The following is a 990,499-nucleotide window of genomic DNA, read 5'->3' on the forward strand; positions in this document are numbered from 1 at the left end:
ATCAACCTAAATTTACCACTAACATGAAGCCCAATATGTCACGAAAAAACAATCTCAGAATCACTACAATCCATTGAAGTGTTCCTGTGTTATTACCTCATAAAGGGACACTGGTCAGAAATGCAAAAAATGGCCAGGTCATTAACCCCTTTCTACCAATGGACGTACTATTCCGTCCATGTGGGGTGGGCCCTACTTCCCAAGGACGGAATAGTACATCCAGAGCGATCAGCCACGCTCATGGGAGCGTGGCCGCGTGTCAGCTGACTATCGCAGCTGACATCCGGCACTATGTGCCAGGAGCGGTGATGGGCCGCCCCCGGCACATTACCCCCCGACACTCTGCGATCAAACATGATCGCAGTGTTTCGGCGGTATAGGGAAGCATCGCGCAGGGAGGGAGCTCCCTGCGTGCTTCCCTGAGACCCTCGGAGCAACGCGATGTGATCGCGTTGCTCCGAGGGTCTCTTACCTCTTCCTCCCTGCAGGCCCGGATCCAAAATGGCCACGGGGCTGCATCCGGGTCCTGCAGGGAGGTGGCTTAAAGCAGGCGTCGGGAAGCCTCTAGGAGTGCACGTCACATCGCTGATCTGACACAGTGCACAGCAAAGTGTCAGATCAGCGATCTTACACTATAACATGATGCTCCCCCCACGGCAATGTTATAGTGTAAAAAAAAACAAAAAAAAAACCATACAGATGTGTAAAAAAAAAAAAAAAGTTTAAAAAAAAACAAATAAAAAAAATATTGTTCCCATAAATACATTTCTTTATCTAAATAAAACAAAATAAAAATACACATATTTAGTATCGCAGTGTCCTTAACGACCCGACCTATAAAACTGTCCCACTAGTTAACCCCTTCAGTGAACACCGTAAAAAAAAAAAAAAAAAAACGAGGGGAAAAAAAGCTTTATTAATATACCGCTGAACAAAAAGTGGAATAACACGCAATCAAAAAGACGGATATAAATAATCATGGTACCGCTGAAAACGTCATCTTGTCCCGCAAAAAATGAGCCGCCATACATAATCAGCGAAAAAATAAAAACTTTATAGTCCTCAGAATAAAAGCGATCCAAAAATAAATTTTTTCTACAAAAAAGTTTTTATCGTATAAAAGCGCCAAAACATAAAAAAAAATTATATAAATGAGGTATCGCTGTAATCGTACTGACTCGAAGAATAAAACTGCTTTGTTCATTTTACCAAACGCGGAACGGTATAAATGCCCCCCCCAAAAGAAATTCATGAATAGCTGGTTTTTGGTTATTCTGCCTCACAAAAATCGGAATAAAAAGCGATCAAAAAAAGTGACGTGCCGAAAATGTTACCAATAAAAACGTCAACTCGCCCTGCAAAAAACAAGACCTCACATGACTGTGGACCAAAATATGGAAAAATAATAGCTCTCAAAATGTGGTAACGCAAAAAATATTTTTTGCAATAAAAAGCGTCTTTTAGTGTGTGATGGCTGCCAATCATAAAAATCCACTAAAAAACCCGCTATAAAAGTAAATCAAACCCCCCTTCATCACCCCCTTAGTTAGGGAAAAATTAAAAAAATGTAATTATTTCCATTTTCCCATTAGGGTTTGGGCTAGGGCTAGTTAGGGATGGGGCTAAAGTTAGTGTTTGGATTACATTTACGATTGGGAATAGGGTTGGGATTAGGGGTGTGTCAGGGTTAGGGGTGTGGTTAGGGTTACCGTTGGGATTAGGGTTTCAGTTATAATTGGGGGGTTTCCACTGTTTAGGCACATCAGGGGCTCTCCAAACGCGACATGGCGTCCGATCTCAATTCCAGCCAATTCTGCATTGAAAAAGTAAAACCGTGCTCCTTCCCTTTCAAGCTCTCCCGTGCGCCCAAACAGAAGTTACCGCAACATATGGGGTACCAGCATACTCAGGACACATAGGAGAAATTGGACCCCAAAAGATGTTGTCCAGTTACAGTTAGGAAAATACAAAACTGGGGGCTAAAAAATAATTTTTGTGGAAAAAAAAAAAGATTTTTTATTTTCACGGCTCTGCGTTATAAACTGTAGTGAAACACTTGGGGGTTCAAAGTTCTCACAACACATCTAGATAAGTTCCTTGGGGGTCTAGTTTCCAATATTGGGTCACTTGTGGGGGGTTTCTGTTTAGGTACTTCTGCAAATGCAACGTGACTTCTGCAGACCAATCCATCTAAGTCTGCATTCCAAATGGCGCTCCTTCCCCTCTGAGCTCTGCCATGCGCCCAAACGGTGGTTACCCCCACATATGGGGTATCAGCGTACTCAGGACAAATTGGACAACTTTTGGGGTACAATTTCTCCTGTTACCCTTGGGAAAATACAAAACTGGGGGCTAAAAAATAATTTTTGTGGAGAAAAGAAGAATTTTTATTTTCACAGCTCTGCGTTACACTTGGGGGTTCAAAGCTCTCACAACACATCTAGAGGAGTTCCTTAGGGGGTCTACTTTCCAAAATGGTGTCACTTGTGGGGGGTTTCAATGTTTAGGTGCATCAGTGGCTCTCCAAACGCAACATGGCGTCCCATCTCAATTCCTGTCAATTTTGCATTAAAAAGTCAAATGGCGCTCCTTCCCTTCCGAGCTCTGCCATGCGCCCAAACAGTGGTTTACCCCCACATGTGGGGTATCAGCGTACTCAGGACAAATTGTACAACAACTTTTGGGGTCCAAATTTTTCTCTTTTCCTTGGGAAAATAAAACAAATTGGAGCTGAAGTAAATGTTTTGTGAAAAAAAGTTAAATGGTCATTTTTAAACATTCCAAAAATTCCTGTAAAATACTTGAAGGATTAATAAACTTCTTGAATGTGAGCACCTTGAGGGGTGCAGTTTTTAGAATGGTGTCACATTTGGGTATTTTCTATCATATAGACCCCTCAAAATGCCTTCAAATGAGATGTGGTCCCTAAAAAAAAAAAAAAAAAAAAAAAAGGGTAAAAATGAGAAATTGCTGATCAGCTTTTAACCCTTGTAACACCCTAACAAAAAAAATTTTGATTCCAAAATTGTGCTGATGTAAAGTAGACACGTGGGAAATGTTACTTATTAAGTATTTTGTGTGACATCTCTGTGATTTAAGGCAGTGTTTTTCAACCAGTGTGCCGCGACACATGGTCGGGTGTGCCGCGGGGAACGGGAGTCAGCTGTTCTCTGTGCCGACTGTCAAGCTGACAGCCGGCACAGAGAAGCTGCAGCGCGCCGGCTCCCGGAGATCAATTGTACTCGCAGACATCTACCAGCTGCGAGTACAATTGAGGCTCTGACCGCTGGGTCAGAGCGACGCCAGCAGCGTGATCAAGTCATGTGATCACGCTGCTGACGTCACTATCCGGCGCACAGGAGAAAGAAGAGACTTGGTGGTAAGTGCTCCTGTGCTGTGGAGCTGAAGACACCGAAGATTCAGCGTGGGGCGGGTTTATGGGGAGTATGTGGGGGGATTTATTAAGAGTGGGGGGATTTTATTAAGTGTGGGGGGGGGGGATTTATTCAGAGTGTGGGGGGGGGATTTATTCAGTGTGTGGGGGGGGGGATTTATTCAGTGTGTGGGGGGGATTTATTCAGTGTGTGGGGGGGATTTATTCAGTGTGTGGGGGGGATTTATTCAGTGTGTGGGGGGGATTTATTCAGTGTGTGGGGGGATTTATTCAGTGTGTGGGGGGGATTTATTCAGTGTGTGGGGGGGATTTATTCAGTGTGTACGTGGGGGGGGGCTGGAATTTATTTAGCATGTGTGGGGCAGGGTGCATTTATTCTGTGGAAGGGGATGGATTTATTCTATCGGAAGGGCAGTGGATATATTCTGTGGGGGTGAGTGGGGAGATGGGGGTGGACACAGTAGCGAGGGAAAAAATGTGTGCTGACAGTACTGGGAGCAACGGTGATGGGATGTGTGAGGACAGTATGGGGAGTCGGGGGAATGTGTGAGGGGGGAATGTGTGAGGAGGAAATATGGAGAGAGCAAAGGGGTATGTTAGCAGGGGGGGGATGTACAGGAAGAGGCTATTAGAAATGTGTGCAGACAGTATGGGGGGATGAAAGTGTGAGTGGACACATAATAGATACTGAGTAGTGTGAGGGTAACAGCCAGGAGGAGACAGTATGCCAAGTAGGAGGAGTGTAATGAAGGGCCACAGTAGAGAGACTGGGCTCTCTATGAGGGACACCGTATGAGAAGGCAGTGTGAAGTATGGAAAAGAGAGAGAGGGTAGTGTGGATGGCATGTACCATAAGAGGGACAGTGAGGGTCATATTATGTGCTGGGAATAAAGTGAGGGGCAATTATTTACTCAGGGGCTCAGCCTAGGGCAGATATTGTTATTCCGGAGCATTATAATAACACTGCTATCTTTAAGGGTGTTGTGTCGGGATGTGCTGCAGAAGACAGGAGAAGATGGAAGTCTGCAGAAACGAGCTCTGCCGGTGGATGAGAAGAGTCATCATCATGGCATCTGGACAAGGTGAAGATGAAAAGAAAGAGGCGACTCCACAAACAACGTCATCTATCAGGTACCTGGATGTAAATGTGTTTTTTTTGTGATACTAATTCTCATTTTTATTTGTTAGGAACATTAAAGGGGATGTCCAAGGTTGTGATGAGTCTGCAGTCATACTATGTGACTGCAGACTTCTGAATTCTCACAGTGCGCACTGCTATCATAATTCTCTGATGTTGGTGATTTACATACATGCGGTCACGTGCTGACTAGACATGTGTGGCCTCATTCAATGAAAATGAATTGACTGAGGCCGGACACGTCTAGTTAGAATGTGGCCAGAAGTATCCAAATCACATACTTGTGCTGTCATGACCGTCCACTCTGGCCACCGGCAAGGGAGAATCCTGAAAGTGTGCAGTGCTTGCGCTGTGAGAATGCAGAAGCCTGCAGTCACATAGAATGACTGCAGACTTTCATCTCAAACCTGGACGCACCATTTTGTGCCATTTTGGTTGGTGGTGTGCCTCGGGATTTTTTAAGTATAAAAAGTGTGCCGCGGCTCAAAAAAGGTTGAAAATCACTGATTTAAGGTCATAAATATTCAAAGTTGGAAAATTGCAAAATTTTCGACAAGTTTCCGTTTTTTCACAAATAAACGCAGGTAATATCAAAGAAATGTTACCATTACATTAAGTACAATATGTCACGAGAAAACAATTTCAGAATCACTGGGATCGGTTGAAGCGTTCCAGAGTTATAACCTCATAAAGGGACAGTGGTCAAAATTGTAAAAATTGGCCTGGTCATTAACGTGCAAATCACCCTTGGGTGTAAAGGGGTTAAGGTCAAAATAGGCTGGGTCATGACACAGCTCTTTGGACTTACCATGGTGGAGATTTTGGAGTGTGATTGATTGTATAGACAGGTGTGTTTTATACAGGTAACGGGTTCAAACCACTGCAATTAATACAGGTAAAGAGAGCAGAGTAGGAGGGCTTCTTAAAAAGAAGCCAACAGGTCTGTGAGAACCAGAATTCTTAGGCTACTTTCACACTAGCGTTAACTGCAATACGTTAAAATGCGTCGTTTTGCAGAAAAAACGTATGCAGCAAAATATTTTGCTGCATACGTTTTTTCCCCATAGACTTGTATTGGCGACGTATTGCGACGGATTTGCATTCGTCGGTATACGTCTTTCGACGGATGCGTCGAAAAGAGGCGACACGTCGTCTGGAAAAAAGAAGAGTGTAACGTTTTTTGTCTCCGCCAATAAAACGTGTCTCGGCGCATTCGTCGGCATGCGTCTTTTGCTAGAATGAAAGTCTATGAGCGACGGATGCGTCGAGACACGTCGTACGACGCAATGCAGCGCTGCAATACGTTTTTTTCTACTGAGCATGCTCAGAAACAGGTGTTTTTATCTAAATGGCCAGACATCCCCAAATCTATATAAACCTGGTCTGGGCCTTCAACCCCCACATATGCCAGCAAGACTCAGAGAGAAGAAGAAGCCTCCAGCCAGCCGGACACCAAGAGCCCAGCCTGGACACCAAGAGCCCAGCCGGACCCCAAGAGCCCAGCCTGGACCCCAAGAGCCCTGCCGGACACCAAGAGCCCAGCCGGACCCCAAGAGCCCAGCCTGGACCCCAAGAGCCCTGCCGGACACCAAGAGCCCAGCCTGGACACCAAGAGCCCAGCCGGACCCCAAGAGCCCAGCCTGGACCCCAAGAGCCCTGCCGGACACCAAGAGCCCAGCCGGACCCCAAGAGCCCAGCCTGGACCCCAAGAGCCCTGCCGGACACCAAGAGCCCAGCCGGACCCCAAGAGCCCAGCCTGGACCCCAAGAGCCCTGCCGGACACCAAGAGCCCAGCCGGACACCAAGAGCCCAGCCTGGCAGCAAGGACCAGACACACTACAACAGTGTGAGTATATTGCCATTTGTGTGTGTGTGTGTGTGTGTGTGTGTGTGCGCATTTGTGTATGACGTACTGACTATAGCAAGAGCTTATAAAACCTGAATCCAACCTGAGGCCTGCCGTCATCCTGCAACAGCCATTGCCATGCTACAGTCCAGATCCACCGTGAGGCCTGCCACTGTGAAGATATCAAGCTCCAGCCGGAGGACTGATGGCCGTGTGTGTGTGTGTGTGTGGGTGTGTGTGTTTATTTTTGTACTGCTCTGTGCTTTTGTATGTATGTGTTCACGTGCCTGCACCTTATTATGCCTTCGTCAATATTGCGACTGTTCATGTGTTATGCTTGCGTTATGACTCGGCTTGCAGGTATGTTTGTGTGCGTCTTGTTGGTTGCATGTGCATTTGTCAATGCCATATTGGTTAATATTGATTTTTGATGTATTTACTAATTAAGGTACCGTCACACTGAGTGACGCTGCAGCAATACCGACAATAATCCGGATCACTGCAGCGTCGCTGTTTGGTCGCTGGAGAGCTGTTACACAGACAGCTCTCCAGCAACCAACGATGCCAGTAACCAGGGTAAACATGGGGTTACTAAGTGCATAGCCGCGCTTAGTAACCCGATGTTTACCATGGTTACCAGTGTAAAAGTAAAAAAAAAAAGGTAAAAAAAAAAATATCCGCTGTCTGTCCCCGTGCTGTGCTTCTCTGCATTGTGAGCGCCAGCCAGCCGTAAAGCAGAGCAGAGCGGTGACGTCACCACTCTGCTTTCCGGCCGCTGTGCTTATACAGGGCAGAGAAGCAGAACGCCGAGGGACAGACAGCGGAACATAAGTATGAAGTGTTTGTGTTTTTTCTTACTTTTACACTGTTAACCAGGGTAAATATCGGGTTAATAAGTGCAGAGCCGCGCTTAGTAACCTGATGTTTACCCTAGTTACCAGTGAACAAATCGCTTAATTGGCATCACACACGGCGATTCAGCGATGTCTACATAAAGTCCAGCAACGAAATAAAGTTCTGGACTTTCTGCAGCGACCAATGACATCACAGCAGGATTCTGATCGCCGCTGTGTGTCAAACTGAACGATATCGCTAACCAGGACGCTGCAACGTCACGGTTTGCTAGCGATATCGTTCAGTGTGACGGTACCTTTAAGGTACCGTCACACTTAGCGACGCTGCAGCGATACCGACAACGATCCGGATCGCTGCAGCGTCGCTGTTTGGTCGCTGGAGAGCTGTCACAAAGACCGCTCTCCAGCGACCAACGATCCAGAGGTCCCCGGTAAACCAGGGTAAACATCGGGTAACTAAGCGCAGGGCCGCGCTTAGTAACCCGATGTTTACCCTGGTTACCAGCAAAGACATCGCTGAATCGGTGTCACACACGCCGATTCAGCGATGTCTGCGGGGAGTCCAGCGACCAAATAAAGTTCTGGACTTTATTCCCCGACCAGCGACATCACAGCAGGGGCCTGATCGCTGCTGCGTGTCACACTGGACGATATCGCTAGTGAGGACGCTGCAACGTCACAGATCGCTAGCGATATCGTCTAGTGTGACAGTACCTTTAGTATAGTGTTTTGTGCAACTTTTATTTTTTTTTGTTTATTAAAATGGATGTATTATTGCAAAGTCTAATGGTCTGCAGCTTGAGGTTATATTTTTTTTTTTTAAATTTACTTAACCATTCCCATTCGATGTACTTGTATTTTAAAATAAAGAGCATTTCTGCTCCATTGTGATTTAAAAAAAAAAAAAAAGAAAAAAATTATATATTAATAAAATGTTTCTTAAAAAATTGTCCGTAGTATAATTTCTTAAAGGTAAATTTAAATCAGGTGTATGTACCAATGGTTACACATGCAATACAGAGTTGTTTGAGTGGTCATTTTTTAATAAAGGTTATCCTTTGAAATTTTATTTCGGGGAGGTAATTGTTTTTTTTTTAAAACATAAAAATATTTTTAAAGGTGTCTCACAGTTTACCTTTTTTTGTTTTTGGGACATGGAAAAGAATGGTATAACGTGCACCAGTTTTTGGGTTTGGGTGTTCACATATTTTTCTCATTTTAACATGGTGTTTAGTGGTAATCATTACCTATTTCTGCTTTGGTCTAACATTCAATCCATTATACTTATTATATTGCAGATAGAGTAGGGACCACACTGACCGGCATAAGCCACCTGGACCACAGCCACCTGGCCCACATCCAGAAAATCTGAAAAGTAAGTTTTGAAGACCCCAAATCTGCTACTTCAATGTGTAGAGCAGATTGCAAGTGTCTTTTAACTTACAGACCTACCAGGACCACAGCCACCTGGACCACAGCCACCTGGACCACAGCCACCTTGACCACAGCCACCTGGACCACAGCCACCTGGCCCACATCCAGAAAATCTGAAAAGTAAGTTTTGAAGACCCCAAATCTGCTACTTCAATGTGTAGAGCAGATTGCAAGTGTCTTTTAACTTACAGACCTACCAGGACCACAGCCACCTGGACCACAGCCACCTGGACCACAGCCACCTTGACCACAGCCACCTTGACCACAGCCACCTGGACCACAGCCACCTGGCCCACATCCAGAAAATCTGAAAAGTAAGTTTTGAAGACTCCAAATCTACTACTTCAATGTGTAGAGCAGATTGCAAGTGTCTTTTAACTTACAGACCTACCAGGACCACAGCCACCTGGACCACAGCCACCTGGACCACAGCCACCTTGACCACAGCCACCTGGACCACAGCCACCTGGCCCACATCCAGAAAATCTGAAAAGTAAGTTTTGAAGACCCCAAATCTGCTACTTCAATGTGTAGAGCAGATTGCAAGTGTCTTTTAACTTACAGACCTACCAGGACCACAGCCACCTGGACCACAGCCACCTGGACCACAGCCACCTGGACCACAGCCACCTTGACCACAGCCACCTGGACCACAGCCACCTGGCCCACATCCAGAAAATCTGAAAAGTAAGTTTTGAAGACTCCAAATCTGCTACTTCAATGTGTAGAGCAGATTGCAAGTGTCTTTTAACTTACAGACCTACCAGGACCACAGCCACCTGGACCACAGCCACACAATGTCCTCTTCCGGCAGCCCTCCTCCACAGCAACAGCAGGTATCGGTAAGTAAAAAAAATTTTTTTGGTTTTTTTTTTAAATTTACATCATTTTGAGTCACTACATGCATTTATTATGTTTAAACAGGAATCAGAATCCGATGAGGAGCTGTCGGAAGGGACCGAGACGGGTGGAGACATCGAAGTGGAGGAGGAACCAAGTGTAAGTAGTGGTGAAACACTTGCTTCACACATCACACTGCACCGTACACAAAACAGAATTTCATATATAACGTAACACAGAAAACATATACATACATTAAAGCTAATTTTTTTATCCTTTATTTCAGTCTCCTGCTGCTGCTGCTGCTGGTGCTGCTGAACGTCCAGCACAGCATGAAGGTTCTCCCAGGCGCTCCCAGAGTCGGCGGACTCGACGCCGCGGTCGGCCATCAGTGAGTCGGTTTTTTGTGGGGCTTCAATTGTTAATTTTTTGCTTTCAGTCTACTAATTTTTAATTTTTTTTTTTTTTGTTCTAACAGGCTTCACAGTGTGCTCCCGAATACGATTCAGATATCGATATTGAAGCCCTCATCGAGGAGGTTCGTGAACGGGAGCCACTGTGGAACATGGCTGACCGCAGGCATGCTGATACCAGTGTCACCCGTCGGCTCTGGTTGGAAGTATGCCGGAACATCTTTGCGAGGTGGGAGGACCTTCTTCCACAGCAGCAGAGCAAACTATGTAAGTATTCACTTTTCAGTGATGTTTTGAGCTGAATGTAATGTCTTGCATTTACGAATATTTTTTTTTTTTCTTCATTCCTGTCTTCACAGGTACCAAGGTTAGGAAGCGGTGGCGGTCATTGAGGGATCGCTTTAAGAGGGAGTTTAACGAGGAGATGCAGGCCCCGAGTGGCTCAGCAGCAAGGAAGAAGAGGAGGTACAGATATGGCCCGAACCTCTCCTTCCTGAGGGAAACCATGCTGAGTAGAGTGTAAGTATTCAACATCACAGTTAGAACCTGTCTAATCACAAAACTTTTGTTTCAGTCCGGCCTTTTTCATATCAATATATTAACTTTTTTTTTTTTCTTTCACAGCACCTACTCCAGCCACCGTGCGCCTGCATCTACCTCTGCACCCTCTGAAGCGATCCCTCCTGAGTCCGCCACCGGGGACCACGTCGGTAGGCCCCACACCTCTCACCCCTCTGTCCCCTCCACTTCATCCGCCTCTACCAGTGGAGTGCAGCCTTCCTTACTCGCATCTGATGGTCAACAGATAGCGTTCCCTTTACCCCACCCCTCTGACCCTGCCACCTCTACACCACCGGTAGGTTCATGGCGGCAGCGTCAGAGGGGTCAGGAAAGGAGCTATGCTCCTGAGTTCTTGCATCTAAATGCAGGCTTCCAAAATTCATTTAAAATTTTGGGAGAACAAGTGACTGCTGGTTTCAGCATGATGCAATCACGCATGAGTGAAAACCACCATGAAATCAGCAGTCGCTTGGATAGACTGCATTTAGATGTAAGTCAAGCTCCAGCCAATCTTTTTTTTCAGTCCATGCTCAGGAGCATGGAAAAGCTTTCTTTTGATCAGCAGATGCGGGTAATGAATAGCTGCCATAACGCTCTGCTGAAGGTAATTAATGAACCCCAATCTACCCCCACACCTCCCCACACATCCCAGTCCCAATTTCAACACCATGCCCCACAATATCACCGCCAGTCCCAATATCCACATCACTCTCAATATCAACATCACTACCAATACCCAACCCGGCCCACAACCCAAATGTATTCACCCGTGTTTTCTTCATCTTTGCCCAGCTTTCCTTCCCCAGTAAGTTTTCCACCTACCCCAACACAACACCCCTCTGGTCAGCCTCCTGTTTTCCCCCCCCCTTCCACTACAGACGCAACAGGTAGGGTTTCCCCAATCCCACCTACCGACGTGGTCCAACCTTCCAGCCCCTCCTCCCATAGTTACTCCACCCAACAATACCAGGACCTGTGAACCTGGAATGTACTTGTACATAGTTTTTTTTTTGCCAAAAAAAAAAAAGGTTCTTTAAATTACCAAAAAAAAAAAAGAGTGTGGGAAAATTACCCACAAAAAAATATATTTTTTGAAATAAACATAATTCTGGTTTACAATCTACTGTGTGTGTGTGTTCATTAATTAAGGTAAATATGAAAGGTTAAGTGAAAAGAAACACCAGACGTTTTCAAGGTTTAACAAAATGGTTTTATATTATATTAGCAAGCAAACCACACACACTCTTTTTTTTTTTTTTTTTTTGTGGCAGTTGCTACCAAAAAATTTTGGAAAAAAAAAAGAAAAAAAATTAAAAAAAAGTCACACAATTATGTCTTGCCATGGAATCCGCCCAACAGGTGACAAAAAATATTCAGCAAACTGTTCCCTCATCCTAGTAACAGAACCGGTGGAGCGAACAGAGGCACTTCGGTAATCCCACAAGGATGTCTCCAATTGTTAGTCATCCAAGGTAACGGGCTCCTTTGAAATAACAAAATTATGGAGCACCACACATGCCTTGACAACATCGTCTACAGTTTTTGTATCCAGTTTTATTGCCGTCAGCAGAACTCTCCACTTTGCTGTCAAAATACCGAAAGAGCACTCTACCACTCTTCTTGCTCTGGTAAGACGGTAATTAAATACCCGCTTGGTGCGGTGTAATTCACGGCTGCTGTATGGTTTCAGTAGGTGCGGCGACAGTTGAAAGGCTTCATCACCTACACACACATAGGGCAAGGCTGGTTCACTGGTTCCTGGGAGCGGTCTTGCTGGCGGGAAATTGTATGTATCTCCATACAGGCAGCGACCCATCGGAGAGTTTTTAAACACTTGGGAGTCGTTGGAACGGCCATACGCTCCTATATCCACAGCAAGGAATCGGCAGTTGGCGTCAGCAATAGCCATGAGTACAATTGAGAAGTATTTTTTATAGTTATAGTACTCTGATCCTGTTCCTGCCGGTTTTGCAATCCTAATGTGTTTGCCGTCCACAGCACCAACACAATTTGGAAAATTACACATTCGCTCAAATTGTTCGGAACTTCTCATCCAGATTTCCATTGTTGGTTGTGGGATATACTCCAGCTGTAAAGTGTCCCAAATCGCACGACATGTGTCCTTCACAATTCCGCCAATAGTGGAAATCCCCAGCCGGAATTGGAAATGGAGTGAAGTCAAAGACTCACCCGTAGCTAGGAAGCTGCAGGGAAAAATAAAAAAAAATGTAAAAAAAAATTGCACAGACCATCAACCAAGAAAAACAAGTGGAATGGCCTCAAATAAACCAACAAATTACATGCTACAGTAAATGCGGCGCAATGTGTCAGCGCAGTATTCTCTGCAGCATGTAATAACATTCAATATGACCAATGACACAAGAAAAAAAAACAAGTGGAATGGCCTCACATAAACCAACAAATGACATGCTACAGTAAATGCGGCGCAATGTGTCAGCGCAGTATTCTCTGCAGCATGTACTCACATTCAATATGAGCAATGACATAAAGAAAAGCATTAAGCTACTTACTGGTAGCGGCATTTTTCGGAGGCCCATGACAGCACTACGAGAGAGGGGATCCGCCCTTCAGGAACAGGAAACCTACAGATACAAAAGGGCGGTACCTCTCCCCATGCATCAGTTGTATATTAGAGCCTGAGAGGACTACCGCGGTTAGTAGCACACAAACATACATTATATACAGTTTATGTCCAAAAATAATCAATCATAATGAACTATATACCACACGTGAGATCTATCTATCTCATTATATACATTATGGGAAGTGCAACCCCCACGTGAATAGGGAGGGAACTAAGGGTGCTGTCATGGGCCTCCGAAAAATGCCGCTACCAGTAAGTAGCTTAATGCTTTATTCGGACTCCCATGACAGCACTACGAGAGAATTACAGAGATGTAAACTACCTTAGGGAGGGACTATAGCCTGTAGCACCCTTAACCCGAAGGTGAGATCAGAAGAGAACCCCAAGTCCAACCTATAGTGCTTGAAAAAGGTGGAAGGGGATGACCACGTAGCTGCCTTACATATCTGGTCGATGGAAACTCCAGATCTCTCAGCCCAGGATGCAGCCATGGCCCGAGTGGAATGTGCCCTCAGATTCTGCGGAGCTGGACCTCCACCTGCAGTATAAGCCAGAGAGATAGCCTCCCTAATCCACTTCGCTAGCGTGTACTTCGACACTCTAAGACCTTTCCTGGGACCTTGGAAAGATAGAAACAACGCCTCCTCTCTCTTCCAAGCATCAGTGACTGATATATATTCTAAGAGACATCTCCTAACATCTAACGTATGGAGTAACTCCTCTTTGGAATTAGAAGGATTAGGGAGAAATGATGGTAGAACTATCCTCCAGGAACAGGAAACCAACTGATGCATGGGGAGAGGTACCGCCCTTTTGTATCTGTAGGTTTCCTGTTCCTGAAGGGCGGATCCCCTCTCTCGTAGTGCTGTCATGGGAGTCCGAATAAAAATGCTTACCGCAATGTCACCATGAGCCGCTCCGCCGGTGTGATGGCAAGCCTCATCCTTGTGTCCTGCCTTTGGATGACATCCTCTATTTTTCCAACCAAATAATCGAAATGTTCCATCCTCATCCGTACATAACTAAAGAATTTTTGGGGGTTGCACCGCAACTCCAGATAGAGAGTGGACTGGACACCCCTGGTCATCCGCAGCTCATTGATTGGATGTATCCAGAATCGTCGCCTTCTCCGTTGCATCATCCGTCTTTCTGCTGCCGCCTCCTTCTCCCGCACTATGATATCCAGGCGATTCGTCTCAAATATAACTTCAGTAACCAAACTCGAAATCCTCCCAATTACACCATCCATCATTGCCACTAAACTAAAACCCTCAAAGATGTGCTGTAAATACAGTCAGTATATAGATTTCCCTAGTTTCCAGTAGCCAATCAAATTTTGGTGCCTCCCATTTTAAAAACGGATCCGTCGTAAAAACGTATGCAACGGATGGAAAAAACGTATGCAACGTATGCAACGCATCCAGCATTTCAACGGAACCGTTTATCGGATTTGCGACGGTTTTGCGACGGATCCGTCGAAATGCTGTATTCGTTGCATACGTTTTGCAGTTTTTTGACGCATCCGTTTTTTCGGGAAAAAGACGTTTTTGGGACGGATTGCAGTTAACGCTAGTGTGAAAGTAGCCTTACTGGTTGGTAGGTGATCAAATACTTGTTTCATGTAAAAAAAATGCAATTTAATGGTTTAAAAATCATAAGATGTGAGTTTGTTATTTATTTTTATATTCTGTCTTTCACAGTTGAAGTGTACCACATAATAATAATAAAAAAAAAAATACAGACCTCGCCATTCTTTGTAGGTGAGACAACTTGCAACATCAGCAGTGTATCATATACCCATTTTCGACACATCTATAGAATACATACATTTAAAAAAAATAAAACGAATCATAGACCAGTTGTCTCCTTTACATCCTTTATTGCTTTGTTCTTAATGTAAGGCACTGTGTGAATAGAGGAGTAGAATATAGCACACTCTCTAGTTAGAGAGCAGAAGTTTTAGAAAACAGGGGTTGTTCTTGACACGGTGGTGGTTCTTTTCAATTTGTTTGTTAAATAGAAATTGTTTGTGCATCTCCGATTGCAATTGCGGGTTTGATTTTTTTTTTTTTTTTTTTTGCCAGGCTCATAATTATGTAGAGGTAAGCGGAAACCAACCCCCCTAATGAGTCCAAATTTTGTTTGAAAATAAATTTGTACAGCGTAATATCTCGAGGGACCCAAGTTTTTTTTGTTAAAAACCTAATATGAAAAAAAAAGTAAATACTGCTTATGTGTAACCACCTCTTCAATGAGGTTCGATATCCTCTAGCTTCTGCAGAATTAGAAGCTTTATTGACATGATGAATGCAGTAGTCTTTTTCTAAAATGGATGAGCACCACATAGGGATGAACAGCAGCAGAGGAATTAGCGAGCCTACTCAGTCCTCAGTTTATAATGCAGTGCCCTACTCTTGTGCACGGGATTTGGGGCCTGTAGACAACACTCTCCGGGGATGGCTGGGGATCAATGCACTGAAATGAATGGAGATAAACAAAATGAATGGTAATATAAACAAAAATAAAGAAAAATAAGACACCACAGAAGGACAGCCGCACATGGAAAAAGAACAGCAAAAATAAGCCAGAATTATGCAAAAAGAGGATAACAGATTAAATATTTGTGCTCAATAACGTCTATAAATCAATATTTTACAAGAGATTTTATTTAGCAAAAATTGTAAAAGATTACGGACGATGCAGACATAAGCAATGACAGAAGCTCAATGCTCAAGTTCATTCATGATTAATGGTCACTTTATCAGACTGAATAACAGCATATAAATTATTTGTACTATTACATAAACGCCATCCTATTTCCATAAGATTATCACAGAAATATAACAAGGTCTTTACTGCGTGCTTTGGAGAAAGCTGCCAGGATGCTTGCAAACACAACGTCTGGAGATTGGGAAGCATCCACCGCTGTGTGGATTCCATGTTTCTGATAGTAGTCTACCAGTGGTGAGGTCATAGTGTGATAGGCCTCCAGCCGTGATTTCAGAGTGGCCTCATTGTCATCAGAGCGTCTTATAAGTGGTTCACCAGTCACCTGGGTAGGGAATGCACATTACAATGGGAATTTTAGAAAGGGACTAAATTAATACAAAACTAAATGAACACACAAAAATATGTTTTTGCTTAACATTTCTAGTATGTGATTGTCAAATTTCTACACTTATAACTTCATACCTAGCTGCATGTATGACTTTTTACCTCTTCTACTGCATTATGGCAGAATTATCTGAAACTGTAGCTCATCTAGAGTGCTTTCCTTAAGTCAGAGGTAGTCTACATTCACAGCCAAAATTTAAAAGGGAATCCGTCACCCCCAAAATCGAAGATGAGCTAAGGCCACCGGCATCAGGGGCTTATCTACAACATTCTGTAATGCTGTAGATAAGCCCCCGATGTATCCTGAAAGATGAGAAAAAGAGGTTAGATTATACTCACCCAGGGGCGGTCTGATCCGATGGGCGTCGCGGTCCGGTCCGGGGCCTCCCATCTTCTTACGATGACCTCCTTCTCTTGCCTTCACGCTGCGGCTCCGGCGCAGGCGTACTTTGTCTGTCCTGTTGAGGGCAGAGCAAAGTACTGCAGTGCGCAGGGAAAAGTCAGAGAGGCCCAGCACCTGCGCACTGCAGTACTTTGCTCTGCCCTCAACAGGGCAGACAAAGTACACCTGCGCCGGAGCCGCAGCGTGAAGACCAGAAGAGGACGTTATCTGATGAAAATGGGAGCCGCCGGACCGGACCGCGACGCCCATCGGATCAGACCGCAGCAGGACCGCCCCTGGGTGAGTATAATCTAACCTCTTTTTCTCATCTTTCAGGATACATCGGGGGCTTATCTACAGCATTACAGAATGCTGTAGATAAGCCCCAGATGCCGGTGGGCTTAGCTCAACATCAATTTTGGGGGTGACCAGTTCCCTTTAAGGCTAACAAGTTTTGGCTTTCACAAAGCTTGCTTCTTTAGTGCTTTTATATCATGTAGTCAAATATTTCTATCATTACTGAAATACAATTAAGGCTTGTTCACATGTAGCTTTTTTTGCCACCTTCCCACCAATTGCCCCCCACCCCCCGGCGGGAGAAAGGGAGTTGGGAAGCAGAGTTTTACAGTAGCAGAAAAAATAATTGACATTTCTAAAATATTCACAAGCTGGTTATTAGTGATGAGCGAATATACTCGTTACTCGAGATTTCCCGAGCATGCTCGGGTGTCCTCCGAGTATTTTTTTAGTGCTTGGAGATTTAGTTTTTCTTGCCGCAGCTGAATGATTTACACCTGTTAGCCAGCATAAGTACATGTGGGGGTTGCTTGGTTGCTAGTTATTAATTAGACGGTGCTAGCTGGGATCTCACCGCAGCTCAGCCGGCTGGGAATGCAGCCCAGTGACCGGAGGTTACCTCTATGACAGCACCGCCTGTCACTAACACTGCGCTCACAGCAGCTCACTCACCAGTGGTTCTCAGCCTGGACGGTCGCATTTTGTCACCATCCAGGTTGAAAACTAATTATCCCCCAGACATGGATTATGGCGTGGGACAACGACGGACAGGTATGGTATATTGTTGTTCTTTTATTTTATTTTTAGTACAGGAGATCGAGGGCTTCAGTGGAATTGGGCGAGGTCGTAAGTATTGGTTAATAGATTTTCCAACTTGTTAAATAACAAAAGATGCAGCACTCACCAGATTCTTGCTGAAGATAGTGTCCTTTATTCGCTTAAAGCGATGTGAGACATTATGCGGAGAGGCGGCAGGAAAGAGGATTGGGTGCGGGGGAGAGGAGAAGGACTACGGCCGTTTCACGCAAAATGCGCTTCCACGGGTCCAGGTGCACAAACAAGTGTGTCATTTCCTTTTTATAGGAGTCGACAGGTGAGTGAAGAAAGTGAGTAAGTGTAAAAACAACATATAATTACACATAACAATTAAAATCACTTTGTGCTGCGGAAATGCATAAACAATAACATTGGAATATACAATTATTACAATCACAAGATGCAATATTTGGAATGAATCATTATTGCAATCATAAAAATATTGACATGTCAAGTTTGTCATTTAGTCCTATTGGACCTTGAGCATTTGTCTTTATAATCCACCTTGCTTCATGTTGTAGGAGAATTTTATTTCGATCGCCACCTTGGGGTGGATTTTTAACCACCTCCAAGCCGGCGAAACGTAACACATTAGGATCTGCATTATGTTTTTCCTGTATGTGCTTAATAAAACGTAAAGATCCCTTGCCTGTGGATATTGATCTGTAATGCTCTCTAAATCTTACTGTCATTGGGCGAATGGTTTTGCCTATATAATAAAATAAACATGGACAAAAGATGACATAGACCACATATTTGCTTTTGCATAAGATGAAATCATGCACTGTGTGTGTTATCGGACCTATTCGTATAGAGCTGCCAAGTACTCGAAGGTGACAGAAGTTACAACTACCGCATCTATGATTGCCGCTCGGCAATGATTTCTCTAGCCAATTATTATTTTCTGGCAACATTCGATTGTGAACAAGTAAGTTACCCAAGTTTCTCGTGCGTTTGTAGGCAAAATGAGGCTGTTTAGGGATAATTTTAGATAAATCCCTGTCATTTTGTAAAACATGCCAATTCTTTCTTATTGCGGCATATACTTCATTGTCCATAGGGCTATGTGTGAAGGTGAACGTAAACCTATGTGGTTCTTGTTGTTTTAATTTGTACTGTTTGTCTTTTTTACGGTTTTTTAATATGTCTTTCTGCGAGAGTTTAAGAGCTCTTGACTCAGCATTCGCTAATAATTGGGAAGGATAATTTCTGTTCAAAAAGTGCAACGGATGGGCACTGTTAAAATGAAAATTTCATTTTAACAGTGCCCATCCGTTGCATACAAAACGAAGTATACCATATAGCCAGATGGTGCGCCTTAGAAAAATTAATAATAATGAAGACATTTTTAGGGAGCAAATAAAAGATCTTAAAACATGTTTTTTGAACAGAAATTATCCTTCCCAATTATTAGCGAATGCTGAGTCAAGAGCTCTTAAACTCTCGCAGAAAGACATATTAAAAAACCGTAAAAAAGACAAACAGAACAAATTAAAACAACAAGAACCACATAGGTTTACGTTCACCTTCACACATAGCCCTATGGACAATGAAGTATATGCCGCAATAAGAAAGAATTGGCATGTTTTACAAAATGACAGGGATTTATCTAAAATTGTCCCTAAACAGCCTCATTTTGCCTACAAACGCACGAGAAACTTGGGTAACTTACTTGTTCACAATCGAATGTTGCCAGAAAATAATAATTGGCTAGAGAAATCATTGCCGAGCGGCAATCATAGATGCGGTAGTTGTAACTTCTGTCACCTTCGAGTACTTGGCAGCTCTATACGAATAGGTCCGATAACACACACAGTGCATGATTTCATCTTATGCAAAAGCAAATATGTGGTCTATGTCATCTTTTGTCCATGTTTATTTTATTATATAGGCAAAACCATTCGCCCAATGACAGTAAGATTTAGAGAGCATTACAGATCAATATCCACAGGCAAGGGATCTTTACGTTTTATTAAGCACATACAGGAAAAACATAATGCAGATCCTAATGTGTTACGTTTCGCCGGCTTGGAGGTGGTTAAAAATCCACCCCAAGGTGGCGATCGAAATAAAATTCTCCTACAACATGAAGCAAGGTGGATTATAAAGACAAATGCTCAAGGTCCAATAGGACTAAATGACAAACTTGACATGTCAATATTTTTATGATTGCAATAATGATTCATTCCAAATATTGCATCTTGTGATTGTAATAATTGTATATTCCAATGTTATTGTTTATGCATTTCCGCAGCACAAAGTGATTTTAATTGTTATGTGTAATTATATGTTGTTTTTACACTTACTCACTTTCTTCACTCACCTGTCGACTCCTATAAAAAGGAAATGACACACTTGTTTGTGCACCTGGACCCGTGGAAGCGCATTTTGCGTGAAACGGCCGTAGTCCTTCTCCTCTCCCCCGCACCCAATCCTCTTTCCTGCCGCCTCTCCGCATAATGTCTCACATCGCTTTAAGCGAATAAAGGACACTATCTTCAGCAAGAATCTGGTGAGTGCTGCATCTTTTGTTATTTAACAAGTTGGAAAGTCTGTCTGCTTTATATGCTAAGCACCACCCGGCATCTGCAAACACATAGACTTGTGGCTTGAAGTTTATGCCGAGACTTCTCCTACACTGTTACTGCCTGTGAAGATTAACACATCGAGTGCCGCTCAGTTCCTTTTCTGCGGGTCAGTGATTGGTTAATAGATTAACCCCTTAATGACCGGAGCATTTTTCAGTTTTGAATTTTCGTTTTTCGCTCCCCTCCTTCCCAGAGCCATAACTTTATTTTTCCATCAATATGGCCATATGAGGGCTTTTTTGCGAGACGAGTTGTACTTTTGAACGACATCATTGGTTTTACCATGTCGTGTACTAGAAAATGGGGAAAAAAAATTCCAGTACGGTGAAATTGCAAAAAAGTGCAGTCCCACACTTTTTTGTTTGGCTTTTTTGCTAGGTTCATCACTAAATGCTAAAAATGACCTGCCATTATGATTATCCAGGTCATTACGAGTTCATTGACACCAAACATATGTAGGTTCTTTTTGATCTAAGTGGTGAAAAAAAATTCCAAACTTTGCTAAAAAAAAAAAATTAAATAAATATAAAATAGTGCAATTCTCCGTTACCCATGGCGTCTCCATTTTTTGTGATCTGGGGTCGGGTGAGGGCTTATTTTTTGCATGCCGAGCTGACTTTTTAATATCATTTTGGTGCAGATACGTTCTTTTGATCGCCCGTTATTGCATTTTAATGCAATGTCATGGCGACCAAAAAATGTAATTCTGACGTTTTGACTTTTTTCCTCGCTACACGTTTAGCGATCAGGTTAATCCTTTTTTTGTTGATAGATCGGGCGATTCTGAATGTTTTATTTTGAATGGGGCAAAGGGGGTGATTTGAACGTTTATATTGTTTTAATATTCTTCAAAACTTTTTTTTTTTTTTTTTTTTAATTTTGGCTTGCTTCAATAGCCTCCATGGGAGGCTAGAAGCTGCCACAACTTGATCACTGCTATCACAACTCGATCGCCTCTGCTACATAGAGGCGATGCTCAGATCACCCCTATGTAGTAGAATTGCAGCATTGCTATGAGCGCTGACCACAGGCTAGCGCTCATAGCAATCTGGAATCTCCATAGAGGTCTGCAGGAGACCTCTGGTTGTTTTGCCGATGCACCGATGACCCCCGATCATGTTACGGGGTCACTGGTGCGCGCATTTCCCACAAAATGGCCGGAAGCACTTCTTAAATGCCGCTGTCCGTTTGACAGCGGCATTTAACTAGTTAATAGGCGCAGGCGGATCGTGATTCCGCCCGTGCCTATTGCGGGCATATCTCAGCTGTTCAAAACAACTGACATGTCCTTGCTTTGATGCGGGCTCACCGCCGGAGACAGCATCAAAGTGGGGGTTCTGCCATCGGACGTACTATTCCGTCCGATGGCAGAAAGAGTTAAAGTAGTATGTGTCATTTTTTCAATTATGGGACTTGATTCTGGCTGTGTCTTTACTTACCATATAACTATAGGATTAGTAATGGAGAGGTGTCTAATAGATATATGCAGTTTTGGATGTAGTAAAATTAATAAGGCAACTTTATACTTTGGGTCAGTACGATTATGCCGATAACATGTATATTTTTTGGCGCTTTTACACAAACATATATTATATTATATATATATATATATATATATATATATATATATATATATATATATATATATATATATATATATATATATATATATATATATATATATATATATATATATATAAAAAGAATTAGTTTTGCAGTGCTATATTCTGAGAGCTATAACTTTTCCGCTGATAGGGCTGTTTGGAGGCTTGTTTTTTTTTTTTTTTTTGCAAAACATGATGACGTTTTCACCTATACCATTTTTACTTTCATTACAATTTTTATAGATTGGGTTGCTCCAGACACTGCGATACCAAATGTGTACTTTGTGTTTCGTTTTTTACATAAAAATGTGTAATTTATTGGTGTAATATTTAAAAATATATATATATTTTTACAATTTTTTTTTTAAACTTCTTTAACTTAGTCTCTCTATGGGACTTTCACTTTTTTCCACTTTGATTGCAGGTATAATGCATTGCAATGCATTATACCTAAACAAAAGCTTTTTAGACCACGCTCTGAGCATGGTCTTAAAAAAAACAAACTTTTCCTGGCTTGGTGATCTGGACGACCCAAGATCACCATGCCAACGATCGGGCTGTGATAACGTTCACAGGGGGCACCGATCTGAAGGGAGAGGAAGCTTCATGCCTCTCAATGCCTCCAAAATGTTGCAAATCGCACACCAGGAGCAGCAGCGGAGAGTCACTGGTGGACCCGGGGAAGGAGAGTAAACTCCTCCTTTTTTTTTTTAAAACAAACTGCAGTCGAATATTTTCTGAAATGGAACAATCTCTTTAACAGAAGTGACCAAGGGTTAACAGCAGCGATCGGAGCCACAGTTGCACGCAACAGCCGGCTGCAAGTACATATACAACAGATGTTGGGTAAGGGTCAATTTCAACGAGTTCCCAGAGGTCGATAGCAAGTGGTGGAACATCAGTAGTAAGATGCTTATACCCATTTTAAAAGGATTAAAGATCAACCTGAACTTATAGGAAAGATATATATCTTAGTACCATGTTAGCCAGTGGATAAAACAAATATTTAGAATTGAGAGTCCTCAGTGGTTGATAACCTTTTAATGGCTAACTGAAAAGATGGTTAAATTGCAAGCTTTCGAGACTACTCAGGTCTCTTCATCAGGCACAGACTAATCGAAATTTCAAAGAATCACATATTTATGCACAACACAACACAGAAAAAGGCCATAGACTAGACAGATAACATGAAGCAGAATTACGATTATGTGAGTGATAAACAGTTATGTCCATAAATATTGGAGGAATTCATAGATAAGGAATGTTTTATTGTCCTCTTATTGAGGTCTGGTTCTGTTATGATAACCCCACATGAACTGAGGAGCAAATTCCTTAGTTAATTTAAAAAGACATAAATCCATGCGACACATTCATTCCTGCACTGGGTGTCAAAGGTCATCATCAGCTTATATTCCCAGACTCTTCTCTCTCTCTTAGATTTGAAGTTACCTTTTAATACAAGTAATTTCATGTCCATAATGTTATGATTGAGAAGACAAAAATGTATTGCCACAGGTAGATCCATTCTTTTTTCTCTTATTGTATGGCGATGAGAGTTCATCCTTGTTCTCAGTTTCTGTCCTCTCCCCCACATACAGACCCCAGTTGGACATTTAGTACAAATAATTAAGTACACCACGTTAGATGTGATGCAGCTGAAAGTACCTGGTATCTTGTAGTCCTGATATGAGTTGGGGATCTTTATTTTGTCCGTGGTCATTATAAAGGGACAGGTTTTACATTTTTTTTCTGGTTGCAAGGAAAGGTACCTGCAGCTGTTGAAGAGGACGGCAAGCTTCTGACAATGATGCTTCTTAGAGTTGTGGGCTACCTAAAACACAGTAGTGGGGGGTCTGGAAAAATGGATTGTAGTCGGGCATCTTTTTGTAGTAAAGGTTGTAATTTCCGTGCAGCTCCCCTTAGCACCTCCAGATTTGGATTGTAGGTAACTACTAAAGGCACCCGGTTATTTTCTTCTTTAGCTTTGTAATGTAGGAGATGATTCCTTGATATTCTGGTGGCTCTTGTAATCTGGTTTTCAATTGTTCTTGGATGGTAGCCCTGATTCAAAAAGGTCTTTCTGAGGCGACCTCCAATATTTATAGACATAACGGTTTATCACTCATATAATGGCAATTCTGCTTCACATCACCTGTCTTATCTATGGCATTTTTCTGTGCTGTGTTGTGCATAAATATCTGATTCTTCAGAATTTCTTTTAGTCTATGCCTGATGAAGAGACCTGAGTAGTCTCCAAAGCTTGCAATTTGTTACCATCAAGAGGCATCAACCACTTAGGACTCTCAATTCTACAACCTGAACTTGAAATTTTCCTTATCTTCTTCTGTTGTGCAGCTGAATTTTTAGATATTGTCTTATTTTAACTGCTTTTTCCGGCTTGGGAAAGGATAATTGTTCTTCAATGGGATTACTGACAGGAAAGGTCTGCCTCCATCATCACTACCTTATCTACAGGAATGCGTACTATAACAACTCACATCATCTTTCATGTCCTCTTGAGGAGGATTGAATTCTTCATGGTACGAGCGTCCACTTGATGGGTGGATCAACCTGCATAATCAGAAATAAACATGTTCACCTGTGGGTAAGGCTTCTTCTAAGGTAGCAATGCATGATGATAGGAGAAAATGCCATTACCTCCCGCAGATTCTGCGCACGAGCAGAGAGTCATCCACACTAAACTCAATGACAGAATCCAGTTTTTCTTGTCGTTTTTCCAGAAGACCATCAAGCTGTGTTAATACAAAAATGGAAAACATTAAAGTATTTAGGACAAAATATAGCATAATCTTTGTGTATCCCATGTACAAGTCACATTCTGGTCATTTTAGACTACACTGTAGAGCAGGGCTGCATAACCATTTTTGGTCCAAGGGCCACATTGTCATACTGAAGAAATCTAGGGGCCGCCCCCAAAAATTAATGGGGTATTAACGAATGTGGTATATAAAAAGTATATAGCATAAATGTCTGATAGGTACAAATTCTACTTGACTCTTGCCATAAGAGTGCAGATTTTTACTTTTTTTTTTTTTTTTTTTAAATAAGGATTTAGATAGATTCTGCTCCTAAATCCACATAAAAAACCTCTTTGAATAAATTTCTAACTCATTCTATAGGGAAAAGCTACTTTAGAGCACAAAACGCTTTTTTTTTCACGCTATTTACATGTACTATTTACCTGTTGTAGGGTTTATGCTCATTTTTGTTTTTCTTTTCTGTGAAATGGACACAGTATTAATGTGCCCCTACACTTTGCACATGTAGCAGCTTATAGACCAGCTCAGTTTTTCTGGTTCTGCTGTAATCTCTTGTATTTTCTACAAGGCCCCCCTTTCTGTGCTAAGTATTTTATCTGCATAGCTTCCCATGAAGGGGGTCTTAGTCTAGCCCTGTCCTTATTCACATTGACGTTGTTTGAAGCATGGTAAGGTTTTACTACAGACAGGTTAGGACAGTCCTGATGGGTACAATGTGTGGTGGTGGAATGGCTTTTAAAATAGATTTAATTAAAAAGTATCCTATGTTATTTTACATATACTACTACGTTTTACTTACTTTAGTGTTATATGCTCATTTTTTTCCCTTGGGTTGTGTCAGTGAAATGGCCATGGTGTGAACGCAATCTTAGGCCATGTGCACACGATGTGGATTTTGCTGCGGATCCGCAGCGGTTTCCCATGTGTTTACAGTACAATGTAAACCTATGGGAAACGCAATCCGCAGTCCACATGCGGAAAAAAAACGTGTGGAAACGCAGCGGTTTATTTTTCGCAGCATGTCAATTCTTTGTGCGGATTCCGCAGCGGTTTTGCACCTGCTCCATAATAGAAAAACACAGGTGTAAAACCGCAGTAGAAGCCGCACAAAAAACGCGGAAAATCCGGAGTAAATGCGTGATAAATCCGCAGGAAAAACGCACTGTTTTTGCCCTACGGATTTATCAAATCCACTGCGGAAAAATCCGCAGTGGACCTTTCTACGTGTGCACATACCCTTACACTCTGCAAGTATACTAGCTTCTAGTCCAATTCATTTTTTTTTTTTTTTTGCTTTGTTGTTTCACTGTATAATGTAAATATTTCACAGTAAAACGAATAGTAAGCTTACTCCGTGTATTAGAAGCATTTTTATGTGGATTTACAGTAAAGTCTGCTTCGAATTCCTTGTTTAAAAAAAAAAAAAAAAAACCCTAACTGTCCTAAGTGATGTGACAAGGCTCGTTAAAGGGTCAACATTGACTTGTAGGATTGCTACCTTCCAATAGGTGGCACTAGAGTTCTAGCTCTCTTCCTCTCTATTATCTTTTAAACACTTAATTCTGTGTGACAGGAGCTGCTCCTCACTGCTCCCCCCTACAGTCTGGGACATTATGTCACTTACCAGTGTTCAGCTTTCCCCTGAGAGTAGCAGTCAGCCTGAGAAGAGGGGGGCATGGCCACGTCTCCTTTTCTCTATGAAGAAACTGCTATTATGATCAGGAGACTGGCTGATAGTAACAGCATGGAGCTGCACACTGCTATAATATCCCAGGCGGGAGGGGTGAGCAGTAAGGAGAAGCTGCTTTCACACCAGCCCCCTGATCAGATTTGGCTCCAGGTTTTCCTGAATCCCAAGCGAAAGGGTATCAGTGGGGTCTTTTAACACATACGATTCATGATGAACAGATACGGCTGACAAATATAGGTATAGTACAATGCCAAAGATTTCACTTACTTCTTACATTACGTGAGTGATATCTATTGTAAATTCTACAATAGCTCAGAAACAGGTGAATCTGCGCAGAGCACAGTACCTGCGCTAGGGGATTCAAAAGTCTTCAGTCACACAATATGACTGCAGACTGTTCATTTTAGACCGGACAGTATAGTCCTCCATACTATATTACGGGCCCCACATAGTGCTCCATACAGTATTACAGGCCCCACAGTGCTCCATACAGTATTACGGGCCCCACAGTGCTCCATACAGTATAATGCGCCATACATAAAAAATAAATACTCACATCTGCCCAGTCTCCTGTCTGCTCAGCGTCTTTTGACCCTCTAGACAGGGGGTGCGCTGTAGTGACGTCACCGTGAACTCTTAGACGTCACAGAGCTCAAAGGCAGAGGGGAATTGTTGGGAGAGGAAGCGTCAAAGAGCTTTTGCTCCCATCCTTGTATTCCCGCTGTATCGGTTTTCAAACAGTTGAAAGTACAATGCTGGGGTCGGTCAGGTGGGCCAGTGTCAGTATCGACTCACAGGCACCATAGCATGCCGCTGTTCTAGTCTCCCCTTCTCCCTCATTTATCCCAGGCCCACTGCAGGGCTACTGGCAGGGAGCAAGACATGCCTTCGCACCACGGACTGCAGACAGGGAAACATTTTCCTGGGGCTAGTGTTATAGCAGCTGCTCCCCATTGCTCACACCTCGGTCTGGAACATTACAGTACTGTGCAGCTAAATGCTGTTATTAGCCAGTCTTCTGATAATAGCGATTAGAACAGAGGCTGTGGCCATGCCCCCTTTTCTTAGGCGGCTGTCACTCGGGATGGAGCAGAACACTGGTGTGTGACGTAATCTCCCAGATGGGAGGGGGGATCAGTGAGGAGCAGCACCAGTAATACAGAATTACAAGTGTTCTAAAGATAATAGAAGTGCACTGGGCATCTCTTTTTTAGAGTTTATGAGGGCAGGGACAGTGCAAAAATGTTTTACCTTCCCAGAGTACCCCTTTAATTTACCGCAATGTATTAATATAAGTGAAGGATATTGACACAGACAATACTGCCTGCAGATTTAGTACAAAGTTGTCAAATGCAGCCATTCCCAGTATTCATTCCCTGTCCTACCAATTATTCTTTTTGACAGAAGAGCACTGTATGACACAGGTGTTTGTTGATTTCCCCCCCCGCGCTAAACTCCCTTATATACTCGTGTATGAGCTGAGTTTTTCAGCACATTTTTTGTGTGCTGAAAACGCCCCTCCTCTGGTAATACATTGGGTCATTGTCCCAAAAGCCGGTGGGGTAGGGGAGCAGCGGGTCACAGGAGGCAAGAGCCGGTGGCTGTAACTGTGCCTGCTGCTTAAGAGAAATGAGTATTCACTGCACTGGCAATGAAGATTCATTTCTCTTATAGCGCGAACAGTTACAGCCTCAGTGACTGGCTTCCAGCAGCTGTAAAAAACAAAAACAATAAAAAACCCTCCTACTTACCGTATATACTCAAGTATAAGCCGACCCCCTAATTTTGCCACAAAAAACTGGGAAAACTTAATGACTCGAGTATAAGCCTAGGGTGGAAAATGCAGCAGCTACCGGTAAATTTCAAAAATAAAAATAGATACCAATAAAAGTAAAATTAATTGAGACATCAGTAGTTTAAGTGTTTTTGAATATCCATAATGAATCAGGAGCCCCCTATTATGCTCCATACAGTTTATGATGGCCCCATAAGATGCTCCATATTAAAATATGCCCCCATATAATGCGGCACAAATGCGGATTATGACCCCATAAGATGCTCCAGACACATTTGCCACGTATAATGCTCCACAAATGTGGATTATGGCCCCATAAGATGCCCTATAGAGATATTTGCCCCATATAATACTGCACATGGCCCCATACAGATATTTGCCCCATATAATAATAATAATAATAATGCTGCACATGGCCCCATAAGATGCTCCATACAGATATTTGCCCCATATAACGCTGCACATGGCCCCATAAGATGCTCCATACAGACATTTGCCCCATATGCTGTTGCTGCGATTAAAAAAATAAAAAATTACACAGTCACCTCTCAGGCCCCCGGCACTTGCTATATTCACCTGCTCCCCATTCCACCGCCGCTGTGTCTTCCCCGTCCTCTGCACTGACGTTCAGGCAGAGGGCGACGCACACTAATCGCGTCACCGCGCCCTCTGACCTGAGCGTCACTGCAGAGGACGAGGAAGTGAATATAGCGCACTGCGTTATACTCACCTGCTCCTGGCGCGGTCCCTGCACGTCTGTTCCCCGACGCCGGCAGCTTCTTCCTGTAGTGAACGGTCACATGGTACCGCTCATTACAGTAATGACTATGAAGCTCCACGCCTATGGGAGTGGAGTCGGGTCCATATTCATTACTGTAATGAGCGGTACCATGTGACCGCTCACTACAGGAAGAATCTGTCGGCGCCGGGGAAATAGGGACGTGCGGGGACCGTGCCAGGAGCAGGTGAGTATTATTAGACAGCTGCTGCTCCCCCTCCCCTGCCGACCCCTGGGTATGACTCGAGTATAAGCCGAGAGGGTTACTTTCAGCCCAAAAAAGTGGACTGAAAATCTCGGCTTATACTCGAGTATATACGGTACCTACCTTGCAGCATCTTGTTCCAGCTTCCAGCAGCTCCTGCGGCCGAGCGATCATGTGTCCCCGGTGAGTGGAGAGAGGTAAATATTCATTACCTTAATGAGCGGGGACATGTGATCGCTCGGCCGCAGGAGCTGCTGGAAGTCGGAACAAGATGCTGCGAGGGCACGCAGGGAAGGCAAGTAGGTGGTTTTTTTTTAAATGCATTTCTCATGGGGGGCCATGCAGACAAGGACAGGGATGAGGAGCCATGCAGACAAGGATGAGGAGCCATGCAGACAAGGACAGGGATGAGGAGCCATGCAGACAAGAATGGGGATGAGGAACCATGCAGACAAGGACGGGGAGGAGGAGCCATGCAGACAAGAATGGCGATGAGGAACAATGCAGACAAGGACGGGGAGCCATGCATACGATAGAGATGAGGGAACAATGAATACCCGGCTTATACTCAAGTCAATACATTTTCCCAGTTTTTCATGGAAAAATTAGGTGCCTTGACTTATACACGAGTATATACGGTAATCTATTATTTTGCTAGTTTAGAATAGAATATCTCTAGTGCCAATCAACCCCTACTATCCTAGCTTTTATAACCAACAAGTGCCATACAAAAAAAGGAGGAAATACTGGGCTTAAATTCACATTTTAATTTGTAGGATAGGAGTGGAATAAGACATCACCTTTATTGCTAATAGTTAGAGATGAGCCAGTCGATTTGAAAGACCTCGTCATTACTTCCATGGTTGACAGACAAAAGAACTGCAAGCCTCCTCCAACCTGCAAAGATTCTTCTGCTTCGCAAATCCAGCGTGACATCACGTAAGAGTTGCGGCCCAACAATGACGACATCAAGTCAGGCCTACAAATCAATTGAGGTGCCAGGAATAATGGGAGGCAGAAGGAGGTTTGCAGGGCTTCCGTCTGGTGGCCCTGGAACTACTGACAAGGTTCACAGGACCAGGATCCTGAAAAGAAAAAGAAAAAAAACAAAAAACACACCATCACACACTTCACTCATCTCTACTATGAATATAAAAGGTGTAGTAAAAAGAAGTTCTCCACAGTCACAAAAGGAATATAAAAGAGCCAGCTCAACTAGATATGGTAACATGCCAAACTCTAAAATGCATGAGGAATTCGTGAAATTACCCGACAATTAAAAAGGAAATACAAATAACATTTAACTACAAAGAAATTACCATCTCTGCTTGCTTGACAGTGCGAGGAAATCCATCGAGTAGGAATCCCTTTTTACACGGTGGTGTATCAAGATTCTTTTCAATCAGCTCTACGACCATTTCATCACTGACCTAAAAACAGAGGCACAAAAAAAAAAAAGAATCATTCATGATTCCCCTGCATAGAATAATCACTCCATATATTACACTAGATGGTGGCCTGATTCTAACACATCGGGTATTCTACAACATGTATAGTAGTATATAACACAGCCCACGCAGTATATTGCACAGCCCACGCAGTATATTGCACAGCCCACGCAGTATATTGCACAGCCCACGCAGTATATTGCACAGCCCACGCAGTATATTGCACAGCCCACGCAGTATACAGCAATGTGGGCATCATATCCCTGTTAAAAAAAAAAAAGGGATTAAAATAAAAAATAGCTATATACTCACCTTCCAGCGGCCCCCGGATCCAGCCCAGGAGTTAGCGATGCTCGACGCGACGCTCCAGTGCCAGTAATGCATTGCGGCAATAACACGTGATGATGTAGCGGTCTCACAACGCTATGTCATCATTTCGCGAGACTGCTACGTCATCTCTGGTCATTGCCGCAATGGATTCTTGGGACCGGAGCGGTGAGAATATGATTTTTTTTTTACTTTTTTTTTTTTTTTAATTATTTTTAACATTAGATCTTTTTACTATTGATGCTGCATAGGCAGCATCAATAGTAAAAAGTTGGTCACACAGTTTAATAGCAGCGTTACAGGACTGCTAAACCGCTATGGGGGCACTGACTAGAGAGCAGTAGGGAGGGGGCACTGACTGGAGGGGAGTAGGGAGGGGCGAATTTGCGGCTGGACTGTGCCCGACGCTGATTGGTCGCGGCCGGCAGGCCGCAACCAATCAGCGACGTGGGATTTCCATGACAGACAAACAGACGGAAGTGACCCTTAGATGATTATATAGATAGAAGTGCATACGGATTGTTAATCTCGACATACTTACCAGTTTCCCAGCATCCATTGTGGCCTTCAGGCGTTTACCCAAGTCCGAACCTGAAGCCACCATGGCTCGCAACATATCACCTGTGGCAAGGTGACATACACAGTACTTTTCAGCCAGTTTGGGAGCCTGGGAAAATAAAAGAAACATTCTCATAAGAAACACATTACTATAAATGAGAGTAGTGAGGAGCAGGCTACCTACTGCAATAAGGAGCAACACAAATTTTGCAAGAATGCAATGAGATGTAACAGATGTCAAAAGGATACAAAGAGGGTGGATTATCAGCAAAACCTGAAATTAAAAGATGTCAGCAAAGTAGATTATATTTTACCAAATCCCATTTCCACACTAATAGAAATTGCCATGTAGGACAGGTTTTTAAATCCACAGCATGTTCTCTTCAACATATTCATTAATGATCTGGTAGAAGGTTTACACAGTAAAGTATCGATATTTGCAGATGATACAAAACTATGTAAAGCAGTTAATACAAGAGAAGATAGTATTCTGCTACAGATGGATCTGGATAAGTTGGAAACTTGGGCTGAAAGGTGGCAGATGAGGTTTAACAATGATAAATGTAAGGTTATACACATGGGAAGAAGGAATCAATATCACCATTACACACTGAATGGGAAACCACTGGGTAAATCTGACAGGGAGAAGGACTTGGGGATCCTAGTTAATGATAAACTTACCTGGAGCAGCCAGTGCCAGGCAGCAGCTGCCAAGGCAAACAGGATCATGGGGTGCATTAAAAGAGGTCTGGATACACATGATGAGAGCATTATACTGCCTCTGTACAAATCCCTAGTTAGACCGCACATGGAGTACTGTGTCCAGTTTTGGGCACCGGTGCTCAGGAAGGATATAATGGAACTAGAGAGAGTACAAAGGAGGGCAACAAAATTAATAAAGGGGATGGGAGAACTACAATACCCAGATAGATTAGCGAAATTAGGATTATTTAGTCTAGAAAAAAGACGACTGAGGGGCGATCTAATAACCATGTATAAGTATATAAGGGGACAATACAAATATCTCGCTAAGGATCTGTTTATACCAAGGAAGGTGACGGGCACAAGGGGGCATTCTTTGCGTCTGGAGGAGAGAAGGTTTTTCCATCAACATAGAAGAGGATTCTTTACTGTTAGGGCAGTGAGAATCTGGAATTGCTTGCCTGAGGAGGTGGTGATGGCGAACTCAGTCGAGGGGTTCAAGAGAGGCCTGGATGTCTTCCTGGAGCAGAACAATATTGTATCATACAATTATTAGGTTCTGTAGAAGGACGTAGATCTGGGGATTTATTATGATGGAATATAGGCTGAACTGGATGGACAAATGTCTTTTTTCGGCTTTACTAACTATGTTACTATATCAATTCTTTCTTGGGAATTGCATTAGCAAATGTCACCAAATTTAATGATGGGGATTTCTCGTTGAACTCTGGAATAATATTTAAAGATGTAAACAACCGTTCCGTTATTTTCACACAGCGGAGTTTCATGGTCTGGACTCAGACATAATGCAGACAGGCCGAGGGGCTTATTTCTGACTCAAACTCGACAGCCTCATAGGCATAGGCAGGTAGTTCAGAAGACCCACAGACAGTCCATACATGTATATGTGAAATTTGGTTACGATTGATTAAACAGTACTTTCCTGACATCCACACTGAAATTAGCATGTTTTATATCTGGATTTTATTGTTCAGGTTAATAAAAACAGTCTAGATTTCAGCACTGGAATGAATAAAATCTACAGCATTTATACAAGCCACATTCAATTTTTGTACTTTGCAAATGAATGGGATTTGTTAAAACTACTGTACTTTGATGTAAAATGTCAGTGTGGATTGCCATGCTGACACTGCATTATGCTGCAGATTTTATGTACTTAAAGGGCCACTGTCATCCCCCTCCAGCCGTTATAAACAAAGAGCCACCTTGTGCAGCAGTAAGGCTACGTTCACACTAGCGTTATGCTAGTTTGCGTCGGGCGACGCAGCGGCAACGCATGCGTCATGCGCCCCTATATTTAACATGGGGGACGCATGCGTTTTTGTTTGTTGCGTTGTGCAACGCATGCGTCTTTTTTGCCGCAAGCGTCGGACCAAGAAAACGCAACAAGTTGCATTTTTCTTGAACAAGTTGCATTTTTCTTGCGTCCGAATTTCGGCAAAAAACGACGCATGCGTCGCAAAACGCAGCGTTTTTGCGTGCGTTGTGTCGCCGACGCAGCAGCGCACAACGCTAATGTGAAAGTAGCCTAATGCAGCATTCTAACAAGGTGGCTCTTTTAGTTTTGTGTTCATGTATTACTAAAATAAAGCGCTATGAAACTTTTCAAAAATACCTATCTTTGTCCACGGAGGCGGGTCTGAAGCCTCCTCTGTGAAGCCCCAACTGCCGTCACTCATCTCTTCTGGGGCGATAGTCGCCGCCCCCTGCGCGCTGTTCTTCTTAAATCCAGCGCCTGCGCTGTACGTGCCTGCCTGGGGCAGGCGCAGTGTTCATTGGCCGTCATAGCTCAGATGCCGGGTTCCTGGCTGCGCCTGTGCGGGCAGTGCGGCCACCCTGTTACTGAATCCCCGCCCCGCGCTGTGTTATGCATTATGCACAGTGCGGGGCTGGGATTCCTGGGCAGATTCCTGCACAGACCGACGCTGGAAGGCGGGGAACCTGGGGGAGCGTCTGACAAGCGCAGTGCGCATGCCCAGGAATCCCAGCCCCGCACTGTGCATAATGCATAACACAGTGTGGGGCGGGGATTCAGTAATAGGGTGGCCGCACTGTCCGCACAGGTGCAGTCAGGAACCCGGCATCTGAGCTATAACTGCCAATTTTCACTGCTCCTGCCTCAGGCAGGCACGCACAGCGCAGGCGCCGGATTTAAGAAGAACAGCGCGCAGGGGGCGGCGACCATCGCCCCAGAAGAGATGAGTGGCGGCAGTTGGGTGCTTCACAGAGGAGGCTTCAGACCCGCCTCCAGGTACAAAGATAGGTATTTTCGAAAAGTTTCAAAGCGCTTTATTTTAGTAATACATGAACACAAAACTAAAAGAGCCACCTTGTTAGAATGCAGCATTACAAAGGTGGCTCTTTTAGTTTATAACGGCTGGAGGGGGGTGACAGTGGCCCTTTAAGATCAACAACAAATACACTGTCTGTTCATTACCGCACATCTACTTTAAACAGTCATGTTAAAGGGAACCTGTCACCTCCAAAATCGAAGGTGAGCTAAATCCACTAGCATCAGGGGCTTATCTACAGCATTCTGTAATGCTGTAGATAAGCCCCCGATGTATCCTGAAAGATGAGAAAAAGAGGTTAGATTATACTCACCCAGGGGCGGTCCCGCTGCGGTACAGTCCGACGGGCATTGCGGTCCGGTCTGGGGCCTCCCATCTTCATACGATCACATCCTCTTCCCGCGGCTCCGGCGCAGGTGTACTTTGTCTGTTCTGTTGAGGCTAGAGCAAAGTCCTGCAGTGCGCAGGCACCGGGCCTCTCTGACCTTTCCCGGCACCTGCGCACTGCAGTACTTTGCTCTTCCCTCAACAGGGCAGATAAAGTAGGCCTGCACCGGAGCTGCAGTGTGAAGACCAGAAGATGACATCGTAAGAAGATGGGAGGCACCGGACCGGACCGCAACACCCATCGGATCGAACTGCCCACCCTGGTAAGTATTATCTAACCTCTTTTTCTCATCTTTCAGGATACATCGGAGGGCTTATCTACAGCATTACAGAATGCTGTAGATAAGCCCCTGATGCTGGTGGGCTTAGCTCACCTTCGATTTTGGGGGTGACAGGTTCCCTTTAAGGACTCATTCCAATAAAAGTGAAAGTTAAGTGATGAACGAACGAGCTGAAATAGGCTTTATTCGAGCATGCTCAAGTCCCAGCGACTAGATGTCTTGTGACTGTTAGGCAATCCCTGCAAGTGTTCCAGGTGCCTAACCGCCAAGAGACATGCAGCCGTAGGGACTCGAATATATTTTTTGAGCATGCCAAAGACACACTGTTAGCACACGAGCATGCTCAGATAACACCTTATATATTTTAAATGAGTTTGTATGAAAGAAAAATCAAGTAGGTAGGAAGGTGTACATAAATGATTGTCCCAGCCATAATGTACAGGCAGTCGGCGCAGTCATTCTGGGCTGGCAGTCTCTTTAACTGGGCAACTACAATAACCTGCCATTCATATTTATAGGTAGTTGTCATTCATCATATGAACAGATATTATTGACATCCAATACAAATGTAACATAGCAAATGGGTATGTACCTGGGCAGTTAAAAGTACATCCTTGTTATATATTGTTTAACATAAATGCCTGTGCAGGAAACCTTCATGATGTGTACCACCAACACTTCGAAAATGAGCTGTTTGCAATCAATTATGAATTTAGAAAAAAATAACGTTTTACTTGCACAGCATGTTCTTGTGTTGCACATGGGGTCACATACAGCAGCTGTTTTGTCTTACTCAGGTAAGATTATTGCACGTGCCACCATGCTGAGGACTAGCACTCACATTGGAAATCACCCAAAAATGTCTGCATTGCCTTCTAGAAATGTGTCTAACATTAATGATAAAGTATACTGCGTACAATAGCAGGATCAGCAGTATGTGCAATAACCTGAGACGGCGAATGACGGTTCAGATTTAATGTCATGTCCTCTGAAAGGTCAAACATTTGACTAGAGACCAGAGACACACACGGCTTACTTGTATCTTTGCCCTGACAAACTTTACACATCATATCTCAAGAGAACCCAAGTAAAGCAAAGGTAACGAGGTAAGGTGACGGTAGAGGCCAAACAGATAGCAGCTCTCATTCTGAGGCATGCTGGAAAATGAAAGGTGAAGACTGATCGGCCATCTCTTTGCTCTACTGTCATAAGTCTCCTGACATGTCTTATCTTCTATTGATTTCTGGTAGGCACCTTCCACTTACTATACTGGAGGACATTTATAATACAGACCCCATTTATGATTATTCTCAGTTGGGTCAAGTCATTCTGTTCATAGGAAATCCAGGAAAGCTGTACTGCCTTCCGGTATCCCCCAGGTTCCTGGTCTCTTCAATGTAACCCCCATCGGTGTAGATGTCAGTCATGACAGCAAGGGCTAAAAGGTTCTGGAGGCATTGGAGGCTGAGGCGCTGCTAAAGCTTATGCTAGCCTTCTAACGTTAATTAGGGAAACAGATTGGACCACAGCCAAGCCTGGGGGTATGCTGCCACAGGAGCACTGGGAGAAGCAGCTGCCAACTTGGCGTGCCATTTGTCAGAAATAAAAAATGTCATAATCTGGTGTGAATGTTGCATTTCTACTGACTGACATTTATTTTTGCTCCTGCGCCTCACCATTCCTGAGATATGGCCCCTCGTCCTCTTCTCAGTGTGTAAACCTAACCATGTTAGCCAAGCCAGTATGGTCGTCAACTCTTCTCTACGGCAGTCGTCACTCATTTGGCTGAAAACACTAGATTTCTATGCAGGGCCCTATTGCAGGGACAGAAAGGTGCAGGAACAAAAAAATAAAGAGTGCCATATTCAGGAGAGTGCCGGCATTTACACAAGAAGTAGTCGAATCTCTGGCAGGAGCGGTCAGTATTCAATCTCCGCTATTTACGGCATGCCCATATGTCGACTTCTAGATGCTAGTGGACCCACACTGTTTTAAAGTAGAGGACGCAAGCAGTGATTTTCCAGAAGTATCTTTGACAATTATTTTGTTCAGAGACATGAATAGTAAGGTCACTCCTTTTACTTGCTTCATGGCTTTTGCGGTCTGAAACAACTAACAGACATTACAGAAGACTGAACGTGTGAACAGAAAGTTGTTGTGACATTGCAGTTCATATGTTCATTATTTTTGCGCCTTTCTAGGCAGGTTCCAGGCAGAATGCACCTGAAAAATACGCTTGCATATACCTTTAAAGGGAATTAGTCACCTTAAGATGTTTGAGTTAATAATATGGGCATACAGGTTGTATACAGGTGAAATTAGTTAAACTGTAGCCTGGATGTGGCCTTGTTAAGTAAAAATCATCTTTATAGCTTCAGTCTTCCAGGCTATGGGGCGTGGTCTGCCAAAAGATAAGACTACCTCCAGTCATCATTGTACTAGATTTCTCCTCCCCTTCTCTTCACACATCCCTTTGACGTCATGTGTGAAGCCAGAAATCCAGTGCCTGGGCGTTATGCCTGCTGTCAATCCTCTGTACTGTTTCCCCTTCCATGAGCACTGTCTTCAATTTTGATGTGTGAAGGTACCAGAGAGTCATGGTCAGTTCCGGTCCCAGTGATCTCCATTGCACAGTAACGTGAATTCCCCACAGAGAAGAGATGGGACGCAGAATACACAGGATTTCCAGCCATGCACATGATGTCAAAGGGACATCTGAAGGGAAGGGAAGGAGAAAACCTGTATAATGAAGACCGGAGGCAGTCTTATCTTCCAGGCAGCCCATGTCCCATAGCCTGGAAGATCAATGCTATAAAAGATGATTCGGCACAATCCGGCGAATTTTGAAAAAAAAAAAAAAAAAAACGGACATGGCAAAAGTTTCTGCCAGATCCTTTTTTTCTCATAGCCTTGTATTAGTGCCGGATTGCGCCTGATGGCCTCACGTTTCATCCGGATCTGTCCTAAATTAGTTTTCCGGAGGCAACATACAGAGGAACGTATTTTCTGTCCGTCGAAAAACTGCACAGCGTCTGATCCATCGCAAAACGTCTGAAACTTGAGGTGAAATGATGGAATCTGGTTATTTACACAAAAGCATGCATTTTCTATGCTGGAAAATCTCTCTCTCTTTCTTCCCTGCTACTGGAAATTCAAACTATCTCCAGGTTTAAAAAAAAAAAATTAAAAAAAATTTGCAACGGATCCGTTTTGTTTTTATAAAATTAGTCGGATTGTGCCTGACGGATTAAAACTGATGTGTGAATCAGGCCTAAGGCTAAGGGGGATGTATCAGAAGCTTCAACACTCCTGAGCAGTTATAAGATACTAGATGGTGGCCTGATTCTAACGCATCGGGTATTCTAGAATATGCATGTCCATGTAATATATTGCCCAGCCACGTAGTATATTGCCCAGCCACGTAGTATATTGCCCAATCACGTACTATATTGCCCAGCCACGTACTATATTGCCCAGCCACGTACTATATTGCCCAGTGACGTAGTATACAGCACAGAGCCACGTAGTATATTGCCCAGCTACGTAGTATATTGCCCAGGCACGTATGTCACAGGTTAAAAAATAAAAAATAAACATACTCACCTTCCGATCCGAGGGCCCCTTGTAGTTCTGTCGCCAGCTTCCGGTCCCAGGGTGTGATGACGTCGCGGTCACATGACCGTGACGTTATGGAAGGTCCTTCTCGCGCAGGACCTGTGATGACGTCGCGGTCACATGACCGTGACGTCATGGAAGGTCCTTTTCGCATACCATCCTTAGAACTGGAACGTCGCGAAGAGCGGGAAAGGCGCCGGAGGTTGAGTATATGATGATTTTTTATTTTTTAATTATTTTTAACATTAGATCTGCATAGGCAGCATCAATAGTAAAAACTTGGTCACATAGGGTTAACAGCGGCATAACGCGGTCCGTTACCGCTGGCATTAACCCTGTGTGAGCGGTGACTGCAGGGAGTATGGAGCAGGCGCCGGGCACCTGACTGCAGGGGAGTAGGGAGGGACTAATCGGACTGTGGCCGTCGCTGATTGATCGCGGCAGCCATGACAGGCAGCTGGCAAGACCAATCAGCGACTTGGATTCCATGACAGACAGAGGCCGCGACCAATGAATATCTGTGACAGACAGAAGGACAGAAAGACGGAAGTGACCCTTAGACAATTATATAGTAGATAGGATTACAGATATCAAGGTTTGAGAGAAATCCACATTTTTCTTATAGTAAATGAGCTGTTAAGATCTTTAGGCTGGACACAAGTGAATGAGAATCTGCTTCCTAATTTTAAATGAAAGTGAAAGTTAATCCCTTTACCCCCAAGGGTGGTTTGCACATTAATGACCGGGCCAATTTTTACAATTCTGACCACTGTCCCTTTATGAGGTTATAGCTCTGTCACGCTTGCATGGATCCCAGTGATTCTGACCTTGTTTTCTCGTGACATATTGTACTTCATGTTAGTGATAAAATTTCCTTGACATTACTTGGGTTTATTTGTGAAAAACAAGGATATTTGGCAAAAAATTTCACAATTTTCCAACTTTGAATTTTCATGCCCTTAAATCAGAGAGATGTCACACAAGATACCGTATATACTCGAGTATAAGCCGACCCAAGTATAAGCCGAGACCCCTAATTTTGCCACAAAAAAACTGGGAAAACTTAATGACTCGAGTATAAGCCTAGGGTGGAAAATGCAGCAGCTACCGGTAAAGGTCAAAAATAAAAATAGATACCAATAAAAGTAAAATTAATTGAGACATCAGTAGTTTAAGTGTTTATGACTATCCATATTGAATCATGAGCCCCATATAATGCTCCATACAGTTCATGATGGGCCCCATAAGATGCTCCATATTAAAATATGCCCCATATAATGCTGCACAAATGCTGATTGTGGCACATAAGATGCTCCATACAGACATTTGCCCCCATATAATGCTGCACAAATGCTGATTATGGCCCCATAAGATGCTCCATACAGACATTTGTCCCCATATAACGCTACACAAATGCTGATTATGGCCCCATAAGAAGCTCCATAGACAAATTTGCCCCATGTAATGCAGCACAAATGCTGATTACCGTATGTCCCCATAAGAAGCTCCATACAGACATTTGCCCCATATAATGCTGCACAAATGCTGATTATGGCCCCATAAGATGCTCCATAGACACATTTGTCCCATATAACGCTGCACATGGCCCCATAAGATGCTCCATAGAGATATATGCCCCATATAATGCTGCACATGGTCCCATAAGATGCTCCATAGAGATATTTGCCCCATATAATGCTGCACATGGCCCCATAAAATGCTCCATAGAGATATTTGCCCCATATGCTGTTGGTGCGATTTAAAAAAAATAAAAATAAAAAAAAATTACATACTCACCTCTCGTCGCTCAGGCTCTAGGCACTTGGTATATTCACCTGTCCTCCGTTCCAACGCCGAGCGTCGCTGTGTCTTCCGCGTCCTCTGCACTGACGCTCAGGCACAGTGCGCGCAATATACACGTCATCGCGCCCTCTAACTTGAGCGTCACTGCAGAGGATGCAGAAGACACAGCAGCGCCGATGGTGGAACGAGGGACAGGTGAATATAGCACACGCACTGCTCCTGCCATACGCACCTGCTCCCCGCGCGGTCCCTGGACGTCCCGGGTTCTCCGGGCACTGGCAGCTTCTTTCTGTGTTGAGCGGTCACATGGTACCGTTCATTACAGTAATGAATATGTGGCTCCACCCCTATGGGAGTGGAGTGGGGTCCATATTCATTACTGTAATGAGCGGTACCATGTGACCGCTAACTACAGGAAGAAGCTGTCAGCGACCGGAGAAACAGGGATGTCCAGGGACCGCAGCGTGAGCAGGTGAGTATGATTGGACAGCTGCCGCTCCCCTTTCCCTGCCGACCCCTGGAAATGACTCGAGTACAAGCCAAGAGGGGCAATTTCATCCTAAAAAAATGGGCTGAAATTCTCAGCTTATACTCGAGTATATACGGTACTTAAGTAACATTTCCCACACATCTACTTTACATCAGCACAATTTTGGAAACAAAGTTTTTTGTTAGGGAGGTATAAGGGTTAAAAGTTAACCAGCAATTTCTCATTTTTACAACACCATTTTTTAGGGACCACATCACATTTGAAGTAACTTTGAGGGGTCTATATGATAGAAAATACCCAAGTGTGACACCATTCTAAAAACTGCACCCCTCAAGGTGCTCAAAAGACAATCAAGAAGTTTATTAACCCTTCAGGTATTTCACAGGAATTTTTGGAATGTTTAAAAAAAAAATATGAACATATAACTTTTTTCCACAAAAAATTTACTTCAGATCCAATTTGTTTTATTTTCCCAAGGGTAACAGGACAAATTGCACAACAACGTTTGGGGTCCAAATTCTCCTGAGTACGTTGATACCCCATATGTGGGGGTAAACCACTGTTTGGGCGCATGGCAGAGCTCAGAAGGGAAGGAGAGCCATTTGACTTTTCAATGCAAAATTGGCTGGAATTGAGATAGGGCGCCATGTCTCGTTTGGAGAGCCCCTGATGTGCCTAAACACTAGAAACCCCCCGAAAGTGACCCCATTTTGGAAAGTAGACCCCCTAAGGAACTTATCTAGATGTGTGGTGAGCACTTTGAATAACCAATTGCTTCACAGAAGTTTATAATGTAGAGTCGTGAAAATTAAAAAATCATTTTTCCACAAAAATCTTTTAGCCCCCAATTTTGTATTTTCCCATGGGTAACAGGAGAAATTGGACCCCAAAAGTTGTTGTCCAATTTGTCCTGAGAAAGCGGATACCCCATATGTGGGAGAAAACTACTGTTTGGGAGCATGGGAGAGCTCGGAAGGGAAGAAGCGGCATTTTGGAATGCCGACTTTGATGGAATGGTCTGCGGGCTTCATGTTGCTTTTGCTGAGCCCCTGATGTACCTAAACAGTAGAAACCCCCCACAAGTGACCCCATATTGGAAACTAGACCCCCCAAGGAAGTTATCTAGATGTGTTGTGAGAACTTTGAAACCCCAAGTGTTTCACTAAAGTTTATAATGCAGAGCTGTGAAAATAAAATCTTTTTTTTCCCACAAAAATGATTTTTTAGCCCCTAGCTTTGTATTTCCCCAAGGGTAACAGGAGAAATTGGACCCCAAAAGTTGTTGTCCAATTTGTCCCGAGTACGCTGATACCCCATAAGTGGGGGTAAACCACTGTTTGGGCGCACAGCAGAGCTCGGAAGGGAAGGAGCACTGTTTTATTTTATCAACGCAGAATTGTATGGATTGAGATCGGACATCATGTTGAGTTTTCAAAGCCCCTGGTGTGCCTAAACAGTGGAAACCTCCCAATTCTAACTCCAACCCTAACCCCAACACATCCCTAACCCTAATCCCACCCCAACGCTGACCACAACACACCCCTATGTTGTGAATTCTGCTTTTGGGTTCCCTCCAGTGGTTGCAGGTGGTAATGCAGTTGTCCCTGAGTTGCAGTCCTGGTCAGGTGTATCTGCTGATTGCAGCTCTGACTGGGGTATTTAGGTGTGCAGGATTCATTAGTCCTTGCCAGTTGTCCATGGTTCTGGGAGGTTTTGGATCTTTGTCTGGTTCTTCCTGCCTTGCTGCCATTTCAGCAAAGATAAGTGTCTGGTTTTTGTTTCTGTGGCGCACATGCTGTGTGCTTAATAATTCTGTGCTATTCATTTGTTTTCTCTTGTCCAGCTTATTGTGTCAGTGTTTTCTCAGTCTTTCTGGATTCTCTGGAGTTGCAGATATACGCTCCACATCTTTAGTTAGATGGTGGAGTTTTTTGTATTTTCTGCTGTGGATATTTTTGGAAGGGTTTTAATACTGACCGCTTAGTATCCTGTCCTATCCTTTCCTATTTTAGCTAGAGTGGCCTCTTTTGCTAAATCCTGTTTCCTGCCTGCGTGTGTCTTTTCCTCTACTACTCACAGTCAATATTTGTGGGGGGCTGCCTATCCTTTGGGGTTCTGCTCTGAGTCAAGGTAGAATTCCTATTTCCATCTATAGGGGTATTTAGTCCTCCGGCTGTGTCGGTGTCTAGGATTTGTTAGGCACACCCCACGGCTACTTCTAGTTGCGAAATTAAGTTCAGGATTTGCGGTCAGTATAGTTTCCACCAACTCCAGAGAAAGTTCCATGCGGCTCCAAGGTCACCAGATCATAAAACCCCTAACCCTAATCCCAACCCTAACACATCCCTAACCCCAACACACTCCTAACCCTAATCCCAACCCTAACCCTGATACACCCCTAACCCAACCGTAAACGTAATCCTAGCCCCAACCCTAAGATTAGCCCTAACCCTAACTTTAGCCCCAACCCTAACGGGAAAATGGAAATAAATACTTTTTTATTTTATTATTTTTCCATAACTAAGGCGGTGATAAAGGGGAGTTTGATTTACTATTTATAGCGGGTTTTTATGTTTGGCAGCTGTCACACACTAAAAGACACTATTTATTGCAAAAAATATTTTTTGCATTACCACATTCTGAGAACTATAATTTTTCCATATTTTGGTCCACAGTGTCATGTGAGGTCTTGTTTTTTGCGGGACGAGTTGACGTTTTTATTGGTACCATTTTCGGGCACATGACATTTTTTGATCGCTTTTTATTCTGATTTTTGTTAGGCAGAATGAATAAAAAACAGCAATTTGTGAATTTCTTTTGGGGGGGCGTTTATACCATTCCGCGTTTGGTAAAACAGATAAAGCAGTTTTATTCTTCGGTCAGTAAGATCACACTGATACCTCATTTATATTATTTTTTTATGTTTTGGCGCTTTTATACAATAAAAACTATTTTATAGAAAAACTTATTTTTGCATTGCTTTATTTTGAGGGCTATAACTTTTTATTATTTTTTTTGCTGATAATGCTGTATGGCGGCTCCTTTTTTGCGGGACAAGATGACATTTTCGACGGTACCATGTTTATTGATATCCGTCTTTTTCATCGCATGTTATTCCACTTTTTGTTCGGCGGTATGATAAAGCATTGTTTTTTGCCTCTTTTTCTTACGGTGTTCACTGAAGGGGTAGGACATCATGTTACGGCGATCTAACAGGCAGTGCTGCAGGCTTGCCGGCGCCTGCTCTTAGCAGGCACTGACAAGCCACCTCCCTGCAGGACCCGGAAGGACCCCAACGGCCATCTTGGATCCGGGGCCTGCAGGGAGGACGGAGGAGACGCTCGGAACAACACGATCACGAGAGGTTGTCCTAGTAGTGAGAAACCCCTTTAACCTGCAAATATGAGGTTAATCTGCAGGTTAATAGTATTCTGAACATTAGGCCCCCACTGCTGAGAGCAAATGAACTAGTGGTCCAGTCACAGATCTAACTGCACTGACAGCAGCTCAGCATTAGGGCCAACTGACAATCAGTGTCGGGGCACGGTTACAGACGCCGCTCTATACACGAGCGTTGACGAAACCTGCACCGCTCCCGTGAAGAATAAAGATAGAACCCCGCTGTCGGGAGGAAAGTAAGTGCAGGCGCTGGCCAGGTTCAGAACGCTATTAATCTGTGGATTAACCCCATATCTGCAGGTTAACAGCAAGCTTTCACATGACCGGTAACCTTGAAGTAGCAGTGTGGTTACACCTAGAGGAGCTGTGGGGAAGTTTCTAGACGCCTGTACTAACATACACCATCATACTGCACAGTATATAGGCGGCCAATAACCCAGAGCTGCCGCTTCACACACTGCTCTGCGACAACCTGCAGTCCCCTCAAACGCAGTTACACAATCCCGGCCCCCAGCTTGTACAGGACACCTCGATATCAGCCACGTCAGGACATGGTATCTGAGTTGTGGAAGTGTTACTCAGGCCGGAGTCACACTAGCGTATAATACAGACGAGTGCCATGGCAGAAAGCATCGCATAACACTCGGACCAGTGTTAAATCTATGGTGCAGCTCACATCACTGTATTTTTTCTCGGGCGTATTCTACGTGCTAGTGAAATCGCAGCATGCTTCAATTATATGCGTATATTGGCCCAGTCTCACCAATGCAAGTCTATGGGTGCGAGAAAAAAATCGTATACCTCATGGATCATTATTTATTATTATTTATATAGCACCATTAATTCCATGGTGCTGTACATTAGACAGGGTTACATACAAATACAAATATCACTTGTCTTACAGTAAACAAAACTAACAATGACAGACTGGTACAGAGGGAAGAGGACCCTGCCCTTGCAGGAATACATATTCTACAGGATTCTGGGGAAGGAGACAGTAGGTCAGGGGTTGCAGTAGCTCCGATGGTGAGGAGGTGGCCGTGTGATGATTACAAGGTTGTAAGCTTCTTTGAAGAGATGGGTTTTCAGGTTTCTTTTGAAGGATCCAAATGTGGTGGATAACCGTACGTGTTGGGGCAGAGAATTCCAGAGGATGGGGGATATTCGGGAGAAGTCTTGGAGGCGACCGGGTGAGGAGTGAATAAGCGTGGAGGAGAGAAGGAGGTCTTGGAAGGACCAGAGATTACGTGAGGGAAGATATTGAGAGACTAGTTCGGAAACATATGGAGGAAAAAGGTTATGGATGGCTTTGTAGGTCAGTGTTAGTAGTTTCAACTGGATACGCTGGGAAATTGGGAGCCAGTGAAGGGATTTGCAAAGAGGTGAAGCAGGAGTGTAGCGAGGAGAGAGATTAGTCGGACAGCAGAATTAAGGATGGACTGGAGGGGTGCGAGAGTGTTAGAAGGTAGGCCACAGAGGAGATGTTGCAGTAATCGAGGCGGGAGATTAGGGCATGCACAAGCATTTTGGTAGAGAGGGTTGAGGAAAGGACAGATTCTGGAAATATTTTTGAGCTGGAGGCGACAGGAGGTGACGAGAGCTTGGATGTGCGGTTTGAAGGACAGGGCAGAGTCAAGGGTTACTCCGAGGCAGCGGATTTTGGGGACAGGGGAAAGTGTGATTTCATTTATTTTGATAGTTAGATCAGGTAGGGAAGATGTGCGAGATGGAGGAAAGATAATTCGTTCAGATTTGTCCACATTGAGCTTAAGGAAGCGAGAGGAGAAGAAGGAGGATATGGCTGATAGACACTATGGGATTCTGGAGAGCAGAGAGGTAACATCTGGGCCAGAGAGGTTGATCTGAGTGTCATCAGCATATAGATGGTACTGGAAGCCATAGGACCTTATGAGTTGTCCCAGACCGAGTGTATAGATTAAGAAGAGTAAGGGCCCAAGGACAGAGCCTTGAGGGACACCAATAGAGAAGGGACAAGATGAAGAGGTAGTATGGGAGTAGGAAACGCTAAATGTGCGGTTGGTAAGGTATGAGGAGATCCAAGATAGGGCGAGGTCTTTGACACCAAAGGAAGAGAGGATCTGTAGTAGGAGGCAGTGGTCAACTGTGTCGAAGGTAGAGGACAGGTCTAGAAGGAGGAGTATAGAGAATTGTCTGTTAGCTTTGGCTGCAAGTAAACCGTTAGTAATTTTGGTCAGGGCAGTCTCAGTGGAATGTTGGGGACAGAAGCCAGACTGAAGGTTGTCGAAGAGAGATGCAAAGTGAGAGGAAAGTTCAGCATGGACGTGCTGCTCAAGGAGTTTGTAAGCAAATGGGAGCAAAGATATGGGACGATAGCTGGACATAGTGCTTGGGTCAAGGGATGGCTTTTTGAGGATAGGTGTGATTGTGGCATGTTTGAAAGCAGTGGGGAAGGTACCAGAAGTTAGTGATAGGTTGAAGAGATGGGTTAGGGATGGGAATAGTGTGGTGGTGAGGTTGGGGAGGAGGCGGGATGGGATGGGGTCAAGCACACAAGTGGTGAGGTGTGATTTGGAGAGAACATGAGCAAGCTGTCCTTCAGTGATTATGGAGAGTGAAGTTATGGGGTTTGGGCATTGGTCTGGTATACAAAGGGGTTGTGGTGGTTTGACAACAAGGACTTGCCTTGTTTGGTCTATCTTATTTTTGAAGTGCGTGGCAAAGTCCTCGGCAACGATTAGGGAACTTGGAGGGGGCAGTGGTGGGCGGAGGAGGGAGTTAAAAGTGTTGAACAACTGTTTGGGGTTGTGGGATAAGGAAGATACAAGGGTTGTGAAGCAAGTCTGTTTAGCAGAGGTGAGAGCGGATTTGAATGCCAGCGCTGATTGTTTGAATGCAGTGAAATAGTTTTGTGAATGTGTTTTCTTCCAGCGCCGTTCTGCAATTCTGGATACTTGCCGAAGCTGTTTAGTGATGTTATTGTGCCAGAGTTGTCCATTGGTTCGTCGCACTCTGCTATGCATGACAGGGGCGACCGTGTCAATAGCTGATGCAAGAGTGGCATTGTAGAAAGCAGCGGCAGTGTCTGTGTCATGGAGTGAGGATATGGATGCTAGTGGTAAGATGGAGTCAGAGAGTGTGGGTGTCTAGGTGTGCGAGGTTCTTGCGTGGGTGCGCATGGTGCTGGACATGGGTGACAGGTGAGGAGGACAATAATGAGGGAGAGGGGAGGTTGATCATCAGTGTAGCTTGCGAGAAATACTCACACATTTTCCTCATTTCAGCGCATTTAGCCATAAAATTCAATGAGGAAAAGCAGTGAGAAATGTAAAGCCATACGGATACATAGATGCGAGAAAATCACATTGCAAATGGATTACACATAGAGAACATTTGTGTGATTCTCGGCCATCAAAATCAGCCTGATTTTTTTTAAACATTGAGTGTGACTCTGGCCTTAGGCAGTTCCCTCTCAGTATGGGCTCACACATGAAGAGCACGCTGCGCCACCTACCCAGCGACGAAACCGCTAGAAGACTCCCAATTACTGGGTGAGACTGTCAGTAAAGGGAATCTGTCACCTAATTTTGGGCCCATAAACTGTGGCCACCGGCATCAGGGCTTTATCTACAACATTCTGGAATGCTGTAGATAAGCCCCCGATGTATCCTGAAAGAGGAGAAAAAGACCCAGGGGCGGTCCAGGTCCGATAGGCGTCGCGGTCCGGGGCCTCCCATCTTCTTACGATGATGTCCTCTTCTTGTCACGGCTCCGGCGCAGGCGTACTTTGTCTGTTCTGTTCAGGGCAAAGTACTGCAGTGCGCAGGAGCCGGGAAAGGTCAGAGAGGCCCAGCACCTGCGCACTGCAGTACTTTGCTCTGCCCTCAACAGGACAAACAAAGTACGCCTGCGCAGGAGCCATGGGAAGAGGATGTGATCGTATGAAGATGGGAGGGACCGGACCCCGACACCCATCGGATCGGACCGCAGCGGGAACGCCCCTGGGTGAGTATAATCTAACCTCTTTTAGGTTACATCGGGGGCTTATCTACAGCATTCTGCAATGCTGTAGATAAGCCCCTGATGGCGGTGGGCGCAGCTTATAGGGCCAAATTTAGATGACAAATTTCATTCAGTAACTACAGACACCCACACTCCCCATAGCGTAAAGTGTCACTGCAGGGGGCGCTCTCCCAGAAGCAGCCCTTCATTGCCTACAGGAGTGACACACGTGGCTTCCTGCCATCCAATCACAAGTGCACACGTCACAACACGCAGGCTCTAGTGTCCAGCAGACTATGTGAGGTAGACTGCACGGTAAAATGTCCACGGTCCTCGGCTCCACTGGTTCCTTACCTGCGTGCCCTTACCCGCCCCCGGCGGCCCCAGTAGGATGGCTCTGATCCCGTCCATTACAGAGCTCCGTTCTGTGCCTTCCCTGGGAGCCATATTTCACGCAAGAGCCGACAATCCTCTAGGTTACAACTGACACACTAAAGCGCAACACGCCCACTCCCACCTGATTGGCTGCGCCGTGTAGGCTGTTCCTGTAATGACGTGTCTATAGGCTAATGTAGTTGTCCATCATGGACCATATTTAGCCAGTAAGGCGGCCATTGGAGGGTATTTAGGTGATGGGTTGCGCTGAGACGGCGGGAAGCGGAAGGTCATGAAGTGTCCTGGTAGGTGCGGAACACGTGGTCAGCAGGGGGCGTGGCCGGGTGACTGCACAGGTTCATTGGCTTTGCCCTTATTTGTCTGGTGATCGTGCGGATGTGTTCGTGTGTCTGCGGCGGGGGTTCCACACTGTGGGTCATCTGCTCACCTGACACATGTATGGTCGGACTGAAGTGGCTGTCCAGGACTGGAGAAATGGGATCATTAGCCACCTGCAGCTGCCGTACATGTCTATGTATCAGTATAAGGTGCTGATAAACGGAAAAAGTCATCGAAAGTGAAATAGTGGAAGCCTGATTTCACCAGTGTTGTCTTTTTGCTTTACACCATTCATCCTGCAGTGAAAATGCCCCATACAAGGTGACCTGCCAGCTGATATACTGCTCGTAATGGGCACCATGTCTCAGACATTGGTTATATGACTTCAGTTAGGTATGTGCGACTCTGAAACGCTGAAAAGTTTCAGAGGAAATATACTTTTAAAGCCATACGGGAGACTAGTCAGAGAGGCGGGTCCCTGGCAGGTTGTCACCGCCCACTGCCAATGACTGACAGGTCTCTCCATATACATGCACGCAAGGAGAGACCTGTCATTGTGAGTGGGCCAGATGAAGCCACAAGGATCGGCCTTTACAAACATTTTTGCATGCAAATTGGACTCCTGTGGCTCACAAAGGGAACTGGACCGGACACTCATACCCTCCAAACAACTAGCATGTGTGTGTATATATATATATATATATATATATATATATAATATACCCCCACATAATAGAAGTAATCTTCCTAACAAGCCCTTTCTATATAACTCATTAGCATGTGTGTCAAAAACTATTTCCATTTTCAGCATGCAAAGAAGCTAGAGACTAGACGATGGGGCATTGGTTCCCCGGATTAGTTGTGCCTCTCACAATGTTATCACACCTCTGTGGGCCATCTCTCTCTAAATCTCACACATGCGCACGACTTTCTTACACATCAGTGCACCTCTGAAGCCTGGTGTATACTTCCTGGCTTCAATGGCGCACTGCACATGTCCAGAAACAAGAAGCCTGATGTCTACAGTGGGGCTGAATTTCGGACATCTCTAAGGCCAGTTTCACACTTGCGGTTGTGTCTGCAGCGTTTCTTCCACAATTATCCGCATGCGTTGTGTGTTCCTATATTTAACGTTAGGGGCGCATGCGTCTGCGATCGGTTGCTTTTTGCCGCGTTTGACAATGCATGCGTCGTTTCGTCGTCTGCGGTTTGGCGCGGTAAATGCTACATGTAGTAATTTTAGAGGCGTCAATTTGCGGCCGCAAGCACATGCGTTAGCTTGCTTTTGTGAACGCATGGGTTGCACCACTGGAAAACATGTCTAGACACTGATTAGCCACCCCCCACATACTAGGTGATAAAGGAGGGAGTGGACATTTGCAGGTCACTACTCAGCAGACAGAGAAACAGACCAGAACGCCAAAAGCACCTTGGAGGAAACAAGACTGAACAATGTGAGTATATCCTAGCCAATGCCTTTATTTTCTATTTTCTGTCTCTATATGTCCTAATTTCTGCCATTTCTTTCTTTCTGTATGCATCAGAATGTCTTCTTCTGATGAGGAGCAACGTCATGGGCCTTCACAAGCCGAACATGTCAGTGAAGTGAGTACTCACCTCCTCAGATTAGTAAGTATTCACTGTCACATCTACACATGTGACAATTTTTTTTCCTTTTTTTAGCGCACTTGTTCCACTGCAGCAGAGGGTGAGCAGGAGCAGCGGGGTCACTGTCGGGTGGCAAGGCGGCAGCATGTAAGTATACCTGGCTGACTGTTTACTGTATCCTCACTTTAGTATTCTTGAATCTTCCTTTCTTTACTTTCCTCTTTCTTTACATTTTTCTTCTGGACTCCTTTTTATCTTGACTTTCGTTATTCATGCCATTTCTCGGCCTCTGTTTTCTTTTTCCTTATGTTAATGTATCCAACATTAATGTCTATTTATTTTTTAGGTTCCAGAACGGGATGAGGACCTCATTGAAAATGACCTCATCTCCCTGGTCCATGAGCAAGTCCCGTTGTGGGACACACGGGTTCCCCAGCACTCGGACAACGTGACGATCCGGCGGCTATGGAATGAGGTGGCCAAAGCAATGTGGGATGGTTGGGACAACGCCCTGCATTTTGTAAGTATTGCAATGCAGTGTGATGCAGCAGTGACCTTGGCCGTGCTCACCCAACTGTGTGTGATGAGAGAAACTCTCAGGAGTTTGTCATCACACACAGTTGTGTGAGCACGGCCAAAAGTCCATTGCCTAACCATTATTTTTTGTTTTTTCACCAGTGCTCAAAGTCAAAACACATTGGCGTTCGATGAAGGACCGCTTCAACAAGAACCTGCGTCAAGAGAGCTGTGTTCCCAGTGGTTCTGGAGCAAGGATCCGAAAATATAAATACCACCCCATTCTGGCATTTTTAAGACCGGTCCTTGCCCAGAGAACGTAAGTATTTTTTCGGTGTATTAGGTTGTGTTGTATTGACATAATCTGTATGCTTCTATTCCACAGGAGTTGACGTTTTGTAAATTTTTGGTATTAATTTTTTTTCCCTTCACCATGACAGCACTGTAGGTGAGAGATGGCATCCGCCCCCAGGAACAGGAAACCTGCAGCAGAGATAAAAGAAGGAGGCGGCACCTCTCTCCTCAGTTTTGGTTTCCTGTTCCTGCAGGTGGATGCCTGTGGCAGAGCGCTTACCTCCAGAGGGATCTCCCTCTGATGATTGCCAGTCTGAGGGGCTGCTGCGTGCTGCGCCTCATCCCCTCGCTGGACTCCCTGGCGTCTGCTCTGGGCATGAGGGTGGTCCGGGGGGGAAAGCAGAGCACAGCGGTGAGTCACCGCTGTGCTCTGCTTTCCGGCCGGCGCTGACAGTCAGTGCGGGAAGCTGACTGCGGGGGACGTGACAGACATCGGAATGTGAGTATGTAGTGTTTTTTTTTTTTTTTACTTTTACAATGGTAACCAGGGTAAATATCGGGTTACTAAGCGCGGCCCTGCACTTAGTAACCCGATGTTTACCCTGGTTACCCGGGGACTTCGGCATCGTTGAAGACAGTATCAACGATGCCGAAGTCTTTCCCCTGATCGTTGGTCGCTGGAGAGAGCTGTCTGTGTGACAGCTCCCCAGCGACCACACAACGACTTACCAACGATCACGGCCAGGTCGTATCGCTGGTCATGATCCCTGGTAAGTCGTTTAGTGTAACGGTACCTTAAGAGATCCCCTTGACAAGAAAGCAGATGCTTTTCTGAAATCAGCCTGGGAGGCAGCGACATGGTCGTTTAAACCCGGGGTGGCCGCCACTTGCACAGCACGTGCTATGGTTAAGTGGTTAGAGGAACTAAGTGATCAGATTAAAAACAAATGCCCAGAGACTACTTGAGGCATTACCCTCTCTACAGGGGGTGGCAAGATTCCTATCAGATGCTTCTGTTGACTCTGTCAGAGGTGCCGCCCGTGCATGTGCTTTATCCAACTCAGGACGTAGAGCATTGTGGCTGAAAAATTGGACTGCAGACTTCCAATTGAAAGTTAAACTTTGTGCGGTACCCTGTGAAGGACAATATCTTTTTGGTAAACCCTTAGGTGAGATCCTAGAGAAGGCATCGGATAAGAAAAAGCGTTTTCCGCCTCCTCCCTTTCCTAGGCGCCGGTGGGAGACTTCTCGTTCGTCCTTTCGTGGGTCCGGATATAGAGGAGGCCGAGGCCGTTCAGACGATGGGTCTATGCGGGGCAGACCCTGGAAAGAGAGAAAAGAGAGGGGATTCCTCTTCAATAAGCCTCCCTCCAAACCTGACCCCAAACACCAATGACGCCAAAATCCCAGTGGGGGAAGACTCCGATTGTTCATCCACCACTGGGCAGCCTTACCAGCTTCTCAATGGGAAGCCAGCTTATTATTGGAAGGTCTACGGTTCAGATTCTCCAACCCCCCCGCCAAATCGCATGATAGTGACCCAGGTGGCCGGAAAAAAAATCAGGCCACGCTAGAGAGGTCCATCTCCTCATACAAAAAGAGGTCCTAATAAGAGTACCTCACCAGGAGATAGGGAAAGGTTTCTACAACACCTTGTTCCTCACGCCAAAACCAGACTGCTCGCTGAGAGCAATATTCAACTTAAAGGCACTAAACCACTATATTTAAGTGGAGAGTTTCAAAATGGAGACTAAGAACGGCAATAATAGTACTCGACCCGGACTGTTACATGACAGTAATAGATCTAACAGATGCTTACTACCATGTGCCATTTGCTGGCCAACACCAACAATACCTAAGATTAGTGGTAAACATTGCAAAAATTCCCACCCATCTGCAATATCAATGCCTTCCCTTCGGGGTAGCTATAGCTCCCCGTATATTTACAAAAATTATTTCCGAAGTAGCGTCTTTTATCAGAAAGGAAGACATAATGCTGGTGCCCTATTTGGATGATTTTCTGGTAATAGCAAACAAAGAAAATTGTGTAAAGACAGTCACAAGAGTACTGGAGGTACTGACCAAGCTGGGCTGGATTGTAAACCTAAAGAAATCAAATCTAATCCCAGCTCAAACTCAAGAAGTCCTCGGGATCCTATTGGATTCAGTCAAACAGGAATGTGTCCTCCCGCAGAGGAAATTTCAAGCCATTCAACAGAAAATACAACTGTTCCAATTAGGACAGCCCATTTCGCTATGGAAGGCAATGTCGCTCTTAGGTGTTCCAACAGCAACAATCCCAGCGACCTGGTGGGCACAAAGCCACACAGGAGAATCCATACAACTTGAATCAGAAAATTCTTCTATCTCCAAGAGTTCAAGACTCAGGATGGTGGCTGAGAACAGAAAATTTAAGCAACGCAGTGCCTTGGTGAGTGCAGAATCCAGTAGTTCTAACTACCGATGCAAGCCCTTGGGTGTGGGGAGCACACCTGGAGGGTCAAGTCCTACAGGGTCAATGGGGGGCCTCAATGAGAGCAGCATCTTCCAATCTAAAAGAACTGTCGGCGGTGAGGAAAGCACTTCTTCATATAGGAGGAAAAACAAGGAAAGACATGTGGTGTTGTCCGACAACAACACAACGATAGCCTACATAAATCGGCAAGGGGGCACAAGAAGATCAGCAGCCCTTATGGCAGAGGCCAAAGAACTGTTCATATGGGCAGAGAACCACCTTCTTTCTTTAGTGGGAATATACTTAAAAGGGTCAGAGAATCAGATAGCCGATTTCTTAAGCCGTCACATATTACATCAAGGAGAGTATTCCCTAAAGCAGGGAATATTTGGAAAAATCTGTGCCAGCTGGGGCATTCAAGAAATAGACTTGTTTGCCACAAAAGAAGATCGGAAGGTGAGGAAGTTCTGTTCTCTGAACCCAAGAGAACACCCAGAGGGAGTGGATGCGCTTCTGTACCGATGGAACTTTCATCTAGCATATGCGTTTCCCCCGATACCATTAATCCCAACAGTCATCAAGAAAATTTGGGAAGACAAGGCCCAAGTAATCCTTATAGCTCCCTTTTGGCCAAAAAGGGCATGGTTCTCTCCGTGTTTGCGTGGGTTTCCTCCGGGCACTCCGGTTTCCTCCTTCATTCCAAAGACATACTGATAGGGATTCTAGATTGTGAGCCCCATCGGGAACAGTGATGATAATGTGTGCAAAACTGTAAAGCGCTGCGGAATATGTTAGCGCTATATAAAAATAAAGATTATTATTAAATAAAGATTATTATTCTTCCGGATACTCCGGACCTCCTACACCAGGGGACCAGTACAACACCCTCAAGTACACAGGCTACATCTCACCGCCTGGTACTTGAGAGGGGAGAGTAGGAAAAAGGTCACGTCAGAAAAATACCAGAAAATTTGGCAGAAATTCCTGGAATTCTTGGGACGACAATTGTCCGAAACGAGCCAAGAAATTCCGGTAAAAGAAATTCTAGAATTTCTTCAAAAAGGGTTAGAAAGGGGGCTATGTACTAGCACTTTAAAAGTGCAAGTCTCCGCCCTGAGTGCGCTGTTTGATCAAAAACTTGCTGACCACCCTTGGGTCTATAGGTTCATCCGAGCCTCCTATGCATCCAGACCCTCAAAATTACTACCTAAGGCCAGTCTCACACGTCCAGATAATTCCGGTACCGGAGTTATCCGTGTCCGTGTACTCACGTGGCACATCAGTGTGGCACACGTGCGGCAGCCGTGTGCCGCCTGAGGACCACACGGACCGTGCAGGAGAGACTGCGCTGTCTCTTGCGTGTGGTGCTGAAGTCGGCATTCATCCCTTCTGTCCTGCTCGGCTGAAAGCAGCGCTTGCAGGAGAGAAATGATGAAAAATCAAGTTTTTTTTTTTGTTAAAAATAAAGTTTGGGGTCACCTCTCACCCCCCGCCCCCCCCCCGTGCGCCCGCCGGCTTGCAGAGAAATACCCAGCTCCCGCGATGCCTTCTCTCAGCGCCGGCAGCTTGTCCTGTGTGAGCGGTCACGTGATACCCCTCATTACAGTGATGAATATGCGGCTCCACCCCTATGGGAGGTGGAGCCGCATATTCATCACTGTAATGAGCGGTACCACGTGACCGCTCACAGGATGAGCTGCCGGCTCTGAGAGAAGGCATCGCGGGAGCTGGGTGAGTATTTCTCTGCAGGTGGGCGCACGGGGGTGGGGAGAGGTGGGAGGTGACCCCAAACTTTAATTTAAACCAAAAAAAACTTGATCTTTTATCCCTTCTCTCCTGCGAGCGCTGCTTTCAGCCGAGCAGGACAGAAGGAATGAATGGCGGCTTCAGCACCACACACAGGGGACAGCACTTACTGTAGCGCTGTTCCGTGTGGTCCTCGGGCGTCATACAGATGGCACACGGACCCATTGACTTTAATGGGTCCGTGTGATCCGTGCGCTCCACGAACACTGACATGTCTCCGTGTTTTGCAAACGGACACACGGTCCATGAAAACACGCTGACATGTGCAGAGACACATTTATTTTAATGTGTCTACGTGAGTCAGTGTCTCCGGTATGTGAGGAAACTGTCACCACACGTACCGAGCCACTGACATGTGAAACCAGCCTAAGGTGGTTCCCTGGGATCTAAAATCTAGTTTTAAATGCCCTAACCTCCTCCCCCTTTCGAGCCTCTCTCTTCCATTTCAATTAAGGCCTTAACCCTAAAAACGGTCCTCCTGGTTGCCTTGACTTCAGCTCGACGTACCTGTGAGCTGCAAGCTATTTCGGTAAACCCCCCTTACACTACCTTTCAGGATGACAGTGATTATTAAAACCGACCCGGCCTTCCTTCCAAAAGGTCAACTCAAAATTCCATAGAGACCAGGAAATAATTTTGCCCTCATTTTGTCCTCAGCCACAATCCCAGGGAAAACAAACCTTCCATTGTCTTGATGTCAGACGCTGCCTGCTTCAATACATAGAAGCCACAAAATCTTGGCGTCAGTCATCAGCCCTTTTTGTCTCCTTCCAGGGGACAAACGGGAAAAAAGGCCTCAAAGTCAACTATTGCACGGTGGTTGCGTATGGCTATTTCACTTTCATATTCCTCCATTGGTCAAGTTCCCCCACTGGGTGTTACGGCTCACACCACGCATGCTATTGCCACATCCTGGGCAGAAAGGGCAAACGCTTCCGTGGAACAGATTTGTAGAGCGGCAGTAGGGTCTTCACCCTCCACCTTCTTCTGACATTATAGGCTAGACTTAGCACTTTTCTCCCAAAAGACAGGTTTGACAGACCTATCTGCTGTTGTCCCACCCTAGGAGTCTTTCTATTTCTTCCTCCCACGTACGGTGCTGTCATGGTGAAGGGGAAAAAAATTAAAATTGCTTACCGGTAATTTGATTTTCCAGAACATGACAGCACCGCATTAATTCCCGCCCTATCTTGGTGATGAAAAAAAAAAATGCAAAATAAAAAATAATATATATATATATATATATATATACACGCACGATGGTGGCCCGATTCTAACACATCGGGTATTCTAGAATATGTATTTATGTATGTATATAGCAGCCACATAGTATATAGCACAGTCCTCGTAGTATATAGGAGCCATGTAGTATATAGCAGACAAATACTACGTGGCCTGTGCTATATACTATATGGCTGCTATATACATACATATTGTAGAATACCTGATGCGTTAATACAGGCCACGCAATATATAAGTGGCCACGCAGTATATAACACAGCCATGAACTATATAACAGCCCACGCAGTATATAGCAGCCACGCAGTATATAACACAGGCGACGTAGTATCACACAGGCCACGCAGTATAAAACACTGTCCACGTAATATATAGCACAGCCCACACAGTATATAGCAGCCACATAGTATATAACACTGCCCACGCAGTATATAGCAGCCACGTAGTATATAACACTGCCCACGCAGTATATAACAGTGGCCACGTAATATATAGCACAGCCCATGCAGTACATACCACAGCCCACATAGTATATAACACTGCCTATGTAGTATATAGCAGCCACGTGGTATCTAACACAACCCACGTAGTATACAGCAGTGTGGGCACCATATCTCTGTTAAAAATATAATTAAAATAAAAAATAGTTATATACTCACCCGCGGGGATCCAGCGAACCTCTGGCGATGCGCTTGCCGCCACCTTCCGTTCCCAGGATGCATTGCGAAATTACCCAGATGACTTAGCGGTCTCGCGAGACCGCTAAGTCTTCTGGGTAATTTCGCAATGCATCGCTGGGAACGAAACATGGCGGCAGGCGCGAGCGCATCGTCGGACGACGGAGGGTGAGAATAGCAGGTTTTTTTTTTTTTTCTTTTTAATTTTGAACATTAGATCTTTTTACTATTGATGCCGCATAGGCAGCATCAATAGTAAAAAGTTGGGGACACACAGGGTTAATAGCAGCGGTTACGGAGTGCGTTACCTGCGGCATAACACGGTCCGTTACCGCCGGCATTAACCCTGTGTGAGCGGTGACTGGAGGGGAGTATGCGGGCGCCGGGCACTGACTGCGGGGAGTAAGGAGTGGCCATTTTCCCGCCGGACTGTGCCCATCGCTGATTGGTCGTGGCAAAACAGCCATGACCAATCAGCGACAGAAAGACAGACAGACGGAAGTGACCCTTAGACAATTATATAGTAGATTATATAATATATATATATATATATATATATATATATATATATATATATATATATATATATATATATATATATAATATACATATACAGTGGGGCAAAAAAGTATTTAGTCAGTCAGCAATAGTGCAAGTTCCACCACTTAAAAAGATGAGAGGCGTCTGTAATTTACATCATAGGTAGACCTCAACTATGGGAGACAAACTGAGGAAAAAAAATCCAGAAAATCATTGTCTGTTTTTTTAACATTTTATTTGCATATTATGGGGGAAAATAAGTATTTGGTCAAACAAAATTTCATCTCAATACTTTGTAATATATCCTTTGTTGGCAATGACAGAGGTCAAACGTTTTCTGTAAGTCTTCACAAGGTTGCCACACACTGTTGGTATGTTGGCCCATTCTTCCATGCAGATCTCCTCTAGAGCAGTGATGTTTTTGGCTTTTCGCTTGGCAACACGGACTTTCAACTCCCTCCAAAGGTTTTCTATAGGGTTGAGATCTGGAGACTGGCTAGGCCACTCCAGGACCTTGAAATGCTTCTTACGAAGCCACTCCTTCGTTGCCCTGGCGGTGTGCTTTGGATCATTGTCATGTTGAAAGACCCAGCCACGTTTCATCTTCAATGCCCTTGCTGATGGAAGGAGGTTTGCACTCAAAATCTCACGATACATGGCCCCATTCATTCTTTCATGTACCCGGATCAGTCGTCCTGGCCCCTTTGCAGAGAAACAGCCCCAAAGCATGATGTTTCCACCACCATGCTTTACAGTAGGTATGGTGTTTGATGGATGCAACTCAGTATTCTTTTTCCTCCAAACACGACAAGTTGTGTTTCTACCAAACAGTTCCAGTTTGGTTTCATCAGACCATAGGACATTCTCCCAAAACTCCTCTGGATCATCCAAATGCTCTCTAGCAAACTTCAGACGGGCCCGGACATGTACTGGCTTAAGCAGTGGGACACGTCTGGCACTGCAGGATCTGAGTCCATGGTGGTGTAGTGTTACTTATTTTAGGCCTTGTTACATTGGTCCCAGCTCTCTGCAGTTCATTCACTAGGTCCCCCCGCGTGGTTCTGGGATTTTTGCTCACCGTTCTTGTGACCATTCTGACCCCACGGGGTGGGATTTTGCGTGGAGCCCCAGATCGAAGGAGATTATCAGTGGTCTTGTATGTCTTCCATTTTCTACTTATTGCTCCCACTGTTGATTTCTTCACTCCAAGCTAGTTGGCTATTGCAGATTCAGTCTTCCCAGCCTGGTGCAGGGCTACAATTTTGTTTCTGGTGTCCTTTCACAGCTCTTTGGTCTTCACCATAGTGGAGTTTGGAGTCAGACTGTTTGAGGGTGTGCACAGGTGACTTTTTATACTGATAACAAGTTTAAACAGGTGCCATTACTACAGGTAATGAGTGGAGGAAAGAGGAGACTCATAAAGAAGAAGTTACAGGTCTGTGAGAGCCAGAAATCTTGATTGTTTGTTTCTGACCAAATACTTATTTTCCACCATAATATGCAAATAAAATGATTAAAAAAAACAGACAATGTGATTTTCTGGATTTTTTTTTCTCAGTTTGTCTCCCATAGTTGAGGTCTACCTATGATGTAAATTACAGACGCCTCTCATCTTTTTAAGTGGTGGAACTTGCACTATTGCTGACTGACTAAATACTTTTTTGCCCCACTGTATGTGTGTAATATATATATATATATATATATATTCTAATAAGTGACTATATAAACGAATGTGATATACGAGTGTGTGTACTAACAAGGCGGTCATCTTCCATACTCTGAAACAAACTGAGGAGAGAGGTGCCGCCCCCTTCTTTTATCTCTGCTGCAGGTTTCCAGTTCCTGGGGGCGGATGCCATCTCTCACGTACGGTGCTGTCATGGTTCTGGAAAATCAAATTACCAGTAAGTAATTATCATTTTCCTTTTTTCACAGCACTGTTGACCCAGGTTCTGAAGCGGTTCTTTATCAGACAGCCACGGACCCGTCCCAGCCATCCAGCAGCGCTGCAGCAAGTGGGCCTGCCACACTAACTGGAGACCAGGAAGCTGGTCCATCACGTGTTCCCCTTTCCCAGTCCTCTGCCCCTTTTTGTGGTGGCTACTCCCGGCAGCGGCAGAGGGCATCGGACAGGTCACTTATGCCCGAGTTTTTGCACTTGAGCTCGGTTTTTCACGATGGACTCAAGGCTTTGGGTGACCGACTGGATACTGCCATTAGCCATATGAATACACGTATCCAGGAGGTCACCAAAAGCCTTGACCAAGTAAAAGCCGACCTCCAGAGGCCAGCACATAATTTTTTATTTTTTTTTAATCAAATTGAACAGGGCATGTCGGAACACCTTACTCCTCATCTCCAGCTTAGTGTCATGCAGGCATGCAAAGCTGCTTACGTGCAGGCTATGCAGCAGAGTCGGTATTTTCAGCAGACAGTGGCGGCATATCCACCTGTGCCTACACTGTCATGATTGACCTCAATGCAGACCTCTGCTGCACAGCCACATCCATTCCAAGCACTGCCGGACACCACTACAGCACCACCACCATGCCGAGTGCTGTAGGACAGCCCACCACCACCACCATGACAACTGCTGCTCCTGCTTGGACCTCCTCCACTGACACCACCATGCAGCATGGCCTTCCACTCCGCCACCACGATGCAGCAGGACCCTGGCATTCCCATCCGCTCTGCCACCATGATGCAGCAGGACCCTGGCATGGCCTTCCGCTCCGCCACCACGATGCAGCAGGACCCTGGCATTCCCATCCGCTCTGCCACCATGATGCAGCAGGACCCTGGCATGGCCTTCCGCTCCGCCACCACGATGCAGCAGGACCCTGGCATTCCCATCCGCTCTGCCACCATGATACAGCAGGACCCTGGCATGGCCTTCCGCTCCGCCACCACCACGATGCAGCAGCAGGACCCTGGCATTCCCTTCCGCTCTGCCACCACGATGCAGCAGGACCCTGGCATGGCCTTCCACTCCGCCACCACCACGATGCAGCAGGACCCTGGCATGGCCTTACAAACTCCTACCGCAACCATGCAGCAGCGGGACAAAGACAGTGACAGTTTGGCCACTATGAAGAGGCCGCAAGAAATGAGCCCGCCGAGGCTCCCCAGGCTGCAGCACCGATCCCAAAAAGGGGGAAAAAAAGCATACTATTTTTATTCCTCCCCCCCTCACCTCCCAATGTGTGTTATGTCAGGTTTGTCTCACCCTTCCAGTGTGTCTCAGCCCTCTCATACGTCGAGCCCCATCCCCGATCTGCCAGACCCCAGTAATTTAATTGCCCCTTCTCCTGCCACCCCTGCGTCGTCCACAGTGAGTCAAGCTTCACAGCTACATACCCCCCATTTCCAGCACTCTACCCCAAGCAGGCACAATTAATTTTTTTATTTGTTTTGTTATAAAAATAAAAAATTTTTTTTGCTCCCAAAAAGGTTTGGTTAATTGTGTATTTCGCTGCCGGCAACACACACCGTGCGCCAAATAAAGAACTGCGCCACACACTTTATTTTTTGCCCACATCAGAGCTTCAGTAGTTAGCAACTACAACACTGCAGTTTGGTGTGTCTTTAGTATAGAGATATGAGGTGGGCCAAAAAATTTATACTTGTATTTTATCCATAATCTCTTCCTTCTGCTTAGTCTGTGACTAGTGTTTGCAGACTGAAGAGAAAATGGCGGCAATACAATGCAGAACTATACTCAACAGGTCAGGTGTCCAAAAACTCATTAGTTAGGACACCTGACCTGGTGAGTAAAGAACTGGCTTGTATAACCTCCATTTTCTCTTATGTGTACGTAATCTATTTCACACAAAGTGAAGGGACGATGGCGGTCATACAAGCCCTTTCTCATGTTCAGCACCATGGAATTAATGGTGCTATATAAATGAATAATAATAATACAAGGCATATCTATGCTCACCTGGACAGGTGTCAGAAATAATGAATTCATGATGCACATATAACAGCCTTATGAATTCACTCTTTCTGACACCTGACTTGATGAGTATAGATCTGTTTTGTATTAAACAGCTATCGTCTCTTGAGTCTGCGTCCAATAGATACTACAGAACAGAATCTGGACGCAATGACGTCAACAACCTTACCACTAACAACCTAAGTGGTTTGTAGAGGAAATACAAAGGAGACACGGTCAAGATACCAAAAATATAAAGTTTATTAACAACAAATATTAGTAACATTTAAAACATAACTGGTACAGACCCAAACCCAACAGGACATTTTACACAATATTGTCTTGCCATGCCACACGTCCAATATCAGAATCAAAAAAGGCAGCAAATTGGTCCCACATGTGGCCAACTTCAGCAGTTGACTGCAGCGGGTGATGCTGGTAATCTGGCAATGGGTTTGCAACTGGTTCATCCAGTTCAATGTTGGGTCGCTCCTTAGCCATTACGTAATTGTGGAGAACCACACAGGCTTTGTCAATCTAAAAATGGAGACAGTCGATGAGGTTAATGGCTGTTGCAAGAATGCGCCATTTTGAGACTAGAATCCCAAAGGTACACTCTACTGTTCTTCGGACCCTGGTGTTATGGCCGGCAATCAGGCAACACAGCGTGCAGTAATCAGCGCACATACAGAGATCTGGCAATAACCAAAAACAATAGGACAAGCTCTGAGACGTGGAATCTCTGTAGACTGCAGTACCTGATCTATCCTCACACAACTATAAGCAGCAGTGGATTGCGCCTATCACTACCTATGCAACTCGGCACTGCCTGAGGAGCTGACTAGCCTGAAGATAGAAATACAAGCCTGACTTACCTCAGAGAAATACCCCAAAGGAATAGGCAGCCCCCCACATATAATGACTGTTAGCAAGATGAAAAGACAAACGTAGGAATGAAATAGATTCAGCAAAGTGAGGCCCGATATTCTAGACAGAGCGAGGATAGCAAAGAGAACTATGCAGTCTACAAAAAACCCTAAAACGAAAACCACGCAAAGGGGCAAAAAGACCCACCGTGCCGAACTAACAGCACGGCGGTGCACCCCTTTGCTTCTCAGAGCTTCCAGCAAAAGACAATAGCAAGCTGGACAGAAAAAAACAGAAAACAAACTAGAAGCACTTATCTAGCAGAGCAGCAGGCCCAAGGAAAGATGCAGTAGCTCAGATCCAACACTGGAACATTGACAAGGAGCAAGGAAGACAGACTCAGGTGGAGCTAAATAGCAAGGCAGCCAACGAGCTCACCAAAACACCTGAGGGAGGAAGCCCAGAGACTGCAATACCACTTGTGACCACAGAAGTGAACTCAGCCACAGAATTCACAACACCCTGGTCAGTCTGTAGTTATAAATCCTTTTAGTGTGGTTAAAGTCCCGACTGGAATATGGCTTCAGTAGGTTTTCACACATCTGAAAGGCCTCATCCCCCAACCATAACAAATGGCATCGGTGGACCTTGAGTGTTGGGGAGAGGTCGTGGCCATGGAAAATTAAAATTTTTGCCATTCACACGGCGGCCCATATCAGAGTTCTTGAAAGTCTGGGAATCGTTGCCACGGCCAAAAGCTCCAATGTCCACGGCGATGAAGTGACAATCCGCATCTGCTATTGCCATGAGCACAACAGAAAAATATTCTTTATAGTTGAAGTACTCTGATCCTGTTCTGGCTGGTTTGGTAATGCGGATGTGCTTTCCATCCACCTCTTCCAAACAGTTGGGGAAATCACACACTCCAGAATTTTTCAGCAATTTCAATCCACATGTCCGCGGTGGGTAGGGGTATAAACATCCCGGAGAACATTCCACAAAGCCCGGCAGGTGTCCGCAACTATTCCGGACAGAGTGGAAATTCCAAGCCGGTATTGGAAGTGGAGGGATGATAAACTCTCTCCGGTTGCCAGAAATCTGGAATAAAATAAATGAAAAATGAATTTACAATCAATTCTATTCATGGTGTTGTTCTGCTAAAGACGTAAAGGAAAATACAAAGAATACATATCAGAACAAACAAAATTAGCACTGGCATTTGTTTAGAATTGTTACGTACCTTAATGTAACCAGTAGACGTTCCTCTGGTGGAATCGCTCTACGGAGCTGGGTGTCCTGTCTCCGGATGGCTCCTTGAATACGACCAAGCAAATCCCAGAAAGATTTCCCAGAAAATGTCTTGCGACATCCTTGTATATTCCGGGAATTTGCCAGGGTTGGCATTAAGCTCGCCATATAGTGTGTGAGGCTCCACGGCTCTCACGTAGTTCGATAATGGGTTGTCGCCAAAAACGCCTACGCCGTGTCCTTCTCCATCTTTCGCGATTTCTGTATTGCTACCAAGCAAACGCACAGGCAAGAAACAGCTTGATGCTTAAATCCAGGTTGAAATAAAAGCTCTCCATGCGACGATCCATCATGACACTGGATACAGTAGCACACTGTTAAGATTTCAGCAGTCCTAGGGTCTATATATAGATATCCCATAATACATGCCCTCTGTAGTCCCATTGGCGGTGTCTGGTTATCTAAATTTTCCTCCTGTTATTTTCCACCATGCGCATAAAAAACGCAAACGCATGACAAAACGCATGAAAAAGCGGCGTTTGTACGTGTTTATGCGTTTTTTCCTGCACTTGCGGATGCGGATTAAACGCAGATTCGAACGCAAATGTGAAACTAGCCTAAGTTCTCTTCTTCTGACGTCCGGCTTCTTCTTTGCTTCTGGACATGCGCAGTGCTTCTCTTACACAAGGAAGTATCCACTCGGCTTCACAGACGCATTGATGTGTAAGGCTAGTTTCACACTAGCGTTTTGCCGAGCTGCGGACTTCCTCTGTGAAGCCCACGCCCCGCCCACGGCTGCACCTCTGTCGCTCAGCTCCGCCCACTTCCGCATGCGGCTTGCGTATCTATCTTTAACATTAGGTACGTAGGTCGTGTGGATGTATGCAGATGCCTCCGCATGCGTCGTTTTGACGACGCGGTGACCTGCGTCAAACGCAGCTGGTTGGATTTTTTTTTTCTCCGCAGCGTCAAATAGAGTGTGAAACTAGCCTAAGGCCGGTTTCACATTAGCGTTTTGAGGAGCTGCGGACAGCTGCGGACTTCCTCCGTGAAGCCCCGCCCTCCGCCGCACCTCCGCTGCTAGCTCCGCCTTCTGCATGCTGCCTGCATACCTATCTTTAACATTAGGTACGCAGGTCGTGCGGCTGTATGCGGATGCTTCCGCATGTGTCGTTTTGAAGGTGCGGCGACCAGCGTAGGATGCAGCTAGTAGCAATTTTTTTCTCCGCATCGTCACAACGACACACGCGGAAGCATCTGCATACAGCCGCACGACCTGCGTACCTAATGCTAAAGATAGGTACGGAGGTCGCATGCAGAAGTAGGTGGAGCTAGTGGCGGAGGTGCAGCCGAGGCTTCACGGAGGAAGTCCGTAGCTCCTCAAAACGCTAATGTGAAACTCGCCTTACGGCGTGTTTCCCAACTCTGGTCCTCAAAAGCCACCAACAGGTCATGTTTTCAGGATTTCCTTAGTATTGCACAGGTGATTGAATGCTTGCCTGTCCAGGTGATGCAATTATCACCTTTGCAAAACTAAGGAAATCCTGAAAACATGACCTGTTAGTGGCTCTTGAGGACCGGAGTTGGGGAACACTGCCTTACGCAGTCAATGACAGTTATGCCGTCCAATCTAGGATAGGGGCGTGCTGAGTTGTCAGTATGGTGATTGACAACTCAGCCGGTCAATCAGGCTGGGGTGTGCTGAGTTGTCAGTGTCTTGAGTGACAGTTTTGCTATCCAATCAGGACCATGTGTGCTGCGTCTCCTGTTCACAGTAATTACCTGGCTATATCTCTGCCTTTGATTTATCTCAAATGTAGCTTTGCTCAAGAGATGTATGTTTGCTCTGTGCTCCTAGTATTGTAGTCTGATCTTTGCTGCTCAACCTTGGAATTGCCTTGACCATCTGTTTTACCTTTTTGTCGTGATCCTCTACCTTCTTGGAATTCTGACCTCAAACTGTTACCTGACATGCCGTTGTCTTTTCCCCTTTGTCTATGATGTACTATCCTGCCTTTTGGCCTTGGACCTTTTAACTACCCAATCTCACGGCTTGCCAGCGAGTAGTGACTAGCATCACAGTAGTGAGTTATACAGACAGGGCCTGTTAGGCAGGGTATTTTTTAGTGGTGTGCGAGTGTGCTCTGATCTAGCCTTATCCGAGCATGCTTGGGTATTATCCAAGTATCGCGGGTGTTCGAGTAATATTTCGATTCCCTGCGGCTGCATGATTTGTGGCTGTTAGACAGCTGCAACACATGCTTCATGGTTAGGAAGGGCTTCTCAACCTTTGACATGGGTACGTCATGGAGATTATGCAACCACCATGTCGGAAGGCATGGTGATCGCATGAAGGTGCCTGGTGTTTCTGACAGCAGGGCACTGGGACTCGTCATCACAGGGGGATTCGCCGCACCTCCCCCACAACTATGATCTCTAGGATTGGCTGTTCAACTCTGAACAGCCACTCACAGTATTTTCAAAGTGGTCTCCCAGACAAATTTGTTTGCCCAACAATTTCTTGCCCAAACCCCCACTTTATCATATTATAATTGGACCCCCATAGGCGCAGTAGAAATGTTGAAGTTTTGGGGCCTTGTCCTTCACTTGGTGATAGTGAAGAAGCCAGATTTGGCAATATTGAATGTTGATGGTATATATAACACTCCAGTTTTCCCCTTGGCTATGACCCTGAAATGCTTTGAGGCCATTTTCAAATGCTTACATTTCAGTGATAATGCACAGTGTCCTCCCCAAGATGACCCCAACTTTGACTGAATTTTCTAAATTTGTCCGATCATTCATCCCTTCAGCAACAAATTTGTGGAATTGTACATTGACATCTGTGTAGACGAGTTCAAGGGGAGGCTTAAATTCCACCAATACTTGCCCAGTAAGTGGGCAAGGTACGGAATAAAATTGTCCAAATTATGCAAGAGTACCTCAGGGTACACCTACAGATGTAGGATTTATGAAGGAAAGGATACCTGGATTCAATCCCCTGAATTCCTCCCTGTCCTGGGAGTGAATGGGAAAATTGTGTGGGAATTGGTGCATCCACTGCTGGATCAGAATTATCACCTATATGTAGATGACTTCTACACCAGCATCCCACTCTTAATCCCTCTCTGCCAGAGCTACCGCAATATGCGGTACTGTGTGCAAAAAATAGAGAGACCTCTCTAGGTCTCTAATTGGGCAGCTGCTTAGAAAGGGTGAGAGCAGAGCCCAATGTAGCGAAAACATGCCAGTGGACAAGATGAATGTCTTTTCCTTGACCACTACACAACAGGTCCTCAAACCAGACTGTGTCTTGGGGTACATAAAGAATATAGGGGAGTTGATGTCTCTAAGTCCTCCAGCCCTATGGTGCCATGTGGAAAGTTAATGTGTGGTGAAAAAAGCTGGCCGTGCACATGACAATGTAAAACGCTTACATCCTATCAATCTGCATGCCAGACAAACACATTCCTTCAGTTTCAGGAGTTAGCGATCGAGACCCTAATATTTGGAAGTCAAGAAGGAGAGGGCCCCAGTACCTATGGAACTGAAAATTCCCGTATAGTACCAGGGCAACATTTCTCAGATGAGTCCCTCAAACTGCAAAGGCCAGAAAAACTATTTCAAATTGTACCACTCATCCACTGGTTACTAAATTTATTTCTGATTTATTCTAATTTACTAGATGGTAGCCCGATTCTAACGCATCGGGTATTCTAGAATATGTATGTAGTTTATTTATGAAGATTTTAGAATAATACATTGAATACACAGGATTCGGCCGGCCGCGACCAATTAGCGAAGCGTGGTTCAAATCCCGCGCCAATTCGCCACCGGACTGCGCCTGTCACTGATTGTTCGCGGCCGGCCACGTAGTATATAGCACAGCCACGTAGTATATAACAGCCCACGTAGTAAATAGCACATTTACGTAGTATATTGCACAGCCACGTAGTATATTGCACAGCCACGTAGTATATAGCACAGCCCATGGAGTATATAGCACAGCCCGCGTAGTGTATAGCACAGCCCGCGTAGTACATTGCACAGCCTGCGCAGTACAACGCCTGCAGTATAGCACAGCCCGCGCAGAGTATAGCACAGCCCGCGCAGTATATTGCACAGCCCACGCAGTATATTGCACAGCCCACGTAGTATATAGCACAGCCCACGTAATATATTGCACAGCCCACGCAGTATATAGCAATGTGGGCACCATATCCCTGTTAACAAAAAATAATTAAAATAAAAAATAGTTATATACTCACCCTCCGTTGGCCCCTGGATCGAAGCGGTTACCGACGCTCCTCGCGCGCTCCGGTCTGAAGAGTGCATTGCGGTCTCGCGAGATGATGACGTAGCGGTCTCGCGAGACCGCTACGTCATCTCGATAGACCGCAATGCATGGAGCGGTCACCGGGGCATCGCAAGGAGCGGGAAAGGCCTGTTCCTGATCCAGGGGGCCGATGGACGGTGAGTATATAACTTTTTTTTTTATTATTATTATTTTTAACATTAGATCTTTTTACTATTGATACTGCATAGGCAGCATGAATAGTAAAAAGTTGGTCACACAGGGTTAATAGCAGTGTTAACCGAGTGCGTTACACCGTGGTCAACGCTGCCATTAACCCTGTGTGAGCGCTGACTGGAGGGGATTATGGAGCGGGCACTGACTGCGGGGAGGAAGGAGCGGCCATTTTGCCACCGGACTGTGCCCGTCGCTGATTGGTCGTGGCTGTTTTGCCACGACCAATCAGCGACTTGGATTTCCATGACAGACAGCGGCCGCGACCAATGAACATCCGTGACAGACACAGAAGATTATAACGTAGAGCCATGAAAATGAAAAACCAAATTTATCCCACAAAAATGTTTTTTTAGCCCCAATTTTTTTTATTTTCACAAGGTTAACAGGAGAAAATGAAACTCAAAATTTACTGTGCAATTTCTCCTGAGTACGCCGATACCTCATATGTGGGGCAAAACTACTGTCTGGGTGCGTGGCAGATCTCAGAAAGGAAGGAGTGATGTTTTGGAACTCAGTTTGATGGAATGGTCTCTGGGTGTAAGAAATAAATACCGTTTAAAAAGAAGGTGAAGTGCTTCTTCTCAGCACAGGAGTAGGAACAATCAGATGCTGCGGTCCCATGATACACACACACTGCCCCTCTGCAAAGTACACACACTGCCCCTCTACGGCTGCCGTCACACTAGCAGTATTTGGTCAGTATTTTACATCAGTATTTGTAAGCCAAAATCAGGACTGGAACAATTAGAGGAAAAGTATAACAGAAACATATGCACCACTTATGCATTTATCACCCACCCCTGGTTTTGGCTTACAAATACTGATGTAAAATACTGACCAAATGCTGCTAGTGTGATGGCAGCCTACAAAGTACACACACACACTGGCTCGCTGTAAAATGTACACACACTGTCCCTCTGCAATATACACACACACACAGGGGTGGAGATACATTGGCGCTGAGCGGTTGCATGTTAGCTCATCTCCCGCTATCCTGCATATTCTCCAACCTGGTGTATCTTGCAGCCTGAACCACGGCTCCAGGAAAGCCTCAACTGCTGCACTTCACAGGAGCTGCTGTGGAGTGGGCCCCGGACTGGTGCGTCTCGTGGAATCCTGTTGAGTAAAGTTTCAGAAAGAGCAGCGGCCATCTTCTGATCCTCGCCAGTGGCACTGTGGACATGCACCATCAGAGGTACCTGATAAGTGGTGGTCTTATTTCAGAGGTTGTGACTGCCTGCTTTGGGAGTGCGGTGGTGTAAGTACTTGATAGGACAGGGCCCACTGCCTTCCTGGGGGTTTTATAAATAATAACAGAGGAAGCACATTGGCCATGTTTTAACTCCTTCATGAGCCAGCCTATTTTGACATTAATGACCTGGCCATTTTTTTGCAATTCTGACCAGTGTTACTTTATGAAGTAACTCAGGAATGCTTCAACGGATCCTAGCGGTTCTGAGACTGTTTTTTTCGGGACATATTGGGCTTCATGTTAGTGGTAAATGTAGGTCGATAATTTTTGTGTTTATTTGTGAAAAAAATCTTGACAAGCCAGACAAGCCAGAGATGGTATGTCACTCTCCACAAGGAGAAACGATACCCCTTAGACCCCAGTCCAGAGCCTCTCACCTAGCCAAATCAGTTCTTATGCTTCGCACTGACGAAGGCCAACAGCCCGAAACACCGTGTCTGCGAATTGAGATACTGATTTGGCTTTAATCCTAAGTCATATTGCACGACTCGTTAAAGAGTTGATTGTGACTTGTAGGATCGCTACTTCCAACAGGTGGCGCTATAGAGTTTAAGTCCTCTTTTTCTCAAAAGAGGCAATTTGCATATGAAAAAAAAGGAAATTTGGCAAAAGTTTTGAAAATTTCGAATTTTTATTCTGTTCTCTTAAACCAGAGAGTTATGTGATACAAAATAGTTAATAAATAACATTACCCACATGTCTACTTTACAGCAGCAGAAGCAACATGGAAGCAAAAAAAAATGAACATTTAACTTTTTAGTCACAAAAATTGATCTTTTAGCAACAATTTTTTTATTTTCCCAAGGGTAAGAGGAGAAACTGGACCCTGAAAGTTATTGTACAATTTGTCCTGAGTGCGCCGATACCGCATATGTGGGGGGGGGGAGGGAACACCGTTTGGGCGCATGACAGGGCTCAGAAGGGAAGGAGCGCCATTTGACCTTTTGAATGAAAAATTGGCTCCAATCTTTAGCGGGCACCATGTCAAGTTTGGAGAGCCCCTGTATGCCTAAAGATTGGAGCTCCCCCACAAGTGACCCCATTTTGGAAACTAGACCCCCCAAGGAACTTATCTAGATGCATAGTGAGCACTTTGAACCCCCAGGTGCTTCACAAATTGATCCATAAAAATGAAAAAGTACTTTTTTTTTCACAAAGAATTTTAGCCTCATTGTTTTCATTTTCACATGGGTAACAGGATAATATGGACCCTAAAATTTGTTGGGCAATTTCTCCTGAGTACACCGATACCTCACATGTGGGTGTAAACCATTGTTTGGGCACACAGCAAGGCTTGGAAGGGAAGGAGCGCCATTTGACTTTTTGAATGAAAAATTGGCTCCAATCGTTAGTGGACACCATGTCGCGTTTGGAGAGCCCCTGTGTGCCTAAACATTGCAGCTCCCCCACAAGTGACCCCATTTTGGAAACGACCTCTCAAGGAACTAATCTAGATGTGCGGTGAGCACTTTGAACCCCCAAGTGCTTCACAGAAGTTTATAATGCAGAGCAGTGAAAATAAAAAAATCATTTTTCTTTCCTCAAATTATTTTTTGGCCCGCAATTTTTTATTTTCACAAGGGTAAAAGGAGAAATTGGACCCCAAAAGTTGTTGTCCAGTTTGTCCTGAGTATGCTGATACTCCATATGTGGGGGGGGGACCACTGTTTGGACACATGTCGGGGCTCGGAAGGGAAGTAGTGACGTTTTGGAATGCAGACTTTGATGGAATGGTCTGCGGGCATCCTGTTACGTTTGCAGAGCCCCTGATGTGCCTAAACAGTAGAAACCCCCCACAAGTGACCCCATTTTGGAAACTAGACCCCCAAGGCATTTATCTAGATTTGTAGTGAGCACTTTGAACCCCCAAGTGCTTCACAGAATATTATAACAGAGCCATGAAAATAAAAATAAAAAATTTTCCCACAAAAATAATTTTTTAGCCCTCATTTTTTTTATTTTCTCAAGGGTAACAGGAGAAAGACCCCCAAAGTTGTTGTGTACTCTTATGCCCCATATGTTTGGTTAAACCACTGTTTGGGTGCACGTCAGGGCTCGGAAGGGAGGGAGCACCATTTGACTTCTTGAACGCAAGATTGTCTGGAATCAATGGTGGCGCCATGTCGCGTTGGAGACCCCTGATGTGCCTAAACAGTGAAAACCCCTCAATTAACTCCAACACACCCCTAACCCTAATCCCAACTCTAGCCATAACCCTAATCACACGCCTAACCCCAACACACCCCTAACCTTAATCCCAGCCCTAACCCCAACACACCCCTAACCCTAATCCCAAGCCTAACCCTAACCCCAACACACCCCTAACCCTAATTTTAACCTTATTTCCAACCCTAACCCTAATTCCAACCCATTTCCAACCCTAAGGCTATGTGCCCACGTTGCGGATTCGTGTGGGGATTTTTCTGCACAGTTTGTGAAAAATCCGCAGGTAAAAAGCACTGCGTTTTACCTGCGGATTTACCTCGGATTTCCAGTGTTTTTTGTGGGGATTTCTATTGAGGAACAGGTGTAAAACGCTGCAGAATCCGCACAAAGAATTGACATGCTGTGGAAAAAACAACACAGCTTTTCCGTGCGGTATTGTCCGCACCATGGGCACAGCAGATTTGGTTTTCCATAGGCTTACATGGTACTGTAAACGTGAAAACCGCTATGAATCCGCAGCGGCCAATCCGCTGCGAATCCGCAGCCAAATCCACACATAACCTAATTCTAACCCTAAGGCCGGCGTCACATTAGCGTGTTTTACGGACGTAAGAGAGGTGCTGAAAATACAGATTGCACACGGTACAATGCTTCTCTATGCCCCAGCTCCTATCAGCCGTATTTTACTGATCCGTATTATACGGTCTTCTACGGCCGTAGAAAAACGCAGCATGCTGCGTTTGTCACCGTATTGCGCAAAAAATACGCCAATGAAAGTCTATGGGGGCCAGAAAAATACGGATTACACATCCCCTCCTTCCCAGAGCCATAACTTTTTTATTTTTCCGTCAATATGGCCATGTGAGGGCTTATTTTTTGCGGGACGAGATGTACTTTTGAACGATACCATTGGTTTTACTATGCCATGCAACAGAAAACGGGGAAAAAATTCCGAGTGTGATGAAATTGCAAAATAAGTGCAATCTCACACTTGTTTTTTGTTTGGCTTTTTTGCTAGGTTCACCAAATGCTAAAACTAACCTGCCATTATGATTCTCCAGGTCATTACGAGTTCATAGACACCTAGCATGTCTTGGTTATTTTTTATCTAAGTGGTGAAAAAAAATTCCAAAGTTTGCTAAAAAAAAAATTAAAAAAATAAAAAATTTCGCGATTTTCCGATACCCGTAGCGTCAGGTGAGGGCTTATTTTTTGTGTGCCGAGCTGGCATTTTTAATGATACCATTTTGGTGTAGATACGTTCTTTTGATCGCCCGTTATTGCATTTTAATGCAATGTCGCGGCGACCAAAGAAACGTAATTTTGGCGTTTTGATTTTTTTTCTCGCCACGCCATTTAGCGGTCAGGTTAATCCTTTGTTTTTATTGATAGATCAGTCGATTCTGAACGCGGCGATACCAAATATGTGTATGTTTGATTTTTTTTTTTTTAAATTGTTTTATTTTGATTGGGGCGAAAGGGGTGTGATTTTAACTTTTATATATTTTTATTTTTTTTTATATTTTTAAACACTTTTTTTTTTTAATTTTGGCATGCTTCAATAGCCTCCATAGGAGGCTCCCGTTGGTACCGGTGCCCGCACCTCTCCTCTCTCAGGGTACACATGCCCTCTTGATCTTGCCCTGGACCGGTACCCACGGGATCGGGTCTTTGCACTCTATATAGGGTTTACTTTCTCTAGGCGGTCGGTTTCATGTGTGGTGGGTATTGGACTGCACATTTATTGCATATTTGCTCTCACTACATTGCCTTTACCGCCGGCATGGCCATTTTTATGTGTTCTACATAATCGCTGGATTTGTGGCTATTACGGCATATTTACCATATGGTGCCTCTTAGGTCATGTTTTCTCCCCAGGGTATCATTATGTCCCTTTATGTTGTATGATTACATGGGACTGGCTGGGCTGTTCATGTTGTGCTATCACGCTGTTATTCAGGCTATGTTCAGCTAATGGGCATGTGTATTATACTCTGTTTGGGGTATGTGCGGGTTTTTGGCCTCATTCTGGGCTTTTGAAAGTATGGGGTTATGTTATATCCCCTTGTTTTAAATGTTTTAAATGTTTTTAATGTGTTTTTGTCTTTTGCATATATGTTTAATAAAGCTGTGATTTGATATGTTTTTTTCTGGTGGTGACTCCCATTTTATAAGGCCTACCTTTTTTTTTTCTCTCTTAGTATACATAATCGACGCCTCTCTATGATTAATCTGGCTTAATGTCACCTTACGATAGTAAGGTGACATTAACCCTTCATTACCCCATATCCCACCGCTACATGGGAATGGGAAGAGAGTGGCCAAGTGCCAGAATAGGCGCATCTTCCAGATGTGCCTTTTCTGGGGTGGCTGGGGGCAGATGTTTTTAGCCAGGGGGGGCCAATAACCATGGACCCTCTCCAGGCTATTAATATCTGTCCTCAGTCACTGGCTTTACCACTCTGGCGGAGAAAATTGCGCGGGAGCCCACGCCAATTTTTTCCGTGATTTAACCCTTTAAATAGCTAGAGCGCCCAAATTTTGCACATACACACTACTAACAATAGTAGTGTGGAATATGCAAAAACAAAAGGGATATGAGATGGTTTACTGTATGTAAACCATGTCTCATATCATGTCGGGTTTGAGAATGAGATAGCAAAAGACACACACACACACACACACACACACACACACACTCTATAACTATATATATCACACACACACACACACATATATATATATATATATATATATATATATATATATATATATATATATATATATATATATATATATCTGCGAGAAAATCTTGCAGTACGGATGCCATACGGAGGATGCCGTGCGCAGAATACGCTGCCACACCCTGCCTACGGATGAGAAACGGACCACTATTTTGGGGACTTTTCGGCGTATTACGGCCGTAAATTGCGGACCGTATTTTTATACGCTGAGTGTGAGGCCGGCCTAATTTTACCCCTAACCCTAATTGCAACCCTAACCCTAGTGGAAAAACAAAAGTAAAGATATTTTCTTTATTTTATTATTGTCCATACCTATGGGGGTGATAAAGGGGGGGGTTATTTACTTTTTTTTATTTTGATCACTGTGATAGAATCTATCACAGTGATCAAAATGTACCTGGAATGAATCTGCCAGCCTGCAGATTCGGCGGGCGCACTGCGTATGCGCCCACCATTTTGGAAGATGGTGGCGCCCATGGAGAAGACAGACATCGGGAGCGACACCGGAGGTGGGCAAGTATGGAGGGGTTGGATCAGAGCACGGTGGGGGGAGCAGAGCACAGTAGAGGACAGGACGGAGGGGAGGAGATCGTGGTCTCCAGCTCTGGCCAGTGATATTGCAGCATCGGCCATGGCTGGATTGTAATATTTTACCAAATTGTCATTGGTGAAATATTACGATTGCTCTGATTGAAAGTGAAACAGTCACTTTCAACAGCCAATCAGAGCGATCGTAGCCACGGGCTGAAGTACCACTCCCCCTGTTCCTGCAGGTCGGGTGAAATTACAGTTAACCCTTTCACCCGACCTGCAGGAATGCGATCATTCTGTGACGCAGCATATGTGTCACAGGTCGGATTGGCACCGACTTTCATGACTCATATGCTGTCACAGGTCGGGAAGGGGTTAAAGGTCAGGTTAATACCCTGAAGTGTTGTAGACATAGTTTTGCTACATATTTGCTGCCATACAACCTAAAAAGAAGAATGGAACATTTTATTTCATCTCCTGGAAATGATATAAAACAATTTGGAAATCATTTTAATTAGTGAAGTTGGCACGTCTACTATAAAATTGTCTAAGGGTCACTTCCGTCTTTCTGTCCTTCTGTCTTTCTGTCACGGATATTCATTGGTCGCTGCCTCTGTCTGTCAAGGAAATCCAAGTCGCTGATTGGTCGTGGCTGTTTTGCCGCGACCAATCAGCGACGGGCAAAGTCCGGAAGAAAATGGCCGCTCCTTACTCTCCGCAGTCACTGCCCGGCGCCCGCATACTCCCCTCCAGCCACCGCTAACACAGGGTTAATGCCGGCGGTAACAGACCGCGTTATGCCACGGGTAATGCACTCCGTTACCGCCGCTATTAACCCTGTGTGTCCCCAACTTTTTACTATTGATGCTGCCGATGCGGCATCAATAGTACAAAAATGTAATGTTAAATAATAAAAAAACAAAAAACCTGCTATACTCACCCTCCGTAGTCCGCCGAGCCGCTCGCGCCTGTCGCCATCTTCCGTTCCCAGCGATGCATTGCGAAATTACCCAGTATGTAACTTTTTTATTTTAATTCTTTTTTTTTTTTAACAGGGATATGTGCCCACACTGCTAAATACTGTGTGGGCTACATGGCTGCTATATACTACGTGGGCAATACTATATACTACATGGCTGCTATATACTACCTGGGCAGTACTACATACTACATGGCTGCTATATACTACATGGGCAGTACTATGTACTACATGGTTGCTATATACTACGTGGACAGTACTGTATACTACATGGCTGCTATAAACTACGTGGACAGTACTATATACTACATGGCTGCTATATATTACGTGGGCAGTGTTATGTACTACATGGCTGCTGTATACTACGTGGCCTGTGTTAGATACTGCGTGGGCTGCGTTATATACAACGCATCGGGTATTCTACAATATATATGTATGTATATAGCAGCCACATACTATTTGTATGCTATAGACTACATGGCTCCTATATACTACGTGGCCTGTGCTATATAGTATGTGGCTGCTACATACATACATATTCTAGAATAGGTTAGAATCGGGCCACCATCTAGTAATTATATAAAGGAAGATTTGACGTATTATTCAGTGCCGACACCAGGTGGCAGTGTTGTCTAACTACCGTAATAGAGAATTACTTGAGACTTTGATACCCTGCATACTACACTGCTCAAAAGAATAAAGGGAACACTAAAATCCCACATCCTAGATATGACTGAATTAAATATTTCAGTTGCAATTCTTTATTTATTACATTGTGGAATGTGTTGAGAACAATAAAACATAAAAATGATCAACGTAAATCAAAATTAATATCCCACGGAGGTCTGGATTTAGGCCGGGATCACACACAGCGAGATACGGCCGAGTCTCGCAGGTTAAAACCAAGCTCTGGCATCGGCACGCCGGAGCGGAGCATGAAGCTCCATGTATTGCTGTGCGGCTGCACGCTCCACTCTGGAGTGCCGGTGCCAGAGCTTGTTTTTAACCTGTGAGACTCGGCCGTATCTCGCTGTAGTGTGACTCCGGCCTTAGAGTGATACTCAAAATCAAATTCCAGGCTGGTCTAACTTCAGTGGAAATGCCTCAAGACAAAGGGGGGTGTGTGTTTTCTCCACATGCCTTTATGACCTCTCTACAACGCCTGGGCATGCTCCTGATGAGGTGGCGGATGGTCTCCTGAGGGATCTCCTCCCAGACCTGGACTAAAGCATCCGCCAACTCCTGGACAGTCTGTGGTGCAACGTGACGTTGGTGGATGGTGCGAGACATGATGTCACAGATGTGTTCAATCAGATTCAAGTCTGGGTAACGGGCAGGCCAGTCCATAGCTTCAATGCCTTCATCTTGCAGTAACTGCTATTACACTCAAGCCATATGAGGTCTGGCATTGTCCTGCATTAGGAGGAACCTAGGGCCAACCGCACCAGGATATGGTCTCACAAGGGGTCTGAGGATCTCATCTCAGTACCTAATGGCAGTCAAGCTACCTCTGGCGAGCACATGGAGGGCTGTGCGGCCCTTCAAAGAAATGCCACCCCACACCATTACTGACCCACTGCGAAAACCGGTCACGCTGAAGGATGTTGCAGGCAGCAGATTTCTCTCCACGGTGTCTCCAGACTCTCACGCCTGTCACATGTGCTCAGTGTGAACCTGCTTTCATCTGTGAAGAGCACAGGGCACCAGTGGCGAATTTGCCAATCCTGGTGTTCTGTGGCAAAAACCAAGCGTCCTGCACGGTGTTTGGCTGTGAGCACAACCCCCATCTGTGGACGTCGGGCACTCGGACGATCCTCATGGAGTTGGTTTCTAACAGTTTGTGCAGACATATGCACAGTTGTGGCCGGCTGGAGGTCATTTTGCAGGGCTCTGCCAGTGCTCCTCCTGTTCCTCCTTGCACAAAGGCTGAGGTACACAAGAGAGAGAGGAAAAGACCGAACTACAAGGATCAAAAGAATAATAATGTATACAGTAGAAATAAACACATGATAATGTATAAAGTAGTCAAAAGGAATAATTTTATTAGTAATAAATAGGGACAAAAAAAGAGAAGAATGGCAATGTGGCGCTAACCACACACAATGTGTATCAGCCCACACAAACACCACATAAATAGACCATGGATGTATTTATACTCAAATGTACATAATGCAAAAAGGCTGACATGTATCGATTATATATACCCCGTAAAAATGAATATAATAAAGGGGCATATACATGTACGTAGGATAAAAAAGGGTGTAGAGATACATCAGGAAACCAGGAGCTGTAAGAAAAAGAAGCAGAAAAACATATCTGCAGACTCACATCAGTGAATGGATGTTACAATGCAACAGTCAATGCATCTGGATCATGCATCTAAATAGTACGACTACCCAGTTTTGTTTTGTTTTTTTTTTTGTTTTTTTTTCCCCCTTTTTTTTTTTTTGCATAGGTTATCGCTCTTGGGATGTACTCCAATAAATAAATATTTAGTAGCGCTACAGTCTGCAGGTTTTTCACCCTTCTCATGTAACTATTTGTCCATTGCTCCTGAAGGGTATCTGAGTTATTGTATGTATACATCGGAGCCTGCGAACTCTTTAGTTAGAAGACTATCCTATTGTATTGCATTGTCTTATTCGTTATGTCACTCTTATGCTTACGTCATGTTTATGGGTATACACTTTTTATAGTCATTTAGTTTCTCTGTTCACCAACCATATCATATTTGTGTTTGCATATATGCTTCTCAGATTTGTGTTTGTATATTATTTTTACAGGTTTTGGACTAGTTAATTATTTCGAGAAATTTGTTAGTTTAAAAAAATATATATTATTTTTTTTTTTTTTTTTTTACCCTTTTCTCTTGTGATGGCATCTCCTAACACTGACTAAGGTGACATGCATGCTGATCATCCAATGAAGTCTTCCTCTTCGGATTCCGCTCAAGTTCTGCTTTTTTCCATCTCAAGAAAAATTTACCATCATGCAGTTTGCGTATTTATGCATTTTGGACATTTGTCGTTGTATAAGATCATTATTGTTACATTATTTAGTGACAAGATTTGTTGTGTTCCATATATTCTTGTATTATGTTCAGTTAAAGTACATATGTGTTTCTTTTTTTCTATTTCTGCCTATTCCGTGAACTTTTTGTTTCATGTGGCCAATTGCTGGTTCACATTTACCACCAGGTGTTTTCATTCTCAGTGGATTACTTTTCCACCTGACCATTGCACCGGTGTGTTCAATGGATTCTTACATAAAAAGCACGGAACAGGCTAGACACTAGATATCATGATTAAGGGTGCTTTGCCACCTGAAACGCGTAGATAGATAGTGTTCTTATCCTTATTGTGCTGATGTTTTTATCCTCTGCTTCTACATGAAGTGAATAAAGTACCAAGTTTTTACTTTTCACTGTCTCGTTGAGCTGGATATTCTTTTTTTGCTTTTTGGATTCCTCACGCCTTGACACAGTGTTTCCGTGCTCCGAGTTGAACTGTTACTATGGTGAGCTGGATTTTCTTTTTCGTTACTATCTAAATAGTACCCATTGTTCTATGTGAGACCGAACCATATCGTGACCTGCAGCTGCATAGATAACGGTCACAACGTGTAAATATAGGAGGAATGGTTACCTGAATAATGTGGTGAGTGCGAGCAGACGTGCCCCGACGCGTGTTTCGGATCAAAAATCCTTCGTCAGGGCAAAAACCAAGCGTCCTGCATGGTGTTGGGCTTCTGAGCACAACCCCCATCTGTGGACGTCAGGCACTCAGACCATCCTTATGGAGTCGGTTTCTAACAGTTTGTGCAGACATATGCACATTTGTGGCCTGCTGGAGGTCATTTTGCAGGGCTCTGGCAGTGCTCCTCCTGTTCCTCCTTGCACAAAGGCTGAGGTAGCAGTCATGCTGCTGGGTTGTTGCCCTCCTATGGCCCCCTCCACAACTACTGGTGTACTCGCCTGTCTCCTACTAGTGCCTCCAGACACTACGCTGACAGACACAGCAAACTTTCTTGCTACAGCTCGCAATAATGTGCCATCCTAGATGAGCTGCACTACCTGAGCCATTTGTGTGGGTTGTAGAGTCCATCTCATGCTACCACGAGTGTGAAGGCACAACCAACATTCAAAAGTGACCAAAACATCAGCCAGAAAGCAATGATGCTGAGATGTGGTCTGTGGTCCCCACCTGCAGAACCACTCCTTTGAGTGTGTCTTGATAATTGCCAATAATTTCCATCTGTTGTCTATTCCATTTGCACAACAGCATGTGAAATTGATTGTCAATCAGTGTTGCTTCCTAAGTGGACAGTTTGATTTCACAGAAATTTGATTTACTTGGAGTTACATTCTGTTGTTAAGTGTTCCCTTTATTCTTTTGAGCAGTATATATTGGTTGGTGTCACTGCACAATTTACTATCAGAATAAAAAGCATCCATCTTCCTAAAAATATAGACGGCCTATACTACCTGCTGGAATGAGTCAGGGAAAGAATTCCATTATAGCTGATAACGTGAAAGACTTTGCTAGAGGGGATCCTGCAGAAACCTCCCGGTCATGAAATGGAACAGTATTCTCAACTGCCAAAACAGCTGACCAACGTAAGGGCCATATGTCTCATGAGGAGGAAGGAAGGAGACAAAAAGAAATTACTGAAACAGGTTGCTTACCAACTTTTACAAGCTATATCCACTTATAAAGCCTCTGACTGGGAAAATGTAGGAAGCTCATTCTGATGTTGGCCTGCTCCACCAGGACATGCAAGCGATGAGGAACTGGTGTTTCTGCGGCTGTGTCAATGGTGTTAAACTTGGAAGATAAAATACCCTCTATGGCCGCAAAATTGACAAAAGTTGCTGGGTCTATAAACGCTTTGCGCCACAAAGCTGACGATCTGGAAAACTGGATGAGAAACAATATTCGGATTATAAGTCTAGCAGAGTCCACAGAGGGACAGCAACCCGAAATCTTACTGAAAAATTGTCTAAAATCAACTTTGGGAGATTAATTCTTCCTAGTATTTGCAGTAGAAAGGGCTCACAGAGTCCCAGCAAAGCCCCCTCCTCCAGGCGCCCCTCCCAGGACATTTCTTCCTAGACTGCTGAACTGCAATGACAGAGATGCCACCTTATGGTTGGCCAGTAGTGATGGGCGAGCACTAAAATGCTCGGGTGCTCGTTGCTTGGGTCGAGCAAATTGGAATACTCGGGTACTCGGCCAGAACAACGAGCCCAATTTAAGTCTATGGAAGACCCAAGTATTTTTACCATGATTCCCCCCCCCCCCTTGGGGGTCCTTTTAAGGTTTAAAAACTTCTGAAAATCATGGAAACACTGCTCAAATGACACAGGGACCTCATGGAGATCGCCCCTGGAAGCATTCCTGACTCCTAGTTCACAGCCTTAATCGTTTTTTTCCGAGATTCATGCCATTTTTCCCGGTGCCACAAAAAACACATGAAAACGAAACATCTCAACCTGACTCCTATGCTTGGGAAGTTCCAGCAGAAGATTGGGGCCTGGAAGAAGCGATCTGTCGGTTGCAGGAAGAGTAAATTTGATCAAAATGATACTTATGCCTCAGCTCCTATACATATTAATAATAATCTTTATTTTTTTTATATAGCGCTAACATATTCCGCAGCGCTTTACATTTTGCACACGTTATCATCACTGTCCCCGACGGGGCTCACAATCTAAATTCCCTATCAATATATGTCTTTGGAATGAAACCGGAGAACACCCACGCAAACACGGAGAGAACATACAAACTCTTTGCAGATGTTGTCCTTGGTGGGGTTTGAACCCAGGCCTCCAGCACTGCAAGGCTGCAGTGCTAACCATTGCGCCACCGTGCCGCCATATTGCATAATGCTCCAGTGTGGCTGCCTCAGAGAAAAATAATTGGATCAATACTGTATGTAGGGACTTAATTTGGAAGGGTGGCCTGGCGTGCATCAAATTGGAACATCTGCTAAGGGCGAAGGATAAGGGTGGTCTGGCAGTCCCCAATCCATGGATGTACTATATAGCATCTCAATGCCAGCATATGGTAGGTTGGGGAGAACTGGAACAGAGCGCTTAAGCGGGGATAATCATTGAACACGCGGTAGGGAAAGACCCATTGTTAGCCAGCCATGTACAGGGGCCTGATGGATAGCTTTTAATTGAAACATCACTAAGGCTAAATGAAAAAGGGGTGGCAGACGTGGGTCCTTTGTGGGAGTCTATACTTCAATACATCCCCAGGGCGTCCTTGAGTGTGGCCAAGAGGGTGTCGGATTTATACCTGGTGTATAGGGTGTACAGGACCACAGCATGGATAAGGAAGGCAGGCCTGAGAGGTGACTCAAAATGGCCAAGGTGCTTTGAGGATGATGCAGATTTGATAAATATGATGTGGTCCTGCGCTCGCCTCCAACCCTTTTAGGTGAAGGTGCTTAACTTCATTCAAGAGGTGACATGGGTAAATGTGTTGCGTAACTCGCTGACTTGCATGCTGGATTGTATGGATGATATTGCTACGGATGAATGTGTAAGGTTGATTATTGCAAGATTATTGTATGCTGCGAGAAAGCTTATTGCGATTTACTGGTTGGGTGAAAATGAAAAAACGCAAGGGAAAAAGGAATTTATTAATAACATTAATTTTATTTTCCTTATGGATAGGAATATCTACATCAAGAGGGGTCAGAATACAAGATTTGAAAATGTGTGGGGGGATGGATGGATTACCCAGGCATGGTGTTTGCTGAGTTATTGCAGAGTAGAATGGGGGTCATTTAGTTGCTTCTGGAGAGACTTTTACATGTACTGTTGGACAATTTTCAAGAGGTGATGTTGTCAGTTGGTTGTATTGGATAATGGGCAAGGGACTTGGATGAGGGAGAGTTGGTTATGGGGTAAGGGTCCTGTTTTCGTAAAATGAAAATGTATTAATCGGTTTTGTGTTACTGCGTGTCATATGCTTTAGTACAAAATTATTTGATTTAAAAAAAAAAGTGCACCGTCCGTAACTATGAACACACACGTGGCACAAGCTTCTTCATCTTCAGCCACATATATTACCAATAATATCCAAATGTCACAGTCGAAAATTATTTGTTCTAGTGTAACGAACACTGTTAAAGGAATGGCACTAAGCGTAGATAACCACGACCCTGGGAAACACGAGAGTTCCTCTTTACAAGATATGGACGATGATGGTATTGATGACGACGTTGAAATGAATTTACCACATACACACCAAGAAGATGAAGATCACAGCTGTCAAAAATGTGCAAAAAAAGGCCATGAATGTCTGGAAAATCATTTTCTCCTGGGCAAACTTTCCCTCTTACTATAGTGGTACCGAATGATGCATACACAGCTCTGATGTCTATTTAGCCTGATATGCTTGAAAGATGATGTATTCTGTTTTGTCATTGTCCACTTTTTGAAAGCAAGCATAAAAGAAGGATAAAATAGCGGCAAAAGTGAGACGTGTGATTTGGATCAGTAAGGAGATAATGTCAGGTACAGGTTGGTAGATCTGCATGTCATCGGCGTACTGATGATATTGCAAACTGTGCCATTACATAAGCTGTCCCAGGCCGAAGATGTAGATGGAGAAGAGTAGGGGTCCTAGAACTGAGCTTTGGGGAACACCGAAAGACCATGGTCGAGGTGAGGAGGTGGTGTGGGAGAGGGAGACACTGCATGTCTCCGTAACACCAGGTTGTTTTTTAAAGACTCTGCTGATAACCCCCAGAAGGCCATTTACACCAACAGCCAGGCCCGCATCAGCAGGTGTAGGAAAACTTCCATTCTAACCACCACAAGCATGATTAGACACGTGGCAGCAAAGCACCCGACTTTGTTGGTTAAACACAAGGCTCCATGAACAGTGTCTGCGGGTGATACCACTGCTTCTTCCAATGTGCGTGCAAGCAAATCCCCTGTCCATGGTGCATGCAAAGATTCCTCACGCCCTGCACCTGCAGTTGCACACAAACTCAACTAGCACCATCAACAAGCACATCCACGTCCTTGTCCCAGCGTAACGTTCAGTTGTCCATACCCCATTCTTTGGAACGCAAGCAGAAATAAGCAGCCAATGCCACTGTCACGAAAATGTATGAAATGTTATATGATTTTGTAGCTTTGCCTGTTAGCACCCATGCTGTGGACTAAAACCCCCCTTCTCTCTGTGTTTCTGAGATGTGTATGTGTAGATCCCAAACCCCTCATGCCCCTACCAGAAGAATTTTTATTGCGCTTGGAGCTGTAAACCGATCTCCCTACATTGCTCACTCTCCCTCCTCCCATCTAGAATCAACTAGAAATGGTATAGAATTTCTCTGAAGACAGGAAGTCCTTTGTTCCATTATAATAAGATATTGGGCCAATGATTTAGGCTAGGGAAATAATAAGTTCATTTTGTGACTCTCCATCGGCAGATCTGTCGGCCACAGTAAACACAAGCCTCTGAGCTCAACTGGTACAGAGTACGGATTTCTCCGGAACTGGGTGTTCCAGCGAGCCCGAATTTGGTACTAATAGAAAGCCAATTGTAAAATAAGAAGAATGAGGGGTGTGCTGTGATTCTGACATGTTCTGGAGCGGAGATACAAGCATTATAAGAATTTGTGTTAAATTTTGTAAGTCTGAGGAGAGGGGAGGGTCTGGGGAAACCAGCCCTGTTAGTGATGTCACAGGGCTGCAGTTTATAAGTTTTCTGCAAGGCACCCAGCAGTTAGTCTTATCTGAGGAGCTCTTACTGCCAGCCCTGATGAACTGGGATATTTGGAGCTCTGCCTACTACTCTACTTTTGCCTGAAATGATCTGAGAACATGTGAGTTTTACCTTTTCTCATTTAATCCCGTTATTTTATAATTGCTTTGTACATACTTTCAATTGTCTCATATTGTAACATCTTCATATACCTATAAAAACCTCAAGCTTGTTTTGCGCTAAGCAAATAATCTCCACTTACACCTACCGTCATGGCCAAAAGTATTGACACCCCTGCAATTCTGTCAGATAATACTCATTTTCTTCCTGAAAATGATTGCAAACACAAATTGTTTGGTATTATTATCTTCATTTAATTTGTCTTAAATGAAAAAAACACAAAAAGAATTGTCCTAAAGCCAAATTGGATATAATTCCACACCAAACATAAAAAAGGGGGTGGACAAAAGTATTGGCACTGTTCGAAAAATCATGTGATGCTTCTCTAATTTGTGTAATTAACAGCACCTGTAACTTACCTGTGGCACCTAACAGGTGTTGGCAATAACTAAATCACACTTGCAGCCAGTTGACATGGATTAAAGTTGACTCAACCTCTGTCCTGTGTCCTTGTGTGTACCACATTGAGCATGGAGAAAAGAAAGAAGACCAAAGAACTGTCTGAGGACTTGAGAAACCAAATTGTGAGGAAGCATGAGCAATCTCAAGGCTACAAGTCCATCTCCAAAGACCTGAATGTTCCTGTGTCTACCGTGCGCAGTGTCATCAAGAAGTTTAAAGCCCATGGCACTGTGGCTAACCTCCCTAGATGTGGACGGAAAAGAAAAATTGACAAGAGATTTCAACGCAGGATTGTGCGGATGTTGGATAAAGAACCTCGACTAACATCTAAACAAGTTCAAGCTGCCCTACAGTCTGAGGGTACAACAGTGTCAACCCATACTATCCGTTGGCATCTGAATGAAAAGTGACTGTATGGTAGGATACCCAGGAAGACCCCACTTCTTACCCCAAGACATAAAAAACCAGGCTGGAGTTTGCCAAAACTTACCTGAAAAAGCCTAAAACGTTTTGGAAGAATGTTCTCTGGTCAGATGAGACAAAAGTAGAGCTTTTTGGGCAAAGGCATCAACATGGAGTTTACAGGAGAAAAAAGAGGCATTCAAAGAAAAGAACACTGTCCCTACAGTAAAACATGGCGGAGGTTTCCTGATGTTTTGGGGTTGCTTTGCTGCCTCTGGCACTGGACTGCTTGACCGTGTGCATGGCATTATGAAGTCTGAAGACTACCAACAAATTTTGCAGCATAATGTAGAGCCCAGTGTAAGAAAGCTGGGTCTCCCTCAGAGGTCATGTGTCTTCCAGCAGGACAATGACCCAAAACACACTTCAAAAAGCACTAGAAAATGGTTTGAGAGAAAGCACTGGAGACTTCTAAGGTGGCCAGCAATGAGTCCAGACCTGAATCCTATAGAACACCTGTGGAAAGATCTAAAAATGGCAGTTTAGAGAAGGCACCCTTCAAATATCAGGGACCTGGAGCAGTTTGCCAAAGAAGAATGGTCTAAAATTCCAGCAGAGCATTGTAAGAAACTCATTGATGGTTACCGGAAGTGGTTGGTCGCAGTTATTGTGGCTAAAGGTTGTGCAACCAAGTATTAGGCTGAGGGCCAATACTTTTGTCTGGCCCATTTTTGGAGTTTTGTGTGAAATGATCAATGTTTTGCTTTTTGCTTCATTCTCTTTTGTGTTTTTTCATTTAAGACAAATTAAATGAAGATAATAATACCAAAGAATTTGTGTTTGCAATCATTTTCAGGAAGAAACTGAGTATTATCTGACAGAATTGCAGGGGTGTCAATACTTTTGGCCATGACTGTAGATAAACTCTTTATGTTCCATATTGTCGACAGCTTAATTAGCCAATCTGCCAACTAAAATAAGTAACCATGAGAAATCCAAGAGTCCTAATTTAGCTCAATATTACCTATAACATGTCCCGAGTTCCATATACAAGAGCGCTACTAAATACCTTTTTATGCAGTGAACTTAAGTCAGTCTCCACGGTAGCGATGTGGTCCCAGCTGTTGTCCGGGAGGAATACGAAGTGAAAAAGAAAGTATTTCTTCAGGAGTGTAGTCCCGGCCGGTGACTTACACCCCCCTTTTCTGCGTCCTTACTGGTGGTGCACAGATGGAGCCGGTGCACTCTTGGAACCTGTGGCGCTGCAGACGCCGAAGCAGGACCTTGCGTGATGCAAGTGATCACGTGACCGTCCGAGGTAAGGAACGCTGTGTGGACCAGTTCCTACGCGTTTCGAAGATCTCGGTCTTCTTCGTCAGGGATGGTACATGTTATGATCTGGTGGCCTTGGAGCAGCATGAGACGTACTCTGGAGAAGGTGGCCCCTGTACTGACCGCAAACCCTGAACTTAGCAGCGCAACTAGAAGTAGCCGTGGGGGGTACCTAACTCTCCCTAGACCCCTCGACACAGCCTAAGAAACTAACTACCCCTAAAGACAGAAACAGGAAACCTATCTTGCCTCAGAAAATCCCCAAAGGACAGACAGCCCCCCACAAATATTAACTGTGAGAGGAGAGGGAAAAAACACACGCAGACATGAAATCAGGATTTAGCATAGAAGGCCATACTAGCTAAATAGAAAGAATAGAACAGAGTACTATGCGGTCAGAATTAAAACACTAGAAAATATCCACCACAGAAATTACAAAACACCACATCTGACTAAAGACATGGAGGGTATATCTGCATCTCCAGAGACACAGCAAGGCTGCAAAAAATACTTCACAGACAAAGCTGGACAAGACAAAACATGAAAATGCACAGAACTATAAGGTCTACAGCAGGTGGACAGCAAAAACAAAGCCAGGACTTATCTTTGAAGAAAAGCACAGTGAACAGGAGAGACCAGAAGGGATGTGAATCCTCCAAAAACAATGGGCAACTGGCAGGGACTAAAGAGTCCTGCAAATCTATATACCCCAGTCAGTTTTGCAATTAGTAGATACACCTGTCCAATCCTGCAGTCCAGGCACAACTGCATTACCCTCTACAACCACCGGAGGGAGCCCAAAACCTGAATTCACAACAGGTACACCAACGTTGTAGGCTTCCTTATATAGAATTCCTGTATATACTCTAAAACAGAACTACTTCATTATGTGAACGCAAACAGTTCAACCTCACTGTTTAGGCCAATCGGTCTCAACGTATCTAAATTAAAAATCCATCTGCTTTCGGCCCTGGTCATTTTCTTGATATAATCACCGCTGCGCCAATCTGGTGGTATAATTTCTAGGCCAGTAATTAAGATATCTTTCACCCGTCCTTCATGGTGATCAGCAAAGTGCTTGGAGAGTGGATGTCCACAGAATTTCTTTTTAATATTTCTAAGATGTTCATTCACTCTTACATTAAGGGGGCGTTTGGTCCGCCCCACATATAATTTCCCACAGGGACATTTTAGGGAATAAATCACCCCCGTATTAGTGCAGGTGATAGAATCACGAATCTTGAATTCTAATTTTCCATTTGAAACGGTATTTTGTTTTATCATTTTAAGTGATTTGCACACTTTGCAATTAAAACATGGAGTAAAACCAAGTTTCTTTTTTCCTAATAAAGAGGAAAAACCTATTTTTTGGTTATAGATGGGTATTGAAGGGGCAATTACATTTCCCAAATTCTGACTCTTAGTAAAGATAAACCTGGGATTTGATGGTATCTGATCTCCGATTGTTTTGTCCCCTTTGAGCAGATCCCAGTGTTTACCCACAATTTTTTTTTAAATGTAGGCATTTGTATTATACTGGGTAATAGGGATGTCAATTAAGACATCTGTATTATCTTTGCTCCTCAAATTCCCCTGGATGAGTTCTTCTCGTGGTTTACATTTTACCAATTCTCTCGTATTTGAGAGATGGGACTCATCGTATTCCTTTTTTTAAAATTTTTTTGTCAGAGTATCCGCTTCTGATTCAAAATCCTGTGGGCGTGAACAATTCCTGTGTAGACGGGTGAATTGGCTTTTTGGTATATTTAAAAGCCAACTAGGGAGGTGACAGCTCTCTCTAGATATATAATTCTTTGAGTCCGTTGGTTTAAAATAAGTGTGAGTGTGGATGGTGCCATCTTCAATAAAAATATTTAAATCTAAAAAATTGATAGATTGCTGGCTGGTGGCTGCAGTAAATTTTAAAAAATACGAATTTTTATTAATTTCTGTTAAAAAATCATCCAAAGAATCAGGGCCACCAGACCAAATAAACACAATATCATCGATAAAACGATGCCAGAGGACCAGGTTCTTGCGCAGCCCGCCACCCCCATAGATGGCAGAGTCCTCCCACTCTCCAACATAGAGATTGGCATAGCTGGGTGCGAACCTGGTCCCCATGGCAGTACCCCACTGCTGGGAGTAGTAGTTCGCCTCGAAGTGAAAATAATTATGGGTTAAAATAAAATAAATACAATCTTTGATAAACGAAATTTGTTCCTGAGGAAAAAGACCAATTTTATTTAAAAAATATGTTACTGCCTCACAACCTTTTGTATGTTGAATCACCGTGTAGAGCGAGGTTATATCCAAGCTACCCAAAATATAATGCTCTTGCCATTGCACCCCTTTTAAAATTCTCAGAACCTGGGCGCTGTCTTTTAGATAGGAAGGTAATAGGGGTACCATGCCTTGTAGATGGGTGTCGACATATTTAGAAAGATTTGCCGTTAGGCTTTGAATGCCCGAAATTATAGGTCCACTGGGGGGATTTGTTTGGTTCTTATGAACCTTAGGTAGATAGTAAAAAATAGCAATCTTCATATACCTTTTTATAAACACTGCCTTAATCTTTCGGAGTAAAATATTTAAATTACTAGTGTCATTCTCCTGCTCTAAAACGTACCCTAAGTCTTCTGAAGGGTATTATGCTACTGTTTTGGGTTAGCTTCGGAGCTGGTGGCAGCATACCTTGTTCTATGCCTTTGGGAGTCGTTGTAGCGACAGCGGCATTGAGAATTATTGTTCCTTCCTGCGTGGGAGTAGTTATATCGCCTTGCTGAAGCGTGCCCAATAGTCAGTACATAGCAGGCAGCCTTTCTGGCGACTAATTACCCGAGGTGTAGTACCTAATCTGACCTGAGGATAAGGGGGGTGCCAGAGAGCTGCAAGTTTTCAAGCGGAACTGTAAAGTGGGATATACATAAATCCCTGCAGTTCGTGTTGTATTGCAGAGCAGTGGGATAACTAAAATAAGCCCCTGCTGTAAACTAAGAGGTAAAAAGCCTTGTGTGTGTTTTCATCACAGTGTAGCAGTGGACGGAAAACTAAGATAAGCCCCCCTGCACATGTGATAGCCGTCTGTTGGCCTAGGGTCACCCCGATCCGTGACGTAGGGGTGACAGTCACGGTGTGAATCGTGACATATTGGTGGCAGCACAGTGGGATCATAGAGCATTAGTGATCTGGTTTGAGCAATCATTCCTCTCACTAAAGACTTGCAAAGTTCTTGCGAGGACTCTGCGCAAATAAGTTTGGAGAACGAACTCAGTGTTTATTAGTCCTGAGACAATTGTGTGTACTGGTAATTATCCCCTCCCTTTCTCTTCGTTTTTCTATCCTATCTTTTATTTGGCAACCATGGCTGCGAAAGTAGAAGCCTGGTACACCCAGCAGAACAAGGACACTCTTGCTGGGATATGCACATACCATGGCCTGAACTCCCGTGGCAAATCCAAGACTGAAATGGTCGCTGAACTGGTGCAATTGGAAGCAGACCGCTCTCAGAGCCCAGTGGCCGCAGATCCCGGCACCAGCGAAAATGGTGCTGCCGCAGAGGTCCAACCACTGAATGGCGGCCCTACTTGCAAGCAGGCAAGCGCGGACCTCCGCCTGCAGCTGGCTCTGCAACAATGCTTTGCAGATGATGCAGAGAGACGATTGCAGCTGATCCTGCAATTCCAAGAGAAGAGCGCCGAGCTAGAGCCCAAGCCCAGCGAGCCGAGCGGGAGGCTGAGAGAGCAGAGCGCCAAGCCCAGCAAGAATATGAACTGGAGATGCTTCGACAGGGGGTGATGCCCTACACCGCCCGGAGCCGTGAGCCCAGCAGCGCTCAGATACCGAAGCCCTGTCCCTGAGCACTTTCCTGTGATGGAAAAGGATGGGGACTTGGACACTTTTCTGCAGGCCTTTGCGAAAGCCTGCAGACAATACCAGCTGCCTACAGAAGAATGGGCATGACACCTGACCCCAGGGCTGAGATGCAAAGCTCTGGAGGCATTTGCTGCCCTCCCTCAAGAACAAGAAGGTGACTTTGAGGCCATCAAGCAGGCCTTGATAGCCAAGTACCAGCTTACACCCGAGGTGTACCGTATAAAGTTCCGGAACCTCCAATGTGGCCTACATGACAGCTACTTTGATGTGGTGCATAGACTCAGGACCCAATTTAACCAGTGGATCCAAGGACTGTCAGTGACCACCTTTGAGCAGCTGGGAGACCTGATGATCAAAGACCAGTTCTTACATCTTTGCCCAGCTGAGGTGCGACAGTTTGTGATGGACAGAGAACTGTTGTGAATTCTGTGGTCAAGCTCCCTCCTGTGGTCATGAGTGGTACTTCAGCTGCTTCTGTCTATGAGCTTCCTCTGGTGGATATGAGTGGGGCTGCGGCTTCTGAGTTTCCTTCCTCAGGTGACGAGGTTAAGTCGTTAGGTGCTGCTCTATTTAACTCCACCTAGTTCTTTGTTCCTGGCCTCCAGTCAATGTTCCAGTGTTGGTCTTGCTCTCTCCTGGATCGTTCTTGTGGCCTGTCTACCCTGCATAAGCTAAGTTTTGCTGGTGTTACTTTTGTTTGCTATTTTTTCTGTCCAGCTTGCTATATTGGTTTATCTTGCTTGCTGGAAGCTCTGAGACGCAGAGGGAGCACCTCCGTACCGTTAGTCGGTGCAGAGGGTCTTTTTGCGCCCTCCGCGTGGTTGTTTGTAGGTTTTTGTGCTGACCGCAAAGCTATCTTTCCTATCCTCGGTCTATTCAGTAAGTCGGGCCTCACTTTGCTAAAATCTATTTCATCCCTGTGTTTGTATTTTCATCTTTACTCACAGTCATTATATGTGGGGGGCTGCCTTTTCCTTTGGGGAATTTCTCTGAGGCAAGGTAGGCTTATCTTTCTATCTTCAGGGCTAGCTAGTTTCTAAGGCTGTGCCCGAGGCGCCTAGGTCTGGTCAGGAGCGCTCCACGGCTACCTCTAGTGTGGTATGATAGGATTAGGGATTGCGGTCAGCAGAGTTCCCACGTCTCAGAGATCGTCCTATGTTATTAGTAACTATCAGGTCACCTTGTGTGCTCTTAACCACTAGGTCCATTGTGGTTCTGAATCACCAGTTCATAACAGTACTGGAGGCCTAAAGTACTAATGCTTCTCAATAGAGGGAAAAGAGAAGTTCTGAGACCATTTTTTTTTCTCTGCACTGTGTTTTGTCTTTCTTTTCCCCTAGACATTTGGGTGGTTCAGGACACAGGTGTAGTGATGGACATTAAAGGTCTGTCTTCTTGTGTGGATCATCTCACTGCAAGAGTACAAAATATTCAAGACTTTGTGCTTCAGAATTCTATGTTAGAACCAAGAATTCCTATTCCTGATTTGTTTTCTGGAGATAGAGCTAAGTTTCTGAGCTTTAAAAATAATTGTAAACTATTTCTGGCTTTGAAACCCCGCTCCTCTGGTGACCCAGTTCAACAAGTTAAGATCATTATTTCTTTATTACGTGGCGACCCTCAAGACTGGGCATTTTCCCTTGCGCCAGGAGATCCTGCATTATGTAATATTGATGTGTTTTTTTTCTGGCGCTCGGATTGCTTTATGATGAACCTAATTCAGTGGATCAGGCAGAGAAAAATTTGCTGGCTCTGTGTCAGGGTCAGGATGAGGTAGAGATATATTGTCAGAAGTTTAGGAAGTGGTCTGTGCTCACTCAATGGAATGAATGTGCGCTGGCAGCAATTTTCAGAAAGGGTCTCTCTGAAGCCCTTAAGGATGTCATGGTGGGATTTCCTATGCCTGCTGGTCTGAATGAGTCTATGTCTTTGGCCATTCAGATCGGTCGACGCTTGCGTGAGCGTAAAACTGTGCACCATTTGGCGGTATTATCTGAGCATAAACCTGAGCCTATGCAGTGCGATAGGACTTTGACCAGAGCTGAACGGCAAGAACACAGACGTCAGAATGGGCTGTGTTTCTACTGTGGTGATTCCACTCATGCTATCTCCGATTGTCCTAAGCGCACTAAGCGGTTCGCTAGGTCTGCCACCATTGGTACGGTACAGTAGAAATTTCTTTTGTCCGTTACTTTGATCTGCTCTTTGTCATCCTATTCTGTCATGGCATTTGTGGATTCAGGCGCTGCCCTGAATTTGATGGACTTGGAGTATGCTAGGCGCTGTGGGTTTTTCTTGGAGCCCTTGCAGTATCCTATTCCATTGAGAGGAATTGATGCTACGCCTTTGGCCAAGAATAAGCCTCAGTACTGGACCCAGCTGACCATGTGCATGGCTCCTGCGCATCAGGAGGATATTCGCTTTTTGGTGTTGCATAATCTGCATGATGTGGTCGTGTTGGGGTTGCCATGGCTACAAGTCCATAACCCAGTATTGGATTGGACATCAATGTCTGTGTCCAGCTGGGGTTGTCAGGGGGTACATGGTGATGTTCCATTTCTGTCTATTTCATCATCCACCCCTTCTGAGGTCCCAGAGTTCTTGTCGGATTACCGGGATGTATTTGATGAGCCCAAGTCCAGTGCCCTACCTCCGCATAGGGATTGCGATTGTGCTATCGATTTGATTCCTGGTAGTAAGTTTCCTAAAGGTCGACTGTTTAATTTGTCTGTGCCTGAGCACGCCGCTATGCGGAGTTACGTAAAAGAATCCTTGGAGAAGGGTCATATTCGGCCGTCGTCGTCGCCATTGGGAGCAGGGTTCTTTTTTGTGGCCAAGAAGGATGGCTCTTTAAGACCTTGTATTGATTACCGCCATCTTAATAAGATCACAGTCAAATTTCAGTATCCTTTGCCGCTGATGTCTGATCTGTTTGCTCGAATTAAGGGGGCTAGTTGGTTCACCAAGATAGATCTTCGAGGGGCATATAATCTGGTGCGAATTAAACGGGGCGATGAATGGAAAACAGCATTTAATACGCCTGAGGGCCATTTTGAGTACCTGGTTATGCCATTCGGGCTTTCCAATGCTCCATCAGTATTTCAGTCCTTTATGCATGACATCTTCCGAGAGTACCTGGATAAATTCCTGATTGTATACTTGGATGATATTTTGGTCTTCTCGGATGATTGGGAGTCTCACGTGAAGCAGGTCAGAATGGTGTTCCAGGTCCTGCGTGCTAATTCTTTGTTTGTGAAGGGGTCAAAGTGTCTCTTTGGTGTTCAGAAGGTTTCATTTTTGGGTTTCATTTTTTTCCCTTCTACTATCGAGATGGACCCTGTTAAAGTTCAGGCCATTTATGATTGGACTCAGCCGACATCTCTGAAGAGTCTGCAAAAGTTCCTGGGCTTTGCTAATTTTTATCGTCGCTTCATCAATAATTTTTCTAGTATTGCTAAACCATTGACTGATTTAACCAAGAAGGGTGCTGATGTGGTCAATTGGTCTTCTGCTGCTGTGGAGGCTTTTCAAGAGTTGAAACGTCGTTTTTCTTCTGCCCCTGTGTTGTGCCAGCCAGATGTTTCGCTCCCGTTCCAGGTCGAGGTTGATGCTTCTGAGATTGGAGCAGGGGCTGTTTTGTCGCAAAGAAGTTCTGATGGCTCGGTGATGAAACCATGTGCCTTCTTTTCCAGGAAGTTTTCGCCTGCTGAGCGTAATTAAGATGTTGTCAATCGAGAGTTGCTGGCCATGAAGTGGGCATTCGAGGAGTGGCGTCATTGGCTTGAAGGAGCTAAGCATCGCGTGGTGGTCTTGACTGATCACAAGAACTTGACTTATCTCGAGTTTGCCAAACGGTTGAATCCTAGACAGGCTCGTTGGTCGCTGTTATTCTCCCGTTTTGACTTTGTGGTTTCGTACCTTCGGGCTCTAAAAATGTGAAGGCGGATGCCCTGTCTAGGAGTTTTGTGCCCGACTCTCCAGGTTTGCCTGAGCCGGCGGGTATTCTCAAAGAGGGGGTAATTTTGTCTGCCATCTCCCCTGATTTGCGGCGGGTACTGTAAAAATTTCAGGCTAATAGACCTGACCGTTGCCCAGCGGAGAAACTCTTTGTCCCTGATAAATGGACGAGTAGAGTTATCTCTGAGGTTCATTGTTCTGTGTTGGCTGGTCATCCTGGAATCTTTGGTACCAGAGATTTGGTGGCTAGATCCTTTTGGTGGCCATCTCTGTTGCGGGATGTGCGTTCATTTGTGCAGGCCTGTGGGATTTGTGCTCGGGCTAAGCCCTGCTGTTCTCGTGCCAGTGGGTTGCTTTTGCCCTTGCCAGTCCCGAAGAGGCCCTGGACACATATCTCTATGGATTTTATTTCGGATCTCCCCGTCTCTAAAAAAATGTCGGTCATTTGGGTGGTTTGTGATCGCTTCTCTAAGATGGTCCATTTGGTACCCTTGTCTAAATTGCCTTCCTCCTCTGATTTGGTGCCATTGTTTTTCCAGCATGTGGTTCGTTTACATGGCATTCCGGAGAACATCGTTTCTGACAGAGGTTCCCAGTTTGTTTCGAGGTTTTGGCGAACCTTTTGTGCTAGGATGGGCATTAATTTGTCTTTTTCCTCGGCTTTCCATCCTCAGACAAATGGCCAGACTGAACGAACCAATCAGACCTTGGAAACATATCTGAGATGTTTTGTTTCTGCTGATCAGGATGATTGGGTTTCCTTTTTGCCTTTGGCTGAGTTCGCCCTTAATAATCGGGCAGCTCGGCTACTTTGGTTTCGCCGTTTTTCTGCAATTCTGGTTTCCATCCTCGTTTCTCTTCAGGGCAGGTTGAGTCTTCTGACTGTCCTGGTGTGGATACTGTGGTGGATAGGTTGCAGCAGATTTGGAGTCATGTAGTGGACAATTTGACATTGTCCCAGGAGAAGGCTCAACGTTTCGCTAACCGCAGGCGCTGTGTGGGTCCCCGACTTCGTGTTGGGGATTTGGTTTGGTTGTCATCTCGTTATATTCCTATGAAAGTTTCCTCTCCTAAGTTTAAGCCTCGTTTCATTGGTCCGTATAGGATTTCTGAGGTTCTTAATCCTGTGTCTTTTCGTTTGGCCCTTCCAGCTTCTTTTTCCATCCATAACGTGTTTCATAGGTCATTGTTGCGGAGATACGTGGCACCTGTGGTTCCATCCGTTGATCCTCCTGCTCCGGTTTTGGTTGAGGGGGAGTTGGAGTATATAGTAGAGAAGATTTTGGATTCTCGTGTTTCGAGACGGAAACTCCAGTACCTGGTTAAGTGGAAGGGTTATGGTCAGGAAGATAATTCCTGGGTCTTTGCCTCTGATGTTCATGCTGCCGATCTGGTTCGTGCCTTTCATTTGGCTCATCCTGGTCGGCCTGGGGGCTCTGGTGAGGGTTCGGTGACCCCTCCTCAAGGGGGGGGGTACTGTTGTGAATTCTCTGGTCAAGCTCCCTCCTGTGGTCATGAATGGTACTTCGGCTGGTTCTGTCTATGAGCTTCCTCTGGTGGATGTGAGTGGGGCTGCGGCTTCTGAGTTTCCTTCCTCAGGTGACGAGGTTAAGTCGTTAGCTGCTGCTCTATTTAACTCCACCTAGTTCTTTGTTCCTGGCCTCCAGTCAATGTTCCAGTGTTGGTCTTGCTCTCTCCTGGATCGTTCTTGTGGCCTGTCTACCCTGCATAAGCTAAGTTTTGCTGGTGTTACTTTTGTTTGCTATTTTTTCTGTCCAGCTTGCTATATTGGTTTATCTTGCTTGCTGGAAGCTCTGAGACGCAGAGGGAGCATCTCCGTACCGTTAGTCGGTGCGGAGGGTCTTTTTGCGCCCTCTGCGTGGTTGTTTGTAGGTTTTTGTGCTGACCGCAAAGCTATCTTTCCTATCCTCGGTCTATTCAGTAAGTCGGGCCTCACTTTGCTAAAATCTATTTCATCCCTGTGTTTGTATTTTCATCTTTACTCACAGTCATTATATGTGGGGGGCTGCCTTTTCCTTTGGGGAATTTCTCTGAGGCAAGGTAGGCTTATCTTTCTATCTTCAGGGCTAGCTAGTTTCTCAGGCTGTGCCCGAGGCGCCTAGGTCTGGTCAGGAGCGCTCCACGGCTACCTCTAGTGTGGTATGATAGGATTAGGGATTGCGGTCAGCAGAGTTCCCACGTCTCAGAGCTCGTCCTATGTTATTAGTAACTATCAGGTCACCTTCTGTGCTCTTAACCACTAGGCCCATTGTGGTTCTGAATCACCAGTTCATAACAGAGAACCCAAAAACGTGACGAAAGCAGCGCAGATTGCTGATGCCTATGAGGCCAACCGTAGATCGGAAGTGCGGAAGCCAGTCACTACCAGCTGGAGAGGGGGTAAGCCTGCAACCAACGCCAGTACCCCTGCCAGCCAACACACCAGAGGTCCTGTCCCCATGGCCAACAGCACCAGACCTACCACCGAACCTCACCAGTGTTTCTTCTGCAAGCGGACTGGCCATATCATACCTACTGTCCAGACAAGCAGAAGAACCCCCCAGCCAAGGCCCCAGGGCCTAACGCAGCAGTTCTTTTGGTGGGTGGGGTGGCTGGGAGGGTGTGGGACAACGTACAGCATGTCACCGTGGGAGGCCATGTCACTACAGGCCTCAAGGACACGGGGCTGAACGGACCCCCATCCGACCCAAACTGGCAGCCCCTGAAGAGATCATTCCGGGGAAAACCCTAACTGTCACCAGGATTGGGGGCATCAGCTGTCCCTTGCCAATGGCCCGGGTTTATATTGATTGGGGTGCCGGGAGCAGGGTGAAGGAAGTGGGCCTGTCTGATAATTTGCCCACTGATGTTTTGTTGGGGACTGATTTGGGGAGGATGGTTGCATACTATGTTCCTGACACCCCTCCCCAATCTGCTAATAAGGGTAACGTTAACCCTGATGATGATGATGATGGGAAATCGCATGTGTTACCTGACCATGCTTTATCCAGTACTGATGCATCTGATAACCATTTTTTCTCTAGGATTGGTGATGAAAATGATGTAAATGTGCCAACTGAACCTGATAATGATTTTTCTGTGAAAGTTGATGTGTCCATAGATACAGGAACGCTCAGCCCCGTCGCTGTGCGGAGTGAGACGGCTGAGGAACCCACAAGTGTCTGTGCTACAGGAAATGGGGAGATGCATGGGAACCGTGAGAAAGGTGATGCAATGATATTGACCAGTGCCACAAAGGAAGGTATCTGGCCCATAAGTATCACTGCTCCTGAGGTAATGGGGTGGATGGGGAGGTAGAGCCCATAGCAGCGGCTGCTGATGGGTCTGCGGAAATCCCTGGGGAGACAGCCTACGTAGCTGCTGTCACCCGCAGTCAGATTGCCCGGAAGGCAGATAACTGTCTGCCTTCTGGACCCTCCTCAGTCATCGTTGTGACTGAACCAGAGATAGACCCAGAGCAGGTCCCAGAGGGTTCCCGTGGGGAAGGGACCCTGACGTCACTTCTGGCTTCCCCCAGCCAGGAGTCTCAGGCCGCTCTGCCCACAGATGCGAGCCTGGAGAATTTGAGGTACCTCGCCGAGACGCCCACCTCCGTGACTGATAAGGAGAGGGTGTTCTGGGAACGAGGGAGGTTGTACCGGGAGACTGTACCCGGAAATCCGCAACAGGAGTGGTTGAGGGAAAGACAGCTGGTCGTTCCGCAGCAATTCCGGAGTGAGTTGTTGTAGATTGCCCATGGGATCCCGCTCGTTGGACACTTGGGGATCAGCAAAACTAAGGCCCGGCTGTCTCAACACTTCTATTGGCCTAAGATGGGGACAGATGTGTCAAACTACTGCCACTCCTGTGTCACCTATCAAAGAGTGGGGAAGGCGGGGACTGCTCTTAAGGCTCCCCTGATCAATTTGCCAGTGATAGAGGAGCCTTTCCAGAGAATCGTGGTGGACATTGTGGGCCCGCTGGCCGTCCCCAGCAGCTCTGGGAAGCAATATATCCTTACTGTGGTAGACTACGCTACCCGATACCCAGAGGCAGTAGCTCTGTCGTCAACTAGGGCAGATAAGGTGGCAGATGCCCTGTTGGCCATCTTTTGACGTGTAGGATTTCCCAGGGAGATGCTTACCGATCAAGGGACCCAGTTCATGTCTTGCCTAATGGAGGCTCTCTGTAACAGAATGCAGGTGAAGCACCTGGTATCGAGTGCGTATCACCCACAGATCAATGGCTTGTGTGAATGCTTCAATGGTACCCTCAAACAGATGCTACGCATGCTGGTTGAGACCCAAGGGCGCGACTGGGAGCGGTAGCTCCCCCACCTGCTATTCACTTACTGAGAGGTTCCGCAGGCCTCGACGGGGTTCTCCCCCTTCGAGCTCCTGTATGGCAGGCGAGTCCGGGGACCCCTTGGGTTGGTAAGGGAATCCTGGGAAGAGGAGCCGATCCCCTCTGAAGTGTCCATAGTGGATTATGTCATGCGCTTCCGTGACAAGATGCAAACCTTGACGCAGTTGGTGCATAACAACATGACGCAGGCTCAGGCTGACCAGAAGAACTGGTACGACCAGAATGCCCGGGAGCGGACCTACCACGTTGGTCAAAAGGTGTGGGTGCTGGTCCCCGTACCAAAGGATAAGCTTCAGGCAGCCTGGGAGGGCCCGTACGTTGTCCACCAACAGCTCAACCCAGTCACCTACGTGGTCACGCTTGACCACGCTCGGGGTAGGCGAAAGGCCTTTCACGTCAATATGATGAAGGCTCATCACGAACGTGAACCTTTTGTCCTACCGGCCTGCAGCCCGCCTGAAGACAGGGAGGAAGACACCCTCCTGGACATGCTGGTCCAAGCCAAAGCCGGTGGGTCCATTGAGGACGTGGAGGTAAGCGCCTCACTAACCGAACCCCAGCGGTCGCAGTTGCGGACCAAGCTGGAACCCTTCCGGGCCGTGTTCTCCAACCGACCTGGAAGGACTGAGTTAGCAGTCCACGAGGTGGACACCGGGAATCATGCCCCACTACGGCGAACACCCTATCGGATCTCTGACCAGGTGCAGCAGGTTATGCGCCAGGAGATCGAAGAGATGTTACAGCTGGGGGTGATTTGACGGTCAAAGAGTGCGTGGGCCTCACCTGTAGTTCTCACGCCAAAGAAGGATCGGACCTCCCAGTTCTGCGTGGACAACAGGGGGCTCAACGCCATCACAGCCTCTGACGCGCATCCAATGCCGCGCATCGAGGAGCTGCTTGAGAGGGTAGCTGGGGCAAACTACCTGACCATAATGGATCTGAGTCAAGGATACTGGCAGATTCCCCTGAGCCCTGAGGCGCAGGAGAAGTCCGCCTTTATCAAACCTTCGAGTCCAAGTCATGCCCCTGCCACTTTCCAGCGGATGGTCAACCTCCTGCTTCAGGGACTGGAGGAGTACGTGGTGGCGTACTTGGATGACATTGCCATCTTTAGTTCCTCCTGGGATGAACACCTGCAGCATCTCGAGGAGGTGCTCAGGCGAATTCACTGAGCTGGACTGACTATCAAGCCGGGAAAGTGCCAGATGGGCATGAGTGAGGTCCACTACCTAAGGCACTGGGTAGGTGGGGTGTTATGGTCTGGTGATTATGGAGCGACATGAGACTAGCTCTGAGCAGGTGGTATCTATACTGACCGCAGACCCTAAGCTCAACACACAACTAGAAGCAGCCGTGGATTGCTCCTAACGCTCCCTAGGCAACTCGTCACAGCCTAAGAGCTAGCTACCCCTAAAGATAGAAGCAGGAAAACTATCTTGCCTCAGAGAAAATCCCCAAAGGAAAGACAGCCCCCCACATATAATGAATGTGAGAGGAGAAGGAAATGGCATACGTAGTATGAAACAAGATTGAGCACAGGAGGCCACTTCTAGCTAAAAAGGAAAGTACAGAAAAGAGCTCTGTGCGGTCAGTAGAAAAAACTAGAAAAAGTCCACCGCAGAGAAATGCAAACATTTCCACACCTAACTAAAGGTACATAGGAAAGTACAAAGTTTATTAGAGAAAAAACATTAAAAACTACACATTAAAAGACACCAAATGAAAAAACCAGGGACACCCAGACACAAATAACATCAATTCATCTACTTATATATAATATAGCAATTGTGCCTAGTTGTAATAAATTGATATAGTCAATGGAAGATCCGTGGCCACCACAACCCGCCTCACAATAAGGCAATAACGTCCGATCCACCCATCTTAGTACTAGGTATCACTAAACATGCTCCATTTCTTCAGACCGGACTATTATACGCCATGTAGAGGCTGAGATGTAAACAATGTCACAGGAGAGACATATAAAAGTAATTAGCCGACCAGCGTGACCAAATATCCCTCCAGACATAAACCAAATCCGGATCTTACCATGCAGGAGGGGTCCCTGGATGAAGCGCAACCCCCGACGCACGTTTCGCCGCTCCTATACTAGGCTTTCTCAAGGGGAGTGCCTTGTTCCTACAACCAGGACCTTATATCCTAACTTCCTGGGTCACATCAACATCATGTGACCACAGGCTGTGTAGCGCTGTGTGTAGCGGCGCATGCGCCAAAGGCCCATCCCCCCGCCCCCTCCCCCCAAGCCCGGCACACGTCAGCGGGCAGGCCGCATGGAAACCATAGCAACCCAGTCGCCCGCCGCAGACGCACATCGGCCGGACCCAGAGGGCGCCGAGGGGCGGAGCAAGCCGGCGCACGCGCACCACAGCGGATATTACGCAGCTTGCAAGTATGACATAATTACAAAGAAAGATGGACCTCAGTCAGCGCATACATAAAGAACAACTATTATGAGAGAGACAATATCAGAACATCACAGCACACACAGAAAATGCCAGCCATTACAACATAGTATTATAATATTAGCTGTCCATGGCAATTCCATAGTGTGGCAATATTCCCACGTTCCTTGTGTCCCACTCATAGGTCCGCATCACGAAAGGGAAGGATAGTCGGTCCAGTTATGGTGTATACTGAGTAAAAAAACAAGATACAAGAAAATAAATATACAAAGAAACAAAACACCACAAACAGAGGGGAACAACATAATAAATGCGGGCCGTATGCACATATAACTGTCTAAAACATCTTATAGAAATGGGGCAAAATTCAAAGCCTCGTTGAGGCCATGGGGTTTAACTGTGTCTAGGGTCACAATCCATTTAAGCTCTCTTTGAGCCAGAAGCTGTTTCACATTTCCGCCTCGTATACCCATGTGGACCACTTCGATCCCCCGAACCATAAAGTTCCTAGGGTCACAACTGTGAACCACCCTAAAATGTTTAGGGATCGTGGTTAACTCCGATACGTCTGCCACTGTCCTGGCCGCGCCAATGCCCCGCACATGCTCCCTCACTCTCACTCTTAATTCTCTTGACGTCAAGCCCACATAAATCAGTGGGCACCCACAAGTGGCATAGTATACCACATTCCTGCTACTGCAGGAGATATATTCTTTAATTTGAAATTCTCTTGTGCCGTCAGCAGAGTGAAAGGAGGTGCTGCGCAGGACATTGGCGCAGGCAAGACAGTATACACCATAACTGGACCGACTATCCTTCCCTTTCATGATGCGGACCTATGAGTGGGACACAAGGAACGTGGGGATATTGCCACACTATGGAATTGCCATGGACAGCTAATATTATAATACTATGTTGTAATGGCTGGCATTTTCTGTGTGTGCTGTGATGTTCTGATATTGTCCCTCTCATAATAGTTGTTCTTTATGTATGCGCTGACTGAGGTCCATCTTTCTTTGTAATTATGTCATACTTGCAAGCTGCGTAATATCCGCTGTGGTGCGCGTGCGCCGGCTTGCTCCGCCCCTCGGCGCCCTCTGGGTCCGGCCGATGTGCGTCTGCGGCGGGCGACTGGGTTGCTATGGAATCCATGCGGCCACTCGCCTGTCCGCTGACGTGTGCCATGCTTGGGGGGGCGGGGGGATGGACCGCTGGCGCATGCGCCGCTACACACAGCGCTACACAGCCTGTGGTCACATGATGTTCATGTGACCCAGGAAGTGAGGATATAAGGTCCTGGTTGTAGGAACAAGGCACTCCCCTTGAGAAAGCCTAGTATAGGAGCGGCGAAACGTGCGTCGGGGGTTGCGCTTCATCCAGGGACCCCTCCTGCATGGTAAGATCCGGATTTGGTTTATGTCTGGAGGGATATTTGGTCACGCTGGTCGGCTAATTACTTTTATATGTCTCTCCTGTGACATTGTTTACATCTCAGCCTCTACATGGCGTATAATAGTCCGTTCTGAAGCAATGGAGCATGTTACCTAGTACTAAGATGGGTGGATCGGACGTTATTGCCTTATTGTGAGGCGGGTTGTGGTGGCCACGGATCTTCCATTGACTATATCAATTTATTACAACTAGGCACAATTGCTATATTATATATAAGTAGATGATTTGATGTTATTTGTGTCTGGGTGTCCCTGTTTTTTTCATTTGGTGTCTTTTAATGTGTAGTTTTTAATGTTTTTTCTGTAATAAACTTTGTACTTTCCTATATACTCCTGTGGTCCTCCTATGTTCTTAGTTTATCTGGAGTGGGTTATCATAGGGGCCTTGACATTGTTCTTGGCCACCTTGAAATTATGAGTCTGGGTTTTTGTGCAGAGCTAACTAAAGGTGTGGAGGGCAAACTCTGCTGCCCAGAGCTTCCAGTTTAGCTAAATAGATCCATACTGATAAACTGGACAAACGAGCAAAAAACAAGACAGTACAAAACAAGTCCACAATAAGTGAACTGCAAAGGACAAGGAAGGACTTAGCTTTGCAGAACTTGGTCAGGGTGTCAGGACAATCCAAAGAGCAATGACTCCAGGCAGAGACAATTGACAACTGGCATTGAATGAGGGCTAAGGCCAGACTAATATAGCCGAGCCCAAAAGACAATCAATGGAAACAGCTGAGAAGCTAAATCCAAGAAGCAGTCATACCACTAAAGACCACAGGAGGAGCCCAAGAGCAGAACTCACAAAAATACTACTTACAACCAAGAACGGAATTCACAACAGCGGGGCACCCTAAAGTCAGAGCCTGAGAAAGTGGGAGTGATCGTGAACTGGCCCACCCCAGGACCAAAAAACAGGTGATGTCCTTCCTGGGCACTGCAGGGTACTATAGGCACTTCGTACAGCACTTTAGTAGCCTGGCAAAACCCTAAACGGACCTCACCAGGAAGAAGCTACCCCACATCGTCAACTGGACCGACGGCTGTGAGGGGGCCTTCCAGGCATTGAAAACAGCATTGTGCAATGCCCCTGTGTTGAAAGCAGTCGACAGCAGTCGACCGTTCGTGGTGCAGACCGACGCCAACGAGTTTGGCCTCGGTGTTGGCTCAGCCAGGTTGACTCGGAGGACCAAGAGCACCCCGTGTTGTACCTGAGCCGGAAACTTCTGCCGAGGGAGGTGGCCTACTCCACCATCGAGAAGGAGTGCCTGTCCATAGTCTGGGCCCTGCAGCGCTTGCAGCCCTACTTGTAAGGTTGCACCTTCACTGTGGTGACCGACCACAACCCTCTGCACTGGCTAAACGCCATGTGTGGAACCAACGGAAGGTTGCTACGCTGGAGCATTGCCCTTCAGCAGTTTGACTTCACCATTGAACACAAAACGGGTAGGGAGCATGGCAATGCAGATGGACTGTCCCGCCAGGGTGAACCTACTGAGGTGCGCATGGAGGAGCACCAAGAGGTCCTGCCTCCGTAGCACAGACCAATAGGGGGAGGTGTCACAATATTGTATGAAATGTAATATGATTTTGTAGCTTTGCCTGTCAGACCCATGCTGTGGGCTAAAACCCCCCTTCTCTGTGTGTTTCTGCTGTGTGTAGAAGACGTTTTTATTGCTTCTAGCTGCAAATTCCTGAGTCTGAGCAACTTACTCATTCCCTCCCACAAAAGGAATTTATACGACCGCTGTAGTTGCAATAGAAAATTGTACCAGCTAAAACTGGTCTGATATCTTTCTCAAGACATGAAGTCCTTTGTCCCATTATAATAAGATATTGGGCCAACGATTTAGGCTAGGAAAATAATAAGTCCATTTTGTGAATCTCTATCGGCGGATCTGTCAGCCACTGTAAGCATGAGCCTCTAATTCCAACAGGGACAGAGTACGGATTTCTCCGGAACCGGGCATCCCAACGAGCCCGAATTTAGTACCAATACAAAGCCAATGGTAAAAGAAAATGAATGAGGGGTGTGCTATGATTCTGACATGTTCTGGAGAGGAGATACGAGCATTATAAAAATGTATGTTAAATTTGGTAAGTCGGATGAGAGTGGAGGGTCTGGGTAAACTAACCCTTTTAGTGATGTCACCAGGCTGAGCTATAAGTTTTGTGCCAGGCACCCAGCAGTCAGTCTTACCTGAGGAGCCCTTACTGCTAGCCCTGATGCATTGGGATATTTGGGAACTCCGCCCACTAGCCTGGTTGCCTGCAATATCCTGAACATAAGTAAGTGTTAATTTCTCATTTAACCCCTGATAATTACCTTGTACATATTTTCAATTGCCTCATATTGTAACATCTTTATATACCTTTTTATAAACACTGTCTTAATCTTTTACGGAGTAAAATATCCAAATACTAGTTTCGTTCTCCTGTTCTTAAACGTACCCTAAGTCTTCTGGAGGGAATTACGCTACTGTTTTGGGTTAGCTTCGGACCCATTTAATCGAAGCTGGTGGCAGCATACCGTGTTCGGTGCCTTTGGGAGTCGTTGTAGCGACGGCGGTGTTGATAATTATTGTTCCTGCCTGAGTGGGAGTAGTTCTATCGCCTCCCTGCAGCGTGCCCAATAGCCAGTACATAGCAGACAGCCTTTCTGGCGACTAATTACCCTAGGTGCAGTACCTAATCTGACCTGAGGGTAAGGGGGTGCCAGAGAGCTGCAAGTTTAAGCGGAACTGTAAAGCGGGATATACATAAATCTCTGCAGTCCATGGTCAATTGAAGAGCAGTGGGATAACTAAAATAAGCCCCTGCTGTAAACTAAGAGGTCAATAGCCTTGTGTGTGTTTTTTTTCATCACATTGTAGCAGTGGAGGAATAACTAAGATAAGCCCCCCTGCACATGTGATAGCTGTCTGTTGGCCTAAAGTCACCCCGATCCGTGACGTAGGGGTGACAGTCACGGTGTGAATCGTGACAATCAGTTTTGGGTATTTTGCAATATATAGGACCCCACAGAGTCACTTCAAACCTGGATAGGCCCCTAAAAAATTATTTTGTAAATTTCCTTGAAAAAATGAATTTTCCTGATAAAAAACGGACTCCTTTCGCTGCCAAAATTCTGCAAAATTAATGAATATGCTGCGTTTTTTCCACAATGGGTTTTTTCGCGGAAAAAAAAGCATGGGCACAACAATGCAGAGCTCCATTAAAAATAATGGATAGCGTTTTGTAAGTGTTTTTTTCACCGTGAAAAAACATGTGCACACAGCCTTAATGTTCTGCTATGGTATGACTATCTGAATTAAAGGGATAATCACTCAAAGTTTGAAAATTGCTATTTTTTTACATTTGTCAACTTTCTGATTTTTTTTTATAAACACAAAATATATCAACCTAAATTTATCATTATGATAAATATAATGTGCCAAGGAAAAACAAACAGTCTCAAAATCACTGGGATTTGTTAAAGCGTTTCAGAATTATTACTACATAAAGTGACACTGGTCAGATTTTTTAAATTTGTCTCTGTCACTAAGGGGTTAAGAAAGGATGCATAACAAGTCAAGCATTCCCCGCCGCCAGGTCTTGAATAGACAGTACTGCTGTTGGGAGGGCGGGCAGCCCTGTCTGTTGATAATTAACTGGCCCAGGGGGCAAATGCCTCTCAGCCACCCGGCCCAGTCCACCCCTGTCCGTGGCCATGGGCGCCCATGTAAAAGGGAAATTTAATAAAGTTTATGTTCGTGACGCCACCTGTGATATTTGGTCAGTGGGGACCGACACTGCTTAGAGGGGTCCACTGGGGTGATGTTATGGCAGCTAAATGGTATAAGTTCCCACAGGTGAAGTATGTCCCCAGGGCTCCCGGTGTGTAGAGGGAAGATGGTGAATGGCACAGTAAAGAATGAGGACACAGGTTTGCAGTCTCTTTACCTTGTTTACTGTAGTCCTGAGGCAGCCACAGTCCAGAGCACCTGATCACAGGGCAGGCAGGGTCCGGCCGACTTGGAGGCAAGTTAGGAGTCCCCTTATCCAGGTGGAAATCAAAGCCTTCCTCTAGCGCTGTGTTGGTGTAGTACCTTACTGCCAATGGCTTCAGATAAGGTCCTCACAGATGTTCTCTTTCTCTGTCCCCTGTTGTGAATTCTGTTGTCGAGCTCCCTCCTGTGGTCATGAATGGTACTTCGGTGAATTCGTTCCGTGGGCTCCCTCTGGTGGCTGTGAGTGGAGCTGCTGCTTCTGAAGTTCCTTACACAGGTGACGTGGTTTATCCTTTGGTTGGCTTCTCTATTTAACTCCACTCAGATCGTTTCTCCATGCCAGCTGTCAATGTTTTAGCATTGGTTCAGTTCGCTCCTGGATCTGTCTGGTGTCCTGTCTTCTCCTGCAGAAGCTAAGTTCCGGATTGTTATTATTGTTCTTGTTTCTTTGTCCAGCTGGTTATCTTGATTTTGTCTTGCTAGCTGGAAGCTCTGGGATGCAGGGTGGCACCCCCGCACCGTGAGTCGGTGCGGAGGACCCTTTTGCACACTCTGCGTGGTCTTTTGTAGGTTTTTGTGCTGACCGCAAAGATTCCTTTCCTATCCTCTGTCTATTTAGTTAGTCGTGCCTCCCTTTGCTGAAACCTATCTCATTTCTGCGTTTGTGACTTTCATCTTTACTCACAGTCATTACATGTGGGGGGCTGCCTATTCCTTTGGGGAATTTCTCTGAGGCAAGGTAGGCTTTATTTTCTTCTCTAGGGCTAGCTAGCGCTTAGGCTGTGACGAGCCGCCTAGGGAGCGTCAGGAGCGCTCCACGGCTATTTCTAGTGTGTGCGATAGGATTAGGGTTTGCGGTCAGCAGAGCTCCCACATCCCAGAGCTCGTCCTGTATGAGTTTAACTATCAGGTCGGGTGCTCCTAACCACCAGGTCATAACAGTACAGCTGGCCCAAGAGAAGTTCTGAGACCATTTTTTTTTCTTTGCACTGTGTTTTGTCTTTCTTTTCCCCTAGACCTTTGGGTGGTTCAGGACACAGGTGTAGAGATGGACATTCAAGGTCTGTCCTCTTGTGTGGATCATCTCACTGCAAGGGTACAAAACATTCAAGATTTTGTGGTTCAGAATCCGACGTTAGAGCCTAGAATTCCTACTCCTGATTTATTTTCTGGAAATAGATCTAAGTTTCTGAATTTCAAAAATAATTGTAAACTGTTTCTAGCTTTGAAACCATGCTCCTCTGGTGACCCCGCTCAACAAGTAAAAATCATTATTTCTTTATTACGTGGTGACCCTCAAGACTGGGCATTTTCCCTTGCGCCAGGAGATCCTGCATTGCGTGATGTTGATGCGTTTTTTCTGGCGCTAGGATTGCTTTATGATGAACCAAATGCCGTGGATCAGGCAGAGAAAATCTTGCTGGCTTTGTGTCAGGGTCAGGATGAGGCGGAGGTGTACTGTCAGAAGTTTAGAAAGTGGTCTGTGCTTACTCAGTGGAATGAATGTGCCCTGGCGGCAATTTTCAGAAAGGGTCTTTCTGAAGCCCTTAAGGATGTCATGGTGGGATTTCCCACGCCTGCTGGTCTGAATGAGTCTATGTCATTGGCCATTCAGATCGATCGGCGTTTGCGTGAGCGCAAAGCTGTGCACCATTTGGCGGTGTTCTCTGAGAATAGGCCTGAGCCTATGCAGTGTGATAGAACTCTGACCAGAGCTGAACGGCAAGAACACAGACGTCAGAATGGACTGTGTTTTTACTGTGGTGACTCCACTCATGCTATCTCCGATTGTCCTAAGCGCACTAAGCGGTTCGCTAGGTCTGCCATCATTGGTACGGTACAGTCAAAATTTCTTTTGTCCGTTACTCTGATTTGCTCTCTGTCATCATATTCTGTTATGGCATTTGTGGATTCAGGCGCTGCCCTGAATTTGATGGACTTGAAGTTTGCCAGGCGCTGTGGTTTTTCCTTGGAGCCCTTGCAGCATCCTATTCCATTGAGAGGAATTGATGCTACGCCTTTGGCCAAGAATAAACCTCAATACTGGACGCAATTGACAATGTGCATGGCTCCTGCACATCAGGAGGATATTCGCTTTTTGGTGTTGCATAATCTGCATGATGTGGTCGTTTTGGGGTTGCCATGGCTACAGGTCCATAATCCAGTATTGGATTGGAGATCTGTGTCTGTGTCCAGCTGGGGTTGTCAAGGGGTACATGGTGATGTTCCATTGTTGTCAATTTCGCCTTCCACTCCTTCTGAAGTCCCTGAGTTTTTATCAGATTACCGGGATGTATTTGAGGAGCCCAAATCCGGTGCCCTACCTCCTCATAGGGACTGCGATTGTGCTATTAATTTGATTCCCGGTAGTAAGTTTCCTAAGGGTCGACTGTTTAATCTATCTGTGCCAGAGCACGCTGCTATGCGGAGTTATGTAAAGGAATCCTTGGAGAAGGGTCATATTCGCCCGTCGTCGTCACCATTGGGAGCAGGGTTCTTTTTTGTGGCCAAGAAGGATGGCTCTTTAAGACCTTGTATTGATTACCGCCATCTTAATAAGATCACAGTCAAATTTCAGTATCCTTTGCCGCTGATGTCTGATCTGTTTGCTCGAATTAAGGGGGCTAGTTGGTTCACCAAGATAGATCTTCGAGGGGCATATAATCTGGTGCGAATTAAACAGGGCGATGAATGGAAAACAGCATTTAATACGCCCAAGAGCCATTTTGAGTACCTGGTTATGCCATTCGGGCTTTCTAATGCTCCATCTGTGTTTCAGTCCTTTATGCATGACCTCTTCCGAGAGTACCTGGATAGATTCATGATTGTATATTTGGATGACATTTTGGTCTTTTCGGATGATTGGGAGTCTCATGTGAAGCAAGTCAGAATGGTGTTCCAGGTTCTTTGTGCTAATTCCTTGTTTGTGAAGGGGTCTAAGTGTCTCTTTGGAGTTCAGAGGGTTTCATTTTTGGGTTTCATTTTTTCCCCTTCTACTATCGAGATGGACCCTGTTAAGGTCCAGGCCATTTATGATTGGACTCAGCCGACATCTCTGAAGAGCCTACAGAAGTTCCTGGGCTTTGCTAATTTTTACCGTCGCTTCATCGCTAATTTTTCTAGTGTTGCTAAACCGTTGACTGATTTGACCAAGAAAGGTGCTGATGTGGTCAATTGGTCCTCTGCGGCTGTAGAGGCTTTTGAGGAGTTGAAGCGTTGTTTTTCTTTTGCCCCTGTGCTGTGCCAGCCAGATGTTTCGCTTCCGTTTCAGGTCGAGGTTGATGCTTCTGAGATTGGAGCAGGGGCTGTTTTGTCGCAAAGAAGTTCTGATGGCTCGGTGATGAAACCATGTGCCTTCTTTTCTAGAAAATTCTCGCCTGCTGAGCGCAATTATGATGTTGGCAATCGAGAGTTGTTGGCCATGAAATGGGCATTCGAGGAGTGGCGACATTGGCTTGAAGGAGCTAAACATCGCGTGGTGGTCTTGACGGATCACAAGAATTTGACTTATCTCGAGTCTGCCAAATGGTTGAATCCTAGACAGGCTCGATGGTCGCTCTTTTTCTCCCGTTTTGATTTTGTGGTTTCATACCTTCCGGGATCTAAGAATGTGAAGGCTGATGCCCTGTCAAGGAGTTTTGTGCCTGACTCTCCGGGTGTTCCGGAGCCGGCGGGTATTCTTAAAGAGGGGGTAATTTTGTCTGCCATCTCCCCTGATTTGCGGCGCGTGCTGCAGAAGTTTCAGGCTGATAGACCTGACCGTTGTCCTACGGAGAAACTGTTTGTCCCTGATAGATGGACTAGTAGAGTTATCTCTGAGGTTCATTGTTCGGTGTTGGCTGGTCATCCTGGAATCTTTGGTACCAGAGGTTTGGTGGCTAGATCCTTTTGGTGGCCTTCCTTTTCACGGGATGTGCATTCTTTTGTGCAGTCCTGTGGGATTTGTGCTCAGGCTAAGCCCTGCTGTTCTCGTGCCAGTGGGTTGCTTTTGCCCTTGCTGGTCCCGAAGAGGCCCTGGACGCATATTTCCATGGATTTTATTTCTGATCTCCCTGTTTCTCAAAGGATGTCGGTCATTTGGGTGGTTTGTGATCGCTTCTCTAAGATGGTCCATTTGGTACCCTTGTCTAAATTGCCTTCCTCCTCTGATTTGGTGCCATTGTTTTTCCAGCATGTGGTTCGTTTGCATGGCATTCCGGAGAACATCGTCTCGGACAAGGGTTCCCAGTTTGTTTCAAGGTTTTGGCGGTCCTTTTGTGCTAAGATGGGCATTGATTTGTCTTTTTCTTCGGCTTTCCATCCTCAGACTAATGGCCAAACCGAACGAACTAATCAGACTTTGGAAACATATCTGAGATGCTTTGTTTCTGCTGATCAGGATGATTGGGTGTCCTTTTTGCCTTTGGCTGAGTTCGCCCTTAATAATCGGGCCAGCTCGGCTACTTTGGTTTCTCCTTTTTTCTGCAATTCTGGTTTCCATCCTCGTTTCTCTTCAGGGCAGGTTGAGCCTTCGGACTGTCCTGGTGTGGATACTGTGGTGGACAGGTTGCAGCAGATTTGGACTCATGTGGTGGACAATTTGACATTGTCCCAGGAGAAGGCTCAACGTTTCGCTAACCGCCGGCGCTGTGTTGGTCCCCGACTTCGGGTTGGGGATTTGGTTTGGTTGTCATCTCGTCATGTTCCTATGAAGGTTTCCTCTCCTAAGTTTAAGCCTCGTTTCATTGGGCCATATAAGATTTCTGAAATTCTTAATCCTGTGTCATTTCGTTTGGCCCTTCCAGCTTCTTTTGCCATCCATAATGTGTTCCATAGGTCGTTGTTGCGGAGATACGTGGCGCCTAAGGTTCCCTCCGTTGATCCTCCTGCCCCGGTGTTGGTCGAGGGGGAGTTGGAGTATGTGGTGGAAAAGATCTTGGATTCTCGTGTTTCGAGACGGAAACTCCAGTACCTGGTCAAGTGGAAGGGTTATGGTCAGGAGGATAATTCCTGGGTTTTTGCCTCTGATGTTCATGCTGCCGATCTAGTTCGTGCCTTTCATTTGGCTCATCCTGATCGGCCTGGGGGCTCTGGTGAGGGTTCGGTGACCCCTCCTCAAGGGGGGGTACTGTTGTGAATTCTGTTGTCGAGCTCCCTCCTGTGGTCATGAATGGTACTTCGGTGAGTTCGGTCCGTGGGCTCCCTCTGGTGGCTGTGAGTGGAGCTGCTGCTTCTGAAGTTCCTTTCACAGGTGACGTGGTTTATCCTTTGGTTGGCTTCTCTATTTAACTCCACTCAGATCGTTTCTCCATGCCAGCTGTCAATGTTTTAGCATTGGTTCAGTTCGCTCCTGGATCTGTCTGGTGTCCTGTCTTCTCCTGCAGAAGCTAAGTTCCTGATTGTTATTATTGTTCTTGTTTCTTTGTCCAGCTGGTTATCTTGATTTTGTCTTGCTAGCTGGAAGCTCTGGGATGCAGGGTGGCACCCCCGCACCGTGAGTCGGTGCGGAGGACCCTTTTGCACACTCTGCGTGGTCTTTTGTAGGTTTTTGTGCTGACCGCAAAGATTCCTTTCCTATCCTCTGTCTATTTAGTTAGTCGTGCCTCCCTTTGCTGAAACCTCATCTCATTTCTGCGTTTGTGACTTTCATCTTTACTCACAGTCATTACATGTGGGGGGCTGCCTATTCCTTTGGGGAATTTCTCTGAGGCAAGGTAGGCTTTATTTTCTTCTCTAGGGCTAGCTAGCGCTTAGGCTGTGACAAAGCGCCTAGGGAGCATCAGGAGCGCTCCACGGCTATTTCTAGTGTGTGCGATAGGATTAGGGCTTGCGGTCAGCAGAGCTCCCACATCCCAGAGCTCATCCTGTATGAGTTTAACTATCAGGTCGGGTGCTCCTAACCAGCAGGTCATAACAGTCCCCCATATAGGATAGGACATAACCTGTATGACTGGTGACTTGAGTCTGTTTATAGGAACTCTAGCACGTCCCGGGCTCTAAAGGTGTCACCGTGTCTCCTGGGTATTAAGGCGGACAGGTAACGTGAAGTTCAGATGTCCTGCCGGTCTCCGATGTAGGTCGTAGAGGGCCTTACACCCTCAGTGTTCCGGCTACCGGTCTCTGCGCCTCAGAAGGAGGCAGCCTGCTCGTGGCTTATCTCACGCTGGCATCCTCTCCTGTGCTTCGCTCTCCTACACGCTCACTGGAATATATTTGGCTTTTTGTATGTCTCTTTCCAGGAGCTGCAGCACTGCTCTACACAGCTCCGTAAACCCTCTTCTGCCTCAGACTGATGCAGTCTGTCTCCTGTCAAGAACTGTTCTGACTTTCCCTCCAAACTACCATATATATAGGGAGTCACCTAGTAAATAGGATCAAAAGCTCCTCCTGGTGGCCTGAAGTGTGAATGTGTTGCATGCTTGTGTTTACCTGGTGACAGTTATCATTCCTTTGTCTCCAAGCGCAACATTCCTCTCCTCATGAGGAAAGCAATGCTACTGTGATGACCAGAACCCTGGGGCGCCACACATACGCACACAGAAACATTCAGTTTATATACAGTATGTTCACATACATATACACAATATATTGCACACATGCAGTATACAAATATAATATACACATACATACATCATATATACTCTATGTACATGCATATATATATATATATATATATATACATGCACCACAGATATACACAATCATACTATATACTGTATATATGCACACATTTACTATATACACATATACAGACACACTGTATACTGCACATGTACACACACAGATACACATATGTATACTTACCAGGTTCTGCGGCCACAGACACACACAGGGCTGCAGTCATCTTCCTGCCCTGGCTCTGATCTCTGCTGTCCTCACTCTCAACTTAACCTGCAGACTGCAGAGGATGCACAGTGTTATTCACTGTAACGCATGCTGTACACTGTCTGTGCACTTCATAAAGGGCTGCTGATGCAGGGGGCCCCCTCTGTGAGTGGCAGGAGCTGAGGCTGGGGGTGGGCCCACCGGAAGATTCCCCGGTGTCTCGGTGCCCCTGTCCAACCCTGGTTCAATAGGATGTAGATCCGGGCTTATAGAAGGCCATTTCAGAATTGTCCAATGCTTTGCTCTTAATCATTATTGGGTCATAGCTGTATTTTGGGTCATTTTCTTATTGGAGGACCAATGATCTGCGATTCAGATCAAGCTCTCTGATTCTGGGCAGCGCATTTCGTTCCAGAATGGCTTCATAGTCTTGAGATTTCATTGTACCCTGCACTGATTAAAGACACCTTGTGCCAGATGCAGCAAAGCAGCCCCAAAATATAACTGAGCCTCCTCTGTGTTTCACAGTAGGTACAATGCTCTTTTCTTTGAATGCTTCATTATTGCATTTGTAAACATAAAGCTGATATTACTTGCATAAAAGCTCCACTTTTGTATCATCTGTCGAAAGGACACAAGAAACTTTGTGGCTTGTCACTATGCATTCCAGTCTCGTTTTTTTATGATTTGCTGTCAACAGGTGTTTCCTCCTTTTTTGTCTTCCATGAAATTCATTATGACCAATACAGAGACAAATGATGTGATCTCACACTGATGTACCTTGACCTCAGAATGCAATTTTAACCTTTTTGACCTTGGAGTTCATCTCTAATCTCTTTGGAAGTTATTCTGGGCTCTTTGGTTACCATTCTTATTATCCGTCTCTTCAATTTTTCCTCTATTTCTCTTGCATCCACATCCAGGGAGATTGGATACTATCCAATAGAGCTTAACCCTTTAGTGACCACCAATACGTCTTTTACTGACCTGCGATATAAGAGACTAGCATCACCCGATGGGTGACAATACTGTAGCTGTCGGCTGTACAATATAGCTGACAGCTTGCATCAGCCACGATTAGTGTTGGTACTTATATTGTTGTTTAACCCCTTAAATGCTGCTGTTAATTAAGACTACAGCATCTAGATGATTAACAGAGTCTGGGGGCTCGCTCTTTAACCCCATCAGCACACTGAGATCTTGATCGTGTGGTCCTGGTGTTTGCTATTGCAATTCATGGCCAAATAATGGCCTTAGAGTCTGCCGGATGCAGTGGCCTGTTCAGAAGTTATCATCCATTTGATGGTAAGAATAAATGTCTTCATTCCTGTTATGCCACTTTGCATTAATTCATGAAAAGCAGCTGAATGGTTAATAAACTACCTGAAAGCAATTTTGAACAGATAGAGGGGTCCTGTTTTTAAATTGGTATCACTTTTGGGGGTTTGCAATATAAAGGACCGTCAGAGTCACTTAAAAATTGAACAGGTCCCTAAAAAAATAAGTTTTGTAAATTACCTTGAAAAAATAAAAAATTACTGCTACATTTTTAAAAATTCTAAAATGCTAACAAAATAAAACAACATTTTACAAATGGTGCTGATGTAAAGCACAAATGAGGGAAATGTTATTTATTAATATTTTTGTGTGGTATGACTATCTGGATTAACCCCTTTACCCCCTAGGGTGGTTTGCATGTTAATGACCGGGCCAATTTTTACAATTCTGACCACTGTCCCTTTATGAGGTTATAACTCTGGAACGCTTCAACAGATCCCAGTGATTCTGATACATTGTTTTCTTGAGACATATTGGAAATTTGGCAACAATTTTGAAAATTTCGCATTTTTCCAACTTTGAATTTTTATGCCCTTAAATCAAAGAGATATGTCACACAAAATACTTAATAAGTAATATTTCCCACATGTCTAGTTTACATCAACACAATTTTGGAACCAACATTTTTTTTGTTAGGGAGTTATAAGGGTTAAAAGTTGACCAGTGATTTCTCATTTTCACAACACCATTTTTTTAGGGACCACATCACATTTTAAGTCACTTTGAGGGGTCTTTATGATATAAAATACCAAAAAGTTACACCATTCTAAAAGCTGCACACCTCAAGGTGTTCTAAACCACATTTAACCCCTTTCTGACATCGGACGTACTATCCCGTCCATGTGGGGTGGGCCCCTATGACCATGGACGGGATAGTACGTCCAGCGCGATCGGCGGCGCTCACGGGGGGAGTGCCGCCGATCGCGGCCGGGTGTCAGCTGCCTATCGCAGCTGACATCCGGCACTATGTGCCAGGAGCGGTCATGGACCGCCCCCGGCACATTAACCCCTGGCACACCGCGATCAAAGATGATCGCGATGTGCCAGCGGTGCAGGGAAGCATCGCGCAGGGAGGGGGCTCCCTGCGGGCTTCCCTGAGCCCCCCGCAGCAACGCGATGTGATCGCGTTGCTGCGAGGGTCTCACCTCCCTCCCTGCCTGTTCCAGACCCGGATCCAAGGTGGCTGCGAATCTGGGTCCTGCAGGGAGGGAGGTGGCTTCACAGAGCCTGCTCAGAGCAGGCACTGTGAAGCAGCCTGCACTGCTCTCAGATCGGTGATCTGACAGAGTGCTGTGCAAACTGTCAGATCACCGATCTGTGATGTCCCCCCCTGGGACAAAGTAAAAAAGTAAAAAAAAATTTTTTCAAATGTGTAAAAAAAAAATAAAAAAAAAATATTCCAAAATAATGAAAAAAAAAATATATATATTATTCCCATAAATACATTTCTTTATCTAAATAAAAAAAAAAAACAATAAAAGTACACATATTTAGTATCGCCGCGTCCGTAACGGCCCGACCTATAAAACTGGCCCACTAGTTAACCCCTTCAGTAAACACCGTAAGAAAAAAAAAACGAAGCAAAAAACAACGCTTTATTATCATACCGCCAAACAAAAAGTGGAATAACACCCGATCAAAAAGACAGATATAAATAACCATGGTATCGCTGAAAACGTCATCTTGTCCCGCAAAAAACGAGCCGCCATACAGTATCATCAGCATAAAAATAAAAAAGTTATAGTCCTGAGAATAAAGCGATGCAAAAATAATTATTTTTTCTATAAAATAGTTTTTATCGTATAAAAAGCGCCAAAACATAAAAAAAGATATAAATGAGGTGTCGCTGTAATCGTACTGACCCGAAGAATAAAACTGCTTTATCAATTTTACCAAACGCGGAACGGTATAAACGCCTCCCCCAAAAGAAATTCATGAATAGCTGGTTTTTGGTCATTCTGCCTCACAAAAATCGGAGTAAAAAGCGATCAAAAAATGTCACACACCCGAATGTGTTACCAATAAAAACGTCAACTCGTCCCGCAAAAAACAAGACCTCACATGACTCTGTGGACCAAAATATGGAAAAATTATAGCTCTCAAAATGTGGTAACGCAAAAAATATTTTTTGCAATAAAAAGCGTCTTTCAGTGTGTGACGGCTGCCAATCATAAAAATCCGCTAAAAAACCCACTATAAAAGTAAATCAAACCCCCCTTCATCACCCCCTTAGTTAGGGAAAAATTAAAAAAATGTATTTATTTCCATTTTCCCATTAGGGCTAGGGTTAGGGTTAGGGCTAGGGCTAGGGTTAGGTGTTATGGCTGGCAATCAGGCAACACAGCGTGCAGTAATCAGCGCACATACAGAGATCTGGCAATAACCAAAAACAATAGGACGAGCTCTGAGACGTGGAATCTCTGTAGACTGCAGTACCTGATCTATCCTCACACAACTATAAGCAGCAGTGGATTGCGCCTATCACTACCTATGCAACTCGGCACTGCCTGAGGAGCTGACTAGCCTGAAGATAGAAATACAAGCCTGACTTACCTCAGAGAAATACCCCAAAGGAATAGGCAGCCCCCCACATATAATGACTGTTAGCAAGATGAAAAGACAAACGTAGGAATGAAATAGATTCAGCAAAGTGAGGCCCGATATTCTAGACAGAGCGAGGATAGCAAAGAGAACTATGCAGTCTACAAAAAACCCTAAAACGAAAACCACGCAAAGGGGCAAAAAGACCCACCGTGCCGAACTAACAGCACGGCGGTGCACCCCTTTGCTTCTCAGAGCTTCCAGCAAAAGTTAATAGCAAGCTGGACAGAAAAAACAGAAAACAAACTAGAAGCACTTATCTAGCAGAGCAGCAGGCCCAAGGAAAGATGCAGTAGCTCAGATCCAACACTGGAACATTGACAAGGAGCAAGGAAGACAGACTCAGGTGGAGCTAAATAGCAAGGCAGCCAACGAGCTCACCAAAACACCTGAGGGAGGAAGCCCAGAGACTGCAATACCACTTGTGACCACAGAAGTGAATTCAGCCACAGAATTCACAACAGTACCCCCCCCTTGAGGAGGGGTCACCGAACCCTCACCAGAACCCCCAGGCCGACCAGGATGAGCCACATGAAAGGCACGAACAAGATCTGGGGCATGGACATCAGAGGCAAAAACCCAGGAATTATCTTCCTGAGCATAACCCTTCCATTTGACCAGATACTGGAGTTTCCGTCTAGAGACACGAGAATCCAAAATCTTCTCCACAATATACTCCAATTCCCCCTCCACCAAAACAGGGGCAGGAGGCTCCACAGATGGAACCATAGGTGCCACGTATCTCCTCAACAACGACCTATGGAATACATTATGTATGGAAAAGGAGTCTGGGAGGGTCAGACGAAAAGACACCGGATTGAGAATCTCAGAAATCCTATACGGACCAATAAAACGAGGTTTAAATTTAGGAGAGGAAACCTTCATAGGAATATGACGAGAAGATAACCAAACCAGATCCCCAACACGAAGTCGGGGTCCCACACGGCGTCTGCGATTAGCGAAAAGCTGAGCCTTCTCCTGGGACAAGGTCAAATTGTCCACTACCTGAGTCCAGATCTGCTGCAACCTGTCCACCACAGAATCCACACCAGGACAGTCCGAAGACTCAACCTGTCCTGAAGAGAAACGAGGATGGAACCCAGAATTGCAGAAAAATGGAGAGACCAAGGTAGCCGAGCTGGCCCGATTATTAAGGGCGAACTCAGCCAACGGCAAAAATGACACCCAATCATCCTGGTCAGCGGAAACAAAACATCTCAGATATGTTTCCAAGGTCTGATTGGTTCGTTCGGTCTGGCCATTAGTCTGAGGATGGAAGGCCGAGGAGAAAGATAGGTCAATGCCCATCCTACCACAAAAGGCTCGCCAGAACCTCGAGACAAACTGGGAACCTCTGTCAGAAACAATATTCTCAGGAATGCCATGTAAACGAACCACATGCTGGAAGAACAAAGGCACCAAATCAGAGGAGGAAGGCAATTTAACCAAGGGCACCAGATGGACCATTTTAGAAAAGCGATCACAGACCACCCAAATGACCGACATCTTTTGAGAAACGGGAAGGTCAGAAATGAAATCCATCGAAATATGTGTCCAAGGCCTCTTCGGGACCGGCAAGGGCAAAAGCAACCCACTGGCACGTGAACAGCAGGGCTTAGCCCTAGCACAAATTCCACAGGACTGCACAAAAGCACGCACATCCCGCGACAGAGATGGCCACCAGAAGGATCTAGCAACCAACTCCCTGGTACCGGCCAGCACCGAACAATGAAGTTCAGAGATAACTTTACTAGTCCACCTATCAGGGACGAACAGTTTCTCGGCCGGACAACGATCAGGTTTATTAGCCTGAAATTTCTGCAACACTCTCCGCAAATCAGGAGAGATGGCAGACACAATGACTCCTTCCTTGAGGATACTCGCCGGCTCAGATAACCCCGGAGAGTCGGGCACAAAACTCCTAGACAGAGCATCCGCCTTCACATTTTTAGAGCCCGGAAGGTATGAAATCACAAAATCAAAACGAGCAAAAAATAACGACCAACGGGCCTGTCTAGGATTCAAGCGCTTGGCAGACTCAAGATAAGTAAGGTTCTTATGATCAGTCAAAACCACCACGCGATGCTTAGCACCCTCAAGCCAATGACGCCACTCCTCGAATGCCCACTTCATGGCCAGCAACTCTCGGTTGCCCACATCATAATTACGCTCAGCAGCAGAAAATTTCCTGGAAAAGAAAGCACATGGTTTGAACACTGAGCAACCAGAACCTCTCTGTGACAAAACCGCCCCTGCACCAATCTCAGAAGCATCAACCTCGACCTGGAACGGAAGAGAAACATCAGGTTGACACAACACAGGGGCACAGCAAAAACGACGCTTCAACTCCTGAAAAGCTTCCACGGCAGCAGAAGACCAATTAACCAAATCAGCACCCTTCTTGGTCAAATCGGTCAATGGTCTGGCAATGCTAGAAAAATTACAGATGAAGCGACGATAAAAATTAGCAAAGCCCAGGAATTTCTGCAGACTTTTTAGAGATGTCGGCTGGGTCCAATCCTGGATGGCCTGAACCTTAACCGGATCCATCTCGATAGTAGAAGGGGAAAAGATGAACCCCAAAAATGAAACTTTCTGCACACCGAAGAGACACTTTGATCCCTTCACGAACAAGGAATTAGCACGCAGTACCTGGAAAACCATTCTGACTTGCTTCACATGAGACTCCCAATCATCTGAGAAGATCAAAATGTCATCCAAGTAAACAATCAAGAATTTATCCAGATACTCACGGAAAATGTCATGCATAAATGACTGAAAAACAGATGGAGCATTGGCAAGTCCGAACGGCATCACCAGATACTCAAAATGACCCTCGGGCGTATTAAATGCCGTTTTCCATTCATCTCCCTGCCTGATTCTCACCAGATTATACGCACCACGAAGATCAATCTTAGTAAACCAACTAGCCCCCTTAATCCGAGCAAACAAGTCAGAAATCAATGGCAAGGGATACTGAAACTTAACAGTGATCTTATTAAGAAGGCGGTAATCAATACACGGTCTTAGCGAACCATCCTTCTTGGCTACAAAAAAGAACCCTGCTCCCAATGGTGACGACGATGGGCGAATATGTCCCTTCTCCAGGGACTCCTTCACATAACTGCGCATAGCGGTGTGTTCAGGTACGGACAAATTAAATAAACGACCCTTAGGGAATTTACTACCAGGAATCAAATCGATAGCACAATCACAATTCCTATGCGGAGGTAGGGCATCAGACTTGGACTCTTCAAATACATCCTGAAAGTCCGACAAGAACTCTGGGGTGTCAGAAGGAATGGATGACGAAATAGACAAAAATGGAACATCACCATGTACTCCCTGACAACCCCAGCTGGTTACCGACATAGAGTTCCAATCCAATACTGGATTATGGGTTTGTAGCCATGGCAACCCCAACACGACCACATCATGCAAATTATGCAGTACCAGAAAGCGAATAACTTCCTGATGTGCAGGAGCCATGCACATGGTCAGCTGGGCCCAGTACTGAGGCTTATTCTTGGCCAAAGGTGTAGCATCAATTCCTCTCAACGGAATAGGACACCGCAAAGGCTCCAAGAAAAATCCACAACGTTTAGCATAATCCAAATCCATCAGATTCAGGGCAGCGCCTGAATCCACAAACGCCATGACAGAATACGATGACAAAGAGCACATTAAGGTAATGGACAAAAGGAATTTTGACTGTACAGTACCAATAACGGCAGAGCTATCGAACCGCCTAGTGCGTTTAGGACAATTAGAAATAGCATGAGTAGAATCACCACAATAGAAACACAGTCTGTTCAGACGTCTGTGTTCTTGCCGTTCTACTTTAGTCATAGTCCTGTCGCACTGCATAGGCTCAGGTTTACTCTGAGACAATACCGCCAGATGGTGCACAGATTTACGCTCGCGCAAGCGACGACCGATCTGAATGGCCAAGGACATAGACTCATTCAAACCAGCAGGCATAGGAAATCCCACCATTACATCCTTAAGAGCTTCAGAGAGACCCTTTCTGAACAAAGCCGCTAGTGCAGATTCATTCCACAGAGTAAGTACTGACCACTTCCTAAATTTCTGACAATATACTTCTACATCATCCTGACCCTGGCATAAAGCCAGCAGATTTTTCTCAGCCTGATCCACTGAATTAGGCTCATCGTAAAGCAATCCCAGCGCCTGGAAAAATGCATCAACATTACTCAATGCAGAATCTCCTGGTGCAAGAGAAAATGCCCAGTCCTGTGGGTCGCCGCGCAAAAAAGAAATAATAATCAAAACCTGTTGAATAGGATTACCAGAAGAATGAGGTTTCAAGGCCAAAAATAGCTTACAATTATTTCTGAAGCTCAGGAACTTAGTTCTGTCACCAAAAAACAAATCAGGAATCGGAATTCTTGGTTCTAGCATCGATTTCTGATCAATAGTATCTTGAATCTTTTGTACATTTACAACGAGATTATCCATTGAGGAGCACAGAGCCTGAATATCCATGCCCACAGCTGTGTCCTGAAGCACTCTAATGTCTAGGGGAAAAAAAAGACTGAAGACAGAGCTAAGAAAAAAAAATGATGTCAGGATTTCTTTTTTCCCTCTATTGGGAATCATTGGGTGGCTCCTTGTACTGTTATGGCTGGCAATCAGGCAACACAGCGTGCAGTAATCAGCGCACATACAGAGATCTGGCAATAACCAAAAACAATAGGACGAGCTCTGAGACGTGGAATCTCTGTAGACAGCAGTACCTGATCTATCCTCACACAACTATAAGCAGCAGTGGATTGCGCCTATCACTACCTATGCAACTCGGCACTGCCTGAGGAGCTGACTAGCCTGAAGATAGAAATACAAGCCTGACTTACCTCAGAGAAATACCCCAAAGGAATAGGCAGCCCCCCACATATAATGACTGTTAGCAAGATGAAAAGACAAACGTAGGAATGAAATAGATTCAGCAAAGTGAGGCCCGATATTCTAGACAGAGCGAGGATAGCAAAGAGAACTATGCAGTCTACAAAAAACCCTAAAACGAAAACCACGCAAAGGGGCAAAAAGACCCACCGTGCCGAACTAACAGCACGGCGGTGCACCCCTTTGCTTCTCAGAGCTTCCAGCAAAAGTTAATAGCAAGCTGGACAGAAAAAACAGAAAACAAACTAGAAGCACTTATCTAGCAGAGCAGCAGGCCCAAGGAAAGATGCAGTAGCTCAGATCCAACACTGGAACATTGACAAGGAGCAAGGAAGACAGACTCAGGTGGAGCTAAATAGCAAGGCAGCCAACGAGCTCACCAAAACACCTGAGGGAGGAAGCCCAGAGACTGCAATACCACTTGTGACCACAGAAGTGAATTCAGCCACAGAATTCACAACAGTTAGGGTTAGGGCTAGGGTTAGGGTTAGGGCTAGGGTTAGGGCTAGGGTTAGGGTTAGGGCTAGGGTTAGGGCTAGGGTTAGGGTTAGGGCTGGGGCTAGGGTTAGGGCTACAGTTTGGGTTGGGGCTAAAGTTACAGTTAGGGTTTAGATTACATTTACAGTTGGGAATAGGTTTGGGATTAGGGTTAGGGGTGTGTTAGGGTTAGAGGTGTGGTTAGGGTTACTGTTGGGATTAGGGTTAGGGATGTGTTTGGATTAGGGTTTCAGTTATAATTGTGGGGTTTCCACTGTTTAGGCACATCAGGGGCTCTCCAAATGCGACATGGCGTCCGATCTCAATTCCAGCCAATTCTGCGTTGAAAAAGTAAAACAGTGCTTCTTCCCTTCCGAGCTCTCCCGTGTGCCCAAACAGGGGTTTACCCCAACATATGGGGTATCAGCGTACTCAGGACAAATAGGACAACAACTTTTGGGGTCCAATTTCTCCTGTTACCCTTGGGAAAATACAAAACTGGGGGCTAAAAAATATTTTTTGTGGGGAAAAAAAAGATTTTTTATTTTCACGGCTCTGCGTTATAAACTGTAGTGAAACACTTGGGGGTTCAAAGTTCTCACAACACATCTAGATTAGTTCCCTGGGGGGTCTAGTTTCCAATATGGGGTCACTTGTGGGGGGTTTCTACTGTTTAGGTACATTAGGGGTTCTGCAAACGCAATGTGACGCCTGCAGACCATTCCATCTAAGTCTGCATTCCAAATGGCGCTCCTTCCCTTCCGAGCTCTGCCATGCGCTCAAACGGTGGTTCCCCCCAACATACGGGGTATCAGCGTACTCAGGACAAATTGGACAACAACTTTTGGGGTCGAATTTCTCCTCTTACCCTCGGCAAAATACAAAACTGGGGGCTAAAAAAATAATTTTTGTGGGAAAAAAATTTTGTTTTATTTTTACGGCTCTGCATTATAAACTTCTGTGAAGCACTTGGTGGGTCAAAGTGCTCACCACACCTCTAGATAAGTTCCTTAGGGGGTCTACTTTCCAAAATGGTGTCACTTGTGGGGGGTTTCAATGTTTAGGCACATCAGTGGCTCTTCAAACGCAACATGGCGTCCCATCTCAATTCCTGTCAATTTTGCATTGAAAAGTCAAACGGCGCTCCTTCCCTTCCGAGCTCTCCCATCCGCCCAAACAGTGGTTTACCCCCACATATGGGCTATCAGCGTACTCAGGACAAATTGTACAACAACTTTTGGGGTCCAATTTCTTCTCTTACCCTTGGGAAAATAAAAAATTGGGGGCGAAAGGATAATTTTTGTGAAAAAATATGATTTTTTATTTTTACGGTTCTACATTATAAACTTCTGTGAAGCACTTGGTGGGTCAAAGTGCTCACCACACCTCTAGATAAGTTCCTTAGGGGGTCTACTTTCCAAAATGGTGTCACTTGTGGGGGGTTTCAATATTTAGGCACATCAGTGGCTCTTCAAACGCAACATGGCGTCCCATCTCAATTCCTGTCAATTTTGCATTGAAAAGTCAAACGGCGCTCCTTCCCTTCCGAGCTCTCCCATCCGCCTAAACAGTGGTTTACCCCCACATATGGGCTATCAGCGTACTCAGGACAAATTGTACAACAACTTTTGGGGTCCAATTTCTTCTCTTACCCTTGGGAAAATAAAAAATTGGGGGCGAAAAGATAATTTTTGTGAAAAAATATGATTTTTTATTTTTACGGTTCTACATTATAAACTTCTGTGAAGCACTTGGTGGGTCAAAGTGCTCACCACACCTCTAGATAAGTTCCTTAGGGGGTCTACTTTCCAAAATGGTGTCACTTGTGGAGGGTTTCAATGTTTAGGCACATCAGGGGCTCTCCAAACGAAACATGGCGTCCCATCTCAATTCCAGTCAACTTTGCATTGAAAAGTCAAATGGCGCTCCTTCGCTTCCGAGCTCTGCCATGCGCCCAAACAGTGGTTTACCCCCACATGTCCTGAGTACACCAATACCACATATGTGGGGGTAAACCACTGTTTGGGCGCATGGCAGAGCTCGGAAGGGAAGGAGCGCCATTTGACTTTTCAATGCAAAATTGGCTGGAATTGAGATCGGACGCCATGTTACGTTTGGAGAGCCTCTGATATGCCTAAGCAGTGGAAACCCCCCCACAAGTGCCACCATTTTGGAAAGTAGACCCCATAAGGAAGGAGCTTGGAAATGAATACTTTTTTAAATTTTATTATTTTTCCCTAACTAAGGCGGTTATAAAGGGGGGTTTGATTTACTATTTATAGCGGGTTTTTATGTTTGGCAGCTGTCATACTCTAAAAGAAAAAAATATGAGGCACTGACAAGCCATCTCCCTGCAGGACCCGGCAGGACCATGTAGCCATCTTGGATCCAGGGGTCTGCAGGCAAAAAGAACCTCAGAACATTGCAATCTTGTTTGATCGCAGTGTTCCGGGGGTTAATGTTCCAGGAGCGATCCATGACCACTCCTGGCACTTAGTACTCGGTGTCAGCTGTGATAATTAGCTGACACCCAGCCGCGATCGGCCACACTCCCCCTGTGAGCGCGGCTGATCGCGTATGACGTACTATCCCATCTATGGGAATTAAGTCCCAGGTCACATGAACAGGATAGTACGTCTGATGGCAGAAAGGGGTTAAGGGCATAAGAATAAAAAATTTTGAAAATTGTAAAATTTTCTAAATTTTCACCAAATTTCCAATATTTTTACAAATAAGCACAATTCAGATCGAACAAATCTTACCACCATCATGAAGTATAATATGTCATGAAAAAAACAGTCTCCGAATCAGTGGGATCTGTTTACGTGTTCCAGAGTTATTACCTCATAAAGTGACGCTGGTCAAATTTAAAAAATGAGGCTCAGTCATTAAGGTACAAAGTGGCTCGCTCCTTAACCCCTTTCTGCCATTAGACGTACTATCCCGTCGAGGTGACCTGGGACTTAACTCCCAGGGACGGGATAGTACGTCATAGGCGATCGGTCACGCTCACGGGGGGAGAGTGGCTGATCACCGCCAGGTGTCAGCTGATTATTACAGCTGACATCCAGCACTATGTGCCAGGAGCGGTCACGGACCGCTTCTGGCACATTGACCCCAGAACACTGCGATCAAACACTGCACAAGATTGCAGCGTTCCGACAGCATAGGGAAGCATCACGCGGGGAGGGGGCTCCCTGCGTGCTTCCTTGAGACCCTCGGAACAACGCGATGTGATCGCGTTGTTCCAAGGGTCTCCTTCGGTCTCCTCCCTGCAGGCCCCGGATCCAAAAAGACGCGATCAAAAAGACGGATATAGGGTTGGGGCTAAAGTTAGGGTTAGGGTTGAGGCTAAAGTTAGGGTTAGTGTTGGGGCTAAAGATAGGGTTAGCGTTGGGGATAAAGTTAGGGTTAGGATTACATATACGGTTGGGATTATGGTTAGGTGTGTGTCAGGGTTAGGGGTATGGTTAGGGTTATGGTTGGAATTAGAGTTAGGAGTGTGTTTGGAGTTAGGGTTGGGATTAGGATAAGAGGTGTGTTGGGGTTAGGGGTGTGGTTGGGATTAGGGTTAGGGGCGTGTTCGGGTTAGGGGTGTGGTTAGGGTTATGGTTGGGATTGGGATTAGGGTTAGGGGTGTGTTCTGGTTAGGGTTGTGGTTAGAATTGGGGGGTTTCCACTGTTTAGGCACATCAGGAGCTCTCCAAATGTGACATGGTGTCCAATCTCATTTCCAGCCAATTCTGCTTTGAAAAAGTAAAACAGTGCTCCTTCCCTTCCGAGCGCCCAAACAGGGGTTTACCCAACATATGGGGTATCGGTGTACTCAGGGCAAACTGGACAACAATGTTTGGGGTCCAATTTCTCTTGGTACCCTTGGGAAAATAAATTGGGGGCTAAATAATCATTTTTGTGGGAAAAAAGATTTTTTTATTTTCATGGCTCTGCATTATAAACTGTAGTGAAACACTTGGGGGCTTAAAGTTCTCACAACACATCTAGATAAGTTCCTTGGGGGGTCTAGTTTCCAGTATGGGGTCCCTTGTGGGGGGGTTCTACTGTTTAGGTACATCAGGGGCTCTGCAAATGCAACATGATGCCTGCAGACCAATCCATCTAAGTCTGCATTCCAAACGGCGCTCCTTAACTTCCGAACTCTGTCATGCGCCCAAACGGTGGTTCTCCCCCACATATGGGATATAAACATACTCAGGACAAATTGGACAACAACTTTTGGGGTCCAATTTCTCCTGTTACCCTTGGGAATATACAAAAAAATAATTTTTATTTTCACGGCTCCTTATGGGGTCGACTTTCCAAAACTGTGTCACTTTTGGGGGTTTCAATGTTTAGGTACATCAGGGGCTCTGCAAACGTGACATGGCGTCCCATCTCAATTCCAGTCAATTTTGCCTTGAAATGTCAAACGGCGCTCCTTCCCTTCCGAGCTCTGCCATGTGCCCAAACAGTGGTTTACCCCCACATATGGGGTATCAGCATACTCAATACAAATTGCACAACAACTTTTGAGGTCCAATTTCTTCTGTTACCCTTGGGAAAATAAAAAATTAGGGGCAAAAATATAATTTTTGTGAAAAAATATGATTTGTTATTTTTACGGCTCTACATTTTAAACTTCTGTGAAGCACTTGGTGGGTCAAAGTGCTCACCACACATTTAGATAAGTTCCTTAGTGGGTCGTCTACTTTCCAAAATGGTGTCACTTGTGGGGGATTTCAATGTTTAGGCACATCAGGGGCTCTCCAAACACGATATGGCGTCCCATCTCAATTGCAGTTAAATTTGCATTGGAAAGTCATACGGCGCTCCTTCCCTTCCGAGCTCTGCCATGCGCCCAAACAGTGATTTACACCCACATATGGGGTGTCAGCGTACTCAGAACAAATTGCACAACAACTCTTGGTAAAATAAAACAAATTGGAGCTTAAGTAATTTTTTTGTGAAAAAAAGTTAAATGTTCATTTTTTTTTTAAACATTCCAAAAATTCCTGTGAAACACCTGAAGGGATTCATTTCAAAAACCTGCCCGACACATCCAAACATAGACTAAGTGTGAACAGGTGCTGAACCTAGAGTCGCCAACTCGTATATAGTTAAGTAAATAAGGCAGCACACTGCAGCGCTGAAACATGCAAACTTGAAACACAAAATTTGAACTGCATTACTGCACTAGAAATATGAAAAATGAGAGCGTTTAGCGCATAAAAATGGCCAATTTTATGTGTACCTGGTAGCCCCTTTACGGCATCTCTCTTATGCGCTAAACGCTCTCCTTTTTCATATTTCAAGTGCAGTAATGCAGTTCAAATTTCATGTTTCAAGTTTGCATGTTTCAGCGCTGGAGTGTGCTGCCTTATTTACTTAACTACCGTATATACGAGTTGGCGACTCTAGGTTCAGCACCTGTTCACACTTAGTCTATGTTTGGATGTGCCGGTCAGGTTTTTGAAATGTATTCTTTAGCCCAGAGGTCCCCAACTCCAGTCCTCAAGGCCCACCAACAGGTCATGTTTTCAGGATTTCCTTTGCATTGCACAGGTGATGCAATTATTACCTGGGCAAGACTAAGGAAATCCTGAAAACATGACCTGTTGGTGGGCCTTGAGGACTGGAGTTGGGGACCTCTGCTTTAGCCTTCTGATCGTGCACTCCTCCTCCTAGCCACAGGTGTTTTAATTACAGCAGGTCCAATACCCCTCCACAGAGAGAGAGAATTTTAGTCTAGGAAGAGGTTTCACATGTACCCATTCAGATGGAGACGTTTATTCTCAGCGAGGTAAGGCAAGTGTAGGACCTGGTATAAGAGAGATGCCGTAAAGGGGCTACCAGGTACACATAAAATTGGCCATTTTTATGCGCTAAACGCTCTCATTTTTCATATTTCTAGTGCAGTAATGCAGTTCAAATTTCGTGTTTCAAGTTTGCATGTTTCAGCGCTGCAGTGTGCTGCCTTAAACACCTGAAGGGTTAATAAACTTCTTGAATGTGATTTTGAGCACCTTGAAGGGTGCAGTTTTTAGAATGGTGTCACACTTGGGTATTTTCTATCATATAGACCCCTCAAAGTTACTTCAAATATTATGTAGTACCTAAAGATAAAATGGTGTTGTAAAAATGAGAAATTGCTGGTTAACCCTTATAACTCCCTAACAAAAAAAATTTTGGTTCCAATATTGTGCTGATGTAAAGTAGACATGTGGGAAATGTTACTTATTAAGTATTTTGTGTGACATATCTCTGTGATATAAGTAGTAAAAAACGAGGACACAGGTTTGCAGTCTCTTTACCTGGTTTAGTGAAGACTTTGAATATCTCTGTGAATTCAAATTTGGAAAATTGCGAAATTTTCTAAATTTTCGCCAAATTTCCTTTTTTTTCACAAATAAACCCAGGTAATATCAATGAAATTTTACCACTATCATAAAGTACAATATGTCGCGAGAAAATAATGTCAGAATCATCAGGATACGTTGAAGCGTTCCAGATTTATAACCTCATAAAGGGACAGTTGTCAGAATTGTAAAAATTGGCCCGGTCATTAACGTGCAAACCACCCTTGGGGGTAAAGGGGTTAAGGGTTAAATAATAACTTGATTTTGTAAGGGAGAACAGCAGTTTAATCTCCCAAATCAAGTGAATAGGTTCTAAATGCCATGCTTACACCTCTCCCTCAGCAGGCATCATGTTCTAACCTCAGGCACAATTTACACAAAAATGTAATATGTAAATGAAATACCAGTAACTCCAAAAGAAACTGAAGTTCATTTGTAAAAAAAAAATTAGACTTTCTAAAAAAGTCTCAACTAATGAATAGGCCACGAGCATCTGTAAAACAAAAGCCCCACCCACATTGGCGAACATAAAAAACAAACAAAGAAGTGATTCTCCAAATCCCCCAGCCTTTATAAGCCAGAGACTGCAACCAGTCGTGCATTATCAGTGCAGTTCCAAAGGTTAGAAATATAGAAGGACTTTGGTGACATCATAGTAATGTGACCAAAGGTCTTTAACCCTTGGAAATATAGAGGAACTGAAGAGGTGGAGCAAGACTAGTATGTACATTTACTGTGTGTGGTTAACTTGCAGTGTGTATATAACATGCTGTTTGTATGGGTAACATGCTTGTCACACACATGGATCGCGGACCCAATGCATCGTGGCCGAGTTCCTTTGGAGTGGCTTGGCTAATCGGCCACCTGGCTTTCTCTAAAGCTCCTGATTAGTGATGAGTGAGTATACTGGTTGCTTGGGTTTTCCCGAGCACACTCGGGTGGTCTCCGAGTATTTATGACTGCTCGGAGATTTAAGTGGCCCGCCAGGGCCATGGGGTACTCTGTACCGGGTCCACTACTTAAGGGGGACGTGTCACGGCAGCGAACCGGTCCGTGGCCCTGGGCGCCCATGTAAAAGGGGAAATTTAAATAGAGTTTATGTTCGTGATGCCACCTATGGTATTCGGTCAGTGGGGACCGACGCTACTTTAAGGGGTCCTCTGGGTGAAGTTATGGCAGCTAGATGGTGTAACTTCCCACAGGTGAAGTATTTCCCCAGGGCTCCCAGTGTGTAGATGGAAGATGGTGAATGGTGCAGTAAAGAACGAGGACACAGGTTTGCAGTCTCTTTACCTGGTTTACTGAAGACTTTAGGCAGCCACAGTCCAGGGTACCAGATCACAGAGCAGGCAGGGTCCGGCTGGCTTGGAGGCAAGTTAGGATAACCCTTATCCAGGTGGAGATCAAAGCCTTCCTCTAGCACTGAGGTGTTGTAGTTCCTTACTGCCTTTGGCTTAATATAAGGTCCTCACAGATGTTCTCTTTCTCTGCCTCCCGTATAGGATAGGATATAACCCGTATGACTGGTGAGTTGAGCCTTTTTAAAGGGACTCTAGCACGCCCCGGGCTCTAAAGGTGTCACCGTGCCTCCTGGATATTAGGGCGGACAGGTAACTTGCAGTTCAGCTGTCCTGCCGATCTCTGATGTAAGTCGTAGAGTCCCTTACAACATCGGTGTTCCGGCTACCGGTTTCTGCACCTCAGAAGGAGGCAGCCTGCTCGTGGCTGGTCTCCCACTGATATCCTCTCCTGTTCTTCTCTCTCCTACACACGCACTGCAATATATTCGGGTTTCGTATAATCTCTTCCCTGGAGCTGCAGCACTGCCGCTATACAGCTCCGTACACCTTCTTCTGCCACAGACTGCTCCAGTCTCTTTCCTGGCAAGAACTGTCTAACTTTCCCTATAAACTACTATATATATGGGGAGTCACCTAGTAAATAGGATCAAAAGCTCCCCCTAGTGACATGGAGTGTGAACATGTTGCATGCTTGTGTTTTCCTGGTGACAGTTATCTTTCCTTGCCTCCAAGCGTAACACCACTCTCCTCGTGAGGAAAGTAATGTTACTGTGACGACCAGGACCCTGAGGTGCCACAGATTAAGTTTTCATCACCTCAGCAGCATGATTTACAGCTATTAGCCATCTTGATTATATGTGGAGATTACCTAGCAACCAGGCAACCCCCACATGTACTCAGCCTGGCTAATAGCTGTAAATCATTCAGCTGTCATGATGAAAACTAAATCTCCGAACACTAACAAATGCTCGGAGGTCACCCGAGCAATGAGTACACTCGCTCATCACTACTCCTGATGGAGGAGTTAGGCTTGACCTGCAGGTGGATGCCAGGTACCATTCCATGGGCAGTTCCCAAACTGCAGCAGCTGACCCCAAGGTCAGAATCGTAGACTTGAACTCGGAGTCCAAGCCATGACTGGGTGACCAGAAAAATGCCCACAGGAAAAATGCCCATAGGAAAATTGCCCACAGGAAAAATGCTCACAAGAAAATTGCCCAGATGGAAAATTGCCCACACAGAAAATTGCCCACTCGGAATATTGCCCACACGGAATATTGCCCACACAGAATATTGCCAATTGCAGCATCACAAAGTTTCAGATCTATGATATTTGAGGTGTAAGGTGAGGATGTTCACATGATATTTGAAAAATTTACACAGACATGAATACCCACAGGAAAAAAGTAGAGTTATAGGTGACATGCTCTGCAGGACAGAGAATAGCATAGATCTGCAGGACAGGGGGATAGTATTCAGGTATATATGAGATGTTCTGCAGGGCAGGGGACTAATATATAATTATAGGTGACATGCTCTGCAGGGCAGAGAATAGTATAGAATTATAAGTGAGCTGCTCTGCAGGACAGAGAATAGTATAGAATTATTGGTGAGCTGCTCTGCAGGGCAGAGAATAGTATAGAATTATAGGTTAAATGCTCTGCAGGACAGGGGGATAGTATACAGGTATAGGTGAGATGCTCTGCAGGGCAGAGAATAGTATAGAATTATAGGTTAAATGCTCTGCAGGACAGGGGGATAGTATACAGGTATAGGTGAGATACTCTGCAGAGCAGGAGAATAATATAGAATGATAGGTGAGATGCTCTGCAGGACAGAGAATAGTATAGAATTATAGGTGAGATGCTCTGCAGGACTGAGAATAGTATATTATTATAGGTGAGATGCTCTGCAGCGCAGGAGAATAATATGCCAGTCAATGCAGTGAATATGCATGATGCTTAATGGGCGGGATACTGGTAAGCCTGATCTACCTTTTCTAGCATTTATCTATCTGTCTATTCTATTCAGTCTATCTTTCTATCTATCTATCTATCTATCTATCTATCTATCTATCTATCTATCTATCTATCTATCTATCTATCTATCTATCTAATCTATCTATCTATCTATTTATCTTTTCTGTCTTCTCTTTTTGAACTTGATACAGCATGGGAAAGACCATGTTAAAAACACCTTGCACACGAATACCACACAGATGTCACACGGATGTCACATTGATGCTAGCTGAGGAAAAAATGCAAAATCTCATCACACTCGCATCACCATACGGAAAGCAGTCGCGCGACTGTCATGCATCAAAATCGCTTTGATAACGCATACCCTAGTGTGCCTCTACACTGTAGGTGAGATGCTCTGCAGGGCAGGAGAATGGTATAGAGTTATAGGTGAGATGCTCTGCAGCACAGAAGAATGTCTGTGAAAATTGCCCATACAGAAAATTACCCACAAGTTTATTAAGAACAGTTTATTAAGGAGGTCTAATAACAACAATAACTTCAGTTTATTAAACAATCATTGCACACCTGCAAATAGTTAGCCACCTGGTGACAGTCCTGAACAGGAACAGTTTATTAAAGGGAACCTGTCACCCCGAAAATCGCGGGTGAGGTAAGCCCACCGGCATCAGGGGCTTATCTGCAGCATTCTATAATGCTGTAGATAAGCCCCCGATGTTACCTGAAAAAGGAGAAAAAGACGTTAGATTATACTCACCCAGGGGCGGTCCCGCTGCTGGTCTGGTCAGATGGGCGTCTCCGGTCCGCTCCGGCGCCTCCTATCTTCTTTCCATGACGTCCTCTTCTGATCTTCGGCCACGGCTCCGGCGCAGGCGTACTTTGCTCTGCCCTGTTGAGGGCAGACAAAGTACTGCAGTGCGCAGGCGCCGAGCCTCTGACCTTTCCGGCGCCTGCGCACTGCTGTACTATCCTCTGCCCTCAACAGGGCAGAGCAAAGTACGCCTGCGCCGGAGCCGTGGCTGAAGATCAGAAGAGGACGTCATGGAAAGAAGATGGGAGGCGACGCAGCGGACCGGAGACGCCCATCTGACCAGACCAGCAGCGGGACCGCCCCTGGGTGAGTATAATCTAACGTCTTTTTCTCCTTTTTCAGGTAACATCGGGGGCTTATCTACAGCATTATAGAATGCTGTAAATAAGCCCCTGATGCCGGTGGGATTACCTCACCCCCGATTTTCGGGGTGACAGGTTCCCTTTAAAGAGGTCTAAGGCTAAGTTCACATTAGCGTTTGGGGGCTTTGCGGAGGGCTGCGTATGTCCTCTGTTAAGCCCCGCCTACTTCTGCATACTTCTGCATGCGTCCTGCATACCTATCTTTAACACTGGGTACGAGTGACATGCGGATGTATGCGGATGCGTTGTTTTGACGCACCCACCGACCGTATGGGAACGCAACAAGTTGCGTTTTGTGCGGACGGTGGGCGTGTCAAAATGACGCATCCGCATACATCTGCATGTCCCGCGTACCCAGAATTAAAGATAGGTATGCAGGACGCATGCAGAAGTATGCAAAAGTAGGTGGGGCTTAATGGAGGACATACGTAGCCCTCCGCAAGCCCCCGGACGCTAATGTGAACCCGGCCTAATAGCAACAATAACTCCGGTTTAGTAAACCATCATTGCATACCTGCAAATTAGCCATTTCACTGCAAATTATCTATTCTCCTAAAGTATGACATGCATCGTGTTGCAGAGACCTGCCGGGTCCCTGCCCTGCGATACATGCTGCCGGCGCAGTGGCTGTGAGCTGATGTCGGAGGTGCAGCCACAGGGAGCGGCACATGATAATTGCGCACACTCCGATGTCAGCTGCCGGGCTGTGCGGTGGTTACGAAAGACACTGGGCAACGTGGGAGCAGAGGAAAGATGAGTACAATGTTTTGTTTTTAACTATGCATTAGGTGCAGAACGGGGACATATACAGTAGGATTGGGGACCATGTAAACCAGGATGGGGATATATATACTAGGAAGGGGGCATATGTACCAGGATGGAGACCATATTGACCATACATACCAGCATGGGGACTATATATACCAGCATTGGGACATATATACCAGGATGCGGACATAGTCACCAGGATAATGGGCATATTTACCAGGATGGGGGACATTACTACATAATGAAGGGGGCAATTAATAAGTCTTTATAGAATTTAGAATGCTACAGGGGCCCATACATCTGACCAACGTGTGTGTGTGTGAGAGCGGCAGGTCCAAATTTCGCACTGGGGCCCATCATACTCAAGGTACACCACTACAAAAACATATAATACATTCTCAGCAAGAACACAAGGTGGTGCAAGTGACAGAATCTCACTTTTCTGCCGTGCCTTCTGGGCTTACAAGACCAACTATCTGTGCCAGTAGCACCCTGCTTTTGGTGGGCTCCCACTCAGATGATAATGTATTAGATGTGACCTGCAGTCCCATGCAGGGCTGCCACTAGGAATTTCGGGGCAAAAATTTCGGGGCCCCTTGAGGCTCCACCCCAACCCCGTCTTCACCCCTCGAACCTTCCACAGTCCCACCACCCACTCATAGAAAAACCCCACATCTGCACCACGTCCTCACCAATCACACATTTACAGTTCCCATCACCAGATCACACATATAGCCAGCAGCTTTTGTTTTGGCCAAAAAATTCTTTAGGGTATGTGCACACGTCAGGATTTCTTGCAGAAATTTTCCTGACAAAAAACAGACATTTCTGCCAGAAATCCGCATGCATTTTTACCGCGATTTTACAGCGATTTGACGCGTTTTTGGTGCGTTTTTGGTGCGTTTTTTTCCCAAATGCATAGAATTGCGGGAAAAACGCAGAAAATCCGCAAAAATAATGAACATGCTCATTTTTTACCACGATGCATCCATGTGCACAAAACATGTTGAATGCATTCTAAATGATAGAATGCATAATGTATGCGTTTTTAATGAGCTTTTATAGCGTTTTTAGCGCAAAAAAACGCGAAAAAACCTGAATGTGTGCACATGGCCTTAAGCCGCCACCACAACAAGGTAGACTCTTTTGGCCGAGCTCTACTCTACTCTAACCTATTAAGCATTTGTTAAAATATGCAATACAATTTAGGTATATTTTTATTTATTTTTCAGTTTTTAAAATGACCAATAATATCACATACAAGGGACAAATGCTATCGCACCACATATTACCACCACATGGTGACCGGATAATATCACATACAAGGAACAAAAACCACCACACCATGACCAGACCACATATTACCACCACACAGTGACCAAATAACAGCACATACAAGGAATAAATACCACCACACCATGACCGGACAACATATTACCACCACATAGTGACTGAATATTACAATACTGATCATTAATAAAAAAAAAAAAACACAATACTAATATCACCTTAAGTGCCATTATACACAGAAGATCTGTACTTAGTATGCAGTGTCCTGGTACAGGTAATACGGTGATTACCGGTGACATTATACACAGGAGCTCTGTATATAGTGTATAGTGCACAGGTAATACAGTGATTACCGGTGACATTATACACAGGAGCTCTGTATACAGAATCAGTGTACAGATTATATAGTGATCAATGACATTATACGCAGAAGCTCTTTATATATTTGTCAGTGTAAAGGTAATACAGTGATCACTGGTGACATTGTACACAGGACCTCTGTATATAGTATACAGTGTATAGTGTCAGTGTACAGGTAACAAAAAAGCAAATGGCCGACAGCACATGGGATACGTGGATGCACGTCCTAATTCCACTGGACCACCATGGAGAGTGTACATACCAAATAAACAATGAAGGACAGCATCCAATCTAGGTGAAAGTGTTCAAAAACGGATTCCTTTATTTGCCAAAGTGTAACGTTTCAACCCACATGGGTCTTTGTCACGCATAAAATACATTGGTAATGGTTGGTTTTTATAGGGAGTAGATTACCATTCACCAATCCACACAAAGTAACCACCTGCATCAGGGGTCCCCAACTCCAGGCCTCGAGGGCCGCCAACAGTGCAGGTTTTCAGAATTTCTTTAGTATTGCATCGGTGGTAATGTGATCATCTGCACAGGTGATGATTCCAACCCCTGTGCAATACTGAGGAAATCCTGAAAACCTGCACTGTTGGCGGCCCTCGAGGCCTGGAGTTGGGGACCACTGACCTACATAGTAAATATCTTTTAAAACAACACAACAATACATCTTCATATAATATATCTTATATACAGTGGGGCAAAAAAGTATTTAGTCAGTCAGCAATAGTGCAAGTTCCACCACTTAAAAAGATGAGAGGCGTCTGCAATTTACATCATAGGTAGACCTCAACTATGGGAGACAAACTGAGAAAAAAAAAATCCAGAAAATCACATTGTCTGTTTTTTTAACAATTTATTTGCATATTATGGTGGAAAATAAGTATTTGGTCAGAAACAAACAATCAAGATTTCTGGCTCTCACAGACCTGTAACTTCTTCTTTAAGAGTCTCCTCTTTCCTCCACTCATTACCTGTAGTAATGGCACCTGTTTAAACTTGTTATCAGTATAAAAAGACACCTGTGCACACCCTCAAACAGTCTGACTCCAAACTCCACTATGGTGAAGACCAAAGAGCTGTCAAAGGACACCAGAAACAAAATTGTAGCCCTGCACCAGGCTGGGAAGACTGAATCTGCAATAGCCAACCAGCTTGGAGTGAAGAAATCAACAGTGGGAGCAATAATTAGAAAATGGAAGACATACAAGACCACTGATAATCTCCCTCGATCTGGGGCTCCACGCAAAATCCCACCCCGTGGGGTCAGAATGATCACAAGAACGGTGAGCAAAAATCCCAGAACCACACGGGGGGACCTAGTGAATGAACTGCAGAGAGCTGGGACCAATGTAACAAGGCCTACCATAAGTAACACACTACGCCACCATGGACTCAGATCCTGCAGTGCCAGACGTGTCCCACTGCTTAAGCCAGTACATGTCCGGGCCCGTCTGAAGTTTGCTAGAGAGCATTTGGATGATCCAGAGGAGTTTTGGGAGAATGTCCTATGGTCTGATGAAACCAAACTGGAACTGTTTGGTAGAAACACAACTTGTCGTGTTTGGAGGAAAAAGAATACTGAGTTGCATCCATCAAACACCATACCTACTGTAAAGCATGGTGGTGGAAACATCATGCTTTGGGGCTGTTTCTCTGCAAAGGGGCCAGGACGACTGATCCGGGTACATGAAAGAATGAATGGGGCCATGTATCGTGAGATTTTGAGTGCAAACCTCCTTCCATCAGCAAGGGCATTGAAGATGAAACATGGCTGGGTCTTTCAACATGACAATGATCCAAAGCACACCGCCAGGGCAACGAAGGAGTGGCTTCGTAAGAAGCATTTCAAGGTCCTGGAGTGGCCTAGCCAGTCTCCAGATCTCAACCCTATAGAAAACCTTTGGAGGGAGTTGAAAGTCCGTGTTGCCAAGCGAAAAGCCAAAAACATCACTGCTCTAGAGGAGATCTGCATGGAGGAATGGGCCAACATACCAACAACAGTGTGTGGCAACCTTGTGAAGACTTACAGAAAACGTTTGACCTCTGTCATTGCCAACAAAGGATATATTACAAAGTATTGAGATGAAATTTTGTTTCTGACCAAATACTTATTTTCCACCATAATATGCAAAGAAATTGTTAAAAAAACAGACAATGTGATTTTCTGGATTTTTTTTTCTCAGTTTGTCTCCCATAGTTGAGGTCTACCTATGATGTAAATTACAGACGCCTCTCATCTTTTTAAGTGGTGGAACTTGCACTATTGCTGACTGACTAAATACTTTTTTGCCCCACTGTACATAACAGCTATCAGGGCAGCATCGAAAAAATAATTTCACAAAAGGCACTATATTGTATAAAATCTCCCCAAACAGACTACCTACAGACCCGTCCATGTATCCATAACAACCAGGCACCAATAGCTAGGTATGTTACATCCAGCACATTACTATCCTGCCTATCAGATCTAGTTTAGTAACCCATTCAATCACATGTGTAAGATCCACCAATACGCATCTTGCCTGTGACCTGTGTGTCATCTTCCCTGTATATAGTATATACCTGTGTGTCATCTCCCCCGTATATAGTATATACCTGTGTGTCATCTCCCCTGTATATAGTATGTACCTGTATGTCATCTCCCCTGTATATAGTATATACCAGTGTGTCATCTCCTCCTGTATATAGTATATGTCATCTCCTCCTGTATATAGTATATACCTGTGTGTCATGTCCTCCTGTATATAGTATATACCTGTATGTCATCTCCTCCTGTATATAGTATATACCTGTGTGTCATCTCCCCTGTATATAGTATATATGTGTGTCATCTCCTCCTGTATATAGTATATACCTGTGTGTCATCTCTTCTGTATATAGTATATATCTGTGTCATCTGCCCTGTATATAATATATATGTATATCATCTCCTCCTGTATATAGTATATACCTGTATGTCATCTCCTCCTGTATATAGTATATACCTGTGTCATCTCCCCTGTATATAGTATATATGTGTGTGTCATCTCCTCCTGTATATAGTATATACCTGTATGTTATCTCCTCCTGTATATAGTATATACCTGTGTCATCTCCTCCTGTATATAGTATATACCTGTGTGTCATCTCCTCCTGTATATAGTATATACCTGTGTGTCATCTCCCCTGTATATAGTATATGTGTGTCATCTCCCCTGTATATAGTATATATGTGTGTGTCATCTCCCCTGTATATAGTATATACCTGTGTGTCATCTCCTCCTGTATATAGTATATATCTTTGTGTCATCTCCTCCTGTATTAGACCTCATTCACACGTTGTTTGCTCAGTATTTTTACCTCAGTATTTGTAAGCTAAATTGGCAGCCTGATAAATCCCAACAGGAAGCCCTCCCCCCTAGCAGTATATATTAGCTCACACATACACATAATACACAGGTCATGTGACTGACAGCTGTCGTATTTCCTATATGGTACATTTGTTGCTCTTGTAGTTTGTCTCCTTATCAATCAGATTTTTATTTTTGAAGGATAATACCAGACTTGTGTGTGTTTTAGGGCGAGTTTCATGTGTCAAATTGTGTGTGTTGAGTTGCGTGTGGCGACATGCCTGTAGCGACTTTTGTGAGATGAGTTTTGTGTGGCGACATGCGTGTAGCAACTTTTTGTGTGTCGAGTTGCATGTGACAGGTTATTGTAGCAAGTTGTGTGCAGCAAGTTTTGCGCATGGCGAGTTTTGCATGTGGCGAGTTTTATGTGTGGTGCGTTTTGAGTATGTGCAAGTTTGTGTGAGGCAACTTTTGCATGTGTTGCAACTTTTGTGCATGTGGCAATTTTTCCGCGTGTGCAAGTTTTGAGTGTGGCGAGTTTTCCATGAGGTGAGTTTTGCACGTGTGGCGAGTTTTGCGTGAACCTAGTTTTGCATGTGGCGAGTTTTGCGCGTGGCGAGTTTTGAGCGGCGACTTTTGTGTTTCGACTTTTATGTGGCGAGGTTGGTGTATGTGTGGTGAAATGTGTGCTGAGGGTGGTATATGTGTTCAAGCACGTGGTAGTGTGTGGCGCATTTTGTGTGTGTGTTCATATCCCCGTGTGTGGTGAGTATCCCATGTCGGGGCCCCACCTTAGCAACTGTATGGTATATACTCTTTGGCGCCATCGCTCTCACTTTTTAAGTCCCCCTTGTTCACATCTGGCAGCTGTCAATTTGCCTCCAACACTTTTCCTTTCACTTTTTCCCCATTTTGTAGATAGGGGCAAAATTGTTTGGTGAATTGGAACGCGCGGGGTTAAAATTTCGCCTCACAACATAGCCTATGACGCTCTCGGGGTCCAGACGTGTGACTGTGCAAAATTTTGTACGCACACATTCAACTTTATATATTAGATAATGACTTTTGTCAACAATGGCTAATATTTTTGTTTGTCCCTTAATCATTCTTTGCTACTGTAAATGCAGGTTGTACCTATGTACAATAATGTGTGTAAGCACATGGCTAGAATTGTAGTTTCATAATAGCTATTGGTTTTTTATAGGAGTATTCTAGCAAATAACTTGGAGAATTGTATTTCCTGACTTTTCAGCAAGTATTACACAACATCTGTAACTTCCACTGTTGTGACGGATCCCTAATATTGTTGTTGTAGCACAGTAAATGTCGTCATCACTGTTCCGGAAGCCTAGCAAGCTTAAACCGAAGCAAAGCGGAACATCGTAAAGTTGTAAAGGAGAAAGGTACAACCCCTCCACAGGAAGAGCCTGGAGCTGGGAACTTTACGCAATACTGTCATCATCCAGTGATGTCTACTTATTCTTATCTGTGTAATGAGGACACTATACAAACACAACAAAGGGAAGACACTGCTGTGACCTAGCAAATGGCAGCTCTCCACAACAATGTACATGACTAAAGGTACCGTCACACTATACGATTTACCTACGATCACGACCAGCGATATGACCTGGCCGTGATCGTAGGTAAATCGTAGTGTGGTCGCTGGAGAGCTGTCACACAGACAGCTCTCCAGCGACCAACGATGCCGAGGTCCCTGGGTAACCAGGGTAAACATCGGGTAACTAAGCGCAGGACCGCGCTTAGTTACCCGATGTTTACCCTGGTTACAAGCGTTAAACTAAAAAAAAACAAACAGCACATACTTACATTCTGGTGTCCGTCAGGTCCCTTGCAGTCTGCTTCCCGCACTGTGACTGCCGGCCGTAAAGTGAAAGTGAAAGCACAGCCGCTGTGCTCTGCTTTCACTTTACGGCCGGCAGTCACAGTGCGGGAAGCAGAGACGGCAAGGGACCTGACGGACACCAGAATGTAAGTATGTGCTGTTTTTTTTTTTTTAGTTTAACGCTTGTAACCAGGGTAAACATCGGGTAACTAAGCGCGGTCCTGCGCTTAGTTACCCGATGTTTACCCTGGTTACAAGCGAACGCATCGCTGGATCGCATCGCTAGATCGCTAGATCGGTGTCACACACACCGATCTAGCGATGACAGCGGGAGATCCAGCGATGAAAGAAAGTTCCATACGATCTGCTACGACGTACGATTCTCAGCAGGATCCCTGATCGCTGCTGCGTGTCAGACACAGCGATATCGTAACGATATCGCTGGAACGTCACGAATCGTACCGTCGTAGCGATCGAAATGTTATAGTGTGACGGTACCCTTAAGAAAACTAGAATTGTCATTAGGAAGGTAAATGTATCCTGTGTCATATGAGGCAGACCATTTTTATTTACTTCACCCGACTCATGATGAGATCTCGAGTCACAGTTGTTTTTTTCTGGTAATGGTGATTTGGGGCAGCACAGTGGCTCACTGTTGCTTTGCAGCGCTAGGGTCCTGGGTTCAAAACCCACCAAGCAGTAGTGTAGCTACCTGGGGGCAGAAGGTGCGGTCGCCCAGGGCCCTGCGCTCTGAGGGGGCCCACCCGGAATTACGCCACTGTAAGGGTACAGTCACACTAAGCGACGCTGCAGCGATACCGACAACGATGTCGATCACTGCAGCGTCGCTGGAGAGCTGTCAGACAGCTCTCCAGCGACCAATGATCCCGAGGTCCCCGGTAACCAGGGTAAACATCGGGTTACTAAGCGCAGGGCCGCGCTTAGTAACCCGATGCTTACCCTGGTTACCAGCGTAAACGTTAAAAAAACAAACACTACATACTTACCTTCAGCTGTCTGTCCTCCGGCGCTCTGCTTTCCTCTGCACTGTCAGCGCCGGTCAGCCGGAAAGCAGAGCGGTGACGTCACCGCTCTGCTTTCCGGCTGGCCGGCGCTGACACAGGATGCAGGAGGAGTGCAGAGAAGCAGAGCGCCGGGGACAGACAGCTGAAGGTAAGTATGTAGTGTTTGTTTTTTTAACATTTACGCTGGTAACCAGGGTAAACATCGGGTTACTAAGCGCGGCCCTGCGCTTAGTAACCCGATGTTTACCCTGGTTACCAGTGAAGACATCGCTGAATCGGCGTCACACACGCCGATTCAGCGATGTCAGTGGGAGATCCAGCGACAAAAGAAAGTTTCAAACGATCTGCTACGACGTACGATTCTCAGCGGGGTCCCTCATCGCGTCACGGATCGTGCTGTCCTAGCGATCAAAGTGCCACTGTGTGACGGTACCCTAACTGTATCGGCGCTCGCAGCACGCCGATACAGTTACCTTCTGCTGCAGAGCAGGGAGAATCGATCTCCCTGCTCTGCCGCTATGGGCCCCTGAGCAGGCGGGAGGCCCGGTGCCAGCAGTGGGTCCCCCGCCTGTCATCGCACGGTCAGCTGTACCGGCATTTAGCCGATACAGCTGACCGCGGTGATGAGGGATGGTGCGCTGCGCTCCTTCTCCCATCACCCCCCTGACAGCGGGCGCCATGACGTCACTGCATGGCGCCCGCTGTCAGGAGGAGACGAGCGGCAGCAAGGAGCACCGCTGGAACAAGGAGGAAGAGAGGTGAGTATTTATTGTGCTTTTTATGGGATGCTGCCTAATACTACAGGCTCTGCCTATGGGGGGGTGCTGCCCAATACTACAGGATCTGCCTATGGGGGGGTGCTGCCTTCTACTACAGGCTCTGCCTATGGGGGGGTGTTGCCTAATACTACAGGCTCTGCCTATGGGGGGTGCTGCCTAATACTACAGGATCTGCCTATGGGGTGCTGCCTAATACTACAGGCTCTGCCTATGGGGGGTGCTGCCTAATACTACAGGATCTGCCTATGGGGGGTGCTGCCAAATACTACAGGCTCTGCCTATGGGGGGGGGTGCTGCCTAATACTACAGGCTCTGCCTATGGGGGGTGCTGCCTAATACTACAGGCTATGCCTATGGGGGGTGCTGCCTAATACTACAGGATCTGCCTATGGGGGGTGCTGCCTTATACTACAGGATCTGCCTATGGGAGTACTGCTTTATACTACAGGGTCTGCCTATAGGGTACTGTCTTATACCACAGGGTCTGCCTATGGGGTGCTGTCTTATACTACAGGATCTGCCTATGGGGGAGTGCTGCCTTATAGTACAGGATCTGCCTATGGGGGGTGTTGCCTTATACCACAGAATCTGCCTATGGGGGGGTGCTGCCTTATACTACAGGATCTGCCTATAGGGTACTGTCTTATACCACAGGGTCTGCCTATGGGGTGCTGTCTTATACTACAGGGTCTGCCTATAGGGGTGCTGTCTTATACTACAGGGTTTGCCTATAGGGGTACTGTCTTATACTATAGGGTCTGCCTATGGGGTGCTGCCCTATAATACAAGGTCTACCTATAGGGTTGCTGTCTTATACTACAGGGTCTGCCTATGGGGGTGCATTCTTGTAAGAGTAGCTATATGACCTCAACAAGAAACGGAAACTACAGGAGATGTTCCAGCTTCAACAGATTGAATAGAATTTAATGCAGGAGCTACGAAATGTGGAGGAAGCCATGCGTGGACCCAATGGATACCAGTTGTTACCCTTCAATTACGTATGGAGTTTGTTTTTTTCGTAAGGAGCATATGAAATATGCTCTAAGGAAACTGGATGATCGGAAGCCTATCATGTCTGGTTAATTAAGATGGGGGAGGAATGTGAAGAAACCAGATTGCATCTTAATTACCCAGACAGCTACGTTTTTTTTTTTTGTTTTGTTTTTTTAAGGTCGTGTTACAGAACCCCCCAGCACCAAGAATGTTATGCAGTATATGTATGTATAATAGTTTCCATGTGAAATGCATCAGTCCACAGGCTGCGCCCCTCGACAAGATATTCCCTTTCTGACCTCCCCCCACCTTTGTAATTCCCACAGTAAATAGCGGCAGGCTCCGGCCCCCTGCGGCTATTGTAATGTATGTTTGGCCAGGTGTTTTCCTATTGGCCTGCCCTGTGTATCTGTGTTTTATATTCTGTGTGCTGTAAATAAAGGGTGTTCTTAGACTGGAAATACCTGGAGAAGCAGTCAGCTTTGATATGCTCTCATGTAATCAAGAAATTCCTGCCAGCATCCTTCATTCAGAATCTAGCAAAAGCAGATTGGACCTCCTGAAACACGGGGTGGTACTGAAAGAGGTACCCCAGCTTGGTAGACTCCGTTCCACTGGTGGCAGCAGTGGGATGTGATATCCCTTCTACAGGAGGAAAGGAATGAATGGAAGACAAGTACCAGAAGTTAAAGAGGACTACATTAAAAGATCTGGTGGAAGCCCGAGGGTTAATCGCCAGCAAGAAAACAAAAGCGGATTTGATAGCAGCCATCATGGAACACGACAGTGCAGCGCCCCCCAATGTGAACATGGAGGAGACTGAATTCCAGAGGGCGGTAAAGAACAGACTGGCGTTCTATGGCCCAAACCCTGCAGTAGAGATCATACAAGAGGTGATGGCTGATGTGCGTACTGATCTGAAGGAAGAGATGGCCGAGCGGACCAGGATAGAGCTAACCAAGATGGAGATGGCAGAGCGGACCAAAGTGGAGCTGGCCAAGATGGAGATGGTAGAGCGGAGAGAGGAGAGTCAGCAAGCAAGGGGAGCTCTGGCCTCCGCCCAGGTACCTTCAACCGTAAGCAACAAAAAGATCCAGTATAATGACTTCCGACAGTTGGGGGAGGCAGAGGAAGACATTGATGGCTTTCTGCAGGACTTTGAGCGGCAGTGTGCCCTTCATCAAGTGAAGCCGGAGGAACGGGTTCAGATTCTGGCCAGCAAGCTGACAGGCCGGGCAGCGGACGCCTATCACATGGTACCTGATGAGGACTGTATGGACTATGAGGGAATCAAAGAAGTGATCTTGGCCCGGTATGTGCTGACACCAGAGGCATACCATCAAAAGTTCCGCGGACTTATAAAACGAGTAACCGATACCCACGCTGAATGGGCCTGTAAATTACAGCGGTCACTGCTACAGTGGGTACAAGGGAGCCAAGCAACCACTAAGGAGGACGTCCTCCAGCTCTTCTTGTTAGAACGATTCTTTAATGGACTAAACCCCGAGACACAGGAATGGCTTCGGGACAGGCGGCCAATGATTCTTGAGGAAGCCGCTCGTCTGGCCGATGAACATCATGACGCCAGGAGGCCTCAGTTGTCAGGATCAAAGATGGTCACTAGGGGTCCGCCCATGGACCTGGAGGGCCCCAAACCACCGAAGATTGTAGGGGGACCAGCTAGAAACCCGGCCTACCACAGTTCCCCTGGGGCGCGATGCCACACCTGCCGTTAGCTGGGCGACCTGCAAAGACAATGTCCCAACCGGACTCAGCATACCCAGTGGCCAAAGGCGGGAACAGCTACCTTCCGCCGGGCTGCTGTACACTGCTACCAAGGCGAAGCTGACCCGGCATTGGGGGCTACAACTAACCAAGGGGTGGAAGACATGGAGGAAGTGCTGCATTAAGTAGACCCCGTGCAGGCAGCCCGGGCAGATAATCGACAACAGCATCGACAGGTCGTGTGGGTTAATGCGAAACGCATGCAGGGACTAAGGGATTCCGGAGCAACTTTGACCCTTGTGAAGCCTCATCTCGTCCGGGTCCAAGAGAAGACGGACCGGACAGTGGCAGTCCTTGTAGCAGGGGGAGCAATACATCGACTGCCCACTGCCAGGATTCACCTGAACTGGGGAGTTGGGGATGGCCTTGTTGAGGTCGGCTTGATGGAGGATTTGCCTGCAGACGTTTTGCTGGGAAATAACTTGGGGCCCATGTTGTCTGCCTTCACGGTTGCCCCTCTGGCTGAGACATATCCTGTGACCACCCGGAGACAAGCTCGAGCTGCGGAGGCGGAATCACACTCAGAGGAGGCCCAGGTAAGACATCCCAGCCCTACACGTATTCCCATAGCCAGACACATTTCTTGGGTGAACCCAGATGAATTTAAGAGGGAGTTACTTGAGGATCCTTCATTGGAGGGATATCGTGGGAAGACACAGGAGGGGAGAGGGGTATTGGAAGGGGAACAGTTTATATGGAAGCAGGGACTCCTCTAGCGGATCACAGAGCAGCACCACACAGGGACGAGCCCCACTATAAAACGACAGCTGGTAGTTCCCAAGAAGTATAGGCAGGAGTTACTGCGAATCTCTCATGACATACCCTTGGCCGGGCACTTCGGCGTCAGTCGCACCAGGCATCGTCTGACACAAAACTTCTTTTGGCCGGGGGTAACCTATGATGTTCGTCAATACTGCCAGACCTGTGACAGTTGCCAGCGCATTGGCAAGAGGGGAGATTGATGCAAGGCCAAATTATGCCCCCTCCCCATTGTGGAGGAACCATTTAGCCGAGTAGCGGTCGATCTGATACGGCCGTTAGCCAAACCCAGTCCGTCAGGGAAAAGGTATATATTGACAGTGGTAGATTATGCCACACGGTATCCAGAGGCGGTTGCGTTACCTAACATACTGGCAGAGACGGTGGCGGCTGCCTTGCTCCAGGTTTTCTCACGGGTTGGATTTCCCCGGGAGATTATCTCAGACCAGGGTACCCAGTTTACAGCAGAGGTGACCAACCAACTGTGGAAGCTGTGCGGCGTAAAGTCCATTAGAAGCGCCCTGTACCACCCGCAAACCAATGGGTTGTGTGAGCGCTTTAACGGGACGTTAAAACAACTCATTGGGACTTTTACCAGGACCTACAGGGATTGGAAGAAATTCTTGCCTCACCTCCTGTTTGCCTATCGAGAGGTGCCCCACGAATCCACGGGTTCTCCCCATTCGAACTGGTATACGGGAGACGGGTAAGGGGACCCCTAGACTTAGTGCTAGAACACTGGGAAGGGGAGGGCACCATAGAATGGGTACCTATTGTACCCTATGTGCTGGAATTCCGGGACCGCCTACAGGAGCTGACCCAGGCTGTACGTGGGAACATGCAGGTGGCCCAGCGGCGCCAGCGCGTATGGTACGATCGGAGGGCCAGAGAGCGCACCTTGGAAATAGGGCAGAAGGTCCTGGTGTTAGAGCCCACTAGGCAGAACAAGTTCCAAGCTGCATGGCAGGGGCCCTACCAGGTAGTGGGGAAAATAGCCGACACCACCTATAATGTCGCCGATTGTGACGACCCCAGGGTTATCCGCATGTTCCACGTGAATATGCTGAAGCCCTATCGGGAGCGCCCTGAAGATGTAGTGGCCATCTGTGCACCTGAAGCAGAGGATTTAGCCGGACTTCCCTTGCCTGATGTCTTAGGGGAGAGGACTCAGTCTAAAACATGGGACCAGGTACACTGGGGTGAAGACTTAGGTCCCCAGGAGAGACAGCAGGCGGAGGAGTTGTTGAGGCAGCGACAGAGGATGTTTTCGGGGAAACCCGGGTACACTCACCTGGCACAACACAAGGTTGAGACCCAGGATCAGACCCCCCTGCGACAACCCCCCTTCCGCGTCCCTGTGTCTGTACGAGAGGGGATGCGACAAGAGATACAAGAGATGTTGCATTTAGGGGTCACTGAAGAGTCAGATAGTCCCTGGGCATCCCCCGTAGTGTTAGTGCCCAAGAAGGATGGAACTACACGGTTTTGTGTAGACTATCGTAAGCTCAATGAGAAAACAGTGATGGATGCGTATCCCATGCCGCGTGTGGATGACTTGTTAGACCGGCTGGCAGGGGCAAAGTATTTGACCACCATCGATCTATGAAAAGGCTACTGGCAGATTCCCTTTAGTCCTGATGCTATTCCCAAGTCGGCATTTGTCACCCCGTTTGGCTTATTCCAGTTTCGAGTTATGCCATTCGGGATGAAGACTGCCCCGGCGACCTTCCAGAGGCTGGCTGACCGGCTTCTGGATGGTCTCCAGGACTATGCGTGTGCCTACCTGGATGACATCGCCATCTACAGCGCGACATGGGAAGAGCATCTAAATCACCTAGAGACAGTATTAGACAGGATCCACAAGGCCGGAATCACCCTGAACCCAAACAAGTGTCACGTGGGCAAAGCAGAGGTTCAGTATTTAGGGCATTGGGTGGGAAACATAGACCAGAACCAGCCAAGATTGAGGCCATAGCCAAATGGCCCACCATACGCACTAAAACCCAGGTCATGGTGTTTCTAGGGACAGCGGGGTATTACAAGAAATTCGTTCCCAATTACAGCAGTGTAGCCAAGCCCCTCACTGATCTGACCCATAAGAACCAACCCCGCCAGGTAACCTGGACCCCAGAGTGTGAGGAAGCCTTCCGCCAGCTAAAGGACGCCCTCACCAATACCCCTGTATTTGCCGCACCCTATCCAACTAAACGTTTCCTTGTCCACACAGACGCTTCTATGTTTGGATTGGGGGCAGTACTGAGCCAAGTCGGGCCGGACGGCCAAGAGCACCCGGTAGCTTACCTGAGTCGGAAACTACTGCCCCGTGAAGTAAGCTATGCGGCCATCGAGAAGGAGTGCCTGGCAATAGTATGGGCACTCAAAAAGTTACAACCATATTTGTATGGATGACAGTTTTCCCTCCTAACAGACCATAATCCCCTAGTCTGGCTTAATCGGGTCTCCGGAGACAACACCAGATTACTGCGGTGGAGTTTAGCCCTACAACCTCTGGACTTCACCATCCACTACAGACCCGGCAAACAAAACGGTAACGCCGATGGACTAAGTCGACAAACGGAACTTGTACCAACCCCCTAAACTTCGGTCATCCCCAAACCGATCCGTTCAGGATCAGACTGTGTATGCCGATCGCATCGCTGAAAAGGGGAGCCGTGTTGCAGAACCCCCCAGCACCAAGAATGTTATGCAGTATATGTATGTATAATAGTTTCCATGTGAAATGCATCAGTCCACAGGCTGCGCCCCTCGACAAGATATTCCCTTTCTGACCTCCCCCCACCTTTGTAATTCCCACAGTAAATAGCGGCAGGCTCCGGCCCCCTGCGGCTATTGTAATGTATGTCTGGCCAGGTGTTTTCCTATTGGCCTGCCCTGTGTATCTGTGTTTTATATTCTGTGTGCTGTAAATAAAGGGTGTTCTTAGACTGGAAATTCCTGGAGAAGCAGTCAGCTTTTATATGCTCTCATGTAATCAAGAAATTCCTGCCAGCATCCTTTATTCAGAATCTAGCAAAAGCAGATTGGACCTCCTGAAACACGGGGTGGTACTGAAAGAGGTACCCCAGCTTAGTAGACTCCGTTACAGGGGTACTGTCTTATACTACAGGGTCTGCCTATGGGGTGCTGCCCTATAATACAAGGTCTACCTATAGGGGTGCTGTCTTATACTACAGGGTCTGCCTATGGGGGTGCGTTCTTGTACTATATTGAGGACTATCTGGCACATTATACTATGTGGAGGTTATCCATGGGGCCATCATACAGTGTGGGGATTACAGTGAAGGGGCCATCATACAGTGTTGGAGCCATCAAACCGTTTGGAGGCTACTAAGGGGTCAGTATACTGTGTGGGTGGTACTATACAGTTAGGGGGCAGTATACTGTATACTGTATAGGGAAGCTGTACAGGGGGGGAAAACTCGGTACATTATTAAATGTAAAGTGGGCACTTATTGTTATAGGGGAACTCAGGTTACTGTGACTATCAAAGGGGCACACAGGGCAATATTACTTTCTAGGGGCAAAATGTGGGCACTGTTGACTAGGGCACTTGCACCCGGTATTACTATATTATAGAGGGGTGCTTTATAATTTAGAGGGCACAGAGAACCACACAGCAGGTGCAGTAATAGGGACACATACAGTAGCAGTGGCTCAGTATTGGGGTATCAGGTGCAGTAATAGGGACATATAGGGCAGCAGTGGCTCAGTATTGGGGTATCAGGTGCAGTAATAGGGACACATACGGCAGCAGCGGCTCAATATTGGGGTATCGGGGGCAGTAATAGGGACACATACCGCGATACTGAGCCGCTGCTGCTGTATATGACCCTATTACTGCCCCTGATACCCCAATACTGAGCCGCTGCTGCCGTATATGACCCTATTACTGCCCCTGATACCCCAATACTGAGCCGCTGCTGCCATATGTGTCCCTATTACTACACCTGATACCGCGATACTGAGCCGCTGCTGCTGTATCAGGTGTAGTAATAGGGACACATATGGCAGCAGCGGCTCAGTATTGGGGTATCAGGGGCAGTAATAGGGTCATATACAGCAGCAGCGGCTCAGTATTGGGGTATCAGGGGCAGTAATAGGGACACATGCGGCAGCAGCATCTCAGTATTGGGGTATCAGGGGCAGTAATAGGGACACATACGGCAGCAGAGGCTCAGTATTGGGCTATCAGGGGCAGTAATAGGGACACATACGGCAGCAGCGGCTTAGTATTGGGGTATCAGGGGCAGTAATAGGGACACATACTGCAGCAGCGGCTTAGTATCGGAGTATTAGGTGCAGTAATAGTGACACATACGGCAGCAGAGGCTCAGTATTGGGGTATCAGGTGCAGTATTCGGGACACATACAGCAGCAGTGGCTCAGTATTGTGGTATCAGGGGCAGTAATAGGGTCACATACGGCAGCAGCGGCTCAGTATTGGGGTATCGAGCAGTAATAGGGACACATACGGCAGCAGCGGCTCAGTATTGGGATATCAGGTGCAGTAATAGGGACACATACGGCAGCAGCGGCTCAGTATTGTGGTATCAGGGGCAGTAATAGGGTCACATACGGCAGCAGCGGCTTAGTATTAGGGTATTAGGTGCAGTAATAGTGACACATACGGCAGCAGAGGCTCAGTAATGGGGTATCAGGTGCAGTATTCGGGACACATACTTCAGCAGCTGCTCAGTATTGGGGTATCAGGTGCAGTAATAGGGACACATACGGCAGCAGCAGCAGCTCAGTATTGGGATATCAGCAGGATGAGGATTTTTTGCAGGTTGGGAATAGATGGTGATGGGGCTGGAATGTGAGAAGTGAAATGTGTCTTTGTTGTACTCTCTGCAGCCATATTCTGGCTGGAAGAAGTCGTCATGTCGGTCTGGGCCAGATGGAAAAGACGGGAAAAATGAACGATTCCATCCGAAAGAATGTCAGTAGTAAGACATTATCTGAAACTGTGCAGTGATCTGTTATATGTTCTGTACGGCTGGTATCTACCACTGACCATATGGCGGTAATATCAATATTGGTCTTTATATAGAGATTATTTTCAGTAACATCTCTGTCATCTGCTGAGGTTCTCCTCCACTATTAGGGTGCTTCACTGAGTTGTAATCAAGGTTACCTGGAAAGGGGCCCAATCAGAAGCTTCGCCCCCTCTGAAGGAGGTTGTATATTCTCCCATGTTTGGGTGGGTGTTCTCTAGTTCCCACCCACACTATAAAGACATACTGATAGGGAGTTAGATTGTGAGCCCCAGTGGAGACAGAGATGATAATGTCTGTAATGTCCTGCAAAATATGATGTTGCTATATAAATAAACATATTAATAATAAACTCCAATATATGTACAGTGGGGGAAATAAGTATTTGATCCCTTGCTGATTTTGTAAGTTTGCCCTCTGACAAAGACATGAACAGTCTATAATTTTAAGGGTAGGATAATTTTAGCATTGAGAGATAGAATATCAAAAATAAAATCCAGAAAAGCAAATTGTATAAATTTATATACCGTATATACTTGAGTATAAGCTGAGATTTTCAGCCCAAATTTTTGGGCTGAAAGTGCCCCTCTCGGCTTATACTCGAGTCACGGTAGCGGTGGGGTCGGCAGGTGAGGGGGAGAGGTCGCTGAGGTATACTTACCTAGTCCCAGCGATCCTCGCGCTGTCCCTGCCGTCCCACGGGCTTCTGTGCTGCAGCTTCTTCCCCTCTTCAGCGGTCACGTGGGACCGCTCATTACAGAAATGAATAAGCGGCTCCACCTCCCATAAGGGTGGAGCCGCCTATTCATTCCTCTAATCAGCGGTGCCAATGACCGCTGACAGGAAGAGGCTGCAGCACAGAAGACGGGGAGGAAGGCGGGGAGCGTCAGGATCGCTGGGACTAGGTAAGTATATCATACTTACCTGTCCCCGTTCCAGCCGCCGGGCGCCGCTCCATCTCCCCGGCACCTCTATCTTCCCGGCGTCTGCGCTCTGACTGTTCAGGCAGAGGGCGCGATGACGCGTATAGTGTGCACGGCGCCCTCTGCCTGATCAGTCAGAGCAGAGACGCCGGGAAGATGGAGGCGCCGGGACCGGACGCCGGGAGCTGCAATCAAGAGAGGTGAGTATGTGTTTTGTTTTTTTATTGCAGCAGCAGCAGCGGCCATGGCACAGATTTATGTGCAGCATCTATGGGGCAGTATGAACGGCACACAGCACTATATGGGGCATCTGTGCAGCATCTATGGGGCAATATGAACGGCACACAGCACTATATGGGGCATCTGTGCAGCATCTATGGGGCAATATGAACGGCACACAGCACTATATGGGGCATCTGTGCAGCATCTATGGGGCAATATGAACGGTGCAGAGCACTATATGGGGCATCTGTGCAGCATCTATGGGGCAATATGAACGGTGCAGAGCACTGTATGGGGCATCTGTGCAGCATCTATGGGGCACAATGAACGGCACACAGCACTATATGGGGCATCTGTGCAGCATCTATGGGGCAATATGAACGGTGCAGAGCACTGTATGGGGCATCTGTGCAGCATCTATAGGGCAATATGAATGGTGCAGAGCACTGTATGGGGCATCTGTGCAGCATCTATGGGGCAATATGAAGGGTGCAGAGCACTGTGGGGCATCTGTGCAGCATCTATGGGGCAATATGAACGGTGCAGAGCACTATATGGCACAGCTATGGGGAAATAATGATCTATTTTTATTTTTGAAATTCACCGGTAAATGCTGCATTTCCACCCTAGGCTTATACTCGAGTCAATAAGTTTTCCCAGTTTTTTGTGGCAAAATTAGGGGGGTCGGCTTATACTCGGGTCGGCTTATACTCGAGTATATACGGTAAATCTATTTGCATTTTGCAGTGAGAAATAAGTATTTGATCCCCTACCAACCATTAAGAGTTCTGGCTCCTACAGACCAGTTGGATGCTCCTAATCAACGTGTTACCTGCATTAAAGACAGCTGTCTTACATAGTCACCTTTATTAAAGGCTCCGGTCCACAGACCCAATTAATCAGTCAGACTCTAACCTCTAGAACATGGGCAAGACCAAAAAGCTTTATAAGGATGTCAGGGACAAGATTATAGACCTGCACAAAGCTGGAATGGGCTACAAAACCATAAGTAAGATGCTGGGTGAGAAGGAGACAACTGTTGGTGCAATAGTAAGAAAATGGAAGAAATACAAAATGACTGTCAATCGACATCGATCTGGGGCACCATGCAAATTATCACCTCATGGGGGTATCCTTGATCATGAGGAAGTTGAGAAATCAGCCTAAAACTATAAGGGGGAACTTGATAATGATCTAAAGGCTGCTGGGACCACAGTCACCAAGAAAACCATTCCTAACACATTATGCTGTAAAGGCTTAAAATCCTGCAGTGCCTGGAAGGTCCCCCTGCTCAAGAAGGCACATGTGCAGGCCCATCTGAAGTTTGCCAATGAACACCTGGATGATTCTGTGAGTGATTGGGAGAAGGTGAGACAAAAATTGAGGTCTTTGACATTAACTCAACTCTTCGTGTTTGGAGGAAGAGAAATGCTGCTTATGACCCACAGAACACCATCCCCACTGTCAAGCATGGAGGTGGAAATGTTAGTCTTTGGGGGTGTTTCTCTCATGACACAGGACTACTTCACCACATCAGAGAGAGAATGGATGGAGCCATGTACCGTAAAATCCTGAGTGACAACCTCCTTCCCTCTGCCAGGACATTAAAAATGAGTCGTGGCTGGGTCTTCCAGCAAGACAATGACCCAAAACATGCAGCCAAGGCAACAAAGGAGTGGCTGAAAAAGAAGCACATTAGGGTCATGGAGTGGCCTAGCCAGTCTCCAGCCCTTAATCCCATAGAAAACTTATGGAGGGAGTTGAAGCTCCGAGTTGCCAAGCGACAGCCTCAAAATCTTAATGATTTAGAGATGATCTGCAAAGATGAGTGGACCAAAATTCCTCCTGACATATGCGCAAACCTCATCATAAACTACAAAAAACATCTGACTGCTGTGCTTGCCAACAAGGGTTTTGCCACTAAGTATTAACTCTTGTTTGCCAGAGGGATCAAATACTTATTTCTCACTGCAAAATGCAAATAAATTTATATAATTTATACAATGTGATTTTCTGGATTTTATTTTTTGTATTCTATGTCTCAATCTACCCTTAACCCCTTAATGAAAGCCAATACATCTTTTAACTGACCTGAGATATAAGAGAATATTATCCCCATACAGGTGACAATCCCACAGCTGTCGGCTGTACACTATAGCTGACAACTTGCTGCATCAGCCATGATCAGTGTTTGCACCGTCCAAATCTGTTTAACCCCTTAGATGCTGCTTTCAATAGTGACTACATCATTATAAATGGTTAACAGACTGTGGGGGCTTCCTCCTAATCCCAATTGGTGCCCCCAGATCATGATTTTGTGGTCCTGATGCTTGCGATTGGCAATTCATGACCAAATTCTGGCCTAAGAGTCTGCCGGCTGTTGTAACCTGTTCAGAAGTTAGAGGCATTTAGGTTGTAAAAATACACATTTTCATTTCTGTCATGTCACTTTGCATTAATTCCTGACGGGTTAATAAACTACCTGACAGCAGTTTTCAATATGTCAGAGGATGCTGTTTTTAAAATGGTATCACTTTTGGGGGTTTCCAAATATATGGGACCCCAAAAGTCACTTCAAACATGGCTAAGTCCCTAAAAAAATAAATTTTGTAAATTTCCTTGAAAAAATGAAAAACTACTGCTACATTTTTAAACCTAAAATGCTAACAAAATAAAAGAACATTTTACGAATGGTGCTGATGTAAAGCAGACATGAGGGAAATGTTATTTATTAATGTTTTGCTGTGGTATGACTATCTGGATTAGGGCTCACTTGCGAGCAAAACGGACGAATGCAATCCGATAAAAAATCGGATTGCACTCGGACCAATGTTATTCAATAGATGACATCTCATTTGCGATTTTTTTCTCAGTCGGATTCGGACTGAGAAAAAAATCCCAGCATGCTGCGATTTGCTGCGAGTCTCTCCAATGCAAGTCAATGGGTGCGACAAAGAAAAAACGGACGGAATACAGACCATCCGTTTTCCGTCCGTTTTTTACAGATACCTTACCATTCTGTGGCATAGAACACTGTAAATGGTCCTGTAAATGATTGTATAAAAATTGTTGCAGTGAAAAAAAACGCATTACATACAGATGTCATACGGATGTAAAACGGATGGTGCGATTAAAAAATCGCATTGAATTCGCATGACAATCGCATACTTTGCATCCAATTTTGTCGGTCCAGATTACGGACCGTTTTTTTTCTAGGAAGTGAGTATGAGCCCTTAAAGGGATAATCATTCAAAGTTTGAAAATTGCTAATTTTTTACATTTTTCTCAAATTTCTGATATTTTTTTATAAATAACCACAAAACATATCGACCTAAATTTACCATTATCATAAAGTATAATGTGTCACGAAAAAACAATATCAAAATCAGTGATTTGTTGAAGCGTTCCAGAGTTATTACCACATAAAGTGACACTGGTCAGATTTCAAAAATTTGGCTCCATCACTAAGGCCGGTTTCTCACGTCAGTGGCTCCGGTACATGAGGTGACAGTTTCCTCACGTACCGGAGACACTGACTCACGTAGACACATTAACATCAATGTGTCTCTGCACATGTCAGTGTGTTTTCACGGACCGTGTGTCCGTTTTAAAAACACGGAGACATGTCAGTGTTTGTGGGAGCGCACGTATCACACAGACCCATTAAAGTCAATGGGTCCGTGTAAACACGTACCGCACACAGATGCTGTCCGTGTGCCGTCCGTGTGCCGACTGGGTACCACACGCACCGTGCAGGAGACATCGCTAGAGTTAAGCGCTGTCCTCTGCTTTAGGTGCTGAATCCAGAATTCATTCCTTCTTCCCAGCAGCGTTCGTTGGAGAGAAGGAATGAAAAATCAGGGTTTTTTTTGTGTGTGTTTAAAATAAAGTTCCCGGTCAGCTCCCGCCTCCCTCCACCTGTGCGCCCTCCCGCTGGCATTAAAATACTTACCCAGCTCCCTCGGCGCTTCCACTCAGCGTCGCAGCTTGTCCTGTATGAGCGGTCACGTGGTGCCGCACATTACAGTGATGAATATGCAGCTCCACCCCTATTTTAATGCCAGCGGGCAGGCGCACAGGGGGAGGGAGGCGGGAGCTGACCGGGAACTTTATTTTAAACACACACAAAAAAAAACCCTGATTTTTCATTCCTTCTCTCCAACGAACGCTGCTGGGAAGAAGGAATGAATTCTGGATTCAGCACCTAAAGCAGAGGACAGCGCTTAACTCTAGCGCTGTCTCCTGCACGGTGCGTGTGGTACCCTGTCAGCACACGGACGGCACATGGCTGCCGCACATGTGCCACACTGATGTGCCACATGAGCACACGGACACGGTTAACTCCGGTACCGATTTTTCCGGTACCGGAATTATCTGGACGTGTGGGACAGGCCTAAGGGGTTAAAATTATAGACTGTTCATGTCTTTGTCAGTGGGCAATCTTGCAAAATCATCAAATACGTATTTCCCCCATTGTGCCTGCCATTCATTTGAATAGAGCAAAACTGCAACGACAATGTGAACTGCAAAGCCCCATGGACTAAAAAGTTTTTTTTAAATTTCACAAAACCTCTTAATGGAATTTTCCTACCTCAAAACTGTTTTCTATGATCACTGTTAACGATGATGTCATACAGTAAAAATGGCCTTTGATAGTTTTAATTTTGCCTTTCCTGTTAGCATGTTAATTTACTTTGAGCACTTTCTGCTTTTCTCGATTCTGGTTGCCTATGGGTGTGTCCCCACGATCAGGATATACCAGCGTTTTGGATGCAGCATATTTTTGCAGCATCCAAAATGCTGCGATCTAATCACGTGGGTAAATCTGTGTTCAGTGAATCATGCGGTCATTACTGCATGTAATGACTGGCTATTGGTGAGACTATGCAGCAGATAATTGACACGCTGCGTCTTGTAAACCCGCACCGTGGGTGAGATTACACAGCGGTAAGTAGAAGCACAGGGGGCAGGAGATTTCTAGAAATTTCATCTACTGTGCTTGTAATGTAGAACACAGTGTTTTGGATGCAGCATAGGTAAGCTGTGACCAGAACGCTGCTATTCCTGATTGTGGGCACGTAGCCTTAGTCCTCCAAAACCTTAATAGCTAGTGCTAGCTTCATAGATCATAGTGTGTAGCTTTCTGTAAAACAACAATAATCCCTGTTCTGCGCACAAGGACCTTCCTACGAATGATGGTAATCTCACTTGCTGAGAAGACCAGTCGGCATATGACCGGAAAAAGAAAGAACAGAATGGAAGGTAGTCACAGGATGAGCCTTTGGATCTTGGGATTGGGAAAGACATATAATGAACTGCTATTCTTGTCACTTAACCACTACAGACGATCATTGCGCCCAGCAGTCCTGTGACAGAGGAACACTTCTATAGCTAGCGCACACCGCTGACAGCCCAGCGCTGGGTACACGGAAATTATCGTATTTTATTCTATTCACAGACTCCAAGTTCCCAGTCAAGATTGTACTTAGCCTGGACAACACATTTACAGAAGACCTGTCAGTTGCTCAAAATACTGAGCTAAATAACATGTGAAAATCCACGCGCACCCCTGATGCTGCCACTCTGGGTCACACGCGCTCTGCGTGACCTGGAAGCGGCTATTACATTGTAAGACTATGGAGCGTCAGAATGAGACCCCATACACTTGATTCATCACCTCAGCCGTCGCCTGGGTTCATTATGCTTTGGTTGCTTTTTTTTAATGCATTTTCCCTTTCTTACGCCCGTTTGTGTGAATTTAATGCAGCATTTTCATTGCATTTTTTTCTCAGGTTCCTGAGGAGTCTGTGGGGAAAAGAGGTTCCAAAGAGTGCACAGTCCTGAAGCATTTATAAGTAGGAACGTGGCAAAAAGACTGTGTGAGGAACCATTTTTAATGGAATAAGTGAAGGTACAGTTTAAGTCTTCGAGGACTTGACCATCTGCAGCTCGGCCCATACTCAGTGCACAGTATGGAATTTGTATTGCAAACCTCAGCATGAGCCACAAAGTTTGGGGTAATGGGGTGGTGGATCCGTGACCAAATTTTCCTCTAGAAGCCCTTTTTTCAGTAAATAATCTGACACTGTGTCAGTAAATCATGATAATGTGCATCACGCTGTCTGAGTCTGGATAATTAAGTATGGCAAACGTTTGTGATGCTGGAAAATGTCTTTTTTGTTATATGAATACCTCTTTTTTTAGGAAGTACCATAACTACACAAAGGCATGTCTGTAAATATGCCGTATTTAGTGTTTTCATGCACTTGGTAATAGACATATCTTTACAAGTTAACGACCAAGATGATTACACTTGTCAGAGAAACTGGATGTGACCAGTAATGGTAGGTACGGGCTTGAGAGGGGCACACACAATAGCCTTTCATGTCCAGATTTAGCCTGCTGACTGTGTGCTGGAAGTCGGAACAAGCTGCACCTAATCTGGATCCCACTGTTACCATAACAAAGCCGCGACATCTTCTCCAGTTACCACCAGTTACATGTATTGTGTGACATGGAGCACGTCACCTCTGTGACAGCACCTGTACTATAGAGGACCTTGTTTATTTACATTTGGTATTGAATAATTTGGGATTTTTTTTGCAGAATTTAGGATTTTTAAGCCACATTTTTGTCTCAGTTGCCATTCAGCCGTTGGTGTTACTGGCCAAACACTTCTATGGCACCGCACACTTCATTGAGATATATTGCTTAAAGCTTACTAAACAAATTAATAAGCTAAGGGAAAGGAATAATGTTTTACAGTAGAAAAAAAACCCATAAAAAATAGATACTTTATTAGATAACAATAATTGAAAAAATAAGGATAAAAAAAACAAAAAACCCTATCTAATACGTCAGTCCTTAAGGGGAGAGGAATATAATCCCCTACAATAAACCCTAGTACATACTGGTAGAATGCCCCACACGAAAAAATATAAATATCAAAACATACACATGATTGAACAATTGTGATATCAAATAGCAGCTATAAGGGTGTATGGATATGAGTGAAAATATCCCTCCAAGCTACAAAAAATCCTAAAAGCTGATACTACCTAGATGCGGAGGTTGGCACCCTAGGAGAAGTTCGAGAATGGCGCCCCTGCTCGTACGACGACTATCCCTGGTCTCCTACCTTCTCCCTATAAGATATAGGTGAAGAAACAGAAGGCCAGATGGCTGTAAATAACGTGTGGAAATATGTGATGCCAAATATACAGCAACTCCGGCCCTCCCCTCCAATGTGATGTAAGGCCCAAGGATAGAAGAACTACCTATGATATCACTAAATATACTAATGATAACAAATTGAAACTATAGGACATACAAAATAAACCAGCACTGTTGTTGGCTGACCAATAATCTCATAGTAGAAGATCCACAACCGATGCTGATAAGGACTGACTAACCATATACAAAATACATATACCATATAAATATATAACACAGCGCCACCACATACACCTGGATAAATGATAAGCAAATAATAAGCAAATAAATTCAGCAGTGTGAATAATGCAGTTAATACAACATATAATCAAGATAGTAATAATGTACTCATCTACTGCATTCAATCGTCCACAGCTGATGGTGAATCCAGATACAGTGGCTCAAAACATGATGAATGGGCGAACAACACCTCCAAAACACCTCTCGACGCGTTTCCCCCACATAGTTGGGTTCATCAGGAGAGACTAGATAGCGACATGGCAGTAAAAAATTGTAAAGATAGGGCTGCCTATGTTGTTGTATGATGTTTTGATATTTATATTTTTTCATGTGGGGCATTCTACCAGTATGTACTAGGGGTTATTGTAGGGGATTATATTCCTCTCCCCTTAAGGACTGAAGTATTAGATAGGGTTTTTTGTTTTTTTATCCTTATTTTTTCAATTATTGTTATCTAATAAAGTATCTATTTTTTATGGGGGGGGTTTCTACTGTAAAACATATATTGCTTAACCCCTTAGTGACAGAGCCAATTTGGTACTTAATGACCAAGCCAATTTTTGCAATTCTGACCACTGTCACTTTATGAGGATATAACTCTGGAACACTTCAACGGATCCCGCTGATTCTGAGATTGTTTTTTCGTGACATATTGTACTTCATGTTAGTGGTAACATTTCTTCGATATTACTTGCGATTATTTATGAAAAAAACGTAAATATGGTGAAAATTTTTAAAATTTTGCAATTTTCAAACTTTGTATTTTTATGCCCTTAAATCAGAGAGATATGTCACAAAAAATAGTTAATAAATAACATTTCCCACATGTCTACTTTACATCAGCACAATTTTGGAAACAAAATTTTTTTTTGTTAGTGAGTTATAAGGGTTAAAAGTTGACCAGCAATTTCTCATTTTTACAAAACCATTTTTTTTTAGGGACCACATCACATTTGAAGTCATTTTGAGGGGTCTATATGATAGAAAATACCCAAGTGTGACACCATTCTAAAAACTACAACCCTCAAGGTTCTCAAAACCACATTCAAGAAGTTTATTACGTGCTTCACAGGAACTGAAACAATGTGGAAGGCAAAAATGAACATTTAATTTTTTTTGCAAACATCTTAATTCAGAACCATTTTTTTTATTTTCACATGTGTAAAAACAGAAATGTAACCATAAATTTTGTTATGCAATTTCTCCTGAATACGCCAATACCCCATATGTGGGGGTAAACCACTTTTTGGACGCATCGCAGAACTTAGAAGTGAAGGAGCGCCGTTTGACTTTTTCAATGCAGAATTGGCTGGAATTGAGATGGGACGCCATGTCATGTTTAGAGAGCCCCTGATGTGCCTAAACAGTGGAAACTCCCCACAAGTGACACCATTTTGGAAACTAGACCCCTTAAAGAACTTATCTAGATGTGTGGTGAGCACTTTGAACCCCCAAGTGCTTCACAGAAGTTTATAACGTAGAGCCGTGAAAATAAAAAATCGCTTTTGTTTACACAAAAATGATCTTTTCGCCCACAAATTCTTATTTTCACAAGGGTAACAGGAGAAATTAGACCACAAAAGTTGTTGTGCGATTTCTCCTGAATATGTCGATACCCCATATGTGAGGGTAAACCACTGTTTGGGTGCACCGCAGAGCTTGGAAGTGAAGAAGCGCCATTTTACTTTTTCAATGTAGAATTGGCTGGAATTGAGATTGGACGCCATATCGTGTTTGGAGAGCCCCTGATGTGCCTAAACAGTGGAAACCCCCCACAAGTGACACCATTTTGGAAACTAGACCCCTTAAGGAGCTTATCTAGATTTGTGGTGAGCACTTTGAACCCCCATGTGCTTCACAGAAGTTTATAACGTAGAGCCCTGAAAAAAAAAATCGCATTTTTTCTACAAAAATGATCTTTTTGCCCACAAATTTTAATTTTCACAAGGGTAACAGGAGAAATTAGACCACAAAAGTTGTTGTGCAATTTCACCTGAGTACGTCGATACCCAATATGTGGGGGTAAACCACTGTTTGGGCGCACCGCAGAGCTTGGAAGAGAAGGAGTGCCGTTTTACTTTTTCAATGTAGAATTGGCTGGAATTAAGATCGGACGCCATGTCGCGTTTGGAGAGCCCCTGATGTGCCTAAACAGTAGAAATCCCCCACAAGTGACCCCATTTTGGAAACTAGACCCCCCATGGAACTTATCTAGATGTGTGGTGAGAACTTTGAATGCCCAAGTGCTTCACAGAAGTTTATAATGCAGAGTCGTGAAAATAAAAAATATTTTTTTTTCCACAAAAAAGATTTTTTAGCCCCCAAGTTTTTATTTTCACAAGGGTAACAAGAAAAATTGGACCCCAAAAGTTGTTGTCCAATTTGTCCTGAGTATGCTGGTACCCCATATGTGGGGGTAAACCACTGTTTAGGCGCACGGCAGAGCTCGGAAGGAAGGAGCGCCGTTTTGGAATGCAGACTTTGATAGAATGGTCTGCGAGCATTATGTTGCGTTTGCAGAGCCCCTGATGTACCTAACCAGTAGACACCCTCCACAAGTGACCCCATTTTGGAAACTAGACCCCCCAAGGAACTTATCTAGATGTGTGGTGAGAACTTTGAATGCCCAAGTGCTTCACAGAAGTTTAGAATGCAGAGTCGTGAAAATAAAAAATATTTTTTTTTTCACAAAAAAGATATTGTAGCCCCCAAGTTTTTATTTTCACAAAGGTAACAGGAGAAATTGGACTGCAATAGTTGTTGTCCAATTTATCCCGAGTACGCTGATGCGCCATATGTGGGGGTAAACCACTGTTTGGGCGCACGGCAGAGCTCGGAAGGGAAGGAGCGCCGTTTTGGAATGCAGACTTTGATAGAATGGTCTGTGGGCGTTATGTTGCGTTTGCAGAGCCCCTGATGTACCTAAACAGTAGTAACCCCCCACAAGTGACCCCGTTTTGGAAACTAGACCCCCCATGGAACTTATATAAATGTGTGGTGAGAACTTTGAATGCCCAAGTGCTTCACTGAAGTTTATAATGCAGTCATAAAAAAAATATATATATATTTTTCCACAAAAATTTTTTTGTAGCCCCCAAGTTTTTATTTTCACAAGGGTAACAAGAGAAATTGGACCCCAGAAGTTGTTGTCCAATTCATCCCGAGTACGCTGATGCCCCATATGTGGGGGTAACCCACTGTTTGGGCGCACGGCAGAGCTCAGAAGGGAGGGAGCACCATTTGACTTTTTGAGCGCAAAATTGGCTGTCGTGTTTGGAGACCCCCTGATGTACCTAAACAGTGGAAACCCCCCAATTCTAGATCCAACCCAACTCCAACACACCCCTAACCCTAATCCCAACCTGATCCATAATCCTAATCACTAACCCTAACGATAATCACAACCCTTACCCCAAAACAACCCTAATGTCAACCCTAACCATAACCCTAATCAAAACCCTAAATCCAACACACCCCTAATCCTAATCTCAACCCTAACCTCAAACCTAACCCTAATCCCAATACACCCCTAATCACAACCCTAACCTTAACCCTAATCCCAAACCTAACCCTAATCCCAAGCGTAACCCTAATGCCAACCCTAACCCTAATACGAACCCTAATCCAAACCCTAACCCTAATCCCAACTCTAACCCTAACTTTAGCCCCAACCCTAGCCCTAACTTTAGCCCCAACCCTAACCCTAGCCCTAAGGCTACTTTCACACTTGCGTCGTTTGGCATCCGTCGCATTTGGACAAGAAACGAATCCTGCAAATGTGCCCGCAGGATGCGTTTTTTGCCCAAAGACTTGTATTGCCGACGGATCGTGACGGATGGCCACACGTCGCGTCCGTCGTGCACTGGATCAGTTGTGTTTTGGCGGACCGTCGGCACAAAAATAGTCCAATGAAACGTTTTTTTTGTACGTCGCATCCGCCATTTCTGACCACGCATGCGTTGAGGTAACTCCGCCCCCTCCTCCCCAGGACATAGATTGGGCAGCGGCTGCGTTGAAAAACTACATCCGCTGCCCACGTTGTGCACAATTTTCACAACGTGCGTCGATATGTTGGGCCGACGCATTGCGACGGCCCCGTACCGACGTAAGTGTGAAAGAAGCCTAACCCTAAATTTAGCCCCAACCCTAACCCTAAATTTAGCCCTAGCCCTAACCCTAGCCCTAACCCTAGCCCTAACCCTACCCCTAGCCCTAACCCTAACCCTTACCCTACCCCTAGCCCTACCCCTACGCCTAACCCTACCCCTAGCCCTAACCCTACCCCTAACCCTACCCCTAACCCTAGCCCTAGCCCTAACCCTAGCCCTACCCCTAACCCTACCCCTAACCCTAGCCCTAACCCTACCCCTAACCCTATCCCTAACCCTAGCCCTACCCCTAACCCTACCCCTAACCCTAATTTTAGCCCCAACTGCTGTTCTCCTGCCGGCCAGCAGATGGAGACAGATGGCGGGCGCACTGCGCATGCGCCCGCCATTTTCTTTTCCCCGGCAGCCAGGAGGAGCAGCAGGAGGACCCAGGGACACAGGTGAGTATGCTAGGGTCCCCGAATCCCCCTATTTCTCTGTCCTCTGATGTGCGATCACATCACAGGACAGAGAATTACACTTTTTTTTTTTTTGCGGTCGCCGGTAAACAGTTAATTACCGGTGATCGCAAAACAGGGGTCGGTAAAACCGACCCCGATCATGTTCTTTGGGGTCTCGGCTACCCCCGGCAGCCGAGACCCCAAAGATTCTCCCGGTGCCGGCCGGCGGGCGCACTGCGCATGCGCCCGCCATTTTGAAGATGGCGGCGCCCACCGGGAGACACGAGGAGCATCGGGGGAGATAGGTGAGTATTGGGGGGCTACCTGGGACCCCTTTTCTCTGTCCTCCGATGTGCGATCACATCGGAGGGCAGAGAAATTAAAAAGAGATCGCGTTTTTTTGTTTTTTTTGCGATCGCCGGTAAACGGTTAATTACCGGCGATCGCAAATGCGGGTCGGTTAAAAAACCCCCGAATCATGTTCTCTGGGGTCTCGGCTACCCCCGGCAGCCGAGACCCCGGAGAAAATCCGACTCTGGGGGGCGCTATTCACTTTTCCACAGCGCCGTTAATTAACGGCGCTGTGGTTTAAGTACCCTTAGCGGCCGCCATTAAAAGGCGTATTGGTGGTCGCTAAGGGGTTAAACCAATTTATCGGGTACTGAGTGTAATTGTCTCAGTTTCCGCATTAGAGATCGTTCTCCATATTTGCCCATACATTTATTTCCTTGGGTTATTAAACACAGTCTGAAAACAAATTTAATTAGCACAAACGTCAAAACACTACTAAATACACACCAACACTTACATCAAGTGTAGGAAAGACGGTAAATGCAAAGATAAAACATAATAGATTTTTATTGAATATATTTTTTAAAAAGTAGTTTAACATACCAAATCAAGTTACAGGAGTCACAAAAAGAAGAACACATAGAAGGCAGGGCCTATATACAATGTCACAAATAGTATTACAAATGATGTTGCAGGTATGACTGGAGGTACATTAATGTCAAAAGAAGATCATACAAAAAAAAAATATATATACCTATGTATGAAATGAGATGCCCTATATGCAATCAATTGCTGGGTAAAGTAACACCCAATCCAATGTAGAAAAGAAAGTGCCTAGTGCGTAGTGCAGTTAAAGGGGAGGGGCATACATACATATAAGGTATCATGATTTAAATGTCATAATGTCAAAATAAATCTTTAAAAGACAGTAGTAACATGATAATATAGTGTGTCCTCTGCATAAGTGGGTCCTAAATAAAGCGCAGACTAGAATAATAATGAACTATTGCACACTATGCAAAGTGCTTTATGCTAAGTGCTTAGTGCAATGAGATTTCAGTAGCCACACTGATGTGTGCTGAAGCGATAATGCCGATGCCCGTAACAAGGTGTTAGGAGTGCATACTGGACTCACTAATGACAGCAGAAGGTACAGCTAAAGGAGGACTATAACACTGTAAGAGGGAAATGTATAGTCATACCTAAGTGTGAAAGACGAAGAGAGGTCCCGGTCGGCTATGTGATCCACCCCGACATTAATGTACCTCCAGTCATACCTACAACATCATTTGTAATACTATTTGTGACATTGTATATAGGCCCTGCCTTCTATGTGTTCTTCTTTTTGTGACTCCTGTAACTTGATTTGGTATGTTAAACTACTTTTTAAAAAATATATTCAATAAAAATCTATTATGTTTTATCTTTGCATTTACCGTCTTTCCTACACTTGATGTAAGTGTTGGTGTGTATTTAGCATTTATTTCCTTGGGTAGACATCCCCTTCCTGGAATGGATGGACCCTTGTTCAGAACCGTACTGCAGCTGTGGGTTTTGTAATGAAATAATACTAACTTTGCCTTATTTTCCCTCTTTCTATTTCAATTTAAATATGGTACGGTGCCTACATGAGGATTTACTCCTCAGATGCTCATACACATTAATGTTGTAGAAGTCTTCACCAACGGTTGACCATCTACTGTATATAGGGGTCACCGGACTACTCCCCAATGGGGGAAATCAGGATCAGGCTTCTTTTTACTTTAAAGAGAATCTGTCACCTGATTCATGCTCCTGGATCGCCCCCAGGGGCCGTGGGGTACTCGGTACCGTGTCCTTCGGTTCACAGGGGGATGTCACGGTGGCTGACCCAGTCCGTGGCCTTGGGATGTCCGTGTAAAAGGCGAAGGTCTTTAAAGGGATATAGTTTGTGTTTGTGACGCCACCTGTGGTATTCGGTCAGGGTGACTGATGCTGCTTTAAGGGGTCCACTGGGGTGATGTTATGGCAGCTAGATGGTTTACCTTCCCACAGGTGAAGTATATCCCCAGGGCTTCCCGGTGTGTAAATGGTGGTATGGTGAGAGGCGCAGTGAAGAACGAGGACACAAGGTTGCATTCTCTTTACCTTTACTGAAGACTTCAGCATCCACAGTCCAGGACACCAGATCACAGGGCAGGCATAGTCCAGCCGGTTTGGAGGCAAATCCAGAGTTCCCTTGTTCATGTGGAAACCAGTAGCCTTCCTTTGCACTGCAGTGGTGTAGTCCCTTACTGCCTATGGCTTCACATAAGGGTCTCATAGATTTAATGTCTCTCTCTCTGTCCCCCATATAGGATTGGATAAACCCGTATGACTGGTGGCTTAAGGCTGTTTATAGGGACACTAGCACACCCCGGCCTCCATGGGTTGCCCCCGTGCCTCCTGGGTGTAGGGCGGACAGGTAACTTGCAATTAGCTGTCCTGCCGGTCTCTCGAGCAAGGCATAAAGGTCTTTACTCCCTCAGTGTTCCGGCTACCGGGCTTCTGCGCCTTAGAAGGAGGCATCCTGTGTAGGGCTGGTCCCCTTCTGGTATCCTCTCCTTTGCTACGACTTCCTTCACGCTCGCTGCAATACAGTTCTGCCTTTTGGGTGTATCTTTCTGGGGGCTGCAGCTCTGAGGGCATGCACAGCTCCATGTCCTTTCTTCTTCGTTCTCTGACAGGATCCCACCCCTGTCAGGGACCAACTACCTGAGCTGAGCTCAGCCAGCAACTAACTAACTTTCCCTACAGGCGACCAGTTTTACCTATGTGGGGAGTGACCTAATAAATAGGGGCAAAAGCTCCCCCTGGTGGCCTGGAGTGTGAAATGTGTTGCATGTTTGTGATACCTGGATGCAGTTATCTTTCATTGCCTCTAAACGTAACATCACTCTCCCCGAGAGGAAAGCAATACCACTGCGATGACCAGGACCCTGAGGCGCCGCACTCCCAAACCATGGGCAGCACAAATCAGAGCCTGGCCACACAAGTATATGTTTCACTGAAACATGCCGGTGTCTCAGAGATGTGTCCGGTGTCACAGCAGATCCAGCCAGGGACCTCAGGTCGGCCTCACCTCAGGCTGGTTCTTTCCAGTGCTGATCACAGGTCTCTTGCTATGGGACAGTGATGTCAATCATTTCTACCAGTGCTGGGAGGAGCCGGCCAGGGGCGGTGCCAAATTAGTCTCATCTTTTGCCTATGGTCTGAAGCTGGATCTCTAAAGTATTTTTACTCCGAAATGCTGGAGTGTTTCTGAGAAATATATCCTGTCTGCAGTTGTGCCCATGTTCCCCTTGGTTTGGGTAGCATGAATCAGGTGCCAGGATCCATTGTCCCTGGAAGAGATAGACTGCTGTCGGAGGCAGCAGCACCTTGCCCAAAGCCCACAGAGAAGACACTTGTCTCCGTTAAAAAATTATTAAATCAATAATTATAAAAAAAACCATGATTTCAAATACATGTATGGTCTAATTCAATGAGATTGTAGGGCGCAGCCCCATTGCTGCCATGGGTAAGGTGATTTCACAGGACATTTATTTCTGGGGCAGGTCTTGGATCCTGGAGTTACTGTGTTCCATTGGATAACTGTATATTGTAGAAATAGGATATGTACAGTACAGACCAAAAGTTTGGACACACCTCATTTAAAGATTTTTCTGTATTTTCATGACTATGAAAATTGTACATTCACACTGAAGGCATCAAAACTATGAACTAACACATGTGGAATGATATACTTAACAAAAAAGGGTGAAACAACTGAAAATACAGTATGCCTTATATTTTAGGTTCTTCAAAGTAGCCACCTTTTGCTTTGATGACTGCTTTGCACACTCTTAGTAGACCTCTTGATGAGCTTCAAGAGGTAGTCACCGGGAATGGTCTTCCAACAATCTTGAAGAAGTTCCCAGAGATGCTTAACACTTGTTGGCCCTTTTGCCTTCACTCTCCGGTCCAGCTCACCCCTAACCATCTCAATTGGGTTGAGGTCTGGTGACTGTGGAGGCCAGGTCATCTGGCGTAGCATCCCATCACTCTCCTTCTTGGTAAAATAGCCCTTACACAGCCTGGTGGTGTGTTTGGGGTCATTGTCCTGTTGAAAAATAAATGATGGTCCAACTAAACGCAAACCGGATGGAATAGCATGCCGCTGCAAGATGCCGTGGTAACCATGCTTGTTCAGTATGCCTTCAATTTTGAATAAATCCCCAACAGTGTCACCAGCAAAGCACCCCCACACCATCACAACTCCTCCCACATGCTTCACCATGGGAACCAGGCATGTAGAGTCCACCCATTCACCTTTTCTGCGACGCATAAAGACACGGTGGTTGGAACCAAAGATCTCAAATTTGGACTCCTCAGACCAAAGCACAGATTTCCATTGGTTTAATGTCCATTCCTTGTGTTCTTTAGCCCAAACAAGTCTCTTCTGCTTGTTGCCTGTCCTTAGCAGTGGTTTCCTAGCAGCTATTTTACCATGAAGGCCTGCTGCACAAAGTCTCCTCTTAAGGGCTTGTTTCCATTTGCGAGAAACACGTCCGTGTCTCGCATGTGGAAACGAAGCTCTGGTGCCAGCACTCCGGAGCGGAGCGTGCGGCTGTATGTGTTGCTATGAGGCTGCACGCTCTGCTCTGGAGTGCCGGCACCAGAGCTTCGTTTCCACATGCAAGACACGGACGTGTTTCTCGCAAATGGAAACAAGCCCTAACAGTTGTTATAGAGATGTGTCTGCTGCTAGAACTCTGTGTGGCATTGACCTGGTCTCTAATCTGAGCTGCTGTTAACCTGCGATTTCTGAGGCTGGTGACTCGGATAAACTTATCCTCAGAAGCAGAGGTGACTCTTGGTCTTTCTTTCCTGGGGCGGTCCTCATGTGAGCCAGTTTCTTGTAGGGCTTGGTTTTTGCCACTGCACTTGAGGACATTTCAAAGTTTTCTCAATATTTCAGACTTACTGACCTTCATTTCTTAAAGTAATGATGGCCACTCATTTTTCTTTACTTAGCTGCTTGTGTCTTGCCATAACACAAATTCTAACAGTCTATTCAGTAGGACTATCAGCTGTGTATCTACCAGACTTCTGCACAACACAACTGATGGTCCCAACCCATTTATAAGGCAAGAAATCCCACTTATTAAACCTGACAGGGCACACCTGTGAATTGAAAACCATTCCCGGTGACTACCTTTTGAAGCTAATCAAGAGAATGCCAAGAGTGTGCAAAGCAGTCATCAAAGCAAAAGGTGGCTACTTTGAAGAGCCTAGAATATAAGACATATTTTTAGTTGTTTCACACTTTCTTGTTAAGTATATAATTCCACATGTGTTAATTCATAGTTTTGATGCCTTCAGTGTGAATGAACAATTTTCATAATAATGAAAATACAGAAAAATCTTTAAATGAGAAGGTGTGTCCAAACTTTTGGTCTGTACTGTATATATGAGATCTTTTGTTGCTGTTTATGGCACATCCACAGACTCTACCCCAAGAATAGGGTCCTAACAACCCTAACATGCTGCCCTTTCACATTGGGCCGTGGTCAGTGATGGGAGAAAGGGATGACAAAGTATTTAGAAGACTGATGTTAAAAGTTGGAGACCCCTTTTCTCTGCAGATTCAGTGCCGATCCGGAGCATGGTGCTAATAGGACATATAGGGCTTGTGGCACTTTTTTCAGCTTCCGATTTTTCCGGCAGGGACTACATTTTATGTTTCCTTTGCTCAGTCTAAATGCTGATGCAACAACAGTGGATGGAGGTGGTGATATTGGATCTGCCTACTTCTAGAGAGATCCACCAGTAAAAGAGGTTGTAGCCGAGTACCTGGAGTAAGAAAATTGTGGCCAGAGCACTACTTTCTGGGTAATACTGTAATAATATATTATTTTTTAACAAATTCGCACCCATTGGGTGGTGTGGAAGAATAGCATCCAATGTTCCCTTGACACATTTCTAATAAAACCGGCAGCAGAATGAGGGGCGTATTAGGGGTAAGCGGCAGCAGAATGAGGGGTGTATTAGGGGTAAGCGGCAGCAGAATGAGGGGCGTATTAGGGGTAAGCGGCAGCAGAATGAGGGGTGTATTAGGGATAAGCGGCAGCAGAATGAGGGGCGTATAGGGGTAAGCGGCAGCAGAATGAGGGGCGCATTAGGGGTAAGCGGCAGCAGAATGAGGGGTGTATTAGGGGTAAGCAGCAGCAGAATGAGGGGCGTATAGGGGTAAGCGGCAGCAGAATGAGGGGCGCATTAGGGGTAAGCGGCAGCAGAATGAGGGGTGTATTAGGGGTAAGCGGCAGCAGAATGAGGGGTGTAATAGGGGTAAGTGGCAGCAGAATGAGGGGCGTATTAGGGGTAAGCGGCAGCAGAATGAGGGGCGTATTAGGGGTAAGCGGCAGCAGAATGAGGGGCTTATGAGGGGTAAGCGGCAGCAGAATGAGGGGCGTTTTAGGGGTAAGCGGCAGCAGAATGAGGGGCATATGAGGGGTAAGCGGCAGCAGAATGAGGGGTGTATTAGGGGTAAGGGGCAGCAGAATGAGGGTCATATTAGGGGTAAGCGGCAGCAGAATGAGGGGTGTATTAGGGGTAAGGGGCAGCAGAATAAGGGGCGTATTAGGGGTAAGCGGCAGCAGAATGAGGGGCATATGAGGGGTAAGCGGCAGCAGAATGAGGGGCGTATTAGGGGTAAGCGGCAGCAGAATGAGGGGTGTATTAGGGGTAAGGGGCAGCAGAATAAGGGGCGCATTAGGGGTAAGCGGCAGCAGAATGAGGGGCGTATTAGGGGTAAGGGGCAGCAGAATGAGGGGCGTATGAGGGGTAAGCGGCAGCAGAATAAGGGGCGTATTAGGGGTAAGCGGCAGCAGAATGAGGGGCGTATTAGGGGTAAGCGGCAGCAGAATGAGGGGTGTATTAGGGGTAAGCGGCTGCAGAATGAGGGGCGTATTAGGGGTAAGGGGCAGCAGAATGAGGGGCGTATTAGGGGTAAGCGGCAGCAGAATGAGGGGCGTATTAGGGGTAAGCGGCAGCAGAATGAGGGGCGTATTAGGGGTAAGGGGCAGCAGAATGAGGGGCGTATTAGGGGTAAGCGGCAGCAGAATGAGGGGCGTATCAGGGGTAAGCGGCAGCAGAATGAGGGGCGTATCAGGGGTAAGCGGCAGCAGAATGAGGGGCGTATTAGGGGTAAGCGGCAGCAGAATGAGGGGCGTATTAGGGGTAAGCGGCAGCAGAATGAGGGGCGTATTAGGGGTAAGCGGCAGCAGAATGAGGGGCGTATTAGGGGTAAGCGGCAGCAGAATGAGGGGCGTATTAGGGGTAAGCGGCAGCAGAATGAGGGGCGTATTAGGGGTAAGCGGCAGCAGAATGAGGGGCGTATTAGGGGTAAGCGGCAGCAGAATGAGGGGCGTATTAGGGGTAAGCGGCTGCAGAATGAGGGGCGTATAGGGGTAAGCGGCAGCAGAATGAGGGGCGTAATAGGGGTAAGCGGCAGCAGAATGAGGGGCGTATAGGGGTAAGGGGCAGCAGAATGAGGGGCGTATTAGGGGTAAGGGGCAGCAGAATGAGGGGCGTATTAGGGGTAAGCGGCAGCAGAATGAGGGGCGTATTAGGGGTAAGGGGCAGCAGAATGAGGGGCGTATTAGGGGTAAGGGGCAGCAGAATGAGGGGCGTATTAGGGGTAAGCGGCAGCAGAATGAGGGGCGTATAGGGGTAAGGGGCAGCAGAATGAGGGGCGTATTAGGGGTAAGGGGCAGCAGAATGAGGGGCGTATTAGGGGTAAGGGGCAGCAGAATGAGGGGCGTATTAGGGGTAAGCGGCAGCAGAATGAGGGGCGTATTAGGGGTAAGCGGCAGCAGAATGAGGGGCGTATTAGGGGTAAGCGGCTGCAGAATGAGGGGCGTATAGGGGTAAGCGGCAGCAGAATGAGGGGCGTAATAGGGGTAAGCGGCAGCAGAATGAGGGGCGTATAGGGGTAAGGGGCAGCAGAATGAGGGGCGTATTAGGGGTAAGCGGCAGCAGAATGAGGGGCGTATTAGGGGTAAGGGGCAGCAGAATGAGGGGCGTATTAGGGGTAAGGGGCAGCAGAATGAGGGGCGTATTAGGGGTAAGCGGCAGCAGAATGAGGGGCGTATTAGGGGTAAGGGGCAGCAGAATGAGGGGCGTATTAGGGGTAAGGGGCAGCAGAATGAGGGGCGTATTAGGGGTAAGCGGCAGCAGAATGAGGGGCGTATAGGGGTAAGGGGCAGCAGAATGAGGGGCGTATTAGGGGTAAGGGGCAGCAGAATGAGGGGCGTATTAGGGGTAAGGGGCAGCAGAATGAGGGGCGTATTAGGGGTAAGCGGCAGCAGAATGAGGGGCGTATTAGGGGTAAGGGGCAGCAGAATGAGGGGCGTATTAGGGGTAAGGGGCAGCAGAATGAGGGGCGTATTAGGGGTAAGCGGCAGCAGAATGAGGGGCGTATTAGGGGTAAGGGGCAGCAGAATGAGGGGCGTATTAGGGGTAAGGGGCAGCAGAATGAGGGGCGTATTAGGGGTAAGCGGCAGCAGAATGAGGGGCGTATAGGGGTAAGGGGCAGCAGAATGAGGGGCGTATTAGGGGTAAGGGGCAGCAGAATGAGGGGCGTATTAGGGGTAAGGGGCAGCAGAATGAGGGGCGTATTAGGGGTAAGCGGCAGCAGAATGAGGGGCGTATTAGGGGTAAGGGGCAGCAGAATGAGGGGCGTATAGGGGTAAGCGGCAGGAGAATGAGGGGCGTATAGGGGTAAGCGGCAGCAGAATGAGGGGCGTATAGGGGTAAGCGGCAGGAGAATGAGGGGTGTATTAGGGGTAAGCGGCAGCAGAATGAGGGGCGTATAGGGGTAAGGGGCAGCAGAATGAGGGGCGTATAGGGGTAAGGGGCAGCAGTCATTCTTGCTCCCCAGTGATGAATAGCACATAAACGCTCCTCCACACTATAGTGAGACACCAGAAAGCTAGTTCTGTAGACAATGGTCTGCAGATGGGATTCTGTGTAACATGAACTCCCACCCATTGTCTTGTCCATAGCAGTTGTGTTGTTGAGTGCATTGGGTAACTATTAGTTAAGCAATTCCCTAGCATGTTACTGGAAAGGACCACCAAATGTCCTGAGAAACGAGATGACCTCACTAAATTGATCACGTGACACTGTACGGATTCCGCCGTTATTAGTCACCGTCACGTGCTACTACAGCCGGGAACTCCCCAGGCTCCTGCACTTCATACTATGGTGATATATGAGGTGGGCGTGGCTATGGGCGGAGCAAAGACAGAATTCGAAGAACACTGTTGCCTGGAAACCCATGACGTGACTGTAGGGTTTGTCACTATATAAAGGAGATGCGCCGCCATTAGTGAAGACAAGAGATCCAGAAGCGCGCTGCGGGGAGGACGGGATTCCGGTCATTCTTTTACTGCCACCACATGGGAAGCGGCCGTGTAAATGCGTTTTAAGGTGAGGAGCCACTACTGAGGCCGGGTGGCATTGCCTGCCAGTGCTACCATGTCCGCCAGCTGCCGCAATGCTCATTCTCATTACTGTATGCTCTTCCTGCAGAGATTACAAGACGCCAGCAGCGGCGACCGCACACGTCCTGAGCTGAGAGGAGCGCCTCCCTGGGCCTTCTGATAGCGGGTGAGGACTTCTGGCCGCGGGACACTACTGCAGCATCACTATGGCCACTGCCATGATGTGTATTGCCATCTGTACTGTGTGCCCCTCAGTCCCAAAATGTGGTCATTGCCCTCGCCTGTGGCTGCATCCCCCCCACCTTGGTCATTGCCCTCGCCTGTGGCTGCATACCCCCCCATCTTGGTCATTGCCCTCACCTGTGGCTGCATCCCCCCCCCCACCTTAGTCATTGCCCTCGCCTGTGGCTGCATACCTCCCACCTTGGTCATTGCCCTCGCCTGTGGCTGCATACCTCCCACCTTGGTCATTGCCCTCGCCTGTGGCTGCATCCCCCCCCACCACCTTGGTCATTGCCCTCGCCTGTGGCTGCATACCTCCCACCTTGGTCATTGCCCTCGCCTGTGGCTGCATCCCCCCCCCACCTTGGTCATTGCCCTCGCCTGTGGCTGCATTCCCCCCCCCCACCTTGGTCATTGCCCTCGCCTGTGGCTGCATACCCCCCCACCTTGGTCATTGCCCTTGCCTGTGGCTGTATCCCCCCCCCCCCCCCCCCTTGGTCCTTGCCTTTGCCTGTGGCTGCATTCCCCCCCGCCCTGCATTCTCCCCCCCCCCCCCCCCCCCTTGGTCCTTGCCTTTGCCTGTGGCTGCATTCCCCCCCGCCCTGCATTCTCCCCCCCTTTGGTCCTTGCCCTTGCCTGTGGCTGCATTCCCCCCTCTGTGGTCCTTGTCCTCGCCTGTGGCTGCATTCCCCCCTCTGTGGTCCTTGCCCTCGCCTGTGGCTGCATTCCCCCCCTGCCCTGCATTCTCCCCCCTTGGTCCTTGCCCTCACCTGTGGCTCAATCCCCCCCCCCCCCATGGTCCTTGCCCCCACCTGTGGCCATGCCCCCTTGGTCCTTGCCCTCCCCTGTGGCTGCATTCCCCTCCTGTGGTCCTTGCCAGTGGCCGCTTTCCCCCGTGGTCATTGTGGGCCCTCGCCTGTGGCTGCATCCCCCCCCTCCCCCCCCCCTGTGGTCCTTGCCCTCGCCTGTGGATGCATTCCCCCCTGCCCTGCATCCCCCCCCCCCCCCCCCTTGGTCCTTGCCCTCACCTGTGGTTGCCCTCGCCTGTAGCTGCATTCCCCCCACCCATGACCGGTGCCCTCGCCTGTGGCTGCACCACCCACTCTGTGGCCGGTGCCCTTTAGGCTGTGTTCACACGTTGCGTTTTTTTCGCGTTTTTTCCCGATAAAAACGCTATAAAACCGCAAAAAAAAAGCATACAATAAGCATCCCATCATTTAGAATGAATTCCGCATGTTTTGTGCACATGATGCGTTTTTTTCCGCGAAAAAAACGCATCGCGGCAAAAAACGAGGAAATGTTCATTAATTTTCCAGTTTTTTTGCGGCTATCCCACTCCAAAATGCATTGGGAAGTGTCCTGAAAAAACCGCGGCAAAAACGCATGCGGTTTTCTTGCGGATTTCTTGCAGAAAATGTCTGGAATTCTCAGGAATTTTCTGCTAGAAATCCTGATCGTGTGCACATAGCCTGAATGTTACTGTATTCATTAGGATTGTAAGTGTAATATCCCTGATGTGATTTATTGGTATTATTTTATGTCTATATTTCCTGTTTCTATTGTCATCTTCAGCTTGTTGCATACTTCTAAACAACAAAGTTTTGGCCAGTCCGCGAGACCCCATTAGGACACAAAAATGCCAAGGTACATCCAGGAGTCTGACTTCATCATGGTGGAGGAAGGCTTTGTGGCCAGAGACTTGATGGAGGAAATCATTAATGACGTCTCAGAGACTGTGAGTATTTTGTAGCACCACTGTTTAATCCCTGACCCAGAGAAATTCCTGTGACTTCATAGCGACATGTTAGCAATTTTAATCATGGGGTCTAGTGAGACCCACCTGCCACTTAGAGGGTTCAGGTTATCCTATAAAAAGTCTCTAATCCTACCTACCCCAAGGGGAGCAGCCCTCATCTGGTCGATTCTGCCACTCCATTTCAGAGGTCGTTGGAGGCTCAGAACAAGGACCGTCAACGATCAAACCTGACATTTCAAAAGTTGTTTGGTTTTTTTTTTTGGGAAGGGGTGGTGCACATAAGTAAAATTCTTCATGATAAAAGAAAATTGTTTAGAAAATGTGTGCCGATTTCCATTTTCTAACTCGTGTCCTGTGTTTCCAGGATGACAAGGATGCTTTCTTTGTTGCGGATTTGGGGGATGTTGTGAGGAAGCATCTGCGTTTTCTTAAAGCTCTGCCACGTGTGAAGCCTTTCTACGCTGTGAAGTGCAATAGCAGCAGAGGTGTAGTCCAGATCCTAGCAGAACTTGGAGCAGGCTTTGACTGTGCCAGCAAGGTAATGGCGGACCTTCACCTAATCTCCGCCTGCATGCTGCAATGTGGAATATTGTATGTGTAAAGGCCCCTTCACATTAAGCGACGCTGCATCGATACCGACAACGATCCGGATCGCTGCAGCGTCGCTGTTTGGTCGCTGGAGAGCTGTCACACAGACCGCTCTCCAGCGACCAACGATGCCGGTAACCAAGGTAAACATCGGGTAACTAAGCGCAGGGCCGCGCTTAGTAACCCGATGTTTACCCTGGTTACCATGCTAAAAGTAAAAAAAACAAACACTAGATACTTACCTACAGCCGTCTGTCCTCCAGCGCTGCGCTCTGCTTCTCTGCTCTCCTCCTGTACTGGCTGTGAGCCGGAAAGCAGAGCGGTGACGTCACCGCTCTGCTTTCCGGCTCACAGCCAGTACAGGAGGAGAGCAGAGGACAGACAGCTGTAGGTAAGTATCTAGTGTTTGTTTTTTTTTACTTTTAGCATGGTAACCAGGGTAAACATCGGGTTACTAAGCGCGGCCCTGCGCTTAGTTACCCGATGTTTACCCTGGTTACCAGTGAAGACATCGCTGGATCGGTGTCACACACGCCGATGTCAGCAGGAGTCCAGCGACGAAATAAAGTTCTGGACTTTATTCAGCGACCAACGATCTCCCAGCAGGGGCCTGATCGTTGGTCGCTGTCACACATAGCGATTTCATTAACGATATCGTTGCTACGTCACAAATGGCAACGATATCGTTAACAATATCGTTATGTGTGAAGGTACCTTAACACTCGATTCTTTGTTCTTCTACACAGGCAGAAATTGAATTAGTCCAAAGCACAGGTGTAAGCCCAGGAAATATCATTTATGCCAACCCATGTAAGCAGATATCCCAGATTAAATTTGCTGCCAAGAATGGAGTCCAGATGATGACGTTTGACAACGAAGTCGAGTTATCCAAAGTGTCACGAAGCCACCCGAATGCAAAGTATGTACCTGCTGCTGAAAAGCCATAGTTTACAGATAGGAGGCTACATCACTCTCATCTGAAAAGTGCCTAGAGCGTCCAACACCTAAACTGAGATATTCTGTTCATAGGATGGTACTTCGCATTGCTACTGATGACTCCAAGTCTTCTTCCCGACTCAGTGTGAAATTTGGGGCACCCTTAAAATCCTGCAGGCAGCTTCTCGAAATGGCTAAGAATCTAAATGTCGATGTTATTGGTGTTAGGTAAGTTTTATAGCTATGAATACCATTTTTGGGGTTTAGGACAGCTACTGCCACCTAGACTCTTCCAGCTAGACCTTCATTATATTTCAGATGATTTGGTCATTTGGAAGAATGACCTGTAAAGTCAGCGTATACTGTTCTGATGCTAATTTCCATAGCAGATCTGTTTACTTGTAGTGCAAACAATTTGTAGCAAATGTTTTCTTTTTCGTTTGTAGCTAAAATACAAAGCTTTCATTTCAGTTTCCATGTGGGGAGCGGCTGCAGCGATCCCCAGGCATACGTGCAATCCATCTCCGATGCCAGGCTGGTGTTTGAGATGGCATCAGAGTTTGGGTACAAGATGTGGTTGCTGGATATTGGAGGGGGCTTCCCTGGGACTGATGAGTCCAGAATTCGATTTGAAGAGGTAAGAAAACATACTGTTAGAATTTGAGCACATTCTGTGAATGTCGGCCCGTGCATGAAAAACTAACTTGGCGTGTATTTTGGAAACAGATTTCAGCAGTGATAAACCCAGCACTGGACCTGTACTTCCCCGAAGGCTCCGCTGTGAAAATCATTGCGGAACCCGGAAGATACTATGTAGCATCCGCCTTCTCTCTGGCCGTAAACATCATTGCTAAGAAGGAAGTGCACTTGGACAACTCGGGATCAGATGGTACGTCCTACACGTCAGTATTGCCGTGGCACAAAAGCTTTCAGTAGCGTTCAGTACTGATGCAATTGTTTCTAGGACATGAACTGGAAATGGCTAAGCATTTTATTTGTCTATTTAAGATCTAAGGAGAACATGCACTTCATACTAACTATTTTTTAGAAACGTGTCTTTATATGGTGAAATACTCTAAAATTTTGCACCAATGCTTAAACTATTGATTATATAAGGTATAGAAATTTCTCACTGACCGTTATGTCATGTAACCGCTATTTACCTGCAGCTATATGGGGTTAATCTGCAGGTTAACATTCTGACACCGTGCGGTACAGGCACGGACAGCCCCACTGCTGGGAGGAAATTAACTCCATAACCCCCCTTCCCCTGGAGCCTCATTCTGTCAGTCACCGGGGTGGCACCGGAACAGTTTGTCACTGCTCTGTGCATAGAGATCGGCAGCTGTAGCCACATCACCCTGGTACTACGCCTATGACTGAAAGACTGAGGATGTCAGGGGCAATGAAGTTCATTTCCTCCTGGCAGCGGGGCTCTCCGTACAGGCGCTGCACAATGAATAAAGGCTATTATCCTGCAGACTAACCCCATATCTGCAGGTTAATAGCATTACTTTACATGATAGATTCCCTTTAAAGGGAACCACTCCGGTCCCCCGTGCGCCCAGGACCAGCAGCACTTGTTTGCATATATGTATAGATTCCCTGCCAAACAGTCCCTTAATCAAATTACATACGTTTCATAATGATCTGTTTATGTATGTAATGCGATAAAGGGACTGTTGGGCAGGGAATTTATATATAAAACACATATTCAGCCAAGCCAATGGTACAAAGTGACTAGAAAAGTGTTTAGGAATAACATTATTTTTATTAAATACTAAATATTTGAAACTAAATTTTAAAGACACCCAGCAGGCTAACTTTAAGTCCTTTTTCCTAAATTTGCAGTGTTCATCTATTCATTCCATCTCACTGTACCATTCCCTGAAAATTTTTGGAGGCATCTTCTCCCCTGTCTTTTTAAAATTTAGTTTTAAATATTTTGTATTTAATAAAAATGTATTCCTAAACATTTTTTCTAGTCACTTTGTACCATTGGTGTGGTTGAATATGTGTTTTATTACATACTAAAGTGCTTACTGCCTACCTCAATAGGATTATGGGTTTGGGGAATTTATATATGCAGACAACGTCTGCTAGTTCTGGGGGCATCGGGGACCTGTCAGGTTCCCTTTTTACTCTTTTTTTTTTTTTTTTTTTTTTTTTTTTTTTGTGTTTTAGATGGTATACAGCAGAAGGTTCATGCTGCCTGAACCACGGACAGGATGAATTGGACACTGGCTGTATTATTGCCGGTCTCCAGTGGCTTCTTCATGCCCAAATCCTCTTGACTGACAGGTCTCTTCTGATGTACAGACATAGGGAGAGAACTGTCAGTCAAGGGGATCCGGCCAGGGAGAAGCCACCGTGGACTGTCTTTGGGCTTGTCATCTAAAAATCGCAGTACCTGACAACATGCTCAAAGTATGTTTTCTCTAATTTATTCTGCCCATGGTTTTGGGATAGTGATGAGCGAACGTGCTCAGATAATGTTTGAGTCTAGGCAGCTGCAAAACATGCAGCCACAGGGGCTCGAACATGCCAAGATACTCTTGACACCCGAGCATGCTCGGATAAGACCAGAGCACGTTCGCTCATTGCTATTCGAGTAGCACAAGTCCAAAGACAGGTTCCCTTTTGATAGGGTTTTCGGGTCTTCAATATTGATATGTCTTTAGGATAGGTCAAAGAGCTGGTACGCCAACTCTCTGCTGCTGTGCCCTATTAAAGTGAATGGGACTGAGCTGTAGTACGTGATTTTCAGCTGAAGATGTCAAACCTTCACCAATCTGATATTTATATCCTACGCCATACTTTAATAAAATCTCCCTCAAGTGCTATACTTCTAGTGTAACGTAATATTTGGTTTAATGCACAATTAAAGGGGAAAATCAGTTTGGCTAAGTCTTAAAGTGGAAAACCTTTTCTTCAGGCAAAGTTGAAAATGGGATACTTAGATCAGATTTTTTTTTTACGATGTTCTTATTGCTTGATTTCTCATTTACCATAACACTTGCTTTTTTTAATGTGATATTTAGTCTAGATATATGGTTCACTATGTAATTATTTATTTTTAGATGAAGAAACTTGTCCTAACAAGAACATCATGTATTATGTCAATGATGGTGTTTATGGGTCGTTCAACTGCATCTTCTTTGACCATGCTCACCCTAAACCTGTTCTTCACAAGGTATTGTCTGATACATTTCTATGGATATTTTGCATGGGTGATGCCTATATTTAAAGCTGGTGATCAGCCTTTAACTTGAGAAAATCCAACTTTCCCATGTGCACTGCTAATATTTAAATCAAGCAAGAATACTTTAATTACACTGATATTAAACATGTCTCATTAGATGTGCAACTCTGACCAATGCCATTTTTAAAGTTCATATCAATAACAGAAATGGTTATGAATGGAAAAAAATCTTTCTATGAGTTGGTGCCAGTTCTGCTAGCTTTTAATTAAAGGGTTTTTTTTAACATCACTGGTTATCTCCTATCCATGCAATAGGGAATAATTTGCACCTGATAAAAGGGCTCCATATTGATTGCACATGTTTGGCCTCTGCGCCATTCATTGTACAGGGTGGGCCATTTATATGGATACACCTAAATAAAATGGGAATGGTTGGTGATATCAACTTCCTGTTTGTGGCACATTAGTATATGGGAGGAGGAAAACTTTTCAAGATGGGGGGTGACCATGGCGGCCATTTTGTGTGCTTGGTTTTCAGATAACTTTATTCTTTCGTGAGTTATTTACAAGTTTATGACCACTAACAAAATGTGTTCAAAGTGCTGCCCATTGTGTTGGATTGTCAATGCAACCGTCTTCTCCCACTCTTGGCACACTGATGGCAATACCACAGAAGAAATGCTAGCACAGGCTTCCAGGATCCGTTGTTTCAGATGCTGCACATCTCGCAACTTCACAGCATAGACAATTGCCTTCAGATGACCCCAAAGATAAGTCTAAGGGGGACAGATCGGGAGACCTTGGTGGCCATTAAAGTGGCCCATGACTACCAATCCACTTTCCACAAAACTGTTCATGTAGAAATTCTTGGATCTGACACCCATAATTTGTTGGTGCACAATCTTGCTTGAAAAACGGGCAACATATCATGTAGCAATTTCACATATCCAGTGGCATTGACCAATAGCGGTGGTTTTGTTTGTTAACTTAATCATTCAGAAAAAAGTTTGCCTCATCACTGAACATAATGATCTCTGTAAATTGAGGGTCCTGTTCCAAATTTAGTTTTGCCCATTCTGCAAATTCAGCGCGCCGATCTGGGTCATCCTCGTTGAGATGCTGGATTTTGTAAGGGTGCCATTTGTGAGTAGCTAATATCCACCAAAGGGATGTTCGACTGATGCCACTCTGCAGTGACATGCGGCGAGTGCTACGCTGTGGGCTCCTGCTGAATGAAGCTAGGACAGCCACTGATGTTTCTTCATTAGTGACTGTTTTCTTGCGTCCACATTTTGGCAAATCAAACACTGAACCTGTTTCACCAAATTTGGCAAGCAGTTTGCTATCTGTAGCATGGGAGATGGGTGGTCTCGTAGGGTGTCTTGCATTGAAATCTGCTGCAATGACCCGGGTACTGCGTTCACCAGACATCAACACAATTTCTATCCGCTCCTCACGTGTTAACTTCTGCGACATGTCAATGGCTGTAAACAAAGAGAAACTTTTAAATTAACTCCTGAAAGAATAAAGTTACGTTAAAACCAAGCACACCATTGTTTTTCTTGTGAAATTTTCAATAAGTTTGTGTCACATGACCCTCTTCCCATTGGATCCAAAATGGCCAACTTCAAAATGGCCACCATGGTCACCACCCATCTTGAAAAGTTTTCTCCCTCCCATATACTAATGTGCCACAAACAGGAAGTTGATATCACCGACTATTCGCATTTTATTTAGGTGTATCCATATAAATGCGCACCCTGTATATGGAACTGGTGCAGAAAGCCAAGAACAGCACTCCATTTCTTGCAGTCTCAATGTCAATGAATGGATCAAAGACTGAGTTCTACAAAGCCCTGTTTTCAGGGTTGTCAGAAAGTTGTTCCCTATCTTATGAATAGAACATATAACTTGTAATTTTGGGGAAACTTTACATTTTTTGAAAGTTTGCATTCAAATGAATACTTTTACTCTTTTGACAAATAAGTCCTTTCTGTTTTCCCATCAGAAACCCTCTCCAGATCAGCCATTATTCAATAGCAGCTTGTGGGGACCAACATGTGATGGCTTAGATCAGATTGCAGAACATCTTCAGCTACCAGAGCTTCAACTTGGTGACTGGCTCCTGTTTGATAACATGGGGGCTTACACAGTGGCAGCCTCCTCTACATTCAACGGCTTTCAACAATCCCGCATTCACTATGCAATGCCACGGGCAGCCTGGTAAGATAGATCTCCAGACATAGGGCCTGATTCAGAATTGCATTTGTTCCCTTTCGCCTGTTTTTCATTTGCACCTTTCCTAAAGTCTAATGTCTTAGTAGTTATTTGATCAAAACTGTAGCTAGTCAGTGATACATCGCTGGAGTCTGGGTTTGTTTGTTTTTTTCACTAAATTATGTTGCTCTCACAGAGTAGAGAATAAAACCTAGCAACAGATTCACTTTAAGCAAGCAAAATGTTAGTAGTATAATTAAATGTACTCATGAAAAAGATAAATTATTAATCTATAACAAATCCTCATACAAACCTAAAATATGATTGTGATTGGTCTTTTCCAGGGAGGCTGTTCAGCTGCTGCAGAAGGGATTATTCCAAGTTGAAGAGAAGGAAACCATTTGTGCACCAATGTCCTGTGGCTGGGAGATCTCCGATACTCTTTGCTTACCTCCTGCATTTGCACCAACCAGAATCATCTGAGCTTCGGCATTCCCAATATGTCCTGTAGCAATACGTAAAATCTGTAAAAATTTTTGTTTTCTGCATAGCATGTGGGACCAATCTTGGCTTTGTTGTTTTAAGTATGCAACATAAACTCTCTTAACAAGTATCATAAATGTTTGCCTGAGTTTTGTTACTGAAGTAGAAATGTAAGTTGAAATTGTATTTAATTTTAAATAAATATTTATGTTTTCTATTATCTACATGGGTTTTTTCCATATTTTCTAAGGCTGGTTTCACACTTGCGTTGGGCCGAGCTGCGGAGGGCTGCGTAGTTCCTGTCAAGCCCCGCCCACTGCCACACCTCTTCCATTCAGCTCCACCTACATCAGCATGCGTCCCTATCTTTAACATTGGGTACACAGGCCATGCGAATGTATGTGGATGCCTCCGCATGCCTTTTTGACGCTGCACCAACCGCAACATGTTGCGTTTGGTGCAGTGTCAAAACGACGCATGCAGAAGCATCCGCATACATTCACATGGCCTGTGTACCCAATGTTAAAGATGGGGACGCATGCTGATGTAGGCGGAGCTGAATGGAAGAGGTGTGGCGGTGCTTAACGGAGGAACTACGCAGCACTCCACAGCTCGGCCCAGCGCTAGTGTGAAACCAGCACAATACAAGTGTATACTATTCAAGAAGCTCTTCAGCTGGGTGGATTCATGATACATTGATTCAAGGTCTTCAAACAGAGGCTGGACAGACATCTGTCTGAGAAGGTTTAGTGAATCCTGCATTGAGCAGGGGGTTGGACCAGATGACCCTGGAGGACCCTTCCAACTCTAACATTCTGTGTTTGTATAAAGGCCACTGTCAGATTTATGGGACCCAATGCAGGAATGTTTTGGTGTGATAGATTGTAGCTATATTGAGAGGTCTTTGGAAGTATAACCAGGTTTCTTTGTCAGAAGTAAAGATTCTGACGTGAGGTAACGGGCATAGGAAAATGATATAAAAATGGTGGTTATTGCAAACTTGGGAACATCTGTAACCCCATTTTATGCAGCTTTTTTTGCATCTAATGCAAATCTGTGGGAAAAATTAGTGAACCGCATATTGCCAAACTGAGTTTTAAAAGCACACCACTGATTAGCTGCATTAAAGGGACCTTCTCAGCAGAACCTACAGTGTCAGGTCAGCGCTGTTATACTGGTAAAATGATACCTGTGACGAAATCTGTCTTGTGGTTGTTAAAGGTACCTTCACATTAAGCGACGCTGCAGCGATACCGACAACAATGTCGATCGCTGCAGCGTCGCTGTTTGGTCGCACAGACAGCTCTCCAGCGACCAACGATCCCGAGGTTCCCGGTAACCAGGGTAAACATCGGGTTACTAAGCGCAGGGCCGCGCTTAGTAACCCGATGTTTACCATGGTTACCAGCGTAAACGTTAAAAAAACAAACACTACATACTTACCTTCAGCTGTCTGTCCTCCGGCGCTTTGCTTTCCTCTGCACTGTCAGCGCCGGTCAGCCGGAAAGCAGAGCGGTGACGTCACCGCTCTGCTTTCCGGCTGGCCGGCGCTGACACAGGATGCAGGAGGAGTGCAGAGAAGCAGAGCGCCGGGGACAGACAGCTGAAGGTAAGTATTTAGTGTTTGGTTTTTTTTTAACGTTTACGCTGGTAACCAGGGTAAACATCGGGTTACTAAGCGCGGCCCTGCGTTTAGTAACCCGATGTTTACCCTGGTTACCAGTGAAGACATCGCTGGATCAGCGTCACACACGCCGATCCAGAGATGTCAGCGGGAGATCCAGCGACGAAATAAAGTTCTGGACTTTCCTCAGCGACCAACGATTTCCCAGCAGGGGCCTGGTCGCTGTCACACATAACGATTTCCTTAACGATATTGTTGCTACGTCACAAAAAGCAACGATATCGTTATGTGTGAAGGTACCATTAATCTTTAGTTGCAGTTATCAGTTAACGATATGCCCGTGCCCTGGGGCGGCCTGTGGGGGGAGGGGGGTTTATGCGGTGCTCTGATTAGGTATTCCTACTGATGGCTTGAGAGGTTACTGATTTCCACCCCACCGACCTGCCCCGTATTTTACATACTGAATATAAGATGTAATGGGGGGGGGGAAGGTGTAAAATCACATTCAGCAGGCAGATGCCTGCGCTGTAGCATGAATGCATTTATAATATGCATTAAATTATTGTATTTAGTAATGCATGTATTCTGGAAAACAAAAATCTGTCTCTGTGGCGCCTGCACAGTAGCATCAGCTATCTGAGCAACCAGGAAAATGACTGCTGCAAGGAGGGAAATGGGAGTGCAGCAAAGGCCACACAGACATTGGTGGTAGGGGACTCTATAATTAGGCAGACAGGCAGGGTCATCTGCCGCCAAGGCCGTCAATGCCGAACAGTGTTTTTTTTTTTTGCCAGGTGCTCTGGTTCAGCATATTGCGAATCACACAGATTGAAAGGTGGGGCTGGTAAAAACCCAGCGGTTATGGCACATCGGTACCAATTGCACAGTTGGAGGGAAGAGGAAGGTCCTTTAAAAATGATTACAGGGAACTAGAAGAGAAGCTGAAGGCCAGGACCTCCAAGGTGGTGTTTTTAGAAATCCGGCCGGTGCCACGAGCGTCACTAGAAAGACAGCAGGAGCTAGAGAGATAAGTGGCTTAGAAATTGGTGCAGAAAGGGTTGGGTTCATGGATAACTGGGCGTACTACTGTTGGGTACAGGCAGGACAGACTGCACCTCAATGGGGAGGGTGCAGCTGTGCTTGAGGGGGAAAAAATGTTCAAAAGGATGGAGGAGCTTTTAAAGGGGAACATGTCAGCAGGATTGTGCACAGTAACCTACTGACAGTGTCAGTTTTGTGCCGTTATACTGATTAATGATACCTTGGTTGATGAAATCCGTCTTGTGGTTGTTTAATCTGTATTTTCAGATTTGAGTTAATGACATGCTCGTGATGCAGAGTGGCCTGTGGGGGTGAGGGGGAGTTCATGTGTATGGCTTCTGACAGTTTACTGATCCCTCAGCGACCTGCTACCTAGTTTACATTGATCGGCGATCCGATGGCTGTGCCATCTTCGTGGACACTTTTTTTTTCCTAGCAAGAGGTGTATACCATTAACCCATTCCCGACCTGTGACACCACGTAGGCATCATGAAAGTCTGTGCCAATCCGACCTGTGGCGTCATGGCAGGATCACGTTCCTGCAGATCGGGTGAAAGAGTTAACTCCAATTTCATCCGTTCTGCAGGGACAAGGGGCGTGGTAGTTGAGCCCAGGGCTTCGACCCCCCTCCCCCACCCCCCTGTGGCTACGATCACTCTGGCTGTTGAAAGTGAAACAGTCAATCAGAGCAATCGTAATATTTCACCAATGAAAATTGGTGAAATATTACAATCCAGCCATGGCCAATGCTGCAATATCATCGGCCATGGCTCGGGACCCCGATCTGACCCCGCCGCCAGTGTTTCCTACCCTCCGTTATGTCCTCCGCTGCCTTCCTCTCCCTTCCATCCTGTCCGGTGACCCGCGCTGTCCGATCCCAACCCCCGTACCTCCAGAGTCCCGGGGTCACTCCAGGTGTCCGGCTTCTAGGATGGGCGCCGCCATCTTCCAAAATGGCGGGCGCATACGCAGTACGCCCGCCAAATCGGCCGGCAGATTCGTTCATTCATTTTGATCACTGATAGCTCATATCACAGTGATCAAAATTTTAAAAAAAGTAAATAACCCCACACCCCTTATCACCACCATAGGTAGGGAACATAATAAAATAAAGAAAATATATTTTATTTTTTATTTTTCCACTAGGGTTAGGGTTAGGGTTGCAATTCGGTTTAGGGTTAGAATTAGGCTATGTGCACACGGTGCGGATTTGGCTGCGGATCCGCAGCGGATTGGCCGCTGCGGATTCGTAGCAGTTTTCCATCAAGTTTACAGTACCATGTAAACCTATAGAAAACCAAATCCGCTGTGCCCATGGTACAGAAGATAAAAATAAGGATGAATGATCTCGGGGAGATCAAAACATCCAACACCGTGGAGACACCATCATGTTTCTCAACGCAGTGATCCAGAACACTGCCCCCATCCCTTATGGGAAATATGCAAATGCACGTAGAAAAGCTGCGGAGACACCATCACGTGTTTCTCAACGCAAGCAGTAAATAGCCAGGTCTTTCACCAGGAAGGAACAACCACGGGAAGGGCAGCATCCCAAAAGGGAAAACCACCTATGCCAAAACATTGTATCCATCCACAGACAGCTGTTTCGGGGTATTTGCCCCTCATCAGTGTGGAGTAGAAAACTGGCTATTAGGAGCAGTGCCTAGTGAAAAGACTATAAACATAAGGATGAGTGACCTCGGGGAGATCAAAACATCCAACACCGTGGAGACACCATCACTTGTTTCTCAACGCAGTGATCTGGATGGGGGCAGTGTTCTGGATCACTGTGTTGAGAAACACGTGATGGTGTCTCTGTGGTGTTGGATGTTTTGATCTCCCCGAGGTCATTCATCCTTGTGTTTATAGTCTTTTCACTAGGCACTGCTCCTAATAGCCAGTTTTCTACTCCACACTGATGAGGGGCAAATACCCCGAAACAGCTGTCTGTGGATGGATACCATGTTTGGGCATAGGTGGTTTTCCCTTTTGGGATGCTGCCCTTCCCGTGGTTGTTCCTTCCCGGTGAAAGACCTGGCTATTTACTGCTTGCGTTGAGAAACACGTGATGGTGTCTCCGCAGCTTTTCTACATGCATGGTACAGAAGATACCGCTCGGCATTTTCCGCAGCATGTCAATTCTTTGTGCGGATTTTGCAGCGTTTTACACCTGTTCCTGTATAGGAATCCGCTGGTGAAATCCGCACAAAAAACACTGTAAATCTGCAGGCAAAACGCAGTGCGTTTGACTTGTGGATTTTTCAGAAACGGTGCGGAAAAATCCGCACATAAATCCGCAACGTGGGCATATAGCCTTAGGGTTAGGGGTGTGTTGGGGTTAGGCTTGTGGTTAGGGTTATGTGGGATTAGGGTTAGGGATGTGTTGGGGTTAGTGTTGGAGTTAGAATTGAAGTGTTTCCACTGTTTAGGCCACTATTGATTCCAGTCAATCTTGCGTTCAAAAAGTCAAATGGTGCACCCTCCCTTCCGAACCCCGACTTGTGCCCAAACAGTGGTTTACCCCCACATATGGGGTGCCATCATACTCAGGACAAACTGGACAACGACTTTTGGGGTCCAATTTCTCCTGTCACCCTTGTGAAAATAAAAAATTGCGGGCTAAAAAATAATTTTTTAGGAAAGAAAAATGATTTTTTCCTATCGCCATGACAGCACCCTTAAGAGAGAGGGGATCCGCCCACCATCTGGACAGGAACCTACAGGATTTAAAGGGGCGGTCCCCCTCACCACTCCAGTTTGGGTTCCTGTCCTAGATGGGAACACAGGAGCTAAAGCAGGAAGGCTCCTACCCGGGTCCTCAGCCTCTGCGTGGTGTCCGTGGGAACGGCAGAGACTGGGTCGCTGGAAGCAGCGTCGGGGGTGTCCTGCGTGCAGACCCCCCCCCCTCGTCTGGCCATATGGAGCGCGTCCCAGGGGTCGGGCAGTGCCGTCCTGGTCCGCAGATGAAAGCGTGCGGTCAGCGTTCTCACCGGCGCTGGTGAACCCGGAAGTAGTTGTTACACTTCCGGGGTAAGCCGGGGGAGGAAGTGCGGCTGCGACTATGAAAGAGCGGCGGCTATGGAATGTGCTGTGCGGCAAGATGTCCTCAATAGGGGACACAGAGCACCCTCAGGGAGAGGTGCTGGAGCAGCGCAGCAAGAGCGGTAGCGGCTGCTCAAGAAGTAGCAGCAGAGTGGTACGGGGGCAGCAGGATGCGAGCGCCCCAGCGTCACATGTGGATTCATCTCCTCCAAAACCGGTATTCATGGGATCAGCTTTGTGGTGAGTGTTAAAAATACACCTGGTGCTGATATGGTCCATTATTTTGTGCTTTGTTTTAGGTTAAAAAGACATCTAAATCTAAGCATAAGCAATGTGCTTTATGCACAACTCCAATGCCTGATAGCTATAATAAAAGGCTTTGCCAGGCTTGCATTTGTCGGACCTTAGAGGAAGAGGCTCCCCTTCGGTCATCAGACCTCAGAGCGGTCATCAGGGAAGAAATAAGTTATTTCCTCAGAGGCGGCCACCATGAAAGATCTGTCAGGGACGTATCTCCTGGATCTAGCCCGTCCCTGCAAGAAGGTGAATGTTCTCGCTCCTCATCGCCATCCTCCTCAGATGAAGAGGGAAGGCCATGTTTTTCAGTTGAAAATATGGATGTATTAGTCAAAGTTGTCCGAGCAACCATGGGCGTTGCAGAGAACAGAGAACCAAGATCTGGGCAAGATATAATGTTTGCAGGCTTGTGCCAGAAAAGTCGTAAGTCATTCCCGGTAGTAGATACAGTTAAAAGCCTTATTAAACGGGAATGGGATAAGCAGGACAAAGGATTTTTGCCGTCATCTGCAAAGAGAAGGTATCCCTTTGACAATAACGACTTAGCGGAATGGATGAAAGTCCCTAAAGTGGACGCGGCCGTGACTTCTACATCTAAGGCAGGTACCTTGCCTCTGGAGGATGTAGGTCTTCTGAAAGATCCGTCAGATAGAAAGGCGGATATGTTTTTGAAAAAGGTGTGGGAGTCATCGTCTGGAGCATTCAAACCTGCGATCTCTAGTACTTGCACAGCTAGATCCGTTATGGTTTGGATAACCCAGCTGGAGGAACAGCTGAAATCCAAAGTGCCTACAGACAAGATGCTGAACTCCCTATCTCAGATACGTGAGGGTGTGGCGTATTTGGCAGATGCATCAGTGGATTCTCTGAAACTTGCAGCCAGATCTGCAGGTCTCTCGAATGCTGCTCGCCAAGCACTATGGCTTAAGACCTGGAAAGGGGATGCTCAGGCAAGAGCTAAACTATGTACTATTCCGTGTAGGGGGTGAGTACTTGTTTGGCCCGGTATTGGATGACATCCTGGCTAAAGCTGAGGATAGGAAAAAGGGTTTTCCTAAAGTATTTAATCCTACCTTTAGGAATACCTTCAGGAGACGCTTCCCATACTGAAGACCTTACCAAAACCGAGACTGGGAGTCGACGGAGCCGAAGAAGAAATGTTCAGACTTTAATACCTCATCATCTTCTTCAAGACGTAGCAGTAGGGGGCAGGTTAAAGCACTTCTATACTCAGTGGGCCAGAATAAATTCCAGCAATTGGGTTCTGGGTATAGTTAGGTCAGGATTAAAATTAGAATTCCGGGAAAGACCTTCTGATTTTTATATTTTGACTGCCCCTGATTCCGTAGACCAACAAAAGGCCCTGGAAAAAGAGGTTCAGATGTTAAGACAAAAGGAGGTTATAGTAGAGATTCCAAAAGATCAGCAGGGGGAAGGGTTCTATTCCCCTTTATTTTTAATCTCCAAACCAGATGGATCCTTTCGAACCATCATAAATTTACGGAGACTGAACAAGTATCTACAATACCATGCCTTTAAAATGGAATCAATTAAAACGGCGACTAAACTTCTTTTTCCCAGATGTTATATGACAGTCCTGGATTTAAAAGATGCGTATTACCATCTGCCCATTCACAAGGATCATCAACAATTCTTCAGAATGGCGGTGCGCTTAAACGATCAGGTCAGACACTTTCAGTTTACTGCAATGCCATTTGGTCTATCTATGGCACCGAGGGTGTTTACTAAAATTGCGGAAGTGATGGCCTATGTCAGAGAACAAGATACATTAATTATACTCTACTTGGATGACTTCCTGGTAGTGGGAAATTCGTTTTTTCAGTGTAAAAGTCGCCTAAAACATATAATATCTTCCTTACAGGACTTGGGTTGGCTAGTCAATCTGGAAAAATCAAGATTAGAACCATCAACGACTCAGACTTTCCTGGGTATTCTGCTAAATTCGGAAAATCAACTATGTTTTCTTCCGGAAGAAAAGAAGCAGAGGATTGTGCACAAAGTCAGTACTGTGACAAAAAAAAACAGATCTGACCTTGAGAGACGCAATGTTCCTTTTGGGATCCTTAACATCTTGCATACCAGCCATCCAGTGGGCTCAATTCCACACTCGAGTATTGCAGGCCCAAGTCCTGGATGCGGAAAGGAGTCTTCAAGGTCAGCTAGGCGGAAGACTCAGGCTATCCACCACCACTCTGGACAGTCTGAGATGGTGGCTAAATATGGAACATTTGGCAAAAGGGGTACACTGGGATATAGTACCAGACAACACGGTTACAACCGATGCCAGTCCAATAGGATGGGGAGCTCATTATGGAGATGTTTGGACTCAAGGGCAATGGTCTCTCTTAGAGGCCCAGGAGTCCTCGAATTGGAAGGAGCTTACGGTAGTAAAAAAGGCCCTACTCAGGTGGCTACCATCTCTGCGGGATTCACATGTAAGGGTCCAGTCAGACAATACAACAGTAGTAGCATATCTCAACCATCAAGGAGGGACAAGGTCAAGGTCTCTAATGAACACCACCACAGACATACTCGACATAGCTGAAGCTCACTTTCGCTCTCTTTCAGCTGTTCACATTCGAGGAGAGCTCAACACAGAGGCAGATTACCTCAGCCGTCATTCTCTACGTCAGGGAGAATGGGTTCTAAGTCGACTGGTGTTCAAACAGATAGTAGACCTGTGGGGGTTACCCGATATAGACCTGTTTGCAACGAGAGAGAACAGACAGACCAGGAAGTTTGCTTCTCTTCGGGTAGCAGACAAACCCTGTATAATAGACTCCCTTCAGATTCATTGGGATTCCCCTCTGGCATACGCATTTCCCCCAATATGTCTGATCCCTATAGTTCTCACAAAGATCGGGGAGGAGAGGGCGAGAGTGATCCTGATTGCCCCCTTCTGGCCCAGGAGGGCATGGTTCTCTTTACTCAGGGCAATGTCGGTGACCGATCCCTGGGTGTTGCCTGTGAGTCCGGAACTTCTTTCTCAGGGTCCATTCCGTTACCCCAATGTGGAATCCCTGCATCTGACGGCGTGGAATTTGAGAGGGAGTTATTGAGGAGGAAGGGTTTTCAGACGCTTTGATATCTACCCTTTTAAATAGACGAAAAGAAGTTACCACTAAGATCTACTCTAAAACCTGGAAAAAGTTCCTTGCCTTCTACCAACATCCCTTTACGGGCAAGGTTCCAATTCCGGCTATTCTAGAGTTTTTACAGAAGGGCCGAGAATTGGGTTTAGCGGTAAATACCCTTAGAGTCCAGGTATCAGCCTTGGGGGCATTATATAACAGCGATGTGGCGGGAAATAGATGGGTATCTAGATTCATTAAGGCCACCGAACGTAGTAACCCGGTTTATGTTCCTAAATTACCACCATGGGATTTAAATTTAGTTTTGGATGCTTTAACAGAACCCCCCTTTGAGCCATTAGATTCTGTCTCCATAAAAAATTTAAGTAAATAAGGCAGCACACTGTAGCGCTAATACATGAAAACTTGAAAACATGAATTTTGAACTGCATTACTGCACTAGAAATATGAAAAATGAGAGCTTTTAGCGCATTAATGGCCAATTTTATGTGTACCTGGTAGCCTCTTTACGGCATCTCTCTTATACCAGGTCCTACGCTTGACCTACCTCGCTGAGAATAAACGTCTCCATCTGAATGGGTACATGTGAAACCTCTTCTTAGACTAAAATTCTCTCTCTCTGTGGAGGGGTATTGGACCTGCTGTAATTAGAACACCTGAAGCTAGGAGGCGGAGTGCACGATCAGAAGGCTAGAGAATACATTTCAAAAACCTGACCTGCACATCCAAACATAGACTAAGTGTGAACAGGTGCTGAACCTAGAGTCGCCAACTCGTATATAGTTAAGTAAATAAGGCAGCCCACTGTAGCGCTAAAACATGCAAACTTGAAAACATGAAATTTGAACTGCATTACTGCACTAGAAATATGAAAAATGAGAGCTTTTAGCGCATAAAAATGGCCAATTTTATGTGTACCTGGTAGCCTCTTTACGGCATCTCTCATACCAGGTCCTACGCTTGACCTACCTCGCTGAGAATAAACGTCTCCATCTAGGTTCAGCACCTGTTCACACTTAGTCTATGTTTGGATGTGCAGGTCAGGTTTTTGAAATGTACAGTTAGGTCCATATATATTTGGACAGAGATAACAATTTTCTAATTTTGGTTATAGACATTACCACAATAGTAACATAGTAACATAGTAACATAGTTAGTAAGGCCGAAAAAAGACATTTGTCCATCCAGTTCAGCCTATATTCCATCATAATAAATACCCAGATCTACGTCCTTCTACAGAACCTAATAATTGTATGATACAATATTGTTCTGCTCCAGGAAGACATCCAGGCCTCTCTTGAACCCCTCGACTGAGTTCGCCATCACCACCTCCTCAGGCAAGCAATTCCAGATTCTCACTGCCCTAACAGTAAAGAATCCTCTTCTATGTTGGTGGAAAAACCTTCTCTCCTCCAGACGCAAAGAATGCCCCCTTGTGCCCGTCACCTTCCTTGGTATAAACAGATCCTCAGCGAGATATTTGTATTGTCCCCTTATATACTTATACATGGTTATTAGATCGCCCCTCAGTCGTCTTTTTTCTAGACTAAATAATCCTAATTTCGCTAATCTATCTGGGTATTGTAGTTCTCCCATCCCCTTTATTAATTTTGTTGCCCTCCTTTGTACTCTCTCTAGTTCCATTATATCCTTCCTGAGCACCGGTGCCCAAAACTGGACACAGTACTCCATGTGCGGTCTAACTAGGGATTTGTACAGAGGCAGTATAATGCTCTCATCATGTGTATCCAGACCTCTTTTAATGCACCCCATGATCCTGTTTGCCTTGGCAGCTGCTGCCTGGCACTGGCTGCTCCAGGTAAGTTTATCATTAACTAGGATCCCCAAGTCCTTCTCCCTGTCAGATTTACCCAGTGGTTTCCCGTTCAGTGTGTAATGGTGATATTGATTCCCTCTTCCCATGTGTATAACCTTACATTTATCATTGTTAAACCTCATCTGCCACCTTTCAGCCCAAGTTTCCAACTTATCCAGATCCATCTGTAGCAGAATACTATCTTCTCTTGTATTAACTGCTTTACATAGTTTTGTATCATCTGCAAATATCGATATTTTACTGTGTAAACCTTCTACCAGATCATTAATGAATATGTTGAAGAGAACAGGTCCCAATACTGACCCCTGCGGTACCCCACTGGTCACAGCGACCCAGTTAGAGACTATACCATTTATAACCACCCTCTGCTTTCTATCACTAAGCCAGTTACTAACCCATTTACACACATTTTCCCCCAGACCAAGCATTCTCATTTTGTGTACCAACCTCTTGTGCGGCACGGTATCAAACGCTTTGGAAAAATCGAGATATACCACGTCCAATGACTCACCGTGGTCCAGTCTATAGCTTACCTCTTCATAAAAACTGATTAGATTGGTTTGACAGGAGCGATTTCTCATAAACCCATGCTGATATGGAGTTAAACAGTTATTCTCATTGAGATAATCCAGAATAACATCCCTCAGAAACCCTTCAAATATTTTACCAACAATAGAGGTTAGACTTACTGGCCTATAATTTCCAGGTTCACTTTTAGAGCCCTTTTTGAATATTGGCACCACATTTGCTATGCGCCAGTCCTGCGGAACAGACCCTGTCGCTATAGAGTCACTAAAAATAAGAAATAATGGTTTATCTATTACATTACTTAGTTCTCTTAGTACTCGTGGGTGTATGCCATCCGGACCCGGAGATTTATCTATTTTAATCTTATTTAGCCGGTTTCGCACCTCTTCTTGGGTTAGATTGGTGACCCTTAATATAGGGTTTTCATTGTTTCTTGGGATTTCACCTAGCATTTCATTTTCCACCGTGAATACCGTGGAGAAGAAGGTGTTTAATATGTTAGCTTTTTCCTCGTCATCTACAACCATTCTTTCCTCACTATTTTTTAAGGGGCCTACATTTTTTAAGGGGCCTACAATGAATTTTAAACAAAAAAAAATCAGATGCAGTTGAAGTTCAGACTTTCAGCTTTCATTTGAGGGTATCCACATTAAAATTGGATGAAGAATTTAGGAATTTCAGCTCCTTAACATGTGCCACCCTGTTTTTAAAGGGACCAAAAGTAATTGGACAATTGACTCCAAGGCTATTTCATGGACAGGTGTGGGCAATCTCTTCGTTATGTCATTCTCAATTAAGCAGATAAAATGCCTGGAGTTGATTTGAGGTATGGTGCTTGCATTTGGAAGGTTTTGCTGTGAAGTAAACATGCGGTCAAAAGAGCTCTCCATGCAGGTGAAACAAGCCATCCTTAAGCTGCGAAAACAGAAAAAACCCATCCAAGAAATTGCTACAATATTAGGAGTGACAAAATCTACAGTTTGGTACATCCTGAGAAAGAAAGAAAGCACTGGTGAACTCATCAATGCAAAAAACCTGGGCGCCCATGGAAGACATCAGTGGTGGATGATCGCAGAATAATCTCCATGGTGAAGAGAAACCCCTTCACAACAGCCAACCAAGAGAACAACACTCTCCAGGAGGTTGGCGTATCAATATCCAAATCTACCATAAAGAGAAGACTGCATGAAAGTAAATACAGAGGGTTCACTGCACGGTGCAAGCCACTCATAAGCATCAAGAATAAAAAGGCTAGACTGGCTTTGCTAAAAAACATCTAAAAAAGCCAGCACAGTTCTGGAAGAACATTCTTTGGACAGATGAAACCAAGATCAACCTCTACCAGAATGATGGAAAGAGGAAAGTATGGCGAAGGCGTGGTACAGCCCATGATCCAAAGCATACCACATCATCTGTAAAACACGACGGAGGCAGTGTGATGGCTTGGGCATGCATGGCTGCCAGTGGCACTGGGTCACTAGTGTTTATTGATGATGTGACACAGGACAGAAGCAGCCGAATTAATTCTGAGGTATTCAGAGCCATAATGTGTGCTCAGATCCAGCCAAATGCAGCCAAACTGATTGGTCGTCGTTTCATACTACTGATGGACAATGACCCAAAACATAAAGCCAAAGCAACCCAGGAGTTTTTTAAAGCAAAGAAGTGGAATATTCTTGAATGGCCAAGTCAGTCACCTGAGCTCAACCCAATTGAGCATGCATTTCACTTGTTAAAGACTAAACTTCAGACAGAAAGGCCCACAAACAAACAGCAACTGAAAACCACCACAGTGAAGGCCTGGCAGAGCATCAAAAAGGAGGAAACACAGCGTCTGGTGATGTCCATGAGTTCAAGACTTCAGTCATTGCCAACAAAGGGTTTTCTACCAAGTACTAAAAATGAACATTTTATTTAAAATTATTGAATCTGTCCAATTACTTTTGGTCCCTTTAAAAACAAGGTGGCACATGTTAAGGAGCTGAAACTCCTAAACCCTTCATCCAATTTTAATGTGGATCCCCTTAAATGAAAGCTGAAAGTCTGAACATTAACTGCAGCTGAATTGCTTTGTTTAAAATTCATTGTGGTAATGTCTATAAGCAAAATTAGAAAAATGTTGTCTCTGTCCAAATATATATGGACCTAACTGTATTCTCTAGCCTTCTGATCGTGCACTCCGCCTCCTAGCTTCAGGTGTTTTAATTACAGCAGGTCCAATACCCCTCCACAGAGAGAGAGAATTTTAGTCTAAGAAGAGGTTTCACATGTACCCATTCAGATGGAGACGTTTATTCTCAGCGAGGTAGGTCAAGCGTAGGACCTGGTATAAGAGAGATGCCGTAAAGAGGCTACCAGGTACACATAAAATTGGCCATTTTTATGCGCTAAAAGCTCTCATTTTTCATATTTCTAGTGCAGTAATGCAGTTCAAATTTCATGTTTTCAAGTTTTCATGTTTTAGCGCTACAGTGTGCTGCCTTATTTACTTAACTATATACGAGTTGGCGACTCTAGGTTCAGCACCTGTTCACACTTAGTCTATGTTTGGATGTGCAGGTCAGGTTTTTGAAATTCATTAAAAATTTAACTTTAAAAACAGCCTTTCTAGTGGCCCTGACTTCCGCTAGGAGAGTGAGTGATTTGCAAGCATTATCGATAGACCCCCCTTATTTAATGGTCTTTCAGGATAGGATAGTGTTAAAACCAGATCCAGCATATGTACCAAAGGTAGCTTCCAAATTTCACAGAAGTCAGGAAATATTTTTGCCATCATTCTGTGATAATCCAGTTTCAGCAGAAGAGCAGAAATGTCATATGCTAGATGTTAGAAGAACACTGTTAGAATACTTGCACAAAACAGAACCTTGGAGGCGGAGTAGGGCTCTGTTTGTTTCCTTTCAGAATCCAAGGAAAGGGGCGAGTGTAACAAAAGGGTCTATCGCCAGATGGATAAGAGATGCGATATATCTGGCTTATACGGCCAAAGGCCAGATACCACCAGACGGCATCAGGGCCCACTCCACTCGAGCCATGGCCTCATCCTGGGCGGAGAGAGCGGACGTCTCCATAGACGTAATATATAAGGCGGCAATGTGGTCATCTCCTTCCACCTTTTATAGACATTACTGTCTTGATCTATCATCAAAAGCCAATTTAGACTTTGGCCGTTCAGTACTTAGTGCTGTAGTCCCTCCCAGGTGATTAATCTTTGAAAGTCTCTCGTAAGGGTGCTGTCGTGGCGATAGGAAAACCGTTTTTTACGTACCGGTAATAGGATTTTACAGAGTCCATGACAGCACCCGCACATTCCCCCCCATAGTTAATCACTGGTTTTCTGCACCCCTTTGGAAGGTGTGCCTTTAATTATCACTCTTTAGAAGGTGATGGTATTTAGTAATGTTTAAGTGTATATGTTTATGTACTAACTCAATGGCGGTGTCCCTTATACTCTGAAACACAAACTGGAGTGGTGAGGGGGACCTCCCCTTTAAATCCTGTAGGTTCCTGTCCAGATGGTGGGCGGATCCCCTCTCTCGTAAGGGTGCTGTCGTGGACTCTGTAAAATCCTATTACCGGATTTATTTTCACGGCTCTGCGTTATAAACTTCTGTGAAGCACTTGGGGGTTCAAAGTGCTCACCACACATCTACATAAGTTCCTTTGGGGGTCTAGTTTCCAAAATGGGGTCACTTGTGGGGGGTTTCTACTGTTTAGGCATATCAGGGGCTCTGCAAACTCAACGTGACGCCCACAGACCATCCCATCAAAGTCTGCATTTCAAAACGTCACTACTTCCCTTCCGAGTCCCCGACGTGTGCCCAAATAGTGGTTTACCCCCACATATGGGGTATCAGCGTCCTCAGGACAAACTGGACAACAACTTTTGGGGTCCAATTTCTCCTCTTACCCTTGTAAAAATAAAAAATTGCGGGCTAAAAAATAATTTTTGGGGAAAGTAAAATGATTTTTTTATTTGCACGGCTATACGTTATAAACTTCTGTGAAGCACTTGGGGGTTCAAAGTGCTCACCACACATCTAGATAAGTTCTTGGGGGGTCTGGTTTCCAAAATGGGGTCACTTGTGGGGGAGGTCCAATGTTTAGGCACACAGGGGCTCTCCAAACACGACATGGTGTCCGCTAACGATTGGAGCTAATTTTCCATTCAAAAAGTCAAATGGCCCTCCTTCCCTTCTGAGCCCTACCATGCGCCCAAACAGTGGTTTACCCCCACATGTAAGGTGTCGGTGTACTCAGGAGAAATTGCCCAACAAATTTTAGGATCCATTTTATCCTTTTGCCCATGTGAAAATGAAAAAATTGAGGCTAAAAGAGCTTTTTTGTGAAAAGTAAGTACTTTTCCATGTTTACGGATCAATTTGTGAAGCACCTGGGGGTTTAAAGTGCTCACTATGCATCTAGATAAGTTCCTTGGGAGGTCTAGTTTCCAAAATAGGGTCACTTGCGGGGTAGCTCCAATCTTTAGGCACACAGGGGCTCTCCAAACGCGACATGGTGTCCGCTAAAGATTGGCGCCAACTTTTCATTCAAAAAGTCAAATGGCGCTCCTTCCCTTCCGAGCTTTGTCGTGCGCCCCAACAGTGGTTCCCCCCACATATAGGGTATCAACGTACTCAGGACAAATTGGACAACAACATTCGGGGTCCAGTTTCTCCTTTTACCCTTAGTAAAATAAAAAAAATTGTTGCTAAAAGATCATTTTTGTGACTAAAAAGTTAACTGTTCATTTTTTTCCTTCCATGTTGCTTCTGCTGCTGTGAAACACCTGAAGGGTTAATAAACTTCTTGAATGTGGTTGAGCACCTTGACGGGTAGTTTTTAGAATGGTGTCACTTTTGGGTATTTTCTGCCATATAGGCCACCCAAAATCACTTCACGTGTGATGTGGTCGCTAAAAAAATGGTTTTGTAAATTGTGTTGGAAAAATTAGAAATTGCGTTTCAACTTTGAACCCTTCTAACTTCCTTACAAAAAAATAAAAATAATATGTGTAAAAAGTGATGCAGATGTAAATTAGACAAGTGAGAAATGCTATTTATTAACTATTTTGTGTAACAGAACTTTCTTGAATGTGGTTTTGGGCACCTTGAGGGGTGCAGGTTTTAGAATGGTTTCACTTTTCGGTATTTTCAGCCATATAGACCAGGGGGTGTCAAACTGCATTCCTCGAGGGCCGCAAATAGGTCATGTTTTCAGGATTTCCTTGTATTGCACAGGTGATAATTTAATCACCTGCACAGAATTATTCCAGCACCTTGTGTAATGCAAAGGAAATCTTGAAAACACGCATGGTCTGAGACCCTCGAGGAATGCAGTTTGCTTTCAAAATATTTTTATTAAATTTTAACTTTAACAGGTAAGGGTAAGTGGGGGAGGGGAGGAGGGGAAAAGGGGGTGGAGTGAAGGTAGGAAAGAAACACCCCCTGGCAAAGGGGGGGGAAATAGGCAATCATACAGTGGAGTAAAGTAAACACAGCAAAATAACAAGCATTGCATACACATATGTTAAGCCATAGATGTTTGAGGTATCGTTAAGTAAGTATCTAATACTGTGGTGATTAACTAGTAGATAGTAGAATATGAAAGCCTATTGTAAATTTTGCTTATTGTATGGTGTGTAGTAGCTTATATCAGGGGACATCAAAGATGATCCTCTGGCTATGTGGGCGGAAAAAATATTTGGCTCAGGATTAAGGCTAATCATTGGGACTAATACACCTATTGGATATAACGGTGTGGTGTAAGTAGGAGAAGATGTATATAGTGTAAACCTACATTTTATTCAGGACCATTGTATGCTTTACGGGATTTAAGGACACGTTGGCTGGACATACTCGGAGGGTTGAGGCCGTAGTGCTGTAGAAAGGACAGGCCTTCCACAGGGTTTGTAACATGGACGCTACCCGACAAAAGTTTTATTGTAAGAGTGGAGGAGGGGGACCACGAATATGTAAAATGTGCCCTCCGTAGCTCTTGTGTAATGTGTGCAAAGTCTTTGCGTTTTTTCAGGGTGGCTCTAGATAAGTCTCTAAAAAAAGATAGTTGACCATATGAGGAGAGCTGGAAGTTCTTGTCAGAGGGGAGATCGAATAGTTTACTCCTGATCCAAGCTGGGAAGAAGGAGACGATGATGTCCCTTGGTACGCCCTGTGGGAGAAACGCTGGTCTTTTGATTCGAAAAGCTTTTTCAATAATGTTCGGTTCACTGGCCTCAGGGATGAATTTGTGGATCATTTTAAGAATGTAGTTCTTCAGATGTGGCGGTTTAATAGATTCAGGAACTCCTCTTATTTTTACGTTATTTCTCCTTCTGTGGTCCTCGAGATTCGCTATATTACTTTTTAGGGTGTCTAAGTCTTTTTGAAGAGTAGCCATTTTGGTTTCCAGTATAGAAGGGGTCCTCAAGCTGGCCAAGTGTGTAAGATCTAGGCTCCTGGATGGAAGATCCTCTTCGCTGGTGTCGGATGAACATTCGGAGGGTGGATATGTGTCGTATATGAGCGATGAGCAATCACTTTGGGAGGACCCAGAGGAAGGAGCCGATGAGGAGGAGCCAATGCTCTCTGCTATAGATGACAGTGCATCTCTTATGTAGGATTCAGACGCTGTCTCCATTCCATCTGATTCTGTGTTGGGTGATTTGAAAGAGAAAAGTTGTTTGATGTCAATACGGTGTTCCTCCAAACTATCCCTTATCACTTCACGGAGTTGTTCCAGTATATGATCAAAGTCCCTTCTAGAAGGAGGCCCTTTAGTTGCCGTTGTCTCCACTGAGCCAATTAATGGACATGGTGTGTTTAGTGTGGAGTCTTTCCTCTCTTGGTCTAAGTGGGGTCTGGTCTGCGGAGTGAATGAAGGGGCATCGTACCTTAGTGTACGAGTTGCTGCTTGATTTTTAGTGCTGTTAGAAGCTGGGCAGCTTCGGTCAGTGGGCGGAGTTGGGGGTGGGGTCTCATCCTGTCTCTCTCTTCCCTGTCCGAGTGATCTCCCCTGTGCCCCTCTGCACCCTTTCTCAGTCCCCGCCGGCAAATGCGTGGTTAAGGAATCTGTGCCGCCGAGTGCTGCGGACCGGGCTGATGTGCTTCTTACAGCCGAGACCCTGTCCTTGGTTCCCGGTGTGATTTCGCGGCAGGCCGTGGGCGGAGTGATGGGCGGAGCCTCTGCGATCCCTCTGAGTTTCGGTCCCACCTGTACAGATGGAGCCGCGGCTCTGTGTCCGTTCCCGGCGGCTGCTCCAAACTGAGTGGTTGCGGCCAGGGGTTTCGGGGACTTCAGGGCAGCGATCGCAGGTGGAGGGACCGTTGCCGTTTTGGAGCTCCGTGCCTCTGGAGTTGGGTCGCCGCGTGAGGTAGGCGGGGTTATGGGCGGGGCCGCGGCGTCACTCTTACCTCTCGTCCCCGCCGGTACATGCAGTGTCGCGGCTCCCGGTAAGGTCCCCGATGCTGTGCCTACCCGGGAAAGCTGGGTACTTGGTCCTGAGTGTCTCCGGGCGGGAGTCGCCCCTGTTGTATCCCCAGCGTTTTCGCTGCAGCGCTGCTATGTTTTCTGTCCTCGGCCGCTGTTTTGGTATGCATTGTAGGCGGAGTCGTGGGCGGGGTTAAGGCTTCTCCTCCGTACCTCGGCTCCGACGGCTTAGGAAAGGCCGCGGCTTCAGGCCTATGAACGGAGGTAGCTCCGGTCCGAGCAGCGGCAGCCACAGAAGCCGCAGATTTCAGTGCGGGTGCTACGGCGGGCTTCTCCGGTGGTCCTCCATTGTCTGAGTCCGGGCTGAAGCCTGAGGGCTTAGTTGGATGAGGTTTTCTGGGCCTCTGAGTATGCGGGCCTTCAGCAAGGCCGCGGCTGGAGCTTAGGTGTCCTTTTGCTGTTTACCATTATTAAAGTAGCTCTGCAAGCGTTCTGTCCTGTTCCTGGTAGCTTTAGACAGGTTTAGGTAGTGTTTCGTCTCCAAAAAGTAGGCTATTAGTAGCTAATTATACGGGATTTAGCAGGAGTTACCAAGACACAGGTCTGCTCCCTAGCCCGTGCAAGCCACGCCCCCGAGGAATGCAGTTTGACACCCCTGATATAGACCCCTCAAACTGACTTCAAATGTGAGGTGGTCCCTTAAAAAAAATTGTTTTGTAAATTTGCTGTAAAAATGAGAAATCATTGGTCAAATTTTAACCCATATAACTTCCTAGCAAAAAAAAAAAATTGTTAACAAAATTGTGCTGATGTAAAGTAGACATGTGGGAAATGTTATTTATGAACTATTTTGTGTCACATAACTCTCTGGTTTAACAGAATAAAAATTCAAAATTTAAAAATTGTGAAATTTTCGCCAAATTTCTGTTTTTTTTTCACAAATAAACGCAAAAATTATTGACCTAAATTTACCACTAACAAGAAGCCCAATATGTCACAAAAAAAAATCTCAGATTCGCTACGATGCGTTGAAGCGTTCCTGAGTTATTACCTCATAAAAGGACACTGGTCAGAATTGCAAAAAATGGCCAGGTCATTAAGGTCAAAATAGGCTGGATCACGAAGGGGTTAAGAATAAATAAATAAATACACACTTTAGATGCGATCATACTGCAAAAAAAATTTTATATATATATTGTAAAATATGGGGCAGGTCACTGATAGATCAGTGACCTACCAGATTCCTGTACAAAACTTATACCCTCTGGCAATAAAATGTCCAGGAATAAAAATAAACCATTATGGATAAATAAGACAGTGCAAGGTTTAATAAATCAAAAACAAAGGCCATTCAAAACCCTGAAGGCTGAAAAAACAGAAATAGAATTTCGAGAGTATAAAGATATAAATAAGAAAAGTGTTCTGGTTCCACCCCCTCAGTGTGTCTGAGATGCAGTTACTGACAGCTTGGCCATCCAATCTGGTACAGGGGCCTGCTGAGCTGTCAGTGTGTTGACTGACAGCTCGACTATCCAATCTGTGACTGGGAGGCGTCGGCTGTCTCAGGTGTTCACTATCCCAGGTGATTGCCATGCTACTTAACTGAGTTGCTTCTCCCATACCTCTGCCAGACGTACATTCATCTAGTAGGTTTGTGCTCCTTGTGCCTTGAGTTCTGTATGATTGATCATTTGCTGCCTAGCCTTGGACTTTAACTGATCACAACAGATGGGGTTAAACAGTCGAATTGCGCAGGCGTGTACTATGGAGGACAGAGAATGAACTTCAATCCAATATTGCAGCCAGCATGTAGCCAGCGGGTAAGGAAAGGGTGAATCAAACACCTAAAAACTCTGCCCATATGACCGAAAACCGGTCCTGCCAAATTCAGGTGACAGGTTCCCTTTAATATTTGCTACTAAAATAGAGCCCTTTAAACAAAGCAACATCAATGAAGACAATGACAATAAAGTGCACGTAAAATCGCACAAAACAACATCACTTAGCCATAGTGATGAACGAATGCATCCCAGGGTATAGTTACATATAATCGTTGTAACTCAAACCCTTAGAATAATCCAAAGAGCAAGATCCAGTTTAATATCTATTGCTCTGACCAGTTAGATCAATGCTCTGGTATAAGGAAAATACACTTTGTAAAAAAGGATCAATCTCACCGCATGTTGCTCCTCATTATACTAGATCATATTTTTGTTGACCTGATTTTTAAGGAGGCGGAGGCACACACTTCTGTCCATACATTTCTCCACCAGCGGACATCACATGGAATCCATCATATCGTACCCCCAAAGTTTCCGACGCGTTTCATTAGTCAGATTATCAGGGGAATATAGACTTTTGAAAACTAGTAGGGGTTTAGTCTATTGTGGGTATAGGTCCATAGAGAGATAAAAGACCATTATTATGTAATTTTGCTAACCCCACCTCCAGTGCAGTTTTATTACTCTTATCTTGTTGAGTCTTTTTTCATTTTCTTCTTTATGTAATTGTTGTTAATTGTATCACATAACAGTCTTAGGCTGCCGTCACACTAGCAGTATTTGGTCAGTATTTTTCATCAGTATTTGTAAACCAAAACCAGGAGTGGGTGATAAATGCAGAAGTGGTGCATATGTTTCTATTATACTTTTCCTCTATTTGTTCCACTCCTGGTTTTGGCTTACAAATACTGATGTAAAATACTGACCAAACACTGATAGTGTGATGGCAGCCTTATACTGAAGTTCTAGATCCAAGGGCTGTGGGAACTATATGCAGATGGGTAAGGAATTGGCTACATGACAGGAAACAAAGTCGTCATAAATGGTACGTTCTCTAAATGGGATATAGTCAGCAGTAGGGTGCCGCAGGGATCTGTGTGAGGACCGATTCTTTTTAACCTCTTTATTAATGACCTAGTGGATGGGATTGAGAGTAAAGTGTCAGTCTTTGCTGACAACACCAAACTATGTAGGATATTAAAATCTGACCTTGACATTACAATATTGCAAACCAATCTGGATAAGATGAGTGAATGGGCAAGCACTTGGCAAATGAGGTTTAACCCCTTCACCCCAAAGTCTGTTTTCACCTAAGTGACAGGGCCAATTTTTACAATTCTGACCACTGTCACTTTATGAGGTCATAACTCTGAAACGCTTCAACGGATCCTGGTGATTCTGACATTGTTTTCTCGTATTGTACTTCATGATAGTGGTAAAACTTCTTCGATATGACTTGCATTTATTTGTGAAAAAAACAAAAATTTGTCGGAAATTATGAAAATTTAGCAATTTTCAAACTTTTAGTTTTTATGCCCTTAAATAAGAGAGTTATATCACATAATATAGTTAATAAACAACATTTCCCACGTCTGCTTTACATCAGCACAATTTTGGAAATATAATTTTTTTTTGTTAGGGATCCAAGATGGCCGCGGGACTCCTTCCGGGTCACCATAGGGGTGGAGCCGCATATTCATTACTGTAAATGAATGGCCCCACGTGACCGCTCATACAGTAGAAGGTGCGGCCAGGACAGGAAGCAGCGCCAGCCAGAGAGGGAGCTGGGTGAGTATTTTAATAACAGCGGGGGGGGGGGGGAGGGGGGGGCGCACAGGGGGTGGGAGGGGGTTGGGCACATGGATCTTTATGTTAAACATGATTATTCATATCTTCTCTACAGCAAACGCTGCTGCCGAGAAGATATGAATCACGGCTTCAGCACCACGTGGGGGGGACAGCACTTATCTCTAGCGCTGTCTCCTGCACGGTGCGTGTGGTACCCAGTGGGCACACGGGCGGCACACGTGTGCCACACTGATGTGCCACAGAAACGCACGGGCACACGGACACGGATAATTCCGGTACCGATTTTTCCGGTACCGGAATTATCTGGACGTGTGAGACTGCCCTAAGGCTGCATGCACCACCTTACCATCAACCTAGAACCGACACGCTGTCACTGCCAGATAAGGTTATACCCAGAGACGAACCAGCCCCTAAGTTTAAAAACGTATACAAATACCAGCAAAACGCTGACACTTCGCTGTCAATTCTAATTGAGGTAATATCCAGAGACAGATCAATCACTAGGCTGCACTTAAATATCAAAGAAACCATACCTGCCCCTGGACATCACAGGGACAACATCCTTCCTACCATAGGAACTATTCACGTAGCCTGGACTAAGTGTGACCTCAGAGTAAGATCCGGGAAGGTCGAAACGTCAAAATCATACCGAGTCGCAATCACATTCTTGTAGTAACTCTGTTTTGATCTGATGTACCTGATTGACTGTTTTTTTGCGACTTTGATGTGGGCTGAGCGCTGGAGCCCACATCAAAGGGGGAGACATGACATGCACCCTACTAGTACGGGGCATGTCGTGAAGGGGTTAAAAAAGTGCTGGACGATTTCCTCAGTACACAGAACATTGTGGGTTATAGATAATATAGTGAAAAAAATGTACAATTGGTGGAGAAAGGTTGAACTTGATGGACCTAGGTCTTTTTCCAACCTACTGTATAAAACTATGTAACTATGATGTGCTGTTGCTTCCTCTACTCAGCGATTGTGTGATTGCTGTGTATAGAGAGGGAAAAAGAGCTGCTGGATCCTAAGTGATGCAGTCTCCAATTTAGACATGAAGCCATAGTAGTCCATGGAACCCTATAGGTAGCTGCTAAACGGATAGAGAAGCTATCTAACCATGTCGTGCCCCATGTAGTGGTTCCTGCCCTGACTAGGGCAGTACCCAAGTGTCATAACTCTGTTATTCCAAAAAAGAGATTGTCCCCTCTGACGCATTTCTACCTCAGAGGGTTAAGCACGAAGTGCCAAAATTAAATAAAATATATTAGAAATACATCCAAGGTACACAATGGCACCTTTGTCCTCCATGGACTTCCACATCTCCACATCTGAGTTGGGTGAGAGCTAAACTATTACCGTATTTATTTGGCACTTTATTACATAGCATCCATGTGATAGGTGATATACAGGTGCTTCTCACAAAATTAGAATATCATCAACAAGTTAATTTATTTCAGTTCTTCAATACAAAAAGTGAAACTCATATTATATAGAGTCATTACACACAGAGTGATCTATTTCAAGTGTTTATTTCTGTTAACCCCTTCATGACCTTGGTATTTTCCGTTTTTCCGTGTTCATTTTTCGCTCCCCTCCTTCCCAGAGCTATAACTTTTTTATTTTTCCATCAATATGGCTATGTGAGGGCTTATTTTTTGCTAAACAAGTTGTACTTTTGAACGACATCATTGGTTTTAGCATTTCGTGTACTAGAAAACGGGAAAAAAAATTCCAAGTGCGGTGAAATTGGAAAAAAAGTGCAATCCCACACTTGTTTTTTGTTTGGCTTTTTTGCTAGGTTCAATAAATGCTAAAACTGACCTGCCATTATGATTCTCCAGGTCAGTACGAGTTCACAGACACCTAACATGACTAGGTTATTTTTTATTTAAGTGGTGAAAAAAAATTCCAAACTTTGCTAAAAAAAAAAAAATTGCACCATTTTCCGATAAACGTAGCATAATTAGTTAATAGCGGCGGGTGAATCGCGATTTCACCCGCCGCTATTGCGGGCACATGTCAGCTGTTCAAAACAGCTAACATGTCCCGGCTTTGATGCGGGCTCACCGCCGGAGTGCTGCATCAAAGACGGGAATCTGACCTCGGACGTACTATCCCGTCCGAGGTCAGAAAGGGGTTAGGCCATGTGCACACGTTGCGGTTTTTGCTGCGGATCCGCAGTGTTTTTGACGCGGTTTCCATGCGGTGTACAGTACAATGTTAACCTATGGAAAACAAAAACCGCTGTGCACATGCTGCGGAAAAAAACGTGCGGTTTATTTTCCGCAGCATGCCAATTCTTTGTGCGGAATCCGCAGCGGTTTGGCACCTGCTCCATAATAAAAATCTGCAGGTGTCTAAAACCGCAGTGGAAACCACACAAAAAAACGCGATAAATCCGCAGTACTTTTTGCACTGCGGATTTAATCAAATCCGCTGCGGAAAAATCCGCAATGGAACCTGCAACGTGTGCACAAAGCCTTAATGTTCATGATTATGGCTTACAGCCAATGAAAACCCAAAAGTCATTGGGGTTGATGATATTCTAATTGTGTGAGAAGCACCTGTATATTCATACTGAGTTCTTCTTTAACTAGTCCATATTTGGTGTTCACCTGTGTGTTTTGGGGATTATCTCCGTGATTTTAACCCCTTAGGCCGGTTTCACACGTCAGTGGCTCTGGTACGTGAGGTGACAGTTTCCTCACGTACCGGAGACACTGACTCACGTAGACACATTAAAATCAATGTGTCTCTGCACATGTCAGCGTGTTTTCACGGACCGTGTGTCCGTTTGGAAAACACGGAGACATGTTAGTGTTCGTGGGAGCGCACGTATTACAGTCAATGGGTCCGTGTAAAACACGTACCGCACACGGATGTTATCCGTGTGCAGTCCGTGTGCCGTGCAGGAGACAGCGCTACTGTAAGCACTGTCCCCCCCGCGTGTGGTGCTGAAGCCCCATTCATTTCTTCTCTCCAGCAGCGTTCGCTGGAAAGAAGGAATGAAAATTCATTTTTTTTAATTTAGTTTTGTTTTTAAAATAAAGTTGCCGGTAATCTGCCCCCTCCGACCCACTGTGCGCCCGCCCGCTGGCATTAAAATACTTACCCTGCTCCCTCGGCGCTTACATCCTCTCAGCGTCGCTGCTTGTCCTGTATGAGCGTCACGTGGTGCCGCACATTACATTGATGAATATGCGGCTCCACCTCCCATAGGGAGCGCCCTCTGCTGGATGTCCTCATATGAACTCGAGCGTGGGAAAATATTCAGAAAAGTTCCCAGGCTCGAGTTCATATGATGACATCCAGCAGAGGGCGCATCACCGCAACTGAAGGTAACTACAGGTCATTGACCTACATTCCATTCATTCGCTGGGGTTTTACTGGCAAGAGCACAGCTGCATTAGCAGAGAGCCTGCTTGTAAAATTAGTTAACCCCTTCAGATGGATTTACAGCGTGGGACGAGACTGATCATCGGAAGGTATGGGATATTGTTGGTTTTTTTATTTTACCTTTATTACAGAGCGAGGGTCTTCAGGTGGATTACCAGTATAATAAACTATTCCAACAACCTGTGTATTTATTTAATTAAAAGACTTTGTAATGTGTGTGTGTTTTTTAACCATTTCATACAATTGGATTAATAATGGATAGGTGTCATAATTGACGCCTCTCCATTATTAATCTGGCTTAATGTCACCTTACAATAGCAAGGTGACATTGACCCTTCATTACTGCATATCCCACCGCTACACGGGAATGGGAAGAGAGTGGCCAAGTGCCAGAATAGGCGCATCTTCCAGATGTGCCTTTTCTGGGGGGGCTGGGGGCAGATGTTTTTAGCCGGGGGGGGGCAATAACCATGGACCCTCTCCAGGCTATTAATATCTGCCCTCAGTCACTGGCTTTACCATTCTGGTGGAGAAAATTGCGCGGGAGCCCACGCCAATTTTTTCCGCGATTTAACCCTTTAAATTAATAGCTAGAGAGCCCAAATTTTGCACATACACACTACTAACATTAGTAGTGTGGAATATGCAAAAAAAAAGGGATATGAGATGGTTTACTGTATGTAAACCATGTCTCATATCATGTCAGGTTTGGAAAGGAGCTAGCAAAAGCCGGCAATTGAATTACCGGCTTTTAAGCTATCTAGCGCTGTATGAAATATTAATATATATACATATATGTGTCTCACTGACATATATATATATATATATATATACACCCCTATACTATGTGTAGACATTTATTTTAGTTATTCTATTCTAACCTGTCAGTGTGATTTTACTGTACACCGCACTGAATTGCCGGCTTTATCTATAGAACACCGCTGCGTATTTCTCGCAAGTCACACTGCTGATCCGTGTGTAATCCGTTTTTTTCTGGCCCCCATAGACTTTCACTGGCGTATTTTTTGCACAATACGGTGACAAACGCAGCATGCTGCGATTTTCTACGGCCGTAGAACACCGTATAATACGGATCAGTAAAATACGGCTGATAGGATCTGGGGCATAGAGAAGCATTGTACCGTGTGCAATCCGTATTTTCAGCACCTCTCTTACATCCGTAAAACACGGTAGTGTGAGGCCGGCCTTAAGTATTTTGTGTGACATACAGTACAGACCAAATGTTTGGACACACCTCTTTTAAAGATTTTTCTGTATTTTCATGACTATGAAAATTGTACATTCACACTGAAGGCATCAAAACTATGAATTAACACATGTGGAATTATATACTTAACAAAAAAGTGTGAAACAACTGAAATTATGTCTTAAATTCTAGGTTCTTCAAAGTAGCCACCTTTTGCTTTGATGACTGCTTTGCACACTCTTGGCATTCTCTTGATGAACTTCAAGAGGTAGTCACCGGGAATGGTCTTCCAACAATCTTGAAGGAGTTCCCAGAGATGCTTAGCACTTGTTGGCCCTTTTGCCTTCACTCCAGCTCTCCTCAAACTATCTCGATTGGGTTCAGGTCTGGTGACTGTGGAGGCCAGGTTATCTGGCGTAGCACCCCATCACTCTCCTTCACTCAGCCTGGAGGTGTGTTTGGGGTCATTGTCCTTTTGAAAACTAAATGATGGTCCAACTAAACGCAAACCGGATGGAATAGCATGCCGCTGCAAGATGCTGTGGTAGCCATGCTGATTCAGTATGCCTTCAATTTTGAATAAATCCCCAACAGTGTCACCAGCAAAGCACCCCCACAACATCACACCTCCTCCTCCATGCTTCACGGTGGAAACCAGGCATGTAGAGTCCATCCGTTCACCTTTTCTGCGTCGCACAAAGTCACGCTGGTTGGAATGAAAGATCTCAAATTTGGACTCATCAGACCAAAGCACAGATTTCCACTGGTCTAATGTCCATTCCTTGTGTTCTTTAGTCCAAACAAGTCTCTTCTGCTTGTTGCCTGTCCTAAGCTGTGGTTTCCTAGTAGCTATTTTACCATGAGGGCCTGCTGCACAAAGTCTCCTCTTAACAGTTGTAGAGATGTGTCTGCTGCTAGAACTCTGTGTGGCATTGACCTGGTCTCTAATCTGAGCTGCTGTTAATCTGCGATTTCTGAGGCTGGTGACTCAGATAAACTTATCCTCAGCAGAGGTGACTCTTGGTCTTCCTTTCCTGGGGCGGTCCTCATGTGAGCCAGTTTCTTTGTAGCGCTTGATGGTTTTTGCAACTGCACTTGGAGAAACTTTCAAAGTTTTCCCAATTTTTTTGGACTGGCTGACCTTCATTTCTTAAAGTAATGGTGGCCACTCATTTTTCTTTACTTAGCTGCTTTTTTTTGCCATAATACAAATTCTAACAGTCTATTCAGTAGGACTATCAGCTGTGTATCCACCAGACTTCGGCACAACACAACTGATGGCCCCAACCCCATTTATAAGGCAAGAAATCCCACTTATTAAACCTGACAGGGCACACCTGTGAAGTGAAAACCATTTCCTATGACTACCTCTTGAAGCTCATCAAGAGAATGCCAAGAGTGTGCAAAGCGGTCATCAAAGCAAAAGGTGGCTACTCTGAAGAACCTAGAATATAAGACATATTTTCAGTTGTTTCACACTTTTTTGTTAAGTATATAATTCCACATGTGTTGTTAATTCATAGTTTTGATGCCTTCAGTGTGAATGTACAATTTTCATAGTCATGAAAATACAGAAAAATCTTTTGGTCTGTACTGTATCTCTGTGTTAAGGGCGTAAAAATTCAAAGTTGGAAAATTGCAAATTTTCGCCAAATTTCAGTTTTTTCACAAATAAATGCAAGTAATATCAAAGAAATTTGGCCACTTTCATGAAGTACAATATGTCACGAGAAAACAATGTCAGAATCATCGGGATCCGTTGAAGTGTTCCAGAGTTATAACTTCATAAAGGGACAGTGGTCATAATTGTAAAAATTGGCCCGTTCATTAACGTGCAAACCACCCTTGGGGGTTAAGGGGTTAAATTACTAAATTTTGAGAGAATCTATCTATCTATGCATGAAGTTAATATGTGAACAAGAACATTTTTTTTACAGGTTTTTATACTGCATGTACCTGGTTAGGGTTAGGTCCTTTTTCCTAAGGTCGGGCGCACACGATCAGGAACTAGCAGCATTTTGGACGCACCGTTATGTTCACTGTGTCCAAAGTGCTGCCTTCTATTGAACGCAGGTAAATCCGTATGTGTTCACTGAATCGTGCGGATTTAATGCATTCAATACATTCTATGGATATAATTTCTCTTGCGGAGACTAGGGCAAGATAGACATGCTGCGGTCTGGAAAGGTGCGCCATTCAGTCTCTGGACACATAGTGGACATAAGATTTCTAGAAATCCCATTCATTATGCTGTTACATCTGGCCACTGCGGGTTTAACGCTGCATAAATACACAGCGTCCAGCCTGCAGTAACTCTGGATTGTCGGCACATACCCTTAGGCTCTGTGCACACGAAGCTGTGGGTCCGCATGAAATTCCCATGAGTTTACAGTACAGTGTAAACCTATGGGAAACCGAAATCGCTGTGCACATGCTGCGGAAAAAAATGTGCGGAAACGCAGCGGTTTACATTCTGCAGCATGCCAATTGTTTCTGCGGAATCTGCAGCGGTTTTACACCTGCTCCATAATAGAAAACCGCAGGTGTAAAACCGCAGTGGAATCCGCACAAAAACCGTGGTAAATCCGCAGTAAAAACGCAGTGTTTTTGCCCTGAGGATTTATCAAATCCGCTGCGGAAAAATCCGCAGTGAACCATTCTACGTGTGCAAATACCCTTACAGTTCACTTGCTGCTAATCTATCCTATCTCCCTTGGAAGGCACCATGAGATAATGATCAATGTTATTCCTGTCACTGCTTTCAATGTTATGACTGGTTTACTGCATGTTGCAGTTATGACTTGAAGTCTTATGAGTAGGATCTGCATTACCGCGATCACTCCACTAGGGGGCAATAGGATTCTTCAGGCCTGCACAGTTTCCTTGGTCTGTCAGTAATGTGGCATACAGCACTGGTCTGTAGCCTCACAACACTGGTCTGTAGCCTCACAGCGCTGGTCTGTAGCCACACAGCGCTGGTCTGTAGCCTCACAGCGCTGGTCTGTAGCCTCACAGCGCTGGTCTGTAGCCACACAGCGCTGGTCTGTAGCCTCACAGCGCTGGTCTGTAGCCTCACAACGCTGGTCTGTAGCCACACAGCGCTGGTCTGTAGCCTCACAGCGCTGGTCTGTAGCCACACAGCGCTGGTCTGTAGCCACACAGCGCTGGTCTGTAGCCTCACAGCGCTGGTCTGTAGCCACACAGCGCTGGTCTGTAGCCACACAGCGCTGGTCTGTAGCCACACAGCGCTGGTCTGTAGCCTCACAGCGCTGGTCTGTAGCCACACAGCGCTGGTCTGTAGCCTCACAGCGCTGGTCTGTAGCCTCACAGCGCTGGTCTGTAGCCTCACAGCGCTGGTCTGTAGCCTCACAGCGCTGGTCAGTAGCCTCACAGCGCTGGTCTGTAGCCTCACAGCGCTGGTCTGTAGCCTCACAGCGCTGGTCTGTAGCCACACAGCGCTGGTCTGTAGCCACACAGCGCTGGTCTGTAGCCTCACAGCGCTGGTCTGTAGCCTCACAGCGCTGGTCTGTAGCCACACAGCGCTGGTCTGTAGCCACACAGCGCTGGTCTGTAGCCTCACAGCGCTGGTCTGTAGCCTCACAGCGCTGGTCTGTAGCCACACAGCGCTGGTCTGTAGCCACACAGCGCTGGTCTGTAGCCACACAGCGCTGGTCTGTAGCCACACAGCGCTGGTCTGTAGCCACACAGCTCTGGTCTGTAGCCACACAGCGCTGGTCTGTAGCCACACAGCGCTGGTCTGTAGCCTCACAGCGCTGGTCTGTAGCCACACAGCTCTGGTCTGTAGCCACACAGCTCTGGTCTGTAGCCACACAGCGCTGGTCTGTAGCCTCACAGCGCTGGTCTGTAGCCACACAGCTCTGGTCTGTAGCCACACAGCGCTGGTCTGTAGCCTGACAGCGCTGGTCTGTAGCCTCACAGCGCTGGTCTGTAGCCTCACAGCGCTGGTCTGTAGCCACACAGCGCTGGTCTGTAGCCACACAGCGCTGGTCTGTAGCCTCACAGCGCTGGTCTGTAGCCACACAGCGCTGGTCTGTAGCCACACAGCGCTGGTCTGTAGCCACACAGCGCTGGTCTGTAGCCACACAGCGCTGGTCTGTAGCCACACAGCGCTGGTCTGTAGCCCGCCGCTGACCGCGATGCTATAGTGCAGGCTGCCGTAATACCGCCTGCTCTCACTATACTGTAGCTTTATACGTCATGCCAGCACGTTGTTCCTCCAATAGGCAGGTGGCGCTGTAACAGCTAACGCGCATCTCGCCAGTAGCGCTATATTCCAGACTATCCGCAGCCACGTTCTGTACATATACTTACACACACACGACTTATAAATCAGCTCTATACAAATTTGTAGCGATTTCACCCTAGGTAAATCAATAATATATTGATATGTGTGTGCCCAAAACAAACATGTCGCCTGCTTTATTTATCACGTGACAGGCGCTTTACGGTTGCCAGTGTCGTGAAGCTGCAGGAGTAGAGGACGTCCGGATCCCCACAGGTGACAGTAGAAAACTGGCTTCTTTCTCCGGCGTAGTATTAGCGCTCACTTATATTTACATCTGTATCTCTGAGTCATTCTCTGGGCTGTAACGTGCGCCATTGTTACTGACAGCGGCCTGCGCGTGTGGTCCCGTGTGTGACCCTCTGCCAGTATGGCGGTGGGCAATAGTGTGTGGGAGCAGCACCCCCGGAGCCAGGGCACCGTGTAATGGTGGCAGCTGTGCAGTATACTGTCTGCATTTATCCATCCCTGCTACTTTTCACACTTATGTTAATTTCAGGTGGATTGTGCCTGAAAAACAAAACAATCTACTATATAATTGTCTAAGGGTCACTTCCGTCTGTCTGTCCTTTCTGTCACAGATATTGATTGGTCGCGGCCTCTGTCTGTCATGGCATCCAAGTCGCTGATTGGTCTCGCCAGCTGCCTGTCATGGCTGCCACGACCAATCAGCGACGGCCACAGTCCGATTATTCCCTCCCTACTCCCCTGCAGTCAGTGCCCGGCGCCCGCTCCATACTAATGCCAGTGGTAACGGACCGTGTTATGCCGCGGGTAACTCACTCCGTTACTGCCGCTAATAACCCTGTGTGACCAAGTTTTTACTATTGATGCTGCCTATGCAGCGTCAATAGTAAAAGGATCTAATGTTAAGAAAAATAAAAAAAATCATTATATACTCCCCTTCCGTCGCCTTTCCCGCTCCTCGCGACGCTTCGGTAACCGCTCCATGCAAGCAGCAGGTTTCGGTGGCAAGGATGGTATGCGACAATGACCTGCCATGACGTCACGGTCATTTGACTGCAACGTCATCACTGGTCCTGTGCTACCAACCCTGGGACCGGAAGCTGCCAAGTGCACCGCACACAGGCAACATGACTACAAGGGCTCCCTCGGAAGGTGAGTATATGTTTATTTTTTAACCTGTGACATACGTGGCTGGCCAATATGCTACGTGGCTGGGCAATATACTTCGTGGCTCTGTGCTGTATACTACGTGACTGGGCAATATACTACGTGGCTGGGCAATATATTACATGGTTGTGCAATATACTACGTGACTGGGCAATATACTACGTCACTGGGCAATATACTACGTGGCTGGGCAATATACTATGTGGCTGGGCAATATACTATGTGGCTGGGCAATATACTATGTGGCTGGGCAATATACTATGTGGCTGGGCAATATACTATGTGGCTGGGCAATATACTATGTGGCTGGGCAATATAGTACGTCACTGGGCAATATAGTACGTGGCTGGGCAATATACTACGTGGCTGGGCAATATACTATGTGGCTGGGCAATATAGTACGTGACTGGGCAATATAGTACGTGACTGGGCAATATACTACGTAGCTGGGCAATATAGTACGTGACTGGGCAATATACTACGTGGCTGAGTAATATACTACGTCGCTGGGCAATATACTATGTGGCTGGGCAATATACTACGTGGCTGGGCAATATACTATGTGGCTGGGCAATATAGTACGTGACTGGGCAATATAGTACGTGACTGGGCAATATAGTACGTGACTGGGCAATATACTACGTAGCTGGGCAATATAGTACGTGACTGGGCAATATACTACGTGGCTGAGTAATATACTACGTCGCTGGGCAATATACTATGTGGCTGAGCAATATACTACGTGGCTGGGCAATATACTACGTGGCTGAACAATATACTTTGTGGCTGAGCAATATACTACATCGCTGGGCAATATATTACGTGACTGGGCAATATACTACGTGGCTGAGCAATATACTACGTGGCTGGGCAATATACTACGTGGCTCTACTGTATACTACGTGGCTGAGCAATATACTACGTGACTGGGCAATATACTACGTGACTGGGCAATATACTACGTGACTGGGCAATATACTACGTGGCTGGGCAATATACTACGTGGCTGAGTAATATACTACGTCGCTGGGCAATATACTATGTGGCTGGGCAATATACTACGTGGCTGGGCAATATACTATGTGGCTGGGCAATATAGTACGTGACTGGGCAATATAGTACGTGACTGGGCAATATAGTACGTGACTGGGCAATATACTACGTAGCTGGGCAATATAGTACGTGACTGGGCAATATACTACGTGGCTGAGTAATATACTACGTCGCTGGGCAATATACTATGTGGCTGAGCAATATACTACGTGGCTGGGCAATATACTACGTGGCTGAACAATATACTTTGTGGCTGAGCAATATACTACATCGCTGGGCAATATATTACGTGACTGGGCAATATACTACGTGGCTGAGCAATATACTACGTGGCTGGGCAATATACTACGTGGCTCTACTGTATACTACGTGGCTGAGCAATATACTACGTGACTGGGCAATATACTACGTGACTGGGCAATATACTACGTGACTGGGCAATATACTACGTGGCTGGGCAATATACTACGTGGCTGGGCAATATACTACGTGGCTGGGCAATATACTACGTGACTGGGCAATATACTACGTGACTGGGCAATATACTACGTGGCTGAGCAATATACTACGTGGCTGAGCAATATACTACGTGGCTGAGCAATATACTACATCGCTGGGCAATATACTACGTGGCTGAGCAATATACTACATCGCTGGGCAATATACTACGTGACTGGGCAATATACTACGTGGCTGAGCAATATACTACGTGGCTGAGCAATATACTACATCGCTGGGCAATATACTACGTGGCTGAGCAATATACTACATCGCTGGGCAATATACTACGTGACTGGGCAATATATTACGTGACTGGGCAATATACTACGTGGCTGAACAATATACTACGTGGCTGGGCAATATACTACGTGGCTCTGCTGTATACTACGTGGCTGAGCAATATACTACGTGACTGGGCAATATACTACGTGACTGGGCAATATACTACGTGGCTGGGCAATATACTACGTGGCTGGGCAATATACTACGTGGCTGGGCAATATACTACGTGGCTGGGCAATATACTACGTGGCTGGGCAATATACTACGTGACTGGGCAATATACTACGTGACTGGGCAATATACTACGTGGCTGGGCAATATACTACGTGACTGGGCAATATACTACGTGACTGGGCAATATACTACGTGACTGGGCAATATACTACGTGGCTGAGCAATATACTACGTGGCTGAGCAATATACTACGTGGCTGAGCAATATACTACATCGCTGGGCAATATACTACGTGGCTGAGCAATATACTACATCGCTGGGCAATATACTACGTGACTGGGCACTACTTAATATATTCCGTTATAAAAAATATAACATTCATTAAAGGGAACGTGTCACCCCCAGGACGTATGTGACCTATTAATATGGGCATACAGGTGATGTACACTAGTGCTACCTGTATGCCTCATATTAACCCTGCTGTGGAACTATGAAAAAAATCACTGCTTTGATACCATGGGATCTATATGACCCCAGGCTCAAAATCATCATATGTCATTAAAATGAACATGCTGGCTGTTCAGAATAATCAAGTTTATTTTCTGTCATTATTTCAGAACACAGTTAAGAAATCAAACATAACTTTGAAGTGATTTATTTGTCCTCATCAAACACAAACTGAAATTTATACCAAAATGCTATACTAATAACTAAAGTATTCCAATTCAACAAAAAAAATGCCCAATAACTGCAACTGTGTGGATTTTAGTAAAAACATAATGCGAACGAATAATCTGGCAATAAATGTAGCCCTTGCATTCACTGCACGTCATAGTGCCATGTTCTTCACAAATGAACTTCTAGCAATCATTGCAAACAAATCTCATCTTTTTGGCCTTCGATCGAGGACAAACATAGCATTGTTTGCGCTGTCCTGTAACACTGCTGGGGTCACTTGGAACTAGCCATTGTTTATGTACAATTGTATTACAAAACCTGTGAATAAATAGAAAATATTCAACAACAAAAAAGTCAGACAATAAAGTTACTATGGGGTCAGGAGAATCCCAAACACAGAAAATTGAAGATAACTTTGAAACAAAATTGAAAAACAAATTTAAAATATCATCAACATAAGCAGAAATATGTTACATGAAAATACATAGAAGGTCAATGTCTGAGATTAACCAGTTTTAGAAATAATTCAATTTATTCAGCGCTGGGGTCTATATGACCCCATGGTTCCACAGCAGGGTTAATGGTCTTGTTGTAGAGAAATGATATATTCTGTCTTTGTTCAATGATTTCTTCCAGGCTTCGGGGTGTGCGGTGCTGTATGAAATCCCTGCCTCCTCGCCTCATGGTAATACTACCCCTCTCCCATACGCGTCAGTTATGTGCCGGAATCCTGCGCCACGCTCTTCCAATACCTACTTTTTCCTCCATTCTATGAGCTCTGCATTCAGGGATCTTCCGCTCCGGTGTGTGCTCTGATAATATGCTCTCCCCACTTTCACCCTGCATCGTCATTGCTATGTACACATAGTTCCTAGCAATGACTATGCAGGGAGGAAGTAGGAAGAGCATATTATGGGTGCGCACATTGAAGGTCACAGTGACTCGCCTGTGCAGAAGATCCCTGCAGTGCCCATAGAAGATGGAAATGGTACTTATTGTGGAAGGAGTGCAGAGATTCCAGTGCCAAAACTATTATTACAATGAGGAGCGGAGACAGGGACTTCTTCCAGGCACCGCACGCCCCAGAGCCTGGAATAAATCATTAGCATAAGGAAAGAATGTAAGATTTGTCAACAACAAGACCATTAATATGAGGCAGACAGGTAGGACTAGTGTAACCTTTCTGTTACCTGTACACCCATATTGATAGGTCATATACGTCCCAGGGGGTGACAGATTCCCCTTAACATGAAAGGAGACACATTCGGTCTGATTCATCAAAGTTTTATCACTAGTATTCTAGCGTTAGAAGCTTTGAAAAGTCACGAAGTTTTGACACAACTTGAGGCTGCACCAAAGTGTCACAACTTTTGGCGTTCCCCTCCATTTTTGCCCAACGCCAACAACGTGGGCAGATTCATGATGAGCGTGGCGTTCAGTATGCGAGCAGCAACTGGAGTAATACTTGAGATAAAGCACACACAGAGGTGTACGCCACTCATCTGGCGCTCCCGATTCATGAAAAGGTCTACACTTCTTCATGAATTGGGAGTGGCAGACTCATAAAGACTGTCATGATGAATTGGGGCTTATCTATTTCCATTGGTGACCCAGCAGATGTCTAGGTGGTACTACAAGTCAGTGCAGACATCTGCCAGCGTATCATCGATATGGACGCCACTATTTCAGCGATGCATTGTATCAGGTCTTACAGTCTTTGATGTAGCCCCACAGAAAAGTCGCAGGGTGTTATATCTGGCGATCGTGGAAGACGGCTCAATATTGGGACAACACATCACTGTAACAGTGGCATCCATACCAGAGGACATTCTGGCCCACGTATTTATAGTGCATAGATAAAACTTTGATACTGTTTTTTTTTTAATTGTAATAAATTTGAGTTATGATCTCTTGGTTACCAATATTCATGCTATAATTTTTCCCAATCCTTTTTTAATCACCCGAATATAAAGGATGGAATTCTATTTCTCCTTCCAGTTAGATCCACTTCCAGTCTTGACTCTGAGACTGCTTGAGTGATTCCAGGCGTTAAAAGGTTCTTCAGATGTTGGACACATCGTTTTTGACTCCATCATCTTGAGTTATGTATGTGCTTTGTATACTCTGCTATTAATGCTATTTCTTGGTGCTCTCACTTCACAGCAATGCCTTTTATCGATCTTCAGCGCAAGTTGGGAATTGATGTTGATAGATGGATGCTGCTGCAGAGCTCTGAGCAACCTTTCCGGCACAGTGGTCGTTGCCATTCTTTTGAGAAAGACTGGGTAGAATGTGCACATGGCATTGGTACCATCCGAGCACAGAAGGAATGTAAGCTGGAGTATGAAGACTTCCTCGAGTGTATGCACAGAAGCAAATTGGTGAGTGAGCCAAATGTTTAGAGGACATGAGAAATTGTGATCTGTAGGATCCAATATTATGCAATGCTACAGGTTGACTATTGGACTCCATTGGATGGAATGTCTTGGTCTACTACAGTATTTCGTATCTTATTTGACGTTGTATCCAGACCTGCCAGATGAAGGCCAAAAGCATATAAGTCAGTGAGGATCAATAACTTATAGGTATAGGTCAGTGAGTATCAGAGCAATGAAACCCCCACTGTTTAGCAAAAGGGTGGACTTGTATTCCCATTACAATGAATCGGCACTATGTATACTTGACCGCTGCTTGATTCATTCAATATGCAGCTGCTGGAAAAAGCCAAGCACTGCTCTTGGCAGTCCCATTGAGAATAGATAGAGCATGTAGTGGCCAGTGTTGAGTACCGTAGATGAGCTCCTATGAAAGAAAATAGGAACTGATGTGCAGTACCAGGCAGTGTTCACTACACATTTAATGGGGCGGTACAGTGAAGCTCAATTCATTGTTTACATCCGGCCACTGTCAGAGCTAATAACAACGGATTGTTTGGGGGGCTGTGTGCCAGATCCATATCAGTCTGATATTAATGACCTATTAAAGGATAGGTATTAGGCCACGTTCACATGTTCAGTATTTGGTCAGTATTTTACATGAGTATTTGTAAACCTAACCCAGGAGTGGGTGATAAATGCAGAAGTGGTCCATATGTTTCTATTATACCTTTCCTCAGTTTGTTCCACTCCTGGTTTTCGCTTACAAATACTGATGTAAAATACTGACCAAATACTGAACATGTGAACGTGGCCTTTAATGCATTAGAGAAGAATGCGAGCTGTGATAATATGGAAGTTATTAAGGATTTGAACTTCAATAAAGAGTTTTAGAAGTATGTACAGATAAGGCATTTCGTCAGGTGACTCAGTAGCACAAATAAAACTGATTTCTTAGGTTTATTTCCATACATTATTAATCCCGATAAAGAAATGAACAGCAATTCCATCTGCTATAAAGCTCTTATCTATTGCCATTACCATTACAATCCTTAGATGGAAGGATGGAACTAAGAGCTGGGAAATATTAAACATTAAGACATTACCTGGAAAGTGTTTTCTCAATTATATTTTATTCCACAGATAATGGCTTAGTTCAGGGACATTGACTAGTCATGTAGCGACCCTAGAGGGGATTTAGAGCCCATAAATTAAAATGTTGTTACTGCTGATAAATGTATCTGTGCTGAGGAGTAGCTTGGAACTACATAGTACATGCTGTTGGTAGGTATATAAGATATGTCAGCAGCTCAGTAGTGACCAGTTTTTGATCTTATTTTTTCCCACTCCTCCCCTCCCTGAGTATGGTTTGTTTTGTTAAAAATCTGCCATACGGTTCCAAGATTGTCATTTTTTTATGTAGTGCTAATTTTTATGCTCTTTTTCCATGTACTTAGATTGCTTTACATTAATACCCTGTGAGCCACACACCCTTGTTAGTATCATAAAAAATAGCACTAAATAAAAGGTCCATATCTCCTTGAAGGCAGATTAAGAAGAAAAAAAAACTTATTTAATAGACCATAAGAGGCACCTAAGTTTTAGAGGAGAAAGTAAGAAAAAAAAATTGAAGCAAAAAAATGTGGTCAATTCTGTAGTTATTATCCCCTATCCTGGTATGCATGGCCCCCTCATCCATATTATGGTATGTATGGCCTCCTCATTCCTATCCTGGTATGTATCATCTCCTCATCCCTATCCTTGTATGCATCTCCATCCTGGTATGCATGGCCCCCTCATCTCCATCCTGGTATGCATAGCCTCCTCATCCCCATCCTGGTCTGCATGGCCCCCTCATCGTGGCGTGCACGGCCCCCTCATCACTGTCCTGGTAGGCATGGCCTCCCTCATCCCTATCCTGGTATGCATAGTCCCCATCAGAAAAACATTAAAAAAATAAACATTATACTTACCTTCCTGCACTCCCTCGCAGCGTCTTGTTCTAATGCCAGCAGCTGCTTTATGCTTTAAGCAGTGCATGGCAGTGACATCCTGCGCTGCTTACAAGCCGAGGACAGCTGTCGGAATACTCACTGCTCTCCACGCCGGGACTATGTGTCTGGAGAGCAGTGAATATTCACTGCTCTTTAATAACGGGCACAGTGTTAGCTGCAGGCTTCCTGCTGACTGGCATTTACGTGTGTCCTCTGCTAAAGGGAATTAATATTAAATGCATTCCACACCTATGGGAGTGGAGAGCAGTAAATATTCATTGCCTTAAATAGCGGGAACATGTGAAAGCCTAGCAGCTGCAGGAAGCCAGCGGCTGCGGCTAACAGCGTGTCCGATTAAAGATAAATTAATATTCACTGCCTTCCATGCCCATGGCCGTGGAAAGCAGTGTATATTCATTTCTCTTTAGCAGCGGGCACAGAAGTTAACTGCATCACCCAGCTCCTGCCTCCTGTGACCCGCTGCTCCGCCGATGCCGCTTCCCTACCACAGTCAGACAGGGACATCCGCACTATAAGACGCACCCCCAGTTTTCCACCGCATTTTTGGAGGAAAAAGTGCGTCTTATAGTCCGAAAAATATGGTATGTAATACTCAGAAGCAGTGGGAATAAAAATAAGAGGAAACACTGGCCACTTTTGACCTTGTTACAGGTCCTCTTTAAAATCTAATATTTTCCTCTTGTGTGTGCTTGCTGCTGCCACAAAGGAGGAAGATACATGCAGCAGCCATTAATACTCTGCTGTATGTATCTGACAGGAGCAGTCTCCGATCTGCAGGGAGTGATAGATGGTGCTGATTACTGTATTCTGATTTGTTTAGTCATCATTGGGTGGAAGCATCAGTGGATTGTCAGGGCTAATTTTCATGTTGACTTGGTGACGACTTATTGTTTGTCCCTGTATATATTTTAGAAGGAATGGTTTGCACAAGTACAGGTTTGCAGAAAGGTTCTGGGTGTTGGTGATGTAGAGTCTTAGGACTCATACTCACTTGCGCAAAACTCAGATGAGTCTCGCATGGCAATACCCGGTACTGCACCTGACACAGAGGAGCGGAGTGTGCGGCTGCATGTATTGCTATGCGGCTGCACGCGCCGGCTGCAGCGCCGGGTATTGCCGTGCGAGACTCATCAGAGTTTCGCACAAGTGGGTATGAGCCCTTAGTGTAAGCCTACTGAACAAGACTACTAATGAAAGTCTCTTCCTTGCAGATGCAACGCTTGAGCATTATTAGAGCGCAAAAAGAAAAGTTGGAGAAAGAAGGAAAATATAAAGCACCCGATTTCAGCAAAGATGAAAATACCCCATAATCGTCAAAGGAACAGTTATTGTGTCTTTTTTTTATTAGTAAATTGTTAATCAGTGGCAACCAAGGGTCCTCTATGTAATAAAGTGTATACACAAGTTTCAGTTGTGTCTGTGTTGTATAATTTCACTTATAATAATTTGGGATAATACATTTAGTAAAATCAAGCCTGCATATATCTAACCAAGGTCTGCACCCTGTAGTCACCCCTCCTCCATTCTACTAGTGAAAATTGTGACCCACCCTCTCTATATATTTACACAGTCATCAGAAGCAGGCCCTTCCCTAATATTGTCTTGTGCTGTTGCTCTGTTCTTCTGGCTTCCTTACTAATAATAATAATAATTTTATTTATATTTCGGCAACGTATTCCGCAGCACTTTACATTATAGAGGGGACTTGTACAGACAAAAGGCATTAAAGCATAACAATAAACACAGATCAAAACAGATACCAAGAGGAATGAGGGCCCTGCTCGCAAGCCTACAAACTATGAGGAAAAGGGGAGACACGAGAGGTGGATGGTAACAATTGCTTTCTTTGTTTGGACCAGCCATAGTGTAAGAATTGGGTATTCATGTAATGCTGCATGAACTGGTTAGCAGCCTAAGTATTAACTGCATAAAGCATATGAGAACATGATGTGAGGAACCACGTTATGGTAAAAATTTTGACTGGGCTTACTCATCAGAGAACACCCTTCCCTTGTCCAGTGATCATTGGGTTGTGCTGTTCCTTTGTTATTCCTCCTGGAAATGGAAAAATAATTTGACAGCTGGGAGGCTACAATGGCCTATGCCAATGTATAAGTGCTTCTCACTAAATTAGAATATCATCAAAAAGTTAATTTATTTCAGTTCTTCAATACAAAAAGTGAAACTCATATTTCTCTTTCGCCTCATTGGGGGACACAGGACTGTGGGTGTATGCTACTGCCACCAGGAGGCTGACACTAAGTAAACATAAAAAAAGTTTAGCTCCTCCTCCGCAGTATACACCTTGACACCGGCCGCAGGCGAATCCAGTTCATGCTTAGTGTCTGAAGGAGGCACACGTCTGGTTCCCAGACCTTTTTGGACCCTTTTTTGGAAGTGAGACAGGGGCGACGGACCCTATTGAAGGGGTCCGATCTCCCCAAACCATCAACGGGCAAGCACGTGGAGTGTCGCCTCCACGTATTCTCTCCTGCGACGTGGGACTTTCCGGACTAAGCCCTGACCACCCTAAGGTAATGAAACCCTAGGCTGTACAGGTGCGTATGCATTGTACGTGCGGCCCCTCACTGCATCACCAATGCTAGACAGCGGTGATAAAGGGGGGCGGACGGTCCCTCTCCTCTTCCTATAGAAAGGAACACGGAGTTAAGGTGCCTGCACCTTCTATTTGGTTACACAGCCCCCCTCACGCGGGCGCCGGCATTCAAGAAGGGCTGCCTGTGGGGGGGGCTATGAGGGCTCCTGAGGCGCGCATCGTACCGGGGGTTTGGAGAGCAGGTCTGCATTTCTTTCCTGGCGTCCCTGCGGTCTGGCGGTGATGGCGGCTGGAGTCTTTTTCTGCCGGTAGGTGCCGTGGTCTCCTGTTTCCAGTGGCACCATGGCCTGTGTGTTATGGGTGGCGCTGCACTGCGGACCGCCAGTGTCTCTTCCTGGGCGGCTGATAATTTAGTCCGATAATTTAGTCCCCGGCTTCTAGCAGGAAGTAGGCCGCAGATGGAAGCCCCGCCCCTTCCGGCGGCATCATTTTCGGCCGCCCCCTCGCCGAAGCACTGGCAACTTCTAGTCCGCAGACGCTGCTATTTCCGGTTCCGCCCACTAGTGCGGGCGCTCTTTTTCAAAAAAGGCAGCTCAGATTCTTCGCTCTGGGACACGTTCCACAGAACAAACGGGGACACAGGTCTGGGGTAAGTGCTACTCCCCCCAGCCTGACAGCATTAAGAGCTGCATTACTGATTATAGCATTTGCAGGGCACCATGTCTAGAGGGCCAACTCTCACACGGTGCTATATACCGCATGTGTAGTCTGCCGGTCCGCTTTTCCGTATACCCAGAGTAATCCTCTCTGTGAGGCCTGCGACTCCGAACGCGCTCAGGAGCCCTCCCCTGCGACTCCCTAACTAAGGCAATCGAGTCCCTGCAGACCCCGGCTGGGGCCAGGGACAGTGGTTCACCTGCCGTTAAGAGGTCCTCCGACTCAGGAGCCTTCGGCCTGCAGGGGCCGCGTTCGCACTAGGCAGATGCGGGGAAAGCGAACCCACACAGCGTCTCCCGGTCCATTAGGGACATCTGCTTCCTGGAGTTCCCCTTCTCGTTCACCTCCAGTGGAGAGCAGTGAACTCGGTTCGGACTACGATTCCGAGGGATCCCGCAATCTAGAGGCCTCTGATTACCAGGAGTCAGTAGACAATCTAATCGAGGCTATCAACCAGACCCCGGGTATAGAGGACAAAGCTACCTTGACCTCCGGTCATAAGGTATCATTCAAGAGGGCCAAGCAGTCTCATAGGGTGTTCGCTTCTCACACCGAGTTTGACAACTTGGTCCAACGTCACAGGGAGCATCCAGACAGTCGTTTTGCGGGACAAAAGGCTCTGAATGCTAGATACCCTTTTGCTCCTGAACTGCGTAAAAAATGGGCAGAATCCCCTTCGGTAGATCCCCCGGTTTCTCGTTTGGCCTCTAATACACGGTTATCCCTTCCCAATGGCTCATCCATTAAGGATCCTACTGATCGACTTATTGATAGTTTGGCTCGTTCAGTCTTTGAGGCTTCAGGTTCAGCTCACTCGCCCACTTTGCGGCGACATGGGAAGCTAATGCCATGATGTCCTGGTCAGAATCTTTGACCAAGGCTCTTCAGGAGAGGGATCTTCCAGTGGAGTTGACTGAGATATCAAATCAAATAGATCTGGCTGGGAGCTATCTGATCAATGGGTCTTTAGACGCAGCAAACTGTGCGGCTTCAGCGGCAGCAAATGCTATTGCCATCAGAAGGGCTCTTTGGTTGAGAACATGGCGAGCAGATTCTACCTCTAAGAAATCTCTTACAACCCTTCCTTATCAGGGGGGTCGATTATTTGGAGAAAAATTGGATCAGCTCATCTCAGATACAACAGGAGGAAAAAGCAATTTTTTCTTACCTTTCGGGCTAGCCACCGCCCCCAGAGTGTTCACAAAGGTCATGGCGGCTGTTGTGTCCATCCTACATTCTCGGGGCATACTCATTTTACCTTACTTAGACGATCTCCTCATCAAGGGGCCGTCTTTTCGGGCCTGCGAGGAAAATGTCAGCATTACTCTAGACACTCTTTCTCGTTTGGGGTGGCTGCTAAACCGAGAAAAATCATCCCTCGTACCATCCAGGAGAATTTCTTTTCTAGGGATGGTTTTTCAACACCGTACAAGGCTTGACAATCCTACCTCGGGACAAGGTCCTGAAACTTCGGCAAGAGGTGAAGACCCTTCGCCGGCCAGTCTCACACAATTTGGTTTGGCATGAGGGTCTTAGGGAGAATGGTGGCGACAATAGAAGCAGTGCCTTTTGCGCAGCTCCTTCTTCGCCCTCTCCAGCATGCTCTGTTATCAGCATGGGACAGGAATCCATTCTCTCTCAACCTCAGGTGCCGTCTATCTTTCCAGGTCAGACAGGATCTCTCATGGTGGTCAACGAGTCCATTTCTTCAACAGGGGAAACCTTTTCCCCCAGTCCATTGGCTGGTGGTCATGACAGAAGCCAGCCTTCTAGGTTGGGGAGCGGTATTTTACCGCCACACAGCCCAGGGACGCTGGTCCTCGCAGAAGTCAACCCTCCCGATCAATATGTTGGAGATTTGGGCAATTCGGATGGCATTGCAGCATTTCCATCATCTCCTGGCAGGCCGCCCTGTCCGGATTCAATCGGACAATGCTACAGCGGTGGCATACATAAATCATCAAGGGGGTACCCGCAGCAGGGCGGCCATGCACGAGGTAAAACAGGTCCTCTGCTGGGCTGAGAGGAATCACTCGGTGATTTCGGCAGTCCACATCCCGGACGAGAAAAACGGCTGCGGATTTTCTCAGTCGACAGGGTCTTGCGTTCGGGGAATGGTCTCTACATCCTGAAGTATTTCTGCAGATATGTCAACTCTGGGGGACCCCGGACGTGGACCTGATGGCTTCCGGGAGGAATGCCAAAGTACCCAGGTTTGTCGCCCGATATCGAGATCCACAGGCGATTGCTGTGGACGCGTTAGTTTTGCCTTGGGACCAGTTTCATCTCCCATATCTGTTTCCCCCTCTAGCACTGCTCCCAAAGGTAATCAGAAAGGTCAAGGCAGAAGGAGTTCCAGCTATCCTGGTCGCTCCAGATTGGCCTCGTCGATCATGCTACGTAGACCTAGTGCAGCTGCTCGCCGGAGCTCCGTGGCGGCTTCCGGACCGCCCGGATCTACTTTCGCGGGGCCCAGTCTACCACCAGAACTTAGGGGCCCTGTGTTTAACGGCCTGGCCATTGAATCTTGGATCCTCAAAACAAGAACCAGCAAAGGTCATATAAAATGGGGATCACCAAGCAGCAAGGATTTATGCAAAACAACACAGATTTATTAAGGTGAAACACAGGACATAAACATTTAAAAACATCCTAAAAACAATTTTAAACTGTGCCTATGATAAGGCAAGTGCCTGTACATAGATAGAGGGGGGAAGAAATAAATGAGTATGACTCAAGCTCCTACATGGACAGCATATTCACAAAAGTGCATGCAATGTAAATGATAACAAGACAAAAAATGTACATAGCACCCCTGACGAAGCCACCGCTGTGTGGCGACACGTGTAGGGTATTCGCCTCTTTCTTGTGCCTGCTTTTGCTAGTATCGGGTTATTATACCCAATTGCTTGAGGCGATATGGCCATGTTACATGTGTGCACCTATGCATTTGACCTATGTGGAGTGCAATAGTATGACTCTGTGTCACCTACTTGCATATTTAAGTACTGGGGTTCCCAGGGTTATTATGCCCAGTGTATTTTCTCTGGTATGTACGTTATTATGAAGACCATTGTGGGTGCATAGTTCTATATTTTATCTTTTGTACACAGGCATTGCCACTACTCTGTGTATTTCATCACATGTTGGTTACCCCTTGGTCCAACTATAGATCATATGGTCTTATGTTCAGAGTCTATTACAGTCTATGTATAATCACTTTTGTACTTCAGTACTTACATCTAGGTGTGCAGCCATATAGGGATGATTTGTCTATGTACATTTTTTGTCTTGTTATCATTTACATTGCTTGCACTTTTGTGAATATGCTGTCCATATAGGAGCTTGAGTCATACTCATTTATTTCTTCCCCCCTCTATGTACAGGCACTTGCCTTATTATAGGCACAGTTTAAAATTGTTTTTAGGATGTTTTTAAATGTTTATGTCCTGTGTTTCACCTAAATAAAGCTGTGTTGTTTTGCATAAATCCTTGCTGCTTGGTGATCCCCATTTTATATGACCTTTGCTGTTTCTTGTTTTGCGGATCATATGTAATTCTTAGGTCAAGGTTGGATCCCAGTTCTGTATTTTCTGTGGTGCCCCTATAAATTATCTTTGAATCTTGGATCCTAACACAGGCCGGGTTTTCCCAAGAGCCGCTACCATGATGAGCGCCCGGAAATCCATCTCTGCACGTAGTTATCACACCTGGAAGGTTTTCCTTTCATGGTGTAGAGGGCGTGGGCTCCTGTCCATCCCAAACATTCTTGCGTTTCTCCAGACCGGCCTGGATTCAGGCCTTGCACCGAGTACACTTAGAAGACAGATATCACCCTTGTCGGTACTTTTTTAGCGCAGGATCGCTATTAATCTACAGGTAAAAACTTTCCTACAGGGAGTAGCTCATAAGGTTCCTCCTTACAGAACCCCCTGGATGCTTGGGAACTTAATCTGGTCTTATGTGCCTTGCAGGAAGTTCCTTTCGAACCCCTTCAGGACTTCGCTTTAACTTACATTTCCTGGTAGGTTGTATTCTTGGTGGCTGTTACTTCAATTAGATGGGTAACGGAGCTGGCTGCTTTATCCTGTCGGGCTCCTTTTCTACAGTTCCATCAGGATAAAGTGGTGCTCAGACCAGCACCTTCCTTTTTACCAAAGGTGGTTTCTTCGTTCCACATTAACGAGGACATTGTCTTGCCTTCTTTCTGTCCGGTGCCAACGCACCGTGTGGAAAAAGCTCTCCATACGTTAGACCTAATGAGAGCGCTGAGAAGGTACGTGTCTCGGACAGCACCTTTTCGGCAGACGGATGCGCTGTTTGTCCTCCCTGAGGGTCGCAGGAAGGGTCTTGCGGCCTTGAGATCAACCTTGGCCAGGTGGATACGATCGGCTATTCAGGAGGCCTACCGCGTCAAGGGAGTAGCCGTTCCGGCCGAAATCAAAACGCATTCCACTCGGGCAGTGGGGGCTTCCTGGGCGCTTCGGCACCAGGCTTCAGCAGAACAGGTTTGCAAGGCCGCAACCTGGTCTAGTTTGCATACCTTTTCCAAACTCTATAATGTCCATACTCAGACTTCTGCAGATACAAGTCTGGGTAGAAGGATTCTTCAGGCAGCGGTAGCGCACTTATAGTCGGCAGATGCCTGGATGTTATACCAGTGAGTTAATTCCCCACCCAGGGACTGCTTTAGGACATCCCACAGTCCTGTGTCCCCCTATGAGGCGAAGGAGAAATAGAGATTTTTGTGTTACTCACCGTAAAATCCTTTTCCCCGAGACGCTTATTGGGGGACACAGCTCCCACCCTGTTAGCCAGATGGCTCTTTTCTTTGTTTCATTTTTCTTCTGACTTGTTCAGTCAGTGGGGTTATTTCTAGACATGTTTGTTTTCTGTATTAATGCTGATATGTTTCCTTTTCTCCTACTGCTTTTGCACCAAACTGGATTCGCCTGCGGCCGGTGTCAAGGTGTTATACTGCGGAGGAGGAGCTAAGCTTTTTTTATGTTTACTTAGTGTCAGCCTCCTGGCGCAGTAGCATACACTCACAGTCCACAGTTCTGTGTCCCCCAATGAGCGTCTCGGAGAAAAGGATTTTACGGTGAGTAACACAAAAATCCCTATATTATATAGTCATTAAAAACAGTGATCTATTTCAAGTGTTAATTTCTGTTAATGTTGATGATTATGGCTTACAGCCAATGAAAACCCACATTATCTCAGTAAATTAGAATACTTTATAACACCAGCTTGAAAAATGATTTTAAAATCAGAAATGTTGGCCTACTGAAATGTACAGTATGTTCAGTAAATGCACTCAATACTTGGTCGGGGCTCCTTTTGCATCAATGTGATGTGGCATGGAGGCGATCAGCCTGTGACACGGCTGAGGTGTTATGGAAGCCCAGGTTGCTTTGATAGCAGCCTTCAGCTCGTCTGCATTGTTGGGTCTGGTGTCTCTCCTCTTTCTCTTGACTCAATCTTGCTCAGTCGGGCTCCATGCACGTTCTCGCCACGTGGGCTAAGATTGATTCTGTGAAAGGTCAGGAATCCGCTCAGAAGTACACTGGAGGACCTGGTCAATGACCTGAAGAGAGCTGGGACCACAGTCTCAAACATTACCATTAGTAACACTCAGTCATGGAGTCATGGATTAAAATCCTGCAGGGTACGCAAGATCCCCCTGCTCACGCAGAACATGCCCAGGCCCATTTGAGGTTTGCCAATGACCACAATTTGGATGATCTAGGAGAGGCATGGGAGAAGGTCATGTGGTCGGATGAGACTAAAATAGAACTTTTTGGTATCAATTCCACTCGCCGTGTTTGGAGGAAGAAGGATAAGTGCAACCTCAAGAACACTGTGAAGCATTGCGTGGGCACCTCATACTAAAAATTGGTATGTACATATGTATTCACCCCTTTTGTGATGAAGCCCTTAAAATGGTTTGGTGCTAGCAATTACCTTCATAAATCACATGCTTAGTGAAAGGAAGTCCACCTGTGTGCAATGTCACATGGGCTGTCAGTATATACCACCTTTTCTGAAAGGCCACAGAGGCTGCAACACCATTAACCCCTTAGTGACCAAGTCAAATTTGACCTTAATGACTGGGCCAAATTTTTGAAATCTGACCAGTGTCACTTTATGAAATAATAGCTATGGAACACTTCAACGGATCCCAATGATTTTGAGAATGTTTATTCGTGATATGTTGCACTTCATAATAGTATAATTTGTTCAATATGACTTGCGTTTATTTGTGAAAATATCGGAAATTTGGCAAAAAATTTAAAATTTTTTAAACTTTTAACTCTTAGAAGGTTCTGTTATGGTATGTTTCCACGTTCAGGAAACGCTGCGTGTTTGACGCTGCGTAGAGCCGCAGCGTCAAACACGCAGCGTCCAGATGTTACAGCATAGTGGAGGAGATTTCATAAAATCCCGTCTCCACTATGCATTAAAAGACGCATGCGGCAGACCAGCGAAAACGGACATGCGGCGCGTCTTTTCAGAATGCATGTCCTTACATTGCAGAAACAACGCAAGGACAGTGCAGGTGACCTCAGGTGCAGATTTGGTCAGGATTTTACCTGCATAAAATCCTGACCAAATCCTGATGCAATCCTGAACGTGGACACATACCCTTACACAAAATAGTTAATAAATAACATTTCCCACTTGTCTAATTTACATCTGCATCACTTTTTACACATATTATTTTTATTTTTTTGCAAGGAAGTTAGAAGGGTTCAAAGTTGAAAAGCAATTTCTAATTTTTCCAACACAATTTACAAAACCATTTTTTTAGCGGCCACATCACACGTGAAGTGATTTTGGGTGGTCTATATGGCAGAAAATACCCAAAAGTGACACCGTTCTATAAACTGTACCCATCAAGGTGCTCAACCACATTCAAGAAGTTTATTAACCCTTCAGGTGCTTCACAGGAACTAAAGCAATGTGGAAGGAAAAAAATATTTCACCTTTTTTCACAAAAATGTTACTTTAGCCCCAAACTTTTTTTCACAACTGTCATATGCCAACCTGATGCACTATACACAACAAACCCCCAGGTGCTTTACAGAAGTTTACATCGTAGAGCCATGAAAATAAAAAAATCACATTTTTCCAACAAAAAATGTTCTTTTAGCCCCAATTTTTTTATTTTCAGAAGGGTAAAAGGAGAAAATGGACCAATTTGTTGTGCAATTTTTACTGAGTACGCCGATACCCCATATGTGGGGGGAATACTACTATTTGGGCGCATGGCAGAGCTCGGAAGGGAAGGAGCACTAAATGACTTTTTGATTGCAAAAATGGCTGGAATGGAGATCAGACGCCATGTTGCATTTGAAGAGCCCCTCATGTCTAAACAGTGGAAACCCCCCCCCCTCCCCACACACACAAGAGACTGCATTTTGGAAATTAGACCCGTGAAGGAATGTATCTGTGGCAAGCACCTTGAACCCCCAGGTGCTTCACAGAAGTTTATAATGTAGAGTTGCAAAAATAAAAAAATCACATTTTACCCACAAAAATGTACTTTTAGCCCCACTTTTTATTTTTACAATGGTAACAGGAGAAAATGGACCCCAAAATTTGTTATGCAATTTTTACTGAGTGCACAGAGACCCCATATGTGGAGGAAAACTACTGTTTGGAATGCAAACTTTGATGGAATGGTCTGCGGGTGCCATGTTTGGAGATTCCCAATGTGCCTAAACAGTGAAAAAAAACATAAGTTATCCCATTTTGGAAACTACACCCTTCAAGGGTTTTATCCAGGGGTATAGTGAGTATTTTTAACCCACAGGTACTTCACAGAATTTGATAAAATTAGGTCGTCATATTGAAATTATTTTTTTTTTCATGAAAATGTTGCTTTAGCCCCAAATTGGTACCCAAATTTGTAATTTTCCCAATGTATAATAGGCAAAAATTTACTCCATAATTTGTTGCGCAATTTGTCCCGAACGCGATGATACCATATGTAATCAAAAATTTACTCTTGGGCACATGGCAGGGCTAGGAACGGAATGAGTGCCATTTGCCTTGGATAGATTGTAAATGCCATGTTGCATTTGAAGAGCCCCTGACATGCGTAAACAGCAGAAACCCCACACAAGTGACCCCATTTTGGACACTAGACCCCTCAAGGAATTCATCTATGGGTGTAGTGAGTATTTTGAACTCATAGGTGCCTCAGAATTTTATAAAATTGAGATGTGGAAATATGACATTTTAGTGATAAAATGTAAGTTTTGTATTTGCTGCAAATTTGTCAGGTATACAAGGGTTAATAGTTGAAACTAGACCCCACAATTTATTGCTCAATTTCTCCCGAACGCGGTGATGCCCCATATGTTGTCAGAAATTACTGTTAGGCCACATGTCAGGGCTGAGAAGGAAAGAGCGCTATTTGGCTTTTGAAGCACAGATTTCGCTACAATAGTTTGCGGATGACATTTGGGGAGCCCCGAAGGTGCCAAACAGCAGGAAAACCTCAAAAGTTAACCTATTGTAGAAATTATATCTCTCAATGAATTCATCTACAGCTAGAGTGACTATCTTGTAACATCCATGCCAGGCTTTTGGTCTGGAGAATTGCAAATCTGCCAGTCTAAATTTATACATTGTGTCCCTATATATTGTAGCGCCCCCATACATTGTGCCCAGCTTGTGCTTCTGGCAAGACACACCCTGTTAATTATTAAGTGCTCTCTCCCCACTACAATAAGGACAAAATGGCAGCTTACCGTGGTTTAGGCATGATGGGTCTCAGAAGGAGGGGGCATTTGTATTTGTGAGCACAGAATTCACTGGATTTTATCTGGGGGGTGTGAGCTTTTCCACAGTCTTTGTTCTACTAGTAACGTGGGAACCCCCTATAGTTACACTGACAGATAACAGACATGAGTAGGGGCTGTTTTTTTGCGGGATAAATTGGGATTTTTATTAGTAACATTTTGTGGTACTTAATATGTTTTGATCGCGTCTAGAATAAAGGTACCGTCACACTAGACGATATCGCTAGCGATCCGTGACGTTGCAGCGTCCTCGCTAGCGATATCGTCCAGTGTGACAGGCAGCAACGATCAGGATCCTGCTGTGCTGTCGCTGGTCGGGGAAGAAAGTCCAGAACTTTATTTGGTCGCTGGACTCCCCGCAGACATCGCTGAATCGGCGTGTGTGACACCGATTCAGCGATGTCTTCACTGGTAACCAGGGTAAACATCGGGTAACTAAGCGCAGGGCCGCGCTTAGTAACCCGATGTTTACCCTGGTTACCAGCGTAAAAAAACAAACACTACATACTTACATTCAGCTGTCTGTCCCTTGCCGTCTGGTTCCTGCACTGACTGCTGGCCGTAAAGTGAAAGCAGAGCACAGCCACAGCGGTGAGTCACCGCTGTGTGACTCACCGCTGTGCTGTGCTTTCACTTTCACTTTACGGCCAGCAGTCAGTGCAGGAACCAGACGGCAAGGGACAGACAGCTGAATGTAAGTATGTACTGTTTGTTTTTTTACGCTGGTAACCAGGGTAAACATCGGGTTACTAAGCGCGGCCCTGCGCTTAGTTACCCGATGTTTACCCTGGTTACCGGGGACCTCGGGATCGTTGGTCGCTGGAGAGCTGTCTGTGTGACAGCTCTCCAGCGACCAAACAGCGACGCTGCAGCGATCCGGATCGTTGTCGGTATCGCTGCAGCGTCACTAAGTGTGACGGTACCTTAAGGCTGGGATCACATTCTTGTATTGTACGCTGATCACTTCCTTCGGAGTTTCGGTGTAAATCCCACAAAAATGCAATTAAGATGAAACCCCTTAATACTCTGTTTTGCACCTGTTCCCGTGGTATCCATCTTTGTAAGTGTGCACAGATCTGTACTCATTCACACTTGAGCACAAAAAAGACGCCTAAAATGATGACACTGCTGGAACAGAGACCAGTCCAAAGTTACTCCATCTGCCTCATAAGTGAGTGGTTTCGTCTGGGGTTTTGTCTGAATCACGGTTTTGGGGAATTTACACATAAAAAACCTCGATGTAAGCGCTCAGCAGAGAGTGTAGGATAAATGCGAGCCGAGTCTTATTCCGACTTTTGGGAGGTAGAATGAACAAATAGCAGTACAAGAATAGTTCTTATTTTTATTTTTGCGCTATTCACCATGTGGTATAAGTGATAAGGCAGATTTATTCTTCTATTCAGTGCGATTACAGCGATACCAGATTTATATCATGTTTTTTTTTAGGTTTTGCTTTTCTCACACAGTAAAAATGCTTTTTTTATAAAAAGTAGTCATTCTCATTGCCACATTCTGAGAGCTGTAAGTTTTTTTATTTTTTGGTGAGGAGAGCTGTATGAGGGCTTATTTTTTGCAAGACGAGTTGCAGATTTTTTTTATACCATTTTGGGGTACATAATTTTTTTCATTGCTTTATATTCAGATTTTTAAGACAGAATAAAAACCAGCAATTCAGTTGTTGTTTTTATTTTTTGCACCATTCACTGTGCGGTAAAAGTGATGACCGATTTGTTTGTTCGTCGGTACGATTACAGATTACCAGATTCTTTTTTAAAGATTTTCTATTTTTACATACTTTCTATATATATATATATATATATATATATATATATATATATATATATATAATCGTCTAAGGGGCACTTCTGTCATGGAAATCCCACGTCGCTGATTGGTCGCGGCTGGAGGCACAGTCCGGCAACGAATTCGCCCCTTTCTACTCTGTCAGTGCCCCCTATAGTCAGCACTCACACAGGGTTAATGGCTGCATTACACCGCGTTATGCCGCGGTGTAACGCAGTCCGTTAACGCTGCTATTAAACCTGTGTGACCAACTTTTTACTATTGATGCTGCCTATGCAGTATTAAAAGTAAAAGATCTAATGTTAAAAATAATAAAATTAAAAATCATTATATACTCACCTTCCGTCGCCTTTCCCACTCCTCGCGACGCTCCGGGCCATGCATTGCGGTCTCGCGAGATGATGACCTAGCGGTCTCGCAAGACCGCTATGTCATCATCTCGTGAAACCGCTACGTCATTATCTCACGAGACCGCAATGCATTCTTGGGACCGGAGCGTCGCTATATACTACGTAGGCTGTGTTATATACTGCGTGAGCTGTGTTATATACTGCGTCTCTGTGCTATATACTGCGTGGGCTGTGCAATATATTACATGGCTGGGCAATATACTACGTGGCTGTGTTATATACTGTGTGAGCTGTGCTATATATTACGAAGCTGTGCAATATATTATGTGGCTGGGCAATGTACTACGTGGTTGTTATATACTGCGTGAGCTTTGCTATATACTACGTGAGCTGTGTTATATACTATGTGGCTGTGTTATATACTACGTGGGCTGTGCTATATACTACGTAGCTGTGCAATACACATGGCTGGGCAATATACTACGTGGCTGTGCTATATACTACGTGGGCTGTGCAATATATTACGTGGCTGGGCAATATACTATGTGGCTGTGCTACATACTGCGTGAGCTGTGCTATATACTATGTGAGCTCTGCTATAAACTACGTGAGCTCTGCTATATACTACGTAGCTGTGCAATATATTACGTGGCTGGGCAATATACTACGTGGCTGTGTTATATACTGCGTGAGCTGTGCTTTATACTACGTGAGCTGTGCTATATACTACGTGGCTGTGTTATATACTTAGTGGGCTGTGCAATATACATGGCTGGGCAATATACTACGTGACTGTGCTATATATTACAAGGCTGTGATATATACTACGTGGGCTGTGCTATATACTACGTAGCTGTGCAATATACATGGCTGGGCAATATACTACTTGGCTGTGCTATATGCTACGTGGCTGTGCTATATGCTACGTGGCTGTGTTATATGCTATGTGGACTGTGCTATATGCTGTGGGCTGTTATACACAGCGTGGGCTGTGCTATATACTTCATGGGCTGTTATACACTGCGTGGGCTGTTATATACTACGTGGGCTGTGCTATATACTACATGGGCTGTGTTATACACTGCGTGGGCTGTGCTGTATACTACTTGGGCTGTGTTATATACTGCGTGGACTGTGCTATATACTACGTGGCTGTGCTATATGCTACTTGGCTGTGCTATATGCTATGTGGGCTGTGCTATATGCTATGTGGGCTGTGTTATGTACTATGTGGCCTGTGCTATATACTACGTGGGATGTGCTATATACTGTGTGGACTGTGCTATATACTGCGTGGGCTGTGCTATATACTACGTGGCTGTGCTATATGCTACGTGGCTGTGCTATATGCTATGTGGGCTGTGCTATATGCTACGTGGGCTGCGTTATATGCTACGTTGGCTGTGGTATATGCTACTTCAAAAGGAAAAAAAAAAAATGGAGAGAAACCAGCTCACCTACTAGGCATTTGTTGTGGGGGAAGCCCGGATGCCGTGCAGTCTTCACGTGAAACAATAGAACAAAATAGAAGAGAAAATCCAGCTTCCAAAAATATCCAATTTATTAAAGTTAAAATCCAAGGTCCAAAAACATGGTTCACAGGAGAGGAGATAGCAGCATGCTACGCGTTTCGAACACTAGGTTCTTTTTCAAAGCTGCCTACTATGCACCAGAATGAGGTTTAAATAGCAACTGTGACCAATCACAGTGAATTAATCCACACCTGATACATCAGTAATTATATACAATAAAAAATGAAATGAAAGTGTGGTGGGATTTTACTACATTGGACAATTATGTGCAAAAAGACATGATCCCAAGAGGATTGCGCATTAAAAAAATTCCCACCACCATATATTCACAGCAGTTTGTGGATGAATGGAATATGATCCTAAGTAATTGCTCGACTAAATTAATGCAATTAATTATGAAATATGAGGACATTAAGCTGAAAAACATTCAGTCAGAAATTAATGACATTAAAACTAGTCTTGAAAAGAAAGATATCAATAAATATAATGAGGAATTAAAAAATATTAAAACGTCTCTATTGAAATCAGAGGATTTAATTATGAGCCGCAAGAAAAATAAATTTCAACGTGACTTAAGTGACTATCAAAATAATCAGGTATATGAATGGGGCAGGTGGCAGAAAGCATATAAAAGCCCTCGCCCTATCCTGAAACGTACTAATTCCTCTGATACATCTGAGCGCCGAGTCTCTTTCAGTTCCTCAGACATGGATTCTATGGATAATGGGTCTATTGAAACTGGTGGTGACGCAAACATCAATCAAAGTATGGACAACATCAACACTTACTACCGTAGACCAAGAAGAATTAATTCAAAAAACGCAAGAGGCGCGGGGGCCGTAAACACCGCAGGAAACTTCCGCATGGCTACCCGCAACAGAAAGTAACATCTTTTTCAGGTGATTTTTCTAATATTTTAAATATTTCCAGCTGTGATCTTTCAGTTGAACAATTGCAAGTGTTGTCTTTGGGACTTAAATATGCACCGGATCAACGATTTGATTTATTTCATACATTGATGGACATTAATAGATTTATTCGCAATTTGACAGTTAAAAGACATTTTTTTAAACAGGAATCAACTGTCACTGCGGACACTTCTGTTGTTATAAATGAATTCTGTGATCTCACATTTAATGAACAATGTCTTTTGATGAACTTGAATGAATTGAATGGTTCTAATGTATCTTTGAATCGCGATGTAAATCAAGCTGATCAATTCATAACAAAAAATCCATCATTCTACCCCATTCATTCGAGGGTAGACTGCATGGACAGATTCCAGGCTGTCATGGAACGAGATTTAAGGTCTTTGGATACATATGTCCAGCAAGAAACTCACAAAGGTAATTTAAATTGGAAGCAGCGCAGAGCTCTCCATGAAATTAAAAAAATGGACGAGATCACTATAAAAAAGGCAGACAAAGGTGGCCTAATTGTGGTGATGGACACATTGGTCTACAAAGAACAAATGAATGATCTCCTAAATGACAGCACCACGTATAGAAAATTACTCTCAGATCCTACATCTTCTTACAAAAAGGAATTGTTCAGTTTGATTGATGATGGTGCAGCTCTGGGTGTTCTTACTAGAACACATGCTGAATACCTAAAGGTTGATTGCCCCATTATACCTACAATATATGGCTTACCCAAGGTACATAAAGGTGTTACACCTCCACCAATGCGCCCTATATTATCAGAGATGGGCTCTCTAACAGAACATCTTAGTCAATGGGTAGATTCCCTCTTACAGCCATTGGTTACGAGAGTTCCAGGATTCTTGAGAGATTCGAGAGATGTTTTACATCAGCTCTCTAATATTCTGAAACAGGAGAAAAATATGAGTTCTACTAGGTATATATACAAAATATAACAAAGTTTATTGTAAATATAACAAATAGTTACACAAATTCATATAAAAAAGACATACATAACAACACATGTGCAAAAGATAACACACCAGGGACCACAGGGCCCGCTATTAGCCTAATCAATATATGCCCTGATAGAGTCCGCTCCTAAAGTGCATGTATATGTGCAGAAAGGTAACAAGGCACTGGTAAGTATATCTGCCAGATGATATATCTAACTAGCCCCCCCAGAACAAGAGATACATAATCCCCACACGGGGGTAGTAGTAGTAATAAAGGAGGGCCGGCAGATGCTTACCAATAGCTAGAACAGGCGGGTCCTGGGTAGGGTGTGCACAGAAAGTCCCCCGACGCGCGTTTCGCGTCCCTTCCTAACGCTTTTTCAAGGGAAGTGCTAAGAATGCCAAATAGCAGGACCTTTAAGGGTCAAAGGGTCTGTCACATGGGGAGACCGGGCCAATCGGTGTGGTTCTAAAGCGGCGCATGCGCACCGCACACCGCAGGTCCTGGAAGTCCAGAGGAGCGTCGCGCATTACTGCGCACGCGCGGGGAGTACCAAGAGTCCCCGCGCGTGCGAGCAAGGCAGGAAGACGCGCCGCTGCACCCCAGGTATCCCGGGCCGCGGCGCGCATGCGCACAACCACTGAATCACCAATGTCAGTATAAACCTTCATACATCACAGACACCAGTACAACTATGGACAAATAACAGAAGTTGCGATATGCGGAGCACATGTAAGGATACAGATAAGTATGCATCTGAAGATAACAATCATAAGTTAATGTATGAGTATATAAATATATCACATGGAGATTTTTAGTATATAATCCAAAAGATTCCATCTCCGTCAAGCATCTCGAGAGTCCTCAATCATATACTCCACAATCACAATCTCAATGGCACCACAGGTATGGAAAATCGTCCCAAACTAGACCCAACTCTTGCAGGTCCTACTGAAAAGTAAAGATATAATAATCAGTGACACAAAACATAAAAGTAAAATAAATAAAAACAAAAACATAAAAACACCCAATAGAGATGAACGCAGATAGCAGATATGAATATATGTCAGAATGCAAAGACAAATATGTCAGGGTCCCAAAAAGGGAGAAAAGGACAACGATTCATTAAGACCCCTAGGGGTCAAGGTGTCCAATGTTGTAATCCATTTAGTTTCTACCTGCGCAAGTATCTTCCTATAGTTCCCCCCTCTGATCCCCAAATGAATGACATCAATCCCCCTTACTTTGAAAGAAGATGGGTCACAATTGTGATGTTGTCGAAAATGACGGGGGACAGTTTTGAGGAGAGAAATGTCGAGCGCTGTCTTGGCCGCGCAAATGTCCCGCACATGCTCCCGAACCCTAACTCTGAGCTCCCTAGATGTGAGCCCTATATAAATTTTAGGACACCCACAGGTAGCATAATATATCACCGATTGGCCCGGTCTCCCCATGTGACAGACCCTTTGACCCTTAAAGGTCCTGCTATTTGGCATTCTTAGCACTTCCCTTGAAAAAGCGTTAGGAAGGGACGCGAAACGCGCGTCGGGGGGCTTTCTGTGCACACCCTACCCAGGACCCGCCTGTTCTAGCTATTGGTAAGCATCTGCCGGCCCTCCTTTATTACTACTACTACCCCCGTGTGGGGATTATGTATCTCTTGTTCTGGGGGGGCTAGTTAGATATATCATCTGGCAGATATACTTACCAGTGCCTTGTTACCTTTCTGCACATATACATGCACTTTAGGAGCGGACTCTATCAGGGCATATATTGATTAGGCTAATAGCGGGCCCTGTGGTCCCTGGTGTGTTATCTTTTGCACATGTGTTGTTATGTATGTCTTTTTTATATGAATTTGTGTAACTATTTGTTATATTTACAATAAACTTTGTTATATTTTGTATATATACCTAGTAGAACTCATATTTTTCTCCTGTTTCAGTATGTGATCTTGAGTGGGTATAATCCTTTGGTGTGTTTTTGGGTGATTTTTCACCCTCCCTACTGACGGGGATATGTCAGTGAGGTTTTTGTGGTTAATAATTCTCTCTGTGTTTTTCACAGCCGACCTCCTTGTCCAAATGGACTTTCGTGCCCGCGATCAGACGTGGCGGGCACTGATTAATGATACGGTGCAGGATAACACCGAAGGGTGTTCGACGGGAGCAGATGGGAATGTACAGGATGTAATTAATAAGTTTAAAGATCTATTAAGGAAAAGGACACGTATATGGTGGAACCATGCGTTCCTGGAAAAGTACCTACAAAAGGACCTGATACCTCGGGGTTTACGAGTGCAGGTCTTTCCTTCCTTCCCCATTGATGATGAGGTCTTTAAAAGCAACTGGGAGACCCTCACTAATACATGTTCGAGGGGGTTCCTTGAACTTCTGAGAAATATGAATCAGGACTCCCTGACCTCTCTCGAGAGTGAGATTGAGGAACTACAGGTGGTGCTACGGAGAGATATGACAACTGATGCCCTCAAAAAACTTAATGAGGAAATGGATTCCCTTTGTCAAAAGTGGGCCAATGAAATCCAAACCACCAAAAGTAAGAAATTCCAGCGTGATGTAGAAGATAAAAGATTGTCACGGGTTTATAAATGGCGTAACAGCAATGACCGATCACGGCCTTTATTTAGAAACTCATCATACTCTAGATCACGTTCGACATCTATCAGGTCCAATGTCTCGGGGGAGGATGAAGTGACATTCAAAAACATCAAACAGAATGGGGCCTCGGGTGGCACATCATACTCTAAACGAACAACTAGACAGACTAACAAGTCTAGAAATAATAACACCGGGGCGCTACCTGACCCCCAAGGAGGGCTACAGGTAGTTAATTTATCTTCTCATCAACTTACAGATGTTCAATTAAAATTACTTTCTAAAGGTCTTTCGTTTTCTCCCACTAATGCATTTCATTTATTTACAGCGATAAAGGATCTGCACTTGTTCTCCCGTAAGTTGCTATTAAAGAAACTTCATCATAAAAGGAATTTACTTGAACCCATGAGTGAGACCGAGAGGGAGACTCTCCAGAATCTGGAGGACCTTCTAGATGAACAGGTTGGTCCCAATATTGATAGATTTCCTCCTTCATCCCTACCCAGATCTACGAGGTTCCCCCCCTTGTCTCTGAGCCCAGCGATTGAGGTCTTCACCAAGTGTGTAAGTGAGGACTTCAAGAAACTTTCAACAAGGCGACGCTATGATAATTTGACACACAAGGAGCGTCTGGCACTATCTGAACTACAATCTCTACCTGATGTAATCTTTAAGCCAGCAGACAAGGGGGGGAATATCGTGATCTGGCCCCAGGAGAAGTATGAGCGAGAGGCCCTCAGACAGTTGAGGGACTCTAAGACCTACTCCAGACTGTCATACAACCCTCTGGTTTCTTTCTCTCTCGGTCTCCAGGGTATTCTGGTTCGGGCTTTAGACAATAATATTATTACTAAACAGGTGTTGGACGGTTTAACGGTGAAATATCCGAAAGTTCCAACTTTTTACCTCCTTCCTAAAATCCACAAAGATGCCCTCAATCCCCCAGGGCGTCCTATTGTGTCGGGGATCGGGGGTCTTTGTAACCCCGTATGTCAATTTATTGACTTCTATCTGAAACCCCTTGTAGAATCATTACCGTCCTACGTACGTGACACAACGGACGCCCTGGCGAGGGTCGATGGTATCTTTGTGGATCACGATACCCTGATGGTGACGGCCGACGTGGAGAGCCTCTACACCTGCATTGATCACCAACACGGCATCGACGCGGTCCGCCTCTTCCTGGGAGCCTCCGGCCGTGACGGCCCCCTCTGTGATCTTATCCTCGAGCTGCTGCACTATGTCCTCACCCACAACTTTTTCGTTTACAAAGATCAATTCTATCTACAGAGGCGCGGCACAGCCATGGGCGCGGCCTGTGCGCCCTCGTATGCAAATCTCTTTCTGGGTGCCTGGGAGAGATCCATTTTTTGCGACGAGGGCCCTCGGGCCGCCTCCCATGTGCTGTGCTGGCATAGATACATAGACGACGTCTTCTTTTTGTGGGACGGGACTGTGCAGCAGCTCGGGGATTTTATGGAGACGCTGAATCAGAATTCTTTAAATATTTTTCTTACCTATACCTATGACACCAAAAGAGTTAATTTTCTGGATGTCACTTTTGAGGTGGATAGGGACAGATCCATCCAAACAGATGTATACCGCAAACCTACATCCGTGAATTCTCTGATTCACGCGTCTTCAGCTCACATTGCATCTACAATTAGGTCCGTCCCGGTCGGACAGTTCCTTAGGATGAGGCGGATCTGTTCGTCGGATGCCAAGTTTGAGGCACAGGCCTCCGATCTGAAATCTAGATTTACTGCACGTGGATACTCTAACCGGTGCATTAAATACGGATATTGCAGGGCGAGGGCAACTCCGCGCGGTGATCTCCTCAGAGGTACCCGAGCCCGTACACCTTCTAATAGCGACGGACCTATTCGGTTCATATCGACATTCAATCACGAATGGGAGGACATGCGGCAGATCCTTTCTAAACACTGGTCAATACTGGATACTGAGCCCTCCTTGGGGGTAGCGGTGGGGAAATACCCCCTTATGACCGCACGGAGGTCCAAAAATTTGAAGGACCTCTTAGTTAGTAGTCATTATGTGCCAACCCCGAGTCATCCGTTTGGGTCTAAAGGTCCAACTCCAGGATTTATACCTTGCGGGCGCTGTCTTGCCTGCGTAAATGTCCTGCGCAGCTCCACCTTCTGTAGCTCCGATGGGACAAAAACCTTTCAAATCAGACACAGGATTTCTTGTAATAGTACAAACGTGATATATTATGCTACCTGTGGGTGTCCTAAAATTTATATAGGGCTCACATCTAGGGAGCTCAGAGTTAGGGTTCGGGAGCATGTGCGGGACATTTGCGCGGCCAAGACCGCGCTCGACATTTCTCTCCTCAAAACTGTCCCCCGTCATTTTCGACAACATCACAATTGTGACCCATCTTCTTTCAAAGTAAGGGGGATTGATGTCATTCATTTGGGGATCAGAGGGGGGAACTATAGGAAGATACTTGCGCAGGTAGAAACTAAATGGATTACAACATTGGACACCTTGACCCCTAGGGGTCTTAATGAATCGTTGTCCTTTTCTCCCTTTTTGGGACCCTGACATATTTGTCTTTGCATTCTGACATATATTCATATCTGCTATCTGCGTTCATCTCTATTGGGTGTTTTTATGTTTTTGTTTTTATTTATTTTACTTTTATGTTTTGTGTCACTGATTATTATATCTTTACTTTTCAGTAGGACCTGCAAGAGTTGGGTCTAGTTTGGGACGATTTTCCATACCTGTGGTGCCATTGAGATTGTGATTGTGGAGTATATGATTGAGGACTCTCGAGATGCTTGACGGAGATGGAATCTTTTGGATTATATACTAAAAATCTCCATGTGATATATTTATATACTCATACATTAACTTATGATTGTTATCTTCAGATGCATACTTATCTGTATCCTTACATGTGCTCCGCATATCGCAACTTCTGTTATTTGTCCATAGTTGTACTGGTGTCTGTGATGTATGAAGGTTTATACTGACATTGGTGATTCAGTGGTTGTGCGCATGCGCGCCGCGGCCCGGGATACCTGGGGTGCAGCGGCGCGTCTTCCTGCCTTGCTCGCACGCGCGGGGACTCTTGGTACTCCCCGCGCGTGCGCAGTAATGCGCGACGCTCCTCTGGACTTCCAGGACCTGCGGTGTGCGGTGCGCATGCGCCGCTTTAGAACCACACCGATTGGCCCGGTCTCCCCATGTGACAGACCCTTTGACCCTTAAAGGTCCTGCTATTTGGCATTCTTAGCACTTCCCTTGAAAAAGCGTTAGGAAGGGACGCGAAACGCGCGTCGGGGGGCTTTCTGTGCACACCCTACCCAGGACCCGCCTGTTCTAGCTATTGGTAAGCATCTGCCGGCCCTCCTTTATTACTACTACTACCCCCGTGTGGGGATTATGTATCTCTTGTTCTGGGGGGGCTAGTTAGATATATCATCTGGCAGATATACTTACCAGTGCCTTGTTACCTTTCTGCACATATACATGCACTTTAGGAGCGGACTCTATCAGGGCATATATTGATTAGGCTAATAGCGGGCCCTGTGGTCCCTGGTGTGTTATCTTTTGCACATGTGTTGTTATGTATGTCTTTTTTATATGAATTTGTGTAACTATTTGTTATATTTACAATAAACTTTGTTATATTTTGTATATATACCTAGTAGAACTCATATTTTTCTCCTGTTTCAGTATGTGATCTTGAGTGGGTATAATCCTTTGGTGTGTTTTTGGGTGATTTTTCACCCTCCCTACTGACGGGGATATGTCAGTGAGGTTTTTGTGGTTAATAATTCTCTCTGTGTTTTTCACAGCCGACCTCCTTGTCCAAATGGACTTTCGTGCCCGCGATCAGACGTGGCGGGCACTGATTAATGATACGGTGCAGGATAACACCGAAGGGTGTTCGACGGGAGCAGATGGGAATGTACAGGATGTAATTAATAAGTTTAAAGATCTATTAAGGAAAAGGACACGTATATGGTGGAACCATGCGTTCCTGGAAAAGTACCTACAAAAGGACCTGATACCTCGGGGTTTACGAGTGCAGGTCTTTCCTTCCTTCCCCATTGATGATGAGGTCTTTAAAAGCAACTGGGAGACCCTCACTAATACATGTTCGAGGGGGTTCCTTGAACTTCTGAGAAATATGAATCAGGACTCCCTGACCTCTCTCAAGAGTGAGATTGAGGAACTACAGGTGGTGCTACGGAGAGATATGACAACTGATGCCCTCAAAAAACTTAATGAGGAAATGGATTCCCTTTGTCAAAAGTGGGCCAATGAAATCCAAACCACCAAAAGTAAGAAATTCCAGCGTGATGTAGAAGATAAAAGATTGTCACGGGTTTATAAATGGCGTAACAGCAATGACCGATCACGGCCTTTATTTAGAAACTCATCATACTCTAGATCACGTTCGACATCTATCAGGTCCAATGTCTCGGGGGAGGATGAAGTGACATTCAAAAACATCAAACAGAATGGGGCCTCGGGTGGCACATCATACTCTAAACGAACAACTAGACAGACTAACAAGTCTAGAAATAATAACACCGGGGCGCTACCTGACCCCCAAGGAGGGCTACAGGTAGTTAATTTATCTTCTCATCAACTTACAGATGTTCAATTAAAATTACTTTCTAAAGGTCTTTCGTTTTCTCCCACTAATGCATTTCATTTATTTACAGCGATAAAGGATCTGCACTTGTTCTCCCGTAAGTTGCTATTAAAGAAACTTCATCATAAAAGGAATTTACTTGAACCCATGAGTGAGACCGAGAGGGAGACTCTCCAGAATCTGGAGGACCTTCTAGATGAACAGGTTGGTCCCAATATTGATAGATTTCCTCCTTCATCCCTACCCAGATCTACGAGGTTCCCCCCCTTGTCTCTGAGCCCAGCGATTGAGGTCTTCACCAAGTGTGTAAGTGAGGACTTCAAGAAACTTTCAACAAGGCGACGCTATGATAATTTGACACACAAGGAGCGTCTGGCACTATCTGAACTACAATCTCTACCTGATGTAATCTTTAAGCCAGCAGACAAGGGGGGGAATATCGTGATCTGGCCCCAGGAGAAGTATGAGCGAGAGGCCCTCAGACAGTTGAGGGACTCTAAGACCTACTCCAGACTGTCATACAACCCTCTGGTTTCTTTCTCTCTCGGTCTCCAGGGTATTCTGGTTCGGGCTTTAGACAATAATATTATTACTAAACAGGTGTTGGACGGTTTAACGGTGAAATATCCGAAAGTTCCAACTTTTTACCTCCTTCCTAAAATCCACAAAGATGCCCTCAATCCCCCAGGGCGTCCTATTGTGTCGGGGATCGGGGGTCTTTGTAACCCCGTATGTCAATTTATTGACTTCTATCTGAAACCCCTTGTAGAATCATTACCGTCCTACGTACGTGACACAACGGACGCCCTGGCGAGGGTCGATGGTATCTTTGTGGATCACGATACCCTGATGGTGACGGCCGACGTGGAGAGCCTCTACACCTGCATTGATCACCAACACGGCATCGACGCGGTCCGCCTCTTCCTGGGAGCCTCCGGCCGTGACGGCCCCCTCTGTGATCTTATCCTCGAGCTGCTGCACTATGTCCTCACCCACAACTTTTTCGTTTACAAAGATCAATTCTATCTACAGAGGCGCGGCACAGCCATGGGCGCGGCCTGTGCGCCCTCGTATGCAAATCTCTTTCTGGGTGCCTGGGAGAGATCCATTTTTTGCGACGAGGGCCCTCGGGCCGCCTACCATGTGCTGTGCTGGCATAGATACATAGACGACGTCTTCTTTTTGTGGGACGGGACTGTGCAGCAGCTCGGGGATTTTATGGAGACGCTGAATCAGAATTCTTTAAATATTTTTCTTACCTATACCTATGACACCAAAAGAGTTAATTTTCTGGATGTCACTTTTGAGGTGGATAGGGACAGATCGATCCAAACAGATGTATACCGCAAACCTACATCCGTGAATTCTCTGATTCACGCGTCTTCAGCTCACATTGCATCTACAATTAGGTCCGTCCCGGTCGGACAGTTCCTTAGGATGAGGCGGATCTGTTCGTCGGATGCCAAGTTTGAGGCACAGGCCTCCGATCTGAAATCTAGATTTACTGCACGTGGATACTCTAACCGGTGCATTAAATACGGATATTGCAGGGCGAGGGCAACTCCGCGCGGTGATCTCCTCAGAGGTACCCGAGCCCGTACACCTTCTAATAGCGACGGACCTATTCGGTTCATATCGACATTCAATCACGAATGGGAGGACATGTGGCAGATCCTTTCTAAACACTGGTCAATACTGGATACTGAGCCCTCCTTGGGGGTAGCGGTGGGGAAATACCCCCTTATGACCGCACGGAGGTCCAAAAATTTGAAGGACCTCTTAGTTAGTAGTCATTATGTGCCAACCCCGAGTCATCCGTTTGGGTCTAAAGGTCCAACTCCAGGATTTATACCTTGCGGGCGCTGTCTTGCCTGCGTAAATGTCCTGCGCAGCTCCACCTTCTGTAGCTCCGATGGGACAAAAACCTTTCAAATCAGACACAGGATTTCTTGTAATAGTACAAACGTGATATATTATGCTACCTGTGGGTGTCCTAAAATTTATATAGGGCTCACATCTAGGGAGCTCAGAGTTAGGGTTCGGGAGCATGTGCGGGACATTTGCGCGGCCAAGACAGCGCTCGACATTTCTCTCCTCAAAACTGTCCCCCGTCATTTTCGACAACATCACAATTGTGACCCATCTTCTTTCAAAGTAAGGGGGATTGATGTCATTCATTTGGGGATCAGAGGGGGGAACTATAGGAAGATACTTGCGCAGGTAGAAACTAAATGGATTACAACATTGGACACCTTGACCCCTAGGGGTCTTAATGAATCGTTGTCCTTTTCTCCCTTTTTGGGACCCTGACATATTTGTCTTTGCATTCTGACATATATTCATATCTGCTATCTGCGTTCATCTCTATTGGGTGTTTTTATGTTTTTGTTTTTATTTATTTTACTTTTATGTTTTGTGTCACTGATTATTATATCTTTACTTTTCAGTAGGACCTGCAAGAGTTGGGTCTAGTTTGGGACGATTTTCCATACCTGTGGTGCCATTGAGATTGTGATTGTGGAGTATATGATTGAGGACTCTCGAGATGCTTGACGGAGATGGAATCTTTTGGATTATATACTAAAAATCTCCATGTGATATATTTATATACTCATACATTAACTTATGATTGTTATCTTCAGATGCATACTTATCTGTATCCTTACATGTGCTCCGCATATCGCAACTTCTGTTATTTGTCCATAGTTGTACTGGTGTCTGTGATGTATGAAGGTTTATACTGACATTGGTGATTCAGTGGTTGTGCGCATGCGCGCCGCGGCCCGGGATACCTGGGGTGCAGCGGCGCATCTTCCTGCCTTGCTCGCACGCGCGGGGACTCTTGGTACTCCCCGCGCGTGCGCAGTAATGCGCGACGCTCCTCTGGACTTCCAGGACCTGCGGTGTGCGGTGCGCATGCGCCGCTTTAGAACCACACCGATTGGCCCGGTCTCCCCATGTGACAGACCCTTTGACCCTTAAAGGTCCTGCTATTTGGCATTCTTAGCACTTCCCTTGAAAAAGCGTTAGGAAGGGACGCGAAACGCGCGTCGGGGGGCTTTCTGTGCACACCCTACCCAGGACCCGCCTGTTCTAGCTATTGGTAAGCATCTGCCGGCCCTCCTTTATTACTACTACTACCCCCGTGTGGGGATTATGTATCTCTTGTTCTGGGGGGGCTAGTTAGATATATCATCTGGCAGATATACTTACCAGTGCCTTGTTACCTTTCTGCACATATACATGCACTTTAGGAGCGGACTCTATCAGGGCATATATTGATTAGGCTAATAGCGGGCCCTGTGGTCCCTGGTGTGTTATCTTTTGCACATGTGTTGTTATGTATGTCTTTTTTATATGAATTTGTGTAACTATTTGTTATATTTACAATAAACTTTGTTATATTTTGTATATATACCTAGTAGAACTCATATTTTTCTCCTGTTTCAGTATGTGATCTTGAGTGGGTATAATCCTTTGGTGTGTTTTTGGGTGATTTTTCACCCTCCCTACTGACGGGGATATGTCAGTGAGGTTTTTGTGGTTAATAAGCTCTCTAATATTGTATGGTGTGATGGATTTCAATGGATAAGTTGTGATGTCATCTCTCTGTACACCTGCATTCCACAAAATATTGTTATTCAAGCACTTGAATTTCATTTGCATAAGTACAGTATTTACACCATTGATTTGTGCAATTATATCTTGCAGGTTATTGTTTTTTTAATGACTCACAATTATTTTTTCTTTGATCAGCAGTTTTTTCTCCAATGTAAAGGAGCTTCTATGGGAGGCAAACATTCACCATCCGTTGCTAATTTGGTAATGTCATATTGGGAGGAATTATTTCTTTATTCGGATCGTAATCCATTTTTGATGGACATATTCTGGTATGGTAGATATATCGATGATTTGCTCCTCATATGGAGTGGCGATGAATCTACCATACCGGAGTTCCTCAGTTATCTCAATTCTAATGAATTTAATCTTTGTTTTACATGCAGCCATAATTCACACATGATTTCCTTTTTGGACTTGATGCTGCATAGTACTGTTGGCTCTGGTATTGCCACTTCCACATTTCATAAACCTTTATCTGGTAATAGTATTTTACATGCGTCCAGCAGTCATCCTGGACATACAATAAAGTCTATACCAGTGGGTGAGCTGACTAGAATAACCAGAAATTGTAGTGATGCTAGCATTTTAAAGCAAGAGACTGATTTGTGTTGTAAAAAATTAGAAAAAAGAGGCTACTCTAATTGGTCTCTGGATAGAGCCAAAAATATAGTACAACATAAAAAACGCAGTGACATGCTGTTATCTAAAAATAAGAGTAAATTGCATCAAAACCAAAAAAATTTCTGCTCCATTAAATACAGTCCTCAATACAATAACATCAAATCTCTTATTTTGAAAAACATTCCTATTCTTTATGAGGATGAGATTCTCTCCAAAATTCTGTCTTCAGGCTGTCAGGTGATTGCAAAAAAGGCTACCACTTTGTCTGATATTCTTTCACCCAGCCTATTTAAATCTAGTAAGGTCTCCCACACATGGTTACATCATAAAGGCTTTTATCATTGTGGTGCTTCTAAATGTCGCACATGTGCGCATTCCATTGTTATGCATTCCTTTACTGATAGTAGTAACAGACAAGAACACAAAATTCAGCAATTTATTAACTGCAATAGTAAGAATGTAGTTTATATGATAACATGCATTAAATGTAATTTAAGTTATATAGGTTGCACTACTCGCATGTTAAAGACGCGTATTTCTGAACATATCACTGACATTGTTGTTTCTACTAATAATAATCGCTCTATGTCTCACGCCTCTAAGCATTTTATTATCAGTCATCAAAGAGATACTGCATTCCTTCGGGTTGTCGGCATTGAAAAGCTTCTGATAACAGCCAGAGGAGGAGATCTGAAAAGACGCTTAATGACGCGTGAAGCCTACTGGATGTTTTGCCTTAACACTTGCTATCCCATGGGTTTAAATGCTCGCAAGGAAATCATGTTTCATTACTGAGAGATCAATGCTGTTTAGTTATATTATATGTTTTTTATATGTCTGTATTATATATTTTCTTTGTTTTTCTCTTTTGCAATATTATTGCGTTTTTATTGTATATAATTACTGATGTATCAGGTGTGGATTAATTCACTGTGATTGGTCACAGTTGCTATTTAAACCTCATTCTGGTGCATAGTAGGCAGCTTTGAAAAAGAACCTAGTGTTCGAAACGCGTAGCATGCTGCTATCTCCTCTCCTGTGAACCATGTTTTTGGACCTTGGATTTTAACTTTAATAAATTGGATATTTTTGGAAGCTGGATTTTCTCTTCTATTTTGTTGTATATGCTACTTGGCTGTGGTATATTTCTCTGCTGTATCTGTGCATCATGAATCGTGGTATGTGTTAAAGAGGGGGGCCCACTGAGACTGTATCGCCCGGGGCCCTCAAAAACCTGGAGTCGGCCCTGGCTACACTGATTGTTTGCGGCTGGCCGGGCGAGACCAATCAGCAACATGCGCAGTCCGGCTGCGAATTGGCGCGGAATTTGAACCACGATTTGCTAATTGGTCGCGCCTGGACGGCGGAATCCTGTGTATAAAGTGCATTATTCTGAAAACTTCATAAATAAACTATATACATATTCTAGAATACCTGATGCGTTAGAATCGGGCCACCATCTAGTAAACAATATTTTAGCAAAATGAATTTGTTTTGCATCATAATATTCTGAGTGCTGTAATTTTTTTATTTTTTGTTGAATGAGCCATATGAGGGCATGTTTTTTGTGGGAAGATTTGGCATTTTCATTATACCATTCTTTTTTTACATATGACTTTTTGATCACTTTTTATTCACTTTTTTTGTGAGTCCCAATGACGAAAAAGCAACATTTTTATTTTTTTTATGCTGCTTGCCATACTGAATAAATAATGTGCCAGTTTTATAGAGCGGGTATTCCAGATGCGGTGATACTAATTATGCATACATTTTTTTTTATTTTAGTTTTATCACAAACATTGCGTTTTGAGTGGCAAAACAGATTTTCGTGATTTGTGTTCACTTTTGTGTTTTTATTTTACTTTTTTTACGTATTTTATTTGACTTTTTTTTTTTCACTTTTTAACACTTTTTGACTCTTGGATATGTATATTTTTTATTTAATTGCTGGTCTCATACACTGCTGTAGCCATGATGAACCCTGAAATATTTTGGCAATGTCTTTAGTGTTGATAGCCTTGCGTACATTGGGTATTTTTTTAAATCATCCATTACTAACTTGGTGAAAATTTCCACCTGTAGATGGAAAAATAAAAGGGGTAATGTCTTGGACCTAGATGTTATCTTTGTGGGGAACATAACTGAGGCTTCCTGACACTGTTCACGTAACCGCTCTTCAGGAGTGGCCAATGCCTCTTGCTCTGCCAAAGTAGTCAAAACAGTGTCATTAGCCGATCTAGCATGAAGTTTTTTTTATAATCAGCTTGCGTGACTATAATTGAAGGTCCTTCATGGCTGTGAAGAAATTAAAAAGATTATTAGGTTCTTAGACTGAAATCAGGAAGCACACCTGAGTATTTGCTGAGGGTAATTAATGGCAAAATGAAGAGAAAGGTAAAGTGCATAAACATAATTCCCAAAGGACAGCCCCGGACGCACGTTTCACATTGCATGTTACCATGGGTAAGTGTTATCTCATTTGATGTTAATGCACGTGCACTTTACCTTTCTCTTCATTTTGCCATTATGGAATATTTAATTGCCCTCAGTAAATACTCAGGTGTGCTTCCTGATTTGAGTCTAAGCACCTTATCATCTCCTTCCATTTGGTAGGATTTCTATGTGTGAGGAATTTAATCTATTAAATTCTATAGCATGAAATCCCAAATTAATAGACTCATGCACTATGATTGATAACTCGTCCTACCCATTTTCCTTTTCCCAAGGTGATCATTTGAATTCTCTTTTGTTTACCTCTTGTGTTATTTATTGTTATATGTATTGAAGCTTTCAGAAAAAAAAACCCAATAAATTTATACTATATTGTTACTGATGAATTCAGCACTCCTATCTTTTTGTTCAACTATTTGGAGTTTCTTCCTTAAAAAACGTTTCTGATGATAATTTATCCTTATAGAAAATTTTGCTATTGGCACAGCTATTTATTTATTTATTTTAGCTAAAGGATCCTAAAAAATCGGAGCATGCTCAGCTTAAAAAAACGGAATCCATCGCCAGATTCCGTCATTTTGACGGATCCAGCTCCCATAGGCTTCCATTCTAACACACGACGGACGGCGACAGATCCGTCACTGTCCGTTTTTTTCGACGGAGACAAAAAATATTACTTTGTCCGTTGTCTCCGGCCGCCGGACAGACAATTTTCAATGGATCCGGCGAACGACGGATGAAACGTGAGGCCATCTGTCACAATCCGTCGCTAATACAAGTCTATGAGAAAAACAGATCTGGTAGCATCAGACGCTGGATCTGTTTTTTTCAAAATACGACGGATTGCGACTGATGGCAAAAACTGATGTGTGAAAGCAGCCTTAAGCGGCCCCGATCAGTCGCAAGACCACTCGGGGCCGATACCGCAGGGTGTCAGCTGTAATATACAGTGAACACCAGAGGGAATCGCTGCCGCTTAGCGGTGCTATACTCTTATTCCTCAGCGTCGTTAAAAAGGGGTGCTGAGGAATAAGGCCATTTAACCACTGACTTTAAAAGGCGTATAAGCAAGAGGCACCACTAACCAAACAACACAATGAAGAGCATGGAGATCTCCAGCCAAGTCAGGGACAAAGTTGTTGAGAAGTACAAGTCAGGGTTCGGCTATAAAAAAATATTCCAATCTCTGATGATCCCCTGGACCATCATCAAATCCATTATCATCAAATGGAAAGAAGATGGTACCACAACAAACCTGCCAAGAGAGGGCCACCCACCAGAACTCTTAGCCTGGGCAAAGAGGGGCATTAATCAGAGAGGCAACACTGAGACCAAAAGGTTACTCTGAAGAAGCTGCAGAGTTCCCAAGCAGAGACTGGAGTATCTGTTCATACAATGTACACTCTATAGAGGTGGCCTTTATAGAAGATTGGGTAGAAAAAAAAGCCTTTATTTACACAGTTGACATTGCCAAAGGACAGAGACTCCCCAAATGTATGGAGGAAGTTTCTGCTGTCAGAAGAGACCAAGATTGAACTTTCTAGCCACCAAGGTAAATGCTATGTCTGGTGCCAAAGTAGCTCAGCTCATAATCCCAAGAACACTATCGCCAAAGTGAAACATAGTGGTGGCAGCATCATGCTGTGGTGATGTCTTGCAGCAGCAGGGTCAGGGAAAATGGTCAGAGTAAAGGGGAAGATGGATGGTGTAAAATACACGTATATTTTTGAGCAAAACCTGATTGTCTGTTCGTGATTTGAGACAACTCTGCAGGGACCTGTACCACCCACAGTCAAAAGTGGATAAAAATACTTTAACCCTAGAATGCGTAACCCGGGCCCTTTAGCCTTACTTTTTTCCTATTTTCTGCAAAATTACTTTAGTGCATTTTTCATATCTTACTTTACAATTTTGAAAGAAACTTGTTATCCAAAAAGTATTGTTTCTCCTTGCAGAGATCGACATGCTAAGCGTGCCTAGATAAGGAGACTTAAAGCTGCAATGCTCCTCTGGGTAATATGCTAATTATGCAAATTGTCTCTTCAGAGAGGAAGAGCGCTAGAACTCTAGTGCCACCTATTGGAAGGTAGCAATCCTACAAGTCAATGTTGACCCTTTAACGAGCCTTGACACATAAATTAGGATAATAGCCAAACCAGTGTTAGGAGTCGAGTTCCCGCCGCAGTACAGGGGGAGTCTCGAACCACGTCCTCCGCGGTCTCCCATTCTCCTCCAGCCGCAGTGGAGTCTGCTCATTGGAGACGTCGGTCCCAGCGCCTGGCTCACGCTAATACTGTGCGTTTGGTTACTGCTGCCTTTCCAGGCTCTGCCTTTATAGCCAGTACTAATCAGCAGCGAGCAGGCGCTTCAAGGACGAAGTCCTGCTTTTCCCATACTGAGCACGCCCACAGGACGACCTCCCATTGGAGGTCGGGGGTCACACGCTCAGGTCCTGTAGCTGCTCCTATTGGACCATTAGGAAGGTCCTTGAGAACTACAGTTATAAAAGGTTCGCATGGCCGCACGGCCATGCGCTAGTATAAACTTGATTACGTGTGTGTGTAGATGAATGTCTGTTGATGGATGAAAGCTTCTTAATCATACCCATTCCTTGTGTTGATGACTGCTTGCGAATGGTGGAAGCTACCTAGCGTCCGACAGTGCTACCTGCACACTTAGCACACGTTTCAGCGTATATTCGCAGTGCCCGCCTGTACGGCACTGTGCGTAATCAGTGCGCTTTCCTGACAGCCAGTCAGTGTAGGGTGGGAACTCCCACTTGGACTCAGCATCTGACTCAGGGCATCCTCAGGTGTGGGCTCAAAAGCCACCAAGGGTCAGATCGAGTCCATTCACCAGTTTAGTGGGGGTGATTCATAGGGATCCCACTAGTGTCTTGCAGCTGCACCCTGTGACTGCTAACACTGCGCAGCGTGTTTATGGCGACTCTGTGAAGCAACAGAGTTCGCTTTCATTCACACTGGGTGAGATCTAACCCACGTGTGAGCAAGCATCCATCCGCCATTGCTCAGAAGCAGGTATCGTCTCTGCACGGAGGACCCCAGACTGCGAACGCACCTCATAGTCTCTAATATTATTTGGTGCTCTCCGCCAGTCCTAACATTATACTAGCACCAGGGTCTGGCAAGTAATGGCGGATGAACAGCGACTGCAGCGGTACATCCAGCAGCTGGAGGGCAGGTTGGCGGCTCTCGAGCGTATAACCCCAGCTGTGGATGTTACTGCAGTAGCTGTTCAGGCTGCTAGCGTGGCTGCAGCAAGTTTGTCCACTGCCACCCCTGTTCAGATCTTATCCCGCCTCCCGCTGCCAGATAAATACTCTGGTGATAGCAAGTCTTGTAGGTGATTCGTGAGGCAGTGCGCTATACACCTCGAGCTCCTGGCTGCACATTTTCCCACAGAGCGGGCAAAGGTGGGATTCATTATATCCCTTCTGTCGGACAGGGTGTTGGAGTGGGCTACGCCGCTGTGGGAGCGCAACGATCATGTGGTGCAGAGGGCTCCGCTATTTCTGAGCACTCTGAAACAGGTCTTTTTAGGACCTCGAGTCACCCATGATACGGCGCTCCAACTGCTGGCATTGACCCAGGGCTCGTCCATGGTCAGCTATTATGCCGTCCACTTACGGACTTTAGCATCTGAGCTGGAGTGGCCGGATAAAGCCCTCATCCCTATATTTTGGAGGGGGCTGGATAACCATGTGAAGGATGCTTTGGCCACCAGGGAGATTCCCGACACACTGGAGGAGCTAATAGCTGCATCAACTAGCATCGACCTTCATTTTAATTAGCGAAGGTTGGAGCGAGCCCAGTGTAGGCAGAGGTTTCGGCTGGCTCCCACATTCGCCAAACCTCTGGAATCTTCGGTCCAGGCGTCCGAGTCACATGATGCCATGGAGGTGTCACGAGCAGGATCTAAGTCTCGGATTGCTCGTGCACTCAAGGTCTGTCATGTTTGCCGGCAGTCAGGACATCTTGCCTCCAGATGTTCCTAGCGGTTGGGAAAACCTCATATAGAGTGGTCCTCAGGGAGAATTCTGGGAAGGAGTGAATCTTGTGAGGGTAGATGTCTAAGGGAGTGCGTTCAGGTTGCTACAACTGAAGTACCCGCAGATCTTTCCTCACTCCCCAAGCACTATTGGCCATATATGGACGTGTTCTCCAAGAGGGCTTTGGAGACCCTTCCGGCTCACCGCTCCTATGACTGTCCTATTGACCTCTTGCCTGGTGCTGAGCCTCCCCAGGGTCGAGTCTACCCGTTATCTCTCCCGGAGAAGGACGCAGGGTCTCAGTATATTCAGGAGAATCTGGCAAGAGGATTCATTAGGAAGTCAGTGTCACCTGCAGGGGCGGGGTTCTTCTTTGTGCAGAAGAAGAACGGAAAATTACGTCCATGCATAGATTACAGGGGTCTTAATGCCATCACCGTTAAGAATAAATACTCTCTGGCTCTGATATCTGAGCTTGCGATAGGTAGCGGGAAGTGAGGGTATTTACTAAGCTTGATCTGCGGGGTGCTTACAACCTGATTCGTATCCGTGAGGGGGACAAATGGAAGACGGCTTTTAACACCAGGGATGGGCACTATGAATACCTGGTGATGCCCTTCGGGCTTTGTAATGCCCCAGCCTTTTCCAAGACTTTGTAAACAATATCTTCTGGGATATGCTCTCCATCTCGGGTGTAGTCTATCTGGATGATATTCTCATCTACTCTACAGATAGACTCCCAACGGGAGATGTTTGCAAAGTCTTCGACCTTCTACAGGCAAACTCCCTCAATGCCAAGTTGGAGAAGTGTGTGTTTGAGCACGAGTCTTTGCCTTTCCTGGGTTATATCATCTCTGCCCAAGGATTGGCTATGGATCCTGCCAAGCTACAGGCTGTGATGGACTGGCAGGAACCCCATTCTCTCACAGCGGTGCAGCGCTTTATGGGGTTCATCAACTATTATAACCAGTTCATTCCCCACTTCTCAACTTTGGTAACTCCCCTGGTTGCCTCACCAAGAAGGGAGCTAATCCCAAATTGTGATCGGAGGAGGTCTCTAAGGCCTTCCTCTCTATCAAGTCACACTTCGCTGGCACTCCCATTTTACATCGCCCCGATGTTGATAAACCATTTATTATGGAGGTGGATGCTTCCGTCGGAGCTGGAGCAGTCCTCTTCCAGAAGGATGCTAAAGGTCAGAAGCATCATTGCTTCTTCTTCTCCAAGACCTTCACACCGGCGGAGAGGAATTATTCCATTGGGGAACAGGAGCTGTTAGCCATGAAGTTGGCCTTTTCGGAGTGGAGACATCTTCTGGAGGGGGCTCGCTACCCCTTCCAAGTATTCACCAACCACAAAAATTTGGTGTATTTACAAACCGCCCAGCGGCTAAACTCTCGCCAGGCCAGATGGTCCCTGTTCTTCTCTTCGGGGAGAAGAACACTCGGGCCGACGCTCTTGAGCTTCTGACATTTGAGCTTCTGGCGAGGACGTACTGGTGGCCGCATATGGCCCGTGACGTCGGGGACTATATTCGGGCATGTGTCTCCTGTGTCAAGAATCGGTCTCCTTGGCAACGGCCTGCTGGGTTACTTTACCCCCTGCCGGTGGCAGACAGGCCCTGGGAGATGGTCGGGATGGACTTCATGGTGGCCTTACCCAAGTCTCGTAGCTGCACCGTTATCTGGGTAGTCACCGACCATTTTTCTAAAATGGTGCACTTGGTGCCGCTTCCACAGTTACCACGGGCCTTGGCGGCGCTGTTCATTAAACATGTTTTCCACCTACATAGCATGCCAGACAAAATTGTCAGTGACCGGGGTGCCCGTTTGTGTCTCGCTTCTGGACAGAACTCTGTCGTTTACTCATCATTGAGCTGAATCTCTCTTCTGCGTACCACCCCTAGACAAATAGGTTGGTAGAGAGGGCCAATCAGACTCTGGTCACATACCTGCAACATTTTGTCTCCGCTAGGCAGGATGACTGGGCATCCTTGCCACCATGTGCGGAGTTTGCATTGAACAACGCCATAGCCGACTCCTCCTGGCAGACTCCATTCCTCCTTAACTACGGCCAGCATCCGCGTGTCCCTGTGCCCATGCCTGTGTCATCCATCGATTCTAGGGTGGCAGACTGGGCTGTGGAGGCACGTGACATTTGGGACCGCACATAGGACGCTATCTGGGCCTCCAAGGAGAGAATTAGGGTTTCTGCCGATGCACATCGGCGCCCTGCTCTGACCTTTGTGTTGTGAATTCTGTGGCAGAGTTCCCTCCTGTGGTCACAAGTGGTACTTCGGCTGATTCTCTCTGTGAGCTTCTGTTGGTGGAGGGAAGTGGTACTGCGGCTTCTGAGTTTCCTCCCTCAGGTGATCTGGTGAGGTCGTTAGGTGCTTCTCTACTTAACTCCACCTAATGCTTTGATCCTGGCTTCCTGTCAATGTTCCAGTGTGAGTGAAAGGTCAACGTGTGCACAACCTTAAAGTGGTGCATGGGTAGGTTCCCAAACCATAGGATAACTAGTAACAAAACCCAGCACTCAACTTGTTGTGAGAAGAAGATTGGATACTTTATTTTATCCCAACGCACAATTCAAACGTTTCGGTCACACATGTGACCTTCGTCAGTGACTGTAAAGTACATGTCAAAATAATACATCAAAATAAGGTACAAAAAATGGGATATAAAAAAATCATAAATAATAAATAAACAATAAATGAAGTATATACAACATAGACATGGACAACCGTACATGTTTATGGCAAAAGAGAGAGATTCTATATCTGTGGAGCGTATGCGATAAATGAGAGCTATAAGACTATAATGGCACAGTGAGTGAGGAGGAAGATGTAGAAAGATACATACCAAAGATTGGGATAGTAGATAAATACCGATGGCTATATGCGTTGCCTAAAATAGAGGTGAAAACATGGCAAAAACCGGTTAGCCCCGGTGAAGTGAGGAGAAAAAGTCGGTGGGAGGATGTAAAAAAATACATACCAAAGAATGGGATAGTAAATAAATACTGATGGCTATAGGCGCTGCCTAAAATAAAGGTGAAGATATGGCAAGAACCGGTTAGCCCCGGTAAAGTGAGGAGTAAAAGTCAGTGGGAAGCATATCAATAAGGCCTACCAATGTTGTCCAGAGTACAGCGTCAATCTTAAATGAGAGTCTCTTAATGCAGCCTAGAGAAAGGGGGAGGGGGGAAAATAGAAAGGTCAGGGTATAGGTGCCCTGGTCGGTGCTTAGTAGGTGTGATGTCCCCAATACAGTACCTTAAGGAGAGCTGATTCCGCGGTGTCCACCGCTGTAGGGGTAAAGAGAACTGAGAGGATAGGGCATTTAAACCCAGAGGGCGGGATAACCGCCGGAAATGTCGGGACTGGGAAGCGTCAGAGCCCAAAATAGGGCGGAAGTGACGCGCAGTAGTAGACAGTGCAAGCCGCACTGTGGAAAAATGCCGGGCGGGCGGGCAGGAGCCGGATATGACGAACCGGAAGTGGGGCACCGGACATCAAATGGAGAAGTTATGTCGCCATATTGGATGAGGCTATGCTATGTGTGATAGCAAGTACTAAGTGTGGACCTGATATGGCGAACCAGAAGTGGGGCACCGGCCGTCACGTGGAGGTGTACCGTCGCCATATTGAATAGGGTAAAGCTGCACTGTGTGTGATCGCTAGTACCATGAATAGGCAGGCTATGACGAACCGGAAGTGGGGCACCGGACGTCATATAAGGGAATACCGTCGCCATATTAGATGAGGCAGGGCTACCTAATGTGTGATAGTAACGGTATATGTGGGTAAACCCTATATGGGATGGAAGCGCTGAACATGGCAAAAAAGCAATAAAAGGAGGGAAGGGAAGAATGGAAGCAGGGACTACAAATACATGATAATAGGTTATGCTGGTAGCAAATAGATAGAAGTATACTGATGTTCCAAAGGTAGAGGAACGTGGCTATGGGTGACCAACTAGAGAGAGAGAACAAAAAAAGGGAAAAAGGGGAGAAAAAGAGGATGATGAGGGTAGGCGTGACCCATTCCCTTTGTACACTCATATCATCCCTTCTCCTCTATCCTTCATAAGGCCATAAGACGACACTGGCATCTCCTGTCCACAGCACATCCAGACATTCCCGAATTCAGGACACCGTTCTTACCATGTTTTAGACGGCCACCCAATTTGAGGGACAGTTTGGTCAGAGCCGACATTGGGACGGGGGACCAGAGGAGACAGACATTTCTATCACGCCCCAAAACTGGCACTTTTCCATGCCTTCACTGTGCACAGTGCCACAACGTACTTAAGGGAAATACGTTTCAACACCCTAGATCAGGTAAAACCTTTAAAATCAATCATTTCTTCACGTGTGAGTCATCTTACGTGGTATACCTCATCAAGTGCCCATGTGGGCTATTATATGTGGGGGAGACAACACAGTCAGTAAGAGATAGGATTTCAAAGCACAAATCCACAATTCGGTGCAAGAACCTACTCCTGCCGATCCCACACCATTTTCATACACTGGGCCATTCCATTTCTCAGCTACGATATCAGGTCATTGATACTGTCCCACCCCCTAGGAGGGGTGGTGATAGAGTCACTTCACTACACAAAAAAGAGGCATTCTGGATTCATACTTTGGAGACGTTAGCTCCCAAGGGTCTCAACCGTGACTATGAACTTATGGCGTTTGTTTAACAGTTGTTGTTGTATATGATCACTAATTTGCTCTTTTCTATCTTTTTAGAGTCGCCTATACTGATTAATTGGCACCACGGATCACGAGCACCATCCTATCCACTGGCTATCACTGTGCTCCGAATGGGTCACGCCTACCCTCATCATCCTCTTTTTCTCCCCTTTTTCCCTTTTTTTGTTCTCTCTCTCTAGTTGGTCACCCATAGCCACGTTCCTCTACCTTTGGAACATCAGTATACTTCTATCTATTTGCTACCAACATAACCTATTATCATGTATTTGTAGTCCCTGCTTCCATTCTTCCCTTCCCTCCTTCTATTGCTTTTTTGCCATGTTCAGCGCTTCCATCCCATATAGGGTTTACCCACATATACCGTTACTATCACACATTAGGTAGCCCTGCCTCATCTAATATGGCGACGGTATTCCCTCATATGACGTCCGGTGCCCACTTCCGGTTCGTCATAGCCTGCCTATTCATGGTACTAGCGATCACACACAGTGCAGCTTTACCCTATTCAATATGGCGACGGTACACCTCCACGTGACGGCCGGTGCCCCACTTCCGGTTCGCCATATCCGGTCCACACTTAGTACTTGCTATCACACGCGGAATCAGCTCTCCTTAAGGTACTGTATTGGGGACATCACACCTACTAAGCACCGACCAGGGCACCTATACCCTGACCTTTCTATTTCCCCCCCTCCCCCTTTCTCTAGGCTGCATTAAGAGACTCTCATTTAAGATTGACGCTGTACTCTGGACAACATTGGTAGGCCTTATTGATATGCTTCAACCTGACTTTTACTCCTCACTTTACCGGGGCTAACCGGTTCTTGCCATATCTTCACCTTTATTTTAGGCAGCGCCTATAGCCATCAGTATTTATTTACTATCCCATTCTTTGGTATGTATTTTTTTACATCCTCCCACCGACTTTTTCTCCTCACTTCACCGGTTCTTGCCATGTTTTCACCTCTATTTTAGGCAACGCATATAGCCATCGGTATTTATCTACTATCCCAATCTTTGGTATGTATCTTTCTACATCTTCCTCCTCACTCACTGTGCCATTATAGTCTTATAGCTCTCATTTATCGCATACGCTCCACAGATATAGAATCTCTCTCTTTTTCCATAAACATGTACGGTTGTCCATGTCTATGTTGTATATACTTCATTTATTGTTTATTTATTATTTATGATTTTTTTATATCCCATTTTTTGTACCTTATTTTGATGTATTATTTTGACATGTACTTTACAGTCACTGACGAAGGTCACATGTGTGACCGAAACGTTTGAATTGTGCGTTGGGATAAAATAAAGTATCCAATCTTCTTCTCACAACAAGTTGAGTGCTGGGTTTTGTTACTAATGTTCCAGTGTTGGACTTGCTTTTCCTTGGATCATTCCTGTGGCCTGCTGCTCTGCATAGCTAAGTTCTTCTTTGCTATTTGTTTGCTATTTTTTCTGTCCAGCTTGTCTAATTTGTTGCTGGAAGCTCTGGGACGCAAAGGGTGTACCTCCGTGCCGTTAGTTCGGTACGGAGGGTCTTTTTGCCCCCTTTGCGTGGTTTTCTTTAGGGTTTTGTGTAGACCGCAAAGTTACCTTTTCTATCCTCGATCTGTTAAGAAAGTCGGGCCTCACTTTGCTGAATCTATTTCATCTCTACGTTTGTCTTTTCATCTTAACTCACAGTCATTATATGTGGGGGGCTGCCTTTTCCTTTGGGGTATTTCTCTGAGGCAAGGTAGGCTTATTTTCTATCTTCAGGCTAGTTAGTTTCTCAGGCTGTGCCGAGTTGCATAGGCAGAGTTAGGCGCAATCCACGGCTGCCTCTAGTGTTGTTTGGAGAGGATTAGGGATTGCGGTCTGCAGAGTTCCCACGTCTCAGAGCTCGTTCTATGATTTTGGGTTATTGTCAGATCACTGTATGTGCTCTGACCGCTATGTCCATTGTAGTACTGAATTGCCTTTCATAACAGTACAGGAAGCCAAAAGTACTAATGATTCTCAATAGAGGGAAAAAAGAAGTTCTGAGACCATTTTTTTTTCTTTGCACTGTGTTTTGCCTTTTTTTTCCCCTAGACATTTGGGTGGTTCAGTACACAGGTGTAGCGATGGACATTAGAAGTCTGTCTTCATTTGTGGATCAGCTCTCGGCAAGAGTACAAAAGATTCAAGACACTATTGATCAGAAAGCTATGTTGGAACCAAGAATTCCTATTCCTGATTTGTTTTTTGGAGATAGAACTAAGTTTCTGAGTTTCAAAAATAATTGTAAATTATTTCTGGCCTTGAAACCTCGCTCCTCTGGTGATCCAGTTTAACAGGTTTTGATTGTTATTTCTTTTTTGCGCGGCGACCCTCAGGACTGGGCATTTTCTCTTGCGCCAGGAGATCCTGCATTGAGTAATATCGATGCGTTTTTCCTGGCGCTCGGATTGCTGTACGATGAACCTAATTCAGTGGATCAGGCAGAGAAAAATTTGCTGGCTCCTTGTCAGGGTCAGGATGAGATAGAGGTATATTGTCAGAAATTTAGAAAGTGGTCCGTGCTCACTCAATGGAATGAATCTGCGCTGGCAGCTATGTTCAGAAAGGGTCTCTCTGAAGCCCTTAAGGATGTCATGGTGGGATTTCCTATGCCTGCTGGTTTGAATGAGTCTATGTCTTTGGCCATTCAGATCGGTCGACGCTTGCGTGAGCGTAAATCTGTGCATCATTTGGCGGTATTACCTGAGCTTAGACCTGAGCCTATGCAGTGCGATAGGACTTTGACCAGAGTTAAACGGCAAGAACACAGACGTCTGAATGGGCTGTGTTTCTACTGTGGTGATTCCACTCATGCTATCTCTGATTGTCCTAAGCGCACTAAACGGTTCGCTAGGTCTGCCACCATTGGTACGGTACAAAATTTCTTCTGTCCGTTACCTTGATCTGCTCTTTGTCATCGTATTCTGTCATGGCATTTGTGGATTCAGGCGCTGCCCTGAATTTGATGGACTTGGAGTATGCTAAGCGTTGTGGGTTTCTCTTAGAGCCCTTGCAGTGTCCTATTCCATTGAGAGGAATTGATGCCACGCCTTTGGCCAAGAATAAGCCTCAATACTGGACCCAGCTGACCATGTGCATGGCTCCTGCACATCAGGAGGTTATTCGCTTTCTGGTGTTGCATAATCTGCATGATGTGGTCGTGTTGGGGTTGCCATGGCTACAAGCCCATAATCCAGTATTAGATTGGAAATCCATGTCGGTGTCCAGCTGGGGTTGTCAGGGGGTACATGGTGATGTTTCATTTCTGTCAATTTCGTCATCCACCCCTTCTGAGGTTCCAGAGTTCTTGTCTGATTACCGGGATGTATTTGATGAGCCCAAGTCCGATGCCCTACCTCCGCATAGGGATTGTGATTGTGCTATCAATTTGATTCCTGGTAGTAAATTCCCAAAAGGTCGACTGTTTAATTTATCCATGCCTGAGCACGCCGCTATGCGCAGTTATGTGAAGGAATCCCTGGAGAAGGGGCATATTCGCCCGTCATCGTCACCACTAGGAGCAGGGTTCTTTTTTGTAGCCAAGAAGGATGGTTCGCTGAGACCTTGTATAGATTACCGCCTTCTAGATAAGATCACGGTTAAATTTCAGTACCCCTTGCCATTGTTATCTGATTTGTTTGCTCGGATTAAGGGGGCTAGTTGGTTCACCAAGATAGATCTTCGTGGTGCGTATAATCTGGTGCGAATCAGGCGAGGAGATGAATGGAAAACTGCATTTAATACGCCCGAGGGTCATTTTGAGTATCTAGTGATGCCATTCGGACTTGCCAATGCTCCATCAGTGTTTCAGTCCTTTATGCATGACATCTTCCGAGAGTACCTGGATAAATTCCTGATTGTGTACTTGGATGACATTTTGATCGTCTCGGATGATTGGGAGTCTCATGTGAAGCAGGTCATAACAGTTTTTCAGGTCCTGCGTGCTAATTCTTTGTTTGTGAAGGGATCAAAGTGTCTCTTTGGTGTGCAGAAGGTTTCATTTTTGGGGTTCATCTTTTCCACTTCTACTATCGAGATGGATCCTGTTAAGGTCCAAGCCATCCATGATTGGACTCAGCCGACATCTCTGAAAAGTCTGCAAAAGTTCCTGGGCTTTGCTAATTTTTATCGTCGCTTCATCTGCAATTTTTCTAGTATTGCCAAACCATTGACCGATTTGACCAAGAAGGGTGCTGATTTGGTTAATTGGTCTTCTGCTGCTGTGGAAGCTTTTCAAGACTTGAAGCGTCGTTTTTCTTCTGCCCCTGTGTTGTGTCAACCAGATGTTTCTCTTCCGTTCCAGGTCGAGGTTGATGCTTCTGAGATTGGAGCAGGGGCTGTTTTGTCGCAGAGAGGTTCTGATTGCTCAGTGATGAAACCATGCGCTTTTTTTTCCAGGAAGTTTTCGCCTGCTGAGCGAAATTATGATGTGGGCAACCGAGAGTTGCTGGCCATGAAGTGGGCATTCGAGGAGTGGCGTCATTGGCTTGAAGGAGCTAAGCATCGCGTGGTGGTATTGACTGATCATAAGAACTTGACTTATCTTGAGTCTGCTAAGCGGTTGAATCCTAGACAGGCTCGTTGGTCGCTGTTTTTTGCCCGTTTTGACTTTGTGATTTCGTACCTTCCGGGCTCTAAAAATGTGAAGGCGGATGCTCTGTCTAGGAGTTTTGTGCCCGACTCTCCGGGTTTGTCTGAGCCGGCGGGTATCCTCAAGGAAGGAGTAATTGTGTCTGCCATCTCCCCTGATTTGCGGCGGGTGCTGCAAAAATTTCAGGCTAATAAACCTGATCGTTGTCCAGCGGAGAGACTGTTTGTCCCTGATAGGTGGACCAATAAAGTTATCTCTGAGGTTCATTGTTCGGTGTTGGCTGGTCATCCTGGAATCTTTGGTACCAGAGAGTTGGTGGCTAGATCCTTTTGGTGGCCGTCTCTGTCGCGGGATGTGCGTGTTTTTGTGCAGTCCTGTGGGATTTGTGCTCGGGCTAAGCCCTGCTGTTCTCGTGCCAGTGGGTTGCTTTTGCCCTTGCCGGTCCCGAAGAGGCCTTGGACACATATCTCTATGGATTTTATTTCTGATCTTCCCGTTTCTCAAAAGATGTCAGTCATTTGGGTGGTCTGTGATCGCTTTTCTAAGATGGTCCATCTGGTACCCTTGTCTAAATTGCCTTCCTCCTCTGATTTGGTGCCATTGTTCTTCCAGCATGTGGTTCGTTTACATGGCATTCCAGAGAATATCGTTTCTGACAGAGGTTCCCAGTTTGTTTCAAGGTTTTGGCGAGCCTTTTGTGGTAGGATGGGCATTGACTTGTCTTTTTCCTCGGCTTTCCATCCTCAAACTAATGGCCAGACCGAACGAACTAATCAGACCTTGGAAACATATCTGAGATGCTTTGTTTCTGCCGATCAGGATGACTGGGTGTCCTTTTTGCCTTTGGCTGAGTTCGCCCTTAATAATCGGGCCAGCTCGGCTACCTTGGTTTCGCCATTTTTCTGCAATTCTGGGTTCCATCCTCATTTCTCTTCAGGACAGGTTGAGTCTTCGGACTGTCCTGGTGTGGATACTGTGGTGGACAGGTTGCAGCAGATTTGGACTCATGTAGTGGACAATTTGACCTTGTCCCAGGAGAAGGCTCAACGTTTCGCTAATCGCAGACGCCGTGTGGGTCCCCGACTTCGTGTTGGGGATCTGGTTTGGTTATCTTCTCGTCATATTCCTATGAAGGTTTCCTCTCCTAAGTTTAAACCTCGTTTCATTGGTCCGTATAGGATTTCTGAGGTTCTTAATCCTGTGTCTTTTCGTCTGACCCTTCCAGATTCTTTTTCCATACATAACGTATTCCATAGGTCATTGTTGCGGAGATACGTGGCACCTATGGTTCCATCTGTTGATCCTCCTGCCCCGGTTTTGGTGGAGGGGGAATTGGAGTATATTGTGGAGAAGATTTTGGATTCTCGTGTTTCTAGACGGAAACTCCAGTATCTGGTTAAATGGAGGGGTTATGCTCAGGAAGATAATTCCTGGGTTTTTGCCTCTGATGTCCATGCTCCCGATCTTGTTCGTGCCTTTCATGTGGCTCATCCTGGTCGGCCTGGGGGGCTCTGGTGAGGGTTCGGTGACCCCTCCTCAAGGGGGGGGTACTGTTGTGAATTCTGTGGCAGAGCTCCCTCCTGTGGTCACAAGTGGTACTTCGGCTGATTCTCTCTGTGAGCTTCTGTTGGTGGAGGGAAGTGGTACTGCGGCTTCTGAGTTTCCTCCCTCAGGTGATCTGGTGAGGTCGTTAGGTGCTTCTCTACTTAACTCCACCTAATGCTTTGATCCTGGCTTCCTGTCAATGTTCCAGTGTTGGACTTGCTTTTCCCTGGATCATTCCTGTGGCCTGCTGCTCTGCATAGCTAAGTTCTTCTTTGCTATTTGTTTGCTATTTTTTCTGTCCAGCTTGTCTAATTTGTTGCTGGAAGCTCTGGGACGCAAAGGGTGTACCTCCGTGCCGTTAGTTCGGTACGGAGGGTCTTTTTGCCCCCTTTGCGTGGTTTTCTTTAGGGTTTTGTGTAGACCGCAAAGTTACCTTTTCTATCCTCGATCTGTTAAGAAAGTCGGGCCTCACTTTGCTGAATCTATTTCATCTCTACGTTTGTCTTTTCATCTTAACTCACAGTCATTATATGTGGGGGGCTGCCTTTTCCTTTGGGGTATTTCTCTGAGGCAAGGTAGGCTTATTTTCTATCTTCAGGCTAGTTAGTTTCTCAGGCTGTGCCGAGTTGCATAGGCAGAGTTAGGCACAATCCACGGCTGCCTCTAGTGTTGTTTGGAGAGGATTAGGGATTGCGGTCTGCAGAGTTCCCACGTCTCAGAGCTCGTTCTATGATTTTGGGTTATTGTCAGATCACTGTATGTGCTCAGTCCATTGTAGTACTGAATTGCCTTTCATAACACCTTTGCTCCTGGCGACTTAGTGTGGCTCTCCACCAGTAACATCAGGCTGCGAGTTGAGTCCACTAAGTTTGCGCCTCGCTATATAGGCCCCTTCAAGATCCTGGAACAAGTCAACCCTGTGGTCTATCGGTTGGCCCTTACTCCTCGCCTAGGTATCACCGACACCTTTCATGTATTCCTCCTAAAACCCGTTCACATGTCCCGGCTTTCCGAATCATCTGCCGGGACATCGGGCTCGTCCACGGACGATTACAGGGTGAATGCTATTATGGGGTGTAAGGTGGTAGGTGGCAAAAAATTCTATCTGGTGGATTAGAAGGGTCATGGCCCAGAGGACAGGACCTGGGAGCCTGTTGAGCACATTCGGGCTCCGCTGCTCATTGCGGCCTTTGCGCATAGCGAGGTCCAGGGAGGGGGGCCCTAGGAGGGGGGTAATGTTAGGAGTCAAGTTCCCACCGCTGCACAGGGGGAATCTCGAACCATGTCCATTGTGGTCTCCCATTCTCCTCCAACTGCAGTGGAGCCTGCTCAGCGGAAATGTCGGTCCCAGCGTCTGGCTCAAGCTAATACTGTGCGCTTGGTTACTGCTGCCTTTCCAGGCTCTGCCTTTATAGCCAGTACTGATCAGCAGCGATCAGGCGCTTTAGGGATGAAGTCCTGCTTTTCCCATACTGATATAAAACCAAAAACACATGGGCCACCTGCATAGCGAACAAGTCTGTAGGAACCTGTTCACACCACCAAAGAACTTGAAAACACAAAAGCACACAGAGAGGTCAAAAAATACTCTGTTGTAAAAAAGTCACAGTAAATAAGCAAGTGCTAGACAAAAAATGAAAAAATACAGGGTATTTAGTTAATTGTTATGATCTGGTGGCCTAGGAGCAGCATGAGACGTACTCTGGAGAAGGTGGTACCTTTACTGACCGCAAACCCTGAACTAGCAGCGCAACTAGAAGTAGCCGTGGGGGGTACCTAACACTCCCTAGACCCCTAAACACAGCCTAAGAACTAACTACCCCTAAAGACAGAAACGGGAAAACTATCTTGCCTCAGAGAAAATCCCCACAAATATTGACTGTGAAAGGAGAGGGAAATAACATACGCAGACATGAAATCAGGATTTAGCATAGGAGGCCATACTAGCTAAAAAGGAAGAATAGGACAGAGTACTATGCGGTCAGTATTAAAACACTAGAAAATATCCACCACAGAAAATACAAAACACCACATCTGACTAAAGACATGGGGGGTATATCTGCATCTGCAGAGACACAGCTAGCCTGCAAAAAAAACGTCACAGACAAAGCTGGACAAAACAAAACAAGAAAATGCAAAGACTATAAGGTCCACAGCAGGTGGACAGCAAAAACAAGGCCAGAACTTATCTTTGAAGAAATGAACAGCAGACCAGGAGAGACCAAGTATGGATGTGAATCCTCCAAAAACAATGGACAACTGGCACTGACAAAGGATAAAGCAGGACTTAAATAGCCCAGCCCAAATTGCAAAAAATGGATACACCTGATAAATGCTGCGATCCAACTACCGCAGCACTACCACTCATAACCACCGGAGGGAGACCAAGAGCAGAATTCACAACAGTTAATACATTTTTTTGCAAAAAAAGTATGTTAAGCTGCTCCACCAATCGCCAAGGTATACCCATAATAGAGCAGTCCTGTCTAATGTATATACGAGATCCCTATCTGATGTATTTAAAAACCTGATCATCTGTATAGTACCTGTATGAACAGGGCTCAGAGAGAAAATATCCACGTTGAACATGCGAGATAGAACAGCTACAATGCAAATGACCCACAGAGGAGTGGTGAACTCCCCAGTCTTGTTGAAACAAGAGAACAATTATAAAACCAAAAACACATGGGCCACCTGCATAGCGAACAAGTCTGTAGGAACCTGTTCACACCACCAAAGAACTTGAAAACACAAAAGGACACAGAGAGGTCAAAAAATACTCTGTTGTAAAAAAGTCACAGTAAATAAGCAAGTGCTAGTCAAAAAATGAAAAAATACAGGGTATTTAGTTAATACGTTTTTTTGCAAAAAAAGTATGTTAAGCTGCTCCACCAATCGCCAAGGTATACCCATAATAGAGCAGTCCTGTCTAATGTATATAATCTCTATCTGATGTATTTAAAAACCTGATCATCTGTATAGTACCTGTATGAACAGGGCTCAGAGAGAAAATATCCACGTTGAACATGCGAGATGGAACAGCTACAATGCAAATGACCCACAGAGGTCCCATACTGAGCACCCCCACAGGATGACCTCCCATTGGAGGTCGGGGTCACACGCTCAGGTCCTGTAGCTGCTCCTATTGGACCATTAGCAAGGTCCTTGAGAGCTACAGTTATAAAATGTTTGCATGGCCACACGGCCATGCGCTAGTATAAACTTGATCACGTGTGTGTGTAGATGAATGTCTGTGGATGAAAGCTCCTTAATCATTCCCATTCCTTGTGTTGATGACTGCTCGCGAATGGTGGAAGCTACCTGGTGCCCGACAGTGCTACCTGCACACTTAGCACACGTTTCAGCGTACATTCGCAGTGCCCGTCTGTACGGCACCGTGTGCAATCAGTGCACGTTCCTGACAGCCGGTCAGTGTAGGGTGGGAACTCCCGCTTGGACTCAGCATCTGACTCAGGGCGTCCTCAGGCGCAGGCTCAAAAACCACCGAGGGTCAAAGCGAGTCCAATCAGCAGTTTAGTGGGGTGATTCATAGGGATCCCACTAGTGTCTTGCAGCTGCACCCTGTGACTGCTAACAGGGTGCAGCGTGTTTATGGTGACTCTGTGAAGCAACAGAGTTCACTTTTATTCTCACTGGGTGTGGTTTAACCCACGTGTGAGCAAGCATCCATCCGCCATTACTCAGCAGCAGGTGTCATCTCTGCACGGAGGACCCCGTACTGCGAACGCACCTCATATTCTCTAATATTATTATTTGGTGTGTTCCGCCAGTCCTAACCAAAATCTAAATTTGCAGACATTGTGTTTCGGGGTACTGCCCCTCGTCAGTGCAAAGCGAAGATCTGGTTTGGCTGTGTGAGAGGCGTCAGACCGTTATCCAAGAAGTATTGTTTCTCCTTGCGGGGCATGCCGAGATGAGGAGACTTAAATGCTCCTCTGGGTAATATGCTAATTATGCAAATTGTCTCTTCAGAGAGGAAGAGAGCTAGAATGAAACTTGTTAAAGTCATTTGAGTTCCTCCATATGATTTGCACAAGGCCGGGTGATGTGAAAGTGTATATTTCAGACGTCACACATTACTTTTACTTAGACTTTGTAGAACTCTTTTTTTGTGTGTGAGGCTTTTCCTAGCTTGACAGGACAGTGTAGACTATAAATCTTGGTGTGTACCAACACATCAAAGCAAAAACTATTGGGCCATGGAATAAGGGAGGCCAAGTAGGAGAGCACAAGTGAAAAAGGCAGTATCGCATTTCACAAGTAAATTCCTGGGGCTGGAATCCTACTCCTACAACATGGCTACATGATAGCTGTTGTAGTAACTCAATCATAGAGTCTTTGTCTTCTTAAACACTTCCTGTGTGCATGGAATATAATCTACGCTACATATTGTATGTAATCCACCTTACTGGCTCACTAATCTGGACAGTGGAGCTGGCTTTATCCACTGCCACATTGTCATTGGGATATTTGCCTTGAAAAGTCTAAAACCCCTAGAAAGGTAAGTAAGGGCTAATTTTTAGGCCAAAATGTGCTTGGCTCAGTAAATCACACATGGTGCTGATAGCAACCAGAAAGGGAAGGTGGAAGATATATCAAAGCCAGTCTCAGAGCTTTTGCTCTCATACTTGATTCTCAGTGTAATAAGAGTAATATAGAATTTTATATTCTTCTCGATGGGAAGAATCTGAAATCTGCTGTCTATTCACTACATTTTTATTTTAATTAGAGATTTTCATTTAGTATCATCACAAAAGTATCTCTCCTGACATGTCAATGTAATAGTATGCAGGTACTGAGTGTGTCACCACGGAACAGACAGACCAACAGTTGAGGGGTTTACGAGGGGCGATCCAAAAGTAATGATAATCGGTTATTTCTATTGCACACAGAAATTAAAATAAAATGTTTTCTTCTCTCTTAGGTACCCACTAGTCCAGAAAAAAAAAATTACTTAAATAGACCACGATTCCCGGGAGCTACATTCATTTGAATATGAACTGCCGAGGAGTGAACATCAAAATGGAAAATAACGAGCTCAGAGCTGTCATCAAATACCTCTGCTTGAAAAAAATGACTACCAAAGACATACACAGCGACTTGGTGGAAACATTGGGGGACTCTTCTCCTCCATATTCCACAGTTGCACGCTGGGCCAAGGAATTTAAGCTGGGAAGAACATCGACGGAAAATGAACATCGTGAAGGACGCCCATCCACGTCCCTCAATGAAGAAAACGTGAAAAAAGTTGAAGAAGTTGTATTGGCAGATCGAAGAGTGACTATCAGGCATGTAGCTGAGGTCACAGGGATCTCATATGGCAGTATTCAAAGAATCCTTGCAAAAGAATTGCATATGAGAAAGGTCTCCGCGCGTTGGGTGCCAAAAATGTTAACCGACGAACAAAAGAAGAAACGAGTTGACATTTCAATAGCAAATCTCGAAAAGTTCCAAGCAGACAAGGAAAATTTTTTGTCACGTTTTTTGACCATGGACGAGACCTGGATCCACCACTTTGATCCCGAAACTAAACAACAATCGATGACATGGAAACGAGACGACGAACCGACGCCGAAGAAATTCAAAGTGTCAAGCTCAGCAGGGAAGGTTATGGCCTCCGTTTTTTGGGACGCTGAAGGAATTATTATGGTGGACTATTTGGAGAAGGGAGCCACTATTACGGGCTCCTACTACGCAGAACAAATAAGAAGATTGCGGGAGGCTATCAAGGAGAAAAGGCGCGGCAAACTGCGGGCTGGAGTGTTGTTTCACCAAGATAACGCGCTGGCTCACAAAGCTGCTGTTGCCATGGCTACCATTCAAGAAGCGGGCTTTGAACTGGTGGAACACCCCCCCTATTCACCAGATCTAGCCCCCAGTGACTTCTTTCTCTTTCCTCAGCTCAAGGAACACCTCCGTGGCAAGAAATTTGACGACAATAGCGACGTGATAACCGCTGTTGGGGATTTAGATGAGGGTCAAGATCAAGAATTTTTTTCGAAGGGAATTCTAAGTTTAGAAAAGAGATGGACTAAATGTATAGACTTGTTAGGAGACTATGTAGAAAAATAAATTTATTTTTTGACTATATTCATTGTGTTTAGTATTGATTATCATTACGTTTGGATCGCCCCTCGTAATAACAGGAATCAGGTTCTCCTTGCAGGGAGGAAGCACTGGAATATAACTAGCAATAAAACAGTGCAAAAATATGGGAGTCAAACAGTGTAACAGAAGTAAGCAGGATTTCTTGAGAAAAGAACACTTATCAGTCTGATGAGGACTTGCTTGAAGGGTCGTCTTCTCCAATGTAGGCGCCGAGAAATAGCGGCACTTGTCGTCCCTCTGTTGTCCGTGAGCTGAGTAGTCTCTAGGAACCCGCTGCCTGGGGTTTCGGGAGTTAATGTGATATGCACAGGCTCTGAGTCTTTAGCTTTTACAGCACAGCCTATCCCGGGAAAACGATGGTCAGTCTATTATTAAGTCTCTCACCAGGAATCAAGGGCTCTGCACTATTAAGTCTCTCACAAGGAGTCTGGGGCTCTGCACTGATACCGTGGGTACCAGGGGTCACAGTCTCTGTACTGATACCGTGGGTACCAGGGGGTCGCAGTCTCTACACGGGCCAATGTCTCTACACTCACAAGATGCAGTCTTTCTGGGCAATCTCCCTGTATTTGTCCTCTGACCGGGAGCTCTCCCTCCCAGAGCGCAGTTGCACCCTGCTCTGACTGCTGCTCACGCTGCTCTGTTCCTTGCACACGTGCCTTTCCCGCTCTCTGCCCGGCTTCCTTCCTGTCCCAGTCTCTAAGTCTGCCCTTTGGGGAACCTGTAGCACAGCTTAATTGTTCCAGGCATAGAGTTGAGAAGGTAACCGCCCCCAGACTCGTCTTGTGCTTCACCTCCTAACATCAGTTTAGGTAAATCCATGCATTTCCCATGAAATCATTATGAAGCCGTTTTTCTTATAAGTCTGGGTTGTTCTGTCCTTCTGTTATTACTCTTAGAAATGTATGAACAAACTGACAACTGGTGGCTGCACTTACCCTGGTCAATGGGCATGTGCAGTACGTACACATTGTGACACTGTCTCTCAAAAATTCTTAATCTGGCGATACACATTTGATGGCTGTCGGACGGATGATGCTTTGGCCAATCGTTTGGCAGACAGCCATCTAGGCCATGTCCTGTGTTCTGTATGAGAAAGCCATCAACTGACACATCGGCCAGCAGGAGCGTAAGGTGGCTGACCCTGACCTTCAGGGGTAAAATACATGGCAATACCATGCACTATGTATTCCTCTACTGAAGGAGTGAACTGGCGGGAAAAGGAGGTTTTCCCACCATGTGAGTTTTGGCCCGTAGCTGGGAAGAAATAAGGATTGGTGGGATCTGGCAGCCTTTCCGCTATGCGTTGCAGGGGAGTTTGTGTTTCTTCCCCCGAGCGACGTTCACTGATTGGGCAGTTTTATGTAAATGGTAACTGTGAGGTGATAAAACATGGCTGCCCTGGGGTGTTCTGTTACTACCCATTGCCACTATTGAGAGTAGCTGCCGCACCTGGCTGCCATGGAAACTGCATTGGAGGAGTTCCAGAGGAAGTTGGGGGAAAGGGAGGCCTTGCCTGACAACAGTGCTGCCTAAGCTGTCCAGAGGAGGATGTTGCAGCTTCAAGCATTAAAGTGCCAAAGGTCGTAATGATATCATTGGGCATGTGCAGTGGATCCAGAAGCAATAAAAGTAGAATCGCTTATTCTCCTTCGCCGGTGAGGGTATCCAGGGCTCCAGGAATACTGAGGGGACAAGGTGCAGAAGCCTGCAGGTCACAGCAGGAGACCAGGTTAGGCTCGGTCAACTACCGGCTGGAGGAAGTCGTCGCTGATCCAAAGGCCACCGGTCAGCAAGCTGAGGGGCTGGATGGATATCAATCCTTCAGGCCTGGATCAGTCCAAGATGACATTACAGGCGTGGATCAGTCCAAGACGACATTACAGGCGTGGATCAGTCCAAGATGACATTTCAGAAGGTGGTGAGTACAATCATCATCTTACACATTTAACATACACATAAGATCAGCTAACGGAGGTGTTATATTCCCTTAAAGAGATATTGCACCCCCACAACAGATTGCACAGGGTCTGCTAGTCAATCCTTTAGAAAACACGGGGGTGGTAGAGGTATGGTGGCATTTAGATGAAGGCTTAGAAGGAAGAAGGGGGAGCAGGAGTCTGTAATTTCCTCAGTAGCATCACAAATTAAAGGGGCTGGAGAAGAGTATTACAAGGCGGCATTAGTGTGCCCGGTCCCACCCCTGGGTTACCATGTAGCGCAGACCTGGGCAAGATGCGGCCCGCGGGCCGCATCCGGCCCGCCTGATGGTTGTAAACGGCCCGCCGCCCGCCGTCCCAGGCACCGCTCGGCTCCCCTTCCCTTCAGCCACGCCTGCGCCTGTGCGCCCTGCATTCAAACTCCTGTCCGCTGAGAGGCGCTGACCGCCGCTGGCACTTCTGCATCAGGGAAGCGCCAGCAGCAGGTGACGTCCCTCAGCGTGACACATGCTGCTGCTCTGCTCCGTTGCGCCGGACGCCGGTGTTCTGTGTGGCACTGCAGCGCTGTACTGAGGTCACTTGTGGAGTCGGACGGTGCCGGTGGTCGGTGGTAAGGGCTCTGGGTTATCTGCTCCTCAGTACTTGCGCACTGGGTCATCTGCTCCGCTGTACTTGGGCTCTGGGTTATCTGCTCCTCAGTACTTGTGCTCTGGGTTATCTGCTCCTCTGTACTTGTGCTCTGGGTTATCTGCTCCTCAGTACTTGTGCTCTGGGTTATTATCTGCTCCTCAGTACTTGTGCTCTGGGTTATTATCTGCTCCTCAGTACTTGTGCTCTGGGTTATCTGCTCCTCAGTACTTGTGCACTGAGTTATTATCTGCTCCTCAGTACTTGTGCACTGGGTTATTATCTGCTCCTCTGTACTTGTGCACTGGGTTATTATCTGCTCAGTACTTGTGCTCTGGGTTATTATCTGCTCCTCAGTACTTGTGCTCTGGGTTATTATCTGCTCCTCAGTACTTGTGCACTGGGTTATTATCTGCTCCTCAGTACTTGTGCACTGGGTTATTATCTGCTCAGTACTTGTGCTCTGGGTTATTATCTGCTCCTCAGTACTTGTGCACTGGGTTATTATCTGCTCCTCAGTACTTGTGCACTGGGTTATTATCTGCTCAGTACTTGTGCTCTGGGTTATTATCTGCTCCTCAGTACTTGTGCACTGGGTTATTATCTGCTCCTCAGTACTTGTGCACTGGGTTATTATCTGCACCTCTGTACTTGTGCACTGGGTTATTATCTGCTCAGTACTTGTGCACTGGGTTATTATCTGCACCTCTGTACTTGTGCACTGGGTTATTATCTGCTCAGTACTTGTGCACTGGGTTATTATCTGCTCCTCAGTACTTGTGCACTGAGTTATTATCTGCTCCTCAGTACTTGTGCACTGGGTTATTATCTGCTCCTCTGTACTTGTGCACTGGGTTATTATCTGCTCAGTACTTGTGCTCTGGGTTATTATCTGCTCCTCAGTACTTGTGCTCTGAGTTATTATCTGCTCCTCAGTACTTGTGCACTGGGTTATTATCTGCTCCTCAGTACTTGTGCACTGGGTTATTATCTGCTCAGTACTTGTGCTCTGGGTTATTATCTGCTCCTCAGTACTTGTGCACTGGGTTATTATCTGCTCCTCAGTACTTGTGCACTGGGTTATTATCTGCTCAGTACTTGTGCTCTGGGTTATTATCTGCTCCTCAGTACTTGTGCACTGGGTTATTATCTGCTCCTCAGTACTTGTGCACTGAGTTATTATCTGCACCTCTGTACTTGTGCACTGGGTTATTATCTGCACCTCTGTACTTGTGCACTGGGTTATTATCTGCTCCTCAGTACTTGTGCACTGGGTTATTATCTGCTCCTCAGTACTTGTGCACTGGGTTATTATCTGCACCTCTGTACTTGTGCACTGGGTTATTATCTGCTCAGTACTTGTGCACTGGGTTATTATCTGCACCTCTGTACTTGTGCACTGGGTTATTATCTGCTCAGTACTTGTGCACTGGGTTATTATCTGCTCCTCAGTACTTGTGCACTGAGTTATTATCTGCACCTCTGTACTTGTGCACTGGGTTATTATCTGCACCTCTGTACTTGTGCTCTGGGTTATTATCTGCTCAGTACTTGTGCTCTGGGTTATTATCTGCTCCTCAGTACTTGTGCACTGGGTTATTATCTGCTCCTCAGTACTTGTGCTCTGGGTTATTATCTGCTCCTCAGTACTTGTGCTCTGGGTTATCTGCTCCTCTGTACTTGTGCTCTGGGTTATTATCTGCTCCTCAGTACTTGTGCTCTGGGTTATTATCTGCTCCTCAGTACTTGTGCACTGGGTTATTATCTGCTCCTCTGTACTTGTGCACTGGGTTATTATCTGCTCCTCAGTACTTGTGCTCTGGGTTATTATCTGCTCCTCAGTACTTGTGCTCTGGGTTATCTGCTCCTCTGTACTTGTGCTCTGGGTTATTATCTGCTCCTCAGTACTTGTGCACTGGGTTATTATCTGCTCCTCTGTACTTGTGCACTGGGTTATTATCTGCTCCTCAGTACTTGTGCTCTGGGTTATCTGCTCCTCAGTACTTGTGCTCTGGGTTATTATCTGCTCAGTACTTGTGCTCTGGGTTATTATCTGCTCCTCTGTACTTGTGCACTGGGTTATTATCTGCTCAGTATTTGTGCTCTGGGTTATTATCTGCTCCTCAGTACTTGTGCACTGGGTTATTATCTGCTCAGTACTTGTGCACTGGGTTATTATCTGCTCCTCAGTACTTGTGCTCTGGGTTATCTGCTCCTCTGTACTTGTGCTCTGGGTTATTATCTGCTCCTCAGTACTTGTGCTCTGGGTTATTATCTGCTCCTCAGTACTTGTGCACTGGGTTATTATCTGCTCCTCTGTACTTGTGCACTGGGTTATTATCTGCTCCTCAGTACTTGTGCTCTGGGTTATCTGCTCCTCTGTACTTGTGCTCTGGGTTATTATCTGCTCCTCAGTACTTGTGCACTGGGTTATTATCTGCTCCTCTGTACTTGTGCACTGGGTTATTATCTGCTCCTCAGTACTTGTGCTCTGGGTTATCTGCTCCTCAGTACTTGTGCTCTGGGTTATTATCTGCTCAGTACTTGTGCTCTGGGTTATTATCTGCTCCTCTGTACTTGTGCACTGGGTTATTATCTGCTCAATATTTGTGCTCTGGGTTATTATCTGCTCCTCAGTACTTGTGCACTGGGTTATTATCTGCTCAGTACTTGTGCACTGGGTTATTATCTGCTCCTCAGTACTTGTGCACTGGGTTATTATCTGCACTAATGAAATCTGGACATTATGGGGGCACTAATGAAATCTGGACATTATGGGGGCACTAATGAATGAAATCTGGACATTATGGGGGCACAAATGAAATCTGGACATTATGGGGGCACTAATGAAATCTGGACATTATGGGAGCACTAATGAATGAAATCTGGACATTATGGGGGCACTAATGAAATCTGGACATTATGGGGCCACTAATTAATGAAATCTGGATATTATGGGGGCACAAATGAAATCTGGACATTATGGGGGCACTAATGAAATCTGGACATTATGGGGGCACTAATGAAATCTGGACATTATGGGGGCACTAATGAATGAAATCTGGACATTATGGGGGCACTAATGAATGAAATCTGGACATTATGGGGGCACAAATGAGATCTGGACATTATGGGGGCACCAAAATGAATGCCCATCATATGTATCATGTAACCCGCCCGCCATAAATTAATAGTACTCATGAAGAAAAGAAACCTTGCAATATTTATTGTATAAAACTTCATTTTCTCCTTCTGCAGAGAATCGTGACTCCCATCAGAAGAATTAGCCCTTACATATGTCTGCTAAAAAAAGAAAGATTGATGGAGAATGCAGAGTTTTTAACAAGGAATGGACTTCTAAATATTTATTTACTGAAACCAAAGGCAAAGCTGTGTGCTTAGTTTGTGGAGAGCAAATAGCTGTGTTTAAAGATTATAATTTAAATCGCCATTACGAAACAAAACATGCACAGAAATACAAGAACTTGACAGAGGCAGAGCGGGCACGGGCATCTGAAGATTTGCTATCAAAACTGCAAACGCAGAAAAGATTTTTTACAAAGCTCCACGCATCCAGGGATGCAGCCATCAGGACAAGCTTTGTAATATCCCACAAAATTGCTAGAAACAGTAAGCCATTCTCTGATGGGGAGTTTGTGAAAGAATGTTTGGTGGACTCTGTAGCAATAATTTGTCCTGAGAAAAAAGAAGCATTTTCACATGTGTCCCTCTCCAGGCGAACCGTAACAAGACGGGTAGAAGACATTGCGGGGAATTTGGAGTTGCAGCTTAAAAACAAAGTTGATCATTTTATTTTTTTTTCCCTGGCTCTGGACGAGAGCTGTGATGTCCGTGATACTGCCCAGTTACTTATCTTTGTACGCGGAATAACAAATAACTTTGAGATGACTGAAGAGCTGGTAGCTTTGCGATCATTGAAAGGTACCACGAAAGGGAGTGATTTGTTCACTGAAGTAAATGCATCCGTGGACAAACTGGGCTTAAAATGGAACACATTAGTAAGTGTTATAACCGATGGATGTCCAAATATGACAGGGAAAAATGTTGGACTTTTGAAGCGGATGCAAGATAAAGTGAATGAAATAAACCCAGAACAGAAATTGATATTTTTGCATTGCATTATACATCAAGAAGTGCTGTGCAAGTCGGTGCTACAAATCAGCCATGTTGTTGATGTTGGAGCTAAGACAGTTAATTTCATCAGGGCAAGAGCACTGAATCACAGACAATTTGTTTCACTGTTGGAGGAACAAGAAAGTGAACATAGTGACATAGGCTACCACACAGCTGTGAGGTGGCTCAGCCTTGGGAAGGTGCTTAAAAGAGTATGGGACCTGAGAGCTGAGATTCAGACATTTTGTCAAATGAAAGGCAAAGACATCCCTGAATTCTCAGATAAGCACTGGATAGCAGATCTGGCCTTTGCCATTGATGTGACTACACTAATGAATGAGCTGAATACCAAGCTGCAAGGCAAAGGCCTCTTTGCACATGAAATGTTCTCCTTGGTGACAGCTTTCATGAGAAAATTGAAGTTTCTTTCTAGCCAATTGAAGATCAATATTCTCACATGCCAACACTGAAAGAAGTCACACCATCAGCTGATCACCTCGACAAGTATTCATCCATGTTTGCGGCTTTACATGATGAATTTTCCAGAAGATTTGAAGACTTTAAAGCAGTGGAGAGTGAAATGCACATGGTTTCTTCTCCTTTTACATGCTGTGTGGATAATGCCCCCAGTGATATCCAGTTAGAACTCATTGATCTGCAGTCTGACAATCTACTGAAAGAGCTTTTTAAATCCGTATCACTGCTGGAGTTTTATTCTTCTCTCAAAGAGGAAAACTTTCCACATGGAAAGGAGGCATGCTCAGAGGATGTTAGTTCTCTTTGGATCTACCTACGTATGTGAACAAACATTCTCACTGATGAAGTTCAACAAATCCAGATACAGATCCTCTCTCAGTGATGATCACTTGTGTGCTGTTCTTCGCATATCCACCTCAGATATTGAACCTAACTTCAGTGAACTTGTTCGGGCCCAAAACAGGCTAGATTACTCTCATTGAAGATTCTCATGTTATTGAAATGGTTAATGTACTGTTATTTACCAAGTTAAAGGGATGCCGGTTAAAAAAACTAACATATCTTGATCTACAACACTGTTGTAACAACAGCAAGTTTTCTACAGTTTTCTACAGTTAACACAAGCTCGTTGCAGTGCAGTTCATCATCTCATCATTAAATAATGATGTAAGTATGTCTTCCGTATTTTCTTTGTATTGTAAATCTCTGCATTGTTTAACATACTGTTTGTTCATGAAAATATAGCATATGTATACTACAGTATTGGGTAAAAATTAGTTAATTATATTAGTCCGGCCCTCTAAAACCATCCAAATTTCTCATGCGGCCCCATGGCAAAATTAATTGCCCACCCCTGATGTAGCGAATGCAATAAAGGAAAAAAATATGACGTAACAAATACATTGATTTATTGTCATTGTTGCCAGCCTCCAAAGAATTTCTGGCAATATTGGAGAAGAAAGAGGACAAGGATAGGCACAGGCCTATATCTAGGTCTTTCAATAATTGGTTGCAAGCTTTTTGTATTTTTGCCAGCATTATGGGGAGAAACACCCAAGTAAATGCTCAGGGCTTTTTCAACACGTGGAGATAGTGTTGGAAGTGAATAAAAACTTTGAAGGGCTAAAATGGTACTTTTATGACAAAATTTCTGTAAGAAAATGTCAGTTTACCCATCCCTTAAATGGGGAGTAAATGATGTGGATCTTTGGTTGAATATAATGTTGCTGTAACAACTTTGCTGGCATCACGTCATGGCCTCACATCTCTCACACTCTTACCCACTGCTCCAGGTCATGATGTGGTTTCTGTTTCATGCCAGCTCCATGTTCTGTGTCTCTGCTCTCTGCATGCCTCATGGCTATGTGTATAGGGGGCCGGCGCCTGAACTCTCTGGTTCTTATAAGAATCAGGTGCATGTGTCTAATCAGTTCCTGACCAATTATCAAGAGGCCTTCTGTATATAGTGCAGCTCCACCCTGTGGTCTGGGCCTGTGCAATGTGTTAGCTCAGTTTGTTTCTTGCTTCTGAGTTTGCCAGGTCTTGTTCTGAGTTACTCCCTCTCTGGAGGCTTTTCTCTGTGCTATTGCCTTGATCTTGTAGTCCGCCCTCCAGGAGGCAGAATATCCTGGTCCCTGTGTCTTTGTCCCTGTGTCTTGTTCCATTGCCTTGTCTGTACTTTGTCTTTTCTCGGTCTCCTTGTCTGTGGCTTCCTTCCCTGCTTTGTCTTTCCTTGTGTTCTTAGTCTGCTTACACTCCGCACTCTTGCGGCTCTGCACTCAGACCTTGCTTCGCACTCTCTGGCTTTGCTCTGTGGCTCCGCTCTTTGCGGTTCTATCTGGCTCTGCCTCCTGTGTTTCTGCACTTGGCTCCGTCTCTGCTCTTGGCTTCGCCTCCAGCGTCTCCGCTCTTGGCGTTACCTCCAGCGTCTCCGCTTTTGGTTCCGCGTGTAGCGTCTCCGCTCTTGGCTCCGCCTCCAGCGTCTCCGCTCTTGGCTCTGCCTCCAGCGTCTCTGCTCTTGGCTCCGCCTCCAGCGTCTCCGCTCTTGGCTCCGCCTCCAGCATCTCTGCTCTTGGCTCCGCCTCCAGCGTCTCCGCTCTTGGCTCCGCCTCCAGCGTCTCCGCTCTTGGCTCCGCCTCTTGCGGCTCCGCCCTTGGCTCTGCCTTCTCCTTCTCTTCTCTTTGCTCCACCTTCTACTCGTACTCAGCCTCCTGCGTTTCTGTTCTTGGTTCTAGCTCTTGTGCTCTCGCTCTGCATCCGCTCTTGCGGTCTTTCTCTACTTGTTACTTAGTCCTCCTGTCTGAACAGGTTCCAACCTGTTTCACATACCTGCCTGCAGACCGGTCCCTACCGGTTCTTCCTATGTTCCAGCCGTACCCGCCTGCCTACCAGAGAGCCAGCCGTGTCCGCCTGCCCGCCAGTGTCTCTGTTGTACCCGTCTGCCTGCCTGTGTCCCAGCCGTGCCCACCTGTCAGCCAGAGTGCCAGCCGTGCCCGCTCCGTTCCTTAGTGGGATCAGCAGCCACAGCCAGACATCACCCTGGAGTGGCACCTGGTAGCTTCCTATTGCACAAGTCTGACCTCACCATCAGAGGCTCCAGCGAACACCTAGGAAGCTACTTAGTTAAGCCCCTTCCAGGGAAGTTTGGTCTGTGGTCCAGTGGGGCCGCACTCCCGTATGCCCGCGCCAACCAGTCTGGGCGCGAGCGTGACAGTTGCCTAGCAAACCTGTCAGTGTACGTCAATGGCTAGCTCAGACCACATTCAGGAAGGGTACGTGCTTTGCTTTTAATTAATCACAGTGTGAATGTTCCTTTTGTGGAGGAACGCACCCAATGGCCAGGTGTTTCAAAAAAGCGATCACGTTATCCCAGCCCTCCACAAGGGAATATTTTAGCAAGGACAAAATTGGAGAGAATGTGAACCTGGCTAGAGCGTAATCCAAACCGCAGGATGGCCAAACTAATAACTAATGTTTTTTTTTAAGGTTTCTCAATTCATCAGCTTTCCGGGGTCAGATGTACAAGGGTAGATAATTTAACATCTTTTGACAAGCACCCAGGGGTAGTAAAAAATAAAATCTGCAAAGAAATTGAGGTTCGTAGAGTGGCAGTTCGTTTGAAGTGCGCCCATTTGTTAACTTCTAGCTTTCTCCTCTTGGGATGGTCCCTAAAAAAGTGTTAAATGCATTTAGTTTAATTCACCATTTATCTTACCCTTATGCTTCATCCCCAAAATGATAGTATTGATAATAATCTGACATTGGTCAGTTATACATCATTTGATAAAGCAGCAGAAATAGTAAAGAGTTTTGGACCAGGGGCTTAATGGCGAAAGCCAACATTGAAGCATCTTTCAGGTTGTTTCTAATCCGCCCAGACTGCTTTAATTCCCTGGGTTTCCATTTTGGGTTTTTTCTTTGTAGATAAAAGTGCTTGTCACAAAATTAGAATATCATCAAAAAGTTAATTTATTTCAGTTCTTCAATACAAAAAGTGAAACTCATTATATACTGTAGAGTCATTACAAACAGAGTGATCTATTTCAAGTCTTTATTTCTCTTAATGTTGATGATTATGGCTTACAGCCACAATGAAAACCCAAAAGTCATTATCTCAGTAAAGTAGAATACTTCATAACACCAGCTTGAAAAATTATTTTAAATCCGAAATGTTGGCCTACTGAAATTTATAGTCAGTAAATGCATTCAATACTTGGTCTGGTCTCCTTTTGCATCAATTACTGCATTACTGCATCAATGTGGCGTGGCATCGAGACGATCAGCCTGTGCCACTGCTGAGGTGTTATGGAAGCCTAAGTTGCTTTGATAGCAGCCTTCAGATCATCTGCATTGTTGGGTCTGGTGTCTCTCATCCTCCTCTTGACAATATCCCATAGATTCTCTATGGGGTTAAGGTCAGGTGAGTTTTCTGGCCAATCAAACACAGTAATCCTGTTTGTTTTAAAACCAGGTATTGGTACTTTAACCAGTGTGTACAGGTGCCAAGTCCTGCTGGAGAATGAAATGTCCATCTCCAAAAAGCTTGTCGGCAGAGTGAAGCATGAAGTGCTATAAAATTTTCTAGTAGACGGTTGTGCTGACATTAGTCTTGATAAAACACAGAGGACCTACACCAGCAGGTGACATGGCTCTCCAAACCATCACTGATTGCGGAAACTTCACACTAGACCTCAAGCAGGTTAGATTGTGTACCTCTACACTCTTCCTCCAGACTATGGGTCCTTGATTTCCAAAGAAATGCAAAATTTACTTTCATCTGAAAACAACACCTTGGACCACTGAGCAACAGTTCAGGTGTTCTTATCCTTGGCCCAGATAAGATGCTTCTGGCGTTGTCTATTGGTCATGAGTGGTCTTGAGTGGCTTGACACAAGGAATGTGACACTTGTAGCCCATGTCCTGGATACGTCTGTGTGTGGTGGCTCTTGAAGCAATGACTCCAGCAACAGTCCACTCCTTGTGAATCCCCCCCAAATTTTTTAATGGCCTTTTCTTAACAATCCTTTCAAGGGTGCGGTTATCCCAGGTGCTTGTGCATCTTTTCTACCACACTTTTTCCTTCCACTCAACTTGCCATTAAAATGCTTGGATACAGCACTCTGTGAACAACCAGCTTCTTTAGCAATGACCTTTTGTGGCTTACCCTCCTTGTGGAGTGTGTCAATGACTGCCTTCTGGACATCTGTCAAATCAGCAGTCTTCCCCATGATTGTGGAGCCTACTGATACAGACTAAGGGACCTTTTTAAATGCTAAGGTAGCCTTTTTAGGTGTTTTTGTTAATTATTCTAATTTACTCAGATAATGACTTTTGGGTTTTCATTTGCTGTAAGCCATAATCATCAACATTAACAAAAATAAACACTTGATATCGATCACTCTGCTTGTAATGACTATATACTGTAATATATGAGATTCACTTTTTGTATTGAAGAACTGAAATAAATTAACTTTTTGATGATATCCTAATTTTGTGAGAAGCACTTGTAAATGTTTGCCAATGAGTTGTTCGTTATCTTGTTTTTATTTTGAAGCATTTTCTTCTTTTATTCAATGGGTAATAGTGGTTAAGTATATGAGGGGTGGGTTGGCACATTATGTAGATGATTTCTTGTTTGTTAGGTCCAGGGATTTGAAAATATGTAATGAACGATTGCAGACGTTTCAGTTAACATGTAGTGATTTTTGGTATTCTGATAGGGATAAAACTATTCTTCCATGTATCTGCATTGAATATTTAGGTATAATAATAGACACAGTTAAGGCTGCCGCCAAAAAAATAATGAAATGCAGGGCAGCCTTATTGTTTATTTTTGGAAGGAATAAAGCTACTGTCACAGAGATTGAGTAGCTGCTGGGTTTATTAGCCTTTGTATTAAGAATAATGCCAATGGGCAGAGTCTTTTGTAGGAGTGCAACTATGTATATTGCTGGTATAAAGAATCCTTGCTTTCATGTTAGGATAACTAAAGAAATAAAGGAGGATTTGGAAATTTGGCTTGAATTTCTAAAATATTTTAATGGTCGGTTGTAATGGCGTGATAGTTTTCTTCCAGCTGAGGAGTTAGGTTTAGCTATAACTGCATCTTTGAATGGTTCTGGAGTTTTTTGGAATGGGTATTGGTGTGCTGGAAAGTGTCGTAGTGCCTGGGTGGAGTGCGGAGTCACAAAGAACTCGGTTCTGTTAGAATTGTTCTCATTATTAGAGGTAGTTATCTGGGGTAAGAATCTGACTAATGCAAGCATTTTATTGAGGTCTAACAGTAAATTTGCAGTGTTGGCAGTTAACTGTCAGCGAAATGTGGTCTGATAGTGAAGCTGCAGAGGCAGCCACCAAGGACAACATCTGCCAGGAGTTTGTATGTTCTCCCCGTGTTTGCGTGGGTTTCCTCCGGGTTTTCCGGTTTCCTCCCACATTCCAAAGACATACTGATAGGGTATTTAGATTGTGAGCCTCATCGGGGACAGTTGTGATAATGTGTGCAAACTGTAAAGTGCTGTGGAATATGTTAGCGCTATATAAATAAAGAGATTAATGAGGCATCTAGTGTTACTATGCTTAAAATGCAATGCATGGTTGAAGGCAGTGGTTAGTTAGGATAAAGCCCCTTTCACACATCAGTTTTTTGCCGTCAGTCACAATCCGTTGGCTCGACGGACCCGTTGCAGATTGTGAAAAACTGATGCGACGGATCAGTTTTTTCGTCAGATTCGACTAGAGGATCTGGCTAATTGGGTCCTAAAAAAATCAGAGCATGCTCAGTTTAAAAAAATGGAATCTGTAGCCAGATTCCGTCATTTGACGGATCCAGCGCCCATAGGCTTCCATTCGAGCAAACGAAGGATGGAGATGGATCCGTCTCTGTCCGTTTTTTCGACGGACACAATAAACGTTACTTTGTCCGTTGTCTCCGGCTGCCGGACAAACAATTTTTAATGGATCCGGCAAACGACAGATAAAACGTGAGGTCATCTGTCACAATCCGTCGCTAATACAAGTCTATGACAAAAAAAACAGATCCACTGGCATCAGTCGCCGGGTCCGTTTTTTTCAAAATTCGACAGATTGTGACTGATGGCACAAAACTGATGTGTGAAAGGGGCCTAAGTGTTTTTCTATAGCTGATCCACTCTCATTTACAGTTCAAATTCTTCAGTCTCCTGAAAAATGCCCAGCAAAAGGAGAGGAGTGCCCGGATTATCTTTGGGTACTAATATGGTCCTAGTTAAGGAGCTATTGCAAAGATCAGTAGCGAATACAACATGGAAGGGTTATCTGGTGGCATGGGGGATGTGGACTAGGTTTTGAAACTCCAGGAACTGGAAGGTGAGCGAATTCGACGCTGTGGATCTGGAGCAGTTTTCCATGATTTTACAGTACCATGTAAACCTAGAGAAAACAAAATTCGCAGTGCACATGCTGCAGAAAAAAACGTGCGGAAACGCAGCAGTTTATATTCCGCAGCATGTCAATTATTTGTGTGGATTCTGCAGTGGTTTACACCTGCTCCTCAATAGGAATCCGCAGGTGTAAAACCGCCGGTGGAATCCACACGAAAAATGCGGTAAATCCACTGTAATTCTGCGGTAAATCTGCAGTGCGGTTTACCTTTGGACTTACCAAAATCAGTACAGAAAAATCCGCACACCATTCCGCAGCGTGTACACATACCCTAAGGGCTCATACTCACTTGCATGAAATACAGCCGAGTCTTGCATGGTAACACCCGGCTCTGCCGCCGGCACTTGGGAGCGGAGCGTGCAGCTCCATGTATTGCTATGCGGCCACACGCTCCGCTCTGGAGTGCTAGTGGCAGAGCCGGGTTTTAACATGCGAGACTCGGCCGTATTTCACGCAAGTGAGTATGAGCCCTAAAGCTCAGAGTAGGCTATTTTGTTTGTAATGTCATTCTTTGAAAAGGTCTTGCATATTCGACAGTGGTACAAAATATGGTGGGTGTCTCCTTTTTTCTTAAAATAAGGGGATAACGGCCTTTAAATAGCTATTTTTTGGTGAACTAATTGTTGAAGGGATATAAAAAGGAGCATTGTGTCAGGGATGGCAGATGCCCTATAACGCCAGCTATACTACAAAATGTATGCATAGTATAGCATAGTTGCTGTTTTGATCATTTTGAAGCACTGTTATTTTCCACAACCACAGCTTTGTTGTTATTTGGAGCTCTACGTATAGGGGAGCTGCTGCCCAGGAGTGACAGCAAAAGAAGGTCTGAATTTTGAACATGTTACGTTACGGTCTAATTGTATTATTTTATTCATACCTAGAGTTAAGACAGACCAAGTTGGCAAAGGTAATTGGTTAAAGTTGATGTGTTTATCTGATGATGCTATTTGTCCTGTATGGTTCCTTAACCCCTTAACCCCCAAAGCTTTTTTCGTTTTTGCTCCCCTTCTTCTCAGAGCCATAACTTTTTTATTTTTCCGTCAATATGGCCGTGTGAGGGCTTGTTTTTTGCAGGATGAGTTGTACTTTTGAACAACACCATTGGTTTTACCATGTCGCGTACTAGAAAATGGGAAACAAGTTCCAAGTGCGGTGAAATTGCCAAAAAAGTGCAATCCCACACTTGTTTTTTGTTTGGATTTTTTACTAGATTCACTAAATGCTAAAACTGACCTTCCATAATGATTCTCCAGGTCATTATAAGTTCATAGACACCAGACATGTCTAGGTTCTTTTTTATTTACTAGGTGGAAAAAAATTCCAAAAATAAAAAATTGCACCATTTTCCGATACTAATAGCGTCTCCATTTTTCATGACCTGGGGTTGGGTAAGGGCTTATTTTTTGCACACCGAGCTGATGTTTTCAATGATACCATTTTGGTGCAGATACCATCTTTTGATCGCCCGTTATTGCATTTTAATGCAATGTCGCGGCGACCAAAAAAACGTAATTCTGGCATTTTGACTTTTTTTTCTCGCTATGCCGTTTAGCGATCAGGTTAATCCTTTTTTATTGATAGATCGGGCGATTCTGAACCCGGCGATACCAAATATGTGTATGTTTGATTTTTTTTTTTTTTTTCATTTTGAATGGTGAGAAAGGGGGGTGATTTTAACTTTTATATATTTTTTATTTTTTAAATATTTTTAAAAACATTTTTTTAACTTTTGGTATGTTTCAATAGTCTCCATAGGAGAATAGAAGTTGCCACAACCCGATCGGCTCTGCTACATAGAGGCGATGATCAGATCGCCTCTATATAGCAGAATTACACACTTGCTCCAGGAGACCTCTGATTGTCATACCATCACACCGGTGACCCGCGATCACATGACGAGAGTCACCGGTGTGCGTATTTCTGGCGTGTTTGCCTGCAGCGCGATTTAAATGCTGCTGTCAGAGTTTGACAGCGGCATTTAACTGGTTAATACTGCTGGTGGATCGAGATTCCACCCGTGGATTTTGTCCCGGGAAAGATGTGAGCTCAATGCCAGATCCTACATCAAAGGGAGGGTGTCCGACATTGTCGTAAATGTACGCCCGATGTCGGAAAGGGGTTAAAAAGAAGTTACTCTAGTGCCCAGTAAGCCAGGTAAAACTGTTGTTACACCTTTCTGGTGTGCCCCGTCGCAGTTTCAATTCAGGTGTATGTTGTGGAAATGCCTTGACAAATTGGGGCTTGGGGGCAGACATTTCTCTACTGATTATATTAGAATTGGTGCCGCGACAGAGGCTGCCAGATTGGGTTTAGGTGAAGCAATGAGTAAAAAGTTGGAAAGATGGGAATCAAATTGTTACCATTTGTATATTAGGAAGTAGATGGACTAATGTATGTTTTGTAGTTTTTATAGGAGTCAATGTTTGGATTTTAGGACATTCCTCCCCGGCCACGACGTTATGGGTCAAATTTGTCATTGTCATTGATTGCATGATAATTATTGGTTCGGTGTTAGAGGAGAAAGCTGGGACGGTCTAATAGAGTAGGTGTTTTTAATGTGTGACATATTCCAGCTTCAAGATATTATGATTGTTCATCTTGGTGGAAACAACATCAGGAAACAGGGTACAACTGATCTTTTGTTTCAGAGGAAGTGCAATTTACAGGATTTAACTAAATGGTTCTCGGAGGTTAAGATAATCTTTTCTGAAATCATACCCAGGTTAATCTGAGTCAGGTCCATAGAGCTAAAATTTTGTGAGAAAATTAGAAAAAGATTGAACAGATCGATCTGTATAGTTATGCCAACAATCTGGGAATTCTCATTTAGGCACATTGATTTGGAAGGTGGCGTGCCAGGCCTGTTTAGAGATGATTGGGTGCATCTGTCAGACATTGGTAACGACATTTAATTTAAATTAGCAGGCGATGGTTTAGTTAGCCCTCAGTTGTGTGATAGGCAAGATGGCCGGTTGGGGTCAGTCGGTTAGGAAACTGAACGGACATAAGTTTTTTTTTCGGTTAACGGGCTTGAGCATTGGCTAAGCTGTGTGTTTGTTTTGAAATCATTAAAGGGGATCTGTCACCCCATTTTAGTCATCAGAGAAAGTCAGGCCCCATCTGAAAGCAACATAAAGTAAAGGTGGAGACTCTGACTCCATTGCTGTGTCAATTCCTGGGCTTCTTGCTGTACTTTGGATAAAACAATATTATCTGAGGTCAGTGCTGAGTTTTTGCTATGTAGTCCTTGATTTTCATGAGGTCTGACTACTATTTCCCCAACCATTGGATTAGTAGCAGCCCATGCGTTGTGTAGGCATAAAGCAGTCAATCAATGGTGCAGGGGAAGTTACAACTAATCACCGAGAAGACAGTCATATTATCAAAACTAATCTAGCCCAGTAAGTGACATAGCACTGCATTCAGGGTCTCTGTCTTTATTTTATGCTACCCTCAGATTTGAACACATAAACCTATTGATAGTTTGCAGGGGTGCATTCGTGCACTGTTATTCGTGTATTTTTTATTCAAAGTACTTTTTTTTCTAAGTACTCGGCAGTTATAACATGGCAGAATATAATCAAGCATCTCTTCTCTCTTCATACAGGTAAACAGATCATTCATTCTCTGAGCTGAAATATCCTGCATGTCTATTGCTCCAGTCCCTGACAGCAAGCAGCTTGAATGGTAAACAGATCATTCATTCTCTGAGCTGAAATATCCTGCATGTCTATTGCTCCAGTCCCTGACAGCAAGCAGCTTGAATGGTAAACAGATCATTCATTCTCTGAGCTGAAATATCCTGCATGTCTATTGCTCCAGTCCCTGACAGCAAGCAGCTTGAATGGTAAACAGATCATTCATTCTCTGAGCTGAAATATCCTGCATGTCTATTGCTCCAGTCCCTGACAGCAAGCAGCTTGAATGGTAAACAGATCATTCATTCTCTGAGCTGAAATATCCTGCATGTCTATTGCTCCAGTCCCTGACAGCAAGCAGCTTGAATGGTAAACAGATCATTCATTCTCTGAGCTGAAATATCCTGCATGTCTATTGCTCCAGTCCCTGACAGCAAGCAGCTTGAATGGTAAACAGATCATTCATTCTCTGAGCTGAAATATCCTGCATGTCTATTGCTCCAGTCCCTGACAGCAAGCAGCTTGAATGGTAAACAGATCATTCATTCTCTGAGCTGAAATATCCTGCATGTCTATTGCTCCAGTCCCTGACAGCAAGCAGCTTGAATGGTATCTGAGTCATTCCATCTTCGGCATTGAATCCTGCATATATCTATATATATTAGTCATCCTATTATGCATTTTTTGTGTTTATAGATATTTAATCTGACTTTGCATGTCCTTACTCAGCGAGATCACATAACTGTTTCAAAGTGGTCTATGATCCATGTAGACCTGGACATTTGTTTATCTGATCACTACATTTATTGTGTCCTGTTGTCTCAACTGAGTTAGATTGATTGCTAACGAGCTTTAACACAAAAAAAAAAAAAAAAATAGGAAGATCTAAGGGCTAGCCTTCTATAAATGTAGACTTAGCTTGGGGAAGCATTCATGCAGGGGTGCATTCGTGCACTGTTATTCGTGTATTTTTTATTCAAAGTACTTTTTTTTCTAAGTACTCGGCAGTTATAACATGGCAGAATATAATCAAGCATCTCTTCTCTCTTCATACAGGTAAACAGATCATTCATTCTCTGAGCTGAAATATCCTGCATGTCTATTGCTCCAGTCCCTGACAGCAAGCAGCTTGAATGGTAAACAGATCATTCATTCTCTGAGCTGAAATATCCTGCATGTCTATTGCTCCAGTCCCTGACAGCAAGCAGCTTGAATGGTATCTGAGTCATTCCATCTTCGGCATTGAATCCTGCATATATCTATATATATTAGTCATCCTATTATGCATTTTTTGTGTTTATAGATATTTAATCTGACTTTGCATGTCCTTACTCAGCGAGATCACATAACTGTTTCAAAGTGGTCTATGATCCATGTAGACCTGGACATTTGTTTATCTGATCACTACATTTATTGTGTCCTGTTGTCTCAACTGAGTTAGATTGATTGCTAACGAGCTTTAACACAAAAAAAAAAAAAAAAATAGGAAGATCTAAGGGCTAGCCTTCTATAAATGTAGACTTAGCTTGGGGAAGCATTCATGCAGGGGTGCATTCGTGCACTGTTATTCGTGTATTTTTTATTCAAAGTACTTTTTTTTCTAAGTACTCGGCAGTTATAACATGGCAGAATATAATCAAGCATCTCTTCTCTCTTCATACAGGTAAACAGATCATTCATTCTCTGAGCTGAAATATCCTGCATGTCTATTGCTCCAGTCCCTGACAGCAAGCAGCTTGAATGGTAAACAGATCATTCATTCTCTGAGCTGAAATATCCTGCATGTCTATTGCTCCAGTCCCTGACAGCAAGCAGCTTGAATGGTATCTGAGTCATTCCATCTTCGGCATTGAATCCTGCATATATCTATATATATTAGTCATCCTATTATGCATTTTTTGTGTTTATAGATATTTAATCTGACTTTGCATGTCCTTACTCAGCGAGATCACATAACTGTTTCAAAGTGGTCTATGATCCATGTAGACCTGGACATTTGTTTATCTGATCACTACATTTATTGTGTCCTGTTGTCTCAACTGAGTTAGATTGATTGCTAACGAGCTTTAACACAAAAAAAAAAATAGGAAGATCTAAGGGCTAGCCTTCTATAAATGTAGACTTAGCTTGGGGAAGCATTCATGCAGGGGTGCATTCGTGCACTGTTATTCGTGTATTTTTTATTCAAAGTACTTTTTTTTCTAAGTACTCGGCAGTTATAACATGGCAGAATATAATCAAGCATCTCTTCTCTCTTCATACAGGTAAACAGATCATTCATTCTCTGAGCTGAAATATCCTGCATGTCTATTGCTCCAGTCCCTGACAGCAAGCAGCTTGAATGGTAAACAGATCATTCATTCTCTGAGCTGAAATATCCTGCATGTCTATTGCTCCAGTCCCTGACAGCAAGCAGCTTGAATGGTAAACAGATCATTCATTCTCTGAGCTGAAATATCCTGCATGTCTATTGCTCCAGTCCCTGACAGCAAGCAGCTTGAATGGTAAACAGATCATTCATTCTCTGAGCTGAAATATCCTGCATGTCTATTGCTCCAGTCCCTGACAGCAAGCAGCTTGAATGGTAAACAGATCATTCATTCTCTGAGCTGAAATATCCTGCATGTCTATTGCTCCAGTCCCTGACAGCAAGCAGCTTGAATGGTATCTGAGTCATTCCATCTTCGGCATTGAATCCTGCATATATCTATATATATTAGTCATCCTATTATGCATTTTTTGTGTTTATAGATATTTAATCTGACTTTGCATGTCCTTACTCAGCGAGATCACATAACTGTTTCAAAGTGGTCTATGATCCATGTAGACCTGGACATTTGTTTATCTGATCACTACATTTATTGTGTCCTGTTGTCTCAACTGAGTTAGATTGATTGCTAACGAGCTTTAACACAAAAAAAAAAAAAAAAATAGGAAGATCTAAGGGCTAGCCTTCTATAAATGTAGACTTAGCTTGGGGAAGCATTCATGCAGGGGTGCATTCGTGCACTGCTATTCGTGTATTTTTTATTCAAAGTACTTTTTTTTCTAAGTACTCGGCAGTTATAACATGGCAGAATATAATCAAGCATCTCTTCTCTCTTCATACAGGTAAACAGATCATTCATTCTCTGAGCTGAAATATCCTGCATGTCTATTGCTCCAGTCCCTGACAGCAAGCAGCTTGAATGGTATCTGAGTCATTCCATCTTCGGCATTGAATCCTGCATATATCTATATATATTAGTCATCCTATTATGCATTTTTTGTGTTTATAGATATTTAATCTGACTTTGCATGTCCTTACTCAGCGAGATCACATAACTGTTTCAAAGTGGTCTATGATCCATGTAGACCTGGACATTTGTTTATCTGATCACTACATTTATTGTGTCCTGTTGTCTCAACTGAGTTAGATTGATTGCTAACGAGCTTTAACACAAAAAAAAAAAAAAAATAGGAAGATCTAAGGGCTAGCCTTCTATAAATGTAGACTTAGCTTGGGGAAGCATTCATGCAGGGGTGCATTCGTGCACTGTTATTCGTGTATTTTTTATTCAAAGTACTTTTTTTTCTAAGTACTCGGCAGTTATAACATGGCAGAATATAATCAAGCATCTCTTCTCTCTTCATACAGGTAAACAGATCATTCATTCTCTGAGCTGAAATATCCTGCATGTCTATTGCTCCAGTCCCTGACAGCAAGCAGCTTGAATGGTAAACAGATCATTCATTCTCTGAGCTGAAATATCCTGCATGTCTATTGCTCCAGTCCCTGACAGCAAGCAGCTTGAATGGTAAACAGATCATTCATTCTCTGAGCTGAAATATCCTGCATGTCTATTGCTCCAGTCCCTGACAGCAAGCAGCTTGAATGGTAAACAGATCATTCATTCTCGGAGCTGAAATATCCTGCATGTCTATTGCTCCAGTCCCTGACAGCAAGCAGCTTGAATGGTAAACAGATCATTCATTCTCTGAGCTGAAATATCCTGCATGTCTATTGCTCCAGTCCCTGACAGCAAGCAGCTTGAATGGTAAACAGATCATTCATTCTCTGAGCTGAAATATCCTGCATGTCTATTGCTCCAGTCCCTGACAGCAAGCAGCTTGAATGGTAAACAGATCATTCATTCTCTGAGCTGAAATATCCTGCATGTCTATTGCTCCAGTCCCTGACAGCAAGCAGCTTGAATGGTAAACAGATCATTCATTCTCTGAGCTGAAATATCCTGCATGTCTATTGCTCCAGTCCCTGACAGCAAGCAGCTTGAATGGTATCTGAGTCATTCCATCTTCGGCATTGAATCCTGCATATATCTATATATATTAGTCATCCTATTATGCATTTTTTGTGTTTATAGATATTTAATCTGACTTTGCATGTCCTTACTCAGCGAGATCACATAACTGTTTCAAAGTGGTCTATGATCCATGTAGACCTGGACATTTGTTTATCTGATCACTACATTTATTGTGTCCTGTTGTCTCAACTGAGTTAGATTGATTGCTAACGAGCTTTAACACACAAAAAAAAAAAAAATAGGAAGATCTAAGGGCTAGCCTTCTATAAATGTAGACTTAGCTTGGGGAAGCATTCATGCAGGGGTGCATTCGTGCACTGTTATTCGTGTATTTTTTATTCAAAGTACTTTTTTTTCTAAGTACTCGGCAGTTATAACATGGCAGAATATAATCAAGCATCTCTTCTCTCTTCATACAGGTAAACAGATCATTCATTCTCTGAGCTGAAATATCCTGCATGTCTATTGCTCCAGTCCCTGACAGCAAGCAGCTTGAATGGTAAACAGATCATTCATTCTCTGAGCTGAAATATCCTGCATGTCTATTGCTCCAGTCCCTGACAGCAAGCAGCTTGAATGGTAAACAGATCATTCATTCTCTGAGCTGAAATATCCTGCATGTCTATTGCTCCAGTCCCTGACAGCAAGCAGCTTGAATGGTAAACAGATCATTCATTCTCTGAGCTGAAATATCCTGCATGTCTATTGCTCCAGTCCCTGACAGCAAGCAGCTTGAATGGTATCTGAGTCATTCCATCTTCGGCATTGAATCCTGCATATATCTATATATATTAGTCATCCTATTATGCATTTTTTGTGTTTATAGATATTTAATCTGACTTTGCATGTCCTTACTCAGCGAGATCACATAACTGTTTCAAAGTGGTCTATGATCCATGTAGACCTGGACATTTGTTTATCTGATCACTACATTTATTGTGTCCTGTTGTCTCAACTGAGTTAGATTGATTGCTAACGAGCTTTAACACAAAAAAAAAAAAAAAAATAGGAAGATCTAAGGGCTAGCCTTCTATAAATGTAGACTTAGCTTGGGGAAGCATTCATGCAGGGGTGCATTCGTGCACTGTTATTCGTGTATTTTTTATTCAAAGTACTTTTTTTTCTAAGTACTCGGCAGTTATAACATGGCAGAATATAATCAAGCATCTCTTCTCTCTTCATACAGGTAAACAGATCATTCATTCTCTGAGCTGAAATATCCTGCATGTCTATTGCTCCAGTCCCTGACAGCAAGCAGCTTGAATGGTAAACAGATCATTCATTCTCTGAGCTGAAATATCCTGCATGTCTATTGCTCCAGTCCCTGACAGCAAGCAGCTTGAATGGTAAACAGATCATTCATTCTCTGAGCTGAAATATCCTGCATGTCTATTGCTCCAGTCCCTGACAGCAAGCAGCTTGAATGGTAAACAGATCATTCATTCTCTGAGCTGAAATATCCTGCATGTCTATTGCTCCAGTCCCTGACAGCAAGCAGCTTGAATGGTAAACAGATCATTCATTCTCTGAGCTGAAATATCCTGCATGTCTATTGCTCCAGTCCCTGACAGCAAGCAGCTTGAATGGTAAACAGATCATTCATTCTCTGAGCTGAAATATCCTGCATGTCTATTGCTCCAGTCCCTGACAGCAAGCAGCTTGAATGGTAAACAGATCATTCATTCTCTGAGCTGAAATATCCTGCATGTCTATTGCTCCAGTCCCTGACAGCAAGCAGCTTGAATGGTAAACAGATCATTCATTCTCTGAGCTGAAATATCCTGCATGTCTATTGCTCCAGTCCCTGACAGCAAGCAGCTTGAATGGTAAACAGATCATTCATTCTCTGAGCTGAAATATCCTGCATGTCTATTGCTCCAGTCCCTGACAGCAAGCAGCTTGAATGGTAAACAGATCATTCATTCTCTGAGCTGAAATATCCTGCATGTCTATTGCTCCAGTCCCTGACAGCAAGCAGCTTGAATGGTAAACAGATCATTCATTCTCTGAGCTGAAATATCCTGCATGTCTATTGCTCCAGTCCCTGACAGCAAGCAGCTTGAATGGTATCTGAGTCATTCCATCTTCGGCATTGAATCCTGCATATATCTATATATATTAGTCATCCTATTATGCATTTTTTGTGTTTATAGATATTTAATCTGACTTTGCATGTCCTTACTCAGCGAGATCACATAACTGTTTCAAAGTGGTCTATGATCCATGTAGACCTGGACATTTGTTTATCTGATCACTACATTTATTGTGTCCTGTTGTCTCAACTGAGTTAGATTGATTGCTAACGAGCTTTAACACAAAAAAAAAAAAAAAATAGGAAGATCTAAGGGCTAGCCTTCTATAAATGTAGACTTAGCTTGGGGAAGCATTCATGCAGGGGTGCATTCGTGCACTGTTATTCGTGTATTTTTTATTCAAAGTACTTTTTTTTCTAAGTACTCGGCAGTTATAACATGGCAGAATATAATCAAGCATCTCTTCTCTCTTCATACAGGTAAACAGATCATTCATTCTCTGAGCTGAAATATCCTGCATGTCTATTGCTCCAGTCCCTGACAGCAAGCAGCTTGAATGGTAAACAGATCATTCATTCTCTGAGCTGAAATATCCTGCATGTCTATTGCTCCAGTCCCTGACAGCAAGCAGCTTGAATGGTAAACAGATCATTCATTCTCTGAGCTGAAATATCCTGCATGTCTATTGCTCCAGTCCCTGACAGCAAGCAGCTTGAATGGTATCTGAGTCATTCCATCTTCGGCATTGAATCCTGCATATATCTATATATATTAGTCATCCTATTATGCATTTTTTGTGTTTATAGATATTTAATCTGACTTTGCATGTCCTTACTCAGCGAGATCACATAACTGTTTCAAAGTGGTCTATGATCCATGTAGACCTGGACATTTGTTTATCTGATCACTACATTTATTGTGTCCTGTTGTCTCAACTGAGTTAGATTGATTGCTAACGAGCTTTAACACAAAAAAAAAAAAAAAATAGGAAGATCTAAGGGCTAGCCTTCTATAAATGTAGACTTAGCTTGGGGAAGCATTCATGCAGGGGTGCATTCGTGCACTGTTATTCGTGTATTTTTTATTCAAAGTACTTTTTTTTCTAAGTACTCGGCAGTTATAACATGGCAGAATATAATCAAGCATCTCTTCTCTCTTCATACAGGTAAACAGATCATTCATTCTCTGAGCTGAAATATCCTGCATGTCTATTGCTCCAGTCCCTGACAGCAAGCAGCTTGAATGGTAAACAGATCATTCATTCTCTGAGCTGAAATATCCTGCATGTCTATTGCTCCAGTCCCTGACAGCAAGCAGCTTGAATGGTAAACAGATCATTCATTCTCTGAGCTGAAATATCCTGCATGTCTATTGCTCCAGTCCCTGACAGCAAGCAGCTTGAATGGTAAACAGATCATTCATTCTCTGAGCTGAAATATCCTGCATGTCTATTGCTCCAGTCCCTGACAGCAAGCAGCTTGAATGGTAAACAGATCATTCATTCTCTGAGCTGAAATATCCTGCATGTCTATTGCTCCAGTCCCTGACAGCAAGCAGCTTGAATGGTATCTGAGTCATTCCATCTTCGGCATTGAATCCTGCATATATCTATATATATTAGTCATCCTATTATGCATTTTTTGTGTTTATAGATATTTAATCTGACTTTGCATGTCCTTACTCAGCGAGATCACATAACTGTTTCAAAGTGGTCTATGATCCATGTAGACCTGGACATTTGTTTATCTGATCACTACATTTATTGTGTCCTGTTGTCTCAACTGAGTTAGATTGATTGCTAACGAGCTTTAACACAAAAAAAAAAAAAAAATAGGAAGATCTAAGGGCTAGCCTTCTATAAATGTAGACTTAGCTTGGGGAAGCATTCATGCAGGGGTGCATTCGTGCACTGTTATTCGTGTATTTTTTATTCAAAGTACTTTTTTTTCTAAGTACTCGGCAGTTATAACATGGCAGAATATAATCAAGCATCTCTTCTCTCTTCATACAGGTAAACAGATCATTCATTCTCTGAGCTGAAATATCCTGCATGTCTATTGCTCCAGTCCCTGACAGCAAGCAGCTTGAATGGTAAACAGATCATTCATTCTCTGAGCTGAAATATCCTGCATGTCTATTGCTCCAGTCCCTGACAGCAAGCAGCTTGAATGGTAAACAGATCATTCATTCTCTGAGCTGAAATATCCTGCATGTCTATTGCTCCAGTCCCTGACAGCAAGCAGCTTGAATGGTATCTGAGTCATTCCATCTTCGGCATTGAATCCTGCATATATCTATATATATTAGTCATCCTATTATGCATTTTTTGTGTTTATAGATATTTAATCTGACTTTGCATGTCCTTACTCAGCGAGATCACATAACTGTTTCAAAGTGGTCTATGATCCATGTAGACCTGGACATTTGTTTATCTGATCACTACATTTATTGTGTCCTGTTGTCTCAACTGAGTTAGATTGATTGCTAACGAGCTTTAACACAAAAAAAAAAAAAAATAGGAAGATCTAAGGGCTAGCCTTCTATAAATGTAGACTTAGCTTGGGGAAGCATTCATGCAGGGGTGCATTCGTGCACTGTTATTCGTGTATTTTTTATTCAAAGTACTTTTTTTTCTAAGTACTCGGCAGTTATAACATGGCAGAATATAATCAAGCATCTCTTCTCTCTTCATACAGGTAAACAGATCATTCATTCTCTGAGCTGAAATATCCTGCATGTCTATTGCTCCAGTCCCTGACAGCAAGCAGCTTGAATGGTAAACAGATCATTCATTCTCTGAGCTGAAATATCCTGCATGTCTATTGCTCCAGTCCCTGACAGCAAGCAGCTTGAATGGTATCTGAGTCATTCCATCTTCGGCATTGAATCCTGCATATATCTATATATATTAGTCATCCTATTATGCATTTTTTGTGTTTATAGATATTTAATCTGACTTTGCATGTCCTTACTGAGCGAGATCACATAACTGTTTCAAAGTGGTCTATGATCCATGTAGACCTGGACATTTGTTTATCTGATCACTACATTTATTGTGTCCTGTTGTCTCAACTGAGTTAGATTGATTGCTAACGAGCTTTAACACAAAAAAAAAAAAAAAATAGGAAGATCTAAGGGCTAGCCTTCTATAAATGTAGACTTAGCTTGGGGAAGCATTCATGCAGGGGTGCATTCGTGCACTGTTATTCGTGTATTTTTTATTCAAAGTACTTTTTTTTCTAAGTACTCGGCAGTTATAACATGGCAGAATATAATCAAGCATCTCTTCTCTCTTCATACAGGTAAACAGATCATTCATTCTCTGAGCTGAAATATCCTGCATGTCTATTGCTCCAGTCCCTGACAGCAAGCAGCTTGAATGGTAAACAGATCATTCATTCTCTGAGCTGAAATATCCTGCATGTCTATTGCTCCAGTCCCTGACAGCAAGCAGCTTGAATGGTAAACAGATCATTCATTCTCTGAGCTGAAATATCCTGCATGTCTATTGCTCCAGTCCCTGACAGCAAGCAGCTTGAATGGTATCTGAGTCATTCCATCTTCGGCATTGAATCCTGCATATATCTATATATATTAGTCATCCTATTATGCATTTTTTGTGTTTATAGATATTTAATCTGACTTTGCATGTCCTTACTCAGCGAGATCACATAACTGTTTCAAAGTGGTCTATGATCCATGTAGACCTGGACATTTGTTTATCTGATCACTACATTTATTGTGTCCTGTTGTCTCAACTGAGTTAGATTGATTGCTAACGAGCTTTAACACAAAAAAAAAAAAAAAATAGGAAGATCTAAGGGCTAGCCTTCTATAAATGTAGACTTAGCATGGGGAAGCATTCATGCAGGGGTGCATTCGTGCACTGTTATTCGTGTATTTTTTATTCAAAGTACTTTTTTTTCTAAGTACTCGGCAGTTATAACATGGCAGAATATAATCAAGCATCTCTTCTCTCTTCATACAGGTAAACAGATCATTCATTCTCTGAGCTGAAATATCCTGCATGTCTATTGCTCCAGTCCCTGACAGCAAGCAGCTTGAATGGTAAACAGATCATTCATTCTCTGAGCTGAAATATCCTGCATGTCTATTGCTCCAGTCCCTGACAGCAAGCAGCTTGAATGGTAAACAGATCATTCATTCTCTGAGCTGAAATATCCTGCATGTCTATTGCTCCAGTCCCTGACAGCAAGCAGCTTGAATGGTATCTGAGTCATTCCATCTTCGGCATTGAATCCTGCATATATCTATATATATTAGTCATCCTATTATGCATTTTTTGTGTTTATAGATATTTAATCTGACTTTGCATGTCCTTACTCAGCGAGATCACATAACTGTTTCAAAGTGGTCTATGATCCATGTAGACCTGGACATTTGTTTATCTGATCACTACATTTATTGTGTCCTGTTGTCTCAACTGAGTTAGATTGATTGCTAACGAGCTTTAACACAAAAAAAAAAAAAAAATAGGAAGATCTAAGGGCTAGCCTTCTATAAATGTAGACTTAGCTTGGGGAAGCATTCATGCAGGGGTGCATTCGTGCACTGTTATTCGTGTATTTTTTATTCAAAGTACTTTTTTTTCTAAGTACTCGGCAGTTATAACATGGCAGAATATAATCAAGCATCTCTTCTCTCTTCATACAGGTAAACAGATCATTCATTCTCTGAGCTGAAATATCCTGCATGTCTATTGCTCCAGTCCCTGACAGCAAGCAGCTTGAATGGTAAACAGATCATTCATTCTATGAGCTGAAATATCCTGCATGTCTATTGCTCCAGTCCCTGACAGCAAGCAGCTTGAATGGTAAACAGATCATTCATTCTCTGAGCTGAAATATCCTGCATGTCTATTGCTCCAGTCCCTGACAGCAAGCAGCTTGAATGGTAAACAGATCATTCATTCTCTGAGCTGAAATATCCTGCATGTCTATTGCTCCAGTCCCTGACAGCAAGCAGCTTGAATGGTAAACAGATCATTCATTCTCTGAGCTGAAATATCCTGCATGTCTATTGCTCCAGTCCCTGACAGCAAGCAGCTTGAATGGTAAACAGATCATTCATTCTCTGAGCTGAAATATCCTGCATGTCTATTGCTCCAGTCCCTGACAGCAAGCAGCTTGAATGGTAAACAGATCATTCATTCTCTGAGCTGAAATATCCTGCATGTCTATTGCTCCAGTCCCTGACAGCAAGCAGCTTGAATGGTATCTGAGTCATTCCATCTTCGGCATTGAATCCTGCATATATCTATATATATTAGTCATCCTATTATGCATTTTTTGTGTTTATAGATATTTAATCTGACTTTGCATGTCCTTACTCAGCGAGATCACATAACTGTTTCAAAGTGGTCTATGATCCATGTAGACCTGGACATTTGTTTATCTGATCACTACATTTATTGTGTCCTGTTGTCTCAACTGAGTTAGATTGATTGCTAACGAGCTTTAACACAAAAAAAAAAAAAAAATAGGAAGATCTAAGGGCTAGCCTTCTATAAATGTAGACTTAGCTTGGGGAAGCATTCATGCAGGGGTGCATTCGTGCACTGTTATTCGTGTATTTTTTATTCAAAGTACTTTTTTTTCTAAGTACTCGGCAGTTATAACATGGCAGAATATAATCAAGCATCTCTTCTCTCTTCATACAGGTAAACAGATCATTCATTCTCTGAGCTGAAATATCCTGCATGTCTATTGCTCCAGTCCCTGACAGCAAGCAGCTTGAATGGTAAACAGATCATTCATTCTCTGAGCTGAAATATCCTGCATGTCTATTGCTCCAGTCCCTGACAGCAAGCAGCTTGAATGGTAAACAGATCATTCATTCTCTGAGCTGAAATATCCTGCATGTCTATTGCTCCAGTCCCTGACAGCAAGCAGCTTGAATGGTAAACAGATCATTCATTCTCTGAGCTGAAATATCCTGCATGTCTATTGCTCCAGTCCCTGACAGCAAGCAGCTTGAATGGTAAACAGATCATTCATTCTCTGAGCTGAAATATCCTGCATGTCTATTGCTCCAGTCCCTGACAGCAAGCAGCTTGAATGGTAAACAGATCATTCATTCTCTGAGCTGAAATATCCTGCATGTCTATTGCTCCAGTCCCTGACAGCAAGCAGCTTGAATGGTATCTGAGTCATTCCATCTTCGGCATTGAATCCTGCATATATCTATATATATTAGTCATCCTATTATGCATTTTTTGTGTTTATAGATATTTAATCTGACTTTGCATGTCCTTACTCAGCGAGATCACATAACTGTTTCAAAGTGGTCTATGATCCATGTAGACCTGGACATTTGTTTATCTGATCACTACATTTATTGTGTCCTGTTGTCTCAACTGAGTTAGCTTGATTGCTAACGAGCTTTAACACAAAAAAAAAAAAAAAATAGGAAGATCTAAGGGCTAGCCTTCTATAAATGTAGACTTAGCTTGGGGAAGCATTCATGCAGGGGTGCATTCGTGCACTGTTATTCGTGTATTTTTTATTCAAAGTACTTTTTTTTCTAAGTACTCGGCAGTTATAACATGGCAGAATATAATCAAGCATCTCTTCTCTCTTCATACAGGTAAACAGATCATTCATTCTCTGAGCTGAAATATCCTGCATGTCTATTGCTCCAGTCCCTGACAGCAAGCAGCTTGAATGGTAAACAGATCATTCATTCTCTGAGCTGAAATATCCTGCATGTCTATTGCTCCAGTCCCTGACAGCAAGCAGCTTGAATGGTAAACAGATCATTCATTCTCTGAGCTGAAATATCCTGCATGTCTATTGCTCCAGTCCCTGACAGCAAGCAGCTTGAATGGTAAACAGATCATTCATTCTCTGAGCTGAAATATCCTGCATGTCTATTGCTCCAGTCCCTGACAGCAAGCAGCTTGAATGGTAAACAGATCATTCATTCTCTGAGCTGAAATATCCTGCATGTCTATTGCTCCAGTCCCTGACAGCAAGCAGCTTGAATGGTATCTGAGTCATTCCATCTTCGGCATTGAATCCTGCATATATCTATATATATTAGTCATCCTATTATGCATTTTTTGTGTTTATAGATATTTAATCTGACTTTGCATGTCCTTACTCAGCGAGATCACATAACTGTTTCAAAGTGGTCTATGATCCATGTAGACCTGGACATTTGTTTATCTGATCACTACATTTATTGTGTCCTGTTGTCTCAACTGAGTTAGATTGATTGCTAACGAGCTTTAACACAAAAAAAAAAAAAAAATAGGAAGATCTAAGGGCTAGCCTTCTATAAACGTAGACTTAGCTTGGGGAAGCATTCATGCAGGGGTGCATTCGTGCACTGTTATTCGTGTATTTTTTATTCAAAGTACTTTTTTTTCTAAGTACTCGGCAGTTATAACATGGCAGAATATAATCAAGCATCTCTTCTCTCTTCATACAGGTAAACAGATCATTCATTCTCTGAGCTGAAATATCCTGCATGTCTATTGCTCCAGTCCCTGACAGCAAGCAGCTTGAATGGTAAACAGATCATTCATTCTCTGAGCTGAAATATCCTGCATGTCTATTGCTCCAGTCCCTGACAGCAAGCAGCTTGAATGGTAAACAGATCATTCATTCTCTGAGCTGAAATATCCTGCATGTCTATTGCTCCAGTCCCTGACAGCAAGCAGCTTGAATGGTAAACAGATCATTCATTCTCTGAGCTGAAATATCCTGCATGTCTATTGCTCCAGTCCCTGACAGCAAGCAGCTTGAATGGTAAACAGATCATTCATTCTCTGAGCTGAAATATCCTGCATGTCTATTGCTCCAGTCCCTGACAGCAAGCAGCTTGAATGGTAAACAGATCATTCATTCTCTGAGCTGAAATATCCTGCATGTCTATTGCTCCAGTCCCTGACAGCAAGCAGCTTGAATGGTAAACAGATCATTCATTCTCTGAGCTGAAATATCCTGCATGTCTATTGCTCCAGTCCCTGACAGCAAGCAGCTTGAATGGTATCTGAGTCATTCCATCTTCGGCATTGAATCCTGCATATATCTATATATATTAGTCATCCTATTATGCATTTTTTGTGTTTATAGATATTTAATCTGACTTTGCATGTCCTTACTCAGCGAGATCACATAACTGTTTCAAAGTGGTCTATGATCCATGTAGACCTGGACATTTGTTTATCTGATCACTACATTTATTGTGTCCTGTTGTCTCAACTGAGTTAGATTGATTGCTAACGAGCTTTAACACAAAAAAAAAAAAAAAATAGGAAGATCTAAGGGCTAGCCTTCTATAAATGTAGACTTAGCTTGGGGAAGCATTCATGCAGGGGTGCATTCGTGCACTGTTAATCGTGTATTTTTTATTCAAAGTACTTTTTTTTCTAAGTACTCGGCAGTTATAACATGGCAGAATATAATCAAGCATCTCTTCTCTCTTCATACAGGTAAACAGATCATTCATTCTCTGAGCTGAAATATCCTGCATGTCTATTGCTCCAGTCCCTGACAGCAAGCAGCTTGAATGGTAAACAGATCATTCATTCTCTGAGCTGAAATATCCTGCATGTCTATTGCTCCAGTCCCTGACAGCAAGCAGCTTGAATGGTAAACAGATCATTCATTCTCTGAGCTGAAATATCCTGCATGTCTATTGCTCCAGTCCCTGACAGCAAGCAGCTTGAATGGTATCTGAGTCATTCCATCTTCGGCATTGAATCCTGCATATATCTATATATATTAGTCATCCTATTATGCATTTTTTGTGTTTATAGATATTTAATCTGACTTTGCATGTCCTTACTCAGCGAGATCACATAACTGTTTCAAAGTGGTCTATGATCCATGTAGACCTGGACATTTGTTTATCTGATCACTACATTTATTGTGTCCTGTTGTCTCAACTGAGTTAGATTGATTGCTAACGAGCTTTAACACAAAAAAAAAAAAAAATAGGAAGATCTAAGGGCTAGCCTTCTATAAATGTAGACTTAGCTTGGGGAAGCATTCATGCAGGGGTGCATTCGTGCACTGTTATTCGTGTATTTTTTATTCAAAGTACTTTTTTTTCTAAGTACTCGGCAGTTATAACATGGCAGAATATAATCAAGCATCTCTTCTCTCTTCATACAGGTAAACAGATCATTCATTCTCTGAGCTGAAATATCCTGCATGTCTATTGCTCCAGTCCCTGACAGCAAGCAGCTTGAATGGTAAACAGATCATTCATTCTCTGAGCTGAAATATCCTGCATGTCTATTGCTCCAGTCCCTGACAGCAAGCAGCTTGAATGGTAAACAGATCATTCATTCTCTGAGCTGAAATATCCTGCATGTCTATTGCTCCAGTCCCTGACAGCAAACAGCTTGAATGGTATCTGAGTCATTCCATCTTCGGCATTGAATCCTGCATATATCTATATATATTAGTCATCCTATTATGCATTTTTTGTGTTTATAGATATTTAATCTGACTTTGCATGTCCTTACTCAGCGAGATCACATAACTGTTTCAAAGTGGTCTATGATCCATGTAGACCTGGACATTTGTTTATCTGATCACTACATTTATTGTGTCCTGTTGTCTCAACTGAGTTAGATTGATTGCTAACGAGCTTTAACACAAAAAAAAAAAAAAAATAGGAAGATCTAAGGGCTAGCCTTCTATAAATGTAGACTTAGCTTGGGGAAGCATTCATGCAGGGGTGCATTCGTGCACTGTTATTCGTGTATTTTTTATTCAAAGTACTTTTTTTTCTAAGTACTCGGCAGTTATAACATGGCAGAATATAATCAAGCATCTCTTCTCTCTTCATACAGGTAAACAGATCATTCATTCTCTGAGCTGAAATATCCTGCATGTCTATTGCTCCAGTCCCTGACAGCAAGCAGCTTGAATGGTAAACAGATCATTCATTCTCTGAGCTGAAATATCCTGCATGTCTATTGCTCCAGTCCCTGACAGCAAGCAGCTTGAATGGTAAACAGATCATTCATTCTCTGAGCTGAAATATCCTGCATGTCTATTGCTCCAGTCCCTGACAGCAAGCAGCTTGAATGGTATCTGAGTCATTCCATCTTCGGCATTGAATCCTGCATATATCTATATATATTAGTCATCCTATTATGCATTTTTTGTGTTTATAGATATTTAATCTGACTTTGCATGCCCTTACTCAGCGAGATCACATAACTGTTTCAAAGTGGTCTATGATCCATGTAGACCTGGACATTTGTTTATCTGATCACTACATTTATTGTGTCCTGTTGTCTCAACTGAGTTAGATTGATTGCTAACGAGCTTTAACACAAAAAAAAAAAAAAAAATAGGAAGATCTAAGGGCTAGCCTTCTATAAATGTAGACTTAGCTTGGGGAAGCATTCATGCAGGGGTGCATTCGTGCACTGTTATTCGTGTATTTTTTATTCAAAGTACTTTTTTTTCTAAGTACTCGGCAGTTATAACATGGCAGAATATAATCAAGCATCTCTTCTCTCTTCATACAGGTAAACAGATCATTCATTCTCTGAGCTGAAATATCCTGCATGTCTATTGCTCCAGTCCCTGACAGCAAGCAGCTTGAATGGTAAACAGATCATTCATTCTCTGAGCTGAAATATCCTGCATGTCTATTGCTCCAGTCCCTGACAGCAAGCAGCTTGAATGGTATCTGAGTCATTCCATCTTCGGCATTGAATCCTGCATATATCTATATATATTAGTCATCCTATTATGCATTTTTTGTGTTTATAGATATTTAATCTGACTTTGCATGTCCTTACTCAGCGAGATCACATAACTGTTTCAAAGTGGTCTATGATCCATGTAGACCTGGACATTTGTTTATCTGATCACTACATTTATTGTGTCCTGTTGTCTCAACTGAGTTAGATTGATTGCTAACGAGCTTTAACACAAAAAAAAAAAAAAAATAGGAAGATCTAAGGGCTAGCCTTCTATAAATGTAGACTTAGCTTGGGGAAGCATTCATGCAGGGGTGCATTCGTGCACTGTTATTCGTGTATTTTTTATTCAAAGTACTTTTTTTTCTAAGTACTCGGCAGTTATAACATGGCAGAATATAATCAAGCATCTCTTCTCTCTTCATACAGGTAAACAGATCATTCATTCTCTGAGCTGAAATATCCTGCATGTCTATTGCTCCAGTCCCTGACAGCAAGCAGCTTGAATGGTAAACAGATCATTCATTCTCTGAGCTGAAATATCCTGCATGTCTATTGCTCCAGTCCCTGACAGCAAGCAGCTTGAATGGTAAACAGATCATTCATTCTCTGAGCTGAAATATCCTGCATGTCTATTGCTCCAGTCCCTGACAGCAAGCAGCTTGAATGGTAAACAGATCATTCATTCTCTGAGCTGAAATATCCTGCATGTCTATTGCTCCAGTCCCTGACAGCAAGCAGCTTGAATGGTAAACAGATCATTCATTCTCTGAGCTGAAATATCCTGCATGTCTATTGCTCCAGTCCCTGACAGCAAGCAGCTTGAATGGTATCTGAGTCATTCCATCTTCGGCATTGAATCCTGCATATATCTATATATATTAGTCATCCTATTATGCATTTTTTGTGTTTATAGATATTTAATCTGACTTTGCATGTCCTTACTCAGCGAGATCACATAACTGTTTCAAAGTGGTCTATGATCCATGTAGACCTGGACATTTGTTTATCTGATCACTACATTTATTGTGTCCTGTTGTCTCAACTGAGTTAGATTGATTGCTAACGAGCTTTAACACAAAAAAAAAAAAAAAATAGGAAGATCTAAGGGCTAGCCTTCTATAAATGTAGACTTAGCTTGGGGAAGCATTCATGCAGGGGTGCATTCGTGCACTGTTATTCGTGTATTTTTTATTCAAAGTACTTTTTTTTCTAAGTACTCGGCAGTTATAACATGGCAGAATATAATCAAGCATCTCTTCTCTCTTCATACAGGTAAACAGATCATTCATTCTCTGAGCTGAAATATCCTGCATGTCTATTGCTCCAGTCCCTGACAGCAAGCAGCTTGAATGGTAAACAGATCATTCATTCTCTGAGCTGAAATATCCTGCATGTCTATTGCTCCAGTCCCTGACAGCAAGCAGCTTGAATGGTAAACAGATCATTCATTCTCTGAGCTGAAATATCCTGCATGTCTATTGCTCCAGTCCCTGACAGCAAGCAGCTTGAATGGTATCTGAGTCATTCCATCTTCGGCATTGAATCCTGCATATATCTATATATATTAGTCATCCTATTATGCATTTTTTGTGTTTATAGATATTTAATCTGACTTTGCATGTCCTTACTCACCGAGATCACATAACTGTTTCAAAGTGGTCTATGATCCATGTAGACCTGGACATTTGTTTATCTGATCACTACATTTATTGTGTCCTGTTGTCTCAACTGAGTTAGATTGATTGCTAACGAGCTTTAACACAAAAAAAAAAAAAAAATAGGAAGATCTAAGGGCTAGCCTTCTATAAATGTAGACTTAGCTTGGGGAAGCATTCATGCAGGGGTGCATTCGTGCACTGTTATTCGTGTATTTTTTATTCAAAGTACTTTTTTTTCTAAGTACTCGGCAGTTATAACATGGCAGAATATAATCAAGCATCTCTTCTCTCTTCATACAGGTAAACAGATCATTCATTCTCTGAGCTGAAATATCCTGCATGTCTATTGCTCCAGTCCCTGACAGCAAGCAGCTTGAATGGTAAACAGATCATTCATTCTCTGAGCTGAAATATCCTGCATGTCTATTGCTCCAGTCCCTGACAGCAAGCAGCTTGAATGGTAAACAGATCATTCATTCTCTGAGCTGAAATATCCTGCATGTCTATTGCTCCAGTCCCTGACAGCAAGCAGCTTGAATGGTATCTGAGTCATTCCATCTTCGGCATTGAATCCTGCATATATCTATATATATTAGTCATCCTATTATGCATTTTTTGTGTTTATAGATATTTAATCTGACTTTGCATGTCCTTACTCAGCGAGATCACATAACTGTTTCAAAGTGGTCTATGATCCATGTAGACCTGGACATTTGTTTATCTGATCACTACATTTATTGTGTCCTGTTGTCTCAACTGAGTTAGATTGATTGCTAACGAGCTTTAACACAAAAAAAAAAAAAAATAGGAAGATCTAAGGGCTAGCCTTCTATAAATGTAGACTTAGCTTGGGGAAGCATTCATGCAGGGGTGCATTCGTGCACTGTTATTCGTGTATTTTTTATTCAAAGTACTTTTTTTTCTAAGTACTCGGCAGTTATAACATGGCAGAATATAATCAAGCATCTCTTCTCTCTTCATACAGGTAAACAGATCATTCATTCTCTGAGCTGAAATATCCTGCATGTCTATTGCTCCAGTCCCTGACAGCAAGCAGCTTGAATGGTAAACAGATCATTCATTCTCTGAGCTGAAATATCCTGCATGTCTATTGCTCCAGTCCCTGACAGCAAGCAGCTTGAATGGTAAACAGATCATTCATTCTCTGAGCTGAAATATCCTGCATGTCTATTGCTCCAGTCCCTGACAGCAAGCAGCTTGAATGGTAAACAGATCATTCATTCTCTGAGCTGAAATATCCTGCATGTCTATTGCTCCAGTCCCTGACAGCAAGCAGCTTGAATGGTATCTGAGTCATTCCATCTTCGGCATTGAATCCTGCATATATCTATATATATTAGTCATCCTATTATGCATTTTTTGTGTTTATAGATATTTAATCTGACTTTGCATGTCCTTACTCAGCGAGATCACATAACTGTTTCAAAGTGGTCTATGATCCATGTAGACCTGGACATTTGTTTATCTGATCACTACATTTATTGTGTCCTGTTGTCTCAACTGAGTTAGATTGATTGCTAACGAGCTTTAACACAAAAAAAAAAAAAAAATAGGAAGATCTAAGGGCTAGCCTTCTATAAATGTAGACTTAGCTTGGGGAAGCATTCATGCAGGGGTGCATTCGTGCACTGTTATTCGTGTATTTTTTATTCAAAGTACTTTTTTTTCTAAGTACTCGGCAGTTATAACATGGCAGAATATAATCAAGCATCTCTTCTCTCTTCATACAGGTAAACAGATCATTCATTCTCTGAGCTGAAATATCCTGCATGTCTATTGCTCCAGTCCCTGACAGCAAGCAGCTTGAATGGTAAACAGATCATTCATTCTCTGAGCTGAAATATCCTGCATGTCTATTGCTCCAGTCCCTGACAGCAAGCAGCTTGAATGGTAAACAGATCATTCATTCTCTGAGCTGAAATATCCTGCATGTCTATTGCTCCAGTCCCTGACAGCAAGCAGCTTGAATGGTATCTGAGTCATTCCATCTTCGGCATTGAATCCTGCATATATCTATATATATTAGTCATCCTATTATGCATTTTTTGTGTTTATAGATATTTAATCTGACTTTGCATGTCCTTACTCAGCGAGATCACATAACTGTTTCAAAGTGGTCTATGATCCATGTAGACCTGGACATTTGTTTATCTGATCACTACATTTATTGTGTCCTGTTGTCTCAACTGAGTTAGATTGATTGCTAACGAGCTTTAACACAAAAAAAAAAAAAAATAGGAAGATCTAAGGGCTAGCCTTCTATAAATGTAGACTTAGCTTGGGGAAGCATTCATGCAGGGGTGCATTCGTGCACTGTTATTCGTGTATTTTTTATTCAAAGTACTTTTTTTTCTAAGTACTCGGCAGTTATAACATGGCAGAATATAATCAAGCATCTCTTCTCTCTTCATACAGGTAAACAGATCATTCATTCTCTGAGCTGAAATATCCTGCATGTCTATTGCTCCAGTCCCTGACAGCAAGCAGCTTGAATGGTAAACAGATCATTCATTCTCTGAGCTGAAATATCCTGCATGTCTATTGCTCCAGTCCCTGACAGCAAGCAGCTTGAATGGTAAACAGATCATTCATTCTCTGAGCTGAAATATCCTGCATGTCTATTGCTCCAGTCCCTGACAGCAAGCAGCTTGAATGGTATCTGAGTCATTCCATCTTCGGCATTGAATCCTGCATATATCTATATATATTAGTCATCCTATTATGCATTTTTTGTGTTTATAGATATTTAATCTGACTTTGCATGTCCTTACTCAGCGAGATCACATAACTGTTTCAAAGTGGTCTATGATCCATGTAGACCTGGACATTTGTTTATCTGATCACTACATTTATTGTGTCCTGTTGTCTCAACTGAGTTAGATTGATTGCTAACGAGCTTTAACACAAAAAAAAAAAAAAATAGGAAGATCTAAGGGCTAGCCTTCTATAAATGTAGACTTAGCTTGGGGAAGCATTCATGCAGGGGTGCATTCGTGCACTGTTATTCGTGTATTTTTTATTCAAAGTACTTTTTTTTCTAAGTACTCGGCAGTTATAACATGGCAGAATATAATCAAGCATCTCTTCTCTCTTCATACAGGTAAACAGATCATTCATTCTCTGAGCTGAAATATCCTGCATGTCTATTGCTCCAGTCCCTGACAGCAAGCAGCTTGAATGGTAAACAGATCATTCATTCTCTGAGCTGAAATATCCTGCATGTCTATTGCTCCAGTCCCTGACAGCAAGCAGCTTGAATGGTAAACAGATCATTCATTCTCTGAGCTGAAATATCCTGCATGTCTATTGCTCCAGTCCCTGACAGCAAGCAGCTTGAATGGTATCTGAGTCATTCCATCTTCGGCATTGAATCCTGCATATATCTATATATATTAGTCATCCTATTATGCATTTTTTGTGTTTATAGATATTTAATCTGACTTTGCATGTCCTTACTCAGCGAGATAACATAACTGTTTCAAAGTGGTCTATGATCCATGTAGACCTGGACATTTGTTTATCTGATCACTACATTTATTGTGTCCTGTTGTCTCAACTGAGTTAGATTGATTGCTAACGAGCTTTAACACAAAAAAAAAAAAAAAAAAGGAAGATCTAAGGGCTAGCCTTCTATAAATGTAGACTTAGCTTGGGGAAGCATTCATGCAGGGGTGCATTCGTGCACTGTTATTCGTGTATTTTTTATTCAAAGTACTTTTTTTTCTAAGTACTCGGCAGTTATAACATGGCAGAATATAATCAAGCATCTCTTCTCTCTTCATACAGGTAAACAGATCATTCATTCTCTGAGCTGAAATATCCTGCATGTCTATTGCTCCAGTCCCTGACAGCAAGCAGCTTGAATGGTAAACAGATCATTCATTCTCTGAGCTGAAATATCCTGCATGTCTATTGCTCCAGTCCCTGACAGCAAGCAGCTTGAATGGTAAACAGATCATTCATTCTCTGAGCTGAAATATCCTGCATGTCTATTGCTCCAGTCCCTGACAGCAAGCAGCTTGAATGGTATCTGAGTCATTCCATCTTCGGCATTGAATCCTGCATATATCTATATATATTAGTCATCCTATTATGCATTTTTTGTGTTTATAGATATTTAATCTGACTTTGCATGTCCTTACTCAGCGAGATCACATAACTGTTTCAAAGTGGTCTATGATCCATGTAGACCTGGACATTTGTTTATCTGATCACTACATTTATTGTGTCCTGTTGTCTCAACTGAGTTAGATTGATTGCTAACGAGCTTTAACACAAAAAAAAAAAAAAATAGGAAGATCTAAGGGCTAGCCTTCTATAAATGTAGACTTAGCTTGGGGAAGCATTCATGCAGGGGTGCATTCGTGCACTGTTATTCGTGTATTTTTTATTCAAAGTACTTTTTTTTCTAAGTACTCGGCAGTTATAACATGGCAGAATATAATCAAGCATCTCTTCTCTCTTCATACAGGTAAACAGATCATTCATTCTCTGAGCTGAAATATCCTGCATGTCTATTGCTCCAGTCCCTGACAGCAAGCAGCTTGAATGGTATCTGAGTCATTCCATCTTCGGCATTGAATCCTGCATATATCTATATATATTAGTCATCCTATTATGCATTTTTTGTGTTTATAGATATTTAATCTGACTTTGCATGTCCTTACTCAGCGAGATCACATAACTGTTTCAAAGTGGTCTATGATCCATGTAGACCTGGACATTTGTTTATCTGATCACTACATTTATTGTGTCCTGTTGTCTCAACTGAGTTAGATTGATTGCTAACGAGCTTTAACACAAAAAAAAAAAAAAAATAGGAAGATCTAAGGGCTAGCCTTCTATAAATGTAGACTTAGCTTGGGGAAGCATTCATGCAGGGGTGCATTCGTGCACTGTTATTCGTGTATTTTTTATTCAAAGTACTTTTTTTTCTAAGTACTCGGCAGTTATAACATGGCAGAATATAATCAAGCATCTCTTCTCTCTTCATACAGGTAAACAGATCATTCATTCTCTGAGCTGAAATATCCTGCATGTCTATTGCTCCAGTCCCTGACAGCAAGCAGCTTGAATGGTAAACAGATCATTCATTCTCTGAGCTGAAATATCCTGCATGTCTATTGCTCCAGTCCCTGACAGCAAGCAGCTTGAATGGTAAACAGATCATTCATTCTCTGAGCTGAAATATCCTGCATGTCTATTGCTCCAGTCCCTGACAGCAAGCAGCTTGAATGGTATCTGAGTCATTCCATCTTCGGCATTGAATCCTGCATATATCTATATATATTAGTCATCCTATTATGCATTTTTTGTGTTTATAGATATTTAATCTGACTTTGCATGTCCTTACTCAGCGAGATCACATAACTGTTTCAAAGTGGTCTATGATCCATGTAGACCTGGACATTTGTTTATCTGATCACTACATTTATTGTGTCCTGTTGTCTCAACTGAGTTAGATTGATTGCTAACGAGCTTTAACACAAAAAAAAAAAAAAAATAGGAAGATCTAAGGGCTAGCCTTCTATAAATGTAGACTTAGCTTGGGGAAGTTTTCATGCAGGGGTGCATTCGTGCACTGTTATTCGTGTATTTTTTATTCAAAGTACTTTTTTTTCTAAGTACTCGGCAGTTATAACATGGCAGAATATAATCAAGCATCTCTTCTCTCTTCATACAGGTAAACAGATCATTCATTCTCTGAGCTGAAATATCCTGCATGTCTATTGCTCCAGTCCCTGACAGCAAGCAGCTTGAATGGTAAACAGATCATTCATTCTCTGAGCTGAAATATCCTGCATGTCTATTGCTCCAGTCCCTGACAGCAAGCAGCTTGAATGGTATCTGAGTCATTCCATCTTCGGCATTGAATCCTGCATATATCTATATATATTAGTCATCCTATTATGCATTTTTTGTGTTTATAGATATTTAATCTGACTTTGCATGTCCTTACTCAGCGAGATCACATAACTGTTTCAAAGTGGTCTATGATCCATGTAGACCTGGACATTTGTTTATCTGATCACTACATTTATTGTGTCCTGTTGTCTCAACTGAGTTAGATTGATTGCTAACGAGCTTTAACACAAAAAAAAAAAAAAAATAGGAAGATCTAAGGGCTAGCCTTCTATAAATGTAGACTTAGCTTGGGGAAGCATTCATGCAGGGGTGCATTCGTGCACTGTTATTCGTGTATTTTTTATTCAAAGTACTTTTTTTTCTAAGTACTCGGCAGTTATAACATGGCAGAATATAATCAAGCATCTCTTCTCTCTTCATACAGGTAAACAGATCATTCATTCTCTGAGCTGAAATATCCTGCATGTCTATTGCTCCAGTCCCTGACAGCAAGCAGCTTGAATGGTAAACAGATCATTCATTCTCTGAGCTGAAATATCCTGCATGTCTATTGCTCCAGTCCCTGACAGCAAGCAGCTTGAATGGTAAACAGATCATTCATTCTCTGAGCTGAAATATCCTGCATGTCTATTGCTCCAGTCCCTGACAGCAAGCAGCTTGAATGGTATCTGAGTCATTCCATCTTCGGCATTGAATCCTGCATATATCTATATATATTAGTCATCCTATTATGCATTTTTTGTGTTTATAGATATTTAATCTGACTTTGCATGTCCTTACTCAGCGAGATCACATAACTGTTTCAAAGTGGTCTATGATCCATGTAGACCTGGACATTTGTTTATCTGATCACTACATTTATTGTGTCCTGTTGTCTCAACTGAGTTAGATTGATTGCTAACGAGCTTTAACACAAAAAAAAAAAAAAAATAGGAAGATCTAAGGGCTAGCCTTCTATAAATGTAGACTTAGCTTGGGGAAGCATTCATGCAGGGGTGCATTCGTGCACTGTTATTCGTGTATTTTTTATTCAAAGTACTTTTTTTTCTAAGTACTCGGCAGTTATAACATTGCAGAATATAATCAAGCATCTCTTCTCTCTTCATACAGGTAAACAGATCATTCATTCTCTGAGCTGAAATATCCTGCATGTCTATTGCTCCAGTCCCTGACAGCAAGCAGCTTGAATGGTAAACAGATCATTCATTCTCTGAGCTGAAATATCCTGCATGTCTATTGCTCCAGTCCCTGACAGCAAGCAGCTTGAATGGTATCTGAGTCATTCCATCTTCGGCATTGAATCCTGCATATATCTATATATATTAGTCATCCTATTATGCATTTTTTGTGTTTATAGATATTTAATCTGACTTTGCATGTCCTTACTCAGCGAGATCACATAACTGTTTCAAAGTGGTCTATGATCCATGTAGACCTGGACATTTGTTTATCTGATCACTACATTTATTGTGTCCTGTTGTCTCAACTGAGTTAGATTGATTGCTAACGAGCTTTAACACAAAAAAAAAAAAAAAATAGGAAGATCTAAGGGCTAGCCTTCTATAAATGTAGACTTAGCTTGGGGAAGCATTCATGCAGGGGTGCATTCGTGCACTGTTATTCGTGTATTTTTTATTCAAAGTACTTTTTTTTCTAAGTACTCGGCAGTTATAACATGGCAGAATATAATCAAGCATCTCTTCTCTCTTCATACAGGTAAACAGATCATTCATTCTCTGAGCTGAAATATCCTGCATGTCTATTGCTCCAGTCCCTGACAGCAAGCAGCTTGAATGGTAAACAGATCATTCATTCTCTGAGCTGAAATATCCTGCATGTCTATTGCTCCAGTCCCTGACAGCAAGCAGCTTGAATGGTAAACAGATCATTCATTCTCTGAGCTGAAATATCCTGCATGTCTATTGCTCCAGTCCCTGACAGCAAGCAGCTTGAATGGTAAACAGATCATTCATTCTCTGAGCTGAAATATCCTGCATGTCTATTGCTCCAGTCCCTGACAGCAAGCAGCTTGAATGGTAAACAGATCATTCATTCTCTGAGCTGAAATATCCTGCATGTCTATTGCTCCAGTCCCTGACAGCAAGCAGCTTGAATGGTAAACAGATCATTCATTCTCTGAGCTGAAATATCCTGCATGTCTATTGCTCCAGTCCCTGACAGCAAGCAGCTTGAATGGTAAACAGATCATTCATTCTCTGAGCTGAAATATCCTGCATGTCTATTGCTCCAGTCCCTGACAGCAAGCAGCTTGAATGGTATCTGAGTCATTCCATCTTCGGCATTGAATCCTGCATATATCTATATATATTAGTCATCCTATTATGCATTTTTTGTGTTTATAGATATTTAATCTGACTTTGCATGTCCTTACTCAGCGAGATCACATAACTGTTTCAAAGTGGTCTATGATCCATGTAGACCTGGACATTTGTTTATCTGATCACTACATTTATTGTGTCCTGTTGTCTCAACTGAGTTAGATTGATTGCTAACGAGCTTTAACACAAAAAAAAAAAAAAAATAGGAAGATCTAAGGGCTAGCCTTCTATAAATGTAGACTTAGCTTGGGGAAGCATTCATGCAGGGGTGCATTCGTGCACTGTTATTCGTGTATTTTTTATTCAAAGTACTTTTTTTTCTAAGTACTCGGCAGTTATAACATGGCAGAATATAATCAAGCATCTCTTCTCTCTTCATACAGGTAAACAGATCATTCATTCTCTGAGCTGAAATATCCTGCATGTCTATTGCTCCAGTCCCTGACAGCAAGCAGCTTGAATGGTATCTGAGTCATTCCATCTTCGGCATTGAATCCTGCATATATCTATATATATTAGTCATCCTATTATGCATTTTTTGTGTTTATAGATATTTAATCTGACTTTGCATGTCCTTACTCAGCGAGATCACATAACTGTTTCAAAGTGGTCTATGATCCATGTAGACCTGGACATTTGTTTATCTGATCACTACATTTATTGTGTCCTGTTGTCTCAACTGAGTTAGATTGATTGCTAACGAGCTTTAACACAAAAAAAAAAAAAAAATAGGAAGATCTAAGGGCTAGCCTTCTATAAATGTAGACTTAGCTTGGGGAAGCATTCATGCAGGGGTGCATTCGTGCACTGTTATTCGTGTATTTTTTATTCAAAGTACTTTTTTTTCTAAGTACTCGGCAGTTATAACATGGCAGAATATAATCAAGCATCTCTTCTCTCTTCATACAGGTAAACAGATCATTCATTCTCTGAGCTGAAATATCCTGCATGTCTATTGCTCCAGTCCCTGACAGCAAGCAGCTTGAATGGTAAACAGATCATTCATTCTCTGAGCTGAAATATCCTGCATGTCTATTGCTCCAGTCCCTGACAGCAAGCAGCTTGAATGGTATCTGAGTCATTCCATCTTCGGCATTGAATCCTGCATATATCTATATATATTAGTCATCCTATTATGCATTTTTTGTGTTTATAGATATTTAATCTGACTTTGCATGTCCTTACTCAGCGAGATCACATAACTGTTTCAAAGTGGTCTATGATCCATGTAGACCTGGACATTTGTTTATCTGATCACTACATTTATTGTGTCCTGTTGTCTCAACTGAGTTAGATTGATTGCTAACGAGCTTTAACACAAAAAAAAAAAAAAATAGGAAGATCTAAGGGCTAGCCTTCTATAAATGTAGACTTAGCTTGGGGAAGCATTCATGCAGGGGTGCATTCGTGCACTGTTATTCGTGTATTTTTTATTCAAAGTACTTTTTTTTCTAAGTACTCGGCAGTTATAACATGGCAGAATATAATCAAGCATCTCTTCTCTCTTCATACAGGTAAACAGATCATTCATTCTCTGAGCTGAAATATCCTGCATGTCTATTGCTCCAGTCCCTGACAGCAAGCAGCTTGAATGGTAAACAGATCATTCATTCTCTGAGCTGAAATATCCTGCATGTCTATTGCTCCAGTCCCTGACAGCAAGCAGCTTGAATGGTAAACAGATCATTCATTCTCTGAGCTGAAATATCCTGCATGTCTATTGCTCCAGTCCCTGACAGCAAGCAGCTTGAATGGTATCTGAGTCATTCCATCTTCGGCATTGAATCCTGCATATATCTATATATATTAGTCATCCTATTATGCATTTTTTGTGTTTATAGATATTTAATCTGACTTTGCATGTCCTTACTCAGCGAGATCACATAACTGTTTCAAAGTGGTCTATGATCCATGTAGACCTGGACATTTGTTTATCTGATCACTACATTTATTGTGTCCTGTTGTCTCAACTGAGTTAGATTGATTGCTAACGAGCTTTAACACAAAAAAAAAAAAAAAATAGGAAGATCTAAGGGCTAGCCTTCTATAAATGTAGACTTAGCTTGGGGAAGCATTCATGCAGGGGTGCATTCGTGCACTGTTATTCGTGTATTTTTTATTCAAAGTACTTTTTTTTCTAAGTACTCGGCAGTTATAACATGGCAGAATATAATCAAGCATCTCTTCTCTCTTCATACAGGTAAACAGATCATTCATTCTCTGAGCTGAAATATCCTGCATGTCTATTGCTCCAGTCCCTGACAGCAAGCAGCTTGAATGGTAAACAGATCATTCATTCTCTGAGCTGAAATATCCTGCATGTCTATTGCTCCAGTCCCTGACAGCAAGCAGCTTGAATGGTATCTGAGTCATTCCATCTTCGGCATTGAATCCTGCATATATCTATATATATTAGTCATCCTATTATGCATTTTTTGTGTTTATAGATATTTAATCTGACTTTGCATGTCCTTACTCAGCGAGATCACATAACTGTTTCAAAGTGGTCTATGATCCATGTAGACCTGGACATTTGTTTATCTGATCACTACATTTATTGTGTCCTGTTGTCTCAACTGAGTTAGATTGATTGCTAACGAGCTTTAACACAAAAAAAAAAAAAAAATAGGAAGATCTAAGGGCTAGCCTTCTATAAATGTAGACTTAGCTTGGGGAAGCATTCATGCAGGGGTGCATTCGTGCACTGTTATTCGTGTATTTTTTATTCAAAGTACTTTTTTTTCTAAGTACTCGGCAGTTATAACATGGCAGAATATAATCAAGCATCTCTTCTCTCTTCATACAGGTAAACAGATCATTCATTCTCTGAGCTGAAATATCCTGCATGTCTATTGCTCCAGTCCCTGACAGCAAGCAGCTTGAATGGTAAACAGATCATTCATTCTCTGAGCTGAAATATCCTGCATGTCTATTGCTCCAGTCCCTGACAGCAAGCAGCTTGAATGGTATCTGAGTCATTCCATCTTCGGCATTGAATCCTGCATATATCTATATATATTAGTCATCCTATTATGCATTTTTTGTGTTTATAGATATTTAATCTGACTTTGCATGTCCTTACTCAGCGAGATCACATAACTGTTTCAAAGTGGTCTATGATCCATGTAGACCTGGACATTTGTTTATCTGATCACTACATTTATTGTGTCCTGTTGTCTCAACTGAGTTAGATTGATTGCTAACGAGCTTTAACACAAAAAAAAAAAAAAAATAGGAAGATCTAAGGGCTAGCCTTCTATAAATGTAGACTTAGCTTGGGGAAGCATTCATGCAGGGGTGCATTCGTGCACTGTTATTCGTGTATTTTTTATTCAAAGTACTTTTTTTTCTAAGTACTCGGCAGTTATAACATGGCAGTTAGACAGGGCAGGAGACAGGTAAGACAATCTAAATCTATTCCCTATTCACTTGAAACAACACAAATACTCACCATATTTATTTGCATATTCTATATCCTGGCTGCTGCATTCACTCACATTCACCGCCCTTGCATTAACTCTCTACACTCCATCCATATCGGCCCCTCTGTCCTTGCCTCTCCTATGTATAGCACTCATGCTCTGTTCACATTGCTTAGCAGCGCAGATCCATTCAGTCCCACCATCCAACACAAGAGACGCTCTCACAAATCACTTAACCATCTGCTCACTCTTTCGATCCTCCTCCTCCTAGTTGCTGGAGACATCTCTCCAAACCCCGGCCCCCCATGTTATAGCCAGTCAAACCTCCCAATTGCTACACCCAGAAACCCCTCTAACCTTATTAATATTCCCTGCATGCCTTCTGTCTCTTTGAATTGTGCCCTTTGGAATTCTCGCTCTGTGTGTAATAAACTCTCCTTCATCCATGACTTCTTCCTTTCTAATTCTCTTAATCTCCTGGCTCTTACTGAAACCTGGATCCAGCAGTCAGACACCACCGCTGCTGCTGCTCTTTCATATGGTGCACTACACTTTTCTCATACCCCAAGATCGGACAACAGAGCAGGTGGAGGCGTTGGTCTGCTCCTTTCACCAAAATGTACTTTCCAAGTTATCCCCCAAGTACCCTCACTTGTCTTCCCTTCCTTTGAGGTCTATGTGGTCAGACTCTACGTCCCCTTCTCCATGCGAGTGGTGGTGGTGTATCGTCCTCCCGGCCCCTCTCATCAGTTCCTGGATCACTTTGCCACCTGGCTTCCACACTTTCTTTCCTGTGACACCCCCACCCTTATCATGGGTGATTTCAACATCCCTATTGCCTCTCCCCTCTCCCCATCTGCTTCTCACCTTTTGGCTCTAACCTCCTCTTTCGGCCTCTCGCAGCATACTAACTCGCCAACACATGAAGATGGAAACTCCCTTGACTTGGTCTTCTCCCGGCTTTGCTCAGTGGATGATTTCACAAACTCCCCTCTCCCACTCTCTGACCACCACCTTCTTTCATTCTCTATCAAGAACTGCCATCCCGCTCAGGTCACCCCCACTTTCCACACTTATAGAAACATACAGGCCATTAACACCCAGGAACTTATGAAGAACTTGCAGTCCTCATTGGCCCCAATCTCCTCCATCTCATGTCCTGATTCTGCTCTGAAGCATTACAATGAAACCCTGCAAAGTGCCCTGGATGAAGCTGCTCCTCCTATACATAAAACAACTCGGCACAGACGGCAACAACCGTGGCACACGCTGCAAACACGTTTCCTGCAGCGGTGCTCCAGGTGCGCAGAACGTCTGTGGAGAAAATCTAATCTACCCAAAGATTTCATCCATTATAAGTTCATGCTAAAGACATACAATTCTGCCCTTCACCTCTCCAAACAAACCTACTTCAACACCCTCATCACCTCCCTGTCCAATAACCCTAAACGTCTCTTTGACACGTTCCAGTCCCTACTCAACCCAAGAGCGCAGGCCCCAACCACGGATCTCCGTGCTGACGATCTGGCCAATTACTTCAAAGAAAAAATTGACCATATTCGACAGGAAATCATCTCCCAATCTCTTCATACCATGCACTGTCCTCCCTCCCCCACTGCATCTAGTTCACTCTCTGACTTTGAACCAGTTACAGAAGAAGAAGTAAGCAGGCTCCTTGCATCTTCTCGCCCGACCACTTGCACCAGTGACCCCATTCCGTCACATTTCCTCCAGTCCCTTTCCCCGGCTGTCACCTCTCACCTAACAAAAATATTCAACCTTTCCCTCACTTCCGGTATTTTTCCCTCCTCATTTAAGCATGCCATCATACATCCATTACTTAAAAAACCATCCCTCGACCAAAACTGTGCCGCTAATTATAGACCTGTCTCTAATCTTCCCTTCATCTCTAAACTCCTCGAACGCCTGGTCCACTCCCGTCTTACCCGCTATCTCTCAGATAACTCTCTTCTCGACCCTCTTCAATCTGGTTTCCGCTCTTTACACTCTACTGAAACTGCCCTCACTAAAGTCTCTAATGACCTACTAACAGCTAAATCTAATGGTCACTACTCCATGCTAATTCTCTTGGATCTCTCTGCAGCATTTGATACTGTGGATCATCAGCTCCTCCTCACTATGCTCCGCTCCATCGGCCTCAAGGACACCGTTCTCTCCTGGTTCTCCTCCTATCTCTCTGACCGATCCTTCACTGTATGTTTCGCTGGTTCCTCCTCACCTCACCTTCCCCTTACTGTTGGGGTTCCTCAAGGATCAGTCCTAGGCCCCCTCCTCTTCTCTTTGTATACTGCCCCTATTGGACAAACAATCAGTAGATTTGGCTTCCAGTACCATCTCTATGCTGACGACACCCAACTATACACTTCTTCTCCTGATCTCACGCCTGCCTTATTAGAAAACACCAGTGATTGTCTTACCGCTGTCTCTAGCATCATGTCCTCCCTCTATCTGAAACTAAACCTGTCAAAAACTGAACTCCTCGTGTTTTCTCCCTCTACTAACCTACCTTTGCCTGACATTGCCATCTCCGTTTGCGGTTCCACCATTACTCCAAAGCAACATGCCCGCTGCCTTGGGGTCATCCTTGATTCTGACCTTTCATTCACCCCCTACATCCGATCACTGGCTCGCTCTTCTTACCTGCATCTCAAAAACATTTCTAGAATTCGCCCTTTTCTTACTTTCGACTCTGCAAAAACTCTTACTGTTTCACTTATTCATTCTCGTCTGGACTATTGTAACTCTCTACTAATCGGCCTCCCTCTTACCAAACTCTCCCCGCTCCAATCTGTCCTGAATGCTGCTGCCAGGATCATATTCCTCACCAACCGTTACACCGATGCCTCTACCTTGTGCCAGTCATTACACTGGTTACCCATCCACTCAAGAATCCAGTACAAAACTACTACCCTCATCCACAAAGCACTCCATGGCTCAGCACCACCCTACATCTCCTCTCTGGTCTCAGTCTACCACCCTACCCGTGCCCTCCGCTCCGCTGATGACCTCAGGTTAGCATCCTCAATAATCAGAACCTCCCACTCCCGTCTCCAAGACTTTACACGTGCTGCGCCGATTCTTTGGAATGCACTACCTAGGATAATACGATTAATCCCCAATCCCCACAGTTTTAAGCGTGCCCTAAAAACTCATTTGTTCAGACTGGCCTACCGCCTCAATGCATTAACCTAACGATCCCTGTGTGGCCTATATTAAAAAAAAAAAAAAATTAATTAACTGGTTCATGCAGCTTTACATGAACACCCAAGCCTTACACTATGGCTGGTCCGAATAACTATAGCAATTGTTACCATCCACCTCTCGTGTCTCCCCTTTTCCTCATAGTTTGTAAGCTTACGAGCAGGGCCCTCACTCCTCTTGGTATCTGTTTTGAACTGTATTTCTGTTATGCTGTAATGTCTATTGTATGTACAAGTCCCCTCTATAATTTGTAAAGCGCTGCGGAATATGTTGGCGCTATATAAATAAAAATTATTATTATTATATTATTATTATATTTAATGAGAAATGTTACATGTTTCCGACTTTTAGATGCAGTTTTAGAAACCAAAACCAGGAATGGATTCTAAACTTATATGTAGTAGTATCTGCCATTTAGGGCTGAGCCATACTGCTGTATAACTCATGCTATGATCGCATCACACTGCACGCACTGGCCTGGCACCTCTCCTGGCCTGAGCAAGACAGTATGATGTATTTATATGCAGCTGTCAAGCTCAGGTCAGGAGAGCCGACAGCCAGTACAAGGTTTACAATACGATTCTCGCACGAGAAATACGGCAGTGTGTCTCTGCTCTTAGGGCTCATTCCCACTCGCAATGAAATCGGACGAATGCAATCCGATCAAAAATCGGATTGAATTCGGACCTATGTCATTCTATGATTGTGTGTTCATCTTTATTTTTTATAGCTCGGATCGGATCACGATCGGACTGGAAAAAAGTCGCAGCAGGCTGCAATTGTAATCAGAAATCGGATCTCATCCCGCAATAGAAGTCAATGGGTGCGAGAAAAAAATCACACAGCACTCGGACCATGTGAGTGCTGTCCGAATTTTACACACCGATCATATATGAAAAGCCAGCAATTCATGTGCCGCGTAGTAAAATCACACTGACAGGTTAGAATAGAATAGATATATACAGATAGAATAGATATATAGATGTCAGTGACACACATATATACAGTACAGACCAAAAGTTTGGACACACCTTCTCATTTAAAGATTTTTCTGTATTTTCATGACTATGAAAATTGTACATTCACACTGAAGGCATCAAAACTATGAATTAACACATGTGGAATTATATACAGCTATATGAAAAAGTTTGGGCACCCCAATTAATCTTAAGCTTAATGTTTTATAAAAATTGTTTTTTTTTGCAATAGCTATTTCAGTTTCATATATCTAATAACTGTTGGACACAGTAATGTTTCTGCCTTGAAATGAGGTTTATTGTACTAACAGAAAATGTGCAATCTGCATTCAAACAAAATTTGACAGGTGCATAAGTATGGGCACCCCACCAGAAAAGTGACATTAATATTTAGTAGATCCTCCTTTTGCAAAAATAACAGCCTCTAGTCGCTTCCTGTAGCTTTTAAAGGGAACCTGTCACCCCGTTTTTTGAGATTGAGCTATAAATACTGTTAAATAGGGCCTGCGCTGTGCGTTACTATAGTGTATGTAGTGTACCCTGATTCCCCATGTATGCTGAGAAATACATTACCAAAGTCGCCGTTTTCGCCTGTCAATCAGGCTGGTCTGGTCAGGTGGGCGTGTTCACAGCGCTCTTTTCTTCCCCAGCTTTCCGTTGGTGGCGTAGTGGTGTGCGCATGTCCAGAGTTCCGACTTCCCTGCGCCCACGTGAAGACACAGCGCGCGATCTGCGCTGTAATCCCTTGCATCGGTGGGGGCGGCCATCTTCCTGGGGCCGCGCGTGCGCAGATGGAGTGCTCTGCTGCACGGGGCTTCAGGAAAATGGCCGCGGGATGCAGCGCGTGCGCATTAGAGATCGCGGCGGCCATTTTCCCAAAGCCGAGCAAACTCGGCTTTGGGAAAATGGCCGCCGCGATCTCTAATGCGCACGCGCGGCATCCCGCGGCCATTTTCCTGAAGCCCCGTGCAGCAGAGCACTCCATCTGCGCACGCGCGGCCCCAGGAAGATGGCCGCCCCCACCGATGCAAGGGATTACAGCGCAGATCGCGCGCTGTGTCTTCACGTGGGCGCAGGGAAGTCGGAACTCTGGACATGCGCACACCACTACGCCACTAACGGAAAGCTGGGGAAGAAAAGAGCGCTGTGAACACGCCCACCTGACCAGACCAGCCTGATTGACAGGCGAAAACGGCGACTTTGGTAATGTATTTCTCAGCATACATGGGGAATCAGGGTACACTACATACACTATAGTAACGCACAGCGCAGGCCCTATTTAACAGTATTTATAGCTCAATCTCAAAAAACGGGGTGACAGGTTCCCTTTAATGAGTTCCTGGTCCTGGATGAAGGTATTTTTGACCATTCCTCTTTACAAAACAATTCCAGTTCAGTTAAGTTTGATGGTTGCCGTGCATGGACAGCCCTCTTCAAATGATCCCACAGATGTTCAATGATATTCAGGTCTGGCCACTGGGATGGCTATTCCAGAACAGTGTAATTGTTCCTCTGCATGAATGCCTGAGTAGATTTGGAGCGGTGGTTTGGATCATTGTCTTGCTGAAAGATCCATCCCCTGCGTAACTTCAACTTTGTCACTGATTCATGAACATTATTGTCAAGAATCTGCTGATACTGAGAGGAATCCATGTGTCCCTTAACTTTAACAAGATTCCCGGTGCCGGAATTGGCCACACAGCCCCAAAGCATGATGGAACCTCCACCAAATTTTACTGTGGGTAGCAAGTGTTTTTCTTGGAATGCTGTGTTTTTTGGCCGCCATGCATAACGCCTTTTTGTATGACCAAACAACTCAATCTTGGTTTCATCAGTCCACAGGACCTTCTTCCAAAAAGAAATTGGGTTCTCCAAATGTGCTTTTGCATACCTCAGCCGACTCTGTTTGTGGCGTGCTTGCAGAAACGACTTCTTTCGCATCACTCTCCCATACAGCTTCTCCTTGTGCAAAGTGTGTTGTATAGTTGACCGATGCACAGTGACACCATCTGCAGCAAGTTGATGCTGCAGCTCTCTGGAGGTGGTCTGAGGATTGTCCTTAACTGATCTCACCATTCTCCTTCTCTGCCTTTCTGATGTTTTTCTTGGCCTGCCACGTCTGGCCTTAGGAAGAACTGTACCTGTGTTCTTCCATTTCCTTACTATGTTCCTCACAGTGGAAATTGACAGGTTAAATCTCTGAGACAGCTTTTTGTATCCTTCCTCTGAACAACTATGTTGAATAATCTTTGTTTTCAGATCATTAGACAGTTGTTTTGAGGAGCCCATGATGCCACTCTTCAGAGGAGATTTAAACAGGAGAACAACTTGCAAGTGGCCACTTCAAGTAGCTTTTCTCATGATTGCATACACCTGGCTATGAAGTTCAAAGCTCAATGAGGTTAGAAAACCAAAAAAAGTGCTTTAGTAAGTCAGTAAAAAGTAGGTAGGAGTATTTAAAACAAGACAATGATAAGGGTGCCCATACTTATGCACCTGTTAAATTTTGTTTAAATGCAGATTGCACATTTTCTGTTAGTACAATAAACCTCATTTCAAGGCAGAAACATTACTGTGTCAAACAGTTAAATAAATATAGAAAAACTGACCGAACAGCAATCTAATCTGAACTGGTGCATAACCAAAAAAGTCATATAGCAAATAGATTAATGGCTGCACTCAAAATGAATCTGTGCTAGAGCAAGGAAATGTGTGATACATGAAATGGGAATAGCATAATGGCTTGTGAAATATATGAAAAAACACATGAGATTCTTAGCACAAGATTTGGCCAAAAGTTGTGAGCCCATCCACAAATCGTCAAGGTAATCTGTGTCAAACAGTTATTAGATATATGAAACTGAAATAGCTGTTGCAAAAAAAAACAATTTTTATAAAACATTAAGCTTAAGATTAAAGGGAACCTGTCACCCCGTTTTTTCAATATGAGATAAAAAATATCGTTAAATAGGGCCTGAGCTGTGCTTTACAATAGGATATTTTTTGTCCCGATTCCCTACCTATGCTGCCAAAATACCTTACAAAAGTCACCGTTTTCGCCTGTCAATCAGGCTGGTCTGGTCGAAAGGGCGTGGTCACAGTGCTGTTTCTCCCCCACATCTTGCTTATCTTCCCGTTGGTGGCGTAGTGCTTCTCGCATGCGCAAGTGCCGAATGCAGTGCTCAGCTGTAGAAAAAGAGCGCAATCTGCGCTATTCAGCGGTTTATCGGTGGGCGCGGCCATTCGGCACTTGCGAATGCGAGACAATGAAAAAAATCCGGCACTCCAAATAAATTCTTATATTTTATTAATTATTAATCCAGTTTTAACATAACGTTTCGGTCAATCGTGACCTTCATCAGACGCTGTATGCAGTGACTGCAAAGACCAACATAAATGCGATCAAATGTGACTCCGTCAGGAGTTCGCATGTGTGTCCGGTGGTCCGGAAATTCTTAACCGCAGCGTGCAGACATTCCTTTCACCGCACGCTGCGGTTAAGAATTTCCGGACCACTGGACACACATGCGAACTCCTAACGGAGTCACATTTGATCGCATTTATGTTGGTCTTTACAGTCACTGCATACAGCGTCTGATGAAGGTCACGATTGACCGAAACGTTATGTTAAAACTAGATTAATAATTAATAAAATATAAGAATTTATTTGGAGTGCCGGATTTTTTACATTGTCTGGATATAGGGGTGGCTGTTGTGAATTCTGTGATCAAGCTCCCTCCTGTGGTCACGAGTGGTACTGCGGCTTCTGAGTTTCCTTCCTCAGGTGATGAGGCTAAGTCGTTAGGTGCTGCTCTATTTAACCCCACCTAGTGCTTTGATCCTGGCCTCCAGTCAATGTTCTAGTATTGGTCTTGCTTCCTCCTGGATCGTTCCTGTGGCCTGTCTGCTCAGCATAAGCTAAGTTCTGCTTGTGTTACTTTTGTTGCTATATTTTCTGTCCAGCTTGTTTTTTTGGTTTTGCTTGCTTGCTGGAAGCTCTGAGACGCAGAGGGAGCACCTCCGCACCGTTAGTCGGTGCGGAGGGTCTTTTTGCCCCTCTGCGTGGTTGTTTGTAGGGTTTTGTGTTGACCGCAAAGCTATCTTTCCTATCCTCGGTCTATTCAGTAAGTCGGGCCTCACTTTCCTAAATCTATTTCATCTCTGTGTTTGTATTTTCATCTTACTCACAGTCATTATATGTGGGGGGCTGCCTTTTCCTTTGGGGAATTTCTCTGAGGCAAGGTAGGCTTATTTTTCTATCTTCAGGACTAGCTAGTTTCTCAGGCTGTGCCGAGTTGCATAGGGAGCGTTAGGCGCAATCCACGGCTACCTCTAGTGTGGTTTGATAGGTTTAGGGATTGCGGTCAGCAGAGTTTCCACGTCTCAGAGCTCGTTCTATGTTTTGTGGTTTTTGTCAGGTCACTTGTGTGCTCTGAACTTCAAGGTCCATTGTGGTTCTGAATTACCTATTCATAACACAGAACCTAGTAATAACATGAATGTTCAGGAGTTAGTTTCTCGTGTGGATCAGCTTGCTGCTAGTGTACAGGGTATTTCAGATTATATACTCCTGCCTTAGAACCTAAGATTCCCACTCCTGATTTATTTTTTGGTGACAGATCCAAATTTTTGTGTTTCAAAAATAACTGTAAACTGTTTTTTGCATTGAGACCCCGGTCCTCTGGTGATCCCATTCAGCAGGTTAAAATCATCATATCCCTGCTGCATGGTGACCCACAGGATTGGGCATTTTCCCTGGAATCTGGCAATCCTGCTTTGCTTAATGTTGATTCTTTCTTTCAAGCATTGGGGTTATTGTATGATGAGCCTAATTCTGTGGATCAAGCTGAGAAGATCTTGTTGGCCCTGTGTCAGGGTCAAGAAGCGGCAGAATCGTATTGTCAGAAATTTAGAAAATGGTCTGTACTGACTAAATGGAATGAGGATGCCTTGGCGGCAATTTTCAGAAAGGGTCTGTCTGAATCCGTTAAAGATGTTATGGTGGGGTTCCCCACGCCTGCTGGTCTGAGTGATTCTATGTCTCTGGCCATTCAGATTGATCGGCGCTTGCGCAAGCGCAGAGTTGTGCACACTATGTCGTTGTCTTCCGAGCGGAGTCCTGAGCCTATGCAGTGTGATAGGATAGTGTCTAGAGCTGAACGACAAGGATTCAGACGTCAGAATGGGCTGTGTTTTTACTGCGGCAATTCCGCTCATGTTATTTCTGATTGCCCTAAGCGTACCAAGAGAATTGCTAGTTCCGTTACCATCAGTACTGTACAACCTAAATTTCTGTTATCTGTGACCCTGATCTGCTCATTATCGTCATTTTCTGTCATGGCATTTGTGGATTCAGGCGCCGCTTTAAACTTAATGGACTTAGAATTTGCCAGACGTTGTGGTTTCTGTCATGATCCCAATGGCAGGGGATCACAAAAGGACAAGCACACAAAAAACAGAACAAGCTCTAGGGTGATGGAAACTGAGCTGACCGCGATCCTGAACCTAATTCACAACACTAGCAGTAGCCGGGGAACGTGCCTACGATGATTCTAGACGTCTCGCACCAGCCGAAGGACTAGCTTCCCCTATTAGAAGAAACAAAGACCTCTCTTGCCTCCAGAGAAACACCCCACAGAAATAGCAGCCCCCCACATGTAATGACGGTGAAATGAGAGGAAAGCACATACGTAGTAATGAAAACAGATTCAGCAAAATGAGGCCCGCTAAAACTAGATAGCAGAGGATACAAAAGTGAACTGTGCGGTCAGCGAAAAACCCTACAAAAAACCATCCTGAAATTACCTGAACTCATGTGCCAACTCATGGAACATGAGGAGTAATATCAGCCCACTAGAGCAACCAGCAACAAGGAATCACAAAACTGCAAGCTGGACTAAAACAAAAATAAAGCAAAACGTGGAACAGGAAAATCAAAAACTTAGCTTGTCCTGATGATTACAGAAGCGGAAAGCAGAGGTAAGAAGACACACTGATTACATTGATCGCCGGCGAGGAAATGACAAGAAAGCCAGGTTAAATAGGAAACTCCCATATCCTGATAGAACAGGTGGACACCAGAGACCGCAGAGAACACAAGTCACCCAGTACCATCTGTAACCACCAGAGGGAGCCCAAAAACAGAATCCACAACAGGTTTCCCCTTGCAGCCTTTGCAGAGTCCTATTCCTTTGAGGGGCATTGATGCTACACCGTTGGCTAAAAATAAACCTCAGTTTTGGACACAGCTGACCATGTGCATGGCGCCAGCCCATCAGGAAGATTGTCATTTTCTGGTGTTGCATAATTTGCATGATGCTATTGTGCTGGGTTTCCCATGGTTATAGGTGCATAATCCGGTATTAGATTGGAAATCTATGTCTGTGATTAGTTGGGGTTGTCAGGGGGTTCATGGTGATGTTCCTTTGATGTCAATTGCCTCCTCCCCTTCTTCTGAAATTCCTGAGTTTTTGTCTGATTTTCAGGATGTATTTGATGAACCCAAGTCCAGTTCTCTTCCACCGCATAGGGACTGTGATTGTGCGATTGACTTGATTCCAGGCTGTAAGTTCCCTAAGGGCTGACTTTTCAACCTGCCTGTGCCAGAACATGCCGCCATGCGGAGCTATGTTAAGGAGTCTTTGGAGAAGGGGCATTTTCGGCCATCTTCTTCACCATTGGGAGCAGGGTTTTTTTTTGTTGCCAAGAAGGATAGCTCCTTGAGACCCTTTATTGATTATCGCCTCTTGAATAAGATCACGGTCAAATTCCAATACCCTTTGCCATTGCTTTCTGATTTGTTTGCTAGGATTAAGGGGGCTAGTTGGTTTACTAAGATTGACCTTCGAGGGGCATATAATCTTGTTCGTATAAAGCAGGGTGACGAATGGAAAACTGCGTTTAATACGTCCGAAGGCCATTTTGAATACCTTGTGATGCTATTCGGGCTCTCTAATGCTCCATCTGTGTTTCAGTCCTTCATGCATGATATTTTTCGGAATTATCTTGATAAATTCATGATTGTATATTTGGATGATATTTTGATTTTTTCAGATGATTGGGAGTCTCATGTGCAACAAGTCAGGATGGTATTTCAGATCCTTCGTGGTAATGCTTTGTTTGTCAAGGGGTCTAAGTGCCTCTTTGGAGTACAGAAGGTTTCTTTTTTGGGCTTCATTTTTTCTCCCTCATCTATAGAAATGGATCCGGTTAAGGTTCAGGCCATTCATGATTGGATCCAGCCCACATCCGTGAAAAGCCTTCAGAAATTTTTGGGCTTTGCTAATTTTTATCGCCGTTTCATTGCCAACTTCTCCAGTGTGGTTAAACCCCTGACCGATTTGACCAAGAAAGGCGCTGATGTGACGAATTGGTCCTCTGCGGCTGTTTCTGCCTTTCAGGAGCTTAAACGCCGATTTACTTCTGCCCCTGTGTTGCGTTAGCCGGATGTTTCTCTTCCATTTCAGGTTGAGGTTGACGCTTCTGAGATTAGGGCAAGGGCCGTTTTGTCTCAGAGGAATTCTGATGGTACCGTGATGAAACCGTGTGCCTTCTTTTCTCGAAAGTTTTCGCCTGCAGAACGCAATTATGATGTCGGCAATAGTGAGTTGTTGGCTATGAAGTGGGCATTTGAGGAGTGGTGACATTGGCTTGAGGGGGCCAAGCACCGTATTGTGGTCTTGACCGATCATAAGAATCTGATTTATCTTGAGTCTGCCAAATGGCTGAATCCTAGACAGGCCCGATGGTCCCTGTTTTTCTCCCGTTTTGATTTTGTGGTCTCGTATCTTCCGGGTTCTAAGAATGTTAAGGCGGATGCCCTCTCTAGGAGCTTTTTGCCTGATTCTCCTGGGGTCCTTGAGCCGGTCGGCATTCTGAAGGAAGGGGTGATTCTTTCTGCCATCTCCCCTGATTTACGATGGGTTCTTCAGGAATTTCAGGCTGATAAACCTGACCGCTGTCCAGTGGGGAAACTGTTTGTTCCTGACAGATGGACTAGTAAAGTGATTTCTGAGGTTCATTGCTCTGTGTTGGCTGGCCATCCTGGGATTTTCGGTACCAGAGATTTGGTTGGTAGCTCTTTTTGGTGGCCTTCTTTGTCACGGGATGTGCGTTCCTTTGTGCAGTCCTGTGGGACTTGTGCACGGGCCAAGCCTTGCTGTTCCCGCGCTAGTGGGTTGCTTTTGCCTTTGCCTGTCCCTGAGAGGCCTTGGACGCATATTTCTATGGATTTTATTTCAGATCTTCCGATTTTCCAGAGGATGTCGGTTATCTGGGTGGTTTGTGACCGGTTTTGTAAGATGGTTCATTTGGTACCTTTACCTAAATTGCCTTCCTCTTCTGATTTGGTTCCGTTGTTCTTTCAGCATGTGGTTCGTTTGCATGGCATTCCGGAGAATATTGTGTCCGATAGAGGTTCCCAGTTTGTTTCTAGGTTTTGGCGGGCCTTTTGTGCTAGGCTGGGCATCGATTTGTCTTTTTCTTCTGCATTTCATCCTCAGACAAATGGCCAAACCGAGCGAACTAATCAGACTTTGGAAACTTATTTGAGATGCTTTGTGTCTGCTGATCAGGATGATTGGGTGGCTTTCTTGCCGTTGGCCGAGTTTGCCCTTAATAATCGGGCTAGTTCTGCTACCTTGGTTTCACCCTTCTTTTGTAATTCTGGTTTTCATCCTCGTTTTTCTTCAGGGCAGGTTGAGCCTTCTGATTGTCCTGGGGTGGACTCTGTGGTTGACAGGTTGCAGCAAATTTGGGCTCATGTTGTGGACAATTTGGTGTTGTCTCAGGAGGACACTCAGCGTTTTGCTAACCGTCGCCGGTGTGTTGGTTCCCGGCTTCGGGTTGGGGATTTGGTCTGGTTGTCTTCCCATCATGTTCCTATGAAGGTTTCTTCCCCTAAGTTTAAGCCTCAGTTTATTGGTCCTTATAGGATTTCTGAGATTATCAATCCAGTGTCTTTTCGTTTGCCCTTCCAGCCTCTTTCTCCATCCATAATGTTTTTCATAGATCTTTGTTGCGGAAATATGTGGTGCCCGTTGTTCCCTCTGCTGATCCTCCTGCCCCGGTGTTGATTGATGGGGAGTTGGAGTATGTGGTTGAGAAGATTTTGGATTCTCGTTTTTCGAGGCGGAAGCTTCAGTATCTTGTCAAATGGAAGAGTTATGGTCAGGAGGATAATTCTTGGGTTGTTGTCTCTGATGTTCATGCTGACTATTTGGTTTGTGCCTTTCATTTGGCTCGTCCTGATCGGCCTGGGGGCTCTGGTGAGGGTTCGGTGACCCCTCCTCAAGGGGGGGGGGTACTGTTATGATCAGGCAGCCTTGGAACAACATGAAAAAACCTTCGCTGGAGTAGTGGTAACTATACAGACCGCTAACCCTGAACTTATCACAGACACTAGAAGTAGCCGTGGGTTGTGCCTATCCAGACCTAGACACCTCGACACAGCCGGAGGACTAATTATCCCTAAAGATGGAAAATAGGAAAACTGACTTGCCTTAGAGTAGACCCCCAAAGTATAGGCAGCCCCCCACAAATAATGACGGTGAGTAGGAGAGGAAAAGACACACGCAGGCGGAAAACAGATTTAGCAAAGGAGGCAACTTCTACCTAGATAGGGAAGTATAGTACAGGATACTGAGCGGTCAGCACAAAAAAAACTACAAAATATCCACAGCAGAAAAATACAAAAACTCCACCACCTAACTAAAGGTGTGGAGAGTATATCTGCAACTCCAGCGAATCCAACCAGACTGAGAAAACAACAGGACAGTCGAAGCTGGAACAAATTGAAACTATGAACCGCACGAAAAAATAGACACACAGCCTGTGAGCCTAAGAAAAAGAATCAGACACTTATCTTTAGCTGAAATGGCAGCAGGCAGGAGAGGCCAGGAGAGAACCATTACTGGCAATAGAACATTGACAACTGGCAGGGGCTAAAGAGTCCTGTAGAGCTAAATACCCCAGTCAGCTCTGCAATTAGCAGATACACCTGTCCAATCCTGAAGTCCAGGCACAACTGCATTACCATCTACAACCACCGGAGGGAGCCCAAAAGCAGAATTCACAACAGTACCCCCCCTTGAGGAGGGGTCTCCGAACCCTCACCAGAGCCCCCAGGCCGATCAGGATGAGCCCGATGAAAGGTACGAACCAAATCAGCGGCATGGACATCAGAGGCAGAAACCCAAGAATTATCCTCCTGGCCATAACCCTTCCATTTGACAAGGTACTGAAGCTTCCGCCTCGAAAAACGAGAATCCAAAATCTTCTCAACAACATATTCCAACTCCCTATCGACCAACACAGGGGCCGGAGGATCAACAGAGGGAACAACGGGCTCCACTGTTATGATCTGGTGGTTTAGGAGCAACATGGGACAAGCTCTGAAGGAAGTGGTACCTGTACTGACCGCAGTCCCTAAGCTCAACACAACACTAGAAGTAGCCGTGGGATGCTCCTGACACTCCCTAGGCACCTCGTCACAGCCTGAGAACTAACTACCCCTAAAGATAGAAACAGGAAAACTATCTTGCCTCAGAGAAAATCCCCCAAAGGATAGATAGCCCCCCACAAGTAATGACTGTGAGTGGAGAGGGAAAAGACATACACAGAATGAAACCAGGATGAGCACAGGAGGCCAGTCTAGCTAGATAGATAGGACAGGATGGAATACTGTGCGGTCAGTATAAAACACTACAAAAAATCCACACAGAGTTTACAAAAATCTCCACACCTGACTAAAGGTGTGGAGGGTAAATCTGCTTCCCAGAGCTTCCAGCTACACAGAATTAATTCATACTGACAAGCTGGACAAACATAGAAAGCACAGAACGGATAAGTCCACAACCTGTGGACAGAAAAGAGCGAGCAAGGACTTAGCTTAGCTGAACTGGTCAGGATAACAGGGAAATCCAAAGAGATGTGAATCCAACCAGGAACCATTGACAAGTGGCACTGGCTGAAGAGAGCCAGGCATAAATAGCCGAGCAGAAAGACAATCAGTGGAAGCAGCTGCAGACTGCTAAATCCAAAGAGCAGCCATACCACTTAAAACCACCGGAGGGAGCCCAAGAGCAGAACTCACAAAAGTGCCACTTACAACCACCAGAGGGAGCCCAAGAAAGGAATTCACAACACTCCACATATTTCCGCAACAAAGATCTATGGAAGACATTATGAATAGCAAAAGAGGCCGGAAGCGCCAGGCGAAAGGACACCGGATTAATAATCTCAGAAATCCTATAAGGACCAATAAACCGAGGCTTAAACTTAGGGGAAGAAACCTTCATAGGAACATGATGGGAAGATAACCAAACCAGATCCCCAACCCGAAGCCGGGAACCAACACACCGACGACGGTTAGCAAAACGTTGAGCCTCCTCCTGAGACAGCACCAAATTTTCCACCACATGAGCCCAAATCTGCTGCAACCTGTCGACCACAGAATCCACACCAGGAAGGTCAGAAGGCTCAACCTGCCCAGAAGAAAAACGAGGATGAAAACCAAAATTACAAAAAAAAGGCGAAACCAAAGTAGCCGAACTAGCCCGATTATTAAGGGCAAACTCGGCCAATGGCAAAAAAGCCACCCAATCATCCTGATCAGCAGACAAAGCATCTCAAATAGGTCTCCAAGGTCTGATTAGTTCACTCAGTCTGGCCATTTGTCTGAGGATGAAATGCAGAAGAAAAAGACAAATCAATGCCCAGCTTGGCACAAAAGGCCCGCCAAAACCTAGAAACAAACTGGGAACCTCTATCGGACACAATATTCTCCGGAATACCATGCAAACGGACCACATGCTGAAAAAACAACGGAACCAAATCAGAAGAAGAAGGCAATTTAGGCAAAGGCACCAAATGAACCATCTTAGAGAATCGGTCACAAACAACCCAGATAACCGACATCCTTTGGGAAACAGGAAGATCGGAAATAAAATCCATAGAAATATGCGTCCAGGGCCTCTCAGGGACCGGCAATGGCAAAAGCAACCCACTAGCACGGGAGCAACAAGGCTTGGCCCGCGCACAAGTCTCACAGGACTGCACAAAAGACCGCACATCACGCGACAAAGAAGGCCACCAAGAGGACCTACCAACCAAGTCTCTGGTACCAAAAATACCAGGATGACCAGCCAACACAGAACAATGAACCTCAGAAATCACTCTACTAGTCCATCTGTCAGGAACAAACAGTTTCCCCACAGGACAACAGTCAGGTTTGTCAGCCTGAAATTTCTGAAGAACCCGTCGTAAATCAGGAGAAATGGCAGAAAGGACCACCCCTTCCTTCAAAATACCGACTGGTTCCAAGACCTCAGAAGAATCAGGCAAAAAACTCCTAAAGAGGGCATCAGCCTTAACATTCTTAGTACCAGGAAGGTACGAGACCACAAAATCAAAACGAGAAAAAAACAAGGACCATCGAGCCTGTCTAGGATTCAACCGTTTGGCAGACTCGAGGTAAATTAAATTCTTATGGTCGGTCAAGACCACAACATGGTGCTTAGCTCCCTCAAGCCAATGTCGCCACTCCTCAAACGCCCACTTCATAGCCAACAACTCCCGATTGCCGACGTCATAATTGCGTTCTGCAGGCGAAAATTTACAGGAAAAGAAGGCACACGGTTTCATCAAGGAACCAACAGGATCCCTCTGAGACAAAACGGCCCCTGCCCCAATCTCAGAAGCGTCAACCTCAACCTGAAACGGAAGAGAAACATCCGGCTGGCGCAACACAGGAGCAGAAGAAAAACAACGTTTAAGTTCTTGAAAGGCAGAGACAGCCGCAGAGGACCAATTTGCCACATCAGTGCCCTTCTTAGTCAAATCAGTCAAGGGTTTAACCACGCTGGAAAAATTAACAATGAAACGGCGATAAAAATTAGCAAAACCCAAAAATTTCTGAAGGCTCTTCATGGATGTGGGCTGAATCCAATCATGAATGGCCTGAACCTTAACTGGATCCATCTCTATAGATGAGGGAGAAAAAATAAAGCCCAAAAAGGAAACCTTCTGCACCCCAAAAAGACACTTAGACCCTATCACAAACAAGGCATTGTCACGAAGAATCTGAAATACCATCCTGACCTGCTGCACATGAGACTCCCAATCATCGGAAAAAATCAAAATATCGTCCAAATATATGATTAAGAATTTATCAAGATAACTCCGGAAGATATCATGCATGAAGGACTGAAAAACAGATGGAGCATTAGAGAGTCCGAATGGCATCATAAGGTATTCAAAATGACCTTCGGGCGTGTTAAACACAGTTTTCCATTCATCACCCTGCTTTATACGAAAAAGATTATAAGCCCCCTGAATGTCAATCTTAGTAAACCAACTAGCTCCCTTAATTCTAGCAAACAAATCAGAAAGCAAAGGCAAGGGGTATTGAAACTTGACCGTGATCTTATTTAAGAGGCGATAATCAATACAGGGTCTCAAAGAACCATCTTTTTTAGCAACAAAAAAGAACCCCGCTCCCAACGGTGAAGAAGATGGACGGTGAAGAAGTCTTCTCCAAAGACTCCTTAATATAACTCCGCATGGCGATATGTTCAGGTACAGAAAGGTTGAAAAGTCGACCCTTAGAAAACTTACAGCCTGGAATCAAATCAATAGCACAATCGCAGTCCCTATGCGGTGGAAGGAAACTGGACTTAGGCTCATCGAATACATCCTGAAAATCAGACAAAAACTCCGGAATTTCAGAAGAGGGAGAAGGGGCGATTGACATTAGAGGAACATCATTATGAACCCCCTGACAACCCCAACTAGTTACAGACATGGACTTCCAATCCAAAACAGGATTATGGACCTGCAACCACGGGAAACCCAGCACGACAGCATCATGCAAATTATGCAACACCAGAAATCGACAATCTTCCTGGTGGGCTGGCGCCATGCGCATGGTCACCTGTATCCAAAACTGGGGCTTATTTTTAGCCAAGGGTGTAGCATCAATGCCCCTTAAAGGAATAGGATTCTGCAAAGGCTGCAAGGGAAAACCACAACGCCTAGCAAAGTCAAAGTCCATCAAATTCAAGGCGGCGCCTGAATCCACAAACGCCATGACAGAAAATGATGACAATGAGCAGATCAAGGACACAGATAGCAGAAATTTAGGTTGTACAGTACTGATGGTAAATGAACTGGTGATCCTTTTTGTCCGCTTAGGGCAGACAGAAATGACATGAGAAGCATCGCCACAATAAAAACACAACCTGTTGCGACGTCTGAAACCTTGTCGTTCCGTTTTAGACAGAATCCTATCACACTGCATAGGCTCAGGAATTTGCTCTGAGGATAACGCCATAGCACGCACAGTTCTGTGTTCCCGCAAGCGCCGGTCAATCTTAATGGCCAAAGACATAGAATCATTCAGATTGGAGGGTGTGGGAAACCCCACCATAACATCCTTAACGGATTCAGAAAGACCCTTTCATCATTCCATTTAGTCAGCACAGACCATTTTCTGAATTTTTGACAAAACAATTCAGCCGCCTCTTGCCCCTGAGATAGGGCCAACAAGGTCTTCTCAGCTTGATCCACAGAATTAGGCTCATCATACAATAACCTCAATGCTTGAAAGAAAGAATCAACATTAAGCAAAGCAGGATCCCCAGATTCCAGGGAAAATGACCAATCCTGTGGGTCACCACGCAGCAGGGATATGATGATTTTAACCTGCTGAATGGGATCACCAGAGGACCGGGGTCTCAATGCAAAAAACAGTTTACAGTTATTTTTGAAACTCAAAAATTTGGATCTGTCACCAAAAAATAAATCAGGAGTGGGAATCGTTGGTTCTAAAGCAGGAGTCTGAACAATATAATCTGAAATACCCTGTACCCTAGCAGCAAGCTGATCCACATGAGAAGCTAACTCCTGAACATTCATGTTAGTACTAGGTTCCTCAGCCACCCAGAGATTAAGAGGGAGGAGAAGACAAAACAGGCTGAGGAAAAAAAAAATGGCTCAAAACCTTTCCTCCCTTCTTCTGAGATGCAATTAACTTATTGTGTGCCAGTTGTACTGTTATGATCAGGCGGCCTTGGAACAACATGAAAAAACCTTCGCTGGAGTAGTGGTAACTATACAGACCGCTAACCCTGAACTTATCACAGACACTAGAAGTAGCCGTGGGTTGTGCCTATCCAGACCTAGACACCTCGACACAGCCGGAGGACTAATTATCCCTAAAGATGGAAAATAGGAAAACTGACTTGCCTCAGAGTAGACCCCCAAAGTATAGGCAGCCCCCCACAAATAATGACGGTGAGTAGGAGAGGAAAAGACACACGCAGGCGGAAAACAGATTTAGCAAAGGAGGCAACTTCTATCTAGATAGGGAAGTATAGTACAGGATACTGAGCGGTCAGCACAAAAAAACTACAAAATATCCACAGCAGAAAAATACAAAAACTCCACCAACTAATTAAAGGTGTGGAGAGTATATCTGCAACTCCAGCGAATCCAACCAGACTGAGAAAACAACAGGACAGTCGAAGCTGGAACAAAATTGAAACTATGAACCGCACGAAAAAATAGACACACAGCCTGTGAGCCTAAGAAAAAGAATCAGACACTTATCTTTAGCTGAAATGGCAGAAGGCAGGAGAGGCCAGGAGAGAACTATTACTGGCAATAGAACATTGACAACTGGCAGGGGCTAAAGAGTCCTGCAGAGCTAAATACCCCAGTCAGCTCTGCAATTAGCAGATACACCTGTCCAATCCTGCAGTCCAGGCACAACTGCATTACCATCTACAACCACCGGAGGGAGCCCAAAAGCAGAATTCACAACAGGGTACTGTTGTGAATTCTGCTCTTGGGCTCCCTCCGGTGGTTATAAGTGGTAGCGCTGCTGTCTTTGGATCGCAGCATTCATCAGGTGTGTCCACTTATTGCAATTCGGACTGGGCTATTTTGTCTTTCTTGACCCTTTAGTCAGTGCCAGTTGTCCATTGTTCCTGGAGGATTCACATTCCTTCCTGGTCTCTCCTGCTTTGCTGTTCTTTTCAACAAAGATAAGTTCTGGCTTTGATTTTTGCAGTCCACATGCTGTGGGCCTTATTGTTCAGTTCTTTTCCATGTTTTGTCTTGTCCAGCTTGGTCTGTATAAGGACTTGTTTAGCCAAGCTGGTATCTCTGGAGATGCAGATATACCCTCCATGCCTTTAGTTAGTTGTGGAGATTTTGTATTTTCTGTGGTGGATATTTTCTAGTGTTTTAATACTGACCGCTTAGCACTCTGTCCTATCCTTTCTATTTAGCTAGAATGGCCTCCTTTGCTAAATCCTGATTTCAGTCTGCGTATGTTATTTCCCTCTCCTCTCACAGTCAATATTTGTGGGGGGCTGTCTATTCTTTGGGGATTTTCTCTGAGGCAAGATAGTTTTCCCTTTTCTACCTCTAGGGTTATTTAGTCCTCCGGCTGTGTCGAGATGTCTAGGAAGTGTTAGGTACATTCCACGGCTACTTCTAGTTGCGGTGTTAAGTTCAGGGTCTGCGGTCAGTACAGGTACCACCTTCTCCAGGGTACGTCTCATGCTGCTCCTAGGCCACCAGATCATAACATATTCCTCTGATGAAGATGAGGAGGGAACATCATACATGCTGCCCAGTACTAGGAAAAGAAACCCACAGGCACCAAGAATGCAGGGGCAGATAGAGGCACCACCATTACACTATGTGCACTTCACCCCAAGTCAGGTGACAATCTTCCAGACCCAGGGATGCATCCCATGTAATTTTACCAAAGAATGTAGCAGAACCAGCGAACATATGCAGCCACCTGGAATGAACTCTGGGCCATAAATAGAAATAAAAGCAGGTGATGCACTCTGGCCAATCATGAAGGAACAACTCAAACTTCCAGCAGAATTAGATGTATACATTTGGGAGTCAGGGCCACACCTAATTGAGCAGCTCAGAGAGTGGGCCAAAGGCAGATTGGCAGGACAAGCCCTCAGCTTACATGACATGAGCCAAGACAAGACAGAGTCTGTAAAGAAGTTTCATGGCAGAGTAATGCAAGTATTCCAAGACTTGGGTTTCACCATTCATGACCAGATACACAGGCAAATGTTGGCACAGGCCTATGTGCATGGACTGAGACAGCCAATCAGGAAACCACTGACAGTGGCTAGGCCCGAGTACAGGTCAATAGCGGTGGACTGACCCAGCAAAACGGGTCATGTGCGCCTAAGAGACTGTTTATTGCCAATTGTCACCAAAACTGCTGCCAATTTAGCGCCACGAAGAGCGCAAGGGAAGAAGAGGCGTACCTTCTTGGGCGGAGCCAGCTGGAAAGAGCGCAAAGAAGGAAACAGGTGCCGCGCTGCTGAGAACGTCGGAAGGGGAGCCAGAAGTGAAGGCGCTGCAAAGTGCCAAGTGACACACCGGAAGAACCGCTGCAGACTCCAGAGAGGAGACACCGACCTCAACAAGGTTAGCAATGGGGAGAAGCTATGTCAAACCAGGGGGAAAATGTGGTGGCAGATGCAGCCGTAACCCCTGTAATGCCCCAAGACCTCGGGTTGGATGCAGCCGCCGGTCTCATTGCACCCCCGGGCCTCGCCACGAACGCATCTGCAGGCCCCATTTTACCAACAGGCCCTGCAGGGCCAGCAGCTTTAATCAGCAGGCCGGCCCCCGCTGCCGCTACAGTGCCCATCATGCCATTGTCCACAGTAGCCAAAGGGATTTAGTCCCAACCAGGAGTGCAGAAGATGGCCCCTCTCATGGTGACCACTCACCTGGAAGTGCAACCACCCTATAAAGACAGAAGTGTCAAGTGTTGCAACTGTGGCTAGTTTGGACATTTCTGGAAACGGTGCAGAGCACCCATGCAACCCAAGAGCTGGTCCAGAGAAACAGGTCAAGGAAGAAGTACAGAAGGCAGTGAAGTACCCCGTCCATAGGACAGGGGCAAGCAAGCCAGGTCCGCAAGACACTATGCTCCTGACATGTAAAACCCCATCTGCAGGACCAATACCTCAAATTACTCTGAAAGTGGATGGCGTTGTCAGATCTTTTCTTCTGCACACCGATGCAGCCAGAAGTGTGATGAGACCTGTGGAACTCCCCGATCCCACCTGCCTATCAGAATCCTCTGTGTCTCGCATGGGCATTGATGGTCAAGTCAGACATTCCCAGCCTACAAAGCCTCTGAGCGTGTGCACTCAGCCAGGACACTCTATCCTGTCCTAGTTTGTGGTGTCAGGGACCTGCCACTCAACCTGCTGGGAGCGGACCTACTGCAGAAGCTGAAGGCAACCACAGTGTTCCAGGAATATGGGACCATGACACTTTCTTCATCCCTGACCCAAGAAGAATCATGCTGGTGGCCCTACAAGAACCTCAAACAAGCGATGAGGCCTACCCAAGGAGGTACTGGACGTAGTACCAGAAAGTCTATGGTCTAAGGGACCCCAAGACGTGGGAAAACTTCAAGTTGCCCCAGTGCGGGTATCACTCAAGCCAGGCACTCCATATCCTCGTAAGGCCCAGTATCCCCTGTCCATCGCCCAGACTCAAGCTGTCTCAGACCAATTGAAGGTGTTCCTGGAAATAGGAATCATTGTTCCTTGCACATCGCCTTGCAATACCCGGCTTTTCCCGGTCAAAAAAAAAGACTGTAAAAGGAGAGCCAGCCAAGTTCAGAATGGTACATGACCTGAGAGCCGTGAATGACGCCATGGTGATTGAAACTCCAATTGTGCCGAATCCACACACTCTGCTCTCAATTGTGCCTTCCACAGCAAAAGTGTTCACAGTGACCGACCTGGATAATGTTTTCTTCAGTGTTCCCCTTCACCCAGATGACCAGTACCTGTTTGCCTTAACTCACCAGGGGGCACAGCACACAGGGACAGTGATGCCACAGCAGGCCCAGAACAGCCCTTCACAGTTCACCAAAGCAATGTCCACAGTCCTCACCAACTGGGTCACAGAACATGCAGAAGTAACCCTGCTGCAATACGTGGACGATCTACTCCTTTGTGCAGTTGACTTTGTGCACGTGTAAAGCCCATTCCTTATCTCTCCTACTCTACCTGGCGGAGCAGCACTGCAAGGTCTCAAAGAACTAAAGGTACCGTCACACTTAGCGACGCTGCAGCGATACCGACAACGATCCGGATCACTGCAGCGTCGCTGTTTGGTCGCTGGAGAGCTGTCACACAGACAGCTCTCCAGCGACCAACGATCAGGGGAAAGACTTCGGCATCGTTGAAACTGTCTTCAACGATGCCGAAGTCCCCGGGTAACCAGGGTAAACATCGGGTTACTAAGCGCAGGGCCGCGCTTAGTAACCCGATGTTTACCCTGGTTACCATCGTTAAAGTAAAAAAAAAAACGCTACATACTTACCTACCGCTGTCTGTCCCCGGCGCTGGGCTTCTCTGCTCTGGCTGTGAGCGGCGGGCAGCCGGAAAGCAGAGCGGTGACGTCACCGCTCTGCTTTCCGGCCGCTGTGCTCACAGCCAGAGCAGAGAAGCAGAGCGCCGGGGACAGACAGCGGTAGGTAAGTATGTAGCGTTTTTTTTTTACTTTAACGATGGTAACCAGGGTAAACATCGGGTTACTAAGCGCGACCACAGTGGAGAAGATGGTTCCTCCAATAACTCCAAAGGCGCTACAGGCCTTCCTTGGTCTAGTTTTTTATTGCAGAGCCTGGATCCCTGATGCCTCAGTCCTAATGCAGCCTCTGTATGATTACGTCAACGTAACCCCATTCCTCCTGACAGTTGCAGCCTTCAGCTTGTTCAAGAAGTTAAAAGCCTCTGTAGTCTCAGCGCCAGCACTAGGCCTACCTGACTACGAGAAGCCATTCTGTCTCTACCTGATGGAAAAAGAAGGCCTTGCTACTGGAGTCCTGACGCAGCTTCAGGGGGGAAAGCAGAGACCTTTAGGCTATTTTTCAGCTCGCCTGGATCCAGTTGCCAGGATATCCATTGGAAATCCTGGCTCCGCATGACATCTCAGCAATCCTCAACCGAACCCAGCCAAAACATCTCTCCACCGCCAGGCATCTTTGCCTCCAGTGCTCTCTACTCCTCCCCGACAATGTCACCATCTCCAGATGCACAGTCCTCAATCCGTCCACTCTACTCCCACTCCCAAGGGGGGATAGAGATATGGACCCTCAGATCAAATTTCTGATCAAAATCTGCATGATACCTTTTGCAGGGATCTGGATTTGCTCCGGACGGATGACCATGATTGCTTCAGCATCATGCAACAGGAAACAGCATGACTACCCAAGGTGACAGAAGAGCCACTGACCAACCCAGACTTGATCCTCTATGTATATGGCTCCAGATTTGCAGATGATGAAGGAAGATTTCACACGGGATGTGCACTGACCAGCAATCAAGAGATCCTGTGGTCCAGAAGTCTGCTGCCTAGTCTGTCAGCCCAGGAAGCAGAACCAATAGCGCTGACGAAGGCCTGCCAGATTGCAGAAGGCAAAACTGCGAACATATACACCGATTCAAGGTACTCACATGGCATAGCACACGTCTTTGGACCCATCTGGGCTGCAAGAGACTTCATCACAGCAAGCGGAACAACCGTGAAGCATCATGGAGCCATCAAGGACCTGCTGGACACACTCCAACTTTCAAAAATGGTAGCAGTACTAAAAGTCAAAGCACATGGAAAATTGAACACAGTAGAGGCACGGGGTAATAACATGGCGGATATGGCAGCCAAAGAAGCAGCCAAAGGAAGACAATATGGAGGAGTGGGAGAGGTCGTAGAGCCGGACGGCTACTACATGACGACTGAAGACAAGAAACCTGACCAGATGACGTCCTGGGATCTGCTCAAAAAGCTGCAAGAGCAAGCCCAAAGGACAAGAAGGAATGCTGGATGCGGAAGGGAGCAACACATGAAGAAGGAAGGGTATACGTAAAGGACTACAAACCCTATTTACCCCGAAGCATGTACCCTATGGTGGTCCAGTGGGCACATGGGCACACACACACTTTTTGGAAGTGCATTTGGACAGCAAGGTGGATTGCTGTTAACCCCTTCCCGACCTGTGACACAGCGTATGCGTCATGAAAGTCGGTGCCAATCCGACCTGTGACGCATATGCTGTGTCACAGAAAGATCGCGTCCCTGCAGGCCGGGTGAAAGGGTTAACTCCAATTTCACCCGGCCTGCAGGGACAGGGGGAGTGGTAGTTTAGCCCCCCCGTGGCTACGATCGCTCTGATTGGCTGTTGAAAGTGAAACTGCCAATCAGAGCGATTTGTAATATTTCACCTAAAAAAATGGTGAAACATTACAATCCAGCCATGGCCGATGCTGCAATAACATCGGCCATGGCTGGAAACACTTATGTGCACCCACCCCACCCCACCGATCGCCCCCCCAGCCCCCCGATCTGTGGTCCGCTCCCCTCCGTCCTGTGCTCCGCTCCCCCGTCCTCCTGTCCGCTCCCCCCGTGCTCCAATCACACCCCCCGTGCTCCGATCATACCCCCCCGCACTCCGATCACCCCCCCCCGCACAGCGATCCCCCCCCGTGCTCCGATTCCCCCCCCGTGCTCCGATCCACCCCCCTGCACAGCGATCACCCCCCCGTGTTCCTATCCACCCCCCCCGTGCTCCGATCCACCCCCCCCCCCCGTGCTCCGACGCTCCCCCCGTGCCCTGATCTCCCCCCCCCTTATACTTACCTCCCGGGATCCGTCCGTCTTCTTCCCTGGGCGCCGCCATCTTCAAAAATGGCGGGCGCATGTGCAGTGCGCCCGCCGAATCTGCCGGCCGGCAGATTCGTTCCAAAGTGAGTTTTGATCACTGAGATATAACCTATCTCAGTGATCAAAATAAAAAAAAAAAAATAGTAAATGACCCCCCCCCCCTTTGTCACCCCCATAGGTAGGGACAATAAAAAAATAAAGAATTTTTTTTTTTTACACTAAGGTTAGAATAGGGTTAGGGGTAGGGTTAGGGCTAGGGCTAGGGTTAGGGTTAGGGCTAGGGTTAGGGTTAGGGGTAGGGTTAGGGTTAGGGGTAGGGTTAGGGTTAGGGCTAGGGTTAGGGGTAGGGTTAGGGTTAGGGGTAGGGTTAGGGCTAGGGTTAGGGGTAGGGTTAGGGGTAGGGTTAGGGCTAGGGTTAGGGGTAGGGTTTCGGTATGTGCACACGTATTCTGTTCCTCTGCGGATTTTTCCGCTGCGGATTTGATAAATCCGCAGTGCTAAACCGCTGTGGATTTATCGCGGATTTACTGCGGTTTTTCTGCGCATTTCACTGCGGTTTTACAACTGCGATTTTCTATTGGAGCAGTTGTAAAACCGCTGCGGAATCCGCAGAAAGAAGTGACATGCTGCGGAATGTAAACCCCTGCGTTTCCGTGCAGTTTTTCCGCAGCATGTGTACAGCGATTTTTGTTTCCCATAGGTTTACATTGAACTGTAAACTCATGGGAAACTGCTGCGGATCTGCAGCGTTTTCCGCAGCGTGTGCACATACCTTTAGAATTAGGCTATGTGCACACGGTGCAGATTTTGCTGCGGATCTGCAGCGGATTGGCCGCTGCGGATTCGCAGCAGTGTTCCATCAGGTTTGCAGTTCCATGTAAACATATGGAAAACCAAATCCGCTGTGCCCATGGTGCGGAAAATACCACGCGGAAATGCTGCGTTGTATTTTCCGCAGCATGTCAATTCTTTGTGCGGATTCCGCAGTGTTTTACACCTGTTCCTCAATAGGAATCCACAGGTGAAATCCGCACAAAAAACACTGGAAATCCACGGTAAATCCGCAGGTAAAACGCAGTGCCCTTTACCCGCGGATTTTTCAAAAATGATGCTGAAAAATCTCACACGAATCCGCAACGTGGGCACATAGCCTTAGGGTTAGGGTTGGAATTAGGGTTGTGGTTAGGGGTGTGATTACTGTTATGGCTACAGTTGGGATTAGGGTTAGGGGTGTGTTGGGGTTAGTGTTGGAGGTAGAATTGAGGGGTTTCCACTGTTTAGGCACATCAGGGGTCTCCAAACGCAACATGGCGCCACCATTGATTCCAGCCAATCTTGTATTCATAAAGTCAAATGGTGCTCCCTCAATTCCGAGCCCCGACGTGCGCCCAAACAGTGGTTTACCCCCACATATGGGGTACCAGCATACTCAGGACAAACTGCGCAACAATTACTGGGGTCCAATTTCTCCTGTTACCCTTGTGAAAATAAAAAAATGCTTGCTAAAACATCATTTTTGAGGAAAGAAAAATTATTTTTTATTTTCACGGCTCTGCGTTGTAAACGTCTGTGAAACACTTGGGAGTTCAAAGTGCTCACCACATATCTAGATAAGTTCCTTGCGGGGTCTAGTTTCCAAAATGGGGTCACTTGTGGGGGGTTTCTACTGTTTAGGCACATCAGGGGCTCTGCAAATGCAATGTGACGTCCGCAGACCATTCCATCAAAGTCTGCATTTCAAAAGTCACTACTTCCCTTCTGAGCCCCGACGTGTGCCCAAACAGTGGTTTACCCCCACACATGGGGTATCAGCGTACTCAGGAGAAACTGGACAACAACTTTTGTGGTCCAATTTCTCCTGTAACCCTTGGGAAAATAAAAAATTCTGGGCTAAAAAATTATTTTTGAGGAAAGAAAACGTATTTATTATTTTCACGGCTCTGTGTTATAAACTTATGTAAAGCACTTGGGGGTTGAAAGTGCTCACCACATATCTAGATAAGTTCCTTTGGGGGTCTAGTTTCCAAAATGGGGTCACTTGTGGGGGGTTTCTACTGTTTAGGAACACCAGGGGCTCTGCAAACGCAACGTGACGCCCGCAGAGCATTCCATCAAAGTCTGCATTTCAAAACGTCACTACTTCACTTCCGAGCCCCAGCATGTGCCTAAACAGTGGTTTACCCCCACATATGGGGTATCAGCGTACTCAGGAGAAACTGGACAACAACTTTTGGGGTCAAATTTCTCCTGTTACCCTTGGGAAAATAAAAAAAAAAGCGGGCTAAAAAATCATTTTTGAGAAAATAATTTTTTTTTAAAATTTTCATGGCTCTGCGTTATAAACTTCTGTGAAGCACTTGAGGGTTCAAAGTGCTCACCACACATCTAGATTAGTTCCTTTGGGGGTCTAGTTTCCAAAATGGGGTCATTTGTGGGGGATCTCCAATGTTTAGGCACACAGGGGCTCTCCAAACGCGACATGGTGTCCGCTAATGATTGGAGCTAATTTTCCATTTAAAAAGCCAAATGGCGTGCCTTCCCTTCTGAGCCCTGCCGTGCGCCCAAACAGTGGTTTACCCCCACATATGGGGTATCTGCGTACTCAGGACAAACTGGACAACAACATTTGTGGTCCAATTTCTCCTATTACCAATGGCAAAATAGGAAATTCCAGGCTAAAAAATCATTTTTGAGAAAAGAAAAATTATTTTTTATTTTCATGGCTCTGCATTATGAACTTCTGTGAAGCACCTGGGGGTTTAAAGTGCTCAGTATGCATCTAGATAAGTTCCTTGGGGGGTCTAGTTTCCAAAATGGGGTCACTTGTGGGGGAGCTCCAATGCATAGGCACACAGGGGCTCTCCAAAACGCGACATGGTGTCCGCTAACAATTGGAGCTAATTTTCCATTCAAAAAGTCAAAAGGCGCGCCTTCCCTTCCAAACCCTGCCGTGTGCCCAAACAGTGGTTTACCCCCACATATGAGGTATCAGTGTACTCGGGAGAAATTGCTCAACAAATTTTAGGATCCATTTTATCCTATTGCCCATGTGAAAATGAAAAAATTGAGGCGAAAATAAATTTTTTGTGAAAAAAAAGTACTTTTTCATTTTTACGGATCAATTTGTGAAGCACCTGAGGGTTTAAAGTGCTCACTAGACATCTAGATAAGTTCCTTGGGGGGTCCAGTTTCCAAAATGGGGTCACTTGTGGGGGAGCTCCAATGTTTAGGCACACAGGGTCTCTCCAAATGCGACATGGTGTCCGCTAACGATGGAGATAATTTTTCATTCGAAAAGTCAAATGGCGCTCCTTCCCTTCCGAGCCTTACCATGTGCCCAAACAGTGGTTTACCTCCACATGTGAGGTATCAATGTACTCAGGAGAAATTGCCCAACAAATTTTAGGATCCATTTTATCCTGTTGTCCATGTGAAAATGAAAAAATTGAGGCTAAAAGAATTTTTTTGTGAAAAAAAAGTACTTTTTCATTTTTACGGATCAATTTGTGAAGCACATGGGGGTTTAAAGGGCTCACTATGCATGTAGATAAGTTCCTTGGGGCGTCTAGTTTCCAAAATGGGGTCAATTGTGGGGGAGCTCCAATTTTTAGGCACACGGGGGCTCTCCAAACGTGACATGGTGTCCGCTAAAGAGTGCAGCCAATTTTTCATTCAAAAAGTCAAATGGCACTCCTTCCCTTCCAAGCCCTGCCGTGCGCCCAAACAGTGGTTTACCCCCACATATGAGTTATCAGCGTACTCAGGACAAATTGGACAACAACTTTCGTGGTTCAGTTTCTCCTTTTACCATTGGGAAAATAAAAAAATTGTTGCTGAAAAATCATTTTTGTGACTAAAAAGTTAAATGTTAATTTTTTCCTTCCATGTTGCTTCTGCTGCTGTGAAGCACCTGAAGGGTTAATAAACTTCTTTTATGTGGTTTTGTGCACCTTGAGGGGAGCAGTTTTTAGAATGGTGTCACTTTTGGGTATTTTCAGCCATATAGACCCCTCAAACTGACTTCAAATGTGAGGTGGTCCCTAAAAAAAATGGTTTTGTAAATTTCGTTGTAAAAATGAGAAATCACTGGTCAAATTTTAACCCTTATAACTTCCTAGCAAAAAAAAATTTTGTTTCCAAAATTGTGCTGATGTAAAGTAGACATGTGGGAAATGTTAATTATTAACTATTTTGTGTCACATAACTCTCTGGTTTAACAGAATAAAAATTCAAAATGTGAAAATTGCGAAATTTTCAAAATTTTCGCCAAATTTCCGTTTTTATCACAAATAAACACAGAATTTATTGACCTAAATTTACCACTAACATGAAGCCCAATATGTCACGAAAAAACAATCTCAGAACCGTTAGGATCCATTGAAGCGTTCCTGAGTTATTACCTCATAAAGGGACACTGGTCAGAATTGCAAAAAACGGCAAGGTCTTTAAGGTCAAAATAGGCTGGGTCATGAAGGGGTTAAGGGAGAGAAAAAAAATAATCTTTAAATTTTCAGCATAGCGAGTGTGAGCGAGCTGAGTGTGGCCTGAGCGTAAGTGTGGACGCCGGTAAGTGTGACTTGTGATTCAGTGAAGAGGTATTTGGAAAGCCTTTAACAAATACCTGTGTGAATTGGTGTGAGTTGCTGAATTGGGGGTAGCTATATTCATAAGGGGTTAGCTTAGGGTGGGGGCTCATAATTAAGGGTTTATAAGGGGCAGCTGTTTGGGGCTCCAGTCCTTTTTGGAAGTGCATTTGGACAGCAAGGTGGATTGCTGTTAAGGGAGAGAAAAAAAAAAAAATCTTTAAATCTTCAGCATAGCGAGTGTGAGCGAGCTGAGTGTGGCCTGAGTGTAAGTGTGGACGGCGGTAAGTGTGACTTGTGATTCAGTGACTTTGGAGTCAGGGAGTTTCCAAGGGAGGAATTACTGAATTGCTGTCTGATTTTTATTAATACTTTGTATTTATTTTTTATTTTTTTTATTGAACTGTTCTGTCTGGTGCAATCCCCATTAGGAAATGTGCTCCACTCTTGTTAATGCCATCCAGTGCACATCTTGCCACATGTATGCAATCCTTGAGCAGCCGATCGAGGGTGCATACTGCTGTGCGAGATGTGAGCACGTTGTGCATTTGGAAACCCAGATTCTGACTCTAAATGTGCAGCTGGCAACACTGAGATCCATAGACAATATGGAGAGGAGTCTTCTGCTCACGGAGCAGATGCTCAATGGGACAGATGAGGGGGGGGGGATGGTGGGATGGAGCTGCAGGACAATGAAGTAGCAAGCTGGGTGACAGATAGGAAGCGGGGTAGAGGGAAGAGTGCCAGGGAGGCTAGTCCTGATCTGGCACACCCCAATAAGTTTGCTAAGTTGGCAGATGAGGGGGGTGCCAGTACAGGGGTAGCACTGCTGCAGCCAGGCATGTCCTCTGAAAGCCGGAGGAGTGACTGCTCCAGTAAGGAGGGAAATAGGAGAGCAGGGCAGGCCAGACAGGTGCTGGTAGTGGGCGACTCAATTATTAGGGGAACAGATAGGGCAATCTGTCACAAAGACAGGGATCGTCGAACGGTGTGCTGCCTACCTGGCGCTCGAGTCCGACACATCGCTGATCGGGTGGACAGATTATTGGGAGGGGCTGGTGAGGACCCAGCGGTCATGGTGCACATTGGCACTAATGACAAAGTTAGAGGTAGGTGGAAGGTCCTTAAAGATGATTTCAGGGAATTAGGCTGCAAGCTGAAAGCAAGGACCTCCAACGTGGTATTTTCCGAAATACTGCCGGTACCACGTGCCACGCCAGAGAGGCAACGGGAGATTAGGGAGGTTAATAAGTGGCTCAAGAATTGGTGTAGGAAAGAGGGGTTTGGGTTCCTGCAGAACTGGGCCGACTTCTCAGTTGGCTACAGGCTCTACGCTAGGGACGGGCTGCACCTCAATGGGGAGGGTGCAGTTGTGCTGGGGGAGAGAATGGCTAGAAGGTTGGAGGAGTGTTTAAACTAGGAATTGGGGGGGAGGGTATTCATTTTATAGGAGGGGAAGATAGTGCAGACAGAGACCTGGGCACAAATAAGGAAGTTGGGGGTGGCGGTGGCATGGGGGGTGGGGTCAGAACAGTTAATAATTTAAGAAATAGAAGTACAGAGAGGAACATAAAGTGCATGTATACTAATGCCAGAAGCCTCGCCAACAAAATGGACGAATTAGAACTAATGTTGTTGAAGCATAATTATGACATGGTGGGGATATCTGAAACGTGGCTGGATGAGAGCCATGACTGGGCTGTTAACTTGCAGGGCTATAGCCTGTTCAGAAATGACCGTACAGATAAGCGAGGGGGAGGGGTGTGTCTATATGTAAAATCGTCCTGAAAACCCATCCTGCGTGATAATATAGGTGAATTTAATGAAAATGTAGAATCCCTGTGGGTGGAGATAAGGGGAGGGGGAAAAAATAATAAATTACTGATAGGGGTTTGTTATAAATCTCCAAAAATAATGGAAGCAATGGAGAATATCCTCGTAAAGCAAATAGATGAAGCTGCGACTCAAGGAGAAGTCATTATTATGGGGGACTTCAACTACCCTGAAATAGATTGCGGAACAGAAACCTGCAGTTCCAGCAAAGGTAATCGGTTTTTGACAACTATGAGAGACAATTACCTTTCACAACTGGTTCAGGACCCAACAAGAAGGGGGGCACTGCTAGACCTAATATTAACCAACAGGCCAGACCGCATATCAAATATAAGGGTTGGGGGTCACTTGGGAAATAGCGATCACAAAATAATAAGTTTTCATGTATCCTTTAAAAAGATGTGTAGTAGAGGGGTTACAAGGACACTAAACTTCAGGAGGGCAAATTTCCAACGGATGAGAGAGGATCTTGGTGCAATTAACTGGGACGATATCCTGAGACACAAAAATACACAAAGAAAATGAGAGACGTTTATTAGCATCCTGGATAGGACCTGTGCACAGTATATACCGTATGGGAATAAACATACTAGAAATAGGAGGAAACCAATATGGCTAAATAGAGCTGTAAGGGGCGCAATAAGTGACAAAAATAAATCAAGGCAGCAAAGATTGAGACAGAGAGACTCATTGCCAGAGAGAGTAAAAATAATCCTAAAATATTCTTTAACTACATAAATAGTAAGAAACTAAAAAATGATAGTGTTGGCCCCCTTAAAAATAGTCTGGGTGAGATGGTGGATGAGGATGAGGAAAAAGCCAATATGCTAAATGACTTTTTTTCATCAGTATTTACACAAGAAAATCCCATGGCAGACAAAATGTCTAGTGATAAAAATTCCCAATTAAATGTCACCTGCTTAACCCAGCAGGAAGTGCGGCGGCGTCTAAAAATCACTAAAATTGACAAATCTCCGGGCCCGGATGGGATACACCCTCGAGTACTGCAGGAATTAAGTACAGTCATTGATAGACCATTATTTTTAATCTTTAAAGACTCCATAATAACAGGGTCTGTGCCACAGGACTGGCGTATAGCAAATGTGGTGCCAATATTCAAAAAGGGAACAAAAACTGAACTCGGAAATTATAGGCCAGTAAGCTTAACCTCTACTGTGGGTAAAATCCTGGAGGGCATTCTAAGGGACGCTATACTGGAGTATCTGAAGAGGAATAACCTCATGACCCAGTATCAGCACGGGTTTACTAGGGACCGTTCATGTCAGACTAATTTGATCAGTTTCTATGAAGAGGTAAGTTCCGGATTGGACCAAGGGAACCCAGTGGATGTAGTGTATATGGACTTTTCAAAAGCTTTTGATACGGTGCCACACAAAAGGTTGATACATAAAATGAGAATAATGGGGATAGGGGAAAAAAAAGCAAGTGGGTTGAGAGCTGGCTCAGGGATAGGAAACAAAGGGTGGTTATTAATGGAGCACACTTGGACTGGGTAGCGGTTAGCAGTGGGGTACCACAGGGGTCAGTATTGGGCCCTCTTCTTTTTAACATATTTATTAATGACCTTGTAGGGGGCATTCAGAGTAGAATTTCAATATTTGCAGATGACACTAAACTCTGCAGGGTAATCAATACAGAGGAGGACAATTTTATATTACAGGATGATTTATGTAAACTAGAAGCTTGGGCTGATAAATGGCAAATGAGCTTTAATGGGGATAAATGTAAGGTCATGCACTTGGGTAGAAGTAATAAGATGTATAATTATGTGCTTAATTCTAAAACTCTGGGCAAAACCGTCAATGAAAAAGACCTGGGTGTATGGGTGGATGACAAACTCATATTCAGGGGCCAGTGTCAGGCAGCTGCTACAAAGGCAAATAAAATAATGGGATGCATTAAAAGAGGCATAGATGCTCATGAGGAGAATATAATTTTACCTCTATACAAGTCACTAGTTCGACCACACTTAGAATACTGTGCACAGTTCTGGTCTCCGGTGTTTAAGAAAGACATAGCTGAACTGGAGTGGGTGCAGAGAAGAGCGACCAAGGTTATTAGAGGACTGGGGGGTCTGCATTACCAAGATAGGTTATTACACTTGGGGCTATTTAGTTTGGAAAAACGAAGACTAAGGGGTGATCTTATTTTAATGTATAAATATATGAGGGGACAGTACAAAGACCTTTCTGATGATCTTTTTAATCATAGACCTGAAACAGGGACAAGGGGGCATCCTCTGCGTTTGGAGGAAAAAAGGTTTAAGCATAATAAAAGACGCGGATTCTTTACTGTAAGAGCAGTGAGACTATGGAACTCTCTGCCGTATGATGTTGTAATGAGTGATTCATTACTTAAATTTAAGAGGGGACTGGATACAGGGGCGGATTATCAGAGGGTCAATATGGGCGGTAGCCCAGGGCCCAGTGGTCTGGGGGGGCCCTGGGCTACCGCACAGATTGACCCTCCACTAATTGTCTGAATGCCCGCCGGCATTTGTGTGCCCCCAGACCCGGTGGGCAGAGAGAGGGGGCCCGCATTGGTTGGGAGGTGCGTGTATCAGCCGGTCAGCTGAGAGCTCCGAGTCCCTGCACCAGGCCTGCACAGCAGCACACCACATAATGGCTGCTCTGTGCACAGGACCTGTGATGAGGTCACAGGATGGGAGGAGTCGGGGGGTCACATGATCGGGAGGAGGACCTTCGTGTACAGGACTTTGCTGGTTGCCATGGCGCCGGAGGAGGGTAAGGCAGCGTATGTGTGAGGTCAGGAGGTGTTTACAGGGTGGATGTAGCAGAGCCGTGTGTGTACGAGGTGTATGGATCAGAGCAGCGTGTGAAAGGTATATGGAGCGGAGTCGTGTGTGTACGAGGTGTACGGAGCGCAGCCGCGTGTGTATGAGGTGTACGGAGCAGAGCAGCGTGTGTATGAGGTGTACGGAGCGGAGTTGTGTGTACAAGGTGTACGGAGCACAGCCGCGTGTGTACGAGGTGTACGGAGCACAGCCGCGTGTGTACGAGGTGTACGGAGCGCAGCCGCGTGTGTACGAGGTGTACGGAGCACAGCCGCGTGTGTACGAGGTGTACGCAGCAGAGCAGCGTGTGTATGAGGTGTACGGAGCGGAGTCGTGTGTACAAGGTGTACGGAGCACAGCCGCGTGTGTACGAGGTGTACGGAGCACAGCCGCGTGTGTACGAGGTGTACGGAGCGCAGCCGCGTGTGTACGAGGTGTACGGAGCGCAGCCGCGTGTGTACGAGGTGTACGGAGCACAGCCGCGTGTGTACCAGGTGTACGCAGCAGAGCAGCGTGTGTATGAGGTGTACGGAGCGGAGTCGTGTGTACAAGGTGTACGGAGCACAGCCGCGTGTGTACAAGGTGTACGGAGCGGAGTCGTGTGTAAGAGGTGTACGGAGCCATGTGTACAAGGTGTACGGAGCACAGCCGCATGTGTACAAGGTGTACGGAGCACAGCCGCATGTGTACAAGGTGTACGGAGCGGAGTCGTGTGTAAGAGGTGTACGGAGCCATGTGTACGAGGTGTACGGAGCACAGCCGCATGTGTACGAGGTGTACGGAGCGGAGCCGTGTGTACGAGGTGTACGGGGCACTGCCGCGTGTGTATGAGGTGTACGGAGCACAGCCGCGTGTGTATGAGGTGTACGGAGCACAGCCACGTGTGTATGAGGTGTACGGAGTAGTGCCGTGTGTGTACGAGATGTATGGAGAGGAGCCGTATGTGTATGAGGTGTACGCAGCGGAGCTGTGTGTGTGCAAGGTATGCGGAGCAGTGTGTGCAATGTGTATGGAGCGGAGCGGTGTGTGTATGAGGTGTACGGAGTAGTGCCGTGTGTACGAGATGTATGGAGCGGAGCCGTGTATGAGGTGTATGGAGCGGAGCCGTGTATGAGGTGTATGGAGCAGAGCCGTGTGTGTATGAGGTGTATGGAGCAGAGCCGTGTATGAGGTGTATGGAGCGGAGCTGAATGTGTACGGAGCGGAGCCGTGTGTGTATGAGATGTATGGAGTGGAGCCGTGTGTACGGAGCGGAGCCGTGTATGCAAAGTTTACAGAGCGCAGCCGCGTGTGTAGGAGTAGCTATGTGTGGCCATTATCATGTGCGGCCAATATACTGTATAGAGCATCATGTGTGGCCATTATACAGTATGGAGTATCATGTGCGGTCATTATACAGTATGGAGCATCATATGCGGTCATTATACAGTATGGAGCATCATGTGTGGCCATTATGGAGCATCATGTGCGGTCATTATACAATATGGAGCATCATGTGTGGTCATTATACAGTATAGAGCATCATGTGCGGTCATTATACAGTATGGAGCATCATGTGTGGCCATTATACAGTATGGAGCATCATGTGTGGCCATTATACAGTATTGAGCATCATGTGCGGTCATTATACAGTATGGAGCATCATGTGTGGCCATTATACAGTATTGAGCATCATGTGTGGCCATTATACAGTATGGAGCATCATGTGTGGCCATTATACAGTATTGAGCATCATGTGGGGTCATTATACAGTATTGAGCATCATGTGGGGCCATTATACAGTATTGAGCATCATGTGGTGTCATTATACAGTATTGAGCATCATGTGTGGCCATTATACAGTATTGAGCATCACGTGGGGTCATTATACAGTATTGAGCATCATGTGGGGTCATTATACAGTATTGAGCATCATGTGGGGCCATTATACAGTATTGAGCATCACGTGGGGTCATTATACAGTATTGAGCATCATGTGGGGCCATTATACAGTATGGAGCATCATGTGTGGCCATTATACAGTATTGAGCATCATGTGTGGCCATTATACAGTATTGAGCATCATGTGGGGTCATTATACAGTATTGAACATCATGTGTGGCCATTATACAGTATTGAGCATCATGTGGTCATGTGGGGTCATTATACAGTATGGAGCACTGTGTGGCCATTATACAGTATCGAGCACTGTGTGGCCATATTTTTTTTTTATAATTATTCTTTATGAACAGTGTGATCAGCAGTGCTAAATGGGTGTGGTTGAGACATGGATATGGGTGTGACTATTGAATGGGTGTGGTCAGAGGTGTGGCCTAAAATTTGCTGCGGCGCGCAACTTCAAAAGTTGGGAGGTATGGTAATATGTGGTCTGGAAATGGTGCGGTGGTATTTGTCCCTTGTATGTGCTATTATTCGATCACTGTGGTTGTAATTTGTGGTCTGGTCATGGTGCGGTGGTATTTGTTCCTTGTATGTGATATTATTGGCCAAGATATACCTAAATTGTATTGCAGATTTTAACAAATATTTCCTAGGTTACAGTAGAGTAGGGCCCGGCCCTTTTTCTGGAATAATCTGGTTCGGGTATATCATGACCCCTGTCACGTGACCCCCCGTCACGTGACCCCCCGTCACATGACCCCCATCACATGACCCCCGTCACTTGACCGGGGGGGCCCACAGTGTGTGAACAGCCCGGGGCCCTGGCTACCCTTAATCCACCCCTGACTGGATACCTTTCTGGAAAAGTATAATGTTACAGGGTATATACACTAGATTCCTTGATAGGGCGTTGATCCAGGGAACTAGTCTGATTGCCGTATGTGGAGTCGGGAAGGAATTTTTTTCCCCAATGTGGAGCTTACTCTTTGCCACATGGGTTTTTTTTGCCTTCCTCTGGATCAACATGTTAGGGCATGTTAGGTTAGGCTATGGGTTGAACTAGATGGACATATAGTCTTCCTTCAACCTTAATAACTATGTAACTATGTAAAGACACAGATGAATGATCTGATAGGTGCCTACTGGTTCGCTCCAGGGATCTCCACCCTAACAGCCAAATTCAATAGCAGCTGTTTGACCTGCGGCAAATACAACCCTAGAAGAATGGAGAAAGTTCCCACACATCATCTTGCCAAACCACTGTACCCCTTCCAGAGGATCCGGATAGACCACATCCAGACATCGCCAAGTGGGGGATTCGAATATGCCCTTGTGGTCGTGGACGTGACCTCAGGATGGCCAGAAGTTTTTCCCAGTGAGGAACCAGTCAGCAAAGACTACTGCAAAGAAGCTACTCTTGGAGATGAGATATGCAGATATGGGGTCCCAGAAGTGATAAAGAGTGACCAGGGACCCGCATTCACAGCAAATCTCACACGATAGATCTGGTCAGCAGTAGGGTCAGACTTAGGCCTACACACTACTTACAATCCCCAGAGTAGCGAGAAAGTGGAAAGACTGAATGGGACACTTAAGAACAGGATGTTGAAAGTTGCCCAAGAGACAAACAAACCATGGCAGGAGACACTCCCAATAACACTACTTAGACACACTCCCAGAGGTCCAGAAAAGCTGTCACCATATGAAATTTTGTTTGGGTCTAGTCCCAGGTTAGGGATATTCTTTCCCTCAGCAGCTGACTATGCAATATGATACTTTGTCTGCTTATGTAATTGAACTCACCAAGAAACTTGCTAATATCCATTATTGAGATTTTTCTTCTTTGCCAGATCCAGATTCAGTGTCCAGTATGCACTCCTTGAAGCCAGGAGACTGGGCGTTGGTAAAAAAAAGTTTGTAAGGAGAACACCACTCGATCCCAGATTTGATGGTCCTTTCCAAGTGCTGCTGATGACACCAACCTCTGTGAAACTGGAGGGAAGACCCACTTGGATCCACTCATCACATTGCAAGAAAGCTTCCCTACCAGAGGATGACACCCAAGACAGAAGGATGTGGATGCCCTGCCTGACCGAATAGATGACCTACCTGATAAAGAATACACACCACTCAATACACATACTGTTGACTAAGAGACTGATTGCAACGAACCCCCGTTAGGGACAGATCTCCTGACCGCCCATTTGCGAAAAGTTTGTATGGAGGTGGGCGTATGCACTAGGCATGCGTCAGCTCACCGGTAGCATAAAAGAGTTGCAGCGCTTTGGGACAGGAGGCTAGGATTAGGGCAAGTGATATCTAAGGGGAGATTGTGATGGAAATCTATATATCATGTAGATCTCACTTGCATGTATACTCCTTTATAATCATATATACACTATAATAAATTGCTTAAAATGGCTGACATAAACGGATATAAACCAGACAGACTGTTCGGGCATTTCCAGCAGAAAGCGGAACAGCACCAGATGTATTAAGTGATGATCAGATGTCTCAACTTTGTCCTAGATGCAGAAAGATGCAGAGAGCTACATTTTAGTTGCTTAATCAGCATTCATATGTGCATTAATCACAATATTCCATATATATTTAGATAACCAATAACAGAGGAGCTAGACAATATGGTAATTAACTAACCACCCCTAACCACCTCCTTTCTATATGCAATTATAAATCCATGTATGTACAATAAATCATGACTATTGGTGGAATGTTATTGTGACAATGGTGTGCAGTCTCATTCCTTGAGCGCTCAAAATACTCAGTCTAATTGAGAATGGCCGCCGCACACACAGGGATAGATTTATCCAAATCAAATTTCCATAATAGCAGGACAGGCCAACACCTCATGGGGTAGAAGGACAGTTCATGCCACGTGTTCAGCTTGGATACCCAACAGTTGTATGGCACAGAGGAATCACGGAGGATGCTGGTACGGTTGGCTAGGCACCCCTTCACCATCTTCCAAAACATTGTCCCTCCTCGTCAGATTGCCCAGCGCATCAGAGCCTGGGTGCTGGGAGGGTCTAATGAAACTGTCCCACACTTTGACAGTGTTCCCGTCTCTGTTGGACCTAGTATGTGTCTCCCTTGTCTCTCCTTGGTTGCCCAAGGATCGATGACCTATGCCGCCAGTGTTGTCAGATGGCAATTTTTGTTCAACTAGAGCCTTCTGCTATTGCACCATATTACTAGCCTTCTCCACCACAGGAAGGCTATGGAAAGTTCTCCTTGTAGCGTGGGTCATGAAGGGTGAACAACTAGTAATCAGTTTTTGGCCAAAATGCATATAGGGTGTAACACCTGTACCCGGGCGGGGTCCCCACCGGGGTCCCCATTCCCCTACTGAGATGCCCGTACCTCCGCGGTGGCTCTCTCCCCTGCTCCTGCTTCCTGGCACACGGCCAGCACATCCCTGGATATGAACCTTAGGTCACGCGCGCGCTCTCTCTCGGTCTCTTAAAGAGACAGCGCTCATTTTTCAAAGATATTGTTAACCAATGATATCGTTGTGTGTGCTATTTCTGGCCCCTCTGCCATAGAGAGGGCCCGGAGCAACAAGTGTTTCCTGTTGCTAGTTTCTTGTTCTGTGATCTGATGTTCCTGTGTTCTGTTGTGCTTTGCCAGTATCCTGCCAGTACCCAGCTAATACTGCTTGTCTTCTCAGATTATCTGCGGCTTGCTACGCCATCCTCGCGACGACTCCAGTGCTACTTGTGCAAGTTCCCTCCAGCTCAGACGTCCATCTCTCCGTTACCCACGACGACGTCAGTATTGCCTGCCAGCTCCGTTCCGGCCAGCCGCATCCCACCTGTTGAGTTCTACGCTATCTGTTATCCCTGTTTGGGCACCTGTTTTCGCTGGGCCAGCTTCCACGTGTCCGGGGTCTAACTGGAGGTAGCAACTGTGTCCCCCTGACATTCCACTCTGATACTGTTTGAGGGGGTCTTACTACGGGTGTCAGGGGTTCGCATAGTCACACCCCCTTCAGAGCCCCCCGGACCGTGGTCCAGTGGTCCCACCAAAATAGCAATAAACGAATGCGCAATTCACCATCTGTGCCTCCGCTTCCATTTGTTACATAGGGCGTGGGTCACGGGAAAGGCAGAGTTACATAAAGTCAGCCATGTGTGCCAGACTCCCAACAGGCAAGAATTCCTTGTTCCCATCAGGAAGCCGACTCTCCATCTCCTCCTCCTCCCTCTTCTCCTCCCCTTCAGCCCATCCACACTGAACAGACAGCATTAAGTTGGTGTGGGTAGTGCCCTCTGTAGCGCAGATAACCATCTCCTGTTTCTCCTCTTCATTATCATCCAATCTGCGCTGGGAAGGTGAGATGAGGCTGGGCTGGGTAGTATCAGGACTTACAAAGTGACATGTTAACAAAAAAGGCTTATCAAGAAAAATAACTGTGAAAATATAACATTTATTGGATCATATCATTAATCCCTTTACCCCCTAAGACTGTTTTCACCTTCATGACCAGACCAAATTTTACAACTGTGACCAGTGTCACCTTATGTGATAATAACTCTGTAACGCTTCAACGGACCCCACTGATTCTAAGAATGTTTTTATTTGTGACATATTGTACTTCATGATAGCGGTAACATTTATTTGATATGACTTGTGTTTATTTGTCAAAAAAATTACATTTGTTGAAAATTTTGCAATTTTCAAACTCATTTTTCTGCCTGTAAATCAGAGAGTTATGTCACACAAAATAATTAATAAATAACATTTCCAACATATGTACTTTACATCAGCACAAGTTTTGAAACATATTTTTTTTGTTAGGAAGTTATGAGAGTTAAAAGTTGACCAGCAATTTCTCATTTTTCCAACAAAATTTGCAAAACCATTTTTTTAGTGACCACATCACATTTGAAGTGACTTTGACGGGCTTATGTGACAGAAAGTAACCAAACGTGACACCTTTCTAAAAACTAAACTCCTCAAGATGCTCAAAACCACATTCAATAAGTTTGTTAACCCTTCAGATCCTTCACGGGAATTAATGGAATATTTAAGGAAATAATGAACATGTAATTTTTTTCACCAAAAATGTTACTTTAGACCCAAATATCTTAATATTCACAAGCAAAACAGAAGAAAATGGACCCCAAAATTTGTTGTGCAATTTTCCCAAAGCTTGCCAATACCCCATATGTGGGGGAAAACCACTGTTTCGGCACACGGCAGTGGTCAAAAGGGAAAGAGCACCATTTAACTTTTTGAATTCAAAATTTTCTGGAATAATTAGTGGACGTCATGTTGGTTTGGAGATCCCTTGATGTGCCTAAACAATGGAAACCGTCCCACAAGTTATACCATTTTAGAAACTAGTCGCCTCAAGTAACTTATCTAAATATGTGGTGAGTACCTTGAACTGCCAGGTGCTTCACAGACGTTTATAAAGTAAAGCCATGAAAATAAAAAAATGTTATTTTTTTGTCCCAATTTTTTTTATTTTCACCAGGGTAATAGGAGAAAATGGAACCCAAAATTTGTTGTGCAGTTTCTCCTGAGTATTCAGATACCACATATGTGTGGGGAAAACTACTGTTTGAGCGCACTGCAGAGCTCAGAAAGGAAGGAGTGACATTTTGGAATGCAGACTTTGATGGAATGGTCTCCAGGTGTCATGTCGTGATTAGAGCGCCCCTGATGTGTCTGAACAGTGGAAATCCCCCACAAGTGACTGCATTTTGTAAATTAGACCCCTCAAGGAATGTATCTAGATGTGTGGTGAGCACTTTATAACGTAGTACTATAAGAACCGTGCTCCAAACAGAATAAGGACCCAGACTATCTTAACAGGAAATATTTAAAATATATATATATATTTATTTATTTAATTAGAAACAATAGAAGACCATTTAAAATGTATATTCATTATATCATAGAAATATATCATATAAATATGTACGGTATATACAATACAATTGTGCACGCATCAAACATATACTAAAATCAATTCATCATATGGCAGGTCACTTGATAATATATAGCATACCCCAAAGTAGATCTCAAAAACCATGAATTAGATATTATAAAGTGCTTGTGTCAACAAGAATATATATATATAATAAAAAGTGCATATAATGTTCATATCACCACACAAGCTCAAACATATTGGGGACACAATAAAAGTGCATAATGTGCATGAAAGTACAGTGCAATATTATAGTGCTATATATGGAGACAATCAAGAGTCACTTACTTATAAGGATGGGGGAATAAATTCTGGGACCGCCAAAGTTTGTTAGCGTGCATCCCGACGCGCATTTCGGAAGCACTGTTCCTTCATCATGACGTGGATTAGGCACACTGGGGCTCATAAGAAGAGAGGGGGCATTTTGATTAGGGAGCACAGAATTTGCTGAATTTCTTTTGGGCAGTGAGGAGCCATTTCATTTTTCCAGAGCTTTTGTACTACCAGTAAAATGGAAGACTCCAACATTTCCTATAATAGATGATGGACCTGAGTGGCGACTTGCTTTTTTTGTGCTTTTTTTAAACCAGTAGGCCCTCTCTACACCCTGTTAAGGGGCCTGCCAAGCCTGGACCGGGCCCTCTCTCTTCTGCTCACCAGTAACAGTTAACTGCCGCCAGCCAATCACAGGCCAGCAGTCAACAGCTGGTGTCAGCGCGTATGACATCACTGCTATACGCCGGCGCAACTGCACCTCTGATTAATTGGGGAGAGGACACCACTGGACCTCAGCCAGGTAAGGAGAATTTTTTTTTTTTTTAAAGCTGAGACATGGGGCGGTGTGGAGACATGGGGGCAGTATGGAGAGACATGGGGAAAGAATGGAGAGACATGGGGGCAGTATTGAGAGACATGGGGGCAGAATGGGAGAACACATAGGGGCCAGCAATAAGACACATGGGCTGTGATGTATTTTATTTTTGAGGATACTGTTTTCAGCGTGGGGGAGGAGACTTCCTGTTACTGTGCAGGGCGACACTGTCCCTTTTTTATTTCATCTGGCGTAGTGTAGAAGTTGGAGAAAAATTAGGGAATGTGCTCTAGATAACTGTTATTTTCTGCAGAGACAAGTCCTGGCTGCATGTCTAACAAACAGGTAAACCCTGCATGTGTTGCGGCTGTCGAACAGTTGTGAGACATGCAGGCGCAGGGACTCAAACATATTATTAGCACACGCCAAAGACACTCGGTTAGCACACGAGCATGCTCAGATAACACCTTATCCGAGCACGTTTGTTCATCACCATTTCCTTCACTCCACAATGCAGGAAAGGAAGCAGAAGTGCCTCTGCTTCTGTCTTCATACATTGGCATTTTGTCCTCACACATTGATGCATATCATAAAGACCACATCATCTGTAGGATTTAGGTCATAGCATAGGTGGTTTATCACTCACTGGAGATAAGATCAGTGAATGGCAAAAATAAACTGTTAGGCAGGAGGAAATGTCTGAAAGATTATTTTGGAAGATCTACAGGGAGTAGACCAGTGCTGATTTATGGTAGTGCAGAATTTAACATTTGTAAGGCTAGTTTCACATTTGCGGTAGAGTCTGCAGCGTCTTGTCCGCAACCGCAAATGCGTGCAAAAACGCATGCCAACACATGCTAATGCATTTTTTATCCGCATCAGCTTACGCATGACAGCATGCGTTCGATATTTCCAAGAGGACGTGTCTCATTGGGCGTGTCTAAATCAGTTCCTGGAAGTACTCAAGCGCAGCAAACGCATGCGTACGCACATACATTCGTACGCATGCGTTCCCATAGACAGTAATGCGTTTTTCATGCACTCATCTGCATGCGCATGCCTGCGCATATTTGATAGAAATTTGCTGCCTCAAAAATTGCAACGTGGTGCATTAGACCCGTCCCGCCGCACACTGCGAAAAGACGCATGCGTAAGCAAACGCAGGCGAATGCATGCAGACGCATGTACCTGCATCCACAATGTAAAAAGATATGAAATCAAGATGCATGCGGAGGAATGCGTCAGAAACGCTGCGGACACAACCGCAAATGTGACACCAGCCTAATACGCTCTATCTATGGTGGATTTTGTCTGGTAAACCTTGCGTTTTGGCCCCGTCTGCGCCTTTCACACCAGCCCTGATATCATCTCACTTCGAGCAATGTGGTTCTTAGGGATATGTGTTCCATCTAAAGGTTTATTAAATGTGTGGTTCTCAATGTAAAGGATTATCTGCACAGTAACCTGGTGGCAGCACATGTGTACTTGTACTGTATTAAAGGATATGGTAGATTTCGAAATGTGCACTCCTTAACGCTACTACATCACCTTTATAATACATTCACCCCATTCAGAAAATTCATCATTTACAAGACCTGGACTGGCACTTTGGGGGCATCGTTTGAGAAACTGAATCAACAGTGAGTAGTTGTAAAGACCAATACCCACAGGGCACACTGTCTAGGGTGGGCATCGGATATTCATTCCACATGTATAGATAAGGGATGGTAACAGATGCCTACTGGCCTGACCTGATGACCACTGGGCACTCATCACCAAACAATACATGGCATGACCTAGCTCTTGTTACAATGGCTGCAAATCCTGCTGGCTAGGATTCTGCCGAGCTGGTATTATCCCAGTCCGTGCTGGTATGTGAGGGTACAATGGCCTCACTGCTGTGTGCCCCCGGGTGAGGGCTGTGCACACGTGTGCCCGGCAGCTGCAGATCTGGGTGAGGCTCTTTGTACAGCAGCTCCTCCTCCTCATCGGGTGCACAGCCCGGCACAGTGGGGTGGTCGCTGTGTCTCCATCCCTGGATGTCCTTTTCTTCAGGGACTGTGTGTCTTCATTGTGGCTGTATGTGCCCCCTGGCCCTGGATGTGAGGATGCCCGCTGTGGGCTGATGCCTCTGTGCCAGTGATGCTGATGATGTCTTCAGTGTGGATGTGAGCTGCTCTTCCTCTCTGCCTGGATCTGTCTTTTTCTTATTTCTGGCTCCTTTTCTTTCTGCTTCTCCTCCCTGCAGCCTCTGGACACTGGCCCTGGCTGTCATCACTGTGGTCGGGCTATGGATGGGAATCTCTCTCCACCTGTCATTTGCTTTTAAGGATTTTCCTGGATGCCATATTTTCCTGTCTCCCTGGATGTGACACTGTTCCTGGCGGTCTCACTGGATGAGGCTCTGGATGTCCCTTTTCTTTGAGGATTGCGGCACAGATCCACAAATTCCCCATAGTTTCTGTTTCCTCCTTTTACAAGGGGGTAAGTGGGTAGTCCTCATAGAATTGTAAAATCACATTGCCATTTGGGGGCACAGGGTTCATTATACCATCACTTACTGAGTGTAACCTTAGGTAACTATGTCATATATACGGCGTCATACCAGCAACATGTCTCTGTCATGTGTAACGTAACCGCTAAAGCATGAGGAATCCATATTACAGCCTACAACCTTGTTCGCATATTTATATATATATTTATATTTATTTTACAGCCCTTACATACAGCATCATAATGCCTGCCTTATTATTATTACCATAATTGTATTATTACAACTGCAATATTTGCAATTTTCTACCGTCATACAGTATGTTTTTGGCATGTAATATGCCACGTCATGCCATCATGCAGTGCTTTTTATCAGCATACCATTCATTGATACGGTCAGTGTGTGCTAAATCTGTCCTGTTGCCTCTATGGTCACCTTAACTTATGGATTCTATCACCATTCGTGGTCACCAGCATAGATAATGGTTGGCTATGATTGGATTCAATGAAGAAGACGCAGATCATCGATGTATGTACTCCAGGTCACTGTCACTATACCCATACTATAGTCCACGGCTAATTCCTGGAGAGGGTTTCAGGCAGGAGCTAGTGCAGAGTGGCATTATGCATTGTATCTGCTAATGGTCACATCCACAGAGAGAAAATACATATCCCGTCTTCATTATAATACATTACACCATGATCATGTGCAATACTATTCAAAATATGTCATCAGGGAACCCACGCAATGTGTTCCCAGAGATAGGAGCCTCCTCTGAGATTGGCTGATTACCGAGCTGATCCAGTGATCAAGTCACTGGTTTATGGAAGGTCTCCTCACATCTCCATACCTTCTGCTTCCAAGTCATACAGTAAATGGCGTTTACTGCATTATCATCACAGGTGTATTCATATTTGTAACCCTCTGCTAAAGAGTCTTCCGCTAAAGCTCTATAATGGTGTGTAATTTCACTGCGCTGCCGCCAAACCTCCCAATAATAAACACCATGGAGGGGATCTCTGCTGAGTACAAAGAATAAGTGGGTGTCACAGCGCATTTATAGCACATCTGAATGGAAATCAGTAGGAACTTAAGTTTTAGTGAAATATGATCATTTCTGCTGTATAATTAAAGTACATAAGAGCCGAACAGTTCTTTTCTGTAAGCTACCTGTTATCTCAACCAAAAAGAACATTCCTTACCTAAAGCTTTTATGTTGATTCTCAGCCTAAAGCTAAAGTTTATTCAAATGATTACGATTATCGGTAAGGAAATTATTTTCCATTTCTTCAAACTGGCTTTGTTGAGAGAAAGTAGTTCGCTTCGGTTTGACGGAAGTCAAGCTGTCATACTTAGGGTTACAGGAAGCAGAGGTCTAGGGTTTTTATGGCTGGGTCCACACGTAGAAGACCTGAAATGGAGGGAACATGGTAGTTACCAGGTGAAATCTTTTGGTATCATGATCAAGGGTGCTTAGTCACTGGAAACGCGTTGACCTTGGTTTTATAATATTTTTTTGTATGCTGATGTTTTGTCCTTTCACTATATTTTAAGTGAAATAAACTATGGATTTTTCACTATTTCGTTGAGCTGGATCTCCTTCTCTTTCCTGTTCGTCTACGCCCTGACACAGCGGTTCCGTGCTCCGAGCTCTTGGGAATGTCGGTATGGTGAGCTGGATTTTGTTTTTTCCTGAAATCTTTTTGTGCCAAAAATGATTTTCTTGTCTTGTAGCGCCACTGTAGAAAATGTTTTCCACAATTGTTAAAGCAATAGCTAAAGATGTTCTCAATTGAGGTGGTTTCACACGAGATACGGTTCCTGGAAACTTGTAAGGCTTCAGTTCAATGTAACAAAAAATCCAGCCTTACTTACTTTAGATGTGGACCATCAGTGAAAACAGGGTCACTCATGTACAGCCACTCTCCTTTAAAATGAATTAGAGTTAGACCGGTATACTTTGCCATAACATGGTGGCATTTTTGTGTTCCAATAATGGACTAATACATTAAACTGATCAGAGATCTTACAGATCACTGACTCCAGAACTTGCCTTCTGTTCTATAAAGAGCCATGATTGGTTCTCAGCATTCCCCCAATTGTTTAATGTCAACTTCACGATGAATCTGACAAAACACAAATGGTGTCTTCTCCATCAGATGACGTATGCATGGCACTGGTCTTTCTTAGGGGCAATTATTTAGTGGAGAAGAACTCTATACAAAGAGCACCCAAAAAAGTAGCTTTAGCATGTGCATGAGGCCTTATAGGCTCACGGACTGTTCTGCTATCTGTACTGGAGTCCCAACTACCAGATCCTAATGATAAGAATTCCATTAAGGGAATGTTATGACTTATTGACATTGTATTAGCTTTTGCCTGAAGTTTAGCAACCTTCCTCTATCCCATTGAAATACCTTTATGCACAACATTGATCACACTTAGTACTTGGAAGCCTGCAATCTTTACTCTTTTCCAAGAAATGGTTGTCATAAGTTGCTTGGGAATTGGATGACTTATTACCATGGTCATGTTCAGATGATTCAGGTTTTTTTGTGTTTTTCCAAAAATGCTATAAAAATGTGGAAATTTTATAGTATTTTCAGAAAATCACGCCTCCCGAAGAAGCACAGTAAACGTGCGTCGGGGCGTGGGATGCCAGGGGTTTACATACGGCCATACAGGTAATATACTTCATTAGAAAATCTAGTGTAATTAAGTTGTCTATAATTATAGATACTAAGATATATGGCATTATCACAGGCTCAACACATAGGGAGACATTCTATGCTGTATAAGGATGGGATATTTTCCTTCAGTATAGGCACACATGTTTCTGTAGCATCTTAATTGGAAATCCTTGGGCATTTAATGGATCATGCCATTGTGTTTTAAATTCTTTGTTGTTTAGCCATTATGTACAACTAGATTTCCCCATGGCATTATGATCCCTGTTTGTAATTGAATCCAGCACCTTTTTCCTACTATTGATATGTTAAAATCTTTTAAATATTTATTTTATAACTACAACAATAAAATTATTTATTTTAGTATCCAAAAAGCTTTGGGGGATCATCATTAACTTGTGGTCGTCAATATAGTGAATTATTGTCTATCTAATGGTACTTTCACCCTATGATATATATGGGTTTAATATATAGGGCATCCTATACGTGATTAAACTGTTTTAGCTCTTGCCTGACGTTTAGCAACCTTCCTCTACCCCATTGCAATACCTTTATGCACAACATTGATCACACTTAGTACTTGGAAGCCTGCAATCTTTGCTCTTTTCCAAGAAATGGTTGTCATAAGTTGCTTGGGAATTGGATGACTTATTACCAAGGTCATGTTCAGATGATTCAGGTTTTTTTTGTGTTTTTCCAAAAATGCTATAAAAATGTGGAAATTCTACAGTATTTTCAAAAAATTGCATCGAAAAAAAATTGGGAGCGCATCATGAGAGAATGGCCTTATACAGATTCCTAGAAAACCTATCTAGAGAGTAAAATGAGATGAATGTGAGTATCAACATGAAGATGATAACTAACAATTTAAAGTGAACCTATCAGCAGGATTGTGCCCAGTAACCTACAGACAGTGTCAAGTCGGCGCCATTATACTGATTAGGCCGGGATCACACATACACGAGATGCGGCCGAGTCTTGCAGATGAAAACCCAGCTCTGGCATCGGCACTCCAGAGCGGAGCGTGCAGCGGAACAGCAATACATGGAGCCACACACTCCGCTCCTGAGTGCCGGCGCCTGAGCTGGGTTTTCACCTGTGATACTCGGCCGTATCTCGTGTATGTGTGATCCTGGCCTTACAATGATATCTGGGTTGATAAAATCCATCTTGTGGTTGTTGTTTAATCTTTATTTGTAGTTTTGAGTTAATGATATGCTCGTGCTTCGGGGCGGCCTGTGGGGGCTTCATGTGGTGCTCTGCAAGGGTATTTATACTGATGGCTTATGGCAGATTAGTGATCCTTCACTGACTTACCCCCTATTTTACATATTACATATACTATGGTGGGTTTGGAAAAAAATTACATTGAGCAAAGTGGCACCTGCACATTATCAGGTATAGCAGGGGTGGGCAATTAATTTTCCCAAGGAGCCACATGACAGACCACGACTGTTGTGTAGGCCGAACCAATAGGCTGAAATTAATTCTGCTCAATATTAATATTAACATATCAATTCTAATTATTTTATATTAATATTAATTGTATCACTTAATATTGAGCAGAATTAAGTATGCTGACATCCTCCTATATACCATAAGAGCCCTTTCACAGTCCTTCATATACAAGTGGAGCCTCCACACAGCCCCCTATATACAAGAGGAGCACCTTATATACAGGAGAAGGCCCCACAGAGCCCTCTATATATAGGAGGAGCCCCCACACAGCTTCCTATATACAGGAGGACCCACCACACACACCCTTATGTACAGGAGGACCACCACATAGCCCCCTATACACAGGAGAAGCCCCCACATAGCCTCTCCATGATCAGCATGAAACACACATATCCTTCCCATGATCAACTTGAGACCCACATAACCTCCTCATCATTAGCATGAGACGCACATAGCCTTCCCATGATCAGTATGAGAGCCCCATACCTCCCCATGTCCAGCATGAGAGTCCCGTAGCCTCCCCATGCCCAGCATGAGAGCCCCATAGACTCCCCATGTCAAAACTGAGACCCACATAGCCTCCCCATGTCCAGCATGAGACCCTCATTAAAAAAAAAACACCACATACTCACCTCCTTCCTATTCCCCGGGCGCTCTCCAATGTGCTGACTCTCTGCTGTGCACAGCTGATGCGATAAAATGCCGTAATTGTGTCAGCTATCTCAGACACTGAATGGTGGAAGGAGAGGCTGAGGATGCAGATAGCGGTGACGGGGTGGCGGCGGCGGACAGGCTGGGGAGGTCATGGTGAGCCCATAGGCCACTGTTTTCAGCCCCTCGGATGTGTCGGTCCACAGGCCGGGTGGGTACAGCAAGAAGGCCGGATATGGACCACAGACTGCACTTTGCCCATTTCTGATGTATCGTATTATAAAAAATTGAATGGCACCGACGGGGTTGCATGTGCAGTAGCATCTATTGTGTTCCATTATACCACAGTTACATTTTTTTTGTCCTTAGCAAAATGGAGCTTGCTGGGTCGCATGTGCAGTAGCAACTATCGTGTTCCATTTTACCACAGTTACATATTTTTGTCTCTAGCAAAATGGCTCTGGGGGAGCACATGTGAAGTAGCAACTATCACAATGCAATAGATGCTACTGCACAGGCGCTGGGGCCATTTTGCTAGTGAAAACATTTTTTTGGGCTGCAATAAAATAGCACCAGTGGCAACACCTGCGCAGTAGCATCTATCGCATTCCAATAGATGCTGCTGCGCATGCGCCTCTGCCAGCATGATTTTGCTAAGATTTTTGCTAGAGACAAAAAAATGTGCTGCTGTGTATGCACACTACCCCCCCCCCCCCCCCCCCGGCCCCATTTTGCTGGAGACCAAACATCTTTGGCTACAGTAAAATGGAGCTGGCGGCAGCGCCTGTGCAGTTGCACCAATCGGGACCCGATAGATGCTACTGCGCATGTTAACCCCGCCGGATCCACTTTGATGAGGGTAATTTTTTTTTACCCACAAATATTATAAGCATAATGCTATACACGATACTGCGCAGCCGCTGGCGTCATTTGCTCAATGTCCTTTTTTCTTCTAAAACCACCATAGTATATACAGTATGTAAAATAGGGGGTAGGTCACTGAAGGATCAGTGACCTATCATAAGACCAACAGGATGCATATGTTAGGGCTTTATAAAAATAAAGATTATTATATGTAAGCAAAGCACCACATAAAGCCCCACCCACTGGCCGCCCTGGAGCATGAGCATATAATTAACTGAAAATTGTAAATACGGATTAATCTACAACCACAAGACGGATTTTATCAACCCAGGTGTCATTTTAATCAGTATAACAGCGCCAACCTGACACTGTCTGTAGTTTACTGAGCAAAATTCTGCTTTAACCCCTTTCTGACATTAGACGTACTATCTCGTCGAGGTGGTATGACCACCGACGGGATAGTACGTCTAATGCGATCAGCCACGTTCACGGGGGAGTGCGGCCGATCGCGGCCAGGTGTAAGCTGACTATCACAGCTGACATCTGGCACTATGTGCCAGAAGCGGTCACGGACCGCTCCTGGCACATAAACCCCCAGAACACTGCGATCAAACATGATCGGCGGTATAGGGAAGGATTGCGCAGGGAGGGGGCTTCCTGTGTGCTTCCCTGCATCTCCTTCGTCCTCCTCCCTGCAGGCCCCGGATCCAAAATCGCTGCGGGGCTCCTTCCTGGTCCTGCAGGGAGGTGGCTTGTAAGTGCCTGCTCAGAGCAGGTGCCAGTAAGCCTCCTTCAGTGCCTGTCAGATTGCAGTACCTGTCAGATTGCAATGCACTGTGTCAGATTGGCAAAGTATCAGATCAGCGATCTGACACTATACTGTGATGTCCCACACTGGGACAAAGTAAAAAAGTAAAAAAAAATATTTACATGTGTAAAAAAACCAAACCTAAATAAAAAAAAATAAAAAATATATATATATATATATATATATATATATATATATATATATATATATATATATTGCTCCAATAAATACATTTCTTTATGTAAATAAAAAAAACAATAAAAGTACACAGGGGCGCGCTTAGTAACCCGATGTTTACCCTGGTTACAAGCGTAAAACTAAAAAAAAACAAACAGCACATACTTACATTCTGGTGTCCGTCAGGTCCCTTGCCGTCTGCTTCCCGCACTCAGTGACTGCCGGCCGTAAAGTGAAAGCAGAGCACAGCGGTGCTGTGCTTTCACTTTCACTTAACGGCCGGCAGTCACTGAGTGCGGGAAGCAGACAGCAAGGGACCTGACGGACACCAGAATGTAAGTATGTGCTGTTTGTTTTTTTTTACGCTGGTAACCAGGGTAAACATCGGGTTACTAAGCGCGGTCCTGCGCTTAGTAACCCGATGTTTACCCTGGTTACCCGGGTACCTCGGCATCGTTGGTCGCTGGAGAGCTGTCTGTGTGACAGCACCCCAGTGACCACACTACGATTTACCTACGATCACGGCCAGGTCATATCGCTGGTCGTGATCGTAGGTAAATCGTATAGTGTGACGGTACCCTTAGAATTGGGAGGTTTCTACTGTTTAGGCACACCAGGGGCTCTGCAAACACAACATGATGTCCGATCTCAATCCATACAATTCTGCGTTGAAAACGTAAAACGGTGCTCCTTCCCTTCTCTGCACCATAAACTTTAGTGAAACACTTGGGGGTTCAACGTGCTCACCACACATCTAGATAAGTTCCGTGGGGGCTTTAGTTTCCAAAACTTGTGGGGGGTTTCTACTTTTTAGGTACATCAGGGGCTCTGCAAAGGCAACGTGATGCTCGCAGACAATTCCATCAAAGTCTGCATTCCAAAATGCCACTTCTTCCCTTCCGAGCTCTGCCATGCGCCCAAACAGTGGTTTACCCCCACATATGGGGTATTGGCGTACTCAGGACAAATTGTACAACAACTTTTGGGGTCCGATTTCTCCTGATACCCTTGGTAAAATAAAACAAATTGGATCAGAAGTACCGTATTTTCTGGTGTATAAGACGACCCCCAACTTTTCCATATAAAATATGGAATTTGGGATATACTCGCCGTATAAGACGAGGGTCATCTTATACACCCAGTCATCTTATACGGCGTGTGGTTCCCAGGGTCTGGAGGAGAGGAGACTCTCCTTCAGGACCTGGGATCCACATTCATGATGTAAATAAAAAAAACAATAAAAGTACACATATTTATAAAACTGTCCCACTAGTTAACCCCTTCAGTGAACACCGTAAGAAAAACAAAAACTAGGCAAAAAACAATGCTTTATCATCATACCGCCAAACAAAAAATGGAATAACACGCGATCAAAAAGACGGATATAGATAAGCATTGTACCGCCGAAAACGTCATCTTGTCCGGCAAAAAACGAGCTGCCATACAGCGTAATCAGCGAAAAAATAAAAAAGTTAAAGCCCTCAGAATAAAGCGATGCAAAAATAATTATTTTTTCTATAAAATAGTTTTTATTGTATAAAAGCGTCAAAACATAAAAAAATATAAATGAGGTATTGCTGTAATGTACTGACCCGAAGAATAAAACTGCTTTATCAATTTTGCCAAACGTGGAACGGTATAAACGCCCCCCCAAAAGAAATTCACGAATTGCTGGTTTTTGTTCATTCTGCCTCACAAAGATCGGAATAAAAAGCGATCAAAAAATGTCATGCGCACAAAAATGATACCAATAAAAACGTCAACTCGTCCCGCAAAAAACAGGATCTCACATGACTCTGTGGATCAAAATATGGAAAAATTATAGCTCTCAGAATGTGGTAACGCAAAAAATATTTTTTGCAATAAAAAGCGTCTTTTAGTGTGTGACAGCTGCCAAACATAAAAACCCGCTATAAATAGTAAATCAAGCCCCACATTATCACCGCCTTAGTTAGGGAGAAATAATAAAGCAAAAAAATGTATTTTGTTCCATTTTCCCATTAGGGCTAGGATTAGGGTTGGGGCTAAAGTTAGGGTTGGGGCTAGAGTTGGAGTTAGGGTTTGGATTACGTTTACGGTAGGGTTAGAGGTGTGTCAAGGTTAGGGGTGGGGTTAGGGTTGGGACTAGGGTTAGGGTTGTGTTAAGGTTGGGATTAGGGTTAGGGGTGTGTTAGGGTTGAGATTAGGGTTAGGGGTGTGTTGGGGTTAGGGGTGTGTTGGGGTTAGGGGTGTGATTAGGGTTGGGATTAGGCTTAGGGGTGTGTTGGGGTTAGGGTTGGAGTTAGGCTGCCGTCAAACTAGCAGTATTTGGTCAGTATTTTACATCAGTATTTGTAAGCCAAAATCTGGAGAGGAGCAATTAGAGGAAAAGTATAATAGAAACATATGCACCACTTTTGCATTTATCACCCACTCCTGGTTTTGGCTTGCAAATACTGATGTAAAATACTGACCAAATACTGCTAGTGTGATGGCAGCCTAAGGGTACCGTCACACACTGCCATTTCGATCGCTACGACGGTACGATTCGTGACGTTCCAGCGATATCGTTACGATATCGCTGTGTCTGACACGCAGCAGCGATCAGGGATCCTGCTGAGAATCGTACGTTGTAGCAGATCGTTTAGAACTTTCTTTCGTCGCTGGATCTCCCGCTGGCATCGCTAGATCGGTGTGTGTGACACCGATCTAGCGATGCGATCTAGCGATGCGTTCGCTTGTAACCAGGGTAAACATCGGGTTACTAAGCGCAGGGCCGCGCTTAGTAACCCGATGTTTACCCTGGTTACAAGCGTAAAACTAAAAAAAAACAAACAGCACATACTTACATTCTGGTGTCCGTCAGGTCCCTTGCCGTCTGCTTCCCGCACTCAGTGACTGCCGGCCGTAAAGTGAAAGCAGAGCACAGCGGTGCTGTGCTTTCACTTTCACTTAACGGCCGGCAGTCACTGAGTGCGGGAAGCAGACAGCAAGGGACCTGACGGACACCAGAATGTAAGTATGTGCTGTTTGTTTTTTTTTACGCTGGTAACCAGGGTAAACATCGGGTTACTAAGCGCGGTCCTGCGCTTAGTAACCCGATGTTTACCCTGGTTACCCGGGTACCTCGGCATCGTTGGTCGCTGGAGAGCTGTCTGTGTGACAGCACCCCAGTGACCACACTACGATTTACCTACGATCACGGCCAGGTCATATCGCTGGTCGTGATCGTAGGTAAATCGTATAGTGTGACGGTACCCTTAGAATTGGGAGGTTTCTACTGTTTAGGCACACCAGGGGCTCTGCAAACGCAACATGATGTCCGATCTCAATCCATACAATTCTGCGTTGAAAACGTAAAACGGTGCTCCTTCCCTTCTCTGCACCATAAACTTTAGTGAAACACTTGGGGGTTCAAGGTGCTCACCACACATCTAGATAAGTTCCGTGGGGGCTTTAGTTTCCAAAACTTGTGGGGGGTTTCTACTTTTTAGGTACATCAGGGGCTCTGCAAAGGCAACGTGATGCTCGCAGACAATTCCATCAAAGTCTGCATTCCAAAATGCCACTTCTTCCCTTCCGAGCTCTGCCATGCGCCCAAACAGTGGTTTACCCCCACATATGGGGTATTGGCGTACTCAGGACAAATTGTACAACAACTTTTGGGGTCCGATTTCTCCTGATACCCTTGGTAAAATAAAACAAATTGGATCAGAAGTACCGTATTTTCTGGTGTATAAGACGACCCCCAACTTTTCCATATAAAATATGGAATTTGGGATATACTCGCCGTATAAGACGAGGGTCATCTTATACACCCAGTCATCTTATACGGCGTGTGGTTCCCAGGGTCTGGAGGAGAGGAGACTCTCCTTCAGGACCTGGGATCCACATTCATGTAAAAAATAATACAAATAAAAAATATGGATATACTCACCCCTCCGACGGACAAGCGTCTGCCATAATTCCTAAGAATGCATTGAGCGTAGGACCTGCGATGACGTCGCGATCACGTGGCCGCTCACGTGAGCGCGACGTCATCGAAGGTCCTTCACTCACTGCATTCTTAGGAACGGAGGCAGAGGCTTGCACAGCTGAGAGCCAGGGTCCGTCAGAGGGGTGAGTATATCCATATTTTTTTTTTTTATTCTTTATTTTTTACATGAATATGGATCCCAGGGCCTGAAGGAGAGTCTCCTCTCCTTCAGACCCTGGGAACCATCCAGGATCGCTCCATGCACCCGTACCCGGCGTATAAGACGACCCCTGACTTTTGGGACAATTTTTAGGGGTTAAAAAGCCATCTTATGCCCCGGAAAATACGGTAAATTTTTTGTGAAAAAAAAAGTTAAATGTTCATTTTTTTTAAACATTTCAAAAATTCCTGTGAAACACCTGAAGGGTTAATAAACTTCTTGAATGTGGTTTTGAGCACCTTGAGAGGTGCCGTTTTTAGAATGGTGTCACACTTGGGTATTTTCTATCATATAGACCCCTCAAAATGACTTCAAATGAGATGTGGTCCCTAAAACAAATGGTGTTGTAAAAATGAGAAATTGCTGATCAACTTTTAACCCCTACAACTCCCTAACAAAAAAAATTTTGGGTTCAAAAATTGTGCTGATATAAAGTAGACATGTGGGAAATGTTACTTATTAAGTATTTTGTGCGACATATCTCTTTGATTTAAGGGCATGAAAATTCAAAGTTGAAAAATTGCAAAATGTTCAAAATTTTCGCCAAATTTTCGTTTTTTACCCAAATAAACTCAAGTAATGTCAAAGGAAATTTTATCACCAACATGAAGTACAATATGTCACGAGAAAATAGTGTCAGAATCACTGGGATCCATTGAAACGTTTCAGAGTTATAACCTCATAAAGGGACAGTGGTCAGAATTGTAAAAATTGGTCCGGTCATTAACATGCAAATCACCCTTGAGGATAAAGGGGTTAAATAAGGTTAATTCACCTGAAATGAGAAGAAACAGCTGTTCAGCTTTTATATGGAGTTTCTCTTTAATTCTAGTTCAAACTTAGGCCTTAAAGGCGTTTTCCCACGAACAAAAATTAATTTTAATCAATAGATCTTGGAATAATAATAATTTCCACAACTGGATGTGTTTAAATAAAATGTTTCTGTTCTGATAATCTGATAAATGTGCCCCTGCTGTGTACTGTGTAATGATTGAGTCTGTGCAGGAACATGGCATGATAATACCACATCTCCAGACCAGGCTGGAGCGAGCCGCACCACCCCCTCCCCCGGGCGGCGTACGTGAAAGCCGACATGACAGGGAGTTTGGAGCAGGAAAAAAGGGGTCGTGGAGTCTAGCTCTTAGGGGAGGGTTAATGCTGGCCTGGAGAAGGTATGGGGTGAGTGGGGGGAGGAGCCGGTCACTTCCCGCTCTGAGGACCTGTGAGCAGGAAGCACCAAGCACCAGCAGCTTACCATGGCGGCCATTGAAGGGGTCCTGTCACAGCTGCGTGCGGCGGCGGCGTCACAGCCTCCAGGCTAGTTGGAGGCTCAGGTGTCCAGCATCCTCGGTGGTGGCAGCGGCAGCAGCGGTGTGGATCCCCCGGCAGTCGGGCCCGGTGAGCGGCGGTCCAGGCGAGTGCGGCCCCCGTAGTGCTTATCCCCCGATGTCACCCCGGTGTCTCAGCGGCCCCTCAGGGGACCCACCAGGCCGCGTGCCTGCTCAGAAGCACCCGAGCAGGCCGCGGTCTGGGAGGAATCCGCCAGCCACGCTGGGGCCTGCGGCGGTGGTTAGGCCTTCCCCCCCAGCATGCCGGGGGTGGGGCCTATGTGCGCCAGAGCTCCTAACGGCCGGAGAGACGTCACGGTGAGCTGCCGCGTTGATGACCTGGCCAGGCGGCCTGCTTCCTGCGGCAGCGTGAGACAGCGGGGGAGCATCCCAGCGGCAGCGGCGGGCAGCGCCCCAGACCCAGCGGGGCTGCTGGACACGACCGGGGGGCACCATTCCCTTCAAGCACCGGCGACCGGGCCTGCATCCTCTCGGGTGGCGGCGTCAGATGGCAGCGTTTCAGATGGCGGGTCCGGGTCTGGGCCTACAGGACATCAGGCAGTCACCTCGGCTGACGGATTCGGCACGATCCCCTCTGCAGGGGGCGGATCGGTTGGAGCGGTATTGCGGAGCGAAGTTCACGTCCGGGAGGCCCCAAGGACGGCTTCGGGATCGAGAGATGGCTGGACGGCAACAGCGTCTGCGGCTGGGGGGATCACAGCTCCCTTGCAGCCTGGTGAGAATCCATCTATGTATTGTTTGTCCCCGGCGTTTTTGATGCCGACTTTGACTTCTGTGAATCGGGTTGAGGGGTATGTGGAGCGAGGTGATGGAGTCGGTATGCGGGCTGATGCGAGTCGTGAGGGGGTGGGGGAGTTGTCGGGTGTACATGAGCTGTTGTCACGGTTGGGCAGTGGTAGGTCAGGGCCATCCCCTTTGTCAGCTTGGGTCGGAACGTCTGGTCCGGGGTTGGCGTAATCCGGCAGCGGGTCTGCCGAATCGGGTAGGTTGACCGAGCCGGTCTCGGTATCTGTGCAGACTGAGAAAGAGAAGGATGGGGGCATTCGGTTGGATGATAAGGTGCGGGGCGAGGTGTATGTTTGCTTTGAAGGGCCGTTGGGGGCGCACTTGAAAAAGGAGGTGCGTGAGAAGATTTGAAAGGACGAGTATGTCGAAATATTTTCGCTTTTGCCGTTGGAAAAATTTAACCTTGATAAGAGTAAAAAGGAAGATAGTAAGAAGGAGGATGAGGAAAAGCGGCGATGGCGCCTTATTCCTCAGACGTTTGTAAATTGGCTTCAGGCGTTCGCGATTTTGGCAAGCGTTATTGGCGAGAAGGCTCATGAGAACTGCTCCGCCTTGTTTTGTTATATGAATTCCATAGGTGAGGCGCATAGGGCCTATGGTGGGCAATAATAATAATAATCTTTATTTTTATATAGCGCTAACATATTCCGCAGCGCTTTACAGTTTTGCACACATTATCATCGCTGTCCCCGATGGGGCTCACAATCTAGAATCCCTATCAGTATGTCTTTGGGCAAGCATGGTTACGATGCGATGAGCAGTTCCGGTAGCGGAAGGCGGTCCGTCCGGCGATCCGGTGGGATCAGAAGGACATTGGTTTGTGGTTACGGGTGATGGCGCCAACAAAGTTTGGTCACTCCTTTCAAAGCGGGGCCGGAACTTCCGGCCAAAGCGCTTCGCAGGGTTCCTCTTCAGGAGCCGGGAGTCAGTCAGGACAATCCGGCGGCCAAAAGCACAGGGTTTGTTGGCAGTTCAATGAGGGCCAGTGCAAGTTCGGAGCGATTTGTAAGTTCAAGCATTTGTGCTCGAACTGCAACTGCGCTTCGCACGGAGCCGCCAAGTGTTTTAAGAAAAAAGGGAAGCCAGAGGGTAATTCCAAAGGGGGTGACTCCGGTGAGGTTGGACGCAATGGCCCCCTATCTATGTAGGTTTCCTGACAGGGAGAGGACGGAGTTGCTCTGGGCTGGATTTAGTGTTGGTTTTCGTATACCTGCCCCGGCCTTTGTGGTACCACCGAGTTTAAAGAACCTCAGATCGGCTTTGTTGCACGCATCAGTCGTGTCAGAAAAGTTGGGCAAAGAGGTGGCTTTGGGTAGGATGTCTGGACCGTTTCCCACTCCTCCCTTGGACGATTTGGTGGTGTCGCCGTTGGGTGTGGTCCCCAAGAAGGAGCCTAATAAATTTAGGCTCATTCAGCATTTGTCCTACCCGAAAGGGAGGTCCGTGAATGATGGGATTGATCCAGAGCTTTGTTCGGTGGTGTATACGTCATTGGATGAGGCAGCCAGGTGGGTGCGCAGTTGTGGTAAAGGGGCATTGTTGGCTAAGACCGATATTGAGTCAGCCTTTCGTTTATTGCCGTTTCACCCCGATAGCGTGAGGTTGTTAGGCTGTTATTGGGAAGGCGGGTTTTATGTTGACTGTTGTTTGCCGATGGGCTGTTCGCTGTCGTGCGCTTATTTTGAGGCCTTCAGTTCTTTTTTGGAGTGGGCGGTGCGGGATGTGTCCGGTTTTGATTCAGTGATTCATTATCTGGACGACTTCTTGTGCGTAGGGCCTGATCAGTTGCAATGTTGTGAGGTCCTGTTGAGGACGGTTGTTTGGGTTGCGGAGCGTTTTGGGGTCCCGCTGGCACCGGGCAAGACTGAGGGTCCGTGCACGAGTCTGTCTTTTTTGGGTATTGTTATCGATTCCGTGAAGTGGGAGTTTAGGTTGCTGGTTGACAAGGTGTTGGGTTTGAGAGACGAGGTGGCCCGTGCTAGACGTTTGAAGAAATTGCCGCTGCGAGAGGTGCAGTCGCTTATGGGAAAATTGAATTTTGAATGCCGAATTCTCCCAATGGGGAGGATTTTTTCACGTAGATTGGCTAGCGCTACGGCCGGGATTACCTCCCCACATCATTTTGTTCGTTTGTCGTCCGAACACAAGGCCGACTTGGAGGTTTGGGACCATTTTTTGTCCTGTTACAACGGGCGTTCATTGTTGATGGAGGAAGCAGTGGGTAACGCGAATTTAGATTTGTTTACCGACGCGTCAGGCGGTATTGGATTTGGGGCCTTTTTCGGGGGCCGTTGGTGTTCTGCTCGTTGGCAGGCAGCTTGGTTTGAAACAGGGTTGGTACGGAACATTACTTTGTTGGAGATTTTTCCGATCTTATAGGCGGTGCAGCTTTGGGGCGACGATTTTCGAAACAAAAGGGTGCACTATAACTGTGATAATATGGCGGCCGTGTGTCCCATTAACAGTTTGACGACAGCGTCGCCCCCAGTGATCAGAGTTCTTCGGCAGTTGGTTTTGTCTTGTTTATCTTACGTGCCCGGTGTTAATAAGTGCATTGCCGATTCTCTGTCTCGTTTCCAGTGGGAGCGTTTTCGGTCGCTGGCCAAGGAGACGGGGCTGGAATGCCCAGCGGAGCTTTGGAGCGTGGTGTCCGGGCTGCAGAACCTTTAATTTAAGCGTCCTTGGCGCCGAGTACGTGGTCGTGTTATCAGGTGGTATGGAGTTCGTGGGAGAGCTGGTTGGCGTCTTGCGGCGTAGCGGGTACTGGTCGGGAACAAGTGGGGGCGTTGTTGTGAATGAGGCATGGGGCGGACCAGGGATGGTCGGCAGCAAAGGTTGATAGGATATATGTGTTTCCGGTTTTGAGGTTGCGCTATTTCGTCTGGCTTTCTCGTTGGCCTTTTACGGGGCCTTGAGGGTGGGGGAGTTGGTGTCCCCACCTACAGTTCGTCAGGGGGGCCTTTGGGCGGGGGACTTTTTTGTTTCCGAGGGGTCGTTGCAATTTTGTATTCGGAAGTCTAAGACGGATCAGACGGGACGGGGTAAAAGGGTGGTTTTGGGCGCTGTTCCCGGGTTCGTTATGTGTCCTGTCCGTTGCTGGCAGGATTTTGATAGGCTTCACCCGCGGGGTGATGGGCCTTTGTTACGTCATGAGGACGGGTCTTTTTTGTCTAAATACCAGTTTGTAGCGGTTTTTCGGCAGTCTTTGGAGGCCATTGGCGTGGATTCTTCCAGGTTCGCCACGCATTCTTTTCGGATTGGGCCGCTACGGAGGCGGCGCGGAGCGGTTTGGCTCCTGCGGTGGTACAGAGGATAGGGCGGTGGGAGTCTGGTCGTTATCGGAGTGACATGAGGCCCTGAGAGGCTGGTGACTGTCGGTCTTTGTTCTTGTTGTTGGCGCGTGCCTAAATTGTTTATGTTTTTCAGGTTCATCCTCGCTGCTGGTGTGGATTGTCGGCCACTCTTACGTGTACTGGGGCGCAAAGCGAGCAGACGTCCGACGGGATGGAAGACAGCTCGGCTTTTCCAGCGACGTGGCCGTCATCAGGTAGTTGGGGTTTCGGGACTTAGGTTGGAACAGTGTCCTGGAGGAGGTACACAATGGCATGCGGTTGGACAGGCCTCCCGACATTTTGGTTTTACACGTTGGGGGAAATGACTTGGGAGTTCGTCCATGCCGTGAGTTGATCTGGGACATTAAACATGACTTGCTACAGTTTTGGGTCTCTTTTCGGTACATGTCTATTATGTAGTCGGAGATTGTTCCACGGAAATCCTGGAGGTACGCTAGGTCGGTGGACAAGATTAACAAAGGCCCGCATCAAGGTGATTCGGGCCGTGTCTGGTTTTGTCGTACGGAATGGGGGCTTTGCCGTGCGTCATTTTGAGTTAAAGGGTGGGGGTGACCAATATCTTTTGGGTAATGGCATTCATCTGAACGTGGTGGGCATTGACTTGTGGGCCCTTGGGCTGCAGTCTGGAATTGAGCGGGCCATAGCGGTTAAGGTTGGTGGGGTCTCGGATACTTGAGAGGGTCAAGTATCCTCATGGTGGCAGGGGAGGAGTCCTTGGAGTTGGTGCTAAATTGGCCTGGGGGTCCGTCGGGATACGGATTCTCCAGTTGGTATAAGTTTTGGTTGCGGGTCTGGTGATTTGGGGGAATCTTGGTAACGGTGGGCCAGATTCCTAAGTTGGAAGTGGACAAGGGTAACCCTTCGGGGTATTTTGGTGCTCCCAAGCCTGTGGGATAACGACTGAGAGTAATCTACGGTTGGTCTCTTGTCCACTTGTTTATACTATGGTTGACACCAGACTTTTAGCTTCAAGGACACCTTCCCAGATCATGTTATGGTTAAATGTTTTGTTTGTTTATAATAAAGGCCACTGTGGCCAATTATATCCAACTTGAGACTCATGTCATTATTCGGATGCTGGGAAGGAAAGGGGTTGGAGATCCTTGGGGCGACACTTATTCACAGTGGTCGACAATACCAATGTCAAGACCAGGCTGGAGCGAGCCGCCCCATCCCCTCCGCCGGGCGGCGCACGTGAAAGTCGACAAGACAGGGGTTTGGAGCAGGGAAAAAGGGGGCATGGAGTCTAGCTCTTAGGGGAGGGTTAATGCTGGCCTGGAGAAGGTATGGGGTGAGTGGGGGGGAGGAGCCGGTCACTTCCCGCTCTGAGGACTTGTGAGCAGTCCTGCCCACCCGCCCTTTATGTTGTGTATTCGATAATTTTAGTTGGCTTTTTGTTCTCGGGTCATAGTGGCTGTAGGTGGGGGGAGGGGTCCTTGGAGTTGGTGCTATATTGGCCTGGGGGGTCCATCAGGATACGGATTCTCCAGTTGGTATAAGTTTTGGTTGCGGGTCTGGTGATTTAGGGGAATCTTGGTAACGGTGGGCCAGATTCCTACGTTGGAAGTGGACAAGGGTAAGCCTTCGGGGTATTTTGGTGCTCTCGAGCCTGTGGGGTAAAGGTACCGTCACACTAAACGACGCTGCAGCGATACCGACAACGATGCGGATCGCTGCAGCGTCGCTGTTTGGTCGCTGGAGAGCTGTCACACAGACCGCTCTCCAGCGACCAACGATGCTGGTAACCAGGGTAAACATCGGGTAACTAAGTGCAGGGCCGCGCTTAGTAACCCGATGTTTACCCTGGTTACCATCCTAAAAGTAAAAAAAACAAACAGTACATACTTACCTACCGCTGTCTGTCCTCCAGCGCCGTGCTCTGCACTCCTCCTGTACTGTCTGTGTGAGCACAGCGGCCGGAAAGCAGAGCGGTGACGTCACCGCTCTGCTTTCCGGCTGACCGACGCTCACAGCCAGTGCAGGAGGAGTGCAGAGCACAGCGCTGGAGGACAGACGGCTGTAGGTAAGTATGTAGTGTTTGTTTTTTTACTTTTAGGATGGTAACCAGGGTAAACATCGGGTTACTAAGCGCGGCCCTGCGCTTAGTTACCCGATGTTTACCCTGGTTACCAGTGAAGACATCGCTGAATCGGTGTCACACACGCCGATTCAGCGATGTCTGCGGGGAGTCCAGCGACGAAATAAAGTTCTGGACTTTCTTCCCCGACCAGCGACAGCACAGCAGGGGCCTGATCACTGCTGCCTGTCACACTGGACGATATCGCTAGCGAGGACGCTGCAACGTCACGGATCGCTAGCGATATCGTCTAGTGTGACGGTACCTTAACGGCTGAGAGTAATCTACGGTTGGTTTCTTGTCCACTTGTTTATGCAATGCTTGACACCAGACTTTTAGCTTCAAGGACCCCTTCCCAGATCATGTTACAGTTAAATGTTTTGTTTGTTTATAATAAAGGCCGCTGTGGCCAATTATATCGAACTTGAGACTCATGTCATTATTCGGATGCTGGGAAGGAAAGGGGTTGACAATACCAATGTCATGGGCAGGTGAGGAAGCAAAAGCTTATACAATCCCCTGCTGTAATGTCATTTGCTCCTCCTCCTCCATTCGGGAGCTGTGGTGTTATCAGACCATGTCCCTGCATGGTCAGACACAGTCAGGGGCGTACACAGAAATCATAGGACCCCATGGCAATAGTCTGAATGCCCCTCCCCCCCCAAAACAAAAAAATAAATAAAATAAAATTCACGGCCAAGCCCAGCTCACCGTCTTGCGTCTCCACACAGCCTCTTCTCACACTCTGGCTCCAACAGGCGGCAGCCGCCCTCACATATGGCCGTGCCCAGTATACACTGCTCTCTCTGGCTAGAAAGCTACGTCGGCCAGGAGGCATTTAATTAAAGGCACACGGCACAGCCCAGAGGCGGACACTGACAGCTTGGGGTCCCGTGCAAGAAATGTGTCTGGGCCCCCTCCTTTTATGGTGACAAAGCTACGTATATATAAATATATATACTGCATATATATATATATATATATGTATGCACATATCCACACACATACATGTATATACTGTATATTATATAGTTTCCTTTATTATGTACAGTACTGACCAAAATTTTGGACACACCTTCTCATTTAAAGATTTTTCTGTATTTTCATGACTATAAAAATTGTACATTCACACTGAAGGCATCAAAACTATGAATTAACACATGTGGAATGATATACTTAACAAAAATGTGTGAACAACTGAAATTATGTCTTCTATTCTAGGTTCTTCAAAGTGGCCACCTTTTGCTTTGATGACTGCTTTGCACACTCTTGGCATTCTCCTGATGAGCTTCAAGACGTAGTCACCGGGAATGGTTTTCAATTCACAGGTGTGCCCTGTCAGGTTTAATAAGTGGGATTTCTTGCCTTATAAATGGGGTTGGGACCATCAGTTGTGTTGTGCAGAAGTCTGGTGGATACACAGCTGATAGTCCTACTGAATAGACGGTTAGAATTTGTATTATGGCAAGAAAAAACCAGCTAAGTAAAGAAAAACGAGTGGCCATAATTACTTTAAGAAATGAAGGTAAGTGAGTCAGAAAAATTGGGCAAACTTTGAAAGAGTCCCCAAGTGTTGTGGCAAAAACCATCAAGCGCTACAAAGAAACTGGCTCACATGAGGACCGCCCCAGGAAAAGACGACCAAGAGTCACCTCTGCTTCTGAGGATAAGTTGATCCGAGTCACCAGCCTCAGAAATCGCAGATTAACAGCAGCTCAGATTAGAGACCAGGTCAATGCCACACAGAGTTCTAGCAGCAGACACATCTCTACAACAACTGTTAAGAGGAGACTTGGAGCAGCAGGCCTTCATGGTAAAATAGCTGCTAGGTAACCACTGTTAAGGACAGGCAACAAGCAGAAGAGACTTGTTTGGGCTAAAGAACACAAGGAATAGACATTAGACCAGTGGAAATCTGTGCTTTGGTCTGATGAGTCCAAATTTGAGATCTTTGGTCCCAACCACCGTGTCTTTGTGCAAGGCAGAAAAGGTGAACGGATGGACTCTACATGACTGATTCCCACTGTGAAGCATGAGGAGGAGGTGTGATGGTGTGGGGGTGCTTTGCTGGTGACACTGTTTGGGATTTATTCAAAATTGAAGGCATATTGAACCAGCATGGCTACCACAGCATCTTGCAGCGGTATGCTATTCCATCCGGTTTGCGTTTAGTTGGACCATCATTTATTTTTCAACAGGACAATGACCCCAAACACACCTCCAGGCTGTGTAAGGGCTATTTGACCAAGAAAGAGAGTGATGGAGTGCTACGCCAGATGACCTGGCCTCCACAGTCACCAGACCTGAACCCAATCGAGATGGTTTGGGGTGAGCTGGACCGCAGAGTGAAGGCAACAAGTGCAAAGCATCTCTGGAAACTCCTTCAAGATTGTTGGAAGACCATTCCTGGTGACTACCTCTTGAAGCTCATCAAAAGAATGCCAAGAGTGTGTAAAGCAGTTATCAAAGCAAAAGGTGGCTACTTTGAAGAACCTAGAATATAAGACATAATTTCAGTTGTTTCACAATTTTTTGTTAAGTATATAATTCCACATGTGTTAATTCAAAGTTTTGATGTATTCAGAGTGAATGTACAATTTTCATAGTCATGACAATACCGAAAAATCTTTAAATGAGAATGTGTGTCCAACTTTTGGTCTGCACTGTATATTGCTGTCCCTTATACAGTGCCCTCTCTTGCTATGTACAGCACCATCCCTTACATATTGACTTATATAGAGTATATATATATGTTTTTATTACATACTGTCCTCTCTTGTTAGATATATAATACAATGATGGTTGATGGAGCTTGGGAAAGCTTATTTTCTAATGGAGGAGATGTTGGACTGGTAGTCTAGTCACCGGCTCCTCCATCAGCAGTCATTTTATATCTAACAAGAGAGTGACTATGTAATAAAAGAGGGCGCTGTGAATAACAAAAATAACAAGAATACACTATGTAAGAGACAGCACTGTACATAACAGCAGAGGAAGCTACAGTGGGGAAAAAAGTATTTAGTCAGCCACCAATTGACCCCACTTTTTAAGTGGGGGAACTTGCACAATTGGTGGCTGACTAAATACTTTTTCCCCCCACTGTATATAATAAGGGATGGTACCATATATGGCTAGAGAGGATGGTATGTAATAAGGGACAGTGTTATACATGATAAAAGAGGAAACTATGTAACTAAGGATCATTGCCTTTTCCCCCACCCGATCATTGCCCATTCCACCACTTTCATCATTTCCTCTTCCCCACCACCCCATTATTGCCCTTTCCACCACCCCCATTATTGCTTTCTCCCCCCATCACCCCATCATTGCCTTCTCCCCCATCATCCCCATCATTGCCCTCTCCTCCACCTACAAACACACACACACTGTACCATTCACCTCTCTGAACGTTCCCCCGCAGCGCTACGCACGCACACACACCACCACTCATCTCTACACACACACACACTGCAGACAGCATCTCTCACCTCTCCGCACACTCTCCCGCAGCCACAACATCACTGTCGCCGGAAGCTTCCTCTCACTGGCACAGCGGCAGTGGCGCTGAATGATGATATCTTCCAGCCGCTGACTGCTGTGTGAGACAGGAAGCAGGACGGATCGCTGCAGCTCCACTGCCATTTTCTCTTGTAGGCAGCATAGCTGCAGGGTTCTCTTCCTGTCTGCCACACATGAGGGCAATATGGCAAAGGGCCCCCCGGAGCCTTGGGGCCAGATTAACAGGCCAGATTAGCCCTCTTTATTAGCCGCCCTGCAGGGAGCCCACAGAGCCTCTTGCGCCGATGCAGCTGCATCGGCTGCACACGAGGTATGTCGTGTGGCCTGTCGCCATTGGCAGTATGCCACTAGACGCAGCCATTACACAATACAAGGCAGGGGTACATTTATAAGATTATCTCAGCACAGGAAATTTTGATTTAAACACATCCAATTGTGGAACTTATTATTATTCCAAGATCTATTGATAAAAATGAACTTTTGTTTGTTGGAAAGCTTCTTTAAGTTGTCCATACACTTTACATAGCTGTCAGCCAACTATTGTTCAGCTGACAGTATACTCCTCTTGATTTCCCATACATAGCGTCTTCTATGAAAGCTGATGTGATAATCATCTGGCAGCTATTTATCTTTACACTGAACAAAAGGATCGAGTGATTGAATTCCAACCTTCTCATCTTCCTGTTCTCCAACATCCTCTGTCAGGGTATAGTCGGGAGACCCCTAGACACATTAGATAGTAGTCCAATCTTGCTGAAATCCCAGCCAACTTTTATCTAATATGTATGGGGGCATTCAAGGTGCCCGTACACGTGAGGTAGCTGGCAGCAAAACACCAACAGCTATCTCTCTCCACTCCAGCGTTGTACAAGAAAAATTGCAGTTGCATTGTGAGAATAGGGAATAAGATTTCCCTGTTTTTTCACAACAAACTCCTAACTGCTGTTCCCCACAAAAAAATAGGCCATAAGAGCCTAAACAAGCTGTTGTATATGAGTAGAGCCGTAGGGCGTCATGTACGCACAAGTACACACAGGTACTGGGAGGACATATTCATTTCTATGGCTGGTATTCTACATGTGTGACAGATTTTAAACACCATTGCATGTATGAGGTCTAAGCTGGTGATGCTTTTGAAGGTTTGTGTGGCCCCTAACCAGCTGGACACAGATATGCTTAACTGTATCTGTTCACATGTATTTTTCATGGCCAAGAGATGATGAGTGGTGTGTAATGTTGAATCATGGCTGGTTAAAGAGGTCAGCGCCTTTCTCGTATTGGTGCAACTTTCCTCCCAAACTGACCAGCACTTCTGTCCATAAAATTGTTGCTGGTGGAGAGCATGTGACCAGACCTGTACCTCAGTCTCCTCCAATTGTAAAACACCTCATAGGGGAAAGCTGTTTCTCTATTGGAGGAGGATGATGGACAGGTATGGTCACATGCTCCTCCACCAGTAAATGTTTGTCGTTTTTTGGGAAAATCAGTACCAAGAGGGGAAGTGAGCAACACCTCTCACATCTCTAGGTTCCCAAAACTATTTTTTTCTAGTTTACGGGTGTCGTGGAAAACTTGACTGTTTGAGCAACTCACATTAACTATAAAGGAGAGAGCTGCATGCATCACAGAGCAGGCCGGAGTGAGCCGTCCCCCTCCCCCCAGACGGCGTACGTGCAGGCCGTCATGACAGGGGTTTGGGGTAGAAGGGTAAAGGGTGGGGTTACCTAAGGGGAGGGGGGTGATATGCATGAGGGGGGGTTTATAGGGCAAGCAGGGGGTGGGGTCATCTAGTTCCCGCTCTGGAAGCAATAGGGTGATACCTACAGAATGGCATCCGGCGAGCAGGTCCTTCAGCAGCTGCGGGCGGCGGCCGAGAATCAGCCTCCCGGCTGGCTGGAGTCCCAAGTGGCCGGAATCTTGGGTAGAGGCAGTGGGGATGTCCCGTCGGTGGGTGGCAGCGAGCGGCGCTCCCGTCGGGTTCGGCCTCGTTTGCCAAGCTGGGGCCTGTGGCGGTGGACAGGCCTCCTCCTTCGCTCCGGGGGACGGGGCCTCCACACGCCGGAACGTCAGGTGCCTCCTGTGATGTCACAGCGGGTCGCCGCAGTGATGCTCCCACCGGGCGCCCCACTTCCTCCGTATGACAGAGACAGCGGGGGAGAGCCTCCGCCGCTGCAGCGGCTGGCAGCGCCGCCTGACCCGCGGTGCTGCTGGGCATGAACACTGAGCCTGGAGCCTCGCCAGCATCATCAGCCGGATCTGGTAGGAGCTGTGGACAAGGATTTGTGGGGATCGCCTCTTGCGGTGGGCCTGTGCCAGGTGTGCCTTCACTTCAGGCCGCATCAGGATCGACGGCAGCGGGCCTGGACGGGGCCGGATTGTCTCGTTCCTCATCGCGCGGTGGGCCGCAGCTTCAAGGGGTTCCACAGAGCGGATCGGGAGCAGGTGACAGCTGGACGAGCGGGATGTCTGCGGCAGGGGGGACCCCAGCTCCCCTGCAGCCTGGTGAGCAAGACTCTATGTCTGTTTTGTTACCGACGCTATCGTTTTCCTTGGTAGTTGGGGTTAGTCCGGCAGGCGGGGCGGTGGTTACGGGGGGGGCAGGCAAGGGTTCAGTCCGATCTGGGGATTGAAGGGGTGGGCGAGTTGTTGTTTAGCGTCCGTGAGTTACTCACACGTTTGGGAGGCGTTAGGTCGGTGCCATCACCTTTGACTGCGTGGGTCGGTCCTTCGGATTTAGGTCTGGGTGTGTCGGGGGAGGGTCGTTGGCGCCGAGCAGGTCATCGGAGCCCGTGTCGATGTCCGTGCAGACTGAAAAGGAGGAGGGCGGGATTCGTTTGGACGATAAAGCGCGGGGCGAGGTTTACGTTTGTTTTGAGGGGCCGCTTGGGGCTCATTTAAAGAAAAAAGTGAGGGAGAAGATTTGGAAAGATGAGTACGTGGAGATCTTTTCGCTCCTTCCTTTGGAGAAATTTAATTTAGATAAGAGCAAGAAGGAGGACAGTAAGAAGGAGGACGAGGAAAAATGGAGATGGCATCTTATTCCTCAGACTTTCATGAATTGGCTAAAGGCGTTCGCGATTCTGGCAAGCGTAGTTGGCGAAAAGGCACCTGAAAACTGTTCTGCCTTATTTTGTTATATGGATTCGATAGGTGAGGCACACAGGGCATACGGGGGCCAGGCCTGGCTCTGGTACGACAAGCAGTTTAGGCAGCGGAAGGCGGTTTGCCTGGCGATTAGATGGGATCAGAAGGACATTGGTTTGTGGTTACAAGTTATGGCGCCGACGAAATTTGGTCATTTCTTTCAAGGCGGGGCTGGAACTGCCGGCCAAACCGCATCGCAAGGAAGTTCTTCAGGATCAGGGAGTCAGTCCGGACAATCGGGAGGCCAGAAGCACGGTTTATGCTGGCAGTTTAACTACGGCCAGTGCAAATTTGGAGCTACTTGTAAGTTTAAGCACGCGTGCTCACATTGCAGTGGATCCTCCCATTGGGCCACTAAGTGCTCAAAGAAAAAAGGGAAGCCAGAGGGCAATTCCAAAAGGGGTGATGCCAGCGAGGCTGGACGCGATGGTCCCCTATCTAAATAGGTTTCCGGATAGGGAGAAAGCTGAGTTGTTGTTACTGGGTTTTCGCAAGGGTTTTTGGATACCCGCTCCCCCTTTTGGTATCCCTCAAGTTTTGAAGAATTTAAAATCAGCCGTTTTGCACGCTGCAGTGGTTTCGGAAAAGTTGGATAAGGAGGTTTCGTTGGGGAGGATGTCCGGTCCTTTCCCCATCCTCTCCCCCCCCCTCCCCCCCCGGAGGATTTGATAGTCTCGCCATTGGGCATGGTTCCGAAAAAAGAGGCAAACAAGTTTAGGCTGATTTAGTATTTGTCATACCCTCGGGGGAGGTCCGTGAATGACGGGATAGATCCGGAGCTTTGTTCTGTGGTTTATACGTCTTTTGACGAGGCAGCACGCTGGGTGCGTAGTTGTGGTAGGGGTGCGTTGTTGGCTAAGACCGATATTGAGTCGGCTTTTCGGTTACTCCCTATTCACCTGGATAGTGTGAGGCTGTTGGGTTATTATTGGAACGGGTTGTTTTATGTTGATAGATGTTTGCCGATGGGTTGCTTGTTGTCTTGTGCATACTTTGAGGCTTTCAGTTCCTTTCTTAAGTGGGTCATTCGGGATGTGTCGGGTTTGGATTCAGCTAGTAGGTAACTATTGCAAAACAATGGGGAGACAAAGAGCGCAATAGGGTCTTATCCACGTTACACAGAGGAGAATATACACCAAATTTGCTCACCTGGTTAGGATGAGATTAGAGCATATAGATAGCGGCTGCTGCAGATCCACAGGTCTTCACCGACCAGAGAAAATAATGTCTTCAAAGGGAGATTTGTAGTTAAAGTTCTGCGCTGCCGCTAAGATTAATTTCAGGAGAGCATAGTTGATTCACAGTGGTTTTATTTATAGTTGATTCACAGTGGTTTGGATTCAGTGATACATTATTTGGACGACTTTTTGTGCATCGGGCTGGGTCAGTCCGGATGTTGTGACACGGCATTGAAGACAGTTATCTGGGTAGCAGAACGTTTTGGCGTCTCGTTGGCGCCGGGAAAAACCAAAGGGCCTAGCACGAGTATTTTGTTTTTTTTATCATTGCTATCGATTCAATTAACTGGGAGTTCCGGTTACCAGTGGAGAAAGTGGTTGGATTAAGAAGCGAGGTGGCTCGAGCGCGTCGCTTAAAGAAGCTGCCATTGCGTGAGGTTCAGTCCCTCCTCGGCAAATTGAATTTTGTTTGCAGAATCATCCGGATGGGGAGGTGTTTTCATGTAGGTTAGCCAGCGCCACGGCGGGGGTTAAGGCTCCGCATCATTTTATTCGCTTGGCTAGCGAGCACAAAGCTGATTTGGAGGTGTGGGACAGTTTTTTGGCATGGTACAATGGCCTTTCGTTGCTGATGGAGGAAGTGGTGGGCAATGCTGATTTGGACTTGTTCACCGATGCGTCAGGTGGTGTGGGTTTTGGCGCCTTTATTGGTGGCCGGTGGTGTGCCACTAGGTGGCCCGACGATTGGTTCTGTTCCGGGTTAGTGAAAAACGTCACTTTGTTGGAAATCTTTCCTATATTGGTAGCTGTCTATTTGTGGAACGAGGATTTGTGCAATAGAAGGGTTCGCCTTAATTGTGACAATATGGCAGTTGTTTGTGTCATCAACAGTTTGACGGCATCATCTCCCCCGGTTATTAGGGTTCTTCGTCAGTTGGTGTTGTTTTGCATGTCTATCAATGTGTATATTACGGCGTCTCATGTGCCTGGAGTGAAGAATTCCATTGCTGACTCTTTGTCTCGATTTTAGTGGGAGCGTTTTCGTTCTGTGGCCCCGGATGTGGAGGAGGCGGGGTTGGACTGCCCGCCGGAGCTTTGGAGCATGGTATCCTGCTGCAAGACCTTTGATTCACGCATCTTTGGCACCCAGCACGTGGGCAGCGTAGCGGTTGGTAAGGTGTGATTGGGAGTCCTGGTTGGTGTCATGCGGGGCTACTAACGCAGGTGATGATCAAGTGGGTGCCTTGTTGTTGTGGTTGAGACGTGGTGCTGATGAGGGGTGGTCGGTGACGAAGGTGGATAGAGTTAGGTTGGCTTTGGCTTTTGGTTTTCAGCTTCGAGGATTTCGAGATTTGACAAAATTGTTTCTAGTGAGGCAGGCAGTGAAAGGTTTTAGAAGAAGGGTGGGACGTGGGGTCGCAGGCGCCTCTTTTGGTATGTTGGAAAAGGTTGGCGCTTTTGGACAAGATTTGTATATCCAACTGTGAGGTTGCGCTTTTCCATCTAGCCTTTTCCCTGGCATTTTTTGGAGCTTTGAGGGTTGGGGAGATTGTATCTCCTACCATGTACAGACAAGGGGGGATTTGGGCTAGGGATGTGGTACAGTTTTGGTTACGTAGGTCAAAGACGGACCAAGAAGGAAAAGGTAAACGGGTAGTTTTGGGCACTGTTCTGGGTTCACTCATGTGTCCCGTTCGTTGTTGGCAGGTTTTTAATAGTTTTTGGCTGTCCAAGGCCGGACCATTGTTGTGTCATGAGGATGGGTCATTTCTCTCCAAATTTCAGTTTGTTTGTGGTTTTTAAGCGAGTATTGGCGGGGCTGGGTTTAGATGCTTCTAGTTTTGCGTCTCACTCGTTTCGTATCAGGGCCGCGACTGAGGCGGCTTTGGGAGGTTTGGTACCCGATGTGGTTCCGAGGATAGGCAGATGGGAGTCTGGGCGTTACAGGAGCTATGTTAGACCTTGAAGGCTTGGGGTTTTTCATGTCGTTTTGTGTTTACGTTTTTATTAGTGCGGACTCTAAGTTGTTTGTATTTTCTAGGTTAAAGTCCTCTGTTGGTTTGGATCGTCGGCCACTCATACGTTTATTGGGGCGCGAGGCGTGCAGATGTTCGGCGGGAAGGACGTCAGCTCGGTTTTTCCAAAGACGTGGCCGTGGTCAGGTGGTTGGGTTTTCGGGGTTTGTGTTGGAACGGGGTTATGCATGAGGTTCACAACAGTGTTCGGTTAGATAGACCTCCGGACATCTTGGTTTTACATGCTGGGGGGAATGATTTGGGGATTCGCCCATGTCGTGAGTTAATACGGGATATTAAGCACAACCTTCTCAGGTTATGGGTATCCTTTCGAGATTTGCTCGTGGTATGGTCTGATATCGTCCCGAGGAGATGCTGGCGGCACGCCAGATCCGTCGATAGGATTAACAAAGCTAGAATTAAGGTTAATCGAGCGGTCACTAGTTTCGTTGTTAAGAACGGAGGCTTGTTCATTCGTCATTTTGAATTGGAAAAGGGTGGGGAAGAATTTCTCCTGGGTGACGGTGTTCATTTGAATGCGGTAGGCATCGATTTGTGGGCCCCGGGGTTACAGAACGGTATTGAAAGGGTCATATTTGAGGTGGTCAATTACCCTCGTTGTGGAGGTAGGAGGTCTCCTTGGAGTTGGTGCTAAATTGGCCTGGGGGATCCTTCGGGATACGGATTCTTCAGTTGGTGTAAACTTTGGTTTCGGGTCTGGTGGTTCGAGGGGGGATCTTGGCAACGGTGGGCCAGATTCCCAAGTTTTAAGTGGACATGGGTAACCCTTTGGGGTATTTTGGTGCTCCCAAGCCAGGGTGGTAACGGCTGGGAGTAAATTATGGTCTGTTTGTCTGTCCACTCTCTATTATGGTTGACCACCAGTTTGGAGCTTCAAGGACCCCTCCCCACGTTACTTTACTGTTATGTTGTATGATTTAATAAAGGCCACTGTGGCCAATTATTATCCAAGTTTAGAATCCTGTCGCTATTTGGGACGGGGGTCTTATCTGGTGACAAATCGGGGGGTTAGGGACAAAGGTGGGAAATTCCTGCCGAACTATCGACCAATACCAATGTCAAGTCTCTTCCTTTCTGCAGTGCAAGTGGAACGCCCGCCAGGGCCGTGGGGTACCCGGTACCGGGTGCGTTATTCACAGGGGGATGTCACGGTGGCGGTGACCCGGTCCATGACCCTAGGCACCCATGTTAAAGGGATTGTCCTTAAAGGGGTTTTGAATAAAATTTGTGTTAGTGACGCCACCTATGGTATTTGGTCAGTGGGGACTGATGCTGCTTAAAGGGGTCCTCTGGGGTGATGGTATGGCAGCTGAGATGGTATAACTTCCCACAGGTAAAGTATGTCCCCAGGAGGGCTCCCGGTGTATAGATGAGGAGGTGAGTGGTGCAGTAAAGAACGGAGGACACAGGTTTGCAGTCTCTTTACCTGGTTTACTGAAGACTTCAGGCAACCGCAGTCCAGGGCACTAGATCACAGGTACAGGCAGGGTCCGGCCGGCTTAGAAGCGAATCCAGAGCTCCCCTTACCAGGTGGAGTTAAAAGCCTTCCTCATAGCGCGGTGGTATTGTAGTCCTTTACTGCCTATGGCTTCTGACAAGGTCCTCACAGTTCTCTCTGTCCTCCATAAAGGTGGGACACAAACCCGTATGACAGGTGACTCGAGCCTTTTTACAGGGTCTCTACCATGACCCGGGCTCTATGTGCCACTGTGCCTCCTGGGTATTAGGGTAGACAAGTAATGTATAATCGAGCTGTCCTGCCGGTTTCTGCTGTAAGTCTTAGAGTCCCTCACAACCGCGGTCTTCCGGCTACCGGTAATTTGCGCTTCACAGGGAGATAGCTCACTCGCAGCTGTCCTCCCCAAATATCACTCTCCTGTGTTTCATTCGCCTGAACGCTCACTAAACAATATTCTTCCTTCCGTATTTTCTCTCTTTCTCCAGGAGCTGTAGTAACTCTGGCTACACGGCTCCCTTCAGTCCTTCCGACACTCTGACTGCTCTCTTTTCTGTCCTCTGACAGACTGACTACCTTTCCCTCTAGACCAGAATATAGGGAAGTCCACCTTTCTCTGGGATCAGAGCTCCCCTTTCTGGCGTGGAGTGTGAATATGTTGTGTGCATTGTGATTACCTGATAAAAGGAATCCTTCATCGCTTCCAAGCGTGACATCACTCTCCCCGTGAGGAAAGCAATGCCACTGTGAGGACCCTAGGGCGTCACACAAGCACAGGAAAGGGTGACACCCATTCTCCCCAAAAGTCAACTTTCTGGTTGGTGAACCATTGTCGTCCATTTATCAGAAATTTATTAGATGGTAATACCCCTTTTAGTTGTTTTGTAGGTCTTAGAATTGGTTCAATCTGAAATTGTGACCCCCAGAAAAGAATAGTTTGTGTACCTCAGGTATAAAGAATAGTTACCATGTGTGAACAAAAAAGTAAAACAAGTTGGCCTTACAGTTTAGAAATACCTTCACACGGCCAGTCTGTTCTTCTGTTGCTGAGAAATCAGCATTTTCATTGATATGCAAATAAGGCTGTAGATCTGAAGCCTCTGTCACTCCAGCTTTATTCCCCACCCAATGCCACCTCCTCCTTCTTCAATGAGAGCCTCTGTGCTGTGTGACTTCAGGCAAAGGAGAATCAAGTGAGGCAGGGCGGTGATTAGAGCTGGAGTGACGGAGGCTTCAGAGCTACCATAGTGCTTCAGCTTCATTTACATATCAATTCAAACACTGATTTATCGGTTAAGGAGTAATGGACTGGCCGCGTAAAGGTATTACTGGACTTGGCTTTGAAAGCGCTACATGCACATTTAAATGGTTTAGGGTGTAAAATCCTGTTTACAGATTCCATTTAAAGGGTTTATTCCCATTGTTTTAAATGAGTAAAGACAAACAACTCTGCAATTTAGTCATTATTAAAATTTGCTCAAGATGTCTTTACTTTTATGTTTTACTGTGTAGTGCATGTTGTCAGTGGTATTGGCCACCTCTGATGTCTAGAATCAGTTGATGTAAATGTGCAATGTTTACAAGCTGTGAAGTATTGAGCTTGTAAGCCTTGCACAAGGGCTCACTGAGTTTGATTGAGCGTGCTGTTAACCCCTTATCCCACCTAGCTCCAGTCACACTGTGCTTCCAATGTGGGAGAAGCAAAGCATTATAGAGCAGCATCAGAGTACACACATTTTAGGCCTGCAGTGGAACAACGTTGCTGGCTTGAACTGTCAATTTCCCCCTCAATTCAAGAAGTTGTGAGGTTGGGGAGTCGGGTGCTCCTGTGGAATGAAGATGGAAAAAAAACACTTGAAAGAGTGCAGTTATGGCCGAAAGTGTTGTCACCTTTGAAATTGTTACAGAAAATGAAGTATTTCTCCCAGAAAATTATTGCAATTACACCTGTTCTGTCATACACGTTTATTTCCTTTGCATGTATTGGAACAACTCAAAAAATGCAGACAAAAAAAAGGCAAATTGGACATAATTTCACACAAAACCCCAAAATGGGCCTGATATAATTGTTGGCAACTTTCCAAAATTGTGGGTAAACAACTTTGTTCCAAGCATGTGATACTCGTTCAAACTCACCTGTGGCAAATAACAGGTGTGGGCAATGGCAGGAGACTCAGGAGGACCCCACTGCTGACACAGAGACATAAGAAAGCTAGACTGCAGTTTGCCAAAATGTACATGAGTAAGCCAAAATCCTTCTTGGAAAGTGTCTTGTGGACAGATGAGACCAAGATAGAACCTTTTGGTACAGCACATCATTCTACTATTTACCGAAAACAGAATGAGGCCTAGAAAAAAGAACACAGTACCTTCAGTCAAATATGGTGGTGGATCAAAGATCTTTTCAGGTTGTTTTGCTGCCTCTGGCACAGAGTGCCTTGGCTGTGTGTAAGGTATCATGATTAAATTAGAGACTGTGGATCAATCAAAAATCTCATTGTGAGGATATGATATTAGATAGAGGTACTCATCTGTCCCATGTGCCACCCGCCTCTGCCTTAACACGTTTCACGTCTGCGGCTCATCAGGAGGCCCAATTTCATATGGTGTGTCTTGATAGAAAAGTGATGTACAACAGTTGGCTGAATGTCCTAAGGACTTATCAAAGTTTGGGACGGAGTCACAATGGACTCATTTGCATAAGTGCTCCATCAGCATTGTGGATCTAAAGTGAGCACACTCTGTCCCAAGGACTTATCAACAATTTGGGACTGAGTTGTAATGGACTGATATGTATAAGTGCTTTATCAGGATTTATAATTTCTAATCATCAAACAACTCACAATCCGTGTAAGCCAAAAAACTGTCTGAAATTGTTTCAATGGTTTTTGAGCTATAGGGTCCCTTTAGGAATAGGGGTGAACTCTGTATAGTATTAGTGGTTCCCTATTTAGGGTGCGGGATTTATTGCAATTTTAGGGTGCATCTAGGGCTTATCAGGTGCAGCCGCCGGTGAGCGGGGGCACCATAACGCTATCCCCCTAGGGTGCCTGTTGTGAATTCTGTGACAGAGCTCCCTCCTGTGGTCACAAGTGGTACTTCGGCTGATTCTCTCTGTGAGCTTCTGTTGGTGGAGGGAAGTGGTACTGCGGCTTCTGAGTTTCCTCCCTCAGGTGATCTGGTGAGGTCGTTAGGTGCTTCTCTACTTGACTCCACCTAATGCTTTGATCCTGGCTTCCTGTCAATGTTTCAGTGTTGGACTTGCATTTCCCTGGATCATTCCTGTGGCCTGCTGCTCTGCATAGCTAAGTTCTTCTTTGCTATTTGTTTGCTATTTTTTCTGTCCAGCTTGTCTAATTTGTTGCTGGAAGCTCTGGGACGCAAAGGGTGTACCTCCGTGCCGTTAGTTCGGTACGGAGGGTCTTTTTGCCCCCTTTGCGTGGTGTTCTTTAGAGTTTTGTGTAGACCGCAAAGTTACCTTTTCTATCCTCGATCTGTTAAGAAAGTCGGGCCTCACTTTGCTGAATCTATTTCATCTCTACGTTTGTCTTTTCATCTTAACTCACAGTCATTATATGTGGGGGGCTGCCTTTTCCTTTGGGGTATTTCTCTGAGGCAAGGTAGGCTTATTTTCTATCTTCAGGCTAGTTAGTTTCTCAGGCTGTGCCGAGTTGCATAGGCAGAGTTAGGCGCAATCCACGGCTGCCTCTAGTGTTGTTTGGAGAGGATTAGGGATTGCGGTCTGCAGAGTTCCCACGTCTCAGAGCTCGTTCTATGATTTTGGGTTATTGTCAGATCACTGTATGTGCTCTGACCGCTATGTCCATTGTAGTACTGAATTGCTTTTCATAACAGTACAGGAAGCCAAAAGTACTAATGATTCTCAATAGAGGGAAAAAAGAAGTTCTGAGACCATTTTTTTTTCTTTGCACTGTGTTTTGCCTTTTTTTTCCCCTAGACATTTGGGTGGTTCAGTACACAGGTGTAGCAATGGACATTAGAAGTCTGTCTTCATTTGTGGATCAACTCTCGGCAAGAGTACAAAAGATTCAAGACACTATTGATCAGAAAGATATGTTGGAACCAAGAATTCCTATTCCTGATTTGTTTTTTGGAGATAGAACTAAGTTTCTGAGTTTCAAAAATAATTGTAAATTATTTCTGGCCTTGAAACCTCGCTCCTCTGGTGATCCAGTTCAACAGGTTTTGATTGTTATTTCTTTTTTGCGCGGCGACCCTCAGGACTGGGCATTTTCTCTTGCGCCAGGAGATCCTGCATTGAGTAATATCGATGCGTTTTTCCTGGCGCTCGGATTGCTGTACGATGAACCTAATTCAGTGGATCAGGCAGAGAAAAATTTGCTGGCTCTTTGTCAGGGTCAGGATGAGATAGAGGTATATTGTCAGAAATTTAGAAAGTGGTCCGTGCTCACTCAATGGAATGAATCTGCGCTGGCAGCTATGTTCAGAAAGGGTCTCTCTGAAGCCCTTAAGGATGTCATGGTGGGATTTCCTATGCCTGCTGGTTTGAATGAGTCTATGTCTTTGGCCATTCAGATCGGTCGACGCTTGCGTGAGCGTAAATCTGTGCACCATTTGGCGGTATTACCTGAGCTTAAACCTGAGCCTATGCAGTGCGATAGGACTTTGACCAGAGTTAAACGGCAAGAACACAGACGTCTGAATGGGCTGTGTTTCTACTGTGGTGATTCCACTCATGCTATCTCTGATTGTCCTAAGCGCACTAAGCGGTTCGCTAGGTCTGCCACCATTGGTACGGTACAGTCAAAATTTCTTCTGTCCGTTACCTTGATCTGCTCTTTGTCATCGTATTCTGTCATGGCATTTGTGGATTCAGGCGCTGCCCTGAATTTGATGGACTTGGAGTATGCTAACCATTGTGGGTTTCTCTTTCTCTATTCCATTGAGAGGAATTGATGCCACGCCTTTGGCCAAGAATAAGCCTCAATACTGGACCCAGCTGACCATGCGCATGGCTCCTGCACATCAGGAGGTTATTCGCTTTCTGGTGTTGCATAATCTGCATGATGTGGTCGTGTTGGGGTTGCCTTGGCTACAAGCCCATAATCCAGTATTAGATTGGAAATCCATGTCGGTGTCCAGCTGGGGTTGTCAGGGGGTACATGGTGATGTTCCATTTCTGTCAATTTCATCATCCACCCCTTCTGAGGTTCCAGAGTTCTTGTCTGATTACCGGGATGTATTTGATGAGCCCAAGTCCGATGCCCTACCTCCGCATAGGGATTGTGATTGTGCTATCAATTTGATTCCTGGTAGTAAATTCCCAAAAGGTCAACTGTTTAATTTATCCGTGCCTGAGCACGCCGCTATGCGCAGTTATGTGAAGGAATCCCTGGAGAAGGGGCATATTCGCCCGTCATCGTCACCATTAGGAGCAGGGTTCTTTTTTGTAGCCAAGAAGGATGGTTCGCTGAGACCTTGTATAGATTACCGCCTTCTAAATAAGATCACGGTTAAATTTCAGTACCCCTTGCCATTGTTATCTGATTTGTTTGCTCGGATTAAGGGGGCTAGTTGGTTCACCAAGATAGATCTTCATGGTGCGTATAATCTGGTGCGAATCAGGCGAGGAGATGAATGGAAAACTGCATTTAATACGCCCGAGGGTCATTTTGAGTATCTAGTGATGCCATTCGGACTTGCCAATGCTCCATCAGTGTTTCAGTCCTTTATGCATGACATCTTCCGAGAGTACCTGGATAAATTTCTGATTGTGTACTTGGATGACATTTTGATCTTCTCGGATGATTGGGAGTCTCATGTGAAGCAGGTCAGAACAGTTTTTCAGGTCCTGCGTGCTAATTCTTTGTGAAGGGATCAAAGTGTCTCTTTGGTGTGCAGAAGGTTTCATTTTTGGGGTTCATCTTTTCCCCTTCTACTATCGAGATGGATCCTGTTAAGGTCCAAGCCATCCATGATTGGACTCAGCCGACATCTCTGAAAAGTCTGCAAAAGTTCCTGGGCTTTGCTAATTTTTATCGTTGCTTCATCTGCAATTTTTCTAGTATTGCCAAACCATTGACCGATTTGACCAAGAAGGGTGCTGATTTGGTCAATTGGTCTTCTGCTGCTGTGGAAGCTTTTCAAGAGTTGAAGCATCGTTTTTCTTCTGCCCCTGTGTTGTGTCAACCAGATGTTTCTCTTCCGTTCCAGGTCGAGGTTGATGCTTCTGAGATTGGAGCAGGGGCTGTTTTGTCGCAGAGAGGTTCTGATTGCTCAGTGATGAAACCATGCGCTTTTTTTTCCAGGAAGTTTTCGCCTGCTGAGCGAAATTATGATGTGGGCAACCGAGAGTTGCTGGCCATGAAGTGGGCATTCGAGGAGTGGCGTCATTGGCTTGAAGGAGCTAAGCATCGCGTGGTGGTATTGACTGATCATAAGAACTTGACTTATCTTGAGTCTGCTAAGCGGTTGAATCCTAGACAGGCTCGTTGGTCGCTGTTTTTTGCCCGTTTTGACTTTGTGATTTCGTACCTTCCGGGCTCTAAAAATGTGAAGGCGGATGCTCTGTCTAGGAGTTTTGTGCCCGACTCTCCGGGTTTGTCTGAACTGGCGGGTATCCTCAAGGAAGGAGTAATTGTGTCTGCCATCTCCCCTGATTTGCGGCGGGTGCTGCAAAAATTTCAGGCTAATAAACCTGATCGTTGTCCAGCGGAGAGACTGTTTGTCCCTGATAGGTGGACCAATAAAGTTATCTCTGAGGTTCATTGTTCAGTGTTGGCTGGTCATCCTGGAATCTTTGGTACCAGAGAGTTGGTGGCTAGATCCTTTTGGTGGCCGTCTCTGTCGCGGGATGTGCGTGTTTTTGTGCAGTCCTGTGGGATTTGTGCTCGGGCTAAGCCCTGCTGTTCTCGTGCCAGTGGGTTGCTTTTGCCCTTGCCGGTCCCGAAGAGGCCTTGGACACATATCTCTATGGATTTTATTTCTGATCTTCCCGTTTCTCAAAAGATGTCAGTCATTTGGGTGGTCTGTGAACGCTTTTCTAAGATGGTCCATCTGGTACCCTTGTCTAAATTGCCTTCCTCCTCTGGTTTGGTGCCATTGTTCTTCCAGCATGTGGTTCGTTTACATGGCATTCCAGAGAATATCGTTTCTGACAGAGGTTCCCAGTTTGTTTCAAGATTTTGGCGAGCCTTTTGTGGTAGGATGGGCATTGACTTGTCTTTTTCCTCGGCTTTCCATCCTCAGACTAATGGCCAGACCAAACGAACCAATCAGACCTTGGAAACATATCTGAGATGCTTTGTTTCTGCCGATCAGGATGACTGGGTATCCTTTTTGCCTTTGGCTGAGTTCGCCCTTAATAATCGGGCCAGCTCGGCTACCTTGGTTTCGCCATTTTTCTGCAATTCTGGGTTCCATCCTCGTTTCTCTTCAGGACAGATTGAGTCTTCGGACTGTCCTGGTGTGGATACTGTGGTGGACAGGTTGCAGCAGATTTGGACTCATGTAGTGGACAATTTGACCTTGTCCCAGGAGAAGGCTCAACGTTTCGCTAATCGCAGACGCCGTGTGGGTCCCCGACTTCGTGTTGGGGATCTGGTTTGGTTATCTTCTCGTCATATTCCTATGAAGGTTTCCTCTCCTAAGTTTAAACCTCGTTTCATTGGTCCGTATAGGATTTCTGAGGTTCTTAATCCTGTGTCTTTTCGTCTGACCCTTCCAGATTCTTTTTCCATACATAACGTATTCCATAGGTCATTGTTGCGGAGATACGTGGCACCTATGGTTCCATCTGTTGATCCTCCTGCCCCGGTTTTGGTGGAGGGGGAATTGGAGTATATTGTGGAGAAGATTTTGGATTCTCGTGTTTCTAGACGGAAACTCTGGTTAAATGGAAGGGTTATGCTCAGGAAGATAATTCCTGGGTTTTTGCCTCTGATGTCCATGCTCCCGATCTTGTTCGTGCCTTTCATGTGGCTCATCCTGGTCGGCCTGGGGGCTCTGGTGAGGGTTCGGTGACCCCTCCTCAAGGGGGGGTACTGTTGTGAATTCTGTGGCAGAGCTCCCTCCTGTGGTCACAAGTGGTACTTCGGCTGATTCTCTCTGTGAGCTTCTGTTGGTGGAGGGAAGTGGTACTGCGGCTTCTGAGTTTCCTCCCTCAGGTGATCTGGTGAGGTCGTTAGGTGCTTCTCTACTTGACTCCACCTAATGCTTTGATCCTGGCTTCCTGTCAATGTTTCAGTGTTGGACTTGCTTTTCCCTGGATCATTCCTGTGGCCTGCTGCTCTGCATAGCTAAGTTCTTCTTTGCTATTTGTTTGGTATCTTTTCTGTCCAGCTTGTCTAATTTGTTGCTGGAAGCTCTGGGACGCAAAGGGTGTACCTCTGTGCCGTTAGTTCGGTACGGAGGGTCTTTTTGCCCCCTTTGCGTGGTGTTCTTTAGAGTTTTGTGTAGACCGCAAAGTTACCTTTTCTATCCTCGATCTGTTAAGAAAGTCGGGCCTCACTTTGCTGAATCTATTTAATCTCTACGTTTGTCTTTTCATCTTAACTCACAGTCATTATATGTGGGGGGCTGCCTTTTCCTTTGGGGTATTTCTCTGAGGCAAGGTAGGCTTATTTTCTATCTTCAGGCTAGTTAGTTTCTCAGGCTGTGCCGAGTTGCATAGGCAGAGTTAGGCGCAATCCACGGCTGCCTCTAGTGTTGTTTGGAGAGGATTAGGGATTGCGGTCTGCAGAGTTCCCACGTCTCAGAGCTCGTTCTATGATTTTGGGTTATTGTCAGATCACTGTATGTGCTCTGACCGCTATGTCCATTGTAGTACTGAATTGCTTTTCATAACAGGTGCCTACCTCAGCAGGTAGACAGGGCACCATCTAGGATCAATTAGGGACCTATAGTTGTTTTTTTAAGCTTAACTATGTGTTTTTTTTATGGTTGGTGTGCACTCATCACCTTACAGGTGGGTTTTTTTTATCAGAAACTAGCTGAAGAGCCCGGCGTTGCCTGGGCATAGTAAATATCTGTGGTTAGTTATAGCACCTCACTTCTCTTATTTTCCCATCACGCCTCTCATTTTCCCAATCACATCTTTCATTTTCCCCCTCACATCTCTCATTTTCTCCCTCACACCTCTCATTTTCTCCCTCACTCCTCTCATTCCCCCCTAACACTTGTCATTTCAACCTCACATCTGTCATTTTCTGATCACTCCACTATTTTTCCTCACTCCTCTCATATTGCACTCACACCTTTTCATTTTCACCTCACACCTCTCATTTTCACCTCATCACCTCAGTATATACATGTTTGTCATCTCCCTTATATATAGTATACATCTGTATGTCATCTCCTGTATATAGTATTTACCTGTATGTCATCTCCCCTGTATATAGTATATACCTGCTGTGTGTCATCTCCCCTATATATAGTATATACCTGAATGTCATCTCCTTCTATATATAGTATATACCTGTATGTCATCTCCTCCTGTATATAGTATATACCTGTGTGTCATCTCCCCTGTATATAGTATATATCTGTGTGTCATCTCCTCCTGTATATAGTATATACCTGCATGTCATCTTCTATATATAGCATATACCTGTATGTCATCTCCTCATGTATATAGTATATACCTGTAGGTCATCTGCTCCTGTATATATATGTACCTGTATGTCATCTCCTCCTCTATATAGTATATACCTGTGTGTCATCTCTCCTGTATATAGTATATATCTGTGTGTCATCTCCCCTGTATATAGTATATACCTGTGTGTCATCTCCTCCTGTATTATACCTCGTTCACACGTTATTTGCTCAGTATTTTTACTTCAGTATTTGTAAGCTAAATTGGCAGCCTGATAAATCCCCAGCCAACAGGAAGCCCTCCCCCTGGCAGTATATACAGTATTAGCTCACACATACACATAATAGACAGGTCATGTGACTGACAGCTGCCGTATTTCCTATATGGTACATTTGTTGTAGTTTGTCTGCTTATTAATCAGATTTTTATTTTTGAAGGATAATACCAGACTTGTGTGTGTTTTAGGGCGAGTTTCGTTTGTCAAGTTGTGTGTGTTGAGTTGCGTGTGGCGACATGCATGTAACGACTGTTGTGAGATGAGTTTTGTGTGGCAACATGCGTGTAGCAACTTTTTGGGTGTCGAGTTGCATGTGACAGGTTAGTGTAGCAAGTTGTGTGCAGCAAGTTTTGCGCATGGCGAGTTTTGCGCGTGGCGAGTTTTATGTGTGGTGCCTTTTGAGTATGTGAAAGTTTTGTGTGAGGCAACTTTTGCATGTGTTGCAACTTTTGTGCATGTGGCAATTTTTCCACGTGTGCAAGTTTTGCGTGTGGCGAGTTTTCCATGAGGTGAGTTTTGCACTTGTGGCGAGTTTTGCAAGAGCCTAGTTTTTGTATGTGGCGAGTTCTGCGCGTGGCGAGTTTTGAGTGGCGACTTTTGTGTTTCGACTTTTATGTGGCGAGGTTGGTGTATTTGTGGTGAAATGTGTGCTGAGGGTAATATGTGTTCAAGCATGTGGTAGTGTGTGGCGCATTTTGTGTGTGTGTTTATATCCCCGTGTGTGGTGAGTATCCCATGTCGGGGCCCCACCTTAGCAACTGTACGGTATATACTCTTTGGCGCCATCGCTCTCATTCTTTAAGTCCCCCTTGTTCACATCTGGCAGCTGTCAATTTGCCTCCAACACTTTTCCTTTCACTTTTCCCCATTATGTAGATAGGGGCAAAATTGTTTGGTGAATTGGAACACGCGGGGTTAAAATTTCACCTCACAACATAGCCTATGACGCTCTCGGGGTCCAGACGTGTGACTGTGCAAAATTTTGTGGCTGTAGCTGCGACGCCTCCAACACTTTTCCTTTCACTTTTTCCCCATTATGTAGATAGGGGCAAAATTGTTTGGTGAATTGGAAAGCACAGGGTTAAAATTTCACCTCACAACATAGCCTATGACGCTCTCAGGGTCCAGACGTGTGACTGTGCAAAATTTTGTAGCTGTAGCTGCGACACCTCCAACACTTTTCCTTTCACTTTTTTCCTCATTATGTAGATAGGGGCAAAATTGTTTGGTGAATTGGAATGCGCGGGGTTAAAATTTCGCCTCACAACATAGCATATGACGCTCTCGGGGTCCAGACGTGTGACTGTGCAAAATTTTGTGGCTGTAGCTGCGACGGTGCAGATGCCAATCCCGGACATACACACATACACACATAGACACATTCAGCTTTATATATTAGATAAAATAAAGGATATTTTTTAATGGGTTTTTCTTTATGATGTTTTCTAAATTGATATCCTGGGACATTACTAATTGAAGGACGGAATAACACTATAAATCACACTAGCAGTATTTGGTCAGTATTTTACATTAGTATTTGTAAGCCAAAACCAGGAGTGGAACAAATAGAGGAAAAGTATAATAGAAACATATGCACCACTTCTGCATTTATCACCCACTCCTGGTTTTGGCTGAGGAATACTGATGTAAAATACTGACCAAATACTGCTAGTGTGACGGCAGCCTGAGTCTGATTTATCATTTGTGGGTTTTTTTCACCTCACTTTTATTTTTTGATTTGTGTTTTATTCTGACGTTTTTGCGCCATATTAATTAAAATGGCCCACACAGTTAATGAATTTTGCGAATAGTCCAAAATTGTATTTTTTTGTGCCTCTAACTATTTTCATGACTTTCTACCACAAAAAAAATCACGTTTTGCAAAATGTCTCAAAAATGCAATTTTTTCATAGCGTATATAAGATCACACTAGGAGGACACTGGAGTAGAGTTGAGTCAAACTTTGTGACTTTTTTTTTTAAAGTGGTGTTTCATGACTTTTTAAAAATAATTTGCAAAAGTCACATTGATGTAAAAACCTGAAAACTAACTAAACCACAAAAAAACACTTTAAAAAGGCGCAAATTTTTAAAAAAATTTGTTGCAAGTCTCTAATTGAGATTTATTCACACCAAATAACTGTCAGAAATGCAATGATGAATCAGGTTCTATTACTTGTATCCAGCATATTGTTCCGATTTTCTCCAACAGTCTCTGTATCTAATTTTCAGTATTCTCTGAGCTAGTGTGAGAAGACGAGCAGCTATGATATATACAGTTCATACAGACATGGGGAATTCCTGTGTTTGTAACACGTTATACATCAGTACTCTGTAGTGCACTACTTTGAAAATCTTTTCTCAATCCCTATGTTTCCCCCTTAATAACACTTATACTCACCTCTGGTACCGGCATCGTTCCAGCAGTGTTGGCACTGGCTCTCCCGGGGATTGCTTGGCATTGTTATGTCACGCAATCTCTGCTGCCTATCAGCACTAACTTCACTCTCATCAAGATTGTACCAATCACATAAATTTGGAAGAAGTAAGAGTTTATGTAGGAGTTGTCCCAGTCGCTGATAGGCAGCTGCACTCACGCTTCCTTCTGATGTACACCTCTGATGTCCATAGGAAGTATGAGAATTGCAGATGTCTGTGGCGTTACAATGTTATGTGAGCCCTGGGAGAACCTGGTCTCGTAAAAGCGCATTTGCGCGAAACGGCTGTCGTCCTTCATCTTCCACATGAGACTCGTCTGTCCTGGAAGTTTTAAATTGCCTTAATAAAGTAGATTTTATGGGACGGTGAGTGCCACCCTTTTTCTTTTGCTTTTGTACAGAACCATATACGCACTAGTTGCCAGCAAGGAATGCACCTAAATCAACACTCCCGTCTTTCTATGATACAGCAGGATAGTGCCGAGGGGAGACCATAAGCTGAAGGAGAAGGCTAAATCTGAGAAAAGGCCTTGGCACAGGACACCGCTTGTCATACACTGCTGGGTAAAAGAAAAGAGGTGATAATGAGGAAACTGGACAAAGACACCAAAGGGAAAGATATTTACTTGAGCCAGTTGGGTTGGGTGCCTACTCACCCTCCTTCCTCATACTGAGCAGCAACTACGCCTCGAGTTTGAAGGCTTATTACTAATAGTAATTATTTGGCAGCTCATTTAAATAACATTAATATAATATCAGTTTGATATGCCATATACATCTGATCATGGGGGTCTGAACGCATTTGCAGTAATTTGATAGAATTCTAAAACAGGTATCTTAAAAGAGTTCTCTGAGAAATATGCTAAAATAAATAAATAATACATATTTAACCCCTTAACCCTCAGGGTGGTTTGCACGTTAATGACTGGGCCAATTTTTACAATTCTGACCACTGTCCCTTTATGAGGTTATAACTCTGGAACGCTTCAACGGATCCTGATGATTCTGACAGTGTTTTCTCGTGACATATTGTACTTCATGATAGTGGTAAAATTTATTTGATTTTACTTGAGTTTATTTGTGAAAAAAATTGGAAATTTGGTGAAAATTTTGAAAATTTCGCAATTTCCAAAATTGAATTTTTATGCCCTTAAATCACAGAGATATGTCGAGATATTTCCCACATGTCTACTTTACATCAGCACAATTTTGGAACCAACATTTTTTTTGTTAGGGAGTTATAAGGGTTAAAAGTTGACCAGCAATTTCTCATTTTTACAACACCATTTTTTAGGGACCACATCACATTTGAAGTCACTTTGAGGAGTCTATATGATAGAAAATACCCAAATGTGGCACCATTCTAAAAACTGCACCCCTCAAGGTGCTCAAAACCACATTCAAAAAGTATATTAACCCTTCAGGTGTTTCACAGGAATTTTTGGAATGTTTTTCACCAAAAATTTACTTCAGCTCCAATTTGTTTTATTTTACCAAGGGTAACCGGAGAAATTGGACCCCAAAAGTTGTTGTACAATTTGTGCTGAGTACGACGATACCCCATATGTGTGGGTAAACCACTGTTAGGGCACATGGCAGAGCTTGGAAGGGAAGGAGCGCCGTTTGACTTTTCAATGCAAAATTGACTGGAATTGAGATCGGATGCCATGTCGCGTTTAGAGAGCCCATGATGTGCATAGACATTGAAACCCCCCACAAGTGACACCATTTTGGAAAGTAGACCCCCTAAGGAACTTATCTAGATGTGTGATGAGCACTTTGACCCACCAAGTGCTTCACAGAAGTTTATAATGTAGAGCCGTAAAAAAAAAAATCATATTTTTTCACAAAAATGAACTTTTCGCCCCAAATTTTTTATTTTCTTAAGGATACCAGAAGAAATTGGACCACAAAAAATTGTTGTGCAATTTGTCCTAAGTACGCCGATACCCCATATATGGGGGTAAACCACTGTTTGGGTGCATGGCAGAGCTCGGAAGGGAAGAAGCGCCATTTGACTTTTCAATGCAAAATTGACTGGAATTGAGATGGGACGCCATGTTGCATTTGGAGAGCCCCTGATGTGCCTAAACATTGAAACCCCCCACAAATGACACCATTTTGGAAAGTAGACCCCCCTATGGAATTTATCTAGATGTGTGGTGAGCACTTTGACCCACCAAGTGCTTCACAGAAGTTTATAATGTAGAGCCATAAAAAATAACAAATCATATTTTTTCACAAAAATGAACTTTTCGCCCCCAATTTTTTATTTTCCCAAGGGTACCAGAAGAAATTGGACTCCAAAAGTTGTTGTGCAATTTGTCCTGAGTGCGCCGATACCCCATATGTGGGGGTAAACCACTGTTTGGGCGTATAGCAGAGCTCAGAAGGGAAGGAGCGCCATTTGACTTTTCAATGCAAAATTGACTGGAGTTGATATGGGACGTCATGTCGCGTTTGGAGAGCCCCTGATGTGCCTAAAAATTGAAACCCCCACAAGTGACACCATTTTGGAAATTAAATCCCCTAAGGAACTTATCTAGATGTGTTGTGAGAACTGTGAACCCCCAAGTGTTTCACTACAGTTTATAATGCAGAGCCGTGAAAATAAAAAATCTTTTTTTTTCCACAAAAATAATTTTTTAGACCCTGGTTTTGCATTTTTCCAAGGATAACAGGAGAAATTGGACCACAAAAGTTGTTGTCCAATTTGTCCTGATACGCTGATGTTGGGGTAAACCCCTGTTTGGGCGCAAGGGAGAGCTCGGAAGGGAAGAAGCACCGTTTTACTTTTTCAACACAGAATTGACTGGAATTGAGATCGGACGCCATGTCGCGTTTGGAGAGCCCCTGATGTGCATAAACAGTGGAAACCCCCAAATTTTAACTGAAACTCTAACCCAAACACACCCCTAACCCTAATCCCAACCCTAACTATAACCCTAACCACACTCCTAACCTGAACATGCCCCTAGCCCTAATCCCAACTACAACCCTAACCCCAACACACCCCTAACCCCCACAAATCCCTATCCCTAATCCCAACCCTAACTACACCACTAACTCCAACACACCCCTAACCCTAATCCCAACCATAACCCCAACCATAACTTTAGCCCCAAACCTAACCCTAACTTTAGCCCCAACCCTATCCCTAACTGTAGCCCTAACCATAACTATAGCCCTAACCCTATCTTTAGCCCCAACCCTAACTTTAGCCCCAACCCTAACTGAAGCCCCAACCCTAACTGTAGCCCCAACCCTAACTGTAGCCCTAACCCTAACTTTAGCCCCAACCCTAACTTTAGCCCCAACCCTAACTTTAGCCCCAACCCTAACCCTAACGTTAACCCAACCCTAACCCTAACTTTAGCCCCAACCCTAACCTTAGCTTTAGCCCCAATCCTAACCCTAATTTTAGCCCCAACCCTAACTGAAGCCCCAACCCTAACTGAAGCCCCAGCCCTAACTATAGCCCCAACCCTAACTGTAGCCCTAACCCTAACTTTAGCCCCAACCCTAACTTTAGCCCCAACCCTAACCCTAACTTGAACCCAACCCTAACTTTAGCCCCCACCCTAACTTTAGCCCCAACCCTAACTTTAGCCCCAAACCTAACCCTAACTTTAGCCCCAACCCTAACCCTGACCCTAGCCCTAATGGGAAAATGGAAATAAATACATTTTTTAAAATTTTATTATTTTTCCCTAGCTATGGGGGTGATGAAGGGGGGTTTGATTTACTTTTATAGCGGGTATTTAGCGGATTTTTATGATTGGCAGCTGTCACACACTAAAAGACGCTTTTTATTGTAAAAAATAGTTTTTGCGTCTCCACATTTTGAGAGCTATAATTTTACCATAATTTCACAGAGTCTTGTGAGGACTTGTTTTTTGCAGGACAAGATGATGTTTTCAGCGGTACCATGGTTATTTATATCTGTCTTTTTGATTGCGTGTTATTCCACTTTTTGTTCGGCGGTATGATATTAAAGCGTTGTTTTTTGACTCGTTTTTTTTTTTACGGTGTTCCCTGAAGGGGTTAACTAGTGGGACAGTTTTATAGGTCGGGAGAGTTTTATAGGTCGAGTCGCTACGGAAGCGGTGATACTAAATATGTGTACTTTTATTGTTTTTTTTAAATTTAGATAAAGAAATGTATTTATTTGAACAATATATATTTTTTCTTTATTTAGGAATTTATTTATTTCTACACATGCAATTTTTAAAAAAAATTTTTTACATTGTCCCAGGGTGGGACATCGCAGGTTAACAGCAGCTCAGATTAGAGACCAGGTCAATGCCACACAGAGTTCTAGCAGCAGACACATCTCTACAACAACTGTTAAGAGGAGACTTGGTGCAGCAGGCCCTCATGGTAAAATAGCTGCTAGGAAACCACTGCTAAGGACAGACAACAAGCAGAAGAGACTTGTTTGGCCTAAAGAACACACAAGAAAAGGACATTAGACCAGTGGAAATCTGTGCTTTGGTCTGATGAGTCCAAATTTGAGATCTTTGGTTCCAACCACCGTGACTTTGTGCGACGCAGAAAAGGTGAACGGATGGACTCTACATGCCTGGTTCCCACCGTGAAGCATGGAGGAGAAGGTGTGATGTTGTGGGGGTGCTTTGCTAGTGACACTGTTGGGGATTTATTCAAAATTGAAGGCATACTGAACCAGCATGGCTACCACAGCATCTTGCAGCGGCATGCTATTCCATCCGGTTTGCGTTTAGTTGGACCATGATTTATTTTTCAACAGGACAATGACCCCAAACACACCTCCAGTCTGTGTAAGGGCTAATTGACAAAGAAGGAGAGTGATGGGGTGCTACGCCAGATGACCTGGCCTCCACAGTCACCAGACCTGAACCCAATCGAGATGGTTTGGGGTGAGCTGGACCGCAGAGTGAAAGCAAAAGGGCCCACAAGAGCTAAGCATCTCTGGGAACTCCTTCAAGATTGTTGGAAGACTATTCCTGATGACTACCTCTTGAAGCTCATCAAGAGAATGTAAAGAGTGTGCAAAGCAGTCATCAAAGCAAAAGGTGGCTACTTTGAAGAACCTAGAATATAAGACATAATTTCAGTTGTTTCACACTTTTTTGTTAAGTATATAATTCCACATGTTAATTCATAGTTTTGATGCCTTCAGTATGAATGTACAATTTTCATAGTCATGAAAATACATAAAAATCTTTAAATGAGAAGGTGTGTGTGACAGCTCTCCAGCGACGCTGCAGCGATCGGCATCGTTGTCTAGATCGCTGCAGCGTCGCTTAATGTGACGGTACCTTTAAAGGTGAAAAAATCTCTCATCTTTTTAAGAGGGAGAACTTGCACAATTGGTGGCTGACTGAATACTTTTTTTCCCCACTGTATAATAATAATAATCTTTATATAGTGCTAACATATTCCGCAGCGCTCTACACACATTATCATTGCTGTCCCCATTGGGGCTCATAATCTAAATTCCCTGTCAGTATGTCTTTGGAATGTGGGAGGAAACCGGAGTGCCCAGAGGAAACCCACGCAAACACGGAGAGAACATACAAACTCTTTGCAGATGTTGTCCTTTGTGGGGCTTGAACCCAGAACTCCAGCGCTGCAAGGCTGCTGTGCTAACCACTGCGCCACCGTGCTGCCTGTATATATTTCCCTGATCCTGTTATGTAATCTGAGAAACACATCCAGAATTCTCACTAGCAGGCACCACCCTAAGGAAAGGAAACCGGTAGACAGTCTAATGAACAAGAATAATTTTTTTTACCTAAAATTTAAGAGTGTTTTGACCACCCTCTGATAACTAAAGCGATGCTCTCAGGTCAAATTCCTCAATAGACCCCAACAGAAAAGCCCGGTCAACAAAGACACAATATATAATAATAACAATAAACAAAAAGAAGGAATCGACACCAGAGAATACCAAAAAATACTAATAATATTATTATTATTTCATTAAAACTGAGAAAAATAAATGCAAATAATTAAAAAGGGATGATAATAAAAAGGGAAACTATACCATAGTGCCACGTCCAGAGTCACAATATACGGGATACGTAGGTATATAAATGGATGGATAGTTACAGTAAAAGAAAAACCGGGGGGGGGGGGGGGGAGCAATATATATATACACCACACAGAAGGAGGGCTGTCATAAGGGATGTTCAATATACAAAAATGGTATACGGAAACATATATATGCATGAAATCAGTGGTGTAATACAAAGTGCTTGTGCAAATAGTAAAAAATGGCAAATTCAATATATAAGATAAGATCAAAAAATGATAAATACTGCCACAGAGGATATGCATACAGAAAACCGCTAAATGCAAATAACAGGCAATCTATAAGGTCCACTAAAACCTGATAATGATTGATTAACACCAGCTGTAAAAGGAATTCAATAAATACATAGTAAAGTAATGACAGCTAATCAATCTAATGGAAAGTCCTGGTGTGGGTAACCCCTGGTTTGTAAGTCAATGAGACAAAATGTAAGTTATTGAAGACCCAGTGACCAACATGGAAGAGGCAGGCCCAATTCCTCTATAATGTAGCATCCAATCATTTTTTTTCTGTGACGCTCCATAATAAAAAACTGCATGCCTTCATATAAAATCATGGAGGTAAAGCATTATCAATGGCGTGCATAAGGCATGCGATACGAATCTCGTACATGGCTATACTGCTGTATACATTGGCCTCCCAGCACTGGAACAATACTACAGTGATACTATAGACGAGGTGCTATAGATGTCATCCACTCAGCACAGAAGCTGGTCTAGCTATAGTAGTAGGTCAGCTGTGATCAGATTTGGTGTCTCTCGGTGCCCTCTTTGTTTTTTTATTCCAGAAAACTGTGACAGTTGCCCACTTGTACAATATAGAAGCTGCAGTAATGTGACGGCTGCTGTACAAGGTGACTTTGTAAAATATTATTATTATTAGCGGAGGCGGCAGCACAAGTCTCAGCCTAGCGTTTCTGGCTTTTTTAGTATATGAACATTGCACAATGTTATAGCAGCTAAGGTAATTAGCACCCACAGCTATGGTGTACAGTATAGAGCCACAATGCTCCTTTATGTATGTAAGTGCTCCTACATGATTATTCATGCACGTTGTCTATTAACACCTCCACACGAATAATCTATATTCTTGGTCAAATCGTACATTGGAAACCTTAAAGGGGCTGTCTAAGAGATGAGAGATGCAGCAGCAAAGTTAAAGAAAATATAATAAGCTACACACCTTACTTCTGAGGTAAATTCCGCACGAATACTTTCCAGGGCCGATGGCTGACCTCAGCCGTCACCTTCCATACTTATCGCCTACTACTGCACATTATTTGATTTACCCTCACTCTATGGCAAAAAGAAAGCTGCCAATTTTTTCTTTTTAAAGTTTTACTCAATGGTTAACAGTTGACCAATATCTGGCGGAAAATTCATCACTTGGTGAATGGCATACTTGGACAATTAAAGGTTATAATTAGTGATGAGCGAGTATGCTTGGGTTTTCCAGAGCACGCTCGGGTGGTCTCCAAGTATTTGTGACTGCTCGGAGATTTAATTTTTCTTGCCGCAACTGCATGATTTACGGCTGATAGCCAGCTTGATTACATGTGGGGATTCCCTAGCCACCAGGTAACCCCCACATGTACTCAGGCTGGCTAGCAGCTGCAGCAAGGAAAACTAAATCTCCGAGCACTAACAAATATTCGGAGGTCACCCGAGCATGCTCTGGAAAACCCAAGCAACGAGTACACTCGCTCATCACTAGTTATTATTCGCCACAATCCATAAACACATTCTGTTCTTAACTTTTTTTTACAACTATACCCTTGATGTGCCAACATAGTCATTAGAAACTGCACGTGATTGTCTTCCTCACATATCTTCAATATAGTACCGACTTATCATGTGCTCTAATGAAAAAACGAATGTACAAGGGCAGGAGGAACGCTCCATTCCATATACAATAATACTGTCACAGACTAATGTCTAAGGTTTAAAATAGTGAAATGTTGCCCAGCATGTCAAATGTTGCACAGCATGCTTTCCTCTTCGTTTACAGCCTTATTGACACCGCAATTTGCCAATATTCTGTACTAGAATAAAATATTTTGTTTTTTTATTTAACAAATATGGTGAAACATATTTTGCTGTGGAAAGCCAAAGCGAGTCAGACATTTCTGTAGTATGTAGTATCACAAGGCAGCTGTTCGGATTAATTAGCTGGTTCAAAAAAGAGAGAACCACCTCTCTAATGTCCATATGCCCTTAAAGGGGTTGAATCTATGAGGCAACCTCTTTAACCCCTTCCCGACCCATGACGCCATGTAGGCGTCATGAAAGTCGGTGCCAATCCGACCCATGACGCCTATGTGGCGTCATGGAAAGATCGCGGCTCTGCAGAGCGGGTGAAAGGGCTTCACCCCCCCGTGGCTACGATCGCTCTGATTGGCTGTTGAAAGTGAAACTGCCAATCAGAGCGATTTGTAATATTTCACCTATTATAACGGGTGAAATATTACAATCCAGCCATGGCCGATGCTGAAATATCATCGGCCATGGCTGGAAATACTAATGTGCCCCCACCCCACCGATCGCCCCCCCAGCCCTCCGATCTGCCCGGTACACTGCCCCGCTCCCCTCCGGCCTGTGCTCCGCTCCCCCCCGTGCTCTTGTCCGCTCACCCCCGTGCTCCAATCACCCCCCCGTGCTCCAATCACCCCCCCTGCACTCCGATCCACCCCCCGTGCTCCGTTCCACACCCCCGTGCTCCGTCCAACCCCCCGTGCTCCGTTCCACCCCCCCGTGCTCCGTTCCACCCTCCCCGTGCTCCGTTCCACCCCTCCCGCGCTCCGATTCACCCCCCCATGCTCCGATCCCCTCCCCCGTGCTCCCCCCCACCCCATCATACTTACCGATCCTGTCGGGGTCTGTCCGTCTTCTCCCCGGGCGCCGCCATCTTCCAAAATGGCGGGCGCATGCGCAGTGCGCCCGCTGAATCTGCCGGACGGCAGATTCGTTCCAAAGTGCATTTTGATCACTGAGATATAATCTATCTCAGTGATCAAAATAAAAAAATAATAAATGACCCCCCCCTTTGGCACCCCCATAGGTAGGGACAATAAAAAAATAAAGAATTTTTTTTTCCCCACTAATGTTAGAATAGGGTTAGGGGTAGGGGTAGGGTTAGGGGTAGGGTTAGGGGTAGGGTTAGGGCTAGGGTTAGGGTTAGGGTTAGGGGTAGGGTTAGGGGTAGGATTAGGGGTAGGGTTAGGGCTAGGGTTAGGGCTAGGGTTAGGGGTAGGGTTAGGGGTAGGGGTAGGGCTAGGGTTAGGGTTTCGTTATGTGCACACGTATTCTTGTCCTCTGCGGATTTTTCCGCTGCGGATTTGATAAATCCGCAGTGCTAAACCGCTGCGGATTTATGGCGGATTTACCGCGTTTTCTCTGCGCATTTCACTACGGTTTTACAACTGCGATTTTCTATTGGAGCAGTTGTAAAACCGCTGCGGAATCCGCACAAAGAAGTGACATGCTGCGGAATGTAAACCGCTGCGTTTCCGTGCAGTTTTTCCGCAGCATGTGTACAGCGATTTTTGTTTCCCATGGGTTTACATTGAACTGTAAACTCATGGGAAACTGCTGCGGATCCGCAGTGTTTTCCGCAGCGTGTGCACATACCTTTAGAATTAGGCTATGTGCCCACACTGCGGATTGGCCGCTGCGGATTCGCAGCAGTGTTCCATCAGGTTTACAGTACCATGTAAACCTATGGAAAACCAAATCCGCTGTGCCCATGGTGCGGAAAATACCGCGCTGAAACGCTGCGTTGTTTTTTCCGCAGCATGTCAATTCTTTGTGCGGATTCCGCAGAGTTTTACACCTGTTCCTCAATAGGAATCCGCAGGTGAAATCCGCACAAAAAACACTGGAAATCCGCGGAAAATCCGCCGGTAAAATGCAGTGCCTTTTACCCGCGGATTTTTCAAAAATGATGCTGAAAAATCTCACACAAATCTGCAACGTGTGCACATAGCCTTAGGGTTAGGGTTGGAATTAGGGTTGTGATTAGGGTTATGGCTACAGTTGGGATTAGGGTTAGGGGTGTGGGGGGGTTAGTGTTGGAGGTAGAATTGAGGGGTTTCCACTGTTTAGGCACATCAGGGGTCTCCAAACGCAACATGGCGCCACCATTGATTCCAGCCAATCTCGTATTCAAAAAGTCAAATGGTGCTCCCTCACTTCCGAGCCCCGACGTGTGCCCAAACAGTGGTTTACCCCCACATATGGGGTACCAGCATACTCAGTATAAACTGCGCAACAATTACTGGGGTCCAATTTATCCTGTTACCCTTGTGAAAATAAAAAAATGCTTGCTAAAACATCATTTTTGAGGAAAGAAAAATGATTTTTTATTTTCACGGCTCTGCGTTGTAAACGTCTGTGAAGCACTTGGGGGTTCAAAGTGCTCACCACACATCTAGATAAGTTCCTTGGGGGGTCTAGTTGCTAAAATGGGGTCACTTGTGGGGGGTTTCTACTGTTTAGGAACACCAGGGGCTCTGCAAACGCAACGTGACGCCCGCAGAGCATTCCATCAAAGTCTGCATTTCAAAACGTCACTACTTCAATTCCGAGCCCCGGCATGTGCCCAAACAGTAGTTTACCCCCACATATGGGGTATCACCGTACTCAGGAGAAACTGGAAAACAAATATTGGGGTCAAATTTCTCCTGTTACCCTTGGGAAAATTTAAAAATTCTGGGCTAAATAATTATTTTTGAGGAAAGAAAACGTATTTATTATTTTCACGGCTCTGCATTATAAACTTCTGTGAAGCACTTGGGGGTTCAAATAGTTTACCCCCACATATGGGGTATCACCGTACTCAGGAGAAACTGGAAAACAAATATTGGGGTCAAATTTCTCCTGTTACCCTTGGGAAAATAAAAAATTGCAGGCTAAAAGATCATTTTTGAGAAAATAATTTTTTATTTTTATTTTCATGGCTCTGCGTTATAAACTTCTGTGGAGCACTTGGGGGTTCAAAGTCCTCACCACACATCTAGATTAGTTCCTTTTGGGGCCTAGTTTCCAAAATGGGGTCATTTGTGGGGGATCTCCAATGTTTAGGCACACAGGGGCTCTCCAAACGTGACATGGTGTCCGCTAATGATTGGAGCTAATTTTCCATTTAAAAAGCCAAATGGCGTGCCTTCCCTTCTGAGCTCTGCCGTGCGCCTAAACAGTGGTTTACCCCCACATATGAGGTATCGGCGTACTCGGGAGAAATTGCCCAACAAATTTTATGATCCATTTTATCCTATTGCCCATGTGAAAATGAAAAAATTGAGGCGAAAATAATTTTTTGTGTGAAAAAAAAGTACTTTTTAATTTTTACAGATCAATTTGTGAAGCACCTGAGGGTTTAAAGTGCTCACTAGGCATCTAGATAAATTCCTTGGGGGGTCTAGTTTCCAAAATGGGGTCAATTGTGGGGGAGCGCCAATGTTTAGGCACACAGGGTCTCTCCAAACGCGACATGGTGTCCGCTAACGATGGAGCCAATTTTTTATTCAAAAAGTCAAATGGCGCTCCTTCCCTTCCAAGCCCTGCCGTGCGCCCAAACAGTGGTTTACCCCCACATATGAGGTATCAGCGTACTCAGGACAAATTGGACAACAACTTTCGTGGTTCAGTTTCTCCTTTTACCGTTGGGAAAATAAAAAAATTGTTGCTAAAAGATAATTTTTGTGACTAAAAAGTTAAATGTTCATTTTTTCCTTCCATGTTGCTTCTGCTGCTGTGAAGCACCTGAAGGGTTAATAAACTTCTTGAATGTGGTTTTGAGTACCTTGAGGGGTGCAGTTTTTAGAATGGTGTCACTTTTGGGTATTTTCAGCCATATAGACCCCTCAAACTGACTTCAAATGTGAGGTGGTCCCTAAAAAAATGGTTTTGTAAATTTCGTTGTAAAAATGAGAAATCGCTGGTCAAATTTTAACCCTTATAACTTCCTAGCAAAAAAAAATTTTGTTTCCAAAATTGTGCTGATGTAAAGTATACATGTGGGAAATGTTATTTATTAACTATTTTGTGTCACATAACTCTCTAGTTTAACAGAATAATAATTCAAAATGTGAAAATTGCGAAATTTTCTAAATTTTCGCCAAATTTCCGTTTTTATCACAAATAAACGCAGATTTTATTGACCTAAATTTACCACTAACATGAAGCCCAATATGTCACGAAAAAACAGTCTCAGAACCGCTAGGATCCGTTGAAGCATTCCTGAGTTATTACCTCATAAAGGGACACTGGTCAGAATTGCAAAAAACGGCAAGGTCTTTAAGGTCAAAATAGGCTGGGTCATGAAGGGGTTATAAACATAGCATATGTGCGTCTGGTCAGACATTTATCGTCAGCCATGCAACATTTTAAAACGTCCCAGACCACACACATTTGGTGAGTGCCTCATTTTGGGCTGTGGTCAACTGCTGGTGTAGCAAGGAGTGCTCCACACAACCGAGCTGGTCCCCGGGGATTGAAAAGCAATGTGTCAGAGCTACAGTGTCTTCATATGTATGATCTCAAGTGCAGTACAAAACAGGTGTCTAGTTCCCCATTAAGCCATGTAGCATCCACCATCTAGTTTCCTGCTTCCCATCTTTTTTGGGGGCCAGATCAGTCACGAATTGCCTATCACTAGTGTTTTGAGCTATTTATGCAGGAAATGGGATAGTGGAGAACACCGCCATAATGGACAACTGGCCTCTCCGCAACTTTATATATCCATTGTAACAAGTTTCTGTCCTGTGAGTATAACAACTTTCTTGTGGTAATTTCAGCATAGGACGTATCACCTTATATCGTATTTTGCGATAGCTCAGACGGGAGGCACCTTAAACTTAGATGGCGGATGTGGTGTGGATTAATGGTGTGGATTAATGGATAAGTGGCCTCCTGTTTTGTACCTACGCTTGAGTGAAGGTGTGAGATCATAAGAGTCCATATACGGTACTTGAAATAGAGGACTCTGAGGATAAGTCCTAAATTGCAAACATTGCATTACTTTACAATTGACTTTTATGTTTAACTTAGAAGTAATTTCCAATCAACTTTTTATCAGACTTTATCATTGCTGCCAATACCATCTGCTCACCTTTTTTTGTAGTTGTAATGGCGCCGTGTCTTGACTCTCTACCTGAGGCTCTTTCTCCAGGCTGCTTGATCGTATAGACCTTTACAGAGGTATATCCTCCAATAAACAATAGGCATTATTTTACTTTAGAGACAATGGAGAAAGAATTATTTTTAATAGAAAGTTTTATTTATTTCACAGAGTGACATTCACACTTCTGAGGAGACATGTCATCTTCAGATGAAGAAACCCTCAGTGAGAGGTCATATCGTAGTGAGAGGTCATGTCGGAGCGAGAGATCTGGAAGTTTGTCCCCCTGTCCTCCAGGCGACACTCTCCCATGGAATCTGCCACGCCATGAACAGAAGAAGAGGCAAAGCAAGGACTCAGTTTTGGATCCAGCAGAGAGAGCTGTGGTTAGAGTAGCAGGTGAGTCCATAACCGTACATAGGGCTGGGCTACCATCTGCTTGTCTCAAAACTTGTTCTGTCTACATCTAACCAAACTGTATATCTGGCCCCTAGAGATGAAACAATCATAGTATGGTACTAATGTCATGCATGATACCATAGTCTGCAACGATTGGCTAATTTTTAGGGTTGATGCCATAATCCCTCATACACCTTATATGGGTGTTGGCTGAATATTCGGTCATTCTCAGCCGTCTCTCCATACATAGGAGATCTCGTTTGGCCAAGCTCTCCTGTGTTCTCTGTGAGAGAGCTGCTGCCTGACATCTCTGGCAGTCGATTATCTCAGGAAGAAAAAAGGATGCAGTCTGAAATTGGACATGTCAGATCCCTAATTCCATCAGCAATCATCTGTCCCCTGCCCCTATACACATTAGAATGCAGTCCAAACACGTCGTTATCGGAGGGTTGGCCAACATTAGTCTAATGTGAATGGGGGCTTTACAGTGATCCTGAACCTTACCTTGAAAGGCATAGAGCATGTTTGCCAATATTGCCATCAGCCATATAAGCCCAGTGGATGCTGAGCAGACCATATCATGCTTCAGGAATTCTGATAACTAGATAAATTTACATGGCATTTACATTGCATATGGGAAAACAGTTTAGTATCGGCAGGTACTGTAGATCCATAAAGCGGTATAGAAGGGGCCTTTCTAAAAACACACTGAACTCTTACTATTCTAATATGACCTATACGTCTTTTATTTTGTTAAAGGGAACCTGTCACCCCGTTTTTTGAGATTGAGATATAAATACTGTTAAATAGGGCCTGCGCTGTGTGTTACTATAGTGTATGTAGTGTACCCTGATTCCCCATGTATGCTGAGAAATAACTTACCAAAGTCGCCGTTTTCGCCTGTCAATCAGGCTGGTCAGGTCGGGGGGGCGTGTTCACAGCGCTGGTTCTTCCTCAGCTTTACGTTGGTGGCGTAGTGGTGTCCGCATGTTGAGGTGACTAATCCACTGTGGGCACGTGAACAAGCAGCGCGCGATCTGCGCTGTAATCCCTTTCGTCGGTGGGGGCGGCCATCTTCCTGGGGCCGTGCGTGCGCAGATCGAGTGCTCTGCTGCACGGGGCTTCAGGAAAATGGCCGCGGGATGCCGCGCGTGCGCATTAGAGATCGCGGCGGCCATTTTCCCAAAGCCGAGTTTGCATCTCTTTGGTAAGTTATTTCTCAGCATACATGGGGAATCAAGGTACACTCCATACACTATAGTAACACACAGCGCAGGCCCTATTTAACAGTATTTATATCTCAATCTCAAAAAACGGGGTGACAGGTTCCCTTTAACATAGGAACAATCACTACAAAAAAAACTCACTTTACTCCTTTGGGTGAAGCACACATCCTCCCATTTAATGGATAGGTGTTTACAATTGTCCTTGTCAGCGAACTTGGCAGTGAAAAAGGTTATTGCAATTTTTTTTTGTTTCCTTGCCAAAGGATCACATCACACTATAAAGAACAAAAGGATTACGCAAAGTTTTGGCTGGTGATGATGTGCAGAATGTCCTGTTTGTGGCTATGTCATTCACAACTTACCTGTGGTGGCATGCATGCATATACACAGACATATCCCTTAATACCTGACATGAGGCAGTGTCGTAGAATGGTAATAAACCATATTCCATGTATAAAATATATTCTTCACATTCCTGTTCCCTTGTGTAATTGAGCACCCACCCTGTTGTGAAAGTTACATTTATATGGACTAGGATCTAGGAACTGGGGAATCGAAATAGAATGTGTGCTAAGAAGTGACGGTGACTTACGGTATATAGATGAGGTGGGATATTTAAGTAGATGCAGGCTGATTTTTCATGATCTGTTTCCATAGCAACACAAAAGCCTGAGCAGCCATTCTTCTTGTTGCCATGGTAACTGAGCTTCCCTCTCCTGTTTCTGAGGAGTGGGAGGAGAGCCTCGGCCTTCCCTTCTAGCCTTTGTTCTTAGTTGGCCAATTCTCTCCTCAGCCGATTTACCCAGATCACTGCACAAAACGTGAAGTTGTCTTTCATTGAAACCCTAAAAGAGAGAGCATTACACAACATTACGCTGCTTTTCTAACTTTTCCCATCATACACTGCTCTGTGCAGGAAGATCATGACCTCTATATTAATACAACTTGTAGGGCTTCTCTCATACGAGAACCTTGGACAACAGCAAATAAAGGGAATCTGTCATTAATCTTTTGCTACCTAATCTGACAGCAACATAATGTGGAGAGAGAGACCCTGATTCCAGCGATGTATCACTTACTGGGCTGCTTGCTGTAGTATTTATAAAATCACTCTTTTATTACCAGGAGATCATCAATAGAGGACTAGTAAACCTTGATTGGCAGTTTTCTGCCTATGCAGTGTACACAGTAAGCGGCCAATCAGTGTTGTGGGCGGGGTTATACAAAGCTCAGCAGTCAGAGAACTGGTAGATGTGCAGAAGATAAATTAGTAATTTTATCAAAACTGCAGCAAGCAGCCCAGTAAGTGATACATCGCTTGGATCAGGGTTAAGGCTGCTACATCATGCTGCTCTCAGATGGGGTAGCAAAAACCGAGTGATAAATTCACATTGATGTGATTTTATTTTTCGTACTGTGATAGGAATAAGAATGTGGCACAACCTATCACAAAATGTTCAAATTAATCTAAAGTACATTTTGAAGATATATTAAATTTCCTGTGATGCCTTGTTGACATGGAGAGTCATTGATTTGGGAAACCTTTTCCCCATCGTATGAGAATAGTTGGCAGCCACCTCATAAGGGCTATTTTGACTTCAAAATTTGAAAAAGATGCGGCACTCACCGGTTTGCAGTGAAGTCGTAGTCTTTATTAAAACATTAAAGGTTTTACCAAATAAAGTCCATGGAAGCGGCAGGTGTGCAGAGGGATGCGGGGAAAGGAATATGGACGACGGCCGTTTCGCGCGATGTGCGCTTCAAGGGGTCCAGGTGCGTGATTACCACATGTCATTTCCTTTTTCAAGGCTTTTGGCGTGTGTACAAAAAACATTTATTAAAAATGTGCAAACATTAGAAAGTGTGCATAGAAAAAAAAACATGTAATCACATACTCATTGCAGACTAATATATTTTGACAAAAATGCTGATAGATCCAACCTATCATTTAATCCAATCGGACCCTAGGCATTAGCTTCTATAATCCATCTGGCTCCATGTTTCATTAATCATTTGTTGTGATTACCTCCCTGTGGGGGATATTTAACTGTTCCTAGACCGGCAAAATGTAATAAATCGGGGTTAGAGTTATCAGTTATGCTTCTCTTTCATGTGTTGAATCAATCTTAGACACCCTTTGCCTGAAGTTATGGAATTATAATGCTCTCTAAATCTGGTGACCATAGGTCTAATAGTTTTTCCAATGTAGAAAAATAAACATGTGCAGTATAGAACATGCACCACAAATTTACTTTTCCATGAAATGAAATCACAGACAGAATGTGAAATTTTACCAATCTGCAAAGGATTTTTAACAATACGCAGATGACAATAGCTGCAATTGCCACATTTATAATTCCCTTGTGGAGCATTCTTTTTTAACCAGTTGTTATCTACTGGTAGTAACCGGTTTTGAAGCAGCACATCTGATAAATTCTGTGTTCTTTTATACGCAAACTGTGGAGCATTAACACTTATTTTACCTAAGTCTCTATCTGACTTTAAATACAGTGGGGCAAAAAAGTATTTAGTCAGTCAGCAATAGTGCAAGTTCCACCACTTAAAAAGATGAGAGGCGTCTGTAATTTACATCATAGGTAGACCTCAACTATGGGAGACAAACTGAGAAAAAAAAATCCAGAAAATCACATTGTCTGTTTTTTTATCATTTTTTTTGCATATTATGGTGGAAAATAAGTACCGTATTTGGTCAGAAACAAACAATCAAGATTTCTGGCTCTCACAGACCTGTAACTTCTTCTTTAAGAGTCTCCTCTTTCCTCCACTCATTACCTGTAGTAATGGCACCTGTTTAAACTTGTTATCAGTATAAAAAGACACCTGTGCACACCCTCAAACAGTCTGACTCCAAACTCCACTATGGTGAAGACCAAAGAGCTGTCAAAGGACACCAGAAACAAAATTGTAGCCCTGCACCAGGCTGGGAAGACTGAATCTGCAATAGCCAACCAGCTTGGAGTGAAGAAATCAACAGTGGGAGCAATAATTAGAAAATGGAAGACATACAAGACCACTGATAATCTCCCTCGATCTGGGGCTCCACGCAAAATCCCACCCCGTGGGGTCAGAATGATCACAAGAACGGTGAGCAAAAATCCCAGAACCACGCGGGGGGACCTAGTGAATGAACTGCAGAGAGCTGGGACCAATGTAACAAGGCCTACCATAAGTAACACACTACGCCACCATGGACTCAGATCCTGCAGTGCCAGACGTGTCCAACTGCTTAAGCCAGTACATGTCCGGGCCCGTCTGAAGTTTGCTAGAGAGCATTTGGATGATCCAGAGGAGTTTTGGGAGAATGTCCTATGGTCTGATGAAACCAAACTGGAACTGTTTGGTAGAAACACAACTTGTCGTGTTTGGAGGAAAAAGAATACTGAGTTGCATCCATCAAACACCATACCTACTGTAAAGCATGGTGGTGGAAACATCATGCTTTGGGGCTGTTTCTCTGCAAAGGGGCCAGGACGACTGATCCGGGTACATGAAAGAATGAATGGGGCCATGTATCGTGAGATTTTGAGTGCAAACCTCCTTCCATCAGCAAGGGCATTGAAGATGAAACGTGGCTGGGTCTTTCAACATGACAATGATCCAAAGCACACCGCCAGGGCAACGAAGGAGTGGCTTCGTAAGAAGCATTTCAAGGTCCTGGAGTGGCCTAGCCAGTCTCCAGATCTCAACCCTATAGAAAACCTTTGGAGGGAGTTGAAAGTCCGTGTTGCCAAGCGAAAAGCCAAAAACATCACTGCTCTAGAGGAGATCTGCATGGAGGAATGGGCCAACATACCAACAACAGTGTGTGGCAACCTTGTGAAGACTTACAGAAAACGTTTGACCTCTGTCATTGCCAACAAAGGATATATTACAAAGTATTGAGATGAAATTTTGTTTCTGACCAAATACTTATTTTCCACCATAATATGCAAATAAAATGTTAAAAAAACAGACAATGTGATTTTCTGGATTTTTTTTTCTCAGTTTGTCTCCCATAGTTGAGGTCTACCTATGATGTAAATTACAGACGCCTCTCATCTTTTTAAGTGGTGGAACTTGCACTATTGCTGACTGACTAAATACTTTTTTGCCCCACTGTATATGCCAGTTCTTGCAAATTGCTATATGAATTACATTGTCCATAGGGCTATGTTTGAAACTAAAAATCAATCTTTCTCTGGATTTTTCATCCCCATCCCCACAATGCGATTTCTTTTTTTTTTTCTTAAGATATCCCTCTGTGACATCTTCCCAACCTGATTTTGTGCCTCATTTAACAATGGCATCGGATACCCTCTTTTAAAGAAGCGTACTTTAAGATCGTCAATCTGATCTTTCAAGGTTTCCTGATTACTATTGATTTTTTTTTCTAATGTTTGCACATTTTTAATGAATTTTTTTTGTAAGCCTTGAAAAAGGAAATGACATGTAGTAATCATGCACCTGGACCCGTTGAAGTGCACATCGCACGAAACGGCTGTCGTCCATTTTCCTTTCCCCGCATCCCTCTGCACACCTGCCACTTCCATGGACTTTATTTGTTAAAACATTTAATGGTTTATTAAAGACTATGACTTCACTGCAAACGGGTGAGTGCCGCATCTTTTTCAAATCTATAATATAACGCTGGGAACGTCACTCTGTCCGAAGCCTTTATAGACTGCGCAAGCGCAAGCGCCGGTGCAGTCTGGGCCTCACAGAGTGACGCTCCCAGGAGATCGCGGTATGCGTAAGCACTGAACGCACACCATGATCTCCAACAGAGAAGCAGGGACTGCCAGAAGGGTAAGTATGAGCTATATTCACCTGGCCCCGTTCCACCGCTGCGCGCCGCCATCTTCCCGGTCCTCGGCCTGTGACCTTCAGTTCAGAGGGCGCAATGACGCACTTAATGCGCGCCGGCGCCACCCTCTGACTGAACAGTCACAGCCAGAGGACCGGGAAGATGGCTGTCATGATTCCAATGGTAGGGAATCACAAAAGGACAAGCACCAACGAGCTCTAGGGTGATGGAACCTGAGCTGACCGCGACCCTAAACCTGAACACACAAATAACAATAGCCGGGGAACGTGCCTACGTTGATCCTAGACGTCTCGCACCAGCCGAAGATCTAACTTCCCCTATTAGAAGAAACACAGACCTCTCTTGCCTCCAGAGAAATCCCCCACAGAAATAGCAGCCCCCCACATATAATGACGGTGAAATGAGAGGAAGGCACATACACAGTATGAAATCAGATTCAGCAAAATGAGGCCCGCTAAAACTAGATAGCAGAGGATACAAAAGTAAACTGCGCGGTCAGCAAAAAACCCTTCAAAAAACCATCCTGTAATTACTTGAACTCATGTTCCAACTCATGGAACATGAGGAGCAATTACAGCCCGCTAGAGCAACCAGCAGCAAAGAAACAATTATATGCAAGCTGGACAAGACAAAAATAAATCAAAACGTGGAACAAGAAAATCAAAAACTTAGCTTGTCCTGAAGATTACTGAAGCCAGAAGCTGAGGTAACAAAACACTCTGATAACCTTGATAGCCGGCGGGGAAATGACAACAAAAGCCCGGTTAAATAGGAAACTCCCAAATCCTAATAGAACAGGTGGACACCAGAGACAGCAGAACACAAATCACCCAGTACCATCAGTAACCACCAGAGGGAGCCCAAAAACAGAACCCACAACAGTACCCCTACCTTGAGGAGGGGTCACCGAACCCTCACGAGAACCACCAGGGCGACCAGGATGAGCCCTATGAAAAGCGCGGATCAAATCATCAGCATGAACATCAGAGGCAACCACCCAAGAATTATCCTCCTGACCATAACCCTTCCACTTGACCAAATATTGGAGTTTCCGTCTGAAAACACGAGAATCCAAGATCTTCTCCACAACATACTCCAATTCTCCCTCCACCAGCACCGGAGCAGGAGGCTCAGGCGAAGGAACAACAGGTACCTCATACCTCCGCAACAACGACCGATGGAACACATTATGAATAGCAAACGATGCCGGGAGATCCAAACGAAACGACACAGGGTTAAGAATTTCCAAGATCCTATAAGGACCGATGAACCGAGGCTTGAACTTAGGAGAAGAGACCTTCATAGGAACAAAACGAGAAGACAACCACACCAAGTCCCCAAAACGAAGTCGAGGACCCACGCGGCGACTGCGATTAGCAAACTGCTGAGCCTTCTCCTGGGACAACTTCAAATTGTCCACCACATGACTCCAAATCTGATGCAACCTATCCACCACCATGTCCACTCCAGGACAATCAGAAGGCTCCACCTGACCAGAGGAAAAACGAGGATGAAACCCCGAATTACAAAAGAAAGGAGAAACCAAGGTAGCAGAACTAGCCCGATTATTAAGGGCAAACTCGGCCAGCGGCAAAAAGGTAACCCAGTCATCCTGATCAGCAGAAACAAAACACCTCAAATAAGTTTCCAAGGTCTGATTAGTTCGCTCCGTCTGGCCATTCGTCTGAGGGTGGAATGCAGACGAAAAGGACAAATCAATGCCCATCTTAGCACAGAACGTCCGCCAAAATCTAGACACAAACTGGGATCCCCTGTCAGAAACGATGTTCTCCGGAATCCCATGCAAACAAACCACGTTCTGGAAAAACAGAGGGACCAACTGAGAGGAGGAAGGCAACTTAGGCAAGGGTACAAGATGAACCATTTTAGAAAAGCGGTCACACACAACCCAGATGACGGACATTTTTTGAGAGACAGGGAGATCCGAAATAAAGTCCATGGAAATGTGCGTCCAAGGCCTCTTCGGGATAGGCAAAGGTGACAACAATCCACTGGCTCGAGAACAGCAAGGCTTAGCCTGAGCACAAACCTCACAAGACTGCACAAAAGAACGCACATCCCTAGACAAGGAAGGCCACCAAAAAGACCTGGCCACCAAGTCTCTAGTACCAAATATTCCAGGATGACCTGCCAACGCAGAAGAATGGACCTCAGAGATGACTCTACTGGTCCAGCTATCCGGAACAAACAGTCTCTCAGGCGGACAACGATCAGGTTTACCCGCCTGAAACTCCTGCAAAGCACGTCGCAAGTCTGGGAAGACGGCCGACAAAATCACCCCATCCCTAAGGATACCAGTGGGCTCAGAATTTCCAGGGGAGTCAGGCTCTTAGAAAGAGCATCCGCCTTCACATTCTTTGAACCTGGCAGGTATGAAACCACAAAATTGAAACGAGAGAAAAACAGTGACCAACGAGCCTGTCTAGGATTCAGACGCCTGGCAGACTCAAGGTAAATCAGATTTTTGTGATCAGTCAAGACCACCACACGATGTCTAGCACCCTCCAACCAATGACGCCACTCCTCAAATGCCCACTTCATGGCCAAAAGTTCCCGATTACCCACATCATAATTCCGCTCAGCGGGCGAAAATTTTCTAGAAAAGAACGCACATGGCTTCATCACCGAGCAATCGGAGCTTCTCTGTGACAAAACCGCCCCCGCTCCAATCTCGGAAGCATCAACCTCAACTTGGAAAGGAAGCGAAACATCAGGCTGACGCAACACAGGAGCAGAAGAAAACCGGCGTTTAAGTTCCTGAAAGGCCTCCACAGCCGCAGGAGACCAATCAGCAACATCAGCACCCTTCTTAGTCAAATCCGTCAAAGGCTTAACAACACTAGAAAAATTAGTTATAAAACGACGATAGAAATTAGCAAAGCCCAAGAACTTCTGCAAACTCTTAAGAGATGCAGGCTGCGTCCAGTCACAAATAGCCCGAACCTTGACGGGATCCATCTCAATAGTAGAAGGGGAAAAAATATACCCCAAGAAAGAAATCTTCTGGACTCCAAAGAGACACTTTGAGCCCTTTACAAACAAGGAATTAGCCCGCAGGACCTGAAACACCTTCCTGACCTGCTGAACATGAGACTCCCAGTCATCAGAAAAAAACAAAATATCATCCAAATACACAATCATAAATTTATCCAGATATTCACGGAAAATATCGTGCATAAAGGACTGGAAGACTGAAGGAGCATTAGAAAGTCCGAAAGGCATTACCAAATACTCAAAATGGCCCTCAGGCGTATTAAATGCGGTTTTCCACTCATCACCTTGCTTTATTCGTATAAGATTATACGCACCCCGGAGATCAATCTTAGTGAACCATTTAGCCCCCTTAATGCGAGCAAACAAATCAGTCAACAAAGGCAAAGGATACTGATATTTTACAGTAATCTTATTCAAAAGACGATAATCTATACAAGGTCTCAAGGACCCATCTTTCTTGGCCACGAAAAAAAACCTGCTCCCAAAGGGGACGAAGATGGACGGATATGTCCCTTTTCCAAGGACTCCTTAACATAATCCCGCATAGCAGTATGCTCTGGCACTGACAGATTGAACAAACGACCTTTAGGAAATTTACTACCAGGAATTAAATCTATAGCACAATCGCAATCCCTGTGAGGAGGAAGCGAACTGAGCTTAGGCTCCTCAAAAACATCCCGATAATCCGACAAAAATACAGGAACCTCAGAAGGAGTAGATGAAGCGATAGAAATCGGAGGTGCATCATCATGAACCCCCTGACATCCCCAGCTTAACACAGACATTGTTTTCCAGTCAAGGACTGGATTATGAGTTTGTAACCATGGCAGACCAAGTACTAGAACATCATGTAAATTATACAACACCAGGAAGCGAATCACCTCCTGATGAACGGGAGTCATACGCATGGTCACTTGTGTCCAGTACTGAGGTTTATTCATAGCTAAAGGTGTAGAGTCAATTCCCTTCAAAGGAATAGGGACTTCCAGAGGCTCAAGACTAAACCCACATCGCTTGGCAAATGACCAATCCATAAGACTCAGGGCAGCGCCTGAATCTACATAGGCATCGACGGAAATGGATGATAATGAGCAAATCAGAGTCACAGACAGAATGAACTTAGACTGTAACGTACTAATGGCAACAGACTTATCAACCCTTTTTGTGCGTTTAGAGCATGCTGATATAACATGAGCTGAATCACCACAATAAAAGCACAACCCATTTTTCCGCCTATAGTTTTGCCGTTCACTTCTAGACTGAACTCTATCACATTGCATTGTCTCAAGTGCCTGTTCAGAAGACACCGCCAAATGGTGCACAGGTTTGCGCTCCCGTAAACGCCGATCAATCTGAATAGCCATAGTCATAGATTCATTCAGACCCGTAGGCGCAGGGAACCCCACCATAACATCTTTAATGGCCTCAGAAAGGCCATCTCTGAACTTTGCAGCCAGGGCGCACTCATTCCACTGAGTAAGCACTGACCATTTCCGAAATTTTTGACAATATATTTCTGCTTCATCTTGCCCCTGAGAGAGAGCTAATAAAGCTTTTTCAGCCTGAATCTCTTGGTTAGGTTCCTCATAGAGCAAACCCAATGCCAGAAAAAACGCATCCACATTAAGCAACGCAGGATCCCCTGGTGCCAATGCAAATGCCCAATTTTGAGGGTCACCCCGCAGGAAAGATATAATAATCTTAACCTGCTGAGCAGGGTCTCCAGAAGAGCGAGATTTCAAAGAAAGGAACAGCTTGCAATTGTTCCTAAAATTCAGAAAACTAGATCTATCTCCAGCAAAGAACTCTGGAATAGGAATTCTAGGTTCAGACATAGGAGCATGTACAACAAAATCTTGTATATTTTGAACCTTAGCAGCAAGATTATTCAAGCTGGAAGCTAAACTCTGGACGTCCATGATAAACAGCTAAGGTCAGAGCCATTCAAGGATTAAGAGGAGGAAAAAAAAAAAAAAAAAAATCAGCCAGGCTGCAATTAGGGCTAGGCAGCAACCTCAGAGGAGAAAAAAAAAAACTTCCTCAGACTACTTTTCCTCCTACTTCAGCCCAAACATTTTGGGCCGGCTATACTGTCATGATTCCAATGTCAGGGAATCACAAAAGGACAAGCACCAACGAGCTCTAGGGTGATGGAACCTGAGCTGACCGCGACCCTAAACCTGAACACACAAATAACAATAGCCGGGGAACGTGCCTACGTTGATCCTAGACGTCTCGCACCAGCCGAAGATCTAACTTCCCCTATTAGAAGAAACACAGACCTCTCTTGCCTCCAGAGAAATCCCCCACAGAAATAGCAGCCCCCCACATATAATGACGGTGAAATGAGAGGAAGGCACATACACAGTATGAAATCAGATTCAGCAAAATGAGGCCCGCTAAAACTAGATAGCAGAGGATACAAAAGTAAACTGCGCGGTCAGCAAAAAACCCTTCAAAAAACCATCCTGTAATTACTTGAACTCATGTTCCAACTCATGGAACATGAGGAGCAATTACAGCCCGCTAGAGCAACCAGCAGCAAAGAAACAATTATATGCAAGCTGGACAAGACAAAAATAAATCAAAACGTGGAACAAGAAAATCAAAAACTTAGCTTGTCCTGAAGATTACTGAAGCCAGAAGCTGAGGTAACAAAACACTCTGATAACCTTGATAGCCGGCGGGGAAATTACAAGAAAGCCCGGTTAAATAGGAAACTCCCAAATCCTAATAGAACAGGTGGACACCAGAGACAGCAGAACACAAATCACCCAGTACCATCAGTAACCACCAGAGGGAGCCCAAAAACAGAACCCACAACAGATGGCGGCGCGCAGCGGTGGAACGGGGCCAGGTGAATATAGTAAGTGCTGGGGGGCCTGAGCTGGCGGCGATACCGGCACCTGACCCCCACAGCGCACCGGTGTCCCCACCTGCTCAGGCCCCCCAGCACTCGGCGCCCAGCGACCATAGGTGAGTATGGTATTTTTTTTTTTATATATATATATTGCAGCAGCATATGGGGCATATACAATGGAGCATCTTATGGGGCCATAAACCAGAATGGAGCATCTTATGGGGCCATAAACCATAATGGAGCAGTGTACGGGGGCATATAGTATGGAGCATCTTATGGGGGCCATAAACCTTTATGGAACAGCGTATGGGGCATACACTATGGAGCATCTTATGGGGGCCATAAACCTTTATGGAGCAGTGTACGGGGGCATATACTATGGAGCATCTTATGGGGGCCATAATCTTTTATGGAGCAGTGTACGGGGGCATATACTATGGAGCATCTTATGGGGGCCATCAACCTTTATGGAGCAGTGTACGGGGCATATACTTTGGAGCATTTTATGGGGGCCATAAACCTTTATGGAGCAGCGTATGGGGCTTATGGATGAGAGCAGCAAATTAAAGAACGGTGGTGCAGGATGGGAGCAGCACATGACAGAACGGGGGCGCAGGATGGGAGCAGCACATATCAGAATGGGGGCGCAGGATGGGAGCAGCACATGACAGGACGGGGACGCAGGATGGGAGCAGCACATGACAGGATGGGTGCAGCACATGTCAGAATGGAGGCGCAGGATGGGAGCAGCACATGTCAGAATGGGGCGCAGGATGGGAGCAGCACATGTCAGAATGGGGGCGCAGGATGGGAGCAGAACATAACAGGATGGGGACGCAGGATGGGAGCAGCATATGACAGGATGGGGGCGCAGGATGGAGCAGCACATACCAGGATGGAGACCATATACCAATATAAATGCTCGCCACCCGGGCGTAGAACGGGTTCAATAGCTAGTTTTATATATCGCTTAAGGCTGTTATATGCTGAGCACCAGATACCCATTGTTTTCCATCGGTTTTCATACGGATCTGTGCTCCAAGAGTACATGCTCCCCTGGTGCTGTTCATTTATTTTCCTTTCCTGGACGTTGATTACACTATTTTGACTTCACCCTGATCAACACTGTATAACATGTTGAAATTGAATTGTACGCAGTCTTACTATCTTATCTGGCATAGGTCTAACATATGCAGGATTCATTTATATTTATGTAGTGTAGTGTCATTTCCCATTTGATTGCGTGTTTGCAACCTATCCCTGTTGGTCTCCATTCATCAAGATTGTACATTCAAAGGATTACCATGTTCTGGAAACACAGTGTCTGCAAATAGAGATTCTGGTTTTGGCTTTTATCCTAAGTCATGTAATAAGCCTTGTTATAGGGTCAACACTGACTTTTAGGCTATGTGCACACGTAGGAAGGGGGCTGCGGGTTCTCCCACGGGTTTTCCCGCAGCGGATTTGATAAATCTGCAGGGCAAACCCGCTGCGGTTATCCCTGCAGATTTATCGCGGTTTGTGTTGCGGGTTTCACTGCGGGTTTAATCCTGCACTTGTTTTACTATTGATGCTGGATATGCAGCATCAATAGTAATGTTAAAAACAATAAAAATAATGATATACTCACCCTCTGACGTCCCGATCTCCTCGGGGCTGCACGCGGCGGTCCGGTTCCAAAGATGCTGTGCGAGAAGGACCTTCGTGACGTCACGGTCATGTGACCGCGACGTCACCGCAGGTCCTGCTCGCATAGCAAACCTGAGACCGGACGGCCGCGTCCACGCTGAGAGGTGAGTATATCATTATTTTTTATTTTAATTATTTTTTTTTTACACAAATATGGTTCCCGGGGCCTGGAGGAGAGTCTCCTCTCCTCCACCCCGGGTACCACTCGCACATTATCCGCTTACTTCCCGCATGGTGGGCACAGCCCCATGCGGGAAGTAAGCGGATCAATGCATTCACATTGGTGCAGAACCGCCGCGATTCTGCACAAAGAAGTGACATGCTGCGGGTTGTAAACCGCTGCGTTCCCGCGCGGTTTTTCCCACAGCATGTGCACAGCGGTTTGCGGTTTCCATAGGGTTTACATGTTACTGTAAACGCAATGGAAACTGCTGCGGACCCGCAGCGGCAAAATCGCCGCAGTGTGAACATGGCCTTAGGATTGCTACTTCCTATAGGTAGTACCAGAGTTCTCGTCCTCTTCCTCTATGAAGAGACAATTTGTCTAAATAGGTTAGAAAAAACTATATGGTAACCTAGCATTTATTTATTTTGGTACAGAATAAATAATATTTTTTATATTGAAGGTATGGCATGTTGACAAAGTGGCAGAATTTTTGGTGTGTACTGTAAGGCAGATGTCCGCAAACAGGGACCCTGATTTGTGGCTAGTTGTTGTCTACTCAGGCGAGTGTAATTCTCAACTGTCCAACAAGGGGCATTGTTACTTGTTGAGGGGACACTCAGGTGGTATTATTACTGATAATATTGTCTCTCAGGGCAATATTATATACATGATAAGGGGAAGTCAATGGAATATAACTTGCACTGGGTTCATTTAAGAGGCATTATTGCTTTTTGAGGGGGCATGGAAGAGCAGGGTCGGACTGGCCCACCGGAGAACCAGAGGATTCTCCAGTGGGCCCAGGCACTGACACCTTCTGGCATACTGGGTCAGCAGCTGCCTAGGGCTCTCACTGCTCCAGGGGCTTCCAGCTGCTATGGGGGCCCCCAGTGCCAGCGGAGCAGCAGCGGGTGACAGGAGGCAGAAGCTGGTTGCTGCGGCTAAAGCCTGTCCCACGTTGCTAAAGAGAAATGTATATTCATCCTTCCCCACACCCCCATGGGTGTATCAGCATCATAGGTGCCGATACAGTTGAAAGCAATAATGGAGGAGACAGCGTCAGATGACACTCCCTCTCCCATCATTCCCCTCTGCCTCTGACACTGCGGGTGCATAATGACGTAATTTCATCACGTACCCACTGTGTGCCGGGCAGACAGCAGTGAGTACAGCTGCTGATACCAGTGCAGAGTCGGAATCAGTGTGGGATCGGGGAGGGAGAGGTGAGTATTGTGTTTGTTTATATATATATATATATATATACAGCTCTGGCAAAAATTAAGAGACCACCACATCAAAACCCTGTCACGGGCAGCCCAATCTCCAGGCCTGAACCCCATTGAAAACCTCTGGAATGTAATCAAGAGGATGATGGATAGTCACAAGCCATCAAGCAAAGAAGACCTGCTTACATTTAAAGACTGGTGGAATGCATGCCAAGACGCATGAAAGCTGAGATTAAAAATCATGGTTATTCCACAAAATATTCGTTTCTGAACTCTTCCTGAGTTGAAACATTAGTATTGTTGTTTCTAAATGATTATTAACTTGTTTTCTTTGAATATTTGAGGTCTGAAAGCACTGGTTATTTTTTATTTTTTTATTTTGACCATTTCTCCTTTTCAGAAAAAAAATACAAACTGTATTGCTTGAAATTCGGAGACATGTTGTCAGAAGTTTATAGAATAAAAGAACAATTTACATTTTACTCAAAAATATACCTATGAAGAGAAAAATCAGACAAACTGAACATTTTACAGTGGTCTCTTAATTTTTTGCCAGAGCTTTATATATATATATGTGTGTGTGTATATATATATATATATATATATATATATATATATATATATATATATATATATATCACAATGATTCCTGGTTGCATTATACTATATGAGGGGGGCAGCATTATGCCCTATGAGGGGGGCAGCATTATACCCTAAGAGGGGTGCAGCATTATACCTTATGAGGGGGGCAGAATTATACCCTATGAGGGGTGTTATATTATACCCTATGAAGGGGCTGCATTATACCCTATGAGGGGTGCTGCATTATACCCTATGAGAGGGGCAACATTATACCCAATGGGGGGCTGCATTATACCCTATGAAGGGGGCTGCATTTTATCCTATGAGTGAGGCAGCATTATACCCTATGAGGGGGCTACATTATACCCTAAGGGGGGCTGCATTATACCCTATGAGGGGGCTACATTGTATTCTATGGGGGGCTGCATTCTACCTTATGAGCGGGTTGCATTATACTCTAAGGGGGCTACATTATATTCTGTGGGGGGTCTGCATTATACTACATGAAGGGGGCTACAGTATTTTTTATGGGGGGCTGCATTATACCCTATGGGGGGCTACATTATATTCTATGAGGGCTGAATTATTTTCTATGAGGGGGCTACTTTATATTCTATTTTGGGCTACATTATATTCTATGAGGGGGCTACATTATATTCTATGAGGGCTGCATTATAGTCTATGAGGGGGCTACTTTATATTTTATGAGGGGACTACCCCAACCCCTGCTATATCATTAAGACATGTACTACCTTATATTATACCATGATATTAGTGCGTTTTACCGCACAATAAGTGGTAGTGTATTTATTTCTATGTAGCTACATAGTGGACCCCAAGAATGATTTTCTCTGGTGGGCCCAAGGTGCTCCTGTCCGACGCTGTGGAAGAGGCATAATTACTTTAAAAGCGAGACTCAAGGCATTATTACTTTATAAGAGGGCACTTGGCCATTACTGCTTTATAAGGGGCTGCTTGGTACACAAGTACTTTATAAATGGGACAGGGGGCACAGCCTTCTCAGCTTCAGAGAAGAAATTCACACCACCACCAGCTAGCAGACTCCAAGCTCCTACAGGAAAACCCCTTGTGGATACCATGTGGTCTAACTGCTTTGTTGAGTCAGCTATGATTTCATAAGGAGAATATGGACTTATTGTACGTCCTAGCAACATACTTGTTACATTTTCCAGATCACTCGAACGGACCGACCACCTTCTAGGGTCTCAATCCATTTTAACACCCCAAGGTGGGGAGATACGTAGAATTGCTGGTTGGAGCCAGGTAGCAATGCTGCTTTTGGTCTCCAAGTGTAACAGGGGCCCAGCCGGACCCCATAGCGTCATAACCGCCACCCTATGACCTTCTCTTCGGAAGTTATGATCTTTTATAGGTTTTGGGAGATGTATCTACAAAGCTCCTGGGGAGGATAAGGACCCTTCTGGGGGCGAAAAAGGATGTGACCAACCAAGGGTGTAAAGGCAATATGCTCTTGCTCTGCTATGCTTGCTGTTCACTTCAAAAGTGTGGGCCGTGTCAACTAATGTGTCGAGAATTAGCTGGTAGCCCATGCCTGATGCAGCCCAGCACACACATGGCTGAACATCAAACTGGCAATTGACATGATCCATCTGCTTATATCTTTAGCATATCTTACTTTTATATATGAATAACCATTGTGTTTATAGTATATTGCCTAGTGTGCCCTTACGGAGATTAAATAATTTAACTTTCCTTGCTACCGGGGCTGGTTTATGGCCCAATATAATTCCGTTAACAGGCCAGGTGTATATCTAACGAGGAACTTGTGGCAGTCCAACCGGACTGACCAGGTGCTAGTGAAAGGGACCTCTCAACCTGTCAAGGTTTTGGGCGAGTGTGGTGCCACGTTAGTGACTGTGGGGGCACATTCTCTCACTACCCGTGCCTCCCTGGGTGTTGTGAATTCTGTGGCTGAGTTCACTTCTGTGGTCACAAGTGGTATTGCAGTCTCTGGGCTTCCTCCCTCAGGTGTTTTGGTGAGCTCGTTGGCTGCCTTGCTATTTAGCTCCACCTGAGTCTGTCTTCCTTGCTCCTTGTCAATGTTCCAGTGTTGGATCTGAGCTACTGCATCTTTCCTTGGGCCTGCTGCTCTGCTAGATAAGTGCTTCTAGTTTGTTTTCTGTTTTTTCTGTCCAGCTTGCTATTAACTTTTGCTGGAAGCTCTGAGAAGCAAAGGGGTGCACCGCCGTGCTGTTAGTTCGGCACGGTGGGTCTTTTTGCCCCTTTGCGTGGTTTTCGTTTTAGGGTTTTTTGTAGACTGCATAGTTCTCTTTGCTATCCTCGCTCTGTCTAGAATATCGGGCCTCACTTTGCTGAATCTATTTCATTCCTACGTTTGTCTTTTCATCTTGCTAACAGTCATTATATGTGGGGGGCTGCCTATTCCTTTGGGGTATTTCTCTGAGGTAAGTCAGGCTTGTATTTCTATCTTCAGGCTAGTCAGCTCCTCAGGCAGTGCCGAGTTGCATAGGTAGTGATAGGCGCAATCCACTGCTGCTTATAGTTGTGTGAGGATAGATCAGGTACTGCAGTCTACAGAGATTCCACGTCTCAGAGCTCGTCCTATTGTTTTTGGTTATTGCCAGATCTCTGTATGTGCGCTGATTACTGCACGCTGTGTTGCCTGATTGCCGGCCATAACACCTGGGCCCGTGTGGACAGGGCGTGTCTGTGTAAAACTGTACCAAGCTGACCTTACGTGTCTACAAGGGTGTGCGGAACATCATGTTGATGAAAGTGGGAAGACTGAACTATGTGATCCTTCTGACATAATAGTAATGTTCTCCTAACTCAGCTGTCTGGTGACTCTGGATCAGGGGCTCCTTCCCTATCCCTACTACTAGGGGGCGCCCTAGATCATCCTATTACTCGGGATACTTCAAAGGTGAAGGTGCTGGGGCTGCCACCCTTGCCTTATCTCCTGAGTTAACCCTCCGTCTGTTCTCTTCCCACACCTAACCTGACAAACAAGGCTACACAAACAAGGGGGTAACTGAAAATACCAGGCATACAAATATTCACTCACATATAAGAGAGGAATGCACCAGGGAGTAGTGATGGGGAAAAAAACAAACTAAGAGAAGAAAAGGAATAACCACACTTACAAACCACGCAACAGTCACATATAACGCCTCTAAAACTACATCTCATATGAACACCTGTCCTCCTAAGCCATGCAGTAAAAGCTAGCTCTGACATGGGTTTGAATCAGGATCCAGATTATAAAGGGGATGGGAGTGGCTAACTGAGCTCAGCTGTGAGCTCAGAGTTTCCAACATGGCCGATTAACCCCTGTTCTGCCAAAAGAAATAAACACCATTAAAAAGAAGGAGAAGTGCTTCTTCTCAGCGCAGGAATAGGAGCAATCAGATGTTGCGGTCTTCTGGCTCCTCTCTGTTGCGTTAACTCCATAAAAGTACTCCCCTTCTACGAAGGACCTCCGGATCCTCAGGACTGGGTTTATCATGCCATGTGGAAAGACCGGATCAGTCTGGCCACATGAACGACAGATGCTGGTACCCACATCCTCTCCTCAGGACCGTACCTCCTCCAATGTATCAGATACTGAAGCGACCAATGAACTAAATGTGAATCTATGATTTTCGCTATCTGAAACTCCAAGTTTCCATCAACAGTGACAGGAGATGGTGGTAGTGGTGATGATATCGAACATGAAACGTCTCCAATCAGCCACACTCTTATATTGTGATCCCATGTTCCTCAAATTATTAGTAACCCCCTGCCATACGGACATAACGGATGTAATAGATGAAGAAAACCTTTCCTCTTCAGGTAATCCAGAATGACAATTTTTATTAAAGGAGCTGAACTAAGGATGGAACCCATACGCCCTGAAAAAACGGTACTTACCAGTAGATTCATGACAACAATTATTTACAGCAAATTTGGCTAGCAAGAAGTAGGTAACCCAGTCCTCCTGATTCTCAGACACAAAACACCTTAGATATGTCTCCATATTCTGGTTAACCCGTTCAGTCTGCCCATTATACTGCAGGTGAAATGCAGAAGAAAATGACAGATGGATCCCCAGACGGATGCAAAATGCCCTCAAAAACTTTGAAACAAACTGTACCTGCCAGTTAGAAACAATATCAGTCGGGATCCCATATAATCGCACAATTTCCCTGATGAAAATATGTGCCAAGGACTTGGCGTTCCGTAAAGCTGGTAAAGTGATAAAATAAGACATCTTACTGAATCTATCTACCACCACCAGAATTACAGTATTCCTCGACAACACAGGTAGAACCGTGATAAAAATCAACTGACAAGTGAGTCCAAGGTCTGCTGGGAATCTCCAATAGTTTACCATGTGGAGAGGCAGCAGGGGTGTCCCCTTCAGTATCAACAACCTCTCTTTCCAGATCAGAGCATATAGACACTATAACCACCCTTTTTTGAAGAATAGGTACCAGTTCACAATTATTTCCTCCCAAAGGAAAACAACGAGATAAGGCATCTGCATTAATGTTTTTGTTCCCCGGCTTATATGTGACGAAAAAAAGTTAAACCTGGTAAACAACAATGCTCATCCTGCCTGTCGTGGCATTAGACATTTAGCTGATTCCCAATATACCAGGTTCTTTGATCCGTGATTACCATAACTGGATGAACTGCTCCCTTCAAAAAATGATGTCACACTTCAAAAGACCACTTGATTGCCAAGAGTTCCCTGTTAGTTACTGATGTCATAATTTTACTCTTCAGATGACAGTTTTTTCATAAAAGAAGCACATGGTTACCATTTACCCTGCGACAACACAGCACCCACTCCCACCTCAGACATATCGACTTTAACGATAAAAGGCTGGGAGACGTCAGGCTGTAAGAGGACCGGCGCAGATGAAAAACACCTCTTCAAATTATTGAATGCCACCCTGGTGGGACTTGACAACTTGGAGAAGTCTGTCCACTTCCTAGTCATATCTGTCAGAGGTTTGGCTACTACCGAAAAGTTTTTGATGAACTTACGGTAGTAGTTCGCGAAACCTAAAAACCTTTGTAACACCTTCAAATCCTCAGGACGATCCCAATCCAATACCGCCCGGACTTTCACCAGATCCGTCCAAAAACCAGTGGATGACAACACATATCCAAGGAAAGAGATCTCCTCAACCGAGAACATACACTTCTCTGGTTTGACATACACACGTGTTCAAAATTGTTGGTACCCCTCGTTTAATGTCAGAAAAACCCACAATCGTCACAGAAATAGCTTGAATCTGACAAAAGTAATAATAAATAAAAGATCTATGAAAGTGAACAAATGAAAGTCAGACATTGCTTTTCAACCTTGTTTCCACAGAATATTTAAAAAAATAAAACTCTTGAAATAGGCCTGGACAGAATGAAGGTACCCTTAACTTAATATTTTCTTGCACAACCTTTTGAGCCAATCACTGCAATCAAATGATTCCTGTAACTGTCAATGAGACTTCTGCACCTCTCGACAGGTATTTTGGCCCACTCCTCAAGAGCAAACTGCTCCAGTTGTCTCGTGTTTGAAGGTTGCCTTTTCCAGACGGCATGTTTCAGCTCTTTCCAAAGATGCTCAATAGGATTTAGGTCAGGGCTCCTAGAAGGCCACTTCAGAATAGTCCAATGTTTTTCTCTTAGCCATTCTTTGGTGTTTTTAGCTGTGTGTTTTGGGTCATTATCATGTTGCAAGACCCATGACCTGTGACTGAGACCAAGATTTCTGGTACTGAGCAGCACATTTCTCTCTAGAATCCCTTGATACTGATTTGGCTTTTATCCTAAGTCATATTACAAGACTTGTTAAAGGGTTGCTTGTGACCTTTAGGATCGCTACTTCCAACAGGTGGCGCTATAAAGTTCAGTCCTCTTTTTCTCTGAAGAGGCAGTTTGCATATTGATAGTCTTGAGATTTCATTGCAACCTGCACAGATTCTAGACACCCGGTACCAGATGCACCAAAGCAGCCCCAGAACATAGCAGAGCCTCCTCCATGTTTCACAGTAGGGACAGTGTTCTTTTCTTGATATGCTTCATTTTTCTATTTGTGAACATAGAGCTGATGTGCTTTGCCAAAAAGTTCAATTTTTGTCTCATCTGTCCATATGACATTCTCCCAGAAGCTTTGTTGCTTGTGAACATGTAGTCTGGCAAATTCCAGTCTGGCTTTTTAATGATTTTTTTTTCAACAATGGTGTCCTCCTTGGTCGTCTCCCATGAAGTCCACTTTGGATCATACAATGACGGATGCTGCGATCTGACACTGATTTTCCTTGAGCTGGAAGTTCATGTTTAATCTGTTTAGAAGTTTTTCTGGGTTATTGTTACCATTCGTATTATCCGTCTCTTTGATTTGTCATCAATTTTCCTCCTGCAGCCATGTCCAGGGAGGCTGGCTACAGTCCCATGGATCTTAAATTTCTGAATATGTGCAACTGTAGGTCACAGGAGCATCAAGCTGCTTGGAGATGGTCTTATAACTTTTACCTTTAACATGTTTGTCTGTAATTTTCTTTCTAATCCCCTGAGACAACTCTTTCCTTCGCTTCCTCTGGTCCATGTTGAGTGTGATACACACCATGTCACCAAATAGCACAGTGAGTATCTGTAGCCCTATACACAGGCTCACTCACTGATTCCAAGACTGTAGACACCTGTGATGCTAGTTAGTGGACACACCTTGATTTAACATGTCCCTTTTGTCACATTATTTTCAGGGGTACCATCATTTCTGTGCAGGCCTATTTCATGAGTTTTATTTTTTGAAAATTCTGTGGAAGCATAGTTGAAAAGCAATGTCTGACTCATTTGTTCATTTTCATAGATTTTTTTTTATTTATTATTACTTTTGTCAGATTCAAGTTATTTCTGTGACCATTGTGGGTTTTTCTGTCATTAAATGAGGGGTACCAACAATTTTGACCACGTGTGTATCTCATACAAAAGCACTAACCAACAATAGGGAGGAGGATAGGGACAAGGAGAAATAAACTAAATGGGAATAGGGACCAGGAGATAAAGAGACACGTACAACAGCGAGCCACAGATCACTACTACAGCAACTCTACTCTAACCACTTAGCTTTAGCGCACAGCCGAAGAAGACAAATGTTTCACTGGCAAGGACATTAAGGTCTGACCAGTTTTTATAGGAATAATAAAATAAATAATAATAATTTTTATTTATATAGCGCCAACATATTCCGCAGCACTTTACAATTAAGCGGGGACATGTACAGACAGTAAATTCAATACAAGTTAAGACAATTTAGACAGTGACATTAGGGGTGAGGTCTCTGCTCGCAAGCTTACAATCTACAAGGAAATGGGGGGACACAATAGGTGAAAAGTGCTTGTTATTTCAGGTCTGGCAATTATAGTAAATAGGGATTTTCATATAAAGCTGCATGATCCGGTCATCAGCCCGTGTATATAAGTGCAATAGTCAAGTATCAAGTGCAGTTATCATGTGCATGGAGGGTATGGAGACAGATGAATAGTAGGGTGCAGGTTCAGAATAATATTTGGAAGGAGGGAGCAGGTCAAAATTAGTTTACTGAGAGTAGTTGATGTGGTAGGCTTGTTTGAAGAGATGTGTTTTCAAAGCGCGTTTGAATAGGTCGGGGCTAGGTATCAGTCTGATCGTCTGGGGAAGTGTATTCCAGAGAGCTGGCGCAGCACGAGAGAAGTCTTGGAGATGGAGTCTTAGGTCATTTGTGCAGAACTGTGGAGAGCTTTGTGGGTGAGAGAGGTGAGATTATACTGGACCCTGTAGTGAATGCGTAGCCAGTGTAATGACTGGCACAAGATGGAGGCATCGGTGAAGCGGCTGGACAGAAATATGACCCTGGCTGCCGCATTCAAGATGGATTGGAGAGAAGAAAGTTTGGTAAGAGAGAGACCGATCAGAAGAGAGTTGCAGTAGTCCAGACGAAAATGAATAAGAACGACATTAAGAGTCTTAGCAGTTTCAAAGGTGAGAAAAGGTCGGATTCTGGAGATGTTTTTGAGATGCAGGTGACAGGAGCGAGTGAGTGATCGGATATAGGGAGTAAAGGAAAATTCAGTGTCGAATATGACCCCAAAGACAGCGGGCATGCTGCTTGGGAGTTATGGTTGAACCCTCCAGGGTAATTTCGATGTTAGGTAAAGTGAGGTTAGTAGAAGGGAGAAACACAACAAGTTCACTTTTGGAGAGATTTAGTTTCAGATAGAGGGAGGACATGATGTTAAAGACAGCAGACAATCCTTGGTATTTTGAATTAGGGTAGGAGTGATGTCAGGGGAAGAAGTGTTAGAAGGAAGAGGTAATACCCAGATCAGAAGCAGCTGAAATGGAGCTGCATGTTTCTGACCAGCATAGAAAGGGTTGTTAACCTCTTCAGCACCAGAGGAAACTAAATTGAAATTAGTATGGGACACAAATTACACCATCTCTAATGAGATGTGATTCATTACCCGCAAGAGGGCAGTGACACCCTTGTGACAGTTAATAGGGAAGATCTATACACAGATCCCCCAACGTCCAACAGATTAAAGGGGTACCCTTCAATGTTTATTCATGCATAGCCCAGAAAATGGGGCTGAACTGTAGTAGCAGAAACAACCATATGAGTGGATGAGAAGCTGTGCCTGCTACCACTGGAGCCCTTTTACACCGGTGGAGCAGGGATAGCGGTGCAAGTGCTGTCTCTAATGTACAAGAAAATTATGCTGTTGAAGATTTAATGATAATGCAGCAATTTAGTAAAATCTTTGAAGTGGCCCCATTATAAAGCTTGACGTTTAGCTATCATGTAGAACTGGTTTTATATCTTTACTTATTAGTACATAATTACACTTACTGTAAAGGGTGTGTTTACAAGCATCAGATTCGGTGATAATTCCATCTGAAAGGATCGAAAAGGGTAGATAGTTGACAGCTTCATGTAAATAACAAATATTGTAGCATAAATTACTTAGGTGATATGATATTGCTGCATTTGTGAAACTAAAATAATAATTTTATAGTACTCTATCTATACCCAATTGTCTAATGTGTCGATGTGCCCATTCCAATAAAAAAAATTCTCTTTCCATAGTGGATATATTATATAGTAGTATAATACTTGCTATACAGAAGTATGTGGCAGGAAACTGAGATAAAAAAATCATTTACTCTTATATGTAGAGAACAAACAGCGAGACTCAACATGTTATTACTTTTTGAGTTATGTCTCTCATCATGTTGTGAAGTTGTAAGGGGATAGGTGTAGATGCCTCCTTTATTATGTCTTTGATCCCTTGCAGTTAATATTAAGTCCCTCTATTATGTGTTTTCTTCTATAAGTCATTACACAGATCCTGGAAACACCTATATAATAGACAGTACACAGAGATTACAGACAGGCGTGGCTCTATATTTGCTACATTGTTTGTACTACTTTTTGATTCATTCTAGGCAGCTGCTTGTGGAGTAGAACTTCTATATTTTGGCTCCTTATATAGAGTGAATTAAGATGCAGTTGGCAACTAATAAAGAACAATTATATACAGTGTGTAGAGGAATAACGTAAGAATGGTTGGCGACTTGTGGAAATGTCATATTTTGCATTGTTTTGTTTTTTTATGCACAAAAGAGAAACAGATTTTTAAACCACTTCATGGTCGTGTCCACTTTTACTGACAGTGTGGTATCTATTTCTCAGCATGGGACAACCCTTGTGTATTCGCCACACTGTCTGTTGTTAGCCATTGGTGATGTGATTGCCTATCACATTAGTCCTTGTTCTTTAACACATTAGACACTTTCACTGATACAGAGGAGCACTCGTTTGGCCGAGTCATTCCTGTGCTCTCTATGAGAAAGCCACTGACCAATACCTCTCCCTGCAGTTTATCTTCAGAACAATGAGAGCAGCAGTCCAAAATGTGTGATCAACATCTTCCCCTAGTATCAGTCAGCCAGCAGCAATTAGACCATCAGCCGAATTCTTTGATATTGGCGGATTCAGACAATATTCGTCTAATGGGTATAAGTGCTCTAAGGAACTGAGAACCAGGCAGTGATGCCAGCATAATTTGCTATAGAAGCAAGAACATGCCTTTTTTATGGGCCACCTCAACTTTCAGGTGCAATAGTTGTGACTTTATAGAAGCTCTGATATCACACATCATATGATAATCCAAGAAGTCTCTTTGACATTGCCTGTTACAGCATCATCTCCCTCTTTGACGTCATCACTTTACACTGTGGATCTACTAGCCTGATAACATTATCAGCAATTATGCCACCAAGGCACTGACACCACCTCCTTGATGTCACACTTGCAGTACCATCACCCTCTATAGAGCATTAAAGGGACTCTGTCAGTATAGAATGTGTAACGCCTCTGCTGGCGTTCCAGCATGGCTTCCCCTCCCCCTCCATGCAGGGACACCAACAGACTCATCGCAGTGGCTGCGTTGTTACCTCCCTGTCACGCGCCGTGGTCCCTGGCATGCACCCTGTCTCCATGTGCTTTGCACACTGCACTTCCCCGCAGCGCCTAAAGCCCACGCGCGCGCTCCCCTACTCCTAACGGAGCAGCGCGTACATAGCAAAATACCCTCATCCAATGGCTGGGAGGCATTTAGTATAAAACGCACCCTCCCTATAGGGAGGGGCCGATGCATCAAGTGTCATTAGATACTGTGGTGGCAATCTACTAGTGAGTTGTTAGGTTTCATGTTCCTGGTGTGGCCAGTGTCCTGAACTCATAGTCCCTGGTCCTTGTGCGGCCAGTCCTGAACCCCTAGTCCCTGTGCAGCCAGTCCTGTACCTGTAGTTCCTGGTATTTGTGTTGCCAGTCCTGTACCCATAGTCCCTGGTCTTTGTGTGGCCAGTGTCCAAAACCTGAAGCCGCACCAGCGGCACCTGAAACCTGAAGCCGCTTCTGTGGTACCTGAATCAGTATCCAAACCTGAGCCTATCCAAGTAGTCTGTGTATCCAGACTGTCCAGTCAGTTTCCAAATCGGCCCTGTCTGATGCTCTGTGTCAGTAACCGTTGTACCCGTGGATCCTGAACCTAGTAGTCTGAATGGAGCAAGAGTCCATATCCGTGTATACGTACCTGACCTCTGGGGTCAGCAGCTGCAGTATTGGCGACTGCCTAGGTGTGGTATCTGGCAGCTACCTGCTGCTCAAGCCTAACTCCACCGTCAGGAACTCCAATGAACACCAGATTGCCGCTTAGCTATACTCCTCCTAGGCAAGCCCGGCCTCATGGCACAGTGGGTCCACAAACCACCGGTGCCACCTGCGTGCTCAACAGATTGACTGTTCAAACAGAATAGAGCGCTTGGTGCATCATGACGTTGACAAACATTTAAGTTCACTTTTACATCTATCGCTGCCCATTTCTGGTTCTATGAAGCCAGAGCTGTCAATCGATGAAGAGGAGGGTGGAGATAAATGGAAAACTGGCAGGTGGGAAGGTGTATATAAATGATTGAAAAAACGAAAAGATGATCCAGCTTCCAAATAAAATGTAAAAGTTTAATCCAACATATTAAAATAAGGAGACAACTCCTGGGACGGCATCATACACATAGTAAGGCGAGCGACGCGTTTCGACCAAGCGGTCTTTATCACAGCTGTGATAAAGACCGCTTGGTCGAAACGCGTCGCTCGCCTTACTATGTGTATGATGCCGTCCCAGGAGTTGTCTCCTTATTTTAATATGTTGGATTAAACTTTTATATTTTATTTGGAAGCTGGATCATCTTTTCGTTTTTTGGATATTCTTCACGTCACGTCAGGACGGAGATCCGTGCTTCCTGTATTTCCTCGGTGTGCTGGCTCCCTGCCTTTTGTCTATATAAATGATTGGCCCTGCCATGATGCACCACACGCCTGTACTTGATTTGAACAGTCATTCTGTGCTGACAGAGTCCCTTTAAAAGAGACACACCATGCCTCCAACAGGCTACTAAATGCAGCCTTTGTGACCATCCACTACCACCCATTTGATGCCAATAGCTACTACAACATCTGCTGTGATGTCAATACTCACTCTGGGACATGTAGGGCAAGCTCACTAACATTTGTCCTTTATGACCGGACCACCAGCCCTATGACCTACCTAATACTGTGACACTATTGCATATGATGATAAACTATGTGGATCCCACCTGCTCATATCTCTGATATCCCCCTGATAATGTTATCGTTGGTGACATCACTAAGCAGTGACATTGTTGGCATAGTGTTGTCATTACTGGAGACATCTCTCCCCTCATCATATGCAACACATCTAGAAATTCCTAACTTTTGTGTGTTCACATTAAATAATTGAAATATTTTCTATGCCTCCATAGCTTTGGGTGGTCGACCCCACAAATTGTCAACAGACAGGTCAAAAGAAAATTGGTTGTATTGTGTTTACATAATTAACATTTTTCCCATATGCTGTAGTTGATGGTGTTGTCAGATTATAAATTAAAGGTAGGTTATTGTATAGCAATGTGCTAGAGCGCCCATTTTAGTGAAAAAGCAAAGATATTTTGAGCAGAGTGACTTTTTTGCTGTGAAATTAAAGGGACCGTGTCAACAAGTTTTTGTTCTGTAAACCAAACACATCTATGTTAGATAACTGTAATGCAGATTAAATCTATACCTTTTTTTTGTAATTTTTGTTTCCATCCGAAGTACCGTAATCCCTTATCCAATTTTTATGCAAATGAGGCTCAAGTGCAGGAGTTTTGGCCTGTACTTATAGTTCCTCTTTCTGAGTGATCTCCTTCCCCTATCTGAAATTTTGTATAGTTACCATCATTCCCAGCAGCAGTGTTAAGAGGATGTCCTACAAAAAAGTGCATTTTTATCAATAGATCTTGGAATAGTAATAAGTTCCACAAATGGATGTGTTAAAAAAAATGTTCCTGAGCTGAGATAACTGTGTCCCTGATATGTACTGTGTAATGGCTGTGTTCGACCATGCAGAGCTGCTCCAGTTTATGGTTGACACATATCACAGATCTTGGCCATGGAAGGGGAGCATACTGTGAATCAACTATGATAAAATAGTATATAGACGAAATAGCAGGGGCTGCTACTATCTGAGGTATCACATTTCTCTGCCTGAAGTAACATATTTCCCTGCCTGAGATAACACATTTCCCTGCCTGCAGTAACACAGGAGTGAGTGGTTCTGCTGCATGTCCAGCTCTCTGTGCTCATCATAAATCAAGTTAGTAAAGTAGGAGCTCCACAGTACTTGAGATTATATGTCACTGACCCGATTTATGATGAACTCACAGGATATGATAGACACACTCACTCCTGTGATAAAACATGCAGGGATATGTGTTACCTCAGAAGATAGCAGCTGTGAGCCCCTACTGTTTTGTCTGTATACTCACACGTGGACATGCATATTCTAGAATACCCGATGCGTTAGAATCGGGCCACCATCTAGTATTATATTAGGGACACCCCTTTAAGCCTGATGACACAGCGAGATCAGTACTTTACAAATGTACACGAGCCGCACATCTGGGAAGTCGTCTGGAGTGCGAAGTATTGGCACCAGCTGAAGTTTTCAGATGGGAGACGTCAGTTGAAGGGGATATCTAGGACTTTAAAAAATGTGCCTAAGCACTAAGGCTACTTTCACACATCAGGTTTTCATCAGGCTCAATTCGTTTTTTAAAAAAAAACTGAACCAGCGAATGTTGCCGCCGGATCCGTTTTTTCCCCATAGACTTGTATTAGTGCCGGATTGCGCCGGATGACCTTGCGTTTCGTCCAGTTTTCGCCGGATCCAGCAAATCTGCCTTTTCCGGTTTCTGGAAAAAACGTCCATAGCAAGGTTTTTTTTGTCTCTGGCGAAAAAGCCTGAAATGCCGGATCTGGGGCTTCCGGCTGTTTGCTAGAATGGAAGCCTATGGGGGCTGGAAGGTGCCGGATCTGGAAAATGACGGATCCCGGAGCCGGATTCCATTATTTTAAACTGAGCATGCTCCAAATTTTTATCCAATTATCTGGATATGCTAGTCGGATTCGTAGAAAAACGGATCCGTCGCATCAGTTTTTCACAATCTGCGCCGGATCCTTTTTTCCAACATTCACCGGATTGTGCCTGATGCAAAAAACCTGATGTATGAAAGTAGCCTAACAGGCAGATAGTTGCCTGTTGTGCCCAGCACCGATTTTTGCCAGCACAGAGCGATCACAGACTTCCGTGAACATCACATCAACAGAGCGACAGTTTCTCTTCCTGTTGACAGAGTTGGACTACTGATGTCATGCAGATTGACAGCTGGCTCCTTATTGCCTAGTTGGGCGAGCTGGCTGTCAGTCAGCATGACACTAGAAGTCCTGCCCTATCAACAGGAAGAGAAACCACTGCTCTGTTGTCAGGGAGCAGCTGAATCTCTGGCAGGAGCGGTCAATGACCAGGGTCAGTACAACAGGCAGTTAGTTGCCTCTGTTAGCAACTACATGCCTGTTAGTGCTTAGGCACAATTTTTTTTTTTAAGTCCCAGATATCCCCTTTAAGAACATTCAGACAGCAGCAGTCGGGGAAAGATGGAAACAGGATGGAGATGCAATATTTGTACCGGGTTCCCCCCCAATCCTGAATAAAATAGGGATTTTTGTGTTACTCACCGTAAAATTCTTTTCTCCGAGATGCTCATTGGGGGACACAGGACTGTGGGTGTATGCTACTGCCACCAGGAGGCTGTATACACAGGCTCCGCAGTATACACCTTGACACTGGCCGCTGGCGAACCCAGTTTGGTGCAAAAGTAGTAGGAGAACAAAAAAGGAAAAAACATCAGCATTAATACAGAAACAACATGTCTAGAAATAACCCCACTGACTGAAAAAGTCAGAAAAAAATGAGACAAAAAGAGAGCCATCTGCCTAGCAGGGAGGGAGCTGTGTCCCCCAATGAGCATCTTGGAGAAAAGGATTTTACGGTGAGTAACACAAAAATCTCTATTTCTCCTTCGCCTCATTGGGGGACACAGGACTGTGGGATGTCCTAAAGCAGTCCCTGGGTGGGGAATTAACTCACCGGTATAACATCCAGGCATCTGCTGGCTATAGGTGCGCTACCGCTGCCTGAAGAATCCTTCTACCCAGACTTGCATCTGCCGAAGTCTGATTATGGACATTACAGTGTTTGGAAAAGGTATGCAAACTAGACCAGGTTGCGGCCTTGCAAACCTGTTCTGCTGAAGCCTGGTGCCAAAGCGCCCAGGAAGCCCCCACTGCCCGAGTGGAATGCGCTTTGATTCCGACCAGAACGCCTACTCCCTTGACGCGGTAGGCCTCCTGAATAGCCGATCGTATCCACCTGGCTAAGGTTGATCTCGAGGCCGCAAGTCCCTTCCTGCGACCCTTAGGGAGGACAAATAGCGCATCTGTCTGCCTGAAAGGTGCTGTCCGTGAAATGTACCGAGCGCTTTCACTAGGTCTAACGTATGGAGAAGCTCTTTCCACACGGTGCGTTGGCGCCGGACAAAAAGAAGGCAAGACAATGTCCTCGTTAATGTGGAACGAGGAAACCACCTTTGGAAAAAAAGAGGGTGCTGGTCTGAGCACCACCTTATCTTGATGAAACCGTAAAAAAGGAGCCCGGCAGGATAGGGCAGCCAGCTCCGATACCCGTCTAATTGAAGTAACGGCCACCAAGAACAGAGGCGTAGCTAGAGCTTTTGCCGCCCGGGGCTGTTCCCGAGTTTTGCGCCCCCCCCCCCCCCCCCGGCTCAATACACACAAAGGTTACCAAAAACGGTTTTCCTGTTTTGTAGAACTTAAACTGGGCCTAATGGTGTCACCCCCACATGCCACACCTGTGACTTAATACCACCACACCATGACCAGGCCACATAGTGACCGAATAATACTACATACAAGGGACAAATACCACAACACCATTTCCAGACCACATATTACCACCACATAGTGACTGAATACTACAATACTGATCAGTAATAAAAAAAAACCCACAATACTATCACCATAAGTGCCAGTATTCACAGGAGATCTGTACTTAGTATGCAGTGTCTGTGTAGAGGTAATACAGAGATCACTGGTGACATTATACACAGGACCTCTATATAGTATACAGTGTATAGTGTCAGTGTATAGGTAACACTGACTCACCAGTGACGTCTCTAGGTGAAGTCCTTCATCTTTCATCCAGCACAGACCGCCATCATTCCTTCCAGCCAGGACTCGTTTCTGCAGGAAATAACACAGTTATCTCGAGCTCCGCTTGCAGAACACATTACTTAATTTTTCACAACTTCTACATTACATCACATGAAGAAAAAAAGGTGATATAGTGTCACTCTGCACAGTAACAGGACCGCCCCCCCATTTAAAACAGTATACTCAAAAAATAAAATACATACATCACTGCAGTAATAATATCCCTTAATTAGCCCCTATGGTAATAATATTCCCCACCCTGGCCCCGTTTCTCATTCCTGGCTCCAGCCATATGTTCTCGCATCCTGCCCTCATGAGTATCCATTCTACCCCATATGATCTCCACATCCTGCCCCACCAGCCTCCATCGTATCCGTCCTGCCCCATGATCCAATCCTGCCCCGTGTCTCCAATCATGCCCCGTATCTACATTCTGCCCATGCCTCAAGTCCTGCCCCCAGTGTGTCCAGCATATTACCCCCATGTTGTCCAGCAATCTGCCCCAGTGTGTCCAGCATATTACCCCCATGTTGTCCAGCAATCTGCCCCAGTGTGTCCAGCATATTACCCCCAGTGTGTCCAGCAATCTGCCCCAGTATGTCCAGCACTGCCCCCAGTGTGTCCAGCAATCTGCCCCAGTGTCCAGCCTTTCCCCAGTGTGTCCAGCAGTCTGCCCCAGTGTGTCCAGCATATTACCCCCAGTGTCCAGCATTGCCCCAGTGTGTCCAGCATATTACCCCCAGTGTGTCCAGCAATCTGCCCCAGTGTCCAGCATTGCCCCAGTGTGTCCAGAAGTCTGCCCCAGGGTCTCCAGCATTGCCTCAATGTGTCCAGAAATCTGCCCCAGGGTCTCCAGTATTGCCCCAGTGTGTCCAGCAATCTGCCCCATGGTCTCCTGTATTGCCCCAGTGTGTCCAGCAATCTGCCCCATAGTCTCCTGTACTGCCCCAGTGTGTCCAGCATTCTGCCCCATGGTCTCCAGTATTTCCCCAGTGTGTCCAGCATTCTGCCCCATGGTCTCCAGTATTGCCCCAGTGTGTCCAGCAATCTTCCCCATGGTCTCCTGTATTGCCCCAGTGTGTCCAGCATTCTGCCACATGGTCTCCTGTATTGCCCCAGTGTGTCCAGCATTCTGCCCCATGGTCTCCAGTATTGCCCCAGTGTGTCCAGCAATCTGCCCCATGGTCTCCTGTATTGCCCCAGTGTGTCCAGCAATCTGCCCCATGGTCTCCTGTATTGCCCCAGTGTGTCCAGCAATCTGCCCCATGGTCTCCTGTATTGCCCCAGTGTGTCCAGCAATCTGCCCCATGGTCTCCTGTATTGCCCCAGTGTGTCCAGCAATCTGCCCCATGGTCTCCTGTATTGCCCCAGTGTGTCCAGCAATCTGCCCCATGGTCTCCTGTATTGCCCCAGTGTGTCCAGCATTCTGCCACATGGTCTCCTGTATTGCCCCAGTGTGTCCAGCATTCTGCCCCATGGTCTCCAGTATTGCCCCAGTGTGTCCAGCAATCTGCCCCATGGTCTCCTGTATTGCCCCAGTGTGTCCAGCATTCTGCCACATGGTCTCCTGTATTGCCCCAGTGTGTCCAGCAATCTGCCCCATAGTCTCCTGTATTGCCCCAGTGTGTCCAGCAATCTGCCCCATGGTCTCATGTATTGCCCCAGTGTGTCCAGCAATCTGCCCCATGGTCTCATGTATTGCCCCAGTGTGTCCAGCAATCTGCCCCATGGTCTCCTGTATTGCCCCAGTGTGTCCAGCAATCTGCCCCATAGTCTCCTGTACTGCCCCAGTGTGTCCAGCATTCTGCCCCATGGTCTCATGTATTGCCCCAGTGTGTCCAGCAATCTGCCCCATGGTCTCCAGTATTGCCCCAGTGTGTCCAGCATTGCCCCAGCCCCAGACAGTCAGACATAAAGAAAAAAAAAAAAAAGTAAAATCCTCACCTCTCCCGTTCCTAGCGCAGGTCCGGTGCAGCCAGTCAGCGTCTCTCCGGCTCTGCGACGCTCAGGACAGAGAGGCAGAGCGGCGCGCACAGTAGTGACGTCATCGCGCCCTCTGCTCTGAGACGTCGCAGAGTCAGAGGACGCTGCAGCTGCCGGCGCCGCAGGAACCAGGAGAGGTGAGTATAGAGCGGGGGGCGGGGTCCGGTGGTGGGGGGAGCTGGCCCTGGTCGTGGCGGCGGACGGCGCCGCCCGAAGATTTAAAGGGGCGTCTTTTTTTTTTTTTCTTCTCCTGCAGCGCCGGCCGCCCCCCGCATTGTGCCGCCCGGGGCGGACCGCCCCCCCCGCACCCCCCTTCCTACGCCACTGACCAAGAATACAACTTTCCAGGAAAGGGAAGTTAAAGAGATGTCCTGAAGGGGTTCGAAAGGAACTTCCTGTATCGCACTTAAGACCAGATTAAGGTCCCAAGCATCCAGGGGAGCTCTGTAAGGCAGAACCTTGTGAGCTACTCCCTGTAGGAAAGTCTTCACCTGTAGATTAATAGCGATCCTGTGCTGAAAAAGTACCGACAAGGCTGATATCTGTCTTCTAAGTGCACTCGGTGCAAGCCCTGAATCCAGGCCGGTTTGGAGAAATGCAAGAATGTTTGGGATGGAGTAACGTAGTGGGGGGAGCCCGCGCCTTCTGCACCATGAAAGGAAAATCTTCCAGGTGTGATGATAACTACGTGCAGAGACGGATTTCCGGGCGCTAATCATGGTAGCAGCTACCTCTTGGGAAAACCCAGCCTGTGTTAGGATCCAAGATTCAATGGCCAGGCTGTTAAACACAGGGCCCCTAAGTTCTAGTGGTAGATCGGGCCCTGCGAAAGTAGATCCGGGCGGTCCGGAAGCCGCCACGGAGCTTCGGCGAGCAGCTGCACTAGGTCTGCGTACCATGACCAATGAGGCCAATCTGGGGCGACCAGGATAGCTGGAACTCCTTCTGTCTTGACCTTTTTGATTACCCTTGGGAGTAGTGCTAGAGGGGGAAACAGATATGGGAGATGAAACTGGTTCCAAGGCAAAACAAACGTGTCCACGGCAGTCGCCTGTGGATCTCGATACCGGGCGACAAACCTGGGCACCTTAGCATTCCTCTCAGAAGCCATCAGGTCCATGTCCGGGGTTCCCCAGCATTGACATATCTGTTGAAATACTTTGGGATGGAGAGACCACTCCCCGGACGCAAAGCCTTGTCGACTGAGAAAATCCGCAGCCCGGTTTTCCTCGCCCGGGATGTGGACTGCCGAAATCACCGAGTGATTCCTCTCGGCCAAGCGCAATATACAACATAACTGGGCAATATACTACATGGCTCTGTGCTGTATACTAAGTCACTAGGCAATATACTACGTGGCTGCGCAATATACTACATGGCTGGGCAATATACTATGTGGCTGGGCAATATACTACGTCACTAGGCAATATACTACGTAACTGGGCAATATACTATGTGGCTGGGCAATATAGTACGTCACTGGGAAATATACTATGTGGCTGGGCAATATACTACGTCACTAGGCAATATACTACGTAACTGGGCAATATACTATGTGGCTGGGCAATATAGTACGTCACTGGGCAATATACTACGTTGCTGGGCAATATACTACATCACTGGGCAATATACTACGTGACTGGCCAATATACTACGTGGCTCTGTGCAGTATACTACGTCACTGGGCAATATACTACGTGGCTGCGCAATATACTACGTGGCTGGGCAATATACTACGTGGCTGGGCAATATACTACGTGGCTGGGCAATATACTACGTCACTAGGCAATATACTATGTAACTGGGCAATATACTACGTGACTGGGCAATATACTACGTCACTAGGCAATATACTACGTGGCTGGGCAATATACTACGTGGCTGGGCAATATACTACGTGACTGGGCAATATACTACGTGACTGTGCAATATACTACGTGGCTGGGCAATACACTACGTGGTTGGGCAATATACTACGTGACTGGGCAATATACTACGTGACTGTGCAATATACTACGTGGCTGGGCAATATACTACGTGGCTGGGCAATATACTACGTGGCTGGGCAATATACTACGTGGGCTGTGAAATATACTACGTGGACATGCATATTCTAGAATACCCGATGCGTTAGAATCGGGCCACCATCTAGTAACATATAATCCATAATGTTTAATGCACTGCCATAGTCATCCATAAAGTACAATGCACTTCATAGTCATCCACAAAGTATAACGCACCCCCATAATCATCTTATAAAGTATAATGCACCCCCATAGTCATCCATAACATATAATACACTCCCATAGTCATCCGTAAAGTACAGTGCACCTCACAGTCATCCATAAAGTATAGTGCACCCCCATAGACATCTTATAAAGTATAATGCACCCCATAGTCATTCCATGTACTCGTATGGCCACTGATTTCTAAAAATAAATACTTACCTTCCCTTTGCTCCCTTGCCGCACACATCCTCTTGTGAAGCAGGCAGCTGACTTCGGCGTGTGACAGGAGTGCGTGACGTTACTGCGATGTGCCTCATCGTCATGTGCACACTGATGTCTGCTACTGGCCCCTGATTGACCGGCAGTGTGTATTGTGGCGTGTGGACCCGATGTGTCTGTGCGACGCTATAAACTTTTAACTGGATGTGCATCTGAGGAAGAAGTTTCTGCTGGCGTCGTCAGGGGCCTGGTTGCAGCAGCGGCCCTGGTGTTTGGTTTAAGGTACAGAAATCTGCTGTCAGCTTCCCTTTTAAAAGTACTGTTTAATTAAAGACTAAATAATACATAAAGGGAAAGTGTAGGCTATATGGTCTACCCCGGTTTTTATCGATTTCGTTTTGTGTTCCCACTTCATCCCACAGATGCGTATGTGTCTGAGATAGGTATCTGATACTGTAAACTGCACAGTGGACTGATCTGAGTGATATTTCATGTACAGTAGGCGTTGAAATACAGTAATAAAGTATTCGAGATCCTGCGATATGGATTTCCAATACACCAAGTGCAGAAGGCCTCGGGGACATTTCCTTGTGCAGTGCCTGTGCTTGTAGGAACAGTAGCATTAGCTCAGCCTGATAGCGCCGAGCTGGGAGGAAGTGGAGCACAGCTGCATCATTCATTGACTCATTTTTTATCATCTCAGAAGGTGAGACATCAACATAACGCATGATTCAGATTTCTGAAAATATCTTTTTTGAAAAACATTTTAGACATTATGGACAGAAGACTAGAACAAATGCAATACAGTAAGTCTAGGTAATGATTCTTTATCTCCACACATGAGCAGACAAACAGAAGGGAATTCTGTGATAGATGGTATTATAATGTGACACGAGGTGATTAAGTAGGTCTGTCATTTAGTAGGTATCAACTTGCCCTATAATCACCTTGTGAAAGTTGCAGATTTTTTGTCTTGGAATTACAAAACCATTATACTAGCCAGGGGCGTACATACAAGTCATGGGGCCCCATAGTAGAAGTATAATGCACCCCCCATAGTCCTCCATATAGTATAATGCATCCCATACTCTGCCATAAAATATACTGAACAGCCCATAGTCATCCATGTAATATAATGCATTCCCCACAGTCCTCCATATAGTATAATACACAGCTCATATCTTTCACATGATATAATGCACAGCCCATAGTCCTCCATAAAGTATAATGCACCCCCATAGTACTCTATATATTATAATGGACCCCCATGGTACTCCATATAGTATAATGCACCCCATAGTCATCCATAAATTATAATGTTTTTATAATAACTGACATGCACGTAATTGTGAAAAACCTTTCCCTGCTGCGTTTCTTATGACATGAATTTTTGTTTATACTAATTTTTGCTATTCTTCCCAAACCTATTACTTTTAGTCTGGATCTAGTTGTCGGGATGTCCTGCCACAGCAACCCTCAGACAAGTCTCTTGACCAAAAAGCACATGCAATATGTATGCAACTTGCTGTCCCACAGCTATTGTAGAATTGCAATCTGTTGTTAAAAAACCAACAAAAAACAGCCAAATCGCAGACAAGTTGCATGCGCTTTGCATTGAAGTCAACTGTAGAGAAATGTGACTTGTGACCAGCAATGGAAAGTAGGACACATTTGGAAATCTTTGTGCTCAGTATGACACTCAGGGCAGGCTGCAGTGCAACACCATAAGAAATCAATGTGATACCGCACTGTCAATAGGAAGAGACGCATGTCGCCATGTAACCTAGACACCGTGCTTCTGCTTTTTTACAGTTGAGTCCTAGATTCTGTGATAAATGGACAGGATTTAGAAAACAATTTCCTTATTCTTGTAAAATTCCACAAATACAAAAAAAAATTAGATTGCTGTTTTAACACATTTTCAATAATTCATATGCGTATCATGAAAACTTGCTTTTCAAGCATAGACTGGATGTGTCATCTGGTAAGCAAAGTAGGCTGGTATTGATCAAGAAGTAAAAGGAACTCCAATGTTAGTCAATTCCTTAGGAAAAAATAAGTCCTTCGCTATTTTAAAGTTAGAGTGATCCGGCAACATGGGTCAGAGTTGCAAATGTTTCCAAATGTGTTGGATTTTCTGTTGCTGCTTGAGTGACTCACTGAAAGGGAATCTATCAGAACGATCTACCCCATGTTCATGTTGCTCTCTGACATAACGTCATCCACACCTTTACTGATGCAATATGTGACTCCCTGACTGAAAAATCTGTTTTATTCATATGTAAATGAGCCTTAAGTGCTGTGGGTGTGTGGAAGCACTTCACAAGCCTCTAACTCCCTGGCTACATTTCCAGTGTAACAAGGTGGCACGGGGTGGCAGCCATGGGCGAGTCCACTAAGGATCAGTCAGTGAGCATGTCGGCACTTTGTTCATGAAAAATTAAACACAGTTCCTTGTACAGCATGTGTAACATGCACCACAGCACACTCTCAAGCTTTGTCTAATTCCTTTCGGCTGCTATCACGTAGACTCTGCAAATCACTTCAGAGAAGAAGAGGTCTTTTTCCCAAACAGTTGAACTTTAATAAACAGCAATGCATCCATCAAATCAGCAGCACAGTTCACAGAGAGTGGCAGCTCCTCACTCTCCCTGTCCTTTAGACAGACCTGATTCTTCCTGACAAATTCTTCCATCTCCTGCACTTACTTTGTTCTACCCATGCTTCGGCCAACCAGTTCTACTCATGTCCAAGGTCTGGCTTCGTTAGGAAAAGGTGCTAGGATAGCTCCCTCAGCTTCACTGCCCCAGTCATAAACCCCAAATCCTCCATGAGTTGTCCTCTGATCACTGGTGGCCGTTCACACTGGTCCCTATCTTGGGACTCCCTCCAGCCATAGCGGCTCCATCCTCCCGGCTATATACATCCTGTATTCTACATGCATCTTGCCTTCAGGCATCCTCACTAACCAGGAAGTGTTTCTCCTATATCCCCCTCTGCTGCTCTGTGCCCCTCCCATAATAATAAATAATAATCTTTATTTTTATATAGCGCTAACATATTCCGCAGCGCTTTACAGTTTTGCACACATTATCATCGCTGTCCCCAATGGGGCTCACAATCTAGAATCCCTATTAGTATATTTTTTCCCATCTACTTAACCCCTGCGCTGCCTGTAACTAAGGGTACCGTCACACTATAACATTTCGATCGCTACGACGGTACGATTCGTGACGTTCCAGCGATATCGTTAAAAACATCAGGGACCGACTGATATTCTGCAAAAGGTACAGGGAGTGGACTGCTGAGGACTGGGGCAATGTCATTTTCTCTGATGAATCCCCTTTTCGATTGTTTGGGACATCTGGAAAACAGCTTATTCGGAGAAGAAGAGGTGAGCGCTACCACCAGTCTTGTCTCATGCCAACTATAAAGCATCCTGAAACCATTCATGTGTGGGGTTGCTTCTCAGCCAAGGGAATCGGCTCACTCACAGTCTTGCCTAAAAACACAGCCATGAATAAAGAATGGTACCAGAATGTCCTCCAAGAACAACTTCTCCCAACCGTCCAAGAGCAGTTTGGCGCCCAACAATGCCTTTTCCAGCATGATGGAGCACCTTGCCATAAAGCAAAGGTGATAACTAAATGGCTCACGGAACAAAACATAGAGATTTGGGGTCCATGGCCTGGAAACTCCCCAGATCTTAATCCCATTGAGAACTTCTGGTCAATCATCAAGAGACGGGTGGACAAACAAAAACCAACAAATTCTGGCAAAATGCAAGCATTGATTATGCAAGAATGGACGGCTATCAGTCAGGATTTGGTCCAGAAGTTGATTAAGAGCATGCCAGGGAGAATTGCAGAGGTCTTGAAGAAGAAGGGTCAACACTGCAAATATTGACTTGCTGCATTAACTCATTCTAACTGTCAATATAACCTATTGGTACTCATAATATGATTGCAATTATATTTCTGTATGTGATATAAACATCAGACAAACACTAATATGTAAAAACCAGAGGGCAGCAGATCATGTGAAAATATAATTTTGGTGTCATTCTCAAAACTTTTGGCCATGACTGTACACGCCCATATGTGGGTGAAAGCCACAGTTTGGGCACATGGCGGAACTCAGAAGGGAGGACCACCATTTCACTTTTTGAATGCAAAAATGGCTGGAATAAATGGTGGGCACCATGTCGCGTTTGGAAACTCCCTGATGTACCTAAACAGTGGAACCCCCAAATTCTAACTCCAATCCTAACATAGCCCTAACCCTAACCCCAACACACCCATATCCCTAATCCCAACCTTAACCACAATCATAAACCTAACCAGAACACTAACCCCAACACACCCCTACCCCTAATCCTAACCCTAAACGTAATCCCAACCTTAACCACAACCCTAACCCCAACACCACCCTAACCCCAACACTACAACCCTAACCCTAGCCCAAACCCTAACTCTAGCCCAAACCCTAACCCTAGCTCTAACCCTAGCCCCAACCCTAGCCCAATCCTAACCCTAGCTCTAACCCCAACCCTAACCCTAGGGCCAATCCTAACCCTAACAAAAAAAATATACATTTTTTATTTTATTATTTTTACCTAACTAAGGGGGTGATAAAGGGGGGGGGGGTTTGATTTACTTTTTTATCACTGTGTTAAGGTCTATCAAAGTGATCAAAATGAATCAATAGGAAAAATGTTGCCGAGTGCCGGCCAGCAGAACTCCAGGAAGATCCAGGAAGATGACGTGCAGGGCCGTGGGATGGAGCCGGAGGGTTCGGGGACACCGGAGGTGCCTGGGGGGCTCGAGGGACCCCATTCCTTTCTCCACTGGTATGCTAGATCATATCAGAGGAGAGAGAAATAAATAGGAAATTGGACTTTTTTTTGCGGTCGACGTTACTTGGTGAATAACGGCGATCGCAACACTTGGGACGGTAAAAACCGACCAGAACGTGACGTTCCAGCGATATCGTTACGATATCGCTGTGTCTGACACGCAGCAGCGATCAGGGATCCTGCTGAGAATCGTACGTCGTAGCAGATCGTATGGAACTTTCTTTCATCGCTGGATCTCCCGCTGTCATCGCTAGATCGGTGTGTGTGACACCGATCTAGCGATCTAGCGATGCGATCCAGCGATGCGTTCGCTTGTAACCAGGGTAAACATCGGGTAACTAAGCGCAGGACCGCGCTTAGTTACCCGATGTTTACCCTGGTTACAAGCGTTAAACTAACAAAAAACAAACAGCACATACTTACATTCTGGTGTCCGTCAGGTCCCTTGCCGTCTCTGCTTCCCGCACTGTGACTGCCGGCCGTAAAGTGAAAGCAGAGCACAGCGGCTGTGCTTTCACTTTCACTTTACGGCCAGCAGTCACTGAGTGCGGGAAGCAGACGGCAAGGGACGTGACGGACACCAGATGTAAGTATGTGCTGTTTGTTTTTTTTTAGTTTAACGCTTGTAACCAGGGTAAACATCGGGTAACTAAGCGCGGTCCTGCGCTTAGTTACCCGATGTTTACCCTGGTTACCCAGGGACCTCGGCATCCTTGGTCGCTGGAGAGCTGTCTGTGTGACAGCTCCCCAGCGACCACACTACGATTTACCTACGATCACGGCCAGGTCATATCGCTGGTCGTGATCGTAGGTAAATCGTATAGTGTGACGGTACCCTAACACTCTTACTGTATCTATCCTATGCTCTATTTCTACTGTGTCCCCCTCTATTCTGATTCCCTTATACTAATCTATCCCTAAACAAAAGCACAATACAACACATTACAGTACATGACAAATACATTACAGTGCACATTAATAAACAGCAGGAAACAAGACATTACATTAGCAATGTTAAAACATCTGACTACTGCACTAGACACAGGTATAAAAGTCCAAAGGTGGGGAGGTACGTGATGTACCAAGTCACCCCCTTACACCCATTCAGCCCTATCTTCCTCTATTTGACTAGGGAGGTACGTGACGTACCAAGTCACCCCCTTACACCCGCTCAGCCCTATCTTCCTCTATTTGACAGACAGCTCAATGGCTGTGTTATCAAGACAATGAGAAGTTACTCAATTGAGGAATGTGAGGCTCGGCAGGGAATGGAACCAGGGAGGCAGAGGCTTGGAAAGTGCTTTAACACTCCCAGAGCACTTAAGCCTCATTTGCATATGGCTTAAAACCAAAAATAAATTCAGTTGTGAATGGATATCATCTTTCAGAAAGCAGTATTAAACAATTTATCATTCTGACAGATTACCTTTGACATAAACTTCAGTTTATGAGACTGGCATGTTACTTATCTGTGATTTGTGTTTCAGTAATTTTTATTACATTTTTAAATATTAACAGAAATATAATAAGAAGGGAAAAGGGAGGGAGGAAAGATAGATGTAAATATTTATTTAATAGGGAGTAATTGGTAAAGTGGGAAAGGATAATTAAGGGAAGGGAGAATTTAAATGCGTAGCTCTTCTTTAGATGTAACTATAAAATGCGAAATACACTTTAACCCCTAAATGATCGCCGATACGCCTTTTAACGGCGGCAGTTAAGGGTACTTATTACTCAGCACCGCTTTTTAACGGCGCTGAGAAATAAGGGTATAGTGCCCCCCCCAGCATTGGAAAATCTCCAGGGTCTCGACTTACGGGTATAGCTGAGACCACAGAGAGCATGGTTCTGGTCGGTTTTTACCGTCCCAAGTGTTGCGATCGCCGTTATTCACCAAGTAACGTCGACCGCAAAAAAAAGTCCAATTTCCTATTTATTTCTCTCTCCTCTGATATGATCTAGCATACCAGTGGAGAAAGGAATGGGGTCCCTCGAGCCCCCCAGGCACCTCCGGTGTCCCCGAACCCTCCGGCTCCATCCCACGGCCCTGCACGTCATCTTCCTGGATCTTCCTGGAGTTCTGCTGGCCGGCACTCGGCAACATTTTTCCTATTGATTCATTTTGATCACTTTGATAGACCTTAACACAGTGATAAAAAAGTAAATCAAACCCCCCCCCCCTTTATCACCCCCTTAGTTAGGTAAAAATAATAAAATAAAAAATGTATATTTTTTTTGTTAGGGTTAGGATTGGCCCTAGGGTTAGGGTTGGGGTTAGAGCTAGGGTTAGGATTGGGCTAGGGTTGGGGCTAGGGTTAGAGCTAGGGTTAGGGTTTGGGCTAGAGTTAGGGTTTGGGCTAGGGTTAGGGTTGTAGTGTTGGGGTTAGGGTGGTGTTGGGGTTATGGTTGTGGTTAAGGTTGGGATTACGTTTAGGGTTAGGATTAGGGGTAGGGGTGTGTTGGGGTTAGTGTTCTGGTTAGGTTTATGATTGTGGTTAAGGTTGGGATTAGGGATATGGGTGTGTTGGGGTTAGGGTTAGGGCTATGTTAGGATTGGAGTTAGAATTTGGGGGTTCCACTGTTTAGGTACATCAGGGAGTTTCCAAACGCGACATGGTGCCCACCATTTATTCCAGCCATTTTTGCATTCAAAAAGTGAAATGGTGGTCCTCCCTTCTGAGTTCCGCCATGTGCCCAAACTGTGGCTTTCACCCACATATGGGCGTGTACAGTCATGGCCAAAAGTTTTGAGAATGACACCAAAATTATATTTTCACATGATCTGCTGCCCTCTGGTTTTTACATATTAGTGTTTGTCTGATGTTTATATCACATACAGAAATATAATTGCAATCATATTATGAGTACCAATAGGTTATATTGACAGTTAGAATGAGTTAATGCAGCAAGTCAATATTTGCAGTGTTGACCCTTCTTCTTCAAGACCTCTGCAATTCTCCCTGGCATGCTCTTAATCAACTTCTGGACCAAATCCTGACTGATAGCCGTCCATTCTTGCATAATCAATGCTTGCATTTTGCCAGAATTTGTTGGTTTTTGTTTGTCCACCCGTCTCTTGATGATTGACCAGAAGTTCTCAATGGGATTAAGATCTGGGGAGTTTCCAGGCCATGGACCCCAAATCTCTATGTTTTGTTCCGTGAGCCATTTAGTTATCACCTTTGCTTTATGGCAAGGTGCTCCATCATGCTGGAAAAGGCATTGTTGGGCGCCAAACTGCTCTTGGACGGTTGGGAGAAGTTGTTCTTGGAGGACATTCTGGTACCATTCTTTATTCATGGCTGTGTTTTTAGGCAAGACTGAGTGAGCCGATTCCCTTGGCTGAGAAGCAACCCCACACATGAATGGTTTCAGGATGCTTTATAGTTGGCATGAGACAAGACTGGTGGTAGCGCTCACCTCTTCTTCTCCGAATAAGCTGTTTTCCAGATGTCCCAAACAATCGAAAAGGGGATTCATCAGAGAAAATGACATTGCCCCAGTCCTCAGCAGTCCACTCCCTGTACCTTTTGCAGAATATCAGTCGGTCCCTGATGTTTTTTCTGGAGAGAAGTGGCTTCTTTGCTGCCCTCCTTGAAACCAGGCCTTGCTCAAAGAGTCTCCGCCTCACAGTGCGTGCAGAAGCACTCACACCAGCCTGCTGCCATTCCTGAGCAAGCTCGGCACTGCTGGTAGTCCGATCCCGCAGCTGAAACAGTTTTAAGATACGGTCCTGGCGCTTGCTGGTCTTTCTTGGGCGCCCTGGAGCCTTTTTGACAACAATGGAAGCTCTCTCCTTGAAGTTCTTGATGATGCGATAGATTGTTGAATGAGGTGCAATATTTGTAGCTGCGATACTCTTCCCTGTTAGGCCATTTTTGTGCAGTGCAATGATGGCTGCACGTGTTTCTTTAGAGATAACCATGGTTAACTGAAGAGAAACAATGATACCAAGCACCAGCCTCCTTTTAAAGTGTCCAGTGATGTCATTCTTACTTAATCATGACTGATTGATCGCCAGCCCTGTCCTCATCAACACCCACACCTGTGTTAATGGATCAATCACTAAAACGATGTTAGCTGCTCCTTTTAAGGCAGGACTGCAATGATGTTGAAATGTGTTTTGGGGGTTAAAGTTCATTTTCTGGGCAAGTATTGACTTTGCAAGTACAGTAATTGCTGTTAAAGGGACTCTGTCACCTGAATTTGGAGGGAACAATCTTCAGCCATAGGGGCGGGGTTTTCGGGTGTTTGATTCACCCTTTCCTTACCCGCTGGCTGCATGCTGGCTGCAATATTGGATTGAAGTTCATTCTCTGTCCTCCATAGTACACGCCTGCGCAAGGCAAGATTGCCTTGTGCAGGCATGTACTACGGAGGACAGAGAATGAACTTCAATCCAATATTGCAGCCAGCATGCAGCCAGCGGGTAAGGAAAGGGTGAATCAAACACCCGCAAACCCCGCCCCTATGGCTGAAGATTGTTCCCTCCAAATTCAGGTGACAGAGTCCCTTTAAGCTGATCACTCTGACATTCAGGAGTATATGCAAATTGCCATTAGAAAAAATGAAGCAGTAGACTTTGGAAAAATTAATATTTGTCTCATTCTCAAAATTTTTGTCCATGACTGTACTCATGAGAAATTGCACAACAAATTGTGTGGTCCATTTTCACCTGCTAGGCTTCATTTACACTTACTGTGTTTTTTTGCGGCCCGTTTTTGCGGGCCTTTTTTGCGGTCCATATCGCCGCAATTTTCACGGTCTGCCACAAAAAACTGGCGGATCACCGTTTTTCGGGTTTCCAATCCTATGGAAAAAGTATTGGTAAACAAACCCGGCGTTCCTCAAAACCGGAAGTCACGGTGCACCGCAAAAGCAAGCTTCCGTTGTTTTTGCGGCCCCACTGATTTTCAATAGGGGACATGTCCGTAAGCCGTGAAAAGATCGAGCGAATATTTTTTCACAACCATAAATACAGCCCTCACGGCCATACGGCATACTGTGCTGCGTGGAATTATTGCGGCCTGTTTTTGTGGCCCCAAAGAAATCTATTGGTGCCGCAAAAACGGAATGCAAAACCACGGTAAGTGTAAAAGGAGCCTTATCCTTGTGAAAATAAAAACGTTTGGGTCTAATGTAAATTTTTTGTGAAAAAAGTAAAATGTTCATTTTTCCCTTCCACATTGCTATAGTTCTCGTGAAGCACCTGAAGGGTTAATAAACTTCTTGAATGTGGTTTTGAGCACCTTGAGGGGTGCAGTTTTTAGAATGGTGTCACTTTTGGGTATTTTCTGTTATATTAACCCCCAAACTCACTTCAAATGTGAGGTGGTCCTAAAAAAAATGGTTTTGTAAATTTTGTTGGAAAAATTAGTAATCACTGGTCAACGTTTAACCCTTATAACGTTCTAACAAAAAAAGTTTCCAAATTCATGGTGATGTAAAGGTGACATGTGGGAAATTATATTTATTAACTATTTTGTGTGACACGACTTTCTGATTTAAGGGCAAAAAAATTAAAAGTTTGAAAATTGCAAAATTTTCAAAATTTTTGCCAAATTTCCATTTTTTTTCATAAATAAACTCAAGTCTCATCAAAGACATTTTACCACTAACATGAAGTACAATATGTTATGAAAAAATCAGTCTCAGAATCAGTGGAATTCGTTGAAGCGTTCCAGAGCTATAACCTCATGAAGTGACAATGGTCAGAATTGTAAAAATTGGCCCGGTCATTAAGTACAAAATTGGCTCAGTCACTAAGGGGTTAATTAACAAAAATAGGTTTGTGTATGTAGTAAAAATAACCAATAAAAACAAACAGAAATTGTTTACTTTCCTAAGATAATTTAATTGTAACTTAACCCCTTTCTGACATATGACGTACTATCCCGTCGAGTTGGGGTAGGCCCGTATGCCCACCGATGGGATAGTACATCATAGTGATCGGCCGTGCTCACGGGGGGAGCGTGGCCGATCGCGGCCGGGTGTCAGCTGACTATCGCAGCTGACATCCGGCACTATGTGCCAGGAGCAGTCATGGACTGCCCCCGGCACACTGCGATCAAACATGATCGCGGTGTTCCGGCGGTATAGGGAAGCATCGCACAGGGAGGGAGCTCCTTGCGGACTTCCCTGAGACCCTCGGAGCAACGTGATGTGATCGCGTTGCTCCGAGGGTCTCCTACCTTCTTATTTCTGGAGGCCCCGGATCCAAAATGGCCGCGGAGCAGCATCCGGGTCCTGCAGGGAGGTGGCTTACCAGCGCCTGCTCAGAGCAGGCGTCGGGAAGCTTCCAGGAGTGCACATCGGATCGCTGATCTGACACAGTGCACAGCAAAGTGTCAGATCAGCGATCTTACACTATAACATGATGACCCCCCCCAGGGCAATGTTATAGAGTAAAAAAAAAATATTCAGATGTGTAAGAAAAAAAAAAAAAATTCCTAAAAAAAATATTGTTCCCATAAATACATTTCTTTATCTAAATAAAAAAACAATAAAAGTACACATATTTAGTGTCGCCGCGTCCGTAACGACCCGACCTATAAACTGTCCCACTAGTTAACCCCTTCAGTGAACATCGTAAAAAAAACGAGGCAAAAAACAACGCTTTATTATCATACTGCCAAACAAAAAGTGGAATAACACGCAATCAAAAAGACGGATATAAATAACCAGGGCACCGCTGAAAACGTCATCTTGTCCCGCAAAAAACGAGCCGCCATACAGCATCATCAGCGAAAAAATAAAAAAGTTATAGTCCTCAGAATAAAGTGATGCAAAAATAATTATTTTTTCTATAAAATAGTTTTTATCGTATAAAAGCGCCAAAACATAAAAAAAGATATAAATGAGGTATCGCTGTAATCGCACTGAGACGAAGAATAAAACTGCTTTAACCATTTTACCAATCGCGGAATGGTATAAACGCCCCCCCAAAAGAAATTCATGAATAGCTGGTTTTTGGTCATTGTTGGTGGGATTTTGGTTTTCCAGTTGTTTTGGCATTATTCATCATATATGACTTTTCAAAAAGTCTCAGCATTTTTGCAGATGTACTCCATTTTCCCCCAAGAGCGATTTTATGTACACCAGCAACTTTTGAGAAGTTTCTGTGATATTTTTCAAAATCATGACTTTTTGGTCTAAATTGAAGTAAAAATGGTTAAAGATGGTAAAAACGACTATTTTAGACTTTATGAATTGTGGCCGACATTTTGATTAATTTTGTGTTAAAAATTTGACTTAAAAAGCCTTGCAAATAATGAATCAGACTCAGTGTCGGACTGGGGAACATTGGGCCCACCTTTCATATATACAAAACCACTGCATTATCATGACTGGGTATGTGCACACGTAGAATGGAGCTCTGCGGATTTTTCTGCAGAGGATTTTAGAAATCTGCAGGTAAAAGGCACTGCGTTTTACCTGCGCATTTACTGCAGATTTACCGCGGATTTTGTGCGGATTCCATCTGCGGTTTTACACCTGCGGATTCCTATAGGGGAGCAGGTGTAAACAGCAGCGGAATCCGCACAAAGAATTGACATGCTGCGGAATGTAACCCGCAGCGTTTCTGCGCATTTTTTCCCGCAGCATGGGCACTGCGGATTGCAGTTTCCATAGGTTTACATTGTACTGTAAACGCATGGAAAGCTGCTGCGGACCTGTAGCTGCAGATCAGCTGTGGATCCGCAGCAAAATTCGCAACGTGTGCACATAGCCTTAAGGGTTTTTCAGACCAGGGTCATTTTTGTCAGGCAATGTATTTTACACTATTGCCATAAGACACACAGAATTCAGCTCTGCTTGCCAGTTCAATCTGTCATCAAGTGATTGCTTATACGCCATTTGCTTACTAAGCCTATGTTCGCACGCTGCTTTTTTGCCGCTTTTTTTTCTGCACCCAAAAGCTGATCTGTTTCCAGTAAACAAAAAGCAGGTCTTGCTAGCTTTCTTGCTTCCTTTTTTCTTCATTTTTCAGGATCCAAAAGTTCAGCCTTGTTTCCACCACAGAAGAATGAACAATGCAAGGTGCTAGGTCACCAATGTATCACATGTGAAATCATGAAACATTTTTGGAAAAAAGGGCAAAATAAGCAAATTATTTACCGGCGGTAACCTTTATGGCGTCCCCGGTCACTGACGCTGCACTCGCAGCAGCTCACTCGGGTCCGGATGGCATACACCCACGAGTACTAAGAGAACTAAGTAATGTAATAGATAAACCATTATTTCTTATTTTTAGTGACTCTATAGCGACAGGGTCTGTTCCGCAGGACTGGCGCATAGCAAATGTGGTGCCAATATTCAAAAAGGGCTCTAAAAGTGAACCTGGAAATTATAGGCCAGTAAGTCTAACCTCTATCGTTGGTAAAATATTTGAAGGGTTTCTGAGGGATGTTATTCTGGATTATCTCAATGAGAATAACTGTTTAACTCCATATCAGCATGGGTTTATGAGAAATCGCTCCTGTCAAACCAATCTAATCAGTTTTTATGAAGAGGTAAGCTATAGGCTGGACCACGGTGAGTCATTGGACGTGGTATATCTCGATTTTTCCAAAGCGTTTGATACCGTGCCGCACAAGAGGTTGGTACACAAAATGAGAATGCTTGGTCTGGGGGAAAATGTGTGTAAATGGGTTAGTAACTGGCTTAGTGATAGAAAGCAGAGGGTGGTTATAAATGGTATAGTCTCTAACTGGGTCGCTGTGACCAGTGGGGTACCGCAGGGGTCAGTATTGGGACCTGTTCTCTTCAACATATTCATTAATGATCTGGTAGAAGGTTTACACAGTAAAATATCGATATTTGCAGATGATACAAAACTATGTAAAGCAGTTAATACAAGAGAAGATAGTATTCTGCTACAGATGGATCTGGATAAGTTGGAAACTTGGGCTGAAAGGTGGCAGATGAGGTTTAACAATGATAAATGTAAGGTTATACACATGGGAAGAGGGAATCAATATCACCATTACACACTGAACGGGAAACCACTGGGTAAATCTGACATGGAGAAGGACTTGGGGATCCTAGTTAATGATAAACTTACCTGGAGCAGCCAGTGCCAGGCAGCAGCTGCCAAGGCAAACAGGATCATGGGGTGCATTAAAAGAGGTCTGGATACACATGATGAGAGCATTATACTGCCTCTGTACAAATCCCTAGTTAGACCGCACATGGAGTACTGTGTCCAGTTTTGGGCACCGGTGCTCAGGAAGGATATAATGGAACTAGAGAGAGTACAAAGGAGGGCAACAAAATTAATAAAGGGGATGGGAGAACTACAATACCCAGATAGATTAGCGAAATTAGGATTATTTAGTCTAGAAAAAAGACGACTGAGGGGCGATCTAATAACCATGTATAAGTATATAAGGGGACAATACAAATATCTCGCTGAGGATCTGTTTATACCAAGGAAGGTGACGGGCACAAGGGGGCATTCTTTGCGTCTGGAGGAGAGAAGGTTTTTCCACCAACATAGAAGAGGATTCTTTACTGTTAGGGCAGTGAGAATCTGGAATTGCTTGCCTGAGGAGGTGGTGATGGCGAACTCAGTCGAGGGGTTCAAGAGAGGCCTGGATGTCTTCCTGGAGCAGAATAATATTGTATCATACAATTATTAGGTTCTGTAGAAGGACGTAGATCTGGGTATTTATTATAATGGAATATAGGCTGAACTGGATGGACAAATGTCTTTTTTCGGCCTTACTAACTATGTTACTATGTTACTATGTTACTCACCAGTGGTTCTCAGCCAGGTGAATCTTGGCACCGTCCAGGTTGAAAACTGTTTAGCCCCCAGACATGGATTACGGCGTGGGACAGAATGACGGACAGGTGAGGGATATGGTTTTTTTTAATTTTTGTTTTATTTCAGGAGACATGGGATTCAGTGAAATTTGCTCATCTCCACACTCCATTGCTAAGCTGTGGGCTTCATGTCACCAGACAATACAAAGGTCACATCAACCCCACAAATATGAACTCTCACTTGCCACCGCTACAGGGCAAGTGGGAAGAGCCGGGAAAAGCGCCAGAACTGGCCAAGACATTATGGTTTAAACGTGAGAAAATGACAAAAATAAATGGGTTTTAGATCCTGCTGTACATGCTTTTTTCACTGAAAATGCAGCCAAAACTGATGGCAACATTTTTTGCTGCTTTTGTGCACTTACTCATTGCTTTCTATGGGTGAACAAAATGCTGCAAGAATGCTGATAGAAGTGACATGCTGCAGTTTTAAAAAAATAGAATTATTCTTACCGTTAATTCGGTTTCTAGGAGCCTTCCACGACAGCCACCAGGAGGTTGTCTCCATTCCCTAATGGGGGACAGGAAGCACAAGAGGTTAAAAACCCCTCCCACCTCCCATTAACCAGTGACTTACAACAGAACCCATAGCACCGGTTACCTTTAGGTTCTCAGAAAAATATCCAAGAACATCGGGAGGGAATTAATGCTGTCGTGGAAGGCTCCTAGAAACCGAATTAACGGTAAGAATAATTCTATTTTCTCTAGTAGCCTTCCACGACAGCCACCAGGAGGAATGCCAACCAATTCTGTATTTAGGGAGGGACCACAGCTTGAAGAACCTTTCGGCCAAAAGCAAGATCCCGATTGGACCAGAAGTCCAATCTATAATGCTTAGTAAAAGTGTGTAGGGAAGACCATGTTGCTGCCCTGCAAATCTGCTCCGATGAAGCGCCAGCCCTTTCAGCCCAAGAGACAGAAGTAGATCTGGTGGAATGGGCTTTTAGGCCCGCAGGAACAGCAATATTCTGAGTTGAGTATGCTTCAGAAATGGCCTTTTTTATCCAGTTGGCAATGGTACTCTTCGCTACCTTCTTGCCTTTGTTTCTGCCAGAAAGATGAACGAAGAGATTTTTGTCAATTCTAAATTATTTAGTATGTTCTAAGTAATATAACACTATACGTCGTACATCCAAAGTATGGAATCTGTGTTCTTCCGGATTTGAAGGATTGTGACAGAACGATGGGAGGACTATATCCTATGATCGATGAAATTCTGACACTACTTTCGGTAGGAAACAAGGATCTGGACGGAACACAATGGAATCATCTCTTATGGTAAGATAAGGTTCTCTTATTGAAAGGGCTTGTATTTCCCCTACTCTTCTTGCGGTAGAAATTGCAACCAAGAAGGCCGTCTTGTAGGACAGAAGTTGCGAGGAACAAGATGATAATGGCTCAAATGGAGGAGCCGTAAGACCTTTTAGGACTATGTTTAAGTCCCACGATGGCACGAAAATTTGTCTTCTTGGACAATGTCTTGATGCCGCGACCATAAACCTCTTTATCCAACGATGACCCGCAAGGTCCCGATCAAAGACGGAACTTAAGGCTGACACTTGAACTTTCAAGGTACTTGGCTTCAGCCCCAACTCTAATCCTTTTGGTAAAAAATCTAAAATTTGTGAAATATTAGGATGAAAAGGGTCAGGTTTATGAGGATGACACCACGAGGAGAATCTATTCCAGATTTTGCCATATATGGCATTGGTAATAGGTTTTCTAGATTTCTGTAGAGTAGATATTACCGACTAGAAGGTCTATATCGGGAAGACCCCACCTGTCTGTCAACATTTTGAAAACGTCCGCCTTCAGGCTCCACTCTCCTGGATGCAAGACGTGACGACTTAAGCGATCTGCCTGAACGTTCACCGACCCCTTGAGGTGTATCGCTGAAAGTGAGAGGAGATGTTTCTCTGCCCAGCAAAATATTCTGTTTGAAATTGCTCTTAGTTGGTTGAACTTTGGACTCCCCTGGTGTTTTAGATGCGCAACAGTCGTCATATTGTCCGAGTACACTCTGACATGTTGACCTATAACGAGACTGCTGGCTGCCAGAAGGGCCCTCTCCACTGCCAACAGTTCTCTGGAGTTGGAGGAACCGGAGCTTTCCTTCTGATTCCAGAGACCCTGGAATGGACTGATTGTATACAGGCCGTCATCGAACCCAGAAGAGACATCGCAACCCGTAAGGTCGGAGAACGTTGTTTCCTGAAGTGTGAGACCTTGGAAATTAGATTCATCCGATGTTCCTCTGGTAGGAAGGATTTTTGACCTTCTGAATCCAAGAGGACTCCGAGGAATTTCCTCACCTTTGATGGTGATAGCTGAGACTTTTTTAGATTTGGAATCCAACCCAAAAGCTGTAAGATGTTCAGAGTTTTGGAAATTCTCTGATTGAGAACTTCGGCGGAAGGACCAATTATTAACAGGTCGTCCAAGTATGGTACTATAGCGATGTCTTGGCTCCTGATATGGGCAACTGCTTCCGCCATGACTCTTGAAAACACCCTTGGGGCTGAGGAGATCCCGAAGGGGAGAACATTGTACTGGAAATGTAAGATTTTTTGGTTGAATTGGACCGCAAATCTCAGGTATTTCCTGTGCCGAGGATGTATTGGAATATGGAAATAGGCATCCTTGAGGTCTATTGTTGCCATATATGAATGAGGAGCTATTAGAGGGATGGCTGTTTTTACTGATTCCATCTTGAACTTGCGGTAGGTTATAAATTTGTTGAGAGCTTTCATATTTATTATAATACGAGATTGCCCGGAAGGCTTTTTTATCATGAAGATACGGGAATAGTGTCCTTCCCCTTGCTCGTTCACCGGGACTATGGATATAGCTCTTGAGTCTAGCAAGTCCTGTATTCCAGCCATCATCAACTTTTGAGTCTCCCGAGATGACGGGGAGGTGACTCTTAAGATCCTGGGAGGAGGCGCATCGAACTCTATCAGTAGACCCTGTTGGATTACACTCACCACCCAGGGGCTGTTGGAGATATTCTGCCAACTGTGAACGAAGTTCGAAAGCCTCCCCCCCACCGGATCGGAGTCATTGCTTTTCTTGTTGTGTTTGTTGGGGAATAAGGATGTTCTTAGGCTTCCCTTTAGCATAACTCCACCTCCCGGTCTTTCCTTTCCCTTTACCCTGGGAGGGCTGGGGCTGGGGGGGGTCGAAAAAAACGCTTCCTGGGAGGTCTCTGTTCAGGAAGGGTTTTCTTTCTGTCTGTGGCTTTCTCTAAGATGTCATCTAAGGAGGGCCCAAACACGTAGTCACCCTTAAAGGGAATAGAACACAGTTTTATTTTTGACGTAACGTCTCCGCTCCACATCTTTAACCAGAGAGCTCTTCTGGCTGAATTTGTCTGGACCAAGGATCTGGCGGCCACCCGGATAGATTCCAGTGAGGCATCTGCAAGGAAACCTGTTGCCCTGTGTAAGATAGGCAAAGAGTCCAGTACCTCCTCTCTTGGGGTACCCTGAGAGATGTGGCTTTCTAACTCTTGTATCCAACGGAAGAGAGAGCGGGCCACGCAGGTGGATGCTATATTGTATCTGAGGGCTGAGGTAGACGTTTCCCAGGATTTTTTGAGAAGGCTCTCAATCTTCCTATCCAAGGGGTCTTTTAATTGGGAGGAATCCTCGAACGGCAGAGCCGTCTTTTTAGCCACTCTAGCCACCTGGACATCAATTTTTGGAATGTCCCATTTTATTAGGTCCTCCTCAAGAGGGAACCGATGCTTAAAGTCTGGAGGCGTTGTTAGCCGTTTCTCAGGCAATTCCCATTCATTATTAATCATATCAATTATGCTTTTATGGACGGGGAACCCGGGTTGTTTTTCAGTATGTATGCCGAACAGTTCGTCTTGTATAGACTGAGGAACTGATTCCTCTTTTAGCCCCATAGTGTTCCTCACTGCAGATACCAATTCCTCAATATATTCAGAGGAAAAAAGGTATTTCCTAATTTCCGCAGATTTACGGGGTAACGCATCTTCCCATTTGACAGAGGAAGACGTATAAGACCCCTCAGACTCTGACTCAGAGTACTCCTGGATTTTCCTCTTTTTAGGGAGTGATGGACCAGGTGAGGATGGTGGTGGCGGTGGAGGTGGGGCGAGTGTGGCCAAAGAGGTTTGAACCTCCTGCCTAACCAAGGAGCGAATTTCATCAATCAAAGAAGGGTGTTCCGCTCTGACGATTTTATCTGTACAAGGTTGGCATAACTTTTTCTCCCAATCTGGTGGCATTTTTACATTACAGGTGGCACATTTGCGCTTGGTAATGTTTTTAGGGCCAGGCTTGACTCCCTGCAATGAGAGAGGAAGCCGTGTAAGAAAAGGTATATTGAAAAATGTGCCTTTAAATGGGACCCCCTCTGCCGTACTTACTAGGGCTTGGGGAGCGCTGGGCTCTGCAGCTGCAGGGCAAGACGCATCCATGCTTACAGCAGCTTACCTGAGACGTCTTCGCAGCTTATGTAGAAAATAAGCCTGCACCAGCGCGTGGCAATTAGCCGCCCCTCCCCCTCCGGAGTCCCAGGCAGGCGTGCGAGGATGCAGCATGCCTCGCACGCCGTTCGGTAATCCATCTCTCTGGCCTGTATCGCTCCTGCACAGGAGCGCCGACCCGGAAGTGGAGCGTCACCTGACTTCCGGGTCGCCGAACAGCGCGCGCTGGAGGGGGAAACGCCGGAGAGCTCAGGGAGGCCTCCGGCGGGCACCCCGACCAGCTTTATCCCCGCAAGAGGATGCAGGAGGCCGGGGAATGCGGTCCCAGAATCCCGAGGAGACGGGAGGCACAGCGCAGGAGGAAGCCGCGGGGGGCCCGACCTTAAGTGCCCGGCAAGAAAATTAATACAGGTACTCTGCTTAGAGCCGCCGCAGCAGCGCACCAGGAACCTCTCCATGCCCCATGGGGGACAGGAAAGACACTGGTTAATGGGAGGTGGGAGGGGTTTTTAACCTCTTGTGCTTCCTGTCCCCCATTAGGGAATGGAGACAACCTCCTGGTGGCTGTCGTGGAAGGCTACTAGAGAAAGCAGCAGTTTTCCAATTCATTCCTGGAAAAAAACAATGTGTGTGAATGAGATTTCTGAAGTCTCATAGCTTTTGCTGGTACTGCAAAAAGCAGCTTTTAATTTGCATAAAAAATGCAGCAAAAACGCAACTTGTGAACATAGCCTAGTGGTCACAAGCCAACGAGCTAAACTTCCTGCTTCTCTGAATGTTAAAGGGAACCTTTCACCCCCTTGTACGTATGTAACCTATTAATATATTCAGCATGATATAGTGCCTGAAGAAGACTAGCCCAGGAAAACCCCTAGTCCGGAACACCCCCTTTAATGATAATACCAAATGATACATTGGAGAGCCACAGCTAGGGCTACTACAGCTGATCAGCAGGGTGCTGGGTGTCAGACCCCACCGATCAGTTCTTAAAGGGAACCTGTCGCTAGTTTTTTTTCTGATATAACCTACAGCCACCACCATTCAGCCCCATGTGGCTTTGTATGATGCTGCACATGTGACTCCAATTCGTCCTGCAAGGCAAAAAAAGACCTTTTATTATACTCGCCTACGGGGAGGTCCAGTCCGATGGGCGTAGTTGGTCTTAGTCTGGGGCCTCCTCTCTTCTTGAGATGCCATCCTCATTCTCTGCTTCGTGTGGGTGATGCAACCTACGTCATCCACACAGTGTCCCCCTTCACGCTTCTGCGCACTTCTCTCTGTCCTGATGAGGGCAGAACAAAGTACTGCAGTGTGCATGCACTGGTGCTTTTTTTTACCTTTATTGGTACACGTGCACTGCAGTACTTTGTTCTGCCCTCAGCAGGGCAGAGAGAAGTGCGCCTGCGCAGAAGTATGAAGGGGAAGGCTGTGTGGATGACGTAGGACGCGTCATCCACATGAAGCATAGAAGGAGGATGGCATCTCAAGACCAGTGATACCCAATGGACCAGACCACCCCTTAGGTGAATATAATAAAAGCTTTTTTTGCCTTCAAGGATGAATTGGAGTCATATGCGCAGAATTATAGAATGTTGTCACATGGGGCTGAAAGGTGTTGGCTGTAGGTTATATTGGAGAAAACTGGTGACAGGTTCCCTTTAATGACCTATCCGAGGGATAAGTTATAAATATCCTTTGCCCTGTCATGTTTTTACCTACTACAATACAGATTTCATGGCTCCCTTTGAGTATGATACCCTCACAGTGAATTTCCCTCCACAAGCTCAGTATGGTGTACCCAGCGTGATCTCAGTACACAAAATTATGGACCACAGCTCCCTCTATACAGTATGATGTTCACACAACCCCCTATAAACAGTATGATTTACTAACAGGCCTCCTATACACAGTATGTTGGCCCACAGCCCCCTATACACATTAGGGTGGCACCCCCACAATTCCCTAAATGTAGTTTGAATTACTAACCAGCTCACTATACACAGTATGATTTCCCCCACAATATGCAGTATTATGGCCCCACAGCTCTTTATATATAACTAGATGGTGGCCCGATTCTAACGCATCGGATATTCTAGAATATGCATGTCCACGTAGTATATTGCACAGCCCACGTAGTATATTGCCCAGTCAGGTAGTATATTGCCCAGCTACGTAGTATATTGCCCAGCCATGTAGTATATTGCCCAGCCTCGTAGTATATAGCCCAGTCACATAGTATATTGCCCAGCCACGTAGTATATTGCCCAGCCACGTAGTATATTGCCCAGCCACGTAGTATATAATGCCCAGCTACGTAGTATACTGCCCAGTCACGTAGTATATTGCCCAGCTACGCAGTATATTGCCCAGCCACATAGTATATTGCCCAGCCACATAGTATATTGCCCAGTCACATAGTATATTGCCCAGTCACGTAGTATATTGCCCAGCCACGTAGTATATTGCCCAGTCACGTAGTAATAATAATAATCTTTATTTTTTATATAGCGCTAACATATTCCGCAGCGCTTTACAGTTTTTGCACACATTATCATCACTGTCCCCGATTGGGCTCACAATCTAGAATTCCTATCAGTATGTCTTTGACATGTGGGAGGAAACCGGAGTGCCCGGAGGAAACCCACGCAAACACGGAGAGAACATACAAACTCTTTGCAGATGTTGTCCTGGGTGGGATTAGAACCCAGGACCCCAGCGCTGCAAGGCTGCAGTGCTAACCACTGCGCCACCGTGCTGCCCCATATTGCCCAGCTACGTAGTATATTGCCCAGCCACATAGTATATTGCCCAGTCACATAGTATATTGCCCAGCTACGTAGTATATTGCCCAGCTACGTAGTATATTGCCCAGCCACGTAGTATATTGCCCAGCCACGTAGTATATTGCCCAGCCACGTAGTATATTGCCCAGTCATGTAGTATATTGCCCAGCTACGTAGTATATTGCACAGCGACGTAGTATACAGCACAGTGCCACATAGTATACAGCTCAGACACGTAGTATATTGCCCAGCCACGTAGTGTATTGCCCAGCCACGTAGTATATTGCCCAGCCACGTAGTATATTGCCCAGTCACGTAGTATATTGCCCAGCCACGTAGTATATTGCCCAGCCACGTAGTATATTGCCCAGCCACGTAGTATATTGCCCAGCTACATAGTTTATTGCTCAGTCACGTAGTATATTGCCCACTCACGTAGTATATTGCCCAGTCACGTAGTATATTGCCCAGCGACGTAGTATACAGCACAGAGCCACGTAGTATACAGCACAGAGCCACGTAGTATATTGCCCAGTCACGTAGTATATTGTCCAGTCACGTATATAGCACAGCCCACACAGTATATAACAGTGGCCACGTAATATCTAGCACAGCCCACGGAGTATATCACACAGCCCACATAGTATATAACACTGCCTATGTAGTATACAGCACAGAGCCACATGTGTCATGATCTCAATGGCAGGGGATCACAAAAGGACAAGCACACAAAAAACAGAACAAGCTCTAGGGTGATGGAAACTGAGCTGACCGCGATCCTGAACCTAATTCACAACACTAGCAGTAGCCGGGGAACGTGCCTACGATGATTCTAGACGTCTCGCGCCAGCTGAAGGATTAGCTTCCCCTATTAGAAGAAACAAAGACCTCTCTTGCCTCCAGAGAAACACCCCACAGAAATAGCAGCCCCCCACATGTAATGACGGTGAAATGAGAGGAAAGCACAAACGTAGTAATGAAAACAGATTCAGCAAAATGAGGCCCGCTAAAACTAGATAGCAGAGGATACAAAAGTGAACTGCGCGGTCAGCGAAAAACCCTACAAAAAACCATCCTGAAATTACCTGAACTCATGTGCCAACTCATGGAACATGAGGAGTAATATCAGCTCACTAGAGCAACCAGCAACAAGGAATCACATAACTGCAAGCTGGACTAAAACAAAAACAAAGCAAAACGTGGAACAGGAAAATAAAAAACTTAGCTTGTCCTGAAGATTACTGAAGCGGAAAGCAGAGGTAACAAGACACACTGATTACATTGATCGCCGGCGAGGAAATGACAAGAAAGCCAGGTTAAATAGGAAACTCCCATATCCTGATAGAACAGGTGGACACCAGAGACCGCAGAGAACACAAGTCACCCAGTACCATCTGTAACCACCAGAGGGAGCCCAAAAACAGAATCCACAACACACATGGTATCTAACACAGCCCACGTAGTATATAGCATTGTGGGCACCATATCCCTGTTAAAAAAATAATTAAAATAAAAAATAGTTATATACTCACCCCTGGGATCCAGCGAAGCTCCGGCGATACACGCGCGGCTGCGGCCATCTTCCGTTCCCAGGATGCATTGCAAAATTACCCAGATGACTTAGCGGTCTCGTGATAGCGGCAGGCGCGAGCGGCTCAGCGGACTACGGAGGGTGAGTATAGCAGGTTTTTTGTTTTTTTATTATTTTTAACATTACATTTTTTTACTATTGATGCCGCATAGGCAGCATCAATAGTAAAAAGTTGGGGACACACAGGGATAATAGCGGCGGTAACGGAGTGCGTTACCCGCGGCATAACTCGGTCCGTTACCGCCGGCATTAACCCTGTGTGAGCGGTGACCGGAGGGGTGTATGCGGGCGTCGGGCACTGACTGCGGGGAGTAAGGAGCGGCCATTTTCTTCCGGACTGTGCCCGTTGCTGATTGGTCGTGGCTGCTTTGCCGCGACCAATCAGCGACTTGGATTTCCATGACAGACAGAGGCTGCGACCAATGAATATCCGTGACAGACAGACGGAAGTGACCCTTAGACAATTATATAGTAGATTTGATATTTCACACAGCTCCCTATATAGAGTATGGGGGCCAGTATAGCTCCTATATGCAGAATTATAGCACCCACAGCTGCATATTTACAGAGTGATGGCTCCAATACATAGTACAATATCCCTCACAGCCCTGTATACAAAGTATGATGGCCCTCACAGCTAAATATACACAATGTATTTCTACACAGCTCTCTATACAAATTATTACGGCACCAACCGCTCCCCATATGCAGTAGGACGTCCCCACAAGTCCCATTACACAGTATGTTTTCCTCGCAGTTCCCACATTATGATGGTCCCACAACCCATATACAAAGTATGATGCCCCAGCTCCTTTTACACAATATGATAGCACCCAAAGCTTCCCTACATACAGTATGATGTCCAGACATCTTCCTATATACAGTATGATGGCCTCCACAGCTCCATATATTCAATATGATGGCCCTCACATCCTCTTATATATAGTATGATGATCTCCATAGCCCCCAATATACAGTAAAATGGCGCCAACTCAATTATATACAGTAAATGCCCTCAGGACTCCCTATATACAGTAAGATAGCCTCCACGGCTCACTATATACAGTATAATGGCTCCCACTGCCTTCACAACTAAAGACTGACAAAATAAAAAACCCTTAGCTTCCCATGTGTCCTTTATACGCTGCTTCGGTCTCTGCAGCATGTGGCCTGTGGCACAGCAAGCACGATTTAGTGGCATTCAGTCTCAGACGCACAGCCTGAATGGCAGAGGAAGGCACCAACAGCTCTCTCCTCCTCTATTACATTCAACAGTATCTGCATGCTGAGGATGCAGACACCGGGCGTTCATTATAATGTCTGCAGTTATGGTGGCCATTGAAGGAGAGGCCTGGCCACTGGAAGGTTCTGCAGTCCACCCAGATTGGGCCCTTCATGTTTATTTGCACTAAAATGTGGTGTAGTATGATGCCCTTCTGTCTCTTTCTGAAGCTGTTTGATCCTCCAGTATGAGCTTCAGTAGATTAATCTTATTCACAGACTATAATGCGACTGAAGATTAATCACTGATCCCAGGAGAGATTAAATCATTTGGTGTACTTAATTCTCATTCATGGTAGCATATCTTGGGACAATATATTTTTGTAACTAACATAATAAAATCCTATTTGCACAAGATCTAGCGATCAGTGGATAACTCATACTGGAACTAATGCGTTTATTTGTCCTCACTAGGGAGAGGATGGGAGTGGATACCTCAGTATACAGCACATTATGCTGCTGTATAACCATAGGAAACACATACATAGCTCAGTGCTGCTGATGGAACATATTGCGAGGACACAGTTTTAATATTTTGTGGTGACTAAAATAACTGACCCTAATACTTGCACCCTTCTGCTGTTCAGATCCTAATCTGGGATTACAGTAGGGTTTAGTATGACTCCTATTATTTGAATAAAATAGGTATGCAGGTTCTGCATCTGTAATCCTGATGCTTGTGTTGTTTTGGTGATTTGCTCCTATTTTTTCAAGTCGGATCGATCACTATAGCTGATGATGTATGGCTATGTAATAGCCTCATTGTAAAGGTTTGCCACTGTCATATTTTACCATAAACGTTATATGTGTGTGGGACGCCGGCCAGGGCCGTGGGGCACTCGGTATCGGGTCCAGTACTTAAGGGGAAGTGGCACGGCGGCGACCCGGTCCATGGCCCTGTGTTCCCTTGTAAAAGGGATATTGATTAAAGTTTATGTTCGTGACGCCACCTGTGGTATTCGGTCAGTGGGGACCGACGCTGCTTAAAGGGGTCCTCTGGGGTGATGGTATGGCAGCTGGATGGTACAACTTCCCACAGGTAAAGTATATCCCCAGGGCTCCCGGTGTGTAGATAGAATATGGTGAGTGGTGCAGTAAGGAACGAGGACACAGGTTTGCAGTCTCTTTACCTGGTTTACTGAAGCTTCAGGCAACCGCAGTCCAGGGCACCGGATCACAGGGTCCGGCCCGCTTGGAAGCGAATCCAGAGTCCCCTTCACCAGATGGAGATAAAAGCCTTCCTCAAAGCGCAGTGGTATTGTAGTCCCTTACGGCCTATGGCTTCTGAAAAGCTCCTCACAGTTCTCTCTGTCCTCCATAAAGGTTAGGACACAACCCGTATGACAGATGAAGCAGGCGTTTTTATAGGGTCTCTATCACGACCCAGGCCCTATAAGTATCACTGTGTCTCCTGGGTGTAAAGGCGGTCAAGTAACTTGAAGTCCAGCTGTCCTGCCGGTTTCAGCTATGCCACTTAGAGTTCATCACGGCCACGGTCTTCCGGCTACCGGAATCTGCGCCAACTAAAGAGGTAGCTGATTCACTGCTCTGCTCCACCGGTATCACTCTCCTATGCCTTTTCTCTCCTGCACGCTTTCCACAAGCTTGTTTGTTCATTCTAAGTTCTCTTTTCTCCGGGAGCTGTAGTACCTCAGACTACATTGCCCTTTCTGACACTCTATGTCTGTCTTCCCTCTTCTCTGTCCTCTGACAGTCTGCTCACTTAAGGCCGGCATCACACTAGCAGTATTTGGTCAGTATTTTACGTCAGTATTTGTAAGCCAAAACCAGGAGTGGGTGATAAATGCAGAAGTGGTGCATATGTTTCTATTATACTTTTCCTCTAATTGTTCCACTCCTGGTTTTGGCTTACAAATACTGATGTAAAATACTGACCAAATACTGCTAGTGTGACGGCAGCCTAACTCTCCCTTTCCCTCCAGACCAGAATGTATTTATAGGGAAGTTCACCCTAAACCAGGTTTAGAGCTCCCCCTTCTGGCCTGGAGTGTGAGCGTGTTGTGTGTATGTGATTACCTGCTGAAAGATATCCTTCATCGCTTCCAAGCGTGACATCACTCTCCCCGAGAGGAAAACAATGCTACCATGACGACCAGGACCCTGGGGCGTCACATGTGATGTTAGTGAATGTGGAGATTTTTTGAGCTTTTTTGGCATTTTTGTTTTGTTTATGAACATATAAGTAAAACAGCAGTTTATTGTGCTTAATGAGTAACCATCGTTTTAATTTTTTATTTCATAAGTTAATAGTACACGTGAAAATAAGCAACTTTGTAATCTATTTTATTGGAAAAATCTACTTCTTTCTCTGCCAGAATGGATCAGTCTTTATCAAAATTCTCAATTCTGAGGTAAAATCTGTATTCAGTGAAGACAGAATGTTACATTACTGAGAATGACCGATACTATTGATACAATTCTATACAGATGGGAGGAACCAGAGACAGAGTCTACATAGAATCTTATCAGACTGCTGTCTCCTATCTCAGTAATGGGGAAGTCTCCACTGAATGCAGATTTTACCTCAGAACTGAGAATTTTAATAATGACTGATCAATTCTGTCAGAAAAAGGCCGGGGTCACACTTACGAGTTCAATGCGAGAAACTCGCGAGACTCTCTCGCATCAATACCCGGCACTACCGCCGGCACTCAGGACCGGAGTGGGCGGCTGCATGTATTTCTATGTGCGAGTTTCATCAGCGTGCCCTTTTGTGCATACCAAGACAGTTTTATCTGATGCTCAGCACCCCTGCCCTTGTTTTGTCATCTCACCAACTCACCTAGAGTAAGGTTTTATGTATTTTACATGTCTCTGCTAATTTTGTATTTAATAAAGCACTTTTTGATGTCTCTTTATCTCGTGTTGTCTAGTCTATTTAGCTAGTAATTTAAGCATGTATATCGACGTTATTGGGGCATTTAACTCAGTTGTTCTCTGTAGGTTTATAATATTTAGGAGTTGCCCCTCTTTACTTTTGTTACTTTTGTATTTTTACTTGGTGATCATTTTTGGTATGATATCCTTTGTTAAACTAATATTACCCTGGATGGAGAAAAACAAGATCAAAATTGCTAATGATACCTGTGGCCTGCTGGGGTAAGTGACGGAGTCAGCGACTTTGTGCGCCATCACAACTGTTAACAGTGTGAGTGTGTTGAGAACATCAATTCTGTTAACAACGTAGCAGACAAGGCAGCCCACGACCAGACAGGTCCTTCTGGCATTTGCCAGAATTGCCAGATGGCCAGTCTGGCCTTGGTGCACACGTTGCAGATTTGGCTGCGGATCCGCAGCAGTTTATTTTCCCTAGCATGCCAATTCTTTGTGCGGAATCCGCAGCGTTTTACACCTATTCCACTATAGGAATCCACAGGTGTTAAAGGGACTCTGTCATCTGAATTTGGCGGGCTATGTAAATGCCCTGTGTCCGGTCCGATGGGCGGTGTTTTTCTACTTCTTTCATTCGCCCCTTCCTTTCCCGCTGGCTGCAATATTTTCTTGAATTTCAGTAGGTTTCCTCCGTAGTTCACGCGTGCGCAATGCAATCTTGCCTTGCGCACGCGCAGTATGTTTTGCCCAGCTGTGGGCAAAGCCGAAAAGCATTAGTGCACATGCACCGCCGCACTTTGTCCTGGAAGTATTTCGCAGTGTTCGCAGGGCGTTTTACCTGCAGATTCTGCAGAATCCGGGTGGTAAAATCCGCAATGGAATCCGCAATGTGTGCACATATCTTAGTGCTGCTAAAGGTGGCTCTTTTACTTAAAAATGCCCTGGGGGGTGACAGGTTCCCTTTAAGATAAATTTGGCTCATTGGGTCAAACAACTCAGTATGAATAAATCCTACAGGTTTGTGCAACCAAAAAGCGGGTGTGACCTCCAGTCCCCCCAGGAGGACCGATTGTTTTTTTTTTTTTTCTAGAGGTCAAAAGCGGTTTCAGGAACAAAATCGGTGACCGTGACCTGTGCATAGTGCTGCGCTACCGCTGGCTGCCGCTAGATGTCGTCTTTCTCCCAGCACTGCAGTCGTAGTTCCGTGAATGGCCGCCGTGCGTCCGCCCAGGCTCCACACTCCCAGGTGTAGTACCCTATCGCTTGGCTGGGTGTCCCCTTCCCTCGATGCTGCCTGGGCGGAGACAGGAGCCGGAAGTCGGATCCACAGGCACCGGACTGACCGGCGGGCACCGGGAATACTGCGGGAGAGTAGTTCGCCATGTCCGGGTATATCCCGGGACAACTCCCGGTGGATCGTAACCAGGAGCATGAGTTTGTTCGGGCATATGAAGGAGTGCTGGAGAGATATAAAGGTACATGACCGGGGGCGGGACGGTGTGTGTCCTGGCTGGTACATGTGGCACAGCGCTGGGCACTTACATGGGGCTGCCGCAGGGCATGGGAAGACGCTGCTTGTGCGCACAGCTGATGGGAGTTGCAGTGACAGCTCTGCGTGACAGGCTGCTGATGTGACAGGCTGCATACTATGGCCGGGCAGTGTTACCATGGCTGTGGTGTACAGTGACACCCCACTATGGCTGGGCAGTGTTCTCAGGGCTGTGGTGTACAGTGACACCCCACTATGGCCGGGCAGTGTTCTCAGGCTGTGGTGTACAGTGACACCCCACTATGTCCGGGCAGTGTTCTCAGGGCTGTGGTGTACAGTGACACCCCACTATGTCCGGGCAGTGTTACCATGGCTGTGGTGTACAGTGACACCCCACTATGGCCGGGCAGTGTTATTAGGGCTGTGGTGTACAGTGACACCCCACTATGTCCGGGCAGTGTTCTCAGGGCTGTGGTGTACAGTGACGCCCCACTATGTCCGGGCAGTGTTCTCAGGGCTGTGGTGTACAGTGACACCCCACTATGGCCGGGCAGTGTTCTCAGGGCTGTGGTGTACAGTGACACCCCACTATGTCCGGGCAGTGTTCTCAGGGCTGTGGTGTACAGTGACACCCCACTATGTCCGGGCAGTGTTCTCAGGGCTGTGGTGTACAGTGACACCCCACTATGGCCGGGCAGTGTTCTCAGGGCTGTGGTGTACAGTGACACCCCACTATGTCCGGGCAGTGTTCTCAGGGCTGTGGTGTACAGTGACACCCCACTATGGCCGGGCAGTGTTCTCAGGGCTGTGGTGTACAGTGACGCCCCACTATGTCCGGGCAGTGTTCTCAGGGCTGTGGTGTACAGTGACACCCCACTATGGCCGGGCAGTGTTCTCAGGGCTGTGGTGTACAGTGACACCCCACTATGGCCGGGCAGTGTTCTCAGGCTGTGGTGTACAGTGACACCCCACTATGTCCGGGCAGTGTTCTCAGGGCTGTGGTGTACAGTGACACCCCACTATGTCCGGGCAGTGTTACCATGGCTGTGGTGTACAGTGACACCCCACTATGGCCGGGCAGTGTTATTAGGGCTGTGGTGTACAGTGACACCCCACTATGTCCGGGCAGTGTTCTCAGGGCTGTGGTGTACAGTGACGCCCCACTATGTCCGGGCAGTGTTCTCAGGGCTGTGGTGTACAGTGACACCCCACTATGTCCGGGCAGTGTTCTCAGGGCTGTGGTGTACAGTGACACCCCACTATGTCCGGGCAGTGTTCTCAGGGCTGTGGTGTACAGTGACACCCCACTATGGCCGGGCAGTGTTATCAGGGCTGTGGTGTACAGTGACACCCCACTATGGCCGGGCAGTGTTCTCAGGGCTGTGGTGTACAGTGACACCCCACTATGTCCGGGCAGTGTTCTCAGGGCTGTGGTGTACAGTGACACCCCACTATGTCCGGGCAGTGTTCTCAGGGCTGTGGTGTACAGTGACACCCCACTATGGCCGGGCAGTGTTCTCAGGGCTGTGGTGTACAGTGACACCCCACTATGTCCGGGCAGTGTTCTCAGGGCTGTGGTGTACAGTGACACCCCACTATGGCCGGGCAGTGTTCTCAGGGCTGTGGTGTACAGTGACGCCCCACTATGTCCGGGCAGTGTTCTCAGGGCTGTGGTGTACAGTGACACCCCACTATGGCCGGGCAGTGTTCTCAGGGCTGTGGTGTACAGTGACACCCCACTATGTCCGGGCAGTGTTCTCAGGGCTGTGGTGTACAGTGACACCCCACTATGTCCGGGCAGTGTTCTCAGGGCTGTGGTGTACAGTGACACCCCACTATGGCCGGGCAGTGTTCTCAGGGCTGTGGTGTACAGTGACACCCCACTATGTCCGGGCAGTGTTCTCAGGGCTGTGGTGTACAGTGACACCCCACTATGTCCGGGCAGTGTTCTCAGGGTTGTGGTGTACAGTGACACCCCACTATGGCCGGGCAGTGTTCTCAGGGCTGTGGTGTACAGTGACACCCCACTATGTCCGGGCAGTGTTCTCAGGGCTGTGGTGTACAGTGACACCCCACTATGTCCGGGCAGTGTTCTCAGGGTTGTGGTGTACAGTGACACCCCACTATGTCCGGGCAGTGTTCTCAGGGCTGTGGTGTACAGTGACACCCCACTATGTCCGGGCAGTGTTCTCAGGGTTGTGGTGTACAGTGACACCCCACTATGGCCGGGCAGTGTTATTAGGGCTGCGGTGTACAGTGACACCCCACTATGTCCGGGCAGTGTTACCATGGCTGTGGTGTACAGTGACACCCCACTATGTCCGGGCAGTGTTCTCAGGGCTGTGGTGTACAGTGACACCCCACTATGTCCGGGCAGTGTTCTCAGGGTTGTGGTGTACAGTGACACCCCACTATGGCCGGGCAGTGTTATTAGGGCTGTGGTGTACAGTGACACCCCACTATGGCCGGGCAGTGTTCTCAGGGCTGTGGTGTACAGTGACACCCCACTATGTCCGGGCAGTGTTCTCAGGGCTGTGGTGTACAGTGACACCCCACTATGGCCGGGCAGTGTTCTCAGGGCTGTGGTGTACAGTGACACCCCACTATGTCCGGGCAGTGTTCTCAGGGCTGTGGTGTACAGTGACACCCCACTATGTCCGGGCAGTGTTCTCAGGGTTGTGGTGTACAGTGACACCCCACTATGTCCGGGCAGTGTTCTCAGGGCTGTGGTGTACAGTGACACCCCACTATGTCCGGGCAGTGTTCTCAGGGTTGTGGTGTACAGTGACACCCCACTATGGCCGGGCAGTGTTATTAGGGCTGCGGTGTACAGTGACACCCCACTATGTCCGGGCAGTGTTACCATGGCTGTGGTGTACAGTGACACCCCACTATGTCCGGGCAGTGTTCTCAGGGCTGTGGTGTACAGTGACACCCCACTATGTCCGGGCAGTGTTCTCAGGGTTGTGGTGTACAGTGACACCCCACTATGGCCGGGCAGTGTTATTAGGGCTGCGGTGTACAGTGACACCCCACTATGTCCGGGCAGTGTTCTCAGGGCTGTGGTGTACAGTGACACCCCACTATATCCGGGCAGTGTTCTCAGGGCTGTGGTGTACAGTGACACCCCACTATGGCCGGGCAGTGTTCTCAGGGCTGTGGTGTACAGTGACACCCCACTATGGCCGGGCAGTGTTCTCAGGGCTGTGGTGTACAGTGACACCCCACTATGGCCGGGCAGTGTTCTCAGGGCTGTGGTGTACAGTGACACCCCACTATGTCCGGGCAGTGTTCTCAGGGTTGTGGTGTACAGTGACACCCCACTATGTCCGGGCAGTGTTCTCAGGGCTGTGGTGTACAGTGACACCCCACTATGTCCGGGCAGTGTTCTCAGGGTTGTGGTGTACAGTGACACCCCACTATGGCCGGGCAGTGTTATTAGGGCTGCGGTGTACAGTGACACCCCACTATGTCCGGGCAGTGTTACCATGGCTGTGGTGTACAGTGACACCCCACTATGTCCGGGCAGTGTTCTCAGGGCTGTGGTGTACAGTGACACCCCACTATGTCCGGGCAGTGTTCTCAGGGTTGTGGTGTACAGTGACACCCCACTATGGCCGGGCAGTGTTATTAGGGCTGCGGTGTACAGTGACACCCCACTATGTCCGGGCAGTGTTCTCAGGGCTGTGGTGTACAGTGACACCCCACTATATCCGGGCAGTGTTCTCAGGGCTGTGGTGTACAGTGACACCCCACTATGGCCGGGCAGTGTTCTCAGGGCTGTGGTGTACAGTGACACCCCACTATGGCCGGGCAGTGTTCTCAGGGCTGTGGTGTACAGTGACACCCCACTATGGCCGGGCAGTGTTCTCAGGGCTGTGGTGTACAGTGACACCCCACTATGTCCGGGCAGTGTTCTCAGGGCTGTGGTGTACAGTGACACCCCACTATGTCCGGGCAGTGTTCTCAGGGTTGTGGTGTACAGTGACACCCCACTATGTCCGGGCAGTGTTCTCAGGGCTGTGGTGTACAGTGACACCCCACTATGTCCGGGCAGTGTTCTCAGGGTTGTGGTGTACAGTGACACCCCACTATGGCCGGGCAGTGTTATTAGGGCTGCGGTGTACAGTGACACCCCACTATGTCCGGGCAGTGTTACCATGGCTGTGGTGTACAGTGACACCCCACTATGTCCGGGCAGTGTTCTCAGGGCTGTGGTGTACAGTGACACCCCACTATGTCCGGGCAGTGTTCTCAGGGTTGTGGTGTACAGTGACACCCCACTATGGCCGGGCAGTGTTATTAGGGCTGCGGTGTACAGTGACACCCCACTATGTCCGGGCAGTGTTCTCAGGGCTGTGGTGTACAGTGACACCCCACTATATCCGGGCAGTGTTCTCAGGGCTGTGGTGTACAGTGACACCCCACTATGGCCGGGCAGTGTTCTCAGGGCTGTGGTGTACAGTGACACCCCACTATGGCCGGGCAGTGTTCTCAGGGCTGTGGTGTACAGTGACACCCCACTATGGCCGGGCAGTGTTCTCAGGGCTGTGGTGTACAGTGACACCCCACTATGTCCGGGCAGTGTTCTCAGGGTTGTGGTGTACAGTGACACCCCACTATGTCCGGGCAGTGTTCTCAGGGCTGTGGTGTACAGTGACACCCCACTATGTCCGGGCAGTGTTCTCAGGGTTGTGGTGTACAGTGACACCCCACTATGGCCGGGCAGTGTTATTAGGGCTGCGGTGTACAGTGACACCCCACTATGTCCGGGCAGTGTTACCATGGCTGTGGTGTACAGTGACACCCCACTATGTCCGGGCAGTGTTCTCAGGGCTGTGGTGTACAGTGACACCCCACTATGTCCGGGCAGTGTTCTCAGGGTTGTGGTGTACAGTGACACCCCACTATGGCCGGGCAGTGTTATTAGGGCTGCGGTGTACAGTGACACCCCACTATGTCCGGGCAGTGTTCTCAGGGCTGTGGTGTACAGTGACACCCCACTATATCCGGGCAGTGTTCTCAGGGCTGTGGTGTACAGTGACACCCCACTATGGCCGGGCAGTGTTCTCAGGGCTGTGGTGTACAGTGACACCCCACTATGGCCGGGCAGTGTTCTCAGGGCTGTGGTGTACAGTGACACCCCACTATGGCCGGGCAGTGTTCTCAGGGCTGTGGTGTACAGTGACACCCCACTATGTCCGGGCAGTGTTCTCAGGGCTGTGGTGTTCAGTGACACCCCACTATGGCCGGGCAGTGTTCTCAGGGCTGTGGTGTACAGTGACACCCCACTATGTCCGGGCAGTGTTCTCAGGGCTGTGGTGTACAGTGACACCCCACTATGTCCGGGCAGTGTTACCATGGCTGTGGTGTACAGTGACACCCCACTATGTCCGGGCAGTGTTCTCAGGGTTGTGGTGTACAGTGACACCCCACTGTGGCCGGGCAGTGTTCTCAGGGTTGTGGTGTACAGTGACACCTCACTGTGGCCGGGCAGTGTTCTCAGGGCTGTGGTGTACAGTGACACCCCACTATGGCCGGGCAGTGTTATTAGGGCTGTGGTGTACAGTGACACCCCACTATGGCCGGGCAGTGTTATTAGGGCTGTGGTGTACAGTGACACCCCACTATGGCTGGGCAGTGTTATTAGGGCTGCGGTGTACAGTGACACCCCACTATGGCCGGGCAGTGTTCTCAGGGCTGTGGTGTACAGTGACACCCCACTATGTCCGGGCAGTGTTCTCAGGGCTGTGGTGTTCAGTGACACCCCACTATGGCCGGACAGTGTTATCAGGGCTGTGGTGTACAGTGACACCCCACTATGGCCGGGCAGTGTTCTCAGGGCTGCGGTGTACAGTGACACCCCACTATGGCTGGGCAGTGTTATTAGGGCTGCGGTGTACAGTGACACCCCACTATGGCCGGGCAGTGTTCTCAGGGCTGTGGTGTACAGTGACACCCCACTATGTCCGGGCAGTGTTCTCAGGGCTGTGGTGTACAGTGACACCCCACTATGGCCGGGCAGTGTTATTAGGGCTGTGGTGTACAGTGACACCCCACTATGGCCGGGCAGTGTTATTAGGGCTGCGGTGTACAGTGACACCCCACTATGGCCGGGCAGTGTTATTAGGGCTGTGGTGTACAGTGACACCCCACTATGGCCGGGCAGTGTTATCAGGCTGTGGTGTACAGTGACACCCCACTATGACCGGGCAGTGTTTTCAGGGTTGTGGTGTACAGTGACACCCCACTATGTCCGGGCAGTGTTCTCAGGGCTGTGGTGTTCAGTGACACCCCACTATGGCCGGGCAGTGTTCTCAGGGCTGTGGTGTTCAGTGACACCCCACTATGGCCGGGCAGTGTTCTCAGGGCTGTGGTGTACAGTGACACCCCACTATGTCCGGGCAGTGTTCTCAGGGCTGTGGTGTTCAGTGACACCCCACTATGGCCGGGCAGTGTTCTCAGGGCTGTGGTGTTCAGTGACACCCCACTATGGCCGGGCAGTGTTCTCAGGGCTGTGGTGTACAGTGACACTCCACTATGGCCGGGCAGTGTTCTCAGGGCTGTGGTGTACAGTGACACCCCACTATGTCCGGGCAGTGTTCTCAGGGCTGTGGTGTTCAGTGACACCCCACTATGTCCGGGCAGTGTTCTCAGGGCTGTGGTGTTCAGTGACACCCCACTATGGCCGGGCAGTGTTCTCAGGGCTGTGGTGTACAGTGACACTCCACTATGGCCAGGCAGTGTTCTCAGGGCTGTGGTGTACAGTGACACCCCACTATGTCCGGGCAGTGTTCTCAGGGCTGTGGTGTACAGTGACACCCCACTATGTCCGGGCAGTGTTCTCAGGGCTGTGGTGTACAGTGACACCCCACTATGGCCGGGCAGTGTTATTAGGGCTGTGGTGTACAGTGACACCCCACTATGGCTGGGCAGTGTTATTAGGGCTGTGGTGTACAGTGACACCCCACTATGTCCGGGCAGTGTTCTCAGGGCTGTGGTGTTCAGTGACACCCCACTATGGCCGGGCAGTGTTCTCAGGGCTGTGGTGTTCAGTGACACCCCACTATGGCCGGGCAGTGTTCTCAGGGCTGTGGTGTACAGTGACACCCCACTATGTCCGGGCAGTGTTCTCAGGGCTGTGGTGTACAGTGACACCCCACTATGGCCGGGCAGTGTTATTAGGGCTGTGGTGTACAGTGACACCCCACTATGGCCGGGCAGTGTTATTAGGGCTGCGGTGTACAGTGACACCCCACTATGGCCGGGCAGTGTTATTAGGGCTGTGGTGTACAGTGACACCCCACTATGGCCGGGCAGTGTTATCAGGCTGTGGTGTACAGTGACACCCCACTATGACCGGGCAGTGTTTTCAGGGTTGTGGTGTACAGTGACACCCCACTATGTCCGGGCAGTGTTCTCAGGGCTGTGGTGTTCAGTGACACCCCACTATGGCCGGGCAGTGTTCTCAGGGCTGTGGTGTTCAGTGACACCCCACTATGGCCGGGCAGTGTTCTCAGGGCTGTGGTGTACAGTGACACCCCACTATGTCCGGGCAGTGTTCTCAGGGCTGTGGTGTTCAGTGACACCCCACTATGGCCGGGCAGTGTTCTCAGGGCTGTGGTGTACAGTGACACCCCACTATGTCCGGGCAGTGTTCTCAGGGCTGTGGTGTACAGTGACACCCCACTATGTCCGGGCAGTGTTCTCAGGGCTGTGGTGTTCAGTGACACCCCACTATGGCCGGGCAGTGTTCTCAGGGCTGTGGTGTACAGTGACACTCCACTATGGCCGGGCAGTGTTCTCAGGGCTGTGGTGTACAGTGACACCCCACTATGGCCGGGCAGTGTTCTCAGGGCTGTGGTGTACAGTGACACCCCACTATGTCCGGGCAGTGTTCTCAGGGCTGTGGTGTTCAGTGACACCCCACTATGGCCGGGCAGTGTTCTCAGGGCTGTGGTGTACAGTGACACTCCACTATGGCCGGGCAGTGTTCTCAGGGCTGTGGTGTACAGTGACACCCCACTATGGCCGGGCAGTGTTCTCAGGGCTGTGGTGTACAGTGACACCCCACTATGGCCGGGCAGTGTTCTCAGGGCTGTGGTGTACAGTGACACCCCACTATGGCCGGGCAGTGTTTTCAGGGTTGTGGTGTACAGTGACACCCCACTATGTCCGGGCAGTGTTCTCAGGGCTGTGGTGTACAGTGACACCCCACTATGTCCGGGCAGTGTTCTCAGGGCTGTGGTGTACAGTGACACTCCACTATGGCCGGGCAGTGTTCTCAGGGCTGTGGTGTACAGTGACACTCCACTATGGCCGGGCAGTGTTCTCAGGGCTGTGGTGTACAGTGACACCCCACTATGGCCGGGCAGTGTTCTCAGGGCTGTGGTGTACAGTGACACCCCACTATGGCCGGGCAGTGTTCTCAGGGCTGTGGTGTACAGTGACACCCCACTATGGCCGGGCAGTGTTTTCAGGGTTGTGGTGTACAGTGACACCCCACTATGTCCGGGCAGTGTTCTCAGGGCTGTGGTGTACAGTGACACCCCACTATGTCCGGGCAGTGTTCTCAGGGCTGTGGTGTACAGTGACACTCCACTATGGCCGGGCAGTGTTCTCAGGGCTGTGGTGTACAGTGACACTCCACTATGTCCGAGCAGTGTTCTCAGGGCTGTGGTGTACAGTGACACCCCACTATGTCCGAGCAGTGTTCTCAGGGCTGTGGTGTACAGTGACACTCCACTATGGCCGGGCAGTGTTCTCAGGGCTGTGGTGTACAGTGACTCCCCTCTGCTTCAAGAGCAGTTGTGTAGTGCATGAGTGTGCTGTGTGTCCGCACCATGTCACTGTCACAACGCTGGTGACTAAAGAACTAGGAGCTCCGCACCTTTCATTGTATTGTCAGGCATCACCCTTCTACAGTGAGCCAGTCAGTCCCATGTACATATAGAAGTAGTGGGTGTAGGCGCCTGTCCCCCTACAAATATGGCAAGTTTCTTGCTGACATCCGATATGGCGGTCGTAAGAAATCGAGTGTAGGAGGCATATGTAAATCAGACCGGAAGTGCAGTGGGTGTGTCAGTGCACTGGGAAGAAGCACATTGACACGCCCCTAGTGCACTTTCATCCTGATTTGCATACACTTGAATTCTTATGACCAGCACAGTGGGTCCACACAAGAAAAACGTTACTTTTATTGGGGTGCCAGCCCATATGTAAAAACGCTATAGTTGACAAATGCCAGAGCGAGCCTTACGTGTGTGACGGCCGGCATAGTACACGCAGGGTGTAACAGTGAAGTGCTCACTCAGCCATGGGTGTAACAGTGATATGGGAAAGACAACATACGGTAGCATAGCATGGGTGTAACAGCGGAGAATAAGGGGTAGTCGTAGGGTGTGACGGCCATAGTCACTGGGAGCCGGGTGCTGTGATCTCTCCCTTCCAGTCGGTAAGGGTTAAATATTTGCTTGTGATGTACAGGCTCCTGCATGGTCTGAGGCGCTGATGTTTCCTAACAATAGGGTGGCTCATTGCCAGTTACCTCTTAATCATAAGCCGGGTGACGCACTATAGGAATATTGGCATAAAAGAGAACACCGCACAATCTGTAGGGTGAGCATATAGGAGGAAGGGGCTTCATTCTTAAAGGAGCAGCAGCCGCCTTATGTTTGGTCTCTGGTATTTCAAGGGTTAAGCTACTCAGGTTTCCGTCACCTTGGATTCCTTTGGCCTGAAGAAAAAAAACCCACTTTCCTTCCAGCATTCACTTCAATATATTAATTTCCTGGGTTATTCATTACCTGGCGCAGAACACCTACAAGAAACCTGCAGAATCTGGGAAACTGGTCCATATTTAGGATGCTTTGTGCCGATCAAGGATTGGGCACGTGAGCCCGTCATAGCTAGCTGGTGCTTGGCATCTGCTCATGGCATTTCGTTGTATAATTGGCATCAGATAAATGAAAGCTGGCTTCTGATTGCTTTCTATGATGAACCTTTTTTTGCCTGCGCTAATTTTTCTGCATAACGCTGTATTCATGCTTTGTGAATTTAGTTCTAATTTAAGGAGCATCTGTCACCAGACGTAGATCCTTATTTTAGGAAGCGAGTCTGAGGAGCCCCCATGTCCATAGTAATAGGGGCTGGCATGCCCATGCAGTAAGGGTAATCTTTTTGTTCCACCAATGTCTGATTTATTTATTTTTCATCCTGTAAATTAATCTAAAAAAGTGTCAGATGCTCATTAAAGTGAATCTGTCACCAGGATAGACCCCTTTATTATGTAGGTCCTGTGACGTGATGTCGGCTATGCCATTCTATGTGCCCCACCCACCCCCCAACCATCTGGACACAGTCACTTGCCTGAATGCTGCCACTTATAGTCAAGAATGGTGCTTGGAAGCAGGGATGGGACTGAAGGAATAATTGGGATAGCAGTGACCATCTATACATGCAGATGTCTCCATTGTGGTTCATGGGAGTTGTGTAACACCCATCATGTTAAGTGGAGACAGTCCCATGTATGTATGGTTACCTCCTCTCTGGCTGCATAGTGGCATACATCAAAGGCTTTGTCTAAATTTGCAGGTTATAATCTGAAGTGTAAATAACTTAAATCCGGTTTAGTTGGTTTACTGGAGCAGTGGCCCACAGGGAGAAAATGAAGTTCTATTCTCTCTGCAGCCGCTCGCTTGCAGTCATTGGAGCAATGCAGGCAGCTGTTAGTCACCTCTCACTACACATTAGGCATGCTATAATCACTCACATGCTGCAGAAAAGGCTGTCATTCAATTTGCAGAGGAGTGATTACAGTTATGATCACTGCACTATTGTGATGACTGGAAACTAGCAGCTGCAGGGAGAATAAAGCTTCGTTTTCTCCTTGTAGCCATGCTTCTAATAAGCCTGGCAGAAATGATTTACAAATTGTTTACCTGCAGATTACCCTTATATTTGCAGTTAAATAGTATTTCTAGAGATGTCCGTTTCCCTTTAACCCCTTACCGACATGTACGGTGCACGTCGGGCACAGTTATTTGGAGCAGGCTCAGGAAATGAGGCCGCACTACCCATGCAGGTGATGACTGTTATATTCAACCATCATCTGTCTCTAACAGTCTTGGATGGAGTCACACTTCGTCCCTGTTAAATGCCACTGCGAATTCTCTGACAGCGGCATTTATAGTGCGTACTTAGGATGTGTGCCATTCAGCCCCCTATGTAATGCGATTACAGAGTGCCAGTGGGTTGCCATGGATGCTGGAGGTGTCCTGAAGACCCCCATGCCTGTGGATAGTGTTCGTAGTAGACTGTGACTTTACTATATACTGCAATATAGTTGTATTGCAGGATTTAGTGTAAGCGAGCAGACGATCACAGGTTCAAGTCACCCAAAAGGGCAAAAAAAAGAATGCTATAAAAATTTCCATGAAAGTCTGATCTATCAAAATCTAAAATTAAACTGGTGAAAACTGTAAAAAGAAAAAAAAAATCAAAATGTCAGAATTGCTGTTTTTCTGTGGAAGCAAGAAAAATGCTATAAGAAGCAATCAAAACATTGTGTCTACCCCAATGTGTTATCAATAAAAACATCAGCTCACCATGCAAAAAACAAGCTCCATTTACCGAAAATGAAAACATAACAAATCTTGGAAAATGGCGACACAAGCAAAATAGTTGATGAGTTGTGGTTTTGCAATTTCAACCTACTTGGATGTTTTTCCTGTTTTCCAGTACATTGAAGGGTAACATGGATGGTGTTATTCAAAATTACAATTCATCCTACAAATAAAGCAAGCATGGCTATGTCGGCAGAAAAATAAAAAAAGCTATGGATCCGGGAAGACAGGGAAGAGAAAACTATAGCGCAAAAGCAAAAAAATTGACCAGTTCCTTAAATGTTTAAACCTTTGTTGGCCGCCTGGATACTGCCTCATTGAGGAGGATGGCCATTTAGCGCACAGTCCTTTGATAGCCAGGCTCCGTCCTTTACCTTTACCTTACTCTCCAGATTGTATCTAGCCGTTTACAGTTACAGCACGGACATCAGGTGGTCAGGGTGTGTTACATTGAGCGGACTCACAGCTATTTCCAGTTGTGACAACAGCTGTAAGTTTGGTCGGCATGTGACGGCATCGTGACTACCGTGTACGTTCCTGAGCGGGCATTGCAGGGTAGATGCGGCAGAATGTCTTTTATATGCGATATGTTAGTCTAGGGCGAGTTGGAATTCCACATTTGTATGGAATCTGTTTGCAGTTTATTATGTGTGTATATGTAGGTGGGAGCCAGTGAGCATGGCAGGTGTGCGGCTCCTCACACCGACACCGCACATAATGATATAGTGGTATACAAAAGGAATTTGTCAGACCTGATTCTTAAGGCTTAGAGGTGTCTGACATAGAAGGAGTGGCACAGGTGTGTGTGTGTGCCCCCAGGGTAGACGCGGAGAGGGTAAATCAGGTGTGTCCCAGACACTTGCTTCCTTCCTGCATCTATGTAAATCGGTCAGGGCACAGGAATATGGGTCGGGGTAGCGATGGTCTTAAGATGCCATCTGATGTGATGGACTCTTCCAGTAGGATCACAGACATTTCCGATCACTGATGGTCGTCACTTTTTGGGATGTATCATTACTAGAAGAGCAAGCCCCTGCTAATCGGATGCATCGCCACTAGCAATGGACTGCAGGATAATATGCACAGGTCATCAGAGCATTTGCCATAATGATGTAGCAGGGAATCTATATTCAGGGCTGGAGCAGAAACACTAAAGAACAGTTTAGCAAGAAGAGTGACTCTTAAACAGGAAAATGTGCTTATAGTATCTGTTGGCCAGACAAACATTGCAAAGAAAGTTTGCTTTACAATAAAAGTATGGAAAGTTTTATGGGAGCCGCAAGAAAAAAATTGGGAAGAGCATGAGGGACATGTGAATTTTTTTAAATTTTTTTAACCTGTTTATTTGGTAGCATTTTTTAACCCAAGCATGAAACAAGTGCGTTTGTGTTCCAGTACTACGGCCACAAATCCGGGCCTGTCTGGTGAACCGAAATGACTCTAGATAATGCAGTCGGCTGGGACCAATAGTCACAACACTGGCACCAAAAGGGCCTCTAATGGTGCAGTCTTTTTTAGGTGGGACCATTCTGAAACCTGGGGGAAAAGCGCTCAGTAAACACTCAAAAGAATGAAATGCATTGCAATGGAATAACTACGTCTCAACCTCATTAGTTTATGCAGTACAAGTAAAGAAAAAAAGAAAAAACTGCCAGGACGTTGCAAAAACGTCTGAAACATTTGCATTTGTTTTGTGTTGCAATTTTTCTTGGAATAATATTACAATAATATTACCTAAAATAAATGGTCACAAGGGAGGAAGGTTAAATGGAAAGCTAGCTCACCGCAAAAGTCACCTTAAAGAAATGGTGACTTGAAAGAGAAAAAACTCCCAGCATGCTCTGGCAAGAAATATCTTGTTAATCATTGTCAATATCTCTATTTTTAAAGTTCTGACATTCTGTCTATCCATCCATAGACAGTCATGGCCGAAAATGTTGGCTCTAGTGATGAGCGAACATGCTAGGATAAGCTGTTATCCAAGCATGGCCGGGTGCTTACCAAGTGTCTTCAGCGTCCTCGAATAATATGTCCGAGTCCCCGTGCCTGCATGTCTTGTGGCTGTTCATGAAGGGATTGCCTTATCCTAGCTCGTTCGCTCATCACTAGTCGGCACCCTTGTGCCAAGTATTTCTCCCAGAAAATTACTATTTTACATGTTTATTTTGTGTGTATTGGACAACACAAAAAGAGAAAACATGCAAATTAGACATAATTTCACACAAAGCCCCCAAAATGGGCCTGACAAAATTGTTGTCACCTTTCCAAAATTGTGCGTCAAGCAATGTGGGCAGTATGAAATTCGCACCTTAAAACAGATAAAAAGGGGGCAAGTTGGCTTAATCTTTGTATTGTGTGTCTGTATGCCATATTAAGCAAGGAGAACAGAAAGAGAAGAAGAGAACTGTCTGAGGACTTGAGAATAGAGATGGGCGAACCCGAATAGTAATCCGTACCGGACCCCTACTGTTCGGCCATGGACTCTGGACACGGATTCCACCAGGAAGGTCGTGTTAGGCTAGGTTCAGATTGTGTTAGGTGATCCGTTTAACAATCCGTTACTTAGCGACACTAACGCTACGTAACGGATCCATTAACGCGCCCATAGATTTACATTATCGTAATACATTCCAACGCATGTCAAAATTGGCATGCGTTAGCGACGATGCGTTAACTTAGTTATGCACCCTCGAACACGGTTTACAGCGTTTTCGAGTACGTTATGGCTAGCGCATGCCAACGCAATGGTACCACGCGTTAGCGAGATTGTAGCAAAAAATCAATTTTGTGCATCAGCGTTAGTGCATCCGTTTAACGGATCCGTTAAACGGATGGCACTACCGCGATGTGTACCTAGCCTTACTGTTTGTGTTCGGCCCCCCCAAAGATCAGGTGTTTCCTGTGCTGTCAAGTGCATGACAGCGTGGCAAAGACTGTCTCTGATCGGGGTAAAATAAGTTGTCGTGTTTGTATATCTATAGAAATTTCTGATGTCCGTTTTTTATACATGGTCTGGTTATTTGGCCGATCTGCCCCAAATTAACCCATTAGGTAAAGCCATCACTTCAGAAGTTTTAGACCAGGTTTCAGCAACCTTGGACCTACCGTTCTCAAGATATTTACAAAATAAGAACGGAACATAAACACAAATATTAATTTACGGTGAAACTGGACCGTTTTCGCTCAAATTTGTCATATAGGAAAGTCAATCAATTCGTTAAGTTTTATACCAGGTTTTAGCTTTTTGGAACCTACTGTTCTCGACATAGTCATCAAAAAATGCAATGGAAAAGCATTCTTGAGATATTCCCCAAAAAACAGAACTTCTACACTTCTGTGTGCAGGGGGCCGTCACATAATTCTACATGGAGGAATACTAAGAATCTTTTAGGTGGTTTGTAGGTTTTTGTGTAAAGTTGCGTACTTCTTGCAGATGTCAGTGGTGTTTGCCGTCTTGTTTTACGCCAATATGTCGGAACTTCTGCAGCTACTGCTGTCTATGTGCCGGATCAGGGAAGCGATTGTTTCCCGGAGGCAAATATTTTAAGACTTACTGTATGTTTGCATTTTCCACGTTTTAATTCCCACATTAAAAGAGAACTTTTTTTTTTTAACCTGTTATTTTCCTATAACCAACTATTCTAGTACAATTAGCCTTTTAATTGACATGAAGTGTAGGTTATAATAAATACATAAAACCTGATTATTTCCAGCTAGGAAATGGGGCGTTATAATAATAGCTGGGATAGGACGGCTTTAGAGTGTTTTTTTTTTTTTTTTTTTTCAGGTAGGTGACTGATGGCGGGGACTTTTACAGTTCCTTGATGTTGTTCGTGATCACATGGACAGCTGCCAGAGCAGTTGTCTGCGGGACTGCATAATCTCAGGCATGTTGCGGGACTTGTCATATCCTGTATATCAGAAAATAGACCCTGTGTAAGGAAACCATGGTACAGAGGAAGGAAAGCTGTTGCCTGTATACAACTATGGGATTATAAGGGTATGTGCACACTGCATCTTTTTCAGGCGGATGAACACAAATATTTCAAGAGGCAGATGCTTCAAGAAGTACTGCTATTTTCTTTTTTCCTCAAACCCCTTTTTGGTTGTTTTCTGAACTTTTTTAGACATTTTTGAACACCGTTGGGTTTTTATTTTTTTTATTTTAAGCTTTCATTAGAGTGTACAACACTTAGACGCTTTTTTTGACTGAAAACGACACTGTAATCACATATAAAATGCACTTTATAAGGTTATATCATGCCTGCTCATTTAGTCAAAGGGGTGTGCTTCATTTCGGGGACCTGTGCATGTGCCGTGACGAGCGGCTCCCCGCGCGTGCGCACTGAAGCTGTATGTAGTAGCCAGCTTCACTGATTGTATTCGCTCATCACGGCACATGCGCGGCTCCCTGATCGACACCGCGCAGGATTTCAAAGCGGATTCGAGTGACGTCGGCACAACCCGGGAACATCATTCAGATTGCACGGGCAGTGACAACTGTGACTGAATGTACTGAAGCTCACCCCTGTGACTAAATGAGCAGGTACGATATAACTATATCAAGTGTTTTTTGCACATGACTACGGTGCCGTTTTTAATGAAAAAAAAATGATGCTAAAAATGTATAAGACGTTCCATTTAAGCTCATTTTGATGCGGAAGCCACCTACCCTAAGAAGCCTCGCTCTTTGCCAGCGCCCAGTTACACAAACCAGTTTTACTCCATTCTTTATCCAATTCTCCAACAACTAGCCAGGAGTGTGAAAAATCTGACGGACATTTGTCAGTACAGTGACCGTACGTATGCGGTCATCTTTCAGTGCCTATGGATTGTAGCGGCCTTCGTACTGTACAGTTAGCTTCTATTTCTGGATTATTGTGTTACACTAGGCCGCTTGTTGTCACCACATTGTTTTATGTGATACTTCACTGTGCTGACTGATAACTAATGTATCAATCTGCCTGTAAATTTGGGCTTCATGTATCAAATGTGTCTTGTTGTCCAACTCAACCAGAGTTTAGTTTGCAAATTTAAAGTCAAATTATTATTTTTTATTTTTATTTTAGTCAAAAATGCGTTATTTCTAAAACCACGTACATGAGGGACCAACGTAGACAGATATGAGGCCATGTTGCCACATAGCAAGCATGCTGTCATGTAGTGTAGTGCCCAGTATAACCTTGTAATCCGCTCATACGTTTCTGCAAACTTTTTTTTTTTTTTTTCTCAAATAGCGATTTATGTCCACTTCTTTCTTCATCATCAGTCTCTCTGGAATTGATCCTGAACTGCTATAACCTCTGACGTGCTGAGACTCAGAGGCTGGATTTGTAGGGTTTCTGCAGGAATGAAAGTACTGTACTTGCTAATCCCCCCCCCCCCCATATCTATATGAAGAGTACACAATAGGACCACCTGGTCAGGAGTCTTGGTAAAATGAATGTACTGGTAGTACCCGCTGAGAGTCTTATTGGCACTTAACATATTCCTAATGAAGGGGCCAGTGCAGCTTGGATGGACTGGTCTTATTGGTATGGATTTTTGGGGGACTGGTTTTACTGGCTCAGCAGCTGGTTGTGGGACACCCAGCAACAGGTTTTCAGATTCCCAGCTGTTTGTTTGTCTCTCCCTCAACTGGAATTTCTGGTGTCTGCTCAATTTGTTTTAACCCTTTGTAATGTTCAAATACTTGAAACAACTGCATGCCATAAAATCCAAGACACCAATCGTGTATTCATTTTTGTGTAGTATTTCACTTGAATTTTGAACTGAAAAATATATACTGTGTGTATATATGTGTGTGTATATGTATGTATGTATGTATGTATATATATATATATATATATATATATATATATATATATATATATATTATATATATAATTTTTTTTTTTCTTAGCTACCATACATACCAGTCCTTATAAATATAGGAAAAAATGAAAGCAGCACACCATTTCTTTAGTGCAAAAAAAGATGTTTTAATGGCCCATTGTGCGACTTTTCGGCTCTGTGTGTGAAGAAGGCTCACACAAACAGCTGAAACGTCGCACAATGGACCATTAAAACCGTTTTTTCTGCACTAAAGAAATGGTGTGCTGCTTTCATTTTTCTATAGAGATATATTATATCTTTCTATATACACTACATTTTCGGAACCTCTCGATTTATTCAGTATTAAGTATGAATACCACTGTCCGAAATAAACGCTCCTTGACTTGATAAGCCATCAGTGAGGTTGTTAATGGATGTTTTAGTAATGTTCTGTCACACTGAATGCACTTATGCAAATCATCATGATCCGCTGCTGGCAGCTCCCTTCTGTAATCACTGACCAATGACATTCCACATGTGCTTGAGAGTGGACAAGTCTGGAGATGCTTCACAACATGATGCCACGTAGGACAAGCGACATGTGGCCTGGCTTCTGACACCTTGGAGACATGTCTAAACCACTGCTTCCTCAACCAATTCAATGAAATGCTGAGCTGTTTATGTACCTGCAGTTGTGACCAAAAGTATTGACACCCCTGCAATTCTGTCAGATAATACTCAGTCTCTTCCTGAAAATGATTGCAATCACAAATTCTTTGGTATTATCTTCATTTAATTTGTCTTAAATGAAAAAAACAAAAAAATAATTGTCCTAAGGCCAAATTGGATATAATTCCACACCAAACATAAAAAAGGGGGTGGACAAAAGTATTGGCACTGTTCAAAAAATCATGTGATGCTTCTCTAATTAGTGTAATTAACAGCACCTGTAACTTACCTGTGGCACCTAACAGGTGTTGGCAATAACTAAATCACACTTGCAGCCAGTTGACATGGATTAAAGTTGACTCAACCTCTGTCCTGTGTCCTTTGGTGTAGCACATTGAGCATGGAGAAAAGAAAGAAGACCAAAGAACTGTCTGAGGACATGAGAAACGAAATTGTGAGGAAGCATGAGCAATCTCAAGGCTACAAGTCCATCTCCAAAGACCTGAATGTTCCTGTGTCTACCGTGCGCAGTGTCATCAAGAAGTTTAAAGCCCATGGCACTGTGGCTAACCTCCCTAGATGTGGACGGAATAGAAAAATTGCCAAGAGATTTCAACGCAAGATTGTGCGGATGTTGGATAAAAAAACCTCGACTAACATCCAAACAAGTTCAAGCTGCCCTGCAGTCCAAGGGTACATCAGTGTCAACCCGTACTATCCGTCGGCGTCTGAATGAAAAGGGACTGTATGGTAGGAGACCCAGGAAGACCCCAGTTCTTACCCCGAGACATAAAAAAGCCAGGCTGGAGTTTGCCAAAACTTACCTGAAAAAGCCTAAAATGTTTTGGAAGAATGTTCTCTGGTCAGATGAGACAAAAGTAGAGCTTTTTCGGCAAAGGCATCAACATAGAGTTTACAGGAGAAAAAAAGAGGCATTCAAAGAAAAGAACACTGTCCCTACTGTCAAACATGGCGGAGGTTCCATGATGTTTTGGGGTTGCTTTGCTGCCTCTGGCACTGAACTGCTTGACCGTGTGCATGGCATTATAAAGTCTGAAGACTACCAACAAATTTTGCAGCATAATGTAGGGTTCAGTGTGAGAAAGCTGGGTCTCCCTCAGAGGTCATGGGTCTTCCAGCAGGACAATGACCCAAAACACACTTCAAAAAGCACTAGAAAATGGTTTGAGAGAAAGCACTGGAGACTTCTAAGGTGGCCGGCAAAGAGTTCAGACCTGAATCCCATAGAACACCTGTGGAGAGATCTAAAAATGGCAGTTTGGAGAAGGCACCCTTCAAATATCAGGGACCTGGAGCAGTTTGCCAAAGAAGAATGGTCTAAAATTCCAGCAGAGCATTGTAAGAAACTCATTGATGGTTACCGGAAGCGGTTGGTCGCAGTTATTTTGGCTAAAGATTGTGCAACCAAGTATTAGGCTGAGGGTGTCAATACTTTTGTCTGGCCCATTTTTGGAGTTTTGTGTGAAATGATCAATGTTTTGCTTCATTCTCTTTTGTGTTTTTTCATTTAAGACAAATTAAATGAAGATAATAATACCAAAGAATTTGTGATTGCAATCATTTTCAGGAAGAAACTGAGTATTATCTGACAGAATTGCAGGGGTGTCAATACTTTTGGCCACAACTGTACAATGAAGACTAGAGGGTCCGGCTAACATACATTGTGCCAACCGACATTATAATCTCGGGATTAGCATCGGTGTGACATTCCCTTATGAAGGCCACTTCATGGCGTTTCCAACCTGATGCTGGAATGGAGGTCTGTCCTCTTCAGCTTCTTTTGTCTTTGATGCAGTGATAGCCATAAATTGGTCTGGAGACCACATGAGTAACAATATGAAGACGCCTTCACTAGGAAACATCACACTGGTCAAACTCCCAGGATTATGGTGTAGGATGATATAATGTACGGTAGCCGGACCCCTCAAGTTTTTTTTTTTTTTTTTTTTCAGGTACAATAATAACTTCGAGTTACATTGATATGGTGTTGGAGCCCTTTGTACTAACATTTCTTGTTAATAACATTCCAAAGTTTGTAAGTGGACATGGTGCTCAAACTCAATGCTGAATAAATTAAAATGTTTTTTTCCATTTTTTTTCGTCATTTATAGATCATAAGCTTGCGAGCACGGCCCTCAGTCATCCTGTATCCGTTGATATACTACATGTAACTTTATAATGTCTTTGTCCATGATCTGTTGAATTGTAAAGTGCTGTGGAATTTGTTGGCGCTATATAAGATTATTATTATTATTATTATTAGTAGGATAATTTGCATATAATTAACATGTCTGTCCATTCTGTGATTCCCATAAATCTACCACTTTCCTGTCTTGGTGTTGCAATTTCAGTGATGAGGAGTATATTAGACAGATAGGTATGCCATTGATATTGGATAGATATATAATCAAATCTATATAATAATATTTCAGATCTAGAAGAAACCTCATCCCCCTTACTCCTGCGCTCTCCCGTCTGTGCACTATTAGAACTTCCTGTTGTGAAAATCTGGGAATTCACCGGAAATTGTTCACATTTGTGGAATCCTAGTTTATCATTAGACATGTCAGTTTATGTTTTACTTAATCAATGTCCACCCTCGTTCCCATTTACATGCAGCCTTTAAGGATCATTGATAAAAACCACACCATTAGCACAGTTTGTGCAGTTTTCTTTGTGAAAACAAACATTGGGGGCAAATAAAAAATATATAGATGACTTTTAAGTTTTAATTGTTAGCAAGTTTGATTATGCGGTTCTAGGAAAAGTAGATATTTTGCAGCTACTCTGAAGACTGGATTATAATGGATTACTGCGACGCTATACCCGCCTTTCCCTTTAAGCTAGAACTTTACGGCAACACTAAAATCGCAGCGACACATTGTAACATTATTGCGTTGCGACCTGCAGCATTGTGACAGTCCGATATGTTTCCAACTTTGTTGGATTCTCTTTTTACTGGTCAACACGTCGCTGTGTAGCCCCAGCTGAAGAAACGTAGAGCTATGACTTCTTCCTTAAATAAATAAAATGTAAGAAGTTTTTTTTTTTTGCCTTTTTCTTGTTTGTCGCGATGATTTTGCAGCAGCCCACTTATTTATATAGAATTTTTTTGACACTCGAGGGCCACATTTGTAAATGCCACCAAATCTGAAGTCACAACATTTAGACATCAATCAGACACTTACAGTTTTTTCATATTCAAAAACAATAACAAAGCGCAGCATTATACCTGCAAATGGGTTTTTCAGAACTAAATTTCTACATACCCAATTATCTGGGAAATTTGGTGGCTTATTTTTAGGATAAGTTATCAGTATTAGGCCTGGATCACACATACGCGAGATACAGCCGAGCCTCGCAGGTGAAAACCCAGCTCTAGCGCCGGCACTCCGGAGCGGAGCGTGCGGCTCCATGTATTGCTGTTCGTCTGCATGCTCCGCTCCGGAGTGCCGTCGCCAGAGGAGGGATTTCACCTGCGAGACTCGGCCGTATCTCGCGTATGTGTGATCCCGGCCTTAGACCGGTGGTGCCTTAGGATGAGTGGACACATGGATGTTCGGGTTCGACCGAACTTTAATCCAAAACTCGGTTTGGGTACTCAAACTGTACCTGAACTTGAGCCCCATAGAAGTTAATGGGGACGCACACTTTGGTCATGTAAAATGGTCATGGTAAGGGCAAAGGGGCTGACAAAAGAAGCACAGTACCCCCACAAAGTCTTTCCTTCTTTCACTTTTCCTGGGGAAGTTCGTGTTTGGAGTTAAGCACTGGGTCCTAGATATCCAGTATGAACCCCGGTTCGTTCATCTCTAATGGTGACATATCAGTCAGGGAAGGTCGGTTTCTGCACAGACAACTAGAGCACATAATCAGGCAGAGTGTTTCATAAGTGCTCTATTCGGATGATCGAAAGCTGAGATGCTGAACGGCTGTAGAGTTGTAGCTGCTGCACTCTCTCCTCTCCTACACTCCTCTCTATGATCGGTGAAGGGAAGAAGCAGGAATTTGAAAAGTCAGTGATTAACTCTCTGCCTCAGCCCAGAGAGGTCAGTAACTAGACAATGGTTGTAAATTATTACTCTTTACTGTAGTTTGACAGGGTTACTGTTGTTTGACAAGATTCCTAAATGTTCCTTTTTCTGTTGGCAGAACACCTCCCTGTCCTATAGACATCTCCTGATACCGACATTGACTGCTTTACTGCTCGAGGTATTCTGAAAATGACCTCCCTACTGCCCTAAACACCAGGCAGGGATTCTGACAATAATCTCTTTACTGCCCTAGACACCAGGCAGGGATTCGGACTATTACCTCTCTACTGCCCTAGACACCAGGTAGGGATTCTGACTCTTACCTCTCTACTGCCCTAGACACCAGGTAGGGATTCTGACTATTAACCCCCCCAACTGCCCTAGACACCAGGCAGTGATTCTGACAATAACCTCTACTGCCCTAGACACCAGGCATAGGATTCTGAAAATAACCTCCCTACTGCCCTAAACACCAGGCAGGGATTCTGACTATTACCTCTCTACTGCCCTAGACACCAGGCAGGGATTCTGACTATTACCTCTCTTCTGCCCTAGACTCTAGGCAGGGATTCTGACAATAACCTCCCTACTGCCCTTGACACTAGGCAGGGATTCTGACAATAACCTCCCTACTGCCCTAGACACCAGGCAGGGATTATGACAATAACCTCCCTACTGCCCTAGACACCAGGCAGGGATTCTGACAATAACCTCTCTACTGCCCTAGACACCAGGCAGGGATTCTGACAATAACCTCCCTACTGCCCTAGACACCAGGCAGGGATTCTGGATTCTGACAATAACCTCTCTACTGCCCTTGACACCAGGCATGGGATTCTGACTATTACCTTTCTACTGCCCTAGACACCAGGCAGGGATTCTGACAATAACCTCTTTACTGCCCTAGACACCAGGCAGGAATTCGGACTATTACCTCCCTACTGCCCTAGACACCAGGCAGGGATTCTGGATTCTGACAATAACCTCTCTACTGCCCTTGACACCAGGCATGGGATTCTGACTCTTACCTCTCTACTGCCCTAGACACCAGGTAGGGATTCTGATTCTTACCTCTCTACTGCCCTAGACACCAGGTAGGGATTCTGACTATTAACCCCCCCAACTGCCCTAGACACCAGGCAGGGATTTTGACAATAACCTCTCTACTGCCCTAGACACCAGGCATGGGATTCTGACTCTTACCTCTCTACTGCCCTAGACACCAGGTAGGGATTCTGATTCTTACCTCTCTACTGCCCTAGACACCAGGTAGGGATTCTGACTATTAACCCCCCCAACTGCCCTAGACACCAGGCAGGGATTTTGACAATAACCTCTCTACTGCCCTAGACACCAGGCATGGGATTCTGAAAATAACCTCCCTACTGCCCTAGACACCAGGCAGGGATTCTGAAAATAACCTCCCTACTGCCCTAGACACCAGGCAGGGATTCTGAAAATAACCTCCCTACTGCCCTAGACACCAGGCAGGCATTCTGACTATTACGTCTCTACTGCCCTAGACACTAGGCAGGGATTCTGACAATAACCTCCCTACTGCCCTAGACACCAGGCAGGGATTCTGAAAATAACCTCCCTACTGCCCTAGACACCAGGCAGGGATTCTGAAAATAACCTCCCTACTGCCCTAGACACCAGGCAGGCATTCTGACTATTACGTCTCTACTGCCCTAGACACTAGGCAGGGATTCTGAAAATAACCTCCCTACTGCCCTAGACACCAGGCAGGGATTCTGACAATAACCTCTCTACTGTCCTTGACACCAGGCATGGGATTCTGACTATTACCTCTCTACTGCCCTAGACACCAGGCAGGGATTCTGAAAATAACCTCCCTACTGCCCTAGACACCAGGCAGGCATTCTGACTATTACATCTCTACTGCCCTAGACACTAGGCAGGGATTCTGACAATAACCTCCCTACTGCTCTAGACACCAGGCAGGGATTCTGAAAATGACCTCCCTACTGCCCTAGACACCAGGCAGGGATTCTAAAAATAACCTCCCTACTGCCCTTGACACCAGGCAGGGGTTTTGACAATAACCTCTCTACTGCCCTAGACACCAGGCAGGGATTCTGACTATTAACCCCCCCCCCCCCCAACTGCCCTAGACACCAGGCAGGGATTCTGACAATAACCTCTCTACTGCCCTACACACCAGGCAGGGATTCTAAAAATAACCTCCCTACTGCCCTTGACACCAGGCAGGGGTTTTGACAATAACCTCTCTACTGCCCTTGACACCAGGCAGGGATTCTGGCATTAATCACTTTTGCTGGATTCTCTTGTGGAAAAGGGTTGTTCCTATGTAAGCTATTCATGGCTGCGACAGAAATATCTCTTTGCTGTCCACTGAAGGGGTAGGATTTCAGAAACAGTCGAGTAGCCTGCGCTATGCTGTAACTCCTATTCATTTACGTACAAGTTATGGAAACGCAGTGCAGCCCGCTCGGTTCCAGTAGGCACTGTGTTCTCGCTAGAAGATATGCTGTATCAATGTGGAGAAATCCTCTATGCATTAAGGCCACTATTTACCAGTCCGATAGAGGACCAAAGGCCTTTCTTTATCCCTTGTAGGGTGAATGTAGCCCCATGTATACGTTTTACACCAAACTTGTGGCTTAGACGGTGGTGGTATTTATCTGCCCTTTTTATTGATTGAGAAATGATTGTATGTATGAAAGCAATCTGTGTCTCAGGCTATGTTCACACTTGTGTATTGACCGTTCTGTCTGCTTGTTTCATTTTTTGGAACAAACGGAATTCATGTCAAAACTGATCCTTTGCATAAATGACGCAAACGGAAACTATAGGCCCCTATTAATTATGGGACCTGCTTATGTGGCCGACTTTAGAAAGAAAGAACAACTTCTTGTCTGATGCGATTTCCCCTTCCCCCGTTTTAGAGTGGACACATTCACGGAAATTGGACTTGTAACTAATTCTCGGCTATAAGTGTAACTATTTCAGAAATGTATCTGAAGCCTAATTTTATTATTTGTAGAATTTGGAAGGTCTGCCCTTTGAAGGATCATATGCATACGCGTCTGCAGTGTAATCCTCGGCTTTCACTGTTAGCATCTCTCCTGAATCTGCCAGCTGTCTGGGAGCAGGTGAGGAAACCCAATCTCCCAGCCACACTTGTGTTCAGCTATGACATGTGTGGACCGTTTCCTCCCAATATTTCACTTGGTCCTTCTGTCCTCAATGTTGGGATGCTCGCTGCATTGTGCGCTTTCTCGGACCTGCTTAGTACAGTAGGCTAGGGTTGGTATAGTTCTAGCTCTTCTCAGTGTAAAGTTCAGGCTGTAAAGAACGACTTCCGTATATACAGTATGTGGTGATCTACATGGTTGGTATCTCGATCTGTCGGAGATTTACGTGGAGCACGTTTTTGCCCCCATCATTGCTGGTCTTTGTATGACCTGTGGTGCACGGTGTCCGTGTGTTTGCATAGTGTGGGGGTTGGCGCACCGCTGACTGTACAGGGATCATTTACCTCTGGGTGACATAGGTGCAGGTTTCTCTCCGAATGTCCAGTGTCCACTTCTACCAGGGGTCGCCATGAGTATCTCTAACTACAGGAAGTTTCTACAGGACCTAAACAAGCTTAAAGGTAGGCACATTTACCCTACAAATATTCTCCTACAGGGCTGTATGTTCCGTAAGATTTCTGCATGCGCTGCTTGTTACAAGTTTCTGTATTTTATTCCGTGTTTTTTAGGTAAGTAACATATATAGACTGTATTACAGGGGTTTGGCGATCTGCGACACTCCAGCTGTTGTGCAACTACATCTCCCAGCATGCACTGACCGAGAGCTGGTGTGCTGCAGGTTGCTGACTCCTGCCTTACTATACACAACCCCTGTGCACTACTGTGCAGACTCCATAGTACAGAAACAGTGATTCTATGGGAGAACCGCGTCATACAGAAGTCATCCGATGGAGCATGCAGCACATAATACTGGTATACACTAGGGTCCTCATGTACGACACTGGGATATGGCTGTGTGCCTCAATCCTGGGTGTGATCAGGGTAGATTAGTAAAAAAAAAAGTCTGAAAAATTAGTTTTGCTTTGGTTTATTGATTAATAACTGAATTGGCAGTGGTATCTAGATATCCCAGGTAATAACATAAAAAAATGAATGTGTCAGTTAGCCTGACCTTATATGACTCCTACCTTACCGATATGTATACATCACGGTCCTGCCTACAGAACAATGCATCCAGCTCTAGCACTATGCGGCTTTCATGCCGTCTGTCAGTTCTCGGGTCTCGTATGTCATCTGCGGCTGTATCATCTAACTTTCCTGAGCTGACCGCTGCCTGTTATTTTCCCTTTTGTTCTCCTATCTGTGCTTGTCCTTAGTCATGTAAAAGGCAGCCTGAGAGCTGAGCTAATGGTTTCAGTGTTGGTGTATCAACCCCAAAGACCATGGGAAATATGTCCACTACTGCAAACTGTCTGACTTACTGAATATTATTTTCATGTGACCATAGACTCTATTCTTTTGCTCCGTAGGAGTGTACATATGCATGATCGTCTCTTGCCATGTACATACTTTTTTTTTTTTTTTAATGCCCTCATCTTTGGTTGTGGATTGGTTTTAAATAGTACATAATGATGTGCAATATTGTTGTGTATGAATTTTTTACTTTTCGGAACTGACTACCATTTTTTTAATGTTTCCTACCTTTTGTTAGTACTACTCTCTGGTGTCTATGTGTGCGCCCATCATCTGATCCTCTAATGCCTCTGGGTGCTCCCATCATCTGATCCTCTGGTGCCTCTGTGTGCTCCAGTCATCTGATCCGCTAATGCCTCTGTGTGCTCCCGTCATCTGATCCTCTAATGCATCTGTGTGCTCCCGTCATCTGATCCTCTGGTGCCTCTGGGTGCTCCCGTCATCTGATCCTCTGGTGCCTCTGGGTGCTCCCGTCATCTGATCCTCTGGTGCCTCTGTGTGCTCCCGTCATCTGATCCTCTGGTGCCTCTGTGTGCTCCCGTCATCTGATCCTCTAATGCCTCTGTGTCCTCCCGTCATCTCATCCTCTGGTCACTCAGGCTTCTGTCCACCAGGTGACTCTGTGTGCTCATATTTCTGTCACTTGGAAGGCACTATACGCTCCTTCTTTTTGAATCTCTGGTGGCTGTGTGCTTTAGCTATTACACACTATAGTGGCAGCCTGACCCTTTGGTGCCTCTATGTGGTCTCACTGTTTGACCCTGTTTTGGCAGCCCAAGCTTTTGTTGTCTGTGTTCTCCCATTATCAAACCCTGTGATGGCTATATGTCACTATGGTGGCTCTTTTAACTCCCACTAGCCCATTCGTATCTCTACTGTGTAACTCTTTTGCTATATGGGCTATCACTTTGTTGGCCCCCCTCCCCCACCAGTGGCTTCAGTGCTCCTACTATCTGAGCTCTGGTAGTTTCAATATAATCATACTGTCTGATATTATGCTGGCTTCAATGTACTCCTACTGTATTATCTTCTGGTGGTTATAATGTGCTCCTACTGTCTGACCTTCTGGCTGTAATGTGCACCTACTGTATGACCCTCTAGTGGCTTCATGCGCTCTTACTGTATGACCCTCTAGTGGATTCATGTGCTCTTACTGTATGACCCTCTAGTGGCTTCACGCGCTCTTACTGTATGACCCTCTAGTGGCTTCATGTGCTCTTACTGTATGACCCTCTAGTGGCTTCATGCGCTCTTACTGTATGACCCTCTAGTGGCTTCATGCGCTCTTACTGTATGACCCTCTAGTGGCTTCATGCGCTCTTACTGTATGACCCTCTAGTGGCTTCATGTGCTCTTACTGTATGACCCTCTAGTGGCTTCATGCGCCCTTACTGTATGACCCTCTAGTGGCTTCATGCGCTCTTACTGTATGACCCTCTAGTGGCTTCATGCGCTCTTACTGTATGACCCTCTAGTGGCTTCATGTGCTCTTACTGTATGACCCTCTAGTGGCTTCATGCGCTCTTACTGTATGACCCTCTAGTGGCTTCATGCGCTCTTACTGTATGACCCTCTAGTGGCTTCATGCGCTCTTACTGTATGACCCTCTAGTGGCTTCATGCGCTCTTACTGTATGACCCTCTAGTGGCTTCATGCGCTCTTACTGTATGACCCTCTAGTGGCTTCATGCTGTCGGGATCACACTCAGTCGGAGCAGCCTTTGGAAGTGGGGAATCACCAGAAATAATACACAAGACACGTCTTGTATAGTGTATCACTGGGAAGTCTCTGAAGCACGCCTGCCTTCAAGGTGCTATCCCTTCTTTATATAGTTGTTTCAGTAGGTTTAGTGGTTATACAAGTTTTGCATGTTTAAACAAAGAGACAAAACAGGAAAGAAAGAAAAGAAAACAGTTTCGTGGGCGGCAGTTTCACAACAAACAGTACAAAGGCAATTCCACAGACAAGAAAAACAGGATTTCATACTATAGCTAAAATGTCCTTGAATGGACAGGTCAATATTTATCACAAATTCTTTTTTTTTTTATTTTTGTTCATTGAGGTAATCCTTTTTGTTCTGCTCTTCACAATCCCCCCTTTGACATATTCCATTCAAAACCTTGTCGATCATTTTAGTCATTCTTTTTGTGATATTACAAAAAAAAACTTTATATTCTCGCATCCATTACACAAAATTTATTTGTGCATACCGAGATACCCTTGAGTACAACCTTGAATAATACATATATAATTACAATAACCATAACTGTATGTATTAGGCTTTGCATAATCCCGGTAACCCACCCACCGATCCCTCTGAACCAATTGGCCGGGTTAAGAAAAGAAAAGGTATCTGACCACCAGCTATCCTTATTTTGGTCATTGTCTTTGTCATACTGATCCCTGAGTCGTTGTACGTCTTTTAATTTAAATCTCATACTCATAGTACTATTCGGGTCTATATAATGACAGCAGGTGGGTCCGATGATTTGACACATACCCCCTTGTGAGGCAGTTAGGTAATCCAATACCAGGGTATGTTGGTTAGTGACTATTATAAGCTGATTCTGTACAGCTATACTAGTATTTAATATGTCCAATATATCCCAAATCTGATCATCTAGATAATCCGTGGCTCTAACTAATTTATCCCACATTTGTGTTAACATAGGATAAATAAAAATGGTACTAGCAATTTTGTTGGGAATTCCCATTTGTACTATATGCGGCCTCCCCGAGGGACGTGGTGAGTTATCTGCAGCTCTTTTATACAGTGTGTGCTTGGGCACGGCTTGCATATTCACTTGTTTATTTGAAATTATGAAAGTAGCCGGGGTTAGGCGTCCTAATGTACAAGTACCCTTTATACCTACGGGAAGCCATTTATATGCTCCTTCTCCGCATATCCAAAATGTACCCTCAGGCAGATCCCACAAAGCTGAGTGCTGCAATACCAATCTGTGAGCCAAATCCACAAAACTAGATACATTCTGAAGCATACACCAAGAGGGTTTTTGTCCCAAGGGGCTACAGTACCCGGCTGCGGGATTCCCACATACATGCATTCCGTTGACATACTCATTGGATTCATTACAAACCAGGTTCCCCGGCTTACTTGTACAACTGTTTGCATCACCTTGGGGGAACAACTCAGAATGTTCCCATTTTCTATTATGTATGTATCTTTCCAATACTGTAGGTTTGAAAGCATCAGAGGAAGGGGTGGTTGTACTGAAACTGAGCTGTAGATTTTCAGTGGGGACCTGTCCTAAATCAGTTAATCCAGTCTTATTCCTAGGTACCCATTTTCCTCCCTTGAATGCTAAATATTGTAAGTTGTCTATTTTTCCTGTAAGATTGCCCTGCCACCAGGGAAATTCTACCCATCCCACAATTGGTATGGCGATTGTAGTATTCCATAGTCTAGTATTGCCAGGTTGGTTGTTGGCCAGGTTGTCTGAACAATTAGGCCAAGCGAATATTTCTTCAGCTGACAAGGGAACTGCTAGAAAAGGTATACTTGTGGCTGATACTGGTGAATGGGTACAGATCCAACAATCTGCCAGGGGTTGCGTATTATTTAACAAGTCATGCACTAATTTTCTATGATGTTGTACGAATCTATTGTTCAAAGGGGCTAGAGAATTCAGTCTTTCCCATGCCTCCGTTGAGGTTAACATTATTAACATCAATATCATGAGTCTTATACTGCTTTTTTGCAATGGCTTGCATGTATCCATGATGCCTTTCCTTCAAGCTTGACTGCTGTTGGAGTTGTTAACAGGACTTGGAAAGGTCCGTCAAATCTCGGTTCCAGAGTCTTTCTGGTGTGTCTTTTCACGTAGACTTGATCACCAGGTTCCAACTTGTGGCCTCCTTCGAGATTTTCTGGATCTGGAAGGGAAGCAAAAACTTGCGAATGCACTTTAGTTAAACGTTTTTGTAATTCTTGTACATAAGCAGTTAAAGTCTCAGTATTCAACATCAGTTGTTGTGGAAAATAGCAACCCAAATTTGCTGCTCTACCAAAAAGAATCTCATGTGGTGACAGCTTAGCCTTCCCCCTTGGGGTGTTTCGGATGGAATACAGGGCAAGTGGTAGACACTCGGTCCAAGGCTTTCCTGTTTCTGCCATGGCCTTCTGGATTTTTAATTTTATTGTCCCATTTAATCTTTCCACTTTACCTGAACTCTGTGGATGATATGGAGTGTGAAACTGGTTTTCTACTCCCAACATTTTCATAACATTCTGGAATATTTCCCCAGTAAAATGGGTACCCCTATCTGACTCGATCACCTCAGGCATGCCGTAACGGGGTATCAGTTCATGTGCTATTTTAATGGCAGTAGTTTTTGCTGAGGCTTTACGAACTGGATAAGTCTCTGGCCACCCTGAGAACATGTCCACACACACAAGCACATATTCGTATCCATTGTACCTAGGAAGTTGGATGTAGTCGATCTGGAGTCTTTGAAAGGGATACAGTGGTCTTACATGATGCTTGGTTGGGGTTTTAATGGCCTGACCTGGATTGTGTGCCAGGCATATAGCGCATGCAGCACACATGTTCCGAGCAAAATTACCAAAGCCTGGAGCCAACCACCTTTCTTTTACCTTGAGCGTCATACCATTTGCCGACACATGCGTGGGTAGGTGGAGGTCACTTGCCACTGCGGGGTACCAGGCTCTGGGTAAACACAACAAAGTTCCTTTTTTCCATAATCCTTGCTGATCTTCTGCCCCTTTTTTCTGCCACTGCCCTCGTTCTTCGTCGTCTACCTGTTTCTGAGCTTCCTTCAATCTTTCCTCATCATCTTCAGAGCTATCTAGTGTGTGGGCATGATGTAAGGGTTTACGTGCTGCCTGTTTTGCTGCCTTATCGGCTTTATCGTTACCCCTGGCTTCCTCGGTGTCGAGTCTCACATGTGCAGCTACCTTTATCACCGCTATTTCTTTAGTTTCTTGTGCTGCCTCCAGAATCTGTCTAATGAGGGAGGCATGTTTAACAGGTTGGCCTGAAGCAGTCATATAACCTCTGGCTCTCCATATTACGCCAAAATCGAAAATAATGCCATGTGCATATCTAGAATCAGTGTATATGTTTGCTGTCTGATCTTTGGCTATTTTTAGAGCTTCAACTAATGCCGTAAGTTCTGCTTCTTGTGCAGACTGATTAGCAGGGAGAGGTTCTGCTTTCAGCACTTCATGCTGAGTTACTACCGCATAACCTGTATGAAATTGTCCATTCATATCTGCATATCTACTGCCATCTATGAAAAGTTCAAATGTAGCATTACAGAGTGGCTTGTCACGTACATTACATAAGCCCTGAGTCTCTTGTTCCATTAATTGTACACAATCATGCATTGACTTTGATGGGTCAAAGGAGTTGGAGAGTGCAGTTTCAAAGGAGTTGGAGAGTGCAGTTTCCTCAGGTATGGTACCCCCCTCAGACTCTAAAGGGAGCAAAGACGCGAGATTAAGAGTCTGAATCCTGGCAAAGGAAATGTTGGGCGGCAGTAGTAGGGAACATTGGAGACGGAGGTGTCTGGCCATTGAAATATGTTTAGGTTGGACCTGGTTAAGAATGCCATGTACATCATGAGTGGTCTGAACTAGAAGTGGGTGATCAAGAACAATCTCAGAAGCTTTATCTAATAACAGTGAAATTGCGGCTACTACTCTTACACAAGAAGGTGCGGCTCTAGCTACAGGGTCCAGATGAGCTGATATGTATGCCACAGGTCTCTGTTTGTTTCCATGTTTTTGTGTGAGCACCCCTGTAGCATGTGAGGATATCTCAGCTGCCATCAATTGAAAAGGTTTAGTGTAGTCTGGGAGTCCCAAAGCCGGAGCTGATACCAGTGCTGTTTTCAAAGAGGAAAATGACTGTTTAGCCTCTTCACTGAGTGAATATGGTGTGTTGGCAATACAGTCATATAAAGGCTGCATGAGTTGACTTGCATGTATGATCCACTGTCTACAGTGTGAAACAATACCTAGGAAAGCACGCAGCTGTTTGTGATTCCTGGGTTCAAGCATGTTATGTATGGCTTCCGTACGTTGAGGTGTGAGGTGTCTGATGCCCTGTGATATGCAGTGACCTAAAAACACGACTGTTTGTTGACAAGCCTGGAGTTTCTGTCTATTTACTTTACAGCCTTCTTGCGCTAGGAAAATTAAGAAATTAACAGTTGAGGTAACTGCCGTCTGCTCATCAGGGCAACAAATAAGTAAGTCCTCTACATACTGTAGAATGACTACTCCTGGTTCTGGGATGAAATTTTTTAGCACGGTCTGCATTGCTTCAGAGTACAAAGTTGGTGAGTGTACCATACCTTGTGGCAATCTTGTCCATGCTAATTGTTTACCCTTGAATGTAAAGGCAAACAAATGCCAACAGTTCTTATGTAGTGGCACAGAAAAAAATGCGTTTGAGAAGTCAATTACCGTAAAATATGCAGCATTGCTGGGAATTTGAGACAGTAAGGTATGAGGATTCGGTACCACAGGGGTGACCGGTGCCAAAACCTTATTGATTTCCCGTAAGTCGTGCACCATGCGATATTTCACCATAGTTTCTTTGGAGGACACTTTCTTTTTAACAGGATATAAGGATGTATTGGCGGGTGACCTGATTTCTACCAAAACACCTTGTAACACATAATCCTGAATTTGTTGAGAAATCGCCTGTTCTTGCTGGGCGCTGATGGGGTATTGCCTAAGCTGAGGTAATATGGTTCCCGGGGCAGTTTCTAACAGTATAGGAGCTACTGATAAAAATCCTACATCAGTGTCTCCTTTTGCCCATAGGCTGTCAGGAACCCGAGACAAGTCAATTTTTGCTTGTTGAGTGTAAATTTCGGGAAAATCCTCCATTGCCTGTATTCTAACATATGGTTCCAGAGTTTCTGCATCTTCAGGGATGGTCAGCATAACTGTGCCATCTTCTCTAAAATGGATGTTTGCATGCATTTTACTTAAGACATCAGTACCCAACAAGCAGGTAGGTGCACCTTTAGCAAATAAAAATTTGGATACAAAAGTTTTAGGGCCAAAGCTCACATTTAAAGGTTTTGTAAAGGGCAACGCCTGAATTTTACCATCATACCCTTCTGCATATGTAACCTTTGAGGATATATTGTCAGGATATGGTAAAAAGTCCTGATTTAAAATGGAGGATGTTGCTCCCGTATCTATCAGAAAAGGTACATTTTTACCCTCAACTTCAACTTGAATTATTGGTCTTCTAGAAGGAAGAGAGACCTGCATAACTTTCAGTCATTCTGAGCTGTCTGTTTGATCAGGCACTGGGTTATTTATCCTATTTTTGGGTACAAAGGTTCCTGAATCTATATCTGCTTTTCTCTTCCTACATTCCCTTTGGAAATGTCCTGGCTTCTTACAGTAATGACAAGTAAACTTTTGATTAGCAGAGCCAGTATTAGCCTGTGCAATTCTTACTGGCTTAGAATTTTCTCTTAAGTCCATTTCTATCCCTACAGCTTTCTGTCTAGCCAGGTGTGGGTCTTCCAAGGTTCTCCAATCAGGGGTTGCGGCCTTAAGCTTTTCCTTCACTTTTGGAGACAATCCATCTATAAAGGTTTTTGTAACTAACCTCATCATTCCTGGAGCGGTTAGATCCATGCCTTCATCTCTGAAATTATTTTCTACACTTAGATAATATTCGTCTACTGATTGTCCAGATTTCTGAGCCACCACTCCCGTTGTTCCTCTCTGCCTCTGTCTCTCCCTCATGAAAACCATTAAGTGATCTACAAATTGTGTACCTGATTCTATCGTTTGTAAGGCACCATCTCCTGCTTGGGGCCTATGTACCTGTAGATTTGCTAATAGCTCCTGGAAGAGTCCAGGAGTCATTTTCATTCTACATAATTCTTCTCCATCTGCCCAAACTCCAGCGTGAGTCTGCATAATTTGCTGTATATATTGTGCAAATCTAACTGGACACTGGGTGGGATCTGGTGCGTTATGCAAAAAAAGACATGCCTTCAGCGGGGGACCAAGGGAAATATTGTCGAGTTTGGTGATATCTAGTTCCCATTACTCCGTCAGCACCAGATTCCCTAAAGGGTCTTGGTACTACCCTAACAGGGGCAAGTACAGCGCCATGTCTAGGTGTACCACAGGCTAGGCAATCATTTCTCCAGTCTGGATTTTGTTGTCCACAGTGCGGACATACCCATCCTCCTGGTCCGGCTAAACTTTGAGGTGGTGTTTGGAGAAAAGATGGGGCATGTGGGTTAAGGTATGGGGGTGGGGTATTTTTAGATTCCACATTTTGTTTTTCTCCACAGCCTGTGGGTCTAATACACCACTTTTTACTCTGTTGATTATATGTCCATCCCTCATTTTCTGCTACCCTAGAGACATCAATCAATGCTTGGATCTGATCTATCCATTTCTTGTCTCTGATTATGCCTCTTTTCCTTTCCTGAATTCCTTCCCATAGTTTTCTACTAAAAGCTTCTGCCCTAGTAACTCCAAACTTACTAAAAATCTTTTTCAGCCCCTTAGTGGCATCTTCACCACTTCTCTCCTTTATGATAGTATAGATATCTAATTCTTCTGGTTCCGACTTTGTTTGCTTATTCCCCATTTTCTTATCCTGAGCTTTCTTGCCCTAGGTGGCGTTTGGGTATGAGAATACCTCGTTACCTTCTTCCTAAGGAGCTAGGATGTCTTTTTCTTGCCCTAGGTGGCGTTTGGGTATGAGAATACCTCGTTACCTTCTTCCTAAGGAGCTAGGATGTTTAAACTGTGTTGATGTAAGAAAATCCTGATTCCTACACCTATAGCAAACAACACAAATGCAACCAGACAGAAAAAGAAAAAGAACATACAACGTATCTTGTCCCAGGCTAATTTATCTGTCCTGGGCTTATACTATCACATACAACGTATTCTTGTCCCAGGCTAATTTATCTGTCCTGGGCTCATACTATCATACACTTATCCGTCACCAGGTTTTTGTCAAAGACAGGATCAGAGATTGAACATAGGCGCGGAGGTCTCCCCGAAAGGACGCAACCACGTTGCCCAGTGGGACAGTCACTTCTTCTGTTTCAACCCCCTGGGCGGCTTATAGGGCTATTCCCAACTTCCACACACCTTCTATTCACATTCACTCTCATTCAATGCCGTACTCCGTGAGGTGATCAATTCCTAAATAGTTCAAGAACCCGAGCTATAGGTATCCTCCTCTACTAGAACTACCCGCTAAAGAACACGACACAGAAAATCTTACGGACAGTGCAGGGCAGATATAAGAGATCTAACAGTGTCTCTTACCTGGCCAGGTTTTTGTTCATCTGCCGTCCATTATCCCAGATTCTCTTTTCGTTCGTATTCTGCCGGTGTTCTTGAAGGAATACACAGACCTCGAATCCCTGTTCGGGCGCCAGGAAATGTCGGGATCACACTCAGTCGGAGCAGCCTTTGGAAGTGGGGAATCACCAGAAATAATACACAAGACACGTCTTGTATAGTGTATCACTGGGAAGTCTCTGAAGCACGCCTGCCTTCAAGGTGCTATCCCTTCTTTATATAGTTGTTTCAGTAGGTTTAGTGGTTATACAAGTTTTGCATGTTTAAACAAAGAGACAAAACAGGAAAGAAAGAAAAGAAAACAGTTTCGTGGGCGGCAGTTTCACAACAAACAGTACAAAGGCAATTCCACAGACAAGAAAAACAGGATTTCATACTATAGCTAAAATGTCCTTGAATGGACAGGTCAATATTTATCACAAATTCTTTTTTTTTTTATTTTTGTTCATTGAGGTAATCATTTTTGTTCTGCTCTTCACAATGCGCTCTTACTGTATGACCCTCTGGTGGCTATAATGTGCTCCTACTGTCTGACCCTTTACCCTTTGGTGGCTATGATGTGCTCCTACTGTCTGACCCTTTGGTGTATAATGTGTTTTTACTGACTGACCCTCAGGAGGCTTCATGTGCTTTTGCTGCCCAACATGTTGGTCTTATTATTTGCTATGCCTTAGTTATTAGCAGACTTTAGTCAGCTGTCATACTTTCGCTTACATGTCTACTTTCCTTTTCTCTCTCGACCTCTTTGGTAGGTGTATATCTTGTGTCCAGGTGATCTTTTTATCTATGGCTCTTGTTGTCTACATGGTTGATAGAGGGGATGATGAGTGGACTGCTATAATTTGTGGTCTTTATTTTCTGGTGTTTGTAAATTTGTCACTTGTGCATTTGCTTGTGTGAGCAGTCTCCTGTATTTCTATGTGTGTGGCACGTTCACATCTCACATCTTGCTTTTTCTTTCTGTGTCACTGGTGCTATAATATATATATATATATATAATTGCCTAAGGGTTTTTCCGTCTGTCTGTCTGTCTGTCCTGGAAATCCCGACTCTCTGGTCGAGGCCTGGCGGCCTCGATTAATCAATCAGAGACCGGCACAGCATCGACGTAGAAATCCCGCGTTTCTGATTGGTCGAGGCCGCCAGTCTGATTGACACTTCTATATTGATCAGTCCTCCTGACACTTCTGTATTGATCAGTCCTCCTGACACATCTATATTGATCAGTCCTCCTGACACTTCTATATTGATCAGTCCTCCTGACACTTCTATATTGATCAGTCCTCCTGACACTTCTATATTGATCAGTCCTCCTGACATTCTATATTGATCAGTCCTCCTGACATTCTATATTGATCAGTCCTCCTGACACTTCTATATTGATCAGTCCTCCTGACACTTCTATATTGATCAGTCCTCCTGACACTTTTATATTGATCAGTCCTCCTGACACTTCTATATTGATCAGTCCTCCTGACACTTCTGTATTGATCAGTCCTCCTGACACTTCTATATTGATCAGTCCTCCTGACACTTCTATATTGATCAGTCCTCCTGACACTTCTATATTGATCAGTCCTCCTGATACCTCTATATTGATCAGTCCTCCTGACACTTCTATATTGATCAGTCCTCCTGACACTTCTATATTGATCAGTCCTCCTGACACTTCTATATTGATCAGTCCTCCTGACACTTCTATATTGATCAGTCCTCCTGATACCTCTATATTGATCAGTCCTCCTGACACTTCTATATTGATCAGTCCTCCTGACACTTCTATATTGATCAGTCCTCCTGACACTTCTATATTGATCAGTCCTCCTGACACTTCTATATTGATCAGTCCTCCTGACACTTCTATATTGATCAGTCCTCCTGACATTCTATATTGATCAGTCCTCCTGACACTTCTATATTGATCAGTCCTCCTGACACTTCTATATTGATCAGTCCTCCTGACACTTCTATATTGATCAGTCCTCCTGATACGTCTATATTGATCAGTCCGCCTGACACTTCTATATTGATCAGTCCTCCTGACACTTCTATATTGATCAGTCCTCCTGACACTTCAATATTGATCAGTCCTTCTGACACTTCAATATTGATCAGTCCTCCTGACATTCTATATTGATCAGTCCTCCTGACACTTCTATATTGATCAGTCCTCCTGACACTTCTATATTGATCAGTCCTCCTGACACTTCTATATTGATCAGTCCTCCTGACACTTCTATATTGATCAGTCCTCCTGACACTTCAGTATTGATCAGTCCTCCTGACACTTCTATATTGATCAGTCCTCCTGACACCTCTATATTGATCAGTCCTCCTGACTCTTCTATATTGATCAGTCCTCCTGATACCTCTATATTGATCAGTCCTCCTGACACTTCTATATTGATCAGTCCTCCTGACACTTCTATATTGATCAGTCCTCCTGACACTTATTGATAAATCCTCCTGACACTTCTGTATTGATCAGTCCTCCTGATACCTCTATATTGATAAATCCTCCTGACACTTCTATATTGATCAGTCCTCCTGACACTTCTATATTGATCAGTCCTCCTGACACTTCAATATTGATCAGTCCTCCTGACACTTCTATATTGATCAGTCCTCCTGACACTTCTATATTGATCAGTCCTCCTGACACTTCTATATTGATCAGTCCTCCTGACACTTCTATATTGATCAGTCCTCCTGACACTTCTATATTGATCAGTCCTCCTGACACTTGACGATGATGTCATAAAGGACGTAGATATCCCGCGTCTCTGATTCAGCGACGGGCACAGTATCGACGTAGATGTCATAATGGTTGCCATGGCGACGATTATGTCATAAAGGTTGCCTCGACCAATCAGCGACGGTGACATGCATATTCTAGAATACCCGATGCGTTAGAATCGGGCCACAATCTAGTTGTGTGTGTATGTGTATATATATATATATATATATATATATATATATATATATATATATATATATATATATATATAATATAATATAATATAATATAATATATATATATACACACACACACACACACACACACACACACACACACACACACACACACACACACACACACACAGCCAAAAGTATTCACACCCCTGCAATTCTGTCAGATAATACTCAGTTTCTTCCTGAAAATGATTGCAATCACAAATTCTTTGGTATTATTATCTTCATTTAATTTGTCTTAAATGAAAAAACACAAAAGAGAATGAAGCAAAAAGCAAAACATTGATCATTTCACACAAAACTCCAAAAATGGGCCAGACAAAAGTATTGGCACCCTCAGCCTAATACTTGGTTGCACAACCTTTAGCCAAAATAACTGCGACCAACCGCTTCCGGTAACCATCAATGAGTTTCTTACAATGCTCTGCTGGAATTTTAGACCATTTTTCTTGGGCAAACTGCTCCAGGTCCCTGATATTTGAAGGGTGCCTTGTCCAAACTGTCATTTTTAGATCTCTCCACAGGTGTTTTATGGGATTCAGGTCTGGACTCATTGCTGGCCACCTTAGAAGTCTCCAGTGCTTTCTCTCAAACCATTTTCTAGTGCTTTTTGAAGTGTGTTTTGGGTCATTGTCCTGCTGGAAGACCCATGACCTCTGAGGGAGACCCAGCTTTCTCACACTGAACCCTACATTATGCTGCAAAATTTGTTGGTAGTCTTCAGACTTCATAATGCCATGCACACGGTCAAGCAGTCCAGTGCCAGAGTCAGCAAAGCAACCCCAAAACATCATGGAACCTCCGCCATGTTTGACTGTAGGGACCGTGTTCTTTTCTTTAAATGCCTCTTTTTTTTTCTCCTATAAACTCTATGTTGATGCCTTTGCCGAAAAAGTTCTACTTTTGTCTCATCTGACCACAGAACATTCTTCCAAAACGTTTTAGGCTTTTTCAGGTAAGTTTGGGCAAACTCCAGCCTGGCTTTTTTTATGTCTCGGGGTAAGAAGTGGGGTCTTCCTGGGTCTCCTACCATACAGTCCCTTTTCATTCAGACGCCGACGGATAGTATGGGTTGACACTGTTGTACCCTCGGACTGCAGGGCAGCTTGAACTTGTTTGGATGTTAGTCTAGGTTCTTTATCCAACATCCGCACAATCTTGCGTTGAAATCTCTTGTCAATTCTTCTTTTCCATCCACATCTAGGGAGGTTAGCCACAGTGCCATGGGCTTTAAACTTCTTGATGACACTGCGCACGGTAGACACAGGAACATTCAGGTCTTTGGAGATGGACTTGTAGCCTTGAGATTGCTCATGCTTCCTCACAATTTGGTTTCTCAAGTCCTCAGACAGTTCTTTGGTCTTCTTTCTTTTCTCCATGCTCAATGTGGTACACACAAGGACACAGGACAGAGGTTGAGTCAACTTTAATCCATGCCAACTGGCTGCAACTGTGATTTAGTTATTGCCAACACCTGTTAGGTGCCACAGGTAAGTTACAGGTGCTGTTAATTACACAAATTAGAGAAGCATCACATGATTTTTCGAACGATGCCAATACTTTTGTCCACCCCCTTTTTTATGTTTGGTGTGGAATTATATCCAATTTGACTTTAGGACAATTATTTTTGTGTTTTTTCATTTAAGACAACTTAAATGAAGATAATAATACCAAAGAATTTGTGATTGCAATCATTTTCAGGAAGAAACTGCGTATTATCTGACAGAATTGCAGGGGTGTTAATACTTTTGGCCATGACTGTGTGTGTGTATATATGTATATATATATATATGTATATGTATGTATATATATAGATAGAGAGAGAGAGAGAGTTCTTTCTTTCTTTCTTCCCTGTGTAATTCTCCTCTTCCTGTTATGGCCTCTCTGGTGTCCTCTGTCACATGCTGTGACATACACGGCAACACAAGGTGTCCCTGTGCGATAAGGACGGAGGCGCTCCTCAGCAGTAACAGGCTTCCCTTCGGAACATGTACACTAACGCTAGTTATGTCTGTACTAGAAATTTCTCTTTTAATGGAAAATATGTAGGTTGTTTTCCCTTACGTTATAGTAATGTGCTGTATTAAGTAAACTCTTAAGCAGACTAATGGACATACCGAATATTTCTGTTGGGGGGCCTTTTGATGTCCAGCATTATGCAGGACAAAATAGCACAGTACTATTTGTTATTTTTGGCAGAATAGGTTAGCTGAGTACAAGATACAATGAAATAAATCTTTTCACTAATGTCAGACACAGATTGGCAATTAAAATGGCATTTTTTTCTAGTATAAGCAGAAGCTTTTATTCTGCTTGGACAGCCCCTTTAAATGAGTCTCCTGTGACTCTACCTCCCCCCTTGGCTTTATGACTAATCTTGAAGTTGAGACTTGCCTGTGATGACGCCATCATACCAGATAGCTTTGTCATTCTGAGGGTATGTGCACGCGTTCAGGTTTTTTCGCGATAAAAACGCTATAAAAACTCATAAAAAACACATGCATTATGCATCCTATCATTTAGAATGCATTCTGCAATTTTTGTGCACATGTGTTTTTTTAACGCGAAAAAACGCATCGCGGTAAAAAAAAGCAGCATGTTCATTTATTTTGCGTTTTATTCACGTTTTTTCCGCTATTCTATGCATTCGGAAAAAACGCAAAAAACCCCGCATCAAAAGCGTGAAAAAAAGTGGAAAAAAAAAAAACGCATGCGGATTTCTGGCAGAAATATCCGGTTTTTGTCAGGAAAATTTCTGCCAGAAATCCTGACGTGTGCACATACCCTAAGGATAAAAATGCCTGAGATGGCGTGTACATTGTGCAGTTTTCCTGATACATGCTGTGCAAACCTTCTGATCTCACAAGCAGAGGGGTTTGCCTGTTATAGATGACGGAGAGATGACTGGTAGTGAGAGAGCTCGGAGAGAACGTATAATTTTATTTCCAGTTCTCACCAGCAGAGGGCCCTGTTGTACCGAAGAACTATATAGCGATGTTCGGAGTATTCACAAAAACAGAACAGAAAAGCCATTTTCTTATTTCCTGTAATCTATCTTCTTAAAGTAGTTCTCTAGGACAAAAAACATGGCTTTTAATGGAAGGGTTATTACTATGTTTGATGGGTATCAATCTTGGATCTTTGCTGCCACTAAAATAAAAGGTCCATATGTGTGCAGCTCACCTGGGAGTCAGACCTTCACCCCTGTTCAGAATGAGTATACTTTTATTTGTATTTTTATGCTATGTATGTGTTTGCCTATAATCCTTTCAGCTAGATGTTGTTTATATTCCATTTTTTTCTGTTTTTTTTTTTTTTTTTTTTTTTTTTTTAAAGGTATTTTTCTATGAGTTTTTTCCATCCTGTAGACCAGTTATTCCTTACTGGACATCTCTGCTGTCATTGCTTAGTTCTGTGTGACCGAATGAGACCAGTCAACACATATTTTGTTATACGCATGTTTATTTCCTTTGTGTGTATTGGAACAACACAAAAAAAGCATAAAAAGGCACAATTTCACATACTACCTCAAAAATGGGCAGGACAAAATTGTTGGCACCTTTCCTAAATTGTGGTAAGCATCTTTGTTTCATGTGATGCTGGTTCAAACTCACCTGTGGCAAGTAACAAGTGTGGACTATCTGAAAATGACACCTGAGGCCAGATAAAAAGGGGAGAGGTTGACTCAGTCTTTGCTTTGTGTGTCTGTGTGTGCCACACTAAGCATAGAGAAAATAAAGAGAAGAGAACTGTCTGAAGACTTAAGAACCAAAATTGTTGAAAAATAACAACAAGAATCCATCTCCAGAGATCTTGATGTTCCTTTGACCACAGTGCGCAACATAATCAAGAAGTTTACAACCCATGGCACTGTAGCTAATCTCCTTGGATGTGGAAGGCAGAGAAAAAATTATAAAAGTTGTAGCGCAGAATAGTCCGGATGGTGGATAAGCAGGCCCAAGCAAGTTCCAAAGAAATTCATGATGTCCTGCAGGCTCAGGGTTCATCAGTGTCAGTGTGAAATATTCGTCGACATTTTGAATTAAATTAAGCGCTATTGCTGAAGAACTACATACACATAGACGTACAAGAGCTAGACTGCCATTTACGAAAATGTACGTAAGACAAAATCCTTCTGTGAAAGTGTCTTGAGGACAGTTGAGACTAAGATAGAGCTTTTTGGTAAAGCACATCATTCTACTGGTTACTGAAAACGTAATGAGTCCTACAAAGAAGAGAACATGATACCTACAGTCAAATATGGTGGCGGTTTAAAGTTATTTTGGGGTTGTTTTGCTGCCACTGGTATTGTGCCTTGACTGTGTGCAAGGCATCATGAAATCTGAAGATTATCAAAGAATTTTGGGTTGCAATGTAGTGCCCAGTGTCAGAAAGCTGGGTTTGTGACTCGTCATGGGTCTTCCAGCAGTACAATGGCCCCAAACATACTTCAAGAAGCACCCAGAAATGGATGGAAACAAAGTACTGGAGAGTTCTGAAGTGACCAGCCATGAGTTTGGGTCTAAATTCCATTGAACTCCTGTGGAAAGACCTTAAAATTTCTGTTGGGAGAAGGCACCCTTCAAAAATGTTTGCAAAAGAAGAATGGTCCAAAACTCCAGATGAGAGATGAAGAAGATTGTTGATGGTTATAGGAAGCGATTTGATTGCAGCTATTTATTTCAAAAGGTGTGCAACCAAATATTAAGTTGAGGGAGCTAAAAATTTCGTCCAGCCTATTTTGGGGGTTTTGTGTGAAATTATTTCCAATTTTGCCTTTTTTTTTTTATCCCTCTGTATTTTTTGTGTTCCAGTACACACACAAGAAATAAGCATGTGTATAACAAAACGTGTAATTTCAATAATTTTCTGGGAGAAATACTTCATTTTCTGGAACAATTTCAAGGGTGCCAATTACACTTTTGACCATGACTGTATAGACAGAATAGTGCAGCACATTATAAAGCTCTGAACTTTTGTGAGACAGATGTCTGCTTGAGCCTTTGTCTTGGCCTTAATCTTTTTCCGAAAATTTAAGTGGATGCATGCAGATTGAAAATAAAGTGCATTAAGTGACATTTATGTTTTATTGTATTGTGCAGTTTACCCAGAGGGGCATGTGGCAGTGTTATGATTGGATTTAAAGGTATTGTCTCATGTTCATTAATGGTTAAAATTGCAAAGTGCATGAAAAAACAAACAACTTTGCAATTAACTCCATATTTAAAGGGAACCTGTCGCCCCCAAAATCGAAGATGAGCTAAGCCCACCAGCATCAGGGGCTTATCTACAGCATTCTGTAATGCTGTAGATAAGCCCCGATGTATCCTGAAAGATGAGAAAAAGAGGTTAGATTATACTCACCCAGGGGCGGTCCCGGTACGATGGGCGTTGCGGTCCGGTCCGGGGCCTCCCATCTTCTTACGATGACATCCTCTTCTTGTCTTCACATTGGGGGCTTATCTACAGCATTCCAGAATCTACTATATAATTGTCTAAGGGTCACTTCCGTCTGTCTGTCTTTCTGTCTGTCACGGATATTCATTGGTCATGGCCTCTGTCTGTCATGGAATCCAAGTCGCTGATTGGTCTCGCCAGCTGCCTTTCATGGCTGCCGCGACCAATCAGCAATGGCCACAGTCCGATTAGTCCCTCCCTACTCCCCTGCAGTCAGTGCCCGGCGCCCGCTCCATACTCCCCGCAGTCACCGCTCACACAGGGTTAATGCCAGCGGTAACGGACCGTGTTATGCCGTGGGTAACTCACTCTGTAGCCGCCGCTATTAACCCTGTGTGACCAAGTTTTTACTATTGATGCTGCCTATTCAGCGTCAATAGTAAAAAGATTTAATGTTAAAAATAATTAAAAAAAAATAAAAAATCATCATATACTCACCCTCCGGCGCCTTTCCCGCTCCTCGCGACGCTCTGGTGACTGCTCCATGCAAGCAGCAGGTTCCGGTGCTAAAGATGGTATGCGACAAGGACCTTCCATGACGTCACGGTCATGTGACCGCGACATCACAGGTCCTGCGCGAGAAGGACCTGCCATGACGTCACGGTCATGTGACCGCGACGTCATCACAGGGCCTGCGCGAGAACGACCTGCCATCACACACTGGGACCGGAAGCTGCCGCGTGCACCGCGCACAGGCGATAGAACTACAAGGGGCCCTCAGATCGGAAGGTGAGTATGTTTATTTTTTATTTTGTAACCTGTGACATACGTAGCTGGGCAATATACTACGTGGCTCTGTGCTGTATACTACGTCGCTGGGCAATATACTACGTAGCTGGGCAATATACTACGTGGCTCTGTGCTGTATACTACGTGAGTGGGCAATATACTACGTAACTGGGCAATATACTACGTGGCTGGGCAATGTGCTCTGTGCTGTATACTATGTCGCTGGGCAATATACTATGTGGGCTGTGCAATATACTACGTGACTGGGCAATATACTACGTGGGCTGTGCAATATACTACGTGGCTCTGTGCTGTATTCTGATGTTCGTTCTTCGTTTTCGAAGAGGACCATGACTTCAGGGTTAGAAGAGAATTAATAGTTATGGGTCCGGGGGTGGCTGATGATTCCAATCCGGGCCCTGAAGGTTCGCCCACATACTTGACATACGAAAGCAGATGTGGTCAGTACACCAGATTCTACTTGTGCCTTGCGTACAGCACGCTTTCTTTTTGCGTCACAGATTTTCCTATCTTCAGCTGCACGTGCTCCTGAGGTGATCCTGCCCCACCAACCTGGACGATCCAGGGCAAGCTCTTCCCATTCATTGGTGTTGACTTCCAAGTTTTTTGAGAGACACCTTAAGGCAGTCTTTATAGCGCTTCTTCTGCCCCCCAACAGCAGTTGTTTCGGTAGTCGGCTGTCAGGCATTCGGACCACATGTCCAGCCCACCTGGCTTGGACTTTCAGCAGGAGAGTGTAAACGCTGCAGAGCCCAGTTTGTTCCAGAATTGCTGTGTCCGGGACCTTGTCTTGCCACCTGATGTGGAGGAGTCTGCGGAGGCAACTCATGTGGAAATGATTAAGCTGTTTAGCATGCCGGCTGGACACTGTCCAGGTCTCGCTAGCATAGAGAAGTGTGGTGAGGACCACCGCGCAGTAGACCTTCAGCTTGGTGGTAAGGCTGAGTCCCCTTCGTTCTCAGACGTTCTTACGCAGTCTCCCGAAGGCGGCACTGGCTTTGACGATTCTGTTATTAACCTCAGTGTCTATGGTTACTTCACGGGAAAGTGTGCTGCCTAAAGCTACGTTCACATTTGCGTTGTGCGCCGCTGCGTCGGCGACGCAACGCACAACGCAAATAAAAACGCACCAAAACGCACGCAAAAACGCTGCGTTTTGCGACGCATGCGTCGTTTTTTGCAGAAATTTGGACGCAAGAAAAATGCAACTTGTTGCGTTTTCTGCGCCCGACGCTTGCGGCAAAAATAACGCATGCGTCGCACAACGCAGCACAACGCATGTCCATGCGTCCCCCATGTTAAATATAGGGGTGCATGACGCATGAGTCGCCGCTGCGTCGCCCGACGCAAACACGCAAAACGCTAATGTGAACGTAGCCTAAGTAGGTGAAGTTATCGACTGCTTTGAGGTTTTGCTCCTTCACCGTGATACGTGGCTTCTTGTACAGTTTTCCTGGAACCGGTACTACGTCGCTGGGCAATATACTACGTGGACATGCATTTTCTAGAATACCCGAAGCGTTAGAATCGGGCCATCATCTAGTGCTGTAGATAAGCCCCTGATGCTGGTGGGCTTAGCTCACCTTCGATTCTGGGGGTGACAGGTTCCCTTTAAAAAAAAAAAAAAGTCTCTGTTCTCAAGAATGAGGGAATTATATTTCTATTTGGTCTCCAAGGCAAGGAGCACGTGTTTGCAAGCTGTTTGCTATAACTAGATTCAGCCAACTTCAGTGTCCCATCTAGTTCCACGCTAGCAGCGTTGGAGACAGTTGAAAGTCTGAACTTCCAGTCTTCAAGAGCGCTAGTTTTAGAATTTGCTGGATATGTTCTGTATCCAACAGAGTAGCCCACTGATATGTCTTATGGACATGTCTGAGATGATAATTCGTGAAGACCCTTCTATGTTTTATCAAGTACTTCACTATCGATATTGCGTATGTGACTTTTTTCCTTGTTCTGGATTGCATGATCTAATGTGGAAATCTAATATTTAATCATGGGACAACCTAAAACATAGCCAAAGATGCTATTGGTTTTACCGTAAGTTATGGCGCCCCTCGGAAGTTCTTTTGATTCTCTCAGAACATTGACCTAACGTATCCAGTGCTGGTGAAGGAAGTCTCTTGTAGTTTGCTGATTGATATTGACTGGCCATGATAATCACAGGTTTGATCTACAAGAGGGGGCAAGTTATTGGACCGACCATGTGTGACCATGAGGTCTGTACACGCTAGGTGAACCTTCTAAGAGCGAATCTAAAGAACAGCAGGGGGGACAACCTAAGAGGTATCTAACAGTGATAGCTAGACATGGGGCATTATTGTATTCAGTCTAATAAATTATATAGAGAAATTTAGTATTATTTTATGAGACAGCTCCTCATAGTTCTGGAAGCTTTTGGTAATTTTGTTCTACTGGCGCTCTGTAACCCCTGCACCTGTCACTCTAAACCGATAAGACTACCTGAAAATCACTGTGCAAATATTATCTATGATACTGTTCCTAAGGCGCTGTTAGGAAACAGTTTCACATATGCTGCTGGTGTCTATGGCAGGAAAAGTGCCCGACATACACACTAAGCAATAAACGTATGGCGCCATTCACTCAAGAGTCTGTGACTGCAACCTTTTTGTGGTACAGAATTGTGTATAGCACTTCACTATGCCATAGAAAGGTACATAGTAAAAAAATAACTTATACAGTGTGGTGTACGTTTTCCTTTTACAATGGGACTCGATGAACAAAGTATCTTTCTGTATTCTTATGCGATGGGATATGTTGCAGCCGTCCTGTATATGGTAAATGGAATCTGAAAATGTAGTGTGAACATTGCCTAATACTACAGTACCGTTTGTATGGTGCTGTATACAAAATACTATAGCTCTAGGCTGGCCTCTGTTTCTTATTATGCAGGTGATGTCCTGACTCAAGCATTTCATTAGTTTTATATCGTTTGATAGGATTGTCAAAAGGGGAAGCTATCATCAGAAAAGCAGTTTAAAAATTTGTAACCCTAAATAATATGTAGTGTGTCCCCATGGTGCACTAAATACAAAAAAATAAAAATGTGCCAGGAACAAAATATAATGAAATCAGTATTTTAAAAATCAAACGCTAAAACTTGATGGGTGAGCTACTGTGGGGAACCCCTAAGAACAAATACTGGTGTTTATGTGTGTGTATATACACTGTTCAAAAAATAAAGGGAACACTACAATCCCACATCCTAGATATCACTGAATGAAATATTCTAGTTACAAATATTCATTACTTAGTGGAATGTGTTGAGAACAATACAACATTAAAATGATCAACATAAATCACAACTAATATCCCACGGAGGTCTGGAGTTAAAATGATGCTCAAAATCAAAGTGGAAAATGAAGTTACAGGATGATGTAACTTCAGTGGAAATGCCTCAAGAGAAGGAAATAATGCTCAGTAATGTGTGTGGCCTCCACGTGCCTGTATGACCTCCCTACAACGCCTGGAAATGCTCCTGATGAGGTGGCCAATGTTCTCCTGAGGGATCTCCTCCCAGACCTGGACTAAAGCATCTGCCAACTCCTGGACAGTCTGTGGTGCAACGTGATGTTTGTGGATGGAGCGAGACATGATGTCCCAGATGTGCTCAATTGGATTCAGGTCTGGGGAACGGGCGGGCCAGTCCATAGCTTCAATGCCTTCATCTTGCAGGAACTGCTGACACACCCCAGCCACATGAAGCCTAGTATTTTCCTGCATTAGGAGGAACCCAGGACCCAGTACACACACATGGGCCCAGAGTCAGTACATATATAGACATGTAAAATTGATTATATCCATATATACCGTAAATTCTATATAATTTTTTTTTTTTTAAAGCGCTTTTCTTTCAGGATGAATTTACAGCAAGTGCCTTACCATCCGGGAAGGGTTATGACTGATAACTCTATACACAACCAACTAATAACACAGAATCCATCATTTACTAAATCACAACTGACCCTGCTTTCTTACCATTGTAGCAATGTGCATGTGTTATTTCCTGAAACAGAAAGTTACAGTCTAAAAAGAAAGCCCCAGTGGCCAGTTTGAAAAATTCATGATTTTTGTAAAAATGTACCGTAATTATCTATATAAAAAAAATTGCCTAAAACATTTTAAAGATAAATTTAACCCAAAAACCTTTAAACAGTATGTAATTTTCTAATCTTTAAGCTTAGATAACTGATGGATACCTGTCTCTCTTAACTCCCCATACACACGAGTGCTTGAGCATGATGTGTTCTCTATGGAGAGAGTGGAGTAAACTGCTGCTGCCATACATTTTTCAGTATATTGAAAAGATTGGGAGTTAAAAGGAAGCCACCATACACGATGGCTGACCGGTTCTACCGACTTAACGTATATCTAATATCTGTGGGACCCTTCGTGGAACATCCCAGAAGCTACTACCAAACATTGAAGTTCAACAGAGACTGTTACCTTCTGCATAACTCTGCGAATGTTAGATGAGTACATAAAGTGATATGGGACTTATAAAGCATGTGTGTGTGAATGTATGCCAGCAGTCGAGTACCATGCCTCAGCTTCTAGTGTTATGTTTCACATTGGTAAAATTAACATTGGCTGAGTGATCGGATTATTACTCGCCTCTGGCTAGGAGGGCACAGGGGGCATTATTGTATAGTGTTCCTGCTTGGTAGAAGACTTGCAGATTTTGTCTAACCTCCCCTATACAGCTCTATGATGACAGACGTATATTTGGCACTTGCCTTGTCCTCGTGTGGAATTCAGCTTCTGATAAGCTGGGCAGAGGAGGCCGATCTTGCCTTTGCCATCCCTCCCCCACACCATGGAGAAGTGTCAGTGCTCAATCTTGTCTCTTTACATGACTAGAGGCTGTTGCTGAGTTTGGACTGATGTAGAGGTAAGGGGCGGATAAGGTGGGCTTACATGCTATGTCCCAGCTGGGGAAGAGGCGGGTGCATACCTGAAGATGATGTGGAGTTCAGGTGGCCACATGCTGCAACAGCTTCCTGAAATGGAAAAGACACCTCACAGAAGGAGAACACCTAGCTGCTGCATGCCTCGGATTGGCCTTTCTGCGCCCTAATTTCAGATCTCACGTGGGGGCTCCGGGCAGGATGTAGGAGGAGCACCACATAGAAGAGTTGCTACTGCCGGATACTGCTGTCACGGCCCCCCTAAATGAAAGCAAGGTGCAGCATAAGTCTGCAATGTGGTCAGTTTGGGGCCCAAGACCCTCCAGTTCCCACCTGGTGTGCCTCATGTGCTGCATGGGTCAGTATAACTTCGGCATAGTTGGGTCGGGTGTATTCAATGTGCACTGAGCGCGGCTTCTTCCACTTCCCTTACACCACAGTATATTTAGCAATAATCCGTTTGCTGAGTTCACATCCTCAGGATAAGATTCTGCATGTGTGGTGAAGCAGGTCTGAGAACTGCCAAGATGGACCTACCCTGCGTCTGTATGGTATTCTGCCATTCCTGCTTTATGTGTCTCGCTAACGTCAAACGCTTTTTCCAAACCCCCCACCCAATGCACAATCTCTTATCTCTGCCCTAACTCCAAACTGTGTCTTTGGATTATTGACTCTCATTTAATCCTGGCGGAGAACGGGCTGCTCGAGGAGTTTGCCGGATTTGGATAATCTCTTGCCTGTGGAGGGTGGGAAAGTGACCCTGCGGGGTTACAGGTCATAAGCACCTGTCATTTTCACTTTTTACATTATTATTTTTTTTATATTGCAGATGAAAGAGACAGAGTGCAGAAGAAAACCTTCACCAAATGGATCAATAAGCATCTCATCAAGGTAGCCCAGCTTCTTTTCTATTGTTCGTTATTGTGTTTGTCATTTATTTGGGATGTTTTATACTCTCCTTATGTTGGACATACTTACATCTTGAAACCTCTAGTCCAAAGTTATACGGATTTTCAGCATGAAAGGTAATGCAAATCTACATTTCTGTAGGTAACGATAACCTTGAGGCTTCAGTATTGGGCACAGGGTTTCTCCACCAAATGAACAATCATGTATTCTGACAACACTAGTAGTGAAGGCAAGATGACATATTCACAAAGGTGCATGTCCTACTGTTCAGCAAGGCAGGAGGCCAGCAATCTCTGTTCATTTGGGTTTTTTCCTTTTCCAATTCTATGCTGATTTGCTTCTTGCAGGCATTCAATAGAACCGTCATTATTTTCATCCATTGGATTAAAGTCTGATAGGGTATCCGCACACAGTAGAAATTTCTGGACCAAAACGTTGCAGTTTACAGGATCAGCAAAATGAATGACCTTTCTGAAGTCTCATGCACATGTTGCTTATTTTTTCCTTTCAGATGTGAAGTACCGTAGTTTACAATCTGCAGCATGTCGCTTCTTTCATCGGTGTTTTTCACCAATTCAAATGAACATGGAAAAGACTAATCAATAACTAATGCAAAAATGCACTTAATATTTACTGTTAAGAGATGCATTTTGGTGCATACATTTCTGCTGCAAATCCTTAATGTGTGCTGATTCCCATAGTTGTGCAGTGATCCAATTGTGATCCTACCAAGACTAATCTCTGCCTCCATATGCATGTACTTTAAGCCATGTACCCATGTGGTCATCTCACTACCAGTGTAAATTTGTACATAGACAGTTCATTGTCTGTGGTGCTGATGAAAATAGTCGAGTTCAACGGTTGACTATTTCCATCAACCTTGTAGACGTGGAACTGTACTGTGCAAGCATTACCACCAAGAAGCACTTTTGGGCTTGTGACACCTGTTCTAGCAATTGAAGCAAGTGTTTTTAAGGAGTAACCTCTTTAAAAGCTTTTTATTATCTCCAGACACACCAGCCTCTCTCCACCTACCACTTCCTCCACTCTCTAGCAACCTGAAGGATCTTTTATCACTGCACTACGATGCCACCAAAGGTCCTTTTGTAATTTTTTAATTTGGAAATTGCACTTGCAATGCAATACTGATATTATCGGTGCAGTTTATGGTTTACAAAGGCATAGTGTCCTTTTTGGGGATGGAGGCCATGGGCAATTGACTAGTTGTTTTCCCTTAACACACACACTGAGGACTATGTTCCCACGGTCAGTAACGCTGTGGGTTGGACGCTGCGTAAATCCACAGCATCCAACACTCAGCGGCCAGATGTTACAACAGTGAATTTCATGAAATCCCATACCCACTATGCGTGCATCGGCACCTGTGGATCACCTGCGGAGACAGACAAGCGGCGCATTTTTCCATACTGCAGCATGTCAATTTATCTTGCAGAGACGCGAGCATCCACAAGATAAATTTCACCCGTCCAATGTATTGGGCGTGGTGATACCGCACAGTTCAATGCACACATGCGGATTCACCTGCATTCAAAAGCCGGCAGCGGACATGTGCGCTGACCGTGTGCGCATACCCTAACACATTAGTTCAGGACTGGGACATTTTTTTCCCTATCCGGTGCTATAGGCTTCCATTCTAGCAAACGACAGACTGCAACGGATCAGTCGCTGTCCATTTTTTCGATGGAGACAAAAAACGTTACTTTGTCCGTTGTCTCCGGCCGCTGGACAAACAATTTTCAACGGATGAAACGCGAGGCCATCCGTTGGTAATACAAGTCTATGAGAAAAAAACGGATCCGGCGGCATCAGTAGCCGGATCCGTTTTTTTTTTTTTTTTTAAATTTGATGGATTGCGACCGATGGCAAAAAACTGATGTGTGAAAGGGGCCTTACTCCTGACTTTCATAACAAAAGCTCATTATTTTATTTTGCTATCATTTATATTTTTTTGTTCTTATTGTTTTCCTTCCAAACAGGTTCGTAAGCACATCAATGATCTTTATGAGGATCTGCGGGATGGCCACAATCTTATCTCCCTTCTGGAAGTCCTGTCCGGTGTCAGACTTGTAAGTATCTATCATTTACTACCTCTGTATGTTCAACCATCAAATGCTCCCTTATCCTCACAATTTCATTGACATGTCCATCAGAACAAGGACCCTGAGGCTCCACGGAGCCTGCGACGCATCCCATCCCACCGCCTGTTGATGAGGGAGGAGTCTGAAGATGACCCTGATGATGCTGTATGTCACTAGGGCAGTCATTGTGTCAGATAATCCAGTGTGATGAAGAAATCCAGCACTGGGTGATCTGGTCACCAGCACAACACGGGATGATGGGAGGTGGATGTGTGCTGTGGTTTTCTTGTAGCATGAGCATGAGGGAAACCTAATTACTATGGCTAGAACGGCAGTTTAGTTCACAATGCTCCTTCAGTCAGTCACTACAAAGAATTAGTGTATCGGAGGGAGGAGCAAGGCGTGTGGTTTTTGGTTTTCTATAACGACGCACCATTTTTCAATCACAATCATCTAATGAACACCCATATTCTAGTTTTTTTCATTTCTAACCTGTCTGAGAAACCCTTGCAGTGTCCTCTAGTTTTCTTTCCATCCATTCAGTCTCAAGATTTCTTACCTTCATATCATTTCTATGTTCTTCGATGTGTTCTGTTCCAGTGTTACCATTTTCCTTGCATTTGCACCAACTAATGATTCCTTCTAACAAACTCTACAGCATTTTCTGCTTTTCATGAACACCGTTACTTCCACCTACTAGTTTAGCTTCCATTATAACTTTCTATTTGCCTTCACAGCCCAGGGAGAAGGGCCGAATGCGTTTCCACCGGCTGCAAAATGTGCAGATTGCTCTGGACTTCCTCAAACAACGTCAGGTAAAGAAGATGGGTGGCTCACAGAAATATATACCTGCTTTATAAAAATATACTTTATTAGATAATTCTTAAAAACATAGTTAGTGATATAGCTAACTTAAGAGGGATATAATGCTAATGAAGATAATTTTCCAAAAATGCCCAACTATATGGTATTCGAATGCCCTATTGCACCCTTTTTTCTATCCCAACCTTGCCACGGAGGTTGGCAGCCTAATAAGTGCAATTGGCGCCCCCGTTTCCCGTCAGGTGGCCATGGTGTGCCCTAGAACATCCTAATAACACTTGGGACCAATATACCCATTGAATAATGGCAAGATACAATGAGACACTTACAAAGATTACATATAATTACTACAGAAAGTATCCCAGAAGATAAAATGTGTTGAAATATGACAACTGTGCATGAAACGCTCAACTAATATAGTCTTACAGAAAGGAGATAAAATGACTTGTTCAGGATCACTACTTTCAACTCAATGCGTTTCCCCTTAACAAAGGTTCCTCAGGAGTGGGGTCTTAAAAAGTGCTATACTTAGCTTCTGTGTGGGGTGTGCGTTGTGTAATAACATTCTACGACGCTCACCAGAGAAGGAACCCTCCGTGGATAGTACAGAAGATAACCAGATGAAATGCTCACCTTTGTCAGCTTTCCGTCAGATGGATGGATAATATGTACTAAGCATTTCTAATTTATGTTAAGGTGAAATTGGTTAATATCCGGAATGATGACATCACGGATGGCAACCCAAAATTGACCCTTGGATTGATATGGACAATAATCCTGCATTTTCAGGTAAATAGAAGTCTTGGATATTTTGTATGATGTATCAATAAACCAGCATAAGAGAAAGAGACCGGAATCCCACTAATCCGGAGATTTAGTGTTTCCCATTGTGCTAATACCTTGTAAAATACATCTTGCCCCATACACGTGCACAATTGACCGTATTCTCAACTGGGAATGGAGAGTAAGAATATAGGCATTTTACAATTCAACATGCCTGACCCTTCTTCCTCCGGGTAAATGAGCTGGACACCACCCTACTGTACTGTATATATTATTAGATGGTAGGCTTGTCAGCTGGACACTGTATTAATATAAAAATGTGGAAATCAATATTTGTTTTTTTTGTACTTTATTCATCCTATGCTCTTTGTTACTGTTACTTTTTAGTACTGATATTGAAGATTTACAATTCACATTTCACGAATAAATTGAGCTACATTCACACTTCTGTTTGGAGATTTCTAAGTGTCTAACACGTGCTAGCGCTAGCTATGTGAATTTTGTAATAAACCTTTGATTTTACTTAGCGCTCCACTTCTGGTGACGGAGTTTGTTTTAAAGCCTGTTAGTTGGTTTTCTTTTATTTCCCCTACCGTTATAACATAAGAGCTGTGCCCTGTATAGGAGTTAGTGGTTTTTAAATACCTTTGGTTTTCTTTTATTTCCCCTACCGTTATAACATAAGAGCTGTGCCCTGTATAGGAGTTAGTGGTTTTTAAATACCTTAAAATCATTCCTTTTTTATGGCATACATTGGTATCAGACATAGTGATGTGCAAATGTAATGCTAGCCATTGCTGAGTCTGTACGATAATCCCAACAGTGCTCATACTGTTGCAGAAATAATGCCGCCCTTACAATAGAGCCAGTGATATTCGCTTCCCGCAGAATAGTGCCGCTTGTATTAGTGCTCATACTGATCACCATAGCACAATTTCTCCCGAGCCCTCTAATTTCGACATGACGGGCCAACCTTATAACGTGTATCACATTGGCAAATGTAAGTTGCAAAAATAAGAGTACCGTATTTTCTGGTGTGTAAGACTGGGCATATGACGACCCCCAACTATACCATATAAAATATGGAGTTTGGGATATACTCGCCGTATAAGATGGGGGTCATCTTATACGCCCAGTCATCTTATATGGCGTGTGCGGTGCGGATGGTTCCCAGGGTCTGGAGGAGAGGAGACTCTCCTTCAGGCCCTGGGATCCATATTCATGTTAAAAAAAGAATAAAAATAAAAAATATGGGATATACTTACCCGCCGGCGGCCGCCTGCTCTCAGCGGTGCAAGCGGCGGCCTCCGTTCCTAAGGATGCATTGAGCGAAGAACCTTCGATGACGTCATGCGACCAGTCACGCGATGTCATCGAAGGTCCTTTGCTCAATTCATCATTGGGAACGGAGGCCGCCGCTTGCACCGCTGAGAGCTGCGTGCCGTCGGAAGGTAAGTATATCCCATGTTTTTTTTTATTTTTTTTACATGAATATGGATCCCAGGGCCTGAAGGAGAGTCTCCTCTCCTCCAGATCCTAAGAGCTGTACAGGACCGCTCCCTGCACAAGCCGTACCCGCGTATAAGACGACCCCCAACTTTTGAGATGGTTTTCAGGGGTTAAAAAGTCTTATGTGTCAGAAAATACGGTATGTTGAGTTTCCATAAGGTCTTAAACTTAACCGAAATGGCTGTGTCCATAATTAAGACGAGTGGGGTAAAGGACACTTATACCCTATTTACATGCAGTGGGGGAAAAATGTGTGTGTGTGTAAATTCCACACAAAAAAGCAGCAGATTGCCCCTTTGACTCACACAAGTGCTAGTCTTTGTGTTTCCAGTGACACATCAGCAAAAAAAAATACAAAATCAAATTTCAAGTTTTTGGTTTGTACCTTGAATTTTTGTTTAAAAATGTTAAATTTGACTTGCGTGTAATCACGCTCTTAGGAGTGGCAACAAATTAATGACCAAATATTGGTACAAGATACATAAAATGTTTAGAACGTGATGAGTGCCTGCACCTCCCACAATACTGTGATGAAATATAGGCACACATTAATCACTCCTCTTTTATATTTTTTTTCTTTATTCCTGCCAGAATATGGGTCCATTTAGCTCAGTAGATCTCTTGCAATGTTTAGTCGGTACAAGTATTTATTTTCCTGATTTTTAGATTTCTCTTTCCAATTTGAGGCACATTTGAGGAAAGGTCTTTTTTAGAAATACTTACGGTATTGTCGGTTTCTCCGTCTTACATATCCTGTAGCAATAGGCAAAGTATTTGGAATCTACTGCCTTCTAGTACTCCTGGAGCCAGTGGTGATATGGAGCAGAAACTTAAATAGATATTCCCAATAGAAAAATGTATGGTGTACCGCCTAGGTCCCCACCAATACTGAGAATCATTGGGCTAAAGTGCTGGTATGGCACTGTAGCATCTTCACACTTCTCAGCAGTCAGACCCGCACTGATCACAAAGTGATGTCATAGTATTTTGTGATAGGCATTCTCATTGAATTTTTTTCTGTATGTTTTGATTAATGGCATATTGCTAATAGAGCAATAATTGAAGTTCTACCCTGAATAGCGCCTCTCTTGACCCTGTCATTTACGGGTACTACCATACAGCCCAAGTCACTAGTATTCCAGATAATGACTTGTTGTATTTTGCCATAAATCTTTATTATTGGAATATCTTCTTAAAGGGGATATTTGGGACTTAACAAAAAGAAAATGTGTCTAAGCACTACCAGACAGATAACTGCAACTTGCCTATCTGTTGTGCACAGGCCGCTCGTGCCAGGGATTCAGCTGCCTGTGCTTTCTGCTGTCGACGGGGTGGGATTTCTGAGGTCATTATGATTGACAGGCGACTCCCCCATTTAGGCAGTGGGGATCCGGCTGTCAATCAGAATGACCTCGGAAATTTCCCCCCTTCGACGGAGTGGAAAAAAAGCCTCCAGTCTGTAGATGTGACGTCAGCAGAGGCTTCTGAATCCCCGGCAGGAGCGGTCTGTGACCCATCTTTGTTGGAGAAGAACGGCGCCTTGCTCAACAGGCAGGTAAGTTGCAATTACCTGCCTGTTAGTGCTTAGGTACATTTTTGTTTTTTTCTTTGTAAAGTCCCAGATATCCCCTTTAAAGAAGACCCATTATCAGATCAAAAGTGGCCAGCTTTTGCTATCAATTTATTCCCACTGATCCTCAAAGGTTTTTTCTTTTGCGCTGTAGAATTGGAGGTATGGGTCTTTATTTAGTGCTAATTTTTATGGTCTTTACCAAAGCGGCATTGTTCACAGGGAACTAATGCTAACCAGCCTTTAGACATGTCCCCAGAAATTCCTGTAAACCACGCCTTCTTGGCCATAAAGACCATAAAAAGAGCAGTAAATAAAAAGGCTTTCATCTCTGGAACCATATTGTGGTAATAAAACAAAAAATAAAATAAGATCAAAAACTGGGCATTTTTCCCCGGTGACCGGTCCTTTTTGGAGATCATATTTTTGCCTCCTTGCACAATAAAATGTGATGTGTTGTCTTATACTTCATGTTAATCTTAATGTATGCGTACTAGACATATATCGTTTTCTGCATTGAGCGGTACCTATAGACTGTTCTGCAGTCTTCTACACACCACAATGGTTGGGTATATTATTTAGTGCAGAAGGTAGTGGTCCTGGTTCTTAATTATGGCCAGAAAAGAAATGTTAGTAGAGCGCAAGGAGAACCATATGTTTGTGTTTGATGAATAACTCTTGTAAGGATGTGGTTTAAAGGCAGAAACGCCCTGCAGATATACCTATATAAATTACTACTGGTCCTTCTGAAGTTAATTTATAGATGGGGCATTGTGGATCCTTTGTATAAGCATCACTTGGCTTCTCTGGCTTTTTATTGCATGGCTCTTCCTCCCCTCCCTCCCCAGCACTCTTCCCCCTCTCTCCTCGTACGGGGTGGGGATAAGCCACCTCACTAATACAGAGATGGCTCCATCCAATCAGCGCCGGGCTTGGTGTAAGGTGCCTGTGATCTGAACACTGCAGAGAGATGCAGGGAGATGTCTCAGTCTGTAAGATGTCTGTCTGAAGCAGGCATCAATTGCGGGATGAGAGGGACGGTGTGTGCTCCTTCCCTAGTGACATGTCTAAATTGCAAGCAGAAGGTGGTGCTCCGAGGAGTGGATCCTTTCCTTTTCTGAATGCACGTATTGTATGTGCCGTGTAAATGCACTGGAGACATGGGGAATTCTGTCAGCTGTGTGCGGAAGCCCAAGGAGAAGAGACCGGGGAAGGAGAAGGAGCCTCAGTCTGGAAAGAAAAAGAGACGGTTCAGGAGAAAGAAAAAAGATGAAGGAGCTAAGCAGGAAGCTGAACAAATGGATCAAAAGAACGAAGAAAGAGAGGAAGAAAAGGATGTATCAAATAATACATGTGCCTCTACTGAAGATCCTGCAAGCACCGGCAGCATTCTTCAAGACGAAGGGAGAGTGCTCCAGGTCAGGGAGACATTTCATGGCATGGTGCATAGAGCTCAGCTGGTGAATCCGTTATCTACTCCAGAATCCCCACCATTAGGGACCACAGTCATAGCTCGTATAGTGGACAACCCAGCAGAAAAGAAGCAGCGATCTTCCAGTACTATGGTGGCTTTTGACAGGGGTGGGAATAGCCGAGCTGTTCTTCTGCCTATCAAGGATGATGACCTGGACAAGTCTGTTAGCTATAGGACTAGCTCTGGTGAAGAAAGTAACCTTGGATTGTCCTCTCTAGCAAAGGATAAAACAGAAAGGGGTGTACCTGTCACCCTGTCCTGGGGTCCTGAGCGCTCTTCCTCGGGGTATGGCAGCGAGCCCTTATCTCAGCTGGAGCAGGTGGGATTTCAGAATCTGGTCTCATTTCTGTTGTGATGCTTATGTCTTGTATAGCATATTTTGCCTTTTCTTTATAGTAGGTGTCCATAGAGTAAGTAGGAAAAGGTTTGATACTACTTTATCCAGATCAATTACTGATTTGTAGATTACAAAGATAATTTTCAAGGCATTGCAAGGATTAGTAAACTGCTCGTTGTTGATGTACAGATATTCAGAGCATGCAGCTAGTGTGAAAAGTCACACTTCCCTTTGATTAATGCAGCGTGAGACAGAGAGGTTTATGATCTATTTCTTTCTACAGATCTCCGATATTTATGTCGGTGGAGAATCGGGAGATATGTCTGCCAAGGAGAAGCTGCTCCTATGGACGCAGAAGGTGACAGCAGGATATGTTGGGGTGAAGTGCACCAACTTTACGTCTTGTTGGAGTAATGGCAAGATGTTTAATGCCATCATTCACCGCTACAGGTCAGTGATTTATAAAGAACCATACTATAAAATGCTGTGTAAGAAGACAGAGATTGGACTGTACCCATTGCCTGTTTTATTTCCAGACCTGACCTGGTAGACATGCAGAAAGTGGAAATCCAGAGTAACCGGGAAAATCTAGAACAGGCATTCGAAATAGCGGAGAGTCTGGGGGTAACCAGATTATTAGATGCTGAAGGTTTGTACAACCAACTAATATGCTTTACGATAATACGTATATTAATTTACATGGTTTCTGTGTCATGTACTATATGTTTAACCTCAGATGTGGATGTGGATTCTCCTGATGAAAAGTCTGTGATCACATATGTGTCTTCTATATATGATGCCTTCCCCAAAGTCCCAGAAGGAGGAGAAGGGATCAGTGCCACCGTAAGTGTTGCCCATGTAGGTCCCTACAACGTTGTGGGTTTTATACCCTATGGCTCACATCTTGTCTGGGTTCTTTGTACAGGAAGTAGACTCCTGTTGGCTGGAGTACCAGGAAAGAGTAATGTCACTTACGCAGTGGATCCGTCAGCATGTACTTCTGATGTCTGATAAATCATTTCCTCAGAATCCTGTGGAGTTAAAGGTACAGTAATATTCTGCTGAAAATAGAACACTTTGTTATAATGCTTAATAGACACATTATTATGTGTTTTTACTTCTAGGCACTTTATAATCAGTATGTACATGTGAAAGAAACTGAAATTCCAGCAAAAGAACAGGAAAAGGCACAGATCCAAAAATTATATCAGATGTTGCAGGTACAATTTGGTTAATTTTTAGGCTTTTAGCACTGTGGAAAATTTTCATCTTTTCTTTAGAATTTCTCTTCTTGTTTAATTTCTGATGATCTTAGATCAATAAATTCCCCTTTGTTTTATTCAGCCTATTTTGAAGGGTACAAAAGACAATATCCATGCCACTTTCACTTAATCTAACCATAAATTGACATATGACTAGATCTGTGTGTACTTGTGACCTTCCATGTATTGCTCTGTGTTAGAAAAAGGAAGGATAAAGTCATCATATAAATTGGACAGACTGTAGAGACATGTTCTTCATAATATCTGGGTTGTATGAGATCATGGGAAGACCTTGATATCTTTCCCTTTCAGAACCTTGTATTGGATTTTCTAAAACATAAGAAAAATTCTTTAAAGGTGTTATCTCAGGTTCTTAAATGGGTCAAACGAAACTGGCAACTTATTAAAAATATACAGCTTGTCACCCATGTTGTATAGTGTACAGCTTGTCGCCCATGTTGTTGTTGTATTGTGTACATCTTGTCGCCCATGTTGTTGTTGTAGTATAGTGTACAGCTTGTCGCCCATGTTGTTGCTGTATAGTGTACAGCTTGTTGCCCATGTTGTAGTATATTGTACAGCTTGTTGCCCAGGTTGTTGTTGTATAGTGTACAGCTTGTCGCCCAGGTTGTTGTTGTATAGTGTACAGCTTGTCGCCCAGGTTGTTGTTGTATAGTGTACAGCTTGTTGCCTACGTTGTTGTATAGTGTACAGCTTGTTGCGCATGTTGTATAGTGTACAGCTTGTCGCCCATATTGTTGTTGTTGTATAGTGTACAGCTTGTCGCCCAGGTTGTTGTTGTATAGTATACAGCTTGTCGCCCATGTTGTTGTTGTATAGTGTACAGCTTGTCTCCCATGTTGTTGTTGTTGTTTTATAGTGTACAGCTCGTTGCCCATGTTGTAGCATAGTGTACAGCTTGTCGCCCATGTTGTTGTTGTTGTTGTTGTTGTATAGTGTACAGCTTGTTGCCCATGTTGTAGTATAGTCTACAGCTTTTCTCCCATGTTGTTGTAGCATAGTGTACAGCTTGTCGCCCAGGTTGTTGTATAGTGTACAGCTTGTCGCCCAGGTTGTTGTTGTGTAGTGTACAGCTTGTCGCCCAGGTTGTTGTATAGTATACAGCTTGTCGCCCATGTTGTTGTTGTTGTATAGTGTACAGCTTGTCGCCCAGGTTGTTGTTGTATAGTATACAGCTTGTCGCCCATGTTGTTGTTGTATAGTGTACAGCTTGTCTCCCATGTTGTTGTTGTTGTTTTATAGTGTACAGCTCGTTGCCCATGTTGTAGCATAGTGTACAGCTTGTCGCCCATGTTGTTGTTGTTGTTGTTGTTGTATAGTGTACAGCTTGTTGCCCATGTTGTAGTATAGTCTACAGCTTTTCTCCCATGTTGTTGTAGCATAGTGTACAGCTTGTCGCCCAGGTTGTTGTATAGTGTACAGCTTGTCGCCCAGGTTGTTGTTGTGTAGTGTACAGCTTGTCGCCCAGGTTGTTGTATAGTATACAGCTTGTCGCCCAGGTTGTTGTATAGTGTACAGCTTGTCGCCCATGTTGTATAGTGTACAGCTTGTCGCCCAGGTTGTATAGTGTACAGCTTGTCGCCCATGTTGTATAGTGTACAGCTTGGCGCCCATGTGGTTGTTGTATAGTGTACAGCTTATTGCCCATGTTGTTGTATAGTGTACAGCTTGGCGCCCAGGTTCTTGTTGTATAGTGTACAGCTTGTTGCCCATGTTGTTATAGTATAGTGTACAGCTTGTCGCCCATGTTGTTGTTGTATAGTGTATAGCTTCTCATCCATGTTGTTGTTGTATAGTGTACAGCTGTCGCCCATGTTGTTGTATAGTGTACAGCTGTCGCCCATGTTGTTGTATAGTGTACAGCTTGTCGCCCATGTTGTTGTAGTATAGTGTATAGCTTGTCGCCCATGTTGTTGTTGTAGTATAGTGTATAGCTTGTCGCCCATGTTGTTGTTGTAGTATAGTGTACAGCTTGTCGCCCATGTTGTTGTAGTATAGTGTACAGCTTGTCGCTCATGTTGTTGTAGTATAGTGTACAGCTTGTCGCCCATGTTGTTGTTGTAGTATAGTGTACAGCTTGTCGCTCATGTTGTTGTATAGTGTACAGCTTGTCGCCCATGTTGTTGTTGTAGTATAGTGTACAGCTTGTCGCTCATGTTGTTGTATAGTGTACAGCTTGTCGCCCATGTTGTTGTTGTTTTTGTAGTATAGTGTACAGCTTGTCGCTCATGTTGTTGTTGTAGTATAGTGTACAGCTTGTCGCCCAGGTTGTTGTTGTATAGTGTATAGCTTGTCGCCCATGTTGTTGTTGTAGTATAGTGTACAGCTTGTTGCCCATGTTGTTGTTGTTGTTGTAGTATAGTGTATAGCTTGTCGCCTATGTTGTTGTTGTAGTATAGTGTATAGCTTGTCGCTCATGTTGTTGTATAGTGTACAGCTTGTCGCCCATGTTGTTGTAGTATAGTGTACAGCTTGTCGCTCATGTTGTTGTAGTATAGTGTACAGCTTGTCGCCCATGTTGTTGTTGTAGTATAGTGTACAGCTTGTCGCCCATGTTGTTGTAGTATAGTGTACAGCTTGTCGCCCATGTTGTTGTTGTAGTATAGTGTACAGCTTGTCGCCCATGTTGTTGTTGTTGTTGTTGTTGTATAGTGTACAGCTTGTTGCCCATGTTGTAGTATAGTCTACAGCTTTTCTCCCATGTTGTTGTAGCATAGTGTACAGCTTGTCGCCCAGGTTGTTGTATAGTGTACAGCTTGTCGCCCAGGTTGTTGTTGTGTAGTGTACAGCTTGTCGCCCAGGTTGTTGTATAGTATACAGCTTGTCGCCCAGGTTGTTGTATAGTGTACAGCTTGTCGCCCATGTTGTATAGTGTACAGCTTGTCGCCCAGGTTGTATAGTGTACAGCTTGTCGCCCAGGTTGTTATAGTATAGTGTATAGCTTGTCCCCCATGTTGTTGGGGTAGTATAGTGTATAGCTTGTCGCCCATGTTGTTGGTGTAGTATAGTGTATAGCTTGTCGCCCATGTTGTTGTATAGTGTACAGCTTGTCGCCCATGTTGTATAGTGTACAGCTTGGCGCCCATGTTGTTGTAGCATAGTGTACAGCTTGTCGCCCAGGTTGTTGTATAGTGTACAGCTTGTCGCCCAGGTTGTTGTTGTGTAGTGTACAGCTTGTCGCCCAGGTTGTTGTATAGTATACAGCTTGTCGCCCAGGTTGTTGTATAGTGTACAGCTTGTCGCCCATGTTGTATAGTGTACAGCTTGTCGCCCAGGTTGTATAGTGTACAGCTTGTCGCCCAGGTTGTTATAGTATAGTGTATAGCTTGTCCCCCATGTTGTTGGGGTAGTATAGTGTATAGCTTGTCGCCCATGTTGTTGGTGTAGTATAGTGTATAGCTTGTCGCCCATGTTGTTGTATAGTGTACAGCTTGTCGCCCATGTTGTATAGTGTACAGCTTGGCGCCCATGTGGTTGTTGTATAGTGTACAGCTTATTGCCCATGTTGTTGTATAGTGTACAGCTTGGCGCCCAGGTTCTTGTTGTATAGTGTACAGCTTGTTGCCCATGTTGTTATAGTATAGTGTACAGCTTGTCGCCCATGTTGTTGTTGTATAGTGTATAGCTTCTCATCCATGTTGTTGTTGTATAGTGTACAGCTGTCGCCCATGTTGTTGTATAGTGTACAGCTGTCGCCCATGTTGTTGTATAGTGTACAGCTTGTCGCCCATGTTGTTGTTGTAGTATAGTGTATAGCTTGTCGCCCATGTTGTTGTTGTAGTATAGTGTATAGCTTGGCGCCCATGTTGTTGTTGTAGTATAGTGTACAGCTTGTCGCTCATGTTGTTGTATAGTGTACAGCTTGTCGCCCATGTTGTTGTAGTATAGTGTACAGCTTGTCGCTCATGTTGTTGTATAGTGTACAGCTTGTTGCCCATATTGTTGTTGTATAGTGTACAGCTTGTCGCTCATGTTGTTGTTGTAGTATAGTGTACAGCTTGTCGCCCAGGTTGTTGTTGTATAGTGTATAGCTTGTCGCCCATGTTGTTGTTGTAGTATAGTGTACAGCTTGTTGCCCATGTTGTTGTTGTTGTTGTTGTAGTATAGTGTATAGCTTGTCGCCTATGTTGTTGTTGTAGTATAGTGTATAGCTTGTCGCTCATGTTGTTGTATAGTGTACAGCTTGTCGCCCATGTTGTTGTAGTATAGTGTACAGCTTGTCGCTCATGTTGTTGTAGTATAGTGTACAGCTTGTCGCCCATGTTGTTGTTGTAGTATAGTGTACAGCTTGTCGCCCATGTTGTTGTAGTATAGTGTACAGCTTGTCGCCCATGTTGTTGTTGTAGTATAGTGTACAGCTTGTCGCTCATGTTGTTGTATAGTGTACAGCTTGTTGCCCATATTGTTGTTGTATAGTGTACATCTTGTCGCCCATGTTGTTGTTGTTGTTGTTGTATAGTGTACAGCTTGTCACCCATGTTGTTGGATAGTGTACAGCTTGTCGCCCATGTTGTTGGATAGTGTACAGCTTGTCGCCCATGTTGTTGGATAGTGTACAGCTTGTCGCCCATGTTGGCTCGCAGTGGCCAACGAGCTAGGTGAAGAGCTTGCAGCACTAGCAGGCTCTATGCTTTTGAGCCTGCCTGCGCCGTTGTGAAGCTAGCCGGATTATTGGATCTGTAAAGCTTCAGTTCGCCTGCATTTTTCCCATGCTGCATATGCAAAGCTGCTTTTGCTATTAGCATGGGAAAGGGCTTACTTTCGGACCAGAGGTGCGACCAGGCCACTGCCCTGAGTTGTCAATGTTCAGGAGCAACAGCTTTCGGCATCCAGGAGGCTTGGAGGTAGGGGACTGATGCTCTCCTAAAGATACAATATGAAAAAGCCTTTTAATGTTGAAATTATTCTGCATTATTTGATGGCATTTTTTAATTTTGCCTTTTCTATATAAGACCTGGATTGAGTTTGGCCGTATCAAACTTCCCACATCCTTTCATCCTAACGATGTGGAGGAACAGTGGGGGAAGCTAATACTATCCATGATAGAGAGAGAGAAGGTTCTCCGACCAGCTGTGGAGAGGTTTGTACATTTATGCTCTTTCTGGATTTTTTTTTCTTCTTCCGCCTATGGCGTTACATTACCTTCTTTTTCTTGCTTAATAGGCTTGAACTGCTGTTACAAATTGCAAACAGGATTCAGAATGGCTGTTTGAGTTGCGAAGAGAAGCTGACACTAGCGAGGAATACGCTACAGTCTGTAAGAGAGAGTCGAAGCTACACTACCTGTACACCGTGGCAGTGTATATATGTACCGTATACACACATACACTGATGGCATTTACTGAATGGTTTCTTGTAAAATGTTATTAATAGGGATTAGGATTAGCCATGATAAATTATGTTGTAATTGATCAGCTTTTGATGTCTGATTCAAGTGTTGTGCCCACTGATGCATTGTACATAGATGGATGGGTATAGTTATAAGAACAGCATAAATTCCATTTCCTTGCATAAGACATTGAAAACCTAGCTGTTTCTCAGCAACAATCATTGACATATTTTCATTAATTTTTCTGTGTCTATTAGGATGCCTCTAATGTCGAATGTGGACAAAGCACTCAACAAGAAATTGAAGTGTTGCAATTCCTTCAGGAAAGTGAAAGTGTTCTCCGTCAACTTCAGGCAGACGTTCAGATTCTGCGAGATGAAAAGTATTTCCAGGTGGATGAGCTTGCCTTCAGGTAAAGTACAGCTTTTAAATATATATGTGTGTGTATGTACAGTGGCTTGCGAAAGTATTTACCCCCCTTGGCATTTTTCATTTTTTGCTACCTTACAACCTGGAATTTTACTGTGTTGTTTTTTTTTTTTTTCTTGAGAGTTTTCTACAGTTCATGTAAAGAACATGCCTACAACTGTGAAGCAAACAACAAAAGAGAAAATAAATGAAAACTTCAGTGTGTATAGCTATTCACCCCCCTAAAGTCAGTACTGTCTAGAGTCTCATTTTACAGCAGTTACAGCTGCAAGTGGCTGTGAAGTAGTCTGAGCTTTTCACATCTGGCCACTGGGATTTTTTTGCCCATTCCTCAAGGAAGGAAGAACTGCTCCAGCTCCTTTAAGTTGGATGGTTTACTCTGGAGACAGCAATATCCAAGTCTGATCGCAGATTTTCAATTGGATTAAGGTCTGGGCTTTGACTAGGCCACTCCAAAACATTTACATGTTTCCCCTTAAAGGAGTATTCCCATCTCCAGTATCCTAACCCAATATGTAGTAGGTGTAATATTAATAATATTAGCAAATATCTCCAACTAGAAACTTAGTCTGGTTCTTCAGATTTGCTATGTCGCTTACCTCATGTAGGGCATTGCAGTAGCTAAGGTATCCATGGTTACGACTACTAAGCGCTATCTACCTAACTGACTGTCACTATATGAGTGGACGTACCCATGGTTACTGCAATGCTCTACATGAGGTAAGTGACATAGCGTATCCGAACTGTATTAAATTTGTAACTGGAGGTATTGACTAATATTACACCTACTACATATTGGGATAGGATCTTGGAGATGGGAATACCCCTTTAAACCACTTGCGTTTTGCTTTAGCAGAATGCTTGGAGTCATTGTCTTGTTGGAAGGTGAATCTCCGTTCCAGTCCCAAATCACTGACAGACTGAAATAGGTTTTGCTGGATATCCCTGTATTTCACATCATGCATTTTCCCTTCGACTCAAACCATTTTCCCTGTTCCTGCTGCTGAAAACACCATAGCATTAGGCTGCCACCACCATGTTCCACTGTGGGGATGGTGATCTTGGGGGGTGACGGTGTGTTTGGTGTCAGACATAGCATTTATCTTGGTGGCCAAAAGTTCAATTTTGGTCTCACTTGACCACAGCACATACATTTGGACAGTCTCCCACGTCTTTTGGCAAACTGCAAACAAGCCTTACAACTTTTGTGTGTAAGTAAAAGCTTTTTACTGCCCACTCTTCCATATAGGCCCCCCGCTTTTGAGTGTACAGCTTATAGTGGTCGTATGAACAGATACACCATTCTCTGGTTGGGCATTCAACAGCTCCTTCAGGGTTACCTTTGGTCTTTGTCCTGCCTCTCTGATTAATGTCCTCCTTGCCTGGGCTGAGAGTTTTGGTGGGCGTCCCTCTCTCGGCAGGTTTGTTGTGGTACCATATTCTTTCCATTTGATGATAATGGATTTGATGGTGATCCGGAACATCAGATATTGGGATATTTGGTTTATAACCCAACCCTGACTTGTACTTGTCAACAACATTGTATCTGACTTGTTTGGAGATCTCCTTGGTCTTCATGATGTTGTTTGGTTAGTGGTGCCTCTTGCTTAATGGTGTTGCAGCCTCTGAGGCCTTTCAGAAATGGTGTGTACATACTGACAGACCATGTGACACTTACATTGCACACAGGTGGTCTTCCTTTCATGAAGCATATGAAGGTGATTGATTGCAGCAGAAAAGATGTAGCATGCCATATAGGAATCTGACAGTTTATATGTATGCGGGTACTGTTATATTATATATGCTCTTTTTTTTTATTTAACTGTTTAGAGTTCTACGGATTCAGGATGAGCTTCTAACACTGAGACTGGAATATTCCAACTTGTACAGAAAAGGGAACTTCATCGGAGCAGGCCTACAAAACTCAGTGTCTCTTAACACAACTCCCCAACAAGGCTTTCACACATCTGCTACTTCTTCCACAACTTGGTTTCGGAAACCAATGAGCCGGTCAGAGCTGCTTGCTTTATCCTCCTCAGAAGATGAAGGTAGCCTCAGATTTGTTTATGAGCTCCTTGCCTGGGTGGAAGAAATGCAGGTACTCATCATACAAACATTCATTCAAGTGAATTACGCTATATCCTATGGTATATGATTGATGTTTATTTAACACTGCTTGAGTAAAGGGGTTATCCACTGCTTTTCGACCAGCAACCATGTGTCTTCATTGCTCCATACTAGCCTTTTTCTAATATACTTTCATGACCTGCTCTGCCTCTATGCATGCATTTCCAGATTAAGGCAGTTAAGACACATGGGTTCTAGTTTAAAAATAGTGGACAAGACATTTAATATTGCCAAGCTAGTGTGATCTTGGTTTTCTACTCCATTGCAAGAATACAACATCTTGGTTACTTTTATAGAAAGCTATCCTTTCCATCCAGGGCAATCTGAATGGACAACGCTATGAAGAATATAAGAAGATTTCTTAATACTGTATATAATTTGTCAAAATGTGGTGGTAAACTTTTGCATTACGAACTTTCCCTTTGACTGGCAATATATGTGAGTCCATATTTTACACCAAAAAATGATGCACGACTTTCCTTTGTTGTATTTTATATTTCCTCTTAGCCATACACATTATTTGAGATAAACAGTTGGGGCTGGTGTTAAAATTGTCTAAAACACATTATAAGGTTTGTGCACATGGAAGCAATTTGAGGTTGTTTCATTTGGTAGCAGACATATAGTGGGGGTAATAAGTTTCTCTATCGTTTCATTGGGGGGACACAGGAACCATGGGTGTATGCTGCTGCTACCTGGAGGCTGACGTTATGCACAAAAAAAGTTAGCTTCTCCTCCGCAGTGTACACCCCACCGACTGGCACTAGGATAATCAGTTTAGCTTGGTGTCAGTAGGAGGTGGACACTGGTCTGTCATTAGACCCATATCAGCCTCGGTGTGCGTTGTTTTCCTGTAACGTCTTTTCTTTTTCAGATGAATTTTCTTACCTCTGGAGGGATACAGTGTGAACAGTCACTCTGTACTCCCACGTAGAAACTATGAGTACGGCTTGTACTGCCACGCTGTATCATATATCTAGCCGGTAGGACCCCAACTCCTAACACATGAAGAGTATTTAGGTTATCCGATCACTGATCTTGGACCCCGTCTACTACCACTTGCCCACCAGAGCCTGTCGGTTTCAGGAGGCACGGACGTCCCACAAGAGTCCCACTTGCCCACCAGAGCCTGTCGGTTTCAGGAGGCACGGACGTCCCACAAGAGCCACGGGCGTCTAGCTAAGGTCTCTTCTTCAGCTTATTTCTAGCTACATTGGGGGCGTAGGGTTACCTTACAGGTAATTTCTGGGCCTCCACGCTTCCGTCTCTGCGGCCGCCTTTTGTAAATCTAGGCCCTGGCTTCAGCGAGCGTGGATTATTTTTGGTTGTGGGGCTTTTTCCCCTCTCATCACTCCCCCCTTCCTTCATCTCTTTTGTCTCTGGCGGCCATCTATGCCCCCTCTTCTGAAATTCTTTGACAGGCTTTTCTCCTGCCTGTCACTGGCTTCACCTGTCTCTGGCGATTATCTCCGCCTCCTTCTCCCGGTGGGTTTCTTCTCCTGCCTGATGCTGTCATGCCCCCTCCTCAATCTCATTGAGCGGGCCCTTTCGAGTCACGTCCCCTTCTTTTTCTTCAGTGGCGCGTATTCTGCGTGCACTTTTCCTCTCTGTGGGCCCTCCTTTTTTTCCCTGCGATCACCATTTGCCTGTATCTGGACCCGGAAGGCGGCTCCTCTCTGCAGGGAACTCGGCATCTCCTCTTGCATTCGCCCTGTGTGTTTCTTGGCTCTCTTCTGCAGCCTGGAAGCAGTCTTTAGGACCTGCAAATTACTGTTCTTCAGCCTGGAAGCAGACTTCAGGACCTGCATCTTACTGTGAGCAGCTCTGTTCTGCAGACTGACACTCTCCTCAGCATATATCTTTGTCCCCTAACCCTCTGGCATTAGTTAGTGGGTCTGCTGTCTATCATACCTAGTCCTAAAGAAGAGTGCTCTTGCCCTCCTTCTACTTTTTTTTTATTTTTATAAATTCGTTTATTAAACCACAAAAAAAACTAATACATACATGGTTCAAAAATATCCAGGTCAGTACAGATACGTTTATCATAGTAGTTTCCACTGATATAAATCTCAATGCATAGACCGGATCATATACACTCAAAGTACTGTAGTATGTCTTGAATACTAAAAAACCTTAACACTAAAACTGTTTTACTGCCAGAACAGTCTCCATAACATTAATTAAGTAATACTGAAGCACAGCGTGAACAATGCGCATTTTGCCTTAAGCTCTATCATATTGAATCTTTACCATTAACCACGTGGTGACATAGTAAGGTACGACGAGTTCCATAAATCCCAGATCTTATTAAATTTCTCTAAACAGCCTTTATTCTGATATAGGGTTCGTTCGTATGGTATGATTGAATCTACCAGCTCTAACCAGGCCCTAAGAGATGGCTGTGTAGTGCCCATCCAACGCAGGGCTGTTAATTTCCTTGCCAGGAAAAGGGTCTCTCTCAAGAAAATTTGAATGTGCTGCCCCACGTCTCTTCCTCTAATACCCCTAATTAGACACAGTGGAGTCAGAGGAACGGGGATATGTGCTAGCTAGCTAATGAAATTACCTCATTCCTGAAAGATAGAATAACTATCCCCCCCCGCGCCTGCTACCCAGGAGTCCCCTACTGCTCCTAGTGAGAGTGGTCCTTCTACCCCAGTGTGGGCCCCCTCTCTGTCACAATCTGTGACGGACCTCATCAAGGTGTCGCAGACCCTGGTGTCCGTTATTGACAGACTGCCTGTCCTTCCCTCCGCAGTCGCCAGCAGATCGCAGGAATTACCGTTTGTGCCTACCAACAGGGGCCTTAAGGCATTGAGGCAGAGGCGTCCTTTTAGATCTTCCTCTCTCCCGCTGGCCTCTCTCTGCAGACAACTCCTTCCCGATCCTCCTCCTCTGGAATCAGCCGAGGCGGTTTCGGATGTACTGTCCGAGGATTACTCGTACCTGGTTTCTGATTTGGCCTCTGATATGAGCAACATGGTTCAGAGACTCATTGTGACTGTCAACCAGACCTTTAACAGGACACAGCTACGAAAACCGCAGTGCAGGTGGTTTTGTTTAGACGGTCGAGATCAGCTCCTAAGGGAATTTGAGGAGGTACTTTGCAGGGAACAGGACAACCTGACCAGATGCTTCCATAGAGGGAAGCGCCTCGGCATCCTATATCCCTTTGCCCCTGTGCTCATTCGGAGCTGGAATGCTTCTCCGACTGTGGACCCTCCAGTTTCCAGACTGTCCACCAGCATGGTCCTTCCTCTTACGGATGGAGCATCCCTCAAGGACACCAATGACAGGCTCATAGAGTCCTTTGCAAGGTCAGCATTGAAGCGGCCACTTCTACATTGGGTCCTGTCTTTGCCATCACCTGAGTGGCAAGTTCTATAGCCGCATGGGCGAACAGCTCCGTCAGGGCATTCTTTCTATAGCCCGACGAAAGAATTGGCTGACCTCTCGGACCTAATTTGTCACGCAGGGAAGTAGATAGTATCCGCATCCCTGAACCCTGCTTCATGTGCTGCTCAGTCTTCCAGAAATATAGTGGCCATCCGAAGGACCATTTGGCTTAAGGTGTGGCAGGCGGACTTAGCTTCAAAAAAAAAAAAAAAAAAAAGTCCCTTACCAACTGGCTTTTCCAGGGTTCCTGTCTTTTTGGCTCCAAGCTGGACCAAATTATTAAGAAGGCCACCGGAGGGACGCGCTCTCTCCTTCCTCAAACCAAACCTTGCCGTCCTCCTTTGAAGCATGAGTTTCGGTCCTTTCGGCCCTCTCATCGTTTCTTGAATTTTTTCTCCCACCAAGAGAGGCCACAGACTCGGAAAAGGGTTTCATTTAAATCCTCCCAATCTGGGCGCTCCCCTAATGCGCAGGGTAGATCCTCCAGGACCAGTCCTGGCAGATATTCCTCCGCATGACCCATCTTGGATCTAAAATTACTGAACAAAAGAGTCCATCTGTGTTATTTCACAATGGAGTCTCTTTGTTTCGTAACTGCTTCCATGGAATCGCTGGAGTTACTGTTCTCCATGGACACCTATCTCTATGTCCAGCAGGACCACTTCTGTTTGTTGTCCTGTCTTCGAACTCACTGCCGCTCCCACGGTCTTCACAAGATCACGGCAGCGGTAATGGCCATTCTGTGGATCAGAGGTCCAGTGTCATCCTCGTCCCCCCTTTTTGTGGGCATCCCCTGGAGGCTCTCAGACAGATCGGATCTTCTGTCCTAAGGGCCACTCTGCAACCAGAATTCTTGGTAGCTAAAGGACCAGGTTTCAGTGCTTCCCATCCTTTTTTTTTTGCAGAAGGATTTTTCCTCCAGTTTTTCATGTCAGAACCTTTTTCCAGGGAGTGGCGCACACCGTGCCCCCCTACCGTGCACCCCTGAGACCTCAGTTTTGTCCTGGAGACCCTTTAGAAGTTCTCACTTGAACCACTTTGAGAAGTCTCTGTCTTGGACGGTGGTGTTTCAGTGTCTCAGAATTGGTGTTTTTTTTTTCCTGTCACCCCCCCCTTCCCCCTTTTCTGGTTCTCCACCAGGATAAGGTGGTTTAGCAACCTATACCTTCTCTCCTTTCCAACTTGGTGTCCCCCTTTCACCTAAATGAGGATATTATCCTCCCTATCTTTTTGTCTGACTCATCCTCTATAGTTTTTTTTTTCTGAACAGTTTAGTCCTTGTCAAGGCGATGCGCGTCTATTTGGCTACGACCGCTCCCCTTTCGGTGTAATTCCCGAGGGGAGTGCGCAGAGGCCTTTCGGCCTCTAAAACAGCAATTTGCTTGCTTGATCCAGACGATAATTTTTGAGGCATACCGTGTCAGAACAGAGCGGCTTCTCATGGGTTTAAGGCACACTCTACCCGGGCAGAGGGCGCCTCCTGGGCGGTATACCATAGGGCCTCCGCCCTGCATCTCTACAATTCGGTAACCTGATCCTCCATCCACATATTAGCCGAATTTTACAGGGTCCATACCTATGATTCGGCGGATGCCAGCCTAGGTAGAATGATTTTGTAGGCAGCAATGGTTAGTTCTCTGACCTGAACGGAGTTTCTGCTGTTCCCTCTCCATGGACTGCTTTGGGACATCCCATGGTTTCCTGTATCCCCCCAATGAAGTGATAGAGAAAATGGGATTTTTCGTTACTCACCGTAAAATCTGTTTCTCGTATCCTTCATTGGGGGACACAGCACCCTCCCATGCTTAGCAGCTATGGTTTCTGTTTTATGTTGTGAGGGTATGTGCACACGATGCGGATTTTGCTGCGGATCCGCAGCGTTTCCACAGCTGCGGATGCGCAGCAGTTTCCCATGAGTTTACAGTACAATGTAAACCTTTGAGAAACCAAAAACGCTGTGCCCATGCTGCGGAAAAAAACGCGCGGAATCGAAGCGTTTTATTTTCCGCAGCATGTCAATTATTTTTCCGGAATCCGCAGCGTTTTTTACATCTGCTCCAATAGAAAACTGCAGATGTAAATCCGCAGCGGAATCCGCAATAGAAAACACGATAAATCCGCAGTAAAAACCGCAGCAGTTTTGCACTGTGGATTTATCAAATCCGCTGCGGAAAAATCCGCAGTGGACCATTCTACGTGTGCACATATCCTTACAGTTGGAGTTGTCTGTTTTGTTTCTCTTTGTCATGTTGCTTCTCCTACTGCTTTCTCACTAAGTGATTATCCTAGTTCCGGTCAGTGAGGTGTACACTGCAGAGGAGCTAACTTTTTTTGTGCATAGTGTCAGCCTCCTAGTGGCAGCAGCATACACCCCATGGCTTCTTGTGGCCCCCATTGAAGCGATAAACAGATTTTGTGGCGAGTAACAAAAAAATCTTGTAACAACCGATTGACCAAACCGCTGCACGACCAGCTCTACCCTCGCCTACTGTATCCTCACCTATCCCTTGTAGATTGTGAGCCCTCACGGGCAGGGTCCTCTCTCCTCTTGTCCCAGTTGTGACTTGTATTGTTTAAGATTATTGCACTTGTTTTTATGTATACCCCTCCTCACATGTAAAACCCCATGGAATAAATGGAGCTATAATAATAATATTAATAATTTGATACACTGCCAATTTTCAAGTTTTCACCTAATAAGAATGGAGAGGTCTGTAATTTTTATGGTAGGTACGCTTCAACATGAGAGAATTAAAAAAAAAATCGTATTGTATGATTTTTAAAGGGAACCTGTCACCCCGAAAATCGCGGGTGAGGTAAGCCCACCGGCATCAGGGGCTTATCTACAGCATTCTGTAATGCTGTAGATAAGCCCCTGATGTTACCTGAAAGAGGAGAAAAAGACGTTATATTATACTCACCCAGGGGCGGTCCCGCTGCTGGTCAGGTCGGATGGGTGTCTCCGGTCCGCTGCGGCGCCTCCCATCTTCATTACAAGACGTCCTCTTCTGATCTTCAGCCACGGCTCCGGCGCAGGCGTACTTTGCTCTGCCCTGTTGAGGGCAGACAAAGTACTGCAGTGCGCAGGCGCCGGGCCTCTGACCTTTCAAGAGGGCAGAGCAAAGTACGCTTGCGCCAGAGCCGTGGCTGAAGATCAGAAGAGGACGTCTTGTAATGAAGATGGGAGGCGCGGCAGCGGACCGGAGACACCCATCCGACCTGACCAGCAGCGGGACCGCCCCTGGGTGAGTATAATATAACGTCTCTTTCTCCTCTTTCAGGTAACATCGGGGGCTTATCTACAGCATTACAGAATGCTGTAGATAAGCCCCTGATGCCGGTGGGCTTACCTCACCAGCGATTTCCGGGGTGACAGGTTCCCTTTAAATAAAGTGCGTTTTATTGCATGAAATAAGTACGGTATTTGATCGCCTACCAACCAGCAAGAATTCTGGCTCTCACCTTTTAGTTTTTCTTTAAGAAGCCCTCCTACTCTGTTCTCATTTCCTGTATTAATTGCATCCATTTCTACTTTTTTCCTGTGTGAAAGACACATGTTCACACACTTGATTAATCACACTCTAACCTCTCCATCTCGGTCAAGACCAAAGAGCTGTCTAAGGACACCAGGGACAAAATTGTAGACCTGCACAAGGCTGGGATGGGCTACAGGACAATAGGCAAGCAGCTTGGTGGGAAGGCAGCAACTGTTGGCGCCATTATTAGAAAATGGAAGAAACAAAAGATGTCAATCTTCCTCGGTCTGGGGCTCCATGCTAGATCTCGCCTCGTGGGGTAAGAATGATTCTGAGAGAGGTCAGGAATTGGCCCAGATCTATACAGGAGGACCTGGTCAATGACCTGAAGAGAGCTGGGACCACAGTCTCAAACATTACCGTTAGTAACACACTACGCCGTCATAGATTAAAATCCTGCAGGGCACATAAGGTCTCCCTGCTAAGGCCAGCACATGTCCAAACCCATTTAAAGTTCGCCAGTGACTATGTGGATGATCCAGAGGAGGCATGGGAGAAGGTCATGTGGCCAAATGAGACCAAAATAGAACTTTTTGTATCAACTCCACTCGCTGTGATTGGAGGAAGAAAATGGATGAGTACAACCCCAAGAACAGCGTCTAACCTTAAAGCATGGTGGGAGAAACGTCATAGTTTAGGGGTGCTTGTCTGCAAAGGGGATATAACAACTGCATGTATTGAAGGGAGGATTAATGGGGTAATGTATCACTAGATTTTGGCCAACAACCTCCTTCTGTCAGTAAGATCTTTGAAGATGGGTCGTGGAAACACAGAGCCAGGGCAACTAAGGCCAGGTTTACATTGTGTTAAAGCAGCCCGATCAACGCAAAACGTTGACGAGCTGCGTTAACGCTATAGCATACACGCCATCGCGTTATGCTGTACCGCTAGCGTAGATGATTCATCTGTGCTAGCGGTGACGGAGCCTCAGACGCTGCAGCCCGCATCCGAGGCTCCGTCACTGAATGACGGCACATCGCTAGCGCATGCCGATTATGGCATGCGTTGGCGATGTGCCCGATAATAGGGGGTTAATGGCAGTTTTAACAGACTGCGTTACACCGCGTTATGCCGCGGTTTAACGCAGTCCGTCTAACGGACTGCCATAACGCAATGTGAACCCAGCCTAAGGAGTGGCACCCTAAAAAGCATTTCAAATTCCTGGAGTGGCCTAGCCAATGTCCAGACTTGAATACAATATAAAATCTTTGGGAGATGAAACTCCGTGTTACCCAGCGACATCCCTGAAACCTGAAAGATTTGGAGAAGATCTGTATGGAGGAGTGGGCCAAAATCCCTGCTGCAGTGTGTGCAAACTTGGCCAAGTACTACAGGAAATAATATTTGGTGCAGAAACCTTTGTTTGCAATTACAGAGAACAGTTAAGTTTTATTTTTCTAATGTATCAAATACTTATTTCTTACAATAAAATGCAAATTAATTATGTAAAACCATACAATGTGATTTTCTAGATTTGTTTAAGATTCTGTCTCTCACAGTTGAACTGTACCTACGTTAAAAATTACAGACCTCTCCATTCTTTGTAGGTGGGAAAACTTGCAAAATCTGCAGTGTATGAAATACTTATTTTACCCACTGTATTTAGTGTCTGCAGATTTGATGATTTTGTGAGGATGCGTGTATGGTATCATTGGAATACATGAACTCTGGACATCCTGAAATCTGCTTTTTAGGCACTCTGAACGCTTTTTTTTATTTTTAAAGCATCTCTGACACTGCTTGTCTCAGATCTTAGTCCATTAGCAGGATTTTTGAATGCCTATTTTACAAAGTGTATCCCTTTAACATACAATTGCATACAACTGTGAAGTGCTCGGTGGCATTTTCACAACAATTATTATTTCTTATTTCAGTTTGATTTGTGGATCATCTTGTAAAAATCAAAAAAACTGATCTTGTTGTTAAGAATCCAACTTTCATTTCCTAAACTAATTATAGATCAGGCCCAATGTATATGGTATTAGTAAGTTGCAGCAGTGATCTGCTGTTCCCCAGTGAAGCATAATTCCACTTTCATCAGGGTTATGAAAAAAATTAAAGCGGCTTCTTTGCTGCTCTCCTTGACACCAAGCCAGCCTCCAGAATCATAGTCCCACTCCAGATTCACAACACCCTGCCTGCTGCCGTTCCAGAGCAAGCTCCACACTTGTATGGAACCAGTCCCGCAGCTGAATCCTCTTTAGGAGACTTTCTTGGGGTCCCTGAATCTTTCTTCACAACAATTGAAGTTCTTAATGATCCGATAAATGGTTGATTTTACATTTGCAATTCAGCCGAACAATGTTCAGAACAATCTAGAGCTAATGCAAATTGGCACAATAAAAACTTAAAGCATGAAACTTTTTGATAATCCAAATTTGTGTCAGTCTTAACTTTTGCCACAACTGCATCTAGTAGTCTAATTGAAAAATGAAACAAAGGATTTACCATGTTACTCGCTTATTACAATGAATATGTAAAAGCAGAAGTTTCTAACAATTGTGTAAGCCCCTTTATTTTATTTTTTTCCCTTTAGTTAAAATTGGAACGTGCAGAATGGGGCAGTGACCTTCCAAGTGTGGAGAGCCAGCTAGAAAACCAGCGCCAAGTACACAGCAGTGTGGAAGAGTTGTCCTCCAGTTTGCGAGAAGCAAGGAGTTATGAGGTGGGTGTGTAGCAACGTATTCCTAGCCGCACATCTGTGTAATAACTGGTAGTCAGGTCATTATTAATTTTTTTTTTTCATGTATAGGGTTATCTTTGCATTTACCAGAGTTTCCACCTTGTAAAACATAATAGATTTTTTGGCCATGTTATAGAAAGTAATGAAAATGTCAACTCTTTCATTTCAGGTTAAAATGTCTCCTAATTTCCGCAGCAGCTACAGAGAGACCTTAAACAAGCTTGAAGTACAGTACTGCAAACTAAGGGTAAGGAGATTTATGGCGTAAAATATGAGAAGTATATTTATACAGCTTCTAAAGGTCCAATTTTACTGCTGTTCTCGGTAGGAAACCTCAAGCTCCCGTTTCCGCCATTTAGAGAGCCTCCATAGTTTTGTGTCTCGAGCTACCGCACAGATCATCTGGTTGAATGAGAAGGAAGAGGATGAGCTTGCTTATGACTGGAGTGATGGAAATTCCAACATGGAGATGAAGAAGGATTACTTTTCTGTAAGCGTTGCATACTTAATGTAAAATGAATGCTTTTGGAATGGGTTATTTAATATGCAAATTGCCTTTTCAAAGAAAAAGAGGGCTTGAACTCTCTAGCGCCGCCTGTTGGAAGTAGCGATCCTATAAGTCACAATCAACCCTTTAACAAGTTTTGGGATGGGTTCTAATTCATTAATATGCATGCAATATCATCATCAGTGGTTTCCACCTCTCTTCTTCAGGAACTTACAGAGGAGCTGGAGCAGAAGCACGATGTCATTCAGTCTTTGCAAGAAACTGCTGAACTTCTGTCGTTGGAAAATCATCCAGCAAAACAAACTGTAGAGGTGTGTTAGACGTCTGATTGCCTTTACCTGTAGTATGGATAAATATACTGTACATAGCCCCTAAGAAAGCCATTCTGCCGAGGGTCTAACTGTCTTTTTCCTTGCATGCAATTATTTTTAATTTAGGCATACAGTGCTGCGGTTGTCTCCCAATGGCAATGGGTCCAGCAGTTATGTCTTTGTGTAGAGCAGCATTTAAAAGAAAATTCTGCTTATTTTCAGGTAAGTTAATTGTCATTTGTATGAACAGGACATTGTTTTCATGTTTGTTTAAGAATTTTTCCTATCTGCACCGGTGGATGTAAAAGCAAGCACTTTTGCAATTTACTGCTTAAATAAAAATGTCAGCTATTTCTTTTAACGCAGCTCATTGCCTGTGAAACTGACCACCACTACGGTTTAGCTTCCAAATCCTCTGAGAGCTGCATGATGTAGGGGCAGAGCTCCCGATTCCAGCGATGTATCACTTACTTTACTGGTTGCTGCAATTTTGATTAAGAACTGTTTTATCTGATGCAGATCCAGCAGCTCTATGAATTCTGATCTCTGTATAACTCCGCTCACACCACTAATTGGAAATTTGGTGTACACTATGCGTAAGCAAAAAGCTGGCAATCAGTGGTAAGTGATATATCACTGGACTCAGGGTGTCTTTCCCTTTATTATGCTACTCTCAGTTTTGGTAGCAAAAGCTCTGGTTACAAATTCTATTTAAGTTGGACGGCATTAGGAGGGACACAACGCTTTCCAATGATCCTGGTCAACGTCAAAACAGTACTTAGAAATTCAGTGGAAAAGAGCTTATATGCTCTTCTCATGTTCTCCTAAAAAGTGTTAATCTCTCAAGACCATCTGAAAATTTTAACAAGCAGTAAATTGTGAATACCCATGTATCAAGGCGGGAATAAACCCTTAATGCTGATCCTTCACTGTTATCCCACAGTTCTTCAGTGACGTGCGGGAATCAGAAATGTATCTGAAAAATCTCCAGGAATCAATAAAAAGGAAATATTCCTCTGACCGCAATACGAGTATGAACCGACTGGAAGATATGTTGCAGGACTCTATGGTAAGACAGGATTTCAATCATTTGTTTTCAGTTCACCGTTTAAAATATCCCCTTATAGATGTGTGTTAACATCTTGGCCTTTATGATCTTTTGTTAGGAAGAGAAAGAACAACTCGTCCAATCCAGGAGTACCATGGCCAGTTTGGTGGGGAGATCCAGGAACATTGTACAACTTAGGCCCAGAAACCCTGATCATAGTCTAAGTGGAACCCTGCCCATCAGAGCTGTGTGTGATTACCGACAAATTGAGGTAGGAAATGTGATTCCATGGAAAATATTTTCCTTTGGCAAAGCTTTAAAGGGGTATTCCCATCTCCAAGATCCTATCCCAATATGTAGTAGGTTTAATAATAATATTAGCAAATACCACAAATTAGAAATGTAGCATAGTTTTTCTGATTCACTGTGTCTCTTTCCTCATGTGCAGGCATTGCAGGATCTTGGGTATCCATGGTTACGACCACTGGCAACTAGCTGTCACTAAATCTGTGATCATAACCATGGATACCTAAGGGCCTGCAATGCCTGCGCATGGGGAAAGAGACAGCGAATCAGAAAAACTACACTACATTTCTAATTGGAGGTATTTGCTAATATTATTATTATTACACCTACTACGTATTGGGATATTATATTGGAGAAGGGAATACTTCTTTAAGGACCCTACAAACATTTAGACTAAAGTCATCTGAGCCCTTGATCTCTCTGGAGATAAGTCGGGTAGGTTTTAAGGCCTCTGTACATATTAGATTAACGTTGACTGAACCCAACGATGTTAATGGGTTCACCCAGCAGTCTAGTGAGTACCCTGACCTCTGACCATTGTGGCATGTCCAATTTCAGGCTTCCGGTCCTTTTTTTTTTCCCTCTGTGAGATAAGCCGCCACCAGAGATTTCCATCAGCGGCTCTCTTATTCAGAACAAGCGAGCACTCCTGTGTATGGGAGAGACGGCCGAGATAGCTGCTGGCCAAACCATTGCTGCTGTGTATTTTCACATGAATGCTTGCCGGAGTCTAACATTCATGTGAATGCTGGAGTTGTGTGAGGTAGCTGCCAGCTTTAATGGAGATTTACTATTCATGACATTGAGAACTTTTTCTGCTTAACAGATTACGATATGTAGGAATGAAGAATGTGTGCTTGAAGATAACTCTCAAAGAACAAAGTGGAAAGTGATTAGCACAACTGGAAATGAAGCCATGGTACCATCTGTGTGCTTTCTCATCCCGCCACCCAATAAGGAAGCAATAGATCTGGCTATCAGGTGAAGAGATGGCTACCTATGCTTATGTCACTATTGCTGAGTATTTGGATGCTATCATTTGACAATGCTTGAATGTTTGCAGGGTGGAACAGCTATACCAGAAAGTGATGGCGCTTTGGCATCAGTTACATGTAAATACAAAGAGTTTGATTTCTTGGCATTATCTGCGCAAAGATGTAGACTTAGTGCAAGGGTGGAACGTGGACAAGGTGAGCTGTCCATCTTAAATCTCAATGTAATAACATGGCATCTGCTGAAATGATGTCTAATCAGATCTTTGTCTTTAGCTCAGGGTTCTGCCTTTAGCAGAACGTCTTCAGACACTATCTAGTCTCCAGTCACATCTGGATGATTTCCTGGAAGATAGCAAAGACTCTCAAATATTCTCATCTAGTGATCGCCTCAACATGGAGCAAGACGTAGAGACTTGTAAGGAGCAGTGTAGGAAGATGGTGGACATAATAGAAGCTGGTGAGGAATGCAGGATAGAGCCGCTAAGGAGAAGCACTTGCTAACTGTTAATCTGACAAGAGTAACAAGTCTTTTGTTCTATTCCTCCTTTTCAGAAGATAAAGATGAGTCTGTAGCACAAACCTATTTGTCAGAACTCCACAATATTCGTCTGCACTTAGAAGACTGTGAGCAGCGGCTGGTGAGGAGGTTGCAGAATCCCTCAGGCTGCGATGGTGATGCTATTCACGAAAATGCTGTTAAGATAGCAGAGCAAGAGGTTTGCACATGTCCAACAAATAACATGGGTTTCTTGGTATGTCCTGATGTTTTTAATTAAGTTCTTTTTTCTTGTTATTTATTTTAGAGAATGCAAGAGGAACTAAAGAGGTTAAAATCTGAGCTTTCACTGGTGTCTGAGCGCTGTGACCATTTCTTGCACATGTCTCCATCTGGCTCCAGCACCCCGAATGTTCGTTCACAGCTGGACCTTCTAGTAGGGAGGATGGATCAAGTCTATGGCCTGTCTTCTGTATTTTTGGAAAAGTGAGTTTTTGTGGCTAAGTAATTTAAATATATTAGTGAATTACTTAATATTTTATGCCCCATTTCGCATGTGAATGACCTGGGTTTACAGCAGTGTTTCTCAACTCCAGTCCCCAAGGGCCACCAATAGGTCATGTTTTCAGGATTTCCCTAGTATTGCCCAGGTGATGGAATTGTCACCTCGGCAATACTAAGGAAATCCTGAAAATGTGATCTTGTTCCTGTCTCTTTAGGACTGGAGTTGAGGAACTCTGGTCTACAGCATGTGCTTAACGTGCTGACACTCTCATAATCTCCCTGGACTTAAAGTCCATATTACATAATAATTAATTTTCTTCCAATTCACAGGCCCACACTGTCTCTCTTCATTATTCATTCTATTTCACACTGAGCTCAATATACATTAAAAAAAAATATCTCGGAAGGATCAAACCTTTTTTATTTACAAAAAGAGTGAGCAACCTCAGATTGATGATTTTTCTAAATGTCGCCTTATAACAAAAGGGCCTTTTCACATCACAGTTGGGCTGTATATTTGGCGCGTGCCGTGATGGTGTCAGGTGTAATGCTGAACGCATTCATAGGCACCTATTACATTGTAAACCAAAAAGTGGTCCTTTTTTCATACACTGGACCGGCATGTGCATGTGGCGGCAGACTTTTTTTGATGTATGATATAGCTTAGTAGACCTACTATGATACTCAGTAAACCAAATACTGTCCTATATGCAGATATTAGCATGTTTGTAAAGTACGTGAAGACACTTTTTTTTATAGACTTTTGAGTTCAGTATTTTAGTGGCACAAGATAAAAGTGGTGTTTTAGGATTCGTAGGATCTGACACAAAGGTGCTGTTGATGCTGTGCTTGTTATAGTGTTTGGGTAGGCTTTTATTATGTTACTAGCCCTGGCTTGTACTCTGCCCCATATTACTGTATAGCCCTATGACTATTATTCTAACTTCTTAGACTGAAAACTGTAGACGTAGTTATACGGAGTCTGCAGGGTGCAGAAGCTCTTGTAAAAGGCTTTGAGACCCGGCTGAGTCAGGAAGACACCATTGCCGCAGATCCGGTTGCTATTCATGGTCAGCAAGACTTATTACAGGTATGTGCATTATACCTTTTATTTTGGTGAACACTTGAAAATATTTGATAAAGGGTCATATAGGATCCACCTGATGTTTTCCAGCAATGGCTGAATGAAGCAATAGCGAAAGGTAGTGTCATTTCCACACTGGAGGAGGATGTCGCCAAATCAAAAGAAGTAAGAGATCGCCTAAATCAGAGGACTGTAGAGCGCAGTCTAGATGTAGATCAAATTCAAGAAAAGACTGTGAAGCTTCGCGAGCGGTGGGGTGGCGTGCACACTCAGCTGGAAACACGGTATGTGCTTTCCTTTTTATTTTCATCAAAACGAGATTTGAACTCTGATTACTTACCCTGTCTCCTTTAATGAAATGAAGGCAACTGGAATTGGCCACAATCCGAGAAGTGCTGAAAAGTTACAGGGGGCGCCATGACAGTTTAATCCAGTGGATAGAGGCCACCAAATCACAGCAGGAAATGATGAAGCCTGGACAGTCAGAAGACAGGCGAGTCTTGTCTGAGCAGTTAAATGAACAAACGGTAAGTTTTAGAGTAAGATTTGCAGCTTAATGAATGACACTGCACGTCATGAATTTGAGTGCGGGTTGCACCTCCCCATCACGCTCCTGCTTCACCTACTTTGCTGGAGCTGGGCGAAAATGGTCTGAAAGTGCCAAAAGTTGCGTTTTTGCTCATCCTTGCATTATGCAATGATTTTCAATTTTTCAAAGCTTATTACTCTAGTTTTCTAACATAAAAGCTTAGATTAATCGTGGCCCAGGAATCTATACAGCATTGCTCCAGTAATGATCTTGTGAGGCCAATTCATGGACCCTTTTACACCAGAAAACTGGTGTAAAAGCTTTGAAAAGTAGCAAAATTTTGCGACTTGGTGCTTTTTTCGCCAGGCTGACAGCTCTGCTAAAATGAGTGGAACTGGGGTGCAAAATTCATTGAAAATGCCAGCACTTCTTACATCAGAAATGCTACTCCAGTCTTTGACTGGAGTAGCATTTCTGGTGCAGCGAACAGAAGAGTAGACGCCTTCTATTTCCGCAAGACTGGCGTAGCGAGATGAATCCGGCCCCTGCCTGTTTATCTGAGTTTTCAAATTGTTAATGTCTGATAGTAACGGTTCCATCTTTGGGGCCCTTGTCCACAGAGGGATTGGGGGGTATATTGTTCCTTGGTTTTCAACCAAGTCTAACATCGGCAAACACATAGAAGTGTAGATCTTAAGCTCTGTTTAAGTCTATAGACGTTATGGAAGCAGTAAGGTAAGCCAGTATCAGTAACTAACTCTGGTCGGCCTTGCAATAAAAACAATTAGGTCAGCTAGCTTTCTATCAAGCTGACTTATCACTATGGTTTTGCTGTCGGTGAGTAAAAGTGGATTACTTGGCATGAATTAACACTTATGCCCCATTTAGACGAGAAAAGTGAATGGTTGTTTGTAAGAATGTTTGTTCCACCATAGATTAGTCTGTGTAAATAGACTGACATCCAAGAAGTATCGTTTCTCCTTGCGTAGATCGACATACTAAGTATGCCGAGATGAGAAGACTTAAAGCCGCAGTGCTCCTCTGGGTAATATGCTAATTATGCAAATTGTCTCTTCAGAGAGGAAGAGAGCTAGAACTCTAGTGCCACCTATTGGTAGGTAGCAATCCAATAGATGGCACTAGAGTTCTAGCTCTCTTCCTCTCTGAAGAGACAGTCTGCATAATTAGCAATAGACTGACACACACCCCTGATAAATGAGCAAAAGGCTTGGTCTTCAGGTACAATGGTTTTTAAAACCTCAAAAAAATGATTGTCCTCGGCAGCAGGAGATGTGCTGCGGAAAGCATGATATACTGTGTGTGTGGTGTATATCATGCTTTCTTATGATATACACTATTTTATTAACAATTTTACTGTATGTGTAGAATGTTTATTAGCGAGTGTAAACCGGCTAGTATGTACGTGTTTAGTGACCTGGATGGGCCCGGCTAAAAGGACCAATCGTGCTATCATTTAGGCTGTATGATTTAGAATATAAATTGTGCTGGTACATATGGCAAAGCTCAGTCTTTTTTATAGTCGATTGATTTCATAAAGAATGTATGATCTCTTCCCTGTGCATACTGTAACCTCAGTCATTTTTAATTTTTTTTTATTTTTAGGCACTGGTGGCTGAAATAGAGCGGAATCAGTCTCGTCTAGATGAATGTCAAGGCCTCTCCCAGCAGTACTCTGTGTCTGTGAAGGTGAGCGCGCCGAAGAGTATTCAACATCCATCTCTGTTCTGTTTCTGGTATCAGTGATGGCTAGTTTATTAAAAATGTGCTGAACAAATTATATTTTCAAGGATTATGAACTGCAGTTGATGACCTACAAGGCCTTTGTAGAATCGCAGCAGAAGTCGCCATTAAAGCGGAGAAGAATGCTGTCTACCTCAGATGTTATCACTCAAGAGGTAGGCTGACGTGTTTTATATCAGCTTGTATGTTTGGCTTTTACTGCTCTACAAATCCTCAACTTTTTTTCTTTGTTCAGTTTATGGATCTCCGCACTCGCTATACAGCTCTGGTGACTCTAACTACACAGCATGTGAAGTACATCAGCGACTCCCTACGGAGACTTGAAGAAGAGGAGGTAGTGTTGTGTACAGAAGACTCTTATTATTTGATGGAAAATAGGTTTCTATTCTCATCCAATATGCTTATGACATAAGACTGGTTGATTGAGACATTCACATATGTGAATAGAAATATCCTGACACCACTACCAGCATTGATTAGGGTATAGGCACAGATAGAAAATTGTCAAAGGCACCAGATTTATTCCTCGGTCAGTTTATTGGTTAAGGCATTCAAATATTTATGCCATATAGGACCTTTATTCTAGGAATACATCTGGTGTGTTGGACACGTCTAGCTGGATTTACAGACAATATTCTTGGAGAGTTGCCCCAAGAAAGCACAGACTTGGAAAGAATGATGCATCGGAACGCTATAGAGCTAACAGTATAAGCACACTTCCTCTGCTTCTTCTAATGGCAAAAACGCAGTTAAATCCGAAACTGCAAAATGTCTACAAAACAGGATGGGTGCAATATGTGCTTCCTTGATACGTGATTGTGGTTCACACATTTGTAGGGTACAATCGATAACATCATGATTAGTAATCTTTTATCCTAATATGGACCCTATGTAATAGACGTAGATGTAGAGCGCTGAAGCATATGCGTATGGCAGGATGATGTATTCTTCTCCATCTCTGTAGAAAGTCCTTGAGGAGGAGAAAGAAGAGCGTATTGAGGATCTGAAACAACTGTGTGGCTGGGTTTCTAGTCTCTCCCATGTGGTGTCAACCAGAGGAGGGAACAGAGCTGACCTGAACAAGTCAATCTCAGAGAAAGAGGTACGCAGCTACGATTGGCTTGTAATTTCTAGTCTTTTTGAAGTTTTCCTGATAATGTGCAAAAATATTCTGCAATTTTTGGTGTAACTTTGTATTTTTTGCGCTATTCTGGGGGAGTAACTGGCACTTTCTACATATCCGTGAATGATGTATGAGAAAAGCAGTTTACATTTTCTACTCTCCCAGATTCACATCACACTTTTAATGTGCATTCAGCGTGTATTCTGGGAAAGCTCCTGATGCATATTAAAGGGTTGGCCACTACTTTACAAGTCCATTTCATTTGTACGAGTGGCCATAGATGAGCATAGCACTAAACACCTAGCTTTCTCAAATCCTTCTGTAACCTGGGCTTCTCCCCTGGTCTCATAACTTCTGGCTGAGAATCCCCTGACTTCTATCAAATCTCCCTGAGTTTGACTTTGAATCTGATTGCTGGGCGTTCACACTGCTCTTTTGCATGCTGTTGCAGGCACTGCCTTCCCTGCAGGCACCCCCCTCTTTACAGGCGCTGGCCTCCTTGCATCTTTATGTATACAGCAATGTGTATAGATATGTACACACTCTTCTTTATACCCTCTCTACTATATGTATACAGTCATATATATCCCACCATCCATTCAATCATCATTAATGGGGCAGTAGAGGATGATCATTATTGACAGGTCTGCTGTTCTGGTGCTTTGTGCTTTACGTCTATTTCTTGTACAGGAGATTGTGCTGATTCTGTATGTGATGCTGGAAGCAGAATTGGAGGGGTTTCGCCAGGGTTACTGGGGCTATGCTCCCTGTCTGCGTACCACCCAGCACAAGAGATGATGGGAAATGTAGTCAGAAGGGAGCAGAGCATTATAAAGAGGAAGTGATCACCTTGATAACAGAGCTTGTGATAGGACACAGGAATATGGGGATCTTTAGGGGCATTACCCTTAGGCATTTATGGCAAAAAAGTAAGTTATTGCAGAGAAAAACCTCATAAATTGTTTTCGTATGGTTATAGTAGCCAGACAGGGGACGAGAGAGTACGAACTGTGGTTAGTTATAATAAATAATGGCGGCAGTTAAAGGGGCTTTATTCCTCCTGCACCTCATGCTGCTTTTTACACAGCTTCCTCCTGCACCTCACGCTCCTTCTTTATACACAGCATTTCTCTGCAGCACAGCTTTTCTCCTTTATAGTCGCCTCCTATGGCAGCACCTCACACTCCTCTTCCATATACAATTGGAAACACTTGATCCTGAGAGTCTCCTCCATGCCAGCACTGACCCGTCCCCACCATGCCAGCACTGACCCGTCCCCCACTATGCCAGCTCTGGCCCGTCCCCTCCATGCCAGCACTGGCCCGTCCCCACCATGCCAGCCAGCACTGGCCCATCCCCTCCATGCCAGCACTAGCCCGTCCCCACCATGCCCGCACTGACCCGTCCCCCACTATGCCAGCTCTGGCCCGTCCCCTCCATGCCAGCACTGGCCTGTCCCCACCATGCCAGCACTGGCCCTCGGCCGCTCTTGGGTTGTTCCCATTAACCCCTGAGTGCCCGGGCCGTACACTTGACATGTAATCCCACGGCTGTAGGTGCAACACACCGCCAGTATTAGGGAACCCATAGGGCATTGGAGTGACTTGCGCCTTCTGCTCAGGTTTGCTCCTCTTCCTGCTTGCGTACATGATGTTGTTGTTCATGTGGCTGCTCTTGTGCAGCGCAGACAGTGGGGGCTCCGCCTGGGTGTGGTGGGTTTCTTCTTTCCTCCTTCTTGCCAGGCCAGCAGCTGGTGCACAGATCCAATCCCAGGTCTGGAGAGTTTCTGGGCTTTTTTCCTCTCTTCTCTGCCTGAACTCTTGATAAATGCGAGATTCTGTGCAGCTAAAGGACCTGTGATGTCATGACCATGTGACCAGTCACGTGCTTGGGAGGTGGAGTCAGACACAGGACTGTGCTGGAGTAGAAGTGTCAGCCCGTGTCACAGAGCATCAGGGTCGTATATCATTACTGGATGAAGTATTGTAACCCCGTACACATGGGATCAGAGGGTCCCTGCAGCAGAGCTGTGTGTGCAATGTATGGCAAGCTGTGTGTCACAACTGTTGTTGGGTGTCTCTGTGGCTATGTGGAGGGGGCGTGGCTACACACTTACACTCTGCTTTATATGTAGATATGTTAAACATACATTTTTTTTGTTTTAAAGGGAACCTGTCACCCCGTTTTTTCAGATTGAGATATAAATACTGTTAAATAGGGCCTACGCTGTGCGTTACTATAGTGTATGTAGTGTACCCTGATTCCCCACCTATGCTGAGAAATACATTACCAAAGTCGCCGTTTTCGCCTGTCAATCAGGCTGGTCAGGTCGGGTGGGCGTGTTCACAGCGCTGTTTCTTCCTCAGCTTTACGTTGGTGGCGTAGTGGTGTGCGCATGTTGAAGTGACTAATCCACTGTGGGCACGTGAACAAGCAGCGCGCGATCTGCGCTGTCATCCCTTTCATCGGTGGGGGCGGCCATCTTCCTGGGGCCGCGCGTGCGCAGATCGAGTGCTCTGCTGCACGGGGCTTCAGGAAAATGGCCGTGGGATGCCGCGCGTGCGCAGAAGAGATCGCGGCGGCCATTTTCCCAAAGCCGAGATGCAAACTCGGCTTTGGGAAAATGGCCGCCGCGGTCTCTTGTGCGCACGCGCGGCATCCCGCGGCCATTTTCCTGAAGCCCCGTGCAGCAGAGCACTCGATCTGCGCACGCGCGGCCCCAGGAAGATGGCCGCCCCCACCGATGAAAGGGATGACAGCGCAGATCGCGCGCTGCTTGTTCACGTGCCCACAGTGGATTAGTCACTTCAACATGCGCACACCACTACGCCACCAACGTAAAGCTGAGGAAGAAACAGCGCTGTGAACACGCCCACCCGACCTGACCAGCCTGATTGACAGGCGAAAACGGCGACTTTGGTAATGTATTTCTCAGCATAGGTGGGGAATCAGGGTACACTACATACACTATAGTAACGCACAGCGCAGGCCCTATTTAACAGTATTTATATCTCAATCTGAAAAAACAAGGTGACAGGTTCCCTTTAACAATAAAACCCTTTAAGTGGCAGTCACAGGCATCTAAGTAACATTTGTATTACGGAATAGATCTTAGTGGGGACAAATCACCTGGTCAAAAGTGGCCTGTTTCTGTTCTTAGTTTCTTTATTTCTGCTGCTCCCAAAAGTAATGTGTTTGTTTTTATCTTTATAAATCAGTCATATGGTCTTATAAATTGGCACTAAAAAAAAGCCCATATCTCTATGGTCGTGGCTCACACAATACTTTGGAGGTGTGTCTTTATGCTGCTCTGTTTGATGCAGCCTGAGCCACGCCTCCTTAGAAAAGACCATAAATTTAGCACTAAATTAAAAAAAAACTATAATTTTGGAACTATATGCCAAATTAAAAAAAAAAAAAAAAAGACCTCAAAGCAAAATGGAATAGTCAGAGTAGCAGGAAATAGTAAAATAAGGACAGAAACGGACTACTTTTGGACCTGGTGACAGGTTCTCTTTACACTGAGGTCGTAAATGTGACAGAGGGAACATTTCATGTTTTGAGAACCTTTGAGAATTCTCCTTGAATTATCTTAGCTAAACTATGATGTCTATTATTTGTTTTTGTTTTCTCATAGGCATTAAGTGAAGAGCTTCTGTCAAAAAAAGATGACGTTTCTGAAGCTATAAAATCTATGCAGATCTTTTTAGCCAAGAACAGCAATAAGTGAGTGCCATAAATTCTGTATTTAGATGTGTTCTTTGTAGAATTTAGGATTTATTCACCCAAGCATGAGAAGTGTTTTGGTAAAGGTCTTTCTGCAGTGTACCCCCAATATTCTATAGGGTATGCTAGGGATCAGAGGCAGCAGAACCCTATGTGCAGTGCCCGCCCATTGACATGACTATTCAGCCGCACATTTCTCTGATCCATAAGTGCAGGTGTCTAAAGTAAAATCATGTAATCAGCATTACAGTGCCTATACACAGATGTGTTAGTTTGAGGCTGAAAAATAGGTGCCCTTTAAACTCTTCCACTGTAGGCAGTTTCAGCCTGAAATTTGTAAATGTCCACTAGCTAGATGGTAAATGCTGGATTAGTGGAAGTCCGACTGCTGGGACCTCCATGGTCACCAGAACTGGGAGCTTTAGTCCCGTCACCTCCAGTTAATACTAGGCGTTGTTTGAATGAAGCAGTGGCTGGACCCCCCAAGATCTAGCATTTATCACCTGTCAGATGGGTAGTTGATCAATGCTTCAGTCTGGAATACCCCTTTCACACTATTATCGGTGCTTCTAAACAACTTGTAGACTAAAGGTACTGTCACACTAGACGATATCGCTAGCGATCCGTGACGTTGCAGCGTCCTCGCTAGCGATATCGTCCAGTGTGACAGGCAGCAGCGATCAGGCCCCTGCTGTGCTGTCGCTGGTCGGGGAAGAAAGTCCAGAACTTTATTTGGTCGCTGGACTCCCCGCAGACATCGCTGAATCGGCGTGTGTGACACCGATTCAGCGATGTCTTCACTGGTAACCAGGGTAAATATCGGGTAACTAAGCGCAGGGCCGCGCTTAGTAACCCGATGTTTACCCTGGTTACCATCCTAAAAGTAAAAAAAACAAACAGTACATACTTACCTACAGCCGCTGTGCTCACACAGACAGTACAGGAGGAGTGCAGAGCACAGCGCTGGAGGACAGACGGCTGTAGGTAAGTATGTACTGTTTGTTTTTTTTACTTTTAGGATGGTAATCAGGGTAAACATCGGGTTACTAAGCGCGGCCCTGCGCTTAGTTACCCGATGTTTACCCTGGTTACCGGCATCGTTGGTCGCTGGAGAGCGGTCTGTGTGACAGCTCTCCAGCGACCAAACAGCGACGCTGCAGCGATCCGGATTGTTGTCGGTATCGCTGCAGCGTCGCTAAGTGTGACGGTACCTTAAGAGATTACATGTGTGCCAAAGGAGGATTCTTGATTTTCCCCCCAGATCTTTGTCCTTCCACTTGCCATGCTGATAATGCAATGTATATTAGTGGGTATTTAATTAGTGTGAAATCTTAACATATTTGCTTGATTCCTTTAAAATCTATTTGTTTCAACAGGTTGTCACCTGAGGAGAAAGCAGAGATCTCCTCTCAGATCCAGGAGCTGAAGGGAGCCTATAACAGGCTTTGCGAAGAGTCTGACAACCAGATACAAGTGCTCCATACCGAGCTTGCTCGGGAGGCTGAACAGAAGGTATGGACTATTACCCCCATTTTACTTCTATAAATATGTGTGTAATGGTAATAGTATATAGAGGCATTAATGACCATGCTCACATGCATTTTATGAGTAGGTGCACTAGCTGATAGTGTTGTCATCTGTCTTGGGAGGAGAGAGCTACAGTATATTATGTGACTTCTTCCAAGGTTACTCCTTCGTTACAAAAAATAGTACTTTGTTACCTAAACTATTCCCTCTATATCTCACAATAGTATGAGGCTTCTTTGGAGCCTTTATCGCCTTTCCTGATGAAGTACCATATCCCTTTGTTGGCAGTCTTGTACTGAAATGCTGACTTGTGCCTCTCTCGTCTCAAATGCTGCCATTATTTTTGGTTGTGCACCTCTGAACTTTTTAAAGAAAAAAAAAATGGTGTGTAGAATATAAAATAATCACCTTACCACTCTATGGCCACTCCCTTTCCACTTCTTACTCTCAGCCTATTTCAATTGTCACCGCTGTGGCCAGTGATTGCCTGCAGCGGTCACTTGCTTATGAGACTAGATAGGAAGTATGGAGACTTGTGATGATGGGGAGAAAACCTGTTTTGTTGTTTGTTTGGTTTTTTTAAAAATTGGGGCTGCACAACCCCCTTAAAGTTTCTGTTGACCATATGTCATTTGTGTTGCGCTTCTTTGTCAGTCACATATCCTAACCCCATTTGTGTTCGTGCCGTTTCTGTCGTGTTTAATACACGCACGTGAATGTCTCAGTAGAGAGTGAAACTACCACGGTCACCTTGAAGTGTTTGTTCTACAGTAACCGTTTTCACTTTTTTGCTTTTAACAAACTTGATGGAAGGGTGGAGCACAATTAACGATGTGGAAGTGTATTTACCGAGCACGATGTGTCCTGTTTATGTCCTAAAAACAATTAACTAGCACCCCTGCTTATGAGTACAACTAACCATCCAGAGGCTATATACCAACCTCTATTTGTAAAAAATAAACTATGGAGTGGAAGATCCCTGTACCTGGGGTTCCGTGTTGCAACCAATGCTGGCATGCTGGAAGCTAACACCAAAGCTTTTCCTGTGTGTCATACATCGCCGCATAAGGTTCTCTTGTCTGTCAATTTCCCATGGCACTTGCGACCCTGGTAAGTAAAAGCTTTGTATGTCCTCTTTTTGTTACGTTATTGTCCTTTAACCTCGTTTTTCCTTATTTTGTTATGTGCATGTAGATAGGATTGTAAACAGCCAAGTAGGTATGTGGGCCTAGCCAAAGGTACATCTATCTGTCTTTCATTTGATTAGTCTGTACGTATATGCAAGGTGCATGGTCTGTGTTGGTGGATAAAAATGAATCATTTATTGTAATCATTATTGGTGGTGGGCATCTTAAAATGATAGAAAGTTGATTTTTTTTTTTTTCAGACAGGTGTTTTTTTATATACTGTACTAGTCCTTTTTTTTTTTTTTTAAATAGTTTTAGGGTATGTGCACACACAAGGTGTTATAGATGGCGTACCCGCTGAGTTGTTCAAGCAGAAGACGCTTCAGGAAAACAACATCAGTGGGTTTTTTCCTAAGGCATCGTCTTTTTCATCTTTTTTTTTATAACCCATGTTGTCAAGGAGGACAACCAGGGGGTCGCACAGATCCCGTTACTATGTCAGATTTACACAGATCACCCAAATTTCACCACTGTTACCCCTTTGTCACAGATGACACCAGAGAGATCAAGCAGATCCTGCACCTGCCACCAGTTTGTCCGGGGAACACAACTCCATTGCCTCCAATCGTCAGGACAATTTTGCAAGTGGCTGACGAGTGATGGTTGAGGTTGTGGCTGCTTCCATTTCTAGACCAGTTATTGGGGAACTAACAATGAACGTACAGGGGGGCAGTTTAGGCTACTTTCACACTAGCGTCGGAATCTCCCCGTCGCAATGCGTCGGGCAGAGATTCCGACGCTAGCGTTTGACGCACTGCACAACGGGGGCAGCGGATTCATTTCTCTGGCGCATCCGCTGCCCCATTGTGAGGTGCGGGGAGGTGGGGGCGGAAAAAGCGGTCCGTCAGGAGCAAAAAACATTACATGTAACGTTTTTTGCTCCTGGCGGTCCGCCACAACACGGCGCAACCGTCGCACCACGGTTGCGACGTGTGGCAAACCATCGCAATGCGTCGCTAATGTTAATCTATGGGGCAAAAACGCATCCTGCAAACAACTTTGCAGGATGCGTTTTTTGCCATAAACGACGCATTGCGACGTCTGGCAAAAAACGCCAGTGTGAAAGTAGCCTTACAGAACATGAGGAACAGAGCAATTAAATTATATATACTTAATCTGGAAAGGTAGACAGTGTATGTAAAAATATACAAAGATGATGCAAAATGGGATCAAAGCAATACGGCATATACAATTGCATAAAATAAAACAGATAATGAAAGAAAATTACTAACCCTGATGTCGTGGAAATGTTTGAGCTTAGCACAGGGAATCGCTCTGAGTGGGAAAATGGAACACTCTCACAGCGAACTTATGTCTTCCAGAATGAACAAAGACTAAGACCCAAACTTTCATTTTTATTACCTCAATGATATGCCCCCCCCCCCCTTTCCCCCTTGATAAGCTCACGTGGGGGCTGGTTGTGGCATGTGCTAGGTTTTTGGAGAATTCCTTGAGATCCACAACTTACAGGATATCTTCGTCCCTGGAAGACGGATAAAACTTTATCGCGATTTTACGGTGTATAATGGTGAAACATTTTTGGATAGCACCATCAGACCTGTTATTAAAGTGGAGGGATAGAATAGCCTTACAGTGATGTGACTGAATGTGTTATGTTAATCCCTTCATTATGACGCCAAAAAATTAAATGCCCCTAAATATCGGATTGATGCAAACCCCAATATTGATCACGGACCATTGGCTCTAAAACGTCTAAGAAGACTGTTTGATTAGCTCAAGCTCTTTGGTTTGGAAGCGTGCATCCTTGCCTCTGCTTAAACCAATCTCAAACTTGATGACTTTTTCAAAGTAACTCTCCCTGCTATACAGTGGATAGCGAAAGTATTCACCCCTTTGGCTTTTTACCTATTTTGTTACATTACAACTTTTGTTTAAATATTTTTGTAAAACGATTTTATTGAAATGCATCAGCACTAAATGGTCTAAGTTGGTGAACTAAAAAAAAATATAAGCATAAATTGTTTATGGGATCAATTACCATATATACTCGAGTATAAGCCGAAGCGAGTATAAGCCGAACCCCCCTAATTTTGCCACAAAAAACTGTGAAAACTTAATGTCTCGAGTATAAGCCTAGGGTGGAAAATGCAGCAGCTACCGGTAAATTTCAAAAACAAAAATAGGTACCAATAAAAGTAAAATTAATTGAGACATCAGTAGGTTAAGTGTTTTTGAATATCCATATTGAATCAGGAGCCCCATATAATGCTCCATACAGTTCATGACCGGCCCCATAAGATGCTCCATATTAAAATATGCCCCATATAATGCTTCACAAAAGTTAATAATGGCCCCATAAGATGCTCCATAGACACATTTGCCCCATACATTGCTGCATAAATTTTAATTAGGGCACCATAAGATGCTCCATAGACACATTTGACCTGTATAATGCTCCACAAATGCTGATTATGGCTCCATAGAGATATTTGCCCCATATAATGCTGCACATGGCCCCATAAAATGCTCCATACAGATATTTGCCCCCATATAACGCTGCACATGGCCCCATAAGATGCTACATACAGACATTTGCCCCAAATGCTGTTGCTGCGATAAAAAAAAAAAAAAAATCACATACTCACCTCTCAGGCCCCCGGCACTTGCTATATTCACCGGTCCGCGTTCCACCGACGGCCACCGCTGTGTCTTCCCCGTCCTCTGCACTGACATTCAGGCAGAGGGCGGCGCTGGCACACTAATCGTGTCACCGCGCCCTCTGACCTGAGCTTCAATGCAGAGGACGGGGAAAATGCATCGCCGGCCGTCGGTGGAACGGGGAGCAGGTGAATATCTTGCACTGTGTTATACTCGCCTGCTCCTGGCGTGGTGCAGTCCCTGGTTCTCCGGCGCCGGCAGTTTCTTCCTGTATTCAGCGGTCACATGGTACCACTCATTACAGTAATGAATGTGGCTCCACCCCTATGGGAGTCCATATTCATTACTGTAATGAGCTGCCAGCACCCGTAGAACCAGGGACCGCGCCAGGAGCAGGTGAGTATTATTAGACAGCTGCTGCTCCCCCTCCTCTGCTGACCCCTGGGTATAACTCGAGTATAAGCCAACAGTGGCAATTTCAGCCTAAAATAATGGGCTGAAATTCTCAGCTTATACTCGAGTATATACGGTAACTAAAAATTGTCATGTGCAAAGGTATTCACCCCTTTTGCTATGAAGCCCCTAAAAATTTCTGGTGCAGGCAGTTACCTTCATAGGGCATATGCTTAGTGAAAGGAAGACAACCTGTGTGCAATCTAAGTGTCACATGGTCTGTCAGTGTATACACAACTTTTCTGAAAGGCCACAGAGGCTGCAACACCATTTAGCAAAAGGCACCACTAGCCTATCAACACAATAAAGACCAAGGAGATCTCCAAACAAGTCAGGGACAAAGTAGTTGAGCAGTATAAGTCAGAGTTGGGTTATTTAAAAAAATAAATAAATAAAATTCCATGGACCACCATCAGATCCATTATCATCAAATGGAAAGAACATGGTACCACAACAAACCTACCAAGAGAGGGCCACCCACCAAAAACTCTCAGCCCAAGCAAGGAGGCCACTAATCAGAGAGGCAGCACAGGGACCAAAGGAAACCCTGAAGGAGCTGCAGAGTTTTTAGCTAAAAAGGTAAATGCTATGTCTAGCATCAAACCAACACCACTCTTCACCCGAAAAACACCACCCCCACAGTGAAATGTGGTGGTGGCAGAATCATGATGTGGTGCTGTATTTTACAGCAGCAGGGACAGGGAAAATGGTCCTAGTCGAGGGGAAGATGGATGGTGCGAAATACAGGGATATTGTTGAGCAAAACATGTTTGTCTGTCAGTGATTTGAGATGGAGATTCACCTTTAAAAAATGACCCAAAGCATCCTGCTAATGTAACACTTCAGTGCTTTATGGGGAAGCGTGCAACTGTTTTGGTGTGGCCTAGGCAAGAGCCCAGACCTTAATCCAATTTAGAATCTGTGGTCAGACTTGAAGATTGCTGTTCAAAAGAGGAAACCATCTACAGTAGCTTGAAGAAGCTGGAGCAGTTTTGCCTTGAGGAATGGGCAAGAATCCCAGTGGCAAGATGTGGAAAGCTCATGGAGACTTATCCAAAGCAATTTGCAGCTTTAATTGCCACAAGAGGAGGCAATTAAAAGTGCTCACTTTAGGGTGGTGAATAGTTATGCACACTGAAGTCTGCAGTTATTTTGTCCTATTTGTTTGCTTCACAATAAAAGGAAGACATAATGTTTACAGTTGTAGACATGTTTTTTTACTTGAACTTATGCAAAACTTCAAAATAAACTCTGAAATTCCAGGTTATGAGCTAGAAAACTCAATGCCAAGGGAGGTGAATGTCACTGCAATTACCGGGTCATTACAGGAGGCCTCTGCTTCATTGGAGATTAAAGTGTTAGCTCTCTTTCTCTTCCCTTTATTTTTTGCTTCCCAGCTATAATTAATCCCATATGTTCAATGTGGAGTTCTTCAATGAAAGGTGGAAGTGTTGGTTCATTCTCTCTTCCCATATGTCCAGTGTAAGGGGGTCAAGTCCCGTCCCTGGAGATATCTGTATGGATTTTCATGCACAGCAAGTCATTTTGACGTTGCAGTGCATATGTTAATTCTTTTTAGCATTTTTAAAGCGCTTTTCAGGTGCAATCCGCCAGTAAAAGATGTTGTGTACACATACCCTAACAGTTTTGTGCTGCATATTTGCTGCCGTCTGTCTATAGTGCTTGCTAATACTTCTGTTACCTAATGTTAGCAGCTTTAGAAATGCATGGTGATTTATTTTTCAAATTTCTGCAGCCTTTTTTTCCCACATGGTAAATACATGGTTCCTAATTTTAATATTGTCTTTCTCTCATTCTAGGAGAACCACACAATTGCTGGAGTTCTAGATCTGGGATCCATGGAGATATTTCCCATATTCTGGGCGATGCAGAAAGGGCTTATTGACCAAGATACTGGCTTCATGCTTTTGGAAGCCCAAATTGTCCTGAATGGCCTGATTTTTCCTGAAACAAATGAGAAAGTGACTTTAGAAGACGCTCTTGAGAGGAATATTATAGATCAAAGGATATTCCAGTGTCTTAAATATTTAAACATAGCTAAGGCATTGCTAGACAAGCACAAAAATGTAAAGCATAAAATCCAAGGCCTCATTACCGCAGTTAAAGAAAATGAAATCTCTGAAAGTGTTGGCCTGAAAATTTTGAATATCTATCAGTCTTCTGGCATGCTTCAATCGCCCGCTGATGCAGACAAGTCTGTCCATGACTTGTTGCTTAATAGCAACTTAATGGGAAAGATTGAGACATCTTGTAAACATTTTATTGATCCAAACACTGCAAAACTTGTGACTTTAGCAGAACTCCTCGATAGCTGCATCATTCACGAGTCCACTAGACTGAGGCTTATTCCAGTCAAACAGCTAGCCGGTGGAATGGTGTGTCTCAAATCAGGCAAAAAAGTTAGTGTCTTTAAGGCAGTGCAAGAAGGACTTATTGATCGTCAGACAGCTGTAAGGCTTTTAGAGGCCCAGTTGTTTGCAGGTGGAATAGTAGATCCAAAAACTGGTCATAGACTTAGTGTTGATGAAGCGGTGAAATACCAGTTATTGGATAAGGATATGGCTTGTGCTCTGCTAACACGACAGCTTATTGATGGTGGCATTTTTGATTTTGCAACTGAGCAAAGGATATCTTTGGAGGAAGCGGTTCAATGCCGTCTTATAGCACCAAAACTTGCTCTTGTTTTATTGGAGTCCCTGGGCTCATTGCAAGGTTTTCTGTGGCCAGAGTCTGGTGAAGTTCTTCCAGTGTCAGATGCCATTCAGGAAGGCAATGTGTCTACTGAGTTGGCAATGAAAACTCTTGGCAATAGACAAAAAATTCAAGGCCTATATGTGTTAGAGAACAAAGAAGTAATGTCTTGGAACAGAGCCATTAAGTGTGGTATCTTAGGGGAAAGCATTGCAATAACATTGAAGTCTACCGTAATTCCGGATATAGTCTCCAGTCTGTCAGCAGAAACCAACCAGCAGTCTGGAGTCCAGCCATTCTCTGTTTCTGGAACTAGCACTTCTCAGCCTGTTGACAATAGCTTCTGGAAAATGTTAAGAAATTCACAATCTGAAGATGAAGGAAAACTGGTGTCTTCTGTTAGACACTTGAGCTACATAAATATTCATAATGGCCAGAGACTGTTGCTTATTAAAAATAGTGAAAATGAAGAAAAAGATGCATGCTTAAGGGCGAGTCCTGATCTTAAACATTTTGCCAAAGAGAATTATCATGATTTAGAAGAAACCAGAGATCCTAAGCTTGACAGAGAGATGACCAAAAATGACATCAGTCATACCGTTCTCCATGGTAGCGGAATAAGTGATTCTGTGACAGGATCGTTGACCCCCATTAAAAGGGGTCCCACTTATAGCCAACCATGCTTTGTATCTCAGCCGGAAAGCTTGCTCAATGAAACAGAATTTCAAAGACATATAAAAAAATCTGTATTAGAAATATCTTCTCATAGGAAAAATGAAGATGTTAAAGGTGAAATTGCATGTCAAGGTGTAGCACACATTCAGTTAAATTCAAAGCAAAATATTGTAGATATCTCTAAAAATGACAACAAGAAATCAGCACAGATTGATGCATCAACAAGTATTGTTAGAGATCTAGTTTCTGTTGAAAGTGTTTTCTTTGACATGGAAGAAGAGGATACTCTAGGTATGCTTTCGGAACAGATAATACATGGTGGTATTATAGACACAAATTCCAATCAGAAGCTGCTGCTAAATGAGGCAGTTGCAATGGGTGCAATCTCAAGCCACACTGCTCTACGACTCATGGAGAGACTAGGATTGTTCTCTGGATTTTTTGATTCCCTAACATGTGAAGCTTTAACAATCCCAGATGTGATAGATGAGGGGCTACTTGATGAGAGCCTCCTGCAAAAAGTCTTCAACTCGGACAAGTCAGTCGCTGGGGTTGTAGACATGCAAAACAATCAGATCTATTCTGTTCAGGAAGCAATGAAAGCAGAACTCATTGCTGAAGAAGTAGCCAAAAGTATTTTAGATGTCCAGGTCATCACTGGGGGTGTACATGACGTGAAGCGAGGCAAGAGGATATCTGTCACATTGGCTTCTAGTTTGAACTTAGTAAATCCTTCTGATAAGGAAGAACTAATAAAGTTAGAAAAAGCTTCTAAGGGGAAATTCTCAGACAAAAGCATCAAACAGAAACTCTTAAGTTTACAGTTGGAGTCAAGTGGGATCACAGATCCAAAATCTAAGAAACCTTTACCTTTAGTTGAGGCTCTCCGTAAAGGTTATATTAACAGAAATGATGCTGTCCTACTTTTATCAAAGCAGATTCAAGATGGCGGAATAATCCATCATTTATCAGGAATACGTTTTTCTGTCATCGAGTCTCTTAAACATGGATTGATTGATCAAGATTTGTTTGAGGAACTTTCTGAGTTTGAGTGTCTTTATCAATTAGAGCTTTCCCGGTCTTCAAAAGGGGATCTAAGAAGGTTGTCTAGAAATACTGATAACATTATCTCAAGTCAGAAAGATTTTAAGCAAGAGAATGGTGGTATTCCATATACTGACGTGTTAAAGAAATGTAAAATTGATGTTCAGACTGGACACAGATATGTAGAACTTGATTTACTGGCAAAGCATGCATGTGAGTTGCCAAACGTGTCCATACATTCTAAGTTAGGCTTCCACCACTCAATATCTACTGCAAATCAGAAGGAAGAAGATAAGCACATGCATAAATACAATCATCAAGGTCTCCCAGAAGATCATAATAAGCAGCGAATTCATGCCCTTCCCTTATTTCCAAATGAAGAACAAGTTGAGAATTCTTCATCCATCTTTAGGGGTGAAGTTACAGTTATGAATCTTAGTGAAGTGCCATCCAAAAATAATCTCAGGAAGTTGGACATTACAGAAGATGATACAGTGGTAGATGTTAATGCCAGTGTAATAAAGATGCCGTTATTATTTGATAAAAATGCCTCAAGCATTGTGGACTCGCCTAAACAGAGAGTAGAGTTAAACGTATCATCAGTCCTATGCAAAGGTGCCACCACATCTATTAATGACAAACTAGATTGTGAATTTAACCAAACAGCTGGATCAGAGACGTCAAATGTTAAAAAGTCATCTATAATGGATACTATAAATGTTAATAAATTATCATATACAGGGCATCTGGAGGGGTCGGTAAGTCCAGAAACTGCAGCAAGAAAGGACAAGTCTTTATGTGCACCTTGTTTTACATCTGAAAACCAGATAATTGATCCCAAACCTCAAGAAAGTAACACATTAATACATTCCATGGTTGTTCAAAGTGTAAAAGAGCAAGCAACATGCAGTTATGATGCAAAGGTACAGACATCCTTACCAGATCTTGATGTTCCACAGCTAATCGAGAAACACCATACTGGTGGTGTTTATGCTCTAGATAAGCTACATGTAGATGAATCCTCAACTAAACTGGAAAGTCATACAGTGAATCAAGGTCTGTCAGGAGACCAAAAATGTGTGGAACATACAAACGACAGAAAAGATCCTCTGGATACAATTTTTATTTCACAAGATGAAAACATTTCCATTGGGAAAGGTGTCTTACAACCGTTGCACAGTGATTCTACTGAACATACTTCCAACCTAATAGACAGTAGTGTTTCTAAGAAACCAAAGAGCAAAGATGTAGCAATTGCTGGTCTGGATGGAGAAAAGACCTCAAAGGATGTATCCAACCTCCAAGAGTATGTTTTAGATTCGGTGAAGAAAACCAGACTGAATGGAGAAGAATCTGGTGTTAGCCAAGACATGAATCACTCCATTAAAGTTGAAGAGTGTGACTTATTGGTCAGTGAAAAAGACCATACATCCAGAATCCCAACCAAAGAACCACCCAAGGTAAACTGATTTTTATAGTGCATGTTTCACAAAAATAGAATAACAAATAAAATAACTTGGCAATTAGCGGGGACGTTTAACGCGACCCCATAAAACAACATTGCGTTAGCGCAATCTGCTAGCGCTAGGCGCTAAACGGATTGCACTAACGCAATATGAACCTAGCCTTAGAGTTGAGCACTGGGGTTAAGTGGCAAACCTCCTCCTATCTATTGGCTTCTCCTATGTTGACTAGGTCCGATGGGACATGCCAGTCCACAACTATGACATCACACCCTATCTACTAATTAGAAGCCCTGGGGGTCCCAGCAGAGAGGAAGAGGTTCACAAGTCCTTAGGTGGGGGCCACTGGAATTGGGGTCTTGTAAATCTTTATGCTCAACTCCATTATCAATAATATTTTTACCTCCATTTTAAAGAAAATTTCCACTAAAAATATATAAAGATGGCCATACTTTGTTAAACCAGTTGTGATAGCCAGCATACATGATAAAAAAAGAGCTGCAGAAGGTACTTAAATAAGGTTTTAAAGAGTTTTGAAGAGGGAGTTTCACCACATCAGAAGTGGTCAGATGTTTTTTTCCCATTGTTTTCTTTTAAATTTGCCACACTGTTCCAGAGATATGGGACTTTTTATTCAATGTTAATTTGTATGGTCTTTGGCAAGGGAGCATTGTTCAGTGTAATATTCCTGAGCAGCCTACAGAATGGCCCCAGAGAATCCTGTGAGACATGCCCCCTTGGTTAAGACAATAAAAATTAGGACTTCATAAAAAGGCCCATATGTCTAGAACCGTGTGACGGATTAAAATAAAATAAAAAAACTGGGCACTTTACCTGGTGACGGCTTTTCTTTGTACAGCAGTATAAAAATGATGGAACACGCTATTTCTCAATGTTCACAAGTACGGTACATTTTTTAATTGTGGATCTGCTACATTTTTTGTAATGAATGCTTTATTGAAAAACTTTGTGACAATGTGAAATTCAATCTGAAATTGTCTAAAAATGTTGTATTCTTGACAATTTTTTTTTTAAAATATTTATTCTTGATTAGAAGTCTCAGGATGCCCGTAATAAGCAGACCTGTCTCCAGCATGAAGAGAACCTTATGTGCTTCCTCTCAATGCTTCGAGATATAGAAGTCAGACTGGGATCCCTGCAGCCTGTTTTACCAGGCCTACAAGATGTCCAGGAGAAACTGAGACAAGCAGAGGTAAATGACTTTGTTTGGACGTCAGTATGATTTTTGGTAGTGACCCAGTTTAGAGAATTGAGGTATATTCTCAGAATTGCTCAGTTGAACGCTTCCTTCCCTGGCAGTGGAGAGTAGAAGTGCTGGTGGTGCATATGAATATGCTCGTTTACAGTGCTTCTATTCAGGGTGAGTGACACTAATTAATGCACCGTATTATGGACGTACTATGTCCTTTGTTAGCACACACGGATTTGTTTGTCTTTATTGTTACATTATTTCACTGTGAGGACTTTATGGGCAAATTATGAAAACAAATAGAACATTATACATTTCTCATTACTAAAATTGCAACACCAAGAAGGAAAACTATGGAAATCACAAGATCCATAGACATGTGTTTTGGTTTTTTTTTTCTAATCAAGAAAATTTTATTTATTAAAACATCAGTGGTAACAGACAATATAACGGTTAAGTCTGAAGGATGTTTCTAAATATCCAGACTAGGAACATCTTCAACCAATTCTGCAAATACATTATTCCAGTGAATATTTTACATTCCCCATAACCGCCAACTCCAAACCAACCCACTTCCTTTATTACTTTGGTATGACAACATAATTAGGTAATTCAATCAGGCTCTGAGTGTTCAACTAATTACAGAGTTTCAGAAAATATTTTAAAGACATTTTTCAACCTAGCATCAGTATCGTATACACTCGTAGTATAAGCCGAGACACCTAATTTTGCCACGAAAAACTGGGAAAACATATTGACTCGAGTATAATTGGGGTATGCATTATCCCCTCATCCCCATCCTTGTCTGCATGGCTCCTTATTCCCATCCATGTTCTGCATGGCTCCTTATTCCCATCCTTGTCTGCATGGCTCCTTTTCCCCATCCTTGTCTGCATGGCTCCGTATTCCCATCCTTGTCTGCATGGCTCCGTATTCCCATCCTTGTCTGCATAGCTCCTTATCCCCATCATTGTCTGCATGGCTCCTTATTCCCATCCTTGTCTGCATGGCTCCTTATTCCCATTCTTGTCTGCATGGCTCCATATCCTCGTCCTTGTCTGCATGGCTCCTTATTCCCATCCTTGTCTGCATGGCTCCTTATTCCCATCCTTTGTCTGCATGGCTTCTTATTCTCATCCTTTGTCTGTATGGCTCCTTATTCCCATCCTTGTCTGCATGGCTCCTTATACCCATCCTTGTATGCATGGCTCCGTATCCCCATCCTTGTCTGCATGGCTCCTTATCCCCATCCTTGTCTGCATGGCTCCTTATCCCCATCCTTGTCTGCATGGCTCCTTATTCCCATCCTTGTCTGCATGGCTCCGTATCCCCATCCTTGTCTGCATGGCTCCTTATCCCCATCCTTGTCTGCATGGCTTCTTATTCCCATCCTTGTCTGCATGGCTCCGTATCCCCATCCTTGTCTGCATGGCTCCTTATCCCCATCCTTGTCTGCATGGCTCCTTATCCCCATCCTTGTCTGCATGGCTCCTTATTCCCATCCTTGTCTGCATCGCTCCTTATCCCCATCCTTGTCTGCATGGCTCCTTATCCCCATCCTTGTCTGCATGGCTGCTTATCCCCATCCTTGTCTGCATGGCTCCTTATTCCCATCCTTGGCTGTATGGGAGCTTATCCCCCTTATATGCATGGTTCCTCATCCCTATCCTTATATGCGTGACCCCCATGAGAAAAGCATAAAAAAAATGTAAAAACATCCTACTTGCCTTCCCTGCGCTCCCTCGCAGCATCTTTTTCCGGTGCCAGCAGCTCCTGCGGCCAGGAAATCAGGTCTCCGCTCATTAAGGGAATGAATATTCACCTTTCTCCACGCCTACAGGAGTGGAGAGAGATGAATATTCATTATCTTAACCCCTATCTGACCTTGGACGGGATAGTACATCCAAGGTCAGATCCCCTGCTTTGATGCAGGGCTCCGCGGTGAGCCCGCATCAAAACCGGGACATGTCAGCTGTTTTGAACAGCTGACATGTGCCCGTAATAGGCGCGGGCAGAATCGCGATCTGCCCGCACCTATTAACTAGTTAAATTCCGCTGTCAAATGCAGACAGCGGCATTTAACTACCGCTTCCGGCCGGGCGGCCGGAAATAACGGCATCGCGACCCCCGTCACATGATCGGGGGTCGGCGATGCGTCTCCATTGTAACCATAGAGGTCCTAGAGACCTGTGGTCGGCGCTCACAGCACACCTGCATTTCTGCTACATAGCAGCGATCAGCAGATCGCTGCTATGTAGCAGAGGCGATCGCGTTGTGCCTGCTTCTAGCCTCCCAAAAAAAAAAAAAAAAGTTGAAAAAAATGTTAAAAAAATAAAAAAAATATAAAAGTTTAAATCACCCCCCTTTCGCCCCAATCAAAATAAATCAATAAAAAAAATCAAATCTACACATATTTGGTATCGCCGCACTCAGAATCGCCCGATCTATCAATTAAAAAAAAGCATTAACCTGATCGCTAAACAGCGTAGCGGGAAAAAAATTAGAAACACCAGAATTACGTTTTTTGGGTCGCCGCGACATTGCATTAAAATGCAATAACGGGCAATCAAAAGAACGTATCTGCACCGAAATGCTATCATTAAAAACGTCATCTCGGCACGCAAAAAATAAGCCCTCAACCGTCCCCAGATCACGAAAAATGGAGACGCTACGAGTATTAAAAAATGGCTCAAATTTTTTTTTTTTTTTTTAGCAAAGTTTGGAATTTTTTTTCACCACTTAGATAAAAAATAACCTAGTCATGTTAGGTGTCTATGAACTCGTACTGACCTGGAGAATCATAATGGCTGGTCAGTGTTAGCATTTAGTGAACCTAGCAAAAAAGCCAAACAAAAAACAAGTTTGGGATTGCACTTTATTTGCAATTTCACCGCACTTGGAATTTTTTTCCCGTTTTCTAGTACACGACATGCTAAAACCAATGATGTCGTTCAAAAGTACAACTCGTCCCGCAAAAAATAAGCCCTCACATGGCCAAATTGACGGAAAAATAAAAATGTTATGGCTCTGGGAAGGAGGGGAGTGAAAAACGAACACGGAAAAACGAAAAAATCCCATGGTCATGAAGGGGTTAATAAGCGGACACCTGTGAAGGCCCGGCAGCTGCTGTGGATGTAACTGCGCGCTATAGGAGAAATGAATATTCATTGCCAGTGCAGTGAGTACTCCTTTCTCTTTAGCAGCGGGCACAGGCTTTAGCTGCAGCAGCCGACTCCTTCCTCCTGTGACCCGCTGCTCCCCCTCCCTCGACATCTTCTGTCACAATGACTTGTATATAAGCAGAGCAGGGCGTTTTCAGCGCAAAGAAATGTGCTGAAAATCTTGGCTTATACATGAGTTTATACGGTGAGTTAAAAATTGCATCCAATGTCATTACCTCAAACACTACTGCCAAGCATTTAATCCAGTCTCCCCACTGTTTGCCAAACTTGTTAACAACTTTATTAATGTATACTTTTGTGGCATCCTGCTAAGTCTGACACACGCGCGCGCACTCACGCACACACAATATTAGTGTGTGGGCTATTGTGAAGTCTGGTGGATAGCAACCCTGCTCCCCTGGGGTTGAGTGATGCCAAAGATCAAGGAGGCCAGTCAGTGCTTTTGCTGTGCTCACTATCGGGACTACAGCGAAATCTGTATAGCCTCATAGGACCTCATATATACCGTATAGCCTCATAGTGTCCTGCACGGTTCAGAAAGTGCCCAACTGCCAGGCAACGTCAGTTAGGGGTCTGAGACAAGCGATGTCTTGGTACCGTACAATCCTTAGTTGCCGGCGGTGGGAAGAAAGCTGAGGTGCAGTGGATGCCGAGGTCCAGTTTGAGAGAGGTTTTAGTGCACATATAGAGCTATATGCAGTAGGAGTGAGGAGAGCTGCTGCACATTGCCCGAAAAGAGCTGGGTTTATCACACCATGAGGGGCTGTTGGCTCGGTGTACTGAATAACTGTGGAGAGCTTTCATCATCATCATCAACTGTTCCAGTAAAAGCAAGTTTTTGTTTTTTTCTGTTGCACCTGAGGTCTGGACATTGCTTATTGAGATGGGCTGCATCCCTTCCAACACTTTCTTCTTTTTATTATGCTGAGAACGGCTGGCGAGACCACCGTGACTGTTGGCCGCCTTTATGCCCCAGCTAGGTGGAAGCTGACCCAGACATTTTTTTTCTCCATTATGATAGTTCTGGGACTACACAATACAATCTCGTCAATCAAGGGAGGGCTACTTGCTAGCCAGTGTTTAGCAACGTATTCCTTGCATGGTATAGTATTTTAGCTATAGTTAACTGTGCTGGATAAGAATCTCCATTGTCCCCCACTAGACACAAGATTTAGGATTATGGAAATTGGAATATTAAAGACCTCACAAATTAGTCTACCAACATTATCCCATAATTCCCTTGATGGCTTACAAGACTAAAACATATGAGATCTGCTCCTTCTCCACGACAAGGACAACGATCATCAGCCCTGAGACCCATCTGATATAATGCTTTTAGGGTTCTATAAACTCTATGGATCAAAAATAATTGTGACTCCCTCTAGGCTGTTTAAATTGATATTTGCGGTGTTGATTCCAAAACGTCCTCCCATTCCTCCATGGATCATAAACATGTTAATGATATGCAAATTGTGATAAAATTGAAGCAAAGTTAAGAGAAAAAAAATCTTTATTTGCTCTCCCGTATGAGTACCACACATAGAAATTCACACACTTACAAGCCTTGGCATGCTATCATTGAGATTATTAATGGTTATCTGAGCAATATTCCTCCACGCTGGATGCACTTGGTTACACAAATCATCAAAATTTGTTGCTGGCAGCTCCCTTTGCGTTTGCCCATAAGTGACATCCCAGATGTGCTTGGTGGGAAACTAGTCCGCAGGTGCTGTAAGCCATGGTAGCTTGCTTGGGTGACGCAGGTTGCTCACAGTATAATAATAATCTTTATTTTTATATAGCGCTAACATATTCCGCAGCGCTTTACAGGTTGCACACATTATCATCACTGTCCCCGTTGGGGCTCACAATTTAAATTCCCTATCAGTATGTCTTTGGAGTGTGGGAGGAAACCGGAGAACCCGGAGGAAACCCACGCAAACACAGAGAGAACATACAAACTCTTTGCAGATGTTGTCCTTAGTGTGGTTTTAACCCAGGACTCCAGCTCTGCAAGGTTGCTCTGCTAACCACTGCGCCACCGTGCTGCCCACAGTATGCATTTTGTTGAAAATTGACACTTTGGAGAAATGGCTATACTACAGGTTCCGTGATTGCTCCATTCTGTATTTCATGTGAAATTGGTCGTCCAAACCTAAGAAGTCAAACACTGTCTACACAAACCAACAGAAGGCATTTAAACATAAATGGGCTACAAGCCTGATGTCCTGCTACCAGGATTCCACTGACCTCACGCCGCCGCTCTCAGAGGCTATCATGGTGCAAAACAAGAGGGCAATGGAAGACAATCTTCCTCGATGAGTCCAGCTTTTGTTTCGGAATGATGGCTAACGATTCGTCTGTCAACTTCATGCAGAGGCCTTCATCAGGGAATAACACTACAAATGTTATGGTCTAGGATGGCTTAATATATGGTAGCCAGATCCCTTTATTTGTCATTCTGAGTACACTAAAAACTTCGTGTTACATTGATTTGGTCCTGGAGTCGGCAGTACGGCAATTGTCGGAAATTTTCTGATTACGCGCTGCTTAGGTCATCTCCCCTCTACAGCCAATTACAGGCCTAACAAACAGGCAATCCAATCCCTACATGTGTTGCAGCTGTAGAACAGCCTCGAGGCATGCAGCTGTAGGGACTCAATCATTTTATGCGAGCATGCTGAAGACACTTTGTTAGCACACAAGCATGTGAAGATAACACCTTATCACAGCACGTTCACTCATCACTAATGATCGTACCAAACCCTCTTTTCACCACCGACATCCGGTACCGAAACACAAAACTCTTAATTCTGCTCCCTTGCTTTAAAGATGTGCTATATACCAAATATTGAAGGTAGAGTTTGTATTTTATTGATGCAAGTATTTAAAGTCATGATGAACTATTGGTAGTTAAAGGAGCGCATTGGAGATGAGCAGCGCCGATGACGTTACGAGCCCACATAATTGCCATCATGGCAGGTATGTGGGGTCTTAACATCGGCACCACTCCTCCATTGCCAAGTGAGCTGTGCCAGATAAACTTTCAATCTGCCGTACTGTCACAGTTGGTGAAGCCCTGTTTGTCTTGGTTATTAATATATTTGCTAATGGTTTCTTAAATGCAATGAATTATACTTGTGCACATATAAATATTATAATATCTCTTGTCAAGGTGCTCAATCAAGAACTGAAGAATTTGGCGTCTCCTGTGGCCAAGGAGCTTGACTTAGTGAAGTTGATTGTTTCTGACCAGCCGCCACATGTGCCAGCTCAGCTCCTGCGGGCTTTAGAGAAAGATGCAAAGAACTTGGAAAAGTCGCTTAATTCTATCAGGGATATTTCCGAGTCTCGTGTTACACAGCTCCACTCTGTGTTTGAGCGTGAAAAGGTCAGTGTTAAGTATGGACCAGGGCCTCTGATACCACTGCTAAGTTTTAGGCTTTGTTAAAGAACTAGCCAATCTTCAAGGCTTTATATATGTTTTCTAACTAGTGTATATCATGTTCTCTATAGGGGAAGGTGTGTGCTGAGCATCAGGAGCTGGAAGGTAAACTGCAGACTCTTTTGCAGAGGGTAAAGGAGATCTCACACACTCTTGACTGCCAAAAGATGAGAGATTTTGGATCAGAACCTACTGGAGGCGAAGAGATGATCATAGAGGTAATTCTTTATATTTGCAGCGTGTTTCTAACAAATGTGTTCTGAAGCGATTTTCTAGCTCTTCTCCCATTGATGGGTATTCCTGTCTGTTCCCCTGCTGTGCAGGAAGCTGCAGCTATCTGTAATAATGTGAATGCTGCTGTTCCTTGCACAGCAAATGTGAGAAGAAACTGTGACGTGCCCATTAATTAGAATATTGGGGATCCCAGAGCTCAGACTCCCACCATTAAAGGGTGTTTCTATTACTACTACTACTATCATCAGTGTAAGAAGGATCCCATGCCGGTCCTTTTTGTTCTGTTCGAGCCACCATGGGGCCGATTTTTACACTAAATAAGTGGTGGACAACCCCTTTCAAAGTGATGGCAGGACATGGCCTTATGTCGTCATTTTATGCCATTTTATCTTGCAGTTACAGCGTGTGTCACTATTGTACTATTGCTTTATCACTCCTTTCCCCCCCATTAATACTTTCAGGTCATACTTGCCATTTTTGTAAGATAATAAATGCTCCTGCTATTACCCACCTCTTTTCTTTTATAATAGAATTTGAAGCAACCGGTGGCAGACATTCGGGTTGATCTAGAGGACATTGCTTATGACGTCCAGCTATTTATTTCTGAGCAAGCCCAAGATTTGTCACCACAACAAAGTCGTACACTGCTTCATCTTCTGAATGAGCTGCAGAAATCTTTTCGGGAGGCTTCGGAAAGATTATTAGCTCAGAGTGAAGTTCTGCAGTTCTGTGAACGACAGGTGAAATCCAGCACGAGACCTAAGCTTAAACCGCATGCTTGCTTACCTGTCATATACCGCTTACCAGCTGAACAGAGGCCTGGATAGGATGACCCTAGGGAGGAAACCCATGCTTTAGTCTCTAATATTTCGTCTAGTCTCTTTTAGATGTTCTAGAGTATGGAGGGGCTGAAGAGCTGAGCTTTCCATGTGCATAGCCGTCATCGGTGTCCAAAAGCAGCAGCCAGAGATGAGCTCCAATTGCTGCTGTCAATCATTTAAACGCCACCATCAATCTCTAACAGTAGTGTTGATATGGAACACATGCCGTTGCTTGTGCGTACAGGCTCCTTTCACCTGAGTTTCATAGGAGACCAAGAATTTCACTATATACTGCAATACTATGGTCTTGCAGTATGTGGGATAAGGAATTGGATGATCGCAGGCTCAGTTCCCTTAAGTGGACTAAAAAATAAGTCTTTAACACCTTCCCGCCGCGGCCTTTTTTCGTTTTTATGTTTTCGTTTTTCACTCCCCTCCTTCCCAGAGCCATAGCTTTTTTTATTTTTCCGTCAATATGGCCATGTGAGGGCTTATTTTTTGCGGGACGAGTTGTACTTTTGAATGACACCATTGGTTTTACCATGTCTTGTACTAGAAAACGGGAAAAAAATTCCAAGTGTGGTGAAATTGCAAAAAAAAGTGCAAGCCCACACTTGTTTTTTGATTGGCTTTTTTGCTAGCTTCACTAAATGCTAAAACTGAGCTGCCATTATGATTCTCCAGGTCATTACGAGTTCATAGACACCTAACATGTCTAGGTTCTTTATTATCTAAGTGGAGAAAAAAAATTTGAAACTTTGCTAAAAAGAAAATGCCATTTTCCGATACCTGTAGCGTCTCCATTTTTCGAGATCTGGGGTCGGGTGAGGGCTTATTTTTTGCGTGCTGACCTGTCGCTTTTAATTATATCACTTTTGTGCAGATACGTTCTTTTGATCGGCCGTTATTGCGTTTTAATGCAATGTCGAGGCGTCCAAAAAAACTTAATTCTGGCGTTTCAAATTTTTTCTCGCTACACGGTATAGCGATCAGGTTAATCCTTTTTTTCATTGATTGGGCAATTCTTTTTTATTGTTTTATTTTGAATGGGGCGAAAGGGGGGTGATTTAAACTATTATATATTTTTTATTTTTTTTCTTCATATTTTTAAAAACATTTTTTTATATACTTGTGCCATTCTTCAATAGCCTCCATGGGAGGCTAGCAGCTGGCACCACTCGATCAGCTCTGCTACATAGCAGCGATCATCAGATCGCTGCTATGTAGCAGAATTGCAGGTGTGCTGTGAGCGCCGACCACAGGGGGGTGCTCACAGCAGGCCGGCATCAGTAACCATAGAGGTCTCAAGGACCTCTATGGTTACCATCCTGATACATCACCGACCCCCGATCATGTGACGGGGGTCGACGATGAGGTCATTTCCGGCCGGAAGCGCCGGTTAAATGCCGCTGTCAGCGTTTGACAGCGGCATTTAACAGGTTAATAGCGGCGGGTGGATCGCGATTTCACCCGCCGCTATTGCGCGCACATGTCAGCTGTACAAAACAGCTGACATGTCGCGACTTTGATGTGGGTTCAGCGCCGCAGCTCACATCAAAGCAGGGGACTCGACATGCACGGTACTAGTACTGCGCATTTCGGGAAGGGGTTAAACCAAAAAAAGGAAAAATATAAAAATTTTAATAATCCCCCTTTCCTTACCTTCATTAAAATAAAGAAATAAAAAATATGAAAAACTAACTTCTTTAGTATTACCGGATTCATGGGGATGGTGTTTATCAAAATCTAAAAATAGTTTGGATTTTTCGTTCACCACTTCTCCCTAAAAAATGGAGTATTAACCAATCAGAAGTTTATTTATATATATATATATATATATATATATATATATATTCTTCAAATTAGATTTAATATAATTATAATCATAAGCTCGCTATTCAAGAAAGGAAGCCCTTACACAGTATAATTGACAGAAAAAAAAATGTCACCGTTCTTAAAAAATGGTTTCACACACCCGAATTTTTTTTCTTTTTATTCAAACGTTTGAATTTTTTTCCCCTCGAATAATAAAAAAAATATCTGTTCAAGTTTTGCTATATGCATAATTTTACTGAACTGGAAATTGAGGATTCAGAATTATTTTTGCCAGAAAATAAATGTTGTTAAAAACAATACTCAAAAAAACAATGGTGGAATTGCATTTTATTTTCACAATTTCACTGCACGTGAAATTATTTTCCCATTTTTACCATTGCATTGAATGTTAAAAGGAATGGTGTCATTTAAAACTACAAGAAAATAAACCCTCATACCGCTATGTTGATGACAAAGTAAAACCGTTATGGATCTTGGACTGAAAGAAGGAAGAATCAAAAGTGCAAAACGTTACAAATTAATCCGGTCCTTAGGCGCTAGAATTCAGTCCATAAACGTGATTTTCTTCATCTATTCTCCGCTGGATTACATTTCTAGATTATAATTTTCCATAAGATTGTACTTTTTTCAGCATATCCTCCTCTTTGCTTTCTAGCCTATAGATCTACTTTTTTCATGCTATAGAAAAACAATCGTCAGTGTCCGGTTCCTGTTTTATATCAATGTTCACTTGCTGTATTAACCTGGTCCTTAAGCTGCCTGAGATGTGTTTGTGTTTAACCTCTTGTTTGCTTTGCTTTTCCAGGTTTCTCCCCTCTAACAGTGAAGGATTTCCTGCTCAGCTTGATACTGTTGTTAACACCGATATATCCTCTGTATGGTTACTTATTTGGCTAGGGCCCTTTTGGTGTTTATGAAAGGGACACATCGTGCTCATGTACTAGGCAGGGACGTGTGGGACAGGGAAGAAGGCTACGGACCATACAGATTCTAGGCTGCGGTCATTGACTGAAGTGCTGGTATCTGTGAGCTCTGTGCCTCAGGTATGTTGGTACACTCACAATCTTTATTTCTGTGCAGACTCTTCAGGAGCAGCAGGTGGCGTGTGCCCAGGATCTAGAAGCATTGAGCTCATGGGCTGAACAAATCGAAAAAGCTGTGAATGATCACAAGACTAATGCCAGCTCTCAGGACCTCTCCAGTCTTCAGGATCAGTACCAGAGCATGCAGGTGACACATTACTCTTACTACTGCTAACGTTTCACTTGATTTTTATAGCACATTAAAGGGAATCTGTCACCAGATTTTTGCCAATAATCTGGGAGTAGCCTAATGTAGAGACTGGTAAACCCTGATTCCAGTGATGTCACTTACTGAGCGCTTGGCTTAAGTTTCTAGAAAATCACAGCAGGAGATTATCACTAGAAGAACAGTAAACCTGCTGCCAGGTAGTTCTCCATATTCGTAAACTCGATGTAACCCCGCCACTGACCTGCAGCTTACTGTGCATAGGCAGAAAGCTGCCAATCCGTGTTGTGGGTGGGGTCATTCAAAGCTCCGTATTTAGCGAAGTAGATGATCTGTAGCAGATTAAAAAGTAATTTTATCAAAACTGCAGCAAGCATCACTGGAATCAGGCTCTCTGACCCTACATCATCAGTTGGGTAGCACAATCCTGCTGACAGCTTCCCGTTACAAATGCTTAACATTTTGTGTTCCTTTTTCCAAAAAGAATCTCCATAAGGATGTCCAAGCTGGAGCTTGCCAATTTTTAAGTGCTATCAAAGCAGCAGAGAGCTTCCTTGAACAGAACAGAAGCAAAATGAATCCTGAAGAACTAGAGGCCTTCCAAAGAAAGTTGCAGAAGGCGAAGGAACAGTATCAGTCTGTGGTTGAAAAAACAGGGGAGACGGAAAAACAGCTGGAGTCTGCCGTGAGCACGGCTGTCTTAGAGGAAACCAAAAAGGTATCACATGGAGTCATTTATTGGTGATGACTTTGTCTAGGCTCCTGAGACAAGTGTGTATAAGCTGGTGATATGTATGGCCAGGCTGTGGTTATATAGCTGGGGATATGTATGGCCAGGCTGTGGTTATATAGCTGGTGATATGTATGGCCAGGCTGTGCTTATATAGCTGGTGATATGTATGGCCAGGCTGTGCTTATATAGCTGGTGATATGTATGGCCAGGCTCCGCTTATATAGCTGGTGATATGTATGGCCAGGCTGTGGTTATATAGCTGGTGATATGTATGGCCAGGCTGTGGTTATATAGCTGGTGATATGTATGGCCAGGCTGTGCTTATATAGCTGGTGATATGTATGGCCAGGCTGTGCTTATATAGCTGGTGATATGTATGGCCAGGCTCTGCTTATATAGCTGGTGATATGTATGGCCAGGCTCTGCTTATATAGCTGGTGATATGTATGGCCAGGCTGTGGTTATATAGCTGGTGATATGTATGGCCAGGCTGTGCTTATATAGCTAGGGATATGTATGGCCAGGCTCTGCTTATATAGCTGGTGATATGTATGGCCAGGCTCTGCTTATATAGCTGGGGATATGTATGGCCAGGCTCTGCTTATATAGCTGGTGATATGTATGGCCAGGCTCTGCTTATATAGCTGGGGATATGTATGGCCAGGCTGTAGTTATATAGCTGGTGATATGTATGGCCAGGCTCTGCTTATATAGCTGGTGATATGTATGGCCAGGCTGTGGTTATATAGCTGGTGATATGTATGGCCAGGCTGTGGTTATATAGCTGGTGATATGTATGGCCAGGCTGTGCTTATATAGCTGGTGATATGTATGGCCAGGCTGTGCTTATATAGCTGGTGATATGTATGGCCAGGCTGTGGTTATATAGCTGGTGATATGTATGGCCAGGCTCTGCTTATATAGCTGGTGATATGTATGGCCAGGCTCCGCTTATATAGCTGGTGATATGTATGGCCAGGCTGTGGTTATATAGCTGGTGATATGTATGGCCAGGCTCTGCTTATATAGCTGGTGATATGTATGGCCAGGCTCTGCTTATATAGCTGGTGATATGTATGGCCAGGCTCCGCTTATATAGCTGGTGATATGTATGGCCAGGCTGTGCTTATATAGCTGGTGATATGTATGGCCAGGCTCTGCTTATATAGCTGGTGATATGTATGGCCAGGCTCTGCTTATATAGCTGGTGATATGTATGGCCAGGCTCCGCTTATATAGCTGGTGATATGTATGGCCAGGCTGTGGTTATATAGCTGGTGATATGTATGGCCAGGCTGTGGTTATATAGCTGGTGATATGTATGGCCAGGCTGTGCTTATATAGCTGGTGATATGTATGGCCAGGCTGTGCTTATATAGCTGGTGATATGTATGGCCAGGCTCTGCTTATATAGCTGGTGATATGTATGGCCAGGCTCTGCTTATATAGCTGGTGATATGTATGGCCAGGCTGTGGTTATATAGCTGGTGATATGTATGGCCAGGCTGTGCTTATATAGCTAGGGATATGTATGGCCAGGCTCTGCTTATATAGCTGGTGATATGTATGGCCAGGCTCTGCTTATATAGCTGGGGATATGTATGGCCAGGCTCTGCTTATATAGCTGGTGATATGTATGGCCAGGCTCTGCTTATATAGCTGGGGATATGTATGGCCAGGCTGTAGTTATATAGCTGGTGATATGTATGGCCAGGCTCTGCTTATATAGCTGGGGATATGTATGGCCAGGCTGTGCTTATATAGCTGGTGATATGTATGGCCAGGCTCTGCTTATATAGCTGGTGATATGTATGGCCAGGCTGTGCTTATATAGCTGGTGATATGTATGGCCAGGCTCTGCTTATATAGCTGGTGATATGTATGGCCAGGCTGTGCTTATATTGCTGGGGATATGTATGGCCAGGCTGTGCTTATATAGCTGGTGATATGTATGGCCAGGCTGTGCTTATATAGCTGGTGATATGTATGGCCAGGCTCTGCTTATATAGCTGGTGATATGTATGGCCAGGCTCTGCTTATATTGCTGGTGATATGTATGGCCAGGCTCTGCTTATATAGCTGGTGATATGTATGGCCAGGCTGTGCTTATATAGCTGGTGATATGTATGGCCAGGCTGTGCTTATATTGCTGGGGATATGTATGGCCAGGCTCTGCTTATATAGCTGGGGATATGTATGGCCAGGCTGTGCTTATATTGCTGGGGATATGTATGGCCAGGCTGTGCTTATATAGCTGGTGATATGTATGGCCAGGCTGTGCTTATATACAGTGGGGCAAAAAAGTATTTAGTCAGTCAGCAATAGTGCAAGTTCCACCACTTAAAAAGATGAGAGGCGTCTGTAATTTACATCATAGGTAGACCTCAACTATGGGAGACAAACTGAGAAAAAAAAATCCAGAAAATCACATTGTCTGTTTTTTTAACATTTTATTTGCATATTATGGTGGAAAATAAGTATTTGGTCAGAAACAAACAATCAAGATTTCTGGCTCTCACAGACCTGTAACTTCTTCTTTAAGAGTCTCCTCTTTCCTCCACTCATTACCTGTAGTAATGGCACCTGTTTAAACTTGTTATCAGTATAAAAAGACACCCGTGCACACCCTCAAACAGTCTGACTCCAAACTCCACTATGGTGAAGACCAAAGAGCTGTCAAAGGACACCAGAAACAAAATTGTAGCCCTGCACCAGGCTGGGAAGACTGAATCTGCAATAGCCAACCAGCTTGGAGTGAAGAAATCAACAGTGGGAGCAATAATTTGAAAATGGAAGACATACAAGACCACTGATAATCTCCCTCGATCTGGGGCTCCACGCAAAATCCCACCCCGTGGGGTCAGAATGATCACAAGAACGGTGAGCAAAAATCCCAGAACGACGCGGGGGGACCTAGTGAATGAACTGCAGAGAGCTGGGACCAATGTAACAAGGCCTACCATAAGTAACACACTACGCCACCATGGACTCAGATCCTGCAGTGCCAGACGTTTCCCACTGCTTAAGCCAGTACATGTCCGGGCCCGTCTGAAGTTTGCTAGAGAGCATTTGGATGATCCAGAGGAGTTTTGGGAGAATGTCCTATGGTCTGATGAAACCAAACTGGAACTGTTTGGTAGAAACACAACTTGTCGTGTTTGGAGGAAAAAGAATACTGAGTTGCATCCATCAAACACCATACCTACTGTAAAGCATGGTGGTGGAAACATCATGCTTTGGGGCTGTTTCTCTGCAAAGGGGCCAGGACGACTGATCCGGGTACATGAAAGAATAAATGGGGCCATGTATTGTGAGATTTTGAGTGCAAACCTCCTTCCATCAGCAAGGGCATTGAAGATGAAACGTGGCTGGGTCTTTCAACATGACAATGATCCAAAGCACACCGCCAGGGCAACGAAGGAGTGGCTTCGTAAGAAGCATTTCAAGGTCCTGGAGTGGCCTAGCCAGTCTCCAGATCTCAACCCTATAGAAAACCTTTGGAGGGAGTTGAAAGTCCGTGTTTCCAAGCGAAAAGCCAAAAACATCACTGCTCTAGAGGAGATCTGCATGGAGGAATGGGCCAACATACCAACAACAGTGTGTGGCAACCTTGTGAAGACTTACAGAAAACGTTTGACCTCTGTCATTGCCAACAAAGGATATATTACAAAGTATTGAGATGAAATTTTGTTTCTGACCAAATACTTATTTTCCACCATAATATGCAAATAAAATGTTAAAAAAACAGACAATGTGATTTTCTGGATTTTTTTTTCTCAGTTTGTCTCCCATAGTTGAGGTCTACCTATGATGTAAATTACAGACGCCTCTCATCTTTTTAAGTGGTGGAACTTGCACTATTGCTGACTGACTAAATACTTTTTTGCCCCACTGTAGCTGGTGATATGTATGGCCAGGCTCTGCTTATATAGCTGGTGATATGTATGGCCAGGCTGTGCTTATATTGCTGGGGATATGTATGGCCAGGCTGTGCTTATATAGCTGGTGATATGTATGGCCAGGCTCTGCTTATATAGCTGGTGATATGTATGGCCAGGCTCTGCTTATATAGCTGGTGATATGTATGGCCAGGCTGTGCTTATATTGCTGGGGATATGTATGGCCAGGCTCTGCTTATATAGCTGGTGATATGTATGGCCAGGCTGTGCTTATATAGCTGGTGATATGTATGGCCAGGCTCTGCTTATATAGCTGGTGATATGTATGGCCAGGCTCTGCTTATATAGCTGGGGATATGTATGGCCAGGCTCTGCTTATATAGCTGGGGATATGTATGGCCAGGCTGTGCTTATATAGCTGGTGATATGTATGGCCAGGCTGTGCTTATATAGCTGGGGATATGTATGGCCAGGCTCTGCTTATATAGCTGGTGATATGTATGGCCAGGCTCTGCTTATATAGCTGGTGATATGTATGGCCAGGCTCTGCTTATATAGCTGGTGATATGTATGGCCAGGCTCTGCTTATATAGCTGGTGATATGTATGGCCAGGCTCTGCTTATATAGCTGGGGATATGTATGGCCAGGCTGTGCTTATATAGCTGGTGATATGTATGGCCAGGCTGTGCTTATATAGCTGGTGATATGTATGGCCAGGCTCCGCTTATATAGCTGGTGATATGTATGGCCAGGCTCCGCTTATATAGCTGGTGATATGTATGGCCAGGCTCTGCTTATATAGCTGGTGATATGTATGGCCAGGCTCCGCTTATATAGCTGGTGATATGTATGGCCAGGCTGTGCTTATATAGCTGGTGATATGTATGGCCAGGCTCCGCTTATATAGCTGGTGATATGTATGGCCAGGCTGTGCTTATATAGCTGGTGATATGTATGGCCAGGCTCCGCTTATATAGCTGGGGATATGTATGGCCAGGCTGTGCTTATATAGCTGGGGATATGTATGGCCAGGCTCTGCTTATATTGCTGGTGATATGTATGGCCAGGCTGTGGTTATATAGCTGGTGATATGTATGGCCAGGCTGTGCTTATATAGCTGGTGATATGAATGGCCAGGCTCTGCTTATATAGCTGGGGATATGTATGGCCAGGCTGTGCTTATATAGCTGGGGATATGTATGGCCAGGCTGTGCTTATATAGCTGGGGATATGTATGGCCAGGCTGTGCTTATATAGCTGGTGATATGTATGGCCAGGCTCTGCTTATATAGCTGGTGATATGTATGGCCAGGCTCTGCTTATATAGCTGGTGATATGTATGGCCAGGCTGTGCTTATATAGCTAGGGATATGTATGGCCAGGCTGTGCTTATATAGCTGGTGATATGTATGGCCAGGCTGTGCTTATATAGCTGGTGATATGTATGGCCAGGCTGTGCTTATATTGCTGGGGATATGTATGGCCAGGCTCTGCTTATATAGCTGGGGATATGTATGGCCAGGCTGTGCTTATATAGCTGGTGATATGTATGGCCAGGCTCTGCTTATATAGCTGGTGATATGTATGGCCAGGCTGTGCTTATATTGCTGGTGATATGTATGGCCAGGCTCTGCTTATATAGCTGGTGATATGTATGGCCAGGCTCTGCTTATATAGCTGGTGATATGTATGGCCAGGCTGTGCTTATATAGCTGGTGATATGTATGGCCAGGCTGTGCTTATATAGCTGGTGATATGTATGGCCAGGCTGTGCTTATATTGCTGGGGATATGTATGGCCAGGCTCTGCTTATATAGCTGGGGATATGTATGGCCAGGCTCTGCTTATATAGCTGGTGATATGTATGGCCAGGCTCTGCTTATATAGCTGGTGATATGTATGGCCAGGCTGTGCTTATATAGCTGGTGATATGTATGGCCAGGCTCTGCTTATATTGCTGGGGATATGTATGGCCAGGCTCTGCTTATATAGCTGGTGATATGTATGGCCAGGCTCTGCTTATATAGCTGGTGATATGTATGGCCAGGCTCTGCTTATATAGCTGGTGATATGTATGGCCAGGCTGTGCTTATATAGCTGGGGATATGTATGGCCAGGCTGTGCTTATATTGCTGGTGATATGTATGGCCAGGCTCTGCTTATATAGCTGGTGATATGTATGGCCAGGCTCTGCTTATATAGCTGGTGATATGTATGGCCAGGCTGTGCTTATATAGCTGGTGATATGTATGGCCAGGCTGTGCTTATATAGCTGGTGATATGTATGGCCAGGCTGTGCTTATATTGCTGGGGATATGTATGGCCAGGCTCTGCTTATATAGCTGGGGATATGTATGGCCAGGCTCTGCTTATATAGCTGGTGATATGTATGGCCAGGCTCTGCTTATATAGCTGGTGATATGTATGGCCAGGCTGTGCTTATATTGCTGGGGATATGTATGGCCAGGCTCTGCTTATATAGCTGGGGATATGTATGGCCAGGCTCTGCTTATATAGCTGGTGATATGTATGGCCAGGCTGTGCTTATATAGCTGGTGATATGTATGGCCAGGCTGTGCTTATATAGCTGGTGATATGTATGGCCAGGCTGTGCTTATATAGCTGGTGATATGTATGGCCAGGCTGTGCTTATATAGCTGGTGATATGTATGGCCAGGCTGTGCTTATATAGCTGGTGATATGTATGGCCAGGCTCTGCTTATATAGCTGGGGATATGTATGGCCAGGCTGTGCTTATATAGCTGGTGATATGTATGGCCAGGCTGTGCTTATATAGCTGGTGATATGTATGGCCAGGCTCTGCTTATATAGCTGGTGATATGTATGGCCAGGCTGTGCTTATATAGCTGGTGATATGTATGGCCAGGCTGTGCTTATATAGCTGGTGATATGTATGGCCAGGCTGTGCTTATATAGCTGGTGATATGTATGGCCAGGCTCTGCTTATATAGCTGGGGATATGTATGGCCAGGCTGTGCTTATATAGCTGGTGATATGTATGGCCAGGCTCTGCTTATATTGCTGGGGATATGTATGGCCAGGCTCTGCTTATATAGCTGGTGATATGTATGGCCAGGCTGTGGTTATATAGCTGGTGATATGTATGGCCAGGCTGTGCTTATATAGCTGGTGATATGTATGGCCAGGCTGTGGTTATATAGCTGGTGATATGTATGGCCAGGCTCTGCTTATATAGCTGGTGATATGTATGGCCAGGCTGTGCTTATATAGCTGGTGATATGTATGGCCAGGCTGTGGTTATATAGCTGGTGATATGTATGGCCAGGCTGTGCTTATATAGCTGGTGATATGTATGGCCAGGCTCTGCTTATATAGCTGGTGATATGTATGGCCAGGCTGTGCTTATATAGCTGGTGATATGTATGGCCAGGCTCTGCTTATATAGCTGGTGATATGTATGGCCAGGCTGTGCTTATATAGCTGGTGATATGTATGGCCAGGCTGTGCTTATATTGCTGGGGATATGTATGGCCAGGCTCTGCTTATATAGCTGGGGATATGTATGGCCAGGCTCTGCTTATATAGCTGGTGATATGTATGGCCAGGCTCTGCTTATATAGCTGGTGATATGTATGGCCAGGCTGTGCTTATATAGCTGGTGATATGTATGGCCAGGCTCTGCTTATATTGCTGGGGATATGTATGGCCAGGCTCTGCTTATATAGCTGGTGATATGTATGGCCAGGCTCTGCTTATATAGCTGGTGATATGTATGGCCAGGCTCTGCTTATATAGCTGGTGATATGTATGGCCAGGCTGTGCTTATATAGCTGGGGATATGTATGGCCAGGCTGTGCTTATATTGCTGGTGATATGTATGGCCAGGCTCTGCTTATATAGCTGGTGATATGTATGGCCAGGCTCTGCTTATATAGCTGGTGATATGTATGGCCAGGCTGTGCTTATATAGCTGGTGATATGTATGGCCAGGCTGTGCTTATATAGCTGGTGATATGTATGGCCAGGCTGTGCTTATATTGCTGGGGATATGTATGGCCAGGCTCTGCTTATATAGCTGGGGATATGTATGGCCAGGCTCTGCTTATATAGCTGGTGATATGTATGGCCAGGCTCTGCTTATATAGCTGGTGATATGTATGGCCAGGCTGTGCTTATATTGCTGGGGATATGTATGGCCAGGCTCTGCTTATATAGCTGGGGATATGTATGGCCAGGCTCTGCTTATATAGCTGGGGATATGTATGGCCAGGCTCTGCTTATATAGCTGGTGATATGTATGGCCAGGCTGTGCTTATATAGCTGGTGATATGTATGGCCAGGCTGTGCTTATATAGCTGGTGATATGTATGGCCAGGCTGTGCTTATATAGCTGGTGATATGTATGGCCAGGCTGTGCTTATATAGCTGGTGATATGTATGGCCAGGCTGTGCTTATATAGCTGGTGATATGTATGGCCAGGCTCTGCTTATATAGCTGGGGATATGTATGGCCAGGCTGTGCTTATATAGCTGGTGATATGTATGGCCAGGCTGTGCTTATATAGCTGGTGATATGTATGGCCAGGCTGTGCTTATATAGCTGGTGATATGTATGGCCAGGCTGTGGTTATATAGCTGGTGATATGTATGGCCAGGCTCTGCTTATATAGCTGGTGATATGTATGGCCAGGCTGTGCTTATATAGCTGGTGATATGTATGGCCAGGCTGTGGTTATATAGCTGGTGATATGTATGGCCAGGCTCTGCTTATATTGCTGGGGATATGTATGGCCAGGCTGTGCTTATATAGCTGGTGATATGTATGGCCAGGCTCTGCTTATATTGCTGGGGATATGTATGGCCAGGCTCTGCTTATATAGCTGGTGATATGTATGGCCAGGCTGTGCTTATATAGCTGGGGATATGTATGGCCAGGCTCTGCTTATATTGCTGGGGATATGTATGGCCAGGCTGTGGTTATATAGCTGGTGATATGTATGGCCAGGCTGTGCTTATATAGCTGGTGATATGTATGGCCAGGCTCTGCTTATATAGCTGGTGATATGTATGGCCAGGCTGTGCTTATATAGCTGGGGATATGTATGGCCAGGCTGTGCTTATATAGCTGGTGATATGTATGGCCAGGCTCTGCTTATATAGCTGGTGATATGTATGGCCAGGCTGTGCTTATATAGCTGGGGATATGTATGGCCAGGCTCTGCTTATATTGCTGGGGATATGTATGGCCAGGCTGTGGTTATATAGCTGGTGATATGTATGGCCAGGCTCTGCTTATATAGCTGGTGATATGTATGGCCAGGCTGTGCTTATATAGCTGGTGATATGTATGGCCAGGCTGTGCTTATATAGCTGGTGATATGTATGGCCAGGCTCTGCTTATATAGCTGGTGATATGTATGGCCAGGCTGTGCTTATATAGCTGGTGATATGTATGGCCAGGCTCTGCTTATATAGCTGGTGATATGTATGGCCAGGCTGTGCTTATATAGCTGGGGATATGTATGGCCAGGCTCTGCTTATATTGCTGGGGATATGTATGGCCAGGCTGTGGTTATATAGCTGGTGATATGTATGGCCAGGCTGTGCTTATATAGCTGGTGATATGTATGGCCAGGCTCTGCTTATATAGCTGGTGATATGTATGGCCAGGCTGTGCTTATATAGCTGGGGATATGTATGGCCAGGCTGTGCTTATATTGCTGGTGATATGTATGGCCAGGCTCTGCTTATATAGCTGGTGATATGTATGGCCAGGCTCTGCTTATATAGCTGGTGATATGTATGGCCAGGCTCTGCTTATATAGCTGGTGATATGTATGGCCAGGCTGTGCTTATATAGCTGGTGATATGTATGGCCAGGCTCTGCTTATATAGCTGGTGATATGTATGGCCAGGCTGTGCTTATATAGCTGGGGATATGTATGGCCAGGCTCTGCTTATATTGCTGGGGATATGTATGGCCAGGCTGTGGTTATATAGCTGGTGATATGTATGGCCAGGCTGTGCTTATATAGCTGGTGATATGTATGGCCAGGCTCTGCTTATATAGCTGGTGATATGTATGGCCAGGCTGTGCTTATATAGCTGGGGATATGTATGGCCAGGCTGTGCTTATATTGCTGGTGATATGTATGGCCAGGCTCTGCTTATATAGCTGGTGATATGTATGGCCAGGCTCTGCTTATATAGCTGGTGATATGTATGGCCAGGCTGTGGTTATATAGCTGGTGATATGTATGGCCAGGCTGTGCTTATATAGCTGGTGATATGTATGGCCAGGCTCTGCTTATATAGCTGGTGATATGTATGGCCAGGCTGTGCTTATATAGCTGGGGATATGTATGGCCAGGCTGTGCTTATATTGCTGGTGATATGTATGGCCAGGCTCTGCTTATATAGCTGGTGATATGTATGGCCAGGCTCTGCTTATATAGCTGGTGATATGTATGGCCAGGCTCTGCTTAGATCAGTGTCCAAGACTCCACAAATACAAAAATGGCAGACACAATGGTGCAGCCTGCTGTGCTTTGTTGCCCTGTAAAATGACCGGAACCAGACCGACCCTATTATAGTCAATTGGGTCCTGCTGATGTATTCGGAGTATGTTATTTTTGTATTCCTGTTCCTTTATAGGAGTAAAGGATGCAAATGTGAGCAGAGCCATAGATGGATGTTGGCCATGGTTTACACATGCATTATGGCCACCATTTTATGTTGAAGTGTTATTTATTTATTTATTTTTTTTTAAATTCTTTATTTAGTTTTCAAAAACAATAGTACAAATCATTGCAAATCTTATAGTATGGGAAGTTACTAGCCTTCCATTGAGAGCATAACTGTTAAAGAAGGCTTAAAGTCTCGGCTGGCAAGAAATTGCAAAGTGCAAATCAAAACCAGTTATATAACATCAGCAAGTAGCGGGTTCAGGCAAAAATTTTGACATTATTCCAGTACTGTAGTTCCTCTAGGAACTGGCCGGGATTTTTTATTTTTTAAAGAAGTGACATTAGGACCATTTAAAATAGGATATCAGCTAACAAATGGTGACATAATAATAAATGCAAAGAAAACAATTAGGTAGAATTAATAGGGGCTACTGATCAGGGCAGCGGGCTCGACCACCGTGGCATGTGCAAAGGGATAGGGGTAGGTTGGTCCTTGTTAAAGTCCCAAGAGTGAGCTATGCTATGAGTCTTCGGAGGTCAGCGTGGGGAGACAAGCCGAAGTGTTATGTTTTTACTAGGTGTTTGATATATCTGTGATTTTTACTTTTGCATTCTCTGTATCTCTTACCTTTAGTCGAAAACTGCTGAAGAGCTGAAGGAAAATCTGGGAAAGATTGAGTCTCTCCTGTGTCAGGTGCTTCCTTCTATCCCAAATAAAAACAAGCAGCAGAGAGTAAGTGTTACTGATGGGAAAGATCCCGGGAAAAAAGTGCTGTCTGCCATATCGCCTCCCCGAGAAGACGCTGCTGATATCATTAATGACTTGTATGAAAGAAAAAAGGTGAGTGTCTGAACAGATACTATTATTATTATTTATTATTATTTATTTATATAGCACCATTGAATCCATGGTGCTGTACATGAGAAGGGGTTACATATAAATTACAGATATCACTTACAGTAAACAAACTAACAATGACAGACTGATACAGAGGGGCGAGGACCCTGCCCTTGCAGGCTTACATTCTACAGGATGGTGGGGAAGGAGGCAGTAGTTAAGAATTGCTTTAAAGAGCGACTAACAACTTATCCTCTCTAACATTTTGTTATATTTCATTGCGTTTATAATTATAAGCAGATTGGTGGGGTTCCAGGTCCCGAGACCCTCACCGATCACACGGAAAACCCCAGCACCACTCGTAATAGGTGATCCGCTCAAGAGACAGGAGCACATAGCTTCTAGATGAGCACATACAGAGACCACGGCACAGATTCAATAAAAAGCATAGGTTATGAAGTCTATGCTTTCTGCTGAATCCGTACTCCAGGTACTCTCCTGTCGCCAGGTAGGTTGAGTGATCAATGGAGGTCTCAGAGCCTGCACCCCACTAATCCACTTGTAATTATAATGGCTTTTAAATCTGAAAAAACTTTAGTTACTCTTTGATTGTTTTCCTATCATGTTGGTGTGATTACACTGATTACAATGATACCTGGGTTGATAAATTCCATCTTGTGGTTGTTGTTCAGTCTCTATTTGTAGTTTTCAGTTACTGAGATTCTCGTGCTCCGGGGCGGCCTGTGGGGGGATCTTTATTTAGTACTCTGGCCACATCTTAATACTTTTGGGCTTAAATGATAAGTCACTGAACCTTCAGTGACATGTCTCCTATTTTAAATACTGCGATTGCACAGTTTGTATTGTGGTCTTAAAAAAAAAACAACAAAAAAAAAAACAATGTAACTCGAGCAAGATGGTGCCTGCGCAGTAGCATGTGTTGCTTGCCGATAGATGGTACTGCGCATGCATCGCTGACACCAGTTTGTTGGAGACAATTTCAATTTTTTTTTTTTTTGCTTTAACAAAATGGCGCCAGTGGCGATGCACGCGCAGTATCATCCATCTGTAAGCGATGCTCTGAGTATAAACTTCGCAAGCACAGAATTTACAATAGGAGGCAGGTCACTGAAAGTTCAGAGCGTCGCTTGCCGATAGATGCTACTGCGCATGCGCTGGTGCCATTTTGCTAGAGCAAAAAAAAATTGGGGGGCTCCAGCAAAATGGCACATGCACAGTAGCATCTATCGGCAAGGGCTGAATGCTACTGTGCAGGCGCCGATGCCATTTTGCTGGAGTTATTTATTTATTTATTTTGTAAAGACTGCAATATAAACTGCACAAGCGCAGTATTTAAGATAGGAGGCAGGTCAGTGAAGGTTCAGTGACCTTTCATTCAAGCCCATAAGGCTGAATATGAGAACAGAGCACCACATAAAGACCCCCCCAAAACTGCCAATAAAGATTTAAACAACAACCACAAGATGGATTTCATCAACCCAGGTATCACTTTAATCCGTGTAATCGCGCCAACCTGACACTGTGTGTAGTTTACGTAGCAAAGTCCTGATGACCGCTTTAAGTACATCCTGCCCCTGCCAACACTGAGAACAGTTGATCGCCTGGGGTGCCCAGTGTCTCAAGGATAGTTTATCAATGCAACAATACCAGATAGCCCCTTTAATAAGGACAGGGGAGCATGCTGCTGTCAGACCACTTTGGAGGACAACTTATCTCACGTAAGAATGAAAGGATTGGATGCTGAAATTCAACATTGGATTTAGTCAATAAGTCGCATTAACGTTGGCAACTTTTCTCAGTGGCCGAACTCACTGATGTCGACAAGTTCAGCCGACAATCCAATGTGTTTGGGGGTCCCGGACAGATGATATGGATCCGGCATGCCCGATTTCGGACTGCTCATCCTTTTGTTCTCTAGATACCTCTGCCGATTGAGCACTTTTGTGTATCCGAGAATCTGGCAAGATAGCTGCTGGCTGCATGACAGCTATTGAAGCCTTATGGAGAGCTTAATATGAGCTAGCAGACATTTATTGCAGTATGTGCGCTCTGACCTGTGTCAGTGACAACTTCTGCCGCTGCTAGGCAGACCGAACCAGGTCACAGTGTCAGACTGGTCACAGATCCATTGTAGCGGATGCATGTGCACAGCTGCTGAATTGACGACGGGTGAAAAGAATGACAGACAATTTTTTTTCCCCCCTGTTGCTTGAAGTTTTCTTACTTATTTTACACCTAAGCTAGGTGGGGTTAGTGTTCTGATAGTAAGTGTATGATACATTGCTTTTCTATTTCTGTTTTTCCTATTGTAGACTCAACATCACGATATGCTGGCCAAACAGCAAAACTTCATCTTGACCATACAATCAGCACAAGATTTCTTAGATAAGCATGGCAGTACGTTATCCCCCGAGGAGAGAGAGCGGTTGCAGAACCAGCTGGCACGTTTGAAGGAGGAGTACGCTACCTCGTTGTCTCAGTCCCAGTTACAACTGAAACATTCCCAAAGCCTGCGTGATGACCTGCAAAACTTCATTCATGACTATGGGGAGTTTGAGAGCTGGCTTCATCAGAGTGAAAAAGAATTAGACAACATGCAGAATGGGGAAGCGGACTTTCCAGCATTGCATGCCTTACTGCAGAGGCAAGGCGATTTTTCTGAAGATGTGATTTCACACAAAGGAGATCTGCGATACATAACCATTGCAGGCCAGAAAGTCATTGATGCAGAAAAGGCAGCTGCAGAACAGTGCAATGAAGATTTGGAGGTGCAGGTGGCCGGAGCCTTGGTGAAAAATAAACTTGACGATGCTTCCAAAAGATACAGTGCCTTGCATTCTAAGGTAATCATTGATGATGCTGAACACTCACTCTGAATTCTGTAATGTAATCATTCTGCTCACATAGAAATAATAGCTATGTTCTTACATAAAATTTTTGGCTGATTGCAGTGCTCCAAGCTCGGAACTCATTTAAATTCTTTATTGAGTCGGTACCAGCAGTTCCAAGAAGGCTCAGACGCAGCAGTAAGCTGGCTGCAGAACGCTGAGCTAGCGGTGGAGAAGTTACTGTCCGAACCTGTAGCATCGGATCCGGTGGCACTGCAGTCGCAACTGGAAAAAGCAAAGGTAAATATAATATCTTCTGCCGTCACCGATGACCATAAGTAAGGTCTGATTCTGTTTGAGGGAGAATTAATCTCTAAACAATGTATTTTTTTAGAGCGTTCAGGGTGACATTGCAGAGCACCAAGTACAAGTGGAGAAAGTTCATAAGGCTGTACGTGGCCTTCAAGAAATCCAAGGAGATCCATCGCCAGACTGCAAGAAGATCCAGGCAAAAACTGGTGAGTGGAAATGTCCAAATGTAAGTAGAGTGAGTCACACAGATGCAAACTGGTGTAAGAAAGAAGCTTGTATCTCTGGAAATCCACAGATCATCTGCTCTTGTGCCCAGAACTTCATTTGTAGGTTGATTTGTGTGTGCGAGTACCAAAGCAAAGGAGATGATCTTGTATGCTCTGTCAGATCAGTTCGTATCTCGATGACTGATTCTTTTTTTTTTTTTCTCTCAGTAACTGTGATCAGTTTTTTGATATGTACTGGCATGCTGTGTATATGACTAAGTGTATCATCATAGATTCTATTGAAAGCCGATTCCAGAATCTTTCCATCAAGATGTCTACTCACTCCGATCTACTGCAGAAGTCGGTAGCTCAGTCTCAGAGCGTTCAGGAAGGCCTGGATCACCTCTTGCACTGGTTGGAGGGAATTGAGAAGACGCAAGAGAGACAAAAACAGTCATCAATGTCCTCCTTATCAATTCAGGATGCTCTTGCTCAGAACATGGTAAGGCCAGTTCTTGAACTGTGACCATTTGTAATCTGTTCTTTACACCAAAAAAATTATAAGTAAAGAAAAAAAACAAGTGGGTGACAATAACATAGCCATAAGGGCTTATATAAGTCATCGGTCATTCTCTTTCCTCTAACAGTAAAGCATAGAAAGCACAATAGTATGCTGTTATCCACTATATTGTCGTAAAATGTGACTGCAGGTCACTTCCATTCATAACCAGGTCACTATTACTAGTTTATTGTTATATCGGGAGCGGTAAAGAAAACCCAGCAGTCAGAGCAAAAATAAGCTCAGTTATAATTCATACTGAGGATTTCCTGTAACAGCTCCTGCAGCTCTCCCTGAATTTCGTTGAAGATACCCTGATGTCCCTAAGGCACATAGAGCAAATGAGTTTGAAAAGTTATGTCTTCCATATTTATTACAAGTAAAAGGCTCCTAATTAGAGTTGAGCAATTTTGCTCGGGTCCCTGCTTAATCAGCTAGCTATAGCGCTCTGGCTGATCACCTGTTCGGCTCCGCAGTTGCATGTGTCGCTGCTGTGTGACAGTCACGACACATGCATGGAGAACCTAACAAACAGGCTGTCCATGCATGTGTCATGACTGTCATACAGCTGCGACACATGCAGCTGCGGAGCCGAACAGCTGATTATCGGGAGCGCTCCAGGTATCTAGGTTCCCTCTGCAGCTTATTTGGTAAGCGCTATAGCTTGCCGAATAAGGAGGGACCCGAGCAAATTTGCTCAACTCTACTCCTAATATCTAAAATTTGTGTTGCAAAGAAAAGGGTATATTGATGTATGTATATTACAATTTCTTACTATTTGGAAGTATTGATGACCTTGGAAAATTCCTTTTGTCAGTATTGTAAAATTCAGAAAAATACCTTGATAGTCTGGCACTTGGCAGGTCTTTTGACAATGAGGAAAAAAACGCACTATTAAAGGGGATGTCCGCTACTTAGACATTCCCTTCTCAATCCCTGTGTATCCACCTAGTAAAACATTACCAGTTATACTCACCTCTGGTGCGGGCGTTGTTCCAGCAGTGTCAGCTCTGGCTGTCCTGGGGATCGTGTGACATTGTCACGCGATCCCTGTTGTCAATTGGCGCTGACTTCACTCTCCCCTTCTTTGGACAGATCGCATACTCCTGGAGGAAGTGAGAGCTGCTGCTCGCTCACTTTTTCTTTATTTATGTGATTCATCCTAAGGGTATGTGTCCACGTTCAGGATTGCATCAGGATTTGGTCAGGATTTTTCATCAGTTTTTGTAAGCCAAAACCAGGAGTGGGTGATAAATGCAGAAGTGGAGCATATGTTTCTATTATACTTTTCCTCTAATTGTTCCACTCCTGGTTTTGGCTTACAAATACTGATGAAAAATCCTGACCAAATCCTGATGCAATCCTGAACGTGGACACATACCCTAAGGCGTGCAGAGTGAAGCCGGCACTGTTTGACCACAGGGATCGCTTGACATAATATCACACATCCATGGAAGAGCCAGTGCTGACCCTGCTGGAACAGCGCCCGCTCCAGAGGTGAGTATAACTGCTATTTTATGAGGGGATTGAGAAGGGATTGCCCAAGTAGTGAACAACCCGTATATGTACAAATTATCTGTAACTAGCAGCGTTTCTCTATCGCCTCATTGGGGGACACCAGAACCATGGGTGTATGCTGCTGCCACTAGGAGGCTGACACTATACACAAAAAAAGTTAGCTCCTCCTCTGCAGTGTACACCCCACCGACTGGCATTATGAACTTCAGTATAGCTTAGTGTCAGTAGGAGGTGGACATGGGTCTTTCATTAGACCCTTATCTACCTCAATGTGCATCGTTTTTCTTTTAGGTTCTCCGGAGGGATACAGTGTGAGCAGTCACACCTGTAGTCCCACTATGCGAACTATGAGTACGGCATGTACTGCCACCCTGTATCCTCATAGATCCGACAGCAGGACCAAGATCCTAGCACACAAGCGTGCTTAGAAGTCCGGTCCTAACTCCGTCCCCCACCCACTCGCCCACCAAATCCTGTCGGTTGCGGAGACAAGGATGTCAATCACCAGCTCCCTGGATGTCTTATACCTTCCTTGGATTAAGGTAAGTAGCGGACGACGTGGGATGTGTGAGGTGAATATTTCCCCCACCCGTCCCAGATTAGGCAATAGGCGTTAATAAGGGGTACCCCTGGAATTTTTATTACTAAGGGTGTAGGCTACCTTTGGTCCAGTCGTCGCTGTTACCATAGGCGGAAGACATTTGCAGCGGACAGAGATCTCAGCTGCAGACAGCTTTTGCAGACACAGATTCCCTCATCGCGCGGCGGCCTTTGCAGGCAGCTGCGTCTGTTCTTTCCCCAGCTGCTGCGGCCGCATTGCCATTTGCCCTGGCGCGGTTGCCTCTGCAGGCAGCTGTGCTGCTCCCCCTTTTCCGGCGTCCGGCAGCCTTTGTAGGCAGCCGCGTCTCTTCCTTCCCGGCGGCTGCGGCCGCACTGACTTATGCCTTGGCGGGGCTGCCTTTGCAGGCAGCCGCGCTGCTCCTTTTTTCCGCTGGCTGCACTGTCTTCTATCCCGCACGGCTGCCTGCAAGGCAGCCGCGCCGCTTCTTCTCATGGCGTCTAATTTAGGCCCCGGCTTCTGCTCGAGCCTACTCTTCCGGTGCCGACTCCGCCCACTTCCTCTTCTCTTGGGAGGGCTTTTCTCCTGCCCGACTGTCATAGCTCGCCCACCTGCACCATCTTGGTGCTCCTCTACAGGCGGTTTAGCCCCACCCACCACTCCTGTGCCCCTTCAGGAAGCATTTATGCGCCACGATCGCCCCGCCCATTCCAAGAGCACGAATCCTGGCGTCCCCGGCTACCTTTCGGACACCATCTCCCTGCTGTTGCCCGCACCTAGCTCCAGATCCTGAAGCCGTCTCTGACTGACTCTCTTGAGCATCATCCAAGCTGTGCAGTGGGCACCAAATCGTCTGCCGTGAGTAGCTCTGCACTGCAGACTGACACTCTCCTCTGCCCTTCTGTCCCCTAACCTTCTGGCATTACTCAAAGTTTCGTTCACCATGTCTAATTCTAATGGAGGTCGCTCTCGCCCTCCTAATTCTTCCTCTACTTCCTCTGCCTTAGTCAAACACTTTGCGTGTTCGTCTTGTAACTGCAAACTTCCCTCAGGTCAGTCTTCTCCCTTCTGTCAGGCTTGCAGCAACCCCATTATGCCCACCGCCCAGGACTCCCCTGCGGTTCCGCCTGAGAGCGAAGCCTCTACCCCAGCCTGGGCTTCCTCTGTCACAATCCGTAGCGGACCTAACACAAGTGTCTCAAGCTCTTGTGTCCGTGCTTGATAGGTTGCCCCTGCAGACCACCGCATTAGCCAGCGGGTCGCAAGAGGCTCCGTCCGAGCCTTCCGTTGTAGGCCGTAAAAGGTCCAGACAGGAACGCCGGTCTGAGATCTCTTCCCGTTCCATCTCACCCCACGGTCCTTCTCTGCGGTCAGCTTCCCCCTGATCCTCCTCCCCTTAGTCAGGCGAGGCGTTCTCTGATGCGCCTTCGGAGGATATTTCGGAGCTGGATTCGAACCAAATCTCTAGCATGAGAGATATGGTTCAGAACCTCATTGAAGTGATAAATCAGACCTGTGGCATCAAGGATACCTCTACGGAACCCAAAGATCAGGCGGTTTAGTTTAGACGGGCTAAACCACCTTCCAAGTTTTTCGCTCCTCACCCTGAATTCGAGGACATCATGACCAGAGAAAGAGAGAATCCAACCAGACGTTTTCAGAGGGGAAAGCGCCTTGGCGTTTTATATCCTTTTTCGCCAGAGCTCACCGCCAATTGGACTGTTTCTCCCTTGGTGGATCATCCAGTTTCCAGGCTGTCCACCAACACAGTCCTTCCGCTGTCTGGCGGAGCATCTCTGAAGGATTCTAACGATAGTCATAGAATCCTTTGCGAAGTCAACCTTTGCAGCTACTATACAGTGGGGCAAAAAAGTATTTAGTCAGTCAGCAATAGTGCAAGTTCCACCACTTAAAAAGATGAGAGGCGTCTGTAATTTACATCATAGGTAGACCTCAACTATGGGAGACAAACTGAGAAAAAAAAATCCAGAAAATCACATTGTCTGTTTTTTTTAATCATTTTATTTGCATATTATGGTGGAAAATAAGTATTTGGTCAGAAACAAAATTTCATCTCAATACTTTGTAATATATCCTTTGTTGGCAATGACAGAGGTCAAACGTTTTCTGTAAGTCTTCACAAGGTTGCCACACACTTTTGTTGGTATGTTGGCCCATTCCTCCATGCAGATCTCCTCTAGAGCAGTGATGTTTTTGGCTTTTCGCCTGGCAACACGGACTTTCAACTCCCTCCAAAGGTTTTCTATTGGGTTGAGATCTGGAGACTGGCTAGGCCACTCCAGGACCTTGAAATGCTTCTTACGAAGCCACTCCTCCGTTGCCCTGGCGGTGTGCTTTGGATCATTGTCATGTTGAAAGACCCAGCCACGTTTCATCTTCAATGCCCTTGCTGATGGAAGGAGGTTTGCACTCAAAATCTCACGATACATGTCCCCATTCATTCTTTCATGTACCCGGATCAGTCGTCCTGGCCCCTTTGCAGAGAAACAGCCCCAAAGCATGATGTTTCCACCACCATGCTTTACAGTAGGTATGGTGTTTGATGGATGCAACTCAGTATTCTTTTTCCTCCAAACACGACAAGTTGTGTTTCTACCAAACAGTTCCAGTTTGGTTTCATCAGACCATAGGACATTCTCCCAAAACTCCTCTGGATCATCCAAATGCTCTCTAGCAATCTTCAGACGGGCCCGGACATGTACTGGCTTAAGCAGTGGGACACGTCTGGCACTGCAGGATCTGAGTCCATGGTGGCGTAGTGTGTTACTTATGGTAGGCCTTGTTACATTGGTCCCAGCTCTCTGCAGTTCATTCACTAGGTCCCCCCGCGTGGTTCTGGGATTTTTGCTCACCGTTCTTGTGATCATTCTGACCCCACGGGGTGGGATTTTGCGTGGAGCCCCAGATCGAGGGAGATTATCAGTGGTCTTGTATGTCTTCCATTTTCTAATTATTGCTCCCACTGTTGATTTCTTCACTCCAAGCTGGTTGGCTATTGCAGATTCAGTCTTCCCAGCCTGGTGCAGGGCTACAATTTTGTTTCTGGTGTCCTTTGACAGCTCTTTGGTCTTCACCATAGTGTAGTTTGGAGTCAGACTGTTTGAGGGTGTGCAGAGGTGTCTTTTTATACTGATAACAAGTTTAAACAGGTGCCATTACTACAGGTAATGAGTGGAGGAAAGAGGAGACTCTTAAAGAAGAAGTTACAGGTCTGTGAGAGCCAGAAATCTTGATTGTTTCTGACCAAATACTTATTTTCCACCATAATATGCAAAGAAAATGATAAAAAAAAACAGACAATGTGATTTTCTGGATTTTTTTTCCTCATTTTGTCTCCCATAGTTGAGGTCTACCTATGATGTAAATTACAGACGCCTCTCATCTTTTTAAGTGGTGGAACTTGCACTATTGCTGACTGACTAAATACTTTTTTGCCCCACTGTATGTCCGGCCTTTGCTCCACTTGGGTTTCAAAATCCATATCCAAATAGGCCAAACAACTCCGTCTGGGTATCCTGGACGGGGCTTCTCCCGGACAGCTGGCGTAGCTTGCCAACCAGATTTCTCATGTGGGCGAATACCTGGTCTCCGCTTCCCTGGATGCCTCTTCTTGTGCGGCTCAGGCGTCCAGCAATGCTGTTGCCATCTGTCCGACCGTTTGGCTCAAGGCCTGGCAGGCGGACTTGTTTTCAAAGAAGTCCCTTACCAGCCTGCCTTTTCAGGGTTCACGTCTCTTTGGTGCTAAGCTGGACCAAATCATTAAGGACGCCAGCAGGGGCACAAGTTCCCTTCTTCCCCAGTCTAAACCTCGTCGCCCTCCTCCTCGGCGGCAATCTCGGTCCTTTTGGCCCTTTCGCCATTTTGCGGCGTCAGATTCCTTTTCCCAACAGCAGAGGCCGCAGGCACGTCAAGAGAAGAAGGTATCATTTACACCCACTCCTTCCTGGCGCCCTCGCTGCTCCCAGGGTAGATCCTCCAGGTCTAGGACTGGAAGATCCACCTGGAGCTCCTTGGCCCCGGTATTCAAGATCCTCCTCTGGGCGGAGACAACGGTTCCAGTGATAACCACGGTGCATATCCCCAGCGTGGACAATTGGGCCGCCGACTTCCTCAAAGCCTCGTGGCAGGGGAATGGTCTTTGCATCAGGAGGTCTTCCACCAGATTTGTCTTCGATGGGGGACTCCGGATGTGGACCTCACAGCGTCCCGAATGAACAGGAAGGACCCTCAGTTCGTCTCCAGGTCTCGCGACCCTGTCGCAGTGGGTGTCGACGCTCTGGCCATTCCTTGGTCGCAGTTCGTGCTCCCCTATCTGTTTCCACCCCTTCCCTTGCTTCCCAAGCTGTAGAAAAAGGTCAAGGTGGAAGGGGTGCTGGTAATTCTGATCGCCCCTGATTGGCCCAGGAGATCTAGGTTTGCAGAGATAGTCAATCTTCTCGCGGATGCCCCCTTGCGCCTTCCAGACAGACCCGATTTGCTGTCTCAGGGTCCGATCTGCCACCCGAATTCTCGGTCGCTCACTTTAACCGCGTGGCTGTTGAGACCGCAGTTCTAAGAGCGTCCGGCCTTTTGGATTGGGTGATTCACACTATGATCCAGGCTAGGAAGCCTTCGTCTTCCAGGATCTACTATCATACCTGGAAGTCTTACTTCCATTGGTGCGAGTCTAACCACGTTTCTCCTATGTCCTTTTCCCTTCCTTCCATTTTGGCTTTCCTTCAGGCAGGACTGGATTCAGGCCTTGCTCTTAGTTCCCTAAAGGGCCAGGTTTCTGCGCTTTCCATCCTTTTTCAGAAGACGCTATCATCTCGGCCACAGGTCAAGACTTTCCTTCAGGGAGTAGCCCCTGCTGTCCCTCCATACAGGGCCCCTGTGGATCCATGGGATTTGAACCTTGTGATGGAGGTTCTGAGGGGTTCCCCCTTTGAGCCTCTCAGGGAGGTTTCCCTGTCAGTTCTATCTTGGAAGGTGGCCTTTCTGGTGGCCATCACTTCTATCCGCCGCGTTTCCGAGTTGGCGGCCCTTTCTTGCCGACCTCCTTTCTTAGTTATCCACCAGGACAAGGTGGTCCTCAGGCCTCTGCCTTCCTTCCTAAGGTGGTTTCCACCTTCCACCTCAACGAGGACATCGTTCTACCTTCCTTTTGTCCAGCTCTGACTCGTTGAACATGCTGCACCTTGTCAGGGCGGTGAAGATCTACCTGGCTAGAATGGCCGTTTTCCGGAAGATGGATTCCCTTTTTGTCATTCCTGATGGCACGCGTAGAGGCCTGCCGGCTTCCAAGGCGACTTGCTCGCTTGATCAGAATGGCAATTTTGGAGGCTTACTGGGTCAAGAACAGAGTTCCCCCTCTTGGGATAAAGGCTCACTCTACCCGGGCAGTCGGCGCTTCCTGGGCGGTGCACCACAGGGCTTCCGCCCTACAGCTTTGCAAAGCGGCAACCTGGTCTTCCATCCACACGTTCGCCAAATTTTACAAGGTCCATACCTACGCTTCGGCGGATGCCAGCCTAGGCAGAAGGATTTTGCAGGCGGCAGTGGTGAGTCCTCTGACCTGATGGAAGTCTGTTTTTTCCCACCCCAGGGACTGCTTTGGGACGTCCCATGGTTCGTGTGTCTCCCAATGAGAGGCGATAGAGAAAACAGGATTTTTGGTTGCTTACCGTAAAATCTGTTTCTCGGAGCCTTCATTGGGGGACACAGCACCCACCCATGTTGTGCAGTTTTCTGTGGTTCTATGTTCTATGACTGTTCTCATATTTACAGTTCTCATCTTTGTAGTTATGTTATTTCAACCTTATTGTTTTTTCTCCTACTGCTTTCTCACTAACTGAAGTGCATAATGCCAGTCGGTGGGGTGTACACTACAGAGGAGGAGCTAACTTTTTTTGTGCATAGTGTCAGCCTTCTAGTGGCAGCAGCATATACCCATGGTTCCTGTGTCTCCCAATGAAGGCTCTGAGAAACAGATTTTACGGTAAGCAACCAAAAATCCTGTTTTTTATGCCCAGCATTCCTAATATCATTTTAAAAATATGTTGGTACAAAGTTTTAAAAAAGCATTGTGTATATATATAAAAAAAAATAATTTTTTCAGAAATTAAGACAGGACATTGGAAGTAGAAGGGGAAGCCTAGATGCCACTGGAGACATGGTAGTTAAGTTCATGGAGACAGCAGACAAAGCAGCAGCTGCAACCCTTCAGAACAAGCTGTCTGAAGTCACTGCGCGGTTTGAGAAAGTTTGTCAGCAGCAGATCCTCCAAGAGACTGCCCTCAAAGAAGTCCTACCTAAAGTGGAAAGATATGAGCAGATCTCAGAGTCACTACAAGAATTTAAAGATACAAAGTCACAATTCCTTGCATCAGGAAACCAGCCTGATAGAGACATTGCTCAGTTTTCCGAGCAAATTCAGGTTTGTCCCCTTTTTTTTTTTTCTTTTGTGTGTTTTAAAACCCAGTGTAAGACCACCTTCACATAGCAGTATTTTTCACCAGTGTTTGTTAGATAAACCATTAGGTGTTTTCCTACAGTGAAAAGCTACAACTCAAATTATACCCCTGTTCTAGACCCACTCCTAGCTTTTATCTTACTGACAGATGCTGATTGTTTCCATTTTGTTGTTGTTTTTTGATTAAATATTCCTATAATTTTTTCTTTAAATTTTTTTTATGTTAGGATTTGAATATAGAAATAAAACAACAGGAAGAGCAACTGGATACTCTTGAACATCTGGTTAAGGATCTGAGCACCTGCCCTTTGCTTGTTGATACTTCTGAGCACTTACAGAAAGTTCACACCCTGAAGAAGGCTTTTCAGGACCTGCAGAAGGCAGCAAGAGAGAGGTACTTATTTTATACACATGGTCAAAAATGTATGGTTTTCCATATATTGACTGTATTTAAGCAACTTTCATTCTGCTGCAGACAACGGGATGCAACATCCTGCCAGGAAGAGCTAGAAGAGTTCAAGAGACTGGTTGGCAGTATGAGGAAGTGGCTGAAAGATAGTGAAGACAGTGTGCCGTCCTGTGAGGGTTCTCATGGATCACTTGAGTTACAGATTTTACTGCAGCAAGTCCAGGTAAACCAGCTGAAACAAAATAATTTCCAGTTTATCTTATATGCCCCTGGCAGGAACCTATTCCAATATATATCCTAAAATTACCTCCTGATCAGTCTGGGTGCGGAGACCCTAGAAAGACCGAATTGCTTGGATTGCATTCATCTTTGAGGTTATATGTTTTCTATTCGCTCTATTCTCTTAGGAGAGTCAGAAAAAGCTTACAATGTTTGCAGCACTTATCTCACCACTTGCTGATCATTCACATCTTCTGATGAGTCCTGTTCTAGTGAAGCTATGCTACAATATCTGGTACCGTGCCAAGGCATTGTGGCTCTGAGATATTCCTAGCATTAAGAACTACTACCAATCAAAAAGTGATGGCATATACTAGTGATTTATATGCCAGCACTTAATGAGACAAGAAGATACACCATCAGTAAAATGTCTAGAAGCAATGATATAAGGGCCCATGGTCAATTTATTTAGACATTGACTGTATCTGCTCTTGTGAACCTAAACATAATGACCAGTGTCCTGCACAATTTGTGTGTATGTATGGTATGGTTAGCATCAAATAGCCATCATATGGCTCAGTTCAAAATCTACAAATGGAGGAATTATAAATTAATAAATTTTCATATTCTAACTCTGTACACTTGTAAACTGTAAATTGAGATTGATATTGCCCAATTTTGGGTTTCTCTTCACAGGACCTTTTAAAAGAATGGAAAATAAAGGGCCCTCAAGTTGAAGGCATTACACAAAAAGGATCTGAATTGGAGAGCAGAATTATGGAGATAACTGCATCAGAAAGCCAACTGCAAAGAGGTGAGTGTACATACTGGCTTTTTGCTCCTGATACTTATTGTGAACTTGCATATTTCCTTCAATCCCCCATTTACAGTGTCTTTTTGCAATGGGATGGGCTTGTATATGATGGCTAAGAGTGATATACTGCATAATGGAGCTGTAGATAGTTGCAGAGATGAGTGATATTTTTCAGGATGGGGCTGTGTAAAGATGGACTCAGAGGAGTGTTACCCTGTAAGATGGAGACACTATACAGAGGGGACAAAGTAGAGATATAATGCAGCATTGGCTGTATATAGTGGGGACAGAAAGTAGATAAGGAGGTTGGGCTGCATTCAGGGTGCTGAGAAGGCTATACTGCAAGATGTAGCTGTATGCACAGGGGCTAAGAGTCATTGAGAGACCAATGATGTGAAACTGCAAATGCCGCTCTGTTGATGCATATGACAGAGGATTATCTTCTGTCATATACATCAACAAAGCAGAATTTTCAGTGATTGTACCGGACCGAGACTAGAGAATGAAATAGTTGAATAACATGTTTAATGTTACGAACGCTATTCAACGATTTAATTCTCTATTCTCATTTTTCTCCGTGAACAGAAAGGATACTCTAAGGTGTAGATGTGTTCACCATTTAAATCTCATAAGAGATACTATTTATTTTGTGGCCATGAATTCATAAAGCATTGTACAAACAAATCATTGTCTGTGAATAAAAACAATATAATTGAATTTGTGAAGCAAAGTATTTTTTTTCATAATTACGAATATGTATTTATTGCAGTGCTATAACTGCTGAAATATTAATTGCCTTGTAATATGATCCGCCCTATATAGCACTTGAATTTCCACTCCTCCTTTTATCCAAATCGGTGTGCAAGCAAAAATTCTCAGGTTACATTATGCAATTTTTGAAAGTTAAATGAGATTTTTTCCGCTCTCCTCAACTATTTCAGCACGATCAATAAGTTGTTGTGAATACATCGTTCAGCAGCTAAACTCATTCAAATCACACAATTATTGTGAACGAGGAGGAGTTAATGTTAGAATCTGACAGATTGGCCAGTATAAATGCGGCCTTAGTTTAGCTGGATGATAACTTGGAGAGGTGGGGCTAGTGAGGGTGGTGGGGCCCGTAGCACTGAGGAGAAGCAAGTGCTGCTGGGAAATGTAGTTTTAACAAATGTGAATAAGGCAGCCGATTCAGCTATGTGAAGCTGGATGCACAGAGAGGCAGATAAACATGAAAAAATTACACAAAGGTGCAACATGCAAATTGCCTCTTCAGAGAAAAGAGGACTTAAACTCTATAGCGCTACCTGTTGGAAGTAGCGATCCTACAAGTCACAATCAACCCTTTAACGAGTTGTGCAATATAACTTAGGATAAAAGCCAAATCAGTAACTCAATTCGCAGGCACGGTGTTTCGGGCTGTTGGCCCTCGTCAGTGCGAAGCATGAGAACTAATTTGGCTAGGTGAGAGGCTCTGGACTGGGGTCTAAGGGGTAACATTTCTCCTTATGGAGAGTAACATACCATCTCTGGCTTGTCAAGGTAAGGAGGCTTATTCGCCGTGCAATGCTCCTCTGGGAAATATAATATGCAAATTGCCTCTTCTGAGAAAAAGAGGACTTAAACTCTATAGCGCCACCTGTTGGAAGTAGCGATCCTACAAGTCACAATCAACCCTTTAACGAGTCGTTCAATATGACTTGGGACAAAAGCCAAATCAGTATCTCAATTTGCAGACACGGTGTTTCGGGCTGTTGGACCTCGTCAGTGCGAAGCATGAGAACTAATTTGGCTAGGTGAGAGGCTCTGAACTGGGGTCTAAGGGGTAAGGTTTCTCCTTGTGGAGAGTGATATACCAGCTGGCAAAGGTGCAAGAAAGAAACTAAACATCTTTGCTCAGACTTTATATTTAACAATAAGTTTTCATTGAATGTGATTTGAGAAAAATAGTGTGATTGTGGGAATACCTCTTTTTATGCCGTAAAGCCTTATTTATTGACAGTCATTATTCAATTTATTTTAGTGTTTTCATCAATCTTCGTTTCCAAATTTCAGACTTGCTTCTTATAGCATGTATTTACCTTTTAGAGTTCAATAACATTTCCCACAATTGACATTTGCTACTTATTCACTGGATGCGAGTGTCTGATCACTTGGAGTCCTACCTTTTGGGACTTCCACTGGTCACTAAAATGAGGGTTCTGAGCCACATGTTTCTCCTCAATGCATGACCGCAGTGAGGAGAAGCTTGAACAGAATGAAAATTGAGCACCACTACTGGACAACCCTGGCTTAATCAATTCAGGTCCTTAATTAAAATAAAACCCGTGTACACTCACCTCTTCCAGTATCAGTATTTCTGGCGGTTACATGACGTTGTTGTATCATGTGCGGCCCCAGCCAATGATTAGCTGCTCTTTGGCAGCGGCCTTTACTATTCCATCAGAACGGACGTCCATCCTTATGAAATATTGATGAACTACAGTGAGAGGTGCCACTTATTGGTTACAGCGGATGCGTAAGCCGACAATGTCATGGAACAAAGGTGCCATTGCAGGAGGTGTTTGCACTGTTTGTATTTTAATTGGGGTCCTGAATGGATTAAGTTGGGGTTTCAAAGAAGTGGACAACCCTTTAAGTATTGATGTAGCTGATGAATACAGCAAAGTGTTGTATTTTCCTATCGCCACGACAGCACCCCTACGAGAGAGGGGATCCGCCCACCTTCCGGACAGGAACCTACAGAATTTAAAGGGGCGGTCCCCCTCATCACTCCAGTTTGGGTTCCTGTCCGGATGGCGGGAGCCTGCAGCAGCAGTCTTACCCGGGCCTCCATGCCTCCGCGCGGTATCTTTTAGGAACGGCGGAATCGGGGGCTCGGAAGCAGCGTCGGGGGTGTCCTGCGTGCAGACCCCCCCCTCGTCTGGCCATGAGGAGCGCGTCCCAGGAGTCGGGCAGTGCCGTCCTGGTCCGCGGTGGAGCGCGGTGTGCAGCGTCCACACCGGCGCTGGTGAACCCGGAAGTAGTTGGTACGCTTCCGGGGTAAGCCGGGGGAGGAGCGCTGCAGCGCTGTAAAAGAGCGACGCCTATGGTAGGAGGCGCGCAACCATGTCCTCAGTAGGGGACGCCGAGCACCCTCATGGAGAGGGAACGGAACAGCGCTGTAAGAGCGGTAGTGGCCGCTCAAGGAGAAGCAGCAGCAGCAGCGTGGTACGGGGGCAGCAGCGTGCGAGCGCCCCAGCGTCACATTTGGATCCTACTCCTCCAGAACCGGTATTCACAGAATCAGCCTTATGGTGAGTGTTAAATCAGACACCTGGTGCTGATATGGTCTGTTATGTGTGCTTTGTTTTAGGGGAAAAAGACCACTAAATCTAAGCACAAGCAATGTGCTCTATGCATGACTCCAATGCCTGACAGTTATACCAAAAGGCTGTGTGAGGCTTGCATCTCTCAGACCTTAGAAGAGGAAGCTCCCCTTCGGTCATCAGACCTTAGAGCGGTCATCAGGGAGGAAATTAGCTATTCCCTTAGAGGCAGCCGCCAGGAAAGGTCGGGCAGGGACATATCGCCAGGATCTAGTCTGTCCCTGCAAGAAGGGGAATGTTCCCGATCTTCATCTTCATCCTCCTCAGATGAAGAGGGAAGGCCTTGTTTCTCGGTGGACAACATGGACATGTTAGTTAAAGGAGTCCGAGCTACCATGGGTGTTGCAGAGAGCAAGGAACCAAGGTCCGCACAGGACATAATGTTTGCGGGCTTGTGCCAGAGGAGTCGTAAGGCATTCCCGGTGGTGGATACGGTTAAGACTCTTATAAAGAGAGAATGGGATAAACAGGATAAAGGTTTCCTTCCGTCATCAGCCAAAAGAAGGCATCCCTTTGAAGACAATGAGCTGGCAGAGTGGATGAAAGTCCCGAAAGTGGATGCAGCGGTGGCTTCTACGTCTAAAGCCGGTACTTTGCCGCTGGAGGACGTGGGCCTTCTGAAAGATCCGTTCGATAGGAAGGCGGACATGTTTTTGAGAAAAGTATGGGAATCAACTGCCGGGGCGTTCAAACCTGCTATCTCTAGCACGTGTACGGCTAGATCCGTCATGGTGTGGATATCCCAACTGGAAGAACAGCTGAAGTCCAAGGTGCCCAGAGACAAGATGCTGAACTCCCTTTCGCGAATACGTGAAGGGGTGGCGTATTTAGCGGACGCATCAGTGGATTCTTTAAAATTGGCGGCAAGATCAGCAGGTCTCTCAAACGCTGCTCGCCGAGCCCTATGGCTTAAGACCTGGAAAGGGGATGCCCAGGCGAAAGCTAAACTGTGTACAATACCGTGTAGGGGTGAGTACCTGTTTGGCCCGGTATTGGATGATATCCTAGCTATGGCTGAGGATAGGAAGAAAGGATTTCCTAAAGCTTTCAATCCTACCTTTAGGAATACCTTCAGGAGACGCTTCCAATACAGAAGACCCTACCACAACCGAGACTGGGAACCATCAGACCCGAAAAAGAAAGGTTCGGACTTTAATGCTTCATCATCTTCCTCAAGAAGAAGGAATTATCGTTAATAATGATCTTCCAGTAGGGGGCAGATTAAAATATGCTCAGTGGGCCAAAATAACTTCGAGCAATTGGGTTCTGGGTATAATTAATTCAGTGTTAAAATTAGAGTTCCGGGAAAGACCTTCTGAATTTTATATCTTGACTGCCCCTGATTCCTTAGACCAACAAAAGGCCCTTGAAAAAGAGGTCCAAATGTTAAGACGGAAGAAAGTCATAGTGGAGGTTCCACAACATCAGCAGGGGAAAGGGTTCTATTCCCCTTTATTTTTAATCTCCAAGCCAGATGGATCCTTTCGAACCATCATAAACTTACGGAGATTGAACAAACATCTAGAGTATCATGCCTTTAAGATGGAATCTATTAAAACGGCAACTAAACTTCTTTTTCCCAGATGTTATATGACAGTCCTGGATTTAAAAGATGCGTATTACCATCTGCCCATTCACCAGGATCATCAACAATTCCTCAGAATGGCGGTGCGCTTAAACGACCAGGTCAGACACTTTCAGTTTGCTGCAATGCCCTTTGGTCTATCTATGGCACCGAGGGTGTTTACTAAAGTCATGGCAGAAGTAATGGCCTATGTCAGGGAACAGGATACGTTAATTATACCCTACTTGGATGACTTCCTGGTAGTGGGGAATTCCTTTTGCCAGTGTAGTACTCGCCTAAATCATGTAATATCTTCCTTACAGGACTTGGGTTGGATAGTCAATATGGAAAAGTCAAGACTCGAACCATCAACAACTCAGACTTTCCTAGGTATTCTGCTGGATTCGGAAGTGCAACAATGTTTCCTTCCGGAAGAGAAAAAGCAGAGGATTGTGCACAAAGTCAGTACGGTAACAGAGAAGCCAGATCTGACTTTAAGAGACGCTATGTCCCTTCTGGGATCCCTAACGTCCTGCATACCAGCCGTCCAGTGGGCTCAATTCCACACTCGAGTGTTGCAGGCCCAAGTCTTGGATACAGAGAGGAGTCTTCAAGGGCAATTAGGCGGAAGACTCAGGCTGTCCACCGCCACTCTACACAGTCTGAGATGGTGGTTAAACAGAAGACATTTAGGAAAAGGAGTACGCTGGAGTGTAGTATCAGACAACACGGTCACAACCGATGCCAGTCCAATAGGTTGGGGAGCTCACATAGGAGATGTCTGGACTCAAGGGCAATGGTCTCTCTTAGAGGCTCAAGAGTCCTCAAACTGGAAGGAGCTCACGGCAGTAAAGAAGGCCTTACTCAGGTTGCTTCCATCTCTGCAGGATTCACATGTAAGAGTCCAGACAGACAACACAACAGTAGTGGCGTATCTCAACCATCAAGGGGGTACAAGGTCAAGATCCCTAATGAACACCGCCACAGACATACTCGAAATAGCCGAAGCCCACTTTCGCTCTCTATCAGCTGTCCACATTCGGGGAGAGCTCAACACAGAGGCAGATTACCTCAGCCGTCATTCTCTACGTCAGGGAGAATGGGTTCTAGATCGACGGGTGTTCAGACAGATAGTAGACCTGTGGGGATTGCCAGTTATCGATCTATTCGCAACGAGAGAGAACAGGCAGACCAGGAAGTTCGCTTCTCTTCGGGTGGCGGACAAGCCCTGCATAATAGACTCCCTTCAGATACACTGGGATTTCCCTCTGGCTTACGAGTTCCCCCCAATGTGTCTGATCCCGATAGTCCTCAGGAAGATCAGGGAGGAGAGGGCGCGAGTGATCCTTTATTGCCCCCTTTTGGCCCAGGAGGGCATGGTTCTCGTTACTCAGGGCAATGTCTGTATCCGACCCCTGGGTACTGCCGTCCAGCCCGGAGCTTCTTTCTCAGGGTCCGTTCAGTCACCCCAATGTGGAATCCCTGCATCTGACGGCGTGGAATTTGAGAGGGAGTTATTGAGGAGAAGAGGGTTTTCAGAGGCTCTCATATCTACCCTTTTAAATAGCCGGAAAGAAGTTACCACTAAAATTTATGCTAAAACTTGGAAAAAATTCCTTGCCTTCTACCAAAATCCCTTTTCTGGCAAGGTTCCAATTCCGGCTATTCTGGAGTTTTTACAGAAAGGCCGAGAATTGGGCTTGGCGGTAAATACCCTTAGAGTCCAAGTATCAGCTTTGGGAGCGTTATATAACAGTGATGTGGCGGGAAATAGATGGGTTTCCCGATTTATCAGGGCCACTGAACGTAGTAAACCAGTGTATATTCCTAGATTACCACCATGGGATTTAAATTTGGTTTTAGACGCCTTAACAGAACCCCCCTTTGAGCCATTAGATTCTGTCTCCATAAAAAATTTAACTTTAAAAACAGCCTTCCTAGTAGCCCTGACCTCTGCTAGGAGAGTGAGTGACTTACAAGCTTTGTCGATAGATCCTCCTTATTTAATGGTCTTTCAGGACAGGGTAGTATTAAAACCTGATCCAGCATACCTACTAAAAGTAGCTTCCAAATTTCATAGAAGTCAGAAAATAATTTTACTATCTTTCTGTGACAATCCGAATTCAGCTGACGAGCAGAAATATCACATGTTAGATGTCAGAAGAACTCTATTAGAGTACCTACACAAAACAGAACCATGGAGGCAGAGTAGGGCTCTGTTTGTTTCCTTTCAGAATCCAAGGAAAGGGGCGAGTGTAACTAAAGCGTCTATCGCCAGATGGATAAGAGATGCCATATACCTTGCTTATACTGCTAAAGGCCAGACACCACCAGATGGCATCAGGGCCCACTCCACTCGAGCCATGGCCTCATCCTGGGCGGAAAGAGCGGACGTCTCCATAGACGTAATATGTAAGGCGGCAACGTGGTCATCTCCTTCCACCTTTTATAGACACTATCGTCTTGATTTATCTTCAGAGGCCAATTTAGTTTTTGGCCGTACAGTACTTAGTGCTGTAGTCCCTCCCAGGTGATTGATCTTTGAAAATCTCTTGTAGGGGTGCTGTCGTGGCGATAGGAAAACCGGTTTTTACGTACCGGTAATAGGATTTTACGGAGCCACGACAGCACCCGCACATTCCCCCCCCGTAGTTATTCACTGGTTTCTGCACCCTTTTGGGAAAGTGTGCTTTTAAAAAATCACTCTTTAGAAGGTGATGGTATTTAGTAATGTTTAAGTATATATGTTTATGTACTAACTCAATGGCGGTGTCCCTTATACTCTGAAACACAAACTGTAGTGATGAGGGGGACCGCCCCTTTAAATTCTGTAGGTTCCTGTCCGGAAGGTGGGCGGATCCCCTCTCTCGTAGGGGTGCTGTCGTGGCTCCGTAAAATCCTATTACCGGTACGTAAAAACCGGTTTCGCCATCTCCATCAGTCCAGATAACCTTGAATAGAATGGCTGCCCCTATTGGACAAACAATCAGTAGATTTGGTTTCCAGTACCATCTCTATGCTGACGACACCCAATTATACACCTCTTCTCCTGTTGTCACGCCGACCTTTTTAGAAAACACCAGTGATTGTCTTACCGCTGTCTCTAACATCATGTCCTCCCTCTATCTGAAACTAAACCTGTCAAAAACTGAACTCCTCGTGTTCTCTCCCTCTACTAACCTACCTTTGCCTGACATTACCATCTCCGTGTGCGGTTCCACCATTACTCCAAAGCAACATGCCCGCTGCCTTGGGGTCATCCTTGATTCCGAGCTTTCATTCACCCCCCACATTCGATCACTGGCTCGCTCTTCTTACCTGCATCTCAAAAACATTTCTAGAATTCGCCCTTTTCTTACTTTCGACTCTGCAAAAACTCTTACTGTTTCACTTGTTCATTCTCGTCTGGACTATTGTAACTCTCTACTAATCGGCCTCCCTCTTACCAAACTTTCCCCACTCCAATCTGTCCTGAATGCTGCTGCCAGGATCATATTCCTCACCAACCGTTACACCGATGCCTCTACCTTGTGCCAGTCATTACACTGGCTACCCATCCACTCCAGAATCCAGTACAAAACTACTACCCTCATCCACAAAGCACTCCATGGCTCAGCACCACCCTACATCTCCTCTCTGGTCTGTCTACCACCCTACCCGTGCCCTCCGCTCCGCTAATGACCTCAGGTTAGCATCCTCAATAATCAGAACCTCCCACTCCCGTCTCCAGGACTTTACACGTGCTGCGCCGATTCTTTGGAATGCACTACCTAGGTTAATACGATTAATCCCCAATCCCCACAGTTTTAAGCGTACCCTAAAAACTCATTTGTTCAGACTGGCCTACCGCCTCAATGCATTAACCTAGCGATCCCTGTGTGGTCTATTTATAAATTAAAATTTTTTTTAAAAAAACAGGTTCCTCGCATCATGTTCTCATTCACTTTATGCAGTTAATAGCCCTCTGTGTCTGTACTGCTACATACTTAGGCAGTTAACTGGTTCATGCAGCTTTACATGAACACCCGAGCCTTACACTATGGCCGGTCCGAATAACTAAAGCAATTGTTACCATCCACCTCTCGTGTCTCCCCTTTTCCTCATAGTCTATAAGCTTCCGAGCAGGGCCCTCATTCCTCCTGGTATCTGTTTTGAACTGTATTTCTGTTATGCTGTAATGTCTATTGTCTGTACAAGTCCCCTCTATAATTTGTAAAGCGCTGCGGAATATGTTGGCGCTATATAAATAAAAATTATTATAATGGCACGACTCCTTGGTAGTGCCCTTCCATGCAAACTCCTTAGTGCATGAGTGTAGTGGCTTTAAGACCTTGCTTTCCACCTATGTGTTTGGTGTGATTAATACATTTCTTGAAATGTAGAGCCTGAGCAGACATTGGACCCATGCAAAATGTGCTAAATCCTATTCAAAAGCGGACCTGTCTATTAAAGGGATCTTGGAATAGTAATGCAGTATGTTCCACAATTGGTTGTGTTAAAAAAAAGTTTCTGCGTTGACATAATCTTATACATTTGCCCGTGCTATGTACTATTGTTTTCGGTGCCCAGTTCATGGACATTTCCCTGAGTTAACATATTTTCCTGCCTGATGTAACACAGGAGTGACTTGATTTATAAGGCTCTCCTGTCACATGACTGGTGACACAATAGACACATTCACTCCTGTGATAAAACAGGCAGGGAAGTCTTACCTCAGAAAGTAGCAGCTGTGATTCCATGCTGTAATATTTGTGCCACCATCATAAAGCTGGAGTAAATTTTTTTTTTTTTATGCTCCAGCAAAATGGCAGCGGCACATGCGCAGTAGCATCTATCACAGCGTCATTTGGCTGCAGCCAATTTATTTTTGCATCTGACAAAATGGCGCCGCTGGCAGCACATGCGCAGTAACATCCATCTGCAAGCAATGCTCATAATCTGTGCAAGCCCCTCCCACTTGCGGGCGGTGCTTTTGCAGATTGAGAGTATCGCTTGCCAATGGATCCTACTACGCATGTGCCGCTGACGGTGCCATTTTGTTGGAGGAAAAAAATAAATAAATTTGGCTCCAGCAAGATGACGACGGCGCTTGCGTACTAGCATCTATCTGCAAGTGATAGGTGCTACTGCACAGGCGCCAATGATGCCATTTTGCTGGAAGTAATTTTTTTTCAAAGCCAACACTATTATATGCAGTATTTAAAATAGGGGCATGTCACTGAGGGATCAGTGATCAGTCATAAGCCAAGAAGGATGAATATGTAAGCAGATCACCACATAAAGCCACCCACCGGCCGCCTCGGAGCACGAGAATCTCATTAACTGAAAACTGCAAATAAAGATTAAACAACAACCACAAGACAGATTTCATCATCACCCAAGAATCATTGTAATCAGTGTGATTGCGCCAACCTGTCTGTAGGTTAAGGTGCACAATCATGCTGACAGGTTCTCTTTAAGACATCACATCTAAATAAAATGGTCAGTTTAGGACTGACTTTTTTATTGTTTAAAGCGTTAGATATTTTAGGCTCCCCCTATGCTTCTATTCCATTATATACTAATTTTGTCCTTTGAGCAAGCATGAAATGCGTGATTGAATGTGAATTTCTATTTCCATCTCGGACTCCTGGTGTTTCTTTAGTAGCGACTTCATTTAGTTAAGAATAGAAGTTCATTATGGTGATGGAGTAATTATTGGTTAGACAAGTACAGAATGCTGAGTCTAATAGGAGGACAATTTTAACATGTAGCCATATATCACTTGAATAACTGTTCTACAGGGAGGGATCCAAGTTGTCATTGGTTTTAAGTGTTAAAGCTGATCTGTCAATACAATAACCATGCCCATCCAATGTCACCATTGTGTCACGTTCATTAAACACTATGCGCAACGCTTGTAAATTTGTTTCCCTCCATCAATGAAAAAATAAAAAAAAGATTATTACTGTAACACATAACAGAGGCCTACAGAGAATGAATGGAGTGGGAGTCGGGCGTCCAACCTTCTGCTCCATCTTATAATAATATAGTAATATAGTAATAATGGTAAAAATGACCCTTGTTGCCGATAGATTAGAGTACCAGCACTCGGATCTTCACTGATCATTAAATTATTGCCAATCTAAATTAAGGTTCCATTCACTCAACAAGCAAAAACTTGAAAACTATGGAGAGTTGAAGCAGGGTGTTCTGTATTATAATTCTTTTACAATGCTTAAGCGTTATGTGACTGCAAACCCCTTGATATATGGGATAATTAGGGCACAATATAGTAGCAGTAATACATAGCAAATAAACTAATAATCTTATGGTCTGTGCACATGTTGCAGTTTTATTGTGTATTTTTTTGCACAGTTTTGTCAAAAAGCCTGAAAGATTTTCTAGTGCCAGCAAAGTGAATGAGATTCTTGAAGTCTTCTGCACACGTTGCTTATTTTTTCTTTCAGATTTGCAGCAAATTTAAATATGTTTAATATCAATTCTTTTTAGCGTTTTTTGCTGCAGATTCCACCCATACTAATGAGTGGGGAAAATCTGCAACAAAAACGTGCCTATTTTACTCAACATTTTCCCTGCCAAGAGATGCAGATATGGTGCAGAAATTTCTGCTGCAAATACTTAACGTGTGCACATACCCTTAGGGTATTTCTCCATACAGGAGGCGTCTTGAAGCGGTCATCCTTAACAAAGGCTATTGTATGAATTATTAAATACATTTCAGTAAGCAGGATCAATACAGGTTACCTTTTTCATTTCTCATAATTACACATAACTTAATTTATGGATATCTATGGTTTGATTTCTTTGCTTGTGTGGATTGAATGGGTTGTTACAGACATCTGGGGAGAATGTCATGACAATAGCACCTTTAGAAATATATCTATCATATTTTTCGGACTATAAGATGCACCTATGTTTTAGAGTAGGAAATTTGAAAAAAAATTTAAAGCAAAAAATGTGGTCAATTCTGTACTAATATCCCCTGTCCTGGTATATATGGTCCCCTCATCCCCATCCTAGTATGCATGGCCTTCTCATCCCTACCCTGGTATGCCTGGCCCCCTCATCCCTATCTTGGTATGCATGGCCCCCTCATCCCTATCCTCGTAATCATAGCCCCCTCATCCCTGTCCTGGTATGCATGGCCCCCTCATCCCTATCCTGGTATGCATGCCGTAATCATCCCTATCCTGGTATGCATGACCCCCTCATCCCTATCCTGGTATGCATGGCCTCCTCATCCCTGTTCTGGTATGCATGGCCTCCTCATCCCTATCCTGTTATGCATGCTGCCCTCATCCCTGTCCTGGTATGCATAGTCTCCTCAAACCTATCCTGGTATGCATGGCCCCCTCATCCCTATCCTGGTATGTATAGCTCCCTCAACCCTATCTTGGTATGCATAGCCCCCTTAACCCTATCCTTGTATGCATGGCCTCCCCATCCTTAACCTGGTAGGCATGTCCTCCTTATTCCTATCCTGGTAGGCATGTCCTCCTTATCCCTATCTTGGTAGGCATGTCCCCCTCATCCCTATCCTGTTAGGCATGTCCCCCTCATCCATATCCTGGTAGACATGGTCACCCCCATCCCCATCTTGGTATGCATGGCCCCCCCATCAGAAAAACATAAAAAAACCCATAAATTATTGCCTTCCTGCGCTCCCTTGTATCATCCTGCTCCGATGCCTATGTATGCTTGTAAGCAGCGCATGGCAGTGACGTCATGCGCTACTTACAAGCTGAGGACAGCTGCCAGAATACTCACTGCTTCCCATGCCGGGACTATGTGCATGAAGAGCAGTGAATATTCATTGCTCTTTAATAGCGGGCACAGTGGCAGCCCCCGTCTTTCTGCAGCTGCTGGGCGTTCACGTGTGCCCGCTACTAAAGGGTATGAATATCCACTGCATTCCACACCTATGGGAGTGGAGAGCAGTGAATATTCCTTAGCTTAAGTTGCGTGCACATGCGAACGCCTGACAGCTGCAGGAAGCCGGCTGCTGCAGCTAACAGCGTGTCCGCTATTAAAGAGAAATTAATATTCACTGCTCTCCACTCCCATGGGTGTGGAATGCAGTGAATGTTCATTTCTCTTTAGCAGGGGGCGCAGGAGTTAGCTGCAACCGCCTGCTCCTGAATCCTGTGACCCGCTTACCCTCCGCTGGTGCTCCCCCACTTTCCCATCCACAGCCAGATCAGGTACATCCCGACTATTACCCCCCCATCCATTTTCTTACACATTTTTGGAGGGAAAAAGTGCATCTTATAGTCTGAAAAATATGGTACTTTGAAAATTGGTGACGTGTTTAATACCTGTTTTACCCAGTGTATATACCAGGATGAGGGACATATATACCTGGGAGACATATGTACCTGGAAAGGGCCCAGGTGGGGACATGACTACAGAACGGGAGAGGGGAGCCACACATATGTTCTAATAGGATTTAGAATGCTACAAGGGCCCATAGATCTGACCAACATGCAAGGGGGGTGGGGATAGGAGTCAGGTCCAAATTTTGCATCAGGTCCCATTGGACTCTGGTGCCCTACTGCAATAAGCAGGGTGGATAAAAATCAATGTTTTTTAAAAAAAAAAAATCGGATTTTTTTTATTTAAATCGGATTTTTTTGATTTAAATCGTATTTTTTTCAATAAACTGCTTTTTGAGGAAAATATTTTACCATCCAAAGGTTCTTCCATCATGAGATAAAGCTGAGTTGTTTAACTCGGTAGAATAAAGGCTGTATATGTGTAACATTCACAATGCCAGGCTCTTCCAGAGGTTTCTGTAGGATTAGTGGGCAGTTTCTCTCCTATATTATCAGATGCTCGCTTTACTTACGCAGTTCTCAAAACTGAATTTGGTCCCAGCCTCTTCTTCACGGCAAAAATGTTACAACATGAACAGAGTTGAGAAAAATACCTTAATCCTATTGTTCTACAAACCTATGAATACAGAATCAACCCCTTCAGTGCCAAGTCCAAGAAGTTAGACAATATGTTTCTGATTGTTTGGAGTGGAATAGATCTGCACAACACAAGAAGAATGTGAATCTTAGTGTGAGGAGGAGGAAGGGCAAGCAGACAAGAAAATGAAAGTGAAACTTTGAGCACAATACTGCAGCATAGCCACAGACAGACAAGTCTGGATCTGTTTGTGTGTACGATCTGAGGTTTATTACATTCTTTCCTTATAATGGCAGCAGGCCGTAAAAGAGACCCAGTTTGGGAATATTTTAATGAAGCTCCTTCGCCTATCGGTAAGGCAGGCATGCGTGCAAAATGCAAACGATGCAACAAAGAGATGCAAGGCCTGGTGGCGCGAATGAGGCAACATCATGAGAAGTGCGGTGATGAAGATGAGTCATCACCGCACTTCTCATGATGTTGCCTCATTTGCGCCACCAGGCCTTGCATCTCTTTGTTGCATCGTTTGCATTTTGCACGCATGCCTGCCTTTCTGATAGGCGAAGGAGCTTCATTCATTAAAATATTCCCAAACCGGGTCTCTTTTACGGCCTGCTGCCATTATAAGGAAAGAATGTAATAAACCTCAGATCGTACACACAAACAGATCCAGACTTGTCTGTCTGTGGCTATGCTGCAGTATTGTGCTCAAAGTTTCACTTTCATTTTCTTGTCTGCTTGCCCTTCCTCCTCCTCACACTTAGATTCACATTCTTCTTGTGTTGTGCAGATCTATTCCACTCCAAACAATCAGAAACATATTGTCTAACTTCCTGGACTTGGCACTGAAGGGGTTGATTCTGTATTCATAGGTTTGTAGAACAATAGGATTAAGGTCTTTTTCTCAACTCTGTTCATGTTGTAACATTTTTGCCGTGAAGAAGAGGCTGGGACCTCTGTGGAGTCAAATTCAGTTAGGTAGAAACTTTGATTTAAATCACTGATTTAAATCAAACCTTACTGACTAGTGATTTAAATCGTGATTTAAATCAGTTAGATTTAAATCAAATCCACCCTGGCAATAAGTAGTAAAAATCTGTTCTGTTCATAGAAAGATGAATGTCTATTCTCCGTGGTAAAGCTATGTAGCAGAGGTGGGCAATTAATTTTCCCGAGGAGCCACGTGAGAGACCTTGACTGTTGTGGAGGGCCGAACCAAAATTAATTCTGCTCAATATTAATATTAGCATAATTATTTATACTAATATTTTTTGTATCACTTAATATTGAGCAGAAATATGCTGACATCCCCCTATATACCGTATGAGCCCCCACATAGCCTATTATATACAAATGAACCCCCTATAAAGTATGAGTCCCCACTTAGCCTATATAAGTGTGAGCTTCCACATAGCCTCCTGCATTTAACATGAGCCCCCATATAGCCTCCTACATTCTGCGTGAGTCCCCACATAGCCTCTAATATACAGCATGCGCCTCACATAGCCTCTGATACACAGCGTGTGCCCAACCTAGCCTTTGATATACAGTATAAGTGCCCCCACACAGCCTCCTATATACATACATGCTGAAAAAAACCATACTTGATTCCCTCGGTGCCCTGCTCCAGCTCTGCATCCTGAGTGGGCAGTGGGTGGGGGAGGGCATGGTGCAGCCCGTGGCCCACTGTTTCAGTCCCTTTGCAGTTTCGGTCCTTGGGTTAGATTGGAACAGCCAGAGGGCTGGAAGTTTGCCTGGGTCTTCTATATAGACGCATCTTTATCTGCAGCCCCAGTGGTTCAATGGACTTTGCCGATTACTATGAGATATTCCAAAAGTGCTGTCATGTTTTGTAATTCTGTACATTGGAATACATTGATAGGTTACTTATACCAAGCAGTCCGTCTATAAATCATAATGTTGTAAGACAAACATTATTCATGCCAAGTGATCTTTTAGTTATAAGATGCACTTGTATCTGATTTATTTTGTTAAATCAGATTTTTTTTTATTGAAAACATTTGTTTTTGCTTGTTACAATTACCCCCCTCATAAAAACCAATGAAGAAAAGTTGCAGAATAGACAGAATCACTGACTGATATTGTCATTTTGACATTTAAAATAATATTTAGCAACATTTTCCCACATTTAAGATAATCTTAAAAAGCCAATTACATTACTTACACCTCCTTCCTTATATCTCCCAATTCCCCAAAAGAGAGACCACCCATGACATTTAACCCACTTTTCTTCAGTTACAAAGTATATAAATATAACAGGGCAACTTTGTATATGGTCCATGGAATTATGTATTTATAGGCTTGTATGTTATGTTTAAACCCATCACTCCCTCAGACAGACCCTCATAGCTTAAAAAAAATCTGTAAGCAGGATTTTTCTAAGTAAACTACAGACACTGTCAGGTTAGTGCTGTTATACTGATTAAAATGATACCTGGGGTGAGGAAATCCATCCTGTGTAATCAGTGTTAGATGTTGTCAGTTGAGGATACGTTCGTGCTCCGTTCCAGGACTGTAGGCAGAGTCTTATCTTGGTGCTCTGGCCCAGAGAAACCAAGGAAAGACCTGCCCACTGGCCCCCCGAAGCACAAACCTGTTCCGCATCATAGAGACAGACTGTTTGTGCTTCGGGCGGCCTGTGGCAGATCATTCCTTGGTTTCTCTGGCTTAGAGCAGGAAGATAAGACTCTGCCTACAGTCCCACCCCGGAGCACGGGCATCTCATTAACTGAAAACGTCTAACACTGATTACACAAGAATCGCAAGACAAATTTCTTCACCCCAGGTATAATTTTAATCAGTATAACAGTGGCAACCCGACAATGCCTGTAGTTTATTTAGCAAAATCCTGCTGACAGGTTTGCTTTAAGATCTTCTTACTTAAAGGGGTTGTCTGGCTTTGGAGTACAAGTCTGCAGTCACTTAATGCATGTGCTGTGAGGATTTGCTGGCATCGGGCGCATGACCGCAAGAATGCAATTTGCATACATGTCGTCACTTGATGAATAGATATTCACGGCCTCGCTTAATACAAGTTTATTGAGCGACATTGCATATATCTAGTCAGAATGTGGTTGGAAGAATGCAAATCGCATACTTGTGGTCACATGACGGCCCGCTCCTGGCGCAGGACAGGGGAATGCTCACAGTGCGCATGGATTGAGGCGTACATCTCTAATCAGACACTCCAGATCACGCAGAGGTGTGTACATCTTTGTGAATCAAAAGCATCTGACGCCACTACACACCCTCATCTTCTAGACTGGCATGGAAAACGCCGGTCTTGATGAATTGGAGTCATTGTCTTGAAAGCTTTGTACCAAGATTATAAATTATCTTCTATCTATAGCTTGCAAGATAATTTACTGATTACTGGGGGGTTAGACTGCTGGAACCCCTACCGTTGTGGAGAACTGAGCTCTGCCTCTGTCGGTTGGGCATATGTACTTCTGCTCCATTCATTCTCTATTGGAATGCTGAGAGTTGTTTTCCTGACTCCCCCATAAAAATGCATGCTTGGTTAAGCAGAACATGCCTGTGTTTTTAATGGGAAGAGAAGCCTCTTCCAGCCACCTAGTAGTTATTTCCTCTGAAGGGAAAATGTAAAAATCTTATGTTGCTGCCCCCATTACATATTATATCACCTGCCCTAATTGGCCAGATCAGTCAGTCGTGGTGGATATGGTCAGCATTACTTTATCCATCATAACCCAAATCATTCTTCGCCATGCAGAGAGCAATTGTTCTCTACAGGACTGCGGTTTCTATTAAGTCTTGTTTTAGAATAATTTTCATATACAAACTCTTGTTAGGAGGTATACTTTTGGCCCACAGCAATATACACTTGTTTAAATGCTTGGTTATCATATAGACCCTCTGATAGTTGATTATCAGTTTATTGAATAGATGGACATCATTTATATGTAGGGAACTTATCGGTGAATTCATGCTGCCCAAACCACCGGATGCACATGGGAGAGACCTGTAAATCACCTAGAGTGGTGCGTGTAGAGCTGACCTTGGGCAGTGCCATACTAGTCATGTCTCTTCTGTTGGTCCCCACCTGGCTGCAATTGCGCAGCCATGCTCTTATTCTTGCTGCCTGTTGCTTAAGCATAATGAATAGACTATTCAGGGTTCCCTTTCATCATGCCTGGTTGTTTGATCTCATACGCGAAAAACCACCACAAGAAGTTTCTGGCAGGGTTTTCTCCCCACTGAGACCCGAGCATGCATATGTATGGAGTTGAGAAGATCACTGTTGGCTGACATCTATTGAGGTGTATGGCTGCCTTTAGTGAAAGTGCTTGATTCTCAATAGATTTAGATTTTTTGACACCTAAATATCATTTACCATTATCTATTGAACAGCTTCTACTTTGTGAAGTATTTGTACTGTCCAGTGTTAATGTGCCTTTGTCTGTGCTTGTACCACATTTGTGATGTCCTTGCTTTGCCTTCTTGTCCTGCTCAGGTTCTGTTCTGGCGGCCTCAATGAGCACAGTAGGGAATGTTAATGGATATCATACTTGCCAAGGTGAGCATGTCTGTTCTGTCTTGCGCATTCCGTCAGCCTTGGAAGTTTTTTTTTTTTTACTCTATACACCGTACTTTGTTTTAATAGATTTGACTGGGATTCAGTGTGATGTTTCTGAGATTACTCAGAAGTATGAAGATCTTGGAGTGGCACTAAATAACCGCGAGGGGCAGTTGTCCACCATGTTGGAAAAGATGAAGAAGGTTCAACAAGAAACTAATCAGATGCTGATGTGGTTAGAGTCTAAAGAAAAAGTGATTACAGCTGTCAATGTTTCTCCAACGAAGAGTGAGATTGTTAGAGCACAAGCAGAACAGAACAAGGTAAGTCTCCAGTACTGTCAGGCAGTGAAAAAACAAAGATTGTCTACCAAAGATACCTCCTCCAACTTTCATTTGAGCCATTTTGATATATCTCCTTTGCAAAGGGTAATAAGTAACACAAATTAACTCCTTTTCTTGGCGTAATAATGAAAGTATGGTATACTTTTTTTTTCTTTATTTAAAAAGAAATACAGGTCATAACGCAGACAAGCGGGTCCCATTGGTATGGGTTTATGTGTATTGAGAAAGAAAATATGTACCATCCGGGGGGCGATCCAAAAGTAATGATAATCAATACTAAACACAATGAATATAGTCAAATTTTTTTTTAATTTTTTTTACATAGTCTCCTAACAAGTCTATACATTTAGTCCATCTCTTTTCTAAACTTAGAATTCCCTTAGAAAAAATTCTTGATCTTGACCCTCAAAAAAAATCCCCAACAGCGGTTATCACGTCGCTATTGTCATCAAATTTCTTGCCCCGCAGGTGTTCCTTGAGTCGAGGAAAGAGAAAGAAGTCACTAGGGGCTAGATCTGGCCAATAGGGGGGGTGTTCCACCCGTTCAAAGCCCGCTTCTTGAATGGTAGCCATGGCAACTGCAGCTTTGTGAGCCGGCGCGTTATCTTGGTGAAACAGCACTCCAGCCCGCAGTTTGCCGCACCGTTTCTCCTTGATAGCCTCCCACAATCTTCTTATTTGTTCTGCGTATTAGGAGCCCGTAATAGTGGCTCCCTTCTCCAAATAGTCCACCATAATAATTCCTTCATCGTCCCAAAAAACGGACGCCATAACCTTCCCTGCTGAGCTTGACACTTTGAATTTCTTCGGTGTCGGTTCGTCGGCTCGTTTCCACGTCATCGATTGTTGTTTAGTTTCGGGATCAAAGTGGTGGATCCAGGTCTTGTCCATGGTCAAAAAACGTGACAAAAAATTTTCCTTGTCTGCTTGGAACTTTTCGAGATTTGCTATTGAAATGTCAACTCGTTTCTTCTTTTGCTTGTCGGTTAACATTTTTGGCACCCAACGCGCTGAGACCTTTCTCATATGCAATTCTTTTGCAAGGATTCATTGAATACTGCCATATGAGATCCCTGGGACCTCAGCTACATGCCTGATAGTCACTCTTCGATCTGCCAATACAACTTCTTCAACTTTTTTCACGTTTTCTTCATTGAGGGACGTGGATGGGCGTCCTTCACGATGTTAATCTTCCGTCGATGTTCTTCCCAGCTTAAATTCCTTTGCCCAGCATGCAACTGTGGAATATGGAGAAGAGTCCCCCAATGTTTCCACCAAGTCGCTGTGTATGTCTTTGGTAGTCATTTTTTTCAAGCAGAGGTATTTGATGACGGCTCTGAGCTCGTTTTTTTCCATTTTGATGTTCACTCCTCGGCAGTTCATATTCAAATGAATGTAGCTCCCGGGAATCGTGGTCTATTTAAGTAATTTTTTTTTCCTGGACTAGTGGGTACCTAAGAGAGAAGAAAACATTTTATTTTAATTTCTGTGTGCAATAGAAATAACCGATTATCATTACTTTTGGATCGCCCCTCGTATGTTCTGACACAGTCAGCAGTGGGCACCACAAGGATCAATATTGGGCCCAAATCTCTTTATTAATGATCCCGTGGATGAGATTGGAAGTAATTTGTCAGTCTCTGCTCATGGCATAGAACTTTGTAGAATAATAAAAACTGAGCTTGACAATATAATATTGCAAAACGATCTAGATAAGATGTCTGCATGGGTAGATGAGATTTATTGTTGATAAATGTAGAGTAATGTACCTATTCCTGAGTAGTCATATTGCTGCATTTACAATTGTGTGAAAAAGTGTTTGCCCCCTTCCTGATTTCCAAATTTTTGCATGTTAGTCACACTTAAATGTTTCAGTTCACCAAGCAAATGAAAATATTAAACAAAGATAACACAAAGAAACACAAAATGCAGTTTTTAAATGAAGGACTTTATTAAGGGAAAAAAGGGAAATCCAGACCTACAAGGACGTGTGAAAAAGTGATTTACCCCTAAACCTAATAACTGGTTGGGCCATCCTTAAGGTACCGTCACACTAGACGATATCGCTAGCGATCCGTGACGTTGCAGCGTCCTGGCTAGCGATATCGTCCAGTGTGACACGCAGCAGCGATCAGGCCCCTGCTGTGATATCGCTGGTCGGGGCAGAAAGTCCAGAACTTTGTTTCGTCGCTGGATCTCCTGCTGACATCGCTGAATCGGCGTGTGTGAAGCCGATTCAGCGTTGTCTTCGCTGGTAACCAGGGTAAACATCGGGTTACTAAGCGCAGGGCCGCGCTTAGTAACCCGATGTTTACCCTGGTTACCAGCGTTAAAGTAAAAAAACAACCACTACATACTTACCTACCGCTGTCTGTCCCCGGCGCTCTGCTTCTCTGCTCTGGCTGTGAGCGCCGGGCAGCCGGAAAGCACCACGGTGACGTCACCGCTGTGCTTTCCGGCCGCTGTGCTCACAGCCAGAGCAGAGAAGCAGAGCGCCGAGGACAGACAGCGGTAGGTAAGTATGTAGTGGTTGTTTTTTAACTTTAACGCTGGTAAACATCGGGTTACTAAGCGCGGCCCTGCGCTTAGTAACCCGATGTTTACCCTGGTTACCGGCATCGTTGGTCGCTGGAGAGCTGTCTGTGTGACAGCTCTCCAGCGACCAAACAGCGACGCTGCAGCGATCCGGATCGTTGTCGGAATCGCTGCAGCGTCGCTTAGTGTGACGGTACCCTTAGCAGCAACTGCAATCAAGCATTTTGATAACTGGCAATGAGTCTTTTACAACGCTCTGGAGGAATTTTGGCCCACTCATCAGAATTGTAGTAATTCAGCCACATTAGATCTCAATTAGTTTGTATCGCAATTGTTCCAGAATTTCTTGAAATCGCGGCATGATGTCTAGCTTTTGAGGATCATTTAGTCTACTTCACTTTGTCATGCAGGTCCTATTTAAGTGATTTCTTGATTGAGCACAGGTGTGGCTATGAAATTTCAACTCTGCTTCCCATAGATGTGATAAACCACAGTTAATTTATGGAGAAAAAAAAAAAGAAAAGACACTGCGCTACAGCTAAGTGAATATAGAATGAAAGCTCGTACACTCACACAATGCTAAAGTGACACTTAGGGTATGTGCACACGTTCAGGATTGCATCAGGATTTGGTCAGGATTTTTCATCAGTATTTGTAGCCAAAACCAGGAGTGGAACAAATAGAGGAAAAGTGTAATAGAAACATATGCTCCACTTCTGTATTTATCACCCACTCCTGGTTTTGGTTACAAATACTGATGAAAAATCCTGACCAAATCCTGATGCAATCCTGAACGTGTGCACATACCCTAACGGTTGGAGGTATAAGTCGAAAAGGGTTAATAAAAAAGTACAATGTTGGTGGTGAACATAGTACTTTTTTATTAACCTTTTTCGACTTATACCTCCATCCGTATGTGTCACGTTAGCATTATGAGAGTGCATGAGCTTTCATTCTATATTCACTTAGCTGTAGCCCCGTGTCTTTTTTTTCATTTTCCCCATTTGATTATTTATCTGACACTGTGCACAGAGGCTGTCTAGACACCAGCAGCTTACTCTTTTCCCACTCAGGGGCGCCAGTGTATTTTCATTAGAATTCACAGTTAATTTTATGTTTTAAGGGAGTGGGCGGGGCAATTCCTTTTTCACACAGGCCCTGTAGGTTTGGATTTCTTTTTTCCTTAATAAAGACCTTCTTTTAAAAACTGCATTTGTGTTTACTTGTGTTGGCTTTGTCTAATATTTAAATATGTTTGCTGATCTGAAACATTTAAGTGTGACAAACATACACAAGAATAGGAAAACACTTTCACACAACTGTATATTAAATGGAATTATACTTGGGACTACAGAACAGGAGACAGACTTGTGTTTTCTGGTTACACGTAAAATGTCAAGCAGCAGCTGCACAGGCAAATAAGATTTTAGTTGTATAAAAGGAGAACTAAAAACCTGTGATCTCAGTGTTTTATGACCCTTCTATAAATCGCTTGTAAGGTCACATCTGGAATATGGGATCCTTATTTTTTTTAAATAATATTGGGAAGTTAGTTCAAAGGCGGGCAACTATATTATTACATGGAATGGAAGGCTTCTCCTATAATGAAAGATTAGAAAAGTTGGGCTTTTTTTTAGCTTGGGGAAAAAAAGATCTCAGAGATGATCTGCTTACATATATACAGTATTTTTTGAATGATTAAACACACTTTTTCCTCCCAAGTTAGGAAGGGAAATTAGGGTGCTTCTTATAATCCAAATGTAGCTTACTGGGGGCAGGGTGGGGGGTTCACAGGAGGCAGGAAGCATGGCAGTGTGCTTTGGTGAAAATGGCCACCGAAGGTGGCGCATGCGTAGACTGAGATCTTGGCTCCCTCTATGACTCTGCTTTTCTGCCGCCGTCCCCCAGTAAGCTACCATAAATTCGAACTATAATGGCAAGTTCACACAGGGCGTTTTTGCTGCTTTTTTTTCTGCAGCAAAACCTGATCATCTTGGCAGGAAAGAAGCAGCGTCAAAAATGCAGGTTTAGGTGTGTTTTTGGTGCGTTTTTTTGTTGCGTATTTGGAGCTTTTGGTGCGTTTTTTCTCTTTGTCCTTGGATTTTCAGCAGCAAAAACGCAGCAAATAATGATACCTGCGTTTTTTTTTCAACACCCATTCAAGTCAGTGGGTGAAAAAACGCAGCAAAGACGCTGAAAGAAGTGACATGCTCTGTCCAAAAAACGCAGCAAAGCACAAAATACTGATCAAACAAAAAACCAATGTGTGTGCATGAGATGTCTGAAATCTCGTAGGCTTTGCTGGTATTGTAAAAAGCAGCTGAAAATTAGCATTAAAAAAAACACAGCAAAAAAAATGCAGCGCAAAAACGCCCTGTGTGAACTTACCCTAAGTCGGACCACGATTTTATTCTAAATTTTTTTTCTTCTATTTTCCTCCCCAAAATTTGGGGTGCATCTTACAGTCCTAAAAATACGTAAGTAGATGTGTGGTCAATACAAAGGCACATGACTTATTCCTTGTAAAGACCTTGCAAAAGACCAGGGGACATTCATTACACGTGTAGGAAAGGTGATTCCGGCAGCTAAATAGGAAAGGGTTCTTTCCAGTCATAGTAGTCAGACTGTGGAATACCCTACCGTAAGAGGCAGTAATACACTATATAAGCATTTTAATAAGGACTAGATGCTTTTCTCCCAACAAATGACACTGGGTCATTTTGTTCGGTCTATGTAACTATATACATATTTGTTCAGAACTGCAGCTCACGCTGGCTTTTACCTACACTTTGGCTGAAGACAAAAGCAATGGAAAATGTGATGAGCAAGAACGATTTTCAGACACATGAAAATTAGCATAGGTGTCGGAAAAAAATGGGGGTTTTTCAGTAATGGGTTCTCGGTGGTTACTTTATCGAGAATAGAAAATGTTAATGAATGTGCATCTATACATGTATGGGATGAGGTGCCTGTTTTAGTGACTGATTGGGGGGCTCAAAATGTGTTGTTAAACTCCACATTGAAAACAGTGGCAGCTACATCTGTTGGCCTGCTGTCAATTGGCGCATAAACTTGCTTGAGGTGCTTTTTTTTTTTCCTCTTCAGGAATTTATATCGGAACTCGAGCAGAGCTCTGAAAAAGTGGAAAAGTTGAAAGCTGAATTGAAAGATTTGCTGGAGAAGTATCCAAACTCCCCTGAGGCTGAAACCTGGAGGCAGATGCTGGAAAAGCTTAGTAAGAATGAATTAGAACACAAAAAAAAATTGATATATATTTTTATGTTTTCACCCAAGGGAACAATTTATCATAAATTGTCTTGTGGTAGTAGAAGAATAAGACCCTCAGATCAGTCCTATGACATTTGTGTTACTGAAGTTGCACCTTTAGATCACGACTATGAAGATGAAGTAACCTTTATTTTATGAATACTGTAACGAAACAGCGACTATGTGTTTCTTCATTGCCATTTAGATGAACGGTGGGATCGAACTAAACAAGTGACCTCTGAACGGCAGCAAAAACTGGAGGAGTCTGCCAACCAGCTGGCAACCTTCCAGGCTGCTGGCTCCCAGCTACTGCCATGGTTGACAGAGAAAGAGTTGATGATGAGTGTTCTGGGGCCTCTTTCCATTGATCCCAACATGTTGAGTGCCCAGAAACAGCAGGTTCAGGTAGGGCGAGTATTTTCAACTATATTTTTTAAAAGAATGCTTTTATTCTTCTGCCTTTTGTCATGAAGGAATTGTTCTCTGCCCATGCTTGGATAAATCAAGAGATGTTTAGATCCTTTATTTTATACTTTTTTTTTTTTAGCTTCCGTTTGCTAATGTTGGATATTAATGTACAGTTCTTTGATACAAACGTTACTAAGTTATTACTCTTGTGTGTTTTATGATATATTCAAATCTAGGTAAATAGAGGGTTAGGCTGGCACTGAACAATTTTTTTTGGCGAAGTGTCTTATAAGGCAGTCTTGTTAAAACATTAAAGTGTCTTATGAGTACTGGCTTGTAATTTATGTATTCTGCTCTGTTGTGCCTTGACTCTGTGTATTCTGATCTGTCACATTATGCAAACACTTCTGTGTTATTTTTGTTTCAGTTTATGTTAAAGGAATTTGAAGCTCGCAAAGCCCAGTATGAAGAACTAAAACATGCCGCCTATGGTATCCTAACAGGACCTGGAGATGAGTCTCCATCCACCAGCCAAGTTGAGGATGATTTCCATGAAATCAGCCAGAAGTGGACAGAATTAACCAACCGTCTGAATTCCAGAGCTGACCATATTGACCAAGCTGCTGTGAAAAGTACTCAGTATCAAGAGGTCTTACAAGGACTTACAGAGAAAATAAAGCAGATCGGCAAGAAGCTAGGTGCACAGCCAGCGGTTAGCACCCAACCTGATGCTGTGAAGCAACAGCTGCAAGAAACCAGCGGAATTCGCTCAGAACTAGAGTCCCTTTCTCAGGAAGTTGCTGAAGCACAGATCCTATGCAGCGAATTGTCTGAGCTTGTGGCGGAACCGTACCTTAAAGATGAGCTTCAAAAACGGCTTGACACTGTGGCTCTTCCACTTAAAGGAATGGAAGATTTGGCAGGTAATTCTGTTTTCTCATTCATACTGTCTGATTGTTCCACTTTATCTTTTACATATACCATAAATCCACACACATACATATATGTCTATAGATACATAGATATACGCAAACAGTGTACTGACTTAGTATTTTATTTTGCAGGAGATCGTGTAAATCGGTTGCAGACAGCTCTTGCCAGTTCTCAACAGTTCCAGCAGATGTTTGATGAGTTGAGAAACTGGTTGGAGGAAAAACAGATACAGCAGTCCAAGTGTCAACCAGTGTCATCCAAACTGGAGAAGCTGCAATCTCTTCTTCAGGAGCAGGAAGAATTCCAGAAAACATTGAACCAGAATAGTGGATCTTATGAAATGATTGTTGCTGAAGGTGAGTCTTTGCTTCTCTCCTCTCAACCTGGCGAAGAAAAAACTGCACTTCAAAATCAACTAGTGAGTCTGAAATCAAACTGGGAGGAGCTTGGGAAGAAGACATCGGAGAGACTCTGCAAATTGAAAGATTGTTTGCATAAAGCCCAGAAGTACAAAAGACACGTTGAAGATCTTGTGCCTTGCTTAGAAGATTGTGAGAACCAACTGAAAGAAATGCAGGTCACTCTTGACCCTATGCAGCTTGATGCCCAGCTTCTCAGGGCAAAGGTTCTTCAAAGTGAAATGGAAAAGAAACGTTCTCTGTTGGAGATGATGAACAGTACTGCAGACCTCCTAACAGAAGCTGCTGAAGTTGATGACCAAGAAATTTTAGAGGAGAAAGCCCAATTGAATCAGAGGATGGACAGTGTCACAGAACAGCTGCACGTGAAAACTGGATCTGTTGAGGAGATGTCTTTAAGGCTTAAAGAGCTTAATGATAGTTTTAAAAATATTGATAAGAAGCTGGAAGGAGCAAAACATCATTTGGAGATCTATGCAGCACTTGGCTCCCAAGCTTGTAGCAGTAAGAACTTAGAAAACATGAAGTCCCAGCAGGAAATGCTCAAGAACCTTGACACACAAGTTCAGTACATGAAAAACCTTATTCAAGGTTTAACTGAAGATGCCCCAAAAGGCTCCGATGTCTCTAGTCTCCTACGTCAGGCAGAAGATGTACAACATGACGTTGAGAGTGTAAAACAAGAGGTGAATGAGTGTTGTTTGAATATGGAACAAAAACTTCAAGGAATTGGTCAATTTCATGCTCACGTTAGAGAAATATTCTCCAATTTGACTGATCTAGATGATGAACTTGATAACATGGGCCCGGTGGGACGTGATGTGGACAGTCTAAAGTCACAAACTGAAGTCATCCAGAAGTTTTTGGAAACTCTGCAAGGCTTAAAAGCCGATGTGGAGTACTCCGAAAAGAAATGTAGAGTTATGTTAGAGAATGAGGGAGGACCGGATCTTATTGCATTAATGCGTGAACTTGGCACATTGAATAAGCAGTGTGTTAAACTTACTGAAAGGGGCAAAAATCGACAGGCGCAATTGGCAGCCACACTTGGAAGAATTGAGGACTTCAACATGAAACTAAAAGAGTTGAAGCACCAGATTTTGACCGCAGAGGGCAGCAGTGCATTGCAGGAGCTTGTGGGTACCGAAGTAGAAGCCATCAAGCAGCAATTAGGAGATTTTAAGGTAAAAATTTTTTACTTTTCAGATTTCTCATGAGAGAGTAATCCGTTGTGAGCCGGAGTGGTATTTTCTTTTTGTTTCTTTATGATGATGCCTTTCAAAACTCTTAATCACATAAGAATATTATTATATTGTGATTACCGTGTTGATTTTTAGACGGCAATGCCTGAAGGATATTGCTGAAATTTAAAGCATGAGATTTCAAAGAGTTGATAGTGGAGTGTTAGGTATAATTGTTTATAACAATTCTGATGTGATATAGGACTCGCCGATCATCTGATATGTACAGCATCACAACTTTCCTTGATGGCAGATGTTAGGAGACGGTGGAGGGTCAGTTATGATGGATTATGACTTGCCTGTTCCTTTCTTTTTGACAGAAAAGACGACCCTTTGCCATTTATTAAATTTAGACAGTATTTAAAATATATGCTTCAAAGTGTGAAAGCCCCCAAAATGTACAATCAGGATGGAAAAGGGAAAGCCCTGGGACTTGAGAAAGGTTTTCTAATAATCTGTTACTGGAGAATGTTATGGCCAGTGGAGCGCGTCATTTTTCTAGTTTTAATCCAGGCTCATGTTCATTTATATACTGGTCGGCTTGAATTACAATCGTGATTCTGACCTACGTGAAAAAGACTGATGTATTTCCAGTAAAGTGTAATCCAATACAACTTTGCAGTTAACAGTTTGGTGCACGAGGTTGGATATTAGAAGGAAAATGTCTGAGCTCATGGGAAGTGGAGACAATAGCAGGAAGAAAATGTGAACAGGCCACAAGTCAAGTTGTGCCAGAGAGGAGGCCTGGAGAGCAGTAGATGTTTAGCGGAATCTCCATGGCTATACATGTTTACATGGTGCCAGGAAGCTGTGACCACTCATTTGGAGGAAGTTATAGTGTCCTCTGACAGGCTCTTAAATATGTCATATGTCTCACTTATATTCCCAAACATCTTTCTGGACAGTAGCCATCGATCTGATGGAGCTAAGGTCTGTAAAGTGAAGAGTGAGCAGCTAGTGAATGTATTGAAGGTTGCCATACAGTCTGTGTCTGAAGGACATGTAATCTACTGGACGTTCATGGTAGTGCACCCCTGTTATGTAAATCTAGAAGGGGTGCATCAAGGCGGACACATTTAGGTTGTAGCTAGAAAAGGTAAAAAAAATACGCACCTGAACAGATGCAGTGTGCCAGCCTTCTGTTGTTGGTAGTGTATGAATACATTGACACCGTGGTTTTGCCAACCCACTTATCAATATGGTGTGCTGATACCAGCTGGACAGTTTGAGTGAGAGGGGACATACACCATTTTTAAGGGGGATGGTAAAACCGGACACACTTTTTTTCCCAATGGGGGGGCGGGGGGGAAGGGGCTAGTAAAGGTACCTTCACACTGAACGATATCGCTAGCGATCCGAGACGTTGCAGCATCCTGGCTAGCGACATCGTTGTGTTTGACACGCAGCAGCGATCAGGATCCTGCTGTGCCATCGTTGGTCGGCGCAGAAAGTCCAGAACTTTATTTCGTCGCTGGACTCCCGCAGACATCGCTGAATCGGCGTGTGTGACGCCGATTCAGCGATGTCTTCACTGGTAACCAGGGTAAACATCGGGTTACTAAGCGCAGGGCCGCACTTAGTAACCCGATGTTTTCCCTGGTTACCAGCGTAAATGTAAAAAAAAAAAAACACTACATACTTACATTCCGGTGTCTGTCCTCTCCGGCACTCTGCTTCTCTGCACTGTGTAAGCGCAGCGGCCGGAAAGCACAGCGGTGACGTCACCGCTGTGCTCTGCTTTCCGGCCGGCGCTTAGTGCAGAGAAGCAGAGCGCCGGAGAGGACAGACACTGGAATGTAAGTATGTAGTGTTTGTTTGTTTTTTTTACATTTACGCTGGTAACCAGGGTAAACATCGGGTTACTAAGCGCGGCCCTGCGCTTAGTAACCCGATGTTTACCCTGGTTACCAGGGGACTTAGCATAGTTAGTCGCTGGAGAGCTGTCTGTGTGACAGCTCTCCAGCGACCACACAGCGACGCTGCAGCGATCGGGATCGTTGTCTAGAGATCGCTGCAGCGTCGCTTCATGTGACGGTACCTTAACAGCGATTTTGGTTTCACCTTGATTTTTTTTTTTTTCAATTTACTTTTCTAAATTTTTTTATTTATTTCACACATTGTGCCCCTTAATAAGACAATAAAGATGTACAGTGCAGACCAAAAGTTTGGACACAACTCATTTAAAGATTTTTCTGTATTTTCATGACTATGAAATTGTAAATTGTACAATTCACACTGAAGGCATCAAAACTATGAATTAACACGTGTGGAATTGTATACTTAACAAAAAAGTGTGAAACAACTGAAAATATGTCTTATATTCTAGGTTCTTCAAAGTAGCCACCTTTTGCTTTGATGACTGCTTTGCACACTCTTGGCATCCTCTTGATGAGCTTCAAGAGGTAGTCACCGGCAATGGTCTTCCAACAATCTTGAAGGAGTTCCCAGAGATGCTTAGCACTTGTTGGCCCTTTTGCCTTCACTCTGCGGTCCAGCTCACCCCAAACCATCTCGATTGGGTTCAGGTCTGGTGACTGTGGAGGCCAGGTCATCTGGCGTAGGACTCTCCTTCTTAGGCTAGGTTCACATTGCGTTAGTGGGTGTCCGCTAACGGACTCCGTTACATGGCGCAATTGTTGCAATTAACGCTATGTAACGGATCCGTTAGCGCACCCATTGACTGCAATGTGGTAACGGATCGCTAACGCATCGCAAACGTATGCCATTTTTGGCGTGCGTCTGCGATGTGCCGTTAGTTTCGGACGGACCTCGAACGCTGCTTGCAGCGTTCAGGGTCTGTTCCTCGCTATCGCAGATCGGGCATCTGCGCTAGCAGGATTGCCAAACGCAATCCCTTTTTGGACATTGCATTAGCGCAATCCATTAGCGTATCCGCTAAACGGATTGCACTAACGCAATGTGAACCTAGCCTTGGTCAAATAGCCCTTACACAGCCTGAAGGTGTGTTTGGGGTCATTGTCCTGTGGAAAAATAAATAATGGTCCAACTAAATGCAAACCGGATGGAATAGCATGCCACTGCAAGATGCCGTGGTAGCCATGCTGGTTCAGTATGCCTTCAATTTTAAATAAATCCCCAACAGTGTCACCAGCAAAGCACCATCACACCTCCTCCTCCATGCTTCACAGTGGGAACCAGGCATGTAGAGTCCATCCGTTCATCTTTTCTGCATCGCACAAAGACACGGTGGTTAGAACCAAAGATCTCAAATTTGGACTCATCAGACCAAAGCACAGATTTCCACTGGTCTAATGTCCATTCATTGTGTTCTTTTGCCCAAATAAGTCTCTTCTGCTTGTTGCCTGTCCTTAGCAGTGGTTTCCTAGCCACTATTTTACCATGAAGGCCTGCTGCACAAAGTCTCCTCTTAACAGTGGTTGTAGAGATGTGTCTACTGCTAGAACTCTGTGTGGCATTGACCTGGTCTCTAATCTGAGCTGCTGTTAACCTGCGATTTTTGAGGCTGGTGACTCAGATAAACTTCTCCTCAGAAGCAGAGGTGACTCTTGGTCTTCCTTTCCTGGGGCGGTCCTCATGTGAGCCAGTTTCTTTGTAGCGCTTGATGGTTTCTGCCACTGCACTTGGGGACACTTTCAAAGTTTTCCCAATTTTTCTGACTGATGGACCTTCATTTCTTAAATTAATGATGGCCATTCGTTTTTCTTTACTTAGCTGCTTTTTCCTTGCCATAATACAAATTCTATTCAGTAGGACTATCAGCTGTGTATCCACCAGACTTCTGCACAACACAACAGATGGTCCCAACCTCATTTATAAGGCAATGAATCTCACTGACAGGGCACACCTATATGTGTGTGTGTATGTATATATATATATATATGTATGTATGTATATATATGTATATATATATATATATATATATATATATATATATATATATATATATATATATATTTATGTATATATATATATTTATGTATATATATATATATGTGTGTGTGTATATAATATAACGCTGGGAGCGTCACTCTGTCCGAAGCCTTTATAGACTGCGCAAGCGCCGGCGCAGTCTGGGCCTCACAGAGTGACGCTCCCAGGAGATTGCGCTATGCGTAAGCACTGAACGCACACCGCGATCTCCAACAGAGAAGCAGGGACCGCCAGGAGGGTAAGTATGAGCTATATTCACCTGGCCCCGTTCCACCGCTGCGCGCCGCCATCTTCCCGGTCCTCGGCCTGTGACCTTCAGTTCAGAGGGCGCGAAGACGCGCTTAATGCGCGCCGGCGCCGCCCTCTGACTGAACAGTCACAGCCAGAGGACCGGGAAGATGGCGGCGCGCAGCGGTGGAACGGGGCCAGGTGAATATAGTAAGTGCTGGGGGGCCTGAGCTGGCGGTGATACCGGCACATGACCCCCACAGCACGCCGATGTCCCCGCCTGCTCAGGCCCCCCAGCACTCGGCGCACAGCGACCATAGGTGAATATGTTTTTTGTTTTTTTTTATATATATATATATATTGCAGCAGCATACGGGGCATATACAATGGAGCATCTTATGGGGCCATAAACCATAATGGAGCATCTTATGGGGCCATAAACCATAATGGAGCAGTGTACGGGGGCATATAGTATGGAGCATCTTATGGGGGCCATAAACCTTTATGGAACAGCGTACGGGGCATACACTATGGAGCATCTTATGGGGGCCATAAACCTTTATGGAGCAGTGTACGGGGGCGTATACTATAGAGCATTTTATGGGGGCCATAAACCTTTATGGAGCAGCGTATGGGGCATATGGATGGGAGCAGCAAATTAAAGAACGGTGGCGCAGAATGGGAGCAGCACATGACAGAATAGGGCAGCACATGACAGAACGGGGGCGCAGGATGGGAGCAGCACATGTCAAAATGGGGGCGCAGGATGGGAGCAGCACATGTCAAAATGGGGGCGCAGGATGGGAGCAGCACATGACAGGATGGGGACGCAGGATGGGTGCAGCACATGTCAGAATGGAGGCACAGGATGGGAGCAGCACATGTCAGAATGGGGGCGCAGGATGGGAGCAGCACATGACAGGATGGGGACGCAGAATGGGAGCAGCACATACCAGGATGGAGACCATATACCAATATAAATGCTCGCCACCCGGGCGTAGAACGGGTTCAATAGCTTATATATATATATATATGTGTGTGTGTGTGTAAATATATATATGTGTGTGTGTGTAAATATATATATGTGTGTGTGTGTATATATATATATATATATATATATATATATATATATATATATGTATACTAGATGGTGGCCCGATTCTAACGCATCGGGTATTCTAGAATATGAATGTCCACGTAGTATATTGCCCAGTCACGTAGTATATTGCCCAGTCACGTAGTATATTGCCCAGCCACGTAGTATATTGCCCAGCCACGTAGTATATTGCCCAGCACAGAGCCACGTAGTATATTGCCCAGTCCAGAGCCACGTAGTATATTGCCCAGCCACGTAGTATATTGCCCAGCACAGAGCCACGTAGTATATTGCCCAGCCACATAGTATATTGCCCAGCACAGAGCCACGTAGTATAGAGACTTAAAAAATAAATAAACATATATTCACCTTCCGAAGGCCCGTTGGAAGTCCTGCTATACTCACCCTCCGCCGCCTTTTCCGCTCCTCTGGACGCTACCGGGACCGCTCCATTGCAAGTGCCAGCTTCCGCTCCTAGGGCTGGTGTGAGCAGGAGCTATGATTACGTCGCGGTCACATGACCGTGACATCACGGCAGGTCCTTGTCGCACAACAGCCCTGGGACGGGACATCACCGGAAGCTGCTGCTTGCAATGGCGCGGTCCCGGGAGCGTCCAGAGGAGCGGGAAAGGCGGCGGAGTGTGTATAGCAGGTTTTTTGTTTTTTATTATTTTTAACAAGACATTTTTACTATTGATGCTGCATAGGCAGCATCAATAGTAAATAGTTGGGAACACACAGGGTTAATAGCAGCGGTAACGGAGCGCGTTACACCGCGGGCCGTTACCGCTGCCATTAACCCTGTGTGAGCGGTGAGTGGAGGGGATTACGGAGCGGGTGCCGGGCAGTGAGAGTAGGGGAGAGACTAATCGGACTGTGGCCGTCGCTGATTGGTTGCGGCAGCCATGACAGGCAGCTGCCGAGACCAATCAGCGAACGAATAACCGTGACAGAAGGACAGACAGACAGACGGAAGTGACCCTTAGACAATTATGTATATAGATATACAGTGGGGCAAAAAAGTATTTAGTCAGTCAGCAATAGTGCAAGTTCCACCACTTAAAAAGATGAGAGGCGTCTGTAATTTACATCATAGGTAGACCTCAACTATGGGAGACAAACTGAGAAAAAAAAATCCAGAAAATCACATTGTCTGTTTTTTTAACAATTTTTTTTGCATATTATGGTGGAAAATAAGTATTTGGTCAGAAACAAACAATCAAGATTTCTGGCTCTCACAGACCTGTAACTTCTTCTTTAAGAGTCTTCTCTTTCCTCCACTCATTACCTGTAGTAATGGCACCTGTTTAAACTTGTTATCAGTATAAAAAGACACCTGTGCACACCCTCAAACAGTCTGACTCCAAACTCCACTATGGTGAAGACCAAAGAGCTGTCAAAGGACACCAGAAACAAAATTGTAGCCCTGCACCAGGCTGGGAAGACTGAATCTACAATAGCCAATCAGCTTGGAGTGAAGAAATCAACAGTGGGAGCAATAATTAGAAAATGGAAGACATACAAGACCACTGATAATCTCCCTCGATCTGGGGCTCCACACAAAATCCCACCCCGTGGGGTCAGAATGATCACAAGAACGGTGAGCAAAAATCCCAGAACCACGCGGGGGGACCTAGTGAATGAACTGCAGAGAGCTGGGACCAATGTAACAAGGCCTACCATAAGTAGCACACTACGCCACCATGGACTCAGATCCTGCAGTGCCAGACGTGTCCCACTGCTTAAGCCAGTATATGTCCGGGCCCGTCTGAAGTTTGCTAGAGAGCATTTGGATGATCCAGAGGAGTTTTGGGAGAATGTCCTATGGTCTGATGAAACCAAACTGGAACTGTTTGCTAGAAAGACAACTTGTCGTGTTTGGAGGAAAAAGAATACTGAGTTGCATCCATCAAACACCATACCTACTGTAAAGCATGGTGGTGGAAACATCATGCTTTGGGGCTGTTTCTCTGCAAAGGGGCCAGGACGACTGATCCGGGTACATGAAAGAATGAATGGGGCCATGTATCGTGAGATTTTGAGTGCAAACCTCCTTCCATCAGCAAGGGCATTGAAGATGAAACGTGGCTGGGCCTTTCAACATGACAATGATCCAAAGCACACCGCCAGGGCAACGAAGGAGTGGCTTCGTAAGAAGCATTTCAAGGTCCTGGAGTGGCCTAGCCAGTCTCCAGATCTCAACCCTATAGAAAACCTTTGGAGGGAGTTGAAAGTCCGTGTTGCCAAGCGAAAAGCCAAAAACATCACTGCTCTAGAGGAGATCTGCATGGAGGAATGGGCCAACATACCAACAACAGTGTGTGGCAACCTTGTGAAGACTTACAGAAAACGTTTGACCTCTGTCATTGCCAACAAAGGATATATTACAAAGTATTGAGATGAAATTTTGTTTCTGACCAAATACTTATTTTCCACCATAATATGCAAAAAAATTGTTAAAAAAACAGACAATGTGATTTTCTGGATTTTTTTTCTCAGTTTGTCTCCCATAGTTGAGGTCTACCTATGATGTAAATTACAGACGCCTCTCATCTTTTTAAGTGGTGGAACTTGCACTATTGCTGTCTGACTAAATACTTTTTTGCCCCACTGTATATATATATGTATATATGTGTGTGTGTGTGTGTATGTATATATATATATATAGAGAGAGAGCAGTGAAAGGGTCAGCAGCTGTCTCTTTGTGCTGAGTGTTTTGCTAATCAGAACAATCTTCTGCAGTGTTTGTTCCCAGAGTTACTGGGCTCAACTGGGGCTCCTGTCACATTGCTGCGCCCACAGCACTAAGGGTACCGTCTCATAGTGGCACTTTGGTCGCTACGACGGCACGATCCATGACGTTCCAGCGATATACTTACGATCTCGCTGTGTCTGACACACTACTGCGATCAGGGACCCCGCTGAGAATCGTACGTCGTAGCAGATCGTTTGAAACTTTCTTTCGTCGTCAAGTGTCCCGCTGTGGCGGCATGATCGCATCGTGTAACAAAGGTGTGCACGATATTGTATACGATGTAATGGGTGGAGGAGCTTGATACGTAGGAGCGCCAAATTCTCCACCTCCTGTGTGCTGATTGGGCGGTACAATACTGTGCGCTCATTCGACAGACGTGGTACTATTGTTCACGGCCGATAAAACCGCGGCTGTCGAGCGCTGTATTCTTTTGAAAGCTGAGGTGGCGTCAGGAACAATAGCGCTCAGGTGACAATTTTTCCAACCAATGCGCGCACAGTAACCAAGGGCCAATCAGCACATTACAGGTGTAGTTAGCTAGCAGCACAACACACCCCTCGTGAACAACGTCACGCATAGATTATGCAAAATGTGCTCTGAATTGTGAGAGCACCTCCTGTGTGACATGCCCGTACGACTTCAACATCACAAATACGTCGTGAAGTTATCGCTCCAGCGCCGTGCATTGCGAAGTGTGACTGCAGTCTACGACGCTGGAGCGATAATAGAGCGACGCTGGAGCGTCACGGATCGTGCCGTCGTAGCGACCAAAGTGCCACTGTGAGACGGTACCTTAAGAGAAAGAATGGCTATATTGTGTGTGAATAAACAGACCCTCACTGCCCCCTGTATAGTGTGCTGTAAGAGCAGCACTCCTTTACTTTCAGAAGCATCCTTTATTATGTAAGGGGAATATGTGAAGCCTGCTGTTCTGATGAGACAGCAGCTGACCCTTTCACTGCCATCATCTGTACTCCAGTGAGTATGTTCTGATATCAGTGCAGCTGAAGGCAGGCAAATAGACTGGGAAAAATCAGGGGGTTTGGAGCCACATATATGCAATTTTCTTTTACAGGAATGAAGAAAATTTTCCCGCTAAAGTGATTTGCAACCTATTATAATTTTCTACGTAGGTTCAAATGCAGCGGTTTTTGCAGCTTTTTTTCCTGACCAAATTTAAGAGCTATAGCGTTTTAGCGTTAATCCTTTGAGTGTTTTTGCAGCAGTTTTTTACCCATAGAAAGCAGACTGCAAAAAAATGCAGCAAACAGGTTTTGCACCATTTCTTTAAACTTTCTTAACTATGCACTATGGACAAATAACATGTAAATTGCACCAAAAAATGAAGCAATACATGCCCACAAAAGCAGCAAGATGTGCCAAAGGAGAGCAAATTTAGGCTGCAAAACAGCTGTATAATGAACATAACCCTCACCTGTGCATGGTAGTAACCCTCAACATCCGGTTCTTATTAATAACACCTGTGGCTAGACAGAAGCGGCATTGGGCCACAACTAATACCGCCACCTCCACCAGAGCACAGTCAGAACAATAAGGCTCTTTGTAGAATGACATATTGAGAAATCTAGCATACACAACCCCCGCTTTCAGAGTGTATATTCCTTTTAAAGTTGATGTTTTTAACCCTGGCCTAGACAAATAAATCCCAGAAAGCTGCTATTGGTAAGAAAGACATTCCTTCTGCTGCCTTATGCAGGTTGTCGATGTCATGCATGGCTGGTAGCTTGGCAGCAGGCATACCTGTGCGAGGAGGGAGTTGAGGCAGTGGTGTGACCTGCATCCCGATGTTCTAGTGTTGGCCATTTTGTTACATAGAAATAGTGTGATCCATAATTTCCTTTTTTGAGATCTTTTGTACAACCTCAGTGTATATTTCACTTGCGGCACAACTGGCTCTTCACTCAAGGTCACAAGTGGACATTTTCTGGCTGTGTGGGTGGACTCCAGGCTCTTTATTTAGGGCAAACACTGCCTGCTGATTCATCCCATGCCAATGGGTCTCCTAGATACAGGGGCTGCTTCGCTGAGGACCAGGTCTTGCTGCGGCTTCAGTTTCTCAGAGACACTGAGGAAGTTGTTCACGACGTGAATGGGACTGAATTATACCCAGGCTCTCCGTGGCTGCACGTTGTCATTAAATCTAGGTTGGATGATCTAACTCAATTGTGTGTTTCCCTGAGGATTCCCATAATGAGATGCTTTTAAAACATGGCGGCAGATTTTCTTTTGCAGTCAGTCCAGGACTTGTAATCACAAGTATCACAGGCTGTGTTCAGCATCTCATCTGTTTTTACAATCTTGAATTTGCAAATGTTACTATACTAAACACTTTCAGTAGATTGGTATGGATACTGTGTTGCAGAATTTCCCCATAATGTCATCTAGGGCTGCTGTCGTTTAGTTGGGATGTATTGGAAGCAGTCTGTTCCACTGATTGCCGATCATTTTACCGAATCTCCACTTTATCTCACTGCTAAAACAAGTATCTTTGAGGAAAGTAGTAAGGCAAGAATTCCATGGTACCTAACCGGTATTCTGTTCGATGCGACATTTGCTTCCTGCTTGTCAGCCCCTGACCACCCCTCAACCATGTCTCAGTAGGTATAAGCCTGGGGCTACGCAGTGACTTTGGCCAAAGTTCAGGCTACACAGACTTTCCCCAACCAAAAGTTCGCCAAGTGTCGCTACTACATAGCAGCACAAAGCAAGTGAATGGGGTTCGCCTTGTGACCGAGGGAAGTGGGACAGGCAAGTTGGTTGTGACATTGTTGGACTTCTTGCGACTTGCTAGTCATAGTCTCAATACCCTCAGTCACAATGTGGCCCAATTTACCTGTATTGTGGTGTGATGTAGCAGCGACACCTAGAGACCTTTGGTCACATCCGTTTTGCCCCAGCCTAAATTGCTATGCTAAATATAAGGAAAAACCTCTGTTCATGTTGCGTTTTGGAAGGCTGTATTCACCTCCACTTTAAAGGCTTCATTTGGAGCCTCTGTTCCTTTTGACCACCCCCAAAAAAACAGTGGCATGCAGCAATATTTTTTTGTGTAGAAGCAAAGGAAGGCTTGACAGAGCCCAATAGACCCCATTTCAAGTCTTTGGCAAAAGGAATAAAACGAATTCACCATTCAGATATAAACTTGGCATTTGGGCAGTTTCAGACCAGTGTTTCACAAGCTCATTAGCGCCCCTCTACTGTGTAACTTCCGGTCCAAGCTTGTGTCTATGTGTCTAATGATGTGAACAGGCACCTTCGGACCACTATGAACCCGTTGGCTTAGGTCTGGGGACTCGTATTGCCCTCCATTAAATGCTTGTCTGAAACTGGCCTTGGATGTTGCTATAAACCTGAAAATAATGTAAAATGAAAACTAAATTGTCAATAAGGCCCCAATAGCCAGGTCGTCAATGAACATGTACACTTAGGCTCTTATTCTGCTGATGCCTCCATTGTAAGAGCAGCCACAATGTGTAGATACGTCCATTCTGCATGTATTGTATGGTGCTGAGGGTATATATAGAGCTGGCTGTGGAAGTTGGTGTGTGTGTGTGTGGGTGTGCGTTCATGCTTCTGTATCCTGGTGGGATTCCTGACACACCCTGCTCCTCACAGCTGTCAGTCTGGGGTCCGGCTGTGGAGTAAGGCAGCTGAACGAAGCCGTTTATAACCTGCCATGTGCTGCACTGGTATGGTTGGCGCTGTACAAGTCTCAGGACGGTTGATTTGGGTTATCCGAGGAATGCCATGAGAGGGAAAGCATGCACTGACAAAACATGACTCAATGTGCACAGTGTTGAGGCTACCGCCCCACCTTCATATCTGTCCAACATGGCTGTCGGCTAGAGCCACCATCACAGAGCATCCCTAGGGGGTATCAGCAATAGATTACTGCATTACTGGCAGGACACGTGAATGGGGATTTCTATACAGATCTAACATTTGCCTTTCATTCAAATCAGAAGATTATGGTTCGCTGTGCTCTGTAGAGATTCTGGCCTTCGTTATTGGATTGCGCCAGCAGTTTTACAAAAGTGACATTATCCACAGCCATATTGGTTGTAAGCTGTGGATTATCCAGACATATCTTTCTGGTGGTTAAGACTTTCACAAGCCCTAAAGAGGTTGTGTCCACCTTGTACAAGCAGGTGCAAATGGGGTAAGATACAAACTAGACAGCACTCCCCTCTTCTTTCCCTTCCCCGATGATCAGTCGCTGACACTGCCGGTAATATTATGTGCCAGTAAGTGACCGCTGCATCACCTTATGAAACTGGCAATGTGGCACAGTGCACCGCACACACCACAAGGATTTTGCATAACACAAGCAACATCACGCTTTTTTGTTTTTTTCCTGCGTTTTTCATCCTAGGCAGTGCTCACTTCTGCTCTTGCGAATTCCATTTGTTTCATTATAATAGAAAAATGGAGGTCATGCCCAAGCTGGATCATATGGAGGCAGGGAGGCCCCATTGGTTATCATGGGGTCGGTCTGGGTTTTATGTGTCCATTTGTAGACCAGACCAAAAAGCTCTGTATGCTGTTTTTTTTTCTTCTCAAGCTAAAAACGGACACATCCAGGAAACAAGACAGACCCCATAAATAATAATGGAGTCCCTCAGCTTCTGTGTATACCAGATATGCAGATGATCTGTTTTAGACAAAGATTCCTGTTTGTTCTAGATGCAGATTAATGGAATCTCCAAATACAATGTTTGTGTTTTATTTTGCTTCTCTGTTTTCGAAATATTAGATAACACAGTATTTGGCACATAATTAGTTAACTCTCTGATGACACCCACTTGGACGTTACAAATGTTTACTCATTAGATGTCAAATATCTCTGCAATAGAACAGCAAAATAATAATAAAAAATTTTTATTCCACTCTGCAGCTACTATTACATTGTGTGTCCAGTTCATCATGAAAAATGTGGTGACAGGCCCTCTTAAAGGCCCTCACCATTTTGAGCATATTAAACTGACCACATGGTGGAATAGTGGCTGCAGAGCTGAATGAAACAGTTTGTCATTTTTTTTTTAATTTCTCCTTTACATTCCAAAATTATTAACTTGTAAAGTTTGTTATAATGTATATTAAGTTCAAGGGGGGCATTATCAGAAACTTGACTCTGGGGCGGGTGTGTACTTCTTCCCCTGTAAGGTATATTGAGCAATCATAAGCAGGCAGCAACATACACAGGGTAAAAAAGAACATGCCCCTCAATAGCGAACAACAGGTTTTCTCCTGTCTGAGACATGTAACCACTCTGCTGTGAGAGCAAGCAGTCTCTCATTACAGGTGCAGGGAGTAGAGCAGAGATTACCAACACCTTTCATCTCAGGGTAGTCAGTGTGGGGGGAGGGTCAGAGCTGACAACGCTGTGAGAGGAGAGCTGCAACGTGTTTGTAATGAGACAAAGCTCAGCTCTGCTGTAACGCCTCACCCCCCCACCCTGACAGCCTTGAGAGAAAAAGTGCCAAAGGGGACCTACCATGTCCCAAACACTGCTAATCTACACTGTAGATTCTACAGGTTACTAACATTTCAAAGCTTCCTGGACTATTACTGAAAGCATGATTACTGTAAGGAAATTAATTTTATTCCTCCCTGTAGCTGCTAGCACAAAGGTGTGGCCGGCACGGTACACACTTAGCTGCTGCTGTAATCACTTTCCAAAACTTTGATTAACAGTTCACTCTGAGGAGCATCTGCACACAGCAAGCTGTCAGTCAATGTGCCAGGGTGTGCTTATAGCTGCGGTTCACATTATAGTGAGTGGTGACTGTAGACGCTTTGAGCACCCTCTGTGACTGAAAGCCAGTGGCTCCCTGGAGGAATAAAGTTCATTATCTTCCGGTGGCTGCTGGACAGCATAACATTATATGTAGAAAAGCCTGTTCTAAGCTATTGTGGGGGTGTGTCCTTTCTGCACTCCAGTATATTGTTACTTGCTTATAATTGGTTAATATCATGCAGTGGCAGAAGTACATGCCCACTGATAAAAATCTGACCACGCCCCCTTGGACATAACATGCATTATAACTTAAACTCCACAACGGAGAGGGGAAATGAAAAAAATGTAAGTTTAATTCCACACTGTAGCCACTATTTCATAATGTGGGCAGTTTACCATGGTCAGACTGGTGAAAGGTGCTCTTAAACGAGCACGTGAAAAACTGTCCAATTTTCTTCCAGAAAAAGAGCGACTTTCATCTGTCTTATCTGTACATCTGGTTTTTATATACAGTCATGGCCAAAATTTTTGAGACTGACACCAAAATCATATTTTCACATGATCTGCTGCCCTCTGGTTTTTATTAGTGTTTGTCTGATGTTTATATCACATACAGAAATATAATTGCAATCATATTATGAGTACCAATAGGTTATATTGACAGTTAGAATGAGTTAATGCAACAAGTCAATATTTGCAGTGTTGACCCTTCTTCTTCAAGACCTCTGCAATTCTCCCTGGCATGCTCTCAATCAACTTCTGGACCAAATCCTGACTGATAGCAGTCCATTCTTGCATAATCAATGCTTGCATTTTGCCAGAATTTGTTGGTTTTTGTTTGTCCACCCGTCTCTTGATGATTGACCACAAGTTCTCAATGGGATTAAGATCTGGGGAGTTTCCAGGCCATGGACCCAAAATCCCTATGTTTTGTTCCGTGAGCCATTTAGTTATCACCTTTGCTTTATGGCAAGGTGCTCCATCATGCTGGAAAAGGCATTGTTGGGCGCCAAACTGCTCTTGGACGGTTGGAAGAAGTTGCTCTTGGAGGACATTCTGGTACCATTCTTTATTCATGGCTGTGTTTTTAGGCAAGACTGTGAGTGAGCCAATTCCCTTGGCTGAGAAGCAACCCCACACATGAATGGTTTCAGGATGCTTTATAGTTGGCATGAGACAAGACTGGTGGTAGCGCTCACCTCTTCTTCTCCGAATAAGCCGTTTTCCAGATGTCCCAAACAATCGAAAAGGGGATTCATCAGAGAAAATGACTTTGCCCCAGTCCTCAGCAGTCCACTCCCTGTACCTTTTGCAGATTATCAGTCGGTCCCTGATGTTTTTTCTGGAGAGAAGTGGCTTCTTTGCTGCCCTCCTTGAAACCAGGCCTTGCTCAAAGAGTCTCCGCCTCACAGTGCGTGCAGAAGCACTCACACCAGCCTGCTGCCATTCCTGAGCAAGCTCGGCACTGCTGGTAGTCCGATCCTGCAGCTGAAACAGTTTTAAGATACGGTCCTGGCGCTTGCTGGTCTTTCTTGGGCGCCCTGGAGCCTTTTTGACAACAATGGAAGCTCTCTCCTTGAAGTTCTTGATGATGCGATAGATTGTTGAATGAGGTGCAATCTTTGTAGCTGCGATACTCTTCCCTGTTAGGCCATTTCTGTGCAGTGCAATGATGGCTGCACGTGTTTCTTTAGAGATAACCATGGTTAACTGAAGAGAAACAATGATACCAAGCAGGGCCGGCGTCAGCACCCGGCACAGCGGGCAAATGCCGGGGCCTTGGGAAGAAAGGGGGGCCCACTAGCAGCTGGGAGAGCAGAGCAGGAGATAACATGCTCTCTCCGCCCACAAAGTCACTGCTGGCTGCGTTCTCTTAACCCCTATGTGCCAGCTCTGACACAAGCATCTTCTCACTCAGTCAGTGCAGCCAGGCAGGCACACATAGGGGTTAAGAGAAGGCAGCCAGCGTGACTGTTTGTGGGCGGAGAGAGCAGTTCTCTGCTCTGGCCCCTGACTGGCTGCAGTGCTGAACTTATCAGGAAGATTCCGGAGGAGCTAGTCCTACCAGAGTGCAAAGGTATCCAGCAATAATTGCAGTTGGTCCTGTGGCTCAGTCTGCTGCTGTCTGTCTCTGCTGCCTAAAAATGTGGGTGATGTCTGGAGGAGCAGCTGGTGGGGTGCAGCCTGCAGCCACCCAGCTCTCCCAGAACCCCAGAATACATGCATGCTGCACCAAACCTGCACCAGTGGGGTAGGAAGAAGCTTAACCCCTTCCCATCTGTATGAAGGTTATTGCTAAACCTTAAATATAACAATCTGACCCGCATTAATGGGGTTAACCAGATGCCAGGAGGAAGGGGAGCTGCTGCCATGTGGGCTGTAGGTTGGGGCCCAGTGGCCCCAGGCTGGTGACTGGAGGGACTCTGCCCAGTGCCGGCATGTGGGTGATTTCTGCTCCGGAGTCTCAGCTTCTCTCCTCCAGGTCACACTGTGCAGTCACAGCAACATTGGTTGTGTCTGTCCAGGTCCCAGCAGCTGCCACTGCTCCCACCAAGGACATGGCATCACTTAACCCTTCCCCTGCAGCCACCTGCAACAAATCCACATTATTCCTTGATTAAATCAGGTTCCAACCCAATAGAAGAGCAGACATTTCCTGCTGCCATTAGGGTCCGGGAGGGGGTGACATTGGCTGCCCTGCTACTCTGTAGTGGGGGGTGACAAGTGTAACATGGGGTAACGATGAAGGAGAAATGCACAGGATAATAGTGAGAGCGACAGAGGGCAGTGTATGGTATGGAGCAGTCATGGGTGGGCTGCTGGATCCCCCCATACTGTACATGATTGCTCGGGACAGGGAGGCGTTTAATGAGCTTCTAATGACGGGGCACTAATTGGGTCATTAGGGTTTGTGGAAAGGATTCAGCATCAGGTCCCTCATTAATGCCCGAGCGATGTTACTTTGCAGCACAGATCTGTTAGGGCCGCAAAACCAAACAACGTTGTTTATGTAGAAAAGTCTTTGTTTCATAGAAAAACTCAAAACAGAAAAGATTTTCTGATACAACAACGCCCTGCTCACGACACTGCACAGCACCTCTCCTGTATATATACACTGCACAGCACCTTTCCCCCTGTATATATACACTGCACAGCACCTTTCCTCCTGTATGTATACATTGCACAGCACCTCTCCTGTATATATACACTGCACAGCACCTTTTCTCCTGTATATATACACTGCACAGTACCACTCCTCCTGTCCTGTATATATACACTGCAGAATTTACAATAGCTGTCACTCATGTAAGAAGTGAAATCTGGCATTGTACTATACATTTCTCTGCCATATCTGTGCATCATAAATCGGGTATGTGTTAAAGGGGGGGGGGCCCACTGAGACTCTTTCGCCCGGGGCCCTCAAAAACCTGGAGCCGGCCCTGATACCAAGCACCAGCCTCCTTTTAAAGTGTCCAGTGATGTCATTCTTACTTAATCATGACTGATTGATCGCCAGCCCTGTCCTCATCAACACCCACACCTGTGTTATTGGATCAATCACTAAAATAATGTTAGCTGCTCCTTTTAATGCTGGACTGCAATGATGTTGAAATGTGTTTTGGGGGTTAAAGTTCATTTTCTGGGCAAATATTGACTTTGCAAGTACAGTAATTGCTGTTAAGCTGATCACTCTGACATTCAGGAGTATATGCAAATTGCCATTAGAAAAAATGAAGCAGTAGACTTTGGAAAAATTAATATTTCTCTCCTTCTCAAAATTTTTGCCCGTGACTGTACGCATGGCCTCTTTTTTGATGCATCAGCATTTAAATAAAAATGTGCAAGAACAAATTCTCTTTCCTAGTAAAGTTGTGTCCGTAAAAATCCGATGCAATATGAATGAAGCATGCGGGAACCTTTTTTTTTTTTTTTTTTTTTTGTACACCCATAGACTTGATTGGGCTAGTCTCCTCTGGAATACAGAAGACAATAGTGTATAGTATACTGCGATTTTGTCCACACAGACACTTAGGCCATGTAAATAAACGGTTATCTGAACAGCCCTATTGATTACATTGGATCTTGTGCTGCCCAGTTTTCCGGGCACCACTAATACATGGCACATGTGTTGGTGCTGTCTGATATGGATGGCACTTCTATGGGAAACCTGTGCAATGTGCTGGGGACCTCCAGCAGTGCCATGTGTTGGTGCTGCCGGCATGGATGGCACTTCTGGGGGCAGCATGTACTGTGACCTCCAGCAGTGCCATGTGTTGGTGCTGCTGGCATGGATGGCACTTCTGTGGGCAGTCTGTGCTGGGGACCTCCAGCAGTGCCATGTGTTGGTGCTGTCCGGCATGAATGGCACTTCTGTGGGCAGTCTGTGCTGGGGACCTCCAGCAGTGCCATGTGTTGGTGCTGCCCGGCATGAATGGCACTTCTGTGGGCAGTCTGTGCTGGGGACCTCCAGCAGTGCCATGTGTTGGTGCTGCCCGGCATGGATGGCACTTCGGTGTGCAGTTTGCTGGGGACCTCCAGCAGTGCCATGTGTTGGTGCTGCCCGGCATGGATGGCACTTCGGTGGGCAGTGTGCTGGGGACCTCCAGCAGTGCCATGTGTTGGTGCTGCCCGGCATGGATGGCACTTCTGTGGGCAGTGTGCCATGTGTTGGTGCTGCCCGGCATGGATGGCACTTCTGTGGGCAGTGTGCCATGTGTTGGTGCTTCCCGGCATGGATGGCACTTCTGTGGGCAGTGTGCCATGTGTTGGTGCTGCCCGGCATGGATGGCACTTCTGTGGGCAGTGTGTTGGGGACCTCCAGCAGTGCCATGTGTTGGTGCTGCCCGGCATGGATGGCACTTCTGTGGGCAGTGTGCCATGTGTTGGTGCTGCCCGGCATGGATGGCACTTCTGTGGGCAGTGTGCCATGTGTTGGTGCTGCCCGGCATGGATGGCACTTCTGTGGGCAGTGTGCCATGTGTTGGTGCTTCCCGGCATGGATGGCACTTCTGTGGGCAGTGTGCCATGTGTTGGTGCTGCCCGGCATGGATGGCACTTCTATGGGCAGTGTGCCATGTGTTGGTGCTGCCCGGCATGGATGGCACTTCTGTGGGCAGTGTGCCAGGGACCTCCAGCAGTGCCATGTGTTTGTGCTGCCCGGCATGGATGGCACTTCTGTGGGCAGTGTGCTGGGGACCTCCAGCAGTGCCATGTGTTGGTGCTGCCCGGCATGGATGACACTTCTGTGGGCAGCATGTGCTGGGGACCTCCAGCAATGCCATGTGTTGATGCTGCCCGGCATGGATGGCACTTCTGTGGGCAGTGTGCCATGTGTTGGTGCTGCCCGGCATGGATGGCACTTCTGTGGGCAGTGTGCCAGGGACCTCCAGCAGTGCCATGTGTTATTGCTGCCCGGCATGGATGGCACTTCTGTGGGCAGTGTGCTGGGGACCTCCAGCAGTGCCATGTGTTGGTGCTGCCCGGCATGGATGGCACTTCTGTGGGCAGCATGTGCTGGGGACCTCCAGCAGTGCCATGTGTTGGTGCTGCCCGGCATGGATGGCACTTCTGTGGGCAGTGTGCCATGTGTTGGTGCTGCCCGGCATGGATGGCACTTCTGTGGGCAGTGTGCCATGTGTTGGTGCTGCCCGGCATGTATGGCACTTCTGTGGGCAGTGTGCCAGGGACCTCCAGCAGTGCCATGTGTTGGTGCTGCCCGGCATGGATGGCACTTCTGTGGGCAGTGTGCTGGGGACCTCCAGCAGTGCCATGTGTTGGTGCTGCCCGGCATGGATGGCACTTCTGTGGGCAGTGTGCTGGGGACCTCCAGCAGTGCCATGTGTTGGTGCTGCCCGGCATGGATGGCACTTCTGTGGGCAGTGTGCCATGTGTTGGTGCTGCCCGGCATGGATGGCACTTCTGTGGGCAGTGTGCCATGTGTTGGTGCTTCCCGGCATGGATGGCACTTCTGTGGGCAGTGTGCCATGTGTTGGTGCTGCCCGGCATGGATGGCACTTCTGTGGGCAGTGTGCCATGTGTTGGTGCTGCCCGGCATGGATGGCACTTCTGTGGGCAGTGTGCCATGTGTTGGTGCTGCCCGGCATGGATGGCACTTCTGTGGGCAGTGTGCCATGTGTTGGTGCTGCCCGGCATGGATGGCACTTCTGTGGGCAGTGTGCCAGGTGTTGGTGCTGCCCGGCATGGATGGCACTTCTGTGGGCAGTGTGCCATGTGTTGGTGCTTCCCGGCATGGATGGCACTTCTGTGGGCAGTGTGCCATGTGTTGGTGCTGCCCGGCATGGATGGCACTTCTATGGGCAGTGTGCCATGTGTTGGTGCTGCCCGGCATGGATGGCACTTCTGTGGGCAGTGTGCCAGGGACCTCCAGCAGTGCCATGTGTTTGTGCTGCCCGGCATGGATGGCACTTCTGTGGGCAGTGTGCTGGGGACCTCCAGCAGTGCCATGTGTTGGTGCTGCCCGGCATGGATGACACTTCTGTGGGCAGCATGTGCTGGGGACCTCCAGCAGTGCCATGTGTTGATGCTGCCCGGCATGGATGGCACTTCTGTGGGCAGTGTGCCATGTGTTGGTGCTGCCCGGCATGGATGGCACTTCTGTGGGCAGTGTGCCAGGGACCTCCAGCAGTGCCATGTGTTATTGCTGCCCGGCATGGATGGCACTTCTGTGGGCAGTGTGCTGGGGACCTCCAGCAGTGCCATGTGTTGGTGCTGCCCGGCATGGATGGCACTTCTGTGGGCAGCATGTGCTGGGGACCTCCAGCAGTGCCATGTGTTGGTGCTGCCCGGCATGGATGGCACTTCTGTGGGCAGTGTGCCATGTGTTGGTGCTGCCTGGCATGGATGGCACTTCTGTGGGCAGTGTGCCATGTGTTGGTGCTGCCCGGCATGTATGGCACTTCTGTGGGCAGTGTGCCAGGGACCTCCAGCAGTGCCATGTGTTGGTGCTGCCCGGCATGGATGGCACTTCTGTGGGCAGTGTGCTGGGGACCTCCAGCAGTGCCATGTGTTGGTGCTGCCCGGCATGGATGGCACTTCTGTGGGCAGTGTGCCATGTGTTGGTGCTGCCCGGCATGGATGGCACTTCTGTGGGCAGTGTGCCATGTGTTGGTGCTGCCCGGCATGGATGGCACTTCTGTGGGCAGTGTGCCATGTGTTGGTGCTGCCCGGCATGGATGGCACTTCTGTGGGCAGTGTGCCATGTGTTGGTGCTTCCCGGCATGGATGGCACTTCTATGGGCAGTGTGCCATGTGTTGGTGCTGCCCGGCATGGATGGCACTTCTATGGGCAGTGTGCCATGTGTTGGTCCTGCCCGGCATGGATGGCACTTCTGTGGGCAGTGTGCCATGTGTTGGTGCTTCCCGGCATGGATGGCACTTCTGTGGGCAGTGTGCCATGTGTTGGTGCTTCCCGGCATGGATGGCACTTCTGTGGGCAGTGTGCCATGTGTTGGTGCTGCCCGGCATGGATGGCACTTCTGTGGGCAGTGTGCCATGTGTTGGTGCTGCCCGGCATGGATGGCACTTGTGTGGGCAGTGTGCCATGTGTTGGTGCTGCCCGGCATGGATGGCACTTCTGTGGGCAGTGTGCCATGTGTTGGTGCTGCCCGGCATGGATGGCACTTCTGTGGGCAGTGTGCCATGTGTTGGTGCTGCCCGGCATGGATGGCACTTCTGTGGGCAGTGTGCCATGTGTTGGTGCTGCCCGGCATGGATGGCACTTCTGTGGGCAGTGTGCCATGTGTTGGTGCTGCCCGGCATGGATGGCACTTCTGTGGGCAGTGTGCCATGTGTTGGTGCTTCCCGGCATGGATGGCACTTCTATGGGCAGTGTGCCATGTGTTGGTGCTGCCCGGCATGGATGGCACTTCTGTGGGCAGTGTGCCATGTGTTGGTCCTGCCCGGCATGGATGGCACTTCTGTGGGCAGTGTGCCATGTGTTGGTGCTTCCCGGCATGGATGGCACTTCTGTGGGCAGTGTGCCATGTGTTGGTGCTTCCCGGCATGGATGGCACGTCTGTGGGCAGTGTGCCATGTGTTGGTGCTGCCCGGCATGGATGGCACTTCTGTGGGCAGTGTGCCATGTGTTGGTGCTGCCCGGCATGGATGGCACTTGTGGGCAGTGTGCCATGTGTTGGTGCTTCCCGGCATGGATGGCACTTCTATGGGCAGTGTGCCATGTGTTGGTGCTGCCCGGCATGGATGGCACTTCTATGGGCAGTGTGCCATGTGTTGGTCCTGCCCGGCATGGATGGCACTTCTGTGGGCAGTGTGCCATGTGTTGGTGCTTCCCGGCATGGATGGCACTTCTGTGGGCAGTGTGCCATGTGTTGGTGCTTCCCGGCATGGATGGCACTTCTGTGGGCAGTGTGCCATGTGTTGGTGCTGCCCGGCATGGATGGCACTTCTATGGGCAGTGTGCCATGTGTTGGTGCTGCCCGGCATGGATGGCACTTCTGTGGGCAGTGTGCCAGGGACCTCCAGCAGTGCCATGTGTTTGTGCTGCCCGGCATGGATGGCACTTCTGTGGGCAGTGTGCTGGGGACCTCCAGCAGTGCCATGTGTTGGTGCTGCCCGGCATGGATGACACTTCTGTGGGCAGCATGTGCTGGGGACCTCCAGCAGTGCCATGTGTTGATGCTGCCCGGCATGGATGGCACTTCTGTGGGCAGTGTGCCATGTGTTGGTGCTGCCCGGCATGGATGGCACTTCTGTGGGCAGTGTGCCAGGGACCTCCAGCAGTGCCATGTGTTATTGCTGCCCGGCATGGATGGCACTTCTGTGGGCAGTGTGCTGGGGACCTCCAGCAGTGCCATGTGTTGGTGCTGCCCGGCATGGATGGCACTTCTGTGGGCAGCATGTGCTGGGGACCTCCAGCAGTGCCATGTGTTGGTGCTGCCCGGCATGGATGGCACTTCTGTGGGCAGTGTGCCATGTGTTGGTGCTGCCTGGCATGGATGGCACTTCTGTGGGCAGTGTGCCATGTGTTGGTGCTGCCCGGCATGTATGGCACTTCTGTGGGCAGTGTGCCAGGGACCTCCAGCAGTGCCATGTGTTGGTGCTGCCCGGCATGGATGGCACTTCTGTGGGCAGTGTGCCATGTGTTGGTGCTGCCCGGCATGGATGGCACTTGTGTGGGCAGTGTGCCATGTGTTGGTGCTGCCCGGCATGGATGGCACTTCTGTGGGCAGTGTGCCATGTGTTGGTGCTGCCCGGCATGGATGGCACTTCTGTGGGCAGTGTGCCATGTGTTGGTGCTGCCCGGCATGGATGGCACTTCTGTGGGCAGTGTGCCATGTGTTGGTGCTTCCCGGCATGGATGGCACTTCTGTGGGCAGTGTGCCATGTGTTGGTGCTGCCCGGCATGGATGGCACTTCTATGGGCAGTGTGCCATGTGTTGGTCCTGCCCGGCATGGATGGCACTTCTGTGGGCAGTGTGCCATGTGTTGGTGCTGCCCGGCATGGATGGCACTTCTGTGGGCAGTGTGCCATGTGTTGGTGCTGCCCGGCATGGATGGCACTTGTGTGGGCAGTGTGCCATGTGTTGGTGCTGCCCGGCATGGATGGCACTTCTGTGGGCAGTGTGCCATGTGTTGGTGCTGCCCGGCATGGATGGCACTTCTGTGGGCAGTGTGCCATGTGTTGGTGCTGCCCGGCATGGATGGCACTTCTGTGGGCAGTGTGCCATGTGTTGGTGCTGCCCGGCATGGATGGCACTTCTGTGGGCAGTGTGCCATGTGTTGGTGCTTCCCGGCATGGATGGCACTTCTATGGGCAGTGTGCCATGTGTTGGTGCTGCCCGGCATGGATGGCACTTCTATGGGCAGTGTGCCATGTGTTGGTCCTGCCCGGCATGGATGGCACTTCTGTGGGCAGTGTGCCATGTGTTGGTGCTTCCCGGCATGGATGGCACTTCTGTGGGCAGTGTGCCATGTGTTGGTGCTTCCCGGCATGGATGGCACGTCTGTGGGCAGTGTGCCATGTGTTGGTGCTGCCCGGCATGGATGGCACTTCTGTGGGCAGTGTGCCATGTGTTGGTGCTGCCCGGCATGGATGGCACTTCTGTGGGCAGTGTGCCATGTGTTGGTGCTGCCCGGCATGGATGGCACTTCTGTGGGCAGTGTGCCATGTGTTGGTGCTTCCCGGCATGGATGGCACTTCTATGGGCAGTGTGCCATGTGTTGGTGCTGCCCGGCATGGATGGCACTTCTATGGGCAGTGTGCCATGTGTTGGTCCTGCCCGGCATGGATGGCACTTCTGTGGGCAGTGTGCCATGTGTTGGTGCTTCCCGGCATGGATGGCACTTCTGTGGGCAGTGTGCCATGTGTTGGTGCTTCCCGGCATGGATGGCACTTCTGTGGGCAGTGTGCCATGTGTTGGTGCTGCCCGGCATGGATGGCACTTCTATGGGCAGTGTGCCATGTGTTGGTGCTGCCCGGCATGGATGGCACTTCTGTGGGCAGTGTGCCAGGGACCTCCAGCAGTGCCATGTGTTTGTGCTGCCCGGCATGGATGGCACTTCTGTGGGCAGTGTGCTGGGGACCTCCAGCAGTGCCATGTGTTGGTGCTGCCCGGCATGGATGACACTTCTGTGGGCAGCATGTGCTGGGGACCTCCAGCAGTGCCATGTGTTGATGCTGCCCGGCATGGATGGCACTTCTGTGGGCAGTGTGCCATGTGTTGGTGCTGCCCGGCATGGATGGCACTTCTGTGGGCAGTGTGCCAGGGACCTCCAGCAGTGCCATGTGTTATTGCTGCCCGGCATGGATGGCACTTCTGTGGGCAGTGTGCTGGGGACCTCCAGCAGTGCCATGTGTTGGTGCTGCCCGGCATGGATGGCACTTCTGTGGGCAGCATGTGCTGGGGACCTCCAGCAGTGCCATGTGTTGGTGCTGCCCGGCATGGATGGCACTTCTGTGGGCAGTGTGCCATGTGTTGGTGCTGCCTGGCATGGATGGCACTTCTGTGGGCAGTGTGCCATGTGTTGGTGCTGCCCGGCATGTATGGCACTTCTGTGGGCAGTGTGCCAGGGACCTCCAGCAGTGCCATGTGTTGGTGCTGCCCGGCATGGATGGCACTTCTGTGGGCAGTGTGCTGGGGACCTCCAGCAGTGCCATGTGTTGGTGCTGCCCGGCATGGATGGCACTTCTGTGGGCAGTGTGCCATGTGTTGGTGCTGCCCGGCATGGATGGCACTTCTGTGGGCAGTGTGCCATGTGTTGGTGCTGCCCGGCATGGATGGCACTTCTGTGGGCAGTGTGCCATGTGTTGGTGCTGCCCGGCATGGATGGCACTTCTGTGGGCAGTGTGCCATGTGTTGGTGCTTCCCGGCATGGATGGCACTTCTATGGGCAGTGTGCCATGTGTTGGTGCTGCCCGGCATGGATGGCACTTCTATGGGCAGTGTGCCATGTGTTGGTGCTGCCCGGCATGGATGGCACTTCTGTGGGCAGTGTGCCATGTGTTGGTGCTGCCCGGCATGGATGGCACTTCTGTGGGCAGTGTGCCATGTGTTGGTGCTTCCCGGCATGGATGGCACTTCTATGGGCAGTGTGCCATGTGTTGGTGCTGCCCGGCATGGATGGCACTTCTATGGGCAGTGTGCCATGTGTTGGTGCTGCCCGGCATGGATGGCACTTCTGTGGGCAGTGTGCCATGTGTTGGTGCTGCCCGGCATGGATGGCACTTCTGTGGGCAGTGTGCCATGTGTTGGTGCTTCCCGGCATGGATGGCACTTCTATGGGCAGTGTGCCATGTGTTGGTGCTGCCCGGCATGGATGGCGCTTGTGTGGGCAGTGTGCCATGTGTCGGTGTACGGGCTTCTGCACGGTCTGATCCATTGTGGGTAGTGTTTGCAGCGTGTAGACGGTGGCGAGCACAAAGGAGCTGTCAGTCGCCACCTGCTGCTCCCGGAGGCCGGAATGTGTCAGGCGGAGGCGCCCGTTATGTGAGGCGGTGCCAGTCCCGGAGGCGGTTCCCGGTGCTGGAGGCGGCGCCCTGCTCGGGAGGTGCTTGTTCTCCAGTCCGTTTCCCCCAGACTTTCTCCTCACGGCTCGGTGTATGGATCCGGGGAAGGAGCACGGCTGAGCCGGAGCAGCGGCGGCAGCACAGCCTGCAGCAGTACGAGTGCAGCTCTGAGGGCGCACACCATCAGCTCTTTGTTCGCCGAAGTTTTTTTTTTTTCTCTCTTGCACTCTGATTGTGAAGAGGCGGGAGCCGGCATCCTGATACACAGCACCGGGGAGGCAGCGCAGACAAAGCCCGCTCGCCATGTAGGGAGGCTGCCCCGTGCCTGGCAGCAGGGCACACAATGCCATGATGCGCCTCTCACAGGAAGCCGCACAGTTTGCCCCTATGAAAGAACTTCCTGTGTGTGAACTTCCAGGAATATCCGCTCACAGGCTCGTTTCAAACCATAACAGCCCAGCTGGGATGTGCTGGTCGGCAGGAGAGCAGGATGCAGCTCCTCCATGCTGGGCCTGCTCCTAGTCTTCACCCCTGGCCAGGAGCTGCAGTCTGGACTCAGGATGACCACTACTGGCAGGATTACAATGGCAGGCGACTTGTGAATGTGCCTCCTTCATGGATACAGTGATAGGACTGGTACCTTGACACAGACTGGCTGCATAAGATGGGGAAGCCACTTAGTCGTCCAGACTGTTTGCGCCAGAACCCGGCATGTTTGGGCAAGGGCGAGGAGGAGGACGGCTACATCGAGGACTGCTATGTTCCTCAGAGGTCCATCTATGACACCATGAGAATCAATGAGCAGATTGACCAGGGCTGCAAACTTACTCAGCCCTCCAAGAGTACCATAGACCGAGTGGAAATAGCTACATTATCCAGCAATGGTACCCTGGGGACATCTAATGCCAGTGATGCCAAAGCACAGGAAGCTAAAAGGCTGGATGAACGTGTGATATTTGATGCCCTCAAGCTAAGCAATGATACGCTTAAATCTGCTCCTGTGCCACCTCGTCGCAGGCCAAATCCCGAGCGCAAAGAAAATGTCAACCGGAGATCGTGGAAAGCATTTATTCCTCCAAATTTCCCTGACTTTGCGGAACGTATGGAGGCCTCCTTGAGTGAGGTATCAGAAGCAGGCACCTCCAGTCATTCCCTCCACGATAAGACAGAGTTCAGCCAGCTCCTACCTGATAGTGCCAGGCATTCCTCTTGTGAGCAGACGGAGTCCATATCGTCCACACCAAGTCAGATCCGAACTCCTGTGCCTCCTCCGCCTCCTCCTGCAGTTTCTGGGAATCCAAGTTTGGAGCATAGGGTGGACCCCCGATGCCAACATGTGCAGAGTTTTGATTACTATAATGACAGTGAGTATGAGCAGGATCCACTAATAGCACAAGAAAATACAACAGGACTGTCTACACGGTCTAAACCCGGGCACAACTTTCCCAGTGCCACGTGGCCCAGAGCACTAAAGAGCTTTATCAAGGGAAGTCTAAGTGATGGCCACCAAAAAGCTGCTGAACTGGCTTATGAGGAATGCATGATTGAGACTTTGCCCTTATCACCATGTCTAAGTGATGAGGTTTTAGATGAATCTTCAAATGTACTTATTGTGCCAAATCTGCGGCAAAAGACTGAATCTGAGCTGAAGTTCGAGGAAGATGAGCTGAAAATTCTAATGGAAGCAGACGAGGAGTGGGAAGACATTGACTCCGGAGGTGCTTGTCATTCTGTGACACTGCGTGACGAAAACATGTTGCCTTCTAAAATGGAGGAGGAGGTTGCGTCTAATGATGGGTTTCCAGATGAAACTGGCTCTATTAGTAATCTCCATTCTATTACTTCCTTTCTTGATGCTGTTGCCATGCCAGAGACTATCCACTGGCCAGACACCAGGGAGGACTACAACTGCTGCTCAGCTGTTAGTGCAGGAAGAGTCACAAGGAGATACCAGAAATTGGGCAGCTATAGTGATTCAGAGTCGGAATCCGATTCTGACCAGTTGTTCCTGGAATTGGAGCAGCAGTGCCTGGCAGGAGCAGCCGAGGAGCCTCATGAGTCAGTCCTAGAGACGGAAGTGAGTGATAGTCCTGGTAATATTAACAAAACCGCACAGGAGGTCCGTAAAGATCCACAGCCACAAACCATGAAAGATCACACTTACTCTAAACCATACAGCATAGGCTCGCCCACTATTAATCTGTCCATCCCTGACCAAACAGATGGAGCATGTCATGGTGATAAATTCTCCCCTGTGCCTGGTGAAATAACGCCTGTCAGAGACACACAACAGCTTCCCACACTTTGCAAGACAATTGGCACAAATATCTGCCTAGATGCAGAATCAGATACTTTCCATTCAGATAATTCAGATAACTGTATCAGCAGTGATGACCAGATTATCAGTGACATGAAGACCTCTGCTGGCTTACCACAACTTCCTTCACTACAAGAGGATGAATGGTGTACATTCCTAACGCCCAGTACTGAAGAAGTGCTGGGATTGGAAGTATCATCAGAGGAATCGGATATGAAACTGTCACCTAGCACTCCTGAACCTAATCTAGAAGAGGCGGAGGAGACCTCTACATCCATTCATGTCCCACATACAAAGTCCTACTCTCCTGTGTGTGACATGGAAAGAGATTCTTGTTTGGGTAGTTCAGATCAACCAGATGAGTCTTGGACTTGTGACGCTTCATTTCAGAGCACAGATCTTATTCCCGCAGACTCTTCTGATGAGGTTTCTGATGGGGGGGAGGTGACAGTCTCCACAACAACACATGGTTGTAGTAGCCTGCCAGATGACAGCATTCAGAGTTCCACATCTGCAAGTGAATTGCAGGAATTACCAGAGGACAGTGGTGGTAAAATTGAGGAAATGGCTATAAAGAACATCTTATTTGAATTGATGGTGGACAATGGTATTACAGATACATCAAGCACGTCCACCTCACCCCAGGTCATCAGTCAAACTGTGATTCTTCCGCAGACTGGTCCAGGGGTGGACCAACTCTGTGATGCCACAAATAAGTCTAGTGGTGGAGTTACCATCTTTACATGTTCAGAAGACATAAATGGCTGTATTGATGGAGAAACTGCCACAGTAAGCCCAGTGGATTCTGTTTTGAAGGACCTCCGTACAGAGCTTTTTTTTGCTTCAAACACACAGGACTGTTTACCATGTATATCTGCTAGGACAAATACACCTCAAACTGAGGCATGTACCTCTTCCCTGCCATCTGAATGTCTAGAAGATGGACAGGACCCCAGAATCTTCAGTGGCCTTACCAGTTTAAGCTCAGAAACCAGTCCCACACACAAATCATTAACCAACGACTTTACTGCCTCTCTTAGTGCTCAGGATTTGGCTTTCCTCACTCCAGGTGAGCTTGCTGAAGAATATTGCGGTCTGGCATCTAGTGAAGGAAATTCCATTGCAGTCCTGCAGGAGGTCACTTTGTCCTGCAGTGAGATTGACACTTCTCCTGACGCCAACGTTGAATCTAGCAAATCATCAGAAACCATCGCAGACTCTTCATCCGTGGAGCTTAATTTAAGGGCAAAAAGTACAGTACAATCATCTAAAAACTGCTGCAAGGACACAGTGTCTTTAAGGCAAGCAAGTGAAGAACAATGCGTGTCTCCTGAGCCTTTCTTTGCGGAGGGCGACTCTGAATTTGAGCTGGCATCTGAAGGGTTCGATGCACGTGTTCATTTGTCAGTCCTGAGTGACAGCTGCTCTCTGTCTGTAAACACAAGGGACAATAGTCTGGCACCAGGGGAAGAAGGCGGCGCTAGTGAGCTACAGTCTGCTGGGGACACATCAGGACTATTTGACCATGAACCCACTGTTTTGTCTTCTGCCACCGAGGTAACCTATACAGTATTGTAAGTCTTCAATTACACATTGTCTAGAGGTGTAACACAATTCTATTGAATATCCATGTATCAGGCATTTCTATACCGCTGTGCACCCATTTTAGTAACATTGTTTTCCATAATAAGTTTGGCCTTATTGAACAATATTGTAACATACAATTATTAGGTTCTGTAGGAGGACGTAGATCTGGGGATTAATTATGATGGAATATAGGCTGAACTGGATGGACAAATGTCTTTTTTCGGCCTTACTGACTATGTTACTATGTTTATATTTATTAATGATTTATAATGTACATCCGTAAACCTATCCATATAAAGAAAAGATGAGACCTGATGATTATATAACTTGAGTGATGACTACGCTGCTGATTTGCATACAGTTTGTGCATTCAATGGTTAATTATAGATCACTAGTGCACAGCGCTTTTCATAGCATGCTGTAGGCGGAGAACTCCAGCACATCAAGTACAGGAAAATCTGCTGCTGGAGGAATTTCTAGGAGCAGAAGGGTGCTGATAATTTTGTGTAGATGGAGATATTCATTAATAAATGCAAAATCCCGCCTGACCTCTTTATCTGTGGTACTCCTTGCTTCACCCCACACTCGCTGTTATGTGCACGTGGCTGGGACATGAGCCAATGGCTGTTCAAACTTTGGAATTTGCCAAAGCATCTTTTCCGTTAGGAAGGTAGGGCGTAAGTAACTGTAATGTATGGAGGCACTGTACGGGATCTGTCCAGTGCACACACTTTTGGCAGGGGGTAAATCATTGCGCTGCGAAGATACTGTACGCTACACATTGTTCCTAAGGTGCATTTTCACTGACATTATCGAGAATGAGCTGTCTTCAAAAAGTGATATTCCTAATTTTACATTATAAACAGGATGCTGATCACCTGATGAACAAGCATTTGGGTGAAATGATCTTTTGTGCCACAAAAAGATCATTGTTCTCGGCAGCACGTTGTCCCACTTATGCACACTGACCAATTTATTACTGATTTTTGTGCATTGTTAAGGCTGCTTTCACACACCTTTTTTTTTTTTGCCGTCAGGCACAATCTGTCGAATGTTGAAAAGAAAATGGATCCGTTGCAGATTGTGAAAAAACTGATGCGACGGATCCATTATTATGTCCGTTTGCTCTGGCCGCCATCAAAACAATTTTCAAAGGATCCGGCGAAAAACGGATGAAACGTGAGGCCATCCATCGCAATACGTTGCTAATACAAGTCTATGAGAAAAAAAACGGATCCGGCGGCAACTTTTGCCGGATCCTTTTTTTTTTTTTTTTTTTAATTTGCCGGATTGTGCTTGACGGCAAAAAACTGATGTGTGAAAGCAGCCTAAGCATGGTCTGTCTGTCTAGTGCGCACGTTGAGTATTTGCTGGCAAAATTTTCTGCATCTTGGCAGCAAAAACACTGCGGAAAAATCCACTGCGTTTTTTAATGCATTTTTGTAATCTTTTTTTTTTTTTTTTCTTGTGCATTCATTGGGGCAAAAACGCGCACAGAATTGACTTGCTGCATATTTAAACACACCGCTGTGATCATGTGCACAGCTCTTCAGGATTCTCATTGACTTTGCTGGCATAAGGATTCCCTAGCATTTTTGGGCCAATTCCGCAAGGTAAAAATGCACCGTGTGCGCATAGCCTACGTAAGCTATTAAACGCCCCCGATCAGTAAATGTGTGGATCAGAGGTTGTTTCGCATCGCCTGCCTGTTCATGTAAATGGACATTTACATAGCCTGTAACCAATGTCACTGAATAGAATAGTTTTGTTACCACTGTCCTGCTCTGCTACATTATACTAATTTTATCACTTGGAATGGTCACAATAGCGAAACAAATTCTGTACGTCATACAAGTGAAGATAAGAGTCAGATGTCCAGATTCTGTAGTTTTAAAACAGTCCATAAGGTTAGTCAGTCCTCTTTACGACTACTTTAGTGATGATAAAAAGTGTATAGAGAAAGGGCCATAAAACGTGTCAGATTTATTAATTGTGTTCCATTTTGACACAAATTGTTAATGTATTTGTACTCCAGCCTTGAAGCAATGTAAGGAAGCGTGTCTAACCCGGCTAGCAAGTTATGTCACAGGTATACAACACATGAAATTTTTATATTTTGGCTCATTACAGGGAACACTTCTGGATGATTTTACTAATAGATGTATTGATATGGCTGTATAGGGCCCAGTGTAATAATAAAATTGATACCTGTATTGCAGTAATTTTATCTGCCATCATAGAGAAATCGAGCTTTGAAAGTACATGCAAATTAGCTGAAAGTGCAATGGGGTGTGTTAGTGCACGTGGCTATGACTTGCCCACAATGCACTTTCAATGCATTCAATTGCATGTGGCTTCAAAGCTTGATTTCTCAGTGGTGACGCATGAGATTAAAGGGAACTTGTCAAGTCCCATAGGTGCTCAAAACTAGTACTATATTGTTACATGTGCCAAATCCTTTATTTTAGTGGTCTTGTAAGTGACACAGTGATACTGCTTTGGGTTAAAAATAGCTTTAATGTGCTGTACATCATATGCTAATGAGGCAGGACATGTACCTGACTGGTTTCATCTCCAACTTCCTGGCATCAGGCTTTCTATATGGTAATCCATTATTTCCTACGAGACTGGATGACCTCTCAGCGATCCGAGTATGGTCTTTGGCCTACCACATTCTCCACTGAGGGTATCTATCCATTCCCTGTTTAGCAGGAACGCTATGCTCTACCCAAGTTTGACATTCTTCGATATCTCAAGCTAAACCACTTTGTCTTATTTATCTCTATTTTTTTTTTTTTTGCCTAATCCTCACATTAGCATCATTTGACAATGATGTAGGTCCTCTTCTCATTCCCTAGGCCTTATGTCCTTGCTTTTTTCTAACTTGACTCGTGCCACCTATCGTATACATCTAACTTACCATATGTATCTAAATGGGATTCGGACTTGGTTCTTCTGAAGTGAAAATCAATTATCCCACATTTGGATCTCTAGTGCAAAAGGCATCTACACTACCTAAAGGATTCAAACCAATCTGAGGGCCGTAACTAGGCGATGCCACCCATATTGCTTAATCTGTCCCTGGATATTCCCTCATTGTTTCAGGGGTTGTTTTAAGGTACCTTCACACTGAACGATATCGCTAGCGATCCGTGACGTTGCAGCGTCCTGGCTAGCGATATCGTTCATCGTTCAGTTTGACAGGCAGCAGCGATCAGGCCCCTGCTGGGAGATCGTTGGTCGCTGCAGAAAGTCCAGAACTTTATTTCGTCGCTGGACTCCCTGCAGACATCGCTGAATCGGCGTGTGTGACGCCGATTCAGCGATGTCTTCACTGGTAACCAGGGTAAACATTGGGTTACTAAGCGCAGGGCCGCGCTTAGTAACCCGATGTTTAGCCTGGTTACCAGCGTAAAAGTTAAAAAAAAAAACCACTACATACTTACCTTCCGCTGTCTGTCCCCGGCGCTCTGCTTCTCTGCACTGGCTGTGAGCGCCGGCCAGCCGGAAAGCACAGCGGTGACGTCACCGCTCTGCTTTCCGGTCGCTGTGCTCAGTCAGTGCAGGAAAGCACAGCGCCGGGGACAGACAGCGGTAGGTAAGTATGTAGTGTTTGTTTTTTTTACTTTTACGATGGTAACCAGGGTAAACATCGGGTTACTAAGCGCGGCCCTGCGCTTAGTAACCCGATGTTTACCCTGGTTACCGGCATCGTTGGTCGCTGGAGAACTGTCTGTGTGACAGCTCTCCAGCGACCAAACAGCGACGCTGCAGCGATCGACATCGTTGTCGGTATCGCTGCAGCGTCGCTTAGTATGAAGGTACCTTTAGTGTAGGCAATATGCTTCACATTTGGTGGACCTGCATGAGGGTCTGAAGTCAGTGTATCAGAATTTACCAATGTATTTAAGAGCTCAGTCAGATGGCCATCTTTTTGGTCAGGGCGCTGTCCATATGTCCATCTAGACATACACTGATTCAATAATAATCCGTGTGCCTGTACATTTCTTCACATAAACCTGTGGTTTGTTTGGGAAAAATATAGGTTGTACTGCTCTGAACCAATTTCCAGGCTTGATTAGTGTATGAAACACACCTGAGCGACCGTAAAATATGGTCAACTCAATGAAGCTCACCAAACCAGAAATAAATTAAAATATAACATTTATTAAGAGATATTTAAAAGAGATCCAAAAAGGCCACATATAAGAACACAAACAATAACCCCAAATCAGAGGGGAACATCCATCTACAGGTCAATACATATGTAATCATACACAAGGGTAGTCTGTATATATGCTGGAAAGAAAGCATCCGTTTTAGGTAAATACAGGCTGAAGCACCTAAATATATAAGCATACCATGCCCATCGGCTCCTAATCAATAGTGAGTGCAGAAAACTGTATCTCCATACTGCTTGGACCGACGGGGATAATAATGTGTGCCTAAACTACGATGTGCTAAGAGCCCAGGATGACAAATAAAGACATATGCATCTTACCAGGAAAGTGCCCGTGTGTTGGATATTCTCCTCTGGCGCCCCGACGCGCGTTTCGCCCTCTGCTTCTTCCGGGGGTGTCAATTTCTTAATAAATGTTATATTTTAATTTATTTCTGGTTTGGTGAGCTTCATTGAGTTGACCATATTTTACGGTCGCTCAGGTGTGTTTTGTATTGAGAAGTACCAACAACTTTATGTAGTAGGACATTTGTGGTGATTTATTGATTAGTGTATGTCAGTATGAGGCACTCTGATCTAGTCACCTCTGCAGATTTACTATGGCCGCCTGACCTTGCTTTATGGAATATAACCTTTTTCCAGAAGCTCAGGAGGCCCTTGTTATTTTGCTTGCTGTCTAATGATTCTCCCTCACCTTTCCTTCTCTCTTCCTCTGCCCTTGCTCTTATTCATATTCATTTTACTCGTTCATATAGCTCCATCATATTCCACAGCACTTTACAGACCTCATCATCACTGCCCCCATTGGGGCTCACAATCTAAATTCCCTCCTATCAGTATGTTCTTGGTTCTGTTTCAATGGGCTCTCCATATTGCCAATCTTTTCCTAGTCCATAATATAAAAGTGGAAAACTTTAAATAAGACTATTTTCGTACTACTTTGAATTGACTGTTCACTAGATAATAGATAATTTGATCACAGTTGAATTGTAATTCTTTTGCTCTTTCTGTACTATAACTGTCCATACAAAGTACAATAAAAGACTATTGTTTAAAAAGACAGTCGATTTATCAAAGTGCCTTGGCTAGAGCATTAAGTGTCGCATTGCGACATCACATCTTTTGCTTTCCTGTTGTTGCAACAGAAAGCTGCCATTCAGTGGTGTAGGTGAGGTTACCCATTGACCAGGATGCACAAAACACCTAATTCTGTAATGATCTCCTGCTGATAAAACACTGATCTGTATTGAAACAGCAGCACATAGTAAGTGACCAGTGACTGGAATCAGGCTGTCAGCTCTTACATCCTGCTGCTGTCAGATTACATAGTAAAAACCTGCTTCCCTTTAAACAGAGCTGCTCTTTTTACCCATAGCAACCAATCAGAGTGTAACTTTCCATTCTTAAGTAATTCTGGGAAAATGAAATAAGTGCTGTGATTGGTTGCTAAATAGTTTTTATAAATGAAACATTAATTTCATTCCCTTCATGGATCTAGCAGTCACGGTGTGAAGTATTAATTCTTCTTAGTTCTAGATGTAGCCTTGCTGCTTCAGGCTACATAATTCTTATTGAAAATCTTACTTAATATGCAGCACTGTTCTTAATTGCTGTTAAGGCAAATGAGCCACAATTTTTCTTATAATGGGTTTTGCAGGCTGTATCTGTCCATAACGCATTTTATCTTCTGCGAAAACACAGCCCTGTAGAATACTAGTCTTTAATAACCGCCATGAAAGCATTCACTGAAGGGTTAAAAGACTAATACTTTCCAGCTCTGCTTTTTTTTTTTTTAAAAATTCTCCAGCTTTATTTCTAATATGCAGATGAGACGTACTACAAGTAAAATAGAAGTGCTGGCGCCTATGACGGTGCTTTCCACCTACATACTAGATATGAATCAGACATAAACCATCTCGCTATTATGCTGGACGTCGCGGCCAGCTCGGGTTCAGCCCGTCTGCTCTTTCTCAAGAATATAATCCCATTACTTCATAGACTTTTTGCTCTTTGCAGAAAGTCCGTTAAATCTCCTTCAGACAATATGCTGGCAAGGCAACCTAGATGGTAGACTCTCCTTTTCCCAAACAAGTATTAATTTCGTGAAATATTTCATAGTCTGATATATATTCATTTAGAAATAAAAATTAGTCTTGACATTGCTTTTTTATATTGTTAGACAATTGTAATATGTTCTAATAGATACCAATTAGACAAATCTCTCTCTCTTTTTTTTTTTTTTTACAAGTGGGCTCGATTCCTGATAAAGACTTGATTCTGAATTACACGAGCAGGCCATTGATTGTTAATGAAGGCGAATAACTGTATCGCCTATGTACAAGGTGGGAGAAAGATGTACGATGCCTGAGACACCCCATCAATCATGGAAACGGGGAGCCCCTTTCCATTATCGGCCATGTATGCTTACTACACTATGCACTGTCCGTGGGAATGATGGAGATAGCCAAAAACTGTACTCTGCCATTCCATCAGTCCCAAAGACATTGAATAGAGCTGTACTGCTTAATCCATAAGATGGCCATGGGCTCCTATTCTCGTGATCTTTCAGAGCCCGTATAGTGGAAAACCCAGTGATCATACAAATGTCGTGGTAAATGTTTTCTGCCAGCTAGCCCCTGTAATGGGCTCTTACACACCTGACTCCATGATCTCCAGAATACTACTGATTATTGAGGGTCTTGGCACTGAAAAGACTCTAGAGGACCTTTCTGCAAAAGGATATTGTCCAAAGCCCACAAATGCTTTAAGGTGTATGCTTTTGTGGTTCCAAAAAGTATAGTCACTTTTGTTTTTTCACACTAAAAAATTAAAAAGTATCCCTAAGGCCACGTTCACATGTTCAATATGTTACATCAGTGTTTGTAATTCAAAATAAGGAGAGGAAGAATCCGAGGAAAAGTATAATAGAAACACGTGACCACTTGTGTATTTATCAGCCACTCCTGGTTTTGGCTTATAAATACTGATGTAAAATACTGACCAAATACTGCTAGTGTGACCGTGGCCTTAGTGTATTTCTCAAACACCTGAGGATGGAACAGTATACATCTGTAAAAAAGAAAAGGTCTAAAAACAAAAACAATGGGTTTCAGCATGACCTCTTCGTGTCTTTTTAAAGTAACCCTGTAATATTGCTGAATTCCGGTTTCCTGGACTTTCCCGGTATGATGTCAGCTTGGCTGTGACCTGACTATATTTCTGTTACTCAGTCCACTAGAATGATACCATTGTTCCGTCTGATAAGGACTAGAGTTGATGGATACCTATGCTGTGAATTGAGTGCATTAAATGAAGCTATGTTTTTACGGTTTCTTGTTTGTTTTTTTTTTAATAAGAATTGTATTTATTCCTATGGACATGCCCATGCTTGTCACTGGTTTCAAGAAATAAAAAGACCCATTTCATTACATGCAGCCTCTGAAATAATGTCAGTAAGGTTTGTAAGCCCATTTCCTCCTTTCCCCGAGATGCCGCCCTTCCTTTGTAATTGCTAGGAGTATGGCCCTGTATTCTTGATGGTTCACAGACACACTTTATATTTGTGCTTTTTCTAATAAAAGTCCAATAACACTGTATGTATTTGGTCGTTATTGCAAACAAACACCATTCTTGTTCAACTAAATTTTGCAGTATTTTTTTTTGTAATTTTTTTTTTTAAGGTATTTCAAAAGGATCAAGTTGACGCTCTACAGTTGAAGCTGCAGCAAGTGAATGGCCTTGGTCAGGGTCTGATTCAAAGTGCGGACAAGAACTGTGATGTGCACGGACTAGAACATGACACGGAGGAACTGAACGCTAAATGGAACACACTAAACAAAAAGGTGAGACATTAGGCCGTATTCACACGTCGCAGATTCTCCAAACCCACAGCCATTTACGGTACCATACCAGCAAATGGAGAATTAAAAAAGCAAGAGGCGCTCCTTGTGTAACACCGTGGGCAAATCTGGGGGTTGGTCGCTCACCTGATCAGGTTGTATGTGGCACAACTATGTAAAGAGTGATGTAAAACCCAATCGTGGCTGCTGCTCCGGCCGCTGTACTCGCACCAAGAGGAGACAGGACATAACAAGTAAAGGAGAAAATCATAGCTTATCGAGACACCTCATAATGGCGTGCAAACATAATTACACTATGAGTTTAGTAGCCCAAATTCCCAACCACCTACCAAATAAATTCCAGAAATGATCGTAATCAGGAATCCTAATGGATATTTCAGTTATCTACTCTTGCACCAGAGGGATTACAGTAAATAAAACTGCTGAGAATACAAGGTAGCTAATTAATACATTACATTAATAAAAATCAATATTATAATTCCATTTATACACCATTGTTTTAAAATTGTAATTCCCTTGCTAATATTTATATTGTATCATGTTCAGGTATTTAAACACTTTTTATCCAATCATATATGTTCACATGTGTGGTTATTGCTCCGAAATGCATTGCAGTAAATTGGAAGTTGTTTTTTTTTTTTTTTTTATACTTACAACACGGATTAACCTTTGTCAGTGGCGGCGCCTGGTGTCCACCACACTCCTTTCTCCTATACAAGCAAATGAGGTATTTAAAAATCCCATTCACACATTGCAGGAAAAAATTCTGCAGAAAAAATGCGTATTTTAAATCTGAAGTATGCTTATTCTTGGGCGCCTTTTTTTTTTCCGGATTTCACTCTGTCATGTTTTCTGGTGGAATCCACAGCCAAATCTGCAGGTAAGGGCACATGCAGAGGGCGGTGATCTTCTGGTACAAGAAAATCGGTCTGAGGTTCTTCAGTGTTTAAGTGCTGTCCGTTTTTTTTTTTCCTTTCATGGACCCACTTTCATTGCTGACTAGGATCAATATTGGACACGTAGTCATGATTTTGCATTGATCATTCGGTCCGCAAAAAAATCATGGGCTTGTGAACAGCCCCATAGACTATCATAAGTACTTGCGCGATCCATAGAAAACAATGACAGCACTCATACTTGGAAAAACTGACGTGTGAATGAGTCCTAACGTGGATTATGTCTGTGGAATTGGGACCGAATCCGCAGCTTACATTTTCTGCAATGTGTAAACATGGTGTTAAAGGGATGCTAAGGTACAGGAGGTCGACGTAACATGGGAGCAGCTTACGGGTTTTTGGATTTCTGACAGCATGTCTTAGAAGCGACACCTTCTATTGCACAGAGATGTGGTGGGAGGATTTAGATTTAATTTCCAGTGAGAGAGACTGCGTGTGGGTGGTAGAGATGAGACCATCTGACTTGTGCAGCTTGGAACGGTTTCTCGGAGCCTGCTGTTCAATCACATTCTTGTTTGAGCGATGCCAGAGCCTTCCTCCCCCCAGCGCCTTGTCACCTAAGATTGCTATCTTGCCGTGAATGATGAGCGATTGTTTTCTGCGCAGGTTGCAGAGCGGGTGACGCAGCTACAAGAGGCTCTGCTGCACTGTGGGAAGTTCCAGGATGCCCTGGAACCGCTGCTCAGCTGGCTTACCGACACCGAGGACCTGATTGCAAACCAAAAGCCGCCCTCTGCCGAATACAAAGTGGTGAAGGCCCAGATCCAGGAGCAAAAGGTACAAGACCGAATAAGTCAACTCCTAGCTCAAGCATGTGAAATAAAGGAAATACAAATGGCTCACTAAGCAAACATTTCAGTGTCTGTATGATGAGCACAAGACCCAGATCATCCTCTGTTCAGGTGAAAAGGACGTTGATCATCCTCGGTTTCTATGGTGATTTATATAAAGAGTCTATCACATTCATTATTCTGCCCTGTCTGAGGTCTGACACATATGTGTTCGTGTTCTGTAGTATTTGAGAATTTATGGAGACCCTATTTATTTGCTTTTTTTTTTGTTCCTTTTTTTTTTTCTTGTTATATGTATTGTGGTTCTTTCTGCCAAATTCTTCAAAGTGGCACAGGTTCATGGATTTTGCGCTGAATCAAAAATGCTCCTTATTTCGATTTTTTTGTTGTTGTTGTTTAAGTGCAAAAAGTCACATTTTCTGCAGAAGCACATAAAATCACTAGACTACTAAATTTTTTCGCTAACATTTTTCAACTTTTTGAAGTCTTGTTTGAATCTGTCAAAAACATTTGGAAACCTACCAATAATGATGAACATAAAAAACATAAAACAAGCGAACACATATAAAATAGAGGTTGAAAAGTCGACCATATATCTTTAAGTGACATACCGCTGAAATTATTGTGCCAGTCACTACTTCAAGGGGTATTCCCATTTCCAAGATCCTATCCAAATATTTAGTAGTTATAATAATATAAGCATATACCTCCAATTAGAAATGTGGTATAGTTTTTGTGATTCACTATCTCTTTCCTCATATGCAGGCTTTGCAGGACTTTGGGTATCCATGGTTACGGCTAGAGATGAGCAAATTTGATTGGGTCCCTGCTTATTTGGCTTACCAAATAAGCTACAGCAGGAACCAGGATACCTGAATCACTCCTGCTGATCAGCTCCACAGCTGCATGGAGAGCCTGTGTGTTGTGACAGTGAAACGGCTGTGACACATGCAGCTGCGGAGCTGATCAGGAGCGCTCCATGTATCCAGGTTCCTCCTGCAGCTTATCCGGTAAGCACTATAGCTTGCTGAATAAGGAGGGATCCAATCAAATTCGCTCATCTCTAGTTACAACCACTAGTAACTAGCTGTCACTATATCAGTGGTCGTAACCATGGATACCTAAGGTCCTGCAATGCCTGCACATGAGGAAAGTGACATAGCAACTCAGAAAAACTACACTACATTTCTAATTAGAGGTATTTGGTAATCTAATTGTGGGGTATTTTTATTCTGATACAAAATGGAGCAGGTGGTAATATGCCCAACCGTCACTCCATGCGTATTCTATAGGGCTGCTTGAAAAAGCCAAACACAGTGCTCAGAAGCCCCAAAAGGAATGCATGGAGTGGCGATTATGTATATACTCTGCCTTTCCATGTGAACAGGGATAAAAGTAGCTCATTTTGCCAATCGGGGCAGGTCCAAGCAGTTGGATTCCCACCAATCAACAAGTTTTCACCTATACCGCAGGTAGATGATACCCTTTTTCCTTTGGACAACCCCTTGAATCCTGCCATCAGACAGGAAAGCATAATATGAGTAATGGGTTCCCTTGAATTATTAATCATCTCAACCTTTCATGACCGAGATCAGAACTGTGTCTAGGTCCCGGCTAATAAATATAAATATATATATATATATACACACACACACACACTATATGTACATGTATATATATTGCATGTACTTTATAAGACCAGGGTTATGACAGCCAAGCACATGTGAGTTACTCTAATGGCGGGCTGCAGCTCTGCTTGGCTGTTTTATAGCCCTGCCTCTGTAGGCCAGGACCAAAAAGCCATTATTTCCACCTTGCTTATGAAAGCCTGAAATGAGAATAACCCTTTAAATTGACTTCACTTAAACCTTATGGATACTGGTTTGGTTTCATAACAACTGTTTTAATGAGACCTCCATTAGGACAAGACATGTGTTGAATAGATTATTATTTTTTTTTTTAAACCTTGGTATTTACATTCTAAGATGGGAGTACATGGCTAATTTAGCTTTTTCTATTGGCACTCTGCTTGTATCAGATGTGAACTTTCCCCATTCATTGCCACTTGTAGCTCCTACAACGTCTCCTGGATGACCGTAGATCAACTGTGGACATGATTGAAGCTGAAGGAACCAGGATTGCTGAGGGTGCCGATCCTGCAGATAAAGAGAAAATAAACCGTCAATTGGAGACTCTCAAGGAGAGGTGGTCATCTCTGCTGCAGAAGGCACAGTCAAGGTGCGTTTTACTACTTTCACTCGCGGTTTATTGCTGGACACCTATAAAAAGTTCTTAAGATTGGAAATTCTTTCTTAGTGACAAATTGTAGTTGTGGAAAGCCCCTTTAAGGTTTTACATTGAGTATATATATCGTTATTTTCAACGAATCACTTGATGTAATGTTATGCAAACTGACAGACACAGACAGAAAAGGGCCACTATGCAAGAAAAATATATGAGCCTTTTGCAGCCCAAAAGCTCCTAAAAATGCAAAATTGCACTGGCTTTGGAGGTATAAATGGCCCCCCTTGCCTCTTGGGCCTCTGTGGTTGCACCGGTGATATGTCCGCCCATGGTTATGCAGCTTAGACTGCACAGTAGTACAATAAGTAGTACATCCATTGACCTACACTTAAGCTGGCTATGCACATAACATAACTGTCGGACAAACATTCATTCAGCAGTCCGTTCTCTTTGCATTCTGCTGAGTGCTCATGTTCTTTCAATTGGGTGAGAGGAGAAAGCCACTGCCATACAGCCTTGGCAGCATCTTTCCTGAAAAGAAAAGGATTGGGCATTGAAATTCCAACTTCAAGATCCTTCCTTCCTAACATCATTGGTTGGGGAGGCGTCAGGAGACCCTCGTCCCATACCATACACACGGCGGATCCCAGTGACTTTCATCTAATGTGTAAGCCTTATAGAGGCCCTGAGCTGATCCTCCCACTGTGGATGTTTGTTTAGACATTTACGGCAGTTTGACCAGAAAAGGTTTGGCGTGGATTTGAATCACATCTAAATTAATGTCTCACAATTAAAGGGATTGTCTGTGACTTTTATATTGATTTTCTATGTTTAGCAGGGGCAATCACCCAGTACCCTCCATCGGTGGCAGCCAGATGTGCTCAGTTGGAGAGCTGCACAGCTCTTTCAATTGTATAGTGGCCCCGGCCAGGTACTGCACATCCATTCCCTATGGATCTGAATAGTGGCCGGATGTGCAGTACCCAGCTATATATACACGTGACGCAGCTTTGCCACGCAGCTCCGCTAACGGATGACATCTGGCCGGCACAAGTAACAGCTGATCGGCGGGGCTGCTATGTACATAAGTCCTCTGTTTCTTAATATTACCATTACGTGCTATCGTTTATACAGGCAGAAACAACTTGATGACATCCTAGTTCTAGCCAGGCAGTTTCATGAAACAACTGAACCCATATTTGACTGGCTTTCCGCCACAGAAAAGAAGTTGGCAAATTCTGAGCCAATCGGCACCCAGACAGGAAAAATTCAGCAACAGATCCTGCGTCACAAGGTATCCCGGGGATGAAAAGGGCGAATCATGGGAAGCGGGCACTCCGTACTCTCCTCTATATATTTAATTCTAAAGAAACCCTCTCTTTATGTGTAACTGCATACACGTTATAAGTTTTGTTTTATTAATTTGATATAATTTATCATCCATTTTTTATCATGACTTTTTATTTTCTCTCATTTGTTTTATATTTTGTTCTACTATTTGTGCCCTTGCATTAATTTTGTCCATGTTTTTGTTATTTCTATGCATGTTTATTCCTTTCTTTTTTGTGTGTTCCTTCTGGACATTATCCAGACTCTAGAGGACGATGTTGCAGTCCATGAGACTGATGTATGTGAAGCCAGCAGGCTAGTCGACAGTCTTTCTGCCCTGTGCTGTGCCCCTGAGCGCCATAGGCTGGCACAGAAACTAGACTTCTTGCATGCTCGGTACAAAGAGGTTCAGGATCTCTGCAGCAGAAAAAATGCCTTGCTGGGGCAAGCTCTGAGCAATGCCCGGCTGTTTGGGGAGGACGAAGTGGAAGTCCTGAACTGGCTGGCAGAAGTAGAGGACAAATTAAGCTCTGTCTCTGTTAAGGACTACAAGCTGGAGGTCCTACAGAATCAACACAAAAACCAAATGGTACATTTATTTCATATTCATTGATTATTTTATTTTTTTATCATTCGTATTTAATTTATTTCTCATGCATGTATATGTTTTTGTGTTGGTTCATTTTTAAATAATTATATTAAGTGTAAAGACCGTGATTCACCTCCTCGTCTAGTCGGCTCTGGCTGGGCTGGAGCAGTCCCGTCTGACCTGAGGTCTCTAGCAGCATTGTGGTTACGTCATTGTTTTAAGCTACTTTGCTTTTGACAAATTGTTAAATCATCTATAAAAAAAAATCCTTTGGCGCCAGGGAAGACTTCTTCATTATGAGAATTAGTCATATTTCTATAGCCTGATGCCAGCATCATCTACCAAACAGTAATTAACAGGAGCCATTAACCAAGGTGAAAGGACTGGTTGTATTAGTGACCAGAAGCTGATTGGGGTTGCCTACAAATGTGTTAGGGTCTGTATATACGGGCCGACCTCCGGCACTAAATAATCGTTAATTATCTCCTGCTCATTTGCTGATCAGCGGTAATTTAATAGCCTGCTTAAGCAAGATGACCTGGCTTCAGAAGTGTTCTGAGCTAGCGGTAAAAGATCGTTTAGTCTGCCATAGGCTGCTATTGTTTTCAGCAGCACGATTTTTGTTTACTCAGGATGATGTGCTGCCGAGAACAATGATCATTTCACCCTATGAGTAGGTGTTTTCCCCCTTCGTTCCGGGTAATCTTGCAGTATAAATGAACCAAAAAATATACAGTATGGCACAGATGGTAAAACAAGGCTGCAAACCAAAATGATACTAAACCTTTAATCCAGGGATACTTGGCATGAGATTTCCAAGCCTCTTTTGTGTTGCTTGCTTTCTCTAAGAAAAAAAAAAGATACTGAGCAAAGTAGTGATAATAAAGAAAATAGTGTTTGTGAAATAAAGTTTAAAAACATATGTGTATATACAGTACAGACCAAAAGCTTGGACACACCTTCTCATTTAAAGATTTTTCTGTATTTTCATGACTATGAAAATTGTACATTCACACTGAAGGCATCAAAATTATGAATTAACACATGTTGAATTATATATTTAGCAAAAAAGTGTGAAACAACTGAAAATGTGTTATATTCTAGGTTCTTCAAAGTAGCCACCTTTTGCTTTGATGACTGCTTTGCACACTCTTGGCATTCTCTTGATGAGCTTCAAGAGGTAGTCACCGGGAATGGTTTTCACTTCACAGGTGTGCCCTGTCAGGTTTAATAAGTGGGATTTCTTGCCTTATAAATGGTGTTGGGACCATCAGTTGTGTCGAGCAGAAGTCTGGTGGATACACAGCTGATAGTCCTACTGAATAGACTGTTAGAAATTGTATTATGGCAAGAAAAAAACAGCTAAGTGAAGAAAAACGAGTGGACATCATTACTTTAAGAAATGAAGGTCAGTCAGTCCGAAAAATTGGGAAAACTTTGAGAGTGTCCCCAAGTGCAGTTGCAAAAACCATCAAGCACTACTAAGACACTGGCTCACATGAAGACCATCCCAGGAAAGGAAGACCAAGAGTCACCTCTGCTTCTGGGGATAAGTTTATCCGAATCACCAGCCTCAGAAATCGCAGGTTAACAGCAGCTCAGACTAGAGACCAGGTCAATGCCACACAGAGTTCTAGCAGCAGACATATCTCTACAACAACTGTTAAGAGGAGACTTTGTGCAGCAGGCCTTCATGGTAAAATAGCTGCTAGGAAACCACTGCTAAGGACAGGCAACAAGCAGAAGAGACTTGTTTGGGCTAAAGAACACAATGAATGGACATTAAACCACTGGAAATCTGTGCTTTGGTCTCATGAGTCCAAATTTGAGATCTTTGGTTCCAACCACCGTGTCTTTGTGCGACGCAGAAAAGGTGAACGGATGGACTCTACATGCCTGGTTTCTATCGTGAAGCATGGAGGAGGAAGTGTGATGTGTGGGGGGCTTTGCTGGTGACACTGTTGGGGATTTATTCAAAACTGAAGGCATACTGAACAAGTATGGCTACCACAGCATCTTGCAGCGGCATGCTATTCCATCCGGTTTGCGTTTAGTTGGACCATCATTTATTTTTTAACAGGACAATGACCCCAAACTCACCTCCAGGCTGTGTAAGGGTTATTTGACCAAGAAGGAGAGTGATGGGATGCTACGCCAGATGACCTGATGGTTTGGGGTGAGCTGGAAGGCAGAGTGAAGACAAGTGGGCCGACAAGTGCTAAGCATCTCTGGGAATCCCTTCAAGATTGTTGGAAGACCATTCCCGGTGTCTACCTCTTGAAGCTCATCAAGAGAATGCCAAGAGTGTGCAAAGCAGTCATCAAAGCAAAAGGTGGCTACTTTGAAGAACCTAGAATATAAGACATAATTTCAGTTGTTTCACACTTTTTTGTTAAGTATATAATTCCACATGGGTTAATTCATAGTTTTGATGCCTTCAGTGTGAATGTACAATTTTCATAGTCATGAAAATACAGAAAAATCTTTAAATGAGAAGGTGTGTCCAAACATTTGGTCTGTACAGTATATCCAAGACAGTAAATGCAAAAATGTATTGGTGGGTGACCCAACAGATTAACTTCCATAAAGAGATAAGTGGCACAAATGGCATAGTAGGCTTAAAATATTAGTACAGTAAAAATTGATAAGTTTATAAAAAATATTAAGTAAAAAATTAATGGTGAAATTTAAGTATACACAAACAGATCACATTGGAGTCCTAAAAAATGATTCCCTGTAACGAAATAAAATCAGGTACATGCAAAAAGAGCATAATATGGCGACTCACCCGACATGCGTTTCACCAATGCCTTGTCAGGGGTCTGGAGGCTGACCTGATTTCCGATGCAAAGTATCTGTAATAGATCACTCAGTGCACATAGCTTGCCATTGTTCTCGGCAGCATGACTTCTGTTTACACAGGATGATGCGCTGCTGCTAAGAACAATGATTTTTTTATGCAGCACAAAAAATCATTTCACCCAATGAACGGGTGTTTTGTTTGTTCCTTAGGTCAGAGGTCCCCAACTCCAGTCGTCAAGGCCCACCAACAGGTCATGTTTTCAGGATTTCCTTTGCATTGCACAGGTGATGCAATTATTACCTGGGCAAGACAAAGGAAATCCTGAAAACATGACATGTTGGTGGGCATTGAGGACTGGAGTTGGGGACCCCTGCCTTAGGTGATTGGCAGCCTTTTAACTCAGCAAGAGTATCGTGAAATAAAACGTCTTTCCCTCTTTCCCTGCTCACAATAATTTTGCAGGCAGTGTAAATGGACCATAAGTCGTTATAAAGCATGGAACAGGTGGTTAAACAAGGCTGAAAACCAAAACGGACACTCAACCTTTCATGCATCGAAACTTAGCATTAGTTTTCAAACCTTCTTTTGCTGTGTTGCTTTTCTAACTACTGATAACTTACAGGCCACTTTTCATATATCATTATTTTCCTGGCCCATGCTAAGCATTTATCTTCTGCACAGTACAAGAATAGGCCTAACTGTACAATCTTCATTTATGTAGCATCTTCTGGTATGGCATGTAAATGTGATTGGGGCTCCTCTGTGTTTAGACATGCCTTTATTCTCCGCAGAGAGCATAGACTATACACAATAATGCCGGGAGACCTTGGCATCACAGATGTTAGATTAGGTTCCTTAGAAGACCTACTTGTTATCATTGTAGACACTAAAATGCACTGATCACAATTCCATCTTCTCATGAAAAGGGAGATGGTTTCTCAGCTCTGCTTTCTTGGTCTTTCCGTCTTCGTGTGATGCCTTCTGTTAGGTTCTTTCTATACTGTAAGCTTCTTCCCTCGGCCACCATGCATTATCAGTATTCCCACCACTCGGGAGCAATTAACATAGTGTGAAGATACCAACCTCGCTAGCCCACCTCCTAATATAGCTACAACCGGTCCGTATACTGATAACTTGGGTATTTTTAGTTAGACATACACATGGCTTATTCCTTTCAGTTGGCTTCTCGCTAAGACTGACTAACATTTGTGTTATCACTTTTTTACCTATTTTATTTCCATCAATATATATATGATGCTGCTGTAGCTGCGAATTTCTTGTAAACGGTAGTTTTGCCAGTTTCATTGGTCCTGTGGAGTGTTGCGTATCCCAGATTTAGCATATCAAGAGACAATGGTCAGACACTACTCTTAGAAAACCCAACTTTCTTGTGAAAACTGCACTGATTTACCAGAAACCGCCTTCTGTTGCATTTTCTTTTTCTTGACAGTTGACATCACGTGTACCTTGTAGAAGGAAATGTTTTTTTTATTTTCCTGGTCTGATTGGGTTTCCTCTTTCACTAAGGCCCTCAGTGAAGAAATAATCAATCGAAAGAGAAATGTGGATCAAGCGGTTAAAAACGGACAGGCCCTGTTGAAGCAGACAACAGGTAATGACTTCAGAGGGTGGTTTGTTGACACTGATTTTATGCTGGCAGTATAATTTTTCTTGTCTATTGTGATTTTGCAGGAGAGGAGGTACTGCTTATTCAGGAGAAGTTGGATGGCATCAAGACAAGGTACTCTGAGATCACAGCATCCAGTGGGAAGGCTCTCCGAACATTGGAGCAGGCCTTACAACTAGCCAGCAAGTTCCAGACCACCCATGAAGAACTGACCAGCTGGCTTGGAAGGGTTGAAGAGGAACTTGCCCTCACAAGTGGCCAGTCACCTTCAGGAGATCAGATTCCACAGTTCCAACAAAGACAAAAGGTAGGAATCTATCAAATGTGCTACAGATGGCAATGATTGTTCATTTTTTCTTATATTACCATGTGCTGATATATTGGACCATGATCAGTATTGCTTGCCGGCACAAACACACATGCTTATACCCTATGCAGGAATTAAAGACGGAAGCCATGGAATACCGTATAGTCCTTGATACCATTAACGAGGTGGGCAGTGCCCTGCTGGAGCTTGTGCCTTGGAGAGCCCGTGAGGGTCTAGACAAACTTGTCTCAGATGCCAATGAGCAGTATAGATCAGTCAGCGCCACCATTGGACACAGGGTTGATCAGATAGATGCTGCCATTCAGAGATCGCAGCAGGTAAGGGTGTTAAATGGTAATTGTGAGGATGTGTTCTGGTTTGTTCCTCCGACAGTTAAGCTGTGTGCACACGTTGCGTTTTTTCACTATAAAAACGCATAACAAAACGCATACATATGCATCCCATCAATTAGAATGCATTCCGCAATTTTTGTGCACATGATGCATTTTTTTCCACGAAAAAAACGCATCTCGGTAAAAAACGCAGCATGTTCATTAATTTTGTGGATTTTTCGCGTTTTTCCTTAAATATGCATTGGGAAAAGAAACGCACAAAAAACACATGAAAAACGCATAAAAAATGCATGCGTATTTCTTGCAGAAAATGTCCGGTTTTCTAAAGGAATTTTCTGCAAGAAATCGTGTTTTTACACGTAAAAGACAGCCATTCTAAGCTCCTTGACCTACAGTTACATTGTGTAGTTTTCACAGATATGATACTGCTCCTAATGATTCATAATTGATTTCTGTGCTTGACCTTACTTTTATGGGACTTAATATTAGCTGGCTCCCTTTCAAGACAGTGGGGATCCTGTTTAGCATAGTTGCACCCTGTCCTTCATAGCTTAAGCTGTTCTTTGCTTCAGCTCCTCGCTTTGTTAAAAAAATGGTGGTCTGAGCAGAGACCCCGCTTCCTGAATCGTCTTAATGGTCAAATAGTTCATATGGGTAAAAGTTCTGCTGTTGGGAGAATTCAGCTTAAACTTTTTATCAACTTCAGTAGGCTTTTCAAGTATTATTCAACTTTCTTATGAGACATTACATGACTTCTCACAATGTTTAAGATCTCTGCTGTCAGTGAATTGAAGCACTCTTAAGGTACCGTCACACTAGACGATATCGCTAGCGATCCGTGACGTTGCAGCGTCCTCGCTAGCGATATCGTCCAGTGTGACGGGCAGCAGCGATCAGGCCCCTGCTGTGCTGTCGCTGGTCGGGGAAGAAAGTCCAGAACTTTATTTGGTCGCTGGACTCCCCGTAGACATCGCTGAATCGGCGTGTGTGACACCGATTCAGTGATGTCTTCGCTGGTAACCAGGGTAAACATCGGGTAACTAAGCGCGGGGCCGCGCTTAGTAACCCGATGTTTACCCTGGTTACCATCGTTAAAGTAAAAAAAACAACCGCTGCATACCTACCGCTGTCTGTCCTCGGCGCTCTGCTTCTCTGGTCTGGCTGTGAGCACAGCGGCCGGAAAGCAGAGCGGTGACGTCACCGCTCTGCTTTCCGGCTGCCCGGCGCTCACAGCCAGACCAGAGAAGCAGAGCGCCGAGGACAGACAGCGGTAGGTAAGTATGTAGTGTTTGTTTTTTTACTTTTTAGGATGGTAACTAGGGTAAACATCGGGTAACTAAGCGCGGCCCTGCGCTTAGTAACCCGATGTTTACACTGGTTACCGGGGACCTCGGGATCGTTGGTCGCTGGAGAGCTGTCTGTGTGACAGCTCTCCAGCGACCAAACAGCGACGCTGCAGCGATCCGGATCGTTGTCGGTATCGCTGTAGCGTCGCTAAGTGTGACAGTACCTTTAGTTACTTGTTTACCCTGAGATGTAAGCTAGAATGTTCCTATAGATGGACAGAAGAGATCCTGGAATCAATGATTTTAGACGTTTAGAATTATTTTTTTAGAAGGAGAATCAGTCATGACCATCTGACCCTACTCAAACTGCTTAATTAGTCATGTAGCTCATTCTCAGATAAGCCAACCTGCGTGCCTTTGTAAAAAATCTGCCTTTCCATAATCAAAAAGATCATGTTGTAATCCCTATGCAAATGAGTCCGAAGTGCTCTGGGTGTGATCAGAGCACTTCCTGAGCCTCTCCCCCTCCCCACCCCGGCTCTATTTTTCACTGGCACTTTCTTCTGCTTTTATGAAATAACATCAACTGCATAGTGGTCAATGAAACAGAAGGTGGCAGTAGTCTGGGAGTAGAGAAAGGGGTGCAGAGGCGTTGAAAGTGCTCTAACCATGCCAAGAGCACTCCAGCCTCATTTACATATGGATTTTTCAATTTTGGAGTTGTGCATTTAAAAAACCCCAAAAAACTACTGACTGGCTTATCTGCCAATAATCTGCATCGTAGGATAAGCGGTTTGGGGTAGGTTGATTGTCATTCCAGATTCCCTTTGAGGGAGACTGAGCAGCGTGCATGGTCACATCTTACAAGATGGAATCCGTTGTGCTGCAGTTCTGTTCTCTGCAGCCTGATCTTGAGATCTCGGCTGCATTAGCTGCAGAATGCTTATATCTAGTACATCCACAGAGGAGATATGGACACACAGATTTTTGTGTATACATTCTTCTACCATATATGTATGAATGTGTGGCTACATTACAAGCTATTCTGTAAATGGCATAGACGTAATGGAGAGAGCCTTCAGTCTGTGGGTGAATGTGGCCAACTCAATTGGTTGAAAGAGGGTCTTGGGACCCCATTTATGATAAGTGTAGGATCCTGCAGTATTTCTGCGATTTATTTCTGCAGGGATAAACCTTATTAGTTAATCTAATTTGCTTTGCGCAAGAGAACTCCCTTCAGTTGGACACGACACAAGAGCGTAATCTTCGTTCATATGTTGAAAAGCTTTTTCACATAAAGTGCTGCCCAATAATAGTGATTCTGTAATAACTGGTCCAGTTATAAAGCGCCGGGTGGTTCTGGTTCTTTACACTAACTGGACCTATAGAGGATGTCGCTAGTTTTGTACTTTTTGCTCCTCGTGTAAGTGCTTTTTGTGTTGCTGTTACTGCAGGCTTTTGTACTTTTCAGTGTCTGTAAATGTTTTGTGTCGGCGGGAAATGTACTATACATGGACTGGTTTCTCTTCCCTTGTTTGGTGGTCTTCGGCTACGTTCATATTTGCGTTGTGCGGTGCTGCGTCGGCAACGCAAAACGCATGCACAACGCAGCGTCATGTTTTTGCATGATTTTTGGCGCAGAAAAAACTGCATCATGCAGCGTCCTCTGCGCCCTGACAGTTGCACCAAAATGACGCATGCGTCACAAAACGCAAGACAACGCATGTCCATGCGCCCCCCCCCATGTTAAATATAGGGACGCATGCATCGCCGCGGCTGCGCCCGACGCTGCACCGCACAACGCTAATGTGAACCTAGCCTTTCTGATTTGCAATGAATGCATTTGACTAACTGAGCCGATCAGTTGGCAGCATCTAGCATATGTGAGCTACTTAGTAAAGGGGCTATTTATTGGCCTGTAATGTGTCGGCTTGTACGTCACAATAGATTAACACAACTCATGCTCTTATGACAGCTTGTGAAAGGACAGCCACGTGTATACAGCTATGGCTGTAAGTCAGCAAAGAAACTGGGAACAGTGGTGCCAAATGTATAAAAGTTCTTAATAAATTTGCTGCAAAATAAAATCTATATCTACAATGTGTGCCATTTCCCTGGCGTATTGACAGTACCCCTTTTTTCTGATCTCCTCCCTCTTTTTTGAAAGGCGAAGAAGCCGGCTCAAAAGGTCACCCAATTTTGGCACAAATGCCACTGGCGCCAAGTTTTTCAACTTTTTAGCACCAGGCGTAGAGTGTGTGATTAAATTTCATCCAATGCTTAGTAAGGCTATGTTCACATGCAGCTTTTTTATGCAAATTGATCGATGCTTTTTATGGTACCAGCAAAAGCTAAATTGACCGCATTTTTTAAATCTGCAGCATGTCAGTTCTTTCAGTTTTTGGTTTTTTTGTGAACACAGCCTTAAAGTTGCATAAGGGCCCATACAAGCCAATTGATTAAAGGCTATGGATACCTTCAGCATCATTTTTGTTTCTTAGATTATTTTTGAAATTTGATTTCAGTTAACATTTTTGCATTATTTGCCTCCCTTCGCATCTGTTTGGCACTGCCTATTGCTGGCTGCAGATGACATTACCTGAGACTCTGGCAGTAAGCTCCTTTTGTTAGGATAGTCTATAGTTCTCTTTTGTTCTGAGCTTCTCTCGGCTCATTTAGAACAAAGTGAAAGTTGACCTGAGACTTTGTGGTCAAAAATAAACTGAGAGGAGTTTAGGAGAATAAGGTAAGATTAATAAAATCTCCTGCCAGAAGAACTCGCTGGCAAGTTCTCAGTAAACTCATTCTGCAGCCACCAATAGACAGTGCAACACAGAGGCAATACATTGCCAACTGTCCACACGAAACCCAATTGCAAAAATGATGGCCTTTTTTTTTTTTTTTTTTTAGCAAAAAATCGTGCATTTAAGTAAAAATACATGCCTCCAAATGTTGTCATATCCTAGGAAGGTGTATAATAATTGTGGAGCTGTCCCTTTCAGTGTTCAGTGTGTCGGCAATGTGTGCGCTTCATTGTCCTCCTTCGTCTTTGCTCCTTTCCTGCCAGTACGAGCAAGCTGCTGACGCAGAGTTAGCCTGGGTGGCTGAGACCAGGAGGAAACTGTTGGCACTGGGTCCGGTCTGTTTGGAGCAGGATCAGACTACAGCTCAGCTCCAGGTGCAGAAGGTAGGACTTGTTCCCTTACTGCTGGCATGCAAATCTGTGCCGGAAAGTCGCTTTCTACTTGTTATAATCACGCAACCAGTATTTCTATTAAATAGACCGACATTGAAGAACTGTTACCAAAGTATTTTCTCAGAAATAAATGTAATAAATACATGGAAAATGGATTTGATAGAACAGTTGTTCTGGTAGCGGTGGGACTTGACTGAATTTCCTTACCCTCTGATTACCCGCAAGATTAATGAAGTTTTGTTACTGTGCAGGCGTTCTCTGTCGACATTATCCGCCACAAAGACTCTATTGACGAGCTGATTGGCACACAGGAAGAGATTCTGGGTACATGTGGAGATGAACAAAAGGCCGCTTTACAAGTAAATGCAAAATTACAATTTCACCTGCTGCTATAATGGCAAAGAATCCTCTTTTTTGGGCTTGGATCAGCTCTTATATCTGTGTTTTTACAGGAAAAAACTAAATTGTTGCTGCGGCAGTATGAAGATGTCAGCCACATCAACTCGGAGCGGTCTGCCCGTCTGGAACGTGCGCAGATTCTCGTGGGTCAGTTTTGGGAAACTTATGAGGAATTGAACCCTTGGATTGAAGAAATGAAGACCACAATTTCTCAGCTGCCACCTCCTGCGGTCGATCATGACATGCTTAAACAGCAGCAAGAGGAAATCAGGGTAGGGCATGGCACAGGGTATTCTTTCTTTTTCAGAAGGCTTCAGATTGTCACACAGGCTATTTATACCTCAGTCTGTTTGATTTCCCAAGGCGCGAGGCAGAAATTAGGCTAGCAATATGTCTCACATTTAGCCTACAAATGCAGACTACTGTCTCAGGTGACGTCCTCTGTTGACCCAGTATAACTTTCCACACCATCCGCTTCATCCTTTTCATTAAAATGTCCTGTGTCAGGATCAAAAGTTTTTAAGTTTCATGCTTTCTTGAAATTGCAGCAATTAAGAGAATCGGTTGCCGAACACAAACCTCACATTGACAAGTTGCTGAAGATTGGTCCGCACTTGTGTGAACTGAATCCCGAGGAAGGGGCAGCCGTGCAGGAAAAGTACAGTGCCGCAGAACAGCTCTACCTGGGAATCAAGGAAGATGTTCGCAAGATGGCTATGGCTTTGGATGATGCGCTGGCACAAGCCGCTCAGGTATGCCTTACTACAGCAGGACCTATTGCTATATAGTGTATGGTACAACTATACCACTAATGAAAGATATCGTAGAATGAGCCCTAACATGTGAGCACCATGTTAAATGCTGAATTCTGTAAGAAGTCTGTGTATGCCAGTGATGTGTGCCGCCTCCTCTGTAGTCTCCATACCATCTTGCCCCATAGTTCATACATAAGTGTGTTTTTATGATTTGCCCCTGCGTTATTGTGTTTGCATTGTTGAGTTGCTGTGGTTCATACTCCACTAACCCCCCATCTCTCCTCTCATCTCACGTCACCTCCCTTTCCTTGTGGAATGTGTTAACTTTCTGTTGTGCTGCCATGGTAACATGTCCCTGTCGGCCTGACTATTCTGCATTACAGATCGTGGAGGTAAGTGTCATCCTGCTTGATTAGTTTCTTACCTTAACCTTTGCTTCCGTATATGTTCTGCTTCCTTCATGTTTGTTTTTTGTCCGGTCATTCGTAAATGTAACTATATTCATCTATCTTTTGCGCTACCAGTTCCATGACAAGGTGGGACCGATGTTGGAGACCCTTGAGAGCATGGCATCTCGTCTGCATATGCCTCCTCCGATACCTGCAGAGGTGGAAAAGATCCGGGATTGTATCAGTGAGACCAAGCACACAATTGTGGAGCTTGAAAAATTACAACCTTCCTTCGAGTCTTTAAAACATCGCGGGGAGGAACTTCTCAGTCGTTCACAAGGAGCAGATATGGACCCCGCAGCAAAGGGTACGCAAGATAGTTTACAGGCAGTGGAAGTCCAAGCCTGACTGATTTTCATTTGAAATGCTCCAGCGTTTCAGAGAAAATATATTTTGAAGATGAACCAAGAAAAATAGCCAGAGACGAGACTAGTCTGGCATCACATCTTGCCAGCTATTACCACCACTGCTCCAGGTGATTGACTGGTTACTCCTAGAGTGTCAATTACGTAGAATGGTAAGGGAACAAGCGGCACTGAACTAGTCTGGTCTCCAGCTTTGGTCCCTGGCCCAATCTTCAAACTATAATACGCCTGGCGTTTCAGAGAAAAATATGCCTGGCTGCAATGTCTTGGAGTCATGGATTAATGCAGTGTCCACGTGTATCGGTGGCTTCTTCAGGAGCCTTTGCCACAGGCTACCATCCTGATTGATGACTAGAATAGTGCAGCTTATGACGGACTCGACTAAGTTATTGGATCTATAGGGGACTGTGAGTGTCGTGAGACGGATCCGGCATTGTGTCTTGGATTTTATTTAGAATGAAAACCTTGACACAGATTTGAAGGGACCCTAATCTTGTTTAGTTATGTCTTTTGTGTCTTTACCATTGATCAAATCCAAAAGCTGGGTATCCATGGCAACCGCAGGCTCTCAGTGCGCCATTTAGATTGCTATTTATTACTCTATAAGCCATTTGGTACAAGAATGCTATTTTACATGACATGTCTTGGTTCTTGTGTCTCTCTTCAGCCGTTCAGGATAAACTGGATCAGCTTACATTCTTCTGGGAAGACATCAAAACCAAGGCAGACGAGCGTGAAATGAAATTGTTGGATGTTCTTGAGCTGGCGGAGAAATTTTGGTTGGATATGAACGCACTACTAACAACTATCAAAGACACACACGAGATTGTCTACGATCTGGAGAGTCCTGGAATTGACCCGTCAATGATTAAACAGCAGATAGAAGCTGCCGATGTAAGAAACCCATGCAGTTAGTCTGTGGTCTCCAGTATCTGATCAGATTGTTTAGAGTGTTGAGAATATATTTCTTTCTTTTCTTTAGTCCATCAAGGAGGAGACTGATGGACTTCATGAAGAACTGGAGTTTATTAGGATTCTTGGAGCTGATCTCATATTTGCTTGTGGAGAGACTGAAAAGCCGGAAGTTAAGAAAAGCATTGACGAGGTACCTGAAATGGAAAATGAGCAGCCGCTTGCCGCTTTTCTCACGGAGATAAATCGGCTCAAGTGTGCAGCTTTATTCTGAGAAAGGCTAGTCCACGCTGGACTTGGTACGAAATCTGTTGTATGTAATACAGATATAAAGTCATACTTTAATCCTTCCTTTCAGATTTAGGTTTCTAAGAGCCAATATTCAGAATTTGTCATGTCTTTCTATTATTCCCATGGTTTTAACTTTTTTTTTCTATTAGATGAACTCAAGCTGGGAAAATCTAAAGAAAACGTGGACAGAACGTCTGGAGAAACTGAGGGATGCAATGTCTTATGCGGTGCAATATCAAGACACTTTGCAGGTAGATTTTGACAATCATCAGTACTGGATACATTGAGCTGAAATATACTGCTGCAATTACTGTGTTTTATGTACATGCTTTGACAATAGAAAATTCTGTACAAAAATCTGCTAATGCAACTATATTGTATTGGGTTGCCAGACATTAGTGAATGGTGAGCCCTGCTCAGACTTTCCCATGTGTCTCTTATTTTAGGCCATGTTTGACTGGCTGGATAATGCCGTCATTAAACTGTGTGACATGCCTCCCGTTGGGACAGACATCAGTACGGTAAAGGAGCAGCTCAATGAAATGAAGGTAAATGTACCTCCTTAACGAGCTTGTATTAATTGTGTAAAATACATGGTATATTGTATTAAAGTGTATCCACTATTATTGCTTATTATTACATATTCATTATTTTTCATTTGTTTTGACACCAGGAGTTCAAGGTGGAGGTATACCAGCAGCAAATCGAAATGGAGAAATTGAATCATCAAGGGGAACTGATGCTGAAGAAAGCCATTGATGACACAGATCGAGACATCATTCAGGGACCCCTCACTGAACTGAAACACTTGTGGGAGAATCTGGGAGAGAAAATAACACACAGACAGGTGAGGTGCCTGAACATGATCATTGTCTTACTAGATGATACCTGGAAATGGCGCATAGACAGATAACATACAGTAGGATCACATGGCAAAACCCATCAACTGCTCTGCCAAATGTTCTGTGCTTTTATTAATTTAAAGAGGTGTTCCCACTAAATGCAGTTTAGGTGATAAATGTATAATCGTTGGGGGAGAAAGGTTGTCGTAAAGTCACTTATGTGAATAGCGATATATCTGGGTACTTGTTGCCACGTGTGGGGGTACTTAAAGGGAACCTGTCACCCCCAAAATGTAAGTTGAGCTAAGCCCACCGGCATCAGGGGCTTATCTACAGCATTCTGTAATGCTGTAGATCAGGGGTGTCAAACTGCATTCCTCGAGGGCCGCAAACCATGCGTGTTTTCAAGATTTCCTTAGCATTGCACAAGGTGCTGTAATCATGATGTGTGTAGGTGATTAAATTATCACCTGTGCAGTACAAGGAAATCCTGAAAACATGACCTGTTTGCAGCCCTTGAGGAATGCAGTTTGACACCCCTGCTGTAGATAAGCCCCCGATGTAACCTGAAAGATGAGAAAAAGAGGTTAAATTATACTAACCCAGTGGCGGTCCCGCTGCGGTCCCGGTCCGATGGGCGTTGCTGTCCGGTCCGGGGCCTCCCATCTTCATACGATCACATCCTCTTCCCGCGGCTCCGGCGCGGGCATACTTTGTCTGCCCTGTTGAGGGCAGAGCAAAGTACTGCAGTGCGCAGGTGCTGGGCCTCTCTGACCTTTCCCAGCACCTGCGCACTGCAGTACTTTGCTCTGCCCTCAACAGGGCAGTCAAAGTACGCCTGCGCCGGAGCTGCGGCGTGAAGACCAGAAGAGGACGTGATCATAAGAAGATGGGAGGCCCCGGACTGGACCGCGACAAACATCGGACCCGGACCTCCCCTGGGAGAGTATAATCTAACCTCTTTTTCTCATCTTACAGAATGCTGAAGATAAGCCCCTGATGCCGGTGGGCTTAGCTCAACTTTCATTTTGGGGGTGACCAGTTCCCTTTAATTTTACCATTAGCTTCACCTTAAAGATGCCTACAGGTAGCCACTATTACAGTGTCATGACCAAGCAGTAGAAGCAGTTGAGTGTGGGCGCAGATGGACCTTATATTATTGCATGGCCTACCACTATGTGATCTTTGTGTCTCTTTTCTGCAGCACAAATTGGAAGCTGCCCTGTTGGCCCTTGGACAATTCCAACATGCATTAGCAGAAGTTATGTCATGGCTGACACACACCGAAGATTTGCTAGATGCGCAGAAACCCATCAGTGGAGATCCTAAGGTTATAGAGGTGGAGCTTGCAAAGCATCATGTAAGTTGTGATCAACATTGTCACTTTGTGACTGGTGCTATATGTTGTGCGTTAACTAATACTGGTGTGCGTTATGGATATGTGCTTGTATCACACTCTAATTATTAATTTCATGTACTTAGGTGACATGTAAGTGGTTTTTCCTCTCACTTGTTTGTAGGTACTTAAAAATGATGTGCTCGCTCACGAGAGCACAGTGAAAACTGTCATCAAGGCTGGGAATGAACTTTTGGAGTCCAGTGCCGGAGATGATGCCAACAGTCTAAGAAGTCGTCTACAAATGCTGAACCAGCTGTGGGAGTCTGTACTGCAAAAAACTGAGGAGAGGGAGCAGCAGCTGGACATGGCTCTTCAACAGGTTCGTAGGAGGAAGAAATTGATGACACATCTATAAGATGTGATTTCTGTGTTTGTCCTTTTCATAAAAAAGAGTCTAGAAGCGTCTGACCAGGCTCCCAGTGTTCTGCACTTCTGTGGCCTCTTTGTACAAGGCATTGGTGGAGTAATATACTAGACATAGTGTCAAAATTAGGTCACTCGCTCCTGACACTGGTTCAGTGGAGTAGAGTCCGTGTCTCTTCTCTTATAGGGTATCTGTCACAAGGTTTTTGCCACCTAATCTAACATAGTTATTAAGGTTGAAGGAAGACATTAAGTCCATCTAGTTCAACCCATAGCCTAACCTAACATGCCCTAACATGTTGATCCAGAGGAAGGCAAAAAAAAAACATGTGGCAAAGAGTAAGCTCCACGTTGGGGAAAAAAATTTCTTCCCGACTCCACATATGGCAATCAGACTAGTTACCTGGATCAACGCCCTATCAAGGAATCTAATATATATAACCTGTAACATTATACTTTTCAAGAAAGGCATCCAGTCCCCTCTTAAATTTAAGTAATGAATCACTCATTACAACATCGTACGGCAGAGAGTTCCATAGTCTCACTGCTCTTACAGTAAAGAACCTGCGTCTGTTATTATGCCTAAACCTTCTTTCCTCCAGATGTAGAGGATGCTCCCTTGTCCCTGTCTCAGGTCTATGATTAAAAAGATCATCAGAAAGGTCTTTGTACTGTTCCCTCATATATTCATACATTAAAATAAGATCACCCCTTAGCCTTCGTTTTTCCAAACTAAATAGCCCCAAGTGTAATAATCTATCTTGGTATTGCAGACCCCCCAGTCCTCTAATAACCTTGGTCACTCTTCTCTGCACCCGCTCCCGTTCAGCTATGTCTTTCTTATACACCGGAGACCAGAACTGTACCCAGTATTCTAAGTGTGGTCAAACTAGTGACTTGTATTGAAGTAAAACTATGTTCTCCTCATGAGCATCTATGCCTCTTTTAATGCATCCCATTATTTTATTTGCCTTTGTAGCAGCTTCCTGACACTGGCCACTGAACATGAGTTTGTCATCCACCCATACATCCAGGTCTTTTTCATTGACGGTTTTGCCCAGAGTTTTAGAATTAAGTACATAGTTATACATCTTATTACTTCTACCCAAGTGCATGACCTTACATTTATCCCCATTAAAGCTCATTTGCCATTTATCAGCCCAAGCTTCTAGTTTACATAAATCATCCTGTAATATAAAATTGTCCTCCTCTGTATTGATTACCTTGCAGAGTTTAGTGTCGTCTGCAGATATTGAAATTCTACTCTGTATGCCCCCTACAAGGTCATTAATAACTATGTTAAAAATAAGAGGGCCCAATACTGACCGCTGTGGTACCCCACTGCTAACTGCGACCCAGTCCGAGTGTGCTCCATTAATAACCACCCTTTGTTTCCTATCCCTGAGCCAGCTCTTAACCCACTTACACATATTTTCCCCTATCCCCATTATTCTCATTTTATGTATCAACCTTTTGTGTGGCACCATATCAAAAGCTTTTGAAAAGTCCATATACACTACGTCCACTGGGTTCCCTTGGTCCAGTCCGGAACTTACCTCTTCATAGTAGCTGATCAGATTAGTCTGACATGAACGGTCCCTAGTAAACCTGTGCTGATACTGGGTCATGAGGTTATTCCTCTTCAGATACTCCAGTATAGCGTCCCTTAGAATGCCCTCCAGGATTTTACCCACAGTAGAGGTTAAGCTTACTGGCCTATAATTACCGAGTTCAGTTTTAGCCCACCTTTTTGAACATTGGCACCACATTTGCTGTACGCCAGTCCTGTGGTACAGACCCTGTTATTATGGAGTCTTTAAAGATTAAAAATAATGGTCTATCAATGACTGTACTTAATTCCTGCAGAACTCGGGGGTGTATCCCATCCGGGCCCCGAGATTTGTCAATTTTAGTGATTTTTAGACGCCGCCGTACTTCCTGCTGGGTTAAGCAGGTGACACTTAATGGGGAATTTACTCTGTCGCCTCATTGGGGGACATCACGACTCGGCATATCCTCTGGCTGCGGAATGGAAAGCGGACGCAGCCTCAAAGAAGTCCCTCACGCACCTCCCATATCTCAGTGGGTGACCTTTTTCGGTGAAAGGTTGGACACAATGATATCCAATACCACCGGGGGTAAGAGTACTTCTCCCCCTATACACACTTACAAAAGTGTAACAAACCCGATTCCGATCCTTTCAGAGTTCCTCGGGCTGGTCCGTCTCGCATCCAGCACGCAACCGTTCCCCACACAGGTCAACTCACGGTCGACGCAAAGGTCGGACAAGACCTGACAGTTAAAAGCAGGCCAGTCAAAGCCCAAAGGAGGAAAACCTTACACTTTTTCCTCCTCATGACTCATGGACCCCGGAAGACATCCCACCCGTAGCGACTTTGCTCCTTTCAGCAAGTCTGGATGCCTACTACTGAAGACAGGTGGATCAGGGAACTAGTGTCTTCCGGATACAAGATGGCTTTCAACTTCCAACCCACGAACCGATTCCTCCTCTCGGGACCACCCACCCCCAAAACCGTCAGCTAAGGCTCGTGCCTTCCACCAAGCGGTTTCCTCGCTTCTTCAAGCAGGAGTCATAGTACCGGTCCCCACGGCTGAGCGCTTCCGAGGGTTCTACTCCAATCTATTCGTAGTCCCCAAGAAAGGAGGCAGTGTGCGCCCCATATTTCACCTAAAACAACTCAACAAATATGTACATGTCCGTCACTTCCGCATGGAGTCTCTTCGGTCCATCATTGCATCCATGGAGAAGGGAGAATATCTTGCCTCCATAGACATGCAAGACGCATACCTGCATATACCGATTGCACCGGCCCATCAGAGGTTTCTCAGGTTCGCAATCGACCAGGACCACTACCAGTTCGTGGCTTTCCCGTTCGGACTCGCCACGGATCCCAGAGTGTTTACCAAAGTCATGGCAGCCACCATGGACGTCCTGCACTCCAGAGGCATAGTAGTCGTTCCATACCCGGACGATCTACTCATCAAGGCTCCTACCTTCAATGACTGGGAGCTCAGCGTCTCAATTACAATCGACACTGAATCGCATTGGGCTGGTTAGTCAACCTACAAAGGTCATCACCAACCCTGAGTCAGTCTCTGACCTTCCTGGGAATGCTATTCAACACCTCCAGGGGTCTAGTGCCCAGTTTCACCTCAGGCCTCTCCAACTAGCCATTCTCAAGTCCTGGGACAGGAATCCTGTTTCCTCTCGACAGGTAATTCCAGCTAATGTCGTCAACCAGGAGGTCCCTGCACTGGTTGCTCAAGCCAACCTTGCTAGCAAAGGGGAAGTCCTTTCTCACAGGTCAATGGAAGGTTCTGACCACCGATGCAAGCCTGACGGGTTGGGGTGTAGTGCACCTACAACACAGGGCACAGGGCAAGTGGTCCCCAGTGGAAGCGACCATGCCCATCAACATCCTGGAAATTCGTGCCATTTTTCTGGCATTGAGGGCCTTCCATCACTTACTGGCAGCCTCTCACATCAGAATACAATCGGATAATGCCACGACTGTGGCATATGTGAATCACCAAGGGGGGACCCGCAGTACCCAGGCGATGCGAGAAGTGTCGCACATCCTCCACTAGGTGGAGGACACAGGCTCGTTTCTCTCGGCGGTCCACATTCTGGATGTGGACAACTGGGAAGCAGTCTTCCCCAGATGACAAGGAATAGATTCGGGACAGTGGTCTCTCCATCCTGAAATTTTTTGCCAGATCTGACATCGCTGGGGGACCCCAGAGGTGGACCTAATGGCATCCCACTTCAATGCCAAGGTCTCCAACTTCATGGCTAGAACACACGATCCGCGGTCGCTCGGAGCAGACGCTATGGTTCAGGACTGGACCCAGTTCCAGCTTCTGTACATTTTTCCACCTCTCCCCCTGATAACCAGGGTGGTGAGGAAGATCAAGCAAGATGGAGCTCCAACCATCTTAATCGTACCGGTCTGGCCCAGACGTACATGGTACGCTGACGTCGTACAACTTTCAGCAGACGCCACCTGGCGCCTCCCCGACCGCCCGGATCTTCTATCACAAGGCCCGTTCTACCACCAGAACTCAGGGGCTCTCAATTTGACGGCGTGGCCCTTGAAACCTAGGTTCTAACCCAGGCAGGGCTCTCGACGGACGTCATTGGAACCATGATCAGGGCACGGAAGCCAGCCTCTGCCAAGGTCTATTACCGTACCTGGAAAGCTTTCTTTACCTGGTGCGAATCTCGTGGCCAGACTCCACTCCCTTATTCCTTACCCAAAGTACTTGGTTTTCTCCAATCGGGTCTGGAGGCCAGGCTGTCCCTGGGTTCGCTTAAGAGCCCTCTCAGTGCTTTTTCAAAGGCGCATTGCTACCAAGCCGCAAGTAAGGACTATTCTTCGGGGGGCTTCCCTATTGGCTCCCCCCTACAGACAACCACTAGAATCGTGGGACCTCAACCTTGTCCTGACAGCATTGCAGGAACCACCCTTCAGACCCCTTAATGAGGTCCCGCTCTGCCTTCTATCCCAGAAGGTGGTTTTTCCTGGTGGCAATCGCTTCGCTACGCAGGGTGTCTGAACTGACAGCACTCTCCTGCAGACGGCCCTTCCTGGTTTTTCACCAGGACAAGGTAGTTTTCCGTACGGTCCCATCCTTCCTTCCGAAGGTTGTGTGTCCCACTTCCACCTCAATGAGGAAATTTCACTGCCATCCTTTTGTCCGGTCTCGGTTCATAGAGAGGAAAAGGCTCTGCATACGCTTGACCTTGTCAGGGCATTGCGTATATATGTGTCTAGGACTACGTTCTTCCGGAGGTCTGATTCTCTTTTCCTTCTTCCGGAAGGCAGCCGCAAGGGTCTGCCAGCTTCCAAAGCTACCCTTGCCAGGTGGATCAGATCCACCATACAAGACGCCTACTGCCTTAAGAATTCTCTTCCAGCCGGTATTATGGCACACTCTACATGGGCGGTAGGGGCCTCCTGGGCCATTCGGCACCAGGCTTTGGCACAACAAGTGTGTAAGGCGGCCGCTTGGACTAGCCTACACACTTTTACTAAACACTGCAGGGTTCATACCCAGTCCTCAGCGGACGCGAGCCTGGGTAGATGTGTTCTGCAGGCGGCGGTGCCCCAAGTGTAGCGGCCTGTCTGCACAATATTCGTCCATTGCTTCCCACCCAGGGACTGCTTTGGGACGTCCCATGGTCCTGTGTCCCCCAATGAGGCGACAGAGTAAAGGAGATTTCTCCTTCGCCTCATTGGGGGACACAGACCATGGGTGTATGCTGCTGCCACCAGGAGGCTGACACTAAGTAACACAAAGAAAGTTAGCTCCTCCCCTGCAGTATACACCCTCCTGCTGGCCCCCAGCTAACCAGTTCTTGCTTAGTGTCCGTAGGAGGCACACGGACGGGTCTGCTATTCAGACCCAAAGATTTTACCTTTTTCCTTTTTACCTTTTTACCTTTTACAACGGACGAAGGGGGCGACGGATTCTTTCATGGTCCGATCTCCCCCGAACCAACAACAGGCGAGCACGGGAGTTTCACCTCTCCGTATCCTCTCCTGCGACGTGGGAAGCCACTGCCTGAGCTGATTTTAGGGGCGACGGGCCTCTTCATGGGCACCGATCTCCCCCCTCCCTTATCATACGAGCACTGAGAGTTTCACCTTCAGTATCCTCCTCTGCAGCCAGGCCTATTGCCGGACATTCAGCCCTGTCCACCAGGTTTTACCCTCGGCTGTACAGAGGCACCTTCCAACGTGGCGTCCGAGCAGCCCCCACTGCATCACCACTGAAAAAGCGGATGATGGAAGGAGGCAGACGGTTCCTCTCCACCCCTCTTCTGCAGGTATGGTGGATGGAGGCTCCCCAACCCTACACCGTCCTATCTTCCCGGGCACAGCTCCTACCTGTACGGGGTAAGTGCACGTTAATAATTGACTTTTTTGGCGGTCATAGGTGGGCTCCATAGCGGCAGGGTCCCCACAGAGCTTCGCGGTCCCTTTCCCTTCAGTCCGCGGGTGCGCGCCGGCCAACTCTATAAATTTAGTCCCCGGCTTCGGCCCTGTTTAGGCCGCATTCCGGGAAGCCCCGCCCCCCGCCGGCTTTACTCTAGCGGCTCCGCCCCCCTATTCTGGCGCTTCTCGGGCAGGACGAGATCTCGGCGGCCATCTTCTCCCTGACCTCAGGAAGAGGCTGCGGAGTTTCCGGCCCCTAGTTCTTCTGGAAGGGGCTGCTGCCGGCGGTTTTCAGCGCTGAGGTCAGCGCTATTCCAGACGGGGGACTCAGAATCCCGGTAAGGTGAATCGCTCCCCTCCCCCGCAAATCCGCACGTCCGGCAGCATAAAGGCACTAACATCACGGTTTTAAATACTTGGGACCCGCATTCTCTGGGGCTCAGGTCCCCTGGTCTTTAAGTCTCATGCCCAGTAGCCGCTGGGCTTGTCTCATGCCCAGTAGTCGCTGGGCTTATAGGTGCATCCCCAGTCTTTTTCCATGGTTTTTCTCATAAACCCTTCTCCAGATTCCCTGGTCTTAAGAGTTCCCTAGTGTAAAAGGGGCACATTACCAGCAGAGCCGGTCACCTTTCTCATAGTGCTTAATCAATTGAGCTCAGGAGCCTTCGCTGCGCCTATCCCGGCTCCTCCCAGAGTACCTAGTTCCCCTCCTGGGATTCCATCTCTGGCATTATCCTTTTAAAAGATGCCCCGGTCTTGTCCAGCATTCCTGGTCTTAAAGGAGCATGACCAGCATTCCCGGTCTTAAAGGCACACGACCACACATGACAAGTATGCCCTGGCCTTAAGGGCACGTGACCAGCATGCCCTGGTCTTAAAGGTACGTGACTAGTATGCCCTGGCCTTCAAAACACGTTACCAGTATTTCCTGGTCTTAATGACTCATGACCAGTATGCCCTGGTCTTAAAGGCACGTGACCAGTACTCTTCGGTCTTAAACGCTAGGGACCAGTATGCCCTGGTCTTAATCTCCCATGACCAGTACGCTCATGACCAGTATGCTCTGGTCTTAAAGGCACATGACCAGTATGCCCTGGTCTTAAGGCGTTTGTCCAGCATGCCGTGGTTTTTAAAGGTGACCAGTACACGGGGACTTCTACTCTCCTGCTTTTAAAGGTACTCGACCAGTATGCCCTGGTCTTAGAGACACGTGACCATTATACCCTGGACTTAAAGGCACATGTCCAGTATGCTCTGGTCTTATAAACACATGACCAGTATGCCCTGGTCTTAAAGGCACATGACCAGTATGCCCTGGTCTTAAAGGCACATGTCCAGTATGCCCTGGTCTTATACGCAAATGACCAGTAGGCCCTGGTTTTAAGGGCTCATGACCAGTATGTCTTGGACTTAAAGGTGCATGTCAAGTACGTCCTGTTTCTTAAAGGCACATGACCAGCAGGCCTTGGTTCTTGATGGCACATGACGCACATGAACAGTATGTCCTCCTCTTAAAGGCTCAGGACCAGTATTCCCTGGTCTTAAAGGCGCATGACCAGTATTGACTGGCCCTAAGAGCACATCAGCAATCCTAAACTGGTCTCCCTAACTGAACTCTGGAGCACTCAACATGCTCCCTCTTCTACATTAGGAGTCGCCGGCTAGCAGGGGCCGCAAGTATCCTTGAGTAACGTACAGGTTCTACAAAACGGAAGTTTTCTTTTCCTGATCTCTCCCCCATGTTTGGTTGAGAACAATGCGAAATATGGATCGGATATTGCCTTGATTTGCCAGAGCCTCTGAGAAAGAGGGACTCTCTCTCTCTCTTTATATCATCAACAGTGGGACGGGCGATGCACTGGACAGAAGCCTCTAAGCTGGATGCCATACCGGGTCAGATTTTTTATGGTAACGGGTCCTTTAAGGGGCTCCGATTTCCGCCCACACTTTCAACAGACGAGCATATGGATTGTCGCCTCCGTGTATCCTCTTCTGCATTTAGGCTATTGCCAGACATCTGCCCTGTCCACTCGGGGACTTCTACTCTGAGGAGGTACGGAGGCACACATTTTTGGCGTCCATGCACCGCTCCCTTTGTATCATCGCTATTTAGCGCATGATGCAAGAAAGCGGACGATTCCTCTCCACGCCCCTGTTAAGAGGACGGTGGATTGAGGGTTCCTTTTTTTCTACTCTGCACGTCGATGGCTAGAGACCTGCTGGTCGCAGTCCCGTATTCTGTCTCTTGGCAGACTATCCGGGTTGTATTTCTTGTGGTATACCTACTGGTATTCCTGCCCGATGTATCATTTTTTTTTTTTAAATTACCACAGACGGTCGGATAGCAAACCTAGCTCGTTCCGTCTTGTGGTTTCGGGTTCAGCGCTTTTCCCTTCCTTAGCCACCACATGGGTGGCTTGACCATGGTCTCCTGGTCAGAGACCTTAGCTACTTTGTTTCAACAGTATAGCTGGCCAATCTAATTTTCTGAGCGGGAGACTAGCAGGGATCGTATCTCCTCTACAGACCCAACCAGCAGTGGAAGCATTGTCCAGGATAGTCTAGATCTAGGGATCTTGGTTCCAAAAATGGAGGGAATGTAAAGTGTCACCATTCCTGGACTTCAAACTTCTAACAACCTTTGTCAAGGTCCTCCCCTTTTTCCGATGGAGTTTCTCCGCTCAGCCATTACTTCATCAGAAAGAGGTGGACTTTTCTGGCATCCTTAGTCATTCGGGAGTCTTACCCTCACATGCCTATTTCTCCCCGCTACAACAATCTCTTCAAGGTCAGCTGATGGGGGAAACATGGGTTCTATCCCCAGTGAAAGTAAATTTCTTCCTTTCCATTTGCGAACAGCATTTTCTAGTCACGACCTTGTCCTCCGGCCTGGCTACCACACCAGTGTGGTCGCAAGGGTCATGTCGGTTGTCGTGTACTTCTTGCATCATAGAAGCATGGTCGTCCTGCTCTTTTTGGTCGACTTTGTAGCTGCTCTTCTAGGACTACGCTGAGTCGTCTATATCTCTTGCAATACCCTTTCTCTGGGCTAGCAGCTAAACTTAGACAAGTTTCTTTTCCTCTTTCCCAGTTCAGCAGATCCTTTTTTCAGGATGATCCTGCCCCGCAGGATGGTTTTTTCTCTCTCGAGTCAAGCTCGTGGTTCTTCAACAGAGAGATTGCGCACTTCATATCTCATTCCCTCGGTTCATTCAATTCGCTAGGAGGGTTCTGAGGAAAAGGACGACAATGGAAGCAGTTTCCTTCGCTGCGCCCCTTTTTTTCTGCAGATCTATCAGGCTTTCAAAGAGTATTCTCTGAGCTCCTTCCTCTCCCAGAGCCTTCTCCTGGTCCAATGGTCATTGGGGAATTCCAAGGCCAGTCTTCTTCCGATCTTTTCCCTGGAGTTCTGAACGGTACGTCTAATCCTGCAGCAGGCCCACTGACTTTAGGCGGGTCTTCGGTTTACCCACAGTCAAGCGCCATGGCCCAGGCACCTCTCTCTCTCTGACGAGCCGAGATCTTTCATTCAGGGATCTCACCAGTACATATCCCTGGAGTAGTGCTCTGGGCAGCACACATGTTCAGCCGTCAGGGTTCCTCCTCTAGTGAGTGGGAACTTCATTCGGAAGTCTTCCATCGGATCTGCCTTCACTAGACTTCTCCAGATGTAGGTCAGATGGCGTCCAAGCTGAACGCCTATGTGCTTCGGTTCATGGTTTGGCCTTGACTTTCAAGACCATCGCAGTGCATGCTCCACTCTTCCATGGGACCAATTTCTATAACTCCTCTTCTACTTCTTCTGAGATCTTTTCGGAAGCAGGAAGGGCTCCAGGGATCCCGGGAGAACCGCACTGACCATGTCAGGGTTTTTCTCGCTTACTGTTCTTCTAGTTTTCCGTCTTATTGCGACAAATCTGGGAAGATGGACTTTCTTGCAGGGAGCCTTAACCTGTAGTTCTTCCCTACCGCGTACCGTTAGATCCGTGGGACCCTAATGATCCTCGGCTTTTTACAGTGGACTCCTTTTTTGGACCCGGACAGCCTTCACTATCAGGGAAGGTCTCTTCCCTTCTTTCTTTGCGTTCTTGTACTCCTGATGAGTTTTCGGAACTCGACGTTCTGTTCTTTGTCTTTTTTCCTTATTACCTCAAGGCAGGGTTGCCCTCAGGACATCCCCTTCCCTCATTGCCAAGGTGGTATTGTATTCCCACTGGTGCAGGGGAATCGTTCTCTCATCTCTTTCGGCTCCGATCCACACACCTCGGAAGGGATCCTCTATAACCTGGAAGGAGTGAGTGCTTCGAGTGGGTACGTATCGAGAATGGCGTCCTGCCAAGGGTTGGACGCTTTACTTGGCTTTCTCGATGGTAAGTAGGCTTCCTGACAGTCGCAGGAAGGGTCTAGCCGTTTCTTCGGCCAGGTTAGCCTGGTGGATTGTTTTCTCCATCCAGGAGTCCTTCCGAGCTAGATGTCAGCCTATCTCCCTGTCTGAGGGCTCTAGGTTCCAGACTTCGGCAAGCACGACCGCAAGCTTGTGAACTCCTCCAGTCCGCATACATTCTTGAAGCACTTTTATTCACATACTTCCACAGATGTGAGTCGGGGCAGGCGGACCTTGCAGGCCGCGGTGGCACACTTGTAAGTAGCGGTTACACGGCCTGATCTGATGATGTCCCCACCCAGGGACTGCTTTGGGACGTCCCATGGTCTGTGTCCCCCAATGAGGCGAAGGAGAAATAGGGATTTTTGTGTACTCACCGTAAAATCCTTTTCTCCGAGCCATTCATTGGGGGACACAGCTCCCGCCCTTAGCTTATGCTTTGTTTTTATCTTTTGATATTTTTATACTCTTATATAATGTGACATGCTATACGTTTATATGTTGCTATTGATCTCCTACTGCTTTTGCACCGAACTGGTTAGCTGGGGGCCAGCAGGAGGGTGTATACTGCAGGGGAGGAGCTAACTTCCTTTGTGTTACTTAGTGTCAGCCTCCTGGTGGCAGCAGCATACACCCATGGTCTGTGTCCCCCAATGAATGGCTCGGAGAAAAGGATTTTACGGTGAGTACACAAAAATCCCTATTTTTGTGTACTCACCGTAAAATCTCTTTCTCTTAGCCTCTAATTGGGGGACACAGCTCCCACCCTGTTGCCCTTCCGGGCCGTTGTTACGGTCGAGCTCTCATATTGTTCTTTGAGCTCGTACATAGTGGCCTTCTTATAGGCATGCCTATGTTATTCATGTTACATTCCTCCTGCTTTTGCACAAAACTGGAGAAGGCGGACGCCGTCCAGGGGTGTATACTGCAGAGGAGGAGCCACAGTTAATCTTTTTCAGATTATGCATAGTGTCACCTCCTAGTGGACAGCAGCATAACACCCATGGTCCTGTGTCCCCCAATTAGAGGCTAAGAGAAAGAGATTTTACGGTGAGTACACAAAAATCTCCTTTTTGTTATCACTGATAATATTGTCTGCCATGGAATTTTCTTGTGTAAATACTGATGAAAAAAATTCATTTAGCATATTGGCTTTTTCCTCATCCACCATTTCACCCAGACTATTTTTAAGGGGGCTATCATTTTTTAGTTTCTTACTATTTACGTAGTTAAAGAATAATTTGGGATTATTTTTACTGTCTCTGGCAATGAGTCTCTGTCTCAATCTTCGCTGCCATGATTTGCTTTTTACAGAATTTATTTAATTTTCTGTATTTATTTAATACCTCATCACTACCTACCTCCTTTAATTCTCTAATTGCTTTCTTTTGTCACTTATTGCGCCCCTACAGATATCGTCCCAGTTAATTGCTAGTAACCTATCATTGTGATTGGTCCTGATGAAATGTGTAACTTCGAAACTGTGTTGACAAGCCACATTTCTATGGATCGTATCCCCTGTCATTGGGCAACAGGCAGCACAGATTTTAATCTATTTTTTTCCAGTTTTTACACGGCATAATGTAGAGACAGAGATCTTTATTCCATTGTCACATACTGGGCTGCATGCTGTGGTTTTGATAAAATCACTGTTTCATCAGCAGTATATTATCACTATAGGATTAGTAGACTGCTGCCATCTACTATTCCATATTCATTATCCTTGTGTAACCCCACTCCTACCACTGATTGGCAGCTTTCTATGTTCACTGTGCATAGGCAGAAGGCTGCCCATCAGCGGTGTGGGCAGGGTTATGGAGACCTCAGCATTCAGAGAACTGATAACTCTGCAGCAGATGAAACTGATTTTATCACAGTAGCAACAAGTAACCCAGTAAGTGACACATCGCTGTAATCAGGGTCTCAACTCCAACTTGAAGCAGCTCTCAGATCGGGGAAGCAAAAACCTGGTGACAGATTCTCTTTAAGATTGAGGGCTCATAGTCACGCTAAGGGTTTGTTCATACGATCATATTTTCGGTCCGAGTGCTGTCCATTGAAAAAATACAGACCACACTCAGACCAATATTATTTATCCCCTTTCTGCCATTGGACGTACTATCCTGTCCATGTGCCCTGGGCCCGTCTGACCATGGACGGGATAGTACGTCATGGGCGATCCACCGCGCTCACGGGGAGAGCACGGCTTATTGCAGCCGGGTGTCAGCTGATTCTCACAGCTGACACCCGGCATCAAGTACCAGGAGTGGTCATGGACCGCTCCCGGCACTTTAACCCCCGGAACACTGAGATCAAACATGATCACAGCGTTCCGGAGGCGGCAGGGGGGCTAGCTAACAGCCCCGCTGCCTTTGGATCGGAGACCCCACGGCATGACGCGGGGTCCTGATCGCTACCAAGGAGACCTGATGTCATCATGACGACATCCGGGTCTCCAGACCTGAGAGACTCCCTGTCATGCCCAGTGATGACCAGGAAGTCTCTCATGTCAGAGTAATAGAAACTGCAGCGCTGACCGCTTCTATAGGATGCAGATCTGAGTGTCCCATAGTGGGACAAAGTGTAAAAGTAAGAATTAAATACAATTTATTTTTTTTTAATAATTGTAAAAATATTTTAAAACAATAATAAAAAAATCAATAGTTATTTCATCAATAAATAAATATTTGAATTAAAAAAAATCTACACAATAAAAGTACACATTTAGTATCACCGCATCCCGAACGACTCGACGTATAAAACTGTCCCACTAATTAACCCCTTTAGTGAACACAATTAAAAAAAGGTAAAAAAAATCAATGCTTTATCATCATACCGCCGAGCTAAAAGTGGAATAACACGCGATCAAAAAGACGGATATAAATAAACGTGGTGCTGCTGAAAACGTCATCTTGTCCCGCAAAAAATAAGCCACAATACAGCTCCATCACTGGAAAAATAAAAAAGTTATAGCTCTCAAAATAAAGCGATGCAAAAAAAATCATTTTTTATATAAAATAGTTTTTATTATATAAAAGCGCCAAAACATAAAAAATGATATAAATGAGGTATCGCTGTCATCGTACTGACCCGAAGAATAAAACTGTTTCGTGAATTTTACCACACGTGGAACCCCCCCCCCCCAAAAAAAAAAAATAAAAAATCATTAATTGATGGTTTTTGTTCATTCTGTCTCCCAAAATTCGTAATAAAAAAATTATAGCTCTCAAAATGTGGTGATGCTAAAACTATTTTTTGCAGTAAAAAGCGTCTTTTAGTGTGTTGACAGCTGCCAAACAAAAAAAATCTGATATAAAAACCCGCTATAAATAGTAAATCAACCTCCCCTTTATCAACCCCTTAATTAAGGAAAAAATAATAAAATTTAAAAATGTAGTTATTTCCATTTTCCCGTTAGGGTTGGGGATAAAGTTAGGGTTGGGATTAGGCTTAGGAGTGTGTTGGGGTTAGGGTTTCAGTTAGAATTGGGGGGTTTCCACTGTTTAGGCACATCAGGGGCTCTCCAAACGCGACATGCATCTGATCTCAATTCCAGCCAATTCTGCGTTGAAAAAGTCAAATGGTGCTCTTTCCCTTCCGAGCTCTGCGATGCGCCCAAACAGTGGTTTACTCCCACATATGGAGTATCCGCATACACAGGACAAATTGTACAATAACTTTTGGGGTCCAATTTCTTCTTTTACCCTTGGGAAAATAAAAAATTGGGGGTGAAAAGATCATTTTTGTGAAAAATAAGATTTTTTATTTTTACGGCTCTACATTATAAACTTCTGTGAAGCACTTGGGGGTTCAAAGTGCTCACCACACCTCTAGATAAGTTCCTTAGGGGGTCTACTTTCCAAAATTGTGTCAATTATGGTGGAGTTCCACTGTTTAGGCACATCAGGTGCTCTCCAAATGCGACATAGTGTCCGATCTCAATTCCAGTCAATTTTGCATTGAAAAGTCAAAAGGCGCTCCTTCCCTTCCGAGCTCTGCCATGCGCCCAAACAGTGGTTCAATCAGCGTACTCAAGACAAATTGGACAACAACATTTGGGGTCCAATTTCTCCTGTTACCCTTGGTAAAGTAAAACAAATTGGATCTGAAATAAATTTTTTGTGAAAAAAGTTGTGTTGTAAAAATGAGAAATTGCTGGTCAACTTTTAACCCTTATAACTCCCTAACAAAAAAATACTTTGTTTCCAAAATTGTTCTGATGTAAAGTAGACATGTGGGAAATGTTATTTATTAAGTATTTTGTGTGACATCTCTGTGATTTATGGGCATGAAAATTCAAATTTGGAAATGGCGAAATTTTCAAAATGTTCGCCAAATTTCCAATTTTTTTTCACAAACACAAGATGTACAATATGTCGCTAGAAAACATTGTCAAAATCATCAGGATCCGTTGAAACGTTTCAGAGTTATAACCTCATAAAGGAACAGTGGTCAGAATTGTAAAAATTGGCCCGGCCATTAACGTGCAAACCACCCTTGGGGGTAAAGGGGTTAAAGGAACAGTGCAGATGAGTGAATGTTTTTTTTCACTGACCGAAACTGTTTGTGAAAAAAAAATTGTAGAATGCACTATTTTTTTCTGTAATTCAGATGAGACTCGCCTATAAAAGTCTGGGTGCACACACAAAAAAAATCAGATACTATATTAAGCCTCCGTATAGCATCCAATTTTTAAGGCTACATTGCAGTTCTGCAACATAGAAAAGTGTAGATGATTAATAGCTGCTGATGTAAAAATAACATTGTATATGGACTTCACATGCATGACAAGGAAGAGGAAAAAAAATCATCCCACTTTTCTGAATGCAACTCTAAACAATTTTTTATACGCTCATGTGAACCTGCCCTAAGCAACATCATTTTGTCACAATGTGTTTTAGAAAGAGTGAGCACATCATTCAAGGACCACACACTGACCTGAGATATTTGTGGGAGAATCCTACAGGGTGGTTTTTACACTAATAGGCTTCTCACAAAGAGATTTTCCATAAGTCCTTGTTTGTTCATATTGCACACTGTGTGTATTGCATTTTCTAAGCTTTACCTGTTCTGGTTTGCCTTATAGGCTCAGGGGTTCACTGGGGAGATTGAAGATTTCATCCAGTGGCAAAGCAGAATAGAAAGCCAACTTACAGCCGCCAAACCCACTGGTGGGCTTCCAGAGACAGCCCGGGAACAGCTGCAGGCTCATATGGTAAGACAGTTTTCTGTAGTCTCCAGTGTAACTGGTTTAGGTAGGCAAAGGTATGACTGGAGAGATGGATGCCCCAGCTGAATACTTAATTTAATACTTTTTAGTAGTAGAGCTCTCTGATGTACAGGGATTCTGAAATATATTATTCAGTATCGGACTGGGCCACCAGTAACCAACTCCACTTTTCAATTGGATGCAAATGTGACATTATCCTCAATCATAAATTAATATACAGTATTTTATCATTAACTGGGTAGATTGTTAAATGTGTAAGCTGCTGCCTTTGTCTGTGCTCAGTGATTCAAGTGTATTGTTCTAAGTACTGCTCATATCCGAGTGTGGTGACCCACTCCTGCACAGGGGCCCACCGGAGGATTCTCCAATTGACCAGTCCAAGCCAGAATGTTTATGTGCTTTCATAAAAAGTAAGCGTAGATCTCTACACCATCACTATCCCTTTATCTTTGAAGGAATTGTATGCTGAAGTGAAAGCAAATGAAGAACTATATAAACAGCTTCTGGACAAGGGGCAGCTAATGCTTCTGAGCCGGGATGATTCTGCAGGCTCCGTCACTGAGCAGAACGTTGGTCTTCTGAAGAGAAAATGGCAGAACATTAACAATAAAGTAGATGAGAGGAAGGTAAGTTTTCACGGGGCAAGTTGGACACTTCTTTGTTTGGACTGCACTTCATTCACATGCTATCTCTTTTTAAAGCTTTTATAGTTATTACACCTAATTGAGAATTGTTTGTCAACAGGCAAAATTGGAAGAAGCGCTCAACCTCGCCACAGACTTCCAGAATTCATTGCAAGACTTCATCAACTGGTTGACACAAGCTGAGCAGAGCCTGAACATTGCGCCCCCTCCTAGTCTCATCCTGGACACTGTTCTTTTCCAGATTGATGAACATAAGGTTATTTGCTTGGAAAAATACCATTCATTAATTGTTTTTCTTTATTCCATGACTAACATTGCTTTCAAATGATTACAATTTTTTTTTGTCTTAGGTTTTTGTTAATGAGGTTAATGTACATCGGGAACAAATAATTGATTTGGATAAAACCGGTAACCAATTAAAGTTTCTCAGCCAGAAGCAGGATGTTGTCCTGATCAAGAATCTCCTGCTAAGTGTCCAGTCTAGATGGGAAAAGGTGGTTCAGAGATCTGTGGAGAGAGGGCGATCCCTGGATGACGCACGGAAGAGAGCAAAGCAGGTGTGTATAAAGCGCTAGGACATTGGGTAACAATTGTGGTCCTCCAATACAATTTTCATTTCAACAAGTGTACTCATTAATTTTGCTTTTCGCTTAAACCTGTGTAAATGGTAGTGTAGTGTCAGTGTGTTAATGTACTCACTGATCGCTGTCTTCTCCAGGGTCTAGTGCTGTTTTGCTTCTCTTCTGAATCTCGTGATAAGGATCTCAACTCTCCGGACCACTCAGTGTGTGAGCCAAAAATCTTTTATTTTTTAAGTCCAGAAAACCTTGTTCTGAAGCTCCATAAGCTTACATTGTAAAAGCCCCTTCCAGGTCACTGAGCGCATTATGATCTTACTGGTCGGGATTGCCCTCACATGACTCAAAAGAGGAGCAGAACGGTGCTAGATATTCGAAAAGACGACACACTGTCACTGTACTACACTTGCAGTAGTGTTGAGAGAAAGCTAAGGGGACAAAAAACAAAAGCGCAATTGAGCATTATCCAGAGTAGAGCGTGCCCGCCTGGTATTGTGAGAAAGCACAACACTTTATAGGCTCAGGATATGAATCCAGCTTAACAGGTTGGGAGCTGTCCCCCAATGAATGGCTCGGAGAAAAGGATATTACGGTGAGTACACAAAAATCCCTATTTTATGCTCAATGCCTTTCAAAGTATCTACAATGCCTTTATCAGGAAAACCGCAGAAGTGATGAAGAAGTTATGGATACTTCGAAATGCGTTGAGAATAAAACCACTACCATTTCACTACACCGTGGACATCTTTTATTTTACACCAGCCAGCAGGGTAGCACACCTGCCTCTCCTACAGTTGAACTATACTGCATTAATGCATAAACCGCAGCACTTGTTTCAGATCATCTCTTTCCTTTGTAAATTGTGTTTACAGTAGCACGTGTTAAGGATTAGAAATACGAGACTTTTGTGTCTACCTTACTGAATACAGTGGATTTCTCTGTTTTGTGGTATAGTTCCATGAAGCCTGGAAGAAATTGGTTGACTGGTTGGAAGAAGCTGAGAATCATTTGGATTCTGAATTAGAAATCTCGAATGATCCAGACAAGATTAAACTGCAGCTTTCGAAGCACAAGGTTAGATTGTGTATGATCCGTTTAATTACTTCTCTGCATGAGAAGGTTACAGCTGTTATAGGGAATTGCATGTCTGCCTTTTGCTTCTGCTATATTGAAAGTCCTGGATCTTTCTTTGCATGAAAACCTGAAACATTTTTTCTTACAATAGGAATTCCAGAAAACTTTAGGAAGTAAACAGCCTGTTTATGACACGACGGTCAGGACAGGACGTGCATTAAAGGAAAAAGCTGCACTAAGTGATGATGTACAAAAGCTAGACCATCTTCTTGGAGAAGTGAGGGATAAATGGGACACAGTGTGTGGGAAGTCAGTTGAAAGGTAATTGTTCTAGATTTAAGACTTGTTGGTTAGCTGTAAATTTATTTCATGTGATGGCTGGAGCATCTGGTGTAAACACAATGAAAAATATAATGTTCACATGAACTGCTATATTTATTAAGCTCCTGGGGCACTTTTTCTCTCACATATGAAATGTGTCCGAAAAAGTAGCAAAGACTTGAGCAACTCAATTATCAGTTTTACTCTGTCGCCTCATTGGGGGACACAGGACCATGGGTGTTATGCTGCTCTCCACTAGGAGGCGACACTATGCATAATCAGAAAAAGATTAAACGTGGCTCCTCCCCTGCAGTATGCACCCCTTGATGGCGTCAGCCTTCTCCAGTTTTTGCTTAGTGTCGCATAGGAGGCACACCTAAGATTTGTTTACTCCGTTTTTTTCTGACGGATTACAGATGAAGAAAAGTGGGTCTCCTGTGAGACTCCCGGAATGGCTCCTTCCTCGGCCCCCTATTACGGGGTGCCCAGTTGAAGTAGAGATGGCTATTCCCTTTGTCGTTCCTTCCCCAGTCCCTCGGGTGCTGGTTCGAAGTCGAGAACCCCCCTCCTTCCCCAATTCCTTTTGGTTTCTGGGTTGAGGTCGAGGCGAGGATGAAACCCCCTGAAGGTCTTAGCAGCGCCCTCCCTAATCCCCCTCTGGGGGCATTAGGTTGAGACGCCTCAGGTAGGGCCTGTACAGGCAGCACTCTGCAGCTCCCAGCAATGGGCCAGCACACTGCGCTTGCATCCAGGGACCCCAGCCCAGCTAAGGGCTCCTGTCGGGGTCGGGGGGAGTGCAGGCAGGCATGGCACAATAGAGACACAGGGCTCTCTGCGCCCCTGTATCTGCGGCATCACCAACTCTATACTGCCTCAGGGGGACCCCTCTTAGGGCCCCCTCTTCCGCTTATAGCCCCACCGCTATCCTGCCTTTAAATCCGGGGTGGGGGGGTCAGGTTCAGATCCGACCCCCTCCCGGACTTCCGCGCCGGCCTGGAGCCTTTCTGGGCATCAGGCATCTTAATTTAGGCCACAGCTTTGACCTAGGTGAAGCTGCCACCTTCTCTCCGCCCCCCGGATGACAAATATGACACTCTACAGTGTCATAGAGGGGGCGGATCGAGCCAGAATGGGCGCGTTTTTACACAGCTTTGCCGCCTTTTTCCTAAGTTCTCCGCCGCCTTTTTCCTAAGTTCTCCGCCCCCTTCTCCCCTTGCCTCTTCTCGGCTGCCATTTCTACTGCAGTAAGGATTAACCCTGCATCTCCCGGTCAGCAAGACCAGGACCAGGCCGTCCAGTCTCCGGGGGCACAGGACTGTGGTTCTTCGGCGCTGGACCTAGGAGCAAACTGGTGGGGTAAGATCACAGCTGGATTGTTTTACTCGGCTGTGAATCCATATTCCCTTTAAGGCTCTCCTATAGGTTCCTCTGCATAGCTACTCCTGTAAGGTGCTCTGCATAGCCAGCCCTTTGGCACTCTGTGCACTATGCCGGGCGCAAGGTCCAAGAGAACCAGGCAGGACTGCTATTATGCATTCTGCACAGCCTGCGGGACCGCTCTCCCCAGTGGCAGCACGTACCCGCACTGCCAGGACTGCATCCAGACTACTGTGTCGGAGCCCCAAGAGGCCCCTGCCTATGCTTCAGTGTCTAATGCCACACCGGAATGGGTCACTCAGATGTCGCAATCTATGACGCAGTCTATAGATAACCTAACCTCCACATTGCTTCAGGCTCTGCAGAGTGATGCCTCGGCTATGACCGCTACCCAGCAAAGGGAGAGCTTGACTCAGGGACAGGACGACCCTGGCACATCCACGTCTAGGTCAGGACGCAAGCGGACCCACAGGTCACGTTCATCTGCGTCATCCCATAGCACACGGACCACAAAGAACAAAAAGACAGCGCCACAATGGATGGTGAAAAAATAAGAGCTTACATTTATTCTGCCTCCTGTAACGACGTTTCGGTCAACAGACCTTTATCAATCAAGTCTTGGTACTGTCCGGGATGGGCTCCCTGGTTTTGGACGTGCGCCCTTGTGTCCGCTGAGACCTTCAATCTATAAAGAAAAGGCTGCGGTTTTGACTTTCTTTTGTTTTGAATCCCATAGCTCACGGTCATCCCCTTCTAGGGAGAGACACAGTAGTTCTAGGTCATCTAGACCGTCCCCTTCCAGGAGCAGACAATGCAGATCTTCACAATCCCCGACCAGAGAAGGCCTCCGCCCCAGCTCGCCCAGCAGGGGACGCCTCAGTGATACACTGGATTCGGAATGCATCTGTGACTCCGACTCAGACAAGGAAACGGAGGGGTCCCTGATCCCAATCCCTCCTAGCAATACAGCGCTAGTTGAGGACTTAATCTCTTCCATCCATCGGGTGCTGGACATTTCTGATCTGCCACCAGAGGCCCCAGAACACAAGATTTCCTTTGAAGGACCTCTGAAGCCGCCAAAGGTTTTCTCTAACCACCCAGAGTTTAAGGCGATCCTTAAAAAGCAGCTCTCACAGCCTGAGAAAAAATTCGCTAATCGCAAATATCTGGAGGCGAGGTACCCCTTCCCACAGAAGGATACCAAGGAATGGACAGACCCACCCGAAGTGAACCCCCAGTGTCTAGACAAGCAGCACAGACCCTCCTCTCACTGCCAGATAGCTCAACCCTCAGGGATGCAGCAGACCGGCAAGTAGAACCCATGGCCCGTTCAATTTTCGAGGCTGCAGGGGCATCCCTGGCTCCTGCGTTCGCTTCAGTTTGGGCTGCCAAGGCCATTCTGGCCTGGGCCAAAAATTTACAAGCTGGCCTCCAAGCATCCGCTCCTGAGCTGTCGGACCAAGCAGTTCAAATAGCAGTTGTAGCAGATTACATGCTTCATGCAGCTCTGGATTCAGCAAGGGGTGTAGCGGGGATAGCATCAAACGCCATCGCAATTTGACGTATCCTCTGGCTGCGGGAATAGAAAGCGGACACAGCATCAAAGAAGTCCCTCACGCACCTCCCCTACCTCAGTGGGCGACTTTTTGGTGAACAGTTGGAGACGATGATATCCAACGCCACCGGGGGTAAGAGTACCTCTCTTCCCCAACTGAAACCTAAACGCACTTACAAGAAGCGTAACCAAACTCGATTCCGATCCTTTCGGAATTCTTCAGGCTGGTCCATCTCGTGTCCAGCACAAAATCGTCACCGTTCCCCACGCAGGGACAATTCACGATCGACGCAAAGGTCGGACAAGACCTGGCAGTCAAAAGCAGCCCAGTCTAAGCCCAGAGGAGGAAAATCTGACTTTCTCCTCATCATAACTCACGGACTCCGGAAGACACCACACCTGTAGGCGGCCGACTTTTGCTCTTTCATCAAGTCTGGCTGCCTATTACAGAAGACAGGTGGGTCAGCGAACTAGTGTCTTCCGGATACAAGATAAAGTTCACCTCCAACCCTCCGGACCGTTTCTTCCTTTCTGTCCCCCCAAAACCACAGGCCAAGGCTCGTGCTTTCCGACAAGCGGTCTCCTCGCTTTTTCAAGCAGGAGTCATCGTACCGGTCCCCACGGCCGAGCGCTTCCGAGGGTTCTACTCCAATCTATTCGTAGTCCCCAAGAAAGGATGCAGTGTGCGGCCCATATTGGACCTAAAACAACTCAACAAATATGTACGGGGTCCGTCACTTCCGCATGGAGTCTCTTCGGTCCATCATTGCGTCCATGGAGAAGGGAGAATATGTCGCCTCCATAGACATACAAGACGCATACCTGCATATATCGATTGCACCTGCCCATCAGAGGTTTCTCAGGTTCGCAATCGACCAGGACCATTACCAGTTCGTGGCTCTCCTGTTCAGACTCGCCACGGCTCCCAGAATGTTTACCAAAGTCATGGCAACCACCATGGACGTCCTGCACTCCAGAGGCATAGTAGTCGTTCCATACTTGGACGATCTACTCATCAAGGCTCCCACCTTCAAGGACTGCGAGCTCATCGTCTCAATTACAATCGACACTGAGTCGCATTGGGCTGGTTAGTCAACCTACAAAGGTCATCACCAACCCTGAGTCAGTCTCTGACCTTCCTGGGAATGCTATTCAACACCTCCAGGGGTCTAGTGCTCCTTCCCAAGGACAAGGCACTGGCTCTCCGCCTAGGAGTTCGCACCCTCCTCCGCAAACCCCCTCGATCGCTCCGGTTTGCCATGAGAGTCCTCGGAAGGATGGGGGCAGCAATAGAAGCCATCCCATTTGCCCACTTTCTCCTCAGGCCTCTCCAACTAGCCATCCTCAAGTCCTGGGACAAAAACCCTTTCTCTGTCGACAGGGAGTTCCGGCTAACGTAGTCAACCAAGAGGTCCCTGCACTAGTGGCTCAAGCCAATCTCGCTAGCAAAAGGGAAATCCTCTCTCACAGGTCAATAGAAGGTTCTGACCACCGATGCGAGCCTGTCGGGTTGGGGTGCAGTGCACCTACACCACAGGGCAAGAGGTCCCCAGTGGAAGCGACCATGCCCATCAACATCCTGGAAATTTGTGCCATCCTCCTGGCATTGATGGCCTTTCATCACTTACTGGCAGCCTCTCATATCAGAATACAGTTGGACAATGCCACGGCTGTGGCATATGTGAATTACCAAGGGGGGACCCGCAGTACCCAGGCGATGCGAGAAGTGTCACACATCCTCCACTAGGTGGAGGACACAGGGTCGGTTCTCTCGGCGGTCCACATTCCAGGTGTGGACAACTGGGAAGCAGACCTCCTCAGCCGACAAGGAATAGACTCGGGAGAGTGGTCTCTCCATCCCGAAATTTTTGCCAGATTTGCCATTGCTGGGGGACCCTGGATGTGGACCTAATGGCATCCCACTTCAATGCCAAGGTCTCCAACTTCATGGCCAGAACACACGATCCGCGGTCGCTCGGAGCAGACGCTCTGGTTCAGGACTGGACCCAGTTCCAGCTTCTGTACATTTTTCCACCTCTCCCCCTGATAACCAGGGTGGTGAGGAAGATCAAGCAAGAGGGAGTTCCAACCATCCTAATCGCACCGGACTTGCCCAGACGTACATGGTACGCTGACACTGTACAACTTACAGTAGATGCCCCCTGGTGTCTCCCCGACCGCCCCGATCTTCTATCACAAGGCCCGTTCTACCACCAGAACTCAGGGGCTCTCAATTTGACGGCGTGGCCCTTGAGACCTGGGTTCTAACCCAGGCAGGGCTCTCGCCGGACGTCATTGGAACCATCATCAGGGCACGGAAGCCAGCCTCTGCCAAGGTCTATTACCGTACCTGGAAAGCTTTCTTTACCTGGTGCGAATCTCGTGGCCAGACTCCACTCCCTTATTCCTTACCCAAAGTACTTGGTTTTCTCCAATCGGGTCTGGAGGCCAGGCTGTCCCTGGGCTCGCTTACTAGCCAGGTGTCGGCCCTCTCAGTGCTTTTTCAAAGGCGCATTGCTACCAAGCCGCAAGTAAGGACTTTTCTTCAGGGGGTTTCCCGATTGGTTCCCCCCTACAGACAACCACTAGAAACGTGGGACCTCAACCTGGTCCTGACAGCATTGCAAGAACCACCCTTCGAACCCCTTAAGGAGGTCCCGCTCCGCCTTCTATCCCAGAAGGTGGTTTTCCTGGTGGCAATCACCTCGCTACGCAGGGTGTCTGAACTGACAGCACTCTGCTGCAGACGGCCCTTCCTGGTTTTTCACCAGGACAAGGTAGTTCTCCGTACGGTCCCATCCTTCCTTCCGAAGGTCGTGTCCCACTTCCACCTCAATGAGGAAATTTCACTGCCATCCTTTTGTCCGGTCCCGGTTCATAGAGTGGAGAAGGCTCTGCATACGCTTGACCATGTCAGGGCATTGCGTATATATGTGTCTAGGACTGCGTCCTTCCAGAGGTCTGATTCTCTTTTCCTCCTTCTGGAAGGCGGCCACAAAGGTCTGCCAGTCCAAAGCTACCCTTGCCAGGTGGATCAAATCCACCATACAAGAGGCCTACCACCTTAACCCCTTCATGACCGTGGGATTTTTCATTTTTCCGTGTTCGTTTTTCACTCCCCTCCTTCCCAGAGCCATAACTTTTTTATTTTTCCGTCAATTTGGCCACGTGAGGGCTTATTTTTTGCGGGACGAGTTGTACTTTTGAACGACATCATTGGTTTTACCATGTTGTGTACTAGAAAACGGGAAAAAAAATTCCAAGTGCGGTGAAATTACAAAAAAAGTGCAATCCCACACTTGTTTTTTGCTTGGCTTTTTTGCTAGGTTCACTAAATGCTAAAACTGACCTGCCGTTATGATTCTCCAGGTCATTACGAGTTCATAGACACCTAACATGACTAGGTTATTTTTTATCTAAGTGGTGAAAAAAAATTCCAAACTTTGCTAAAAAAAAAAAAATTGCGCCACTTTCCGATACTCGTAGCGTCTCCATTTTTCGTGATCTGGGGTCGGTTGAGGGCTTATTTTTTGCGTGCCGAGATGACGTTTTTAATGATAGCATTTTGGTGCAGATACATTCTTTTGATCGCCCGTTATTACATTTTAATGCAATGTCGCGGCGACCTAAAAAACGTAATTCTGGCGTTTTGAATTTTTTTCTCGCTACGCCGTTTAGCGATCAGGTTAATGCTTTTTTTTAATTGATGGATCGGGCGATTCTGAGCGCGGCGATACCAAATATGTGTAGATTTGATTTTTTTTTTATTGATTTATTTTGATTGGGGCGAAAGGGGGGTGATTTAAACTTTTATATTTTTATTTTTTTTCACATTTTTTTTAACTTTTTTTTTTTACTTTTGCCATGCTTCAATAGCCTCCATGGGAGGCTAGAAGTAGGCACAACTCGATTGCCTCTGCTACATAGCAGCGATCTGCTGATCGCTGCTATGTAGCAGAAATGGAGGTGTGCTGTGAGCGCCGACCACAGGGTGGCGCTCACAGCCACTGGCGATCAGTAACCATAGAGGTCTCAAGGACCTCTATGGTTACAATGGAGACGCATCGCCGACCCCCGATCATGTGACGGGGGTCGGCGATGACGTCATTTCCGGCCGCCCGGCCGGATGCGGTAGTTAAATGCTGCTGTCTGCATTTGACAGCGGCATTTAACTAGTTAATAGCGGCGGGTGAATCGCGATTTCACCCGCCGCTATTGCGGGCACATGTCAGCTGTTCAAAACAGCTGACATGTCCCGGCTTTGATGCGGGCTCACCGCGGAGCCCTGCATCAAAGCAGGGGAGCCGACATCGGACGGTATAGTACGTCCGATGTTGGTAAGGGGTTAAGTATTCTCCTCTTCCAGCCGTTATTACGGCACACTCTACTCGGGCGGTAGGGGCCTCCTGGGCCATTCGGCACCAGGCTTCGGCACAACAAGTTTGTAAGGAGGCCGCTTGGACTAGCCTACACACGTTTACTAAACACTACAGGGTTCATACCCAGTCCTCAGCGGACGCGAGCCTGGGTAGATGTGTTCTGCAGGCGGCGGTGCCCTAAGTGTAGCGGCCTGTCTGCACAATATTCGTCCATTGCTTCCCACCCAGGGACTGCTTTGGGACGTTCCATGGTCCTGTGTCCCCCAATGAGGCGACAGAGTAAAGGAGATTTTTGTGTACTCACCAAAAAATCTCTTTCTCTTAGCCTCTAATTGGGGGACACAGCTCCCACCCTGTTGCCCTTCCGGGCCGTTGTTATTGTCGAGTTCTCATATTGTTTGCTTGAGCTCGTACATAGTTGCCTTCTTATAGGCATGGTTATGTTATGCATGTCACGTTCCTCCTACTGCTTTTGCACAAAACTGGAGAATGCTGACGCCGTCCAGGGGTGTATACTGCAGAGGAGGAGCCACAGTTAATCTTTTTCAGATTATGCATAGTGTCGCCTCCTAGTGGACAGCAGCATAACACCCATAGTCCTATGTCCCCCAATTAGAGGCTAAGAGAAAGATTTCACGGTGAGTACACAAAAATCTTTTTTTCCTTACTGTATTTAGAAAATTGGTGTAGCTGGAATCACTTTAAGCAGTATGAATTTCATTCTCACCCCTTGTATTTCCATGATGTACCAGGATTAATAACAAGGGTGTGCTTTTTTCAGAAACATCACTTTCTGTCCATGGGATGTGTCTGGTCACTTGAAATGACGTTCACTTGCAATACCAGACATAGTCCATGGACAGACACACACACACACGTTCTGCAAAATGTTGTTCATGGGTGGATGCAAGATAATTTCTCTTTCATAACATTTTTTTGAAAATATTATGTTTAATAAATTGATTGTGATGGATTTTTCTTTACAGACAACATAAACTGGAGGAAGCTTTGCTGTTCTCTGGCCAGTTCATGGATGCTTTACAGGCACTGGTTGACTGGTTATACAAGGTAGAACCTCAATTGGCAGAAGATCAACCCGTGCATGGAGATTTGGACCTCGTAATGAACTTGATGGATGCCCATAAAGTACGTTTAAGTGCATTTACTCTTAAAATATTACATAGATTTGCACCTTTTATCTTTTGTGTGCTTATTTATCATTATAATTGTTTTATTTTATTTTTTTAATTTAGGTTTTCCAAAAAGAGCTTGGGAAGAGAACTAGCAGTGTTCAAGCCCTAAAGCGTTCTGCCAGGGAACTTTTGGATAGTAGCAGAGAGGATACTACCTGGGTAAAGGTTCAAGTCCAGGAACTTAGCACACGTTGGGATACTGTCTGCAAGCTGTCTGTGTCTAAACAGACCCGTCTGGAGCAAGCTCTGAAACAGGTGAATAACACAAATAAGGGCATAATATTTTTACAGAAAATCTACTTTAACATAGAATACTTTGAATTTGCCTAGTGAAATGCACTAAATGGTATTTTCTGCCTTTTAGGCTGAAGATTTCCGTAGTACCGTCCATGTGCTCCTGGAGTGGCTGTCAGAGGCAGAGCAGACTTTGCGTTTTCGGGGGGCCCTTCCTGATGATGCAGATGCTTTGCTGTCACTCATTGATGTTCACAAGGTGGGATGATAGTGCTGATAATAATACTGGCATCATCTAGTATGTTTTCCTCTTTCATTGTACATTCTGCATTTGGTTGCTTATTTAGCGAATGCTCTCTTTTACTTCTCTAGGATTTCATGAATAAAGTAGAAGAGAAACAGGTGGATGTGAACACCGCAGTCAGTATGGGCGAAAGGATCCTAATTGTATGCCATCCAGACTGTATCACCACGGTCAAGCACTGGATCACTATTATCCGGGCACGATTCGAAGAGGTATAGCCATAGTCCTAGTCCACAATGTAAACATTACTAAAAGCGATGTACAGACAGAATATTCCAGTGTTTATCTAGATATGAACAGCTCTGAACTGAGCATGGTTGATTTTTTTTTTAAATTTGACTACTGTAATTTATTTGGTTTTTAAACGGCTATTAAACCCCTGAGACAATAAAATGTTTAATCTTTTAAGGTTTTGACTTGGGGAAATCAACACCAACAGAGGTTACAAGCAGCTCTCTCTGATCTCATTGCCAATTCTGACCTACTGGATGAGTTGTTTAACTGGATCCAATGGGCAGAAACCACACTCATCCAAAGGGATCAGGACCCAATGCCTCAAAACATTGATCAAGTCAAAGCTCTTATCTCTGAACATCAGGTAAGATATGCACTGGTTATATATCTAATTTGGGGTCACTTGTACTGTTTAAAGGAGGAGTTGCTTTGGAGTACAAGTCTGCAGTCACTCTCTGTGATTAGACTTGTGAATCCTCACTGTGCGTGCACTGAACGCTGTGAAGAATATCCAGTGCTGGGAGCAGTCAGTCATGTGTAATCAAGTACGGTATGTGACTCGTATAATTCCAGCCATATTCCCACTAGACTTCTCCCGTCTCACTCAATCCACTTGTATTCAGTGAAGCCAGACACATCTAGTCAGCACATCACCACATATATGCAAATCACATACTTACGGTCATGTGGCCACCACTCCCAGCACCAAGGCCTGACAACCCCTTTAAAGAAGTATGTATAGAAAAAGAATGGAGGGCACCATAGAGCAGAATTTAATAAGAAAACGGGATCAATCCCACAGCATGCTAAAAGCATTAATGAATTCCAACACAAAGTAAAAGAACATGCTGATAGGGAGATCACCAAGATTACAAATAATGAAAACTTTATTAAAGTGGGCACACAGATCAACAATACTATAAAAACATTTAAAAACACACAAGAATAAATCCCTGGTTGATGTAATCTTCCCCATACAAACAGGACAGAAAAATAACAAAATAATAATAATAAAAAATAATAGAGGCTCAACCCAGCAATAAGTCCCAAACTGATATAGAGGACTCAGATAGCCGTCTAATACAAAAACAGTGTTGAAAATAGCACCTGGTAGGGTAGGTTGTGACTCAGTCTTATCTGTCCTAGGTCAAATAGATACCTATATCACAGAGATGCATGAATAAGAAACACACAAAGGGCAATAGAATGGGTTTCAGAGGTTCAGCTGTAGAGAACCAAGCTTGCTTTAAGGGTGCCGTCTCACAGTGGCATTTTGATCGCTACGACGGCACGATTCGTGACCGACACGCTCCTACGATCAGGGACCCCGCTGAGAATCGTACATCGTAGCAGATCGTTTGAAACTTTCTTTCGTCGTCTAGTGTCCCGCTGTGGCGGCATGATCGCATGGTGTAACAAAGGTGTGCACGATATTGTATACGATGTGCGCATAGTAACCAACGGCTTTTACATCGCACATACGTCATGAAATTATCGCTCCAGCGTCGTACATTGCAAACTATGACAGCAGTCTACGACGCTGGAGCGATATTGTTACGATGCTGGAGCGTCACGAATCGTGCCGTCGTAGCGATCAAAATGGCACTGTGAGACGGCACCCTAACACTGATATTATTAAAAGTGCACAATGTACCTAAAAAGATACTAGGACCACAAAGGCTGGTCTATAAAATGCATGAAAAATACACGTTCACAGTCAGACAATTGTAAGTATTAAACATTGAGCACGGCCAACCGAGACCCAGATGCATAGGGAACAAGAAAATGTATGTATACATTACAAAAGACGGCAGATAAACTGCTGGAAGATGAGAGCAGTCATGTTTGGAGATCGCAGGAGCCAAAATATAGTCCAGGAGTATAGGAGGAGTTGCTTTGGAGTACAAGTCTGCAGTCACTCTCTGTGATTAGACTTGTGAATCCTCACTGTGCTTGCACTGAACGCTGTGAAGAATATCCAGTGCTGGGAGCGGTCAGTCATGTGTAATCAAGTATGTGACTTGTATAATTCCAGCCACATTCCCACTAGACGTCTTTCGTCTCACTCAATCCACTTGTATTCAGTGAAGCCAGACACATCTAGTCAGCACATCGCCACGTATATGCAAATCACATACTCACGGTCATGTGGCCACCGCTCCCAGCACCAAGGCCTGACAACCCCTTTAAAGAAGTATGTTATCATACAGATTAAGCTATTGGCTTGTTATCAAGATAGCAATCTGAATTATAGTAACTCACTCATGTTATTTTACTGTTATCAAGGGCTCTTAAAAGGGAATCTGTCAGCAGGTTTTTGCTATGTAATCTGAAGATAGTGAGAGATAGAGGCTGAAACAGAATTAAGGGATGTGTCACTTGTCAAAGTGTGTACTGTTGTTTACTGAATGTTAAGAATTTATCACTAAGAGAGATTAATTTTGATGGACTATACTAGTCCAGCAACGCCCGCTTCTGTAATTAGCACCTCATTGTCTATGGACTTTGTACACAGAGAACCTGGTGTGGGCGGGGTTAGCTTTCTCAGCTCTGCTTCATTGTAAAACTAAAAGCGCTGCTTCTGTCAGAACTGCTGCACTCAGTAATCTAAGGCTAGGTTCTCATTGCGTTAATGGGTTAGCGCTAACGGACAGCGTTGCACGGCGAAAATGTCGCAATCAACGCCGTGCAACGGGTCCGTTAGCGCACCCATTGACAGCAATGTTCTTTCTGCCTGTAGGGCATCGCTAGCACGTGCCATTTTCAGCCCGAGCTAGCGATGTGCCGTTCTTTTGTGACGCGCCTCGGACGCTGCTTGCAGCGTCCGAGGTCCGTCCCTCGCTACCGCAGATTGGGAATCTGCGCTAGCGGGGACAGCGAACGCGGCCACAAAATAAACATTGCGTTAGCGCTATGCGCTTAACGGATTGCCCTAACGTAATGGGAACCTAGCCTAAGTGATAGAGTTGAATTCAGCTTCTCTTTGCCCAAATCAGGCTGCTCTCAGATGAGGTAGCAAAAACTCAGACAGATTCCCCTTAAAAAAAAAAAAAAAATGTTCCCATTCTCCCAGTAAAAAAAAAATAAATTGGTGTGCCCTATTATAATGGGGTATATTACAAGTGCTTCTCACTAAATTAGAATATCATCAAAAAGTTAATTTATTTCAGTTCTTCAATGCACAAAGTGAAACACATATATTCTATAGAGTCATTACAAACAGAGTAATCTATTTCAAGTGTTTATTTCTGTTAATGTTGATGATTATGGCTTACAGCCAATGAAAACCCAAAAGTCATTATCTCAGTAAATTAGAATAATTAACAAAAAACACCTACAAAGGCTTCCTAAGCGGTTATAAAGGTAGATCCTCCATGTCCAGGACTAGAAGATCCACCTCATCTTGAATCGCGGCAAAACCCCAGCCCACTTCCCATGCTGGGCGGCCGTCTCCTCTTCTTCTGGAACGTGTGGATCTCCTCAGTAGAGGACGCATGGGTCAGGGAAGTTGTTTCCTCGGGGTACAAAATAGACTTCGTTTCATGACCCCGGGATCGTTTCTTCGAATCCCGGCCTCCAAGAGACCCTGCCCTAGTTCCAGTTTTCTTTGCAGCCATCACTTCTCTCCTCACTCCGGGGTAATCGTTCCTGTCCCTGAAAAAGAACGGTTCACAGGGCGAACCTTTTTGTCGCACCGAAAAAAGACGGCAAGGTTCGTCCCATTCTGGATTTCAAATTGCTGAACAAGAGGGTTCTTCTCAGACACTTCAGGATGGAATCCCTTCTTTCAGTAATTGCTTCCATGGAGCCCAGGAATTTCTCTGTTCCATAGATATTCAGGACGCCTACCTCCACGTCCCGATATTCCCGGGACATCATCGATTTCTGCGTTTTGCGAAGATCATGGCAGCACTGATAGCCAACCTGAGGGTCAGAGGACTGGTACTCTTTCCGTACCTCGACGACATCCTCATCAAGGCTCCGTCCTTTTCTCAGGCTCAGGAGAGCCTGTCCATCGTCCTCGACACTCTAGCCCGTTTCGGGTGGCTTGTCAACAGGAAGAAATCCTGTCTTGTTCCTTCCCAGCGCCTTGTCTTCCTGAGCATGCTCTTCGACACTTGTCACACCAAAGTCTTCCTTCCCGAGGACAGGAGATCCATGCTTCGTCGGGACGTACGCTTACTCCAGGGTCCTCGTTTTCCCTCCTTCTGATCGGCCATGAAGGTTCTGGGGAAGATGGTAGCAACATTGGAAGCGATTCCCTTTGCCCAATTTCACTCTCGACCTCTTCAACAGGCCATCCTGTCACAGTGGGACAGGTCTGTATTCTCCCTGGATCGTCCGATCCGACTCTCTCCCCGGGTCAAAAGGTCACTCAACTGGTGGCTGACGTCACCTCTCATCTCCCAGGGCAGGTCCTTCCTTCCAGTCCACTGGCAGGTGGTGACGATGGACGCCAGCCTACTCGGCTGGGGTGCGGTGTTTCGCCACCTGACTGTTCAGGGTCGTTGGACGGCGCAGGAGTCTGCTCTGCCGATCAACGTCCTCGAGATTCGGGCCATTTTTCTCTTCGTCACTGGGAAAGGATTCTCAGGGGTCTACCTATAGGAATCCAGATGGACAATGCCACGGCGGTGGCATATGTCAACCATCAGGGGGGGACTCGGAGCTCCTTGGCCCTTGCCGAGGTATCCAAGATCCTCCTCTGGGCAGAGTCAACGGTCCCGGTGATATCCGTGGTGCACATCCCCGGCGTTGTCAATTGGGGCACCGATTTCCTCAGCCGCGAGGGCCTCGGCAGGGGAATGGTCCTTGCATCAGGAGGTCTTCCATCAGATTTGTTTTCGATGGGGGTCTCCGGACGTGGACCTCACGGCGTCCCGAATGAACAGGAAGGTTCCTTGGTTCGTCTCCAGGTCTCGCGACCCTCTCGCAGTGGGCGTCGATGCTCTGGCCGTTCCTTGGTCACAGTTCATGCTCCCCTATCTGTTCCCACCCTTTCCCTTGCTTCCCAAGCTGTTGAAAAAGGTCAAGGAGGAAGGGGTGTCAGTCATTCTGATCGCCCCGGATTGGCCCAGGAGATCTTGGTTCGCGGAGATCGTCAATCTTCTCGCGGACGCCACCTGGCGCCTTCCAGACAGACCCGATATGCTGTCTCAGGGTCCGATCTGCCACCCGAATTCTCGGTCGCTCAGTTTAATGGCTGTTGAGACCGCAGTTCTAAGAGCGTCCGGCCTTTCGGACCAGGTGATTCACAACCACGTTTCTCCTATGTCCTTTTCCCTGCCTTCCATTTTGGCTTTCCTTCAGGTGGGACTGGATTCGGGCCTTGCTCTTAGTTCCCCAAAGGGCCAGGTTTCGGCGCTATCAATCCTTTTTCAGAAGACTTTATCTTCTCGGCCACAGGTTAAGACCTTCCTTCAAGGAGTGACCCATGCTGTCCCTCCGTACAGGGCCCCTGTGGATGCATGGGATCTAAATCTGGTACTGGACGTTCTGAGGGTTTCCCCCTTTGAGCCTCTCAGGGAGGTTCTCCTGTCAGTTCTATCTCGGAAGGTGACCTTTCTTGTGGCCATCACTTCTATCCGCTGCGTTTCCGAGTTGGCGGCCCTCTCTTGCCGACCTCCTTTCTTGGTCATCCACCAGGACAAGGTGGTCCTCAGGCCTCCACCTTCATTTCTTCCTAAGGTGGTTTCCACCTTCCACCTCAACGAGGACATCGTTCTACCTTCCCTTTGCCCAGCTCCAACTCATCCTCTGGAGTGATCGTTGAACAAGCTGGACCTCGTCAGGGCAGTGAGGATCTACCTGGTTAGAACGTCCGCTTTCCGGAAGACGGATTCCTTTTTCGTCATTCCTGATGGCACGCGCAGAGGCCTGCCGGCTTCCAAGGCGACTATTGCTCGCTGGATCAGAACGGCAATTTTGGAGGCTTACCAGGTCAAGAACAGAGTTCCCTCTCTTGGGACAAAGGTTCACTCTACCCGGGCAGTCGGCGCCTCCTGGGCGGTGCACCACAGGGCTTCCGCCCTACAGCACTGCAAAGCAGCAACTTGGTCTTCCATCCACACGTTCGCCAAATTTTACAGGGTCCAAACCTACGCTTCGGCGGACGCTAGCCTAGGCAGAAGGATCTTGCAGGTGGCAGTGGTGAGCCCTCTGACCTGATGGAAGTCTGTTTTTCCCACCCCAGGGACTGCTTTTGGGCATCCCATGGTTCCTGTGTCCCCCAATGAGAGGCGATAGAAACAGGATTTTGGTTGCTTACCGTAAAATCTGTTTCTCGGAGCCTCTATTGGGGGACACAGCACCCTCCCATGTTAGGCTAGGTTCCTATTGCGTTATGGCGGTACATTTAACGGACTACGTTACACCGCGGCATAACGCAGTGTAACGTAGTCCGTTAACGCCGCCATCGCCATGTTGTGCTTTATTCTATGACTGCTCTCACGTTTACAGTTCTCATGTTTGTGGTTATGTTTCAACCTTGTTATTTATCTCCTACTGCTTTCTCACTAACTGAAGAGTATAATGCCAATCGGTGGGGTATACACTGCAGAGGAGGAGCTAACTTTTTTTGTGCATAGTGTCAGCCTTCTAGTGGCAGCAGCATATACCCATGGTTCCTGTGTCCCCCAATGGAGGCTCCGAGAAACAGATTTTACAGTAAGCAACCAAAAATCCTGTTTTTGATGATATTCTAATTTAGTGAGAAGCACTTGAATATACATTTTTATCACTATTAAAAAGCTAGGATCTTACTGATTAGCCACAGAAAACAACTGGGCCAGATCTGGTTATTTTATTAGCACAAAGCAGTTATTACTGAAATCCAATTATAGGAATTGTTGTGTCTGGAGTAAATTAATGCATGGATAACATAACAAAATATGACCATGAACATGCGTGTTTCCACAGATACCATATAGAAATCTTACTATTCTTCATATTGTATAGAAGGACAATGTTCATATGGATGAGTGACATTTGACAAGCCTTTTGTATATTCTTTATGAAGGTGTTTATGGAGGAAATGACTCAGAAACAACCAGATGTGGATAGAGTTACAAAGACATACAAGAGGAAAACAGACCCTAACCACTCTTCATTCAATGACAAGACCCGAAACCGTGAGTGGGCATTACTGTTTTATCAAATCATGACCGGTGTTGTGTTTTATTTTTCGAATGAGTATTACATGTATTACATATTGGTTATCACATCATGTTTTTATCCACCACAGTATTACAGCTAATTATTATTTAACACTTCTAGGATTGAACATTAATGTCTATGTGAAAAGGTTATAATTCGGATTTTTACAATGCAACTAGATTACTTTATTTTCTTTTTAGGGAAGCCTGCAGTGCAGTCCACCCCACCTATTTTTCAGGTGCCCTCCCAGTCAGAAACCAAAAACCCAAGGATCAACCAGCTCTCTGCCCGTTGGCAGCAGGTGTGGCTGTTGGCTTTGGAGAGACAGCGGAAGCTTAATGATGCCCTAGACAGGTTGGAAGAGGTAGGGTGGCACATATTCTAGTGAGCAGTGTATTTCCCTGCACGGTTGTCAGATTCTCGAAGGCTTTGGGTTGTGAAACTTCCTTTCTTTCTTTCTTTTTTTTTAAGTTAAAAGAATTTGCCAATTTTGACTTTGACATCTGGAGGAAGAAATACATGCGGTGGATGAATCACAAGAAATCTCGGGTGATGGATTTCTTCCGCAGGATAGACAAAGACCAGGATGGCAAAATAACCAGACAAGAATTTATTGATGGAATATTGGCATCCAGTAAGTAGACCGGTTCTAGGATGTCCACATGATGGTGCGGGAATCTTTAGGGTTCATCCCCTTTAGTCAGTGACCAACATTTGATGTCTTCTGCAGAATTTCCAACCACAAAGCTTGAAATGACAGCTGTAGCCGATATCTTTGACCGGGATGGCGATGGATACATCGATTATTACGAGTTCGTAGCCGCTCTTCATCCCAATAAAGATGCTTACCGGCCAACTACCGATGCAGATAAGATTGAGGATGAAGTAAGTGATTATCTTTTATTAGCAAGGATGTTGTCTTTTTCTAGCAGCTTTTGTATGCCAGGGCTTATGTCTGACTTATTCCCTTAAAGGTCACCAGGCAGGTGGCACAATGCAAATGTGCAAAGAGATTCCAAGTGGAACAGATTGGGGAGAATAAATACCGGGTGAGCAGTGTTTGTTTCTTTGTGACAGTAATGAGATTTTGGTAGATTTAGTATGTATGATGGAGGTTAAGGTGAGGATCAATCTTATGCACACTGAATATATCATTATTCTATGCCTTGCAGGGTTAGGTGTAAGTAATTAAAATTTAGGAGAGCATCTCTATTTGCTAATGTGAACTACAAATGTAACCCCTTAACGACCAGAAGTATTTTTGGTTTTGAGTTTTCATTTTTTTGATCCCCTTCTTCCCAGAGCCATACATTTTTTCTTATTTTGTGGTCAAAATGGCCATGTGAGGGCTTGTTTTTGCGGGAGGAGTTGTACTTTTGAACGACACCATTGGTTTTAACATATCGTGTATTGGAAAACGGGAAAAAATTCCAAGTGCGGTGAAATTGCAAAAAAGTGCAATGCCACACTTGTTTTTTGTTTGGCTTTTTTTATAGTGTTCACTAAATGCTAAAACTGACCTGCCATTATGATTCTCCAGGTCGTTATGAGTTCACAGACACCAAACATGTCTAGGTTCTTTTTTTATCTAAGTGGTGAAAAAAATTCCAAACTTTGTTAAACAAAAAAAAAATTGAGCTATTTTCCGATGCCCATAGCGTCTCCATTTTTCGTGATCTGGGGTTGGGTGAGGGCTTCTGTTTTGCACACCAAGCTGACATTTTATTTATACCATTTTGGTGCAGATACGCATGTTAATTGCGGCTGTCAAGAGTTTGACAGCTGCATTTAACGGTTTAATAGACACGGGTGGGATCGCGATTCCACCTGCAGCTGTTCAAAACAGCTGACATGTGCCGGGAAAGATGTGGGCTCATAGCCGGAGCCCACCTCAAAGGGAGGGAGTCCAACATCAGCGTAAATATGTCAGAAAGAGGTTAAAGGCCTTGTCCAATGATTGAAAATTCCATTTCTCTGTTACATAAGACAGAATATTTTTTTTTTCAGTTGACATTTTAATGATCCTGTGTCTGTATATTACTATCATATACATGCTACAGCGCCCCCTGCTGGGTTTTTTTTTTTTTTTTCATATTTTCTTCCTAGTGCATCCAAATATTGTGTTGAGTTTTGGCAACAAGATGCCACTTCTGGGTGTCATTGAGTTTCGCCACCGTAATAGATATTGTGAAATCCATCACTGCCGGTAGGACTGCACTTCTGAGAGCACGTCTGTCTACCGGCAGGGGACATATTAGCTGGTCAGCTTACGGGGGAATTAAAGCAGCAACGGGGGGCGCCACAACAAGTCTGTGCAAAATCTATATACAAGAGCATTTTTCTTATTGCTTCCACTTAAGAATATGCATTGTAGCATTTCTTGTGTAAATGACTGGTTATATGTATGCTTTCTATAGTGAGGTGCAATACTAGTCACTAATAGACAGCGCTGTGTTTTTGCTGTTTTTATGTAACTAAAGAATTTTCTCTTTCTTCCTGTGCTTTTTCATGTAGTTCTTCCTAGGGAACCAGGTACAGTGCATTCTGACGCTGCCTCTTTTCTGCCCAAATAATCACATGCTTACTTACTAAATTGATTTTTTTCCTGTTGTGATAGCTTTAAAATTCTGACAATCACAGTAATGTGTTCTGAGTTGTTTAGAAAAGGGTGTTCAGACCTGCCTCTCACGCAAATAAACCCACAGTGCTTCAATGTGTGGAGGAGTCTGCATGTCCCAGTGAACAGCTGTATTAATTCTCGGGGTGTTTGCATCGTGATCTCCATCGCAGTTAAAGGTGACTGGGGCCTTCATGTGAGATGCACCCTGACGATCTCAATGTGGGAACTTATACCTGCAATCTGCTGATAGGATTGTAATAAAAGTTTCCCCCAAATTACTGAGACGTAGCTCTTACAGGAGCCCATTATCCGGACAGCTGCCAAAGCATGCCATCAGATCTCTCATCATTTAGTCATGTGAATAGGACCATGTCAGTGTGGGCCAACTAACTCCATTTCCATAACTAATCCAACAAATCAATGGTAGGGGGTGCTGTGGATGCCTTGTATTCACACCCTAGTAGATCTTGGGTGAAGATGACAATCAATAGCCAGATTTTCCTGGATATAATTGGTGGCTAAAATCCCAAATTGCTGAATGTGCAATGACTGAGGCATGTTCTCCAGATCTACAGCAATATTCATTCTCTGTTAATGTGTGTGCACACATTGATTCATTTTGTGCAATGAGTCCATGAACACACACACATTTCCGTATATGTTTCCCTATAGATGTCTTTGCTGGTATGTGGGCATTTTCGGGCACGAGCTTTGCTGTAAATAACCAGTTGTCTGGTTTTCACAGTTTGGAGACTCTCAGCAGTTGCGCTTGGTCCGTATACTGCGCAGCACTGTGATGGTCCGGGTTGGAGGAGGCTGGATGGCTCTAGATGAATTTTTGGTGAAAAACGATCCTTGCCGAGGTAAGAATTTTTGCTGCCCAAAATAGAACACTGTTCATACTTATAAAGCTCTTGTTTTTTTCCCTTGGATTCAGTAAAAAGTTAAAACTTTCAAAATGGAAAAAAAATAGATTAAAATTTAAAAAGAAAACTGCCCGCACTGAATTGTAAAGTCCTGCAGGACCTGTTGGTGCTATATAAACAATAATTCTTACTATTATTATTACAGCGCCATTTATTCCATGGCGATTTACATGTGACATGTTACAATCAATTATGATGATCATCGGTACGACTATAATATTGCTTTTCATGTCACGGTTACTGCATTAATGCAATTGTTTTTTTTTTTTTTCGATTGCACCATACAAAAAGATGTGGAAAAGTTTTTTTCAATACATTGTATGGTGGTCCATTAATGGTACCCTAAAATAAATGTAACTGGAGACCACTTCTGTCACCTTCAAGCACTTTGCCATTAGATGACCTTTACATATATGGATCAGGAGAAGCAAGGCGACTTTCAGTTTTCCCTAGTGCTAACTAAAAATGGCCCCTATAGGCAGCTCTGATGTTGGTGCAATAATGTCTAATACTTAAATCCAGCCACCAGAGGGCAGTATGACTGCATTTGGACAAAGCACGAGTAGTTCTGCTTGATACTTGCTTTGCTGATTTGCCTGCTGCATGGAGCATATCTGTCTGTGGTAGTGCATGTAGTCACTGATCTAGGACCTGATATGCACGTCCTCTTCTTTCCATCATAACCTGTTTCTGTTCATTTAAAGGGCATCTGTCATCAGTTTTTTAGCTATGTAATCTGAAGACAGCATGAGGTTAGATGTTGAGTTACAGATTTCAGGGATGTGTCACTTATTAGGCTGTGTGCTGTTGACTTAATACAATGAATGTTTTGTCACCAGGAGATAATCGCTGCCTGGACTACACCTCACTTGAACCCTGGTCTGACCACGCCCCCTCCTCTGATTAGCAGCTCACTGTCAATAGACCATGTATGCAGAAAGCTGTCGTGTGGGCTGGGTTAGCTTTCTTGAGCTCGGCTACATCTAAAAAGTCTGATAGATTACTGAGTGCACCAGTTATGATGACACAAAGTGATTCAAGGTTAGAATTGAGGTCTTTTTTCCTATTATGCTGCTCTGAGAAGAGGTAACAAAAACCTGGAGACAGATTCCTTTAAAAGATTGGTTACATAATGAGCCCTGTTTAAACCGTTATCGTGCTAAGCATTTGTCTTTGGCTGTACCCATTGCATGCCTTACATCATGTCCATTTCTCCCCTCTGCACCTCTTTATCCTTCTTAGTTCACCATCCAGGAATTAAATTAAAGAGAACTGATTCCGTCTCATCCATAGGTTTGGGTAACTGCTCTTGCTTTTTAGATGTGCTTTTTGGTATTCCAAGCTTTGTGTTCTATCGTACGCACAAAAAGAACTATATATTGTATTTACGTCTTATGGATAAATAGCAATGTCCACTTCACATTGCTCTGTTTGGAATTGGCATTAAGGTGATGGTTTCCACCACAATTAGTTTTTTTTATAATAAGCTGGTAGCATGGTAGGAAGAAATATAGAAAAAACAATGTTTGGTGACAATCTCTCATAAAGGTACAAGTTGCAGTAATTATGAGTTATGATTTTCAGAAATTAAGCATCTTCTACTAAGTGCAAAAACCTGTGTGTAGAGATGAAAGCTCCAGGCATTTTGGCACCATGTATACAAATCATTATCATGTTTTCTCCTGTACTTGAGAATGCAGTCACACTAAGAATTAATCCTACTATGCAGGCTTTTGTTCTTCGCACAAGCAAGTGCTCCTTAAAGGGGTTTTCCAGAAACAGGAAAAATAACTAAAGAAAATATGAATATACATAAATTCCTTTAACCACTTAACGTCCAATGACAGGACAGAGTCCGTCATTGGACGCCTCCGATGATGAGCCCACATTTTTTCCGGCACATGACATTGCAATCCACCCGCAGCTGTTAACATGTTAAATGCCGCTGTCAAACTGACAGCGACATTTCACATGCACGCGCAGGAAGCGCCTTATTACCTCCTCCCATCAGCGCCCGTGTCATATGACTTCAGGTCGCCGATGGGTTGGCATGACAACAAGAGACCTCTATGGTTGTAACTGCCGGATTGCTATGAGTATCACCTGGTGGCCGGCGCTCATAGCAAGTGTGTAATTCTGCTACATACAGGTGATCTGATCATGGCCTGTATGTAGCAGAGCTAATTGAGTTATGGCAGCTTCTAATCTCGCATGGAGATTGTTGAAGCATGCCAAAAGTGAAAAAAAAATATGTTTTTAAAAATATAAAAGTTCAAATCACCCACCCTTTGCCCCATTTAAAATAAAAAAGTTAAATAAAAAAAAATCAAACATACACATATTTGGTATCGCCACTTTCAGAATCACCCAATATATCAATAATAAAAAAAAAGGGTTAACCAGATCGCTAAACGGCGTAGCGAGAAAAAAGTCAAAACGCCAGAATTACGTTTTTTTTTTTGTAGCCGCGACATTGCATTAAAATGCAATGACGGGCGATCAAAAGAACGTATCTGCACAAAAGTGGTATCATTAAAAACGACAGCCCGGCACGCAAAAAAATAAGCCCTCATCCGACCCCAGATCACAAAAAATGGAGACGCTACAGGTATCAGAAAATGGGCCTTTTTTTTTTAAACAAAGTTTGGAATTTTTTTTTGCCACTTACATGTTTGGTGTCTATGAACTCGTAATGACCTGGAGAATCATAATGGTGGGTCAGTTTTAGCATTTAGTGAACCCAGCAAAAAAAAAAACCAAACAAACAAAAAACAAGTGTGGGATTGCACTTTTTTTGCAATTTCACCACACTTGGAATTTTTTCTCCCGTTGTCGAGTACAAGACATGGTAAAACCAATGATGTCGTTCAAAAGTACAACTCGTCCCGCAAAAAATAAACCCTCACATGGCCATATTGACGGAAAAATAAAAAAGTTCTGACCATAGGAATAAGGGGAGAAAAAATGGAAATGCAAAAACTGAAATACCCCTGATCCTTAAGGGGTTAATTGGCACATGGGATGTAATCACTATAGCACATCAAAATGGCTGTGGGCTTGTTACACTGTCAGAAGCTGTTTCCTAGATTGTTAAAGGGGTTGTCCAGGATTGGGGCTCAAGTCTTCAGGCAGTTTATCAGACTTGTGAATCCTCACAGTGCCTGCTGTCAGGATTGTCTGGTGCTGTCATGTGATTGCAAGTATGGGATTTGCATATTTCTGGTCACATTCCGTTCACTTGTATTGAGATAGGCCACGCATGTCTAGTTTATGACATACTTGCAATCACGATTCTGTATGCTCCTGGCCCGGAGGATCCTGACAAGGTGCACACTGAGGATTCCGAAGTCTGCTCTAATGCTGAGCCCTCAGTCAGTCAGTGAAGGAGGTGTGAATACAGCGGTCGCTCTCTAGACATATAGCGGTACCTGAAACCACATCCTTTCACCACTATGACCTATGACTGGAAGCCGAACGCTGACAGAGGAAATAAAGATCACTTCCTCCTGGCAGCGGTGCTCTCAGTGCGGACGCCACATGGTCTCAGAACACTATTACCCAGCAGAATATCCCCGTATCTGAAGGCTAATAGCATTATTTTACATGAACGGTTCCCTTTATCATTCTGAAACCACTTTCTGTCATTGTAATAAAACAGTGGCCATTTTAAATCAATTAAAACTTGTCCCCAGAAGTGCACAATCCCTTTTAAAGGGAATCTGTCACTCTCTGAGACGCTGTTAGGTTATTACTATGGGCATACAGGTGAGAGGATGATTTTAACCATTCTAGGTGTATTCTTTCATATCTGCAGTCTTGTTGCTGAGAAATAGACTTTTAATCTCTAATGTTGGTTAGTTCTTCCTGGATCCGGGGTGTGCAGTGCCTGGAAGAAATCCCTTCCTCCGGTGTTAATTTGCACCTCACAGTGCCACGTGACCTGCAGTTGTGGCACCGGAATCCCGCGCCTTCAAGCGTGCGATTGTGTACATTTTCCACTAGTTTTTTTTTTTTTTTTATTCTTGAAGATTCACTTGACTCAGTGAGGTACATGCTGCATAATTACTGCAGCTTTTTACTTCTGCCATCTTCTCTTTCTCTACCACGTCTTCTTGCTCCTCTCAGTATAGTGATCGTCCTGCCTTGTGGGACATACACAGGGGATGTATAGAGTCTATAGGCTTCTCCAGTAATGTGGTGTAAGTAGGGATTACATGTCATTTGCAGGTATTATATAACGTGTGTGGCTTATCAAATGGTTAACTCTTAACCTAACCCATGTTCGCCTGCTATATGTTAACGTGTTTTGCGGAACTAAAAGTGTCTTGCTTGCTTACAACTTTTGCTCATCTTGCAAGTGCAGTTACAGGAGATGTAACCTCACCTCTGCATATTTCTCTTATTTAGCAAGGGGAAGGACTAATCTCGAGCTGCGAGAGAAGTTTATACTACCCGAAGGAGTTTCCCAGGGAATGACTCCTTTCAGGTCACGAGGGCGAAGGTCAAAACCGTCTTCCAGGACTGCCTCTCCTACTAGGTCCAGCTCTAGTGCCAGCCAGAGTAACCATAGCTGTACATCCGTCCCATCCTCACCCGCTACTCCTGCAAGTGGTTCAAAGGTAAGTTTTGCTCATGACTAGTCTGACATTATCCTGTGTATCGTGGGGTGTCACCAGAGGTTTGAAGAGCAGTACCTTTGGCTTTACAGATTCTTAATGCCATGCGTCTCTTGTTATTTTTGAGGTTTAAAAAGATTGACAAAAGTAGACTGTTCGGGTTTAATAGTGGGATCTTTCATGAACAATTACACCTTCTTTGAGTACTTCTAGTACTTATGGAAAGTGATGTCTGCTATGATATGGAGGGGATGGATGCATAAAGCACGTCTTCATAGCAAAGTAATCCTTTAGTAACTTTTATGCAAGAGACCAAGGTACTCTACACCAGGGGTCCCCAACTCCAGTCCTCAAGGCCCACCAACATGTCATGTTTTCAGGATTTCCTTAGTCTTGCCCAGGTAATAATTGCATCACCTGTGCAATGCAAAGGAAATCCTGAAAACATGACCTGTTGGTGGGCCTTGAGGACTGGAGTTGGGGACCTCTGCTCTACACAGACTTAATGTTATGTAACCTTTAAAAGCCATCATTTTTAAAAGTAGTAATAATCAAAGAATGTTAATTATTACTACTACTACCCATTTATATCCCCCCTCCATGGTTACTGACTACAAATAAACCCTGTGTAGTCTGATCCTAGAGTTGTGATATGCGTCATACATTTACATTCATATAAAAGCCAATGGAAAGGAGAAACACAGGTTCTTTACATAGCGGAACATTTGGGGATGAAAGGCAGAAATGTATCTCGGCTTCTAAGAGAAGGTTGGGACATATGTCTTCACTAACGCTCCATTCGCCTCATTCTCCGGATTGGTGGTGGTCTTAGATTTCGGTCCCCCACTTATTATGAAGCAACAGTATCAATGTGTGTTGTGTATCAACAGTAGCAATGTGCCATCAGTGTATAACATGGGAAAACCCATGCAATGGGCTGAGTTTCTCCAGATGGTTTCTTTGATTTAGACATTAAATGTTACCTTGTCTACGTGATCTGCTTTAGTATTGTGTTCAGATTTTTGTTTGTTTCTTCATCTCCGCTCACTTCCCTCATCCGTCCTGTGTGTCATTGCCCCTCCCGCAGACCCCACAGCAGCCATCTCGCTGTTACGAGAAGCCCTGGCTTGTAAACAGCAAGGCTGGCACGCCCTCTAGGGGCTCCGAATACTCAGACTACCAGATTCCATCATGTGAGGTACAGTATGGTCCTCCAACAATAGAGCCTCCACCCTTTCCAAGAGCCATCTTCCTGCTAACACTCTGCCTCGTCATGTTTTCTAGAATTAACTAACAATTGTCTTTGGAATGGATGAGAAATACTTGTCATTATCCAAACAAATCAACTTTCCCATTTTTGATCAGTTTCCTTCTAATATGTGAGGGTTAAGGCATGTTGACATAGACACTGGTTGGAAAACTAAAGAATGGTGTCTCTATACTAAAATTACCATGGATTTTTTTCCCTCCGATATTAATGCATGATTTTGTAATTCACTAAGATTTCTGCCAATTCTAAATCTTAATTCTTTCAGACTGGTGTTGACTCAAAATGCCATAAAAATATAGAGAAGATTGCACGCATGCTCCTTCAGTCAATAGACCGTCACTTGTATGCACTGCCTTCACTTAACTGCACAGTATCATGATGAGCGTTAAGCATGGTCAATTGTTTCTGTTCACTTTAAAAAATGGTTTTCTTATGTTGATATTCTGGAATTTCGACTTATCGACACCACTACAGAATTAAGATTTATTGTACTTTTGTAAGATAATTCATTGCTTTGGGGTATTTCTACCTTGTTTCCAGTACAACATGCTAGAAATGCCTTTATTGACATAGATTATAGAAATATTCATGTAATACCACTACCAGCGTGCAGCCCGATAACATTGGATTTGACCCAAGCAGAGACTGTATCTACACCAGCCTGAAGACATAAACACATTGACGGCCCTAGATTTCTGACTTCTTAGTGCTGGTGGTATCAGTCTTGTTGAAGCGATGATGCAGTAACAGAGCGTTGTAGTGTGATAGTGAATAGAACCTTACTTAGATTGTGTTGTTTATTGCTATGTATAGTAGTAGTAAAACAGCATTTCTTTTTCCCTTTTCAAGCAAACCATAAAAGAGTGTAACTGTTGGCTTGTCTGTCTATTGCATTGAGTCCTTTGTAATTTATTATGTTATGGGCATTTTAAGGTAACGCCGGCGCAAAGCAGCAAAATGAAGAAAGCTGCTATCCATACGAGTCGCTCCTCCCTGACAGGAGACATGTCTGGAACCACCCCATCTGGTGCCAAATCAAGTCGCCCTGGTACGTAATATCCTAAATACTATGGCGCCTTTATTGGTAATGTTCATTTTCAGCAGTGTGCCATAAATCTCTAAGGGTATGTGCACACGTCAGGATTTCTTGCAGAAATTTCCTGAAGAAAACCGGAAATTTTCTGCAAGAAATCCGCTTTTTTTTTTTTTGCGTTTTTTTGCGGGTTTCTTAGCATTTTGCAAGCGTAATTAGCTTGAAGAATGCTAAAGTTTTCCAAGCGCTCTGTAGCATCGCTTGGAAATCTGACTGACCGGTTGGTCACACTTGTCAAACATAGTGTTTGACAAGTGTGACCAACTTTTTACTATAGATGCTGCCTAAGCAGCATCAATAGAAAAGGATATCATGTTAAAAATAATTAAAAAAATGGTTATACTCACCCTCTGCAGACAGCCGATGTCCTCTGCGGCGTCCGTTCCTATAGATGGTGCGCGCAGGACCTTCGATGACGTCGCGGTCACGTTAGCGGTCGCGCGACCAATCACAGGACCGCGACGTCATCGCAGATCCTTCACACAGAGCATCTATAGGAATGGAAGCGGCAGCGTGCACCGCTGAGAGTCGGGAAGACATCGAGGGTGAGTATATCACTATTTTTTATTTTAATTCTTTTTTTTTTTTTACCAATTATATGGTGCCCAGTCCGTGGAGGAAAGTCTCCTCTCCTCCACCCTGGGTACCAACCGCACATAATCTGCTTACTTCCCGCATGGTGTGCACAGCCCCATGCGGAAAGTAAGCAGATCAATGCATTCCTAGGTGTGCGGAGTCACCGCAATTCCGCAAATTTAATGAACATGTTGCTTTTTTTTCCGCAATGCAATTTTTTTTTTTTTGCGGAAAAAATGCAACATTTGCACAAAAAATGCAGAATACATTTTAAATAATAGGAGGCATATGTAAGCGTTTTTTTTCGCGTTTTTATCACGTTTTTATAGCGAAAAATACTGTACGTGTGCACATGGCCTAATGGTGATTGTACAATGGAAAAGGTTATTGTTCCTGACCATTATCTATTCTAATCGTTGTATTTTTGCTCCTGAAATCGTAACCTTGTGCCAACAAGCTCAGGCTCTGTTGAGACCTTGCCTGATTTGTCCTTCCAGGGTACTTGCAGTAAAGGTCTCCTGAAGCATACACTCAGTAAAGGTCTCCTGAAGCATACACTATGTCTTTCTTGCAGCCTTCCCGTGAATTGGAAAATTAAATTAAATATTAAGTTTAAAAAAAATAAGGCCTGTCGAAAAGGTCTATAAAGTATTTCCCAGTTTATATGACAGGAGAAATATTGTATGCAGGAAAAAAACTGTGGGACAGAAAATCCAATGAGAGAGGTCAAGTAATAGCCGGAAAATTGCTCATCTGGTACGGTTGTGTTATACACAAGAAAAACTGAGTCCTGAGGAAATCAGCTGCTGCAGATCCACGGGTTAAGAAAACCATAGATGGACAGAAGTGTGGATAATATGTTGCTCCACAGTGCTGCTGAAGAAGATCCAAATGAAAAATCATCTGATTGTGGTTATATTCTTATGAAGAAGTTGGAGAAGTCTTTGAAACACATTGAGGGTATGTGCACACGTAGAATAGTCCTCTACGGATTTTTCCGCAGCGGATTTGATAAATCTGCAGGGCAAAAACGCTGCATTTTTGCTGCAGATTTACCGCGGTTTTTGTGCGGTTTTCACTGCGGTTTTACAACTGCGGATTTCTATTGGAGCAGGTGTAAAACCGCTGCGGAATCCGCAGAAAGAAGTGACATGCTGCGGAATGTAAACCGCTGCATTTCCGTGCGTTTTTTTCCGCAGCATGTGCACAGCGTTTTCTGTTTCCCATAGGTTTACATTATAATGTAAACTCATGGGAAACTGCTGCGGAACTGCAGCTGTGGAAACGCTACGGATCCGCAGCAAAATCCGCATAGTGTGCACATAGCCTGATAATAAAACCACATCAAGTTTTATTGTGTCTCCTGGATTTTTCCTTTAGATCTTCTTTAGCAGTGCAGAGGGAACCACATATTATCCATACTTCTGTCCTAGGAGAAATATTGTATCTTGATTTGGAGTAAAATGTGTTAAAGATGATTATCTTAACACAGCAACATCAGACTTTTAAAGCAAATAGTATGTGATAAATGGTAAAATAAATTAACTTGGAGGGTAAAAGTCAATACGCTTTGTAATACACATCCTGTGTGAAAGGGAGCTGCGAAGGAGACGTGTTTTCTTTGTACATACAGATTCTCATCAATTCATTTATGGGCACTGTGGTCGTAGACAGTGGCAACTCCTATGCAGCCGCTATGGGGCACGTGAGTCAGAGGGGGGGGGGGCCCGTGTTAGTGCCGGTACCGCCTCTGCCCGGCATAACATTTTCATCTGTGGTTGCATCCTGGATTATACTATTTTGAGCGCTATGTAAGTGGCCATTATACTGTTTAACCCCTTAGTGACCGAGCCAAATTTTTGAAATCTGACCAGTGTCACTTTATGTGGTAATAACTCTGCAACGCTTCAACAAATCCCAGTGATTTTGAGATTGTTTTTTCGTGACACATTATACTTTATGATAATGGTAGATTTTGTTCAACATTTTTTGTGTTTATTTATAAAAAATATCAAAAATTTGAGAAAAATGTTAAAAAATTAGCAATTTTCTAAATTTGAATGATTATCCCTTTAATGCAGATAGTCATAATACAACAAAACATTAATAAATAACATTTCTCACATGTCTGCTTTACATCAGCACCATTTGTAAAATATTATTTTATTTTGTTAGCATTTTAGGAGGTTTAAAAATGTAGCAGCAATTTTTAATTTTTTCAAAGAAATTTACAAAATTTATTTTTTTAGGGACTTATCCATGTTTGAAGTGACTTTAGGGGTCCCATATATTGGGAAACCCACAAACGTGATACCATTTTAAAAACGGCACCCCCTGACATATTGAAAACTGCTGTCAGGTAGTTTATTACCCCTTCAGGTGCTTTACAGGAATTAATGCAAAGTGGCATGACAGAAATGAAAATGTGTATTTTTACCACCTAAGTGTTGCTAACTTCTAAACAGATTACTATAGCCGGCAGACTCTAAGGCCACTATTTGGTCATGAATTGCCATGGCAAACATCAGGACAACAAAATCATGACCTAAGGGCACCAATTGTGACAAATAAGAAGCCCCCACACTCTGTTAACCATTTATAATGATGTAGTCACTATTGACAGCAGCATCTAAGGGGTTAAACAGATTTATATGGTGCAAATACTGATCGTGGCTGATACAGCAAGTTGTCAGCTATAGTGTACAACCGACAGATGCTGGATTGTCATCTGTATGGGGAGGCTATTCTCTTATATGTCAGGTCAGTTAAAAGACGTATTGGCGGTCATTAAGGGGTTAAGGGTTTTGTGGGGGCCAATTATACTATTTCAAGGGCTATGTGGTGGGCATTATAATATTTTGAGGGCTATGTGGGGGGGCCTTACTGTTTTGAAGGTTATGTCAGGGGCTATTATACGGTTTCTAGGGCTATGTGGGGGCTATTGTGGTATTTCCAGGGCTATATGAGGGGCCATTATACAGTGTGTGGGGTTTATTGTCCTGTGGGATGATCTGGGAGATCATTATACTGTATGGAGGGCTGTGTGGGGGCCAAATTAGGACATTGTTATGATGCCCCATGATTTCTATGAACACCCCTGGTTGTAGACCATGTGTAAAAAGTAGGAAAAGTATCCATATGATCAGTCCTGTATTAGCTCAAGTGACAGCAGTTATTTCCCAGAAATGCACCAGGCACACAATATAGGGGGCTGTATTACTGCAATGAAAGGTAGTGGTCACATCACATTTGTTAGCTTACATAGTAGATATGGAATGGAAGTACTCCCTATGTACATCTGCAATGTAAGGCTACAAGGTATCCCACTATATAGGCATACATACAGTGCAGTATATTGCCCATGCAGCCCTTGCTCTTGACACTAGCTTACCACCTCTAACATCAACATGGCAGAAATAAATAAAATTGCAGTGACAACAGATTCAAAGTGTCTGCAGTGATTCTGAACTATATAAGGGTCCTCAGGAGAATGTCATTGCTGGGCTACCCCCCATGCAGATGTCCTTACACAGCTGCCCCTAATGCGGTGTCAAAAGAATGGTTGCCCTCCGAGAGCGGGAAATGCAGAAATGTCTGCCAGGCTCTGTGTATGCATGGTGCCCTCCTTGGTGGCTTTTCCTGTAAGCTAGGCTTTGTTCTTAACCTCACTGCAGCTTCCCAACATGTATATTTAACCAAAGGCATGTGACGTAAAAGAAAATAAGTATATGATTAGGGTATGTGGGTTTTTAGCGGCCAGCCAGAGACCACAAGGTCACTCTTTGGCCTTCATTGAGCAGGTATAACCCTTTGACATACATTTAGCATGTACATCAGAGCTTTCCTATGGTACATACTAGACATGTCATACAGATGTGATGTGAAAAGGGCTGAAAACCGCTGTACTCGCATTTGTGAAAAAGTTAGCGGATTGTTCCACTCACTGGTGCCTTATCATGAGGTATATATACCTATAGGTAATTAAAGGAGCTTTCATTATTCTTTCATTAGTACATGTCCTAAATAAAAGCCCAGGAATAATTCAGATGTCATGGAGTTCTCCACGTAATCTTCTTACATTTTTTGTAGATCCTAAGAAAAGTGGTAGCCGTGCCGGGAGCCGCGCAGGAAGCCGCGCCAGCAGCCGGAGGGGGAGTGATGCCTCTGACTTTGACCTTCTAGAAACACAGTCCGCTTGTTCAGACACCTCAGAGAGTAGTGCTGCTGGGGGACCATCCCGCAGAGGACTGTCTAAACCTTCTAAAATCCCCACCATGTCCAAGAAACCTGCCAGCACGCCGAAATCTTCAGGAACCAAGAGATAGTCCTCACTGATGCAAATCTCTGGCACAAGAGCAAAGTAGCCTGTAACGGGGCGGACCGAGACATTTTCTACCATGCACTGTACATCTGGATGTACGCCGATTCTCTGCAGAGAAGTTTCTATCGTCTATACATGTATACGAGAATAATGTTTATAACTGCCTTATCTGTTTCTTTTCTTTTTGTATGTTACTACTTCCATGTGAATATTTCTGTAGATACAAAGCCTTGTGTGAATTCCTGCTAAGATTCAGGGACTCTAGCAGAACGAAGAGTGTAAAACAGGAGAGCAGGCGGCTATTGATCGGATTTTGTGGGGTATGAGACCCTTTTTGTTAGGGTTAATATCCTGAGGCAACACTACTAAACTTTAATATGGGAATCCTCTGTTTTATAAACTATTCTTTATTAAATTGCAGAGGGCTCAGAGACTGACATGAGATTTTAATAAGATTTAGTCTTTCTGAATCTGACAGCACTTGCACATCCTGCTTTGACCATATAATAACGATATCAAGTCTGTTAGCAGCTGCCGCTGAGCGCCACCACGTGTGACCGACCGCGAACTCCCGGCGCAGCATAGGTTAGCGCGTCTCCACAGCCATTTTGCACTCATGCCAGATTCAGCTGATTTTCTAATTGTAAACTACATTTGTTTTATTTATCTGCTTAGGATTTTTCTTATTTATTATTTAATGGTCATTCCACTTAGAATTTGTGTGACATGTTCATTTTTGTAAGAAGCGCTCACAGTTGTGCGTCCAATAAATGGGGCTCACCAGCACAATTCCTTCCTCACGTTTGTACGCTGGCTTCCTCTGACAACACTGACCCTGTAGTTGGAAGTGTTAGCGCTCGGATGGATCCCTCCTGTCATCGGTCATCCCATCCGGTTCTAACCTTGCTGCTGTGTGATTTTTCTCAATTATTTTGCGACAGATACTGATGCTGTACCAATGAACTGTTAAACAACAACACTTTTGTATTAAATTGCTTGCAGTAACAACATAACCCCCGTGCCTTTGTCATTTGTCTCCGCTTTGTTTTCTATACAGACATTATAATAAATCATTTCCTATTATATTGCAGGTTTATTCTCCTGCTCCTGTTACACTGGGCGGACTAGTTATTTCTGCAGATCGTCTACTCCGGGGTATACAGGAGCTAGTCACGCCTGCACACACCACACATAGCTCCGGTGTCGTCTACAGAAGGGGAAGTTAGCTAGTTGTTCCTCATTAGACGGCGGAAGTGTCCTCTCAGACATATATGAGGCTGCTCGTGCCTGAAGACTCTGCTCTCGTGTCTTATCTTGCCGATCTCCTCCACGCCGCCGTTTAGTAATCTGGTGTCATTCTACCTGATCTGCTATCCACTGGGTTTCTTTTTTTTTGTATACCCTAATTGATCCATTCCACCTGTTTGGGCACCAGAGTGGAGATGGAGCTGTGGAGGCACTGTGCTCGATGGCTTATTGACTGCCGTGTGCTTCCTCCCAATCATCGAGTAATTCTGGACACTGCCCAAGTATGTGACCTCGCTCAAGCACTACGAGATGGAGTCCTTCTTTGCCAACTGCTTAACAACCTGATGCCTCATAGTGTCAACTTGAGTGAAATCAACGTCCGGCCACAGATGTCACAGGTATGGGCTAGTGTTATACCCTGAGGTCTTGGTGCAAGTATGAAATGAATTAAGAATACATAGGTTGCAACTTTCAGTGCTAATATCTCCTTACTACTGTTACTTCTTGCACCATCATCTTGGTTTCCTCCTCCTGTGCAATCTGTAGCACAATGGTGACTGTTTTCAGCAGCCATCTACTAGCCACAGTGAGGGCATACGCCGTCTCCCATCATTTATTTCAATAGACAACTAGTCCATTCAGTTAAGAAGCTGGAAGCCAAGGAAGGGGACATGTATAAGGATCTTGAAATGGGAAGTGGATTTATTTATTTTTTTACTTTTGAGTGGTTGAGATAATTCCTAATTGTGGGCGAATGGGAGCTTTCACTTCGGTAAGCAGAGAAAGATCATTATTCACTCGCATGACACAGATGGGCTATAGCGTGTGTGCAAAATCCTGATGCTCAGGCAGATTCCCAAAACCAGCTCTTGCTTTATGATCAGTGATTTGTTAATGCCTGTTTTAAGTATAGTACAATATGGGGCAACCCCTTAAAATTGCAGAAAGTGGCGCAAATTTACAAACTGGAGAATAGTGCAGAAATCAAACGTTGTTTTGGTCTTACATAATTAGAAAATATAAAATTACTTCTGACTGAAGCAAAGATGCACATTTTGTGGCCTCCGCTCTATTCATTGACTATGAGACTGCCGGAAAGGGATTCCCGTAGACAATAAATGGAGTGGAGGGAACACATGCGCGCTTCTGTTATATTTAGAACGGTACTGCAGGGTGTGATTTATTCATTTGTGACTAACACTTCAAGAAATGCACTGTTAGTAAAAGGTTAATTCTTATGGCTTCTTATTCCCCAAGGAGAGGACGGGGAACTATTTTTCTTACAACTGACTTCCTGGTTCTATCAGTGGGGAACACAACAAACAGAAGTATGAAAGTTTTCTGTTAATACAGTTTTAAAATTCGTAACCGTATGTCCTATGTTGGGTCCCCATGTTTGCAGCAGGTTGAGAAGCTGAGACCACACCATACCCAGCAGATGCAGCTGTTCTCCACAGCTGGCATCTCCCTGTTTCAGCAGCACCTGAAGTTAGCACCAATCACTGCTGATTACCTTAACCCCTTGACCAGTGTCACTTTGTGATAATAACTCTGGAACGCACCAACAAATTCCAGTGATTTTGAGTTTGTTTTTTCGTGACACATTATACTTTACGGTAATGGTAAATTTAGGTTGATAGGTTTTGTTTATTTACAAAAACAAATATCAGAAATTTGACAAAAATGTAAAAAAAAAATTAGCAATTTTCAAACTTTGATTATCCCTTTAAAATCAAGATAGTCATACCATAGCAAAACATTAATAAATAACATCTCCCACATGTCTGCTTTACATCAGCACCATTTGTAAAGTGTTGTTTTATTTTGTTAGCATTTTAGGAGGTTTAAAAATGTAGCAGACATTTTTCATTTTCACAGAAATTTACTTAGTCTACGTTCACATTAGCGTTTTGCGTGTTTGCGTCGGGCGCCGCAACGGCGACGCATGCGTCATGCGCCCCTATATTTAACATGGGGGGCGCATGGACATGCATTGTGCGACGCATGCGTTTTTTTGGGCCGCAAGCGTTGGGCGCAGAAAACGCAACAAGTTGCATTTTTTTTGCCTCCAAATTTCAGCAAAAAAGGACGCATGCGTCACAAAACGCAGCGTTTTTGCGTGCGTTTTGGTGCGTTTTTATTTGCGTTGTGCGTTGCGTCGCCGACGCAGCGGCGCATAACGCAAATGTGAACGTAGCCTAAGTTTATATTTTTAGGGACCTATCTAGGCTTGAAGTGACTTTAGGGGTCCTATATATTGGTAAACCCCCAAAAGTGATACCATTTTTTTTAAAAACGCATTCCCCGACATATTGGAAACTGGTGTCAGGTAGTTTATTAACCCTTCAGGTGATTTTCAATTAAGTCAATTAGTGCAAAGTGACATGACAGGAATGAAAAATTGTATTTTACCACCTAAATGTCCCTACCTTCTGAACAGGTTACGACAGCCATCAGACTCTAAGGCCAGTATTTGGTCATGAACTGCCATGGCAAACATCAGGACCACACAATCATGATCTCAGGGTGCCGATGGGGATAAAGAGGGAGAAGCCACACTCTTCTAAACATTTATATGATATAGTCATTATTGACGACAGCAGCATCTAAGGGGTTAACAGACATGGACGGTGCAAACACTGATCCTGGCTGATGCAGCAAGTTGTCAGCTATAGTGGACAGCAGACAGCTGCTGGATTACCTGTATGGGGAAGCTAATCTCTTATATCTCAGGTCAGTAAAAAGATGTTTTGGGGGTCATTAAGGTATTAATGTCGCTGTCAATAACAGACAGCAGCATTTAAATGATGCCTTTGTCACCTGAAAAAAATATATGTATTAAACAATCTAAAAATGAATATCGCCCTCTTAGGGTATGTTCACACGTTCAGGATTTCCATCCTTTTTTTTTCCTGACTGTTTTTTAAAAAACTGCAGCTCTTGGCAGAAAACGCAGGTCCTTTTTTTGGTCCGTTTTTGATGCGTTTTTTGATGCGTTTTTTGATGCGTTTTTTTGATGCAGTTTTCTAGCCAGAGTCTGTGTGTTTTCTAGGAATTTTTTTAGGGTTAAAATGGCTGAAAATACCCTAACCCTAACCCTACCCCTAACCCTAACCCTACCCCTAACCCTACCCCTACCCCTACCCCTATTCTAACCTTAGTGAAAAAAAAAAAAAAAAAAATTCTTTATTTTTTTTATTGTCCCTACCTATGGGGGTGACAAAGTGGGGGGGGTGTCATTTACTATTTTTTTATTTTGATCACTGAGATAGGTTATATCTCAGTGATCAAAATGCACTTTGGAACGAATCTGCCGGCCGGCAGATTCGGCGGGCGCACTGCGCATGCGCCCGCCATTTTGCAAGATGGCGGCGCCCAGGGAGAAGACGGCCGGACGGACACCGGGATGCCGGGTGAGTATAAGGGGGGGAGATTAGGGCACGGGGGGGGCATCAGAGCACTGGGGGGGGGCATCGGAGCACTGGGGGGGGGCATCGGAGCACGGGGGGGCGGGATCGGAACACGGGGGGGGCAGCCACACTCCGCCCACGCACTTCCGCCCGCTCCCCGCACTTCCTGCTGCAGCGGTTCTGCACATCAAACCGCAGTAAAACCCGCAGATATATTTTTGATCTGCGGGTTTTACTGCGGTTTGGACCTCACAATGGAGGTCTATGGGTGCAGAACCGCTGCGGCTCCGGAAAAAGAATTGACATGCTCCTTCTTTTTTCCGGGAGCTATTCAGCGCGTCTTTTTTTTTACAATTTCCGGACCATGTGCACAGTGTGTCCTGTTTTCCATAGGGTACAGTGTACTGTACCCTGCATGGAAAACAGCTGCGGAACCGCAGCGGCAAAACCGCCGCGGTTCCGCGGTAAAAAACGCACTGTGTGAACATGGCCTTACCCTCCAATAAGGAAATAAAATAAAGAAAATAAAAATATTTGGTATCACTGTGTCTGTGTATGGCGTCCCCCGCTGCCCCATGGATTAGTTTACAGGCTCCCTACCTATGTAAGTGCTTTGATTTACCTTCCTACAGCCAGACTTCTGCAGGGGAACAGTACATCCCACAAATAGTATATGATACTTTAGGCTTTTTTACATTATTCTCAGTAAAGCACATAGAGGATTACATTCTGTGTAGTGACTTCTCCTGTTTTGGAATGCAGTTACCATGTATGCTACTATTGTTCTTAATCATATTTAAATAAACGTTGTTCTTATTGGGACCTTATACTGTATTCTTTTATTGTTGGTCTTGTAAACTAATCCATGCAGTAAACACTGTAAAAAGAAAAAAAATTGAAGTATTGGGGTTTTGGTCACCATACTCGCCTTTAAAAAAAAAAAAAAAAAACAGTTCGCCATGCAAGAAGAAAGCTTTCATATGGCTCTATCAACAGAAAAGATGTTGGGGTCTCTGAAAATGGTGAAATTTCTGAAGTTTTTTATTACCACTAAAATATTGAAGAAAACCATACAATTTTGGTATCGGCGTAATTGTACTGAGCTAGTCCTGTTTAGAGATGAACGAATTTGTTTGCAAATGATCGCCGAATCTGAATTTGCCATATTCGTGCCGTATTGGTACCCTATTCATGTCGAATTTATGTTTGAAGATTGGGTCTGGACATATTCGCTCATTTTAACCCCTTTCTGACCTCGGACGGGATAGTACGTCCGAGGTCAGAAGCCCCTCTTTGATGCGGGCTCCGGCGGTGAGCCCGCATCAAAGCCGGGACATGTCAGCTGTTTCGAACAGCTGACATGTGCCCGTAATAGGCGCGGGCAGAATCGTGATCTGCCCGCACCTATTAACTAGTTAAATGCCGCTGTCAAACGCAGACAGCGGCATTTAACTACCGCATCCGGGCGGCCGGAAATGACGGCATCGCCGACCCCCGTCACATGATCGGAGGTCGGCGATGCTTCTCCATTGTAACCATAGAGGTCCTTGAGACCTCTATGGTTACTGATCGCCGGTGGCTGTGAGCGCCACCCTGTGGTCGGCGCTCACAGCACACCTGATTTTCTGCTACATAGCAGCGAACAGCAGATCGCTGCTATGTAGCAGAGGCGATCGAGTTGTGCCTGCTTCTAGCCTCCCATGAAGGCTATTGAAGCATGGCAAAAGTTTAAAAAAAAACAAAAAGTAAAAAAAAAAATATAAAAGTTTAAATCACCCCCCTTTTGCCCCAATCAAAATAAATCAATAAAAAAAAATCAAATCTACACACATTTGGTATCACCGCGTTCAGAATCGCCCGATCTATCAATTAAAAAAAAGCATTAACCTGATCGCTAAACGGCGTAGCGAGAAAAAAATTTGAAACGCCAGAATTACGTTTTTTTGGTCGCTGCAACAGTGCATTAAAATGCAATAACGGGCGATCAAAAGAACGTATCTGCACCAAAATGCTATCATTAAAAACGTCATCTCGGCACGCAAAAAATAAGCTCTCAACTGACCCCAGATCATGAAAAATGGAGACGCTACGAGTATTGGAAAATGGCGCAAATTTTTTTTTTTTTTTTTTCTAGCAAAGTTTGGAATTTTGTTTCACCACTTAGGTAATAAATAACCTAGTCATGTTAGGTGTCTATGAACTCGTACTGACCTGGAGAATCATAATGTCTGGTCAGTTTTAGCATTTAGGAACCTAGCAAAAAAGCAAAACAAAAAACAAGTGTGGGACTGCACTTTTTTTCTGCAATTTCACCGCACTTGGAATTTTTTTCCCATTTTCTAGTACACGACACGCTAAAACCAATGATGTCGTTCAAAAGTACAACTCGTCCCGCAAAAAATAAGCCCTCACATGGCCAAATTGACGGAAAAATAAAAAAGTTATGGCTCTGGGAAGGAGGAGAGTGAAAAACGAACACGGAAAAACGAAAAATCCCAAGGTTATGAAGGGGTTAACTGCCATTGACTTGAATGACGTTCGGCGAATATTGCAAATTCAATATTTGCTGCCGATCGTTATTCGAACCAAATTTTCAAAAATTCGCTCAACTCTAGTCATGTTGCCCTGTAATTTTACTTAACCCCTCTGTGACCTTAGACGTACTATCCCGTCGAGGTGCCCTGGGCTTATCTGACCCTGGACGGGATAGTACGTCATAGCCGATCGGCCGCGCTCACGGGGGGAGCGCGGCCGATCGCGGCCGGGTGTCAGCTGCTTATCGCAGCTGACATCCGGCACTATGTGCCAGGAGCGGTCACGGACCGCCCCCGGCACATTAACCCCTGGCACACCGCGATCAAAGATGATCGCGATGTGCCGGCGGTACAGGGAAGCTTCCCGCAGGGAGGGGGCTCCCTGCGGGCTTCCCTGAGACCCCCGGAGCAACGCGATGTGATCGCGTTGCTGCGAGGGTCTCACCTCCCTCCCTGCTCCCTTCAGCCCCGGATCCAAGATGGCCGCGGATCCGGGTCCTGCAGGGAGGGAGGTGGCTTCACAGAGCCTGCTCAGAGCAGGCACTGTGAAACCTGCAGCACTGTAAGTCAGATCAGTGATCTGACAGAGTGCTGTGCAAACTGTCAGATCACTGATCTGTGATGTCCCCCCCTGGGACAAAGTAAAAAAGTTAAAAAAAAAATTTCCAAATGTGTAAAAAAAAAATTAAAAAAAATATTCCAAAATAATGAAAAAAAAAAAAAAATATTATTCCCATAAATACATTTCTTCATCTAAATAAAAAAAAAAACCCAATAAAAGTACACATATTTAGTATCGCCGCGTCCGTAACGACCCGACCTATAAAACTGTCCCACTAGTTAACCCCTTCAGTAAACACCGTAAGAAAAAAAAAAAAAAAAACGAGGCAAAAAACAACGCTTTATTATCATACCGCCGAACAAAAAGTGGAATAACACGCGATCAAAAGGACAGCTATAAATAACCATGGTACCGCTGAAAGAGTCGTATTGTCCCGCAAAAAACGAGCCACCATACAGCATCATCAGCAAAAAAATAAAAAAGTTATAGTCCTGAGAATAAAGCGATGCAAAAATAATTATTTTTTCTGTAAAATAGTTTTTATCGTATAAAAGCGCCAAACCATAAAAAAATGATATAAATGAGGTGTCGCTGTAATCGTACTGACCCGAAGAATAAAACTGATTTATCAATTTTACCAAACGCGGAACGGTATAAACGCCTCCCCCAATAGAAATTCATGAATAGCTGGTTTTTGGTCATTCTTCCTCACAAAAATCGGAATAAAAAGCGATCAAAAAATGTCACGTGCCCGAAAATGTTTTCAATAAAAACGTCAACTCGTCCCGCAAAAAACAAGACCTCACATGACTCTGTGGACCAAAATATGGAAAAATTATAGCTCTCAAAATGTGGTATTGCAAAAAATATTTTTTGCAATAAAAAGCGTCTTTCAGTGTGTGACGGCTGCCAATCATAAAAATCCGCTAAAAAACTCGCTATAAAAGTAAATCAAACCCCCCTTCATCACCCCCTTAGTTAGGGAAAAATAAAAAAAATGTATTTATTTCCATTTTCCCATTAGGGCTAGGGCTAGGGTTAGGGTTGGGGCTACAGTTAGGGTTGGGGCTAAAGTTAGGGTTAGGGTTTAGATTACATTTACAGTTGGGAATAGGGTTGGGATTAGGGTTAGGGGTGTGTCAGGGTTAGAGGTGTGGTTAGGGTTACCGTTGGAATTAGGGTTAGGGGTGTGTTTAGATTAGGGTTTCAGTTATAATTGGGGGGTTTCCACTGTTTCGGCACATCAGGGGCTCTCCAAACACGACATGGCGTCCGATCTCAATTCCAGCCAATTCTGCGTTGAAAAAGTAAAACAGTGCTCCTTCCCTTCCGAGCTCTCCTGTGTGCCCAAACAGGGGTTTACCCTCACATATGGGGTATCAGCGCACTCAGGACAAATTGGACAACAACTTTTGTGGACCAATTTCTCCTGTTACCCTTGGGAAAATACAAAACTGGGGGCTAAAAAATAATTTTTGTGGGAAAACAAAAAGATTTTTTATTTTCACGGCTCTGCGTTATAAACTGTAGTGAAACACTTGGGGGTTCAAAGTTCTCACAACACATCTAGATAAGTTCATTGAGGGGTCTAGTTTCCAATATGGGGTCACTTGTGGGGGGTTTCTACTGTTTAGGTACATTAGGGGCTCTGCAAACGCAATGTGACGCCTGCAGACCAATCCATCTAAGTCTGCATTCCAAATGATGCTCCTTCCCTTCCGAGCCCTCCCATGCGCCCAAACGGTGGCTCCCCCCCACATATCGGGTATCAGCGTACTCAGGACAAATTGGACAACAACATTTAGGGTCCAATTTCTCCTGCTAACCTTGGAAAAATACAAAACTGGGGGCTAAAATACAATTTTTGTGGAAAAAAAAATATTTTTTATTTGCACGGCTCTGCGTTATAAACTGTAGTGAAATACTTGGGGGTTCAAAGCTCTCACAACACATCAAGATGAGTTCCTTAGGGGGTCTACTTTCCAAAATGGTGTCACTTGTGGGGGGTTTCTACTGTTTAGGTACATTAGGGGCTCTGCAAACGCAATGTGACGCCTGCAGACCATTCCATCTAAGTCTGCATTCCAAATGGCGCTCCTTCCCTTCCGAGCCCTCCCATGCGCCCAAACGGTGGTTCCCCCCCACATATGGGGTATCAGCGTACTCAGGACAAATTGGACAACAACTTTTGGGGTCCAATTTCTCCTGTTACCCTAGGGAAAATACAAAACTGGGGGCTAAAAAATAATTTTTGTGGGAAAAAAATTTTGTTTTATTTTTATGGCTCTGCATTATAAACTTCTGTGAAGCCCTTGGTGGGTCAAAGTGCTCACCACACATCCAGATAAGTTCCTTAGGGGGTCTACTTTCCAAAATGGTGTCACTTGTGGGGGGTTTCAATGTTTAGGCACATCAGTGGCTCTCCAAACGCAACATGGCGTCCCATCTCAATTCCGGTCAATTTTGCATTGAAAAGTCAAACGGCGCTCCTTCCCTTCCGAGCTCTCCCATGCGCCCAAACAGTGGTTTACTGCCACATATGGGGTATCGGCGTACTCAGGACAAATTGGACAACAACTTTTGAGGTCCAATTTCTTCTCTTACCCTTGGAAAAATAAAAAATTGGGGGCAAAAATATAATTTTTGTGAAAAAATATGATTTTTTATTTTTACGGTTCTGCATTATAAACTTCTGTGAAGCACTTGGTGGGTCAAAGTGCTCACCACACATCCAGATAAGTTCCTTAGGGGGTCTACTTTCCAAAATGGTGTCACTTGTGGGGGTTTTCAATGTTTAGGCACATCAGTGGCTCTCCAAACGCAACATGGCGTCCCATCTCAATTCCTGTCAATTTTGCATTGAAAAGTCAAACGGCGCTCCTTCCCTTCCGAGCTCTCCCATGCACCCAAACAGTGGTTTACTGCCACATATGGGGTATCAGCGTACTCAGGACAAATTGGACAACAACTTTTGGGGTCCATTTTCTCCTGTTACCCTTGGTAAAATAAAACAAATTGGAGCTGAAGTAAATTTTTTGTGTAAAAAAGTTAAATGTTCATTTTTATTTAAACATTCCAAAAATTCCTATTAAACACCTGAAGGGTTAATAAACTTCTTGAATGTGGTTTTGAGCACCTTGAGGGGTGCAGTTTTTAGAATGGTGTCACACTTGGGCATTTTCTATCATATAGACCCCTCAAAATGACTTCAAATGAGACGTGGTCCCTAAAAAAAAATGGTGTTGTAAAAATGAGAAATTGCTGGTCAACTTTTAACCCTTATAACTCCCTAACAAAAAAAAAAAAATTGGTTCCAAAATTATGCTGATGTAAAGGAGACATGTGGGAAATGTTACTTATTAAGTATTTTGTGTGACATATCTCTGTGATTTAATTGCATAAAAATTCAAAGTTTGAAAATTGCGAAATTTTCGCCAAATTTCCGTTTTTTTCACAAATAAACGCAGGTACTATCAAAGAAATTTTACCACTATCATGAAGTACAATATGTCACGAGAAAACAATGTCAGAATCGCCAGGATCCGTTGAAGCGTTTCGGAGTTATAACCTCATAAAGGGACAGTGGTCAGAATTGTAAAAATTGGCCCGGTCATTGACGTGCAAACCACCCTTGGGGGTAAAGGGGTTAAAAAAAAAAAAAAGTGGGGCAAATTAAATTTTTTTTTATTCTCTATTTACTTTTACTTGGAATTTTTTTACTGGGTTTTTTGGGGACCGTGCATGGTATTCAAATTACTACTCATTCCGCAAAAAAACAAACCCAAAGTCAGAAAAATAAACAAATATGGCTCTTTGAAGAGGGAGAGGAAAAAAACTTAAGAGCAAAAATAAAAAGTTTGCCGTAATTGGAAAGGATTAAAGGCGGATTTATCGCTATAAGGCCTCTTTCACACTTCCGTTTTTTAGCTCCCGTCGAAATCCGTCGATTTTTGAAAAAAAACTGATCCAGCAAATTTTTCTGCTGGATCCTGTTTTTTCTCATAGACTTGGATTAGGCTACTTTCACACTAGCGTCGTTCGACGCACGTCACAATGCGTCGTTTTGAAGAAAAAATGCATCCTGCAAAGTTGCCTGCAGGATGCGTTTTTTCTCCATAGACTTTCATTAGCGACGCATTGCGACGGATTGCCACACGTTGCATCTGTCGTGCGACAGATGTGACGTGTTTTTGCAGTCCGTCGGGACAAAAAAACGTTGCTTGCAATGTTTTTTTGTTCATCGGGTCCGCTTTTTCCGACCGCGCATGCGCCGCCGGAACTCCGCCCCCTCCTCCTTGGACCTTACAATGGGGCAGCGGATGCGTTGAAAAACTGCATCCGCAGCCCCCGTTGTGCTTTTACTTCACAGCATGCGTCGGTACGTCGGCCCGACGCTAGTGTGAAAGTATCCTTAGCGACGGATGGCCATTCGTTTCATCCGTCGTGCACTGGTTCCGTCAGAAAATTGCTGTACGGCGGGCTGGGACAATGCACAGAGGAACATTTTTTCTGTACGTCGGAAAATCGCTCAGCGACTGATCCTGCACTGCCTGTCGTTTGGATTAATCCCTGACTGTCAAAAGCAGGAATCCAGCGACGGGTTCCGTCTTTTGAAACGGAGCATGCGCGGAAGAATTTCCAGTCAGGGAAATTCTCTCTCGCTCTCACTCTCTTTTTACTATTGATGCTGCCAATGCAGCATCAATAGTAACAAGATATAATGTTAAAAATTAAAAAAACGCAATATTCTCACATTACTGGGAACAGCAACTGCCGGGAGCATTGCGAGCATCGGTAACGCTGCGTGGGACGCTGGAAGGTGAGAATATTGCGATTTTTTTTTTTGTTTGTTTTTTGTTTTTTTTTGTTTTTTTTTTTACATGGGTTGTGCTGTGGATGCGCTTTTGCAGCGGTTTTACACAACAGGTGCACATAGCCTCGACGGGTCCGTCAGAAAAACGGTCATTTCAACATTTTGACGGATCCTGTGCAGATTGTAAAAACGAAAGTGTGAAAGAGGCCCAAGGCGCCTTTCACACATCAGGTTTTTGCCATCAGTCACAATCCGTCGAATTTTGAAAAAAAATGAATCCGTCACAGAATGTGAAAAACTGATGCGATGGATACGTTTTTTTTCGCCGGATCCGACTAGCTGATCCGGCTAATTGGATCCTAAAAAAATCGGAGCATGCTCAGTTAAAATCAGTTAAAAAAAAAAAACAATCTGTCGCCAGATTCCGTCATTTGACGGATCTGGCGCCATAGGCTTCCATTCTAACAAACGACGGATTCGTCGTGGTCCGTTTTTTCGACGAACACAAAAAACGTTACTATGTCCGTTGTCTTCGGCCGCCAAACAATTTTTTTTTTTTTAATCAGATAAATTTTTATTGATCATAATAAATGTTATCTACTTATACAACAAGGTGCATTTGTGTTTTTTATTTTAACAAGAAAATATACCCCTTCTCCCCCCTCCCTCCCTCAGATAACCAACCCCAACTTCCCCCCCCCCCTCCACAAGAAGATCTTCTTTATTACAAACATATTGCATTATTAACATTGTTTTCCACAACCTCTTAATCATTCCCATTTAGCCATGGCTGCCATAGCTTTTGAAAAAATCCCATCCTATTCCTCTTGGTATAGATGCTTTTTTCGAGCTGGACAATATGATTCACTTGTGCAACAAACTCTCGTCTGGTTGGAGGTTCCTCCCTAATCCAGTATCTCGCAATCACTTTCCTTGCAACGAAGAGCAATCTAGCTATTGCCATTTTGGCAGTTTCATCGGCCGACAATTCCTCCACATACCCAAGTATACAAACCACTGGATCCCTGGGAACCGCACATCCATAAAGCACCCCAATTTGGTTCAACACTGCTACCCAATACGAAAAGAGCCTGGGGCACACCCACAACATGTGAAGCATACCCGCCTCAGTCTGAGTGCACCTAGGGCACTCAGAATCCAATCTCACTCCGGCTTTGAACAACAAGTCAGGTGTCCTATAGGCCCTATTAACCACATACAGTTGCGACAGTCTCCCAGGCTCACTCATTGACAATTTAGGAATGTATTCCAGAATAGACCCCCATTTGTCATCGTCTATTTCCCCCAGTTCGGCCTCCCATTTCTCTCTAGCTTTAATCGGGTAATCCTCCAAAAATGTGTGTAGTAAATCCCCATATACTTCCGATATAGCCCCCTTTGTTCCATTATTATTTAGTATACAGTCTAACATGAGATCCTTCTGAATCACTATGGGCCCCCTCCTCCTCTGTGCCTGAAAAGCGTGCTGAACTCTCCTATATTGATACCATTTCAACCCCGGAAACTGAAATTCCTGCTGAAGCGCATCATAAGACCTAAGACTCCCATTGTGAATCAGTTGTCCTAATAGTCTAATGCCCTTTTCCCTCCATTCTCCCATTCCTTCCATATGGTTAAATTCTTGAAGAGATGAGTTATCCCAGATAGGTGAAAATTCCGTGAATCCCCCAATTCCCCTAATTCGCTTCAGCATCTGCCATACTCTATGAATTAAATTCATGGTGGGACAACCAGTCCCCAATTTCCTAAATAGTCCTGATTCCAGACCCAAACACAAGGGCCACACCCCGCTGATATGCACCAGACTACTGTGACCCATTTCTTCCTCTAACCCTTTCCCCCATCCCCTAAGATGTTGGCTCTGTGCAGCCAGAAAGTACAACCATGGGTTGGGTAACGCAAGCCCCCCCTCATCTTTGGGTCTCTGCAGAGTCTCCTGCCTAATCCTCGGGCTCTTCTTTCCCCACACCAACTCTCCGAATAACGATCTCAGCTTACGGAATGTTCTCATCGGGATCCATACCGGAGAATTATGTAGGACATATAAGATCTGAGGTATCACCACCATCTTGAGGAGATTTACTCTTCCTACCACCGACAAATTTAGCTTACTCCAAGCTGAGATCTTAGTGCGTATCTTAGTTACTAAAGGCTCGAGATTAAGTTCCTCAAATCTAGTTAAGGGAAGAGCTACCTGCATCCCCAAATATTTAAACTGAGTGACCACCCTTAATTTTGTACCTTCTTCCACCTCCCTTGTACAATCCACTTCTCTATCTACCTGCAAAACGCTCGATTTGTCCCAATTAATAACTAGCCCTGAAATTTGCCCAAATCTCTCGATTAATGCTATTACGTTCCTCAATGGTTCCCCAGAGCTCTCAAGAAAAAGCAGTATGTCATCTGCATATAAGGCGATTTTTTCCTCCATCTTCCCATATAAAAACCCTTTCACCATTTGAGACCGTCTGATAGTCGCTGCCAGTGGTTCCACCGCCAAAGCAAACAGTAGCGGGGACAACGGGCACCCCTGCCTTGTACCTCTAAAAAGCTGAAAGCTGTCTGACATCATATTGTTCACCTTGATTTTGACCACCGGAGAGGAGTATAGGAGTCTCACCCATGACATAAAGACTGGCCCAAACCCACAACGACTCAGCACCGACCGCAGGTATTGCCATTCTATACTATCAAAGGCCTTATGTGCATCGAGGGAAACCACCACTCTCCTGCCAGCATTATCAGCCGGTATTTGCATATTGAGAAATAGCCTTCTCAAGTTAACGGCAGTTGATTTATTAGGCATAAAGCCTGATTGGTCCGAATGAACCACTTTTTCTATCACCCGGGTCAGCCTGCTCGCCAGGGCCTTAGCCAGAATCTTGACATCTGTTGTTAGGAGTGATATTGGTCTATATGACTCCGGTAACCGTGGATTTTTGTCTGGTTTGGGGATGACCACAATAATGGCCTCCCTCATGGAATTAGGCAATATACCTCTCTCCAGCGACTCCTCAAAGACCCCCAACAACTGAGCCATCAGCTCCTCAGCAAGGTCGCCATATAGTTCGACAGGAATGCCGTCCGCCCCCGGCGCCTTCCCTCCCGCCATGGATCTCAAGGCCCCCTCCAATTCCTCCACCGTAAACGGCCTATCCAACCATTCTCTATCCTCTGTCTCTATTCTAGGCAAGTCTGCCTCCTCTAGGAACCTGTCAATTCCTTCTTCTCCCTGTTCCAATCGTGATGTATATAATTTGCTGTAAAATCCCTTAAATCCTTCCACAATTTGGGCCCCCTGTGTGACAATACTGCCATTCTCCAATTCTAGGGCATGTACATGTGCCGATTCCCTTTGCGCCGATGCCACCACCGACAGCAGATGACCCACTTTCTCTCCCTCCGCATAAAATGCCTCTCTTTGGAAATTCCTTGTCCTTTCTGCTCTACGTAAGTGTAACTTATTCACCTCCTCCTGAGCCTTCTTCATACGTTCTATGGTGTCCTGTGAGCGCAGATCATTCAGTGCAGCCTCCGCTACCCTCAATTCTTCCATTATCGCTTTATCAGATTCCCTTGTTCGTGTTTTGTGCCTAGATATCTCTCTAAATAATATCCCCCTCAAGAATGCCTTCATGGTATCCCACACCACGTATTTCGCTGCACTACCGTTATTAATTTGAAAGAACTCCTCCAGCTCCTCCCCTATCTTTCCCATATCCAGAATTTGCAACCAGAAAGGGTTAATTTTCCACCCCCGTTTAGCTATCTCCCCCTGGCTTTCAATTTTCAGTGTTACCACAAGCGGACTATGGTCCGAGATTACCCTAGTCATATATTCCACCCCCTCCACCAGCCCATCCATTCCTTCATTACCTAGGGCCAAATCGATACGAGACAACGAGCCATATGTCGCCGAATAGCAGGAAAAGCAGTATGTGTCAATGTTACGGACTCTCCACAGATCCCTCCATGCCACTTCTTTCAAATAACTGCCAAACGCTGTCTCATTCCCTTCCGCCCTCAGCTGTGCGTGTTGACCCTTATCCCAGTGATCGTTAATAATGTTATTGACATCTCCTATTATAAGCAAAGGAACTCCCCCCCTCATCTACCGGCTATATTAAGGATTTCCTGCAATTTTTTCCCCGAGTACGGTGGAGGAATATATACCGACACTACACATAGCAATTTAGCAAATACTTTACACACTAGGAATACATACTGTCCATCACTGTCTATCACCACCTCCACCTCCTCAAACGGTACGCTCGTGTGCACCAGAATCGACACCCCTTTAGCGTAGTTCGAGAATGTCGCGTGGTACGCCTTCCTCACCCATCTTTTATGCAGTATATCCACTTTTTCTTTTACTAAATGGGTTTCCTGAAGGCATATCAGCGAGGGCCTCTGTTTCAAGATATATTGCAAAATCGCCGTACGCTTTGTATTGTTTGATAGACCTCTAATGTTCCAGCTCAAAATTTTTACTTTATCTCCCATCATATTGCCAAACAATGAAAATATTCTTCTCCCATCTTTTGATCTTCTTCCCCCCCTAAACTGACCCCTCCCACCCCAAACCTCCCCCCAATCCCTCATTATTGCAAAATAACCTGAACCTTACCTCTCCCTCCCTCAATAACCTCCTTCCTCACAGAACTCCTACTCAGGGCCGGCTCCAGGTTTTTGAGGGCCCTGGGCGAACGAGTCTCAGTGGGCCCCCCTAACCCCCCCTTTAACACATTTATACCACGATTCATGATGCACAGATAAGAAATAAAAAAAAGTATAGTACAATGCCAGATTTAACTTCTTACATGAGCGATAGATAGCCCGCGCAGACGCAGTATATAACGCACAGCCCACGCACGCAGTATATTACACACAGCCCACGCAGTATATTACACACAGCCCACGCAGTATATAACGCACAGCCCACGCAGTATATAACGCACAGCCCACGCAGTATATAACGCACAGCCCACGCAGTATATAACGCACAGCCCACGCAGTATATAACGCACAGCCCAAGCAGGATATAACGCACAGCCCACGCAGTATATAACGCACAGCCCACGCAGGATATAACGCACAGCCCAAGCAGGATATAACGCACAGCCCACGCAGGATATAACGCACAGCCCAAGCAGTATATAACGCACAGCCCAAGCAGGATATAACGCACAGCCCAAGCAGAATATAACGCACAGCCCAAGCAGGATATAACGCACAGCCCACGCAGGATATAACGCACAGCCCACGCAGGATATAACGCACAGCCCACGCAGGATATAACGCACAGCCCAAGCAGGATATAACGCACAGCCCACGCAGGATATAACGCACAGCCCACGCAGGATATAATGCACAGCCCAAGCAGGATATAATGCACAGCCCAAGCAGGATATAACGCACAGCCCACGCAGGATATAACGCACAGCCCACGCAGGATATAACGCACAGCCCAAGCAGGATATAACGCACAGCCCGTGAGTCACTGTGACGCAGTATATAACACAGACACAGCCCACACAGTATATAACGCACAGCCCACGCAGGATATAGCGCACAGCCCGTGAGTCTACACTGTCAGCGAACCATGATGTATATGTGCAGACAGTGAGTGCACAGATGTGACTTTCAGTCTGGGACGAGTCTGGGACTGGTCTGGGACGGACCCTCACCCTCTTAACCTTACCTCACCGAAGATGATTCACTGACAGACTCACACACACAGACAGTGTCAGTACTCACTGCTTCGTTGGCCCCCTCATTGTGGACACAGCAGGAGAGGGTGCACCATCCTCACTGCAGGCTGCAGCAGCTGCTGCTCGTCCTCTTCTCCTCCTGCTTGGCGCTGCTGCCGGTCCGGATCTGTCCTAGTCTCCTGGCTGTGCTGTGCTGGATCATCTGGATGGTGGACCGTGGACGCAGCCTGGACGGATAGATTCTTCTGGACTGCCTGTGCCTGGAATGGGAAGGGAGGCTTCAGCGGCGCGGACCGCGGACGGTCCAACTCCGAACCGCAGCTCTCTATCTCTCTGTCCTCTCCGCCCGCCGACCGGATGTAAGGAGGAGAGATGACCCAGCCAGCGTCGCGACCCGGAACCGGAAGTGTCTTCTCTCTTCTCTATCCAATGGTGAGGGCCGGGCGGCGGTGAGTATTGCAGCTGCGCAGCGCCAGCGAAATGGCCTCAGTGACTCAGTCCTCAGAGACACAGCTGACTGTGCCCCGGCAGCCGGCCCCCTGCAGCCAAGGCGCCGCCGGGGGACGTGGTCGGCATGTAGTGAGTGACGCGCGCTGGCGGCCGCTGACCGACGAGTGTGTACACATACGAACGATACTACCAATGGGCCCCCCGTTTTGCCAGGGCCCCGGCATTTGCCCGGGTGCGCCGGGTGCTGACGCCGGCCCTGCTCCTACTCCCTCTCTATATGAGAAAAAGGGGGAACGTACTAACACTCCTACCAGTGACTTAAAAGCTGACACTCACCCACAATAAATTTCCCACTATCCAACAGTCGTTCCCCTCCCCCCGCCCATCCGAAACATAATGTAAAAACAGTTGCGCCGCCGAACACAACCATAGCGCAATAGTCCTTCAAAACAAGTTACTCCAGTATTCTGTCACAGTGAACCCGTAACTCAGTTAATTCTGTCAGATGAACACTTTAGACAGAAAATCACTCCTGATCCTCCTCAGCGGTTCTTTTCCGCTCCAATACGCTTCGCGTTCAGATCCAACCAGTGTGACACTTCCTCGGGGCTCTGGAAAAAGTGGACCTTGTCCATAGCCACCACGCGTAGTTTTGCCGGATACAGCATAGAATAAGCCAGGCCCAGTTCACGCAGACGTCTTTTAGCCTCTCCAAACTTCATCCTAAGCCTCTGCACAATTGTGGAATAGTCAGGATAGATAGATACTCGGTTGCCATCGATGGTTAATTCCTCCATATTCCTGGCCTTCCTCATCAGAATATCTCGGTCTCTATAGTTCAGGATTTTAGCCAGAAAGGTCCTTGGAGGGGATCCAGGGGGCAGAGGTCTGGACGGCACCCTGTGCGCTCTTTCAACCGCGAATAATTTAGTGAGACTATCTCCTCCCACCTTAGTTTTCAACCATGTCTCAATGAATTCCGTGGGGTTGTTTCCTTCTGCCTTTTCAGGCACACCAACAATTCTCAAGTTATTTCTACGTGAGCGGTTCTCCAGATCGTCAGTTTTAAGCTCCAACTCTGAAATGCGCTGGATGTATTTTTTCTCCCTTTTAGTCATTTCAGCAATTTGGTCCTCCGCTCCCCCTACACGTTCCTCTAACAGTTCAACTCTCCCCTCCATTTTGTGCATGGCTGAGCGAAACGAGGAGACCTCCCCCTTCAGGCCATCCACCTGAGCAGTTAGGGTTGTTAAAGCAGTCTTGCAAGACAATATAGCAGAGAAAATGTCCCTCAGGGTCGGCTCCGCAGCCTCATCAGTACATACAGTTCCCAGCTGTGCTGCACAATCCAGGGCCAGCCCAGCCCCTTTATCCAGTGGGGCATTTCTTATGGCTGGTGTTATGGTGGGTGCTATGCAGGATTCACTCTCCACCACCTCCCTCTGTGCCCCAGCCTGCTCACCCGTCTGCTCCACTGAGTCCACCGCTCCTCCTGTCACCTCTCCTTCAGCTCCTTGCATTATCCATCCTGCCTCCTCTGTTCTGGCGAACTGCTCCAGCTTTGCTAGTATTTCTAGCCGCTTCTGGTAAGCAGTGCCTGCCTTTGCCGCCTCCTCTGCTGCGCTGTCGGCGCCATCTTGGGAGCGCGTGCAGCCAGCCACCCCGGCTTCTTTCTGCCTTTTGCGCGTCATTTTTCGGCTCCTGCTGCGCGCGTTTTACTCTCCCTGCTCCCCGGCTACTCAGGGGCTTCTCCTCCGGTGTTTGGCGTTCGGCGGCGCCTTTAGTATCCACTAAGTCTCCGTTCGGGCAGCGGGAGAGGTCCGGCAAGCGTCCTCTCACATCTCCTGCTAGGCCACGCCCCCGCCAAACAATTTTTGACGGATCCGGCGAACGACTGATGAAATGTGAGGCTATCCGTCGCTAATACAGGACTATGAGAAAAAACGGATCCAGCGGCATCAGTCACCAGATCCGTTTTTTTCTAAATTCCACGGATTTGTGACTGATGGCAAAAAACTGATGTGTGAAAGGGGCTTTAGGACCAGAAGATTACAACAAGGGTGTTGCATCATGGCCTTCCTTCTCCAAAGTTTAGGCTACGTTCAGATTAGCGTTTCCCGACGCTGCGTCGGGCGACGCAGCGGCGACGCACGCGTCATGCGCCCCTATGTTTAACATGGGGGACGCATGCGTTTTTCTTGTTGCGTTTTCCGACACGTGCGTCGTTTTTGACGCTAGCGTCGGATGCAAGAAAATGCAACAAGTTGCATTTTTCTTGCGTCCGATTTTCGTCAAAAAACGACGCACGTGTCGCAAAATGCAGCGTTTTTGCGTGCGTTTGCACGCGTTTTTTTGTGCGTCGTGCGTTGCGTCGCTGACGCAGCGGCGCGCAACGCTAATCTGAACGTAGCCTTAGTGAGATCATGTCATGCTCCCCACAGTGGGGGTCCCAGCAGTCAGACCGCCAGCGATTTAACTTCCAATCTGGAGAATACCACTTTAAATGTGTGAAAGTGAAGTCGAAGCAAATTGTCACTACTCTTCTGGCACTCCAGGGTCATCGCTTCTGGGACAGTTGGCTTTGGTTGATTGAGTGAGACACTGTCTACAATAAAGCATATTGGCCAACTAGCAGTTAAGGGTAGCGTCACACCTACATTTCTTTGTCCTTAAACACTATGTTGGGGTTACTATTAAAATTTCCGAAAAACAGGATTCTGACCAAGTCATTCACTATTGTGATGCAACAGGAATCACTTTGGACACTGTCTGGCATCTAGTCAGTCTTTTTCAGACATGCAAAAAACATTGTCTACCACGTTTTTGTGTATGTCTGAAAATGATGAATACCAACACAAAGGAGGTCAGACAGTGTACACAATTACTGTACACCATTAGCCTCATAATAGTGAGTTGCTGTCAGAATCCTGTTTTTCAGGGATTCTGACGGAAAGCCCAGAGGGTTGCTCATTGGAGAGCGCTGTTATGTGTGTGAACATAACCTAAAATGGTTGTGTAGGGCTAGGAAAATATGGCTTTCTTCCAGAAATAGTGCCAGACTAGTACTACTTTGAGTTTATATCGTGGCTCATAAGTAAATCTCGAATTCCACACACAACTTTCAGTCCTCAGCCATGCTGCTGTTTTCTAGTAAATGTCATGTTTTTGTAACGTTGGAAACTCAATAAAAGTGAAGTTTCTGTCCGGATTATTTGCCAAATGGTCTAGAATCAGTACTAATATAGAACTTGAATGAAATTTGTTACCCTGCGACCTTCTCCAGTTACTATGGTGGATGTCTATGGGAATAGTCACCTTATGTGACCTCTTTTAGACCCATAACTAGTGAGGAGCGAGAACTAAAGTGCTCGGTTGCTCCGGTCGAGCAGATTGGAATACTCGGGTACTCGCCTGGAGCAACGAGCCCAATGCAAGTCTATGGGAAACCCGAGTATTTTTACCACGATCCCCCCTGGGGGTCCTTTTAAGGTCTAAAAACGCTTGAAAATGATGGAAACACTGCTCAAATGACACAGGAACATCATGGGGATTTCCCCTGGAAGCATTTCTGACTCCAATGTCACAGCTGTAAGCAATGTTGTCAGAGTTTCACGCTATTTTTACACGTGCACCAAAAAACATACAAAAATGAAACCAAAATGGATTTTGCTGGGAAATATGTTAAGGTACATCCTTTCCAGGGTAATGACTTGTATATGAGGCAAAATAATTAACCCCAGACCAAAATGTTCCTCCACCACTTGGGCTATGTTCACATGCAGCGTTTTTTGTGTTTTTCAACTTTAACATTGCTTTAAACCAATACAAATGCATTCACTGTGAAATGTCATTGTAACATTTAACAACCCTAGCTGGCCATGTGGTGTGTGACACATAAGGAGACACATCTTGTTTCATTTATGAAGGAGGGACTCTTAAAGTCACAAAGCCTATTTTTAGAGGGGCATCGGGCAGCATTAATATTCTCAAAGGGCCATTATTAAACAGTGGGTCTCCTAAGCTGTTATTGCCTATGCAGTGAGTGCCTTGTCTGCCAAGAATTACGACGCACCCCACTACCCCTTTCACGAGAGGTACAGGAGGGCCTCCTGAAGAAATGTTGCATTGAATGCAAGGCCTTCCCTGCTATCAAGTCATATGCACCCCAATAAGCCTTTGAACCCAGGTACTGGATGGCCACAGGAAACCCCACTTCACATTCTTCAGTTGGTCCTGCCATACTGTTTCCTTATGCATTGAACGCAAGTTCCGCCTTGACCCAAATTTGCGCACACCCCAACCCCCTTTAGAAGAAACATGGAGGAGGGCCTCATAAAAAAATGGTCACATTACAAAGGAGTGTGTCTTCTAGACTTGTAATGCCCATACACTTAAGTGTATGGGCTGACAAACATTTCCTCATGGGGGTTACATATTTAAAAAATTATGGGGATCATATAGACGCCCTTGGCCAAAAATTGAATGGCTGTACTAGCACAGAACATGTTCACCATGGTGTTCTAGTGGCGGAGAATGATGATATTTGGAGGAAGTCATTATTAAGAACTAGGCCCATTGTTAAGGAGCATGTCTCCTAGACTTGTAATGCCCATACACTAAGTGTATGGGCTGACAAACATTTCCCCATGGGGGATACATTTGTAAAAAAAAATTTAATTGGGATCACAGACACCCTTGCCAAAAAATTGACTGTAGCAGCACGGAGCACATGAACCCTGGTGATCTAGTAGTGGAAAATGATGAGAGGTGGAGGAAGGCCTCATTAAAAACTAGGCCCAATTTAAACGAGCGGGTCTCCTAGACATGTAATTCCCATACACTGTATGGGCTGACAAACATTTCCCCTTGGGGGGTAAATTTTAAAAAAATATACTATGGGCATCATAGACACCCTTGCCAAAAAATTGACTGTCTGTAGCAGCACAGAAGACGTTAAGCCTGGTGATCTAGGGGTGGAGAATGAGGAGACATTGCTGAAGGCCTCATTAAAAACTAGGCCCAATGAAAAGGAGCGGGTCTCCTACACATGTAATTCCCATACACTAAGTGTATGGACTGACAAACATTTCCCCATGGGGGGTACATTTTTAAAAAATATACTATGGGCATCATAGACACCCTTGCCAAAAAATTGACTGTCTTTAGCAGTACAGAAGACGTTAAGCCTGGTGATCTAGTGGTGGAGAAAGAGGAGACATAAAGATAAATCTGAATGAAATAAAAAATGTGAATCCACCGATGAAAGTAAATAAGGGAGGGGCGCACAGGTTCATAGATTTGAAGCCAGAAGGTGTCCAACGAGATATGTTTGTCCCTAGCAACAGCTCAGAGACAGGGCTATAAATAAAAATATAAAAGTCTTTGAATAATTTTTTATTGTAGAGGTATACCTCATTAGAGGACTGGCTAAAGATAGGGAAAATGGAAAATATAAGAATAAATGGGAATAATAGATGTACATCTCTTTTTTATGACATTTCCCCCTGTGGGAGTAACATTTGTGTTGGTTTCCAATTAGTAACGGGCATCATAAAAACACCCTTGCACAAAACAATTGTGACTTTGGCATCACGGAATCCGTTCACCCTGGTGTTCTACTGGTTGTGGATCATGAGGAGGAGGATAACAACAAACAGACCAAATCTGGAATTGTATACCCATGTGTGGTTGTGAAGCGGTGCATGAGAATACACCTCCCCCAAAAAAGTAAATTAGAGGTTAGGTTTCGCTATTTTCACTTGGTGTACAGAAGTCTTTCCCAATCCAGCCCTTATTCATTTTTAAGAGTCAGCCTGTCAGCATTTTCAGTTGACAGGCGCATGCGCTTATCTGTTATAATTCCACCAGCGGCACTAAAAACCCGCTCTGACAGAACGCTAGCAGCAGGGTAGGCCAGGACCTCCAAGGCGTAGAGACCCAGTTCATGCCACGTATCCAGCTTGGATACCCAATAATTAAAAGGCACAGAGGAATCCCGGAGGACGTTTGTACGATCTGCAAGGTACTCCCTCAGCATCTTCCTAAACATTGCACTTCTTGTGAAAGCACCCCTTGCCTCGGTCCCAGCACGATGGGAGGGTCTGAGAAAACTGTCCCAGAACTTTGTCATTGTTCCCCGGCCTGAGCTGGATTGTACTTCTGTCTCTCTCACTTGGACTCCTTCGTTGTACAACAAACTCTGACGTCTGCTGCCAGCGTTCTCACATGGGAATTTTCTAAATAATTCCGCTACAAGGGCCCTCTGGTACTGCAACATTGTAGTATACCTCTCTGCCTCTGGCAGAAAAGATTGAAAGTTCTCCTTGTAGCGTGCGTCTAGAAGTGTCACCAACCAGTAATGAGTGTAACCAAAAATTTTTGTAATGTGAGGTACAGGAAAGATATATATCTTGGTACCGTGTTAGCCAGGAGATAGAAAAATATTTAGAATTGAGAGTCCTCAGTGGTTGATACCTTTTAATGGCTTACTGAAAAGATGGTAACAAATTGCAAGCTTTCGAGACTACACAGGTCTCTTCATCAGGCAAAGACTAAAAGAAATTCTGAAGAATCACATATATATATGCACAACATAGCACAGAAGAAAAAAAACAGGAAAAACCATGGATAAGACCGGTGACATGAAGCAGAATTACCATGAGTGATAAACAGTTGTGTCCATAAATATTGGGCCAGTTCTTAGATAAGGATTGTTTTATTGTCCTCTGATTAGGGTCTCTGTTGTGATCACCCCTCATAGTCTGAGGGACAAGTTCCTTAGTTGATGTAAAAAGACATAAATCCGTGCGACACATTCATTCCTGCATTAAGACTGTCAAAGGTTGTCACCAGTTTATATTCCCAGACTCTTCTGTCTCTCTGAGGTTTTACGCTACCTTTTAACACAAGTAATTTAATGTCCATAATGTTATGATTTGGGAGACAAAAATGTGTTGCCACAGGTAGATTCATTCTTTTTTCTCTTATTGTGTGGCGGTGAGAAATGTAATGTAATGCGAGGGTCATGTGAAACGCAGCGCAACAAAGTCAGCCATGCATGCCAGACTGCTAACAGGCAAGACTTCTGTGTCCTCACCAAGAGGACGACTGACCATGCTATCCTCATCTTCCTTCCTGTCCTCAGGCCATCCCCGCTGAACAGACAGTATGACAGCTGTGCTTGTAGTACCGTCTATAGCGCATGAAAGTAGCTCCTGTTCTTCCTCCTCCTCATTGCCTACCAATCCACATTGGGAAGACATGAGGCTGGGCTGAGTGTAATCCCCCTCTATGGTTCCTTGATCCATGTCCTCATGCTCTGCCTACAATGCATCCTCTTTAATTGTGAGATTTTTTCAGAATGCTGAGAAGTGGGATGGTGACGCTAATTATCGCGTCATCGCCGCTCACCATCTTGCTGCAGTCCTCAAAAGTTTTGTAGGATGGTACATATGTCTAACATCCATGTCCACTCCTGAGGTCTTGTGTAGAGTCTGAACTGAATATCGATGGCCTTGTTGATGTTGGTAGTCAACAACTACCCTCTTCTGCTCACAAATCCTTTCCAACATATGCAGCATAGAGTTCCAGCACGTGGGGACATCACACACCAGTCGGTGAGCCGGAAGCTGCATACACTGCAGAAGCACAGCAAGGGTGGCTGAAGCTGTAGCTGACTTTCTAAAATGGGCAGACAGACGGCGTACTTTCACTAGCAGATCCGGCAGCTCCGGGTAGCTTTTCAGAAAATGTTGAACAACGAGGTTAAGCAAATGGGCCAAGCAATGTACATGTGTGAGCTCACCTTGCCTCAGAGCAGCCACCAGGTCCCGGCCATTGTCACATACGACCATGCCTGGCTGTAGGATCAGCGGTGTCATCCAAATATCTGACTGCTCTTTCAGCACTGTCCACAACTCTTCTGCATTGTGCGGTTTGTAACCTATGCAGATCAGCTTCAGCACAGCTTGTTGCTGCTTGGCTGAGGCAGTGCTTCCAGCTTCTGACTGATGTGTTGATTTCAGAGATGGAGGCTGAAGAGGAGGAGGAGGTGCAGGAGCTGTAGACTGTGGGGGCAACCCTGATTGATGTAGGGCCTGCAATCCTCAGCGTGGGGAGGATGTGTTCCATCCCAAGGTCCAACTGGGTCCCAGCTTCCACTATGTTAACCCAGTGTGCCGTCAGTAAGATGTGCCATCCCTGGTCATAAGCACTTGTCCAAGTGTCTGTGGTTAGATGGACTTTCCCAGTAACAACATTGTTGAGGGCACGGGTAATGGTGTGGGACACATGCTGGTGTAATGCCGGTATGGCACACCGGGAGAAATGGTGGGGACTGAGGACCGAGTACCTTGGGACGGCCGCCGCCATCAGGTTGCGGAAAGCTTCCGTCACAATGAGCCTAAAAGGCAACATTTCGAGCACTGTGGCCTGTGAGGCATTGGCTGGGTTTTCCGCTTGCTTTTCAATGACTGGGGTATAGACAACTGAAGGCTGTGCAGGGACAAGGACATGGATGAGCTTGATGATGGTGCTGCTTGACTGTGGGCAACAACAGATGCAGGGCTAGAGGCATCTTCACATGCACGGTGAACTGGGGATTGGTTTCTACGCAAAACAGTGGAAGAAGTAGTGGTGTCCCCTGCAGACAGTGGTCCTAGAGCCTGGGGGTTGGCCCACAGACTGGTGCTATGTTGCCAATTGCCTGATCATGCTGGTGGTGGTCAGGCTGGTAGTTTTGCTACCCCTGCTGATGCGGACATGGCAGGTGCTACAAATGGCCTGTTTGGGGTTATCGGCAGAGTCTTTAAAAAATAACCAGACTCTGGAAGATCTAACAGTTGGAATGGCAACTTCTCTCATGTTGCTGTTACGGGGAGCGGATGCACGCCTTCTGTCTGTGGCCACCACACTGCTTCCTGCCTGTTGGGGTGATATGCCTCCTTCCCCATGTGTGCTGCTGTCCTCGCTCTGCATGTCCTCCTGCCAGGTTGAGTCAGTCACTATGTCATCCACCACCTCATCTTCCACATCTGCACCCTGCTCCTCCTGACTTTCTGGAAATTGTGTCTCATCATCGTCCACCTCTTGTGATACTTTCCCACCATCGCCTTCGTGTGACCGTGGCTGGTCAAAGCATTGGGCATCACTGCATTTGATCTCATCTGGCCCCACTTCAAGTTGACTGGCCGAGAGTACGGAATCTTGAAAGGGAAAACTGAACAGCTCTTCGGAGTGTCCAAGTGTGGGATCAATTGCCTCAGGACACTCGGCATGGTGGGAGGAAGGAGGATCAGGGTGAGGAATATGCGGTCCACACTCATGGCTACTCAGACTTGACTGTGTGGAAGACGTGGTGGTGGTGGCTAAGTGACTGAAGTCATTATCCGCTATCCAACCAACAACCGCTTCACACTGCTCTGGCTTCAATAGTGGTGTGCTGCGATCCCTTAGAAGCTGGGACAGGTAGGTCGAGCGAGAAGATGTGGGTCTTTGTTGTGGCCCACTTTCAGCTTGGCCACAGCCTCGTCCTCTGCATGCACAATCAGCATCACGTCCACTTCCCCGTCCCTTGCCCATTTTAAATGGACTACTGTACTATTTCAAAAGCTCAGCACAAATGTATTTATTTGGAGCAAAATTATACCTGATCAGTATGCCTTCAAAGCTATGATTTTTCCACAACAGATACACCAGGCCTCAGCCTGACATAACAGACTGTATAAATTATTTTTTGGGGGGTGAATTTAAAAAAAAAAAGAGACCAAGGCTAGCACACAGAATTATGATGCGTATGCCTGCGAAACTAATATTTTTCCACCGCAAATACAACAGGCCTCAGCCTGACATAACAGGCTGTATAATTTTTTTTTTTTGGGGGGGGGGGGGTGGTTGGAGAATTTTGAAAATAACGAAAAAAAAGAGTGGAACAAGGCTAGCAGACAGAACTATGAAACTTGTGCCTGCGAAGCTACGATTTTTCCACCACAGATACAACAGGCCTCAGCCTGACATAACAGACTGTATAATTTTTTATTTTTTGGGGGGGGGGAGAAGGGGTGAAAAATTTTTAATAAAAAAAAAAAATAGTGGAACTAGGCTAGCAGGCAGAACTATGAAACTTCTGCCTGCGATGCTACGATTTTTTCACCACCAATACACCAGCCGTCAGCCTCAGACAACAGACTGATGTAAATGTGGCCTTGATTTTCTTGGGCACAACTAAATTGTGTCAACAAGTTGGCTTTGACACAAAAAGAAAAAAAAATTTTTTGTCGCACTCACATCTGGTGTCTGGGACAAAAAAAAAAAAGGTTCATTTGCACGTTCTTAGATTTCAATAACCTGGCTGTAATAGGCAGCGTGAACAAGCAAATAAATGTTAAAATAAGGGGGCTATGGATTGCTTCAGAATCAAAGGGGCAGGTATGAGGTGAAGAAGAAAAAAGCCACAGAAAACTGCAGCTAGATATATATTAAATAAGCAGCAGCAGAAGACAGTAATGGAGCTTTTGAAGGTATGCAGTGAGAGCTATGTACACACATACAGTGCTTGCAGGCCTTGCACTGATGTGGATATGTGCATATAGACTCCCCTGCATACCTAGCGCTGAAATCTCGGGACCCCTGAATTAGCCCTAAGAATGACTGTTGGTTTCTCAGGAGTTGTGGACTGAACAGTTGCAGACCAACACTAACTATTAAAAGGACGATTCTGACCCTATCTCAGCAGCAGCTCTCCCTACACTCGCTAAGTCCAGAAAAGAATGCGGCGAGCAGAGCGGCGCCAGGTCTTTTATAGATCTGATGACGCTGTGCGGTCAGCCAATCACTGCACGACCACAACAAAGATGGCTGCGGCATTACAGTGCATGGCTGACAATCCCTGCACTGTCATTGGTGCTCTAAAGAGCGCCAGAATTTCAGGGCGGAGATCCGAGCTCCCGCCGAATAATCCCAGTAATATTCCCAAGTGCACCGAGCATAGTGATACTTGAGCGAGTAGTGGCGCGCACGTTCACTCATTACCACCCATAACCCATTATTTTAAGGGGCTTTAGCTCTATTAAGACCCAAGAAAATGACCTTCTTAACTCAAATGCCAAGAAGTGCCGCCACACAGAAGTACAATTATGCATTGCCTATCAAACCCAGTCTAACAGGAGGGCCCCCAACAAATGTTTGAGCCAGAAGATCAGAACAAGGGTGTTGGATTATGCCCTTCCTACTCCAAAGCTTAGGCCGGGATCACACATGCGAGAAATACGTCCGAGTCTCGCATGGTAATCCCCGGCCCTGCCGCCTGCACCCCAGAGCAGAGCGTGCGGCCGCATAGCAATACATGGAGTCGCACACTCCGCTCCTGAGTGTCGGGTGCGGGTATTACCATGCGAGACTCGGACGTATTTCTCGCATGTGTGACCCCGGCCTTAGTGAGATCCTGTCATGCTCCCCACTTTGTGTCCACCAAGAGCCAAACAGCCTAGGTCTGGTTTTCGCCAAAGGGATAATTGTGCCCAGTGGGCTGAACAAACCTGATAGCCCAAATTCTCCAGATCTCCAAGAGGAATGTGTGTGAACCTAGCCTAAAAGGGTTGTGTAGGGTTAGAAAAACATGGCTGCTACTTCCAGAAATAGTGCCACACTAGTAGTTGTTTGGGTTTGTATTGTGGCTCATAAGTAAATCTGTAATGCCACACACAACCTGCAGACCACAGCTATGCTTCTGTTTCAAGAAGATGCCACGTTTTTGTAACCTTGGAAACTCCATGAAAGTGAAATTCCTGTCTGGTTTGCTGAGTGGTCCAGAATCCGTACTAATATAAAACTGCAATGAATTTAATCACCCTGCGACCTTCATCAACCGCTATGGTGGACGTTTGTGTGAGTTGTCGCCTTATTCGACCTCTTTTAGACCCCTAATCCATTAGTGAGGGAAACCAACAACTTTAAGTAATTGGCAGCCGCAGAGTGTTAATCTGAGAACTAGATCTACCGATTCTCTAAACTTGTTAGTGGAAAATGAGGAAATGGGCAACAGGGAAGTGAAGCACGAATTTGACTGTTTTACAAGAAACTAGGTCATTTTACAGGTCGCATGACGCCTTGTTGGAAGTGTTCCATGAGAAAATATCCATTATTTCTGAAAACACCCTGAGTTCAAAGGTGAAGAGACTAGAGGTAAAAAAAAATCCAGAAAGACGTGTTTTGCAACGAATTTTGCATATATACAGCCAGTGGTATTAATTCCCTACGTTTCCTCATTACATGAATATAAGAAGCTATGGCTGCATTTGAACATTTCTGCCAAAGACCTCCGCAGCTCTACGCCGCTGCCATCTTTTACTGGCTTGTTACGCAATATTTTAATCTTAAAGGGAAACTTCACTTTAGCAGAATAAACTGCACATCTGTTGCTATCGGCCGCGTGAACGCAGACTAAAATCTAATACAAGGAACTCATTTTAATTAGTATTGGCTTTATAGTCACCTAATTTTTTTTGGGGGGGAGGATTTTTCTGCCAGACAATCGACCTCAGAAACTTGAAGCAGTTTTTGTTAATACGTATTTCTGCTTTTATTCAGTTCAGTGGTTGAATTTTGAGCCTTTTTCTGAGCAGAAACTCCACAAGAACTGATGGGTTTGTTTTTTTTCACACTAAAAAAACTGTGGAAAACACAGTATTGTTTGTGTGCGTTATAGTGCCTTTCTCCATTGATCAACAGAAAGCCTATTCTAAGAGAATAGAAAGTATTTTAATGTGGCTTTTGGAGCAAAATCTGCACCAAAATTGTTGTAATAAAAAAAAGAAAAATGTTTGAACATGCTGTAAGGCCTTATCTCTGGGTCCTAATAAGGCTATGATTTATACAAAGGCATCTATAGGGCACCTACCCGAGACAGAATGTACTAGAGCATGCCACAATCTATGCAAAAGACCTAAGATTTCTTGTTATCAGTGCAATGGTTAAAAAAAAAAACAGTTGCAAAACTGAACAAGTTAGGGCTCATTCAGACGTTCATTTTTTTTTTCTCATGAACTCTGTGCTTTTTATGGCTAGAACTTGTACCTATTATACTGTAGTCTATGCCTGTCAGACAATAATCATCGATGTCTAAATAAGGCCTAAAGATGATTGCAGCAGGAGCCAGTAGTTGAGCCAACATTGATTTAAGGGAATCTGTCACCAGGTTTTTGCCACCTAATATGAGTGTAGCATAACGGAGAGACAGAGACCCTGATTCCGGTGTCACTTCCTGGGCTGCTTGCTGTATTCTTGATACAATTACAGTTTTATCAGCAGGAGAACATCACTAGAGGGCTAGTAAATATGCAGCCATGTAGTTCAACCACACTTCCCACTACGGATTGGCCGCTTTCTGCGTACACTGTGTATAGGCAGATAGCTGCCAATCAGTGGTTTAGGCAGAATTGTAAAGTGGATTGGTAGATCTGCAACAGGAAAAACTTTGATTTCATGAAAACTACAATGTTGGAGTAAGGGTCTCTGTTTCTACATCATTCTGCTATCACATGGGGTGGTAGAAACCTTGTGACAGATTTCCTTAAACAACCGTAATTGTCCCAGGATCAGAAACTCAAATCCCTTGTAAAATATAGGTTAAATGTATAATAAGTGAATGTGAATATTTCTTTACTAATCATCATTATTAGGAATGTGAATTGAGACATCCACTGTCCTTGCACTCAGACCTTTAATTGTATTTCTTCATGTCTGATAAACTGCAGAGAGTTCTCAGTGATACCCATAAAAACAAATTCAATTCTGCAGATGGCCAGTCTTTTAAAGCAGATTTGTTGAGGCAACATACAATGTTGTGGTGGCACTGAAAATAAACACTGGGTACTTAGAGGGAAATTCAAACCTTCACCCCCAAAAAATTGCACATTTTTCTTCAACATGCACACAAATGTGCAAATTTAGCATTTTTTTGTTTGGTTTTTAATATTTGTAAGGACACACCTCATTTAAAGATTTTTCTGTAATTTCATGACTATGAAAATTGTATATTCACACTGAAGGCATCAAAACTATGAATTAACACATGTGGAATTATATACTTAACAAAAAAGTGTGAAACAACTGAAATTATGTCTTATACTTGTAGATTGTGGGCCCTCGCGGGCAGGATCCTCTCTCCTCATGTACCAGTTGTGACTTGCATTGTTCTAGATTATTGTACTTGTTTTTATTATGTATACCCCTCCTCACATGTAAAGCGCCACAGAATAAATGGTGCTATAATAATAAATAATAATAATGATATTCTAGGTTCTTCAAAGTAGCCACTTTTTGCTTTGATGACTGCTTTGCACACTCTTGGCATTCTCTTGATGAGCTTCAAGAGGTAGTCACCGGAAATGGTTTTCACTTCACAGGTGTCAGGTTTAATAGGTAGGATTTCTTGCCTTATAATTGGGGTTGGGACCATCAGTTGTGTTGTGCAGAAGTCTGGTGGAGACACAGCTGATAATCCTACTGAATAGACTGTTAGAATTTGTATTATGGCAAGAAAAAAAGCAGCTAAGTAAAGAAAAACGAGTGGCCATCATTACTTTAAGAAATGAAGGTCAGTCAGTCCGAAAAATTGGGAAAACTTTGAAAGTGTCCCCAATGCAATGGCAAAAAACCATCAAGCGCTACAAAGAAACTGGCTCACATGAGGACCGCCTCAGGAAAGACCAAGAGTCACCTCTTCTTCTGAGGATAAGTTTATCCGAGTCACCAGCCTCAGAAATCGCAGGTTAACAGCAGCTCAGATTAGAGACCAGGTCAATGCCACACAGAGTTCTAGCAGCAGGCAATCCAGTGACACAGTGTGCCAGCAATCAGAGCACATACAGTGATCTGACAATAACCCAAAAACAATAGAACGAGCTCTGAGACGTGGAATCTCTGTAGACCGCAATACCTGAACCTAACCTAAACACAACTAAAGGCAGCTGTGGATTGCGCCTGACACTACCTATGCAACTCGGCACAGCCTGAGGAGCTGACTAGCCTGAAGATAGAAAAACAAGCCTGACTTGCCTCAGAGAAATACCCCAAAGGAAAAGGCAGCCCCCCACATATAATGACTGTTAGCAAGATGAAAAGACAAACGTAGGGATGAAATAGATTCAGCCAAGTGAGGCCCGATATTCTAGATAGAGCGAGGATAGCAAAGAGAACTTTGCAGTCTACAAAAAACCCTAAAGCAAAAAACCACGCAAAGGGGGCAAAAAGACCCACCGTGCCGAACTAACGGCACGGCGGTACACCCTATGCGTCTCAGAGCTTCCAGCAAAACGAAATGACAAGCTGGACAGAAAAAGTAGCAACAAAAGCAAAAAGTACTTATCTAAGCAGAGCAGCAGGCCACAGGAAAGATCCAGAAGCTCAGATCCAACACTGGAACATTGACAAGGAGCAAGGAAGACAGAATCAGGTGGAGTTAAATAACAAAGCAGCCAACGAGCTCACCAGAACACCTGAGAGAGGAAGCTCAGAAGCTGCAGTACCACTTGTGACCACAGGAGTGAATTCAGCCACAGAATTCACAACAGTACCCCCCCCTTGAGGAGGGGTCACCGAACCCTCACCAGAGCCCCCAGGCCGACCAGGATGAGCCACATGAAAGGCACGAACAAGATCTGGAGCATGGACATCAGAGGCAAAAACCCAGGAATTATCTTCCTGAGCATAACCCTTCCATTTAACCAGATACTGGAGTTTCCGTCTAGTAACACGAGAATCCAAAATTTTCTCCACAATATACTCCAATTCCCCCTCCACCAAAACCAGGGCAGGAGGCTCAACAGATGGAACCATAGGTGCCACGTATCTCCGCAACAACGACCTATGGAATACATTATGTTTGGAAAAGGAGTCTGGGAGGGTCAGACGAAAAGACACAGGATTGAGAATCTCAGAAATCCTATACGGACCAATAAAACGAGGTTTAAATTTAGGAGAGGAAACCTTCATAGGAATATGACAAGAAGATAACCAAACCAGATCCCCAACACGAAGTCGGGGACCCACACGGCGTCTGCGATTAGCGAAAAGTTGAGCCTTCTCCTGGGACAAGGTCAAATTGTCCACTACCTGAGTCCAGATTTGCTGCAACCTGTCCACCACAGAATCCACACCAGGACAGTCCGAAGACTCAACCTGTCCTGAAGAGAAACGAGGATGGAACCCAGAATTGCAGAAAAATGGAGAGACCAAGGTAGCCGAGCTGGCCCGATTATTAAGGGCGAACTCAGCCAACGGCAAAAAGGACACCCAATCATCCTGGTCTGCAGAAACAAAACATCTCAGAGGTTACGTGTGGGAAGATATCTGGAGATTGGTTCAGAGATATAACAGGGAGACAGATTATGCTTTGCAGGTCAGTGTTAGTAGTTTGAAGTGGATACTTTGGGAAATTGGGACCCAATGAAGGAATTTGCAGAGGGGAAGAACGGAGGAGTAGCGAGGAGAGAGGTGGATTAGTTGTGCAAGATATTTAACGACAGACTGGAGAGGTGCAAGTTTGTTAGCAGGGAGGCCACAGAGGAGGATATTGCATTAGTCAAGGCGGGAGATAATGAGAGCATGCAATTGTATTTTCGTAGGTTGAGGAAAAGTCAGATTTTGGAAATATTTTTGAGTTGGGGGTGACAAGAGGTGGTGAGAGCTTTGGATGTGTGGTTTGAAGGACAAGATCAGAGTCGGTGGTTACTCATAGACAGCGTACTTCAGGTACGAGGAACACGTGATCTCATTTATTGTGATAGATTGATCGAGTGAGTAGGGAAGGTAGGCGAGATGGAGGAAAGATGATGAATTCAGTTTTATCTATGTTGAGATTTAGTAAGAGTGATGATGAGGAGGATATGGCTGATTGACACGCTGGTATTTTAGGCAAGAGAGGTAGATCTGGATGTCATCAGCACATAGGTGGTATTTGACTTGTCTCAGACCAAAGGTATGGAAGAGTAGGGGTCTTAAGACACAGCCTTGAGATAATGGGATGAAGACGTAGTGTGGGAGACACCAAATGTGTAGAGAGGTAAGTGGAGATCCAGGAGAAGGAAAGGTTTGTGATACAGAGGGAAGACAGGATCTATAGTAGGAGGGAGTGGTCAACTGTCGAAGGCAGAGGACAGATCTAGAAGGAGGAGTATAGGGAAATGTTTGTTAGCTTTGGCAGTAAGTAAGTCATTGGTAATTAGGTTTAGAGCAGTTTCAGTGGAATGGTAGGGGTAGAAGCCAGATTGAATGTTGTCAAAGAGCCGGTTAGATGAGACCTGGGAGGGAAAGTAGTGTAGACTTGGTTTTCGAGGAGTTTTGAAACACATAAGCAGTGATATGAGTCTGGATGTAGAGGTCAGGTTAAGGGATGGCTTCTTCAGGATTGATGTAATAGTGGCATGTTTGAAAGCAGATGAGAAGATACCAAAAGTTCATGATAAGTTGAAGAAATGGGTTAGGATTGGGATGTGTGGTTGTGAGGTTGTATTTTATCATGGTATTTTCACCGTGGTTTTCTACTCTTTTTGTTAGATCATATTTTAATTAAAAATGATCTGTTTCTGATACTGTTACTCAGATTTGCTAAACCTTTATTGATAATATAATTTGCGTATTACACAAGTTTTTAGTGCATTTATTGTGCTTCCTTTACGCACTAAAACAGATGCAGTTTTTTTTATCTGCTGATTTTTAAAGTGGCCGAGAGTGGTAGTCATGACCGAGCTGCTGTCTGGTTACGCTCTTCCATTTTAAAGCTAAAAACACTGTCCCAGTGTGCTGTCAGGTGTGAAGCACTTTATACTCATTGTAGGTCGCAGGTCTCCACTGTCTCCAGACCTCCATCTTCAGGAGCCGCCACACACAACTTAGGGGACACCAAGGTAAATGCAGCAAGCAACCATTTACTGGACAGTTCAAGTTCATCAGGTTGTAACATGTGGGATAGGGCACAACACTTTATAACACCTCTTCAGCCCTACGATTCATTCGTTCTGGACTATCTCTAAGCGATTCCACCCGCGGCTGTTAGAGGCGCATGTCAGCTGTTCAAAACAGCTGACAAGTGCCAGAAACGATGTCAGCTCAGTGCCGAAGCCCACATCAAAAGGGAGGGTGTTAAAAGATACCAAATACTCATTGTGGGGAATTAACCTAACGCTTCCTTCACATACATCTTTTTACAAGCTATTTTTGGAGGAACCCTTTTTTCAGGGAGATTTGACATGCATTTTTTTAAGAAATCTTTCAAGTCCTATGAAAAACTTATGGAAAAATGCCTGGAAAATAAACACCATACCTAGAGAGTGCTGTGTTGTAAACAAAAAAATGTCTCGCAGCCGCTATTCTATACTGATCCAAACCCTTAAGATTTTGTATCCACAACCACAAACAGGAGACAACTAATGCAATGCTAAAATTCCTTGCCATACCAACAGTGGAAATAGTATTTCACTTTGACCAGCAGAAAAATTGATGACTGTGATAGTTATTCGGGTATTCAAGAACTACATAAAATAGGGAACCATGCAATTTACCAGCATACAAGCATTTAAAATAGAATTTATGGTAGACTACTAGAATGCAATATCTCTCATGATATGTTCATCTTCTATGGAACTACGAGATTCAGAAGTGGTTAACATTTTATCATATTTAGTGGAAGTCTCTATCGGTTATGTTGCTGAGATATGTTTTATTTGGAATCCTAGATGAAGAATTATGCTCTCATTATGTCAGGATCCTTCTCAGAGAAGAATTATTTAGGGTGAAGGCAGCTGTCCCTAGGCACTGGATGGGAGAGAGATCTTCTATTTCTCAGTGAAAAAATATAGATAGTGATAAAGTATTCAATGACAATATTGTATGCAAAAATAGTGTCTGCCCTCAAAAATGTATGTGAAAAGTGGTGAAATTCACCCTCACCCAGTCCTCGGGGGCGGCTCTAGCCAAAGCTCTGAGTAATTACTCTCCTAGTTTCTAACAAGTGGAGAGTCTGTTCTATACGCACGGGTATAAAAAGTGTAAGCCTCTATTTTGTATCTGTTGATAGATGTCTTTTTTGTATTTCCTTAGCTGGATCCACACACTGTAAATTGTATGGCAAGTCATATGAGTTGTAAGTGTAATGCTGTACTTTTTCATGTTACTGTATTCTTTAATAAAACAAGTAAAAAAAAATGTAATGTACATACATTAGAAATCTGCAAAGCTCCCTGTTTTATAAATGTAGGTTACATTTATGCCTTTGTGCTGCTTTTTGAAATTAACTGAAGCCAAAATGCAAAGTTGGATCATCTCACAATGGACACCAGTGGTGCCTAATGACATATACAACCCCTGACAAAAATTGTGGAATCAACGGCCTTGAAGGATGTTCATTCAGTTGTTTAATTTTGTAGAAAAAAAGCAGATCACATCCCAATCAGAGAAAGTTGGTGCCAGATTGATGAAGAGTACTGTTTGACACTCATTAAGTCCATGCCTCAGAGACTGCAAGCTGTTACAAAAGCCAGAGGTGGTGCAACAAAATACTAGTGATGTGTTGGAGTGTTTTTTTGTTTTTGTTTTTCATGATTCCATAATTTTTTCCTCAGAATTGAGTGATTGCATAATTTTTTCCCTATGCTTGGTTAAAAAAAAGTAACCATTACTGACTACCAGATTTTTTGTTCTTGATTTCTTTTAGTGTTTCTTAAAGCCAGAAAGTTGCCATTTGAAATGACTTTAGTTTTGTGCCATGTCTGTGATCTGCTTTTTTTTTCTACAAAATTAAACAACTGAATGAACATCATCCAAGGCCGGTGATTCCATAATTTTTGTCAGGGGTTGTAATAGGCTCTGTTGTTTTGACAGGAAAATCGTTCTGTAACGAGTGTTGTTTTTCCCAACCAAAGAGATCGAACCTGTGTGCTTTAATCATGCCAGTAGGGTTTAGTTTGTGTTACAGATGCCAGTTCCAGCCCAACTGCGGATCCTGTGATCAAAACAGCATCTGGTCAAGTTTTGCATCTGTAATATGATCTAGAAACCACTGTCACTATAAATTTGCGTAAATTTGCCGTTAAATTAATTTTGTGCTCAGAAAAAAATCCATAAATTCCTCTTTACCTTATCTTCTGCCATCTGCGGGCTTGGTTAATTATAGTCAAAATTAAACATCTAAATTATTTTAACTTAAATTTAGTAGATTTTGTCATTGGAGTCTTCATATTTTGGAAAGGATATTACAGTCAAGTAAATTTATATTGTGCTGAGATGAGCACAAGATCACTCCATAGACTCCAAAGTAACATAGGCCACAAACCTCTATACTGACAATTGGTGGGAAAAAAAAGTGTTCTTCAAGGACTCCACATTAGTGATGAGCGGAAGTTCTCGTTACTCGAGTTTGCCTAGGGTGCTTGGGTGTGCACCGAGAATCGCAGGTGCTCGAGTGACATGTTCAAGTCCTCGCTCACTTATGTTTCGTGGCTGTTGGACAGCCACAAACCATGAGGGAATTGCCTGACCAACACAATCAATCCCCGCATGCTTTGTGGCTGGCTAACAGCTGTGAAACATGCGGGTGTGGAGACTCGAACATGTCACTATAGCACCCACGATACTCGGTGCACACCCAAGCACCCTAGGCAAACTCGAGAAACGAGCACTTCCGCTCATCACTACTCAGCATGTATAACTTACAGTTACGAACTCTGAAAAATATATCATGCCAAATGTTTGGCAAAGAACATTATCTCTTTATCTACTCTGACTTCCTCCTCCTTTCTTTGATAATGTATCTTCCTCTTGATATGACACCTACCTTAAAAAAAACTCCTTGACAGTTAAAAGGTTGCTTACACTTGTGGGTAAAACTCTTCGTTTTAGGACAGAATATTATTAGAATTTAATCTTATTTGGGCAATTTTTTTTTTCACCTTACAACAACTCATTCTTCTGCTGATCTGGTTGTTGATGCTGGCATAAAAATTACCATCGGCAGAAAATTAGCAGTAAATAAACGCTGATCAACTTGTATACAGATAGTCTTTGTCTTTTGATGCACGTTAATAGGCCAAAATGAGTTGGGCCTTAAATTATTTTCTGAGCTATATAGATTTCTTAGGTCATATGTAAGGCAGGTAACAAGACTCCTTTCTAGAACATGATTGTTTAAAATCCCCATTTTATGCCTACAGCTCCCTAATAGACCCATGTATCTCTGTGGGAACTACAAATAATCTGTTTTTTGTCTGATTTCTTTCCTTCCAACTTGTTCTTCTTGCAAACCTTAGTTAGCAATAAGTAGACGTAGACTTAATTAAGTTTTCCTTTCACGGATCTCAGTGAAATTAAAATTTTTGGTAAATTCTTAATTTTGTTTTTTTAATACTATTACTACCAGAATGCAGACATCTTCAGGTGTCTTTAGTTTAGCAGACTTTTTACTTTTGTTAATTTCTTTGTACATTAAAGGAACCTGTAGCCTTAGAAAATGCTATTTCCCTGCAGATTTAGGGTTATGCTAAGGGAAATAGCACTACAATGCTTCCAGCCGCCTTGCTGAAAGTGCGGATACTGGGAGAAAATGAACGTATTTCCTCCCAGGAGCCTCCGGCTTTCAGTCATGGGAATGTTTATGGAGTGGCTTCAGTCACCGCTCACCACACCACACACTATACTGTGAGCGATGTCTGTAAGCATGGCCCAGCAGTTTGATTGACAGGCGACTTTAATTCTAGGGCTCCATGGTGACTTTTAGGAGAATTTGTACAACGATGACAAGATTTCTACAAGTTTCATTAGTTGAATAAATGATCTGAAAAACTGTATTTTGGCTGCACATGACAAATAAGCCTAAAGTAAGACTAGTAATAGGCAAATATAGATGATTTCTACATATGAGGTTCATGTAAATATGTTCTTTAAAAAAAAGGAAGCTCCAGAGTACATATCTACCATTGTTATAATTAAAGTAGTATGCAAACATGTACACTGCTTTCAGTGTTTGCTGAACAGAAGTTCACTCTGGCGCTTTAATACTCGGTATAGATTTTCTTCAATTGGATAAGGAACCAGTGCAATGAATGCAGTTATCATAAAAAGTCGCTGGGTAATGTCTCATACAACAGAACTCCAAGAGGCTACATCACATATTTTGTACAGAACATAGGACTGTTTTTTATTGCACTCTCCACGCCACTGCTCAGCTATGGCACACAGTGCCATTTTATTATGAGAGCTTCTTTTAGGAAGAGGCTTTTGTCCCTTGTTCCTCAGCACTCCCATAAACTGTCCAGAACAGACAGTCCTGTCCTCTTCTTCTCATTCATGTTTTGTTCTTGGAAATCAGCACCACTAATGTCAATCAAACTAAGTTCAGACAAGTCAAAATTATTGAGCAGATTGCTCTCCACGGCGTCTCCAGACTCTGTCACGTCTGTCACATGTGCTCAGTGTGAACCTGCTTTCTTCTGTGAAGAGCACGGGGCGCCAGTGGTGAATTTGCCAATCCTGGTGTTCTGTGGCAAATGCCAAGCGTCCTGCACGGTGTTGGGCTGTGAGCACAACCCCCATCTATGGACGTCGGGCACTCAGACCATCCTCATGGAGTCCGTTTCTAACCGTTTGTGCAGACACATGCACATTTGTGGCCTGCTGGAGGTCATTTTGCAGGGCTCTGGCAGTGCTCCTGTTCCTGTGAAGTGAAAACTATTCCCAGTGACTACCTCTTGAAGCTCATCAAGAGAATGCCAAGAGCGTGCAAATCACTCATCAAAGCAAAAGGTGGCTACTTTGAAGAACCTAGAATATAAGACATAATTTCAGTTGTTTCACACTTTTTTGTTAAGTATATAATTCCACATGTGTTAATTCATAGTTTTGATGCCTTCAGTGCGAATGTACAATTTTCATAGTCATGAAAATACAGAAAAATCTTTAAATGAGGTGTGTCCAAACTTTTGGTCTGTACTGTATATATATATATTTATATTTAATGTGTTATATAAAGGAGGGTGGATTCAGTAGATTATAATTATCTCTTTTAGATGCAGTAACCCCCAATGATTCTTGGTGTAAAGAGTTCTGTTTTCACCAAATTAAAGACTTCCATACATATTAGACTAACATGACCCAAATCAGCCAATATTGACAGGCTCAGCCTACAGAATAGTGTGTATTGGGACCTCCCAACGCTCCGCTTAACAGATGAGATCGGGAAAGATAAGGATCTGGTATGTTCGATTGATAAGGTGATAAGAAATTAGTGAGATAATAATGATTTTAATTTCTTCCAGTTTCTTTGCTTAAAGAATATTCGGACCTTCCTTTCAAACTGCATTGAGAAATTTGGGATGCGCCGAGCCGACCTCTTTGAAGCATTTGACCTGTTTGATGTCAGAGATTTTGGAAAGGTATATACTTTGTATTTATTACCTGTAAATAGTAGATTAGTGTCTTATTATACTTTGTTCTCTCTCAATGACTGTATTGATCCGTATTTCAAAACCATCATAAAAAGGAAAATCTACACTTGTTGAATGCGAAGCTTGTAAATCTATTTAAATGGAACCTGTCAGGGTGGTTTACCATGGCCACCATGCCACATTACTAGTGATGAGCGAATATACTCGTTACTCGAGATTTCCCGAGCACGCTCGGGTGACCTCTGAGTATTTTTTAGTGCTTGGAGATTTAGTTTTCATCACCTCAGCTGAATGATTTACATCTGTTAGCCAGCTTGATTACATGTGGGGATTCCCTAGTAACCAGGCAACCCCCACATGTACTTATGCTGGCTAACAGATGTAAATCATTCAGCTGCGGCGATGAAAACTAAATCTCAGAGCACTAAAAAATACTTGGAGGACACCCGAGCTCATCACTAATTATTACATTACCTGACAATCTTTCCAAACACACTTCTGTCAGTTTTCTCTAAAATCAATAAAATGTTTTTAAAAAATCGGCGAAGCAGTATACTTATGACCCGTGAAGTATCAATTGGGTGTTGACAATGTACGGAAAAGTGTCCAACTCTGATTGGACACTCCCTACATCTACTGTAGTCACCACAAGCTTCTTTCAAATCTTGGCAAAGCGTTGTAGTACAGAGAGGTGTACTGCTGTATTCCTTGGGCACGTGCAGTACAGAGAGGTGTGCGCTGTATTCCTTGGGCATGTGCAGTACAGAGGTGTACGCTGAAATTAATTCTTGGGTATGTGCTGTACAGAGACGTGTACGCTATATTCCTTGGGCATGTGCAGTACAGAGAGGTGTGCGCTGTATTCCTTGGGCATGTGCAGTACAGAGGTGTATGCTGAAATTAATTCTTGGGCATGTGCAGTACAGAGAGGTGTACACTGTATTCCTTGGGTATGTGCAGTACAGAGAGGTGTACGCTGTATTCCTTGGGCATGTGCAGTACAGAGGTGTATGCTGAAATTAATTCTTGGGTATGTGCAGTACAGAGAGGTGTACACTGTATTCCTTGGGTATGTGCAGTACAGAGAGGTGTACGCTGTATTCCTTGGGCATGTGCAGTACAGAGGTATACGCTGAAATTAATTCTTCGGTATGTGCAGTACAGAGAGGTGTACGCTGAAATTAATTCTTGGGCATGTGCAGTACAGAAAGGTGTATGCTATATTCCTTGGGCATGTGCAGTACAGAGAGGTGTATGCTGCATTCCTTGGGCATGTGCAGCACAGAGAGGTGTGTGCTGTATTCCTTGGGCATGTGCTGTACAGAGAGGTGTATGCTGTATTCCTTGGGCATGTGCTGTACAGAGAGGTGTATGCTGCATTCCTTGGGCATGTGCAGTACAGAGAGGTGTACGCTGTATTCCTTGGGCATGTGCAGTATAGAGGTGTACGCTGTATTCCTTGGGCATGTGCAGTACAGAGAGGTGTACGCTGTATTCCTTGGGTATGTGCAGTACAGAGAGGTGTACGCTGTATTCCTTGGGCATGTGCAGTATAGAGGTGTATGCTGTTTTCCTTGGGCATGTGCTGTACAGAGAGGTGTACGCTGTATTCCTTGGGCATGTGCTGTACAGAGAGGTGTACGCTGTATTCCTTGGGTATGTGCAGTACAGAGAGGTGTATGCTGCATTCCTTGGGCATGTGCAGTACAGAGAGGTGTATGCTGTATTCCTTGGGCATGTGCTGTACAGAGAGGTGTACGCTGTATTCCTTGGGCATGTGCTGTACAGAGAGGTGTACGCTGTATTCCTTGGGTATGTGCAGTACAGAGAGGTGTATGCTGCATTCCTTGGGCATGTGCAGTACAGAGAGGTGTATACTGTATTTCTTGGGCATGTGCTGTACAGAGAGGTGTATGCTATATTCCTTGGGCATGTGCTGTACAGAGAGGTGTATGCTATATTCCTTGGGCATGTGCTGTACAGAGAGGTGTACGCTGTATTCCTTGGGTATGTGCAGTACAGAGAGGTGTATGCTGTATTCCTTGGGCATGTGCTGTACAGAGAGGTGTACGCTGTATTCCTTGGGCATGTGCTGTACAGAGAGGTGTATGCTGCATTCCTTGGGCATGTGCAGTACAGAGAGGTGTATGCTGTATTCCTTGGGCATGTGCAGTATAGAGGTGTACGCTGTATTCCTTGGGCATGTGCTGTACAGAGAGGTGTATGCTGCATTCCTTGGGCATGTGCAGTACAGAGAGGTGTATGCTGTATTCCTTGGGCATGTGCTGTACAGAGAGGTGTACGCTGTATTCCTTGGGCATGTGCAGTATAGAGGTGTACGCTGTATTCCTTGGGCATGTGCAGTACAGAGAGGTGTACGCTGTATTTCTTGGGCATGTGCAGTATAGAGGTGTATGCTGTATTCCTTGGGCATGTGCTGTACAGAGAGGTGTACGCTGTATTCCTTGGGTATGTGCAGTACAGAGAGGTGTATGCTGCATTCCTTGGGCATGTGCAGTACAGAGAGGTGTATGCTGTATTCCTTGGGCATGTGCTGTACAGAGAGGTGTACGCTGTATTCCTTGGGCATGTGCAGTATAGAGGTGTACGCTGTATTCCTTGGGCATGTGCTGTACAGAGAGGTGTACGCTGTATTCCTTGGGTATGTGCAGTACAGGGAGGTGTATGCTGCATTCCTTGGGCATGTGCAGTATAGAGGTGTACGCTGTATTCCTTGGGCATGTGCTGTACAGAGAGGTGTACGCTGTATTCCTTGGGCATGTGCTGTACAGAGAGGTGTACGCTGTATTCCTTGGGCATGTGCAGTATAGAGGTGTACGCTGTATTCCTTGGGCATGTGCTGTACAGAGAGGTGTATGCTGTATTCCTTGGGTATGTGCAGTACAGAGAGGTGTACGCTGTATTCCTTGGGCATGTGCAGTATAGAGGTGTATGCTGTATTCCTTGGGCATGTGCTGTACAGAGAGGTGTATGCTGCATTCCTTGGGCATGTGCAGTACAGAGAGGTGTATGCTGTATTCCTTGGGCATGTGCTGTACAGAGAGGTGTACGCTGTATTCCTTGGGCATGTGCAGTATAGAGGTGTACGCTGTATTCCTTGGGCATGTGCTGTACAGAGAGGTGTACGTTGTATTCCTTGGGTATGTGCAGTACAGAGAGGTGTATGCTGCATTCCTTGGGCATGTGCAGTACAGAGAGGTGTATGCTGTATTCCTTGGGCATGTGCTGTACAGAGAGGTGTACGCTGTATTCCTTGGGCATGTGCAGTATAGAGATGTACGCTGTATTCCTTGGGCATGTGCTGTACAGAGAGGTGTACGCTGTATTCCTTGGGCATATGCTGTACAGAGAGGTGTACGCTGTATTCCTTGGGCATGTGCAGTATAGAGGTGTACGCTGTATTCCTTGGGCATGTGCTGTACAGAGAGGTGTATGCTGTATTCCTTGGGCATGTGCTGTACAGAGAGGTGTACGCTGTATTCCTTGGGCATGTGCACTATAGAGGTGTACGCTGTATTCCTTGGGCATGTGCAGTACAGAGAGGTGTATGCTGCATTCCTTGGGCATGTGCAGTACAGAGAGGTGTATGCTGTATTCCTTGGGCATGTGCAGTATAGAGGTGTATGCTATATTCCTTGGGCATGTGCTGTACAGAGAGGTGTACGCTGTATTCCATGGGCATGTGCAGTATAGAGGTGTACGCTGTATTCCTTGGGCATGTGCTGTACAGAGAGGTGTACGCTGTATTCCTTGGGTATGTGCAGTACAGAGAGGTGTATGCTGCATTCCTTGGGCATCTGCAGTACAGAGAGGTGTATGCTGTATTCCTTGGGCATGTGCTGTACAGAGAGGTGTACGCTGTATTCCTTGGGCATGTGCAGTATAGAGGTGTACGCTGTATTCCTTGGGCATGTGCTGTACAGAGAGGTGTACGCTGTATTCCTTGGGCATGTGCAGTATAGAGGTGTATGCTGTATTCCTTGGGCATGTGCTGTACTGAGAGGTGTACGCTGTATTCCTTGGGCATGTGCAGTACAGAGAGGTGTACGCTATATTCCTTGGGCATGTGCTGTACAGAGAGGTGTACGCTGTATTCCTTGGGCATGTGCTGTACAGAGAGGTGTACGCTGTATTCCTTGGGTATGTACAGTACAGAGAGGTGTATGCTGTATTTCTTGGGCATGTGCAGTACAGAGAGGTGTACGCTGAAATTAATTCTTGGGCATGTGCAGTACAGAGAGGTGTATGCTATATTCCTTGGGCATGTGCAGTACAGAGAGGTGTATGCTGCATTCCTTGGGCATGTGCAGTACAGAGAGGTGTATGCTGTATTCCTTGGGCATGTGCTGTACAGAGAGGTGTACGCTGTATTCCTTGGGCATGTGCAGTATAGAGGTGTACGCTGTATTTCTTTGGGCATGTGCTGTACAGAGAGGTGTACGCTGTATTCCTTGGGTATGTGCAGTACAGAGAGGTGTACGCTGTATTCCTTGGGCATGTGCAGTGTAGAGGTGTATGCTGTATTCCTTGGGCATGTGCTGTACAGAGAGGTGTACGCTGTATTCCTTGGGCATGTGCAGTACAGAGAGGTGTACGCTATATTCCTTGGGCATGTGCTGTAGAGAGAGGTGTATGCTGTATTTCTTGGGCATGTGCAGTACAGAGAGGTGTATGCTGTATTTCTTGGGCATGTGCAGTACAGAGAGGTGTACGTTATATTCCTTGGGCATGTGCTGTACAGAGAGGTGTACGCTGTATTCCTTGGGCATGTGCAGTACAGAGAGGTGTACGCTGTATTCCTTGGGTATCTGCAGTACAGAGAGGTGTATGCTGTATTTCTTGGGCATGTGCAGTACAGAGAGGTATATGCTGTATTTCTTGGGCATGTGCAGTACAGAGAGGTGTGTGCTGTATTCCTTGGCATGTGCAGTACAGAGAAGTGTATGCTGTATTCCTTGGGAATGTGCTGTACAGAGAGGTGTATGCTATATTCCTTGGGCATGTGCTTTACAGAGAGGTGTATGCTGTATTCCTTGGGTATGTGCAGTACAGAGAGGTGTACGCTGTATTCCTTGGGCATGTGCAGTACAGAGAGGTGTATGCTGTATTCCTTGGGCATGTGCTGTACAGAGAGGTATATGCTATATTCCTTGGGCATGTGCTGTACAGAGAGGTGTATGCTGTATTCCTTGGGCATGTGCAGTACAGAGAGGTGTACGCTGTATTCCTTGGGCATGTGCTGTACAGAGAGATGTACGCTGTATTCCTTGGGTATGTGCAGTACAGAGAGGTGTATGCTGTATTCCTTGGGCATGTGCAGTACAGAAAGGTGTATGCTGTATTCCTTGGGCATGTGCTGTACAGAGAGGTATGCGCTGTATTCCTTGGGCATGTGCAGTACAGAGAGGCGTATGCTATATTCCTTGGGCATGTGCTGTACAGAGATGTGTATGCTGTATTCCTTGGGTATGTGCAGTACAGAGAGGTGTACGCTGTATTTCTTGGGCATGTGCAGTACAGAGAGGTGTGCGCTGTATTCCTTGGGCATGTGCAGTACAGAGAGGTGTGCGCTGTATTCCTTGGGCATGTGCAGTACAGAGAGGTGTACGCTGAAATTAATTCTTGGGCATGTGCAGTATAGAGGTGTACGCTGAAATTAATTCTTGGGCATGTGCAGTATAGAGGTGTATGCTGAAATTAATTCTTGGGCATGTGCAGTATAGAGGTGTACACTGTATTTCTTGGGCATGTGCAGTACAGAGAGGTGTATACTGTATTAATTGGGCATGTGCAGTACAGAGAGGTGTACACTGTATTCCTTGGGCATGTGCAGTACAGAGACGTGTACGCTGTATTCCTTGGGTATGTGCAGTACAGAGAGGTGTACGCTGTACTCCTTGAGTATGTGCTGTACAGAGACGTGTACACTGTATTCCTTGGGCGTATGCTGTACAGAGAGGTGTATACTGTATTTCTTGGGCATGTGCAGTACAGAGAGGTGTACGCTGTATTCCTTGGGCATGTGCAGTACAGAGAGGTGTACGCTGTATTCCTTGGGTATGTGCAGTACAGAGAGGTGTACGCTGTATTCCTTGAGTATGTGCTGTACAGAGACGTGTACACTCTATTCCTTGGGCATGTGCAGTACAGAGAGGTGTATACTGTATTTCTTGGGCATGTGCAGTACAGAGAGGTGTACACTCTATTCCTTGGGCATGTGCAGTACAGAGAGGTGTATACTGTATTCCTTGGGTATGTGCTGTACAGAGACGTGTACGCTATATTCCTTGGGCATGTGCTGTACAGAGAGGTGTACGCTGTATTCCTTGGGCATGTGCAGTACAGAGAGGTGTGCGCTGTATTCCTTGTGCATGTGCAGTACAGAGGTGTACACTGAAATTAATTCTTGGGCATGTGCAGTACAGAGAGGTGTACACTGTATTCCTTGGGTATGTGCAGTACAGAGAGGTGTACGCTGTGTTCCTTGGGCATGTGCAGTACAGAGAGGTGTACGCTGTATTCCTTGGGCATGTGCAGTACAGAGGTGTACGCTGAAATTAATTCTTGGGTATGTGCAGTACAGAGAGGTGTACGCTGAAATTAATTCTTGGGCATGTGCAGTACAGAGAGGTGTATGCTATATTCCTTGGGCATGTGCAGTACAGAGAGGTGTATGCTGCATTCCTTGGGCATGTGCAGTACAGAGAGGTGTGTGCTGTATTCCTTGGGCATGTGCTGTACAGAGAGGTGTACGCTGTATTCCTTGGGCATGTGCTATACAGAGAGGTGTATGCTGCATTCCTTGGGCATGTGCAGTACAGAGAGGTGTATGCTGTATTCCTTGGGCATGTGCTGTACAGAGAGGTGTACGCTGTATTCCTTGGGCATGTGCAGTATAGAGGTGTACGCTGTATTCCTTGGGCATGTGCAGTACAGAGAGGTGTGCGCTGTATTCCTTGGGCATGTGCAGTACAGAGAGGTGTACGCTGAAATTAATTCTTGGGCATGTGCAGTATAGAGGTGTACGCTGAAATTAATTCTTGGGCATGTGCAGTATAGAGGTGTACGCTGAAATTAATTCTTGGGCATGTGCAGTATAGAGGTGTACACTGTATTTCTTGGGCATGTGCAGTACAGAGAGGTGTATACTGTATTTCTTGGGCATGTGCAGTACAGAGAGGTGTACACTGTATTCCTTGGGCATGTGCAGTACAGAGACGTATACGCTGTATTCCTTGGGTATGTGCAGTACAGAGAGGTGTACGCTGTATTCCTTGAGTATGTGCTGTACAGAGACATGTACACTGTATTCCTTGGGCGTATGCTGTACAGAGAGGTGTATACTGTATTTCTTGGGCATGTGCAGTACAGAGAGGTGTACGCTGTATTCCTTGGGCATGTGCAGTACAGAGAGGTGTACGCTGTATTCCTTGGGTATGTGCAGTACAGAGAGGTGTACGCTGTATTCCTTGAGTATGTGCTGTACAGAGACGTGTACGCTATATTCCTTGGGCATGTGCTGTACAGAGAGGTGTACGCTGTATTCCTTGGGCATGTGCAGTACAGAGAGGTGTGCGCTGTATTCCTTGGGTATGTGCAGTACAGAGAGGTGTACGCTGTATTCCTTGAGTATGTGCTGTACAGAGACGTGTACGCTATATTCCTTGGGCATGTGCTGTACAGAGAGGTGTACGCTGTATTCCTTGGGCATGTGCAGTACAGAGAGGTGTGCACTGTATTCCTTGGGCATGTGCAGTACAGAGGTGTACACTGAAATTAATTCTTGGGCATGTGCAGTACAGAGAGGTGTACACTGTATTCCTTGGGTATGTGCAGTACAGAGAGGTGTACGCTGTGTTCCTTGGGCATGTGCAGTACAGAGAGGTGTACGCTGTATTCCTTGGGCATGTGCAGTACAGAGGTGTACGCTGAAATTAATTCTTGGGTATGTGCAGTACAGAGAGGTGTACGCTGAAATTAATTCTTGGGCATGTGCAGTACAGAGAGGTGTATGCTATATTCCTTGGGCATGTGCAGTACAGAGAGGTGTATGCTGCATTCCTTGGGCATGTGCAGCACAGAGAGGTGTGTGCTGTATTCCTTGGGCATGTGCTGTACAGAGAGGTGTATGCTGTATTCCTTGGGCATGTGCTGTACAGAGAGGTGTATGCTGCATTCCTTGGGCATGTGCAGTACAGAGAGGTGTACGCTGTATTCCTTGGGCATGTGCAGTATAGAGGTGTACGCTGTATTCCTTGGGCATGTGCAGTACAGAGAGGTGTACGCTGTATTCCTTGGGTATGTGCAGTACAGAGAGGTGTACGCTGTATTCCTTGGGCATGTGCAGTATAGAGGTGTATGCTGTATTCCTTGGGCATGTGCTGTACAGAGAGGTGTACGCTGTATTCCTTGGGCATGTGCTGTACAGAGAGGTGTACGCTGTATTCCTTGGGTATGTGCAGTACAGAGAGGTGTATGCTGCATTCCTTGGGCATGTGCAGTACAGAGAGGTGTATGCTGTATTCCTTGGGCATGTGCTGTACAGAGAGGTGTACGCTGTATTCCTTGGGCATGTGCTGTACAGAGAGGTGTACGCTGTATTCCTTGGGTATGTGCAGTACAGAGAGGTGTATGCTGCATTCCTTGGGCATGTGCAGTACAGAGAGGTGTATACTGTATTTCTTGGGCATGTGCTGTACAGAGAGGTGTATGCTATATTCCTTGGGCATGTGCTGTACAGAGAGATGTATGCTATATTCCTTGGGCATGTGCTGTACAGAGAGGTGTATGCTGTATTCCTTGGGTATGTGCAGTACAGAGAAGTGTACGCTGTATTTCTTGGGCATGTGCTGTACAGAGAGGTGTATGCTATATTCCTTGGGCATGTGCTGTACAGAGAGGTGTATGCTATATTCCTTGGGCATGTGCTGTACAGAGAGGTGTATGCTATATTCCTTGGGCATGTGCTGTACAGAGAGGTGTATGCTGTATTCCTTGGGTATGTGCAGTACAGAGAAGTGTACGCTGTATTTCTTGGGCATGTGCTGTACAGAGAGGTGTATGCTGTATTCCTTGGGCATGTGCTGTACAGAGAGGTGTATGCTATATTCCTTGGGCATGTGCTGTACAGAGAGGTGTATGCTGTATTCCTTGGGTATGTGCAGTACAGAGAGGTGTACGCTGTATTTCTTGGGCATGTGCAGTACAGAGAGGTGTATGCTGTATTCCTTGGGCATGTGCTGTACAGAGAGGTGTGCGCTGTATTCCTTGGGCATGTGCAGTACAGAGAGGCGTATGCTATATTCCTTGGGCATGTGCTGTACAGAGAGGTGTATGCTGTATTCCTTGGGTATGTGCAGTACAGAGAGGTGTACGCTGTATTTCTTGGGCATGTGCAGTACAGAGAGGTGTGCGCTGTATTCCTTGGGCATGTGCAGTATAGAGGTGTACGCTGAAAATAATTCTTAGGCATGTGCAGTATAGAGGTGTACGCTGTATTCCTTGGGTATGTGCAGTACAGAGAGGTGTACGCTGTATTTCTTGGGCATGTGCAGTAAAGAGAGGTGTACGCTGTATTCCTTGGGCATGTGCAGTACAGAGAGGTGTACGCTTTATTCCTTGGGTATGTGCAGTACAGAGAGGTGTACGCTGTATTCCTTGAGTATGTGCTGTACAGAGACGTGTACACTGTATTCCTTGGGCAGGTGCAGTACAGAGAGGTGTATACTGTATTTCTTGGGCATGTGCAGTACAGAGAGGTGTACGCTGTATTCCTTGGGCATTTGCAGTACAGAGACGTGTACGCTGTATTCCTTGGGAATGTGCAGTACAGAGAGGTGTACGCTGTATTCCTTGGGCATGTGCAGTACAGAGAGGTGTATACTGTATTTCTTGGGCATGTGCTGTACAGAGAGGTGTATGCTATATTCCTTGGGCATGTGCTGTACAGAGAGGTGTACGCTGTATTCCTTGGGCATGTGCTGTACAGAGAGGTGTATGCTGTATTCCTTGGGTATGTGCAGTACTGAGAGGTGTACGCTGTATTTCTTGGGCAAGTGCAGTTCAGAGAGGTGTATGCTGTATTCCTTGGGTATGTGCTGTACAGAGAGGTGTATACTGTATTTCTTGGGCATGTGCAGTACAGAGAGGTGTACGCTGTATTTCTTGGGCATGTGCAGTACAGAGAGGTGTACGCTGTATTCCTTGGGTATTTGCTGTACAGAGAGGTGTATACTGTATTTCTTGGGCATGTGCTGTACAGAGAGGTGTATACTGTATTTCTTGGGCATGTGCAGTATAGAGGTGTACGCTGTATTTCTTGGGCATGTGCAGTACAGAGAGGTGTACGCTGTATTTCTTGGGCATGTGCAGTACAGAGAGGTGTGCGCTGTATTCCTTGGGCATGTGCAGTATAGAGGTGTACGCTGAAAATAATTCTTAGGCATGTGCAGTATAGAGGTGTACGCTGTATTCCTTGGGTATGTGCAGTACAGAGAGGTGTACGCTGTATTTCTTGGGCATGTGCAGTAAAGAGAGGTGTACGCTGTATTCCTTGGGCATGTGCAGTACAGAGAGGTGTACGCTTTATTCCTTGGGTATGTGCAGTTCAGAGAGGTGTACGCTGTATTCCTTGAGTATGTGCTGTACAGAGACGTGTACACTGTATTCCTTGGGCAGGTGCAGTACAGAGAGGTGTATACTGTATTTCTTGGGCATGTGCTGTACAGAGAGGTGTATACTGTATTTCTTGGGCATGTGCAATATAGAGGTGTACGCTGTATTTCTTGGGCATGTGCAGTACAGAGAGGTGTACACTGTATTTCTTGGGCATGTGCAGTACAGAGAGGTGTACGCTGTATTCCTTGGGTATGTGCTGTACAAATAGGAGTATGCTGTATGCCTTGGGCATGTGCAGTACAGAGAGGTGTATGTTATGTTCATTGAGAATGTACAGTATAGAGAGGTGTATGTTATATTCATTGAGAATGTGCTGTACAGAGAGTTGTACGCTGTATTCCTTGGGTATGTGCAGTACAGAGATGTGTATGCTGTATTTCTTGGGCATGTGCAGTACAGAGGGGTGTACGCTGTATTCCTTGGGCATGTGCAGTACAGAGAGGTGTATGTTATATTCATTAAGAATGTGCAGTATAGAGAGGTGTATGTTATATTCATTAAGAATGTGCAGTATAGAGAGGTGTATGTTATGTTCATTGAGAATATGCAGTATAGAGAGGTGTATGTAATATTCATTGGGAATGTGCAGTATACACTGTGTTCCAAATTATTATGCAAATTGGATTTAAGTGTCATAAAGATTTAATTGTTTTGTTTTTTTAAATAAACTCTTGGATGGTATTGTGTCTCAGGTCTCAATGGATCACTGAAATCAATCTTAAACACATGTGATAATTAGTTTTCCAGGTGATTCTAATTAAAGGAAAACTTCTTAAAAATGATGTTCCACATTATTAAGCAGGCCACAGGTTTCAAGCAATATGAGAAATAAAAAGGATCTCTCTGCTGCTGAAAAGCGTTAAATAGTGCAATGCCTTGGACAAGGTATGAAAATATTTCACAAAAAATTAAGAGTGATCATCATAATGTGAAGAGATTTTTGACTGAAACAGAGCACAGAGTTCATACAGATAAAGGCATAATGAGGAAGGTTTCTGCCAGACAAATTCATTGGATTAAGAGAGCAGCTGCCAAAATACCATTACAAAGCAGCAAACAGTTATTTGAAACTGCTGGTGTCTCTGGAGTCCCTTGAACCTCAAGGAGTAGGATCCTTTAAAGGCTTGCTGTGGTGCATAAACCTACCATTGGGCCACCTCTAAACAGTGTTCACAAGCAGAAACGGTTGCAGTGGGCCCAGACGTACATGAAGTCTAATTTTCAAACAGTCTTGTTTACTGATGAGTGTCGAACAACCCTGGATGGTCCAGATGGATGGAGTAGTGGATGGTTGGTGGATGGCCACCATGTCCCAACAAGGCTGCGACATCAGCAAGGAGGTGGAGGAGTCATGTTTTGGGCCAGAATCATGGGGAAACAGCTGGTAGGGCCCTTTAAGGTTCCTGAAGGTGTGAAAATGACCACTTTCTTCCATGGTATAAAAAGCAGAAACATGCCTTCAGGAGCAAAATCATCTTCATGCATGACAATGCTCCATCTCATGCTGCAAAGAATACCTCTGAGTCATTGGCTGCTATGGGCATAAAAGGAGATAAACTCATGGTGTGGCCACCATCTTCACCTGACCTCAACCGTACAGAGAACCTTTGGAGTATCATGAAGCAAAAGATCTATGAGGGTGGGAGGCAGTTCACATCAAAACAGCAGCTCTGGGAGGCTATTCTGACTTCATGCAAAGAAATACAAGCAGAAACTATACAAAAACTCACAAGTTCAATGGATGCAAGAATCGTGAAGGTGACATCAAAGAAGGTTCCTATGCTAACATGTAACTTGGCCTGTTAGGAGGTTTTGGAGTTAAATAGCTTTTTTGTTCAGTGAATGTGACCTCCTAATGCTGCAAATTCCACAAATGAGCATTTTCAGTTCTTTACAACATATCAAATGTTTAGAAATTCTACTGTGCCTAATAATTTGGAACAGTGCACTTTGAGTTTTTATTCATTTTGGAGATTATACTGTTATCATTGGAGGTTTCTTCAATAAAATTCGATGTATAATCTAATGGGTGATGACTTTTATTAGACTGACTGTCATTTGCACTGACCATTTAGGAAAATCCGAGAAAAACGTCATTTGCATAATAATTTGGAACGCAGTATAGAGAGGTGTATGTTATGTTCATTGAGAATATGCAGTATAGAGAGGTGTATGTAATATTTATTGGGAATGTGCAGTATAGAGAGGTGTATGTTATGTTCATTGAGAATATGCAGTATAGAGAGGTGTATGTAATATTCATTGGGAATGTGCAGTGTAGAGAGGTGTATGTAATATTCATTGGGAATATGCAGTATAGAGAGGTGTATGTAATATTCATTGGGAATGTGCAGTATAGAGGGGTGTACGCTGTATTCCTTGCGCATGTGCAGTATAGAGGTGTATGTAATATTCATTGAGAATGTGCAGTACAGAGAGGTGTATGTAAGATTCATTGGGAATGTGCAGTATAGAGAGGTGTATGTTATATTCATTGGGAATGTGCAGTATAGAGAGGTGTATATAATATTAATTGGGAATGTGCAGTATAGAGAGGTGTATGTAATATTCATTGGGAATGTGCATTATAGAGAGGTGTATGTTATACTCATTGGGAATGTGCAGTATAGAGAGGTGTATGTGATATTCATTGGGAATGTGCAGTATAGAGAGGTGTATGTAATATTCATTGAGAATATGCAGTATAGAGAGGTGTATGTGATATTCATTGGGTATGTGCAGTATAGAGAGGTGTATGTAATATTCATTGAGAATATGCAGTATAGAGAGGTGTATGTAATATTCATTGGGAACGTGCAGTATAGAGAGGTGTATGTAATATTCATTGAGAATATGCAGTATAGAGAGGTGTATGTGATATTCATTGGGTATGTGCAGTATAGAGAGGTGTATGTAATATTCATTGAGAATATGCAGTATAGAGGTGTATGTGATATTCATTGGGTATGTGCAGTATAGAGAGGTGTATGTAATATTCATTGAGAATATGCAGTATAGAGAGGTGTATGTAATATTCATTGAGAATGTGCAGTATAGAGAAGTGTATGTGATATTCATTGGGAATGTGCAGTATAGAGAGGTGTATGTAATATTCATTGAGAATATGCAGTATAGAGAGGTGTATGTAATATTCATTGAGAATGTGCAGTATAGAGAGGTGTATGTGATATTCATTGGGAATGTGTAGTATAGAGAGGTGTATGTGATATTCATTGGGAATGTGCAGTATAGAGAGGTGTATGTGATATTCATTGAGAATGTGCAGTATAGAGAGGTGTATGTGATATTCATTGAGAATATGCAGTATAGAGAGGTGTATGTGATATTCATTGGGTATGTGCAGTATAGAGAGGTGTATGTAATATTCATTGAGAATACGCAGTATAGAGAGGTGTATGTGATATTCATTGAGAATGTGCAGTATAGAGAGGTGTATGTGATATTCATTGAGAATATGCAGTATAGAGAGGTGTATGTGATATTCATTGGGTATGTGCAGTATAGAGAGGTGTATGTAATATTCATTGAGAATGTGCAGTATAGAGAGGTGTATGTGATATTCATTGGGAATGTGCAGTACAGAGAGGTGTATGTAATATTCATTGAGAATACGCAGTATAGAGAGGTGTATGTGATATTCATTGGGTATGTGCAGTATAGAGAGGTGTATGTAATATTCATTGAGAATATGCAGTATAGAGAGGTGTATGTAATATTCATTGAGAATGTGCAGTACAGAGAGGTGTATGTAATATTCATTGAGATTACGCAGTATAGAGAGGTGTATGTGATATTCATTGGGTATGTGCAGTATAGAGAGGTGTATGTAATATTCATTGAGAATACGCAGTATAGAGAGGTGTATGTGATATTCATTGGGTATGTGCAGTATAGAGAGGTGTATGTAATATTCATTGAGAATATGCAGTATAGAGAGGTGTATGTGATATTCATTGAGAATGTGCGGCATAGAGAGGTGTATGTGATATTCATTGGGAATGTGCAGTATAGAGAGGTGTATGTGATATTCATTGGGTATGTGCAGTATAGAGAGGTGTATGTAATATTCATTGAGAATATGCAGTATAGAGAGGTGTATGTGATATTCATTGAGAATGTGCGGCATAGAGAGGTGTATGTGATATTCATTGGGAATGTGCAGCATATAGAGGCGTACTATTCACAGCTTCATCACAGTATCCATCGCTGCGCTGCACAAGTTTATGTTCACATCTCACAGAAAATTTCCACTGTGTTCTCATTTTCATGCAGATTTTTCTACAGTGTGTGAATGGGATTTTGAAAACACTAATCATTTGTATTATACTGTACTGCCGTGGATTTGCACTGTGAAATCTGCACAGAATTCTGAATGTGTGACCATGGCTACAAGCATGAGGCACAAGATTTGAAGAAGGCTAGTTGTGGCTACAGCAGCAAGGGGGATGTCATTCAAGACTGGAGGGGCAGGGTTTTCACACTTATGGTATATATATAATGTTGTCTGGTCATGTAACAAGAGATGGTGGAGTTTTCCATTGGTTACATTTCTCTGACAGGTTCCCTATACACAATCGATAGCTCTCAGCCGAATGATGATTCAGCTGATAATTTCACCTGCAGGTAGCGCTCCAATTCCTCCCAGTTATTTGCCCATTACCACTTAGGCTACGTTCACATTAGCATTGTGCAGGGCAGCGTCGGATGCAGCCGCGGCGACGCATGCGTCATGCGCCCCTATATTTAACATGGGGGGTGCATGGACATGCGTTGTCTTGCGTTTTGTGACGCATGCGTCATTTTGGCGCAACTGTCAGGGCGCAGAGAACGCTGCATGATGCAGTTTTTTCTGTGCCAAAAATCATGCAAAAATGAACGCATGCATCACAAAAAGCTGTGTTGTGCATGCGTTTTTGCATGCGTTGTGTGTTGCGTCGCCGACGCTGCCCCGCACAACGCTAAAGTGAACGTAGCCTTAGTGAACTTTGGTCGAGCGACAGCCTTAGGCCGGCGTCACACTTGCGAGTTTTACGGACGTAAGAGCGCAGAAACTACGTCCGTAAAACTCGCAAAACATACGGCACAATTATTCTCTATGCCCCTGCTCCTATCTGCCGTATTAAACTGATCAGTATTATACGGCTTTCTACGGCCGTAGAAAATCGCAGCATGCTGCGTTTGTCACCGTATTGCGCAAATAAAACGTCAATGAAAGTCTATGGAAGCCCCAAAAATACGGATTACACACGGACCAGCAGTGTGACTTGCGAGGAATACGCAGCGCTGTTAGAGAGAAAAGCCAGCAATTCAGTGCGGTGTACAGTAAAATCACACTGACAGCTTACAGTAGAATAGGTAGAATAAATGTGTACACATAGAATAGGTATATATATATATATATATATATATATGTCATTGAGACACATATATATACAGTGGGGCAAAAAAGTATTTAGTCAGTCAGCAATAGTGCAAGTTCCACCACTTAAAAAGATGAGAGGCGTCTGTAATTTACATCATAGGTAGACCTCAACTATGGGAGACAAACTGAGAAAAAAAATCCAGAAACTCACATTGTCTGTTTTTTTAACAATTTATTTGCATATTATGGTGGAAAATAAGTATTTGGTCAGAAACAAACAATCAAAATTTCTGGCTCTCACAGACCTGTAACTTCTTCTTTAAGAGTCTCCTCTTTCCTCCACTCATTACCTGTAGTAATGGCACCTGTTTAAACTTGTTATCAGTATAAAAAGACACCTGTGCACACCCTCAAACAGTCTGACTCCAAACTCCACTATGGTGAAGACCAAAGAGCTGTCAAAGGACACCAGAAACAAAATTGTAGCCCTGCACCAGGCTGGGAAGACTGAATCTGCAATAGCCAACCAGCTTGGAGTGAAGAAATCAACAGTGGGAGCAATAATTAGAAAATGGAAGACATACAAGACCACTGATAATCTCCCTCGATCTGGGGCTCCACGCAAAATCCCACCTCGTGGGGTCAGAATGATCACAAGAACGGTGAGCAAAAATCCCAGAACCACGCGGGGGGACCTAGTGAATAAACTGCAGAGAGCTGGGACCAATGTAACAAGGCCTACCATAAGTAACACACTACGCCACCATGGACTTAGATCCTGCAGTGCCAGACGTGTCCCACTGCTTAAGCCAGTACATGTCCGGGCCCGTCTGAAGTTTGCTAGAGAGCATTTGGATGATCCAGAGGAGTTTTGGGAGAATGTCCTATGGTCTGATGAAACCAAACTGGAACTGTTTGGTAGAAACACAACTTGTCGTGTTTGGAGGAAAAAGAATACTGAGTTGCATCCATCAAACACCATACCTACTGTAAAGCATGGTGGTGGAAACATCATGCTTTGGGGCTGTTTCTCTGCAAAGGGGCCAGGACGACTGATCCGGGTACATGAAAGAATGAATGGGGCCATGTATCGTGAGATTTTGAGTGCAAACCTCCTTCCATCAGCAAGGGCATTGAAGATGAAACGTGGCTGGGTCTTTCAACATGACAATGATCCAAAGCATACCGCCAGGGCAACGAAGGAGTGGCTTCGTAAGAAGCATTTCAAGGTCCTGGAGTGGCCTAGCCAGTCTCCAGATCTCAACCCTATATAAAACCTTTGGAGGGAGTTGAAAGTCCGTGTTGCCAAGCGAAAAGCCAAAAACATCACTGCTCTAGAGGAGATCTGCATGGAGGAATGGGCCAACATACCAACAACAGTGTGTGGCAACCTTGTGAAGACTTACAGAAAATGTTTGACCTCTGAAATTGCCAACAAAGGATATATTACAAAGTATTGAGATGAAATTTTGTTTCTGACCAAATACTTATTTTCCACCATAATATGCAAATAAAATGTTAAAAAAACAGACAATGTGATTTTCTGGATTTTTTTTTCTCAGTTTGTCTCCCATAGTTGAGGTCTACCTATGATGTAAATTACAGACGCCTCTCATCTTTTTAAGTGGTGGAACTTGCACTATTGCTGACTGACTAAATACTTTTTTGCCCCACTGTATATATATATAAATATTTCATCCAGCGCGATATAGCAGAAAGCCGGTAATTCAATTACCGGCTTTTGCTTTCTCCTTCCTAAACCCGACATGATATGAGACCTGGTTTACATACAGTAAACCATCTCATATCCCCATTTTTTTTGCATATTCCACACTACTAATGTCAGTAGTGTGTCTATGCAAAATTTGGTCGTTCTAGCTAGTAAATTAAAGGGTTAAATGGCGGAAAAAAATTGGCGTGGGCTCCCGCACAATTTTCTCCGCCAGAGTAGTAAAGCCAGTGACTGAGGGCAGATATTAATGGCCTGGAGAGGGTCCACGGTTATTGGCCCCCCCCCTGGCTAAAAACATCTGCCCCCAGCCACCCCAGAAAAGGCACATCTGGAAGACGCGCCTATTCTGGCACTTGGCCACTCTCTTCCCATTTCCGTGTAGCGGTGGGATATGGGGTAATGAAGGGTTAATGTCACCTTGCTATTGTAAGGTGACATTAGGCCAAATTAATAATGGAGAGGCGTCAATTATGACACCTATCCATTATTAATCCAATACTAGTAAAGGGTTAAAAAAAAACACACACACATAATTAAAAATTAATTTAATGAAAAAATCACAAAGGTTGTTGTATTAATTTATTCTACTCTCAATCCACTCACTGAAGACCCTCGATCTGTAAATAAAAAATAATAAACCAACAATATACATACCTTCCGAGGATCTGTCACGTCCAACGATGTAAATCCATCTGAAGGGGTTAAAATATTTTGCAGCCACGAGCTTTGCTAATGCAACGTTGCTCATGTCTGCAAAACCCCGGAGAATGTAGGTAAAGTAGGTCATTGACCTATATTTATCTGCATTTGCGGTGAGGCGCCCTCTGCTGGCTGTTCCTAGATCGTGGGAACTTTCCTAGAAAGCTCCCTGGCTCGAGTTCATATGAGGACAACCAGCAGAGGGCGCCCTCTTATGATCTCGAGCCTGGGAGCTTTCTAGGAAAGTTCCCACGATCTAGGAACAACCAGCAGAGGGCGCCTCACCGCAAATGCAGGTAAATATAGGTCATTGACCTACTTTACCTACATTCTCCGGGGTTTTGCAGACATGAGCAACGTTGCATTAGCAAAGCTCGTGGCTGCAAAATATTTTAACCCCTTCAGATGGATTTACATCGTTGGACGTGACAGATCCTCGGAAGGTATGTATATTGTTGGTTTATTTTTATTTTTTTATTTACAGATCGAGGGTCTTCAGTGAGTGGATTGAGAGTAGAATAAATTAATACAACAACCTTTGTGATTTTTTCATTAAATTAATTTTTAATTGTGTGTGTGTGTGTGTTTTTTTTAACCCTTTACTAGTATTGGATTAATAATGGATAGGTGTCATAATTGACGCCTCTCCATTATTTATTTGGCTTAATGTCACCTTACAATAGCAAGGTGGCATCAACCCTTCATTACCCTATATCCCACCGCTACACGGGAATGGGAAGAGAGTGGCCAAGTGCCAGAATAGGCGCATCTTCCAGATGTGCCTTTTCTGGGGTGGCTGGGGGCAGATGTTTTTAGCCGGGGGGGGGGGGGGGAAATAACCATGGACCCTCTCCAGGCTATTAATATCTGCCCTCAGTCACTGGCTTTACTACTCTGGCGGAGAAAATTGTGCGGGAGCCCACGCCAATTTTTTTCGCCATTTAACCCTTTAATTTACTAGCTAGAACAGCCAAATTTGGCATAGACACACTACTAACATTAGTAGTGTGGAATATGCAAAAAAAATGGGGAGAAGACATGGTTTACTGTATGTAAACCAGGTCTCATATCATGTCGGGTTTAGGAAGGAGAAAGCAAAAGCCGGTAATTGAATTACCGGCTTTCTGCTATATCGCGCTGGATGAAATATTAATATATATACATATATGTGTCTACTGACATATATATATATATATACTAGATTGTGGCCCGATTCTAACGCATCGGGTATTCTAGAATATGCATGTCCCCGTAGTATATGGACAATGATGATTCCAGAATTCGCGGCAGACTGTGCCCGTCGCTGATTGGTTGAGGCAACCTTTATGACATCATCGTCGCCATGGCAACCATTAAGACATCTACGTCGATACTGTGCCCGTCGCTGAATCAGAAACGTGAGATGTCTACGTCCTTTATGACATCATCGTCGCTGTGCCCGTTGCTGATTGGTCGAGGCCGCCAGGCCTCGACCAATCAGAGACGCGGGATTTCTACGTCGAATCAGAGACGCGGGATTTCTACGTCGATGCTGTGCCGGTCTCTGAGACGCGGGATTTCCAGGACAGACAGACAGACAGACAGAAAGACAGACAGATGGAAAAACCCTTAGACAATTATATATATCTATAATATAACGCTGGGAGCGTCACTCTGTCCGAAGCCTCTATAGACTGCGCAAGCGCAAGCGCCGGCGCAGTCTGGGCCTCACAGAGCGACGCTCCCGGGAGATCGCGGTATGCGTAAGCACTGAACGCATACCGCGATCTCCACCGGAGAGTCAGGGACCGCCAGGAGGGAGGGTAAGTATACTCACCTTTCCCGGTTCCAGCGCTGCTTGCGGCTCCGTCTCCCGGCTCCTCTGCTCCCGGCTCCGGAGGGCGCGGACTGCGCAGGCGCCGATTCCTGCTGCCGGAATCGGCGCCTGCGCAGTCCGCGCTTTCCGGCGCCATTTTCTTGAAGACACACTCCGGCTCCACTGCAGGTGTGTCTTCAAGAAAATGGCGCCGGAAAGCGCGGACTGCGCAGGCGCCGATTCCTGCTGCCGGAATCGGCGCCTGCGCAGTCCCCGCTTTCCGGCGCCATTTTCTTGAAGACATACCTGCAGTGGAGCCGGACGATAGGTGAGTATGGTATTTTTTTTTTTTTTATATGGCAGCAGCATTCGGGGGCATATAATACAATGGTGGCGCAGGATGGCAGCAGCACATGACAGAAAGGGCGCAGGATGGCCGCAGCACATGACAGAACGGGCGCAGGATGGCAGCAGCACATGACAGAACGGGCGCAGGATGGCAGCAGCACATGACAGAACGGGCGCAGGATGGCCGCAGCACATGACAGAACGGGCGCAGGATGGCCGCAGCACATGACAGAACGGGCGCAGGATGGCAGCAGCACATGACAGAACGGGCGCAGGATGGCAGCAGCACATGACAGAACGGGCGCAGGATGGCAGCAGCACATGACAGAACGGGCGCAGGATGGCAGCAGCACATGACAGAACGGGCGCAGGATGGCAGCAGCACATGACAGAACGGGCGCAGGATGGCAGCAGCACATGACAGAACGGGCGCAGGATGGCAGCAGCACATGACAGAACGGGCGCAGGATGGCAGCAGCACATGACAGAACGGGCGCAGGATGGCAGCAGCACATGACAGAACGGGCGCAGGATGGCAGCAGCACATGACAGAACGGGCGCAGGATGGCAGCAGCACATGACAGAACGGGCGCAGGATGGCAGCAGCACATGACAGAACGGGCGCAGGATGGCAGCAGCACATGACAGAACGGGCGCAGGATGGCAGCAGCACATGACAGAACGGGCGCAGGATGGCAGCAGCACATGACAGAACGGGCGCAGGATGGCAGCAGCACATGACAGAACGGGCGCAGGATGGCAGCAGCACATGTCAGAACGGGCGCAGGATGGCCGCAGCACATGACAGAACGGGCGCAGGATGGCAGCAGCACATGACAGAACGGGCGCAGGATGGCCGCAACACATGACAGAACGGGCGCAGGATGGCAGCAGCACATGACAGAACGGGCGCAGGATGGCCGCAGCACATGACAGAACGGGCGCAGGATGGCAGCAGCACATGACAGAACGGGCGAAGGATGGCAGCAGCACATGACAGAACGGGCGAAGGATGGCAGCAGCACATGACAGAACGGGCGCAGGATGGCAGCAGCACATGACAGAACGGGCGCAGGATGGCAGCAGCACATGACAGAACGGGCGCAGGATGGGAGCAGCACATGACAGAACGGGCGCAGGATGGCAGCAGCACATGACAGAACGGGCGCAGGATGGCAGCAGCACATGACAGAACGGGCGCAGGATGGCAGCAGCACATGACAGAACGGGCGCAGGATGGCAGCAGCACATGACAGAACGGGCGCAGGATGGCAGCAGCACATGACAGAACGGGCGCAGGATGGCAGCAGCACATGACAGAATGGGCGCAGGATGGCAGCAGCAAATGACAGAACGGGGACGCAGGATGGGAGCAGCAAATGACAGATCGGGCGCAGGATGGGAGCAGCAAATGACAGGATGGGAGCAGCAAATGACAGAATGGAGGCGCAGGATGGGAGCAGCACATGACAGAACGGGGGCGCAGGATGGGAGCAGCACATGACAGGATGGGGGCGCAGGATGGAGCAGCACATACCAGGATGGAGACCATATACCAATATAAATGCTCGCCACCCGGGCATAGAACGGGTTCAATAGCTAGTAGATATATATAGATATATATATAGACAGTATATATGGTTTTTTTTTAACACATGGATCCCTTGTATAGCCGTATGTCGGTTTTGCAAGCCTGCGATAAAAACACGCAGTACGGATGACATACGGATTACATACGGAGGATGCCATGCGCAAAAAACGCTGAAACACCCTGCATACGGAGGAGCTACGGACCACTATTTTCGGGACTTTTCAGCGTATTACAGCCGTAATATACGGACCGTATTTTCATACGCTGTGTGTGACGCCGGCCTTACTGTTTTGGACGTTGGAATTTAACCTTTACAGATTACATCTAGATATATTATGTTAAGTATATTTGCAATTTGATACGTTCATTCGGTATTTTCTGCATTATCATCAATAAATGTACAAGTATTCCAACAATCCATTGTATTCCACCAATTAAGGACAGCATTTACACAAAGATGGCAGAAGTTAGATTTTTACCTAATTAGTCCCCTTGAATCCAGAGTTAAGCAGTGCCAGGTAAATTTGGAGGCCACTTTTCTCTCTATGTATGTGGTAGATTCATTGAACCTGATTATTTTTTCAGTGCAAGAAGCGAGCATGACATTCCATGCATGTGAAGATAGTTTACGGGTTGTGTGAACGCATAGCGAGACACAGGCTGTTGTTTCAGTTCCTGTGTGGGTTTCGCTCACTTCCTGTTACAGCTTTACTATTTCAGCAACTGCTGGGAAACTCCAGCGTACAGCATAATGGCCCACAAGAGAAGAGCGGCCTGATGTCATATGTCTATGATGCATGAGCCATAAGTACAAGCTCTGTGATGACATAATATGGTATAGTTATGTGGTGGGCTTGTACGCAGCGCTGTCCACCAACTGTTTGTCCATATGAAAACAGTAGCATACCAGTAGAATATATTTTAAAGGATTTCGTCCAAGACGATAAATATATTTTTATTTACTATGTGCCTGAAAGCTAGCAGGCAGTTAGGTGCTATCTACCTGCCTATTGTACAAGATATCAAGCTCTGCTGGTCACAGACCCCTCCTGCCGGCAAATCAGGGGCTTCTACTGACATCACATCGACTGAGGAGTGGCTTTCTTTGCTCTGCTCTGTACCCAAGGCGTGAATGCTGACATACTGTTTGACAGTTGGCTCCCTGCTGCCTACCTGCAGGGAGCTGGCAGTAAATTGGCATGATGTTGACACTTATGCCCCTCAACAAAGCAGCCCATAAGAAGAAGACCTGAATCGCCATCAGGATCAGTCAGTGACCGCTTTGTGCAGGTGCCAGCTTGAACAGGCAGGTACAGTAGTTAGCAACTACCTGCCTGTTAGTTTTTAGGTCCATAGAATGTAAGTCCGCAAGGACAGGGTCCTCTCTGCTCTGTACCAGTCTGTCACTGTAAACTTGTCTATTGTAAACGTTATCTATAACCCTGTATGTAACTCCTTTCTCATGTACAGCACCATGGAATTAATGGTGTTATATAAATAATAATAATAATAATAAATAGTGAAAAAAAAAGTTTTTATATAAACCCTTGAAAACCCTACTCTGTGTACAGATCTACTGATAGGTACTCTTTACAAAGCCCAAATAAACCAGTAATGTTAAGGCTACATGTAGATCAGTCAATTTTGACCTATTAGCGCGTACCAATGAACTGTTTACAAGTCAAACGAGAGTTAGTTGCTGGCCTGTTTACTTAGACCAATGAGAACTGTTAGCAAAAAAAAGATCGATATACAATCGTTCTGTCTCCATAAATCATTGTTATCAGCAGTACATACCCTTTTTACACGGGGCGATGTGCGGCAGATAAAGATTATATTTTTGCCAGCATAAAAGATCCAATCACTAACAAACTAACATTTTGTTAATTTGTTAGGTGTTCGCATGTTTACACAGGCCAGTCGTCAGGAACAAGTGTTCTTACCATCATTAACACTTTACGCCAGTGTTGTACAACCTTCTGTCATCTAAGGGCCACATTTTCACATTAAAGCAATCTTACGGACCATGATAAAATATATATGAGACATGACACAACTAGAGTTGGTGCGAATCGATTTGCACGACCTAGTCCATCGACCATGGCAGTGGTCTATGGCCATTGGACGGGAGAGGGAGTACCACTTCTTACTTTATGGCATCCATGGCTCTTCTTCTTCGGTGTCACATGTGTATCAGGCTGCAACAATAATGTTGCACCAGACCAGATAAGCAAAAGAAGAGCCAGGGATGCCATCAGGTAAGAGATGGCTCTCCCCCTCCTGTCCAATTGACACAGACCATTGTTGTTGCTGGACTGGGTCATGCGAATCAATTTGCACTAACTCTATTTATGATCTATTGAAAGTATATATTATTAATATTTGTTAACTTGCCCGTTCCATTTTTAGGACTCCCGACTATTGTTAGAGTGGGAGTCACCGTCTCACCTGTTCACATTCCTGAAATGAAGAGACTATGTATGCAGTTCTCTCTGTTGTAGTTAATGTAAGTTCCGCATCTACTTCTCTCTGGAATGTCGATGTGAATACTTTTCTGCCCAATGATGACAGAAGTATTCTAGGAGTGATACCTTTATTGGCTAACCAGAAAATAATATGTTTGCAAGCTTTCAGAGCACAGTGGCTCCTTCTTCAGGCAAGATTACAAATAGATTAATCAGAAACAAGCACAACATTTAAAGAATATTACAGTAGGACATTTGTTAGGGGTGGGAAGTGTGATGAGTCCATAGATAAGCCAAGACAAATGTGCTCTGAAAGCTTGCAAACATATTCTTTTCTGGTTAGCCAATAAAGGTATCACTCCTAGAATACTTCTGTCATGATTGGGCAGAAAAATATTCACATCGATTTTTCTGGCTAACACGGTACCACAATACAATTTGTTATTGTACATCATCTCTGGAATGTAAAATATCGGTCAGGAGGCCCCAATTCTGCCAATATATAGTGGTCTGAGAGATAGCCAAACAATACACCATTAGTACTTACCCAACACTGCTCCCACACTACGTGGATAGTTGGAGGCCACACAGAATTGACTGTTCACTAATTTTCATAATCTTTCTGTAGTCCACTCATTTCATGTATTTCTCTGGCTTGCTGGCCAAAGAACCCTTTCAATCTATGCTATGCATTTCTTATACATGGGTGCCCAAAACTGTCTACAATATTCCATGTACCAATCAGTATGTAAGCTTGACGTTTTATTTTCAACTACCACATTCATTGGTGTCAAACCTCATTTCCCACTTCTCTATTCAAGTTTCCAATATCCAAATACAGTAATAATGTCTTCATTTGTGCTAGTTATGTTACACCATTTATTATTACCTACGGTACTTAAACTAATATTCTACTATGCAACCTCACTACAAGGTCACCAGAAATATATGAAAGTGAATATGGCCTAATTTTGACCCCTTCATTTAAACTTTTCTGTAATTCACAATGAATTTATAAACTTCTAAATATGTGATACAAGGAAGTTGTCTTTCTTGCCTGCAAGAACAGAGTTAGATCAACATTTCTGCTGTTGGAGCTTCTGCTTTGAGCCCCTGCTGTTCCACGGGCAAGATACCAAACATTTTTAACGAGAGTGTGTAATTCAATTATATAAATTCCCAATAGAAGGAAAGATAGTCCAATAATGCGTCCTTCAGGCAGTGACTGCCACACAGTGGATGCCAGAGTAAAGTCTGTCTTTTCTCATTTGCTGTAAAACTAGCCAATGTTGAGTGACTACACAATAAATCAGAATGAATAAAGATCCTGTTGTTGGTCATTGCACTTTAGGAGAAGATCAGAGAGCTGTGATGTCAAGTCCTACATTGGAAACAATTATCCATACCTAGATTATTTTTGGGGCTCGAAATAAATTGTTTAATACCATGGACACCCTTAATAGGGCCCAGAATATTCTAAGAAGAAGGCACATTACCAGACTGCTTGTCCTGGAAATGTTGCCATTTAGGCTTGTTGCCATATAAAAAGTGTGGCGACTGCTGTCCCTTGGTACTTGGCCCTCAGCCAACATTACATCAGCATGTGTCCCATCACTTGTGCCCTAAGCCAACGCAGTTACAGGAAGGTCCAGTTAATGACATTACATTTCCCTGACTGCAAACTGGGTGGAGGCCGGGACCGAGGGGTGGCACACGTACTACCGACACTGAGGATTGAGGGCCCTAGTTCCATCAGGTTTCTTTCACCTCCTATAACCAGTTCCTGCACCCTCTCCTCCTCCATCTTCGAATTGTCATTTTTGAGCACGTCATCCATGTCAGTCACAAGCTGGAAGCACTGCCACGGTGAAGCAGTAACAGGCTCTGCTGAAACAAATTTGTTTATGTGACAAACAGCACACCGCCACAGAGTTGTGGAAAGGTATAACAGACTAGACAGATCTGTGGCTTTCACAGCTGAACCTACAACCAGGCAAGGTAGGGTGTGATAATGGCTGTAACCTGGTGGCTGCTCTGAAACTTGGCAAGGTCGCCCATGTACCATGCTTGGCCCACACGCTTAACTTAATGGTTTAGCAGTTTGTGAAAACTTACCCAGATTTTCCTGAGCTGCTTGTGAAGGTACGCCGTGTGTGCGCCTATTTCAACAAGTTAGCTACAGCTGCCGCCAGTCTGGCAGTGCTGCAGCAGCGCTTGCAAGTGCCAGCTCATTGACTGGTATTCAACATGACCATGTGGTAGAACTCCACATTACACATGTTGGCATGGCTTTGTGAGCAGCAGAGGGCAGTAGTTGAATACTACAGGTGCTTCTCACAAAATTAGAATATCATCAAAAAGTTAATTTATTTCAGTTCTTCAATACAAAAAGTGAAACTCATATATTATATAGAGTCATTACAAACACAGTGATTTATTTCATATGTTTATTTCTGTTAATGTTGATGATTATGGCTTACAGCTAGTGTTGAGCGATACCTTCCGATATCGGAAAGTATCGGTATCGGTTTGGATCGGCCGATATTCAAAAAATATCGGATATCGCCGATACCGATACCCGATCCCAATGCAAGTCAATGGGACCAAAATATCGGAATTAAAATAAACCCTTTCTTTCCTTGTAGGTTCATTCTACATGAAGGAAAACAACTAAGAATAATGTAGGATGTATTGGGGGAGGTGGCGGAGACATTAAAGGCAATGAGGATTAGCCCAACCAAATAGAATAGCATGATTTTTTTTTTTTTAAAGACGTTCGGATTGAAAAAGATATTGACTATGTAAATTTTTTTTTATTTTGTCAGATATTGATGTTTCACTATTCCACGACCTTCCCCTTCTTTTTTTTCCTTTTCCCACACTTTCATCTTCATCATCATCAGCATCTTTGACATCAACTTCTTCACCTTATTCATCTTCTTCTTCATCTTCTACCTATTTTTTTTTTTTATTACATTCTTCATATTCATTTTCTTCAACTATTATTATTCTTCCTATTCTACATATTCTTTTTATTCCACTGTTATTATTCTTCCTATTCTACTTCTTCATCATATTCTCATTTGTGACAGGCATTCCCGTAGTTGTTATCTATAAAAGTTGGAAGATTACACCTTCCGTTCTGCCAGTCACAAAAGTTACATTTGTCCGCGTTCAGTTTGGCCTGCAGCATCAGGCTTTATCCAGGGGCACCACGAGGAGGAACGGACTCACCCCCATACACTGCTTAGTCTTCTTCTGCATATAATTTAGATAATATCTTTTGCTCTGATATTAAGTGTTATGCTTAATGTTCTTCTGCTCTTTGTTCTGCAGCCTCTTGTTCTTCTGCTTCTCGGTCTTCCATGTCGTCGTCTCCAGGGTAGTCGTCTTCAGTGTCGTCATCTCCGCCGTCGTCGTCTCCGCCGTCGTCGTCGTCGTCATCGGGGTGGTCTTCCGGGTCGTCGTCGTCGTCATCGGGGTGGTCTTCCGGGTCGTCGACTTTAGGGTCTTAAACTTGGAAATGTAGCAGAAGGTACAAGAAGGCTGAGAAAATGCCAAGAACCAGCTGATGGAACTGGAACTCGGATGGCTACCCGAAGGTTCAAGAGCCTATGGAACTACCGAGGACCAGCTGACGTTACTGGAACCCGGTTACTAAGCAGGAGGTACCCGTGCTAAAAAGCACTACCAAGGACCGCCTGACGTTGGCGGAACTCGGATACCCAGAAGGAGGCACCTAAGCCAAAGGCTCTGCCCGGAACCAGCTGACGTTACTGGAACCAGGATGGGGAGCAGAAGGTACAAGAGCAAAAGACACTGCCGAGAACCAGCTGACGGTACTGGAACCCGGATGGGTAGCCGAAGGTCCAAGAGCCAATGGAACTACCGAGGACCAGCTGACGTTACTGGAACCCGGTTACTAAGCAGGAGGTACCCGTGCCTGAAAGCACTACCAAGGACCACCTGACGTTGGTGGAACTTGGATACCCAGAAGGAGGCACCTAAGCCAAAGGCTCTGCCCGGAACCAGCTGACGTTACTGGAACCAGGATGGGGAGCAGAAGGTACAAGAGCAAAAGACACTGCCTAGAACCAGCTGACGGTGCTGGAACCAGGTGGTGGACCCGAAGGCCCACAGGAGAGGAGAGAACAGCTAGGCCGCGAGGCAGCCACAGTTACCGAACCCCAACAGTCCTACAGGGGGAGCTGGGCCTACTGGTACTACAGAACCAGCCTTGACTACCAGTTCACGCAGCCCACATAGGAAGCTCCTAAACTGGAGGCACCCTGGAGTTGGCTAACTCGACCGCACCACGACGGGGCAAGCATAGGCGTCTCAGTGAGCTTGACACAACCCGGAAACAGCTGACGGTGCTGAAACCAGGCTTGGCACGAGGGAGTACCTGTAACAAGAACACTGCCGAGAACCAGCTGGCGGTGCTGGAACCCGGATGCGTTGCCCCAGTGTGCAAGAGCCAATGGCACGACCGAGGACCAGCTGACGGTGCTGGAACCCGGTTACTAAGCTGTAGGTGCACGCGCTTAAAAGCACTACCAAGGACCGCCTGGCGTTGGCGGAACTCGGATACCCAGGAGGAGGCACCTAAGCCAAAGGCTCGGCCCGGAACCAGCTGACGGTGCTGGAACCAGGTGGTGGACCCGAAGGTCCACAGGAGAGGAGAGAACAGCTAGGCCGCGAGGCAGCCGCAGTTACCGAACCCCAACAGTCCTACAGGGGGAGCTGGGCCTACTGGCACTACAGAACCAGCCTTGACTACCAGTTCACGCAGCCCACATAGGAAGCTCCTAAACTGGAGGCACCCTGGAGTTGGCTAACTCGACCGCACCACGACGGGGCAAGCATAGGCGTCTCAGTGAGCTTGACACAACCCGGAAACAGCTGACGGTGCTGAAACCAGGCTTGGCACGAGGGAGTACCTGTAACAAGAACACTGCCAAGAACCAGCTGGCGGTGCTGGAACCCGGATGCGTTGCCCCAGTGTGCAAGAGCCAATGGCACGACCGAGGACCAGCTGACGGTGCTGGAACCCGGTTACTAAGCTGTAGGTGCCCGCGCTTAAAAGCACTACCAAGGACCGCCTGGCGTTGGCGGAACTCGGATACCCAGGAGGAGGCACCTAAGCCAAAGGCTCGGCCCGGAACCAGCTGACGGTGCTGGAACCAGGTGGTGGACCCGAAGGTCCACAGGAGAGGAGAGAACAGCTAGGCCGCGAGGCAGCCGCAGTTACCGAACCCCAACAGTCCTACAGGGGGAGCTGGGCCTACTGGCACTACAGAACCAGCCTTGACTACCAGTTCACGCAGCCCACATAGGAAGCTCCTAAACTGGAGGCACCCTGGAGTTGGCTAACTCGACCGCACCACGACGGGGCAAGCATAGGCGTCTCAGTGAAGTTGACACAACCCGGAAACAGCTGACGGTGCTGAAACCAGGCTTGGCACGAGGGAGTACCTGTGACAAGAACACTGCCGAGAACCAGCTGGCGGTGCTGGAACCCGGATGCGTTGCCCCAGTGTGCAAGAGCCAATGGCACGACCGAGGACCAGCTGACGGTGCTGGAACCCGTTTACAAAGCTGTAGGTGCCCGCGCTTAAAAGCACTACCAAGGACCGCCTGGCGTTGGCGGAACTCGGATACCCAGGAGGAGGCACCTAAGTCAAAGGCTCGGCCCGGAACCAGCTGACGGTGCTGGAACCAGGTGGTGGACCCGAAGGTCCACAGGAGAGGAGAGAACAGCTAGGCCGCGAGGCAGCCGCAGTTACCGAACCCCAACAGTCCTACAGGGGGAGCTGGGCCTACTGGCACTACAGAACCAGCCTTGACTACCAGTTCACGCAGCCCACATAGGAAGCTCCTAAACTGGAGGCACCCTGGAGTTGGCTAACTCGACCGCACCACGACGGGGCAAGCATAGGCGTCTCAGTGAAGTTGACACAACCCGGAAACAGCTGACGGTGCTGAAACCAGGCTTGGCACGAGGGAGTACCTGTGACAAGAACACTGCCGAGAACCAGCTGGCGGTGCTGGAACCCGGATGCGTTGCCCCAATGTGCAAGAGCCAATGGCACGACCGAGGACCAGCTGACGGTGCTGGAACCCGGTTACTAAGCTGTAGGTGCCCGCGCTTAAAAGCACTACCAAGGACCGCCTGGCGTTGGCGGAACTCGGATACCCAGGAGGAGGCACCTAAGCCAAAGGCTCGGCCCGGAACCAGCTGACGGTGCTGGAACCAGGTGGTGGACCCGAAGGTCCACAGGAGAGGAGAGAACAGCTAGGCCGCGAGGCAGCCGCAGTTACCGAACCCCAACAGTCCTACAGGGAGAGCTGGGCCTACTGGCACTACAGAACCAGCCTTGACTACCAGTTCACGCAGCCCACATAGGAAGCTCCTAAACTGGAGGCACCCTGGAGTTGGCTAACTCGACCGCACCACGACGGGGCAAGCATAGGCGTCTTAGTGAAGTTGACACAACCCGGAAACAGCTGACGGTGCTGAAACCAGGCTTGGCACGAGGGAGTACCTGTGACAAGAACACTGCCGAGAACCAGCTGGCGGTGCTGGAACCCGGATGCGTTGCCCCAGTGTGCAAGAGCCAATGGCACGACCGAGGACCAGCTGACGGTGCTGGAACCCGGTTACTAAGCTGTAGGTGCCCGCGCTTAAAAGCACTACCAAGGACCGCCTGGCGTTGGCGGAACTCGGATACCCAGGAGGAGGCACCTAAGCCAAAGGCTCGGCCCGGAACCAGCTGACGGTGCTGGAACCAGGTGGTGGACCCGAAGGTCCACAGGAGAGGAGAGAACAGCTAGGCCGCGATGCAGCCGCAGTTACCGAACCCCAACAGTCCTACAGGGGGAGCTGGGCCTACTGGCACTACAGAACCAGCCTTGACTACCAGTTCACGCAGCCCACATAGGAAGCTCCTAAACTGGAGGCACCCTGGAGTTGGCTAACTCGACCGCACCACGACGGGGCAAGCATAGGCGTCTCAGTGAAGTTGACACAACCCGGAAACAGCTGACGGTGCTGAAACCAGGCTTGGCACGAGGGAGTACCTGTGACAAGAACACTGCCGAGAACCAGCTGGCGGTGCTGGAACCCGGATGCGTTGCCCCAGTGTGCAAGAGCCAATGGCACGACCGAGGACCAGCTGACGGTGCTGGAACCCGGTTACTAAGCTGTAGGTGCCCGCGCTTAAAAGCACTACCAAGGACCGCCTGGCGTTGGCGGAACTCGGATACCCAGGAGGAGGCACCTAAGCCAAAGGCTCGGCCCGAAACCAGCTGACGGTGCTGGAACCAGGTGGTGGACCCGAAGGTCCACAGGAGAGGAGAGAACAGCTAGGCCGCGAGGCAGCCGCAGTTACCGAACCCCAACAGTCCTACAGGGGGAGCTGGGCCTACTGGCACTACAGAACCAGCCTTGACTACCAGTTCACGCAGCCCACATAGGAAGCTCCTAAACTGGAGGCACCCTGGAGTTGGCTAACTCGACCGCACCACGACGGGGCAAGCATAGGCGTCTCAGTGAGCTTGACACAACCCGGAAACAGCTGACGGTGCTGAAACCAGGCTTGGCACGAGGGAGTACCTGTGACAAGAACACTGCCGAGAACCAGCTGGCCGTGCTGGAACCCAGATGCGTTGCCTTGCATATTAAAGATTGTCTTCCTAGAGCCCCAACTAGCGGTGTTGGAGCAAAGGGTAAGCAGGGGGAGATGAGTGTAGGCCGAAGCCTGCACTTCAGGCAGCTTTGTGTCTGCGTTGCATTTGCAGGACACTTTGCCGGCTACACACTGGGGGAACAGCTGGCGTTGCTGAACCCCACTAACACAATGGCGTGTGTTTTTCTCTGTGCAGCTAGCACTTGCGGGCAAAAACTAGCGATGTTAGAGCCCGTGTTGAAGCAGGAGGAGGAGGAGAGGAGCAGAGTGTAGGCCGAAGCCTAGTTGAACCAATTTCAAAGGAAACCTTTAACCCCCCCTCAGGTGTTACAAAGTACAAGAGACACACCTTGTGCAGTATTAATGCTGCACAAGTGAAAGGTTGCTCTATTAATTTGTCTACTTGCACACGCTGAATGAAAGACATACACAATTTACCCCATTCTACAGTCAAACTGTAGTGGATGCGTGACTTGGTTTTTTGATGAGACGCAGCACAGGTGTCCAAACTAACGCCTTGGTGCTTGGCGCAGCTTCCTGAGCGTTGTTATTTGCTGTACAGGAGTCTGCGTTCTTGTGTTATCCCTTGGCAATGCCCTGTTAGCGCTGCCCATCTTATGACATCATTTCATGTTGGCCGGTGCCGTTAACGATGGCCATAAATCCCAGACCCACAGTGTCTTTTCATAAAGCCACACTGCGGTGCTGGGATTCGTGGCCTTGAGCAGTAAATATTTTGGCCGCTCACACACGTCCTTACACCTGCTTCAGACTGGGCGGCCTCTGCTGATCCCTTCTCGCATGCCACGGCCATGAGGCTGCACAGTCTGAAGAAGGCGGAAGGAGATGAGTTAAGACAGGCGAAGATATGCACTGCTCGTGCCCATCAATCACACCCTCGCAGTCAAAATAAGTAAGACAACGAGGAGCATTTTATTCAGGCAGGGCGGACGAACAGTTGCAAGTAGCCAACCAATGATGTCAGAAGACGGGAAGCGCTACCAAGGGGGGTGCTGCGTATCATTAGAAAGGAAAGTCACACCTCAGGGACAGTGGAATGGTCTCAAAGAGACACATTTTGTACGTGTTGAGTTCCACGTGGGCAAGGAGAAAACATCAGCCACCTTGTACAAATGCAGCAGTACTGCTGTACAAGGTGGCTGTTATACATAGAAACACCTGGGGGTGGGGGCCAGGCTCCCTTCAATTTCAGTTCATGTGCCTGCGTGACGTTTGCAGGTCACGTTGCAAGCTACACAGCAGGGGAACAGCTGGCGTTGCTGAACCCCACTGACACATTGACTGGTGTTTTTCTCTGTGCAGATCGCATGTCCGGGCAAAAACTGGCGGTGTTAGAGCCCAGGGTCAGCAGGAGGAGGAGAGGAGCAAAGTGTAGGCCGAAGCCTGCACTGGTGGCAGCTTTTGGTCGGTTGTGCCAGCGTGGCTTGTGCTGGACACGATGCCGGCTACACAGCGGGGGAACAGCTGGCGGTGCTGAACCCCACTAACACATTGGCTGGTGTTTTTCTCTGTGCAGCTAGCATTTCCGGGCAAAAACTAGCGGTGTTTGAGCCCAGGGTCAGCAGGAGGAGGAGAGGAGCAAAGTGTAGGCCGAAGCCTGCACTGGTGGCAGCTTTTGGTCGGTTGTGCCAGCGTGGCTTTTGCTGGACACGATGCCGGCTACACAGCGGGGGAACAGCTGGCGGTGCTGAACCCCACTAACACATTGGCTGGTGTTTTTCTCTGTGCAGCTAGCATTTCCGGGCAAAAACTACCGTTGTTAGAGCCCAGGGTCAGCAGGAGGAGGAGAGGAGCAGAGTGTAGGCCGAAGCCTAGTTGAACCAATTTCAAAGGTTACCTTTAACCCCCCCTCAGGTGTTACAAAGTACAAGAGCCACTCCTTCTGCAGCATTAATGCTGCACAAGTAAAAGGTTGCTCTATTAATTTGTCTACTTGCACACGCTGAATGCAACACGTACACTATTTAGCCCATTATACTGTTAAACAGTAGTGGAGGCGTGACTTGTCTTTTTAAAGAAAAGCAGCACAGGTGTCGAAAATAACACCTTTTTGCATGGGCGCAGCTTCCTGAGCGTTGTTAGTTGCTGTACAGGAGTCTGCGCTCTTGTGATCCCTTGGCTATGCGCTGTGAGCGCTTCCTGTCTTATGACCTCATTTCATGTTGGCCGTTGCGGTTAGCGGTGGACATGAATCCCAGACCCACAGTGTTTTTTAAAAAAATCACACTGCGGTGCTGGGATTCTTGCCCTTGTGCACTAAATATGTTTGCCGCTCACACATGTCCTTACACCTACTTCAGACTGGGCGGCCTCATCTGATCCCTTATCGCATGCCGCGGCCATGAGGACACCCAGTCTGAAGAAGGCGGAAGGAGGTGACTTAAAACAGGCGAACATATGCACTGCACATGCCCATCAATAACACCCTCGCATCCAAAATATGAGACAACGAGGGGCGTTGTGTCGGGCAGGGCGGACGCACAGGCACAGGCAGCCAACCAATGATGTCAGAAGACGGGCAGCGCTAACAATGGGGGTGCTGCGTGTCATTAAAAAGGAAAGTCACACCTTAGGGACATTAGCATTGGTCTCTAATGAGACACATTTTGTACGTGTTGAGTTCCACGTGGGCAAGGAGAAAACATCAGCCACCTTGTACAAATGCAGCAGTACTGCTGTACAAGGTGGCTGTTATACATAGAAACACCTGGGGGTGGGGGGCAGGCTCCCTTCAATTTCAGTTCATGTGCCTGCGTGGCGTTTGCAGGTCACGTTGCAAGCTACACAGCAGGGGAACAGCTGGCGTTGCTGAACCCCACTGACACATTGACTGGTGTTTTTCTCTGTGCAGATTGCATGTCCGGGCAAAAACTAGCGGTGTTAGAGCCCAGGGTCAGCAGGAGGAGGAGGAGAGGAGCAAAGTGTAGGCCGAAGCCTGCACTGGTGGCAGCTTTTGGTCGGTTGTGCCAGCGTGGCTTGTGCTGGACACGATGCAAGCTACACAGCAGGGAAACAGCTGGCGTTGCTGAACCCCACTAACACATTGGCTGGTGTTTTTCTCTGTGCAGCTAGCATTTCCGGGCAAAAACTAGCGGTGTTTGAGCCCAGGGTCAGCAGGAGGAGGAGAGGAGCAAAGTGTAGGCCGAAGCCTGCACTGGTGGCAGCTTTTGGTCGGTTGTGCCAGCGTGGCTTTTGCTGGACACGATGCCGGCTACACAGCGGGGGAACAGCTGGCGGTGCTGAACCCCACTAACACATTGGCTGGTGTTTTTCTCTGTGCAGCTAGCATTTCCGGGCAAAAACTAGCGTTGTTAGAGCCCAGGGTCAGCAGGAGGAGGAGAGGAGCAGAGTGTAGGCCGAAGCCTAGTTGAACCAATTTCAAAGGTTACCTTTAACCCCCCCTCAGGTGTTACAAAGTACAAGAGCCACTCCTTCTGCAGCATTAATGCTGCACAAGTAAAAGGTTGCTCTATTAATTTGTCTACTTGCACACGCTGAATGCAACACGTACACTATTTAGCCCATTATACTGTTAAACAGTAGTGGAGGCGTGACTTGTCTTTTTAAAGAAAAGCAGCACAGGTGTCGAAAATAACACCTTTTTGCATGGGCGCAGCTTCCTGAGCGTTGTTAGTTGCTGTACAGGAGTCTGCGCTCTTGTGATCCCTTGGCTATGCGCTGTGAGCGCTTCCTGTCTTATGACCTCATTTCATGTTGGCCGTTGCGGTTAGCGGTGGACATGAATCCCAGACCCACAGTGTTTTTTTAAAAAATCACACTGCGGTGCTGGGATTCTTGCCCTTGTGCACTAAATATGTTTGCCGCTCACACATGTCCTTACACCTGCTTCAGACTGGGCGGCCTCATCTGATCCCTTATCGCATGCCGCGGCCATGAGGACACCCAGTCTGAAGAAGGCGGAAGGAGGTGACTTAAAACAGGCGAACATATGCACTGCACATGCCCATCAATAACACCCTCGCATCCAAAATATGAGACAACGAGGGGCGTTGTGTCGGGCAGGGCGGACGCACAGGCACAGGCAGCCAACCAATGATGTCAGAAGACGGGCAGCGCTAACAATGGGGGTGCTGCGTGTCATTAAAAAGGAAAGTCACACCTCAGGGACATTAGCATTGGTCTCTAATGAGACACATTTTGTACGTGTTGAGTTCCACGTGGGCAAGGAGAAAACATCAGCCACCTTGTACAAATGCAGCAGTACTGCTGTACAAGGTGGCTGTTATACATAGAAACACCTGGGGGTGGGGGGCAGGCTCCCTTCAATTTCAGTTCATGTGCCTGCGTGGCGTTTGCAGGTCACGTTGCAAGCTACACAGCAGGGGAACAGCTGGCGTTGCTGAACCCCACTGACACATTGACTGGTGTTTTTCTCTGTGCAGATTGCATGTCCGGGCAAAAACTAGCGGTGTTAGAGCCCAGGGTCAGCAGGAGGAGGAGGAGAGGAGCAAAGTGTAGGCCGAAGCCTGCACTGGTGGCAGCTTTTGGTCGGTTGTGCCAGCGTGGCTTGTGCTGGACACGATGCAAGCTACACAGCAGGGAAACAGCTGGCGTTGCTGAACCCCACTAACACATTGGCTGGTGTTTTTCTCTGTGCAGCTAGCATTTCCGGGCAAAAACTAGCGGTGTTTGAGCCCAGGGTCAGCAGGAGGAGGAGAGGAGCAAAGTGTAGGCCGAAGCCTGCACTGGTGGCAGCTTTTGGTCGGTTGTGCCAGCGTGGCTTTTGCTGGACACGATGCCGGCTACACAGCGGGGGAACAGCTGGCGGTGCTGAACCCCACTAACACATTGGCTGGTGTTTTTCTCTGTGCAGCTAGCATTTCCGGGCAAAAACTAGCGTTGTTAGAGCCCAGGGTCAGCAGGAGGAGGAGAGGAGCAGAGTGTAGGCCGAAGCCTAGTTGAACCAATTTCAAAGGTTACCTTTAACCCCCCCCTCAGGTGTTACAAAGTACAAGAGCCACTCCTTCTGCAGCATTAATGCTGCACAAGTAAAAGGTTGCTCTATTAATTTGTCTACTTGCACACGCTGAATGCAACACGTACACTATTTAGCCCATTATACTGTTAAACAGTAGTGGAGGCGTGACTTGTCTTTTTAAAGAAAAGCAGCACAGGTGTCGAAAATAACACCTTTTTGCATGGGCGCAGCTTCCTGAGCGTTGTTAGTTGCTGTACAGGAGTCTGCGCTCTTGTGATCCCTTGGCTATGCGCTGTGAGCGCTTCCTGTCTTATGACCTCATTTCATGTTGGCCGTTGCGGTTAGCGGTGGACATGAATCCCAGACCCACAGTGTTTTTTTAAAAAATCACACTGCGGTGCTGGGATTCTTGCCCTTGTGCACTAAATATGTTTGCCGCTCACACATGTCCTTACACCTGCTTCAGACTGGGCGGCCTCATCTGATCCCTTATCGCATGCCGCGGCCATGAGGACACCCAGTCTGAAGAAGGCGGAAGGAGGTGACTTAAAACAGGCGAACATATGCACTGCACATGCCCATCAATAACACCCTCGCATCCAAAATATGAGACAACGAGGGGCGTTGTGTCGGGCAGGGCGGACGCACAGGCACAGGCAGCCAACCAATGATGTCAGAAGACGGGCAGCGCTAACAATGGGGGTGCTGCGTGTCATTAAAAAGGAAAGTCACACCTCAGGGACATTAGCATTGGTCTCTAATGAGACACATTTTGTACGTGTTGAGTTCCACGTGGGCAAGGAGAAAACATCAGCCACCTTGTACAAATGCAGCAGTACTGCTGTACAAGGTGGCTGTTATACATAGAAACACCTGGGGGTGGGGGGCAGGCTCCCTTCAATTTCAGTTCATGTGCCTGCGTGGCGTTTGCAGGTCACGTTGCAAGCTACACAGCAGGGGAACAGCTGGCGTTGCTGAACCCCACTGACACATTGACTGGTGTTTTTCTCTGTGCAGATTGCATGTCCGGGCAAAAACTAGCGGTGTTAGAGCCCAGGGTCAGCAGGAGGAGGAGGAGAGGAGCAAAGTGTAGGCCGAAGCCTGCACTGGTGGCAGCTTTTGGTCGGTTGTGCCAGCGTGGCTTGTGCTGGACACGATGCAAGCTACACAGCAGGGAAACAGCTGGCGTTGCTGAACCCCACTAACACATTGGCTGGTGTTTTTCTCTGTGCAGCTAGCATTTCCGGGCAAAAACTAGCGGTGTTTGAGCCCAGGGTCAGCAGGAGGAGGAGAGGAGCAAAGTGTAGGCCGAAGCCTGCACTGGTGGCAGCTTTTGGTCGGTTGTGCCAGCGTGGCTTTTGCTGGACACGATGCCGGCTACACAGCGGGGGAACAGCTGGCGGTGCTGAACCCCACTAACACATTGGCTGGTGTTTTTCTCTGTGCAGCTAGCATTTCCGGGCAAAAACTAGCGTTGTTAGAGCCCAGGGTCAGCAGGAGGAGGAGAGGAGCAGAGTGTAGGCCGAAGCCTAGTTGAACCAATTTCAAAGGTTACCTTTAACCCCCCCTCAGGTGTTACAAAGTACAAGAGCCACTCCTTCTGCAGCATTAATGCTGCACAAGTAAAAGGTTGCTCTATTAATTTGTCTACTTGCACACGCTGAATGCAACACGTACACTATTTAGCCCATTATACTGTTAAACAGTAGTGGAGGCGTGACTTGTCTTTTTAAAGAAAAGCAGCACAGGTGTCGAAAATAACACCTTTTTGCATGGGCGCAGCTTCCTGAGCGTTGTTAGTTGCTGTACAGGAGTCTGCGCTCTTGTGATCCCTTGGCTATGCGCTGTGAGCGCTTCCTGTCTTATGACCTCATTTCATGTTGGCCGTTGCGGTTAGCGATGGACATGAATCCCAGACCCACAGTGTGTTTTCAAAAAATCACACTGCGTGGCTGGGATTCGTGGCCTTGTGCAGTAAATATGTTTGACGCTCACACATGTCCTTACACCTGCTTCAGACTGGGCGGCCTCATCTGATCCCTTATCGCCTGCCGCGGCCATGAGGACACCCAGTCTGAAGAAGGCGGAAGGAGGTGACTTAAAACAGGCGAACATATGCACTGCACATGCCCATCAATAACACCCTCGCATCCAAAATATGAGACAACGAGGGGCGTTGTGTCGGGCAGGGCGGACGCACAGGCACAGGCAGCCAACCAATGATGTCAGAAGACGGGCAGCGCTAACAATGGGGGTGCTGCGTGTCATTAAAAAGGAAAGTCACACCTCAGGGACATTAGCATTGGTCTCTAATGAGACACATTTTGTACGTGTTGAGTTCCACGTGGGCAAGGAGAAAAAGTCAGCCACCTTGTACAAATGCAGCAGTACTGCTGTACAAGGTGGCTGTTATACATAGAAACACCTGGGGGTGGGGGGCAGGCTCCCTTCAATTTCAGTTCATGTGCCTGCGTGGCGTTTGCAGGTCACATTGCAAGCTACACAGCAGGGGAACAGCTGGCGTTGCTGAACCCCACTGACACATTGACTGGTGTTTTTCTCTCTTCAGATTGCATGTCTGGGCAAAAACTAGCGGTGTTAGAGCCCAGGGTCAGCAGGAGGAGGAGGAGAGGAGCAAAGTGTAGGCCGAAGCCTGCACTGGTGGCAGCTTTTGGTCGGTTGTGCCAGCGTGGCTTGTGCTGGACACGATGCCGGCTACACAGCGGGGGAACAGCTGGCGGTGCTGAGCCCCACTAACACATTGGCTGGTGTTTTTCTCTGTGCAGCTAGCATTTCCGGGCAAAAACTAGCGGTGTTTGAGCCCAGGGTCAGCAGGAGGAGGAGAGGAGCAAAGTGTAGGCCGAAGCCTGCACTGGTGGCAGCTTTTGGTCGGTTGTGCCAGCGTGGCTTTTGCTGGACACGATGCCGGCTACACAGCGGGGGAACAGCGGGCGTTGCTGAACCCCACTAACACATTGGCTGGTGTTTTTCTCTGTGCAGCTAGCAGTTCCGGGCAAAAACTAGCGGTGTTAGAGCCCAGGGTCAGCAGGAGGAGGAGAGGAGCAAAGTGTAGGCCGAAGCCTGCACTGGTGGCAGCTTTTGGTCGGTTGTGCCAGCGTGGCTTGTGCTGGACACGATGCAAGCTACACAGCAGGGAAACAGCTGGCGTTGCTGAACCCCACTAACACATTGGCTGGCGTTTTTCTCTGTGCAGCTAGCATTTCCGGGCAAAAACTAGCGGTGTTAGAGCCCAGGGTCAGCAGGAGGAGGAGAGGAGCAGAGTGTAGGCCGAAGCCTAGTTGAACCAATTTCAAAGGTTACCTTTAACCCCCCCTCAGGTGTTACAAAGTACAAGAGCCACTCCTTCTGCAGCATTAATGCTGCACAAGTAAAAGGTTGCTCTATTAATTTGTCTACTTGCACACGCTGAATGCAACACGTACACTATTTAGCCCATTATACTGTTAAACAGTAGTGGAGGCGTGACTTGTCTTTTTAAAGAAAAGCAGCACAGGTGTCGAAAATAACACCTTTTGCATGGGCGCAGCTTCCTGAGCGTTGTTAGTTGCTGTACAGGAGTCTGCGCTCTTGTGATCCTTTGGCCATGCGCTGTGAGCGCTTCCTGTCTTATGACCTCATTTCATGTTGGCCGTTGCGGTTAGCGGTGGACATGAATCCCAGACCCACAGTGTGTTTTTAAAAAAATCACACTGCGGTGCTGGGATTCGTGCCCTGGTGCACTAAATATGTTTGCCGCTCACACATGTCCTTACACCTGCTTCAGACTGGGCGGCCTCATCTGATCCCTTCTCGCATGCCGCGGCCATGAGGCTGCACAGTCTGAAGAAGGCGGAAGGAGATGAGTTAAGACAGGCGAAGATATGCACTGCTCGTGCCCATCAATCACACCCTCGCAGTCAAAATAATTAAGACAACGAGGAGCATTTTATTCAGGCAGGGCGGACGCACAGGCGCAACTAGCCAACCGATGATGTCAGAAGACGGGAAGCGCTACCAAGGGGGGTGCTGCGTATCATTAGAAAGGAAAGTCACACCTTAGGGACAGTGGAATGGTCTCAAAGAGACACATTTTGTACGTGTTGAGTTCCACGTGGGCAAGGATAAAAAGTCAGCCACCTTGTACAAATGCAGCAGTACTGCTGTACAAGGTGGCTGTTATACATAGAAACACCTGGGGGAGAGGGGGCCAGGCTCCCTTCAATTTCAGTTCATGTGCCTGCGTGGCGTTTGCAGGACACGTTGCCAGCTACACAGCAGGGGAACAGCTGGCGTTGCTGAACCCCACTAACACATTGGCTGGTGTTTTTCTCTGTGCAGCTAGCAGTTCCGGGCAAAAACTAGCGGTGTTTGAGCCCAGGGTCAGCAGGAGGAGGAGAGGAGCAAAGTGTAGGCCGAAGCATGCACTGGTGGAAGCTTTTGGTCGGTTGTGCCAGCGTGGCTTGTGCTGGACACGATGCCGACTACACAGCAGGGGAACAGCTGGCGGTGCTGAACCCCACTGACACATCACCTAGTGTTTTTTCTGTGTAGACAACACTTCCAGGTGTCAACTGACAGTGTTGAAACCCAGGGAATCAAAGAGGAGCAGAGTGTAGGCCGAAGCCTGCAGTGGAGCAAGTGTAAAGGGAACTTTTAACCCCCCCCCCCCCCCCAGGCATTTGTTGCTGAAAGAGCCATCTTGTACAGCAGTAATACTGCACATGGAAAATGGTGGCTCCGAAAATAATGCTCCTTGCAAACGCTGAAGTACACACTCATATAATGTGTCCCCTCACACCGTCAAACCATCCCGGAAGTGGGACTTTCCTTTGTAATGTGACACAGCACAGCCGTCATTCCAACCCCCTTGGTGCCTTGCGCCACCTCCTCAACGTTGTTTGATTCTGTCACGGAGCCCGCGCTGTAATGTTATCCCTTGGCCATGCACAGTTAGCGGTGCCCGTCTTCTGACATCATTTAGGTGTCAGGCTGGCAGTGCCTGTGCGTCAAAGCTGCCCGAGATCCAACCTTGCAGTGTCATCAAATGTAATCCCACTGCGGGCCAGGGATCCATGGGCATGCGCAGTGCATATCATCGCCTCTCACTCACCTCCTTCATGCTTCTTCAGACTGTGCGGCGTCACGGCCGTGGCATGCTATTAGGGATCAGCTGACGCCGCCTAGTCTGAAGAAGCATGAAGAAGGGGAATGAGAGGCTAGTATATGCACTGCGCATGGCCATGGATACCAGGCCCACTGTGGGATCACATTAGACGACACTGCGAGGTGGGATTTCGGGCAGCGTGGACGCACAGGCGCAGCCAGGACGACAACAAATGATGTCAGAGGACGGGCAGCGCAAACTGTGCATGGCCAAGGGATAACATAACAGTGCAGGGTCCATGACGGAATCAAACAACGCTAAGGAGGCAGCGCACGGTGCCAAGGGGGTAGCAATGACGGCTGTGCTGCGTCACATTACAAAGGAAAGTCCCACCTCTGGGACGGTTGGACGGTGTGAGGGGACACATTACATGAGTGTGTAGTTCAGCGTTTCCAAGGAGCATAATTTCAAGAGCGACCTTTCCCTTGTGCAGTATTAGTGCTGCACATGGTGGCTCTTTCAGTAACAAACGCCTAGGGGGGGGGGGGGACAGGTCCCCTTACATTTTAGTTGTGCCAGCGTGGCGGTCGCATGACACGTTGCCGGATACACAGCTGGGGATCAGCTGACGTTACTGAACCCCAATAACAGAGGAGCGACTGTTGACTGTGCACACAGCACTTCCAGGCACCAACTGGCGGTGTTAGAGCCCAGGGACAGCAGGAGGAGCAGATTGGAGGTATTACCGCACACACAGCTGGGGATCAGCTGACGTTACTGAACCCCAATAACAGAGGAGCGACTGTTGACTGTGCACACAGCACTTCCAGGCACCAACTGGCGGTGTTAGAGCCCAGGGACAGCAGGAGGAGCAGATTGGAGGTATTACCGCACACACAGCTGGGGATCAGCTGACGTTACTGAACCCCAATAACAGAGGAGCGACTGTTGACTGTGCACACAGCACTTCCAGGCACCAACTGGCGGTGTTAGAGCCCAGGGACAGCAGGAGGAGCAGATTGGAGGTATTACCGCACACACAGCTGGGGATCAGCTGACGTTACTGAACCCCAATAACAGAGGAGCGACTGTTGACTGTGCACACAGCACTTCCAGGCACCAACTGGCGGTGTTAGAGCCCAGGGACAGCAGGAGGAGCAGAGGAACAGAGTGTAGGCCGAAGCCTGATTGGAGCAAGTTGAAAGGGAACCTTTAACCCCCCCCCCAAGACGTTTGTAGCTGAAAGAGCCATCTTGTGCAGCGCTAAGGATGCAAAAGGAAAAGGTTGCTCTTTTAATTATGCTCCTTGCAAACACAGAAGTAAACACTAAAAATGTGTCCCCTTATACCGTTAAACCGTCACGGAGGTGCGAATTTCCTTCGTAATGGGACACAGCACAGCTGTCATTCCTATCCCCTTGGTGCCGTGTGCTGCCTCCTCAGCGTTGTTTTAAGCTGTCACGGAGCCTGCGCTGTTCTGTTATCCCTTGGCCATGCCCAATTAGCGCTGCCTGTCTTCTGACATAATTTGGTGTCAGGCTGTCAGTGCCTGTGCGTCCACGCTGCTCCAGATCCCACCTCGCAGTCTCGTCTAACGTAATCCCACTGCGGGCCTTGGATCCATGGGCATGCACAGTGCATATCCTCGACTCTCACTCCCCTCCTTCCCTCTTCTTCAGACTGTGCGTTGTCACGGCCGTGGCATGCTATTAGGGATCAGCTGACGGAGCACAGTCTAAAGAAGGCGGAGGGAAATGAGCGAGAGCCCGAGGGGAAGATATGCACTGCGCATGCCCATGGATCCCAGGCCCGCAGTGTGACTCAATCAGAAGACACTGCGAGGCGGGATCTATGGCAGCGCGGCCGCACAGGCGCAGCCAGCCTGACACCAAATTATGTCAGAAGACAGGCAGCGCAAATAGGGCATGGCCAAGGGATAACAGAACAGCGCAGGCTCCGTGACAGCTTAAAACAACGCTGAGGAGGCAGCGCATGGCACCAAGGGGGTAGGAATGACGGCTGTGCTGCGTCACATTACGAAGGAAAGTCCCAGCTCTGGGACGGTATAACGGTATCAGTGAACACATTTTATAAGTGTTAAGTTCTGCGTGTGCAAGGAGCCCAAAAAAAATAGCTACCTTTTCCTTGTGCAGCATTACTGCTGCACAAGATGGCTCTTTCAGTAACAAACGACGGGGGGGGGGGGGCAGGTTCCCTTACATTCAGGTTGTTGTGCCAGCGTAGCGGTCGCAGGACACATTGCCGGCTACACAGCTGGGGATCAGCTGACGTTACTGAAACCTAATAACACTGGGTCGTATGTTTTGACTGTGCAGCCTGCACTTCTGAGCAGCAACTGGCGGTGTTGGAGCCCAGGAATAGCATTTCAGGTGGTAGAAAGATGAACACAGCAAGAAGACCTGGATGACACCCAATTAATTAATCAGGCAGAGGAGTGGCAAATTCCTGCGAGATCCAGGCCTGGTTCATTTTCAGGAAAGTAAGCCGGTCAACTGTTGTGAATTCTGTGGCTGAGTTCACTTCTGTGGTCACAAGTGGTATTGCAGTCTCTGGGCTTCCTCCCTCAGGTGTTTTGGTGAGCTCGTTGGCTGCCTTGCTATTTAGCTCCACCTGAGTCTGTCTTCCTTGCTGCTTGTCAATGTTCCAGTGTTGGATCTGAGCTACTGCATCTTTCCTTGGGCCTGCTGCTCTGCTAGATAAGTGCTTCTAGTTTGTTTTCTGTTTTTTCTGTCCAGCTTGCTATTTACTTTTGCTGGAAGCTCTGAGAAGCAAAGGGGTGCACCGCCGTGCTGTTAGTTCGGCACGGTGGGTCTTTTTGCCCCTTTGCGTGGTTTTCGTTTTAGGGTTTTTTGTAGACTGCATAGTTCTCTTTGCTATCCTCGCTCTGTCTAGAATATCGGGCCTCACTTTGCTGAATCTATTTCATCCCTACGTTTGTCTTTTCATCTTGCTAACAGTCATTATATGTGGGGGGCTGCCTATTCCTTTGGGGTATTTCTCTGAGGTAAGTCAGGCTTGTATTTCTATCTTCAGGCTAGTCAGCTCCTCAGGCAGTGCCGAGTTGCATAGGTAGTGATAGGCGCAATCCACTGCTGCTTATAGTTGTGTGAGGATAGATCAGGTACTGCAGTCTACAGAGATTCCACGTCTCAGAGCTCGTCCTATTGTTTTTGGTTATTGCCAGATCTCTGTATGTGCGCTGATTACTGCACGCTGTGTTGCCTGATTGCCAGCCATAACAGTACAAGGAGCCACACCAATGATTCCCAATAGAGGGAAAAATGAAATCCTGACAGCATTTTTTTTTCTTAGCTCTGTCTTCAGTCTTTTTTTTCCCCTAGACATTAGAGTGCTTCAGGACACAGCTGTGGACATGGATATTCAGGCTCTGTGCTCCTCAATGGATAATCTCGTTGTAAATGTACAAAAGATTCAAGATACTATTGATCAGAAATCGATGCTAGAACCAAGAATTCCGATTCCTGATTTGTTTTTTGGTGACAGAACTAAGTTCCTGAGCTTCAGAAATAATTGTAAGCTATTTTTGGCCTTGAAACCTCATTCTTCTGGTAATCCTATTCAACAGGTTTTGATTATTATTTCTTTTTTGCGCGGCGACCCACAGGACTGGGCGTTTTCTCTTGCACCAGGAGATTCTGCATTGAGTAATGTTGATGCATTTTTCCAGGCGCTGGGATTGCTTTACGATGAGCCTAATTCAGTGGATCAGGCTGAGAAAAATCTGCTGGCTTTATGCCAGGGTCAGGATGATGTAGAAGTATATTGTCAGAAATTTAGGAAGTGGTCAGTACTCACTCTGTGGAATGAATCTGCACTAGTGGCTTTGTTCAGAAAGGGTCTCTCTGAAGCTCTTAAGGATGTAATGGTGGGATTTCCTATGCCTGCTGGTTTGAATGAGTCTATGTCCTTGGCCATTCAGATCGGTCGTCGCTTGCGCGAGCGTAAATCTGTGCACCATCTGGCGGTATTGTCTGAGAGTAAACCTGAGCCTATGCAGTGCGACAGGACTATGACTAAAGTAGAACGGCAAGAACACAGACGTCTGAACAGACTGTGTTTCTATTGTGGTGATTCTACTCATGCTATTTCTAATTGTCCTAAACGCACTAGGCGGTTCGATAGCTCTGCCGTTATTGGTACTGTACAGTCCAAATTCCTTTTGTCCATTACCTTAATGTGCTCTTTGTCATCGTATTCTGTCATGGCGTTTGTGGATTCAGGCGCTGCCCTGAATCTGATGGATTTGGATTATGCTAAACGTTGTGGATTTTTCTTGGAGCCTTTGCGGTGTCCTATTCCGTTGAGAGGAATTGATGCTACACCTTTGGCCAAGAATAAGCCTCAGTACTGGGCCCAGCTGACCATGTGCATTGCTCCTGCACATCAGGAAGTTATTCGCTTTCTGGTACTGCATAATTTGCATGATGTGGTCGTGTTGGGGTTGCCATGGCTACAAACCCATAATCCAGTATTGGATTGGAACTCTATGTCGGTAACCAGCTGGGGTTGTCAGGGAGTACATGGTGATGTTCCATTTTTGTCTATTTCGTCATCCATTCCTTCTGACATCCCAGAGTTCTTGTCGGACTTTCAGGATGTATTTGAAGAGTCCAAGTCTGATGCCCTACCTCCGCATAGGAATTGTGATTGTGCTATCGATTTGATTCCTGGTAGTAAATTCCCTAAGGGTCGTTTATTTAATTTGTCCGAACCTGAACACACCGCTATGCGCAGTTATGTGAAGGAGTCCCTGGAGAAGGGACATATTCGCCCATCGTCGTCACCATTGGGAGCAGGGTTCTTTTTTGTAGCCAAGAAGGATGGTTCGCTAAGACCGTGTATTGATTACCGCCTTCTTAATAAGATCACTGTTAAGTTTCAGTATCCCTTGCCATTGATTTCTGACTTGTTTGCTCGGATTAAGGGGGCTAGTTGGTTTACTAAGATTGATCTTCGTGGTGCGTATAATCTGGTGAGAATCAGGCAGGGAGATGAATGGAAAACGGCATTTAATACGCCCGAGGGTCATTTTGAGTATCTGGTGATGCCGTTCGGACTTGCCAATGCTCCATCTGTTTTTCAGTCTTTTATGCATGACATTTTCCGTGAGTATCTGGATAAATTCTTGATTGTTTACTTGGATGACATTTTGATCTTCTCAGATGATTGGGAGTCTCATGTGAAGCAAGTCAGAATGGTTTTCCAGGTACTGCGTGCTAATTCCTTGTTCGTGAAGGGATCAAAGTGTCTCTTCGGTGTGCAGAAAGTTTCATTTTTGGGGTTCATCTTTTCCCCTTCTACTATCGAGATGGATCCGGTTAAGGTTCAGGCCATCCAGGATTGGACTCAGCCGACATCTCTAAAAAGTCTGCAGAAATTCCTGGGCTTTGCTAATTTTTATCGTCGCTTCATCTGTAATTTTTCTAGCATTGCCAGACCATTGACCGATTTGACCAAGAAGGGTGCTGATTTGGTTAATTGGTCTTCTGCTGCCGTGGAAGCTTTTCAGGAGTTGAAGCGTCGTTTTTGCTGTGCCCCTGTGTTGTGTCAACCTGATGTTTCTCTTCCGTTCCAGGTCGAGGTTGATGCTTCTGAGATTGGTGCAGGGGCGGTTTTGTCACAGAGAGGTTCTGGTTGCTCAGTGTTCAAACCATGTGCTTTCTTTTCCAGGAAATTTTCTGCTGCTGAGCGTAATTATGATGTGGGCAACCGAGAGTTGCTGGCCATGAAGTGGGCATTCGAGGAGTGGCGTCATTGGCTTGAGGGTGCTAAGCATCGCGTGGTGGTTTTGACTGATCATAAGAACCTTACTTATCTTGAGTCTGCCAAGCGCTTGAATCCTAGACAGGCCCGTTGGTCGTTATTTTTTGCTCGTTTTGATTTTGTGATTTCATACCTTCCGGGCTCTAAAAATGTGAAGGCGGATGCTCTGTCTAGGAGTTTTGTGCCCGACTCTCCGGGGTTATCTGAGCCGGCGAGTATCCTCAAGGAAGGAGTCATTGTGTCTGCCATCTCCCCTGATTTGCGGAGAGTGTTGCAGAAATTTCAGGCTAATAAACCTGATCGTTGTCCGGCCGAGAAACTGTTCGTCCCTGATAGGTGGACTAGTAAAGTTATCTCTGAACTTCATTGTTCGGTGCTGGCCGGTCATCCAGGAATCTTTGGTACCAGGGAGTTGGTTGCTAGATCCTTCTGGTGGCCGTCTCTGTCGCGGGATGTGCGTGCTTTTGTGCAGTCCTGTGGAATTTGTGCTAGGGCTAAGCCCTGCTGTTCACGTGCCAGTGGGTTGCTTTTGCCCTTGCCGGTCCCGAAGAGGCCTTGGACACATATTTCGATGGATTTCATTTCTGACCTTCCCGTTTCTCAAAAAATGTCGGTCATTTGGGTGGTCTGTGATCGCTTTTCTAAAATGGTCCATCTGGTGCCCTTGGTTAAATTGCCTTCCTCCTCTGATTTGGTGCCTTTGTTCTTCCAGCATGTGGTTCGTTTACATGGCATTCCTGAGAATATTGTTTCTGACAGAGGTTCCCAGTTTGTCTCGAGGTTCTGGCGAGCCTTTTGTGGTAGGATGGGCATTGACCTATCTTTCTCCTCGGCCTTCCATCCTCAGACTAATGACCAGACCGAACGAACCAATCAGACCTTGGAAACATATCTGAGATGTTTTGTTTCCGCTGACCAGGATGATTGGGTGTCATTTTTGCCGTTGGCTGAGTTCGCTCTTAATAATCGGGCCAGCTCGGCTACCTTGGTCTCTCCATTTTTCTGCAATTCTGGGTTCCATCCTCGTTTCTCTTCAGGACAGGTTGAGTCTTCGGACTGTCCTGGTGTGGATTCTGTGGTGGACAGGTTGCAGCAGATCTGGACTCAGGTAGTGGACAATTTGACCTTGTCCCAGGAGAAGGCTCAGCTTTTCGCTAATCGCAGACGCCGTGTGGGACCCCGACTTCGTGTTGGGGATCTGGTTTGGTTATCTTCTCGTCATATTCCTATGAAGGTTTCCTCTCCTAAATTTAAACCTCGTTTTATTGGTCCGTATAGGATTTCTGAGATTCTCAATCCAGTGTCTTTTCGTCTGATCCTCCCAGACTCCTTTTCCATACATAATGTATTCCATAGGTCGTTGTTGAGGAGATACGTGGCACCTATGGTTCCATCTGTGGAGCCTCCTGCCCCTGTTTTGGTGGAGGGGGAATTGGAGTATATTGTGGAGAAGATTTTGGATTCTCGTGTCTCTAGACGGAAACTCCAGTATCTGGTCAAATGGAAGGGTTATGCTCAGGAAGATAATTCCTGGGTTTTTGCCTCTGATGTCCATGCCCCAGATCTTGTTCGTGCCTTTCATGTGGCTCATCCTGGTCGGCCTAGGGGTTCTGGTGAGGGTTCGGTGACCCCTCCTCAAGGGGGGGGTACTGTTGTGAATTCTGTGGCTGAGTTCACTTCTGTGGTCACAAGTGGTATTGCAGTCTCTGGGCTTCCTCCCTCAGGTGTTTTGGTGAGCTCTTTGGCTGCCTTGCTATTTAGCTCCACCTGAGTCTGTCTTCCTTGCTCCTTGTCAATGTTCCAGTGTTGGATCTGAGCTACTGCATCTTTCCTTGGGCCTGCTGCTCTGCTAGATAAGTGCTTCTAGTTTGTTTTCTGTTTTTTCTGTCCAGCTTGCTATTAACTTTTGCTGGAAGCTCTGAGAAGCAAAGGGGTGCACCGCCGTGCTGTTAGTTCGGCACGGTGGGTCTTTTTGCCCCTTTGCGTGGTTTTCGTTTTAGGGTTTTTTGTAGACTGCATAGTTCTCTTTGCTATCCTCGCTCTGTCTAGAATATCGGGCCTCACTTTGCTGAATCTATTTCATTCCTACGTTTGTCTTTTCATCTTGCTAACAGTCATTATATGTGGGGGGCTGCCTATTCCTTTGGGGTATTTCTCTGAGGTAAGTCAGGCTTGTATTTCTATCTTCAGGCTAGTCAGCTCCTCAGGCAGTGCCGAGTTGCATAGGTAGTGATAGGCGCAATCCACTGCTGCTTATAGTTGTGTGAGGATAGATCAGGTACTGCAGTCTACAGAGATTCCACGTCTCAGAGCTCGTCCTATTGTTTTTGGTTATTGCCAGATCTCTGTATGTGCGCTGATTACTGCACGCTGTGTTGCCTGATTGCCAGCCATAACAGTCAACGTTATCGGAGGATAGTCGCATGCGACGGTCTGTTAGTACACCACCTGCGGCACTAAAGACACGTTCCGATAAGACACTAGCCGCAGGGCAAGCCAGCACCTCCAATGCATACTGACTTAGCTCTGGCCATGTATCCAGCTTAGAGACCCAAAACTTGAACGGGGAAGAGCCGTCGGGGAGTACAGTAAGAGGGCAAGCCATGTAGTCTGTCACCATCTGACGGAACCGTTGCCTCCTGCTGACTGGAGCCGCCGGTGATGGTGTAGACATTTGGGGCGGGCACACAAAAGTGTGCCAGAGTTGTGCCATACTCGGCTTGCCTTGGGCAGAGGCACTGCTTCTGCTCCCTCTTTGGGCAGAGCCTCCCCCACTGCCTCGACGCACTGAGCTGCTTTGTAAAGCACTAGCAGCACTCCTCTCAGTTGGACAGGAGAAGATGATGGAATTCACCAGTGTGTCGTGGTACTCCCGCAATTTACGCTCACGGGTCAACGCAGGGATGAGGTTTTGGACGTTGTCCCGGTAGAGAGGATCGAGGAGGGTGAACACCCAATAATCAGGCATGTTGAGAATGTGGTCGATGCGGCGGTCATTTCTCAGGCACTGCAGCATAAAATCCACCATGTGCTGCAGAGTGCCAACCGGCCCAGAAACGCTGTCCCCTGCTTGAGACATGATCTCTGCCCGCTCGTCATCACCCCACCCTCGCTGTACACACTGACTACTGGACAATTGTGTCGCTCCCTCCTCTGGACGGAGCTCTTCCTCGTCCATTGACTCCTCCTCATCCTCCTCACAAATTGGCCCCTGCGTACCCCTTTGTGAGGAACCACGTGGCGCTGACTCTCCAGAAGCTGATGGAAAAGGTGACTCCTCATCCTCCACCTCTTCCACCACATCATCCCTTAACCCTTGCAAAGTTTGCTGAAGCAGGCAGATAAGGGGGACAGTCATGCTGACTAGTGCATCATCTGCACTTGCCATCCGCGTGGAATAATCAAAAGGACGCAAAACCTGGCAGACGTCCTTCAGAGTGGCCCACTCTTTGGTTGTGAAGTCTGATCGGCGCTGACTGCGACTTCTTTGCGCCTGATGCAGCTGGTACTCCATAACTGCTTGCTGCTGCTCACACAACCGCTCCAACATATGTAACGTGGAATTCCACCGGGTAGGTAGGTCACATATGATGCGGTGTTCCGGAAGGCGGAATCTGCGCTGCAGAGCAGCAATGCGGGATCTGGCCAAGCTGGAACGCCGCAAGTGAGCACACTCTAGGCGGACCTTGTGCAGCAGGGCATCAAGATCCGGATAGTCCCTCAGAAAACTCTGCACAACCAAATTGAGCACATGTGCCAGACATGGGATGTGAGTGAGGTTGCCAAGGGCCAAAGCTGCCACCAGATTTCGGCCATTGTCACACACTACCATGCCTGGCTGGAGATTCGCTGGCAGTAACCACACATCGCTCTCCTGCTTGATGGCATTCCAGAGCTCCTGCGCTGTGTGGCTTCGATGCCCCAATGAAACTAGTTTCAAGACGGCCTGCTGACGTTTGGCCACGGCTGTGCTCATGTCGGTCATAGGTAAACGTTCACGGGTCCATGTGGGGGTGGACTGTGACGGATCCTGCAGAGAGGAATCAGAGGAACTGGTGTAAGAGGAGGAGTCGATGCGTACAGACTGGATTCCTGCAATCCTTGGAGTGGGCAGGACACGTCCTGCGCCACTCGCACGATCTGTACCTGGCTCAACAACATTAACCCAATGGGCAGTGAGGGAAACATATCGCCCCTGTCCATGCTGACTGGTCCACGCATCGGTGGTGAGGTGGACCTTGCTACTGACGGCGTTCAGTAGCGCATGTTTTATGTTTGCCTCAACATGCCTGTGCAGGGCAGGGACAGCCTGCCTGCTGAAGTAAAAGCGGCTGGGCACCTTGTACTGTGGGACTGCCAATGCCATCAAGTCACGGAAGCTGTCAGTCTCCACCAGCCTGAACGAGAGCATTTCCAGGGACAACAGTTTGGCAATGCCTGCATTCAGAGCCTGTGCTCGGGGGTGGTTGGCCGAGAATGCCCGCCTTTTCTCCCATGCCTGTACTACCGATGGCTGTAGAGTAGACTGGGAGTGTGAGGATGACTGGGAAGGTGGTGCTGTGGGTGGAATTACACAAGGTCTCTGGGAGGAAGCCAAACCAGCTGTGCGTGAGCTGGAGGAAGAGGCAACACGAGCTGAAGAGGTGGTAGCTGCCGCTGTTGGTTGGCCTACATCTTCAGTGTGTTTCTGTAACTCCACCGCGTGCCTGGTCCGCACATGTTTCCACATATTTGTGGTATTGAGGTTGCTGACATTTTTCCCTCTTTTTACTTTATGATGACACAGCTTGCATTTGACAAAACAAATGTCATCTGCAACTGTGTCAAAAAAGGACCAGGCACTGCAAGTCTTGGGAGCGCCCTTTTTGGCTTTGGAAAGAGACAGGCTCCTAACGGGTGCCAAAGTGGAGGCTACAGGCTCCGCAGTCTTCCCCCTCCCTCTCCCTCTTTGGCCCGTAAGAGGAAGCTCTTCCTCTGAGCTGCTCCCACCACCTTCCTGTTCCTCACGCCACGATGGGTCAAGGACCTCATCATCTCCACTACCCTCTGCCACCAACTGCTCCTCCTGGGTAGTCTCAGCAGCACAGTACGCACGAGAAAGCGGCACCTGAGTTTCATCATCAGATGCGTACTGCGCTGTGGTCACCGGAGGCACTGGCCCACCTGCCTCTTCAGAGTCAGAGAGAAAAAGGTGTTGGGCATCACTGCACACTGCCTCTTCTTCCATTTCTCCAATGCTGCTTGGCTGGCCCCCTGTTTCCAAGCCAAGAGATTCAGAGAACAGAAGTAGAGACGGCTCCTGTCCTGGGCTCTCTGACTGCCTGGCCAATTTGGCAGGTGGTGAAGAGACAGATGGCTGCTCTCCAGTGCTCTGTGCCTGAGAGGATGTGGCACTAACTGAAGTCGATGCCGAGGCGTTAGCTGCCATCCACCCGACAACGGCTTCAATTTGGTCTTCACGCAGCAGCGGTGCACGGCGCTCTCCGACAAAGCTGCGCATGAAGGACTGTTCCCTGCTGAAACTGAGTGACGACGAGTCACCGGCGCCCGCAGCAGGCACAGAATCACCACGTCCTCTCCCTGCTCCTCTCCCTGCTCCGCGCCCACGCCCACGTGCCTTACTCCCTGCCCTCTTCATCTTGGTTGACAGATAAAGATAAGCAGAAAAGTACTAAGGCCTTAGTGTGCTTATTCCTGTAATGCTCCTCCTAACAGGTGTAAGAAACACTAATGTTGTAAATTGTGGACTAAACTTTATTATTTTTCAAATGTGGCCTACACAAGTGTTAAGTTGTGTTTGATGAACTTAACTTTTTTTTTGGTGCAGATCGGGCTACAGAGCTAGTTTAAATCACACGGAGACCGTGCAGACAGCCGTAAACGGCGCTGCAAGGCCAAAAAACCCTCCTCTAGGTTATCCTATATAGTGTTTTTCCACTATTTAGCTGGATACAAGTGGAAAGACACTAATAGGAATTTTTTTTTTCAAATTTTAAACTGGCTGCACTATTTGAAAAAAAGGAAATTGTTTTTCAAGGTATGAGGCAGTAACGCACCCTGAGCTGAATCCAACCGGCTATGGCTGCACACAGACTACAGGGCGAGCTGCGTTCACACAGAGACCGTGCAGACAGCCGTAAACGGCGCTGCAAGGCCCAAAAAAACCCCTCTACGTTATCCTATGTAGTGTTTTTCCACAATTGAGCTGGAGACTGGTGGAAAGACACTAATAGGAATTTTTTTTTTTTCAAATTTTAAACAGGCTGCACTATTTCAAAAAAAGGAAAATTTTTCTCAAGGTATGAGCCAGTAACGAACCCTGAGCTGAATCCAACCGGCTATGGCTGCACACAGACTACAGGGCGAGCTGGGCTCACACGGAGACCGTGCAGACAGCCGTAAACGGCGCTGCAAGGCCAAAAAACCCTCCTCTAGGTTATCCTATATAGTGTTTTTCCACTATTTAGCTGGATATGAGTGGAAAGACACTTATAGGATTTTTTTTTTTTCAAATTTTAAACAGGCTGCACTATTTGAAAAAAAAGGAAAATTTTTCTCAAGGTATGAGCCAGTAACGAACCCTGAGCTGAATCCAACCGGCTATGGCTGCACACAGACTACAGGGCGAGCTGGGCTCACACGGAGACCGTGCAGACAGCCGTAAACGGCGCTGCAAGGCCAAAAAACCCTCCTCTAGGTTATCCTATATAGTGTTTTTCCACTATTTAGCTGGATACGAGTGGAAAGACACTAATAGGAATTTTTTTTTTCAAATTTTAAACAGGCTGCACTATTTGAAAAAAAGGAAAATTTTTCTCAAGGTATGAGCCAGTAACGAACCCTGAGCTGAATCAAACCGGCTATGGCTGCACACAGACTGCAGGGCGAGCTGGGCTCACACGGAGACCGTGCAGACAGCCGTAAACGGCGCTGCAAGGCCCTAAAACCCCCCTCTAGGTTATCCTATGTAGTGTTTTTCCACAATAGAGCTGGAGACTGGTGGAAAAACACTAATAGGAAATTTGAGAAAAAATGTGCAGCAGGCTGCACTAAGAGCAAAAAAGAACAACTGTGTGAGGCAGTGTGAACCCCCCCTGAGCTGAATACAACCGGGTATATGGCTGCACACAGACTACAGAGTGAGCTGCACACACACACACACACAGAGACCTTGCAGAACGCTGTTAAAACAGCGCTGCAAGGCAAGAGCAAGGTGAACAGTGAAGAACACACAGCGTTTTGCTAAATTAGCCTTTGGAAAGGAAAATAAAGCAATTAGCAAGCTCAACTGGCCCTCAGTTAGAACACAGCGTCCTGTCCCTAACTGAAATCACAGCAGAGTGAGCGCAAAATGGCGGCAGCGCTTTTTTATAGTGCAGAGTGACATCATTTCAGCAGCCAATCCCAGCCTTGCCAGTACTTACATGCCCACCATGCTAAACAGGATGTGCCCACACTTTCATTCATTCCTCATTGGCTGCTGCGTTCAATTTGAATTCTGAGAACTTCCGATTCCGGTATCCGATACGCGGGAAGTATCGGAATTCGGTATCGGAATTCCGATACCGCAAATATCGGCCGATACCCGATACTTGCGGTATCGGAATGCTCAACACTACTTACAGCCAATGAAAACCCAAAAGTCATTATCTCAGTAAATTAAAATACTTTATAACATGAGGTTGAAAAATGATTTTAAAGTCTGAAATGTTGGTCTACTGAAATGTATGTTCAGTAATTGCATTCAATACTTGGTCATGGCTCCTTTTGCATCAATTACTGCATCAATGCGGCGTAGTATGGAGGAGATCAGCCTGTGGCACTGCTGAGGTGTTATGGAAGCCCAGGTTGCTTTGATAGCAGCCTTCAGCTCATCTGCATTGTTGGGTTTGGTGTCTCTTATTTTCCTCATACCCATACCCATATGGAGTTAAGGTCAGGCGATTTGTGGGCCAATCAAGCACAGTAATACTGTTGTTTTTAAACCAGGTATTAGTACTTTTGGCAGCGTGGACAGGTGCTAAGTCTTGCTGGAGAATGACATTTCCATCTCCAAAAAGCTTGTCAGCAGAGGGAAGCATGAATTGCTCTAAAATTTCCTGGTAGACGGCTGCGCTGACTTTGGTCTTGATAAAACACAGTGGACCTACACCAGCAGATGACATGGCTCCCCAAACCATCACTGATTGTGGAAACTTCACACTAGACCTCTAGCAGCTTGGATTGTATGCCTCTCCACTCTTCCTCCAGACTCTGGGACCTTGATTTCCAAATGAAATACAAAATTTACTTTAATCTGAAAACAACACCTTGGACCACTGAGCAACAGTCCATTTCTTTTTCTCCTTGGCCCAGGTAAGATGCTTCTGGCGTTGTCTACTGGTCATGAGTGGCTTGACACAAGGAATGCGACATTTGTAGCCCATGTCCTGGATACCTCTGTGTGTGGTGGCTCTTGAAGCAATGACTCCAGCAACAGTCCACTCCTTGTGAATTTTCGAATGGCATTTTCTTAACAATCCTTTCAAGGCTGCAGTTATCCCAGTTGCATGTGCACTTTTTTCTACCACACTTTTTCCTTCCACTCAGCCTTCCATTAATATACTTGAATACAGTTCTCTGTGAACAGCCAGCTTCTTTAGCAATGACGTTTTGTGGCTTTCCCTCCTTGTGGAGTGTGTCAATGACTGCCTTCTGAACATCTGTCAAGTCAGCAGTCTTCCCCATGATTGTGAAGCCTACTGAAACAGACTAAGGGACCTTTTTAAACTCTTAGGAAGTCTTTGCAGGTGTTTTTTGTTAATTATTCTAATTTACTGAGATAATAACTTTTGGGTTTTCATTGGCTGTAGCCATAATCATCAACATTAACAGAAATAAACACTTGAAATAAATCACTGTTTCTGTAATGACTGTATATAATATATGAGTTTCACTTTTTGTATTGAATAGCTGAAGTAAATTAACTTTTTGATGATATTCTAATTTGTAGCATTGAAGCTACAACATGCCCGTCGGCATTCAGGTCAGCACATAACAAACAACGAGTAGGCATTGTGATGCAGCGATAGCACCATACGCAGTGAAACGGCAATGACCCAAGCAAGTTCAAATAAAACGTTCCTTTAATGTATTACTTCACACAGTCCATTTAGAAATACACAATACACAGCTTTAGTTTGCAGTCCCTTAACAGGCCAAACTTCCCTTTGTCCAGTTTCCCTGGGCGACTGCACGCCGGTACCAAGTCTCTTTACTCAGGCCGTGCACCGCACGCTATCCAGATTGCAGCATGGTAAACATAAGACAGCCCAAGACGCAGGGTGTCAGTCTCGTTGGTTCCTCTTGCCCCTCTGTTGCTTCACACAGGGAGTACTCTGCAGACAACTGCTCTGTCTGCTTCCAAGAACAACACTGACACACCTCCCCCTCTACTACAGGGCTTTTTAATCAGTCACTGCTTCATTATTCTAATCACAGCCACACCTGTGACTGTCATATGCCCTCATGGCCTCACTATGCCTCCGTGCGCACTCTGGATTGCACAGTCAGCGCCCCATAGCTGTAACAGGGGTCACTGCCTCACAGCATAGATGTCTCACATCTGTGATCTGTAAGGTTCTCCAAAACTTTGAGGAATCAACCAAGATGGTGAGTGGCAATGACACAATAATCAGCGCAACCATCCCGCTTCTGTGTATACTCAAACGCATGCTGCTCACAATTAAAGAGGATGCTTTGCATGCGGATCAGGTGGAGATGGAGGAAGAAAGGACACAGGGTGATACTACCCAGTCCAGCCTCATCTCATGTTCTCAGCATGGATTGGGTGATAATGAAGAGTAGGAAGCTGAGGAACAGGAGCTGGTTGCCTGCGCTACAGAGGGTAGTACCCACACCAGCTTCATCCCGTCTGTTTAGAGTGTATGTGCTGAAGAGCAGGAGGAAGAGGAGAGGCAGGAGAGGAGAGTTGTGCTACTTGTTGGGACAGGGAAGTCTTCCCTGTTGGGCACACATGGCTGACTTTATGGTCCGCTGCCTTTCCTGTGACTCTTGCATTATACACATTTTGGTCAACACTGATTACTGGTTGTTCACCCTTCTCAACGCACACTACAAGGAGAACTTTCCATCTCTTCTTCTTGCCGTGGAAAGTGCTAGTAAAATGGTGCAATAATAAAGTCGAACAATTAGTACAAAAATTCCCATCAGACAAAACTGGCGGCAGAGGTTATAAACCCTTGGGCATCCAAGGAGGAGAGACAAGGGAGACACACATCAGGTTCAACAGAGGTCGGGGAACACTATCAAAGGTCTGGAAAAAGAGGGATAAGTTTTTGAAGATGGTGAAGGAGTATCTAGCTGACCGTACTAGTGTGCTCTGTGATTCCTCTGTGCTATACAACGATTGGGTATCCAAGCTGGACACGTGGCATGAACTTTCCCTCTATGCCTTAGAGGTGATTGGCCTGCCCGGCCGCTGGCATTTTGTCAAGCCGAGGGCATAATAACTGATAGTCGCATCCGCCTGTCAACTGAAAATGCTGACAGGTTGACTTTTATTAAACTGAAGAAGGGCTGGATTGTCCCAGAATTCTCAACCCCATCAGATGACAGTAGTAGAACATAACTCAAAATCTTTACAGGGTCATCAGACAGCCATCACTCAAAATCTTTATAGGGTTATCTGGTGGCCTTCACTCAAATAAGTCATAATTAGGGTTGAGCGAAACGGATCGGACAAATTCAAAAATCGCCGACTTTCGGCAAAGTCGGGTTTCATGAAACCCGACCCGATCCTAGTGTGGGATTGGCCATGAGGTTGGCGATCTTCGCGCCAAAGTTGCATTTCGTATGACGCGTTCAGCGCCATTTTTCAGCTAATGAAGGAGGACGCAGAGTGTGGGCAGCGTGATGACATAGGTCTCGGTCCCCACCATCTTAGAGAAGGGCATGACAGTGATTGGCTAGCTTTCCGCGGCGTCACAGGGGCTATATAGGGGCGTGCACGCCAACCGCCATCTTACTTCTGTCGATCTTAGCACAGGGAGAGGTTGCCGCAGCTGCATCAGAAGAAGGGATATAGTTAGGGAGAGAAGATTAACCCCCAAACTGCTTGCTCTGTAGTGATTTCCACTGTCCAACACCACCTTTTTTTTGCAGGCACAGTGGAGGCTATATTTTTGTGCATCAGCTCTGTAGCTTATTAGGCTGCCCTATAAGGCTCCCTGATCGCTGCGTTGCTGTTTGCACGCTGCTGTGCACACCAACTGCTTTTTTAAAAGCAAAAATCCTGTTGCTCCTTTCTGCACAGTTATCTTGTTTATTTGTCCACACTTTTGTGTTCAGCAGTCCATTTTATTGCTGCCATACTTGTCCTGAGATCATTGTAGGGAGATTGAAATTGTACTACAGTCCTTGTATTTTTTCATATATCTTCCAGCCACTTTCTGCCACTTACATTGTGTTGTTTTATGCACAGGGCCTGAGGTTTGGTTTAGTCTCCCCCCCAAAAAAGTGAGATTCAAATTATCACAAAGTGGATATATTTCAGTCCTGTTAGTTTGTGGTGTATCAGCCAGCCACTTTCTGCCACTTACATTGTGTTGTTTTATGCACAGGGCCTGAGTTTTGGTTTAGTCGGCATCCAAAAAAAGTGAGATTCAAATTGTCACAAAGTGGATATATTTCAGTCCTGTTAGTTTGTGGTATATCAGCCAGCCGCTTTCTGCCACTTACATTGTGTTGTTTTATGCACAGGGCCTGAGGTTTGGTTTAGTCTTCCCCCCAAAAAAGTGAGATTCAAATTATCACAAAGTGGATATATTTCAGTCCTGTTAGTTTGTGGTATATCATCCAGCCACTTTCTGGCACTTACATTGTGTTGTTTTATGCACAGGGCCTGAGGTTTGGTTTAGTCTCCCCCCCCAAAAAATGAGATTCAAATTATCACAAAGTGGATATATTTCAGTCCTGTTAGTTTGTGGTATATCAGCCAGCCACTTTCTGCCACTTACATTGTGGTGTTTTATGCACAGGGCCTGAGTTTTGGTTCAGTCTTCCCCCAAAAAAGTGAGATTCAAATTGTCACAAAGTGGATATACTTCAGTCCTGTTAGTTTGTCGTACGTCAGCCAGCCACTTTCTGCCACTTAGATTGCGTTGTTATATACACTGGGCCTGAATTTTGGTTCAGTCTCCCAAAAAAAAGGAGATTTAAATTCTCAACAAGTTTATATACACCTTCTACCTTGTTTTACAGTACCATATAACGTTTGTTATTTTTCTTTAGATTTTCCAAAAAATGAGGAAGTCTGGTGGAAGAGCCCGTGGGCGGTGGTTGCCAGCTGGTACTGATGGTGGTGGTGGTGGTGCATCTGGTGGTAGTGGCAAAAGCACAATAGCACCTAAGGCTGGAGGTGTTGAGCCAGCGTCATCGTCTGGCTACACAAGGCCTCGAAGGCTCCCTTATCTGGGAGTAAGAAAACAGCTTTTAAAGCCGGAGCAGCAGGAAAAAGTTTTGGCTTTCCTTGCTGACTCAGCCTCTAGCTCTTTTGCCTCCTCTTCAGAAAGTTCCAAATATAAAAGCAGCGAGTCGTCAGTGGATGTTCCCGGTCAGGAACAAGACGTTTCCTTGTGTCCTTCACCCAAACCAAAGGTGAAGGATGCGTCAGGTGACACTACAGGTTACTCCATGGAGCTCTTTACACATACCATGCCTGGGTTAGAAAGGGAAATTGTTAACTGCCCATTACAAGATGAATCGGACATGGAGTGCACTGATGCACAGCCACAGCTAGATTATTATGCTGTTCCATTGACTCAGATCACTACATTGCCCTCGCAGTGTACTGAGCCAGAATCTGACCCTAATGAGACTATGGTGCCCCGTCCCGAACGCTATAGCACCTTACACGGTAACACAGAAGAAGGTGCACATGACATTGAAGAGGAGGTGATAGATGACCCAGTTGTTGACCCAGATTGGCAGCCATTGGGGGAAGAGGGTGCCGCTGCGAGTAGCTCAGAAGCGGAGGAGGATGATCCGTAGCAGCCATCTACATCGCAACAGCTGTCATCTGGCAGGACCGTATCAGGCCAAAAACGTTTGTCAAAAACAAAAACAGATTCAGGACAGCGTGGCCATCCAGCTAAAGTAGCACAGCGTGCAATGCCTAAAAAGGTATTCCATAGTAGGAAGAGTGTAGTGTGGCAATTTTTTAACCAAGATCTGAATGATCAGTCAAAAGTTGTCTGTAAGAAATGCTCAAAGACCTTTAGCAGAGGGAAGAATCTTCAAAATTTAAATACAACGTGCATGCTTAGACATTTAACCAGCATGCACTTGCAAGCCTGGACTAACTACCAAACGTCCCGTACCGTTGGTGCATCTGCTCAGAATGAAGGTAGTCAGCAACGCTACATTGCTTCCCTCACTGTAAGCCCACCGGTTAGGACACCACCAGCAGCAAATGTGGAGGTATCGTCGCAAGGCCAAAGCAGTCAGGGAATCACAAGGTTTTTGGTAGGAAACACTGTATGTAGGCCAACATCAAGAATACCATCACCAACCCTCTCTCAATCCGCCATGTCCACCACCAACACCGCTAGTTCCACCATATGCACCTCTCCAGTCCAGCTCACCCTACAAGAGACTCTCATTAGGAAAAGAAAGTACTCATCCTCTCATCCGCGTACACAGGGTTTGAACGCCCACATTGCTATACTAATCTAGTTAGAGATGATGCCCTACCGGTTGGTTGAAAGCGAAGCTTTTAAAGACCTGATGGCCTACGCAGTACGACGCTATGACCTACCCAGTCGGCACTTCTTTGCGAGAAAAGCCATCCCAGCCCTCCACCAGCATGTCAAAGACCGCATTGTCCATGCACTGAGGCAATCAGTCAGTGGAAAGGTGTACCTCACAACAGATGCATGGACCAGTGGGCATGGCCAAGGACGTTACGTGTTCATCACGGCGCACTGGGTTAATGTGGTGGATGCAGGGTCCACAGGGGACAGCCATAGTGGGACAGTTCTGCCTAGCCCACGGTCTAGGAAACAGTTGGCTGCAGGTGTTCGCCACCCCTCCTCCTCCTCCAGAAGCGAAAGCTCGTCCACAGAGCAGAGTCGCACGACCACTCCATCCGCAGCTGCCAGTGTTGCACACGAAGTGTCCCATTATCGAACAGCTAGTGGTAAGCGTCAGCAGGCTGTGTTACAAATGAAGTGTTTTGGCGACAACAGACACACTGTGGAAGTACTGGCAGAGTACTTGCAGCAACAAACTCAGTCATGGCTGGGCAGTGTACATCTTGAGACAGGCAAGGTAGTCAGTAATAACGGAAGGAATTTTATGGCTGCCATAGCCCTTTCAGAACTGAAACACATACCTTGCCTGGCTCACACCTTGAACCTGGTGGTGCAATGCTTCTTAAAAAATTATCCGGAGTTACCAGCCCTGCTCCTGAAGGTGCAAAGACTTTGCTTGCACATCCGTCGGTCGCCCGTACACTCCAGCCGTATGCTGAACCATCAGCGATCTCTGAATGTCCCCCAGCACCGCCTAATAATCGACGTTGCAACAAGGTGGAACTCAACACTGCACATGGTTCAGAGGCTGTGCGATCAGAGGCGTGCTGTAATTCATTTGTGGAAGGATACACATACACGGGCAGGCACTTGGATGGCAGACATGGAGTTGTCTGGTGTGCAGTGGTCGAAGCTGCAAGACCTCTGTCAAGTCCTTCAGTGTGTTGAGGAATGCACACGGCTGGTAAGCGCAGACGATATCATCATAAGCATGAGCATCCCACTAATGCGTCTGCTGATGCAAAGTTTGACGCACATTAAGGAGCAGGTGTCTGCAGCCGAGGAGGAGGGAAGCCTTGATGATTGTCAGCCATTGTCTGCTCAGGGAACTCTCCTGGAGGAGGTGGTGGACGAAGAGGAGGAGGAGGAGGATGATGAGGATGAATATTTATGGGAGGAGGATGCTTCTCAGGGGGCAATACAAACTGGTGGCGTTGCAAGGTCAGGTACAGGGTTTTTGCGGGACACAACTGATGTTGATTTGCAAGAAAGTGCTCCTCAACCCAGCACAAGCAGTGAATTGACAACTGGAACATTGGCCCACATGGCTGAGTATGCCTTGCGTATCCTAAAAAGGGACCCCCGCATTATCAAAATGATGACCGATGACGATGGTTGGCCTGCCTCCTGGATCCACGATATAAAGGAAAATTACAAAATATCAGGCCACATGAGAACCTTGAGCAAATATTGGCTACCAAACAAGCAACTCTTGTAGACCGTTTGGTTCAGGCATTCCCAGCACACAGCGGTGGTGATGGTTCTCACATGAGCCGTAGGGGGCAACATGGCAGAGGTATTAGAGGTGCACAAATCCGAAGTGGCATTGGACAGAGGGGTTTTATGACCAGGTTGTGGAGTGATTTCACAATGACCGCTGACACGACAGGTACTGCTGCATCGATTCAAAGTGACAGGAGACAGCACTTGTCCAGTATGGTTACGAACTACTTTTCCTCCCTTATCGATGTTCTCCCTCACAGGTCATTCCCCTTTGATTACTGGGCATCAAAAATAAACACCTGGCCTGAATTGGCAGAATATGCATTACAGGAGCTCGCTTGCCCTGCTTCTAGTGTGCTATCAGAAAGAGTCTTCAGTGCTGCTGGATCAATACTGACCGAAAAAAGGACACGTCTGGCTACCCAGAATGTTGATGATCTAACCTTCATTAAAATGAACCAATCATAGATTTCAAATTATTTTGCCCCACCTTCCCCTGCTGACACGTAGCTTGCCTGAAAAATGTCTTGCTTTTGGCCCCCTCTTACTGACTTCTCCAATTCCTCCATTTGCAGCTGCTGAATGTCCACCATAGGCCATTTTTATACCTCCCTAAATGGGCTGACTCCCCCCACAGGGCCGTGGTCACCACCTGGCGCAAGCACCCATACGAGTGCCGTTTGCCTGGACAGGTGGGTGGGCCCACTCTTGGGTGACGGTACTGGCACAGTGTCCCTCATAGTACAATGAAGTGTCTCTGACGGTGGTGGTGCACAACCAACGTCAGACACACCGTCGTAATATGAGGGGCCCCTTGCCAGTACCGCCGCCCACAAGAGAGTGTTCCCCCCAGCTCGAACAGTGCTCTACCACTTGCAATACTTACCTCTCTCTGCTCCACCACTGTGTAGTCTGTGCTGTTAAATCCTTCAATGGCACTGCCAATACTAATTTGTTGAAATGATAGATGATAGTAAAAATATACAGGGGCCTCCATTTAGACCAGTTAATACTTTGCGCCTACTACCACTGTCTGCTGCTCAGCAGAGGAGCCCACCCCTGTACCTAGCTTTGCCACCTGTTTATTTATGAACAATTTTTTGGCAGACATTTAGCCCGCTTTATTATTTGGGCCTACTAACTGTGCCTGGCTGCCACTCATTACAGTTGTCCTCCACTGAACAAAGCTAGGCCGCCTGTTTAGTCCTGTTACCAATTTTGAACTGCATTTAGCCTACTTTTTTATTGTGGGCCTACAAACTGTGTCTGCGCCACTCATTACAATTGTCCTCCACTGAACAAAGCAATGCCGGCTGTTTAGTCCTGTTACCAATTTTGAACTGCATTTAGCCTACTTTTTTATTTTGGGCCTACTAACTGTGCCTGCGCCACTCATTACAGTTGTCCTCCACTAAACAAAGCTATGCCGCCTGTTTAGTCCTTTTACCAATTTTGAACTGCATTTAGCCTACTTTTTTATTGTGGGCCTACAAACTGTGTCTGCGCCACTCATTACAGTTGTCCTCCACTGAACAAAGCAATGCCGCCTGTTTTCTGCCGAATATATTAGCTGTTACTGGTTTTCTGCTTTTAAGCAGAGTAGAGTCTATGTTCGGGGAAAAACCTTTCTGAATCACAAATAGCCTCTCAAATTCCAGGCCATCAAATGAAGGCCTAACTTCTGCGGATGGAAAACTTGACCCTGACTGAGGAGATCCGGAACATCTGGGACGAGCCATGGATCCAATACGGACATCATCATTATCCATGAGAGCCATGGCTTCTTGGGCCAGAATGGAGCAATTAGAATGATCCTCCCTGATTTTCCTAAACACTGCACGAATCAACATCAATGCAGGAAAGGCATAGGCCAGGTTGATATCTAAAGGGATCTGCAGAGCATCTGCGTGGGGTTTTTCTCTTGGATCTAGAATTCTCCTGTTTTGTTTGCTCTTGAACAGGTCTATGTTTGGTTGGCCCCAACAATCCACAATCTGCTGGAATATTATTTGATTCATCCCCTATTCTCCTTGACTTGGTTGTTTTTTAACATGTGGAATCTGTTATTTTTGCAGATAGATCACGGCCTCTTTATATCAATCTGATTATCTGTAATAATGAAAATCGGAGACATGTTCCCCTTCGATCCATGTCGTGAATTGAACTTGCCAATAGGAGTCAGTGGCCCTGTGGAAAAAAAAACAAACACATCCATTTGCTGTCCATGTTTTATTGTCTAATGGTTAGAAGAGGATAAGACTTTTTTTATACTAGAAAAAAACAACAATTGCAACAAGGATTGTATTTAATTGATACATGGACCAAAAATGGATGCGGCACACTGAACACAAAACAAATCCGTTTTGACGTTAAGAGAAAAAATATATATATTTGACACTTGCCTCAAACAATAGTTCATTTTATCACAATGCAAACCCTATAAAATTGGCCACTCTCTAAACTGTCTATTTACTTTATGCTCAAAAAGTATCGCCAAGAAAATCTGAACAGTTGACAATACCAACCAAATTTTAGATTTTCCATTTGTACATTCAAAAGAAAATTTGAAAAGAGAAATGTTGCTTTAATAAGCTGTTAAAGTTTTTTTTTAGAATTAGATAATAAAATTGTTAACATTTCTTTTCACTTTATTTTAGGTTATCAACACACTGTCTATGTTATCATGGACACAGGTTGCACAAAGTAAAGGTCTTTCGTAAGTACTGCATGTTGGCTTATTGCTATGGGTTATTTTTAAAAATTTTTTTACAAAGATGTTTAAAAAAGGTAATATTGATGCGTTATGAAATAATCAGATGACATGTGCTGTTTGTTCTCAGGCCGTTCCCTACTGAGGATTATGAAGCAGATGATGACATCTACAGTGGTCTCTCTGATCAAATTGAGTAAGTTAGAAAAGGCCAGATCTGAAGTAATAATACAATAGACACCAAATTATGTATTTCTTAATATTCACTTTTTATAAGTATTGTGCCTTCAATGTTTTCCTCATTGCCCTGTAATTTTATCGACTTAAAACCTGTGAATATGTCTGCAAAATGCCAACGATGGGATTGTTTTCCCATAAATGTACATAAAGTACAGTTACTTGTGAATAAATATATCTTCTTTCTAGAGGCAGCTAAACACACTCTGCTGTATACACAAAATCTCCAGGGCACGTCCCCTAAACTGATTTAGATGGGGTAAGCAAATGCCATCGTTTTCTTAGGGAGTATCTCTAAGCGAGCCTCCATTTTCCATGGTTTGCTCTTCATCCAATTCGCAGTGAGACTACGCTCTCCACTTGTGTGGCCCTGGCCTCCAAACAATTGTTGGTTGCCTCTTTTCTTGAGAGTCATTCCTGAAGCTCAATGTCACATCCTTTGAAAGCTCTCTCACAGCAAGAAGTAACTATCACACTTTACAGGCATCCGTAAAACTACAGTGCACCAAAAAACACCCCATATAAATAAGCATACATGTCTCGCCGCAAAGCTCCATGGCGCTTGTTTCGAGCTCCTATATGTCATTCCACAGCAGGCCTCCCAAAAGAGGACTTAGCGACAGCAGCAATTAAATGCTGTCAGAACAGATTCTTCCATATGCTACCAGGAGTCCACTAACTACTTTCAGCGGAAAGGAGAGAACACCACATGCATGTCACATCTCTACCTGGATGTTCTCCAGCAATGTCTGCCACAGTCTCCAGGTGCTGCCGTATTCACTCTGGGGGTGATACTGGTTGATGGAAGAGAAGAATATAAGGAACTTGGCACTTGAACTTGCACAAACACCCACAAGCAAGTCCTTCGCCATACTATAGTGCTGCCACTATAACCTTTACTTGATGGACACTTCAGCTATCTGCAATCTGTACAGCTGTGTGAAAAAGTTGTTGTCCCCTTCATGATTTCCTATTCTTTGGCATGTTAGTCACACTTAAAAGTTTCAGATCACCAAACAAATGAAAATATTAGACAAAGATAACACAAAGAAACAGAAAATGCAGTTTTTAAACAAAGGTCTTTATTATTAAGGGAAAAAGAAATCCAAGCCTACAGGGCCCGACTGCAGGCCTCACTTGCCTCAGTAAAGGTCAGTGTTCATGACTCCACCATAGGATACTGGGCAAAAATGGCCTGCATGGCAGAGTTCCAAGACGAAAACCACTGCTGAGCAATAAGAACATAAAGGCTTGTCTCAGTTTTGCCAGAAAACATCTTAATGATCTCCAAGACTTTTGGCAGAATACACTGTGGACTGACGAGAAAAAAGTTGAAGTTTTTGGAAGGTGTATATCTCATTACATCTGGTGTAGAAGTAACACAACATTTCAGAAAAGGAGAACATATAAGAGAAAAGACGCACAAGAACTTTAGAAAATTATAAGGTACTTTATTAGCTCAAATAACAAAACTTTACATAAGACTATTAAAAAGCAGGTGAGGCCAAAATAATCAGATGGTGAGACAAGATTTGTGGCACCACAGCCTGACAGGAGATTTTGTTAAAATAGCAGCAAAAAATGGATGTTACAGGCAAAAGATCACAATGTCACAGTCCCAGTGTAAACATATCCTACCAAGTAAATGCTTAAGTGCAAAGTTCATATATTATCAACACAAGGGAAGCCCAAGCATGTTGCCCGTACCAGATTGTACAATACTAACCTGCAGAGTAATGAAACATGATTTACCTGTATATCAGTGATGGTGCCACTTCCAAAACATGCGTTTTGGCAGCGTGTTTTCGTCTCCCCCCAACTGCATGGGTTCCCTGGTAGACTCTAGCCTAAGTTTCATTGACCCCTGACCCCCCCTCCGAAAATTGAGGCGTCTCTTTAGGTCTCTGACGTGGACGGCGGTCCACACAGATAGATAGAGACATGGCCGCCTCCAGTGAAACCGGGGTCTAATAAGCGCAAAGCAATCCTTTAGCCTCTCCGAAAGCCCCTGACAGAGCAGACTACAGAGCGCAGGGTCTTTCCACCTAGTACCCATAGACCACCTACAGAACTCTGAGCAATACTCCTCTGCTGGCCGGTCTCCCTGCTGAAGTTGACGTAGTTTAGACTCAGCCAGAGAGACACGGTCGGGGTCGTCATAGATAAGACCCGGAGACTGAAAAAATTTCCTCCACAGTCTGACGCGACTGGCAGTCAGACGGAAGAGAAAATGCCCTGGCTTGTTTTTGAAATGTAAAAGATGAAAATATTTTTTTTCTTCCTAAAATACAAAGGAAATGCGTTATCTTTAACTTTAACTGGTTGGCAATAGAGATATCTCATTGCCCAGAGCTTTCCACACTAGGGACCTCAATTCTGACCAGATAAGTGGACATTACAAAAATAGTTCCCATAAAGCTATCAAGTTGCTAGGTTAGGCTTGTGCAAAATACCTGGGGCATAATAACTTGTGTTGTCTTGGCATACTCCTGACTGATGTATGTTTCTAAGTTTTATTTTCAATTGTAGCAAATTATATCCAATGTAGACCACACATTATTAAAATGTTTTCATATTATATTTTTAAATAATAGAATACATTACAGCATACGTCTGGGCTACACATCTGATATATTCTTTGGTAGATGTTCTCTAATATGTTAGCTATGGTGAATACACCCAACACAGTCTGCAGAGATTAAAAAAAAGGGCTTAATATATATTTTACAATTCCCATGTCTCATTTTCTTTTTTATACAATTATATCCGAAGCCTGCCAGCTATATTGACTTTTACAGAAGCCCGAGGTGAAGCTTGTTGCCTCATCACTCACTGATGTTGCTGTTCAAGTGCTAAAAAAAATATGGAAAATTAGAGGAAAGCTTCTGATCTGTCTGACATATTTAGGTTGCTAACTTAGTTTTTTGTATGTTCATTCTGAAAATTGAAAAGCATAATTGTTCAGAATTTTTTGGAAATAAAATCATTGGAGAGAGACGCAAATATACAAACACCTTTCCTTGACAGCAGAGAGCAATGTGGTATTGTTCCCTAAATAGAAGGGGGCTCTAGAGTGTTCAATAAATCTAATATATAAAGCTGAATGTGTGTGTGTGTATGTATGTGTGTATGTATGTGTGTATATCCGGGATTGGCATCTGCACCGTCGCAGCTACAGCCACAAAATTTTGCACAGTCACACGTCTAGACCCCGAGAGCGTCATAGGCTATGTTGTGAGGCGAAATTTTAACCCCGCTCTTTCCAATTCACCAAACAATTTTGCCCCTATCTACATAATGGGGAAACAGTGAAAGGAAAATTGTTGGAGGCAAATTGACAGCTGCCAGATGTGAACAAGGGGGACTTAAAGAATGAGAGCGATGGCGCCAAAGAGTATACACCGTACAGTTGCTAAGGTGGGGCCCCGACATGGGATACTCACCACACACGGGGATATGAACACACACAAAATGCGCCACACATTACCACGTGCTTGAACACATATACCACCCACAGCACACATTTCACCACACATACACCAACCTCACCAAATAAAAGTCGAAACAGAAAAGTCACCGCTCAAAATTGCCACGCGCAAAATTCGCCACATGCAAAACTCGCCACATGCAAAACTAGGCTCACGCAAAACTAGTCACACGTGCAAAACTCACCTCATGGAAAACTTGCACACGTGGAAAAATTGCCACATGCACAAAAATTGCAACACATGCAAAAGTTGCCTTCACACAAAACTTGCACATACTCAAAACGCACCACACATAAAACTCGCCACGCGCAAAACTTGCCATGCACAAAACTTGCTGCACACAACTTGCTACACTAACCTGTCACATGCAACTCGACACACAAAAAGTTGCTACACGCATGTCGCCACGCAAAACTCATCTCACAAAAGTCGCTACATGCATGTCGCCACATGCAAGTCAACACACACACAACTTGACACATGAAACTCGCCCTAAAACACACACAAGTCTAGTATTATCCTTTAAAAATAAAAATCTGATTAATAAGCAAACTACAAGAGCAACAAATGTACGATATAGGAAATATGACAGCTGTCAGTCACATGACCTGTCTATTATGTGTATGTTTGAGCTAATATATACTGCCAGGGGAGAGGGCTTCCTGTTTGCTGGGGATTTATCAGGCTGCCAATTTAGCTTACAAATACTGAGGTAAAAATACTGACCAAATAACGTGTGAACGAGGTCTAATACAGGAGGAGATGAAATACAGGTACATACTATATACAGGGGAGATGACACACAGGTATATACTGTACTATATACAGGAGCAGATGACGCACAGCTATTTACTATATACAGATGACTTACAGGTATATACTATATACAGGAGGAGATGACATACAGGCAGGGCCGGCTCCAGGTTTTTGAGGGCCCCGGGCGATAGAGTCTCAGTGGGCCCCCCTCTTTAACACATACCACGATTCATGATGCACAGATACAGCAGAGAAATATAGCACAGCCCACGAAGCGTATAGCACAGCCCACGTAGTATATAACACAGCCACGTAGTATATAGCACAGCCCACATAGTATATAACACAGCCATGTAGTAAATAGCACAGCCACGTAGTATATAGCACAGCCCATGTAGTATATAGCACAGACATGTAGTATATTGCCCAGCCACGTAGTATATTGCCCACCCACGTAGTTATAGCACAGCCACGTAGTATATAGCACAGCCACGTAGTATATTGCCCAGCCACATAGTATATAGCACAGCCACGTAGTATATTGCCCAGCCACATAATATATTGCACAGCCACGTAGTATATTGCACAGCCACATAATATATTGCCCTGCCACGTAGTATATAGCACAGCCACGTAGTATATAACACAGGCAGCCCACGTATGTAGTATATAACGCAGGCAGCCCACGTACATAGCATATAACACAGGCTGCCCACGTATGTAGTATATAACACAGGCAGCCACGTAGCATATAGCACAGCCACGTAGTATATAACACAGGTAGCCCATGTAGTATATAACACAGGCAGCCCAGCTCACCCACCACCACACCATCGCCATCGCCCCCGACCGTTGTGGACACAGGATCTGCGCACATGCACTGACGAATGCTGCTCGTCTTCTGCTGCTCGCTGCCTTTAAACTGGACGGTGGACCCGGGTCCCGGACCGTGTCGCGACACGATCTGTGTGTCAGCACTGCTCTTCTTAGGATGACAAGCTCCTCACTCTCACTCGGAAGTGACAACCGCCGGCCCAGAAGTGACTCTTCTATCCCCATGGACGGTGATTGGTGAGTATTCCTGCTGCAGTAAGTCCCAGTCAGTGAGTCCCGCCTCCTGCTGCTGGGAATCATATATCCGCTCCAGCTCCGCCTCCGAGTCTTGGCTGGAGTCACACACAGCACACTAGCACAGGGAGGGAGGGTCGGACTCGGGAATGATGTAGTCCGGCTTCAGGGGCCCCCCAGGAGCGCATGATGCGCTGCACATCAGTGTCGGCAATGCCGGCATAATAAGTGTCTTACCATTATGGGCCCCCCAGTTTCGCTAGGGCCCCGGCACTTGCCCGGGTGCGCCGGGTGCTGACGCTGGCCCTGCATACAGGTATATACTATATATAGGAGGAGATGACATACAGGTATATACTATATACAGGAGGAGATGACACACGTGTATACTATATACAGGAGGAGATGACATACAATTATACTATATAAAAGAGAAGACACATAGATATATAGAGGAGGAGATGACATACAGCAGGTATTTACTATATACAGGGCAGATGACATACAGGTATATACTATATACAGTAGATGACATACAGGTATATACTATATATAGGAGGAGATGACATACAGGTATATACTATATACAGAAGAGATGACATACAGGTATATACTATTTACCAAACACAGGCAAACAAAAAACACAGGTGTTCACAACATCAACCCCTGTGTCCGTTAGGAGATATCACCACCATAACGGTCCCGTACACACAATTATATAAACCTACAGAAAAAGTACTGAAACAGACCTCAAGATATGAACAAAAATATCAAATTTTATTGAGACATATATTTAAAAGAGACCACCATTGATGGTGCACAAAAACCAGTCATAAAAGACACCATAGACCTGAGGTATGTATCATACATAATTTTTAAAGCCTCCTATATAGTCTACACCGATCGTGCCATAGTCTGTGGCGCCAATAAGGTCTGCCCTAACAGTACCCGCCGATAGTGAGACAAAAAAGATGGCATGATAAAACAAAACAAAACAGTACCTCCCTTACCTCAGGTCTAATGGTGCCATGTCCCCTACGCGCGTTTCGGCTGCGTCCGCCTTCTTCCGGGGGAGTGGCAACATCAGATACCCGACCAATTAAATAGTGGATCCCACCCAATCAACATACGTATACTAGACGTCATGTGTCCGCCTACCATAGAGCGGCGCATGCTCCGTACCGCCGTCCCACAGCCCGAGTCCCCCGCGGCGTCATCAGGCAAGCACACCCACATAAACGCCAAACAGGCGATCACGTGCACGCCAAGCCCGATATAGACACCCGCGGACAACGCGAGGCCAGCGACGCGGAACGCGCATGCGCACAGGAGCGGACACAGACAATCCCCCCGCTTGCATGAATAATCCATTAACCCTTCATTACTGGCTAAAACCCGAAACTCCCATAGACCACAACGGTACGAAGGACACTATTCATAAGGAGCAACCAAAACCCAGTCACTCAACACAAATAAGTAAACATATACAGCACCAGTTAATACCAATGCATCCAATGGTGAATATAACAAATATAAATACATAAAATGAGTACACAGTAATCACTGAAATACACAGATAAACACCGTGAACATCCATGTGCATTCAATACAACCATAATAGATATACATATATCTCCATACTATACAATCTACATAGACATAATACAAGGTGCATTTAATGAACATATCATCCAATATTCGTCCAACTTGAATTCCTTTCGAGGTGAGCCAGCATGGACATGCATATGAATATACATAAGTGAAGTGCATATAGTGAGAATATCTTCCCCTTTTTTTTCCTCCAAATTGAATCCCTTTCCAAGTAGGCCAGCAATAAGCGTACAAAGCGGAGGCTAGAAAATAACATAACATATTAAAAACCTTAAAAAAACACAACATTAAAATCAGATGAACCACATCACACATATTAAAAAGTAGCCATACTAAAGAAAAGGCGCAAAGCTTAATGTTTCATTTAAACCATCTGGTTTCAATGTCCGAAGTTCCCAAATCCAACGGGATTCTTTTTGGGCCAGGGCTCTGCTGACATTACCCCCCCCGTGGATTCACGGGAATACAATCTATCCCCTTCACCCTCAAACCTGAAGGATCACTATCATGAAATAGTTTAAAGTGCCTGGGGACACTTTTCAAAAGATCCAGGTTCTCTTCCTGTTTTCCAGCAAGAATGTCCCTTACATGCTCCCTAATTCGTATCTTCAGAGCCCTGGTGGTCAATCCTACATAGATTTTACTACATGTACAATACGCATAGTACACCACAGCAGTGGTAGTACACGTTATTGTATGTGTGATGTTAAATTTCCGTCCATCTGAAGACACGAACTGGGTTGCAGTGTCCACATTCGGGCACGCCACACATTTCCCGCATGGTTTACAACCCCATGGGGGCCTAGTTTGTCTCTGTGACCCAAATATTGGCCGTACTTCCGGGACATACAAGCTCCTAACCAACGTGTCCCTCAGGTTTTTAGATCTCCTTGCAGTGAGAGATGGTTTCTCCGGCAAGTACTGTTTAAGTACCGGATCTGCTAGTAAAATGGGCCAGTGTTTGGCTACACACTCCCAGAGTTTTGTCCATTGCGAGTTATAGGTCGTCACCAACCTTACCTGATTTGTAACCGTTTTTTTCTTTGATGAATAAAGAAGCTGATGGCGATCCGCATTTCTCGCACGGTTGTATGCTCTTTTAATGCTTCTCCGGCTATATCCCCTCTCCAGGAATCTCCCCCTCATCTCCAGTGCACGTTCTTCAAAGGCCTCCATAGTGGAACAGATTCTCCTTATCCGAAGGAATTGACCATATGGAACTGCATTGATTACATGAGAGGGGTGAGAGGAGCTGGCATGTAAAACAGAATTAACCGCAGTATCCTTACGGAAGGCATCGGAGACCAAAAGACCATTAGCGTCCCTCCTGACCAAGACATCAAGGAACTCAATCTGTTCAAAGCTGTGTCTGTATGTCAAATGAATATTATACTTATTATTGTTCAAACATTGAAAGAAAGTTATAAGTTCAGATGATGTACCACGCCAGATCATAAAGATGTCATCGATGTAGCGGGTCCAAAAAATGACCCGCTCCATCGATGTACCCTGATCTGACGTGAATAGATCCCTCTCCCACAGCCCCAGGAACACATTTGCATACGAGGGCGCACAAGCCGCCCCCATTGCAGTGCCCTGGAGCTGCAGGTAGAGGGATCCGTTAAAAATAAAAAAATTGTGCGTCAAAAGAAATTGAAGCAGACACACTAAGAAGTCGATCTCCTCCCTCGAAAAATTAGTCATGGTCAAGAAATGAAAGACCGCCCCCAAGCCATCGTGGTGCCTGATGTTAGTGTAAAGCGACTCAACATCGCAAGTCACTAAAAGCATGTCCTCCTCAATATGTACTGAATCTATCTTTTTCAAGAAATCAGATGTATCACGAGTATATGAGGGTATGGCTTCCACCAATGGCTTGAGGAACATGTCTATGTATCTCCCGATGCCCTCCGTAAGACTGCCTATCCCGGAGATGATGGGCCTCCCCGGAGGGTTTTTCTGATTTTTATGCACCTTTGGCAATAGGTACAGAGTCGGGATACGTGGGTCTTTAATTAATAAACTCTCCCTCACCTTCTCTGTTATAATGCCTCCCACCTCTGCTTTCTCAAGGATCTTACGTAATTCCTCTTTATGTGAGGCAAGAGGGTTAAACGTTAATTTTTTATAGCAAATCGGATCTCTCAACATCCGATACACCTCTGCCTCATATAAATTAGTAGGCCAAATTACAACATTCCCTCCCTTGTCCGCAGGTTTTACCAAGATATCCTTCTGTTTGTTCAGGGATTGTATCGCTCGATGTTCATTCTTAGTTAAATTATCCCGCCAGACTATAGGTGGAATCCCTTCAAGTTCTTTTGTTACTAACTGGATAAATATGTCCACATTTGGACATAGGGACAAGGGAGGGAATTTCTTAGATTTGGGGCGGAGTAATGGAGGTACCTTACCTAAAGATGGTCTAATGTGCTCCTCTGCCAGCTCCTCCAAATCCCTCAATGCAGCTTGCTCCTCAGGTAAAGGGAATAACTTCTGAATCTCCTCACTATGGTGCCATTTTTTGAACAATAACGATCTCCCGAACACATGCAAATCCTTGATCACCGTGAAGGTGTCAAGCCGCGTGCTAGGCGAGAAAGTGAGACCCTTAGATAGTACAGATAATTCCTCCACACTTAATTCATGATCTGATAGGTTGATTACCTTTAAAGCATCATTCTTGGGGCCAGAGGTCTGCGGACGTTTAATGGAATCCACCTTTTGATCTTTTTTCCTTTTGTTATTCCCAAATCTAGTTTCAATTGAATATTGGGTTCCATCAGATCTCCCTCCAGATGATGCTAAAGATGACACTGAGGAGGTTCTCCTAATACGGTTCACCGACATTTTCCTCCTCCATCTATACACTGTGCCTTGTTGGAAATCTCCATTATCTCGTGACACCTTCTTGGCCTGTACTTTTCTAATCTGTGCTTCCCATTCGTCTGAGTTCTTATCCATACTTTGATTGAACACCAGCAAAGACTCTACAGATGTTAGTTTTTTCAAATTTCCATAGGACTCATCAATCTCAGTCTCCAAGGCTGTTACAGATTTTTTGTTAAGTTCAATTAACAATTCCATAAACTGGACGGAAGCTGCAGTGCACACCTCCTCCCATTTGGTAATAAAACTCTCATCATGCACTGGAAATGAGGGGAACACCTGGATCCTCAGGCCTCTTGGAATCAGCTTCTTTTAAAAATAGTTCTCAAGGAATGCCCTATTCCACCATAATTTGGTTCGTTTATGAACCAGACGTTTCAACTGTGCTTGCAGATTATTAACCTCTTCATTCGTATTGGTTACCACACTGGTATCCGCACCATCAAAAACCGAAGCAGCTTGTACCTGCCAGGCCGTGTCTCGATTTCTATAATCCATTGTTTGTCCTAAAATATTCTGTGAAAATACACAGCAAGATACAATTTACCAAACACAGGCAAACAAAAAACACAGGTGTTCACAACATCAACCCCTGTGTCCGTTAGGAGATATCACCACCATAACGGTCCCGTACACACAATTATATAAACCTACAGAAAAAGTACTGAAACAGACCTCAAGATATGAACAAAAATATCAAATTTTATTGAGACATATATTTAAAAGAGACCACCATTGATGGTGCACAAAAACCAGTCATAAAAGACACCATAGACCTGAGGTATGTATCATACATAATTTTTAAAGCCTCCTATATAGTCTACACCGATCGTGCCATAGTCTGTGGCGCCAATCAGGTCTGCCCTAACAGTACCCGCCGATAGTGAGACAAAAAAGATGGCATGATAAAACAAAACAAAACAGTACCTCCCTTACCTCAGGTCTAATGGTGCCACGTCCCCTACGCGCGTTTCGGCTGCGTCCGCCTTCTTCCGGGGGAGTGGCAACATCAGATACCCGACCAATTAAATAGTGGATCCCACCCAATCAACATACGTATACTAGACGTCATGTGTCCGCCTACCATAGAGCGGCGCATGCTCCGTACCGCCGTCCCACAGCCCGAGTCCCCCGCGGCGTCATCAGGCAAGCACGCCCACATAAACGCCAAACAGGCGATCACGTGCACGCCAAGCCCGATATAGACACCCGCGGACAACGCGAGGCCAGCGACGCGGAACGCGCATGCGCACAGGAGCGGACACAGACAATCCCCCCGCTTGCATGAATAATCCATTAACCCTTCATTACTGGCTAAAACCCGAAACTCCCATAGACCACAACGGTACGAAGGACACTATTCATAAGGAGCAACCAAAACCCAGTCACTCAACACAAATAAGTAAACATATACAGCACCAGTTAATACCAATGCATCCAATGGTGAATATAACAAATATAAATACATAAAATGAGTACACAGTAATCACTGAAATACACAGATAAACACCGTGAACATCCATGTGCATTCAATACAACCATAATAGATATACATATATCTCCATACTATACAATCTACATAGACATAATACAAGGTGCATTTAATGAACATATCATCCAATATTCGTCCAACTTGAATTCCTTTCGAGGTGAGCCAGCATGGACATGCATATGAATATACATAAGTGAAGTGCATATAGTGAGAATATCTTCCCCTTTTTTTTCCTCCAAATTGAATCCCTTTCCAAGTAGGCCAGCAATAAGCGTACAAAGCGGAGGCTAGAAAATAACATAACATATTAAAAACCTTAAAAAAACACAACATTAAAATCAGATGAACCACAACACACATATTAAAAAGTAGCCATACTAAAGAAAAGGCGCAAAGCTTAATGTTTCATTTAAACCATCTGGTTTCAATGTCCGAAGTTCCCAAATCCAACGGGATTCTTTTTGGGCCAGGGCTCTGCTGACATTACCCCCCCGTGTCTTCAGATGGACGGAAATTTAACATCACACATACAATAACGTGTACTACCACTGCTGTGGTGTACTATGCGTATTGTACATGTAGTAAAATCTATGTAGGATTGACCACCAGGGCTCTGAAGATACGAATTAGGGAGCATGTAAGGGACATTCTTGCTGGAAAACAGGAAGAGAACCTGGATCTTTTGAAAAGTGTCCCCAGGCACTTTAAACTATTTCATGATAGTGATCCTTCAGGTTTGAGGGTGAAGGGGATAGATTGTATTCCCGTGAATCCACGGGGGGGTAATGTCAGCAGAGCCCTGGCCCAAAAAGAATCCCGTTGGATTTGGGAACTTCGGACATTGAAACCAGATGGTTTAAATGAAACATTAAGCTTTGCGCCTTTTCTTTAGTATGGCTACTTTTTAATATGTGTGTTGTGGTTCATCTGATTTTAATGTTGTGTTTTTTTAAGGTTTTTAATATGTTATGTTATTTTCTAGCCTCCGCTTTGTACGCTTATTGCTGGCCTACTTGGAAAGGGATTCAATTTGGAGGAAAAAAAAGGGGAAGATATTCTCACTATATGCACTTCACTTATGTATATTCATATGCATGTCCATGCTGGCTCACCTCGAAAGGAATTCAAGTTGGACGAATATTGGATGATATGTTCATTAAATGCACCTTGTATTATGTCTATGTAGATTGTATAGTATGGAGATATATGTATATCTATTATGGTTGTATTGAATGCACATGGATGTTCACGGTGTTTATCTGTGTATTTCAGTGATTACTGTGTACTCATTTTATGTATTTATATTTGTTATATTCACCATTGGATGCATTGGTATTAACTGGTGCTGTATATGTTTACTTATTTGTGTTGAGTGACTGGGTTTTGGTTGCTCCTTATGAATAGTGTCCTTTGTACCGTTGTGGTCTATGGGAGTTTCGGGTTTTAGCCAGTAATGAAGGGTTAATGGATTATTCATGCAAGCGGGGGGATTGTCTGTGTCCGCTCCTGTGCGCATGCGCGTTCCGCGTTGCTGGCCTCGCGTTGTCCGCGGGTGTCTATATCGGGCTTGGCGTGCACGTGATCGCCTGTTTGGCGTTTATGTGGGCGTGCTTGCCTGATGACGCCGCGGGGGACTCGGGCTGTGGGACGGCGGTACGGAGCATGCGCCGCTCTATGGTAGGCGGACACATGACGTCTAGTATACGTATGTTGATTGGGTGGGATCCACTATTTAATTGGTCGGGTATCTGATGTTGCCACTCCCCCAGAAGAAAGCGGACGCAGCCGAAACGCGCGTAGGGGACGTGGCACCATTAGACCTGAGGTAAGGGAGGTACTGTTTTGTTTTGTTTTATCATGCCATCTTTTTTGTCTCACTATCGGCGGGTACTGTTAGGGCAGACCTTATTGGCGCCACAGACTATGGCACGATCGGTGTAGACTATATAGGAGGCTTTAAAAATTATGTATGATACATACCTCAGGTCTATGGTGTCTTTTATGTCTGGTTTTTGTGCACCATCAATGGTGGTCTCTTTTAAAGATATGTCTCAATAAAATTTGATATTTTTGTTCATATCTTGAGGTCTGATTCAGTACTTTTTCTGTAGGTTTATATAGGTATATACTATATACAGGAGGAGATGACACATAGGTATATACAATATACAGGAGGAGATGACATACAGCAGGTATATACTATTTACAGGGGAGATGACATACAGGTACAGTATATACTATATACAGGGGAGATGACATACAGGTATATACAGAAGAAGAGGAAATACAGGTATATACTATAAACAGGAGGAGATGACATACAGGTATATACTATATACAGGGGAGATGACATACAGGTATATACTATATACAGGAGATGACATACAGGTGTATACTATATATAAGGGAAATGACAAACATGTATATACTGAGGGGAAAATGAGAGGTGTGAGTTGAAAATGAGAGGTGTGAGGTGAAAATGAGAGGTGTGAGGTGAAAATGAGAGGTGTAAGGTGAAAATGAAAAGGTGTGAGTGCAAAATGAGAGGAGTGAGGGAAAATGGTGGAGTGATCGGAAAATGACAGATGTGAGGTCGAAATGACAAGTGTTAGGGGGGAATGAGAGGAGTGAGGGGGGAATGAGAGGAGTGAGGGGAAAAATGAGAGGTGTGAGGGAGAAAATGAGAGATGTGAGGGGGAAAATGAAAGATGTAAGGGGGAAAATGAGAGGCGTGATGGGAAAATAAGAGAAGTGAGGTGCTATAACTATCCACAGATATTTACTATGCCCAGGCAACGCCGGGCTCTTCAGCTAGTATGCTATAAATGAACACGTGAATACATCTTTAAATGCAATCTGTCAGTAGGACCAACCCTCCTAAGTAGTCTATATGGGCATGTAGGTCATAAGAAACGGAATAAAATGATACCTTGATCATCTGCGATCTGATGTTTTATCCCAGAGAAATCCATGATTTTCTTATTTGTAAAAGAGCTGTTAAGATCTATGGGCCAGATACTGACTTGCATGAGAATCTGCCTCCAGAGCTTATATTAAATAAAAGGGGAGTTACCAGTGTAATATGTAATGGCTGCTCTTTGCTCTCCTGATCTCACTGCAGAACTCTGTGTGTGTTTATACCCGCTTTTCTGTGTTAGTTATTTGTCTCACATTGGTAACTCTCCTTTTTATGCAATATAAGCTCTGGAGGCAGATTTTTGTGCAGATCAGTGTCCACCCCACAGCTCATTTATATTTAGGAAAAACATTGATTTCTCGGGAATAAGACATTGGATCGCAGATATCAATATATCATTTTATTCAGCTTTCTCTGACCTACATGTCAATATAGACGGCTTAGGAGGGTTGATTCTGATGACAGATTCCCTTTAACTCTTATTGATTGATATGGCTAAGAAAGACAATTTTCAGTTTAGATACATGATGGTGTCTGTAGGTTATTTAATAGGCCTGCATTATTTACTTATTGGATTTAATGTCTCATGTTTTCTTCCTCAAAAATAATAACTGAATAACTACAAATTTTAAACTGTAAAAACTATTTCAATAAATGTATAATTTCCAAATGGTATAATTTAATATAGTGACACTGGAGAAGAAGATGAAGACCTTTATGATTGTGTTGACCTGGATGAAGAGGAAGGCAATGAAATATATGAAGTACTCATGAAGGGTGATGAGCAACCGGCACCTCTGAAAGATGGGGTAAAACATTGAGCTAGTTGTGTCTGCATGTGCCACAATAAATCATGACAAAGACTGGTGCTAGGTGACTGCTATTCTGTGCAGACACTTATGCAATGAAATATATAAAAGTAACCTAATAAAACAACAATATAAGCTAACAAGCTAGTGATAGGTTATGTTGACATGCAGCATCTTTTTCTGCACAAAAAATGCAGCCTATGGCCAGAAAATCTCAGAGCGTGTTTTTGGTGCATTTTTTATGTAGTTTATGATTAGTGTTGAGCGATACCGTCCGATATTTGAAAGTATCGGTATCGGATGGTATCGGCCGATATCCGAAAAATATCGGATATCGCCGATACCGATATCCGATACCAATACAAGTCAATGGGACACAAATATCGGAAGGTAACCGCTGCAACCGCCATGATTCCCTTCCTAAGAATGAGCGCGTAAAGGACCTTCGATGACATCGCGGCTTGTGATTGGTCGCGTGACCGCTCATGTGACCGCTCACGCGACCAATCACAAGCCGCGACGTCATCGAAGGTCCTTCACGCGCTCATTCTTAGGAACAGAAGCATGGCGGTTGCAGCGGTTACAACCAGGGCGCGTCCGAGGGTAAGTATATCAATATTTTTTATTTTTATTCTTTATTTTACACATCAATCTTCATCCCGATACCGATTCCCGATATCGCAAAAATATCGGATCTCGGTATCGGAATTCCGATACCGCAAATATCGGCCAATACCCGATACTTGCGGTATCGGAATGCTCAACACTATTTATGATACATTTCTTAATGCTTTTTTTTGTGCAAAGCCATTTTAATATTAATCCTATTATATTATATGTAAACTCAATGGGCATAAAATGCAATAAAAGGCTGAAAGACTTAATATGTTGCATCACAGGTCAAAAAAATGCAAGAAAAAAAATCTACAGTGTGAATAAGACTTTAGAAATTGCATTCCTTTTGCTGTTACACTAAAATGCTGTTATTGTTTGTGCACAAAGAAAAGCATGCAAAAACGCTAGGTGTAAACAAGCCCTTAGGTGAGTGGTATTCCGTGGGGTTATATAACTAAAGTTACAAAATATAGCAGTTTTAACCTCAGAAACCAAATATGACTGGTCTTCCATTGATCTTCCTTACTGCATTCTGCTCTACAAAGGTATATCTAATTTTTCTCTTAAAATAACAAGCAGAAAATGACTTCCGATGACATGAAAAGGTGCTGCCTCCACGAGTTGTACCAGACAGAGGAAAAGTACACAGACACGCTTGGATCCATCTGCCAGGTACTGATGTATGTAGCAGCAGTGGACAAGGTGATACAGATTTGCTGCATAAAAGCTGAACCTTGTATTTCTGAGGATCCATTGATGAATGTTGGTGAAGCTGATTGGATGGTTTCTCTTTTTCAGTATTTTATGAAGCCCTTGCAGAATTTCCTTCGCCGAGATAAAATGAGTGATATATTCATCAATATAGAGGTGACTATATATATATATATAGTATAGTATTTATGGATAGGAATATTGGATCCTGTGTTATCAGCTCTATATAATATGCACTGCTATTCAAAAGCAAGTGTACCTATTATAAGGAATCTAGAGATGGGTAAACGGATGGTAACTGTTTTTCACTGCTGTTTGGTCACACACACTATCTGTAATGTTTATTCAGTTTCTTAAGACTTCCATACACATTAGACAAATGCCGGCGGGACCCAACGATATCATCAAGTTTGGTCGACGGTCCAGAGAGATGTCGATCACGCATGTTTGATTTTAGACTACCGAATGCATTATTCACCTTGACAGTGTAAGTTGGCGGCATTCTAATTTGCTCATAGAGGAAACAGTGATGCTCAGCTGAGTGAGTGCTCCTGTATATGGGAGAGTTTGGCCAACAACCATCTAATGTATATGGTCAAGCTTAAAGCGTTGTCTGCTTATCGCTGTTACTGAGCTGTGTCCTCTCACTATCCTGTGATCTGTGTCCTCTCACCACTCAGATTTACCACAAAGCAGCTGCTGCATTCCCTGCCTCTGCTTGTATAAAGGCTATGATAGTCATTCCTGATTGGCTGTGCTAGAGCACATGATATGATAACTGTAAAGCATTATGGGAATATCTGAGTGGCCACACCTGAGAACATGTGAGTCTTCTCTGGCTCATGCAATCTTCTGCTGTGAATAAATTGGTAGTATGTATTTTTTTTGTGATTCGCACAAAATTACTTACGTCTTGTTCAAATTCGCCACTGCTAACCACTGCTAACCACTGAGCCACAACATAAATTATTGCTGCTCCACTACTATTTTACAGCTGTTATTTGGCAATAAAACAAAACACATCCAAATCACTAACAGGTTAGATGGGAGTGAAAAGTCACTAGTGACTTACTGTGCATTGAGGTCTATGTGGTGATAGCTCTTCCACAATGCTGTTATCGTAGCATGCTGCAGATTTTCCACACGTAGCTGTAGGATAAATTTGCAGTGTATCTGCTATGTGGGAACATGCTTTTAGATTATTATACTTTTTTGTTAGCCAGATATTATGTTAAAGTCTGAAATATAATTTAAAATCATATCATATACAATGCATTTTGTTTTGTAGTGTTTTGGTGTGGGGTGGTGAAGGCGTTTTCTTTTTTTTTTTTATGTAGAAAGTATTGCCTTTGGTGCTGATTACATGCAGTCCTCTAATTTGATATAAGAATAAGGGTATGCTCACACTGGCTTATATTCCCTCATATGAGAGAATAGGGCTAATTATGCTAATGACAGTCGGCTCAAACTTTGTCAGAGTTTGATCCGAGTGTCATCTGAACGTGATACAATTACACCGAAAAAAAAATTAACTGGAGTACAAGTTGGTATGAATGCAAAATAGGAGGATGTTCTCACTGGGCATAAAATAGACAAAACCCAAGAAACAATCAGAGTAAACATATACCCTGCTGAAAGTGAATAAGTAAAAGCAATAGTGCATATAAATAACATTGGGTACTTAGTAAACACCGTTTTTGGTAAAAAGAAAAAAAAAACTGCATAAAAGCCATCCCACCAGTGTCATGGTCTAATCTAGTTTGGATGGTCCTAACCTCTAATATTAAACCTTACCATGTGCCATAGTGACGTTCTGCGAGACTAAGGGCTGAGCAGGACGGGGTCCCAAACATGGACACATAGCTAGTGGGGAGCTTTTTAAATGTCAAATGCAACTCAAAGGAAAGGAGGCCACACCGTTACTTGCGCTTAAAAAATGAACAGGACTACAAGTTGCTATACATGAGTGTGATACGATTCACTCGCATGAGAAAATCGCAGCACATGTGCGGAGAAGATAGAGAACTTAATTTCTCCATCCAATGTTTTACACGCACTCATAAACTTGCATGGGGGTGCATGATCCAAATATCAGAGCCACTCGCCGCTTGTTGTGATTGTTTTCTCATACCAAGTCGGCATGAGAAAATCGCACATCTGCACTGCCCCATAGTATAACATTGGATAGTACTCGGCCATGCTATATGGCAGTGTGAGCAAACCCTAGAGACTTCTTGCAAATTTAACAAAAAAAACACCAAAAATGCTTGTAAAAATGTTCAGAAAAACGCTTGAGGTCCATGGTGGATTTTATTTTACAAGTAAAAACTGTGTGTGAAGGATTCAAAGTGGCCCAAATACTGGAGTTAACCTCCAACCGTGCTTTATTACATGTTCTTTTCATGCTTTTGGTATCCTGGATGTTTTGCTTATCTCCATATCCACTTTATTTTAGGACCTGAGGAAACTCCATCAAAACTTTTTGTTAGATACGAAAAACTTCACTTCATTGAAGACCAGTCAGAACTTGCATCAAGTGTTCCTTCAGTACAAGGAGAAGTATGATAAAAATAAATATAAAGAGGACGTACTCTTGTTAGGGGGATAACTCATAAACCACACACTAATGAACAGATACAATACATCATGAGACCTTCTTTTTCTTTTTTTCTTAGGTCATATAGGCAATTTAAGTGCAATTTATTCAAGTCACTTATATTTTTTTAGCACCAAAAGCCGCAAATCCTTTGAAAAGTCGCAAAAATGCAACAAACTGATATCTCCTCCACAAACCTTACTCCACAGGGGAAACTGGAGTGAAATGTGCCCAAAAAATTGCTCATTTGTTAAAAGTTGCAATTGCTGAACCTGTCTAAAACATTTGGATAAGCAAAGTTGTCGAGGAAAAATAAAAAAATATGACTTAAAAAAGAAGAAAACACATAGGAAATAAGGAGCAAATACAAAAATAGATCAAATTATTCCAGAAACGTGGAGAAACAACTATGGTGAATCTGGGCCGTAGTTTCTATAAGGGCTCCCCCACAGGAGGGTATAACTCGGATGAGTGGTCTCCTATGTTTTATTGGATAGCACTCAGACCAATATTATACTATGGGGCACTGCTGATCTGCATCTTTTTCTACAGAATCGGACTGTTGGAAAAAAACGCATCATGTCCTGTGTAGAGAGGACTCACACTGCTGAGAAATATAGCAGTTTATAGGAGTTTGCCTATCGGCGGTCATATTGTGCTGTCGGTTGGTCTGTGTAATGCTGCTGTATGAGGCAGTTTTGTTACTGCAGCATCAGAGAGACGGGAGCACTGAAGCAGGCCAGGATTGGAAGATAGCAGTGTGTTCCAGTGATCCTGGCCAGCTTCATTGTGGTGTTTACAAGCTCTGTAGAAAAGAGATTTTAAACCTTAGGCCACATTCACACTATCAGTATTTGGTCAGTATTTTACCTCAGTATCTGTAGGCCGAAACCAGGAGAGCAACAATCAGAGGAAAAGCATAATAGAAACATATGCACCACTTCTGTATTTATCACCCACTCCTGGTTTTAGCTTACAAACAGTGTAGGACTGGGGTGCCAAGGGCCCACCAGTAACATTGACTTTGGGGGCCCCACTTTTCACCTGCATACAAATATTACACTACACCCATCACAAATGTACATATAGCTCTATATAATAATAAAATGGGTAGTTTGACAAACGAATGATGAGATGCCAAGTACTGCCCATACAGTGGGTTTGGGGGCTCAGATCTGCATAGGGGCCAACCGGGGGATTGCCCTGTTACCATGTGGGCCAGTCGGAGCCGGCTTACAAATACTGAGGTAAAACACTGACCAAACACTGGACATGTGAACATGGCCTTATGCTAGACAGCAGAGGTGACTGGTATCCTAGGCAACAAGCAGTAAACAAACAAAATAAAAAAAAAAATGTAAAGGACAGTTCAAAGATGCTTTATTTTTTTTTTCTTTTCACAACGTGAATATATTATACAGTATGAAGTCCAACCTGTTCTCTGCTACCTGAAGGAGTAAACCAGTCTGCATAAATTATCTTCTGTCCCATATACTAGACTTGTGTTCTCCACTCTTCCCTGGCACCCCATCATGCAGTTTCATTCAAAATCTATGGCTTTGCAAAAATAGTTGAGTGCAATGCTACGCTTTGGTGTTTTGTACCTCAGACACCATAAATTTAGAACAGAGTGCCAGTCTTGCATCCAAAGGACTACCATGCAGCATTAGATACACAAGTCACTTATTCTGGCGATCAGTGGGGATCTCAATGATGACACTCACACCAGTGTAACAATTATTATATATCCAATGGATATATAATAATTAGTGATGAGCGAATATACTCGTTACTCGAGATTTCCTGAGCATGCTCGGGGGTCCTCTGATTATTTTTTAGTGCTCGGAGATTTAGCTTTTCTTGCCACAGCTGAATGATTTACATCTGTTAGCCAGTACAAGTACATGTGGGGGTTGCCTGGCTGCTAGGGAATCCCCACATGTACTTATACTGGCTAACAGATGTAAATCATTCAGCTGCGGCAAGAAAAACTAAATTTCCGGGCACTAAAAAATACTCGGAGGACCCCCCGAGCGTGCTCATCAAGTATATTCGCTCATCACTAATAATAATTTAGACTAGAAATCCTTTGTAAAGTTTTTTTTTAATATTCCAGAAGCATAAACTTCAATTGTGACTGTCACTACTAGGTCAAAAATGGCCAGTTTTTGCTCTTATTTTATTACTTTTTTGCCCTGAGTATTCTTTAATGTAGTGTGAATGTATTAATATACTCACCTTCCGCCGGTCTCTGGAGTCCAGCGCCAGTGTTCAGCTCTTCTCCGTTTAGTCACTTGAAATGAGACCAGCCAGCTCGTTCTACACTCTGTGTGTGAGCAGGAAGTTTCTTTTACAATGAAAACCTATGGTGCCTCGTTCAGATGCTCTATAGGCTTACATTGTAAGGCTTGGTTCCCATTGCGTTAATGGGAAAGCGCTAACGGACAGAGTTGCACGGCGAAATTAACGCCGTGCAACGCGTCCGTTAGCGCGCCCATTCACGGCAATGGGAACGCGCAGCACTAGCGCGTGCCATGTTCGGCACGCGCTAGCGACGCGCCGGTGTCTCCTGGCGCGCCGCGGACGCTGCTTGCAGCGTCCGAGGCGCGCCCGCGGTCCGTTCCCCGCTCTCGCAGATCGGGGATCTGCGAGAGCGGGGACGTTACCGCGACCCCGGGACGCGGCCCCATTAAAAACATTGCGTTAGCGCAACCCGCTAGCGCTAAACGGATTGCACTAACGCAATGTGACCCTAGCCTTAAAGTCACTGCGCTCTGTGTGACCCGGAGGAGCCTGCAGAGCAGTATTGTCATTCAGAAGAACAGAGGACCGGTGCTGGACACCAGGGAGAGAGGCAGTAGGTGCGTATAGTAATACTCTCACACTAAATTACACACATATTACACACATTTGCACATACACACATTTAATGATTACAAATGTCAGTAGGAATGCTTCTTTAATTAAATGAGACTGAGCTGCATGAAATACCAGATATAGTCATGTGCAAAATCCCTTTAAAACACCAGAAGAGAAACACAACTCAACTAATATCTTTCTTTATCACTAATTCTCTCAAAAAATGACATCTGCCCAGTTTTCATGATTCTGTCTTTTCTACCAGGTTTCTTATTTATGGCACATACTGCAGTCACGTGGAATCTGCCTCTAAAAGATTGGAACAGATTTCCCAGGAACATGAGGGATTCAGGATGAAGTTAGAGGTAGGGGAGTTGTTACCTAGTGATATAAATTGCTTGTTATTCTAGACAAGTTATTACTTTGGGCATCTTACTTTACTTCAACACAGCAGTTATAATGTAACGAATCTATGCAAAGTGACTAGTGACATGCTGACAATATGTAAATAGGATTGTCTTATCATGCTTCTTTCTGGATATCAATGCTGTTCTTATCAATCCTATTAACCATGTAATTCCACATTGTACTAAATAGTAGAGCCATTGTTATAAAATGAAAATAATCCCATTTACTGATCTACCTGCAATATTGTAATACATCACACTGTGTATTTCATCATGTCAAAGCCAGTGACAACATGTTAGGTGTTGAGTTCTTGCCACTGCACAGGGGGATTCTCGAACCATGTCCGCTGCTGTCTCCCATTCTTCTCCAGTCGCAGTGGAACCTGCTCAGTGGAGACGTCGGTTCCAGCCCCTGGCTCGGACTGATACTGCACGTTTGGTTACTGCTGCCCTTCCAGGTTCATCAGTTATAACCAGTACTGTTCAGCGGTGAGCAGGCGCTCCTGGGACTAAGTCCTGCTTTTCTCCTTCTGGGCATGCCCAAGGGAAGACCTCTCATTGGAGGTCGGGGGTCACACGCTCAGGTCCTGTAGCAGCTCCTATTGGTCCACTGGGAAGGTCCTGGAGAGCTACAACTATAAAAGGTTCGTATGGCCGCACGGCCATTCGCTAGCATCATTTGTGTTTGGCTGTTGCCAGTGGATACTATACCACTCAGTTTATATGTGGTGTGAGTCTGTTAGCTTTGGGGCTGTACACTCAGGCAGGCAACTAGCGTCAGTGGGGGCAATTAGCCTTGGCTTAGCATCTGGTTCCTTCATGTGTGCGGTTAGCATAGAAGAGTTCCAGAGCAAGCAAAACCCTAGTTAAGGTATTATTCCCTGTGTACAGCGCGACTCTGTGAGGCAACCAAGCTCGCTTTTATTTCACACAGGGTGAGGTTTAACCCACGTGTGAGCTCAGTGTCCATCTGCCATTACTTTGCATTAGGTATCTCTGCACGGTGGACCCCGGGCTGCGAACGCACCTCATACAGTCATGGCCAAAAGTATTGACACCCCTGCAATTCTGTCAGATAATACTCATTTTATTCCTGAAAATGATTGCAAACACAAATTATTTGGTATTATTATCTTCATTTAATTTGTCTTAAATGAAAAAACACAAAAGAGAATGAAGCAAAAAGCAAAACATTGATCATTTCACACAAAACTCCAAAAATGGGCCAGACAAAAGTATTGGCACCCTCAGCCTAATACTTGGTTGCACAACCTTTAGCCAAAATAACTGCGACCAACCGCTTCCAGTAACCATCAATGAGTTTCTTACAATGCTCTGCTGCAATTTTAGACCATTCTTCTTTGGCAAACTGCTCCAGGTCCCTGATATTTGCAGGGTGCCTTCTCCAAACTGCCATTTTTAGATCTCTCCACAGGGGTTCTATGGGATTCAGGTCTGGACTCATTGCTGGCCACCTTAGAAGTCTCCAGTGCTTTCTCTCAAACCATTTTCTAGTGCTTTTTGAAGTGTGTTTTGGGTAATTGTCCTGCTAGAAGACCCATGACCTCTGAGGGAGACCCAGCTTTCTCACACTGGGCCCTACATTATGCTGCAAAATTTGTTGGTAGTCTTCAGACTTCATAATGCCATGCACACGGTCAAGCAGTCCAGTGACAGAGGCAGCAAAGCAACCCCAAAACATCAGGGAACCTCCGCCATGTTTAACTGTAGGGACCGTGTTCTTTTCTTTGAATGCCTCTTTTTTTCTCCTGTAAACTCTATGTTGATGCCTTTGCCCAAAAAAACTCTACTTTTGTCTTATCTGACCAGAGAACATTCTTCCAAAATGTTTTAGGCTTTTTAGGTAAGTATTGGCATAATCCAGCCTGGCTTTTTTATGTCTCGGTGTAAGAATTGGGGTCTTCCTGGGTCTCCTACCATACAGTCCCTTTTCATTCAGATGCCGACGGATAGTACGAGTTGACACTCTTGTACCCTCGGACTGCAGGGCAGCTTGAACTTGTTTGGATGTTAGTCGAGGTTTTTTATCCAACATCCGCACAATCTTGCGTTGAAATCTCTTGTCAATTTTTCTTTTCCGTCCACATCTAGGGAGGTTAGCCACAATGCCATGGGCTTTAAACTTCTTGATGACACTGCGCACGGTAGACACAGGAACATTCAGGTCTTTGGAGATGGACTTGTAGCCTTGAGATTGCTCATGCTTCCTCACAATTTGGTTTCTCATGTCCTCAGACAGTTCTTTTGTCTTCTTTCTTTTCTCCATGCTCAATGTGGTACACACAAGGATACAGGACAGAGGTTGAGTCATGTCAACTGGCTGCAAGTGTGATTTAGTTATTGCCAACACCTGTTAGGTGCCACAGGTAAGTTACAGGTGCTGTTAGTTACACAAATTAGAGAAGCATCACATGATTTTTCGAACAGTGCCAATACTTTTGTCCACCCCCTTTTTTATGTTTTGTGTGGAATTATATCCAATTTGGCTTTAGGACAATTCTTTTTGTGTTTTTTTCATTTAAGACAAATTAAATGAAGATAATAATACCAAAGAATTTGTGATTGCAATCATTTTCAGGAAGAAAATGAGTATTGTCTGACAGAATTGCATGGGTGTCAATACTTTTGGCCATGACTGTATCAATCTCTCTATTACTTGGTGCGTTCCGCTAGCCTTAACACAACATACAAACAAGGGGGAGGAAAAAAATTCAAACAATAACCTATGGTCTTTGATAAAAATGCTTTATTGTGGAGGCAAGGAAACGATGGTGACAACAGAGTCACCCAACAAAATATAAAAGGGCACTGGGAACCATGCATGTCATACCATGTATTATACATTTTATGCAGATAGTGCAAAAAGAAAGAAAGGGGGGCATTAAATGTACTCACAGAGGTATGTATAAATACATAAGCTAGATTATATCTCATACAGGACAGTGTCAGACCGGCTTCCAATGGAGCCTGAAATCATGTCAGATAGAAATGACAGGAATCAATATATATCTCAAGAATACATCACCCCAAAATGCAGGCAAGTGCTGGCAGGTAAACAGTCCCAGTGCCCGCCCCAACGCACGTTTCGGAGCACCTTCGTCGGGGGGCGCATAGTATAACACACAGAAAGGAGCGGTATAAAAAGGCCACACACAGGAAGTAAACCATACTAATGCTCTGGAAGTACCTCAGCGCTCCTTAGCAACCACCCACACAACAAAGGGAGCGGTGACGTCCAGGCTGTGCGGGCAGAAACACGTGGGGCCCCACGTGATCGGCTCACAGCAGACACAAGGACGCCGCCCCCAGAGAAAAAGCGGGTAGGCGCATGCGCTGAAGAAGATCCGAAGCTGGAGCCACCATAAATTCTAAGGGCAAAACACAGCCTGCCATAGAAATTGTAAAATGGCAGAGATAGTAACCACAAAAGCTCCAAAGTAAGTATATCGCCATACAAGCACTAGAATCAGCAAGACAATATATACAAAAAGTGCATTCAACTGATCATAGGACAGCAAATGAAGAAATACATAATGTGGTAGGACACTGTTATCCATTACATAGTCCAACACATATAAAGAGTTAAATATCATATAATTATTAATATGTATAAAAATTATAACATGGAATGTATAGAAATAACAATAACGCAAAAATAGCGCAAAACTGGATCATCGTCTTTCACAGATATCACTCCACAAAGATGTCCAAACGGATGGTATATTGGATAATTTCATGTCTTCAGTGCCGCAAGGGAGAGAAAAATTCCATAACCATGGCCAAAAAGTACAGAAGAGTATGAATCTAAAAATATAAAAGAATAGTTAAAACAAGTTGTATATGAATCCACTGTCACATGAGAAATTCGCAGTCTGAGGATCACAGAAATGGGGAAAAGCTAAGGTTTTCATTAAGACCAAATGGGTGTGTAGTCCGTAGTGTCCAAATCCATCTAGACTCAAGATGTGCCAGTTTCGTAGAAAGTTTGCCACCCCTTATTCCAACGTCTAAAGAATCAATTCCCCAAAACCTAATCAACCTACCATTACTCCCATGGACTTTTTTGAAGTGTCTTGGGAGTGTCTTCAAAACAGAAATATCAGTACAACTTGCTGCTGCTTCAATACCTAGCACATGTTCGTGTATGCAGACTTTCAGTTGGCGGGATGTAAGCCCTACATAAATTAAGCCACAAGGGCATGTGGCGTAATAAATCACGAACCGTGTAGTACATGTAATTGCTTTTTTGATGTTAAAAGATTTTTCACCACTAGAGTCAGAGAACGTACTAGTGCGATCCACATTGGGACACGCCACACAGTGACCGCACGGAAAAGAGCCACAGCGTGGAGAGGCATTATCTAAAAAAGTAGCCCTTGGTATCCCTTCTTAGTGACTCTCGGTCAAATGATTTTTTAAGTTCTTAGCCCGCCTAAAGGACATAAGGGGACGGTCTGGTAAAATTTTAGAGATGGTCTTATCCACTTTAAGGAAAGGCCAAGATTTTGATAATGCCTCACGGATTTTAGTAGCCTGAGAGTTAAAATTAGTAACAAACCGCAACTGCTTGTCAGACTGCCAGGATCTATTTACTGAGTTATTATAAATGAGAGATTCCCGAGCAGGGCCGGCGTCAGCACCCGGCACAGCGGGCAAATGCCGGGGCCTTGGGAAGAAAGGGGGGCCCACTAGCAGCTGGGAGAGCAGAGCAGGAGATAACATGCTCTCTCCGCCCACAAAGTCACTGCTGGCTGCGTTCTCTTAACCCCTATGTGCCAGTTCTGACACAAGCATCTTCTCACTGAGTCAGTGCAGCCAGGCAGGCACACATAGGGGTTAAGAGAAGGCAGCCAGCGTGGCTGTTTGTGGGCGGAGAGAGCAGTTCTCTGCTCTGGCCCCTGGGTGGCTGCAGACAGTGCTGCTGAGCTGAACTTATCAGGAAGATTCCGGAGGAGCTAGTCCTACCAGAGTGCAAAGGTATCCAGCAATAATTGCAGTTGGTCCTGTGGCTCAGTCTGCTGCTGTCTGTCTCTGCTGCCTAAAAATGTGGGTGATGTCTGGAGGAGCAGCTGGTGGGGTGCAGCCTGCAGCCACCCAGCTCTCCCAGAACCCCAGAATACATGCATGCTGCACCAAACCTGCACCAGTGGGGTAGGAAGAAGCTTAACCCCTTCCCATCTGTATGAAGGTTATTGCTAAACCTTAAATATAACAATCTGACCCGCATAAATGGGGTTAACCAGATGCCAGGAGGAAGGGGAGCTGCTGCCATGGATAAATCTGAGCTGTGGGCTGTAGGTTGGGGCCCCGTGGCCCCATGCTGGTGACTGGAGGGACTCTGCCCAGTGCTGGCATGTGGGTGATTTCTGCTCCGGAGTCTCAGCTTCTCTCCTCCAGGTCACACTGTGCAGTCACAGCAACATTGGTTGTGTCTGTCCAGGTCCCAGCAGCTGCCACTGCTCCCACCAAGGACATGGCATCACTTAACCCTTCCCCTGCAGCCACCGGCAACAAATCCACATTATTCCTTGATTAAATCAGGTTCCAACCCAATAGAGGAGCAGACATTTCCTGCTGCCATTAGGGTCCGGGAGGGGGTGACATTGGCTGCCCTGCTACTCTGTAGTGGGGGGTGACAAGTGTAACATGGGGTAACGATGAAGGAGAAATGCACAGGATAATAGTGAGAGCGACAGAGGGCAGTGTATGGTATGGAGCAGTCACGGGTGGGCTGCACGATCCCCCCATACTGTACATGATTGCTCGGGACAGGGAGGCGTTTAATGAGCTTCTAATGACGGGGCACTAATTGGGTCATTAGGGTTTGTGGAAAGGATTCAGCATCAGGTCCCTCATTAATGCCCGAGCGATGTTACTTTGTAGCACAGATCTGTTAGGGCCGCAAAACCAAACAACGTTGTTTATGTAGAAAAGTCTTTGTTTCATAGAAAAACTCAAAACAGAAAAGATTTTCTGATACAACAACGCCCTGCTCACGACACTGCACAGCACCTCTCCTGTATATATACACTGCACAGCACCTTTCCCCCTGTATATATACACTGCACAGCACCTTTCCTCCTGTATGTATACATTGCACAGCACCTCTCCTGTATATATACACTGCACAGCACCTTTCCTCCTGTATATATACACTGCAGAATTTACAATAGCTGTCACTCATGTAAGAAGTGAAATCTGGCATTGTACTATACATTTCTCTGCCGTATCTGTGCATCATAAATCGGGTATGTGTTAAAGGGGGGGGGCCCACTGAGACTCTTTCGCCCGGGGCCCTCAAAAACCTGGAGCCGGCCCTGTTCCCGAGGTGTTGTCCTAGCTCTATTATATGCCCGCTTAATGGACCATTTACTATATCCACGGTTAAGGAATCTAACCTGTAGCTCTTTGGCCTGCCGTTCAAAATCAAGCTCTGTTGAGCAAATCCTTCGCAAGCGAAGGAATTGCCCAGTTGGTACGGCCCTACCAAGGGCATATTAATATTTGCTGTGATTATCCTGTGCCTCCCAAACAGCATTTCTGTTTCTAGGTACACTTGCACCAATTCATGGATTTTGTTGGATTTTAGTTAGTTGTATCGGTATCCAATCATACGAAACAGGTTATAGTATTAATAATTCCCTATATATATGTCGAAACACAGTCATTATTCAATATAGAAGCTTTGATGTAGGAGAGTTAGCACTGGGTGAGGAACAGGCAAACTCTGAACCAATGTTGAGGTTGTGGAAGACAGTTTCATGTCTCAGGTCATATACATCATGGTAATACTGAGAACAGCAAGAAGATACAATGCTGCATCAGCATCGTCTCTTCTAGGTAAAGATTTGTGGAGAATTTTCTTTTGGATTAAAAAAAGAAGCAACAATTTTTCTCACATTCACACAAACTATTATACAAAAAATGTGAAATATCAGTACAATCACATGTCTGAAGTAATTAAGAAAATATTATGCTGTCTTGCCCCTACTTTTTAGTGCACTAGGAATGAAGAACACAAATGTATTCAGAAGAGAAAAAAACTAGTTTGCCATTTTTTCTACCACCACGTATAAGTCCTGAGATCCAACAAACCCGTCGGCTTGGGCAGACACGTAACATCCAATATAAAAGAAGAGTTTGGCATCTCTGGCAAAATAATTTCTTACTTTACTAATCTTCCAAAAAAAGATAATCATGACAGGATAATATTTCAGAGGTTGATGCATTTCGACTTCCACATTCTTAATGGTAATATGCCCCTGATATCTCAACATTTATAAAAACATTACCATAGTTTTGCTTGTTTTGATGAAGGCTAGCAGGAAGAAAATCTACTAATGATTTTCCTTTTCTTGAAATAAAGCCACAACCTTGTTTCCAAAGTTTAGCCAAAACTTCATCTTGGTTTAATACCGGAAAATATTTCTGTATTATCTGTTTTATAGCATCAAATTGATTACTATAGGATGTAACAAAATTCTCACCAATATTTTATTTTTATTAACCTTAATTTTGTTCCAAGAATTTTTCTATACGCAAAAATTCCTCTCGTAGTTTTTACAGTTTTTGAGAGACATAGTGCCTTTTTGCAACCACTTACCAATATTATTCCAGCTCTGAAGTTTTAAGAAATGTTGAGGTTTCAAATTGGCCTGAACATGTGTAATTTTTTATTTGTGATGTGGTGAATCTATATCTTAGTATTCCCCATCATCTAGCATTAGAAGCCATTACCCATCACGTAAAGACTTACAGTCAATTTACATGGGAAATTTCTAAAAGTTCTCTTAATGTCAATTGAATATTAATCGCAACATGATTTTTTTTTATGTTTGATAAATATTATTTACAGATTCAGGGAGCCTAGGTTTTCACCTTCTTTGGCAATTCTTTACATTGCATGGTGAGAGAAGTTTTTCATTTTTTCTTATAACAACCCATTTTGGGATTGCCTGCTCTGGTACGGTTGCTTCATCGACGACATACTTATAGTGTGGTGTAGAGTTTGAGCGGCTGTGTCGGAATTCATGCCAATCATAAATCGAAATCTAGCTAATTTAAGATTTACTAACTTCTTATTAGTTTCTGATAGCACTCCTTTTTTTTTTTAAAACTACTTTTGATAAGGGACAATGTGTGTCACTATTTACAGAAAACCCTGTGCAGGGGATACAATATTAGGAGCAGAAAGCTATCATCTGAAATACATCATTTGCTCCATACCTTATGGAGAAATAGTCCGTGCTAAAAGGATTTGTTCAGACTCAAAGGTTTTTTCTGAACAATGTAACTTGTCCAGGATAAATTAAGACAAAGAGAGTACAACAAAAGACTCCTAAAAAATGCAAAACAAAAAATTGTAAAAACAACAAGAGAGAAGTTATTTCATAGAGATAAATCTTAAAACAAAATAAAGGTTAATAAAAATAATAGTGTGAATTTTGTTCCATCCCTAAGTAATCATTTTGATTCTATAAAACAGACAATGCAAAAATATTTACCAGGTTGAGGTTTAATTGCAAGAAATGGAAAATCATTATTTTCTTTCCCATAGCCTTTATGAGAACAAACAAACCTGAGGGGGTGACTGGAGAATTATTATTATCTAAGAACAAGGCATTATGGATCATGAAATGAAATACCAGGTCACCGTCAGGCTTACATTTTCTCCATGATCTCATGTATATTTATTGCAATTTCAAATTAATGTTAATGCTGTATTCTTATAGTTATCTTCTTTGACTCATTACACACATGTTACCGTAATTGAATGATGTCATCCTGAAGGAGTGTTTAGTGTTTTTATAAATGTTGAGATACCATATCAGGAGCATGTTACAATGAAGACTGTGAAAGTCGAAACGCGTTAACATCTGAAATATCAACCTGCAATGATTATCTTTTTTATGGAAGTTTAATAAAGTGAGAAATTCTTTTACTGGAGACGCCAACCTCTTCTTTCGTATTGGACAACAAGAATGTATATTTGTAATTCAAATGCTGCAGATCAGATACAGTAGGTTCCAACTTCACTATATCACTGAACAATCACACCGAGCCTGGCACTGCTGCTACTTCCTTCCCCCTATCAATTGAATACATGCATCCAGACTTCTTCACTCTTCTTTTTCAGTGTTTCAGTTATTCAATATATTAATGTCTGGAGTATTTGTCCAATATTTTAGGGCTTTTTTTATTCTTTTCTCTATTGCTGAGCTGTAAACTCTAACAAACAGTCACTATATTAAAATTGAATCTGCCTAAATAAACCTGCCTGACGTTTTGCACATTACTGGCTACCGTGCATTACGCCACCCCACACCATAATCCCAGGGGTAGGACTGGTGTGACATTTCCTCTTGAAGGTCTCATTGTTCATGTGACTAATTTCTGGTTATCATTGCTTCCAAGACAAAAGCAGGGCTCGTGTGTAATACCATGAAGATGCTATCATTAGGGAATGACACACCGGTCCTACTCCCATAATATCGTGTGGGATAATGTACGGTAGCCGAAACTCTCTAGTCTTTATTCCAGGTACACTAGCTGTTCAGCATTACATTAATTTGGTCGTGGACCCAGTGGTATGGCCATTTTTCTCCAGTGTCTTAAGAGACAGTTTTCAAGGCAACAATTCCAAGCTTCATGTTGCGTTTACTACTGTAGGCAGACATGTAGTAGCATCTAGTACTGTAGTCTAAACATGCTACCATGGCCTGTACCATCTCAATCTTGTCTCCCACCTAGCATATATGGAACATCATAGATAAGCAATTGCAAAGGGAGCTGTTGGCAGTGGATCTAATAATTTATGTGCCAAAATGCATCCAGCATGACAGAGCACTCCGCAGACAAGCATTAAGAACCTCATTAATAGCATGCTGAGGACTGTAAGAGTTTATATCTCTGCGCATAGCACCCATTCATGCGATCTTCGGGCAAGTAACTCAGCAGTCTGACTGAATCAGTGACGCCGGCCGGGATAGGTGGTTGGGATTAGGCTTGACGTCTGCTCCCCTGACATAAATGTAACAGCATGCATTTCTATGCAGCTGTCACTATCAGATCAGGAGAGCAGACGGCCAGTACAAGGATTGTGATGTGATCCTAAATGAAGTCTGACTGAATTACTGAGCGATGCCAGTGCAGAGCGGTGGGCGGGATTATGGGAAGGGTGAGGGGTTAATACTCAATTTCAATTTACATATGGTTGACTTGCCGGCGTAAGACAATAAATTTGTTCTAGGCTTAAAGGAATACAAAGGAACCATGTGGAGAAATAAAAGTTGCATATCCTGAAAGGGCTGCCCAAGCCCTATTTCAGAATATTATTATGGTACCACACAAATATGATCTGACATATTCCCTTTAAAGACTTATTTAAAGTGAATATTATGATCACCATCATAACATAATGTATCTATGTGTACAGTACTACTGTTCACTATTGAGCATGCATGTATCTGTCCCCATGAGAAACACAATCTAACTTACAGCCAGGGTCTCCATCAGGGCATTACTGCCCTTACTGCTGTATGGGGCCCAGAGAGCAGAAGTAAAGAGGGGGGCACAATGTGTCTGGGCCCCCCCTCTTGTGCTTCTGCTCAATGGGCCCCAGGGTATTATAAAGTAAAGTGCACCGGCGCAGGGAGCCTTCCTGGTGCAGCACGGCCATCAAAACTGAACACTGCGCAGCTCCAAGAGAGTCCCTCTGACTCTTCTGTGACACGCAGGTGACAGCATGTACAGTACCTTGCAAAAGTATTCGGCTCCCTGGAACTTTTCAACCTTTTCCCACATATCATGCTTCAAACATAAAGATACCGAATGTAAATTTTTGGTGAAGAATCAACAACAAGTGGAACACAATTGTGAAGTTGATCTAAATTTATTGGTTATTTTAAATGTTTGTGGAAATTCAAAAACTGAAAAGTGGGGCGTGCAATATTATTCGGCCCCTTTAACGTAATACTTTGTTGCGCCACCTTTTGCTGCGATTACAGCTGCAAGTCGCTTGGGGTATTTCTCTATCAGTTTTGTACATTGACAGACTGAAATTCTTGCCCATTCTTCCTTGGCAAACAGCTCGAGCTCAGTGAGGTTTGATGGAGATCGTTTGTGAACAGCAGTTTTCAGCTCTTTCCACAGATTCTCAATTGGATTGAGGTCTGGACTTTGACTTGGCCATTCTAACACCTGGATACGTTTATTTGTGAACCATTCCATTGTAGATTTTGCTTTACGTTTGGGATCATTGTCTTGTTGGAAGACAAATCTCCATCCTAGTCTCAGGTCTTTTGCAGACTTCAACAGGTTTTCTTCAAGAATGGTCCTGTATTTGGCTCCATCCATCTTCCCATCAATTTTAACCATCTTCCCTGTCCCTGCTGAAGAAAAGCAGGCCCAAACCATGATGCTGCCACCACCATGTTTGACAGTGGGGATGGTGTGTTCAGAGTGATGAGCTGTGTTGCCTTTACGCCAAACATATCGTTTGGCGTTGTTGCCAAAAACTTCGATTTTGGTTTCATCTGACCAGAGCACCTTCGTCCACATGTTTGGTGTGTCTCCCAGGTGGCTTGTTGCAAACTTTAAACAACACTTTTTATGGATATCTTTGAGAAATGGCTTTCTTCTTGCCACTCTACCATAAAGGTCAGACTGATTGTTGTCCTATGGACAGACTGTCCCACTTCAGCTGTAGATCTCTGCAGTTCAACCAGAGTGATCATGGGCCTCTTGGCTGCATCTCTGATCAGTCTTCTCCTTGTTTGAGATGAAAGTTTAGAGGGACAGCCGGGTCTTGGTAGATTTGCAGTGGTATGATACTCTTTCCATTTCAATATGTTCGCTTGCACAGTGCTCCTTGGGATGTTTAAAGTTTTGGAAATCATTTTGTATCCAAATCCGGCTTTAAACTTCTCCACAACAGTATCACGGACCTGCCTGTTGTGTTCCTTGGTCTTCATGATGCTCTCTGTGCTTCAAACAGAACCCTGAGACTATCACAGAGCAGGTGCATTTATACCGAGACTTGATTACACACAGGTGGATTATATTTATCATCATTAGGCATTTAGGACAACATTGGATCATTCAGAGATCCACAATGAACTTCTGGAGTGAGTTTGCTGCACTGAAAGTAAAGGGGCCGAATAATATTGCACACCCCACTTCTCGGTTTTTCAATTTCCCCCAAAATTTAAAATAACGAATAAATTTCGTTCAACTTCACAATTGTGTTCCACTTGTTGATTCTTCACCAAAAATTTACATTTGGTATCTTTATGTTTGAAGCATGATATGTGGGAAAAGATTGAATAGTTCCAGGGACCCGAATACTTTCGCAAGCCACTAACCAGAAGTGGAGTGAGCTGTGCCTGCAGGGGATCATGAAAGGTAAGTATGAAAAACTTTTTTTTTAAATAAGATGAATTAAGTGGGCTTGGTGTTATGAAAGACAATTCAGTACCACAATGGACATAGCGGTCAGAGCAAATACAGTGATCTGACAATAACCCAAAATCATAGAACGAGCTCTGAGACGTGGGAACTCTGCAGACCGCAATCCCTAATCCTCTCCAAACAACACTAGAGGCAGCCGTGGATTGCGCCTAACGCTACCTATGCAACTCGGCACAGCCTGAGAAACTAACTAGCCTGAAGATAGAAAATAAGCCTACCTTGCCTCAGAGAAATACCCCAAAGGAAAAGGCAGCCCCCCACATATAATGACTGTGAGTTAAGATGAAAAGACAAACGTAGAGATGAAATAGATTCAGCAAAGTGAGGCCCGACTTTCTTAACAGAGCGAGGATAGAAAAGGTAACTTTGCGGTCTACACAAAACCCTAAAGAAAACCACGCAAAGGGGGCAAAAAGACCCTCCGTACCGAACTAACGGCACGGAGGTACACCCTTTGCGTCCCAGAGCTTCCAGCAACAAATTAGACAAGCTGGACAGAAAAAATAGCAAACAAATAGCAAAGAAGAACTTAGCTATGCAGAGCAGCAGGCCACAGGAATGATCCAGGGAAAAGCAAGTCCAACACTGGAACATTGACAGGAAGCCAGGATCAAAGCATTAGGTGGAGTTAAGTAGAGAAGCACCTAACGACCTCACCAGATCACCTGAGGGAGGAAACTCAGAAGCCGCAGTACCACTTCCCTCCACCAACAGAAGCTCACAGAGAGAATCAGCCGAAGTACCACTTGTGACCACAGGAGGGAGCTCTGCCACAGAATTCACAACAGCTTGGGGGGCAATGAAGATGAATTGAGGGTGAGGGACGGGGACAGCAAATGATGATGTATTGAGATGGGGGAGCGAAAATAATGATGAATTAGGGGTGTGTAACAGCAAATGATGAATTGAGGGCGGGATACGGGGGTCAGCAAATGTTGATGAATTAAGGGTGGGGAGAGAGCAAATAATGATGAATTGAGGGTGTGGGACAGGGGTCAACAAATGATCATGAATTAAGGGTGGGGGTAGATCAAATAATGATGAATTCGGGGGGTGGGACAGGGGACAACAAATGATGAATTGAGGGTCTGGGATGAAGGACAGTGGATGATGATGCATTGAGGTGGGGGAGCACAAATAATGATGAATTGAGGATGGGGACAGCAAATTATTAATTGAGGGTGGGGACTGGAGACAGCAAATAATGATGAATTGAGAGTGTGAGATGGGGACAATGAATGACGATGTAATGAAGTGGGTGAGTGCAAATAATGATGAATTGGGAGTGGCGAAAGGGGAATAGCAAATAATGATTTGAGGGTTGGGGACGGGGACAGCAAATGATGAACTGAAGGTGTGGGTGGGGAGAGCAAATGATGATGAGCAGAAGGTGGGGGTGGGATAGAGAGAGGACAAAACATAATGAATTGAGCTGGGGGGCATGTAAATATGATACATCGTGAAAGGGAGGTACAGAGTGGAGGTGTTGAGGATGCAGGAGTGTGACTGGTATTGAATTGGGGGAAAGAGTACAGATGCTAATTAAACTTGGGCAGAAAGGTGGCAGATGAGGTTTAACAATGATAAATGTAAGGTTATACACATGGGAAGAAGGAATCAATATCACCATTACACACTGAACGGGAAACCACTGGGTAAATCTGACAGGGAGAAGGACTTGGGGATCCTAGTTAATGATAAACTTACCTGGAGCAGCCAGTGCCAGGCAGCAGCTGCCAAGGCAAACAGGATCATGGGGTGCATTAAAAGAGGTCTGGATACACATGATGAGAGCATTATACTGCCTCTGTACAAATCCCTAGTTAGACCGCACATGGAGTACTGTGTCCAGTTTTGGGCACTGGTGCTCAGGAAGGATATAATGGAACTAGAGAGAGTACAAAGGAGGGCAACAAAATTAATAAAGGGGATGGGAGAACTACAATACCCAGATAGATTAGCGAAATTAGGATTATTTAGTCTAGAAAAAAGACGACTGAGGGGCGATCTAATAACCATGTATAAGTATATAAGGGGACAATACAAATATCTCGCTGAGGATCTGTTTAAACCAAGGAAGGTGACGGGCACAAGGGGGAATTCTTTGCGTCTGAAGGAGAGAAGGTTTTTCCACCAATATAGAAGAGGATTCTTTACTGTTAGGGCAGTGAGAATCTGGAATTGCTTGCCTGAGGAGGTGGTGATGGCGAACTCAGTCGAGGGGTTCAAGAGAGGCCTGGATGTCTTCCTGGAGCAGAACAATATTGTATCATACAATTATTAGGTTCTGTAGAAGGACGTAGATCTGGGGATTTATAATGATGGAATATAGGCTGAACTGGATGGACAAATGTCTTTTTTCGGCCTTACTAACTATGTTACTATGTTAATTTATATATTTATTGAGTGTAGCTGCATAGTATAGAAGATAGAAACCAACCCAGCTGCATATCAAATGATAAGAGAATAGGGCACCTATGGTGGCCCACCCTAAAACAGCTACACCAACTCCAAAAATATGGCAAATAAGAGAAAAAGGAGTACCAGGCGATAATTTTACTAAAAAAAAGTATAAATCTTTATTAAATATCAAAAATAATAAATAAACCACATTAAATAAAGTAACCCATACTCCACAGAGGTACAGACAGGAAGAGTGATAACCACCTCTGCAGTGCAAGGTATCAGACATTATATTATAGTCATGATGCAAAAACAAGACCACTGAAAAAGGATGCCCCCATATTAATTAAATAAACACACATTACACAGGATAATACCTAAAAAGTGCAAGGGGACAAGCTTACCCAGGTCTGTGAGATAGAGAGGTGGTCACCCCAAGGACAGATGTCAGCCCTGACGCACGTTTCGCTGCCACAAATGCAGCTTTCTCAAGGGGATGGTTACAATGTGCAAATAGGACCTTCAAATAGCCCTTGTGATCGGTCACATGGTCCAAATAGACCAATCAGAATGGTGTCAGCGGCGCATGCTCAGTGCTTACCCCAGGTCCTGTAGCAGCCAGATCATCATATACTACAGCGCTAGTGCCGAGAATATGGAGATGCTCGGCGGCATAGGGAGCTGATGAACCGCACTGAGCATGTGCACAGCCAAGATGGAGTATACAAAAGAGACTGTGAAGTACTCATCATAATTACAATGTATACATCTGACAAAAACAAAGTCCAAATGATCATACCTGACCATGAGCACTGCAATCATTATTGTAAGGAAAAAAATATAAATAAAAAAATTAATAAATAATTGCAAAAAGAAATATAAGAAAAATAAATAAAAAAACAGAAATAGAAAAAAAAATATATATATATATATATATATATATATATATATATATATATATTTACTTACTTAAAAAGCCATCCCTGACCAGAACTGTACGGCTAACTACAGACCTGTGTCTAACCTTTCCTTCATCTCTAAACTCCTGGAACGCTTGGTCCACTCCCGTCTAATCCGCTATCTCTCGGATAACTCTCTTCTTGACTCCTTACAATCTGGTTTCTGCTCTTTACACTCCACTGAAACTGCCCTCACTAAAGTCTCTAATGATCTAATAACAGCTAAATCCAAAGGTCATTGCTCTCTGCTGATTCTCCTGGATCTCTCTGCTGCATTTGATACTGTGGATCACCAGCTCCTTCTCACCATGCTGCGCTCCATAGGCCTCAAGGACACAGCCCTCTCCTGGTTCTCCTCCTACCTCTCTGACCGCTCCTTCACTGTATCTTTAGCCGGCTCCTCTTCCTCTCCTCGTCCCCTTACTATCAGGGTTCCGCAGGGCTCAGTCCTAGGCCCCCTCCTCTTCTCTCTATACACTGCCCCTATTGGACAAACAATCAGCAGATTTGGGTTCCAGTACCATCTCTATGCTGACGACACCCAATTATACACTTCTTCCCCTGACTTCACCCCCACTCTAATTCAAAATACCAAGGATTGTCTGTCTGCTGTCTCTAACATCATGTCCTCCCTCTATCTGAAAATAAATCTCTCCAAAACTGAACTACTTGTGTTTTTCCCTTCTACTAACCTCACTCTACCCAACATCGAAATTACCCTGGAGGGTTCAACTATAACTCCCAAGCAGCATGCCCGCTGTCTTGGGGTCATATTCGAGACTGAACTTTCCTTTACTCCCTATATCCAATCACTCACTCGCTCCTGTCACCTGCATCTTAAAAACATCTCCAGAATCTGACCTTTTCTCACCTTTGAAACTGCTAAGACTCTTACTGTCGCTCTTATTCATTCTCGTCTGGACTACTGCAACTCTCTTCTGATCGGTCTCCCTCTTTCCAAACTTTCTCCTCTCCAATCCATCTTGAACGCGGCAGCCAAGGTCATATTTCTGTCCAGCCGCTTCACCGATGCCTCCATCTTGTGCCAGTCATTACACTGGCTACCCATTCGCTACAGGGTCCAGTATAAACTCATCTCTCTCACCCACAAAGCTCTCCACAGTTCTGCACCGCCTTATATCTCCTCTCTCATCTCCGTCTATCGCCCTTCACGTGCCCTCCGTTCTACAATTCACCTAAGACTAACATCCCCCATAATCCGAACCTCGCACCTCCGTCTCCAAGACTTCTCTCGTGCTGCGTCAGCTCTCTGGAATGCACTTCCCCAGACGATCAGACTGATACCCAGCTCCGACCTATTCAAGTGCGCTTTAAAAACCCATCTCTTCAAACAAGCCTACCAAATCAACTACTCAGTAAACTAATTTTGTCCTGTTCCCTCCTTCCAAATATTATTCTGAATCTGCACCCTACTATTCATCTGTCTCCACACCCTCCATGCACACGATAACTGCACTTGATAATTGACTATTGCACTTAAACACACGGGCTGATGACCGGATCATGCAGCTTTATATGAAAATCCCTATTTATTATAATTGCCAGACCTGAAATAACAAGCACTTTCACCTATTGTGTCCCCCCATTTCCTTGTAGATTGTAAGCTTGAGAGCAGGGACCTCACCCCTAATGTCACTGTTTAAATTGTCTTAACTTGTACTGAATTTATTGTCTGTACTTGTCCCCGCTTAATTGTAAAGTGCTGCGGAATATGTTGGCGCTATATAAGTAAAAATTATTATTATTATTATATAAATGCTCAGTTAATTACCCACAATACAAAACATCAACAAATGGAAGAAGCACATCTAGAGCCACCAAAAAGTAGGAATAAAATGGAAAACGTATCAACTATATCGCAGTAGTCCATGTATATTCACACGGTGGTGCCAACTCCATTGTTGCTTGATTGTAAAGTGCCAGTGTCTAGGTTCCATATATCTGTCCAATGAGTATCAATCTAAGATGCAGATAAAGAGACGATCCAAGGGCAGGATGAAGGCCAAATGAGAACAGAATCACAAAATCAGTAAAAAAAAAATATACAAATGAAAAGTTAAAAACACAAAAGGAAGACATCCAAAAACAAGATGGGTAACTCGGACCATCAATGGTTTATAGGAAGGGGGCAAAGCTCAGGGATTCGTTGAGGCCCTTAGGCACCATAGTATCTAAACCAACAAACCACTTAGCCTCTATCTGGGCAAGTAGTTTTTGGTTATTGCCACCTCTAATTCCCAGATGGAGAATATCAATTTAAGTGTCCTAGCATCACATCCGTGGTGAGACTTAAGGTACCGTCACACTAAGCGACGCTGCGATACCGACAACGATCCGGATCGCTGCAGCGTCGCTGTTTGGTCGCTGGAGAGCTGTCACACAGACAGCTCTCCAGCGACCAACGATGCCGGTAACCAGGGTAAAGATCGGGTTACTAAGCGCAGGGCCGCGCTTAGTAACCCGATGTTTACCCTGGTTACCATCGTTAAAGTAAAAAAAACAACCACTACATACTTACCTACCGCTGTCTGTCCCCGGCGCTCTGCTTCTCTGCTCTGGCTGTGAGCGCCGGGCAGCCGGAAAGCAGAGCGGTGACGTCACCGCTGTGCTTTCCGGCCGCTGTGCTCACAGCCAGAGCAGAAAAGCACAGCGCCGGGGACAGACAGCGGTAGGTAAGTATGAAGCGTTTGTTTTTTTTACTTTAACGATGGTAACCAGGGTAAACATCGGGTTACTAAGCGCGGCCCTGCGCTTAGTAACCCGATGTTTACCCTGGTTACCAGTGAAGACATCGCTGAATCGGCGTCACACACGCCGATTCAGCGATGTCAGTGGGAGATCCAGCGACGAAACAAAGTTCTGGACTTTCTTCCCCGACCAGCGATATCACAGCAGGGGCCTGATCGCTGCTTCCTTCACACTGGACGATATCGCTAGCGAGGACGCTGCAACGTCACGGATCGCTAGTGTGACGTGTTGTGAATTCTGTGGCTGAATTCACTCCTGTGGTCACAAGTGGTACTGCAGCTTCTGAGCTTCCTCCCTCAGGTGTTCTGGTGAGCTCGTTAACTGCTTCATTACTTAACTCCGCCTGATGCTGCTATCCTTGCTCCTTGTCAATGTTTCAGTGTTGGATCTGAGCTTCTCCTGATTGTTCCTGTGACCTGCTGCTCTGTATAGCTAAGTGTTTTTTGCTTTTTTTGTTGCTTTTTTTCTGTCCAGCTTGTCTTTTGTTTTGCTGGAAGCTCTGAGACGCAAAGGGTGTACCGCCGTGCCGTTAGTTCGGCATGGTGGGTTTTTTTTGCCCCCTTTGCGTGGTTTTGCTTTAGGGTTTTTTGTAGACTGCAAAGTTCGCTTTACTGTCCTCGCTCTGTCCTAGAATATCGGGCCCCACTTTGCTGAATCTATTTCATCCCTACGTTTTGTCTTTTCATCTTACTCACAGTCATTATATGTGGGGGGCTGCCTTTTCCTTTGGGGAATTTCTCTGGGGCAAGTCAGGCCTATTTTTCTATCTTCAGGCTAGCTAGTTTCTTAGGCTGTGCCGAGTTGCCTAGGTAGTTGTTAGGCGCAATCCACAGCCGCTTTTAGTTGTGTTTAGGATAGGATCAGGTGTGCAGTCTACAGAGTTTCCACGTCTCAGAGCTCGTTCTTGTATTTTTGGGTATTTGTCAGATCACTGTGTGCGCTTTGATCGCTAAGCACACTGTGTTTCTGGATTGCCTTCATAACACCTGTCATTAGCAAACATAACAGTGACGGTACCTTTAAAATGCTGGGGAATCATTTTCAACTTCGAAAGTTCAGCCAATGTCCCGCACATGCTTCCGTACCCGGAGTTCCCTAGTGGTGAGGCCAACGTATATCCTGGGGCAGCCACAGTTAGCATAATAAACAACATTGGTGCTGCCGCAGGATATATGCTGGCGTATATCGAAAGTTCTCAAACCATCAGAAGATGCGAAACTAGAGCAGCACAGGACATTGGCACAGGCGAGACAGTGTCCACATGGGATACAGCCCGACATAGGGCCACATGTACCCAAGAACGTACTAGGTGCAGGAGTGTAGTGTCTCCTAAGCAGAAGATCACTTAGATTTTTTGATCGTCTTGAAGTCATCGAAGGGAGACTACCCAGAAGTGGTCCCAAGGAGGGATCAGTCTTCAAAATATCCCAATGCTTGATTAGAATTTAGTACATATTAAACCACTCATGATTATAAGTGGTGATCAATGTAATTGGACCATCACCACGAACTGTTTCCCTGGACAGACAAGTATGTATAAGGTTGCTGTGTGGAGTCATTCTTGCTCGATCATATCCACGCCTGATGCATCTACGGCTGTACCCCCGGGCCTCAAAACGGTCCCTCAGGCCTGAGGCCTGAGTCTCAAACCTAGTGTCAGAGGAACAAATCCACCTCACCCTGAGAAACTGTCCGACCGGGACAGCCCTAATGGTAGCTGGATGGTATAGTTTAGAAGATGGAGAAAAATTGAGGAATGTGCTCTGGAAATGATGCTCTAGATAGATGTTATTTTATGTGGAAATGAGTCCTAGCTGGAAGAAGTGATGGTGGTCTGTGCTGGATGAAGAAGAAAAGCGAAGATGAAGGATTTCCACAAGAGACGTGAGAGCTCCTGTGTATCCCTGTGATCCCTGTATTACCTTACACTGACACTATTATCTTACACCGGTGATCCCTGTATTACCTTACAATGACACTATATACAGAGCTCCTGTGTATAATGTTACCAGTGATCACTGTATTACCTGTACACTTACACTATACGCTGTATACTGTTTACAGAGCTCCTTTGTATAATGGAACGTATGGTGATATTAGTATTGTGGTTTTTTTTTATTAATGATCAGTGTGAAGGATGTAGTGATTTAATGGTGGCTTACAATCCTCCTGAAAACATGTAGCTGTAACAGGACACCTGGTTCAGCAGGTGGCCCAGTCTTCTCAGCTTCAAAAAAGAAATTCACACCTCCCACCAGCTTAGCTAGTATCCAAACCATGCAATGTAACTGCTTTGTTCAGACAGCTAGGATTTCATAAGGAGAATATGGACTTATTGGGTGTTCTAGCAACAAATCGGTTACATTTTCGAGATCTGTGGAATGGGCCAAACATCTTCCAGGGTCTCGATCCATTCTAGCACCCCAGGGTAAGGAGTTACTTAGAATGGCTAGTAGGAGCCAGGTAGCAGAGCTGTGTTTGGCCTTAACACATAGCAGGTGCCCATCCAGATCCAATGGTGCCAAAACTGCCTCCATAGGATTGTCTATTAAAGAATTATGACCCATCTTAGGTTTTGGAGTTTTTAGCTGCTAAATGCAAGGGGAATGGATTTAGGTCCAGCCCACTGGGCAGGAGGGGAGTGACCCCAAGGGGTTAAATCTTGTGTAAAGCATGGCTTTTCTATGGGGAGGTTGCGATAACATATCGTGTGGGGAGAAGTTAAAGTGAATCTTTCACCTAATTTTGGCCCTATAAACTGGCCACCACCATCAGGGGCTTATCTGCAGCATTCTGTAATGCTGTAGATAAGCCCCCGATGTAACCTGAAAGATAAGAAAAACAAGTTAGATTATACTCACCCGAGGCCGGTCCCGGTTCGGGTCCGATGGGCTTCGTGGTCTGGGTCCGGCGTCTCCCATCTTCATACGATGTCGTCCTCTTCTTTACTTCCTGTCATGGCTCCTGTGCAGGCATACTTTATCTGCCCTGTTGAGGGCAGAGCAAGTACTGCAGTGCGCAGGTGCCGGGAAAGGTCAGAGGGGCCCGGTGCCTGCGCACTGCAGAACTTTACGCTGCTCTCAACAGGGCAAATCAGTACGCCTGTGCAGGAGCCGCAACAGAAGCAAGGAGGATGATGACATCGTTTGAAGATGGGAGACACCGGACATGGACCGTTACGCCCATGGGACCCAAACCGAACTGGGACCACCCCTGGGTGAGTATAATCTAATTTGTTTTTCTTATCTTTCAGGTTACATCGGGGGCTTGCTGTAGATAAGCCCCTAATGGCGATGGCCGCAGTTTATAGGGCCAAAATTAGGTGACACATTCCTTTTAAGGAATAGAGGGGACCACCAGCCTCCCATGCGGCAGCCCCTCCCATGCCAGACAGGCCTTTCATCTTACTGGTAACTGACTCATATTCTGCATACTTAGTCCCACTACTACTGTATTTGCATATCTGACCATTGTATAACCGTTGTGTATATATTGTTTTGTCTAGTGTGCCCTTTAGGCGATTAAATATATAATTTAACCTTGGGCTGCTCTTCTATCTCAATCCATGAATCCACATGTCCGTGTTCTCAGCTGATCTTTCCATGCTACCAGGGCTGGTTTCTGGCCCAATATAATCTTGTTAATTTACTGGGCTTATATCAAATGAGGAACTGGTGACAGTCCTACCAAGCTGGCAACACTGTTTCACTGGTGCTAGTGAAAGGGGCCACTCAGTCTGACAGGGTAGTGAGTCAGTGTGGTGCCACATTAGTGACTGCATGGGCCACATCCTCACATCCTCTCACTCCTCGTGCCTCCCTGGGCCCATGTGGACAGGGGGTGTCTATGCAAATCTGTGCCAATGGGACCTTACATGTCCCCAACGGGTGAGGAACGTCATATTGGTGCATGTAAGGAGAGCATACCACGTGATCCCACAGACATAATAGTGACAGCAGACAGGGTGATGAGGTGCGGATTCTTCACATGTAGTGGCAGCGGTGGGATTCTGCATGATCTCTCCGTTGCCATCCTTCACAATCAGTATTGTAGTAGTTGGTCACTATGTGGTAGTAATATGTAGTCTGGTCACGGGGTGGGGGTATTTGTTTCTTGTATGTGGTATTATCTGGTCACTATGTGGGGGTAATATGTGGTCTGGTCACAGAGTGGTGGCATTTCTACCTTGTACATAGTATTATTCAGTCACTATGTGGTGGTAACATGTGGTCTGGCAATGGTGTGGCGGTATTTGTCCCTTGTGTGTGGTATTATTGGTCATTTTAAAAAATAAATGTGACACATTCCTTTAAAGAAAAATAATTAAAAGTATACCTTAAAAGAATATTGGGTATTTTAGGAAATGTTTAATAGGTTACAGTAGAGTAGGGCCCTAAATTTAAATTTTTATTGGCCTAAACAAAAGCTGATGGCTATATATATGATATGGTGTTTGGTGGGATCTGTTTATGTGTGATTGGTGAGGACATGGTGCAAAAGTGGAGTCTTTTCATGAATGGGTGGTGGGACTGTGGAAGGTTTGAGGGGTGGACTTGGAGGCGAAACTGTGGTGGAGCCTCGGCGGAGTCTCAAAGGGGTCCAAAAGTGTTGCCAGTATGGGGAATTAAATTCCTGTTGACAGCTCTGCTTACAAATATGGATCTAACACATCCCATACTAGATTCAATAAAAAGGATAGCTAATGGCAAATAATGGCAAATGATGGCTGTAGAAGGGATACGATGAAAACAAATATATTCCTATCTAAAGAAAAATTATAACATTTATACCAAAATTACCTTATATACTTGTGTATAAGCCGAGTTTTTTCAGCACATTTTTTTGTGCTGAAAACACCCCCCTCAGCTTATACACGAGTCATTGTCCAAGAAAGACAGCGGGGAAGGGGGGAACGGCGGAGCAGTGGGTCACAGAAGCAGGAGCCAGCAGCTGTAATTGTGCCTGCTGCTAAAGATAAATGAATATACAACTGTGCTGGCAGTGAATATTCATTTCTCTTATAGCATGCACAGTTACAGCTGTAGCTATCGGCTTCCAGCACACATCCTACTAACCTTCCCTGCGCACCCTTGCTGCATCTCATTCTGGCACCAGCAGCTCTTCCGGCCAAGCAATCACGAGTCCCCCACTCATTAAGGTAATGAATATTCACCCTCCCCACTCCCATAGGCGTGATGTGAATATTCATTACTTTAATGAGCGGGGGACTTGTGATCGCTTGGCCGGAAGAGCTGCTGGCGCCGGAAAGAGATGTAGTGAGGGTGTGCAGGCAAGATAAGTAAGATGTGTTTTTTTTTATAGGAACCATGCATACTAGGACGGGGAAAAGGAGCCATGCATACAGGGATGGAGAACCATGCATACAAGGACAGGGACGGGGAGCCATGCATACAAGGACAGGGATGAGGAACCATGCACACAAGCAAAGAAACGGGGAGCCATGCATACAAGGACAGGGACGGGGAACCATGCACACAAGGACAGGGATAGGGAACCATGCACACAAGTACAGGGATGGAGAGCCATGCATACAAGGACAGGGATGGGGAACCATGCACACAAGGACAGGGATGGGGAGCAATGCATACCAGGATAGGGATGAGGAGCCATGCAGACAAGGACAGGGATAAGGAGCCATGCATACAAGGATGGGGAAAAGGATCCATGCACACAAGGACAGGGACGGGGAACCATACACACAAGGACAGGGATGGGGAGCCATGCATACCAGGATATGGATGAGGGGACAATGCATACCCGGCTTATACTTGAGTCAATAAGTTTTCCCAGTTGTCAACTCGAGTACATACGGTAAAATTATCGCTAATAATTTCCATTTCCATAATCAATCTCACTTGCATTATTTCCCATGGGTCTTTTTCTCCTATTTTCTTCCAGTTGTCTTCACATTTCAAATTTTATTCTCCATGTCTTCTCTGTCCCATTCTTTTTATCTTGTTTTCATCTCATCCTCTAGTAGTATAATCTTACATATAATTTTCTTCCTCTTATTTGTGTCCTTTCTTTCCCATCCTATACCGGGAATTTCTTCCTTCTAATATACTTCTCTGTGCCAGATAACCAATTCCATGTTTTGGGGACCCCATGCAACGGATGAAAGTTAATATTGATTTTATATTGAAATAAATTTACAAAACATGAGCAAATATCCTGCAGAAAATAAATAGTAATATTAGTGTAAATAATATAGGGTACTTAGATGAGACTATTTTGATGAAAAGAGTATAAAAGCCATCCCACCACAACAAGGTGTACCCAATCAGGATGGACCCTAACTCTTGTAGTTCACCTAAAACAAAGTAACACACATTTATAAAGGTTGACGTCAGTGATAAAGTAACCATTTTGTCTACAGAAATAAGTTATTTACTTTTCTTGTTAGAGATTTATTACAAATATGTGAAAGACAAAAGGAACAAATGTGAGTTAACAGATGCTTCCCTCATATTCGTTTGCTGTGAAAACAAGTTCACCATGTTCCAGAGAAATTACAGAACACAAAACAATTTCAGTATTTCTTTCATTTTTACACAAAACAGAAAGTGAAAAATACTGATCTTCTTGGCACTTTGACTATTAGTTGATGTTGAATATAATTACAGTATGTAACAGAAGCCAATAATTGATGATAATGACTCTGATTTGCAGGAATGTTCCCAGAGAGCGAATAATGGTCGCTTCTCCCTGCGTGATCTATTGATGGTTCCGATGCAAAGAGTTTTGAAATATCATCTATTGTTACAGGTAATTTTGGCTGACAAAGATGCTTAATTATGCACATTTATTCATGCCTGACTCTTCAAATCTTTCTTTTATCTCTGTCAAGGAGCTAGTAAAGCACACCACAGAACCAACAGAAAAAGAGAATCTGAAGCTGGCTCTAGATGCCATGAGGGTGAGTGTGTGATTATGAGACTTAAATTGATAACAATGAGCACCCTTATGTAACGATATGGGCACTTATCATGTGATTAAATGCTGACTGTCCTGTCCATGTATTACATGTTAGGCCTCATTCACGCGTCCGATTGCTCCACGTACAAGAAAAACAGACTGATTATTCTGATTAGAGTTTGATCAGAGTACAGTGCTAGTGTCATCTGATTTTCTCGTAGTACATGTAGATATTAAAAATACAACAGCATTTTTTTCCACCTCCTTCATTGTGACAGTCGGTGAAAATCCATGATGTCATCTGACTGCGGTCCAATTTTTTCGCAGACCTATTGAGTCGCATTGCTTATTTTTATCTTACCCTCAGATCAAAATCAGACATGTCTCCGCTATTTTCCACGGACCTCTCGGTCATCGAAAAATCTCGGACCTCTGAATGGCCCCATAGACTATCGCATATACAAGGGCTTATTAACAGGCATGTGTGGGTGGCCACAACTTCCCCCACCAACCACAGTGTATTTATAGGCTGTATCCACATGTTGTGGTTGCAATGTGGTTTTTTTTTACTGCAATCATAGCAAAATGCATTGTTAACCATGACTTTCCTAAATTGCAGCAAACACATTGCGGTTCTTTAGTCATTGCAGCAAAACAAAAAAGCATGTGAATACAGCTTTAGGCCACGCTTAGATGAATGTATTTTAAACTATCTTATTTTTTCATGTAAAAATCAGATCGCTCACGGACTAATGTTTTTTTAATACAGCTGTTGAGATGAGAGTTTTTACACATAGCCCAAGTGTCCATGTGAAAAGAAAGCGCACCATGCGCTCCATGCAATAAAAAAAATTGCAACATGCATTAGACTGTTCTGTTTTTTGAGATAAGATTTGCCTGTACAAGTCTATGGGGGTGCAAAAAAATCACCATAGGAAACCGTATTTGTAAAAAACAGACATAGATGACATGCAGATCAAAAATTTCCTTTTTTCTAGATAATTTTTCATATGCTTGTCTGAAACCAACCTTAGGACTCCTTCACACGTCCGTATGAAACATGTTCATGAAAAAATGGTACCAGTGTAATCAGTATCTTCCATCAGTGTGTCCGTTATTCCTATCAGTGTTTTTCTGGTATGGATAAAGAAAAAAATAAATTACAAAGCTTCTCCTATACTTTGCAATGTCAAACACATACAGCACATGGATGCTGTCCATGTTTTTCACTGACTCATAGACTTGTATGGAAAAAAAAACAGATATGTCACGTGTTCTGCATGACATGTGGACCATGAAAAAACACATATGTGCATTGCACCTTAGGTTATAATGGGTCCATGGGGTATCTGTGAAAAAAACGGCACTTCTACTGCAAACAAGGACATCGTAAAGAGGCCTAAGCTTGCTCTCATCTGTGTAAAAAAAATTGCTCCAGTGTTGATCCTGAAAATTATGATGAGTGTCATGCAAGTGCAATGCAATTTTTCCTATGCAATGTGTTTTTAACCCCTTCATGACCTTGGGATTTTTCGTTTTTCCGTGTTCGTTTTTCACTCCCCTCCTTCCCAGAGCCATAACTTTTTTATTTTTCCATCAATTTGGCCATGTGAGGGCTTATTTTTTGCGGGACGAGTTGTACTTTTGAACGACATCATTGGTTTTAGCATGTTGTGTACTAGAAAACGGGAAAAAAATTCCAAGTGCGGTGAAATTGCAAAAAAAGTGCAGTCCCACACTTGTTTTTTGCTTGGCTTTTTTGCTAGGTTCACTAAATGCTAAAACTGACCTGACATTATGGTTCTCCAGGTCATTATGAGTTCATAGACACCAAACATGTCTAGGTTATTTTTTACCTAAGTGGTGAAAAAAAATTCCAAACTTTGCTAAAAAAAAAAAAAATAATTTGTGCCATTTTCCGATACTCGTAGCGTCTACATTTTTTATGATCTGGGGTCGGTTGAGGGCTTATTTTTTGCGTGCCAAAATGACGTTTTTAATGATATCATTTTGGTGCAGATACGTTCTTTTGATCGCCCGTTATTGCATTTTAATGCAATGTAGCAGCGACCAAAAAAAACGTAATTCTGGCGTTTCAAATTTTTTTCTCGCTACGCTGTTTAGCGATCAGGTTAATGCTTTTTTTAATTGATAGATTGGGCGATTCTGAACGCGGCGATACCAAATATGTGTAGTTTTGATTTTTTTTTTTATTGATTTATTTTGATTGGGGCGAAATGGGGGTGATTTAAACTTTTATTTTTTTTATTTTTTTCACATTTTTTTTAACTTTTTTTTTTTACTTTTGCCATGTTTCCATAGCCTCGAATGTAGGCTAGAAACAGGCACAGCACGATCGGCTCTGCTACATAGCAGCGATCTGCTGTTCGCTGCTATGTAGCAGAAAATCAGGTGTGCTGTGAGCGCCGACCACAGAGTGGCGCTCACAGCTGCCGGGGATCAGTAACCATAGAGGTCTCAAGGACCTCTATGGTTACAATACTGAAGCATCGCCGACCCCCGATCATGTGACGGGGTCGGCGATGTCGTCATTTCCGGCCGTCCGGCCGGAAGCGGTAGTTAAATGCCGCTGTCTGCGTTTGACAGCGGCATTTAACTAGTTAATAGGCGCGGGCAGATCGTGATTCTGCCCGCGCCTATTATGGGCACATGTCAGCTGTTCAAAACAGCTGACATGTCCCGGCTTTGAAGCGGGCTCACCGCCGGAGCCCGCATCAAAGCGGGGCTTCTGGCCTCGGACGTACTATCCCGTCCGAGGTCAGAAAGGGGTTAATATCATCTATTACATACAGTAATTTTTATGTAATTTATATGTAATTTAAAGCTAGTTTTCTAAGTAATAAGGCAATCTTATATACCAGGATAGATAGATAGATAGATAGATAGATAGATAGATAGATAGATAGATAGATAGATAGATAGATAGATAGATAGCAGTCAGATATTTAATAAGCTCTGTTAAACTTATCCGGCAGCTTTTTAGGAATATTTAATAAATAGAAAAAAATGGTGTGGGGTCCTCCTTATATTTAAGAACTATTTAAGGGAAAGCAGACAGCTGTGACCTGGTCTCAATAGTCTGGGAAGGGGCCAATAACTATGAGGCTTCCCTTCCTATTAATATCAGTCACGAGCTGTCTGCTTTGCCTTAGCTTGTTATTAAAAAAATGAAGATGTGGGGACTAGGGTTGAGCGAAACGGGTCGGCCATTTTCAGAAGTGCCATTTTGGCAAAGTCGGGTTTCATGAAACCCGACCCGACCCCTGTGTGGGGTCGGCCATGAGGTCGGCGATCTTCTGAATCTGGTATCGGAATTCCGATACCGAGTTCCGATATGTTTGCAATATCGGAAATCGGTATCGGAATCCATATTTAAGTGTAAAATAAAGAATTAAAATAAAAAATATTGCTATACTTACCCTCTGACGCGCCCTGGTACTAACCGTCAGCCTTCCTTCCTTAGAATCAGCACGTGAATGACCTTAGATGACGTCGCGGCTTGTGATTGGTCGCGCGACCGCCCATGTGACTGCTCACGCGACCAATTACAAGCCGCGACATCACCGAAAGTCCTTCAAGAGCTGATTCTTAGGAAGGAAGGCTGCCGGAAAGAAGCAGGGCACGTCCGAGGGTGAGTATATACCTAATAGGAATATACTCACCCTCGGACACGCCCTGCTTCTTTCCGGCAGCCTTCCTTCCTAAGAATCAGCGCTTGAAGGACCTTCGGTGACGTCGCGGCTTGTGATTGGTCACGTGAGCGGTCACATGGGCGGTCGCGCGACCAATCACAAGCCGCAACATCATCAAAGGTCCTTCACGCGCTGATTCTAAGGAAGGAAGGCTGCCGGTTAGTACCAGGGCGCGTCAGAGGGTAAGTATAGCAATATTTTTTATTTTAATTCTTTATTTTACATTTAAATATGGATCCCAGGGCCTGAAGGAGAGTTTCCTCTCCTTCAGACCCTGGGAACCATTGGAAACCCAATGCACTGCATTGGGTTTCGTGTTTCGGCCAACCCCGACCCCAACTTTTTTATAGGATCGGCCGATTTCACTCGACCCGACTTTTGAAAAAGTCGGGTTTCGTGAAACCCGACCCGATCCTATAAAAGTAAAAGTCGCTCAACCCTAGTGGGGACCCCTTTATTTTTAATAACCAGAAAAAACTAAACAGACAGCTACTAGCTTATGTTAACAGGCTGGTAAGATCCATGGTTCTTGGCCCCTTCCCAGACTATTAAGACCAACTCACAGCTGTCTGCTTTCCCTTGGTTGGTTATTAAAAATAAAGGAGACCCCATGCTATTTATTTTTTTTATTTATTAGCTAAATACATGTACAGTAAACTACACATGTAAAGCACTAATTACATATCTCACTGGCATATTTCTATCTGTTCTATCGATATATCAATTCTACCTATTCTATTCTGACGGGTTTGACTGTGAATTTACAGTTCTTGGCTGATGAAATGTCAGGTTTCTTTTGAGATGTGTGCATCAAAAATCAGACGGCACTTGCATGGTCCACGTGCAGTGCGATTTCTTTCTTGCACCCAGTGACTTGCATTGACTAGGGTTGAGCGACTTTTACTTTCATAGGATCGGGTCGGGTTTCACGAAACCCGACTTTTTCAAAAGTCGGGTCGAGTGAAATCGGCCGATCCTATAAAAAAGTCGAGGTCGGCCGAAACACGAAACCCAATGCAGTGCATTGGGTTTCCAATGGTTCCCAGGGTCTGAAGGAGAGGAAACTTTCCTTCAGGCCCTGGGATCCATATTTAAGTGTAAAATAAAGAATTAAAATAAAAAATATTGCTATACTTACCCTCTGACGCGCCGAGGGTGAGTATATTCCTATTAGGTATATACTCACCCTCGGATGCGCCCTGCTTCTTTTCGGCAGCCTTCCTTCCTAAGAATCAGCGCTTGAAGGACCTTCGGTGACGTCGCGGCTTGTGATTGGTCGCATGAGCGGTCACATGGGCGGTCGCGCGACCAATCACAAGCTGCGACGTCATCTAAGGTCATTCACGCGCTGATTCTAAGGAAGGAAGACTGCCGGTTAGTACCAGGGCGCGTCAGAGGGTAAGTATAGCAATATTTTTTATTTTAATTCTTTATTTTACACTTAAATATGGATTCCGATACTGATTTCCGATATTGCAAACATATCGGAACTCGGTATCGGAATTCCGATACCAGATTCAGAAGATCGCCGACCTCATGGCTGACCCCACACAGGGGTCAGGTCGGGTTTCATGAAACCCGACTTTGCCAAAAGTTGGCGACTTCTGAAAATGGCCGACCCGTTTCGCTCAACCCTAGCATTGACGAGTCTTGTCCGATACATGCGGCCAATTGCACTGCAATTTTAATCTCATCCAGATTCAAGATGCAAAAAAAATTGCAGGACAGCACAGAATCATTGAATAACATTAGTCAGAGTGCAATCCGATTTTTTTGCCGGATTTCACTCGTCCGATTTATACGCAGATGAGAATGAGCCCTAAGGCTAAGTTCCCATAGTGAGGATTTAGTGCATTTTTCAGCTGTGTATTTTCAGGTACAAAAAATGGAGTCTTAAGAGTTCCAGCAAAGTGTTGGGGATTTATATAAATCTTATACCCACTGTACTTTTTTATTAATGCAGTGTAAACTCACCTGTAGTGCAATTTTTTAAATCTGCAACATTCAATGTCAATTTCTCTTCCGGTAAATATGCATTTTACTTGTGGATTTTCTCCATAGACTTGAATGAGATGAGGAAAATCTGCTGATATAAAACACATATGTGCCTTTATTGCACTTCTGCAGCAGAGACGCACTACAAACACATGTAATGAGCTCATGTCTTAATGAGTAAAGTTTTAGCAAAGCTACGTAATGGGACATTTACAAAACAATGTACCTTTATTTAAGACATAACATATGAAAACAAAGACAAAAACTGCTGCAGAAAAAAATCTAAATAAAAATGCGTGTAAAAAAATGTACCGAAAATGGAATGAAAAAAATCCAGCAGTCTAATTTAGCTAATTGCACAAAAATGTTGCAGTAAATCTGCAGCATCAAAAGCTCGCCAAATACTCATTGTGTGAACTTGTTCTCAGACTACATGGTGCTTAGCATTTGGTATGTCATTACCGCATTGATTAACAGTATCTTATATAGTGGCATGTAAAAGTTTGGACACCTCTGGTCAAAATTACTGCTACTGTGAACAGAAAAGCAAGTTGAAGATTTTACATTTTAAAAAATTACAAACTGGAAAATGGGCTCATGCAAAAGTTTGGGCACCCTTCGAGATTTGTGTGCTGAGATATCTTTGACCAAGGTTTCAGACCTTATTTACCATAGCCTGTTTGGGTTATGACTTGTTCGCTATCATCATTAGGAAAGGCCAGATGATGCAAATTTCCCAGCTTTATAAAACCCAGCCTCCTCTAACCTTGCGCCAAAAAACTTCAGCCATGGTTCTACCAAGCAGCTGCTTAGCATTCTAAAAATGAAAATGGTGGAGGCCACCAAAGCAGGAGAAGGCTATAAGAAGATAGAAAAGCATTTTAAAGTTGCCCTTTCCTCAGTTTGAAATATAATTAAGACATCATTTCAAAGGAGTTACAATCCTGGGACAAATCTGGCCTTACATGGATAGGCAAAATACTAGCGATTAAATCACTAGTTCTCCCTAAAATCCTTTACATTTTTAGGACATTACCTTTAAACTTCCCGACCTCTTACCTAAACAAATTCCAATCCACTGTCTCCTCTTTCCTCTGGAATGGGAAAAAGGCAAGGGTAGCCAGGGATGTTCTTTTTAAGAGCAAATCCAATGGGGGACTCGGTCGACCAAACATCCAGGCATATTTTCAGGTGAACCTAATAAAACAAAGTATTTACTGGGTAAGGGAGAACACAAATCCAGCATGGATTGACCTAGAAAAATTACATGTTAATTTCCGCCCATTAAAAGAATGTTTAATTAATCATATTTTCCAACTAAATCGATATAAATTGCATCATTCTGTCTTCTTAGCTACAACCCAAGCATGGGATAAAATAGCTAAACACTTCAGAAACACAACAAACTGGCAAGGTTAAGTAACTTCCCACTCTCCCTGATCGCAACTATTGATAAATTCCAAATCCCAGAGAGATGGACCCAAACGGGCATAAAAAAAATAGGTGACATATTTGTCAACAACAACTTTCTAAGCTTTAGCGACATTAAACTAAAATTTAATATCCACCCATTAGACTTTATGCATTATTGCATTCTGAAAGAACGTGTTTAAAACTTCATCCATAAAGTACTCTCCAAAGGCAGAAGCTGTACACTTTCTACTCCGTAATATAGGGCAGGGGTGTCAAACTGCATTCCTCGAGGGCCGCAAACCATGCGTGTTTTCAAGATTTCCCTAGCATTGCACAAGGTGCTGCAATCATTATGTGTGTAGGTGATTAAATTATCACCTGTGCAGTACAAGGAAATCCTGAAAATATGACCTGTTTGCAGCCCTCGAGGAATGCAGTTTGACACCCCTGATATAAAGTGTTCTGGAGCACCAGATACTTATACAACCTTTTCAATAAAGACATCAAGTTCCAAATAAATATCTATATGTCCAGATGGGAAACAGACCTACAGATTTTTGCAAGTCTAGAACAGTGGAAGGTGCTATAAAATACACATCCTCCTCCAACATGTCCCACTACCACTTCATGAATCTTTTTATAAGATGCTAACTAGATGGTACATCACCCCAGCAAGACTATCACTCATCAACAGCGACTATTCACCCTTATGTTGGAGAGGATGTGGATCCAAAGGAGATCTGCTACACATTTTCTGGACATGCCCAAGGATTGCACTATTATGGAATCAGGTTTCCCTATTTATCATTAATCTCCTTAACAAAGACTACCCTCTCACCCCACAAGCAGCCTTGCTTTCCATAGGATTAGAAAATATTCATCGTTCAATGAGATATGTTATAGTACATATCTTTCTAATGGTCAAAAACCTGATCGCCTTCCACTGGAAACAACAAGACTCCCTACGAGTCTCTGACGTTGTCGACAGACTATACATCCATAACTCATTGGATCTCAAATTAGCTATGATCAACGGCCGCATTAATAAATATGAGAAGAAATGGAAACACTGGAACTCAAAATTTCCCAAACCTTGAACACAAGCCTAATCCTCTTTACAGGCTCCAAGTACCTCAGGACCTACTACTCAGTTCAATTTTTTTTTCATTGACATGTTAGTTTCATCACTGGTTTAACTTGTGTTACATATGCTAATTGTGAAAATAATCGACTTAATTGATAATCATAAGTAATACTTATACAGAATATGTAAAGTTGCTTGTTCTGAGTTCTCGACCCTAAGCCCCATCCGTTCTACCCTTGTATTACCCCCTTCTCCCAATGACCCTTCCCATTTCCCTTCTACATAAATCATCTCAGAGAATAGATGTAAAGAGAAAATGTCAATGTGCTCTGATAAAGATAATTTGTTACCTGTGAAAACATGCAAAATGTTAATAAAAAATATTGGTAAAAGAAATATAATTAAGAAATGGCAGTTAACAGAAACAGAGGAGGTCAATATGGTCTGGAATACCAAGCAAAATTTCAGTGAGCTGCTCATAGGATTGCTAGAGAGGCAAATCAGTACCCCCGCTTGACTGCAAAAGACCTTCTGAAAGATTTAGCAGACTCTGGAGTTGTGGTACTTTGTTCTACTGTTCAGAGATACCTGCACATGTGGCCTTCATGGAAGAGTAATCAGAAGAAAATATCTCCTGCGTCCTCACCATAAAAGTCAGCGTCAGAAGTATGCAAAAGAATATCTAAACTACCCTGATGCATTTTGGAAACAAGTCCTGTTGGCCAATTAGGTTAAAATAGAACTCTTTGGCCACAATGATCAATAGTATGTGTGGAGAAAAAAGGGCACAGAATTTCAGACAAAGAACATCTCGCCAACCATGAGTATGGTGGTGGCTCAATCATGCTTTGGGTTATATTGCAGCCAATGGCACCGGGATCATTTCACGGGTAGAACAAAATATGGATTCAATGAAATTTAAATAAATTTTTGATGCAAATATAACACCATCTGTAAAAAAGTTGAAGTTGAAAAGAGGATGGCTTCTACTAATGAATAATGATCTTAAACACATGTCAAAATTCACATTAGACTACCTCAGAAGGCCCAAGCTCAAGGTTTTACAGTCTCACAGTCCCCTGATCTGAACATCAATGTGTCTAGACCTCAAAAAAGCAGTGTATGCAACATGACCCAGGAATCTCACAGAACTGGAAGAATTTGCCAAGGAAGAATGGATGAAAATCCCTCAAACAAAAATTGAATAACTCTTGGTTGGTTACAAAAAGCATTTACCAGCTGTGATACTTTCAAAAGGGGGTGCTACTAGGTACTAACCATGCTGGGTGCCCAAACCTTAGCATCAACCCATTTGCCACTGTGCCATGGTAGCATCATATGTCCTGCACCAGTGATCTTCCTGCCAGCTGTTTTTGACAGCTTCTGTCTCCATCTCTGCATGCAAAGCACAGGAAGCACAGTGTAGGCAGCAGTAGTACCATATCTTGTATGACTCACAATGAAGGTGTATAGCATTTTACACAAAAATATCTTTTCATTAGAAAATTATTAAATTACCCTTAATTGTAACCTAAAATGTATTGTATTGATTGGAACTTTTGTTCATATATTGGAGAGCCACATGTATTACAACAAGAGGAAAATAGAAGAGAAATTTCATTCAAAATAAAGTGCTGCGGTGGTAACACAATTACAAACGAATATTAATTTTTCTTGTAAGTAAATGTGTTTTTGTTGCACCATAGGATTTGGCCCAATGTGTGAATGAAGTTAAGAGAGATAATGAGACAATCAAGCAAATCACCAACTTCCAGTGTTGTATTGAAAATCTGGTATGTGTTTATGTAGCTACACTGTCTGAGGAAAACTGACATTATGGGGTTAAATATAATGACTTAATAATACAAGATGGAGATGACAAATGATTTGCCTAATTTTTAGACAGTGTCACCTAAATCCTGCCATACACATTAGATTAATGTTGTCTGCACCTACCGATATTGACAGGTTCAGGTGACACTGCAATGTGTATGAGGGTCATCGGCCAACTGATTGTCGGGGACAAGTCTGATTCCGGTCTGCCAATCGCTTTGTTCTTCCGGAGATCAGCTGTTGCTAGACAAGTTGGGCAATGGCTTACACATATGCATCTTACGACTATTGCCTAACTTTACAAAACTTTTTGGTTGGATTACTTTTAGATCATTTGTTTGCACAAAAAATTGATGAACACCAGTAGGCAGTAAATAAATACCGGTAAATGGCATAATGCTATTTACAAATCATGCAACTGTGTTGACATAAAGTAAATTCCTGAGTACGCCGAAATACTCGGAGACCACCCAAGCATGCTTGGGAAAACCCGAGCAACGAGTATACTCACTCATCACTACTCTCTAAGGCTGGTTTCACATTTGCGTTTTTTTTTTGCGTTTTTGCGCAAAAAAACACATGCGTTTCCCCCCCTATACTTAACATTAAAAACGCATGCGTTTTTTTGCATGCGTTTTGATGCGTTTTTGCAACGCATTCGTTTTTTCTTTGCATGCGTTGTGTTGCAGAAATGCAACATGTAGTAATTTTAGCTGCGTTTTTTTGCCGCAAAAAAACGCATGCTTTTTTTGCGGCAAAAAAAAATTATTGATGTCTATGTAAACGCATGCGTTTTTAAGCACATGCGTTTGCATGCGTTTTTATAGAAAAACACAAGAATACACACTGATAAGCCACCCCCAAACCCTAACCCTAACCCTAAGGATCCTAACCCTAACCATAAGGGTTAGGGTTAGGATCCTTAGGGTTAGGGTTAGAGTTTGGGTTAGTGTTAAAGTTTGTGTTAGGGTTAGAGTTTGTGTTTTAGGGTTAGGGTTAGAGTTTGTGTTAGAGTTTGTGTTAGAGTTTGTGTTAGGGTTAGAGTTTGTGTTAGGGTTAGAGTTAGGGTTAGAGTTTGTGTTTTAGGGTTAGGGTTAGAGTTTGTGTTTTAGGGTTAGGGTTAGAGTTTGTGTTAGAGTTTGTGTTAGGGTTAGAGTTTGGGTACGGTTAGAGTTTGTGTTAGGGTTAGAGTTTGTGTTATAGGGTTAGGGTTAGAGTTTGTGTTAGAGTTAGAGTTTGTGTTAAGGTTAGGGTTAGAGTTAGAGTTTGGGTTAGGGTTAGAGTTTGTGTTTTAGGCTTAGGGTTAGGGTTAGAGTTTGTGTTTTAGGGTTAGGGTTAAGGTTAGGGTTAGAGTTTGTGTTAGCGTTTGGGTTAGGGTTAGAGTTTGTGTTAGAGTTTGTGTTAGGGTTAGGGGAAGGGTTAGAGTTAGAGTTTGGGTTAGAGTTTGTGGGTTAGGGTTAGAGTTTGTGTTTTAGGGTTCGGGTTAGTGTTAGAGTTTGTGTTAGAGTTTGTGTTAGGGTTAGGGTTTGTGTTAGAGTTTGGGTTAGGGTTAGAGTTTGGGTAAGGGTTAGAGTTTGTGTTTTAGGGTTAGGGTTAGAGTTTGTGTTAGAGTTTGTGTTAGGATTAGGGTTAGAGTTTGGGTAAGGGTTAGGGTTAGAGTTTGTGTTTTAGGGTTAGGGTTAGAGTTTGTGTTAGGGTTAGGGTTAGAGTTTGGGTTAGGGTTAGAGTTTGTGTTTTAGCGTTAGGGTTAGGGTTCGAGTTTGTGTTTTAGGGTTAGGGTTAGAGTTTGTGTTAGAGTTTGTGTTCGGGTTAGGCTTAGAGTTTGGGTAAGGGTTAGGGTTAGAGTTTGTGTTTTAGGGTTAGGGTTAGAGTTTGTGTTAGAGTTTGTGTTAGAGTTTGTGTTAGAGTTAGGGTTAGGGTTAGAGTTTGGGTTAGGGTTAGAGTTTGTGTTTTAGGGTTAGGGTTAGGATCCCTAGGGTTACTAGGGATCCTAACCCTAGGTATTTCTGTTTATAGTGGGTTTTCTAGTTGATTTTGATGATTGGCAGCTGTCACACACTTCTCATCATGCGTTTCAAAAACGCAAACGCAGGAAAAAACGCTTGTAAACGCGTCAAAACGCCGCGTTTGCTTTAAAACATGCAAAAACGCATGCGCCTAAAAAACACAGCGTTTAAATGCGTTTAAACGCGTTTTTGCACCAAATGCGTTTAAATGCGTTTGCGTTTAAAACGCTGCAGATCAAAACGCAAGTGTGAAACCAGCCTAACATATTTTCCTGGAATAAGTTTATTAATGGTAAAAACACAGTAAATAATCCATGGCTCTGATTTATCAAGTAATGTGAAATTCTCATATAAAACTGCCAGTAAACACATTACGTACAGAACAAAGGTGGAGTAAAGGCACACACCTCTTAATAAATTTGACGCATCATACTCCAGCATGCAAAACACCAGTCTTGAAGAATCAGGGTCTATCTATGAATATGGCCGTAGACCTCCCTCGTAGGTGTTTATTGGTCATCAGTATTTATAAACCAAAGCTACTGTGATCATCTATAGTGAACGGAGATACATTCTCCCCAGCTTCTCTGGTGCAATAATAGGGGGAAAGCAACTTGTGCTGCACCTAGTGCTGACCTCAAAGACCCAAGGGTTGTCAATAGTGATGAGCGAATATACTTGTTACATGAGATTTCCCAAGCACGCTCGGGGGTCCTCTGAGTATTTTTTAGTGCTCGGAGATTTAGTTTTCCTCACCTCAGCTGAATGATTTACATCTGTTAGCCAGCTTGATTACATATGGGGATTCCCTAGCAACCAGGCAACCCCCACATGTACTTATGCTGGCTAGTAGCTGTAAATCATTCAGCTGAGACAACGAAAACGAAATCTCCGAGCACTAAAAAATACTAAGTCACCCTTAGTGTGCTTGGGAAATCTCGAGTAACAAGTATATTCGCTCATCACTAGTTGTCAATCAAAGAAGAAGAGTGTAATAACATACATGACTTGTTATGGCCAATGTCATAAGCACGTGTTTGGAAAGCTGTTTCCAAGTGCTTCTTTCCCTGGTTTGCTCAATAAAATTATGATTCAATGTTCCAATTAAGATAAATATCAATATAAATTCTGGACCCATGGCTGTTTATTTATTTAAAGTGAACCTGAAATCTGCTCAATCCATGGGTAGCATGTATCATACATTGGCTGTATTAGTTCAGCCAGGTATATCCGACCTGGAAACACTGCAGTGTTTCAGAGAAAAACATACTTTTAGAAGCCGCAGGGGATCTAGCCTGGGTGAGTAGTCGAAAGGGCCATCATCAGGGACCAGCCTGTCCAACTAGCCTCCCATGTATGATGGTGCCTGACCTGCTTTGAAAGTATGTTTGTCAGTATTTCAGAGTCAAACATATATGGCTGAAATCATACCGCCAGTGGATCAGGCAACATGTATCAGATGTCAGGTTCTCTTTAACGTTGCAGCAATTTGTCTAGTTATTCAGATAACTAATTCATATAATTATTATTCCTAGAGTCACCATCTTAAAGGGAATCTACCAGTGGGTTTTTTGCTATTTAATCTGAGGGCAGCATGAGGTAGGGCCTGAGACACAGATATCAGTGATGTGTCACTTATTAGGCTCTGTACTGTTGTTTCAATACAATAAAAGTTTTATCAGCAGGAGATTAACATTACAGGACTACAGCTCCCCCTGTATCCTAGTCCAACTCCACCACTAATTAGCAGCTTACTGTCAATAGACAATGAATTGAAATTTTAAAAAAACTGACAGAGGATCCTGCTGTGATTAAAAACACCTGAGGCTAAAGGGTGGAGTGCTCAGTCAGAAGGCTAATGAATATAAATTTCAAAAAACTGACCATCACATCCAAATATAATCACAGCAGGACTCTACCCCTCCGCAGAGATATAGATTTCAGTCTAAGAGAGGACTCACATTTAGTTCCCATACAGATGAAGACTTTATTCTAAGAGAGAATTGGCATTAAGTTAGGTTCTGGAAACGAGAAACGGCTTAACGTAGCTTCCAGCTACACATGAATTGGCCAATTTATGCACTAAGCATTCTCAATTTTTCAGATTTCTAGTGCAGTAATGCAATTCAATTTTCATATTTCATATTTGCATGCTATGGCACTACAGAGTGCCATATGTTTCATTGTGTGTGAGTTGGTGACTCTAGGTAAGCATCTGTTCAGACCTAGATTATGTTTGGATGTGATGGTCAGTTTTTTAAATTTGTATTCATTAGCCTTCTGACTGAGAACTCTGCCTCTTAGCCTCAGGCGTTTTAATCACAGCAGGACCCTACCCCTCCACAGAGATATAGATTTCAGTCTAAGAGAGGAATCACATTAAGTTCCCATACAACTGAAGACATTATTCTAAGAGAGGATTGGCATTAAGTTAGGTCCTGGAAACGAGAATCGCCTTAACGAGGCTTACAGGTACACATGAATTGGCCAATTTATGCGCTAAGCATTCTCAATTTTTCAGATTTCTAGTGCAGTAATGCAATTTATTTCATATTTGCATGCTATGGCACTACAGAGTGCTGCTTTATTTATTTGATTGTCAATAGACAATGTACACAGAAAGGTGTGGTTGGGCGGGGTTTGCTTTCTGAGCTTTCCTACATCTATTGTGTCATAACTGATACATCATTGGAATCAGGGTCTCTTTTCCTGCATTATGCTGCTCTCAGATGAGGGAGCAAAAACTTACTGACAGATTCCCCTTAGTAGGTAGTTGATTAGGGGTTGTTTAACGCCAAAAGTCAGGAGGTGTAAACCTGCGCACAGTGTCCTGTTATTTGTTTTCACCAGTCTCAGTATCATAAACTGCCTATTTTTAAATCTAACCTTATTAACGTCTTCTCCCATTAGAATGAGTCGCTTGCTCAGTACGGAAGACCAAAAACTGATGGTGAGCTGAAAATCACTACTGCTGAAAAGAAATCAAAACTAGACAGGTATATGATCCTCTCAACATCTCATGCAGGTCATTGATCATAACATGCTATCACATGCTGTAATGTATAAAATATTACATCATACTTTGAAATGATCAGTATTCCAGTATTTTTGTATTTCCATTAATGTAGGACATTCACAATGTCACAGGCATGAGGGGAGCAAGCCAATGGCAAACACCTCTGATGGCGGCTTATCTTCTTGTTAATACAAGGATAGGACAGTTGAAAATCACCTGTTTAATCCCTTTCCGACATCGGGTGTAATAGTACGCCAATGTTGGATTCCCTCTCTTTGATGTGGACTCTGGCACTGACCCCACACCTTTTTCCGGCACATGTCAACTGTTTTCAACAGCTGACTTGTGTATCTAAAAGCCGCGGGTGGAATTGCGATCCACCCACAGCTGTTAACTAGTTAAATGCGACTATCAATCTCTGACAGCGGCATTTGACATGCACTTCCGGCAAGTGCACCAGAAAACCCGCCCATCGGTGACCCCGTTCACGTGATCGCGGGTCACCGATGGGTTGGCATGACAACCAGAGGTCTTCAGACTTCTATGGATGTTACTGTCGGATTGCTATGAGCACCGCCTGGTGGTCAGCGCTCATAGCAAGTGAGCGTTTCTGCTACATACAGGCGATCTGCTCATTGCTGTATGTAGCAGAACCGATCCGATTATGGCAGCTTCTAGTCTCCCATGGAGACTATTGAAGCATGCCAAAGGTAATAAAAAATGTTTTTAAAAATATAAAAAAAATATAAAAGTTCAAATCACTCACTCTTTTCAAAGAACATTGGTGTGTGAAAATCGGACAGCACCCGCATGGTCCGTGTGGCATCTGAGTTTTTGTCGCACCCATAGGCTTGCAGTGGCGAGTCTCAGCCGAGTCTCAGTGACAATCGCAGCATGCTGTGATTTTACACGCACGTCGAATACGCCTGCGAAAAAAAATGCTGATATGAGATGCCCCATAGATTAACACTGGGCTGAGTGCTTTGTGATGTTTTCTCGCATAGCACTCTACCGCATACAGTAGTGTGATCCCGGCCTAAGTGTTTGTATTTTAACTGGGCCAAACATTCAGATCGAAAAGGGGACAGCTCCCTTTAGATATTTAAGTATTTTTTATGCACAGGTTCAGTGTATATTGAAGTATAGAGAAGACTAAAGGCTGAACAGATGAAAAAAATGATCTCCGTTAACCCTATAACATAAATCATACAGGTCATGTAGGTCATGTTGTTCACTTATGCTTATATCTTACCATGCAGCATGCATTCTATGTGCTTTTCAGATATGCTTTTCTACTGGACCAGGCATTGCTAATCTGTAAAAGAAAGGGAGATTCATATGATCTCAAAGAATTCATTAAGCTTCAAAATTATCAAATCCGTGATGATTCATGTGGAGAAAAAGATAATAAAAAGGTACAAAATAATCAATAATGTTCCCCAATAAATTCAGGTTTACTAAGCTAAAAGTGCAAACAATGTACAGAGCTGCTGGGTGAGAAAAATAGAACATGATATTCTTGTGATTTTACGTATAATTTGTAAAAGTTAATGAACTGTTTGTTCACCAAGAGCACGTGCTTTGCTTTGTGCTTTACCAGTCATATTGTGCGGACAGTCGCCATTAAAAAGGAACCTGTCAGATCCCCCATGCCCTCCAATCCTGCAGCATTATTTAAATCCATGCTTTAAAAAAAGTATTCATAAGTTCCGTTTTTCTTATGCTAATTAGGCTTTGGCTAGTCCATGGGTTGTTTAGTTTTCCCAGACTAGACATCCCTCTCCGCATGTTATCACACACCTAAGGACATAATAAAATGATCTGCAAGAGCCGACATCATCGCCAGCTCCCTGAAAATCTCGCGCATGCACGTGGCTCCATTCATCAACGTCATAAAGCCCCATAAGTTGGGTGTACATTTCTGGCTTCAGTGGCACAGTGCGCATGACTGAAAATGCAGAAGATGTACGTGAGCTGTTTTCTACGCTTCTCATTATGCACAATGCACCTTTGAAGCCAAGAAGTATACCTTGCTTCAGAGGTGCAGTGGCGTGCCTGAAGAAAGCCGCGTGCATTTGCAAGGTTTGCAGAGCGTTGGCGATGACGCTGGCTCCTGCAAATCATGTTATCATGCCCATAGGGAATGATAACATGAAAAGAGGTGTAGAAATCGCAGGAACACAGGATACAGTGATGAGCAGGAGGCAGAACAAGAGTTAAAGGGTTTATTACAAGGGATACTCCACGCAGGGAGAGTATTATTGATAAAGGGAGCAGGTGAAAGCGAAACACATAAAATAGGGGTAACGAAACAGTTGGCTAAACAGGCAAACTTATCAGTCTGAAGTTTTCAGGGCGGTGAAGGCCTGTACTCCCACAGTGGCGCCGAAGAAAGCGCGTGAAGTCCCTGGCTTGGTCTTGAAGGAAACCGAGGCACTGTCTCCTGAAGGAAATGGTGTGTCCGGGTACTCTTGAGTGAGGTCCTGCGGGGACGGAGCAACGTATGGGTCGTGACACAGTCTCTGTTAACACCAGAGTGCTGCAGAGTTCAGTGGCGGAGGCAGGATGTACGACAGACGACTCCCGCGCCCGCGTTAGACTGAGGAACGGCACGTGCAGCCAATTCAGTGTTACATCTAGGTGAAGGAACACAGTCAATTCTCTCATGGTCAGCAGGGGAGCAAGGTAGTGTACGGCAGTGAGGAGTGGTGATGTGGCGTCGCCTCATGGAGCGAGAGTTAACTGTCTCCTGTTGCGTGCTCTGCCTTCCCACCGAGTCTCCCCTTTTCCCATGCGCATCGTCTTTTATGTCAGTCACGCCCACTTCAGACAAGTGCAAAGGTCCGTCCAGGTCTAAATGCTTTCCCTCAAAAAATGTTCATCAGACCAAATAGAGTTTTTTTTATAAACATAATATTAATTTTATTTAAATAAAATCACAATTATATCACTACAACAATTCATATACTGAAATCTTTATTGCAAAAATAAGAATATAAAAACAATTAAAAAGGATTAAAAATATACATAACGTATAAAATGTATATATATATATATATATATATATATATATTTATATATATATATATATATATATATATATATATATATATATCTCCTATACCGTGGTTTATGGAGATCAAAATTTATTGGAACATATGTATGTGCAGGACAGGGAAAACCCAAACTTATTGGCATAAATAAATAATAAATACCGTATATACTCGAGTATAAGCCGACCCGAATATAAGCCGACCCCCCTAATTTTGCCACAAAAAACTGGGAAAACTTATTGACTCGAGTATAAGCCTAGGGTAGAAAATGCAGCATTTACCGGTGAATTTCAAAAATAAAAATAGATGCTCCATACCGTTCATTATTGCCCCATAGATGCTCCATATACAACTGTGCTATATAGAATGCTCTGCACCTTTGATTATGGCCCCATAGGTGCTCCTTATAATGCTGTGCCCCATATATGCTCTGCAGCTTTATGGCCCCATAGGTGCTCCTTATAATGCTGTGCCCCATATATGCTCTGCACCTTTATGGCCCCATAGGTGCTCCTTATAATGCTGTGCCCCATTTATGCTCTGCACCTTTATGGCCCCATAGGTGCTCCTTATAATGCTGTGCCCCATATATGCTCTGCACCTTTATGGCCCCATAGGTGCTCCTTATAATGCTGTGCCCCATATATGCTCTGCACCTTTATGGCCCCATAGGTGCTCCTTATAATGCTGTGCCCCATATATGCTCTGCACCTTTATGGCCCCATAGGTGCTCCTTATAATGCTGTGCCCCATTTATGCTCTGCACCTTTATGGCCCCATAGGTGCTCCTTATAATGCTGTGCCCCATATATGCTCTGCACCTTTATGGCCCCATAGGTGCTCCTTATAATGCTGTGCCCCATATATGCTCTGCACCTTTATGGTCCCATAGGTGCTCCTTATAATGCTGTGCCCCATATATGCTCTGCACCTTTATGGCCCCATAGGTGCTCCTTATAATGCTGTGCCCCATATATGCTCTGCACCTTTATGGCCCCATAGGTGCTCCTTATAATGCTGTGCCCCTTATATGCTCTGCACCTTTATGGCCCCATAGGTGCTCCTTATAATGCTGTGCCCCTTATATGCTCTGCACCTTTATGGCCCCATAGGTGCTCCTTATAATGCTGTGCCCCATATATACTCTGCACCTTTGATTATGGCCCCATAGATGCTCCTTATAATGCTGTGCCCCTTATATGCTCTGCACCTTTATGGCCCCATAGGTGCTCCTTATAATGCTGTGCCCCATATATGCTCTGCACCTTTATGGCCCCATAGATGCTCCTTATAATGCTGTGCCCCATATATGCTCTGCACCTTTATGGCCCCATAGGTGCTCCTTATAATGCTGTGCCCCATATATACTCTGCACCTTTGATTATGGCCCCATAGATGCTCCTTATAATGCTGTGCCCCTTATATGCTCTGCACCTTTATGGCCCCATAGGTGCTCCTTATAATGCTGTGCCCCTTATATGCTCTGCACCTTTATGGCCCCATAGGTGCTCCTTATAATGCTGTGCCCCTTATATGCTCTGCACCTTTATGGCCCCATAGGTGCTCCTTAGAATGCTGCCCCATATATGCTCTGCACCTTTATGGCCCCATAGGTGCTCCTTATAATGCTGTGCCCCATATATGCTCTGCACCTTTATGGCCCCATAGGTGCTCCTTATAATGCTGTGCCCCTTATATGCTCTGCACCTTTATGGCCCCATAGGTGCTCCTTATAATGCTGTGCCCCATATATGCTCTGCACCTTTATGGCCCCATAGGTGCTCCTTATAATGCTGTGCCCCATATATACTCTGAACCTTTGATTATGGCCCCATAGGTGCTCCTTATAATGCTGTGCCCCATATATACTCTGCACCTTTGATTATGGCCCCATAGGTGCTCCTTATAATGCTGTGCCCCATATATGCTCTGCACCTTTGATTATGGCCCCATAGATGCTCCTTATAATGCTGTGCCATATATGCTCTGCACCTTTATGGCCCCAGAGGTGCTCCTTAGAATGCTGTGCCCCATATATGCTCTGCACCTTTATGGCCCCATAGATGCTCCTTATAATGCTGTGCCCCTTATATGCTCTGCACCTTTATGGCCCCATAGGTGCTCCTTATAATGCTGTGCCCCTTATATGCTCTGCACCTTTATGGCCCCATAGGTGCTCCTTATAATGCTGTGCCCCTTATATGCTCTGCACCTTTATGGCCCCATAGGTGCTCCTTAGAATGCTGCTGGTGCTGCCATAAAAAAAAAAAAAAATCACATACTCACCTCTCTTCTCAGGACGCCGGCGCTTTCAATATTTACCTGCTCCTCTGCGGCTCCGTCTCCAGCACTGACGCTCAGCAGAGGGCGCGCACTGACTACGTCACAGCGCCCTCTAACCTGAGCGTCACTGCTAGAGGACGCTGCAGACGGAGCCGGAGCGAGGAGCAGGTAATTATAGCGTTGCGCTCCCCTTACCTGCTGCGGCGCGGTCCCTGCAGTCCCTGGCTTCTCCGGCGCTGCAGCTTCTTCCTGTAATTGAGCGGTCACATGGCACCGATCATTTACAGCAATGAATATGCGGCTCCTCCCCTATGGTGGAGCCGGCCTATTCATTTCTGTAATGAGCGGTGCCATGTGACCGCTCAGTACAGGAAGAATCTGCAGCGCCGGAGAAGCCAGGGACTGCAGGGACCGCGCTGGGAGCAGGTAAGTATGATTACACAGCCCCCGCTCCCCCTCCCCTGCTGACACCCGGGTATATGACTCGAGTATAAGCCGAGAGGGGGACTTTCAGCCCAAAAAAATGGGCTGAAAATCTCGGCTTATACTCGAGTATATACGTATATAAATATATGTAATACTAAAATTAAAATTAATTGGCAGCAAAAGAATCCATTAGTAATATATATAAATGTGTGTTACTATATTTGAAAACTAAAATATATATATATATATATATGTATATATATATATATATATATATATATATATACAGTGGGGCAAAAAAGTATTTAGTCAGTCAGCAATAGTGCAAGTTCCACCACTTAAAAAGATGAGAGGCGTCTGTAATTTACATCATAGGTAGACCTCAACTATGGGAGACAAACTGAGGAAAAAAAATCCAGAAAATCACATTGTCTGTTTTTGTATCATTTTTTTTGCATATTATGGTGGAAAATAAGTATTTGGTCAGAAACAAACAATCAAGATTTCTGGCTCTCACAGACCTGTAACTTCTTCTTTAAGAGTCTCCTCTTTCCTCCACTCATTACCTGTAGTAATGGCACCTGTTTAAACTTGTTATCAGTATAAAAAGACACCTGTGCACACCCTCAAACAGTCTGACTCCAAACTCCACTATGGTGAAGACCAAAGAGCTGTCAAAGGACACCAGAAACAAAATTGTAGCCCTGCACCAGGCTGGGAAGACTGAATCTGCAATAGCCAACCAGCTTGGAGTGAAGAAATCAACAGTGGGAGCAATAATTAGAAAATGGAAGACATACAAGACCACTGATAATCTCCCTCGATCTGGGGCTCCACGCAAAATCCCACCCCGTGGGGTCAGAATGATCACAAGAACGGTGAGCAAAAATCCCAGAACCACGCGGGGGGACCTAGTGAATGAACTGCAGAGAGCTGGGACCAATGTAACAAGGCCTACCATAAGTAACACACTACGCCACCATGGACTCAGATCCTGCACTGCCAGACGTGTCCCACTGCTTAAGCCAGTACATGTCCGGGCCCGTCTGAAGTTTGCTAGAGAGCATTTGGATGATCCAGAGGAGTTTTGGGAGAATGTCCTATGGTCTGATGAAACCAAACTGGAACTGTTTGGTAGAAACACAACTTGTCGTGTTTGGAGGAAAAAGAATACTGAGTTGCATCCATCAAACACCATACCTACTGTAAAGCATGGTGGTGGAAACATCATGCTTTGGGGCTGTTTCTCTGCAAAGGGGCCAGGACGACTGATCCGGGTACATGAAAGAATGAATGGGGCCATGTATCGTGAGATTTTGAGTGCAAACCTCCTTCCATCAGCAAGGGCATTGAAGATGAAACGTGGCTGGGTCTTTCAACATGACAATGATCCAAAGCACACCGCCAGGGCAACGAAGGAGTGTCTTCGTAAGAAGCATTTCAAGGTCCTGGAGAGGCCTAGCCAGTCTCCAGATCTCAACCCTATAGAAAACCTTTGGAGGGAGTTGAAAGTCCGTGTTGCCAAGCGAAAAGCCAAAAACATCACTGCTCTAGAGGAGATCTGCATGGAGGAATGGGCCAACATACCAACAACAGTGTGTGGCAACCTTGTGAAGACTTACAGAAAACGTTTGACCTCTGTCATTGCCAACAAAGGATATATTACAAAGTATGGAGATGAAATTTTGTTTCTGACCAAATACTTATTTTCCACCATAATATGCAAATAAAATGTTAAAAAAACAGACAATGTGATTTTCTGGATTTTTTTTTCTCAGTTTGTCTCCCATAGTTGAGGTCTACCTATGATGTAAATTACAGACGCCTCTCATCTTTTTAAGTGGTGGAACTTGCACTATTGCTGACTGACTAAATACTTTTTTGCCCCACTGTATATATAAATAAATCAGGTAGCAAAAAGTATAAATATGTGTATATGATATTATTTAACCCAATATTATAATTTAATTAGTGTAGTGCCATACTGCAATCAATAAAATATACAAAGTAAATACAAAACTAGACACAAAATGTGACAACCAAAATAACAAGTGCATAAAAGATATGTCACCAAAATATAATTATACACTAGACCACAGTTGCTGCCAAAAGTGCCATTGAAAATTAGTGCAATATACCAACCAGTGTCAGGATGCCACAGCCCCGCACACACCACTCCAACGCACGTTTCGCTTGCCGCTTCGTCAGGGAGTCTCCTGTCTAGTTTTGTATTTACTTTATATATTTTATTGATTGCACTTTGGCACTACACTAATTAAATTATAATGTTGGGTTAAATAATATCATATACACATATTTATACTTTTTGCCACCTGATTTATTTTTATATATATATATATATATATATATATATATATATACACATGTATATATATATATATATATATATATATATACTAGCTGAAGAGCCCGGCGTTGCCTGGGCATAGTAAATATCTGTGGTTAGTTATAGCACCTCACTTCTCTTATTTTCCCATCACGCCTCTCATTTTCCCAATCACATCTTTCATTTTCCCCCTCATATCTCTCATTTTCTCCCTTACACCTCTCATTTTCTCCCTCACTCCTCTCATTCCCCCCTAACACTCGTCATTTCGACCTCACATCTGTCATTTTCCGATCACTCCACTATTTTCCCTCACTCCTCTCATTTTGCACTCACACCTTTTCATTTTCACCTCAGTATATACATGTTGGTCATCTCCCTTATATATAGTATACACCTGTATGTCATCTCCTGTATATAGTATATACCTGTATGTCATCTCCCCTGTATATATAATATACCTGCTGTGTGTCATCTCCCCTGTATATAGTATATACCTGTATGTCATCTCCTTCTATATATAGTATATACCTGTATGTCATCTCCTATATATAGTATATACCTGTATGTCATCTCCTCCTGTATATAGTATATACCTGTGTGTCATCTCCCCTGTATATAGTATATATCTGTGTGTCATCTCCTCCTGTATATAGTATGCGCGTGGCGAGTTTTGAGTGGCGACTTTTGTGTTTCGACTTTTATGTGGCGAGGTTGGTGTATTTGTGGTGAAATGTGTGCTGAGGGTAATATGTGTTCAAGCACCATTGAAGCTCTAAAAAACTATAGGGAGAAAAATACTTTATCTAAAAAACTAATTAAAGCTGCCAAAAAGGAAACAGAGAAGCACATTGCTAAGGAGAGTAAAACTAATCCCAAACTGTTCTTCAACTATATCAATAGTAAAAGAATAAAAACTGAAAATGTAGGCCCCTTAAAAAATAGTGAGGAAAGAATGGTTGTAGATGACGAGGAAAAAGCTAACATATTAAACACCTTCTTCTCCACGGTATTCACGGTGGAAAATGAAATGCTAGGTGAAATCCCAAGAAACAATGAAAACCCTATATTAAGGGTCACCAATCTAACCCAAGAAGAGGTGCGAAACCGGCTAAATAAGATTAAAATAGATAAATCTCCGGGCCCGGATGGCATACACCCACGAGTACTAAGAGAACTAAGTAATGTAATAGATAAACCATTATTTCTTATTTTTAGTGACTCTATAGCGACAGGGTCTGTTCCGCAGGACTGGCGCATAGCAAATGTGGTGCCAATATTCAAAAAGGGCTCTAAAAGTGAACCTGGAAATTATAGGCCAGTAAGTCTAACCTCTATTGTTGGTAAAATATTTGAAGGGTTTCTGAGGGATGTTATTCTGGATTATCTCAATGAGAATAACTGTTTAACTCCATATCAGCATGGGTTTATGAGAAATCGCTCCTGTCAAACCAATCTAATCAGTTTTTATGAAGAGGTAAGCTATAGGCTGGACCACGGTGAGTCATTGGACGTGGTATATCTCGATTTTTCCAAAGCGTTTGATACCGTGCCGCACAAGAGGTTGGTACACAAAATGAGAATGCTTGGTCTGGGGGAAAATGTGTGTAAATGGGTTAGTAACTGGCTTAGTGATAGAAAGCAGAGGGTGGTTATAAATGGTATAGTCTCTAACTGGGTCGCTGTGACCAGTGGGGTACCGCAGGGGTCAGTATTGGGACCTGTTCTCTTCAACATATTCATTAATGATCTGGTAGAAGGTTTACACAGTAAAATATCGATATTTGCAGATGATACAAAACTATGTAAAGCAGTTAATACAAGAGAAGATAGTATTCTGCTACAGATGGATCTGGATAAGTTGGAAACTTGGGCTGAAAGGTGGCAGATGAGGTTTAACAATGATAAATGTAAGGTTATACACATGGGAAGAGGGAATCAATATCACCATTACACACTGAACGGGAAACCACTGGGTAAATCTGACAGGGAGAAGGACTTGGGGATCCTAGTTAATGATAAACTTACCTGGAGCAGCCAGTGCCAGGCAGCAGCTGCCAAGGCAAACAGGATCATGGGGTGCATTAAAAGAGGTCTGGATACACATGATGAGAGCATTATACTGCCTCTGTACAAATCCCTAGTTAGACCGCACATGGAGTACTGTGTCCAGTTTTGGGCACCGGTGCTCAGGAAGGATATAATGGAACTAGAGAGAGTACAAAGGAGGGCAACAAAATTAATAAAGGGGATGGGAGAACTACAATACCCAGATAGATTAGCGAAATTAGGATTATTTAGTCTAGAAAAAAGACGACTGAGGGGCGATCTAATAACCATGTATAAGTATATAAGGGGACAATACAAATATCTCGCTGAGGATCTGTTTATACCAAGGAAGGTGACGGGCACAAGGGGGCATTCTTTGCGTCTGGAGGAGAGAAGGTTTTTCCACCAACATAGAAGAGGATTCTTTACTGTTAGGGCAGTGAGAATCTGGAATTGCTTGCCTGAGGAGGTGGTGATGGCGAACTCAGTCGAGGGGTTCAAGAGAGGCCTGGATGTCTTCCTGGAGCAGAACAATATTGTATCATACAATTATTAGGTTCTGTAGAAGGACGTAGATCTGGGTACTTATTATGATGGAATATAGGCTGAACTGGATGGACAAATGTCTTTTTTCGGCCTTACTAACTATGTTACTATGTAACTATGTATGTTACATGGTAGTGTGTGGCGCATTTTGTGTGTGTTCATATCCCCGTGTGTGGTGAGTATCCCATGTCGGGGCCCCACCTTAGCAACTGTACGGTATATACTCTTTGGCGCCATCGCTCTCATTCTTTAAGTCCCCCTTGTTCACATCTGGCAGCTGTCAATTTGCCTCCTACACTTTTCCTTTCATTTTTTCCCATTATGTAGATAGGGGCAAAATTGTTTGGTGAATTGGAAAGCGCGGGTTAAAATTTCACCTCACAACGTAGCCTATGACGCTCTCAGGGTCCAGACGTGTGACTGTGCAAAATTTTGTTTCTGTAGCTGCGACGCCTCCAACACTTTTCCTTTCACTTTTTTCCCCATTATGTAGATAGGGGCAAAATTGTTTGGTGAATTGGAAAGCGCGGGGTTAAAATTTCACCTCACAACGTAGCCTATGACGCTCTCAGGGTCCAGACGTGTGACTGTGCAAAATTTTGTTGCTGTAGCTGCGACGCTTCCAACACTTTTCCTTTCACTTTTTTCCCCATTATGTAGATAGGGGCAAAATTGTTTGGTGAATTGGAACGCGCGGGGTTAAAATTTCGCCTCACAACATAGCCTATGACGCTCTCGGGGTCCAGACGTGTGACTGTGCAAAATTTTGTGGCTGTAGCTGCGACGGTGCAGATGCCAATCCCGGACATACATACACACATACACACACACACACATACACACATTCAGCTTTATATAGTAGATATATATATACATATATATATATATATATATATATGTATAAATATATATATATATTTTTTAAATTTTCAAATATAGTAACACTTATTTATATATATATTATTAATGGATTCTTTTGCTGCCAATTAATTTTAATTTTAGTATTACATATATTTATATATTTATTATTTATTTATGCCAATCAGTTTGGGTTTGCCCTGTCCTGCACATACAGTTAGGGCCAGAAATATTTGGACAGTGACACAAGTTTTGTTATTTTAGCTGTTTACAAAAACATGTTCAGAAATAAAATTATATATGTAACTAGATGGCAGCCCGATTCTAAAGAATCGGGAGTCTAGAATCCATATATACTTGAAATTCGGCAGGAGCTTGAAGAGCAACGTCACTGGGCCCGCCTCCACGCAGTAGAAACTTGCTGTGAGGTAAAAATTCAAAAATCACACCAAAATGGCGGGCGGAGTGTGTCACAGTACGGCACATTTCTGTAATTGCATTTGGAAGCTGTTGCTGTGAGCAGACAACATGTGGTCAAAGTAACTCTCAATTGAGGTGAAGCAGAACATCCTGAGGCTGAAAAAAAAGAAAAAATCCATCAGAGAGATAGCAGACATGCTTGGAGTAGCAAAATCAACAGTTGGGTACATTCTGAGAAAAAAGGAATTGACTGGTGAGCTTGGGAACTCAAAAAGGCCTGGGCGTCCACGGATGACAACAGTGGTGGATGATCGCCGCATACTTAATTTGGTGAAGAAGAACCCGTTCACAACATCAACTGAAGTCCAGAACACTCTCAGTGAAGTAGGTGTATCTGTCTCTAAGTCAACAGTAAAGAGAAAACTCCATGACAGTAAATACAAAGGGTTCACATCTAGATGCAAACCATTCATCAATACCAAAAATAGACAGGCCAGAGTTAAATTTGCAGAAAAACACCTCAAGAAGCCAGCTCAGTTCTGGAAAAGTATTCTATGGACAGATGAGACAAAGATCAACCTGTACCAGAATGATGGGAAGAAAAAAGTTTGGAGAAGAAAGGGAACGGCACATGATCCAAGGCACACCACATCCTCTGTAAAACATGGTGGAGGCAACGTGATGGCATGGGCATGCATGGCTTTCAATGGCACTGGGTCACTTGTGTTTATTGATGACATAAGAGCAGACAAGAGTAGCCGGATGAATTCTGAAGTGTACCGGGATATACTTTCAGCCCAGATTCAGCCAAATGCTGCAAAGTTGATTGGACGGCGCTTCATAGTACAGATGGACAATGACCCCAAGCATACAGCCAAAGCTACCCAGGAGTTCATGAGTGCCAAAAAGTGGAACATTCTGCAATGGACAAGTCAATCTCCAGATCTAAACCCAATTGAGCATGCATTTCACTTGCTCAAATCCAGACTTAAGACGCAAAGACCCACAAACAAGCAAGACCTGAAGGCTGCGGCTGTAAAGGCCTGGCAAATCATTAAGAAGGAGGAAACCCACCGTTTGGTGATGTCCATGGGTTCCAGACTTAAGGCAGTGATTGCCTCCAAAGGATTTGCAACAAAATATTGAAAATAAAAATATTTTGTTTGGGTTATGTTTATTTGTCCAATTACTTTTGACCTCCTAAAATGTGGAGTGTTTGTAAAGAAATGTGTACAATTCCTACATTTTCTATCAGATATTTTTGTTCAACCCTTCAAATTAAACGTTACAATCTGCACTTGAATTCTGTTGTAGAGGTTTCATTTCAAATCAAATGTGGTGGCATGCAGAGCCCAACAAGCGAAAATTGTGTCACTGTCCAAATATTTCTGGCCCTAACTGTACATATGTTTCATTAAATTTTGATCTCCGTAAACCGCGGTATAGGATATATATATATATATACATATATATATATATATATATACATATATATATATATATATATATATATATATATATATATATATACGCAGAACCACTCGAGAAAAATTTGTAGAGTGAACGGCACCAGAGGAGTACACTGTCAGGACTTGGACACACGTGACTCCACTTTAACAGCTTGCACGAAATCTCAGGGATCGAGGTGCTCAGCATTAATAGCATAAAGTCTGTGATACAAAAAATTGAAAGAAATGCGGCACTCACCCTTTTTGCTTGTGAAATCGTGCCCTGGACCCGTTGAAGCACATTGAGTGCGAAACGGCCGTCGTCCACTTTCTCTCCCTGCACCCTCCTGCACGCCTGATGTATTACATGGACATGTAACAATTTCTTCATGTCAGTCCCATAAAAATAGCACGATTTCACAAGCAAAAAGGGTGAGTGCCGCATTTCTTTCAATATATATATATATATATATATATATATATACATTTTATATGTTATGTATATTTTTAATCCTTTTTAATTGTTTTTATATTCTTATTTTTGTCAATATCAATAAAGATTTCAGTATATGAATTGTTGCGGTGATATAATTGTGATTTTATTTAAATAAAATTAATATTATGTTTATAAAAAAACTCTTATTTGGTCTGATGAATATTTTTTGAGGGTTATAGATTGTAGTTTTATTCATTGATCATACAAGGTCATTATTTCTGGTATTTCTTTTCTATATAGGATTTTGCTAAATGCTTTCCCCCCTGCAACAATGGTGACAGTCCCGATGGTTTCGGGACCGGCAGAAGTGAGGCACCACCGCTCCAGTCCATCTTCCTACAGAGGGATGACTAATCAAGGGAAACATACGCCTCATCAACTAGTCAAAGGCCTAACTAGCATAAGAAAAACGGAGCTTATAAATTCCCTGGTTAGGCAGGGAATTTAATGTGTTTGAACAGCCATCCATCAGACAAGCCTTGTTTCTTAAAGAGCTCTCACTGTCCAGTTGCCTTTACCATCCATACCATGCAGTCATTCATTTTCCTTCTCTTATCTTTCAGTGGTCGCACATGTTCTATCTGATTGATTCTCGCGGATCTCACGGATATGAGCTTTACTTCAAGACTCGGGAACTGAAGAAGAAGTGGATGGAACAGTTTGAAATGGCTCTGTGAGTGACTGAAATACAGTATATATTTCTAAATTACCCCGGTTCAAACATGATTACATTGTCATATATACAATGCCTTGAAAAAGTATTCATACCCATGAACGATTCCACATTTTTTTCCCATTACACTCACAAACTTAAATGTTTTTTAATTTGGGTTTTATCTGATTTACCAACCCAAAGTAGCAAGCATTTCTTAAGTTGAAAGGAAATTATATATTTTGTTTCTAATTATTTTAAAAATATAAATCTGAAATTTGTGACATGCCTTTGTATACAGCCCCACTGAGTCAATACTTTGTAGGACCACCTTTCACTGCAATTACTGCTTCAAGTCTTTTCAGATATGCATCTGACAGCTTTGAAAATCTAGAGGCTGACATTTTTGTCAATTCTTCTTTGCAGCCTAGCTCTGGCCCAGTGGGATTGGATAGAAAGCGTCTGTGAACAGCAATTTTCAAGTCTACCCACAGATTCTCAGTGGAATGTAGGCCTGGACTTTGACTGGGCCATTCAAACACATGAATATGAATTGATCTAAACCATTCCATTGTAGCTCTGGCAGTATGTTTAGGGTTGTTGTCCTACTGAAAAGTGAACCTACACCCCAGTCTCAAGTATTTTGCAGCTTCTAACAGGTTTTCATCAAGGACTGCCCTGTATTCAGCTGCATCTTCCCATCAACTCTAACCAGCTTTCCTGTCACTGCTGAAGAAAAGCACCTCCACAGCATGACACTGCCACCACCATGTTTGATGGTAGGGATGTTGTTTTCAGTGTGATGTGCAGTGCAAGTTTTCCACAACACATAGCGTTTTGCATTTAGCCAAAAAGTTGGTCTCATCTAACTATAGCCCCTTCTTCCACATGCTAGCTGTGTCCCCTACCTAGCATTTTGCAAACTGCAAACAAGACTTCTTATGGCTTGCTTTCAGAAATGGCATTCTTCTTGCCATTCTTCAATAAAGGACATATTTGTGGAGTATACAACTAAGACCGGTGTCACACTTCTGTACAATACGGCTGAGTGCTATGAGATAAAACATTGCATAGCCCAGTGTTAGTCTATGGGCCAGCTCACATCTGCGATTATTTTCTCATGCTAAATCGGCATGCGAGAACAATCACAAGCATGCTGCGATTGGCACTGAGACACAGGTGGATTCAATTTACCAAGTATGTGACTTCTGGATGCAATTGGTCATTCAAGATGATATTTAGGGGTATCAAATTACAGTGGGTTTCATACAAATGCACTTCACAATTTTCTGCTTTAAATTTAAAAAAAAAATTAGAAAACCATGCACACTTCACAAATACTTGCTACATGGTGTTGGTATTTCACATAAAGTCCCTAAAAAATAAATTTTAATTTGTGGGTGTAAAGTGCAAAAATGTGGAAAAGTTCATGGAGTGTGAATATTTTTTCAAGGCACTGTATATACATATTCGAAATCATCTAACTGTACAAAATCCAAGTATGCATACTACATTCCCAACAAGATAAATGCAGGATTGCACCACATCAAAATTTTAAAATATGCTATGTCTACAGTTTCAGTAATCAAAACCATTAAATACTTTAGATTTATATACATACACTTTTCAACACTAAAATCCCAACACTAAGAAGGAAAAGTCATCTAATTATGTAAACCAGAGGATTAAAAGACGCTAATTATATACAAATGATGAAAAAATGTAAACAAAATTTTTCATACATCTTGAGTATGAGCACCACCTGCAGATATACATGCATTTACAAGCCTTGGCATGTTATCAATGAGGTTATTAGTGGTTGTCTGAGGGAATGCTTTGCCATGCTGAAAGTGTAACACCCCAGGTAACCGGTTGTTACAGTGGAATTGCCTTCCTTCAGGGGAGGGTGATGCCACCAAGAATCTCTTTAACAGGTAACCAGTACATGCAACACCGTTCTAACTCCAGGCCAGAAGGGGGAGCTCGAGACCTTGATTCAGGGGAACTTCCCTATATACTCTGGCTGGTGGAGGAGTTAGTGGTTCAGTCTGTCAGATGGACAGAGGAGAGAGGAAGCAGACATAGAGAGTCGAGGAAATCTGGGGCCGTGCAGATGAGTGGTTCTGCAGCTCCTGGAAGGAGAGGGAAACAGAGCAGTCTGTAGGAGACTGAAAGGGGAAGAGAGGCACAGGAGAAGTAAAGAGCTGGATGGAAGGGGTGACTGAGCTTCCTCCACGCTGAAGCGCAGAATACCGGTAGCCGGAAGACCGAGGTTGTGGGAGTAACTGTATGCCCCACAGCAGAAACCAGCAGACAGGAGATCACAGTTTGCCTGCCCACCTTTAACACCTGAAGACACAGCAGCACATAGACCCCGGAGTCATACTGAGAGACCTCTGTAAAAAGGCTTGCACTGCCTGCCATGCGGGTAGTGTCCTACCTCAAGGGACAGAGAGAAAGTGAGGACTTTGTGTGAGGCCTAGGGCAGCAAGGGACAACAACACAGCGCAGAAGGGAAGGCTTCCAACGGCACCTGGTCAGAGGGATTCCTGAGTCGCTTCCAAGCTGGCCGGACCACACCAGCACCTGTGATCCATACCCTGGACTGTGGCTGCCTTACACCAGTAAAAGGTAAAGAGACTGCAACCTTGTGTCCTCTAGTTCTTTCTGGCACTACACCATCTTGATCTACACCGGGAGCCCTGGGGACCCAGCTTCACCTGTTGGGAAGCCATACCATCCCTGCTGCCATAACATCACCCCAGTGGACCCCTCTAAGCAGCGTCAGGCATCCCTGACCGAATACCACAGGTGGCGTCATGAACAAACTTTATAAACTTTATTTCTCATTTACTTCAACCCCTTTTATTGGATGCCCAGGGCCACAGACCTGGTCACTGCCACTGTGACACATGCCTTTAAGAACCGACCCGGTACCGAGTACCCAAAGGCCCTAGTGGGGCGCTCCAAATGCACTTCAGATTGGAAAAACGGTGTGTAGTTATCCATTTTGTCATCATTTGAGTATCATTAACGTGCCTATCGATCTTGTGATTTCCATAATGACTTTTCCTTCTTGGTGTTGCAATATCAATATTTAGGAGTGATATCTTACCCATGTAATAATAAAGCCATAGGCATATTTTATAACTTGATATGTTGTGGTCCTACATATATGCTATTGGGTTTCTTTATTGTCATACATAGTAAATGTTTCACTTCAATAATTCTCATGCATGTTCTCCGGTTTAGAATGCATGCACTGCACAATATACACAAATTTTATGTTCATTAATTTACCAAAGAGATTCTTTAAATTTCAAAATTTGAAATTCTGCATTGCAGATCTAATATTTACCCTGATGACGCTCATGCAAATGGACATGATTTCCAAATGTACTCCTTTGAGAACACAGCTACATGCAGATCCTGCCAAATGCTGCTAAGGTAGGAATCTTGTGAAAAGTTTCATAGGAAATAGTTTGTTATTTTGACACATCATTCACTAGTGTAATCTTGTATACGTATATTTGGCACCATAGGGGCATGTTCTTTCAGGGATACAGATGTGTCAACTGTCGAGCTCCAGCTCATAAGGAATGCTTGGGAAGAGTGCCATGCTGTGGGAGACAAGGTGAGAGCTAATTCTAGAGTATGAAGACCCCTAACCCAATAATGGGAAAAGAAACTGAGATTTCAGGTGTTTAGCAGGGAATAATAAAGTGCCAATAGAAGATTATTGCCATAATAAATTGTACACCGATAGCCGTATCACATTCTAGAACAATCCGGATTCAATGCAAGTGAATTGGGGTTTCCAAAGCTACTGTACATCCACACGCACAGAAGCAATATAGCGAGATTTTTTTGTGCTAAAAACTGATAGGAAATGGAAAAAAAAATCAAACTTATAAGTTGAGGCTGAAGACCCAGCCTGACCTATTCCTGTGCACCCACGCTCACAGTCTTTACCTGTCTGCTGACAATAATCTGATGTTTTCAGGCTGTTTATACTCACTGACAAGAAGTGGAGATCTAGAAAATGGTGAGGAACTAAAAGACAAAGTATATTAGGAAGGTTTCCATTATACAAACTTGTCTTGATGTCATGATTATTTTTTATGGAAAAATAGAAAATCCCTTTGGACTAAAATTGACTTTGTCCATTTTCATCTATCTGGAAGTATCACAAATGAGAAATGTCATCAGATGGTTCAGGATGTTCTGTCAAGACATAGATTATACAGATAACTGGAATGTTGAGATATAAAGATATAATGTACTAGCTATTGAACCCGTTCTACGCCCGGGTGGTGAGCATTTATATTGGTATATGGTCTCCATCCTGTCATGTGCTGCTCCATCCTGCGTCCCCATCCTGTCATGTGCTGCACCCATCCTGCGTCCCCATCCTGTCATGTGCTGCTCCATCCTGTGTCCCCATCCTGTCATGTGCTGCTCCATCCTGCGTCCCCATCCTGTCATGTGCTGCACCCATCCTGCGTCCCCATCCTGTCATGTGGTGCTCCATCCTGTGTCCCCATCCTGTCATGTGCTGCTCCATCCTGCGTCCCCATCCTGTCATGTGCTGCACCCATCCTGTGTCCCCATCCTGTCATGTGCTGCTCCATCCTGCGTCCCCATCCTGTCATGTGCTGCACCCATCCTGCGTCCCCATCCTGTCATGTGCTGCACCCATCCTGCGTCCCCATCCTGTCATGTGCTGCACCCATCCTGCGCCCCCATCCTGTCATGTGCTGCACCCATCCTGCATCCCCATCCTGGTATGTGCTGCACCCATCCTGCGTCCCCATCCTGCGTCCCCATCCTGTCATGTGCTGCACCCATCCTGCGTCCCCATCCTGTCATGTGCTGCACCCATCCTGCGTCCCCATCCTGTCATGTGCTGCACCCATCCTGCACCCCCATCCTGTCATGTGCTGCACCCATCCTGCGTCCCCATCCTGGTATGTGCTGCACCCATCCTGCGTCCCCATCCTGTCATGTGCTGCACCCATCCTGCGTCCCCATCCTTTCATGTGCTGCACCCATCCTGCGCCCCCATCCTGTCATGTGCTGCACCCATCCTGCGTCCCCATCCTGGTATGTGCTGCACCCATCCTGCGTCCCCATCCTGCGTCCCCATCCTGTCATGTGCTGCACCCATCCTGCGTCCCCATCCTGTCATGTGCTGCACCCATCCTGCGCCCCCATCCTGTCATGTGCTGCACCCATCCTGCGTCCCCATCCTGGTATGTGCTGCACCCTTCCTGCGTCCCCATCCTGTCATGTGCTGCACCCATCCTGTGTCCCCATCCTGGTATGTGCTGCACCCATCCTGCGTCCCCATCCTGTCATGTGCTGCACCCATCCTGCGTCCCCATCCTGTCATGTGCTGCACCCATCCTGCGTCCCCATCCTGTCATGTGCTGCACCCATCCTGCGTCCCCATCCTGTCATGTGCTGCACCCATCCTGCGTCCCCATCCTGGTATGTGCTGCACCCATCCTGCGTCCCCATCCTGTCATGTGCTGCACCCATCCTGCGTCCCCAGCCTGTCGTGTGCTGCACCCATCCTGCGTCCCCATCCTGTCATGTGCTGCACCCATCCTGCATCCCCATCCTGGTATGTGCTGCACCCATCCTGCGTCCCCATCCTGCGTCCCCATCCTGTCATGTGCTGCACCCATCCTGCGTCCCCATCCTGTCATGTGCTGCACCCATCCTGCGTCCCCATCCTGTCATGTGCTGCACCCATCCTGCACCCCCATCCTGTCATGTGCTGCACCCATCCTGCGTCCCCATCCTGGTATGTGCTGCACCCATCCTGCGTCCCCATCCTGTCATGTGCTGCACCCATCCTGCGTCCCCATCCTTTCATGTGCTGCACCCATCCTGCGCCCCCATCCTGTCATGTGCTGCACCCATCCTGCGTCCCCATCCTGGTATGTGCTGCACCCATCCTGCGTCCCCATCCTGCGTCCCCATCCTGTCATGTGCTGCACCCATCCTGCGTCCCCATCCTGTCATGTGCTGCACCCATCCTGCGCCCCCATCCTGTCATGTGCTGCACCCATCCTGCGTCCCCATCCTGTCATGTGCTGCACCCATCCTGCGTCCCCATCCTGTCATGTGCTGCACTCATCCTGCGCCCCCATCCTGTCATGTGCTGCACCCATCCTGCGTCCCCATCCTTTCATGTGCTGCACCCATCCTGCGCCCCCATCCTGTCATGTGCTGCACCCATCCTGCGTCCCCATCCTGGTATGTGCTGCACCCATCCTGCGTCCCCATCCTGCGTCCCCATCCTGTCATGTGCTGCACCCATCCTGCGTCCCCATCCTGTCATGTGCTGCACCCATCCTGCGCCCCCATCCTGTCATGTGCTGCACCCATCCTGCGTCCCCATCCTGGTATGTGCTGCACCCTTCCTGCGTCCCCATCCTGTCATGTGCTGCACCCATCCTGCGTCCCCATCCTGGTATGTGCTGCACCCATCCTGCGTCCCCATCCTGTCATGTGCTGCACCCATCCTGCGTCCCCATCCTGTCATGTGCTGCACCCATCCTGCGTCCCCATCCTGTCATGTGCTGCACCCATCCTGCGTCCCCATCCTGTCATGTGCTGCACCCATCCTGCGTCCCCATCCTGGTATGTGCTGCACCCATCCTGCGTCCCCATCCTGTCATGTGCTGCACCCATCCTGCGTCCCCATCCTGTCGTGTGCTGCACCCATCCTGCGTCCCCATCCTGTCATGTGCTGCACCCATCCTGCGTCCCCATCCTGTCATGTGCTGCACCCATCCTGCGTCCCCATCCTGTCATGTGCTGCACCCATCCTGCGTCCCCATCCTGTCATGTGCTGCACCCATCCTGCGTCCCCATCCTGTCATGTGCTGCACTCATCCTGCGCCCCCATCCTGTCATGTGCTGCACCCATCCTGCGTCCCCATCCTGGTATGTGCTGCACCTATCCTGCGTCCCCATCCTGCGTCCCCATCCTGTCATGTGCTGCACCCATCCTGCGTCCCCATCCTGTCATGTGCTGCACCCATCCTGCGTCCCCATCCTGTCGTGTGCTGCACCCATCCTGCGTCCCCATCCTGTCATGTGCTGCACCCATCCTGCGTCCCCATCCTGGTATGTGCTGCACCCATCCCGCATCCCCATCCTGTCATGTGCTGCACCCATCCTGCGTCCCCATCCTGTCATGTGCTGCACCCATCCTGCGTCCCCATCCTGTCATGTGCTGCACCCATCCGGGGGCCTGAGCAGGCGGGGACACCGGCGCGCTGTGGGGGTCAGGTGCCGGTATCAGCGCTCAGCGGTGGAACGCAGGACAGGTGAATATGGCTGATACTCACCCTCCTGGCGGTCCCTGCTTCTCTGTTGGAGATCGCGGTGTGTGTTCAGTGTGAACGCATACCGCGATCTCCCGGGAGCGTCACTCTGTGAGGCCCAGACTGCACCGGCGCTTGCGCTTGCGCCTGCGCAGTCTATAAAGGCTTCGGACAGAGTGACGCTCCCAGCGTTATATTATAGATATTTCTTACATATTTGTTGGAAAGTGATTTGATGGCACAATTGTCACAAATTCATGGTCTGATGACCTTTCTATAACATATTACTATACTGTGATTTTTTTTCCAGATGGTGCTGGCGCTGCCCTAAAAAAGGTAAAATGTATAGAATAGGATAATATGCAAATTGCCTCTTCTGAGAAAAAGAGGACTTAAACTCTGTAGTGCCACCTGTTAGAAGTAGCGATCCTACAAGTCACAATCAACCCTTTAACGAGTCGTGCAATATGACTTAGGATAAAAGCCAAATCAGTATCTCAATTCGCAGACACGGTGTTTCGGGCTGTTGGCCCTCGTCAGTGCGAAGCATGAGAACTGATTTGGCTATGTGAGAGGCTCTGGACTGGGGTCTAAGGGGTATCGTTTCTCCTTATGGAGAGTGAAACAGACAATCCATTTCATGCCCTGTTTTTGTATTGTTTCTAAATATTGGGCTGGTTTTATGGAAAATGGACAACTACAAAAGTGGGGCCTCCTCTAATCGCCTTTTTTCGACAGTACTTTGAGTATTTAAAGGGAACCTGTCACGTGAAAAAATGCTATTAACCTGCAGATATGGGGTTATGTGCAGGTTAATAGCGTCCTGAACCTGTCAGTGCCGGCAATTAGACCCCTGCTGCCACGAGGAAACTAACTTTATTCCTACTAGCAGCACCGGCAAGGGTTCAGTCACCGTTGTGTGTATTGAGAGCGGCAGATGTAACTGCACCCCCTTCACAGACTGACAGCTGGATCTAATGCTGAGCTACCTGTCAGTCTGTGCTGGGGGCTCGGTTACAGCCGCCCTTCTCTATACACAGAGCGGTGACTGAACCCATGGCGGCGTTGACTGAACCTGTGACTGAAAACATAGCGCTACCGGAAGGAATAAAGTTAATTTCCTAGCAGCAGCGGGGCATCTACGTGTCAGCATTGGGCAGGTGCAGAATGGTATTAACCTGCAGATTAACCCGATATCTGCAGGTTAATGGAGTTTTTCACGTGACAGGTTCCCTTTAAAAAATCCTCATAGTAACTCAAGGATTTATTTACATTCATTTGGTGGTTTAGGGCTGTGGAAGAGTCATTGGCAAATCCAGGTTTCTCAACTGTCTCTATTCATATATTACCATTACATACACTTACAGATGTATTGCCAGCATATTTCAAAATTCAGTGAAAATGAATATCATTCCACACGTAAAATCAATTTTCATTTGTTTGTTGCCTATTGGTAGATATTAGGGAAAACGGTGGGTGAGACAGAATACACAGGCAAAATAGTGAAATTTGAAACTATGGAGAATAAAATAAAAGAACAGTAAACCAACAATTGTAAGGTGAAGATCACTGTACTGGAAATGGTTCCATGGCAAGGCCTCATTCACATGTCAGTATTTTGCATTACTATTTGTATGCCAAAGCCGGGAGTGAAAGTTACAGTGAAAAACTATAATTGAAAGATTGACGCCTGTTCTGTGTTTTCCTGTATTTGACATACAAATATTGATGAAGTACTGATGCAAAAATACTGACTGAGGTCTAACAGGTCTGGTGTATCATGACTGTGGTAAAAAAAATTGTGAGCAAGTGAGAAAAGTTGAAGAAAGAAGTGTAGTAAAGTAAATGTTGAATAGTTATAGTATAGTGTTATACTATTATTTTGCTTGTTTTATATAGCGCCATTCTACTACACACAGAATAGTTAGGATTGTCAATTCTTACACTTTATAATGTCATTTTTAGCAGAAAGCTGGTCGTGGGCCACCAAGTAAAAGAGCAGAAACAGGTATGTGCTTTCTATAGACAAGCAGAATTTATGCAAATGTCGGAAAATGGGGCAGAAGCACCTTGGGAAGTGCTTTTAAAAGATCCCTGTTGGGATGAACAGATAACTGAACCTAAATTCCACACCTAAATCTAAGTGATGACTTGTCTATAAATGTATGTCTATACAGGTCTTACGAAGATGGAGACTTGTCACAACTATGTGGGAATTCCTCCACCTCCTATTGCTTTTGGCCCACCCCTACAAATGCAAAAGGGGGACGTCATAGAACTGACAAAAGCAGAAGCTGAGCAGAACTGGTGGGAGGTAAATGGTCTTATATTATGCCGAAGTATGGAGTTCCTGCGTATTTTATTACATAGCCAATAGCCATACGTGCCTAAGCTGTCCAGTGCAAGGCCTACATGTGTCATTCTACATTTACCATTCTACAGAAAATGCTCTGCTGTGTGCACAACATATGTGCTACGTATGACGTGTGGTGTTCCAAACGTCTGCTTCACCTCCACTATCACAATTCTGTCTCCATAACATCTCTCCTTATGACACTAAATTTACTTATTCAGAATATTAGTATGAACCAATCTGGTTTTTAACAATGTTCACTAAGTTTAAATGGTCTGGTGGAGACATTCAGAGAAAAACAAAAATCTCAATTCTGGCCTCATTTAGACATGCGTTATTATTCTCGTATATAAAAACACAGACCATTGTCCATCAGTGTTTTGGATCTGCGTAATATTAGGCCATATGCACACGTTGAGTATTTGGTGAGTTTTTTGCCTCAGTATTTGTTAGGCAAAACTAGTAGTGGTGGCCTGTTTCTCTTATACTTTTCCTCTGATTGTTCCACTCCTGGTTTTGGCTTACAAATACTGAGGTAAAAAACTCACCAAATACTCAACGTGTGCACGTGGTCTTAGTGTTTGGTCAGTATGTTAGTTTTTACCATCAGTGTTTCATCGGTTATTTTTCACTGATGAAAAAAACTGCAAAAACTGCAAAGCTTCTCCTATTTATTACAATGTTACAACCCCTGGCAAAAATTATGGAATCACCGGCTTTGGAGGATGTTCATTCAGTTGTTTTAATTTTGTAGAAAAAAAGCAGATCACAGACATGGCACAAAACTAAAGTGATTTCAAATGGCAACTTTCTGGCTTTAAGAAACACTAAAAGAAATCAAGAACAAAAAATGTCGTAGTCAGTAACGGTTCCTTTTTTTAACCAAGCATTGGGAAAGATTATGGAATCACTCAATTCTGAGGAAAAAATTATGGAATCACCCTGTAAATTTTCATACCCAAAAATAACACCTGCATCAAATTAGATCTGCTCGTTAGTCTGAATCTGAAAAAGAGTGATCACACCTTGGAGAGCTGTTGCACCAAGTGGACTGACATGAATCATGGCTCCAACACGAGAGATGTCAATTGATACAAAGGAGAGGTTTATCAAACTATCAAAAGAGGATAAACCATCGTGCAATGTTGCAAAAGATGTTGATTGTTCACAGTCAGCTGCGTCTAAAGGCCCCTTCACATTAAGCGACGCTGCAGCGATACCGACAATGATCCGGATCGCTGCAGCGTCGCTGTTTGGTCGCTGGAGAGCTGTCACACAGACCGCTCTCCAGCGACCAACGATGCCGGTAACCAGGGTAAACATCGGGTAACTAAGCGCAGGGCCGCGCTTAGTAACCCGATGTTTACCCTGGTTACCATGCTAAAAGTAAAAAAAAACAAACACTAGATACTTACCTACCGCTGTCTGTCCTCCAGCGCTGCGCTCTGCTTCTCTGCTCTCCTCCTGTACTGGCTGTGAGCCGGAAAGCAGAGCGGTGACGTCACCGCTCTGCTTTCCGGCTCACAGCCAGTGCAGGAGGAGAGCAGAGCACAGCGCTGGAGGACAGACGGCGGTAGGTAAGTATCTAGTGTTTGTTTTTTTTTACTTTTAGCATGGTAACCAGGGTAAACATCGGGTTACTAAGCGCAGCCCTGCCCTTAGTTACCCGATGTTTACCCTGGTTACCAGTGAAGACATCGCTGGATCGGTGTCACACACGCCGATCCAGCGATGTCAGCAGGAGTCCAGCGACGAAATAAAGTTCTGGACTTTATTCAGCGACCAACGATCTCCCAGCAGGGGCCTGATCGTTGGTCGCTGTCACACATAGCGATTTCATTAACGATATCGTTGCTACGTCACAAATAGCAACGATATCGTTAACAATATCGTTATGTGTGAAGGTACCTTAAAATCTGGACCAAATACAAACAACATGGGAAGGTTGTTAAAGGCAAACATACTGGAAGACCAAGGAAGACATCAAAGCGTCAAAACCTGAAACTTAAAGCAATATGTCTCCAAAACAGGAAATGCACAACAAAACAAATGAGAAACGAATGGGTGGAAACTGGAGTCATCGTCTGTGACCGAACTGTAAGAAACCGCCTAAAGGAAATGGGATTTACATACAGAAAAGCTAAATGAAAGCCATCATTAACACCTAAACAGAAAAAACAAGGTTACAATGGGCTAAGGAAAAACAATCATGGACTGTGGATGACTGGATGAAAGTCATATTCAGTGATGAATCACGAATCTGCATTGGGCAAGGTGATGATGCTGGAACTTTTGTTTGTTGCTGTTCCAATGAGATTTATAAAGATGACTCCCTGAAGAGAACATTCAAATTTCCACAGTAATTGATATATGGGGCTGCATGTCAGGTAAAGGCACTGGGAAGGTGGCTGTCATTACATCTTCAATAAATGCACAAGTTTATGTTGATATTTTGGACACTTTTCTTATCCCATCAATTGAAAGGATGTTTGGGGATGATTAAATCATTTTTCAAGATGATAGTGCATCCTGCCATAGAGCAAAAACTGTGAAAACATTCCTTGAAAAAAAAGACGCATGAGGTCAATGTCATGGCCTGCAAATAGTCCGGATCTCAACACTCATTAAGTCCATGCCTCAGAGACTGCAAGCTGTTATAAAAGTCAGAGGTGGTGCAACAAAATACTAGTGATGTTTTGGAGTGTATTTTTGTTTGTTTGTTTTTCATGATTCCATATCTTTTTCCTCAGAATTGAGTGATTCCATAATTTTTCCCCTATGCTTGGTTAAAATAAGTAACCATTACTGACTACCACATTTTTGTTCTTGATTTCTTTTAGTGTTTCTTAAAGCCAGAAAGTTGTCATTTGAAATTACTTTAATTTTGTGCCATGTCTTTTTTTCTACAAAATTAAACAACTGAATGAACATCCTCCAAGGCCAGTGATTCCATAATTTTTGCCAGGGGTTGTAATCACGGACATCACACATACTGCACCCTGATGTCATCCATGTGTTGCCGGAGATTTTTATGGACCCATAGACTTTTATGGGCCGTGGGATACTTGGTACCAGGCTGGTTCTTAAAGGGATGTGTCACGACACCAGTGACCCGGTCCATGGCCCTGGGCGTCCAATAAAAGTGGGGGTCAAGTGTAGGGGCAAATAAAGTCTAATGTAGTAATGTTCGTGACACCACCTGTGGTACTTGGCCACCATGATAGCAGACGCTGCTTAAAGGGATCTGCTGGGTCCGATGGTATCGCAGCAGAGTTGGTATAGCTCCCTACAGGTAGAGCTTAGTCCCCAGGGCTCCCGATGCAGTATGTTAGGGATGATCGATGGTTGAGTGCAGGAAATAATTGGAGGACACAGGATTTGCAGTCTCTTTACCTTTTACTGGTGAAATTGCAGTCCAGGGCATAGATTACAGATGATGTTTGAAATCCGGGCAGCCTGGAAGTGGTTCGGAATCCCCCTAGCCAGATGGGGTTGGAAGCCTTCCTCCCTGCGCTGAATTCTGGGTTCTGAATGCAATAGCTTTCCTCATGTCCCTCTCTCAATCTGTCCCTTAGGTGGAACACTACCGGCATGGCAGGCACCTCAAGCCTTTTTACAGATGTCCCTTCGGGCTCTAATCTGGTGCTGTGCCTTCGGGTGTCAGTTGTGGCTAGAAAACCTGCAATCTCCTGCCCTCCGGTTTCTGCTGTGGGGTATACAGTTCCCACACAACCTCTGACCCCGGTGTCCGACTTCTTGCACTCAATCTGGGAGTGAGCTCAATCGCAGCTTGACTCCCAGTTTCCCTGTCCTCACATGCTTCCTCTCTCTTCACTGCCTCACACAGACTGCCTGTAACTCCTCCTCCGGACCAGAACTTATAGGGAAGCTACCCTGAAACCGGGTTTAGAGCTCCCCCTTCTGGTTTGGAGTTAGGAAGGCCTGCTAAGTGGATCTGTTCTTACCTCCAGGCATGACATCCCCCCCCTTTCCCGTGGGGGAAGCAATGCCATTGTGGCAACCGGACTCCTGGGGTGCCACAGCAGGATGTATAGCCTGCAAAAAAAATGAGACATTTAAACTGCTTCATAGACTTTGGTGGGTATTTGTTCTATTCATGAAAATTACTGACAGAACGCGTACGTAATTTTGAATGAGGCCTTAGGCTATTTTCACGTTGGAACCCAAGGCTCAGTTGTGTTCCAGATACCATCACATTTGGTGGAAAACAGTGATGCATGCAGACACCTTGGGAAAACTGGTTAAACCTGATTGTATGTAAATCATTCAGTTTTGATTGTCACTAGTGGTGTGTATCACAACGTGATGTAGCCGGGATTTTGGCATGATTTCCATTTCTAATGGTAAGCACAACATAGACATAAAGAGCCTAACCAATGCCCAAAGCAGCAAAGGCTGCAGGTCTTATGTCCTGCTTCAATCACGGGTTATAAAGATACTAAATCCTCCTTCTCAAAGGTTAAAATCAAACATGGAGCTCAACCTCATATATAAGTTATATAAAACTTGTGGAGGGTTCTCTAGGATTAGACACATGAAGATACTGTAGGCTGTAAAAACAAACACAACATCCTGCCAGATTAAAAAAATCCCTCAGAAAAGAGCTGGAGAGATAAATTCAAAAACGTTTTCATCACTATATCTGGAAAACGAATACAACCCACAGTGAATGTTGTTCTACAGATTGGCCGCAACAATTCACATGGTTCGAGGTTTTCAATTAAAAGAGACACAGAGAAAGATTTCCGTATGCCTTAAATTTCAATAGTTGATACCAATCAAATCCATCTCTTCAAAACTAAACCTTTATAGATTTAGGGTATGTGCACACTTTGCGGATTGGCCGCTGCAGATTCGTAACAGTTTTCCATGCGTTGTACAGTACCATGTAAACCTATGGAAAACAAAATCCGCAGTGCACATGCTGCAGAAAAAAAACGCACGGAAACGTAGCGCTGTTTATTTTGCAGCATGTCAATTCTTTGAGCGGATTCCGCAGCGGTTTACACCTGCTCCATAATAGGAATCTGCAGGCGTAAAACCGCAGGTGGAATCCGCACAAAATCCACAAAAAAATAGCTGTAAATCCACGGTAATTCCTCAGGAAACCTGCAGTGCGGTTTACCTGTGGATTTACCAAAATCAGTCCGGAAAAATCCGCAGTGTAATCCGCAGCGTGTGCACGTACCCTCAGACTGCAAAAAACTTCCACTGTGTGTGACCTAGATTTCCAGTTTGTTTCTCTACAAACCAGGCTGAGGCAAAAATTGAAATAACTGCACCAGGCAAATTTCATCGATGCCTGGGTCCGTTTGCAGTTTTTTGAGTTTGTCCGCCAGGCTGATGGGTGCAGGAGCTGCCTGCCATTATAAGATGCAGTGGTCTAGTCCAAAACACAGATGAGAATATTGCTTGCTGTGATTTTTCAGACCTAGAATTTAGGTGGCGAGCACACTCTCTCATTGGTGAGTGTACTGCCCGGGGCAGTCCGCTGTGCACATGGAAACCGCCGTTCCAGAAAACACAGTCACCTGAATGTAGCCTGCTTCCAGTAAAAGCCAAGGATAGGTATTTTGCATCCAATTGCGGAGATTCTGTGAAAAGCTGCCCCCTAAGGCCGGCGTCTCACTTGCTACTGCAATGCAAGAAACCCACGCCTCAATACCCGGTTCCGAACCTCCGGCGGCAGTGCCCAGGTATTGAGGCGAGAGACTCGTGCGAGTTTCTAGCATTGCAGTTGCAAGTGGGACACCGGCCTAAGGTTTACTATGTTATATGGTATTTGGTTGTACTGTTCGGTTATGTCACCATGAAGATATGAAGACTATTTGGTGCATTTTTGATGTTGCAGAATTTCTGCACCCATTCAATAAATTAGGTTACTTGCATTTGTTTCATTGCGTTTTTTAAGTGCATGTTTTTATTGTGTTTTTGACGCTGCGATTTTTGTCTTTTGTTTGTATGTCATGTTTTCCATTAAGCTGCTTTGTTTTTGGTGCTTCCTGATCTTTGGCTTTGACAAAACTTTATTGATACAGTCATGTATGCATTACATGCTTTTTTTTTTAGAGCCTTTTCTGCTGGGGAAACGCACTAATGCATTTTACAATTCACTCAGCGTACTCCCTGAAGCAATTGAAATGTTGTGGATTTTAAAAACAAACTGCATGTCCGTGTATGCAGCGTAAATTAAAAAGCACCGTGAGCATGAGATTTCTATAAATCCCATCCACTTAGTGGGAACTGTAAGAAGCTGCGTTTATTTGCTCAGCGAAAATAGTGTCAAGAACAGCGGGAACTTAGCCTTATGTACGATAAAAACAGAAGTGCTCAATAAAAATGTATTGTTTGAGAAAAAAAAAAATTACAATCTGCACTGTCCTATACGTCACGCTATTCTCTTCTGCTAGATTGCCTTTAATGACGGGTTTCATATCCATTATCATTATCTCACAGGCAAACATTTCTCCTATGTGTCACTGTTACAGCTACAATAGTAGAGTATAAATGGTGGATGACAGGACCGCATGAGAAATAAGCTCCTGCTTTACTAAGATGTGCGCTTGTAGTTGGTGTCTGTGACATGTTAATCTCTCTATTAGGGGCGAAATACATCCACAAATGAAATTGGCTTCTTCCCATGCAATCTGGTGAAGCCTTATATATATGTAAGTGGAACATTTATCTATAATATGCTGCTTTATACTGTAAATTTGCAATGTGTAATTGCCCATAACACCGTACTTACCATGTATAAGCCTCCGCTGTAATCATACCTCTGTGTGTATATTTTGTATTTCCTCCAACATAAACACTAGTCAGACCCTACTTTCCATAGTAAGTAGCAAAATGTATAGAAATAGAAATGGAATTGATTTATTGTCCATCTGGAAGATTGGATCATTTCAGTAACCTATAGTGCATTTCTTCGGTTCTGTTTTTCCCACACATTACTTACTTCCCATTTATAGACATAATACTCATCACGAAGAAACATGATTTCTAGATTTCCGTTGCGATACATAGATAGAACTACTTCCTAATTCTACATAAAACTGTTAAAAATTATTTCTATCATATATTTTTCTATTTTTGTGCTTACTTGCTGTGGATTTATAGTCTTTTTTTTCCAGTTGAACATCCACAGAGTAATACATCAGTGCCTGTACACACAACATCTTTTTCAGGCTGCGGAAACCGCCTGAAAAACCATCACTCAAAAAATGAACATAAGCGTTCCTATGTAAAAAAAACGACTTGCTGCGCATATGATCAGCTTTTTGACCATTTCAGGTCTCTAAAAATACCAAGTAGGTAAAAGAAATGATCTGACCAATCTTTTGGCGCTTTTCGCTCAGAAGGTTCTCTATACTTTAAAATACAAGTCAATGGGAAAGCTCAAAAGACACCGGCAGATGACTGGATGTTTTTTTTGGAACATTTTGTCATCATTTTGCTTAAAAACTGATAGAGGTAACTTCGCTATTCAATAGATTGAAAAAATTGTCCGGAATACGACAGTAAAAAGACCTCACAAAAAAAAAGAGAAAATCCTTTAAAACATGTCGTTGAAAAAATACTCTAGAAACAATTGTAAAAAAATTCCACAAAATACGCTACATATCCTAGTATTTAAAGGAATTTTTCCATGAATAAAGTTAATTTTAAAGTAGATTTTAATCAATACATTCTGGAATCATAAGTTCCACAATTGAATGTGTTTAAAAAAAATGTTCTTGTGCTGAGATAATCTTATAAATGTGCCTCTGCTGTGTACTGTGTAATGGCATCCAATTGTGGAAATTATTATTATTCCAAGACCTATTGATTAAAATGTCCTTTGTTCATGGGAAAGCCTCTTTAAGTAGGTACATAAATCTCCTCTACATGTTACCTACGACTTTGCACGTAAATTGACATGCAATGCAGATTTTTCAAATTGTCAATTTTCTGTGTGCAATTTATCACGAACTTCACCCTTACGAAGCATAGGGTGAAGAAAATAAGCAATTCTGCAAGAAAAATCTATGAATTTGTGAAAATTTTGTTGGAGGAAAGGTGAGCAGGGCCTCAGGTGATAAACCCCTTTAAGGTATTTTGTATTTTTGTTTTGAATTATTTAGCATTTTAATATTTAATTTCAATTACTTGCAGAACGCAGTGGCCTGCAGTAACCTGTCATCCTTTATTTGGTAAGTGCATTGATTTTTTTACATTTAACCCTATAGTTAAAACTTATGGAAATGCAGAAGGCTATTCACATTCTAGTCCTTTCTTTTTCTATGTAATATAAAAACATAAATTGTTTCTGGCAGCACAATGGGGGCTCCAAATGTTATTGACTGGTTTTATTAGCTAATATGCTGGGAAAATGGCTGTGGCCTGTAACTGTAAGGAAAAGCATAGGTTTTCAAAGGTTTTTGTTGGCGCAGATTTGCATAGACTAACATGTAGTAGATTGGTAGTTTTATGTACAAAGTAGTGCATTAATACTAAAGCCAACATCTTTAGCTTCAAATTACGTACATTTAACCTATTCAATGCCAGATCCTCACCATACAAGAAGTGTAAAGTATAAATGAATGGTATTTCTATTTTCTTTTATCTTTTTCCCCATCTCCAATTAAATGACCCAAGCTATTCAGATCTATCTATTTGAATCATTATGAAGTTTTTAGAATGATCCCATTTTATGTTTAGGTATGCGGGTCCAATGGAAAGGAAAGAAGCTGAATATCTCTTGGCCAGTCGATCTGATGGCACTTTCTTGGTCAGACAGAGAGTAAAAGACTCTGGAGAATTCGCAATCAGCCTAAAGTAATACAAACATTCTATTCTTCATTGTACTAATGATTACAGTGTATAAGTATCGTTTTCTGTTGCTTGCTTTGTTGTGGTGTGGTTGACATGCTCTGACTCTTAGCTGCGCTCCTATATTGTTAGATTTAATCAGGAAATCAAACATATGAAGGTGACCGTTCTTGAGGGACTCTGGAGGTTGACAGAGAAAAAAGGCTTCAAAGGACTTCCTGTAAGTGAACATTTTCCCACGCTATCTATGTATATAATTGTCTAAGGGGTACTTCGGTCTGTCTGTATATAATGGAAATCCTGCGTCGCCAATCAGCGACAGGCTTAGTCCGGCCGCGAATTGGCCCCTCCCTACTCTCCTCCAGTCAGTGCCCCCCCTACTCCCCTCCAGTCAGTGCCAGTGTGTCGCCCCATCCCGGACCAACTTTTTACTATTGATGCTGCATAGGCATCACTTGGAACGGAAGCTGGCGGCCATATCGCGAGCGTCAGGACAGCTTCGGTGGACGATGAGGGTGAGTATATAACTATTTTTTATTTTAATTATTTTTTTTAACAGGGATATGGTGCCCACACTGCTATATACTATGTGGGCTGTGTTATATACTGCGTGGCCTGTGTTATATACTATGTGGGCTGTGTTATATACTATGTGGGCTGTGATATATATTATGTGGGCTGTGTTATATACTGCCTGGCTACTATATACTACGTGGGCAATGTTATATACTGCGGGGGCTGTGTTATATACCGCGTGGCCTGTTTTATATACTATGTGGGCTGTGTTATATACTACATGGGCTGTGCTATATATTACGTGGGCTGTGTTATATACTACGTGGCCTGTGTTATATACTACGTGGCTGCTATATACTACATGGGCAGTGTTATATACTGCGTGGGCTGTGTTATATACTATGTGGCTGCTATATACTATATGGCTGCTATATACTACATGGCTGTGCTATATACAACGTGGCTGCCTGTGTTACGTCGGCTGTGCAATATACTATGTGGCTGCTATATACTATGTGGCTGCTATATACTACATGGCTGTGCTATATACTACGTGGCTGTGCTGTATACTACTTGACTGTCTGTGTTATATACTACATGGCTGTGTTACATACTACGTGGCTGTGCTATATATTACGTGGCTGTGCTAAGCGCGACATACATACATACATACATATTCTAGAATACCCGATGCATGTTATATACTACATGGGCTGTGCTATATATTACATGAGCTGTGTTATATACTGCATGGCTGCTTTATACTATGTGGGCAGTGTTATACTGCGTGGACTGTGTTATATACTATGTGGCCTGTGTTATATACTGCGTGGGCTGTGTTATATACTGTGTTGGCTGTATTATATACTGCGTGGGCTGTGCTATATATTATGTGGGCTGTGTTATATACTATGTGGCCTGTGTTATATGCTACGTGGCTGCTATATATTCTACGTGGGCAGTGTTATATACAGCATGGGCTGTGTTATATACTACGTGGCTGCTATATACTATGTGGATGCTATATACTATGTGGCTGGGCTATATACTACATGACTGTCTGTGTTATGTTGGCTGTGCTATATACTATGTGGCTGCTATATACTATGTGGCTGCTATATACTACGTGGCTGTGCTATATACTACGTGGCTGTCTGTGTTACGTTGGCTGTGCTATATACTATGTGGCTGCTATATACTATGTGGCTGCTATATACTATGTGGCTGCTATATACTACGTGGCTGTGCTATATACTACGTGGCTGTCTGTGTTATATACTACGTGGCTGAGCTATATACTACGTGGCTGTGCTAAATACTACGTGGCTGTGCTATATACTACGTGACTGTGCTATATACTACGTGGCTGTGCTATATAATATGTGGCTGTGCTAAGCGCAACGTACATATACATACATACATATTCTAGAATACCCAATGCGTGTTATATACTATGTGGGCTGTGCTATATATTACATGGGCTGTGTTATATACTGACTGGCTGCTATGTACTACGTGGGCAGTGTTATACTGCGTGGGCTGTGTTATATACAATGTGGCCTGTGTTATATACTACGTGGGCTGTGTTATATACTACGTGGCCTGTGTTATATACTACGTGGCTGCTATATACTATGTGGGCTGTGTTATATACTACGTGGCTGCTATATACTATGTGGCTGGTGTATACTACGTGGCTGTCTGTGTTACGTTGGCTGTGCTATATACTATGTGGCTGTGCTATATACTACATGGCTGTCTGTGTTATATACTACGTGGCTGTGTTATATACTACGTGGCTGTGCTATATACTATGTGGCTGTGCTAAGCGCGACATACATACATACATATTCTAGAATACCCGATGCATGTTATATACTACGTGGGCTGTGCTATATATTATGTGGGCTGTTATATACTGCCTGGCTGCTATATACTACGTGGGCAGTGTTATACTGCGTGGGCTGTGTTATATACTATGTGGCCTGTGTTATATACTACGTGGCCTGTGTTATATACTACGTGGCTGCTATATACTACGTGGGCTGTGTTATATACTACGTGGCTGCTATATACTACGTGGCTGTCTGTGTTACGTTGGCTGTGTTATATACTATGTGGCTGTTATATACTATGTGGCTGCTATATGCTATGTGGCTGCTATATACTATGTGGCTGTGCTATATACTACATGGCTGTCTGTGTTATATACTACGTGGCTGTGTTATATACTACGTGGCTGTGCTATATGCTATGTGGCTGTGCTAAGCGCGACGTACATACATACATATTCTAAAATACCCGATGCGTGTTATACACTACGTGGGCTGTGCTATATATTACATGGGTTGTGTTATATACTGCCTGGCTGCTATATACTACGTGAGCAGTGTTATACTGCATGGGCTGTGTTATATATTACGTGGCCTGTGTTATATACTGCGTGGGCTGTGCTACATATTACGTGGGCTGTGCTATATACTACGTGGCTGCTATATACTATATGGCTGCTATATACTACATGGCTGTCTGTGTTACGTGGGCTGTGCTATATAGTATGTGGCTGCTATATAGTATGTGGCTGCAATATACTAGGTGGCTGTGCTATATACTACGTGGCTGTCTGTGTTATATACTACGTGGCTTTGTTATATTGTACGTGGCTGTGCTAAGCGCGACGTACATATATACATATGTTAGAATACCCGATGCGTTAGAATCGGGCCACCATCTAGTTTCTTATATTTAGCTACATCAAGATATCCGATGTCTTAATACAGAGGAAATATGAGATCCACGAGAAATCACATTTATAGTTGAAGAATAATACTTAATGAGGTTGTCCCATGACCAAAGTGTATCTTAAACAATTGACATAAAAATGAGTCCAGCTCACTGTAATAGACTTTATGTGTTCAGAGCACAGGAAACACTGTGTCAAGGCATGGAGCAAACACAAAACAGTAGAAAATCCAGCTCAGCAAAATTGTGAACAAACTTCTTTCTTTATTCACTGAAAGTGCTCAGTAGAGGCTAAAACAGGATCACCAATGTAAGTTACATGATATGCGACATCGATACGTTTCAGGTGTACAGTGTTCATTTTAGGACATGGTCACATATCAAAGTCAGACATCAGAAATACTCTGTCTCATACCTCATTCTGATACTTGACTCTGATACCTGACTTTCACATATCAAAGTCAAACATCATAAATACTCTGTCTGATACCTGATTCTGATCCCTGAGTCTGATGCCTGAGTCTGATACCTGAGTCTGATGCCTGACTCTGATACTTGACTCTGATACCTGACTTTGATACCTGACTCTGATACTTGACTTTGATACCTGACTTTGATACCTGACTTTGATACCTGACTCTGATACCTGACTCTGATACCTGACTTTGATACTCGAGTCTGAAACCTGACTTTGATACCTGACTGATACCTGAGTTTGATACTTGACTCTGATACCTGAGTCTGATACATGAAACATTCAAACATCAGAATCAGAAGGTCATTTAGATTCTCTCCATACAGTATGTGAATGGTTTATCTCATAAAAATAGTACCTGGTATCACTTGAGCTTGTGGTGCAATGGTAAGGATGCCGGCTGTAGTCTCTAGACTTAGGCTGCTTTCACACATCAGGTTTTTGCCGTCAGGCACAATCCGGCAAGTTTTGAAAAAAACGGGTCTGGTTTTTTTTCCGCCGGATTGTTTTTTTTCTGCAGGATCAGTTTTTTTCTGCCGGATCCATTTTTTTCAGCCGGATCCGTTTTTTTCTGCTGGATCAGTTTTTTTCTGCCGGATCCGTTTCTTTCCGCCGGATCCGTTTTTTTCTGCTGGATCCGTTTTTTTCTGCCGGATCCGTTTTTTTCTGCCTGATCCGTATTTTTCCGCTGGATCCGGTTTTTCCGCCTGATTTTTTTTTTCAGCCAGATCCGTTTTTTCCACAGGATCCGTTTTTTCCGCTGATCCGTTTTTTTTCCGCCGGATCCGTTTTTTCTGCTGGATCCGTTTTTTTCCGCCGGATCCGTTTTTTTTCTGCTGGATCAGTTTTTTCTGCCAGATCCGTTCTTTTTACGCAGGATTCGTTTTTTTCTGCCAGATCTGTTTTTTTCCGCATGATCCGTTTTTTTCTGTCGGATGCGTTTTTTCCACCGATCCGTTTTTTTCCCACTGGATCGTTTTTTTTCTGCCAGATCCGTTTTGCCTCGCAGGATCTGTTTTTTTTTCTGCCGGATCGGTTTTTTTCTGCCGGATCCGTTTTTTCCGCCGGATCCGTATTTTTCTGCTGGATCCGGTTTTTCCACCTGACTTGTTTTTCTTCCCGCCGGATCCGTTTTTTCCACAGGATCTGTGTTTTTCCGCTAATCCGTTTTTTCCCACCGGATCAGTTTTTCCCCCTGATCTGTTTTTTTCAGCTGGATCCGTTTTTTTTCTGCCAGATCTGTTGTTTTCTGCCGGATCCGTTTTTTTCCCGCCAGATCCATTTTTTCCCGCCGATCCGTTTTTTTCCGCCGGATCCATTTTTTTCTGCCGTATCCGTTTTTTCCCCAGGATCCGTTTTTTTCCTCAGGATCAGGCAAAAAAATGGATCCGACGGAAAAAAAACGGATCGGAGGAAAAAACAGATCCTGCGTAAAAAAAAACGGATCTTGCAGAAAAAAACGGATCTGGTGGAAAAAAACAGATCTGGTGGAAAAAACGGATCCAGCAGAAAAAACGGATCCGGCAGAAAAAAAACAGATCCTGCGAGGCAAAACGGATCTGGCAGAAAAAAAACGATCCGGCGGAAAAAAACGGTAAAAGTTAAAAAGTAAAAGTAATTATTTATTTAAAAGCATATGGCAATAGTTACAAGCAGGGCTGTGGACTCAGTAAGCTACAGTTGCGACTCCGACTCCTGGATTTTATCAGGTTCCGACTCCGACTCCGGCTCCGACTCCGGCTCCGGCTCCGACTCCGGCTCCGGCTCCGACTCCTTCATAAATGGCCAATTCGTAGCAATAAATTTACTGTTGTCAAATATTAACATCGTGCTTATTCAGTTTCTCACCATCATATAAGTAATCAGACCACTTAGAGCAAAAACTATATTTATTAGAATACAATTAGAATATAGCAAATAACTTTTATAAACTTTTCTAAACTCTTGTAAGTAAATATGCAATAAACACTGTTATGCAGTTAATAAGAAGAAATCTATAAATTTGTCCTCAGAAAAAGTATTGCCTCTGTCAGATCCTCCTTCATGGATGCCCTCAAATCTGATCTAATTATTTTGAAAGCAGAGAACAACCTCTCTACACTAACTTGGGTTGGTGGCAAAGCAGTAACCACTCGGGCAACATCTCTGACAATGTCAGGATACAGAGGAATCGCTTGTTGCACTGTTATTTTTTATGAACGGTCAAATTTCTCAATTTCTTTTAGTGCACATGAAAAATTCTGCTGGAATATACTGGCTGTGTTCTTTGATGGGGATGACTCTTCTATGCGGGAACGCTTTTCACGGTCTTTGTGATCCAAATATTTTTCTATATTAAATTCTTCATCAGTTGATGAGGGTGAAGATGTGGCAGGACGACCAAATTCTTCTTGTTCCTCCTGACTGTTCTGCAACCCTTTCATCCTTACTGCTATTTCAAACAGAGCTTCTTTTCCTTTAGTTAGCTGTTGATCATCTAGAAGAATCCGATGCATTGGGTCTACATAAACAGCTGCCAAAAGAATGTTATTTTGTAATAGTAGCTCCTCTCTCCGTTTCATTGATGTAGCAATGCCACTTGCAATTAACCCTCCTCTTTGTGACAGGCGAAACATCAGGTTCTTCCACTCCTTTAAGAAAATACCTGGAGTTAAGTCCTCTGCTTGTAATTTTTTAGTCACTGTAAATGGGTGCTCTAGTAATTTTTCCAGCTCATTCACCTGATTCCACTGACTTTCATTTAGCGTCAGTTGAGGGTTAGCCATGTCTACGAGAAAGGTTTTCAGTTCAACTAAGCGCTGAATCATTAAGTAAGCACTGCCCCAGCGTGTGGCTTGATCAATAATTGCCCCTTTTCCAGCACGTCTCTTCAAAATTGAGTCAACTTTAGGGGTTCTGGCAACAGTAGCCAATTTTCTCACCTTGCCAATCAGTGCAGCACCATGTCCTTCTTGCAGACTGTCTCTTATAGCCAGCTGTAGCGTATGTACAACACAGGGCATGTGATGAATGAAAGAACGTATTGACACAGTTTCAACAAGATCATCTAAACTATCATGTTGCTGTTCATCTGAAGCAACTTCAGTTTGCTCCTCAGTTACAATACTGTGTTCCTCTATTTCAAACATTTCTGTGTCTGTGGACCCAGAATGTTCTTCTAGCTGCTGGTCACCATCATTACTCTCATTCATTAGCTTAATAGTACTTATCATATTTGAAGCATTGTCAGTTACGACAGAAAGAACTTGCTCTTTTTTAAGTTCATAGTCTTGCAGAACCTTTTCCACCAAGACCTGGAGAAACTCACTGGTGTGATGAGCTTTGGTGTCATTTACTGCCAATGTCTTGGTAACTATTTCATTTTTGTCACAAACAAATCGGACATTGATGGCAAAATAGTTCACTCTGTGACGTGTGCAGGCATCCATTTTAAGAAACAGAAAGCGTCCCTTGAGAGTTTTTTTAAGTTCTTCCTTTTGTTTAAAAGCTTCTTCGATTACTAATTTTCTAATACTCTCTCTCTCTCCAGAGAAACACTAAGCTTGCGGGCCATTTCCCCATTCAGACACATAAAAGCTGTTCGTGAAAATAATGAAATAGGCACACTATCCTTTACAACAAGCTCTATGATCTGTTTTTTATATGTATCTACTGTCATTGTCACAGTAACTTTGTCACTGACAAAATATCTTGCAACTGATGGCTGCAAATTTCTCTGCTCCTTTGTTTGGCTGGAAGAGCTGGGCACTGGTTCATTGGTTTGGATGCAGTGATTCGCATCCACTGCTTTCAGTACTTCTGGATGAAAGTGCTGTAAATGTCTCTTTAGATTAGAAGCTCTGGTAGGAGCATTTTCATCTTTGCCTGAATATGCACTGATCTTGGCTTCACAGCATTTGTTTTCGTCTGGATCATTTGTCATACACTGACAGACATAATGTTTTCTATCTTGAGTGATGGTGAAATGTTCAAATACAGCTGATTTAATGTGACACTTCTTTGACATTCTCAGGTTTTTAACCCCTTTACCCCCAAGGGTGGTTTGCACGTTAATGACCAGGCCAATTTTTACAATTCTGACCACTGCAGTTTTATTCTTCGGGTCAGTACTATTACAGCGATACCTCATTTATATCTTTTTTTTATGTTTTGGCGCTTTTATACGATAAAAACTATTTTATAGAAAAAATAATTATTTTTGCATCACTTTATTCTGAGGACTATAACTTTTATATTTTTTCGCTGATGATGCTGTGTGGCGGCTCGTTTTTGCGGGACAAGATGACGTTTTCAGCGGTACCATGGTTATTTATATCCGTCTTTTTGATCGCGTGTTATTCCCCTTTTTGTTTGGCGGGATGAGAATAAAGCGTTGTTTTTTGCCTTTTTTTTTTTTACCGTGTTCACTGAAGGGGTTAACTAGTGACATAGTTTTATAGGTGGGGTCGTTACGGATGCGGCGATACTAAATATGTGTACTTTTATTGTTTTTTTTTAAATTTAGATAAAGAAATGTATTTATAGGAACAATATTTTTTTTTTTTGGGGGGGGGAATTTGTAAAAAAAATTTTTTACACATTGGAATATTTTTTTTTTACACTATAACATTGCCCCCGGGGGGGAAGGGGGGGGGCATCATGTTGTAGTGTAAGATCGCTGATCTGACACTTTGCTGTGCACGGTGTCAGATCAGCGATCTGACGTGCACTTTTCCTATGCTTCCCGGCGCCTGCTCTGAGCAGGCGCAGTGAAGCCACCTCCCTGCAGGACCCGGATGCTGCGGCCATCTTGGATCCGGGCCTGCAAGGAGGAGGAGGAGGTAAGAGACCCTCACAGCAACGCGATCACATCGCGTTGCTGCGGCGGTCTCAGGGAAGCCCGTAGGGAGCCCCTTCCCTGCGCGATGCCTCCTTATACCGCTGGTACACTGCGATCATGTTTGATCGCAGTGTGCCGGGGTTAATGTGCCAGGGGCGGTCCGTGACCGCTCCTGGCACATAGTACCGGATGTCAGCTGCGATAGGCAGCTGACACCTGGCCGCGATCGGCCGCGCTCCCCCCGTGAGCGCGGCCGATCGCTATGATGTACTATCCCGTGGTCATACAGGCCCACTCCACCTCGACGGGATAGTACGTCCAATGTCAGAAAGGGGTTAATTCTGCATTCACAATCCAAATGACAATTGTTTTTCCTAAAAACAATTGTACAAAATTATTGCCAGGTCGTACAACTGATATAGTGGTCAGTAATACTGTTATTCCTCATGTACTCACAGTTAACTGATGCAAAGTTTGTTGAAAGGATAATACTTCTTACAGTCTTCCTCTTCTGAGTAGCAGCTGTGAGATGCTTGGAAGACGCACACCAAACATCTAGTCTAGAGGAGGAGCTTTACTACTATGAATTTGCAACACATTTTCACTTTCAGTTTCATACATTGTAAGTAGGGGGGTTGGGGCAGCATGAGGTTAACCAAGTATAAGATTAGATAAGGGCAGTGGAGAACAGTGACACACAAGAAGTAAAGGTACCTTCACACTAAGCGACGATGCAGCGATACCGACAACGATGTTGATCGCTGCAGTGTCGCTGTTTGGTCGCTGGAGAGCTGTCACACAGACAGCTCTCCAGCGACCAACGATGCCAAGGTCCCCGGTAACCAGGGTAAACATCGGGTTACTAAGCGCAGGGCCGCGCTTAGTAACCCGATGTTTACCCTGGTTACCATCGTAAAAGTAAAAAAAACAAACTCTACATACTTACCTTCAGCTGTCTGTCCCCGGCGCTCTGCTTCCCGCACTGACTGTGAGCACAGCGGCCGGAAAGCAGAGCGGTGACGTCACCGCTCTGCTTTCCGGCTGACCGGCGCTGACACAGGATGCAGGAGGAGTGCAGAGAAGCACAGCGCCGGGGACAGACAGCGGAAGGTAAGTATGTAGTGTTTGTTTTTTTTACTTTTACGATGGTAACCAGGGTAAACATCGGGTTACTAAGCGCGGCCCTGCATTTAGTAACCCGATGTTTACCCTGGTTACCAGTGAAGACATCGCTGAATCGGTGTCACACACGCCGATTCAGCGATGTCTGCAGGGAGTCTAGCGACGAAATAAAGTTCTGGCCTTCTAGCTCCGACCAACGACATCACAGCAGGATCCTGATCGCTGCTGCGTGTCAAACTGAACGATATCGCTATCCAGGATGCTGCAACGTCACGGATCGCTATCGTTATCGTTGTGAAGTTGTTTAGTGTGAAGGTACCTTAAGAAATGTCTCTATCTCCAGCAGAACTGCTTATCACTGTTGTTCATAGTTTGATAGAACATATATATTTGAGTAACATTTATAAAATTCATATGAAAGTTCAATTATGAAATATTAATACATTTTTTTTAAAGCTGGAGTCGGTACATTTCTACCGACTCCAACTCTGACTCCGACTCCAACCAAAACTAACTTCGACTCCGACTCCACGACTCCGACTCCACAGCCCTGGTTACAAGTGAGGTAGATGAATCAAGCCACACCACAATAAAACAAAAACAAAAAACGAGGCAAAAAGCGATACTTTATCATCATACTGCCCAACAAAAGGTGGAATAAAACGAGATAAAAAAAATGAATGTAAATAAAAATTGTATAGCTAAAAAAGTCATCGTGACCCACGAAAAACAAGCTTGCAATACAGCTCCAACAGCGAAAAATAAAAAGATATAGATCTCAGAATAAAGCGATCCAAAAATAATAATTTTTTTCTGTAAAATAGTTTTTATTGTGTAAAAGCACCAAAACATAAAAAAATAAATGTGGTATCGCTGAAATTGTACTGACCCGAAGTATAAAGCTGCCATACCAATTTTACCACACGCAGAATGACATAAAAAAAAATAAAAAAAAACAATTCCTGAATTGCTGGTTTTTGTTCATTCTATGTCCGAAAATGGCACCAATAAAAATCAACTCGTCCTGAAAAAAACAAGTGATCAGATGACTGTGATGGCTGAAATATGGAAAAATTATAACTCTCGAAATATGGCGATGCAACTACTTGTTTTTCCAAAAAAAAAAAAAAACTCGTCTTTTAGTGTGTGACAGCAGCCAAACAAAAACACAATATAAATCTGGTATCAATATAATCGCACCGACCTGAAGAATAAAGTCATCTAATTGCTTATACCACACGAGGAATGGCGTAAAAAATAAAGAAAAACAATTCTTCACCTGCTGTTGATTTACTCATTCTGCCTCCCAAAGATCGCAGTAAGGCTCGGCACACATTTATCCTGCATTCTGCGCTGAGCCCTTACAAGAGGGATACTGTGTAAATCTATGAAATATGGGATTCAGACGGAACCCCCATGCGGAAGACTCCCTATAGTGAAGCAGCTGCAGACACTGTGGACTGGGCTGTCTGGCCTATGATCCACTGATGTCCGTCTTTGTAGGTATGCATAGAAATGCTGTCTACCACAGTTTTGTGCACTTCTGAAGAAAAAGGACATTGCTGAACATAGGGAACTCTCCTGTCTCATTATAGTGAATGGATCTTTTGCCGGTTTCATCTTTATCACGTCACTCGGAGATTTAGATGGAAACCCAAAAGCAAGTGCTCAGCATAGAGCACAATAAAAGTCCCCACTCGGGTCCGTTATTTGTCAATAAAAATACAGGTGGCTTCCATGTTACTGGTAGCACATAGGTTCTGGAAAAGCGAAATAGCTCCTCATGACCCAAAAGAAATTCAGAAAATTCTACACTCTCAATTTCAAATGCCCCTCTCCCTTCTGAGCCCCACAGTGTGCCTAAACCACATTTAGCATCCACATGTTTGGCATTTCTATTGTGATGAGAGCCCGCCAAATTTATGGGTGCATGTATCCAGAAGCATGACCTGGGAACAATGTAATGGTAACTACAACGTACTGGTCACTACAATGGCAGTTTGTAATTTTCACTCAGCAACATACCCATGGAGTCAAAATCAACACTACATCTGTAGATAAATTCCCCAAGGAGCATCATTTCCAAAATGGGGTCACTTGAGGGGGAGGGGGGATTCTGCTTTTCTAGCTCTTAGGGGCTGTGTATATAGAGTCTGCAAACTATTCTAGGAAAATCTCTGCTCCAGGAGGCAAATAGTGTGAGTCCCTCCCGTGTCTCCCCGTATGACTAAGCAGTACTGTACAGCTATATATAGGGTATTTTTACATTCAGCAGAAATTATGGGACAAATTTTGTTGTCAATTTTACCCATTTCCCAGTGAAAATGTAAAATCTAGGGCTAAAAAAAAATTTTGGTGGTAAAAATGTAATTATTTTTTTCTTCACTGCCAAATAGTATAAAATTCTGTCACCCACCTGTCTTGTCAATATGAACATTGCACCCCTAGATGAATTCATTGAGAGGTGTAGTTTGTAAAATTTTGTCTCTTATGTGGGTTTTTGCTGTTCTGGCTCCTCAGGGTCTCTACCAATTTGACATGCCTCCCTCAAACCAGTCCAGCAGATATGAACTCCAATATGGCGCTGCTTCCTTCTGACCTTTGCACTGTGCCTCAAAAGTAGTTTTTGACCACCTATGGGGTATCGGCGTAATCAGGAGAAATTGCAGAACACATTTTTGGGGTGCATTTTCTCCTGTTACCCCTGTGAAAATAAACAAATGTGGTGCTAAAGTAACATTTTTGTGTCAAAAATGTGATTTTTTAATTTTCATGACTACGTTATAAACTTCTGTGAAGCACCTGGGGTTTCAAGGTGCTCACTAGTGTTGAGCGATACCGTCCGATACTTGAAAGTATCGGTATCGGATAGTATCGGCCGATACCCGAAAAGTATCGGATATCGCCGATACCGATACCCGATACCAATACAAGTCAATGGGACACCAAGTATCGGAAGGTATCCTGATGGTTCCCAGGGTCTGAAGGAGAGGAAACTCTCCTTCAGGCCCTGGGATCCATATTAATGTGTAAAATAAAGAATTAAAATAAAAAATATTGATATACTTACCTCTCCGGAGGCCCCTGGACATAACATCTGGTAACCGGCAGCCTTCTTTGCTTAAAATGAGCGCGTTTAGGGCCTTCCATGATGTCACGGCTTCTGATTGGTCGCGTGCCGCTCATGTGACCGCCACGCGACCAATCACAAACCGCGACGTCATTCTCAGGTCCTAAATTCCTAGAATGAGGAGTTTAGGACCTGAGAATGACGTCGCGGCTTGTGATTGGTCGCGTGGTGGTCACATGAGCGGCATGCGACCAATCAGAAGCCATGACGTCATGGAAGGCCCTAAACGCGCTCATTTTAAGCAAAGAAGGCTGCCGGTTACCAGCGTGTATGTCCAGGGGCCTCCGGAGAGGTGAGCATATCAATATTTTTTATTTTAATTCTTTATTTTACACATTAATATGGATCCGATACCGATTCCCGATACCACAAAAGTATCGGAACTCGGTATCGGAATTCCGATACCGCAAGTATCGGCCGATACTTGCGGTATCGGAATGCTCAACACTAGTGCTCACCACACATCTAGATACATTCCTTGAGGGGTATAGTTTCCAAAATGGGGTCACTTGTGGGGGGCTCACCTAACGAGACATGACACTTGTAGACCATTCTATCAAAATCTGTTTTCCAAAATGTCACTCTTTCCATTCTGAGCCCTGTCTTGTGCCTAAATAGTAGTTTGTTTTTATTTTACAACATATTGGGTATATACAGTATGCACTCAGGAGGAATTGCACAACAAACCCTGGGGTTCATTTTCTCATGTTACCTTGTGAAAATAATAAAATTTGCACTAAAAGAAATTTCTTGTGGTTTAAATGTTTTTTTTTATTTTCACAGTTCTACGTAATAAACTTCTGTGAAGCACCTTTGATTTCAAGGTGCTCACTACACATCTAGATAAGTTCCCTGATGGGTCTAGTTTCCAAAATGGGGTTTCTTTTGAGGTGTTTCCACTGTTCAGGCACATTAGCGGCACCCCAAACGCGACATGGCGACCCCTAAACATTCCAGCAAATTTTGCAATGAAAAAGTCAAATGGCGCTGCTTCTATTCCAAGCCTTGCTGTGCACCCAGGTATTAGTTTCCCCCCACATGTTAGGTATCGGTGTACTCGGAAGAAATTGCACAACAAATTGTATAGTGCAATTTTTCCTGTTGCACTTGTAAAAATGCAAAATTAGGGGCTATAAAACATTTTTATGGGAAAAGTTTAATTTTTTTTATTTTCACAGTTCAATGTTATAAACTTCTGAGTAGCACCTGGGGATTCAAGGTGCTCACCACACATCTAGATGAGTTCATTGAGAGGTCTAGTTTCCAAAATGGTGTAACTTGTGAGATGTTTCCACTGTTGGTGACATGGCGTGTATAATTATTATTATAATTATAATGTAGAGTTCTGTATATATAGTATAAAGTGTTGAGATGTTTAAAAAGTATGGTGCTGTGTATATAATATGTAGTGTGGAAACCATTATAGCATTATTAGAGCCCATTATACTGTATGGAATAATATATGGGGCCCATTATACTGTATGGAGAAATATATGGGGCTCATTATACTGTATGGGGTAATATATGGGGCCCCTTAAACCGTATGGAGCAATATATGGGGTCCATTATATTGTATGGAGCAGTATATGGGGCCCATTATACTGTATAGTGAGTCTCATTTAATTACAGAGCCAAATCGCACAGGATGCAATTTTTTTTCGCACACCGAATCAGTATGAGAAAAAAAATGTTTCTCTGCACTGCCTGATTGCATAACATTGGTCAGTATGCTATCTGATAAGAAAAATCACACACGCCTGATTTATATTTATTTTATTCCCTTATATACCGCCATTAATTCCACAGCGCTTTACAAACATTATTGACACTGTCTCCATTGGGGCTCATAATCTAGATTCCCTATCAGTATGTCTTTGGAATGTGGGAGGAAAACGGAGAACCGAGAGGAAACCCACGCAAACACAGGGAGAGCATCCTTGCAGATGCTGTCCTTGGTGGGATTTGAACCCAGGACCCCAGCACTGCAATGCTAACCACTGAGCCACTGTACTGCCCATTTATATGCTTGTTTGCACGAGCCCTTGGTGGTATTTGACTTCTGGATTGTCATTATTGGATTATTATTTTCTATGTTCCTATGAGCAAATAAAAATAAATCTTGAAAAACCTGTTTAAACAACTTATCCCAAGTTTGGAAGTTATCCCCTATCTTCTGAATATTATTATTATTTATTATTATAGCGCCATTTATTCCATGGCGCTTTACATGTGAGGAGGGGTATACATAATAAAACAAGTACAATAATCTTGAACAATACAAGTCACAACTGGTACAGGAGGAGAGAGGACCCTGCCCGCGAGGGCTCACAATCTACAAGGGATGGGTGAGGGATACAGTAGGTGAGGGTAGAGCTGGCCGTGCAGCGGTTTGGTCAATCGATGGTTACTGCAGGTTGTAGGCTTGTCGGAAGAGGTGGGTCTTCAGGTTCTTTTTGAAGGTTTCGATGGTAGGCGAGAGTCTGATATGTTGTGGTAGAGAATTCCAGAGTAGGGGGGATGCACGAATAGGGGATGACTTTCTGTTTGCTGTGGGTCTGACCGCTGTGACGCCCACGACCCTGAAAAATGTAGTTTTGAAGAGCACCATCTAAATGGAGCTGTAGTCGATCATAAGCACTGGTGCATCATTCACATGTGGCTCTTTAAATAACGCCTTTAAGAGAGTATTGAGGGGCATGACAAAGTAAAAGCAAAATTCACTGATCGGGGCTGATGGGTGTTATAGTATGTGGGGTTTGTGTAGCAGGGCTGCTTTTTTTTGTCTTTGTCTGGCCTTGCTCACTTGCCTAATAATTGTGCACACTGTATGTGTTAAAAAGTTTTTTTTTCCTGTTCTTAGATAATCTTATAATTGTGCCACTGCTATGTACTGTGTAATAGCTGTGCCCGACCATGCAGGAGCTGCTCCACTCCATGGTCTGCACATACCACAGCTCCTGGTCAGGGATGGAAGCATAAGTTAATTATGATAAGCGAGTATACAGGTAAAACAGCAAGAGCATAAGGCTGCTACTTTCTGAGGTAACACAACTCTCTACCTGAACTAACACATTTCCCTGCCTGAGGTAACTGCATTTCAGAAAGGAGTAGCTGTGAGCCTCTGTTGTTTTATCTGTACACTCACTTATCATTCGTGACTTATGCTTTTCCCCTGGCCAGGAGCTGTGTTATTTGCCGACCACGAAATGCATTATATGAATTGGTACATATGAGTTATGAATAAGAATTCATATCTGCCATATATGCAACTGAGCACCTGCCTTGCATCCTCATCTCCAATAGATCCTAATAAATGTGGCAGTATTCTGTTCATAGCCATTACATTGTAGTCTACAGGACTCAGAGGACTTGTTATGAGTGAAGCCTCTGACTCTATCAAGATTCTAGTTCCTGAGCTCTAATAAATGCAACAGAGAAAGTTTTCTCAACTTCATTCAACAACAACTTGAACAACAATGACAATAAATGGCAAGGAGCATGTGATGGCTAACAGAGGGATTTATCATAGAACCGAGGCTGGGCTCAGCTTCAAT

The 990,499-nt window shown here is 44.8% G+C and overlaps 7 protein-coding genes and 2 long non-coding RNA genes across 29 annotated transcripts; 8 read left to right on the plus strand and 1 right to left on the minus strand.

The window, feature by feature from the left end:
* The first annotated feature begins 9,244 nt into the window (after positions 1-9,244).
* On the plus strand, positions 9,245-11,545 carry LOC138670065 (uncharacterized). Its single transcript, XM_069757073.1, has 7 exons — positions 9,245-9,354; positions 9,426-9,509; positions 9,592-9,666; positions 9,794-9,898; positions 9,986-10,187; positions 10,280-10,439; positions 10,545-11,545. The coding sequence occupies exons 2-7, from the start codon at positions 9,465-9,467 to the stop codon at positions 11,458-11,460; spliced, it is 1,503 nt and encodes a 500-aa protein (XP_069613174.1). The 5' UTR covers positions 9,245-9,354; positions 9,426-9,464; the 3' UTR covers positions 11,461-11,545.
* Positions 11,546-14,945: 3,400 nt separating this feature from the next.
* AK2 (adenylate kinase 2) lies at positions 14,946-48,950 on the minus strand. Of its 2 annotated transcripts, XM_069757075.1 has the most exons (7): positions 48,793-48,950; positions 31,452-31,577; positions 30,455-30,565; positions 24,546-24,640; positions 24,386-24,458; positions 15,943-16,138; positions 14,946-15,561 (listed from the first exon to the last, which is right to left on the minus strand). In XM_069757075.1, the coding sequence occupies exons 1-7, from the start codon at positions 48,883-48,885 to the stop codon at positions 15,554-15,556; spliced, it is 702 nt and encodes a 233-aa protein (XP_069613176.1). In that variant the 5' UTR covers positions 48,886-48,950; the 3' UTR covers positions 14,946-15,553. The 2 variants fall into 2 exon arrangements, with proteins under 2 accessions (XP_069613176.1, XP_069613175.1); XM_069757074.1 differs by lacking the exon at positions 14,946-15,561 and having other exon boundaries at positions 15,735-16,138.
* A 1,917-nt stretch (positions 48,951-50,867) lies between these two features.
* Positions 50,868-51,584, plus strand: LOC138672121 (uncharacterized). The gene is made up of 3 exons (XR_011319590.1): positions 50,868-50,907; positions 51,107-51,280; positions 51,439-51,584. It is a non-coding gene; the product is annotated as an uncharacterized lncRNA (long non-coding RNA).
* Positions 51,585-175,261: 123,677 nt separating this feature from the next.
* AZIN2 (antizyme inhibitor 2) lies at positions 175,262-185,106 on the plus strand. Its single transcript, XM_069757076.1, has 11 exons — positions 175,262-175,468; positions 175,571-175,648; positions 177,277-177,439; positions 177,825-177,998; positions 178,795-178,967; positions 179,078-179,212; positions 179,456-179,621; positions 179,711-179,873; positions 182,065-182,177; positions 184,195-184,409; positions 184,748-185,106. Exons 3-11 carry the CDS (start codon positions 177,341-177,343, stop codon positions 184,884-184,886), a joined length of 1,377 nt encoding a protein of 458 aa, XP_069613177.1. The 5' UTR covers positions 175,262-175,468; positions 175,571-175,648; positions 177,277-177,340; the 3' UTR covers positions 184,887-185,106.
* A 31,273-nt stretch (positions 185,107-216,379) lies between these two features.
* On the plus strand, positions 216,380-225,917 carry NDUFS5 (NADH:ubiquinone oxidoreductase subunit S5). The gene is made up of 3 exons (XM_069757077.1): positions 216,380-216,511; positions 222,281-222,498; positions 225,719-225,917. The coding sequence occupies exons 2-3, from the start codon at positions 222,283-222,285 to the stop codon at positions 225,815-225,817; spliced, it is 315 nt and encodes a 104-aa protein (XP_069613178.1). The 5' UTR covers positions 216,380-216,511; positions 222,281-222,282; the 3' UTR covers positions 225,818-225,917.
* A 14,590-nt stretch (positions 225,918-240,507) lies between these two features.
* LOC138670070 (uncharacterized) lies at positions 240,508-254,741 on the plus strand. Its single transcript, XR_011319291.1, has 2 exons — positions 240,508-241,175; positions 254,264-254,741. It is a non-coding gene; the product is annotated as an uncharacterized lncRNA (long non-coding RNA).
* Positions 254,742-282,983: 28,242 nt separating this feature from the next.
* On the plus strand, positions 282,984-284,291 carry LOC138671643 (general transcription factor II-I repeat domain-containing protein 2B-like). The gene has a single exon (XM_069759815.1). It carries the CDS (start codon positions 282,984-282,986, stop codon positions 284,289-284,291), a length of 1,308 nt encoding a protein of 435 aa, XP_069615916.1.
* Positions 284,292-426,874: 142,583 nt separating this feature from the next.
* Positions 426,875-770,507, plus strand: MACF1 (microtubule actin crosslinking factor 1). Of its 20 annotated transcripts, none has more exons than XM_069757084.1 (100): positions 426,875-427,093; positions 543,409-543,470; positions 545,486-545,575; positions 546,325-546,402; positions 547,106-547,198; positions 552,366-552,532; positions 552,619-552,731; positions 552,819-552,925; positions 553,008-553,127; positions 553,207-553,302; positions 558,318-558,445; positions 558,529-558,622; positions 558,952-559,106; positions 560,954-561,221; positions 570,719-570,847; positions 571,035-571,112; positions 571,194-571,355; positions 571,580-571,684; positions 571,811-571,906; positions 572,628-572,753; positions 572,851-573,003; positions 573,865-574,019; positions 574,102-574,228; positions 574,307-574,490; positions 574,586-574,749; positions 574,837-575,015; positions 575,985-576,123; positions 576,208-576,401; positions 576,482-576,644; positions 578,270-578,353; positions 578,455-578,562; positions 578,643-578,741; positions 579,372-579,509; positions 583,168-583,256; positions 584,633-584,768; positions 590,863-594,933; positions 595,991-596,149; positions 602,504-602,719; positions 602,845-602,991; positions 603,538-603,747; positions 606,745-606,894; positions 607,397-607,630; positions 618,848-619,054; positions 621,385-621,915; positions 622,024-622,200; positions 622,295-622,418; positions 622,712-622,920; positions 631,173-631,490; positions 631,754-631,920; positions 632,002-632,158; positions 632,851-632,968; positions 651,306-651,368; positions 651,456-651,691; positions 657,353-657,482; positions 657,720-657,919; positions 658,350-658,845; positions 658,987-660,458; positions 698,015-698,176; positions 699,757-699,927; positions 702,013-702,179; positions 703,320-703,479; positions 703,777-704,103; positions 708,434-708,518; positions 708,599-708,840; positions 708,972-709,178; positions 713,547-713,666; positions 713,927-714,034; positions 714,128-714,346; positions 714,623-714,826; positions 715,354-715,585; positions 716,311-716,537; positions 716,626-716,748; positions 716,996-717,097; positions 717,293-717,394; positions 717,520-717,693; positions 718,893-719,048; positions 719,209-719,406; positions 734,881-735,009; positions 735,480-735,650; positions 735,769-735,924; positions 736,019-736,225; positions 737,201-737,320; positions 737,472-737,641; positions 745,939-746,098; positions 746,206-746,400; positions 746,510-746,638; positions 746,752-746,895; positions 747,093-747,281; positions 753,936-754,047; positions 754,273-754,436; positions 754,544-754,706; positions 754,803-754,957; positions 755,047-755,121; positions 756,587-756,604; positions 757,438-757,555; positions 758,861-758,917; positions 762,026-762,237; positions 763,322-763,432; positions 764,438-764,552; positions 769,263-769,638. In XM_069757084.1, the coding sequence occupies exons 1-100, from the start codon at positions 426,892-426,894 to the stop codon at positions 769,496-769,498; spliced, it is 21,165 nt and encodes a 7,054-aa protein (XP_069613185.1). In that variant the 5' UTR covers positions 426,875-426,891; the 3' UTR covers positions 769,499-769,638. The 20 variants fall into 20 exon arrangements, with proteins under 20 accessions (XP_069613185.1, XP_069613200.1, XP_069613199.1 ...); XM_069757087.1 differs by lacking the exon at positions 426,875-427,093 and adding an exon at positions 492,265-492,453; XM_069757099.1 differs by lacking the exon at positions 703,777-704,103.
* A 288-nt stretch (positions 770,508-770,795) lies between these two features.
* Positions 770,796-974,406, plus strand: VAV1 (vav guanine nucleotide exchange factor 1). Its single transcript, XM_069759816.1, has 24 exons — positions 770,796-771,140; positions 811,547-811,663; positions 877,915-877,973; positions 878,098-878,163; positions 893,114-893,234; positions 894,426-894,521; positions 894,648-894,716; positions 897,016-897,119; positions 900,281-900,380; positions 925,733-925,828; positions 925,911-925,979; positions 935,890-935,976; positions 940,933-941,018; positions 942,321-942,453; positions 955,528-955,637; positions 958,962-959,063; positions 959,159-959,250; positions 963,267-963,292; positions 964,922-964,964; positions 965,134-965,270; positions 971,933-971,998; positions 973,485-973,522; positions 974,031-974,147; positions 974,274-974,406. The coding sequence occupies exons 1-24, from the start codon at positions 770,937-770,939 to the stop codon at positions 974,404-974,406; spliced, it is 2,271 nt and encodes a 756-aa protein (XP_069615917.1). The 5' UTR covers positions 770,796-770,936.
* The last annotated feature ends 16,093 nt before the right edge of the window (positions 974,407-990,499 follow it).

Source organism: Ranitomeya imitator, chromosome 3 (genome assembly GCF_032444005.1).
Source record: "Ranitomeya imitator isolate aRanImi1 chromosome 3, aRanImi1.pri, whole genome shotgun sequence".
In the NCBI taxonomy this organism is placed as follows: Eukaryota; Metazoa; Chordata; class Amphibia; order Anura; family Dendrobatidae; genus Ranitomeya; species Ranitomeya imitator.

Bases quoted from the DNA above. Each gene is read 5' to 3' on its own strand.
- AK2 (XM_069757074.1), bottom strand. From the start codon at position 48,885: ATGGCTCCCAGGGAAGGCACAGAACGGAGCTCTGTAATGGACGGGATC. The intron at 24,641-30,454 runs GTAATTTCTTTG...GTATTAACACAG, and splicing joins CTGTCAAGCAAGCAGAGATG to CTTGATGGTCTTCTGGAAAA. The intron at 24,459-24,545 runs GTAATGGCATTT...CTGATTATGCAG, and splicing joins GTGCGCAGAATCTGCGGGAG to GTTGATCCACCCATCAAGTG.
- MACF1 (XM_069757080.1), top strand. From the start codon at position 551,393: ATGCACGTATTGTATGTGCCGTGTAAATGCACTGGAGACATGGGGAAT. The intron at 622,201-622,294 runs GTAAATATAATA...GTATTTTTTTAG, and splicing joins CGCAACTGGAAAAAGCAAAG to AGCGTTCAGGGTGACATTGC. The intron at 632,159-632,850 runs GTAAACCAGCTG...TTCTCTTCACAG, and splicing joins TTTTACTGCAGCAAGTCCAG to GACCTTTTAAAAGAATGGAA.
- VAV1 (XM_069759816.1), top strand. From the start codon at position 770,937: ATGGAGCTGTGGAGGCACTGTGCTCGATGGCTTATTGACTGCCGTGTG. The intron at 811,664-877,914 runs GTATATACTTTG...ACTTTATTTTAG, and splicing joins ATGTCAGAGATTTTGGAAAG to GTTATCAACACACTGTCTAT. The intron at 900,381-925,732 runs GTAGGGGAGTTG...TCTGATTTGCAG, and splicing joins GATTCAGGATGAAGTTAGAG to GAATGTTCCCAGAGAGCGAA.
- LOC138670065 (XM_069757073.1), top strand. From the start codon at position 9,465: ATGTCCTCTTCCGGCAGCCCTCCTCCACAGCAACAGCAGGTATCG. The intron at 9,667-9,793 runs GTAAGTAGTGGT...CCTTTATTTCAG, and splicing joins AAGTGGAGGAGGAACCAAGT to TCTCCTGCTGCTGCTGCTGC. The intron at 10,440-10,544 runs GTAAGTATTCAA...TTTCTTTCACAG, and splicing joins GAAACCATGCTGAGTAGAGT to CACCTACTCCAGCCACCGTG.
- AZIN2 (XM_069757076.1), top strand. From the start codon at position 177,341: ATGCCAAGGTACATCCAGGAGTCTGACTTCATCATGGTGGAGGAAGGC. The intron at 177,440-177,824 runs GTGAGTATTTTG...CTGTGTTTCCAG, and splicing joins TTAATGACGTCTCAGAGACT to GATGACAAGGATGCTTTCTT. The intron at 179,874-182,064 runs GTACGTCCTACA...ATTTATTTTTAG, and splicing joins GGACAACTCGGGATCAGATG to ATGAAGAAACTTGTCCTAAC.
- LOC138671643 (XM_069759815.1), top strand. From the start codon at position 282,984: ATGTCTGCTAAAAAAAGAAAGATTGATGGAGAATGCAGAGTTTTTAAC.
- NDUFS5 (XM_069757077.1), top strand. From the start codon at position 222,283: ATGCCTTTTATCGATCTTCAGCGCAAGTTGGGAATTGATGTTGATAGA. The intron at 222,499-225,718 runs GTGAGTGAGCCA...TCTTCCTTGCAG, and splicing joins GTATGCACAGAAGCAAATTG to ATGCAACGCTTGAGCATTAT.